The sequence below is a fragment of the Homo sapiens genome, chromosome 6, assembly GCF_000001405.40.
Source record: "Homo sapiens chromosome 6, GRCh38.p14 Primary Assembly".
NCBI lineage: Eukaryota > Metazoa > Chordata > Mammalia > Primates > Hominidae > Homo > Homo sapiens.
This window is the reverse complement of record NC_000006.12, coordinates 136195860-137349292: the sequence shown is the minus strand read 5'-3', so window position 1 is coordinate 137349292 and position 1153433 is coordinate 136195860. Positions and strand designations below refer to the sequence as shown.

Here is a 1153433-nt window from a genome sequence, read left to right as displayed (position 1 = left end):
TTCCTTCTAACTTAAAAGCTGTATTTTAAATAGAGCCAAATTTCATTGTTTCTCTCTGCCCTAAAAGTGCAGCTCATGGCCCCACAATAACATTAGAGTAACAGACAGGCACTGAGGTTTACATAAATCCTTTAATCCACAACAGCTTTGTCAGACAGATATAGTTATTATCCCCATTTTACAAAGATTGTTCTCATGGGAAGATTTAAAATTAGTATCTCTAAAATAATAAAGAGAACTACAAGAAATCAGTAATGACACAAGCAGAGAAAAGGCCTAAAATGTGGTATGCGCCCACTCTGCTTCCTTTTGCTCTCTGTCTCCTTGAGCCTCAACTAAATCCATAAAATGGGTATATACGACCTCTCTGAGCAAAAAGCAGAAGCTGAAAACAGATGAATTCCTCGGAGTGCCTCCAGATCTAAAATAAATGCTCATGCCCCCATGGTCTCTTTTAATTGGCTGTGGAGGGGTTGGTTATTAGGAAGTCTAGGAAAATCTTCTTTAAAGAGCATTTGTAAACCAACTAAAAATAAGATGACAGCTGCATGGAAAATATCTGACCCTGAGTACAGTCGTCCCTTGGTATCTATGGGGAATTGGGTCTATCCTTGCCCTCCCCATACATACCAAAATCTGAGGATGCTCAAGTCCCTGATATAAAATGGTGTACTATTTGCATATAACCTACGTACATTCTCTTGTATATTTTTAATCATTTGTAGATTACTTATAATACCTAATGCAATGTAAATGCTAAGTAAATAGTTCTAGTGCTGTACTGATTTTTAAATTTATATTACTTTTATTGTTGTACTGTCATTTTAATTTTTTTTTTTTTTTTTGAGATGAAATTTTGCTCTGTCACCCAGGCTGGAGTGCAGCGGCATGATCTGAGCTCACTGCAACCTCCACCTCCTGAATTTAAGCAATCCTCCTGCCTCAGCCTCTCAAAATGCTGTGATTACAGGTGCACACCACCACACCTGGCTAATTTTTGTATTTTTAGTAGAGATAGGGTTTTGCCATGTTGGCCAGGCTGGTCTCAAACTCGTGGAGTCAAGTGACCCACCTGCTTCAGCCTCTCAAAATGCTGGGATTACAGGTGCACGCCACCACACCTGGCTAATTTTTGTATTTTTAGTAGAGACAGCGTTTTGCCATGTTGGCTAGGCTGGTCTCAAACTCGTGGAGTCAAGTGATCCACCTGCCTCCGCCTCTCAAAATGCTAGGATTACAAGCATGAGCCACCACACTCAGCCCTTGCGTTGTTTTTTTTCCAAATATTTTTGATCTGAGGTTGGTTCAGTTCACGGATGCAGAATCCTCAAATACAGAGGAACTATACCACACAGGTAATGAGAAAGTCTTAGGACCTGCCTTTATGACTGACATAAAGCAGAAGAGAGTGAGGAAAGACCCGATAAAGATGCAAACCAATAAGGTAACTTACATGGATTTGAAGCAAACCTAAGGATTTGATATGGTCTCCATGTTAAATATCATGTAGATTTATATTTTAGTTTATTCCTTCACTTTGCCTGCTTGTTTATATGCTAGCTTGTCACTTTCGTGCTGCTACTGTTTTCAAGATGCTATGTTCTAGTTACTATAAGTCAGAGTTTTTGATGTCTCAAATTTAGGTCACTCCTAGATGCAACTGATGCCCTCCTTTCCCTATACATTGTCTAGGATCACGCACAACAACCAGACTTCACATTTCAAACCGAGGGCTGGAATCAGTGGATGATTTTGACAGACGTAACACATCGACAGGACAAATGTGTCTTTATTTTGTGTGAATAAATATGCACATTGCACACTCAGTCTAGTAAACAGATTCTCAAAGTCCCATGGAAATCATCAGAATTAGAAGAGTAAATGTATGTTAAATGAGCCCACATAGGTAGATAAGCTCTACCAGGTGAACAGTATTTATGTAGTACAAGAACTTCCATGTCAAGTTCCAGGGCCTAAACAATGTGACTTGACTTAAAAAACAAACAAACAAAAAGTGCACCCTTAAAATCTCTGTCATATGTAAAACGTAGCTGGCCAAGAGATGTATGAGGGAATTTCATCTTCCTTTCATACACATTAGCCACTGCTGTTAACAAGATTAATAGAACAGTGATTTATATAAACATTTATTTCTCTAATGATTTTATTTTAAAATAGTGTACTTTGAAAAGGTCTTTTTCAAGTTTTGAGAACTAAAAATTGAAATTAGCCTTGGTTGGGGGAGCCTTTCATCCTGGAAGCCTTTCTTTTTGAGGCAGGGTTGGTACAGGGGCTCCCAAAGGCTCTTCAATGAGTAAGAAAGCCAAGCTCACTGTCACCCCCAGAAGACAAGCATTTGCTCTCATAAGAGGGGATAGATTCTCTCTGCTGTCTCATAAGAGCAGAGTTATCTGTACACTACTTAGTAGGCTGATGACTACCATTTTTAGTAACTTTATATATAATTTACTAAATGTACTATTTACTATAATTTAGTAACATTATATAATTCATTCTGAAAATAAGTAAGTAAACATAATAAGCAGTAAAAATTCCCAAGTATATATACCCAAGCCCAATGTTTTATTATCCATCCTTAGAGATTTATATATTCTACACAAGCACACTGTACAATAATGTAAATTTCACCACTTATGCAAAAAGCTGTTTTCCCCTTTTTCATGGAAATTTGCTTTAAATATATATTTTACACTCCTGCCTTCTTAAGCAGAGGATATTGGACATAGTGATATCATTTAAACTTATCCTGGTGACTTGGAAACTTGTATTTTTTAATGCAGGATAATAATTCTGTCCTGAATTTCCCCTTCTTTCTAACAGAATGTTGAATCAGTTGTCACATCACCTGTCCTTTAATAGTTTTCCTTACACTTCAGGTCTCTTTCTTTGGTGTTGCTTGTGACCAGGAAAATGTATCCAACCTAACAGGCAGTAAGCTTTGGGTATAGTTTTTATGAAACTACATAGCTCTAGTGCATAGATCTAGGGCAAGGGATTTATAAAAATCACTTTTGGAACACGTGGTCTCTTACTTTGATGCCATCCTGGAGCACAAGGTTTCCTTAAATCTGACCCCAGAAGAGTGACATATTAATGTCATGGTTTGCATATTCCTTAAGGTTTAGAATCCAGTGTATGCCAAATGGCTGAAATATAAAAGGCCGCAACATGGATGTGCAATCTGTGTGGCCCAGGGATCCCGTTCATGGGATGCATAAAGAAGGCATCCTTTATCTCAAACTCCTCCAGTAGGAATCCTAATTCCCATCAATGCTGTACCAGAGAGGAAGCCTGTCTTTTCCAGGCTTCTCGATGATTTGACAGTCTCTGCCCCAGCCTCCACTCCACAGTCATTTTTGTTTTTATGCTCCCCAGTATGATGCTACAAAGCAAGCCACAAAATGGGGCTGGGAACGCTTTCGGCAAAGAATTCCCTTCTTCTGCGGGATATCCCAGAGGTGTCCCAGAATGAGACCACAGGCGTCCTTAGGATGCTGACCCGACCCTGGGAACTCTAGAGGTTGACACGGGGGTCGAAAACCGATGTCCCTTGGATGCCTGCAGTGCTGTTATATGACCCCATCCCACTGGGCAGCTGTCAGCATCACAGCGGACAAACGTTTTGACTAGAAATCCTGCTTTATTGTGAGAGGTTGCATTGGTATGAAAGGAACACTTTCATAAAAAGAGCCAATAGAGGACAGCTTGGGAAATTATAGACTTGCTTAATTAGTATGCTCCAGGTATTCTCATCAAATTTATTTTTCATACCTTTCTATAAATTGGAATAAAAAGCTAATAAATCACTTTCTCTTTCTGCTGCAGACAAGGAACATCATAGGTGATTCATTTTCTGTTCCTTCTTCCCCTGTATAAAATACAGAAGGTATTTTCAAGGACATTTTGGCACAGCTAGTGTTCACCTCCACACTACAAAAGCAGAATCGCTTCCTCTTTGCTTTTGGGCCAGAAATTATGCCTTAAGGTTGTGTACACCACAGAGTCACATATCTAAGAGGAAAGAAATTGAACCTTGGAAGTTCCTTTGGCAGCTTTCTTTTCTACCCTACCAGACTCTTTTATCTGTTTCCTTTTGACTTTCAGTCTATCAAATGTTTTATGTATGGGCATCCTCAAAGTAGGTACTTCCAGCCTTCCTTGGCAATTCAGAAGAGAAAAGGCATGTGCCCAAAAGGAAAGAGAGGAGTCCCCTGACATGTGATTGGTTTCTGGTTGTGTTCTCGGGTTGGCCCAGTTATCCACCACCTGTGCAATCCCATCCCACAGAGAATACATGGGAATGTAAGTATGGATCTCCTGTTGAAACTCCAAGAAGGATCTCAGGGAAGTAAGTTTCCTTCCTGTAAGGTGCAAGGAGATTCAGCCTGCTATATGGGGCACTGTAGGAGAGGAGGATGCTCAGGAAGGACTAATCAGGAAAGCAAGGGTGCTCACCCTGTGCCTGAGCTGCCTTGATTTTAATCTTGGACCACCAACCCCAGACACACCAGGAAGAAGACTGTCCAGCCTCCCAGGTTCTGAGCGTTCCACAGAGCTGACCTGGATACTGACATGACCACTGCGGCACAACCAACATACCCCCAACCCCACTGGGTTCTGCTACCCCAAGCCCTGATCCCTACATTCAGCAAACCTCAACCACGCTGTTGGTGTCTGTTCTCTGCTTAGCCTGCTCAGTGGAAAGAAGGTTTCTGTCCTTGTCGTATATGGGTGGGCTTTGTCAGAGGTTTGAGAAATCTCAAGAAATCTGGAGAATACAAGTTGGAGTAAACATAAGCAGCAAAGACAATAACATAGGAATCTGATTTCCTTTATTTAAGCTAAGATTAAATAAGTATATATCCAAATAGGTGTCTTTTATAGGTAATAAGGAAGTAATAAAAAGAAAACTATTTTTATACACACATAAATAAGTTGCCCTGCACTTTCATGATTCCCGTGGCTTTAGATTTACTCTTTTAACTTTTCAGTTTATTCTCTTATACATATTTTATACAAATTATTACCAGCTCAGATGTAACAAAAACTATAAGTGGTTTAGTATCATTCTTTGACAAGCTAAAAGCATAATACTTGAGTCATATATATTAATCTGCATAGAGATGTGTCAAAAAAACTAATGCACCTACTACTGTATTTCTTATAGCTAAGACTTTGCCAGTGAAAATGTCAGCATAAGTGCATTTAACAATGATCTCAATTTAACAAATTAACAACTGGCTAATACAGTCCTTTTTATAATTAATTTTTTCTTGATACTTATTAGATGTACCCATCTTCAGGGTAAAATTCTCTTTTAAAATAGCCTTAAAAATACAATCATTCCTTCGGTGACTTCACACATTTGTATTCTTCAGTTAAGATCGAGTTTTCTGAGCTTCTTTTGAGATAAACATCTCTCTGCATGTATCGCCATCTTAGTAAAAATAATATAATGATAATAGCAATAAAAAATTATGTGCGCATTTCTCCTTCCCGCCACCATTTCCACCACAATTTTCTTAATAAGTTCTTTATTTTTTTCTCAGTAATTATCCACAAGAAACCTGGGTAAAGGTAATGAAAGGAGGACCCATTCTCAGTGAGGACATAGAAGTTATAAATTATTAAAGAGATCTAGAGACCATTTTTTGGTCATGTTATTATTACTCAGAGATCAAAGTATATAACAAAGCACCTTTAAGCAAATATCATATTAACTTCAGAAATGTTTAACTTTGTTATCTGAAAAGATAGCCCACCAGAAAGTAATTCTACAGTTTGAAAGTAGCATGAAAACATTTTATGGGTACATGAGTGACTCAGAGACAATATATCATGTGGCGTAAATACACTTCTTAGAAAAATACCTATTTTACATCAGTGTTGGAGTGAAGTTCTGGACCTTAAGAGAGATTTGAATATATGGACACTAGAAGCATGTTCTCGCCCTATTGTCTTCACCAACTCTTTATGTTTTTGGAGAGATGAAAATAAGAGTAGAGGGGAGCGGAGTTAAATAAAATAGTGAAATATGAGGGGAGCTTTCAAAAATAGTAGATCTTTTTTATTCTCTTTATTTTCTCCCCTTCTTGAATGATGTCAAGGCACAAAGGCTCGGCGGGCTTCCTTCAGTGGACGCTCAGCCAGGGTTCACCCCTGCTCTGCTGGGAGAACTCTACACTTCCCCCCTCCCCTCAGCCCCTCACCCGCACCCGTCCTCCAGGCTCCTTGCCAAAGGCAGTGTGCTCGCAAGTGTAACCCCAGCCTGCCTGCCTCCAGAGCTGGGCAAATGTGTGAAGTGGCCAGCTTCAGTTAAGACCAAGCCGCTCCATAAAGCAGATATGTGCATCTTTAAACGCAAGATGACATAAAACTATAAACATAAAACACGATTATCCGTTATGAAAATGAAAGTAACCTATAGCAAAGGATTTTGTTCGCTTTAGGATACTTTAATGAGGAACTGTTTTCTAGAGGACTATACTTATATCCTGTATCTGCATAACTCAGTGAGGCTGATCTTCCCTAACCTGAAGAAAGTTTCACAGATAAGGTGAAACTATCATTATTTAATGGAAAGGGAATTGATCAGAATGCAAAAAGCAAGAAACCAGTCACGAACAGACTCTTGCACTTGAATTACACTCTTCCCAAGTCTGCACTGATGCAAAAGGCTCTAGTACCTTATTTCTCTGCATTATTAAACATACAGACAATATTTTGTAGCTTTTTACAAATGGAAAAAAGTATGTTTTTATTCCAGTTCCCAGTTCAGAACTTGCAGATGCAGAATCTGAGCTCAGCCTGGAACCCAGGAAGTGCATCACTCTGTTAGCCATTAAGAAAGTCAACAGTTTACAATCACAGTCATTTATTAGAGGTGTGTTCCATGACAGATGGGTGTCCAATATCTATTATTATTAATTTATAGCCAGTTCTGTCCAGGGCACTTGGCCTTTGGCTTCTTGCCTGACAGCACAATAGCCAGTGAGAAAGCAATGCTATTTGCCATTCTCCTCACTGCTGTTTATGTGTATTAAAAGAATCAGCTTCATTAAGGTGTGAATTATTTCACGTGAATGTTTTTTCTGACTTCACCCTGATCTACCCGCAAAGCACATCACCTCCAAAGATAAACTAGCCCAGGGCCTCCGTCTGAAGTTGGCACCAATGATGCCACCTTGTGGGCATGAACCCCTCTCCTGAAAATACTGGCTCCTTCCAGCGGGCTGCATGCCAGCCTTCCAGTGGCTCTGGAAAACCTGCTCCCCCCTGCTTTGAAAGGTTATTGTCAGCTGCCCACCCTGCAGCCACATCGCACTCCCCCTGCAACACCCGGCCTGTTGGCCTTTGGAAGGTGGCACGCAGCTCGATGTGGTAGCTTGAGTTGAGCAATGCAGCCTCGTTCCAGGCTCTGCCCGGTTTCAGCCCGGAGAGGCACAAATCGCTTCCAGGAGGCCTCGCATATGATTAGCGGGAGCCAATGAGTATCCTCGAAAAAGGCAGCAGTTGCCAAAACAGCAGATGTGTGTGAAGGCTGCATTGGTTCATCTGGTGACCTCCAGAAATCAGTGCAAGATTTATATTCCTGATTATAGACTTTTCTCCTAATTTAGTCATCCTTCTCTCCATTAAAAAAATGAAGTTATGATTGCAATTTAAAATCCAATGTTACTTTACAAAGGGTGTCATCATTTTTGAGTTTTTGCAAACCACAATTTAGATGTTCTCGAGATAGGTTTGCAACATACACACACACACACACACATACACACACAATTTTACAGAGATATCCCAAATTATGGAGCTCAGAGCAATTTTTAAAAATGTACTTTGGTTGGAATTTGGTGCTCATTATAACTTAGAAGTTGTGAAAAAAAAAACTAGAGTCGACTGGAAATTTATGTGCTCATTGGATAATCAGCATCGAGACAAGAGACTATGAAAGAAATTGGATGAGTAGGCAGGCCATATTGCAGTGGTTAATTGTTGGAAGTATTTGGTTTTTACAGTAGAATATTGTTTGGGGCATGGGGATTTTCTTCTGTGACTTAAAAAAAAAATCCACAACGCTTTCTGAAACGCTGTAGTAAAGGGATAGGTTGTTCTCTCTTTTCCGTAACAATTCCCTGGCTTGCCTGTGGCACCCCTTCACATGAGTTCAAGATTTCTGTAGATGCTTTCATCAGCCCCATCAAAATGAAAACAATTCTTGTCAATTTGCCTTGACAAATGAAAACACAGGTTTCCTGTGTCTCTCAGATGGGTTTAGCCACAGCAATACATGCAAAAAAGAACGAGTGTCATTCACTGTCAGCCTAGGCATTTTCTCTTGCATTTAAACAACTTAAGATGGGCCCTAAATATACCTTCCCATGTTCTCTGCGGGGCTCTACGTCCAGAGATAGCAGGTGGTATGCGTGCATTTGTGCAAGAGGTCCATGTTGAATTAGGTCCATGTTGAAGTATTATGACACAGATTTTCTTGACGTGTCATGCCAGGAATTAAATCTGAGTTGTTTCTTTGGAACTTTTTAAAAAAAATGTTTAATGAGAAGCAAATGAACTAAGTGGAATGAGATTGTTTTTGATGTTAGCACTTAAGTTACTTTGATGTTACTGCCATTACTACAAAGTTCAGTAGATTTTAATCAGAAAGCCTACATAGCCCTTATGCAAAGAAAGCAGTATCTCCTTGCTAGGTCAAGGAAATAAACTAAAAATGCGTTTGGCAAGAATTCCCCTAGTAATGCCATATACGACTGTGGGTCCCAACACAAACCTAGTTATACAGAACACGAACCAAATGTCCACAAAGAGATAACTCCAAACCAGATATTTTCTGATCCAGAAAAATTTGTTGTCAGGGACTTGACTGTGTATGAAAGGAATGTTGTTTTGTTTCAGAACCAAAAATTTCCGACAAGATAGAGCATGAGCTTTCTGAAAAGAGAGAGCTTTTTGTTTTTTGCTCACAAACGTGCTCAGACATAGCTTTCCTTTCAGCTAATTAAGCTGTTTTAAAGCAAACTGGTCAAACAGTGACATCTTAGTGGGGAGCCTTGGAGTCAATTGCATGATATAGAAGGCAGGACACTTAAAGGGTGACTTCTGCTATTGTGTTCTCTAGCTGAATATTTTCTACTTGGTCAGTGCTGCCAGAGTGACCTCATACAATTGGGAGAATTCAAAGCCACTGACCTTAAGAGATGCCATTAAGAAGGCAACCACAGAAAGAAATTTCATGGTCAGGAGCCAGACTTACTCTCTCCTACCATGTCCTGATGCTTACAATATTTTATATGTATGTTTTCTTCCTGTCATTAGCATACTGTTAAAACAGCTAAATAAAAAGACAACAATGTAAATAATTATTCTTGTGTTAATATAAAACTCTCAGCCTTTTTCGTAAGAGTACTATTCAGAAAAAAGCCAACATCTCGAGTAATGATGGTTGCTTTAAGAGAATATAGTGGAATACCTATAACACATTTCTCTTAGCTAAGTGCACAGTAAGGAGGATGGACTCCTTCCACTGTTGAATGTTATTTAAATGATATGTAACACCCATTGTCTTTTGCAACCAATGGACATAAATTTGGTGTTTTTGCCATCTGTCATTTTCTCATGCTGAAGCAAAAAAAAATTAAATTTTCTATAAATAATTGCAAGATTATTAAAAATGCTTGTCCTTCTTATTTCTTCTATGGAACTCCAGCACATTGAATCAGTCAGTAGGCTAAAAACAGGTATTTTAAAATCCTGATGATGTTAAAGGAGGTTTTGTTTTCCCCATTAATAGCAAATGGCTCATTCTTTTTTGCCACGTAGCATGGTGTTTTTACTTTAGTAAAACTAATTGCAACTAAAATGCATTAAGATAAGTGTCTTCCCATAGAGATCAGATGCTACTTGTTTATGTAGGAGACTTGTGCAAAAGGAACTAAAGAAAATTGTTAAAAACAGAAGGAGGAATGATTAAGTAGTTACTTTTCAAGTCTTCTTCACAAGAGATGTCACACTCAAGCCAATAGTTTTTTAAAGGAGGTTCTGTGTTTTTCTTTGACTTTTAAACACCAACTATACCAAAAATGAATGATCCACAGAAACAGATCATCTGGCTAATAAGGAAAGGGGATGGTGTATACCAGCATTCACTAGGTGTCTATGGCTGAGAGGAATATTACCGAGAACAGTATCATTGAGAGCATTGTTGTATTGTGATTAAGGGAGAAGCTTCGAGAGCCAAATTACCTCCGTTCTGTTTCCACTCCACCACCTCTTGCTGCTTAGGCAACATAAGTGACCTCCTAGCTCCTTGGTTTCCAAACCTGAGAGAGGAGACTGACAAGGATTCCCTATAAAATAGGAACTCTTGTCTTATAAGTGAGCATTGAATGAGTTAAGTGTCTGGTACATAGGAATCACTCTGTAAGTATTGGTAATTATGATTAGTGTGTGCCAGGCATTATGCTAAGAACTTTACACACATTATTACCCTCAGTCTTCACAAAAATCCTATAAGGACTAGATCATTCTCTTCTTTTTAAAGCTGAGAGAACTGAGTTTCATAGAATCTAATGAATTGCTCTACTGTCATGGAGCTCAGATTTTAACCCAATTTGCCCGACTAAAGTGTGTATGATTCCATTATATTTTACTATTTCTCAAATATATATCAAAACAGATATTTGTGTGTTAGTGTGAAAATATAAAAAAGCAGAAAGAAGAAATAAACACCCAAAATTCTTTCTTCATTGAGCAGCACTGAACATTTTGACAGATTGCCTTTTATATGAATAAAAAGTGCATCATTTGTGTACAGCACAACCATCTTCATGTATAACGGAATCACTTGACCACATTTACACAGCTATGCTGTGGAAAGACGGAATCCAGTGATAAGACTACTGTACAACTGACATAAAGTTCAAGAAAATGAAGGCCTTTGACTAACTATTGACACTTCCCAGTGGTTTGAGTAAAAATCGGGTCCAGGAGGAGACAGCTATGGTGAGATGCACTGCCTGGCCCACGTTGTGCACTGGCCCCAGATCTCCATCTCGGTCCTGGGATCACACTGCAGATCCAATGGCATACAGCAAAGGAGAACCCTACCAGGCCCTCACGCTACCCAGAAACGGTGACAACACATCATTCTGGCAGACAGGCTGCTCAGATAAGGTGAACAGAGGGAAAAGCACAGTCCTTGGAACCAAGCAGACCCAAGGACAGGCTCCAGTTCTGCCATTGAATAGCCATGCATGTGACTTGCTTGTCGAGTCAGTTTTCCTATCAAAAAATGGAAATAATTTATATCTTGCAGGATGGTTAGGAAGATCAGAAAAAAAATTACACAGAGTTAGACTCAGGGAAACTGCTCTATAAGTAGCAATCAATAACAATAATTTGTAACAACCATTTAAAACATGCGTTGAGTGCCTACTTCCTGCCTACCCTATTCCAGGTGTTCCAGATGTTCTCACCCACTGTTCAGATGACCACAGTGATCTATCTGTCTCTGGAGAATGGTGTCATCTCCAAGTTTAGAGGCAAAGTCTTTTTTTTAAAAAAATTTTACTTTAAGTTCTGGGATACATGTGCAGAACATGCAGGTTTGTTGTATAGGCATACATGTGCCATGGTGGTTTGCTGCACCTATCATCCCATCATCTAGGTTTTAAGCTAGGGCAAAGTCTCTTATTCTTCTATAGATGCCCCAAACAGACAAGTAATCCAAGTGCATAGAGATGGTTAAAATGAAAAATACAAAATTAAAATATAAAAAAATAGCATTAAGATACTGATGTGTGGGCCAAAGAGTGGGACAAAGGAAACTGTGGCTTTAGAAAATTAAACACAGAAGACTTGCACACATAGAGGCTACCAAATCACTCAAGGAATCCGGGATTGTTATTGTATTTTTATATGCTTGAGTCAGGGCAGATAGAAGGTAAGAAGAATCTCACTATGAAAGTGTAGGAAGGTTGAAGATTTCAACATAATTTTTCCATATGCCCAAGAATATTTAAGTCTGACTTAAGGCATATGGTCAGTAAAATGTAGAAGACATGTTCATTCATATGCAAATTTCCCCAAATTGTAATGCCCTGAACACAATCAAGGGCAGGGCAAACTTCCTCACAATTTGTTTTATCAGTATTTGAAAATCTTAAGAAAAAAGCTGAGAATCTGATAGAAGCAAGTTTTTTTAGTGCAAGGAGTGGTCAGTTAAGTCCCTATGGTTTTCACTATGCTGAACAATTTGTGCCTGAATGTTGATAGTAGCTTTATGCATAATTGCCAAAACATATTTGAAGGGCGTCAACCAAGATGTCCTTCAAGAGGTAAATAGATAAACTGTGGTACACCCAGACAATGAAATGAACTATGGCAGCACAAAAGCACACAGAAATGCATATTAATAAGCAAAAGAAGCCAATCTGAAAAGGCCACATACTGTATGATTCCAACCACCACATATGATATTCTAGAAAAGGCAAACTATGGAGGCAGTAAAAAGACCAGTGGGCTGGGCACAGTGGCTCATGCCTGTAATCCCAACACCTTGGGAGGGCGAGGTGGGTGGATGATGAGGTCAGGAGTTCAAGACCAGCCTGGCCAACATGGTGAAACCCCATCTCTACTAAAAATACAAAAATTAGCTGGTTGTGGTGGTGGGTGCCTGTAATCCCAACTACTTGGGAGGCTGAGGCAGAAAATTGCTTCAACCCAGGAGGCAGAGGTTGCAGTGAGCCAAGACAGCCTGAGTGACTGAGGGAGATGCCATCTCAAAAAAAAAAAAAAAAATCAGTGGTTGCCAGGGGTTCGCGGAGGATGAGGGATGAACAACTTTAGCACAGGGGATTTTTAGGGGAGTGAAACTATTTTTTCTGTATGATCCTGTAATGGTGATACATGTCATCATACATTTGTCAAAATTCATAGAATGTACAGTACAAAGAGTGAGCCCTAATGTAAACCATGGACTTAATAAAATGCAACGTGAAAAATTTCTTAAACAAATCTATGTTTCAAAAAATGATCTGGGAACCTGACAGTACAGATGAAGAAACTGTGAAGAATTTCCATCTGTGTTAAAAAAATTTGGGTTCATAAGGAAATATCCATCTTGGGTCAGATTATTAATTTTGATGAGGTATTTCAAAGGAAGAAGCAGCAGCCTAGAGTGTAAGGCCACAGAAGATCAGCTGACGGTGACACAGTGTGGCCAGTGGACATTTAACTCCACTGGTTTTCTTGTTACAATTGTTATTGTGCTTGCTAACGCTCTGACTACAAATTCTACAGGTTTTGAGAAAGTGCCCCACACCTGTTTTTCCCATGAGCCCTGTTTTTTTTTTTCACATGTGTCTTGTAATTTTATAGTGCATGAGGCTCTTCAGGAACACATATATTGCATTTGAGCAGAAATCGTTGTATTTCTTTGCTACAGTTTCAATGCTAGACTCTTTCCTTCTTGTCCACTGACTAAATTTCTCTACTGTCTAATCTTCTGGATAGCTTAATGTTCTGAAAATATTAAATTGATGTATTTTTACCTTCTTTCTCATCAATCTCTAGCAGGAATTCTGTCATTACAGCCCCAGGAAAATGGAAGAAGAGGAAAATGAAAAAAGACAAAAGGGATATGATGCTGGGCAAAATCCCACCAAAATCAGACGTAGGAAGGAATCCAGCCCTTTTGCCCAGTAGAATTATGGGGGAAAAGGAGAAGCAAATGGCGAGACACTTGAATTCCAAGCTCTCCTCTTGAAGTGGAAGCCGTAGAGAAAGGAGGCATGTTAGGTTGAAGAAAGATGGTGAGGTTCCCAGAGACTAGCCACTTCAGGAAGCTCTTCTTACCCTTCGGGATAAAGGGAGCAGAGAAGGAAAAAGCAGAGTCCATGGAATCATGGGGACACACAGCAATGCCAGAGACTTCTTGCCAAAGCAAGGAGCGAGCAGGGAAGAAAAGCTCCCACCTCTCACCTTCCAAACCTCAGGCTCCTGCTGGTGTCTCCCATTAACCAAAACCACAGACACCAACCAGCAAGAAAGCCAGGGACCTAGAGTCAGTAGGGGTAAATAGAGCCTTTCAGGACACGGAGAAGGGCAGGCAAAGGCACAGATGGGTGTAGCCAGGGGCAGCAAGGGGAGAATAACCAGGCACCTCCTTCCATTCCAGCATGAGGGCCTGGAAGCCCCTCTTTCTTGCACATGCACATGCCATGCTGGGGAGCGGCAATGGGAGTTCCGAAATACTGAACATTTATCTAGAGACTGAGTCACTTAAAGCAACTGCTGAAATTATTGAAACAGACTGTTTTCTAATCTAGACTAAAATATACTATATTTTTCTCTCTATCCATCAGTCCATTGTAATGAAAATTTAATCAATTACTTAAAGCAATAAAAGAAACTACATTTTTATTGTACAACTTACTGAAGTGTGAGGAAATGGGTGGATCCTTCCCACTTTGTATCCTCTCTACCGTTCTCTACTTCCAAGGTAACTGAGGTGACTTAACAATGAAACAAGTCAGAAATGTCCTGATAGAGACCAAAGGAAGACAATATTTCAGACTCCTCTGGTGAGTATATAAATCTTGAGCAATAATTGGGTACTAAATTATTTGACATCTAAAATGGCAATAAAAGACATTGTGTTAAATCCTTATTTATTTAAAATAAAACAGATTTATTGAAAGAAATGAACTATTTCTGAAACTCAAAAAATATATAATAGTTTATCACAAGGGTGCTTCTGTAAAGTATATTGAGTGACATGCAGAAAAATAGATCAGATTTTCTGAGATAGCGAAATGGTGTTTAAGTGTGACCTAAAGTCTGTGTGACTTCACATTTCCTAGCTTTCTGCTTCTATCTCCTCCAAAATGTTGTACACTACAGCTTCACCTTGTGCCACACACCACTCATCCGTTTTTTTATTGCTTCTGGACGAACGATTATTTTTAGCAATGACCTGCAAGCCTTTTCGAGAATGCTTAGATCAACTTGCCAGAATGTCTTGCTTCATGCACAGACCCAGATTCTAGTCTCACCAGGCTTCTCTCTGAATATTTTGAACATTCAAATGCAACTTTAGATTTGTGTCCAACTCTTTCTTTCCTAAATCTAACTCTCCTGACAAGAATTCTCCCACAAAGGTGGTGTCAAATATTTTCCAATCTATCATCATAATCTTGAACTAAACTCTTTCATCAAATCTACTTGACAGCTGTCATTTTTTCTATATATATCCATATAACATTTATTTTTATCTGTCAATTCCCTATGTCATTAAAAATCAAAATATATGAGGATAGAGGTTGTGTCTAATTTTCATCGTATATTTCTAAGACAGCAAAAGTTAACCATTCAGGAGATGACCAAAAACTTTATTAAAATGGGGAAGAATGTAACACTAACAAATCTATTTAGAGGAGAATGTGTATTTTCTTATCACATTAAAATCTTTTTTTAATTCAAAGAAAATATCTGAATTTCAGCGAGTGATCTGATTAAGGCATGATTTTGTACCTATGTCTCTTTCTTTCATTTTAAAGTTTTTTTTCCCCAAGTCTCAATTAAGTATTAAATATTGTGATGTTAACACGTACTCTTTCCCTAACACACACTCTCTCTCTCTCTCTCTGTCTCTCTCAATCTCTCTCTCTCTCTCTCCCTCACAACAACAGCTTTTCTTGAGAAGTCACCTTAAACCAGTGGGCTTGGGAACCTGACTTAAATGAGCTTTTAGTGAGAAGTGGCATTTTTGGAAACTTTAGGCTTAATCTTTTTTGACTTGACAAAAGAACTTCTAAGGGTGGCTCCTGGTACTGTTTCCTGGCCACTTGCTTCTTTTCCTGTGTAGTTGCATGTTAAACATGATGACTTGCTGTATAGAAGCCATGTGTTGTCATAATGTAACATCATTAAACAAAGTGTTTAGAGCAGTTTTAGCTGAGCCAGAACATGAACAACAAAACCCGCCAATTACAGTGTCATTTTGTGTAGTTGTTAAGGTTTCAAATGTCTCCAACTTTTTCTGGTAGGCCATATTGAGCATGTCACAGTGAACATCTGAGATAACGATTTGCTAGGCAATGTGCAATTCTCGCTCCTTTTTTTAATATCAGAGAAGAAAGAGTTCTTTATAATAATTTGGCTCAAATGTCTACACACATTGCTCCAGCGTCTGTAGCAGCATGTGTTTCTAGGATTGTTCTGGAAGAGAAAATGCAGAAACAGCAGGGAGCAGAAGATAAACAGGCAATCCGTGACTCATTAAAACAAGCATTGGTCGCCAACATTGTGGAGTGTGTGAAGACCCCAGATCCAACTCGCCTATAAACTTTTTTTTACCAGCTGGACTTAGCATCTGCCAGAGTTTGGAAAGAGAGATAATCTGGTACAAATGATTTCAGTGTGTCGCATTTATTAACCTGCCACCTTACATAACTCTGCTGATTGGGAACTCAGGGAAATGTTTGAGCAATGACACAGCTTATTGTTGGAATGTTACAACTTTACTAATAAAGATGCAAGTTACTGTTTAAAAAAAAATACAAAGACCACAGAGCAATTGGAAAATAAAAATGAAGCAAAGCTAAAAAGCATCATGGTCTTGAGAAATGTACGTGCCAGAAAAATAATTGAAATTCAGTTTGAATTTTGATCATTTTCAGTGCTTTACATCAATTAGGCAGGAAAAGTATTTTATTTTTAAATAGTTGTCACATTAGTTTGTCTTAACAGCTTTGATGTAAATAAATGCCAAACTGGGAGCATTATCATGTCCTTTCCAAACTACTTACTGTTCTAAATGAATGATTCGCTTCTGTTGTTAAATCTCTGACAATTGCTAGAAGGGCATTTTCACAGTAGAACTGAAGGAAAAGTAAAATAGTGCCCATTTTTGTTTATATACAAAACCGTGTCCATTTTTGTCTTAAACAGCCTGCCTGGCTTCACAGTTTATTAAAGACAAAGAACATTACCCCAGGAATAAAATCAGTACCGATAACCTGCATACTTTTCATTCTTGGGCTTTGATTTACTTCCTTTTTTGCCTCAAAGTTTGCTTGGGATCATTTGGTCAAGAGGTGGAAACACCAAAGAGCAATTTTCTTTTTTCTATTTCTTATCCAGATCTCATGCCAGTAATTTCAAATTAATGAGGATGTTTACTCTCTGGTACAAAATTTGCACATACTAGCTTATAAAATATGGATAAGCTGGTTTCCTATAACAAAATATAGCCCTACCATTTCAAAAATGAAAACTGCAGAGACTTTGGAAAAAAATCAGCTGAAGGAATTCTTCACGTTTCACAATGGTTAGCCTATTATTTGTAGTTTTGAAACTTTATTGGTCCCCAATCTAATCTTTTCTGAGTATAAAAACATTAACATATGGTTTAACACAGCACAGGGCTGGAAAGTCCATATCCCAAATGCATATTGTATGCAGGGTGACATTCACACTAAATACCATCCCTCAGGGTCTGTACTCCATTTTACCTGGGATTGGAGAGCCATGAAATCCCTGGAAAAGTTGTTCATGAGTCTGAACCAAATGGTGTGCAGTGTACTGAGATACTAACAGTCTATGCTTCTGCCAAAGGTTGCGGCTCAAATGTCTCTCTAAGTAACATTAAAAATCTGCTGCTTCATGCCTATGAATTTCAATATTTATAGCATTCAATAAAACGGTCCACTGTCAGAGAGAGATGTGCCACTGTGCACTCTCTGAGCAGATGGGCGGCAATATGGCACATTTACATGGACCAGCTGTGGAGCGCAGAAATGGATGCTGGTCAGGGGCAAGGTGCAGGCCCCACATCTGGAATTCTAACCGACTGGCCTCGGTACCCATTGTAAACTTTCCTTCCACAGGGTGAGCTCTGATTTAGAGCTGCTCACTAGTGTGCCTTAAACTGCATCAAGAGTCCTCATTAACGCAAGAGACTAGAGGGAGGTTAGGGCCTGGAATCCCTCTGTCGGGCATCTGTTAGAGTCTGTGGATGGCACTCTGTAGTCGTTATAGATGCACCCAGGGGAAGATTCTCTCAGGCATGATGCAGTGTTCTCTATTTAACTGATTTTATACCCCCAAAAAAGAGGTTTTTATTATAAACAGAGCTACTTTTTCCATATCCCCTTTTCTAAATGGATCAGAATATACCTCAGAGAAAGGACAATTTCTAGAATATTTAAAAATTTCGTAGAAATGTCGAATTCTTTTTTCAAGTCTCAAATGGAACGTTGTCTTATTTTGGGTAGAATCAGAATGGTTCAAATGCAGTTAGAAGTTTCTAAAATATATGAAATTCTTAGACTAGCTGTTTTCATTGTAGTATCACTATTCAGACAATCAAAACAGCTTAGTTGTGTGTCATTTAAATAATTCAACTGACTTGATAGAAAGGTAAGCTGCTTTTGACATTTTAAATATGAACAAGAAATGGTTTGTTACATTCAAATACTCATCAGAAATAACATTCCTGTTTCATTTTCAATAAATACTTTTAAGAGAAAGTTCTACTCATTCTTTCATTTTGTAAAATAATCTTTCCCACATTTTCCAATTATTGACTAAGATGTATTTGGTCTTCAGTGGTCCCATCTCTTGAATAGTTGTTTATATCCTTACGTTACTGAGTATTCATTTTCTATGACAATCTCTCAAGATCTATTCCAGTCTCCTTTCACCCCCAAGAGAAACGCAGGTATTTTAAGCAAGTGAGACAATACAACTCGTTATCAAATGGGTTATGGTAACTCAATCATGTAATGTATGGATATTTTAGGGTCTCATCATTCAACACTCAACTTTAAAACTACTCTGAAATCTAAACATAGATATGTATTTATGCTATTTGGCCTCAATCTTCAAAAAGGAAAATTTTGGCCAGGCGCGTTGGCTCACGCCTGTAATTCCAGCACTTTGAGAGGCCGAGGGGGGCAGATCACCTGAGGTCAGGAGTTCGAGACCAGCCTGGCCAACACGGAGAAACCCCATCTCTACCAAAAGTACAAAACTAGCCAGGCGTGGTGGCACGTGCCTGTAATTCCAGCCACGCAGGAGGCTGAGGCAGGAGAATAGCTTGAACCCGAGAGGCGGAGGTTGCGGTGAGCCAAGATCGCGCCATTGTACTCCAGCATGAGCAACAAAAGTGAAACTGGTGAAACTGTCTCAAAAAAAAAACAGGAAAATTTTGGTTAGAACTACAAAGAAGGCTTAGGGAATGGATAATTTCTACCTAATGAAAAGGTAAAAGGTGGCCAGCATGCTGGCTCATGCCCGTAATCCTAGCACTTTGGGAGGCCAAGGCGGCAGACTGCCTGAGCTCAGGAATTCGAGACCAGCCTGGGCAACATGGAGAAACCCCGTCTCTATTAAAGATACAAAAAAAAAAAAAATTAGCTGGGCAAGGTAGCCTATGCCTATAGTCCCAGCTACTCAGGAGGCTGAGGCATGAGAATCGCTTGAAGCCGGGAGGCAGAGGTTGCAGTGAATGGAGAGTGCACCACTTCACTCCAGCCTGGGCAACAGAGTGAGACTCTTCTCCAAAAAAAAAAAAAAAGAAGAAGAAGAGCTAAAAGGTTAAAAATGCTCGAATTGATTAATTAATAGACTGATTGATTGAATGGGATAGTAGGTTAGTAATTAATGCATGACTGAATGCCCAGCCAGGACATGGTGGCTAAAGCAATAGTTCTTTACATAAGATAGTATTGACTATGAATTACCCATGTGACATCAACTGTCCATAAGGAAAGAGAGTGAAGGGGAAAGACAGATATGGACCACACTGGATATTTGGGCTTGTTGCACTAAATGGTATGGAATTATTAAAGGTAAAGAGTGTTTAGGTAAGAAGAATAAACCAAAATTTGCAATCCAGGAAAATATGCATGATTGTAGCAGTTTCAAAGAATTCCATGAAAGAGAATTTTATTTTCAACCACGATTGTATTTTTCACTAGCAGTTCAGTATTCCAAAGATAGTATGTACTTACATCAACAGAAAAAGTCAATATTTAGATCATCCTAGACTGCCTTATAACTGTATGGATCATGAATATATTGTGAAGGAAATATGTGATACCTCTGAATGGAAATACAGTCTTCCAGCCAAAAGGAAGATTGAAAACAGGAAGGACATGTGAAGCAAAGTGCAACTAACATGATATAAGCCTTTCCAAATGGCTCTCATGATCCACAGCAGCCGCCTCCTCTCAATTGTGACTGATACAAGCTTTACCAACACAAACAATGCCATCTCTGGGTGTCCATCCGGCAAGCAGTGTTCCAGCACAGCGTTGTCTGGCTCAATACGTACTCATCACGGACTGCTGAATGCACAACTCTTCCCATCTTGTTGAGGGACTTCTACTCCCCCGATCCCAACACAAGACAAATCTATTTACGTATCCTGTTTCAGGTTTTAAAATGCAGAAAGATTATTATTCCTATATTTTTAAAAATGTCTCTATAAAGGCAATACCTTAATTATAATTAGATGGCTCTGAAGGATGACACGGTGCCATAAGCCTGTATAAAAGCAATATTAAAATGTGTTAGCTTTCAAAAGGTATGTAGGCGAGAGTTCGTGCACATGTGTATGTTTTTAAAAAAACTTAAGATGATAGGGCTTCAAAAAAGAGAGGCATCTCATTTAATAATTTTGTGATTTTTTTTAGCTTAGTGGGTGATGAAAGTGAAGAAAATTCTCCAGAGGATGTTTCTTGTTGATGTTTTTTTCAAATTCCAAAACTCCTAAAGATGAGAAGGAGTTATAAATATTGAAAGAGAGAAAATTAGAATAATCTTTGCAGTATTAGATTGGCATTGGAATTAGTGTGAACCCATAGTTTCAAAAATAGATAGTAACAAACATGAATATAAAAGTGATATATACACATATCAATATTCACATAATCCTTAAACCTGTCCACTGAGAGGGCCTAGAAGTCATGATAACCCGACAGTGATGAACACATCTAGTATGTGCTTCCCTCCACATACTATTCTCGGTGGGAGCCAGGGACCCTTGGAGAGATTGCCAATTCCAGGATTAGGGCAGGAAAAGTACCAGAGGATCCTGGGATATCTTGTGGTGCTAGACAGCAGGATGTATTCAAAGGATGATGGGGACATGTGAGAAGGATACAGGAGCTGGCCTGATGGGATTTCCACCAGCCAAACTGGGCACAATTTGAGCACCAAAATAAATAATGATAGTAATGGAATAAAACTAATTGAATAACATGGAAAATCATTAAAACATACAGATATAAATAAATTAATACATTTGACAGTTTGATAAGGCACAAAATATTACACAGTTCCAAAGTATCTTCCCATAAGATATTGATTAATTGCAAAGAGGGAAAAGATTATCTTTCCAGTTGAGAAGACTGGCAGACACTGCCTTTGTCAAGCCATCAAAGTGAACCTCATCAGTAATGGAACAAAATTCCTGGATAGGAAAAGCCAGCGTCACCTCTGTAATATTCTTGTCAATCATGGAACCTGAATCTAATTATGAGGAGGATTCAGACAAACCCAAAATGAAGGACATTCTACAAAATTAATGACCTGTAATCTTCAAAAGCATCGTCATGAAAACCGAGGAAACACTGAGGAACCATCTAGTCTAAAGGAGGCAAAAGAAACATGACAACTAAACATAAGGCATGATTCTGAAGAGGTTCCATTTCCAAAAGACAGTTGGTGAGATCTGAATAGGATTTGGGGCAATGGGTGAAACCTGAATAGGATCTTGAATGTATCCATGTTAGTCATCTGATTTTGATGGTGATGTTGCATATCTGTAGGATAATGTCCTTGTTTGTAGGAAATTCACACTAAAGTTTTCAGGGTAATATGTTACTGGGTGGGCAACTTACTCTAACTGGTTCAGAAAAAAAGTCTTTATTCTGTATTTCCAACTTTTCTGTAAGTTTGTAGTTGCTTCAAAATTAAAAACAAAGAATTTTAATACCGAGGCAAGAGCCTCACTGTCAGAGAATCTGGATGGATTTGAAGTGGGACTCAGGCATGTGCCTTTTTTTAAAAGCTCCCTTGGTCTTTCCAATGTGCAATCAGGGTTGAGATCCATTGTCTGAACTCTGGACAAATCCTCTCATTTTACAAGAAACTGAACATTATTCAGATGCCAGGCCAAAGGTCATACAGCTGGCAGAACAGACACCAGAACTCAGGTCTTCACGTTCCTAGTTTGTTCATGTATTCATTTTATTGATAGTATATTTAGGGCACAGTGCTGGGTGTTTTAGAAGAAACAGCAAAACATATGTGCTTGTAACAGAATTAATGCCTTCTCCTCTATAGCATTTTATTGCTTGTAAAGTGTTTTAACATTTCTTTTGGTTGTCAAAGCAGACCACTTGAGTATTATTACTTTGGTTTTACAGACAAGGAAACAAAGGTTACAGTGAGTGAGTGATATCCTGCTGTCAGGCCCAGGACTCAGGTCTACTGACACCTAGGCCAGAGTTTTTCTGCCACACTCTACTAGCTTAATAGAAGACAGCAAATGTGAAATGTCAAATGAGTAATAAAGAGAATAAGCATTCTGGGAACACACAGGAACTTGAGGTCATTCCAGGTGCAGTATTAGGAAGAACTTCTTAAAGGAAGAAAGATGTGAGTTGCAAATTGAAGGACAGTTCAGAAAGATTATTTAAGCAGAGAGAGATGTAGTCATTCTAAACAGACAGGGTATATGAGCAAAAGACAAGTAGAGAATGAAAGCTCAATGTCTTGTGGGAGAAGGTGAGTACAAGAAAGGCTTCACATCAATAAAAAATTCCTATCAGAAAGATTATATGAGAATACACAATCCTCAAGTCTCCCATGGAACCACAAGCTGGCTGAATAGCATGGGTTAGAAATCAGGGAAAACTGGACTGTGAATGTGAGTCTTATATTTTCATTATTATTGATTATATAATGAAAAAAATGGAAGCTTCTAGTACTCAGTGTTTCCAACAATGAAATGAGAAGGCCAAAGATAACCAATCTTAAAGGATTTTACTGAGCAAGAATCATTCATTAATCTGGCAGGAAGTAGGAAGTAGTATGCATTTATCTCATACTAACTGCCTGTCCCTTTGCAGGGCAGCTAACTTAGGGCATCTAATTTATACCACCTGGCAACATCATGAGGTAGGAATCACTGTCCCTCTTTCACAGATAAGGAAGCTGAGGATAGGAAGGATTCATTGAACTCTTCAAGGTCACCCACCTACCTGGTATGTTGCAGGACAGAAGTTTGAACTTGGAGCAACCACCGCTCAAGTCCATCCTCTCTCCTTATGTCCCTGCTCAAGGCCAGCAGGCAAGACCACTGTGTGCCCAGCTCTGAGGAAGGTGAACTAGAACTAGGCTTCTCTAAACCCTAAAGTAATATTTTGTTACAAAATTCACCCCCAAACTTGATAACATTTGTTTAATTGATACGTACTTATTTCTCCAAATTGACTTGTTAAGTAGAGCAAACATCTGTTTCTTTTGACTTTTATCAAAACAGTAGTTTATTGCTATGAAAAAGTTTATGGTGTAAAACTAGAAACATTACATCAATGAAAAGGTTTGAGATCAAGAAAAAGCTCTGACTCTCCTGGAGCTAGGGGGATTGCAGCGTCTAAGGATGAACTTGAAGACAGCAGTTTGAAAGGAGTAAGAAATTCCAGAATGAATGGGTTGTCTTAACTTCTGGTTCTAAATATTGAAAACAAAACATTACATCACGTCCTGTGGTCATCACATCATTGTGACATGGGAAAAGGCTCTAATGGATGCCTTTGTTGAAGATCAGTGGAAGTGAAGCATTAGTTCACACTACTAATGCCTGAGGATGGGAATGAAAAAATGTTTTATCCTGGGAAAGAGATTTGGGGCTGGGATTAGAAGAGAAGGTGGATCCTATGCCAGACCATCAAGGACAGTGGCATGAAAGCTCAGCAATGCTTTTTCTGCTCAGACTGATACCCATACATAAGTCCATACAGTCAACTGATGCAGTGGTCAGATGCCATCATTACTTACCCACATCAATTACCTACCACACATCATTTGTTGAACCTCTTTAATGGAGCAAATATGTTTACTGCTTAGACACTGGGTACAGTGGGGACAGAGAGTTTGTGGGGAGGAGATAGATGTGACATCTCCTCAAGGGCCTTCAGTCTGGGGAGATGCTTGCCGTCATGATTACAGTCATAGATCTTGATTTATTCTCATGTGCACTACCTTTAAAAAGTCTGCCATTTCAACTGGCCAATACCCACTTGACCCCTCGCTGCTTACCCTTTGCCACCTAAAATTAACCTGAGAAAAGACAATGAACTTGTGGGGACTCAAGGCATAAGAAAAGTGAGAAGAAACAAAAGTGTGTCTAAAATGATTGGTTTTATCCTCTTGATTCCTGAATGACTGGGTAGAAAACAAAAACAGTCTCTGTTGTGGAAAGAAAAATATTGCGGTGCATTTTTTCAACTTTTTGCCAGAGAAAAAAGCTACTTACTAAAAACAGCTGAGTAAATATGCTGTTTCTATTTGACAGAATCCTATGGAGAAATATTTTAAATAAATGATTAATTTTTACTAAACATAAAAAGATAGACATTATTACATTATAAAAGTTATGAGAAAACAAATTATAACTCATATTTGACAAACATTAGTTTAGACTCTGCATTTTGCAACAGATAGTTGCCCACTTACAGGATTTTGTCTTGTATGATAATGAAGGGGAACTGTGATATAGATAGGAACACATTATTTCTAATTTGGCTTTTAAATATATTTTTATAATTTTCTTTGAAAGACATGTATTTGAATGTATTCCTTGGAGTAATGCTAAGCTGCTGTAACAAAAAGATCCCCAAGACAGTGGCTTCAGAAATGCAGACATTTGTTTCTCTCTTTTAACCCATCTGCAGTGGGCAGTCCAGTTCTTGGGACAGTCCTGCTCCACACAGGCTGCAGACACTCAGGATCCTTTCACCGCCAGGGCATTGTTATCATGGTCCAAGTTGGCTTAACACTGTGTCTAAGTTCAGCCAGTAGGAAAAAGAAAGAAGATCTAGATGAACCAGCTCAGTGCCCAAAGCTCTGGGCCCAGGACACACACATCAGATCTTTACACATTCTACCAGAAAGGACTTGGTGTCATCTAATTGCAAGGAATGCTGGGAAATGTAGTCTCTAGCTACACAGTCATGAACCCAGGGAGAAGCAGAAAAGAGATTTAGAGGATTACCAGCAGTCTGTACCCTGCTGATGTAGGAGAGGAAATGAGTTCCCCTTTTCCCCCATCACCAGGTTCATAATGGAGGCCTGTATAACAAAAGGATGCAACCAACCTACTCCAACCTGGTGTTTATTTTCAATCATGATGACTGTTGTAGGGAAAGGAAGTTTATTAACTGTGGATTTCTTCATTTAATTTTTCTATTTTTTAACTTAACTTTTTCTATTTTTTAACTTCTTTATACTCTTTACTGATATTACCTCTACTAAGTAGTGAGTTGTCAATCTAAAACCTAGATTCGTCGAAACCGGTACTTCTCATCAATATTCAAGGTGATAGCTGTATCCATTGTAATGTAACATCAAGTAAAATGTCAGGACAAGAAACAAATTTGGGAAATTTGCTCAAGTAGAATACTATTTGAGCAAAAATACACTCTAAAGCCAGAGGCAAATAATTCGTGCCATTTAAGTCTTATTGGCCTCTCCATTATTGATTGGAATCAATTAGAAAAAAAAACCCCATAATCATCATGTTCTTGTAAGAATAGTTGTGTATACCCAAATAATCACTATGAGTGTTATTACTGGAAAACTAGAAATTAGGATTTTAAGATGATTCAAACTCAGCATAATTGGGAGGGTTGGTAAGAATAAATTATGTAACTGGTTAATTCAGTGTCATTAACTTGAAGAAATCTTCAGCAGCATGGGTAAAACATTGAGAAGAATGGAAGGATAACACATATTACCTGAAAATACATTTTAAAACATTTTTAGTGTTAGAAAAATCCAAGAGAGTTTTTTAAAAAATAAATTCACTGAAAAATTAATGATGAATTCAGAAATTCATGATGCAACTTGGATAGAAAAAGAATTGGAAATCTAGCAATAAGAATAAATATTGGGCAGGAGGGAACCAGACTGCATGCCTTAGAAGGTAAGCTTTTTCTTTTCTTTGCTGTCATTTTCTGTGAATAGTTTATCTAATTTTCTTCTGAGTGAAGTGGCAGGCTGGACTGTAACCTAAATCAATCAGCTGGTCAAAAAGTAGCATTAGAGGCCAAATCCTTGGAAAATGTACCATATGCATTAATTCTCTAGAGCTCAGTTCAGATCTCATTGGTTAGAAATTATGTTAGGGCATTGGTGGTTTGGTCTCCCTAGACTATCAGAACCCATGCTTTGTCCTTATAAATTTGAGCTGGTGTCTGGTTTTGTTTGGGAAGAGAAATAAATAATATAACAAAACACACACGGGGGAAATCCAAAAAGGCCATCATTAATGTGCTAAATTATTTCTAATATCTATCACCCTCCTAACTCCATGACTGCAAATGTTTTGCATAGCAGTAAAGCTCTCTTTCTCTACCAAAATGGAGCAGAGGGAGGAACATTTGCATTTGACTTCTGCTGATAAAAATGAAACATTAAAATGCTATTTGGCAAGTAAGCAAAAGCCCAGAGGAGCAAAGCCTGATTCTTTTTTAGACATAGTTCTTTGCAGAGTCCCCTTAAGAGTGCTCAGTAGGGTGTGACCATATTGCTCCCTGTGGTCATCATATGGTTTGCTCACGCAGACGTTGAATTGTTTTGTGAATGTGAAATATTGTATGTTACCCCGAGAGCTGTGGAGCCAGCAGATCCAGGAGCTGTTGTTGAGACTGACAGTTACATTGTGTTACTGAATAGTGAAACGGCAGAATCAAAAACACAAATGGGCCCAGACAGAATGTCCTGACCTTTCAGAAAAAGGCTGATTGGATATGGTGTAAGCTTGCCTTCATTTCCCTCCACAATCCATTACACCTTTCTCAGACCACTTTCTCAGAGTAGGCGGCTCATAGATGAGCTTCTCTTAGATTCTTTATGTGAAAATATTTATGGGGAAAAAAAAACCTAGGAGCACTGCAGCAAATAGCCACCTTCCCCCATATAATTTATTCTTGATAGTTATTTTATATTAACACAGCCAAAAGACAACATTAATAACAGTGTTATCCTTGTTGATCTAAGCGTATTGGTATTAATACTAGTATTTAAATTAAAAAATGAAGACAGATGACCAGATATGGGAATGAATTTGTAAACAATGCTTACAAACAAATGCCATTTAAATGTCTTTAAACTCATAAATTACTGTTTGCAATTACTATTCACTATATTGCTAATTTCTTCAAGCAACCTATATATAAAATATGGAAAGCACAGAAAGGTAGAAGCAATCAGTGTCTCATTTCTCTTTATACATTTTTCTATTAAAGAAGATTTTCTATTAAAGGAGATTTTTTAATAAAGTAATGGTTTTCTTTATAATAAAATTCATTCATTGGTGAGTTTATAATTAAAATATAGCATATATTTTTGTAAGCTTACATTGATATAGCATGTATTTTCATAAGTTTATATTACGTTTCTTTCACTTTATTTGTGAGACTATTAAATATCATCATTTTAAAGATTGATGCTGTTCATGTATGAAGATATATGTGATATATTATTAAATCCAGTGTCCTACGTTGTCGGACACAAGCACCATTATGGTAAGTTAGAACAAGACTATAAAATAACAACTAAGATCATTAACATGACAAAAAATTATAGCTTAAACTACATATTCATTTCTGCTACATTAGAGCTGGATAGTGAAGTGAAATTTTGACTGCCAGGAAAACTTGAATTCCAATACTCAAATAAAATAGTCAAGATGCATGTTCGTGGTAAAAAATATATATATATTAAATATTTATAAAAGTATATTTGAATATTTATAAAAAATATATTTTAATAAAAATTTATAAATATGTATATAATATATATAGCTCCTCTTTATCCTTACTAAGATAGATTTCTCCTTCGATTTCATTTCTAATAATTTTTTCCCCAGAGAACAAACCTGTGGACACACAGAAGTCTTTTTAAAGAGTTCTGTCTGTCTTTCTCTCCCTCTCTTTCCTGTTTAGGATTTCTAGGCTGCCCTTCTGCTTGACAAAATCTCTTTCATAAGTTAATACATTTGACTTCAACAGCTTCTTATTCTATGAACATTTACTACCACTAGACTTGTGATAGGTGATTTAAAAATATTTATAAGCTTATATTGTATTTACTTGAATATTTCATTTGTCTCATGAGATAGAGGGACTTAACTTCCCGTCAGATTTTTAAACTCTGAACTTCTGCTCCAAAAGTCTGATGATTCTACTGGTATTTCTTGCATCTCTGTTACAGGAGAGGAAAGCATCTTCTGGCTCAATTAGCATGCTAAAGAATGGGTTTGGTTTCGTGCTCCATTAAAGTCAACTAAATAGATGCGCTGCATGTCTTTATTTCAAAAATAAAGCTGAACAATTAAATCCCGTGTCTCTTTGCTCAGTTTTTGATCCCACACAAAGCTTTCCCACTTGCTGCCTTTGGATGTAATGTTAACAAAGTCAGTTAACATCAAGCACTGCAGTAACAGGCATGGCAGAATTCCTTGTTTTTGCTCAATCAGTCTGTGTTCAAACTATCAGTTTGATTTATTTGTCCACATTGACCCTTATTCACCACTTAATTATCCTCGTATAATGTTTCAAGAGGCTCCTGACACAAGGAGAAAGACAATCGCCGATGTTCTGTAAAACAACGGTTGACCTGATGGGCCCAGATGAAGACCGTGGGTCGGAGTTTGTTTGCTTTTGGAAGAACCCACTTCTCCTGTCCGAGAGCTGCATCCAGAGCCACTCGCTGTGGGTGCCACAGGCTGGCCGGTCAAGCTGTTCGTCAGGTTCTCAAACTGTGAGCTGACCATCACCACGGGATAGTCATGGCGTTTTGCTCTATTGGCCTCTCCAAATCCCCCGGTATGTTGGGTGTATTAGAGTTCAGAAAAAAACAAAACCCATGCACCCACTAACACACAAACACACACACACACACACACACACACACACTGAACCTCAATTTCAGCAATGTCTTTATTAGTATATGGTTACTGCTGTGATTAGAAATACATTTTCTCACTTTGTGTATGAACAGGAAAGGTTTTCGAATCACAGGTATGAAATGAGAAATAATATTTAAACATTGAACTGCTTCATATTGTAGTTGATCTCTAAGCTCCTGCTCATAAACCAGATGAATTATAATTTTATTGGAAAATAAACCAATGTCTTTTATACCTAGCCAGAAATACTATTTATTGTAATAGGTTTCATGTGAAATTAAGACAATTATTTTAGAACTGTTGAAATCTGACAACTATTCTATATTCATAGCCCTTAACATTCAAATATAAATTACTGATAGTTAAAAACAGATAATAAACATCAACATTTCTAGAAAAACAGCCCATATAAATATAAAATCATAATTTTATATTTTGAAGTGATTTTCTATAAAAATTTTAAATCTTTTATGGCAAGTTGAGCCCATATTTCATTTGGCTACACCTTAGTATGCATAAATGGTTTTTGCAACACCCTACTAACCTTGGTTTGTCATTTTAATTTTTTACACATTTTCCTCTCCTGTTTAGTACATTTTCCATCTTATTAAATTTTACTCTGCACAGTTACCAATGCAAATGACAGCCTAATTGTTTTTCATACATTAAAAATGTTCATCAATGTCGTTTGAACCTAAAATTAGAAAATCATACTCTAACATAGCCTCCATGTGTTGGTGACGTTTATTCTTTTGTGTCTTAGCCTTTCTCTGTGATGGACATATGATCACAAATGTTGCTGCACAGAAACAATAACACAAGAATTAGATAAATGACAGATGACAATTTCAAAATGAAAAATATCAAATATTTCTAAAAGCTACTTGGTAGGATTTTTTTTACTGCTGTAACTGTAACCAAAACTCTGAGAAGCATTTTTGGAAGCCCCAGTTACCAGTATGAAAGCCACCAGAATAGAGTCTTGTACATGCCACAACCCCGAACTCTCATTCCGTCATCCTGGGGAGGTCTGAGATCCCAGCAGAGATGGTCTGGTGGCCAGTGACCTTCTATTTGATTTGGTGCAGAGGGACTGAGCATCTGGAGGCCAACCACGTGGCCTGGGCGTCCCACTCAAACTTGCTAGCTGCAATTTCCTCATCATCGAGGACTTTCTATCTTCTGAGGTTGGATACAGAGTCCCCAGGAGTCCCGGTAGTGTTCAAGATGACACAAGTCTGAGAGGACATGAGCTGAGCCAGGCACACCAGTGACCTGCAGGCCTGCACACCCAGCTTTGACCAGGGTGGATCCACTTTTTTCAGTTCTTTTCCATATCAGATTTTTTTTTCCAGAATGAAGTGTCCTGTGGCCTTTAAAGAGTTTTGTTTTGTTTTGTTTTGTTTTGTTTTAAGACCTGAATATAGAGGCCTTCCAGCTCTGGGATTATGTAACTCTAGGAATAAAATCATAGTTCTTACAGCTGAAAGAATACAATAAGACAAAGTAGAATAGGCAAAAAACCTGAGGTGGAAAATCTGGCCTCCGTGTTGTCCCTTAAACAGGCTCACCGTCCTTCCAATGGGTTCAATTATTTGCTACTGAAGAAATCATTCCGTATGTTCCCCTGTCTGCAAACACACGGGCCTGAGATCCCCTAAGTAAGAACACCAGTGGCAAGATGAAGACACAATCAGGGACTTGTTCCAACATGGACTCCTGCTCTAAGAAAGCCCACAAAGCTGCTCTCTCTGTTCTGGCCTTGCTGTCTAATACCAAGGAATTTTCATGACATGTTCCAATAGAAATGACCAAAATAAAAATCTCTCTGAGAAAAATGCCGCCCTCTTCTAAAAATTATTGTTGTTGTTGCTTTATCTCATTTTTCTGCTCAATGTTTCTTTCTACCTGAAAACAAATTTTTTAATCTGAAAAAATAATTTGCTTTCAACTCTTTTTGCTACCTCCACCTGTTTCCTCCCAAATCAGGTCTGTGTCAAAAGTTCATTACCAGCAGCCCAAAGAACCGTAGGATTCTCTCACAGATGCACTTTTGCATCTGCCAGTGATTAAGAACAAAGCACAGACGTAAAAGCAACCCAGGTGAGAAAGGGTTACCAGGAGCCACAGAAATAAGCACATCTTAGCAAATATGCTTAACTAACTCCCATCACTGTAAACCTCCCAACTAATTGAATTAAGGTTAACATGAATCTTAACAAGAAGATAAAAAAGAATTGGACTCTGAATAAAATTCTAAATTTACCAGAGTATTTTGGATTATTATCCAAATGAATAGAATGGGCAGGGTTAATAGATTGCTAGATTTGATTTTTGATGGAGTAAAAATTCAACCAAACCAGACCTTGGTCCTCCTGAAGATAAGTGGCTGAATAATACTTGAGAACTTCCCTTGTTTCAGGAACTGTGAGAAGTCTTTAGGTACCTTGAAAGCACAGGTGACTTCTCTATTTGACACCAGTATGCCCTTGAAAAAGTTATTCTGTCTTTCAGCATCACAATTTCTCTCTATGTAAAATGTTGGGAGTATGTAGTGTAACCTAAATACATCACCTACCTCATGCCTGTCACAAAGAACGTTATCTTGAAATTAGTTTTCTTTCAATTCACTTCCTTATGTAATCAATCCCACAGCACCTATGAAACAGGTGTGATCATCCTTTTAAGGATGCACTGGCTGGGCGAGATGGCTCATGCCTGTAATCCAGCACTTTGGGAGGCCGAGGCAGGTGGATCACCTGAGGTCAGGAGTTCAAGACCAGGCAGACACCTGTAATCCCACCTACTACGGAGGCTGAGACAGGAGAATCACTTGAATCTGGGGGGCAGAGGTTGCCATGAGCCAAGATGGTGCCACCTCACTCCAGCCTGGGCGAAAGAGCGAGACTCCATAAAAAAAAGGGGGGGTGCACTGACTTAGGCTTGGGAGAGTGATGAGAATGCAAACATAGGTCTCCTGGAGTCTCCAGCCTGTGATGGCCAACATAATGCAAATTTAGCCTCAACATGTGCATATTTGTGGGGAAGCATGCTATAGTTGAAGGGAGGAAGATGGAAAAGAAGTAGAAAAATATGGAGACATGTAGCTACATGTATGTGACCATATATCCTACATCTGATCTTGGAAGCCATGCAAAATGGCCAAGTCCTGACTGGAGATGTTGCAAGAGAAGCAATGTGGTACACAGTTTTTTGGTTTAAAACAGTGGTTCTGGCAGGAGGTAGGAATTCAGTTCCTCAGAGGACATTGGGCAATGTCTGAAAACATTTTGGTTATTACAGTGGGGGAGGGAGTGTTACTGGCATCTGGTGGGTAGTGACCAGGGATACTGCTAAATATTGTAGAAGGCCCAAGGCAGCCCCTACAACAAAGAATTATGCAGCCCAAAATGTCAGTAGCACCAAGACCGAGGCACTGGTTTCAAATGAAAAGTTCAACAAGAACAATAAAATAGTCTTTTCATGTATTTATTCCTTTTCAGTAATAGTCTTTAAATATTCTGGCAATAATGTCAAATGGAGGTTTGCTCAGTACACTAATTCTGTGAGAAGGTTACAATGTTCTAAGGTGAGAAAAGTATGTGTTTAAATAAATGTATTGTTTCTAATACTGGAATGAAGATAGCCCTGAGATAATTGATACTTAAAGTAGTTATAGGTTTTAAATCACAAAAGGTACTAAAAAACATATTTATAGGCTTTAAATCACAAAAGGTACTAAAAGGTACCAGTCAGTAATGTTGATCTAAAATAAAAGTGTAAAATGTTCTCACGAAATTTTCTTCTGTCAGGAAAATCTGAATTCCTTGACTTCAATTATTTGAATTTTGGGGATTTGGAACAAACAACATCCAAAATCGATCGTGCATCGAACAAAAAGATGTAGGAAAGATAAAGACACAAGTTTAAAATCATTTTAAACATGTGTACTGCTTTAAATGTCTATATTTTGCTCAAACTGGTACCTTCCCTGTAAAACTGACACCGAATCCAAACAAGATGACACAATAATATTCTTCAAAGAATGAAGAGTAGATTCAATATATAGTTTACCTGTGTGTCAAAAAACAAAACTAGCTTGATCATTGAAAACCAACTACTTGCGGAGGAAAAAAATAAAGGCAATTCATTTTCTTATTTCACTGAGTCTTTCTAACATAAAAAAGCATGAAGACTGAGTGTTCAGTAGAGTCTACAATGTTGACCCCAAAGTTCAGGATTGCATTGTTAGGTTTGACTCTGTCTGATGGCAGAAGGGCTTCTGTCTCCCAGCATCTAATAAGGAAAATCAAGTTGTGTTTTCCATGTGGTGACTCCTATCAGCAGAATTTTAAATATACTTTTAATAAAAGCACATGACATGTGAAACTTTATGGTTGGTATGCGTAGATGGAAAACCATTAAAAATGTTTTTAATATGGGAAATTTATGACCACAAAATCAGTATATATCAAAGACTTTGGCCAAGGCATACCAATAAAGCATTCACCTACTGGGTAATGTTAAAACAGGGCAAGATAAAAGTAAAGCTGGTTCATTTCTTCCCATCACAACAAAAAGATTGATAAAGAACATACTTGATATCAAACAGAGCTTCCTGCTGGCTTCAGTTACCTGGGAGTTCGGAGCCTGTGGTTTGAATAATGTTCCGCCTACAATAGGAAAGACAGCAGAAGTGTGGAGAGACTGATGGGGCTTCCTGCAGGCTGAGCTTTTAGAGTTCAAACTCATTCTTTATTCTCGAGTAGAAACGATAACAAATGTGTAAATAAATAGTCACGGATCTTCTGATGTTCCTCTTTTGGTGCTGGGAATTGCATAATGGTTCACCCAGTGGAGATGAGCTGCATTCCTCAAACTGTACTCCAGAGTTATGTAAGTTATCAAAAGAATTGGCAAAGAAGAATTTTTCACAAATTCACCTGAAAATAAATCTCTGTATATGAGATTCCTGAAGAAACAGGGTTTAGACAGTTGGTGCACTGACTAAAGAAAATTTGATCATGAAAAACATAAAATCTGTAATATTAATAGACTTCCTACACAGCATAAGCTATCATTTTAATGACTGTAAGTTTTGTCTCTTTAATTTTGGAAAATATGTTGCCAAAGTAATAAAATCTTAATATAACAATCTAAATTTTAATATGAAATATAACTATACCTGATAGAGGTCATAATTTTTTTTTCCTAAAAGGAATGCCTAAATCACTATCAAAGAGATCTCCTCTTGATCCTCGTGAACTTAGCCATTATTTATCTCATTTTCAAACATATCAGTAAAAACACCTAAGACAATACATTTTGTAATTTCATACATCATTTTCTAATCATTTCTAACCATTGAAATAACAATTATATTTGGCATTCAAGTTTTTGAAATCCACCTTTGTTTCTGTTATTAGCAGATATGCTTTGAGTAATGCACAGAGGGCAATACTCTAACTTCTGACAAATGAGCCTTTAAGTTAAAGGAAGGTGGAGACAAAGAAAATTCTGATATAATTCAAACTGGCTGAGCTATAGAAGCAGTGCCGAGTGACCACGAGAGGGCAGCATCCTCAAATAGTTGTGAGGGGGAGGGGCGGGGGCGGCAGGGATGCAATTTATGGTGGTTAGCTGAACCTGTGTAGAACTTCAAAGTCTTGTACTGTTTTCTAATTCTTCCAGTCGAAACCCAGAAAAGTGAGAACAAGCATTTTTTTTCTCCAACTTAAAAAACAAGTGGAAGAAATTCTAAAGCAGAAATAACAACACTTTACAGCACTTAACCATGTGTCTGGCACTGTTCTAAGGGCTTTACAAATATTTACTCCCTTAGTTCTCCTAAGAACCCTGTGACGTGCACACCATTATTACTCCCAATCTTACAGAAAAGGAAACCGAGGCACGGGGAGTTTATCACTTGCTCCAGTCACATAGCTGCCAATCGGTGGAGTTGGGATGCAGACCACAGCAGCTGGATCTAGTCCAAGCATAAGACTTCTCCAGTGGAACTGAGAATTCCCAGTGGGCCCTCTGTTCTAGTGAGTCATTAAGCCTCTCTGATGAACTCGAAGTCAGATAGTAACTTTCTCCTCTCACTCAATTTTCTTAGAAGATACAATGTGATATTTTTGTCTTATTTTCCATAATAATAACCCATCTGCACTTAAAAAGAAATCCACCGTGTTTCCTTAAAATGCACACTATTACAGGCATATGTGATATATGAAGACTCGTCAAAGAGAATAATGCCCATTTTAGGCTTTGAGTCTTAAGACAGTGGAAACCTAAATGTACACAAAAATAAATAAAGACTCAAGCCTTGGTCAGCACCGGGCTTATAAATTGGTTAAACCAACAGCCTACATATGGGGAAAAATGAAGAATATCTACAAAATAATATATTATTATATGCTCATCATGATATTGAAAAAATTGACTCAAGAACTACTTGAAGGGGATCCCAAGCTAGAAAAAGACAAATCAAATTAATTAATCAATCAGGAGTATCAAATCAAAACAAGTTTTAAAAATAGACTTATAGGAAAGAGGTAGTAAATTCATGTTGAACAAATCTGAACTGTCAAGTAAACCATTCATTCATTCATTCATTCATTCATCTGGAAATTATGGAGAGTTAGGGACAGAAGCAATGACCTCTTCACAAAGTAGAGGCTGAAAGAGGAGTAGGATTTTGCTAGAAGAGGCAAAGAAGGAGAGTGCTTTCTAGGAAAGGGATCAACAAAAACCAAGTTCAGAGATGAGGAAGAGCAGAACGTGTCTGAAGAATGGCAAAAAGCCATAATTAGCTAAAATCTGTGATCTCTGGAGAAAGGTGGGGGAAATGAGCCAGCAAATATAGGGGGTGGAAGGGAGGAAAAATATTTCTTTCCTTCTACTTATCCTAGGTTCATGGCTGAGGCCCTATAACAAAATGAAGATTAACAAAAGAGGCTGGGCACAGTGGCTCACACCTGTGATCCCAACATTTTGGGAGACCAAAGTGGGAGGATTGCTTCATCTGAGGAGTTTGAGACCAGCCTGGGCAACATAGGAAGACACTGTATCTACAAAAATCCAGGAGGATTGCTTGATCCTGGGAGGTAAAGGCTGCAGTAAGCCATGATTGCACCACTGCACCCCAGCCTAGGTGACAGAGCAAGACATTGTCTCAAAAAAAAAAAAAAGTAATGAAAGAAAAGCATAGAAATGTGTTTAATATAAATTGTACATGATACCAGAGCCTTCATAAGGAAATGAAGACCTGAAGAAACAGTTCAACCTGAATGTTTTTTGTTTTGTTTTGTTTTGTTTTGAGACAGAGTCTCACCCTCTTGCCCAGGCTGGAGTGCAGTGGTGGGATCCTGGCTCACTGCAAGCTCCGCCTCCCAGGCTCACACCATTCTCCTGCCTCAGACTCCCGAGTAGCTGGAACTACAGGCGACCGCCACCATGCCCGGCTAATTTTTCATATTTTTAGTAGAGACAGGGTTTCATCGTGTTAGCCAAGATGGTCTCGATCTCCTGACCTCGTGATCCACCCGCCTCGGCCTCCCAAAGTGCTGGGATTACAGGCGTGAGCCACTGCACCCGGACCTGAATGTTTTTTATAGTAGATTTGATGAAGAGTGGACAGTCATGAAGAAATATGACAGGGCAAAAAGAGTATCATCTAATGGTAATAAACTGGAAGAAGTTTATTACCATTAACTGGGAAAAGGCCTGTTTGTTCAGATTCTTCTCTGTTACCCTTCATCTTCAGAGAGAAGGATATTCCTGTCCTCTGGGTATAAGGAAAGCATCTCTCACATGAGAGTCTTATGACCTTATTCAGGGGAGGGTCAGAATATCCTCCCAGGTTTTATGACCGGAAGAAGGCCAGCAGCAGGAGTGGGAAAGCAAGTGAGAGTGACTTTCCCACTTCTGCAGTTTTCTCAAATTACTTCAGCTTAAAATGCCCAATATGCCAAGGTTCCATATTTTGGGATAGTGAGTCCTGAACCCCATCAAGGGCAATGGGATCTTAAGTCTCTGAAACAAAAGTCTTGGTAAGGGACTTGACTTTTATATTGTAGGAAATGCAGAAAATAAGATTAAATTCTGGTGCATATCTAGTGTGCAAGTAAAAGGTTATCTTCAAATGTGTTATTAAGTATTCACATGAAGGATTGAATCATGAGTTCCTTTAGGGTCACAGATGCTGCCCGATCAGGAAAGCAAGCCCACATTTTCAAATGGCTTAATGAATAGGAGCAGCAACAATTAAAAAGAAGTACTGAAAGAGAGGTGAAGAGAGGAGGTGAGTAAGGGCAACTGAAGAACAGGTAATAGAGGTAGTGTCTCCAGAATGCACAAAAGAGGAGATTTAAGCAATGATGGTCTGTTTATCAGTTAATGTCCATCAGCCTCAGACCAGCAAAATGATCAAGAGGACCCAATTACCTAAATCAGACATTTTAAAACATAGGCATGTGCCTCTCAAACATTTTGAGTGCCTACTATGTTCAAGACACTGGACTAGGTGCTAGTTTAATGCAAGATGAAAGAGAGATGATTTCTGCTGCCCAGAAATTTATAGTCTGTATAGGAGCAGGGTGAAGTTGGTCAATAATAAAAATCATTGTACTATAGTCAAGATCTCACGAAGAGCTGTCTGCATAGTTCTATGTAGAGAAATAAGAAACTGGTCATTTAGAAGGATGTTTAGGTTATTTTTTATTATTATTATTATTATTATTATCATTATTATTATTATTTTAGAGACAGGCATTCACTATGTTGCTCCGGCTGTACTCAAAATCCTGGACTTAAGCCATCCTCCCTCTCAGCATCCCAAGTAGCTGGGATTACAGACAGGAGCCACCACGCACAGCAATGTTCAGGTTATTGTTTTCCAGGACTGTCTGGGCCAAGGATGCTATTCGTTCCTCTTCTCTTCTAGAAGATTCTATTTCTCTCTCAAGGTTTATTTCTCTGAAGAGGTTCCTAAATCTTCTTTCACCCCAGCTCTTAATAAAGGCCTAATCAATGAATAAATGAATGAATGAATGAATGAGGAAATTGAATGTTTATGTGACAATTCAGGCCCCAAAAGTTTGCATAATCAAATATAAGAAAAAATCCTGCCTTGCAAAGAAAGTCTTTGTGTCTCTTCTTCCTGCACCAAAAAAAAAAAGTTTAATAATATGCTTTTGTTTTACAAATAGTAAATTTAGACATTTCCTTGAAAGAAAACTGAGTGATATCTATGCAAGCAAAAAAAAAGAGACAGAGAAAAGTGGATACTACACTGAATAGAAAATTGAAAGGCTAGTTTTAATCCTAGCTTGCTACCATCTAACTGGATAAACTTAGACAATTTGAACTAATATTTCCTCCCTGTTTCAACTAGTAGAAAATGTATTAATTAGCAACTTTTTTTTCCGTGGGGCGTGGTAGAGAGAAAAAAAGTAAAAGTCAATTCACAATGATCAGAAATGAAAAAAATAATGAAAATTAAAAAAAAACTTTAGGCACTTTATTACATGTTTGGGTTTAGTGTACCTAGTGTATGCAATATTACTTCATTTTCAAAATTATTCCAACATGCATTGTTCTTGTACTGCAGATGAAGAGTCTGAAATCTAACGTTGTTTGTAGTTACATATTCCCCCAAAGTGGCCAAACTAGCAAAGTAGAGCTATGACATATATATGAGATCTATTCACATAAAAATAAAATGCAAAATCCCTAAATGCAATTTTCTCATTGCATGAGAAAATGATTTGAAAGTTTTTGAGAAAGTACTATAATCAGGTTGACTTTACATATACAGTAATAACACGATGCAGAAAAAAATTATTTTCTCATGAATTTAACAAACAATTGCTAAATAAGTTATTGTGCCAAGGACTGGGGTGCAATACAGTAGAAATTGTGTCCATCCCAGGGAGTTTTCAGTGTAGTGAGAGATGTAAATAAGTAATCAGCCAATTACAATTCAGTGGGGTAAGTATTGATAGAGGGGCGGAGGATACTCTGGGAAAACATAAAATGAGTTCTGAACTCTGTGTGAAGAGTCAGGAAAGCGTTGATGGACCAGCAGAAGTGAGCCAGGTGAAATGTGGGTAGGAGTGTTCCTGAGAGGGGAAAGAAAATGAGCAGAGACCCTAACAATAGAGAAATATGACTTATGGCTTATTCTGGGGAACTAATACAGGTTTCCTGTGCCTAGAGGGTAGGGTTTCAGATGGGGAATGGAGAGGGATGAAAGTAGCAGTAGGTATAAAGGAGCCAGACTAACATGAGCTTTGAAGCCATGGTTAGGAGATTGGATTTAATTCTAAGGCTGCTAAGTATCACCTGACCTGTTTGTGAGTTAGTATGGAGGCTGAATTGGAGAGAAACACAACTGTAGGCAGGCTACCAACTGTGATAGACTCCATTACTTGTTCGCAATTGTTGGCTCCCTCCTGACTCTGAGCACACTCTCCTGTGGGTATAGTATACTGCCCTATCCTAACAACTATGAGCTTGGCCACAGGACTCACTCTGGCCAACAGAATCCTAGTGGACTTAACATATGCCACCTCCGAGCAGAAGTTTTAAGTGTATGTGATGTGGCTCTGTCCTTCCTGAGCTTCTTCCCTTGGCCATGAGACTAGTTAACCTCAAACAGGAACTGCTGCCTCAGCCTGAGCCCTGGAATGACATAAGATGTGGAGCCGAGCCAAAGTCAGGCAAGCCCGGCTAGACTCAGGCAAGCCCCACCCCTCCCAGTCAAACCTGCGGTTAACCTGCTGTCTTCATGTAACACAAACAAGAAATAAATGTTTGTTTGTTCGTTAAACAACCAAGATTTTAGAATTGGCTGTTGTCACAATAATTGCTGACTAATCAATCAGCAATTATCACAAGTGAAATGTGATAATGTGAGAAATGTGATAAATGACTGTGGTATAAATTAAATTGTGACATTAAGGTTGGGAGATTTGAGGGCTACCAAAGGAACAAAACCAAACAGGCCTTAGTAATTTATTAGAGGTAAAAGTGAAAAATATAGAGGAGCAAATCATGATATTGAGATTTCTGTCTCAGTAACTGGGGATGGGAAGCAAAGACATGTTAGAAAATTTTAAATGTTGAATTCTTTAGCAAGTACAAAGAAAATAATGGAGCATAAGTTAACACTGACAAATATTTTAATGCACATTTGTGTGATTATAATTACTAAAGTGACTATCATCCATCTCTGTTAAGCATCTAACAAGTGGAAATAAGCTTAATTTGCATGAAAAGAGGTTATTACACTCAAGAATGACACTTCTGACTAAAAAGGTTGTTAGATATTAGAATGCATTATCCATGGTATTCAAGGAATTTTCTTTTACAGGGAATATTTAGTTCCAGATTAGACATGGAATTTTCAAAATTAATTATGAAGGAAGATTTTTTTTCTAGCAGTGTGATTTTACACTACTCTTTCCTATTCTTCAATGACTTTGCTTAGGTTAATTTTATCTCTCTGGGCCTTCATTTCACCATCTGTAAAACCAAGAAATGGGACTGGATGGTTTTCAAAGCTCCTCACAGTTTGGAAACAGCGAAGCAGACCCCACCAGGACTGTACAACATTATGGAGTAAGCACATAGCCTGGATTATGAAAGGGGTCTTGGGAGGCTTAGGAAAGTTACCTGTATATACTGTCCTTTTTATATATCAATATTGATATTGCCAGAGATAGAGAGAAGACACTGTTTTTAAGCCAGGTTTTTTTTCTGATAAGGAAAAATGTTTAGTTAAAATCATTTTTGGCATAATTAAAATGTGGAAAAAAAAGGGTCAAGAAATGTAATTTTCTGTGACTTTTAAAATATGAATAGAAATCCCAAATATTTAATGCCTTAATCCTTGCTCTATGTGTCAACATAATTAGACTTTACAGTTTGACCTAAGTAGCTACACTTTGCCTTGGAAAAAATATTAGGATAAGCAATATCTATATATGCCTTTAGACCTAACGCAGCATAAAATATGATAAGTAATACTCATAATTATTGGATTTGACAAGTGGGCTGTTTTTACAGCTATGTGACTTCTAAATAACTAGATGCTTTAAGTACAGTTTAACGTTATTAAATGAGATTTTATTTACAAAATGTCTGGCACATAATAAACAATTAAAAAAACCATGTGTCATTAGCACTCTCAGGTCAGGCCTATTGTGGAGCATCTGTAAATGCAGGTGGTGCTAAGTCTGATCACAAAATAACTGAAATCACAGATTACCAATCAGTTAACAACACTTATTGGGTACAGAGTCCTGCAAATTCAGACACTGTTATGCAGAAAGGAAGGAAGTTCATGTTAGAAAATAGACTAAGCTATATGAGACCCAAGAGGAAGTTAGGCTATAAAATGGAAACACACACACACACACACACGACGGTTTCTGATCACGGAGTTCCTCAAATTTTAAAAATAAATAAGAACATGCTGACTTTTCATCTACCCGCCAAAGATAAAGCTAAAATACATAAAGACAGGTAGTCTAAAATGCAAGGGTCACAGGACAAAAGGTCTGTACCCATGAAGTATGGAATAATTTCTTAAACTACTAACCCAACCCAACTACCAATCATTGGTAATCTGTGATTTCAGTTATTTTGTGATCAGACTTAGCACCACCTGCATTTACAGACGCTCCACAATAGGCCGGGCCTGACAGTGCTAATGACACATTGTTTTTTTGAATGTTTATTATGCGCCAGACATTTTGTAAGCAACAGACCTCTTTATGCACTTGTAAGGGCAGAAAGATGTGACACCTTTCCTCATCCAGCACAGCTGACATTTCTATAACAAAAGACTGACTGGTTAGCAAGAGAAAAGCGTAACAAATTTATTTAATCAAAGTTTTATGTGACATGGGAAACTTCAGAGATGAAGACCTAAAGACCCTGGGAAAACCATCTATTTTTATGCTTAGGATCAATGAAGAATGGGTAGCCGTGTAGAAGTGTGATTGGACCAAAGGGTAATAGACTGAGGGCAGAACCCAGTGAGGTCTGACTGATCAGATTCTTTTTGGCCTCCCTGTGTAGCCTTCTTTCCTCCTGGATATGGGGCAGGACCCATCTGGAATGAGAATTTTCAAGGGAGAAGGGAGAGAGTGACCTTTATATGTTTTATGACTTGCTTTGGAAGAAAGAGGTTCTAGTTTCTGTGACCCACCTTGGGAAAGAGGAATTCTGGTTTCTATGACTCGCTTTGTGGTAGAAAGAGGGGCAACAGATAGGAGGACGGGAGAGGAGCAGAAGGACCGTGCCTCTCAGTCTTTCAATCTCCTTTAGTTCAAAGTACTCAGCATGCCAAGGTGCCTTACTTTGGGGTATCATATTGTCAGCCCCAATACCCTCATGACTATCAAAGAGTTTTACAGAAGACTTTTACTAGTCTCAGAATTAGTAGGGAACAATCTTTTTGAGCTAAAAGATGGCCAATATGTAACTTTGCACATAGTAGGCACTCAGATGTTTTGAATGATAAATTGTTAGGGTTAAAAACCATTAACTCTGTAAAGGAAAATTAAGTATTGCTGTATCTATTTGGCCCAACATATCCTCCATGAACTAATTAGAGTAATGACTATTTGCAGACATTTCCACACAGGTAATTATTTGTAAGCAAGTTAACATTTTTTTAGAGGGGAGGGAAAAATTCAAATAATAGTTATTTCAGATATTATTCTCAGTTTTATGATATGAAATACTGGTCTTAGTATATGTACCAATAATGTACATATATGTATAATAATACCAAAAACTTACAGTACATATATGTGCCAGATACCATTATAAGCACAACTATACATGTGTATACATTCATTTAATTCTCACAAAAACCCTATCAGGTAAGTCCTATTATCCCCATGTTACAAAAGAGAACACTGAGGCTTAGAAAGGTTAAGTAACTTACTTCGGATCACACAGCTAGTAAATGATAAAGACAGAATTCAGATGAGATCAGGCACATTCAGGGTGGTATGGCTGTAGACATAAAGCCAGAATTCAAACATGGGCAGTGTATCTTCATTATCTGTGCTCTTAACCCAAATGTTATGGTGTTCCTCCAGTAAACTAACTAAGATGTATTTCATTCCAGTATCTCTCACAAGACTGGAATTTCCACCAAGGCAAAGTGTAGCAACTCAAGCCACGTCTCATAAATCCCAGTGTTGCATATTCTCCTTAGTATATTTAAAATGACAGCTGATGATAAAGGAAAATCTGCTTTCAATAAATCTCAAGCTCAGGCTCAATTCAGTCTATCATATCACTTTGTAATATGAAAAATAAAATGGAAAATCCATATATACATTAATGATCACCTTATTTATTTGTTCCATCATCCAGACTTTGAATGGAAGTGGATGAAAAGTGGTCCAATGTTGGGAACAGGCCCCCCAAAACCTGGCCATAAACTGGCCCCAAAATTGCCCATAAACAAAATCTCTGCAGCACTGTGACATGTTCATGATGGCCATAACGCCCATGCTGGAAGGTTGTGGGTTTACCAGAATGAGGGCAAGGAACACCTGGCCCACCCAGGGCAGAAAATTGCTTAAAGGCATTCTTAATCCACAAACAATATTATGAGCGATCCTTAAGGACATGCTCCTGCTGCAGATAACTAGCCAAACCCAACCCTTTATTTTGGCCCATCCCTTCGTTTCCCATAAGGGATACTTTTAGTTAATCTAATATCTATAAAAACAATGCTAATGACTGGCTTGCTATTAATAAACACTGGGTAAATCTCTGTTCGGGGCTCTCAGTTCTGAAGGCTGTGAGACCCCTGATTTCCCACTTCACACCTCTATATTTCTGTGTATGTGTCTTTAATTCCTCTAGCGCCACTAGGTTAGGGTCTCCCCGACCGAACTGGTCCCGGCAGTCCAAAAGGAATTAAAACAGAATTTAATTAGACATTGTATTTATGTCCCTATGTTTTTCAACTTTCACATACTGTAAATAAAATTATAGTCCCCTGTGTAATCATTTCCATTAACACTGATTTCCTGAGTGATCTGTGTGATAGAAACTTGTCAAATTCATAATCAATATGGATCAAGCAGAAACTATTAGCTCTGTTCTACCTGGATAATGCCTAACTCCAAGTGTGTTGTTCAAAGACACCCTTATCATGATCCTGCTGCAGTTTGGAGTCTTGCACCAGTGTCCTGCCTGTCAAGAGCTGTGAAGACCTAAGCTATTTACCAAAAAGCAAGCTAACAATTTATCCTGCCACAATTTCATGGATAATTGCAAAAGCCACAAGACTCTGGATTAGACTCAAAGGACTTTCTTACTTCCAACACAACGGGTAGCATGTGTTTTCATATTCACATCAACCCCTTGTTCTGCTAAGTCTCACTGGAGTAATGAAGGTGGGCTGGGTCGATACATGAAGGAGGTTTGCATCATATTGTAACTAGTATAGCCAGTTTGCTAGCTTACTCTAAAAGTAACCCCTCCCTCCCTTTGTTCCTTGTTACATGTAACTGTTTGCTAGAGAATTCCAGTGGCCAATATTGAAATAATGTAGGCATAAAGTGGAGATAGCAGTTGCAATTTTCTCCCTTCTGAGAAAAAATTGGTGTTCAATTAATCCATAACCTGAACCCTGCTGAGATGATGCCAGTGAGGCCTCTGGGTGGTCCATTACTGAAAAAAGTCACCAGAAAATTACAAGCAAACTTGCACCCCGCACCATGCTGGTGCATAGTTTCCATGCCACCTTTCCCCTTTAAACCTCTTTAGCCAAACTGAGAATTTGAGATGGTTTTTTGAGAGTTGAGTCAGGCTGTTTCCTCAAGCTTCTAGCACTTGAAGAAACCTGCTTTCCTCCCACTAATCCTCACTTCTCATGTCTGGCTTTTCAAGCAGTGAGCAGCTGAACATGAATTTGGTTACAATAGCCAAGGAATCCCAAATTTAGGAAAACTTTATTTTTCTTTAATGGGCTACAAACAAACCCGCTCATTAAAGAAAATAATATATCTCTCTCTTTGCCCTAGAGAGAGATATTATTATACTGGACAGCAAACAAACCTGCCCTCTGTTGTGGAGAGAGATCTTACCTCTGTTTTCCAAGACTATTTACTATACAAACATCTTTGAAAAGAACAAGGGGTCTGTTAGTTCTGCTCACAAGATGTAAGAAATGAGAGAGATCTACCTTTCTCTCTGGAGAACTACCTTTCAACATACCTTTACTGCCGAGCCATGTGACTACAGCCATTTGTCTGCAACATACTGCCATAGCCAGGTGGCCCGACTGAGTCAAGGATCAGGATCAGTTTGCAGGAACTCTGATTCCCATCCAACAGTAAAATCCTTATCATAAACCTCCAAACCACAGAAGCCTGGAAATCTACAAATACTACTCATCCAGATGCTGACCAGCCCACTAAAAGTGAAAATAGACTTCTGCTGTAACTATTCAGAAGAGAGAAGGAATCTCTGAGGGTTTGTACTCACTCTTTTTCTCCTTCCCTTTAGCACCCCCACTCCTACCCAGAAAGAATACATATCATCTACTGTTCTGTTTAATCTATTTAGATCATGTCTTTGGCAATTTATGGACTTTGCAAAATTTGTCTCTACACTATCTTCCTTCTACTATCATCATTCCTCGTGCCCTCATCCCACAACCTTGTCCCCACACTAACATGGTACATTCATCAAGGCCAAAGAGTTTACTCTTCCTGCCCAGTCCTAGCCTTGCTCTCTTATCTAACGGTTTCATTTTTCAGACAGGTATCATCTCTAAGAAGGCTTCTGTGTACATTCCCTCAGTGTAATTAGTCTATTCTCATGCTGCTAATAAAGACAAACCTGAGACTGGGTAATTTATAAAGGAAAGAGGTTTAATTGACTAAGTTCAGCATGGCTGGGGAGGCCTCAGGAAACTTACAATCATGGCAGAAGGGGAAGCAAACACATCCTTCTTCACATGGCAGCAGCAAGGAGAAGTGACGAGCAAAAGGGGGAAAAGCCCCTTATAAAATCAGCAGATCTCGTGAGAACTCACTCACTATCATGAGAACAGCATGAGGGTAACTGCCCCCATGATTAAATTACCTTCCACCCAGTCCCTCCCATGACACGTGGGGATTATAGGAACTACAATTCAGGATGAGATTTGGGTGGGGACACAACCAAACCATATCACTCAGTATTAGAACAGTTGCTAATCCTTTGCCCTTCCACGCACCCTGTGTAAACTCCTGTCACTGGCTTAATTTACCACTTTGTATTGCTATTACCAGCTGACATGTTGGCCTCTGTGCCTAACTTATGAGGGACTCGAGGTCAGAGCGTTTGTCTTTATTTACAAATAACCAACAGCTTGTTAAAAGATAAACTTAGGCACACTAAACTTTCAAAGAGTTTATTTGGGCAAACCGTGATTCATAAATCAAGCAGCTGAAGATGACAGGAGATTTTCAGCTTCACCAAAGGAGCATGGGGGGAAAACTTTAATAAGGCTCTTCTCGGAAGCAAGACGAAGAAATGTGTGACTGGTTACAGTGGAATACTAGCCTTAAAGTCTCTAGTTAAAGGTGAGTTGGCCATTCCTAATTGGTGAAGTCCCGAGTTAAGAGCTGAGTTGGTGATTCCTGATTGGTAAAGACCTAATTAGAGGTTAGCTGGCAGTTCCTGATTAGTAAAGTCCCTAATTAGGAGTTAGTTGGCAGTTCCTGATCAGTAAAGTTTAAGTTTCATTTTACCATTTACATTGCATTAGGTTTCGGTTTGCTTACATAGAAACCCAAGGTGCTGAAGTTAGGCCATCTCAGCCGAATGGCCTCCCAATAAATTATTTTTAATGAGCCTAATGCAATGCCTGGCACATAGTGAACATTCAAAAAACTATCTGCGAAAGGAAAAGTGAATGAATAGTGCAGTCACACTGAGCTCATTCACAATTGAACAGAAGGCTCCGAGGAGCCAAGGCTTTATGGCTAAGAAACAAACCTCTAGTGGGAAATAGCAAGTCCTGTTTCAGGTAGGGCATGCTTGCTTCCAATATAGAAAAAAGTGAACAAAGGTTACCAGTAGAGCAAGGATTTATTACACCCACATATCAATAAAGCACTTTACGAAATATGAGAAAAAGCTTACAAATGGATAGACATCTTTCATAAATCCCTGAAGAAAATGATTCATGTCAATTACATGATAACAGTATTTCTTTTAAAAATGAATATTTTAGCATGAAAAAGATACATAATCAAGAAAAACATTCGGCCGGGCGCAATGGCTCACGCCTGTAATCCCAGCATTTGGGAGGCCCAAATGGGTAGATGACGAGGTCAGGAGATCGAGACCATCCTGGCTAATGCGGTGAAACCCCTTCTCTACTAAAAATAACAAAAAAAAAAAATTAGCTGGGCTTGGTGGCGGGCGCCTGTAGTCCCAGCTACTCAGAAGGCTGAGGCAGGAGAATGGTGTGAACCCGGGAGGCAGAGCTTGCAGTGAGCGGAGATGGCGCCACTGCACTCTAGCCTGGGCGACAGAGAGAGACTCCGTCTCAAAAAAAAAAAAAAAAAAAACACATTCATCCTATTGTTAACAGTAGGTAGCTAGTCAGACATGAGGAAAGTAGGAGAGGCCACCCCACCAAACCACCAGGAATGTCAGGCAACCGTCAGGGGATGGTCAGCTGGTTGTTGATTGTCTCTATAAAATAATGATTGGTCATAGCCAGCACCAGGGAAAGGCCCCGTCTCCCAGTAAACAGAAACATCTGAAATCAGCAGCTTCCTGATAAGATCTCAGGAGCTGGGCAAGTGGGCTCAAGCATGCACGTTAAGAGGAAAAATGGTGGAGTTTAACTGGTATATGACCTTCGAGGGACATTCGACTGGTAAGGGAAGAACGCCTCAAGTGAGCAAGTGTAAACTCCAGTAAACACACTGAGCATGCTCCCCTCCCAAGGCTATTAGGCCACTGTGAATGCAGACAGCCCACCCCAAGAAAAGAATCAGGGGAGAAGGGACACGAGCCCCCCCAAAGCATGCCAACATATAAAATCCCACGTCAAAGGTCAAACAGTGCACTTGATCTCTCAAGCCACCCGCTTGGCCTTCTTCCAATTGTAATTTCCTTCCTTTCATTCCTGCCCTGAAGCTTTTTAATAAACTTTCACTCCTGCCTAAAACTTGCCTCAGTCTCTTCTTCTGCCTTATGCCCCTCAGTCAAATTCTTTCTTCCGCAGAAGCAAGAATTGAGGCAGTGGCAGACCCGTACAGATTCGCCACCGCTAGCAATATTATCACCAGGAACTTTTTAAAAAATCTGATAATAGGTTTCAGGACACACTACCCCAAAATATGGCAGCTTGGCACTGGAGAGAACAGCAGAAGCAGGAAGGTAGTCTCACTATCCCTTTGCCCTTCTTCCTTGAAGCAGGTCATAAAACCTTCATTCCAGAGGCACCCTTCCTTTCCCCAGAGGATACGAACATTCTTATTCTCGAAGACACAGGGACTCCAAGAAGAAGCTGAACAAGCAGGCCTTGCTAAACTCCCCTAGCGGGCTACCATTCAATCATATTCCTTTTGTGCAATCCAACTCCTGCACAACTGACTCTACACTCCAGCAAGCCTAAGCATAAACATATACAGGTTTCCCTGGTTCTTTGAGTCCTCATTTCTGAAGGCTCTCATGTAATGTAAAACTTACATGAAATAAATTTTGATGCTAATCTAGTCTTTTGTTATAGGGGTCTCAGCCATGAACCTAGAAATGAGTGGAGAAAAGATATTTCTTTTCCTTTACACAAACAACACATTGCAGAGGCTTAAACTAACCAAGGTTTCTTTTGTGCCTACATGAAGTCTGTAGACCAGGAGATTGTCCAGGATCTCTGTGCACTCAGTGATGGCTCAGCATCTACGTAACAATATGTGCTGCCATGATCATTTCCAGGGAGACAGGGCTCAGAGAGTCTCGCCCTAGCAATGAAATACTTTTGAAGAGATTAACATTACTTTAAACTAACAACACGTGAACAGTCATCAGTCACAGAAAGAAACATTATCTAAACTTAAGCAGATACACCCAAGAAAGTACAGCTGAAATAGGAGAAATGGCCACCCCTGTCCTTCCGAGGGAGTTTCCTGTTTGGCAGAAGAATGACTTTTAAATATTAGGAAGTATGAATTCAGCTTCCCATGAGCATTTAAAAGCCCAATAGAACCTTCCATACTTTCTCACTGAAGTCCTAAACTCCCCCTCTCCTTTTCTTGCTAGTGGATAAATTGGTGTATAACCTTTTAGCTTTGGACAGACATCTTTCATGAATCCCTGAAGAAAATGAGTCATGTTATTTACATGATAATAACATCTCTTTTAAAAATGAATATTTTAGAATGAGAGAGATAATCAAGAAAAGATTTATCATATTTACTCATTACTAAAGGGGATTTACTTGTTACTAAAGCACTCCCCAGTGTACATGGACATGGTTAATAAACTTGTCATTTCTCCTGTTAGTTTACCTATTGTCCATTAACTCACAGGGCCCCAACAATCCAAGCCTAAAATGGTAGAGGAAAAGTTTCCTCCCAACACTTTCTACACAGGTCACTTCCATTCACACTTCATGGGCCTAAGAAAACTAAGTGGCCAAGCCTAAATTCAAGGGGGTGGGAAAGTGTGTCACTCCATACACCCAGAATTAGAAAATAGCCAGAGATTGATGAACACTTGTAATGTCTACCTCAGTGGGGCTTGGAAAAGAAATGAGCTTCACTCACAACTAAGTTAAAAACAAACTAGGTATAGAATGAGCATAAAAAATCACTCTTCTGGGGGTCATCTGTGTTGTAAAAGATGTATCCTACAGCATGACGGGAGACAGATTTATCTCTTTTCCATAGGTGTATTTCCTAAGCTTTTAGACAGAGGCAGGTACATATATGAAAACAATTGATAGGAAAAGTCTTTAATTCCTAGTCATTCTGAATACCAGTAAAAAGAATAGTATAGGGCAAAAGAAATATCTTTTCTTCCTATCTTAGGTTCATGGCTGAAGCCCCTATAACAAAAGACAGATTAACAAGAGAAATGCATATGAATTTATTTAATAGAAGCTTTACGTGACACAGGAGCCTTTGGATATGAAGATCAAAGAAACAGGTAAACTTGTGCATTTTTATGCTTAGGCTTAATGAAAAGCGAACAGTCATGGGGAAGTATGATTAGAGGACAAGATGGGTGTGATCTAAAGGTAATCATAGCAAGGCCTATTGCTGAGATTTTTCTCAGAGTCCCTGTGTCTTCACAGATAAAGATACTCCTTTCCTCTGGGTACAGAAAAGATACATCTCAAATGAGGGTCTTATGACCTGCTTCAGGGGATGGTAAGAAAATTCTTTCTACTTTCCTAGTCTGCTTCAGAAAAGAAGGTGGGAGAAGTTTCAGGAGGCCTTCCTGCTTCTACAATGTTCTCAGTTTCCCTCAGCTTAAAACACTCAGTATTCCAAGTGCCCCTATATTTAGGGGTAGCATGTCCTGAACGCTCTCATTAGTTTTGATTTGTTGGCTTTCCATAGGGGTTTAAGGAAAACCAGGAAAGAGAAATAAAAGTTGGATGGTAACAGTGAGGGAGGTAGAAAAATTAGAAATTCTTATTCATTCCCTGTAAAAAACTCAGGCTTCAAACCTAGTGGAAGATCTGTTCTTTTACTTGGCTGTTTAAACAGTAGGTTTGTAGGAAAGGATGTAGAACAAGTTGTTATTTGCATCTGGAGAAAGAATTGGTTAAACACTGAATGTTCATGTTTGATATTGTCTGAAAAGTTACTCATGATGTTCCTGTTTGGAAGCTGGGGTAGTCAGGGATGACACACTACGGCTTCCCTATCAGGTTTCCTGTGGTTCAAGAATAAAGGGAACTGCAGGCTTCCCACCAAGCACATACATTTGCAAACTGCCGCGAGTCAGTTCCCAAGGCCAGGGTCTGGCCCTTGACAAAGGCAGCTGAGCGGCAGACTTAGTCTATTTCACTCTCCCTGCCGGGCAGACCCTGCATCTCAGGAAAAGCTACAGGATTCCTTCCTTAGAGAGCTACAGAGCTCATAGTTAGGGGGAATTGTCAGGAATAACTCAATATTTCCTTTCCGTGATAAAAGAAACACTTTCATTAAGGAAATACCTTCAGCAGAGCTTCTCACCCCTGTCTCGCAGAAAGCAAGGAAAATGGAAAAAGAGCTATTTATCACAAATTGGACTTTAAAAACATACTCATTTCTTGATGAGTTTGGTTGGTTCCATAGGGATTACAAGCTTGTGGGCAAGGCTTTTGAATACGTTCAATTCTCAAATCAAGGACTCAATGAAATTCTCAAATTTCATCAAGGACTTAGTATCTAATTAATTCCATCACTGCACTTCTGAAGCTTCCAGCTAGACCTATTAAAATCTGCCTAGATCAATGAATTTATCCCCATGTGTAATTGTAAAATACGTAACCTGAATATATGTTACACAGTGAAACTTCCCTTCACAAGTGTGCTTTTCTGGGCTTCAGCTTTAGATAATATCAGAAGTTACTTGTTTATTCCTCTTCAAAACTCTCAGTGAAACTGGCGAGGCCTAATATGTATAAAATGCTTGCTATGCTGAAAGCCCTGGGCTGCACACATAACAAGGTTGAAATCATTTAATCCTCACCTTCTCCTCTCAACCTCATGAACAGGTACTATTCTTATAGTCATTTTTCAAATGACAAAGCCCTAGGTCACACAGCTAAATCTGGCAGAGAGCTCAAACTGGGAAGCCTGACTTCAGAGCCCATAGCCCTAATCAGCACATTCTATACTTCTAGTTAAGGCAAGATGTTCATTTTCCATAGGATTGACCATCATGCCACAGAGGCCTTTGCGTACTCCTTGAATATTAGAGATACTTGGCTCATAGTGTCCATGAAAAGAGTCAAACTCTGTAAAATTTATTACAGAAGAATATTATTCTGTATTCTGTATTCTGAAGAAATTTATTCTGAGCCAAACATGACTGACTGTGGCCCGTGACACAGCCCTCAGGGGGTCCTGAGAATGTTTGCCCAAGGCGGTTGGGTCCAGCTTGGTTTTACACATTTTAGGAAGACATGAGACTTCAGTCAAATACATTTAAGATGTACATTGGTTCAGTCCAGACAGGTAGGGCTACTCAAAAGGGAGGGATGCTTTCAGGTGGTACGTAGATTTAAAATTTTTCTGGTTGACAATTGGTTGTGTTTATCTAATACCTGGGATCAATAGAAAGGAAATGCCTGGGTTGGGATAAGAGGTTGTGGAGATCAGTTTTATCATAAAGATGAAGCCTCCAGGTAGCAGGCTTCAGAGAGAATAGATTGCAAATGTTTCAATCCGACTTAAGGTCTATGTTATGTTAACACCAGAGAGGTATAATGAAGCATGTCTGACCCCCCACTTCCCATCGTGGCCTGAACCAGTCTCTCAGGTTACATTTTAAGAGCACCCTGGCTGAGGAGGAAGTCCATTCAGATGGCTGGGGAGCCTTAGAATTTTATTTTTGGTTTGCAACAGATATTTATCCAGTTTCAACTGATTTGAATAATTACCTAATACGGATAAAAGATAAACTTGGAATATAAGTAAAGAAAATGTTATATTATGACTGTTAAAAGCTCAGGTTGTCCAACATGCATGTGTTTTTCAGAAGACCTAGATGCATGGGTACCTTTGGCTACATTAAGGACAGACAGCAGCAAGGGGAGCATAACATTTGAATGTTTGCACATCAGGGTTTCGTGTGTTACCTGACTTAATCTTCATAGCGTCTTAAGAGAGAGGTTGTGTTACCTTCATTTTTCCGATATAGAAATGGATTCCCAGAGGCACTTAGTAACATTTCAAATAGTCGTTAAGTGGCATAGCTAGGATCGGAGCCTGGGCATGGTCCCCACTAGCACAAATGCACGGGGCTTAGTTACCCCCAAAAAAGGGGAGCTGAGCTTAATCCCTATACAGCTTCCCAGGATTTTCCAGCACTCCTCAAAATTATAGATTACTACGGTGGAACAGAGAAAGATACATTTAGTGCACATTGGCTTGGGCTGAGCATTAGTGGATAAACAGGAAAGAGACAAATAACAAGAGATTGATAGGGCCTGACAGTCCATATGTACCACACTCGTGTGGAGGAGGAGTGGTGCAGGGGATCAGTGACACATCACCAGGCTGAAGATCACAAATGTTCAGCTTGGCCACTCCACACTACCCAACACTAGTCACTTACTGTCTCTGAGCCATATTTGTCTGGTCTTAAAGTGGAGATATCACTAACCCCTGCCATATCACAGAGTCTATTTCTACATAACAAATGAGTCTAAAACAACATATATTTATTACATCACAGTTTCCACTGGGTTCCGGGGCACTTGTCTGGATCTTCTGCTTCAGGCTGTCTCACAGGTAGCAATCAAGGCAATCTGAAGCGTCAGCTGGGGAAAGATTCACTTGCAAGTTCACGTATGTAGAGGTGAAGGGAAAGCTTCCCCTTTGCTGTGTCAACAAAAGGAGTCAAACTCTGTAAAATATTTGAGGGGATTTATTCTGAGCTAAATGTAATAACCATGACCCATGACACAGCCCCAGGAGGTCCTGAGAACATGTGCCCAAGGTAGTTGGGTTACAGCTTGGTTTTATACATTTTAGGGGACAGCAGTTATAGGCAGACATCAGTCAATACATGGAAGGTGTACATTAGCTCAGTCCAGAAAGGTGGAACAACTTGAAGCAGGGGCTTCCAGGTCATAGGTGGATTCACAGACTTTCTGATTGGCAATTGGTTGAAAAAGTTAGGTTATTATCTAAAGACCAAGGTTTTTATTATGCAGATCAAGCCTACAGGTAGCAGGCTTCATAGCTCATATCAGATCTAAAAGGGTGCCAGACACTTCGTTAATGGTCTCCTGGATCAGGGAAAAGATCCAGAAAAGAAAGGGGATTCTCTACAGAATGGAGATGTTCCCCGTAAGAGACAGCTTTTTAGGGCCATTTCAAAACATGTCAAAGAAATATCTTTTGGGCTAAAATACTTGATTTCCTTATGGGTTTGCTAAATGTCGTGTGATTCTATACTAGAGCAAGACCGAAACTAGTTCATGGCCTGAACTAGTTTTTCAGGTTCACTTTGGAATGACCTTGGCCAGGAGAGGGGTCCATCAGTCAGTTGCGGGGCTTAGAATTTTATTTTTGGTTTACAGCTGTCAGAAGGTTGCTGAAAAAAATCAATTGACAAAGGCAGATTAATAGGAGAAATGGCACACAAATTTATTCACATACCATGAGGGAGAATCAAGAATGATTACTCAACATCCCAATGGGGTTCAAATATTTATATAGCCTTATTTTAGAGGGGAGGAGAGTGATGGGAATATAGGTAATTCTGTTAAGGGGCAATAAATGATTATAAGGGAGAATGAAAGAATACTTGGGAGGATGAATGGATAGGGGAACAGAGATTAACTTATAAATGATTCTCTTTGGAAATGGAATGAGCCTGAGGGATAGATATTTCGTGAAGGGGTATAATCAGGTCTGGTTACTTCTTGGTCTTTTTCTCTGCAATAGCTAGTGTGATAACAGGGAGAGGAAGAAAAACTAATTGTTCTTCTTGGTGGGTCTGTCTAGTCTTCATGTGGATAAGGAAAAAGTCATTCCCAGCATCTGTTGATCTCTTAAGAACTTTAATTCAAAATACTCATTATACCAGGGAGCCATATTTTGGGGTGAAATTCCCTGCACTCCTTCACTTACATGGCTATTGGGAGGTTTCAGTTCCTCTCCAGTTATAGAACTGAGGACCCCTCAGCTTCTCTCTGACTGTTGGTCAGAGGCTGCCCTCAGTTCCTTGCCACATGGGCCTGTCCGACAGGGCAATTAACTTCATCAACACCAAGAAGAAAGAGACTGCTGGGAAGACAAAAGTCACAGTCTTTTGTAATCTAGTCACAGAGGTTACATACATCTCATTATTTTTGCCATATGTTTTTGGTAAGAGGCAAGTCTCTAGATCCAGCCTGCACTCAACAAGAGGGGATCACATAAGATGTGAATATCAGGAGACAGGAATCAATTGTGGCCATCGTAGAAGTCTGCCTCCCTACCACAGGTAGGCACTGAATGGAAATCCAACAAGATGATGTGTTTGAAAACACTTAGAAGCCTGGTAAGGTTTAAACGTGGCCATTTCCCTACAGCTTAAATTTTCATAACTAGTATTGAATAGAATGCCATTGATTATTGCATTAATTTCATTCTATGCCTGTTGGTTAGAATGTGAGCTTGACCAGGTATTGGCACAGTGCCCTGCAAAGTAGCTGCCCAGGAACACACAGCTACTTTGTTTGGGTGCCTAGGGACTAGTTAAGGCATGGAAGCTATGCTACCAATAGGTTGACCATCCCTAATCTGAAAATCTGAAATCTGAAAGGCTCCAAAATCAGGAACTTTTTGAGCACCAACATGATACCACAAGTAGAAATTTTCCAAACCTAGCCTCATATGACAGGTTGCAGTCAAAATGCAATCAAAGCTTTGTTTAGGCCAAGAGGGGCAACACACACCTATAATTCCAGCACTTTGATAGGCCAAGGCAGGCTGATCACTTGAGCTCAGAAGTTCAAGACCAGCCTGGGCAACATGGTGAAATCATGTCTCTATAAAAAATACAAAAGTTAGCCAGGCATGGTGGGCTGGGAGTGGTGGCACATGCCTGTAGTCCCAGCTATTTAGGAGGCTGAGGTGGGAAGATCGCTTTAGCCCAGGAGGTCAAGGCAGCAGTGAGCTGAGATCACACCACTGCACTACAGTCTGGGCAACAGAGTGAGATGCTGTCTAAAAAGAGAAAAAAAAAAAAAGCTTGGTTTCATGCTCTAAGTTATTACAAATATTATATAACATCACCTTTAGGCTATGTGTATAAGGTGTTGTATTAGTCTGTTTTCATGCTGCTGATATAGACATACCTGAGGCTGGGCTTGGACTTACAGTTCCACATGGCAAGGGAGGCCTCACAATCATGGTGGAAGGCAAGGAGGAGCAAGTCACATATTACCTGCATGGCAGCAGGCAAAGAGAGAGCTTGCGCAGGGAAACTCCCATTTTTAAAACCATCAGATCTTGTGAGACTCACTATCATGAGAACAGCACAGGAAAGACCTGCCCCCATAGTTCAATCACCTCCCACCAGGTTCTTCCCATGACATGTGGGAATTGTGGGAGTTACAATTCAAGATGAGATTTGGGTGGAGACACAGCCAAACCATATCAGATGTATATGAAACATAAGTGAATTTTGTGTTTAGACTTGGGTCCCATCTCAAGATATCCCATTTGAAGTATATGAAAATATTCCAAAGTTCAAAGCAATCTGAAACACTTCTAGTCCTCAGCTTCCTGAGTAGCTGGGACTACAGGCACATGCCACTGCTCCTGACTTGACAAATAACTTTTTTTGTTGTTGTTTGTTTTTTGTCTGTTTTTGAGACGGAGCCTCACTCTGTCACCCAGGCTGGAGTGCAGTGGTGTGATCTCAGCTCACTGCAACTTCTGCTTCCCAGGTTCAAGTGATTCTCCTGCCTCAGCCTCCGGAGTAGCTGGGATTACAGGCACATGCCAACACACCGGGCTAATTTTTTGTATTTTTAGTAGAGACAGGGTTTCACCATGTTAGCCAGGATGGTCTCAATCTCCTGACCTTGTGATCCGCCCCCATTGGCCTCCCAAAGTACTAGGATTACAGGCGTGAGCCACCATTCCCAACCCGACAAATAACTTTTTTAATGAGCTTCTGAAACTCTCTACTTTGTAGTCTCCTTCTACCCAACCCCTAATAAATACTTTATAAAACATTTGAGAATACACAAGGCTTCTTAAGAACATAGTTATCACATGATCCCAGAAATGACTTTATGTGATTATGGTGCTGGTGGATCAGCCACCTCCTGGGATACTCCCCTCTCTGTAAGCTCTCATTTTCTTCAAGGTCCTCCTCAAATCCTACTCCTTCTTGACATCTTTAATTACTCAAGCCAGTACCAATTTTTTTCTTTATAAATAAAATTATTTTATACCTAATGTTACTGTCTTATGACAAAGCACTTTAAATGTTTATATTATTTGTTTCATGGGGTCAATTTTTTCTCCACAAGATGCTTACAAACTCCTTAAAAGCAGAAACCCTGTCATATGAATGTGTGCTCCACATGCTGTTCCAGAGCTCGTTAGCCGTGGGTTGAACAAACAGCTGAAAGGAAAAGGCTTAGAACTCTGTAAATGTGGAAGTTGGAAATTGGCTCAGTTCCACACTCAGCCCACACAAACCACTTCCCACACTAGTGTGGACATGCCCATCTTTTCCTGGACTATAACCAACTTTGAAGATAAGAACTATTTTTTACTCATCTTAGACTTCTCTCTTCTTCACTTTGTACCAATGCCCACATCCCCTGGAATAAAAATCCCACTCAAGTGGTTTGCAATTACACTGATCTGGCCCGGAAGTTATACCAAAGACCCATTAACTAAGAAATGAATCCAGTGCTAGAAAGATAAATGGTAGATTCAACACCAAGAGTACATTCTGACATGGCTACCTGGAGCCTCTGACTGGGGACCCCCTTTATTTACTAACCAAAGAAGATCAGCTGACCCCTGTGATACTATGGGTTTCCTACCCTTGCAATCCCTCCCACACCCAACGAAAAATATATAAATAAAAGCAGAAACAAAAAGAGACCATTTCCCCTCTTCCAAACCAGAGAGACCAGAATTCTTACAGATGGGGTCTATTCTGTATGGTAGGTACTTTCAGGTAGTATTGGACGTATGTAGGAAAGCCCTGCCCGGGCCTCTCCAATTAAATGGTGCCATCCTATGACCTGAGCAGCCTGCCAGCCTCCACCTCTACCTGGGCCAGGAGTCATAGATATGTGACTAACTGAGAAGATAAATTAACTTTGTTTATTTACTGGGCAGAATTAATCAATTCTACCACATTTTTATGTTATTTGGTGTTTTGCCAATGTCAATTCCATCTGTAATAGCTCCTTTCCAAGACCCAGACAATCTGTGTGTTTTATCTCATCTTTTTTCTGCAATCTGTGGGTTTTAATCACTATTAGCTGAGTTTCCCAGGAATTGAGGCAGCTGAGGAGTTGCAGGAGCCAGAACAACTGGCATGTGTCAGAGGGCAGGTAAATGCACTCCCACAAATGTGTGTTGGGCATTTACTTTATGCAATGTGCTGTGTTAATTGTTTGGATATGAAGACGAGTCAGATACAAGTCCTACCCTCAAAGAACTCAAAATCGTTTGTGGGAGATATGTTTGTTCCCCTTACACATACACAGACACACACCTAGTACAAGCGAGAATATGCCAAGTGATTCAGCAGAGGGATAAAACAGGTGCTGAGAGAAGACAGACGAAAAAGTGCATTCGGACTGGGGATATCAGGAACTTCACAGGTAAGTGAACATTTCAGATAGAAACTAAGACACAGTTACAATAGGCAAAGAAGACGTGGTTGTTACACTGAAGACAAATTGGCAATTGGTGGGTGTGGTTTTAGAATAAAAAATTAGTTTGACTTTTCATGCCATGAAGTTTCAGTAATAATAATAAAACTTTAATTGAGGTATTTCAACAATATACAAGATTATGAGGCATTCTATTATAAACAGAATAATGCTTTATTTAGTTATTCTATTGATAAGCATTATGCAAAGACATGAGTTTGGGTCTAGGAAATGTATGCACACAAAACAGGGAATATCTTTATTTCTGCTTCTGGTGGGCTACACAGTCATAAAGAGTTGAGAGACAACTGAGAGACTATGTAAACTGAACTCATTTTACCCACCAGTAAACTGTCAGCAATAGAATTTACACTAGAACCCAAGTCTTCTGATATTTACTCTCAAGTACATTCCACTAAAACCACCCTGGGAAGCTCCTGGGAGAGGAGGACCTTCTCTTCTTATTTATTTTTTCGGGAATGGAAGGACAGAGATAATGATGGGAAACTCATCTCATCCCACGGCCTCATAGGTAGTTACTTTTGCTTAGTCAGGAAGTTCACTCCTCCCAGATGGCCAGCTCAGGACCACCCTCCAGCCTGTCCTGGGATCCTGCCCTGCCTGATGCCCTTCCCTCTCTCTCCCAGTCTCACAGCCCTTTCTCCGTGGGTCAGCGATGGCTGCTTCAGGCGGGCTGGTTCCCTACCCTTCACTCTATTTTCTCCTCCATAGTTTCTAGTATTAACTGGGTAAGAGAAGCAAGCGTGCAAGCATGAAGACCCAAGGAGAATAGGATTTTCATCTGCTTAGTTCACTGCTGAGCAATGTTTGGCACACAGTAGGCCTTCGGTGTTTTCTGAATGAATGGAAATATTTTTTCTTTCCACCATTCAGTTAAATATTTCCATCCAGTGGAAATGTCTTCATGACTTCAGTCACTTCATCCAGGCTCTGGGGAACCAGGCCACCCCGTTACCACCCTCACCGGTATTAGCAGTCTTCGTGGGGAAGACAGATTAACACAGGCACTTTCAATTCCTTTCTTGGAACTCCATTTGGACACGCAGCTCTCCCTTTTTCCTAGTCATTCTGTTAATATTAATTTTGTAAACCCTCCAGATAAGGAACAATAACTTCAGTAAGCTCTTGCCCACGTCAAAGATTATATTACAAAGATGGACTACAGAGAGCAAAACACAGTTGGCAAGACCAAAAGCTCATGAAGATGAAGGATAAATTACCCAAGGGAATAACGGGTATATAAATACTTAACACATATATATTATACTAAGATATATTATACTATTATACTTAGTATATATATTACATATACTAATTATATATAATATATACTAAGTGTAACTTCTAAAATGTAAATGTATTATATTATAAAATATTGATTATTAAAATTTAAATTTTATAAAAACCTTTTTAAAAGTCTGTCTCTTTCAACAAAATGCCTAGACAACATCTGCTTCTAACACTAACCTACTCTGATAGGTAATTCTCTTCAATCGTGTTCTTCAACTGTGCAAAAAATAGTATTGCATTTTCTTAATATTCTAAGGAAAATACTCCTACCTCTTTTATTTCATGCTGTACTTCTTTTACATGTTTTTCTTGTCATCTCTTTTTATCTAGAAATTGAATGCCTGTTTCAATTTCATACTCCTTGGTTTCATTCCCACAAGTCTCTAAAAGTTAATTGGGTGGGTATTAAGACCTCTCACAAATTATCATAGTACTTAAAAGCAAAAATTTTAAGACAGAGCTACCAGATGTTGAAAAGGAATGTAAATAATCTACCATCTCTACACCTTCAAAGATATATAGGAGTCGCAACCAGTGTGGTTATCATTGTGGAAATACATCAAACCTGTTCATACTAGTTTTTATCTAGTTATGCAGAACATTTTTATCAAGTATCTACTGTACACCAGACCCTGTTCTGTATGCTACGATAGAGTGAATAGAATCCATGTCCTCATGAATTTTTCTCAGTTTTCCTATTGTGTGTATATGTGTTTGGGGTGGGGATGGAGAAGACTTGCCTGAAGGTTTGGAGAAATGTCATAGAAACTCAGTTTGAAATTGAATATTACAACCTCTTGTCTTTCAAAAAACAGCTCCTTGGCCATTTCCATCTTGTAGCTCCCTATATCAGTATTAAATGGGTTTATTATTATAGCTTTATGAAAAATCTTGATAATTCCCACCACTTTACTTTTATCTGAAAAACAATCTTGGCTATATTTTCAGTCTTTACTCTTTCATATAAACTTTTGAGATCAACTTATCAAAATTCATGAAAAACCCTGCGGGAATTTTGGTTAGAACTAGGTGCTCTTGTTTTTAATTCCAGGAAGAACATTTTGATATTAATTAATTTTGGAGGTAAGGTTATTGTTCATAAACATTCACACACCTACCTTCTTAGATGGGATGTGTTTGCCCATCACTTGTTTTGGAGCTGGACAGGTGGTTTGCTTTGGCCAATGGCATGAGGACTGAAATAATGAGATCAAATGCTTGAAAGATATCTCCATGATTGGGCTTATATTCTTGTACCTTAATCATCACTGAGAGAAGACAAATTAAGACTAGTCTGCTGGTCCAGGGAGAATAATGCAGAGCTGCCCAGCTGAGTCCACCCCAGATTGGTCAACCCCTATGCAACCTGCAAATGCTTGAGCAAGTTCAACTAAAATCAGTAGAATTGTCCAGCTGACCCATAGATATGTAATAAATAATTGCTTACTGTTGTATTCAACTAGATGTTAGGGATTTTTGTTACAAAGCAGTAGCTTCCTCTTACATTGCCCTAAAATTAAAACTGAGTTTTATAAATATTTGTAACAAATACAAGTTGTTTTATCTGCCCAGAAGAGCATCCTACTTTTCTTCTGCCCATTCTGATCATGTAGTTGTGGTAGGACATCTAATCTCAAACTCTAGACCCCTGACAACAGGTATTGGCACGTGACCAGGCTGAGTCCATAATGCTGTCTACTTCACATGACCACAGAGATTTGTCCAGGGTCAGGTGGATGACCTAAGTGAGGCCCATCATAACCCTTCCCATGGAATTTTCTCATTGAAGCTACAAGTGGAAAGTTTTCTCTTTTTCCCTGAGTGGGATTGATATGTATATGATTCTAGAAAAGCTGGTAGCCATGTCTTCTACCAGCAGAGAAAGCTGAAAAAGTTAAACCACCATGCACAGAGAAGCACTGAGTCCTCAAGGTGTTCTAGCCTGTGGTTCGCATAGACCCTGATCTTTCCAAGGCCTAATTGTTCAGTTCTTCACTCAGTCCTATGAGTCACTCCCAGTATCCTTCCAGCAAGTTCCTATTTATGCTAACAGTGATGCAAGTTAAGTTTCTGTTATATTCAATGGAGAGAAACCTAACTAATACAATAATTTTCTAAATTTAAATGAATGACAAAATAACCCTACTCAATCAGATAAATTGACAATTTTATGATTCATTTAGCAATCTTTCTACAAAATGCCAACTTTTGACACTTTATCTTAAAGTTTTTGATTGGCTACATTTCCTCTTAATTTAAAAAAATAAATTGTGAATTCATACTTCTGGCACTTCATACTGGATGAATAGTAGTTTTCAATATTTAAGTAGGTCGAAAGATTCTTGCACAAAATATTGGCCCTTCTATGGACACCTTTGAGCCAGTCCAACTCTATAAGAAGAGGAGATGACCCTGAATGCATAAAATCACAAAATCCTATCATAGTAAAATATTTGAGATATTCCCTTCAATTTACTGCATTTAAGGCCTTTGTGAATGAATTAAACTATGAACTGATTATGACCCTGTGCATTAGGCAACACATGAATATTTGAGGGTGAAAGAGTACACAGTAGGGGGTGAGAGTGCAGGCCCAGGGAATAGCCTGTCTGAGATCAAATTCTGGCTCCGTCCCTTAATAGCTATACCTTGTGACAGTTTCTGACCTCTTGGAACTATGTTTTCCTTAACAGGAAATTAAGGTGGTATTAATAATACTTCCACTATATGGTTGATTTGATTATTACATGAAATAATATATGTAAAATGCTAGATATGTATGGCTGATGCATAAGGGCTATGAGAGTGATGGCCATTAATAATAACAATTATTCTAGGTCTTCCATGATTCTAGGATCTCATGCTTTATTCTTATTTCCAAAGATAGCACTTCGAAAAACAATATACAGAGATCGTTTTACTCTAACATTGTGAAGAATGCATTTAAGGACTTAAGACTGGCTATTTAAACAGTTTCTGCCCTGGAGAGAAACAGTAAAGACAAAAAATGTATTATATTAATACCCATTTATAAAGACATAAACAAATATATTCCTTTCTAAAGTTAGGATTTAGGTACATATTACTCTGCAAAACATTATAAGTACTTATCAGAATAAAAAATATATTTATATGACTGCCAGAAAACTCAGAGCTATATTAAATTTCCAACAGCTCCAAATGCTAGATCTGTGATGTCGAGTGGCAATTATGCATTTGCTGCTTTTAATCAATTGTGTGTTTTTAAAATTGTGGCTTGAATTCTAACTAAATAGGATAGGGGATAGATAGATAGATGATAGATAGATAGATAGACAGATAGATAGATAGATAGATAGATAGATAGAAAAAGATAAGTACCCAGAATCTGATCCTACATAGAAAGTTATCAGTGAGTTTTCTACTAGTTTAGATTATAGAACACCAGTGCAGATGGAAAAGTATATTATGACACAACTGAGGGGTATAGCAAATTTTTTGTGTGGCTTTCTTTTTTTTTTTTAGAGTTGGGGTCTCGCTCTGTTACCCAGGTTGGAGTACAGTGGCGTGATCATGGCTCACTGCTGCCTTGAACTCCTGGGCTCAAGCAACCCTCCCACCTCAGCCTCTGGGGTAGCTAAGACTTACAGGCATGTGCCACCACACCCAGAAATTTTTTTTATTTTTTACAGATGGGGCCTTGCTATGTTGCCCAGGGTGGTCTCAAACTCCCAGCCTCAAGCAGTCCTCCTGCTTCAGCCTCCCAAGTCACTGGGATCACTAGCATGAGCCATCACACCCAGCTTATGGCAAATTTTTAAAATTAAAAGCGTAATCTATCTCTTGCATTCTTAGTCATGTTTAGCTTGTCTTCTAATTCAGGATTAGCTGCTGTAAGCCAGAGCACATTACTGTTTTTGGCACAAAATTCCTTCTTGCTGAAGCTCATCACCCTGCCTCCCCTGGCATTTGTTTACATGGTCAGTCTCTTTCCTTCCATCACCTTGTCATAGTCAGCAGGTGCCCCTGTGGCCTCATACTGTGCCACTGTCATTCTTCATGTCACTACTTGCAGCTAACACCCATATTGAAGGATGAGAAGAAGTTAAAGCACAATTCTAACACACAGTCTATCAAGGTTGAATTAATGTTCTCTCTCCAACTGATGATGAAAAAGATATTTACTTATATTGCTCATTTTAGGTTTTTCCATTATTACATGTAGCATAGAAAGGATGTTCCTCTTGAAAACAAGAGAAAAGGATCCAAAGATCACTGCTGGCTTCTTCCAGAGTCAGGACTATGTGGTAGATCATCCACAAGTTCTGCTTACTTGGAAAGAACAGAAATGTATGCCTATTTTCAGCTGAGCTAGAAAATCGTAAGCTTGTCAAAAGCCTCGGTTTCCCTTTCCCATTGCTATTTTTGTCCATCGAAACTGCCCAACAAAGCTTCCACTCTGAATCAAGTTCAGATCTGACTTCTCAGCTCCCATTCCCAGGCTGCATGTGCAGCTGGGGGAAATGTCATCCCTAGGGCACTAGGAGATCCAGGTGTGGCTTTCAGTTCTTCCAAAAATCTTTCTGCGTCCTGTTCCTGCAACTACTACACAGAAAAAAATAAAAACACATCTAGCCAGAACGTCACAGTCTTTCCCCCCAAAGCTTTTCGGCACATCTCCATTTCCATCTTCCCTCCTTTCCCAGCCTTGGGAGAAGAGCTGAATAAGGCCAACTCTCTCCCAGCGCTCTAAATCCAGGTCCCCTTAGAGACCTGCCTCCCTGCCTCCCTATTTACCTTCCTCCCTGTCTCCTCCCACACCCACCCAGCATAAGCTCTTGTCCCTCAGTCTATCTACGAGATTGTGTGAGTCTCTTCGGATATTTTAAGAAATGCTTCTTTAATGATGACTATGACTCTCTCCTTCCTGTCACAGTCAAACTGTGACAAACAGTAGTCAAAACTCAGTGTTTCTCTTTTCTCAACATCTATTTCCACTCCAACACTTTGAAAACTCTCCCTTGCCAATCAAGTCCTCTGAAACTGCTCTCACCAGAATATCTCTTGATTTCCTGTGACTAAATACAACAGATACTTTGATATGTTTACCCTGCTGACCACAAGGCAGCATTGTATCTATTCAACAAATACTCCTTCAGTCCTTGTTATGTGCCAAGAAGAAACATAAGCCATAAAATGAGGTTAAAGAATGATGGAGTGGAGGTGAGGGTAGAGGGCTCTAATTCTCTCTTTTTTTTTTTTTTTTTTGAGATGGAGTTTCGCTCTTGTTGCCCAGTCTGGAGTGCAGTGGCATGATCTCGACTCACTGCAATCTCCACCTCACAAGTTCAAGTGATTCTCCTGCCTCAGCCTCCTGAGTAGCTGGGATTACAGGCATGCGCCACCACACCCAGCTAATTTTTTGTATTTTTAGTAGAGATGGGGGTCTCACCATGTTGGCCAGGCTGGTCTCGACCTCCTGACCTCCTGATCATCTCAGGTGATCCACCGGCCTTGGCTTCCCAAAGTACTGGGATTACAGGCATAAGCCACCGTTCCCAGCCAGGGGCTTCAATTCTAAATAGATGTTCAGGGACAGTGACATGTGTGCAAAATCTTGAAGGAGATGAGGGTACAAGTCATAGTGATATATGGGGACAGAGAGTTCCAAGCAGAGGAAGAGCAAGTGCAAAGGCCCTGAGGCAGGAACAGGCCTGGCACACTCATGCCACAGAAGGAAGCCAATGCAACTACAGCAGAGTGAATCTGAGGAGAGGAGAGAGATGAGGGCAGAGAGGGGACAGGGTGGGGAGGGGCAGGTCATATAAAACTATGTGTGCCATTAGGTGGGCTTTGGTTTATTTCCAGAGAAGTGACATCATCAGTTTTGCATTTTTCACTCTGGCTGATGTAGGAAAAATATACCATAGGGGACAAGTGTGAGTTCTGTGATGACGTTAAGTGACACCAGAGAAGATGGTGGCACAGGTCAGAGGGATGATGGTAGAAGCAGTGAAAGTGGCCACATTTAACAGTGTTAACCACTTCTCAAATATATATATATATATTCGAGAGAGAGAGAGAGAGAGAGTATTTTTTTAGAGATGGGGGTCTCACTATGTTTCCCAGGCTGAATTTGAACTCCTGGGCTCAAGCAATCCTCCTGCCTCAGCCTCCACGTAGCTGAGCTACAGGAGCATGGCAACACACCCAGCACTCTCCATTTTATCAAAATCCTTTTTCTCCCTTTGCTTTCAGAAACCAAACATCTCCTTATTTTCCATCTACTCCTCTGTCCACTGTTTTTCAGCCACTTTTGCAGGCTCCTCGTCTTCCAGTAAATCCTCTGGTGGCCTCTGGTCCCATCCTTGGAGACATCCTGGAAGACATCCCCAGTCACCTCTGCACTCTCCCCAGATCATCTGGTGCAACAGCCTGGCTTCTATGTTAATAACTCAACACTGGACTCCATGCATGCACCTCCCTACTCAGTTTCCAACCTGTGAACACTGCAAGCCAGCCCCACCTGGACTCTTTAAATTCAACACGTTCCAAATTCACTTGTCATCATTCAACATGTTCAAAATTGACTCGTCTTCTCATCTGCACATCGGCTCTGCCTCCTGTTCTTTTCTACGTTGGTGAGAAAAGAACTGTTGCTCAAAGCAGAAGTGGGAGCTGTCTGAATGGCCTCAGTGCTCTGCACACGCTGGGGAAGTCATTGCAGCACCTTCGGAATCTCGCTTGTCTCCACCATCTGCCTTCCTGTTAATCTGGTTGCTCCCTCTCACTGACCCAGTTACTGTGTTTCTTGTCATTTCTGATGAACACTACGCTGGGTTCCTAGTCCCTGGGTAACACAAATTCAAGTGTTCAGGAAATGTGATTTTTCCCTGCCCTCTATAACTAAAGTTAAATTCAATCTATGTCAATTCCATGTAACCTCCCTTATTCCAGCCTCCCTGTCCCCTACCCACCCGCCTCAACTTTCCATGAGAGAAGAGTATGTAGAGAGAGCACCCACTCAGGGAGCTCTGGGCATATGTGGTCTCTCCCTATCCCAGGCAGGGTGTAGAGAAATTCCATGATGCTATCCTGCCTGTCTAGAGGCCCATGCAGCCATCTCTCACTGCCCCACCCCTCTCCATGCTAAATAGAGGGAAAATCTGCATGGCTTGCCCCCTGTCTGGGCTTCACCTTGAACGCAAGCCTCAAGGGCCCCCTGCTCCTGGATTGCCCCTGTCTCTCCAGGGACCCATCTTGAGGCCTCAGCCTGGGGCCAGAAGGGGAGGTATCTGGGCAGTCAGAGAGCACAGCTGCTTCTGAGAACACAACTCCCAAAACCCATTAGTACCCTTTCCAACTCTCTCTTCGAGCCCAAGTATTCCTAACTACACCTGTGCCACGCCTGTGCCAGAAACCTGCTTTGGTCATCACATATTGGTCTAAATCTAATCTTTATAAATAAACATTATGTCCTGGGACAGTCTAGGTTGAAACTTTTGAAAGGCAAGAGCTTTCAGAAATCACAGGTATTATTTCAGCTGCATCACTTCTCCCCTGGGATAACAGGATACAACTCCCAATGGAGGAAGAGCAAAGTGGACAAGCAATGGGGAAAGCGGGAAGGAAAATCTCTGCTGACGTCCCTCGCTTATGATTTCATGGACCTGGGTGCTGCCTTTTGTGTCTCCAGGAGCTCCAGTTGTTTGCCTGAGAACCAGGCCTAATACCTCAAGCCCCTGGAAACCAGGAACCAGAAAAGTTCCAGAGAGAGGCATCCTTCCCTCCTTCTCTACTTCATTCACTGCATTTCCTCCTTTACCTCATCCCTCAGATCTGTCCCTTCACCTCCATTCCAACAGCCACAAGCTTAGATCAATGAATGGACCAAGAAGGACTCTTAGCTGCCTCCCATTTTGCCCCCAAGCTCCCCATCCTGCACAGTGAACAAACTAGGATGCCCCCAACAAATCTCATCCTGTTCCCTCTGCTGAAACTCTCACTGGCCCTGTCCCCTCCAGGACAAGTCTGAAACTCCTCACTGCAGCATAGAAGGCTCTCGGGTGCCAGCTTCAGGCCCACTCAAAGACTCTGCCTCCTCCGGCCATCCCTGTCCCTCACTCACACACTCTGCCTGTCCCTCATTCACACACTCTGCCTCGGGCACACTGCCCATGGCCTCAGTTCTCGCTATGTCCTCTCTGCATTCTCCACATCCGTTCCTCCTTCATGGTAAGTGCACATCCCCTCCACAGCATCCCTGCTTCATCCTGAACTCGGTAGTGAAGGCATCAAGAACAATCAAGCTGGGCACGGTGGCTCATGTCTGTAATCCCAGCACTTTGGGAGCACCAGGCAAGAGGATCACTCGAGCCCAGGTAGTTCAAGACCAACCTGGGCAATACGGTGAGAACCTGTCTCTAAAAAAAATTTTTAAATTAGCCAGTTGTGGTGTTGTGTGCCTGTAGTCCCAGCTACTCTGGAGGCTGTGGTGGGAGGATGGCTAGAGCCAGGGAGGTAGAGGCTGGAGTGAGCCAAGATCACACCACTGCACTCCAGCCTGGACAACAGAGAAAAACCCTGTCCCCACCCCCCCAAAAAAGAACAATCAAATGATGGCATTTTTGGAAAGCCATCTTAGAGAGAAAAGACAAAGGGAACTGGTTTGTTTCATCTGCCAAAAAGTGGCACAATAATAATTGTGTATCCCTACATTTCTTTTACTCCCAATTCTTCATTGAGTTAGCTTAAAAGTGCCTTCCTTTCTTATTACCTTATGGAAGGGATTACATATCCTCTGGCTTTTGAGGTTCAAATTCTCAGGTCCTGAACAGACTCTGGGAAGACCCCTGGGTCTAGAGAAGGAGAGGAACACCAGGGAGCATGAGTGATCTGAGATGGGGGTAGGCTTAACCATTCCACCCTTGGGGAGATTTGGAAACCCCAAGACCATGGAGGACCTGTGCCTTCCCTCAGTGAAGCCCAGGTCTGGAGCCTCAGGCCCTAGGATTCCTGTAACCAGAAAGATGCAGGAGCAGAAAGAAGGTCAGCTGGGTGTGTCTAGAGAGCAGCCCTGAACAGCCACGTTTCCCCCAGGCCCAGCATGATACTGGTGTGGAAAGGATTTCCTGCTGCCCAGAATGGTGTGAGGTGGGGAAGGTTTTCTATGCATGCAAGAAAAAGAAAATGTGGCACAATACTAAAGGAAGTCGGAGATACCTGTAATTGACTGAATTTAGTTTCTCTTACCCAAAGGAACAGGGCATTTTCCACGAAATCCGTTGTATTTACAGATAAGCTTCCTGCATGATTGTTATAGACTGAGACTCATACCTCCCTGTCCCCCTCTAAATACAAAGTGAGATTCCCTTTAATTCAATGAAGATTCGTTCTTGATCTTTGCTTATGGACAGGCAAGAAGAAATGGGCTTAAAATGAGATAGGAAGCATTCTAGTTGGATTTAAGGAAGATTTTCAGGAAAATAAGGTGATATGGTTAGGCCTTGTGTCCCCACCAAAATCTCATCTTGAACTGTAATCCCTATAATCCCCACATGTCAAGGGTGGGACCAGGTGGAGGTAATTGAATCATGGGGGCAGTTTCCCCCATGCTATTCTAGTAATAGTGAGTTCTCATGAGATCTGACGGTTTTATAAGCATCTGGGATTTCCCCACCTTGCACTCACTCTGTCCTGCTGCCCTGTGAAGAAGGTGCCTGCTTCTCCTTTGCCTTCCACCATGATTGTAAGATTTCTGAGGCCTCCCCACAATGTGGAACTGTGAGTCAATTAAACCTCTTTCCTTTATAAATTACCCAGTCTCCGGCAGTTCTTTATAGCAGCGTGAGAACGGACTAATACAGTAAACACCCAAAAAAGGATATGATTATGTTCTTTTTAAAAGAGAACATTGGCATATAATCTTCCTAATGTTGTAGTTCATATTTTGGTTCATGATAAATCAGAATGAATAAATCAAGCTAGCACACAGTCTGTACTGCACCTGGGGGAAAGAAGTTTGTGCCAACCGCGACCTGAGCCACCCCCACCCTCAACCCTGACTCGGCTGCTCTAAAGACACAATGAGCTAACAGACAACACTCATCTCCTGAACAGCAGCACCTCCAGTGCCCAGGCTGCGGGATGCCCAGGATGCAAAGATTCTCTGCAAGTTCAAGTTTGTGTGCATGTCAGAGTCACAGGCTTGATGTACAGGAATTTCTTTTATACAATGAGAAAGGAGATGTGGAATCATAACCCTGTATAATCAACCTGAGATAAGGTTTAGGCTTTTCTCAAATTATCACCTCTTCAGTTTCCGAAAATATTTGACCAATAGAATTTAAGTTTGGTCTGTCTATTAAGTGTTTTAAAAATATTCTAGAGGGGCAAGGTTGATTAAAAAAAATATGTATCAGTTCAGTTGTGTATGCCTCTGTTGAACAGCACAGAACAAAAATCATCTTCAGTTTTTCAACTTCCAGATATGTTATATTTCATCACCTTTATTGTGAAGTGATGACAGTTTCCAAATGGAGTGAGCCCAGTGCCATAGTTAACACAGAATCACAGTTTGTTTAAAACAGGTCTAAATCCTTTCCTATCCATTTAAATTATCACTGTTTTAACTGCTAGATTTTGGAATGCTGAAGATTGAAGAGTTATAAGATGCAGTGAGTAGCGAGAAAATCCAAATGACATTTCACGCTTGCGTGTGCACAAACACACACAGATTTTATGGTGTTTACCAAAAGGCAGTATTTATAGCTCTGCATAATTTATAGCTTTTAAATGTAATGTTATAATGCAAATAGTTTTTTTTTTTTTTTTTTTTTGCCCCGAGTGATAAGCTCATGAATAAACGTAAAAAGGATGCTAGGCTGGAGACAGGGATGGGAAGAGGAGGCTGAGAATGAATCAGCATGCGCCTGCTTTCTCCAGAAACTGTCACGACGGCCATGGGATCGGTTCACCGCTCAGCATGATGACTCGGGGCACAGCTATGTGTGACATGGCATTGAACAATTCCCATCCGAGGCAACAGACCAGGAATGCTGCTCAGCCCACCGTGCAACAAAAATGTATGAAATCGCATTAGCAGAAAAACAAGATTTCTGGGTCTTATCACAGAAAGGCTTTTTTCCTCTCCTAGATGAATGTTCACCTCTAATTGAACAACTGTTACCCTCTTTATTTCTACCTGAAAGTGGCTTTTACAACTCATAATTAAGGGCAGGATCTTTATAATCCTGTCACAATGAAATGTCTTTTTAGTGCCTGAATGCAGTTCATTAACAGAATATTTAGGGCTGTTTTTTCAGTGCATAATTGGACTACAATTCTCCAAAACATGTTCTGGAAGGCTGAAGACCATGATCGTTGTAAAACAAACACTATGTGAGACTCGATTTGTAGTTGAGAGGGAAATTGCAGCAGGGAAAATAGCTAAAACCAGGCATTCTCTAAATTAATATGATAAAATCATTTTTAAGAGAGAAGTAAATAATTTAGCACAATAATTTCCAAGAGTTGATACCACTTCATTAAAATGACAGTGCTATGAAAGTTCTGTAGGAGTTCAAATTTAGACTTTTTCCCGAGGGAATTGTGCATTTCACAGAAGTAGGGATGGACAATACTCTTTAGTATACACAATGGACTTCAGGGGATGTGAGGAAGCTTAAGGGTTAATTTGTTTAAAATTCATGGCTGATTTATGAGGAAACATTATACATTCTACTCACAAGCTGTTAGATTTGGAAGACTTTAGATAGAAAAATTAATTTAAGGGATCCAAATCCTAGCTCTTCAGCATACTAAAACAAGCCCAACCAGGAAGTTATTAAACGATACAAAGTTGAAATATAAACAGATCTTTCCATCTAAACACACATTTCAGTCCTGTATTCCTTGCTTTTTTAGCTTGCTACCCACTTATTCCAGCAGGCTCAGGTCAACCTTCCAGATGGAATTAGCCTTGTTTTTCCCACAAAGATTCTAAAAATCTTTTTAATCAGTCCTTGTTCATGTAGACACGAACCAGGGAAATTAGTTCTGAGACTAAGCTAGCGCTGTCAATCTTTCCTTTTCCACCTCTTTCAAAGTAACTCTCAAGCATCTGAAAAACCCTCCAAACCATGGACAATTCCAGGGCTCCAAAATCCTTTAGTGAAGAGGTTGATAAACTGGGCTTATGGCAGGCCTTCCCACTGAAAAATCCATCAAGTCTCTCCCAAGGGTAAAAGTGCAGGCCCTTAGCTAAGGGCATGCTCTTGAATTGGCCATTTATTTCAAAATTCTCAAGAAAAGACAAAATGATCGTATTAGCTTGATGTTATGTTTTTGTTCAAGGACAATAAAAGGTCAGTAATTCACATGGAAGCAGAGGCTCAGACAGATTAAGTGACTGGTCCAAAGTCTCTCAGCCCATCCAGAACTCAGATCTCTGTTCGAAGGGCTGAGCTCTTTCTATAGTACTACTCTGCACTGAGTGTGTTCCATTTAATTTATTAAAAGTCATGTGTTGTTATACATTGAATGGCAAGTAAAGTTCACTATGTTTCTAATAACCCTATGGAATAAAAACTGCTTACAAATGAATGAAAACACAACAAAAAAGCAAGCAAAAAAACCTTGTCAGATTCTTTTAAATTCAATATACAAAAATGAAATTTTTATTTATTTTTAAACTCAAATATTTTGAAACTCTTGAGCCATAGATTAAATTAAGAGCAGGTTGTTTTAAAAATAATTTACTTTTACAACTCCATGAACATAACTGACTACAAAAACTTTTGTCAGTAATTAAAACATCTTGAAAATAAATCTTAAACATAGTGACATGTGTTTAAACTGATTGTATTAAATTTAAATGTAATGGGAGTTTTGGTTTTTTTTTTCCCCCCATAGACTGTACCTTAATTAAAATAAGAACTCTGACTTTTTCTCTGCATAATAAAATCAGACTTTTTTGAGATATTTATATTTTAAGATAAATTTTAACAGTATATCTCAATATATTATTATTATATGTGGTATGTTATATGTAAAATATATATGACCATGTAGTTGCTATCCAAAATGAAAATCACTTAAAATTACCTACTATATGTTGTTAATGATTGCTAAAACTAGTTAGTATAAAATATAACACCAGTATGGTTTTATCTATGAGATGTACAGTTTTGTGAAGTATCTCCGAACTGAAGTCAAATTAATTGGCTCTGTGTCTTTATGCAAATAAGCTCATAGCTTTGTTTTATTTATAGGATGACAAATGCAGTTTTGTTTTTTAAAAGTATTAGCCCTAGTGAATTAGCAGTGATATTAGTGACCAAAACCCCAATGATCAAAAGATTGGAAATCCCTTAAGATACTTTACCAGAAATATTAAAAAATATATTTTGCACCAGACAATACACCAACATAAAAATATTTTCTATTATGTTTTAAGTAAACAACACTGCATTTTACTGACACTTTTTAAGATGAAAAATATGATGATAATGTGCATAAAAACATTTTTGCTACATAAAGTTTAAAGGTGAAGCAATGAGAAGAATAAAGCTTTATCATTTTCACATTGTTGAAGGATACAGACATCTTAATTGTTAAATTATATCCATGAATCAATTTCAGTTTATTCAAGCATAAATATATCTATGAAAAAATTATTTTTATTATGTTATTGGAGATCTCTGTCTCATGTAGTTCCTCAAGAAATGATATAAAATGATTGATTTCCTAATGTATGTTCTTTTGCATGGATTTATTTAATAATCTCCCTGAATGTTGTTCTTTTTTTAAGAGCTTAGCAAATTTATTCTCAGTCAATGAATTTCATTATTTGTCCTTAGGATAATATTAATTAAATGCAAAACTCAGCATTTTATAATTTTTGTCAGAAAATATCAATTTTGCATAATACTACAAATTCTAATTATGAATATATTAAAAGAAAAATTGAAATATAGCTAGTAAATGTTCTATGATTAGATATATCAAACTACTATTTTTAAAGCAAATTTATAACAAGTCAGAAACATATTTCATTTCAATTGTAAATTTATTAGCAGGCATTTTCCCCACACACTTCTAAAGTAAACATAACTACACTGTAAGCAGAGGTGATTTGTTTTATTTCAGATAGTGTTTTTTAATTGTATTGTTTTAGTTCAAAACGTAATAGTAATGTCTGTACTGGTGCAGTGTTAAGTTCATGTTAACACTATTAAGAACCTTTCTGCCAAAGCAAAGTATCTGGGCTATGTTGCCAAAGATTTCAAATGAAGAAGAATTGTTTCTTAAAAATATTATCTAGTTAGCAAAGATCTTTTCTTTTTTTTTTTTAACTAAATGCAGAACTAATTTGTATTTTATTTATGGAAGATTATGATAATGCAGAATACAAATGTGATTTATTTTATGTGTAATTTCAATGTTATTTTATTAGATATAACATTTTATTTCTAGTGCTTTGGGTACTACGACATCAAAAACATATGTAGGTATATTTTACTGTTTAAAAATTTCAGATTTCTTATTCTACTTTAATGATATTAAAATAAAAGTATTTTATATAAGAATAAAATCACTTTATTAATTCTTAGATCTAACAATAAAATGTAAATTCATAAATAAAAAACTAGTGGGTATTCCATTTTAGTGAGAAATCTAAATTATGTTTTGAGTGTATTATCAAAATCTACCTTCAACAGGCCTTAATAATTTATGTCAGCAATTCTCATTATTTGCATATGGTATTATATATCCAAGATCATCCCCCCAAATTAATTAACAACCTTAGAGTTCACTGGGGTGAATAGATACAAAATAAACATACAAAATCCAGTAGCCATGGGATGACATAAACTACCTAGAAAAACCCTATAAGATATGGAGCAGATCTTATTTCTAGAAAACTATACACTTTTAGAGAGGAATAATAAAAGGTAAGTTTAAAATTTCCTGGCTAGAACAATGCATGACTGTAATTCCTCCTAAATTAACTCTCATGTGTTAATGAAGAATAAATAAAAATAACATGGCAATGAGATTTTATCTGAGATGAGAGACACTTCCCAAAATGATTCTGGAAGAATTAACAAGGAAGAATAGCTCAGTAATACTTGAAACTAACCAAGAAAGGAATGATGTGTTTAAAAATGTTAACTATTACAATATAAATTGTACGGTATTAATGAAAAAATTAAAAGATAGATTGATGGAACAAAACAGTTTTAAAAAATCCTACAATATAAGAAACTGGTATATTGTAAAAACAAATCATAAAGAAATGAAAAAAGATGATTTACTTATTCAACAAAACTTTAAAAAATTATCTATTTCAAGAACAATTAAGATAAGCACTCAACTTATACTGTACTAAAGGATTTATTAAAGACTTTAGTATAAACAATGAAATTCTAAAATACTGCATGAAACAGATGTGTATTTTTAACTGATATGAAGGTAAGACATTTCTAAGATAAAGGCGATGAAAGAGATTACATGACGTAATACAATCAAAACTTCTGTACATTTAAAAAAGCACAAAATAATAAAATGTAAAAGTAAATCTTTAATTGGATAGAAATAATTTTGACAAGAGGTTTCATTCTTAATTTATAATAAAAAGCTCTAAATGGGAAAATGTTAATTGCTATATATATATTTTTTGAGATGGAGTCTAACTCTGTCGCCCAGGCTGGAGTGCAGTGGTGTGATCTTGGCTCACTGCAACCTCCACCTCCCTGGTTCAAGCAATTCCCCTGCCTCAGCCTCCCGAGTAGCTGGGATTACAGGCATCTGCCACCACACCCGGTTGATTTTGTATTTTTGGTAGAGAAGGGGTTTCACCATGTTGGCCAGGATGGTCTGGGACTCCTGACCTCAGGCAATCCGCCCACCTCGGCTTCCCAAAGTGCTGGGATTACAGGCATGAGCCACCATGCCCGGCCGCAATAAATATATTTTTAAATGACCAAACTCACTAATAAAGAAAAATGCAATAAAAACACAATAAGGTATGATTTATAATCTGTATAATTGGCAAAATATGCTTTAATTGTTAATTCTCAACTAAAACAGGCACTTATCTGTTATTTGTAAGACTGTAAATTGATCTTAATTTTAGGAAAGGAAATTGACAATTATCTCAAAAATTTCATAGTTCTTAAGTAATTCTGCTTCTAAAGAAATACCATAATTAGACATAGGTTGACAAAGAAAAAATGAAAAATATAGACTTCGATTTGTTGAAGCAGATAGAAACTAATCTTACTGAGTATAGATTACTATTCTGACTTTAATGAAAGTAAATAATTCGACATTGAAAACTTTCTTATCAGCAGTTTACATTTGAGATTACAACATAAACTCAAATAGTTCAGGTAATTAATGTAAGATGAATCTTTTATTTGAATTATCAACAGTTATCTCAATTTATTTGCCTCACCTTCTATTGCAACCCTGATCATTGCTGATTTAGGGAACTGAGAAATGACTCGCATTATTCCTTTTACTGTTGGGCATTTCCTAGGTTTCACAATCCCTGGATAGGAAAAATTATAGGCTGAGAGAGAGAAAAAGAGAGAGAGAGAGAAAAAAAATGCCCTTGAAATCCAAACATGTTAAGCATATTATTTATAATGGAACATAAGCAAAAGGTAGAATTTTTAAAAACTGACAACCTTGCAACACCAGCAATTTCCTCTCCCTGATACATTTAAAGTTTTAATGAAAAAATAAACCACTTTTTCCAATGTTACGATGTAAACATAACATCATTCTGTATTAAAATTTATTTCATCTCTTTTTTTCAAGGAGGAGAAATAATGTCATTTTTCTTTGCAGAATAATTCTGAATTTTTCATGAGGGACTTAAAAATCTGTCAAGAAGATTATTAAATTAATAATGTAATAAATAATTTCACACTAAAGAAACAATTTAGCTCTAAACATCATACCATTTTGACAACGATCACCATTATCTGGGATTATATTGAACAAATTTCGTTCTTTTCTCCTAAATATGCCAAATCTTACAATGTTATACAATGACTAAAAAATTTTTTTCAATTCTGTATTCCACTACTCTTATAGGGAATAGTCTATACATGTTGATTTGAAAACTGAATTTTTCAACTTAAGCACTGGAAAAATGATACCTGTGAAAATATTAATTCTATTGGAGTTGTTTATATTCTTTTAGGTAGAACAGGATTACGTATTATCTTTTTTAAGAGAGTACTGTACTTTTAACAAAAATAAATAACAGATCAATAAAATTTTCTAATTTTCTCCTGGTTTTAAACCTAGGATATAGAGGCTTAAATGCCCAAAATAGGTTGCTATGTTGCATTGACATCTAGTGGATTATGGCAGCTATTACAAGGGTGAAGACAGCTCGCTTAGAACAATGCTAAAGCTGAAAGACGACTTAAAAGGTCACCTCTTGTCCAATCCAACATTTGGAAACTGAGGCAAAGAGAAAGTAAATTTGTCTGAAATAATTCAAGCATTATAAAGACATGTAAAGTAAATATAGTATTGCTTATGGTAAATAGAAACTCAATTTTAGGAGCAGAAAACAAATAGAAATACAGACTACAACACAAATTCAAATAGTTCAGGTAATTAATGCAAGATGAATCTTTTGTTTGAATTACCAACAGTTACTTCAATTTAATTGCTTCACCTTCTATTGCAACCCTCATCATTGCTGATTTAGGGAACTGAAAAATGACTAGCATTATTCATTTTGGGCATAGAAGATACAGTATTTTCCTCTTTTCTTACATGAAAGTTAGCATTATAGCATGCACAAAACTTATCTTGCTTTTTCCATTTAAGAATATGCATAAGTACACACATACATGTTTATATTTTCAAAATGAGATACTGGAAATTTAAATTAAATGTATTTGAAAGTGATTACGTGCACGGGGAGAGAGAGAATGGGGGAAGGGTTAGTGATGGAAGCAAGACTTTTCTGAATGGTGTGTTACATACGACTTCAGAATCATATAAACCTTTTACATTTGGAATCTTACAAATGTTCTATATTTTCTTTTTTAACTTTTATTTTTAAGCTCAGGGGTACATGTGCAGGTTTGTTATATAGGTAAACTTGTGTTATGGGGTTTTGTTGGACAGATTATTTCATCATCCAGGTATTAAGCCTAGTACCCATTAGTTTCCTGATTCTCTCCCTCCTCCCACCTTCCCCCCTCTGATAGGCCCCAGTGTGTGTTGTTCCCTTCTATGTGCCTGTTTTACACTTTCAAAAAATAAAATTAATCTAAAAAGAAAACAATCAATTCCCAACATAAAAATAAACTGAAATTAACACATTAATGGAATATCATGAAGGTGGTAACATGACCTTACAGAAGAAAGAATTATATCTGGTTACCTTTATGTTAGCTATAAAGTCTTAGTAGGATTAATGACAAAAAGAACTGTAACATTGTTTTAACTTCACTGAGTAATTTTCATTTGGATTTTATATTTTTTAACTAGTTTATACACATTATAGGACAAAGCAAATAGGTAACTATATTAATGTTGGTAGGAATCAAGATTTTCCGTGTAAGAGAAAAGGAAGACAAGAAAAAAAATTAAAGAACTTAAGTAGAAACCTTATATTGTTAATCTGAATTAAAAATATTACTATGTCCAACCCCACTAGAAACAAGAAAGAAATTACTATAAACTCTGAAAACACTTTTTTATTTAAAAAAACATGTATTTCTTAGCTCTGTTGACTGAAATGTTTAGAAGCACTGACAGCCCAATAGCAATGAGCACCCATATCACCTAGATTATGTCTCTAAACTCACTTCTCATTGAAAAGAATTAGGGCTCCCCAGAGAAATAGCTGATTTTAAGTCTAGGGCAAAGCTGATTTTAAGCCTGGGACAGCTTGCAATTGGGCCACTGGAGATTTCAGCACCCCAGCATTTTTTAGTATCTGAAATAATGAGAATTCTGATTAGGCCCTTGCTTGCTTGCAAATGTTAACCACTTGCTTTTTGCCCAAAATTCCTTGTTCCCACAATGTAATTATAAACTATAGATGTACCGTTCCTGTGCCAAGCAGCAGGAGATAACTCCAGTGTCACAAAAAAAGTTTGCAGAAAGAATGAATGCCTAGAGGGATGTCGTGACCAGCTGCTGATGCCAAGAAGTCTGGTTGCTCAAGGTGTTATCTCAGACTGAAGAAACAGACTTTTTTCCCCTAGATTTCCTGTAACTCCCCATCCTTTACTCTCCAGCCAAATAAAAACTCCCCGCCTCTTCTTTTTGTTAAGGTAGATTGGAGAGATTTTTGCCCTCCCACCTCATTTTGGGCAAATCAGATAAACCCTTCTCTATCTCCAAGCACCTTTGTGTCAGGGTTTGGCCTCAGCTGCATGCTGGGTACACGAGCCTGAATTTGGGGTTCTATGACATGCTTATGCCAGAAAGCAAGGAAAATACCAGCAGAACACACAGATCCACTTGAAGGTTTTCCGTTGTCAAATGTGACATCTGAGGATGTGAAAACAGTAATGACTACAACTGGTTGAAAAACATTGAATAAAGGCATATTTTATTTTATTGCACTTCACTTTATGATGCTATGCAGATGCGGATGTTTTTTACAAATTGAGGTTTTGTGGCAGCTGTGTGTTAAGCAAGTCTATAGGTGCCAACTTTCCACAACAGGTGCTCATCTCATGTCTCTGTGTCACATTTTGGCAATTATCACAATATTTCAAACTTTTTCATATTTTATCTATTATGGTGATCTGTGATCAGTGATCTTTGATGCTATTATTGTAGTTTTTGGGGGGTGCCATGAACCACGTTCATATAAGATGATGAACTTAATCAATAAATGTATGTTTTACCATGACTGCTCTACCAACCAGCCATTCCTCATCTCTCTCCTGCTTCTCAGGTCTCCCTATTCCCTGAGATACAATAATATTGAAATCAGGTCAGTTAGTAACTCCACAATGGTCTCTATGTGTTCAAGTGAAAATAAAAGTCACACATCTCTCACTTTAAATCCAATTCTAGAAATGATTACATTTAGCATGGAAGGCGTGTTGACAACCAAGGTAGCAGAGTAGCACTTTTACTTTCCAAGAACTTTTCTTTTGCACCAAACTTGACCTTTGCAGCAAACAGCCAACTTGTGAATGCAAAGGAAAAGTTCTTGAAGGAAAGTAAGTGCTACTCGGGTGGACACACAAACGCTAAGTAAAACAGCCCTATTGCTGGTATGGAAAAAGTTTGAGTGGACTCAATAGAAGATCAAGCCAGGCGCAACATTCCCTTAAGCAAAAGCCTAATCCAGAGCAACACCCTAACTTTCTTCAATTCTACGAAGGCTGAGAGAGATGAGTAAGCTGCAGAAGAAAAGTTGGAGCTAACAGAGGTCGGCTCATGAAGCTTAAGGAAGGAAGCCATCTCCATAACATAAAAGTACGAGGTGAGGCAGCAAGTGCTGATGGAGAAGCTGCAGCGTTATCCAGAAAAGCCAGCTAAGATCACTGATGAAGAGGGCAAAAGAAACATATTGTCTGTGGACAAAAAGCAGTCTTATATTAGAAGAAGATGCTCTTCAGAACTTTCATAGCTGGAGAAGAAAAGTCAGTGCCTGGCTTCAAAGCTTCAAGCAATAGCTGACTCTTTTGATTGGGGCTATTGCAGCTAGTGACCTAACATTGTAGCGAATGCTCATTTGCCATTTTGAAAACTCTAGGAAGAATTATGCTAAATCTGCTCTGCCTGCACTCTTTAAGTGGAACAACAAAACCTGGATGACAGCACATCTGTGTATAGCATGAATTGCTGAATATTTTAAGTCCGCTATTGAGACTTAATGCTCAGAAAAAAAAAGATTTCTTTCCAAATATTATCACTCACTGACAGTGCATCTAGTCACTCAAGAGCTCTGACAGAGATGTACAATGAGATGAATGTTATTCAACACAACATCCATTCTGTAGCCAATGAATCAAGGAGTAATTTCAACTTTCAAATCTTATTACTTAAGAAATACATTTCGGCCAGGTGTGGTGGCTCATGCCTGTAATCCCATCACTTTGGGAGGCTGAGGCGGGTGGATCACGAGGTCAAGAGATCGAGACCATCTGGCCAACATGGTGAAACCGCGTCTCTACTAAAAATACAAAGAAGAAGAGCTGGTTGAATGATGCTGTCACCATGAGGAAGTAATCAGGCAAACCTAGAATGTGGAACAATGTATATTCTATGCACATTGTTCTATGGGACAATTACACCAGGTTTTTTCAGTTAAGTCAATGGGAAGGGAAAAGAAGAGGGGAGAGGGGCTTGCTACAGATGTACAAGGGGGCATGACAACTGAATGTAACATGTGAGTCTCGCTTGGATCTTGATTTGGAAAAAAAAATCATCTTAAAAAGACATTTATTGGCCAGGCACAGTAGCTCACATCTGTAATCCCAGCACTTTGGGAGGCTGAGGCGGGCGGATCACCTGAGGTCAGGAGTTCGAGACCAGCCAGACCAATATGATGAAACCCTGTCTCTACTAAAAATACAAAAATTAGCCAGGCGTGGTGGCAGGCGCCTGTAATCTCAGCTACTCGGGAGGCTGAGACAGGAGAATCACTTGAACCTGGGAGGCAGAGGTTGCAGCAAGCCAAGATCACGCCATTACACTCCAGCCTGGGCAACAAGAGCAAAACTCCGTCCAAAAAAAAAAAAAAAAAAACAAGTTTATTAAACAGTCAATGAACTTTGAATATGGATGGACTGGGAATTAGATATTAATTAATTATTGTTATGAATTTAGGTGTGATAGTGGTAACTGGTTATATTTCCCTCTTTTAGGGACACATTGAAATACTAGGTGGTAAGTGCCATTTTGCCTGGAATTTGCTTTAAAATTCTTCAACAAAAAAGGGGTGCAAACAGGTGATTCAAGTGGGCAAAATGTTGATTATTTTAAAATCTGGATGGCTGCTGCTATGGATTGAATATGACTTGTATGTTCCCCACCAAATATTATGTTGAAATTTGATCCCCAGTGTGGTGATGTTGGGATGTGGGGTGCAGTGGGAGGAGTTCAGGTCATGGGTTATGAATGGTTTGGTGCTGTTCTCAGGGTAGTGAGTAAGTTCTCATGCTGTCCCGAGATGGATTGGTTTTGAGGGGATGGATTAGTTCCCAAGGGAGTGTGTTGCTCTAAAGCCAAGAGGCCCCCCAGGTTTGATCCATCTTTGCACCTGCCTGCCTGCCATTTGACCTTCTGCACCATGTTTTGATGGAGCACAAAAGTCCTCACCAGAAGCAGAGCAGATGCCAGCACCATGCTTCTTGCACAGGCTGCAGAACATGAACTAACTCAACCTCTTTCCTTACAAACCACCCAGCCACAGGTACGCCTTTATAGCAACACAAAACAGACTAAGCCAGCAGGAATATGGGGTTTTATCACACTCCTCTCTCCATTTGTGTGTATTTGAAATAAAGAGTTTTTAAGGAAAATGTAAAATTGTATGTGAGGTTAAAAAAGAACTGCTGCTCCTATGATGACGAATTTTGGGTTAATTCACCTGCTGTGAAGAGATGAAAAAAGAAAAAACGAAGACTTCACTTTGCTTCTCCTCTATATTTTTAGCAGTCTTTGGAGATTATTCTTACTGGGGAAGAAATTGCACTGAGTCAAAGGCATTTCCTTCTCAAGTGCTAATACGTTACCACACATTACCTCTTACACAGTTCCCTCCTCAAAGAAACATAAACATAGCATAACAGAAGAGAACAGCCTTTTGCGCCATTTTTCAGACACTGGCTCTCCTTGTCCCCTGAGGTTTTCTTCTTTCTGAGTGCACATTCCAGATGGCTGTGCTTTGAAATCCCACACCTGCTCCAACCCTGATCCTCTCCTAGAAACTCCTCTGAGGAGGCATCTCTGGTCTCCCAACCAGGGTGACCAACTCTCTTCTCTGTCCCTTCGTTTCCTTGCATACCCTCCCCGCAGCACTTAACATGTGATATGAAACGCATTTGTGTCTCTTCCCTGGACCATAAGCTCCCTTAGGGCAGGGACTCAGCCTTTTAAACATTTCTTTCCAGTGTCTAATATCTTCTGGCAAATAGCAGACTCTCAGTAGCTGCCAAATACATGCATGCTCTGGTACTATCTCCTGTAAGCCTCGGTAATCTTAACAAGGTTTCCACTATGAAAAATCTCTGTTCTTAATTTCCTTTATTAAGTATTAAGTTTTGGATGTTTCTGTCTAGCAAAAAGCCTGTACTCTGAACCAATAATTTAATCATCTACCAGTTTTGTTGATTAGAAGATAATACTTGTCTCTCAGGGTTTCTAAGGCGCCGCACCCAGCCAAGAGTTTTTATTCCTTGGCATGTGTCCAGGAAATTTCTAGTTAAGAATAGGCTTATGATAATCCGGTCTAAGATCTAGAAGATTTACAAGTCATAGGAGTTTTAATTTATGGGATTCTGGAAAGTGAACTAGTTGCATAATTTGTATATATATCCATTTTCCTGAACTATTTTTAAAAACATCTTTCTTGACATGTGTCACATACCATAAAATTCAATCATTTAACATATACAATTCAATGTTTTAAAATATATTAATATATTTGTGCAAACATCTCTATAACTTTAGAGCATTTTCATCACCAGCCCTCCTCCAAACACCCTGCTGCCATCACTGCCCATTCTCTCTCCCCTCTTTGGCCCTAGGTGCCCACTAATGTACTTTTTGTCTCTGTAGATTTGCCTACTCTAGACATTTCTCATAAATAAAATCATACAATATGTGATCTTTTATGACTTGCTTTTTTTATTTAGTATTTACAAGGATCATCCATGATGTAGCCTGTGTCAGTACTCCATTCTTTCTTCTGTTGCCAAATCCTATTTCATTGTATAGATATACCTCATTTTGTTGATCCATTCATCAGATGATGAACATTTGGGTTGTTTCCAATATTTGGCCATTATATATGATGCTGCCATGAAAATGGCAAATTAAATTTTTGTGTGGACTTAAATTTCCATCTCTCTTGGACATATATAGCTAAGAGTAGAATTGCTGGGTCCTGTGGTACCACCATGTTTAACTTTATGAGGAGCTGTCAAGCTGCTTTCCACGGTGGTTGCATCATTTTACATACCCACCAACAATATATGAGGGTTCCAATTTCTCCACATCCTCACCACTTACTATCATTCCTTTTTTAATTACTGTAGCTATCCTAGTGAATGTGGTTTTGATTTGCATTTGCCTAATGTCAAACAGATGTTGAGCATCTTTCCACGTGCTCATTGGCCATTTATATAACTTATTTGGAGAAATGTCTATTCAAATACTTTGCCCTTTTAAAATTGTGTTGTCTTTTCATTGTTAAATTATAAAAGTTCTTTATATATTGTGAATTAAGGCTCTTATCCGATATGTGATTGTCATAGTTAAGAAATCATTGATTAGCCCAAGGTCACAAAGATTTAATCTTGTCTTAGTCTGTTTTCTGCTGCTATAACGGAGTATCACAGACTTGATAATTTATACACAAAAGATTATTTGGCTCACAGTTTTGGAGGCTGGGAAGTCCAAAGGCATGGTGCCAGCATCTGCTTAGCCATCTGGTGAGGGCTTTCTTGTTGCATCACACCATGGCTGAAAGCAGAAAGGCAGGTGACAAATGAGACAGGGAGAAAATGGAGGTCAAACTTATGCTGGAGTCCTCTCCCTCAATAACTAATCCACTACCCTGATAACAGCATTAATCCGTTCACAAGGGCAGAACCCTCATGATCTACACCTCTTAAAGGTCTTACCTCCTAGTACTACCCCAATGGCAATTAAATTTGACCATGAGTTTTGGTGGGACATTCAAACCATAGCAAATCCCATGTTTTCTTTTAAGAGTTTTGTAATTTTAGCTCTTTCATTTCAGTTGTCAGGGAAGCTACAGATTACCTGTCCCTGTGTAAGTTCTCAGTTGAGACAAGCCCCTGTAACAAAAGCAGATCAACAAGAAAAAAACAAACAAGTTTATTAACACATACAGTGAACACCATGCAGGAAAAACCTCAATGAAAAGTAACTCAAAGCAGTTGCTTAGAACTCTGGCTTGTATCGCATCTTCAACAAAGAACAATAAATTTATAGAGAAATGACAGGACAAAGGAAGGCAATTTCCTTTCGGGGTAGGAAACAGTGGGAAAATAACTATATGGGGGTAAACTAATGAAGTAACGTTTGTTTGCAGATTCTTCTGGTGCTTTCTCTGGGTGAATAGAGTCTAGAGTTGTGTCCAGTAAACGAGAATTTATATCCTACCTTGAGGCAGAAAAGGGGAAGACAGCGAGAGCTTTTTCCATTTGCTGCTTCTTAATTGCCTTCAGTCACAAAATAATTGATAATTGTTTTAATATAGTGTGAAATAGTAGTTCAAGTTCATTCTTTTGCATGTAGAGATCCAGTTGTCCCAGCAGCATGTTTGGAAAGACTTCTTTTCCCCATTGGAATTGTCTCGGCAATCTTATCTAAAATAAATTTATATACATGTATATATTTATATACATATATACACATGTATATATGTGTGTGTGTGCAGGATTTTTAAAAAAACTTTTATTGGGGTGTGATTGACATACAAAAAGCTGTACATATTTAATGTATGCAACTTGATGAGTTTGAGGCTAAATATACATCTGTGAAATCATTACCACAATCTAAACATACCCATCACCTCCAAAACAGTTTCCTCCTACCCTCTATATTTATAATTATTTGTGTATGTGTGTGTGTGCATGTGTGTGTGTGTAGTATGTGATAAAACATAAGATCTACCCACTTAGCAAATTTTTAAGATGTAATACAGTTTTGTTAACTATAGGTATTATGTTATACAGTAGATCTCTAGGACTTACTCATCTTTTATAACTGAAACTTTGCAACTTTTGGCTAATAGCTCCCTATATCCCCCTTTCCCCAGCTCCTGACAACCACCATTCTACTCTCTGCTTCTACAAGTTTAACTATTTTAGATTCCTTATGTAAGTGGCATCAAGTAGTACTTGTCTTCCTGTGTCTAACTTGTTTCACTTAGCATAAAGTCCTCTAGGCTTATGCATGTTGTCACAAATGGCAGGATTTCCTTCTTTCTTAGGGCTAAACAATATTCCACTGTATATATATAACACATTTTCTTTACCCATTCATCCATGATGAATATTTAGGTTACTTAGGTTCATGCTGCAATGAACAGGAGTGCAAATGCTCTTTGAAATCCCAATTTCGATTCCTTTAGATATATACCCGGTAGTGGGATTGCTGGATCACATAGTAGTTCTATTTTTAAATTTTTTGAAGACCCTCCATAATGTCTTGCATATGTAGGCTGGCTTCTAGACTGACTGTATTCCATTGATCTATGTGTCTATCCTTATGTCAGTATCATGCTGGCTTGACTACTGTAACTTTGTAGTAAGTTCTGAAGTAAATGTGAGTCCTCCAATTTTGTCCCTCTTTTTAAGGATTCTTTTGATTATTCTGGGTCCCTTGCTTTTCCATATTACTTTTAAAGTGCATATATCTTGTTCTTCTGAAATTATTTCATTTATGTGTTATTTCTGGTTATATCATCCAAGTTTGTTTATTTTTTTCACTCATGATTGCTTTATCTTCATTTCTTTCTCTTTAAGATTTTTAAAAATCTTTCAGACAATGAATTTGGGTTCCAAAGTGACTAGCTTGTCTTTTAATATTTTAGCTAAAAGCATTTTAAATTTGTGTGGTATATGTGTATATTTTGTGACTGAATCTTCTTACATCCTCTTATTACAATTTCATTTAATAAGTGCTTCACCGAAATTTAATTAACATAACATAAAATTCACCCTGATAAAGTGTAAAATTCAGTGTTTTTAGTAAATTCACTCAGCTGTTGAACCATCTAATTCTAGACTGTCTAACTTCAGAACATTTCATAACCCTCCAAAGAAAATCTTGCCATCTTAGTTTTTGAAAATTTTTTGGCAAGCTTCATTCTTGACAACTTCTTCTTTTTTTTACTTTGGTAAAACCACCACCTTGCCTTGAGCTATTTGCTCATTCAAAACTAAAGTTTATTTAGGCCACTTGATATGATTCACCTTGTCTCTAGAGAAATCTTAAAACTTTTTCAAGGAAGTGGTCAATTATTTACATAAACTTGAAAAGGCTTTGCTTCTCATCACTTCAAACACAAGGCTTTGAGAATTACCCATTTGATTTGCTACTTTGCAAATTCACAAATAACTCTATATTTGAACATTTAAATTGTTTGAAGTGTTTGGGGAAACAATTTACTTCCTGGCTCTATATCCTTTTTAGTTATCTCTTCCTTTTATGTAAGAACTGCATTAATAGATGACTTTCAAGAATATTATGAGAAAAAATAGTGAAAGTAATTTAAGCAAAGTATATTCTGTACTCAATTCTACATCAACAATGAACGAACCTCTTGTCCACAACCATTTAAAAACACTCCATTGAACTCAGATGTAAAAGTTTACTGAGTTATGTCAGTGGAAACTTTGCCAAGAACAAACAAAACAATGAGGCCATAACTGGAGAATGTTCTGTTCTCTATTTTTTTTTTTGAGACAGAGTTTAACTCTTTCATCTGCCGCCCAGGTTGGATGGAGTGCAGTGGTGCAGTCTCGGCTCAATGCAGCCTCCATCTCCTGGGTTCAAGTGATTCTCCTGCCTCAACCTCCCAAGTAGCTGGGACAACAGGCCCACCACCACGCCCGGCTCATTTTTTGTGTTTTTGATACAGATGGGTTTTCACCATGTTGACCAGGCTGGTCTCAAACTCGTGACCTTGGGATCCACCTGCCTGGGGCTCCCAAAGTGCTGGGATTACAGGTGTGAGCCACTGTGTCTGGCCTATCCAACTATTTTTCAAAGTCATCAGAAAAGCCTTGATATCCGTCATTCACTATAATGCAGAAAAACCTCACATTTTGAATTTAGGCATACCTGGGTTAGAATTCCGCTAAAGAGCTGAGTTAGCTTAGATAACATATAACAACGGTAAACCAAAAAGTATCTGAAACAAGTCACAATCCATTTAGAAGTTTTTTTTGCCAAGGTTGAGGATGCACCCAGGAGACAGGTCTGTGCCTTTCTCCAAAGATGATTTTAAGGGCTTCAATAATTTAACCAGGAAAAGCAAGCTGGAGAAGGAATAGAGAGGGTATGGGCATGTGACTGAACTCACATATTGCAAGACAAAAGGATCAGGTAGGGGAATAGTCAATTATGTATTTGTCTTGCCCTCAGTGGATCCACACTTTACACAAGATAAGGTGAACATGTTACCAGTGGAAGGTGTCCAGGAACAAAGAGTTGGACAAAACTCACAAATAAAGCAAGGAAAGAATGAAGCAACAAAAGCAGAGATTTACTGAAAATGAAACTACACTCCACAGTGTGGGAGCGGGTCTGAGCATAGGGGCTCAAGAGCCCCGTTACAGAATATTCTGGGGTTTAAATACCCTTTAGAGGTTTTTATTCGTTACTTGGTATATGCCCTATGGAAACGAAGGGGATGAAGTGAAGTTACAAAGTCATTTACTCAGTGTATGCCCTATGTAAATGGAGAGAATATTTCCTGTCATAGCTGAAGCATTTCCACTTGATTTACGTCTAGGAAGTCATTAGGTTCCCTGCCTCCAGACCCTATTCTCCTGCCTCAAACACAGAGTGAAGATATTTAATATTTTATCGTAGCTATCTGCTTAGGAACAAAAGGAATGGCAGGTGCTTGCATGAGTCAGCTTTCAGCTTAATTTTTCCCCTTGGCGTACTGAATTGGGGTCCCAGGTTTTTATTTTCCTTTCATACAACAGACCTCCACTTTCTGACCCTCAGCTTTCTCATCTGTATGTGTAACCTGACTTCTTCCAGACCTCACCAGCTGGAGATGTAGATGAAGTCAGCTATAGTTTGAATGTTTGTGTCCCTCCAAATTTAATGTTGCAATTTATTCTCCAGTGCAACCATATTAGAAGGTGGGGCATTTAGATGGTGATTAAGTCATGAGGGCTCCACCACAGCAAGAAGGTACAAGCCTCACCAGACACCAAACCTGCTGGCACTTTGAAATTGGACTTCCCGGTCTCTGGAACTGTGAGAAATAAATTTCCATTGATTATAAGTTACCCAGTCTGAGGTTTGTTTTTGTTTTTGTTTGAGACAGCGTCTCGCTCTGTTGCCTAGGCTGGAGTGCAGCGGTGCCATCTCGGCTCATTGCAGCCACCACCTCCCGGGTTCAAGCAATTCTCTTGCCTCAGTCTCCTGAGTAGCTGGGATTACAGGTATGCACCACCAAGCCCAGCTAATTTTTTTTTTTTTTTTTTACTAGAGGCAGAGTTTCACCATGTTGGCTAGGCTGGTCTCAAACTCCTGGCCTCAGGTGTTCCACCTGCCTTGGCCTGCCAGTGTACTGGGATTACAGGCATGAGCCACTGCACCCAGCCTAAGGTATTTTATTATAGCAGCAGGAATGGACTAAGACAAAGGCACATTAACAATCATGATGCATACTTCCTTGGCAACTTTCCACCTCAGGCTTTGCAGGATTTCTGCTTCCATGTCAAGTTCATCACCCCTGAGTGCTTCCAGGGCTGTCTCTCATGTGCTTACCTGCAAACAAGTTGGTTTCACTCCCACCATCAAGGGCAGTGCCCCTACTCCACACTCCACAGGGGGATCAGATCTGTTTTCTTGCTTCCCTGGACTCGAAGCAAGCCCTGCTGCTGCTTCTCCAGTGAATGAAGGCGTGTCCACCAGGTTGAGGATGACCAGGCATCTGAAATCATTTTGGTTCTTAGAGTCGCAAAACCTCTACTCTGATCTAAGTTTCTCTCTTATCCTACAGGCTGCAGTTTGTGCAAAAAATCTTGAGATACATGGGTTTCCAATTCTAGGGCACATAAGAATAACTTGGTGAGTTGTTAAAAATGCAGACTCGTGAGCCCCACCCAGGACTCTGGATTGAATTTTTCATGTTGAAAGTCCGCAGGTCACCTGAAAGCTATTCTCTGGTGTACTGACGATTTGGATAGCCAATGGTCTGTTGTTGGGACTATTAAGACAGACTCACTTCTTTTCTCTTGTCTCTCCAGTCTCTTCCTCACGGCCTTGAGCTGACCTCTAGCCAGAGTGACATACGAGAAATGCAAATCTCTATCATTTATTTCTCACCATCCTGCAACGCAGTCATTTTCTCTCAATAATACAATACAACAAAAGCCCAATATATTAAACTGATGTCATAGGAGCTGCTCAGCTGAAGGGAACTCATGAGATGGGTTTATGGGGAGCGGGGAGCAGACTTCCACCCAGCCACTCAGTCTTCCTGACCCTTTCCCACCCCACTGCCAGCCCCAGCAGCAGCCCTGGATAACCTGTACAGAACAAATGACCATGGAACACAGCCTGAAAATCACATCTCCAGGGGACAAATGCAAAACTCCCTGCACAACAAACAAACAAACAAACAAAAGCCTGGCATAATCCAACCCCCATTCACCTCTCCAGCTTCATCTCTCCCATCACCCACTCAGAGGTACTCTATGCCCTACAGCTGTGCTGACAATATGGTAGTCACTAGCCACATGTGGCTATTTAGATTTAAATTAATTACAATAAAACAAAAGAAAATATTCAGTCCCATTGTCAACTAACCACATCTCAAGTGCTGAATAGCCACATGTGGTCAGTGGCGACGGTGATGACAGCACAGACACAGAATAGTTGCATCATCACTGTAAGTGCGACAGGACAGCAGTGCTCTAGTGACACCAAGTTAACCACAGTTCCCAAAGCCCACATACTTTCTCACAGTCTAGAGCCTTCACATATGCTGTTCTCTCTATCTAGCCCCTTCTATTCTCTATTGTCTATTTGGAAAATTCTCAGACATTCTTCAAGATTGTCTCCAAGCTCCCCCTGCCAGGTGCCTTCTAGTCAATTTCCAATCTCCAGTCTCATTCAGAGATGACTTGAGCACTATTTCCTCTCTGATCTCTTAATACCCTGAAATTCTTTTCAGATGACAGTTTTCACATGGTTTTACAACTGTTTGCTTGGCTCTGTATATTTTATATTAGATGTAAACATATATATTTTAACTCATCTTTATAGCCAAAGTAATCAATAAATATCTATTAAATTAATGACTTTATTGGAGAATAATCAAATTGCTGTATATATCTGAATGAAAATGGCAATAATCATGGAAATGGTGGATGTGGGAGGCAGAATAATGCCCATCTTCCCCATAAAGATGTCCGTATCTTAAACACCAGACTCTGTATATATGTTACCTTAGCAAAATGGACTTCACCGATATTAAGTAAAGGACCTTGAGATGAGAAGATTATTATGAATTATTTAGGTGGGCCACATGTAATCACATTGTGATCCTTAAAACTGGAAGAGAGAGGCAGAAAAGGAGGGCAGAGTAAAGCAACGTGAGAAGGATTCAACCTGTAGTTGCTGGCTTTGAAGATGGAGGAAGAGTCCATGAGCCAAAGAATGTGGGCAGCCCCTAGAAGCCGGAAAGGCAGGGAAACTGATTGTCCCGTACGGCCTCCAGAAGGGAACACAGCCCTGCCTACCCTTGGATGTTAGCCCAGTGAGACTCACTTCAGATTTCTAACCTCCAGAACTGTAAGATAATAAACTTGTGCTCTTTTAAGCCCCTATGTTTATAGTAATTTGATAGAATGCCAAAAGGAAACTGATATGGTGTAGTTAGAAAGGGAAGGGTGTTAGTACAGAAAGAATGTGTTTCACCAGGGAACTGCTCAGCCCTGAGGTCTCAGGGTCCAGTGGAGAAGGAGGCCACACTGCAGCAGGGCAGGAACATTATTGCTGGCCCCAAGGCACAGAGGATGTGTCCTGGGCTCTAGCTTTAGTCTGAGGAGCTCTGTCAGGTGTGAGAAGGGCTTTCCTGTGCCCCTGGAGCTGGTGATTTTGGTACAGGTAGGAAGATAAGTTTTCTGAATAAATCTAATAGTGCTAACACCTAGTTTAGACTTCACCCTCTTTGACAGCACAGAAAATTACCAAACACCTCTTAAAATTCTGCAAGTGTATAGCCCATTGCATGACTTCAGCAAATATTTACAGTGTGACATATAAAAGACACTATATAGCTTCACAAACCACTGGAAATTTTGTTTTGTACAGTGTAAACAGAGTAACTTGCATCATAACTATAATATATCCACATAAGCAATGAAGAACTTTCTATTGCGATAAACTGTAAATATTTACTATCTAGTTCCCAATCAGGGTTTCAGTATGAATTGAATAATTTCCAGTGATCTAATTTTTTTTGAAAAAGCATTTCTTTAACAAATATCTCTTATTCCCAGAACCATTCAAACCCCTCTGGATGCAGTGATAAAAAACTTGGTCACATTCTAGCAGTGGGGATAGAGCTATAAAGCAGTGAACTCAACAAAGTGCTAGTGGCATTGTGATAAGAGCTCTGAGGCCATGGTAGTCATCATGGCCACCCCCATCCTTAAGGAAAGGTAATGATTAAACTATGTCTTAAGGATAATTTGGTGTCTGCCAGGTGAAAAAGGTGGAGTAAAGGTGGCTCCACAAATATAAATGGGGAAGGTGGCATTGCCAGCAGATGTCAGCTTGAGCCATGATCCAGGGTCCTGGTTAACCCAGGAAACTGCAGTCATTCCACACTGCAGGCCCAGAGTGTAAGTGGAGCCAGTGAATTCTAGGAAGATCTCCCTGAGGAAGTGATGCTCTGAGCTGAGATCTGAAGGAAGAATGATGGTTAACCAAGTGAGAGGTAGGGAATCATAGCAGGCAGATGGAACAGCACATGCCATGGTCCTGGCGCAGGATGAAGAAAGAAAGAAGGGATGATTGGTTTCCTCTCCTAGAGCAGGTCAACCTTCAGGAAAGAAGGTCAAGACCTTCATCTTCTTCACACTCCATTGCCACTTCCCACTCTTCACAATATCAGTATCAATATTAGGTGGCAAATATTCCTACATTAAGACTGTATCCAAAGTTGGGATGTTTTTCAACTTTCATTTAAACATTTTTCATTCATAGTTCTCAAATTTTAAATTTCAGATTTGCATGCAGAAACAATCAGTGGCCCAGGATCATAAGATCTAAGTTCTAATTACTGTGTGATCCTGGTTAATCACTTAACTTCTCTGGGTTTCAGTTTCTTTGTTTGTAAAATTAAGAGGTTAGACCATAGGGCTTTTACAGAAGCCCTGAGAGTTCTATATTTATGAGGTTTTAGGGATTTAAGGCTTGAAGGGGACTTGGCATGGTATAATTTAGAGCAAATTGTGACATAGCTTATATCCCAGCTCTGCCATTTTATAGCTGTGCGACCTTGGGCAAGTACTTACTTTTTTTTTCTGATCCACAATTTCTGAATATAATAATATCTACCCTGAAGAGTTAGGAGAAACCCATATATATTTATATATATGAGAAACCCATATATACAGAAGCTATTTTTATTATAACAGAAATGCACTATTTTAATACTTTGATAAGTTTTATAACTTTTTTTTAAATTGTGAAACAATATGTAATAGTCTCAAGAAAACTTAATCTTTGTCAGAGTTTTTCCAAGGAGAGTAATAATTTATCTTCCACAGATGTGAGGTGTTATTATCACCAACTCAGACACACACAGATAGAAAATTATATTTACTAGCATGTGCCCTTCTGCTGAAAAGACCATTGAACTTGAGAATGTGAGAGGGCTTTTTCTCATCAAATAAGAAATTGAAGAAGAGAAAAGAATTAGTATCAACAGGGAACTAACATCTACAACCTAACAATTTTTGTTTGTTTCAGCTTCCATTCTAAGAGGCATTGTCACTAAGATTTAAGGAACAAAATGTAGGAAGTGAACCCATGAAAATGACAGGCTGTGAGAATGCTCACTGGAGAATTTAGTTTAGTTCAGTGCAGTTTTAGAAAAACTGAATTATTGGGGAACCCCACCCCCAATATTTCAACATAGGTTCTTTTTATTTTCCCTAAGTGTCGGCCAGTCTGAGAAATAAAGAGAAAGAGTACAAAGAGAGGAATTTTACAGCTGGGCCACCAGAGGTGACATCACATATCGGTAGGTCCGTGATGCCCACCTGAGCCGCAAAACCAGCAGGTTTTTATTAAGGACTTTAAAAGGGAAGGGGGTGTACGAACAGGGAGTAGGTCACAAAGATCACATGCTTCATCAAAGGGCAAAAGGGAGAACAAAGATCATATGCTTCTAAGGCCAATAAACATCACAAGGCAAAGGGCAAAGCAAAGATCACAAAGCAAAGGACGAAATCAAAAACTCCTGATGAGGGTCTATGTTCAGCTGTGCATGTATTGTCTTGATAAACATCTTAACAGAAAACAGGGTTCAAGAGCAGAGAACCTCAACCACATAGGACAGACACTCCCAGAGTGGCTGTTTATAGACCTCCCCCCAGGAATGCAATTCTTTTCCTAGGGTCTTAATACTATATTCCTTGCTAGGAAAAGAATTTAGCAATATCTCTCCTACTTGCACGTCCATTTATAGGCTCTCTGCAAGAAGAAAAATATGGCTCTATTCTGCCAGACCCCACAGGCAGTCAGATCTTATGGTTGTCTTCCCTTGTTCCCTAAAATCGCTGTTGTTCTGTTCTTTTTCAAGGTGCACTGATTTCATATTGTTCAAACACACATGTTTTACAATCAGTTTGTACAATAGTGGTCCTGAGGTGACATATATTCTCAGCTTACGAAGATAACAGGATTAAGAGATTAAAGTAAGACAGGCATAAGAAATTATGAGTATTAATTTTCGGAACTGATAAATGTCCATGAAATCTTCACAATTTATGTTCCTCTGCCACAGCTCCAGCCGGTCCCTCCGTTCTGGGTCCCTGACCTCCTGCAACACCAAATAAGAGAAATAATTTTCACCTTTATTTTACCTACATAGGCCATAGTCCTGAGATCCCATTCATGTGCAGATCCTTTTCTTTCCTTTCCTTTTTTTTTTTTTTTTTTTTTAGATGGAGTCTCACTCTGTCACCCAGGCTGGAATGCAGTGTCATGATCTCAGGTCACTGCAACCTCCATCTCCCGGGTTCAAGGGATTCTCATGCCTCAGCCTCTCAAGTAGCTGGGACTACAGGTGCATGCCACCACACCCGGCTAATTTTTGTATTTTTAGTAAAGATGGGGTTTCACCATGTTGGCCAGGCAGGTTTCAAACTGCTGACCTCAAGCGATCCACCCACCTAGGCCTCCTAAAATGCCAGGATTACAGGTATGAGCCACTGCACCTGGCCTTATCTTCTCTTTTCTAAATAACTATGACAAAAACAGGGCTATGTGCTTCTAATAGTGATAAATAAAATTAGATTTTTGAAGCTACATTCTTCATTATATACAAAAAATTAGTTAAATGATTCAAGTTTTGAAATCTACCAAAATTTGCATTGCTTTACTAAACCTTTAAAAAAAATCACATTATTTATTCCATTTCTTCCATTTTTGGCCAAATGACATATTGCCTATGTAGAAAAAAACCTCCCAGTGCAGAACACCTATATTAAAATTACATTTCAAAAACATTTTCAAATGCAGGGTTGAAGTTATGGAGCAGTAAGGCGAGTCCTTAGAGGTCCCAAAGAACAGCATTAAAGTGGTATTTATGCTGAGGGCATCGTCTTCATCCTGGTGGCCCAGGGCATATAGTCTAGGATTCAAATCAGTCAGGTTAAAGTCCCCTGCACAAAACATAAAAAGAGAATAACTGGGGACATGGAAACCCACTCTGCAGAGATAGATGCTAGCACTACTTGCCGATTATAACCTCAGAGCAGGAAGAAAAAGAAGGAAAGAAGAGGCTGGGTGCAGTGGCTCACACCTGTAATCCAAGCACTTTGGAGGCTAAGGTGGTCAGATCACCTGAGGTCAGGAGTTCAAGACCAGCCTGACCAACATGGAGCAACCCCGTCTCTACTAAAGAATACAAAATTAGCTGGGCGTGATGGTGCATGCCTGTAATCCCAGCTACTCGGGAGGCTGAAGCAGGAGAATCGCTTGAACCCAGGAGTCAGAGGTTGTGGTGTGCTGAGATCGTGCCATTGCACTCTAGCCTGGGCAAAAAGAGCGAAACTCCATTTAAAAAGAAAAAAAAAAAGGAAAGAGGAAAAGAAAAAGGTAAGAAAAGAAGGAATGAAGGGAGAGAGGAATGGAGGGAGGGAGAGCTACAGAATACAATCATTTGTGACACTTGTTCAAGATGGTAGGGCAGACTTTATTCAAGGGGAGCCATGGTCATAGTTATAGGGAGCACTGTAACAAGGTCTTCCAGTTGCAAGGGAGATTTGGCTCAACTCCTACTCCAACAAGAATAAGTGAAGATTTTTAACCAAGGAGCAGAGTGGGGATCAGTGAACAAAAAATTACTCAGGGGAAACATCAAGGACAAGGGTTTCTGGCTAGACTGATCTAATAGGCTAATTCCTGAAGGCAGGCCAGGGGGATCAGATATGGAGGGGGCTCAGATAGCAAAGGTAGGGGATTTTCTACAGCCAAGCTGTCTTAGCAAGATCCTTGCTCACACTGGATTCTACGAAGACAAGGAGGGAAGCCCAAGGTTGGGGCTAGTCAGAAAGTGCTCAGGAGCCTGACTAAAGTTTTAGTCAACAGAGACAGTCTTTGTCGGAAGGAAGGAAGGAAGGATAAGAGAGAGTGAGAGGAAAGGAGGAAGGTTAAGGATTTAGGGAAAGAACGAGAGAGAGAAAAAGAAGAAAAGAAGACAGGGAGAGGAAAGAGAAGGGAAGGAGGAAGGGTCACTTCAAAGAATTCCTTCCATAAACTGATCCTTATGTTGGCTTGCAACAAAATTCACATAATCTATGCTCCCATTTTGAAGCCCCAAGCTGAAAATTTAGTTTTAAATCTCCAGGTTGATAGTATACCAACGTGTTTAGCAGAAGTAAGTGCAGTCAGTCCTCTGCATCCGTAGGTTCCACACTGGTGGATTCAACCAACTGCAGATGGAAAATATTTAGAAAAAATAATAGATGGTAGTGTCTGTACTGAACACATGAAGACTTTTTTCTTGTCACTGTTGCCTAAGCAATACAATATAATAATTATTTACATTGCATTTACATTGTATTAGGCATTATAAGTAATCTAGGGAGATGATTTAAAGTTTACAGGGGGATATATGTGTAGGTTATATGCAAATATTACATCATTTTACATCAGGGACTTGAGTATCTCTGTGAATTTTGGTATCTGCAGGACATCCTGGAACCAATCCCCCATGAATACTGAGGGACAACTGTATGTATATATATATGCATACATGTATATACACCCATATGTATGTGTTTAATATGTTTAAAGAAATAATAGAAGGAATTAAAAATGACATAGAGTAATAAGAGGCCATGAAAATAGTCAAGCAGATTTGAAATACCGAAATAGAAAATGTAAAATTAATATTTGAAGTTAGAAATTCATTGGATGTATTGAACAGCAGATTAGACACAACCGAAGAGATGATTACCCATACACAGCCAGAAAGGTGATAAGATGAAAACTGGGAAAGAGAGGTTGAAAGTTTTGGGGCATAGAATGAGAAAACCTAAAATATATCTAATCAGTTTTTCAGAGTGAGCTAACAGAATGAAGGAGAAATGTTTTTGAAGAGAGAAATTGGCTGAGAAAATTTTGCAACTTATGAAAGATTATTCTCAGATTCACTGAGTCCAAGGAAACTTAACAAGATTAAAAAAAAAAAAACAGACCTATATCTCTAGATAATACATTAAAACAAACCAAAGAGACGCACAGAAAAGAGAAAATCCAAAAGTAGTTAAAAGGAGAAGATATTCACCTCAAAGAATCAACGATTAACAGCTGCCTTCTCAAAAGCAAGAGTGGAAGTCAAAAGATTGTGATATATTGTCTTCAAAATACTAAGAAAAACTCAGTACAACTGTCTTTCAAGAACAAGAATAAAACACATTTGCAGACGAAGACAGATTTTGCTAGCAACAGACTTCACTAAAGAACCTCTGAAGAAAAAGGGAAATGATCCCAAAGAAATATCTCAGATGCAAAATGGAATGGTGAGTGAAGAAAACCATAACACCTGGCTCCATCTAAGGAATCACTGATGGCATGAAACAATAATATCAACAGTGACCACTTTTTGCAAGTTTAAAAATTAGGCAGAGCCGAAATACTGAAAAAAATTGCATTGCAGTTGGGTGAGAGGTAATCAGGGTTGAAGCATTCTAAGACCTTAATGTTTAAAGGGAAGGAAAAGTTTAAGTTGAGACTTATTAAATTAAATGTAAACATTAAAGTTTCTAAAATAACTATTAAATACCTAGACATAGAATGTATAATTTCCTTCTTTTTTTTTTTTTTTTTTTTTTTTTTTTGAGACAGAGTCTCACTCTGTCGCCCAGCCTGGAGCGCAGTGGCGTGATCTTGGCTCACTGCAGGCTTTGCCTCCCAGGTTCACACCATTCTCCTGCCTCAGCCTCCCAAGTAGCTGGGACTACAGGTGCCTGCCACAATGCCCGGCTAATTTTTTGTATTTTTAGTACAGACGGGGTTTCACCGTGCTGGCCAGGATGGTCTCGATCTCCTGACTTCGTGATCCACCCGCCTTGGCCTCCCAAAATGCTAGGATTACAGGCGTGAGCCACTGCGCCCGGCCAGAATGTATAATTTCCAAATTAGCAAAGGGAAAAAAATGGAACATAAGTGAGGGAGACTTTGAATCAATCCATTTACATAAGTCAAAAAACACAAAACTAAACAATATGCATTTCGACATACTTATATGATGACATTAGTTCTTTTTAACCAAAGGAATGATTAACACAAAGTTTAAACCGGTATATACCTCTCCCGAGGATAAGGGAGAGCCTCCACCGGCCCAGCTCAGGGGGAGCTGGTTGGATCCTTAAAGGAAGTAAACAGAAACCTCAAGTTAATTTGAGGAGAAGTTAAGAAAGGGATTGTGTACAAAAGTAGGGGCAGTGTGTAGAAAAACAGGTTTAATGCAATACTCCATTGGCCAAAACTAACAGGAAGTTGAAAGGCAAAGGAGGCTGCAGATGGTGTCCATAGACATCCTCTCCCTAAAGCCCAGAGCCAGTGAGGCAGTGAAGAGGGAGCCAGGTGAAGGGCAAACCCAAGATTACACTCAGTGAGGCTCATTTCATTCTCCTTATTAAAACAGTGAACGTACGTTATTTCTACCAGTTTGTATGCATGATATATTTTACTGGGGAAAAAATACAATAAAATTAATAATGTTTGGGCTTTTCTTTTCTCATTGAAAACTTTAAAAATGTTTCAAAAGTAGGAAGGGGGAGCGAGGAAAGTAAAAAAAAAAATTAAAATGACTAGTAATAGCCATTATTTTTCTTTTGTTGTTATCTATCTTTTTTTACTTCTTTGTATCCTCTGCTATGGTCTAAGGGTTTGTGTCCCCCTGAAATTCACATGTTGAATTCCTAATCCCCAGGGTGATGATATTAAGAGATGGGGCTTCTGGGAGGTCATTAGATCATGAGGGTGGAGTGCTCATGGATGGGATTAGCTCCATTATAAAACAGGCCCACAGGAAGAGTGAACCAGGAGGAGAGCCCTCACCAGGCACCCAGTCTGCCTGTGTGTTGGTCTTGGACTTTCCTCCAGAACTGAGAGAAATAAACTTCTAATGTTTATAAGCAACTCAGTTTATTGTGTTTTCTTATAGCTGCCTGAATAGACTAATACACTCTCATCTGCAAAGAGGACAGCAAAATATTTTAAAGGGTCTCAACCTTAAGTTGTCTCAAGCACAGAGCACCTGAGGCAGTGAAGCCAGTAGCAAAGTGAGAGGCAAAGAAGCTTAAATCAAGTTTGGCCTACAGCTGTCTCCTTATGTATTTTAAGTTTGACTTAAAGGCTTCTCTGTACCTAAGGAACTATAACCTCAATGGATTTGTAAACAGACTGTAACCTACTCTTGTGCCAAACACTGAGTTTTGGCCAGTCAGAGAGGGCCAACCTTTTCAACCGTGTTCAAATAAGGCAGGCACCATGCTGTGACCAATCCAGCTGCTTCTGTACCTCACTTCCGTTTTCTGTGCTTCCCTGTTCTCTTTCTGTTCATAAATCTTCTTACATCACGTGGCTGCACTGGTGTCTCTCTGAGCCTACTCTAGCTTGGGAGGCTACTTCATTCACAAATTGTTCTTGGCTCAATTAAATTCCGTTAAATTTACTTTAGCTAAAGTTTTCCTTCTAACACTCATTTATCAGATCTGTCAGCCAAGAAATAAAAGCAATTTCCAAGTTTCTCACTGGGAAGTCAGGGATGACCATTTATGAGGAGGTAGTTTGGTAGATCAAAAATGGCAGACTGGGAATGAATTAAATCTCATTTACGTGAAAATAACATACAAATAAAAATTAAACAGAAAAAAACAATTTAAACATAAATAAGTCTAAAGATCATAGACAAAGTGGTTTTCCTTTTTTTTTTTAGTTTCAGTGTTCTTCATTATAAAAAACATTTTATTTAAAAGCATAGTCAAGCAATAATAATGACTAACAACTCCTGGGTGCTTGCTTTTTGTCAGGCAGGGTTCTGAGTGTCATACATGCATTTAGTCCTTTTGTCATGACTGAAACCTACAAGAGAGGACTATTAGTACCTTTTTATAGATGAGGACACTGGGGCATAAAGAAATCAAATCACTAGGCAGTGGTAGAGCTGAGCTAATGTCCTTTCATGCCTGTGGCCTTGAAGCTGCTTGGACTAAGGGGCAGGATGCCTGCCCACAGCTCCATCCCTTCCATCTTCTCCTCAAGCAATGGGGCACCCTAAAAGAGGGCCTGTGGAACTCAAAGAACTATGTGGAACACAGTTTGAAGTCTACTGACTTAGAGGGAAAGAAGAACATAATAACATTCAGGAAAATATTGGAATTGAGTATTTCATTTGAAACAGGGCTTCCCAGAAGCCAAGAAAAACTGGGAACTAGCATGGCTTAGATAAGGATTTCCTAACCTATGACTCATTGAAGGCCCTGAAGTCAAAGGTAAGCTCCTGTTCATGTGGTTACCTGAGTGTCCTAGACACCCTTGCCCATGGAACTAAGTTTCCCTTTAATGTCCAAGTCAGGAATAATCTGAGTCTTCAGCAGGGTTGGGTGACCAAAGTCCAGTCTTTATCCAGCTTCTGACAAAATGGAATCTAGAAATTTCAAGGCAAGCCCATATGTGCCAAAGATCATCCTGATTGTAGCTTGCCATCCCAGTCAGACTTCTGGCTCTACAATGTAGTTCCTCCCAATTTCTTACCATTTTATATGAGTAATTCTACACATATAGCATAATTACAATATAAAATATTGGTTAAGGCCACAAACTTAGAGATCTAACAGACCTGGGTTTCAATCTTGTGTCAAGCACTTATTAGGTGTGAGCAAGTTGTTTAACATAGCTTCGGTTTCTTCATATGTAAAGTAAGGATTATAATATACACCTAAAAGACTATAGTGAGAATTAAATTCAGTAAAGCATGTGCCTGGGTCATCCGATGTACTCTGTGAATGGTAGCTCTTGCAGAATTATTAATTTTTGCAACAGAGTCTTCTAAAAAGATGCAGAAACCTTAATTCCATAGGACCATTTCTCATATCAACATTCAAGAATGTCAAAGACATTCAAATAAGGCAGATTAAGTTACATTAGTAAAGGCAACTTTACAAAGAGTTACACTAAATAATTCTGGTGATCTAATTTGATATTGTGATTTAATTTGAAACAAGCTAGAACCTGAAATCGTACTAGGGGTGAATGGTTAATATTTTACTTAAACTGTCATCAATATCAGCTACCTTAATTGCACTTTCCTCATGAATTGAGTCAACTCGAAACTGAGCTTTTGGGTGAATTCATAGAATACAAGTATTATTTGTTGTAAACTGAGACTAGATGCACAGGTTCCAGATGTGTACATGGCAAACTTTACTTCTTATTTGGAAATTATGAAGTATGTTTTGCTTGCTAAATAAGTGGGAATTTGCTCCAATCTTGTAAGGAGGGGGAAAACAAGGGTAGTGAAATTCATCTCCCAGAGAGCACTTCTCCTTTTGCTTCCTAGAATATCACCAAGAAGGGCATGTAGATCTTCCTTAAAACAGGATGAGAGAGTTTTTGCCTCACAATCAAAACTTCTGCATTCAGTTTTACAAAGCTCACTCACAAACAATTAACGGTGTTTGGGTCAAAATTGAGAAGTTAAAGTATTTTTGAAATAACAAATCCCAAACAACAAGCAAATGTATTAAAGGATTTGTTCAAATCAACCTTTTAGTAATCTGTTCTTCTCTTTAAGTAGCACTTAACTGCTGTAGCACTGAGAAATAATGCTGTCACAGTGGTGTGCAGCCTGCTCTAGCTGCTCATCCAAAGTCTTATTTATTTAGCGGTCATTTACTTCACAGTTATTATGCACTAAATTATACTAGCTTAAGTATAGCATACTATATATTTATATTTATATTTTTCTAACATAGTTTTTCCTCACAATGAAACAGACTTGTCCTTCATACTAAACTTGGTGAGGCAGTCCAGGTCAGTGTTCTAGGACAGGTGCCCCCAGTCCCCAGGCCGTGGACCAGGGCCAGTCCATGGCTTGTTAGAAACCAGGCTGCATAGCAGGAGATGAGCGGCAGCGAACATTACCGCCTGAGTTCCACCTCCTGTTTAAAAATTAAACAGAAAAAAACAATTTAAACATAAATAAGTCTAAAGATCATAGACAAAGTGGTTTTCCTTTTTTTTAGTTTTTTATGTTTTTTATGATCAGCAGGTGGCATTCAATTCTCCTAGGTGTACGAACCCTATTGCGAACTGCACATATGAGGGATCTAGGTTGCATGCTCCTTATGAAAATCTGAAGCCTGATGATCTGAGGTGGAACAGTTTCATCCCGAAGCCATCCCCTGCCCTCATCTGTGGAAAAACTGTCTTCCACAAAACTGGTCCCAGGTGCCAAAAATGTAGGGAACTACTGTTCTAGGACATACCTTAAGCATCTTAAGGAAGGGAATATAAAGATGCATAAAAGATTCTAGTTCCTCACCAGATGGTGAACTAATGCTGAATACCATCATTCCTCCCCAAACTGAGCCCAGAAGTGTCATGGTGAAAAGAAAGTGGATGATGGATCAGGACATAAAGACTCTGAGAAACCCTAGTCAAGATAAAAAAGCCTGTATCCCAGGGTTGGAGCAGAAGAGACCACAGGTGCAGCAGGCGGGGATGGGCTGCGGAGAGCTTTCTGGTGGTGGCCATTTCTCCACCACGTGTGCCCTGCTGGATCATCACCAGCCAGGATCTATGGCACTTGTCAGAGGCTGTGGCATCACATCAGGACAACCCTGAAACCAGGTCACTGAGAAGAGTAACAGCAGGCAAGGCAGACCAACTGCTTCCTGATCATTCTTCCCCCAGTCCCACTCAGGCCACCCCTTGGGACCAGGAGATGACAGCCCAGGAGGCAGCTTTGGGGAAGACCTGTGCAAAGTGAGATTCAGAAAGGTCCCCTGAGCAACAGGATAAGGAGTGTTGAGGGCATAATAAACGAACCTCACCTCACATCAGAACTCTCCAAGCTGAGAAAGTGCACACACGCTCACTCCTTAAGCATACTTGGAAAAGCAAAAGCTAGGATGTAAGCCTCTATCCCTTCCCTCAGGCACACACAACAGCCAACAGCAATGTGTTAGCTTCCTGGGCAAATAACAGGGTGTTTGATGAGCCATGCACACTTCTCCTGAACTTACCAGTTGTTGTTTTATATAGCTTGATTGATGCTAGATTGATTGGTGCATGAATGGGTAGGGAAAAATAAAACCCCAATATATAGTTGAAACAGACCCCTATTACAAAACACAGATTAACAAGAGAAAAACAAACAGACATTTATTAACATGTATATTTCATATATACGTGGAAGATACCCAGAGAATGAGTAACTCTCAAAGAGGTGTTTGGAATTTCTGCTTCTACGATGAAGAAGTGAAGGAAACATCATCCCCAAATATAACAAATTGGTATATTTTGAGCTAAAAAACACTGGAAAAATTACAGTTTCAGAAAAAGTCTAGTTGCCCTGTCTTTTCCTGCATGTAGCAAGCCAAAAAAGATTCTTTTGGGAGGGCTGCCTTCTCCTTACCTGGGTAAAAGAATATTCGTTATCACTGGAGACTGAGATTTGGTGCTGCAACAGGCCTAGGTAAATAAACTTCTGGAAGTAACCCTTATCTTCCACTAGTTTTACATACTCCAAATACCTCCTAGTGACTCCCCTAGAATGTACTATCCCTAGCCAGATCCCCTTTCCCCTGTCATTTCTTCACAAATTTATTGTTGTTTATCTAAAAAGTATAAAAGCATCTTACTTGGGCCGCTTCTTGAGGCTTCCCTCTCTTGTGAACATCCCCATGTGAATGTAAAATTAACAAAACTTGCATGCATTTCTCTTTTTATTCTTCCTGTCTAAATCCTTTTAGGGGCAGGGAATGTATGTCAAGACTTTTGTATTGAGTGATACATTTTGTAGAATGGAACAATCCAACCGAGGTAGGCCCACCAAGGGCTCAGACACTTCAGGAGTGAAGGTTTGAAAACAATCAAGGGCCGGGCATGGTGGCTCATGCCTGTAAACCTAGCACTTTAGGAGGCCAAGACAGGTGGATCACTTGAGGTCAGGAGTTCGAGACCAGCTTGGCCAACGTGGCAAAACCTCGTCTCTACTAAAAATACAAAAATTAGCAGGCGTGGTGGTGCACACCTGCAATCCCAGCTACTGGGGAGGCTGAGACAAGAGAATCGCTTGAACCTGGGAGGCAGAGGTTGCCGTGAGCCGCGATCATGCCAATGCCCTCCAGCCTGGGCAACAGAGCAAGACTTTGTCTCAAAAAAAAAAAAAAAAGAGAAAGAGAAAAAAACTAGAAAAACAATCAAGTGAAAAAAGCATTTAATCATATAAAGAATCCCAAGTAGCTAAGGCGCTGGCTAAAGGTAAAGGGAACATGAATGGGTAGGAGGTGAAGGAAAGCATAAATATCAACTAGCTTTGAGATAATTTGCAACAAGAAGTACCAGACTGCCCCACAGGTATTGTTGTATGGCTGGGGGGGAGATTACTTGTCATCTTTGCGCATCAGTTACCTGGCCTATAGGATGCAAGCTGAGAATAATCATGTCTACTGTGCGAGGTTATTTTCAGGATTATAATCAAGATATAAATATTTGGCACTTAGTAGGGGTTCAGGACATGATGATCATCCTGTAGATAAGAAGTAGGATATAGTGTAGAGGGCTAAGAGCAGAGACTTTGGGGTTAGAGTAGAGATTGGAATCTCATAAGTTTACAGACCTGGTGCACGTTGTTTAAGTTCTCAAAGTCTTAAATTTTCACTTCTTCAAAATTGACTTAGATATACTTATTTAATGGTGTTCTAAGTAACATACAATAGGTAGAATATAGCACTTGATAGTACTCAAAAATAGTAGCCATTATTTTTTAGTGAGGTAGCGTCCAAGTTTCTCAAATCAAGTAGGGAAACACACATAGGCAGATGTGTTCAATACAATGCCGTAAGTGGGGAGAAATCGATAGGTAACCAGGGTGCAATGAGAACAGGAAGAGTGGAGATAGTGGGGAGCATCTAGCCCAACCTGGTGATGCTGTTAACAGAACTATATCCAGAAAGGTAAACATAAATGTGCTCATGGACCCAGACATAATCAAGGAGGGAGCTGGGACTGGGATCCAGAACTTCCAACCCTTGTATCAATTTATTTTTGTAACAAAATGTTATATTTGTATGAGATATAAAATAAATACAGATTACTTATTTTTCCTACTCAGAATTCTTATACAAAAGATAAGACATAACCATCACATAATTACACCTTTCAGGGAGTAATAGCTAAAATATAAGATTTTCTTGTTTGAAACTCTTATCTCTCATTCACATCTTTTAAACACAATACCACACAGTAGGACCCTTAATAGTTACATGAGCTACAACGGAAGACAAAAACACTAATTAACTCTTTGAACAAAGATTTCAATGTCTTTTATATACCAGGTACTATTCTAGGTGCTAAGCGTACATAAATTAATAAAAACACAAAAAATTATAGGGAGAGACAGTAATAAATAAGTAAAATATATAGTACTGTCTGCTTTTATGTTATTAATGGTAAAATGGGCCTGTATAGTGATAGCATGTATTTCTCTACTTCCAAATCTTACTGCTTAAAACATAATTGTTTAAATATATATTTTAAAGTTAGAGTTTGTCACAACTGTGTTTTCTGCAGATCCACCCTCTGAGAGAGGCGACTGTAAAGGGACTCTGTAGTATACGTTAGGGAAATAATAAAGCTGGAGCTATGGTTGAACAAAGAGAGAGGATTTTCTAATTAGTTAAACTATATATATATTAGTTTTAACAGGGAAACTGTAAAGCCTTTCATAGGCAGATACAATTGTCTCTTTTACTTCCATGTGGCAGGAATAATAAAGAAATTCCAATTTTCAAATTTCAAAGGGAATGAGACCCTCCGGGAATTACCTTAGAACTAAGACTTGAGGAAGCCTTAGAAAAAGTGGCAAGAATTTTAATATTCAAGAATCTGAAAGTAGCAAGAAAAATATTAGGAATTCTGACCTCATGAATTGGGTAGAATCCTCAAAGCCCTGAATCTGTGCATAGCATGGGAGAATTTGGGGCAAGACGTATTGCGATTTAGAGTAAAGCTAAACAAGTATTTTTCTAAGGAAGAAATGAAGAATGAATGGAGCACCAGTATCTGTGAAATAGGGATGAGAATGGTAATTATATTTAAGTTTTTGTATTTCTTTGATTCTTGTTCTAATTATATTTTTCAATCACAATCCCTATGCTTAAAGCTTTATGATTTCCTTAGAAGCACATGACAAAAAAAAAAAAAAAAAAAAAGGCAGAGCTCTTATCTGAATCTTATCTCTAATAAGGCCAGTGGTGACTCCTCATCTGGACTGTGAACAAAGGCAAAGTTGATTCTGGTATGTCCTCATTTCAACACACAGGTATTCCCAGCACAGAGCTGGTACATTCCATTTTGCTTTAATCTTTTTTTTTTTCTATTTTGCTCCCTTGTGGGATCCAACGAGCTGGTAAATTCTAGCAAACACAGAGCAATAGCAATTGTCACAGCCAGTCAGGATAATCTACAAGCAAAAAGAACTTCCAGGAAGCCAACATAATTCTCTATAAAAACCCTCAAATATTTGACTAATGTACCATAGACACTGTACAAATAAGCACAGTCCCGCATTGCTGTCTCTGGCTAGATACAGAACTCTTTCATTGCCAGTTAGCAATGAACACTAAAAGTGAATATAACGCAATGTGTGTCCCACATCCTGATCAGCCATTTCTAATAGGCAGTACAGGAGTACTAAGAGAAAGACTAGGTTAAGGAACATTCTTTTCTGGTTTTGAAAAATCATAACCAGAAAAGCAACTCATGTCCTAGGGATAATGAGTCAATAGTAAAGACTTTTTCAGTGGCAGATAGAACATTTATTTGGGGCATCTTTCCAAAATCTAAAGTTCATATCTTCTGGAATGTCAAAGTTAATGGAACTTGAATAAGAGCCTTTGTCGCCTCTCTTTCTTGATAACTATGGCTGATGTTTTTGAAAAGTTATCCCTAAATATATCCTTGTATAAAATAATAGAGAATAAAGCCATTATCCAGTTTTTGATAAAGAAACATCTAGTATAAGGGTTAAAGGGTTCACTTTAGAGACAAAGTGAAGGAAATAAGTCATGTTGCATACGCTAGTCTCTATAATAAGAACAGGCTGCCAATCTGAAGCATTTCTATTCGAAACAAAAAGTACAGCTGAACAACAATTCAGAAACATGCCAGTTTTTCTCAATACCCAGAAATTTCTGTTTGAAACCATACTTTAAGTTATTCAAAAATGTTGTGCTGGCCGGATGCGGTGGCTTACGCCTGTAGTCCCAGCATTTTGGGAGGCCGAGGCGAGCGGATCACCTGAGGTCAGGAGCTAAGAGACCAGCCTGGTCAACATGATGAAACCCCACCTCTACTAAAAATACAAAAATTAGCTGGGTGTGGGGGAACGTGCCTGTAATCCCAGCTACTCGGGAGGCTGAAGCAGGAGAATGGCTTGACCTGGGAGGCGGAGGTTGCACTGAGCTGAGATCGCGCCATTGCACTCCAGCCTGGGTAGTAGAGTAAGACTCTGCCTCAATTAAAAAAAAAAATTTTGTACTCCAGCTGGGCTCAGTGGCTCATCCCTGTAATCCCAACATTCTGGGAGGCCGAGGTGGGAGGATCATTTGAGGCTAGGGGTTCAAGACCAGCCTGGGCAACAAAGTGAGATCCACTCTCTACCAAATTTTTTTTTTTTTAATTAGCCAGGCATGGTGATGCATGCCTGTAGAAGCAGTTACTCAAGAGGCTGAGGCAGGAGGATTGCTAGCCAGGCATGGTGATGCATGCCTATAGTTACTCAAGAGGCAGAAGCAGGAGGATTACTTGAGCCCAGAAATTTGAGCCTGCAGCAAGCCATGATTGCACCACTGCACTCCAGCCTGGGCAGCAGAAGGTGACTCTGTCTCAAAAAAGAAAAAAAAAGCGTTCCTTGGAACAACAGAGAAACTTTCTTGTAATGTCAGCATAAAATAAAGCACATGGTGTAACTTCCCCTCAACCAAACCACAAACAATTACAGCATAAACATCCATGTCTTTATAAAGCAACAACTAAAAATGTTACATTCAAAGTTAGGACTATGGAAAAAGGGACAATTTTTTAAATGCAGCTTGATGTATTTTATGGTATGGAATATCTCTTCCTGTAAGTTATCAAAATATGAAATACCATTTATTTATGTGCAAGCTGCTATACTGCATTACATGGGTTAGCTCATTCATTCTTCCCAAAATCCTGTGGAAAAATTATTATTATTATCATCCACCTTTTACAAGTGAGGAAAATAAGGCATAGAGAATCAGTTTCATGGCTTATAAATGAATAAGCCAAAATTCAAAACCATGGCTGTCTGACTCCAGAATTAAAGCTCTATTTTTTTTTTTTTTTAGCAAATTGTCTTTCCCTATAGCTATGGATATTTCCAAAAGAAGAGGCTTGAAGGCCTTTGCTCTTTTCTATATATATTCTTTCATTTATTTTACCTATTGCTTTTAAAAACACTTCCCCAAAATGAGTATGTTAGAATTAGAACATTGCCTACCTGTAAGACTTTATGACTGGTGCTGTTTGACACATCCTACACTACTCCTCCATGTATGCATCATGTATCCTTAATTTCTTCCTCTCTCTTTTTTTTTCTTTTGAGGTCTCGCTCTGTCGCCTAGGCTAGGGTGCAGTGGCACGATCTCAGCTCACTGCTGCAGCCTCTGCCTCCTGAGCTCAAGTGATCCTCTCATCTCAGCCTCCAAAATAGCTGGAACTACAGGCCCATGCCCAGCTATTTTTTGTAGAGATGGGGTTTCACCATGTTGCCCAGGCTGGTCTCGAACTCCTGAGCTCAAGTGATATGCCTGCCTTGGCCTCCTAAAGTGCTGTGATTACAGGCATGAGCCATATATCCTTAACTTCTGAGAATTTTTATTTTGAATACCATGCTCTCAATTCATAACAGGTAGTATATAAGTTTAGGTAGGCATTTAATTTATTTTGTCGTCAGATTTTTTAATCCTAGAAATAAGTACATTTAAATGCTCTCTGATCTACCCTGTACAATTCCATGAGTCTACAAATAGGCCTAAATGCCATTATATTATCTATTATGCCCCAAACAGCTCCTTCCCAATGTCCCTGTTTATCAACGGATATTTAAGCAGACTCCTGGTGGAAACCAGGAAATGAATTGCACGCATATCTAGGTAAAAGCAATTCAAGCAGAGGAACAGAATGTGAGGTTGGAGCCTGACTGGTATGTTCAAGAAACCTACAAAAGGCCTTATAAATGGAGCAGAGAAAGCAAAAGAAAAAGTGGCACAAGACGAGGTGTGAGCAAGGCTAGCTGTGCAGATGTGCAGTCACAGAAGGCCATGGGCATAGAAGGGCACTGCACTTTGTTTAATGCTCTGTCATCAGCACCTTGAATTACTTCATAATATTTTTAATAAGAAGCCCCACATTTCATTTGGTACTAGGAAATGCAAATTATGTAGCCAGTCCTGGGTTAGAGCAGTAGCAAGAAGTCAATTGCTGGAGAATCCTTTAGCCATTGACTATTGTAAGGACTTTAACTCTGAATAAGATAAGAAACCATTGAAGGATTCTGAACAGCAGAATGATGAGCTTAGAGTGTTTTTTCTTTTAAATTACTCTGGCTCCTGCCATTAGGATGGATCTAAGAGGACAAGAGTAAAAACAGAGAGTTTCAGCAAGAATCCAGTTAGGAGATAATGATGATTTGGTCCACTACGGTGCAGTAGAATTGGAAAGAAATGGTCAGATTCCAGGCATATTTTGTAGGTGAAGCCAGAAACATACGCTGATGGAGATAATGTGGGGCAGAAAAGAAAGAGGGACATCAAAGGTGATCTCAAGGTTTTGCGCCTGAGCATTTGGAAGAAGAGAGGAAGACTGAAAGAAGCAGGCTTGGGGTTATGGAGATCCAGAGTTTGGTCGTGGATATGTTGAAGTTTGAGATGTTTATTAGACACTCAAGGGGAAGTGTTGAGTAGCTAGGTAAATATGCAAGTCTGGGGTCTAAGAAAAAGGTTTGGGCTAGAGATTTAAATATTCGGATGTGGAGAAGATGAGGAGGAACCAGCAAAGGAGAATAAGGAGGAATCAGCAAAGGAGAATGAGAAAGAGCAGCCAGTAAAACAAAGGAATCAAGAGGAAGTATAACAGTACCCTAAGATTCAGAGAGGAAAGAAGAAGGGACCTTCTTGTGTGTCAGTTAGCCTATGTCAATATGCTGATAGGTCAAGTAAAATGCAGCTGGGGAAGTGCATGACCATTGGATTTAGCAAGACAGGGACTTGAAAAATGTTTCACTGTACTGTTGGGATCCTTCTCCTTATTGTCTAAATGTGAAACTTCAAGCATGTCAACTCCTTATTTACCCTCATGTCAATAATATTCAGCTACTAATTTTGATAATCCTTTTATCATTTCCACCCTCTTTATACATTTTTTTTTATTTTATCACACCCAGCCTTTACCAACATTACAATCTAGTTCAGGCCCCTGTTATTTCAGGACTGGATTCCTGAGTACTGCCCCAGGCTGTCTCCTAGTTTAAGCTCACCAGCAGCCCATCTTGCTTAGTCATCTGGGAACAAAGCTTTCCTTGGGAATTTCCCAGGTTCTTCTGCTCTTAAAAGAAACATACCAATGGCAGGCTTCCCTCACCCACTTCCCCACCCCAGTGCACAAACATGCCCTCCTGATATACAGCACACTCCTAATACTTGTCAACCCCAAAGGTCTGCCTGAACTCCAAAGAACCCACAGTTAGAATTGCCACTCAGGAATTCCAAGAGGCCCCTTCTAATCATCAGAATTTGAGGGGACTGATCCACCAGTCTCTGTTAATCTATAAGGAAGTGTGAGAGATTGAAATATATCAACACTGATTAAGTTGGGCAAAGGACAGATGCTTTCCAATAAAATATAAGCTCATATACCTATTAGAAAAAAGTAAAACTTTTAAAAACCTGAAAATATTTTACTACAAGGGCACAGAGCAAGTGGAATTCTCATTTACTGCTGGCAGGAATTCAAAATGGTTTAGCCACTTTGGAAAATAGTTTGGCAGTTTCTTATAAAGTTAAACAAATTCGTGGCACATGACCCAGCAGTCCCACCCCTAGGTATTTGGCCCACATAAACTAAAACATGTGTCCACATACAGAAAAGTCTAAAAGTGAATGTTTACAGCAGCTTTATTCATAATCACCAACAACTGGAAACAACCCAAATGACCACCAACTGGTGAACAGATCGATCTTTTCAAAATGTTGTACATCCATAAAATGGAAGCCTGCTCTAGAATAAAAAAGAACTAAGTGTTGATGCACGCAACAACACAGATGCATCTCAAAAGCAGTATCCCAAGGGAAGGGGACGGAGACAAAAGGCTAAGTCCTGAATGATTCCATTTCTATGGCATTCAGGAAAAGGCTAATCTGTACAGATGGAAAACAGATAAGCGTTTACTAGGTGGTGGGTGGAGGTAGGTGACTGCAAAGGGACCTAAGGGAACTTTTTGTGAATTAACTTGATTGTGGTTGTACTTAGATGACTGTATAGGTTGTCAATGCCATAAAATGTATGTTGAAAGTGATGCTTTTGACTGCATGCAAATATAAATAATACCTCAATAAATCTGATTTTCAAAAGTAGTGGCAGGGCACGGTGGCTCACGCCTGTAATCCCAGCACTTTGGGAGGCTGAGGCAGGTGGATCACAAGATCAGGAGATCAAGACCATCCTGGCTAATATGGTGAAACCCTGTCTCTACTAAAAATACAAAAAAAAAATTAGCCAGGCGTGGTGGCGGGCACCTGTAGTCCCAGCTACTCGGGAGGCTGAGGCAAGAGAATGGTGTGAACCCGGGAGGCGGAGCTTGCAGTGAGCTGAGATCGTGCCACTGCACTACAGCCTGAGCGACTGAGCAAGACTCCATCTCAAAAAAAAAAAAAAAAAAAAAGAAGTAAGTTAGAATCATGAAAGCAAATGAGGGCAAGTACTTTGGTTTACTCACTGCTTTCTCCCTAGTACCTATAACAGTAACTGGCACATGAAAAGTATTTACAGTAAGGAAGGAAGATAGAAAATAGAGAAAGAAAAAGAAAAATTGAAGGAAAGAAGTGGCGGAGGGAAAGAGGGAAGCAAACAAAATATTTCTGTATTAAAATGTCAACCACTGCATTACTTGTTCGGCAACAATTTGGAAACCATCTAAATATTCACCCTAAAGGGAATAGGTAAGTACATGATGGTTCATTTATAAAATGACAATATTCAGCCTTTTAAAATGTTTATGAAGTCTTTAATGAAAAATAAAATGCTGAGTTAAGCATGTTGGCTCATGGTCTGTAATCCCAACTACTCAGGAGGCTGAGGCAAGAGGATCATTTGAGCCCAGGAGTTCAAGACCAGGCTGCACAAAATAGGGAGACTTCATCTCTAAAAAGAGTTTTAAAATTCAACTGGGCATGGGGGTACATGTCTGTAGTCCCAGGTACTTGGGAGGCTGAGGCAGAGGATTGGTTGAGCACAGGAGTTCGAGGCTGCAGTGAGCTATGATTGCACCACCGCACTCCAGTCTGGGTGACAGAGGCAGATCCGTCACTAAAAATAGTAACAGTAATAATAATTTTTTTAAAAATAGATGCTAAAATATAATATTAAGCCAAAATAAGACAGAATTCAAAGTTAAATACACAGCATACTTAGCTATGTAAAATTTTTAAACATTTCATATAAAAAGTATTCCAAAAAAATAGCCAAAAATTATAATAGTAGGTCTCTATAGGTGATGAGATTATGCTTACTGGTTTTCAGGTTTTTTCTCACACTTCCCTGTACGTCCAAGGCTTTGCACATGAGAATAAATTGAAAACAGTATTAAAACGTACTTTAAAAAAATTGATGTTCAGCAAAAGAATCTAGACACCAGACTACCTAAAGTAAGATTCCACTTATATAAGGTACAAAACAGGAAAAACCAAGCTCTGCTATTAGAAGTGAGGACAAGGGTTCCCTGTAGGCTAAAGAGAAAAGAATAGCAGGGAGTATAAAGAGGACTGGGAGCTGCTGGTTACTTAGATATTCTCAGTTTTTGAAAATGAATAATTATATTCACGTATGTGCACTTTTCTGTATGTATATTATAATTTGCTCAAAGTGATTTTAAGAAAAAGTATTATAGTTCTCATCCCAGAAAGAGGCAGAAGTGGATATTTTAAAGATCCTAGAAGTCTTCCTAAAACTATGCCCACAACTAACATTGCCCAATTAATTAATCTATTTTCTTGGTTGAGAACTTAATTCATACCAACAGAACAAGCAACCAAGTTTCTTTTAAAAAGTTCAGGACTTAATATACTAACCAGTCCTCCAGATTCTCACAGATCATACTAAATACCCATAAGAGCATTGAAAGGTTGGCAATGAAATGCCTACTAAACAGGTGTATGCATTAAAGAATTAGGCTACAGAGAGTGCGCCACTGCACTCCAGCGTGGGTGACAAAAAAAAAAAAGGCTATAAATATGACTCATCTACATGTTTCTACTGGTGAAAAAACTCACTGCCATTTCCTTCCTCTTAAGGAAGTAAGGACGCCTTTTATAGCCCTTTCTCGCAGGTGGATGGATGGCTGGAGGAGAAAGAGGACAGTCAAGCAGAAAAGGAAAAGAAAAGTGATGAACCTCAGTGGGGTTTGTCCAATTAAGCCACATCTGAATATAAGTAAGAAAGGATTCCTGAAAAAAAATACATGTGTACCAGCTACTTATACAGAGGTAGTCAATTAAGGACATAGTATAGAAAGCAAACTGCAATGTTAAGAAATAAAAAATAATTTTTAACCAATAGGTATTCTTAACAAAAAGTTGTTAAAATGAGTAAGAGATGTGGCAAATAGAAAATATAATAGGAAGAATGTGCATTCAAAGACAGAAGGGAAAATAAATACTTGGGTGTGCTTTCTTCCCTTCCTCCACTTCCTTGTTTTCACCATCAAGAAACACTGATCCTCCTCCTGAAAAGTCCCCGAGATATAAAACCTTGCTTCCTCAATCTTGAAGCAATGACTCATCTTTTTAGCACAGCTCTCCCCTTTCCTCTTCCCACGATTCAAAGTCCCTTCAATTGAAGGCAGACCAGATTATTTGGCAACTTTAGAAGACAAGCTTTCTTTTCAGGAGTCAGAGCCAAAGGGATTTCCCTGAGGAAAATACTAACAGGAAATGTGCACCAGTAGAAGGAGACTCAGAGACCTGGCCGAATCCTGCCTGCAGGACAGGCCAACTGAGTCACCTGGCTTGGGACTTTGGGAAGATCAGTTAGTTGGTCTGCCTCTCTGTGACCACATCTACAAAATGATAATAAATAACATTGGTGTGCTGCCTACTGCTTACACTTGTGGGAATCCAATAATACAATGGTTGTTTAAAAGTACTCCCTACATTGTACAGCACACAGTGATGAGTTCCTGTTACTATTATTACATCAGGAGTCAGTACTGATAGGTAGTCCACAGGCTCAGATCAGCTGCAGTGTGAAAGATGAACAGAAAAATTAGATACAGTTCCTAGACCAGGGCTCCCAAGCTGAATGCCTTTGATTTAAAATCAGGCTGTCTCCAAACCTTTTGCCCAGCACGGTGGCTCACGCCTGTAATCCCAGCACTTTGGGAGGGCAAGGCAGGCGGATGGCTTGATCTCAGGGTTTGAGACCAGCCCAGGCAATATGATGAAACCCCAGTTCTACAAAAAATAGAAAAATTAGCTGGGTGTGGTGGCGCATGCCTGTAGTTCCAGCTACTAGGGAAGCAGTGGTGGAGGATCGCTTGAAGCCAGGAGGTGGAGGTTGAAGTGAGCCAAGATTGCACCACTGCACGCCAGCCTGGGCAACAGAGTGAGATCACAAAATAAATAAAATAAAATAAAATAAAATCAGGCTGTGACAACTGTCACTCTCTACATGTAGCAGAAACTGATTCATGGGTAAAAATCAGAAGCTGTACAGTGGCTTCTTTAATCATGGACATGGCAACAGAAAAACAATAAAACAATTGCTCCGTAGCCCATGGTGCTCTAGTTCCTGCTTCCTTTCCCAAGGCCCAACCTTTGGAGTCCCTGATATAAATTGAAATGCAAATGAATTAAAAACAACATCAAAAATACTTTTAAAAAGCATGGCTGTTTAGCAAAAGAATCTAGACACAAAAAAGTGCATACGGTAAGATTCCACTTATCTCTGCCCCCACCTCCTTCCAACAAATTTCAATTTTGGACTAAAATAATTTACAATTTAAAAGCCTCATAGTGTTGCAAAGGAGGGCTAGACGGAGGACCTAGAACCTAGCACTTCCTGGTGCAGTCACTGTCAGGGTGAGGCACTGCAGTGACCTGCCGACTGAGGAAGACTTGGCCAAAAAGAACAGGCAATGGAGCTGAGCTGAGAATGAACGAGGATCAGATGGCAGGCTGTTGCAGTGACCAAGCAGAAGTGCCCAAGGCCAACACAGTGACCACAGATATGAGGACAAAACGACAAACATGAAGGACATTATGTGCTAGTCCAGCAGATTTTAATGCAAATCACATATATCATTTTACATTTTCTATTAGCCCCTTTAAATAAGTATAAAAGGTATAAAGAAATAGGTGAAAATAATTTTGGTCATATATTTTATTTAACTCAATATATTCAAATTATGATCATTCAATGTATAATTGATATTTTTTAAACATTAATGAAATGTTTTATTTTCATCTTTTGTACATACATCTTCCAGAGCCAGTATGTATTCAACACTTACAGTTCAACACCGTGAGGGCTAGCCACATCTCAAGTGCTCAGAAGACACATGTAGCTAGTGGTCATCATCGTGGACAAGGAAAGCCTAGACTCTTAAAATACCTTTAGATGTTTTAGTCTATCTCATTTCATAACCTACAAACTGGACCAGATTTACTGATTTTTAAATCAAAATCTTTGACTCTTAAAAATCGATTGTATGTCCAGTCCATTTCATGTTCCAAAATCTTCCACTTAGAGAAGAGTCCGCTCACATGAATTGGAACTAAAAGCAATGTTCACCGTGAGTGTTCTAGCTAAAAAACCACAAAATCCCTAACTCGTCTTCACTGCTGAGACATTAACACACTTCTAACCACAGAGCTGAAAAAGCAAATCTTTTGAAGTGATAATGAGGCAATGATTAGAACTTAACACCTTCTAAAAAGGAAGCTCATTGCTACAGCTATTTAAACCTCTAAGTTCTAATTCAAAACCTCTCAATTTTATTTTTGACAGTGAAAATGGGATCAATTTCTACTATCTAAAAGTATTGTTTCTATAATTTCATTCCATTTTCCTAAAAGAAACATAAAAATAACAGAAATTTAATACAATCATCATCACAATAACCATTTAATAACAAAACTACTCAGTAGCTGATAATTTTAAGCCAACAATGAAAGATAAACAAAGAATCTGTTTCTCATGAGGTTGGGCATAGCTTCAGGAATGGGGGAGCTTTCTCTTTGCCCTCACCCAGTCAGAAACACTGCTTGTGTCCTGCAAGGCAGGTTCGGGGCTCAATTCACCTCCCTAACTTCTCTTCTATCTCAGATGCCCTATCTTCCTAAGGCACCAAGCCTAGAGTGTATATGAAAACTATACTGGACACCATTTTTTTTCTTACTGAAGCAGATTCCAACTATTGTTCCTTTTTCTGGAAGTTTTGTCACTCAGAGGCAGTTGGAAGCAAGTTCAACCATGTGGCTAGGTAGTCAGACCTTCTTTTGTGCTACCAGGCCTGTCTCTTGGAACTTGGTACTACGAGAGTCCTTACTTCCTTCTCAGAGACAGGTGCCCCACTCAGAAGCAAGTGCCCTAAAACTGCAATACGACAGAAGAAATTCTGCCAGCAGACAGCCTTGAGACTCGAACTGCAACATCAGCTGCTCTCTGGTCTCTGCCTGGTGGCCCACTCTACAGCTTTTGGACTTACCAGCCTCCATAATCATGTAGGCCAGTTCCTTAAAATAAATCTTTCTCTCTGCAGATACACATCCTATTGGCTCTGTTTCTCTGGAGAATCCCGACTTATGCCATCACGTGCAACGTTTCAAAAGTTTAGTTGGTGATTTAATGGACTATGCTGCTAGTGATTTCTGACCAAGCCTAGGAGAGTTTGAAGATTCCTCTTGAACATAGGGTTGTCTCTTAAAACATCCATTCCAGCCCTCCCCAACTGCATAGCGGTCATGGGGTTTGGGTGGAGCGGACCTCACCCCTCACTCCAGGGGGGACCACATTGGTGATCCAGACCTAAGCCATTACTGCCCCTAATTCCCTGCCCAAGGAAACTGGTCAGAGATAGTCTGTTTGAAATTTGTAGCAAATGTCCTGTCTCCCTCTGAGTGAGAAGGAGGAGCATCTTGGCTCTGTGGCTTCTGCAATTTACCTTGTGACCACGGGGGAAGTCAGCCTTAAGATGAGGAAGGGACAAAACAGGCACACAAAAGTGGAGCTGTGCGAATCAGGACTAAAGCATGTTTACCCATTTGAACCAGTCTTATACCTGACCCAATGGCAGTCTCATCTAATGGCTTTAAGCCCTGTTCCCGCTGGATGGTGGCTCAGAATATAGACATGATGCCCTACGTGTGGTCTCTCCTTTGCCCCACTCTAGCATTGCTGTGTTTGCAGAGCCTCAGCCTCTCTGGAATTTCCATGGTAAGGGTCCCGATCCTTAGAACTTTAGTCTGCTCAGCTTTATTAGCACTCTAATTTCTCACCAGAACTGGAGCACTGCCCAGCAAACCAGCCACCTGGCAGGGGTTCTGAAACCCTGCCTTATCTTTATCTCTCTCTCTCTCTCTCTCTCTGCCCCACCGCCCCACCCCATATATATATGACAGCCCCTGACTTCTTCTGAACAACTGTATCAAACAAGAGAGCAGACTCCCTCCACTCACCACCACTCACAGCCCATGCCACAGCACTACCACCCACCTGATAGTATGTCAGTTGAGGACCCTGGGATAGAGATGCTGCTTGGTCAGAGATTGTTTTCCCACCTTCTGGAAAATTTCCTACCTGCCTCAAAGGCCAACTTTAGAGCCCAGTTCTCCCCAGCCCCACCTCTAGTATTTCAACTTTCCCAGCTAAAGATCCAGCACATTCCGTTAACACATCTTTTTAGAGTGTAAATTGTGAGAGCATGAGGAGCCTTGTGTGGCTGTCTCCCTTGAAAACAGGGTGAAAGTGGCCTAAGTGGAGGAGGATGAATGCAATGTGGATGTGGTGATCTCAGCCACTACGCCTGCACCACCAGAATGCAGCTGCACAAACTCCCTTCCAACTGAAGTCTTGCCATGTGTGTTTGAAGAAATGTAGGCACTTGTCCACACCCAAGATATAAGGGGGGTCTGGGAAATATAGTGTTTGTTTAATTCTCCCTTGAGCAAGCAGAACTTAAGGAATCATCACAATGACTGGAAGTGTCAAAATGCATTGAAAGGTTTTAGACCACAAATAGGACATGTTATCTACACTTGCCCTTACTAAGTGCACAGACACTTAGGATGGGAACAAAAGTACAATCGATGGAAAGCCAAGCTCAACTTCACACTTTACCAGAACCACTGGCCCTCACTAATGCCTGGTGCTGCTGCCCAGAATGGGTCGCTCTGCCACACTTCACTCCCACAGTGGCTTTCTTCCAGAGGCCAACTGTCCTCTCTGCCATCCTTCATATCTGTTTCTATGTCCCTGAGTCTCAATTGCAGGCAGGATTCAAGGTCATTTCAAGAGATTTCCAGTCCAGTTTAAATCAGGGGATATGGCTCAGCACCTGTGTAAGGCTCCTGTCCATTTCATGGCAGTTAGGAAGTCCCCCAATATCTTGTGACCATTATCAGATTTGCTTGTCCTATGCAGTCTGAGGAGCTCCAGCTGGTGATTCTGCTGAACACCAGCTGTCTGAGTCTCAGCTTTAGCCCCATGAAATAACCAAAGTTAAAGTCAGGAATGTCAAAGTGGAGTGGGCCTGTGTGTGAAATGTGCTGGGATTCAGGGACAGACGAAAGAGAAAGAAAATGTGAGCAGACAATGCTGAGCAAAGAGAAATACTAGCCATGATTTATCCAACATGTTCTCTGTCCCAGGCACTGAACAACTCATATGCCTTCACTGAACCCTCACATCTACTCTACTGAGGTGAGTATTACTGCGATTCCCAATTTACAGATGAGGAAAGTGAGGCAAATGGAGATATAATAACTTACCCAATGTTCTAAAGCTATGAAATGATGGGGCTGGGATTTGAACCCAGTGAGTCTGGTTTCGCAGACTTTTTTTTTCTTTTTAGAGATAGGGTCTCACTCTGTTGCCCAGGCTGGAGTGCAGTGGTGCTGTCATGGCTCACTGTAACCTTGAACTCCTGGCCTCAAAAAATCATCCCACCTCAGCCTCCAGAGTAGGTAGGACTACAGGTACATGCCACCATACCTGGCTAATTTTTTTATTTTTTGCAGAGACGTGGTCTCCCTATGTTGCTTAGGCTGGTCTTAAACTCCTAGCCTGAAGTGAGCCTCCTGCCTTGGCCTCCCAAAGTGCTGGGAGCCACTGCACCTGCACCCAGCCAGGCTTCTCATACTCTTAATTAACCTCTGCATTCCCTGACAAAGGGACTAGACATGTGCATTATCAGGAAAAGGTATCCTTTCTCTTGGATGCTGCTGGGAACACAGTAAACAATTTTGCTTCCCTGAACTCCACATTTTTGCCATGTTTCCATCCTAACTATCCCTTTTTGGTGTAGTTTTCTAAAAAATATGCTTATGTCCTCAGATAGGTCCCAGTTAAATTGTTCCTCCCTGCTCTGGCCTAAGGAATAGTGTTGCCCTCGTTCTATCTTGATCTTAATAAGTGAGCTCTTACAGTCTTCTATCAGACTGCTGATAACCACAAATGACTACAGAATAGGATAGAGGTACAATGACTGTGGCTGGCCCGTGCAGGACCTAATAAAAGGCAAAGCCAGGAGAAGCACAAGCTGACCGTGCTTAGATTTGTCACATGCAATTATTGGAATCTAAAGCTGTAAGCACGTTTTTCAAAAATACAGTCATTGCTTAGTAGTCCATAGGAAAATACACACTTTCTAAAAATGTCTATTTTATTTTCTCTACCACTATTCAGTGGTTGCTAGGAGCCCAAAGTGAGAGTAGAAAGTGGTTTCAAGATTCAGTTCAAAGGTCTCCTCCTACTCTAAAAAATTTCCTAACCACTCCTCACCACTTTGAGTAGAACTCACTGCTCCTTGTGGCGTTCTTGCCAGAGCTGGCCCAAACTTCCATTACAAGTCAAAGAAATAAAACTGTGATGCCCTTTTTAGTTTACAAATCTCTCCCTCTCTCTTTCTCTCATTTGCTATTAGAGAATAAGCTCTCTTTAAATCACAGAGGAGCAGGGAGGTGATGTAGCAAATAATAACACAGCTAACATTTATCTAATAACACAGCTAACGTTCATCTAATAACACAGCTAATGTGACTTGTCAGGCAGAGGACTACAGATTTTTCATAATTATCTCATTTCACCTTCACAAAGATCCGATGCTGTGTACATTATTCTATCTCCACTTTACAAGTAAGGAAACTGAGGCACAGAGAAGACAAGTCCCTTGCCCTAGATCACATGATAAAGCAGTGGTGGTGTGACCCCTAAATGCAGGCAGTCCAGCCTCGGGGACTTCATGCTCGATCACGGTGCTGCACAGTCTCACTCACAAAATGCCTGACTGACTAAAGACTGTCTTGCTCACTCCTAACCAGCAACTAGGATTTCTGTGACAAAATGAACCCATTTCTCAGATGATACATTTCCATGCAGATACAGTTATCCTCTATGTAATCTGGAGTAGTAAGAAATTACATTTTCATTTTTGTTTGATTTCTTGTCCGAAAAGACATATTATAAATTTTTCATTCACACAAATGGAGTGTATTTCAATTCTCTTTTTAAAGGTCTAAATGTTAGCAAGTATACATTCTTTGACCAAAGTATTGGTTGTTATAACTTGATGATGTAGGGGACAAGAGATTCTTTTCTCACTCACTGTTAGGTTCATGGCCAAGGCACCTATAACAAAAGACAGATTAACAAGAGAAGCGCATACAAATGTATTTAATATAAGTGTTTTTTTATGCTGAGGTTTGACGAAGAGTGGGCAGCCATGCAGAAGTGTGCTTGGAGGACAAAAGGCTGTGATCCAATGGTCATAAACTGAGGGGAATTTAGCAAGCCTGCTTGTAAGCTACTTCTCTGTGTCCCTGTGTCATCAGAGATTAAAAAAAAAAAAATTCCTTCCTTCCTGACATAGAAAGGGCACTCTGTAATGTGGCCTTATGACCTCTTTCAGATAAAGGCCCAAGAATTTATTTTTGAGATGGAGTCTTGCTCCCATCACACAGGCTGGAGTGCAGTGGCGGGATCTCGCCTCACTGCAACCTCCACCTCCCAGGTTCAAGCAATTCTCCTTCCTCAGCCTCCTGAGTAGCTGGGATTACAGGTGTGTGCCACCACACCTGGCTAATTTTTGTATTTTTAGTAGTGACGGGGTTTCACCATGTTGGCCAGGCTAGTCTTGAACTCCTGACCTCAGATGATCCACCCACCTCAGCCTCCCAAAGTGCTAGGATTACAGGCATGAGCCACTGCGCCCGGCCCCGATATTTCTTTTATAACCTGCTTCAGGGGAGAAGTGTGGGAAAAAGTCAGAGAGTCACCTTCTCACTTCTGCTGTTTCTCCAAATGCCTAAGTACCATATTTTCGGGTAGCATGTTCTAAATCCCATCATTGACAAATGCCTACAAGTAAGAACCAAAAAGGTAACAAAAATCAAGCTGCAGAGTGTAAGACAGTTGAGATGATAGGCGTGTGGTTCAACTGTGGAATTGTGGGCCATAGAGACAATATTTTTACGTTTCTGAACAGTTAGGGTTTTCTGAGCCCATTTTACTGAATCTTGGAATCTAAGCTAAAAGGACAAGCCTGGTGTTAACTTCGAAGTGATTAGTGAGAATGCCAGAGAAATTTACCTCCCCAAAGATACCTGCGTTTTCATTTCAAGGAAGAATTAAACCCCCAGGACCATGGAAACATCTCCTGGGATGTAAAGCCAGAGACACTAGTCTCATCTTTCCAGTGGGGAAATTTATTTACATTCCAAAAGCTAAGCTCCCAGAATCTTTCTTTCTGTTCCCAAGGAGAATGTGTTTATACCAGGGAGCAATGGATTTCTCGTCTTTTCTCACAGCGGGAGGGGAAAGTTGGCCCTTTCTCCTATATAAATGCCCAGATTCATTTTGGAGGGTGTCCTCACTTACAGTAGACACCATTACATATAGGATGACATGTGCAGCCTACATGTACATCTGGGTCTCATTGCATAGCCCCAGAGATAAGAACTGGGACAAAAGAGAGCTGACAAAATTATTTGCTGTAAGTAAAAAAAAAAAAAAAAAAGAAAAGTGTTCTGCTCTAGAAATCTAGTATTGGCATTCAAGATAATCACATTAAATATAGATACTTAAAACTTAACAGGACTACGTGCCCTGCCTAGAACCAATGAAAATGGAATTCTCTCTGCTGGCTAAACAAAACACATCTGTTGGCTGAATTTAGGCTCTGAGCCTGCCTTTTGAAAAATGAGCCATCATACCATGATTTGAAAGGCACCCAAAAGACCCTTTTGCCCAAGGCAAACTATCTTATTGTATCCTTTCTTGTCAAGACCTCCAGTGTCACCACTGGACACATTGGTTCTTCTAGTTAAGAACTGTTCGAATGTCAAAATATCTAGGAGTGTCCACCCCAAAATGGTTATCAAATATTGATGTCAATAAATTAATTTGTTCAATTTGTTCATCTATCATTACCCAGAGCCATCTAAGAGCATCTGCTACGGAACCATTGACCTAGATGTTGATGAAAGATAAGGATGGAGAGACACTTTCAGCTGAAGCCTTGTGAGCTAGGGAAGTTTTTGGTATTCTCCAAGTAGGAGGACTCTGGGCTTCTGAGAAGCAGCAAGAAGTCACTGGGCTTTGGTGTGTGGTGAAGGAAGTACGGAGACTGGAGGGGGAAGATGCACTGAAAGAGGAAGTATGAGGCTCTGAGGACAAACTGCATGCTGCTTTAGATTACTCAGTTCTTTTTAGCAACAGTTTTTTTCAGCCTGGTGTTTAGTGTTATATTGGGAAATGTTTTCTAAAAGAATAGGGTAGCTGCCCTTTATGATGCTGAAATGGCCAAAAATTTCATGGCTAGAAATGAAATTCATTGTGCTTTTTTTTTCTTTTTCTTTTTTTTTTAAGACAGAGTCTTGCTCTGTCACCCAGGCTGGAGTGCGATGGCACAATCTCAGCTCACTGTAACCTCCGCCTCCCCAGTTCAAGCCACTCTCCTGCCTCAGCCTCCCAAGTAGCTGGGACCACAGGCGTGTACCACCACACCCACCTAATTTTTGAATTTTTGGTAGAGATGGGGTTTCATCATGTTGGCCAGGCTGGTCTCGAACTCCTGCCCTAGTGACCACCCACCTCAGCCTCCCAAAGTGCTGGGATTACAGGCGTGAGCCACCACACCTGGCCTGTTGCGCTCTTTTAGTTGCAAGGAACAGAGACATTTAGGTTACCTTTAGTGACAAGGGATGTTGGTGAAGATGTGTGGGAACATCAGAAGAGGAAAGCCTCGCCAATGAGCTAGTGCCCAGGGAGCACAGTGAGGGAGCACTATTCGGGGCACATGGCAGTTCTGCTAAGCCTCTGGCTGCTGGGCCTCTTGTTCTCCCCTCAACAAGTGATCTTCTTTGCTTACTATTCTAGTCTTCTACATCCTGTACTTGAGTTTGTTGTTTCTTCTTTTCTCCTTTCTCCCTTCCACTCAGTCATCCTCTTCTCCATCATGGTTTACATTCCAACTCTCTGAAAGCCAATCTATTTAGGTTGGCCTGACATTGAGTAAAAAAAAAAAAAAAAAAAAAAAAAATCTGCACGATTAACAGAAAATCGAACTGATGGTGACTTAAATCAACAGGGGTTTATTTTTTTCTCCCATAGGCCAAAGGCAGGTGGTCATAGACATTAGTTCAGAAACTCAATGCTGACGATGATTCAGGCTTTCTAACTTCCTGTTCTTCCACTGGTAGCTGTTGACTTTTCATCTTCAATCTTGTTGCCTCATGGTTGCAAACTGCCAAGATCTGCTGCAGATCTAGGCGTCACTGGATCTACATTCAAGGCAAGAAGATTGGAAAAGGGCCAAGGCCAGCAAACTCTCCCATTGCATCTGCCCCTTCTATGAGAAAGGAAAAGTTCTCACAGAATGCTTTCCAATCCTCTTCCCCATTATACACCTGATGACCACCACACACACACATGCCTCACAGACTTCTGCTTGTGTTTCGCTGACCAAAACTACATCATATACCTACACTTAGCTGCCAAAAAGGCTGGGAAAGTGAGTAATGAGCCTGTCTAGCCTCTGCAGTAGGGAGGCAGCAAGATAGAAGGGGACCGAAAAGAGCTGTTAGCAGTCAGCTAATGAGTAGTATCTGCCACAGTCACCACGCAGCATGTGGCATCTACCCTAGGCAGTGCTCTAAGACAAGCCAACTACTAGAATACTTGACTGTCTATGGATAAACATCTTCAAGCCAGGGGTTGGTCTGATACAATCGGATGTCAGCATGAGAGCTAAGAGGAGGGTTGAGTGCAAGGCAAGAGGATAGTGCTTTGTTGAGTACCAGTATGATATCCAAATATCTCTCTAAATTCTTATCAGTGACCCAATTATAGCTTAGCCAGCCATAAATTCAACTATACCTGCTTCAGTCCCACACCTCTTTACAAGCTTGTTTTGTTCATCATATATTTATTTAATAAGTGGCCACAGACATTGGTTCAGCTGCTCAATGCTGACAGTGATGATTCAGGATTACATACAATTGATGATTCAGGATCATCAATATTCCATAAATATTAATGGAGTAATAGGCACTTGGCTAGGTGCTCGGGGTCTGACAGTGAAGAAAACAAATTTATTTTTTAGAGGAAGAGGGAGACTACTGAAACAAAATTTTCTACGTGTGTATATACATATTTTATGTATGCACACACACACGGATGCATTTCATTAAATCTCAGATTAAGTCCCTGTTTACGCACCTATAATCGTGTTGCTCTCCTTGGTAACAATTACTACAATTTCAGTAATTATTTGTGAAATATATATATATATAAAATGCATATATTTAACACATACAATTTATTCATATTTAATTCAAATTTAATAGATATATTAAATTTCCAGTAGAATCTCCAGATAGTAGTAAGTACTATGGAATAAACAAAGTTAAATAAGGGCCAGTGTAAAGGCATGGGTAGAGTGTGAGAGGGCAAGAGTATTGGCTATAATTTACAGACTAATCAGCGGAATTTAAACTATATGCTTCAGTTACAAATCTTCACGCTGTCTCCTTTAAAGGGAAGCTGGCAGACATTTCTGCTTTGGAGAAAAGAGGAAGGAAATGCACTGTGCTCAGAGCCAAAATGCACAGTTTGTTCCACACACACAGGCTCTGTTCTCATTGGATCATATTTCTAGCTTCTTAAATTGTTTTATTTGGCCTATTAACTTGAAAGGCAGGTGAGTATGGTCTTCAAAATGTAGCCTTGCTCCTGAGCAGCAGCACTTCAGTATACACTTGGCTTTGGAATGATCTACGCTCCACCCCAATTTGTTTTCTTCATTTTAAAAACTAATCTGAGGCTCTAGTGGGGACCAACGTATACTTGGATATTCCCCAGCCATTAGGCATTGGAAATTTATCAAGGAAAGCTGGCACCGCTCATTTGTTTCTGTGTTAGCTGTATGAGATTTTTATATGGGATTTTAAAATACAGTTTATTGCTCTTCTTCCTACCTCTCTTATTAGCCGGTGGCCACCCCCATCTTTTAACTTTATTCAGGCTAATTTTACCTTATCCTTCAGGTCACAACATAATGGTAACTTCCTTAAAAAAGAATTTCCCTAAATCCAGACACAGTGGCTCACACCTGTAATCCCAGCATTTTGGGAGCCTGAGGCAGGAGAATCATTTGAGCCCAGGAGTTTGAGACCAGCCTGAGCAACACAGCAAGACCCCAGCTCTATAAAAAATTTAAAAACTAGCCGGGCATAAGGCCAGGCGAGGTGGCTCACTCCTGTAATCCCAGCACTTTGGGAGGCCAAGGTGGGCGGATTGCTTGAGCTCAGGAGTTTGAGATCAGCCTGGGCAACATGGTGAAACCCCATCTCCACAAAAGACACAAAAAAATGCCTGTGGTCCCAGCTACTTGGGAGGCTGAGGTGGAAGGATGGCTTGCGCCCGGGAGGTGGAGGTTGCAGTCAGCTGAGATTGTGCCACTGTACCTCAGCTAGGTGATACAGTCAGACCCTGTCTCAAAAAAAAAAAAAAAAATTAGCCAGGCATGGTGGTGTACACCTGTAGTCCCAGCTATTTGGGAGGCTGGGGCAAGAGGATCATTTGGGCCCAGGAGTTTGAGGCTGCAGTAAGCTATGATCATGCCTCTGCACTGCAGCCTAGACGACAGAGTGAGACCCTGTCTCAAAAGAAAGAAAAAAGAAAAGAAAGACTTTCTTTAAAATGTAGACTAAGTTAAATTCCTGTTTATACTCCTTTAATCTCTTCCCATTGCTCTCCTTGGGAATGATGATCACGATTTCAGTACTTGTGTAATTCCTTGTTTAACAGCTATCTCCCTCAGTAGACAGTAAGCTCCGTGAGGGCAGGGGCCATGTCTGTCTTGCTCAGGTCTTTATCTCTGTGCCTGGTCATGTCAGTCACAGACAGTATCACTTGATAATATTCACCCAATTAATAAATATATTTAGTCTCCAAATGACTAACTAGCAAAGTCTTCAGAAGGATACGTAGGGTGGTGGGTGCTGTGATTGTGAAACTTGCCCAGATCCCTCTCAGGAACAGAAGACTGGGTTCTGTCCCCTTCCTGATGCTAGGAGGGCTGCCAGTAGACACCCTCAACCGTCAGCGTTCCTCTGGGGAATGCCTCCATGAAAGAAATGGACAGCCCCAAAATCATGACAGTTGGTATTCAATGACTAATCAGTGCTGGGCTTTAAGACCCAGCCCCTCATACCAACTCAAGACACCTTTACAAGGCCATCCCAACTCCAGAGCGCCCCTTGGGAGCCTTTACTGGGATGGCATCACAGATCAACTTCTTCCTCCGCTCTGCTTCCTCCACCTCCCCTTCACAGACGTTTATTCCAAGAGCACTCCCTAATCAATCAATGCCTTATACCTTAATCTCGACCTCAGAGTTTACTGCCAGGGTAACCCAGCCTGTGACAAGTACCACAAAAATGTTTACAAACTGGATATCATATTTTGTCCTACTCCATAGACGCCTAAACGGTAAAGATCAGTTATTTATCCTTGCATCCTTACAACGACTAGAAGGTGTCTTTCATATAGTGGACATCAGAAACACATCAAAGGAAATATTCTCCCTAAACTTAGTCTAGATTGAGCTAAATTCTTCTGATTCAAAGTGTGGTCCTGTTGAAAGGGGCACCAGCATCCCCTGTGCATTTTGTCCGAAATACAAAATCTCAAGACCCAACCTGAATTAGAACTACTGAATCCAAATCTGCATTTTATCAAGATCCCCAGATGGTTCACATGTATGTTGAAGTTTGAGAAGTACTGAGCTAAGAGATTTATTAATACAAGTAAAATGATCTGGCTGATAATACCTCTAGTTTATATAGTGTCTTTATAAGGATTTTCCCTCTTTAAAAATTTTCCTTAACACTAGTAATCATGCAGTCTTTCACTCAACAAATACTAATTGAGTGCCAAGTAAAGATGTCAGCTCTACGGAGCTTACATTTTAGAAGGAGAAGAAAACAAATATCAAGGTGTATATTATAGTGTACAGCAAGGTGAAAAGTGCCATGAAAAAACAGTAGGGCGGGGTAAGGAGGAGGAGAAGGTGTGTTGCAATTTAAAATTTTTAACAAAAGTTCATGATACTCAGAGAATTGAAACAGGTGAGATCATTAGACATTCGCATGTTTGAGCACAAGCGCTGAAGGACTTAGCAATGTGGCTGCAGTGGAATAGGAGAGATGCAAAATAACAGACAAACCCAGAGAGGTAAGAGAGCAGACCTCTTCATGAGAGGCTGCCTGATAAACTGATTTGACACTGAATTGCTGAGAAGGTAATGCAAATAGTTTTTTTCTCCAAGAACAAAGTAGTTCTTGGTCAAGCCGATTTGATTTGGGCTGTGGGAATCTGCACAAACCATTTCACTAGCTAAGTCTCAGGTTCCTCAAATGAAAAAGCAGGGACTGGAAATGGCTTTTGAAGTCTCATTCTCTTCTAAAAATGTCAGGCTCCAAGACAACCAGGTGAAGTCCAAGAGTTAGTAAAATAAGGATTGTGGCTCGGCTGTGGCCTAATGCAAACTTGCACAACCCCAGGAAACCGAAAAAAACTGGAAGAAGAATTGCAGAATGGGGTGCCAGGTTGAAAGACCTTAACCTTTGCACTCAAATTCCTCCCACACCCAGAAGTCCAGGTCCCGACCGCACGACGCCGTGCTCACTGCTGGGTGCTGCGCCTGAGTCCGCCTCCTGCGGCTTCCCGGACTTGACCCCGCCCACGCCCTGGTCCCGCCTCCTGCCGACGCCGGCACAGACCCCGGTGACGGAAGTGACGTAAGGCCGGGGCTGGAGGGCAGTGCTGGGCTGGTCCCGCAGGCGCTCGGGGTTGGAGCCAGCGACCGTCGGTAGCAGCATGGCTCTCCTCTTTCTCCTACCCCTTGTCATGCAGGGTGTGAGCAGGGCTGAGATGGGCACCGCGGATCTGGGGCCGTCCTCAGGTACCGTCGTTCGCGGCAGGGCTGCGGCCGGGTCGGGACGAGAGGGAGGGAGGGATCCGCCCCAGCCGGGAAGCCCCGCCCCGCTTCTCCGAGGTCGCCCTAGCCCGGGACCCCTGCGTCGGGCCCTGAGCGGGCGACGGGGACGCGAGGTGGGGTCGCGAGACTGGGGCTCCGTGGTTTGAACTCGTCGGTTGCCTTTCTCCTGCCTCTTCCCTGGTTGCCGCCACAACAAATCACGCCGCTTGTTTTTCCGACTCTTGTAATCCACTTTTAAATACGATTATGCGCTGCAGAAGGACGTTGCTGGTCAATGTGGGACAGCGTGGTCTCAAAGATTATAATATCGTCTTCTTACTGTACCTTTTTTTATGGTTAGATACGCAGATACTCACTAGTATGCTACGGTTGCCTGCAGTGTTCAGTGCAGTGACAGGCTGTACAGGTTCATGACCTAAGAGCAGTAGGCTGTGTCATCTGGGTTTGTCTGGGTTTCTACTGCCCGAAGAAATTGCCTAAGGGGACATTTCTCCATTTCTCAGAACGGATCTCCATCGTTAAGTGACGCATGACTGTGAGTGTCCTGATCAGCATGTGGCATCGTGGTCTCAGTTCGTGGCTTAAATACTTCTTTCTTAGCGGGGGTGGGGGGGGGGACTCAAAGTGCTTAGGGTAGGAAAGTATGCATTATGTCGCCAGCTGAGAAGTAAGTGGCAGCTGAGAAGTAAGTGGCAGTCCGTCTTAGGTCTCAGTCTGGAAGTGGTGGATTGCCGGCACTCACTAGCAGATTTGGCAGTAGGTCTCTTCGTACGGGTTTGTTCTTCGGAGCATTTTATTTCCACCTGCTTATTGACATTTCCTAGAAAACAAATGTTGAGGGTGGCTTTTCTGAAGTGCAGAGTAATTGTGATTACGAGCTCCAGAGAAAACAGTAAACCTTTTCAATTCAGTTTTCTTTTTTTTATTATGATTTATGATTCATAGGGACTTTGAAAGGTCCACGTTTTGGTTCTGTGTTCACAACAATCTTCTGGAGTAGGCGTTATTTGTCTCTCTCTTTATGGACGAGAAATTGAGTTACGGAGAGGCCTGCCCAACTGGCAGAGAGGTCATAGCCACTCAGTGGGGAGCTGCTCAATTTGGCTCCAGAGTCCAAGTTCTTAACTGCTCTTCTAGGCTCTAGTCAGTCATCCACATGGGCAGTTGCAGTACTTTGCGGTAAGAGCTTGCACTTAGGCACAGACTAGTGGAAAGCAAGGCGGGGTGCTTGTCTCTTTTAGGGAAGTCAGTGAAGACTTCACAAAGGTGACCCCAGTGTTGGAACCAGAGGTGCAGAGACTGAGGTGCAGAGGTGTGATAGCATGTTGAATTCGTGGAATATTAAGCGTTCTATTGTAAAGTGTGTGTGAGAGCTTACAAGGGGAGGAGATAGGTTAGGTGGAGAAGTAGGAACCAAATAATGAATTGCCATATTATGTGTACCAGCAAGAAACCTAGCTTTATTAACTTAAGCAAAAAGAGGAATTTATTGTCTCAGAAAAACCAGAGTTAAACAGAAAATTATAGATGCCAGCTGGGTCTCAAGAGGCTAGAACCAGGAACCCAAACTGCTAGGACTCTCCATTTCTTATTTCTGTCTGGGTATTGACAGCTTTCCACACTTGGCAGGAATCATGGATGCTGACAGCTTCTGAGTTTTGACATCTTGCAGCCTCCTCCATTCTAACAAAATGCCAGGGAAAGGCTCTGATTTGCCCAGCTAGGTTCAGGTGCCAGCTTGCATGGGAAGGACATTCTCGTAGAGGGTTGGGTTGGGTTACCAGAAGAAGCGGAATGGCGTGCCTGAAGTACAGGTGTTGAGCCAACAAAATAATACACCCACTATGCCTTGCTGAAGTCAGTCATTATTTACTAATGCTGACATCATTGGATTATCAATTACAAAGGGAAATGATTTTATGCAGGATCAGACATGCCATTTAGAAAGACCAGTCATCTTATAAAATAGTTTGAGGGTAAACACAAGGCCCATTAGGAGGCTGCTGCTTAAGTTGGAGTCGATAAGTAGTTTAAGTGGAGAAGAGGACAGTTAGCAGAACATTTAGAAGGAAGAGTTAGTAGGCCTCTGACTGGATGTCAGCAGAGAAAGAGGATAACGCTAGCGCAGGCATAGCGTTAAAGCAAGTGCCAGGCCCTTCCTTCTGAATACGGGGCCCTATGAGTGCACCGTGTGACCCCTGTGAGTGCACAATTTGCACGTCCTTGTAGCTTGCTCTGGGAGGAGGATTGCCTGTCTGCCTCCCGTGGGAAGATCAACTGCAGCCTTCTATATTCTGCAGAAACTTTTGAATTTGTCTCTGTACCTCTCGTTCTAAAACTGGGGTCACTTTTGTGAAGCCTTTCCTGACTCCCCTAGAAGAGACAAGCACCCCGGCCTTGCTTTTCATTAGTTTCAGTGAGCCCTCTTTTTAAAGTGCATTTCTAACACATTTCTCTAGATTTTTCAGTGCATTTCTCTAGATTTTGTTGTGTTCCCTGTTCTTTTAAAGTTAATTTAAAACACAAAATCTCCAAAGTAGGAAGAAACCAACAATGCTCTGGCTCTTGCTTAGCTTCCCAGCCTTATTCTTACTGTTGCTGGGCTTGACTCTATAGTTGAAGTTCATCTTAGATGAGAGGACCTGGTAAGAACAGGGAAGCAGACAAGTGAATATGGTGATATAGTCAGTCTCCAGGAAATCCAGGTGTTTAGGAATGTATTGTGTTACATTCATGGGCTTTCATTAATACTTCTTAAGTGAAAATAAAATCTGTGTGTGCCACTTAATCAGTAGTATTTCACTCTTCATGCACTTTTACACATAAAAGTAGTATATATTTTTAAGTGAATCAGGGTGTGCCACTGGCTTTCTTCATCCAGATGAGTGTCCCACTCTGAGTAATAGCTGAAGAGCTAGGCTGGACTTCACACCAACTGGAAGGCTCTTCACTGACCTTGTACAGTTTATCAGCTATGCTTCCTACTAATTATCTGACTTTAGGATAAAGCTCTGAGTACTGTTTAAATTTTTCACTATTTCTTTGGATTCTATAGTTATTTCAGAGATTCAAAATACACAGGATAATACTTTTTAATTATATTTATTGAATAGGGTATTAAATTTTCTTTTTCATTTTATTCTGATTCATAATTCACACAGACTTTGAAAGGACCATATTTTGGTTCTATCTAAAAGAAAACCTAGGCTGGGGGCAGTGGCTCATGCCTGTAATCCCAGCACATCGGCGGAAGGATCACTGGAGCCCAGAAGTTCAAGACCAGCCTGGGCAACATGGCAAAACCCATCTCTACAAAAAAATACAAAAATTAACCCTGTGTGGTGGCATGTGCCTGTAGTCCTAGCTACTGGGGAGGCTGAGGTAGGAGGATCACTTGAGCCCAGGAGGTCTAGGCTGCAGTGAGCCATGATTGTACCACTGCACTCCAGCTTGGGCAACAGAGCAAGACTCTGTCTCTCGTGTTTGTGTGTGTGTTTGTGTGTGTGTGTGTGTTTGTGTATGAAAACCTAAAGAAAAGTAATAAACAGCTATCTTACAAAATTTGGCAGCATACCAGTAGTGAAGTTGCTTTACAAACCAGATGAGTAATTAATGGTTCAATTTTGATTGAACAAAGAATCAGAATGAGGTTTGAACCAGAATGAAGTGAATTCCTAACAGAAAGGAATTTACTTGTAATTTTCTTATTAAAGGGGTGCCTTTATTTTAGATTATCCTAATGCATAGTAATCAGAATACTAGGTATCTGTTTAGGTCTTGTGTATTTTTAAGAAATTATTCATTTTAATGCATTGTTCAACTTTTGCAGTGGCCATAATATAATTGTGATAATGTAATAAAATCAGGAAACATTACCTGAAGCAGATGCTTTTGAAGTCACCAGAAAATAGTCTTCTCCAATTCCAATTTAAATATGGAGGTAATTTACCCCTTATTTTATTAAACGATCACAAAGATGTTGGAAGCATTTTTCTTAATGAAAACCAACAAAACTTTGCATATTGTCAAGTTACGTAACTTCTCTAAGCCTTTGTTTTCTCATTGGTAAAATATGTATGGTAACATTGTCTCCCTCACGGGATGGATGTGATGAGTATCTGAGGTAATGCATTAAAAAGGTAAGCACACTGTGTGTCTTGTAGTAAATACTTAATATGTTAGGGATTATTCAATAATGTGCATTATTATTTTAACAAATATATCTTTAAATATTAAATTCCCTTAGTCATATGTGAGAAATTGTGTTGGCTTTTAAAAAAACAAACTTAACCAGATCAGTATGAGAAACTTAAAACAGGCTCAGCAGCTAACTCATTCTTCCATCTCTTCCAACAGACAAAAAAGTTTGGTTTTTTAGTAGACTGGAAAGGCCTGCATTGTTTTTTCATTTCCTCAACTGTTTTTCAATTCAGAATGAGTTAGTCCAAAAGAGAATTAGTGTTGAGAAATGACTTCTCTCAGGGACTAGATTGGTCTGGTCCAGTCAGAACTAATGCCAGACCAAACCCAACTAGATGAAATTGGATAAATAGGAGTAAGAATAAAGCCCTGGATTTCAAGTCAGAAAAGTGGCTGAGCAGATATTTATTGGATAAGCCCCAACTTGGTGGTGGTGCGAGGGAAAAATATAGGGGAGGTTAGTTACTTACAAGTTCACTGCAGGCCACTATGTGTTATGCCTGGCTCTTTAAAAAGAAAAATTTCAATTAGAAGATTTCAATGAACACTTGAAACATCACCTGCAAGAATTATCAAAATGTCTGTACTCAGCTTAAACCTGGGGGATGCGGCTCCTTGCTACGGTGAAAGTTGGAAAGCATTAAGAAAAATAGTCATTTTATCACCACTGGAAGCCATTCGGGAGGGAGATTGTAATCAAATATGTTCTGACAAAAATACAAAGGCCTTGATTTGGTACTTTTCATTTATTCAGTGTGGATTTCTTATGCTGGTTCTGTTTGCTGTGCAGATGAAACCTTTGTGACAGTCCCCATTCCTGTCCCTGTATCTTTAACATGGGGAAGGTGTTAGATCTTCTCTGAGAGTTGTTCTTAAGGAAAAGATCCAGATGCTTTAATTTGAAACATTTGTTTTTGAGTTGTAGTGTCAGATGACTTAGAATCCAGAACAACAGTTTACTTCATCCTCACTTCCTTATGCTTCTCAGCGTGCTCTTCCCATGAAGAGGTTGGTGAGCAGGTTGTCAGATGATTTCTGCAGAGTCCATAGCCCTGTTCCACCATAGATGTACAAACCTTTTATACAGTCTTTTTACACTAGTGTGTTAAGATGGGTGATGAACTCCTCGGGCTGTCCTTTTTTAAAGAGACACAGATGCTTTTGGTGGTTACAGGATGGACTCAGGTAGCAGCCCTGGTTCCTGTCACCCAGCTATGCAGAGGAAATGGCCAGTGTCTTCAGACTATACTCTGCAGGTATCTGTAGTTTGCCATCCACCCTACATTCACCAACATTTATTGCAGAGCTATCACGACTGCTATTTTTTGGTCCTTTGTGACATTGTTATGGTCCCGTCGATAGCACTGCTCTGTATCACCTGCTGATCTTCACTGGTCTTTTGTGTTGTCTCTCTTTTTTCATATCCTGTCTCTTCTGGCTTATCAGCTTTCTGAGGAAACAGTTGGCTTTAACCAGGGCCCTCCTTTTTTTTTCTGCATTGTAATTAAAGTGTTAGGAAAAACAAATTCTTCTCTCCTGTGTTTAGTTTTCTTAAATTATCAGCTGTGAGTTGTAGGGGAGTTCTGGGAATTAGATCTTAAAATAGCTAAAGTTTACTCCGGATAGTATGCAGATGTAATACACTAAATAATTCTGAGTCCATTTCCAAAAGCAACATGAGTTACACAAAACTATCTTGGCATTTTCAAGAGATGGGAAAATCTGTAAGATTATCTTATTTCATGAAATCACTCTGGTAAGATCTTTTCTTAAGCCCCAGAGATAATAATACTCTTTTGCTGTTTCTACATATATTTTTATTTACATAGTGTAAATGTATTAGAAGTTAATTGTAAGCCTTAATTAATTTAATCTGAATATATAACAATTTAAACCTCACATTACAAAATTCTGAAGCTTAAGAAAACTGCTTATGTCTGTCATATTATTTTGGCAAATAATATTTGGCAAAAAATAATATTTGGCAAAACAAAGGCAGATGTCTAATAACCACACAGTTTCTCCTCTGGTAGCATTAAAAACCACAGATTACATCTTTTGGTGTAAATTTATAAGTTTTTCTTTTAACCTAGTAGTAATTTCTTTTTGCTATAAACCATTGAAATATTTTCCTCCTACCACCTGTCTGTCTTGCTTTGAAAGCTATGATTTAAGTCCTTGTCCTAGTCTAACCATATCAGGCTTTTACTTAAATTATAGGAAACATACTTTGATTCACGTTAAAAACTAATCTAATGCTGCACAAGCCTACTCCTGTTTGTAGTTTTCCATTGTGTGATTCAGTAGCCCCTTCCTAAGTACAAATGCACTTTGTTTGATATTCTAGTATGCAGATTGACTTCTATATGCCTTTTTCTCACAGGAATTTCAGGTTGAGCGTATACCATTATAAAGCCATTCCTACTGGGTATAATTAAAAAGAGAGCCTTAGGCTGGGCCCGGTGGCTCACACCTGTAATCTCAGCACTTTGGGAGGCCCAGGTGGGCGATTCATGAGGTTGGGAGTTTGAGACCAGCCTGACCAACATGGTGAAACCCCATCTCTACTAAAAATACAAAAATTAGCCATGTCTGGTGGTGCAAACCTGTAATCTCAGCTACTCGGGAGGCTGAGGCAGGAGAATCGTTTGAACCCAGGAGGCAGAGGTTGCAGTGAGCAGAGATCATGCCATTGCACTCCAACCTGGGCAACAGAGCAAGACTCTGTCTCAAAAGGAGGGGAGTGGAGCTTAAAAGGAAGCAAAGGATTTCCAGTCTTGGAAACCTAGAGGAAGGGGGGTCCTTGCTATGTAGTGGCAGAAAGCTGAGTGACACTGTAGCCTTCAGTGACACCAAAAGTAGAGAATGTCTGAGGAGCTGTGTGATCTAGCTCAGGAGGTTTCTAACCAGAGTGCTGAAAGTGCCACCTGGTTTCTTCTTGCGTCTTATAGTAACAGGTGAGACTTTGCTCAATCATGGGAAGAACTGTTAAAAAGAAACCAGGACCACCTGGTTTGAAAATTCTCAGCCTCTCGAGAGGCAAAAAAATGCCAAAATGAAGAAATGGTCTCCGAAGGAAGGCTCAGATTTAGTATGAGTTTTCTTAGCATCAAGTACCTCTGTTTTCCGGTTGAAAAAGTATATTTATATGTGTGATTGTTATTTGATATTAATGTTGATTGAACCCAGGTGAAGAGGAATGACTTTTATTTCTACCTAAAATATGGATTGTGAAGTATTTGAGTTGTTTCAGGAGGTTGAGATGCAAACGTGTGATAGAAAAAAGACCCTCTTAAGGAAGCCTCAGTATCCCCTGCTATGAATGGCCATGGGAACTCTACAAAAAACAAAGAGCCAAGGCTACTCTGGCAAGAACAGTGCCTTAGGGATCACCTACAAGGAAGTTGCTTAGAGAACCAGAGATGGCAGGTACCAAGAGCCTTCAGCTGCGCCTCTGGAAGCAGAAGGAGAAAACCTAGGTGTCTGGTCACTGGCCACAAAAAGGTCAAGTTAGTAGTATGAAGTATTTGAATCTTCAGACCCTCCCCAGCTTGATAATCTCAACCTTTTGGCCCAAATTATTACACCATTTTGGTAAATAATATAGAAGTTAGATCTTTTGGCAATAACCAAATCTATTCATTTGTTTGAGGGGAGCCATGAAATATACAGGTTTACTGTAAAGCATTCTGTTTTTAAGTTAGTTTTTCCTCAACTTTTTTTTTAAAGAACACTTAAATTGTAAACATAAAGCAGGGTTTCTCAACCTTGGCACTGCTGGCATTTGGGGCTATATTATTTTTTGTTGTGGAGGCTGTCTGATGCATTGTAGGATATTTAGCAGCACCCTTGGTCTCTGCCCTCTAGATGCCAGCAGTACCTCCCCCACACACTTCTTCTCCAGGTTGTGAGAGCCAAAAATGTCTACAGACATTGATTGCCTAATGTCTCCTGGCAACAAAATCACTTCCCACAGAGAACCACTGCAATAAAGGAAAAAATAATCAGAAAAGGAAAATAATAATGGTGATAGCATTTAATTGTCCATTAGTGCCTATTATTTACCTAAAAAACTCTTAATCCATGTTCTGCTTTGAAAATATATGTGTTAAATAATTGTAAATTAAGGCAATATACCAGTTTGGTCTTGAATATTGGAATTTTTGTTTGGGGAAAATATAGATTTTCCCTTCAGCAGTAAGCAAATATCTTAGGGATATGAAAGTAACACCTCATGACAGATCAGGAAATCTGAAGTATTTAGCAGTGTGGCCAAGAAAGAACCCAAATTTATTAATGTTTGACCTAGGGAGTATTTTTCTTATTTAAGCAGTCTGCTTGATATAAATATAAATCATCATCATTATCATCCAAGGCACTTTGGAAAAATAGAAACTTCTGTCCCTCTCACAATTTTTGAGGATGATTATAAGTTATGTTTGGAAGCCACTGTTCCTATCCACATGGACATTCATTTATTTGTTTTAGTTATATAAGTAAATCATGTTTAATAGAGTGTTCCAGGGAGGTGAGATTGAATAACCATAAATTTGGGGTCACATCGCTAACTGTGTACATTCATGTTTATCTGTAAAGAAGTGAAGGGAGAAAGGAGAAGTGTGTGTGTTCAGTTTTCCAAGGGGTGTTGGATAACAACCTTTTACACCAAACAGTGGGGAAAAATGACTCCTTTTTTTTTTTTTCTAAGAGAACTGAATGCAGTGGCACAGTCACAGCTCACTGCAGCCTTGACCTCCTGGGCTCAAGCAATCTTCCTCAGCCTCCCGAGTAGCTGAAACTACAGGCACAGGCCTCTTCACCTGGCTAATTTTTTAATTATTTGCGGAGACAGGGTCTCCAACTCCTGAGCTCAACAGATCCTCCCACCTCAGCCTCCCAAAATGCTGGGATTACAGGTGTGGGCCACCGCACCTGGCCCATGACTACTTTTAATAACTAGATTTTGGTAGTGTCTGATTAGATGTTAAAATGACTTCTGTCTGTTCTCTTACGTGACTCAAGTCTTATCAACAGATGTTTTCTGAAAGAGTGAAGGCAAGAAGAAATGTTGGGTATGTTTTGTAAAAAGCCCTGCACACCCCAGAGAGCAGAGTGTTGATGAAACTGGAATGTGTGGCTCCATTGTTCAATCTTTAGGTATCTATTCCTGTACTATAGAAAAAGTGTGGAAGGCATAAATAGTAGTATGTGTAGAGTTGAGAGGTTGATGGTATTTTAGAGTGAAATTGGCCATCCTCATTGTAGCCAGTTCCTCTGTAGACATTTGTATTAGTCTGTTTTCGTGCTGCTGATAAAGACATACCCAAGGCTGGGAAGAAAAAGATGTTTGATTGGACTTACAGTTCCACATGGCTGGGGAGGCCTCAGAATCACAGCAAGGGCGAAAGGCACTTCTTACATGGTGGCGGCAAGAGAAAAATGAGGAAGAAGCAAAAGCAGAAACCCCTGATAAACCCATCAGATCTCGTGAGACTTACTCACTATCACGAGACTAGCATGGGAAAGACCAGCCCCCGTGATTCAATTACTTCCCCCAGGTCCCTCTCATAACACGTGGGAATTCCAAGAGATACAATTCAAGTTGAGATTTCGGTGGGGACACACAACCAAACCATATTATGCTACCCCTGGCCCCTCCAAATCTCATGTCCTTACATTTCAAAACCAATCATGCCTTCCAAACAGTCTCCCAAAGTCTTAACTCATTTCAGCATTAACCCAAAAGTCCACATTCCAAAGTCCCATCTGAGACAAGGCAAGTCCTTTCTGCCTGTGAGCCTGTAAAATCAAAAGCAAGCTAGTTACTTCCTAGATACAGTGTGGGTACAGGTATTGGGTAAATACAGCCATTCCAAATGGGAGAAATTGGCCAAAACAAAGGAGTTATAGAGCCCATGCAAGTCCATAATCCAGTGGGGCAGTCAAATCTTAAAGCTCCGAAATGATCTCCTTTGACTCCAGGTCTCACATCCAGGTCATGCGGATGTAAGAGGTGGCTTCCCATGGTCTTGAGCAGCTCTGCCCCTGTGGCTTTGCAGGGTACAGGCTCCCTCTCAGCTGCTTTCACAGGCTGCCATCAAATGTCTGCAGCTTTTCCAGAAGTTGTCAGCAGATCTACCATTCTGGAGTCTGGAGGATGGTGGCCCTCTTCTCACAGCTCTACCAGGCAGTGCCCCAGTAGGGACTTGTGTGAGGGCTCCGACCTCACATTTTCCTTCCACACTGGCCTAGCAGAGGTTCTCCATGAGGGCCCTGCCCCTGCAGCAAACTTTTGCCTGGGCATCCAGGCATTTCCATACATCTTCTGAAATCTAAGCAGAGGTTCCCAAATCTCAATTCTTGACTTCTGCACACCCATAGGCTCAACACCATGTGGAAGCTGCCAAGGCTTGTGACTTCCACCCTCCGAAGCCACAGCCTGAGCTATATGTTGGCCTCTTTCAGTCACAGCTGGAGCAGCTGGGACGCAAGGCACCAAGTCCCTAGGCTGCACACAGCACGGGGACCCTGGGCCTGGCCACAAAACCACTTTTTCCTCCTAGGCCTCCGGGCCTGTGATGGGAAGCGCTGGCGTGAATGTCTCTGACATGGCCTGGAGACATTTTCTCGATGGCCTTGGGGATTAACATTAGGCTTCTTGCTACTTATGCACATTTCTGCAGCCAGCTTGAATTTCTCCCCAGAAAATGGGTTTTTCTTTTCTGTCTCATAGTCAGGCTGCAAATTTTCCAAACTTTTATGCTCTGCTTCCCTTATAAAACTGAATGCCTTTAACAGCACGCAAGTCACTTCTTGAATGCTATGCCACTTAGTAATTTCTTCCACCAGATACCCTAAATCATCTCTCTCAAGTTCAGAGTTCCACAAATCTCTGGGGCAGGGGCAAAATGCCGCCAGTCTCTTTGCTAAAACATAGCAAGAGTCACCTTTGCTCCAGTTCCCAGCAAGTTCCTCACCTCCACTGAGACCACCTCAGCCTGGATTTTATTGTCCATATTGCTATCAGCATTTTGGGCAAAGCCATTCAACAAGTCTCTTAAGTAAAGTTCCAAACATTTTCCTATTTCTTCTGAGCCCTCCAAACTGTTCCAGTCTCTGCCTGTTACCCTGTTCCAAAGTTGCTTCCACATTTTCTTGTATCTTTTCAGCAATGCCCCACTCTGCTGGTACCAATTTACTGTATTAGTCCTTTTTCATGCTGCTGATAAAGACATGCCCAAGACTGGGAAGAAAAAGATGTTTAATTGAACTTACAGTTCCACATGGTTGGAGAGGCCTCAGAATCATGGCGGGGGAGAAAGGCACTTCTTACATGGTGGCAGCAAGAGAAAATGAGGACGAAGCAAAAAGCAGAAGCCCCAATAAACCCATCATATCTCATGAGACTTATTCACTATCACGAAAATAGCACAGGAAAGACTGGCCCCCATGATTCAATTACCTCTCCCTGGGTCCAAGCCACAACACATGGGAATTCTGGGAGATACAGTTCAAGTTGAGATTTGGGTGGGGACACAGCCAAACCCTATCAACATTGAATACAATCTGTAGTATCAAATATTGAAAATTCTAGTGATGAAATGAGGATTATTAATTCAATAATCAGTGCATTTGATTATAAAACTTCTATCATATTAAGGGAATTTATTGCTTCATGCTGTATTTGTGTTTCCTTTATATTGCAATGATGTTTCCATAATTTAAAACGAATCAGAACTCTTCTATAGATTTTTCAATAAAATTAATTTCTAGATGTCTACTCTTCATTTAAATAATTTTGGTATCCTGGTGAATTCTACTTTTCTTCAAATATACATATCTGGGCAATGTGGCATCTTACAATAAGGCTTTCCAATATTAATGTTAGTTTCTTACAATTGTCCCTTTTACTTTTTTATTTTCTTACAGTGCCTACACCAACTAATGTTACAATTGAATCCTATAACATGAACCCTATCGTATATTGGGAGTACCAGATCATGCCACAGGTCCCTGTTTTTACCGTAGAGGTAAAGAACTATGGGTGAGTGTCACTCTTTTATTTATCCTTTTTATTCCATTTTTGTTTAGGTCCTTGGAAATTCCACAACTGTGTTCTTTCATCAGCCTTCCCACGTGGCAAAACATTCTAAACTGCTTATAGAGGTCCAAAAGTACTAAAGATGCAAATTCTTTGCCAAATATTTCTTGCCTCTTATTTCCTCTTCCTTATCAGTATTGAAATAGAGAAGTATCACTAAACTTCTGAGATTAGCATGACAAATAAAGCTAATAGTTACTATGTCATCTTCCTGTAGTGTATTTTTAGTAGAACAATATAAATTTCAAAAAACTTTTTTGACAACTGTTAGTTTTTTTAATGTGCTTACTTCTATAATTAACATATATAAATGGAATTTAGAGTTGTTTAAAAAAACAGATTTTTAAAAAATTGAATGTGGAATGTGGCTTGCATAGGTCTTACATTTTGAATTGAGCCTCTTTACTGTAACAGAGTTTGTAGTTCTTCTAACTAAAGAGTAAGGGTTTCCTACTTTCTCTGGCGTCTCCATCCTATTCTTAGCTCTGCTCTTTCTACCGCTTTGTGCTGTGAATAAAAAGCAAAGCACAGACAGAAATGGTTTGAGTTTATTTAATAACAATAAAAGTTATCTTCGCATTTTTTTATTCTTTTTAGTGTTAAGAATTCAGAATGGATTGATGCCTGCATCAATATTTCTCATCATTATTGTAATATTTCTGATCATGTTGGTGATCCATCAAATTCTCTTTGGGTCAGAGTTAAAGCCAGGGTTGGACAAAAAGAATCTGCCTATGCAAAGTCAGAAGAATTTGCTGTATGCCGAGATGGTGAGTAGAATGTGTACACATGTAAATTTTAAATTGGAAAATATTTATACATGTCTTCTGTATGTTTGCTTTTATTAGCAGTTGCTGAAAATTATCACAATGCTTAAGAAACACTTGGAGGAATTTAGAGTCAGTACAGGTTGAGCATCCCAAGTCTAGAAACCCAGAATGCTCCAAAATCTGAAACTTTTTGAGCGCCAGCATGGCACTCAAAGGAAATACTCATTGGAGCATTTTGGATGTTCAGATTTAGAATGTTCAACTGGTAAATATAATGTAAATATTCCAGAATCCAGAAAAAAAAACTCAGAAACCGAAAATACTACTGATCTCAAGCGTTTTGGATATGGGATACTCAACCTGTATCCTCCCCTTCTTTCAAGCCCCACAAAATAGGGCTAACAGGTGGCCATCACTTAGCTGCTTCTATGCCATGACATTTCCACTTCATACAATTATGGGTCTGTGCTGCCCAGCGGTCCCCTGCACCACCCTTGCCCTTCCCATCTTTTGTCATTCATTTGTAAGTTATATTCACTAAGGACTTTGGCAGCTAACTCTTATTCTGAATGCCTGGGGAACCTGAATACCACCTTAATACATTAAAAAATTGCAGAGTTCCTTATTCTCTTCAGCCACTGTGATTTTCAGGTCTTCAGTCTTCCAGCATCCCACTCCCATAGTGTACCTGATGTTTGCTGTCACCTCAAACTCTTGAATCTTTAATTCCAGTTCCTGTATTCCAACTATGACATCCTGCCTTAGCTCTCAGACCCTGACTCCTGGGTAAAAGACACCTTTAGTCACTTGACTCCTCCCTAGTCTTCTAGCCCTTGGGTCCCTTTCCCTCTAGCCTCACTTCCTTTCTCTGCTCCTGCCTTTTAGATTGTGCCACCTCGGTCTCTTCTACAGGCTCTTCCTCTCCTTACCCTTTAAATACTTTTCTTCCCCAGAGTCCACAATTTTGTCATATGATTACCACACCATCTGCATGTTAGATTTTTTTCCATATAGATTTATCAAGGGCCTACTACGTGCCGGAAAGTATACTGGGCCCTGAGGATACACTGATGGGTTAAAAACAGACCTGCCTGGCACACAGTGGTACACAGTAATATGTGAAGACTAGATAAATGGTTCACAACAAAGTCTCAAACATCAAAGACCTAATAAATATTTATGGAATAAGTTCTGATTTTTCACAGTAAAAAGAGTTTTGATGAGGGAAGAAAACTAATGCCATTTCTGAAACGTTTTTTAGAATCCAGGCTTCTTAATCCACAGAAGCAAAGATAAAGGAAAAATTACTTAATAGAGTCTATATTATGTGAAGTCTTTTTTTAACCAAAGTTTATAACTATTTTTATTTACAACTAGAAATGAAATTAAACTGCTAAATAGGCATTCAGATTAAATAAGAGTACTTCTTGCCTGAGATTTATGAAACATTTGTTTATTAAGGACCCCGAGACTATCTTCTAGATATTTGTGGAGTGGTTTAAATGTGGTCCTGCTTTAGAACAACCAGAACAAAAACAATAGGTTGATTGATAGATTCTGGTAATTTTATGAAATGTACCATTTAGTTCCAAGGCCAGTATTTATTATACTTCCTCCTCCTCCTTCCCCAGGAAAAATTGGACCACCTAAACTGGATATCAGAAAGGAGGAGAAGCAAATCATGATTGACATATTTCACCCTTCAGTTTTTGTAAATGGAGACGAGCAGGAAGTCGATTATGATCCCGAAACTACCTGTTACATTAGGGTGTACAATGTGTATGTGAGAATGAACGGAAGTGAGGTATGTGTTTCACATTTTTCATAATGGAAATTCTTGTGTAGCTAGCAAAAGTTGTTCCTTTCTGTAGTGTAATGAAAATAGGATGCTTATAAATATTCAAGCAAGACTCACAGATCATAGATTTGATAAGAAAAATATGTGAATGCTATTAAAGCAAAAATGATACAGAGTTAGTCACTAACACTGACCATGTGAATACATTTAGTTTTTATTTGCTTCATTTAGCAGAATGGCTCTAATCTAGGATTTTTCCCAGTACACCTCCATTGCTCCACTGGTAAAATGAGGATTTTCTTCCTCATTGGCGGTGACGTAAAGTAATATTAATACTTCTGTTTCCCACCAGCTAAATTTCTGGACAAATGAATAGGACAAATGAACATTTGTTAGTTTAACAACTAACAATAAACATTCCTGCAATTTGAGTTTTTAAATTTACCATTTTTATAAGGAATATAACAGATGCATAGTATCGTGCTGTGTTGAAGTAACAAATTGACTTATTGATAGTAAAGCTATTTTTAGACATGTTCAAGTCAATCATATATATTTCTTCAGTTGTTTGACCAGGACTAATATGGTGATTTTTTTTTTTTTTCAGATTAAAAGAAGCTGTGCATTTTCACTGTTTTCTTTTTTCATCTAGATCCAGTATAAAATACTCACGCAGAAGGAAGATGATTGTGACGAGATTCAGTGCCAGTTAGCGATTCCAGTATCCTCACTGAATTCTCAGTACTGTGTTTCAGCAGAAGGAGTCTTACATGTGTGGGGTGTTACAACTGAAAAGTCAAAAGAAGTTTGTATTACCATTTTCAATAGCAGTATAAAAGGTAAGTTCTTGCCATTTTTTTTCTAAATATAGAGGGAGCAGTAACTAAAATAGGATCATGTGAGGAAAGCAAACTCATTTGCAGTTTCAAAAGATCTGTTTTAACAATATTCATTTGCATTAGTTCCATTCCTTAGAGAAGTTCAAAATTAAAAATAAAGCAGTTTCTCACACATTTAAAGATATAGAACAACTAATTTGGAAAGCCATGTGATGGCCCCTTGACCCAGGAAAGAAAAAATATATAATAAGTACATAAAACTACACAAATGTTTGCATTTCAGGATTATGAATTATAAGTCAGTTTGTTACTTCACCATAGCAAGATGTTGTGAATCCACTAAAATGTTCTTTATGGGGATTGTAATTTAAAGACTGAAGAGCAGGAACGATCACTGGTTACAACTGTATGACGTGGACTGGACAAAGACTCGAGATTAATATCCAAAAAAGTTTATAGATGGGTTTGAATAATAGATAATGGGTCATTTTTATAACATTTTACAATAATTAATTTTATTTCATCTTTTAATGTGGGGGGTGGGGAGGTAGAGATATATATGCTAGAACTTGAACTTTAGAACTGTTACTCTCAGGTGTCAGGAACCTTAAAGAAGTTTGGACTTTTCTTTGCAGTTAGGAAATGTAAGTGTTCATTATAGATAATTTATAAAATATGAAAAACCAGAAGAAAACAAAATAATCTGTAGTTCTACCATGCAAAAATACCCCATTATTCACAGTTTGATATTTTCTTTAGTTTTTCTACATAGACATGATCATATTGTATAGTATATATGATTTTGTGTATTGCTTTAAGCATATATTGTAACTCATGCTTTGATGATTATCTTTGTGTGTGTGTGTGTGTGTGTGTGTGTGTGTGTGTGTGTGTGTATACATATATTTTTTTCCTTAGGATTTTTTTAGAATAGATTTCATAGGTTTAAAATTTTATGATGCAAGTATATTTTCGAGGAATGGAAATATAGGCTGAAGAGCCAGAACAAACACCTAAAATTCAATACTAATAACTTCAAGCCATTATATGAAGGTTTCAAATAGGTGATTTAAAGCAGTGCAATGCATTTTATGCTAATTTTCGTTATGCTATTTGAAAAATAAAACCCTTCTTAATGCTCAAAATTTGAAATAATGCAAATGCCGCAGATTTGTTTTTAGCCTGAATTATACACTGCACTGATAGTATGGCCACACGGTGGCATTGCCGTGGCTCCTGAGCAGCAGCCCTGCCTGCTTGCCTCAATGCCTTGCAGCCAGCACTTGCTCAGCCCGTGGGACTTCTAACAGCACTAATGTTGGTTTTGTAGTTATTTTCCTTTTTACTTTTGTAATGATTTAACTTTTTTCACACCCTGTAATAAGCGTAATAGAAGCATTCATTAGTAACTTCCATAGTTAGAAAATTCTGGGTAACAAAATGCCCTAAAGGATGCCGGACATTGTCACAGTATGTTAGAGTGCTGTTAATTTGGAAGAGAGAACTATGAAAAAAAAAAAATACTGAAGATTGTGCTGCAAAAATAAAAGGCAGCATTACAGCAAAGTACACAATGGTGATTCTAGATGTATGTGCTTGGAAACAAATCTTTCCTATTTTATATTATTTATGTCTGGTTTATAACTAAGGGGACTTTATTCCTGTGCAGCATTGCTGTGTGCATGTACATCTGTGAAGCTTTATAAGTATTTGCAGTCGTGAAATAAATGTAACAGGAAATTCTGAGGAGTGGGGCTAAATCATCTTAAGAGCAATAAACATTGCCAGAATTTCTTTCTTTTTTTTTTTGTTGTTTTGTTTTGTTTTGAAATGGAGTCTCGCTCTGTCACCAGGCTGGAGTCCAGTGGCACAATCTCAGCTCACTGCTACCTCCACTTCCCAGGTCCAAGCGATTCTCCTGCCTCAGCCTCCCACGTAGCTGGGACTACAGGCGCATGCCACCACACCCAGCTAATTTTTGTATTTTTAGTAGAGATGGGGTTTCACCATGTTGGCCAAGATTGTCTCGATCTCTTGACCTCGTGATCCGCCCACCTCGACTTCCCAAAGTGCTGGGATTACAGGCTTGAGCCACTGTGCCCAGCTGCCAGAATTTGTTTCTAAGGAGAGGTATTTTTAAAATTATTCTTTTGCATTTTTAACCGAAAGAAATGCATAACCCTGGAAACACACTGTATGTAGGGCTGTAAGGAAATTATTGTAGAAAAGCTATTTTAACTATGTTGTGTCATAGTAGAATAGTCCCAGAAAGTTCTAGAATTGCAGAGCTGGGAAGAACCATATTGCTATCTAAGACAGATACCTAATTTTTTACTCAGATTTCCTAACTTCTGCTTCCTTCAGTGTTCTTTAAAACTCTGGCCCTATTCACTAATTTGTAAATCTATTCAAGAATGGCACTAAGACTTTTTGATAGATAATAGCAGTATTCCATCTTAATTGTAACTTGTGATTTCTGCCTTTTTTAAGGTTCTCTTTGGATTCCAGTTGTTGCTGCTTTACTACTCTTTCTAGTGCTTAGCCTGGTATTCATCTGTTTTTATATTAAGAAAATTAATCCATTGAAGGAAAAAAGCATAATATTACCCAAGTCCTTGGTAATGTATTTAATTTTTTTATATACACTAAAAAGTTAACTTGAACCTTTTTTGATAGTTTCTTAAATTATGTTTTTAAAGTAGAATGATATTCAACAAGATGTCACCTGCCATCAATCAGTCAGTCTACCACACATGCAAAATCACATACTGTGTCTTTTGCTGTGCAGCAAGTATTTTGTTTTTTTTTTTATTCTCAGGGAAAAACACGGTGAGACAATTCTGTTAAAGATCTTAAAGTCTAGGGGGAAGAAAAGATAAATATACATTGGCTATATAACGTGTGATAGATTCAAAGATTTATACCTGAGCCCATGAGGACTTTGTCCAGCTTTGGGGTGGGGTTAGTCATGGCTTTTCCAGAGGCAATGCCTGAGCAGTCTTGAGGGACATACAGGAGTTTAGGCACTAGGGGACAGAATGTGCTGAGGTCCAGAGCCAAGAAAGCATGACTTTGAAAGCTCTGCAAATACAGAAACACTTCATTATGGTTGGAGTATGAAAGGAAAGTTGGCCAAAAATGAGACTAACGTAGGAGTTTGACGATTTTAATGTCCAACATTTCAAAGCCTTTGATGTAAAGAACATTTAAAGGTAACAGAATAGTATCTATTTGAGTCAAATATGACAGGAATAATATCTGTGATGCTCAAAGGGCACATTAAAATTTGCTATAAACTACCTTTAAAGTGGATAAGAACTCTCAACAGTTAGTAGTCAACTCACAAATGAATTATAATATTTTATTCTTACTAGTAATTAAGCACAAAGTAACCTTGCAGTATGCCATTTTACACGCGCTAGAGAAGAAAAAAGAAACCTGGATATCCAGTAGTACCAGCAGTAGCATAACGGGTAAATGCTGGTGAAAAGTAATCTAGCCCTGGTAAGAATAAAAGCACACAGTGGGTATTCAGTGTAATAGTGACGTAAACATACCATTTCTTTGATATGGTCACTCCACTCTTAAAAAATGTATTATAAGGAAATAATTTCATAAATAAAAAGATGTACAGGATATTTAACATGTTCCATAGCTAGTAAAAATTGGAAACATTTCCCCATCTATTAAATTATTTATCAGTATAAAGAAATAATATGAGCTACTAAAAATTATAATGATGAAGGCAAGTAATGAGAATATTACTTAAGTAGATGTGCCCACTTTGTAAACATAATGTGCGTACATGTGGAAGATAATTGTATTAGGATTCTCTAGAGGGACAGAACTAATGGAATATATATATAAAGATATATATATAATACCAAATAAACTCCCCTTTATATAAATCTATATTTTATATATTATATATTATATATATTTTATATGTTATATAATATATATTATATATTATATATAATATATTATAAATTATATATTTTATATAATATATTATAAATTATATATTTTATATAATATAAGTTATATATTTTATATATTATATTATAAATTATATGTTTATATAATATATTATAAATTATATATTTTATGTAATATAAATTATATTTTATATAATATATTATAAATTATAAATTATATATTATATATTATAAATTATATATTATATAATATATATTAATTATATTTTTCATATATATATATATAAAGGGGAGTTTATTTAGTATTATTTAGTATTAACTCACACGATCAGAGGTCCCACAATAGGCCATCTGCAGGCTGAGGAGCAAGGAGAGCCAGTCCAAGCTCCAAACTTGAAGAATTCAGAGTCCGATGTTCAAGGGCAGGAAGCATTCAGCATGGGAGAAAGATGTAGGCTGGGAGGCTAGGCCAGTCTCTCTTTTCACATTTTTCTGCCTGCTTACATTCTAGCCATGCTGGCAGCTGATTAGATTGTGCCCATTCGGGTTAAGGGCGGGTCTTCCTTTCCCAGCCCACTGACTCAAATGTTAATCTCCTTTGGCAGCACCCTCACAGACACACCCAGGATCAATACTTTGTATCCTTCAGTCCAATCAAGTTGACACTCAGTATTAACCATCACAGTAACGTACAAAAAGCAACATATATTAGTAAGATATCTGATGGCTTTTTAAAAATTCTAAAACTTTGTTTTTAATATTACTATGGGACCTTTCATTAAAAAGAAATGGCAACATCTGATTCACCCATTATCCTAAATGTGCCATTTGGTGGTCCATTACTTCAGACCTTTGTTTTTTTTGAGGGTAGGCACTTAAGCTTAACAATTTTTTATCTTTAATCAATTTTTCTCCCCATAGATCTCTGTGGTAAGAAGTGCTACTTTAGAGACAAAACCTGAATCAAAATATGTATCACTCATCACGTCATACCAGCCATTTTCCTTAGAAAAGGAGGTGGTCTGTGAAGAGCCGTTGTCTCCAGCAACAGTTCCAGGCATGCATACCGAAGACAATCCAGGAAAAGTGGAACATACAGAAGAACTTTCTAGTATAACAGAAGTGGTGACTACTGAAGAAAATATTCCTGACGTGGTCCCGGGCAGCCATCTGACTCCAATAGAGAGAGAGAGTTCTTCACCTTTAAGTAGTAACCAGTCTGAACCTGGCAGCATCGCTTTAAACTCGTATCACTCCAGAAATTGTTCTGAGAGTGATCACTCCAGAAATGGTTTTGATACTGATTCCAGCTGTCTGGAATCACATAGCTCCTTATCTGACTCAGAATTTCCCCCAAATAATAAAGGTGAAATAAAAACAGAAGGACAAGAGCTCATAACCGTAATAAAAGCCCCCACCTCCTTTGGTTATGATAAACCACATGTGCTAGTGGATCTACTTGTGGATGATAGCGGTAAAGAGTCCTTGATTGGTTATAGACCAACAGAAGATTCCAAAGAATTTTCATGAGATCAGCTAAGTTGCACCAACTTTGAAGTCTGATTTTCCTGGACAGTTTTCTGCTTTAATTTCATGAAAAGATTATGATCTCAGAAATTGTATCTTAGTTGGTATCAACCAAATGGAGTGACTTAGTGTACATGAAAGCGTAAAGAGGATGTGTGGCATTTTCACTTTTGGCTTGTAAAGTACAGACTTTTTTTTTTTTTTAAACAAAAAAAGCATTGTAACTTATGAACCTTTACATCCAGATAGGTTACCAGTAACGGAACAGTATCCAGTACTCCTGGTTCCTAGGTGAGCAGGTGATGCCCCAGGGACCTTTGTAGCCACTTCACTTTTTTTCTTTTCTCTGCCTTGGTATAGCATATGTTTTTGTAAGTTTATGCATACAGTAATTTTAAGTAATTTCAGAAGAAATTCTGCAAGCTTTTCAAAATTGGACTTAAAATCTAATTCAAACTAATAGAATTAATGGAATATGTAAATAGAAACGTGTATATTTTTTATGAAACATTACAGTTAGAGATTTTTAAATAAAGAATTTTAAAACTCGTTTTTGTATTCATTTATTCAAGCACTTAGGCAGTCTTTCATAGTTAAGCAGAATATTTTTATATCCACTGCTTGTTTCCATGCATTAATGCTATAGGATTATTTGCTAATTGTTCATATTTAATATTTAAAACAACCCTAAAAATAATATTTTTAAATGGTCCTTATAGGTCTATATTTCAGTGCTTAACACCCAGTGTGCAGAACACTGTTCTAAGTGGTTTGAGAAGAAAAGATTTAGCTGTAGAGCATGTGGATTGAGGAATCTAGCATAAAGGTGGTGGGCAGAGCCATGGAAATGGATGGAACCTTGAGAATTACATGGTGTGGAAAGAATCCCCAGTGAGAGGCAAACCAAGAGTTAATATATATGTTACCCAAGGATTTCTTGGAATTACTAAGAGGATAGAAATATTCAGAAATTAATATGAATCTGTGAATTAATGGACCAAAAAAAATGAAATACAATTTACATGAGTAGCAAATCACATTTCTTTGGTTTCTGGAAAGATATTTCTCTTCACTTAAAAATGCAAATTACAAATGAGATACTATCAGTGAAAAAAGTAGTGGTGTGGTTTGCAGTGGAACTGGTATAGTCACTGATTTTAGGGTAATGTCTTGTAAATTGCTTTTCAAACTGATACCCCATACATATCACATTCCACAAAAGTAATATCCTTCAACAGACTTTGATCTCTCTTGTGGGAAAATTACAAAAAAAAAAAAAAAACTACATGAACAATGCACACATTAGAATGGGAAAAGCAAAAATATGAAAATAATTGAAATAGCCAAGGAAGAGGTAATACTTACTACCCTCCAAAATGATTATACCAATGTGTACTCCCATCAAATGTGAATGAAGTACCTGTTTTTACACCCTAGCTAATTGACTGAAATAAGTCTTTAATCTCGGTAAAACACTTTACACATTAAATGCATTTGCATTTCTTTAGTAAATTTGAGCATGTTTTTATATCTTATTTATAGTTTCATGCCAACTCATCTTGTTCTTTGTCCATTTTTTTATGGGCTGTTTATATCTTTCTTACTACCCTTTATCTGCCCTGAGTTACAGATTTATTTTATAATTTCCTGCCTTTTGACTTACCACACAGATGTTTAAGTTGTTTATAAAGTCAAATTTATTTATTTCCTTCTATTTTTAAAAAGCCCTTCCCCTTTCCCCAAAAGATAGAAGTTTTCACTCATGTTTTCTTCTGGTCTTTGGTGATGATTGTTTTACATTTAATTCTTCTATCCATCTAGATTTTTTTCCTTTGAGGACAGAGATAGAGATCCAGCTTTATTTTTTTGTTTTAGTTTCCTGTGGCTGCCGTAATAAATTACCACAAACTTGGGTGGCTTAAAACAACAGAAATTTGTTATCTCACAGTTCAGAGGCTAGAGGTCTGAAATCAAGGTTTCAATAGGGCCAGATTCTATCTGAAAGCTCTAGGGGTGGAGGGCCCCTTCCTAGTTTCTAGTGATTGTTGTCAATCCTTGATATTCTCTGACTTATGGCTGCATTATTCCAATTTCTGCCTCTTGTCACCTGGCATTCTTCTCTGTATGTCTGTGTCCAGATCTTTATAAGGACACCAGTCAATTGGATTGATTAGTCCCACTCTAATCCAGTATGACCTCCTCTTAACTTGATTACATCTGTAAAGACACTTTCCAGTTAAGATCACATTCATAGGTACCAGGGGTTAGGACTTCAACACATCTTTTTGAGGATACAACTCAACTCATATATTTCCCTTAACAAATTAGTTATCCCAAATACTATTCATTAAATTATCTAACTTTTCTATGCTGATTTCAAATGTCACATTTATCACATGCCAAATTCTCAGCACTCCTGGAACAGTTTTGTTGTTCAGTCTTTTCCCGTCTATGTATCACACTTTTAATACACATTATACTGGGATATATTTTATGTTTTTTTGAGACAGAGTCTAGCTTTGTCACCCAGGCTGGAGTGCGGTGGCACGAACATGGCTTACTGCAGCCTCAACCTCTTGTAATCAAGCAACACTCCTGCCTCAGCCCCCCAAGTAGCTAGTACAGACGCTCATGACCATACCTGGCTAATGTTCTGTATTTTTTTGTAGAGACAGGGTTTTGCCATGTTGCTCAGGCTGGCTTCAAATGCCTGTGCTCAAGCAATCTGCCTACCTCAACCTCCCAAAGTGCTGCAATTACAGGCTGTTTTGACTTCTGAGGCTTTCCTGAATACTTTCAGCCAATGTTCATTGCTCATATTTCTTAGCAATAATTATTTATTTATTTACTTACTGTATTTTTAGTAGAGACAGGGTTTCACCATGTTAGCCAGGATGGTCTCGATCTCCTGACCTCATGATCTGCCTGCCTCGGCCTCCCAAAGTGCTGGGATTACAGGTGTGAGACACTGCGCCCTGCCAGCAATAATTATTTTTTAGGTGAACTATAACCTAAATTTTTTGGCCAAGTTTTCCCCCAAATTTTAAACTCCTTTGGGATTTATGTTGGCATTGTTTTGACTTTATAAAATGTTTAGAAATAACTAATATTTTCAAGGGTTGAATGTTCTGCAAGAATGGAGACTATTTCTGTCTTCAAGTCTTACATCCCTCATTAGAGGTTTACTTCATACAGGTGTAGAAAATTTACTAAGTGTATTCCTTGATATTTTATGTTTTTTGTTGCCTATGGGAATGTCATCTTGCATTGTGGCTCCTGAATGGCTGTCTATATGTACACGCACACACAAACTATTGTTACAAGTTGTTTTTGTATCTAGCCAACATCTAAACTGTTTTTTCTTCATGGTTTTTAGTTGATTGGTTTTCCCAGTGTACAAACGTGTTGTCTATAAATAAGAGTAATCCTGCCTTCTCATCACCAATATTATATTTTGTTTTTTATTCCCTTGTCCTCAAACTTTGATGAATTGGTATACGCTATTTTCCAAGAGTGATTGACCAAACCTGGTGGCTGTGGGCAAATCGCTTAGCCTCATGAGAGGGTTGGATTACATTCTCTCTATCTTTTGGCTCTTAAGAGTCATTGCTTCCATTTGTGTTAATTAGTAAGAGCATTGGCTGGGTGCGGTGGCTCATGCCTGTAATCCCAGCACTTTGGGAGGCCGAGGCAGGCGGATCACAAGGTCAAGAGATTGAGACCATCCTGGCCAACATGGTGAAACCCCGTCTCTACTAAAAACACAAGAATTAGCCATGCGTGATGGTGCATACCTGTAGTCCCAGCTACTGAGGAGGCTGAGGCAGGAATCGCTTGAATCCAGGAGGCAGAGGTTGCAGAGAGCTGAGATCACGCCACTGCACTCCAGCCTAGTGACAGAGCAAGGCTTCGTCTCAAAAAAAAAAAAAAAAAATTAAAGCATCATCTTTCCAACACAGTTTTGTGTCTAAACTTAATTTTTTTTCCCCTACTTATTTCTGGTTACCAGAAATTCACGTTATTGAACCATTATTCATGCCAAGTTAAATTGTCTTAAGATTACTGCCTGGGTCCAATTTAAGGTACCACTTCTTATGCCTGATAAGGATATAAGTGGATGACTTAGAAAATAAGTGCCAGCTTTGTTTGTATAGTCATTAGTTAGCTTCATTTATGAGATGCAATACTTACTCTACCTTCCACCGCCCTGCAAATAATAACTGGTCTCTCCATTGGTACTGTTACAGGGCTTTAAGGCTTAACCACGTACCCCAAGCTCTCTTTGCTCCAGTATCTCCTCTGCCCAGGAGATAAGTGTCAGATATTTAATTGAGAGGAAAGAGTGGCAGAGATATGTTCTGACTAGCACATTCCCAGAGTGTCCTTTCTAGAGCTAATTATAAAATGTTATAATACCCACAATGTATCTCCAAAATTAAATATTGAGCAGATATCTACCAATAAAAGGTGAGTAGTAGAGAACACTCACACATTGGCTTCTCAGACAGCCTTTTTAAGGAAAATTCGTGGAGCTGAACAACACAGGTATGTAGTCAGACTGGATGTCAGACCCCAGCCCTTGGGCTATGGGACATTTTTGCTACATAACCAGAGATGTGCCAGTCCCTTTCCTGGTATAAAAAGAGGTGAGGGCCAAAGGGGTCAGTAGGTACTTCACTCAATTCGAGGGGCCTCTGATCCATCTGAGGTGAGGCCACTTTTATTTCACTTCTGACACCATCTTGTGAACCTAAATAACAGCAAGAGTCTCTCTAAAAGAAAATAATATTTGAGAATGGGTCTTGCAATGAGAAAATAGTAAACTGCCTGTGTATTCAGGGAGATAAAGGAAGACAAAAGTTTTTAAAAGAAAAATGAAGATGACCTAATTGTATTGAGATAATTAACCTTTACTATGTAAGCCAAAAATAAAATTGTAAGCCCTCCCCACCTCAAACCATCTAAACGGACGCCCCCTCTTGGCCAAGCGCATTGTAAAGTTAACCTGAAAAACTAGTTCAGGCCATGATGGGAAGGGAGAGTTGGATATAACTCAGTATACCCTCCTCCCTTTTGGAACTTAGGAAAAGCTGACCAGCATTAAACTTACGTCTGATAAGAAACATTTTCAATCTATTCTCTCTGAAATCTGCTACCTGGAGGCTTCATCTGCCTGATAAACTTTGGTCTCTACAACCCCTTATCATCATAACCCAGGTATTTCTATTGATTCTGGGTCTTTGGGTAACAACATAACTCTTTCAACAAATTGCCAATCAGAAAATTCTTAAATCTACCTATAACCTGGAAGCCCCCACTTCAAGTTGTCCTGCTTTTCCAGATTGAACCAGTGTACATCTTACAGGTATTGATTGATGTATTATGCCTCCCTAAAAAGTATAAAAGCAAGTTGTACCCTGACCACCGTGGGCACATGTCATCAGGACCTCCTGAGGCTGTGTCATGGGCACATGTGTCATGGGCACATCCTTAACCTTGGCAAAATAAACCGTCTAAATGTATTGAGATCTGTCTCAGATACTTTTGAGTTCACAAATTGGTGATGAAGGGATTCTGAGTGGAGGTGCCCCTGACCTTTGATGAATCTATTGGTGCTTGGTACCAGCTTGAGCTATCCTTATGGCTCAAATCAGAAGGACAATTTGCTGAGGCCTGGGAGTTCCCCCTCCAGAGAATCCCTGATCTCTCAAAATTTGGTCGAGATCTAAAGCTTATTTTGCTCTACAACTCCTTTTCTGGAGTTTTACTTGATTCCAACAAGGAAAGCAAGTTTTTCTGCTTCCATGATGATGCATAGCAGGTAACTCATTTCTGGAGTTTCAGCTAGTTTCCGATAGGGAAGGCAAGAACCTTATGTCTGTTCCTGTGCACCTTTCCAGGTATTTTTCCTGCTTCTAAGATGGTAAAGAGCAATCTTGTGCCAGGGCTCTATTCCTAGGTAAGTAGCAAGAATTGGGATTTTTTTGTCTTGGAAATTCTCCTTAATGACTACAAGTTGAAATTGACAAGCAGCTGGTTTTAATTTCTCCTTACCGTTAGAGCACTCAGTAATCATATTGTTGGGGTTTTTGTTGTTCTGATCTTTCTCCCATAGGATTTGATCAACTATAACAGACTTGGTCAAATTCCAATGAGAATTCCAAATTAGGGGAAACAAGGCCTCTGAATTGGCTAAAATTCCTGGCAGCTGCACAAACAAAAACAAAAACATGTGCTTGGTTTCTGTGTTCACTTCCTTTCTTAAAAAAAAAAAACAAAAAACAGTTATTCTTCTGTTTACTTTTGTTCCACTCTATTTTTCCTTCCCCCTTCACCATCTCTGGTACCAAGAAAAATCTACAGAAGGGTTCTAATGTCTCAGACCCCTTAAAGAACTCAGAACAAAGGCACCACTCCCACCCCCTTTTGGGGTGTTCTGTTTTCTTTGTGGGGTTTCAAGAGTCATGGGCAGATTCTTCTTAGATTTAAAACTCTGCTTTCCTGTATTGCATTACCTGACCCTCTTGGCTTTTGCGGGCACCAGAGATTACCTTGTACTGTGAGAAGATGTGACCTTGGAGTGTGTAATGGCAGACAAGAGCTATAAAGTTAGGAGTGGCTGAGGACAGTTTACAGCTGGTCTTAGCTTTTTCCACCCCGCTGCCCCCACCAATGAAGTTGTTGTTTAGGATCCTAATTCTAGTTCAGAGGTGCATTCTAAAGAGCTTTCTCATTGTCTTCTCTCCCAAAATTAATCTCGATTGGCTTGTCTGTGTATTTGTGAGAGCAACTAAACTGTTGTTTTTGTAGATAAATGTCAGACTGAGTTTCCTAAGCTCTGAAAAGAAAGGGCATTTTGCTCCTTCCAGCCAAAAGGCATCCCTGGGTTACTGGGGTGGAGCCTAAGGGGTTGACTACCAACCCCATGAAATGCAGCCGCCCTACAGGGAACCCCCAGCAAAATTAGTTTAAAAAGGTTCATCCAGGAAGCTCATGTAGGAACTCCATGTTTTGAGCACTCGGAGGTCTAAACCTCCAGAGAGAGAAACTGAGATACATAAGAGGGTGGCAACGACTCACTGGTGACACACTGTGGAGCCCCACCCAGAATCAGCATATTTTGACCCACTAAACTAAAACTTAGGCCACAGCTCAGTTCCTCCTTTTAAGAAAATATGTGGGGAATAAATTAAGGATATGGAAAAACAAGAACAAGGCCTCTCAGGCACCTCATTTCGTTTCATGGTGCCTCTACTTGCAAGTGGTTGTGTAAATGGAAGGGCGTGCCAGGTTTTCTAATACTCCAGCTGGTTACACATTAGGTCTGTTCTTGTGCGCATTTTAAACTGATGGGCAAATTACATCAAGGAAAATTCAGAACCTAAAGTTCAACCTGCAACTCTAAAGTTCCTAAGTTCTCTATCTCTGTTTTCTTTTCCACCTGCTTTGTCTGCTATTATTAACACATTTCTACTGAGATAAAATCCACTGTTTGCATCCAACCGTTTCTTTTTGTTATTGTTTTTGCAAACTGGTAAGTTTATATTAATATCTCATAGCTAAAATTTTGAAGTGAAAGCAACAGGATCTTTGTATGAGTGTGTATATGTGTGTTTATGTGTACAAACATGTATTTTATTATGTGTTTTTGGCCACAAGGTACTAAAATGGCTTAAAGTTGAAGGGTACTCATACATTAAACAATAAGCCCAAATGCTTTTCAAGGTCATGTGACAAGTAAAACCTTTTATAAATAAACTGGCTTAAAATTATTGGTCAAGTAATATTAGAAATGTCTTATAAATTGTCAACATATATTTTTGTTTGCATTTATTGATCAGCAATTTCATACTTATCCCTGACAAATACTCTGTGTCAAAATTTGACATAAAGTTTATAAAACTGTAAACCCAACCGTTATGGTTGGATCTGTATCCCCACCCAAATCTCATGTCAAATTGTAATCCCCAGTGTTGGAGGAGGAACCTGGTGGAAGGTGATTGGATCATGGGGTAGTTTCTCATGGTTTAACACCATCCCCCTTGGGGCTGTCATGGTGATAGTAAGTTCTCATGAGATCTGGTTGTTTAAAAGTGTGTGGCACCTCCCCAACAACCTTCTCTTCCTCCTTCTCCAGCCATGTAAGACATGCCTGCTTCACCTTCACCTTTCACCATGATTATAAGTTTCCAAGCAAAAGCTGCTATGCTTCCTATATAGCCTGTAAAACTGTAAGCCAATTAAACCTCTTTTCTTTATAGATTACCCAATTCCAGGATTTTTTAATAACAATGTGAGAACAGACTAATACACCAACCCAAAACAGAATGATCTTTGCTTGTGTAGTTTTTGACAAACAAGATATCAAATATTGTTGGTTTAATGAAAACAGCTAAACTTGGAATTATTGGTAAAATAACCATATATTTAATCCTGAGGTTCTTACTTAGGTAAACACCTGAACTTCATAGGCTATAAAAATCATTGACAGGGAAATAACTTTAAATGATGACTATCACAGTTTTCATAGTCTACATAAAATATTAAAATAAAATAATCAGGTAAATGTAAAGGGATAAATACCTGTAAATAAACTTGTCATAATTTAGAATATAAAATTATATTAAATTCAATAATAGATATTTAATTAAATATCTGGGTATTTTCCAATTCAAAAAATTATATTTTATTCTTTTTTTAAAATATGTTCTTATTAAAAGGTAAATAATTTTTGTCTAATTCAAAGCTTATTTAAAAGTCCTGTATAAATAAGAATGTGAAAGGAACCAGGAAATAGACCAATATAAAGAAAAGTATAGATATACAGAGGTATTTTTGGTAAGAAAGCTTAAAAGAAAAGTAATTTTGTATGAGAAAAATATTGTTTGGTGAATTTTTGTCCTAAGATAAAATGACCGAGTTATTCCAGAAAGAGTGACACTTAGGTCAAAGCAGAAAGTCCAAGCATGTTGTGAATGGTCTGTGTAAGTCATAATAAAGTTAGTAAAAAAGAAATTTATACAAATGTTATGTGATTAAGTTGTCCATAATTACAGAAAATTATAATCTTTTTTTTAAATTGAACTTTTATGTTAAAAATACACTAGACTGGGTGCGGTGCTCACGCCTGTAATCCTAGCACTTTGGGAGGCCGAGGCGAGCAGATCATATAGGTCAGGAGTTCGAGACCAGCCTGGCCAACATGGTGAAACCCTGTCTCTACTAAAAATTAAAAAATTAGCTGGGCATGGTGGCAGGTGCCTGTAATCCCAGCTACTTGGGAAGCTGAGGCAGGAGAATCACTTGAACCTGGGAGGCAGAAGTTGCAGTGAGCTGAGATCGCACCATTGCACTCCAGCCTGAGCAACAAGAGCAAGACTCTGTCTCAAAAAAAAATACACTAATAAATAACTAAAGATTTGGTTAGAACAAGATTTTATTTAAAATATTGAGTTACTCAATGCACAAAGTTTTTAATTTTTAAATTCTGTAATGTTTCTTTTTGAAATTATTCAAATTGATATCTCAGTCCTTTTTTCGCTTTTGAAAAGGCCTAGGATGGTAACTCTCTCCTTCAACTTTTGTTTGGCCTTATAACTTTTTTAAATTAATAATCTAAAGTAGGGGAGAGAATTTTTGAAAAGAGGCAAATGAAAAATCTTTTGGACCTGCCGTTTTCTATATGTCTGTTATATCTACATGTTTACATGTGCCATGTGGAAGTGATATTTCACTAACAAGTGGTACAAAAGAGCTCTAATCAATTGGCTTGGAGAATGTTAATGCTTATCAGACTGATGGAACCTAGCTCAGATGCCTTTTAGCTCACATGACTAGTAATCTTTGGTAAGATTAATTTGGTAAATTTAATCTCAATTATTTCCAGTAATTTAAAATCTTAAAGTCATGTTATGTTTAAATTAAGTAAACCTAGGTTACTTTTTTCCCCCACTGGGGATTTGGGTTAATAAGTCATGTAATGTTTAAATTAAGTAAACCTATGAGTTTTTTTTCCACTGGGAATTTGAGTTAATAAGACTTAAACTAGTAGGTGAATAAAAGGTGTTTTTGGTGAGGTTTCTGAAAACACAAGGAACTAGTTTTTGCTAAAGAAAATGTAATTTTTTTCTAGAGACTATTTATGAATCACTCTAAAATAAAGGAAAAAATTATATAGATAAAACTAAATGGATAAAGAAAAAAATAAAAGGGTGTGAAATGAGAAATCCTGACTCTTGAGTAGCCATGTGGTTGCCCATCTTAAGGAGCTGCAGCTGGGCTATAGTCAGTTACTAAAAGTAAAAGTTACCAGTGGAATTAGAGATGGATCCTACTCATACTCCCAGGGAGTTAGTTCCCTGAATGCATAAGGGAAGGCAAGCTAATAAGGAAGAAAAATGTTTCATCCTTTGGTTATTATCTGTAAAAGCTGAAATGAGAGTAAAAGAGTGTTGGGTTGGTCCTTAAGAGTGGACCAAGACCAGAAGTGGGTCTGTCTCAGCTCAAGCCTCTAGCATCCAAGCTACTCACAAAAATATAAATTAAACCGGGGCAACAAAGTTTACCTCTGAGACCTGTGGTTACCAAGAAGATAGTAAATGTAGGGGCAGGGCAAAACAACTATTAAAACCAGAGGCTATAATGTAAAGGAATTGTTCCATTTTGTAGATTGGTATAGTCAGCTTCCTGAGACACTTTTACTATAATGGATTTAAAAATAACTAATTTAAGGATAGAATCCTTAATTTTAAATGCTACAGAGTGAAAGAGCTTCTTTAGTTTGATCCATGACCCACAGCTCACTATTAAATCTCTAATGAGTATAAGTGATCCAAATGCATAGGAGGTTATTCCTGAGAGAACATCCAACCCTAGTGGACTGGATAAATGCCACTGTAAAGTCTGTTTACCCCAAGAAAGGGACTGCCCAACTCTCCCTATAAAATGCCAAGTGGAGTAACCCAGATGAAGCAGTAGATATGATTCATAAGCAAGCCACATGGTACTGGCTTTATGATGACCAGGATATTCTCCCACTTTATATGCCTATTACCCAGGTCATGGTAAATTTGGGGGTTAAAGAGGTCCCTTTTACATAGGCATCCCAGGTGACATTTCTCCGACAGAACCATACAATTGTTTGACAAGTTGTATCAAATTTGCTGTCCCTTGTGGGTCTTACAGATCCTTAATAAAATGTTGAGGTAATTTAAAAAAAAATGAGAAAGGCAAAAGAGAGTCAAAGGAGTCGCCCCAGAAGGGTGATAGAAATCTTTGGATGGTTGTTAAGAAATGAAATAAATAGAATGGAAATTGAGGGGGTTAAAACAAAGGTATTTAAAACACTATTTGTCCAGATTGTAAAATTAAAAAAAAAAAATCAAAAGCCAAAAGTTATAATGAGAAAGCTGACATTGCCTGGGTGAGTAAAATGTGAACCCAGAACATTTCTTTCCCTTTTGTTTCTGAGCTTTCTTGTTCTCAGGTGTTTTCTAAGGATGGGGGAAATTGCACCCCACCCTTCAACCCCCCATTGCTCTCAGGGGTCAGGAACATCGGCCTCAGTCCAACCCAGTCTTTTCTATGGCATTTTCCTTCTTTTTAGGGGGATTGTAATGGCACCTATCTTTTCTTTTACAATATTGGGGGTGTTCCACTCCCAACCCAATGGCCATAGGCACATGTGTAGGATGGATAGGAAGACAGCATCTCCCCATTCCCCCTTCCCTCCTGGCTGGGGTGCATGACTGTCTGCTGCATGTGCATGTGGTGTCCAACAGCCATCCAGTGCAGGATTGAGCCACAGCTGCTGCCCCAGCCCCAGGGTGATCTCAGGGGCCTGGGCCCCATGCAGCCAACTGGCCAGTGTCCCCTGCCATGTATCCACAGAGTCTTCCCCACCCCAAGCCAAGGGGTCCAGCTCAGTGCAATAGCAATTAAGTTTCTCTGCCTGTTGGAGAAATACATTTGCATTTCTCAGGCATATTTTTCTTTTCTCCACCTTGTCAGCAGTAAACACAGCCCTGCATTTAAGCTGTTGTTGTTGTTGTTATTTTCTTTTGTCCACCAAGTCATGAGTTAGTAGGCTGGTGTGAAAGTAGTTGTGGTTTTTGTCATTACTTAGAATGATGGGCACCACAATTGCTTTCGCACCAACCTAATAACACAGCCCTGCGGGTAGAGGGGTCTTCTCTGTGCCAGAAGTTTTCTTCCTTTTGGAAGGCATCTTATTAGACCAGGACCCTAATTCACAGGACACCATTTTCCCTCCCTTGTTTGAGAAGGACCTAATTTCACAGTTGCACCTTAGCCTTCAGCTTATGATAAGGCGGCAGCAGCCAGACTGGTGAGGGACACCTGGGGATTGATGAGTCCATGCACCCACCTACTGAGGCAGTTCTTTTGTCCCAAACTCAATTCCAAGCTTCATGTAGAAGCCCTAGGAAAGATAACTGCATCGGAGGGATCCAGAGGCAGACAACAACAAAAATTAAAAAGCACAGTATAGGTGAGCATGACTAATTCCTGACAATTAAGCCAAGCCTCTTGTTTCATGGATAAAGGTCATACTAGTATCAATGGCCTAAATGAGGTCTAGGGCACTTGAAGGCTATTGAGAGCAGGGGGAAAGACAGTTTGTGGGTAACAGTGGATAATCCCATCCACTAGGTCCCCTGTTACCATGGGTGAGAACCGTATTGGCACCCATGGGTGGCACCCTGTCGAGGTTGTCAGGACTTGGGGACATAAGGACGGAAGAAGGAAAATGGATGCTTGTTCCTTCTTTCCCTCACATACCCTGGCTATTTCCTAGAAAGAGAAAGGAACCAGGGATGTCTGGCTCCCCTCTTTCTAGATGAGTAGCCATTCATCTTCAATCTGTCCCCCTTTCAAATGCATCCTGAACCCCTGGGGAGCCTTTGAAAAAAATCTTTTTTTACTTTTTCCTCCTTTGTCCTCTCTTCACAGATGGGTGACTGTGTCCCTGTACTAAAGGACATTCCCATAGGATGCATCCTCCAAACTGAGAAAAGTTAATTTCCCAAACCTTAAACTGGTTGGCTTAGAATTGAGCTCAGGGGAAGGGAACCCAGAAGCATGACATGCCAGCAAAAGGATAAAAGTTTTTTAACCAGTCAGACTTTTGGCCTCTCTCTCCCTGTGTAAACTGGTGAAAAGAATGATAAGGATCACTGTTGATATTCCCTGTAAAGTTTCCATTAGTGAAAAAGGTTTTATGAGGCTGGTCTTAAGGTGTAGCCAATCTGGTGTGCTTCGCGTGTCTTAATTGAGGCTTGTTGGTTGAACCTTGAGGTTCTTTTGATAAACTTCCAAAGCCAGAAATATTGGCTGCTTGGCATGGCTGAAGTCAGGTAATGTGGGATTTAAAAGGACTTTCTTAAAGAGAGCTCAGCTTAATTAAAAGTGGATATCCAAGCTATACGTATATTTGAAAGGCCTTTATGTTTTTCTCTTCTTGGATCTTGTTTTGCTGGAAAAAGATTTTTTTCTCAGTTGACTGAATTACTTTTCTCCACCTTGTCTTGCCAGTGTTAATGCGCACATGAGAGGCCCTAAGATAATTTCTGATGGCATAGGGCTGCTTGGTAAAAACAGAAAAGGCACCATGGATTCCATTTTGGGAGAAACCTCTGTTTTCCTCATGGAACCCCAGGAATTAGAGGCAAATAGATCGCTCTCAAAATCCGTTTTTGTTTTCCAGCTATGCCTGTTTATTAGGCCCTAGAAACTGCATGCAGCCACTTGGGAGGCTGAGGTAAGAGAATCGCTTGAACCTGGGAGGCAGAGGTTGCAGTGAGCTGAGATCGCACCATTGCACTCCAGCCTGGGCAACAAGAGTGAAACTCTTTCTCAAAAAAAAAGAAAAGAAAAAGAAAAAAAGAAAATAAACTGCATGCTTTCTTAGCCCTGCTCTTAAAGGGTCCCACCCAGAGACCAAGAATCCAATTAGGAGATGGGCAAATGAAAAATCTTATAACACTCAATCTTCTTCTCCATCTGTGTAGTTATAAAAAAGAGCTCTAATTAATTGGCTTAAAGAAAAATCAGCACTAAGATCAAATATTTTTGGAGGAAAGATAAAAGCTATAATGCCTTTTAGTTCTTGTGACTTTAATCTCTGAGAAATAAAAGTAGTCTTAAAGATAATTGATAAAATGCAAATGTTCTTAAAATGTAAATAGCTGGTCTAAATTATGCAAGTCAGGCACTAGGTGGCTAAATGTTTTAAGGTTGTAAACGGCTTCTTTTGCCTTTGAAAACTGTTCAATCTGCCTGCTTTACAACTTGGTAAGGCACAGGGACATATGGAATTAACCACACCCTTAATTATGCTGGAAGGAATCAAACTTTATCAGCACCTAGTGCGTAATTAAAACGACTTACCAGGTTTTAAACTAAAATTAAAAAGTGCTAAGAGGTACCATTATAACATGTAATTGAGACCACTGAAAATAGATTTACATGCAAGGTATGTAAGAACAGTAAAATGTGTTATTAGTCAAAGATTATAAGAATGCATGGAAATGTAAGTTTTTGCCTAAGGTTAAAGGACTATTATAAATTAGATAAGATAAACTAAAGGTTTAAACAAGTTGTGGGAGGTTTCTAAAAATTAATCTTGCAAAAGAAATTCTGTGTGTGAACATTGATTAAATCCAAAACTCTATTATATGGTTTTTCTACAAACTGAGCATTGAAATGAAAGCACAACAAGGTTTTCTTAAAGCCCTAATCTGCTCTTTAGCAGATTAGTAAATTAGTAATTTGTAAAAGGTTATAAAAGGCTTACAGGAATCTTACCTCATGATCAAACTGGTTAAGATTGGATAGAATTGTCTATAAGGTTTCATTAAAAAATTGGGGTTGACATTAATAGTAAACTAATGTGAGGGTAAAATTTGGCTTTCTCTCCCTTGTATAAGATTTTCATGTAATAGTAAAGGATAATTAAATATTTCAGTTTGTCTTCCAGATAGACTGCCAAGGAAATGAAAGTGAAGACAGGAGACAAATTCTTTGGAAATCTAAGTCTTCCCTCTAAATGAGTAAAAGTTTTTGGCTTGTTTTAAAATTTTTGAGTCATCATTTTGGCAAAATAAGTAATTTATGGTAATCTGGAATTCTACTTCATAACATTGTTTTAAACCTCTAACATATTTAATGGGCTTCCCAAAATCAAATGTCAGCTTCAAGGTTGTCTTTCCTGACCCCTAGCATCCCTGGAGCATCCAGAAGAGAGGTAAATAGGATTACCTGACAAATTTATGTACATGGGATTGCCAAAATGATATTTAATCTTCTTTGGGTTATATTTTAGTGAATAATAATATATGCTCCAAAACTGTATGGGATTTCTAAAATTCTAATATCTAAGTATATGCTATCACTCACAATTAAAGGTGTTATGTTAGGTGATTATAAGCCACAGAGATAACAAAATTTCTTTGTCAATTGTGTTTTTGACTGTAACTACCATGGACATTTTGCTATTCACAGACCATTGTTTTGTTTTGATCTTCTTCAAATAGGATTTATAATCAGCTATAGAAACGTAACAGGTGCTCTCAAATGCAGGTTTCTGATAACTTTGGAGATTGTGACATTGGAATAATGGAAAAACGTACAGGACTCATGAAGAGCTGAAATGTTCACAAATATCAAGCAGAACAAGAGTTAACTGAACAGACTGAACTAATAGAAAATTGAAGTAATCTTTTTTAAACTTTAGCTTAAAACAGTGCTGATCTTTTTTTTTGAGCTATACACAATCTTTAATAATTGAGTAATGCAGACTCCTATGAACAAAATTTAGCACTTTTTTTTCTCTCTGCCTGCTTCCTCTAGAATTTGGAAACTATCTGTGAGTATTCTTAACTTAGGGCAATACGGTTATTTGCATCAGTGCAGTAAGAATCCACTTTCTTTTGCAACAGGATGCAATTGGAGAAACTGGTTGCTTTAGCAACCAGTAGCTGTAACTTTAACTTTACCAACCAGTAACTGTAACTTTGACTGGAAGGGTATGTTTCCCTTTAAGGAATCAAGCTCAACTTGCAGAGCCAATAAAAGCCCCTTGGGTAAACCAGCCTCATACTTTGTCTACACAGTCCCCATACAGGTTCCCTAACCTGTAGTGAGTAAAGAATGTCACTTTCTAACAGGGCCAGGAACCGCATATTCTTGGGACCTCAAGAAGAGAGCAATTCACCCAACTCATAGGTATTAGAGGGTACAAACCCATGGCTGGGCTCATTTTTATGAAGTCCTATCTGAAATTCCTTGTGGAACAGAGTTCCATCAAAGCCAATTTAAAAAGCCTATGTAAAAATAATTATTCTTGTTGTACTTTGTGCAAATAAGCAGACCAAGTGTAAGACTAAAGTTTATTTTACAAACAACTCACTCCTATTATGATTTGTTTTTAACAAAAATGAGGACTGGGGAGAAAGAAATTATGTTTCAAAACTTATCATACATTTGTCATTAAATTCTAGACTCATTAGTTGTTTTTAAGTTTTTTGCCTACATTTTAAATTAACCCTGCTTATTCCTGTGAACTAACCAGTGATCTCTGGCTGCAGCTCAGAAGAAACAAAAGGCATGGGTAATGTAAAAATCTGGAACAGTATTCTAGTTCTGAACAATTATCCTACAAATCCTGCCAGATAATGGGAGTAAATAGGGTGCCCATAACCCAGAGGTTTCTTTTTTGGGAAAATAAACTACGGGAGCTAACCAAAGCCAAGTCCCATGCACCCAAATCTTAGCAGGCACAACTACAGCTACCAGTTATCTGGGCATGTCAGCAGCCTCAGGATTTTTGAACTGTCCTTACCCTTCCCCCATTTCATTTTGGTACATGTCTTCTAATAACCTGGTTTGTCTCTTCTCGCCTTCAGGCCCTCAAACTCCAAACAGTTATGCAACCAGAGCCTCGAATGATGGTCCCTTTTACCAGATACCCTTAGATAGGCCTCTGAGGGAGACCCAACTGCTGTCTTTCCAAAACAGTGCCCTCTGTCAGCAGAAAGCAGTTAAGATGGGTCTTTGTCTTTCTTCTTATCCTTATTCTAATGGCAGTTAGATGTACTCTTTTAGATGGGGGAATGATAGAGGCAGAAGACAGCCAAATGCCATCCAGGACATTGTGTACAGGGGGCTTGCCTAAACATGCCCATGGTGAAAAATTCCATCCCTTAACACATGCTCAGTAAGGGAAATAAATCAATGTAGCGTGGGTTCAGACTAAGGGCCTGCATGTGCACTGGGAGAATGGGGTGGAGCCACTGGGAACATGCAAAAAATCCTGTATTGCAAGCGTCCTCCCTCTAGGCCCAGAGACTGTTGCAGAAGAGGTGGGCACGTGAGATTGTAAGGGCTGATTTGGAAGGATAGAATTAACTCAAACCCTTCAAATCAAGGATGAGTACATGGATGCCTAAACAGCTGGTAAAACAAGGGACTTTGCCTTCTGAGCTATTACATGGCACCTCTTCATCCACTCCAACCATAAAGAATTTACTGCTTCCTGTAGAATTAAAAGAAAATAATAAGTAAAAGGATAAAGATACCAAGTGACAAAGCCTCCTGGTATAATATTTCCAGTTATGAGCCATGCAGGTATATATTTTTTAATTTTTTCAGAACAATTCTTATGTTTTGTATAAATAATTGCTATAAGTCCATAACAAAACCCAAGATTACAGTAGCATAGAAGTTAAAGAAAAGTCAGTTTTGTAACCTCACCTTTAACTTTTTGTTTGTTGACTTTTTACTTAGAAAATAATTTAAAGGCTAATGAATGTCTGTCCATGCCCATTTAATTGGGCATCTGGACTAGAACATTTAATTGGCTATAAGTCATTTGATTCTGAGTCCCTCAGCCATAGGGAGTTCCACTTAGGGACAGGATGAACCCAGGGCAGGCAGCCATGCCACCCCAGCAACGCTATGGGAAAAAATAAAATTTTGGTGGCCATTGATCTTGCCTCTTATCATTGTTATTATTTTTTTTTGCAGGGGGCCGAGGGGGAACAGAGTCTTACTCTGTTGGCTGGAGTGCAGTGGCACAGTCATGACTCACTGCAACCTCCACCTCCCAGGTTCAATCAGTTCTCCTGCTTCAGCCTCCCAAGTAGCTGGGATTACAGGCATGTGCCATTACACCTGGCTACTTTTTTTGTATTTTTAATAGAAACGAGGTTTCACCATGTTGACCAGGCTGGTCTCAAACTCCTGACCTCAGGTGATCCACCCACCTCGGCCTCCCAAAGTGCTGGGTTACAGGCATGAGCCACTGAATGGACAGCACTGATTATTGCTGGAGAAATCCTTTTATGGGACTCTTACATGATTATTCATAAGAGGGTGAGAAAAGGTGTTGCTAGTAAGCATGTCCTCGGTGGTCCTCTGGGTGCACATGTGCAGTAGCTGTACATGCTTGTTCATACATCTCATAATTCATCAGCATCTTAAATCTCCACCTAGGGGTGTGTTTTTTACTATTATCATGAGAACAGGGTCCGTTTGAGAAGAGGTAAAATCAAAGTGCAAATGCTGTCTATGGGAAATATTCCCTGCAGGAGATAGCTGTGCTTGCATGAGCTGGATTACAATGCGAATACTGGGGCTCATTGTGTTAACTGCACTTACTTCCTTGACTACCTGTCCTGCCTCATCGTCACTCCATTGTGACTCTAACAACTTTCACATATAATTACTCTCACTTCCAATTTTTTCTACTTAATGCCTTCCAGTGGCTTCCCCTTCTTCAGAACGCACCCAAAGTCCTTCCATCCTGTTCAAGTCCCCTGGATCAGGCTGCTGGGCCCCTGACCTCACCACCAACACTCTGCCCCTTGCTCCCTCCTCTCCAGCCACATTGCCTCCTGCTCCTTCATCTGGCCTCAGCCTTGGGGCTTTGCTGTGCCCCCTGCTCAGATTTTCCTCCTCCAATGTCTGTGTGGCATCCTGCCTCACCCAACTCAGACCTTTGTTCATATGTCCCTGTCCAGCAAGGCTATTCCTCACCCCCTACCTGCAATGGTATCTTCCCATTATTCTCCCTCCCTGCACCTACTGTGTCTCCATGGCACTTAGCACCACCTGACAAAATAGTGATGTGTCAGTTTATTATCTGCCTCCCTGCCACGGACACTAGGATATCAGCTCTATGAGAACAAGAACTTGTCTAATCCCTGCGTATTCCCAGAACTTCAGACAGTGCCTGGCATAGGACAAGTGCTCAATAAATATTTGTCAGCTAAACATATTGTCTACACAACCCCCTCCATTTCACTTATATTCATGTCAGTTTTACTCCTTTATTATGGTTTTACAGTTTACAAATAAATACGTACTTATAAAAATAAAAAATATATTTCTATATATAATATAATTTTATATTTATTTATATGTGTTATTATATATAACCTAGAATATTAATATAATTTATTTTATGTATTATAGAGAAAGAAACATGTCTGTTTTCTGTGATTCCAGAAATTTTGAAAACTTCTACAGAAGAATTGCAGAAATTCTTGCAAGCCAGAACTGATTGAAAGTCAATAAAATATATGTATAAACGTACAGGATTATAGTCAGATTGCAAAAAGCTAGATAAAATCAAAAACAAAAAACCAGCTATAACAGCTTGCCAAATTCAGTGAACTGACTTTACCTCAACAATTCTACCTATGTTACTGCATCTGTAGAACTGCTCATTTCCCATTATTTTAACTTCCCCTCTGTAGGACTGAGAATCAGGTATGACTCCCTCCTGGGACCTATGGAGACTCCTCTCTCTCCACACACCTTGATTCCTGCTTGCAAGTTTGGGAAACATTAAAGCAGCTATGGGTAGCCTGGGGACATGCTCCAGCAGGAAGTGGAAAGAAATGGGAGGGAGAACTAATGCGCCTGAGCCTCTACTATAGGCAGATGGTTGGCAAAGTTTCTCTTATTGACACTCCTAGCTATCTGGTAAGACTAGTATTATACATTTTTTTCCAGTGAGGAAACTGAGGCACAGTGTATTAGTCCTTTCTCACACTTCTAATAAAGACATACCCAAGACTGGGTAATTTATAAATAAAAAGAGGTTTAATGGATTAACAGTTCCCCATGACTGGGTAGGCCTCACAATCATGGCAGAAGGAGGAGAAGCAAAGGCACGTCTTACATGGTGGCAGGCAAGAGATGTGTGCAGGGGAACTGCCCTTTATAAAATCATCAGATCTTGTAAGACTTATTCACTATCATGAGAACAGCATGGGAAAAAAACACCCCCATGATTCATTTACCTCCCACCAGGTCCCTCCCACAATATATGGGGATTATGGAAGCTACAATGCAAGACAAGATTTTGGTGGGGACACAGCCAAACCATATCACACATGAAATTTAGAAGTTGTTTTACTGTAATTTAGAAATTTAGAAGAGATATGTCTTGGGAATACAATATAGTAGGAACTCAGAATGCAAATAAAACATTGAGGAGGCAGAGCTGGGGTCTTGTGGATGAAGGGTGGGAGGGAGGGATGCCTCAGGCTGGAACAAGTGCAGCTCAGAGGACAAGGAGCCAGCTAAGGGCCGAGAGGGGAGCCCAAGGCCCAGCATGGCCCTTGGGCAGGAGCCTCTGCCAGGGTCTTGTTGGGCTAAGCAAGGAACATGGATGTGGAAGAAGGTTGGAATCCTTCCCATGGCTGAGGTGGAGCCCCTATTTTAAGGCATATGGGATGTCTAAGTGGGTTCAGTTAAGGAGTCCAGAGACCCCAGAAATCAAATGAAGTTAGTGAGTACTCTGGGTTTGTGTGGGAGCACTTGGGGGGAATGAGAAATGGCATCCTACATGCCTTTAAGTACCAGGATGGGGACCCCAATGCAAATGGATGAAGCTCGAAGTACATTTTGAGAGAATTGAATTCAGGTTTCACCTTTCTCCAAAGTGCATGCTTTTCCACTGTTGCCTGATATCTCCAGTTTCCTATATTTCAAAAAGAAACGTTAGATCTTCCGCTTGCCTTTGAACAATATGCGTCACGCTTTATTTAACTTTGACAAACTAGCAGCCACATCCAGAAATAGCTTTAGGTGAAGCTAGAAATACAAAATAAGTTAGTTATGGTGGCTGCTCATATGCTACAGTAAAAAAAAAAAAAAATTTAAGTCACTGTTTTAAAATGTAAAAGGTATTTTTCTTATTCTAAGGCTCATGAAGATTTTTAAATTTTGTTTAGAGCTCAATGTACATCTTGTTGGACTGATACACTCCTAAGCAGTTGTCTGGCTACACTTTATCTTTGTTCTTAAAGAGTAAATTAAATAGTGAATCTAATAGTAAATGCTAATCCACCTCCCAGAAATCAAAGCAAAAAGAGAGAGTATTTCCAAATTGAGCATGGTTACGTAAGTCAAGCATCTTTTTTCTTCTTCTCTGGATATCATGAAAAAGCAACAATGAGAATTAAAATTAAACAGCCCTTCCATTTGGAATTTTTGCTTTTCATTCTTTCCTTAAAAACCCTTGGGTGAGGAAAAGAAATCTAAATTGCAGAATTGCTAAAAAAAAAAAAAAAAAAAAGAAAAGAAAAAAGAAAAAAGAAAACATCACATTTTAGAGCCAATGAGGGAGCTTATACATTTCAGAGAAATTCCTAGTGTAAAAATTTGTATTGGTATAAAATAAAGAATAAAACAAACAGAACAAATATCTGACTCAGGAGTTTTTGTTTTTTGAAAAATCCAACAAATTAAATAAAACAAAAACAAAAGGAAGGAATTTTTAAAGGTAAAGGAGATAAAAATGAGACATGACTTTTTTTAAAGTAGAATACAAAACTACAAAATTTAGTTCCTTGAAAAGAAATTTGAAAATAAATATCCAGCCAATTTACTAAGAAAACAAGGGGAAAATCATTACTCAAAACAGAAAATTATAAAAGGGAAGTCACAGAAAAAGGAGAATTAAATAAATCATAAAGGAATAACTTGCACAACTCTGTACCAATAAATTTAAAGGCATGAATAAAAAGGATAGTCTTCTAAAGAAAATATACTTTGTAGCAACTGAATCTAGATGAGATAAAAAAAAAATCGAAACACACTAATTACCATAGAAGAATTAGAAAATTGTCAGATAATACTATCCTGTATTTTCTGCCCCCAAATTCCAAAAGCACCCAGATGATTTCTCAGGGAAATCTATGTATCCTTAAGAAGCAGATAATTCCTAGGTCACTCAGATTAATTTATCCAACTGACGAGCTGACTGCAACATTGCATGATTTTGCAAAGGTCATTGTTGCCCATGAGTGTCTGAGCTCGTGAGTATCTGACCATAGTAACCTCACAGTCCACAGAATCTCAGCCCCTTCCCCTCAGGACTCCTACTTCAGACCATAAAAAGCAGAAAAGCACCTTCCCGTTCCTTTAGCTTAATTCTTGTAAATTCATGGCAGTTGCTAAAATCACATTCCTTTTTTTTGATTCACTAGACATGTGATAAGGGCTTACTGTGTCCCCAGCCTTGTCCTAAGTGCTAGAGTTAAAGCAGTGAACAAAACACATAACATCCCTGACCTCGTGGAGCTTATATCCTAGTTGGGGAGATAGACAACAAGAATAAAATGAAACATAGCCTGCCAAATGATGATAAATGTTTTGGAAAACAAACAGATAAAGGTGCCAGGGACAGCTGTTGGGGACTGCTATTTTGGGTGTCATAGAATTCACTGATAAGATAATATTTGAGCAGAGACATGAAGGAGGTGAGGGAGTGAGCCTGGACATCTCAGGAAGAGCATTGGAGCAGAGGGAACCTTGCTAATGTAGGGATGTGCCTGATATGTTTGAGAAACAGCAAAAAGACCACCCAGGAGGGAGCACCATGGGTTGGGAGGAGAGCAGTAGGAAATAAATTTAGAGGTAACAGGACCTGGTTATATAGGGCTTAGTAAGGGACTGGAAAAATGTTGACTTTCAATCTGAGTGAGATGGGAAGGCATCACAGGGTTCTGAATAAAATGTTCTATTCTGACATTTAATAGGAACACTCCACCTGATGCAGAGAACAGTGACAGAGGCAGGCAGACCAGTAAGGAGGCTGTGGCCACAGTCCACACAAGAGATGATGATAGCAGGTTACCAAATGGGTACAGTGGAGGAGGTGAAAACCAGTTGGATTCTGGTTATGCCATGAAGATATTTTCAGGATCAAACAATACATACAAACATACTGGTGCATGGGCATAATGATTGATGATATCTGGTAGGGGTTTCAAGGTGACCTTGGGTGAAGAATAATCAAAGCTACATATTGGGTACAATGTACATTACTCGGGTAAGAGATGCAATAATATCTCAGACTTCACCACTGTGCAATCCATCCAGGTAACCAAAAACCACTTGCACTATTGCACAGCTACTGAAATAAAAAAAATACATATTTTTTAAATGTTACCACTCCTTTATGTTTTGGTTTTCAGAAATAAATTTTAAAAAATTTTTTAAAGAATAATCAAAGCAAAATCAATAGCATCTTTTATCCAGAAAAATAAGAGTGAAGAGCAGGAAAGGTTAACCTCATTAAGCCCTATGTCCTATGAGTGGAGATTTTAAATAATATATTAGTGATCACAGTCCAAAAACTCAGATTAGTCATTGTGCTTATCACCTGTGTTTGAATAACAATGTTTCTTTTTCTTTTCTGAATTCAAGTTCACAAACCATTTTGAATTTTTGCATGCCAATTATTTCCAGAATGCCGAACTGCTTAAAGGACATGAATATTACTCGGTGGAGCTATTAATGTCCCAGCAAATAAGAAAGAACAAGTTGTTTCCCTGTTGTTGGCTCTACAGCTCTATAGTTTTCCAGAGAGGGAGAAGGGTGGTGTTCAGATTATCATTCATGATGAAACTTTTAAAAGATGCTCAGCTGCCCACCAAATCATAGGATGAAGGAAAGGGCCTAGCAGAAACACAGTTGCTCTGACTTCCCTTCAATGGACAGCACCAAAGTCATACTGAACACCAGTTTTTAAACACTTCTCTGAAAAACAATAAGAAACACTTAGCCCTTTGCTACCAAGACCTGGTTGAAGAAAATGCTGTTGGTTCCCTGAGGGCTGGCTCTGTAGTCTTGTTCATTTCTGCATCCCCGATGTCTAACACAGTGCCTGGCATATAACAGTTGCTCAATAAACATTTGTTTGACTGAATAAACGATTCGAGAAGCCAATGGACAAATGTTCTTTGACATCATTCTATCCCTTTATGGAATGTCTATTACAAGCAAAGAATAACACAAGAGGAGTTTCATAATACTCCTCAGGCCCTGAGGCTAACCAGATCTGATTTCAGCCCTCACTTTACCACTACTCGCTATAGAGCCCTGGTCAAGTTCTCTCCACCTCTCTATCTATGTCTCAGTTTCTTCATCTGTAACATCAAATGAATAATAATACCAATCTCCTAGACTTCATAAGAGGATTAACAAAGACAAAATATGGGAAAAACATAACATGGCGTCCCATAATTATTAGATCTTATTATTGACACTAAAATGGCATTAAAATTACCAAAAGGAAGACAGCATCTGGTAAGTAAACTTTATTTATTTATTTATTTATTTTTTTGAGATGGACTCTCGCTTTATCGCTGCCCAGACTGGAGCGCAGTGGCGCGATCTCGGCTCACTGCAAACCTCACCTCCTTGACTCAAGCAATTCTCCTGCCTCAGCCCCACTGAGTAGCTGGGATTACAGGCACACACCGTCACGCCTGGCTAATTTTTGTATTTTTAGTACAGACGGGGTTGCACCATGTTGGCCAGGCTGGTCTGGAACTCCACACCTCAAATGATCCACCCACCTCCGCCTTCCAAAGTGCTGAGATTACAGGTGTGAGCCACCGTGTCTGGCCACATCTTGTAGATAAACTTTAAAAATCTTTTTTCTTTGTTATGAACAATTTTAAGTACATACAAAAGTAGAGTATAATAAACCTGACACCCAATTTCAACAGTTATCAGCTCATGGATGGTAACCCCCTTTCCCAGGCCTTTGTATTATTTTGAAGCAAATCCCAGACATGACACCATTTCATCTGTAGTACTATAATAGGTAGCTCTAAAAAAAAATAAAAATAATAACCAAAATTCCACATCACACCTAAAAACAATGAAAAATGATTCCTTAATTAGATAAATGGTTGGTCTGCTGGAAGCCACAAGAAGAAAGGAAGAAGAGAATCAAATCTGTTCAAGACAGGGGCTTAAGCAAGTTCTCTCCAGAGTCAACACGATGATGGAAATACCCGTTGTCACCGTCAAGGTGGACTCTCCCTGCTGCGGAGTGGGGCCGAGGTCGGGGGAGGGCAGGGAATGAAGCCAGCATTTCATGCCTGAAAGGAGGCAGAGCGGAGATCCCCTAGTGACTAAAACTTTCTTACTTCCCAAACAAAACAGCATTTCATTTGAAACAATTCTGTACAAATTCTTCTGCTTCCAGATTGATGGGAAATTAGAATTTAATTTTATCTTTTCATCTACCTTGAGGCCTTGTTGACAGTGTTGGCTTTTATGCAGGTTCTATTACACAACTAGAGCTAATTGAACAGTGACAGAACTGGTCTGGTTTGTGAAATTTAATAGAGCACCAAAGCTCACGTTTTGGGGAGAATTCAGTTCTTAAATATGTTTTGCTTATCCCACTCCGCCTAATTTCCCCTCATTTGTTTGACAAAGTCAGCAACCCAGTGGAAACCTCAATTTCGTTCTCTGCTGCTCTCATCATAAAACCTCGAATTTAAATATTTTCCTTTTATTCTTAGCTGGAACTTGGAGCAATTTGGTGGCTTCAAAATGAGATCTATTGGTATTGAAGCCATTGAACATCAATAGTGCAAACCCACATTATCATCCCCCATTTAAATACCAAAGTAAATGTGAAGTGGTAAACATTAGCAGGGAAGTGAATAACAATGCTGAGAAGGTTGCAAGCTAAGGAGCATGAAGAGGTGAAAAGGGAACATAAAACGTGCTGCATGTTTCTTCTTTCAAAGCAGAAGCTACCTTATAAGCACCAAAAACTTCAGCTGGAGGAGATACAAGCCTGGATTCAGAAGACTGCCGTAGAACAGAGGCACTGGGAAACCTGATGTTATCCACACAAACCTTTCCACATAGGGCTGGCCTCAGAAAGCATGCAGCGCAACTGCCCTCCAATAACTGAAATTTGTTAAATGAAAATTGATAGTGGCCTGGTCCACTGGGATCTGGTTTCTGAGGAAATTTCTGATAAGCTCTCTTCTAAGACCCTTTGCTCAGGAATAAGGTTTTCCCTGCGTGGCCCCAGCTCCACCCAAGGCCTCACAGTCTCAGGCACCCGAGTGTCTAGAAATGTTCACAGGTGCTGGGTCATGGGGTTGGGATGGAGGGTCTACACTTGAGAACAACTCCTCTGCTCCTGTCTGTATGCAGAAGGCCATTCTTCCCTTTCTCTTTGAAGACTCTGCCTCCTCCACATCAGCAGCACCCAACCCTCTCCTTTTAGCACTTTCATTTTACCTGCTTCCCCTCCTACATTCTAGTCTTGGTTAATGGTTGTGATGGAGGGTGGGAGGCAAAGTGGCTTTGCAAGCCGGCTTCTGAAACTTTTCATCTCCCATTTAAGAAGGAGAAGAAAAAGACAGAGAAGGTTAGATGAATAGAAGTTGTAACCCTGCTGTAGCTCCTTATTCTCTACTTTTCCCTTGAGAAGCAAGCTTAAGGAAGGCAGGGGCAATGTCTCTCTTATCTGCTGCTGCATCCTTGCTGCTGAGACTAATTCCTAGTTTATGGTAGGACAGCAAATATTTGTGAAATGTTATTGGATAGCTGCATGGATGGATACTGCTTAGCAGCCATCATTATTCCTTACTAAAGGAGCTATTCTACCAAGAACTTGAAAGAGACTATACAAGAGAAAATAGAAACCAGTATACATTTCCCCTTTTGATCTAAAGAGCCTCTCTTTTTAACAACAACAAAAAAACCTTTATGACTTGCGGAGGCTGAAGCAACTTCATTTTTAGATGCTAATCTGCCATGTTGACTTCTGATTAATCCTTTTTCAGGAAGGCTTCTAAGATTTCTAGTTTATCGATTGTTCCTTGTATGAGAACACATACTTGTCATAAGTCCTGCCTGTACGTCAAAACCACCTTGATGTTATGATACTTCAATTGTCATATACATCCCTTCTGAATCACGCAGGCCCTTTCCCGGTGGTATGTAAGCCCTGGGTCTGTTGCGGGATGATCAAAGACTGAAGAGACCGAAAGTTCAGGAAAGTTTATTAAATTAAGGTGATCACCGGCTCAGCTAGTCTGAGCCCCAAACAAAGGGCTTTTCCTACTTTTAAATATCTTAAGGTGGGAACTACGTGAGGCGGGAATCGAGTTACAGAAGCAAGAAACAAAGGCAGTATTACAACGTTTGTTACATTTTGAGAAAGACATGTCTTGCAGCCTAAACTTATCAGTCTTGTGACCCTGCAGTCATGCAGGAACTCACTGGGCCTGTAATAAACTTTGAGGAATGTGGAGTTGGGGAGTATAGATAAGGTCCACTGTCCACAGAGAGAAGACAGGCTGTTAATATTCCCTTTTAACGTGAATGTAAGGCAGGGGTCACATTTTGCAGGAACTTTAAAAGGATTTTAAAATTTGTATTACTACTACTCTTAGGTTATAGTTGATTTCATTAATTCCTTCTTCATTTCCCCCTTTTGGTGCTCGACACAAATGTAGATTAATAAAGAGCACCACAGTTAGCTATTTCTTCTTGAGTGGGTACATACTCATCTTGGGATACCAGTTGGTACTTTTGCAGAGCCTTTATTCGGATGGTGGTATGTCTGTCTACCATTGAGTCTATGGTGGATTGGATGCTTCCGATTAGAAATGGCAAGAGACAGGGAAGCAGTAGGCATCCACCTTTTATGGCCACAAAGCCTAGTATTACAGTTTTAAAGCCTCCAAACCATGAAAACCGTCCTCCAAAGAGTGAACTCGGGTTCCAACCAGACCATGTCTGAACCAGAACATGAGCTAACTTCCGCATCCTGGCAGTGATTTCCATGACAGCTTTTCCATTGTCATCAATTTGTAAGCAGCAATTTGTTAAATTAAGTTTTCCACAAACCCCCTTCTGAAGCTAAAACATAATTCAGTACTAACCTGTTCTGATAAATGGCATCTCTCATCTGGGTTGCCTGTATGGCTAGCAAGTCTAAGGCTCAGGCTGTTTCATTGACTATAATTTCCAGAACTGCTTGCAACCTTATGATGTGGTTTAACATATAAATAGGAGTACAGTATCCCCATGACCCATCTTGTGCCCAGGGGGCCATTCATTATCTTTCCAGCCCCCTATTTCAATGTCCTTTTTAATGTTAGTATTTATTTTTTCCTCAGTACTTATTTTTGTAAACACATTTCTTTTGACTCTTTTTCTGCCTTCATCATAGACCAGATAGCTTAGATCTTCCCCTTGCTGCAGGGGGAGTAGCAAAAAGAATGGCCTTATTGTTCCTAATATACATGCCCCTGTCCATTTATCGGTTAGTAATTGATAAGCCTTTGTTCCACAGATCCTATATAATCCTGCAGGTGCTCTCCAAACAGTTGGAGCTTCTAATTGGTACCATGATTGATTTAGTGTTGGGAACTGCAAAAAGGGATTAAAGTGACACAGAGGAATCATCTATAAAGCTTCTCCATTGTGTTCTGTTCTCAGATTCTTCAAAATATTGTTGACCTAGGCAAGTTGTTTCCCCTATCTGGTTCTGAAAGGACTTGCCCCAACAGGCAATACAGTATTTTCCAATGATGGGGTTCCTTAATAGCCAAACACTTGGATTTGCATTGAATTTTGTAACAAATTCAGGCAAGGTAAAATTGTCTTGCAGCATCAATTCTCTGGCTTCCCAGGGCCATTGATCTCTCATATTAGCACCTCCACATACATAACAGGAAGTAACTCCTAAATTGTTAGCAATACTTTTGGCTAGCTGGACAAACAGATTTTCAGTTGATATAGGAGGAATTTGAATTTTTGATACTTCAGAATTAAAGTGTTCATTGAAAGATTTATAAAACCTGAACTGTTGTATTGGGCTAAGTTGAACTTGAGTCCTTTGGGTTTTCTTTGTGATGACCAGAGGAATACCAAGTCCTAGGAGAGCTCCTGCCTGATCAAAGGTTAGTAATCCTTTATGCCCTTTAGTCCAGAAAGTCATATTTGGCTTTAGTATTGTCAGATTGAGTGGGTAGCATGTTCCAGTTGTGTACCCTATCTTCTCCTCTTGGCTGGCAAACAGAGCAGCCCTTCCAGTGTATAGGTGCTGATTAAATTCATGTGTGGTCCACTGATTATCACAATCAGGGCACTCTTTTTCGGACTCTCCTATTATGGCCTTGGTGGCTCTGCTGCTGACTCTTTCTTGTCCTAGATTTTTACAGATGGTCCAAATATTATTTAGTTTACTGAGATGTGCAGCTTGGCAGGCATCAAAATATATGGAGACGGGCCCTTTATGCGCGTAAGTGAATACTTGCGTTTTGTTTACAAGTTTACTGACCCCAGTTTCTGTGGGGTTTGTATATGATGGCATTAGGGGTTCACCAAATTTGGACTTCAAATAAGAAGTCATAGGGCAAGAACTCTGGGTCATAACATATTTGGGGCTGCCCGTTTCCAGGATCACAGACTGAGTAATTAGTCTGGTTATAAACAACAAGTTCCTGTATGAGTCCCTGTACACTCATAGTAGGTCTGGTATAACAGAGTTTTAGTCACACCTTTTCCAGACCAGGCTTCTATCATACAGTGATGACAGTCATCCTGGTCCCCTTTTATAACCATAGGTGAAAGTGTCAGTGGCTTCAGTATTACTAATATGATTAAACTTATACTATGCATGGGCACCTTTCTGGGCAACAAGCTTGGCAGCATTTGCAAAGATAACATGACAGCAAAATAATTACTACAAGTAAGAGTATAACTATGTTTGTAAATTTAGTCTACATTTACTTATGTATCATTGACTTCCTCAGGCTTCAGCCATGCATAGACTAGTCAGCTTCCATTTGTGTGACTAGAACAGGGCTCGATGTTTCCTCAAGCTTCAGCCGTGCGTGGACCAACCAGCCTCTGGTGTGGTTGAAGCAGGGCAGTTGTCCTTGTCAGCAGTGGCTTGGTTTCACCACAGGATCAGCCATGTTGAGTGGTCTGGGTTTTGTTGACTTGTCCACTGGTCCTGGGTGGTGGCTGCTTCTGGTTTCAGCCGGCTATGATGAACCCAAGGTATGATACCTGCAACTTTAACAGCAGTGGGAGTAGACAAGATCACAATATGGGGACTATCCCATAAAGGCCCTAAAGTGGTTGGGTTCCATTGTTTGACCCAGACAGAGTCTCCAGGTTAGAAGGGTTGTACTGCATCTGTGAGGCTAACAGGTATTCTTTCTCTTACCCATCCTTGCATTTCCTGCGAGACCTCACCTAAGGCTTGCATTTGCCTTCTTAAGGTTAATTCCCCAATTTTTTAAATCCCCGTTTATCTGAGTTATGATCAGGGTGTCGGCCAAACACTATCTTATAGGGTGAATACCCAGTTAATTTAGTAGGGGTGCACCTGACTCAGAGAAGGACCATGGGCAGCACCTGATCCCATCTTAGATGAGTTTCATGGCAAAACTTTTTTAACGGCTGTTTGAGTGTCCGGTTTATTCTTTCAACTTTCCAGAACTCTATGGGTGATAAGCTGTATGCAGTTTTCATTTGATTTTTAACCTCTGTGTTAGCTGTTGTACTATTTCTGCCACAAATGCTGGGCCATTGTCTGATCCTAAAGTTAGAGGCAGTCGAAATCTAGGAATAATGTCCTTTAGTAAGATTCTGGTTACTTCCCGAGCTTTCTTTGTCCTGGTGGGAAATGCCTCAACCCACCCTGAGAAAGTGCAGACAAACACTAGCATGCACCGGTAGCCTCCGGTTCGAGGCAGCTCAGTAAAGCCCACATGCAGGTTTTCACAGGGTGTAGCTCCAGTTTCTTGAATCCCTGGGGGCCATGTTGGCCCCTGCTGTGGATTGTTTGGGGCACAAGTTAAACATTACTCATAAATGGCTCGAGTGATGGCAGTTAGGCTCAGCAATAGAAATGCCATCCTACAAGAGTCTCTAATGCAGTTTTTCCCATATGTGTTCCTTGATGAAACTGTTTTATGAACCAGGGGCTATTGCTTCTGGGATAGCTGGCGAGCCTCCCATTTGAGAACTTCCACCAACTTCCTTTCTGGTAACTTCCACTTTCCTGCTCAAACCAAGCCTTTTCATTAGAGGAGTAGTTAGGGGGTTCTGTAAGAGGAAGCTCCAATAAGGGCATGGTAAGGGTTTCCTCTTCCTTCTTAGTTATCGCTGTCATTGCAGCTCTTTTGGCTTCTCTTTCTGCCTTTCTGTTTTCTCTGGCCTTGTCATGTCCTCCTGTTTGATGCCCTTTGCAATGGATGACTGCTACTTCTTTTGGAGCCCATACAGCTTCTAAGAGCTGCTCTATTTCCTTTTTATTTTTGATTTCCTTTCCTTCAGTAGTTAACAATCCTCTTTCCTTATATATGGCTCCATGGGCATGCAAAGTGGCAAAGGCATACCTTGAGTCAGTATAGATGTTTACCGACTTTCTTTGGCCAAAAGCAACACCCTAGTGACAGCTATTATCTCAGCTCTTTGGGCTAAAGTTCCGGCCGGCAGAGGGCAGGTTTCAGCTGCTGAATTCAGTGTTACCACTGCATATCCAGCCCAACTGATAAACCTTTAGATATGAAGCTGCTTCCATCAGCAAAGTATTTAACATGTGGGTCTTTTAAGGGCTAGTCCTTTAAGTCTTTTCAGCTTGAGAAAACTTCATCCACAGTTTCCACACAACAGTGATACCCTGGGCCACACAATGGGGGCTTTCCATGCTCCGCCCATTCTATCAGCAGCAGTGTGGCCGGATTTAGAGTATTCATAGTCTCCAAGGTTAGGTAGGGGATTTCACACAAAAGCCCTTGATATCTTAACATTCTAGGGTTAGAAAGCCAGCAATGTCCCCTCTGCTCCATCAGAGTGACAACCGTGTGGGGCACCCAAATTATTACCATTCCTCTGTTGTTGGGACAGTAAGGGTCTTTATCATGGCTTTTCTTTGACCTAGATTTAGAGTCATGTGCCCTTCTGGTATAAAGGAGATTTGTGCTTGCAATTTCTGGAGGAAATCTCTTCCTAACAAGGGCACCGGAAAATTTGGCATTCATTCTTCTAGTGTCCCATCTGCTTGCATCTCACACATTGATCTCCCTTAAGCCTAAGTTGGCCCTCTTGTCCTGGCTTAGCTTCCTGGTTTTACCTAGTTTGTCCTCTATCATGACCGCAACCACGACCACATCCTCTCACAAAACCAGTTTCTCTTCCAACTAAGGCCACCGCCAGCAAGTCTGCCTTTTCCTTAGCTCTGCATCTAGCTTTTCTCTTGGCCTCCTCCTTCTGATTTACAAACACCTTAGTAGCCACCTGGATAAGCTGGGTAATATTCACACCTTCAAACCCTTCTAACTTCCGATGTCTTCTTGCACCTGGCTTACAAATGCCACATTAACCATACACTGATTACCCGCAGCCTCTGGGTCAAGTGGCATGTAAAGCTGGTAAGCCTCGCACAGCCTCTCATAAAATTCACCGGGACTTTTATCTGGCTTCTGGCGAACCTCTGAGACCTTTCCGATATTGGTGGCCTTTTTCTCTCCAGCGTTTATTCCATTTAGGAGTGCCTCTCAATACTGCTGCAAACTTGTAGCCCTTGAGCCTGGTTAGGGTCCCAGCCTGGGTCAGCCTCTATCAGGAGTGCTTGTTGTGTATACTGCCTGATATCTCCTGTGCTTGAAGATGCATTTTTCTCCAGCCACTGGAGAGCAGCTTGTATAACTCTACGGTGCTCTTCCATATTAAATAATGACAGAAAAAAATGTTTACAATCAACCCAGGTAGGATTGTGAGTTAGGAAAATGGACTGCATTAGATCTATAAGAGCCTGAGGCTTCTCTCTATAGGAGGGAGTATGTTGTCTCCAATTTAAGAGATCAGTAGTAGAGAAGGGCTGATAAAAGAAGAGCTGTTCTCCCCCTTGGACTTCATTCTGTGCATTCAAATAAATTTGTCCCCATGTTTCTCAGAGTGGCATCTGCATTGCTTGGGCACGGACCGACCTAAGGCGGCCGACCTCATCACCCTGGAGTTCCTCCCTTGGCTTTTCAGTCAAGGGCTCTGGCTCCTCTCTGCGTGGTGTTGCCTGAGGGGTGCTTCCTTCTGAGTCTGAGTCTCCGGAGGCAGCCGGGGCAGCCTTCTGTCTAAGCTTTGCCAGAGGTGGATAAATTGGTGCATAGTGGGGTGGAATTTCTAACTCTTCAGGCGGGGCCTGTAGGACAGGTTTTTACTGCTTTTCCTGTGACTTTTCTTTTTCTGATGCCTTGCAGTTTCTTTCTATTGTTCCTGGTTTTGTCTTGGCCGTTAGAGTCTTACAGTAGATCTCAAAGTAGGCCTGCAGCCACTTAGGGAGGGTCTGAATTATACTTAGCCAGGAGTCAATATACGGAAACTGATCCAGGTGCCCGGGCTGTTCTCCAAGCCTGGTGACCACCCGAAACACTCGGCCAATTATCTCCCTGTCTATTGTCCCCTTGGCTGGCCACCCTACATTAAAAGATGGCTATTTTATCTCAAAAAAGTTCTCAGTTTCTGTGAAGTTAGCTTAACCCCATAGTCACCATTAAAACTTTTTTTAAAGTTTTTCAGCACGCACTCCAGTGGAATAGGCTTTGACGCTTTTCCTCCTGTTTCCTCCCTTGTGATGCACTTTCACTCTCACTTTCACTCTTGGATCCACCAGACTGGGTCCTATTACAGGAGGTTCGGACACTGCTTAGCCAGGAGCATGCCTTAATTCCTGTCACAGCTAGCTGCAGCTGTGGAGCTGGTCCTCTGGGCCGTATGCAGTGTCCTAGGTCTGGTTTTTCCCACACTCGCCTGGGAGCACACAGTCCACGCTAAGAGATCTGTGCCTCCCCACATCAACCCCGCCTTGGTCTCTCCCGAGACCATCTCTTTTACACACTTTCACACACCTCCCCCATCCCCAAAATGGTTTTCCTTTCTGACCGACTCATGAGCCCCACTTACGTCTGGTGTCAATTAGGGTGTGAGTTTCATCTGAATCAATGGGCCTCTCCCATTGTCCCAACCCCCTCGGGTCAGACTAGTTGTCATGCCCTTGGAGGTGACCAGGCTCCCCTTCCATCCTTATGGGACGGGTCTTGCCTTAGGGCCCAAACCTTACTGCAGTTCATATGTCTATGCACTGTTCTTGTGACTGTCCTGCAACCCTTTCCACTGGTTCCATTTGCACTGTTGGAGGAAGGCTCCAGAACGTGGAAGGGCTGTTCTCCTTCTGGGCTAAAACTCTCCCGGTGGCACCAAGGACCCCAGATTTCCCATGTCCTGGGGCTCTAACCCACAGGCAAAGGAGACGAAAATCTGCCATCTCCAATCCCAGACTGGTCCCCGGAAATGTTGTGGGACAACCAAAGATTGGAGAGACCGAAAAAGGTTCAGGAGAGTTTACTAAATTAAGGTGATCAGTAGCACATATGTCCAGAAAGTCTGAGCCCTGAGCAAAGGGCTTTTCCTACGTTTAAACATCTTAAGGTGGGAACTACATGAGGCAGGAAGCGAGATACAGAAGCAAGAAACAAAGGCAGCATTACAACATTTGTTATATTTTGAGAAAGACATGTCTTGCAACCTAAACTTATCAGTCTTGTGACCCTGCAGTCATGCAGGAACTCACTGGGCCTGTAATAAACTCTGAGGAATGTGGATTTGGGAAGTATAGATAAGGTCCACTGTCCACAGAGAGAAGACAGGCTGTTAATATTCCCTTTTAACTTGAGTGTAAGGTGGGGGGTCACACTTTGCAGCAACTTTAAGAGGATTTTAAAATTTCTATTACTACTACTACTATTAGGTTATAGTTGATTTCCTTAATTCCTTCTTCAGGTCTACAGGGTAATGGCATGAGGGTCCACCATCTTGTCTTGCCACTGTCCAGGACACACACATGGCTCTGTTCATAAGTCCCTACGAAATGTTTCTTTCTGAGAAACTGGATATGTCAGCCTTTTTCTTTGACCTCTCAGCTTCCTTGGACTTTAAGGGTAGGTTTGCACAGACCTGTTCACTATGGAACATGACTTTTTTGTTCTTTCATGTATAATTTTAGTATCTCTAAACACGTGTAGTAAAAAAAAATGGTAAGAAGAATGATATAATGAATCATAGACAGAGAACAGATGACCTGCTTCAATCAGATTTCAAAGACAATGTGAAAAAGATCTAATGTAGCTCAAAAGGAGTGTCTTCCCCATTCATCTTTTTAAGGAATCATGTGGTTTGACAGGCTCAAAATCTTTCTCCAGCTCACTGGAAACTGGGTGTGAAAATGGAAGAGGAAGAGGCATTAGCTAAATGGAGCCCAGGACCACTATGGAGTGGGAAAGGCTGAAGAGTACGGCAGGGAGCCCCGTGGAGAGCCAGATGCAGTGGAAGGGTATGGGGCATAGCAGGGAGATTAATTGGGGACCTACCAAAAAGAGAGGAAAAGAGTGAATCAACGATAGACCCCTCTTGCTTTGAACCACTGCCAGGGGCCCCGATAGCTGCAAATGCCAAGCACATTACTCAAAATCACCCTGGCAGCCAAGTCCTAGTCCTTGGCAGCCTCTCCGCCTCCTGGGGCCAGATTCCCTTAAGGCCCCACTAGTTGTTTCATTCACTCACCTGCTTGCCACTTGCACAATCCCTGCACTGCCCTGCCCTTCAGATCTGCCCATCCTCAGTGTTTTACCTTTCTGCAGCTAATGAAGCCCCAACAAAAAACGAGCTTCCCAATAAAACGAGCTTCCACATAAAAGTGACAGCAAATGTTTTTTGAAGTGATTTTTATACTTTCATATTTTTCCTAAAATAAAATAATATAATGTAGTATCAAAATAAAATTGTAGTTGCTTCAAGGAACCATCTGCCTTAAACCCGGGAGTGATTGTCTGTTTGTGGATTTTACAGTTTCCTCTTTGGTCCTGAGCTGGTTAAAAGGAACACTGGTTGCCTGAACAGTCACACTTGCAACCATGATGCCTAAACATTGCTTTCTAGGCTTCCTCATCAGTTTCTTCCTTACTGGTGTAGCAGGTAAGTGCTTTGTTTCTTTTTAATTGCTCATAGCTTTGTCATCTGAGTCCAATCAAGGATCTGTTGGAAATGGCACTGGTGCTTTTTTGAACTTTATAAAGGCTGCAGCTTTTGATGTCACTAAATGATCAGAGCAGGCATGGGGTTAGTGTCTATCTGCAGCTTGAATGACCCCACATGTACTTAATGAGTTCCCACTAAAGAAAAGGCTCTCTAGAGGGTGCAGAGACTTCATACAGAACAAATGTACATCCATTTCTCTCTCTCTCTCTCCTTCCCTCCCTCCCTCTTTCTTTCTCTCCCTCTCTCTTTCTCTCTGGCTCTCACTCACCTTAGAATGTCTTTTACCTTGAAGGAACACTAAATCATGGTGGTTACCAGCACAGGCTCCTAAGCCAAGCTATCATGGTCTGGATTTCAGATCTGCCATTTACCATCTAGGAAAACTTGGGAAATTTACTTAACACCCTCAATTTCCTCATTAGTAGAATGGGGATTCTAGGTCACTGTGAAGATTAAATCAATTAATATATGCCAAATGCTTAGAGAAGTGCCTGGCACAGGATAGGGACCACAAACAACAGGTGAGAATTTGCTTCTGGTATTCGTGGAGGAAACTGCAGGAGTGTAGAGCATCTTATCAGCACCACATACTTCTGAGCAAGCCTGTAAGAATGCAAGTTAACAAATGGGTACCTCTCAGTGTAAGTGATTTAAGTAACTTGCCAAGATGGTGCAGTTGTCCAGTGACTAATACATAAAAGCAATTCAAGCCTTCATCTTCCAGAAGTGTTTGGATTTGAGAAGACTCTGGTACTTGGTAACAGCAAGGGCACATTTAGCAAAATACGGCAGGAATTCAAATGCTACCAAAATGTTCCTGGCTCTGCATCTTACCAAACCTGTAACCTCGAGTAAGAGATGCAACTTTCTAAAGCCTCAGCTTCCTCATCTGTAGAATGCGATAATAAAAATATTTACCTTACTTGGTGGCTGTGGGAATTAAGTAAGTTGTAAAGCTTTGAACATAGTGCCTAACATAAGTTAATGTTCATATATGTTCAATGTTTGATGAATGCCGGCCAGAAGGAGGAGGAGGAGGGAAGAAGGAAGAAGATAAAGTATAGCCTCAGCTTCTAATTGGTCTGCCTCTTTCATTAGCTCCTCTCTCCCATGGCTTTGCTCTTGGTTTTCTGTTGGAGGGTAATGGCAGGCTCTGCACTCAGACTGTCTGGGTACAAAATCAGCTTCACCATTGGCTGCCTGGCAATCTCCTTCAGGTGTCCAAGGCTTCGTTTTTTCAGTCTGTAAGAGGAAGACCATAATGCACAGTACCTTCCTCACAGAAGAGCTGGGCAAATTAAATGAGTGAATGCAGATAAAAGTCCCTCAGTGCCTGGTGCAGTGTTATTACTGTTGGTGGTGGTAGCACTGATGTTACAAAAATGAGAGAAGAAATCCATAGACAGAGAGATTAAGGGCATTAAGCCATCTATCTTCATGTTAGCAAATCAATTCTAGGCAGGCCTTCAGGAAATTGTGCCTGTCATCTCCTGAAAACTTCTGGAATGTTTATGTTCTAAAGATGACTGATCAGGCAGTGATTTTTGTGAGCAAAATCAACTGTGGCTGTAGACTCTTTCCAAGAACACAACACCATTTGATGCACTGATGGTGGTCCAAACAATAAAAGTGAAAACAAATTAAAAAACAAATAACAGTATTCACACTATTTGGTTGGTAAGAAGAAAGGCCTGAGGAAACAGTCTTGTTCATTTGAAAATAACAAGTCTTGAAAGTTCAGAGCTGAGACCATGGGCTTGGAAGTGTTTTTTTAACCATCTCAATAACGTGATACATTTGAGCAAAGACTTGAAGGAGGTGGAGAAATGAGCCATGTGAAATCCAGGGGAAGAGCAGACCAGGAAAAGGGAAGGGCCAGTGCAGAGGCCCTAAGGCAGAGTCACTGGAGTCATGGTGGAGCAAGTGAAGGAGTCAACACTGCAAACACAGGGGTCGGGGTGACAGAAGATGAGGTCAGGGAGAAAACAGAAGATATGCTTCCTGGCCGGGTGCAGTGGCTCACGCCTGTAATCCCAGCACTTTGGGAGGCCGAGGTGGGCGGATCACTTGAGGTCAGGAGTTCGAGACCAGCCTGCCCAACATGGCAAAACCCCATCTCTACTAAAAATACAAAAAAATTAGCCAGGCATGGTGGCGGGCACCTGTAATCCCAGCTACTCAGGAGGCTGAGGCAGGAGAATCGCTTGAATCCGGGAGGCAGAGGTTGCAGTGAGCTGAGATCACGCCACTGCACTCCAGCCAGGGCGACAAGAGTGAAACTCCATCCAAAAAAAAAAGATATGCTTCTTGACTCCTCCTTCTGCCCAACTTCTTATCCCTTATAAAAAACCTTGAACCCTAAGTAAAATTTTGCCAAAATTCTCTTGCCTCCATGCAACTAAAGGCAAGCAAGGTTGTACCACCTATGTTGCCTGATTTGAGGAAGAAAGCACAAGTCATGCCAGTGCAAAATTATCCCATGCCATGCCATGATTAGTCTCAGAAACACTACCCCCCAGCAGGGTCTTGGGCAGTTTTCCTCATTAGCATGACCATTTCATCTGAGGGATTATGCTTGGATACTTGGAGCCAGGATGCAGGCAGGTAAATACAGCCATTCAGGAGTGGGACAGCAAAGGCAGACCTACCTGGAAGCAGGACCCAGAGATTGAGCAAGAACCTGCGAAAGGAGGGACTGAGTGCTGGGCTGAGGTCCTGGAGCCCAGAAGTGGTCACTAGCAAATTTTGCTTGAGTAGTACCAATATAGTGATTCCTAAGAAGATGGTTGGTGGTCTTAGTGTGGGTCTTTCATCTCAGTCATTATATTCCATCACTATTTGGGAACAAAATAAGAGCAATATTTTTTTTAATGCAATTTACTTCCCCCACAGCCTGGGAAATAGGGTGGGAAGGTATCACGTACATGTTTATGATCTGGAACTCATTATTCTGAGACTTTAGCGTGCATCAAAATCATTGCATTGAAGATTCAAAATGTTGATTTCTGGGCTCCACCTCTACTATCTGCACTTAGAGCAACTACTTTAGGGAATCCTGATGCAGGTATTCCACTGAAAACTACTGCTGGGAACAGCAGTGCTCCAAGCAACGTTCAATGTTCTTCCTTCTCTTATTATCTTAGGAACTCAGTCAACGCATGAGTCTCTGAAGCCTCAGAGGGTACAATTTCAGTCCCGAAATTTTCACAACATTTTGCAATGGCAGCCTGGGAGGGCACTTACTGGCAACAGCAGTGTCTATTTTGTGCAGTACAAAATGTAAGTAAATTGAGCCTCCTTCAGCTGATAGAGATGGCACTGGGATAACATGTTCTAGAATGCAATGGAGTGTTAGGATCCGAGCTTTTTTTCAGTTTCAGAGGGGTTGAGAAGAAGCCAAGGTCAGGATAACAGTGACTTGTCTCCCCTGAAGGCTGCCTGGGGACTCAAAATGCATGATGGTATGCAGTGCACTGGGCAGATACTTCAGCCCTAGACCTGCACCAAGACCTCACAGGCTCAGCCTTTGCCTCCATGGAGGAGCCTGGCACATGGTGGGTTCTCAATATAGATTTGTCAGGCGAATGTTGGAAGCAACTTATTAGCACATAGCGAGTACTCAGTGAGTGAAACTATCGGTAGTTGAAAAAGAAGTTGTGGCAAACATGGTGGTGAGTGTGTAAAATAAGGTTTTAATTTAAAAGTCACTTTCAGAGTGGATTTACTATTTAGAAAATTCCTTTCAAAAACTAATGACTCTCGTAAGCATGAACACAAACTGGAACACGCTGCTGCATGTTCCTCTCGTGTGATCCTCAGGCTACTCCTGCTGGATCATTGCCAAAACTCAGATATAATCTACTCCTTTCCTGGCTCAAGGCTTGGAAACAAACACTCTTGACTTGAAAATGTCAGGTTTTTCCACTCATATATTTCTGGGGGGGTGAGGGGGGTTGAGGCTCAATCCTGTCTCCTGACAGTGAGACAGGAGATATTACAGTTTAGCTTTCATGGTTTTTCAATAGAAATTCAGGAAATCAAATGCAGCTATGGCCAAAGTAGCAATTTTTATCCCATAAATTCATCCATGTCTCTCCAGCATGGGGTAGGTCCTAGGTCAGATTTTCCTGCTAATTAATTTCGGAAGGAATATCCCCAGAAGCATCTCCATCTTTAACCGCTACGACTTCTCTCTACATATTTTATGTAGCGATTGTAAAATGTACAAATCTTTACAATGAAGGTTTCTCCATTACAAAAGTAGATTTGTGCATTGCTGGAGATACTTTCAGCATGCAGAAAGTAAAGATTGGTACTCTTTTTATGCTTCCCCTGGAGTAGTATAAATAGGTCAAAAGTGGACCTATTTGTGGTCCAAAGTACTAAGAAGATTAGAAACTGTTTTACCATGAATCTAATGAAGATTAAACTTCAGGACCCCAATGCAAGGATTTTATATTTATAAATCTTTTCCTAAAGAGGACTCCCAAGCTGCTATGGTTTGAGTTTGTCTCCACCAAAATTCATGTTGAAATTTGATCCTTAGTGTGGTGGTGTTGGAAGTAGGGCCTCGTAGGAGGTGTTTGGGTCATGGGGATGGAGCACTCATGAATGGCTTGGTACCATTATTGCTGCAGTTGAGTGAGTTCTCACTCTTGCAAGACTGAATTTGTCATGGAAATGTTTCTATGAGAGTGGTTGTTGTAAAGCCAGGATGCCCCTTGAGTTTGGCCTCTTCACACGATCTGTTTTCCCCATTGACCTTCTCTAGCATGTTCTCATGCAGCATGAAAAGCTCTCACCAGAAGCCAAGTGGATGCTGGCAGCACATTTCTTGTAACTTCCCAGGCTGCAGAACATTGGCTAAGTACACCTCTTTTCCTTATCAATTACCTAGCCTCAGGTGTTCTGTTATAGAAACATTAAATGGACCAAGATTGTATAAATTTCAGACCCCAGAATACCTGAATCCATTCCTGTCTCTAAGGGATTTTCAACAGCACAAGACAAATTTATAATTTTGAAAACTTTCACTTTGGTGTATCCAGTTCATGGGCTATAATACTGTTATATCCCTTGCGTTTAGAATAGGATAAACAATGAGATATTATTTTAAAAGAGAAGTCTGTCATTACAGCTAAGTTCAAGACTTATTATAAATAAATAATAATTTTAAAACATCAAATTATACTCAATATATGTTGTGGTTCTGCTTTAATTGTGATGGAATGAAACTGCTGTCACCATGTAGATTACCGAGTATAGATACCGTCTATCTTCCTTATTATGTGTCTAGAAAGCTAGATTTCAAGTCTTTCAATAAATATTTTGGGAAACCTTTCTCCCCAGACTCCAATTCCTTCTCTTTTCCCCACCATCACTTTGTTACATTGGTCTGATTTATGGCAGGTAAGGAAACAAAGCGTGAATCTTCCCTTTGACTATTACACCATCCTGTGGCCTCAGGCTGAGTCAACCACTCTGCCTCTTGCCTCACTACCTTTTTTCATGGGATTCCCTCCCCCTCTCCCAACCCCTAATTACAGGGCTCCATATATAGTCCTCAATAAAAGTTCCCGTCAATTTTCAATAAAGAGATTAATCATGTATGTTGGGTAGGCAACACCTGAGATGAAAAGTGGTAGCAACTTCTCAGAAGCAGCCACATTACTCAACAGCAAGCTGATGAGAAGTGGAGAAAAACCACAAACAGCCAAAACCACAGAGCATTAAGGATGTGGAGAGTGAGTATTCAAAAATGGAAGTCAGTCCACACACCAGAAAGAACATTTTGCCAAGTATTAAAAAAAAGGTTAAAACCCTTATGTTAGTGATACAGAAAGCGTCAGGGATGTTTATCTTCCAGCAAGACAGCACTTTAGGTAATGCTGTGGTTTCTATGTGTCCCCCAAAAGTTCATGTGTTGGAAACCTGATCCCCAGTGCAGCAATGTTGAGAGGTGGGACTTTGGGGAGATGATTGGGTCATGAGGATTCTGCCCCCATGAATGGATTCATCCATTGATGGATTAACGAATTAATGTGTTATTGAGGAAGTGGGCTAGTTATCAAAAAAGTTGGTCTGTTTTATATATATTTTATATTTTATATATATATGTATATATATGTATATGCCATCTCTCTTGAATCCCTGTGAAGTCCTCTGTCACCTTAAGTCTCTGCAGAGAGTCCCCACCAGCAAGAAGGCCCTCACCAGATGTGGCTCTTATGGCTCTTAGACATTAGACTTCCTAGCCTCCAAAACTGTAAGAAATAAATTCCTTTTCTTTATAAATTACCCAGTCTCGGGTATTCAGTTATAGCAACAGAAAATGGACTGAAACAGTTAATAAGAAGGAATTTTTTTAAAGATTCTGAAGAGGAGCCATAAGCTATCATGGTGGTATTGCTACTAGAATCAGGTATAAAAAATTATTAGTCTGAAAATACTGAAGACTCCTTGAGTGGAGAAAAGAAACTCAGATCTTTGCCTTTTCCCTGCTACAGATATGGACAGAGACAATGGAAAAATAAAGAAGACTGTTGGGGTACTCAAGAACTCTCTTGTGACCTTACCAGTGAAACCTCAGACATACAGGAACCTTATTACGGGAGGGTGAGGGCGGCCTCGGCTGGGAGCTACTCAGAATGGAGCATGACGCCGCGGTTCACTCCCTGGTGGGAAAGTGAGTTCCATGGAGTTTCTTTGCCCTTGTTCTTCCTGCTTTTGGACAGCCCTCCCGGAGCACGGCTAGTGACTAGGCCTTGTGCTTTGCTGAGGTCTCTACATCATTATCTCTTTTGGTCTAATTGTCAGAACAACTCTAGGAGATAGCTTTTATTATCCTAATTTTCTAGTCCAGAACATCAAGATGTAGAGGCTTTAGTCATTGCTCCAATCTCGCAATCTGTATTATCCAAGTCAGGGTTCAAATTTGCTATATCTGACTGCAGAGCCTCCACTCCATCAATTTGTCACCTTGTGTGTGTGTGTGTGTGTGTGTGTTTGTGTGTGACAGGGTCTCGCTTTGTCACCCAGGCTGGAGTGCAGTGGCACGATCTTGGCTCACTGCAACCTCTGCATCCCGGGTTCAAGCGATTCTCCGGCCTCTGCCTCCCGAGTAGCTAGGATTACAAGTGTGTGCCACCACCCTTGGCTAATTTTTGTATTTTTAGTAGAGACGGGGTTTCATCATATTGGCCAGGCTGGTTTCAAACTCCTGACCTCAGGTGATCTGCCCCCTTTGGCCTCCCAAAGTGCTGGGATTATGGGTGTGAGCCACCATGCCCAGCCCCTAAAAAAGTATTTTTAGACAGCAGAATTTGTCATAGTGCCTAGTCCTTCCCCAAACACGAGGGTTAAGTTCATGAAAATACTGATTACAGGAATTTTCTGTTGAGGAAATTAAGACTTTTAGTCACCTCCCCAAAAAGGCAGACCAAAAGTGCTTTCTCAGTATCCATCCTGAAGGATATTTATTCCTTTTTTAGTTTAGTCACAACCATAGAATAATATAATCTAAGACATAGGTGTTAAAATTAACCATTACCAACAGACATTGGATAAAATAGTAGAGAGAGAGAGAGAAGGGGTTTAATGTATAGATATAAAGATGTGCATAAATAGAACAAGAAAAAAAAAAGATATTTACCACAGTCCTCATAATTGCAACAAGTCAACTAGTCATGAAGCTGTAGTTAATATTTATGACTTCTTCCTTCATTATAAACTCAACATTCACTTTCTTTCCAGCCAGCACTTCAGCTCTTTATCCACGAGGAGTTTGAGTCCTTTTGGTGTTTCCTGTCTCCGCTTGACCTAACCTTACATTAATTTTTATCACTGAATAGAGAAGCTCTAAGAGGCACACCAGAGGATACCAAGAATTCTTCCACCTGACCCCATTGTATTTATAACTATATTATGCCTTGAAAATCAGAATGAATCACCCTAGACAATATAAGAACCTCATTTTCTTTTTGTTAGTTAAATGGCATGAGGCGCTCCAAATGGTCAGGAGAGAGCCTCGACTTCCAATTTTTGGAAACCATTTTTGTTATAAACCAGAAGAATTCAAGGCCAAGCATATGGGAAACAAAAACATGTCATAAGTTGTTCACTATGGGTAACAGTCAGAGTTGCCCCTCCCACTTCTACTTCTTGTATCCTAGACCAGTGAATTCTGTCTGTGGAAGAAATAGCACCATATATTGGCCCTAGGCTTAGTGAAGCATTTACCAATTGGAGCATTTACCAATTCATATGCCAATTCACAAGACGTCTCTCAAACTGAGTTTTCAATTATCCATTTCACCTTCCTATAAAGTCATGGATTTCTGAGCGACAAATATATGATATATATTTGTCCTATGGGTCTTGAGACCTTGCTTCACTCCTTTCACATTAACTTAAGTTCTTTGTCATAAGCAATGTATTGTGGAGTACTATGCTCATGAACAAGGCATTGACTACATCTATGGGTGTATGTGTGGTCCCAGGAGTGGTTAGGGGTCTGCTAATAAAAGCATTGAAGCAGTAAATAAAAATCTATAAACAAAATCTGTAACCAGAATCTATATCCAGCAGTAAAGAAAATCTATAACCAATGTCTCTTGCCCCCTCCCTTTTGGAAGGGAACAAAAATAAACCTACCTGCAACGAGATGGAAGATGAGAGCCCCTGGAATATGGCACTATACTAGGGGTTCAACATTGATCTTCCTTACTGGAAAGTTGGACACTCTGCAGGTCAGACCAACTTTGGTAAGAGGAGATCCATATTGTTAAGTCTATATATAGCCTCCATCATGCAACTATTTTGTTCAAGAGCCCATAGAGCAACTACAGGACACTGGGGAAATAGATGGTCACTGCATCCACTTAGATTTTTTTAAACAGCCTTATTGAGATATAATTCACACAGCCTATACTTTAAGCATATAGCATACAGTTTAATGGTTTTTACTATATTCACAAATATGTACAACCATCACTCACAGTCAATTTTAGAACATTTTTATCACCTCAAAAAGCAACTCCATACCCTTTGGCTATCACCTTCCAGTCTCACCATTCCCTTAGCCCTCAGCCCCGGCAACTACTAATCTTTCTGTCTCTATAGAGTTCCCTGTTCTAGATAGACTAATATAATACATGATTTTTTTGACTGGCTTCTTTCACTTAACGTGTTTTCAAAGTTCATTCAGATTGTAGTATGTATCAGTACTTCATTCTTTTTTGTGACCAAATAATACATTATATGGATATACCACATATTATTTATCCTTTCTTCAGTTGATAGACATTTGGGTAGTTTCCACTTTTTGGCTATTATGAATAATGCTACTATAAACAGTCATGTAAAAATTTTTGAGTGTGAGTTTTTTTGTTTTTTTTTCTTGTTTGTTTTTTTGAGAGACAGGATCCTGCTCTGTCACCTGGGCTGGAGCGCAGTGGCACAAACATAGCTCACTTCAGTCTTGAACCCCTGGGCTCCAGCAATCCTTCCACCTCAGCCTCCCAAGTACCAAGGACTATCAGGCATACGCCACCACACATAGCTGGGCATACCTTTATATTTCTCTTCAATATATACATAGGAGTGGAATTGCTGGGTCTCATAGTAACTCTATATTTAATCATTTGAGGAAATGCCAGACTACTTTCAAAGCATCTGCACTATTTTACATTCCCATCAGCAATATATGAGAGTTTTGATTTTTCCACATTTTTACCAATCTTTTTTGACTATAGCCATCCTAATAGGTATAAAATGGTAACTCATGTGGTTTTTATTTGCATTTACCTGCTAATTAATGATGTTGAGCTTCTGTTTTATGCTTATTGGCTATTTTGTACCTTCCTTGGAGAATTGTCCATTGAGATCCTTTGCCCATTTAAAAAATTTAATCAAATCTTTTTATTTTTGAGTTGTAAGGGTTCTTTATATATTCTGCATACCAATGCCTTATCAGATATATGATCCTCAGCTAGCTCCTCCCATTCTGTGAGTTGTCTTTTTACTTTCTTGATGGTATCACTTGACACCAAGTTTTAAACTTGGATGAAATCCAATTTATTTCTTCTTTTGTTGCTTGTGCTTTTGGTGTCATATCTAAGAATCCTTTGCCAAATCCAAAATCATGAAGATTTACCCTATGTTTTCTCCTAAGAGTTTTATAGTTTTATCTCTCACAGTTAAGTCTGATTCATTTTGAGTTAATTTTTGTATGTGGTGTGAGGTAAGGGTCCAATATTATTCTTTGACATATGACTATCCAGCTGTCCCAGCACCATTTGTTGAAAATTATCCCATTGAGAGTTCTTGGCACACTTGTTGAAAATCAATAGACCATAGACGTGTAGTTTATTTCCAGACTCTCAATTCTATTCTATTGAGCTATACATTCATCATTGTGCCCATACCACACTATTTTGATTATTGTTGCTTTGTAGTAAGCTTTGAAATTGGGAAGGGTGAGCCCTCCTCTTTATTCATCTTTTTCAAGATTGTTTTGACTATTATGGGTTCCTTGCAATTCTCTAACCACCCAGATTTTTTAAGACCACTTTTCAGTATGAGCCTTTTGCTTTGCATTCATATGGCCACAGAAATATTCACATTCTGTATCTTAGTACTTAGGGATCCATCCATACACCTCTTCTAACTGGTGCAAGGTCCAGTGAGATCCAAATTAATTAGATACTGTCCAAAATGCTAGATGCATTTTCCCCCAACTCTCTAATTAGCAGGAGGGTGGAATAGAGTTGAGCAAACTAATTCATGGTAACTCTTGGTTGTCTCTTGGATACATTGAAATTCAAAGCCAATATACTCAACAAGCAATTCTCTAGTAGAGGAAAAGGAGATTTCATGACTAAACTGATGAACACCAGTGAAGGGAATTCACAGATCAGTGTGATTATTATATTCAAGCCTAGAAATAGGGTCACATTCAAATTTACTTATCAAACAAAGTTTCCTTCAGTCTAAGCCATTAGGCCAGTCAGGTAAGAATAGCCAAAGACATTGACTGACACAGCTTTAGCTCAATTCTATTTAAATTGGGATAGTGTTGAGTTAAGAAGGGTTTGTGTGTTTTCTGTATGACCTTTCTCCCTAAAAAAAAAAAAAAAAAAAAAAAAATCAGAAAAGAAAAGAAAAGAAAAAAGCTTTAGACCAGGTCCTTTAAAAAGCCATTTTATTTCGGGGCCTCTTAGTAGAAGAATAAGAAACCCAGTCTATAGCTACTACTCTTGTTGATGCAATAGTGAGAAGAATCACCCACTCAGCTGCCTCCTCACCCCCAGGCTTGCGCTCTCCCACCACAGCTCCTAAGAACTTCTGAAGAACATATTTCAAAAAAGCACGTTTCTAGTTCCTCAAGACAGCATGTTTGTGGCATCTGTGATATAGACTAATGAGCCAGCTGCATGCATTGCCTCCTCTGACACCTGTTTTTGAGCAGCAGGATGTTATCTTAGATTAAGAAGTTCTGATTTATGGTGTCTATCTAGAGACAAAGCAAGATTTTAAAAATAAAATAAAACAAAGTAAACTTTCTTCAGTTAAAAGCAGCGTTTGATACTTAGCGAGATTTCAGTATTATTTGACCCTAGAATTACTTGGATTAAAAATAGATGTGAAGGCCAGGTGTGTTGGCTCCATGCCTGTAATCCCAGCACTTTGGGAGGCCGAGGTAGGAGGATCACTTGAGGCAAAGAATAGAGCATTTCAAGCAAGGGACCAGCATTTGCAAAGGCCCTCTGGCATAGCAAACTCAAGGGACTGAAAGATAACCAATATATTGAAGAAGAGCATGCAGGAAGGAGTCCATAATGAGATGGGACTGGAAAGGTAGGCAGGTACAAGAATTTTTTAAGGAGTTGTGACTTCCTCCAGAAAAACATAATTTTATTTAGGAGCCATATGATCAGACTTGTGTATAGAAAAGATCATTTTGACTATATTTTGGGGAACAGGTTGGATGCAGATAAGTGAAGTAGCAGGTTACTAATAATAGTCTACAGGAGACCGAATTTGGCTTATGAAAAGGACTAGAGAAAATTTATTCCTGGAGGGACATTTAGTAAGCAACATTGGCAGGACCAGGTGATAGATCGGATATAATGGTGAAGAGGACATGTCAAAGATGACCTCTAAGTTTCTTGCATGCATAATTAGATGAATTGCTGAGATCTTTTTGATGGGGTTTGATGAAAAAGACCAGTTTGGTGGGATGCAAGGTAATAGAGATTATGAGTTTGGTTTTGAATATGTTAAGCTTAATATGCTTTTAAGAGATCCAGGGGACATATCTCTTCAGATCCAAGACTCAAAGTAAAGTCTTTATTAGAGACAAAAATTTGTGAGTCATTTCATGCATACAGTACAGTGGACATTGATAGGATTGCCTAGGGAGAGAGTAGTGAGTGAGAGGCAGTTTTGAGTAAGACCAGATATTGAGGGACTTTCACCCAAAGATGCCTGAGTAAGAAAAATCTTAAAAGGAGACTGAGAAGGAATAGCCAAAGAGGTAGGAGGAAATCTGTGGGCTGATATGTTCATGAATAGTGCGGGAAGGTAATATTTCAAGGAGAGAGCTGTTAAAGAGTAAAGTGCTATGAGGTCAAATAATCTTGACTTGGTCTTGTAACACAATCACAATCCAGTGAATGGGTCAAGAAACTTGCAACTGATTGCAAAACTGATTTTGCAATCAATTGCAAAATCTAGCATCACAGATCATAAGCCAGGAGCCCTGTGATGTCCGCAGCTGACTCACTGATAGGACAATGCCTGAAATATGTGCCTCACTACAAAAGGGACATGTTTATTTAAAGTTAACTATCCCATTATTCCAATATAGTTGGAAAGTGCTTTAAAAACTTATGGTTCCAAATTAAATAGCCTGGGAGTAGGAAACTCTCTTCTTCTAAAACACTTAGAAATTCTGGATAAAACACATTCTCCAAACTCCACAGAGGGGCAAAAATAAAAATAAAGGGAATCCTTGGGGGCCAAAACAAAGTAAACGGAAATCAAAGGGGAACCAGAAGACCAACACAGTGACTGCCCCAGCTGCCCTGAAGGCATTTGCTGGATGTGGTAACTAGACCCTAAGTGGTAACAGCCACTCCCAGGACAAAAGACAAGGTTTTAGGCCAGCACAAGGCAGGGAGTTAGAACTAATACCCCTACAAAAGTCTTAGAACCTCCAAGGGCTACACTGTCAATAAAAAGTCAGACTAGCCTGGATGTGGTGGCATGCACCTGTAATCTCAGCTACTCAGGAAGCTGAAGGAGAATCACTTGAGTACAGGAGTTTGAGCCCAGCCTGGGCAACATAATGAGATCCTGTCTCAAAAAAAAACCCAAAACCAACCAACCAAACAAACAAACAAAAGTCAGATTAAGAAAAGCCCTTCCAATAAACAGAGGAAAGTAATTTGTATGTTTCCATCTTTATTCTGCTAAGAATCTAACACTCCCTACATTTATAAAGGTTCGAGATTCAAATACATATGCAATTTTCTTTTTTATTTTTGTTTTTTGACATGGGTTTCACTATGCCACACAAGCTATAGTGCAGTGGCATGATCATAGCTCACTGCAGCCTCGGCCTCCCTGGGCTCAGGTGATCCTCCCACCATGCTGATTTGTCATTATACATAATGCGTCTGTATATAATACATTCCTTTGATGATTTGTCAAATTTTTATGTTTTTTCTTCAGCAAAAATAGATCCTCCAGTCATGAATATAACCCAAGTCAATGGCTCTTTGTTGGTAATTCTCCATGCTCCAAATTTACCATATAGATACCAAAAGGAAAAAAATGTATCTATAGAAGATTACTATGAACTACTATACCGAGTTTTTATAATTAACAATTCACTAGAAAAGGTAAGTTCAGATGAATAGATATATTTAGAGTTTTTTTCTTTTGTTTATTTAACCAATATTGTGGTCATATGAGATGTCCTCTTCTGCTACTCTGCCTCCTCTTACTTTTCCTTATCTTTAATTTCTTCTTACTCTCAGCCATCATTGATCAACGGTTGGTGGTGGCATCACCATCAGAATGTGTGTGTGCCCTTTCCATCCTCCGGTTTGTCTCTACAGTCTTCCCTGCATATCTAAAGATTGGTATTAACCGTATTTAATTGCATGTGACTGCCACAAATATTCATTTTTACGGGCTTTGCACACCTTATTTATTTATTTATTTATTTATTTATTTATTTATTTATTATGTATTTTATTTTTAGACCAGGTGTCACTCTGTCACCCAGGCTGGAGTACAGTGGTGATCATAGCTCACTGTAGCCTCTAACTTCTGGGCTTAAGTGGTCCTCCTTCTTCAGCCTCCTGAGTAGCTGGGACTAGAAGCATGCCCATCACATCCAGCTTTTTTTTTTTTTTTTTTTTTTTTTTTTTTGTAGAGGCAAGGTCTCACTATGTTGCCCAGGCTGGTCTCAAACTCCTGGCCTCAACCAATCCTCCAGCCTTGGCCTCCCAAAGTGCTGGGATTGCAGGCATAAGCCACCTCCCCGGCCTCACACCTTATTTTAAAATAGCTTTTGAATCACATGATTATTTTTGTGCCAGTTTTGCTGCGATTTTTTTTTTGAGACAGGGTCTGACTCTGTCACCCAGGCTGGGGTGCAGCAGTGCAATCACAGCTCACGGCAGCCTCAACATCCTGGGCTCAAATGATCCTCCCACCTCAGCCTCCCAAGTAGCTGGGACTACAGGTGCATGCCACCATGCCCAGCTATGTTTTTTTGTACTTTTAGTAGGGACAGGCTCTGGCCATGTTGCCCGGGCTGGTCTTAAACTCCTGGGATCAACTGATCTGCCTGCCTTGGCCTCCCAAACTGCTGGCATTACAAACATGAGCCACCAGGCCTGGCCTTGCAGTGGTATTCTAATCCACCATCGGTGCTTCTGTCTGGATTTGGTGGATAATTGAATTTGTTCCTTTTTTGGTGCCATCTAAGATGAGGGGTTTTTGTCGTAAGGAGCAGAAACCACAGTTTAACTTGTTTAGAAACAAAAGAGGAGGGGAGGGATAATTAGGAGATAGGCAAGCAATCTCAGGGACAGAGGCAGGACGTAGAGTGCCGGCAGCCTTAGTGGTGACTGGGAAGGGAAACGGAAGTGAGTTCTAAGGGATCCTGCTCTGTCTCTCAGACTTTCTGTCTCTATGTGGCCACAGTTTCATGCCTGCAGTTATCTCTGCTCATCTCGCTGCACATCATTCTCACTGCACACTTCAAATTCTTAAAAAGAAGGCCAGGTGGGGTGGTTCATGCCTGTAATCCCAGCACTTTGGGAGGCTGAGGCAGGCAAATCATTTGAGGTCAGGAGTTCAAGACCTGCCTGGTCAACATGGTGAAACTCCATCTCTACTGAAAATACAAAAATTAGCCAGGCGTGGTGGTATGCGTCTGCAATCCCAGCTACTCAGGAGGCTGAGGCACGAGAATCTCTTGAACCTGAGAGGCAGAGGTTGCAGTGAGCCGAGATGGTGACACTGCACTCCAGGCTGGATGATGGAGTGAAACTGTATCTCAAAAAACAAACAAAATTCTTAAAAACAAGACTCTGACCATGGGGTCAACCAGCCAACAGCCCTCAAGGAGAAGTCAAGTTGCACCTACACAGCCACTTGCCTTGTCCCTTTACCAGGCTATGGCCTAGGACTCTAGAAAAGAAGGATGTGTCTGGGAAGAAACCCCACAACCCATCTACTGCTGTGACCATGTACAACTTGTTAATTTAAACAAAAATGCAGCTGTGACTTAATGGCAGCCATTTACCAACTGATTATTTTCTCTCTCGTGTGTAGGAGCAAAAGGTTTATGAAGGGGCTCACAGAGCGGTTGAAATTGAAGCTCTAACACCACACTCCAGCTACTGTGTAGTGGCTGAAATATATCAGCCCATGTTAGACAGAAGAAGTCAGAGAAGTGAAGAGAGATGTGTGGAAATTCCATGACTTGTGGAATTTGGCATTCAGCAATGTGGAAATTCTAAAGCTCCCTGAGAACAGGATGACTCGTGTTTGAAGGATCTTATTTAAAATTGTTTTTGTATTTTCTTAAAGCAATATTCACTGTTACACCTTGGGGACTTCTTTGTTTATCCATTCTTTTATCCTTTATATTTCATTTGTAAACTATATTTGAACGACATTCCCCCCGAAAAATTGAAATGTAAAGATGAGGCAGAGAATAAAGTGTTCTATGAAATTCAGAACTTTATTTCTGAATGTAACATCCCTAATAACAACCTTCATTCTTCTAATACAGCAAAATAAAAATTTAACAACCAAGGAATAGTATTTAAGAAAATGTTGAAATAATTTTTTTAAAATAGCATTACAGACTGAGGCGGTCCTGAAGCAATGGTTTTTCACTCTCTTATTGAGCCAATTAAATTGACATTGCTTTGACAATTTAAAACTTCTATAAAGGTGAATATTTTTCATACATTTCTATTTTATATGAATATACTTTTTATATATTTATTATTATTAAATATTTCTACTTAATGAATCAAAATTTTGTTTTAAAGTCTACTTTATGTAAATAAGAACAGGTTTTGGGGAAAAAAATCTTATGATTTCTGGATTGATATCTGAATTAAAACTATCAACAACAAGGAAGTCTGCTCTGTACAATTGTCCCTCATTTAAAAGATATATTAAGCTTTTCTTTTCTGTTTGTTTTTGTTTTGTTTAGTTTTTAATCCTGTCTTAGAAGAACTTATCTTTATTCTCAAAATTAAATGTAATTTTTTTAGTGACAAAGAAGAAAGGAAACCTCATTACTCAATCCTTCTGGCCAAGAGTGTCTTGCTTGTGGCGCCTTCCTCATCTCTATATAGGAGGATCCCATGAATGATGGTTTATTGGGAACTGCTGGGGTCGACCCCATACAGAGAACTCAGCTTGAAGCTGGAAGCACACAGTGGGTAGCAGGAGAAGGACCGGTGTTGGTAGGTGCCTACAGAGACTATAGAGCTAGACAAAGCCCTCCAAACTGGCCCCTCCTGCTCACTGCCTCTCCTGAGTAGAAATCTGGTGACCTAAGGCTCAGTGTGGTCAACAGAAAGCTGCCTTCTTCACTTGAGGCTAAGTCTTCATATATGTTTAAGGTTGTCTTTCTAGTGAGGAGATACATATCAGAGAACATTTGTACAATTCCCCATGAAAATTGCTCCAAAGTTGATAACAATATAGTCGGTGCTTCTAGTTATATGCAAGTACTCAGTGATAAATGGATTAAAAAATATTCAGAAATGTATTGGGGGGTGGAGGAGAATAAGAGGCAGAGCAAGAGCTAGAGAATTGGTTTCCTTGCTTCCCTGTATGCTCAGAAAACATTGATTTGAGCATAGACGCAGAGACTGAAAAAAAAATTTACTTTGATCTCTGTTTTTGAATTCTTATTATTTATATTTTGCTTACTACCTTTTTTGCCTTTTGTCCTTTTGTGGAGAGGGCGATGAATTAAGAGTAGTGGGGTGGGTGGCGAGTAAGTAAAATTTCAAATAGCATTTTAGTGAATGCAATTCAGTAGTCCTGAAGCCTGACTTAATAAAACAAAATTCATTTATGGTTGTTTCATGAAAGTTATTAGATAGGATCAAGTTTTGTTTGTATATTGTTTGCCTTGCTCTGTTTTTGCTTTTGTGCTTAGGCAAGTGCAAAATACTCTATGGAAATCATAATTGTCATCTTCTTCATGGTGTTAGGGATATATTGTCACATGATTTCAATAAATCCTTTTTTTGCTTTACATTTTGGAATATTTGTTATTTGAGCTTTTAAAAGAAGAACACAATGTTTAAGTCTGCCAGATGAAATTCCAGTTAAACATCTTAGGCCCACACGAAGTTCCAGCCAGGAAGGAGCAAACAGTTTTGAGCCCGACTGAGCTTGCCCTGTGATCAAATGCAATCCCAGTCTTACAGCTGCTCAGGCCAAAAGCGTTGAGGTTATCTTTGTCTCCCCGCTTTCTTTCACATCATATATATTCAATGCACCAATAAATTCTATTGATCTACCTCCAAAATACAACACTTCTCAGAACTACCTATTCCAGGCCACCATCATTTCTCCTCTGGATGGTCACTATGGTTACCTCATTGGTGTCCCCGCTCTGCTTGCCTCCCTCCAGTTTTGTCTTAACAAGGTGGCCAGCATGAGCCTTGGAACATAAATCAGATCATGTCACTTTCCTGCTCTAAAACCGCCAATAGCTTCCCATCTCATAAGGGTAAAAACCAAAGTCTTTATAATGGCCTCCAAGGCGCTGTATGATCTGTTTCCTTTCCTCATAATCTCCCAGGCCTCACTCCCTAATTCTCACCTTCCTCACTCTTCTCCAGCACACAGACCCCTTGCTTGCCCTCAAATACAAATGCCCTAGGCTTCTGGGCCTTTGCACCTGTTATTTGCTGGAAGGCTGTACCCCCAGGTTTCCATAGATTCACTTCCTCACCTCTGTCAGATCTTTGCTGGAAGACTGCCTTATCAGTGAGGCTAACTTCACTATTCCATTTAAAATTGCAACCTACCCTCTGCAATGATCTATACCACTCAGTTTCCTTCCCAGCACTTAAATCACCTGACATGCTGTAGTTACTTGTTGACCTTGTTTATTGTTTATCTTCCTCCTCTTCCACTAGAATGTAAAGGCAGGTTTCTGGTTCTTTTTCCACAGCCATATCTTCATTATCTATAACAGAACTTGGTACCTAGCCGACAATTAGTATTTGTTGGATAAATTAATGAAGCAAGAGTAGAAGCACTGAGAGCATGAGGGGGTGGGTCAGGAGATCAGGAGTGAGGCTTTTCTGGTAATTTCTTACAACTTGCTGCCTCATCTTCCTCCATGGGTAGGTGTGGGAAAGGGGGCCATTTTTTACCAGGATGCAGACACCAAGATGTGCAGAGACCAGATCTCGTGCAGTCCTGGTGCCACAGCAGAGAGTTATTCTATAATCATCATTCTTCCTCCAACTGAGTGTCACTTCCTAGGTATTGTTTCTTCTCCCTGGCTGGTGGTCAAGTCCAGAAGTCCTGTCCCAGAATTTCTTCAAAAGGAGAGAGGGAGTAAAATTGGGTATGGAAAAAAGACTCACATTGACAAAAAAGAATTTTAGAGTCTTCTCTAAAATGTTGCGGCAAGTAGATAAAACCATGAAAAACCAGGATGCCCTATGTGATTGTTAATATTAAGTGTCAACTTGATTGGATTGAAGGATGCAAAGTATTATTCCTGAATGTGTCTATGAGGATGTTGCCAATAGAGATTAATATTTGAGTCAGTGACTGGGAGAGGCAGACCCACCCTCTATCTCAGTGGGCACCATCTGAGCAGCTGCCAGCGCAGCTAGAGTAAAGCAGGTAGAAGAAGATGGAAAGAACAGACCTGCCGAGTCTTCTGGCCTCCACCTTTCTCCCTTGCTGGATGCTTCCTGCCCTCGAATATCAGACTCCAAGTTCTTCAGCTTTTGGACTCCTGCACTTACATCAGTGGCTTACCAGGGGTTCTCAGGCCTTCAGCCACAGACTGAAGGCTGCACTGTCACTTTCGAGGTTTTGAGACTCGGACTGGCTTCCCTGCTCCTCAGTTTGCACACGGCCTATTGTGGGACTTCACTTTGTGATTGTGTGAGTCAATACTCCTTAATAAACTCCCTTTCATATATACATCTATCCTATTAGTCCTGTCCCTCAGGAAACCCTGACTAATACACCCTATAGGCAGATGAGCCTATTTTACCTGGGGTTAGATCAAAGTTGTTTGAGGGAAGGGGCAACAGAAGAGAGCTAACTTCTCATGTGCCAATGAGACCGAAGGAAAGATTCTAATGGACACACAAGATGCAATACAGAAATCTGGAGAAATGGTTCAATAGGGAACACACAGCTCCTAGTGAGGATTAAGCACCCCCAGTCCCTACCTTCCCCTGTGAAGACAGGGCTGTGGCTACTGCCGGTTGCTTGGAATAATGCTCTGGCAGGTGAGAGGCCCTCTTTGCCATCCTCACAGGGATTTGCAGCCCCTGGGTTCTCCCTCACCCATCTTTTGAGGGATCTCGCCAAAGGTCTGCCTGCTCACAGGAGCAAGCAAATGGTGACAAACAGTCTCACCGCAATCCTGCAAACTGGCTGTGAGAGAGGATACAGTGACGGTAGTTTCCTCAGGCATATTTCTCATCAGGTTTAGGCCTTGGCCTGCCCAAGGTGACACTTGCACATACTCTGTTTTCTCTTTCTTCATACTGCCTACAAGTCATGATTGTTTCTACTTTACAGGTGAGCCTCTGATGGGTTAAGTGATTTGCCAAGGTCTGGAAACCATATCTGTCTAATTCCACAGCTTATTCTCTTTCTATCAGACCCTTTAGAACTTCCTCTCAGCCTTTGTACATAGAGATTTCCCTTTAGTCTCTTAATTAAAATTCCTTTTTCAAATGTCAGTTTTGCCCTGTTGAACTCTGGGACTCTTCTTCCCCTTTAATGTCAGTATGTTGAAGGGTGAGTATTAAGAGAGCATGGGACAGGGAGGCCTGATAAAGCAGCTGTTCAGCTGGTGGGTGGCTGTCTGCTCTCAGGGACAAAGAAGAGCAGTGCCTTAAAGAGCCTATTTGTTGGCCAGGCGCGGTGGCTCATGCCTGTAATCTCAGCACTTTGGGAGGCCGAGGCGGGCGGATCACGAGGTCAAGAGATTGAGACCATCCGGGCCAACGTGGCAAAACCCCGTCTCTACTAAAAATACAAAAATTAGCTGGTGTGGTGGCATGCACCTCTAATCCCAGCTGCTCGGGAGGCTGAGGCAGGAGAATTGCTTGAATCCGGGAGGCGGAGGCTGCAATGAGCCAAGATCATGCCACTGCACTCCAGCCTAGTGACAGAGCAAGACTGTGTCTCAAAAAAAAAAAAAAAAAAAGAATCCATTTATCCAGCATGAATGGAGGTACATATGGATGCTCCTCAGCTTATTGTGAGGTTACATCCTGATGAATCCATCGTAAGTCAAAAAACCTTAAGTCGAACCTTATTAAGTTGGAGGCCATATGTACTCGCCAGAAAGAGCTCTGAAGTCTACACAATTACTGGAAAACATTCACTCATTGGTAAATTCCATATCTAACTAGCTTTTTTAAAAAAAAATTGTATTGTGTATATTTAAGGTATAAAACGTGATGTTATAAGATGCATGTGTGTAGTAAAATGGTTACTATAGTGGAACAATTTATTAATCTTCTCAGTTACCATTTGATATAGTTTGTCCCCTCCAAACCTCATGTTGAAATGTGATCCCCAGTGCTGGAGGTGAGGCTTGGTGGGAGGTGTTTGAGTCCTGGGGGTGGATGTTTCATGAATGGCTTGCTGCCCTCTTTGCAGTAATGAATGGGTTCTTGCTCTGTTTGTTCACATGAAAGCTGGTTCTTAAACATCCTGGGACCTCACCCCTTGCCCTCGCTCCCACCTTCATCATGCAACACACCTGCTTCCCTTCACCATGCGACACACCTGCTTCCCTTCACCTTCCACCATGATTGAAAGCTTCCTGAAGTCTTCACCAGAAGCAGAAGCTGCACGGTTTGTGGAACCATGAGCCTCTTGTACGGTTTGTAGAACGGTGAGCCAAATCAATCTCTTTTCTTTATAAATTACCTAATCTCAGGTATTCCTTTACAGCAATGCAAAATGAGCTAATATACCATGTTTCTCCTTGTGGCAAACAGCTATAATATACTTAGTTTAGAAAAAATCCTGTATATAACACTATTATTAATTTTAATCCACATGTTGCTGTACAACACATTTTTTGACTTGTTTATTCTATATATTTGCTACTTTGTAACCTTTTACCTAGATCTCCCCATTCTCCCCTCCCAGACTCCAGCACTGGTAACCCTGTTTCATTCTCTCTATATATTTGATCTTTTGGGAAGAATACCACATATAAGTGAAATTATACAATATTTTTCTTTTTGTCTCTGGCTTATTTCTCCTAGTATAATGTCCTCCAGGTCAATCCATGTTGTGGAAAATAGCAAGATTTCCTCATTTTCCTCTTTTTAAAGGCTGAATAATATTCCATTGTATGTACATATCATAGTTTATCCATTGAAGGACATCTAGTTTGTTTCCATATCTTGGCTATTGTCAATAATGCTGCAGTTAACATAGGAATACAGATATCTTCACGAGGTAATGACTTTATTTCCTTTGGGTATATACCCAGAAGATTAACTGCATATAGTAGTTCTATTTTTAATTTCTTTAGGAGCCTCTGTATTATTTTGCATAATGGCTGCATCAATCTCCATTCCCACATGCACAAGGCTTCCTTTTTCCCTCTCATTAATATTGTTATCTTTTATCTTTTGATAACAGCTATCCTAACAGGTGAGAGGTGGTATCTCATAGTGGTTTTAATTTCATTTCTCTGATAATTAGTAATGTTGGACACCTTTTCAACTAATACTTCCAATGTATCTGCTGTCCATTCTTATGTCATTTTAGATAAATGTCTATTCAAGTCATTTGTCCATTTTTTACTGGGTTATATGTTTTCTTGTTATTGATTTGTATGAGTTCTTTATAAATCTTCAATATCAACTCCTTATTTGATATAAAGTGTGCAATTTTTTTTTCACAATCTGTAGGTTGTCTTTTCATTCTGTTGTCTCATTTATTGTGCAGGAGCTTTTTAGTTTAATGTAGACCCATTTATTTATTTTTGCTGTCGTAGCCTGAGCTTTTGACTTGATATCCAAAACACAAAAGAAATCATTGCCAAGGCCACTGTAAAGGAGTTTTTCCTCTGAGTTTTTTTCCTAAGAGTTTTTTGCTTTAAGGTCTACTGTTTAGGCCTTTTATCCATTCTGAGTTGTTTTGTGTATGGGGTAAGAGTCCAATTTTATTCTTTTGCATATGGAAATCCAGTTTTCATAGCACCACTTATTGAAGAGGCTGTCCTTTCCTCAATTGTTCCTTTTTCATGTCCTTGTCAAAAATTAGTTGACCATATATGTTTGGATTTGTTTATGGGCTTCCTACTCTGTTCCACTGGTCTATGTGTCCATTTTTTCCCAGTAGCATTTTATTTTGATTACTATAGCTTTGTAACATAATTTTAAATCAAAAAGTGTGATATCTCCAACTTAGTTTTTCCTCTCAGGATTGTTCTGGCTATTTAGGATCTTTTGTGATTTTACACAAATTTTAGGATTTGTCTATTTCTGTGAAGAATGACATTGAGACTTTGATCAAGATTGCATTGCATCTATATATTGCTTTAGATAGTATGGACATTTTTAACAATATTCATTCTTCTCATCCATGTGCATGGACTATCTTTCCATTTATTTGTGTCCTCTCCAATTGCATTCATTAATGTTTTATCATTTTCAATGTAGAGGTATTTTACCACCTTGGTTAACTTTGTTCCTAAGCATTTTTTTGATACTATCATAAATGGGATTATTTTCTTGATTTCTTTTTCAGCTGGGTCACTATTTGTGGATAGAAATGCCATGGATTTTCGCATGTTGACTTTGTATCCTGCAGCTTCACTGAGTTCATGTATTAGATCTAATAGTTTTTTGGTGGAGTCTTTGGGGTTTTCTACTTACAAGATCATGCCATCTGCAAATAGAGATAATTTTACTTCTTTCTTTCTGGATTGGATACCTTTTATTTCTTGAGAGTACTTTCAGTACTATGTGGAACAAAAGTTAGAGTGGGCATCCTTGCCTTGTACCAGATCTTAGAAAAAAAGCTTTGAGTTTCTTCACATTGATTATGATACTAGCTGTGGGTTTTTCATAAATGGCCTTTATTATGTTGAGGAAATTTCTTATACCTAAACTGTTAAGAGTTTTTATCAAAAAAAGATGTTGAACTTTGTTGAATGCTTTCCCTGCATCTATTGATATGATCATGTGGATTGTGTCTTTCTACCTGTTAATGTTATGTATCACACTGATTGACTTGCACTGATTGACTTGCATATGCTAAACTAGCCTTCCATGCCAGGGATAAGTCTCACTTGATCATGAGGTATAATATGTTTGGTCTGTTGTTAAATTTGATTTGCTAATATTTTATTAAGGATTTTTGCATCAATGTGCATCCGTGCTACTGGCCTTTACTTTTCTTTTTGTGTGGTATCTTTGCCTGGCTTAGGTATCGAGATGATGTTGGCTTCATAAAATGTGTTAGGAAGTACTCCTTCCAGCTCTGTTTTCGGAAGAGCTTAAGAAATATTGGGGTTCATTCTTCTTTGAGAGTTTGGTAGAATTCAGCTTTAAAGCCGTCAACTGGTCCTGGGTTTGCTTTGTTGGGATGTTTTTAATAACTACCTTAATCTCTTTGTTTATTATTATATTCAGGCTTTCTATTTCTTCCTGATTCAACCTTGGTAGGTTGTATTTGTCTAAGAATGTATTCATTTCCTACAGGTTATCAAATTTGCTGGCATATAATTGATCACAATAGTCCCTTATGATCCTTTTTATTTCTGAGGCATCTGTTGTAATGTTTCCACTTTCATTTCTGACTTTACATATTTGTCTTATTTCTTTTTTTCTTAGTGAGTCTGCCTATGGGTTTGTGAAATTTTTTTTTCAAAAAAATTTTAACCACTTTTCTATTCTCTATTTTATTTATCTCTATTCTCATCTTTATTATTTCCTTCTTTCTGCTAAATTTGGTTTTAGTTTGTTCTTTTTTCTAGTTCCTTGAGGCACAATGTTAAGCTGCTTATTTGGGATTTTTCTTACTTTTTAACACAGGTACTTTTTGCTGTAATCTTCTGCCCTCCTAGAACTGCTTTGGCTGCAATCCACAGGTTTTAGTATGTTATGTTTCCATTGTCATTTATCTCAAGATTTTTAAAAATTTCCCCTTTGACTCATTGGTTGTTCAGGAACAAATGGTTTAATTTCCATGTATTTGTAAATTTTTCAAAATTCTTCCTGTTATTGATTTCTAGTTTCATACCATTGTGTTTGGAAACAATATTTGATGTGATTTTCATCTTCTCAAATTTATTAACACTTGTTTTGTGGTCTACCATATGGTCTATCCTAGAGAATGTTCTATATGCACTAAGGAAGAATGTGTATTTGCTGCTGTTGGATGGAACATTTTATATTTTATATATATATATATACACACACACATACATATATATGTATATATATGTGTGTGTATGTATATATCTGTTATGTCCATTTTGTTTAAAGTGCAGTTCAATTCTAGCATTTACTTATCAATTTTTTGTCTGGTTGATCTGTTCATTGTTAAATGTAAAGTAATGGCGTCCCCTACTGTTACTGTCTATTTCTCTCTACTATTGTTATCTATTTCCCTCTTTATGTTCATTAACATTTGCTTTATGTATTTAGGTGCACCAATATTGGGTACATATATTTAAAATGATTATGTTTTCTTCATGAATTGAGCATTTTATCATTAAATAATGACCTTCTTTGTTTCTTGTAACAGTTTTTGACTTGAAGTCTATTTTATCTACTAAGTATAGCCACTCCTGCTCTCTTTTGGTTGCTATTTGCATGAAGTGTCTTCTTTCATCCCTTCTCTTTCAGCCTACATGTGTTTTTAAGACTCAAATGGGTCTCTTGTAGGCACCATATAATTAGATCTTGTTTTTTTAATCCATTCAGCCACTCCATGTCATTTGATTGGAGAATTGAATTCATTTATAGTTAAAGTACTTATTAGTATGTAAGGACTAACTACTGCTTCTTGTTTATTGTTTTCTGGGTATTTTATAGATCCTTTGTTTTTTTCTTCTTCTCTTGTTTATCTTTGTAATTTGGTGATTTTAGTAGTGCTACATTTTTATTCCTTTGTCTTTATCTTTTATGTATCTGCCATTGCTTTTTACTTTGTAGTTACCCTGAAGCTTACATAGAATATGTTATAGTTATAATAGACTATATTATACTGATAACAACATAACTTCAGTTGCATACAATAGGCTTTTATTCTCCTCCCCCCCTCCAACACACATGATTTATATTTTTATGTCACAATGTACATCTTTTTATATTATGTACTTCTTAACAACTTATTATAGTTACCATTATTTTCAACTGTTTGACTTCTTTTAACCTTCATACCAGAGATATATATAATTTACAAGCACCATAACATTATTGTAATGTTCTGGGTTTGATGATATATTTACTTTTACGGTGAATTATATGTGTTCATACATTTTCACGTTAGTAATTACCGTCTTTTATCTCCACTTGAAGAGCTCCCTTGAGCATTTCTTTTCTAGTGCTGATGAATTCTCTCAACTTTTGCTTGTCTGGGAAAGGCTTTATTTCTCTTCCTTTCTGAAGGACAGTTTTGCTGGGTATCATGTTCTTGGCTGCCAGTTGTTTTCTTTCAGCACTTTGAATATATCATCCCATTCTCTTCTGGCCTGCAAGGTTTCTACTGAGAAATCTGTTGATAGTCTAGTGGTGATTTTTTAAATATGTGACCTTTTGCTTTTCTAGCACTGCTTTTAAAATTCTCTTTTAATAGTTATTTAATTTGGACAGTTTAATTATATTGTGTCTTGAAGAGAACCTACTTGGATATAATTTGTTTAGAGATTTTTAAGCTTCATGGATCTGAATGATAATACGTTTTCCAAAACTTGGAGGTTTTTCAGCAATTTTTTTATTAAATAAACTTTCCACTCCTATCTTTGCCTCTTCACCTTCTGAAATAAACATACTGCAAATGTTTGTTCACTTAGTGATGGCCCATATGCCCTCTAGGCTGTTCTCATTCTTTTTCATTCTTTTTTTTCTCTTTCTCTGACAGGGTAATTTCAAGAAACCTATATTCAAGTTTAGAGATTTTTTTTTCTTCTGCTTGATCTAGCCTGCTGTCAAAGTTCTCTATTGTATTTTTTATTTTATTCATTGAATTCTTCAGCTTCAAGATTTCTGTTTGGTTCTTTTTTAATAATATCTATCTCTTCGTTGAATTTCTCATTCAGATCATGATTTTTTCTGATTGTCTTGAATTGTCTATCTGTATTCTCTTGTATCTCACTAAATTTTCTTAAGATTATTATTTTGAAATCCTGTTTAGGCAATTTGTAAATTTCCTTTGCTGAGGGTCAGTTACTAGAGAATTACTGTGTTCTTTTGGTAATGTCATATTCTTTGCTTTTTCATGGTTCTTATGTCCCTGGGTTGATGTCTGCACATCTGGTGGAGCAATCACCTCTTCCAAACTCTACCAAGTGTTTTTCACAGGAAAAGACTTTCACCAGAACATGGGTCTTAGTGTGCCAGCTGAGAAGGGTATGGTGACTTTGTTTTTAAGTAGATGCAGTGGTATAGCCTCCATGCAGCTGCTTTAGCTGCAATCAACATCAATGATAACTGTGGGTGCCTTGGTGGCTTAGGCTGTAGGAGTTTGTAGTAAGCAGTGATAGTAGCATAGGCTGTTAAGGTCTTCAGTTACAAGTGCTTTGGGTGGCCTCTTGTTCTTGTTTTCCTCACAGCGGGGATTCTTAGTTGAGTGGATCTTTCTTGGTGTCAGGTCTGACACAACCTACAAGCAGCTGCAGTGGCCCTGGGTTCTGGGGCACAGATGCTCAAAGTGACTGTTGCACCAGGGCCCTGGGCTCAGGGTCTCATGAACCTATTAGGGCACCTGGGTCTTAAGGTACAGTTTCTCTCTCTTGAGTCATGGTTAGGTGCAGACTGCCCACAAAGCCGGGGCCTGTGACTCTGAGGCAGGGTACAGCTACAATTTTGGAACCAGAGCCAATAGGGCACAGTGGCAACTCAGGCCCTGGGGATGAGGCATCAGGCAGTGGTGACTCTGGACCCTGGGACAGTAGGACTAGGCAGTATCCCAGACCCTGTGAAGCCAGATCCAGTGGCAGCAAAGATGCCAGAATGGTAGAGTGTTTGGAGTTGCTTGGGCCCTGGGGGGCAGGGAGCAGCACAGTAATGATTCCATTTCCCTGAGTAGGAGGTGTCTTAGTAGCTCAGATTCTAGGGGGCTAGTCCAGTTCTAGGAAATCAAGGTACTATGGTTGTTCAGCCTATAGGAAAAGATATCTCAGTTCAGCCAATGCTGTTTCTCTGGGACGCAGGTACTATATCAGCTCAGCTCTGGGATGAGCCACTGCTCTCTGTGGCTATGGCACTGATTTCTCAGGTGGTAGGGTGCTGCTTCAGCTCAGGTCCAGGGGGCGCACTGCTCAGGGCAGCCAAGGCGCTGTTTCCCTGGGAAGCAGTACACCACTCCAGCTCAAGCCACAAGGGTGGGGCACAGAAGCAACTGGGAGGGGCAGATGGAGAGGCTCCAAGGTAGCTTGGCTCAGGAATGGCAAGCTATCAGGCAGGGGTGGTTCAGTGGTGACAAAACCTCAGGGATGGAAGAGTGCTGTGGCAAATCCATGGAGCAGGACACACTCAAACAGTGGCTCTGGTTCCAAGATGGCACAGTGAAGTAGCTGCATGGACCACAGGGAGGAGGGCACAGTGTTGGCTTCTTCTCTAGGGGAAGTGCAGCTGTGTGGACTCCAGGCAGCTCTCTCAACTAAGCTTAATACGCCCATGAGGACTGCAAAGAACCTCAGTGGTGAGGACTGTAGGTGTTCAAGGTGGTGATGAGGGCTGCTGGGGTCCTCTTGCTTCCCTTTTCCCTGCAAAGAGATATCCCTCCTGGTTCCTTGCTGATCCGACTGGGGTATGGGATGGTGGAGGCAAGGCATTTCCTTTCTTTTTCTGTGTGGCCATCCTGGATTTCTGTGTTCCACGGGGTTTCTGCCACTCCTTTGATGTACTCTGGCATTCTCCTTTAGTTATTTTTATCAGAATGTAGTTGTTTATTTGTTGTTTTTGGCTGTCTTTGTTAGGGGAATGAGTGGGAGAGGCTTCTAATTGGCCATCTTGCTAACATCACTCTCAACTACTTTTAAGGCTATTGTCAATCATTTTTATGGTATCTTGACCTCCAAGCAAAAAAAAAATCGTAATTTTTTTTTGGTAAATTAAGTTCCAATGGTTCCAAGGCAAAAAAAGAAAAAGATAAAACCAGCTTGATAAGATGAAACTAATTTAGGATAAACTCTATCCAAGCCTTTTAAAATCATAACCATCTTGAAATTCTCGCACCAAACTACATGGTTTCCTTAACTTTTTAACTGCCATTTACCCAGAGAAATAAGTTTCCTTAACTTTTTAAACTGCCATTTACCCAGAGAAATAAGTGAACTTGGTGAATAGAACTTTTCTTTATTGTTCTTGTGGATTTTCTTTTATTTTATCCTGCTAGTAAGGATTATGTTCCCTGGAAAGGAAAGTAGACCTTTGTGTCTAAACAATGACAAAAATCACTACATAGTCAATTGCTAGATGTTGCTTAAGCCGAATTACAAAAATTGATCTCTACAAAATGAGGGTTGCCAAGGAGACAAACCTTGCTCCTGATGCTCCAAAGGTATCATTTTTTTCAGCTGGGACCTCAATCTCTTCTAGTACTTCTTTGACAATAGCTAGCCTCTATTTACCATAGCCCCTTGGCCGGATGTGGGGCAGAGGCTGGTCCACTGGCATTCCTTCCCTCTTGGGAACCATTTGCCTTCCTTCTTTCTGACTCTCAGTCGCATACAAAAAGCAGTCAGTTATACTTGACTGACATTCTCACAAATAAGCCTATCCTGCCAGATTTTTGCATTTGGGGCTTTTTATCTGTAAAAGAATAATTTGGAATGAAATGCTTTGCTCTGAGTGAAACTGATTCCAGGCAGTGCTGTGTAACTGGAAATACATGTTTTAAGCAGAAAGGCCCTTCACCCTTCAGCTGAAATGATACTGTGCCCAAGGATGATGGTCCTGGAGATGGGTCTGTTTATTCTTTTTAGGGGTCTGAGAAGATGAGAGCTGGGTGAGAAGAGGCAAATGGTAGATCTACCCCATTTCCATACACATCCCTCATTTCATTCACAGCCCCAAGAATGCGACGTGACGGCCCCCAGAGCTCTGCTGACTCTTTGCCTTCCCTGGCCCTGTTTGCCACCTTGTCAAAGAAGTCTTCCCACCTCCCACCCCATCACACACACAGGGCAATCATCTGGTGGAACTTGACTCAGGTGGATCAATTAGAGCTATTTGAAATACAAACATTGAGATTGGAGAAGAACAGCCAGTTCTCTCCTCTGGAGTCATGCACTGCAAGGATCTGTTAGGCTTAGAGCTGCTGCAGGCAACTTTCTCAGCGTAGAGAGAGCCCAGTAGAGGAGAAAGCCAATGTGAAGGAAAGCAGAGTAAAGATGGGAAGAGACAGATTCCTGATAGTATTCAAGTAAATCCAGCTGTGCTGAAAACCAGCCCACCTTCCGTACTTTGATTTTAAATGAACATATTAATTACTTTTTCCCCTTATTTTACTATTATCTTAAATTTCTATCACTTTCAACCAGAAGATCCTTGACTAATAGAACAAAAAAAAAGTGTGTGTGACATGAATTATGTATTGTATTAACAAAAGTAAAGTTTCTGTGCTCAATTTGCACTAATTGTATCATCTGCATTAAGTTACAGCTTAAACTTTTTAAACAACTTCCCAGCAGATGGAGAAAACCCAGTAGAGAATGAAGCCACTGTAAGTTATGAAGACAAAGTTACAGTTTAAGCTTTTAAAAAAAGACTTTTAAACTGTAACCTCTAAATATTGAGAAGAACATGGCCGGAAAGTTCATCTTTCTGCAGATGATACAATTAGGGCAAATTGAGCACAGAAAAGCCCTACAGAACTATGCTTGGTTATTCTGGTCAGGGTTTTATCAGAGACGATATCAGCCAACATCTACTGTTGTCAGCAAATTCTCATTTTGCTTATATCACATGGTTCAATTCACAGCTTCCTTGGTACTAAATTCTATTTATGTGTTGTATCACATTTATTGACTTGCAAATGTTAAACCATTCGTGCATCCCTAGTTTGAAATCTAGTGTGTAAACCTAGTATGTAAAAAGTACATTTTTACAGCAGTAAATCAAGGTCCCATCTGATAGTCTTCAGAAGTCATGTGGCTGTATGAATACTCTAACCAAAAAACCAATATCTCCCTTTTGTCCTATTAATATAAATTTCAAGGACAAAAGGCAATTTTAGAATGCTCCAAGTTCAGGCCAGAAATATTTACTGACATCCTAATACATGGCCAGTGCAATGCTAGTGACCAAAACTCTATTAAATACACCACAACTACAATGTCTTCAGTATTTATTTCAAATGCTTGCTGCTCTTGCTCTCTCTCCCTTTCTGTTTCTTTCTCTCTCTTTCACACACACACACACACACACACACACACACACACACACCGTATACATACATAGTTAGCATCTGCCATTGTACTCTCCTAGCATGCCATCTCTACTGTTTTGAGAACAGGTTTTGTTAAAATAAAATAAATAAAATAAGACACAATAAAATAAAAAATGGCCCTGCCTCACAATGTAGAATAATAAGGGAGACTTGTTCTTTAGAGGATTCCTTAATCTAAATGCCCACTAAGAACAGGCTTTCTTTCCTGCCTAGTAAAGCCAATACCTGATTAATCATTTCCCTTCATATTTGTGCAAAGAACAAAATTTTACATCATTTAAAATTAATCTGTTTTTGTTTTTTCTCAAAATAAGTGGGTTTCATGCTAGGGATGCAGGGGATGGTTTAACATTTGCAAGTCAGTAATTGTGATACACCACATAAATAGAATTAAAAACAAAATTCATATGATCATCTCAATAGACGCATAAAAAGCATTTGACAAAATCCAGTTTTCCTTTATGATTAAAACCCTCAGCCAAATCGGCATAGAAGGGACATACCTTAAAGTAATAAAAGCTGTCTATGACAAACCCACAGCCAACATTATACTGAATGGGGAAAAGTTGAAAGCATTCCCTCTGAGAACTGGAACAAGACAAGGATGCCCACTTTCACCACTACTATTCAACATAGTCTTGTAAGTCCTAGCCAGAGCAGTTCAGACAAGAGAAAGAAATAAAGGGCATTGAAATCAGTAAAGAGAAAGTCAATCACCGATGATGTGATTGTATACCTAGAAAATCCTGAAGACTCATCCAAAAAGCTCCTAAATCTGATAAATGAATTCAGTGAAATTTCGGGATACAAAATTAATGTACACAAATCAGTAGCACTGATATACACCAACAGCAACCAAGCTGAGAATCAGATCAAGAACTCAACTCCTTTTACAATAGCTACTAAATACATATATATACATATATATAATACTTAGGAATATACCTAATCAAAGAGGTGAAAGATCCCTACAAGGAAAACTATAAAACACTGCTGAAAGAACTCATAGATAACACAAACAAATGGAAACACATCCGATGCTCTTGGATGGGTAGAATCAATATTGTAAAAATGACCATACTGCCAAAAGCAGTCTATAAATTCAATGCAATTCCCATCAAAATACCACCATCATTCTTCACAGAACTAGAAAAAAACTATCCTAAAATTCATATAAAACCAAAAAGGGGCCCACATAGCCAAAAGCAAGACTAAATAAAAAGAACAAATCTGGAGGCATCACATTACCCAACTTCAAACTATACTACAAGGCTATAGTTACCAAAACAGCATGGTACTAGTATAAAAATAGGCATATAGACTAATGAAACAGAATCAAGAGCCCAGAAATACAGCCAAATACTTACAGCCAACTGATCTTTGACAAAGGAAACAAAACATAAAGTGGGGAAAGACATGCTATTCAACAAATGGTGCTGGGATAATTGGGAAGCCACATGTAGAAGAATGAAACTGGATCCTCATCTCTCACCTTATAAAAAATCAACTCAAGATGAATCAAAGACTTAAATCTAAGACCTGAAACTATAAAAATTCTAGAAGATAACATCAGAAAAACTCTTCTAGACATTGTCTTCACCAAAGAGTTCATGACCAAGAACCCCAAAGGAAATGTAACAAAAACAAAGAAAAATGGATGGGACTTAATTAAACTAAAAAGCTTCTGCACAACAAAAGGAATAATCAGCAGAGTAAGCAAACAACCCACAGAGTGGGAAAAAATATTTGCAAACTATGCATCCAACATAAGACTAATATCCAAAATCTACAAGGAAGTCAAACAAATCAGCAAGGAAAAAACAAATAATCCCATCAAAAATGGGCTAAAGACATGAATAGACAATTCTCAAAGGAAGATATACAAATGGACAACAAACATATGAAAAAATGCTCAACATCACTAAGCATAAGGAAAATGCAAATCAAAACCACAGTTCAATACCACCTTATTCCTACAAGAATGGCCATAATAAAAAAAAATAGATGTTGGCATGGTGTGGTGAAAAGGGAACACTTTTACACTGCTGGTGAGAATGTAAACTAGTACAATCACTCTGTAAAACAATGTGGAGATCCATAAGGAACTAAAAGTAGCTCTAACATTTGATCCAGCAATCCCACTCCTGGGTATCTACCCAGAGGAAAAGAAGTCATTATACGAAAAAGGTACTTGCACATGCATGTTTATAGCAACACAATTCACAATTGCAAAAATATGGAACCAGCCCACATGCCCGTCAATCAATGAGTGGATTTTTAAAATGTGGGATATATATACCATGGCATACTACTTAGCCATAAAAAGGAACAAAATGGCATTTGCAGCAACCTGGATGGAACTGAAGACCATTATTGTGAGTGAAGTAACTCAGGAATGGAAAACCAAATATCATGTGTTCTCACTCGTAAGTGGGAGCTAAGCTATGAGGACACAGAGGCATAAGAATAACATAATAGACTTTGGGCACTCGGTATAAAGGATTGGAGAGGGTTGAGGAATAAAAGACTACACATTCGGTACAGTGTACACTGCTTGGGTGATGCATGCACCAAAATCTCAGAAATCACCAGTAAAGAACGTATCCATGTAATCAAACACTACCTGTTCCCCAAAAACCTATTGAAATAAAAAATTAAAATTAAAAAAGTAATAAATCTTATACTTTTAAGGAAAAAGTAGATGTGATTGTGACTCCTGCTCTTCAGTAAAAGGAAAAGTAAGCCCACATCATTCTGCAAGGAAAAGAATTAGTCAACTACTAAGATCTGAACCTATTCTCTCAGCAACTACACTCGGAATTGGCACATATTCCTTTGCCTTCCCCCAGCTGAGTGAGGAAAAACAACTAATCTGATAGGAAAGCAACTCCAAGAATTTTCTTCACCACCACAGTGGCCAATACACCATGGGCATGCTTTAAGTATTGGTTACTGGTTAAATTACCTCCCCTCTACAGACATTTGTCATTCTTGAAGGATGCTTCATATCACAACCTTCATCTAATGACTGAGTTATCCTCCTGGTTTATGAAATAGTAGCAGATGCTCTCTCTCCCTCCCAACCTTTCTTGCAACTAAGGGCAAGTACTTGCCAATCAGATACTCCTGGCCCAGGCTTTAAATTGCAAGCTAGGTCACAAGTGAGCTGTTCTCTGCAGAATTCATTCTGGCAGGGGTCAGGGAGTGGGAATGGCTCAGAGACAGCTGTGGATGCAGTTTAAGTGGTAAATTCTGACGTCTAGTGTCAGAGCTCTATGGGACATAAGTTGCAGTGCTGTGCCCAGTGGCAGCAAAAGGGTCATCAATGGGCCACTCTGTAACACAACAGGAATGTTGTTCCTGACTATGTAGCCTCCAGATCTGGTCTTCTGTGCCACCCATCCTCCAGAAATCCTGTAAATTAACCAAAATTTATTTTTTAAAATTAAGTCTTAACTCACATGCAGAAAAGAGCACAAGTCTTAAGAATGTAGGTCAATAAGGCCTGGTGCGATGGCTTACGCCTGTAATCCCAGCACTTTGGGAGGCTGAGGTGGGTGGATCATGAGGTCAGGAGTTCAAGATCAGCCTGGCCAAAATGGTGAAACCCCATCTCTACTAAAAATACAAAAAATTAGCCGCACATGGTGGTGAGCACCGGTAATCCCAGCTACTCGGGAGGCTGAGGCAGAGAATTACTTGAACCCCGGAGGCGGAGGTTGCAGGGAGCTGAGATCTTGCCACTGCACTCTAGCCTGGGCAACAGAGTGAAACTCCGTCTCAAAAAACGACAAAAAAAAAAATAAAAAGAATGTAGGTCAATAACATTTTACATATCACTTCCCTGTGTAACCACTGCCCAGATCAAGATATAGAGGATTTCCAACATGCAGAAGGCTTGTTCATAGAGCTCTCTCACTCAGTATTCCCTCAGGAATGGCAATCCTGACTTGTCTCCCAGAGACAAGTTTTTCCTGCTGTTGAACTTCATATAAATGGAAATACACAGTATGTAGTCTTCTATGCCTAGCTGCCTTCACTCAACATTGTATCTGTAAAATTCATCCATTCATACCTCTATTGAGGCATGTATCAATAGATCATTTTTTTAATTGATGTCTAGATTTCCACTGTGTATTTACAACACAATTTATATAACTCGTTGATGGACATTTGGTTGCTTCCAATTTTGGGTTATTACAATTAAAGTTTCTACAAAGCTTATTATGTATGATTTTTGGTAGACAAAAGTCCAGATTTCTGTTGGATATACCCAGGAATAGGTCATTGGGTTTAAATACGTTTAAATTTAGTGGCTACTCACAAACATTTTTCCAAAATGATTGATTTATATTCCAACCAGCAATATAAAATAATTTTAGTTGTTCTATGTTCTTGTAAATATTTGGTATTGTTAACATTTTAATTTTAGCCATTCTGGTGGGTACTAAGTCATGGTTCATTATGGTGTGTTTGCGTGTGTGTGTGCATGTGACTTTGAGCATGTATTAAAGTAACTCCTGAATGAGGAATCAGAAAACAGATAAAGCTTGTTCAAAGGACTAAAGGAAAGACAGAAATACTTATAGTCATTAAAAGAAAGAATGTTAATTTAGATACAAACTTGCTTAGTGTCCTACAGGTAATGAAACTATAACCTTTAGGGTTATCTTTTTTATTGAAAATCATTTACATGTCTACGGAAAAAAATCAGTTGCATTGTTCTAGAGAATAATTTACATGCCATTCAGTATACTAAAAATTAACATCTATCTGGATGTACAAACTGAGTGATTCTATCTCTACAAAAGTCATACGTTGGAATCCTAATACCCATTGTGATGGTATAAGGAGGTGGGGACTTTCAGAGGTGAATAAATCATTAGGGTGGAGCCCTCATGAATAAGATTGGTGCCCTTTTAAGAAGAGACATGAAAACGGTTATCTTCCTCTCAGCCATGTAAGACTACAATGAGAAGACAGCCATCTGTGAACCTGGAAGTGGGTTGTCACCAAACACTGGATCTGCTGGCACCTTGATCTTGGACTTTCCAGCCTTCAGAATTGTGAAAAACAAATATTTATTGTTTAAGCCACCCAGTTTACGTTTTTGTGCTATGGCAGCCCAGACTGACTAACAAGATTTCTTAATAAATAGCAACTACCGAGTCAAAGATGAACCTATTTGACAATGAAAGGACATGCAGTCATCCTTTTCTCTTTATAAGTTATGGACATTTTTCATTAATCATTCTTTCATTGCTATTATCAAGGATCTCATTGTGGTTTAGCCTCGTAGACTTACGTAGATGTAGCAAGAAGCATTATTTAACATTTAGAAACCAACCTGTGGTGTATAACTAGGAAATTCAGAGCTGTACCTACTTAAGACCAGATTAACTTCTGTCTAAAGTCTTTGTAGGAACTGTCTTTTTAACAGTCTCCATTACTCCAAGATGTTTTTAGTTACTCTTGTATTATGATGTTAGAAAACCAAACCCAAGAAATTCATCTCTGTTAGATTACCTGCAGTACCTATAAATGTGGGTAAATTCCTTTGTTTTCAAGGTCTCAAAAGTCTTCTGAAACCATGGGCCTGCAAGAAAGCGACCTTACTTCCTGTAAGGCTGGGTCTCTATAAACCATGAAATAGACACCAGAACAGCTTCCTAGGAGGCTTTTTAGCATTGGTTTCATATGTGAAGTACAACTCTTGCTTTTTAATGGTTGACTAGTCATACATATTTAAATAAATTTATTGGCACTCTAAAAAAATAATTTGGAACTTGTCAATTAATTTGTAAAATTAATTGTCTGTTAAAAAGGTTTTATTGAATCTATGTAGGTAACTACATTGCCACTGAAAGAAAAGGGATTCGGTAAAAATAATTGTTGCTGATTACTGAAGGATCAATGACCATAAGATACTCTTTTTAAAATGTCCTAATAAAATAAGATTGGAAATAAAAGAGTTAAGAATAGATTAAGTAGCAGTATCCATCATATACCTATCAAAAATATAACATAGATGTGGAACACTTGCAGGGAACTAAAAAAAAAGAAAAGATATGATATCAAAACTAATGCTAACATTATTCCAATAAAAAATCACAGTTTTGTATTCTCATCATTTCATCATTTTTCTTTTTTTCTTTTTTTTTCTTGAGACAGAGTCTTGCTCTATCACCCAGGCTAGAGTGCAGTGGCGCAATCTCAGCTTATTGCAAACTACGCCTCCCGGGTTCAAGTGATTCTCCTGCCTCAGCCTCCTGAGTAGTTTGGATTACAGGCGCCCGCCACCACACCTGGTTAATTTTTGTATTTTTAGTAGAGACGGGGTTTCATCATCTTGGCCAGGCTGGTCTCGAACTCCTGACCTCGTGATCCACCTGCCTTGGCCTCCCAAAGTGCTGGGATTACAGGCATGAGCCACCATGCCCGGCCCATCATTTGTCTTAATTAAGTCTTGCCTCACTGGATATTGGGGAGAAGTCTAGTTTCAAGAGTTCATGTCTTTTCTGGACAGTCTGACAGTAGTCTAAGTAATGCCCACTCAGAAGCCATGTCTGCGTGAGTCCAGTCTTGGAAGTAACAATAAGTGTAGAAGTTTCTGGTAGAGTCCTTTCCACTAAATTTCTGAAACTATCCTTTTTTGATAAAGATCCATTTCTAGAGTTGTAGCTTATAGCAGAGGCTTCAGGCAAGTATAAGAGAAGGGCTGAGACCACTGGTTTATAAGAAGACAGACTGGCTGCAGTTAGTATAATAACTAACAAAATCAGAATGAAGGAAAGTAAAATTTTCTACTAGGGTATAATACATAATTGCCTTCTGAGGATTTGATCAATATTTCCCCTGAAGATAAGAATAGTCTATAAACAGTTAGAATTGTTAACAAATATCCAGGGCTTTCCAATCCATCCTGCCAAGTTGTAACAAGCTCTGAAACACACTTATCAGTAGGACTTTACCAGCACAGAACTAACCTAGGAACAGCTGAGCCTCATTTATTTAACCTTTTCCATGAAGCTGTCATGATAGCGTTGAACGAGTTAAGAAAAATAGACCACCCCAAAACTAATTATTTTTAGCCCCCCTCTTTTTATAAAGTTTAATTTAAAAAATCAATTTTTAATCTGGGAAGAACCTCAGAGGAACCACATAGTTTGTTTAGTGCAAAACGTTTTTAAGAAAAAAATTTTATGAATCTAAGATCTGATCTTGGGAAGGCAAAACTGAAACAACACAAGTGGATGGTTTCTAGTTCAGAGCATTACACAGGTGCTAGTGATCAGCGTATAGCCATAGTAGGTGGTTTGGCCCCTTATTAATAAGAGGCTCATGTAGCATTTAAAAATAAACCCAACAGAAGGTAACACCATCGTAGGAAAACTTAGCTTACTCAGAAGTAACTTTTATTCTTTGCTTGCTTGCTTACTTGTTTGTTTAATAATCAAGAACAGGCCAGGTACAAATGACTCATGCCTGTAATCTAGACACTTTGGGAGGCGAAGGCAGGAGGATTGCTTGAGGCCAGGGGTTCACAGTTACAGTGAGCTATGATCATGTCACTGCACTCCAGCCTTGGTGACAGAGCGAGAACCTGTCTTTAAAAAACAAACAAACAAAAAACAAACCAAAGTCAGCATAAAGCATAGAAAGTTATTTTGATGAGATATGTAATCTCTGCCATTTGAAATAACACAAAGGTAAAGGATAATTTACTACCTCTTAATAAGCACAGACTGAGGACTGCAAGTCCAACTTATCACATTTTAACAGAGGAAAAAATTTATAGTCTTGCATTAACACGGTATTCATGTGTTTTCTTTTTTAAAAAAATCTTACAAACAAACCTGTCAAAATTGAGCCAACTTTGCCAAAACTTTTAGCACATTGTGTTGCTTCTTTTCAGATTCATTTACCTTTAGGTATTAATCCAAGGCAAATAAAATTCTCTTTCTGCAAGCCTTCTATAAACCTTAAATATCATATCAGGTTTTTTCTTTACTACTTCTTTAACAAGATGCTCTCCTATAAGAAAGTCTACTCTTTCTCTTCCTTGCTAAATAATAACTCATCCCATTATTACCTAGATTCTACATTCATACTTCTCTGCCTCCACTTTACTTAGGATAGTCTCAACCACATAGAGTAATCATAACTTTTAAACAAAGTAATTAATTTCTCTTTCATGGAAAACTCTGGAAGACAGGACATTGAGAACTGTCTTTCGTACACTAGCATTTTAGCAGACCAGCAAAGCTCACAATGTGTGTGTGTGTGTGTGTGTGTGTATAGTATCTGCCAAAGAAGAATAGATCTTTGTCATTCCAACAGAGATGACAAAAAAAGTCAGTGCATAGAACCAGATCTCCATCCACTGCTGCCACAAAAGGAGAGTAACAGATTAGCTGTGCACAAGCCAGACTCACATGTACACAGGGTGGCGATCTCAGTAGAGACAGGCTGGGTATGTATTAATACTAGTCCCTGAACTTCAGTGAAAAAATAAATATGGACCAAACTTAAATTAGACAAGGCATAATTGGATGAATAGATGTAGCTCAGAACAGAAACAGAAACAAAAACAAAAACAGACTTGAAGAAGGGAAAAGAACAGAGAAACAGAGCCAGCAGGGTAAGTGTTTATTGCTGCTTGAGATTGTCTCCAAGAGCACAAGAAATACCTGGCATCAATCAGTGCAAAATTCAATAAGCCTAATTAATTTCAGAAGGGGAGTTTCCTGGGACATCTATGTGGAATCTCCAAAAATTGTCAAAGTACAATATTCAGTTAAAACAGATCTCCCAGCCTCATGAATATAACACATGTTAAAGATTTATTGAACTCATTATTAATGAAGGAATCAGCAGAAAGTTAAAGCTGGTTTAGTTCCTGCTTATGGTTTCAAATTGCTTTTCTCTAATCAACATCCTTTTAATACCGTCCTTTTTCTGTTTAAATTACCCAGATTTGGTTTCTGCTGCTTACACCTAAGAGACCAGCCTACTACATAAATTAGTACCATCACTGGTTCCAAATAACAGGCCTTGAGAGACAGAGAAAATTTGTGTGTATATTTTAGCCTTGTTAGAGCTGAGGGCAGTGAAAACATAGGTAAGAGATGGGACACTAGAAGCTAATGCTTGCCTTTAATCAAATTTCCTCTATGATACCCTGGAATAAAATGTCCCTTGAAGTCAAGGCTTTAGAGGAATGAAGGGAGGTATTGTCTCTAGAAGATTTAAAAGCTCTAATACAAACAAATGGAAGTTTGTTTGACTTTTATTACCATGTGCCTGTATACTCATTCACTAGCTTTTTTGGTCTGAAAAAAAGTAAGTGGGTTTTGGAAAATGACAAAGAGTAATTGTAGGTTTAATCAGGTAGTAACTCCTGTTATAGCTGCTGTTGAAAAAACAGTCATTGATTGGAGAAAGTCAACACAACCTCTGAAAACCAGTATGCAGCTTTTCATCAGGCAAATCTATTTTTCTCTATTTTAGTCAATATAGAACACCAGAAACACACCTTCAGGAGAGAACTGGAGTGCTCTACCATCTGCAGGACATGGCACTGTCTACTGCTCAGAGGAGACTGGGCTGACAGAGCTGGAGAGCCAGAAGTAACCCTCACCCACATGATTTAGTAGGATACGTGTGTGCCAGAGGGAAGGAAATAAAATTCATAAAATTCAGGAACCTACCCAATCAGTCAAGTCCTAGGAGGTTCAGCACACTGTGAGATACCCTCTGAATTAAGTGACATGTCGCTATCCTTTTTACCCCCTACCATTAAAAAAGGTCACTCGGTGGACCTCCTCAGGGTTTGGAAGCAACATTTGGTTTACAGTCCCTTGCGTTTACTAGATGAATTGAAAATTTTTGTATTTGAGTTCAGCCCAGAAAAAGAGATGACTTTTCTAGTTCATACTGCCAACAAGCAGCTCAGCCACTTGGTTCTTAAGTCCCAGAAGAACTAATTCACTGTATTCTGTGGACAAGTTGAAAATTAACAACTGCCAACACACCCTATAGACGTGGTGAGGTAAGAAATAGGAAAGAAAATTAAATATATATCTCTCATATATTCACACATATATAATATTATATATATTTACATATAGATTCATGTAATTTTTAATTCATTTTTTAAACTTAAAAAATATATAAGTTTACATACACACATATGTGTAGTATTAGGTTTGTGCAAAAGTAATTGTGGTTTTCTTGCGGGAATCAGGAGGACTAGAGAGACCACGGGGAAGAGCAGGATGATTTTATTGAGTGCAATCAGACCCAGTGGATGATCATCCAGAGACTGGGCCCAGAACAAAGACAGACTTGACTTGTATACACACTTCTAAAAGAGGGTGGGCTAGCCTGAAACAAGCTTACAGTGGCACAAAGCATAGTGGCATGAAAGCAAGGATACAGGGCAGAACAAAGGCAGTTAATCAAATTGTGACAGGTACATAACCCAGAATTACACATGACCTTTGCTATGCAGCCCAGATGGCTGTTATCTAGACTTTGCTCTAGTGCCTTGCACAGGCTTATCTCATAACCTTTGCTATGGTGCCCAGGGAGCTGTAGTTCAGGCCTGCTCAGACAGCTCAGGACCTTCACTGTACCACTTAGATAAAACAGAATATTTGAAGTTACTAGTTACAGAGAACAGGAATCTATAAACTCATACCATAAGAGAAAGGAAAATTTGTTTTTCTCCTCCCAAGGTTGAGGGAGTGCTGGGAGAGTCTCCAGAGCACATTCCTTTGAGCCCTGGCTTCCCAGATAGTGTTTATCGAGGCTTTTCCTGGGTCTGGGCTGTGCCTGTTGCTGCCCCTGGGATAAGTCAGCCTAATACAGGAAAGCTTATTTCTTTTTCTTTTTAATTTTTTTTCTTTAATTTCCACCTCAGTTTTCGCCAGTGCTTTTTATCTTGGTCTCTGCTGAATCCTCAAGACCTGAAACCAACACATAATTGGTGCTTGTTAAATATGTGTTGAAGGATTGCGATTGAATAAATTATTGATCAGATTTTAGCCAGGGCCAGATTTCAGTTTTAGAAACATTACTCTGGCTGTAATATGAAAGTTAGATAGAGGAGGTAACACTAGAGAGGAGACCAAGCAGGAAGTCGGTGGCAAACCCTGACAGTAGACACACAGCCACGGCTTCCAAGGTTTTGGACTAAAATCCCACCCTCTTCAGCAAATAACTAGTCTCATTCTGGAAAATGTCTACTGTCTTATTACTCCCCTTGAGGGAGGCTGAAAGCCTGACCTCGGGGTCCCCTGGGACCATGTGGCCCACACTTCTCATCATGAATGGGTCTTCTCTGGACCATCAAGCCATGAAGCAGGAGGAGCATAGCAAGACTGGATCCAATCTTACAGCACAAATAAGACTGCAGGATGTCAAGGATCAATGGACAAGGTGACCCACTCAGTGGACGTGTGACCTAGTCAGTCTCTTTCCCAGACACCCTGGTGTTTTCTCAATGTGTTCGTGAGCAAATGTCTGTGCAATAGGGATGGGGGTCCCACATGGCTCAGAAGAGCACAGGCCTCCTCTCACTGAGGCTGACCTGGCTGCTGCAGGCCTGAGTGTCCCATCAACCAATGGCAGGAAGCAGCCTGTGAACAGCTTGGATGTTAGCATATCTTGGAGGGGACAGTGATCTGCCCAGTGGGGTAGACACATCCAGATTTGGGTTTACCATCCTAGCTCATCGTGTTTCTGTTTGGGCCAGCACCTGTGGACTTATTGAGTGTCTCATTGGCCATCATGCTTTACCACACAACAATGCTTCTAATAAAAGAACTCTCATTGCAAGAAAAAAGTAGAGCAACTATATCTAATTGTCTACCGGACATCTCCTTTTGGATGTTTTGGAGGCACCTCATGCTCAACATAACTAAACACATGATCTTCTCCCAAAACCCAATCCCCTTCCACAATTTTCTAAGTGAATGGCACCATCACCAATCCAGGTACCCAAACCAGAAACCTTGACATCATCCTTAGCACCTCCCTCTCATCCTTCATATCTAATTATTTCCGAGTGTTATTAATTTTCCCTTCTAAATATTTCTTAAATCCATCCACTTCCCTCTATTTCCACCATTTGTGCTGGGTAGAACTTTCAAGAATACTTTAATTATGTTATTAAATAGGTACTGCCACAACTTTCACCCTCATCTCTTTCCCCTAGTTCCTGATAGTAGAGTCGACAGAAAGCATTTTGTGAGGTGCAGAAAGCATCTTTTAACCCTGAGGCAACAAGAATAAGGACAAAAGCCCCTATATACAGGAGGATGTGAAAGTAGAAAGACAAGATGTGCCCAGATTTCCAAGGGCTTGTTGCACTACCAGGATGTGCCTGGCCCGCCTGTCTCCATGCACAAAGCCCTCTTTGTATAAATTTCTGAATGTATGTAAGTAACTTCATTGTCACTTAAATGAGTGTCACCATAGCTCCCCACCAAGACTTTCTCTCTGAAAGCAGTGGTCATGTGGGTGCATGTTTTGCTCTTCTTAAGGAATTGGAATTTTGTTTTTGCTTCAAAAAAAAAAAAGCTGGCAAAAAAAGAGTGATGCTGATATACTGTTTGTCCCTTTGACTCAACCTAAAATGCTTCTAAAATCAACACTCAAAAGCAATACTAACCACTACCCTAATTCAATCAACATCAAAAGATAGGAAAAAATAAAACTTTATATCAAAAATTTCAAGACTGTTTGGGCATGCCATACCCATCTTAGCTTAAGTCTCAACCAATCTCCCTCTTCTTATCCCAACACATGCACACACAACATACACACAACACATACACAACCCCCAAACACATACCACACCATACACCACATATACATCACACTACATACACACCACACACAGAAAACACACTACATACACACTTCACACACACCACATACCACACCACATACACACCATACACATATACCCACCACACACAATGCATTACACCATACACTCACATACCACATACCACATACACACACACTACACACAGACCACATACCACATGACACACACATATCACATCAAACACGCATACATACATACATAAATCTTTTCCTCTGGATGATCCAGCTAGAGGATCTCACTAATCCCCTAAAAGCACTATCTCTCTTCACTAAGCTCTGCTTTGTCACTGTTGAAAGATATTTGTTTTTTGGCTCTGTCACCCAGCCTGGAGTGCAATGGGGCAATCTCAGCTCTCTTCAACCTCCGCCTCCCAGGTTCAGCAATTTTCCTGACTCAGCCTCCTGAGTAGCTGGGACTACAGGCACGTAGTCCCTGGCTAATTTTTTTTTCTTTTTTTTTGAGACGGTGTCTTGCTCTGTCACCCAGGTTGGAGTGCAGTGGCACGATCTCAGCTCACTGCAACCTCCACTCCTGGGTTCAAGCAATTCTCCTGCCTCAGCCTCCAGAGTAGCTGGGATTACAGGTGCCCACCAACATGCCCGGCTAATTTTTGTATTTTCAGTAGAGACGGAGTTCCACCATGTTGGCCAGGCTGGTCTCGAACTCCTGACCTCAGGTGATCCGCCCGCCTTGGCCTCCCAAAGTGATGGGATTACAGGCATGAGCCACCATGCCCGGCCTGTTGAAGGATATCTTGGTAGGTCAAAAAATCATTTACTGTAATGAAAATGAGATATGGCACAAGGATAAATTTGGAAGATTAATGTGGAGCCATAACCTCAAAAATATCATTACCTTTCATTCAATCCATAGTAGCAGTGACAGTTCTCACCGTTCACAATTCTCAGATGCATCCCAACCCTCAGATTTAGGTCTCTAACACTAATCTCCAATTCAAAGCTACAGGACTCTTCAATGAGTCCGTATGGAAGAAAAAACCCAGATGTTTCTTACGACACTATTTTTGTCATAAGAAAATCGGGGCAGAGCTAAAAGGTTGAAGTAGAAGGCAGCTTACTTCCCGTCAGCCAAGTTATGCCAATTTGAGAATGAGTTCAAAGCAAAGCTCAAAAGAGAAAAGTCAGCATAACATGCAGAAAAAAATTGGTTGTAATAATAAAATGAAAAGAATTGGTTTTAATTTTTAATGACTTTTAAATATATAACATATAAAATATAAAAATATTTTAAAAATGTATATAAATACAAATATAAAAATATTGAAGAAATCATGAATATATGAAAAGGTGATATGGAGATTTTGTTCTTCAATTAAGCATCTCTATATATTTCAAACTGTATATGTATTTGTTTCTGCCTATGTAAACAGGAAAGGGTGAACAAAAACATGTGAGCGAACCAAACAATCCCAGAAAAGTAGGAACCCTGCCAAGAACAGGAAGATCTGATCAGCTCTGCTGATTTTATACAACAGGCAGAGAGAGGAAGGCCCAGCACATGTGGGTTCTCATAGTAAGATCAATTACAAAGAGAGGCCGCAGGAGGCTTCCAAAAGGACATATTCACCAAATGTTCTAGAGAAGAAAACTACCCAGAAAAACTCAATCTCCTACTTTCTAGGGAAGGAAAATTTCTACTAATTATAGCTACTAATTTTAATAAAATACTAATGATAAACACTTGTATTTTTAAAATATCAGGAATCTATGTCTATATACCAAAATGTACAGCTATTCTCAAAAACTTAAAGGATACCCCATTTGAAGAAAGACACATCTCAAAAACTGAGAATCTTCATAAAAGGCAAGGACCTGCGAGTTCCATAATGAAATGAGTACGTTTTTATAAAACAGACTCAGCCTGTTATCAACACTTGGGTTTGAATTTCTTGGATGTTGCCACTCAAAAACTTGTGATTTCTACCAAAGAACCTGCAATGTCAGCTATCCTGCAATAACCTTCATTTTTCTTTGGGTCCGGTAGGGTTACAAAAATCATAAGCTAGTAATAAAACAATGGCTGGCAGGATTATTGAAACCCCTAGAAAATGTAAAAAATAAAACCCTAGGAATGTGCAGGATAAGAACAAAAAGTAATATTTTATCTCTTCTGCTCATAATCATTTTGGTATAACATCTTTAATTGGTTTTGTAAACTTTGCAATGTTTTATACATTTGTGTTTCTTATGGGATTTAAAGTACTTATGAATCTTCATTTAAATTAAAATGTAAAGGCCTTTAATTAAATGTTTAATAAATGTTTAAATATTTGGTGGAATCTAATTGGTAAAACTCATAAGACTTTTTTTTATTACTTGTGTAAGTGCCATGTAATCCTTTAGGGAAATGTCACCTTTTTAAAAATGGCAATTGATTGGCAGGGTACGGTGGCTCACGACTGTAATTCCAGCATTATGGGAGGCTAAGGTGGGTGGATCACCTGAGGTCAGGAATTCAAGACCAGCCTGGCCAACATGGTGAAACCCCATGTCTACTAAAATTACAAAAAAATAGCCAGGCGTGGTGGCACATGCCTGTAGTCCCAGCTACTCCACAGGCTGAGGCAGGAGAATCACTTGAACCCAGGAGGCGGAGGCTGCAGTAAGCTGAGATTGCACCACTGCACTCCAGCCTGGGTGACAAGAGCGAGACTCTGTCTCAAAAAAAAAAAAGGCAATTGATTAATAAATTTAAATTATTTATTAATTGAACATTAAACAACCATTAAGAACATATTTTCTTCAAACATTAAAGCTCCTAGGAAGTTAAACAATCTGTCAACCTCCTTCTGCTCTGAGTCTCATGGCCTCAGTAGCACTAGATCCAGTCTCAGTTAAGGTGACCTAATTACTACAGATGATTTGACTCAGTAAAAATACATTGAACATATATTGTACACCACATCCAATGTGCTGGCATGTGTAACCCATAACTCGAAACACCTGCTCTCTTGACCAATACCAGTTATACCACAGGAATAACTGTAGTTCACATCTCTTACCCTATGTCTAGAAATAAAGTAGGGTATAGAGTGATGGATTCTGCTATGGAGTATGCCAGAGAGACAGCTTCAGACATCAATGAGGACTTGCGAGGTAGAAGTGCTTAAAAAGAGAAAAGAAAAATCTATTTGCCAAATCGTTCCTTCCTCACAGCATTAAACTAATAAATGTTTGCATCATGAAGCACCACGTTCCAGCAGCATCCATTTACTTGCTTCTGTTCATGCTCCAAAACATGTTTTAGAGGCTTTCACAAACTAGTGTGAGATGTGCAGCAGTTGCACATAGTAGTAGCTAAGAAATACTTTTCCACATTGAACAATTCATTTTTTTCTTAAAACTATATCTAATAGGTGTAGATGTAATATGTCAATTACTTATCTAGACAACTAAAGCAAGATGGAACACTATAATTATAAATTGTGTTATTTTCATTAATATATGTAGTAAGATTTAATTAAAATTACAAAACATTGTTTCAGCTTAGACCATCTTGATTCTAAAATCTCACCAATTGTACATATAATTTATTATTTAATTTTATTTTACCTTTTATTTTAACAAGATATCCCAAATACGTTAGTGAAAAATAACTTTTTAAAAATGAAATTATAATTTTTATATTTCCCTTTATTATTTATTTTAATTATAGATAGATATAAATATATTTAAAATCCAAACAGTCTGAACACAATTATATTTTTTAATACTAAATCATTGAGAATAACTACAAGTCAAGAATATGGTAGGAATTGATCATCTGGATTTCATAATATAAAACAAATCTTATATAATTTTTTCATCTGTGTAATGATAGACTTGATCAAACATGTATCAAAGGGGTGGGGGATGGGAGTTGAACAATGAGAACACGTGGACACAGGGAGGGGAACAACACACACTGGGGCCTGTTGGGGGAGGTGGGGTAGTGGGAGGGAGGGAGAACATTAGGAAAAATAGCTAATGCATGCTGGGCTTAATACCTAGGGGATGGGTTGATAGGTACAGCAAACCACCATGGCACACATTTACCCATGAAACAAACCTGCACATCCTGCACATGTACCCCAGAACTTAAAATTTAAATTTAAAAAAAGGAGATGGGGGAGGTAAAAAGAAAAAGATATGTAAGAACATCTTCAAAGAAATGGTTAGCTTAAACTCAAAATCTGAAAACAATGGGAGAAACTAGACTTTAAAATCTTTCATAAAAATTTAATTACTGGTGAAAACAATGAAAATAAGCAAGAAAAATATTATCAAATGCACAGCTTAATCAGTTCAGACAGAATCCCTGCAACTTCACATTCTTTATTAAATGAAGAAGTAATTACTGATCATAACACATCACTTGCACACATAAAATTATTTAACTGAAAAGACTGAACAAATGGTAGTCAATCAATAGTATTAAAGGCAAGAAAACACCAACAGAAAACACCGATGTGATGTTCTTAAAACAGTAATATTTTATGTCTATTTAATCAAGTATAATGATGCTTATCTGGAAATAATAGCAAAATAGTTAAAGAAAACAAACAATGGGAATTTTCTAGACTCTTCTAAAGCCGCTCGTGATGGCAGCACAAGGGTACAGTTGAGGCAGGAGCACAAGTCTGTGTTTCTACCACTCAATATGGCAGAGACAGCGATTTTCTCATGAGACGAATTGGTAGCTGGGTATGAGCTGTCTTGAAGGAACTCAATACAAGAGGGCTACTGGAGCTGGAAGACTCCGGGAGGAATTTGCTGTAGGGTAGGCTACTGAGGGCTGAAACTTGAGGGGTCACAAAGCGTCAGTAGGTGTGGTAGCCAGATTCCAAGACTGCCCCCAAAATCCCTGCCTCCTACGATTCACACCCTGTGTAGTCCCCTCCCGTATTATATCAGACCTGACCATTATAGCAGAAATGAGAGCATGTCACTTTTGAGACTGAGTTATAAAAGACACTATACACAGTATTCCCCACCCCGTCTATCCACGGAGGATCTGTTCCCCAGTGGAAAACCTTCGGTGGATGCCTGAAACTGCAGATAGTACAGAACCCTACATACGCTATGTTTTTGCCATCTGATAATTGACCCAGCTACTAAGTGACTCATGGCTGGGCAGCACATACAGTGTGAATCCACTGGACGCAAGAATGATTCATGTTCCAAGCAGGATGAAGCAGGACAGTGCAAGATTTCATTATGCTACTCAAAATGGCATGCAACTGAAAACTTACAAAGGGTTTATTTCTGAAATTTTTCACTTAAGAGTTTTGGCCTGCAATTGGCAGTGGTAACTGAAATTACAGAAAGCGAAACCCAGTTAAGAGGGTACTACTGCATATCTACATATCTATACTTCTATTTCTATCTCTATCTCCAATCTTTATCTCTCAGATCACTCCTCTAAGTAAAACCAGCTGCCATGTCATGAGCAACCTTATGGAGAAATCCATAATGTGATGAACTGAAGCCTTCTGCCAGCAACCACCTGAATGAGCTTGGGTTTCTGTTTATATCCTCCAGCCTCAGTTAAGCCTTAAGAAGACTGTATCCCCAGCTCAGCTTGAATGCAACTTCATGTACCAACTAATCTGTTCCAAATTCCCAACTCTCAATTATATGAGAAAGCAAATCTTTGTTGTCTTAAATTGCTACCTTTAGGGATAATTTGCTATGCAGCAATAGATAAGTAGATTAGACAGATAATTCCTCAAGGAATTGTGCAGGATGGATAGATAGCCTTACAGGAGCAAAGAAAGAAATCACTAACATGCTTTACAAATTATTCACCTGTTGATGGACACTTGGGTCACTTCCATTTTTTGGCTATTACAAATCATGCTGCTATGAACATGGGTGAACAAATCTCTCTTCAAGTCCCTGCTTTAAATTCTTTTGGGTGTATACCCAGAAATGGCATTGCTGAATCATATGGTAATTCTATTTTTAATTTTTTTAGGAACCACCATGCTGTTTTCCATAGAGACTGCACCGTTTTACACTTCCATTAACAGTGCTTCATTCCAATTTCCCACATTCTCACCAATACTTGTTATTTTGGGTTTTTTTCTAATAGTAGCCATCCTAATGGGTATAAGGGGTTATATGGTTTTGATCTGCATTCCCCTAAATATTAATGATGTTGAGCATATTTTCATGTGCTTATTGATCATTTTTACATCTTCTTTGGAGAAATGTCTATACAGGTCCTTTGCCCACTTTTTAATCAAGTTTTTTGGTTTTCTTGTTTTTGAGTTGTAGTTCTCTATATATTTGGAATATTAACCATTTATCGTATATAGGATTTACAAACATTTTCTCCCATTCTGTGGACTGACTTTTCACTTTGTTGATTGTGTTTTTTGATGCACAGAAGTTTTTAATTTTGATGTAGACTAATGTATTTATTTTTTCTTTTGCTGCTATACTTTCAATAGTTTACCAGCCTTTGATCTACATGATCAACATGAGTGAAGAGAGACACTAAGAAAAAGAGGTGTTATCAGTGATGAAATAAAAGTTATTGAAACCTAAGGATGAAATGAACAGGTAAACTAAATCTGTATTGAATAGGATAAGGAATATCAATCTTAAAACCTTGAAGATTAAAAAAATGTTAACTGTGGGCCAAGTGCAGTGGCTCACGCCTGTAATCCCAGCACTTTGGGAGGCTGAGGCGGGCAGATCACAAGGTCAAGAGATCGAGACCATCCTGGCTAACACAGTGAAACCTCGTCTCTACTAAAAATACAAAAAAATTAGCCGAGCATGGTGGCGGGCGCCTGTAGTCCCAGCTACTTGGGAGGCTGAGGTAGGAGAACGGCATGAACCCGGGAGGCAGAGCTTGCAGTGAGCCAAGATCGTGCCACTCTGGGCAGCAGAGCGAGACTCTGTCTCAAAAAAACAAAAAAAAAGTTAACTGTATTAGTCCTAGTTCTTCAGAGAAACAAATCCAATAAGATAGATAGATAGACGATAGACAGATAGATGATAGATAGATAGATAGATAGATAGATAGATAGATAGATAGATAGACAGATATAAAAGGAGATTCATTATGGGAATTGGCTCACATAGTTACAGAGGCTGAGAAGTCCCACAATATGCCATCTGCTAGCTGGAGAATCAGGAAAGCTGATGATGTGTGACTCTAAAGGCCAGAAAAGCCAATGGTGTAACTCAGTCAAAGGCTGCTAGTCTGGGTCCCAGAGTCTGAAGGTCTGAGAACCAAAAGCTCCAATGTCCAAGGGCAGGAAGAGATGGGTGTCCCAGCTCAAGAAAGAGGAAACCCCTTCCTTCATCCACCTTTTTGTTCTATTCTGGCCCTCAACGAATTGGATGACACCTGCCCACGTTGGTGAGGGTGGATCTTCTTTACCCAGTCCACTGATTCAAACGTTAATCTATTCCCAAAACACCCTCACAGACACACCTAGAAATAATATTTTGCCAGTTATCTGGGAATCCTTTAGCCCTTTTGGGTTGATGTCTGAAATTAACCATCACATTAACTAATATTCACTTTATTAAGTCAAAACATCTCAGTGTGTGCATTGTGTTTAAAGGACATCTTAATACAGGATCATCTATAGCTCTGCACATGGCTCAAACTGGGCATGAACATAGAATTCCCACACAGTGAACTTAACATAAGATATTCAGAACAGAGGGGCCATGGCCAGCCCATTAAATTCCACAATTCATTTGCTAAGAGCCTAGAAATCTTATGAAGCACCTAATTTCTTTTTCTGAATAATAATAATATTTCCATTTCTAGAAAAATCTATTAATTCTGTGATCCAGATTACTGTTTCTAACATAATGCACCTATTAAATGAAACATAGTCCCTTGAATCTTTGGCAATAAATGCACCATCTGAAAGGAAATACCAATTCTAAACTCCAAGCCAAAGGAACATATGCAATGCTTACATTGTTTTTGGTATGCTTCAATTCTACCTTTTAAGTTATGAAGCTGTTTGAAATTCTAGTTCACACATAAGAAGATTCTAGGCCATCAGTGCAGCAAATACAGAATTTCCTCATCATTTAGGAAATTAAATCTATTAACATTTAGGGAAAAAAACTTTATATGAGCATTTGCCTGAAATTCAGGTGGTATTGAAACATTTCCTGCAATGAGAGAGAAAATAACACAGAAAATAAATGCTGCTTTAGTGACTTAAGTAATAATTGCATGCCGTCCCCTGGAGTGTTTTCTGTCCTTAGGAGCAGAACCCTATTGCACTTTGTTGGAGTGGAATGAGAGTAGGGATAATATATAAATACCTTTTAAAGAGGATCTAATAAAGTCACAAATAACAGAGTCAAATGGAGTACTAAGGGAAAGTAGGATCATTCAGACTAATCCTGTAACTTTGAGATTGACATCGAAAGCTTCAGATGTTTAAGTGGTTATTTCCTTGTTTGTGAAAGGTTTTGTTGGGAAAAGGCCCCCCAAAATCTGGCCATAAACTGGCCCAAAAAATGGCCATAAGCAAAATCTCTGCAGCACTGTGACATGTTCGTGATGGCCATGACACCCACGCTGGAAGGTTGTGGGTTTACCGGAATGAGGGCAAGGAACACCTGACCTACCCAGGGTGGAAAACCACTTAAAGGCGTTCTTAATCCACAAACAATAGCATGAGCGATCTGTGCCTTAAGGACATGCTCCTGCTGCAGATAACTAGCCAAACCCATCGCTTTATTTCAGCCCATCCCTTTGTTTCCCATAAGGAATACTTTTAGTTACTCTATAATCTATAGAAACAATGCTTATCACTGGCTTGCTGTTAATAAATAAGTGGGTAAATCTCTGTTTGAGCTTCTCAGCTCTGGAGGCTGTGAGACCCCTGATTTCCCACTCTACACCTCTATATTTCTGTGTGTGTGTCTTTAATTCCTCTAGCGCTGTTGGGTTAGGGTCTCCCCAACCGAGCTGGTCTTGGCAGGTTTGAGGGTGGCTGGAGACATGTACTAGAAACAATATACTGGACTGTCTGAATCATGAGTTTGATCCAAAGCGGTGCTTCCAATGTATATGTTTCCATGTGTGTCATGCATAAACATACACACACATCATTATGCTAATATATACATGTCTAGGCACTCACATGTACAACTGTGCATATCAATATTATTTTCTAAAGAGAAGAATTGTGTTTTCTTTTTCAAGATGTGAGAAATGTCCATTTTTTGCTTTTGCCCCAAATTTTTACTGTTTATAAAGTTTTACTACAGCTAAGGAATTTTGCAATGCCTGAGTAATAAGACAGATTATTACTAGCCATACTAACTTGGAAACCCCCTAGATGTTTCTCTTAAAACTTTGGTTTGGGGTGGTCAGATGTGGAAAGAAAAGGGGAAGAAATGCAGAAGATGTGAAAAGGAGTCTGATGGGAAAGTATGCCTTTCTGTATTCTACTACTAACTAAATCATGTTTCTCAAACTTTGGATACTTTTTTTTCCAAACATGCTTCTCAAACTTTAGAAACTTGAGAAGCTTTTTTCAAAATATACGTGTACAGCCCACAACACTGGAGATTCTTTCATGGAGTCTGGGGCAAGAATCAGCAAACTTTTTCTGTGTAAAGATTAGAGAGTAAATATTTTAGACTCAAGGCCATATAATATTTGTCAAAACCACTCAGTTCAGCCGTTGTAGGGCAAAAGCAGCCATAGACCATATGTTAACAAATGAGCATGACTGTGTTCCAATAAAATGCCATTTACAGGACAGATTTGGCCTCCAAGCTGTAGTTTGCCCACCTGTGGTGTTCAGTGACACCCAGGAATACTATACTTGGAAAAGTGTTATGCATCTATAAAATTCTCATTAAAATTTATTTTTAAAACTTACCAAAAACTCAACAGGAAAGTTATAAAGGGTTAGAATAGGCAGTTCCAAAACTAGAGAGAGATGAGAGAGAGAGAGAGAGAGACAGAAGGAGGGAAGGAAGGAAGGAAGGAAGGAAGGAAGGAAGGAAGGAAGGAAGGAAGGAAGGAAGGAAAGGAGGGAGGAAGGAGGGAGGGACCGGGTGCAGTGGCTCACGTCTGTAATCCCAGCACTTTGGGAGGCCAAAGCAGGTGGATCATCTGAGGTCGGGAGTTCGAGATCAGCCTGGCCAACATGGTGAAACACCATCTCTACTAAAAAATACAAAAATTAGCTGGGCATGGTGGCAGGCGCCTTAATCCCAGCTACTTGGGAGGCAGAGGCAGGAGAATCATTTGAACCCAGAAGGTGGAGGTTGCAGTGAGCAGAGAAAAAGCCATTGCACTCAAACCTGGGGGACAAGAGAGAGACTTCTCTCAAAAAAAAAAAAAAGGAAGGAATGAAGGAATGAAAAGAAAGAAAGAAAAAGAAAAAGGAAGGAAGGAAGGGAAGGAAGGGAGAAAGAAAATGATTTTATAAAGGAAGGAAAAAATGCTAAACATAATTTTTTAAATGCAAGCTAAAACAAGACACCATCTTTTACCTAATAAATTGGCAAAAACTAAAAAGTCAGATAAGACGCAATTTTGTGAAGCCATGGGGAAGCCAGCACCCTTAGTATGAGGATAGGATAATACAACTTCAGAGGGCAGTTTGGACACAAATTATAAAATTACAGGGCACAAATATTTATGTATAAAGAGGGATTATAATAGCAATATATTGGAAACAATCTAAAAATCCTCCAAGAGGGACATGGTTGAAAAATTACCGTATATCTGTTAAGTCGTATGCTACATAAGCACTATAAAGAATAAGGTAGACCAGTATGCTGACCATAATATTGGTTAACCCCCCAAAACTATTCTCACTTTTTCTTCGGTGGGGCTGCCCCGACTTAAGATGACTTTTTTCAAACTTTTTGCAGCTAAATGTAGCCAATTACCTGAGTTCTCACCAAATGGAAATGAATGAAATTGGTATGTTCATCTTCCAGTTCCTCTTCTGAAAGATGTTTACTTTCAAATCACCTTTCCTTTTTCTATGTCTTTAGCAGCTGTGGAAGCTATGATTTGAAGACAATTGCTTGACTTCACTCAAATGCATCCCTGAATGATTTCCTGGAACAGAACCTGCACTGTACTGCACTGTAATATGTGAGAGAAATAAATATCTATCCTATTTAAACCAGGGCATTTTGGCTTCTCTTTGCAGCAGCTGGGCACTTGCCCTAAATAATACAGAAATGTGCATAGTGCTGCCATAACTGAAACCTAAGATGTGGCATTGGTACAATGAGAGAATCACAGGTGATGGGGACGTGGGTATTTCAGGCTAAAATGTTGACCACCCTTGTTCTATTGTCAAAAAACATTTGGCAAAGCTATTACCTACAATAACTGGAGAAGCAGATCGCTTCTCCTATTGCTTCAAATGAAGCTATTGGAAAGAATCCAAATGTCAATCTGTGTTGGCTTCTCTTTGCTGTCTATAAACAGGTTTTTAAAAAAGTGATCAACTAAGACAAGAATTGACAAGTTTGCAAGCAGAGCTGGAAGAAAGTAGAGAGCATCCAAAAAGAAGAGACTTGTTAAGGGTTGAAAAGCCAACTGATACGTAAAGAGGCTTATAATAGCACTTAATTGAACCAGAGCTGCAAGTGATAAAACCAGTACTCACGCCCTTTCTCAAAGGCCTGTTAAGACTCCTCAGCCACACAGAGAGGAAGCCTCAGGCAAAGAACAAATCCAGGGTGTTGCCTTTCTACCCAAGCCAATTTTTTTTTTTTCAGATAGCTTCAAGGTACCTACGATTCAAACAGGAAAGAAAAGTGTGTCAAACCTACAAGCCAGGAAATAGGTCAGCCTGAATATCCACGTGCAGAAAAGAACATTGAGAGTGGTCAGTGGCCCAGGTACTGACTGGAAGTAAGCAGACCCAAAGCCAACTGAGTTCTTAATCAGAAGCAGTGTTTTGGTAAAAAACCCTGGTGAATAAGACATTCAATAAGTCACATGAGTATGATGGGCTCAGAAGGCAAACCCAAATCTGGATGTGTCTCCCCCATTGAGGACAAATCACTGCCCCCTCCAAGATGTTCACGGGCTGCTTCCTGCCATTGACTGACGGGACACTCAGGCCTGCAGCAGCCAAGTCAGCCTCAGTGAGAGGAGGCCTATTCTTCTGAGCCATGTGGGACCCCTGACCTTACTGCACAGACATTTGCTCACGAGCACATTGAGAAAATGCCAGAGTGTGAAACTGAGTAGGTCACATGTCCACAGAACAGGTCACCTTGTCCATTGATCCTTGACATCCTGCAGTTTTATTTGTGCTGTAAGGTTGGATCCAGTCTTGCTATGCTCCTCCTGCTTCATGGTTTAATGGTCCAGAGAAGACCCATTCATGATGAGAAGTATGGGCCACATGGTCACAGGGCACCCCAGGGTCAGGCTTTTAGCCTCCCTCAGAGACCACTAATAAGCCAACAGATGTTTTCCAGAATGAGACTAGTTATTTCCTGAAGAGGGTAGGATTTTAGTCCAAAACCCTGGAAGCCATGGCCGTGTGTCTACTGTCAGGGTTTGCCACCAACTTCCTGCTTGGTCTCCTCTCTAGTGTTACCTCTTCCATCTAACTTTCATATTACAGCCAGAGTGATGTTTCTAAAACTGAAATCTGGCCCTGGCTAAAATCTGATCATTAATTTGTACATCTTTAATAAGCATCAATTATGTGCCTGTTCTAGGTCTCGAGAATTCAGCAGGGACAAAGTAGAGGGCCCTTGTTTTATCCTTTGAATCTGTAAAAGAAGCTAACCTCATAATGTGACATGAGGGGCACTAGCCCTGCAATGGCGGCAAAATTTCACCATTAGACTTTCATTCTTTGAACAAAGCTGTTTATCTTATTCTAAAATGCAAATGTGCTTGAGCACAGTAAAGCTTTGTCATTCATGGTCATAAACAATTTTGGGTAAATTTATTTATATGATGAGTTCCAATATGACAACCCAAGCTTATCTAGATGAGTTTTGTGGCATCCTTGATAGGGGCTTTTATAGACAGGAAAAATTACTAAGGGGATACTGTGATTTTCTTAAATTAATACTTTATTTATTAAAATTACAAATTTAAATTCCTCATTATTCCTTGAATTTTTAAGTCCAACTCATAAACCTTATTACTTTGTTTATGAATCTGGCAACTTTTAACCATCACTTTTAAGTGGCCTTTTATACTTTAATTGAATTAGTTTAAATATTTAAAAACTTGATTTTTTTTACCCTTTTTGAATACTTCAATTGTGCAACAAAAAAGTTCAAGAACTGTAAGATATCTAAGCCTTTACCCTACCTGGAAACTAACTAATTGACTTGTCAGTGTTTCTTAGATGCTGGCAGAAGACATGAGACTCTTGGATCAGAGACAAAGGGCTTTAATACTCACAGCAATAGCTTTAACCAGAGTGTCATTCTTTTGCATCAGTCCACTTTTTGTTAGGTCTGGAATAGGACCCAAATACAATGTGATGAATAAATTTAATGTGGTACCCTAAATGGGATCCAGGTACAGAAAAGAAAAAAAAGGACATTAAGTAAAAACTAAATAAAGCATGGACTTTAGTTAACAATAATGTATCAATTAATTTAGTTCATTATTTATGACAAATGTACTATACTAATATAAGATTTTAACAATAGGGGAAACCAGGCGTGGGGTATATATATGAGAACTCTCTGTACTATCTTCATAATTATTTTGAAAATTTGAAAATATTCTTAGTTTTTTTAAGTTGAGCAAGTGAAAAATATTAGATAAAACGACAATACATATTGTACTTGAATTTAGAAACATTGTGAAAATTATAGCCAAATGACTGAAGTTTGGGAACACTGGTTTTGAGAATAACAGGGATGGCTGAACTATGCTGAACCCTTGATCCTTCCCACCAGTGTGACAGGAAGATGTGTGATTACACCACAGTACTATCTACCCACAGCTTACAATTTCAGATGGTTATTCCACAGCACTAAGTAGAAGACTCTTTCATGAACCATCCTGAGAATGGGCAGGCACTAACCACCAAAAGCAGAGCTGAAACTTCTCTGAGAGTGAGACATGTCTTTCTTTAGAGGAACTGGGGCTTCTTGGTGGCTGGGTTCTCAGGGGATTTCTTAGTGGAGAGTTACTATAAACATCTAAGCTCTGGTTTACCACAAAGGTTTGGCCCTTCAGACACCTGGTGTCTTTTAGCAGCACCCTCAGCAAACATGAGTCCTTGTCTACAGATAAGACCTCAGGCTCAGAGAATAGGGATTGGAAGCTGAGGATCACACCACTGATGGCCCATTCTCAGGAGCCCTCTACCATCTCTCTTCTCACCCTGTTCACAATCACCTAGGGATTGTAGCACTTGTCCCCCTCCCCAACTTCAACACCCAAGGTCCCAAAGTGATAGACAGAGTGCCAACATTCCTTATCTGTAAAATAGAGGATAACAGGAGAGAGATGGTCTACATCAGCAAGTCTGGAGTTTTAGCCTATGCAATAATTGTCTGGAAGGCTTGTGAAAACACAGGGAACTGGGCCCCACCTCCAGAGTTCCTTTTTCATAGAGTCAGTAATTTGCATTTCTAACAAATCCCAGGTGACACTGATGCTCTGGTTGGGAGCTGCACTTTGAGAACCACTGGTTTAAATGATCTCAGGGGCATCTTTCAACTTTCATAGTCATTAAATCCATGTGTCTCAGACTCATGTGATCATGAGACTCACCCAGAGTCTTGGTTAAATGCACAGATCAGCAGGCCCCACCCCAAACTTTCTGACTCAGAATTACAAGATGAGCAGCCCAGGTGATTCTTATGATCAGAGGAATTTGGGAATCTTTATAATACCAAAAGCCAGCGCACCATCAGTGAATACGGTCTTTGAGCAGGACATGGTGAGAAATTGAGGGCATTCAAACATGGCACACAGGCCCAGGAGAAATGAGTAAAGCTGAAGGAGGGGGTGAGAAGGGATCAACAGGGTCAAAGTTTTGCCCTGACCCTTGCCCATGGCACGCATAGCACTGCAAAAATCATCTCAACCACTGGACATGAGCCTTTGCTACTCCACTGTCCATTAGATGGGGAGGGAAGGAGGCTCAAGGGGATACAAATGGCCAAGGTGATGCTGGGTCAAAGGGCAACTTCAGAAGGTCATAAATGTAACATTCATTGAGTGTTTTGGCCTTAAATTCATTTATATGATGAGTTCTAATATGACAGCAGCCTAAGCTTGTCTATGAGTTTTATGGCATCCTTGACAGTCGCATTTGTACACAAACAGGTCAACCCACGAGCATGGTGTACTGGGAGGGCTGGAAGGGCTAGAATGGCAGTGCCCATCAAAATACAGCTCAAAGACCCCAGTCATTTTCCCAACAGAAAACAATACCCAATTAAGCTGGAAGCAAGAAAGGGCATAGTGTCTGTAGTTAAGGGGTTGCTTGCCCGTGGACTTCTGAAATCCTGTAATTCTCCCTGTAATACCCTCATTTTGACCATTTTGAAGCCTTTGGGGGAATACCATATGGTACAGGAGCTCAGGGCAATGAATGAGGTCGTGATCCCAGCCCACCCATTAGTGGCAGATCCACGTACTCTTCTGACTCGAGTGCCGGGGAATGCAAAATGGTTTTAAGGTTTTTTGGTCAGATGCCTCCTGGGTTGGACTACATACAAGAAGGTCATCTACATGTTGGAGTATACTCCCACTTTCTAATTGAAAATTCCTCAGATCCCTTTCTAGGGCTCAGGCAAAAAAAAAAAAAAAAAGGAGCTGTCCCAAAAGCCCTGAGGGAGTAATTTCCAAGTGTATTGTTTTGTTTTTCTCTGCCATTCAAAAGGAAAAAGGTATTGAGACTCCAGGCTCAGCGGGCTTAAGTGGTGTGACCAATGTCAGAGGCTATAATAGTTGCAGAATAAGGACTAAAACCTCTTCTAATCCCTAGACCAATGAGTTTCTTCCAGAGAGTGTTATTTGAAGGTAACGTCATCCATTTCGTTAAACTATTTTACCTATGAGTCCCAGAAAATGAAATTCCGTCATTAAGATATTCATTCCTTTGAGCCTTTTAACATCAGTGTCAGATGTCTCTTTTAAGATAAAAATATTTTAAGCCTCTATCAACTAATACATCAATGTGGTTAAACAAAGATGTAGCAGAAAGCTGGGCCTAATGTAGTAGTTAATGAGAGGCATGCCACCACCATAACCCCAACCTGCCTGGCAGGAAGTCGAAAGAGTAAGAGGAGAAAGAATCATGAGTAGGGAGACAGGCCTTCTCAATGGGTGTTTGGGAAGTTCCAGGGCCAGGAGGGCATTATAACTCCTGCTTCTCAATTTTGCCTATGTAGTCCCCAGAAAATACTAGTTGCTTTGAATTAAACAGAAACAGTATTATCTCAACTGAAAGCAATCTGAGGCTTTAGTTTGGCCTAAATTCTTCTCTTACAGACTTCTTTTATTTTTTTTAAGACAGAGTCTCACTCTGTCGCTCAGGCTGGAGTGCAGTGGCACAATCTCAGATTACTGCAGCCTCCATCTCCCGGGTTGAAGTGATTGTCCTGTCTCAGCCTCCTGAGTAACTAGGATTACAGGCGTGAGCCACCACGTTTGGCTAATTTTTCTATCTTTATTAGAGACGGGGTTTCACCATGTTGGCCAGGCTGGTCTTGAACTCCTGAACTCCAGTGATCCACTCACCTCGGCCTCCCAAAGTGCTGAAATTACAGACATGAGCCATGGTGCCCAGCCTCCTCTAATAGATTAAGGGGCAGAAAGAATCTTCTTATAGAGAAAGACACTATCCCGTGATGGCAACCCAAGATGCCCTATCTAAAAGAATGATTTCAAAATGACACTATCCAAAAAAGAAGGCTTAGTCAGGATAAGAATCAAGGCCTTTTCTCTTTTTTCTCTGAAAGTCAGGATTCTGGGCAGTGTCATTTTTCCCTGGTGATAACCCTCCTTTCTTTCCTGCCACGTCATGGGGCTGCTTTAAACCAGAGACCCAAGGATAAGGTTGTTAGAAAATTGGAGAGTGGCAGTGAAAGAGCAGATGCTCCCGCCTTATAAATTAGCAGAAGATTATGCACGGCCAGCTGTACCATGGAACTGCCCAGGTTTTATACCACACCGTGATCCTCTGTGTTTATCATATGGTCCAGCATCTGGTCAATTCTGTCCCCAGCTCCCATATATCTATTCAAATCAAGCTTCGGCTGGGGATTTATTTATGTATATAGCTTCAATCTCAATCAGGATCCCTCCTGAGGTCTTAACTTGCAACACGGCAGGGAATTAACCCAGCAAGTCCTTTGTATCACAACTCTAAGTTACTCATTCACCTGAAGGTAACCTTTTTTTTTTTTCATGCAAGGTTTAGGAAGTGAGGGGGTGGCCAAATGAGGAAGATATGTATGTGTGACGAGAGAGTCAGAGAGAGAGAGAGAGAAGCCTCCAAGTGTTTATACATCAACAAAACCAGACATGGATACTCTGAAATAAGGTAAAAGTAACGTACTGTATGCCTTGAATAAGAAAAAAGGGAAAGAGATTTTCCTGTGTTTAAAAAATCTTGGGCTAAACCTGAAGTTATATAAAAGTTTCCTAAGCATTTTTCTCCTTTGTAACAAGATAGTATTTCCAAGAAGAAAATCCACTAATTGATTTCTTGGCATTGAGTGTTTGCCTGGGGTGTCTTTTTCCATTTATTTTAACAGGTAGATATATGGGCCTGTCATTGTGGTTAGGCCAAAAGAAAGTTCTCATTCTCCTCTCACACCATGCATCAAAACAAATTCTAGATTAACCAAAGAATTAGACTGAAAAAACTCAAACCAAAAATAAACTTAGAAGAAAGCACTTTGCAGGCCGGGTGCGGTGGCTCACGCCTGTAATCCCAGCACTTTGGGAGGCCGAGGCGGGCGGATCACAAGGTCAGGAGATTGAGACCATCCTGGCTAACACGGTGAAACCCTGTCTCTACTAAAAATACAAAAATTAGCCAGAGAGCCAGGTGTGGTGGTGGGCATCTATAGTCCCAGCTACTCAGGAGGCTGAGGCAGGAGAATGGCGTGAACCAGGGAGGCGGAGTGCAGTGAGCCGAGACCATGCCACTGCACTCCAGCCTGGGCGACAGAGCAAGACTCCATCTCAAAAAAAATAAAAAAAGAAGAAAGCACTTTACTATTTTTCTGATCTCTGGAAGGTAAATAGCTTTTAGAATATAGAAACAATGGAAGAAGTCATAATGAAAAAAGACTAATAGACTTTATAACCCCATAAAGCTGTAAATTTTATGAGTCTTAAAATTTAGCATAAACCAAATTAAAAGACAAAAAGAGAGGTGTAAAGTTTTTTGCAACAGTTAATGAATAAAAAGTTAATATTCTTAGCATATGAAGAACTCTTATAGATCAATAAGAAAAACATGAAAACAATAAATAAATAGGAAAAAGACATAAGCAGTTTTATAAAGGGAAATACAAATTTTGGTAATTTTTTATTGTTCAATTAATTAGTAATTTTAAAACTTAAAGCAAAATACTATTCACACCTATCAACAGAAAAGGGATTAAATTATAATACTCATTTTGCAACACAAACAAAAAGTAGAAAAAATCTTAAGGCTCTTCAACTATTGGGAAATGGGAAGGTACATAGCTATGTCCTTTAAGCTGTTAGGTTCTCATTAAAAATCATTCTTGGCGGCTGGGTGCGGTGGCTCACACCTGTAATCCCAGCACTTTGGGAGGCCGAGGTGGGTGGATCACCTGAGGTCAGGAATTCGAGACCAGCCTGGCCAACATGGTGAAACCCTATCTCTACTAAAAATACAAAAAATTAGCTGGGCATGGTGGCACGCGCCTGTAGTCCCAGTTACTCGGGAGGCTGAGGCAGGAGAATCGCTTGAACCAGGGAGGCAGAGGTTGCAGTGAGCCAAGATTGCGCCACTGCACTCCACCCTGGGTGACAGAGCGAGACTGTGTCTCAAAAACAAAAAAACAAAAAAAAAAAAACATCATTCTTGGCCAGGTGCAGTGGCTCAGGCCTGTAATCCTAGCACTTTGGGAAGCCAAGGCAGGAGGATAGCTTGAAGCCAGGAGTCCCAGACCACCCTAGGGGACATAGCAATACCCCTACAAAAAAATTTTTTTAACTAGCTAGGCATGATGGCACACACCTGTAGTCCTAGCTACTCAGTAGGCTGAGACAGGAGGATCACCTGAGCCTAGAAGTTGGAGGCTGCATTGAGCTATGATCGTGCCACTGCACTCCAGCCTGGGCAACAGAGTGAGATCCCGTCTCAAAAAAAAAAGTCCCTTTTATGAGAGTTTCAAATAACAGAGGAAGGAGGAATAAATTCACATTTCTGTGGCCTAATTCATGAAGTGCCTTTTCCATATAGATTTGATCTGTTTGAAATGACAAGTCTATATCAAGCTTTCTAGTCAGTGTCTGGCAAATGGAAATTTTTTCAAGAATCTTAGCTATTATTGTAATTCTTATATAGTCTTTGAAACAACTCTGTAAAGTTGCCGTTGTTTTTCCCATTTCATCAGAGTGAGCCAAAGTTCAGAAAGTTCAAGCCCAAGGACATCTACCTGAGCTGCTGTGGTGAAGCCACGCAGTCCATGTTCTTCCCAGCCACATTTTGCTGCCAAAGGCTAAATAATTCAGCAAGATTCATCACAAAATTCAACAATATGCCCCATGAAAAATCTGTCTTCGACTGTTTGGAGGGTGGGCATTTTGTCCTTTAGGACAGATATTGAAAGAGGCTTCTGGATATCACTCTGATATGAAGCGGCTATTTTAGGATTTCAGGATGATTTCTTATAAGAAAGAGCTGGTATACTAACAGTAATTAATCTTTTACTTGCCAGAGGGAAAGAAATACTTTACAATGTCTTCATTATTTTTTCCTATTTCAGAGTTTTCCAATGTCTGAAGGCAAATATGCCTATCAATTGCAAATCACAAATTCTCAACCTGGACTCTGAGGCATGGTATTGAGTAGAATGCTATAAATATGACCCAGCTGTTAACTTTGCATGTTACAAACAGAGATGTTTCATAATGGCTCATCAAGTGACTTATAAACATCAATGATGCAAGACAGAATAACTTGTTTTTTTCTACTATACCATGATGTTAAATACATCTTCTGTATTAGATTTTGTTACCTACATTCTCCCTTTGTTTATTTTTGAAAAATAAAATCCTTTTTATGGTACTCCAGACATACATTTGCATATCAGAGAGTTGGTAAAAAGAAAAAAAGAGAGAGTTATTTGGTATAAAAAGGAGTCATTAAAGACTTTAACATCAATTTGGAAAATTCAAGAATTAAGGCAGAAGACTATCATGCAAAAAGCAGTAAGTTCAAAGTAAGAGTTTAAAAAAGCAAGGGAGATTGTGGGAAATGAGCTGCCACCTTTTTTTCCCAGATTTTTATCTCATTTTAACTTTCTTTTAGGTACAATGGATGCAGACATGTCTGTAAACATTACTAATTTGAAATTACTCCTCTTGAATTTGAAGCGTATTATTTGATGGAATACTGTAAATGTGCTCACAGATGTTTCCTCACATGCTTCAAAACATAGGTGTCCCAACATGGTCAGCCAAGTGGCTTTTAAATATTGATGATGCAAGAAAAATTACCATGTTTTTATATAATTGGGCACCATTGAGGTTTTGCAAGGCTTCAGATTTTACTGGTAATAAAAGCTATAAATTGAGTCTTCCCTTACTACCAATCTCTTCATCTCAGACCTGCCCCAAAACCCTACTTGTCTGACATAATAAACAGTTGAACCCCAGCATAATTAACCAATTTTATAAGATGGTTTTATGATCAACCTAGAATATAGATGATACAAATGTCTTCCCATGTTACAGGGTGGCAAGCCGATTTTCATCAGACATTTATGAGGAGATCATTTTCTCTGACCACTTCATTCCCAAGGCCAGGGCTGATGGGAGGTAGGGTAGGTGGTGAGGGAGACAGTGAGGAAATGGAAGTTCTATCACCAAGAAAATTTCCTGGTGAGTGTGATATCAGGCAGTGAGAGAGTTTGAGAAGCAAAGAGCAGTGGTTTGCTTTTATTTTTTGGTTTTTGTTTTGTGGTGGTGGTGTGGGGTTTGTTTTTAGTGACAGGCTTTAAATCACAAAGAAACATTTCAAAAGTAAATGACATTTAACTTGAATAACTGGACAAATGATTCTTCTAACATCATCTGAAGAGAAGCTATTTACCTTCTGATGCATTGGTGAGGGGCCATATGGTGTTGTTATGCCATTTATGCATAGGAATTCCTGTTTTCATACTGAAGTATGTACACACACACATATATACAGTGTTAGTTCTACTGCTCTCTCATCAGTGGATTTCAGAGATATTTCCATTTAGTCTCATTGAAGGTCTGGTGTGGGAGGATATGAGAGAGGAAGTCACTGGGCCCATGGGAAACTGAGTTTGGGTGCAACCTCTGAAGCCAGAAGAAGGGGAAGCCACCAGTAACCTAGTTATCTCATCCAGGCAACCAGTGATGATTTACATGCACAGCTGTCCTCAGACAGCCCTGCTGCATGGCTGACAATTACAGGATGGTTGAAACCCTGCTCTCTGTGTCTAGTAAATATTATTTCTATTGTCATGTCAAAACACTAGGCCTTTTTTCAATTATTCAGCTTTTCTTTTACAATCATCGATTGTACTGTGGAAAAAACCTCAGGAGAAAACTCTATTATATACCAGCCAGAATCCTTTAACGAGTAATTTTGCACATTTACCATAAACTTAAACTTGAATCTTACACTCTTCAGTGTTTTGGGTTGCAAACAACAGTAGATTTTCTGGCTAACCTGAATTTGTTAGAAGGATATAAATAAGCTCCCAGCGTTGTTGGGAAAACTCAGCATACTTAGGCAGAAACGAAGGTAGGCAAAGCCCCGCCAACATCCTGCAGGGACCTGCTGATCCCGGGTGCTTGCTATTACGCCACTAGCCTACACCTGACATCACAAATAATATGCAAGTGGCTGAGCCTTTGAGATGCCCAGCCACGCTTTGGTCACATGACCATGCTCCAGCAGCCAGGGGTCAAAGAGTCGAAGAAAGATCGTCCCCCTTTGACTTCCATTGCGGCGAGGGACAAGCCCTGTCCCTCACCCATCTTCAGATTCTCCCCAAACAGGAAGGATACTGGGCATCCAGAAGCACAAAATGTTTAGGGCTTGGTGGTCGGTGCTTTAACTACATTTCCTCACTTAATTATGACAACAGCCGCGTCACTCCTGTCTTAAAGATGAGAAATCAAGGCTCGAAAAAGACAAGCAATTGCCCATCATGGTGAGATCTAAGATATTGAAGCCCCATTGCACACATCACAGAAATCTTACATTATGATTAATCTCACTCAAATGTTAGGTGTCTTTGAGTGTATTTCCTTAGAAAAGTTGTGATCTGAATGTGGTAACACTCTTGACCAAAACACAGGTTTCATTAAAAAACAAAACAAAACCATTTCTTCAAACACAGCCGTGTCATAATAAGAGTCTTTAAGAATAAGTTAGTGCCTGTCTATTCCATATTACAAGCTGAAAGCATAATTTCTTTAAGCTTAGCTGTCAATTTATCTGAAAATATGGAAGGAATAACATATTCTTAGTTTACAACAAGGAATTTATGGCTTAAAGATGCTTAGAGGGGACTGTTTTTTTGCTTCTGCGTAGAACCACAGCACGCTACTGACCTCCTGTGGCCATATTTCAAGGTACTGTCTTCTATTTAAAAGGAGCTTCTTCAAAGAGAACAGCAATTGCAGGAGAGGTCCCCCGGGTGTTTGATCCTGATGTGTCATCATTGAGAAACTAGTTGTTGTTCTACTCAAATGTGGAATTACTGAGCCAGTAAGTCCAACTGTGCTCTGCCCAAAAGCTACAGTCTTGTTCCTAATAATTTGCCCAAGTCTTTGCCCACAACATAACTTCTATATTTTTAAAAAATATTCACTGAGCACCTATTGGGTTTGGGGCATCTGACAAACACTTTACCTTGTCTCATTTAATCAATGCAACAACTATATTATTGCCATTTTATAGAGAAATTGAAGTTCAAGGAAGATCAGTAATTTTTCCCAAAATCAGAGGCACAAAATGGGATTTTGATCAAAGGATTCAATCCCCTTCCCCATCTTCAAGGTCTGTAATATGGTTTGGATACATGTCTCCACCCAAATCCCATGTCAAATTGTAATCCCCAGTGTTGGAAGTGGGGCCTGGTGACAGATGATTGGACAATTGGAGCGATTTCTTGTCAGTAGTTTCGCAGCATCCCCTTGGTGCTGTTCTCATGATAGTGAGTGAGTTCTCATGAGATCTGGTCATTTAAAAGTGTGCAGCACCTCCCCACTTCCTCTCTCTTGCTGCTGCTCCAGCCATGTAAGACTCCTGCTCTCCCTTTGCCTTTTACCACAATTGGAAGCTTCCTGAGGCCTCCCCAGAAGCAAAAGCCACCATGCTTTCTGCACAGCCTTGCAGAACCATGAGCCAATTAAACCTCTTTTCTTTATAAATTGCCCAGTTTCAGATAGTTCTTGATAGTAGTGCAAGCACAGACTAAAACAGTCTTCTAACATCACCCATGAAGGCTTCCGTGACTGCTTGGCACACAGAGATATCACCTCCTCAGGACTTTAGTACTTGGCTCATACTCCTTTATATTATTATTTTTATACGTGTAGTAAAAACCTTGGTCAAAGGTCAGATGGGAGGGGTGTTAGTGTGTAAATCTAGAACAAAAAATTCTCCCAGGGTCAAAATCTGCACATGTAGTTGTGAAAAATAATGATGGCTCACATTTACCAGCTGCTAGCTGTGAGCCAGAGATGTCTCGATGTGCTTAACATGTTCTAAATGACTGAGCATGTGGCTTCAAGGCTTAGCTGGTTACAGCGGTTGTCTAGGAAATGACTGAATCTTTTTTACACCAACTCTGCAATGTGGATGTTACTAATATCCCTGGTTTATAGATGAGAAGACTGAGATGTTAAATCTGTTGTTTTCAAAGGTTGAATTGTGTCTCCACAAAATTCATATGTTAAAGTTCTAACTCCCAGTACCCCAAATGCGGCCTTATTCAAAAATATGATGGTTGCAGATGTAATTAGTTAAGATGGGGTCTTATTGGAGTAGAGTGGGCCCTTAATCCAATATGACTGGTGTCCTTCAAAAAGAATGCTATGTGAAAACACAGACACACACACACAGTGATTATACCATGTAATGGCCAGACACGGTAGCTCATGCCTGTAATCCCAGCACTTTGGGAAGCCGAGCCAGGCAGATCACTTGAGGTCAGGAGTTTGAGACCAGCCCCACTAACATGGTGAAATGCTGTCTCTACTAAAAATACAAAAATTATCCGGGCATGGTGGTGGGTGCCTATAATCCCAGCTACTCGGGAGGCTGAGGCAGGAGAATCGCTTGTACCCGGGAGGCAGAAGTTGCAGTGAGCCGAGATTGCACTACTGCACTCCAGCCTGGGCGACAGAGAGAGACCCTGTCATACACACAAAAAAGACTGGAATTATGCTGCTGCAAGCCAAAGAATGCCAAAGATTGCTGGCAAACCACGAGAAGCTTGGAGTAAGGCCTGGAACAGAGTCTCCTTGGTGGCCCTCAGAAGGAATCAACCCTATTAACATCATGGTCTGACTTGCAGCCCGCAGATCTGTGAGACGACATATTTCTGCTGTTCTAAGCCACCCAACTTGTGGTGCTTTGTTACAGCAGCCCCAGGAAGGTACAGTGCTTGGCTAAGATCTCAGAGCCACCAGGTGGGGAAGCACAAAAGCAGACCCCAGCAGTATGGCATGAGAGCCAGTGCTCTTCCCTGCACTGCACAGGCTGGAGAGAAACAGGAGGAGGAAGGAGGTAAGTGATTGCAGAAATATCTCACATCCCTTGGGAGGGTGGCCAGTACCTAGAGCCAGGGGGAAGGGCTTTTATACAGAATCCCCACACTGCAGAAGCAGTCACTGTGTGTGTCCCAGTCTCCAGTTGTACTTCTTATCACCCAGGATTCCGGGTAGTCATACTGATATGATATTGAGCAACATACCATCTGCAGCAACAACAGGGGCAAGGGGAATGGGTGCCCATGCCTCCTTTGACCTTTCCATGAGCCCTGTCTTCCAGCTGTCACACACCCACAGCAATAAACAGGGTGCTCCAAAAAGGTTAGTGAGGTTTTTTAAGATTAATTGTTTTATTGGCATTTAATTGCTGTGTTAGTCTATTTGCATTGCTCGAGGAATACCTGAGGCTGTGTAATTTGCAAAGAAAAAAAGGTTTATTTGGTTCACAGTTCTGCAGGCTGTACAAGCATGGCACCAGCATCTGCTCCTGGTGAGGCCTCGGGGTGGTTCCAATCATCACAGAAGGCAAAGGGGGAGCATGCATGTCACATGGCAAGAGGGGAGCAGGAGAAACGGGGAGGAGGTGCCAGGCTGTTTTTAAACAACCAGATCTCATGTGAACTCATAGAGTGAGAACAGACTCATCACCATGAGGATGACACCAAGCCATTCATGAGGGATCCATCCCCATGATCCAAACACCTCCCACCAGGCCCCACCTCCAACATCGGGGGTCACATTTCAACATGAGAGGAAAAACATTTGGAGGAGAAAAGCAACCAAATTACATCCATTGCCATAAAATAAATTGTACATATTTACAGTGCACAATTTGATAACTTATGACATCAGCACACATCCATGAAACCATCACCACAACTAAGATATTGAATGCATCCATCATCCACAGAAGTCTCATCACACCCCTGTGTACTCTGTCCCACCTCGCCATCCTACCCTCCTCTCTGTCCACAGGCAATCTTTCACTTGTCTGCTCTCTTTCACTATGGATAGCTTGCATTTTATAGAATCTCATATCAAGAGAATCATATAGTATATTCTATTTTTGTCTGGCTCCTTTAACTTGGCATAATTATCTTGAGATTCATCCATGTGTTGTGTTATATCAATAGTTCATTACTTTTTATTTCTGAGTAGAATGCCACCATACGAGTATATCACAATGTGTTTATCCATTCACCTGTTGATAGGTACTTGGATTGTTTCCACTTTAGAGATATTACAAATAGTCTCGTCCACACATTGTGACAGACTCTTTGTATGGACGGATGCTTTTATTTTTCTTGGGTAAATAGGAGTGACATAGGAGTGAAAGGCTGGGACCTATAGTAAGTGTATTTTCACTTTTTAAGGAACTGTCAAATGATTTTCTGTTGTGATCGTACTGTTGTATGTTCCAATCAAGAGTGTGACAGCGTTCTGGTTGCTCCATCTCCTCTTCACCAATATTTGATATTGTCCATTTTTTTTTAGATTTGTGCCACTGTAATAGAGGTATATCTCATTGTGGTTTTAATCTGCATCACCCTAATGATAACGGTATTCGTGGAGCATCTTTCGGCTTGCTTATTTGCTATACCTTCTTCAGTATATATAACTCTATCTCTCACCTATGAGACGTTTAATTTTGGTGACTCTCTGAACATTTCTTCTTAGTTTTTGCCCTCTGCATCCCCAATTCTTGACTTCTATGCAGATTTAAGCTCTACTTATTACCTTGATGTTTTCCATCCTATATAATATTGAGATGAAGATGCCTCCTTGGTGGAGGCAGTGAGACCAGGAGAGACATTTGAGGTTCTTTCTTGCTTTCCCCACATTGCCCCATGATAATCCCTGCCTGGTCTAGAGTCCAGGGGTGTCTTAGTCTGTTTGGGCAGCCATAACAAAGTACTACAAACTGGGTAGCTTATAAACAACAGCAATTTATTTCTCCAAGTTCTGGAGGCTGGGAAGTTCAAGATCAAGGCATTGGCAGATTCCGTATGTGGTGAACACCCTCTTCCTGGTGCACAGATGGCACCTTCTTGCTATGTCTTCATATAGCAGAAGGGGGAGGGAGCTTTCTGGGGTCCCTTTTATAAGGGCACTAATCTCATTCACAAGGGCTTCACCCTCATATTTCATCGCCCCCTCCAAAGGCCCTGTTGCCTAATGTCATCACACTGGTGACTAGGTTTCAACATGTGAATTCGGGGGTGGCACAAACATTCATTCCATAGCAAAGAGGTTCCATGTGAACAGCACAAAAGTACAGCTCAGGTGAAAAGCTGACAAAAACAGGTGCAGACAACTCCCCTGTCTAAACCACTAGGTTGCTGAGGAGTCCAGAGGAGCTTGTCTCCCTCCAAGGCACCTCCCCACTAAGGGTTAAAGATGGAGACCTGGCCTGGCCTAGAGTCACCTGGTACACAGGCAGCAGTCGGGAGTGGACCAGGCTGCGCCCTTCTGCCTGGGCATGAGGCCTCCTGCATTTCATCTGCTCCCCTCTCCTTAAATCACGAGGTGCCCACCCTACGCCTGGCTTTTGACCCTTCCCCAATCCACAGCACCAAGTGGTGTATACAGAAACGAACTACTAAATCATGATTCAAACTTTTAGGGACCACTCCAGAATAAAAGAAGAAAGGTATTTATAGGAAACCAAAAACCAAAAATGAGTAAATAACTTCTTCAAAAGACAATTCCATCACTGACATTAATGGGAACTGCTTCTTGGGTCCTTGAGATGTTTACTTCTGCAAGGTATCAGAACTCTTGGCCACCCTCCAGCCCTTTCATTACCTGACTCGTCAATTTAGAAAGACTAACGAGGCATTCTCAGCTCTGCCTGGCCTTTCTTCCTCTTGGGAGTGAGCCAGCCTGAGAGTGCGGGAGCTCTTCTCTGCTTTTCTGGAGGAGGGGTCTGTCTGCTGCAGGCCAGTGCTGCTGGGGCAGAGTGAGTAAATGGGCCCGGCTGCCAGTCAGAGAGTAAGCCCCTTTGATTCTCATGCTAAGCTGCATCCTCCACCTTAGACTCCCGTTAGTAATAAAGGTGAGACTTTAGCTTCAATATTTACCTTTTTCTTTCATTTTTCAACTAGTTTAGAACTTATTCAAAAAAAAGGGGAGGTGTGCATTATCTCCTGAAGACCTCAGCAACTGGCAGCCACAATACAATTTTCAGTCAGTCAGTGGAGGCTCAAAAAATCCTTTTTCTCCTGCTAACTGTTGCATACCCTCCATCAGCTACTCAAAATCCTTTTTTTTTCCTGCTAACTCTTGCATAGCCTCCACCGGCTACTCAAAATCCTTTTTTTCCCTGCTAACTGTTGCATAGCCTCCACCTGCTATTCAAAGTGTGGTCTGCAGAAGAGCAGCGTGGGTATTACCTGGGTGCTTGGGAGAAATGCACAGTATCAGGCCCCACCTCACACAGCAATGGAATCTGCATTCGAACCACATGCCAAGGGGATTCATATGCATGAGAGCTAGTAGCAAATATTAATAAGAAGGTAAGTGTTGCTCTCTCTCAGCTCACTCTTAACAGTTATTTTATTAAACATTTATCATTTTATTTAGCTTTTTATTTTTAGATAGTATTTTACAATAAATTTGTTCACAAATTTGTGCAATAGTGATAAAATGTATCAATATAAAACCAATTTTGCAAATACATAGCACAACTTATATTTTTAAAAAGAAGGTAAAATAAAAACTTTTTAAGTAAAAATTGTATTTTTTATAATAGAAAAATAGATAAGCTATATTGAGCACATTTGTGTTCATTTCTTTCTTTCTTTCTATTTTCTTTTTTTTTTTTTTGAGATAAAGTCTTGCTTTGTTTCCCAGTCTGGAGTGCAGTGGCATGATCTTGGATTGGCTCACTTCAACGTCCACTTCCCAGGCTCAAGCAACCCTCCCACCTCAGCCTCCCCAGTAGCTGGGACTAGAGGCACGCACCACCATGCCCAGCTAATTTTTGTTTTGTTTTGTTGAGATGGGGTTTCGCCATGTTGCCCAGGCTGGTCTCAAACTCTTGAGCTCAAGCAATCCAACTGCCTTGACCTCTCAAAGTGCTGGGATTACAGGCATGAGCCACCATGCCCAGCCTCATGTTAGTTTCTACAGTAGTAGTGTTCAGTATCTTGGTTTCCAGTCAATAGTTTAGTTTTGCTATAACATATAGGCCTTCAGAGTTTATTTAAGTAGAATAAAACTTTCATATGAGCCTTTCTGACAGCCTTGTTTTCATTTTTGGTCAATGATTTACTGCTTTTGACAGAAAAGGGTGAGAGGCAAAGGAAGACGTGACTCATTTATTTCTTCTTTTCAACAGAATGTCAGCCTGAGTCTTACTGCACACATTTCAAGATCGTATTGTTGTGAGATAATAATACCTTAGGCTTATGTGGTATGCTGCCATTAGCAAAGCGCCTTCCCAGGTATTATCTTGTCTATCCTCCCACTAACTGGCAAGGTGGGTGACATTAAGCTTTGCCTACTGATGAAAAGAGTCAGGCATACTGAGGTTGACTTGCCTCAGAATACATGGTGGGAAATGGCGAAGCAAAGATAGACAAACCATTCCCCCAACTCCAAGCCCAGGGTCAGCTCCAGACTCAGCCTAGATGGCATTAGTCTGAATGTGCTGTGTTCCACAGAACTAGAGTCTGGATATGGAAATAATAGAAACTAATATTGGCACTGCTTTAAATGCTTTACCTTTGAAAATTTACATCTATTAACACACTTAATTCTCATAACAACCCAATAATCTAGTTATTTTTATTATTCTCCTTATATAGATCATATATATCTATATATGCCCTCAGTTTCAGCTTCTAAGAAAATTTATCAATTATCAGGTAAAAAAATGGCTTCTATTAAATTTCAAAACACAAGTCTCCTTATTACTAGGATAAATACATGAGTCTGGGTTATAAATGACTTCAGACGTCAAATGACATACATTTAGTAGTATAATGGTAAATGTCTCAAAACCAGATTTCTGAGGAGAAAAGTCCCCAATTTGTAGATTTTGCCAATTTCTGAAGTATAAATATTTCTATTTTGGTCGATTCTAAGCTATCCACTTGACATCACTGCACCTGGAGATGGGAAGCGATGTGTACATTCCGCTTTTACAGGCTGGTACTGACACATCCCTGGTGCAGAGCCACAGACAGTCTATTTTCAGTTGGTATTCTTCACACTCTTCAGTAAACCCAAACGGTTTTGCCTTTGCCTTTTAAAATATTTTTGCAAGAATTTTGAACACTCTTTTGAGTTACTGTTAATTTTTCCAAATGTTTTTCTGGACTGGATTATGCTAATAGTCCCTACACAGCAGGAAGACCTGTATATAAGCCTCTAAGCCAAGGGTTGGCAAACTCTTATAATGCGCCATACATAAATATTTTAGACTTTGCAGGCCACTTGCTGTCTCTGTCACATATTCTTCGTTTTTATCATCCTTTTAAAAGACAAGATTTATTCTTAGGCCAGGGGCTGTTTAAAAACAGTTGGGTTTGTCCTACAGGCTGTAGTTTGCTGATCCCTGATCTAAGCCCTGGGAACACTGATCAGGGAGAGAAATGAGACTGGTCATGTGGTCAGACACTCCTGATTTTACTGTTTATGTGATATTGGCAGGTCAAAGCCTTCTACCTTACAGGATTATAAAGGTTAAAGTAATTAATTCCTTTGAAAGTTCTTTCTAAAGTATAATATTTCAAGAACCATGGAGTATCATTGATAGCATTATCCTGAATTGCTCACGAACTACTGCAGTTACAATCCCAGTTTAATCAAAACCTTTACTCAGAGCAGAAAGTACCAGCTCTTTAAATATCTGGAAGCCCAACAGCAGGGGAGGACTGAAACAAACTCAGATCATTATTATAAACCCCTCTATCTGTTCTAAGCCACTCCTGGGAAATATCCAGGCCTTCTGGCAATGGATAACAATTTCAACCTTAGCTCTATTTCACATTGTTCAGGTCTCTGACCCTGCAAAGATATTGTCTGATATAGAGTAGGTGCTCAATCTATACTGAGTGAATGAATGATCATTTTCAAGTACCTGAGTGCTCACCTTCTATGAATCATAGCTTCCCCAAGCCATGGTCCCAAACCATATGCTCAATCAGCCACCTGCCCAACCCAACACTAAGAGACACCCTCTCCATATATGGAGATGTTTTTCCTCACTCAGTGGACAGGAAAGAAATGAAGAGAATGCCATGTGGGTAAATAATCTGCCTCTCCATAATTATTGAATAGATGTCTGAATTTCTTTATAGCTGAAAAATCAACATATTAGGATCGGAATTACATCCTAATGAAATTTAAGAAGAAAAGGAAGAAATTCCACTTTTGAACTGACTGAGAAACCTAATCTGACAATTTAAGGACGAGTATTCCAAGAGCTGGGTTGATAGGAGGACACCCCAGGAAGAGGTGATCTTAAGCTTCACTTCCATCCCATTCTTATAATATGTAATGTTTAGACAAGACCTCCTTATTTACAAATGCTTTACAATAATTTATTAATCTGGTACACCTTATGACCTAGCATTTTAGAGTACTTTAAAAACAAAGATTAATTACTCTAGGGCTTAGCAAAAAGGTGGAGGCGTAATAAATGATTCATTAAACTTTGTGGGGTTGAGGAAGGCTTTATCCATTTCACAGAGAGAATATTTCCTATGTCTGGGCAGCACAGAGGGATCCAGGAAAGGTCACATAAGAATTCAAAAGCAGAACTGAATGAGAACAAATGCATTTTCATTTCTTTACAAAAATATTTTAATGTGAAGTTCCCTTTTACTCTTATAGCTTTTAAACATGATTTCTATTTGAACATACTTGGTAGAATTTTGAATTCTAATGTCAAAATCAAAACCCATTTCTCTCAATTCTACTTCCTCATTCATCTCTCACCTTCAATCTGCAATATGAGCTGGGATCCTGTTTTTAACTTCAAGTGGGGACAGTTCCATCTATCTGAAATGTGTTTATACTTTGTGTTTTAAGTAAATTTTCTAACTATATGGCCAGTGTGTTAAAGGATGATAAAGAAAGGTAGATTTAAGAATCTAGTTTCAGAAAGAGAATGCAAACTTTATTTTCAGATGCCAGAGAGGAAAAAAAGTACAACTATACTTTTTACTTCTATCAGTACATTAGGAAAAAGAAGTTGGCAATGAATTACAACATTTGTTAGAATCCAAAGAGACGTCATAAAGTCCTACTGAAAATAGAAGTGAGAGTAATTAGGAAAGCTGGTTTTGAAATAAACAGAAAGTGATCTTCATAGAGCAATTCAAATTGGTCGATATGTTTTTACAGAGTTATGAAATCATGCAGCATTTAGTTGTATTTCACTTTTATTCATCTCTGGTGAGGCCATATCCTAACCAGGACATTCATTCCAGTAAAAGAAGGATGGAAATACTACAAATTTGTGATATTTAAACCAAATGAGTGAAAAAAGAATTTTTTAAAAATCAACTCTGGTGGATTAAAAGAATTAAGCCAAAATGATTCTAACTTCACATAATGGATCCTAAAAGAACTAGTGATGAATTGCTATCACCAAATCTCACAGTATAGATAAAAACTACACTGGTGCTCATCTTCACCATGCCATTGTGCAATTAAATCATAGTAACTGTCAGCTCTTTAAATGACTTTGTTCCCTATGAATTAGCCATTTTGTGGATTATCTGTAACAACACTTTCATCCCAGACCCATTTTCTTCTCTGCTATGCTACATGTTATGAAGCATCTTCCCTGACATCCGTTGGTATCTTCAAAAGAATAAATTTCTTTAGAAAGTAATCTAAGCCTAATGTTTTCCAAACTTCATTGCAAGCAATACTAGTCCTAGGAGATGTTCTGTAAAAAAGAGGTTCATCATCAAATAGATTTGAGCATAACTGCTTCGGATTCCTCTCTTGATGATTCACAATGCATTTTGGATTTTAAAATTTCTGAAAAGTCTTGCAGTAAAGAAACTCGCTGGAGCTTAGCCTGGGGGCCCGTGCCTGTAGGCGCAGCTATCTGGGAGACTGAACTGGGAGGATTGCTCCAGCCTGGGAGTTCCAGGGCAGCCTGGGCAGGACCCTATCTTAAACAAAGAAAAGAAAAGGAAATGTATTTGACCATAAATAATTTTATTTTTTCTTTTTTTCATCTAACACTAGTTAACATTCCACAGAATTAATGTTCACAGGCATACTTTGGAAGATCTTCTATAAGTAAACAAAGAGGAAGTGAAGCCAGCTGGAAAAAAATTTCATAGCTATACCTAGTTTGAAAGACTTAGTATGAAAAAAATGCAAAATATCTTATTAATAGTTTTTTATTTTGCTAACATATTGAAATGATAATGTTTTTGATATATTGGATTAAATAAAATATTAAAATTTTTTTAAAAGGTTATAGCCACATTTCAAAGCCAAACCTTAGAGTACCAGAATCACCCACACAATGCTAGGGCCTGGGATTTGCACCAACTCATTCTCTGCTTTCCCATGCCTTATCCCAGCACCAGAATGCCTGAATCCCTCTTCATTTCCTCCCTGTGGCCTGCCCTAGTTACCTGCTAAGATCAGCATTGTTTTTTAAGATAAAACTCTTATGAAGTTCTTTGAGCTTAGATGGAAATTAGACTTCTGTCTTTAGTTGAAAGCTAGCAGTATTTGAAAAATACATGCACCTAAACAAGACAATATTAGGAGTGTGTCTAAGAAAAATAGAATAAAAACATAAATACTAATTTTTAAAATGTCAGCTTCGGGGGACGGAGGTGCATAGTGGTTTTTAGACTAAGTAAAGGAATTGGAACTATAACTATTTGCCCATAAAATTACATTCGCTCAAAACACCCACAGGCAATTGTTGAGAATGGCCAAGAAGTGGAGAGGAAAGTAGAAAAGAAAGCCATGAGAGATGGCCTGTTGAATTCTGTAATGTTTCTTTCTGACAACAAAATAACAAGAAAAATAATCTCATGTAAGAAAATGCTAATAAATTATTCTTCCTCATTTCCCCTCCATTGTTTTCACAGCATCCAGGAATTTTCAAACATAGCACTCACAACAAGTGTAATCCCAAGGTTCTCAGTGAAATTATGTTTAATGTCTGTCTCACCCACTAGAGTGTGATGCTTATAAGGGCAAGTGCTGTGACTGCTTGTTTGCTTCTGTGTCCTGCAGACTAGCACAGTGCCAGCACTTAACAGCTGTCAATACAATATCTGTGGAGAAGGAAGGAAAGAAGGGAGGGATGCTGCATGAGATGATCAATATATTCTCATAGAACAACAAGAGGAAAAAGTATATAACTAAGTATTTTCCTATTCTCATCATTTTGAAGCAAGAAAAGTCACAAATTAACACATTTTTCATTATTATGCTGAGCAGGGTGTAAAAAATAGTGCTGTTTCAACAGAACAGAAAAGGACTCAGGTATTCTCATATTTCTTTTCTGAGCCTAGATTTGCGCAGGGCCATTACATGTGATTGTAATTCCTGTAGGTAAGCAGATGGTCAGGCAGCGCACCAAGAATTATAATAATCTATGTGGGATGTTTCTAAGACATGAGTTAATGCTTTCAAACCCATAAAGCTTGGGATTTTATGGAGATGAACCACATTATAGACCCACATGCAAGCATGTACTCATCAAAATGATCTCAACTGAATCAACAGCTCAGCTCATTTGCACCTCCCGACCTTCTGGAACTGACCTGAAAGATGCATCCTCAAACCTATTTCTTCTTACTAAGGATTGCAATTAGACATAGAAAAATATATATAACTAGCAGTGCTGACATGTATTTGAGGGTTCCAATCCCTTGATCCAGAACAAATATGGGCAACACGGTAAACTGTGCTGCTATAAGCAAAAATTCTTAAATTACAATCCACTGCCTCTCTAAGATTTCAAGGAACACACCAGAGGTGATTTTGAAAGCAATGGGAGGGGGCATAAATGGAAAGATTCCCAAGAGTAAACTGATTTCCACTGATTATCCACAATTAATTGAGAGTCAGTTTTGGTGCAGTGGAAAGAAGGCAAGACTCGGAATCCAAAGAGCTAGATGTGAATTAGGACTCAGACACTATTACCAATCAATGGCATCAAGTGGTTATTGAGCCTCTCTCAGCCTCAGCATTCTCATCCATAAAATGGGGATAAACAATACCTGCGTCGCAGCATGGCTGTGAAATAACCTGTGTGAAATGCCTGGAAGACAGGCCACTGCCAGTGGACAGATTTTACTTTTCTTTCTTCTTATATCTTTCTATTTTAGTAATAATACTTTCATTTTTTACAACATCTTACTGTTTTCAAACCTCTTCTCCATAGTTTTTCTTAACCCATCTCACTGCAGCATATGATACGAACATCAATTCTGTTTCACATGTGAGAAAACCAAGGCTCATTCTAAAACCCAGGCTATTTTACTTCTAGTACTGTGCTAATGCCACTAGACTGAATATTTAATACCCAAAACCATAAGAGGAAATAGATCAAAATAGTGAGCAGATTCTAAGATAAAAATATAATAATCCAAGTTTTTAAAAGATGATAATAGGTCATATGGACAAAATGATATGGCAATCCAGGTGACATCATTTCATTTTTACTACCTGGTTGGGGCTACAAAAGACTAGAAATAAATATCTCATTAAGAATTATAGAGTGCATGATATAGGATTTAGCAGGCTTATGGAGAGCTGTGAAATGATTCATTTAAAAATTTATTTTTATTGCAATTATTGTTTGCAGAAATCTACTAATAATATACACATATATAAATATATGACCTTTATTTACAGCTCTTGCCATTGCAAAATTACAGTTAAATAGGAAGTATGTATCAATTTTAGTAACTTAATAAAATAATGAAGCAATTCATATGGTTAATTGCTATTGGGGAAATATCTTTTTGGTTCTTGTCTATTTTCATTTCATTCCTGCAATGAGTGTACATGCCATCACCAGATGTCTTCATTTAAAAATGAAGTTTAGAACAATTTTATGAAACAAAATCTCAGAAATAAAAAGATGGAACAGAGGTAAAATAGTTTTAACAAATTTTGGAGGACAAAAAGAATAAACATTAGTATTTGGAAACAGGGCATATGTGAAGTCCCCAGCATACTGCCTGCTGGATAGTAGGCTTTCTAGTCCAATTTTCCTTTTCTGCCAGGTGAAGATATTCAGAAGAATAAAAGGTAGAAATGATGAGTCAATGAAGATTGAATCTGAGAGCAGAGACAGAAGCAAAGAAGGGTCAAGATAATGAGAAAGCCAGGTGGGAGGGGTTCCCTGGAAAAACTCCAGCTGCCTGGGCCCTGGGAGGAATGCACAGTGGGATGGAGCCACAGAGGTTCCTGCTGTTTGCAGCAGGGAGGATCCCGGCCCCTCCTCTTCCTGTGTGGAACCTGGGGTGCAAACAGTGGGCTGGGAAGCACCCCAGCAGGAACTCTGGCCTTGCGGAAAGTCCCTGTTTCCCCTTTTTTTTTCCTTTTTGCCCAATAAATTCCATAATTCTCACCCTTCAATCATCTGCGAGCCTAAATTTTCCTGGCCGTGTGATAAGGACCCCTGTCTTTAGCTGAGCTAAGGAAAAAGCCCTGCAATAGTAACAGGTTCATGTTTTATAGAACTAAAAGAACCCATCAATAATTTCTTGAATACCCACTGTGTGAAGTCTGGCAGGATTTCTGTAGTGGGGTTCAGCTGTACCACCAAGATCCCAACCTCAGACTGAAGTATTGGTTTCCCAGCAGCCAGAGGTGTTGGCTGCACACAGCTATGTCTCTCTTATGGAACTGCCCTTGGCTGAAGAAAGCTGCTTTACTCAAAGTATGCTGCCCTCTTCGGAAGCATCCAGCACCCAGGGACTAATGGCTGCAGGTTCCAAGGCCCAGTAGCCCCTTGCTATAAATGGAACAACTCTGAATGGCCATCCCAGCTCCAGGGCCCCTTCTGGGCTTGGCCAAAGCTTCTGTTGAAACTACATCACAGTTGTGCCTCTCTAGGAATATCGCTTCCCTTGCACCTTCCCAGTGTTGATCCTTGGAGCACTCACCAATAAACTGCTGCCCATACATCTCCATATCAGAGCTGTTTTCAGGGGACCCAACCGAAGACAATTGGTTACACAGCACAAAAATTCTAGAAGATAACATCAAAAAAACCCTTCTAGACCTTGGCTTAGGCAAGGATTTCAGGAACCCAAAAGCAAATGTAACAAAAACAAAGATCAATAGATGAGACTTAAACTAAAAAGCTGCTGCACAGCAAAAGAAATAATCAGCAGAGTAAACAGACAACCCACAGAGTGGGAGAAAATCTTCCCAATCTATACATCCGACAAAGGACTAATATCCAGAATCTACAAGGAACTCAAACAAATCTGCAAGAAAAAAATAAACAATCCCATCAAAAAGTGGACTAAGGACATGAATAGACAATTCTCAAAAGAAGATACACAAATGGCCAACAAACATGAAAAAATGCTCAACATCACTAACGACCAGGGAAATACAAATCAAAACCACAATGCGATACCACCCTCACTCCTGCAAGAATGGCCATAATCAAAAAATCAAAAAATAATAGATGTTGGCATGGATGTGGTGAAAAGGGAAGACTTTTACACTGCTAGGGAGAATGTAAACTAGCACAAACACTCTGGAAAGTAGCGTGGAGATCCATAAGGAACTAAAAGTAGATCTACCATTTGATCCAGCAATCCCACTCCTGGGTATCTACCCAGAGGAAAAGAAGTCATTATACGAAAAAGATACTTGCACACATGTGTTTATAGCAGCACAATTCGCAATTGCAAAAATATGGAATCAGCCCAAACGCCCGTCAATCAGTGAGTGGATAAAGAAATTGTGGTATATATATATATATATATATATATATATATATATATATATATATATATATTTGGAATATATATATATGTATATATATATTTGGAATATATATATGTATATATATATTTGGAATATATATATATGTATATATATATTTGGAATATATATATCTGTATATATATATTTGGAATATATATATGTGTATATATATTTGGAATATATAGATGTGTATATATATTTGGAATATATAGATGTGTATATATATTTGGAATATATATATGTGTATATATATTTGAAATATATATATATGTATATATATATACACCATGGAATATTACTCGACCATAAAAATGAATGAAATAATGGCATTTGCAGCAACCTGGATTATATTGCAGACCATTATTCTAAGTGAAGTAACTCAGGAATTGAAAGCCAAACATCATGTGTCCTCATTCATAAGTGGGAGCTAAGCTATGAGGATGCAAAGGCAGAAGAATGATACAATGTACTTTGAGGACTCCGGGGAAAGTGTAGGAGGTGGGTAAGGGATAAAAGACTATATATTGGGTACAGTGTACACTGCTCAGGTGATGGGTGCACCAAAATCTCAGAAATCACCACTAAAAAACTTAGTCATGTAACCAAACACCACCTGTTCCCCCAAAACCGATTGAAAAATAAACAAACAGTTGGTTACAGAAGTGGTCCCAGGAGGCAGACTCCATTATGAGATCTGGGAAATTGATTACCCATTTGGCCAGTTGCAATAAGGACCCCCCACCCAAAGCGTGGCGGGTAGAGAACTGATACTCTGACACATTGTAGAGGTCAATTGTCAAACTGTTCAGCGACTGGAATGAGACAGCACTGGGAAACGATGTGCTGGCTCAGGTGTTTGAGAGGTATGATGGGCATCAATGTTAGAAGGGCTATGGAACTAGGGAAACCTGATTGACCTAGGGGGACTGGCTTCCCTGCAGAAGTGGCTGCAGTTCAAGCTGACACTAAACGGTGAGTTTGCATGTGAGGGGAGGGAAGGATGATCAGAAAAGAGCTTTCCAGTCAAAGGAAACAGCATATACAGAAGTTCTAATGCAGAAAAGTGCCTGGCAATTAGAGGAAGGGCAAAATGGCCAATGAATCTCTAGAGAGTGGAAGCATGGCTGTCAGCGGAGGCTGGGGAAATAGGCAGGGGACAACTCACAGCCATGGCAGGATTTGTCTTGTCATTTTAGGAGGAGTGATAAACCATTGAAGGATTTGAAGCAAGGAAGCTACAAGATAAGATTTAACTTTTAAGAATCTCTTTGGCTATTTGTGAACTGACTGGAGGGAATAAAAATTGAAATGAAGAAAGCAGCTGCTCAGGGCTGTTGCCGTTCTTATACTGGGATGTGACTGCTCTCACTAGAGCCTCATCTACTCATTGAGCTACTAAACCACCTTCTTGGTGATGGAAGGCCACATCCACCTCCTGACACCTACAGAAATGATCTGGGCAATTTTCCTTTAGTTTAATCTCTGTTAAACACTAGAATGTGGGCTCGGCAGTAATAGAGACTTTGTTTGTTGTATCACTGCTGTATCCCCAGCCCCTAAAACAGTGCTTGGGCCTTAGAAGATGGCACTCAATAAATGTCTGGTGAGTCATTGAATAAATACGTTTTATTTATTTATATGTATTTTTAATAATATATATATTGAGACAGGGTCTCACCCTGTGGCCCGGGCTGGAGTGCAGTGGTACAATCACGACTCCTTGCAGCCTCAAACTCCTGGACTCAATCAACCCTTCCACCTCAGCCTCCTGAGTAGCTGGGATCACAGGCATGTGCCACCACACCCAGCTAATTTTTGTATTTTTTGTAGAGATGAGTTATCACCATGTTGCCCCAAGCTGGTCTGAAACTCCTGGGATCAAGTAACCCTCCCACCTTTTCCTCACAAAGTGGGATTACAGGTATGAGCCACAGGGTCTGGCCTGAATAAATGAATTTTAAAGGAAATACTCCCAATCAGAGTGGAGCAAGTTTCTGAGGATTATTCATGCCTTGAAATCAATAAGTGTGAACAAGGCTCCAAGGGGAGGGAGCAGACCACAATTAAGCAATCCATAGCAACTCACCTATTTATTATATTTATATGGTGGATAAGTAATGGAGACAAACAGGTGTTGCGTGCAGGTTGGGAGATCTTAATGAGACTGGCTGAAGATAAACTTCCCAGGCGAGCTGTAACCTTGTGCTGCAAATAATTTCATTCAAAGTAAGAGCAGCTGGCATGTTTCGACACAAACTGGTCACCGACCCTTGTTTTTCAATTCCTATTTTTTTGTTTTGTTCTTTAATGGAAGAATTTTGGTGTTATTGTTGAATATCATCCAAACCAGCTGTGAAACCCAAATGATTTCCAGTCCTTGCCTGTAGGTCTGGACCTGAAAAAAAGCCTATCAGCTCTTGAGTGACAGGGAAATGTCCTGGCAGCTGTGTTCCTACTCCTGAGCGCCGTTTTAGGGCTGAGACTAAAGCTAAGAGCCGCACTTGAGACCACTCATCTCTTCAAACCTTTCTGTGCTGCTCAGAACCGAAAATCAATTTTATGTAGGAACAGTATGTGATTCCATATTGAGAAGGCCTGTACAGGTGAGTCTGTGCCCTCTGTCATGGCTGTAAACCAGGACATTGCATATTCATGCTTAAGGAGACCTGGCAGGACACCCAGACTGAGGAGCATGAGAGAACAGTGACACCCAGTGGCTAGCTGGCTGCATCTCCAATGTGCTGGGCACAGAGATGGCTGAGGGTGGAGCCCACTATGCTCCAGATCCCAACTTCTGCTTTTTGTCCTTTCAAGCTGGAGAACCCTGTGAAACTCCAGGAAAATTCTAATTGCAGACCAGGTTCTACCAATAATATTTATCCTTCCATATTCTCTGCTACACTTTTTACTTTCAGGATAAGCACCTATCTCTTGCTAGAGTTACTGTGTTTTAAATTGCATCATAAAATTTAATAAATGTTCATGTTCAACAGTTGATAAAATATAAAATTCCAAAATTCCTTTTTTTCTAGTTTTTCAGAATAAAGTTTGTTATTCAGTCAACAAATGTTTACTGTGTACCTACTAGGTGCCAAGCAGTTAATAAAACAGAAGTTCTTTTTTTTAATTATCATACTTTAAGTTCTGGGATACATGTGCAGACAGTGCAGATTTGTTCCATAGGTATACACATGCCGTGGTGGTTTGCTGCACCCATCAACCCCTCATCTACATTAGGTATTTCTCCTAATGTTATCCCTCCTCTAGCCCCCCAACCCCCAGCAGGTCCTGGTGTGTGATATTCCCCTCCCTGTGTCCATGTGTACTTATTGTTCAACTCCCAATTATGAGTGAGAACATGCAGCGTTTGGTTTTCTGTTCCTGTGTTAGTTTGCTAAGAATGATGGTTTCCAGCTTCATCCATGTCCCTGCAAAGGACATGAACTCATCCTTTTTTATGGCTGCGTAGTATTCCATGGTGTATATGTGCCACATTTTCTTTATCCAGTCTATCATTGATGGGCATGTGGGTTGGTTCCAAGTCTTTGCTATTGTGAACAGTACTGCAATAAACATACGTGTGCATGTGTCTTTATACTAGAATGATTTATAATCCTTTGGGTATATACCCAGTAATGGGATTGCTAGGTCAAATGGTATTTCTGGTTCTAGATCCTTGAGGAATCACCACACTGTCTTCCACAATGGTTGAACCAATTTACACTCCCACCAACAGGGTAAAAGCGTTCCTATTTCTCCACATCCTCTCCAGCATCTGTTGTTTCCTGACTTTTTAATAATTGCCATTATAACTGGCATGAGATGGTATCTCATTGTGATTTTGATTTGCATTTCTCTAATGACCAGTGATGATGAGGTTTTTTTCATGTTTGTTCAACATAAATGTTGAAGCCACATAAATGTCTTCTTTTGAGAAGTGCCTGTTCATATCCTTAGCCCACTTTTTGGTGGGGTTGTTTTTTTCTTGTAAATTTAAGTTCCTTGTAGATTCTGGATATTAGCCCTTTGTCAGATGAATAGATTGCAAAAATTTTCTCCCACTCTGTAGGTTGCCTGTCCACTCTGATGATACTTTCTTTTGTGGTGCAGAAGCTCTTTAGTTTAATTAGATCCCATTTGTCAATTTTGGCTTTTGTTGCCATTGCTTTTGGTGTTTTAGTCATGAAGTCTTTGTCCATGCCTATGTCCTGAATGGAATTAGCTCGGTTTTCTTCTAGGGTTTTTATGGCTTTAGGTCTTATGTTTAAGTCTTTAATCCATCTTGAGTTAATTTTTATATAAAGTGTAAGGAAGGAGTCCAGTTTCAGTTTTCTGCATATGGCTAGCCAGTTTTCCCAACACCATTTATTAAATAGGGAATCCTTTCCCCATTGCTTGTTTTTGTCAGGTTTGTCAAAGATCAGATGGTTGTAGATGTGTGACACTATTTCTGAGGCCTCTGTTCTGTTCCATTGGTCTATATATCTGTTTTGGTACCAGTACCATGCTGTTTTGGTTACTGTAGACTTGTAGTATAGTTTAAAGTCAGGTAGCGTGATGCCTCCAGCTTTGTTATTTTTGCTTAAGATTGTCTTGACTATAGGGGCTATTTTTTGGTTCCATATGAAACTTAAAGTAGTTTTTTCTAATTCTGTGAAGAAAGTCAATGGTAGCTTGATTGGGATAGCATTGAATCTATAAATTACTTTGGGTGGTATGGCCATTTTCACAATATTGATTCTTCCTATCCATGAGCATGGATTGTTTTTCCATTTGTTTGTGTCCTCTCTTATTTCCTTGAGCAGTGGTTTGTAGTTCTCCTTGAAGAGGTCCTTCATGTCCCTTGTAAGTTGATTCCTAGGTATTTTATTCTCTTTGTAGCAATTGTGAATGGGAGTTCACTGATGATTTGGCTCTCCATTTGTCTATTATTGGTGTATAGGAATGCCTGTGATTTTTGCACATTGATTTTGTATCCTAAGACTTTGCTGAAGTGGCTTATCACCTTAAGGAGAGTTTGGGCTGAGATGATGGGGTTTTCTAAATATACAGTCATGTCATCTGCAAACAGAGACAATTTGACTTCCTCTCTTCCTATTTGAATACCTGTTATTTCTTTCTCTTGCCTGATTGCCCTGGCCAGAACTTGCAATACTATGTTGAATAGGAGTGGTGAGGGAGGGCATCCTTGTCTTGTGCCAGTTTTCAAAGGGAATGCTTCCAGCTTTTGCCCATTCAGTATGATATTGGCTGCAGGTTTGTCATAAATAGCTCTTATTATTTTGAGATACGTTCCATCAATACCTAGTTTATTGAGAATGTTTAGTATGAAGGGGTGTTGAATTTTATCAAAGGCCTTTTCCGAATCTATTGAGATAATCATGTGGGTTTTTTGTCATTGTTTCTGTTTATGTGATGGATTATGTTTATTGATTTGTGTATGTTGAACCAGCCTTGCATCCCAGGGATGAAGCCGACTTGATCTTGGTGGAGAAGCTTTTTGATGTGCTGCTGGATTCGGTTTGCCAGTATTTTATTAAGGATTTTTGCATCAATGTTCATCAGGGATGTTGGCCTAAAATTTTCTTTTTTTGTTGTGTCTCTGCCAGGTTTTGGTATCAGGATGATGCTGGCCTTATAAAATGAGTTAGGGAGGATTCTCTCTTTTTTTATTATTTGGAATAGTTTCAGAAAGAATGGTACCAGCTCCTCTTTGTACCTCTGGTAGAATTTGGCTGCGAATCCATCTGGTCCTGGGCTTTTTTTGGTTGGTAGTCTATTAATTGCTGCCTCACTTTCAGAACTTGTTATTGATCTATTCAGGGATTCGACTTCTTCCTGGTTTAGTCTTGGGAGGCTGTATGTGTCCAGGAATTTATCCATTTCTTCTAGATTTTCTAGTTTATTTGTGTAGAGGTGTTTATAGTATTCTCTGATGGAAGTTTGTATTTCTGTGGGATCAGCAGTGATATCCCCGTTATCATTTTTTATTGTGTCTATTTGATTCTTCTCTCTTTTCTTCTTTATTAGTCTGGCTAGTGGGTCTATCTATTTTCTTAATCTTTTCAAAAAACCAGCTCCTGGATTCATTGATTTTTTGAAGGGTTTTTCATATCTCTATCTCCTTCAGTTCTGCTCTGATCTTAGTTATTTCTTGTCTTCTGCCAGCTTTTGAATGTGTTTGCTCTTGCTTCTGTAGTTCTTTTCATTGTTATGTTACAGTGTCAATTTTAGATCTTTCCCGCTTTCTCCTGTGGGCATTCAGTGCTATAAATTTCCCTCTAAACACTGCTTTAGCTGTGTCCCAGAGATTCTGGTAGGTTGTGTCTTTGTTCCCATTGGTTTCAAAGAACTTATTTATTTATTTCTGCCTTAATTTTATTATTTACCTAGTAGTCATTCAGGAGCAGGTTGTTCAGTTCCCATGTAGTTGTGCTGTTTTGAGTGAGTTTCTTAATCCTGAGTTCTAATTTGATTGCACTGTGGACTGAGAGATTCTGTTCTTTTGTATTTGCTAAGGAGTGTTTTACTTCCACTTATGTGGTTGATTTTAGAATAAGTGCAATGTGGTGCTGAGAAGAACATATATTCTGTTGATTTGGGGTAGAGAGTTCTGTAGATGTCTATTAGATCCACTTGGTCCAGAGCTGAGTTCAAGTCCTGAATATCCCTGTTAATTTTCAGTCTCATTGATCTGTCTAATATTGACAGTGGGGTGTTAAAGTCTCCCACTATTATTGTGTGGGAGTCTAAGTCTCTTTGTAAGTCTCGAAGAACTTGCTTTATGAATCTGGGTGCTACTGTGTTGGATGCATATATATTAAGAATAGTTAGCTCTTCTTGTTGCATTGATCCCTTTACAATTGTGTAATGCCCTTCTGTGTCATTTTTTATCTTTGTTGGTTTAAAGTCTGTTTTATCAGACACTAGGATTGCAACCCCTGCTTTTTTTGTTTTTGTTTTTGTTTTTGCTTTCCGTTTGCTTAGTAAATATTCCTCCATCCTTTATTTTGAGCCTATGTGTGTCTTTGCACATTTGATGAGTTTCCTGAATACAGCACACTGATGGGTCTTGACTCTTCATCCAATTTGCCAGTCTGTGTCTTTTAATTTGGGCATTTAGCCCATTTACATTTAAGGTTAATATTGTTATGTGTGAATTTGATCCTGTCATTATGATGCTAGCTGGTTATTTCCCCCATTAGGTGATGCAGTTTCTTCGTAGTGTCAATGGTCTTTACAATTTGATATGTTTTTGCAGTGGCTGGTACTGGTTTTTCCTTCCCATATTTAGTGCTTCCTTTGGGAACTCTCATAAGCCAGACCTGGTGGAGACAAAAATCTCTCAGCATTTGCTTGTCTGTAAAGGATTTTATTTATCCTTTGCTTATGAAGCTTAGTTTGGCTGGATATGAAATTTTGGATTGAAAATTCTTTTAAGAATATTGAATATTGGCCCCCACTGTCTTCTGGCTTGTAGGGTTTCTGCAGAGAGATCCGCTGTTAGTCTGATGGGCTTCCCTTTGTGGTAACCTGACCTTTCTCTCTGGCTGCCCTTAACACTTTTTCCTTCATTTCAACCTTGATGAATCTGAAGATTATGTGTCTTGGGGCTGCTCTTCTTGAGGAGTATCTTTGTGATGTTCTCTGTATGTCTTGAATTTGAATGTTGGACTGTCTTGCTAGGTTGGGGAAGTTCTCCCGGATAGTATCCTGAAGATTGTTTTCCAACTTGGTTCCATTCTCCTCGTCACTTTCAGGTACACCAATCAAACGTAGGTTTGGTCTTTTCACATAGTTCCATATTTCTTGGAAGCTTTATTCCTTCCTGTTCATTCTTTTTTCTCTAATCTTGTCTTCATGCTTTATTTCATTAAGTTGATCTTCAATCTCTGATATCCTTTCTTCCACTTGATCGATTTGGCTATTGATACTTGTGTACGCTTCACGAGGTTTTCATGCTGTGTTTTTCAGCTCCATCAGGTCATTTATGTTCTTCTCGAAACTGGTTATTCTAGTTTGTTATTCCTCTAACTTTTATTCAAGGTTCTTAGCTTCCTTGCATTGTGTTAGAACATGCTCCTTTAGCTCGGAGGAGTTTGTTATTACCCACCTTCTGAATCCTACTTCTGTCAATTCTTCAAACTCATTCTCCATCTAGTTTTGTTCCCTTGCTGACAAGGAGTTGTGATCCTTTGGAGGAGAAGAGGCATTCTGGTTTTTGGAATTTTCAGCCTTTTTGCACTGGCTTTTTCCTCATCTTCGTGGATTTATCTACCTTTGGTCTTTGATGTTGGTGACCTTCGGATGGGGTTTTCATGTGGACCTCCTTTTGTTGATGTTGATGCTATTCCTTTATGTTTATTAGTTTTCCTTCTAACAGTCAGGCCCTTCTGCTGCAGGTCTTCTGGAGTTCGTTGGAAGTCCACTCCAGACCCTCTTTGCCTGGCTATCACCAGTGGAGGCTGCAGAACAGCAAATATTGCTGTCTGTTTCTTCCTCTGGAAGCTTTGTCTCAGAGGGGCACCCACCAGATGCCAGCCAGAGCTCTCCTATATGAGGTGTCTGTTGACCCCTGCTGGGAGGTGTCTCCCAGTCAGGAGGCACAGGGGTCAGGGACCTACTTGAGGCAGTCTGTCCCTTAGCAGAGCTCAAGCACCATGCTGGGAGATCCACTGCTCTCTTCAGAGCTGGCAGGCAGGAACATTTAAATCTGCTGAAGCTGCACCCACAGCCACCCTTTCCCTCAGGTGCTCTGTCCCAGGAGACGGGAGTTTTATCTATAAGCCCTTGACTGTGGCTGCTGCCTTTCTTTCAGAGATGCCCTGCCCAGAGAGAAGGAATCTAAAGAGGCAGTCTGGCTACAAAGGCTTTGCCGAGCTGTGGTGGGCTCTGCCCAGTTCAAACTTCCTGGCAGCTTTGTTTACACTGTGAGGGGAAAACCACATACACAAGCCTCAGTAATGGCAGACACTCCTCCCCCGACCAAGCTGGAGCATCCCAGGTTGCCTTGAGACTGCTGTGGTGGCAGCAAGAATTTCAAGCCAGCGGATCTTAGCTTGCTGGGCTCCATGGGGATGGGATTCACTGAGCCAGACCACTTGGCTCCGTGGCTTAAGCCCCCTTTCCAGGGGAGTAAATGGTTCTGTCTCACTGGCGTTCCAGGTGCCACTGGGGTATGAGAAAAAATTCCTGCAGCTAGCTTGGTGTCTGCCCAAATGGCTGCGCAGTTTTGTGCTTGAAACCCAGGGCCCTAGTGGTATAGGCACTAAGGGAATCTCCTGGTCTGCAGGTTGTGAAGACCACGGGAAAAGTGTAGTATCTAGGCTAGATAGCACCATCCCTCATAGCACAGTTTCTCATGGCTTCCCTTGGCTAGGGGAGGTAGTTCCCCGACCCCTTGTGCTTCCCAGGTGAGGCGACGCCCCACCCTGTTTCAGCTCACCCTCCGTGAGCTGCACCCACTGTCTTAACCAGTCCCAATGAGATGAGCCATGTGCCTCAGTTGGAAATGCAGAAATCACCCGCCTTCTGCATTGATCTCACTGGGAGCTGCAGACCAGAGCTGTTCCTATTTGGCCATCTTACCAGCCACTAAAACTCTCTTGGAAGTTACATTCTTATTGGGGAAGACCAACAATAACATATGCAAATGTATATGCACATGCACACACGCATACACAGACATACCATAATGTCAGGTCAAGGTAAACGCTAAGAAGAAAAATGAAACTAATTAAAGCATAGAATTTGACAGAGGGATTGGTGTTATTTTGGAGGGTGGTCATACAAAGTCTCTCTGAAAACATTTGAGCAGAAACTGGAATTAAGTGAAAGATCAGATTATAATCATGTCAAGGAAGAACTTCCACACAAATAGAAAGGCAAATGATTAAGATAATTTTCATGCAGAACCAAGGTTCTAGAGAAAATTTTAAATTGAGATCATCAGTGTTAAAAGAAAAATAATTATACCAGAAAGCAATTTTAATTCTATTTTTAGTTAAAGAAGAAAAGACGCTCTGAGCCTAAGTTCAACTTTCATATTTTAGACAGAAGTCACAAAAGCTAATTACGGTCAATCTAGCTGGGCTCAGTGGCTCATGCCTGTAATCCCAACACTTTGGGAGGCTGAGGTGGGTAGATTGCTTGAGCTCAGGAGTTTGAGACCAGCCTGGGCAACACAATGAGACCTCTGTCTCTACAAAAAACTCCCCCCAAAAATTAGCCAGGCATGATGACATGTATCTGCAGTCCCAGCTACTTGGGAAGCTGAGGTAGGAGGATTGATCGCCTGAGTCTGGGAGGCAGAGGTTGCAGTGAGCCAAGATCGTGCCACTGCACTCCAGCCTAAGCAACAAAGTGAGACCATGTCTCAAAAAAAATGAAGTTAATTGTGGTCAATCTTTGAATTAGAAACATAGACTCAAAATAGTGTAGTAAAATAACAAAATGCCACTATTTATAAACAATTTATTTTCATGAAAAGGCAAAGAGACCATTAGTCCGGAGTGAGAATAGCCACTCAGGGCCCCACTCTAAGAACATTCAACAGGAACAATGCAACTACAAGCATCCAATTGGTGGTAAAGGCATTTTACACACATGCACACGTACACAGACACACACACACACTTAGAAAGTTTTACATTCGTTAAGGTGTTTGATAATAGAAAAGGGAAAGATATGCCTTTTTTCCTTGTATTTCCTCCTTATTGAAGTATAGCTTACATTCTTATTTCTGCTCATCAAGAAGCACCAAAGGACTAAAAGAAAAAAGAACTCTGGGGTTGCCCTGTCTTTCCTTTTCCATCTCTATTGCCATTTCTAGCACATGTGGCTGATTAACACAGGAAAGAAACAGGAGTAAGAAAGCCTATGATAACTGATATGCAATAATGTACACATCTCTTAAGAGTATGCTTGTTTAATTTCTGACAAGGCTATGATAACTGATATGCAATAATGTACACATTTCTTAAGAGTATGCTTGTTTAATTTCTAACATGTATATGTTTAACCACCACCCAGATCAAGACATAGAAAATCCATCCCCAGCTTCTCAGAAATCTCTTTCATTCCCCCATCTACCTAAATTTAACCACTATTCTGACTTCTATCAGGATACATTTATTTAGCCTGTATTTTGGACTTCTTACAAATGAAATCACAATAGCATATATTCTTTTTGTGTCTGAGTTCTTTTACTCAGCTGTCTTTCTGTGAAATTCATTCATCTTGCTCTATATAGCAGTAATCATTTATTTCCATTGCTGTTTAGTATTCCATTATATGAATATACTACAGTTTATCCTTTCGATGAACTTTTGGGTTATTTCTTGTTTGGGGTTATTATGGATCAATCTTGGGGTAATTAACATTTTTGTGCATGTCTTTTGGTGAAAATAACCATTTATTTTTGTTGAGTATATATCTAGGATTAAAATTACTGTTTCATAAACTGGGCCATTTACCTAATTTGCAAAGCTCAGTGCAAAATGAAAATGTAAGGTCACTCATTTAAAAAGTGGGGGGAAAAGTGTCATTAAAGATATGAAAACGTAAAGCTTTTTCCTTTTTTCCACTTTCTCTCTCTCTCTCAACTTGTCATGGTATTCTTTTATCTGCAATTTAATGTCATTCTAAGTAGAAAAAAATTAAAATGTTTAAACATTAGCTTGAATTTTACCATTCATTTTGTATTGTACCCAGTGGCAGTTTTAAATACAGATATGAGAGCATTTAACCTGTATGCAGAATCACTAAATTATGTAATTTGTATTCATTAGCTTGTACATGCATCAGCATTTCATTCTTGAAAATGCTACACAGAACTAAGTTAAATATTTTTCTTTCACTTCTTTAAACATGCACATTATGCTAATACTTTCTACATTCAGTTTATTGGTGAAAAAGAAAAACTAAAAGAAAAAAGAACTCTAGGTTGCCCTATCTTTCCTTTTCCATCTCTACTGCCATTTCTAGCCACGTGGCTAATACATGAAAGTAACGGGAGTAAGAAAGGCTATGACAGGATTCATTGGTTTTTTTGCGTGTGTGTTGTTTAAAATGGCATTGCCTTCTCTCTGCATTCAAAGCAAATTCTGGTTCAAATGGAAATGAGGCCTCTCCTGGCTTTCAGAGTCCCCCACTTACCATGTACTCCTTTGAGTCTTATTGAACTCCCAGATACTTGGCTCCAACTAAAATTCTAGGCTCATGGAGCATGGCGAATGCTAGACCTGAATGTAGCAAGGAACAGCAGCAGACACACAAATTGACCTTACCTCCTCTGGGCATGCTCCATGTCAGGCCTCTGAGCCCAAGCTAAGCCATCATATCCCCTGTGACCTGCACATACACATCCAGATGGCCAGCTCCTGCCTTAACTGATGACATTCCACCACGAAAGAAATGAAAATGGCCTGTTCCTGCCTTAACTGATAACATTATCTTGTGAAATTCCTTCTCCTGGCTCATCCTGGCTCAAAAGCTCCCTTACTGAGCACCTTGTACCCCCACTCCTGCCTGCCAGAGAACAACCCCCCTTTGACTGTAATTTTCCTTTACCTACCCAAATCTTATAAAACGGCCCCACCCCTATCTCCCTTTGCTGACTCTCTTTTAGGACTCAGCCCACCTGCACCCAGGTGATTAAAAGCTTTATTGCACCAAACACAAAGCCTGTTTGGTGGTCTCTTCACACGGACGCAAGTGAAATTTGGTGCCGTGATTCGGATCAGGGGACCTCCCTTGGGAAATCAATCCCCTGTCCTCCTGCTCTTTGTTCCATGAAAAAGATCCACCTACGACCTCGGGTCCTCAGACCCACCAGTCCAAGGAACATCTCACCAATTTTAAATCGGGTAAGCGGCCTCTTCTTACTCTCTTCTCCAACCTCTCTCACTATCCCTCAACCACTTTCTCCTTTCAATCTTGTCGCCACCCTTCAATCTCTCCCTTCTCTTAATTTCAATTCCTTTCATTTTCTGGTAGAGACAAAGGAGACACATTTTATCCATGGACCCAAAACTCTGGCGCCGGTCACGGACTCAGGAAGGCAGCCTTCCCTTGGTGTTTAATCATTGCAGGGACACCTCTCTGATTATTAAACCACGTTTCAGAGGTGTCTGACCATGCAGGGACGCCTGCCTTGGTCCTTCACCCTTAGCGGCAAGTCCCGCTTTTCTGGGGGAGGGGCAAGAACCCTGACCCCTTCTCTCCCTGTCTCTACTGCTTCTCTGCTTTTCTGGGGGGCAAGAACCCCCCAATCCCTTATTTCCGTGCCCCGACCTCTTATCTCTGCACCCTGATCCCTTATTTCTGTGCCCCCACCTCTTATCTCTGAGCCCCAACCCCTTATTTCTGTGCCCCAACCCCTTTTCTGCTTTTCTGGAAGGCAAGAACCCCCCAACCCCTTCTCTCCATGTCTCTAACCCTTCTCTGCTTTTCTGGAGAGCAAGAACCCCCCCCCCCAACCCCTTCTCTCCGTGTCTCTACCCCTTCTCTGCTTTTCTGGAGGGCAAGAACCCCCCCCAACCCCTTCCCTCCATGTCTCTACTCTCTCTTTTTTCTGGGCTTGCCTCCTTCACTATGGGCAACCTTCCACCCTCCATTCCTCCCTCTTCTCCCTTAGCCTGTGTTCTCAAGAACTTAAAACCTCTTCAACTCACACCTGACCTAAAACCTAAATGACTTATTTTCTTCTGCAATGCTGCTTGACCCCAATATAAACTCGACAGTGGTTCCAAACAGCCAGAAAATGGCACTTTTGATTTTTCCATCCTACAAGATCTAGATAATTCTTGTCGTAAAATGGGCATTCATAAAATGGGCAAACGGTCTGAGGTGCCTGATGTCCAAGCATTCTTTTACATATTGTTCCCTCCCTACTCTCTGTTCCCAATGTGACTGGTCCCAAATCTTCCTTCTTTCCCTCCTGTTTGTTCTCTCAGTCCCAACTCCAAGCATTGCTGAGTCTTTCTAATCTTCCTTTTCTACAGACCCATCTGACCTCTCCCCTCCTCCCCAGGCTGCTCCTCACAATTCTTCCTCAGCCTCTGCTCCCCATCCCTATAATCCTTTTATCACCTCCCCTCCTCACACCCGGTCCAGCTTACAGTTTTGTTCTGAGACTAGCCCTCCCCCACCTGCCCAGCAATTTCCTCTTAAAAAGGTGGCTGAAGCTAAAGGCATAGTCAAGGTTAATGCTCCTTTTTCTTTATCAGACCTCTCCCAAATCAGTTAGCGTTTAGGCTCTTTCATCAAATATGAAAAACCCAGCCCAGTTCACGGCTCATTTGGCAGCAACCCTGAGACGCTTTACAGTCCTGGACCCTAAAAGGTCAAAAGGCCGTCTTATTCTCAATATACATTTTATTACCCAATCTACTCCTGACATTAAATAAAACTCCAAAAATTAAATTCTGGCCCTCAAACCCCACAACAAGACTTAATCTCACCTTCAAGGTGTACAATAATAGAGTAGAGGCAGCCAAGTAGCAATGTATTTCTGAGTTGCAATTCCTTGCCTCCACTATGAGACAAACCCCAGCCACATCTCCAGCACACAAGAACTCCAAATGCCCGAACCGCAGCTGCCAGGGGTTCCTCCAGAATCTCCTCCCCCAGGAGCTTGCTACAAGTGCCAGAAATCTGGCCACTGGGCCAAGGAATGCCCACAGCCCAGGATTCCTCCTAAGCTGCATCCCATCTGTGCGGGACCCCACTGAAAATCAGACTGTTCAACTCACCTGGCAGCCACTCCCAGAGACCCTGGAACTCTGGCCCAAGGCTCTCTGACTGACTCCTTCCCAGATCTTCTCGGCTTAGCAGCTGAAGACTGACACTGCCCGATTGCCTTGGAAGCCTACAGAACCATCACAGATGCTCTGGGTAACACTCACAGTGGAGGGTAAGTCCGTCCCCTTCTTAATCAATACGGAGGCTACCCACTCCACATTGCCTTCTTTTCAAGGGCCTGTTTCCCTTACCTCTGTAACTGCTGTAGGTATTGATGGCCAGGCTTCTAAACCTCTTAAAACTCCCCAACTCTGGTGCCAACTTAGACAATACTTTTTTAAGCCCTCCTTTTTAGTTATCCCCACCTGCCCAGTTCCCTTATTAGGCTGAGACACTTTAACTAAATTATCTGCTTCCCTGACTATTCCTGGACTATAGCCACATCTCATTGCCGCCCTTCTTCCCAATCCAAAACCTCCTTTGCGTCCTCTTCTTGTATCCCCCCACCTTAACCCACAAGTGTGGGATACTTCTACTCCCTCCTTGGCTACCGATCATGCACCCCTTATCATCTCATTAAAACCTAATCACCCTTACTCCACTCAATGCCTATATCCCATCCCGCAGCACGCTTTAAAAAGATTAAAGCCTGTTATCACTCGCCTGCTACAGCATGGCCTTTTAAAGCCTATAAACTCTCCTTACAATTCCCCCATTTCACCTGTCCTAGAACCAGAGAAGCCTTACAGGTTAGTTCAGGATCTGAGCCTTATCAACCAAATTGTTTTGCCTATCCACCCCATGGTGCCAAACCCATATACTCTCCTATCCTCAATACCTCCCTCCACAACCTATTATTCTGTTCTGTTCTGGATCTCAAACATGCTTTCTTTACTATTCCTTTGCACCCTTCATCCCAGCCTCTCTTCGCTTTCACTTAGACTGACCCTGACACCCATCAGGCTCAGCAAATTACCTGGGCTGTACTGCCGCAAGACTTCACAGATAGCCCCCATTACTTCAGTCAAGCCCAAATTTCATCCTCATCTGTTACCTCTCTCGGCATAATTCTCATAAAACACATGTGCTCTCCCTGCTGATCGTGTCCAACTAATCTCCCAATCCTCAATCTCTTCTACAAAATAACAACTCCTTTCCTTCCTGGGCATGGTTAGATACTGTCGACTTTAGATATCTGGTTTTGCCGTCCTAACAAAACCATTATATAAACTCACAAAAGGAAACCTAGTTGACCCCATAGATCCTAAATCCTTTCCCCACTCCTCTTTCTGTTCCTTGAAGACAGCTTTAGAGACTGCCCCCACCCTCGCTCTCCCTGACTCACCCCAACCCTTTTCATTACCCATAGCCGAAGTGCAGGGCTGTGCAGTCAGAATTCTTACACAAGGACCACGACCACACCCTGTAGACTTTTTATCTAAACAACTTGACCTTACTGTTTTGCCCAGCCCTCAAGTCTGCATGTGGCAGCTGCCACTGCTCTAACACTTTTAGAGGCCCTTAAAATCACAAACTATCCTCAACTGACTCTCTACAGTTCTCATAACTTTCAAAATCTATTTACTTCCTCACACCTGACACATATACTGTCTGCTCCCAGGCTCCTTCAGCTGTACTCACTCTTTGTTGAGTCTCCCACAATTACCACTGTTCCTGGCCGACTTCAATCCGGCCTCCCACATTATTCCTGATACCACACCTGACCCCCATGACTGTATCTCTCTGATCCACCTGACATTCACTCCATTTCCCCATATTCTTTCATGTTCCTTACCCTGAACACACTTGGTTTATTGATGGCAGTTCCACCAGGCCTAATCGCCACTCACCAGCAAAGGCAGGCTATGCTATAGTATCTTCCACATCTATCATTGAGGCTACTGCTCTGTCTCCCTCCACTACCTCTCAGCAAGCCGAACTCATTGCCTTAAGTCAAGCCCTCACTCTTGCAAAAGGACTAAACGTCAATATTTATACTGACTCTAAATATGCCTTCCATATCCTGCACCACCATGCAAGAGGTTTCCTCACTACACCACGGTCCTCTATCATTAATGCCTCTTTAATAAAAATGCTTCTCAAAGCTGCTTTACTTCCAAAGGAAGCTAGGGTCATTCACTGCAAAGGCCATCAAAGGGCATCAGATCCCAGCACTCAGGACAATGCTTATGCTGATAAGATAGCTAAAAAAGCAGCTAGCATTCCAACTTATATCCCTCACTTTCAGTTTTTCTCCTTCATATCAGTCACTCTCACCTACTCCCCCGCTGAAACTTCCACCTATCAATCTCTTCCCACACAAGGCAAATGGTTCTTAGACCAAGAAAAATATCTCCTTCCAGCCTCACAGGCCCATTCTATTCTGTCATCATTTCATAACCTCTTCCATGTAAGTTACAAGCTGCTAGCCCATCTCTTGGAACCTCTCATTTCCTTTCCATCCTATAAGTACATCCTCAAGGAAATCACTTCTCAGTGTTCCATTTGCTATTCTACTACCCCTCAGGAATTGTTCAGGCCTCCTCCCTTTCCTACACATCAAGCTCGGGGATTTGCCCCTGCCCAGGACTGGCAAATTGACTTTACTCACATGCCCCGAGTCAGGAAACTAAAATACCTCTTAGTCTGGGTAGACGCTTTCACTGGATGGGTAGGCCTTTCCTACAGGGTCTGAGAAGGCCACCGCTGTCATTTCTTCCCTTCTCTCAGACATAATTCCTCGGTTTGGCCTTCCCACCTCTATACAGTCCGATAGCAGACCAGCCTTTATTAGTCAAATCAGCCAAGCAGTTTTTCAGGCTCTTGGTATTCAGTGAAACCTTTATATCCCTTATGGTCCTCGGTCTTCAGGAAAGTAGAACGGACTAATGGTCTTTTAAAAACACACCTCACCAAGCTCAGCCACCAACTTAGAAAGGACTGGACAATACTTTTACCACTTTCCCTTCTCAGAATTCAGGCCTGTCCTCAGAATGCTACAGGGTACAGCCCATTTGAGCTCCTGTATGGACGCTCCTTTTTATTAAGCCCCAGTCTCATTCCAGACACCAGACCAACTTGGACTGTGCCCCAGAAAACTTGTCATCCCTACTATCTTCTGTCTAGTCATACTCCTATTCACCGTTCTCAACTACTCATACATGCCCTGCTCTTGTTTACACTGCTGGTTTACACTGTTTCTTCAAGCCATCACAGCTGATATCTCCTGGTGCTATCCCCAAACAGCCACTCTTAACTTTTTTTTTTTTTTTTTTTTTTTTTTTTTTTTTTTTGAGACGGAGTCTCGCTCTGTCGCCCAGGCTGGACTGCGGACTGCAGTGGCGCAATCTCGGCTCACTGCAAGCTCCGCTTCCCGGGTTCACGCCATTCTGCCTCAGCCTCCCGAGTAGCTGGGACTACAGGCGCCCGCCACCGCGCCCAGCTAATTTTTTGTATTTTTAGTAGAGACGGGGTTTCACCTTGTTAGCCAGGATGGTCTCGATCTCCTGACCTCATGATCCACCCGCCTCGGCCTCCCAAAGTGCTGGGATTACAGGCGTAAGCCACCACGCCCGGCCAACTCTTAAAGTAAATAAATAATCTTTGCTGGCAGGACTATGCTGAATCTCCTTAAGCACTCTCTAATTAGATATCCTGGGTCCTCCCAATTCTCAGACCTTTAATACCTGTTTTTCTCCTCTTATTCCATTTAGTTTTTCAATTCACACAAAACCGTATCCAGGCCATCACCAATAATTCTAAATGACAAATGTTTCTTCTAACAGTCCCACAATATCACCTCTTACCACAAAATCTTCCTTCAGCTTAATCTCTCCCACTCTAGGTTCCCACACCACCCCAATCCCGTTTGAAGCAGCCTTGAGAAACATTGCCCATTCTCTCTCCATACCATCCCCCCAAATTTTCGCCGTCTCAACACTTTACCACTATTTCATTTTATTTTTCTTATTAATATAAGAAGACAGGAATGTCAGGCCTCTGAGCCCAAGCTAAGCCATCATATCCCCTGCGACCTGCACGTACACATCCAGATGGCCAGCTCCTGCCTTAACTGATGACATTCCACCACAAAAGAAATGAAAATGGCCTGTTCCTGCCTTAACTGATTACATTATCTTGTGAAATTCCTTCTCCTGGCTCATCCCAGCTCAAAAGTTCCCCTACTGAGCACCTTGTGACCCCCACTCCTGCCTGCCAGAGAACAACCCCCCTTTGACTGTAATTTTCCTTTACCTACCCAAATCTTATAAAACAGCCCCACCCTTATCTCCCTTCGCTGACTCTCTTTTCGGACTCAGCCCGCCTGTACCCAGGTGATTAAAAGCTTTATTGCTCACAAAAAGCCTGTTTGGTGGTCTTTTCACATTGGTGGTCTCTTCACACGGATGCAAGTGAAACTCCACATTCTCATAATATTACAAAAACAAGTTTAAAAATAAAATTATTAAGAGTTTCAAGACATGGATAGGTAAGCATTAAACCACAAACAAAGCTCTTCGGAGTTTGGGACCCTGAGCGACTGTACAGATTGCTTGCCCATTATGCTGGCTCCATCTGGAAAATCATTTGTTTTCTGATTTAACCAGTTTAACCAATTTAACACCAGCAATGTAAGAATGTTCTAGATGTTCCAATGTCTCACCAGCACTTGGTATTGTTTAACCATCAAAACGGGAGTGTATTAGTATCTCCTTGTGGTTTTAACTTACATTTCCCTGATGACCAGTGATGTAGAGAGGCCTGTTTTCTATTTTGATATCTTCTTTTGTAAAGTATCTGTTCAAAGTTTTGCCCATTTTTATAGTGGATTGGTGTATCTTTTTCTTGCTGATTTGTAAGAGGTATATTATCTGCTTTCTTTTGACATACATATGTATTGCAAGTATCTTCTGACCTCTACTCTTTCACTCTCTTAATGGTGTGTTTTGGTAATCAACAGTTGTTAATTCTAATGAAATCTAATTTACTAATCTGTAGCTTTATAATAAATTTTGATATCTTGATGTAAGTTGCCCAATCTTATTTTTTCTTTTTTTTTTTTCTTTTTTTTTTTTTGAGACAGGGTCTTGCTGTGTCACCCAGGCTGGAGTGCAGTGGCACGATCTTGGTTCACTGCAACCTCTGACTCCTGGGCTCAGGTGATTCTCCCACCTCAGCCTCCTGAGTAGCTGAGATTACAGGCACACGCCACCATGCCCGGGTAATTTTTATGTTTTTAGTAGAGACAGGTTTTTGCCGTGTTGCCCAGGCTGGTCCAAACTTACTTTTCTTCTTCAAGATTATCTTGGTTCTTCTAGGCCCTATTTTAAAATTAAAAGCCCCCAAATAACCCGTGTGCTAACCTAGCATTTTCAAAACTCTTCAGGCCTTAATTCCTTAAATTACCCAGAAAAGAGAACTATGCTACATCTGAGGTGAAACCAGACTACCTCTGGATTTGAACTAAAGCAAACTGTTAATATTGTGCTTTGTTTTTCCATACCACAAAAGAGGAATCTTTAGTTTCTTTTCACATACTCTAGCTAATTAGCATCCCTGGCAGGTACAACCACCAGCTGAATTATTATCAACAGTTGTTGCATTGAGAATTTTTTCAGTGATCGTGAATGCCAAGGTCATTCAACACTTGCAAGGATTTTCATCTTCTTTATGACCATCATTTTTTATGGTACTGACTGAAGTAACTTCTGCAACTATTTATAAACCCTCCTAGAAGCCATTGTTTCTGTTGTCAGCAGTAATGTTTCCATAGTAGTTCTCAACCTGAAAATAGAAAAGAAATGATGAAACAACATTACAAATCCTTGAGTTAAAAAAACTTCTTTGAGATTAAGTGAAAATTACCTAATATCCAGAGTATATGTATATATAAAGCGTAGTGTTCTGCATAATATATGTTATATATGATGCATATATATTCTTCCAGTTTGCAGTTTGTCTCTTCTCTCTTTTAGTGTCTTTTCATGGCAGAAATTCTTTATGTTAATGTAATCAGACTGTCAATCTTCTGATTTATGGCTAGACTTTTTATGTCTAAGAAACACTCTCTGACCCCAGGGTCATATAGATGTTCTACTATCTGGTCTTTGAAAATCTTCCTTCGCATTTAGCTCTTATATTGGCTTGTTAGGGCCGTAATAACAAAGTACCACAAACTGAGTGGCTTAAATAACAGAAAGTGTCTGACGTTTTGAGGGGCTACAAGTCTGAAATCAAGGTTTTGGCAGAATTGGTTCCTTCTGAGGCCTATGAGAAAAAATCTGTTCCGTGTCTCTCTCTCTCTCCTGGCTTCTGGTGGTTTATCAGGAGTCTCTGGTGTTCCTTAGCTTACAGACACATCGCCCCATCTCTGCTTTTATGTTCATGTGACATTGTCCCTATGCATGTGTCTGTATCCAGATTTCCCCTGATTATAAGGACACAGTCATTTGGATGAAGGGCCCACCCTACTCCAGTATGACCTCATCCTAACTTCACTGATTACATCTGCAATAACCTTATTTCTGAATAAGGTCATATTCTGAGGTACTGGGGGTTACGACTTCAACATTTGAATTTGGGGGGACATCATTCAACCCACAACAGCTCTTTAATTTACTTAAATTATTTTGAAGGTGATGTAAAATAAAGTACATACCCAGTTTTCCCAGAACCACTCACTGAAAATCCTGTCCTTTCCCCACTAATCTGAAATGTCCCTTTCACTTATCAAATGTCCCTAAATTTGGGACTCTATATACTGTTTCATAGATCTTTTTGTCTACCACAATGTCTGAAGGTAATTTTATAAGTCTTGTTATGTGTAAGGGAAACTCTCCCTCTCTAAACTTTTTCAAAAACGCCTTGATTATTTTTAGACCTTTGCAATTCCACTCAAATTTTATAATCACTTTGTCAAGTTTCATAAAAATCTGTTACAATGTTGTTGGAATCGTATTACATCTGTAACCTAATTTTGAGAGATATTGAGTCCTCAGTCCATAACCACAATCCATATCCCTCCATTTAAAAAGGCCTTCTTCAAAGTCACTCAATGAAAGTTCATACATTTTCCTATAAAGATCTTGTATGTCTTAGATATTTTTCACGTTATTACAAAATAGTACTTTTATTTCATTTTAACTATGTATTATTGGCGTGCAATTGCTTTGAGGACATTGAATGCATGAATAGAATCCTATAAACTCTCACATTCATATTTGTAAATTACCCAGAGATACTTTTCCACTGTCTGTGCATATAATCATATTATCTATGAAAGATAACAATTTTATCATCATTTCTAATTCTTATGACTTTCTTTCTTTTTCTTCCCTGCCATAATGGCTGGGACATCCAGCATAATATTGAATTCAGAAGGAATGACAGGAGACACACTTGGTTTATTCCTGACCTTAAGGAGATACTTTCAGTATGTCATCATTAAGTATATGCTCATGAAGCATTAAGATCTTCATTATTAGATGAAGGAAGTTGACTTCTATTCAGAAGTTGCCAGATTTTTTTTTTGTTTTGTCCTATTTAAATAGACATCTGATTTTTCTCCTTTATTTGTATTTGTAGTGAATTACAACTACTGATTTTTCTAATGTTAAAACAACTTTACATTTGTTGAATAAACGCTGTTTTGTTATGATGGATTCGCATCCATTTTCTCAGTGTAATTTTTTGGCAATGCTTTATGGAGCTGTAATTCACATATCATGCAATGTATTCATGTGAAGTGTGTAACTCAGTGGTTTTTAGCATGTTTGCAAAATTGAGCTACCATCATCACAATCAATTTGGGAATATTTTCATTACCCCAGAAAAAAAACTCTACTGTTTAGCCGTCACCCCCAAACCACTCTCAACCACCACCTGCCCCAGCGCCTGAAAGCAACTAATCTATTGTCTGTCTCTATAAAATTGCCTATTATGGACATTCCATATAAATAGAATTTATTTCATATAAATAGAATGTGTGGCCTTTTGTGACTGGCCTCTTTCACTTAGCATATGTTTTCAGGGCTAATCCATCCATGTATCCATACTCCATTCTTTTTGACAAATAATGTTTTATTGCATGGATACGCCTCATTTTATTTATCCATTCATCAGTTGATGGACATTTGGGTTGTTTCCAATTTGGGGCTATTATAAATAACATTGCTATGAATATTTGTGTACAAGTGTTTGTGTGGACATGTATTTTCTTTTCTCTTTGTTAGATACCTAGGATTGGAAGTGCTGGGTCATATCATAGCTCTTTGTTTAACCATTTTAGTAACTGACACACTGTTTTCCAAAGTGGCTGACTCATTTTATAGGCTCACCAGCAGTGTATGAAGGCTTTGATTTCTCTACATCCTTGACAATATTGTTGTCTTTGTTATTATAATATGGCACTTTTACCCTCATGGGTATGAAGTGTGGGTTTCACTGTGGTTTTAAACTGCATTTTCCTGATGAGTAATGATGTCAAGCTTCTTCTCCTGTGCTTATTAGCCATTTGTAGATCTTCTTTGGAGAAATGTCTTGTCAAGCCCTGTGCCCATTTTTTACTTGAGTTATTTGTCATTTCATTATCAAGCTATAAGAGTTATTTATATATTTTAGAATCAAGTCTCATTAGACATACGATTTCCAAATATTTTCTGTCATTCATTTGGTGTCTTTTCACTGTTTTGGTGGTGTTCTTTGAAGTGCAATAATTTTTAATTTTGATAAGTACGATTTACCTATGTTTTAAATTTTGATAAGTACAATTTACCTAGTTCTCTTTAATTGCTTGTGATTTTTCTGTCATATTTAAGAAACCATTTTCCTACTCAAGGTCATGAAGTTTATCTTATATTTTCTTCTAGGGGTTTTATAACTTCAGCTCTTACACTAGGTCTTTGATCTATTTTGAGTTAATTTTTGCATATAGTTTATGAGACAAAGTTCAAAGAATTTTACTCTTTGGCCATGGATATACAGTGTTCTGCATCATTTGTTGAAAAGACTACCCTTTTTCCATTGAATTGTGTTGGTGCCCTTGTCAAAAGTCAATTGACCATAAATTATTATTCTTTTGAAACTCTCATTATATGTCATTGATGTATATGTCTGTCCTTATGTCACTGCAACATTAGCTTGGTAGTAAGTTTTGAATCAGGAAACTTGAGTCCTCCAACTTTGCTCTTTAAGATTATTTTGACTATTCTAGCTCCCTTAAATTTCTATATGAACTTTAAGATTAACTTGTCAATATCTGCAAAGAAACCAGCTGGTATTTTGTTAATGATTGCATTGAATCTGTAGATCAATTTGGGGAGTATTACCATATTATCAATATTAAATCTTCCAACTTATAAGCATTGAATTCTTTCCATTTATTTAGATCTTCTTTAATTTCCTTCAGCAATGGTTTTTAGTTTTTGTAGTATAAGTTTGTGCTTCTTTTACTAAATTTATTCCTCAGCATTTTATAGTTTTTGATACTATATTTTGAGTGGAATTGCATTCATTTTCTCATTGTTTGTTGCAACCATGTAAAAGAACAATTGGTTTTTGTATACTGATCTTGTATCTTTCAACTTTGCTGAACTCATTCATTAGTTCTAATAGTTTCTTAATGGGTCCCTCCAGATTTTCCATATACATGATCTACATCTAAGAGTATGTCATCTGTGAATAGAGATAGTTTTACTTCTTCCTTTTCATGCCTTTTATTTATTTTTCCTGCTGAATTGCCCTGTCTGAAACCTCCAGTACAATACTAAACAGAAGGGTTGAGTGTGGACATCTCATCTTATCTTCATTTTATAGGGAAAGCATTCAGTCTTTCACTACTAATTGTGATCTTAGCTGTTTCTTCACACATGCCATTTATCAGGTTGAAGAATCCATTTTATTTTTAGTTTCTTGAGTATTATGAAGGGGTGCTAGACTTTTTCAAATGCTTTTTCTAAATCTATGGAGACAATCATGTCTGTGGTTTTTGTCCTTTGTTCTGTTGATATGGTATATTATATTAATTGATTTTGGGATATTAAACTAACTTTGCATTGCTCAGCTAAATCCCACTTAATCATAATATATAATCTTTTCTATATGTTGGTGGATTCAGTTTGCTAGTATTTTGTTGAGGATGTTTGTGTCTATATCCGTAAGGAATATTGATGTGTAGTTTCATTTTATTATTATATCTGTGTCTGGTTTTGGTATTAGAGTAACACTGGCCACTTAGAATGAGTTAAGAAGTGTTCTCTTCATTTTTCCAAGTGTCTATGAGAGACCGATAGTCATTCCTCTTTAAATGTTTGGTAGAATTCACCAGTGAAGCCATCTGGGCCCAGGACATTTTTAAGATGCCTTTCCACGTACATTTTATGAATAAGTTCGTCTATGTCTAAAAGATAATCTTGCTAGGATTGTGATAGGAATGGAATTAAACCTATTCTTTCTTTAGAAAGAATTGTCAGCTTTACAAAACTTTTTTTAAAAATTAAAAAGAAAACAAAGAATTTACAACCTTGATTTTTAAATGTATTAATTCATTGAGTACTTACATTACTGTGCAGTGGTATAGTTATACATGATTGATATATTTGAATATTTGAATAACCATGCCTTGGTATACTAAGTAAATAAAGAAGTACTTAACTGAATTATCAAAACTAACACCGAAACTTTACATTTCACTTTAAATGTATAAATCCTTTTTATGCAAATCTCTCTTAGGTTTAGCTCATATTAATTCAATACACAGAATAAGAAAACAACTGATGAAAGAAGAAGAAAAGTTAGAATATATGGATGATAAACAAGATATGACTCTGACTTTCAAATAATAGCTAATTTGTCCCTTTCCAAGTTATTTCATATCCTGTACAGGATAGTTGAACACTGAAATGGAGATGTGAGGATTTCAGAAAGGGAGTGTGTCTGCACATAGATGTGTGTGTATTTTCTGTGTGGGTGCATATACATGCTGGTTAAGAAACAGACCCTTTGGATTTGCAGCTTAAAATATATAGAAAAAAACTTCAGAGAAGTTTTATTTGTTTTAACAAAATTCATCGGGAATGTACTACATTCCCAGCATTACACTAGACACTGGAGATATAAAAAAGAACAAGGCCGGGCGCCATGGCTCACGCCTGTAATCCCAGCACTTTGCGAGGCTGAGGAGGGCAGATCACCTAAGATCAGGAGTTCAAGACCAGCCTGGCCAACATGGTGAAACCCTGTTTCTACTAAAAATACAAAAAAATTAGCCAGGTATAGGCATGGGCACCTATAATCCCAGCTACTCTGAAGGCTGAGTCAGGAGAATCACTTGAACCTGGAAGGCAAAGGTTGCAGCGAGCCAAGATCACGCCATTGCACTCCAGCCTGGACAACAACAGCAAGACTCCATCTCAAAAAAAAAAGAGAGAGAGAACAAGGCATAGTTCTTGCCCTCAAGAAGTTCACAGTCTAATAGCCATATATGTAACCACTTCAATATAGTGCTATAAATACATATATAACTGATACATATTTTTGACATTATCAGAACTGTGTGATATATACAGAATACATATAACAGTGGCACAAAGGAGCCACGAGAAACACTGGAAATAATGCAAGAAATATACTGAAGATGAAGATGGAAGGATATAATGCTTGAGTAGAGCCACAGAAGTCTTGGAGAACTCCCAGACTTTTCACTTGGGTAACAGAAAATATAGACACTGTACAGATGAGTTCAGCTTGGAACAAGTTGAAATTTAGGTACATAGGACTTACAAGTAGAGCTGGGGAATTAAGAGAGGGATTTCTAGAGCTCAACAAAGAGGCCTAGATTGGAGATTGAAAACTGAAATTGGCCTGGTGCAATGCCTCATACCTGTAATCCCAACACTTTGGGAGCCGAGGCAGGAGGACCACTTGAGGCCAGGAGTTCAAGACCAGCCTGGGCAACATAGCAAGACTCGTCTCTACAAACATAAAAATAAAATTTAAAAGTTAGCCAGGCGTGGTGGCACAGACCTGTAGTCCTGGCTACTCGGGAGGTTGAGGTGGGAGGACTGCATGAGCCCAGGAGTTCAACGCTGCTGTGAGGTATGATTGTGCCACTGCACTCCAGCCTGTGCCACAGACATTGTACCCACCCCCACCAAAAAAAAAAATTGAAATCACCCATGGAAATATTGTAGAGTGAGAAGAAAAGTGAATAAAAAGACAAAACTGAAGAACTCTAATGTGTAGGGGATTGTTACAGCAAGAGGAACCTAGGGAGAAAATCCAGATGCCACTGATTGTTTATTATAAAGGTAGTCTGTGGCTGCCTGGGGATAGGGCTGGGGGTGGGGGTGGATGTCAGTGAAGTTCACAGAGGCCATCACAGGTGTATTCCCCAGGAAGCAGACTCTGAGGTAGACTTTAGTATGTACGGTGTTACTGGGGAGGGCCCTTGTGATAAACACCTGCTGGAGGGAGGAAAAGGAAGCAAGAGTGGATGCAGGTGAGCTGTGAGGAAGGTTCAGCAACAGCCTTGGCCAAAGGAGCTCTGGACTTAGAATGGACAGAATTGCCCCAAGTTGGACCAAGATGACTAGGTCTTCATTGTCCCATATCTGATTAGTCATTGGAACTGAGCCTTGGAAAGGGACCTGACCTTGGGTGAGTCAGTTCCCAGCCACTCAGAGAGTCCTTGAAAAGGCTGACAGCTGGAGGCTTCTAATATTAGCACTCCCAGGAGCTTGGACAACAAATCCGTCTTTGAAGTGGGGTCTGGGTGGTGCATCATAGTGTCTAACACAGAGACCAAGGCCACACTGTTTGGATAGAGTGGAATTGAGAATTAATCCATATATGACACCAGAGCCGTGCAGTTTCCTCAACATTAGGCCATCAGTTGGCCCATAACCCATCCTCCATTTGTTCATTAAAGGATGGAGAGATGAAGAGTCTGTCACTGTTTGAACTCTCACTTGGGGGCCAGATAAATGCTTATTTGGAATTTGGGTAAACTGAAGGGGCCATTTCTGTAGTTATTTGACTCTTCCTCTATTCTTTAGGCATCAAGAAAAGAGTAAGTTTCTTTGCTTTCAGCCATATATATATACCTGTCTATATAAAAATGACCCATCTTTTAAGAAATTGTTTCTCCTTGGTTTCCTCCAGATTAAAGCACACAGAAACTTTCTCTCTTTCTCTCTCTCTCTCTCTCTGTCACACACACACACACACACACAAACACACACACACACAGAGTACCTTCATATTCTGCAATTTCCAAACAATGGAATACCATTCTCCAATAAAATAAACCAGGGTTCCATGGAAAAATAGCTGGTTTTAAGGCTAGCAGAGATAAATTCAAGACGAGGCTGGAGTCTCTTACATTACCAGAAAGTAAGGAAGTGCTCAGGACAAATCAAAACAGGATGGGGGTGTATCAAGGCAACACAGGTGTCAACCTGAAAGAGCTCACAATGGCAAAAGCTGGAACAATTTGAGCAAGAAAATAAAGAATGTAGCATTGGACTATAACCCAAAGTATAAAATAAATACATTTGAGTCCATATTAATTTAAATAAATGATTTAAATAAATCAATAAGTAAATAGGGAGAAGAGAAGGGACAGATCTTCCTTGCAGAAGATTTCCAAATAACATACAAAGTTATTTCCTCCCTTCAGAAGGGGGAGCTTAATTTTGGCCACCACCACTGTCCCTCCCCAAGGGTAGGTTAGACTTAATGACTGTCTTCTAAAATACAGAGTAGGAAAACGTAAAACAATACCTTTACAGTACAGAAACCTGGCAAACACTTCCTTAAGCAAGTGATGAAGGTTAACATCATTATCAATGTCATGTGATGTCATATACTCTTGATATGATATGATTAAAAAAAGCACTTCACCTCTGTGATACTTTTTTAAGAAACCATTAACTTCAGTCTAATCATGAGAAAAAACATCAAACAAACCCAGACTGGGGCACATTCTATAGGACATCTGGCCAATACGCCTCAAGACTGTCAAGGTCATTAAAAAAAAAGGAAAACCTGAGAAACTATCAGACCAAAGACTGAGAAGACATGCCGACTAGATGTAGCATGGTACTCTGGATTGGATCCTGGAACAAAAAGAGAAAAACTAGAGAAATCCAGGCCAGTTGTGGTGGTTCACCTGGGGAGGCTGCAACAGGTGGATCACTTGAGATCAAGAGTTCAAGACCAGCCTAGCCAACATGGTGAAATCCCCCATCTCTACTAAAATACAAAAATTAGCTGAGCATGGTGGTGGGTGCCTGTAATCCCAGCTACTTGGAAGGCTGAGGCAGGAGAATCACATGAACCCTGGAGACAGAGGCTACAGTGAGCAAGAGATGATGCCACTGCACTCCAGCCTAGGTGACAGAGTAAGACGCCATCTCAAAACAAAAAAAAAAAAGAAGAAGAAGAAAAACTAGAGAAATCTAAATAAAATCTAAAGTTTGCTTAACAGTAATGTGCCAATGGAAATGGAAGTTTCTTAGTTTTAAAAATTTACCACGGTGATGCAACTGTGTGAGGAGTGTACAGAAACTCTGCACTACTGCCTTTGAAACTTTTCGGTATACAAGTACAACATTAAAAAACTAAAAAGCTCCTTTTGTTAAAACATGGTATTGATGCAAAATGGACAAACAGACCAAAGAGTAGACATCTAAAAATGACCCAATACATATATCTTCAATAGATTTTCAACAATAATGGCTAAAGCAATTTAATGTGGAACGAAAGTCTTTTTAACAAATAGTACAAAAACAGTAAGACATCTATTTGGAAAAAAAATCTCTACTCTTTTCTCATACCATATACAAAAATTAGCTCAATGTATTGCAGACCTAATTATAAAAGCTAAAACTATAACATTTCTAGGAAAAGCCATCTTTCTTTCAACCTTGGGATACACAAAGACTTCTTAGACGAGACACCACAATCATAACGAAAAAAAGTGAAAAACTTGACTGTATCAATATTAAAAACTTTTGCTCTTGCAGACATCATTGTAAAAATGAAAAGGCAAGTGATGAAGTGGGCAAAAATATTCGCAACGCACATATCTGACAAAGAACTTGTACCCAGAATACATAAAGGACACCTACAACTCAATAATGAAACAACCCAAATGTCTATCAACCGGAGAATGGGCAATCAAATGGAGTATATTCAAATAATGAGACGTCAGGGAAACATGAATATTTTCACGTTTCTGGATGGTTTGTCTCCCTGAGCAAAGAAAATTGGCATGCCATAGACTGTCTCCTCTTCCACAGAATCATTTGCTCCTCACATTGCAAGGGTGTTAGATCTGGAGCCATCTGGTCTCATTCAGAGAGTAATAAAATTTATCTCCCCACCATAGCCAAATGTTTATATTCCAGGGTAGGTACTTTCCCCTTTGCCTTCCTGAGAGAATTAATTTACTTTCCAAGAAATCTGTTGACATTAGGGAGCTAGGGTTTTTCTTCCTCTCTCAGAAGAAGACAGTGGCAACTAAGTGGTGTGTAACCTATATAAACTCAATATTAGATTGTCTTTTTATTTTGTTTTTAATTTGTTTGAAGCAATTCATTACATATGCTGAATATTAGGCCTTTAGCAATTATATTCATGCTGTTTTACAGTTCAGACCTCAAAAACCAGTAAGATATCTATATGGAAAAAAATTAATCTTTACTCTTTCCTCATATACAAAAATTAGCTCAATGTATTGTAGACCTAATTATAAAAGGTAAATCATAACATTTTCTCAAGTGTAAGAGGCATATAAGGAAATTATTAAAAGCACAAACTTTGAAAATAGATGAACCAGCATTCAGTTTCCAGTTTCTGTTGCTTATTAAACGAATGACCTGTCCAAGTCTGTCTCCTTGTTTTGAAACTTGGGGTAATGTAACTAACTCTCAGAATTGTTGTAAGGATTGAAGGAGGTAGTTAGGAAATTTAAATTTCTTAGGTAGGATCTGACTCAAAGAAAGAATTCAGTAACTTCGTATTATTAGTATGTATTATCCTTGGAAACTATTTAGTAATTAAACTAGGATAGAAAAAAATTATTTTTTGCCTGTGGTATTAGTGTTTGGGGTGGGAGGTAAGGAGTAGTGGTTTATGGCCTTTTTCATCGGGAAGCCTGGAAATCCTATACATCAGGTTCCACAAAATTAAGATCTCAATGTGGTAAATCATGGCAAGAGGAGTTGCAAAGTTGAGAAGTAGAAGAAAACCTCAATTCGAAAACATCATTTCAAAAGTCTCTGAAGAACACACTGAAGATTATATTGCCTGGGAGGCTTAGATGGGGAGGAACCAAGACTGCTGCTTCCCAAAGTTAGCAGAGGGGGGTAAGAGGTTAGATTTGAAGATACTAAGGAAACTCACTAAGGTGAGTTCTGGGTCACAGATGCAAACAAAAGAAAAACTGACTCCACTCTTTATTTCAATGCATGGGAAACATCAACTGAATACATGGCAAGTTCTCAGGTCACACTCATCCTGTAGAACCCTAGCCATTCTGAGGACAGAGTGGTGAGTTTGTGAACACGTAAAAGACAAGCCTTAGAGGTAAAATTTTGACTGCCTTCTGACAAGTGCCAAGGGGAACTTGAAGAGGAAAGGAGAGAGGGGACGAGAGGCATGCAGAAAACTGTTTGTTCTCAGACAATTGACAGCCCACTCATGGGGGAAGAAACTCCAAGTCGCAGTTACTCCATCCCCTACCCCGTTCCCACTTTCCAGCTGGAGGAAAAACTTGGTGAAATAATGAAATGTCACTGTTCAAGTTCAGAAGACTTAGGAGATAAGGGAAGGCTTTGTATAGGTCTGCTTTAGCCTCTTGAAGGGTCTGAACGATTCATATTTGAATAGAAATGCATACAAAATTTAGATATCCAAAAATGATTGGCCCCAAACACTTTTGTAGCAAATATTTACCCTATTTAACCCACAAGACTTAAGATGATAATGATGAAAGTAAACTAATACAATTTATAATCAAAAAGTAAGAACAACAGCAACTCAAGATAATATTGATAATGTACTGATCACACAGAGTCCTTCCTAAAACGTTCTGGGATTACAATGGAATCAATAAGAGTCCAGTTGGGAAAACAGAAACCACACTAGTTATTTCAACAGAAAGAATTTGCTGTAAGGAATTGGTTAAACAGATGTTGGAGTACTAAAAAAGTAAAGCAGGAATACTGAGATTGAAAGAGACAGAGTGACTACTAGAAGCAACTACCACCGTCAGGGTTAAAGGAACACAGGGCAGACGTGGGGTTCAGATCCCAGAAGCGAAGCCTCCAGGAAACTGGGACTCAGACCTCTGAGAATGGGGCATAGCCTACTCAGTGCTGGTATTTCTCAGGAGATGCAGTGAAGCTGATTCTGGGAGTACAGGAAGAAGCTGGGAACTAGAAACAATTGCTCCTAGAACTAGCTGTCCCTGCCAGGGTAAAGAGGCACTGTGGGGCCTTAGTGACAAGAACAGCAAACAAATAGGAAGCAAGTCCCTTCTTTCCTCATCCAGCTTTCAGGATTCCTTCAGGGCCCCTTTTGGTGGAAAGGAAAAGAACCAGCTAACAAACAAGAAAAGTGGTTTGAAGAGGCCTCACGTCAGCACCACGAAGCTAACATCCCAGCCTAAGGGGCCCTCTGACCCAGATTCCTCCTCTGTTTCCAAGTCTTTCAGGAAGGAAAAAGTAGCATACTTAGGCGACTCAGAAAATCCTGCCCCATCTTCTATCTCCTTACTCCCTCCTCACCAAAAAAGATCTTTTTTAATACTGAAGACCCCCTTTAAAAAGAAAAAGAAAAAGAAAAAGAAAACAATAGTTGCTCTAATTTGAGTGTCGTTTCCCTTTATTGGAGCATTTGAAAACAGACATTTAAGGGCAAAAGAGATGGAACACATCTGAGGTAAATCGTGTATCTATCTTCAGGCTGTGCCCAACCTTTAGAACCACCTAGAAAGGTACAAAGCTGAGAGCCTCTCTCAGATTTTTCATATAGTATTTCAAGACTCACCTCTTAATTGCACCCTTCCCCCCTCCCATTATAAAGAGCATGGAACCTAGGACCCACCGCCTTGTGTGGAAGTCCACACACCACTGGTCACAGGCCACTCACAGGTTTGGGGGACTTCATGATGATTCCTAGACTTTCTGAGTTTCCCTTGCCTCATCTGAAAAAAGGGCCAGGACCTAACTGCAGGTTGTGAGAGTTGAATGAAATCAAATAACAACTTTTCAGTCAGTGACAGACTGCATATACAAAGGTGGTCTCATACGATTATAATAGAGCTGAAAAAATTCCTATTGTCTCTAAAGACCTTCCAGGAGGACAGGATGTGAGGTGGCATCAGTGGCACTGACAATCCTGACCCTGTGCAGGCCTAGGCTAATGTGTGTGGTTGTGCCTTAGTTTATAACAAAAAAGTTTAAAAAGTAAAGAAAAAATAAAGAAAAAGAAAAATTTAAAAATAGAAAAAGCTTATAGAAAGAATACAAAGAAAAAATATTTTCATACTGCTGCACAATGTGTTTGTGTTTTAAGTCAAACGTTATTACAAGTCAAAAAGTTTAGGTCGGGTGTCGTGGTTCACGCCTGTAATCCCAGCACTTTGGGAGGCCAAGGAGGGTAGATCACCGGAGGTCAGGAGCTCGAGACCGGCCTGGCCAACATGGCGAAACCCAGTCTGTACTAAAAATACAAACAAATTAGCCGGGCGTGGGGGCACACACATGTAATCCCAGCTACTCTGGAGGGTGAGACAGGACAATCATCAAAACCGGAAGGCAGAGGTTGCAGTGAGCCGAGATCGCACCACTGCACTCCAGCCTGGGCTACAGAGCAATGCTCCATCTCAAAAATAAATAAATAAATAAAGTTTAAAAGATTTAAAAGTAGAAAGTAAAAAATCATAGTAAGCTAAGGTTAATTTATTATTATTGAAGAAATAATTTTTTAATAAATTTAGCATAGCCTAAGTGTAATACAGTGTTTATACAGCCTATAGTAGTACACAGTGATGTCCTAGGCCTTCACATTGACTCACCACTCACAGACTCAGCCAGAGCGACTTCCAGTCCTGCAAGCTCCATTCATGGAAAGTGCCCTATACAGGTGTACCATTTTTAAAATCTTTCATACTGTACTTTTGCTGTACCTTTTCTACGTTCAGACATGTTTAGATACACAAATATTTACCATTGTGTTACAATTGCTTGCAGTATTCAGTATGGTCACTTGCCGTACAGGTTTGTAGCCTAGGAGCAAACAACAGCCTGTACCATATAGCGTAGGCGTGTAAGAGGCTATACCATATAGGTGTGAGTACACTCTAAGATGTTCACACAAGAAACTCGCCTAAGACATTTCTCAGGAGGTAATCCTGTCATCTTAAATGATGCATGACTGTAAGATCTACGGCTGAGTGCCTAACTGTATATCGAGAAATAACGCTCTATTTCATCCGTCTTCCGATATTGAACTTTAACTGACCATCAGACCGGCCTGAATACCAGAATCTCTTTGCAATGCACTCGCCTCGCTCATTACCAGAAGGAGGTTTTACCTGCCTAGTGACCTGGTTGGTCTGGGCATGAACCCCGAGAGGTGGAAACTCTCAGACTCTCAGGACTGACAGCCGAGTGGCTGGGGACTATAAATCCGCGAGAACTGCCCTCGCGCTGCCATCCAGCTGGGTAGCCGGGGGAGCGCGCGTGGGGGCTCCGCGAGTCGCTCGCCCTTGGTTTCTGGGGAAGCCTGGGGGACGCGGCTGTGGCGGAGGCGCCCTGGGACTCAGGTCGCCTGGAGCGTGGCACGCAGAGCCCCAGGCGCGGAGCTGAGGCCGCGCGGCCGCGCTTGGCCCCAGCGGGCGTGGGACTGAGCAGTCTGCTGCCCCCCGACATGTGACCCAGCCCCGCCGCCCATGCGGGCTCCCGGCCGCCCGGCCCTGCGGCCGCTGCCGCTGCCGCCGCTGCTGCTGTTGCTCCTGGCGGCGCCTTGGGGACGGGCAGGTAGGTGGGTCGCGCCGCCAGGTGCGGGTCGGGGATGCCTCCAGGCCGGGGCCCCGCCAGGCAGAGCTCGAGGCCGAGCTCTCCCCTCCTGCCCGCCGGCCAGGTTTCGCTTTCGGGCGGGCAGAGGACGAGGTGCGCGGAGGCCGGAGCTTCCAGCCCCGGGGCTGCAGGGAGCCCGGGGGACACTCGCCGTCGCCTCGCGCACCTTGGCTCGGGGTCAAGTTTGCAGGACTCCGCGCTCCGCACTTTCGGTCTCGAGAATTGAGGTGGGGTGGGGGGAGTTCGGTGGGGGGTGCGCTCTGCGCGGTGCCCACAGCCTATGACTTGCGGTCGGGGACGGTTACCATGCGGGGCCCCTCGCCGGCCAGTCCCAGGTTCCCGCCACCACCGCCGCGGCCGCGCGGAGGGGCCCCTGTGGATGCCGCGTCTCGGCCGCCGGGCCCCGCAGTCCTGCAAGCCGCGCGTCGCGAGATCCGCGCTTTAAAAGCCAAACTCCCCGAAAGGGTCAGCCCCGAAGGAACATGATCCAGAAAGACGCAGCTTCTTAAAGTAAGCTCCCCCTGTCCTGGGTACGCCGTTGTTTCCTTTGCAGTTATGACCATGTACAGATAGTGCTCTTTGATTTTTCAGAAATAACAAAACTTTTAACTCGTTTACGACATAAGGTAACTGAAGAGCTCTTTCGTTTTGTTTGGTTTTTAAGTTTAAATTCTCTACCAATTGGAATCCAGTAAACCAGAATGATTCATTAACCTGATTGCTTTTTTTCCCTGTATTTCTCGTACATGAGAAAAAGATTTTTTAAAAAAACAAAAAAGATATCCGGGATCCCTTTTTAAAAAAATTATTTTAAAAAACAACAACAAAGCTTCTCCAAATACTGTGCTTTGTAGACACTTCGTTCAGGCCCCGCTGTCTTTTAACCCAGAACTGAACAGTAAGAGTGAATGCAGGAAGAAAGTTGACGGTGAATCTGGAGTCCTTGGTAGTTAAAGAAAAAGTTAAATTCAATATAGTTACAACAATAAGAAAAGTATGCACACAGATCTTGGAGAGATTTTGAACGATAGCTATTATACATAAAATATTTTATCTTTTAAATTTATCAGAAATTATAGTTATTTTTCCTTTTAATATTCCCGGGTAGACTGAATGGGAAGAAACGACTGACGTGCAAATATTGAGCCTTCAACTAACAGACAGAAATTTGTTTTTATTTTTAATCGAAGAGAGAAGCTGGGCGCTGTGGCTCACACCTGTAATCCTAACACTTTGAGAGACAGAGACATAGGCAGGAGGATGGCTTGAGGTCAGGAGTTTCAGACCAGCCTGGGCAACATACGGAGACCCCTGTCTATACTAAACATTAAAAAAATAAAAATAAAAAACTAGCCAGACGTGGTGGCAAAAACCTGTAGTCCTAGCTACTCCGTGTGCCCAGGAGTTCCAGACTGCAGTGAGTTATGATCACGCCACTGCACTCCAGTCTGGCCAAGGGTGAGACCCTGTCTTTGGGGAAAAAACCAAAAACAAAGAAAGTGAGAGAGAGAAATAAAATTGTTGGGTGCTGACATTACCAGGTAGTAATGTTCTTGACTTCAAAATAAAATTTACAAAACAAAACAGTAAGAAATCTTTTCTGACCCAAGAGACCTTGATACTACTTTCTTAGCTCTTCTTAGGGTATTCCCGTCCTCTCCTGGGTCTTTGGGCTAAGGTCTAAGGACTGCTGGGAAGACCACCTTAGAAGATGTATGTAGTTACCTGGATACTACCTGCTCGTAATTGAAGGATTATCTACAATGTCTTCTGTACAACGTGGGCTTACTAAGGTTCTATGACTTTGCCACTCTCAGGTAGATTAATGCTTTAATGCTCTCATTTTTTAAACTTCTAAAAATTTTCGTCTCACAGCTCAGTGCCATATCAGGCTGTAAAATACCAAAACATCCAAAGAGGAAAAAAAAAACTCAGCATGTCATGAACCTTGTAGGGAAATCTTGGTATTTCATTTCAGATAAAGTTGTAATGGAATTCAAAATGTCTATGCGGCTCCCTCAAGGCAGGTGCAACACGCTGTCATTCACTCTTGGACCCCTCCAGGGACAGAATTTCACAGTGAAGTTTATCCTTATGGCTTATCAAACTCCGCCCTATTGGCCATTCCCATATCCTGTTCTCAGGAACGATAAAGAACCATGATTAGCATAATATAAACAGGCATTTAAAGTCACTAAGATAGAATGGGAGATGGTGACTTCTCAGGTCATCTGCCTCCTCTGCTCAAAGCCCTTCAGAGGCTTCTACTGTTCCTGGAATCATTCTCAGTTCTACAAGATCCTGTGTGGCCAACTCCTGCCTGTCTCTCCAGCCTTATCTCACACCACCTAATTCCTGCTATCCTGGCCTTTTTCTACTTCCCAGACAAGCCAAAGTGTTTCCCATCTCACTCATACTGGCAGTTCCTCTGGAAGTTCCTACTGGAGATTCATACTGGCAGCCCCTCTGCTAGAATGCTGCTGTGCCACTCTATTCCCAGCTAACTCCTGCTCAGACTTTGGCCTCTCCTGCCAATGTGCTTCCCTCAAGAAGGTCTTCCCTAGGGAGTTCAACAATGAAAACACATGGACACAGGGAGGGGAACATCACACACCAGAGCCTGTCGGGGGGTGGGGGCTAGGGGAGGGATAGCGTTAGGAGAAATACCTAATGTAGATGACAGATTGATGAGTGCAACAAACCACCATGGCACATGTATACCTATGTAAGAAACCTGCATGTTCTGCACATGTATTCCAGAACTTACAGTATATATATATATATATTTAAAAAAAAATAACAGGGTCTTCCCTAAATCCCCAAAGAGGAAAAAAGTATAGCTTATGATGTCTATTAACAAATAAACTTGAGTTTTGGAGCTTTAGATTGCAGTCTAAATACCAAACAACAACTATGCTTATTAGAATGACTTAATGGAGTGAGAGTATTAGTCAAAATGTCTCTTCTTTGATACAAACATGGCAGCATTCCGTATTTTATTTCACTGAGAAGTTATTCCAGGACATACTTCACTCACACACACACATACACAGGGACATAAATGATTCTAGTGAACTAATTAAACTTGCAGAATTATTTTCTTTTTTTAACTTTTAATTTTGAACTAATTTGGGACTTGCAGAGAAGTTTCAGAAATAGCACAAAGAATTCCCATATCCCTCTCACCTGGTTTCTCCCAATTAAAACATCTTATGTAACCATTGTACAATGTTCAGACCAGGAAATTAACACTGGTATAGTGCTACTCACTAAACTATAGACCTTGCTGGAGTATCACCCATTTTTCCAATAATGCCCTTTTTCTGTTTCGGGATCCAGTCCAGGATCTCCCATTACATTTAGTGGTCATGTCCCCTTAGTCTTCTCCAACTGGTGACAGATCCTCAGCCTTTCTTTGCTTTCATGACCTTGATACTTTTGAAGAGTCCCAGTTACCTCTTCCTTAGAATATCCCTCAGTTTGGGTTCATGTAAAGTTTCCTCAAGCTTAGAATGAGGTTATTCAATTTTGGCAGAAATGCCACATAAATTGTCACTTCAAAGGATTTGTAATATCAACATGTCTTCTTATTGGTGATGTTAACCTTGATCGCTTGGTTAAGGTGGTCTCTTCAGAGTTTCTTACTATAAAGTTACGATTTTTCACTGTGTGACTAATAAATATTTTGCAGAGAGATACTTTGAGATTATGCAAAAATCCTGCTTATCCCCAAACTCACACCCAACTATTTTTAGTATCTATCGGTGGATTTTGACTGCAAAAACTACTATACCTAGTAGTGATTTTTTATTTCACTCTTTTTTTCCACATTTATTCATTGGAATTCTATTACAAGGAAGGGTCATCATTTTTGCCTTTTTAGGTATTTATTCAATTGGTTAAGTATATCAGTATGGACTCATGGATGTGTCTTCTTCTTTCATTTATAATCCAATACTATCATTATCAGTTTTATTGCTCATGCTGTTCCAGCTTTGGCCACTAAGAGTTCCTTCAGTTTGGCTCCTGTGTCCCTCTAAGGAACCCCATCTTTTTTGAGCACTTCATTAACTTTCTAGTGCCAACAACATTCCAGACTCATCTAGTGTTTTCCCTGCCCCAGGCCTGGAATTAATGACTTCCTCAGGAAGCTCTGGTTCCTTCTATTGGAGAAAGGTGTTTAGAAACCAAAATCTGGGTGTGAGGCATGCTTATTGCTACTGGAATGTTGTTTCTAGGTGCTCTCGGTGGACGGAGCTGGGAAATATGTGTGTATAGACTAACGTAGTTATACACACACATCTATATTTCTGTATGTATCTGTGGGTGTGTATATATATTTAAGACCGTGAGTTTGTAATGGTGCCACTAATTTCAACCTAACAATCAAGTTTCATTCTAGCCTTCCTCTTTCATTTACAGCCTCTTTGTCTAACAGTGAGAAACCCAGATGTCATTATCTACAATAGACTTATTTGCCTGATTCTAATATAAATATTTTCAGGATTGCTAACTCATGCTCTTATGAGAAAAACGTGTACTTACTAAATTATAGCCTTTATGTACAGTTTTCTGGTCTTAAGCTTTATAATATCCCATGAAGATACTATTGACCAAAGTTACCTGGCTTAGTCCTTTTTTTTCTTTACTCCTTTTGGTGTGGTTATTCTATCCATTTGGGATAAGTTCAGTTCATTTGTTAAACTGCTTGTATTACAATTTGGGTTCCCCCTCATGCTAGTTGTTTTGTTTGTGACATTTGGGGCATTTGGCAGCTAGGTGAAATATTACTGTGCTTATAAAAGTCAGAGCTATACAAAACGGTTTTCTCAGACAAGTGTGGCTCCCTTCTGAGCCCTACTACCTCCTTTCTATTCCTCACCATACCACCACCTCTTTCCCATTACACTATAAATGTGATTACGATGTTGTACTTACACTGTCATTGTGATATTCTGACATCATTTCTACTTTGTTCTTGGTCCACATTCCATGCCATCTCCTTCATTTCTTGTTTATTTTTCCTGAATTTCTTTTGCACCGATGAGCAAATATGTGTATGTTTTAAGATCCAGGTCTAAATCTGATTTCTGTACTGCAGCTAATGGAGGATTTGCTCGCTCAAGTGTTCTTTTTATCAAAAAAGCATGTCTTCTTTTCCAGCCTCTCTCCTATTGCCCTTCAAGCAGACTTGGGGTGATTTCTTATCTATAGATTTGCAGGCCTCCTGATCTATCAGCTTGAGGCCCAGCCCCAGCCTCCCCAGAGAGTATCATGTACCCAACATCCAAGCTTATGGCTACAGGTATCTCCAGCCTCACTCCTCACAATGTGCACTCCTCCTGCCTAGAACTACTCAGCTTCCTATAGAATGAATTCAGGAAAGGCAGTATTTGCGACCTGGAGAGCAGCCAAGGAGATTGGTTACCCATGGAAAGCGGCATGGAATAGGAACGACATAGTAGGGCTGAGGAGGAAGCACCACCTCCCTGATTATACCTTTTCGTTTAGCTCTGACTCTTAGAACCATAAGGTAGGACATATATATTTCACTTACTCATAAACTGTGGGTAAAGACAATAGGCAAGTGGGATTATTGCTTTAAAATTAAGATTTTAGTATAAACATTTCAACATAAAACTTTTGCTGTTTTTATAATTTTTTAATGAAACTGTATATCTCTATGTTGCCTTTTTTAGTGCTTGGCATAGTATTTTTCACAAAATGATTGTTCTGTAAAGTTGTATGGCTTTCTTAAAAGCAACTTTCATTATATGCGTTACATTTTAAAAATGACTTTCTATTTGCACCATTTTCTTCAAAGTACAATTTTACCAGGTGTCATTGACATGCTGACTTCCATATTGATTTAAAAAAAATGATCATCTGAGGCTTCAGGCAGCATATATTTTATGGAGTAAAATCGCATTATCCATCTTAATTATAACATTATACTTTTGCTATCATCGTGATGTTCTGACAGCATTTTTACATTTTCTTAGTCTACAGTTTATGACATAACACAAAATTTGATATGAGAAACATGAATTAAATCACTTTAATCAATTCCAAGGTCTATCAATTACATATAAAATTGGAGAACAAGGCCAAGGGCAATGGGTCATGCCTGTAATCCCAGAGCTTTGGGAGGTTGAGGCAGAAGGGTCACTTGAGGCCAGGAATTTGAGAGCAGCCAGGAGAGACCCCATCTCTACAAAAAAATTTCAAAAAATAGCCAGGCTTGGTAATGCCTAGCTGCTTGGGAAGCTGAGGCAGGAGGATCACTTGAGCCCAGGAGTTTGGGGCTGCAGTGAGCTATGATCGCACCACTGCAACTCCAGCCCGGGCAACAGAGCAAGACTCTGTCTCAAAAAAAAAAAAAAAAAAAAAAAAAAAGGAGAACAAAAGAACTATAGAAAGAAAGTATGCTAGTCAGAGACATTAAAATTAAATACTGCTTTATCTTTCAGAATTCCTTTTGATGTAGAAACTCAGAGTTGACAGGACCTTAAAAGTCACCCCACCCAGCTGCCACTCTCTTGATTGTCCTCTGCAGCATCACTTCCAAGTAATGACCTGTCTGCTGTGTGAGCACCTCTCATCACAGGATACTCACTACCCTGCACCCAGGCAGGCAGGATGTCCTGTCACTGCAGATTTCAACTATTAAAAAGTTCTTTGATAAAATGAGCTGAGCCTTGATCCTTCAATTTTCACTCACTGTTAGTCCTCATTCTAAGCCAATGAAGTCATGCTGGACAAGCTGTTCAGATCATTGAATTCAACCATCACATTTCCTCTGTGTCTTCTTTCCTCTCCAGAAAACCACCTCCCCAGAAAACTGCTAGGTGCCTTCTCTCTCCCAGTATTTCCAGTATATGTTCCAGTTTGTTTGCAATATCTCGGGCTGACTTCCTATAGATCATGATGAGACTGCTGGTCTACAACATTCTAAACACTGAACCTTGGAAGGTTCATTTACCCTCCAATGATTCAGCATCAGGTTCCTGATGAACACAGGCCTCTGATGTCTAAAAGGAGCCCTCCTTTCTTATCTTTGTTGTCATCTATGAGACACAGACCCTCATTCAAACTCAGAATTTCATATTAGTACAATTTCATTTTGCTCTGGAGGTGATTTTGTTTCTGTTTGCTTCTTACAGCATAGGGAATGAAAGTATGGCATAGTGTTTTATCTAGAACTTGTGATGATGGTCTTAAATGCAACTAAGGCTACTCTTTGCTGAAAGGACAATTTTTATTGACTATAAATATTATCTATACGAAATTGGGTCTGTTTTTTGAGGGTAGCAATCGCTGCATTACACTTTGCACCACCAAAATGGATACTTCAATCACTATCCACTGTTCAAGCAAATGCCAGCTCTACCCACAACACAGAGAAAAGGCATACTTAGTCCTGTACAGACTTGTGGGGAAGCTTTGTTTATACTTCTTGATTTCAACATGTATACCATGTATACTTTTCACCCCGCTTCTTCTCGGCTGCATAGTCCAAAGTTCCATTCCATACAGCTACATTTGCATTTTGATGACGTGGGATATTTTGGCAGCTATGTGCTCCTAGTTAAAGCATTTGTTTACATTATCAACCGTATTTAAATTTCCTCCTTACCAACTTTGCAGGGTTTTCTTTTGTTTTGGTTTTTTTGCTCAACATCAGTCCCCTCATCTTCACTTTCAGGAGACTCCAGCAGCTCTTAGAGCATTCATTTTTCTTTTCAATAAACATTGTGCTCATTGTTGAGGAAAGATACAAGCAAGCAACAGACACCTACTCTATTAGCTTCTCAAGGCTGCCATGGCAAAGTGCCACAAACTGGGTGGCTTAAAATAATGCAACTTTATTGCCTCACAGTCCTGGAGCCTGGAAGTCTGAAATCAAGGTGTCAGCAGGGTGGGTTCTTTCTGAAGGCTGTGAGGGAGAATCCATTCTGTGCCTCTTCGTGCTTCTGGTGGTGCTGGCAATCTTAGGCACCCCTTGGCTTGTAGACACAACACCCTGATCTCTCCCTGATCTTCACATGGCATTCTTCCTGTTTGCCTTCACATAGTCTTCCAGAAGACTCTGCATGTCTGTCTGTGTTCAGATTTCCCTTTTTATGAGGACACCAGTCATACTGCATTTCGGCCCACCCTGATGACCTCATTGTAACTTGCTCATCTCTTTAAAGACCTTATTTCTGAATGAGATCCCATTCTGAGGTACTAGAAGTTAGGATGTCAACATATTTCTTTTGGGCAACACAATTCAACTCATCACATCTACCATACCCTCAAAGACTTATAGAATACCAAGCAGGATCCATGGGCTTGGCATCTATGGTGGAAAAGAATGTTTTCTCAGCCACATGCAGTGGTTCCTCCTCTCCAACATGTTTAGGAGTCTGTGTCCAATGAAGGAAAACTTTTGCAGAAGGGTGAGAGCTGAAAGCCTCTACTGAGAATGTTGAGAGCCCGGACGAGGTCTTCTCTTGTGCTTTCCGTAACTTGACCATAAGGCAGAGCTGTCAATGGGTACTTAATAAAGACTAAAGACATTTAAATTTATCCAGCAGAGGAGCTCACTCTTCTGAGACCTCTGCCTCCCGTCTTGGCTGCTCTAGGGAGCACTTGCCCTGAGAAATCCTCTCCCTTGTTCCAACAAAGACCATTTTCATATGTAAGGCGTAACTACCCATAGTCTTCCAGCCCAGCATCCCTCTCCCTTTCCAACGAACCCATCTATGTTGCAGAATGTCTATAAATTATCTACTAAATGCTCAACTTATTATTTTTAAAATTAGCTTATCAATTTTAAGTGCAAAGTAGAATATCACATGCAGCCCATAATGTAGGGAATGAGGTATTTGAAGTGATCAGATTTAACAAAATAGGATTACCTCAATACCCCATGCATCCATTTTGAGTTTTCAAAACATTTAACTATATCCCGACTCAGTGTAATTTCTAAATAATCCTTCGAGTGATTTTTGCTCACTCATTCATTCAGTGTCATCCTTTTATACATATGGGGAGCTGTTCTAGGCTTCAGGGTGAACAAGAAAACAAGGGCCCTTTCTTCATTTAGTCTTCAGAGAAATATAGACAAGTAAGTGATTGCATTAAAATGTAAATGCCAGAATTGAGGAAAACAGTTTCTTTAGAAGCATAGGATAAGACACCTGATCTAATAATGGTGTCAGGCAGGGCTTCCTATAGGAAGGTCCTTTAAACTGAGACTTATAAGAGTTGTTGGTTAATTAATATACATGTATGCATATGTATATATCACATCACATTCTCCTTACTCAAGGATAAAAGGTGAATCAGAAAAGAAATTTGATATCCAAGTAAATGCCTTTCTATGAATAAATACCTTAAATACTTTTAGTAAAAACCATATTAATTCAATCAGTAGTCATAAGTAGGTTGCCATCTATGTTATATAAAATATTTATAATTCAATATAAATTTAGATCTTTTTAAAAATGTGGTAATATACACCATGGAGTACTATGCAGCCATAAAAAGGAATGGGATCATGTCCTTTTGCAGGGACATGGATGAAGCTGGAGGCCATTATCCTCAGCAAACTAACACAAGAACAGAAAACCAAATACCACATGTTCCCACTCTTTTTTTTTTTTTTTTTCTGAGATGGAGTCTCGCTCTTTCACCCAGGCTGGAGTGCAGTGGCACAATCTCGGCTCACTGCAACCTCCGCCTTCCGGGTTCTCACCATTCTCCTGCCTCAGCCTCCCAAGTAGCTAGGACTACAGGCGCCCGCCACCACGCCCGGCTCATTTTTTTTTTTATATTTTTAGTAGAGACAGGGTTTCACCGTGTTAGCCAGGGTGGTCTCCATCTCCTGACCTTGTGATCTGCCCGCCTTGGCCTCCCAAAGTGCTGGGATTACAGGCGTGAGCCACCGCACCTGGCCCACATGTTCTCACTCTTAAGTGGGAGCTGAACAATGAGAACACATGGACACAGGGAGGGGAACAACACACACCGGGGCCTGTGAGGAGTGCTGGGGGAGGGAGAGCATCAGGATAAATAGCTAATGCATGCAGGGCTTATCACCTAGGTGATGGGTTGATAGGTGCAGCAAACCACCGTGGCATACGGTTTACCTATGTAACAAACCTGCACATTCTGCACGTGTATCCTGAAACTTAAAATAAAATAAAATAAAATATAAAAAATAAAATAAATTCAGGTCTTTTAAATTTAAATATTAGCAAACAAATAAAGCTAAGTCCTGCTATCAGCATATTCCATATATAAATTACCAAGTAGTTAATATTCCTTTTCACATACATTTCTTTCTTAAAACACTAAAAATGAACAAACAAACAAAAATCCAATAATAGCAAAATCCCATGGAAAGGATGATTTTTCTGAGTGGTAGTCATCTAGTGGGTAGGAGTCAGGGGTTTTGTGACTGTAGGACACTGACCTCAAGATCATCGGCAGCCTCAACAAGCCACTGTGGTCTGCGGCTCTTTGCAACACTCACTCAAACCACAGTAATCAAAAGGCACACATTATGCTGTGGCTTCTGACATAGGTACTATTTACCACTTCCTGAGTCAACCCAGTCCTTTAAGGACTCTGTTAACTTTCATGAACAACATCAAAGGAACTGTCTTGCCTGGTCCAGTATCCAAGTTGTTTCTGGAGGTGTTGCAATGAAACAGTGAATTGAATAGTGTCCTCCCAAAAGTAATTTCCACCTACAACCTCAGAATATGACCTTATTTGGAAGTAGAGTTTTTGCAGACGTAATTAGTTCAGAATTTTGTATTGGTCCATTCTCGCCTTGCTACAAAGAAATACCTGTGACCGGGAAATTTATAAAGAAAATAAGTTTAATTGGCACTTGGTTCTACAGGCTACACTGGAAGAATGGTGCTGGCACCTGCTTGGCTTTTGGGGAGGCCTCAGGAAACTTACAATCATGGCAGAAGGCGGAAGGGGAGCAAGCATGTCACATGGCCTGGGCAGAAACAAGAGAGAGCAATGGTGGGGAGGTGCTACACACTTTAAACAACCAGATCTTGTGAGAACTCACTCACTATCAGGAGAACAGCACCAAGCGGGTGGTGCTAAACCACTAATGCCCACTTTGTGGGCATTCCATTCATGAGAAATCCACCCCCATGGTCCAATCACCTCCCACCAGGTCCTACCTCTTACATTGGGAATTTTTAGTACTTCAACATGAGATTTGGGCAAGGACACATATCCAAACTATATAAGATTTCATGATGAAATCATCCCAGAATTAGGGTGGACTGGTGTCCTTGTAAGAAGAGGATGGGACTCAGAAAAACCACATGAAGGCCAAGGTGAGCAGAGACTGGAGTGATGTTGCCATGAGCCAAGGAACACCTGGGGCCACCAGGAGCTGAAAGAGGCAATGAAACATAGTTTTCTAGAACCATCTGAGGGAGTGTGGCCCTGCTGACTCCTTGATATCAGACATCCAGCCTTAGAGCTGTGAGATAATGAATGTCCATTGTTTTAAGCCACCTAGTTTGTGGTACTTTGTTTTGGCAGCCCTAGGAAACTAATACAAGGGACTTGGACTCTTCTTTGTGGGCGTCTCTTCATTATTGCCCTGCTTTTATCCTGATTACTCTTGTTTTATATCTTGTGGCAAAATAATGTAAGTACCTCAAAGAGCCAGTCTTCTGCAAGTCCTGTTCAGCATATGGAATCTCTGTTCATTTTACTGCATTTAGTTACACAACTTTATCAAGGCGTAATTCAGCCTTGAAGAGGTCCGATCCTAGTCCTGGTCACCCTCAAAACAATTCATCATTCTGATAGTGTTCTTGATGGCTACCGAACACTTCTATCTTCCTGGTGTGTGATTGGAAAGTCTGAGATTCCAGTTGAGATCATGCCGTCAATCTCATTTGCCTCCAAATTCCAAGCAACAATCAGCAGAAGTAAATACTATTCATTATTTTCTTGAAAGTTAAAAGAAATGCAACATTGAAATTACTGTACACAAATGCTTCCACCGAAACAGAAAGTGAGAACTTGGAGCCAGGATCTCAGGGCCATGTGGAAAGAATAGCAATCGGGAAATCAGAGGATGGAAGTTCAGCCCCTCCTCGTCCACTGCCCTCTGTGGGCAAGTCACTTACCTTGAATGGGCTTTGGTTTTCTCATCTATGAAGGAGTAGGGTTCCATGATTTCTGAGGCCCAGAGATGACCACTGCCTGGGCAGTACCAGGCCATCACTTCACCTGCCTTGTGCCCTCCACCCGCCTGAGGGAACCTGCCCTGTCACTCTGTCCTTGGGGCTGGCCTTTGTACCCTGGTTCCCACCAGCTGTCTCCTGCCACTGAAACTAGCCCCTGCCTAACCCTCCACATTTCTTACATTTCCCCCAGGAGTCTCCCCACATTACCACCTATGCAACAACACAACAATCTTTTTCCTCTCCACAGAGCTTATTCTAATTCATACCAAGTAGATACCATACTGGATTTATTTTCTTTTTTTTCTTTTCTTTTTTTTTTTTTTTTTTTGAGACAGAATCTTGCTCTGTCGCCCAGGCTGGAGTGCAGTGGCACGATCTTGGCTCACTACAACCTCTGCCTCCCAGGTTCAAGTGATTCTCATGACTCAGCCTCCCAAGTAGCTGGGATTACAGGCACGTGCGCTGCCACGACCGACTAATTTTTGTTTAGTAGAGATGGGGTTTTGCCATGTTGGCCAGGCTGGTCTAGAACTCCTGGCCTTAAGTGATCTGCCAACCTCGGCCTCCCAAAATGCTGTAACTACAGGCATGAGCCAACACACCCAGCCTCATACTGGATAACCATCCTCTTTCATTTTCTTGATCACAACCTGATACAGGATTATACGAAGGACATAGTTCTGTAACAGTGAAGCATCACTTGATGATGGGGATACCTTCTCAGAAGTGTGTCCTTAGGTGATTTCATCCTTGTGCAAACATCATAGAATGTACTTCCCCAAACCTAAATGAAATAGCCTACCACTACACACCTAGGATATATGGCATAGCCAATTTACCCCTAGGCTACCAACCTGTACTGCATGCTACTGTACTGAATACTGTAGGCATTTGTAACACAATAGTATTTGTGTATCTAAAAATAGATACACATCTTATATATACATCATCTTATGGGACCAGCATCATTGACTGAACGTTGTTTTGCAGCACGTGACATTATTTCTGAAGTGTGCACCAGTGGTTTAAGTTGATCTTTGAGCTAGCAGTGCAGTTACCCAGCTACACCCAGCTGTACATTGTATCATCCAGGGCCCCAGCAACAGCACTGCTTGTTAATTTATTGTGGCTGTTATAGGCTGAAAGGTAACTTATGCAGGAAGGGTATCCAGCATAGGTGAGCGAATTGGATGTGCTTGGAGGAAATGGGCTGTTTTAAGTCTTTTGATGTCCACTGCCATTGGCCTGCCATTTGCCTGCTTCCCACAGATAAGTAATTCGTGGCAATGTTTATTACTGATAATAATGGCAGTTATTCATATAATAACAATAGTTATTGTTAACGGTAAGGAACAGTAAATATTTACAATGAATAGTAACTGTTGAGATGGGTGGCTGGGAGGAAATAAGTATAAAAGGTGAGAATGGGTACATAATAGTGGAGGAGGTGAAGGGGAGGTGATGCTGAAAGCATACTCCAGAGATGTCCAAGGAGTGTTTGAATTATCCCTGTACTGATCCACTGGGCAAATTGAAAAGTTACTACGTCTGAGTATTGGGAAACTTTTTTTTTTCATTTTTTCCCTTTGAAAAAGAAAAAGAACCAACTCTTGGGGTTAATCAATAAACCAAAATTATTTTCACTGCCTTTCTCAAATGATTGGTTAAGATTAAATCATTTGAGAAAGGCAACAAAAATAATGTTTGTTATTGCCTTGTCCCACTGTTCCTTTTTCTTTATTCCTTCTAACCTTCCTAAGGACAATGTCACATGTGCAAGTGTAAATTAAATACATAAATATAAAACTTTGGGAAAGCTGATGATGGGGACATGTGGTCTTTATGAGTAAAGGAGGCACCCAGAAGTGTGTGTCATGAGGGGAAAGAGTTACACTGTTTTACATCCCATTAATCTTATTTATTCTTTGCCAAATAGCCTTGCTGTTGCTTTTCAGCTTACTGAAGTACTTACTGATATATGCATTGAAAACTGGTGGCCGAGCATGGTGGCTCATGCCTGTCATCCCAACACTTTGGGTGGTTGAGGTAGGAGGATCACTTGAGCCCAAAAGTTTGAGACCAGCTTGGGCAACATTAATGAGACCCCGTCTCTACAAAACAATGTTTTAAAACTTAGCCAGTCATGGTGGCATGCATCTGTGTTCCCAGCTACTCAGGAGACTGAGGAGGGAGGACCACTTGAGCCCAGGATTTTGAGGCTGCAGTGAGCTATGATCATGCCACTGCACTCCAGCCTGGGTGATAGAGTCAGACCCTGTCTCAAAAAAAAAAAAAAAAAAAAAAAAAAAACCCGCAAACCGCTGACATTTTCCACCATAATTCTTTAATGAAAATGAAAGAATCTCTATTTTCCTCCCTTTCTCTAATGCTCTTTTGTCCATTATTTACCATTTAATCATTTCTGCCTCATTTTTTTTTACCTTTTCTATTATTTTTTTCTTGCACTTTTATCTTGTTGACTTTCCTTCTGAAAATTTCAAGTCATGAAGATATTAGTGGAAGAATTGCATTGCCTCTAGGAGGATAAAAAGAAGTACTAGTGTTGAAAATGATTTGAGGAATAAAGTGTTGATATTTAAGAAATAGTTACTGGTTGAACTTGGAGTTTCCAACAGCTATTCTTTTCAGTACTTTAGTGGTCCCAAACAGTTTGTCTTTGACCATGTTCTTTCTTTTATATTTTCCCTTCCTATGCATATTATCAAGTAGTAAAGATTTCAACCCATATTTGAATCTACTTTTCCAGTTACTATGATGATCATTACTACCAATTGAGATGTTTTGGAGATTATAACATGTGAAGAACATTAGGTACTCACTCTCAAAAAGTTTATTTTATTTTATTTTATTTTAGAGACACAGTCTCACTCTGTTGCCCAGGCAGAAGTGCAGTGGAGCGATCTCAGCTCTCTACAACCTCCGCCTCCCAGGTTCAGGCAATTCTTCTGTCTCAGCCTCTCGAGTAGCTGAGACTACAGTCACATACCACCATGCCTGGCTAATTTCATATTATTAATAGAGATGGAGTTTCACCATATTGGTCAGGCTGATCTCAAACTCCTGGCCTCAGGTGATCCACCCACCTTGGCCTCCCAAAGCGCTGGGATTACAGGTGCAAGCCACCATGCCTGGCCCAAAAAGTTTATTTTCTAAAAGGTAAGGGAAGAGCTTTATATAATCTAAGAGATGACATAAAGTAGTGGGACTGGTTTTCTAACAATGGGGCTGGCTTATACAAATTAATAATAGTCATTATGGGAGGCTACACACAAAAATCTCACAACAATGAATTTCATAAGCTCCCTTTTCTCAGTTGCAGGTACAGCTTGGCACGCACTGATCAGAATATCCCATTGAGTGGCAAACTTTCAACTTGGGGGAATGAATTTTATTGTTGAAAGCATTCAAAGCCACTTTCCACAAGTTTGGGTGATCAGGCTGGGAAATGCTATATTGAGCAAAAACAAGATGTAACTATTTAAAAAATGAGATTGAATTTTTTTTTCATGTTTCTAAGCTACTTCTGAAGATAATTGTAGCTGAAAGGAAACATCCCTCAAATGCCATGAGCTAAGAAGTATCATGAGAATAATCATAAACCCTCCCAAGTAAAGGACTTTAAAGATACACACTCTCTTTAGTGGGTAAAATTCAATAGATTTATTTTATTTTAAATAGTCTGTATGTTAAAGTCTTACTTGCTATGAAGCACCAACAGCAAAATACTAAAAAAACATGTTTAAGCACATAGATTTACTTACTGAGGTGTGGCCATAAAGAAATAACACCAATTTTTCTGTATGACTTATGTATTGCTCATCCATATAAATGTGCAGGTACCTGGCAGAGAAAGTATATATTGATGGGTTGTGCCCCAGACTCAGAAAATATCTCCTCCACGAGAGCAGGGCTTTCTGTCAATTTCTTTTTTTTTTTTTTTTTTTTAGATGGAGTCTCACTCTGTCACCCAGGCTGGAGTGCAGTGGCACGATCTCAGCTCACTGCAACCTGTCTCCCAAGTTCAAGCTATTCTCCTGCCTCAGCCTCCCAAGTAGCTGGGACTACAGGGGCACGCCACCATGCCCAGCTAATTTTTGTAATTTTAATAGAGATGGGGTTTCACCATGTTGGCCAGGCTGGTCTTGAACTCCTGACCTCAGGTGATCCAACCACCTCGGCCTCCCAGAGTGCTAGGATTATAGGCGTGAGCCACTGTGCCCAGCCCTTCTGTCTATTTCTGTCCTCAACTGTACCCCCGTGCCTATCATATATTCTACTTCTAGCCCATAGTAGGTACCAGTAACTATTTGTCACACGAATATAACTATGAACAGTTCCACCAGGAAAAGCTTAAAAGAATAATACTTGAGTTTACCTCATTGACTTTTTTATATCTTTCCTTAGAAGCCACAATCTTTAATATGCAAAATTGATCTTGGTCATATAATCTTTTCTTCCCACAACACTGTACTTGGGAGCATTTCCCACTTACCTAAATGTAAGTATCCCAGGCGAGAGCCCTGTCTTGGCCAGCACACTTGGGCCTGAGCATCCACCAAATGGCTGAAAAACCATGGGCAAGTCATTCAACCTCCCTGGGCCTCTATCCACTAAGCTGTAAAATGAGGATGGTAACTTTGGAGGACAATACTGAGCGAATAATTCCTGAGCTCTTTCTTTGTGCCGGGCACTGTTCCAGGAGCTCTATGTGAAGAATCTTAATCATTGCAACAAGCCTAAGAGGCAGATAGTACTGTTCCATTTTCCAAATGGGGAAATTGAGGCACAGAGGTTAAGTAACTGGCTTGAGGGCGCATAGCTGGTAAGACGTAGAGCATGGAGTAGGCTCCAGTGTGACCCTAGAACTTTGGTTCTGGAATCTCTCCCTGAGCTACTCACATAAACAATTACTAGCAACCATTGGGTTAGGGCAGTTGGCAGTACCTTGTAAGAATGGACAGTATTATTACAGAGAAAACTGAGGCAGCGCACCAGTCCAGCAATTAGTCAGAGAAATAATAGTGAGGTGGTGGTTAGGGGAAGAAAATCAAGTGCAACGGAACTAATGCTAGCACCGAATCGTGCTCTGTCCTTTATAGACGACAGTTGTGCAGCTTTTTTCTCAGGTAGGTCCTCACTGAATCATATTGTAAGTGCTGTTTAGAAGACTTACTTTTCAGCCAGGCGTGGTGGCTCATGCCTGTAATCCCAGCACTTTGGGAGGCCAAGGCGGGTGGACCACCTGAGAACAGGAGTTTGAGGCCAGCCTGGCCAACATGGTGAAACCCCATCTCACTAAAAATACAAAAATTAGCTGGGCGTGGTGGCGGGCGCATGTAATCCCCAGCTACTCAGGAGGCTGAGGCAGGAGAATGGCTTCAGCCTGGGAGGCGGAGGTTGCAGTGAGCCAAGATTGCGCCACTACACTCCAGCCTGGGCAACAAGAGTGACACTCCATCTCAAAAAAAAAAAGAAGACTTACTTTTTGTGGGAACTTGATATATAATTAGGAAGAAGAAGGGAGATCAATTAATATTTTTCAAGAGAAAGGATTCGTAACTTGGGACAGAAGAAAACATGCCGTTCCTTTCAACATGATGAAATTAAAACAATGCTTAAGATAATCTATGTGAAGGCAGTCATACCTGTTTTGCTCTTCGGCGGTTAGAATGTCATTGTTTACAACATCCGCTTCCTGAAATTAGTCAATCATCCCCTGGTGTTTCTGTACTGCCTTTTAACCTTGTTCCCACAGTAGAAAACTCACTTGGGATGGAAATTTTCTTTCCCTACAAGCCTATGAAGGTATTTTCCTATTTAAAAATACACATAAAATATGTAGCAACCACTTGCCATGCCATGGGTTACTGTGCCTTCATTAAAACGCAGCTGTTGAGTATCTTCTGACTGTGCAGATCCTGTGTGTAATGTAAGCTTACCAAGGTGAATTCAAGCTACACAGATTTGGTAGTTCAAGCTGTTCCACTTCAATTCAATGCTCATGTGAATCTAGGATCTGCCATGATTTATGTCAGCCCGAAGAGTTCCTGGTCAGTTCATTTCCAAAGCATTTATTTGCCAGACACTGAGAATACAAAGACCTTATAAGACCTGGTGTCCAACAGATCAGAGCCTCTGATTCCTTCACAGCTTCAGCTTTAGAAGGCTAAAGGGGGTAGGACATCTGGGGACTTTTTCTGAGCAAGGTGGAGCAGGGCTTCTGAAATGCTAAGGCTGCCCCAGTTGGTCATAAGCTTCAGAAACTTGAATGGTCCCAAAGGGGAGTCTCCAGAAGTGATCACATTTGGCTGTCCAGTCTCTTGCGATTTGTTTGCTTTCTGTACTGATTAATGAATGTGCTGGCCATAATGGGAAAGTCTAAATGCCTCAGCCACAAAAGAGAGGTTGGGTTAACCACAGAGGCTGATTACCCTGGCTGTTTATGAGTTCACCCTGAGAACCTTACCCTTTTAACTGGTGTTCATCAGGCACTCACGTATGCGTAGGCTTTTCCTTGAGTACAACTAAAAAGAAACAACTTTTACTGTCAGACATATAATTAAAACTGTAACATACTTAGATGGCAACCCTAGTATTCACTTTGAGGCCATTAGGAAATGGTCACAAACCATTTTGCTATACTTACAGACCTGTATTCAAGGTAACTCTTAGAACAAATGTAGCAGCTGCATTTTATAAAACTCCACTAATGATAAATTTACCCATTTAGATCTATCTTATTAATCCATTATCTTCCTACTGGAAGGACCTGCGAGCAAACAGAGAACTTTTTCCTTTGGTGCTAGAGCATAAATGAAGCTGGGCTAGAAGAATTTCCCAAAGACCAAATGCATTAGTTCATTCCAGCTGCTAGAACAGAATGTGATAGATTGAGTGAATTATAAAAAACAGAAGTTTATTTCTGACACTTCTAAGGCTGGGAAGTCCAAGATCAAGGCAGATTTGGTGGATGGAGAGGGCCCACTTCCTGGTTCATAGATGGTCATCTTCTCACTATGTCCTCACATGTTGGAAGGGGCAAGGGACCTCTCTGGGGCCTCTTTTATAAGGGCACTAATCCCACTCATGAGGGCTCTGCCCTTATGACCTAATCACTTCCCAAAGGCCCCACCTCCAAACACCATACATTGGGTGTTAGGATTTAACCTGTGAATGTTTTGATGGGGAGGAGGAACACACACATTCCATTTATGGTGCCAAGTTATAATATAATAAAAGGGAAATAAACACTGAGAGGGGACACAAATCTCTATGTGGCTTACAAGCTACAGGAAATCAATCATTACCTCGAAGTTCATTAAATGGATAGTTCCTTGCCGACTCCTCACAACTTTGTGAAGGCAGAGGCCATCTTTAACCCACAACTCAAAGGGGCATCCTCACATATCCTTCCATCGTTCAAAGCTCAAAGGGAGTCCAGAGTTGATGACCCTTCCCTCAGTCTTCTGAGTTCTGCTTCCTCTGGAAAGATCAGTCTCCTGCCCAGGTGTCTGTGGTCAGGATTGCTCACTTTAGTGGAGACCACACACACCCTACACATCACAGCACAATCATGTCATTAAAATAGCACAAGCCAGTATTTATTCAATGATGCACACATGGAAAACCAAGGGGTCTCAGTTCCAAAAGAATGCTAGAGGCAGAAGGGACCTAAACGCAAAGGTGTGAAAAAACAGGGTAGGTTCAAGTATTGAAGGTATTTTGGTGGGGCTGGTGAACACGGTGCATTTGGCAGAATTGCAAAAGGAGACATTGGACCTGCCCATCTGAAGAATTTGTGTACCAAACCAAAGTCATGATGGTCTGGCACTCCCCAAACATAAAACTATGTGCACCAATCCAATGGCTTTTTAATTTGGGATGTGAAATCTCAAATATCTCAGAGAATCAGAGCCATGCTTCCAGACCATAAATCTATTTGTTAAAATGCATTTGTTACCCATAAATTGGCACACATTTCCTGATAGCAATGTGGGTGTGACATGTTTTCACTCTGGTGTTGATTCAATGACCTTATCAGTACTAGCAGGTTAGAAAATTGATTTCTCTCCATTGAAATGTTTATTCAGGAATCTTTCATCATGCTTTTCAAACTTGAAACAAACACAGTGCCTAAAAACTTCGCAATTTTTTTTAAACTAAAGAGAATACTAGTTATCAAATCGTATTTCTTTTTTAAATGTACTATTTCTTTTCCTTTAAATAAAAGTGCTAACTCTTGTTTTGTTTTGTTTTGTTTTGTTTTTAGATAGAGTCTCACTCTGCCACCCAGGCTGGAATGCAGTGGTGCGATCTTGGCTCACTGCAACCTCCACCTCCTGGGTTCAAGCAATTCTTCTGCCTCAGCCTCCCAAGTAGCTGGGATTACAGGTGCCTGCCACTGTATCTGGCTAATTTTTGTATTTTTAGTAGAGACAGTGTTTCACCATGTTGGCCAGGCTGGTCTCAAACTCCTGACCTCAAGTGATCTGCCTGCCTTGGCTTTCTTAAGTGCTGGGATTACAGGTGTGAGCCCACACACCTGGGCTAATTCTATTTTTTATCACTCCTTTGCATCATCAAAATAGATAAAAGCATGAGTATTCCTTGCTAGATCTTCATCTGTTAATTTTACTTTCACAGCACAGCCACTCTCTTCCTGATGGGACCTGTGCAGTTCTGCTTCATCGGCAGGTCCCACTTCTAGTTTGAAACTTGAGTTCCAAGCTTCCCATGCATCTCCCTCTCCACAGCCTGCATCTTGGTGCACAATGGAGCTACTGCAGTTATGGTCTCACTGGCTTCTCCCTTCTCCTCTTGGTCTATACAGTCTTTTCTCCCTTCAGCAGTGAAGTGATCCATTTGAAATATAAATAGGTTCATATTTTCCCCTGCAGCAAAGGATTCAATACTTTCCCATGAATTTCAAATATAATCCAGGCATTTTCCCAGAGTTTAGAGAGATGGGGGATCTAGCTCCTTTGTACTCCTTAGATTTCATCTTGGCCACTGTCCTCTTTGTCAGCTTTCCAAACTGATATTTTGACAGTTCCAAAGACACTGTCCTTTTGGATAGGCCCTTTCCCATCTCAGTGCCTAGAACACTGCCCTCTCCTAAGGCCCTGTGTATTTATGGGTTCTGTGACCCACCACTCCAGCCTTACTCCCTTGCTTAGTCTGATCACCAAATTTTTATGTATATATTTGTTTTTGTTTTTTACTTTTTAATGATGTCTCTCTTCCTACTACCCTGGAAGCTCTGCAAGGGCAGGAACTTACCTGTCTATTCACCATAAGATATCCACATGGTAGGCACTGTGTTAGTATTCAAGGGCTGCCATGGCAAAGTACCACCGGTTTGCTTTAAAAAACACAATTTATTCTCTCACAGTTTTGGAAGCTAGAAGTCAAAATCAAGGTGTTGGCAGCACCACACTCCTTCTGAAGACTAGAGAAGCCTCCTTCCTTGCTTCTTCCAACTCCTGGTGGTCCCAGTCATTTCTTGGCTTGTAGGTGCATCACTCCAGTCCTTCGTCTTCACATGGCATTCTCCTTGTGTCTCTGTGTCTTCCCATGGCTGTCTTCTTATAAGGATATCTGTTATACTGAATCAGGAGCCCACCTGACTTCAGTATGATCTCATGTTAACTGTATCTGCAACAACTCTATTTCCAAATAGGTCACATTCTGAAGTACTCAGAGGTTAAGACTTTAATATATATTTTATTTTTATTTATTTGTTTTTGCAAGAGAGGAACACAATTCAACCCATAAGCATACCCAATAAATATGAGTTGAATGACTGAATCAGATGAGTGTCGAACTGATGTTTCTCATCAATACAGATAGGATTGACTATAGTATGATTTATATGGGAGACAAAGAGCTAAAGTCCAAGGCCAAGGTGAAATATATGTGTCCATATCTATAAATTTAACTGTGGTTTCAAATTAATAGAAATCCTGTTCTCGGCAACTAAACATAAACCAGAGTAGAGTCCAACACAATCTTCTAGGAATCCCTACCTTCGTGGTCACCATATCATCTGGAGAACGTGTCAAAAGAGGAGGAGTTTCTGCTTGCATTCCCTAGGACCAGATAAGGGAGGACATATTCTGGCAGGAAAAGGAACGGACCTCCTATGACAAAATGTGGTGGGATCCCAAAAAATTTGCTGAACAGATTAGTATCTAACATTTTTAAATTCCCAAATTATTTGATGTATTAATATCATAGATTAATACATGTTTTCTCATCAGCCTTTTCTTATCTTTAAATTCTGCTTAAATTCTACTTGGTTTACAACGCTGGCATGTGAGTGAGGAGGTTAAGAGTATGGGTTCTGAACTCAGCTCCTCCACTTACTAGCTGTGTGAATTTGTGGCAACTTACTAAACTCCTCTGTGCCTCAGTTTCCTCATCTGTATAATAGAGATGATAACAATAGTACCTACCATAGGGCTGTTATGGAAACTGAATGAGTTGGTTTGTGTAAAGCACATAGACCATCCTGGCTGTGTGGTAAGGATTTAGTAAGTATTAGCGACTATTTTTATTATATGCCAACCAACTTGCTCATATCGACTAAATACATTTTAACATATAAAGGCTTTCACAATATTTATTATTATTATTAAAACAGAGCCTCTTAGCCTGTCATAAGTGGATCCCACTTTCAACATTTTATTTTTTGAGACAGAGTCTCGCTCTGTTGCCCAGGCTGGAGTGCAGTGGCTCTCTGCAACCTCTGCCTTCCTGGTTCAAGTGATTCTCCTGCCCCAACCTCCCAAATAGCTGGGACTACAGGTGCCCACCACCATGCCGGCTAATTTTTGTTTCTTGTGTTTTTTTTTTTTTGCTAGAAACAGGGTTTCACCATGTTGCCCAGGCTGGTCTCGAACTCCTCACCTCAAGTGATCTACCTGCCTTGGCCTCCCAAAGTGCTGGGGTTACAGGTGTGAGATACCACGCCTGGCCACAACATTATTTTTAATCATACCCAAATATATGATACCATTTCCAGGTGAAACCAGAACTAATCCAAAGGAACAAGCAGTCCATGTGAGAGAATTCTTTTAACTCCTCTTTGCAGAAAAGTCAAACCTCTCTGTAGTAAGAACCATCTATTTCCATTGATCAAAGACACATTATTAAAAGTCCATAATTAACAAAATACTACTAATCCACAGCAATTTATAAGCATCCATTTCTGAAAATAAAATGTCGACAAGCAGAGAGACAAGATGTGCTTTGCCTGATCTAAGGAAAGATGACTAACGTGGCTTAATTTGTTCTGATTTAAAAAAAAAAAAAAGGTTTCAAAACCAGCAGACCATGTCATAACAGGAATATTTTGTGTCCTGGAGAGATTTAGAGATGGGCTGATATCAAGACGTGACCTACTTTTCTCATGACAGGTCTGCCCCTGAATAATAGTTTGATTTATTGACAACAGGATGATCCAAAACTGAAACATTTTCTGCCTCTGCCATCAGAAAGATAACGTCAATCCAAAGGAAGAAACTGCAGGTCTAAAAGCTGTAGTATTTTTTCCCCAGATGCAGTGTACAAAATATAACATTCATTTTTAAGTGGATTTCTGTTAAAGATGTTTATTACTCTGAAATCTTGTCAGCGTATTTGCAATGAGCTTAACTAAGCATTTGTTTTTTAAAAAAAAATTCAAAAAGTTTTTACTGTGATCTTTACTTGCTATTAAAAAGATAGTAAGTTTCTGGTCTTCTCCTCGGGTAGTTTTTAATTTTTTTCATAAACATAAAATCAAACTATTAGAAAGAACATTTCTCAAAATTGTTAAGGCAAGAGCCATTTATTAAATTATTGGGAATGGAGGGGTTTTTTTTTTTTTTTTAGTGATTGGTCTGTCTTAGATGCTTTCAGTTTTAGAATCATTGTTGTATTCATTCTCTACTATTAGGTAACAAATTACCTTACACTTAATAGCTTTAAACAACAAATATTATCTCACATATTTTTTGAGGGTCAGGATTCCAGTAAGGGCTTAGCCAAGTGGTTTTGGCTGAAGGTCTTTCACAGTAGTGTAGTCAAGAGGCAAGCTGGGGCTGCAGTCATCCGAAGGCTGGACTGGGGTCGGAGGATCCACTTCTAAGATCACTAACGTTCCTCTTGGCAGGAGGCTTCACTCAGTTCTTCAGCAGCTTTGGGAAGCCTCAGTTACTTTGCCACATGGGCCTCCACAGGGCCACTCACAACAAAGCAGCTGGTGTTGCCCATGCAAATGATCCAAGACAAAGAAAACAAGACAGAAGCCACAGTGCCTTTTATCACCTAATCTCAGAAGTGTCTTTTGTCATGGCTTTTGTCATATTTTATTGGACACACAGACCAACCCAGGCACAATGTGGGAGAGAATGATACAACCTGTGAATGCCAAGAGGAAGGGATTATTGGAGGCCAGCTACCACAGTCATGGTGATAGATAAGATTTACCCATAATGTAGACGTGCAGGGGAGGCATACATAGTTCACAGCATTTATAATGAAATATATTCTCTTCTCAAAGAATAGAATGGCATAAGAACATTATTTTTTAATGTTATTATTGTCACATTATTCATTCTGTTGGTTTAATATCATTACCAGAGTTTGCTAACATTTCAACAATTGGCATAGCATTTGTGAAGGACCATTTAGACAATTACAAAGCATTAATCAAACTGTCTACTGAATCAATGAACATTAATTATTGACAGAACATTCCAGAGTATAGTTTATTTCAGAAGAGAAAAATTGCTTTGTTTCCTTATGACAGCAACCAAAAAAACTAAATTAAAATAAAATTGCCTGTCTATTTCTTTTACTCCAAGTTATTTCTCAAAACTTTTTTGGGTATGTTTTAGGCATCTTGAGAGCTCTGTCATTTCTTTACTCACATTAAAAAAACAAATAGGGCTGGGCGCGGTGGCTCATACCTGTAATCCCAGCACTTTGGGAGGCCAAGATGGCAGGATCACCTGAGGTCAGGAGTTGGAGACCAGCCTGGCCAACATGGCAAAACCCCATCTCTACTATAAATACAAAAAAATTAGCCAGGCATGGTGGTGAGTGCCTGTAATCCCAACTATTTGGGAGGCTGAGGCAAGAGAATCATTTGAACCTGGGAAGTGGAGGTTGCAGTGAGCTGAGGTCATGCCACTGCACTCCAGCATGGGCAACAGAGTGAGACTCTGTCTCAAAAAAAAAAAAAAGATAAATAGAATACAGTGTTGTAGAAGATAAAGATTTGTACAGATTGAACCTTGAGACGATATGCCTGGACTATACTATCTAAGATAACTTCTGTTTTCTATCTCCAAACTCATGTTGCCACAAACCAAAATGTTCAATTTCCTTTTCATTTCTATAAAGCCATGTTTTGACAATGTCTTCCACCAGTGATATTATAATGCACAGTCTATTTTATTTTGTATAAGATGCTAACCACTCTTCATATGTTAAGGCCATCTAAAAATGTAGGCCACAGCATTTTAGCTCTGGAAAGATCCTTGGCAATTTTTATGTTAAATGGGTTCCACATTTTGGAAGAGCTGAGAAGTGTTATACTCAATGTGCTGCCTCCTCATGTTCTATTTTGTCTTCAAAAATCTGATTAAAATTGAGAACCTAGTAGTACCACAAAGCAGTATTAAATCATTGATAAATATTCACTCTATGTAATCTCCAGAAAATACCAACACCACTTGCTACCCAATGGTTCCAAAGAATTACAAGAAGAAATCAAAGACTGATGTTGGGCAGGCTATGTCCTTTTGAGATTCCCCTACCCCTAACACACACACACACACACACACACACACACACACACGCACACGGCAGTGGTCAATTGATTGTGCTTCTCTGTAACATTTTTTAAAAAAATAAAACAAAATTTTTTAAATGAGCAAGGTTAAAAGTAGGAGTCATGACAATTATAACACAAGCATACCTACACTCAGCCATCTTTACACTAAAGAGCTAATTTTGCTTAGAATCAGGGTGATATTACAAAGTTTAATTCTAAAGTAAATAATTTTTCTTTTCACTTGGCTTGCAAAATAACAATACATTGTATAGAACTAATCTTAACTAAGGATTACCTCACACATAATTCCTTTCTCTGACATTAGTCCCAGCTACTTTACTCAAGAATTATGATCCTTAGCCAAGATTGGACCTGCCATCAGTGACTGAACTAAATTTTATTTCCTAAGTTTGATTGGCAGTATTAATATTTTATATTTTTCAAGTTCATTGATTGACTAGAATGTGCATATTTGTGACAGGATAAGTTGTTCATAAAACCTGATTGGTTATCACTCCGTGCTTTGTGATCTTTCCAATATTTTAAATTAATATTTTGATTCCTACATATTACCACTGAATTTTTTCATTTACTTTAATCCAAGGATTATCTTTGCTTTATTTTATAAGAAAGTAGCCTCTCCTTTCCTTTTCCAAGTTTTTAGTAGTTTCTCAATTCTTTACCATTTCTCTACAAGGATTTCTGTAAATTAATCCTCTAGGATACAGTTTTTCTTAGAGTGCACCTATGTGAACATATCAGTGTTTATTTAAATAAATTGTCTTATTTCATTGGTTCCTTTTCTAATTATTGCTTTACTATATTCTTTAGTAAAGGCAGTCCCAATTCTAACCTTTGAAACTCTGGCCTCTCGGGGTCACCTACTCTAAATTTTGTTTTTATATTTAATAAAGAGATTGTTTTAGTTCTCTGCTGTGCATAACAAACTACCCCCAAAACTTAGTGGTTTAAAACAATCATTTTATTATTTCTTAAATTTCTGGGGATTAACTGGGGCTCTGCCAGATGATTCTTCTGCTGATCTCACACGAGGTCTCTCATGCAGCTTCAGCCTGTGACAGAAGGGGCTAGAATGGCCACAGTAACTTCATTGTGGCCCCTTAATTGGAAGGCTGGGCTCAGCTGGGACACCAGGACAACTGAGCCTCTCTTCGTGCAATCTCTCAACATGGTCTCTCCAGCAAGTTAGCTGTTATTTTACATAGCAACTCGGGAATTTTTTTGAAAAGCAAAAGTCCTGGCTTAGTCCCAGAGCCACCTCTGCCACATTCTCTTTTCCATTTCAGAGATGTTACATAGGGCATGCATACTGGAAGGCCGTATTGGGGGCCATCTCTGGAGACTAGCTGCTACAGGAATCATGTTTTCCTTTTCTGCTACTAAGACCTCAATTCCTTTCTGCTCCTTTTTCAGTTCCCTGTGTCTCTGGTGGTTTGCCTAAACCTGCAAACATCACCTTCTTATCCATCAACATGAAGAATGTCCTACAATGGACTCCACCAGAGGGTCTTCAAGGAGTTAAAGTTACTTACACTGTGCAGTATTTCATGTAAGTTTCTTCTTTTCCTTTTGGCTAGCTTACAAACACAAGACTCAGACTCTTGTGAATTGTGTAAAGATAAACTCTCCGTGGTATTAAATGTGTTTGAAAAAGAGAAAAGTTTTAGATATTTCAGGTTAAGTTTTCTGGATGTTTTGTAAGATTAAATTAGAAAACAGTTTCTTCATGGAGACAGAGGCATTGGGGGGCTCAGGCAAGGCAAGGTTATTTAGACAGAGAAAAGAAGTTTCTAATAATAAAACATTATTAGGTGGCTGAGCAAACAAGGCAATCCATCATCTTGAAATTTCTAAGCTGTTTGGAATTATAGGCATCCTTAGACTCCTTGAAACCGCGTGCACATTTGGTGTGATCAGCTGTTGCACTTAAAGATAGCAGTGAATAGACATTTCATCTGGCCCTCAAAACTCATTGCAAGCAGGAAAGAATGCAAGACAGATAGTCAGTGTCCATCTTCAGAGAAACAAAGGAAATGGCCACAACCCTGACCACAAACTAGGAACCATCCAAGCCAAATCTTGTGGAATCTGAAGAAAAACAGCTGCAGAAACTGAAGGCAAACCTACCTACACCTTCCCAGCTCCAACCACAGGAAATGATTTCACAAAATAAGTATCACAGTGCAAAGAGGCCCACCTAACAATCTGAGAGCATGGAAATCTAAGGATTGCCACCACCAGAAATTAAGGAAATGTCCCCATGGAGCCCCAGCTGGGTGCCACAGAATATCAGAGGTGGTGAAACTGAAATAGAAATCAGGCACACAGGACATGTCCATTGTGGAGGCCCTGTCACAGCCCAGGGAGAAGCTGGGAATGAGCCGGGGTCAGGAGGAAAGGGAGGTGGCACTGGCTGGGAGGCAGCCCAGGAAGGCTACGACATCAGCCTCCTGCAGCCCAAAACCTGAGGGCAGACAGGCTTCACAGGGAGCAAAGGGAATAATGGATTTGGTGAGAGGGTGTTTGATGGAAACAGAAGTTTAAAATTATGGAGAGCATTGGCCGGACACGGTGGCTCTCACCTGTAATCTCAGCACTTTAGGAGGCCAAGACTTCTGGATCGCATGAGCTCACAAGTTCAAAACCAACCTGTGCAACATGACAAAACCCTGTCTCTACAAAAAATACAAAAATTAGCCGGTCATGATAGTGCATGCCTGTAGTCCCATCTACTTGGGATGCTGAGGTGGGAGGATGGCTTGAGCTGGAAGGTGGAGGTTCCAGTGAGCTGAGATCATGCCACTGCTCTCCAGTCTGGACAATAAAGCCAAGTCTTTTCACAAACAAACAAACAAACAAACAAACAAAAATTATGGAGAGCAAAAGCTCATTATCTGAGCCCTATTCTTATATCCATTTGCCTGTTCAACAAACAGCTGGCCCCACTCAAAAAGTAATAGTCCCAAGGGAACTAGCATAGCGCCTATTCATAATTACTGGAAGGGGGAAAGAAGAAAACAGAATACAAGTTTCCAGAAAGCTTTGCTATGGAAGTAAGGAAGAATTAAAATAAATAACAGTCCATAATTTTGTTAGAGTGCATAAACAACAGGATCTGTAAAGGTAAAACTCAAAGAAGAGAAAACAGTGAAAGAAGAGTTTCTAAGACAACAGGGAGAACATGCTTTTTTTTAAGGAAGTGTGCAGAGCTTAGGAAAATGCTGGAATATAAAAATACTGTATCAAGATGAAAAACCTGTTAGAGCTAAGTGATAGTAATGGTTGAACAGGTAATAAAAACTGTTTGGAACTGTGTATCATAAATGTGTGGTGTGTCTAGAAAAAAATTGGTAAAAACAATAGCAAGACATATCCTGGTGAAGTTATTGGACTTTAAGATAATTAAATGATTCATGGCCATTTTAGCAAAAGCAGAACTCAAGTTGAGAGAAAGGGAGAATTTCAATCTGGCAACACTCAACAGAATATATCTTGTGAGGAAAAGACAAGTATAACCTAAGACTCTTACGAAGTTCAGTAGACTGGTGTTTGGAAGCAGGTGGGAACTCAGGAGATCACTTTTCTGAGATCTTCCTGGAGGATGAGGTGGAGCACTAACTAAAGACGACCTCCAGCTAACAGAGAGATAAAGACAAACCCAAAAGAAGAACTTAGTGATGACCAAAAGACTGGTAGCATGCATGGAATTCATCTCAGTGTAGAACTAAGACTAAATAGTGATGGAAATGTAATTATAGAAGTTTCTTAGAAATAATTTGAATTTAAACAATAATATAAGGTGGAAAAGGGGGGGGGAACTATAAGTGTACTGATTTTCATAGCCAGAAGCCATTAAATGTCATCTAAAATGACAATATTTTATTATTTTAATAATTAACCTCTCAATATTTTTCACAAACCATTTTCTTAATTTAAAAGCTCTTTTAGGAACAAATATGTCTTGTGGTGACAAACATTTGCACTTCTGTAGTTTCTTTAATCTCACTTCAATTTCTTTTTTCTATCAAAGTTCAAGGCACATTGAATTGACTACTTTTATTAAAACCATATGTATGGTATAATCTAATTTTTGTCCATCTATTCTGCTATCATATCGTCCTTCTGTTTATACAGAAGCACAATGAGATATCCAGAATCATACACACCAAATGTTCCAGGGTAATGGGTTTTAGGATGATTTGTTTCTCTTTTGATTATACTTTCTGAATTGTTTGATTGTTTGAATTAAAAAAATTTACCATATTTTCAAAAAAGAATAAAGTCAGTTTTGTCTTTGAAAAAAAAATTCAGATAACTAAAACCAGTGAAAGACTTCAGCAGCGACTCACAGTGACCTCATTTATCTAGAACCTCATTCTCATTTCCAAGGAGTTTCTCAGGAGCCAGTGTTAGAGGAAAGAAATCACTTTGCAGAGAAAAGGCTCGTGAGCATGTCCTTGCCTCCTTATCCATTAGGTGGAGCAAAGAGCTTGCTCTGTCCTTTATGTTTTATGTGATCCAGAAAGGGATTTTTAAAAAATAGACAAGAGTCATCACTGCTTCGTGTGAGCAGATCACTCAGATTGTGCAACTTTTAAAAATATGTTTTTAAAAAGAAGCTTGCGATGTTGGAGTTCTTACATGCCTGTGCATGTGAAAGAGGGACAGGAATATAAGACAATGTATTTCACTGCCAGAGGGCTCCAAGCTCAGCTCTGGAGTCAGACAGTCCCCAGTTCATAGCCAGGCTATGAACCTAGCTGGGAAGGTTACAGATTATACTTTTATACTTTTGAGTGAAGTTTGTTTCCAAGGTGAAAATTTTCCAAAAGTTTAAATTCTATCCACCAAAACAATTAATGCAAAAAAATAGAATGTAGCACTAAAAACAGAAGTTTTGGCGTCAGGGAAGAGTGGTTCAAATCCCAGGAATGCTGTTTACTAGTCATGTGAATTTGAGTGGATCCCTTAATCTCCCTGAGCCTCAGCTGTCTCATCTGTAAAATGGGATGAAAATAAGAGTACCTACCCCCTAGGGTTGTTATGATAATTAGTGAGATAAAGCTTGTAAATCAGAGACCACTGAGGGCCCCATATGGCTGTTTGCCATGCGTGAGTGTCATTACTGGAATATTTGCTGAGTGATTCTGGTCATCATTCATTTATTTTGTTGAAAATCTTGTAAAGAGCCTTTTCTCCTGCATCAGCATCTGTCATGGGAAGCTGCCTTGCCTTTGGCAGAGTGAGGAAGTTTGAGGAGGGAGGGGCCACATAGGCAATGGCAATAGTCTTCAAGCCACAATTCAGGACTCTTTGATGACTCATGAAATGAATGTTGAGGGATATTATTTTTAATGGAAAGGAATGGAATGGTGTGGAATGGACTGGAATGAAAAATAACTGAATGCAAGGCATGTGGTAAAGTTTAAATATTTTCTTGTACAATTTTTGTTTTAATATGTTAGATAGTTTTATATTTTGTGAGCTGAATCACAATATAAAATGTATTTTTCTTTTCCCTGTGGATCATGGTCAAAAAAAAAAATTGAAAGCCCTTAAGTAACAGTGATCACTTGGATGGAGAAGTTGATCAGTAAGATCTGACTATATTTCTGATGTCTTTTGGTAGGTATGGTACTTAGGAAATGGGAAACATTTACTTTCAGAAATCTGTTGCCATATTCTGAAAAGAGAAAATATCCTTAAGCTTTGGCAATACATGGACATATCCTCTTTCTCAAGACACACTCTTCCCTTGACCTTTATGATATTTTTTTCTCATCCCTCTTTAGTTGCTATTTCCAGGTCTTCTTTCTATCCAACCTTTAAATCTTGACGCTCCTGAAATTTTATCCTAGACTTTATTTTGTTTCCATGGATCATTCATTCATGCTTGTGCCATCAATGAGCAGTTTGATGACATTGACTCCAAAATCCCTACCTCCCACACACATGTCTCTCCTGAGACCCATTGCCCACTGGGCATCTGCAGTGGGATATCTCTAACATACTCAGGCTCAAGGCATCAAAAGTGAACATCTTATCTTCCCCTCCTGCTCTGCCTCCCCATCCATTTCCCAAATCTGTTCTGTCTCAGTGCTCTTTTTCGTAGTAAATATCACCACCATTCCACCCATCTGCCCCAGACAGAAAGAGACAGCATCCTTAACACCTTCATTTCCCTAATCTGTTACATGTTTTCTATCACCAAGTCCTATCTCCTAATATTTCTTGCTTTTGTCCTGTCCTTATTTATCCTACTGCCCCTGTCCTTGTCCAAGCGACCTACATCTTCCCCTGGACCACTGTAGTGTCCTCTCAGCTGTTCCCTAGGCTGCCACTTGTAACCCATCACCTTTCCCAAACTGCCTCCCCTGTCCCTTTCACTGGCTTATCACATGTTACCTGAACTCTACACTTCAGTCTCTCCCACCTGAAAAGGGCTGAAAATATTGCCACCTCCCTATTTGCTATGGGGGTTGTGTTTTTAATAAAGAAAAGGAAAATCAGTATGACCAATCTAGTCAATATTATCATCATCACTATAATTATCAAAAATGCAGATTTCTGTATGCACTCCAGCCTCGTGTATTTTCCCTAGAATCATTGATACTTAGATTTTTATATGCTATGAGAACGTCAAAGTAATTTTTCTTCCAAGAAAAAAATGACAAACTGTTCTTCAAACAATCCGTCAAACTGACCTCGTGTACATAGTAGACTAAAAACCTACACAGATAATTACTAGAAGAATTGATCACACAATATGTAAAAATTTCACTGTAGCCAAAGAATAACAGTAAAATATATGCTTCCAAAATATACTGTCCACATTATAATTCACAGAAAGAAAGGTGATTACAGAAACTCTGACTCATGTTCCTGACAGCTGATGAAAAAAATTGCCCACCGCAAAAGTGGATTCTTTTTTATCTCAATGACAGGCACTTTTGTTTTTCTGAAGAGAAGGTCGTCAGTTCCATTCAGTTTTATAAAATGACTGAGTTTTTTTATTGTAAAGTATAGAGGGCACCTCATTATTAATTCAGCTTCTTTCTTAGCAGATATGGGCAAAAGAAATGGCTGAATAAATCAGAATGCAGAAATATCAATAGAACCTACTGTGATCTTTCTGCTGAAACTTCTGACTACGAACACCAGTATTATGCCAAAGTTAAGGCCATTTGGGGAACAAAGTGTTCCAAATGGGCTGAAAGTGGACGGTTCTATCCTTTTTTAGAAAGTAAGTAATGCCATTATTGCAATGGTCAGTTAAACATGTATTCATATCAGGTTTAACAGTCTCAGCCTCACAGACAGCCTTGCCCAGAGGAAGGTACTCTGCTTGGCTGTATTCTGGACCAGTGGGTTGAGTGAGCAGGACAAAGTCCTTAACCTTGCTGGCTCTGAGTCTCACCTTGATTGACTGATTGATTGATTGACTGTAGAGACAGGGCCTCATTATGTTGCCAGGCTGGTCTCAAACTCCTGGGCTCATGCTATCTTCCCACCTCAGCTTCTCAAAGTGTTAGGGTTACAGGCATAAGCCACCGCACCCAGCCTGAGTCTCATCTTTAGAGTGAAAGGTTTAACCAAGTGGTCTCTAAGATCTCTCCCAGATCCAAAATTGATACTAGATGACAATGATATCAAATTTTGACTTTGTCTTACTACTTTGTGGAAGCTATGTAATTTGAGGAACAAAATGACTTTATTTAATGTGGGTTTATGGACTATTAATGTCTCCACAAGATTGATTAAACATTGTCCTGATTATCCACTATGCTTCTTCTTGTATGAACTTGGTAGTGTGATGATGTAATTTCCAAGTGTAACCCAGAATTAAGGCAACTTCTTCCTGGTATTTACTTTTAAAATGTTGCCATCCCCTGAGCTATGGCTGACTCAGTCATGAAGGACCCACTCAGGGCTGCCATAATGAGCTCTGCAAGTGCTCCATAAGTCCAGGAGCCCTTCCGGATCAGAGGTCAGAAAACTACCCTTGGGACAAATCCAACAACACCCTTTCTGTTTTTCTACAAGCCAAGAGTTAAGAATGGTATTTATATTTTTAAATAGTTTCTAAAAATCCAAGGAATATTTTGTGACATTGGAAAAGTAAAGGAAATTGAAATGTTGATGTCTATTCATAAATAAAGTTTTATTGGGGCACAAGCCACACTCATTTGTTTACACAGTTACCTTAGATTGCTTTCGCAATACAGCAAGAGTGGAGTAGTGCAACAAAGATCATATGGCCTGCGATGCCTGAAATATTTACTGTCCAGACCTTTAGGATAAAAGTCGCCTGGTCTCTGTTCTAGATCATTCTAATCACATCTCTGATTTTCCACTTATCAAGTCATGTTGTTGTCATTTATCACCAACTTTTCAAGTCACAGAAATCTTACAAACAGTTTTGATTGTATTAACCATCTACTGTTTATGCATGTGACTAAGGAAACAGAATACTTGAGTTTGCTGTTCTAACATGGGATCAGGCTGTGTGAAGGTTGGTTTCAAGGTTGGTTTCAGGATGGTTTCAAGATCTGGCATATCTCAGGCCCACCTTAGTACATTTTGGGGCATCTCCTGTAAGAAGGTGTCTTTTAAGGCTGGGCGCGGTGGCTCATGCCTGTAATCCCAACACTTTGGGAGGCCGAGGTGGACGGATCACAGGATCAGGAGTTCGAGACAAGCCTGGCCAACATGATGAAACCCCGTCTCTACTAAAAATACAAAAATTAGCTGGGTGTGTTGGCAGGCACCTGTAATCCTAGCTACTTGGGAGGCTGAGGCAGGAGAATCGCTTGAACCCAGGAGGTGGAGGTTGCAGTGAGCCGAGATCATGCCATTGCACTCCAGCCTAGGCGAGGGGGCAAGACTCCATCTCAAAAAAAAAAAAAAAAAAAAAAAAAAAAAGGATGTCTTTTAGGGCCTTGATCCAAGTAGGATTATATGGTAGCTTTACCTAAGGTAATTTTTCATCTGAACATGATAATACCCTCTTTCTCCCCCTTTAAGCACAAATTGGCCCACCAGAGGTGGCACTGACTACAGATGAGAAGTCCATTTCTGTTGTCCTGACAGCTCCAGAGAAGTGGAAGAGAAATCCAGAAGACCTTCCTGTTTCCATGCAACAAATATACTCCAATCTGAAGTATAACGTGTCTGTGTTGAATACTAAATCAAACAGAACGGTAAGCCTGAAATGGAATGGGGCATACATTCATGTACCACTCTGTAGCTAATGTGGGAACAAACAACCCTGATGCATTGATTCTCTGCATGTGAATCTGGGAAGTCATGATGTTCAAAAGATACGCCGCACAAAATAAAGTTCTATATACAGAAATTTTACAGAACTAACTTCAGATCTTCTTTACAGAAACTCTGTTGACAGGATATGGTGTTGTTATTGGAGTGTAGAGAGATTGTACACTTCACTTTGATGAAGAGCTTTCACTTGCACAGTCTTTCTCTGAGAAGAAGAAAAAAATGTGAGCAAGGACCCAGGACAATGAATAAGAACTCTATCCATGTGTTGTTTAGAATTGTTCTCAGCATTGGTCCAGTTCCTGACCATGCTCTGCTGAGCTAAAGGAAAAGAGTATATTGAAACTGTTGCTGAAAAAAAAAAAAAAAAAAAAAGCTTATACTGATAGTAAAGAATTAAATGGTGCCTTGGTCTTCTATTTCCTTCTACAGTTATTTGTCTGGGGTGGTCCCAGAAATGTCTGGCTCTAACCAATGTTTGCAATTCCCTATCCTAGTGGTCCCAGTGTGTGACCAACCACACGCTGGTGCTCACCTGGCTGGAGCCGAACACTCTTTACTGCGTACACGTGGAGTCCTTCGTCCCAGGGCCCCCTCGCCGTGCTCAGCCTTCTGAGAAGCAGTGTGCCAGGACTTTGAAAGGTAAGCTTTAAAAAATCTTTGCTGGTCTAGGAAGGAGATCTGCTAAAACTAGAAGTCGGTATGATGGTTTAGACAAGGTTTTGACAAATCCGTGTCTAACAGAAACAGGTTGAGGCAAAGGCAGAAACAACTACCACCAGAAATGCGTGGAGCAGCCTGGGACTCTGCCATTGAGCTTGGCCGACGTTCAGAAGTGTTCTCACACCCTCGGAGAACTCATACAGGTCCCGTGTCCACTGCCAGCTTCTTTCCATGGTCCTTCGGCCACCTGCCTTGTGAATTAACAATGAAGAACTTTTACACATGCCTTTTTTCTTCTTTAAAATCATAATCACGCTGGGCATAGTGGCCCACACCTGAAATTTCAGCACTTTGGGAGGCCAAGGAGGGAGGATGGCTTGAGCCCAGGAGTTTAAGACCAGCCTGGGCAACATAGTGAGACCTCATCTCTATAAAAAATAAAATCAACCAGGCTTGGTAGTGCATGCCTGTAGTCCTAGCTACTCGGGAGGCTGAGGTGGGAGGATCACCTGAGCCCAGGAGAGGCTGCAGTGAGCCATAGGTGCACCACTGCACTCCAGCTTGGGCAACAGAGTGAGACCTTGTCTCAAAAAATAAAAAATAAAATCATAACCACTCTGATTGATAGAAATTCTGTGGTCTTCAAGAACATCAGACAATTTTATTGCTAGAAACAAAGCATTATTCTAAAACCACTGTAAAGCAGAATTCATTTTTTACTTTCCCTGGGGAATACTAATTATAGGTGCTTCCAGTTGTGTTCAAGTGCCACTAATTGGCTGCATGAGGGTCTGGGATCCACAAATCAGTGATCACTTCCTTATCCTTACAGTTGCTTCTCTCTATTTCCTTTTATTTATCTCCTCTTCACATTTTCTACACTGGGCTGCCAAGGAACCGTGATTGGAGATACCCATTCCTATGAGAAGACATAGAGTTGTGAGCTTGGCATTTGTTTAATTTTTCTGCCTTCACAGTGAGAGGAGCTTTAACTAAAAACTTGAAAATTGAAAAAAAATACATCCTAAAGTTTGCCTGCATCGAAGGGCTCTTCATCCATTATTCCTCCGCTTCTTTTCCAAACAGCTGGTCTAGAGACAGAGGCCGACGACCTCCACCCCATGCCTTGGCTCTATCACCAGCCATGGATAGGAATCCATAACCCCTGCTTTCCTCCTCCCTCACCCCTCCCACCTTTCACGATGAAACTGTCCGAAAGTAAAGAAAGGGAACTTTGTGAGTACCTGTGAAAAGCGCAAGGCTTTGCCTTTGACTCTCTGTCTTTATCATAGCTTTTCTTTTACAATGAAGGAGTCTCTACCATATATCAAATGAAACTAAAATGCCAAGCAAAACAAAGCATATTGAAGAAATCGCATTTGTATTTGGGAGAAGTGCTCTCTTTACTAACACCTTGATCAGTGCCAGCTGGTGGGAATGAATTTCCAGTGGAAATCATTAACACAATTGGAGCAAAAGCAACAAAATGCAGATTAAATTCAAAACTTCTCAGTAAGCAGATGAAGCCCACTTTCTCACTAATATGAAAAAAGTGGCCAAGTGCAATGGATCACGCCTATAATAACAGCACTTTGGGAGGCCGAGGCAGGAGAATCACTTGAGCCCAGGAGTTCAAGACCAGCCTGGGCATCATGGTGAAACCCCATCTCTACTAAAAATACGAAACTTAGCCAGGCATGGTGGCACACACCTTTAGTCCAAGCTACTTGGGAAGCTGAGATGGGAGGATCACCTGAGCCTGGGGAAGTCAAGGCTACAGTGAGCCGTGATTGTGCCACTGCACTCCAGCCTGGGCAACAGAGTGAAACCCTGTCTCAAAAAAAAAAAAAAGAAAGAAAAATTAACGGAATAATAAGGCTCTATTTCTGGTTCTGAACCCGTGCTATCCCAGCTGTTAGACCACCAGAGATATCTTTCCAACACACTGGTGTGAGGACCTGCTTTCTGAATAATCAGTATTACCTCTATTGGAACTATTCTTTAAAACATATTTCTGCTCTCTCGTCCCCCATCCCTAAAATACAATTATAGTTTATTAGGTTTGTTGTAATAAACATGGGTTAGTGTATACTAAATGCTATCAGTCATTGTTATGACTTTTTTCAATTAGGACAGGCTCAATCCAGGGACCAGGGATTGTATTAAGAGGGTTGGACTGAGTTATAGGCTACAAGCAGGGCAGGTGGTGTTCTGACACCCGCAGCATCCGCATCACAGCATTGGCACGTCTCTGTGTGGAACCTGGTGATGAATGTGCTCCTTGGGAATTGTGCAGGGTAACAGGCCCGCATGCGGAACTTTTCCCACCGGCTCTTGTTGACCACCCTCATCAGCCATGACACATCTGTTTCGCTTTCAACTGGATAGTTAACCAGATAGTGACTTTGCTGCTTTCTCTTGGGCCCAAGCATCAAGAGCATCCAACATTCTCCTGGATTAGAATGCTCCGGTCACACTCCTGCTGGTTTTGTTAGTGTGTAAGGAGCACACTCGGACTTTTGTCATTTGTGCTGAAGCTGCTCTTTTTCCTACAGCTGTATCAGTCAGGATTCTCCAGAGAAACAGGACCAATAGAATACATATAGATGCACATATCGATATATTTATTTGTTTAGAAATATTGATTTATTTTAAGGCGTTGGCTCACAGGATCGTAGAGGCTGGCAAGTCCGAATTTATAGGATAGGCAGGCTGGAGACCCACGGAAGAGTTGATGTTTGCAGTTCGCACCCAAAGGTAGACTCCTGGCAGAATTCCCTGTTCCTTAGGGTCATCAAGACATTTTTTATGAAAGTCTTCAATTGATTGGATGAGACTCACCCACATTATAGGTAGTAATCTGCTTTACTCAAAAACCTGCTGATTGAAATGTTAGACTCCCATTAAAAAAAACAACAACAACAACAACAAAAACCTTCACAGAAGGCTCTAGAATAATGTTTAGCCAAATATCTGCATACTGTGGCCTAGCCAACTGGACATGTAAAATGTACCATCACAACTTCCAAGTATACCACAGTGGCTTAACAAGTATGAGCTAGTCACAATGAGCTCTAGTCATCAGCTATATGGCCTGATTAATGGTGTGGGCCAGGGCTGCTTTTATTAAAACGATTTCCCAGGTCTTTTCATTTCCTCTGCGGACTTTTACTCATCATGAGCCTACAGCACAGCAGGCCCGGGAAGGGAGTTAACTGCCATTCGCACTGCACCCTGTCCAGCCACCTCCCTACACACATCCCCAGGCTCCAGCCCTACCCAGAAAGTCCAGCCAAACAGTGCAAGAACAGTTCTGCTACTCATATAAAAGTGGCGTCATGCATTCATGTCTTTCAGTGAACATGCAGAAAGATTGAGTCAAACAGGTGGCGTGGAAAAGTGGAGCAATTCAATGGGATCTTCACTGGAGGGTTTTGTTGTTTGTTTGAAATTCTGTGACTTACTTGAATATCAAATACACTTACTTTGAAATATAAGAACCTGCATGAATCTCATAGCCAGACATACGATGGTGGAATATGTGCTGACTTGGATGATTGATGTATCCTTAGTGTAAACATTTGAGGTACACTCAGATGATTCCTTCAGACCGTCTCTTGTCAGGGAGAGTAAGAATTCTGAGACCGCTTATAACATTTAGCTTAAGCTTCTCAACGTAGAGGTGAGAAAACTGAGTTCCCAAATGTAAGTGATCTGCACAGAAGCAGCTTAACGATACGAGGTTTTTCCCATCACATCAAATCACAACTATCTAATCCCTTCCCCCGAATTCCCACCTTTTTTTTTTTTTTTACAGATCAATCATCAGAGTTCAAGGCTAAAATCATCTTCTGGTATGTTTTGCCCGTATCTATTACCGTGTTTCTTTTTTCTGTGATGGGCTATTCCATCTACCGATATATCCACGTTGGCAAAGAGAAACACCCAGCAAATTTGGTGAGTACTTGGTGTGGCAGGGTTCTTTATTATAATAGTACACCTCCAGGAGGACAGAAGAGGAGGTTCTAGAACAGATTCAGTTCCCTTTAAGGGCAGAGTGAATTTAAAGTTAAATAGCTGGTGAATTAAAAAACAGTTTCTGGGCTGGGCATGGTGGCTCACGCCTGTAATCCCAGCACTTTGGGTGGCCGAGGCAGTTGGATCACTTGAGGTCAGAAGTTCAAGACCAGCCTGGCCAACAGTGTGAAACCCCATCTCTACTAAAAATGCAAAAATTAGCTGGATGTGGTAATGCATGCCTATAATCCCAGCTACTCGGGAGGCTGAGACAGGAGAGTCACTTGAACCCGGGAGACCAAGATTGCGGCAAGCTGAGACTGTGCCACTACACTCCAGCCTGGGTGACAGAGTGAGGCTCTGAGGCTCTGTCTCAAAAAAAAAAAAAAAAAAAAAAAAAAGCTTTCTGGATTAGCTGACTAACAGAACATTTTCCTTAGCTTTGAAAAGATGTTCTATTTAACCACCAGATTATACAAGGTCCCACAGATAAATTCAATCATGATCCCTGCCCTGCCCTTCTAGAAGTTCAAGCCTAGTCGAGGACTAGAATTTCAAAATAACACATGAAGGCTAAGATGAGAGCAGGCGCTGGGAATTCTGGGGGTACAAGGAGGGCCCCAAAACCCTACACAGGGGCTCAGCTCTCATGCCAGGGCTTGGCTATGAGAGGTGAGTAGGAGTTAGGATCCGTAGTGCAGGCAGAAGAAACAGCAAGGTGGATGTGTGGAAACTGCATGACACCCCTAAACAAGGAGGCTCCAGATGAGGAGCTAGAGAAGAAGATGAGACTGGAGAGTAGGCAGTGGGTCCAAGTAAGGGGAGAGCTGGGGTGCTGTTCTAAGGAGCTAGGCCTCATTCTACTGGCAAAGAGAAATCTCCATAGGGTTTTAGGTTAGGAGCATCATAGTCAGTATCAAGGTTTAGATCCAACCAGATATTAGTTCCAGGAAAACTTAGAGCGGAGTAAGACTAGAAACAAGAAAAGCACCTAGGGAACTGTAGCTTTGTCCAGGGGAGAGAAGATTCAAGTCTAACAGGCGAGAGTGGGATATCAGTCTAGAGAGAAAGACATGGAATGGAAACACACTTAGGAGGAACATGGCCATGACTTAATCCTTCACAGTAAGAAGAAGCAAGAAAGAAGAAAGAATTAAACCCACAGAGGTGGGACAATGTGCTGAAGGGTTCTGAAGGGCTGAGCATATTTTTAACAATCAAAACCATTTTCTTGAGAACTATTAAAAGATGTGTTCACGTGTACATGATAACATACCTTGTTTCCTGTTAGTTCAGTTTATAAGTTTTTCTATGATTCTGCCTGCATTCAGGTTTCAGAGTTGGCTTCTTAATGGCATTGGGAGACCTTTTCTGGAAGGAACATTCACAGGAGAATTGACCACCTGTGATTTTTTTGAAACTTAAAATGTTGTAAAAGATTGAGGCTGAAGGTTCTGTTTTGTAAAGTTAAATGAAATCACATGGTAGAGTGACAATGAGGATTGTAACTCATGCTCTCTTAGATAACAGGTATCTTTCATGGTACCCACAGCAATATTTTAATCTCATCTGAGCTTCCTTGACATGATTTAGAGTTTCTCTGTCTACCGTAAACTGGCAGATGAATTTCCTTTTTTGGCTCTATTATAGCATGATAAGAATGGTGTAAGGGGTAAAAACCATCCCTGCTCATATATTTCCCTCCTTTTCTACATCCAGTTCTCATGCCTGTCTGCATTTCAAGTATATCCAAAAACAGGGCAGGTAGCCCAGGTAACCACAGCTTATTAACAAGTGCATAGCAAACTATAAATAAAACAGTGTCACAAACTCTGCCACACCCAGTCTTTGCTACTCTTCATGTGGCTGAGATTCTGACTTTACAGAATGTAAAAAAGGTCAAGAAATGAAGCAACTCCTCTGCCAGTTAGAAGAGGGGGCACCAACGCCCCAGCCCCAGCCCTGGACTGGAGAAATACCCACCCAGCGAATCACTTCTCGCTTCCAACTATCTTTTGTGTGTCTTGGGTCTCTTGCCTCCCAGTGAGTGAGGTTTTCTGTATATTGCAAGCATAACTTTCATTTACATGAGTTGGTAAGAGTAGGTCTTTAAAACTGTCTGGTGACAAGATATTCTACCTAACAGCTGTTTTTAATGTCTCTCTAAAGTGAAAAGGTGAAAATCATTCTCTTTTCTCTTTATAGATTTTGATTTATGGAAATGAATTTGACAAAAGATTCTTTGTGCCTGCTGAAAAAATCGTGATTAACTTTATCACCCTCAATATCTCGGATGATTCTAAAATTTCTCATCAGGATATGAGTTTACTGGGAAAAAGCAGTGATGTATCCAGCCTTAATGATCCTCAGCCCAGCGGGAACCTGAGGCCCCCTCAGGAGGAAGAGGAGGTGAAACATTTAGGGTATGCTTCGCATTTGATGGAAATTTTTTGTGACTCTGAAGAAAACACGGAAGGTACTTCTCTCACCCAGCAAGAGTCCCTCAGCAGAACAATACCCCCGGATAAAACAGTCATTGAATATGAATATGATGTCAGAACCACTGACATTTGTGCGGGGCCTGAAGAGCAGGAGCTCAGTTTGCAGGAGGAGGTGTCCACACAAGGAACATTATTGGAGTCGCAGGCAGCGTTGGCAGTCTTGGGCCCGCAAACGTTACAGTACTCATACACCCCTCAGCTCCAAGACTTAGACCCCCTGGCGCAGGAGCACACAGACTCGGAGGAGGGGCCGGAGGAAGAGCCATCGACGACCCTGGTCGACTGGGATCCCCAAACTGGCAGGCTGTGTATTCCTTCGCTGTCCAGCTTCGACCAGGATTCAGAGGGCTGCGAGCCTTCTGAGGGGGATGGGCTCGGAGAGGAGGGTCTTCTATCTAGACTCTATGAGGAGCCGGCTCCAGACAGGCCACCAGGAGAAAATGAAACCTATCTCATGCAATTCATGGAGGAATGGGGGTTATATGTGCAGATGGAAAACTGATGCCAACACTTCCTTTTGCCTTTTGTTTCCTGTGCAAACAAGTGAGTCACCCCTTTGATCCCAGCCATAAAGTACCTGGGATGAAAGAAGTTTTTTCCAGTTTGTCAGTGTCTGTGAGAATTACTTATTTCTTTTCTCTATTCTCATAGCACGTGTGTGATTGGTTCATGCATGTAGGTCTCTTAACAATGATGGTGGGCCTCTGGAGTCCAGGGGCTGGCCGGTTGTTCTATGCAGAGAAAGCAGTCAATAAATGTTTGCCAGACTGGGTGCAGAATTTATTCAGGTGGGTGTACTCTGGCCTCTTGGTTCATTATTTTCAAACAAGCACACTTGTACAATTATTTTCTGGGTACTTCCCATATGCACATAGCACTGTAAAAAATATTTCCCAAAGATCACTCATTTTATAAATACCACTTTTTCAGAATTGGGTTTATTGCGAGCAGGAGGAGATACTTAAAACATGCACATATACCAGGTTGGTGGTAAGTTGGTCGCATGTGAAAACCTCAACTATTTAATCATCATGATTCATATTTTGAGTGAATACATCAGGCACAGACCTTCATGATATCACACACTCTTGGCTACTTTAAGAGGCCATCTTTAATACTTTATGAGTAGTTCTGGAGTGTAAACATAAACGAGTATTCTTTTGTAGTCAGAAAAGTGTCCTCTCAATAATTTAGTAGGGGCTTATTGTCTCTCAAAACTAACCTAAAAGAAAATGACACATTTTATAATAGAATATTACATTTATTTCTGGAAGTGTGTTTTCAAAAAGATATTTACATAGTCTGTAAACTAGAAAGTGTTAGGTAAAGCTCTAGGTTACTGTGTTACTATTATAATATTAAACATTCGAATAGGCAGTCGTTCAAAGACTCTTTGGAATATCTATGAATGAATATCCTCTATTCTTATAATATTAAAACCCATAAGTAAATATAGGACATACAAGAGAAATGAGTTAAATGACTATGTAAGGGAGAGTTTATTAAAATTTGATGAAATTTACTGTAGGAACTAAACTATGCCATAAAACAATAGCTTTCTAGTTCATTTCCAGTAACTGTTCCCATCTCCTTTACCACTTGTTAAGAAAATTAAATTCTTCAGTCACGCTGCTTTAAAATGGGACAAAATCTATTAAGTTGAACCATATATAATTGTGGATATTTGGCTGTTTTTAATCTGACAAGCAGTAACTTCATATGGTTTGCCTTAATATATATTTGTTTTAGTCATGAACTCATAATCCATTGATGCTCTTTCATGAGAAGAGATATCACCCATATTTCCTTATTGATATTATTGGTACAGGCAGACAACCCTGGTAGGAGAGATGGATTCTGGGGTCATGACCTTTCGTGATTATCCGCAAATGCAAACAGTTTCAGATCTAATGGTTTAATTTAGGGAGTAATTATATTAATCAGAGTGTTCTGTTATTCTCAATCTTTATAGAAACGATTCTGCTGGTTTTGAAGAACAGATGTATTACACTAACTGTAAAAGTAGTTCAAGAGTGAGAAAGAATAAATTGTTATTAAGAGCAAAAGAAAAATAAAGTGATTGATGATAGTTCTGCTTATTAATTCCATTCACAAAATATTCTCTAAGTACCTAATATGTCCTTCAGTGTCCTCATCTGTGCAATAGAAATAAGAGCTGCCTTAGGGCTGTTTTGAGGATTAAAAGAGTTGGACTATAGAAGGTACTTAGACCTGTGCTGGGCACATAGTGAGTGCTCCCTAAGTGTTTGTCATCATCATCATTAACTGCCAGGTCCCATTACTAACTGCCAGAAAGAAACGCCATTTAGACATACAACTATTGTGATTCAAAGGCAGACCTTGTCTAACTCTGTTTTTCTTACCAGAGAGTAAATAGTAATTTGCTTCCTACTTTGTGCCCTCAGATTGAAATCCTTCAGTGATTCAGCCACATTATCTGGCTTCGTAAAAGGGGAATCTAATTCTGAGTTGCTTTTACATCTCTTGTTATTCCAAGCATGTCAGAAATATTGAGCATTCTCTAATTTTGCTGCTTCAGTTCTTTGCAACTTATGTATATATTGAACCTATATATATACACACATTCAAACATGAGCATACAGTAGATATTTCTCATGGGGGTGGCGACATCTTCTTAGATGCGGTATATCTGTGTGGGAGGCAGCTGTCATGCATCCTGTTCCTCCTGTGGCCACGCCTCACCATCTCCAAGAAGCCACCCTTTGGTCCGCTTCAGATTCCATCTCTGTGCCTGAGGTTCAAGTGGAGCTGAGAAGTTGAAGTTTCAGAGTCCGACAAGTATAGTTGGTCCTCTGTATCTGTGGGTTCAGCATCCATGGATTCAACCAATAGCAAATCAAACATTCATTAAAAAAAAAAAAATCCACAAAGTTCCAAAAAGTGAACCTTGAATTTGCATTGCACTGAGTACTACACTGAATGCACTTAAATGAAGTGATGTCTAGGCCTATTGGGCATTACAAGCAATCTAGAGATGATGGAAAGTATACAGGAGAATGTGTGTAGGTTATCTACACCATTTTATACCATGGACTTGAGCATCCGTGGATTTTGGTATCCTCAGGGGTCCTGGAACCAATCCCCAGTGAATACCAAGGGACAACTATGCTGTTCATCTTATCCCTGGTCATTCCCAGGATTTTATATACCACTTGAACATTAGTTAAGTTTTCCTTATCTAATAGAAATAAAAAACATCTATTAGCAGCTCCATTTCCACACCCCATAAATCCTAAACAACTGGTGAACGAAAATACCACCTCTACAAAGTAAGTGAAACATAGTGCCATGTCTTCCTCTCAAGAAGGAAGTGAGGGAAGTGAACTTGTCACTGGAGCCCATAACATGGGAAAGATTTGGTGCCTGCCCATGCCGAGCCCAACTGGAAGGAAATCAGTGCAGAGAAAAACTATTTGTACAGCCCAGAGCACAAGACCGCCAGCTTGGTAAATCTAATGAGAACATTAAACAGAGGATTGGTTGTCATGGATGGGTACCCCTGGGTCATTAATCAAGTTATTTCTGGCCCACACATTACCACCCCCACATCTTGCAGATTAATTTTTGCTAAATTATCTTAGAAGAACTTTTCCTTTTTAATTCCCCACATTGTGTCTTCCATAAACCTATCTACAGATATTTTTCAAAGATTTTGCTCAAAAGCATGTACCTATAATTTTTAAAATAAATAGTGCTATGGTTATGGGTATTTTAACAATAGCTTTTATTTTTATTATAGAAGACATATATTAAGATATATGTATACCTATTCATTGTAGAATAACTAGAAATAAATAGGGGAAGAAAGAAAAATTACCTATAATACTGTCACCCAGATTTAACCACCATAAACATATTTGAATAGAGAAATGATTCTCAACTGGGAGAATTTTTGTCCCCCAGGGGATATGTGGCAATGTCTAGAAAATTTTTGATCGTCACCACTCAGGAGGAGGGTGCTGCTGGCATGTAGGGGGCCAAAGCCAGGAATAAATACTGCTAAACATCCTACCATAACAAAGAGTTATCCAGCCCAAAATGCCAATAGCGCCTCAGTTCATAAACCTTGGTGTAGGACTTTCCGGACATTTTCATTGCATGTATGTAAATATTTTTGCCAAAAGTGGGGATTATATTGGATTATTTTATAACTTGCTCCTTTCACTCAAAAATATGTAACTATCTGATTTTAACTACAGATTAAGTTTATAATGCACCAATCTTAGTCAAGCTAGAACATTTGAAACAACAGATTGGGAATTATTTTTTCCAAACATAATGCTTTAAAACAGTTTTAGGCCAGGTATGGTGGCTCCCGCCTGTAATCCTGGCACTTTGGGAGGCCGAGGTGGGCGGATCACTTGAGGTCAGGAGTTTGAGATCAGCCTGGCCGACATGGTGAAACCCCATCTGTACTAAAAATAGAAAAATTAGCCAGGCGTGGTGGCATGTGCCTATAATCCCAGCTGCTCAGGAGGCTGACGCGGGAGAATCACTTGAACCTGGGAGGTGGAGGTTTCAGTGAGCCAAGATGGCACCACTGCACTCCACCTGGGGTGACAGAGCAAGAGTCCGTCTCAAATAAAATAAAATAAAAATGAAAATAAAATAGATTTAGCCAAGCAGCAACCAAAAATACTGTAAGTCCTTTAAAGATAACTGAACCTCTCAAAAACACTATTTCCTGAAAATTACTACCTCTCCAAACTGGCTGGATGACTACTCTGGTCATGTATCGTCCCTTATTGGAGTTAGACTCTCTGTGCTTAGTTCCTACTACCACTTCTCCCAAGCCTTGGGTCCTCAGTGACATGTGCTTGAAGGCGGCCTTGGCCATGCAGGCCATTACTTTGACCATCTCAGCAGGACTGATGTTCCTCCAGCCCCCTTGGCCCATTTGGTGGCTGCAAAACTTCAGTCCTACTAGTTTTAATCTTTAACAAATTTTCCCTTTGATTTTCACTTCTGGTTTTCATGCCAATGAGTTAAGGTTCTTTCAGCATTGCTACATGCAAGACTCCCTTGAGAGAGGGGCTGAGGGCTGGTGTGTGAGGCTGTTTGGTGGTGCTTTCTGTTATGCTTGTGTTGATGGGTGGAGGCTCCTTCTGTCCCAAGGAACTGATGCTCTGACTCTTTGCTATAACTGGAAGCAGATGAGGCATTTTCTCCCTTACTCTCCCCAACAGATCTCTTTAGATTTCTCAATCTGTCATTTTCTGGATTAGGTGGTATTCGGAGGGTTTCCACCAACTCAGAAGATGGACATATGGCTCATGTTTATGTTTTCATGCAAAGGCCACTGAGACAGATGAGCACTGATGGGGATAAATACCATTGGTCATTTGCCTGTCCCTGGCACTCACTTTTGAGGGGCATATGAATTAGATACTGCTCTTAAAGGTCTCATACGGTTAAAATTATTTACATATTATTCTTTCTTCTCAGGCAAGTGCATTCTTTCCCATTCTGAAATTGATTTGACATGCTAAATAAAACATCAGGATATTTGATATGAGAGGAAAATTTAAAAATGATAGAGATATTATCCCCAAGCCCCCAAAAAGGAGGTGTGGTATTGGTATTGGAACTCTATTAAATTTTTTGACTTTTTGCTTTAAAAAGAATTTGCCAGCATTTGATTAACAAAAGGATATATGGACAAATGGAAACACACCTTAGAACTTTTCAAATTGACTGATTGAGGGATGGATAAGCCAAAGAAGAATCAGTATGGTGTACTGATTGCAAGGATAGACTCTTGAAGCTGAGAGGCTTGGTTTCTGTAGCTTCCTAGGTTTGTCACCTCAGGCAACTTAACTTAACCTCTTTGGACCAAACTCCCTCATCAGTGAAATGAGGATGATAATTTTACATACCTCAGAGGGCAGCAGATTTAAATGAATCAATATATTTGAAGCACTTAAAACCGTGCCTGACACAAAATAAGTGCTCAATAAATAAAACAATAAAAACAGCAATAAAAACAGCACCAGATGCACATATAAGAATGTTCATAGAAGCATCATTCATTTTTTTAATCTGCAAAAGAACACAAAGGCTTATCAGCAGAAGAAAGCTTTGAAAATGAACTACAACTTCACAGGGTAACATGAATGAACCTCACAAACATAATATTGAGCAAAAAGATTGATTTCTAAAAGAACACAGATAGAATAATTCCACTTGTATAAAATACCCAAACATAGAAAACTAAGCACTATATTGTTTAGGAATACATATATATGTTGTAAGACAAGGAAATGACTACAAGTTTGAGATTGTGGTTCCCCCTTGGGAACCAAGGACAGAGATCACATTGGAATTGGTAATGGTCTCCTTAAATGGTGATGAAAACAAGAGTTTTCCTTTGGTTATTCTTCTTTAGACTGAGCATGTATAGTATACATGCCCTAATGTATGTCTATTTAATTAAGCAAAACAACAATGGAATTCCAAAGCCCCTGAATTTTAGTGTCATACTCATGGGTTCCATAATCAGTATTAGCTTTGTGACATTGGTCAAGGCATTTGAAATTATGAAAACTGTCATACATTTTCCCTTGGAATTCACAAACAAGTATATTAATGGTCATATTCTGTTTATAAAAGCTCTTAGTTTGCAAACTTTTTACTAAGTCTAAAATTCTGAACAGGAAAGAGCCATTGACAGATTAGGTTCTATGCAGAAGGGCATGACCTTAAAACCTTAGCTTTACTGAGAACTGTCATTATTCAAAATAAACAAATACCTGAACTCTGGTAGGAAATGAGGAGGACACGTGATTCACACAAACTTCTGAAATGCAAGCACCTTTTTCTTATTCACAGGTAATATGCATTAATAAGTAATAAGATCTCAGGCAGGCAAACAGGTTGTCCCACTGATAAAAATTACGTAGTGTAAACAAATCCCTCTTTTAAGAACCAGCTACTAGTTTATCTCTGTTAGCTGATTTTAGCATGCAGGGAAGAAGGGTTAGGATTTTTCAAACGCTCTGTCTTTACACTTCAGCTGATTGTTCCTTTCTGTAATAAGCTTGCCTTGGTTACAATCGCTTAGTGACCATTAGCAAATAGAATGTGTTTGCTTTTCCTAAGGTCCATGTTTCCTGCCAGCTTGTTGCCACCAGCTTCCAAAATAAAATATTGTGAAATTACAGATTGAAACAACACTTTCACGTAGAAGCATCTTTAGTCGAGGCATCATGAGGAACTTTAAACATTTAACCTCTGGGAGAAAAAAAGAGTATAAACATATAAACAGAAGTATAGATAAGACATTCATATAAACAGAATTATAGTTAAGTATAATTAAGGTGTTTCTTGACTGGGCACAGTGGCTCATGCCTGCAATCCTAGCACTTTGGGAGGCCTGAGGCGGGAGGATCACTTGAGCCTAGGAGTTCGAGACCAGCCTGGGCAACTAACAAGACCCTGTCTCTACTTAAAATTCAAAAACATTAACCTGTGTTAATGTTTTTGGTGTGGTGACAAGTATCTGCGGTCCCAGCTACTCAAGAGGCCAAGGCAGCAGGATGGCTTGAGCCCAGGGGTCAAGGCTGCAGTGAGCCGTGATGGCGCCAATGCATTCCAACCTAGGCAGCAAAGCAAGACCCTGTCTCAAAAAAAAAGTTTCTTGTTAGCAACCCACATCAACTAAACCCTAGGCTCAAATACCAGGAGTGTTGTGTTCATTTTGAGCAGCACCTTTAACAAGGGCTTTAGCCAACCAGAAAACAACTTTAAAAAGTCTCAAAGCCAAGACTTAAGGGGAAGTGCAGAGAGAAAGAATCCAGGACTTAGTGAACCCCTGGTAACCATATGCAAAGGACTTTCTTGCAAACGAGGACATTAGATATATATGTCTGTTGCTTCAGAGAATAAAATTAGGACACATATTTGGGAGTCTCTGGAAGACAGAGTTCAGTTCTGAGTAAGGGAGGGTCTTCTATAATTAAGTGGCAGCTCCGAGGTACTGAGTTTCCTGTCACTGGAAAGGTTCAAGTACAGGCTGGTTTCTGCTACAGCTTTTGTAGACGGATTCCTCCACAGGGTTGGGATTTGGGATAGATGAGATCTAAGGTCCCTTTCACTTCTAAATGCCTAATATGAAATATGAAAAAACAATATTTGAAATCTTTTTTTTTTTTTTTTGAGACGGAGTCTCACTATGTCACCCAGGCTGCAGTGCAGTGGCGCGATCTCGGCTCACTGCAACCTCCACCTCCCATGTTCAAGCGATTCTCCTGCCTCAGCCTCCCGAGTAGCTGGGACTATAGGTTAATACCACCACACCCGGCTAATGTTTTCTATTTTTAGTAGAGACAGGGCTTCACCGTGTTAGCCAGGTTAGTCTCGATCTCCTGACCTCATGATCCGCCTGCCTCGGCCTCCCAAAGTGCTGGGATTACAGGCATGAGCCACTGCACCCGCCCTGAAATTACTTTTCTTTCCTTTCCTTTTTCTTCCACACAATTGACTAGCTTGCAACTCATTCTCTATTTTTCAAATACTGCCATAGACATGCCCTTTGTGTACAGCGAAGAGGAGCCAAGTAATACTCATCTGATATAGTTTGGCTGTGTCCCCATTCAAATCTCAACTTCAATTGTATCTCCCAGAATTCCCATGTGTTGTGGGAAGGACCCGGGGGAGGTAATTGAATTATGGGGGCTGGTCCTTTCCGTGCTATTCTCGTGATAGTGAATAAGTCTCTTGAGATCTGATGGGTTTATCAGGGGTTTCCACTTTTGCTTCCTCCTCATTTTTCTCTTGCTACCACCATGTAAGAAGTGTCTTTCGCCTCCTGCCATGATTCTGAGGTCTCCCCAGCCATGTGGAACTGTAAGTACAATTAAACCTCTTTTTGGGTATGTCTTTATCAGCAGCGTAAAAACAGACAAATATACCATCCTTGAATGGGACACACAGGAGCCCAGAAGTTCCTCCCTGAGGAGTCAGCACCAGACTGACACCTCTGAGTTCTCATCCTTACAAAAAATAAGTTCCAGTCTAGAAATGTCATCTTCCCCTCTCCCTTCTTCATGGCCATGATGCTTAAGCAAGTCCTTTTTACCTCCTTCTTTTTTCCTTAATGAAGTTTTTGGGTTGCCAGAAAAGGAAATACTGTACAAATGAGACTCAAAAGCTAACTTATTTCCGTAAATCTCTTTCTGACTCCTAGATATGTTCCCAGTACCTGAAACAGTACTGATCATATAGTAGTTACTCAATGAAATATTTGCTGATAGAATGTTTCAATAAAGGAATCTTTAAATTTATATTAATTAGTCCTCAAAGATAGACCCACACAATAGTTAACTGATCTCTGACAAAGGCCCAAGGCAATTCGATGGAGAAAGGGTTGAGCATTCACCAAATGGTGCTGGAACAATTGGATAGATAATGCCAAAAAAAAAAAAAAAAGAATATAGACAAAGACCTACCTTTCACAAAAATTAACTCAAAATAGATCACAGACTAAATGTGAAGTTCAAAACTATAAAACTTCCAAAAGAAAAACATATAGCAGAAAATCTAAATGATCTTGGGTTGGCAATGAGTTGTTAGTTACAACACCAAATACATTATCCAAAACGCGGTTCTGGCCAAAGGAAGAGCAAGTGCTCAGTCTCTGAGATGCACATGCACTTGTACTTTGAAGAGAAGGTCAGAAAGCAGGCAGCTGATCATAGAGAGGCAGGAGGAGCCTGGGAGAAGATCTGGGCAGGAGGCAGACAGAGGCCAGATCACAGAAGCCTGATGGTTCCTGTAAGGAGTTTGAGTCACACTTTAATGGCAATGGGGAGCCACTAGAGAGTTTTAAGCAGGAAACCGATATGACTTGATACAGTTAATAAATGTCTATTCAATCTAAATCTGAATGACCCTTTGATGGTGGCTCAGTGGGCACCTTCAACTTTTGAAGAGAGAATATGAAAGAAGAAAATGAGTTCTTTTGTTTGGGAGGTGGGGTTGGTTTTGTTTTTTATTTTTATTTGTTTTTGTTTTGCTGGGAGTTTGGAATAAAGCATTGAGTCTGGGGAATACTAACTTTAAGATACTTGCACTATTATCATGGGAAGATGCCAAGGAATATATGGGAATACACATCAAAAAAATGGGGGAAAGGATAGCTCTTAAGGATGAATCATTCTCATAAATAGAATCAGAGGACAAACTAGCTAAGGGAGAGCATAGACTACAAAGAAGGGTAGTCAAGAATAGAATTCTGCCTAGATTTGTGAGCATTTAAAGAGAAGGCAGAGGAAGGATGTTGAAAGATAAGGGGAAATGTGGAAATCATAAAGGCCACTTTGGCCAAGCTCCATATAGTCTCTAGTAAAGGAATAGAAAACCCAAAGTGAGAAATTTTCAGAGAGATTGTAACTAGAATGAAGACTCGAGTCAGAGGAACTAATATGAAGAACCCAGTAGAGGCAATACTATCTTCTGTATCAGCAAAATCAGCTCCCATTGAAGGCAGCAGGTTGAAGCCATAAGTAAAAGCTCTGGTCAAAATGAAATTGGGTCCCAGAAAATTTATCTTATAAAAATAATTGGGCAAATGCACAAGAATATAAGATGTTCATTGCTGTATTTCCAATTGCAAAAATTTTTCAGTAATTTGCATCTCCAACAATAAAGAATTAATTGAATTGATTTTATTACATCTGTATGGGCAAAATTAAGTAGCCATTAGAATAAAGGAGAGTATTCATACTTTATTTAGCAGAAAAATGTTTTTAAAATGGAATGTATCATATTTTTATAAATATGTATACATTTTTATATATTCATATTTATAAATATGTATACATTTTTATATATTCATATTTATAAATATGTACATATAAGTGCATAGTTTTTATTTCTGCTTACCTGTTTTCGGTTTTCATAATGGATATATATTACTTGTGACATTTTAAAAGTATTTTTAAAAGAAAAATGTGGAAATTCTATTATGAGCACATTTACTCTGTTACTGGCACCACCCTCAGGATCAGAGAGGCCTCTAGGCTATTGTATTTTAAAGACCAAAGCCTCAAAGAGAAAGTAATTAGGATGGAATGGTGAGAATTCAATGAACAATATCTTTCCAACAGTGTTATTAAGGACAGGCACAGCATGTAAGTTCAGATGGAAACATTCAAAATGCATTTGAACCGAGGAAGTAAAACCAGTTGAGTACAGCTGAAGATGAATAATCCCATGAGATATCTACCTAGCTGAAATTAAGGAACAATAAGACTAGTGTCGGTAAGGAAAGCTCTTCAACCCAGCCACAGAAAAGGGAGCTCATACAACCTGTGAACCATTATGATTTAATTTTAATTGTTTAAAAGAACCAGAGGAAACTCGGTAGTTGCAAGTGGTGTGTGAATTTTTAAAATATTTTAATACTGTTAGATAGAAAACAGATGCTCACTTATGGAAGCCGTTTTTGTTTGTATAGAATCCGAAATACAAATGTGCAATCGTATAAGCAAATGTCTCAACCTTCAAGTTTGCCTTTTAAATACTATTTGAGGCCCATGGTATGTAGAATAAAAATTATTAAAGTTTCAAAGTTTACAAGGATTTTATAAAGACCCTACATATCTGATGGGAGAGGGAGCTAGTAAACAAATATTTCTGTGTCATATCTCTATTTTCAGGGGAAGAATGGAAGGCAACGCCTCCGAATTAAATTTTGGGACCCCCAGTAAAATTTCAGGAAAGCCCAGAACTGATCTGAGAATGCACAAACTTGGCATGTCTTTGACAGAGAAGGCTCTGGGATTTCAGCGCGTTCATTGCCCTCCACTAAGGAGCTGCTCAGCAAAGGGGCTTCCCTCTGCTCTGCTCTCGGGTTCGGAATCCGGAGCGAGTTTCCAGTGAGCGGCGCCCGCTGAGCGAGTGGGAAAGCATCGCGCGTGCCTTTCCCCGCGCGCGTCTGCGGATCAGCGCAGGCGAGGTGGGTGGGTAAGTGCAGGGGAGCGGGGCGGAGGGCGGCAACGCACAGCAGTCAAGTCTTCCTTGAAATGCTGCAGGCAAAGCCAGACATTTACAGTTAAAAATGGCTCGATCTGATTCCACAGTCTTGCCAGGAAAGTCTCATTTCTTTGTGACCCTCCGCTGAGGGCTAGGACCCGTTCCTAACAGGGAGCCTTACATTGGCAGCGCCCCCGCGTGCGTTCAGAAACGGAGTAGGGTTACTCGCTGCGCCTGGTGCAGCCCCCTACACGTCCTCAGCCTGCCAGGCTGCGGGCCACATCTTTCCCGGGGTGGCTTTGGACTGACTGCGTCCCTTCATAGTCACCATGGCCCCTGGTTGGAGGCAGCAAGTCCAGGGAGAGGTGATGAGAAGCCCATCCCTCCAGACGGGCTCCTCCCACATCCGGGAGTGTTGGCCCCCATACCAGATGAATGCTTCCAGAGTGACCTCCCCATAAAGAGGTGGCTGAAATGGAAACAGCTTACCTCGAGTTCAGGCTTGCAGAAAATCACAGCTGCTTCAGGAAAATTCAAAAGAATTTTCACACACACAACCTTGTCTCCTCCAGCCAAGGGACATAAATCTCCACCCAGAAGACCCACTGCCCAGTTTAGTTTTAGTTCTAGCACCCATCCCCTGCAGCACCGTGTTCATCTTAATCAGAGATTTTGTAATGAGAACATCTGCTATTCAAGCTCACAAATTTGGCAATCTGATATAATAATGTATCTTTCATATGCAAGAAGGAACATTGTTGGGAGTGTTTTTGGAAGTTGGTTTTCCTTGTGCAATTTCATTATTTTGTTTTTCTCCCCCACTTCACAGCCAACTGAGATTTTAAAGCTGAGAAAAACTCAAGACATATAAACCATGACTCACAGCTATTTGTGAAAGATAAAATGCTTCTATTTCTCAGGTTTTAACTTTGAAAATTAAATATTCAAATAAAAAAATAACATTACTCCAATAGATGTCGGTGATAAAAATCATGAAAACAGTTTCTGAAAAGCTTCATAACACATCCAGATGGTTCTTTCCCCCTGTCCAATTCTGACCTAGTTCTGAGATTTTCTTTTTAAGTGCATCTTGACTTAACTGTTTACAAGTTGCCTCTTCAGCTTTTTTCCAGCAGAAGCCCCTGAGGAACCTTCTAGGGGTCCAAAAGGTTTCAGGGGACATTTTACTCCCTAAGGTCAGCCGAATGAGTCCTCCTTTTCTTTAGGGTATGACAGTCCTTTTCCAGACCTGTCAGCATGCCGAGTGCCTGTGGGGACAGAGGGCTGCTCCGGTGCCCTGAGGTGCCACAACTTGCCTCTCTCCACACCCCAGAGCCAGTCAGGAAGCTAATTGGTGTCTGCTACTCTCGAAGCAGCTGAAAACCTGAAGAGATGGAAAGGTTGCTTGTCAGGGTCTTAAGATCTGATTCAATAAGACAACAACGTAGAATTTTCAATTCTCCTAAGAAAAATTCTTTTTGAAAGAGAAATATGTCTAGAGCCAACCGTTATCTGCTCAAGGACTAAAGACTATTCTATAAATTTCCACAGTTTTATCTTACACCTTAAAGGGAGATGACTAGAAAAGGTCAAGATTATCTAAATTGGTTTCTATAAATCCAATAAAGACGTTGTTACTAAGCATCTACTGTATTGGAGCACTGGGGACGTAAGGATAAATGTTGGGTGCCCTGCCCTCAAGGAACTTACAAAACCTCCTCCATATACCAGTCATTTAAGAGGAGGTGTTTTCTTCGCCAGCAGAGAAAGTCGCTACTAAATGGATTTCGTACTTCTCTGACCTTTTGTCAGTGATTCCCAAGTCTTCATTTAAAATGTCAGCTGTAATGAGGTGATGCCCTCTGGAGAGACTGGAGCCTCTAACTCTTTCTTTACAACAGCCAGAAATCTGAGTGACATCCTGGACTCTTTTTTCTCCCTCGCCCTTCACCTCAATCCATCATCCTGCAGTACAAATTCTACCTCCATCATCTTCCAAGTCTTACACATTTCTGCATCCCCACTACCCCGATCTTAATTTGGGGTTTCAGATGTCTTACCTGAAATACTTGAAATGCATTTTAGCTTATCTTCTGATTTAAGCCGAATCAGGCACTTAATCATTCTCCACATTATATTGTAATTGCCTTTTTATTTGTCACCCTTTCTGCTAGATTAGAAGCCTTTTAGGGCAGACACTGAGTCCTTAATTTCTGTATCCTGTGCACCTAGCACAGTCATAGGCTAATAGCTGACATTCAGCCCACGCTAATTAAATGTATGTAAGAAAGGTACATGGACGCACGTATGCATTGAATATCTCCAAACCGGTTTGACAGTTCCTCCTTTCCTGTTTCCTCCCTGATGTCAATAATCACTCTCTATATTTTAGCAGCACCCTGCTACCCTAGTAAATTGTTGGTTTTAACATGCTGTGGGTGGCAAACTGGATCATCAAAGTTATTTAGACAGTGAATAGTAAGGGTGAATAGGCTCTGACTGAGTCCCTCTTCTACAACTAAAACAAATGAGCTTCAGTGAATTGATTTTGTGAAAACTGTTTCAGTGCCTCAGGGAACTTAGTTCCGTTGCTGTATTCCAGATTGCAGGAGTTGTCCTTAAGTCCGACTTCTAGGTAACTAAGGTGTTACTATATAAAATATTTTACTATTCAATGATTTTAATTTCTACTTTTATTTGAACAGGAATCTTTCAAATTTGCTTCCAAAAATGTATAGCAAGGATCTTGCTTTCACTGCTTTTTAATGATAAATATTTCTTACCAAAAATGTGTTCTTAAAATTTGTCTTGGTAGAAAATATATTTCTATTTTTATTTATATCTTTGTTGCTTAATTTTTGTTTGTTTTTTGTTTGTTTTTGTTTTTGTTTTTGAGACATAATCTTGCCGGAGTGCAGTGGCGCGATCTCAGCTCCCTGCAACCTCCACCTCCCAGGTTCAAGCAATTCTCATGCCTCAGCCTCCGTAATAACTGGGATTACAGGTGCGTGCTACCACACCTGGCACTAATTCTTTTGCATTTTTAGAAGAGATGGGGTTTCACCATGTTGGCCAGACTGGTCTCGAACTCCTGATCTCAGGTGATCTGCCTGCCTCAGCCTCCCAAAGTGCTGCTGTTTAACTTTTTTGAAGCATGGTTTAATATTAAGTGAGACAGGATGTCAAAAATCCATGCTCAAATGAGTTTAGAGTACCCTTAACTAAAAACCTATGAGCATTTGCATTATGCTGTTGAAAATCTCCCCCAATCCTGTTCTTAATGGGTTGTCAATGGAAAGCTGGGCAAGACAGCCCTAAGATACTTCTGAGGACAGGGCATTGGTTTCTGCTTTTTAAGCTGTGATTCGTTATATTTATTTTTTGGAGTGAAGCTGCTAAACACCTTGTAAAAGGAAGTGGAGCATCAAAGCCAGACAATCCTCCGTGAAAGCATCGTAAGTGCCTCAGTTGGAAGTACAAGTCCAGTCCATGCCATCTCCTCTGAAACTGCCTTCCACCTGAGCCCCAGCAAAGTGTGGGCCTGGACAGCCAGGTGTCCTCAGCCCATTGGAACAGGGCACCTGACCCTGGACTAGCAAATGCATGGGCTGGGCTAAGCCAATTAGATTCTTTCTCTCAGAAATGGAGACAGAATTAGTGGGTGGATGTTGTGTACTTGAGTCAGGGTGGAAGCAGCTGATCTAGAGAGAGAGGAAGCAGAGAGAAGCAGGGAGACAACCGCTCTGAGGCCGTAGGGGAGGCACAGAGTGTGACCTGAATTCAGCGTACAGTCACCTATGTAATTTGTGGGGCCCGGTGCAAAATGAAAATGTTGAGCCCCTTGTTTAAAAGTAAGAGGAAAATGTCATTAAAGGCACTAAAACATAAAGATTTTTTTTTTCATTAAAAATATTTTCTGGGCCGGGCGCGGTGGCTCACGCCTGTAATCTCAGCATTTTGGGAGGCCGAGGAGGGCGGATCATGAGGTCAGGAGTTCGAGACCAGCCTGACCAACATGGTGAGACCCCGTCTCTACTAAAAATACAAAAATTAGCTGGGCGTGGTGACGCGTGCCTGAAATCCCAGCTACTCAGGAGGCTGAGGCAGGAGAATCACTTGAACCCAGGAGGCAGAGCTTGTGGTGAGTGGAGATCATGCCATTGTACTCCAGCCTGGGCAACAAGAGCAAAACACCATCTCAAAAAAAAAAAAATTCTTATTTATAAAATGTAATAGGGGCATACATATTAGTTAGCTTGCATTGTCATAAAATACCGTAGACGGTGGCTTAAACAACAGACATTTATTTCCTCACAGTTCTGGAGGCTCGAAGTCCAAGAGGAAGGTGCCAGGAGAGTTGGTTTCTGCTGAGGGCTCTCTTCCTGGCTTGTAGACAACCACCTTCTCACCGTGTCTTCACATGGTCTTTCCTGGTGTGCTTGCTGAATGAGCGCTCTCTCTGGTGTCTCTTCCTCTTCTTACTAGGACACCAGTGCTATTGAATTAGGACCTACCATTAAGGCCTCATTTAACCTTAATGATCTCCTTAAAGGCCCTATCTCCAAATACAGTCACATTAAGGGTTAAGGATTCAACATATGAATCTTGGGTGACCACAGTTCAGTCCATAACAAGGGGTAATCATGATACATAGGTAACAACATAGAACTACGAATTGAAGAAAATATTTTTGGCGTCCTAATCTTATATAACATAATAAATAGTGTGCTTATTATTTCTCTTCTGTCTATGAGTTTCTTCTCTTATTTTTGTAACAGTACCACTGCTACCACCACTGCCAATACAGTCATCCCTTGGTATCCAAGGGGAATCAGTTCCAGGAACCCCCTTAGATAATAAAATTCTCAGATGCTTAAGTCTCTTATATAAAATGGCATTGTATTTGCATATACTCTACATATGTCCTCCTGCATACTTTAAATAATCTCTAGATTACTTATAATACCTAATACAATGTAAATGCTATGTAAATAGTTGTCATATTGTATTTTTTACTGTGTATTGTTTGTTATTGTGGGGTTTTTTTTAATTGGTTTTTCTTTTCTGAATATTTTCCATCCTCAGTTGGTTGAATCTGTCGATGCAGAGCCCGAGGATGTCTATACTTTATTAGTATGGTATCTTGATTGATCATGAGGTTTTTCTGGCTCACTTCTGCAAATTTGTTTACTAGGTCATCAAAATTTATACTTTTGGCAACTTCATTTTTAATTGATATAATTGAAAGCCACATGAGTTGCTCTTGGAATATGCAAGATTGCAAATAAATTTGGTAATTTTAATTTTAAGGAGGATCTTTCTGCTGATGTGAATGTTACTGGAGCTGTTAGGAGTATTTTATAGGCTGTGACGACATTAGGATAAATGTCTGATAAATTATATATATTAATACATCGAGAGCTGACAATTATTTTAGAATAATTTTTCTAAAAAGACTTAACTCTTCATACTAACCAGTTTCATGTAAGTCTGAATTTTATTTTAAACTCAAATTGTACAATGGTTTTTTATTTCCTCTCACATTTTCTGTAACTTGTGGAGGTTTTACAAGAAACTGGCTTTATGATTTGTTGAAAATGCAAACACCTGTTCATGCATTCTATCACTGTATCTTCAATTACAAGATAAAATTTAATTTTAAATGTCTTCTTCATCAATAATTGATTCATCCATTGCTTTATATGAAAATACCGGGTTTTTTTCACCAGATGAGATGGTCTTTAAATTTAATTTCTGTTTCTAAGCTTGTGAATATTTGTTTTGCAATGTTGTGGTAGTTTCCAAAACCAGGGATTCTAAATTCTGAAGACTCTTAATAACTCCCCGACAGGTTTTATTGCAATGTCTATGTGTACATTTTTATTTTTGTAATAGTTTACTGATAAAGTTTGACTGCCTGACAGCCAGCAGTTTCTAGCCAAGAAGTTACAGTTTGTGCAGATGCCCCAAGAATGGGCTCCAGGGATAGACCAGCAAACTGACCTCCCAACACAAATCCTAGCACTGCCTTCATGTGGAGCTTCTCCTGTCTCCAGGGCTATGGCTGCTGTCTCCACAGTTGCTGCTTCTGCTGCTGTTATCACCATGATCACTACCACCAATCTGGGCCCAGGTCCCATCCTGGCCTGTGCAGCTGAGCTAACTGCTTGGCATGCACATTGCTCATTGCACGCTATACCACGAGCCTGAGCCAACAAGGGCATGTGCTGCCACTTCACATATGCTCCATTGTCCCATCAGACTTAATAACACAAATCCAAAAAACACATATGCTCCATTGTCCCATCAGACTTAATAACACAAGTCCAAAAAACACATATGCTCCATTGTCCCATCAGACTTAATAACACAAGTCCAAAGACAGAATGTGATAGCTCAGTGACAGCATAGCATGAAACCAAACACAGGGCCCTTCCACATGCCGTGTGCAACTGTACAGGTCACTGCCCATAAACCAGCCCTACCTCAATTCCTCATTGGCAAGTTCTGGCACCATCCCTCAGATATCTCAGCTGTCTGTACTTAAATCTTGTCTTAGGAAGCTCCTAAAGCCTACTAGTATATTTTTACCAAAAAAAAAATCCCCTATTGGATAGCCACCACTGTATGCCCAGTCATTGCCCATTCTCTCATCTTCACTAAAAAAAAAAAAAAAAAAAAAAAAAAAAAAAGCAAAGAATGAAAAGTTATTCTTTTCAAGGGAACCATATGCCACCTTCCCAGAATTCCATACATCTAAAGGTAATTACGTGATTCAGTTATTGACAATGGGAAAGAAACCAGAAGTCTGCTAGAGATTTCTGGAAAATATCTGCTTTCCTAGTAGACATACAGCCTTTTCTGTTCTGTTCCTCTTCTTCTTCCTGCCAGGAATGCAGATGTGAGGCTGGAGGCAGTAGAGCCATCTCGCAATCATGCAGCAACAAGCAAGGCAGAGCTGGCATGTTGTTGACTGATAACATCGAGAAGCTGCTATATTAATCCTGGACTGCCAATCTCTGAACTTCTTGGTATATTGGGAACATAAACTCTTTTGGTTAGGCACTGCGTCAGATTTCTACTACATGCAGCCAAATGCAATCTAGATTGAAATACCCCTTTACCTAAGTTAGCTTTAGCTGTTCTCACAACTTGCTGTTTGTGCTCCACCCACAGCATATGAGATCCCTTTTGCCCACAGCACCCTCCCTCAGTGTGATGTCGTCCCCCAACCAGTATTTGCAGGTTTTTTGTTTTTTTTTTTTAATCACAAAACTGCTCTCAGTCTGCCAAATCTGTTGGCCCTAGAGCCAGAAGTGCTATCTCCTGGGAATTTTTTTTTTTTTTGAGACAGGATCTTGCTGTCATCCAGGCTGGAGGGCAGTGGCACACACTCCTGGGCTCAAGCGATCCTCCTGCTTCAGCCTTCCGAGTGGTTGGGACTATAGGTGAGTGCCACCACTCCCAGCTAATTGTTTTTATTTTTTGTAGAGATGGGGATGGGCAGGGATCTTACTTTTTGCCCAGGCTGGTCTTGAACTCCTGGACTCAAGCCATCCTCCTGCCTTGATCTCTCAAAGTGCTGGGATTACAGGCATGAGCCACCATGCCCGGCCTGGGATCTATTCTTAACCCTTGCCCTAGTCAGGGTGGTCTTCCTGCAGGATTAAGAGTTAGACTCTGAGACTCTGATATCACACCCTGGCTTGGCCTTCCCTTCCCTGTCCTACCTCCCCACCCTGCTACCAGTTTCTTCTGGAGATATTTCCTGATAGACTACAGTAGTCCTCCCTTACCTGAGGTTTAACTTTCTGCAGTTTCAGTTATTGGCAGTCAACTTAGGTCTGAAAATACTAAATAAAATATCCAGAAATAAAAAATTTATAAGTTTTAAATTGCATGCCGTTCTGAGTGGCATGATGAAATCTCAAACCGTCCTGCTGTATCCCACGTGGGACATGAATCCTGCCTTCATCCGGTGTATCAATATCGTAGATGCAAACCATCCATTAGCCACTTAGACGTCGACTCAGTTATCAGACCAACTCTCCATATCGCGAGGCTTGTGTTCAAGTCATCCTTATTTTTACTTAATAATGGCCCCAAGGTGTAAAGGTAGTAATGTTGGTGTGTTGTTATTTTACTATTAGTTATTGCTGTCAATCTCTTGACTGTGCCTAATTTATAAATTAAACTTTATCTTAGGTACATATGCATAGGGAAAACAAATTATATATAGGGTTCTATCTGCAGTTTTGGGCATCTACTGGGGGGCTTACCTACCCAAGGAAGGTAACCCCCGTGGATGAGGGGGGACTACTGTACTTGCACATGAATTTTCATCTCAGGGGCCACCTCTGGAAATTCAACCTAAGACACAAAGATCCCTGATAGAATAGGTATTAATAGGAATTTAAAAATCATTTAAAACTCAATCCATTTTGATGTTTCTTGTACATTTGAGGCTTCAGTAGGAAAAAAGGTATGAAATCCTCATCACTCTTCATATATCCCAACTGATAGCCTAGGAATTTTTTGACAGTTCAATCATAATTTGATAGTTCAAATAAATATACATTTATTTGTTTAAATATACCACAAATCAGGCTGGGTGCAGTGACTCAGGCCTCTAATCTTACCACTTTGGGAGGCTGAGGCAGGACGATTGCTTGAGACCAGGGGTTCAAGACCAACCTGGGCAACATAGTAAGACCCCTCTCTACAAAAAAAAGAAAACTGTTTTAATTAGCCAGGTATGGTGCCACACACTTGTAGTCTTACCTACTTGGAAGGCTGAGACAGGAAGATCCCTTGAGCTCAGGAGTTCAAGGCTGCAGTTAGCTATGATCACAATGCTGCACTCCAGCCTAGGCAACAGAGTGAAAGACCCTGTCTCTTTAAAATACAGATAGATAGATAGATAGATAGATAGATAGATAGATAGATAGATAACTCAAATATAATTGCCATAAGAAGAGAATGTCACTATTTTTATGCCAACAAGATGAATAAAACACACACAAAAAAAATAAAATATGTATCTGTCAAACTTTTTTAGGGCTCTGAGAACAGCTTTAGTGGAAAAAACACCCCGGCATGGGGCTGGCTCCATGGGGACCATAGTTTGTCACTCTGAGCCTCCTCATTACCTCCTAAGACTATAGTTTCCTAATCCTAAAATCCCGGTAATTTTGCTGATCTTTTCTGTTAGTGATTTGAGAAATGCATTTCAGGGCTTTGTTTTGCATGTAAAATAAAGCTGCTTTTTTTTTTTTTTTTAAGAGATGGGTCTTGCTCTGTCACCCAGGCTGGAGTGCAGTGGCAGGATTGCAGCTCACTGGAGCCTCCAAATCCTGGCCTCAAGCGATCCTCCCGCCTCAGCCTCCTGAGTATCTGGGACTACAGGTGTGCACCACCACACTAGGCTATTTATTATTTTTGTTATTATTTTGTAAAGATAGGGTCTCACCATCTTGCTCAGGCTGGTCTTAAACTCCTGGGCTCAAGCGATGCTCCCCCTGTGGCCCCTCAAAGTGCAAAGAAAACTTAACAGCTTTATCCACAGTGTTATTTTCTTTTCTCTTGATGCTGTGAATTATCCCCTTGATGTCAGTGAAGCTGGGGTTGTTTTGAAAGACTTAAATCAATACTTCCATTGAGAAAATTGGACCTTGCTGGCTAAAGATGAAAAGCTGGAACCCTTTCCAACAGCTCACTTCTGTGGGCTGAGATCAGGGGCAGATGGCTCAGTGTCCCTTGAGGTGATTTGATTACCCGTCACGGCCGGACGCCTGGTCTGGGTACGTGAAGAGAAGCACAGACAGGCAGCTGTAGTTACACTGTTTAAAAAAGCAGAGGTACTTTTTCAATTCAATGACAGGAAGGCAAAATACCCCTACAGGTTTGAAGGAAAAATAATTTTTTTCAAAATGGAAAATTTCTTCCTGTCTTAAAGGGTCTGTTTCAATAATACATGCCCTTCAGGCTGAATCTTTGTCATTCTAGAGTTCTATCAAGCTTGGTTAAGAAAATGTCCCAACAAAAACTCCATTAATTCCAAAGACTCGTAGAACTAGAGGGTTGAGGGAGAAACTTCAGGATCATACAATGCTGAGTTTAACTCTTTTGTTTTTCAGTAGGAAGCCAGTGACCTCCTGGCATTTTGGTAGCACATAACCATGCACTTTACCCAGTGGGGTGGATAGGAAGGTGCATGAATGTTCCATGAAGGCTTTTTGGTTGCATAATCAGAAACCTACTTCAACTACTTTAAATAAGGAAGAAAAATCAAGAGGAGGGCATGTGATGGAAAGAATCCTGGGGGCTCTCACAGAATCCAAGGACAAAGTGTGCATCTGAAAATCACTGGAAACTTGAGGAACTCCAGAGACTTCAGGAACCCCCTGAGCATCTTCCACCTCTCAGAAACCACAGGGCTTCTTGCATATCTGCTCCTTCATCTTGCACCTGCCCGCCCCACCTGCAGCCCCATCTCTCTGGCTTCAGCTCTCAGCTCCAGCGCTCACCATGGACAGACTCAACGTCCCAAGTACTCAAGAGGGAAACCCATTTGGTTCTCTCTCACTGTCATGCCAGCCTGGCCACTGGTGAGTCTACTGAGGGAACCCTTAGGTCAAGTGTCCAATTACAGTGCACTCACCAGAGGCTTGGAGCTGGGGAGGCAGGGCCACTTATTCAGCTGTGGAAGTGACCCAGAGGCAGGAAACAATTGGCATCTTTTATAACTTGAGATGGTTTGTTCTCCAGTCATTTTCAAATGACTGTCAAATACGAACAAAATTGTAGCATGTCAAAGTAGTTTACGGAATACAAAAGTAGTCTGGCACTTTTTTTGTTGTTTTATTGTTATTGCTGCAATATCCCATGTCTTTAAATTTAAAAATAAGAAAACATATCAATAGATACCAATGAGACATTTGGTAAAATTCAATAACCATTCATCATTTTTAAATGGAAAAAAAACTGTTAAAACACCATTCAAAAAGCAAATAGCAAGCTAATTAAAATATGTACTAGACAAGAGGTTAATATCTTTCATATAGAAATATTTCTTTCAAGATCGTTTTTTAAAATTATCTTCTCAATAGAAAAAAGTGGACAAAGCAAGTGGGCAAAAGGCAATTCATACATCCAAAAATACTCAGCCTTATAAGAGATTAAAATACAAAAACAATACTAAAGTATTATTGGTACTCATCAAGTAGGCAAAGACTGAGATAATGATTATACTTAAGGCTATATAGGGTATGGCAAAATACACATGCAATGTTTTTGGAAGCACATATTGGTAAAACTTTCTGGCTGGGTACAGTGGCTCATGCCTGTAATCCAGCACTTTGGGAGGCCGAGGCAGGCAGATCACTTGAGGTCAGGAGTTTGAGACCAGCCTGGCCAACATGGTGAAACCCTGACTCTACTAGAAATACAAAAATTAGCCAGGTGTGGTGGTGGGCAACTGCAGTCCCAGCTGCTTGGGAGGCTGAGGCAGGAGAATCGCTTGAACCTGGGAGGTGGAGGTTGCAGTGAGCAGAGATTGTGCCGCTGCACTCCAGCCTGGGCGACAGAGTGAGACACTGACTGTCTCAAAAAAAAAAAAGCCTTTCTGGATAGCCTTGTGATATTATTCAGCAAAAGCCTTAAAATTGATTATGTGATTTTACTAGGAATGTATCAGATGTATTCTGATACTTATGTAAGTAGATTGTACTATAGTATCCCTTAAAATAAAGGAAAATTATAAACAAAAATGCATAACAATTAGGAATTTCAATAATTTATGGCATCATATCAATAAAGATGACATGAGAAGCTGGATAGAAATATACATAAAATAGTTTACAGTTTTATTTTTAGGTAAAAATTTTCATATTACCTATGATTTTCATTTTCTTCTTTGTGCTTTTTCATATTTTCCAAAATTTTTCTAATGTATAGTAATTTTTCATCAAGAAAGAAAAAAATGCAACCATTTACAGAGATGCAAAAGGAAAATAAAAAATTTAAAATAGTGACAAATGGGGAAACATTGGAGCCAACCTCCTTGAAATCAGTACCAACAAAAATGAGAAATGTAGCAATTATTATTTAATATTTTTATATCCTGTCACTGTGAGAAATAAAAAGGAACAAAACAGAGATTAGTCCATGGAAAACAGTTTAGAAAAACTAGCCAGATGCAGTAAAACAGGCTTCTTGAATGTATCAATCACAGGCCAGAAAATGTAAAATAGTAATGAGGAAAATACGCAAATCTGTGACTCATAAAAGATAATCATATCTAACTTATATTCCTAAAGTTGTTGTAAGGAGTAAAAAAAAATAACAGATTTGAAAGCCTTTTGGCATTTTGTAAAAAGTGGTATAATAGGAATAATAATTATATGTCTGCGTTATTTTTTAAAAATTATAAAAATTATGTGATCCCTTCCAAACAATAGTCACTATTGCCCCTCTTGCCAAAAATCACACTTTCTGATATTAATATATTCTCATTATTGATGTCCAGCAGAACAGAGCTGTAAAAACAATGGCTTATGGCAGAAAAATGGTCACTATCCCTCTGCCCCCACGACCCTACACCTTTCTGAGTTTGGCACATATAGAAGCCCAGATATGAAGAGAAATCACTCAGTAGCGCAGTTCTAGAGAGAGCAAAGGACTTGGAGCATAAGAATCCACAGGAGATCCACTAGGGGTGAATGTGCTCTGATTGTCTTGCAGATACCACACATGCAATATCCAAGGTCATTTCCCCCAAACTCGATTCAGAAAGGGTGAGGGAGTGGAATTCTTCTCTACAGGCAGCAGAGGTCACAGGGGCTAGGAGAAATAACAGAGAGGAGACAGAAGGTTCAAGAAGAAATCAGAATGTCTAAATAGAAAGGGGTGTGCAAGAATGGGACCCTGGCTCTAAGGGCCGAGCCGAAGGACCAGCCCTCATTTAGGAGCTGGGAGACAAGGTGAACAGTGTATAGGAGCCACCTCTAACCACTAGCCCCCATCTCCACTCAGCTTCCTCCTTGGGCTCTGAAATGATTGAAAGACAAAGCTCAAACCTGAAGTTGAGTACTGTTTTGTGCCTGATTAACTCACATCCTGAATCAAGAGCAGTATCTCAAATACAGAATAATTAATACATTGATTTAAAAAAAAAGTTTCTGAGGACCTATTTCCAAATGTGTTTTACTTATCTGATACTCTCTCCTGCTTCTCCATCAATATCAGGATCGAAATTTAATGTCCTTCATCCCTCCATATATGTATGTCTATGCCATACCAAAAACCCAACTACTAGGTTCAAATCCCAGCTTCATCACTTTTACATGCATGATTTTCATTAGACCATTTAACTTCCTTGTGACTCGTTTTCTTCATCTGAATAATAGGGAGTAGAACACTTATTTTATGGGGTGCCAGAAAGGTGAGTAAGATCAGGCAAGGAAATCACTTGAGAGTGCTATATACTGGAAATTGCACCATAAGTAGTGGTCTTTAAAAGAATCAATTAACATTATTTTGTTTTTAACATGATACTTTGCAAGTTTCGTAACACCACTGTTAAAAATGTAATGACCTGTAAGCCCAGCACTTTGAGAGTCCAAGACGAGCAGATCATTTGAGGCCAGGAGTTCAACCAACCTGTACAACATGGTGAAATGCCATCTCTATTTAAAAAAAAAAACGAAAGAAAGAAAAGAAAAAGTGCAAAAAATTAACCAGATGTGATGGCATGCACCTTAATCCCAGCTACTCTGGAGGCTGAGGCAGGAGAATCCCTTGAACCCAGGAGGTGGAGGTTGCAGTGAGAGTGAGCTGAGATCGCACCACTGCACTCCAGCCTGGGCAAAAGAGAGACCTTGTCTCAAAAAAAAAAAAAAAAGGATGTAATGAGACAGAGAAACTTTTATTAAATGAGATTCCTCTGATGAAGTGCTGTCTTTTTATTGGGTAGAAATATTTTGATAAACTGATTGGCATTGAGGGTAAGACCTCAGGGTCATGCTTCAGGTGAGAAAAATGCTAAATTGAGATTCAAGAGGCAAGATGCAGAATTCACTCTACTTCTGAGAAAAAAGGAAGAGAAGAAAAGTAAAATGGGGTGGGGACTGGGGTGGGAGAGAGAGAGAGAGAAGGAGAGAGATAGAAAAAAAAAACTTTAGAATTTTATGCCCGGGTTACCTAACCCAATCACAGGGAGAGAGGGTATCCATGGCTAGGATGTCTAGAAGAAAACTATTTCCTCTTGGGATTTAAGAGGGGATTTTCGTATAGTTTTGTGCACTCCTCTCATTTTTCAGAGGGACAAATGCCAGGTCATTTATCCCCTGGAGGAACAGTTAGTTCTCATCTAGACCCTGGCTAGATCTAGATGAGAACTAACTGGCTAGGTCTAGATGAGAACTAGCTGGAGAAACAGGATTAAGAACTAACTGGAGGAACAGTTAGTTCTCATCTAGACCCTGGCTAACAAACTAAGTTATGTCTCCAGAACTACTAACAGGGCAATGTGAGTTACGTGAGTGTAGGATGAGAAGGGGTACTAGTTTGAAATATCCACTTTCATATAGAGATGGCCAATAGATTTTTCACTCAGTGCTGCCCTTTTTTATTTTCAGTCTCCCAAAGACCTATCACTTTAGGGAATTTGAGGTGTTTCACATGTCTACACACCCAGTTGGTCTAGGGTTCGCTGCACCTGCTCCTGTGTCTTCTGGTGTTGGTTTCTCCACCCCAGCATATTTACTTGATTTCAGCAAAGGCTAAACTGTTGGTAGTTTCACTTCTCTTGCCGTACATACCAGTAGGCCCATTAGGAAAAATGAGCTTCTGTTTATCAATTTACATTTAAATGTGTATGTCTTTAAATTTCTGTTATACCTAGTATTATAGCATTCAATTTCTTCACATCATTATATATGTTTTACCTATAAGATTTTAATAAATTGCATAATATTTAATCATATGTATTTATAGTAATTTATGTAACTAATCCATAATGGGTAATGATCATCCTTCTGTACAACTTTTTTCCCCATCTCACTTAAAAGATTTCCCTGGTCATGCACCCAGAGGACACATACACTATTAATGTTCGTAACATATAGTTTCTAAGTGTTTTCTAGGGGGAAAATGATACCAATTTATAATCTTACCAGATGCCGCTACAGCCCTGAGTGTTATCAAGTGTTTTAAACTTTTAAGTTTGCCAGACTTGGCGTCGTGGCTCATGCCTATAATTCCAGCACTTTGGGAGGTTGAGGCAGGCAGATCACTTGAGGTCAGGATGAGTTCAAGTCCAGCCTGGCCAACATGATGAAACACTGCCTCTACTAAAAATACAAAAATTAGCCGGGCATGGTGGCACATGTCTGTAATCTCAGCTACTTGAGAGGCTGAGGCACAAGAATCACTTGAACCTGGGAGGCAGAGGTTACAGTGAGCCAAGATTGTGCCACTGCACTCTAGCCTGGGCGACAGAGTGGAAAAAAAAAAGTTTGCCAATTTCATGTGCAAAAATATCTTGTTTTCATATTTTTGTGTTCACTTTATTTTCATTATTCATTTATTCAGTGAATATTTATTGTGCCACCATATGCCAAGCACAGCTGCAGGCCTTGAACGTACAGTAGTGAGCAAAGTGCCTCCCTCGTGGAGTCTGGGTGTGAGTGAGGGTGCCATTTTACATTAGGGGGTCAGGAAAAGTCTCTCTGATATGGTCACATATGATCAGGAACCTCAGTGAGTCCCCTCCTGTCACCCTGGAGCCTGTGGAGGCCTGCTGGGAACAGGACTTCTTAAAAGGAAATACGTCTGGAAGGCTGTGGTCTAAGTCCTTTTTTGCTGGCTATAAGCGGAGCCTCCAGAACCAAAGGGAGCATACAGCTCTTCTTAAAATTGAAGGTGGTTATGCCCAAGATGAAACTGAATTCTATTTGGGCAAGAGATGTGCTTGTGTATACAAAGCAAAGAGCAACACAATGATTCCTGGCAGCAAACCAAACAAAAGCAGAGTAATCTGGGGAAAGGTAACCCGGGCCCACAGGAACAGTGGCATGGTTGCTGCCAAGTTCCATAGCAATCTTCCTGCTAAGGCCGGCCCGGCGCGGTGGTTCACACCTGTAATCCCAGCACTTTGGGAGGCCAAAGCGGGTGGATCACTTGAGGTCAGGAGTTCGAGACCAGCCTGGCCAACAAGGTGAAACCCTGCCTCTGCTAAAAAATGAAAATAAAAAAATTAGCCAGGTGTGGTGGCGCGCACCTCTTCTCCCAGCTACTCAGGAAGCTGAGGCAGGAGAATCGCTTGAAACCAGGAGAAGAAGGTTGCAGTGGGCTAAGATCGTGCCACTGCACTCCAGCCTGAGTGACAGAGTGAGACTTCATCTCAAAAAAAAAAATAAAAAGAGAGAGTGAGAAGAAAAGAAACAGATACAGAGAGGAGAACACCAGTTAAAGACAGAGACACACAGGGAGAAGACAGCCACATGAAGATGGAAGCACAGATGGAGTTATTTGCCTAAAACCAAGGAATGCTTGGGCCACCAGAAGCTAGAAGAGGCAAGGAAGGAGTCTTTCCTGTAAACTTCAGAGAGAACATGGCCCTGCCTGTACCTTCATTTCAGACTTCCAGCCTCCAGAGCTGTGAGAGAATAAATTTCTGTTGTTTGAAGTCACACAGTTTGTGGCACTTTATTATAACTGCCCCGGGAAACTAATATACCCTCTTTATTATATATTAAATTATCTCATTGAATGGGATCTGTCTCTTGATTCCCTTCATTTATTATATCAATATAACACTATTTTATTACAGTGTTTTGATTTAATACTTCATACTTTTCCCTCATTACTTACCTTTTCTAAATTTTCTTAGCTAATCTTGCCCATTATTCTTCACAATAAGCTTTATTTTTAGAATAGATGTGTCAAGCTTAACGCTGTGTCTTGCACTTGTAATCCCAGCTACACAGAAGGATCCCTTGAGGTAAGGAGTTCGAGATCAGCCTGGGCAACACAGCAAGACTCCATCTATAAAATAACAATAATAATCAGCTGGCTGTGATGACAGGCATCTGTAGTCTCAACTACTCAGGAGGCTGAGGCAAGAGGATTGCTTGAGCCCAGGAGTTCAAGACAGCCATGAGCTGTGATCACGCCACTGCACTTCAGCCCAGATGATAGAGTGAGACCCCATCTCTAAGAGAAATTTCAAAATAAAGAACAAATGTGTCAAGTCCTGTTTCCTCCAAAACATAAACCTAATAATTTCCATATACAAAGTAATTCATTATTTAACAAAAATAAAAATTTACAGTGATTAAATTGAATAACAAAATTTTCTGTTTATTTTAAATTATTTCAGTTTTTACAATTGATTTACATTTAACAATTATATTTACTCCAGATAATTCGATCAATATGTGTTTTTAAAACACTTATGTGCTGAGGTTTGGGCACAAAATAAAAAGAAAAAAAATTATAGGTCTTAAAAAATAATAAAAAATGCATAATGCCTATAGTTGAAGAGAACTATTTATAAATAATAATTAGATTTATAGTTGTTATTATTATAGATAATGATGCATGTCTGATTTCCAAATTATTTAAAATTTTTAAAATTCTTTCCCATCACTTATTTCAAGTAAACAGTAAAATAGACATTCTGCCTCAAGGAATATTTCCACATTCACCACCCATGCAGTCCAATGCCCCAATTCCAATCATGAATGTTTGTCCAAAACATTCTGCTTTCCCAAAATCTTCCTCTTCCCTATATCATGGATGCTTGAATCCCACCAATCCTTCAAGAACCCCTCAAGAGCTGCTTATACCGTGCTAAATGCCCTGAAGTCATCCGAGTTAGAAGCAATTCTTCCCTCTGCTCAAGTTTTTACTTTTCGTCTATAGCTCATTTGGCACTTATCATTTATTGTATAATAATGTTAGTTATCTTTTATTTATGTTTATGGTTTGGACAATGACTTATTAAGTCATATTAGTTTGAACAATATCTTTTGTTTTATTGTGTCCTAAAACTTTTTAAAAATCGGATTGGCTGATGCCACTTACTTCCCCTGAATTTGTGCTTCCAAATAACCTGCTCTTGTATGGAGAAGATGATGAGAACTGGCCTCACCTAAGACATTTTTGTGATAAGGAATTCCCAGCATTTAAAATCCATTTTTGTATAGGTCAGGGTTGGTCCCTGTGGCTATTTCTCTGAATGCCAGATGCAGACATCAGTACTACCGTGATGTTTTCCAGTGTGCTTCAAATCTAGCTTTCTCAATGTGATAAAATAAGCAGTGGGCAAAGGGGCCCGAAAGACTGGATTCAAGCTCTGGCTTTATTCTTTTTTTTTTGTTTTTAGATGGAGTCTCGCTCTGTCGCCCAGGCTGGCACAATCTCGGCTCACTGCAACCTCTGCCTCCCAGGTTCAAGTGATTCTTTCACCTCTGCCTCCCAGGTAGCTGAGAATGCAGGCACGCACCACTATGCTCAGCTAATTTTTGTATTTTTAGCAGAGACGGGGTTTCACCACATTGGCCAAGCTGGTCTCGAACTCCTGACCTCAGGTGATCCACCTGCCTTGGCCTCCCAAATTGCTGGAAATACAGGCGTGAGCCACTGCGCCTGGCTTAAGCTCTGGCTTTATTCTAATCTTTTACTTCTCTGGGCCCCAGTTTCTTCATCTATATAATGATGTTATTGCACCAGATTACTAAGAGGTAAGGTTGGAATTCTTTGTTTTATTTTCATTTCAAAAGCAGTGGAGACTTTTTTGAAAATCGAAGTGGGACGGGGGCAGTGGATAACAGGGAGCTGCTCTTGTGGTAGCTGGGAGAAGGGCTAGGAACCTGCCTCTACTTCCCTCACAGCAGCCCTGGAATCTCCTCTTCAGCTGACCCCAGGATGGCTCCTAAGAACACACTTTGCAACCATTAAACTAGGTCCAAGTTTCCTAAGCTTCAGGCATTCACATGCTACCTTGTGATGTTTGCCGGAATCAGCATATATTGTGTGCTATTTATTCATTCATTCAGCCATTCAACAAGGATTTACTGAGGACCTACTCTGGGATGAAGATCCAGCTAAACCAAAGTCCCTCTGTTGGGGGTGTGGCTACATTCTTAGGAAGCCGTATCTCTCGGTGGTTAGGAGTCTAGGCTCTGAATTCAGACAGATCTATGTTCGTCTGGATTCACACAGGTCTGCCCTTTAAAATTTTGTGAATTGGACAAGTTATTATGCAACTCCTCTTTGCTTCAATTCAGTTTTCTGTAAATCAAAATTTAATTCAAAGGGCTATTGTGACGATTAAATGAGGAACTACATTCAAAGCACTTAGTACAAGACTCAGCACACAGCTCTTAGTAACAGCTGTTATCTACTTATTTTTTTAACTAATTTTTTTAGCCTCATTCTGAGCAAATAAATTTAATACACAAGATGTATATTTCTAACACACTTGAAGATATATGTACAACAATTTCATCTGAAAATGTTTTTCTTCAATTAGCTGGGCATGCTGGCATGTGCCTATAGTCCCAGCTACACTGGAGGATGAGGAAGGATGATCACTTGAGCCCAGGAATTCATGGCTGCAGTGAGCTATGATCACCACCACTGCATTCCAGCCTGGATGGGAGAGCAGGGCCCTGTCTCTAAAAAAAAACAAAGAAAAAGAAAAAAGAAAATGTTTGTCATCACACATGAAGTCATTTCAGAATACCTATGGTACAGGTGTGACACTTGGGAAGCATAATTACATCATTCCTTCTACTAGGACCAGTCCATGCTTGGGCTGCATGGACTATAAGACCTCATTTTGCTTTGTGTACTGCTATCACTCCTATTCATCTTAAGAAAACAGTCATTAGATGTGCTTAATTGCCTCAGCATTTCGTATCCAGGGAACGGCCTGCACCCACTTCTTTGTCATCCAGATAATGATCGCAGTTGCACAAGGTGTGATGAAACCAGGCCCAGATCATGCGTGCAACTCAACAAAGACAACAAGCCAATCCATGGACAGATACTAAAATATTTATACCATACAGTGCTTAGGAAGGATTTTTCAGGGATGGAGACAAGAGCAAAGCCCTATGAAGTTAGCGATGTTCAGCACACAAGCTCACCCATCTCCCCATAGTGCTGCTCCCGTCCCAGAGGGCCTACGGAAGCCTGCAATACTCCCTCTCCTGTCTCCCTTTTCCCCAAGATGGAGCCTGGGGACTCTGCAAGGTCAAGGACACCAGGCAATCCCCAGCCAGAGACCTTGCTAGCCTCCTATTTGCTGCCACATAAAAGCAGCCTTTTCTAAGGCCAGACACCAACTCCCTCCTCCACCCCACGCGCTACACACAAACTTTCATCACCATGAATTACCTGGCAGTTATTAAGTGAGTCATATGGCACACAGAGATAGAGTATGTCAGAGGTAAACGCAGACGTTTTCCAGTGACTAGGCTGGGGCCAGCCCTCTGGGCAATTCAGGAACTCTCTGGACACCCAGTTTCTGCTTCAACACTAAACAGAGGCCACCACCTTCGTTACCCTCCTCACCCACCCTATAGCTTACAACCTGATGGGCAACCATATTTGGGTATAATCAAAGGGCTGTATCCTAGTCCTTTGTCTGTCTGTTACCAGCCAACGGCGTGACCCCAGACAAGTGTCACTCTCTCAGCCTTATTTTCTTCTTTTGTAAAATGAGGAGTGTGTTTGATGGGATTCCTAACGTCCCTTCCAAACTAGCATACTAGTTCTAGTTCTTCCGACCTGATTCTAACGACCTCTCTTCTCCATGACAACCCTTCCAACATTTAACTGTAGTGTTCAAGTCATCCCTTCCTCTGCAAACATCCCCTTCCCTTCCACACGTCCCTGTCACTCCTGGTTTCCAGATCCCTCTCTGCTCTGGTCATCCTCCTCTGGACGGGGGCCAGCTCATCAGCTCGGTTCAGATAAGGGGCACAGCAGAGCTTGCCTGGGACTTCTTCCAGAGCACCTGCTCATTGCCAGAACCAAGGCTGACTCAATTAGAACATCTGGTCACCTTCCCGTCCCCTGGCGCCTCCTCATCCTGTGGCAAAACCACTGGCTTCACAGATATAGTTAGATTTAAATTATTAGCCATTAGGAAAAGACAGAAAGGTACCCGCTGGCTAGGCATGGTGGCCCAAGCCTGTAATCCCAGCACTTTGGGAGGCTGAGGCAGGAGGATCACTTGAGCCGAGGAATTTGAGACCAGCTCGGGCAACATCATGAGAACCCCATCTCTACAAAAAAAAAAATAGAAAATTAGCCGATGTGGTGGTGCACACCTGTAGCCCCAGCTACTCAGGAGGCTGAGGTGGGAGGATCACTCGAACCTGGGAGGTTGAGGATGCAGTCAGCCAAGATGGCGCCACCGCACTCCAGCCTGGGCGACAGAGTGAGCAAGTTTTTGTTTTGGCGACCCTGCCTCAACACAAAAACAAAAGCAAAAAGTTACCCGGTAATGCATAACCTCATATTTTCCAAGGCATTCATTTAAGGAAAAAGAAAAACATGAAGAAAACTCTTTGTAATAAGTGCTGTGAGGCGCCTCAGCTCCTCAAACAGCAAGTCCCAGCGGGGAGAAAGCCATGGCTTCTGCAGTTACAGAAAAAGCACCCACTAGGCTAGGTGAGCACAGCCAAGAAGATATTGCTGCCACCGTGTGGCGACAGTTGTTATATTACCTCTGTCCAGCCCCGGAAGGACTTAGGGATGAACGGCTGAAGAAAATACGTATTGGCTGGTTTCCATAATTAGGAATCCTGAGACCGAAAATTAATGAAGACAGCACACTTGACCAAAATGTCACCAGATTGGTTCTCCTGTCTGCATTCTTCTCATCTCTCAGACCACTCACCTTCCTCCCAGCCCTCTTTAACATCGGGAACTAAATGTGCTTTGGACTAGACCTTGCGGCATGACAGTCATCCCTATGGTAGCAAGTGTGGCAGCATCTGACTGCCAATCTCCGACTCCCACCAGAGTGGGGAGTGATTTCTGAACCACAGAACCCATCTTTCTATCTCTCTCTCTCTCTCTCTTTCAGTTCTTAACCTTCTGTTACGTTCCTGGGACAGATCACATGTGTGAACCTTCTTGTCTCTTTGCCCCTACATGAAGGGGGTGTAAGCAGTGGCTAACTGAAGGGGGTGTAAGCAGTGGCTAACACCCTTTCTTGGTCATTTTGCACATCCCTTCAAGCTAGTTAGCTTAACCCCCTGGTCCCGTGCCCCAACTAACACCAATGTAGAGAAAATGTCTTTGTCCATAATCTAAGTGGAAGATGGAAATCTGACTTCCATCTCTGCAGGAAGATGAACTGCCCCCTGCCCCCTTTTTAATAGTATTATGGCCACAGATTGCTGTCCTGTGTGATCTCCACCAAGAACTCTACCTGGAGATCTCCAGGCTGGATGGTGGCTCCAAGGAGGCACAGTCATGGCATAGTGGCTCTAGGGGTGCACACCACAGCTTCCTATGGTAGGTCCCTCCAGATTCGGACCCTATGTGCCTGTGCCTGTGTCTATGCCGGTCAGCAGCATCATCTTCTTCCCTCACAGATGTGTCCCTTTTCCTTCTGCATGCCCCACTGCAGGGAAGTAGAAGGTTGGAGGACCAATGTACAGGAGCAGGGGTGACTATGTGTATCTGATCTAGTGTAATCCCTGGGTGTGGTTCTAGGAAGTTTGTCAACCTTAAACTAATTTACTTCCCTATCACTAATTCACGAGTTCTATTGACTGAACAAAAAGTGCAAAAAAAGAAGGTAGTGAATTCATCAATCATAGAAAAGGGCTATATTAAGCTTACTGTACAGCTCAAACTGATATTTACCTAAGCACCTTCCCCAGACAGCTATAAAAATAACTGTTGCCATCACAAAGAGAAAGAAAACGACCTAACTGTTCTGGTTAAAAGGTGATGAGGGGCCAGGTGTGGTGGCTCGCGACTGTAATTCCAGCACTTTGAGAAGCGGAGATAGGCAGATCACCTGAGGTCAGGAGTTCAAGACCAGCCTAGCCAACAAGGTGAAACCCCCATCTCTACTAAAAATACAAAAATTAATTGGGCGTGTGGCACATGCCTGTTGTCCCAGCTACTTGGGAGACGGAGGCAGAAGAATTGCTTGAACCTGGGAGGCAGAGCTTGCAGTGAGCTGAGATTGCGCCACTGCACTCCAGCCTGGGCAACAGAGTGAGACTCTGTCTCAAAAAAAAAAAAAAAGAAAAGGAAAGAAAAGAAGAAACAAGGTGATGAGGAGAAATCATCTAGAGAAGGGAAAGAGATGGAAACATAAACAAAATGAAACATACTAAATATTCACTACATGATCTGGAGCAGAGGATAGAATCACCTGCACATCACAAACCTGTACTTTCTGAGGAGAAGGATTTACAAACTAACCCATTCCCAAGTGAGGCTGCTTAGCCACATGCAAGATGTAGCGTCATGGGAATTCATCCGGGCAGTCGCCTCCCAGGTCTTGTGAGCGCCACCATCCTGTTCTGGTCCCTCGTGTGCAGTGAGGCACAGATAGATATATGAAATTTCTAGAATAAGATCTGGAAAGAGCCACATCAAATGGTGACAGTGGTTACCTTGGGGAATGGAGGTGGGGAAAATAAGAATAGAGAGAGATAATTAATGGGAACATTAACCTATTACATCTTTTTTTGTTTGCAAACAGAATGTATTCATTTATCACTTGTGTGATTTTTTTAAACACATTAAAGATATTACAAAATCCAGTAGAAGGAGTATGGACGTAAGTTGTACTACTTGGCCTACCTGGGCCCCAGCTCTGTCTATATCTTACTGGTGGGTCTAGCTTTGGGCAAGACACTAAAATTCTTGAGCCTCCATTTCCTCATCTGTAAAATGAAGGCATTAATATGTAACTCACAGGGTTGCTGTATTGATTGAGATTATAATAGCAACTGAAATACAGTTGGTCCTTAATAAATGCTTAAGAAAAGAGAGATCGTGGTTGGACACGGTGGCTCATGCCTGTAATCCCAGCACTTTGCGATGCCGAGGGAGGTGGATCTCCTGAGGTTGGGAGTTCGAGACCAGCCTGACAAACATGGTGAAACCCTGTCTCTACTAACAATACAAAATTAGCTGGGCATGATGGCACATGCCTGTAATCCCAGCTAACCGGGAGGCTGAGGCACGAGAATCACTTGAACCCAGGAGGCAGAGGTTGCAGTGAGCCAAAATCGCGCCATTGCACTCCAGCCTAGGCAACAAGAGCAAAACCTGTCTCCAAAAAAAAAAAAAGAAAGAAAGAAAGAAAGAAAAAGAAAAAGAAAGAAAGGAAAAAAAAGAAAAGAGAGTCCATTACCCAGATCAGAGGTGATGAAGGCTTATAAAGATGGTGGCAAAGAAGATGAAAAAGAAGAGAAAGATGGGAGAGACATTTCAGAGACATGACAGAAATGAAGGCGATTTGCCAACAAAGCCAAGGCTTAGGACCCTGCACCCCCATGCTATCCCAAGCTGACCTTTGTGCCTCTTTTCTCTTTCCAGGCTGCTAGGATGTTGCTGTTGTGTGAGAATATGAAGGGGGATGAGAAAAAAACAATGGAATGGAATGAATTCAAGACCAAATAAAGTCCGTGGTGAGACTTTTAAATATTCATATTCGTCAATGGCAATTTTGTAAAAGAATTTGCAATGCCCCTACTTTCTGTAAATGAGTGGGTACCCCCATCCTAGGGATATCCTCATCCTAATACCTCTCTTTAGGACAGCCTGTCTCTCCCTCTAAGCCATTCTTGGTGGAGATGATACCATCTTCCAGAAGACAAAAATTGTTCTTGGGAAACAAAAATATCTTACTATGTTAATGTGTAAGGCACAGATACACACAGAGTACACACGCAGATAAGCAGTATGTTTGTGGTATTGAATTTTGTGGGGAGGATATCAGAAAAAAAATCTAAAAAGGTTCTTTAGAGAGGTGACAAAAAAAGTCAGGAAACTCTAGTCTATACCCTAATCACCTTTGGAGCAGGGATTCTGAATTCACGTTCACTGTGGAATTCTCCTTTGGGAATGTCTCCATTGTGGAATGTCTCCATTGTGGAATGTCTCCACTGGGAACATTCAATGGGCTGAAATGATAAACAATGTGAGCTGGCTTCCTTGGAAGTCACTTAGGTAGTGAGGTGTTGTGGCCAATCTCGTGAAGTAACCTTATAAGTTACTTCCTCATGAAGTAACCTTAAAAGAGAGCACCTTCTGGAAGCTCCCCTAGGCCTCCCCTCCAGTATCGTCTCATTTGCCTGACTTGAATGAAGTGCCTTTTCCAGAACCAATCACAAGCAAGGGACTGAAATACCCCTGAGACCTGCAGGACCTGGACCTGGAAGTGTTGGCTTCCCCTGAGGCACAGACACCGCCCAGGGGCAGGGGAGTGGCAGGGACCCAAATAAAATGAGGGTTCTATAAGGAAGGAAAAAGGAATGAATAGACTTTGGTCTAGGTGGGGCAGAAAATGGTGTCCATGTAATTACTGACTCAAATGTTCCCAAACAGTTTTGTTAAGAGAAACAGGCTTCTACCTTGTTACCTCCATATTTTATTAGCTTTTGACAGAGCAAACAATTTTTAAAGTTGTGATTTTGGTCACATTTATTTTGGCTAGCTATTAATTTAGACACTCGAACCATAGTTGTATCTTTTCACATCATATGCATTTCACAGTATGTTGTGGTCTCTTATTTAAGCAATGTGAGAGGTGAGAGAGAGAGCACGCGTGTATGTGTCTTAGGATTTTTCTGGGGACAGGAATAGCATGTTAAATAGGGAACATGGATCTGAGAACCTGGGGACCAAGGCTATTATTGCCTTCACTTTACTGAGTTAAGTGGGTGACAGCAGGCAAGTTAAGTGGGTGGCACCCAGTCCTCTGAGCTTTGATTTTCTCACTTCTTATTAAATAAAGAAAAGATTATCAAAGTCTCTGCCATCTCCCAGATTCTATGTCTTGGAATTTGCTTTTTTTTTAAGCTATATTATAGATTATAGAAGTTTGTAGGGTTTTATTTATATTGTTGCTTTGGCTAACTATTTGGAAGCTTATTAGTAATTATTTCTGATATTTTGAACAGAAGCAAGCTCTCAATTATAATATTGTTTTGATGGAAAAATATAATCTATTTAACTATAAAACCTTGTCACATCACAGTATCCAAGAAGAAATATTTGCACCATCAGATGAAGCCTGCTATATTCAGTTTTAAATGAACACATTCAATCTTTTGGCAGGATGGATGGATGGATGGATGGATGGCTGGATGGATGGATGGATGGACACACAGATATCTGAATGAATACATGTTCTTGCTGTTTGATCTTAGGTATAATTCACAGGTGACACTGAGGAAATTAAGTGGCAGGTGTATGTCATTCAGCAATTAGGAACGGTTGGACATTGTCCCTATTCTAATAATAGGCCTATGGATGGTCTGCAGCTTGAGTCCACATCAGCAGCACACTCTATTTGTCAGCTTCCCAAAGGACATTCTGGCATTTTCATTAGACTCTGCTTTCTTTCTATTAACACATCTGAACAGAATGTGCCCTTGCAAAGGGAGGCCAGTGACAGCATTTAAGTCTGTAATGTCAAAGAAAATCTCCAGTGGTAGATACACTTCCCTGGTCTCTTTTCCCTTAAGGATTATGAGATTTATATACCTAACGAGTCAGAGTGTGTTTTCTTTCTATGCAGTATCCCATATCCAAATAAATAATGAAATAAATACATAAGCACAAACACCACATGCACCTTTTGCCATTTACTGAGTCAGTAAGATTTTGACATTAGTAAGAGCAGCAATGAATTATGAATGTTTCTAAGAGAAATTTTTAATCCAGGAGGACTTTTTAAAAGGCACTTTTCGATTCTGGCCTAATAGATTAGTATAATCAAATAGCTGTTGTTTAAATTATTTAGTTATTCCCAACTAATATATAAAGCCCAACTGACAAAAACCAATTCTAAAATCCAGGCTGAAAAACTCCACTGTCTACGCTTCCTCATACTCCCCATTCAGTGGAAGATCTACACTGTCAACACCACATTGTGATTGTTGCTTTAGCTGCCACTTCCTGCAGCTGCCATCTGGCTGATTAGAAGTGGGGAAGGCCTATGGTGACAAGCCCTCGGGGCATTTTTCCAACCCTTTAGGAAACAGAAGGAAACGCTTGGGACTCTAATTACAGACTAATAAATAGTTCAAGCAGCCTTAAAAAGAAGAGGTTGTGGGTCCGAAAGGAGTTGATCCCTTCATCTACCATATTCCACACTCTCTCTTAGTGCCCCTTTTTCATTTTAGAAGATTCCCTATTCTTTTCTTTTTTGTCTTTCCTTTCTTTGTTTTTTTTAAGATGGAGTCTCACTCTGTCCCCCAGGCTGGAGTAGAGTGGCACAATTTCAGCTCACTGCAACCTCCACCTCCCAGGTTCAAGCAATTCTCCTGCCTCAGCCTCCTGAGAAGCTGGGATTACAGGCGTGTGCTACCATGCCCGGGTAATTTTTGTATTTTTAGTAGAGATGGGGTTTCACCATGATGGCCAGGAGGGTCTCAAACCCCTGACCTCAGGTGATCTGCCTGCCTCAGCCTCCCAAAGTGCTGGGGTTATAGGCGTGAGCCACTGCACCCGGCCCTTTCTTTCTTTCTTTCTTTTAGTTACAAATCTGAATGGCCAACCCATGGCCCCACTGTTAGAACCTAAGCATTTCTGCTCTGCATCACGCCTATGACCCTACCCAATGATTCATTTATGAGTGTCTATTATGCACCAGGTGTGGAACTAAATGATGGGAATTCAAAGACAAAGTAAAATCTTGCCTTGAAAGTACTTAAAACATAATCGATCCAATACCCTTCACTATCTTTATTTATCTGCATCTCTCTCTCTCTCTCTCTCTCTCTGCCACTGTTTATTTTGGCTCCATGTAGCCCAGAAGTTAAGAATACAGGCTCTGCGCTCAAATGGGACTCGAATCTCAGTTCCACCTTCCATCCCCACACGTCCAGAGTTCTTGTCCTGTTCATATGTTCAGTAACTTACTCATGGTCACACAGCTTTTAAGAGGTGGAACCAGAAAGGGACAGAGCCATGATCCAAAGCCAAGCAGTCTGACTTCTGATTCCATGCACCAAACTACAGTGCTTGTTAAAAACTGGGGAAAATATTTCAATATCTGTATCAGACGAACGGTTAATATTAAAACCTTTTCTGCTTTTCCAAAATACACACATGCTATTTTTCACTTAAAAATGTATAATGTAAAGTTCCTTCCAGGTTCTTACTATACTTTTTTTTTTTTTTAAGATAGTCCCACCCAGGCTGCAGTGCAGCAGCGCAATCTTGGCTCACTGCCACCTTCACCTCCCAGATTCAAGCAATTCTCATGCCTCAGCCTCCCAAGTAGCTGGGATTACAGACATGCACCACCACACCTGGCTAATTTTTGTATTTTTAGTAGAGACAGGTTTTGCCATGTTGGCCAGGCTGGTCTCGAACTCCTGGCCCCAAGTGATCCTCCTGCCTCGGCCTCCCAAAGTGCTGGGATTACAGGTGTGAGCCACTGCACCCAGCCTTAATATACATTTATATAATTATTTTAATAATTTAAAAATCCTATATACATGTAATCCATATAGTCCAGCTATACATATATGTATAGCATACATATACGTATATCTACAAATATATATGTATTATATCATAGTATTTATTATTTATATGTTTATAAATATATATTTATATATTTAACCAATCTCCATTGTTGAGCATTTAGGCTGTTAACAATTTTCACTAGTATAAATCACAGTGGCCATACTCCTGATAAACACAGGTATATCTATGTCTATTTATTTCTTCAGGATAAATACCTACAAGTAAAATGCCAGATCAAAGAATATTCACTTTCTAATACTTTTAAGAGCTGAAGCCCAAGCGCCCTTCGGGAAGCCTCAAGCCAACAGGATGTAAGAGCATCTGCTTCCACCACACCCTTGCCAATGCTGATAAAATTTTGTCAGACTGAGAAGTAGAAGCTTTTCAAATATCTGTTTCTATTGATTAATAGTTGAACATTTCTTTGTTAGGTAATAATCATTTGTAATTCTTTTGCAAATTGCCTTTCCTGTTTTTTTTTCTAATAGAGTTTTGAAATTTTTCTTATCGATTATAATTTTTTCCTTATTATTTATATTAACCTTTTGTCTGATACAGATGTTGAAATATTTTCCCCCAATTTTTAATAAGCTTGGTAATGGAGAATTTTTTTGCCCTATAAAAGTTATATGTGGCTGGGCACAGTGGCTCACACTTGTAATCCTAGCACTTTGGGAGGCTGGGGTGGGCAGATCGCTTGAGCCCAGGAGTTCAAGACCAGCCTCAGCAACATGGTGAAACCCAGTCTACAAAAAATACAAAAATCAGCTGGGCATGGTGGCATGCGTCTGTGGTCCCAGCTACTCCTTCTAGGGAGGCTGAGGTGGGAGTATCACTTAAGCCTGGGAGATGGAGGTTGCAGTGAATCCTGATCCCGCCACTGCACTCCTGCCTGGGTGACAGAGCGAGACCCTGTGTAGCAGGACGAGCCGCAGACAAAACTCCTCTGACACTGGGTTAAAGAAGGAAGGAGCTTTATTTGGCTGGGAACTTCAGCAGACTTGCATCTCAAAAGCCAAGCTCTCCTCACTAAGCAATTCCTGTCCATTTTAAGGGCTTACAACTCTAAGGGGGTCCGTGTGAGAGTGTCCTGATGGATTGAGCAAGCAGGGGGTACTGCATGCACCAGTAATCAGAACAGAACAGAACAGGACAGGGATTTTCACAGTGCTTTTCCATACAATGTCTGGAATCTATAGATAACATAACCGGTTAGGTCAGGGGTCGATCTTTAACTACCAGGCCCAGGGCGCGGCACTGGGCTGTCTGCCTGTGGATTTCATTTCTGCCTTTTAGTTTTTACTTCTTTCTTTGGAGGCGGAAATTGGGCATAAGACAATATGAGGGGTGGTCTCCTCCCTTACCTGTACCCGCCCCCAAAAAAGAAAAAAATGATATGTGTGTGTACACGAGGCAGGATATTTGCCTGACCCCTTTGTGGGACTCGAGACAGGGGTGCATCGTTTACTCAGCCCACAGCTCTCCACTCCTCACAGGAGGGAGTGCACGAGCAAACAAGGCGGGGACTGGAGTGCACGAGGCCTGGAACTGGCCAGCCGCTTCGGCACCAGCAAGAGCAAGCTCTGTGCGGGCCCCATGGCAACATCCAGGTGGGGGTGCCTGTGACACCTGGAGCCCCAGAGGGCGTGTTACAGTGCTCTCTTAGCTCTGCTGTCCTCTGATGGCTTAAGTGTTAACAGCTCAGTGAGCCCTTTGCCTCGTCGTGTGAGACGACTGCCCTCCACCAGCGAGGGCAAAGGGCCAGTGTGACAGCCTTTTATGTCCACACTTGTGGCTCCCAAGCTCTTGTCTGGCATCCAGGAAAAATGAGGTCGCATGAACGAATTGAAGGATGGTAAATGCAGGGGATTTTATTGCCAAGGAAAGTGGCTCTCAGAGGAAATGGGAGCTGAAAAGGGGATGGGGGGTAGGTAATCTTCCCCTGAAGTCCAGCCGTCTCCTCTCAGTGGAAAGGGGAGCTGAAAAGGGGATGGGGGATAGGTAATCTTCCCCTGAAGTCCAGCTGTCTTTGGCCAGATTCTTCTCCAAATTCTTCTCTGAAGCTCAAGCTGTCCCTCTGAAGTCAAGCTGCTTCTCTCCAACTTCCAGCCCTAGACCCCAACGCCCAGCTGCTTCTCCTCTCTGTTGGCTGAGTCTGGAGTCTTCTATGCACAGGATAGGGGCAGAGTGGGCCATAGGTAGTTTAGGGAAAGGCAGCATTCACATGGGAAAACAGGGATAGAAGTTCTCACTTTGGACCACGGGTTTCAGGCTTTTTGGCTTGAGGGTGAGATTTCGTCAGGGACCACACTTTTCTGCCTAGAATTTCTCTGCCCCCGTCCCTATCATGCATATAAATGGCATTCTCGATGCCAAGATTATACCTATGTTCACTTATATTAGGATTGTCGTGCAACCACCAGAAGCATGACTGACATCAATAGAGGGAAATAAGGCATTGTAACCTAACCAGATAGAAATATGACTAAATTGAAGTATTTCCACTTTTTAAATAATAACTTTATTTAATTTTTAATAACTGAAAAGATGGGAAAGAAGCAAAATATCAGACTCATCAAGAAATGATTCCACAGATCCTTATCTGGCAGCTCAGAATAATTGAGTGACTTGGCCAAGGTCATGGTATTAATGGATGAAAGGGATTTGAACCATGACCACCTGGCATCAGAGTCTAAACTCTACATCATTTAACTTCTCTGAAAAACTAAGTCCCTTATTCTATCCCCACACCCTGTAGTTCATCCTTACTCTATTCATGGCTTTTAAGAGCTGAAGCCCAAGCGCTAGAGCCCAGAGCTAAAAGAGCACTGTAACAAGCCCTCTGGGGCTCCAGGTGTCACAGGCACCCCCACCTGGATGCTGCTTAATCGCCTAGATGCTTACTCTGGCCGGAGAAACTTTGACTTCACCTGTGGATGTCAAGCTCCTGCAGGTTCTTAGGAGCGTTCTGGTTGTTGGCAAGATTGCCTTCCTTTGGGCTTTTTGAGTTGCCGGCTTTGGTGGTGAACCAGTGCATTGGCTCCTGACTGCTACTTACTTTTCAGGGCTTAGTGAAAAATGACAATGTGGGGTCCCTTTTGCAAAAACCAAGAGAAAGGATTTTTCTTTCTCCCCCTCACGGTTTCTCTCTTGCCCCTTCCTGGTGCTTGTAATTTGCTATGTAATGCCACACGCCCACCGGCACAATACTGCAAGGTGAGTGCAGATCCTCAGAAGCAAGGGGTTGGCGTGGGGGGCAGGGGGTGAGCATGCGCATGAGACCACCAGGGCCTGCACTGGGGCAGGGGGTGGTTGCAGTGGGGGAACCTGGAACTGGGTGGGTGGATGGTGGGGGAACCCGGGACTGGGTGGTCGGGGGGAGCCTGGGACTGGGTGGGGGGTGGGAGGGGAGCCTGGGGCTGCATGGGTAGGTGGTAGGGGAGTCTGAGAGTGGGTGGGTAGGTGGTGGGGGAGTCTGGGACTGGGTGGGTGGGTGGGAAGGGAGCCTGGGGCTGGGTGGGCGGTGGTGGGGGAGCCTGGGACTGGGTGGGTGGATGGTGGGGGAGAGCCTGGGACTGGGTGGGTGGGTGGGGGGGTGGAAGGGGAGCCTGCAGCCAGGGCCAGGAAAGGCAGGGGGGTGGAAGGGGAGCCTGCAGCCAGGGCCAGGAAAGGCAGGGAGGTGGCGGGAGGCTCCAAGGTCCCAGCTTCTGCTCCATCATCCCATTAGGACTTCACTTAAAAGACACCATGTATTCAAAGATAAATCAGAATTCCAAGACGGTGGCTGCAGACATTGGGAGTGCGGGGCCCCCTTCTGGGCTCAGAGGCTGTGTGCCAGCACTAGTCGCAGGCCTATGCAGCCGGCCCTGCCCCAGCTCCTCTTTCTCCATTGCAGTGCCTCCTCCTTGAGCTCCAGTCGGCCTGCATTGGGCCGTAATTAACTTTTTTCTTCCTCCCCTCCTAACCACCCCAGCCCACAGCCCACAGCCCACTACCCACAACCACTGAGCTGGCTGAGATAAGCACAAACAGCCACAAGGAAAGCCAAGAGGCCCTTCTGTGTGAGGCCGACTAGAGTCCCAGAGTGCATTCCACTTAATTACCGGGAGAAATTCTCTAGAACTGCTTTGGATACTATTCCTAGAACCAATTAGCCCGAACCTTTCATTTACATGCAACTCGAAGATGCAAAAACAAATAACTATGGTACTGTATTTTAACAGCTTAAACAGCTCTGTTTGTTTAGCTAAAACAGATGAATAGCTTTCCAAAAATACACAGAAGAGCACTTCCGGCCTGATGAATGCATAACAATGACAGCTGCGAAGTCACAAAGGAAGTACCATTTAGGTGGCATTTGCTAACAAGTTGTATTTTAGGAGAGAAAGGAAAAAGTTAACATAATTAAAGTCAAAGCCAAAGTAGAAACCTTTTCCCATCTACTCGATTTTATAAATTAACAACTTGATTAGCAGTTTGAAATATGATCTGGTTGCCATCAGCCAGGAGCAGGGTAGAGCATTTCATAAGGGAAGGCTCCATCTCAGAGGACTTTTTTGACTTTACATTTAAATAGAAATTATATACATGACATTATTCTATAATTGTGTGACTATAACATTTGCTTTTGCTTTCATAAAGATATATGTTAACAATGGGATACAGGCCGGGCATAGTGGCTCACACTTGTAATCCCAGCACTTTGGGAGGCCAAGGCGGGTGGATCACATGAGGCCAGGAGTTCAAGACCAGCCTGGACAACATGGCAAAACCCCATCTCTACTAAAAATACAAAAAAAAAAAAAAAAAAATTAGTCGGGCATGGTGGCGCATGCCTGTAGTCCCAGCTACTAGAGAGGCTGAGGTGGAGGTTGCAGTGAGCTGAAATTACATCACTGCACTCCTGAGATCACGTCACTGTTTTTTGAAACAGAGTGAGACTCTGTTTAAAAAAACAAAGAAACAAAAAAAAAAAACCTATCAGTTACATATATATGCTTAGGAGCCATATTTAGAAAGCAGAATTTCTACAAATAGGCAGGTGAGTTTCTCAATTCCAGTGAATAGTTAAAAGCTATGCTAAAAAATATAAAACCAATTTTCAAATATTTTTATTTTAAAATTATGTGCTCAAAATAAGTTAAGAGTTTCATGAACTTTGAATTCATGCAAAGATTTTAAATTTTTATTTTGTTGTTTTACTTCTCATGTCTCATTCAAAGATGGCTTTTAAATTTTAACTTAATTAATTTTCCACGCAAAAAGCCTAATCTTACCAAGGATGATTTTGAATTACATTGGTAACAATGTAAACCTGATAGCAAACATTTCTTGCTATTAATAGAGATCTGTCAATTTGCAAATGAATAGACTTATCCGAGAAATGGCCTGTTTCTGAATGACACTCGAGATGTTCATGTGTATTACACACAAAATAAGGTTACACACAAAATAAAGACCCTTAGCCATTTTGAAAGTGCTGAGAGATAGTATACTCCAGTTTAGAGAGAACTGAACTACATTATTCCAGCTCTAAGGACAGTTTAATTTAATTTGGGAAGAGGAAGCAACATTTGCAGCTAAAACAATGTTAATGATGGAAACCGGGGACACAGAATCAAAGTGCCCAGGCTTTATCTTAAGTCCTCTCCCCTTTTTCCAAATTGTCCCCTTCCTATCTTCTGATCTTCACCTGATTTATAAACCTTGAATTCTAATCTTAATTCCTTTCTTGATTAAACCCCTGAATAAAAATCAGCCCCTCCAACACACTGTCTCACAACCAAACATGTATTATTATTTAGCCTGCTTTGGTGTTAATTGACAAAACAAAACTCAAGACAAAAACACTGGGTTCTAAATGTTGTGCTGGTGAGAGTGAGTCAATGGTCAGTTTATAACACAGAGGGGCCAGCCACAGTCAAAACTGAATTAACTCTTGTGTGCTCTTTCAGTTCTCCCTTATTTCCCTACTTGACTGGTACTCCCTTCCTCTTCCCCCACAGCCCTCTCTACACCCTACTCCCATCCTTGCCCATCCTATCGTTCAAAAGAGTTCTTACCACCTTTTTCATTAATGCATCCATCATGCCCTACATTGGTGATCCTCAAAATAGGCACATGTCGTATTATGGAAATCACTTCCCAGATCCTCATCGTCCTTAGGAGCTTCTGCCTAAAACCATTCTTCCTGAGAAAGAGCCTGTGTGTTTCAGGTGTCTTGCTGGTTCTCTGTTCCCATCTCCCCTTTCACAGGCACCCTTTCTTCACAAGAATAAAAAGGAAGGCACCCATCTCATCTACCAGGACTTGCCACCATGGAATGCCTCAGGGCTTAAAAGCCTCTGAGGTACCCAAAATGAAATTAATCTGAAATCCTTGTGTTGGTGTTGAGACCATAAAAGACTCCAACAACTGGGTAACAAATCCTTTTCCAAGTCAAGTAGCTTCCACCTATTTGGAGGAAGGGCTGATAAATCATTAAAAAATTTTTGGCTAGGTTCGGTGGCTCATGCCTGTAATCCCAGCACTTTGGGAGGCCAAGGCGGGTGGATCACGAGGTCAGGAGAGTGAGACCATCCTGGCTAACACAGTGAAACCCCATCTCTACTAAAAATACAAAAATCAGCTGGGCGTGGTGGTGGGTGCCTTAGTCCCAGCTACTGAAGAGGTTAAGGCAGGAGAATTGCTTGAACCCGGGAGGTGGAGGTTGCAGTGAGCCGAGAGCACAACACTGCACTCCAGCCTGGGCAACAAGAGTGAGACTCCATCTCAAACAAACAAACAAAAAAATTCACAATATATCACCATATGATTTTGTTAGGACATAACTTGGAGAAGTGAATGGCTTTCCTACAACAAAACACTTCTCATTTCCAACTACTTATTTTAGTGAACAAAGTTTCTCAACACTTACATATGTAAAAATGACAAATATGATGAGAATTGGAATGTAACCCTATGCCTTTCTGATTTTACTATCATTTGGTCCACTAATGCACTAGCAATATACCAGTGGCGATGAGATGTTGTCTGAGAAAGCACATTTCAAGGCCAGTGCACACTAATTGTTCAAAAAGACCCATGACACAGAATACTTCTCTTTATTGTGTCAGAAATGTTATGAGAATTGGAGCTGAACCCTATCTTTTTCTAAGTAATATTCATCCATGAATATATAAAATAACTTTGTTTTTTGCTTTTTTAATCCTGCTCCTCCTGCAATGAAATAACTTTTTAAATGCCCTATCTTGTTAAGAGATGTGGTTCTAATGGAATTGTATCTTTATATTTAGTAACTACTAATACTTGTAATATAATGATGTTGAGGACCTATGAGTACTAATAACAATTGTAATGATAACTAAATCCAAAAGAAAACCTTTAAACACTTGGAGTCCTATGGTCAAAGAAAATAGAACATCTATTTCAATTTATATACATATTTTTGTTTCAGAAATATATTTAACATTTTTAAGCACAGAAAATACTAGGATAAAATTCTATTGGAGAATGAAATTGAAATATGATTTCAAAGAGTTTAAGGAAAAAGAATAGGGTATAAAATTTCTCTCTCATGTCTACCTGTGCCTTTCTTATCATTATGCTACGTAGCCTCCATTGAATACATTAAAAATAATTTAACAATGTTATTTTAAAGCAAAAGTGGAAATTACCATCCTTTGCAATTGTGTAGATTTAAGTTGAATTTTTTTAATATCAATTTTTAAATGTTCAAAGAATACATAGCATTTAAAAATCCTCTTTGGGGACACACAAGCAAAAAATTTTAAGCCCACTGCTCCACCTCATTCCAGTGCACACCTCTTCCCTCCCCAGCGTTGCCATCAATAAGGTTCTGCTTTCAGCTATGGTGCAGTAGTTAGGAGCACAGGCTTTTGAGTCAGAAGGACGTAGGACCAGGACCAGGTGAGGCAAGCAAGGACCAAGGGTGCAAATCTTGAGACACTCATCTCCGGTTCAGGCTCACATCAACCCTGCACACACATGCACAGATCAGAGAGTTTGCCTCCCTAAGTGTTGCACTCTAGGTGCCCCTCTTGCCTCACCCCAGTCTCTTCCACTTATTACTGAGTGATCTCAGTAGATTATTTAGCTCCTGTGAACCTCAGTGATCCCCTTAATAAAATGGGGGAAATAATGCTATTGTCCAGAGTTGCAAGAGAGGATTAAATTAGAGAGCATGCAGCGAACTTGGCAAAGTGCCCATCTGTGGTCGCCAGTCAATAAGTGGTTGCTCTTTATTCTGACACCAAGGAAGTGTCTGATAAACAGTTCATAATGAGACAATGATCACTGGATGACTTAATGGATTATCATTCCCAAAAAGGTTGATTTTAGGAGGCCTTTGGAGAGGCAATATTTCTCTCTCTCTCTCTCTCTTTCTCTCTCTCTCTCACACACACACACACACACACACACAGAGCCAGAGTGGCCGACCGGTTAAGTCTGTAGGGGATAAAAGGTAATACATCTTTTCTTCACCACCGTGAGGTTTTCGACTGACACCCCCATAACGAAGGACAGATTAACAAGATAAAAGCATAACCAATTGCATTTAACCTAAGTTTTATGTGACACAGGAGCCTTCAGAAGTAAAGACCCCATGACCTAGGAGACACTGTGTGTTTTATGCTTAGGTTTGATGAGGAATTGACAGCATGTAGAAATGTGATTGGACAAAAGGGTGTGATCTCATGGTAATAGACTGAAGGAGGGATCCCAGTAAGGCCTGTTTGTTTAGATTTTTCTTGGTCCGGTTGTAGGGCAGGACCCTTCTGGAATGAGGGTTTTGTGGCCCAGTGTCAGGCGAGGTAGGTCAGAGAATCCCCTATGACCAATGCTCCCGGGAGAAGGTGGCAGAAGCCAGAGTGACCTTGCTTCAGTCATTTTCTCCATCGCCAAGGTGCCGTATTTTGGGATGCGTTCTGAGCCTTAACAGGGCTCTCCTCCTTTCCTCCTGTCTGTCTTCTGCTTACACTCCTATGTGCCCTCTCTGTGCTTGGGAAAATCCCTATCTTTTTTTTTTTTTTTTAATCCCTGTCTTTCAAAGCAAACTCGAAAAGGGCAGGAACCTTGCCTTTCCTTTGCAATTAGCGTAGACATAGGTTATAAGCACTCAGTCTGCATAATACTTTAGCATAATTATATTATAGTACAATATAACCTAACAACATGGTCTCCAAAAAGGCACTATTATGGAAATAACTAACATGTGTAGACAGGGTTAGCCTCCATGTGGGTTCAGTGAATAATTCTGTGAAAAGCCTAGTGAAGATTTAATAATCTCCTTTCCTGCCCAACTATTAGTATCTGCCTATAGAATCTGTACCCACCCTGAAGCTTCCAGTTACCAAACACTTAGTGTGGATCAGGCAGGGCAACCTACAGGATGCAGAGCTGAGGAAACCCAATGCTTGCCTGCAATTACCTTAAAATTGAAAGGATATATTTAATTTCTTCTCTTGGCTCTTTATTTTCTCTTTTCTAGCTTCACAACATCAAAACTGGTATTCTCATTTGTTTGTTTGTTGTTTGGTTTTATATGTCCGGAGTCACAGAGATACCAAGGGTTCACTCAACCCTGCTGTGTAAGGGAATTTTACTCATTCAAATATCCATTAGCAAATATTTTTGAGTGCTTAGACTATGTCAAGCAACTGTTTTAGGTGCTAAGGATGTAGCGGAAACAACAACAGAAAAAAAAAAAACCTGCTGTTAAGATGGAGTGAAGGAGGTGTCCTTTTTAATAAATTAAAACTGCAGCTGGATGTGGTGGCTCATGCTAGCACTTTGGGAGGCCAAGGAAAATGGATTGCTCAAGTCCAGGAGTTCCAGACAAGCCAAGGCAACATGGTGAAACCCCATCTCCACAGAAAATACAAAAAATTAGCCAAGCGTGGTAGAGCACACCTATAGTCCTGGCTACTCGGGAGTCTGAGATGGGAGGATGGCCTGAGTCCGGGAGGCCAAGGCTGTAGTGAGCCATGATCATGCCACTGCACTCCAGCCTGGGTGACAGAGTGAGACTCTGTCTCAAAAAAAAAAAAAAAAAAATTAATTAATTAATATCTAAATCCTCAAGGCTTAAGCAGACCGTGAGGGCCCGGTCTCTCTCCTGAGCTACCTGCTCCTTAGGCTTCTCTCACTTCAATTACTTCTGCCATCATTTACCTTGGGCCCCAGGGATGGGCCAGACCCCCTTAACTGTCTACTGTACACTGAGGCCAGGAGGCCAAAGCTGCTAGCTCTGTGATTTTGTAAATAATGTTTGGCTGGAACCCAGCCACAGTCATTCATTTATGTGTCATTTGTGGCTGCTTTCCCACTACAACAGCAGAGTTGAATAGTGGCTACAGAGACCATGTGGCCTGCAAGACCTAAAACACTGAAAATATTTACTATCTGATCCTTTAAGGAAAAATAACAAAAGGCTCCTGGTCTAGAGGCCTAACCCAAGCCTGCGCCTGCCCTGAGCTCCTCAGTGTATCTGAAAAAGGCTTAAACTTTCAAAAAGACCTTAGTAAATATATACAGAGAACAAAAATGGAAATGAATGCAGAGAAGAAAATAAGCATGCAAACATTCTGAGCCTGGGCTTTGGTCTCTGACCCTGTCATGGCTGACTCAGCATGGTTCACTGCTTGTGTCTTCAGTTCCTATCTTCTAATCCAGCCCCAATGGCAAACCCAGAACTGCAGATTCCTTCTCCTGCTCCCAGCCTGTTCTGTGTGGAGATCATCATCTCGTGGTCCAACATTTGGGAACTACCTCCGGGACATCTTGATACCCTCAGGTCAGAACCCCGGCACACTTCCATTCCACAGTCCTCCTGGGACTCTTTTTTTTTTTTTAAGAGCAGTTTTAAATTCACAGCAAAATTGAGAGAAATGTACAGAGATTTCCCATTTATCCACTACTCCCACACATGCGTAACCTCCCCAGTATCAACCAGAGTGGTACATTTGTTACAACTGATGAGCTTACATTGACACGTCATTATCCAAAATCCATAGTTTACATTAGGGTTCACTCTTGGTGCTGTACATTCTATGGGTTTGGACAAATGTAAAATGACATATATCCACCTTTTGTTGTCTGTTGTTGTTGTTGTTGTTGTTGTTGTTGTTGTTGTTGTTTTGAGTTGGGGTCTTGGTCTGTTGCCCAAGCTGGAGTGCAGTGGTGCAATCATGGCTCTCTGCAGCCTCGAACTCCTGGGCTCAAGCAATCCTCCCACCTCAGCCTCCTGAGTGGCTGGGACTACAGGCATGCAACACTGGGCCCACCTAAGTTTCTTGTTGTTTGTGTTTTGTTTTGTACAGACAGGATCTGACTATGTTTCCCAGGCTAGTCTCTAACTACTGGCTCTAAGCAATCCTCCTGACTCAGCTTCCTAAAGTGCTGGGATTATAGGCATGAAACTGTGCCCAGCCTATAGCCACCATGATAGTATAATACAGAATCGTTTCACTGCCCTTAAAATCTGTGCTGCACCCATTCATCCCTCTCACCACCCGGTCCCTGGTAACCACTGATCTTTTTAGTGTCTCCATAGTTTTGCTTTTTCCAGAATGTCATGTAGTTGGAATCACACAATATGTAGCCTTTTCAGATTGGCTTCTTTCCCTCAATAATATGTTTTCTCCACGTCTTTTCATGGCTTGAGTAAAATTTTAGGCCTGAGTAAAATTCCATTGTCTGGATGAACCACAATTTGTTTATCCATTTACCTACTGATGAACACCTTGATTGTTTCCAAATTTTGGCAATTATAAGTAAAGCTGCCATACATATCTGTGCGTATGTTTCTGCATGGACATAAGAGTTCAATTCATTTGGGTAAATACCAAAGAGTACAATTTTTGGATCATATGGTAAGAGTATGTTTAGTTTTGTAAGAAACTGCCAAACTGTCTTCCAAATGGCTGTATCATTTTGCATTCTCACCAGCAATGAGTGAGAGTTCCTGTTGCTCCACATCTTCATCAGCACTTGGTGTTGTCAGCGTTCTAGATTTGGGCCATTTTCATAGGTGTATAGTGGTATCTCATTGTTGTTTTAATTTGCATTTCCAGAGTGACATATGATGTAGAGCGTCTTTTCATATGCTTATTTGCCATCTTTATATCTTCTTTGATGAGGTGCCTGTTAAAGTCTTTTATTTCATTTTTTTAATCAAGTTGTTTCTTTTATTGTTGAGGTTTAAGAGTTCTTTGTATATTTGGGACAACAGTCCTTTTTTAGATATTTTTCACAAATATTTTCACCTAGTCGCTGGCTTTTTTTTTTTTTTTTTGAAATGAAGTTTCACTCTTCACTGAGCCTGGATTGCAGTGGCACAATCTCAATTTACTGCAATCTCTGCCTCCCAGATTCAAGCAATTCTCAGCCCGACGAGTAGCTGGGATTACAGGCCTGTGTCACCACACCTGGCTGATTTTTGTATTTTTAGTAGAGATGGGGTTTCACCATGTTGGCCAGGCTGGTCTCGAACTCCTGACCTCAAGTGATCCGCCTACCTCCTCCTCCCAAAATGCTGGGATTACAGGCATGAGCCACAGCGCCCAGCTCAGCTTTTCTTCTTATTCTCTTGACGTTGTCTTTTGCAGAGCAGAAATTTTTAATTTTAATAAAATCCAACATATCAGATTTTTTTTTTTCATGGCTCATGGCTTTGGTGTTGCATCTAAAAAGTCATCCCCAAGATGGGCCTGGCGGCTCACACCTGTAATCTCACACTTTGGGAGGATCACTTTGGCCCAAGGGCTTAAGTGAGACCAGCCTGGGCAACATGGTGAAACCCCATCTCTACCCAAAAAAAAGCTAGCCAGGCACGGTGGTGCATGCCTGTAGTTTCAGCTACTTGGGAGGCTGAGGTGGGAGGATCACTTGAGCCCAGGAAGTTGAGGCTGCAGTGAACTGTGTGATCTCTCCACTGCACTCTAGCCTGGGTGACAAAGCAAGACCCTGTCTCAAAAATGAAAACAAAAATAGCAAGTCATTGGCAAACCCAAGGTCAGCTAGATTTTCTTCTGTTATCTTCTAGGAGTTTTCTAGTTTTGCATTTTATATGTAGGTCTGTGACCCATTTTGGGTTAATTTTTGTGAGGAGTATAAGGTTTGTGTATAAGGTTTGTGTTGATTCATTTTTTTACATGAAGACGTCCAGTGTTTCAGCATCATTGCTGAAAAGATGATCTTTGTTCCGTTATTTTGCCTCTGCTCTTTTGTCAAAGATCGGTTAACTATATTTATGTGGTCTATTTCTGGACTCTATTCTGTCCCATTGATATATTTGTTTATTCTTCTACCAATACCACATTGTCTTGATTACTGTAGCTTTACAGTAAGTTTTGAAGTCAGCTAGTGTCAGTCCTCCAACTTTGTTCTTCTCCTTCAATATTGTGTTGGCTTTTCTGGGTCTTTTGCATCTCCAAATAAACTTTACAGTCAATCTGTTGACATTCACAAGATAACTTGCTGAGCCTCCCGGAACTCTTTCTCTCTGACATTTTCTATAAATATGAAGTGCTGCAGTTTTTTCTCCAATGACTGACCCAATCAATGACCTCACCCTTCATAAAAGGGCCATGTCCAGGCTACAAAATCAATAATATTAAAATTTCTGATAAAGATAATATCCCAGTGAAAAAGTAACCTTCATGTAGTAGCAGTTGGTTCTGTCACCTCCCAATTTCAGAATCCCCATCTCTTACAGAGGCTAGAAATTACCTGAGGAAATCAAACTTACTGATGGACAATAATCTGAGAACAACATGAAAAACGTCCAAACATAAGTGTAGGTATAAATGCAGTCGCTGAGGGCTCTGGAATGAAAGAATTATCAGAGGAGTGGAAAGAAGAGGCAGGGAAGGCTTCTTTGAAGGGGTGGAACTTGAACAAATGTGGGATAGGAACGGACGAGGAACATCTGTATCACTGAGAAACTCTGCTATGACTGTGCCGCTCTCCATTTCCCCCTCTACATGATTTCTTCCCTTTTCAATTGTCTCAATAGCGATGGCCACAGCAGCGGGTGGCTAGGGGCCTGGTCACAGCAGCAGAAGTATTAATGGCTGTGTTTACTGAAAACAAAACAACGGGGGTGGGGGGGGGACGGGGGGGCGGAGAGCATCAGGAGCTAATGGATGCTGGGCTGAATACCTGGGGGATGGGTTGATCTGTGCAGCAAACCACCATGGCACTTGCTTACTTACGTAGCAAACCTCCATATCCTGTACCTGTACCCCAGAACTTAAAATAAAATTGAAGAAAACAACAACAAAAGAAGATTTGAAGAGATCGTAACGCTATGGAGATAATTAGGCCTTTGGTAATCAAGAGTAAAATGGAGTTTCCTCAAAAAAATCACCCTTTCATTCCCATTTTATTAGTAAAACACCCACTAAAAATAGAGGAAGTAACTATAAGAGGTTTTCTCTCATCTAGGCAAGATGAATTTTTATAATTGTAAGGTAGCTGCTTACAGAAACTGATTTCCACAAAAAGTACAAAATTTCCCCAGTATTGCACACTTCCCCCCACCCAATAACTGGTTTTTAATTCATGATTTTCCTTCATCACACAGTCATGGAATAAATATTCTTTTCCTTATAAATTAAGTGGATGTAGACTTTGATGTAAGATAACAATGAGGAGAATTATTAATAAAGACAAGATTAAGCTTAATCATTTGCCTTTGGATTTTTATCTTCCACTCTATATTAGTATTTCTAAGAAGAAGCAGATGAGGTCAAAAATATATTATGACTAACATTTACTTTACTTCAAAGGAAAAAGAATTCTTTGTTTCTGTGGAATTGTTGGGCCCCTGTTCAGCATCAATTTCATTCTAATGGGCACTCTTTTCCATCTTGCAAATTACATTTGAATTCCATATATTTTACTTTGATGCATTTCCAAAGGAAGATTCAAATTGTGTTTTTTCTTTTAAGTGTAATATTAAAATCCCATCCTATGCCACTCCTCTAGATGCCTTTTAAAATTTTTTAAAAATCATCAACTTTCTTCTATCTGTGGAGGTTTATTGGGGTAGGGGAGTTGGAACAAGATGAAGGGGCTGCGTTCATTAGAGAATTGTTCCAGGATGAAAAAGCTCCCAGGAATATATAATGTGCTTCAGAAGAATTAAGGAGGAAAAAGCAATGGTTGGAAGGAATCTGATCTTGTGGGTGGCAGACGCACAGGAGAGACTGCTCATGCATGACATGTTTCAGATCTTTTGACACAGTCATGCAAGCAACAGAAAGTTATATGGTTTTTAGTCTTCTAGATAGCAGTGAAATGAGAACGTGGGTGGATCCGGAAAAAAATGAACTTCTCCTTATTTTTTATTTAAATGACTTTTGAGCTAGTTCTAGACTGTGGAAGAGTTGGTAAACCACCCAGTTCATACACACTCATACCACCCTACTCCTCCACACTCACATCAAAGTTGTCCACAAACCTTCCCTAGCCAAATCATCATTCACTCAAATTGCATTGATGCAATTTGACTGATACATGTGGTCATCGTGTTTATGCCCAGGGAAGTTAGATGAAAGAACCCACTATTTGCCTCTAATGAGAAAGTCAGACAAGTAGATTTAAAATGACACACAGAGCCAGAAGTCCACTGACAGGAGCAGGAAGTTAGGAACCAGGCACCTAACCCAGCTGGGGATGAGTGTGCGGGGGCTAAGGAAACCTTCCTAGGAGAGGTAACAGCTGACTGGATTTTGAAGATGGACAGGAGTTGTTCAGGAAAAGGAAGGACATTTCTGGCATTCTCAGCTATGCAATTCCCAGATGTAAGACATGACATGGGAAAATTGTGTTTTGAAAAGAAAGTAGAGACAAACACAAAGAGTCTTGGAGGCTACAGTAATTTTGGACATCATTCTGAGGTTGATGGGAAGCAATAACTAGGATATTTAAGAAGGGAGTCATCTGATTTGCATTAACAGCATTAGTATAGTCTGTCATCTCCTCCCCAAATGACTCGAATCAGGGAAACCAACTAAAGCAATGACAGGGCTGGAGAAGTGAGTGTGAAGACAAAGAAACACACATGATTCAAGAGATATTTATAAGAAAGGGGTGTACCAAATGGGTTGGATGTGGGTAGTGAGACAGCTAAGGCAACCACATAGATGGTTGCACAATTCAGGGGTCAGGAATAGGGGGCTTCATAGAGGAGGAAGTAGGGTGGGGGACAATGGTGGGCACAGTTTAGATGAGATGAGTTCAATCAATGGAACTATCCCATGGGCAATTGGATCTGAAGCTTAGAAGACAAGAAGGGTAGAAAGAAATATTTGGGTGCCATCCAGGGGATAGGAGCAGTCACTGTTGGGGATGAGATGGTCAAGGAGAGATATGGAGCCCACAACATTTACAAGGGACCCTGAGAGAGAGAGAGACTGAGAAGGGCAGATGGGCAGAAATAAACCATGAAAGCTATGTAAAAGCCAAGGCGAGAAATGTGCTTTAGAAATAGAGTGATCTACCATAGAAAAGTAATGAGATCAATATGAAGAAAGGACTTGGCTTTTGTAAGCATGACATCCTTGCGGATCTTGGCAGAGCAGTTGTAGTGGAGTGGTCAGGGTAGAACCCAGACCTCAAAGACTGAAGACCAAATGGAGATGGGAAAGCAGAGAAAGGAACAGCAACTGGAATCTCAAGAGGCAAAAAGGCAAGTAGGAAGAAGGGACAGAAAAAAGGAGGAGATCCAGGCCAAGGCGGGGATGGAGTGAGGTAGAGAGAGAAATTTGAGGTTTTCTTTAAGAGGATACCATCTCCTTCTCTTTCCTGCCCACTGAGAACTCCAGCACTAATCTAATCCAATTCTCAGGTAAAAATAAATAAATAAATAAATAACAGTGTGCATTGTCCAGGAATCAATACACATGGAATGCTTACTGCATGTCAGAAGCTTTATGTATTTTTTTCCCTTTTGTCATCCCAGCAGCTCTACCCCATGGACATTTTTACATTGTCTCACTTTGAACTTCTGAGGATACTAAATCAGGAAGGTTCACTGATTTGCCCAAAGGCCCACTGTAGGTAACGGTGGAGTGGGAATTTGGTTCCAGGTCTTCCTGAATCTAAGGCACTGATGGTAGTGAGAGAGAAGGCCAGCCACTCTACAGCAATTTCACCACCTAGGGTCTGTTTCCTTATATGTGAAATGAAAGCACTGGGCTGGGAGGTCACAATGAGGTACTTGCTTACTCTCTTTGGTGCACCTTGCAGTCAAGACTCAAGAGTTCTACTGAAGAAGCAAACCATTTGGCAAACAAACCATGTGAAAATCCATCTATTTTATTTTGCCACTCTGGCTTCCATCTACATACCTGAGCACACAACTCTATTATTTTCAAACTCTAATTTACGTGTAGGAGGAATTGAGGTGGTTTTAGTACCGTAAGTGGCTAGCTCAGCATGCCGAAGGCCCATTACACTAAACACAAATGCCTTTGTTAGGCAGTTTCAGAGGAGTTTTTCTGGGAAGGGTTTTGTTGTGTTTTGTTCTGTTTTTTGAAACAGGGTGGCACTCTGTCACCCAGGCTGGGGTGCAATACTGCAGCCTTGACCTCCTGGGCTCAAGTGATCCTCCCACCTAAGCCTCCAGTGTAGCTGGAACCACAGGTGTGCACCATGACGCCTGTGGCTAATTTTTTTATTTTTTGTAAAGATAGGGGGTGCGTGTGGGGGGATCTAACCATGTTGCCCAGGCTAGTCTCGAACTCCTGGGTTCAAGCAGTCCTCCCACCTCAGCCTCTCAAAGTGCTGCGATTATAGGCATGAGCCACCATGCCTGTCTGGGAATCTTTTTTCTTCACTTTATATCAGGTTTCTTAATATATATATTTAGATTTTAACTTTTCATGGATATGTGATATACATTTACAATAGTGAACACATCCTAAGCATTCAGCTTGAAAGATTTTCACAAGATGAACACACTGTTGTAACCAGCACTCAAATGGTTGACTCTTTTTGAAAATTATTTGTTCTTTGTTCCCACAGTTATAAAGCTTGCTTGGTAATTCAACTCTCTACCTCACAGTGAATTTAGAAGGGCTAGCTAATTATAGCTTTAAATGTAAAACACTTTGACAAACTTGAAGTAGGTAGAGAGCTGCTTAAATTGATTATAATGTCACATGGTTTCTACTTAAATTATTTCACCTGGGAGAATGTCAAACTGTCCTCATTAGCAGATCATGAAAGAAATGTGTTGGAAATTCACTTTAATGGAGACTTGCGAATTGGCGGCTCATTACCTGAAATATTCCTGTTTAAGTTCTCTGAGTCAGCCTCCTTCTCTTCCTATGCCTTTCTCTGTATTCTCTTTTCTATAGCAATGGGAAACTTTGCATTTGAAAATAATAGTGGTCCCTAAAACCTCCATGTATTATGAGTTGGTCATATATTGGCTGCCACTGATCTCCAGCCACAAGTCATAGATTTCAGGTGTTAATGATGTTTTATGCAAAGTCACATTCAGATTCTAACCATCTCCAAGCATGGACAACCTTTCAGAGTCCGATCTTCTTGTAGGTCATTTCTAGTCTGGAGGAGCATGGTTTGAAACAGCTAAAGTATCCTCTTCTCAGTGTAGAGGGAAGGAAACAGGAAAGCAACTGACATGTTTTGAGGACTCTATTTCCACTACCTTAATGGGCAATGGTGGGGACAGTGAAAGAGCCCTCTGTGACAATGATTCTGATGGTGAAATCTAGAGTCTCAGAGCAAACATCAAGAAGAAAAGTTCATTAAACTGTGCAATATTTTCATCCAAAAAAGTCAACAGCAAATCAGCCATTGTGGGAGAAAGATGTGAAGTGCTGGGGTTCAGAAAAATGATACCTGAGAACATTGCGCTTTGACATGCTGAGCTAAACAAGCAGCGCTAGCATCTCTCTGATTTTCCCACACCTCCTTGTTTATCTGATCCTCTTTCCAGAAGCACCAAGAGGCACTCTTTCTGGACATTTTCTTGTCTGACTAGGAAAAATTCTTTCCAAAACAAATGTCTTGTCTTAAGACCTTCTATGTAGAAATCTCATCAAATAACCAGGAAATATTAACCACTTGAGAAGAGAAGACTCTGGGAGTCATCACCATGCTCAGACAGACTTTTCTTCTAGTTTCCTGAGGGCAGCTCCCAGAGATTACCTAGGAGACTTTATGTAATAAGACAGCCTTTGTTCCTATGCATTCAGTCCCTCACCTTCCTATAACTTGTTCATCCCATCCAGCTTCCAAAGAGAAACATTTACAAAATAATGTCTGCCTCACATGTCCATATGACTCTGGCATGAAGAGAGTATTCGGGCATCAACCATCTGCCCCTCTTTGAGTCTAATGCTTTGTGTATGGCTCTTATGTTCATATGCACTTTTGTAAATTTTGTGTAACTTTCCCTTCTATGAATCTGCCTATTGTAAGTTCATTTTCAGTGAACCTTTGGAGTGAGGAAGGGAAGCTTTTCCTTGGTCCCTACGGATTTGAAGAAAAATAATGCTTCTTGTGGCACATAAAAAGGAGTCTCCTTAATATTATTTACTTACGCTGTTTGTGTCCAATAATTCCAACATGACTGGGAACTGCTGGAATGATTGGTTCCTGTATTAGTCCATTTTCATACTGCTATAAAGAACTACCTGAAACTGGGTAATTTATAAAGAAAAGAGGTTTAATTGACTGACAGTTTCACGGACTGAACAGGAAGCATGGCTAGGAGGCCTCAGGAAACTTACAACCATGGCAGAGGGCCTAGAGGAAGTGAGCACCTTCTTCACATGGCGGCAGGAGAGAGAGAAAGAGAGAGAGAAGGGGAAGGTGCTACACACTTTTAAACAACCAGATCTCAGGATAACTCACTCACTATCATGAAAACAGCAAGGGGGAAGTCAGGCCCCATGATTCAATCACCTCCCACCAGCCCACACATAGGGATTATAATTCAACATGAGATTTCAGTGGGGACACAGAGCCAAACCATATCAGTTCCCTTTCTGATAGTTATTTTGATAAATCTTTTTACATAATCTCTAGGAAATAAATTTTTCTTTTTTTTTTTCTTTTTTTTTGAGATGGAGTCTCCTCTGTCCCCCAGGCTGGAGTGCAGCGGCACGATCTCGGCTCACTGCCAGCTCCGCCTCCCAGGTTCATGCCATTCTCCTGCCTCAACCTTCTGAGTAGCTGGGACTACAGGCGCCTGCCACCACGCCCAGCTAATTTTTTTGTATTTTTAGTTGAGATGGGGTTTCATCGTGTTAGCCAGGCTGGTCTCGATCTCCTGACCTCATGATCTGCCAGCCTTGGCCTCCCAAAGTGCTGGGATTACAGTTGTGAGCCACCGAGCCTGGCAAGGAAATTAATTTTTCTTTACTTGCTACCTGCCTGGAAGATCTAGCACACAATCTAGATTTGTCTTCACTGTAGATAGATAGTTCCCATTCCCAAATTATGTGCCTCCAATCTTTCAAGCTTAGAGATTTACCAGGGGAGTGAAATTTAGCCCAGCTTTGGAAGTTACTAACTTTATTCTCTGTCTTGGAGCAAGCATCTATAGTTAGCAAATTCAGGGTCTATTGTTATTTTTGTTTTGCTTTGCTTTGCCTTTGGAACTGGCTTATGTACTATCTTGGATTCTTACATCACTTGTTATGAATATGTCTTATCTTCTCAAAGAGAATGATAGTTCCCTGAATGTAGAAAGTAAGTCTTATAATTCTTTCTATGCCCAAAGGGCCTTACGCAACATAGTGCTAAAAACTGTTTGTTAATTGGATGGTTGGTAAAGGGAGTAAAAAGCCTAATAGACCATATTAATATTTTTTACATTTAGGAATATGCTACCTGATTTTGAGGTTTTTCAAGCTGAAATTATTGTTGCAGACAATCAATGAATCAACATCCAATAGAGTATCAGAGGCAACAGCACCTTTCCTCTTACAATTCTAATGATAGCTTCAGATGAGGACCATAACCAATTCTGACCCACCCTGGAAGAGCTGAGGCTTTTTGCCCACAAGCAGCTAACAAAGACATCACAAATAAGCTGAATGCCTCCCTACAAAAACATTTTAGATTATATTCTTTCTCTCATTCACCTCGATCAATTTGTACAATCTCAAGAAATCATTTTACATATCTGACAATGAAAATTATTCTCTCAGCAAGTGTAACACCCCTCTTAAGCAATCCACGCAAGTGACATGAATAGAAGGAAATAAGAAAGGTACTTCTGAATGCATGTAAATGAGCAATGTAGGGGCTTCCTTGACCTTCTCAGAGAAGACAGTCTTTATAAATCCTGAAGAGTGGTATTATTAAGTATTTCAAATGCAAAATATGAATATATCTGTTTTGCTAATTAAGATGTCTGTTCAACCAACTACTTGGCATCTCATTTAAATAATTATCTAGTAGAGTATATTGCACTTCCATTTGGTATATTAAGAGTGTTCAGTCAGGAGAAACCCTAGCCTGCTTAGGAAAGTTTGTTAATTAAAAGATTTGAAGATTTAAATAGAGTACCTCCAGCTTTGGGAGAATCCTCAAAGTTAAGTCAGTAGAAGTTATAGCTCTTATTGTTCATCTGGAACTAACAATAAGCTCTGGCAGGCATTTGAACACATCCTCAGACAAATAGAAGTGGCTCCATTGAATAGGCCACTTTAGAATGCCACCTTTGCTATCCTCCCAGAGGTGGACTCTTCCTGCTTCTCCAGGTTTGCTCCTCTCCCCAAGGATCTTTTTCCATTACTGAATCTGAAAACAAAATCAAAAAAAGGTTTTTGGCCCCAGCTGTTCAGCTTATATAATAATGTCTTGCCCAGGTTTGAGGACAGCCTAATTTTCCAGTAAGAGATTAAGAGCCAACTTAATAAAAAGAAAAGAAGAAACTGGATGTCTGTGCTATAATTTGGTTTGAATATTTTGACAACAATCCAATAGCAGGAAATTCCTGAAGGATTTTCAAAGAGTTACCTGTTTTCAAGGTCTGCCATTGAAGGGTCTATGAATCCCCTTTAGCAAGTCTTTCATTCATTTTTATGATGAATGTTTTTTGGAAACTAAATTTAGTTTGGGGAAATAGTTTCAGGCTGGGCACAGTGGCTCATGCCTGTAATCCCAGCACTTTGGGAGGATGAGACAGGAGGATCACTTGAAGCCAGGAGCTTGAGACCATCCTGGGCAAGATAGCATGACCTTATCTCTACAGAATTTTAAAAAATAGGTGGGCATAGTGGCACACACCTGTAGTCTCAGCTACTGAAGAGGCTGAGGCAGAAGGATTGCTTAAGCCCAGGAAATGGAGGCTACAGTGAGCTATGATGGTGCCTCTACACTCTAGACTGGATGACAGAGCAAGACACTGTCTCTTAAAAAAAAAAAAAAAGAAGAAGAAGAAAGAAAGAAAGAAAAATTATTTCAAGAAATCAAAACATGTTTTCAGTGCACCAGAAGGAATTCATGCATTGAGTAAGCACTCACCAAATGCCTACTCACAAGGAATGCAGAGATGAACAACCCAAGCCCTGCTCCTTGGCAGCTCAGTCTAATGGGACCACAAGCACAGAAACATAAATAAAAATACAACACAGGATGCAAGTACTATGCCACGTGTTGAATAGACCCTTCTAGATAAGCTAGAGGAAATTGACTAGGCTCTTCAGAAAAACTGTTTAGAATACTTCTGTAAAACAGGCTGGGTGTGGTGGCTTATGCCTGTAATCCCAGCAGTTTGGGAGTCCGAGGCGGGAGGATCACTTGAGGTCAGGAGTTCAAGACCAGCCTGACCAACATGGTGAAACCTCATCTCCACTAAAAATACAAAAATTAGCTGAGTGTGGTGGTGTACATCTGTAGTCCCAGCTACTTGGGAGGCTGAGGCAGGAGAGTCGCTTGAACCTGGAAGGCAGAGGTTGCAGTGAGATCACACCACTGCACTGCAGCCTGGGCAACAGAGCGACACTCTGTCTATAAAAAAAAAAAAAAAAAAAAAAAAAGTTCTGTAATACGAACTATCTCTTTTATTAGAAGTTCACATTTTAAGCTTTAAAAAAAACAGCTGAGATGTACACATCATTCTAAAAAAGTAAAGCATGTGCTTCTGGCTTCCAGTCTTCATACAACTTCCTGCTGATATGACAGAGAACTTAGTAATTAGATTTGCTTCCTATATCAGCAATTAGGCAGTTGTCTTCTAAAGAAGACTTCTTTAACTTTTCTTATGGAACCATTAAACTTAAAAATCCTTCTGGACTGGGCGCTGTGGCTCATGCCTATAATCCCAGCACTTTCAGAGGCTGAGGCAGGTGGATCACTTGAAGTCAGGAGTTCGAGACCAGTCTCGCCAACATGGTGAAACCTCAGCTCTACTAAAAATATAACAATTAATTGGATGTGGTGGCACACACCTGTGATCCCAGCTACTCGGGAGGCTGAGGCAGGAGAACTGCTTGAACCTGGGAGGTGGAGGTTGCAGTGAGCCGAGATCACACCATTGCACTCCAGCCTGGGCAACAGAGCAAACTGGCAACAGAGCAGCCTGGGCTCCTTTACATTTGAGTCAGCAACCACATACTTTTTTCTCATTGTTTTATAATCCGAGGTTCTCTTGGGCATGACTTAGATTGTGTTGGCGCTGGGATGCACACTTTATAACACTGGTGCCCCTGAAAGCATCTTAGACATCATCGGAGTTACTGACTCCCAGCAAACTCTTATGCTATCCTTCATAAGACCCCCTTGCTTTCTCCTCATTCACCCTCTTCTAGGACTTCTTCCCACACTCATTTGATTCACTTTCTTGCCATCTCTTTTTTCTTATCTTTTTTTTTCTCTTTAGGTATTGCCTAACTCTGTTAAGATAGCGCAGCACTAACTTAGTACCCTCTAACGGCTCTGTTAAGACCCACATTCCTCCAAACTTGGATGAGGTTGACGAGTTTCCCAGGATGTCTTCTGCTGCGGGGCCCTGTTAGGGAGACTGCTGGCCTCCAGTGGGTTCAATCTAATCATTTCCTATTTATTAGTTATATTGATTACCACCCCCAGAGGAGTGACAGAAATCCTGGCACAGATATTAACTCCAAAATACAGAACAAATTTCATCTGCCAAAAGCTATTTCAAACACTGTTCAAAAGATTAAAGAAAGGCCAGGACAGCTTCACCCTTCATTTTTTGTCTGACCTATTTCTACCTTCCCTGTCTGAATTGTTAACAATGTTCTGTATTATTTTTCAAGACAGGCATCCTAGCCAAAAAAAAAAAAAAGTTTCTTTATGAACATTTTTATTGGATTGAGCCAGGGCAAGCCTCTTAAAACTTGCCTGTAGGGAGCTCCTGGGTGCCAGGGGTGCTGGTGAGAGCACTTCTGGCTGAGTGAATGTCCAAACACATGCACCAAGCCTTCCTGCTCCTCTGCATTTGTTTGTTTGTTTGTTTTGAGACAGAGTTTCGCTCTTGTAGCCCAGGCTGGAGTGCGATGGCGCTATCTTGTCTCACTGCAACCTCCGCCTCCTGAGTTCAAGCAATTCTCCTTCCTGAGCCTCCCAAGTAGCCGGGATTACAGGCACCCACCACACGCCCAGCTAGTTTTTTGTATTTTTAGTAGAGACGAGGGTTCACCATGTTGGCCAGGCTGGTCTTGAACTCCTGATCTCAGGTGATCCACCTGCCTCAGCCTCCCAAAGTGCTGGGATTACAGACATGAGCCACTGCACCCGGCCCTCCTCCACCTTTTATGCAGACTCTACCCAGCCCATTTCTTACCCAGTAGATCTAATTTATAGCATTTGATTTTCTAAGAATGGCACTATAGACAATTCAGACTTATCTATCAAGCCATCTTCAAGGGAGCTGTAGTTGCCAGTTGAAAGAGAAAACTATGGTTAGTCTGATTTCATGACTTTGATTTCTTTTGTCAAGCAGTCAACCAATATTTATTGAGCACTGGACCAAATTCCAGGTGCAGTGTTGGGCACCAGGGAGTACTGGAGCAGATAAGATAGCAGGAATGCCTGCCTTTGTGAGGTGTACTGTCAGGCCTCTGCCTCCCTTTCTACAATCATCTCTCCATATGGGTGTGGAATTAAAGAGGACAGTATTTGCTCAAAGTCATTCATCAAATGAAAAAGGCAGTGCTATCCTATGATTACAGCAGTGCTCTGGAGGGCTTAGGTAATATTAAGCAAAGTGAATTTCCCTTTATACCACTGCAATGACAGTAAGTGCCTATGGAAATGGCCGCTTACCAAGTCAGTAATAACGTTTATAAAATACGTTGCAGATTTTGGAAGACAGCCACTAGGTGAATTGCAAAATGTAAAACTTTTCTCTATTTGCCTACCCAATTCATCTGAAAATTGAATGCTACTCCTTAAGGAAAAACAGAAACTAGCCATTTGAACTGGGTTGCTTATTATGGACTGCTTTACGAGTGTAGCAGTTATTGACAAAAAAGCATAGTCGCCCTCCAGAGAGCCAGCAATCAGCGTGGATGCACTCTACATACAGGCAGGGCTTTTGAATTCCAGTTATGACCTGTGTTAACTCTCACTAATCCAAGGCAGGGATGCTATACAGCAGAGATTCACAACTGGTCATGTTCTATTAAATTATACAATAGATTAGCATTCTAGTCACACCATAATTGTATGAAAAGCCAGCCCCAAGACCAACAGCACCCCACATTCATTAAGAAGTCTTTGATACAAGGAAACACACACACACACACACACACACACACAGAGAGAGACAGACAGACAGACACAGTCTACATGAAGCCGAGTAACCAAACAAAAATCAACAAATTTGGTCTACTGCCCAGATATCTTGAAAGTTGATGCTCTGCATCAAGTCCCCAAAACATCAAGTTGAATGGGTTTTTACATTTTTTCCAACTAGGCTTTTTGGCATCAAATGATTGAAATTAAACTTTCTTCCATCACACCAAAAGAGAGCATTGATTCAGAGGCAGGAATGGATCCAACACATTTGGAATAATATCACATGGAGGGAAAAAAACCAATGGCATGCTTTTTTCTAATAAGTAATTGTTCTTTCCGTGGCAACAAGTTTATTTTATGGATTTTTTCAGAACGTATCACAGAGGTTAATCCATTGTCACATTCTTGGAAGCTTTGAAAATCTACCAAAGCTTACATTTAGTTTACATTTAGTTTACATTAAAGGAGGGGTTTGAAAAAATGATGGTTTCTCTCCTTTAGCTTTCATGGTCTCAAATCTTTTCTATGACGAGATAAAAGGAATAGATGACAAATACACATGCCTTCGGTGCCTTTTTTGAACATATCTATTATATTCAATTGACTCTCTGTTGGCATAAACCATGAACTCATCCTTTTTTTTTTCTTTTTTAAGGCTAGTCAAGTGAAGTAGTGGGAATGGAGAAGGAGCAAAGAAATCTGTAACTGGTTGTGATTAATTAGTTGCAAACACCACTGCATTCAGGCCACCCCATGAACTATTTCTTATTTGAGTTATAATGTAGGATATTGTACTCATCAAAACTATCAACTATTAATAAAATCAATGAAAACATTAAATGAGCAGCTTACCCTCATATACAGTACTGTGCCTTCCACAGTTCAGTAAATTAAAAGCAAACTAATGTGGAGGGTACTGGGAGTGTGGAATCTGGGACATGACTGGTTACAAGCTGAGGGCTGGTCAGGATGAGGGAGGAAGAAGAAGAAATAGGGCAGGTAGAAGCCATCAATTACTGTCTCTTTGTCTTTCTCATGAGAGGCGAGGTGACAGTGGATTAGTTAGAATACGGGCCACACAGTTGAACTAAAAAGAACCCTACATATAAAAGCTCAACAGACAAAAGTGTATTTTCTCTCCTAATAGTCTGAAAGCAGGGATGGGGGTAGAATGGTAGAAAGCCTTGCTCAAAGGATGATCAGGGCCCCAGTTTCTTTCTGTCTATGCTCTGATGTCCGCTGGAGCATTGTCATGGCTGGGCCATTGCCACAGCCACGGTTGGGCTGTGGGACTGGAAAGAAAGGAAGGAAAGGACAAGCAGGTATCTTTTTTTTTTAAGTGGCTTTATTAAGATATAAATCCCATACCATACAATTCATCCATTTAAAGTGTACAAGTCAACAGATTTTAGTATTACATTATTAATATTTTTAACTGTGGTAAAATATATGTAACACAAATTTTGTCATTTTAACCATTTTTAAGTGTACAATTCAGTGGCAGTAATTACATCTACAATGCTGTACAACCATCACTACTACCTATTTCCAAAACTTTTCATCAACGAGCAGTTTTAAACAAGTGATACGGATGTTGTCCATGTTCCTTCCCTTCCGCTTCCCATTGCTGCTTGTACCTGAATAAATCTGGAGTTCTGAGTGCAAGGAAGAATTGGTGGGTGGAGGGTTGGGGGCGGTGACAAATGGGCAGACAACCAACTTTGCATTGGTTGTAACATTTTCCAGGGTAAGTCTCCACTCAGCATATGAGTTTTGCATAGTGGGACGGAAAAGGGGTGATGTTTTAATAACAATGACTTTTCCACATTCTGGGAAGTGACAAAGAATTATGTTGGAGAGTGTCTGTTCTTTAGTTTTAGAGAACACTGTTTAGCCTTTCTGGTTTCTTCTTGAGAAGATGAAGAACTGGGTCCTTGAGTCTAGAGTAAGAGTAATTATGAAAAAAGAATCTGTTCTGATTTACAGAGGGCCCAGTCACACAGCAGCAGGAAGGGCCCAAGGAGGGAGGACCGAGAAACTCCAAGCAGGGACTTCTGACATTAGCTTTCACGTTTTCCTTTTCTACATTGAGATGCCCTTATAGTAGGTGGCATCAAGCGTTCAGTAAATCTTGTCAACTGCATCCCAATGCCAGCTTTGTTCTGCAATGCTTTGGGTAAAAACAGGAGTGCAGGAGTAGGTTAAGAAAAACAGGCTGCAAAAACAATTTAGGATACCAAGAAATGATCAGTCCATATAGGCAGATCCATGGAGACAGAAAGTAAATAGTAATTGCTGGGGGCTGGAGGATTGGGAAGAAATGGGTAGTGACTTCCAATGGGTGTAGGGTTTTTTATTTTTTGAGGTGAAGGAAATGTTCTAAAATTAGACAGTAATGATGATTGCACAACTCTGTAAATATACTAAAGATCACTAGTTGTACGCTTAAATCAGGCAAATTTTATGGTATCTAAATTATATTTCAATGAGTTTTTTTTTTTTTTAATTTTTAAAAATAGAGACAAGGTATCATTATGTTGCCCAGCCTGGTCTCAAACTCCTGGGCGCAAGTGATCCTCCCACCTCAGCCTCCCAAAGTGCTGGGATTACAGGTGTAGCCACCATGCCCAGCCTCAATGAAGCTGTTTTTTTAACAAAGTGATCATTAGCACAACAGCCTGGAGCAGGAAGTAACCAGCAGCTCTGAGCTATGCTGCTAAGATAGGGCAGTGGTGCTCAAGGACGCCTTTGAAATGCTAGTGCAGGTCTGTGCTTTCCAAGGTTATGTAAGGTGAAGGAATAGGTTATATTATTTGAATATTAAAGGAGATATTGACCCCAAAGTTTGGATAGCTTGGGGCTATTGGTTATAATAACAATTGAGACCTTTCTCTACTCTGCTGTTTATGGTCCCTCAACTGCTTTCTTGGTTCCTAAGCTCTCACAAACAGAAAACTACACACACACACACACACACCACACGTTGCTTCTAATAGCGTTGTATCCTCTTCCCTTCTGAGGACAGCAGAAAGGAGTGAATGCTAGAGCCAGGGTCCTCATGGAGCTGCACAACTAACAAGCCCTGGAACTCCCTACTGCCACTTCCACCTCCAGCTTTACCATATCAGACTGAATGCTTCTCACTGAGAGGCAGAATGGCACGGTGGGGAAACATGGGCCCTGAAGCCAGACTACCAGGGTTCACGTCAAATCCCAGACCTCCAAGTTACTAGCTATAACACCTAGGGCAAGTTATGTAGCCCCTCCATACTTCAGTTTACCCCTTGAATGATTGGGCTAATATTCATACCAACATATAGCAGTGTTGTGAGAATAAAATGAATTTGTAAATATAAAACATTTAGAACTGAACCTAGCAAATAGCAGGCATACTAATAATAAGCACTGGGTATTACTGGTATTATTATATTATTTATAGTAGTATGCAATTTATAATATTCTGCAATCTCCAGTGAATTTGTGAAGCATAAACGTAGGAATCAGTTGACTTTTGCAAATTGAAGAGGAAGAGAGTAGGTAAACTCATGGGTTATTTAGGACTATGGGTGGTACATGCTAGACAGTGATTTGCAAGAGACCAAAGAGGCCTATCTAGTCCCTAGTTGGGCGCAAGGGACAACAGGGAGCCAGCTTGTGCTGCTTCGCTCACATCCCTGGAGAAAATCAGAACCAAAAACAAACAAACAATAACTCTCTTTTGGTCCTCTACCCAACCCTGTTTGATAAGAGCCATTAATTTATGTTTGTGTCACTTGGGACTCTTTGGGTTGCAAGTATCAGGAGTCCCAAATCAAACTGGCTTAAGCAATTAACAACAACAACAAAGACTTTGTTTTATGTAACTGACAATCTGAGGAAAAGTGCAAACTCAGGGTGAAAGTCAGCTTAATACCAGGGCCAATTAAGATCACTAAGACTCAGTCTCCCCAGAAACCCACACTCCACCCCATTCACCTTTCTGTGTTGTTTCCTTCCTGTTACATCTTTTCCTTGTGGCAAGATGGCAACAGCACCTCTGCTTCACCCTACTCCATTCTCCTATGTACAAATCCAGTGAGAAAAAAAAATGCAACCTAATTAAGTCTTGCTGAAAGCATCCTTGCACCTCACTGGCTCTGACCAGGTCCCATGACTGTCACTGAACTAACCTTGGTAGCCAAGTGGAGGACTTACTTTGGATTGGCTGGAATCTCATTCTGAGGGTGCAGGGATGGAGTCAACACCATATGAACCACCTGAGCTCAGAGTGGGAAGGGGATGGTTTCCCAGGAGGGATTTGGGATTCTATTTTACGGGTCGTGTGTCCTGGTATTCTGTTATACTCTGCTCTGCTCACAGGCTCTCTTCCAAACCCTACTGTTTTATCTTAGAAGCAGGACAAAGCTGACAGGGAGAGAAATATTTCAGAATTAGAAGTACCTGTGTTGTATGTAAGGAGGAGGGGACATAGCCAGGGAGAGGATACCGTTTCAGTAGATGCTGTGATGAAGTCCATCCTGGCAGATCTAACATGGTTTCTAGAGACTAAGGCAACAGATGAGTCAGGCTAGCAGTCATCACTGGGAAATTAACATGAAAAGTACAAGAGTCAGAGAAGGTGGTTGAAACATGGTAAAAGAAAATCCAGAAGTGGAAGAGACTTGTGTTATGCAGAAGTGAAGCACTCCAAGAAGGAGAAGGGGTAATTGATACTAATTACAGCTGTCGTGGCATGCCAATCTTAATATGCATGGACTCTTGCTCACAATGCACTTGGATTTGAATGTTACCCACATGCATATGTCACCATGGCTGAATGCGGAAGTGGCCAACACTCAACATGCAGTATGGAAAGGCGGGAGTTACAAGAACGGCCAGTAGATTTGGGCACTTTTGTTTTCTCTTGGGAGCTTCCTTAGGAATGTCTAGGTTCCCTTCACAACTTCTGTTTTTAGAGAAATTGAGCAGACTTTTCAAAAGTCTTCATCCAGGACTTCTGGTTACATCTCCAATATATGAAGAACTTAGAAGTGGTTACTTCCATCCTTACAATAAGAAAAAAGATGAACAAAAACTGAAAATCAATGACATTTCTTGGACCAATCAGAGAACTGAGGTCCAATTGCCACCCCTAAACCTGGAGAGAGGTAAATCCAGAAAGTTTATAGATGAGATCTCCTTATCTGGAGCAGAGGCCACTGGGGCCATTGGTCAAAACACTTAAATGGTAATTTTGATAAATTTCTGGAGGCTGAATATGGACTATCAAGAGAAGGAGAAATTCCTGGGGATCACGTTTTCATGGGCCTGACCTCCAGGAGCCCCACAGGTGGTAGAGAGCTGAGAAGGCACCCCTTACCCTTTTGATGGGGGAGGTGAGAGTAATCACTGTGATTACCAGAGCACTCCCCATGACAATACCGGGGCCAATTTTACTAAGACTCGGCTGGGCGCGGTGGCTCATGCCTGTAATCCCAGCACTTTGGGAGGCTGAAGCAGGTGGATCACCTGAGGTCAGGAGTTCGAGACCAGCCTGGCCAACATGGTGAAACCTCGTCTCTACTAAAAATACAAAAATTAGCTAGGCGTGGTGGCGGGCGGCTGTAATCCCAGCTACTCGGGAGCCTGTGGCAGGAGAATGGCTTGAACCCGGGAGGCGGAGGTTGCAGTGAGCTAAGATCACGCCACTGCACTCCAGCCCGGGTGACAGAGTGAGATTCCATCTCAAAAAAAAAAAAAAAAAAAAAAAAAAAAAAAGAAAGAAAGATTACTAAGACTCATGCTAGTGACTACCATGGTCAAAGGCTCACCAGAGCCTTATCCCACCTGGGGAAAGGGCATCTCTCCCATTCTAGGCTCCTCTAGCCTTCGTGTCTCATGTAAGGAGAGGGGGAAACAAGCCAGCAAACACTTGAGAAGGTCAGAGACTAGGGACACAGGCCCACTGAAAGGCTGAAGTTTAATAAGATTGCAGACCACTTCCCCTCCCCCAAACCTTACCACCACACCTGCAGTGGATTCCAGCTGAAAGAGTGGCAATGTGCCTAGCTCTAAGGAAGGAGGACTTCTCAGGGAAGCTCAAAGACAACAGGGAGACAAAAACAAGGACAGTAGAGGAAGTTAGCAGCCTCTGGCACCTACAGTCACAGCAAACATTCAACAGAACCTGACTTCTAGCCAGATTAGCATGAAAATTCACACTAGAGGCCTGTTTGCCTCAGTTTATATTTTCTAATACAGCATGTAACTGCCAGTAAAAAAACCTATAAGGCATGCTAAATAGGCGAGGAAAAAACACATCTGAAGAGACAAAGCAAGTGTCAGAACTAGATTCAGGTATAACACAGTTCTGGAATTATCAGACGGGGAATTTAAAATAACTGTGATTAATATGGTCAGGGCTCTAATGGAAAAAGCAGACACATCCAAGAGCAGATGGATAATTTAAACAGAGAGAAGAAAAACTAAGAATCAAAAGGAAATGCTAGAAGTTAACAAAGACACTGTGACAGAAATGAAGAATGCCTTTGATGGGCTCATCCAAAGACTGAACACAGCCAAAGAGAGAATCAGTGAGCTTGAACATCGGTCAATAGAAAGTTCCCCAACTGAAATGCAAAAAAGTTTTCAGTCAGTTAAGGACTTAAGAGTTTCACCCACTTTTGTCTTCGTGAAGTATTGCTGTTAGGTGCTTAGACCACTGTGTCCTCTGACAATGAGTGGTTGCTGTTGTAGGACTGCTGGTCTTACAAGAGTTCAGGTCAGTGCTCAGCTCTGCTCAGCAACCCCGGTAACATGCATGCATCCTCTCACCTACACAGTTCTGGCAGTCATTGCCTCATTGTTTCTTTATTATTTATTTATCTATTTATTTATTGAGACAGAGTCTCGCTCTGTCGCCCAGGCTGGAGTGCAGTGGCGCGATCTCGGCTCACTGCAAGCTCGACCTCCCAGGTTCATGCCATTCTCTTGCCTCAGCCTCCCGAGTAGCTGGGACTACAGGCGTCCGCCAACACGCCTGGCTAATTTTTTGTATTTTTAGTACAGACAGGGTTTCACCGTGTTAGCCAGGATGGTCTCGATCTCCTGACCTCATGATCCGCCCGTCTCGGCCTCCCAAAGTGCTGGGATTACAGGCGTGAGCCACCGCTCCTGGCCTATTTATTTATTTTTGAGATAAGGTCTTACTCTTGTCACCCAGTCTGGAGTGCAGTGGCATGATCATGGCTCACTGCAGCCTCAACTTTCCTGGGCTCAGGTGATCCCCCCACCTCAGCCTCTCAGGTAGATGGGATGATAAGCACACACCACTACACCTGGCTAATTTTTTTGTATTTTTTGTAGAGGCAGAGTTTCACCATATTGCTCAGGCTGGTCCTGAACTCCTGGGCTCAAGTGATCTGCCCGCCTCAGCCTCCTAAAGTGCTGGGATTACAAGTGTCAGCCACTGTGCCCGGCCTTTCCCCAGTGTTTCTGATTGATCTATTCCTCAATAATCGAAAGCTAGGCCCAGGCACAGTGGTTCATGCCTGTAATTCTAATGCTTTAGGAGGCTGAGGTGAGAGGATTGCTTGAGACCAGGAGTACGAGATCAGCCTGGGTAACATAGTGAGACCTTCATCTCTTTAAAAAAAATTTTTTTTAATTGCCCAGGCATGATGGCATGCAGCTATAGTCCCAGCTACTCGGGAGGCTGAGGTGGGAGGATCACTTGAGCCTAGGAGTTTGAAGCTGCAGTGAACTATGATTGCACCACTGAACTCCAGCCTGGGTGACAGAGCAAAACCTTGTCTCAGTAAAATAAAATAAGGCTAGACAGCATTTAGTGGGAGGGGGCCAGCAACAGGCCCAGCGTTGAGAATGTCTGTCTGACATCATGCTGTGTTTTAGAGACAGATTCTAGTTGGGAAGTGACAGGTGAGCATGAGGCTGGGCCTCAGCCATGAAGAATTGATATAGGAACAGGCTGTCGAAGCAGGGGCCCAGTTGGGCACTAGGTGGGGGTGTAATCTCAGAAACAAGGGAGAATCCAAGTTGTCAGAATGGGGTAGACTGACAAAGACTGGATCAGTCTAGCAACAATGGTGAGTGACTTCCAGTGGAGTCCCACCCATGCGAATATCCTGGAGCTCCTCAGAAGGCCCCTGCCTGCTTGATGCAAGGCCCTACCAGAGCCCTGACTCTGGTCAGGGTGGACCAGAGTCTTGGATTGCCTCCAGTACTACTGACAGTGGAAGAAGGATTACTTTTATGTGTCAACTTGGCTAGGCTGTGGTACCCAGCTGTTTGGTCAAATAGTAGTTTAGATGTTGCTGCAAAGACATTTGTAAGATGCGTCATCCAATTAGTTGAAGGCCTACAGACCAAAGAGCAAAGTTTCCAGAAGTAGCAACATCAATTCTGCCTCAAGACTGCAACATGGAAACCCTGCCTGAGTCTCCCACCTGCCAGCATGGCCTACAGACTTCAGACTGCCCCATCATTACCACTTACTTAAAATCTCACTCTCTTATGGGTTCTGTTTCTCTAGAGAAGTCAAATACAGCGTCTCTACAAGTTCATTGACAGGAAAGAGTTAATCCTTTTGCTATAAAGGTAAACTCACATTTTTAACCAAAGGACATTTTTTTTTTCAGTAAAAAACAATCATTCCACTTATCTGGCAGTGATAGCCACAAGAAATATATACTTCATCCAACTTTGCTGCTTTTCATTAATTCTCAGCTTTATATAGTTGCAACGCGATGTTGCCCTTTGGCATGTTAGCATTAAAATTAACACTTATTTTTGAAGAAGTCATCATAACCCTGGCAAACCATTTCTAACTGCAGTATGTGAGGTCTCCTGCATCTTAAATGGCTTGTGGAGGCACCTCTGGAAATAGTCAATTGCCTGTGGAAACCAGCAAACCAGGGCCAATCACAAACCACAATTACACTTGCTCAGCTGCTTGTGGAGCCAAACTGATGGAGCTGAAACTTCATTTTTGCTTCTGCTTTTTGCTTTGATTTGATTTTTAGAAAAGAAAGAAAAATATAAGATGCTACTATCTGAGAATCTCAGCAACATGCTGGCAGATCTCAGTGCCCCCTCACTCTCAAAGTATCTCTCCTGCCTAGAGCTCACAGAAGGCTTCCTCCTTGGTGGACATGACCATTTATTACTTCTCAGACTCCATGTTAACTGAAATCTGGTGTGGATGGCTTTCGTACCTCAGTGCGATGGAGTGTTTTATCATTTTCTGTTTATTTGTTTGTCCTGTTACCAGGCTGTAGAGCAATGGCGCGATCTCGGCTCACTGCAACCTCCACCTCCCAGGTTCAAGTGATTCTCCTGCCTCAGCCTCCCGAGTAGCTGGGACTACAGGCGCGTGCCACCATGCCCTGTTTGTTTGTTTTTGAGACGGGGTCTCGCTCTGTTGCCCAGGCTGTAGTGTAGTGACACAATCAGAACTCACTGCAGCCTTGACTTCCCCGGCTCAGGTGATCATCCTACCACAGCCTCCTGAGTAGCTGGGACTACAGGTGCACACCAAAATTCTTGGCTAATTTTTGGTATTTTTTGCAGAGATGGGGTTTTGCTACGTTGCTCAGGCTTGCTTGAACTCCTGAGCTCAAGTCATTTGCTTGCCTTGGCCTCCCAAAGTGCTGGGTTACAGGCATGAGCCATTGCACCACACCATTAACAGCTTCCTTCACTGGAAGATGCATTTCTGTTTTTGTTGTTATTTCAAACCAAACAGCTTTGTTAATTTAGGAAGTTTCCAATGGTGCGGCCCCTACACTCGGATACTATGACCACACATTGGAGGCAAACACAAACAACTATACAGCAACAATAGAACATGTGTCTAAAATAAATTTCTAACAATGTATCCTTTAATAGTTAGACTCATACTTTATTTTGACAAATTTAAGATAGAAAAATATCATAATGTGAATATAGCAGTTGCTCTTTTTGTAACATGGTTTGGGATGTGCAGTGAAACTTGAAAGGACTTGCTTTACAGGTGGTCCCTCTTCTGGCTGGGTTTCAGTTAATTCTGAATTATATTCCAGCCATTGCATTTGCTTGAAAGAATATTGGACACAGTAAAAAAAAGAACAGGTTTGGCATTCAATAATAAATATTATAAAGCAATGAACCAAAACAACTTTTAAAATAATTACTGAAAGCAAACTTCAGACTTCATGATTAAAGCTAAGAACTCATATTTTCAAAATAGCTTTAACAGTTTCTATCAATATATAATACAATAATAGGACACTTATTTTTAAAAAACAAGTGAGTAGAATCAGAGTAAATATGATATTTCAGATGACTATAAACAGTAAACATCAATTCAATATATTTATATATCATTTCAGCAATATACTCTTTGCCCAGCTGGCGATAAAAACTGTAGTTCTATCATCAAAAAATGCATCCCTGAATGTCATCTTTGAACTTACTAAGTGCTGTCATCATTTCTACACTCCATCTTTGGAGGGGGTGGCTTAGGGACTCTTGGTACATGCAGATATTTAGTTATGGTTATAATGACAAAAAGTAAATGTGCCAGGAGTCTGAAGCAGAAACGTTGCCTTACTTTGTTAAGTAGCTTCACATTCTTTTGTCTCTGTGATGCCTCAGGTGAAGTCACACTAAATAATTCACACAGGTGCTAATTTTGTTGCTCTGTGTCAGTACCTTTCAGCTTCTTTCTTTTCTTCCCTTCCCCACTCCTCAAAGAATAAAACGGGGAGGCCTCTCATTAAAACACGTCATTTCTAACATATAAAATAAGTGTATGCACATAGGTACGTACATGCACCTCCTTCTCAAGGACTGGGTAACTCCTCGTTTTCTATCAAATAATCCTTCTTCATATACCTGGTTCCCCTAACCAACCTCCATACCTCGAGGTAAGCATCTTTTAACGACCTCCTGCTCCCTTCTTCAGAGCTCCCAGCCACCAGCGGGACTCCTCGGGGGCTGCCCCTGACCTCTTGCCTGCTCTCCTGAGCGGGGCCACCTGCTGCCTCCCCACCTTCTGACCGGCCATTTCCTCCCTCCCCGGGCAGCTCCTCCATCACGAACGGCAGCTGGTCTCCACTTAGCTGCGCCTCCTCTCCCCGAGGCTGGGCCTCCAGGTCCTCGTAGTTGCTTTGCTTTCTGGTCTCCATGAACTTGGCCACACAGTAAATGATAGAGCCCAGGGTGTTCACCACCACGCCGGCAATGAACAGAGAGGTGGGCTCCACGTCGCTGAAGGCCACCATGCCCACCGTGATGGTGGCGATGCTCTTCACCACACCCACGAAGCTGGTGGTCACGGCCGAATTGATGTAGGTGCAGTGCAGCGTGGTGAAGTTCATGGCGCAGCCGATCAGGATGCAGGCCACGAAGATGCAGACCATGGCCGGGTCCTTCCAGCCCGGGAAGGTCCAGGCGTGGATGGAGTCGGTGCTGGCGAAGGAGCAGATGACCAGCAGCGGGGTGGCAGAGACGGCGATGACGTACTGCGCGGTGAGCGGCCCGTGCTCGGTGTCTGCGCTGGCCTTCTGGATGAGCACCAGGTAGGCAGCGTGCACCAGCACCGCCAGCACTCCCGTGACGTACCCGATGGGGTCGCCCGTCAGGTCGCCGGCTCCTGCGGCGCACGAGGAGGACGGCCGAGCCCGGGCGGGAAGGAAAAAGAGAGAAGACAGCAGGTTGGCGTGGGCGGGGACCCACGGGGAAAACGCGTCGGGTAGGAAAGGAGACTGGGTTCGCGCCCCAGCTCTGCCCACCGGATTCCTGAGTGACAGACGCCCGCCGTCCCTCGGCCACCCGTGTCAAATGCGACAGCCAAACTCAGTGCTCAGAGCGCCTTCCCGCCATATCCCCGGGTCACTCCATCTTCCTCTGTCCAAGACAAAGGCCCCGGAGAGCGCAGATGCCCTCGGGGCAGGTGCTGTGGCTTCCCCGAGCTGGCACCGAGGTCACTTGGGCGCGTGGTACCTGCACCCCGGAGCCCCTGCCCCGTGGGGCACCAAAGGGAGAGGGAGCCCCAGCCAGTGGCCTGCAACCCGGAGCGGGCCAGGCGCGGGGGAGAACGCCTGTTCTGGCCCCCAGTGAAGCTTCCCCCTGCCCAGGCTCTCGTCTCGCTCAGCACCTGGGTCGTCTGCCCCAGGGCCGCAGCCCCCTGCGCAGCACGAGACACCCCGCAGTAGCCCCGGGAACCCTCAGCTTCGCCCCCATCCCCCACCTCCATTCCAGCCCCTCGTGACCCAAGGAAGTTCACGGCCCCCTCCTTCCGGCTTGGTCCAGGCTTGGAGGACTCCAGCTCCCAGGCTCAGGCGGCCCTCCCACCTCTCCCGGAGAATGGGGTGACAGGGGAAGACCAGGAGAGGGGGCGACAGGAAGGGCGATGCCGGGTGAAGCATGGGCGAGGGTCGGAAGCCAGGACATTAGGGGGCAGGGGGACTTGGTGGGGCGCTGGGGAGCTCTCTGGGTCTCGGAAGTCCCTTTTGCGAGCTGAGCGACCACTCTCAAAGCTCTCCGGCTCTCTCTGCCTCAGTCTCCCCATCTGGAAGTGAGGTCGTTGAACTCAGTGATCCCCGCGGTCTCTGCCCGACGGAGCGGGGTGGGTGGGGTCGGCTGGGGGTCGGCGCGGGGGCCCGCTCACCTGCCAGGGCGGCGCCGCAGGTGGTGATGAGCACCGCCGCCAGCACCCCTGGCGAGGGCGCGCCGTTCTTGAGCACCAGGACGCCGATGAGCATGGTGACCAGGGGCAGGCAGCGCTTGAAGACCACGTACATGGGCAGGCTGAGGCCGCGCAGGGACCAGAGCGTGAGGCTGGACTGCAGCGTGGAGAGCACCGCGACCCCCGCGAAGGAGCGCGCCAGGCTCAGACCGAAGGGGGGCACGGCGATGAGCCCGAGGCGCCGCAGCAGCTCCAGGCTCAGCGCCGCGGTGGAGCTGGTCAGGCACTGCACCAGGGTCAGGAAGGAGAACTGGTAGCGGCTGATGAGGAACTTGAGCAAGATGTTGAGGGAGCCCGAGAAGACCCCGTGCGCGATGGCCACCGAGATGCCCAGCACGCGGCCCCGGCACAGCTGCCGCATCGCGCCGGCCTCGCCGCACCCAGCGGTGGCGGAGCTCCGCGACCTGCGCGCGAGGAGCCGGGAGCAGCGGAGTGAGGGCGGCGGGGGCGCCCGCCCAGCGCGGCGGCGAAGGGCAGGGGGCGCCGGCTCGGCTGCAGAGGGCAGCTCCGGCCAGGCGTTCTTGCGGTTAGGCAGCTCTGCGTCCGACTGCCCCGCAGCTCCGGGGAGGCAGTGACGAGGGCGGGGGACTCCGAAAAGTGGCAGAGGTGGCGGGGGGGCCGGTCTGAGAGGAGTGGCGGGAATCCTAGCGACAGCTATTTGTAAGTGGGTGATGAGCCGCGGTGGGTTGTGTCCCGCGCGGTTTCACCGTCAGGGAAGACGCTCTGCGGAGGGAAGCGGGCGGCTGGGCGCCCCGGGGCGGCTGCCGCAGGGCGGGACGGGGGCTCTTGGGGCGCGGCGCCCCTCTCCCCCCACAGAGCCAGCGGCTCTCGCTTGCCCCTTCCTCCTGGCCGAGGGGCTTGGGTTGGAGGGATCGGGACACAGCTAAAGATTTTAGAAACAGCGCATCAGGATCGAGCGCCGTTTATTGGTCGCAACAAGTGACGGCGCCCCCAGCCCCCTCGCCCCGGCGCTGCAGCGGCTTTTTCCACCCACTGTCCCTCCCGGTGCAGCGGCGGGACCTCGTCCAGCTGCCCGCCAGGGAAGCGAAAACCGTCGGTGCCGGCGGGCCCCCGAAGCTCCCGATCCCGGCGACGACGCCCGGGCATCGGAGGAGGAACCCGCGGCCCGGGGCGCTGTCCAGGGGGTGCCTCGGAGCCCGGAAGCTGGCTCCTTCCGGTGCCAGGCCACGCGCACCGCTCTCCGCACGCCTTCCAGAGAGGGTCCCGGGATTATGCGCGCGGCTCCGGGGAAGCTTTCAGGGGGTTCAGTGGTCTCGCCCAGCAGCGGGGCCTGGTGGCGGGGACACATTCGAACTGAGGCAAAGATGAAAATAAGCAAACGCGCAGAAACGAAGTCACTAACACGAGTAGCCACCACCAGGAACCGAGGAGCTCGGGGGCGACGCTTCCCGAAGCGTGGGAGGGGAGGCTGGCTGCGCTCGCAGAATGGGAGAGTAGAGGGGGAGGGGGCGGGAACCCGGGGCCCCTCACCCTGCAGGGAGACTCCGCGTGGCGTTCTCCGGATCCCAGGGAACTGATCCCAGGGAACCCTCACCCTGCGGGACCGTCGTGGGTTGCTTTCGGAAGCAGGACAACCGGCAGGCGGAGGGCGGGGAGAGTCACCACCTCCCTGGGCCAGGGTTCACACCTTTGCACCACAGGACTTGTGAACTGTGTGTTTCCTATATGACTAAGAGAAAAAGGGAATTCTAATTTTGGAGAGGGAGTAAGGCTTCGGTAACTCTTTGTTCTGAATTCAGTTCCCTGGAAAGTAACTCGCGCGGACCTGTAGTTAAATCAGCAGCAGCCAAGGGTTTCGCTCAGCCGAGGTAACCGTTAAGCGCCAGACAGTTTGGTTTTCAGGCGATTTGAAATTTGTGGCCTTGGCCAGGGTTTGGCTATAAGGGAAAGGTTCGAGATCGCTGCGCTCCAGCACCCCTTTCGTTCACCACCAGCAGTTTATTTCTCTTAGCCCCGGGAATCGTAACCTCCTAACCTTTTAGCGCTGCATCACGTTGCCTTAATAGACAGGATCCATTTCTCTCGTGGTTCTTCTGTTTTCTGCCTCTTACTTCCACCTCTGTGCTGAACGCGACACTTCAGCCAAAGTGCTGAAGTCGTGATTTACCGCAACAGAGGAAGAAAAAAAAATTACAGCAGGGATCAGCAGCATCACAGCAGCCCTTCATTTGGGCCAGCATTTGGGGCTCTGGATGCTCACTTTGGTGAGCTCTAGAGAGCTCGGGGTCAACCAGTCCACCAGCTTATGTGCCCGGTGCCTAGGAGGGCCACGTCCCTGCTCCCGACAGGTGGGCACTCAAAAAAAGTTTGTGAATGGCCCAGGGTGCCAACTTTCCAGGAATAGCTGGAAAGCATTATACTGAAACACGTGCTTCCGGTTCTCTGGGGAGCCCTTGGTTTTTGTTGCTAAAACTTGTGGTTACACACTATTGGCTGTTTAAGTGACTCTGTTTTTGTAGAGTTAATGTTATTTAGGAAATAATGAAGTCTGAAGCACCAGTTCAAATTATGTGTATGTGTGTGGTATAGTCAAAATATATTGATTCAAAACTCTGAAAATTAACTTTTTACAGATATCAGCAAATAACAGATTTCTGCTTCTAGAGACTATCCCAATAAAAGCATGGCTGCTTTAAGCCATCCTAAGTGCATATTATTAATATAAAGAAGTGGCTGCACAAACCTACTTTTGGAATGATTCATTTCTGCCCGCAATTATAATTGCATCCATTTGTGATACTAACATTAGGTAAAAGATTTGGGGCTGATTCAGCTATCTTACTCTTCTCATTTATGCAAGACAATTTAGCTTAATATTTGAAACCTACAGAGGCATAAAACCGCACATTTTCTCCACTTTGTTGCATGCAATTCTTTTGGAAAGAAAAAAACCTTAACCCCCATCTCCCACAAAACCAGATACTAGATGAGCTCCTTTTAAAAATTGTGAAAAATTAAGAATACCATGTTTAGCGAGGTTAAATGATCTAGATGAATAAAAATGTAGATCTAAAGGTTAAATAGCTATTTGACCTATTGGTATCAGGGTACCAAGGGTCTAGACTCAAGCACATCACCTTTGGAGCTACTTAATAAATATTAATGACATTAAATAAATCCTTTAGTTTATCCATTCATTCAACAAACATATAGTACAAGTATTTTGTGCTAAGTATTCTGTTAGCCACAGAGGACTTAAAGATGAACACAGCGCCTTCATCCTTAGCAACAGTGGGATTGTGTGGCAGAAAAGGGGGGAGCGCCAGGAGGGCAAGTACATCAGCTTGACAGCAGTAGCAGACAAAGCTTCCTGGAGAAGGAATTACAGTGTCTTTGAAAACTTACTTCATTATTTCTAATTATAAAAGTAACACAGGCTCATTGTGGTACATAAAAGAAAAACAAATTTATAATTAAGTAAACGCGCTCTCTTCAGTGTTCACCATCCCCAACCTTACTACACAGAGCTTGCTGTGTTCAGTGTGGAAACTTTCAGTCTTTTTTGTATGTATGTTTATACACACGCAAACTCCTCCTTTAAAAAAATAACAAAACTAGGATATCATATATATTTGTCTATAATTTCCTACTTTAAAAAGCGTATTATGGTAATTAGCCTTCTAGATAGTCTCCAGTGATACCCGCTTCCTGGTATTCACACCCTTATGTTAACTCCTCCCACGCTGTACCAGGGTTGGTCTGTGTAGCTAACAGAACCTGGCAGAAGTGATGACGGTCACTCCTGACTTTAGGTTATACTGAGACTTCCATCTTGTATGTCCTTTTTTCTCTTGTATCATTGAGTCTGGGGAAGCCGAATGCCACATTGTAGGGACATTCTGCCTATGGAAAATCCCATGTGGTTGAGTAATTGAGGCCTGATAACCATGTGAATAGCTGTGATGTCATGAGAAAACCTGAGCTCAAACAACTCAGTTGTTTCTGGATTCCTGACCATAGAAACTGTGAGATGATAAATGTGTGTTGTTTAAAACTACTAAGTTTTGGAGTGATTTTTTACATAGAAATAGCATATTTTTTCAAATGACTTATTCTTTTCAATAACTGTTCTACAGTATAACCTTTCTGTTGACAGGCATTTGGGTTTTAGCAAACGATGTAATGAATACCCTTGGACATAGCCATACTTCTACAGGTATTTTGGGAAAGGGGGAGAGAGGGAATCCTAGAAGTGGAATTGCTGGGTCAAAGGGTAATTTAAAATTTTGGCCGGGTACGGTGGCTCATGCCTGTAATCCCAGCACTTTAGGAGGCCAAGCCAGGTAGATCACTTGAGGTCAGGAGTTCAAGACCAGCCTGATCAACATGGTGAAACCCTGTCTCTACTAAAAATACAAAAATTAGCCAGGTATGGTGGCACGTGCCTGTAATCTCAACTGCTCTGGAGGCTGAGGCAGCAGAATCACTGAAACCGGGAGGTGGAGGTTGCTGTGAGCCGAGATCATGCGGCTGCACTCCAGCCTGGGTAAAAGAGTGAGACTCCATCTCAAAAATAATAACATAAAATAAAATAAAATAAAATCTTGATTTGTTACCAAATTGCCTTCTAACAAAGCATATAACAGTATTCTCACTTTAACCAATACTAGATATTATCAATATTTTTAATGTTTGCCAAACTGACAAGCAAAAATAAAAAGGGATCTCATTTTTAATTTGCATTTATCATTGAGACAGTCTGACTGAAACTTTTTGAAATGTAGTAAACATTTGTCTCTCCACTTCTGTGAATTATTTATTGATATCCTTGTCCAATTTTTGTCTGGTTGTCTTCTTAGTGATTTTTTTTTTTTTTTTGAGACGGAATTTCGCTCTTGTTGCCCAGGCTGGAGTGCAATGTCTCGATCTCAGCTCACTGCAACCTCTGCCTCCAGAGTTCAAGCGATTCTCCTGTCTAGGCCTCCTGAGTAGCTGGGACTACAGGCGTGCACCACCACCTTCAGCTAATTTTTTATATTTTTAGTAGAGACGGGGTTTCACCATGTTGGCCAGGCTGGTCTCGGAGTCCTAAATTCAGGTGATCCACCTGCCTCGGCCTCCCAAAGTGCTGGGATCACAGGCGTGAGCCACCATGCGCAGCCTTCTTAGTGATTTTTAAGAGCCCTTTGTAAAGTTTGGCTATTAACCACCCATTCTATATAAGTTGCCAGTATATCCTTTTGTTATGTCCTCTTTTAGCTTTGCTAGTGATGTGTTTTGCAATTTTAATTTTTGTATGTTGTCAATCTTATTCTTTAGTTATTTAATGGGATTTTTATTTATTTTTATTTATTATTATTATTTCTTGAGATGGAGTTTCCCTCTTGTTACCCAGGATGGAGTGCAATGGTGCAATCTCAGCTCACTGCAGCCTCCGCCTCCTGGGTTAAAGCAATTCTCCTGCCTCAGCCTCCCAAGTAGCTGGAATTACAAGCACTCGCCACCATGCCTGGCTAATATTTTGTAGTTTTAGTAGTGACGGGGTTTCACCATGTTGGCCAGGCTGGCCTCAGGTGATCCACCCACCTTGGCCTCCTAAAGCGCTGGGATTATAGGCTTGAGCCACCACGCCCAGCCTAATGTGACTTTTAAATTATGGGTAAGAACTTACCAAGCCAAGAGCAGGGCAGTCCAGGCACATGGACCAGCTGAAAACTTGCATCACTTACATGAAGAATTTGTGAGCACACTGGTTTTGTGTGAAGAGAAGCGGTGCTGCAGACAGAGGCAAGGGCTATCCCCAGAGGACCCTGGCTGCTTGGTTAGTAAGCTTGAATTTTTCCCCATAGGTAATCCTATAAGCAGAGAAAGGTTTTATACTGAAATTGATGTAATCAGATTGCATTTGAGATCCGTCTCCGGCAGCTGTGTTGAGGAGGATGGCTCTGAGGACACAGAACTGGAAACAGACACACCATTTAGGAAGCTGCTGCAATTGTCCAGAGAAAAGCTAATGATGGCTTGAACTGGGGCAATGGTGGTTGGATTGAGGGGAAGAGATATAAGGGAGCAGTGATGAGGGGGTAAAAAGGATCTCATTTGATGTGTGTGGAGAAGTGGGAATAAGGGAAGGACCAAGGATGGTGTTTAGGTCTTTAGCTTGACCCAAATGGATCTTTTGTTAACAGCTTGACTTTTGACAACAAATGAAAAGGCATGTGTAGGAGTAAAAGCTGGGTTAGTAGGCAAGTGAGTTTGGTTGGAACAAAATGAATGCAAAGGCTTGTGGGAAACCCAGGTGGGGAAGGTAGGTGTACAGATTTGAGAATATTATTAACATGAAAGTAAAAAACAATTAAGTGGATCAGCATATACAAGGAAAAGCCTGTTAAGTAAAAAATTCGAGTTCATTTTTGGAAGAGCCAAATTATTGCTAAGATACACAGTTAAGAAGTGCCAAAGGCAGAAAGGATAGCTGACTCTCAGCCTGGATCTCCCTGGGTGTGATGGACCTTGGTAGGGTCACTCCAGACTAAGGTTCAGCTTAGCTCTTGAGACTTGGAAACTCAATTCTGTCAGTTCTCTCAGGAATAATCAGGTACAGCCAGAGAGTTCTACATCTTAACTATTTCTCAGTGTGCTAATTTCTGTTATTCCTAAGAAAAGGAGGCTATGTGGCAGGACCATGGGTTTGGATTCAATCATTCCAGATTTCAAATTCGTTTCATTATTTTTTCGCTATTATGACTCCTGAGAACGTTGGCTTCCTTGTCCTGAAAATAAGGAGGGCTACCTTGCAGGGATGTTATAGAGATTAAAAGTGATAACATATATAAAGCATCTTACACGGTGCCCTGACCACAATCAGTAACTGAGTTCCCTGCAGGTGTAGGAGGAGCTTGTGGGGAGGCAGACAAGATGAAAGCTAAGAGCTCAGCAGCCAGGAGACAAATGCTGATTTCCCAACCCGGAAAGAATGACTGGTCATCCTCTGAAGTCCAAATGCTGCTTAGCTTGTGAGCTACCAAGGATTCAAAAATCTTGCACATTGTCTTTCAGGAGAGAATCCAGGTCTGCTCCTCAGAGTTTTCCAATTCTAGTTCCAGGGAACCAACTGGATAAGCATTCACCCACTCTCATATTGATAGACTCCAAGAACCTGAGTTATATATTATGAAGCCAATGATCTGAATATCTCTAACATCCCTGGAATAGAGGGAAAAGAATAAATCAAGGGAGAGGTTAGTTTTTAAATTACAAGTCTTTGTTTCGAAAGATACGTGATAGAACGTTTTGTTAATAAAAATCTCTTGCATTCTAGAAGGAAAGGAAATAATTTCATTTCATTGTAAATATTATCTGGGTTAGATATTTTCTGAGACAAGGTCTGTCACCTAGGCTGGAATGCCTTAGTCTGGGTCACTGCAGCCTCAACTTCCCAGGATCAAGCAATCCTCCTGCCTTAGCCTCCTGAGTATCTGGGACTACAGGCACACGTCACCATGCCTGACTACTTTGGGTTGGATACTTTTAGGGCCTATCACAAATTCTGCTGATACAGAGAACACCCATTGTAGACCCACTTTTACTGACCACACCTTGGTGTAATGCCATTAGTTCATATAGAGGCAAGCAGCAAGAAAAAAGGCTGTCAAACTCATCAGTGTGACAACTCTAAGGATGTGGTTAAGCACCATGTTCCCTGCAGTATACTTAGGTTAAGCAGTGTCCTCTTTATGGGTCCTCTCAAAAGCAATCTGTATTGCTGATTTAAGAACCAAAAAAAAGTGGGCACTGTGGCATGTACCCATAGTCCCAGGTAATTGGGAGCCTGAGGTGGAAGGAGGGCTTCAGCCTAGGAGTTCAAGACCAGTTTTGGGCAACATAGTGAGGCCCCATGCTGAGCCCCTTCTGTTGCCTGTGCCAGGCAGGGTGGTAGGGCCAAGCCTGGCACAAGGACAGAGTCTGCCCTCTAGGCCATAGGCACTGAACTGTGTAACTGTTCAGATTTCCTATTTATGAAGCTAGAAACCTTAGCGGCAAATCTTTGGCCCAGTCAGTAGTAACTTTACAGGACTTTGAGGTATGTATACTCAAGCCCCACTCTTGCCTCCACTTTCTGTCTTTGGTTCCACTTCTTAATTTATGCTGTTGTTTTGTTTTTATATCTTAAGCTGTCTTAAATTTTTTCTGCAACAAGTAAACAAGGAAATCTATAAAGAAGACAATATACATATATTTTAGTTTATTTTTGCTCTGATTATTATGAGCGTATTTTGTTCTTTAAAAAGAACTTAAGAATTATAATCTTTGCTATTTATAGCATATCTTAATATTATGTAGAAAATATAAGTGTTATGCAAAGTAGTTTGTTTTGCTGATTTTTCCTCTTTAACCAACTTTTTTTGTTTTTTTCAGTTCATCTGCACCTAGAGCTTTTTCAAGAAAACTTAGGGAGGTGGCAAGGAGCACGTATAGCTGTACTTAGGCCTGGTTTCAAGGGCAAAAGCTAGAAGCCTTAGTAGGACCTAAAACTTTTTGTTTAATTGACAGTTTAAAAAAATTTTGATATTAGAGAAGTGGGAAGACAAAATTATAGAGTCATGGGTACAATATCTAAAAATGTGTGAATAAATTCTAAGAAAAAAAAAAAAGTAAGCTCTTAGCTCACAGCATTCCATGTTCTTAAAAACATGGCACCAGTCCTTGACAGAATCTCATTGAGTCTATGTGTCAAGCACTGAGTAGATGCTCAATAAACAGCTACTAAATAAAAGAATAAATTAAATATATTCTAGTGTCCTGTTACTGAACCACAGATATATCTATATTATATATAGTACTATATTCACATATACAATGTATTAGAAAGAGCAGTCTTTTGGGGGAAGTTATAAAATGATAAATGATCAATAGATAGTTTATTTATCACAGCAGTGATTATATTTTACATCAAAAATGACAAATTAAAAATGAAATATATCACTATCTATATAAGTATAACCTACTGATCTCCCATATTTTAATCCATTTTATGACCCAGAGACATTTTAATAGATACTACAAGATATATCATAACATTAATTATTTCTTAGAATTTTAAATATGGCTTATGTATCAGGCTTAACGAGTCAGCTAAAGTCTTTATCAGCTCCCTCAAAACTGATTCCAGGGTAAATTGGAAAGATTTGAAATCTGAATAGCATATAAAAGCATAATGTCTATGTTTTCCATAGTTAATTTATTTGCTGTTAGGCAGTTCTTCAGCCAACATCCTCTGTTTCTGACCAAAGTAGTGTATCTCAAGCAGGAATAGTAAGACAAGCAGGGTCATAGATCTTTATTGTTTCATCCCAAGAACAGTCAGCCACCTAGAAAACAAAAATGAAGTAAGAAGAAACGTATTTAGACATACAAAAATTCAAAATTGACAGCAAAAACTCAAGTCATTTAGAGTGTCGTAAATCATCCACTAGTAAACATATTTTTGAATAGGGAAAACATAGGGCTACGTTTTTGATAAAAGGTCCATATTCCCTTTTTAGGATATACCTCAGGGTATTCCAACTGATTCCCATTGATTGAGTATATTCCAATTGGTATATTTCAATTGACTGAGGTTTCCTATAAGAATGTCCCCCACCTTCACTTCACCCAACAGCTACATAATTCCCTACTATCTGATATAAATGTCGAAAAGATACGTTCCAGACTGTGAACAAGATGCTGTGCTCAATATTGTGGGACTGGAGAGGAAGATAAAGTAAAGCTCTTGCCTTCAAAAAATGGCTCATTCAAGACTGAGTGTGGAAGGTGCACTAACAGAGACTCTTAGGGGGACTATATGATTCCAGCTGGGACAGTGTCAGACAACTTCACAATGCCATGGCATTCCCACTGGACCTCTGTAGGAGGCAGACATAAAAGACAAGGACATTCACATCTACAGAGCCATAGGAAAACATGAAGGGAAGAAAGTCCAGGGTGTTCAGGAACTATGCATTAAAAACTTAGTGAATATAGCAATGTCTCCGGGTATAAAATTAATATATGAAAACCACTGTGTTTCTATATACTCGTTTTTTAATAGAAATGGATGAGGCAATTTTTAAAATTTATGTGGAAATGCCAGGACTTAGCCAAAAGAATCTTGAAATGAAACAAAGCTGCACTACTTAACACTAGCTGACTTCCAGACTCAGCACGAAACTACTGTAATCAAGACTGTGCAGGATTAGGATAAAGACAAGTAGATCAAAGGAAGAGAACAGAGTTCAGAAATAGGCCCCACACTTGGACAAATGGCTTTCAACAAAGGTACCAAAACAATTAAAGAGCAAAAGGAAAAAATAGTCTTTTCAATAAATGGTGGCAGAACAACTGAATATCCATAGGGAAAAAAGTGAATCCTGACCCCAACTTTGCACATAAAAATGAATTTGAGATGCACCACAGACCTAAATATAAAAGCAAACTGTATAACACTTTCAGAAAAAAAAAAAGGAAAATATATTCTCAATACAGAGGTAAGTAAAGATTTCTTAGGGATACAAAAAGTAATAATCAAAAATTTGGTAAGTTACACTCAATCAAAAATAAAACTTTTGCTCATCAAAAGACACTGTTAAGAAAATGAACAGGCAAGACACAGTTATATAAAATATTCATAAAATATACACCTGACAACTTGTATCAAGAATACATAAAGAACCAATACAACTCAATAATAAAAGGCAATCTAATGAAAAATGATGGGCAAAAGTAAGCACATAAAAAAGTGCTCAACATCATTAGGGATTAGGGAAATGCAAATAAAAATGACAATGAGATACCACCATATATTCACATTATGGCTAAAATTAAAGATTGACAACACCAAATGTCAGCAGGGATGTGGAACAGCTGTGATCACATACATTGCTGGTAGGGAAGGTATATGGTACCACCATTTTGGAAAACAATTTGGCCGTTTCTTACCAAGTTAAACACATACCTATCTTTTGACCCAGTAATTCCACTCCCAGATATTTGTCCAAGAAAAATGAAAACATATGTTTGCAAAACAATGTAGACACGAATGTTCATAGCAACTTCATTCACGATAGCAAAAAATCGAAAACAAGGCTGGGCAAAGTGGTTCATACCTGTAATCCCAGCATTTTAGGAGGCTGAGGCAGATGGATCACCTCAGGTCAGGAGTTTGAGACCAGCCTGGGCACCATGGTGAAACCCCACCTCTACCTAAAATACATAAAATGAGCCAGGTGTGGTGGTGTGCACCTGTAATCCCAGCTACTAGGGAGGCTGAGGTGGGAGAATCGCTTCAACCTGGGAGGCAGAGGTTGCAGTGAGCCGAGATCATGCCACTGCACTCCAGCCTAGGCAACAGAGTGAGACTCTGTCTAAAAAAAAAGGAAAACAACCAAAATACCCACTAACAAAAGAATCGGTAACAAATTGTAGTAAATTCATACAACAGCATGTGCTCAGCAAAACAAAGGGAGGAATTGCTAACAGGCTCAGTACCACGGGTGAAGCTCACAGGTAAGAGGCCAGAAACAAGTGAGGACATACAGAAGAGTTCCTTATAGAATTCTAAGACAGGCAAAACTCATCTAAGGTAAACAAACAAACAAACAAAAAGTCAGAACAATGTTACTCTTCTCACCTGGAGGGAAGGGTGGGGATAGGGGAGATTGGAAAGGGGTAAAAAGGAAACTGGGGGCTTTCCCAGTTTCCAATAACTGGGATGATGTGAATTTCACAGACGTATCTATTTGTCAAAAATGTATATCTAAGATTTGTAAATTTCAATATATGTGAATTATACCTAAAAATAGTAAAAATAATGTTAGCGATAACTAAACGATGTGTGAGAGTACAGGAATAAATAAAATAAGAATGTTGATAGTTGTTCAAGCTAAGTAATGAAGTTCGTTATCTGATTCTGTTACTTTGTATGTTTTCAAAATTTTCCACAATTTAAAAAAAAGAAGAAAAGAAACAAGGTAGGCAGTAAAATGAAAGATGAAGTAGCAAGAGAGTGCTTTTGACCAAAAGTATTTGCACTCCATTTCCCAGCCTTTCATGCTTATTACAAAGGCTGAAAATTACACAAGAGAAACCTCGTTTTGACTAATGTAATTTCTTGGCTATCACTAATTTTGAATAGTGATAGCCAATCATTCACTACCAATATTCTGAGATCAGAATCCAAGCTACAGAGAGCATTATAGACTTTTTAGTCAAACTTTTAAATTTAAAAACCTCACTCTTCAAGATCTGGTTGTTCCCATTTCATTTCTCATTGCACCGGGCTCACACCTCAAATCCAAGCATGCTGCTTATGCCTCTTCGCTCTTGTTCCTTTACTGATCGCTTCCCTTTAATAACTCCTCTTCTCCCTCCCTTTCTGTCTGCTCCTCTGTCCCCTTTGCCTTGCTCTGCCAGAGATGTCTCTTTTTTAAAAAATCAGTTTAGGTATCATCTCCTCTATGAAGTCATTCATTGTACCCATAATACTTGATTGTACTTATTTTCCCAACTGAAGACAAAGAGTTGTCTTCAGCTCTTTGAGGGCATGGACCATGTCTTATTAGAACATAACTCAATGAATATTGGCTCAACAAATTAATTTCATAGATTACAATTTCAGAGGTTAACTCTGTCCTCATGTTCACAATAGAGTAGCAGAGCTACAGCCAGAACCTAAACCTGTTGAATGTATCCACTAAAACAGTGCCTCATAGAAAAGGCAAACTGAAAACCATTATTTGCCTAATCTTGCAGTTTTCAGTTTTTATACCATAGGACACAAAGATCATTATGTTAAATTACCCCTGTCTCATCTATGCCTATTTTTTTCAAGTGCTGGGCCTTCCCACATGTTAAGCATCCGCTACTGGAGAGAAGAGAATCAGAGAAATAAGACTTAGGTTTCTAGTGCAAGGTATCTATAAATTATGTTTCTGAAACCTTATTCGGCACTCTCCAATCCAGCTTCTTATTTATTCAGGACTTATAATAACTACCAAATGTCAAGGCCACTGATTCAGCAAATGTTCATAAATCTATACTTAATTGGATTAAGATAGATCTAAAACTGCAATGATATAGAATTATGAATAGATTAATTCAAATTGATGAAAATAGTATTCCTCTATTTGTTAATTAAGCCCTATCTGGTTCTACAAATTTAAGCAAGCTAACAATAAAGAAAATAATAATAAGGTAAGAAAAAAGCACTTTACTAACTAACAAAGAGGCTCTAGATTCTCCAAGGTTGCTATGTAGGAACTTCCTGGTAAGGAAAAACTATTGTGCCATGTGGTCCCCAGGGGACCTCTTATTAATTATCACTGCCACTGCAATGGCTTCTGGTAGCACTGCAAGATTTTGTTGAGTAGAGAGAGCCCCTCACATAATAAAAAGCATCCAATTAGGTGTGAGGTCAGAGATGTGGGTAAAAGCAACAAGTTTTATGGGATTTGAAGGATATATATTTTGTTTGTTTGTTTTTAATTTCAGGAATATTTAGAGAAGTTTCACAGGGAGCTTGCCTTTGTGTCCTAAGAACTGTTTGTCAAATATTCCTCAGAATTACAAAGCTATCTAAAAGATAATTTATGTATACACCTATTCATCCATTTATTCAACAAAGACTTATTAAGAACCTCCTCTGTGTCAGAAGTATGTACAGGTTACGACAATAAACACAAGGGTCCTGGTCTCTGGCTCCACAGATCTTGATTGTAATGGAGAGACAGGTAAGCAAAGAGACACCTATACTGTAGCGTAATATGTAAAATGATAGAGGAATTATGGGGTCCCATAAAAGTAGGCAAGGGGCCATTATAATCGAATGTGAGGGAAGTGCCTGCTTTCAGGTGGAAGTAGTATCTAAGCTGAGGCTTAAAGGAGGAACCCGCTAGACAGCATTTGTTGCTGTTTTTGGGTCAGGGGCACAGTGGAAAAAAGGAAAATGTTCTAGGCAGTGGGATACATCCGAGTAAGTGAAGAACTGAAAGTTTTAGTTTTAAGGCAATTTAAAAGTTATAATTGCATTATAACTCCTCTGACGAAACTCAATCTTTCGAGAGGCAGTTTTTTTCTGAATCCCAACTAGGGTTTTTTGAAGGCTGGGGTATCTCTTGTTTGACTCTCTTCCCTTACAGTATGAGTGTGCATGTGGACACTCAAGGGCAGGGGCCTCCAGGCTCTACTGCTTCCGCCCAAGGATACACAAGTGGAAAATGTATTCCTTTACTCACAAGCCCCTGCTGTGGTACATTTCATCCCTATGCCCTTCTGAATTTCCTTTAAGCTAAGACCAACATGCTAATCTTTTCATCAAAGTCAGAATTAAAATTACTGACATTACAGAAAAAAAAATGGTTTGTCAAAATGTTATATTTCTTAATGTAAAATTTGAAGAGAGAACCAATCTTATTATTTTAAAAGATGCTATCTACTAGGGTAGTAAAAAAAACTAAACTAATAGGGTAAGATGCCATATAAGTTCTATTTTTAATTATTTCATTTTCACTTTAATACAGCAAAATAGGTATTTCTGTTATAAGAATAAGCACACTAATCAGAAATACAAATTACTTGCTTTGAACTAATGTGTCAGTTTCTTCAAAACATATAATAAAGCTTGAAAAACTGAACAGAAATTTATGTCAATAAAGCCTATTAATTTCTAAACAGAGGTATGTATGGCATATACATTAAGACATCTTCATACATGGAATGCCAGAGAGCAACTCTATTAAACCAGTATTTCAGCATTTCCTATATGCAAAATACTGGACTAAATGCTACATAAATCCAAAGATAGTAAAGAAACATGCATTCACTAAGAAGACTATAATAAAAATTTACCAATAGTGGATCAAATCATATGTATTATAGAACATCTTCAATAATAATGGTCCCATAAATGTGGATTTTAGAGAAGGAAACATTAAAATGGAAATACAACACTTTAAATACGTGTAAAATTTAGAAAATGAATTTATATCCCTTAATTGCATCAATTCCCTCCACTTTATTAAAATATTTACACATGCAACTGATAAGGTAACTTATCTCAAATGATTTAATGTGATTGTTAATAATAATCAGGAATTCCAACTGACTCATTAGGAGCTTTACTTTATTAAGAAGTTTTCCATTTCCTATTTATCATTATACCCTTTTTTTCTCTATTTCGTGGACAATTGCTTTTGCCCTTGGGAAACTTGTTCAATCTACTGTAATTATCTTTATGACACATGGCCTCTTTAGCAAAAATGAATAATAGAAACAGGCAGAAAGATACAGACAGAATGAAAAAAAAAATCACAGTTAACTCTACATTTTGAAAAAGCAGCCAAGACATTATACTGCAGTATATTAAATTTGGGACTCAAGGAAGAAACATGCTTTACTTACTCAACCAGCTTACAATAGAAAGTGACTACAGGAGAGAATATGGTTTATTATGATAATCATTATGGAATTTATGCAAAAGCAAGGAAAGAGCTGACCAATAAACTAAAAAAATCCTTTTCATTAATTCATTGAATAGCTATTTAGCACATATGTATCAGGTGGTTGACATTAATCCACTGTGTATTTCCGAGCACTCAAGATATTTAGTTGACACAAAATATTTACTGAAGCAGAGAAGGAAAGAAGAGGAGGAGAGAAGGAAGAGAAGAACTTAATTCTGGAGTCAAAAAGGCAGAAATAATTTCCATAGGCAGAGGCGGAGGAGAGCAAGAGAAACGGGTAAAAACATGGATATGACAAATAACAAAATGTAATTGTTCTGCAATAGAGGATTACATAGGATGGTGAGAACTAAAATTAAAAAGGAAAACGGATTACACTGAATCCTGAAAGCAAGATTAAAAGTTCAGACTCTACACTGAAGGGAATTAATGGGCTTCCTCTTGAAGGTTTCTGAGCAAAGATGACAATGATAAAAACGACAATTTAACTGGATTGATTTGCAAATTAAAACTAGTACTTAATAGTATGGCAAGAGGTTAATGGTCAGAGTGGTTTAAAAGCATCACAGGAGTGATTGTCCAGGAATTTCAAAAAGAGAAAGATAGGTTAGGAGGCAAATATAGTAGCATCTGCATTGGATGACAAATGCCTTAAAAAAGGGACAGCAATAGGAAAAATGTATTCTGTTGCAGGCACATGATATGTCTGTCCATTTATTCCAGTCTTTTTTCAAAGGTCTCTTAGCAAAGTAACATAATCTTCTTAATCTGGAGTCCTGTATATTTTTAATTTTTTTCTTTGGGAATACTACACCCATACACACACACACACATGCACACACACACATACACAGTTGCTGCCTTGTAAAAGTAATTTTTCCCATTTTATTTTCTAACTGATAATTGTTATATCTATAGGTTATTCAATGTTATACATTTATTTTAACTGACTTTCTCATTGGACTCTCTTATTATTTTTAATAGGTTTAAAGTTGATATATTTAATACTTATTCAATTTGACAATCATGAATTACAAATGACAATAAAATGTTCTACCTTTAAAATTTTATATTCTATTTTGTTTTCTCCTATTTCTAACTGGCCACACAATTTTTAGAACCATGTTCATTTACAGTGGTGATGGTGGCAGTTCTCACCTTGCTCCTACCTTTAACGTATTTCAGGTCAAGCACTAACAAAACCAGATTTGCATTATGGAAACCTCTCCCTGGAGGCAACATGGAGAATCAATGGGATGATGGAAAGAGCTTAGAGACCAGGTTTGAGATTGTTGCAGTAATCCACGGTAAAGGTACAAATAAGTGCTTATCTAAGGCAGTGGAGGTAGAAAGGCATTGTCTGGATTTCAGAGATATTGGTGAGAAATAACTCATTAACTCAATACCAAGTTGAATTTAGGAAATGCGAAGAGACAGGAAAACTAGGATTACTTCCCAGATCTCTAGTATGGCCCCGAAATGCAATCAACTGACCAGGTTAGGAATACTGAAGGAAAAGCATGACATCTACTCAGATCTCACAGTAAAGTCTGCTGGATACATAGGGCAAGTATCACTAGCATAGAATTATACAACAGCTTTAAGGGGAAGTTGCACCAAAGTAAGAGGGCTAAGATTGAATATTGGAGAACATCTACTTTTGGAGGGATGGTGATGAAGATATGTAGCAAAGAGGTAAGGAAGAAGAGGTCAGCATGGTAGCATTGAAAAAATAGGACAGGAAGATTTTTTTCAAATATCAAAATTATATGGCTAAATAAGAAAAAAGTCTGAAAAAAGGCTAATTCGGGTTTCAGGAGTTTACTGGTGACCTTTTTGGGCTTAACTTCAATTGAATGATGAAAGGAAGACAGGTTTAAAAGAGAGTGTAGATTCTGAGAAACTAAAAGCAAGAGGTCAATTTACTAATTCTAGATATTTAATAATAGAAGAGAAACAGAACTTACTGATAGTGTGACAGGACAGTGGGGTAAGCCCCATAGAGCTTTGAAAACAGAAGAACCGATTGAAGATCTAAAAACAGTGGATAAGTGAAGAAGCAAAGATGTGGATGAGGAAACCAGCAAGAAAATTAGAAACCCACTGGAAGAATGGGAAAAAAATAGAGATAAAATGCAAACCTTTTGGGGTGACAGAGACGGAAAAAGATGCTCATTCCTGGGAACTCTCTTCTAACAGTAAGTAGAACATAAGGTCAAACGTCCAGATACTGACACTGAAAAAGGATGAGGAAAGATACAGTGGAGAATGGACTAAAAAAATAAAAAAGACTTCAAAGGTAAAATCAGAAAGACTTCAAAGGTAAGTTGAGTAGGACCAAGAGCCCAAATGAAGTTTTTTAAAAAGTAATCTGAAGTGTGCCTAGTCAGTATGTTTGGTGGGTTTTCAGAAGCAATGCTTCATAATCAAGAGAAAGGAAATTGAATAGGAAAGTGAGTGATTCAGGAATGAAAGATCAGAGGCAGATGTCAACAGTGAAGGGATGCCATAATTGCAAGGGGTATGTATTAGTCCATTTTCACGCTGCTGATAAAGACATATCTGAGAATGGGAAGAAAAAGAGGTTTAATGGACTTACAGTTCCACATGGCTGGGGAGGCCTCACGATCATGGCAGAAGACAAGGAGGAGCATGTCACATCTTACATGGATGGCAGCAGTAAAAAAAAAAAAAAAAAAGCTTGTGCAGGGAAACTCCCCCTTATAGAACCATCAGATCTCATGAGACTCATTCACTATCATGAGAACAGTGCAGGAAAGACCTGCCCCCATAATTCAATCACCTCCCACCGGGTTCCTCCCATGACACATGGGAATTGTGGGAGTTACAATTCAAGGTGAGATTTGGGCGGGGACACAGCCAAACTATATCAGGGTGTCTATGTAGTGCAGAGGGCAGCAGACACAGCCTAATACCATCCATCTAAGGAGCACACTGATATCCTACAGAGCTGGAACTGGGAAATGTTTTATGGCTTGGCGAAAACAACAAGGACTTGTTATATCATTGTAAGCTAAAAAATTACACAATTATGAAAGCATCAATGAGGAAACAGCAGAGACTAATGCCTGAGGACACCGACTGCTTCTGGCACTTGTTCTTTTTAACTCTAAAGCTAGTCTGTGACAGATGCAGAAAATATCACCTGACATAAAAGGTGAACAGGACACAAATATCCTAACTACCAATAATGCTTGCCATCTTCTAAAATCCAATTTTCTAAACTCATTAAAGAATTCTTAAATACTTTTATCTACTGTCAACCATTAAACCTGGTATCGAAGATTATGGCAATAGAGGTTTGAACCAAAACAAGAGCTGAATTTTTAAATGATATCTAACCAGGCACAGTGGCTCACACCTGTAATCCCGGTACTTTGGGAGGCTGAGGTGGGAGGATCACTTGAGCCCAGGAGATCCAGACCAGCCTGGGCAACACAGTGAGACCTCATTTCTACAAAAAATTAAAAAAAAAAAAAAAGTGCACACCTGTAGTCCCAGCTATTCAGTAGGGTAGGGTGGGAGTGGAGGCTTGAGATGGGAGGATCGTTTGCACCCAGGAAGTTGAAGCTACAATGAGCCATGACGTACCACTGCATTCCAGCCTGTGTGACACAGTGACCCTGTCTCAAATAATAATAATAATTAAAAATAAAAATATATCTAAAGAACTAGTTTAAATCAGAACCAAATCTAATCATCTTTTACTGAAACAAAACAAAAATATACAAAACTACTTCTACTCTATTAATATTTTAAAGAAAGCTCATTATATAGGAGCTACATGTTCCTAGCATGGACAGATTCAGATATTCATTCACTAAAGATTATCTTAGGTGGGGCATGGTAGCTCATGCCTATAATGCCAGCACTTTGGGAGGCCGAGGCAGGAGGACTGCTTGAGCTCAGGAGTTCTAGACCAACCTGGGCAACATAGCAAGATCCTGTCTCTATGAAAAAAAAAAAAAAAAAAAGAGAAAGAAAGAAAAGATTGTTTACCCAAACTTTGAAAAATACACACACAGACAGAGACTGGATGGGTGGCTACCACTGGGAAGGAGGGGTTCAGATTTGGGAAGAGGCTTCTGGAATGCAAGCGATGTTCTGTATCTCAACGTGGATAGTGGTTATACAGGGGTAGTCACTTCTGGATAACTAATTGAGCTGTACACTTAAAAATATGTGCATTTTAAAATATAAATTTACATTTCAATTAAATCTAAGAAACATAATAATATGGTAAAACAGAGATTTTTAAAAGAAACATAATAATATGGTATAAGAGATTCTTTCTCAAGTGGGGAAACTAGAGGTAATCTTTTTTCTTTCTTCTAAATGTAATTTCCAAAATTTTGTCATGAGGAAAACATTAAAGCTTATTAAACATACAGCAGCGACATCTGAAAGTGGTAGCGTTTACTTTAAAAGAGATTAAAATAATAAATAACTATGCCCCCAAAAGAATGTATAAAGATATGTAAACTTGTATCCAGCTTATAAATACTAAACTAAACATCACTGAGCATTTGGAAGAGCAGAATTGATACTGCAGAACACAAAGTCAGGAATTCTAAACTAATATAGAAATTCCAGTTATATAAATAGGTGTATTATAGGTCTAGAATCACAAGTCTACAAAAAGAAAAAGAGTATCTAATTTAGAAATAAGAAGGATAAGAAAGAAAAGATAAAATGTCAGAACTGTACAAATCATGATCAGAAAAAAAAAATTTTCAAAGAAAACGATGCCTTCAGCCTGGTTAACAAGAGAGGGCATAGAGCATTTCTCAGCAATTATCCTTAAAGAATGACCCCAGACATTTATTTGTCAAGTTTTAAACTTTTAAAGACAAGATCTTACATTCTGTTAAGAAGAAAGGTGGTGTAATATATGAATGCCCTTGACCTCATTTCTCAGATCTCTAAGAAAGGAGAAGCTAAAAAGAAAAAGAATTATACACAGAAGAACTCAGATAAATCTCTTTTAAGACTGAGAATATATAAAAACACAGAGCCTTAAAGTAACATCAGCAAGGTCCTACAGCTGCTAAGATCACAAAAGACAATAGGTATATGAAAGCAGATGGAAAGACACTAAGAGGTGAGAGAAAGATACTTTCTAAGGGAATAAAAAATGATCAAAGAGTAAAATTAAATTAACTTACAATCTGTAAATCTGACACATTATGAGACTAAAGGATAAATATAGTATGTTAAAAATAACTTGGCTGGGCGCAGTGGCTCACGCCTGTAATCTCAGCACTTTGGGAGGCTGAGGTGGGCGGATCACCTGAGGTCGGGAGTTTGCGACCAGCCTGGCCAACATAGAGAAACCCCATCTCTACTAAAAATACAAAATTAGCTGGGCGTGGTGGCACATGCCTGTAATCCCAGCTACTCAGGAGGCTGAGGCAGGAGAATTGCTTGAACCCAGAAGACGGAGGCTGCAGTGAGCCGAGATCACGCCATTGCACTCCAGCCTGGGCAACAAGAGCAACATTCCATCTCAAAACAAACAAACAAAAATAAAACTTAAACCACCTACTATACCAACACAGGTTAGTGTGGCAGATTTTAAGTGACTATGAATTCTTCACAGGTCCTCCCATCAAACGGTACAGTCTATTTCCCACTCTTTGAATCTGGGCTGGCCTTGCAACTTGCTTTGCAACAGAAGGAATGCTGTGTGGCTTCCAAGTCCAATTCTCAAGATGACTTGCAGCTTTTGCTCTTGCCCTCTTGTAAACACACAACTGTTAAGTGCAGAGACCTGGGCATACCTAGAGACACACGGCCTGGAAGACAACCAGCACTATCCACCAGACACATTGAACGAGGCCTAATAGGACCACCCGGCCCTAGTTAAGCCACCAGATGGCTGGAACCACATGGGTGGCCACAGGAAAGACCAAAAGAAGAACTGCTAGGGTGTGTCTGGTCCAAATTGCTGACTCACAGAATTGTGAGCAAATAAAATTGTTGTTTTACGCCACTAAGTCCTGGAAGTTGTTCATTACACAGTAATAGATAACTGACAAAAGTGAGAGGGAAAAACATGGAGATACATGTAGAACTTGATTCATATCTCCCCTAGAAAAGAGTTTGATGTGACTTGTAAATATACAAATTATCTCTCTCCTATAGCTGCCCAAGATGCCGAAAGAAGACCAAGGGCAAGACGGGGCCCCAGCCCCTGCTATCTTGAAGCAACAGGCCAAGAAAGTGGTGAATCCCCTGTTGAGTAAAGGCCTAAGAATTCTGGCACTGGACAGGACATCCAGCCCAAAAGGGACCTCACCCACTTTGTGAAATGGCCCCACTATGTCAGGCTGCAGCAGCAAAGAGTTATCCTCTACAAGAGCCTAAAAGTGCCTCCTGTGATGAACCAGTTCACCCAGGCCCTGGGACCACCAAACAGCTACTCAACTACATAAGCTGGCCCATAATACAGACCAGAGACAAAGCAAGAGAAGAGGCAGAGACTTGGCCCAGGCTGAGAAGAAAGCTGTTGGCAAAGGGGATGTCCCCACTAAGAGACCACCTGTCCTTCAAGCTGGGGTTAACACCGTCACCACCTTGGTGGAGAAGAAGAAGGCTCAGCTGGCGGTGACTGCACATGACGTGGATCCCATCAAGCTGGTTGTCTTCCTGCCTGCCCTGTCTCATAAAATGGGGGTCCCTGACTGCGCTGTCAAGGGAAAGGCAAGACTGGTTCACAGGATGACCCACACCACCATCACCTTCACACAGATTAACTCGGAAGACAAAAGGGCTTTGGCTAAGATGGTGGAAGCTATCAGGACCAATTACAATGACAGACACGATGAGATCTGCTGTCACTGGGGGGGCAATGTCCTTGGTCCCAAGTCTGTGGCTCACACTGCCAAGCTGGAAAAGGCAAAGGCTAAAGAACCTGCCACTAAACTGGATTAAATGTACACGGTTGAGTTTTCTGTACATAAAAATAATTAAAATAATACAAATTATCCTTTGAAAAATATATAAATTAATAATATACACAACTCAAATGTTTGTGTTTAAAATACTGGTTGAGATCACCATCTTAATTTGAATAAAATCTATTACTTAGGGATGTATGTCCTCTGATTAAGTCCTCTCATCACAAAGTTGCTTTTAATAAGGTAGGCCTACTATGTGTGGAGGATTTAGAAAACATCTGGTATTCTTCAGACCTGGGCGAGGAAGCGCCATAGCTGAGGAAATGGAGGCGCTGCAGCTGCTGCCACAGGTTCTAGTCTGGGCTCACAGAGGACAGGTAATAGAAATATATAAGGATGAGGATTGAATGAATATTTACTTAGGATCCTTTGTTTGGGGTGCCATATTTCAGTATGTACACTGTAACTTTTTAAGACTAAAATAGAAAACAGGTACAATTATTTTATTAAAATCCATCTATAATAAATGTATCAGAAAAGGAACTAGTTCATTTGAAACACATTATATTTATGCTGAAAAAATGCCATTTCACTCATCACTATTTCAGTTTTTTCTCTTATATCCTATTAAGTCATTTTAAATGATTATTTCTAATGTTAATGGGAACATTCTAATACCAAATGAGAATCGTTTAAACTCAGAATTACATCTTTAATTCCTAAAATGAAAAACTCATAGGCTGAGAGCTCATGCCTGTAATCCCAGCACTTTGGGAGGCCGAGGAGGGTGGATCACTTGAGGTCAGGAGTTCGAGACCAGCCTGGCTAACATGGTGAAACCCCATCTCTACTAAAAATATAAAGATTAGGCCAGGCACGGTGGTTCATGTCTGTAATCCCAGCACTTTGGGAGGCCAAAGCAGGTGGATCACTTGAGGTTAGCAGTTTGAGACCAGCCTAGTCAACATGGCGAAACCCCATCTCTACTAAAAATACAAAAAATAAGCCAGGCATGGTGGCATGTGCCTGTAATCCCAGCTACTCAGGAGGCTGAGGCAGGAGAATCACTTGAATCCGGGAGGCGAAGGTTGCAGTGAGCCAAGATTGCGCCACTGCACTCCAGCCTGGGCAACAGAGCAAAAACTCTGTCAAAAAAAAAAAAAATTAATTGGGTGTGGTGTTGCATGCCTGTAATCCCAGATACTTAGGAGGCTGAGGTGGGAGAATTGTGTGAACCTGGGAGGTGGAGGTTGCAGTGAGCCAAGATTGCACCACTGCACTCCAGCCTGGGTGACAGTGTGAAACTCTGTCTCAAAAAAAAAAAAAAAAAAGAAAAGAAAAAAAAAACACTTACATATTTATTTAAATTTCAGAACACATTAATGTGAAGTGGGATTTTCTTTTTGCTTAACTTATGAGAGTTATCATAAAAGCACAATTTCACAGTCATGCTCTACAATTTCCACATATTATTTTGTGTTTCATTGATATGCTGGTTCTTTCACACACTCTGTATTTAAAGGGCCTTATCACTCAACATATTGTAGTGTTTCTGATTGACTTTACAATTTCTAAAATGAAAAGGCTTTTTTAAAAAAAAAAACCTGAGGGATATTTAAAGTCCAAAGTGTCTACTCTCAAGTCCTCAAGAGAACAAAAAGGGAGACATATATTGTTTATTAACTTAAATAGCAGACATTCTATTTTACTTGTTCTCCATCAGAAGCCTCCCATTCGACACGTGGTGTGAAGACAAGGGTGACAGTCTTGAAAGGGTAGTGACCTGCCTGCCCATGGTCTCAACTGCCTAATGGGACAGCTGAGTCAGGACCACATGCTCCTGACTCCTGCCAACCCGTGGCGACAATCCTGCCATATTCCATCTTTCTCTTGTCACTTTTCTGTTGGGAGAGGCCTAGAGAAAGCCTTTAAAATGTTAGGATAATACCTCCTGGGAAGGTTCCTTTTTCTCTCAGGGAAATCAGTCTTTCAAGAGGAGAAAGGTATGTCAACTTTCTTGATACCTCTTATTCCCTAGTAGTTTAATGCTCAAACGCTCCAGCTTATATAGCTAAAATGGCAACAATTTTATTCATAAAAGCAATGCATGCCACACAGAGTTGGCTGTGAACTTGGGCAGAAGAGAATATCATGAGATTGTATCCGTTACCTGAGTGGGGCTCTGAAGACTGAAGTCTAAACCACAAGTAAACTCTGTATGATGCTCCACTGTTTCAAGAAGAGAGTCAGGCTTTGAAAAGTTCCAGAATCTGTGAAGATAAATAAAAGGGAATAATTTAAATGCTAAAACTACCAAAAAACTTATATTAAGAAAAAATAGATATTTGACATAGCAAAGATTTTATCCAAACAGGCTCAGCCAATTCATAAATACAGAACCCCACTATTAAGCCCTACGTAAAAAATCCAATAAGAAAAAAAAGTACTCCATCCTATTATATATATAAAAAAAAAACCCTACATCAATCTACCCTATAAAAGATTATTCTACTCCCATTAGTATACCTTTTAGGACAGAAGCTTAACAAGTTTTAATTTAAAAAATGTTTTTATATTGCACAAGGACATTGAGATGATAGTATGCTTTTGTAGCAATTTCTAAAAGCATTCATGGCTATAAAATAAGGATATTGAATTAAATGAACTCTAACATTTTGTGATTTTAAATATGACTTCATTTCTCAACAATTGACATGAAAGATCTTAGGCTTAATTTAAATTTCAACAGCAATTAGAATTCTTTGAAAAAAATCTGTTCTCTTATGAAAATCTCTGTAATTCTGAAACTATCTTTCTTCTTTTTTGAGGCACAGCCTTTCTTACAGATTCCACATCAATATAATTCCTAGAATCAAGAAAAACAGAAATGTATTTTCCTGAGCCAATATTATGTATTCTACTTAACCTCCATAGACTGAAAGTGGTAATATTTACCATAATCAAGCTCTCATTTGTACTGTGCAGACAAGAATTTGGCCCTGTTTTCAATACATAACATGGTACTTTATTTCTAATGCTTTATTTGCTCATCATCTTTTTTATTTGATTCTAAACATACTATAAAAATGGCAGGCACATTCAGGATCACAGAGTCATATCCTAATTCAGCTTCTCTAATGATCTACAACATGGCACACTGAAGGTTTAACAGATCCCTTTGAAAGAGAGTAAATACACAGAACCAAGAGCCACAGTTTGTTTAACCTGGTGGTATTATTTCCCTAATAAATACAGAGTTGGCCCTATTAAGTTTTGAAAAGGGTTGTCGCTATGGATAATCCACTGTGTGGGTACCAAAGAAACAATGAGTAAATAGCTCATTTATCAGATTACCAAAATCTACAAAATATTTGGGAAGAGTGATTTTACTTTTGAAAATTTGCCTGTTCAACCAAATGAGGGAACAAGCTGTATGCATTCTCAGAAATCCTAATAGTGGTCTCCACTGTCTTTGCATATTTGTTTCTTTGAATTCTAGAGACAGTGAATTATATCAAAATCTAATTTTCTGGGTCCCGATAATGTTGAGAGAAGCAAAAGTAAACATATAATTTTGTAATTTCATTTCTAAAACATGGTTATTCACTGATTTGCATTATCTGAAATAATAATCAAATGATTCTGCATGTGGCTACTATGTTCCAAAAAATACTCAAAATGATTTTAAAATAAGCATTTAATATGGCAAAAAATGAGTTAAAGGAAAATTAAGGGTAGGAAAGTAAGATGGCATCTGCAATGAGATTGGTACATTCCATGAAGTTCTATGTCCTTGACAGGGAAGGACCTCAAGATGCTAAGCTTTCTAGCAGCCAAAGGAAAAAGGGAGACAATCAAGACCCAAATGCATGGTGTCCACAACCAAACTGCTCCTGGAAAGCTCAGAAGGAAATTCTCCCTTGGGAGTTCAGTGACAAGAAACCCAATGTTTATGTAATAAGAACATCCTCAACATCTGTGAGGAAACATACAGATGCTTTGTCAGCTGCTGCTTATGAGTGAATGGCATCACCCTAAAGGGCAGTTTAAAAGAATGGGTCTAAGGGAAAGTCAATTTGATGTAATCCGGGTATTTAGCTCTCTGACTTCATTTGAAATTTAGATTTTATTTCAGCAGAATGGATACGCTAAATATTCTTTATGTAAACCATAAAAACTGGTTTCTTTTAGAACGTAAGGATAATACAAAACAACGAGAATTTATTTATACTCTCCTGATAAATTCCTGGAATGCAGCTTCTGTTGTTTTGAGCCAGCTTAGGACAAAGCTGCACTGAGATAAGATAAGGTGGGCCTTATGAAAATTAAGATGTCTCACAAAGACACATGTGTGCAGCTATCCAACTTCAGCCTGAAAGTGTGATGAGGGAAGTCACACATTCAGGAGAACTGTGATTCTATTCAAAAAGTCCACCTGAATTTGCTCTAATATACAGCTAATGGGTAGTCAAAGCCTCACAGAGTTCTACACCACAGAATCACAGACATAATTTTAACCTGGGAAAAACTATCCAGTATTTATCTGCATCTTGCAAAGAGTTCATCAAAGAAAATACATGCTGAAACTCTTTGGTGAAGGGAGGGTTAGTCTACTGAATGGCATAAAGACACTTCATTATACCATTTCACAGCTCTGGTAGAAATTATGTAACATACCAAGTGTATACATTATGGTGCCTAATCTAAGAGAGGTTCATTTCCAACAGAATGGCTGACCTGGTTTCTAGACCAACATTTTAAAAACAACTAAAAACCCTGGACGAAACATAAAAACAAATAACCAACCTTAAAACTTCATTAAAGCATTAGTGAGGAACACTATAGTAAAAACCAACACAAGACTGAAACCCAGAGCAGTAAATGGAAAAATGAAGCCAGCTTTTGCCTTGAGAGGATTTACTAAACAGAGACAACCTAAGCTTCAGATTTCTTCACCTCAAGGGGATCAGGAGTCAGGAAAATTTTTTCAATCAATATTAATATGCATAATTTAAAAATAATATTCAGTAGTGAAATATCAAAAATATTGTTAAATACAGTAAATTATACAAACTAAGTTGAGAAAACCAAATGCTAAACGGTATGTCAATATACTATAATTTATTATTTAATTGCTAATGGCTTTTTAATAACAAAAGAAATACATGTATTTCTTTCCCCATTCTCACTCTCTAATTAGCAACCATTGTTAACAGTTTAATGAGTATACTTCCAGAGTTTTTCTATGTATCTCTATTGAAGTTCCAGCCAGAAAGAGTGAGTTGAAAGGAGGGGCTAACAGGGAGAAAGTGGGTGTTTCTCCAAGTTTTCTCAAGTTTGCAGTTAAGGGAGTGGGCATGGTCTCTCCTTGCAACCTTCTTCTGGATTCAAACATCCCATAAGTGCTATATATCCAAGGGCCTTCATGCATCTATCGCGTAAGTAAAATGAGCTCCTTTTTGCTGCAAGAAGTCATACTATCATATATCATTAAGTGGTCAAATAAGGCACATTATTCTTAAGTGAAATGTTTGTTTTGATCCAGCATATATACTACTTGGTGCCTTTTTGTCTCTTTGCTGATGAAATCACTGACTATTTAATCTCCCTCATGGGAAGTAAATATACTGGATAAGCCTCCAATGATTAAAAATATTACAGAACTCTAGGAACATTTTTTATTTAAATTGTATATCATAATATAATGTCTTGGTTGAGTTATTTTTTGCTTTTTGGTTCCACAATTCTTTAACAATGCAAGTATACAGCACTGTATCACATCTCTCTTCTTTAAACATTTTATTATTACTTTTATTTTTTTTGAGATGGAGTCTCACTCTGTCGCCCAGGCTGGAGTGCAGTGGCGCGATCTCGGCTCACTGCAACCTCTGCCTCCCGGGTTCAAGCAATTCTCCTGCCTCAGCCTCCTGAGTAGCTGGAATTACAGGCGCACGCCACTACGCTCAGCTAATTTTTGTATTTTTAGTAGAGATGGGATTTCACCATGTTGGTCAGGCTGGTCTTGAACTCCTGACCTCGTGATCTGCCCGCCTCGGCCTCCCAAAGTGCTGGGATTACAGGCACGTGCCACCATCCCCTGCTAATTTTTGTATTTTTAGTAGAGACGGGGTTTCACCATGTTGGTCAGGCTGGTCTCGAACTCCTGACCTTGTGATCTGCCCACCTTGGCCTCCCAAAGTGCTGGGATTACAGGCATGAGACACCGTTCCTGGCCTATTATTACTTTTTTTGGAGACAGCTAAATCATAGGGCACTGCAGCCTCAAACTCCTGGCCTCAAGCAATCTCCCCACTCCACCCTCCCAAATAGCTGGGACTACAGGTGGGTACCACTATGCCTGGCTCATCATAGTCTGTATTAAATACAACGTCAAAATCATTTCAACAATTAAGCTGAAATTACTTACTTTCTACTTTAACTAAATGTAATTTGAAATCTCTATACTAACACTTTTGAAATTTAGCCAACAGGTGAATTCAGCAGAAGGTTTAAAATATTTTTTTAAAGTTCTTTCTTTTCCTTTTCTGTACTCAACTTATGAGTTAGTCATGAATTACTTGTAAGTCTTTCCTTACTATGAGAAAGGGACAATGTTCTGGCTATTTTTCAATGTCTTACATGTATATTAATTTTTGTTGTGTTTTTATCATTTTAAGCAAATTTCACTATATACTCCTCTCCATTTGCAGTGCTTGGGCACAGTAGTCTTTAGAGCAAGGAGCAAAAATGTCACAACACTTACTTTCACATCATTTAGTTATTCATTCAACAACTGATGAGTCCTTCCATGTGCCAGGTAGGTGCTAAGCACCATATGCAAGACAGACATGGCCTCAGCCCTCCTGTGCGGCTCATAGTTCAGTGGGATCAACTGACATGTTTTTAAAAATCACCAAAACACAAACGTAATGACAATTGACAAGTGCCCCAAAAGACAATGCAGGATGACTTAAGAGGACGTCCTGAGGAAGTGACATCTGAGCTGCAGATCTGAAGGTTGAGGAGTTAGCCAGGGAGACAGCAGAAGAGCAGCTTATTGCTTGTCTGCAAGGAGCCTGACAGTGTGTGACCAGAGGGCCCATGAGGCTGGCGCAGGGAAAGGGAAGAATGTTCCAGGACGTAAGCAGGGCCAGGTCAAACAGGTCTTGTAGGTCATTTGAAGAATTTGGGATTTTCTCTTTAAAAAAAGAAAAAAAAAGCCACTGAAGGATTTTAAGCAGCAACTTAAATTTGTGTGGTCAGTTTGCCTTATTTTAAAACATTTTAATAAACATTTTTCATTTAGAAAAGTTCTAAATTTACAGATAACTTGTGAAGATAGTGAAGAGGGGTCCCATACACCTCAACAGCCAGGTTCCCCTACTGTTAACATCGGTCTATGATCAGCTTTGCCTTCAAAGGTGTCTCTGGCCACAGTGAGAAGAATGGACTTGAGGGCTTGAGTGGGTATGGGAAGATCAGTGGTCCAAAAAGAGGTAATAGCAGCTTGGACTTAAGGTACTGACTGTGATGATGAAGAAAAGTTGATGGATTGGAGATTTATTTAGGCAGAAGAATTAATACAACCTGGTGATTAATGAAACAGAAGACATCAAAAAAGATTCTCATGTTTCTTGTTTCATTCATAGTACTCATAATATTTCCATGCATTTATTTATTTCTTAATACAAATCTATCCTCCTTTAATAGGCAATAAGCTCCTTGAATTCAGGGACAGTGTCCTATTCTTTGTATCTTTTGCATGTATAAAAGTGTCTGCCACATGGTCAACCAAAGAATTTATGGGCACTCATGAATGAATGAATGAATGAATGAGCAAATAAATATACAATGGGTATAATCCTCATTTCAAAGGTGAAGACAATATGATCCAAGAAATTAAGCAATCCATGGTTATAGAGCTAATAAATGGCAGCCCCAAAACACAGACTCTCCTGACATCATGTCTAGTACTTTTTCTACTAAAAAAGATGGCACCATACATTTTTTTCTCTAGGCCTAGGTCATGCCAGAAAATTTTAAATATAGGTGGGCAGGATCTGCAATTCTTCAGGCAGTTTTGATTAACACCCTGAAAGTTCAAATAGGCATGGACCAAGTCAGGTATCCCCTAAACTCTTCAAACTACAGAAAGAATTTCATAAGCCAAAGCCCATGCCAAGAGTCCATTAGTCAGCCACTTACAATAAAAATCCTAAGGAAATTATGAGCCAGAATACATCTGAACTACCATGGCAAGGACTTTGGGAATTTTCTTTTCTCTCTTTTAATATTTTTTATATGCACTTATTGCATCCTCTAGTCTACTCTGCTGTCTCTTTCTAACTTATGTATCACTCAACTCTCTTTCTATAATCACTCAGATTTCCATCCTTTTGCAATGAACCCCCTATAGAACACATGGACTCATGGGCCTATTACTTTACGATCTGTAACATTTTTGGAAGGGATTAAAAAATAGAAGTGGTCGGGCCCGGTAGCACTTTGCAAGGGCAAGGCGGGTGGATCACTTAAGGCCAGGAGTTCAAGCCCAGCCTGGGCAACGTGATGAAACCCTGTCTCTACCAAAAATACAAAAATTAGCCAGGCATGGATGGTGGTGGATGTCTACAGTCCCAGCTACTTGGGAGGCTGAGGCAGGAGGATCGCTTGAGCCCAGGAGGTAGAGGCTGCAGTGAACCGTGATCTGCAGTGAGCCTGAGCAACAGAGTGAGACTCTGTCTCAAAAAAAAAAAAAAAGGGCTGTTGAACAATTTTATAGAGTTAAACTATTCATTCACTCAAAAATATTTACTGATGGTAACATTCATTTATTTGCATGACTGGATTAAAAACTGTTTTTTGGTTTTGGAACTTGTATTAATAACAATAAAAATAAAGTTTAAAACAGAAAAAAACCCTAACTACCTGCTAAATGAAGAATACATGATCAATTGTGAAAAACTACTGAACAATTTTCAAAGGTGTCTCTTGGAATGCTCAATCACTAATACCCAGAAACTCCACAATTACAAACTTTGAAGGTTACATATGATAAAATTCTAGACTTAAGCTTCCTTCTCAAAATGAGTCCATCACAATATTTCATCGAAAACTCTAATCAGATCAGTATTTTAGAGAAGCAGACTTTACTTCATCACAGTAAACATTAAGCCCGGGAACCACATACCACAAAGCCTAGAGTACTCTGACAAATTAAAGAAAATCATCAGGCTGATGGAAGGCCTGCTCTGAGAGTATTTATGGCAGAGATCCACAGGGATGCTGGATGACTTTCTGAAGAATGCCACATCTCAATAAGAGGAGATAAAGGAAAAGAGGCAAAACTCCTATGCGGTTTGTGTATTGCTTACTGGTACAAATCAAAGAATCATGAAATAATTTTTGCAATACAGCTTCAAATAAATGCTTGACTAAAAAAGAAGTAAAACTGGAAGAACTCTACTCATGAAATAGTATCACTATCTTAAGGATAAGAATAGTCTGTGTACATCTGAAGCGTAACTGGTAGCACCAAAATGCACCCACCTAGAGCAAAAGAGCATTTCACCAGTGGATAATGTGACCACATGGGGTTGCTTTAGAACTTCACCCCACACCTAAATGTTGACAATCATTAAGCTTACAGCAGCTGCCTATGCTTTGGTCATTTATTAGTGACATTACCATGAAATACTTAATGTCCTCATCTCTGCAGCTAAGCATTTATGAATAAACCTACTCAGGCTGTCATGTAGTGGAATGTCTGCACTGCTTACAAGGATCTCCTTTATTTAACAACTCTCTCCTCAGCAGAGGGTGGACACGGTGATGGGGGTGAGGAGGGGGAGAAGACAGACACCGACAAAGAGAGAAAAAAACAGAGACAGAGCAGACCAAATAATTCTGTTCCTTTTCTTGTAACTGGACATGAAAGCTTGAGGTAAAAAAAGAAAAAAAAATCAGCCTGCAGGAGGAGGAGGAATGACAAAGTCGGCTGTACAGTTTCAATGCCTTCCATAGGCCACACTGCACACCGTGCTTCTGCCTTTGGGCTCTGGGGGACCCCATAGTCTGAGAAATATTTCCCTGTTTATATTTAAGCTATCTAAGGATGGTTTCTGTTTTACACATGTGTGCACAGACACACATACTGTAAATAATATACTGGAGAAAGATAAGGGACTCTGCTGAATTTTATTTAGGATGAAAATAGATGAATAATTACGGTTTTTTAAATCTCCACGTGGTTCATTCCATTAAGTCCAATGTCTAAGAATTCCATTTTAGAATATTTAGTGTTGCCACACTCTTGACTAGGGTTTCAGGACAGACCTCAAAGGGTGTATTATTCATCCTTATGCTCTCTGGGAACTGTGTAAACTACTACCAGCTGACTGGCAGTACCCAGTTGGTCTAAGTAAATAGGCTTACTATGTGTGCAAATAACGGAGAGAGGGAAAGACAGGTTTTTCTGCTCAATTATCTTTTTCTTAAAAACTATAATTGCACACATTAGAGTCAACTAATTCTACAAGGTTTGTAACAGAAAACAGCAGCTTCCTGCCGTACTTCCTCAATCTTTCACCTCAGAGGCAATCACTCTAAATTCTTTTAGTTGCTTCTTCTAATGTTTTACTCTATATTTCTAAAGAATATGCTCATGGAGCTCATTTATTTTGTCATTTTCAGATATTATCTTTTGACTTCCTACTACGAAAAATGAGAAAAAGCAGTATCTACATTTAAAAAATACAAATACATGCAACAAAATCTACTCAGTTGCCTTATTGAAACCACACAATAGGATTTTTTAAAAAGTATGATGCAAATTAATTTAGAAAGTCCATAAATGTTCTGTTGGAACTAATCAGCACAATTCAAAGTTCAAAGCAATGACTTATACTGCATTAAGCTAAGGCTTAACATTCCTTGTTCCTTTTAGATTTATCTATTTATTCATGTGCTTGCATTCAGTTATGAATTAGACACGGATCTGGTTTCATTCTTAAAGAAAAATGTTAGTAACAAATAATTCTGAAAAAGCTCTGCAGTTATAAAGCAAGCTATTTAAAATCAAAAGTCTTACAAGTTTCTTTCCAATTAATATATGTTGTTTCATTTTATAGGAAATTATTTTCATTTTCATCTGGTACTTAACTTACAAAAGTATACTTCACTTCATGAAAAGATCTTTCCAGTATGACAGTAATTAACACAAGAATTTTCTAATTTAAACAAGTCAAATGGAAAAACTCTTTCGGGACATATTAAAAAATGAACATATCAACAAACTTGGGAGTTATTGCTTCATACATATAAATATGTATCTTAACCCAAAGATATATGAAGCTTAGAGATGTGTCAGTATATTGCATATTACACTTGATTTGTAGAAAAAAATAAAAATGTTTATCTGTCACTTTAGTTAACAAACGCGATGGTCCCAAATGTGCTAAATAGTAACATTCTATTAGTCAGTCAGTGCTGACTTAACCACAACTGAACAGCAAGTCTTCTCCTTGGAAAAGATTTCTCATCCCAACAGGACTTTCTACTTTAAATTGTTTTATTAATGACTGCTTCAGAAATATTTAAAGTGGAAACCACATTAAAATACAAATGTTTGAGCTTCTACAGTCAGAGTGACCAAAGGGTATCACAATTTTTCATTTAATTCAAATTCACTTATATTTATAAACATGTACTTAGCATATCCACATCCCAGGAGCCAGGGACAAAACAATAAAACAGACAAGTCCTACCCTGTCATCAGGCAATGTGCTTTATTAACACAGAATAAATTCAGTACTAAAATATCCTTGCAAGGATTACACAAATCGGGGAATGCAAATATTCCCGTTCTTAAAAGGAAACCAAAGATGACTACATTAAGATGCTTTTCTAAAGTTATTGGTGAGGTGTGGTGAACCCATCTCACAAAGCAAAAAACGGTGATAGGGTTACAAAGACATTTCTAGCTAAGATATCTGAAGGCACAGAACATTTTGAAAATCTCTGATCATCCTAAGAATTTAACTGTAGTTCCTGCAAATGTTAACAATCAGTATCATATCATTAGCCACATGATTTCTTATGGTTTGATGAACAAAAGTAGAGGAATTAAAAACAACTATCTTAAAAGATGAGGTAAAATGATCATTTGAAGCTGTGTGGCAGCTCATATTCAGCCACATTTCTTATCTGTTTACTCTGACTGACCTTTTTTTGTTGGTAACGGGGACTAGGCAAAGTTGAAATGAAAGGTTTGTGAGGCAGAGTACATATTCAACTATACTATCTGTTTACTTTGGCTGACCTTTTTTTAAGGGGAAGGGGAAGAAAGAGAAGTATCTGCCTGTGGAAATCTCTGTGCTAATAAACATAAGGATCAAAAAAGCCCATCAGCCACACCAAAGTTAAGACACTTACTAGATAAGGGCAAATCCCATGAGAGTATCTGTGACAAAGATAAAAGGTATTTCTGCATCCTCTGCTTTAAGATTTTAAGTTTACTACAATCCAATTAAAGATCATTTTCCCACTTAACACAATATAATAAAGCTAGTTATCTTATTCTACAATTAAACTAATATCATTAAATAATAACATTAACTAGAAGGTATTTTAGGGTCTTATTTTGCATGAGTAAATACAGTTTGCTTTTTTCTCAAATGTTTTTATTTTGAAAATTACCAACCCACAATAAACCTCAAAGAATAAAATGAACACCCGTATGTCCTTTGTCTAGTTTACCAACTGCTAAAATTTTGCCACATTTGTTTTATCTTTCTCTCTCTACACATACGCATATGAAGGAATATTTTTGCTGAACCATTTAAAAATAAACTGCAGACATCATAATTTGTCTTTGTCATTTTGCTGGTTTTCAGCAACTTTGATCAGAAATATAAGAACATATTTACAGTGACATGACAACAAGTACAAAGTCTGAAGAATATATATGGGAATAAAAAATAAAATTCTGAGTGCCAGATATGGGCCAGGCTCTGTGGGAACAGCCTTGCATATATTGATATTTAAATCTCGTAGCAGTACATCTTATGACTGAGGAAACAAAGGCTCAGGGAGGTTAAGTCACTTTATGAGAGATTAAATGTAACTAAATTACATTAATTATATATTAAGTAATATACAATTAAATTATAATATAGCTAGTAATGGCAAATTCAGGATTTTAAGCTGTATCTCTTTTTCTATTACATCATGCTGCCTCCTTATGAAATAATTTTTTCAACAAATGTGTGTAGGTAATACATAATAATTTAGGGGAAAATTTCTAAATAGGTTGAAATGAAATAGAAGTGGTCACCTGGTAACAGGTTTTTTTTGTTTGTTTTTTTCAAGACAGGGTCTCACTCTGTTGCCCAGGCAGTACAATGTTGCAAACATGGCTCACTGCAGCTTCCATCTCCTGGGCTCAAGTGATCCTCCTGCCTCAGCACCCAAGCAGCTGAGATCACAGGTATGTGCCACCATACCTGGCTAATGTTTTAATTTTGTAGAGGTGCGGTCTCACCATGTTGTCCAGGCTGGTCTCGAATTCCTGGGCTCAAGAAATTTTCCCGCCTTGGCCTCCCAAAGTGCTAGGAATACAAGCATAAGCCACTGTGCCCAGCCCCTCTGGTAACAGATTTGAATCAAATGCCCAGACATATTCAACTTTGTATGGTGACCACTGTCCTGGTTCATGCTGCACCATATTCACTAGGTTCACTCTCCTACTTCACCTTCACAGTGCAATGAAAATTCCTATTCACAAAGCTCCTCAGTGGCTGTAAGCAATATAATTATGTTATTAACGTAATGCTAGGTAAGGCATGAATGATTAATATCTAGCTCTCCCTAAAGTACTTACATTTTAAAATGGGAAACATTATTACTACTAGTATTCTCATTTAAAACATCTGCTAGTTTTTTGAGCTCTTATTATGTGCCAGAGTATTTACAGATACTACTTCATTTAATCCTCTGAACATCCCAGCAAGGTAGATCACAGTATCATTTCCCATATTTCACAACTAGTAAATAGAGGAGTCAGCTTTTCACTTCAAGTATGACTCACTCAAAGGTCTACATGCTCACCCCACTACATAATAGATGTCTAATCTATAGAACGTTTCTAAATATCTCCAAAGAACAGGGATGTGGAAGGACAGAGCTGATTCTAGATAACTTCCTATCCCCAATTCGTACTTCTCTTTCACCTCCAAGGAGCAGAGGGCAACAAAAGGCTAGATGGGGCTGCTTGCTCTTACTGCTGTAAAATAAAATTACCTCACTCTTGAAGACTAGAGCGCTGAAATGGCCTCAAGCCCAAGGAGACAGCCTTCTGTCACCATCCATTCTAGCCTTAATAATGACAAAAGTAGCAAACACTTACATAGTACTTACTATGTACCAGTATTTGTGTATATTAGCTCTTCTAACCATCACAACAATCCCATGTGGTGGGTACTATTAGCATCTCCATTTACAGGGATGGGGAAACTGAGCCATCAAGTTTTAAAATAACTTGCTCAAGTTTATACAGCTAGTAGAAGGCAGTCTGGCTCCAAAGTCTGTGGTCCTACTATGTTACCTGGGAATGTGCCAACCCATAATTACTCTATTGAATATATATCTTCCAGTACTCCCTATTTACATTTGTGACTACATATGTCCCACGATACCAACAAAACTGACAGGCTTAGGGTTCTCCTAGGTGTGTTACTACTTGTCTCCAAGCCTTCATTTTTATCATTTCCTCAAAAAGACATTTCAAACTGTCTATTACAATGGCTGGCAGATAACAGACATTCTGTAAATATGCCTGAATTTTAAAGTAGAGTACAGTTGTACAATTTTGTCACCAAAAAGTAGCTTAACAGTTGAGTTGGAAACATTAATGTTGCTGACATAGGCAGAGAGAGACTCACATCACGCAAACTGTGGCTGAATACAGTTTGACAACACTGAAATTAAAATTCACTTTATATTTTTCTTGCCCCCAAATCCATATGTCTAAAAAAATTAAGTGCTTGGTCTGGCTTATTATTATCAAAGGCCATTAAGACCACTGATAAAAAAGTTTTAAAGGTTATAATATTTATAAAAGTATCATGAAACTGGAGTGTTACTCTGAGGCTAAACTGGTCATTTTAGCTTTATCAATTAAAATCTTCAGATATCTGAGAATTTGCTACAATGTGGAAGACACGGAATGCTGCTCTTCCTAATGAAAAAAACTATGAATTATAACAGCTTTTACTTTTGTTTGGTTGTCATACATACCTGGTTTGCTTTTCTGTTTATGAAATGATCTACTTGGTATGAAACCAAAAACAAGCATTTACAACTCAAATAATGCTTATGCACGGTTGGCACAACAAATGTGGCTTGGCAGGAAGAGAAGTTAACTAACTTAAGGGACAGTATATAGGAAAAAGATAATATGCTAAAATCTACGATGATAACATTCATGGAAGAATAGAAATAATCTACTATGAAACATTTTAACTTTAGTATTATCTTGAGTGAAGTTTAGAAAGAATCAAGATGTATTTTGATAGACTATATTGTCCACCAGCTGAAGGGAGTTCTGATATTCTTCATAAAAGTTGAAGTTTTTATTTAACATAAACCATACTAAACAATTTCCAATGCTATGTTATATATCACTTCTTAGATCTTCATTAGTTATTCTGTGAAATGTAATGAGCTACTACAGAGGTAAAGGTCTTAAAGCTTCTATTATATTTGGTAAATAGCAACATGAATTTCAAATAGAAATATGAAACTTACATTTTCTAAAATATCCACCATATCATCAGTTTTGATATAACACCCACCATATAAACAATTTTAAAATTAAATTTGAAAAATTTACAAACCTAAATATAACAATGGGCAACAAATTAAAAACTTATATTTAAAAAGCTTGTGTTGCAAATATTAGCCATCCAGAGAATCTAAAGGTAGTATCTGTATAGTTATCAGTCCTAAAAATTAAACAGGTTACTGTTGGTCTTATATCTGAAATCTTTTTCTTCTTGTTAAAATGGTTTTCTGACACTAAAAATATCATCAATCCAATCAGATTTAAAATTCTTCAGAGGATAAATTTAACTCATATCACATGGAGTAAAAATCCACCAAAAATGCACCTTTTCTGACCTTTCCAATCAGTGGTCACCACATTCAAATAATGAGACTAGACTCACACAGGCATTAGAACGATTAAAGTCTTATTCTCGACATGTGTTGAGAATTACAAATATATATACATGTAATATAGTCAAAAGTGAAGGGTTTTCAAATGATTTTGGCTTCCTTTTCTATTTATTTTCCTTGTTACAAGAAAGTCTTCGATAATCCTATATTGGAATATGCAATCACTAGCCTCCAGTTACATTTAGCATGGAGGTGAAACAGTAATTTAGTAGCTACAACGAATGTTAAAATTAAAATTATATTTCTAAAAAAAATGATGTTGCTTCTATATACTGCCTGTGAAGCAATGCTCCACTTCGTACTGGGAAAATGTTTACCAATTTTTCAAGAAAAAGGAGAATTCCAGGTTTTTGGCTTGTTTGAATAGGGATAAGTTTCCCATTAACTGAGATAAATAACACAGATAAACAAGCAAAGAAGGAGTTCAGTGTGAGATTCCTGTTTGGACACTCAGGTGCCTGTGTCCAGAAACAGCTGAATATGCAGGCCTAAGGCTCTCAAGAAAGGCCAGACCTGACACAGGGGCTGGAAATTATCATTTAGAACGGGCATGTAAAAAAAGTTCTAAACCAAAGGGAGACGACCAAGTTTAAGGGGAAGAGAAGGAGACTGATTCTATGATGAACCCTAAGAAGGAAGGGTCAGAGGAGAGTAAGAAAAACAAATAAACAAAAAAGAACATGGAATCCTTAGGATAAGGAGTTTCCAGAAGGGAAGGTATGATCGACGGTGTAAAACAGAAAAAGGTTCAGCATGACAAATGCTGACAAGTGGACTGGATTTGGTTTTACAGAGGTCGCTAGTGGCTTTTGCCAGAGCAATTTCAGTAAAGAAGGAGGGACTGAAGCTAGTTGTGCCATTAGGAAGAACCTTAAGTGCCTATGCCTATAAGCTTTCAAAGGTCTACAAAAATGCCTGAGACCTGAACATTTAAATTAAACTTAAAATAATTAAATTTAAAATTAATAAATTAACATTACTAATTGATAAACCTGGCACTCAGAAACATTTCATTCCACTCGGAAACAATTTCTAGGTTAGGGATGTTTCTTTTTTACTTCACATGAATTCCTTAGCAAGCATAATGATTGCCAAGAAGTCATAATCAATCATAAGTGACTTACTCAATCCAAATCACTTCAAAAGCAAAAGCCACAAATCTTTTCAAAATAATTAACCCTATTTAATCAGTGATGTAGATCCATTTTATAGGTTCTAGTGATCCAGGGTAAGACCTCCAACACAGAGTACGCTGGGACAGTGAAGACCTTAAAATGGCCCTGGTGAATGGAAGCTTATGCGGACACTAAAAGCTTGGCTAAGTAAAAAAGAGAGATGTAAGAGAGGAGTTAAAGGCAAATGCAGGATGAAGGAAAATGTTACAGGCTGAGGAAAAAGTCACTAAAGAGTTGGAGACTAAAGATATAGAGAGATATAGGGGGAGAACAGGTCACTTCACGGCGTAAAGTCCTGAAGAAAACAAGTACGAGGGATCAACAGCACACATGTCTAAGGGATCTAAATAACAGGAGGAATGAAGAGGTACAGATTTAGAGAAAATCTGCAGGCCCAGCTTAGAAATTAAGATAATTTGTGCTTGAGTCCCACAATTATTATTATTATTATTATTTTAAAGGTAAGATCTTTTGCTGAATGTGCAGGGAATAGGGTTGGAAAGATGGCTTTAGAAGAGAGGCAAAGGGCCAGGTGCGGGGGCTCACGCCTATAATCCCAGCACTTTGGGAGGCTGTGGTGGGCAGATCACTTGAGGTCAGGAGTTCGAGACCAGCCTGGCCAACATGGTAAAACCCTGTCTCTACTAAACATACAAAGATTAGCTGGGTGTGGTGATGTGTGCCTGTAGTCCCAGATAGTCAGGAGGCTAAGGTGGGAGAATCGCTTGAACCCTGGAGGTGGAGGTTACAATGAGCCAAGATCACACAACTGCACTGCAGCCTGGGTGACAGAGCAAGACTGTCTCAAAAAAAAAAAAAAAAAAAAAAGAAGAAGAAGAGGGGGAAAAGCAATTAAGAATTATCATAGTATTTTCAAGAACGTCTTCTCATATATTTCTTGTAATCACCCTGTGAGCTTGTGAGCACAGATATCACTAGTTGCCATATTACACATTAATAAAAGAAACCTGGACTCTAAGTTATACACGATCATTGATTTCAAATATCTTCTTAACTTTCTGTTTAACTTACGTTAAAGATCTCCTATTATTGAACTATAAATCTCAATTTTTCCAAGTGCTTACAAATATAGCTACAACACCTTTGATCTGGTCTCAGGACCATGACCTAAGCCACCTCCCTCCCCAGGGGCACTAAATATCTATCCCCCGCTCCCTGTCCTTGCTCAGGACTCAGCATTTAACAGTGGAGAGAAAAGTAAGACTGAAAGCCAAAAACTATGATGATTCTGAGCATGGTTTGATACTCCCAAGATTTTCAGAAATGTAGTTGACATCCAGTCTTAACAAACATTCCTGAGAACAAGGCATTTTCCCACAGGGTGTTTAGGGGTACTTAAATACATAAAACAGGGAGTGGTCAGTCACTAGGATTAAGATCAAAATGACAATTCTGAGAAGAAAGTCTCAGTAGTCATTAGATTTTTCTCTTTAATCAGAAACAAAGCACTGAAATGGATTTAAGATGTCCCAATTAAAACTGTTAAGAATACCAAATATGAGATCACCAAAAGATTAATGTCTCATCTCAGTTTATGCCTTCTTGCTTCAAATGCCAGAAAGGTGTTCGAATTCCAAGAACTAGATCCTATATGTGGATATCTTTTTGAATCCATGAGCGACAAAAAGAGAAGATTCCAAGTTCTCTCTTCATACTGCTTAACCTATCTGGTGGATCTGACATTACTGGCCATTCACACCTTGTTGAAAGCCCCTCCTCCCACAGCTTCTGTGACTATTGCATGCTCTAAGGTTTCCTCCTGTTCCTGGTGGGCTGCTCCTTCCTGCTTTCCAACATGAACTCCCTCCTGAAGGAGGGAATTTTTGTTCTTTCTCTACACTTATCTCCCTTTGGCTTATTCATTCTTATGGACTGAATTATCAGTGAGTAAATGGTGTCCAAATCTACATGCACAGCCTTAACCTCCAGCCAGTGATCTAGCTCCACAGTTCCAGTTTCTTCCTTTCTGTTGTGTTGCCATTCGTTAGTTCCCAGGCTGAAAACTTTATAATCACTACTTATTATTTTATATGGAATACTAAAAAACAAACAAAAGCCTGGTTAAAGTACACTTTTGAGAGCTGGGAGCCTCCATGTGATTATTCTTCCCAGCTGTCTGCCCGCTTGTATTGAATGAATCAAGAAAACCAAGTTAAGGCATGAAATACATCTCAAAGCATTGTTGTAATTTATTCTATTAGAAGTACATTTTATACAAACAAAGCTATATAGACTGGGCCATATCTAATACGGACTCAGAAGTGAGGAGAGAGGAGAGTCTAGGCAATGAGGCCATGTAAATCCAAAACTGTTACTGTATTCTTACAAAAACCAATACAGAACAACAAAGAGAACAAATAAAACTACACAAACCTCAGGTCTTCCACACATCCAAACTTCAAATTAACTGTAAGAAGAAAAATCAAAACAGAATCCCTATGAGCTCTCTTCCTTGTTCCAGCTGCAAGCCTGTGTGAATGGCAAGGACAGTGTGGGGAACACTGAATGGTACAGAGAGGGCAGGAGCTAGGACTAGGTCTAACGCTGACCTAAAACCATCATGAGAAAGAGAAAGTGCATCCTATGAGTGAAAATACTGGAAAAAGGCATAATAAAGATTAGATTACAGATTTTAAAGTACACTGGATACAGGGAGGTGATCTTAGAAAGTTGATAGTTTAGGGGTGAAAGAAAATTAAAAGGAAGGAAAGGTGCCAACCTCAAACCATCAACCCTGTCCACAGATATAAAGAGACAAAAAAGTCTTTATTTATTTTTAAAAACACACACATACACAAATAAATGGTTACAAGAATTCCAACAATTCATCTGACAAAAGCTTCCCTCAAAAAAAAAAATAGTGAAGTAGAAAACCGTAACATATTCTAAACTGAATCAAATTATCTTCAAGCAAGCATTTAGGGACATGGAAGAAAAAAAACCAACAAAACCCTTGATCAGGAACTCAAAAACAAAGAAAAGAAGTGGACAAAAACAGAAGAACTGAAACAGACCTGACTGAACTGAAGAAACACAAGAAAAAAGGCAAAATCATTTCACAAATAAACACAGAATTACATTGGGGCCCAAGAAGAGCAGATTCACACAAAAACATAATAAGGGCATTGAGGACAACAGGAAAACAACCAAAAGAATGAAAATGAGATAAAGAAATATAGAAGGAAAAAGTATCAGACAGAAAGTACCTGAGAGAGAAGACAGGTAAAGGAGAGTCCTTTTATACATAATGGGAGTTCCACAGAAAATAAAACAATTAAGTAGAACTATTATTTAAAATTGTAATTCAAAAAACTTTCTAGGAATAAAAGAAGACCCAAATCTATATACTTAAAGAGCTCACTGAGCCTGCAGCAAGAAAAACTGAAATGCAACAAGGGTTCTTTTTCCCCAGGGTCTCGAGGAGGAGGGAAAGGATTGATGGTTGGGGTCGGGGTGGTGCCAAACAACTTACAAGTAAAAGAGAGTTAGACTGGCATCAGAATTCTCAAAAACGACATAGAAAGCAAGATAAAAACATAGTAGCATTTTCAAAAACCTCAAAGAAAGAAATGTAAATCAAGGAGTTTATATTCAGCTAAACTATCCTCCAAGTAGGAAAGCTACAGAAAAATAGTTTTAAACATATGAGAGTTCATGAGAATTCTATGCCCATCAGTCCCTCTTGAGAAATCTATGGCATTTCCTGAAGATAAACTGCATCAGATAATGAGGGAAACTTAGGAATAAAAAACTGATAATGAGCACTTAATATATTTAATTATACACTTAAGACTAAAACAAAGGTAGAAACTAAGTAAAAATATATCATATGATATGTGCTATATGTTACATGTTGCATGTTCTAACAAAGCATAAATGAAACAAAATTTGATGGAAAAGGGAAAAAAAAGCGAAAGTAGAACAAGTTCACTGGTTATTATATAAGAAATAGGTGGGATTTCACAAAAATATAATGAAAAACTCACAACCAGGCAATAAACGGTTAATTTTTTTCAGAAAACTTATGAAGGCATTTAAAAAGTTGTAACACCAAAGGCAACCACTAAAACATATAAAAACTTACCTAAATGTCAAAAAAAATTTGTCAAAGAAAAAAACACAACAAAAAAGCACATCACACACAGAAACATAGCAAATAAAATACAAATAATAATCATAACATAAAATATGACACATTCGATGCTAAACATTTTTATCAAGAAATATGAAAGAGTTAAACTTACATATTCTAATAAAAAGACTATTTGTTCACTAAGCGAGATCCTAATATATACTCTATACAAAAACATACCTAGAACAAAATGGTTCAACAAAACTGTTTAAAAATAAAGGTATGGGGGTTCAAAATACACAAATCAATAAACATAACCCATCACATAAACAGAACCAATGACAAAAACCCCATGATTTTTGATGCACAAAAGGCTTTCGACAAAATTCAACACCCTTCATGCTAAAAACTCTCAATAAACTAGGTATTGAAGGAGAGTATCTCAAAATAATAAGAGCTACTTATGACAAACCCACAGCCACTATCATACTGAATGGGCAAGAGCTGGAACCATTCCCTTTGAAAACCGGCACAAGACAAGGATGCCCTCTCTCACCTCTCCTATTCAACATAGTATTGGAAGTTCTGGCCAGGGCAATCAGGCAAAAGAAAGGAATAAAGGGATTTCAAATAGGAAGAGAGGAAGTCAAATCGTCTGTGTTTGCAGATGACATGATTGTATACTTAGAAAGCCCCATCGTCTCAGCCCAGAATCTCCTTAAGCTGATAAGCAACTTCAGCAAAGTCTCAGGATACAAAATCAATGTGCAAAAATCACAAGCATTCCTATGCACCAATAATAGACAAACACAGAGCCAAATCATGAGTGAACTCCCATTCACAAATGCTACAAAGGGAATAAAATACCTAGGAATCCAACTTACAAGGGATGTGAAGGACCTCTTCAAGGAGAACTACAAACCACTGCTCAAGGAAATCAGAGAGGACACAAACAAATGGAAAAACAATCCATGCTCATGGATAGGAAGAATCAATATCGTGAAAATGACCATACCACCCAAAGTAATTTATAGATTCAATGCTATCCCCATCAAGCTACCATTGACTTTCTTAACAGAATTAGAAAAAAACTACTTTAAATTTCATATGGAACCGAAAAAGAGCCCATAAAGCCAAGACAATCCTACAAAGCTGGAGGCATCACACTACCTGACTTCAAAGTATACTACAAGGCTACAGCAATCAAAACAGCATGGTACTGGTACCAAAACAGATATATAGACCAATGGAAGAGAAAGGAGGCCTCAGAAATAATGCCACACATCTACAACCATCTGCTCTTTGACAAACCTGACAAAAACAAGCAATGGGGGAAGGTTTCCCTATTTAATAAATGGTGTTGGAAAAACTGGTTAGCCATATGCAGAAAACTGAAACTGGACACCTTCCTTACACCTTATACAAAAATTAACTCAAGATGGATTAAAGACTTAAATGTAAACCCAAAACCATAAAAACCCTAGAAGAAAACCTAGGCAATACCATTCAGGACATAGGCATGGGCAAAGACTTCATGACTAAAGCACCAAAAGCAATGGCAACAAAAGCCAAAATTAACAAATGGGATCTAATTAAACTAAAGAGCTTCTGTACAGCAAAACAAACTATCATCAGAGTGAACAGGCAGCCTACAGAATGGGAGAAAATTTTTGCAATCTATCCATCTCACAAGGGGCTAATATCCAGAATCAACAAAAAAAAAACAACCCCATCAAAAAGTGGGTGAAGGATATGAACAGTCACTTCTCAAAAGAAGATATTAATGTGGCCAACAAACATATGAAAAAAAGCTCATCATCACCAGTCATTAGAGAAATGCAAATCAAAACCACAATGAGATACCACCTCACAACAGTTAGAATGGTGATCATTAAAAAGTCAAGAAATAACAGATGCTAGAGAGGATATGGAGAAATACGAAGGCTTTTACACTGTTGGTGGGAGTGTAAATTAGTTCAACCATTGTGGAAGACAGTGTGGTGATTCCTCAAGGATCTAGAATCAGAAACACCATTTGACCCAGCAATCCCATTACTGGGTATATACCCAAAGGATTATAAATCATTCTACAATAAAGACACATGCACACATATGTTTATTGCAGCACTGTTCACAATAGCAAAGACTTGGAACCAACCCAAATGCCCATCAATGATAGGCTGGATAAAGAAAATGTGGCACATATACACCATGGAACACTATACAGCCATAAAAAATGATGAGTTCATGTCCTTTGCAGGGGCAGGGATGAAGCTGGAAACATCATTCTCAGCAAACTAACACAGGAACAGAAAACCGAACACCGCGTGTTCTCACTCATAAGTGGGAGTTGAACAACGAGATCACATGGACACAGGGAGGTGAACACCACACATTGGGGCCTTTTGGGGGGTGGGGGACTAGAGGAGGGATAGCATTAGGAGAAATACCTAATGTAGATGACTGGCTGATGGGTGCACCAAACCACCATAGCACGTATATACCTATGTTAACAAACCTGCACGTTCTGCACATGCATCCCAGAACTTAAAGTATAATAAAAAAAATTTAATCGGCCGGGCGCAGTGGCTCACGCCTGTAATCCCAGCACTTTGGGAGGCTGAGGCGGGTGGATCACGAGGTCAGGAGATCAAGACCATCCTGGCTAACACGGTGAAACCCCATCTCTACTAAAAATACAAAAAATTAGCCTAGCATAGTGACGGGTGCCTGTAGTCCCAGCTACTCGGGAGGCTGAGGCAGGAGAATGGTGTGAACCCAGGAGGCGGAGCTTGCAGTGAGCCGAGATTGTGCCACTGCACTCCAGCCTGGGCGACAGAGCCAGACTCTGTCTCAAAAAAAAAAAAATTTAATGAAAGAATTGAAAATATGATAAAACAAAAAAAAAGGTATGGGGAAAAGCATATCTGGAAAGTAAACACAGTATGAAAGCGAGGGCAATGATTCTGATATGAGACAAGGCATAACTGAAACAAAAAGCATTAACTGTGACAAAGAAGGATATTCTTTAATGCTAAAAGTCTCAATTCACCATAATATCTACATACCAGAAACACAGCATCTGTTTCTATAAAATCAAAACTACAAAAGATGCAGGGAGATATAGAAGCCTGCTAATGATAGGAGATTTTAACATACCACTCTCAGTAACATACCATTCTCAGACTAAGTGGACCAATAATAAGAAGGGATACAGAAGGCCTAAACAACATAATCAATTTGTAAGCTTATGATTATATACTGAACTTTACAGCCTGAAAATGGAGACTGTACATTCTTCTGAACTGCAAATGAAACATTCACAAAAACTGATCATTTATTAGGTTCCACTTCCCCCAAATTTCAATATGTTCCATAGAACAGAATGACTAAAATAGTATTCTCTGATTTTAATGCAATAAAAGTAGAAATTATTAACAAATTTTTTTAAGTTAAAAGGCATTTTCATATGGAAACTAAATAATTTCCTATTATACACCTCTTGGAAGAAAAGGCAAGTATAAACAGAACTTACAAATGTTTTAAAATGATAATGAAAACATTATATATCAGAATCTATGGGCTATAGTTTGAATAATAACCAGAAAAAAATTTATAGCCTTAAATACTTTAACAAAATGAAAGAATAAAAATAAATTCCTATCTCAAGAAGCTGAAAAAAAGAACAACAAAAAGAAAGTACCAAAAAGGAAATAATAAAAATAAAAGCAGTGATTAATAAAAAAAAAAAGTTCTTTTTTTTTCTTTTTTGAGACAGAGTTTTGCTCTTGTTGCCCAGGCTGGAGTGCAATGGCACGATCTCGGCTCACTGCAACTTCTGCCACCTGGGTTCAAGCAATTCTCCTGCCTCAGCCTCCCCAGTAGCAGGGATTACAGGCATGTGCCACCACGCCCAGCTAATTTTGTATTTTTAGTAGAGACGGGGTTTCACCATGTTGGTCAGGCTGGTCTTGAACTCCTGACCTCAGGTGATCCACCCGCCTCAGCCTCCCAAAGTGCTGGGATTACACGCATGAGCTACTGCACCCAGCTGAAAAAAGTAGTTCTAATTGATAAATTAAAATTCTGCCTGCTGAAGAAAAATAACAAAATAAACATACCACTAGATATTCAAAGAACTTATTAAAGATACAAAATCAGAAATAACAAGAGTAAAACAACCAATGAAAGAGAAGAAATCCTACAACATTCCTTTATAGACTTTTTTTTTTTTTTTTTTTTGAGGCAAAGTCTCACTCTGTCACCCAGGCTGGAGTGCAGTGGTATGATTTTAGCTCACTGCAATCTCTGCCTTCTGGGTTCAAGCAATTCCACCTCAGCCTCCCAAGTAGCTGGGATTACAGGCACCTGCCATCATGCGTGGCTAATTTTTCTATTTTTAGTAGAGACAGGGTTTCACCATGTTGGCCAGGCTGGTCTTGAACCCTTAACCTCAGGTGATCTGCCCACCTTGGCCTCCCAAAGTGCTGGGAATACAGGCATGAGCCACTGTGTCCACCCACTTTACAGACACCTCTACGAATAAATTTGAAAACCTAAAAGCAAGGGACAATTTCCAAACTTGATCCCGTTAGAGATACAAAGTTTAAACAGACTCACTTCCATGAAAGAAATGAAGTTATCAAGAAAGTACTCCACAAAAAGCACCATGCTCCACTAGTTTTGCAGAGCAATCCTACAAAGGATTCAAAGACCAAATAGCCTCAATGCTGTACAAGTTGTTCCAGAGCTTTGGAAACAAAGGAAAATTTCTTAATTCTTTTTATGAAGCAAGTAAAACACAGACACATTAAACAAAACGAGAAAAGAAAGAAAACTGCAACTAATATCACCTTTGAATATTGACGCAAAAGCTTTAAATAAAATATTAGCAAACACAATTCAACACCATGGTGAGAAAATGATACACAAAGAACGTGAGAGACTTACTCCAGGAATGCAAGGTTGGTTCAATCCATTAATATAATACATCATAGCCATATCTCTAAGAAGAAAAATCATGATTATCTCCATAAATGCTGGGAAAAAAAGCCTTCAACAAAACTTAAGACCCATTCCTAATTAAAAAAACTCAAGAAAATAGGAATTCATGCATACTTTCTTAGTATGACAAACAAGTAAACATATATAATTTGCATTAAAGTCAGAATCTTATTTTTAATAGAGAAACACTAAAGGCGTTTGTACTCATATCAGGAATCAGACATTCTCTATAAACTATTTAGCACTGTATTAGTGGTATTTGTGGAGGGAATTTTAAGAAAAATCAATTAGAGGCATCAGAATTGGAAATGAAGGTGTAGAACCACCTTTATTTGCAGGTGATAAGATCATACATCTGGAAAACCTTAATGAATCAATGATCTTTAGAAGGCAGAGAAACAGGTACTCTCAAACATTGCTACTGAGTATCAAAATTGGCATATTCCTTATGGATGGGAATTTGGTAATATCTAACAAAACTACATATGTTTACCTTTTAACTCAGCAATCCCACTTCTAGGAATACCAGACATTAATTCTCTAGTAACACAAAGCTATCATTCACTGTGGCACTGTTTATTTACAAAACATTGAAAACAAGCTAAATGTCCATAGATAGGAGGGTAGCCAAATAAACTATAGCACATCCACACAATGGTGTATTATGCAGAATGAGAATGATCTCTTTGATACAGAATGATTTCCAGGATATATTTTAGTGAAAATCCTGGAAACCTTTCTGAATATATCTTTATGTACATCTTGACTTTTGAAACCATGTCAATGTTTTGCCTAGACAAAATCAACAAGGATGGGAGGAAAACCCTAAAATTGAATACAAACAGAAACAAAGGAATCAAACCATGTTTCAAGTGAATAACATAACCACACTCTAACAGAGAAGAGGAGAATTAACCTAAGTAACTTCTGAATATAGTATTCAAACTAAAGACAAAAAAAACTCTAAGCAAGTGCTGAGCTCTAATTAGTAAGATTGTTTTTTTCAAAGGTATGGCTTTGCAATTCTGAACTACTTTCTAAGCATTACAGGGTTTAACACATAAGAAAATATATTGTGAATAAAATGGAAGTCAAGAGTTACAAATTTGGAAAGGGAAAATAAATCCTCTGTGGTATGGAACTGTAACTGGAAGTATAAATAGAGACCCACACCCACACACACTCTTATCTAGATATCCATGCACATATATACACATACATGTTCATATATCTACATTCACAAAAAATCATACACTCATGTTCATTGTTTTTTCATCTAAGCAATCTTAGCCTTACGACTCATATAATTAGACCTGAAGAAATGCAATTTCCAAATTTCTATATCTAAATTTAGAATATATTGGCTATGCCATCTATAGTGTAGGAAAGTGTTACCATAGGAACATCTATTAGAAAAGATGGCTTTTAAACAGAATAGCCAGGCTAATATTTGAAGAGAAAAAATTTACTCATATATGTGACTGGATCACGAAAACAGGAAAAATATAATATTAATCCTAGTAAATATTTAAATGTACCCATCTCAGATTATTTTCATGTTAGTAAGAGTAATCATATTATCTCTTATAAAAGTTGCAAAGATGCAAATGTTACCTGGTATTTCACAATGAAATGTATTAAAAACCACTGTACCTTACAGTAAAATCATACGAGCAAGAGGCCAGCACAGAAGCATGAAATGGTGAAAACTACAAAAAAAAAAAGAAAAAAAAAACCCTTTTTGAAGTCAGCTGTGATTATAACACTGCTTTCTATGATCATTCCATAAACATTATAATAAATTTAAGTTGAGTCAGAGCTGTCACTTAAAATTATGCTTTTTCAAAGCATATATGCTATAATTTGAGGCAAAAATCTTCTGGCCTTATAAGTATCCATCTTCAGGAAAAATATTTTTACATTCTCCAAAGAAAATTATCCCTCAAGCTTTTTAGAACTTATTTAGAATAAAATATTCCCAAAATGTTGCTATTCTGGAAAAATTAAATACAATTTCATATTGGCTATCCAAAAATGATTCTTACAGGCCAGATGCAGCAGCTCACACCTGTAATCCCAGCACCTTGGGAGGCTCAGGAGGGCAGATCACCTCAGGTCAGGAGCTCGAGACCAGCCTGGCCAACATGGTGAAACCCCGCCTGTACTAAAAATACAAAAGTTAGATGGGCATGGTGGCACATATGCCTATAATCTCAGCTTCTGGGGAAGCTGAAGCAGGTGAATTGCTTTAACCCAGAAGGTGGAGGTTGCAGTGAGCCGAGATCATGCCACTGCACTCCAGCCCCGGCGACAGAGAGAGACTCTGGCTCAAAAAAAGCAAAAGCAAACAAAGTAATAAACAAAAATGATTCTTACAAATATAAGGGATTTAAGTATATAAGAGTACAAATATATAATTATATAATTTACCAATTTTACAAATATATGATTGCTATAATCACGTTATCAAAATAAACATTTAAATGTTAAATAAAAACACCCTTAAGTTATTTTTACGTTATTTGTATATTACAGCTAATGGAAAATTATATCAAGGGTAAAAAGCAAGTTTAAAGACAAGTAACGTCTTCTAGATGAGTAATAATGTACTTAATAAGTTGACCTTTGCAATTACATTTCTTCAGTGTTTGTCTTATCGCACTTTAATAGTTAAATACACATATATAACTACATTTGACCAGCACTTAGTTTGCAAAGTACTTTCACTACATTACCTTATTTCATTCTCATAATCACTCTAAAATATACATAGAGCATATTTTTCAACTGCTAAAACTTGTCCAATTAAACAAATTTATTAAAAAATAAAACAGAGCACTGTGTCTCCTATGTTGCATTGCAGCCAGAGAAACTTAAAATATTAACTTAACTAAAAATTTAGAATTTTTGGCCAGGCACAGTGACTCAGCCTGTAATCCCAGCACTGTGGAAGGCTAAGGCAGGCAGATCACTTGAGGTCAGGAGTTCAAGACCAGCCTGGCCAACACTGTGAAACCCTGTCTCCACTAAAAATACAAAAAAATTAGCCGGGCATGGTGGTGCACACCTGTAGTCCCAGCTACTCAGTAGGCTGAGGCAGGAGAACAGCTTGAACCCAGAAGGCAGAGGTTGCAGTGAGCTGAGATCGTGTCTGGGTGACAGGGCAAGACTCCATCTCAAAAAAAAAGAAAAAAAAATTTAGAATTTTTTAAATAGTAGGAATAACATAATTACCTTATTAAAATAATCAATAAGGTACTTTTTTATCCTTAACGTAAAAAAACAAAAGGATGAAATTGGGAGATGTCACTTAATAAGATGTTTTCCACAGTCATTTAGCAGAACCTGCCTAAATATAAAAGCCAGGAAACCAACCTAAGTCATCTTATAACCCAGATAAATTTACTGAGACCATCATTAAAAATTTACCTCATCCTCTGCTGTTCACAGAGTAGAAAACTTTCTATATCCCAAACATCTGTGAACAGTCATGTATGTTATCATGTTAGGAAAAAGAAAGAATTAACCATCTCTTTACATCTGTTTCAACAAAGTAGAGACTCTCGCTAATTAGAAACTTATAAAGAACATAATACTAAAAGTGAATTACTATAGTTAAAAAAATATATTAAAGGAAAAACAGATTGGAGGTGAAAGAATGAGAAAAAGATTTTTATTTAACCTTAAGTATTGAATGTCTACATTGCCCAAATTCATTCAATCATTATTCAAATATTTTTGCCTAATTTTAGCTTTCACTACTAATTAATTGGGTAACAAAAACACATATAAAAAAGAATTAGTAACTCCAATCCCTAAACCCAGAACACTTTTTAATATACACTTCATTGATTATATTTATATAATTTTATTCTACATATAAAAGAAAAGATGAAAACTTACTTTCACCCTCCTAATAGCATAGGTATGACCAAGAAGTTCAAACACTGGTTGTCGTACATTCCTTAAGTCCCAGCCTCTCAAACTACAGTCAACCGCCCCGGTCACCAGCAAATTCTAAAAACAATTCAGAGAAACATAAACTGTGACATCTTTGCAATTAAACAGTATGCAGGCTTTCCTACTAGAAACAACATCTGCTTTCTGATAACTATTTAATATGAACCAAGGAGTCATTTTTGAGAAGTTGTATAACAAGTATAGACAGGAATCAACATAGACATTAATAGCAAAAAACTAATATGACTTGTGAGAAAAAGAACTCAATATGCTTTATGTACACGATGGAACACTACAGACAGCTGGAAAAGGCATAGTTCCAAACAGCATTGTGGATTTTCTAATTCAGCTTTAGAAGCGGCAGTAAATACATAGGGGATTAAAAATTTTATCTGACAAATGAGCCCAGCTTTCTCTTCAAAAGGTTTTCCCTGGAATTCCAGCACCTTGGGAGGCAAAGGTGGGAGGATCACTTGAGGCCAGGAACTTGAGACCAGCATGGACAATAAAGCAAGACCCTGTCTACCCAAAAAATTAGCCAGGCGTGGTAACACACACCTGTAATTTTAGCTACTTGAGAGGCTGAGTGAGGCAGGAGGATTGTGTGAGCCCAAGAGTCAGAGGCTACAGTGTGGTATGATCACCCCACTGTACCTCAGCCTGGATGACACAGCGAGACCCTGTCTCTAAAAAAAAAATAAAAATTTAAAAAAGGTTTTCAAGGCTGGGTGCGGTGGTTCACTCCTATAATCCCAGCACTTTGGGAGGCCAAGGCCGGTGGATCACTTGAGCCCAGGAGTTTGAGACCAGCCTGGGCAACAGTGAGACCTCATCTCTAAAAAACAAACAAACAAAAAGGGTTTCAACATACTCTGAGGTTTTTCCAGGCATTAAAAGGCAAGAGGTCTGTTCATTTAGGCACATCTGAAAAAGCAAAGGCTATGAATTAAATTTTTCCATGTTCTCTAAATCTAAATTAATCATTGTTTCCAACTCTCTTGGACCAAAATTCTTAATACGATATCTAATCATATCCAAGAATGTAATCAAATAGTGGTGAGTCTCTTATCTATTCCGGCTTTACAAATTCTGCTATCTAGAGCCCCAAGTGAACCCAGAGGTCCTGGCTGAATAGGACAAGTGCTGGGTCCACACTCAGTCCACCCCACATAACTCAGAACAGCAATGGATTTAAGTTGGCGCAAAAGTAGTTGCAGTTTTTGCCATTGAAAGTAATGGCAAAAACTGCAACTACTCTTGCACCAACCTAACATTGTCTGACTATGTTGGGCTTTAGTTTAAGCTAATTTGAAGAAAAGTTTCAGTTATTAGAAAATAATTTTTGTAAATCACTCTCAAATGTCTATCAGCATCTTTCTTTAGAGTTCCCAAACATCTAACATACAGGCCATAATTAATTTTCCAATATGAAACATTCATTTATGAGTTTGAAACTATAGTCATCAGCATTGAAATGTTTAGATTGAGTAATATCATTGTATATATACTATATTTTAACTTATTTTACTTATTTTTATTTAAAGAACTCTGCCAATACAATGTTCTTTTAACTTTAATTAATTTAAAACTGGGAAAAAAACAAAGCATACATTTTACCTATTTGTCACGGTCAACAGACCACTTCAGGGACATAAATACAGTCATGCATCACTTAATGATGGGGATATGCTCTCAGAAATGTGGCATTAGGCAATTTCATCTTTGCGTGAACATCACAGAGTGTACTTACACAAACCTAGGTGGTACAGCCTAGTACACACCCAGGCTAGATGAAACAGCCTATTGCTCCTAGGCTACATGCCTGTCCAGCATGTTACTGTACTGAATACTGTAGGCTACTGTAACACAATTGTAAGGCTTTCTGTATCTAAACATAGAAAAGGTATAGTAAAAATATAGTATGGAAGATAAAAAATGGTAGTAGGGTCCTTACCATGAATGGAGCTTACAAAACTGGAAATTACTCTGGGTGAGTCAGTGAGTGAATGAGTAGTGAGTGAATGGAAAGGCCTAGAACATTACTGTACACTAAATTTATTTTTTATTTCCTTTCTTCAATAATAAATTAACCTTAGCTCACTGTAATTTTTTGCTTCATAAACTTTCTAATTTTTTTTAAAGTTTTTTGTTGTTGTTGTTGTTGTTGTTTTGAGATGGAGTCTTGCTCTGTTGCCAGGCTGGAGTGCAGTGGCGTGATCTTGGCTCACTGCAGCCTCTGCCTCCCAGTTCAAGCGATTCCCCTGCCTCAGCCTCCCGAGTAGCTGGGACTACAGGCGCCTGCCACCATGCCTGGCTTTTTTTACTTTTTGACTCTTCATAATAACAAAACTTAAAATATAAACACATTGTAGAGCTATACAAAAATATTTTCTTTCTTTATATCCTTAGTTTATAAGCTTTTTTCTATTTAATTTTTTTTTTTACTTTTTAAACTCTTTTTTTAAAAACTGAGACGCACACATATTAGTTTAGGACTACACTGAGTCAGGATTATCAATATCACTGTCTTCTACCTTCACATCTTGTCCTGCTGGAAGGTTTTCGGGGGCAATAGGAATTTTTCAGCTCCATTATATCTTACGGGCCCTGTCACATATGCAATCTGTCACTGGCTGAAATGTTGTTATGCAGTGCATGACTGTAGTATATTAACACATATTTAATCCATTTCTATCTCTGATTCATACGCTCATGTGGTTAACTGAAGCTTTAAAAAAGTTGCACATGGACACTTATCTTACAGAGGCATGAAAATTGGTTAGGCTTAAAAAGGAAGATAAAACAGAAAAATTTAAAAACTGATGGACTGTCAAATTAAAAATCAAATTACAATAGTTCAACAGCCTGACTAGCAAAGTGAGAAAGAAATAAAAGCAAAAGATGATACAAAATTGCAGGGTTAAGAGCAATAAAGAAAAAAATTACATAAGGCAGCTTCCCAAAACAAACAAGTAAGCCTGCACTGTTGAACTTTGAGAATTTCTGTTTCTTATTTTGCCCGTTTCATGAGCACTTAAATCCAATTAATGCTAATGCAGGTCAGTCACAATCATTAATTAGAAAGGAAAGGGACAGAATTTAACTTAATGGTCCAGGAACACCACCAAAGTCCACATAAACAAAGACAAATAAAATTCAGAACATTTTAACATTAGGAAGGACAGCAGCATAGGATAGAGCCATACACTATACCTCATTGTATTTACACCAGTCACAACTCAAGATTTCTGCCTGATGTGCAGGAATCACGATTCTTACTCCTGCTGCCTTCACATCCCATATTCTCAGAGTCTGATCACCTAGTAAAAAGGAAGACTTGATCATTTCCCATCACACCACTTGAATGTGCAGTGACATAATGTGTTCACAATAATAAGTCAAGTAAAAATACACTGCTTTCAGTGTTAGGATATTGCCACCTTCAGACTTATTTTTTAAACCATAATAATGTATAGGAACTATTCAAATGAAGGAATACAAAAAGTGACGTTGCACCGTGATAATGCTATTAGGAGGAAAATTTGAATCTCACGCTGAGATAAACACAGTATTGACTAAACACACAGCTGGTGTGTGTTCGAGGCAGGAAAGGCCCTGAAAATTCTCGTGTTAGGAAATAAAGTGATCACTCTGTACCAGTGTATTGTACTAGAAACCAACAATAGAGTAACAATTTTACTGCTAAAGGCGGGCAAAGTCTACCAAGCCAAAATGGAGAATTTTTTACTTTTCATTGTCAAGTATACTATATTTTAACGGGCCAGCTATAAGTGTATTTTTCTCCTCAAAAAAAAAAGCTAAAAAATTTTATTTATTTATTTTTATGTATTTATTTATTTATTTCGAGACAGAGTCTCACTCTGTCGCCAGGCTGGAGTGCAGTGGCACGATATCGGCTCACTGTAATCTCCGCCTCCCAGGTTCAGGTGATTCTCCTGCCTCAGCCTCCCGAGTAGCCAGGACTACAGGTGCACACCACCACGCCCAGCTAATTTTTGTATTTTTAGTAGAGACGGGGTTTCGCCATGTTGGCCAGGATGATCTCGATTGCCTGACCTCGTGATCCACCCGCCTCAGCCTCCCAAAGTGTTGGGATTACAGGCATGAGCCGCAGCGCCCGGCCTATTTATTTATTTTGATATTTTTTTGAGACAGAGTCTTGCTCTATTGCCCAGGCTGGAGTGCGGAGGCACGGTCTCAGCTCATTGCAACTTCCACCTCCTGGGTTCAAGCAATTCTCATGCTTCAGCCCCCCAAGTAGCTGGGATTACAGATGTGTGCTACCACGCCCAGCTAATTTTTGTATTTTTAGTAGAGATGGAGTTTTAGCCAGGCGTGGTGGCTCACGCCTGTAATCCCTACCCTTCGGGAGGCCAAGGTGGGCAGATCACCTGTGGTCAGGAGTCTGAGACCAGCCTGGCCAACATGATGAAACCCTATCTCTACTAAACAAAAAATTAGTTGGGCGTGGTGGTGGCGGGTGCCTGTAATCCCAGCTACTGGGGAAGCTAAGGCAGAAGAATCACTTGAACCTGGGAGGCAGAGGTTGCAGTGAGCCGAGATTGTGCCACTGCACTCCAACCCAGACAACAAGAGTGAAATTCTATCTCAAAAAAATAAATAAATAAATAAAGAGTGAGAGAGATGGGGTTTCACCATGTTGGCCAGGCTAGTCTCGAATTTCTGACCTCAGGCAATCTTCCCACCTCAGCCTCCCAAAGTACTGGGATTACAGGTATGAGCCACCATGCCTGGCCAACAAGCTAAAAACATTTAAAGATTACACTTTGCATTATTACAAAAACAGTTTGCATTACTTAATTGCACAGACACCCAATTAAATGTTTTACATGTTGTTTGCCTCCAGTTTTTCTAAACTATGAGGAAACAAAAGATGACAAGATGAATAAAATCCAGAATATATATACCTACCTCAAAAGTAAAATATAAACAACTGATGATGTGAGAAAACCAGTTCCATGTAATGAAAAGCATGTAGTTTCTGGCATGATAGCAGGTGGGGACTTGAATGCCATTTTGTGGTTATAGGATACATACCCTGCATAGGATACGTAATATCTCTGAGACTGATTCATTCTAAAGGAGACACAGAATGCCCAACATGCAGCGCTGTCTAAGAATTTCATCACGTTTCTGTAAAGCACCTAGCATGGTCTCTAACACATACTAGAAACTGCCAAATACGGTATATAAAAATGCTAAATTTTTAAAGTATCTTTCACTTATCTACATATATTTTCCTATATTCCCAATTCTAAATCATATATTGTTAAGCTAAATTTAGCTATCCTAGGCAATTTTTTCCTGGCTTCTTCGGAAGTTGCTTAAGAAAGATAAGAAATGTGTTGGCAGTAATGAAATGCAGAGGTTAAGAACAGGGCCTTTGGAGTTCCTGAGCTTGGTTCTAATCCAGCTCAATCATTTGGTGGCCACTGATGCTTAATCAAGTTATTTCGCTGATCTTCAGTTTCCTACCTACAATAAAATAACTGCCTTGTAAGGCTGAAATGAGACAAGGTAGTAGCATGAGTACGGTGCCAGATACGCAAAAGATATGCAGTAAGCTCTCAATATGTGTGTTTTTTTTTTATGAGAAAAAATACCCATGATTAGAAGTTATTTATGTCCCCCCAATAATAACAACATGAATAATAGTTAATATTTGAGTGCTTCCAATGTGCCACATACTGTTCTAAGCATTTTATACATATTTTTTCTAAAAACATCACAACTACATAAAGTAGGAATTTGGAGATATAAAAGTAATTGTATAGTACTATACAAATGAGGAATATAGTACTATACAAATGCAGCATATAAAGATGAAATAACTCACCCAGGATAGTAAGCAACAGAACCAGGACCTGGAACCAGAACCCAAGGAGTCTGGGTCCCCAGCATGCACACTTTACAGCTTTACAACTACACTGCGCTGCTGCCTCCTTGTGTTGCTGGACGACAAATGCCATACAATCAATGTTGGCTAATTCTGGAGGAATTATTTTAATTCTTTTAATTTCCAGGCTGGAGTGCAGTGATGCGATCTCAGCTCACTGCAACCTCCACCTCCCAGACTCAAGCAATCCTCCCATCTCAGCCTCCCAAGTAGCTGCGACTACAAGCGCACACCACCATGCCCCTGCTAATTTTTCTATTTTTGGCAGAGACGGGGTTTTGCCATGTTGTCCAGGCTGGTTTCCAGCTCCCGAGCTCAAGCAATCCACCTGCCTCAGCCTCCCAAAGTGAGGGGATTACAGGTGTGAGCCACTGCATCCAGCCCTGTATTACTTTTTCTATAAATCGGAGAAAAATTTCTATTATATTTTCAATACCACTTCCCATCCTCCCTGCCCAGAGGCCACAACAGTCATGAATTTGGTCCACAGCCCTTTAGTTTGCATTTTGGTAATACTTTTATTATATTTTTATGGATCCATAAATACGTACTACTACTGCTTTGTATGTAGGATTTTTTTTCCTTTTTTGATTTAAAAATACTGTCCTGCTACATTAAAAAAAGGTTGAAAACCACTTTGATAGATGAGAGTAACAAACATTTTTGGACCTAGCTAAGGATGGTACCTCCGTCCATAGCACCTCATTCCTTGCTCAGACCACAGCTGACAGGCCAAATGGGGGTACTTGGGATTTTTCTTACTACAACTGAAAAATAATGTCAGTCCCTCTTCTATGGCAGAACTGACAAGTTATAAAATTCAGGACCCACTAGTGACAACATATCTCATTGTGAAAAATGAATGATAAGTTTGAAAGTACCAAAAGGAAATTGTTCAGAATTGGTACAGGTTAGAGCTTCAAATAACTCCAACGGCCCTCATTATAATCACTGTCTGTGGTCTAGCCACCAGTCAGTAGAATCTGCTTCTAGAATTCCAAATAGCTTTGATGAAATGATCTCTCATGACTTTCTCCAGCCTTCAGTGTATAATGCAGGGTGACGTGGATGTCCAGTGTTTGGCCTGCCCAGAAATACCCTTTTTCTAGGAACAGCATGTCCTTTTCTCACCAAGTGATTCTATAAAGACTTACACCTCAACACAATTGACTGACCAAAGGCAGGTCCAGGCAAGACCAACCACAGTACCTCATTCCCTGCTTTGACTACAGCTGAAAGGTCAAAGGCAGGTACTTGGGATTTTTCTGAACTATAACTGAAAAAATAATGTCTGTCCTCTTATGGTAGCATTTACAACTTATAAAATTCAGGAGGCTGGGCATGATGGTTTACACCTGTAATCCCAGCACTTTAAGGGGCTAAGGCAGGAGGATCACTTGAGCCCAGGAGTTCGAGATCAGCCTGAGCAACATAGTGAGATTCCAGCTCTACAAAAAATTTAAAAATTAGCCAGGCATGGTGGCACACACCTGTAGTCCCAGCTACTCTGGAGGTTGAGGTAGGAGAACTGCTTGAGTCCGGGAGGTCAAGGCTGCAGTGAGCCATGATCGCACCACTGTACTCCACCCTGGGTGACAGAACAAGACCCTGTCTCAAAAACGTAAAAATATGGCCAGGCACAGTGGCTCATGCCTGTCATCCTAGCACTTTGGGAGGCTAAGGCAGGTGGATCACTTGAGGCCAGGCGTTTGAGACCAGCCTGGCCAACATGGCAAAACCCTGTCTCTACTAAAAATACAAAATAAATAAATAAATTAGCCAGGCATGGTGGCACACGCCTGTAATCCCAGCTACTCAAGACGCTGGGGCATAAGAATTACTTGAACCCCAGGGGTGGAGGTTGCAGTGAGCTGAGATCACGCCCCTTAACTCCAGCCTGGGCAATGGAGCAAGTTTCTGTCCCCCCAAAAAAAAAACTATATATATATAATATATATATATATAATATATATAAAATATATATATATAAATACAGAAAAAATATATATATATAGCTTTGATGAAATGATCTCTCATGACCTTCTCCAGCCTTCAGTGTATAATGCAGGGTGACGTGGATGTCACGCTGCATTATACACTGAATATATATATAAACATAGTGAATTTATATATATTTATATATATATAAATTCAGGAGCCACTAGTGGCCATGTGTCTCACTGTGTGGAGAAAGCCAGTCTGCAGAGCCAAGTCAACAAGTAGAGAAAAGTCCAGATGAGAAACAGAATGTGTCCTGGGGCCTTTCAAACAGCCCTTCCCTTTCTGGAGTATGCTTTTTAACAAATTTCACAAAGATCTAACATAGTCCCAGTTCTATCACTTGCAGGCAAAGGAAATCACTCTTTATCATAAGGGAGCGAAGGGTATTCTCCTAAAGCGTCAGTCTCCTGAAACTAGCTAAAAAAAAACCATTTAATTAAGCTCGAGGTTTCCATTAAAACATACAAAATGCCTAAATAATATATACTAACTTTCAGGAATTTATATCTAATACTAGGTTAAAAGTATAAATTCTGCTATAGCTATAGCATTGTCTCAAGATCAATGAGCTTGGGTTCACCCTAATAAGATATGAGTATGTGAACTGACTTAAAGTACCAAAACAGGTCAGGCATGGTGGCTCACACTTGTAATCCTAGCACTTTGGAAGGTCAAGGCAGGCAGGTCGTTTGAGTTTAAGAGTTCCAGACCAGCCTGGGCAACCGTGAAATCCTGTCTCTACAGAAAATACAAAAATTAGTCGGGCTTGGTAGCATGCACCTGTAGTCCCAGCTACTCAGGAGGCTGAGGTGGGAGGACTGCTTGAGCCTAGGAGGCAGAGGCTACAATGAGCCAAGACTGTGCCGCTGCACTCCAGCCTGGGTGATAGAGCCAGACTCTGTCTCAAAAAATAAAAATAAAAAAATTTAAAAGTACCAAAACATTACAATGAATGCAGACTAGGAGATTAAGAACTGTTATTGTAGGAATAACATGGATGAGTCTCACAAGACATAATGTTGCATGAAAAAAACCAGTAACAAAGGTATGAAAATGGGCAACATTAATCCATGTTATTGGAAGGCCACACAGTGGTCACCTGGGGTGGGACGTGGTGAGAAGCGACTATAAGGATGGGAGGAGGCCCTCTGGGAACATTCTGTTTCTTCACCTGGGTGCCAGTTACAAGGATGTGTTCATTGTGAGAATTCACCAAATTGTATACTAAGATTATGCACTGTTCAATATGTGTATTATACTTCAATAAAAGATTAAAAAACACAATAACAAAGGTTGGGAGGTTTTGTTCCACACCACCACTTTCTTTCTTTTTTTTTTTAATTATACTTTAAGTTTTAGGGTACATGTGCACAACATGCAGGTTTGTTACATATGTATACATGTGCCATGTTGGTGTGCTGCACCCATTAACTCGTCATTTAACATTAGGTATATCTCCTAATGCTATCCCTCCCGCCTTCCCCCACCCCACAACAGGCCCCGGTGTGTGATGTTCCCCTTCCTGTGTCCATGTGTTCTCATTGTTCAATTCACACCACCACTTTCATGCAATATTTAAAAAAAAAAAAAAAAAAAAAGAGCCATGGCTTGAGCTGTCCCCTCTTGCAGTTAATTTAATGGGCACAAAAATGTGAAGACTGCTGGGCAGGAGCTGAGAATTCCACTTCCTTGACAGCAACTCCTGATGTAACCATTTGGCACTTCATCCTCGCCATTTTGTTTTCCAGGTAGGAAGGAGACCTAATGACCAAATGGTACAATGACTCATTCAGCTCTTTCAGCTGCCAGGACTTCTGTATTTATATTGTTTTTTCAATTGAATTTTCTAGACAACTGGCCTTTCATTGACAGGCAGACATTTATCAGGGCCCTGTGATGGTGCCATAGACTCACCTGAATTGCCAGCTTCTCTTATCAATTGCAGACCTGCCACTGACAGAACCAGTGAATTTTTTTTTCTTTTTTTTTTTTTCTGAGACAGAGTCTAACTCTGTCACCCAGGCTGGAGTGTAGTGGCTCACTGCAACCTCTGCCTCCAGGGTTCAAGCGATTCTCCTGCCTCAGCCTCCCAGTAGCTGGGATTACAGGCACCCGCCATCATGCCTGGCTAATTTTTTTGAGTTTTTAGTAGAGATGGGGTCTCACCATGTTGGTCAGGCTGGTCTCAAACTCCTGACCTCAAGTGATCCGCTCACCTTGGCCTCCCAAAGTGCTGGGATTACAGATGTGAGCCACTGTGCCTGGCCAGAACCAGTGAATTTAAATGTACAATATGGGCAAGGAAGTGCTGGCTGTTACTATGTCTAATTTCAAATTGCAGCAGGTACGAGGAAGTTGCATAAGGAGAATGAGTGTAAACATAAGAGTCTAAAACTGGGAAGTGAACTGAGTAGCAAAAGGGTACTTTGGGGCCAATATAACTTAACCGAAATGCCTTGTGCCTCTCAGATGTAATATGACTTTTTCTTACAGTAGAACGAGGTTTGCTTTAACTACTGGATCCCACACATTCAGGCATGGTTATGACTTACGCAACTAGATGGAGTCTGTGACAGCAATAATTTAGTTTTCATGATTCCAAAGATAATTTACTTCATATTAATCCTCTTCATAAAAAGAGCTCAAATATTCTTCCCTTCTATCTCATATAATTTAGAAATATGATGTCTGTACTAACACAACTATCATGAATTAGGCAAAATGCAATGTCTTTAGGCAACTCTGCTATGGAAGGTAAATCTAGATCTACTGGTAGTTCTCTAAAAACTTCCCCCATTTTGGCCTGTCTTAGCTTATCTAATGGTAACTAATTTGATGCTAGATTTGCAAAACTATACAACTTTGAAGATGACTAAATTCTTGGAGCAAACTAAATGCTACGTTCTCATATATTATCTTAAAATATAAATTGTTGTAATCTGTTGAAAGATATACTTAACTACATGTGTGCAACAGGATTAGACATAAAAATACATCTTGACTGCCTATCACATAAGCTTCCACTATGAAAAACAAGTATTTTACAACTATGGGTTCCACACTACAAACTTTGCAGTTGGGATTACTTTATGCAAAGATTATGTTATGTTTTATAATAAACACTCGTCCGTAAGCAAGAAGACAAAGCAAGAGAATTAATAAAGATAAACTCACTAGCAAAACTGAGAAAAAACTAAGCAGTTCTCCAACTAAAGCAACCACTTCTCTGAATTCGGCACTGAAACCATTCTGTAGATTTTTAAAAAAAGAGTTGAGTATATTCCTTTGAAAACAGACATGCAATTCCCATTACCTCAAATAGAACTAAGCTGTCAATTTGGCATCTCAAACACAGCTATTCCATAGACTAGTACAGTGCTTCCCAAATTGGGCTGTTCACTAGATTCAGCTGGGATTTAAAAATGTATCTCCCAGGGGTATTCTGTCTTTTTATTCAGCAAGACTTAAGATGAAGCCCACAATTCTGCTGCTGTTTTTTAATGCTCTCCCAATGGTTCTGATGATTAGCCAGATTCTAGAATCGCTGGACTAGTATGTTACTATACAACCATGCTTTCCAGCGTCTACCTAGAGCAAATTACCCTAGAGCTCCAAGAGTTTTAGCTCTTAGATAAGCACTAACTGTCCACTGTTACAGCACATATACACTGCAAAGGCCATTCTGATGGTCCTCAAGTATGCTCTGTTCTCTCCATGTTCCAACTTTTGCCTCCCACTTCCCATTTCCTCTTACTTGTCCATAAGGCAGCAGCTTAGACTATTTCTTCAGGGAAGTGACCTGACCAGCCAACCCTGACAAGCTCAGGAATCCATTTATACATTTCCACAGAATTCTGGGCACACGTGTTAATAATAACAGGTAATACTTAAGGTCGGGTGCAGTGGCTCATGCCTGTAATCCCAGCACTTTGGGAGGCTGAAGGCGGGAGGATTGCTTGAGCCCAGGAGTTCTAGACCAGCCTGGGCAACATGGTGAAACCCTGTCTCTACCAAAAATACAAAAATTAGCTGGGTGGTGGCGCACACCTGTGGCCCTAGCTAGTAGGCTGAGGTGGGAGGATTGTTTGAGCCCAGGAGGCAGAGGTTTCAGTGAGCTGAGATGGCACCACTGCATTCCAGCCGGGCAACAGAGCCAGACCCTGTCTCAAAAAAAAAGAGGTAATGCTCACAGAGCTTTTACTCTGCCAGTCACTGTTCTAACTAAGCCCTTTATGCACATTAGCCACTTAATCCTCCTCAAAACTCCATGATGTGGATACCATTATCACCCTGATTTTAGAAATGAGGAATGAGGAGACAAGAGGTTTAAATGGCATGACCAAAGAAAGTCTCCTAACAGCAGGAAAGTAGAACTTGATCTGAAGCAGTCCAGCTCCAGAATCCTTGTTCCTGACCACTGTGCTATATTACCTCTCCTTAAAGAACTTCACAGTCTTCATCACTAGCTGCTTCTAGATTTTGTCTTAGCATTCCTCTTTCCTACTGGACTATATGCTCTAAGAGTGCAGGAACTCCATCTGTTGTCTTCCTCACTGAATCTCCAATAAATGATGGACATTCAATAAATATCTGACTGACTCACTAGCAGCGTCCTTCTCAACAATCAAAATGAACTCAGTATGTTTTAAAAATTTGAATAAGATGGTTACTCCCATATCTTATATAATAACTATCAAAAATATTTTCGTGTTTGGCTATGTAAGGCATTCGGCTATGTAAAAGAATACACAAGTGTTATAGGAAATGTATGAAAACAAGTGAAGCAAAGAAGATCTAAGCACTGCATTTGCTTACAAACGCATGGTACACAGCCCAGTGAGTAAATGTTCTTGTCTCTGAAATGGCTAAGGCACAGTGAGAGTTTTGCAACTTGCATTGACTTTTTACTACACCCCAACTCATTCCAATATTTTTGCAGAGTGGAAGAAGAACTTTGAATCTTTTAAAAAGTACTAAGTAGACTAATATTTGTAAATCACCACAAAGGATTATTTCAGGAAAATGGCAAATGTTTGAAAAATCAATCTTCCAATGAGTTCCCTAAGTCATAAAAATTGGTAGAAAACAGCTTTACTGTATCCATTTCACAAGGAAAGTTTTTGAAGAACATATGTTAGAGCTTACAGGTCCAGTACTTGATTTTCATCAAATCCCCTCTGATTTATCTGAAGCCTTAGATGTGCAGCCAATTTAGTGAATACTGGCCCCTTCGACTCCATCCACCTACATTCACCTAATCTGGATTCACTCTTTCCATCCTCAATCCATGTTGTTTGGGTAACACCCTCTCTCATTTTCCATTCCCAACTGCAGGGACTAACCAAGCCTAAGCCAATCAAAATATTGTATCCCCCTCACCCACACACAGTGATTAGTTCAGGAACATCCACAAGGACGCATCAGAGCCCATGACAGAAAATGAAACAGTCTGGATGTCTGAGAAGGAATCTTTCACTTTCTCCTACTGGACAGAAACCAGAAAAGAGGTAGGTGTTGGAGCTACTACTATCTTGCCATCATGTGGTGCCTGATACCCTGATTCTGAAACCAGCACAACAGAAGACAGAGCCCTACATTCAACCATGCCTATAAAGCCAGATTTAATTCTGAACTTTTCACTTATGTGAGCAAATAAGTTATCTTCTTCCTTAAAGCACTTTGGGTCAGAATTTTTTTTTTTTTTTTTTTTTTTTTTACTTTCAACCAAAGAAGTCCTGGCTGATATGACCAAGATTTATATTAATTTCTAACACAACATATGAAGGTAATGTAATGAAACAGGGGTCTTCTACAGAAGCAAACAGTCATTCTGTTGATAAAAGATCACTTTTCTACTACCCACTTACACTGTACAGATAGTTTGAAAAGTGAAGTGTTGTGATTATAGCAACACTCTAGAAACAATTCATCTTCTGTTATTCAGTCTCATACAGTGCATATTCTACAGCACTATCCAGAGTCAATGCTATGTATTCCATGCTACACAAAGACCAATGTAAAAAGAAGAGGTGTGTGACTCAGCTCAAATGAAGGGCTAATACACACAATTCTGACTGACGTCCAAAAAATGCAGCTGTATTAGTTTGTGATTTTGTCACTATCAGATTTATATTTGGTCATACGCATAAAGAGAACAATGATTAAAAACAAATCAATACCCTCTTTCCACTTTGCCAACTGGATGTATGTCTTTACTGGTCATTCCAGTGGGGCAAACGAAATATCCTTTTTAAAACTCAGGCAAACTGGGTGTTTGTCATGGTCATGTATCCTGTCAGAGAAAACAAACTGAAAACAAACAAACAAACAAAAATGCCCAAATCAAGGCAAATTTAGAACCTTAAATAGGCCGGGCACGGTGGCTCATGCCTATACTCCCAGCACTTTGGGAGGCCAAGGCAGGCGGATTACCTGAGGTCAGGAGCTTGAGACCAGCCTGGCCAACAAGGCGAAAGCCCGGCTCTACTAAAAATACAAAAATTAGCCGGGCATAGTGGCACGTGCCTGTAATCCCAGCTACTCGGGAGGCTGAGGCAGGAGAATCGCTTGAAGGTGGGAGGCGGAAGTTGCAGTGAGCTGAGATTGCACCATTGTACTCCAGCCTGGGGGACAGAGACTCCGTCTCAAAAAAAAAAAAAAGGAAGAAGAAAAAGAAAAAGAAAAGAACTTTAAATAATAACAAACATCAACAAGATTACATAAAATAGAAAGGTAAGGAATTTTTTAAGACCTATCAATTGTTCAAGGAATTGTACTTACTAATACTTTTCCAAATATACAAAATTATATTCTCATTATTAATTTTAGTTTACTGTGTATGTTGCCAATTAGAGCTCCCAGCAGGTAAGTCTTCACTGTTTCACTAGAACAGAAGCATGCTTCAGTTCCTTTTTTTTTTTTTGAGACAGTCTTGCTCTGTTGCCCAGGCTGGGGTACGGTGGCGCTATCTCGGCTCACTGCAATCTCCACTTCCCGTGTTCAAGTGATTCTCCTGCCTCAGCCTCCCAAGTAGCTGGGATTACAGGTGTGTGCCACCATGCCCGGCTAATTTTTGTATTTTTGTAGAGACAGGTTTCACCATGTTGGTTGGCCAGGCTGGTCTCAAACTCCTGTTCTCAAGTGATCCATCTGCCTCAGCTCCCAAAGTGCTGGGATTACAGATGTGAGCCACCATGCCTGGCCTCAGTTCATTTTTGAGGTGGATCTATTCTACACCACTAATTCAATCTAGAGTTTGAAATGACTCCTTTGAAACTGTAGGATATAAGGCCAAAAGGCATCCCTCCCCTAAGAAAATAATGCTAATGTCAATCTAATTCACATCCTTACAAGAACTTTAATTCGACTTGGACTAATACTCTCTGTGGTAGAATCTTTCACCAACGGTAAAATTACAAAATGGTAACAGTATAAACCAGTAAACTGAACTGTGGTCAACTTACAGATCCGATTCACTATAAGCACAAAACTCATTACCATTTATACTAAATTAAAAACACAGGCCAGGCGCAGTAGCTCACACCTGTAATCCCAACACTTTGGGAGGCCAAGGCGGGTTGATCACCTGAGGTCAGGAGTTCGAGACCAGCCTAGCCAACATGGTGAAACCCTGTCTCTACTAAAAATACAAAAATTAGCTGGGTGTGATGGCGCACACCTGTACTCAGAAGGCTGAGGCAGGAGAATTGCTTGAACCCGGGAGGCGGAGGTTGCAGTGAGCCGAGATTGTACCACTGCACTCCAGCCTGGGCGACAGAGCTAGACTCTGACTCAATAATAATAATAAAAACATAAAAGATGATTAACTCAAGTTATACATGTAAATGAAAGGGTTAATTGATTCAAATTAAATATATTAATATTGCTACCACTGACTTAATGCACACTCAGCCTTACTAACCGTAAAGGTTAACTATGTTACAGAAGGATAAAAGACCAAAGAAGGATGCAGGCTTGGGAAAGGCAACATAAGAAGAAAAAATATATTACTGGTCCCATCCCAAAAGACTTCATATATTAGAAAAGATTTAATTCAGATTATGGACAAAAAAAGCTATGACTTAGCTTAAAAATTCAAAAAATAATAGTTTATAACCTTATAAGTCGACAGTGTGTACTGCTCAACATTCTAGAAAAGAAAGCTATTAATTTTTATCAGAGAACAAAAATATTTTTTCTTAAATTAACTATGCCTCTATACATAGGCATTACTAGTATTCATTATTAGGATCTCAAAAAATTACATAATCTTTCACCTCAGTCATGCTCCCTGTAAAAAGAAAGTTGCATAATCTAAATGGATATACTTGTCTGTATATAATTTACCTGAAGGTTTCCATTTCTGAGTATTTTCAACCTAATAGTACTTTCACAATTTAGGATGGTTTGGTCATTTTTTACTTTTAAAATTAAAAATAATGAAATAAAATGGGAAAAAAGTGTGTGATATTATATTTCCTAAGAAAGCCAATCAACATAATTCAACAACTCAGGGCATTGGTATAGTTTATTAGCAAGAAAGGAACAATTATCCTACCTATTGTCTATCTTTGGATGCTGCATAACTGAAAGAGGAGACACTATTAGGAGCACCACCTCCTCCTCTAGCTAATGTCTTCTGTTCTCTACTAAACAGCCAACTGCACAAAAGAGTTTCCACTTCTTACTCTCTCCTTGAGGATTTATGCCAGAGGTCAGCAAACGTTTTCTGTCAAGGGCCACAGGCGGTAAATATTTTTGGCTTTGAGGACCTTTCAGTCTCTCTCACAACTACTCAACTCCACCACTGTAGTGTGAAAGCAACCATAAACAATATGTTAATAAACGGGCGTAGCTGCATCCCAATGAAACTATTTATAAAAACCATCAGTTTTCTACATATGGCTAGCCAGTTTTCCCAGCACCATTTATTAAATAGGGAATCCTTTCCCCATTGCTTGTTTTTCTCAGGTTTGTCAAAGATCAGATAGTTGTAGATATGTGGCATTATTTCTGAGGGCTCTGTTCTGTTCCATTGATCTATATCTCTGTTTTGGTACCAGTACCATGCTGTTTTGGTTACTGTAGCCTTGTAGTATAGTTTGAAGTCAGGTAGTGTGATGCCTCCAGCTTTGTTCTTTTGGCTTAGGATTGACTTGGCGATGCGGGCTCTTTTTTGGTTCCATATGAACTTTAAAGTAGTTTTTTCCAATTCTGTGAAGAAAGTCATTGGTAGCTTGATGGGGATGGCATTGAATCTGTAAATTACCTTGGGCAGTATGGCCATTTTCACGATATTGATTCTTCCTACCCATGAGCATGGAATGTTCTTCCATTTGTTTGTGTCCTCTTTTATTTCCTTGAGCAGTGGTTTGTAGTTCTCCTTGAAGAGGTCCTTCACATCCCTTGTAAGTTGGATTCCTAGGTATTTTATTCTCTTTGAAGCAATTGTGAATGGGAGTTCACTCATGATTTGGCTCTCTGTTTGTCTGTTGTTGGTGTATAAGAATGCTTGTGATTTTTGTACATTGATTTTGTATCCTGAGACTTTGCTGAAGTTGCTTATCAGCTTAAGGAGATTTTGGGCTGAGACGATGGGGTTTTCTAGATAAACAATCATGTCGTCTGCAAACAGGGACAATTTGACTTCCTCTTTTCCTAATTGAATACGCTTTATTTCCTTCTCCTGCCTGATTGCCCTGGCCAGAACTTCCAACACTATGTTGAATAGGAGCGGTGAGAGAGGGCATCCCTGTCTTGTGCCAGTTTTCAAAGGGAATGCTTCCAGTGCTTCCAGAAAGCTGAAACTGGATCCCTTCCTTACACCTTATACAAAAATCAATTCAAGATGGATTAAAGATTTAAACGTTAGACCTAAAACCATAAAAACCCTAGAAGAAAACCTAGGCATTACCATTCAGGACACAGGCGTGGGCAAGGACTTCATGCCCAAAACACCAAAAGCAATGGCAACAAAAGCCAAAATTGACAAATGGGATCTAATTAAACTCAAGAGCTTCTGCACAGCAAAAGAAACTACCATCAGAGTGAACAGGCAACCTACAACATGGGAGAAAATTTTCGCAACCTACTCATCTGACAAAGGGCTAATATCCAGAATCTACAATGAACTCAAACAAATTTACAAGAAAAAAACAAACAACCCCATCAAAAAGTGGGCGAAGGACATGAACAGACACTTCTCAAAAGAAGACATTTATGCAGCCAAAAAACACATGAAGAAATGCTCATCATCACTGGCCATCAGAGAAATGCAAATCAAAACCACTATGAGATATCATCTCACACCAGTTAGAATGGCAATCATTAAAAAGTCAGGAAACAACAGGTGCTGGAGAGGATGTGGAGAAATAGGAACACTTTTACACTGTTGGTGGGACTGTAAACTAGTTCAACCATTGTGGAAGTCAGTGTGGCAATTCCTCAGGGATCTAGAACTAGAAATACCATTTGACCCAGCCATCCCATTACTGGGTATATACCCAAAGGACTATAAATCATGCTGCTATAAAGACACATGCACACGTATGTTTATTGCGGCACTATTAACAATAGCAAAGACTTGGAACCAACCCAAATGTCCAACAATGATAGACTGGATTAAGAAAATGTGGCACATATACACCATGGAATACTATGCAGCCATAAAAAATGATGAGTTCATGTCCTTTGTAGGGACATGGATGAAATTGGAAACCATCATTCTCAGTAAACTATCGCAAGAACAAAAAACCAAACACCGCATATTCTCACTCATAGGTGGGAATTGAACAATGAGATCACATGGACACAGGAAGGGGAATATCACACTCTGGGGACTGTGGTGGGGTCGGGGGAGGGGGGAGGGATAGCATTGGGAGATATACCTAATGCTAGATGACACGTTAGTGGGTGCAGCGCACCAGCATGGCACATGTATACATATGTAACTAACCTGCACAATGTGCACATGTACCCTAAAACTTAGAGTATAATAAAAAAAAAAAAAATTAAAAATAAAAAAAAAATAAAAAAAAAAGACAGCAGAAATAAATATCTTTAGACAATGCAAAAAAAAAAAAAAAAAAAAACCATCAGTTTTGATCTGAGGGCAGTAGTTTGCCAACTTGTGCTCTATTCCAAGGTTTCTTTGACTTAGTCTTTCCTAGGTGCTCTGATTTACTGCAATGGCTTTAGTTACCAATTCTAAGCCAATGATACAATTTTTATTCATGAGGCCAGAGTTCTCAGCTCCAAGCTCAACCTGCTCATTGACAAGCAGATGCGTGTCTCACAGGTTCTGAAACAGTGTTGTAAAACAAAACTCAAGACCTTCTCTTTCAAACATGTATCATATCTCAGTTATAACATTACCATCCATGAATTTGTCCTTGCCAGAAATCTAGGAATTATTCTTTAGGAGTTGGAATCATTGAAAAGTAATCTGAACCACAGCTAACTCTTGTCAAGAGGTTGATGAAGTAAAGTCCTAAACATGGAAAGGAATAATCGGTACCAGCCACTGCAAAAACATGCCAAATTGTAAAGCCCATCGAGGCTAGGAAGAAACTGCATCAACTAACGAGCAAAATAACCAGCTAACATCATAATGACAGGATCAAATTCACACATAACAATATTAACCTTAAATGTAAATGGGCTAAATGCTCCAATTAAAAGACACAGACTGGCAAATTGGATAAAGAGTCAAGACCCATCAGTGGGCTGTATTCAGGAGACCCATCTCACGTGCAGAGACACATAAAGGCTCAAAATAAAGGGATGAAGGAAGATCTACCAAGCAAATGGAAAACAAAAAAAAAAGCAGAGGTTGCAATCCTAGTCTCTGATAAAACAGACTTTTTTTTTACAACAAAGATCAGAAGAGACAAAGAAGGCCATTACATAATGGTAAAGGGATCAATGCAACAAGAAGAGCTAACTATCCTAAATATATATGCACCCAATACAGGAGCACCCAGATTCATAAAGCAAGTCCTTAGAGACCTACAAAGAGACTTAGACTCCCACACAATAATAATGGGAGACTTTAACACCCCACTGTCAACATTAGACAGATCAACGAGACAGAAAGTTAACAAGGATATCCAGGAATTAAACTCAGCTCTGCACCAAGCAGACCTAACAGACATCTACAGAACTCTCCACCCCAGATCAACTGAATATACATTCTTCTCAGCACCACATCACACTTATTCCAAAACTGACCACATACTTGGAAGCAAAGCACTCCTCAGCAAATGTAAACGAACAGAAATTATAACAAACTTTCTCCCGGACCACAGTGCAATCAAACTAGAACTCAGGATTAAGAAACTCACTCAAAACCACAGAACTACATGGACACTGAACAACCCGCTCCTGAATGACTACTGGATACATAACGAAATGAAGGCAGAAATAAAGATGTTCTTTGAAACCAATGAGAACAAAGACACAACATACCAGAATCTCTGGGACACATTTAAAGCAGTGTGTAGAGGGAAATTCATAGCACTAAATGCCCACAAGAGAAAGAAGGAAAGATCTAAAATTGACACCCTAACATCACAATTAAAAGAACTAGAGAAGCAAGAGCAAACACATTCAAAAGCTAGCAGAAGGCAACAAATAACTGAGATCAGAGCAGAACTGAAGGAGATAGAGACACAAAAAACCCTTCAAAAAAATCAATGAATCCAGGAGCTGGTTTTTTGAAAAGATCAACAAAATTGATAGACCACTAGCAAGACTAATAAAGAAGAAAAGGGAGAAGAATCAAATAGACACTATAAAAAATGATAAAGGGGATATCACCACCAATCCCACAGAAATAAAAACTACCATCAGAGAATACTATAAACACCTCTATGCAAATAAACTAGAAAATCTAGAAGAAATGGATAAATTCCTTGACACATACACCCTCCCAAGACTAAACCAGGAAGAAGCTGAACCCCTGAATACACCAATAACAGGCTCTGAAATTGAGGCAATAATTAATAGCCTACCAACCAAGAAAACTCCAGAACCAGACAGATTCACAGCCGAATTCTACCAGAGGTATAAAGAGGAGCTGGTACCATTCCTTCTGAAACTATTCCAATCAATAGAACAAGACGGAATCCTCCTTAACTCATTTTATGAGGCCAGCAGCATACTGATACCAAAGCCTGGTAGAGACACAACAAAAAAAAGAGAATTTTAGACCAATATCCCTGATGAACATCAATGCAAAAATCCTCAGTAAAATACTGGCAAACTGAATCTAGCAGCACATCAAAAAGCTTATCCACCAAGATCAAGTTGGCTTCATCCCTGGGATGCAAGGCTGGTTCAACATACACAAATCAATAAATGTAATCCATCATATAAACAGAACCAAAGACAAAAACCACATGATTATCTCAACAGATGCAGAAAAGGCCTTTGACCAAATTGAACAGCCCTTCGTGCTAAAAACTCTCAATAAACTAGGTATTGATGGGATGTATCTCAAAATAATAAGAGCTATTTATGACAAACCCACAGCCAATATGATAATATTTACTGAATGGGTAAAAACTGGAAGCATTCCCTTTGAAAACTGGCACAAGATAGGGATGCCCTCTCTCACCACTCCTATTCAACATAGTGTTGGAAGTTCTGGCCAGGGCAATTAGGCAGGAGAAAGAAATAAAGGGTATTCAATTAGGAAAAGAGGAAGTCAAATTGTCCCTGTTTGCAGATGACATGATTGTGTATTTAGAAAACCCCACCGTCTCAGCCCAAAATCTCAAGCTGATAAGCAGCTTCAGCAAAGTCTCAGGATACAAAATCAATGTGCAAGAATCACAAGCATTCCTATACACCAATAACAGACAAAAAGAGAGCCAAATCATGAGTGAACTCCCATTCACAATTGCTACAAAGGGAATAAAATACCTAGGAATCCAACTTACAAGGGATGTGAAGGACCTCTTCAAGGAGAACTACAAACCACTCCTCAACGAAATAAAAGAGGACACAAACAAATGGAAAAACATTCTATGCTTATTGATAGGAAGAATCAATATCGTGAAAATGGCCATACTGCCCAAGGTAATTTATAGATTCAATGCCATCCCCATCAAGCTGCCAATGACTTTCTTCACAGAATTGGAAAAAACTATTTTAAAGTTCCTATGGAACCAAAAAAGAGCCCACATTGCCAAGACAATCCTAGGCCAAAAGAACAAAGCTGGAGGCATCAAGCTACCTGACTTCAAACTATACTACAAGGCTACAGTAATCAAAACAGCATGGTACTGGTACCAAAACAGAGATCTAGACCAATGGAACAGAACAGAGCCCTCAGAAATAATGCCGCATATCTACAACTATCTGATCTTTGACAAACCTGAGAAAAACAAGCAATGGGGAAAGGATTCCCTATTTAATAAATGGTGCTGGGAAAACTGGCTAGCCATATGTAGAAAGCTGAAACTGGATCCCTTCCTTACACCTTATACAAAAATTAATTCAAGATGGATTAAAGACTTACATGTTAGACCTAAAACCATAAAAACCCTAGAAGAAAACCTAGGCAATACCATTCAGGACATAGGCATGGGCAAGGATTTCATGTCTAAAACACCAAAAGCAATGGCAACAAAAGCCAAAATTGACAAATGGGATCTAATTAAACTAAAGAGCTTCTGCACAGCAAAAGAAACTACCATCAGAGTGAACAGGCAACCTACGAAATGGGAGAAAATTTCTGCAATCTACTCATCTGACAAAAGGCTAATATCCAGAATCTACAAAAAACTTAAAAACAAATTTACAAGAAAAAATCAAACAACCCCATCAAAAAGTGGGCAAAGGATATGAACAGACACTTCTCAAAAGAAGACATTTATGCAGCCAACAGACACATGAAAAAATGCTCATCATCACTGGCCTTCAGAGAAATGCAAATCAAAACCACAATGAGATACCATCTCACGCCAGTTAGAATGGCGATCATCAAAAAGTCAGGAAACAACAGGTGCTGGAGAGGATGTGGAGAAATAGGAACACTTTTATACTGTTGGTGGGACTGTAAACTAGTTCAACCATTGTGGAAGACAGTGTGGCGATTCCTCAAGGATCTAGAACTAGAAATACCATTTGACCCAGCCATTCCATTTACTGGATATATACCCAAAGATTATAAATCATGCTGCTATAAAGACATGCATATGTATGTTTACTGCGGCGCTATGCACAATAACAAAGACTTGGAACCAACCCAAATGTCCAACAATGATAGACTGGATCAAGAAAATGTGGCACATATACACCATGGAATACTATGCAGCCATAAAAAAGGATGAGTTCATGTCCTTTGTAGGGACATGGACAAAGCTGGAAACCATCATTCTGAGCAAACTATTCCAAGGACAGAAAACCAAACACCGCATGTTCTCACTCATAGGTGGGAAGTGAACAATGAGAACACTTGGACACAGGATGGGGAACATCACACACCGGGGCCTGTCATGGGGTGGGGGAAGGGGGGAGAGATAGCATTAGGAGATATATCCAATGTAAATGATGAGTTAATGGGTGCAGCACACCAACATGGCACACATGCACACACATGTAACAAACCCGCACGTTGTGCACATGTACCCTAGAACTTAAAGTATAATAATAAAAATAAAAAAATAAAAATAAAAAAAGAAGTAAAGTCTTAAGAACACAAAAGAATAGTAATATTCTCCTGTTTTCTCTCTGAAGCTAAGGTACACAGCGCCACCTAATGGTAAAAACAAGGCCACCATTCACTACAAGTAAGGCTTTTGGTAAATACAGAATAATTTACCTGAGGCTGAAGCAAAACAACCAGGGATGTGGGGAGACCAGATTGTGCTATAAATAATACTTTCATGGCCTCTAAAGGTGCACAGAGACTTTCCAACAGTTGGATCCCACTACAAATAAATGAATAGATCAATTACTTGAGGGATAAATTCAAATTTATGCTTTTACATATACTACATACACCAATAAACTATATACATTTATATATATGCATACAATATATATACAGATCTCAAGGATTTTTAAAGATCTGTTTTGATATAAAGCAAGACTGTATTTAAGGGCCAAACTAATGCTGAGCTAACTATTAGTTCACAGCCAAAAGATTAGAAAATTTTAAGTTCTAATAAGTGTTTTAATTTTTTTTTTAAAAGAAAGCTCAGCTGTCGAATCATAGAGCTACAGAAGTATGTTGGAAAAAGAGAAGAAAATTTAGTGGAAGCTCTAGAGAAGGGAATATTCGTTTTTGAATACAATAATGCTAACATACCAATTTGACAGTTTGATCCCATGAGCCAGACACCACAAGCTGTTCACCTCTGGTTTGGCTCCAATCAACACTATACACCTAAAAACATTGAAAAGTGTTTAGAAAGCAAAAGACCATCAAGTTCAACATTGCATTTTATCTCTTGTTACATAACAATGAGAGGCAGAACAACTAATTTACTATGTCAAAACATCAAATAATTCCTATCCATCTCAACAAGGTGTCTGAGAAATGAAAAGTTGATCTTGTCCATTCCTCCAGACTTATTCCTTACAGATAAGACTCCATTCTGCTTTCACAGAATTCTACAGTATACTTCCAAACCTTCTTCACTAAAACAAATTATACATATTTTAAAACCTACCAACAAATCACTGTTTGCAGCCCCACGAAGAAATGTCAAAGCAGATTAGAAAGTTAGTCATCTAAAAAAGCTTGCTGGGTCAATGTTTATTGGAAAGCATTAAAATTCAATTAATATCCCTATCTGGCCTTTCTTAGAAAAAGCTTGCAGGAACCAGGTGATCCTTCCAGATCTCTTGGTAAACAGTTTTAGTTATCCAATGCTGCTATTCTAAAGTATATGCTTCACTGCTCTCAGTGAACCATTTCAAATGAACTACTTGAAAACTTTTGGAAATGTTTTCATTCTTTCATTTTATACAACAGATTATACACAGATCACTGCTGTAAACTAAGTTCAACAAAATATGTGCATAATTATACTTTATGAAATTAGTCCTGACAAGGACCTGAGTATATGCCATTGGTATATCACATTGGTGATCAGCCAGCAGGTTACTTTGAATCTTACTACTCTCTCCCACATATACGTAGGAAGTATGAGTATCTGGGCTTAAGCCGCTTACATGTGGGTTACTTTCTCTCTGCTGCCCAGTACTATATTGAGCCATGTTGGAGGCTGAGGAAAAAAAACATCAGTAATACTGATCCCGTCACTTATAGGTGGAATCTAAAAAAGTCAAACTTAGAGAAACATACAGTAGAGTAGTGTTTGCCAGGGGCTGGGGGTGGGGGAAATGGGGATATGTTGGTCAAAGGATACAAACTTTTAGTTATAAGATGAATAATTTCTAGAGATTCAATGTACACCATGGTAACTATTATAAATAATAATGTATTACTGAATACTTGAAATTTGCTGAGAGTAGATCTGAAATGTTCTTATCTCACACACAAGAAAATGGTAACCATTCAAGTGATGGATATGTTAATTAGCTTGACTGTAGGAATCATTACTCAAGATATATTTAGATCAAAACCCTAAGCTGTACAACTTAGATTTTTCTTTTTTTTTTTCCAAAACAGGGTCTTGCGCAGTCGCCCAGGCTGGAGTGCAGTGGGCACAATCTCAGCTCACTGCAGCGATGACCTCCTGGGCTCAAGCGGTCCTCCCACACCTCAGCCTCCTAAGTAGCTGGAGTCACGCTTGCGTGCCACCACACCCAGCTAATTTTTTTCTTATTTTCTGTAGAGACAGTGTCTCACCATGTTCCCCAGGCTGGTCTCAAACTCCTAGGCTCAAGCAGTCCTACCGCCTCAGCCTCCCAAAGTGCTAGGTTTACAGGCATGAGCCACCGTGCCCAGCCTACAAATTTTTATTTGCCAATCATAATAAACCTGGAAAAAAGTTTAATAAAATTAATATTAAGCTTCAAAAAAAGTAAAATATCGATATTTTGTTCATAATGGGTTTTTTGCATTAATTTTTATTTTTAAAAACATTAACAAATTATCTTGATTATCAAGTTTTTTGGGGCCCCCTTAAATTGTGTACCTAGAGTGAGTGCCTCACACATTCTACCCTAGTCCTGGCCCTGCCTCTGCCCATATTCACGCAAAAGACAGAAGAGTAGTTGGAACACTAAAGGAAGCACAATCCAGCAACAGACAGCAGCTATAAAAGGAATAGAAGGGCCAGTGAAAACCAAAGAGCTGCTGTGGCCATCTGTTAGTTATGGATAGAAAAAAGGCTGGTTTGGAAGCAATCACTGAAGATCTTGAGAGCTAAAGAGTTTGATTTTATCCTCTAAATTTCGCCTACAAAGGACCATATAGTAAATGGTAAGTTTCTTCAAAAAAGGTACATTTCTTCTATAAAGGGCCATATGGTAAATACTTTAGATTTTACAGGCTATTTGGTCACTGTCACAACTACTAAACCCAGCTCTTATAGCACACACCAAGCAGCCATAGTCAATACCGAATGAATGCGCATGGCTTGATTCCAAAAAAACTTTATTTGTAAATCTAACTGCAGGCCAGATTTGGTCCTGGTCCACATGACGTAGTTTGCCAACCCCTGCTCTAGGCTGATGTAAACAGTCAAAAATAAAAATAGCAAACCTTTATTGAACACTCTGAGTGTCAGATCCTGTTCATAAGCACTTTATGTATTTTATTTCATTTAATCTTCATTTATATGAAGTAGATACTATATCAAGGCCCAGAGAGGTTAAGTAACTTGTCCAGAGTCCCAAAGCTAGTAAGGTGCAGATATGAAATCTGAACGTGGGCAGCCTAATTGCAGAGTCCACTTTTAATCGCAATGTGAGGCTATCTGTACAGCATGCTACTTGAGGGCACTGTTGAATCAGAACTTCTTGGCTACCTTAAGCCATGATATCAAGGAACTAAAGCTCTACCCCTGCTGGTTTCACCCTTTACTGGAGCTACATTTGGGCCTAGATTGATTCCACTGTGTTTTCATGAATTACCTATACACAGATCTTAAAGCCCCTCTCCACTTGTGAATTTCCATTTATCCATCAAGACGTGCCCCATTACATCCCTTACGAAATAAGCCTCCCCTGATAAGTCCTTCAATGAGTCATATGCTGCCTTCAACAGCAGCTCACACCTACTTCTAACTCAGCATTTACCATATTTTATTTACTAAAAAGAATGTTACATAACTCACATACCTGCTAGATTTTGGAGACTCCTAATGAGCAAAACATCTTGTACATCTATGTTCATCACAGTAAAATAGGCACTCAAACATTGGTTAAAATAATTTAACCAATTAAATTTTTCTTTACAACCTGAATCACTGCTAGGTAGGTACAGAGAACTACTAAGTAAATACTCATCATCAGCTCAGACTCCACTGCCTCCACACATTTCCAGTGTGATGCAGCAGGTGACACCTTATGACTACTCACCTTCTAAAACTGCAGGAGCCTCCACCGGCTCAAGAGAATCCAGCCTGAATCAACATCAAAGATAGAAGGTAAGAAAACCATGCTGATGGCATTGTTGCTGTCAGCTGTCTTCTGTTGCACAACCAAGTAGCAAGCATTAGGTCTCTATGACAGAGCTAAAGATAGGACACACATGGTGGTGAAGTTAAAAATGGGATCATAAAGAAGGAAATAGGCTGAGTGTGGTGGCTCACGCCTGTAATCCCAGCACTTTGGGAGGCCAAGGCGGGCAGGTCACTTGAGGCCAGGAGTTCAAGACCAGCCTGGCCAACATGGTGAAACCCCGTCTCTACTAAACATATAAAATTTAGCCAGGTGTGATGGCAGGCACCTGCAGTCTCAGCTACTCAGGAGGCTGAGGCAGGAGAATCGCTCCCAGGAGGTGGAGGTTGTAGTGAGCCAAGATTGTGCCACTGCACTTTAAGCTGGGTGACAGAGTGAGAACCTGTCTCAAAAAAAAAAAAAAGAAAAAGAAAAGAAAGGCAACTCAATACTATGTTTAAAATATTAGGACATGGGAAAGGAACTAACAGATCAGGAGACTGTGTGGGTTTTTTTTTTTAATTTAAAAAAAGAGTAATTACACCAGGCACGGTGGCTCATGCCTGTAATCCCAGCACTTTGGGAGGCCGAGGCAGGAGGACCGCTTGAGGCCACGAGTTCGAGACCAGCCTGGAAAATATGGCGAGACCCCCGTCTCTATAAAAAATTTTAAAAATTAGCCAGGTGTGGTGACCTATAACAGTAGTCCCAGCTACCCAGGAGGCTGGGGTGGGAGGATGGCTTGAGCCCACAAGGTCAAGGTCAAGACAGCAGTGAGCAGTGATCACGCCACTGCATTCCAGCCTGGGTAGCAGAGAAAGACCTTGTCTCAAAAACAAAACAAAACAAACTATAAACATAAGTACAAAAGGGGTGCTTGGATGGAAATTCAGCTTCGTGCTCAGAAGAGAAAGACTGAGGCAGGGCCCTGAGGGCTGGCTAAAATGTCAATAGGCAAAAAGCAGAGGTGAAACAGTAACCAGAAAACTTCCTCAAACACATAAATGGGAATATACAGCACCCTAGGGATCGGGGGTAGTGAACACTGCAAGATAACACCAAGGTTTTGTGCCTGAGGACTGTCAGTGATGGCAGCATTAACAAAAGTGAAAGACTGGAGGAAGGAAAATAATGTAATTTTATATATACTGAGTTTGAGGTGACAGCAAGACAGGGTTTGGGCATTAACCTCAAGCTCTGAAAAAAGTTCACAGCCAGAGAGATGTTTGAGAAACAGCTGAAAAGGGAAGAATGAATTCCATTATCCCAACTTCAATCAATTCACTCATCTATTCAACAAATATTTATTGAGCACCTACTATGTACTAGGCACGGGGGGAAAGGAGGTTACAATTTTAGATAAGACCAGCCCCCATGGATCTTATATTTTAGCAGCAGCAAACATGCTATAAATAAATGTATAATTTCAAGTTGCAATTTTTTTAAAAACTACAAAGAAAAAGCAGAGTAAGGAGAACAGAAAATAATGACAAGGGCAGGGGGTCACTTCTCAACAAAATGGCCAGGAAAGACCTCTCTGTGCAGAGACTTGAGTGCAGTTAAAGACTGAACTCTGCAGACCCGAGATGAAAGGCTCAGGTTACAGAGAACAGGGAAAGACCTTAACAGGGAACAAGCTTGCCAGATTCAGGGAAGAGCAAGGTTGAATAGCTGGGAGGGATAAGATCCTAAAGGGCTATGGCTAAGAATTTGTCTATGATTTCTCTTAAGAGGTTACAACCATCAACCATAAGTTACCACTTAGATTATAACATCCTTCTAACTGCTCTCCCCATCCATTTTTGTTTACCTCCAATCCATTATCCACACTGCATAAAAAGTAATCTTTAGAAAATACAAATTAAATGTCACTCCCCTGTGCAAAGCCTTTCAGTGGTTTCACACTATATGTAGCTCCAACTTAGCATCTTCGCTCAACATTATGTGAGATTCATCCATGCTGATTCTTACTACCCAAAGGTCAAAATCATGCAAAACTATGCATGACTTAGGGATGCATACATATGTAGTAAAAATAGAAAGAAAAGCAAAAAATATATAAATAGAAAATTCAGGCTAGTGGTTACTCCTGGGAAGAAGCGAGGAAGAAAAAAAAGCAGAGAGAAGAACGATAAGACTAGAAAGGGTAAGCAGGGGACGCTAATGGTATAGGTAATGTTTCATTTCTTAAGCTAGATGGTGAATATGTGTGTTCAATATACCATTTTTACATCTTACATGTATTTTATAATGTATAAAATATTTCATTGATTTTTAAAATCTGCAATGTCTTTCCACTGATCTTGGCACAATGGCCAAAACGCTGACAGCTCTAAGCACACAGGCTCTATCCTCTCTGGTCAAGCATGCTCTTTCATTTGCCTCTAACACTACTACCCTGGCCTCTCCACTTGAATAATTCATTCCAACTTCCCCTTTAGACCAAAGGATGCCCTCCCTGCCCCTTCCCCAGACAAATCCTCCCTTCCCATAACACTGCATACATTCACAGCGCTTACCACATTAGACATTAGACAACCAGAATCCTGCCTCCCCAGACAGTGCAAGGACCCCAGGAGGGTAAGGGCATGCCTAAGGTGTTTTGTCTTCCCAGCTAGCCTGGTACAGTATCTTGCACACAGTAGAGTTAATAAAAGTTTCTGGAATGAATGAAGGAAAAGAGAAACAAATCTGAATGAAAAGCACATCTTCTATTAGTCTCCTCTTCCATCTCTTCCTTATTCCCAACCTCCCCGTCCACACCCACTCAAATAGTGGGCATGGCAAATGGTCAAATTAAATATAAAAAGGAAGAGAGATATGCAGTGCCTGACTTTATGCTTTAAGAGCAGGGTCCTCTAGAGGCCTATCTGATTAAATTACTCTTGGCAGTGGTGAAGAAAATTAACCAGGAAAATGGGAAAAGAAAAAAACCCACCGCACAATGTTTTGTGCTGCTTTATGAAATCTGAACCTCATCAAAACCACAGTTTGAGAGGACAAATTTTATTACTGAAACCAATTCCCAAAGAGCTCATATTTAATCTACTGTAAAGCATTGCCCTTTTTAAGTTGGTCTACTTAATTAAAAATTGTCAAATAAAAAACTATGTCCAGAATTTTTATTATTATCTGTATGAATACAAAGGAAAGGGTCACTGACTTTTAATTACTGAGTGATTAGAAAGGGCTATATATTTCTTTTAAGGTGAAACTTAAATTTTCTCTTTTTTTTCTCTTTTGAGACAGGATCTCACTCTGTTACCCAGGCTGGAGTGCAGTGCCACGAACGAGCACAGCTCACTGCAGCCTCCACCTTCTGGGCTCAATTGATCCTCCCACCTCAACCTCCCGGGTAGCTGGGACCACAGGTGCACACCACAACACCAGCTAATTTTTTAATTTTTTGTAGAGACAGGGTTTTACCATGTTACCCAGGCTGGTCTCTAAATCCTGGGCTCATGTAATCCCCCTGCCTAGGCCTTCCAAAGTGCTGGAATTACATGCATGAGCCACCATACCCAGCCCTGAAACTTAAATTTTCAGGTTTTTTCATTACGGAAATTTTAAAACATGCATAAAAGTAGAGAGAATAGTATAATAAACCCCCAGGCACCCATTACACACCTTCCATAATAATCAACATGTTGCCCATCATGTTTCTTCTGTCCCATTACTGACTGAATGACTGACTGCTGGAGTATTCTAACATCAGACCTTTTATTCCTAAATACTTCAGCAGGTAAGGCTGGTTTATCTTTTTTTACATAAGCACAGGCCAATTTCACCCCAACAAGATTAACAATGGCTACTTAATATCATTTAACACTCAGTCCTTATTCATATTTCCCTGACTGTCCCAAAAATGTTTCTTTTACAGTCGGCTTATTTGAATCAGTACCCAAACAAGACCCACATTTTACACTTAGCTGTTATGTCTCTTAAGTATCCTCTAAGCTAGGACAGTCCTCCTCCTGACACCTTGCTCTTTCTGCCCCACATCCCATAACATTTACTTGTTGAAAAAACCAAGTTATTGGTCTTGTAGAATGTCTTGCCTTCTGGATTATCCCAAATGTTTCCTCATGGTGGTAATTAACTTTTTTCTCTACCCTTCCAATTTCCTTTAAATTAGAAGTTAGATCTGGAGGCTTAATCAGATTCAGTTCATGTTTTTTAGCTTCCAATTATATTAGGAGGCATATAATTTCTGGTTGACCCACTTTTAGTGATCCTAAGATTGTTCACAGAATGTTTCAATCTTAAACTAATGGTTTTAGCATCCACATGATCCCTGCCTAATCATTATTTCATTACGGGCTACTAAATAGTGATTTTCTAATTCTGTTATTCCTTCTGCATTTATTAGCTAGAACTCTATTAGCAAGAACTTTTCTTATCAACTATTTTATAATACCACAATAAAACTCATACAAGAAAGGGAAAGTAAATGCACTGATTCTTTACTTTTGTTTATCAATTTTCAGAATAATGAGCTGGATGTCCTAATAATCTTCAATGGTGACTACATTTTTCCTAATCACAACTCCATCTCCACGTAAGGACTGAAAATACATGTACGTGTGTGTGTGTGTGTGTGTGTGTGTGTGTGTGGCGTTTAAATTCATTGCTTTCATTCTTTTGGTTGTTCCAATAGTCTCATCTTCGGCCAGTGAGAGTCCCTTCAAGTTGTACCTTCTAAACCTTTGATATGTCTCCAGCGGCCTTTCATAGCTTTCCTGCTTTCTGACACAAGAAGATATCTTGCATTCCTGCTCAGCTCTGGAATAAATGACTTCTCCAAAGACACTATTCCTGTTAGTGGCAAACAGTATTTAGAGGCCATACTCAGGGCACTAAGAATATTCACTGCTACTCAGTTGTCACTGCTTCTAAATCTTTACTGTGCAAAAAACAAAGAAATATGTACTTTTTTTAGACAGAGAAAAATAAATCACAAGTTTATATAACTATTCCCCATTTAACTTTAAGATCGCTTCTACTTCTTTATTCTCATAACGCTTTTCTCTCACTTTAAAACTTTCAGTTTCTTTTTTTTTTTTTTGTGACAGACTCTCACTCTGTCGCCCAGGCTGGAGTGCAGTGGCGCGATCTTGGCGCACTGCAAGCTCCACCTCCCAGGTTCACGCCATTCTCCCGCCTCAGCCTCCCGAGCAGCTGAACTACAGAGGCCGCCACCACACCCGGCTAATTTTTTAAAATATTTTTTAGTAGATACAGGGTTTCACCGTGTTAGCCAGGATGGTCTCAATCTCCTGACCCTGTGATCCGCCCACCTCAGCCTCCCAAAGTGCTGGGATTACAGGCGTAAGCGCGGCTAAAACTTTCAGTTTCTAATGACATAATTACTGATATGCCTTATCCTACAAGGTACATATGAGTTTCAAAGTAACAATGTTAATTTTTTTGAATGCAGTTTCAAATTTCTTTCCAATTCTTTGTTTTTGTTTCTTGTGACAAGAGTCTCACTCTGTTGCCCAGGCTGGAGTGCAGTGGCATGATTTCACTCACTGCAAACTCTGCCTCCCGGGTTCAAGCGATTCTCCTGCCTCAGCCTCCTAAGTAGCCGAGATTACAGATGTTCACCACCACACCCGGCTAATTTTTGTATTTTTAGTAGAGATGGGGTTTCAACATGTTGGCCAGGCTGGTCTCGAACTCCTGGCCTCAAGTGACCCATTCGCCTTGATCTCCCAAAGTGCTGGGATTACAGGCGTGAACCACTATGCCCAGGCCTAATTATTTTTGTTCATTAGACTGATCTTATTAGGAATGTATAATCACAATACTGGGTTTTTAAAGTCACTTGAATAATTATTTTCAATACCTAGTTATGGCACCAATTTGATAGATCTTTAGATTAATGTGCTTGTTTTCAATTTTTAGCAATTGCTTTTTCTTTCCAACTTATTAACATATTGGGATTCTTAATTACATAAAACATTTCAATGGTTCCAAGGTCAAAACTATAATACAAGTTATATCTGAAGAAATCTTATTTCCATTCTGGTCCCCCTTCCCCTGCTTTCTACCTTACCCCCTCTTTCAAGGTAACCATTTTTATTAGTTTTTGAATTATTTTTCCATTGTTTCTTTTTGAAATGTATATACACTATATATATTTATAATATATAACAGCTATAGTTAAATATATATGCTTCTATTCCTCTCTTTATGTAAAACAAATTTTACATATATTTACATAGCTCTACCAATAATTTCACCTCATATTAGCTTGCAGCAAAACTAATTTCCAGTTTCATATAAGTTCTCAAATAAGATTGCATAATTCTCCTACATATGCTTTTTAATAGATTCTAAAATCAGAGATGGGGATTTTAATTTCTATCTACAATTCACTCACTAACTCACTTCAGAGACATGCATAGTGTTGACACCTACACTGTGTGTATGAGAGAGACTACAGATATAGTAGCAGCAGTCATGCTTCAAAGTCCTTCTCTATCTGAACATATTCTATTATAGTTTCCATCTATTTAAAACTATCATTTTCTCTTCTTTAAAAAATTTTAGAAACTTTGAGGTTAGATAATGGGTTGGGAATAATGATTTTGCAAGGTAAATCAAATCGCTCCTTTTATTAAAGGTTTTTTAAATCTATATTTTGAATATTGCAATCTCCAAATTACTAGATAACACACTTACGAAGGTCATTAGAATTGAACACTTACCAAGTCAAGGCAGTGGCTTCCAAACAATGCTGCACATTGAAATCATCTGGGAATCTTTAAATAATACTGATGTCTGGCTCCAGCCCCAGACACTGTGACCTGGGCATGAAGATATTTTAAAGCTCCTGGCTGGATGCAGTGGCTCACGCCTGTAATCCTAGCACTTTGGGAGGACGAGTCAGGCGGATCACAAGGTCAGGAGTTCGAGACCAGCCTGGCCAACATGGTGAAATCCTGTCTCTACTAAAAATACAAAAATCAGCCAAGCACGGTGGCACACACCTATAATCTGAGCTACTCAAGAGGCTGAGGCAGGAGAATTGCTTGAACCCGGGAGGTGGAAGTTGCAGTGAGCTGAGAACATGCCACTGCACTCCAGCCTGGGCAAGACAGGAAGACTTTGTCTCAAAAAAAAAAAAGAAAAAAAAATTTTTGTAAGCTCCCAAAGTGATGCTAATCTGCTGCAAAGTTTAAGAACCACAGACTTAAGGCTAGGGACAGTGGCTCAAGCCTGTAATCCCAACACTTTGGGAGGCTGAGGCGGCCAGAACACCTCAGGTCAGGAGTTCAAGACCAGCCTGACCAACACGTTGAAACCCCATCTCTACTAAAAATACAAAATTAGTCATGCCTGTTAGCCCAGATACTTGGGAGAGTGAGGCAGGACAATCACTTGAACCTGGGAGGCGGAGGTTGCAGTGGGCCAAGATTGCACCATTGCACTCCAGCCTGGGCAACAAGAGTGAACCTCCATCTCAAAAAAAAACAAAAAACAAAAAACTAAAGAGTTAAGACAAGCCTTTGCACACCTTTTTTATGTTAAGTATTAAAATTCCAAATGCCTGAATTGTAGTCTAGTCCTACCTAACAGCTAATACTTAAAGAAGCAGATTAAGTAGAAAATGGCTAATACTTACCTATACATGTATGTCCTGTTTTCTGCCCACAGTGTGTGGCCCAAAATCTACACAATCCATCTTTCTCCTGAATTTTCAAAGCATAAAGTCCAACCCCCACCATCCAGGTATTCAAGGCCCATTAGGATATGATCCTTACCCACCTCCATTACACCATCTCCTAGTACACACACTCTATGCTCCAGGCACATCAAAGGACATCTGGTTGTGTGGACATGCCACGCTCTTTCACAAATCTTAACTTTTGTAGAGGCTCTTCTCCATCAGAAATGTCCTTTTCAGTTGGGTGTGGTGGCTCATGCCTATAATCCCAGGACTTTGGGAGGCCAAGGCAAGTGGATTGCTTGAGCCCAAGTGTTCCAGACCAGCCTGGGCAACATGGAGAAACCCCATCTCTACAAAAAATTCAAAAATTAGCCAGGCATGGTGGCAAGCGCCTATAGTCCCAGCTACTTAGGAGGCTGAAGCAGGAGGATTGCTCGAGCTCAGGAGGCCAGAGGATTGCTTGCCTCAGGAGTCAGAGGTTGCAGTGAACTGAGATTGTGCCACTGCAGTCTGCCTGGGCAACAGAGTGAGACTCCATCTCAAGATAAAAACAAAACAAAAAATGTCCCTTTCCCTTAGGGCTACCTAGCAAACTACTAAAAACTACTAACTACCCAAGACTCAGGTCAAATAGCAACTCTTCTGTGGCAGTCCCTGGTTCTCCTCTCTGTGTACCTTCTAGATACCTCTTTTCAATATCTATCATGTTGTACGGAATGGTTGTTTTTTTTGTTGTTGTTGTTTTTTAATTTACGTGGGACCCTAAATGGTTTGTCTGCATGTCCCAAACTACAATCAGAGAACAGCACATGAGTCTTATTTATACCTACATCTTCAATGACTGGCACATGCCTGGCATATAATATGTGCTACAAGTAGAGACAGGTCTGCCTTTTTTAATACAAGTCTAAACTTTAAAATATAAAACAAAGCCAAAAGAAGGTAAATGCTTTTAAAACATGAGAATTGAAAAGTGATGACATATCACATCCTAATGGCAGTAAAATCCAAAAAGGGAGAATTGATTCAAGTGACATCTAACTAGAAACTATTTTTCTGTACAATCACAATCTTTACAGGGAAAAGCTTTAAATGGCTATTATCAATTGTAATAAAATCTTACTGCAGTAACCTATTCCAAAATGAATGGCTGGGCATGACTAAATATGCAAAAAGAAATATATCAAGTCCAACTATTTCCTCAATTTTTAAAAAAGAAACAGGATGCAAAGAAAAAAATGCCTTCAGTTGATAAATGTGTTGTGTAGTCTTAAACATAAATGCATTTCTGAAGAAAACACACTAGTTTTAAATGCAGGACTGGTTGTCATTCTGCATTAATATTTTTTATTGGCACCTGATACGGATCTCATCTTGAATTGTAATCCCCACGTGTCGAAGGAGGGACCTGGTAGGAGGTGACTGGATCATGGGTGCAGTTTCCCCCATGCTGTTCTAGTGATCGTGAGTTTTCATGTGATCTGATGCTTTTAAAAGTGGCAGTTTCCCTTGCTCTCTCTCTCCTGTCACCTTCTGAAGAAGGTGTCTGCTTCCACCATGATTGTAAGTTTCCTAAGGCCTCCCCAGTCATGCAGAACTGTGAGTCAATTAAGCCTCTTTCCTTTATAAATTACCCAGCCTCAGGTATTTCTTTATAGCAGTGTGAAAAAGGACTAATATAGAGAATTGGTACCAGGATAGTGAGGTACTGCTATAAAGATAATCTGAAAATGTCAAAGCAACTTTGGAACTGGGTAACGGGCAGAGGCTGGAACAGTGTGAGGGCTCAGAAGAAGACAGGAAGATGTGGGAAAGTTTGGAAATTCTTAAAGACTTCTTAAATGGTTCTGAACAAAATGCTAATAGTGATATGAACAATGAAGTTCAGGCTGAGGTGGTCTCAAATAGAGATGACGAACTTACTGGGAACTGGAGTAAAGGTCATTCATGCAATGCTTTAGCAAAGAGACTGGTGGCATTTTGCCCCTGCCCTAGAGATCCGTGGAAGCTTGAATTTGAGAGAGATGATTTAGAGTGTCTGGTGAAAGAGATTTCTAAGCACCAAAGCATTCAAGAAGTGACCCGGTTGTTTCTAAAAGTGTATAGTCACATGCATTCATGAAGAGATTATTTGAATTTGGAACTTATATTTAAAAGGGAAGCACAGCATAAAAGTTCAGAAAATTTGCAACCTAACCATGAGGTAGAAAAGAAAAACCTATTTCTTGGGGGGAAATTCAAACCTGCTGCAGAAATTTGTATAAGTAACAAGGAGCCAAATATTAATAGCCAAAACAATGGGAAAAATGTATCCAAGGCATGTCAGAGACATTTGCAGAAGCCCCTCCCATCACAGGCCCAGCGGCCTAGGAGGGAAAAATGGTTTTGTGGGCCTGAGTGGCCCTGCTGCTCTGTGCAGCCTCAAGACATGGTGCCCTGCATCCAGCTGCTCTAGCTCCAGCCATGGCTAAAAGGAGCCAAGGTACAGCTCAAGCCATTGCTTCTGAGGGTGCAAGCCCTAAACCTTGGCAGCTTCCATGTGGTGTTGGGTCTGTGGGTACACAGAAGACAAGAAGAGTTTAGAAGACAAGAGTTTAACCTCCACCTAAATTTCAGAGGATGTATGGAAACACCTGAATGTCCAGGCAGAAGTCTGCTGCAAGGGAGGAGCCCTCATGGAGAACCTTTGCTAGGGCAGTACAGAAGGAAAATGTGGGGTTGAAGGCCCCACACAGTCCCCACTGGGGCACTGCCTACTGGAGTTGTGAGGAGAGAGCCACTGTCCCCCAGGCCCCAGAAAGGTAGATTCACTGACAGCTTGTATTGTACAGCTGGAAAAGCCACAGGCACTCAATGCCAGCCAGTGAAAGCAGCCATAAGGACTGCACCTTTCAGAGCTACAAGGGTAGAGCTGCCCAAGGCCATGGGAGCCTACCCCTTGGATGTGAGATATGGAGTCAAAGGAGATCATTTCAGAGCTTTAAGATTTAGTAACTGCACTGCTGGGTTTCAGACTTGCATGGGGCCTGTGGCCCCTTTGTTTTGGCCAATTTCTCCCATTTGAAACATTTAGCTAATGCCTATAGCCCTACTGTATCTTAGAAGTAACTAACTTGTTTTTTATTTTATAGGCTCATAGGCAAAAGGGACTTGCCTTGTCTCAGATGAGACTTTGGACTTGGACTTTTGGGTTAATGCTGGAATAAGTTAAGACTTTGGGGGACTGTTGGAAAGTCATGATTGGTTTTGAAATGTGAAAAAGACATGAAATTTGGGAGGCGCCAGGAGTGGAATGATATGGTTTGGCTTTATATCCCCACCCAAATCTCATCTTGAATTGTAATCCCCATGTGTCCAGGGAGGAACCCGGTAGGAAGTGATCGGATCATGGGGGCAGTTTCCCCCATGCTGTTCTTGTGATAGTGAGGGAGTTCTCAAAAGATCTGATGGCTTTAAAAGTGGCAGTTTCCCCTGCTTTCTCTCTCTCTCTTTCTCTCTCTCCTGCTGCCTTGTGAAGAAGGTTATCTACTTCCCCTTCACCTTCTGCCATAATTTTAAGTTTCCTGAGGCCTCCCCAGTCATGTGGAACTGTGAGTCAATTAAACCTCTTTCCTTTATAAATTACCCACTCTCAGGTATTTCTTTATAACAATGTGAAAACAGACTAATACAATACCTATCATTATTGACTTCTCAGCTTCTATCATTATCAAAAAGTAAATAATTGATTCATTTTTTAAAGTAAACAAGATTTTAACTCTTGAAATGTATAAGCAAATACATTTCCTCCATAACAGAATACTAATAGTTGTATACTTAGGTCAAAAATAAGTTTTTATAAGCAATGCTCAAAAACCTCAATGGATCAAATATGTTATAAAAATTCAGCAAATTGATAAACCTTGTTATTTGACTATGAGAACAAATTTTAACTCATTTTTAAATTGTGATAAGCCAACTCATTAGTCTGAAAATTAGAAATTAATATATTACATTGATTTATGTCATCTTTAAAGTCACTTTAACTCACTCTCAGTAGCACAGTGTTTTAAGTCAGAAAGCAGTGAAATAAAATTGTCAATTCACTCTTATTTTTCTATTCTCACTGAACTTTTAAAAATTTTTATTATATATTCAGCAGCATTAGAATAAGCAAAGCCAAAGGCATTTTATGGGACTCAAAAGACATAATGACCTCTGCAGACACCAGTTAAACAATAGACAGAAGAATTTGATTCCTACTTCGATGCTAGGTTTAGCAACCATTCACACAGATAATGTCCATGTTTTTCTTTCTTTTCATTTCACCAAGACCTTCACTCCTCAAAGCCTAAAATATATCTAAATCTTGGATTTCTCTTTTTTGCTTCATCTGACAACTTGAAAATTGACTGTTGGACACATAGCCATCAAGTGGTAAAGTGGGTAACTGGAAAAGTTCTAACTTGTTTTACATTTTTCAAACCCTATTATAATAAGAGCAAATAATAATACTAGCTCATATTTATTCAATGCTGGTCTGTGATACAGACTACTAATAAACTTAGTTTGCAAATAAAAACACTCAAGTTTAGGAAAAATATGTGACATACGCAAGGTCTCACAACAGGTAACTTACAAAGCTGGGATTCAAATCCAAGATTGACTAAAACCATGCTATACGTCTTTATTATATACTCTCTTCCACAGAAGAAAATGACCCATTAGTTGCTCTTCTATTTCACAACACAGCTTCCCTGAACATACTGGTGGAAAAAAAAAAAACAGAAATTGGCTATGTTCATTATCAACTTTTTTTTTTAATAACTTTCTTTTAAGACAGGGTCTCACTCTGTTGTCCAGGCTGGAGTGCAATGGCACGAACTCAGCTCACTGCAACCTCCACCTCCCATGCTCAAATGATTCTTGTGCCTCAGCCACCAAATAGCTGGGACTACAGGTGTGCACCACCACACCCAGCTAATTTTTTTATTTTTAGTAGAGGCGGGGTTTTCGCCATGTTGGCCAGGCTGGTCCCAAACTCCTGGCCTTCAGTGATCTGCCCACCTCGACCTTCCAAAGTGTTAGGATTACAGGCATGACTCACTGCACTCAGCCTCATTTATTAATTTATTCAACAAATATTTACTAGCTCCTTAAAACTCTCATTTGAGCTTAAATCCTTTTAAGTATTTTTGAGTATCTGGCATATGCAATGGACTGAATATATCCCCACAAAACCCACATGTTGAAATCTTAACCCCCCAGTGTAATGGTTTTAGGACGTAGGGCCTCTGGGGGGTAATTAGGTCATGAATGTAGAGCCCTCATGAATGGGATTAGTGCTCTTATAAAAGGGATTTCCCAAACCTCTCTCATTCTCTTTCCACCACCTGCAGATACAATGAAAAGACAGCAGTAGTCTTTGACCTAAAAGAGGGCCCTCATCAGAACCCAAACATGTGGGCACCCTGACCTTGGACTTCCAACCTCCAGAATAGTAAGAAATAAATTTCTGTTCTTTATAAGGCACCCAGTCTATAATACTTTGTTACAGCAGCCTGAACAGACTGAGGCAGAAACTGGTGCCAAGAATTAGGGGTGCTGCTGTAACAAATACCTAAAAAGGTTATCTTCATTTATTTTTCACATAACCAAGCAAAATATGTGAAACAGTAAACTCTGACTGTTGAAGCCATTTAATTGTTTTCTATTACACTAACATTCAAGGCATCCTGATACAAACGCTTACCAAAAAGTGCATTTGAAAAGAAAACGAGGAAGTCTAACTAGAATAGCAGTACGCAAAACAAATTTAAAAAATTAAAAAACAGAAGTGTGTCTTCGGTTCAAGAAATCAGCTGCAAAATCACAGAATGATGTAAAACTGGTTTAATAGCAGTTCAAATAACAAAAGAGGTAAGTGTGTTACTAGCAGACTCAAAGTAACCTAACACTAAGACATGGCTGAGAACAATGTATAGCCACTTTAGGTAATATTATTAGAGCTAGGGGCTCAAGACTATGGTGGTAAAATCTTATAAAGCTTAGCCCTTCATCACATTTCTGGAATAAATTAGGTATATGTTGAAAGGGGAGTTGAAAAACAGGATTATCAAAGGAGGCTATCAGAAGGATGAAAGACGTACAGATCATGTCATCTGAGGACAGGACAATGAAATGACAAGTGCACAGTCTGGAAGAGAGCACGATGGCTATTTTCAAGAGGTTTCCTGGACAAGAGGGGCTGGACCTGGTCTTGCCACTTCAGAGAAAGACACTAAAAGCAGCAGTTGGTTGCTATAGAAGGTAGAGTTGGGATTACAAGAAGCAGTTTCTTAATAATCAGAACAACCTAAAAGTCAAATAAGTTATCTCAAGAGAAAGTGAAATTTACTTTCACTGACAGGAAGTAAAGACTGAGTGAGCATCCATCCAGGATATCCTAGAACAGTATTTTCCAGAGAGTAGTTACACCAGAGATTATTTTAACTGGTACATACATTTATTTTATTCATTACTTACTTATCTCAATGTACACTAAAAACAAATAAATGTACATACTAAAGTAGCCATCAACCCCATTGTTTCATGAATATTACTGTTTTAGGATAAATGAAGCAACGACTTTACTTGATTGAAAGAAAAACATTAAGTCAATATATTGAATTTACCTTAACTAGCTATATTATTTTATGATGTCAGTTATCATCCTTGAATTTATATAGATAATAAAAGGCACCAAAGATTTAAGAAAAAGGAAAAAAAAAACTTCTGAAAAGAAAAATATTTTTTAAAAAAGAAAGAAGGAAAAGAAATACATTATAATACAAGTGGTATAAAAAGATGTCAAACATCACAAAAACTAGCCTGGGCAACATAGCGAAACTCCATCTCTACAAAAAAAAACAACAACAAAAAAACACACACACACAAAAATTGGCTGGGCACGGTGGCTCACGCCTATAATCCCAGCACTTTGGGAGGCCAAGGCAGGTGGATCATGTGAGCCCAGGAGTTCAAGACCAGCCTAGCCAACATGGTGAAACCCGTCTCTACTAAAAATACAAAAATTAGCAGGGCACGGTGGCGCACGTCTGTAATCCCAGCTACTCGGGTGGCTAAGACATGAGAATGGCTTGAGCCCATTCCAGAAGGTGGAGGTTGCAGTAAGCCAAGATTGCACCACTGCACTCTAGCCTGGGCAACAGAGTGAGACCCTGACACACACACACACACACACACACACACACACACACACACACACAAATTCACACAGGTTCCACAAAAGTATCTGAATTTTGGACATACTGTTCTGTAGAGATTCGTGCATTGATTATCCTGAAACTAAAATTTCTCCTTTACCAAAATTGTCTTAATATTCAGTAATTCCCTGAAAACATAGTAATTTACAACTACATTTATTCAAATAGCTATCATAATTAAAATAGAAACTAAAATTTTTCATTATTTCAGTAACAATCTTAGAAATCTTGATTGTCAATAGCTACAGCTATAAAACATCTGGACCCCTCACATAACTAATCTTTACCACAAAAGACTGATATTCTTGCATCTAATAAGCATTTATTGAGGGCCTTCTCGGGCCAGGCACTGTGGTGGACAAAAATTTGAAAGTAGATTAGCAAGTTTTCATCTGAAGGATGTACTGCTCCCTTAAGGAAAATCTTAAAACATTTAAGGTAAAAACACAAAAAGAGGATGTCTTTATGTTCACTGAAAATATACATGTATGTTAGTACAACTGAAGCCCAAACTATTTTCTATGCTATACATACACACACACAAAATCTAGACACATGAACCAGATTTAGATATAAAATCCCTTCAGTAAGTTCTGCCTCATACTCAGTATTTTATGCTCTTGCTCCAATATACTCTGAAACACCTCGGGAATCTCACTGAAGCCCCAAAGGCAATCTTGTGATGTCTATGTGAAAAGTCCACCTACCTCTACCTTAAGGCACCATGTGGCAAGCACATTCTTAGAGCACAAAGAAAGTGATGGGCCTCTCAGGAGGAAATGGTGCCAGAGTACACTGCTGGAGGTGTTCTTTCTGCCTAATGAGAAGACTGACCTTTTCTTTTCTTTCCCCACTCCTTAGGCCAAGAGGTACTTTATGTTTGAATAATCAAATAATAAGTGACATCTAGTATGTATAAGAAATGCTAACGTTTAAACTTGTCCCCTGAAGATATTTCTCCATGTGTCCATCCCCAAATGGATTTCAACCAAAGTCGAAGAAAGAAAAATAATCAGCCCAGAAAGATTTCCCTCCTACCTCCTGAGCGTGTTCTTTATAGACTTGCAGTGGCCCTGCAGCTTTGGCAGTGTCCCAGAGCTGCAGCGAGCCATCGCCACTACAGGTGATGAGGACATGTTCGTTGTTCTCACTCCAAGTCACATCAAACAAACCATCATTCCAGTCAAAGCTACACTAGGAAAAAACAAACAACAAAAAAATACAACACTTACATAGGCAGCTACACAACAAAAAAAATAACAATTATGGTTTTTTTTCTTTCAATTTATCACACATTTTAACACGTATATCTCATGTAATCTGCACAACTACGGGAGTTAAGTAGAGTAGGTACTTGACAAATATGGCAACAGATTCAGAAAGGTTAAAAAAAACAGTCCAGTGGAATGTAGTAGTCCAAAAATGTAATAGTACACAGTATACTGCTCCACATTTTTTTATGTTTAAATTTTATAATTTATGAGTGGACACTAAGAGACAGGCTTCAGATTTGTTTTGTTTTTTATTTGAGAGAAAGAGTCTTGTTCTGTCATCCAGGCTGGAGTGTAGTGGCCCAATCACAGCTCACTACAGCCTTGAACTGGACTCAAGCAATCCTCCCACCTCAGCTTCCCAAGTAGCTGGGACTACGGCCTAAAAATTAAAAAAATTTTTAGGCTGGGCCCAGTGGCTCACGCATATAATACCCACTTTGGGAGGCCAAGGTGGGCAGATCACCTGAGGTCAGGAGTTTGAGACCAGCCTGGCCAAAATGATGAAACCCCATCTCTACTAAAAAATACAAAAATTAGCCGGGTGTGGTGGCGGGCACCTATAATCCCAGCTACTTGGGAGGCTGAGGCAGGAGAATCACTTGAACCCAGGAGGGGAAGACTGCACTGAGCCAAGATGGCGCCACTGTACTCCAGCCTGGGTGACAGAGCCAGACTCTGTGCATAAAAAAAAAAAATTTCTTTTAGAGACGGGGTCCTCCTATGTTGCCCACGAGGCTGGTCTTGAACTCCCGGCCTCAAGTGATCCTTCTGCCTCAGACTTGGGAATAGCTGGGACTACAGGTGCGCACCACCACAATCAGCTAAAAATAAGCTTCATCCTATGCAAACGCCAAGGTTCCTTTTATACTGTATATTAAAACATTAATCAAAGAGTCAAAACCTAATTCTATTAAGGCTTTAATAGCAACAATATATACCTTTAATAATTTCAGCCCCCTTACCTTCTAAAAAGCCTTAGCCCAGCTTCATCTGGATCCAATATTAGTAGGGTTCCACAGCCTAAAGAGAAAAAAAATCAAGGTCATCCCTTTGAACCTGCCAGGGTAACATCGAAAGTCAAGGAGTTATCAAGTAATTGATACCTGATTTTAATACCACAAATTTTTCCCCAAAGTATTTGGGACCTTGAATACCAAATGGTCAGGTGATCAATTTCTCCCTAAAGTTTTTGGGACATGAATACCAAATGTGTTCTCTATTTCTGTTTTTCCATATTGTACTTCAGTTACTAAATATTCAACTTCCCATTGCACCTATGATTGGAATTCAGACATGGACCTAACAGGGGGGTGAAATACTTAAGGGCCTACTCTGTAGCCAGACAAGGCACCAGAGACACAAACCTTCCAAGTTGGTGTTATCATTCCTACTGACAGATGAGAAACCTCTGGCTTACAGACCCCAGGGACTGCACTCCTCACCAGTAAATCTAAAACACATCTCACACAGGATTTTAAAACAAAATATGAATGCGGAGATACTTGGTGGGATTTACTACATAACTGGTGGTAATAAAGTGCTGAAAACAGTATTAATATGTTACCTGTCAAAGATTATTTTACCAAAGGGCCATTGTATTTTAAAAGTTATGTTTACTTTTTATAGAGACCAAGGGGGAAAATCTCTTCTATTTAAACATGACTGAATTTTTTTTTTTAAATACCAATTCCCTTTAAAGAGTTTTTGCATAAGATTTTAAGTAGCATTACAGGCCAGTCACAGTGGCTCACGCCTGTAATCCCAGCACTTTGGGAGGCCAAGGCAGGAAGATCGCTTGCACCCAGTTCCGGACCAGCCTGGGCAACATAGTGATACCCTGTCTCTACAAAAATAAAAAATCAAAAATTAGCCAGGTGTGATGGTACATGCCTGTGGTCCCAGCTACTGGTGAGGTTGAGACAGGAGGATCATATGAGCCCAGGAGGTGGAGGCTACGGTGAGCTGTGATTGCACCACTCTACTCAACCTAGGCAACAGGGTGAGACCCTGTCTCTAAAGAGAAAAAGAAAAAAGAAAAAAAGAAAACTACTACCATTATAGACTCATGAGTCTTCAGTCTAACTGGTGGGCCATGTAAATCTGAATGTGCAAGCACTAAGAGCTAATAATGAAAATAAATCAAGTATTTCTCTGAGTTTTAGAAGTAACATTTTTTTCTGCTGTAGGACAAAACAAAAAAATACAATAGACCACTGACATTATGAAATGAGTTTTTGCATCTCGCTTCAGTGCGTATAATAGCTAGGACATGAATTAAGGCAAAAGCGAGAATGAACCTACGCCTTTTCATCTAGTCCACGGACTAGATGGACTCTTTTTTTTGAGACGGAGTTTTGCTCTTCTTGCCCAGGCTGGAGTGCAATGGCACGATCTCGGCTCACCGCAACCTCTGCCTCCTGGGTTCAAACTATTCTCTTACCTCAGCCTCCCGAGTAGCTGGGATTACAGGCATGCGCCACCACGCCCGGCTAATTTTGTATTTTCAGTAGAGATGGGGTTTCTCCATGTTGGTCAGGCTGGTCTGGAACTCCCGAACTCAAGTGATCCGCCCACCTCGGCCTCCCAAAGTGCTGGGATTACAGACGTGAGCCACCGCACGGCGCTTGGCCTTTTTTCTTTTTAAGACGGGGTCTCAGTCTGTCACCCAGGCTGGAGTGGAGTGATGTGATCTCAGCTCACTGGGCTGGGGCAGAGTGATGTGATCTCAGCTCATTGTAGCCTCAACATCCCGGGCTCAAGCGATCCTCCCGCCTCAGCCTCCTGAGCAGCTTTAACCACAGGCTGAGCCAATGCGCGCGACGGGAGACAATTAACTGGAGTCTGTAACACCTACTTGCGAATGTGTGCATTCCTCGTTAGACAACTACAGGTAAGAACTGAACTTGATATATTTCATGGTGTCACCCGTGGGACTCCAGGCGTCCATTCAGGAGCATCGTCCTTAGGAAGGCCAGCCCGCAGGTCGCAGCTCAGTGCTCGAATGCAGACTGGGAATTGTGGGCCAACTCGCGAGCCCTGGGTCGGTTCTGGCTCAGACCGTCTTCCCCGTACTGCTGTGCCGAGCGGACCGATCCAAGGGACCGCGCAGGCTCCCCCGGCTCTCCCTACGGGGACGTGTGCCTGGGCGTGTGACACGTGGCGGAGGCAGCGCGGTCTCAAGGAACAAGGACACGGGCTACTAGGCTACACGTATATGCACTTGCACACAACTGGAAGATCGACTCCTGCTTCAGACCAACTCCTCGCACTCGGCAAAGAAAGGAGAAGCGCCGACCAGCGCCTCTTCTGCCCCCTGGCGTGGACCCGCGGAACCGTCTACGCTCAGAGGGGCTTTCCCTCGAGCGCGAGGAACTGGAGCCCGGCTGGCCCCCGCCTCCGCCTCCGCCCCCCGGCCCCAGCTGCGCGGCGCCGCCTCACCCGCGATGCCGTAGTGCTGCGCGGTGGCGCAGGCCAGGCGGCCCGGCAGGTACGGGGAGAACTCGGCGGCGTAGCCGTGGCGTCCCGGCGTCCGCAGCATCCGCGCCGCTCCACCGCACACCGCACTCATCCCGCCCGCCGCCCCCGGCCCTCGCTGCCCCGGCCGCGGAAGCCGTTCCGAGTCGGAGGCACACTGGCGCGGTTAGAGAGACCAGGCAGACCGGACGGAAGTGTGGGCCCCGTGCCCTGTGTTTGAGATTCTGATTGGTCCGCACAGGAAAGGGCGTTGACTCCGACGGAGACCATTTTTGTTTTGGGTGAATCCAAACTGAATTGCGCCTGCTGCAAAGATACAGATCTATCAGGGGAGTGATCCAGGGTTAGGTATTATTAATAATTACGACAGCTTTTGTCGTTGCATCTCAGCCTCCTCTGCGGTGCTATCTGGTTTTTATTTCATTGAGCGTTTGGAAGACTGGCATCAGGAACTTTTCCTGATGATTATAAAGTGAGAAAAGTTACAGCCGACTCTGAAACCACGCAGCGCGTCCAAAATTGCGTGCTGCGTTGCCCAAGGAAACTGGAAGCAATGAGAACTTAAGTCCGTGGAGTCACTGCGGTCTTTAGGAATAAGAGCGTGGGCTGGTGGGCTACTTTCACACTGTAACTGGAAAAGATGAAACACCAACTCCAAACCAACTCCCCATGCTTGGCAAGTGAGAAAAAGGAGCTGGCCAGTTCTAATGAAGCTAAGCAAAAAAGCAGCACATCATCATATACAACTTTTTTAAAAAGTATTACTATACATGTATATATTGTATGGTAATAAGTGCTCAGATGCTGGTGCTCATTCATTCATTTATTGCCAGGCATATACTATGTGGAGAATGACCAAATATAATTTATCTGCCAAACCAAGATACTTTTGAGAGTAAAGAGGGTGTAATTATTAAGCCAGGTCAACAGGCACAAACCAAGTCGTATGATCATCTTAACCATATACCAAGAACAGTACTAGGCATTTGGGATTCAAAATAATGGGATATGGTCCATGGCCTCAAGAGATTAGAGAAGAAGACTAAAAGAGAAGTCATGTAATTAGTTAAGTGTAATCAAAATACTGTAGAGGCTATGATAAATTTATATGGGGTATTTTTAAAAGGTGATTGTCCGTGCCAGAGGTATGGAAATTGCAGGAAAGGCTGCAGAAGAGAGATAAGTCTTTATGGTGATTGCACACAGATGAGTAGGTTTTCTTTAGGTAGACAAGAAGATGGAGATCTTTGTAGGAGCAGGAATAACATGAGCAACCCAGGAGATTTAAACCAGCATGATCCATAGGGGGTCGTGGCTGCCAGGACTCAGCCTGGCCAGATGGAAGGGATACGGTGAAAAAAATATTGGGTGGGGAGACTGTAGAGTGTTTTACTGGGGCTAGATCATGAAGAGTCTTATATACCATACTAAGAGAATTGGATTTCTACTGTAAACAGTGAAAAACAGTGGAAGTTTTCTAATGTGAGAAATTAAATGACCAAGGTTTTATTTTAAAAAGTCCTGCAACACTAATATGGAGGATAGAGTTTGGAGATGGGGAGGCCAGTTAAAAGACTTTTGCAGGCCGGGCGCGGTGGTTCACACCTGTAATCCCAGCACACTAGGAGGCCGAGGCAGGCGGATCACTTGAGGATCCAGACCAGTGTGGCCTCTATTATTTTGGATTTTTATCATATGTAGTCACTGGAATGTATGCTGCATGAGGGCAGAAATTTTTGCTTGTTATGTTCGCTGTTGTATCCCAAGGACCTGGTATTTAAGCATTCAGGAAATGTTGAGTGAATGCAGCCTAATACAGTGCCTAAATGATCAGTGTGTTTTTCGTAATACTACAAAAAGTAACCTGGAAACATTCTGGAGTTTATTGAAATGCTAAATAGGCGTTAATAAAATATCAAAGTAAGCAAACATGAAGCAGCTGGGACCTTGGCAAAGAGTTGTATATAAAGAGTTATCCAATCTAAGCTAAAAATAGTGTGGTATCTCTGGGAGGGAGAAAGGCTGGTTCCAGCTGGGGTAAACTATTTACAGTGACCTTGGACATACACACACACACACAAACTGAGCTATTACCTGCTCCTTACCTAACCATACATGATTATAGCATTGTAAAATATTTCATCCCACCTGTGAAGCTTTCTAAAATATAAACAACTAAACATATAAAAAATAAACCATACTCTTACACTAGATTTTGAGCATCTCGAAGTAATGTCCAAGTCTAATTTGTTTGTGTCTCCAGTACCTTGAAGAATGTCCAATATATAGTAAACACTGCACAAATGTTTGACAACTTGAGGTGAACTGGAAAATTAAGGAAAAGGAACATGAAATGCTCCTTAGATTCTCCTTGTCCCCTGCCCTTGCTCCACACCCCTTCCTCCACCCATGCTTTACTAAGTGGAGTCCAAGTTTGCTAGGGGTATGGATAGAATTGGAGTTAAGAATTGCCTGGAAGGGACGGGCATGGTGGCTTATGCCTGTAATCCCAACAATTTGGGAGGCCAAGGCAGGCAGAACACTTGAGGTCAAGAGTTTGAGACCAGCCTGGCCAACATGGTGAAACCCTGTCTCTACTAAAAATACAAAAATTAGCCAGGCATGGTGGTGGGCACCTGTAATCCCAGCTACTCTGGAGAAGGCTGAGGCAGGAGAATCGCTTGAACCCTGGAGGCAGAGGTTGCAGTGAACTGAGATCACACCACTGCACTTCAGCCTGAGCGACAGAGCGAGACTCCGTCTCAAAAAAAAAAAAAAAAAAAAGACTCTTTTTGTTGTCTTCCACCTGTTCTTGTCATTGTTTAGGAGTACTTGGTATTTCCCAACTGAGACAGAAACCATTTTTTATGAGCATTCATTACACCTCAGAGTTGTGTAACTTCTAAACTTGGCCAACTCTGTGGAAGACCATTTAACTCTGTGGAAGGCCTAATAATGTAGGCAGACATGGCTAGATGTCAGGTTTCTATAAGGATCTACAATTATATTTAGATTGTTTTGTTTTATAACTGCTATGGTGACCTCACAAAGACTCTAACTGCAAATATTTACCAACCCACATCATTTTTAAAACTAGTCTATCTTTCCCATGGAGAGAGACCAGAAGTAAAATAATTGAAATACGTGGTCTTTCTACCCAGGTGAATCATTATCCTAGGTAAATCGGCAGGCTGCATATGGTAGTTATGGGAAATAATTCCAAGAAAGGATGGATAATTTCATTGTTCCTTTTAGCTCTGCACAGCATTGTGCTGGGTACCTAGTTAGCCTTTAATCAATGTTTGCCAGAGGGTTAATGTAATCATCATCCAAGAACTTTAAGCACTATCTTCAAATATATGATGGATACTTGGACTGATGCACTTTAGAGACCCTTAAAGCTCTGAGAGTCTCTAATTATGGGCTAATTGTCTACCTTGCTCGTTTTATATCATTCATCACTTATTATTTTAGTTATACTTTCTTGTTAAAAATTTTAGAATCTGTGGTAATGTAAAATGGTGCAGCTGATATGGGAAATAGGATAGCAATTGCTTAAAAAATTAAACATAGAATTACCATATAATCTCGCAATTCCACTTTTGGGTATATATCTAAAAGAATTAAATGCAGCAATTCAAACAGATATTCGTACACTCCTGTTTGCAGCAGTATTACTCATAATAGCCAAAAGGTGAAAGCAACCCAAGTGTCCATTGGCAGATGCTATGGTCTGAAAGTTTCTGTCCCCCCCAAATTCATATGTTGAAATTTAATCACCAATGTGATGGTTTTAAGAGGTGGGGTGTTTGAGATGTAATTAGGTCATAAATGAGATGATTACCTTTATAAAAGAGGCTGGAGAGAGAGCCCTCTTACCCCTTCCACCACGTGAGGACACGGCAAGAAGTGAACATCTATGAACCAGAAAGTGGGACCTCACCAGACATAAACCTGCTGCTGATGGCTTGATGATGGACTTTCCAGCCTCTAAAACAGTGATAAATATATTTCTGTTGTTTATAAGGTACCAAGTTTATGATAGTTTGTTATAGAAGCCTGAACCAACTAAGACAATAAATGAACACATAAAGAGAATGTAATATATGCATATGGTGGAATATTATTCTTCCCTAAAGAGGAGGGATATTCTTACATGGATGAACTTTGAAGACATTATGCTAAGTGAAATAAACCAGGCATAAAAGGACAAATACCGTATGATTCCACTTATATGAGGTACATAGTGTAGTCAAATTGATACAGACAGAAAATAGAATGGTGGTTGCCAGGGGCAAGGGGAAGTGGGGAATGGAGAGTTATTGTGTGACAGGCATGGAGTTTCAGTTTAGGAAGATGAAGTTCTGGAAATAGATGACAGTGATTGTATAACAATGTGCATATACTCAACATCACTGAAATGTCTGCTTAAAAATGGTTAAAATGGTAAATTGTATGGTATGTATATTTTGCTACAATAAAATTAGAATCTTAACTAGAGTGTTGGTTTAGGACATACATTTACTGCACTTCTATGTGGAAGGAGAGAAAAAAAATATAAGAGCAATTGGTATAATCTGATCATAGTAGAAAATGCATTTAGTCTTTTCGTCTTTTTCTGGAAAGACAGCAATTAAGAGCATGGTGTTTAGAGTCAGAAACCTGGGATTGAAACCAGGCCTTATGCTTTTTAGCTTGTGTGGTGGAAAGTGTGTGACATCTATTTATCTACTTTCAGCTCTTGGGTAGGATTAATATTTTAGATGATGCTGCACATGTACTGACAGCTCCTTGATTCCCCACATGGCTGGATAGACAGGTGCCTCTTCTGCAGGCTCAACTCAACAAAACAACATGAGGTGTGATACATTGGCTGTTTCAAATCCATATGCTGATAACATCTCCCTCAAAAGGTTGTTGTGAGGATTAAATGGGGCAGGTATCATGTGTAACTGTAAGCCCTCAATTGGCAGGGGCTATCATTTTAGTTGTGTGCATTCTAACTTGGCTCAAGTATTAAAATTACTTCTTCATGGCAGAAAATTAAACCCTCTAGTTCCCATTTCACTCTTTTTCTTTCTTTCTTTCTTTCTTTTTTTTTTGTTTTTTTTAGATGGAGTCTCACTCTGTCACCCAGGCTGGAGTGCAGTGGCATGATCTTAGCTCACTGCAACCTCCACCTCCCAGGTTCAAGCAATTCTCCTGCCTCAGCCTCCTACGTAGCCTCCTACGTAGCTGAGATCACAGGCATATGCCACCATGCCCAGCTAATTTTTGTATTTTTAGTAGAGACGGAGTTTCACCATGTTGGCCAGGCTGGCCTCAAACTCCTGACCTCAAATGATCTGCCTGCCTTCATCTCCCGAAGTGCTGGGATTACAGATGTGAGCCACTGTGCCTGGCCCCATTTCACTCTTGATTCTCTCTCTTAACCTCTTTTGCTATCACCAAGAAGTAAGGATTTCTCAATGCTGTTAGTACTTTGCTAATTTTTTGGCTCATATACTTTATAATCATGATGAAGCACATCTACGTTTTAAGTTGCCCTCTAAAATGTTTTCTCGTAACTTTAAATAGCTGCAAATGACATAATTTCAAGTTTATTGAAAATTAATGTCACTTTAAAAGTAAAAATATTTGATCAACCTTAAATGTATCATATGGATTCTAAAAACAATAGGCTTTTGGTACTTATCATTATTATATTAGTTATCTATTACTGTGTAACAAATTGTCCTTAAGCTTCACAGCTGAAAACAACCATTTATTATCTCACAGTTTCTCTGGGGCAGATAAAAGTCTCTCACAAGACTGCAATCAGGGGGTCAGCCAGGGCTGCTGGGTGATCTGAAGACTTGACTCGGGGAGGATCTACTCCCAAGCTTCCTCAAGTAACTGTTGGCAGGATTCAGTTTCTTATGGACCATAGGGCAGAGGGCCTAAGTTTATGGCTGGCTAATGGCTAGTGACCTCCCTCAGTTCTGTGTCACATGAAGCTCTCCATACGGTAGTTCATAATATGGCAACTGGCTTTCCTCAGAGCACACAGAAGAGAGAGAGAGAGCAAAAGAGGAGAGCAGCATAGAAATCATAGTGCTTTGATAGCCTTATCTCAGAAGCCTCATCCCATCGCATTTGCTGTATTCTCTTTGTTATAAGCAAGTCTTTAGGTCAAGCCCACTCTCATGGGGATGAGATTACACAAGGGCATAAATATTATACCTGGGGGCAAGGATCATTGGGGGCCATCTTATAAAGCCTGCTATCCACTACTATCAATTTTTTAAAAAACATTCGAACAAGGTCATTTTTAACTGTTAGAAAAATTTGTCTAAATGACGAGTTAATGGGTGCAGCACACCAGCATGGCACATGTATACATATGTAACTAACCTGCACATTGTGCACATGTACCCTAAAACTTCAAGTATAATAATAATTTTAAAAAAAGAAAAAAAAAGAAAGCTGAAACTGGATCCCTTCCTTACACATTATACAAAAATTAATTCAAGTTGGATTAAAGACTTAAATGTTAGACCTAAAACCATAAAAACCCTAGAAGAAAACCTAGGCAATACCATTCAGGACATAGGCATGGGCAAGGACTTCATGTCTAAAACACCAAAAGCAATGGCAACAAAAGCCAAAATTGACAAATGGGATCTAATTAAACTAAAGAGCTTCTGCACAGCAAAAGAAACTACCATCAGAGTGAACAGGCAACCTACAAAATGGGAGAAAATTTTTGCAACCTACTCATCTGACAAAGGGCTAATATCCAGAATCTACAATGAACTCCAACAAATTTACAAGAAAAAAACAAACAACCCCATCAAAAAGTGGGCAAAGGACATGAACAGACACTTCTCAAAAGAAGACATTTATGCAGCCAAAAATACACATGAAAAAATGCTCACCATCACTGGCTATCAGAGAAATGAAAATCAAAACCACAAAACCACAATGAGATACCACCTCACACCAGTTAGAATGGCAATCATTAAAAAGTCAGGAAACAACAGGTGCTGGAGAGGATGTGGAGAGATAGGAACACTTTTACACTGTTGGTGGGACTGTAAACTAGTTCAACCATTGTGAAAGTCAGTGTGGCGATTCCTCAAGGATCTAGAACTAGAAATACCATTTGATCCAGCCATCCCATTACTGGGTATATACCCAAAGGACTATAAATCATGCTGCTATAAAGACACATGCACACGTATGTTTATTGTGGCACTATTCACAATGGCAAAGACTTGGAACCAACCCAAATGTCCAACAATGATAGACTGGATTAAGAAAATGTGGCACATATACACCATGGAATACTATGCAGCCATAAAAAATGATGAGTTCATGTCCTTTGTAGGGACATGGATGAAATTGGAAATCATCATTCTCAGCAAACTATCGCAAGAACAAAAAACCAAACACCGCATATTCTCACTCATAGGTGGGAATTGAACAATGAGAACAGATGGACACAGGAAGGGGAACATCACACTCTGGGGACTGTTGTGGGGTTGGGGGAGTGGGGAGGGATAGCTTTAGGAGATATACCTAATGCTAAATGACGAGTTAATGGGTGCAGCACACCAGCATGGCACATGTATACATATGTAACTAACCTGCACATTGTGCACATGTACCCTAAAACTTAAAATATAATAATAATAAGATAAAATCAAAAAAAGAAAAATTTGTCATTTCTTTTTCTTCTTGAACTTGTAATTCCATTCTACTATTCTGTTGTAGAATTTTCTCTAATGTAATGTTCATTTATGCTTGAAATCATTTTATTGATCTCTTTATCATATTTATCACATTAGAAAATTACATACATAAACTGATGTTTTAATTTAATTTAATTAATTTTGAAATAGGGTCTTACTTTGTAACCCAGGCTGGAGTGCAGTGGTGCAATCATAGCTCACTGCAGCCTCAACCTCCCAGGCTCAAGTGATCCTCCCACCTCAGCCTCCTGAGTAGCTGGAACTACAGGCACCAGCCATCATGTCTGGCAAATTTTTTTATTTTTCATACAGAGGAGGGGTCTCACTATGTTCCCCAGGCTGGTCTTTAATTCCTGGGCTCAGATGATCCTCCTGCCTTGGCCTCCCAAAGTGTTAGGATTACAGGCATGAGCCACTGTGCCTAGCCTGAAATTTTAATTTTTAAAAAATTTCCTGGGGCCGGGTGTGGTGGCTCACACCTGTAATCCCAGCACTTTGGGAGGCTGAGGTGGGCAGATCACCTCTGGGCAGGAATTTGAGATCAGCCTGGCCAATATGGTGAAACCCCACCTCTACTAAAAATATAAAAATTAGCTGGGCGTGGTGGCGGGCGCCTGTAGTCCAGCTACTGAGGAGGCTGAGGCAGGAGAATCGCCTGAACCCAGGAGGCAGAGGTTGCAGTGAGCCAAGATTGCACCACTGCACTCCAGCCTGGGCGACAGAGCGAGACTCTGTCTCAAAAATAATAATAATAATAATAAATAAATTTCCTATAACCATATGGCTTTAAGGATTATATTTTTTTAGACTGAGTTATCATTAATGTATTGTTATTAGTAGTAGTATGAATAGCATTATTGATTAAAACTACATAAACATTTAATAAAATTTGATAAATATTATTATTAAATACAAAAAGTAAAGTGCCATTGGAAATATGTTGCTTAATGCAATAGGTTTCTTTTCAGTTAGTTCATTCATGCTCTCTTCTGTATAACTTAGAATGAGTGACGGCCACTAATAAATGAGGATCTAATGTTCATTAATGATGGTTGTTAAGTGCCTTATTTTCAGGACAATTCACATTATATTCCCATTAAACTAATCCAAAGTTAACAGATACATGGGAGGAATAATAAATGAGCAGAGAAATGGTTGCCACATGAGAGAGCACCAAAGTAAAAACTAATATGGATTTAGGGTATCCAATAAGCTTTTGGAAAAAAAAATAATGAAAATGTTTCCTTTGCAAACCTTTATAAATGTTTATGTAAATACAAAACACTGGCCAAGCATGGTGGCTCAGGCATGTAATACCAGCACTTCAGGAGGCCAAGGCGGGAGGCTCACTCGAGCCCAGGACTTCAAGAAAACACCAACTTACTTCCTAAAAAGGAAAAAGAATTCTGAAAACCTTTTCTCTACTCTAGCTGTACAGCAAAGATGTATTTTTAAAGGGCACAAAAGAGAAAATGTGTAATGGGGGAAAACATATTCCAGAGTTTCTTTTTTTTCACAAATTCGTAGTCACCAGGAAGAATGGAAATCATCACAACATGAAGTGCATTATTTTCAGGGTTCTTCTTTATTGAAATCACATGCTTTGGTTCAAAGTATGAGAGACTCTATTCAGCAGAGATACACATACATGCGGAAGTGATGCAGTCAGTAAGATCATAGCAAACTATAATTTCTGCATTTGGTGATAAATGGCCATAAATATTGTGATAAAGATGCCTCAACTTACTGGGGGAATAAACACAAAATGCTTTTATTTTCCAGTTATTACCACCAACTATTCCTTATCTAATCTTCTTCATGCTGGGTAACAGGACTACTGGCAAAAACACAATCTCTCATATGTGATTACGACCCTGAGTAACCTTGAGTACTGTATCTCAGACAGGTCTCAATCAATTTAGAAAGTTTATTTTGCCAAGGTTAAGAATGTGCCTCTGACACAGCCTCAGAAGGTCCTGTTGACATGTCCACAAGGTGGTTGGGGTACAGCTTGGTTTTATACATTTGAGGGAGACATGAGACATCAATTAATACATGTAAGATTTACACTGGTTTGGTCCAGAAAGGTGGGACACTCAGAGAGGGGGTGGCTTCCAGGTCATAGGTAGATTTAAAGATTTTCTGATTAGTGATTGGTTGAAAGAGTCATTATCAATAGAAAGGAACAACTGGGTTACTAATAAGGGGTTGTGGAGACCAACGCTTTATCATGCAGATGAAGCCTGGAAATGTTTCCTTTTTTTAAAATTTTATAAAAATTTTATTCAGGATCCAAAGCAGTATGTAAATGTTTCTCATCAGATTTAAAGAGTCTGTTCTATCAGTAATTCCAAAGGAGAGGAGGGTATAATGAGGCATGTCCAGCTCCCCATTCCCATCATGGCCTGAGCTTATTTTCCAGGCTAACTTTGGAATGCCCTTGCCTAGAGGAGGCGTCCATTAGGATGATTGCTGGGGGTGCTTAGAATTTTATTTTTGGCTTACAGTATTTACAAAGGATTACTAGTGTCACAAAGGCTGAGAGGATTCAGGAAAAGTTGATGGGAATAATGCTATGGAATTCATGCAAAAGCAGGTTATAGTAGGTCATTCCTTTCAGACCACAAGGAGTGATTATAAATCTTGGCAGAGGCTATTGAGTCAGTCTGCCCAGCACCCCTGACTTCTCTGGAAGCTAACATCTGCTCCACCTAACCTTCACTACACAGGCCTGTGCTTAGGACTGAGCCTCTCCTAACACCCCTACCTAGATACCATGTTGTCCCAGGACTACACGTGACCCAAGCCACATCAGTCAGAGTTAGTCCCTGGGACTTTTCTAATTATCTTCTACTTTGTTGTCGTTGCTGTTGTTTGAGACATGGTCTTTCTCTGTCACCCAGGCTGGGATGCAGTGGCACAATCGCAGCTCTCTGCAACCTCTGCCTCCCGGGTTCAAGCGATTCTCCTGACTCAGCCTCCTGAGTAACTGGGATTACAGGCACACACCACCACAGCCGGCTAATTTTTATATTTTTAATAGAGATGAGTTTTTGCCTTGTTGGCGAGGCTGGTCTTGAACTCATGGCCTCATGTGATCTACCTGCCTTGGCCTCCCAAAGTGCTAGGATTACATGTGTGAGCCACCATGCCCGGCCCTAATTATCTTGTACTTTGATGAGAAGCTAGCCTGAGAGAATACTCCAAAAATGATAGTTTTAGGATCACCAGAGTATGTACCTTATAAAAGTGCTGTACTACAGTGAAGGTTGTCCCATCTCTCTTAAATGGACTAAAGGCACCTCTCCAGGAGAGTTGAGATGTATTAAAATCCACCTCCTCATAGTCTAAACCATAGAATTTCAGAAATTGCAAATCAAAATAAGCCTAGACTACAAGGGTAAAGGAATTGGCTACATTTGAAAGAAAGAATCCCAGTGAATCAGAAGGCAGGAAGTAGATGCTAGATTTTAAATATTCATAAATGTTAAGACTTTGGTTTAGAGTATAAGGTAATCTGTTTTGCAGATAAAAGTTTCTGTTTTTTCCAAAAGGAGCTGGGAGCACTGTGAATCACACAAATGTATTAGAAGCCTCTTGAATTGGAAATGGCATTCAGAGAATTCAGGGCACAAGAATGAGATTTGTATATTCCAAAGATGATGAAACTGAAATTAGATTGGTAAAATGCATGATACACAAGGAACTGGAAGTTAAATAGTTCACCTGAAATTATTTTTAATCCAAAAAGGGTAACTATAAATGCATTCATATAAAGCTAAAAGTGGTATAAATTAAACTTTTAAAAACAATGTATTTTTTTCTGAAATTAGTTGTAAGCTCAGAAAAAATGAAATATAACAGGCTACAAGAGAAGAATAAAAACTTCAAAAGGACTTCAAAGATAGAAAATAGGCAAGAAACTTCAAAGAAAGAAAGGGGGAAAAATGGCAGTTTTAAATCATGTCTAACAGCAAAGTCTCTGGTTTTACCAAGATGGGGATTGAACCAACTACTCCTCACCCTTTTCTAAGTAAAATAATGATTTATGAATATTAGTTTCTTTAAAAAAATTCTAAATTTGGGTATTTTTATATTAAACATTTTAAATATCTAAAAGGAAAACATTCTACAATGAATCAGGGAGATTTAATTTTACCTTAATTTTAAAGGAATATAGTTTTATTATAGATTTTCTCAATAATGGTAAGTACAGTTACTAAAGAATATAAAATTGGTAATTGAGGCATAGAATGGCTTGTTTTTTCATTTTGATTTGTTTTAAGACAGAATCTCAGGGCTGGGCGCGGTGGCTCACGCCTGTAATCCCAGCACTTTGGGAGGCCGAGGTGGGTCGATCATGAGGTCAGGAGATAGAGACCATCCAGGCTAACACGGTGAAACCCCGTCTCTACAAAAAATATTTTAAAAAATTAGCTGGGCGTGGTGGCGGGCGCCTGTAGTCCCAGCTACTCAGGAGGCTGAGGCAGGAGAATGGCGTGAATCCAGGAGGCGGAGCTTGCAGTGAGCCGAGATGGCGTCACTGCACTCTAGCCTGGGCTATAAAACGAGACTCCTTCTCAGAAAAAAAATAAAAAAGACAGAGTCTCGCTCTGTTGCCCAGACTGGAGTGCAGTGGTGCCATCTCAGCTCACTGCAAACTCCATCTCTTGGTCTCAAGCGATCCTCCCACCTCAACCTCCTGAGTCGCTGAGTCGCTGGGACTACAAGCGTGTGCCACCACACCTGGCTAGCATTATGTATTATTATTATTATTATTATTGGTAGAGACAGGGTTTTGCCATGTTGCGCAGGCTGGTCTCGAACTCCTGGGCTGAAGTAATCCTCCCACCTCGGCCTCCGAAAGTGTTGAGATTACAAGCATGAGCCACTGCACCTGGCCAAGTATGTTTGACTGCATAAATAAATTTGGAATTGTGCACTAAAATTAAATAGTCACATTTATGTAAATATGATTTTTTAAAGAAATGTATGTGATTTCAAATGGAATTTATTGTGCTGAAAGTGTATAGGCACATGTATATTTTGTGAGTTGGTTTTAGCAAGAGTTAGGAAAGTAGAAAATTTTCTGAATCTATAGACCACTTTGATACTGGGCAAAATTGCAATGTTTAGCATTTGACACTTTTTTTTTTTTATGTGAGTGATTATATCAGTCAGGGATACAGAGAGAAAGAGATTTATATTAAGGTTGGCTCATGGGATTGTGGAGGCTGGCAAGTCTAAAATGTGTAGGGTAGGCAAGAAACTCAGTCAGGATTTCTGTGTTACAGTCTTGAGTCTTATTTGGGAAACCTCAATCTTTGCTTTAAGGCCTTCAACTGATCAGATGAGGCCCATCTACATTATGGAGGGTAATCCTCCTTATTTAAAGTCAACTGGGCCGGGTGCAGTGGCTCATGCCTGTAATCCCAGACTTTGAGAGGTCGAGGTGGGAGGATCACTTAAGGCCAGGAGTTTGAGACCAGCCTGGGCAACATAGTGAAACCCTTTCTTGATACAGGTTTGGCTCTGTGTCCGCACCCAAGTCTCATCTTGAATTGTAATCCAAATTGTAATCCCCATGTGTTGAGGGAGGGACCTGGTGGGAGTTGAATAGATCATGGGGGCAGCTTCCCATGCTTTTCTCATGAGACTGAGTAAATTCTCAGGAGATCAGATGGTCTTATAAGTGCCAGTTTCCCCTGTGCTCTCTCTCTCTCCTGCTACCGTGGGAAGACATGCCTTGCTTCCCCTTTGCCTTCCATCATGATTGTAAGTTTAATGAGGCCTCCCCAGCCATGTGGAACTGTGAGTCAATTAAACCTCTTTCCTTAATCTTTACTCAGACTCAGCTGGGCGCGGTGGCTCATGCCTGTAATCCCAGTACTTTGGGAGGTTGAGGTGGACGGATCACCTGAGGTCAGGAGTTTGTAGACCAGCCTGACCAACATGGAGAAACCCCATCTCTACTAAAAATACAAAATTAGTTGAGCATGGTAGCACACGCCTGTAATCCCAGCTAACTCAGGAGGCTGAGGCAGGAGAATCACTTGAATCTGGGAGGCAGAGATTGCAGTGAGCCGAGATCGTGCCATCGCACTCTAGCCTGGGCAACAAAAGCAAAACTCTGTCTCAAAGAAAAAATAAAAAATAAATTACTCGGACTCTGGTAGTATCTTTTTTTTTTTTTTTTTGAGATGGAGTCTTGCTCTGTTGCCCAGGCTAGAGTGCAGTGGCTCAACCTCAGCTCACTGCAAACTCTGCCTCCTAGGTTCAAGCAATTCTCCTGTCTCAGCCTCCCAAGTAGCTGGGATTACAGGCGCCCGCCAGCACGCCTAGCTAATTTTTGTATTTTTAGTAGAGACGGGGTTTTGCCATGTTGGCCAGGCTGGTCTTGAACTCCTGACCTCAGCCTTCCAAAGTGTTAGGATTACAGGCATGAGCCACTGTGCCCGGCCAACTCTGGTCATATCTTTATAGCAGAGTGAAAATGGACTAATACATGTCTCTACAAAAAATTTAAAAATTAGCTGGGTGTGATGACACATGCCTATAGTCCTAGCTACTCAGGAGGCTGAGGAGAGAGGATTACCTGATCCCAGGAGTTTAAGGCTGCCATGAGCTATGATCATGCCATTGCACTCCAGACTGGGTAGCAGAGCAACACCCTGTCTCTAAAAAAATAATAATAATAAAATAATAAAGTCAACTGGTTATAAATATTAATCACTCTACAAAATACCTTCACAGCAACATCTAGACTAGTGTTTGCCCAAACAACTGGGCATCGTAGTCTAGCCATATTGACACGTTAACTATCACAGTTATCAATTTAATTAATTAATTTAATTAATTAGTCTAGATAAAATCTGATTTTAAATAGTTTGTTGGCTTTTGGAGGTTTTAGTTCACAAACCACGAAAAACATAAATGTTTATATTTATTCAAAGGCCTCTTCTTAATTGGATTTCTATACTAGAGATTAAAGTTACCTGTAATTAAAATAAAGGTAGTAGAAATATATATGATATTTTGGCCCATACCTCAAAAGAGGAATTTAAATAATCTCAAGGGTAGCTGATATTTACATGCATCAATATTTCCTATTTACATGGAGTTCCAAATACCAAGATCATCTTTGATTTCCTACTGGAAAATGAAAGACTATAAGAGATATTGGGTCAAGATATTACTAATTGGGAGAGTTGTTTGGATTTATACAAAGCAAACTTCAAAAAATAATAATACATAGCATAATATTATGTAAAGTTGATAGGGGGATGTTTTGTCTTTTAAAAGAAGAAAAACTAGTAACTCAGAAAAAAGAGCAAAGTAAATGTAAAGGCTTTGATAACTGGCCAGGATTTTGTAAAATTAAAATATTATTAAATATATAAATATAGTTTTATATATTTATAAACACGTGGGAATTATAGGAGCTACAATTCAAGATGAGATTTGGGTGGGGACACAGCCAAACCATATCCCCTTACATCTGTCTTCTTTCGCTTTTGTCCTAATATTGCTAGAATTTAGATAATAGGAGAAATGATCAAATTGTTTAGCCAGAACTTTATATATATATAAAAGTTTATATACATGAGTCTTGCTCTTATAATTATACAGTAAGGTATTGAAAATGGACTAGATGATAGTAAGATGACATCCATCAAATCATAGAGTGACAAGTTAAGGCTATACAGAACCTTAAATTGCATGAGTTTCCCTATCAACTCAAAATGGAATATGTAGATGTTCCTTTCATTGTATGTGCAGATGTAAAAATATATCCACATCCTTTCTTCCTTTCTAACTCTATCCACTTGAGTGAACCCCAGAGTTTCTGGCTCCCCTGATGGGATGAACCCAACAGGCAACCCTAGTACTTGAAATGTGGCTTCTTATACCAGTCAGTCACTAAAAGGCATGAGTCTCTCTAGAAGGCTAGCTGATTTCGTGTTTGTGGCAGGGCTAGACTGAGCCTGGAATATCTTCTTTTACCACAAAGCAAGGAAACTTTCAAAGATTAATGCAGTGGTATCAAAAGGAAAAGGGTGCTACTTAAAAAAGGGCTTCATTGACCAAAGTTGTGACTTTGAGCATCAAAAAGAGAACCAAGGCTGTAGTTGATTAAAATATATGAAATCTGTGAAAGGCCCTAAGTTCATAATGACATGCCAAAAGAGAAAAGCATTCTCAAGGAAAGTGAATGGAGGAGAATATGGCATTGTTAATGGTCATACTGGTCTTATCCACATAGTTTAGAAAATAGATATAGAATTTAGTAAATATTCAATTACATCAGTTAAAAGATATTTTTGGCCCAGTGTGGTGGCTCACACCTATAATCCCAGCGCTTTGAAAGGTGGAGGCAGGCAGATCACTAGAGGTCAGGAGTTTGAGACCAGCCTGGCATGGTGAAACCCCGTCTCCACTAAAAATATTAAAATTAGCCGGGCATGGTGACACTGGCCTGTAATCCCAGCTACTCAGGAGGCTGAGGCATCAGCATCGCTTGAACCAGGGAGGTGGAGGCTGCTGTGAGACAAGATTGTGCCATCGCACTCCAGCCTGGGTGACAGAGAGAGACTGTGTCTCAAAAAAAAAAGAGATCTTCTGACACAAGAGCATTTCAGAAGAAAGAACATACTAGATCCTCCTTCCCTATATTTTACTCTTTTCATTTCTAGGAGTAAATACATTTCCTAGAATAATTATGAATCCTTTTTGTCCATGTTTGTCTGCCTTTTACCGCACATACATCTATCCATAAATAATACACAGTATTATTGGTTTGTTTTTAAAATGGATGTCCTTTTGCAACGTACTATTTTTCTCTCTCAGAGTTTTATTTTTTTGATATTTATTCATGTCGATGCACATACTTGCTCCCTTATGTGCACGGGGTCATTTCTGGGTCTGTTCCATTGGGCCATATCTCTATCTCTGCATTAGTATCATTCCGATGTTATAAAACCATACTTACCTTTGTAAAATGTCTTGATTGATGTCTACATTGAATCTGTCCTTCTTTACTCTTCAAATATTATCCTGGCTAGTCTCAATCATTTAGTTTCATATAACATTTTGGATCTACTCATCAGAAGTTTTGAGTTTTAAGTTGCTTGGGTTTGAAATGGATTGAATTTATAAATTAAGATTGCTATGAATTAATATATTTTAGGAGCCGGGTGTGGTGGCTCATACCTGTAATCCCAGCACTTTGGGAGGCCAAGGCAGGCAGATCACTTGAGGCCAGGAATTCGAGACCAGCCTGGCCAACATGGTGAAACCCCATCTCTACCGAAAATACAAGAATTAGCCGGCTGTGATGACCCATGCCTGTAATCCCAGTTACTAGGGAGGCTGAGGCACAAGAATCACGAACTCAGTTGGCAGAGGTTGCAATGAGCCGAGATTGCACCACTGCCCTTTAGCCTAGGCAACAGAGCGAGACTCTGTCTCAAAATAATAATAATATACTGTGGCATTCATTTTTCTCATAGATGTTTATAGCAAAACTCTCTATCATTTAAATATTGTTTGAAATCTTTGCAGATAATTTTTGTTTGTTTTTATAGTGGAAAAATTTAATATATGCAAAAGTAGAGAGATTACTATGATAAACCCTCATAAACTCATAATCCAGTAAAACAATTATCAATTTGTGGCCAATCCTACTTCATCTGTATTTCCATATATTCTACTACCCTCCTGTTTTATTTTGAAGCATATCCCAGACATCATATCATTTCATCTATAAAAATTTCATCAAATATCTCTAAAAGATAAGGACTCCTTAAAAATATATCCACAATACAATTATTACCACTAAAAAACCCAATAGGCCAGGCTTGGTGGCTGAGGCCTGTAATCCCAGCATTTATGAGACCCAGGCAGGAGGACCATTTGAGCCCAGGAGTTGGAGACCAGCCGGGGCAACATAGCAAGAGCTTGTCTCTATTAACTGGGTGTAGTGGCACATGCCTGTGGTCTCAGCTACTCCAGAGGCTGAGGTGGAAGAATCCCTTGAGCCCTGGGGGCCGAGGCTGCAGTGAGCCGTGATCATGCCATTGCACATCAGCCTGGGCAACAGGGCAAGACTTCACCTCAATTTTTCTATTTTTTTTGAGATGGAGCCTCACTCTGTCAACTGCAGTGGTGCCGTCTGGGCTCACTGCAACCTCTGCCTCCCAGGCTTCAGTGATCCTCTCACCTCAGCCTCCCCAGTAGCTGGGACTACAGGCAGGCCTGATCATGCCCAGCTAATGTTTGTATTTTTTGTAGAGACAGAGTTTCACCATGTTGCCCAGGCTGTTCTCGAACTTCTGGTCTCCAGCCATCTGCCTGCCTTGGCCTCCCAAAGTGCCAGGATTACAGGCCTGAGCCACTGTCCCCAGCCTATTATTATTTTTAATTGACACATAATAATTGTATATATTTATGGGGCACCAACCAAGATAATGAACAAATCTATTATCCTCAAAAGTTTCTTCATGCCCCTTTGTCATCTCTCCTTCCTGTGCTCCCCTCCTCCTTCCCCAGGTAATCACTAATCTGCTTCATTATAAATTAATTTGCATTTTTAAAGAATTTTACAGGTCCATCACCGTGGTTCACACCTGTAATCCTACGGCTTTGGGAGGCCCAGGTGAGAGAATGCTTGACTGGAGGAACTCAGGACCAACCTGGGCAAAAAAGTGAGACCCTGTCTCTACAAAAAATCAAAAGGTTAGTTAGCCAGGCATGGTGGCCCATGACTATGGTCCCAGCTACAATGAAAGGCTGAGGCAGGAGGATTCCTTGAGCCCAGGAGGTCCAGGCTACTGGAGCTTTGATGGGGCCACTGTACTCCAGCCTGGTCAACAGACTGAGACCCTGTCTCAAAAAAAAAAAACAAAAACCCAAAAAAATTTCTTTCACCTTGTTTTCAGCTTGTTTTTATGTGTATCTGCAGTCCATTATTTTTATTGTGTACTCCTTTTTGTTGTATGCATATACCACAATTTGTGCATTCAGTCACCCAATGGTGGACATTTGGGTTGTTTACAGGTTTTGCCTATGACAAAGCTTTGATAAACATTAATATGCAAATCTTTTTATGAATATATTCTTTCATTTATCTTGGCTAAATACACCAAAGTGATATGGTGAGTCACAATGAAGATGTGTGTTCAAGTTTTAAAGGAACTGTCAAACTATTTCCAAAGAGTTCTACCATTTTACATTCCCACCAGCAGTGTAAGAGTTTCAGTTCCTCCATATTCTCACTAACACCTGATGTAGTCAGTTGTCGTATTTCATTGTGATTTTTAGTATGTGTTTCCTTAATGACTATTGATATTGAGCATGTTTTCCTGTGCTTATTTGTCACTGGAGAAATATCTGTTAAAACCTTTTGCTTATTATTTACTGGATTTTTTGTTTTCTTATTGTTGAGCTTTGCGAATCATGTATTCTTAAAAGCCTTTTGTCAGATAGGTGATTTGCAAATATTTTCTTCCAGTTTGTGGTTTGTTTTTTCATTCTCTTAATACGGTTTTCCAAAGAGCAGAAGTTTTTAATTATAATGACATCCAGTTTATTGATTCGTTCAGTTATGGATCATGCTTTTGGTGTCTTATCTAAGAAATCTTTGCCTAATTCAAAGTTGCAAAGGTTTTCTGCTTTTTTTTTTTTAGACGGAGTCTCATTCTGCCTGTCACCCAGGCTGAAGTGCAATGGCATAATCTTGGCTCACTACAACCTCCACCTCCAGGGTTCAAGTGATTCTCCTGTCTCAGCACGCCCAGTTAATTTTGTATTTGTAGTAGAGACAGGGTTTCACCTTGTTGACCAGACTGGTCTCGAACTCCTGACCTCAGGTGATCCACCCGCCTGGGTCTCCCAAAGTGCTGGGATTACAGGCGTGAGCTATGGCGCCCAGCCCTCTGCTATGTTTTCTTCTAGAACTTTTCTGATTTTAAGTTTTACATTTAGGACTATGACAATTTTGAATTAATTTTGTATAATGTGAGAGGTATGGATCAAAGTCCATATTTGTGCACATAAATAGATGATTGTTTTTGCATATGGATATCTATAGTACAGATATCCATATACAAACAGACTATCCTTTCGCTACTGAATTGCTTTTGAAACTTTCTTCAAAGTCAGCCATCCATATACATGTACTATATATCTATTTCTGGACTCCATTCTGTTTCATGTCTCTATTTATCTCCCAAGTAGCTGGGTATTGATGCCAATACCACACTGTGTTGATTACTACAGCTTTATAGTCTTAAAATAAGTAATGTTTGTCCTCCAACTTTATTTCTATTTTTCACAGTTGTTTCAACTATTCTACGTCCTTTCCATTTCAATATGAATTTTAGAATCAGATTTTTGATTGGAATTATGTCAAACATATAGTTCAAATTCAGAAGAACTGGCGTCTCAACAATATTGGATATTTCCATTTATTTAGCTTCCTTCCTCCCGCCCTCCGTCCCTCCCTCTCTCTTTCTCTCTTTCTTTCTTTCCTCCCCTCCCTTCCTTCCTTCTTTCCTTCCTTCCTTCCTTTTTTTTTTCTAAGTCTTGCCCTTGCAGTGGCACACTCTCAGCTCACTGAAACCTCTTCCTCCCAGGTTCAAGCAATTCTCATGTTTCAGCCTCCCAAGTAGCTGGGATTACAGGCACACGCCATCAAACCCAACCAAATTTTTGTATTTTTCGTAAAGACGGTGTTTCACCATGTTGACCAGGCTGGTCCTGAACTCCTGACCTCAAGTGATGTGCCTGCCTCGACCTCCCAAAGTGCTGGGATTACAGGTGCGAGCCACGGCACCTGGCCAACCAAGCCTTTTCATTTTTATACAATGTCTAGGAACTGCATATATTTTAATCTTAAGTCCAATATATAACATTTTTATATATTTATACATATTTATATAACATTTATATATAAATTATATATTTATAATTTATTTTATTTTAGGTCATATCCAAGACATCTTTGCCTAACCCAAGTTCATAAAAGTTTTCTCCATTATTTTGTTCTATTAGGTTTGCAGCTTTTGCTTTAAATTTAGGCCCATGATCAATTTTTAGTTATTTTTGTGACTAGCGTAAGTAAGGATTGAGGTTCATTCTTTTTCTTTGTGGGTATCTGGTTATTCAAACACTGGTTTTGAAAAGACTGCCCTATCCCCATTGAATTACCGAGACACCCTTATTGAAAACAAATTGAACATATCTATGTGCCTATTTATGGACTCTATTCATATTCAGTCTTTTCATATTGTCAGGTTACCAGAGCTTTATAACAAGCAGTATAAGACCTCCTTTGAAAATTGTTTAGCTACACAAGTCCCTTTGCTTTTCATATGTTTATATATGTATTCATATCCTTTAAAAGTATATTTTAGATGTAGCTTATCAATTTCTACAAAAATAAGCCTGCACAAATTTTGCTTGACATTGTGTTGAACTTTTAGATCACATTTGGGATATCTAAATTGGGACTTCTTATTAGTCCTAGCATTTTTTATTTTTGGTGATTTTTTAAGATGTTATACATACACAATCATGTCTACAAATAAAGGCAGTTTTACTTTTTTAGTTCCAATATTTATTCATTTTATTACTTTCTTGCCTTATTGCACTAGCTAGGACTTTGGTACAAAAAAAAAATTTTGTTTTCTTTGAAACTGGGTGTTGCCCTATCACCTGGTCTGGAATACAGAGACACCATCATAACTCACTGCAACCTTGAACTTCTGGGCTCAAATGATCCCCCCACCTCAGCCTCCTGAGTAGACTGGATTACAGGCACGTGCCACCATGCTGGTTTTTTGTTTTGTTTTGTTTTTTTAAGAGATGGGGTCTGGCTATGCTTTCCAGGCTGGTCTCGAATCTGGCTTCAAGTGATCCTCTTGCCTCAGGCTCCCAATGTGTGAGGACTATAGATGTGAGCCACCATGCCCTACCTAAAAGTTATTAATCAGGCTAATATACTATTAAATAAATATATTTGTCCTTGACAAATATACTTGCATAAAGGCTAGGAAGGTGGATTTTGAATTTACAATTGAACTTCTTGGAGTTCCACACCCAAGTGCGGTAGCATGGAGAGAGTGACCTTTCTTGCCATCTTTAGCTCTGCAAGATCTTATAGACATTTTTGGAGACATCCCAGCCTCAGCAGCCAAACTCCATCTATAGCCCTCACAAATAGGCTCTGAAAATGGGCTTGATGATGCTTGAGCAGATAATCCTGGGGTCTGGGGTCTCCAGAGGGCAAATTAGAAGAGGAGGATTTTTCTGTGGGTTCATACCTCTGATTCTCTGAGAAAGGGACATGGCTGGGCCCTCCAAAACATAGAGCCCAAGGGAGGGGCCTCTCTTGTGCAAGCAGTACTGCAGGGCAAACTGAGTCACTCTTGCCCTGTTGTACTTCCATCTGCAGGCGACTCTCATAATGATTTACCATTGCTGTTTCTTTCCTGGGGTTATTGACCTTCATAAGGCTTCTCTATTAGCCATGAGCTGATTCCCCTGGTGGACTCTTCTCTGAGTCCACATATGCCCAGGCATGGCTTAATTTTCAAAGTAAAAACTGTTTAGGCTCTCAATAGGAACACTCACCACATTAAAATAGGTATTAATTAGGCCAGGTGCAGTGGCTCACGCATGTAATCCCAACACTTTGGGAGACCGAGGCAGGTGGATCACCTGAGGTCAGGAGTTCGAGATCAGCCTGACCAACATGGTGAAACCCTGTCTCTACTAAAATACAAAAATTAGCCGGGTGTGGTGGCACACACCTGTAATCCCAGCTACTCGGGAGGCTGAGGCAGGAGAATTGCTTGAAGTGGGAGGTGGAGATTGCAGTGAGCTGAGGAGCTGAGGTCGTGCCACTGCACTCCAGCCTGGGCAAAAGAGTCAGACTCCGTCTCAAAAATAAAAAATGAAATAAAAAGATGATTTGCATGAGACTATACACATGTTCTTTTGTGGTCAGAATGTTAAAACATTTTTCATATGAAAATGTCTTACATTCTTTGTTTCCATGGTTTTATTTTATTTAAACTTTTTATTATGAAATATTTCAGGCATATACAAGAGTAGAAAGACTAGTATAATGAACCTCATCCATGTACCCATTATAAAAAATCATTAGTTCGGGGCCAATCTTCTTTCATCTGTATTCTCACGCATTCCTGTACCTCCTACCATATTATTTTTAAGCCAATCCCAGAAATCATTTTACCTCATTTATAAGTATTTCTGTATGGAGTCTCTGAAATATGAAGACTCCCTTTTTAACATAAGCACAATAGTATTATTATATCTTTACAAATTAACAATCTTTTAATCTCAATGTTGCCCTCTTCCACCACTGCAATTTATTCATGCAAGAAAGTGAGCCATTTGTCTTATAGAGTTTCCTACAGTCTAGATTTTACTCATTGCATCTCCAGAGTATTTGACCCTGTTTTTATGACTTTAATATGTCCTGAAATTAACTGTTGAACCCAGGCCTTGGGTTCTGGGGCTTTGATAGATTCATGTCCACTGTTTTTGGGATGACTACTTCATGGTTGATGGTGTGTTCTTTCATCAGGAGGCATGCAATAATCTGGTCATCTCTCTTTTAATGATATTAGTGACTATTAATGATTGATATGTAGGCTGGGTGCAGTGGCTTATGCCAGTAATCCCAGCACTTTGGGAGGCTGAGGCAGGAGGATTGCTTGAGCCCAGGAGTTCTAGACTAGCCTGGGCAACATTGTGAAACCCTGTCTCTACCAAAAATACAAAAATTAACTGGGTGTGGTAGCACGTGTCTGTGTCCCAGCTACTAGGCTGAGGTGGGATGATTGCTTGAGCCCAGGAGGCAGAGGCTGCAGTGAGCTGAGATGGAGCCACTGCACTCTAGCTTGGGCAATAGAGCCAGAACCTGTCTCAAAAAAAAAAAAAGATTGATATCTGAATCCAAATTCATTAAGAGTTACAAAATGGTGATATTATAATGACATCAGGCTTTTGTATGCATTAGCTGGAATATTTCTGTAAAGAAAAAGTTCCCTTATTACTACATGGTTGCCCAGTGGTATTTTCATTCTTTACACATTTCAATTCAGTATAAGAACTGGAATCTTAACTAAATACTTAAAATAGCACATTGGAGCTTCAAAGGATTTTCAGTGGAATCTAATTCAACACTGTGTTTTGTGGATGAAGAAACAGGTCCAGAAAGGTTAAATTAGTTTTCTAATTTCTAAACGCTCATTAGTAGTTATCAGAGTCCCAACAGGAAACAGGTAGGATAATTTGAAGTGGGTTTATTTACAAAAAGACTAATTACAAAGCTGTGGAAGGGTATAAGGAGGCTTCAAGGAATTCTTCATGAGCTTGGGGCCAGCAACTTTATCATTTCTAGGTGCCAATAAACAACAAAGCAAGGGACAGTTATGAGACCCTGTTAGAAAGTGAGTCCCATAGGAGCTGTCACCTTGGGAAGAGCAATAACCTTCTGTTGAAGAACACAGCCAGCCTGTAGTGACTCATACAGAGTGAGTCCAGGAGAGAAATACCCAGCTCCCAATGTCCTTCCTCCTGCAGATCCCTGCCTGGACTCCCCACTGACCAAATCCAACTGATAAACAGAAAGGAAGGGAGCCCATTGACTTAATTCATAGCCTCCCAAGACAGAGACTCTGGGGGATATAAATGGAGAGTGAATCTAGAGGGGAAAATCAGAAACAGATGGCAAAAATTTCAGTTCACATTCTTGCTCTGATTCCACCATGCTACCGTGCATTCAAATATTTGCTTACATTTACAGATCTTATATTTGTAGAAATAATTCATGGCCCAAGATGATGTCATCTTCCTCTGGAGTGAATTTTGTTTCTCAAATGCAGGGAACTACCTTAATACAATTTTAGGGTTTGAGACTTCTTTCTGGGTTACTCAGATGAATGGAAGCAGGATTGCTGTCCACGTACGGGCCATCTAACCTATAGTTCACTCTTACTTGTAGGGTATATCATCTTTAATTTTGTCCTCAAGATGTTATCAAGAATTCAGTTCAGATAAACACAGGCACAAAAATCCTCAACAAAATACCAGCAAACTGAATCTAGCCGCACATCAAAAAGTTAATTCACCCCGATCAAATAGGCTTAATTCCTAAGATCCAAGGTTGGTTCAACATATGCAAATCAATAAATGTGACTCACCACATAAACAGATTTAAAAACAAAAACTAGATGAATATCTCAATAGGTATGGGAAAAGCTTTTGATAAAATCCAACATCCCTTCATGATAAAAACCCTCAACAAACTAGGCATCAAAGGAACATACCTCAAAATAATAAGAGCCATTTATGACAAACCCAGAGCTAACAAATACTGAACAGGCAAAAGCTAAAGACATTGCCCTCAAGAACAGGAACAAGACAAGGATGCCCATTCTCAGTATTCCACATAGTACTGGAGGTCCTAGCCACAGCAATCAGGCAAGAGAAAGAAATAAAAAGCATCCAAATAAGAAAAGGAGTCAGATAATCTCTCTTCCCTGAAGATAAGAATCTTTTTTTTTTTTTTTTTTTTTTGAGACAGAATCTCACTCTGTTACCCAGGCTGGAGTGCAGTGGCACGATCTCGGCTCTCTGCAACCTCCATCTCAAGTAGCTGGGACTACAGACTACATGCTCAGCTAATTTGTTTTTCAGTATTTTTAGTAGAGATGGGGCTTCACTGTGTTGGCCAGGCTGGTCTCAAACTCCTGGCCTCAAGTGATATACCCGCCTTGGCCTTCCAAAGTCCTGGGATTACAGGCATGAGCCACTGCGCCTCATCCCCTGAAGACAAGATTCTATACCTAGACTCCACCAAATGGCTCCTAGAATTGATAAACAATGTCGGTATAGTTTCAGGATACAAAATCAATGTATAAAAATCAGTAGCATTTTCATATACCAATAACGTTCAAGCTGAGAGACAAGTCAAGAACACAGTTCCATTTATAATAGCCACACACACACACACACACACGCACACAATCTAGGAATACATCCAATCAAGGAAGTGAAAGATCCCTACAAGGAGAATTACAAAACACTGTTGAAGGAAATCATAGATGACACAAACAAACAGAAAAATATTCCACGCTGATGGATTGGAAGAATCAATCTTGTTTAAATGGCCACACTGTCCAAAGCAATCTACAGATTCAATGGTATTCCTAAGAAACTACCAACATCATTTTCCACAGAATTAGAAAAACTATTCTACAATTCATATGGAACCAAAAAGGAGCCTGTAGAACAGCAGGAAAAAATAAAATAAAATAAAATAAAACCCCAAAAGAGCCTGAATAGCTAAAGCCAAAGCCAGAGGCATCATATTACCTAACTTCAAACTGTACTATAAGGCAACAGTAACCCAAACAGCACGGTACTGGTACAAAAACAGACACTCAGACTGATGGAACGGAGTAGAGAACTCAGAAATAAAGCCGTACACCTACCGCCATCTGATCTTCAACAAAGTCGATAAAAATAAGCAATGGGGAAGGACTCCCTGTTCAATAAGTGGTGCTGGCTAGCCTTATGCAGAATAAAACTGGACCCCTACCCATCACCATATACAAAAATTCACTCAAGATGGGTTAAAGATTTAAATGTAAGACCTCAAACCCTAGGAATCATAGAAGAAAACCTAGGAAATACCATTCTAGACATCGGCCTTGGGAAAGAATTTATGACTAAGTCCTGAAAAGCAATTTGCAGCAAAACGAAAAACTGACAGACGGGACCTAATCTAAACAGCTTCTGCACAACCAAAGAAACTATGAACAGAGTGTGGTGTTACGATATATATTGGTTTTCATCTGTGGTTTCTGGCTTGTAACTCCCATAACCCTCGTTATAGTCTTCTGTTATGTTGAGTGTGTTAGGCCTCAGAGGCAGGCCTCTAATTTTTTCCTGCTCTCCTTTTACCTGCTAACAACCCCCCACCTTTCTGACTGTGGGTCTTAAGACCTTCCCAGGAGAGGGTCCCATTGGATACACATGGACATAAAGATGGTAACAACAGACACTGCGGACGGGAGGGAAGGAGGGAGCAAGGGTTGAAAAACCAACTGTTGGGTGCTCTTTCTACTACCTGAGTGACAAGAACAATCGTACCCTAAACTTGAGCATCATGCAATATATCCATGTAACCTGCACATGTACCCCCGAATCTAAAATAAAACTTGAAATTACTTTAAAAAAAGCACTATTTTGCACAGCTCAGTGATTTTTAGGAATTCATGTGTGCCTTCACAGTGGGAGTGACTGTGCTCCTCCCAGAGTATTTTCTTCATGTACTTCTTCAAATACCTCCTACACTTCAGAAACTTCTCCAGATTTTCTTTATACCCTTCAACCAAAACAACATGCTGCAACAGCATGAATGTAGAAGCAGAAATGAGAATCCACTGTCATCTATTAAGCCAGACATTAAAAAGATTTGTGAAAATGCACAACGGTGTCACCATTCTTTTTGTTTTGTTTTGCAAAATACCGTTATTTTTCATTAAAAAAATTCACTTCAGCCTTTCAGCTGCCTAATTCAGATCCACAAAAATCCCACAGCCAAAGGGAACCCTGACTGTAGACTCACCCTCTGGATTCCTGTCCTTTCTTCCAGAATCTTGCCAGCTAGTTCCTCATTATCTCATAACCCTATGCTATGGAACATAAATTACCTAAACCGTGCCTTTTAGGTAGAGGGAGAATCTCTGGACCAGCTAGAAGCAGAATTTCAACATTGTATTGGGGTTTGGGTGCCTAACATAAAAAACATATTTAAAGTTAATAAATCAAAAAAGCCAGCAAAGTAAAACAAAAAATAAAAATTGTGTATGAAAATGGCTCTGAAAGGATCTGGAAGGAAAGCACAAAGTGAGAGGGTATAAAAAGTTACAGCTTTGGAAAATAGCTTGATATATAATTTCAGATTTTGTATTTCTACAGTAAAATGCTACTTGAGCATTTAGGCGTTTTAGTTTTCCACACATGAACCTCATCGATTTCCAGAGTTTGTGGTTCTTGGTGAGGATAGCGGGGAGGATTATCTTACTCCTACAAGGTTTTGGAGGTTTGACAAGTTGTTGAAAATATTAAAAGGCACATAACTATTACTAGCTCAGCAACATTTTGTTTCAGTATAATCACTGATTCACTACCTATTTTACTATTGATATTAATTCCAAAAGCTAGTGTGGGTCACATAGATTCCATTTTACATGAAGAATATAAAGTTTCCTTACTAGAAATTTACTTCTATTATTTTATACACCTTTAGAAAAATCTAATGTCACATTGATTCATTGATACAGTTGTGTAGCGGCTAGGTGTTTTTCCTCATGACTATTTCCTTCCTTCCTTTAATTATTATTTTTTTTTAAGATGGGGGTCTCACTATGTTGTCCAGGCTGATCTTGAACTCTTGGGCTCAAGCAATCCTCCCACCTTGGAGAAAATTAAAGAACTCTTTCCTTTAATTCTTTTTCTTTTTCTTTTTTTAGATGGAGTCTCGCTCTGTCGCCCAGTCTAGAGTGCAGTGTCGCCATCTCGGCTCACTGCAACCTCCACCTCCCGGGTTCAAACGATTCTCCTGTCTCAGCCTCTCGAGTAGCTGGGATTACAGGCGGCTGCCACCACGTCCAGCTAATTTTTGTATTTTTAGTAGAGACGGGGGTTTCACCATGTTGGCCAGGCTGGTCTTGAACTCCTGACCTCAAGTGATCTGCCCGCCTCGGCCTCCCAAAGTGTTGGGATTACAGGCGTGAGCCACTGCGCCCAGACTTTCCTTTAATTCTTTACTATTCAGCTATTTTATCCTTCCTTCTTACCCAGTTTGAAATGTAATTCATGGCTGGGCTGGGTGGTTCACGCCTGTAATCCCAGCACTTTGGGAGGCCGACGCGGGCATATCACCTGAGGTCAGGAGTTAGAGACCAGCCTGGCCAACATGGTGAACCCCACACCCCTCCCCCTCCCGTCTCTACTAAAAATACAAAATTAGCCTGGTGTGGTGGCGCATGCCTGTAATCCCAGCTATTCGAAAGGCTGAGGCAGGGGAATCGCTTGAACCCGGGAGGCAGAGGTCGCAGGGAGTCGAAATCGCGCCATTGCACTCCAGCCCGGGCAAGAAGAGCGAAACTCCGTCTCAAAAAAAAAAAAAAGTAATTTACATTTTCTTCTGCCTTTTTCACAGGACTCACTAGTCTCAGTTCCTGGAGATGGGAAGTACAAAACCTGTTTCTTTACTCAGTTGTAACTTGCACTGGCTTTCCTAACAATTACAGCATTCTGGGGTTCTCTGGGAACTTACACATCTGTTCTTTGCTCCCCAAATAAGCAGGTACTTTTTTTGATTGCTCTTAAACAATCTGGGTATTTCCCTCCCGGCCTCGCGTGATGCAGTTTAAAAAATAGAATAGGTCACGTTATTCCCCTGTTTCATCTTGTTGATAATTTGTGGAGTCGGGTAGAGACTCCATCTTCTATCTTAAGTATCTGGCGCTTGTGGGGGAATTAAGATCCTAAATGAGAATACTAAGTCCTTCGGCAGTTGGCACTAATCAATTACTCATTACTGATAACGGAATGAGCCACTGGAAATTTTAAAAGGAAAAGTACATGGGAGAACCTGATCAATTTAGCCAGCCACTTCTGGAGTGCCACAGTCACTAATGAAGCAACCTCCAGTGCAGGCCCTGGCTCCAGGGCGCTATGTACAACCTCCTGCCTCGCGCAACGTGGGTCTCCCGGAGCCTATCCTGCCAGCGCCGCGCACGGTCCCAGTCCACCAGGCCGCCAAGGCCCGGAGGGGGGCGCCCTAGTCGCGGGGAACACTGGAAATGCTTCAGGGGCGGACTCCGAAGACCGAGTATTGCCTCGAGGGACTTTCTGCGCCACCCCGTAATCGCTTGCGCTCCAGGTCTTCGTAGGTGGGGGCCGGGTGGGTGAAGACTGGGACCCTATGCCACGCGCAGCACTCAGAGGAGGGCTGGGGTCCCAGGGCCGCAGCGCGGTCAGTTCAGTCCGGGCTCGAGCTTCCTAGCAGCGCCCTCCTTGGGGGCTGGCCCTGACCCTCGGTGCCGCTACGAGTGGGTGGCCAGAAGCTGGTGGTGGAGAGGGAGAGCGTCTGCAAGGAACGACGAGGCTGGCGCCGGGACCACGCGGCGGAGGCGATCGAAAGAGAAACGAGGCCAGGCAAGGAGGAGGAAATCCACCCGATGAAGGCGAGCTGCCGCCTAAGAGGGAGGAGGGTCCTTTCGGCTGCCGCTGCTGCTGTTCCGGGACGCCGCCTGGGGAGCCAGCCCGCTCGTAAGGTGCGCGCCAGGTAGCTCCGCACCCAGGGGGCGCCCTTCCTGGCCCCTCCCAGAGCGGCCGGGACGGAAGGAGCTGCGCGGCGCGGCGCGGCGCGGCGCGGCGGGTGGCGAGGGCGGGCTGCACCCCGAGCGCGGCGCCCTTGAGCTGCACCGCGGCGCAGGTTTGCGAGCCGACTTGTCAGCCGGCCAAGAAAAGGAAGCTCCGTCCCTTCCCGCTCACCCGGCTTCCCCACCCCTTGTACTCTAAACTCTGCAGAGGGCGAGCGGCGCGGCCACGGAGGCGCCGAGGAGGAGCGAGCCGCCGCCGGGCAGCGGCGTGCCCTCGGGGGAGAGGGCGCCGGAGAGGAGGCGGCGGCGCGGCGGCGAGGGCGCGGCGCGCGATGGCAGCTGCTTAGCCCGGCGGGCGCGGAGCAGCCCCGAGCTGTGGCTGGCCAGGCGGTGCGGCTGGGCGGGGGACGCCGCCGCCGTTGCTGCCCGGCCCGGAGAGATGAGCACGGAGGCGGACGAGGGCATCACTTTCTCTGTGCCACCCTTCGCCCCCTCGGGCTTCTGCACCATCCCCGAGGGCGGCATCTGCAGGAGGGGAGGAGCGGCGGCGGTGGGCGAGGGCGAGGAGCACCAGCTGCCACCGCCGCCGCCGGGCAGCTTCTGGAACGTGGAGAGCGCCGCTGCCCCTGGCATCGGTTGTCCGGCGGCCACCTCCTCGAGCAGTGCCACCCGAGGCCGGGGCAGCTCTGTTGGCGGGGGCAGCCGACGGACCACGGTGGCATATGTGATCAACGAAGCGAGCCAAGGGCAACTGGTGGTGGCCGAGAGCGAGGCCCTGCAGAGCTTGCGGGAGGCGTGCGAGACAGTGGGCGCCACCCTGGAAACCCTGCATTTTGGGAAACTCGACTTTGGAGAAACCACCGTGCTGGACCGCTTTTACAATGCAGGTGCGTGTGTGACCCCTTTCCCATCCCGCGCGGTCGGGACCCGCGTTTAATCTGGCGGTCTTCGGGGCATTTCATTTTTCTGGGCGGGAAGCATTTACTTCTTGCCCCACTTTGGGGGCAGCGAGCGCCGCTGCGTGACTGCTCCTGTCGCTCGCCGCTCCGGAGAGAGCGTGTGTGCTTGTGCAAGAGTCTGTGTGTACTTGTGCGATAGACCTATGGATCCACCCACCGCCCAGCGCTGGAGCCCTGGGTCCATGCGATCGACTTGAACTGTTCTCCAGCAGTGTGAGATATTTGCCCCAGTCAGTCTTTCTCCTTTCAGTGTCTCGGTTTCGCTTCTGTGAGGTTTGGTCCCTGTTTTCTTTCTGCATATACCTGTGACCGTTTTAGATGAGGTTCTCCTTTTCTCTGTGTAGTTTTGAGAGTACGGGAACGATGACATACCATGCACGCAGAGTGTAACTATATTAATTTGCATGCCATGTGATGATCTTCCCAACTCACCTTACCTTCGATAAGTTTTAGTAGCTTGAATTTCCTCTCACCAACCCAGACTTTGAAGTAATTACAGTGCTTCCAAAGGCAATAACATTACAACTTACACTGAACTTGTGTGTTATCTTTGTAAGGATTTTGGTGAAAGAACCAGGGCCTGTTTTTTATTACCCCATAAACCATGGTGGGCTAGAAAGTTTGTAATTTAACATTGTCTAAAACACCTGTATGCTATCCTAATAATAAGATTAGTTTCGCCATTAAAGTGATTGCTAGCATAATCCATGAAAGAAATGTATCTTTCAACCTATCTCAAATTTCAGAAAATGTTAAGGCAGTTCTAGTAACTGAAGCACTTAGCTGTTAGCAAATGTTAGGAATAATACCATATTATGGAAATTAACCTTTAGTCCCCTGTACGTCCAGTGTTGAGAATATATACATATTTATGTTTACATTTGTGGGTAAAAACTTGGTTTAGTAGTTTCAAAACAATACACTTCTTGCATTTGTGATCACATAAAAGGCTTTATTTTCCAATCTTGTTTTCAATTCTGATTCTCTTTAGTGTCTTCCAAACACCTGAAGTGGGCTTATGTCAGTTTTGGAATTCAGCCAAAGCTGAATATTTTGAGAACAACAAGACCTTCATGTTAAGGAAGCCAGACTAAATAAACTAGGACTTTCTCGTTCTGGTATTTTTAAAATAGTTTTGGTCTTCATAACTGAGCATGGCTATAATATAGCTTGATTCTTTGGGTAGCTTGCTATAAAAGTTACATCAACATAACTTTTCTAAAAATTGTAGCACTCTTATTTTTGGATTATAATTTGGAAGAAACTTCAAAGAACTAAAAGATATGAGAGGAAAATACCCAACTGAACACTTGAGCCTATTTTTATTGCACTGATTGGGCGTTTTTTTCCTAGGGCTCTAGAAAAAAAATGTTAAACTCTAAGCTAATTTGAAAGAAACTTTCCTAACAAGGCTTGGTTTCTGTTATTCTCCAAATACTGTCTCTGGGAAAGGGAGAGAGAATGATTAGAAGGGAGCTGAAGTTTGAGTGTATTTCATTGAATCCTCCAAACAAGCCTGTGAAGGAAGTACTTACCTTCTTAGGTGAGAAAACCCAGGGATCCCTAACTGGCCCTAGGATTCATAGGGAGTAAGTGGCCAATGCAGGATTCCACTTCAGGTGGCTGACCCTAAAAGGTTGTGCTTGGGCCAGGCGTGGTGGCTCACGCCTGTAATCCCAGCACTTTCGGAGGCCAAGGCGGGTGGATCACCTGAGGTCAGGAGTTCCAGGCCAGCCTCCTGGCCAACATGGTGAAACCCTGTCTCTACTAAAATGACAAAAATTAGCCAGGCATGGTGGTGCACACCTGTAGTCCTAGCTACTCAGGAGGCTGAGGCAGGATAATCACTTGAACCTGGGAGGCAGAGGTTGCAGTGAGCTGAGATTGTACCACTGCACACTCCAGACTGGGTGACAGAATGAGACTCTGTCTTAAAAAAAAAAAAAAAAAAAAAAAAAAAAAGAGGTTGTGCTTGGCCCTTGCTTCCTCCATTTAGGTGGGCTGAGTTACTCTCAGAATCAAGGGAAGCTCCCTATCTTGGAATCATGTGAGTGAGCTGGCAAAGATCTTACCAGGCATTTAGGTGTGTATGGAATAGTGGGGAGGGCATGCTCTCGGAAGCCTCTTTTTCCTGCGCCCACTCTGTCCCTTCGTACTGCTTCTTTCAACCTAGACAGGTCTCAGTTTAACCCCTGCCCATCTGGATGGCATGAACTCCCAGGATGAGTGCCCTCTCAGTCAGCATGAAAGCATGAAAATGTGACAGAATGAAGGTAGTGCATCAGTTTTATCCAAACCCTTTGTTTCTATTTTATTTTATTTGTTTTAGAGACAAGGTCTCACTCTGTTGCCCAGCCTGGAGTGCAGTGGCATGATCATGGTTCGCTGCTAGCTCGAACTCCTGGGCTCTAGTGATCCTCCTGCCTCAGCCTCCCGAGTAGCTGGGACTACAGGCATGAGCCACCACGCTGGGCTAATTTTATTTTATTTTACTATGTTTTTTTTGTAGAGACGGGGTCTTGCTATGTTGCCCAGACAGGTCTCAAACCTGGCCTCAAGCAGTCCTCCTGCCTTGGCCTCCCAAAGTATTGGGATTACAGGCGTGAGCCACCGCACCCAGCCTCCCATCTTTAAGTTTACTTGTACCCAATGTTTAGCTCCCACTTATGAGTGAGAACATTCAATATCTGGTTTGGTGTCTTTTTGGTAGAACAATTTATTTTCCTTTGGGTATATACCTAGTAATGGGATTGCTGGGTCGAACGGTAGTTCAGCTCTTAGTTCTTTGAGAACTCTCCAAATTACTTTCCACGGTGGCAGGACAAATTTACATTCTCACCAACAGTGTGTAAGTGTTCCCTTTTCTCTGCAGCCTCGCCAACATCTGTTATTTTTTGACTTTTTAACAAAAGCCATTCTGACTGGTGTGAGATGTTATCTCATTGTGGTTTTGATTTGCATTTCTCTGATGATTAGTGATGATGAACATTTTTTCATAAGTTTGTTGGCTGCTTGTATGCCTTCTTCTGAGAAGTGTCTGTTCATATCTTTCGCCTACTTTTTAACGGGGTTATTTGTTGTTTTGCTTGTTGATTTGTAGACCTTTCTTAAATGCGTAGTTTGTGAATATTTTCTCCCATTCTGAGGGTTGTCTTTGTACTCTCTTAATAGTGTCTCTTGTTGTGTAGAAGCTCTTTAGTTTAATTAGGTCCCATTTGTCATTTTTGTTTTTGTTGCAATTGCTTTTGAGGACTTAGTCATAAATTCTTTCCCAAGGCTGATGCAGAATGGTATTTCCTGGGCTTTCTTCTAGGACTCTTATGGTTTGAGGTCTTACATTTAAACCTTAATCCATCTTGAATGAATTTTTGTATATGGTGATAGATAGGGGTCCAATTTTATTCTGCATATGGCTAGCCAGCACCATTTATTGAATAGGGAGTCCTTTCTCCATTACTTACTTTGTTGACTTTGTTGAAGATCAGATGGTGTTAGGTGTGTGGTTTCATTTCTTGAGGTCTCTTTCACAACTTCTCAACTCTGCCCTATTACTCAAGAGCAGCCATAAACAGGACCTAAACAAATGATCATGACTATGTTCCAACCAAACGTTATTCGTGGACACTGAAATTTGAACTTCATATACCTCACAAAGTATGATTTCTTGTTTTATAACCATTTTAAAATGTAAAAACCATTCTTAGCTTGCAAGCCATACTCAAAAACAGGTGGCCCACAGGATTTGGCCCCTGTGCCATGCTGACCTTTGCTCTACACCCATGACCTGTACTTGAAAGTTGAATTTTTATGAGATAGTGGGAAGAACATGGTCCCTCATATTAGATCCGAGTTTTCATCCCAGCTCTGCTGTGAACCATGTAATTGTGAGAACGGCCCTTCATTGCCTCCAGTGGTGTTTCTTTGCCTGTAAAATTGACCAGGGTTAGAAGTGAAGGGGGAATTGAACACATTTTTTTAGGATTCCCTTATTTAATCCTGTGAATTTACAAAGGCAAGGTGGCATGGGATGCAGGCACAAAGCATTAGAACAGCATTTTCAAGGTTTGGCTTTGGGTCCTGATTCTTTTCTAACTTGGAGCAAGTCATTTAAAGCCTCAGAAAAGAGTGGAGTGTTGGAATAATTGGTATCTGAGATTCCCTCCAGCTCTCAAATTCTGTACTTTAAAATGACAGCATTATTAAGACAAATGAATCATTTCAGCTCGTAGAGATTAAATGAACTGCTTGTATATATCATATTCCTGCCCCTGAAGAGCTCAGAGTTGGTGGGGAGGGCAGACCAATGCCTTTGCCTTAGCAGTGCCTCTGTGCCAGGATGCTGGGCTCCCAGGAATCAGCTTCAAAAATCAGATTGAGGATACAGTGGGTTCAAGGGTAGCTTCTTATGCTTGTTTTTTGTTTGCTTTTTTCCTTTTTGTGGAGAATGGGGTCTCGCTATATTGCCTAGGCAGGTCTCAATTTCCTGGGCTCAAGCTATCCTCCTGCCTCTGCCTCCCTAAGAGCTGGGATTACAGGTGTGAGCCACCACACCTGGCAAGGGGTAGCTTCTTAAAGGTGGTGACACCTGAAGTGAAATGGCAGGGTAAGCAAGGAGAGCCTAATGAAGGTCTCAACGTTTACATGGGAAACAGTGATGTTCGAATAGCTCAACCTAACGGAGTGAGTAAGAACTTATTCCCAGCTACTCGGGAGGTTGAGGTGGGAGGATCCCTTGAGCCTGGGAGGCTGAGGCTGCGGTGAGCTGAAATCGTGCTACTGCAGTCCAGCCTGGGTGACAGAATGAGACCCTGTTTCAAAAAAAAAAAAAAAAAAAAAAGAAGAACTTAAAGTTTGGTAACATTTTTAATAAACTTTCCCAATCTTTGTGTACTGATGTCTTTAAAAAGAATAGGTTGCAAGTTAAAGGTTTTCACTGATTTTTTCTTGATCTGTTTACTATTTAACTATATTTTAATTTCTTCTTTGACTACAGTTGTCATTTGCTTTTTCATTTTCTTTCTGAGGTGAAGCTAATGCTCTGTCAATGCTTTTATGAAAATTCATCTTATTTACGTATACAAGAGACTGTCACTCAGAGACAGCAAAGCCAAGCTGACAATACCCCTTCTTTGCCCTCTGCATTGTAGGCAGAAAATTCCGTAAAAGCTAAGAGATGTCAATACTATCGTGTTGCCCTGTGTAGGTGGACAGATCCCAAATGGGAAGCTTTCCAAATTTTTTTTTTTTTTTTTTTTTTTGAGATGGAGTTTTGCTCTTGTCACGCAGGCTGGAGTGCAGTGGCTCGATCTCGGCTCACTGCAACCTCTGCTTCCTGGGTTCAAGTGATTCTCCTGCCTCAGCCTCCTGAGTAGCTGGGATTACAGTCATGTGCCACCACATTCCAGCTAATTTTTTTGTATTATTAGTAGAGACAGGGTTTCATCTTGTTGGCCAGACTGGTCTCAAACTCCTGACCTCAGGAGTGATCTGCCTGCCTTGGCCTCCCAAAGTGCTGGGATTACAGGCGTGAGCCACCGCGCCCAGCCCTAAATTTTTTTTAAAAGACATCAATGCTGCTATTCTCTTGTTTTGCTTATGAAAACACTGAACCGTGAAGAGGTTATATTCATTCATTCAGGTTAAATGTTTGAAGGTTCTTGCTTGGAGCACACTTTTCTTAGAAACAGTATTGCACATGGTGGTCAGATTCTGGGACTAGCCTGTAAGAAGCCTGGTTAACACAGTTTATGGAACCATTCACCATTTTAAACATTCGGGAAAATTCTGTTTCTGAAACCTAAAACCGGGACTTTTCTTGTATTAGAGCAGTGACTTTTGCTTTCATCCACCTCTGAGTAGCATCTTGGCCAGATGTAGGAGAAGCATCAACTTGGAGTGGTGAAGGTGGTGGGGCTGTGGTGAGGAAGGGGACAAAGGGAAGATCAGGTGGCTGCAGGGAGAACCGGGATGCTGTGTGAAGGAGGAGGCAATGCCAGCAGGAGATCCAGCAACACTTTCACTTCCTTTAGGCTTCTTCCCTTTCTACTTCTGGCCGACGTAAGACCCAGGGATGCTGCTGTGCTCAAGGCCACCTCACTCCTTCAGTGGACACAGGGTTAGCTTGGCTGCCTGCTTCCCATTTCCTTACCACCAGCCTTCACATCCGCCCGGGCCTTTCAGCTTGGCTCACTGCAGATTGCAACCGCTTACTCAGCCTTTCACCCTGTAGCAATCATAGGTAACAGGAAGGAAGCACATGCTAGTTAAAATTGTAAGAACTTAGCTTTTCTATTCTCATCCATGGTATGTTCCCACTTTACTTGAGCTTGTGACAAAAGTCGCCCATGTGTTAATATGCCATCTTGCTGGAGAGGCATCTGACCTTGCCAGGCTTTGGCTCCAACTTGCTTCCAGCAAAGCTCCTTAGGACTTCTAATCTTATTTGGTAAAACAATAAAACAAAACAGAACATAACCTTGTATCCCATCTATCCCAGATGGAGAAGTTCTTGAAAATTGTCCAGCCCACTTCTGCATTTCTACTTTCAATATACTTTCCGAGTATATTGTCTCATATATTTTGAAGGAGAGAGTAAAGTCTGTATGTCCTAAATAGTGGTTCCCACGAACCAGTTAAAAAAATTTGGAGGACTGACATGTGTTTGCCAACATTTAAATTTTTCCAAGTAAGAGTATTATAAGTAGAGAAAGTGAGGAAAATCGAGAGAGAGAAAGAGAGACAGAGAGACAAGAAAATCAACAACCAGCCACCTATTGCCATGATTTCTTAAAAAGGAAAGTTTTATGTTAAAAAAAAATTAGTGGGGGACATAACCTTAGAATGAAGGGCAGATCTTCACATACAGAAAATGTGTGCAAAAACTCATGACTTGTTATTTATTTTTCCCATTTCTCCAAGGATGAGTGAAAACTTTATCACACCAGTCAACAGAGTTGTGTTTGAGAGCCTCTGATTGGAACCGCCCTGCAGCCCCTTCCCACCTTTCAGCCACTGCTTCACGTGAGAAACGAACCTTAGTAAAATTATCAAAAGAGCAAACGTAGATAAACTCATAAGGGAAAACTCTAGTTAGGGAAGGATTTTTTAAAAAAATCCCAGTGGTGTCCAACACATGGTTTTTCTCTGAGCTGTTCACGTTCCCTGGCACACCATTGTAGCAGCTGCCACCCACCGCACACAAACTGACAGCACTGCTGCTTCTTGCTTTCTTGGATAATGGGTCAATTAAGGCAAAACTATAATTTTTTTAAAAGAGCTTAACTAGAAAATCGGACGGAAAAAAGCAAAATCAAAAAGAAAACTCCAGAGCACAAAATTAGTTTTTAGAGTACCAATTTCTTACCCCACATCATCAGCTGCATGTTGTCATGACCGGCTCTGCTTCCTGGGCTGCCAGGATCCTGGTTTCTTTCCTTAATTTGGTCACCTGTTGTCTGCTTGAGACATTATCAGTTGGTAGTTCGAGCTGGTTCCATCTCTGGGTGAAGCCTGTGCATTATATAAGCGCATAACACAGGCTTGTCTCACCCGTGGCCTTGGCTGGAGCCAGCCTTTTGGGAGTTCTCTGTTTATAGGGCAGTTCCCCTCTGGTGGCTATAAGAACTGTGCCCTACTTCCTGTTTCAGAGGTCTGGTTAGAGGCCCATTCAGTTCCTGTTTCTGGTTTGCAGGATAAAATTGGTTCACACTTTCTTTGTGGAGCAGTGGGAGATGGACAAGCACAAAGTCCGGGAAATGTGCAAGTCTCTCCAGCATGAGGTACCAACCGTGCCTGCTTTCCAAGTACTTCCTCCAAGTGGTCCCTTCAAACACCACTCCAAGCCAGGAAAGTAGAGAACCATAGGAAAATGCATTATTGGCTACTGACTCCAGGGCTGACAGTGTGCTGTGCAATGATGGCCCCTCCCAGGAGGCCATTCGAGGGCCTTTTATCACACGCTCCCCTTTCTGTCACCCATGGAAGCCTCACTGTGGCTGTAGAACATGCCAGCATTTGCCCCGCTCCACCTGGGGCAAGATGAGAGTGGGAAATGTGGTGGAGGTGGGCAGTGTTGCAGGAACCCACAGCTATGTGGTTATCAGAAGAAACTGGGAACCCACAGCTTTGGGAAAAATATATCTTGAAGACAGCCTCATCTTCCTGTAATTTGGATATAGGTAGGTGGGGAAACTGGCTAGATATGAGAAAGATACCCTCATTTTCAGGGAGTAAAATTAAACTTGAAAATTTTATTAGTGGCATAAAAGGGAAATAAAGGAAATCAAGGCAAAATGATAAATTAAAAATCCATTGGTGACTCTGATATATTGGTTTGTGTAGTTGTGGGTTTTTTTTTTTTTTAAGAAGATCTTGCTCTGTCACCCAGGCTGGAGTGCGTTGGCATGATTTCGGCTCCAACTGCAACCTCCGCCTTCTGGGCTCAAGTGATCCTCCTGCTTTGAGCACAGCCAAGCCTGGCCAATTTTTGTATTTTTATGTAGAGATGGGGTTTTACCATGTTGCCCAGGCTGGTCTCAAACTCCTGGACTCAAGCGATCCTCCTGCCTCAGTCTCCCAAAGTGCTGGGATTACAGGCGTGGGCCACTGCGCCTAGCCTAGTTGTTTTAATGTATTAGTTTTTCTCTTTGGCTAAAGGTATTGACTAGAGACACTAATCGAAATATGTGCCAGGTTAGTGGAAAAGCAGGAAGGATATGAGACAAAGCTGATTTTCAAAATCTTGTCTAAGTGTTCAAAAAATGTAAATAATTGATAACTTACATTTCATATGAATTTTATTTTGTAGTGTTTTTGGTTTTCCAAAGGAAAACAGAAATAACTGAAACTACATTGTGATAATTTTCTTAGGGGAGACAGGAGAGAGAATTTTAAATATTAAGGGCATTTCCTATTTAATAAAATCATAGTAGAGCAGATCTGTATAACTTAAATGCCACAGAAGTTGCACAGGGTAACAGAAAACATTCCACTATAAGCAGACCTTTTCTGTTACAGTAGTTCATCAACAATGAGGAAAGCAATTGCCTTTGGTATATGATTCATACAGGAAGTAAGTTATATTCCTTTGTACTGGCAATCTCCAAAAATGGTTGAGACCAGTTATACCAGTACTTTCCAATACTTGTAGCCTCTTCTACACCCGTGAACTCTTAAGAAACAGAAACATGGAGGAGAGCTGCCATAGTCAGTATCAATCAGCATCATCTTACCTGTCCATTGACCCCAAGCCATATAAAACCAAGTCTTTGCCTAAGCCAGAGAATTCTCTCTCCTTTAAAAATGTTGATTACTTCTATTTCTTTTGTTTTTTCTTGTCTTTTTTTTTTTTTTTTATTTTGAGATGGGGTGTCACTCTCTCTCCCAGGCTGGAATGCAGTGTCTCAATCATAGCTCACTGCAGTCTCTAACTCCTGGATTCAAAGGAATTTCCCACCTTAGCCTCCCAAAGTGTTGGAATTACAGGCATGAGCCACTGTGCCTGGCCTAATTACTCCTATTTATTATTTTTAAAAAGTCATCCAAAGCTATTACATGTCAAATACCCTTTTTTTTTTTTTTTTTCCAGTAGAGACAGGGTTTTGCCTTGTTGCCCAGGCTGGTCTTGAACTGCTGGGCTCAAGCAATTCACCTGCCCCTGCCTCCCAAAATGCTAGGATTACTGGCATGAGCCAACATGCCCGGCCATGTCAAATACCTCTTAATGTCACGCTCAAGTTTTGTAATATGGTCATTGTGACAAATGTCAGCTTAAAGCTGGGGCAACCAGGACAGAAGTGCTATTTCTGCTGTCCAGGGGCCACCGCTTTGGCCTGTAGCTAGATATTTCCCAATTTATAATTTGATCACTCTGAGGTTGGGGTGATTTTATGCAGTTGGGTCAGAATGATAGTATCAATGAATCAGTTGTTCAGTGCTACTCCTCCTCCTTTGATTATCTTACTCTTCAATGAGATGATCCTATTTCTTATAAAATAGTAGGCATGGCAGTGTAATTAACTATATCTTATAGTTGGAAAGGCTATGAGAGCGGCCAGATTAAATCAAGTGGTTGAATAGGAGGTCTTCCAACTTCCAAACAATACAGATGTTTCGTTCTCTATACTACCGTTCCACCTGCAGTGAAAAACATTTCAAAACATTTTGAACTACATATTCTGTTTAAGAGGATCAGTTCTAATATTTTGTTCCACGATGGCAGTTATTATTATGAGGAAGAGTCATAGTAGTCACACAACTTCTGATTCCCTCTTGCTAGCAGATTTTAGTGACATCTTAATCAGAAAACTGACTTACCTTTTTCGATCAGTGTCAACAAGGGAGCCAACTCAATAGTGGTTGCCAGTTGCTTGGCCTTAAGTTGTAAGTTGGGCTTTCTTCAGGCAAGTCTTGGGCTGTTTCCTGGGCATGATGGTTAGATGGACTGCGATAGACCAAAACTAGCCTTTCTCTAGAATGATCCAGAGAGCTGGGTTTACAGCACAGCCTGGGGACAGTTCTTTCCTTGTTTCCCTGAGATGTGCTGGCTCTGGAGTCTGATGCAGTTTCCCTTAATGTGATAGCATATTCCTACTAATTAAATTTTGTAAGCATTTATTATTAATTGCCTATAATATGCCTCTTACTGAATCAGGATGTATCGAAGAACTAAGAAGCAGAAGAAGGCATAAATCTTCAGGAGTATAAAGATGTATAACGTGTATCTGTTTGCATGGGAAAAACTGAAGCTAAGGGAAGCAGTCAGGAGGAACGACCTACATTCCCCATTCCTCTCTACCAGACTCATTCTTTTTAGAAAAAAAGTTAAAAAAATTTATGAAACATTTTAGTTATAAAGAAAGTATATAAAATAGTTTAACAGACACTTATGCATCTACATACTACCTAAATGTAATAGTTAATAGCAGTTAAACATTTTGACATACTTGTTTTACTTCTCTTTCTTTTTTAGAAAAATAAATCATTCTGGGCAAAACTAAAAGCTCCTTTCTAACTCATCAATTTCCCTTCCTGAGAAAGTGCATTCTTCACAGGAAGCGCCACATTACAATGTTCTAAACTATAATTTACGACAATCTAAAATAACAACTCTCTACAAATATAAACATATGCCAAATATTGAATTAATTCATTATATAATGAGAAAAACCAGAAAGATATTAAAACTGGTTGAAAGGAGAGTTCGAAGAGCAAATATGGTATACATACATACAAAATCAGGAATGGTGAAATGAATTTGCTAATAGATGCAAAGTTGGTTAATATTTTGTAAGGCAATTCTATAAGTATAAATGTTGGAGTCATCTATTCTAAAGGGTAGAAATCAATTGTATCTCTACCAAACCATATTCATTTGTATTGCTGTGGACAAAAAATATTTGCATTACTATCAGTTTTGCATAAGGTAATATTTACCCCAACAGCATTGTAAAATAGCCAAATCACTAGGAGGACAATCAAAGGTACACACCCCTTTAAAATCTGATAATTCCCAGAGGGAGTGCTGCACTAAGCCCAGCCCTCCACTGAAAGGATACTCAGTACCTTTTGACCTTTTCCAAGTCTTTGACAACTCTTCCCTGCAGAAGGTTGGTCATTCTCAGCAGGCCCTATGCCTGTCTCTCCAAGTGCTTTTAACTCAACCTGACTTAAAGGACCTGTTGTCTCTGCTACTCTGCCATCTGAAGCCGTTTGCCCTGAGAGGGTCCCAGAATACCTTGCTTTAACCAGGGTTCCTAGTCATGGTTATTTTAGGTCAGGGAACATGTACAAATTGACAACAGGATGTCAGTCCTCTAGGTTTTGGATGTGAGAAAAGATATAAGCCATGTGGCCATAACCAAGTCAGGAATATGCCAGTGGTATGCCTGTGGTGTCTGGAAACCCAACTTCATTCTTATACTAGGAGAATATAATTGCTACTATGGGACCCTCAGTAGTTTAGACTGTTCCAAATAAGCCTATTTTATGAAGGAAAAAGGTCCTTATATTTTAGAGGGCTAGCAAACTGCTGTAAGATTACATAAGCTGACAAGCTGAATATATGACACTTTGGTCTTATAAATTAAAGCAAGCCATACACAAACAGCATGCATTACTGTGTACTAGGTGTATGTGCTAATCACTCTATCACACTATATGTATGACCTTATTTAATCTTTTTTTTTTTTTTTTTTTGAGACAGGGTGTCACTCTGTTGCCCAGGCTAAAGTTCAGTGGCATGATCATGGCTCACTGCAGTCTTGATCTTCCAGACTCAAGTGATCCTCCTGCCTCAGCCTCCCACGTAGCTGGGACTACAAGCATGCGCCACCACACTGGGCTAATTTTTTATGTTTTTATTTATTTATTTATTATTTATTTATGTATATATTTTGAGACAGGCTCACTCTATACCCAGGCTGGAGTATGGTGGTGTGATCTTGGCTCACTGCAACCTCTGCCTCCCAGGTTACCATGCCCAGCTAATTTTTTGTGTTTTTAGTAGAGACAGGGTTTTGCCATGTTGGCCAGGCTGGTCTCGAACTCCTGGCCTCAAGTGATCTGCCCGCCTTGGCCTCTCAAAGTGCTGGGATTACAGGCGTGAGCCACTGTGCCAAGTCTTATTTTTATTTTTTGTAGAGACAAGGTCTCACCATGTTACCTAGGCTGGTCTCAAACTCCTGAGGTCAAGTGATCCTCCCGCATCTGTCCCCCAAAGTGCTGGCACTGGCATTACAGGCGTGAGCCACTGCACCCGGCCTATTTAATCTTTAAAACAACTTTATGAGGCAGATAGCATCAGTCGATCAGTTTTTTTGTTTGGGGAAACAAAAACTGAGACCCTGAAACTGTTACCAACAGTGGTCTCAGTGTCACATAGCTACTGAGGGGCAGAATCCAATTCTGAACCCAAGTCTGTCAGATTCCGGAATCTATTCACTTATAACTTATGTTCTCCTGTCTCACAGAAATACATTTTCTATTTGAAAAGATTGAAATAACTATTACTATCATGATTACAGGCATCACATCAGCAGACATTTTTTGGCTACTTAAAATCTGCAAGATATCTAAGGTCTATATAAAATTAGGTTAAAAAGGTGTGATTTCTGCCTTTTATTATTTTACAGTCTATTATTTGAATTCAGCAATTTAATAAATAATTGTTGGGAGCCTACAACATGCAAGATTATATAGTGAACTAAGTAATGAATAAGTAAAAAATCTGAGGGAGTATTTTAAGGACTTCATAATGTAGATCATTTCATTGAACTGTGCACTTGAGAACAGGGTTTATTACTGCTATAAAAGATGTGAAAATGCATCAAAAATAAAAATCTTTCACAATAGTATAATATGCATTAGACCCCCACTTATTTTTTTAATGAAATCAGTATCATAATGAAAATTACGTATATAAATTCCAAGATTGTATTAAAAACCTTTCAGATCTCTTATAAATACAGGTAAAATATTATTAAATTTACTTCCAAGAGGGGTATTATGATTCTTTAATTAAGAAGAACTTGTTTATACTGACTCTTAGGGAAACAAATAAGAGTTATTGCCTGAGATTTAGAACCTTTTAAAAAATATATTATTTTCCTAGTAGTGGAATTTGAAGTCCTTTGTATTAATCTTTTCAGCTTGTGAAAAAATCTAGGTTGTTTTAGATAATTAAAATATGCCAACAACATAATTTCAATTTGGTATTTTTCTCACCCGTGTTACATAATAAAATTGTGTTGCTTGCTTGTTGATGATGTGGAGTGTGTGGTTCTTGGCTGACAGAAAATTGTCAACCTGAATGCCAAGCATTCGAAGGCTGGGCCAGAATAAGAATAGAAAATAAACAAACCAGGTTCCTTTAGATAATAAAGGCAGATGTAGTAGATGCGTTGTCAATGCAGAACCATATCTGTAATTTGATATACATAAAACATGTTCTAATGGAGAAATCTGGGCTACCTCTGAAGGTTCTAAGTCACATTAATGAATGTATACTTTATATAACATTTCTTTTTTAAACATTTATGTAACATTTCTGATTGTTTTTGAGTCACATACATACAGTTGATGTGCGTTAGTTCTTCCATGACATCTCCTAGATTTTTAGGAAATTGGTCTTGGGAAACTAGCTTTGGTTGATCCAGGGAAAATTCGGGTTTCAAATATGGACAGTAGGATTTTAATTTTTCAGGCTGCAGTGAGCTGCAATTGCACCACTGCACTTTAGCCTGGGCAAACGGAGACCCTGTCTCAAAAAATTAAACAACAAAACACCTCCTGGTCAGTTTCCCAGATACAGTGACCCAGTGTTTACTGTATACATAGAATTTGAATAAGAAAAAGATTTGTAGATACTCTAGAGGAGCCTGGAGTCTGGTTTTAAAAACTGATATATCTCTTAGCGTGTGTATATTATTGCAAAGCAGGGTTGGGGCACAAGTTGCTTGGCTTGACCTAGTGAAAGAGAACAAGGTTGTAGCTTGCACATGAGTTATGACAAGAATAGTTGGCTTGACTTTTCTTGCTGAGCAACTCAGTGCTACCAATATTTTATGTGTTTGAAGTACACTTGGCAGTTGGTAAATCTGAAATAAAATTGGAAAAGAAATACTATCCTAGACTGTTAAGAGAGTTCCAGACTCTTCTTTCCCTTATAAAACCAGTAGTATAGAAAACTCATTTAGCCATTAAATATGACATATGAGTGGGTTACCCAAGGACCGATCCTGCCGTGATGATTAGAATGTCATTTTGCAGATCTGCGTTGTCTGTATTTCCAAAGTCTAAAAGTAAGGGCTGTCAGCATTAAGAAATCTTTGCAGTCACTTACAATTTTGACTTGATTACCATTTAACTTACAGGACCATTGTGTTAGTCTTACCAATCCGTTCAGCATATATTCAAATAAAGGGCAACAGAGGGCAGGCAAAAGGGAGACAACTCCAAGCTAAAGAATTTGTCGGTGTTGGAGGTTTGAGCTTAAGTAACCTTCCAGGAGTATTACGGTTAAATTTATAACATCCTCACCTGTGGCTCATTTGGTGCCCATTTGTGAAATCTTTAAGAAGATTAAACCTTAATAGCAGCCAGGTGCAGTGGCTCATGCCTATAATCCCAGCACTTTGGGAGGCAGAAGCTGGTGGATCGCTTGAGCACAAGAGTTCAAGACTAGAATGGGCAACGTGGTGAGACCTCTTCTTTACAAAAAATATAAAAATTTGCTGGTTGTGGTGGTACACACCTGTAGTCCCAGCTACTCAGGAGGCTGAGGTGGGAGGATCACTTTGAGCCAGAGAGGCAGAGGCTGCAGTGAGCCATAATTGCGCCACTGCACTCCAGCCTGGGTGACAGCAATGTCCTGTCTCAAAAATAAATAAATAAATAAAAAATAAAAGACAACCCCAAAACCATAATAGCATACAAGTGACACTCTTCTACTTTAGACGAATCGTGTATACACTTGGAACTAAAATTAAGATATTGATGTATCTCCTTGGTTTACCTGAAGAGACATTTTCACTGCTGGGTGAAATATACATAAGTAATGAGAAAGTACAGCCTCACAATTTCCAAGCTTCATAGAACTCAGGACTCTCCACTTAGTGTAGGTTTTATTAACGAAATAGGTTTTTATCATGTTAAATAATGAACACTCTTCTTGATGGATAATCTCTTGATTATTCAGGATTGGATCTTCTTATCATTACCTGTTTGCAGGCAAGTTAACTTCTAATTTGAAGTAGCCCAAGAAGGGCCAGATCTCATCTTCAAGTGATCCCAGAAGGGAATGCATTGTACACACAAAAGCTGTTGCCACCGTGTTGTGACATCGCTTGAGAATTTTCAAGCAAAATTGCACTGTGGTATTTGTATATTGCCATGCCTTAGTTTTCCCAGGCCACAACTATTTAATAGGCTTGTATGTTCCTCTAAAAACATCATTAGACACATTGGACTAAGTTTGCAGGAGTGGATGTATGAAGCAATCATGATTTTTCTGTTTTCACACTGTATGTTCTTTGGGTTATTCTCCATGGTTTATTATCAGGGGAGTTAGGTGCATGTTACCCAAAGAGTTCTGTGCCAGAGGATATGCCACATTTAATATGAGGAGGTTTTCTGAGAGCATAGAAGAAGAAAAAGGCTATGACAGGAGAATTCGAGACTCTCATCTGCTTTCAGTTTTCAGTTACCTGGTCTACGTGCCGAAAGCCTAATTTGAGACCTGGACTAGGTTACAAGCTTCTAATGACTTAATATTTAGTCTATGAGAATTATTTTTTCAAGACTTGTCATTGTCCCATTTAGCCACAGCAAAAAGTATTACCCAACTTTTGAGCCATAATCTATACCTAATATGTGGTCACCAGGTAAATTTCTTCCTGAATCCAGCACATTGCCTAGTTGCTTATAAGCTTGACCTTAGCATTCTTTTTCTTTTAAGGTATGAATAATCTTGGAACTATTTATCCTTCTATTTTTATTCTCTAAGATCTGAATTTTTTTTTAATTCATATTTCTGTTAGCAGCCCTATCTATTCCCTCTTGAAATGACCTCTGAAGGCTGTTAAATAAATTTTGATTTGCTTTAAGGATTCAGTATTCAAATCATGCTTGATTCTTTGGGAGATATAAAGAAAGCTGTTGCTCCATAGGTCTTGCATCATACGTGATATGACTAAGAAGGAACAACTGAAAAAGTCAAGTCCAATTTACACAATAATGAAAAACCTTTTGTTAGAAACATCTGACAAACAAGGAGCAGTTTCTGGTTTTTTAAAGAATCATTAGAATATAGTTCCATGTCTCTTTTTCTGTCTTGTTAACCCTGCACCTCTAGTACCTAATGGAGTGCTTGGCACTTGATACAGATTGATTGATTGAATGAATATCACACTTTCCCCCCAGTGGTGTTTTAGTTATTGGTTTTGATGTCTGCTTTTTCTGCTTAAGTGTGAGTTAATGACAAAGATCACATTTTATGGTTCTTGACATGCCCCAGGTCTTCTGTATCAGTGTGTGACCTGTAGATGACACTTAATGATGTTTGTAGAATACAATTCAATGATGTCATCCCTTTCCTGGAGCGGCTCACAGTCTGGTAAGGGAGACCAGCCTATGAACGTATTATATATATTGTGCTAATTGTTTGTTGTTGTTGTTTTTTAAAAAATTTGAGACTGAGTCACTCTGTCACCCAGGCTGGAGTGCAGTGGTGCGATCACAGCTCACTGCAGCCGTAACCTCCTTGGGCTCAGGCGATCCTCCCACTTCAGCCTTCTGAGTAGCTGGGATCACAGGTGTGTGCCACCATGCTGGCTAATTTTTTAATTCTTTTTTTGTAGAGATGGGGTTTTGCCATGTTGCCTAGGCTGGTGCTAATTGTTATACTAGAGGTTTATGTAAGGTTCTTTGAGAGCACAAATCATGGAGGATTCTTCAGGAGGAGAAGGAAGTGTGGAGGAGGTTGGCTAAGACATTGGACAGGAGGTGACATTTGAACTGGGTTTTGAAGGATAATGATGAAAGCTAACATTTATTGAGCACTTAACATGTGCCAGGCATTTTATAATAAATCATGGAAAAAATGAGTCTCTCCATAAGGAAGGGGTAGGATAAAGAGAAGGCCTATGATAGAACTAAGGAAACACTGGCATTTAAAGATGGACGGCGGGGCATGGTGACTCATGCCTGTAATGTAATCCCAGCACTTTGGGAGGCTGAGGCAGGCAGATCACCTGATGTTTGAGACCAGGTGTTTGAGACCAGCCTGGCCAACGTGGAGAAACCCCATCTTTACTAAAAATAGAAAAATTAGCTGGGTGTGGTGGCACCCGCCTGTGGTCCCAGTTACTTGGGAGGCTTAGGCATGAGAATCACTTGAACCCAGGAGGCAGAGGCTGCAGTGAGCTGAGATCGTACCACTGCACTCCAGCCTGGGTGAAACAGCCAGACTCTGTCTCAGAAAACAACCAACGAACCAACCAACAACAACAACAACAAAAAATGGGCAAAGGAAGGCATCATCTAGTGAGAAAGGGAAGATGGTAAGATGGCACAACAGATGAGAGAAAGTTCAGAGAGGGAGAGAGAGAAGGGATTAGCTCTAAAAGCAATGCAAAGAGGGCTTGTCCGAAGGTCAGTGAAGTTGAATGTTTCAGAGAAATAACTGGACTTGGAGATCAGAAAACCCCTGATAACTTTGCCAGAGCAGTTTCAGGAAAGCAGGTGGTGGTAGATGTCAGGTACGGTGACTTGACTGATTTCTGGAGAACAACAGAAGGCATGTAACAGGGAGTGTTATTTAAAGAAATGTGTTCACGAGGAAAGCAGAGAGAAGGCAGTCTCTGGAAGCGGTGCAGGCTACTCCCAAGGTAAGGCACGTGGCCTGGCTGCTGGTATTCATGCCTCAGATGGGATGAGGTCAGTAGGCCTTTGTGGGCTCAGGTGTTATTTAACAGGGTTTCCATGGGAATGTGGAAGGCAAATTCCCAACCACTTTCTTATGAGAATAACTTCTGGAGCATGACCCTTTGTAAATGTACTTGTTTTCTTGCTAATTTTAATTGACTGAAAATAGAGTTGTTTTTCCTTCCGAGAATCTCTTAACTTAGAGAAATTTGAATTCACACTGATACAGCTTAAGTTGAGAATTCTTGACTGGCTTGAACCCAATTTACAGAGGTGTAGGACTTCTTCAGGAAGGGAAAGTGCCCATCTCTCAGGCCAGTTAAGTCTTCCATGCATCTGTCCCCAATGGCCAGATTTCACAGGCTTTTGAAAGCTCAAGAATAGGAACTGGAACCTGAAACGCCTTTCTTGTTTTCTCAACCACTTGAAACACTTAATTGCTCATAATGCTGGCTGCATAACAGTGAACATGATTCATTTTTAAAAATGAGATTTATTTTGCTCAGTTTGCCACCTTACTTTGTAAACTTACAGTGGAAACAGTTAACATTTTTTCAAAACTCGGCTTGATTTTTAGGTTTTCTTCATCTTAAGCTTCCTAACCCCTCCTCAGTGGAGGGCTGCTGTCAGTAGATTACTGAAGTAAACCCTGGATTAACCTGCATTGTCTCACTACTGTATGTGCATTCATTCATTTTCATTGTCTGTTCATTCATTTCAAAAAGAAGCCCCCCGCCACTGCCCCCAACCATCCTTTTCTGAATTATTTTACTGCACATCTTGGAATGAACTCCCTTCTGCCTTATCTGTATACAGAGAGGTGCACAGTATTGACTGCTGTTTCTGATGATATCTTCTACAGGGTCTTCTGTGCCATGCTTACCACAGTAGGGTAGGAAGGAACACATTTGCATAGAAACATTTCATATACTTAATATGCTAGAGAATTACTTTACTAGGGACTAAGGTCTCCCCCCCCCTCAAAATAATGGGAGACCACAGGCTGGGTGTGGTGGCTCACGCCTGTAATCCCAGGACTTTGGGAGGCCGAGGGGCGCAGATCACCTGAGGTTGGGAGTTCGAGACCAGCCTGGCCAACATGGTAAACCCCCCCCCCCCATTTCTACTAAAAAATACAAAAATTAATTGGGCGTGGTGGCACACGCCTGTAGTCCCAGCTAGTTGGGAGGCTGAGGCAGGAGAATCGCTTGAACCTGGGAAGCAGAGGTTGCAGTGAGCCACTGCACTCCAGCCTGAGTGATGGAGCAAGACTGTGTCTCAAAAAATAAAAAAAAAATAAAAAGGGAGACCATTATAAAGCCAAATATTTTGAAAACCTATTTTGAAAATCAGCTCTCAGGTTGGAAACATGGATTTTCAAAAAAGAACATATTTTAAAATATCGGGTTGTTGAGATAGAGCTGCTGCAGGGTAGGCGAGACCCAAAGTGGAGCTTAGCCCATGAGGGTTCTTGGCTTTGCCCAGGAAAGAATTCAAGGGCAAGCCAGAGGTAGAAGAAAACAGCTTTATTGAAGAGGCAGTGTTACAGCTCTGTGACTGCTTCTTCAGAGCACGCCTACCCAGTAGGCAGAGAGTAGTAGCTCAGGGCAGCTTTGCAGTCATATTTATACCTACTTTTAATTGCATGCAGATTAAGGGGTTGTTTTTGCAGAAATTTCTCAGGAAAGGGTAGTAACTTTTGGGTCACTAGGTCATTGCCATGGAAAGGGGTGGTAACTCCCTGGTATTGCTATGGCAACAGTAAATTGACATGGCACACTGGTGGGCATGTCATTTTGTTGTTGACAGCTGCTTCTGCTCTGGCTTTGTTTTAGCTAGTCCTCAATCTGGTCCGGTGTCCAAGCCCCACCTCTGGAGTCAAGTCCTGACTTCTACCTCAGTACAGAGTGCTTTTTGATGACAGCAATAATAATGATAATAATAATAATGAGATTAGTGTAGTAAGTTGTCTGTTTGCAGTAGGGGGAAATCAGCTAGGTTTCATTCCTTTGGTTCATGTGAAATGAAGAAAATGCCTTTTTGAGTATCGGATGACTCCCTAATTCATATTTGTAGCCCAGACCTCAGAGCTGTAGGTTAAGCATCTGCTCTACTCTCCATACCTGCTGGCTGGCCCACAGGAGCCTCAAACGTACTTTCATACAGAAATTGGTTTCCATGTCTAGTTCCTAACATCACATTAAATGACATCTAGTGTTTAAAACCAGAAATGTGCTTTAGATTCCTTTAATATAATAAGGAGTTGTATACATATTAAGAATATTATCCCTTTGTTTTTAAAAATTTATTATATTTTTCCTCAGTTTTATGTTTATGATAATTTTTGTGTGAATTCCTGACAGATTTTTTAATTAGTCAAAATTATCCCTTTTAAGTGCAGATTCTTGCTTCATACATATATCCGAGAAGTATTCATTTGTGTTTTATTTCATTATTTTGAGAGACAAAGTCTTGCTGTGTTGCCCAGGCTGGAGTACAGTGGTGCCTTCATAGCTCACTGCGGCCTCGAATTTCTGGGCTCAGGCAATCCTTCTGCCTCAACCTTCCAAAGTACTGGGATTACAGGCGTGAGCCACTGCATCTGGCCTATATTTTATTCTATAAAGTTTAATATATTTTATTTTTACACTTGACTCTTACCTCCATTTTGAATTTATTTTGTTGTATGATATAGGAAAAGTAATACGTCTGTATTGAAATGTACTATGATTGATGAGAAGAAACAATTTTTGGGCTAAGTGAAATTTATAAACTTAACATTTCTTTAAATAACACATAGTATTTGGTCATGGCATGGTCTGAAATATATCAGTTATTTGTATGAAAAATCTTTTCCCTTGCTTTTAAGGATTATACTGAAGATAATTTAACCTTTTCTACTTTGCCCAGAATTGCTATTATAAACAGTGCACTGTTCTGTATGTATTGTATTATACTGTAATATAATTTGTGAAAGGGGCTTAGAGTTCCCTTTTACCATATGCCTCAGTCCATCCATTAGGGGAGAGATGCCCCAACATGGTCTCAAAAAAATAAACATGGTCTCTGTCTCAAAAAATAAAAATAAATAAAAATAAAAAGGGAGGCCATTATAAAGCCAAATATTTTGAAACCTATTTTGAACATGGTCTCCCCTTCCATTGCAGGAAGAGGCAAACTGAGTAGCAGTCTTTTAGTCACTGTTAGTGTAGCATAGGACTTACTGATGTATATAGTAGCTGTCTATTTTAAACTTCACCTTTTCCTTCCTTCCTCCCACTGTCTCTTTTTCTCTTCCTCCTTCCCTCCCTCCCTTTCTCCTTCCTTTCCCTTCCCTTCTCTCCACTTCCACTTCCCCTTCCCCTCCCTCCCTCCCTCCCTCCCTTCCCTCCCTCCCTCCCGTCCCCTCCCTCCCTCCCTCCCTTCCTTCCTTCCTTCCTTCCTTCCTTCCTTCCTTCCTTCCTTCCTTCCTTCCTTCCCTTCCTCCCTTCCTTCAGTGCACATTGGTTGGGTCAGCCTTGTGTGCCAGTGCCAGACGTTAGGGATAAAAAGTGAATGTGATATGGAGCCTGCCCATTGAATACTCAGTGCTGGTGGGCTTCCCTCTTCCCTCTCCTATTTGTTTTTCTGTTTACTGTTACCCCTAACCCACTTCTGTATACTTCTCTCTTCTATTTTTAAATTTATTTTAAAAATTGAGAGATAACTTATAGACCATAAAAGTAACCATTTTAAAGTACTGTGTACAATTTGGTGGTTTTCAGTAGACTCATAAAGTGTGCAACCATCACCAATATCTAATTCCAAAACATTTTTGGCACCTCAAAAATAAACCCTGTACCAATTTGCTGTTGCTCCCCATATCTCCCTTCACCCAGCCTTTGGCAACCACTAATCTGCTGTCTCCGTAAATTTGCCTATTCTAGGTATTTCTTAGAAGTGGAATCATACAATATGTGGCATTTTGTGACTGGCTTCTTTCACTTAGCATAATGCTTTCGTGCTTCATCCATGTTGTAGCAGGGATCTGTACTTCATTCACTTTTCTGGCTGAATACTATCCTGTTGTATGGTGCTTGAACACCTTTTGTTTATCCATTCATCAGCTGATGGACCTTTGGATTGTTTCCACTTTTTGACTGTCATGAATAAACCATGAATATCCATGTCAAGTTTTTGGGTGGACATGATTTCAGCTTGCTTAAGTATATATCTAGGAGTGGAATTGCTGGGTCATACGGTAATTCAATGCTGAACTTTTTGAGGAATCACCAAGCCATTTTCTTTCTTTTTTTTTTTTTGACATGGAGTTTCACTGTGTCTGTCACCCAGGCTGGAGTGCAGTGGCACGATCTTGGCTCACTGCAACCTCCGTCTCCTGGGTTCAAGCGATTCTCCTGCTTTAGCCTCCCAAGTAGCTGGGATTACAGGCACCTGCCACCATGCCTGGCTACTTTTGAATTTTTAGGAGAGATGGGGTTTCAGCAAGTTGTCTAAGCTGGTCTCGAACCCCTGACCTCAAGTGATACACCCACCTTGGCCTCCCAAAGTGCTGGGATTACAGGCGTGAGCCACCATGCCTGGCCACCAAGCCATTTTCTAAAGTGGCTGTACCATTTTGTCGTACCAACAATGAATGAAGGTTCCAGTTTCTCAACATCTTCACCAGTGCTTGTTATTATCTTGTCTTTTATTAAGCCATCCTAGTGGATGTGAAGTGGTACCTTACTGTGGTTTTGATTTGCATTTACCTAATGACTAATGGTGTTGACCTCTGTTCATGTGTTTGTTGGCCATTTGTATATCTTTGGAGAACTGTCCGTTCAGATTCTTTGCTTATTTTTAAATTGGTCATTTTATTCCTGAGTTGTAATAGTCTGTATCTATTCTGGATACAAGCCCCTTATCAAATATATGATTTGCAAATATTTTCTATCATCTTGTGGGTTGTTTTTCATTTTCTTGATAATGTCTTTTGAAGCACAAAATGTTTTAATTTGGATGAAGTCCGTATTTATCTGTTTTTTCTTTTGTTGTTTGTGCTTTCGTTGTCTTACGTAAGAAAGCATTGCCCAATTCAATGTCACAGAGATTTACACCTATGTTTTCTTCTAAGAGTTAGATATTTTTGCTCTTACAGTTAGGTCATTGCTCCATTTTGAGTTAATTTTTATCTATCATGTGAGTTAGGGGGCCAGCTTCATTCTTTTGCATGTGGATATCTAATTGTCCCAGCATCATTTGTTGAAAACACCATTCTTTTGCCATTGGATTTTCTTAGCGCCATTGGATTTTCGTATCACCCTTGTAAAAAATCAATTGACCATAAATGTGTGAGTTTATTCCCATAGTCTCCATTTGATTTCCATTGATCTATGTTTTTGTCCTTATGCCAGTACCACATAGTCTTGATTACTTTTGCTTTGTAAAAAGTTGTGAAATCAGGAAGTGTGAGGCCTCCAGCTTTCTTCTTTTTCAAGACTGTTTAGGCTATTTTGGTTACCTTGTATTTCCATATGAATTTTAGGCTTGTTAATTTCTGCAAAAAAGGCAGTTAGATCTTCCTCCTATTTTTAACTGTCCCCGATATTCTTTCTTTTGTCATGACATTTTTTTTTCCTTTTTGTTTCATTTACATTTCTTGATTTTCATGACAGCTGGACTCAAGTTTTGCTTCTTACCTAGTGACTACTGAACTGATCAGTGAATTGTAGATTGCAGTTTTCAGGTTTTCAGGGTTTTGGGATTTATTGTCATTTATCACAGCCCAGCGGTGGGTGGTTTTCCCTCCCTGCCCTCCTCTCTTCCTTCCTCCTTCCTCACCCCTCCCTTCCTTTAGTCCCCTCCCTCCTCCTTCCTCCCTTCTTTCTCCTTCCTTTCTTTTCTTCCTTCCTTTCTATTCTCTCTCCTTTATTTCTTTGCTCCTTCCCTCCTTTATGTTGTCTTCCTTCCCTCTTTCCCGTGGGTTTAGTGCTTATGAATTATGGGTGTTAGTAGACTCTGGCTTTGAAATAAATGAGAATCACCACTTACCTTATCTACCTCTTACCTAAAACTTAAATATTTCAGTGTGGAAAGTCAGAATATTTTTTGAAAGATTTATTATAGAGATAAACTTGTCCTTTGTGATTTAGTTTCTTATGCAAATATATATACATATATGAAATAGAACTTTAGAGGTCATATAATTTATCACCTTATCTAATGCATAAATCTACCAAGTGGCTTTTAAATGTGCTTTTACTATGTTTCTATATTGCCTTGTAAATTTGATAGTGGAAATCTAATGAAACTTCCTAATTTTTGTTAGGATACTGTGTAAAGACTCTGATTTTTGTAAGAAAAAAACTTATAAAAATTAATTTTCCTGTAATATGCTTACTAGTTCATGCTCTTTCTGGAAGTAATTCCTATCTGTGAATATATCCAGGGTGCATAGTTTAGCATCCTGTGTTTTGCAGAGTACATTTTAGCATTAAGATACAAGATGAAGAAATGGAGTTTATTATAGATTTAAATTGGTTTTATGTTGATCTGATATGAAACCTTCTCTGAAATGTTACCTTAAATTTGGAGATCACACTGACATGCTCTTTGCTGTGTAAATCCTTTAATGACCTCTGTTCCCAACCGCAAATTCTGACTTGTTCAGTTTTGTTGAGCCAGATGTCCTTGTACTCAGTACCCTAAAACCCAGTTGTTGGCTGGTATGTCTGGTAATGAAGGGAAGACGTCAGAACTTCAGATAACCTACCCTTCTATTCATGACCCTGAATGAATTCAGATAAAGCAGATATGAATTTGTAGAACTGGCAGGGGCCACAGCCTTGACCTACTTGGCTGTGGGATCAGTGGTGCCCAGCTATTCTGGTTTTTAAATTATGAAGTGTTTCCAGAGGTCATCCTTGTAGGCATTTCTTTACGGAGTTATTGCTTGGCCTTGTTCTGAAAGATAAACTAGAGCTGCAATTCAGAAGTTTATTCCATAGAACAGTTGGTGCAGATTTGTAGGCTTAGTGTTTATACACTCAGTCTCCAACTTCTCCCCAGGGTGGGAAGTGGAAGTTGGCTTGGGTTCTGGCTTTACCTGCAGCTTCCATGGTTTTATGCTGTACCAGATAGATTCTTGCACACCTCATGACCTGTGGTGCAGCTGGGATGGCTCTTTGGGAGTTGGGACAATTTCTTGGAATATGTATAATCCAAGCAAGTCCACAAATTATGTTCCTAGTGCAGGAATGGAAACTGTATATTTTATGACAAAATTTAGACTGTGGATCTGGGAGACCTGTGGTGTTTAATCTTGGCTCTGCCACTTACTATTTCTGTGTTCTTGCTTCTCTAAGCCTTAGTTTTCTCATCTATAAGGTGGAGATAAAAGCAGTTACTGCCGGGCAAAGTGGCTCACACCTGTAATCCCAGCACTTTGGGAGGTGGAGGCGGGCAGATCACCTGAGGTCAGGAGTTCGAGACCAGCCTGGTCAACATGGTGAAACCCTGTCTCTACTAAAAATACAAAAAAAAAAAAAAAAAAAAAATTAGCCAGGCATGGTGGTGGGCACTTGTAATCCCAGCTACTTGGGAGGCTGAGGCAGGAGATTTGCTTGAACCCAAGAGGTGGAGGTTGCAGTGAGCCGAGATGGCGCCACTGTATTCCAGCCTGGGCGACAGAGCGAGACTCTGTCTCAAAAAAATAAAAAAATAAAAAAAGATAAAAATAAACAAATAAAAAATAAATACATAAATAAGTTAAATTAGCTGCTCACGGTGGTGTTTGCCTGTAGTTCCAGTTACTCAGGAGGTGGAGGTGGGAGGATGTCCTGAGTGTAGGAGTTTGAGGTTAAAGTGAGCTGTGTTTGCACACTGCATACCAAGCAGGGTAACAGAGTAAGACCCCAAAGACCTCTAAAGAAAACAGTTTCTGCTTTATAAGTATAGGCTTATTGAGAAAGTTAAATGAGATCATGCACGTAAGGAATTATGCACAGCGCTTGGCAGGTCATAGATTGCTGGAAGAAAAAGGACTTCAGAGTTTGTATAACCCATCATCTTATCTGATGCATGAATCTACCAAGAGGCTTTTAGATGTGCTTTTATTATGTTTCTGTACTGTCTTATACATTTGATTGGGGGAATCTAATGATGACTTCCTAATTTTTGTTAGGATACTGTATAAAAAGTTCTCCATTGCCGCACATTGGTGGCTACATGATAGAAGAGCATGATCCTGAAAACACACATGGTAATACTGATCCCCAAAGCAGATACATGTTCAGAGAGCTGAGAATTGACCCCGCAGAGTCACTTGTCCCAGCTTCTGAGATGCAGTGAGACAAACACATCAATTAGGGCCAGGAAGTGTGCCTTGAGTTTCAGTTCTGCCTCTTACATAATCTCTCTGCCATGAGAAAGCTGATGTCTTAGCATAGTTTTGAGCATTAACTGAGAAAATATATATTAAAGAAGCAGGCCTATAGTGGGTGCTTTGCTAAAATTTATATATTCACAGTGTGGACTTGTGATTTTGAGAGGTCTGCGTTTCATTTTTCTGTTGCGGCATAACCACAAAAAAGTGTAGTGGCTTCAAACAACAACCTGTTATTATCTCTCACAATTTAGTGGGTTGAGTGGGTTCAGCTGTGTGACTCTTCTGTTTCACATAAACTTGGTTGGGTCTGAAGCCATCTGGGGGTTTGACAAAGCTGGAACATCCAATAAGGTTCATTCCCATGACTGGAAGGTGGTGTGGGCTGTTGGGCCTCAGTTCTTTTCCATGTGGCCTCTCCACATGACCCGGTTGGACTTCTCTCATGGTATCTGTGTTCTGAGAGGGAGCATTCTATGAGTGAATGTTCCAAGAAGAAGGACATGGAAGCTATCAGTCTGTTAGGTTTTGATCTCGAAATTCTCAGAACATTATTTTTGTCTGCATCCTATTGGTAAAAGCAGTTACAGCACCAACTCAGTCTCAAGGGAAGGGGGGTAACTGAATGGGAGAAGGGGCATATGCATGCACAGGGGTAAGGACTTGATGGGGGCCATCTTTGGAAACATCTACCATGGTCTGAACATTCTTGCATATGTCATCTGGGTGTGCACATGTACAGGTGGCTGGCTGATCAGCAGGGCAGTAGCTTAGTCCATTTTCTGTTGCTTAAACAGGATTTCTGAAACTGAGTAATTTATGAGAAATGAAATTTATTTTGTACTGTTCTGGAGGTGGAGAAGTCCAAGGTCAAGGGGGCGCATCTGGTGAGAGCTTCCTTGTTGGTGGGTACTCTCTGCAGAGTCTCAAGGTGGTGCAGAGTATCACATGGCAAGGAGGCTAGCTTAGGTCTCATTTCCTCTTTAGTCACCAGTCCCACTCCTGCGATAACCTGTTAATGGATTAATCCATTCATGAGAGCAGAGCCATCATGACCCAGTCACCTCCTAGAGGCCCCACCTCTCAATACGCCCATATTGGAGATTAAATTTCACCATGACACTTGGAGGGGACAACTGTTCAAACCACAGCAGTAGCTCTGTGCCTGTTTTGCATCCATCAGATAGCCAAGTCATAGAGGGAAACTGAGGCCTTGAGAACAGTCATCAGATTTTGAAAAAGTAGCAATTGAAATTCAAAATAGAAGGTACCTGAATAGATTCAGCAAGAATAAGCTTTGCGTGAAAACTTTTTTTTCCCTCTGTAAATTTTCAGTTTCTATAGATAGGGTGGGTAGAAAACACACTGTCAGAATACTGCACCTGAGACTTTTTGCTAACCAGTCAGAAGAGCATATGCTTGTAAACTGACCTGTTTCCCCACATCTTTGGGCATATTGAGATTAAATGGTTGAACAGAGACAAGACAGCTAAAGATCTACCCTGCTGATGTTTGAAGTAGAGAAGGCAATGAACAATCTTGTAAAAATCCTGTTTACTCATCCAAGACTTCATCTTAGATGACTAGTTATGCAGGAAAACAGAGATGGTTACCTTTTAAAAAGATACACCAGGAGTTTGAGACCAGCCTGGGCAACATAGTGATGCCCCGTCTCTACAAAAAAATGAAAAAATTAGCTGGGCATGGTGGCGTGCACCTGTGGTCCCAGCTATTTGAGAGGCTGAGGTGGGAGGACGGCTTGAGCCTGGGAGGTGGAGGTTGCAGTGATCTGTGCCACTGCACTCCAGCCTGGGTGACTGAGTGAGAGCCTGTCTCAAAATAAATGAATAAGTAAATAATATAAAGTAAATAAAAGATACATAATGCTAACATGCATCCGGTATGTATTATTTCATTGCAGCCTTGGAAATAGGCAGCATTTGCCATTTTTATTCTCTAGCTGTGAAGAGGGCAAGGCAATGAAGGGGTGGATTCACAGAGAGTACAAGGGTAGCAATGGTGCTAGAAACCTCCAGGAGACTGGGAGGAGGAAGGGGGAGAGGACTTTCCCCAGGGGCAATGCAGACATTGGCATGTGGTTTGTGGACTGCTTTAATTCACCTGCAACCTGCCTGTCCCTAGAGGAGCTTGCAGCAAGCATTATAGTTTCCAGATAAAGACAGAGGACAGGAAGTGTACTTTCCCTGGTATAATTTCCCTCGGTGCTTTACCCTGTTTAATTCCACTTGGCTTTAGAAACTCAACTAGGAGTTTATTTTTCTTTTTATACTTTTCTTGAACTAAGCTCTCTTCCCCCCTTACCCTCACACACTCACTGTCTTATTTCTGATGCTGCCCATTGCTGAACCAGTTGAGGCACATGAGCCACCCTCTCTCCCTAATCTTTGTCCATGGAACACCTGAGGGTCATGTGCAAGCATGGGCAGACAGCTCTTGGCTGTGTATCCTATCAAATGTACTGTCTATATTTGGAAAAAGCATGGATTCCTCTACTTGGTGAACAAAACATTTACAGCTTTAACCGTACAAAGTCAGGAGCTCTGTTTTCTGTGTGCTCATTCCCATACCCTCTCCCTTCCCATTTACCTCTCTGTCTCTTCTCTTCTCTTCTCTTTCTTCCCATTTTTCCCTGGCTGGGCATCAGGATAGACTTCCCTTTCTTATTTTTGTCACTTACTCCAGACTGACAGTGTTGTTCTCTGCTAAAATTAGAAACAAAAAATATTTGCATAACTTTCTGTAGGGTCATGGATTTTAAATTTTAAAAGGCTGCAGAGTTCATTTCAAGATTATGTTGTTTCCTTTTTCTAATATTTGGTTGGTGAACAGACGCTCTACTCATTTTAATTTTCGGCAGGATTGCTGTCTGGTTAGGAGAATGCCCAGTCCTCCCCAAATGCGTTATATCTGCCTCAAACTTTTGACCTTTTCTGGTCTCAAGTGGGCCATTCAGTGGCTTTCCCTTCTTCCCTTCCTTCTCCATCGCTTCTCTGTGCTGTCGGAGTAGTTACTATGAAATTATCTTCTGATCAGTGCAGTTTCCTGCTTAGAGTTCACTGGGCTCCTGACCAGCTGTGGGAGGAAACTAAATTTGCTAGCACAGCAGCAAAGCCTTTTGAGGTTTGGCATCCATCTGCCTCATCGCAGCCCCTCTCACAAGGCCCCCTTTCTGTGACCAGCCCCAGCCGCAGGGTTGCCGGTCTTTTCTCTAATAAAGAGGTTGGGATCTCCTCACCCTGGTGCACATCTGTCCTTCTGTGCTTATTTTCCCATTTTCCCCTTTCAAGTTCTGTAGTTTTATTGTGTTGACAGTTGCTGGAACCACTGATTTGGGATGCGAGAACAATTCCCCCAGGCTCCTGGCTTCTTCCCAGGCTGCGTGGCATCCTGCAGGACAGCTCTGAGAACCTTCTGTCCTCCACACAGCCCTGCCCAGACACCTGGGATCTACTCTTCTGTCTTCCCACAGTGCCTGCTGCATGCACTCTTGCATTTTAGTGGCCAGCCTCCTGGCTGACTGTTCGTTTTTTTTTTTTTTTTTTTAAAGTTAGGGTCTATTTTCTTTATTCTTGTGCCCGTAGTGCTCACATGTAATAGGTGCTCTACAAGTATTTGTCCTATTCAGTTCTGGCTGCCATAATCTCCCATAAGCGAGGTGGCATATAAACATCAGCAATGTATTTTCTCACAGTTGTGGAAGCTAGAAGGTGCATGATCAAGGCACCAGCAGATTCAGTGTTTGTGAGGGCCCACTTCCTCATAAATAGCTGTCTTTTCTCTGTTATCGCATGGGGCAAAAAAGGAGAGGGATCTCTCCTCTCTGGAGCTTCTCTCTGGTTTTTTGTTTTGTTTCGTTTTGTTTTGAGACAGAGTCTTGCTCTGTCACCCAGGCTGGAGTGCAGTGGTGCAATCTCAGCTCACTGCAACATCTGCCTCCCAGCTCAAGCCATTCTCATGCCTCAGCCTCTCGAGTAGCTGGGATTACAGGCCTGTGCCACCATGCCTGGCTAATTTTTCTATGTTCAGTAGAGACAGGGTTTCGACACATTGACCAGCCTGGTCTGGAACTCCTGACCTCAGATGGTCCACCCACCTCAGCCTCCCAAAGTGCTGGGATTACAGGCGTGAGCCACAGTGCCTGGCCTGGAGTGTTTTATAAGGGCACTAATCCCATTCATGAGGGTTCCACCCTCCTAACCTAATCACTTCCCAAAGCCCTCACCTCGTAATATTATCACCTTGGGGGGTGAGGATTTCAACATATGGATTTTAGGGAACACAAAAATGAGACCTTAGTAGTATTTATTGAATCAATAAATTAACAAATAATACCATTAATTACATTCACTGAATATATGTGAATTAAGGACTTGATCATTTTCATAAATAATACCTCATGTAAGAGCTTTATTTAGAAAATCTTTTGCCTTTTCTTTTAGTTGTTATGGCCCAAAGAGAGAGCTAATTAATATATAAGATGGCATGTGCCTTGAGATTTATGATAGGATTTACTAGTACTAAATGGCCTTATGTTTGTTGTTTCTATAAGGAAAAAAAATTGTAGACTGGTGACAATTATATATATAACTGACTGCTGACTAGTCTTTACTATTTAAGCATGAGACAGCATGTTTATGCCACCTTATTGCAATTGGACTATCCTAATTGAAGAAATTAAAAAATACTCTATCACTCTCCACAAGATGACAGAGGACAAATCAACAAATTGAATAGTGCAATGTGCATTCTGTCCTGCTTTCTTTGATGTCTGTAAGAACAGGATTCAAAAATTATTTTCATTTCTCTCTTAAACTAATATGGATATTTACCATGATAATATTAGATAGAACCTATTCTTTGAAAATAGAGGGCTGGGTCCCTTGAGAATGCACTTTGTGAGATCCACCCACTGCCCCCAAAACATTGCTCTTAACTCCACCGCCTATCCCAAAACCTATAAGAACTAATGATAATCCCACCACCCTTGCTGACTCTTTTTTCAGACTCAGCCCACCTGCACCCAGGTGAAATAAACAGCCATGTTGCTCCAAAAAAAAAAAAAAAAAAAAATAGAGGGCTGGGTGCGGTAGCTCACACCTATAATCCTGAGGTGAGCAGATCGCTTGAGCCCAGGAGTTTGGGATGAGCCTGGGCAATATGGCAAAAACCTCGTTTCTACAAAAAATAGAAAAAATTAGCTGGATGTGGTGGTGTATGCCTGTAGTCCCAGCTATTCAGGAGGCTGAGGTGGGAGGATCGCTCGAGCCTAGGATGTAGAGGTTGCAGTGAGCTGTGATTGTGCCACTACACTCCAGCCTGGGTGACAGAGTGATACTCTGTCTCAAACTTTATATATATATATATATATATATATATAGTTTTAGTATAAAGGTTATTTTAGGAAGCTTTCTTCTTTGAAGATTTTCTCAGGATCATATTATTCTTAGGTTACAATGTGGGTTTTTGTTACTGACTTTTGCCTTTTTATCTTTATAGGAACATGGTACATTCATGAATCAACTTCTTGTTCGTCTTTGCCTGTATTGTTCAGCCTATGTTCAGGCACATAATACTTAGTCAATAAATATTTTTTGAATGAATAAGTAAGGCTATATAGAGTAACATTTTACTTTCAAAAGTCTATTCTTTTATTTTATTTTTTTTAGACAATCTCACTCTGTTGCCCAGACTGGAGTACAGTGGCGTAATCTTGGCTCACTGCAACCTTCACCTCCCAGGTTCAAGTGATTCTTGTGCCTCAGCCTCCTGAGTAGGGATTACAGGTGCCTGCCACCACACCTGGCTACTTTTTTGTATTTTTGATAGAAACAGAGCTTCACCATGTTGGCCAGGCTGGTCGCAAACTTCTGGCCTCAAGTGATCTGCCTGCCTCGGCCTCCCAAAGGGCTGGGATTACAGGCGTGAGCCGCCATGCCTGGCCAAAAGTCTATATTTAATACAGGTTTGACTCATAGAAACATAGGCAGAAACAGGATTCCTACTGTGAATGTAAGATGTGCAAAAACTCAAAATACATTTTTATTTTCTTGGATAGACTAACAGTTTTAATCAAGGCAGAATACACTGATACCTAATAATTGATTCCTTGTAAATTATTAAAGTATAAACAGAGTCTTCACTTATGAATTTGTCATTTGCTTCCTGCTAGTCTCTTTTATTGATTTTTCTAATCCATAGGTAAAGGAGGGGTAAAGAGGATTTGCTTCTGAAGTCTAAGAATCTAGATCTGGATTGACTGCCCACACTGCAAAAATGATTTGGCATGCCACTTGAAAGTGGTTGAGGGGGTGGGCAAGGCCCATGGCTTTTTTAAAAAAATGGGAAACGAAAGATATATTTATGAATTTGAAGTCCTGGAAGAATGTCTCTTGAGAGGTATAAATGCAGTGTAAATTCAGAGACTGTTGTCATTTTCGTTCAGTTTTCATCATATGTAAAGTTATGAGACTAAAAATTCTATCATGGGAACATCTTAAAGGATAAAAATTAGTCAAAATAATAAAAATGAAAAACTGCAAGGCTTTGTTATGTAATTTTTTTTAGTGCTCTAAAATATTATATAAGAACAAATTTGCAGGGCAAAGAAGATTACTTTTAAAAGGCATGAAGATTGTTGAACCTTAAATTTTAGTATGACATGATGACATTGATCTGCAGTGTATCTAAGAGAAAGTAAAATCAAAATAGCATTTGTTCCTAAATTACCAAAGTGCCTAATGTACTCTCAATATTTTAGCAAAAGTTGTGCATTGGGTGCTGGTATTAAAATAAGTTTTAATTATTTACAGAAAGGCTATTTAGTTCTAATACTTTTATATAACTCTCCTATTACCACTTTGCCACTTTAAATGGTTTTATTTTTGTGTTCCCTAAAATATATTCAGATATTTCAGTTATGAAAAGAAGCCTCTAAGATCTATAAAATGAGGCTGGGCACAGTGGCTCATGCCTGGAATCCAGCATTTTGGGAGGCCGAGGCAGGTGGATCATCTGAGATCAGGAGTTCCAGACCAGCCTGACCAACAAGGTGAAACCCCATCTCTACTAAAAACAAAAAATAGCTGGGTGTGGTGGCGCATGCCTGTAATCCCAGCTACTTGTGAGGCTGAGGTAGGAGAATCGCTTGAACCAGGAGGTGGAGGTTGCAGTGAGCCAAGATTGCGCTACTGCACTCCAGCCTGGGCAGCAAGAGCGAAACTCCGTCTCAAAAAAAAAAAAAAAAAATAAAAAATAAATAAATAAATCTATAAAATGAGTTCTCTGATTAATGTCTGTTGATCTTCTCATATTTCCAATTGGTAAACACAGTAATAGAAAGGAATCTTGCTAATTATTATGAACATTATTTACAAATCTGTGATGCTATCTGACTAGACAGACAGCTCATAAATTCTTGCTTCCCAACACAGAAACATCTCCCTTGAGCTTATTTCTCCAAAGACCCAGCCCTGACTCTCTTACTTCCTGTAAACTGTGTTGAAACTGAGATGCTGTTATAGTTGTATTTGGCTGGGTTGCTAAGGAATACCACAATCTTTCCCTGGAACTTATTTTCTTGAAAAGTCCTAGAGGTAGGTATGTAGTCAGAAAATAAACCAAGGCAAAGCATCTCTTGATTATTGCACGTGGCTCTTGCCCCACGTCCCAGCATAAAACTCTGGTGAGCCAGGCTGGAACCCTACGACACCTTCCCTGGGCTAGATGACTTGAATGGTCTAGAACCAAAGCAGGCCAAAGTCTTCCTATCGATTTCTACTGCAGCACTGAAACCTGAGTTTTCTCGGGTGTTCACCTTGATTTGCTGGAAAACCATAGAGATACTGGAAAGCCAAAATGAGCTTTGCTTCTGAGCTTCGTGTGGTTCTGAAGAGAAAGCCTATGCACACTTGAGAAAGTGTCTCTTGGAGTCTTGGGGTCAGTCTTCCTAATGAGATGGAAGAGGAAAAGGAGACCTTATCCACATGCACCGGGCCATCAGCCCCTCAGTGCTGACAATGCTCTGATAATCTAGAAAAAGTGACTCATGTTACTCACCTAAGCCTTGCAAGTGTCTCTCTCCCATCAGTTTGTGGAAACTGTCTTGTGATGAATCGGCAGGGCCTTTAAGCATCCAATAGTATGACCTTCAGGCTTAATTTTCCTTGACAGGAGGGTAAAGGGGCTGACCACTCCTTTTCTCTTGAAGAATTGTTCTTTCATTATTTAGGACACTTATGATAAAGAGATGAGTACAACACAGGCAATACCCTTCCGGGAGGCGGAGGTTGCAGGGAGGCGGAGGTTGCAGTGAGCCGAGATTGCGCCACTGCACTCCAGCCTGGGCGACAGTGAGAGAGACTGTCTCAACAACAACAGCAACAAAAAGGCAATACCCTTAAGGAGCTTCTAGTCTAGTTGGAAAGACATATTCAGAGAGATCATTTCATTGCACTCTGACTTAGCTGTATAGCATCCATGCCCAGCTCAATGAAAGTGACCTGCATTTTGTTTTTTTGAGACAGGTCTGGCTCTGTCATGCAGTTTGGAGTGCAGAGGTACCATCTCAGCTCACTGCAACGTCTGCCTACCAGGCTTAAGTGATCCTCTCACCTCAGTCTCTCCAGTAGCTAGGACTACAGGCATGCACCACCATGCCTGGCTTATTTTTGTAGTGTTTTTTTTTTTTCTGTAGAGGCGGGGTTTTGCCATGTTGCCTAGGCTCGTCTTGAACTCCTGGGCTCAAGCGATCTGCCCATTTTGGCCTCCCAAAGTGTGACAGTGACTTTCAAGTACATATTTCTAGCCCATTCTTCTCTCCTTAGCTCCATTTCTACTTTTCCATCAATCTGCTGAACATATTTTTCAACTTCCAATTTTAATGTCATAATTTTTTCCTTTTAACTTACACCCCTTTGCTTACCAGTGATAGTGTTTTCTCTCTAGTCACCCTGACTAGAAACCTCAGTGTCATCTTTGACTCCTTGCTTCTTATTCATCTGTTCATCTAATGAGTGCCTTCTGTATACAAGATACTATTCTAGCCTGTATGGTTACGGTTAGCCTGGAGCAGAGGGCACTTGTCTAGGGAAATTGTCATTAAAAAGTAGCTTTTCAACTTTAACTTTTTTTTTTTTTTTTTTTTGGAGACAGAGTCTTGCTCTGTCACCCAGGCTGGAGTGTGGTAGCAAGATCATGGCTCACTGCAGCCTTGACCTCCCAGGCTCTTAGCTGTGACCACAGGCGTGTGCCACCATGCCCAGCTAATTATTTCATTTTATTATATTTTTTGAAGAGTCGGAGTCTCACTATGTTGCCCAGGCTGATCTTGAACTCCTGGGCTCAGGCGGTCCTCCTGCCTGGGCCTCCCAAAGTGCTAGGACTACAGGCATGAGCCACTGCACCATGGCTGCTTTCCAGCTATTGAATTACAAATTATGTGCTCAAAGGGAAGTTTAGAGGGCTGGGAGAGGAGACCCTGTGTCTGAGGGCCTAGGTGAAGAGTGAGGAGCATTTCTTGGGGTGGCGGAAACAGGGAAGAGCTGAGTTGTGCATGAGGATCTAGGAGGAAGCCAGGGAGCAGAGAGGAGCTGGATGCGGCTGGAGAGGGAGGCAGGAACACAGCTAAGCAGGGCATTAGAGACTAAAGTGAAGGGTTTTCAGCCTCTTTCTGAGCCATTAAAGGTTTTTTTTTCATGTAAGAGAATGCCATTATCAGCTTAGCATTTTTAAAAAGATCAACATGAATTTTGTGTTGCGAATGGAGTGGAGTTGCATGCGTTAGGAGACCAGATGGGCCATATAGATAGAGAGGAGTAAATGGACTCAGCAGGAAGTAGAATTGATGGGACTTCATGATTCAGTGGATTGAGGAGGAGACGACAACCTCATATTTCTGGAATGGGCAACTGCGTGAATAGAATAATGGTTTCCCCAACATCTGAAGCATCGAGATCTTGTCAGTGGACCCCAGGAACGTGCCTCAGCCCCGTTTCCTCTGTTCCATCTGCACTGACATCATTCTTCCCTAGGCTGCCGAGGACCTCCATTGAGGCATCCTCTGCAGATTTGCTCCTCTCTAGTCCAGCATGTGGGTGTCCTGTTCTTCCCGAAGCATTCTTCTGGACATCTTACTGTGCCCATGCAAAACCTTTGATCAATCTCCCTTTTCTGCAGATTAAGCATAGGGTGGGGGAGCCCTATAATCCACCTTCAAACAGGATTTTCTTTTCTTTCTTTCTTTTTTTTTTTTGAGAGCGGTCTCTCTCTGTTGCCCAGGCTGGAGTGCAGTGGTGCATGCCATCATCACTTGCTGCAGGCCTCGACCTCCCCAGCTCAAGTGTTCCACCCGCCTCAGCCTTCCGAGTAGCTAGGACTATAGACATGTGCCACCACATCTGGCAAATTTCTTGTATTTTCAGTAGAAACAGGGTTTCACCATGTTGCCCAGGCTGGTGTTGAATTCCTGGGGTCAAGCAGTTCCCCCATGTCAGCTTCCCAAAGTGCTGGATTACAGGTGTGAGCCACTGCACCCAGCCTGGGATTTTCTTTTCTTTTTTTTTTTTATCGAGTCTTGCTCTGTCTCCCAGGCTGGGGAGCAGTGGCACAATCTTGGCTCACTGCAACGTCTGCCTCCCAGGTTCAAGTGATTCTCCTGCCTTAGCCTCCTGAATAGCTGGGATTACAGGCGCCCGCCACCAGGCCCAGGTAATTTTTGTATTTTTAGTAGAGATGGGGTTTCATCATGCTGCCCAGACTGGTGTTGAACTCCTGGACTCAAGCGATTCTCTGTGTCAGCCTCCCAAAGTGCTGGATTACAGGCGTGAGCCACTGCACCCAGCCTCGGATTTTCTAGTACTCCTCTTCCACCAAACTGAACTTGCTGCTTCTCACTAGCACCTTTCAGTTTCCCGCATCTACCTGAAATGCGCTCGTCACTTCAGCAGGGCTGCGTTCTCCCTTTACTTCAAAGCCCTGCCTGACGCTGCTGTTCTCCTTGTGCTGAAGCACCATCTACCCTCAAGTGCATCCTCTTTGCCTGTCTTGTGGTATTTGGGGCTTTCAGACAGGCCTTAGCATTATTTATGATGATAAGCTACCTGAGGTCTGATTCATCTTTGTATTTCACTCAGACCTAGTACAAATGCCTGAATGAGACATGATGGAATATTTGTGGAGAGTGAATAAGCATTCAGTGGATACTTTTTCACCTGACCCAAGAATAATTAATTTTCAGGTAATTTAGAGTCCATCAATTTAATACCATGCCTTTTTAAAGTATTTTAACAAGATTATCAAAATGCTTTCTGGTCCTTTTAGATTCCGGAAAAAAAAAAATACTATCTGTGGTGATGTTCCCTTGCTGCCACAGAATTTCCCTTTCTATAATTTATAACTTGGCAAGGCCAAGAGAGATTCATGCCCCATCCTTACCATTCTGCATGCTGTACCAAAAAAGGTGTTTTCATCAACACCATGTTGCTGCCTAATGCTAGGTTCGTATACTTTTGTGGTAAAAGAAAGTCGGGAATTCCTGTGTTCACTTGAAAAAAAAGCAGTAAAGGCCTATTATTGTTTTAATGGACTGACAACTCAGATGTATTTAAATACAGTCTTCCCATGTTAAAAACAAAAGTACTTAAAGTGTAGACATTCTTTTTTTATGCATCTGTGGGTCCTAAAGTGTGTGTTAGAAAAATGTCACCCAATAAACAGGCAGATAAATAAATTAATAGTGGGTTCCTGTTGGGATAAGTACCAGGAAGGAAAGAGAAAGTGTTGGAGGGCACAGAGGTAGGCTAGAGCTAGGGATTATAAATTTGGGGGTGGGGCATGTGGGCAAGAACTATGGGGTGGTGGTGTTGGTAACCAGGCCTGAGTGGTGTGAAGGAGCCATGCAGAGATCTGGGATGAGCATGTACCAGGCAGAGGGAGCAGAGTCTGCCTTCTAAAAGCTGACCTTTGCACTTGCAGCCTGACCCCTTTCTCTTTCCCCTCCAGCCATTGTCCCAGCCACGCTGAACTTCTGCCCTTTCACAGCTCTGTGCTTTTGCATAACTGCCTTTATCTGGAGTGCCCTTCATCTTCTTCCTGGAGTAAAGTCACACTCAGAACCCAGCTAAAGGCTGGGCCCAGTGGCTCACACCCATAATCCCAGCACTCTGGGAGGCCGAGGAGGGCGGATCACCTGAGGTCACGGGTTTGAGACCAGCCTGGCCAAAATGGCGAAACCCCATCTCTACTAAAAATACAAAAATGAGCTGGGTGTGGTGGCACGCGCCTGTAATCCCAGCTACTCGGGAGGCTGAAGTAGGAGAATCGCTTGAACCCAGGAGGTGGAGGTTGCAGTGAGCCAAGATCACGCCATTGCACTCCAGCCTGGAAGACAGAGCGAGACTCCATCTTAAAAACAAACAAACAAAAAAACCCAGCTGAAATGGCAGATATGACCCACCTTCCCACCCAGCTCCCAACCTTCCTCCTCAGGAAGAGCTGGGCTCTCTGACTGTGTTGTTTCCTCGGCACCATCCCTGTTTCTAATACAGCCCTTATTGATTTGAAAGGTAGGTGGTGTGCTTAAAAGTCTCCTCCCCCACTAACTGTAAGTCCCTAAGAACAGGGACTATGACTTGATCATCTCTGTAGTGCCAGGGCCTAGAACCTTGCCTGGGACAGGGTAGATGCTAACTCATTGTGGAGTGCATGAATGAATGAGGGAGAGAGGGAACGGGAGAAGGAGGGATGGAAGTAGGAATGAAGGGAGGCAGAGAACCAATGTAAAAATTTTTTTTGAACTCTGAAGCACACTGAGAAAAAGGCTCTAGAATGAAAAGTAAATTAAGATGACTTAAAAAATAATACCAGAGATGTTTCTATAAATTTAACTAGAATCCAACTGATTACTGTGGTCACTGGGATTCTATCAAGCCATAAATCAAACTGAAAGTTCACCTATGTCTCAAGGGTGGCAACCTTCCGAAAGTAGGAGTGGCTTGGCTTCGTTCTTTTAAGTTCATGTGTTTTCGATATTTTACATGTTTGGTGGCTTCGATTACAAGAATGCAAGCCTAAATCTACTTTCTGTATAACCACATCCCTTTAGCAGCCTGCATTAGCAAATCATACTCTGGGCCAGAAAAAGAGAAGCATACCAATATGCTTTCTTCCTCTTAAGCAGTCTTCACAGTTTTTCTAGGCTGAGGTCACATCTTTAAACTTCATAAAACATTACTGCCTGATTGTTGAGTGGGATGGGAAGGGAGCGTTTAATTCAGCACCTGCAAGCTGCAACTGCCAGCAGATTTCTGCATTCAGAGGCATTTTGGTGTTTGTGTATGCATAGGACAGAAGGAAGAAATAAGCAGGCCTTTATCAGTATGTTCTTTTCTAAAGATCATTACTAGATTTGACCAAAGTTCTCATAACTATATTTAACAGTCTATCAGTGCTTTCTTGAGTGTTTCCTTAATGCTAGTAAATTCTAACTCTCACAAATTCCCATGGGCTACAGCAGTGCCATCTGGAATTTAGTTCCTTTTACTAATCTGTGATTTAAACATCAGAAAGATATTGCCATAATTCCCAAATAAACACTTAACATGTGTGGGAAGGTTCAGGATAATGGGCCTTCTGATGACCTAATAAAAAATGAAGGTGGTAAAATCATAAGCCAAAAAAAAAAAAAGCAGCCAGAGCCCACAGAGAAGCAGAGATTATCAGCAGATTTGTGCAGAGAAATCTGCATTAGAGCAAAAGAATGCTACTCGGGGATGAAGTGGTGAAAAAGTGGGGAAAAAAACAACTCACTGGGGTTATAAGTCATGAGAAAATTTGACCTCAGAAGGGTCCCAAAAGAGAGGAACGTATTCTCTGGTTAGTCATTCTGATGAGCTGAGTTGAAAAGTTATTTCAGAAAAAATTTCTGAAGAAACTCAGAACTTTTGACATCCCGAAATACTAAGTAGGAATATTTGTGGAAATTTTTGCATTTTGTAGTTGATCCTTAGGAGCAGGAGACAATTGTGTAAACACACTGCAGGACTAGGACTCAGGATGACTTTCTTTAGAAGGAGGAAGAAGATGAAATGTGTGAGAATGACAGGATTTTCACAAGTTTAAGACCTTTCTCCAATTGAAACGAAAGATAAATTAGGGGAAAAGGCTGAAGTTTTTCATCTAGATTCAGAAATGCTTTCAAAAAGCAACACATTCTAAATCTATCTAAAGATGCCACATGATCTTGTCGAAACGGTAATTTGACAAATTATTTTTAACAACAAAAATACTCAAGTGCTACATGAACAATTCACCCCTTCATCGTTGAAGAGAACTGCTGGTTCTCAGCAGTCCTGCAAAACACCTCACTGGCATGAGAAGAGGTATTTATGGTCTTTTAGAGATCTGCAGGAAATGTTTTTGAACTAATCTGTATTAACTACTGAAAAACTGGCAGGACAAGGCTGGGTGCGGTGGCTCACGCTTGTAATCCCAGCACTTTGGGAGGCCGAGGCAGGCAGATCACTTGAGGCCAGGAGTTCGAGACCAGCCTGGCCAAGATGGCGAAACCCTGTGTCTACTAAAAATACAAAAATTAGCCAGGCGTGCTCGTGCACGCCTGTAATCCCAGCTATTCAAGAGGCTGGAGCAGGAGAATTGCTCGAACCTAGGAGGCGGAGGTTACAATGAGCCGAGATCATGCCACTGCACTCCAGCCTGGGTGACAGAACGAGACTCCATCTTAAAAAAATAACAAAACTGGAAGGACAGAAGGCCAATGGGGTGTGGAGAGAGGATGACCACACCTTGTCTCTAATTTCTGCTTTGATGAGTACCTTGGGCAAGGGCATTTGGATAATGACTGGTTGTTTGCGGGTTTATATGTTGGAGGAGGAGGAATTTGAAAGCAGCATCAGTAGGTGGTTTACCGATATAGCTGCTCACCGTGAGCATTAAATACTGGGTGGATGAGTGTTGCAAAGCACAGCCTGCCCCAGGTTCCTCCATATGCTTCCTTCCTCCCTGGCTGCTGACTTCCAGCCTTATTCATCCTGGCCCTCAGTCTTTCAGTCGACGTCCATGTGGGCTTATAGACATCAGATGAATTAGACTTGCCCCCTGCCTGAAAGTTCACATTCTATTGGACAAGACTGATTAAAAAAATGACAGATTTTAAGTTCGTGGTAATTGCAAACTAGATATGGTGCTGTGGGTGTCAGGAAATCTCGTAGGAGGCAATGTTTGAGCCCTCCCTTTTGAGAGATGAATGAGCATTCCCTAGGTGCTGATGAGCATTTCATTTTGAAGGAGGTTATCTGGCCGTGGGTGTGACAGTGGTCCTGAGATATTGGAGTCATATTAGACAGCAAAACCGGCCAACAGAGTATCACGGAGGCATTGTATTTTCACTGGCGACCTTCACGCACCCTAATGGAGCCCTCATAATTCCTTTTTTTTTTTTTTTTTGATACAGAGTTTCGCTCTGTTGCCCAGGCTGGAGTGCAGTAGCATGATCTTGGCTCACTGCAACCTCTGCCTCTCAGGTTCAAGCGATTCTCCTACCTCAGCCTCCTGAGTAGCTGGGATTAGAGGCGCGTGCCACCATACCCGGCTAATTTGTGTATTTTTAGTAGAGATGGGGTTTCACCATGTTGGCCAGGCTGGTCTCGAACTCCTGACCTCAAGTGATCTGCCAGCACCCCTGACATTTTCTTCTCCAGGTGACAACAGCTTTGGCCTCTCAAAGTACTGGGATTATAGGCATGAGCCACTGTGCCCGGCCAGTCCTAATAATTAAGGCAATTTGACTATAAGTTTTGAGCATATTATATAATTTTCTTTCTTGTTCCAGTTTTATTTCTTAACTAAAATCAGGAATTTATCTATAACTGTATCTGAAAGATGCTGAGTAAAACAACAGCCACTGGCTGATTTTCTTCTCCTTAATTATACAAAATGAATTGCCTATGCAGTTATCCAAGAGCCTTAGTCAGTGTTAATCTAGTTAAAGCTACCTAGTTAAAGCTGTTTTACAATATTTTACACTCATTTCTTAGAAGTTATTCTCTTACCTTTGACCACAATTTCTACAAAACATGTACTTCAACTTTTAACTTCTAAAAACTTGCCTTCAAGTTTTAATTCTTTATTTCTAAGGTATCTTATTGTACCATGCCAGGTGTTAAATTCTGTAATTTAATTGCATCTTTATTCTTCAAGAAACTAATCTTATAGTCTTTTGTATATTTTCTCAGGTTTTATTTGCCCTGTGTCTTGTCTTTGCATATGTTTTGCGAAGAACACTCCCCCATATTTTTAGAACAATTTTCTTCATTTTTTTTCCTGAACAAATACATATTTGTGTGAGCATACATATATAGACATTTTGGGGGATTTTAACCCATTTATGACTGAGGTTGCAATTTTTTGAATTTTTGCAATCAGACCTTGGTGATGACCTTGAGCAGTAGGATATAAATAACTCCTACATGCTTGGTGTTCCAATAATGGAACACTAGGTATAAATTAATACGGTTCAAATGTGGCTGTGTAGTGATAAATATTGACATTTTTCCAAGTGCCTTCTTTATCTGAATACATTTGAGAAGCTTGTCAACCAAGATAATCCACACCTGATTCAGAAAAGTGGGATTAAGTCCACTGACTAAGGATGTGAAATGGATAATATTGTATACTCTATGCCTACATGGACACATTCACAGCTCTACAGATGACTCAAGGAATACTGCTTTATTTAGGATTTCTCACTTTGGGGCAGAAAATGGAAATTTTGTTTTTTTTTAGAGATCATTTTGAAATCCATCTCTTAGATCATGGTAATAAATAATGGCCTCCAAAGAACCACCATATATCTGATAGACCTAGGTTCTTAAATACAGCAATATTTTCCCTGTTGGCTAAAGTTGGCTTCATTGTATGCTGAAAGCATTCCTTTTTACCCTGTTTATGGATTTACAATATGGCCGCTGCTTGGAGATCACTTGACAATAGTCTACACCCTTGCTACTCAAAATGTGGTCCCTACACAGCAGCATGGGCATCAACTGGGTGCTTATGAGAAAGGTAATCATCACCCCAATGTCACACAGCTCAATCAGAATCTCTTTTTTGACACAATATCCTGGTGATTCATGTACACATTAAATTTGAGAACACTAGTCTGAACTCACAATTTTTGCCTCATAACCTCCCACTTATTCTTCAATCCATTGTTTTTAATCTGCCAGTCTTGCAAAAGACACTCATGACCTGTTAATAGCTAAACATGCACCAGGCTTCTCAGCCTTTGCTGTACATTTCCAGCATATACTATTGTGGTGGGTTTTCGGTTCTGTTGGTTCCTTTTAGAGTTATAGTTTGTTTCGCCCCAGAAAATTCTTTTAATGGGCATTGGCTCCCTGTACATTCTTTGGCCAGAGTGTATCTAGACAGCACCCGTACTAACAGGACTAGAAGCCCTGCTGCCCTATGAAGGGACCAGAGATGTTGTAACCTGGATAAGAAAATGTCATGGATGCCAGGATTACTGTTCTTAAGTGTCTGAAGGTTTCTGGAAGAGAAGGAATTTGAGTTTTTCAGTGAAGCTTTAGGAAAGCAGAAAATAGAAGCAATGGGCCAGACATGGCAACTCATGCCTGTAATCCCAGCACTTTGGGAGGCCAATAAGACCAGGAGTTCAAAACCAGCCTGGGCAATGTAGCAAGACCCTGCCTCTACAAAGATTTAAAAATTAGCTAGACATGGTGGCGCGTGCTTATAATCCCAGCTACTGGGGAGGCTGAAGTGGGAGGATCCCTTGAGTCCAGGAGTTTGAGGCTGCAGTGAGTTATGATTGAGAGAGCAAGACCCTGTCTCTCAAAAAAACGAAAGAAAATTGAAGCAGTGAATCAGTAGAAGTTAGAGACAGATTTTGCATTTGTATAAAAAATACATTTTTAAAGAATTTGAATATTCTAACAAGAAGTGTAATTCTTTCAACTGTATGTAGCAAACTGACCATTCTTAGAGCACAGACGGTGTTCAAACCAAGGCCACCAGAGGTACTGAAGAGTAGGGGTCAGAAAGAGGACTGGGGGATTTCCCCTAATTTTTCTCACTAATCCTTATTGCTTTTTTATTGCAAAAAGGAAAGAATATTGTTATGCATACTCAAATTGTTTTTTTTCCCCTGTTAAACCATGATTATACATAGATTTTGTCTCCCTCTCTCGTGGGTATTAGAACCCTGCATGGTTTTCTCTGTGTGGTGGGGCCATAGCTTTCTTCTAGGATAGTTATTAAAATGCATACCACTTTCAATTGTGTATCCGGCATTCTTTCCGTGATGTTCAGTGCCTCGCTAGTCATTTTCATTTAAAGAGACCCAAATACTTCCATAGAACAGTACATAGAAATTCCTGGGTCAATAATTAAGTTGTAACTAATAGCTCATAGTCAGACATCATGTTATTACAGGTAAGATTATCTTCCACCTGTATCGTTTTTCACAGACCTACAGACATGAACGTATTTGTATTTTCCTGCCCCCCCCTCAAAATTTTATGAAATTTATTTCATTTGAGTCCTTTATGTCTGGTTTTTTCATTCTGTAAACCTAGAGAATACTTATTAACTTGAACATTAAGCCATAAACCTGCTGTATTTACCATAGTTGGTATTTGTTCTATTGGGGAAGTCAAGAGTTAAGATATTAAATCATTTGAAGTATCTGACACTCTTCCAAAACTGCCACCATCCTAGTTCAAACATCATCAGCATTTCGCACCTGGACCCATGCAGCTGTCTCCTAACTAGTCTTCCTGCTTCTTCTCTTGACCCTGTTTCCAGGCTATGCATGCTCCTTACCAACTAACATCCCATAAGCAGAATCAATCTGGGTTTAAGGGAGAAGCAATGTTAGACATTAAGCTAACGTTAGGATGAGACTTTGGAACGTGACTAAGAAATCTCTGGGTTATGCTAACTCTCCTCGGAATTATCTAGATTAAATTTCTTGCTACCAAAAAAGACATTATCTATGCCTTTATTGAAAATATTGTTAAGTAGCAGATACAGATGTGAGCTCTTTTTCATGTCCACGGGCCCTTCTTCTGTGTGTGTAGCTGGAAGGCTTTGAACAAACAAGCAGCGGAAACATGCAGAATGCCTGCAGAAAAACTGAGGCACAGGCAGCGGCACAAGGAATTTTATTTTTAGAGTCCACCCTGTGAACAGGGTCTTGTGATGTTCATGGGCAGGATGGTAGGTGTGCTGGGAGTCACTGCATTCCTCTACTCCCAGCTCAAAGAAGGGGAGAAAGAGCCATTCAGTGGGGAGCGTTCCCAGCATCCTCCTCCCTGCCACAGCAGCCAGAGGCAGGGAGCTGGCCGGCCTTTCCTTTAACTCTTTGAGTGCCCTGACAAAACCTTTTTTCTAGGTCACGTCAGTGTTCTTGTATTTTCAAAAAGTGTATTCGTGTGTTGAGAGTTGAACATGGAGAGAAAATTAATTTTCTTCCCAACAATTTGTGTTGGTGAAATACATGATTATATTTATCCCATTTTTAATACTCTGATATAGGAAAGGGAAAAATAGTCATCTTCGTCTATTCAATTTAAAGGAACTTTTCTAAACAAGATACATAATAGATGCCGAAGCTCCAATTAAGTTGCTCAAAAAAAAAAAAAAAAAAAAAACTTTAATGACTGCCAAGTGTATGCCCGCTGCTGCCCTGTCAGTATTCTGAACAGGAAACATTATGTTCCAGCCAAATACCACTTACACTGGTCTTCATTTTAAGAGCAATTTATTTCCATTAATGTGAAAATGAATATTTGTTGCCAGAATTTCTAAGGAGCATGATAATGGATCAAAATGCTAAAATAAGCAGTCGGTGCTCTGCGGCATGGTTGATGGATGAGTGTCTTTAAATCAGCTTCCAAATCTGTGGTTCTTAGTCTTATTGAAAATTAGAATCACCTGATTCCAAAAATCCTGATGGCCACCCTACACCCCAGACCAAGTAAATTAGGATCTCTGGGCTGAGGACTCAGACTTGCTGCTTTTCAAAGCCCCCAGGTGATTACAATGTGCAGCCAAGGCTGTGAATTATTCTTTAAGTGACTAGGCTTTGCAGCTGCACTTCATTGAGCCGTAACTTCTCTAACCAGAACTCCCTGGTGTAGGTGCTGGTGAGGGGTGTGCAAGGTGTGGATACCTGTCCATGTTGGAGTGCATGGGGTTGGAAGTTCTACTTTCTGCTGCTGGATTGGGAGCTGCTGATTTCCAAACTGTGGTGGCATGGACTAGGTCCTCCTTCCAGCACAATCTCAAGATATCTGTGGGAGTTCTTTGGCTTCTGTCAAAGTGTCAGGAGCCTTCCTTATAACCCTGACACCATGAACAGAGACTTTTCTGGGCATGGGAGAGTCAAGGGTTCTCATATATACATATATATATGTATATATGTATGTACACACACGTGTATATATACATATATATGTGTATTTCAGAGCGGTTTTAGATTTACAGCAAAACTCAGCAGAAGGTACAGAGACTGCCCATAAACTCCTTACCCTCCCACAAACACAGCCTCCTCTGCTGTTAATATACTGATCTAGAGTGGTGCATTTGTTACAATTGGTGAACCTTACATTGACACATCATTATCACCTGATGCCCATAGCTTACATTAGGGTTCATTCTTGGTGTTGTGTATTTTATGGGTTTGGACAAATGTATAATGACATGTATCCACAATTATAGTAGTATATTGTACAGCATAGTTGCACTGCCCTAAAAATCTTGGTTCTCTGCCTATTCATCCCTCCTCACAACCCTTGGCAACCACTTATCCTTTTGCTTTTTCCATAGTTTCTCTTTTTCAGAATGTCACAGCCTTTTCATACTGGCTTCTTTCACTTAACAGTGTACATTTAAGTTTCCTTCGTGTCCTTTCATGGCTTGATGGCTCATTTCTTTTTAGCCCTAAATAATAATGAATTGTCTGTCTGTACCACAGTTTATTTATCCACTTACATCCTGAAAGACATCTTGGTTGCTTCCAAGTTTTAGCAATTATGAATAAAGCTGTTATACACATCTGTGTGCAAGTTTTGTGTGGACATAATAATTCACTTCATTTGGGTAAATACCAAGGAGTGCAAATGGTGGGTTGTATAGCAATAGTATAAACGTTTAGTTTTATCATAAACCACCAGACTGTCTTGCAAAGTGGCTGTATCATTTTGCATTCCCATTATCAATGAATGAGACTTCCTGTGGTTCCACATCCTTACTGGCCTTTGATGGCGTCAGTGTTTTGGATTTCAGCCATTCGAATAGGTGTGTAGTGGTATCTCAATTTTTTTTTTGTTTTTGTTTTTGTTTTGAGACAGAGTCTTGCTCTGTTACCCAGGCTGGAGTGCAGTTTCGCGATCTTGGCTCACTGCAACCTCCGCCTCCCGGGTTCATGCCATTCTCCTGCCTCAGCCTCCCGAGTAGCTGGGACTACAGGTGCCTGCCACCATGCCCGGCTAATTTTTTGTATTTTTAGTAGACACGGGGTTTCACCGTGTTAGCCAGGATGGTCTCGATTTCGTGACCTCATGATCTACCCGCCTCGGCCTCCCAAAGTGCTGGGATTACAGGCGTGAGCCACTGCGCCCAGCCGTATCTTAATGTTTTAATTTGCAATTCCCTGATGACAGATGATGTTGAGCATCTTTTGTTCTTTTTCTTTTTCTTTTTTTTTAGAGACAAGGTCTCTGTCACCCAGGCTGGAGTGCAGTGTCATGAGCATAGCTCACTGCAGCCTTCAGCTTTCTGGGCTCAGGTAGTCCTTCTACCATGACTCCTGGCCTTAAGTGATCCTCCTGCCTTGGCCTCCCCAAGTGCTGGGATTACAACAGTGAGCCACTTTGCCTGGCCCCATGAACATGTTTTCATATGCTTACTTGCTATCTGTATATCTTCTTTGATGAGGTATCCATTCAGGTCTTTGGCCCATTTTTTAATCTCATCGTTTGTTTTCTTATTTTTTAGTTTTAAGTATTCTTTGTATATTTTGGATAACACTCTTTAACAGATATGTCTTTTGCAAATATATTCTCTCAGTCTGTGGCTTGTCTTCTCATTCTCTTCACAGTCTTGACAATTTTTTTTGCTGAGCAGAAATTTTTAGTTTTAATAAAGTCCAGCTTATAATTCTTTTATTATGCCTTTGATATTGTATCTAAAAAGTTATGATGATACCAATGGTCATTTAGATTTTCTTCTATGTTATTTTCCAGGAGTTTTATAGTTTTTCATTTTACATTTAGAACTATGATCCATTTGAGTTAATTTCTGCAGAGGGTGTAAGGTCTGTATCTTTGTGTTTTTTTTGTTTTTGTTTTTTGTTTTTTTTTTCATGTAGAGGTTCAGTTGTTCCAGCACCGTTTGTTGAAAAGATTATCCTTGTTTCATTATATTGCCTCTGCTTCTTTGTCAAACATCAGTTGACTGTGTTTATGTGGATCTATTTCTGGGGCTTCTATTCTGTTCCGTTGATCTATTTCTGTAGTCTTTCACCTACACCACACTGTCTTGTTATAGAGCTTTAGAGTAAGTTTTGAAATCAGGTAATGTCAGTTTGTTCTTCTTCAATATTGTGTTGGCTCTTCTGGTCTTTTCCCTCTCCACATAAACTTAGGAATCAATTTGTCAATATCCACCAAATAACTTGCTGGGATTTTGCTTGAGATTGCATTGAATATATAGGTCAAATTTTGAAGAACTGACATCTTGACAACATTGAGTCTTCCTATCTATGAACATGGAATATCTCTCAATTTATTTAGTTCTTTTTTGGTTTCTTTTATTAGGGTTTTATAGATTTCCTCATATAGTTTTTATCCGTATTTGGTGAGATTTATACCTAAGTACTTCATTTTTGGGGGTGCTAATGTAAATGGCATTGTGTTTTTAATTTCAAATTCCACTTGTTTATTGCAGACATATAGAAAAGCAATTTACTTTTGCATATTAATCTTGAATCCTGAAACCCTGCTATAATTGCTTATTAATTCTAGGAGGGTTTTTGTTATTGTTGATTCTCTTGGGTTTTGTACATAGATGATCCTGCCATCTGTGAACAAAGACAAGTTTTATTTCTTGTCTCCATCAGTATACTTTTTATTTTTTTCTCATTTTATTTCATTAGCTGGGATTTCCAGTATGATGTTGAAAAGGAGTGGTGACAGGGGACAGCTTTGCCCTTTTCTTCACCTTAGTGGGAAAGCTAGTTTCTCACCATTAAGTATGATGTTAGCTATAGGGTTTTTTTTTTTTTGTAGGTATTTGAACACTTTTATTATTTTGATTTGACTGCAAATTATCAACATCTTATTCAGGCTTCTCCAGCTGTGAAGTTAGCAATTAGAAGTGGTTGTGATTGAAACATTATCTATAATTCAATTTTGAATTGATAATATATAAATCAATAATTTGAATTTTGCTCCCATACCAAATGGGCATGTGTATGTTTATTTGTATGCATAATAAATTGTATAGGAAAACGCTTAGAGTGAAATACCAAAATGGTTAGTATCTCCGTGTGCTAGCTAATAACAGGTCATTTTAATATGTATATTTATTTGCTACTAAGGACTAAATATATTATATTTTTGAGGGTTGTCAACCATTAAATTGTTTATCATTTGCCTGGATATAGTTTCATTATTTCTTACATTTAGTTAAGAGGCTCACATTGCTACTGTCATGGTCTATATCGACAACCAAGACAGTCTTATTGATGGAAAAGCAAGTGCATATATTATAATGAAATGTGGTGAGAACTATTGGGAATTCAACATGAAGAAGTAAATAGTCTCTCCAGGAGTGAAAAAAATTCACCATCTTAATGTGACCCTCATTTTCAAAACAAGTAAAAAATCTAGCTCTCGTACAGAGCAGTAGGATCCAATTAAATGGTAGAAAATTGCCCCTTTGTAATTTAGCACTCAAGCTCCTTCTCAGAAGTCTGGTTTATTTATGATGACAGGCACAAAGGGAAGATTCAGAGCAGTTTAAGAAAATAACTTATGTAGCACTTTTTCTAAAAGTAAGCTAACATAAAAACTCACTCGAGAATCCAAGGAAAAATGTCATCTGGTTAATGGTGGGATTATGGATGGTGGAATTTCAGGTAACATTTCTTCTTTTTTTAAATCTTTCTTTTTTTTTATTGTCTCAGTCTTGCTCTTAAATAAATCACACGGAGGTAGAAAGAGCTGGGGAGAAGTCTTTCAGATATGACGACCTGGTTTAAGCCAGTTTCCAAAGAGTATTTGGGACTTTTAGTCCAGGACTCAGGGGACACGTGGTCTGCATTATAAAACCAGCTCTGGCTTGTTGATGTCTAAAAGAAACTTGACGTGACATGAATATTTTCAGTAAGAAATCATAAGTAAACAGCAGAAATTCAAGAAGACAAAGATCAGCCCTTGGAGGAAGATGTAGATTCCAAAAAAGGAAAACCAAGATTAAAGGTGAAAGAGGGGGAAGGTAAAAAGAAGGGAAAAACACTTCACCTCCCCCGTCCCCAGCCCCGCTGTGCACACTCCCACACAAACAAGAAATGACCAAAGAAAAGACGAAAAATTGCAGCAAGATGAAATGCAATTTACTGTGAAGAGCGAGGGCTGGAGTTTAAAAGCTGTCTGATTCTACTCCATGCCATTTGTAAAATTTCCATCATTACCTTGGCTGGGAGATTTGGAAAAAGCAGCTTGTGTCTGAGAATAATTTGAAGAACATGCAGGGCTGGGGTCTTCATCCTGTGGAAGCCCCGGGGCCAAGCCACCTAGAGTAGCAGCTGTAAAGAGGGGCTCCTGCTGAGTTTCTTGGCAGCTACAGGCCCCTGCTGCCACTGCCCATGGAAGGGACAGCTAATGGTGCAGGAACTGCCGCTTGCTTAGGGCCCAACCAGGACACTTGAGAATGAATGGGGGGATCTACTAGAAATGACAATGAGATCATACATATCATGGGATAACAGACATCTAAGACTGTTTGAAGCAAACTGGAATATTTATTCAGCTGGAAAATTTCTGCACCTTCTACGGGGCTTGCCATTAGCTGCCCTGGTCTGCCCCCTTCAGACCCCCCAAAATAGTGACTGCAAATGTTGGTTGTGTCCATATGGTCTAGGACCTCTCTTGAAGATGCTCTTTAACTACAGACTTTTTTAAGGCACTAAAGGGTCTACTGAAAAGAATGAAACTCATCTTACTGATTCCATACTTCCTGTTTATCGAATAGGAAAAGTATGAGAAAAAAGTACAGGAAATAAGAAAAATGTCTGTAAGTGATTGACAGTACCCTGGGGTGGGAGTGAGGGGTGAATGTCCCCCTGACCCATGGCCCACTCTCTAGTCGTGGCTGATGTTCATTGACACCTCTTTGTTGTTAAGCCCTTTCTGTGACAAAGACTATTGTTATTGTTGGTTGACAGGTGAGGAAATGGGCTCAGGGTGTTGAGGGCTGCACAGAGCAAGTGTGGATTTGGGCATTCTGACACCAGCCAGCTACACCCCAGGCATAGCAGGCAGGAGCGACACCATGGCCATTTGTAATGCCTGGTCAGCACTGACTACTGATAGGCCACATTTACTTCTACATCCCTTTATTTCTATATCTCCTTCAGACACCATTACTTTGTCAGGGGAGCTCCACTGACGAATCAGTTCTGTCTGTTGTACTGTTCAAAATGCCCTGTGTCATGTCGTCAACACACTTACCACAGTGTGCATTTGTTTTTGTACGTTTATTTGATTGTCTCTTCTCTTGCTAGATCATAAGCTTTCTGAGGGCAGGAACCTAGTGTGCATGGGTGTGTGTGTGTGTGTGTGTGTGTGCACGCGTGTGTGTGTTTGGATGACTTTTGTATCCCTTGGACCTTAGCACTTAGTATCCCTTGGCACTTAGTAGGGATTTCATGAACATTGGCTGCACTGATGACTGAACCGGTCCCTGCTTTGGAGCTGACGTGGCTACAGGTTCCTTAGGCCATCAGCCGTCTGTTCCAAGTAGAGCTAGCTGTATGTGGTACCCTGACTGTTCTCACCAGCACTTCAGCTCATTAGCTCTTTCTGTTTCTGATGGCTAATATACATATAGAAGCGAATGCTACAAATTCAGGAGCTTATATAGTCTCCTTGAAATGAATAATTTTGCTAATGCCTTTGCCAGATCTGCATTTTGTGCTCCTCATTGCCTCCAAATACTGTCTGTTGCTGTGGTGATGATCTGTGGACTCTTGGGCTGAGTGCCAGTTGGAAGACTCTTTTTATTATTCAGAAGCCTTTTCCACAGGTTGTCTTCTGTTTGTTTGTTTGTCTCTCATTTTAGCAATGTGAATTAGAAGCTGTCTCCTTACCATCAAATGCCTCCTCTGCCGGGTATTTCTGTTAAAACAGTCAGGTCCCTTGGAGGACACAGACAAGCAGGTCCGCAGCTATAAGGTCTCAAGTAGAGAGAGCTTTGCCAGGAAGAGGTACCGAAACTCCCCTTGGACCAGGGAAGTAGGGGATCCAAGCGATACGTTACAGGAGAGGATGCATTTAGTCGGGCATGGTAGAATGCATAAAGACACAAGTAAAATGAAATTTCTTTCTCCCTAATAAGAAAAGTTTTTACTGAAAAGTGTTCCCAAAAAATGATTGTGCAATTTATTTTTCTCCCTGTAAACTTCCTGTGGAAAGACCAGCTGGGCAGAGCGATAAGCCATTTCTCATTCGGTGGGTGGTGGTGTACATGTCCATTCTTAGGTAGTGGAGCAATTTTTTCTGGTAAAAAGAAACTCCTATATTATGCAATTGCAAAGCAGCCAGGAATGTCCCTTCTTCCCAGGCCCTGCATCCTGAAATTCTACCACTTCTCAAGGCTTACTGTGAAGCTGTTGCCCTGAATGGCCTTCTCCATTACTCCTGTAAGAATCAGCCACTCCTTGTCCTCTGCTCCCAAAGAACATTTACATCTATTTCATTTGACTTTGCACTTCTGCTGCTCACATGTCCAGCCATTGCACTTGAAGGTTATCAGCCCATGAAGGGCTGATGCTGATTTCTTTGACCCCTTCTCAGTACTTTGCACAGTATAGACAATCATGTGTGTTAAAATCAACATGTGGGAGAACAGAGTAAAGGGAGTTCTTAATTCCATGGTGCTATGATGGATGGAAGCTGAGGCGAAGAAACCGGAGCCTCCTGGGCAGCGTGATAAGAAGCCGTCAAAGGGCTCCTTGGAGGGACTTAGTATGTGATACATGGCGGGGGCTGCCCTCTCCTTTCCTTTCTGGTCTGTTGTCTCTATTCAGCAGGCTTATCTCATTTTCCCCATTGTGGGGCTGGTGAGGGTCTTTGGTTCCCTGTCTTCATCTCTGTGTGGCTGGCCTTTTTTTCAACTTTTATTTTAGTTTCAGAGGATACATGTGCAGGTTTGTTACGGGGTGAATTGAGTGTCACTGAGGTTTGGTGTACGAATGATCCCATCACCCAGGTGTAGTGAGCATAATATCCAATAGGTAGTTCTTCAACCCTCGCCCCCTTCCCACCCTCCCGTCTCTAGTATCCCCAGTGTCTATTCCTATTTTTATGTCCATGTGTACTTAATGTTTAGCTGTCATTTACAAGTGAGAACATGCAGAATTTGGTTTTCTGTACTTGCAGTAATTTGCTTAGGATATTGGCCTCCGTCGATAGCCTTCTTTTAAAGAGACATTTATATAATCACATCTAAGTTTATATATATATATATATATACACACACATATATATATGTAAAATTAATTTGTCACATTAAAAAAATAACAACATGGCTGTACACAGTGGCTCATATCCGTACCTGTAATCCCAACACTTTGGGAGGCTGAGGTGGGAGGATCACTTGAGTCCAGGGGTTTGAGACCAGCCTGGGCCAATTAGCAAGACACTGTCTCTAGAAAAAATATGTAAAACATTAACCAGGAGTGGTGCTGCATGCCTGTAGTCTCAGCTACTTGGGAGGCTGAGGTGGGAGGATCAGTTGAGCCCAGTGAGCTATGACCATACCATTGCACTCCAGCCTGAGTGACAGAGTGAGACTCTGTCTCTAAAACAACAACATTAGTTTTCCTAGAGTATGCGAATTCCTTTACTGATAGATTTAATCAATTGGAAGAAAGAAAGAAAAAAGAACCAGACTCTTTCATTATAGTCAGTGAAGTCCAGCCACCTGTCTGTCAGCAGTTAAAAGATCAGTTAACAATGAATAGTTTTAATCTTATTCATTTCCTCTAATAATTCTCAAGAAAGAAGTCTCAAACCCCCTTAAATGGATTGTTGGACTTAAATGGAATGTCAACACGTACGCTAGGAATGAAATTATTTACTGGCAGAATCATTTATACATCTGTCATGTCAACAGAATTACAGATACTATTAGAAGAAGTAAATTTGAACAAAAACTATTGCACATTTTGACTAGATGAAATTATTAGGTGTCGAAAGTGAGCTTAACAGAGTAGAAAGAAAGGGTATGGCCTCTTTTAGAGATGTTGAATCCTGACTGTGAGAGGTTTCCATTCGTTGACACATTAAGAATCTTGGAGCACTGTGGAGCTCCCAGGCGCTCACCCACACTTCTTAGATCCAACTGGATTTAAGACCACGAGAAATGACAGCCATAATTACAAGAGGAAAACCCTCCAAACTAGCTTGCTTACCAGGATGAGCAACGATTTCTGCCCATAAATAGTATGCAACTGGATTTCATTTAATTTAGTTTCTACAGGAGTAGAAAGAAAAAAAAATACTGATTTTCTTTCTACAGCAATAATGGTATAGTGTTTCTTACTTACAATTATATTTCTATGGCATGCAAGATAATGCTTTTTTGATAAGGAATGCATACATCATGTGGTGCCAGACATTAGCATTCTTTATTTTTTAACATAGGATGAAATTATCATGCTTTTTTTGTTTGTTTTTTTAGAGATAGGTTCGTGCTCTGTCACCCGGATTGGAGTACAATGGCACGATCATAGCTCACTGTAACCTTGAACTCCCGGGCCCAAGCCATCCTCCTGCCTCAGCTCCTTAGTAGCTGGGACTGCAGGCACGCACCACCACACCCAGCTATTTTTAACACTTTTTATAGAGATGGGGTCTGACTTTGTTGCTCAGGCTGGTCTCAAACTCCCGAACTCAAGCGATCCTCTGCCTCAGCCTCGCAAAGTGCTGGGAATTACAGGCTTGAGCCACCTCACCCGGCCTATCATGCTACATTTTTCTTCTCTGAAAGATAAGGACTCCTAACACAGTACCTTATCATACTTAAAATAATTCATTTCTTGATATCATCAAATATCCTGTCAGTTTTCAAAATTTTGATTATCTCATAAATGCCATGATTTTTTAAAGTTTACTTTTGTAGAATCCAACCAAGGTCCACACATTACAGTTGACTATGTTCCTTAAGTCTCTTTTAATATCTAATTTCTACTTTCATCTCCTCTTCTCCCCTGTGATGTTTTTGTTAAGGAATTCAGGTCATTTTTCCTGTAGAATTTTCTAGAGTCTAAGTTTTTCTGTATCACCATGTTACACTGCTTTAATAACTATTAATGCTTATGTAAACATAATTCATATAAATGACAGTTATTTCCCTAGCCAGAGTGAGAAATACCTCCTCTTAATCAGAACAACCTCAAGCATGAGTTAAACTACCATAGCCATTTTTGCTACTGAACATCATCAGAGAATGTGAAGTTCTCCCTGTCCTCTTTCTGTTTTCCATGTGAAGAGGTTGTAGAGGTATAGGACGATTAGGTAAGAGTATGTCACTCAGCATCCACATCTGTGAGGAACAGTTGGATTTTCTTCAAAAATTATCACAAATCAACTCCTATAACCTTATGTAACTTAAACAAGTGCCAATTAAATGAGGCAGATTATTGGTTTGGGTTGTGAGGGAGGATGCTCCCATAAGAATCTTACAGTTACAAAGGGCTACTCTGTGTGACCGAGGAACTTCACTGAAGCATAAATGAATGAAGCTTTGATGGTTTAATTAAAACTAAATATGAGAGACCAAAAAAACAAATGACATAGACCTTAACCACAATAAAACTGTAATAAGCTTCACAAAAGCCTGTTCATATATTCATGAGCAGCCTTTTCAGTATCTAATTAAAATAGATTTATTACTTAAGGACTGAAATGTTTTATACAAAATGAGTTTATAGAGATCTAAATTTATGCATATAGACTCAAACCCAGCACACCTTCATGAAATATAACCATTTCAAGGAGAAAAATAGTTTGCCGTGGCGATACAGAAATTTTTACCAACAAACTAGCCTCCTATCCCATTGCCTTTTTTTTTTTTTTTTTTTTTTTCCGAGACAGAGTCTCGCTTTGTTGGCTAGGCTGGAGTGCAGTGCCATGATCTCTGCTCACTGTAACCTCCGTCTCTCGTGTTCAAGCAATTTTCCTGCCTCAGTCTCCCAAGTAGCTGGGATTACAGGTGTGTGTCACTGCACCTGGCTAATTTTTTGTATTGTTAGTAGAGACAGGGTTTCACCATTTTGGCCAGGCTGGTCTCGAACTCCTGACCTCAGGTAATCCACCTGCCTCAGCCTCCCAGAGTGCTGGGATTACGGTGAGGTGAGCTACCGCACCCAGCCCCCATTTCTATTTATAATGTATAGCATGTCCCTGTCACATAATAAACTTTACGGTTCATTTTGACTTATACATTTCTTATATACTCTTTATAGGTCATTGACCTGTTGTATTGCTGTTACCATGACATTAAAACATAAATTTTTGAATGGATAGGCAAAGTCTGGAGGATTTTTAGGGCAGAGGATTTTTAGGGTGTTATGGTCTCATACTCTGTATGATCCTATAATTATGATACTTTAGTGGTAGATACATATCATGATAAATTTATCTAAACCCAAAGAATGTACAGCATCAAGAGTGAACCCTAATGTAAACTATGGACTTTGTGTGACTATGATGTGTCAATGTAGGCTCATCAGTTGTAAAAAATGTACCACTCTGGTGGGGGATGTTGACAATGGGGGAGGCTGTGTGTGTGTGAGGGCATCAGGTATATGGGATGTCTTTGTACCTTCCTCTCAATTTTGCCATGAACCTAAAACAGCTCTAAAAAAAAAGGTTTTTTTTGTTTGTTTTTTGTTTTTTAACTTAAAGACAAAAAAAAGTTAAGGCATAAATCAGGCTCTGTTTTAACTTGGAAGGAGAATAACACTTTTTTGGGTAGGACCTATTTGTACTTTTCTAATAAGCAAAATTATGTAGGAGACTGCTATGCTCATATCAGGAAAATATCTCTTCATAAAGTACTTGGTATGCACCAGAAGATATAAACTGTGATTTACCCACTTTTTTTGTGAAGTGATATGAGGGATTCACTTGAAGACAACCCAGTGACAGTATTTGCAGGGCTCCCTCAATAGCACTTACTAAACCATCATCGAATGCTGTGTGCTTGAAGCTGGACGTGGTGGCTTATGCCTGTAATCCCAGTACTTTAGGAGGCCAAGAAAGGAGGACTGGTTGAGACCAGGAGTTCAAGACCAGCCTGAAACATAGTGAGACACTGTATCTACAAAAAATAAATAGAATTAGCTGGGCATAGTGGTGCATGCCTATAGTCCTAGGTACTTGAGAACTGAGGTGGGAGGATCGCTTGAGCCCAGGAGGTCGAGGATGCAGTGAGCCGTGATTATGCCACTGTACTTCAGCCTGGGTAACAGAGCAAGACCCTGTCTCAAAAAAGAAAAAGTACTATGTGCTTGAAAGTGGATTTTTTGTTAGTCCAGTCCATTTTGTGACCAAGAACATTCATTTGTAAGATTGGGATTTTAATGTCTATTTAAGGCTTTTGCCTGTGGCCACTAAGCAGAATAAAGTTCAAATCTAGTCTAGATCTTCCCTCTTTTCATATTTTCCTTTACCTCTATTGTAGGCAGATAAGAGTTCAAAAAATGGTGTTTTTGATGCTTAGGAGGCTTACATCTTGCTTCTGTTGCTGTAGTTGTAAGCGTTGTTACTATCACAAGTAAAAGGAATGCTAAAATGAATTCCTTTTAGTGAAAAAGAAGACAAATTGGCGTCACGACATGCAGAAGCTCAGGTGGTGCTACTTTCAGGCACATTTCCAGTGATGTCACTCAGGCGTGTTTCAGCTGTCCCTGGAGAGGGCTTTCCTTTCTGTTGGCTACCAGCTGTCTATCAGCAAGTCACTACCTGAAGTGAAGGAGGAGATCGGTGTTCTTCCTTTCACCTCATCACTTCCTTGTCTTTGCCATTAATTACTTCCCTCCTTGTTTTCTTTTTGTTTGTTTGTTTGTTTTGTTTTGTTTGAGACGGAGCCTCGCTCTGTCACCCAGGCTGGAGTGGAGTGCTATGATCTCAGCTCACTGCAACTTCCACTTCCCGGGTTCAAGTGATTCTTCAGCCTCAGCCTCCCTAGTGGCTGGGACTACAAGCGCCCGCCACTGTGCCTGGCTAGTTTTTGTATTTTTGGTAGAGACGGTATTTCACCATGTTGGTCAGGCTGGTCTCGAACTCCTGACCTCGAGTGATTTGCCTGCCTCAGCCTCCCAAAGTGCTGGGATTACAGACGTGAGCCACTGCGCCTGGTACTTCTCTCCTTCTTACCTTTAAAGTATCCCTTTTCCCCCATGGTTGACTTTTCTCCTCTGTCATAGAACCCAACCCATCTGTCTCATCTGAAAATACAGAGATCGCCTCCATTAATTAGCACTCCCTTTAAAATCTTTCTCTTTTTTTCTTCTTTCAGCTTGACTTCAAAAATGCGTACAATCTCCACTTGTTCTAATAATGTTCAAGTACACCATTCTAACACTAAAAGCTTTTAGATCTTTCTGTCCCATTAAAGTATTGTCTGATCTCTTGCTTTCCTTACTGATTGTAAAGGTGCCTACCATGGACCTTGGAAAACGTTTATCACCTTTTGTTCTTTGCCAGTCTTTGGAGAATCCTTTGGGCTCATTCCCTCCATTTCCTCATCTTGTATTCAGCACCTTTTGTTCTGTTGTACTTACCTTCGTTATCATGCAGCTTCTTTATAATCCTTGTGGTAAGCTAAAATTTGTCCCTCACCTCCCCTGCCACCCTAATATCTATGTCAGAACTGGAACATGTGCATGGTACCTTATTTGGAAAACGAGTCTTTGCAGATATGATGAAGTGAAGGATCTTGAGATAAGATAATCCTGGATCATCTGGGTGTGTCCTAAATGCCATCACAAGTGTCCTTGTAAAAGAGGCAGAGGGCGATTTGACACCACATGCATACACATCACAAGCCAAGGAGTGCCGAAAACTTAGAATCTTGAAGGGGCAAGGAACTGATTATCTTCTAGAGCACTGCCTACACCTTGATTTTGGACTTCTGGCCTCTAGAACTGTGAAAGAAGACATTTCTGCTGTTTTAAGGCATCAAGCTTGTAATAATTAGTTACAATGGCACAGGAAACTAATGCAATTCTCTTTTAACATTCTGGGCAAAATGATCGGTTAGAAATGAGTTAATTTTCACAAGGCAAACATGCCAGAGTAACCAGCACCTAGATCAAGAAGTAGAACTTTACCAGCACCCCAGAAGACCCCTTCAAGCCCCCTTTAGCCATGGCCCATCCTCTCCAAGGCGTGCGCCATTGTGACTTTTAATATTGCAGAATCACACGGTGCCTAGTCCTTTGTATCTGGATTCCTCCTCCCAAGAATGCATTTGTGAGATTCATCCATGTTGTCACGTGTGGTTGTAGATTTTTCATGCTCATTACTGTATAGTATCCATTGTTTCTACATAGCATGCTTTTTAATTTCTTCTGCTGTTAATGGTTTACAAATAGTATGGCTATGAACATTCATTACATGAGCACATATCTGTGTTTCTATTGGGTATATAATGAGGAGGGGAATTCCTGAGTCCAGGAAGCCTCATTTCTTTCTGTACTCTAAGTTGACAACCTCATCTACATTCACTGTTTCAGTGGTCACCCATTGCTGTGACTCTTTTTTTTTTTTTTTTTTTTTTGAGGCAGAGTTTCACTCTATCTCCCAGGCTGGAGTACAGTGGCGCCATCTTGGCTCACTGCAAGCTCTGCCTCCTGGGTTCACGCCATTCTCCTGCCTCAGCCTCCTGAGTAGCTGGGACTACAGGCATCTGCCACCACGCCTGGCTAATTTTTTTGTGTTTTTAGTGGAGACGGGGTTTTACTGTGTTAGCCAGGATGGTCTCGATCTCCTGACCTCGTGATCTACCCGCCTCTGCCTGCCAGAGTGCTGGGATTACAGGCGTGAGTCACCGTGCCCAGCCTGCTGTTATTCTTAGATCTTTCTGTTTTTTATCTCTCTGCTGAGGTTCAAAAGGACTGCTATCAGTAATATATTCACTCCCACTCCCCAATTTAGTGTGTTCCAATATGAACTCAAGCTCCTATCAAAAAAAAAAAAAGTTTGGCCAGTTGTGGTGGCTCACACCTGTTATCCCAGCACTTGGGAGGCCTAGGCGGGTGGCTCACTTGAGCCCAGGAGTTTGAGACCAGCTTGGTCGACATAGTGAGACCTTGTTTCTACAAAAACAAAAAACAAAAAAAAAAAAACAACCAAACAACAAAAAAACAGGTATGGTGGCGTGTACTTGTGGTCTCAGTTACTCAGGAGGCTGAGGTAGGAGGATTGCTTCAGCCCAGTAGTTGGAGGCTGCAGTGAGCCGTGATTGCATCACTGCACTCCAGCCTGGAAGACAGAGTGAGACCCTGTCTCAGAAAATACCACAAAACCTCCCTTGTGTCCTTTACTATGTTAATGGCAAATCATTATCCTTAATTATGACGTTCAAAGCAGAAACGTCTTTAATTCTTTCTTTGCCTGTAGCCACCAAGTCCCTGAATCCTGTTGAGTTTCCCCACATGTTGTCTGTGTTAGTTGAGGGACACGCTCTCTCGGATGACTCCCACACAATCTCCCAGCCCCCGGTCTGTGTAGTCTATCATCCATCTACAGATTCTAGCTTTATCTTTCCAAAGCGAAGCTTAGATCCTGACATACCTCTTCTCAAACCTCATGGACATGGATGGATCCATCCATTGATTATAGGATCAAGTCAAAATTCTTTATGTTGGCTTTCTATGTTTTCATAAGTTTGCCTTCAATATCATTTCTATGAGAAATTACTCAAAGCTTTATCAGGAGGTGTTGAGTTGTATAATAGCATTGTCTTCGATCACATTTTAATGATACATTGCTCAAAGGGTCTCCTCTGGGCATTTCTTGTCCCGGCTCTATGTGATTACCATTCATGGTGAGTTTACTGTGCCTAGCACACATGTAATCCTTATAGCAGTTTTGTGCAGTAAATACCTAGGTTGTTATTCCCAATTTATAGTTGAAGAAACCACAGCTCAGAGAGTTCGAGGTATTGTCTGACGTCATCCATCCAGAAACACAACTGGGATTCAAACACTGGAAGTCAAAGAACAGCTTGTCTGTTATTTACATGCTCATTACTCTTCTGGAGATGAGAGTGTTTCCTTTCCAGCTCTTCAGCTCTGTAGAGTGCTTTACTGAGGCTGTGTGTCCTCCTGGCATTGAGCTGTGGCTCTAGGTCCTGACCTTCTGGTCTGGTCACCTCCGAAGGATGTGTGCTTTCTCTGCCTTCACATTCTCTAAAGCTGAGCTCTTGCAGCTATTGCCTGGGTAAGGGGTCTTTAGTTATTATAACACCCATCTTAGTTTTGCACCCTCCTCTGTCTCTGTTTCACTCCTCCTTCCTCTCCCTTTTTTTCTGTTCTGTCCCTCCCTCCACACTAGGTTTCTCCCTTTTCCTCTCTTCCCTTTCCTTTTGTAAGTGTAGTGGCTCTCAACTCTTTTTAAGGCCAACCTCTGGAAGTGCAAAATATCCCTCTGATTACCTCCCTACCAGCCCTCACTTAGCAGATTAACAACAACAACAGAAAGCCAGCAAAACACTTGAGTGTAATACAATGTCACCAAATAAGAAAATTAGGGCTGGGTTGGGGAGGTTAGGAATAATTTGCTTTGGCAATATGAGAATGATTTATGTTTGAATCACCATGCATACATTTATTAGAGTTTAGTGATGAGGAAATCATGGACCAGAATATACTGTTGATATATATTTGCATCATTTTACATGGTATAATTAACCAAATAACACACAAGAAATTAAAGGGAGGCTGATGAAGCTAAAAGAGTAGTCATTTATAGTAGGGATTGCCCAACTGTGACCAGTTCAAGACCTTGATGATAGATGATTCTTATGTCCTTCTTGAAAATTTCAACATTCCTAGCTGTATAACAGGACTTTTGCAGTTTCCCGATGTTATCTACTTGCCAAACTTTAGAAAACTGACTTGGAGTCTTTAGGAGACTCTAACAGGACATGACTTTTAGGTCAAATTTCAGAAAATACCAATTAACATCTTCCCTCAACTCTTCTCTTCACAAGCAGCAGCAACTCATGTGAGATATTTAACTAACAGATACCTTATTATGAAGGGAAAATTCAATTTAAAAACCCCACAGACTACCAGCCACTGCCATTCGATGACCAAAATGCAATTAAGCTTAATAGCTTAATGTTATTACCCTAAAAATTTTATTATGCTTTAACAAACCCCTGATAAACCTTGTGTTATCCTCCACTTAACATTAACTCAGTCAGAACAAGGAAACAAATTATACCTTAGGTAAAAATGTAGGAGATTTTTGTGTCTTTGTCTATACTTTTAAATGACTAACTTTCTTAAATTTCTTTTTTTTTTTTTTCTTTGAGGCGGAGTCTCGCTCTGTCGCCCAGGCTGGAGTGCAATGGTGCTATCTCTGCTCACTGCAAGCTGCGCCTCCTGGGTTCACCCCATTCTCCTGCCTCAGCCTCCCGAGTAGCTGGGACTACAGGCACCTGCCACCACGCCCGGCTAATTTTTTTTGTATTTTTAGTAGAGACGGGGTTTCACCGTGTTAGCCAGGATGGTCTCGATCTCCTGACCTTGTGGTCCGCCCGCCTTGGCCTCCCAAAGTGCTGGGATTACAGGTGTGAGCCACTGCGCCTGGCCCTAACTTTCTTAAATTTCTAAATGTGGCAGTTTTACTCACAGTATTATTACAACAACTCAATTAGATAATTATTAAGTGCATTTACTCATGAAATATACAATAAGACTGGTATGATTTGATCCCCAAATCTATTTTCACATCTCACTTGTGTTCTGAACTTGTGAATTTCTGTCTCCTGTAAGTTTAGGAAGTGAGTCAGTGAAGAGTTAAAAGAGCTTGGACTCTAGAGCTGGATTGCTTGGGTTTGAATTCTGGTGGCAACACTTTCTAGCTGATCTTTGGCAGATACATTCTCTGCTTCAGTGTCCTGAAATAATACTACCAATCACAAAGGGGTATTAGGAAGATTGAGTTAATATTTGAAAAGCATATACTGTCTGACACATAGTAAGTACTGAATATATGTTTATAAAATGAAATGGATAAACTGTTCCTCCTATAAATGGGGCTCAGGAATTCTTGAGTATCAAGTGTTTGTTTAATTTATTATAATTACATCTTAATTTGTATTTTTAATATGTCTTAGGATCATTTCACAAGGAAGATAATTTTCACCTGTTTATTTTACTACTTTTGAGAAGGTACCCAGCAGAGTCAGAAAGTAGCCACAGATAATGTTTTCTTTAGTTAGGTAATGAAATATTACTGTTTAAACAGTGCTGTGTTACTGGAAGTCCTAGCGAGTATAACAAGGCAAAAACAAACAAAAAACAAAAGGCATACAAATCGGAAGGGAAAAAACAAAATCCCTTCTAGTTGCAGATTACGTGACTGTCCATGTAAAATAATACATATAAAATAATATATATGAAAAAAGCTTCTAGAAGTTATAACTGAGTTCAGTTAAATTTCAGGATACAAGATCAATCTACAAAAATTATTGTATTTTTATATGCTAGCAATGAGCAATTGTGATTTGAAATTTTTAAAAACAGTACTATCTATAGTAGCACCAAAAAGAGAAAACATTTAGGTATAAATTTAACAAACTATGTGCAGGATCTACATGTTGAAAATTATGAAATACTAATTAAAAAACGACGGCCTAAGTAAGTGGAGAGATATTCCGTATTCTTTTTTTTTTTGAGGCAGAGTCTTGCTCTGTCACCCAGGCTGGAGTGCAGTCATGTGATCTTGGCTCACTGCAGCCTCTGCCTCCAAGGTTCAAGTGATGCTTGTGCCTCAGCCTCCCAAGTAGCTGGGATTATAGGCATGTGCCACCGTACCTGGCTAATTTTTGTATTTTTAGTAGAGACAGGGTTTCACCATGTTGGCCAGGCTGGTCTCAAACTCCTGGCCTCAAGTGAGCCACCTGCTTTGGCCTCCCAAAGTGTTGAGATTACAGGTGAGATATTCTATATTCATGGATTGAAAGACTCAATATTGTTAAGATGTCAGTTCTTTCTAAAGTGATTTTTTAGATGCAACACAATTCCAATCAAAATCCCAGGATTTTTTGGTAGCTATCAATTGATAGATATCAACAGCCAGCTGATTCTCAAATTTACGTAGGAAAGCAAAGAGAACAACTAAAACAGCCAAAACAAATTTGAAAACAGAATAGAGTTGAAAACCAGAATAGAGTTGACCTACCTGATTTTAGTAGCTACCTTAAAGCTGCAGCAGTCCAAACAATTGTTGTGTTGACAAAAGATAAACACATAGATTAATGAAATAAAACAGAGAATCCAGAAGAAAACCCACCAAAGTGTAGCCAGTTAATGTTTGATGAAAATGCAGAGGCAATTCAATGGAGAAAGGACAGTCTTTACAGCAAATATGAATCTTGACCCATGCCTCACACCATATACAAAAATCAACTCTAAATGGTTCATAGACTTAAATTTAACATAAAGCTATAAAACTTCTAGAAGAAACCATAAAAGAAAACTTTTGTGACCTTGGGTTACGCAAAGATTTTTTTCAATACCACACCTGAAGCACAATCCATTAAATAAAAAGTTGATGAACTGGACTTAATTAAATTTAAATTCTCTTGTAAAGACACACTTAAGAGAATGAAAAGACAAGTCATTATCTGACAGTATCTGCAAATTGCATATCTGACAGAGGAACAATATTCAGAAAATATAAAGAACATTCAAACCTCAACAATAAGAAAACAAACTCAACAATAATTTTTAAATGGGCAAAAGCATTGAGTACTTAACCAAATAAGATATACAGATAGCAAATAAGCACATGAAAAGATGCTCAACCTCATTAGTCATTAGGGAAATACAAATTAAAACCATAACGAAGTACCACTACATACCTATTAGACTGGCTTTAGAAGAAAAACGGACAATACCAAGCGCTGACAAAGATGTTGGACAGCTGAGATGCTCCTCATACTTTGCTGGCGGGAATGCAAAATGTTTGAGTCACTTTGGGAGAGCTTGGCATTTTCTTATTAAGGTAAACATACCCTTACCTATGACCCAGTAATCCTACTCCTAGGTCTTTACTCAAGACAAATGAAAGCATGTGTCTATATAAAGACTTGTACATGAATAGCAACTTTATTCAAAATTGCTCAACCTGGAGACAACCTGAATGTCCTCAAACCTGTGAATGGACATCTATGGATGAATCTCACATGCATTTTGCTAAGTCAAAGAAGCCAAACCCAAAAGGCTACATACTGTATGATTCCATTTATATGACATTCTGGGAAAGGTAAAACTTTAGGGACAGTAAATAAATCAGTGGTTGCCAGGGACTGGGATTTGGGGTGTGGGGAAGACTAACCTCAAAAGGGCAGCATGAGGGAGATTTTTGGAGTGAAGGATCTATTTTGTATCATGACTATGGTGGTATGTACGCATTTTTCAAAGCCCATTAGACTGTACATCAGAGACAAAGAGAATGAATTTTGCTCTATGACAATTAAAAAGTAAATTTAGGAAAGAATAGAAATGTCTTAGAACAAGTCACTTATTTGAATTTGAAATAGAAAAAAGCCAACCTTTTTCTGAGTTACCATACTGTATTACTGTATTTTAAAATTATACCAATAAGCACCTTTCAGTGTTCTTTATAGCATCCAGAAATGGATCTGTTCCTGTTTAGATGTTTAGAGGTAATAAATATACCTTACTTTGCTTGCACCATTTATTTTAAATGTCTAGGCTGGGCACAGTGGCTCATGCTTGTTATCCCAGCACTTTGGGAGGCTGAGGTGGGCAGATTACCTGAGGCCAGGAGTTCAAGACCAGCCTGGCCAACATGGCGAAACCCCATCTCTACTAAAAATACAAAAATTAGCTGGATGTGGTGGTGCACCCTGTAATCCCAGCTACTTGGGAGGCTGAGGTAGGAGAAACACTTGAACCCGGGTGGTGGAGGTTGCAGTGAGCTGAGGTTGTGCCCCTGCACTCCAGCCTGGGAGACAGAGTAAGACTCCATCTCAAAAAAAAAAAAAAAAAAGTCAGTTTCTCTCTTAATCCGAAAACTTTCTGCAGTGTTTTTATTTTATTTTAGCATCTAATTCCACATGTCAGTTCTCTGGAAAAATTTATCCCCTCCTTTCATTACTTTAACTTAGCTAGTATTTTTCTTTGCATGTCTCTTATTTTTCATCAGTAAGTGTTTTATTTGGTTTCTTCCAGCCCCACGTTACACAGCTTCTTGATTTTAAAGCAATGTGATTGACTGCTGAGTGGCTGGCACCTGTGGGAGGAGGAAGCTGTGTGGGTGCAGGAGGCAGCTGGGCTGTGTGGGTAGGATGCAATGACTCACTTTTGTCATGTGTTGATTTTTGATGCAGAAATGTTGAGGACCCCAAAAGAAAACTCTTTATTTGTATTAAAGAGCCCTTAAGTCATTTTTAGCCTTGAGGGGGGAAAAAAAACTTCTGAAGCTCCTTTGACCTGTCTTCCCATTTCATAAACTTCTGTGTCTTTTACCTCCATTTCATCTGATTGATTTCTCATTCACCAAAGTTTAATGCTAATTTCATGCTCATTAGACAAGGTGGACTTTGCACCAAACAGCTTCTCAAGCATCTGCAGTATTTTTATGTGCTGCACTTTGGTTTTATATTCCATCACACAGGTCTTGAATGTTGTTCATTTTATATTTTGATAGATTCCTAAATTGTGAAAGTAATCAATGTTCATAATAGAAATCGTGGGAAATATAGAAGATATAAAATAGAAAAATAAAATAATTCATAATCCCTATAACACAGCTATTACCAACAAAAGTTGGTGTACAACTTTTCAGGTATTTTTTATGCACATGGATATATACATGAATGTAAACATCATAATGCACTCATTATAATGTATACATTATATTTTTAATGTATATGCTATACCTGGCAGTATGTATATTATATTTTACTTTTTATTTTTACTTGATATAGTTTGGATTTATCCCCTGTTGCTAAGTCTTATTCTACTTTTTTCTTTTTCTTTGGTTTCATGATATCCCATTATTTGAAATTATTATATACATATATATCATTATTACATATATACACATACACACGTATATAAACATTTTCTTACTGATAGGTATTTAGACATTTTCCATTATTTTATTGTAAAAAAATATTTTTTCAATGGACGGGTAAATCTATTCACATTTATAATAATTTTCTCAGAGTAAATTCCAAGGAATGGAATTATTGGGTCAGAGTGTACATAATTTTTAGGATTTAAGCCTTCTAGAAAGTTTACACTTGGCTGGGGTGTGGTGGCTCATGCCTGTAATCCCAGCACTTTAGGTGGCTGAGGCAGAAGGATTGCTTGAGGTCAGGAGTTTGAGACCAGCCCGTGCAGCATAGTGATACCTGTGTTTACAAAAAATTTTAAAAAATTAGCCAGGCATGGTGACACATGCCTGTAGTCCCAGCTACTCAGGAGGCTGAGGCTGAAGGATCGCTTGAGCCCAGAATTTTGAGGCTGTGCATATATAGTGAGCTATGATTTTGTCACTGCACTCTAGTATGGGCAACAAACTGAGAACTGTCTGCCTTAAAAAAAAAAAAAAAAAAAGGAAAAAAAAAAGAAAAGAAAGTTTACACTTCCCACAGCATAAAAGAGTGTCATTTCTCTGCATTTTCATTGACTCCTTTACTTTGCCCACTTCTTAGGCAAAACAATTGGCATTTTATAGTTGGTTTAATGTGCATTTATTAGAAGCAAGATGGAGAGTAATTTCTCATATATTTATTTACCATTTTAAATTTCCATGAATTTGCTTGTTGATGTCTATAGCATGATTGTCTAATGTAATGTTTTTATCATTGCTGAGTTATTTTAAATTGATCATAAGAGATGATTTATAAAGATATTAACCTTTCATCTCTCACATATTGCATATATTTTTAAGAAATTATCTTCTTTTAAATTTGTTATATATTAACATTTTCATTGTAATTATGAATGGCTTCTGTTTTATATTTCCTAAATGTTTATTGCAATTGCAAAGGAAGCTCTTTGTTTTCATAATAGTTTTGCATCTTGATGCCTTACTAAATTGTATTATTACTTCTAATAGCTATTCAGCTAAGTCTGTTGGGGTATTTGGTTGACATCCACAACATCTGCAAATAGAGATAATTATCTATTTTATTTTCTAGAATTATATCTTCTTACTTTCTAGAAATCTTATTGCAGTGGCTGGGATTTTCAGAAAGCCATTATATAGTAAGTTGTGGGAATAGATGACAGCCTTTATTTCTGATTTTCATGGGAATACCTAGATGCACAAAGTTGGAAGTTGTTATGAAACATATATTCTCTATGTTAAGGAAATGCCCTTATATTTTTAATTTGAAGTTATTATTTTTTAATTTAAAATTTTTATTCTTCTTAGAGCTAGGGGTCTTGCTCTGTTGCCCAGGCTGGCCTCAAACTCCTGGCCTCAGGTGATACTCTCAACTCAGCCTCCTGAGTAGCTGAGATTACAGGTGCGTGCCACTGTGCCCAGCTCAGCAATTATTTTTAATGAGAAATGGATTGAGAATTTTAATTAATGTACTTGGAGCATGTTCGAGATGCTGATGAGTTTTTTCCATTGAGCTATCCTTGCATTCTGCAAATAAATTTTAAACTCACGATCTAGGTCTTATAACACTTGGTACATTTTGTTAGTTTTTCTTTCATATTTTTGTTTATAGCCATAAAGGAGTTTTAGACTAATCTAAATTTCGTTTTTGTGACATTGTCAAATTTTGATATCAAATTTCTACTACCTTGTTACTGGTCATCTTTGAGCCTTGGATGGATTTGCATCTGTGGTTATATTCCCCTTTGTTATATTTTCTATACCTTTTTTCTCTCTTTTGTTCTTGATTATACTTACCAGGGACTTACTAGATATCAGTTATTTAACTCTAAAACCCAGTTCTGGATTAACTAATAAGCTTACCTATTTATTTTTTAAAAATCTCGTTTTATATATGTTACTGCTATTTTTTAATGAATCTGTTTTTTTTTTTTTAATTTCCTTATTTGGAACCTTAGTTAACGTGTTTTAATGTTGAAATTTATGAGAGAGCATTAGCCCCTGCTTCCCACCGTTGCAAATTCTCCTCGGTTTCCAGTAATCACATGATCTCCTTCTTCTTTAAAAAAAATGCAGGTTTGGGCCAGGCATGGTGGCTCACACCTGTAATCCCAGCATTTTGGAAAGCCGAGGCAGGAGGATTATTTGAGGCCGGGAGTTTGAGTTCAACCTGGGAAACATAGGAAGACCCTGTCTCTAAAAAAATTTTTTAATTAGCTGGGCGTGATGCCACATGCCTGTAGTCCCAGTTACTAGGGAGACTGAGGTGGGAGGATCATTTGAGCCTAGGAGTTCAAGGCTGCAGTCAGCCATGATCATGTCACTGTACTCCAGTCTGGGTGACAGAGCAAGACCTTGTCTCTTAAAAACAGAAAAAGGAGGTTTGTTACATTTTATAAAACCACTTCCAGGTAGAGCTGCAAATTCAAAATTCAGTGATAAATGAAGAGAGAAAATCCCTATCGTTTCCTTATTTCCTCTTTTGAATACTAAGATAATTCAAACCAAAATGTGCTGATTGGGCATTATTTGGGTGTCATTCTTTGGGGGACTTTGTTTTCTGTTTGCAGATATTGCGGTGGTGGAGATGAGCGATGCCTTCCGGCAGCCGTCCTTGTTTTACCACCTTGGGGTGAGAGAAAGTTTCAGCATGGCCAACAACATCATCCTCTACTGTGATACTAACTCGGACTCTCTGCAGTCACTGAAGGTACCTCCCTTGTTTACTGAATGTTTCATTTTAACATCAGCATTTCAGGGATACCGGTTTGTCATCCAAACATTTTAAGTAGCTTTTATTTGTGAAAGACTTTTATATGTTTGGTTAGTATGCATCAATTACTTGTCAAATTGGGAGGTTTATCGAGAATTCACTGTAGAAATTTGATGACACGAGTAGGAAAAAAGTTCACACTGAGTTCTGAGTTTCAGTCATGGTTGTAGCGGAGGAGACTGTGTTAATAGGAAGTCATTAGCGCCGACGTGGAGAAGGGAGATTGCATAAGGTATGGTCAAGCCTCCATGCTTTGTCACTTTTGGGAGCTTCATGGTGCCCACCAGTCTCCCAACTAAAAGTACACTTCCTACTTGAAAGTGCTCTGAGAAATTCTGAGTATACCCAAATAGTTGCCTTCCTCTTTCACTAGGGTATGATTTAAACTAAGATGGGAGAAAAGGAGGAGAAACTTACTATGTTTGTCTACAAAATTCAACCTGTCTCGATGTCATTCTCTCCAGTAATAGGAGCTTACTGCTATAAAGGCATTTCCTCCATCCAAAGAAGTTTGCCTAAAATGCTTTTTGCAAGGCCAAGTGATTTTACACTGTGTGATTCTTTGAAAAGCATCCCACAGTTCAGTGAATCGCATGCTGAGCTTGCCATCATCCATTTCCTTTGTGAAACTTCCAGCTAGCTTCATGTGGCTTTTTCTCAGCTCTGTCTTCCAGTTCCCAAATCTGAGCCAACCTTGGGACATTGAGCTCTAGAATCCTTAACCATATTACTAATGACTTAGCAATTGTTATATGAGTATCTCTAACCCATATTTCATGCAAAAAAGTCAGTAGTATTTTGCATTCTGAGTATTTAAAGCATGTGTGGCTTTCTTTGAGAAATCTGCAGAACTTCATTGAGCAAACATACCTACTACATGCCAGGCATTGTGCTGGTGATTGACAGGTATATCCCTTTCCAGAATACTCTGAAACAGTTCTAAGAGATTTGCCCCTACTTGTCCTAAGTCTGTTTTTTTATCCTAGAGCAATCCTTTACCTGGAGCAATCCTTAAGCCCCTCCTTAATTTTCCTCCAGATTTACCCCTTTAATTAGTACATCATAAAATGTTGTAACTCATTTTTAATTAGACATTTTGATTTGCTGCTATTTGCAACCCATATTAGCATTTGATGAAGGAATTATTTTATTTAGCTCTTTTCATTTTTCTTTGGGTTAAGTTTATGTATGTATGTATTTATTTATTTATTTAGACAGGATCTCGCTCTCTCACCCAGGCTGGAATGCAGTGTCGTGATCACAGCTCACTGCAGCCATGACCTCCTGCGTTCAAGTGATCCTCCCTCCTCAGCCTCCTGAGTAGCTGGGACTACAGATGCATGCTACCTCACCCAGCTAATTTTTCTCTTTTTTGTAGAGATGGGGTTTTGCCATGTTGCCCAGGCTGGTCTTGAACTCCTGGGTTCAAGCGATTCTCCCACCTTGGCCTCCCAAAGGGTTGGGATTATAGGTGTGAGCTGCCACACCTAGATCACCTAGATAGATTAAGTTTATTTAAGCAGGCCCTATTATGTTGGAGATTTTTTACTTTCTACATTTTTTTGCTCTTGCTCCTGCTAGTATCTGGTGGTTTAATTTTGTGCCCATTCTTTCCTAGGGAAGTATTTTTAAATGAAGCAAACTTACATTTGAGAGAAAGAGATAAAGCTAATCTTACCACACATATGTCCGGGACAAATAAACTGGCTTATTGTTTTAAGCTAGCCTTTGTCTAGGAGTGTTATTGGCATTTGATTGAAGTAGTTCCTTAAAAAGGCTAATGATGTCTAAACTGTGCTCATTTATCTTGTACATATTATCTGCTTCTTATTGAGTATTCACTATGTGCTAGGTACCAAGTGCTTTATCTGCATACATTTTCAAATTCTTAAAGGAGAGGCTGGGTGTGGTAATCCCAGCACTTTGCGGAGCTGAGGCAGTTGGATCACTTGAGGCCAGGAGTTCAAGACCAGCCTGGCCAACGTGGTGAAACCTTGTCTCTACTAAATACAAAAATTAGCCAGGTGTGGCAGCACATGCCTGTAATCCCAGCTACTTGGGAGGCATGAGAATCTCTTGAACCCAGGAGGCAGAGGTTGCAGTAAGCTGAGATCACACCACTGCACTCCAGCCTGGGCGACACAGCAAGACCCTGTCTCAAAAAAATCACAAAACAAAGAATAATAATAATAATAATTCTTAAAAGAGCTCTGTAAGATGTATTTTCTATTAGCATTTTTTTAGTATCACAAACCGAAGCTCAAAGAAATTCAATCATTTGCCTAAGGTGATATAGCTAGGAAAATTTGGGATTACGACTGCCTGACTCCAAAGCCTGTTGCCCTTGACTGCTAAGCATTATTGTTAGTTACTTCTAGTTAAAATTATATCATATATTCCTGCTGAGTGTGTTCATTTAGAAAAGCCTATCAGCTATGCCTCCTGAGTTTTCCTAGGTAACATCCTTCTTTTTTTCTTTTCCCTTCTCCTTTCTATTAACTTAAACTTTTGCTGTTTTCTTATTTAGACTATTCCTAGCCTGGTAGGTCATGTGTCTGGTTGCAGAGGACAGAAATATCTGGGATAGGAAGCATATTTGGCAGTCTAGCAATTTCCTCTGAGTCCTGAAAGTTCCTCAGGTCCTATGCTACCGAAAAGAGTTGGTGTGTGTGTGTATTTTTAGTTTTATTCATTTCTGGTCAATTAGTTAAAGATGTAACCCTTATTCCTGCCATTGACCAACAGATAGGAAAACTGCCATGAAAGAAGCAGAACAAGAGATATTTAAAATAATATATCATGTAAGGATTAGCCAAGTGAAATAAAAACAAAGCATTTCTCTGTTTTCACAGGGCAAAGACAGTTTTAGAATGCTATTCTTGTCATATGTTTAGTTTCACTTAGGTTGATTCTTTGGCCATCTAGAAAGTACAGCTGCACAAGTTTTATTTTAATCTGCTGCTCTTTGTTGAAGACTGCAGTTTCTCTTTGGTGGCAAATTCTCAGGAAGAAATCGTAGAAAAAAATTTTTTTTTGTTTTAATTTAAGCTCCTGGAAAAGTAATGGGAGCTATGAAAGTACTTTAAAAATCTATGTCTGAAGTATCATTTGAAAGGATATTTAGAATCTAGTCATAGCATTTAATTGTAATAAGATTTATATCCATTGTTTTAAATCACAAGTACTATTTTGTTGTACTAAGAATGAAAAATTTTAGTATTTTTTTCAAGAGAAGATGATCATTACACTTTGAGAGAAGGAAGTTGATTTTTTCTTTTTTTTTTTGCTTTTTTAGTGCAATGGAGCAATCTCAGCTCACTGCAACCTCCGCCTCCAGAGTAGCTGGGATTATAGGCACGTGCCACCATGCCTGGCTAATTTTTATATTTTTAGTAGAGATGGGGTTTCACCATGTTGGCCAGGCTGGTCTTGAACTCCTGACCTCAAGTAATCTGCCCACCTCGGCCCCCCAAAGTGCTGGGATCACAGGCGTGAGCCACTGTGCCTGGCCAATTCTTTTTATTTTCTTTAGCATTGTAACAACACTTTTATTTTTTACAATTTTCTTTAAGTCTCATGAGAATTTCTCTCGTGCCTACTAATGTTTATTGAGAGAATATCTGTGCCAATATTTACATTGGTTTAAAATAAGAAATGCTAGTAACAATTATTTTCTGATTTATTTCATGCATTATGAAATGATCATACTTCCACTTGGGGTCTCTCAGTAAGTGGTGAGTAAGTCTGGACACTCCTGGTCAATGAGCTGTGGTGCAGATGCATTAAACACCTCTGATGACTTAGGAGAAATGAACCTGTTTTGTGTAGAGTGAGGAAGTTGTTTTAATGAACCATCTCTTATCACTAGAAATTCCTTTATAACACCAGCTCTCAGCTTATCTTCTTGTGATCCTTTCCTCCACTCCCTTCCTCAGCTCCTCTATGTTCTGGGCCACTCCCCACTCACTTTAAACAATGCTACTTTTAAAGGAAGCAAAACAACAGGATGAAACATGACTGCACGTGCCAGATAGTTGAGAATTAAAAGCTCTTATACTACAGATGGCCAGATTGTGGAGAGTGGGAAACCTACACACTGCTGGTGGGAGAGATACTACCTTCTGAAGCGCAATTTGGGAATATTTAATAATATCAAATGAGCATATCACCAAGACTTAGTCATTCCAACCCTAAATGTATACTGTAAAAAAAGTCTCTTGCATGCATAAGGAGATATAATCAAGAATGTTTATGTTAACATGTTTATAATAGCTCCTCCTCCCAAGGAAATGGAGAATTAATAGATACCTTCAGCTGTAATTTTTTTTTTTTTTTTTTTTTTTTTTTTTTTTTTTTTTTGAGACGATCTTGCTTTGTCACCCGGGCTGGAGTGCAGTGGTGCTATCCCGGCTCACTGCAACCTCCACCTCCTGGGTTCAAGCAATTCTCCTGTCTCAGCCTCCCTAGTAGCTGGGATTACAGGCTCCCGCCACCACGCCCAGCTGATTTTTGTATTTTAGTAGAGACGGGGTTTCGCCATGTTGGCCAGGCTGATATCAAACTCCTGATCTCAAGCAATCCGCCCCCGTTGGCCTCCCAAAGTGCTGGGATTACAGGTGTGAACCACCATGCCCAGCCAGCTATAATCATTTAATGGAATATTATAGAGCACTTAAAACAAATCAGTTAGTGCTTCAGACGTCAATATCAATATATCTCAAAACAACAGTGTTGGGGTAAAAAAATTACTTGTGTACAGTATCATACCATCTATATAAAATATTGTCAGTGCAAGAGGATGCTTTTATACACACTTGTGTTATAAAAGGATAGACATGTGCATGGAATTATAAACAACATTCAGAATAGTTACCTCTTAGGGGATAGGAATGGAATAAAATTGGGAAGGGAAGATGAGAGTCTTCAACTGTATCTGTAATGTTATAGTTCTAAATCTAGGTGGTAGATTATGAGTGCTAATTTTTGTACTTTTTATATACTTGAAATATTTAATAATTAACCTTTTTTAAAAAAGGAAAAGGTTGCTATATTCTTTTATTTTTTGTATCCACCAGGATAACGTATATGCATTTTGGACACTGGAATCCCAAAATATTTTTAGTGTCTTTTTTCTATGTTCTGGCTGTGGTTAGAAAGCTTCAGATATTTGGATATTTCCCTTTCTGCACTCAAACAGACTTTGTTCTCATTTTATCCATTATAGAAGTAATGTTTCTTGATAGGTTGGTAGGCACATCAGTTAGTGGTGATGCAGTTTGTGTTGAAACGTAATGATTATGTTAGATTATTTCTTGTTCAAAAAATTTAGTTGTATTTTTATCTTTAACCATTGGCTGAAAAGTTACTTTATGGATGGGATTTTCATTAATAGACTATTCTCTGTGGCAACCTGTCTACACGCTTACTCCTTCACTATCTCACTGTATACAGAACACACATATGTGATGCTTGAAACCCTTACTCTGCCTCAGTGCATCTATTATTTTCTAGATTGGGATCTGGCTAGCATGAAATCTTAGGTGCACAAACCAAAATTTGTAACATTTCACTAAATTAGCCCTTAAAAATCAGCAAATTTTAATAATACGGCAGCTCCCCAAAACATTAAAAATAAAATTACCACATGATCCAGCAATTCCACTTCTGGATATATACCCAAAAGAACTGAAAGCGGGATCTTGAAGAGGTGTTTATATACCCATGTTCATGGTAGCATTATTCTTAGTAGCCAAAAGGTGGAAGCAACCCACATATTTATCAACAGATCATTGGCTGAACAACATGTGGTATATACATATAATGGAATATTATTCAATCTTAAAAAGGAAGGAAATTTTGACATATGGTACAACATAAATGAACGTTGAAAACTACTGCTCATTTGAGCAGTTCTGTGATACCTAGACCCATGATCTTTTATCTGCAGGCACTGAGGGACTCAATCTCCTTTAGAACTTAAACACGGAGTCTTGTCTTTCTGGCACTCATTCATATCCATTTGAAGCAAATGGTTATAGTTTTGAAAATAGCAGTGATGTCCATGTGTAAATTTTGATGATTATACCAGTTTGTAAATTGGTGAGGACACCTGGTAATTTGTTACAAATACCTCACACTTAAATTGAATTCTTACCTGTATTTGGAGAATCTACTCGGATTCCAGAGTGTTCTTAAACCCATAAAAACATTTTATCTTTTTGTTTTTACAAACAAAAAACAGTACTTCCTTTTGTTAAAGTTTTGCCTCCCTTATCAAAGTAAATAAGATGAATTTGGTTTTAGCTTGAGTTGTGCATGGAATTAAAATTTTTATTTTTCAAAGGTTTAGGATTCTTTTAGTTTAACAAAGAATTTTTGCTGGATTCTTTTCAGCATTTTAAAAATCATCAACTTGTTAGTGGTACAAAGTACACACTCAGTAAATGTTTTTTAAAAACATCCTTGGAAAATATGATCCTATAAAGTGGTCTCACAATTTGTGAACTGGAAACATTGGCCCTACCCCTTTTTAATAGTGCTGCCTCTGGACATCTCTGAAAGTCTCTAGCTTACTTTATAACCAGCTGTTGATTTAAAAACCCTGGGACTCTACTCTTCCTGGTTCAACGTTGCTATCCCTTACACTTCTTTTCATTTGGTAGAGACAATCTTGTTCCTTTATTTTATTTATTCAGAAATGATCTAACTTTCATCTAAGCTATAATCATTCCATCTCAAATTGGGGAAGGAAAGAGGTAATTTGTGGGGAGGAGCAAATAAGCAATTCATGTAACACTGCTTTATGAAGGTTTTCTCTGAAGATCTTGAATTGACAAGCTAGATGAATGATTTATTTAGCAGGAGTTGACTTCCCAATTGTAGAATCCCTGAGGTTATTAAAGGGACTCAAGACTGGAGAATTCAGCTTTCTTGGATGTCAATTAGCAATAGTATACCTTCTAAGGAATTATGTATAGACTGGGTAAAATATGCCCTTGCTTTCTCCTTCCTGATACCTCTTTAACCACCCTCACTCCTTGCCCACTGTTTTGAATCTCTTGTTACCATTTTGTCTAAGAGGCGATGCACAATGCCATTATATGACTGTGGGCACCAGCTATTTTTCTCATTTGTAGTGACTCTGGTCGTAGGCCTATGATTTTGAATACCCTTAAAGAGTAAGAAGGACTACTTCTGCACACAGAGGAAGGAGTGGGGCAAGCCTTGCTGAATTATCTTTATTTTCACTTATGCTATATAAATGACTCTTTCTGTGGAAGTTGATCTTTTTGGCATTGTAACCCATCACCCTCTTTGGGCCTTTTTAGAATATATCTTTGAAACTATTACTGAAATATGTGTGTGTATTAGTTCATTTTCATGCTGCTGATAAAGACATACCTGAGACTGGGTAATTTATAAAGAAAAAGAGGTTTAATGGACTCACAGTTCTATGTGGCTGGGGAGGCCTCACAATCATGGCAGAAGGTGAAAGGCACATCTTACATGGCAGCAGACAAGATAGAATGAGCCAGGTGGAAGGGGAAACCCCTTATAAAATCATCAGACCTCGTGAGACTTATTCACTACCACGAGAACAGTATGGGGGAAACCACCCCCGTAATTCAGTTATCTCCCACCAGGTCCCTCCCACAACATGTGGGAATCATGGGAGCTACAATTCGAGTTGAGATTTGGGTGGGGACACAGCCAAACCATATCAATGTGTAAAGTATGATTTACTGTAGAAAAATTCACTATACCTCCAACTTTAACAATACAGTTTAAGAAAAGTAATACATGCACTTGAATAATGTGACCCAATTAGGTGTTGCTGAAAGAAACAACTGGTTAAAAAGAAGAAGAAGTTAATTATAATAGCAACACAGTATAAAGTGAAGTTTGTGTTAAGAAGCTCTGTTAGGCCGGGCACAGCTGTAATCCCAGCACTTTGGGAGGCTGAGGCAGGTGGATCACCTAAGCCCAGGAGTTCAAGACCAGCCTGGTCAGCATAGTGAGACCCAGTTTCTACAAAAATTAGCTGGTCATGGTGGTACGTGCCTGTAGTCCCAGCTACTTAGGAGGCTGAGGTAGGAGAATTGCCTGAGCCTGGGGAGGTTGAGGTTGCAGTGAGCTGAGATCATGTCACTGCACTCCAGCCTGGGTGATAGAGTGACAGAGTGAGACCCTGTCTCAAAAAAAAAAAAAAAAGCTCTATTAAATGCTTTATGTATAAAATGTCATTCATCAGCATTCCAGCCAGTTTAGAGACAGATACCTACTTACGGCAGAGTTCTTCCACCAAGATATACTTATTTAAATATGAAAAGAAATTAATAGGGAAAAGAGAGGCTAGAATTCCTTTTAGGATTACTTTCCAGCTTTGATATAATTTAACCTGATTTTTGGTACAGGTTGTTTTAATTGATAGGTGTTCATATGCAAGAGAAGGATGTGTTCTTAGCCCCCGTCATGAATAACAGAGGTGTAAAAGGTCTCTAGACCTGGCAGTGCAGGAATTGAGTTGGAGTTGTTTGCTTTGGTTTATTAATACCTCCTCCTATAAATAGCTTTAAAGTACTGCAAGTAATTTCATTAACTTACTCCATTTGGCCTTTACATAGAACCCAACGAGACAGACAAGTTAGATATTATTTGGATTGGAGAGATAGAAGGTATTTTCTTTTTCTTTTTTCTTTCTTTCTTTCTTTCTTTTTTTTTTTGAGAGGTCTGACTTTGTCCACCCAGCCTGGGGTGCAGTAGTGCCATTTTGGCTCAGTGCAACCTCCACCTCCCAGGTTCAAGCAATCCTCCCATCTCGACCTCCTGAGTAGCTGGGTGTATAGGCACATGCTGCTACACCTGGCTAATTTTTGTATTTTTTTGTAGAGATGGGGTTTTGCCGTGTTTCCCAGGCTGGTCTCAAACTCCTGGGCTCCAGTGATCTGCCTGCCTCTGCCTCCCAAAGTGCTGTGATTACAGGCATGAGCCAACGCTCCTGGCCAGAAGATATTTTCTTTACAGAAGAGAAATGAGACGCGTGATGACTTGTTTGGGGAACACACACAGCTAGTGTCGGGGCAAGGATAAGCCCTATATTCTTTGACTTGTCATCTGGTACTTTCCTCTCTCAGTCTATCCACAGATTTCATATGTTCTGCAAAAGGATGATTTTCTAGGTTTTTTTTTTAAGATTATTGAGATTTTTTTCTTTTAAAGCTTGAGCTTTTATGTAGGCATAACATGTAAACACAAAAGTACTTTGTTTCCTATCTATCTTTAAAGACTCTGTGTCACGGCTCTATGACACTTTTGTTGGATTACTCTCCCTGAGTCTGCTCAGCTTGTTTTAGCAGTGTGCAGAAAGGGTACGGGGGTGTTTCTCCTTCTCAGCAAGGCCTAGGAGGCCCAGACAGCCCATCTGATAGTTTCTTGTTTTGCTTTTTTGACACATTGAAATGAGTTAAGAAGATGGAGCTGAGGAGTATAGGGATTATTCTTCTTTTCCCCAACTTTAATGGAAAACTTGCCAAGTTCCACTAGGACAGAAAGATGGATCAGAACGGAAGACCCAGAAAGTCACCAGCCAGGGAGAGGTTCTTTCCCTGGGCAAGAACTCCAAGCCTGCTCCTTTCTCTTCTTTCAGGAAGGTGAAATCCTGGTTCCTATTCCTGCTTCTCCCACCCCAAGTTTGATTTGACTTGGCCACCCCATGCCTGCTATTCCCACTTCTTTCGCTGGCTGCAGTTACCTAAATTTTAGGCACAAAAACTTTCTAGTGGTGGAAATACTCCATTTAGTTATCCCTGAGGTGACCTTTTCAAACACTGTCCCAGAGAGCTATCAAAAGTTAGTCTTTGCCTTCAAATGAGCCTTGGACTAGATTTTTTTTTTTAGTCTTGCTCCCCTTAATTGGTTATCAACCAATACCAGAAAATCAGGAAAAGAATTTTTTTGAATGTTTCTGGTATAGCCGGGGCTACACTGACCAAAAGCCCCCTAAATACCTCAGACAAGTATGGAGTTGTAGTGGGGTAATGCATCTTCAGAAATGTGCCCCTGGCAAGGAACTGGAGTTTATATTGATTTTATCTTCTTATTCATAGGTACTTGAGAGGAAAATTTCCATGAGCTGATGTGAAATAGAGCAGTTATGTCTTAAATTTATTCCCTTTCCTTCCCACCCCTCTTTAGTGGATTTAATACAAATTAAGCATTCTCTGCTCTAGATACCTTTCAAGGTCTTATTTGTTATTTATTTGGATTGAGTTAAATGAACAAACAGTACCTTTGCTCCATTAAAGTTGATGCCTCCTTTAAGGTTACATGATAAACTGTGAATAAACTCTGTCTCCTTCAGGAGAACAGGATTTGTAGCCCTTTAGCATCTACAAAGCATAAACAATAGCTAACAAGAATTCAGATGTTACACGAATGATTTTTCTTTCTCTTTTTAAGAGATGGGACTCTCTTGTCACCCAGGCTGGAGTGCAGTGGTGCGATCATAGCTCACTGTGGCCTCGAACTCCTGGCCTCAAGCAACCCTCCTGCCTCTGCCTCTTGAGTAGCTGGGATTACAGGTGCACACCATCATCTGGCTCAGGAATGATTTTTATAGTTTGCAGGCACAATCTGCAAGCATAATCTAAAATGCATGCATTATAAGGTATGCATAATCTGAAATGAAGATGGAGGAGACATGTAAGAGGGTTATTATTCCAATGAGCAATTCATAAGGAAGATATAGCATATTGGCACTAAGCCAGTAGTGGCCATTTGCTTTTCTATAGAGCCTTCTGCTCACTCAGTACTCACCACTGCTCCCTTCCCTGCCACTTCCATTTCTGTGCCTGGTGCATCAAAAACAGAGTCAAGGGTAGAATATCTTGTATGCTGGGGGAGCATGAGGGCATCTCTCCTTCTAGCAGCACAAGGACAAGACTGACTATGAGAGCCCTTTAGGCAAAAGCAATTGATGAACACAGCATTAGAAGAGACTAGCAATCACTTAGTCAAACTCTCTTAGTGTCACATTAGAGAGAAGTGAAATGGCTAGCTGGGAGCAGAGCCATATCTTACATATATCTACCCCTAATTCATAGTCCAATATTTTATACATTCATTAATTTATTCATTTATTCATGCTTTTGTAGTACCCGCTGTATGTCATGACATTTGCTAGACAGTCAGTCAGGATACAAATATGAATAAAATACATGGTCTTTGCACGCGAGGAAGTCATGATGTAGGGTGAGAGAATCATAGGAACAAAAATGTGCAATGTAGAAAATGAAGTGCTTTCGAGGAGATGTGTGTGAGGATTAATGACAACACAGATAAAGACATAATCTACTTCTGTTGGGGGTGTCACAGAACACAGTGAAGGCCAGCTTCACAGAAGACAGGTTTCTTATACATTGCACAGAGGATGCTGCACAGAGAGGACGGAGAGGGCATTTCCTCGTTACTCAGAGGGGAAGAGAGAAGGATATTCTATCAAGTGAGAGCCATATTTGCAAGCGTATGGTTTGCTACTCTGGAGAGATGCTCCATAGATCAAGTTTGAAAAATTCTGCATACTGTGTTCCTGGCTTTGTGATTATCCAACATTTTTCAGCTTCCTTGTTCGTGAGCCATTTCTGTGTGTGCGCAATATTAACTATTTGAAACACCTGCAGGAAAAGCCACTTTCAACCTTCCTCTACAATGCCACTCATCTGTCCCTTGATTTCCATTCCTGGAGCACCCCCATTGACTAAGCACTTACTATGATGTCTCTGGACTTTTTCAGTAGCCACCTAAATGCTTTTCCCCATCAAATACTAAGTAATGGCCAGGCACGGTGGCTCACACCTGTAATCCTAGCGCTTTGGGAGGCTGAAGCAGGCGGATTGCTTGAGCCCAGGAGTTAGAAACCAGCCTGGGAAACATGGTGAAACCCCATCTCTACTAAAAATACAAAAATTAGCCAGGCATGGTGGCAGGCACCTGTGGTCCCAGCTACTTGGGAGGCTGAGGTGGGAGGATTTCTGGAGCCTGGGAAGTTGAGGCTGCAGTGAGCCATGATCATGCCACTGCACTCCAGCCTGGGTAACATAGCGAGATCCTGTCTCAAAAAATTAAAAAAAAATAATTAATACTAAGTAACATCATCAAATTAGTCTGTGTAAAACTTTAACAAGGTTTACCTTTTATTTATTTGTCCTAAGGTAATACATTCACTTGCTACAAACATTTAAAAGTACAAAATGATATACAGTGAAAATTTATTATTTTACCTTTATCCTCTAGTCAGCCAACCGACTCCATTGGCAACCACTGTTTTTAGTTTCTTATACATCCTTCCAGAGAGATTTTATGAATTTACAAATTAGAATTTCATTTTTCTCTCTTTTATACATAAATAGCAGCATAGGATAAAAAACTGTTCTCTATTTTGCTTTTTTTACTTAGCAGATCTGGGAGATCCTTCTCTATCACTTCATTGTTTGTTTGGTTCTTCATTGTTTGTTTGGGTGTAATGTATTCCAGTGTATGGAGGTACTAGTGTTTATTCAACTAGTTTTTAGATTATGGCCATTTATGTTGTTCTCAGCCTTTACTAGTACAAATGGTGCCCCAATACGTGCTGATACTTCTTTGAACATATCACTCACCTTAAAAAACACGTTGACTGCCAGGTGCTCACAGAGCAGAGTACTTGATTGTAGCATTCAAAGCCTTCTTCAGTAAGGCTCCAAATAGCTTTCTAATCTTACTTTTTGTATGTGTCAAAATGAACTTTCTGCTTTAGCCAAATGACTACGTTCAAGGGGTTCCCCCCCCCCCCAAGTACCTCTTTAATTCACTCTTCCATAGGTCCCCAACTGAACTGTCTTCTTTAGCTCCCTGTGATAACGTTTATTGTTCCTCAGATGGGCCTTTGCTTTACCTAGCTCTCCGGCCTGGATCCTCACCTTCGGGCTTTGCCTTTGGAGGTCGTGTCTGTCCTTCACAGCTCAGCTTGAGTTCCACCTTCTCTGCTGAGCTTCCCAGGCTTTCTCAATCTTCAGGAACATCTTTCTCTGATAAAGCATAGCCCTTGCTGTCTCTGTCATTCTTTTTACTTTTAGCAATTGTGCGTATACACACATTTCCATCCAGACTTACATAAATATTAAATGTGTACATGTCCCTTTTCTATCAGCAAGATTGTCAGGTATTGAAGAATATCTTTTAGTCATTTTTTTTTTGAGTCAGGATCTTGCTCTGTTGCCCAAGCTGGAGTGCAGTGGCACAGTCATAGCTGACTGCAGCCTCGATCTTCAAGGCTCAAGTGATCCTCCTGCCCCAGCCTTCCAAGTAGCTTGGTCTATAGATGTGAGGTGTGTGCCACGACACCCAGCTAATTTTTAAATGTTTTCTAGAGGCAGAGTCTCATCATGTTGCCTAGGCTGGCCTCAAACTCCTAGTCTCAAGTGATCTTCCGGCCTTAGCCTCCCAAAGCGCTGAGATTTACAGGCGTCAGCCACGGCACCAGGCATTTTTAGTGTTTTGTGTACATCTTCATGGCCCTCAGAACTACCCAGTGCAATTCTTTCCTCTGTCAGTTTTTGTTTTCTCATCTGCTATCCTTAAACATTCAAAAATCTTACATGCTCCTTTGCATGAAAGTCCTTGTTGGTTCTTCTTTGCCCCATGTGGATTCAGCATCCTGGTCCTGGGCTGAAGATGATGGCCACTCAGCCGGGCCTCGCCTGGCCACACTCTTCCCTCCCAGATCTGGCTCCTTGCCTCAGCCAGATGGACTCGCCCTTGAGGCTCCACAAATGCCTTACTATTTCTGTTTCCATGGCAACATTCATGCCATCCTTTCCAATATGCTGTTCCCTTTTCCCTTTTCTAAATGATGATTCCCCAACCTCAGTGAAGCCTTGATACAACAGGCTTTTCTAGATCGTCTCTCCGGTGTCTGTAGTCATGGTGAGGTATAGGAATAACAATACTGATAGTTAGCTTATATTGAGAGCTTTTATGTGTCAGGCACTGTATAGCTATATTATTTGTATGATCTCACTCAATCTTCACAACCTAGAAGATGGGCACACTGCCCACACTGTGTACTTATCCCATTCTTTTTTTTTTGAGGAGTCTCACTCTGTCACCCAGGTTAGAGTGCAGTGGTGCGATCTCAGCTCGCCGCAGCCTCCGCCTCTTGGATTCAAGTGATTCTCCTGCCTCAGCCTCCTGAGTAGCTGGGATTACAGTCATGCAGTCATGTGCCACCATGCCTAGCTAATTTTTGTATTGTTAGTAGAGATGGAGTTTCACCATGTTGGCCAGGCTGGTCTCGAGCTCATGACCTCAGGTGATCCACCTGCCTCCACCTCCCAAAGTGCTGGGATTACAGGCATGAGCCACTGCACCCGGCCATTTATCCCATTATATTTCTCAATGAAAAACACACAAATTATGACTATTTTTTGTCAGATGTCTTGATTATCTGTGTGTGGATTTGCCGGTGGCCAATACCCTTTATTTCTAGCTGCTCAGGATGTAACACACTGTTTTTTCCCCTCCCAGAGTGTGAGAGACATTGTGCTTAGGGAAAGCAAACTCGTTTTAACCTCCTCCCAAGGAGATGGTGGCTGATCAGGTAATCTGCAGAAATTATTTTTAGGTTATTCAGTTTGGGGATTTTACATATTAGTGCTGGTTTTTTGTTTTGCTTTGTTTTGTTTTTTAAACTGCAGACAATACTTTCGTATTCTCCTGTCTCCTCCGCAGATTGTAAACTTTTTAGGCCGGGCATCGTGGCTCGCACCTGTAATCCCAGCATTTTGGGAGGCCAGAGTGGGAGAATTGCTTGAGGCCAGGAGTTGGAGACCAACCTGAGCAACATAGTGAGATCTTGTCTCTACAAAAACAATTACTAAAATTAGCTGGTTGTGGTGGCATGTACCTGTAGGCCTGTAGTCCTAGCTACTTGGGAGGCTGAGGTGGGAGGATCACTTGAGCCCAGGAGCTTGTGGCTGTAGTGAGTTATGATTGTGCCATTGTACTCCAGCCTGGGCAACAGAGGCAACCTTTTCTCTAAAATAAGTAGGTAGATAGATAGAAAACTTTTCAGATGCAGGAACTGAATCTACAGTTCCTAAAATTTCTAATTGCTAATATCATTGTTAATACAAATTTTCCCACATAGTTCAATAAATGTTGTTGAATTATTCAGTTTTGTATTAACTTGTGGTATATTTTTTTTCTTGTTTTTCAGGAAATAATTTGCCAGAAGAATACTGTGAGTACTTTATTTAACCTTCCAGAGTTTTAAAAATATTTTCTTTTCCATTAACTAATCTTTGGTATTTTTAAAATCTCCACAAATTATTAATTTATATCTCTATTTTTCCTCTTTAGATTTTCTGATGTATCAATATAAATATGGTTATCTAAGTACTTCATTGTAGTGAAACTTTATTTTTCATAATGAGAGATGGCACTGATACCTGTCTTTTTCTGCATATAATTATGTTTTGGAAGAAAATGTTTCATAGTATATTCAGGCCAGGTATGATGGCTCATGCCTGTAATCCCAGCATTTTGGGAGGCAGAGGCAGGCAGATCACGTGAGGTCAGGAGTTCAAGAACAGCCTGGGCAACATGGTGAAACCCCATCTCTACTAAAAATACAAAAATTAGCCAGGTGTGGTAGCATGCTCCTGTAATCCCAGCTACTCAGGAGGCTGAGGCAGGAGAATCGCTTGAACCCGGGAGGCGGAGGTTGCAATGAGCCAAGATCATACCACTTCATTCCAGCCTGGGTGACAGAGTGAGACTACATCTCAAAAAATAAATAAATAAAAAGAAAATCTTTTATAGTGTATTCAATGTTGTGGAATTATGAGTGGCACTAAAGCAGCCTATATCCACACACAGATACACACACATATGTGTGTATGTATATGTGTCTATAGTATGTTTCCATGGCAGCATTCATGCCATCCTTTCCAATATGCTGTTCCCTTTTCCCTTTTCTAAATCGTGATTCCCCAACCTCAGTGAAGCCTTGATATGACAGGGTTTTCTAGATCGTCTCTCCAGTGTCTGTAATCATGATAAGGTATAGGAATAACAATACTGATAGCTAGCTTATATTGAGAGCTAGCTAGCTCAATATAGTATAATTACATATACACTGATATATAGATATCTTTATCTATTTTCTACTTGAAGAGATTGATGTAAGTTCCTAAGTATTGTATTCTGCCTCTGAGACCACACTACAGAATTCCTACCCTCCACACAGAATTAAACAAATGTGAAAACATGAGAAAAGTAAATTTTAAACTTTAAAAATGCTGCGTGAAGAAGAATTATAATATAAAGTGGAAACAGCCTTGTTAGGCCAATGGTTGTGGCCAATGGTTGTACATTTATTTCAGAAAGTAAGCCAGTATTTAAAAACCTTAAAGAATGTACCTCTGCAACTCGGAGTGAAGATAATATACAATATATTATAAAAGCCTGCACAAGATTTGATTTAAGACGACAAAATTAACAATACAATTGCTAATTTCTCCTTAAATCAGAAATTTTAAGCCTTTTTTTATAGTAGTGATTATACAACTCTGAAGTAATTTTGAAACTTATGCTTAAGATTTAACCAGGGCAGAGGCATATTTCAGCATAAATAATGTTGCCATTATAAACTCTTATCCTTCCTATCTCAACAGGAAATGAGCAATTATTGCTTCATGCTTCAATGCACTGTTTTAAAATACTGTTTAATTTGTTAAAGGTGTGAAACTGTTTAATTTATCTCACACGTTTTTTTAAACAAATACTGATTGGACATGCGCTGCACGCCAGGCTTTGGGCTTGGTACCTCAGGGTTCTCACAGGGGAGGCTGGAAGTGGAAACAAGCACATGTGTAACTGTTGTGTAGACAGTCTAATTGGTAGAAAATCAGCGAACAAAGAAGCAGACAAATTAGAAAATGAACGTAAGGTGATGTGCTAAAAAGAGGGTAGCCATTATGTCAGTGTCCTTCAGAGAAGGTAGCACTCCCTGAGACCGGAATGGCAGAAAGAAGTCCATCCTGCCTAGCCCAGCTTGGACTTGTGGAGAAGCAGGCTGATAAAAGAACCAAATATTGTACATTTTGAAGAAGTTGCCCGCTGACTTGAGAGAGAGGTGTTGCGTTTCAGGTGCTGAATGTCCTTATAAAAAGTTGAATATTTCGAGCATCTCTATCAATACATTTGAATGCTGAGAGCTTTTCCTTCCAGAAGCTCATGTCATTTTCAACACACACTTCTATTTACCTTTATGTAGTTTCTAAAAATTGAAAACCAGAATTGGAGGTTTTTTTAAAAAAAAAGAAAGAAAAAACGGTGAAAATAATTAATTAGGAGCCAGGGCAGTGGCTCATGCCTGTAATCCCAGCACTTTGGGAGGCTGAGGCGGGAGGATCATTTGAGGCCAGGAGTTTGAGACCAGTCTGGCCAACATGGTGAAACCCTGTCTCTACTAAAAATACAACAAGTAGCCAAGTGTGGTGGCGCATGCCTGTAATCCCAGTTACTTGGGAGGCTGAGGCACGAGAATCACTTGCACCCAGGAGGCAGAGGCTGCAGTGAGCCGAGATCATGTCACTGTGCTCCAGCCTAGGCAACAGAGTAAGATTCTGTCTTAAAAACAACAACAACAACAAAATGAATTAGAACAAGACTAGATTTTGAGCTGTGGGATTTTATAGCATGTGTTGTTATTTCATGACCATGCCTCAGTGTTTTGAAATTTAAGGAAACAAGGTCTTTGAAGCAAGTTTAAATATTTTAGAATGAGTACTTTATTAATAAAAGGCAATTGTTCCACTTAAGGTGTCTGTTCTTGATCACATAGGGGTTGTTTTTATTTTCTTTGGATTATCAGCTATTTCAAACTATGGGTTTGGTGGCAATCTGCACACAGAAAATACAGAAATAACATTTCTAAGTTACACGTGAGCCAACTTGGGAAATAAATGTTCCCATGCTATTAGTTTTCATTATTTTGCAAAAGTGCTTTTCTGGGCAATTATATCTTTTTGAAAAACACAACTTTTCCTCCACTGCATACTCACTGGGCTGTCTCTTAGCTCAGGCCCAGTTGTATCCATGTGGCTTCTGCAGCTTATCACCCCCCTTTTTTCCTGACATTGGCAATGGGAAATTGAAAAAAAAAAAGATTGCCTTAGAAACATAGGAAAGAAACTCTAAAGAATGCACTGAAGCCTAGAACTTGGGAAAACCCTTAGCATGCTTAGGTATTTTCAGCGAAGACTCTGAAGCCTTATACCATGGGGTTTGTTTCAGGAACTGCTTTTCTCTGCTGTTTGCGTAGTCATTATTACCCCTTTACCTCTCCTCTGCCTAACACACACCCAGACATCTGATAGTCATTCTCTCCCAGAATTAGTTTTACACAGGTGCAGTATTCCCCATTGCCCCGTATTTCAATAATAATATCTGATAAACTAATATATGTAGTATCAAGGTTTCTGAGGCTACATAATTTTATCCAGCAGCTAAAACTCTGATACCACTTTCTGCTTTATTGGCTTTTTGGCTCTTTGTTCTCATTTTGTGACTTGGAGGATTCAGATAATTTTCGTTTGTAATTTTGAGTTACGGTGCTTGTCTACAATAGTGTTTGATTCTGTTGTTCTTTTAGAACAATTCTCATAGTTGAAGCTTTAGATGCTTTGGAAAGCAGCCTCTTTGGTATCCTTGCCTTTCTTTTCTGCTTCGGCAGTAGCTTGGGTAAAAGGATTAAATTGGGCGGATGTGCTGTGGGATCTTGGTAACATTTTAGAAGCAGGACATGTTCACTTTCCCTTTTCCAATTATTGTTTCCTCTTCTAATTATTGTTCCATGGAGGAGAACTTGAGACAGGAACAATTTAGCATACTTGATTTTCAAATCAAATCTCACTCTCTGGAGGTTCTTCTTGTGCTTTAACTGGAAGTGAGGTTTGGTTTCTGCTTCATTACCTGACATATGAGAAGCAGCCTTAAAGGATAACATAGTCATAAATAATTAAGTCCGGTCATAAGGGCATTTGGCATTTCTTGCCTGTTTTCTGTGAATAGTCATTTGGCTCATACAGAGTTCCCGTAGAAAGTGACAGAAGGTTAGAGAGCAGGTGTGTCTGCTGTAAAGGCCACTCAGGAGGGTGCATAACCCCCTAGTGGGAAGGACATGCCATCTAGAGAAAGAGTCCCTGGGCTGGAGTGCCAAACATGTCACAGACCAACTGTACGATCTCTCTAAGCCTTACCTGTCTCCTCACTTTTAAAATGAAGGCCACAGCAGCTTCTTTGTAGGTTGTGACCCACTGACTTATGACTGTTCATACCCTGGCACACACACATGGTGAATACATGTTTGTACTTATTACTTAAGTGCTAAGGGTAAGAGAAATGCTGTATTATTCTCCGTATGCTCATATGGCTAGGAATGGATAACCTGGACTTTTTTTGTTCCCCATAACGGCAGTAGTCGGGTGTCCCACGTATCTCTTTCTAGTTCTCAGCCTCTGCCTTTTTCTATGATTTTTCTCATAGAGGTCTCTCCCACTTCTTTTGATTCTACCATATCCAATAATTCTCAGGTCTGTATTTTGGCTTGAAACTATTTTATGTTTCAATCACATATTTCTAGCTCTCTTTTGGACATTTTCACATTAGGTGTTGTGCCCCACCTCAATCCCAACCTCTTTAAAAGTGACTATTTCACCCCATCCCACCAAATTCAAATCTCAACCTTTTGAAGTTCTTCTCATATTTTAACTAGAATTCAGATTCTTTGATTAATTACCTGATATATGAGTGTCTTGAAGAGGCATGTGTTCATAAATAACTTAGTCTGGTTCTGCTTTCTGAATTCTTGCTTTCTGTTAATGATACCACTCTGTATAGGTAGTCGCCCTTAGAAGTGCAGAATTGCCTTTGATGCCTTACCCTTTCTCAGGTTGTTATCAGTTACCAGATCCAGCTGATTCCTTCTTCTTCAGTCACGCACGTGTCTGTTTCTCTATCGCCACCTCTGCCGACCTGGTCATGCCACAGCATGACTCATCTCCTCAAACCTCATATCTCTTCCCTTTAGTGCATCTTGTTACCTGCCCAGGCTGCCAAAATGCACAGTTTTGATTGTGTATTTTGATTTGTGCATTTTGATTGTGCATTGTGAAAATGCACATTTCTTCCTCCCTCCCTCCTTCCTCCCTTCTTCTTTCCTTCTTTCTCTCTCTCTTTCTCCTTCTTTCATTTGTTCATTCTTTCGTTCTCCTGACAGAGTCTCGCTCTGTCACCCAGGCTGGAGTGCAGTGGCGCAATCTCGGCTCACTACAAGTGATTCTCGCACCTCAGCCTCCTGAGTAGCTGGGATTAAGGGCGTGCACCACCCCACCTGGATAATTTTTGTATTTTTGGTAGAGACGGGGTTTCACCATATTGGCCAGGCTGATCTTGAACTCCTGGCTTCAAGCAATCTGCCCGCCTTGGCTTCCCAAAGTGCTGGGATTACAGGCGTGAGCCATCACACTCAGCTGATTGTGTTTTCTTTCCTGCTGTGGATCCTTCTATGATTCTGCATTGTCCAGAATGTACAGTCTAACATCCTTAACTTTGCATTTAATTCCCTTCCCTGAGCTTCGAGCTCCAGTCAGATTTGCTTACTCAGGGTATCCAACTCACTTTCCACTTTCATCCCTGCTCTGCTTTTGTTTGCACCAGTTTATCCTCGCTTGGGCATCATCCAGGAACCAAGAGAAGGTCAGTGAGCCCAGGCTGTAGTGGGCGAGGGGAGAGTGGCAGGGCTGAGGTTAGAGAGGGGCAGGATCTGCGTAGTCAGGCCCTTGTACGTTGCATTGCAATTTCTTCTTTCTCCCAAGAGCAAGAGATGGGGCTTTAAGCAGCTGTGGGAAGTGATCTGAGGGACAGTGTTGAAAGATCACTCTGATGGCAGAGTGGAGAGTAAATTAGAGGACAAGAGTGGAAGCAGGGGGACCAGTTAAAGCTGATGGCAGTGGCTCAGGCCAGGTCCATTGGTGCATGGACTAAAGTGTTGGCCGAGAAGATGGAGGGAAATGGACAAATATGACATTATATTTTGGAGGCAGGACAGATGGGACTTCGATAGGATGTGGAAGGGGAAGGGAATGGAAGCATCAAGGGTAACTTCTGGGCCTGTAGTTTTAGTAGTGGGGAGACAGAGAGAGAGCAGCCTCCCGGGGGGTGGATTTGAGCGGGATCTACTTGCGGCATCACCTTACATGTAGGAAGCCCTTCAAATGTGAGCTTGTAGCATTTTCATATGTGTATGCTGCGCCCTGTGACTAAATTATAAGTTCCCTGAAAGCTGAAGGCCATGCTTTAAACTACTTTTTCCAACAGCAATAACTTAGTGCCCTAGCCTTGAAAGATGGTGAATAAATATTAAATTGATGGATAGAAACTGTTCCACTCTTTTTTTGGTATCATCTGTAAGTCCTAATTATTTGAAGTATGCAGTGAAAGGAATTGGGGAAATTTTCATTGTCGTAGGTCATAAATAAATAATGAGGCTTTTCTATTTCCCTTTGCATTTGGAATTATTTAAAATGAGTAAGACGTGGGATTCCATCTGTGCCGTGTCTCCAGGCCAGCTCCCCACTTGCCGATGCCTCCTCTCTCCGCAGATGTGCACTGGGAACTACACCTTTGTTCCTTACATGATAACTCCACATAACAAAGTCTACTGCTGTGACAGCAGCTTCATGAAGGGGTTGACAGAGCTCATGCAACCGAACTTCGAGCTGCTTCTTGGACCCATCTGCTTACCTCTTGTGGATCGTTTTATTCAACTTTTGAAGGTGGCACAAGCAAGTTCTAGGTAAAGTTTAATTAATAATGCCATTTGGTGATGACAATAAAGTGTTATTCTACATCTTTATTTGTGCATGATATCAGGTGCTCCTGAGATATCAGTATACAGCTAAGAACTAGGGGGAAAATGTTTATTATCCTCCAAGTAGATAAAATAGATGCCACATAATACATTTTATTCACAGAACAGCAACTTGAAATCAGCAAAAAATTAAAAAGTCTACTAACCGCTTTATAGTGATGGTAGAACTAAAAATATATACAAAGCAAGTACAGAAACAATACCAGGATAAATGTCCAGGGACTTCTAGTGTAAGGGCAAGAACAATTCAACTTTAATTAACTCTTAACTCTAATTGTTCTTTCAGTGAAGAACAATTATTTATGTTAATAAATGATAGGCTGAGTCAGGAAGTTAAGGTTATATTATGTTCAAATCATAGGTACATCACGGCCAGTGCCGTGGCTCATGCCTGTAATCCCAGCATTTTGGGAGGCCGAGGTGGGCAGATCACTTGAGATCAGGAGTTCGAGACCAGCCTGGCCAACATGCCGAAACCCTGTCTCTACCAAAAATACAAAAATTAGCCAGGTGTGGTGGTGCACACCTGTAATCCCAGCTACTCACAAGGCTGAGGCAAGAGAATTGCTTGAACCCAGGAGATGGAGGTTGCAGTGAGCCAAGATCATGCCAGTATACTCTAGTCTGGGCAACAGAGTGAGACTCTGTCTCAAAAACAAAAACAACAAACAAACAAAAAATCATAGGTACATCTAATTTATTTAGAACAATTTGTACTGGAAACAGTAAAATGGAAAACAAAGTTTTGGCATTTTAAGTGGTTTTTTGCAGGAAAATTTATTAATATGGAGTACCTTTACCTTTAATTCTTTCTGAAGGCAGAGTAATAAAAGAAATACATTGGCTTCTAAATTTCTTAATAATGCCAGATATGTAAGATATTTATTTAGGCATCTGAATGAACTGAAAACTACAAATGCTTTATAGCTAATGCTGCAATATCATTCATGTCTTTATTAAAATTATTGCTTTTCATTGAAATTGTTTCTAATGTCAAACTCTTTGAAATGTGTGTGTTTTTACCAGCCAGTACTTCCGGGAATCTATACTCAATGACATCAGGAAAGCTCGTAATTTATACACTGGTAAAGAATTGGCAGCTGAGTTGGCAAGAATTCGGCAGCGAGTAGATAATATCGAAGTCTTGACAGCAGATATTGTCATAAATCTGTTACTTTCCTACAGAGATATCCAGGTGAGAAGATGTTTAAAGTGAAATCTTTGTTGTGTAGCATGTTGGAGGGATAAGGGAGTATTAACCTCAAATTTCAGTTTGCTGGTAAGCAGTTCATGTTACTACACGTAATTTTTTATTGACTCTCTTAAGCTTTCCATCCTATAATTTTATGATGAATGAAAAAGACTCATGTGAGTTAACCATCAGTGATTGTGAAAGACTTGTATGGTAAAGGCCTGACTTTTTCCTCCAAAAGAACAAAAAGAAAAATCTGCTGGCACAGCGAACCTGTGGACACAGTCTATTCTACTGTTAGCCTCAGGCACACCTGTCAGTGAAAGCTTTGTTTTGGCAAATAGCAGACATTTTTAGAGCTTTCTGGACATACCTTTTATCCCTTGAAATTGTATTGCTTGAAATTGATAGTGCTGAATCTAACTCGCCTGAAGGAAAAAATATGTAATTGATTACCTACAGAAATAACTTTAAAAATATGTAATGTAAAACACACTAACAGGTTATATCATTTTTATTGACATGTCTTAAAATTTTAAAAATAGGGTAAGTGGAATAAAATCCTCTCCAAGTTAGGGATTTGCTCTTAGGTTTTAATAGTAAAATTTAAATGACATCTGGTTTCTCCTTTCCATTCCTAGCCTTTCAGGTCTGTGTAAAGGCTTCATGTGCTCAAGACAGACTCACATCCATGGAGGGCTGTGGCACATAGGATCCTGTGGCTAGAGTGCTTACTCATGTGACATGAAACTGTGTTGCTACTTGTAACAGAAGTTCAACCCATTGCCTCATGTCCTTGACATTTTTATTTCCCTGAAATTGTTAGAACACTGCATACCGGGAATCTGGCTCTATGGGGAAATAAATCACCCATATTTAGACAGTAGAGCACTATCATGCTTGGTGTTTTTGTTTCTTTTGCTTTTTTAGTTTTTGTTCAACATGGTAACTGTATGTTTCTAATGTTTTTATATATACGATCTAAACCTTTTAGAAGAAAAACAACAAAAACTGTTTATTCTAGGTTCTTCAAAGTGTTCTGTGGATTCTAGTGTCTTTTTAATGTGTTTCTTGAATTCAGATATCTGGTTGTCAAAAGACACGTTATTGTGAGAATTTTCTCCTAATGGTTTAATTCTGTGCTATTCTCATCTAATTTGAAAGGACTATGATTCTATTGTGAAGCTGGTAGAGACTTTAGAAAAACTGCCAACCTTTGATTTGGCCTCCCATCACCATGTGAAGTTTCATTATGCATTTGCACTGAATAGGTAAGAAGAAAAAGTTCCCTTCCAGAATGCGTTAACATATTATTGTGTAACCTGCAATTCTTTACAGAGAATGTGTTCACTGCAGCATTGCAAGAAGTCCCTATTAAAATGTAATATTAGCATATCTGCTTCAGCCCCATGAAATATAGGAAGCATGCATTCTCATTTTTTTCTGATTTATTTTTCAGTAAAAAAAAAGTCGCACACTGTTGGTATATTTAAATTCTTACAGGTTTTCTGCTCTGTCAAAGTTTGTATTTGCTATTCATATTTTTTAGAATTGTAAAAGTTACATGAATATGATGTTATCTTTAAGCAAATACACTCAACACCAGATGGTCATTCACACAAAAGTTTTCACTAGAGTAAGGATGGTTATGTCTAGGTGAACATAGTGTTAGATAGTTATTACCAAGGATAAAAAGGAATTTCTTGGACAGAAGATTTGAAGTAGTAATTGAGAATAGAAATGATACCTTTTTTATAATAGCTTTATTGAAACATATTTCACAGGCTGGGCGTGGTGGCTCACTCCTGCAATCCTAGCACTTTGAGAGGCCAAGGTGGTCGGATTGCCTGAGCTCAGGAGTTCGAGAGCAGCCTGGGCAACACGGTGAAACCCCGTCTCTACTAAAATACAAAAAAATTAGCCAGGTGTGGCAGTGTGCACCTGTAGTTCCGGCTACTCGGGAGGCTGAGGCAGGAGAATCGCTTGAACCTGGGAGGCAGAAGTTGCAGTGAGCCAAGATCATGCCACTGCCCTCCAGCCTGGGCAACAGAGCAAGACTCTGTCTCCAAACAAACAAACTAAATATATTTCATCAAAACAATAAATTTTAAAACATTTTCATCACTCCACAAGGAAACCCTGTACCCATTAGCAGCCCCCCTTCCATTTCCCTCCCAAATCCCCCAACTCTAGGCAACCACGAATCTACTTTCAGTCTTTACAGATTTGCCTATTCTGGACATTTCATATAAATGGAATCATACAGTATGTGGTCCCTTGTGACTGACCTCTTTCACTTAGCATAATATTTTCAAGGTCTAAGGAATGATAACTCTTATAGAATTTTTATCTGGTTTTGTGAACTGTCTACACATACTATTTTAAAGCATGCTACATAAAGCAACTTCCTTAGATAATCAGTTAGTCACACGTAGAAATCAAGCAGTTCTTGGGTTTGATTTGATTTTTGGTATCATCTGTGAATGAGTTTGCTAAGTTTTGGAGCAAAAGCCATTGAAACCTAAGGTCAGGGTTTTGTCCCTACTTGGCTTTATTTACTCTACCCTATTCAAAGACACAGACTACAACTCTAATCTCGTTTCACCAACTTGAACCTGCATATAGGCTGCAGGGAAATTGGAAGGATTGTGGATGAGTAAGTACAAATCCATCACCATTATTAACACAGAAACTCAAAAGAAATCCTTGTTAGACCTAGTAGACATACAATGGGATAAAACAAAAAATTAGGCTTAGGACAGAGGTTTACAGAGGACTCTCAAAATCTAATTGTTTCTGTCCTGGCAAATTTCTCTAATATGAATCAACATGTTAAATAGGGTTTTTAAAAAAGAATTGATCTATATTGCTTCTGTAATGTATATTGAAACAACAATGTTTTCTGCCTTAGGAGAAATCTCCCTGGTGACAGAGCAAAAGCTCTTGATATTATGATTCCCATGGTGCAAAGCGAAGGACAAGTTGCTTCAGATATGTATTGCCTAGTTGGTCGAATCTACAAAGATATGTTTTTGGACTCTAATTTCACGGACACTGAAAGCAGAGACCATGGAGCTTCTTGGTAAGTAAATAGTATATAAATGAGCTACTTACTTAGTAAATCCATGGCATAAAAAAGTATTTGCAAATGAGAGTGTTAAAGTATTATTATAATCCATAAGATTGTGTATTATGAACTAAACCTTAGATTTTATTTTATTTTATTTTATTTTTGAGATGGAGTCTTGTTCTGTTGCCCAGGCTGGAGTGCAGTCATGTGATCTTAGCTCACTGCAACCTCTGCCTCCCAGGTTCAAGCGATTCTCCTGCCTCAGCCTCTCCAGTAACTGGGATTACAGGTGCCCGCCACCACGCCCACTAATTTTTACATTTTTAGGAGAGACGGGTTTTGCCCTGTTGGCCAGGCTGGTCTTGAATTCCTGACCTCAGGTGATCCAACTGCCTCTGCCTCCTCAAGTGCTGGGATTACAGGCGTGAGCCACCGGGCCAATCTTAGAGTTTATAACTTTAGTAAATAATTTGATGAAATTCATTTAACATAGTATAGTAAATTGGGATAAATAGATGAAAAGATAATTTAAGAAATATAATTTTAAAAAGATATTTTAAATAAGTAATATAAATAATAAAATATAATTTTGTAGAAAAATTTATATAAAGACAGTTTAAAAGACCTGAATGAAAGGAAAAAATATACCGAGTTTGTAGATGAGAAGGCTTGATATTTTAAAGATTTTAATTCCCCCCAGCAGGGGTTTTCATGTGATTTGACAAACCAATTCCAAAATTTATTTGAAAGAATAAAGGACTGAGAATAGGCAAAGCAATTCTGGAAAAGCACAAGGTGGAAGGACTTGCTCCACCAGTTAACAAGACTCATTATAAAGCTGTAATGATTAAGATATTGCAGTATGGCTATAGGCATAGACAAACAAAGCACTGGAATACAAGAGACAGCCTGGAACAGACTAAGATATACATGAGTCTAGATTTATGGCAGAATCAGCTTCATGAGCTGTAAAGGAAAGGATGGAATCTGTAGTAATGATACTGGGAAAATTTCTTTATCTGCTTGGAAAAATAAAATAAAGTTCTATCCCCATTTTAAGCCATGCACAAAAAAATGAAATCTAAGTGAGTTAAATACCAAAATATGAAAAAATACTTTAGAAAAATATTTTTAGAATAAAGTGTACAAATTATGTATGACTATTGGATAAGCAAAGATTTCTTTCTTTTTTTTTTGAGACAAGGTCTTGCTCCGTCACTCAGGCTGTAGTGTAGTGGTGCAATCTCGGCCCACTGCCACCTCCACCTCCTGAGCTCAAGTGATCTTCCCACCTCAGCCTCCTGAGTAGCTGGGACCACAGGTGTGTGCCACCACGCCTGGCTAATTGTTTGTATTTTTGGTAGAGAGAGGGTTTCACCATGTTGCCCTGACTGGGGCAAAGATTTCTTAAACAAGGCTTAAAAACGCCATATACCATAAAAGATAAGACTGGGAAAATGGTCTACATGAAAATTGGCTTCTGCTCATCAAAGTAGTAGCTTTTGGAAACAGCAGAGTAGATTCTATTGTGCTTATCTTCCTGTTGATAACAATTATAAATGTTGGAAAAAAGTTGGAAAGCACTGAAGAGTGATTAAAAGTAGCTAGAAACTGGAAAGGTTTTCATCCTTGGATGAAGGGCACCGCATAGGATAAACTCCACATTTAAATGGCTTTTCCCTCAAGACATTCCCTGGTCTGCAGGGAGCAGGACAGATAGAACTCTAGCAGGAAATCACAGTCTTATTGGCCTGAGAGTGAGTTTGAGGCTGCCGGAGGACCTGGACATTGAGTGGGATAAGCCTTTGTGTGAACAAGGTGAACCACCAATAATTTATTTACCTTTTATTAAAAAACTACATACTCTTAAGAGGAGGAGAACAAATCCAAACTCTCTACAGCTTATCATCCAAAATGTCTAATACACCATAAAAATTACTAAGCAACCTGGGTGTGGTGGCATGTTCCCATTGTTCCAGCTACTCAGGAGGCTGAGGTGCGAAGATGGCTTGAGCCTAGGAGTTCAAGACCTGCCTGGACAATATAAAAATACCTTGTCTTATTAAAAAAAAGAAAAAAAGAAAAAAAAGAAAGAAAAACTCTCAACTACTAAAGTGGTGAAGAAATAGGAAAGTGTGATTCATAATTAAGAAAAAAATTATTCATAGAAATAAACCCATAGATAAAACAGAGTTTAGAATTACCAGACAAGGACATAAAAATAACAATGATAATTATATCAAAGAATCTACTTGAAAAGATGAACATAATGGGTGAAAATATGAGGAATTATAGGAGATATTTGGAAACTGGAAATAACCAAATGGGAGTTCTAGAACTGAAAAGTACAATATCTGAAGTTGAAATGTCATCAAATCAGATTAACAGCAGATAGGACACAATACGATAAAAGAGCAATAAACTTCAAAACAGATTATTAGAAATCATTGAAATTGAAGCAGAGGAAAGAAAGAGATGAAGTCATTAATAATTCCAATGACCTGTGGCATTTAGTGGTCTAAATACTTTTTTTTTTTTTTTTGAGACGAATCTTGCTCTGTTGCCCAGGCTGGAGTTCAGTGGTGCAATCTCACCTCACTGCAACCTCTGCCTCCGGGGTTCAAGCGATTCTCGTGCCTCAACCTCCCAAGTAGCTGGGATTACAGGCATGCCCCACCATGCCCAGCTACTTTTTGTATTTTTAGTTGAGTCCGGGTTTCCCCATGTTGTCCAGGCTGGTGTCAAACTCCTGACCTCAAGTGATCCACCTGCCTCGGCCTCCTGAAGTGCTGGGATTACAGGTGTGAGCCACCGTGCCCAGCCTTGAGTGGTCCAGATACTTTTAATTAGAGTCCCAGGAGAGGAGAGATATACTGTTGCAGGGATAATAGTTGAAGAATTAGTGGTCAAATATTATCCAAATCTGTTCAAACAAACAAACAAATAAAAAACAGCTCACAGATCTAGGAAGCTCAGCAAAACCCAAGGAGCATAAATATCAAAGAAAATTATCTCTTGGCACATCATAGTAAAATTGGTGAAAAACAGAAATACAAGAAAAGGTCATAAATGCAGCCTAAGAAAGAAGATACATCAGGGGAAAGAGTGAGTGCTGAAGGAAGCCAAAAGATAATGGAATAACATTAAAGTGCTGAAAGAAAAAAACCCAATCAAGCAAGAACTCTATATCCACTGATAATGTCTTTAAAATATGGGGGTGAAGTAAAGACAATTCTAGATACATCAAAACTGAGATAATTTGTTGCCAGCAGAACTTCACTACAAGAAATGTTAAAGTCTTTAGGCTGAAGGGAAATAAAACCAAATGGATCTATAGGAAAAAGCATATAGCACTGGAAATGATAAATATATGAATAAATATAAAAGATACCATCAACAAAGAAATCACAGGGAACAATGCATGTAACCAATATAGGATATGTATTCAGTATATATAAATAACTCCTCAAAATATCTTTAAGAAAAAGAGATTAAAAAATGCATAGGATATGAACAGGTTATTCACAAAAATGGAATCACAAATGGCCAATAAACATATTTTTGAAACTTATAAAAAGATTATTTTTATACTACTTTACACTATTCAGATTAACCAAAATTTATAAATCTGACAATATCAATTGTTAGCCAGGATGTTAGAGAAATGTGAGTCCTAATGCCTGCTGGTTGTGCCATAAATTTCTATACGCACTTAAAAGATTTTGGCATTATTGAGGAAAGTTGAGAACTTGCCTCCCCTAGGTCCAGCAGATTTATATACCCTAGAGTAAATCTTAGACATTTCTCTACATTAAAGTTTTAACATAAAAAAAAACTTTAAAAAAGTTGAGCAAAGTAAGCAAGTGGCAGAAGGATACAGAGTACAGTATCATTTATAGAATGTTTAAAAACAGTCATAGAGATTTAGTATAAGTATAGATGCACGGATGGGCATCATAAACTCCAAATTCAGTATAATGGTTACCAGTAGGGAGGAAGAAGTAGAAAGAGATCCTGGAGTGATTCACATGCAATTTCAAGTATATTAAAAATATTTTATTTCTTAAGCTGAGTAGGAAGTATATCGGGGTGTTGCTTATATTATTCTTTTGTACTTAGTATGATAGGGAATGTACCTATCACATTCCCAAAATAGTCCTTGATTTTAAAAAAAAATTCAAGGAGGCCAACTTAGTTTAGGAATTCCTGTATGGTAGCTATAATTTTTTTTTTAAGTTTTGAAACAGAAATCTTAGCTTTTAGAAATCTTAGATCATTTTCACACTTTAGAGGGACTGTTTAGTTCTTTTATGTGCTGCCAAAACAGAATACAAGAGACTGGGTAATTTACAATTAATACACATGTACTTCTCATAGTCCTGGAGGCTGGGAAGTCCAAGATCAAGGGGCTAGCATCTGTCAAGGGCCTTCTTGTTACATCAACTCATGGCAGAAGGGGAAAGAGAGAGTGGGCAAATGGGGCTGAACATGTTCTTTTAAAAGGAGCCCACTCCCTCTATACAGAACCGATTTCTGATGTAACAGCATTAATCCTTTCATGGGGTCAGAGCCCTCGTGGCCTTTCACCTTTCATTAGGCTCCATCTCCTAACACTATTGCATTGGGGATTAAGCTTCCAATACATGCTTTTGGGGAGAAACATTCAAACCATAGCAAGAACTGAAAGTAGGGTAATGGGGAGAAGGAGAAACACTTGGGGACAGTAGTTTCCTAGATCCTTTAGGGAAGCTTTGGTCTGGACTTCTAAATTTGTACTATGAATTTTTATTACACTGCTAAGAGTTTCACAGTTTATCTTAACCAAATTTATTTTTAAAACTTTTATTTTTTAGAAATAGTGTCTTGCTCTGTTGTCTAGGCTGGAGTACAGTGACACAATCATAACTCACTGAAGTCTGGAACTCCTGGCCTCAGGCAGTCCTCCTGCCTCAGTCTCCTGAGCAGATGGGACAACAGGTGCACGCTATAACACTTGGCTAATTTTTGAATTTTTTGCAGAGATGCGGTCTTGCTGTGTTGGCCAGGTTGGTCTTGAACTCCTGGCCTCAAGTGATCCTCCTGCCTCAGCCTCCCAGAATGATGGGATTATAGGCATGAGCCACTGTACTTGGCCTTAACCAAGTTTTTTTTTTTTCTGCTATTACAAAAGAGGAGTGTAATTGTGCAGCCCTTTTATTATCCTGATGTTTACACTTTATGAAAATTCTTAGTTGTGGGAGATTTAGAATCAGATATTTGAGAAGCATTATGCCCAGTATAAATGCTTTCGTATGTGACAATGAAATGCATAGGTAATCCAAAAAGGCCTGGTTTTCAAGGTGAATGAATTAAGATAAAAAACATCTCCTATGAAGTTAGAATGCATTGTGTACAAGGATAAAATAGAAGTGTTTTTCCATTTGAAAACAAAATAATTTAGAAGACTGAGAGCTTTCAAGGTCGCATAAAGTTCAGTTAAGGAGCAGAGTTTTTTCTGGTTTTGTTTTTGTTTCAATTTTCTGTACTTACAAATTCTGGCTCTTTTATTTTAATAATTCCCATTTAGCCTAGGAACATTAACTGCCTCTCAAAAGAGCTTTGTGTTCAAGGTCTTCAGGTCAAATTGAAGATGTCAGGATTTTTGTGATTTCATTTTAAGCTATCTTATTTATTTTCTATTAAGAACAGAAAATGGTGTTAGAGCTCAAAGATTTCTAGATTTTTTTTTTAAATTATACTTTAAGTTCTGGGATACATGTCCAGAATGTGCAGTTTTGTTACATAGGTATATATATATGCCATGGTGGTTTGCTGCACCCATCAACCCGTCATCTACATTAGGTATTTCTTCTAATGCTATGCCTCCCCTAGCCCCCTACCCACCAACAGGTCTCAGTGTGTGATGTTCCCCTCCCTGTGTCCATGTGTTCTCATTGTTCAACACCCACTTATGAGTGAGAACATGCGGTGTTTGGTTTTCTGTTCCTGTGTTAGTTTGCTGAGAATTATGGTTTCCAGCTTCATCCATGTACCTGCAAAGGACATGAACTCACCCTTTTTTATGGCTGCATACTATTCCATGGTGTATATGTGCCACATTTTCTTTATCCAGTCTATCATTGATGGGCATTTGGGTTGGGTCCAAGTCTTTGCTATTATGAACAGTGCTGCAATAAACATGTGTGTGCATGGGTCTTTATAGTAGAATGATTTATAATCCTTTGGGTATATACCAATAATGGGATTGCTGGGTCAAACGGTATTTCTGGTTCTAGATCCTTGAGGAATCGCCACACTGTCTTCCACAATGGTTGAACTAATTTACACTCCCACTGACAGTGTAAAAAGTTCTTATTTCTCCACACCTTCTCCAGCATCTGTTGTTTCTTGACTTTTTAATGATCACCGTTCTAACTGGCATGAGATGGTATCTCATTTTGGTTTTGATTGGCGTTTTGTAATGACCAGTGATAATGAGCTTTTTGTCATATGTTTGTTGGCCGCATAAATGTCTTCTTTTGAGAAGTGTCTGTTCATATCTTTCACCCACTTTTTGATGGGATTGTTTTTTTTCTGGTAAATTTGTTTAAGTTCCTTGTAGATTCTGGATATTAGCCCTTTGTCAAATGGATAGATAGCAAAAATTTTCTCCCATTCTGTAGGTTTCCTGTTCATTCTGATGGTAGTTTCTTTTGCTGTGCAGAAGCTCTTTTGTTTAATTAGATCCCATTTGTCTATTTTGGCTTTTGTTGCCATTGCTTTTGGTGTTTTAGTCATGAAGTCTTTGCTCATACCTATGTCCTGCATGGTATTGCCTAGGTTTTCTTCTAGGGTTTTTATGGTGTTAGGTCTTACATTTAAGTCTTTAATCCATCTTGAGTTAATTTTTGTATAAGGTGTAAGGAAGGGGTCCAGTTTCAGCTTTCTGCATATGGCTAGCCAGTTTACCCAACACCATTTATTAAATAGGGAATTCTTTCCCCGTTACTTGTTTTTGTCAGGTTTGTCAAAGATCAGATGGTCGGAGATGTATGGTGGTATTTCTGAGGCCTCTGTTGTGTTCCATTGGTCTATGTATCTGTTTTGGTATCAGTACCATGATGTTTTGGTTACTGTAGCCTTGTAGTATAGTTTGAAGTCAGGTAGCATGATGCCTCCAGCTTTGTTCTTTTTGTTTAAGATTGTCTTGGCTATATGGGCTCTTTTTTGGTTCCATCTGAAGTTTAAAGTAGTTTTTTCTAATTCTGTGAAGAATGTCAATGGTAGCTTAATGGGGATAATATTGAATCTATAAATTACTTTGGGCAGTATGGCCATTTTCATGATATTGATCCTTCCTATCCATGAGCATGGAATGTTTTTCCATTTGTTTGTGCCCTCTCTTATTTCCTTGAGCAGTGGTTTGTAGTTCTCCTTGAAGAGGTCCTTCACATCCCTTGTAAATTGTATTCCTAGGTATTTTATTCTCTTTGTGGCAATTGTGAATGGGAGTTCACTCATGATTTGGCTCTCTGTTTGTCTATTATTGGTGAATAGGAATGCTTGTGATTTTTGCTCATTGATTTTGTATCCTGAGACTTTGCTGAAGTTGCTTACCAGCTTAAGGAGATTTTGGGCTGAGACGATGGGGTTTTCTAAATATACAATCATGTCATCTGCAAACAGAGACAATTTGACTTCCGCTCTTCCTATATGAATATCCTTTCTTTCTTTTTCTTCCCTGATTGCCCTGGCCGTAACTTCCAATACTATGTTGAATAGGAGTGGTGAGAGAGGCCGTCCTTGTCTTCTACTGCTTTTCAAAGGGAATGCTTCCAGCTTTTGCCCATTCAGTATGATATTGCTTGTAGGTTTGTCATAAATACCTCTTATTATTTTGAGATACATTCCATCAATACCTAGTTTATGAGCTCAAAGACTTCTAATGGGACAGTCTTCAGGAGTTGATCTTGCACATGACACTTACTGATTTATTTAGTAATGTAAGAATGCCACTTTTACTGTAGAGGACCTATCCATAACCTGCCATTATTGTCATTATATCCATTTGTCCTATTTAACACTAAAAGGGAGCCCCCACTCCCCAATCTTAAAATGGATGCCTTTTCATGCTCTTGCTTATAAAGCTATTTTGGTATTTCTTAGTGTTTTGTCCAGTTTCCGCTGTAGTGCAAACATAGTCTTATTTCTGTTGGCCTTGTCCCCAACCTCCCTTTCTGTTGGAGCTAAGAAGGAAACCTGCCCTGTCAAGGTGCTCACAGGGAGGAGGGCTGCTGAGGTTGTCAGGCATCTGGCCAGATATACCCAGGATTATGCCCCTCATTAGTCATGGGTCCCAAAGGGATGTTTCAACTGACCCTTGTTTTTTTCTTTTGAGTCATAATCCTCTGGGTTTTCATTTCTTAAATGCTGTTGCTGGCATAAGGAGTGAGGTGTTAGGGCAGGTAGTCAGTCCCTCAGGCTTCTTTCCATGGACTGAATCATTTTCTGTTGACTTGAATAAACAGTAAGCCACTGATCATGGAAAGTTTAAGGATAAGAGTTCCAACTCAATGGAAAGAGAACCCAAGCAGTTGTGATTACAATGGCTCATCGAACTCTTTCTGCAATTCTCTTTTTTAATAATATTAATAAATGTTCCTGACCCACAGTGGAGGGAGGAAGTTTTACTCTCCTGGGCATATTATCTGATTCAAGTACTAAATGGCAGCGTTTTAGTGCTACAGAGAGTCTCTAATGTGATCTATTTTCCGATAGCTTTAGTTGTGGGTTCAGAATGTGAAAACAGAAAATAGGGGGAAAATGGTTTAGATTATTATTATTATTATTGTTTTAGAGCAGGATCTTGCTCTGTCATCCAGGCTCAAGTGCAGGGGTACAATCTTGGCTCACTGCAGCCTTGAACTCCTGGGTTCAAGCAATCCTCCTGTCTCAGCCTGCTGAGTAGCTGGGACTACAGGCGCGTGCCACCATGCCCAGCTACTTTTTGTATTTTTTTTTTTGCAGAGACAAGGTTTCCCTATGTTGCCCAGGCTGATCCTGAACTCCTGGGCTCCAGATCCACCTGCCTCACCTCCCAAAGTGCTGGGATTACAGGCGTGAGCCACCGCGCCTGGCTGGTTTAGATTTTTCTAAGTGTGCTGAATTACAGTATATTGTTGCAACAAACTGTGATTCTTGACTCTTATGTGAGACAGAGAGTGAATGGTTTGAATGAATACATCCTAATTTAAGCATTAAAAACATAGTTCTCTAACATTTGATGTTTTGCATTGTCATTTCCTTAGTTATTTTTGTTCATCCCAGCTCTTGAGAATGGCTGAAATAATGCAATTTGTATTTAAAAGGCTGTGGCATTTTTCTCATAGCTTTTCAATATAAAGATTTAAATCAGTTAAAGGCAGCAGTGGTGCCCGTCACATGCTAGTTAGAGGACAACTTGGGCTGCAGGAGAAGGAGCAAGATGACAGCAGAGAGGGTGAGAAGCTGGGAGGAGAGCCAGCTTTCAAGGGGTGAGAATTTGTGACTAAAGAGCTGAGACTTACATCCTAAAAAACAGCCATCAAGTTTCTGAAGTGGCAAACTTAACCCCTGGAGATGATCCAAGGAAGTGTTAGGGACAAATCACCATGCCTTAGAGGACCACAGAAGTTCTCATTGCCAGATTATCTCCACATTTTCTTTTTTAAGCAAATCTAAAAAGAAATAACCATGAAATGGTTATGCTGAATTCCTATGCAGTATGACTTATTTAGAAAATTTTGTTATATGCAGTATTTGCTCACATAGGTAGAAATATTAATAATAATTGAGCCCTTAACCCTTAGAGTTCACACAACGTTTCTGTGCATGTTACTAATGAGGGAGGCTTACAGGAACCTTGTGAAGTAGGCAAGGCTGACATTTTTCTTCCTTTTTTTTTTAAAAAAAAAATTGAGATAGGGTCTCATTCTGTCGCCCAGTGCAGATCACAGCTCGCTGCAGCCCTGAACTCCTGGGCTCAAGTGATCCTCCCACTTCAGCCTCCCAAGTAGCTGGGACCACAGGTGTATGCCGCCATGCCTGGCTCATTTTTTATTTTTTGTAGAGATGGGATCTCGCTATGTGGCCCAGGCTAGTCTCAAATACCTGGAGCAAAGTGATACTAACACCCCAGCTTCCCAAAGTGCTGGGATTACAGATGGGAGCCACCACACCTGGTCACTTCTTCCCATTTTGCAACTGATGAAATTAAAAATCAAAGAACTCCAGTGAATTTCGTGTTGCCCTGTGATTAATAAAATTTCAGATCTTATTTTTTCAGATCCAGTGTTGTTTTTACTGTATCCTAGGCCCTCCTTCCTGAAGTTTCCAGGAATAGACATTTCCAGAAATGTCTAGATTTCAGTTTTGTTGAAGAAGTATGAACTAATGGGAGACTCACAAGGGATCAGTGTTTACACAATACTTGGAAACAGTGTGATCTTGGGCAAATTACCCTTAGAATATTCTGTTTTATTACTTAAAAAAAATTAACACTTGCGTAGATGAGTTAGAATGCTCTTGGCATATTGCAAGTAGCAGAACACCTTACTCCAATGGATTTAATCATAAGAAAGTGTATCTCCTAAAACATGAAGTTCAGAAGTAGGACTGGCTCAAGTGCAGGTTGAACCAGCAGCTGAAAGACATCAGTCAGGTCCTTTTTCTTGCTATGGCCATGGGTGGCTTTGACCTTGGGCTGCCCCTACTCGGGATTGCAAGATGGCTATGGCCATTCCAAGACCAACCCAGATTAGCTGCACCAGTGTCGAGGGGAACTGAGGCAATGTTTTCCTGTATCTTTCTCTTAGGACTGAGAAAACATGCTTGTAAAAACTTACTCCAGACTTTCTTTATGCCTTCATGCTTCTAGTATTTCATCAGCCTCAAACTACACAAATCACTAGCAAAGAGGATGGGATTATTACAACCGGTTTAGACTAACCTCTTTGGGATGAGTGCTTTGTTGTGAGGATTAAATGAAACAACATATGTTAAAGTCCTGAAATTTAGTAAGCCTTTAGTGTTATATCCTTGGTGTTAATACATCTTTAGTGAATAATTTTGTATTTTTTTCTGCTCCCCCGCCATTTTGTATGTCTTTACATATTTGATATATTTATCCATGTTCAAAATGGACATTGACTATATTAAATTTCCCTTGTTCTAAAATATTTCTAAAAGTCTTTTTTTTTCTTTCTGGATGTAGCTAAACATTTTAGCTAATGAGGGAAAATGTATAGAGTCTGCATAATTTTTACACAGGCCCTGTCTGAATTTCATATATCAGGGCTATTGTGGCACCATGTAGGATAGGCAGTACTTGCCTGAAATCACATTTGATTTTGGAGAAAACGGTGTTCTCATTCTTAAGGGAAGATATGAAGTCATTTTGAGAACTCTGAAAGGAAATTAGGTGCTTGTACTGTATTAGCATAATCATGTCTTTCTTGTTATAATGCCAAAAAAGATCCATAGCCAGGAAATTAAAAGCATTAAGTCTGTTTTTAGCATTAATATGTTCATTTTTCCATAGTAACTTGGGGAAGAACAGCGAGCCTGGCCTTATCAACTAGTTTTCTTTTACGTCAGTGACAGTGCTATTCAAACAGTAATGTGTGCCTAATAAAGATTTAGTTTTTACATTATTAATGGGGTTGGCTCTACTTTGGAAGAGTTATATAACAAACTAATCAACAGACAAATAAAGACCAATGTCAATTTTCCATTTGCCAGATTAGCCTTGTTTCCTTTGTCTTGGCTTCGAGTTATGTTTCTCAGTGTTCTCTTCATTTTTACCACCCTCCTTCCCCCTCTCTCCCCACCTCCAGAGTTTTATCTCACTGTTGTTGCATTAACATTATTTTTGCTTAGTCCTTTATTGTGTCTATTATATGAGTCCCCAAATTTTGGATGATTTTTATTTTTAGAACACAAGGCCTGAAAAGTTTTTAGTAACTCAGCATGACACCAGCTCATTGGTGACCAGATAGATGTACAGGATTCCTAAGGGATCGCTAGTTCCAGGATGACCTAGGAACTTGGGTAAAACACACAGTGTGTCCATAGCTGCTTTGTAAACAAGTGCCCTGGAACATTGGTCTCATGCTTTGACCTTGATTTAATACCACATTCAGCAGATGATGGATTGGATGAAGCTGTGTTATGGCATGACCAAGTTGAGGTCTAAGAATTCATAATTTTTTTTTTTTAAAACAGAGTCTTGCTCTGTTGCCCAGGCTGGAGTGCAATGGCACGATCTTGGCTCACTGCAAGCTCTGCCTCCCAGGTTCACGCCATTCTCCTGCCTCAGCCTCCCAAGTAGCTGGGACTACAGGCGCCCGCCACCACACCCGGCTAATTTTTGTTTGTATTTTTAGTAGAGACGGAGTTTCACCATGTTAGCCAGGATGGCCTCGATCTCCTGACCTCGTGATCTGCCCACCTTGGCCTCCCAAAGTGCTGGGATTACAGGCGTTTCGTTTTGCTTTGTTTTTTGAGACAAGGTCTCGCTCTGTCACCTAGGCTGGAGTGCAGGGGTGTGATCATGGCTCACTGCAGCCTCAACCTCCTGGGTTCAAACTGTCCTCCTGCCTCGGCCTCTGAAGTATCCATGACTACTGATGTGCACCACCACTCAGCTAATTTTTCAAATTTTTTCTAGAGATGGGGTCTCACTGTGTTGCCCAGGATGATCTTGAACACTTGGGCTCAAGTGATCCTCCTTCCTCAGCCTTCCAGATTTCTGGGATTACAGTCGTGAACCATTGCACATGGCCAGAATAAGAGTATTTACTATGTCTCTGTAGAGGTCTCCTAATTGACTAACAAAGATGGAGCACCTAAGGAGAGAAACTAAGGCTTGCTTTATGTAATTCAGTTATTAGAGAAATGAGTGAGAGAACTAGATATTTGCCAGGCATTATACTGAAAAGGAAGGAGAATATGGAAGAATAGGAGTGATTTCACTTAGTGAACCAAAGCGATTGTTTGCAAATCTGGCTGAGAACATCAGAATTGCTTAGGGAATTTTTTAACAATGTGAAATTGTTTGCCCTGGAAGATTCTGCTTTCGTGGTTCCATCTGACAGCATAGATTAATCATAATAGGTTAATGTGACTATTCCCCTTGCATGAAATATTTAGATTTTCCCCATATTTGCTGTCACTCCCTTCCTCCTAAATCTTTACTGTTCTTCATAGCCTCCAAGATTAAATCTACACCCCCAGCCCCGCCCCTTCCTCCCCTGCAGAGCTCTTCCAAGGGTATCTCTTCCCATCTTTCCAGCCTTCTCAGAATATGGGTTTGCATTGTTGTTTAAAGAATTGGGGCAGTTATTGCAAGAGTAAGTGTACATATGAAAACTATTCACCCTTAAGAGTAATCAAATTTGAGCTATTCTTTTTTGTTGTAATCAATTGGCAAAGATGAGAAGAGATGAGAATAATTTATTTTTGCATGGGTACACTGTAAAAGTCACTCTCCTACACTGCTCTTGAGAATGTGAATTGGTAAAGACCTTTCTGGAAAGCAGTTTGGTATTGTGCATCAAGAGCTTTGAAATAATTCATGTTCTTTGATCCAGTTCTGTCACTGGGAAACTATCCTAAAGAAATGGTAGATATGGAAACAAAGATCTGCAATGGTGTTCATGACACTGAACTTTATGGTAACAAAAAATTGGAAGAAATCTAAATATCCAAAAATAGATAAGTTGTTAAGCAAAGGATCACGTTTCCAAAGGATGGAATATCATTTATTCAAAATTTGGTGGTAAAATATATATAACATAAAATTTACTCTTTTAACCATTTTAAGTGTACAGTTCAGTGGCATTAAGTACATTCATATTGTTATGCAACCATCATCACCATCCATCCACAGAAAATTTTTTCATCTTGCATGACTAAAAGTCTGTATCTGTTAGACAACAGTTGCCCATTCTCTCCTTCCGCCGGCCCTGGGCACCACCATTACTTTCTGTCTTTCTATAAATCTCTCTGAATTTGACTACTCTAGGTACCTCATGTAAGTGGTATTATATTTGCTTTGGGTTTTGTGTGTGTGTGTGTGTGTGTGGCTAGCTTATTTTGCTAAGCATAAGGCCCTCAAATCTTCCTCTGCATTGTAGCATATGTCTGAATTTTCTTCCTTTGTAAGGTTGAATAATAATTGTGTTGTATGTATATACCACATTTTGTTTATCCATTCATCTCTTGATGGACATTTAAATCGTTTCCAACTTTTTTGGCTATTGTAAATGATGCTACTTTAAACATTGGTGTATAAATATCTCTTTAAGGTTCTACTTTTAATTATTTTAAGTATATACCCAGAAGAAAATTGTGGTTTTGAAAAATGTTTAATAGTAACATGCGTCATGATATTTCATCAATTAAACAGCAGATCATAAAAATAGGGTGATTCTCTTTTTTTGGAAAAAAAATATGTGCGTGGTAAAAGGACTGGAAAAACACAGTTAGAACTTGGGGTTCTTTTATTTTTGTTCCTGAGTTTTCTATTATAACAAGATATGTACACAAATAAGTAGTCTGAATTGGAGGGTTATACCCCCACCAGCAGATCACAGCAGCAGGGTGATTCAGCATTAGTTTCTTCACATGCTGTCCTGCTTTGTTTCTGAGTTATTTTATGAGTGTTAATTTCAGAAATATCCCTAGAGATAAAAAAAAACATGAAATTCTAATTAAATTACCTTTGTGTCTCATAGAAAGAATCACAACTGTTATATCACAAACAAGGAAAAATAGCAAGAACTTGACTTGAGCTCAGTGTCTTCTTTGTTGGAAAGTACATATTCCAGCTAGAAATGATCAGTCCAAGAATATTTCCTTTATTTTTGATTTCTGTTGAATGTCTCAGTGCGGATGCAAAAAGTGAAAAGTCTTTTTTTGTGAAGACTTCATCACTCTATATCAAAGACTTAACTGCTTTTAAGCTAGTTTGCAATCAGGTGACAAATACAGTACTAATCATAAGGCAATTCTGGAACAAAAACCTATTGCTTTGAAAGCTCAAAAGAGAAGTTTACATCTTTTAAATGAAATAATGAATTAAATAGTGCAAATTATTTGCCCCCTTTTGGCTGGGTGCAGTGGCTCATGCCTGTAATCGCAGCACTTCGGGAGGCCGAGGCATGTGGATCACCTGAGGTCAGGAGTTTGAGATCAGTCTGGCCAACATGGTGAAACCCCATCTCTACTAAAAATACAAAAATTACCTGGGTGTGGTGGCACATGGCTGTAGTCCCAGCTACTCGGGAGGCTGAGGCAGGAGAATTGCTTGAACCTGGGAGGCGGTGGTTACAGTGAGCCAAGATAGCGCCATTGCACTCTAGCCTGGACGACAGAGCGAGACTCCATCTCAAGAAGAAAAAAAAAATTATTTGCCCCCTTTCAACAAATATTTAGTGCTAAAATAAAAAAAAAATCAACAGGAGTGGAAATAACTTCGTATGGTTACTCAAAGATAGCCACTAAATTTCTCTTAATATGTAAATGTATAGTTCTCTAAGATTTATTTCCTTCTTAAAGTCTTACCCAATTTAGCTTCATCATTTTATTTCTCTATCTTTATAGATAGTTTTGCACTTTTAATCATTGTTTAGATTTCTTTATGTATAGATTTACATATTGTTCATATTTATGTATCCTTTTGCTAAACTGTGACATTCTCAGCATTATAAAACTCGTTTGGTGTGTTTTTATGGGTGCATTTCAGCAGTACTGCCATGTAAGTCTTTTTGAAATATTAGTCTTTTGTTTTATGAGAGTGATCAAATATATTGTGAAAAATACCATTTTTTTCTTAGAATATATCAGCATCTGTTTCTGTTGTATATAGAATACAAGTTTTATCCTTAATATAAAAGCAATACAAGCTTTATCCTTAATATAAAAGCAATATTTATTTTTCCTGTTTAATTCAACTCCCTTTTATTAAAAACAAAAATAAAAAAAACCCAGAAAATAATGAAAAAGAACTACAAAAATTGTTAGTACAAACCAAAGGGTAGGCAGAGCCATACAAAGAAAAGGGCCTAGGCTTATGGAATCCAGCAGAACTGGGTAGAGTTCCTGCTTGACCACTTCCACACTGCATAACTTAATATTCCTGTGCTTCAATTTCCTTGTTGGTAAGGAATTCCCCCTACTTTAAAGAGTTGTCAGAATTAGAAGTATTATGCCTGAAATGTCTCATTCAATGCCTTGTACCTGGTAGGTGCTCAGTAAGCAGAGGCAGGTACTATAGATTCTTTTACCATTTGATGTTAATCACAGCTTTCTTTGATAGAGACCGTCATCTATGCTGTTGTATTATTGTTAGAACTACACTGTCCTCATTTGTAGGAAGATTAAATATTCCCACCCTTGACACCAGACTTGGTTGTGTGTCTTGATTGATGTGCATTCTAAGCAGAAGCTTTGAGAGCAATTTTGTGATTGTACCACATGTACTTTTTCCTTGGCCATTTCCATGAGAAGGCTGCTCCTTCAGGCTGGATCCCAGATGGAAGACAATGTGGAGCAGAGCTGAACCATGACACAGAGTTCATGACACAGACATGTGGCATGAACAGGAGTTGCAAGCCACTGGGATTTGCAAGTTGTTTGATACTGTAACACTCTTACCCTAAAATGTCTGAGATAGCATCTTCAGTTAAAGTGGAGATTGCCAGGTACGGTGGCCCACGCCTGTAATCCCTGCACTTTGGGAGGCCAAGGCAGGCAGATCACGAGGTCAAGAGATCGAGACCATCCTGGTTAACACGGTGAAACCCTGTCTCTACTAAAAATGCAAAAAATTAGCCGGGCGTGGTGGCGGGCACCTGTAGTCCCAGCTACTTGGGAGGCTGAGGCAGGAGAATGGCATGAACCTGGGAGGCAGAGCTTGCAGTGAGCCGAGATTGCGCCACTACACTCCAGCCTGAGCAACAGAGCGACACTCTGCCTCAAAAAAAAAAAAAAAAAAAAAAATGGATATCATCATTATTTTAACATCTACAAAACCAACAAAATGAGCCGGGCACAGTGGCTCATGCCTGTAATCCCAGCACTTTGGGAAGCTGAGGCAGGTGGATCACAAGGTCAGGAGTTCGAGACCAGCCTGATCAACACAGTGAAACCTTGTCTCTACTAAAAATACAAAAATTAGCTGGGCGTGGTGGCGTGCACCTGTAATCCCAGCTACTCGGGAGGCTGAGGCAGGAGAATCACTTGAACCCAGGAGGCGGAGGTTGCAGCAAGCTGAGATCGCACCACTGAACTCCAGCCTGGATGACAGAGTGAGACTCTGTCTCAAAAAAAAAAAAAAAAGAAAAGAAAAGAAAAATTAACAAAATGATAAAATACATATGAAAGTTAACACAAAGAAATTAGAGAATGTAAATATGGCAATAATAAGTATCAACATGCTTGCTATGACTAAGCTTCAAGCCAATATGCTTTTTAGTGATAGAATGAAAAAAAAAATCATATACCAATTCTTCAGAGGAAGTTAAACTCTCCCTAGCAGTAAATTAAAGGAATTTCTCATGACAGACCCTGTGTAAATAAAATCTACATAAACAACAATCAATAAAAGCTATATAAACAACATCAGTATTTTTATTGAAGTCGTGAACTCCAGTAACATTAAGATGTAACACAGTGAATAATGTAACACAGTGAAAGTGATATGCAATTCACTTGTTTAAGGTGGTCCAAGGATGTAGTTTCTAGTAATATAGTTTTATCAAGATCAGAGTTTAGATCACTGAAGGAAGTTAAAAGATTATTTGTATCTTGTATGAACTGACGTATTTACCAGTTATCTCAGCCTGGTTCTTGGTAGGAAGTGGATGCATTCTTTCTTCATTTCACAAGTATTTCATAATCACCTGCAGCGTGTCAGGTATTCTGATGATTCAAGTACCGGAGATTCATTGGTCAGCAAGGCTGTTAAGGTTCCTGCTCTTATGGAGCTTACATTCTCTTGGAGCAGATAGACAACAAAAAGAAGAATTTCAGATTATTATAAATTCTGTTAACAGATATGGAGCAATTCAGAGTCTCCATTTTTTCCTTGTGTCATGCTTACATGTGATTTTAAGAAATTTTTTCATTTTACCCATGTTGTTATATTTATTGGCATAAAGTTGTTCCAAATGTCCTTTGCTTTTAATGCTCTATCATCTGTACGGATGACCGTCTTTTTGTTTATGAGGGCTTAGCGTTAATTTTTATTTCTCTCTCTTTCATGAGAAGTCTGCCTAGGAGTTTATCAACTTTATTAATTTTTGTAAAGAACCACATTTTGACACTATTTTCTTTATTGCATGTTTGCTTTTTATTTCACTGATTTCAGCTTTCTTTATTATACCCTTCTACTTTGAAGATGATATGCTGTTCGTTTACTAGATGAAAGCTTGGAGCATTGATTTTCAACCTTGCTCCTTTTCCAATATCTACATTTAAAGGTATAATTTGTTCTGCATCCCAGACATTTTATCTATTAGACTTTCATTACCTTATATATAACAACATATATATATTGTTCAGTTTAAATACCTTCTAATTTTCAGTATGATTTCTTCTTTGACCTTTGGGTTATGAACTGAGTTGCCCAATTTCCAAATATATCTTTCTTTATTGTTCTGTGGTTTAATTATATTATGGTGAGAGAACACATTTTTCATTATTTCAGTCCTTTGAAATTTGTTGAGAAGTACTTTACGGCCCAGAATATGGTACACAGTTGTTAGGTGTAGTGTTCCAGGTAAGTCAGTTAGATGAACTTGGCTAATAATGTTATTCAAATCTATATCCTCACTGATAATTTTTGTCTGTTTGTTTGATCATCACTGAGAAAGTGTTTTAAGATCTCTACCTATGATTGTAGATTTCTATATCTGCTTTTTTAGTTCTGTGCATTTTTTTCTGTATATGTTTTGAAGCCATGCTATTAGGTACATTTGGGACTGTTATATTTTCCTATTGAATTTACCTCTTTATCATTATGAAACGTTCCTTTTTTCTCTTATAATAATTTTTATCTTAAAGTCAATTTTGTCTGATATTAATATATAATGATAACATTTATTTAATATTTGGATGGTACATCTTTATGCATCATTTCACTTTCAACCTACCTGTGTCCTAATACTTAAGTATCTTTTCTATATAAAATGCTTGGGACCAGAAGTGTTTTGGATTTTTTTTATATTTTTGAATTTGGGAATATTTGCATTATAATTGCCAGTTGAGCATCCCTAATCTGAAAATTGGAAATCAGAAATGCTCCAATGAGCATTTCCTTTGAGCATCATGTTGGCACTCAAAAAGTTTTGGATTTTGGAGCATTTTAGATTTCAGATTTTTTTATTAGGGTTACTCAACTTGTATTTACAGTGTGCCTTTTTAAAATGAATATACTTGCATTTTTTGCTGTTATTGTTCAGTCTAATTTGAAAAATCTCTTATTAGGAATGATTAGATCATTTACATTTAATGTGGCAACTGATAGTTGGGGCTATATCAATAATATTGACTATTTGTCTTATTTATTTTTTATTGGTCTTACATGTTTTTTGTTCTTTTAGTCCTCCATTCTTGCTTTATTTTTATTAACTTAGTATTACATTTTCTCCTACATTAGCACTTTAGTAATAGTTTTCATATTATTCTTTGAGTATTCCCTAGAGATTACAACCTGCATCCTCGACTTTTATAGTCTACCTTACATTTTGTATTTTACTGCTTCCTGAACAAGGAAAGAAACTTGGAGCAGTTTAAATAATCAATAGATTTTAAATAATTTTTATATTTTAGATCTAGTCACATATTTACTCTTTCTGATGCTCTTTCTTTCTGAAGTTCAGTGCTTCCAAATGAAATCACTTTCCTTTAGTCTGAAGCACTTTTAGTATTTTTTTATAGTTCAGATCTGCTGGCAACTAGTTCCCAGTTTTTGTCTGAAAATATCTTTTTTAGACTTTTTTTTTTCTTTTATTACTCTAAAGATGTCACTACGTTGTATTCTGGCTTCCATAGTTTGTACGGCAAAGTCTACTGTCAATTTTATTGCTCCTTTGAAAGTAATGTATCTTTTTTCTCTGGCTGATTTTAAAAGATTTTCCACTGTGTTTTCGGATTTTGGTAACATGTTTTGGCATTTAGACTATAATTATCTTATTTTATCCTGCTTGAGTTTTGCTGAGCTTCTTGAATCTGTGGGTTGATGTTTTCATCAGTTTTGAAATGTTTTTATCCATTATATCTCACATATTTCTTGTGCTCCATATTCTCTTTCTTCTCTTTCTGGGGCTACAGTAATACATAGGTTAGACCATTTAACTGTGTCTCCTCTGTTTCTTATGCTTTGTTGTTTTATGTGTGTGTGTTTTCTTTTTTTTTTTTTTCTATATCTCTGCTTCAGTTTAGATACCTTCTATTGACATGCATTTTAGTTCACCAAAACTGTTTTTCCACTTTGTTGAATTAACTTGTAAGCCCATACATTGAATTATTGTTTTCAGGTATTGTATGTTTTGGTGCTAGATTATGTGATTTCTTTGATGCTGATTCTTTTTTGAAGTTGTTTATATCTTTTATCCATTTTATCTTTTTCTCTATATTCTTTACCGTATTTGTCATAATTATCTTAAAGTCCTTGTCTATAAACTCCAGCATCCGAATTATCTGTAGGTCAGCTTTTGTGTGTGTTTGCTTTTGTTTATTGGTCACAACTTGCTGGCTCTTTGCATGTCTCGTATCCCAGACATTTTGTATTAAAAAACTATTGAGACTTGGAGATGATTTTATTTTCACTCACAGAGATTCTCCTTTTCCTCTGTTAGCCAGATAGGGTAAGAAGCTGATTACTTCAACAAATGCAGTTGAGTCGGGTTGGGTCTGGGTTTTCATTTTCATTGACCTTATCTGTTTCTGTTTTATCTCTGCTTCTTAGCTGTGACCCTCTTGAACTTTTAATTGATAGGCAGGCATATTTCTATCTTCTTATCCCTTAAATACTGTCGGAGATTTCTTATCTGTCCTTGAGAGTTTTGTGTTTAGCTCTTTATTCTCCAAAATTTGGTAGATTGCTTTTTTTCTTTTTCTTTTTCTTTTTTTTTTTTTTTTGAGATAGAGTCTTTCTCTGTTGCCCAGGGAGGAGGGCAGTGGTGTGATCTTGGCTCACTGCAACCTCCACCTCCGGGGTTCAAGTGATTCTCCTGCCTCAGCCTCCCGAGTAGCTGGGACTGCGGGCACACACCACCATGCCTGGCTAATTTTTATATTTTTAGTAGAAATAGGATTTCACCATGTTGGCCAGGCTGATCTTGAACTACTGACCTCAAGTGATCCGCCTACCTTGTCCTCCCAAAGGGCTGGGAGCCAGTGCACCCAGCCCAAAATGTGGTAAATTTCTTAAAGGGAAGACTTTTTTCCTATGGTTGTTGTAGACTTCTTTCCCTAGTGGGACTTTTCTCCTAAACACTCAGGAGATTTCACTCTGTCATCCCAGCTCTACTCCACACCCTAGCCTCCTGTACAACTCAGCATTCAACGAATGTCCTGTGAAGAAAACAGCAACACATTTGGGACTCCTTCGGGTTTCATTCTGTCGTGCCAAACCACGCAATTGTCAAGAAATCCACTAGTTTCTCTTTTTCTTGGTAAAGTTTAAAATAGACAGAGTTTCTCTGCCCATGCCAAGCCCAAGCCTAATCTCAGGGTCAGAATCAGCAAATGCCCCATGAAAGACAACAGCAATTCAGCTCATCTTGGAAGGCCACTTCCCTCTTTGGAGTTTATTTCAGTGATTTTTTTTGTTGCTTCCATAGATCTCCAGTGTCTGCAAAAATGTGTTTTTGATATGTATTCTTATTTCCCCCTAATTACTGAAGCAGAAGTAATGGCTCCCAAGTAGACGACTACATCTTACTTGGAAACACAAGCTTTCCCCCTCACATTTAATATTTGTCCACAATACAAATGGCTATGTAGGTTCCCAACATTTGTATAATATTTTATTCCATGTTATACTTTATAGTATTATTGGAAATTTAGGGTAATTTTTCATCTTGTAACAAATGCCCTTGTAATGAAACTTCTGATTACATGTTTAATGTTTTTTCTTGGTATAAATTTGTAAATGTATAATTGTTAAGAGTTATACATAGTTTTAAAAAATTTCTATAGTTGGCCGAGTGCAGTGGCTTACACCTGTAATCCCAGCACTTTGGGAGGCCGAGGTGGGCGGATCACCTGAGGTCTGGAGTTCGAGACCAGCCTGACTCACATGGCAAAACCCCATCTCTACTAAAAAAAAAAAAAAATACAAAAAAATTATTCGGGCATGGTGGTGCATGCCTGTAATCCGAGCTACTCGGGAGGCTGAGGCAGGAGAATCGCTTGACCCCTGGAGGCAGAGGTTCCTGTGAGCTGAGATCGTGTCACTGCGCTCCAGCCTAGGCAACAAGAGTGAAAGTCCATCTCAAAGAAACAAACAAACAAAAATTCTATAGTTTTGATATTGGCAAATTTCTGCCAAGAATACTGTACTTCTTTGCTTTTACAGTATGGGAGAATTCCCACTTCCTGCAGTGGTATACTAATGATATATGCCAGGATTTTATTTCTTTCGTAATATACCTACATGCTCTTTTAATCTCCAGAAAACATTAAGACTTTTTCCTCAATACAGTACTCAATTTAGTCTCATGGATTGAGGGGAGCTCAAGAAAAATGTGAATTATTAATTTTATTGGTGTTTATCTTTTCATTTAAAATACAAAAATATATATTGTTTGTGGTAACAGAAAAACAGATATAAACCCAAATATTCATTTAGGTTGGTTTTGGCACATAGGAGATATTCAGCCAATATTTATTGATTCATTTCGATATGTCTTCATTTTTGCATCTTCCTTTTCATATCTTTAAGAGACATTTCATGTTCTTTGGTTTCAGGGAAAATGCCATAATGTATTTAATGAAAAATATTACGTATCTTGATATGAATTGGTAGAAAGGGAAGTGTCTACTTCTTTCTTCTCCTAAATCCTTTTTTGTTGGGACATTATACTTGCCTCTGAACAAAGACAAAGAACTTTGAGACTTATGTTAGTCTAAGACCTGTAAGTTGTGACTTGCCTTGATATAGTTTCGAATATCTGTAGTCTAGGTGTATATACTTTTTTCATTTTAGAATGGAAACATGTATACTTCTGGAAACATTAAAAAATGCTTTTTAATCACCTATGGTGATGCAGTGGTACCTTTTTTCATATTCCATAGGTACATAACTATCAGAGCCAACTAGTTAAGATTCATAGTTATTTTTGCTTCCATTCAGAGATGCTTGTTCTAATTAAAGAGCAAGACATTTAAAAAAGAGACATGGTCCTCAATATTCAGAAAAATATATTTTTTGTTTTCATTTGATGTTTAATTTATTTTAAATTATGGAAAATTTTGAGTATATATAAAAGCCAAGAATATACATTTATTGTGCCTACAATATACACTATTGTGCCTATCACTATGTTTACTATTCCTGTCTTTTATTTACACAGTTATGACTTAGGTGAGAATGCTTTTATCTTGGAATTATAATGTATTTCTTCCCACATAACCTTTTTTTTTGGTGTCATCAAATGGTCATTTGTTAGATATTTAGTTCTTATATTTTCTTCAGCATGATTTTTTTAAAAATAAAAGTTTCATTTTTCATGCATTGGCCTCAGGCAGTTCCTCTTAGTCACTAGGGCATTTATTTTATTTTTCTCGTTTTACATATACCTAAGTGAAATTATATTGAATATCGTTGCCCGTTTAATGATGCATGTGAGGAAACCCTTAAAAGTATCCTAGGAAGTATTACCTTGAAAATAAAGTAAATATTCAAACACTGAAGTCCTTTTAAATATTGAAGTATTTTCAAAGGTTGATACTCGGTTTTATGCATATTCAGAAAAGTCTTTTTATAACTCTCTGAGCCAAAATTAGTATGTAGAGACATACTCTACATCTCTGCTTTTCTTAATTTCATCCTATAATTGACAGTTTATTTCATTTTTATATCATTCTTATGGAATTGATCATTTCAGTGTGTTACCTATCCTCAGTGCTCTGTATATTTTTAAGAGTTTGTAAAAACTACTTTAAAAAATATGTGCGGGGTTCTCATTTTTAAATGTTTATTGTACACACACACACACACACACACACACACACACACACCCTGAATGATGGCTTCCAAGTAGACGACTACATTTTACTTGGAAACACTAGTTTTCTTCTGACTTTTAACATGCTTCTACAACATAAATGACTACATAGCTTTCTAACATTTGGAATATATGTTATTCCATATCATACTGTATAATATTATTGGATATTTAGAGTAATTTTTCATCTTGTAACAAATGCCCTTGTAACTAAATTTTCACATTCACATATTTCTGGTAGATGGTTGAAGAGAGGATTTTTTTAAAGACTAGGGTTACTAGGTAGGTTGAGGGTGAGCTAAGCGGGGGAAAGCAACAGAGCTGTGGACAAAGATAAGCAGTTTCTGAAGCGTTAAGTCCTAATAGCACACCAGATTCTGGGGTGAAGGCCAGTGCAATATTTTTACTTGCTCAGGCATTGGAGTTATACAAACAGAAGCTATTACACACCCAGGGTTTCATGATTGAGAAAGTTAACTTGTACATTTGTGGTTTTTTATAGGTTCAAAAAGGCATTTGAATCTGAGCCAACACTACAGTCAGGAATTAATTATGCGGTCCTCCTCCTGGCAGCTGGACACCAGTTTGAATCTTCCTTTGAGCTCCGGAAAGTTGGTAATTACAACTTGATATTTTACATGGAAATCAAGAAACTGGACCCAACTTGGTGCAAAGAAAAAGAATCATGAATAGATAAATCTTTTGCTTTCTGTCTTTTCATACTTCCCAAAGAGAAAAAAGAAACTTATTATATCTCCTTGTTTGGTGTTTCATACTGTTGTACAGAATCCTGATATTAGGACATAATTCAGTTTTTAATTTATCTTACCTGTTTCTAAAAGTCCCCCTGGTTAATATTCCAGCTCAAACTAATATTGAGGATATGGGTTCTGCATTCAACCCCCAACTCCTAAATAAGGTTACTGTTTTGTGAGACATCAGGAATATTTCCTATTTTAGATTGCGCTTTTGTGGTGCTTTTTTTTCAAAAACCTCTGCTGTTTCCTTTATCTGTTTCTCAAGCACACCTTTCCCTATGATTTCACCGGTGTTGGGGGAAGAGCCTCCCAAAGCCCCAGGAGCAACAGGTTAAGCAAATGGTGGTCTTGGTAGGAAGTAGGCTCCTCAGACCATCTCTGAATCATAGCCATCGACAGAATGTGCTTTTGTCCCTTTTATCTGTAGACATTATCTCATCTGCTGCCTTTCCCTGGGAATTTAAAGAAGTTAGGGCATCTTAGTGAACAAATTTCAAGTGATTTTCTTGGTTTTGGCTTTGATCACATTTTTTAAAGATTCTAGATACTGGAATCCTGTCTATGGGAATCATATTTTGCTCCGTTGGGTGTCTAACGACCTCCTTTCAGAGAATCTTTCCAACTCTTTTAGGAATTACTACAGACATAGAAATATTCAGCCTTGTTTTTCATAGGGAAAAAATAACACGTTCATCTTAGTGAAGCTATGAATTGTAGAAGAAACTTTTTCTTCAAAATAAAAGAAAAATTTTTTTGGAAACCAGGTTTCACTCTGTCACTCAGGCAAGGGTGCAGTGGTGCGATCATAGCTCACTGCAGCCTTGAATTCTTAAGCTCAAGTGATCCTCCCACTTTGGCCTCCTAAGAAGCTGGGACTGTAGGCGTGCACCACCACAGCTGACTAATTAAAAAAATTTTTTTTTATAAAGACGTGGCCACACTATGTTGCCCAGGCTGGTCTTGAACTCCTGGCTTCAAGCAGTTCTGCCACAGCCTCCCAAAGTACTGGTATTACAGGTGTGAGCCACCGCACCGGGCCCACTTTGGCGAATTTCTTGTTACTTTTCTTAAAGAGAAATGAATCCTAGACTTTAAAAAAAAGACATTATTTTGGAAGAGCTTGTATCTTTATGTAATGTTCTGGAGAATCTCTGAAGCTAAATAAAGTCAGAATATTTATTTGTTTATTTTTTTAAATGCCCAGACTAAAAGAATGATAAAGTATTTATTACTGTGGGATAGCAGGGGTATTAAAGGCATAAAGGTCTGTTTGAAATAATTTTTTTTTTCTTCTGAGACAGGGTCTCACTCTGCTGCTCAGGGCACAATGGCACAATCACAGCTCACTGCAGCCTCGACCCCCAAGACTTAGGTGATCCTCCCACCTCAGCCTCCCGGGTAGCTGAGACTACAGGCATATACCACCACACCCGGATAATTTTTTTGTATTTTTTGTAAAGATGAGGTTTTGCCATGTTGCCCAGGCTGGTTTAGATTGTGCTTTCTTAGTGCTTTTTTCAAAAACCTCTGCTATTTTATTTATTTATTTATTTTTAAGGTTGGCTCTCACTCTGTCACCCAAGCTGGAGTGCACTGGCACGATCACGGCTCACTGCAATCTCAACCTCCTGAGCTCAGGAGATCCTTCCACCTGGGCCTCCCAAGGTGCTAGGATTGCAGGTGTGAGCCACCTTGCCCAGCCTGAAATAATTCTTTTGATTGGTTCAGTGAAATCGGAGAAGGTACATTGCAATTTGTGCTGTTCAGAAATTATGATTATAATAAAATTTTGTGTCTAAGACTAAATTAAAAACTCTATACTAGCCAAAATCCCTATATCAGTGTTCTAAAAATATTTTTATTGCTCCTTTGTTGCTTTTTTCATTGTTTTTATTGATATGCAATAGATATATATTTTTCAGTATATATGTTCTATTTTGATACAGTCATATATTTATTGTTCTGTTCTTAACTCAAGGTGAGGTTTTGTTGAAGCCTCTAAATTGTTGCAGGAATTGACAGTGATTTGCATATGTAGGCAAAGCAATGACAATGGTTTGAAAATGTACTTATTCTAAATCTCATTTTGAAGGTAAATACTTATTAAGATGGTCAGAACTCTGAGGTTTGAGGAAATGTGATTAATATGTAAAAGAAACATGTTAATTTTTTTCAGGAAGAACTCACTTGTAATACATGTTAAACAAACATTTGAAAACATACAAAGTTAGTTTAAAATTTTAGAAATTGCATAACATATACAGACTTAAAATATGGCTTATCAGTGAATTTTTAGCTATCATGAGAACTGTTTTAGGCTTCTAAAATACTGTGATATGCATTCTAAATTGTATTGTCCTTCAATAATGAAAACATAGTTAAAACTCACTAACTTAGATTCTATTCAATTGTAAATTATGCTAATCAACATAGATTGATCTAAAGTTAATTTTTATATGGTAAGAGGATTAAATGGATTTTCGAGGAAAGACAAGTTGGTTAAATAAATTAATAGTTTAATATAATAATGATGTTAATTGATAGTATATAATAAAAATGAGACAATATACTTGGCATATTTTAAAGATACACCTAGTTTCATTCTTTCTTTAAATGCTCCAATCAGCTTTTCCAGTAATTTATACCTCCCATTCCTCCTGTTGGCCTCTGCAAACATACAAATTATTCCGAATTACCGAGTTCTTATAATAACCAGACATTTACTTATGAAGTCCCTTCTTTAAGATGCTTTTTGAAATTTTGATTTATTTATAAAGGGTAAACAATTAAGATGAGCACTCAATCTGAAGCTCCCTAAATGTATTATCTTAAGATCTCAAATGTAAGAAATGATTCTTAACTGTCATGCTGTGTTGCCCAAAGACTCTTAATTCTAGTTGTGTGTTTGTTTGCGGTTATGACTAATTGCTTCATGGATCTGTGTTTTACTTTTCCAGTTTTTGAAGAATCACTGATGCTTAGGCTATTTAGAGCTAGGATTTAAAAACACAGAGCCATATCCTACATCTTCTTCCTGTTTTCACCTTTGCAAGCCTTAAAAATAATATTCAAACTTTAGCTAAATAACAAGATGATGCTTCCATCTTCTGTGGAATTTTCCAATTGTGAGACATTTTATGGGTGAGAGTCAGACTTAGAGGTTTGAGTCTCCAACAGTAATGATGATACAGTAAAAGAACACTATGTTTGGAACTTAGACAACCACTATTTAAATATCATTTTCAGTGAGCATTAAAAAATATTGAATAGAAAATATATATTACTGTACATAAAAATCCATGAATCAATAGAGATAATCAAGGAAAAGTCATCAGAACAAAATCTATCACCAACCACTGAAAAACTCCTTTGTCACCTATGGAAGTGACCAACTTTTCCGAAAATTAGAAGTTATAAGGAAAGAAGTAAGTACTTTTCCTTCCTCTTTCAGAGATACTGTAGTTCATCCCGTTGATGAAATATAGCACTTCTTAGGCTGGGCGTGGTGGCTCAGGCCTGTAATCCCAGCACTTTGGGAGGCGGAGGCGGGTGGATTACCTGAGGTCAGGAGTTCAAGACCAGCCTGATGAACATGGTGAATCCCTGTCTCTACTAAAATTACAAAATTAGCCCGGTGTGGTGGCATGCTTCTGTAATTCCAGCTCCTTGGGAGACTGAGGCAAAAGAATCGCTTGAACCCAGGAGACGGAAGTTGCAATGAGCCAAGATTGTGCCACTGCACTCCAGCCTGGGCGACAAGAGCGAAACTCCATCTCAAAAAAAAAAAAAAATACAGCTCTTCTTGAGCTATGCTACATAGTAAATGTATTATTCTTCCAGAGAATGTATTCTTCAAAAGTACACTATTATAGTTAATAAAGTAATGATAAAGCTGATAATGAGAGTGATGTTGAAATAATTGATTCTGGCAAGGATCATCAATTTGAACTAAAAGTATTAAATTGAAATGCTTATTTAAAAAAAATTTACATTTTACCCCTTTTACATGATACCAAAGCTAACTCATAGATAACTTGTTAGTCACAAAGGAACAAATGTACCTGTAGAATGGGAAGACCCAGCTGTCAGTGATCCATCCTTGTATCACTAATAATAGGGTGGCGAGACATGTGCCCTTAGGACTTTATTATGATAACTGTGAAGTGTACAGCAGCTCTTCTTTTTGATTTTTTAACTTTTATTTTTTGAGATAGAGTCTCACTCTTGTCACCCAGGTCTGGAGTGCAGTGGTGCGATCTTGGCTCACTGCAACCTCCACCTCCCAGGTTCAAGCGATTCTCATGCTGCAGCCTTCTAAGTAGCTGGGATTACAGGTGCGTGCCACCATGCCCAACTAATTTTTGTAGTTTTAGTAGAGACAGGATTTTGCCATGTTGGCCAAGCTGGTCTTGAACTCCTGGCCTCAAGTGATCTGCCCACCTGGCATGAGCCACCACATCCGGCCGAGTGTACAGCAACTCTTGTGAAATATTGTCACCAAAAATGTTTAACTTGAATCTTAAGATCTAAAGTTCTCTTAATAGGAATCACAAGCTCTAGAGAAATAAGTCAAATAATCCCAAGAAGTTACATCAGACAGATCAGAAGGTGAGCACACTAGAGCAGCAGTCCCCAACCTTTTTAGCAATAGGGACTGGTTTTGTGGAAGACAATTTTTCCATGGACCAGGGGTGGGGGGTGGTTCAGGGATGATTCAGGCACATTACATTTATTGTGCACTTTATTTCTATTGCATTGTAATATATAATGAAATAATTATACAACTCTCCATAATGTAGAATCAGTGGGAGCCCTGAGCTTGTTTCCCTGCAACTAGATGGTCCCATCTGGGGGGATGGGAGACAGTGACAGATCATCAGGCATTAGGTTCTCATAAGGAGCGCACAACCTACATCCCTTGCACGCGCAGTTCACAATAGTGTTCACGCTCCTATGAGAATCTAATGCTGTTGCTGATCTGACAGGAGGCAGAGCTCAGGCAGTAATAAGAGCAATGGGGAATGGCTGTAAATACAGATGAAGAAGCTTTTTGCTCACTTGCCTGCTACTCACCTCCCGTGTGTGGCCCCATTCCTAACAGGTCACAGACCAGTAACTGTCCATGGCCCTGGGATTGAGGACCCTGCACCATGGCACTCCTTGTCTTTTCGAAAAGTCAGGGTCATAAAAAAAATGTGTAGAGGGATTGATTAGATTAAAAGAGATTGAGGCCGGACATGGTGGCTCATGCCTGTAATCCCAGCACTTTGGGAGGCCAAGGTGGGCCTCACTTGAGGTCAGGAGTTAGAGATCAGCCTGCCCAACATGATGAAACCCCATCTCTACTAAAAAAAATACAAAAATTAGCCGGGCGTGGTGGTTCACACCTGTAATTCCAGCTACTTGGGAGACTGAGACAGGAGAATCGCTTGAACCTGGGAGGTGGAGGTTGCAGTGAGCAGAGATCATGCCACTGCACTCCAGCCTGGGCAATAGAGTGAGATTCTTTCTCCAAAAAAAAAAAAAAAAAAAAGTGAGAAATTTAGAGACATAAAAACTAAATGCAATTAATGTTCCTTGATTGGATTCTGGTTTGGAAAAAAAAACTATAAGAGACATTTGGGAGTCAATCCAAGAATCTGAATCAGGACTAGATGATAGATAATATCAGTGAATTGTTTTTGTTAGGTGCAATAATGGAATAGAATATATAGGAAGATATTTTAGGTATATGCTGTAATATTTCAGAGCGGAATGTCATGATGTCTGTAATTTAATTTGAAATGGTTCAGCAGAAATATTCAGGGAGATGAAGCAATAGCAAAATGTTAACGATTGTTGAAAATATGGTCATTCATTGTAGTTTTATTTTGATGTATGTTTGAGATTCTTCATGATGGAAAATTAAAAAGGATCTAACCTCCACCACTTATAAGGTGTATGGCTTTAGACATGTTGCAATCCTCTCTGGGCTTTATTTTTCCTTACTACAAAAGGGAGATAATCTCTAACTCATCGTGGTGGTGTATGGATTGAGAGAGTTAACATTTTCAGTACACACAGTGCTAGGCATCTGAGTATTCAGTAAAGTCTGCCATTTTCCACTAAAACAGCCTTGAACATAATAACAGCTGCAAGGTGATAAGACTATGACAAAAAGTAAATGATTAAAAAATCCTCAGTGTAAGTCAACCAATTTTAATGACAGCATTGTCAGCATTTAAATTGCATAAATATGCAACTGAATCAAATAAATGGTGAAGTGGTTGTTAACACAGCAATGACATACTGCTCATTGCTTAAAAATTCAACCAAAATATTTTTAAATAGAGAAAAATATTGATCTGGAAGGACTTGGTTAAAAAGGTACAACTGAACATCACGAATTGTGCTTTATTAATTTTTCTGTATGGATGAAGAGCCTAAAAATATTTTAGTCTGGAACCAAGTATAACAGTACTCCTGAAATTCTATCCTATGGAAAAAATCCTAAATACAAAACAAATTTGATGCACTAAGATGTTTATTTCTATATTCTGTGTGGGTGTGAGAGAGAAAGAGAGAGGAAGAGAGAGAGAGAAAGGAAGAGAGAGAGGGAGAGAAAGGAAGAGAGAGAGGGAGAGAGAGAAAGGAAGAGACAGAGAGAACGGACTTCTAAATATAAAAAATTAGAGCCATGTTCTTAACTCCATACTTAAAAGATTAATGTCTTCATGTAGAAACAAGTTTGTGCAAAGAGCATAAATGCTCATTCACAAAAGAAATACAAACATGAAAAGAGAGCCAATCTCAGCGGTTAAAAAAGACAATGTTCCTTTTTTTCCTCTGTCATATTGGTAAAGATGAATGCACGTGATAGTCCCCCTCACTGGGAAGGGTGTGGGTAAGACCTTATTGTCAGATGCCTCCAGTGAAAGTATAAATTGGTACAGCATTTTCTAAGGGCAATTTGGCAAAAATGCATCAACACTAAAAATGGGCATGTCTTCTGTCCCTAACAAATCCACGTTTAGAACTGTATTATAAAGAAATAATTGAGCAAATACACAAAGCTGTGTGTACAAGAATGTTTAGAGTAATAAAAATGGCCACCCATCTGCATTTGGGTAAATAAATTATGATACATCCATATGCTAAAATACTAATTGACATCAAAAATATACATTTTATCCAAATGCTGGCTGGGTGTCACAATCATGTGATAAATGTATGGCAAGGCCAAAACCAAATATCACCACCACAAAATGAACTTCTGAGGTTCAAGAGTGCATCTGAAATTTTATTTTAAAACTATTATTGGGTCAGGTATGGTGGTTCATGCCTGTAATCCCAGAACTTTGGGAGGCCAAGGCGAGAGGACTGCTTGAGCCCAGGAGTTCGAGATGAGCCTGGCCCACAGAATGAGACCGTCTCTACAAAAAAATAAAAAGTAGAAACTACAAAGAAATTTAATTAGCCAGTTGTGGTAGCATCTGTTATCTCAGCTAGCAGGTCTAAGGCAGGAGGATCACTTGAGCCCAGGAGTTCGGCTGGGCAACATGGCGAAACCTTGTTTTTCCAGGAAAAAAAAACAAAATTTAGCTAGGTGTGGTGGCTCATGCCTGTACTCCCAGCTACCTGGGAGGCTGAGGTGGAAGGATCACTTGAGCCCAGAAATTCAAGGCTGCATTGAGCAGTGATCGTGCCACTGCACTCCAGCCTGGGCGACAGAGTGAGACCTTGTCTCAAAAACAACAACAACAAAATTATATCCAGATAGAAGACCGTGGATGTTGTCCTATGCGTGTGTAATATTTTTTTTTCATCTCGTGAAACAGCAGTGGCAAAGCTGTTCTCTCTTTACCCTCACAAAATGTGAAGAATTCCCAAATGGACATTTTCCTGAAATACTTGTGGTTTGAGTGGAATTATACGATAAAAAGTAACATGAAAAATTTTAAATGTTATTTTGTTTCTTTCACAGATAATTTTCAAAAAGCTAAAATCATGACTCTCATCAAATATAAAATGGACACATATAAAATCATGACCCTCAGCAAATATAAAATAGACACATAGAAAATATTTTATTTAACTCAACTAATATGGAAACTAGTAAGATGGAATGTCCAGTTCAAAAAACATTTCTATTCATAGACAACAAAGAAATGTTAAGATAAGATATCTGAGTTTGATTAAGGAAAAAAAAAAAAGCTGTTTTGTGTCCACAGGCCATAAATCTTAGGGATTTATCCATTCCACTCTACAGAAATTTGCATCTCTACTGGACAAAAATCTGCAAGTTAACAAGTAAACTTCTGTAAGTCTGGGACCTTTAATAAGTAGTACATAATGAGATGAACTAGCGTCACTTTCCTGAGATAGTCCTTGAGTGGCCTTATCTTCCCATATGATATTGAAATGATATATCCTACCTTTTTGCCTTATTTCTAAATCTCAGATAATTTTCCCAACAATTTAATGTGATGGATGTTAGTGGCACCAAACAATGCTACAAGGATATATTTTTTTAAGCAAACAAATACTTATAAAATGCAAAAATAATACAAGACATAGTAGAATTGAAAATATATAATGAAACATTAAGAACATAGAAGTGCCAAAACAGTGTTGAAAAAGAACAAAGTTGGAGTATCTACATTACCGGATTTCAGGACTTTTAAGACAGTGACATAACAAGACAGTATTATCTGTCAGTCTAGTTCCTTTTTTTTTCTGTTTTTTCTTTTTTTTAGATTTTAAATTTTTTTTCATGAGACAGAATCTTGCTATGTTGCCCAGGCCAGTCTAGTACTTCTGAGTTCAAGCAATCCTCCCACCTCGGCCCTCCGAAGTGCTGGGGTTACAGGTGTGAGCCACCGTGTCAGGCATATTTCCTTATTTCTTTAATGTTTTAAGTGTATAATTTTTGTGTCTAAAGTTATTATAGCATTTTATTCTTGCGAAATATATATACTGTATGCATTTATACTTCAACTGATAGAATTTCAGCGTAAAAAAGGTAAGATTTTCCTTTTAAGTTATTTAAGAATCCATGTTGTAAAAAGACAAAGAAGAAGGTTACATAACAATGTTTGTATTATGACCTTTTAATTTATGCATATACTGACATATATAAAAATTGTAGATTTATGTACATTAAAGTGACCATAGCAGTTATCCTTGGGTTTTCAAATTAAAGGTTAATTTTCACTTTCTTCTGTGTACCTTTCTGGTTAGTCTGACTTACTATTGTTTTTTTACCAAAGTTTTTATTGTGATAAAATGTACGTAACAAAAATTTCCATTTGAAGTGCACGCTTCAGTGGCATTAAGAACATTCGCACTGTTACGCAGCCAACACCACTATTCACCTCCCGAACTTTTTTATCTTCCAAATTAAAACTCTGTACACGTTAAACTATCAGTCCTCATTCCCTTCTTCCCCCAGTCCCTAGTAACCTCTATTCTGCTTTCCACGTTTAGGAATTTGACTGTTACAGGTACCTCTTGTAAGTGGAATCACTCAACCTTTGTCTTTTTGGGTCTGGCTTATTTAATTTAGCATGTTTTCCAAGTTCATCTATGGTATGTATCAGTGTTCCATTCCTTTTTATGACTTATTTTTACAGTGAACTGAAGCCACCTTAATAATCAGAAACTTAACAAAGCTGTTTTAATCTGAAAAGAGGAATGAAAGCTTAATTTTACTTTTTAGTGAAAACCTGGTTCTACCTGTGTGGGGTGCATTTGTAACATTCTACTTCCTGTTTGTATTCTAGGGGTGAAGCTAAGTAGTCTTCTTGGTAAAAAGGGAAACTTGGAAAAACTCCAGAGCTACTGGGAAGTTGGATTTTTTCTGGGGGCCAGCGTCCTAGCCAATGACCACATGAGAGTCATTCAAGCATCTGAAAAGCTTTTTAAACTGAAGACACCAGCATGGTAATAATTAGCTATTATATGTTGATACAATTAATAAACAGCTCCATATTGTTCCCATATTATATTTATTGAACTGACAATTAGATGATTTTATTTGCTTATAAAATAAAATGCAGAATATAGAGGAAAATTGTGATATTCATAAAACGTGTTACACATCAATTCTGATGACTTTGGACATAGGTGATGTCAGCAGGTTCCTGACTTAGCCTCTCCTGCACATTGACCAACCCACTGGCCCAGATTGGCCAGTGTCACCCATGTGAATCATGCAGAGGCCATGCATTTTGCACCTGCAAATATAACTTATGTTCGGGGCCTGAGACCACATTTCCATTGCAGCTGTTAGACCTCTACTCCAAACATATGCCCTTTGTTTCCTCTGTGATCTAATCTCAGTTTTGGAATTCTCATTCTTGATTTTGTTTTCTTCTTACTTAGGATTTGACTGATGACACATTTGAGTGTTTCTTATATTTGTGTGTTTTTCTAATTTGAAATTGTTCTTGGAGTGCACCCAAATCTCATCATTATTTTTGTGGTAATTGGAGAGGTGGAAACAAAATTCCATCTGCATTCAGGACCATATTGAAAAACAGTGTTGGCCGGGCGCACGGTGGCTCACACCTGTAATCCCAGCACTTGGGAGGCTGAGGTGGACAGATCACTTGAGGTTAGGAGTTTGAGATCAGCCTGGACAACCGGGTGAAACCCCATCTCTACTAAAACTACAAAAATTAGCTGGGCATGATCGCGGGTGCCTGTAATCCCAGCTACTTGGGAGGCTGAGGCAGGAGAATCACTTGAACCCAGGAGGCGGAGGTTGCAGTGAGCCAAGATTGCGCCACTGCATTTCAACCTGGGTGACAGGGCAAGACTCTGTCTCAAAAAAAAAAAAAAAAAAAGAAAGAAAGAAAGAAAGAAAAGAAAAAGAAAAAGAATTTTTATTAGCATCACATGTAGCGATTAACCATTAGCTATAAAGATTTTAAAAGGCTAACCATGATATAGTGGAAGCCTGTTTCCAGAGCCGCTCAGAGCCCAGGCCACCGACTCGGCTGTTTTCATCACAGAAACCGTGTGAGGAAGAGACCACCATGTTAGGCCCTCATGGCTGTTTAAAGAATTTTCCTCATGTTCAGGTCTCCTTTAGCCAATCCTCCCCAGGGATCTTTCTAAAGATCACAGTGATCTTTCAAAAGTGCACACCTGACACTTCTCCTGCACTGAAATCCTTAAATCAATATAGTTTAATTGTTCCTCACAGCCTAAGGAATAAAGTCCATCATTTTGTCTTAGCAAACAAGATTTGCCTTTAGCCATTCCAGCCTCGGCTCTTGTCACACTCCTGGGTTTACACTGCTGTCTCTTCATACCACACTGCTGGTTTCATGCATGAGTGTCTGAGCACGTGCTGAGCATGCCTCTCAGAATGCACACATTCTCCGAGGAACACTCATCCATCACACCAGCTCACAAAGCCGACCTTGACCTAGAGCCCTTCCTCACACCCAAGTCCCTTCTTTAGTGTTTCTGTCATTCTTTAGTTATGCTTCTCTTGATACTGAGTGTATAGCTTTTTAAGTTGTCTCTCTGTTTAGTCATATCTCCATGGATATTTATTCTTGGTGTTATAATACCTTTTGATATTTATCCCCACAGCACTGTGTGCAGCAGTAGGCATTCAGCAAATGATATGAAATAAAGGAACCAATAGATGCACGCATGATATTGAGTCACATTTGCTATTTCTTTACAGTGACCATTCTGATGGCAGTATTTTAGGCATCCTGGTTTTTTAACAAGAAAACAGGCACTATTCTATGCAATGGTACTCGCAGCCACAAAACAGTGCCTTAAGGTTCCACTAACTTAATTTTTATGGAATGTTAACTTCCATGTTTATAGTCCATAAAGCGCCTGCATAGCCATTATCACCTATAATTATCCCACTCCTCATTTTTCCTAACTTTTTCTTTTGAGGCACCATCTGTCTTATTAGGTTTGAGGGTATTTGTATAATATATAAGCTGAGTTGCTTCAGAGCTAAATAATGATCTCTTATGAAGTGTCTATTTAGGAAAGCTTCCTCAAAGAAGCATAATTAAAAACAAATGCATTAACCGCTTCCTTGAATAGAATATACACATTTTAAAGTTCAAGTTTTAACTAGATGTATGGCCCTAGTCCAAGTTACCAAGCCCTCTAAGCCTGTTTCCTCCTCTCTAAAATAGGGATAAAATAACCAACGTTATTGAGTTTTTGTGAGATAGAAATGAGATAATGTGTGAAAGCACGGCTGGGCGTGGTGGCTCACACCTGCAATCCCAGCACGTTGGGAGGCCGAGGCAGGTGGATCACTTGAGGTCAGGAGTTCGAGACCAGCCTGGCCAACATGGTGAAACTCCATCTCTACTAAAATTGCAAAACGTAGCCAGGCGTGGTGGTGCATGCCTGTGATCCCAGCTACTCAGGAGGCTGAGGCAGAATGGCATGAACCCGGCAGGCGGAGCTTGCAGTGAGCCGAGATTACACCACTGCACTCCAGCCTGGGCGACAGAGCGAGACTCTGTTTCAACATTAAAAAAAAAAAAAGTGTGAAAACACACGATATGCAACAAATAACGAATAACGGTGAATCTGAATGCATAACTATTAATGTCATGTATAAATTACATTTACAGAATTAGACTGGGATACATGGGAACAGGTGGTTCTAAATTTGTCTGTTACATGTTTTATATCTTTTCCTTCTCAGGTACCTCAAGTCTATTGTAGAGACAATTTTAATATATAAGCATTTTGTGAAACTGACCACAGAACAGCCTGTGGCCAAGCAAGAACTTGTGGACTTTTGGATGGATTTCCTGGTCGAGGCCACAAAGACAGATGTTACTGTGGTTAGGTTTCCAGTGAGTACTCTTCCTTTAAATCTAAGTACATTTCTTTATTTAAAGAACATCTTGTACTGTGATTGTATCAGTGCTTGGGGGCTGATTTTTGGTGCCTTAAAACTGCAGTCATCTGGTTAATATCTTTATTTCCTGCACATTGGTTTGCTTTAGCTTACTTTTAAAAATAACTTCTCAAAATCAGAGAAATGAGATCTATTTTTATGTTTTTGCCATGGAATTTGGGTGGTTCCTTTTGATAAGTGGTGGAGTGTACTTCCTAAGCAATGCAAAGACTGTCTCTTGGCTTAGCTTCATGCCAGCCCGATGTATGCTTTTCCTTAATACTGCAGTCACGTTGACACAGTCTTCAGTATTATCTCCCGTATTGTGGTGAAAAGTATCAGGCTTACCTGCATTGTTATCCCATCCCCACCACCCATTACCCAGGTGGGTCAGAGTTAGATGTAATATCCCCAATCACTATTTACAATGTTTTAGACCATGGGAAATGACTTGCAGTTTCTGGTCTGCAGCTCATTTTTGCTGGTCTCTAGTGGACTTCAGACATATAGATTTAAATGTATAATACACACACACACACACACACACACACACACTTTAAAAAAATTTATTGCTCTTCTCAGATGGTGCCATGCCCCTCTGGATGGTTCTTAATATCGTCCAGCATCCAATTCAAGAATTACTGGCAACTCCCTGTATGTACAAATTTCTTTCCACATCAAAGTGATGCCATAAATCTCTCTGAGCTCTCTAATCTCTATCTTCCATACTTAGAGGCGGTGACAGTTCTCAATTCTTTTTGTGAAATCTTGTTTTCTAGTTCTTGTTGATAGGATCATCTACTTCACTTAATTAAATCCATTGCTGACATGAGCATGCTTTACTCTTGCTTCCAGATGAAGCCTTGAGCTCAGCAGGGTCCTTAAGCGAAAGCCTTTCTAACTGAAACACTTCACTTTATTTTCTAGCCTAGATAATGTGTAGCCTAGGAAAATACTTACCTTAGAATGAGCTGGCAGCTTGCCTGTAGCTGGTGCTCTCAGTAGCAGTAAATGTAGTGAAAGAAGAGAACATAGAATTCAGGTATTTAATTGACTATTGACTTGATTGACTAGAAAACTGGCTATGAAAGGAAACCATTCAAATTCGTCACTTTGAGCCCGTTTAGATTAGTATCATATGAATTTGTCTGTCATACTATAAATATAAGTGAATATAAAAAATATTTGACAGAATTTGTCTGTCATAAATATAAATAAGTGAATGTAAAAAATAAACCAGAAAATATTGAGAAGTTAGGAGAATATAGGTATAAACACCAGTTGAGAGAGGCATCCTTAAGCAAGAAAAGGACTTATAAGACCTAAAGGAAAATATTCACCAACTTGATTTCACTAAAAAATGGATATTTTTGTTTGATTAAAAAAAAACACCATGAACATGCCAAATAGGAACTGCTAGGCAGGGAGAAAATGTTTTATAAAACTGTGCAAAATTGTCAATTTGCCAAATATGCAAAAAAATCCTATAAAGTGATAAGCAAAATAAAATAAGAAGAGGCCAGGCATGAGGACTTATACTTGTAATCCCAGCACTTTGGGAGACCGAGGTGGGCGGATCACCTGAGGTTGGGAGTTTGAGACTTTCCTGACCAACATGGAGAAACCCTGTCTCTACTAAAAATACAAAATTAGCCAGGCATGGTGGTGCATACCTGTAATCCCAGCTATTTGGGAGGCTGAGACAGGAGAATCGCTTGAACCTGGGAGGCAGAGGTTGCGGTGAGCCGATACCATGCCATTGCAGTCCAGCCTGGGCAACAAGAGCAAAACTCCATCTCTAAATAAATAAATAAATAAAACAAAATAAAAATAAAAAGAAGAATAAAAAATTTATATGAAGAGATAATTAACTTCTGGTTAGTCAAGAAAATGCAAATTAAGTGAGACACTATTTTTTTGCCCATTGGACTCAAAGAATTAAAACATTTTACAACAGTTGACACCATTGTGGAGACAAGAGCATTTTTAGAGCCTGCTGGTGGGCATAGGAATTGCTGAATATTCTGGGATTCTATCTGGGAAGGGGATGATAGGATTGTGTAAGGGATCCTGAGGACCTCAACTTTATTTGCCACATTTCATTTCTTTAGAAAACATTTCGAAGCAAATATGACAGCATGTTAACACTTAGTTATCTGCGAGTGGTAGGCACATAGGTGTTATCTTGCCAACATATTTTTGGCATATTTGATTTTTCTCAGCAATCCATTTCCTTCTTGAAACTTTGTGGCTTATTTGGGGTCTGTCTTTTTGTGACAAGACTCTAAAATGCAGTGTTTTCCCCCTCATCTCTAAATACTACTCCTACATCAGAATTCATAACTCAGCTACTCAAAACTTCTTTTCTATAGTTTGTTGTTACACAGAGGACAAAATTGTACAATTTTGTAGTCCTTCTTGAGTTTTCCTACAACGACTTCATTTGTGTCTAGAAAATGCCAGTCTACCAAGAAGCTCCAAATTTAATGGAAATTGCTTTAGGATTAACCGCTTGATTGTTTTCTTATATTTACATGTATGATAAAGCGTTGCAGAAACTGTAAAGATACTGCTTTAAAAAATAATGAAAGCCATATAGATGATTTTTAAATCTCAGTATACATGATAGCATAGCAGAAAAACAGGACAAATATTTGGGTAATAAGTTGTAACCACTTCCGGAATTTGCCACCCGTGCTCTCCCTCATAGAGAAAGGCAGCCTTTTAGTACCTGTGGGGCGATCTTGGTCGCTGCACCTTGTCATGTCCTTAGCATAGCATCTTCCGTGGCTCACACTACAAAGGTTGCAGTAGGTGTTGATTAGGATGATAACATTATCCTTCTTTTGAAATGCATCTAAATAAAATCCAGGATGGCCTATTTTAGAAAATATTTGATTGTTTTTATTTATCTCAATACTGTATTCATTCTCATTTCTCCAAGAATTAACTGTGACTCTGGGCAAAAGAAAATTGAAAGTTTATTTGGGAAATGATTTGAATGGTACCATCATTTATCACTTCAATTTATTCTTTTTTCTTACCTCTCCTCTTGGTATATTTCCTTTCCTTCTTACATTGAAAAGTTTGGAGACCATCAACTCATTATCTAACGTCGGGAAAGAGGAAGGAGAGACGTATGGTACTTCAAAGACCCTGTAGAAACTTAAACATCTGGTTAATATCTATCCTTTATAGGCCTTGCAGTCTTCCTTTTTGATTCAGATACATGAAATTAGCAGTTAATTATAATATTAACCTAAAAACAAGGAACTAAAAGCAAGAATATATAAACTCATAAGTGAGGTATATCTACCTTTAAGACTTTGTCAAATTGCCTCCATTCCCTGGTCTGTTTCCCAGCCTTTCTGTGACCTCTGTAATGTGTGCTATGCATTTCTCACATTTTGTCATTTCAAGGATAGAGCAAAGAGCTCAACAAATATTAGACAGTGATAGTTACAACCTTGTTTTTATTTCCTGTCTCAAGTTAGGGACACATAGTTCAGATTTTATCTGTTAGAAATACTGAGATGACAATAAAGACATAATTTAACAAGAGAGGAGTTAGTGCTTTTCTTTTCTTCTGTTGAGTATAATAGTGTGCCCACATAATTTGGGAATGGAGTATATTCTCACTTGTCAATGAAGAGAGTTGGATGATGTTTTGGGAAACCCACCTTTTATTCTCTATTGTTTTGATTTCATATACATTGCGATACTCAGATATGAGAGCACCATTTCTGCAAAGTTTAGATGGGAAAATGATTTTCATTATTCATCATTACCGCTTATGTCTCTGTTGATTGGAATTAAGATTTTGATTCACTGGGTGAGTTTGTTCCTGAGTCAGAATATGTTCACTTATGGGCTCTCACTGTGTGTTTATTTGTTGCATAGCCCATCTTATTTTCACAGCTAGAGACTGACTGAGAATTCTTGGAGCCCTTAACGTTTTTAATATTCAAAGAGTAAAGAAAAATTGTTTTTTTCTACCTCCCTTTCTCTAGTTCCCTGTACCTTAAGTAAATGCGCTGTTAAGGTAAGTTGAGAGTAAAACAAATATGCCCAGATTCTTGTGCCTGCTTTCTGAGAGTGCATTTCATGTTTTACTGTATTATGAATCTGTAATTCCTTATGGGTGGAGCCTTCTGAAGGAGTTTTCCTCCACTTTTATTTGGAAAACTTGCTTGATTCAAGATTAGTTCTAAAGATAATTTTCTTGAGTGTTAAGCAGTAGAGTAGAATGATTATTCCAGTTCCTCTAATAGTTAAGTATTGACTTTTCTTTTTTTAAACATTCCTAGTGAAGTCTGCCTAGGAAATTTGGGCCAGGAAGATGCCTTTAAGCATCTATACAAGTAGATAATGAATCATAGCACCTTTGAAATCAGGGCATGTGTGTTATTTTAGTATTATTCACTCCAAATGTGAGATATTAGTAATAATATAATACTTCATGCTGTCCTTTGATGGAGATTCTCAACTCATTTATCACATACCCCTTATAGAGCTTCAAAATAGGAACAAATTTTATTTCTCTTTTTCTCTTACAAGGCTAAATGTATCATTATTGAAGACGCCAGTTTCATCTGGAAGGCAGTGCAAAAACGTGTTTATTATTTCATATAGCTAAGTTTGTTTCTTTGGTTTGTATATAAAACTCAGGAATAACCAAAACCATTTCTAAGTTTATTTACATGGGTATGAAAACCATACTACTACATCTGTATGATAAAGTGTGATAGCAGAAAAACTAAAATAAGGATGTGACATTCTATGTATGGACCTTTTCTGTCTTTCTTTGACACATTTATATTTATAGAAATAGCTTATGTAGTACATGATAAAATAGAAGATTTTTTAAAGTTATCACTAGTAGATTCCCTGAGGATAGCTGAACCCATGTATGGACTTCAAAAATTTATTTCTAACCTTATTAGCAATACAAGGTGATGCATTATTGAACCTTATGATAATTGATAAATAATGTAAAATGCTTGAAGGATTTATAGGAATAACAGCAATCAGAAGTTGAAATGGTTTACTCCAGGAACAGATTCAGAAGCTCATGCAATAATCCTCTACGTTGGTGCTGGGGTGTTATAGCAGCTCTAAGTGGTTTCAGTCTTAAGTCACTGATATTAGTTTCTTTGCCGTATCTTTTCAAGGTATTAATATTAGAACCAACCAAAATCTATCAACCTTCTTATTTGTCTATCAACAATGAAGTTGAGGAAAAGACAATCTCTATTTGGCACGTGCTTCCTGATGACAAGGTAAATTGTGCAGTTATTAACACAAGAGCATTAGTAACAAGGGACTTTACACCCTTCTAGCATTTACATACTCCAGCAAATGTCTGTGTTAGTTAAGAAGAAATAGCTCAGCTGTGTGTCTGTCTTGGCATAAATGCATTCCGTATTATAAAACTTGTTAAATTTGAATTATGAATTTTTATCAGTATTAATAAAATATAATTGAACTATTTGGATTTTTATTATAGATGGCATAACCATCCAAAGCATACTCAGAATTGGAATATTTCTCTTTTGTAAATTCATGCCGTAAGTTATGCACCGAAGAACTAATACTTAAAATACGTGACATAAAAGATGCATATGTTAATTTTAGGAAGCCTGTCAGAATGATGCCACTTTTAATCTTACACTGGTACCATTATAGTTATCATTACATCTAGCTGTTTTGTTATCTAAGTAGTTGCCAAATCTCAGATTAGCCACTGACTCAGTGTGCTGTGCACAAAGTGAGGTGGGCTGTGCGACCACCTATTTTGAGAAAGATCTTAAAACAGTCTCACTTCCGCTCATAGCAGTCATGTGGATAAGCCTTTCCACTTCTATATTCATCAGTTTTAATGCATGTGCAAATCATCCTACTATTTTTTACAAACAGACATTTTCAGGACCTGGCTTCAGTCCACAGGATAAACCAACAGAAATGAGAGAAGTCTTGTGGAAAAATAGTTCATTTATTTTCTTTCTCGTAACTGTTTCCCAGAATGCCCTTATAATTTTATTTAACCATCATTCATCAACTTACTCATTTAATAAATGTTTATTGAGCACTTACTCTGGATCAGGCACTACCAGACACGGTGTTAGACCCTAGGGAAACAGCTGTGTCCAAAATGAGTGAAGTTCCTGCCTCCATGGTGCTTGCTTTCCACTCAGATAGGGCAATAAAGCAATAAATAAATGTATAGGTATATTCAATGGTGAGAAGGGAAAAATAAAGCAGGAAGTGGAAGCAGGAAGTAAATTTGGGAGTATGGGCTTGCAGTTTTTTACATGTAGACTTGAGTCAATAGACCTGGATTCAAATCCCACCACTGCCCTTGGGCAACTTGGCTTCTCCAAGCTATGGTGTCCTCATCTGTAGAATGAGATAATAATATCCATCTCAAAAGGCTGTTGTGAAGGTTAAATGAAATAATTTGGTAGAGTGCATTTCACAGAGCCTGGCATATAATAGATGTTCAATATATCTTAACTACAGTAACAACAAAAACAATTATAAATCACTGCAGTGTGCATATTATGTGGACTAAATCCTAACTTTGAAACCCCAGAGTTTAACCCTGCTTTGCCCTTTAAATGGCATGGGAGTAATCATTTGGGAGGTTGTTGGTGTTGAACTGGGGCACAAACCTGGCTCTGCATCAGAATTATCTGCAATACCCTGGATCCCAGGAGACCGACTTAGTTGGAATCCTTTATACTTAGAGTGAAGCTTGGACACATGCATTTTTATGAAGATTTATCCATGATTCTGATGTGCACCCATGGTTGATAACAACTTTAATAGGGATGTAAACATAGTAATTACTCAATTGTAGTAGCTCAAGAATTATTACATCCTTGACTTTATGGCTAAGCTGGTTCCTGGGGATGCTGCTTTTCAAGATGTGGTTCCCTGGAACACCAGCATTAGAGTCACCCAGGGAGCTGGTTTAATTAAATGGCAGATTCCAGCTGGGCACAGTGGCTCATGCCTATAATCCCAGCACTTTGGGAGGCCAAGGTGGGTGGATCACTTGAGGTCAGGAGTTCGAGATCAGCCTGGCCAACATGGTGAAACCCCATCTCTACTAAAAATACAAAAATTAGCCGGGCGTGGTGGCACTTGCCTGTAATCCCCACTACTCAGGAGGCTGAGGCAGGAGAATTGCTGGAACCCGGGAGGCAGAGGTTGCAGTGAGCCAAAATTGTGCCACTGCACTCCAGCCTGGGCGACAGAGCAAGACTCTATCTCAAAAAATAAATAAAATAAAATAAATTGCAGATTCCTAATCTGCATGTCAGACCTACTGAGGACAATTCTATGAGGTAGACTTTCAGACCTCACGTATGTGAACCACCACCTTAGGAAGTTCAACAGGAAAACAACACAGCATGTCCATAATCTAGCAAGAAGAATGTCCCGTGCTTTGATGTGTCCAAATCAGCTGGGACAGATCCTTCCTGGATGTCAATCATGGCCAGGCCCTGTGACCTCTACCAGAGTGGCAAGAAATCACCAGTCCCGGTGCTATAGTTTCTAGGAAGGGCAGTATCTTGTGTTTAAAATGAATAGATACTAAGCAGCACCCAGAATGCATGTTATTTATATTTTAATTTGTTCTATGTTTAGATAAAGTTGGTCACGTTAAGTCTTGTAACTTAGTATTTTAGCAGGCACACTAAATGTTGGCAACATGAAATTACATAATAAGCATGGAGAAAAACATCCATTCTCATGCTCTCAACACCAAGTCCATCTAGTAGCACTGAGCAATACCGAGCAGCATCTTTCAGAACTGTGGTCTTTCTCCAATCCCAGTTTGTGAAACACTGTCCAAGCTGACACTTTTACAAGTCAGTTTGGGACTGGCTACATCCAAAATTTAGAGACACTCTACCAATAGGTTGTGGTAACTTAAGGATCTTCACCCAACAGGCCCCAGATTACACATGCCAATATTTGCCACTGTGTGCAGAGTCAGAAGCTTGATTCTTTTTCATTATTAGAAGTGTCAATTGTATGGAAAAACACTTGAAAAAGTTACTTGTGATACTAATTTATTCATAACAGAAAACTTCCTTGCCAAAGGACTTTGAAGACAGGCTTTCAGCTAAGACATAGCTTCCCATGAGACTCACTTCCATGAGTGCAGTAAATAGAGGGAAGACTTTGAAAGAAGTCATTGCCCCAGCAACCCCATCAGCAACATTTCTAACATGTCATTTTAATTGTGTTAAAATGCATCATGCTACACCCGAGGAAAGCACTGTTGAGATGATGGTAGAGCAAATCAATCTACCAGCGTTCTTTTGAGTTCTGTGGACTTTGGGACTGTGCTGGTTCCTGAGGAGGACATTATGGGTTCTTGGTCTGTGGCGTTCAGTGAGGAGGAAGATCAGTGAGGCATGGAGTCCTTCGAGAAGGCTTGCTAAAGGAGGTGGAACCTGGACTTTGGCTGTGGGTAGAACTAGAAGAGATAAATGAACACGGGAAGACAAACTAGATTAGAAGAATAAGGCAGAATTCCAACCAAGGCACCAAAGTGAAAGCAAGCATGGGACGTTCAGGGGCCGGCAGAGTCTGACTCATTCTACAAGGGGAAACGTGTTGAGGGAGGTGGGAGATATGATTGGTTGGGCAGGATGACATAAAACTCTAGAGTGCTATGTAAGCTAGGAAGAAGAATTTTAAACATGTGTCGGTAGGAAACAGGATGTCACTGACGTTTCTGAAAATCTGAGAGCTGGCAGGAAGGCAGAACAGAATGTGAATTATGAACCCAGGGTCAGCATCAAAGTGCATAGGTGTGAAGGTTGATGTTAGCTCTTGCATGCTTCGTGGCCTAGGCATGCGCTTCAACTCCTCATGCTTTAGTTGCCATGTATGTAAAATGAGAATAACAGTACCTCATAGAATTGTTGTGAAGATTAAGTGAGAGGATGAATGGAAATCATTTAGCACAGTGCTAAGTGGCTTGGAACAAGTGCTCCATAATGGTTGCTAGTGTAGCTATAAGACTGATCTGGTCTTGACATTTGATTTCTGAAGTCTGAGGCTCTGGAGGGTCACAGAGAAGACTGTTAGAGGAACTAGCTAGATATGAGGCAGGTAGAGATCCTAGAGTGGAATAATACAATTGTGACTGCAAAGGGACAGATGATTTGATTTGGAAAGAAAAGTATACAACTTAATCACAAATTAGGAAGAAGGATTAAAAAGAGGGAGTAAGTGTAAGGTGACTCAAGTTTTGATTGCATTGATAAAGGTGGTAGGATTTTTAGAAGGAAAACCTGAGTTGTAGAGGAATCATGAGGAATTTCATTTTGGACGTGTTTAGTTGAAACTAATGGCAAGACTCCAAGTGGAATCATCCAGTGGCAAAATTGGGAATAATCAATATAACTGTCTATATACATGTTAGTGATATTGCTTTAAAGTGCAGTGCAATATTTATATTGTTTTGCATGTATGCAAGTATACACATACATGTTCTCACAAGCTGAGATACACTAATCATCCAGTGGAAACTACAAAAACTAAGAACAGTTAGGAGACATGAACATTATGGAGACGAGAGCAGGACTGGAGGAGGAGATTTTCAAAGGCTTGATTGAAAAGAGCAAGGTTATCCAAGGACACTTGGAAACAGAGTGAGGCTAGAGGAATTAGCGATTAGCAAGGCCTAGAGAATGAGTAGAGAGCCAGAAGAATTTGGAAGACAGAAAAAGAACAGAAAGTAAGCCAGAGATTTTTGGAAAATGAGTACTATTTCCAGCAATTTGTTATTGTTTTCTCCTTCCTGGAGGTTCTTTGCTCAGTAAAGTGAGCCTCGTTTTCATTCTCTTATGTTTTGTGACAATCATAGAGACAATTTTTATATTATGCTAAGAAATATTAGGATATATATTAGGATATAAACAAGTGCATTAAATAGGGTTACAAATTTAAGTTATGTACTGTCCATTTTCCATTTTCACCATCTTTTGATCAGGAGGAATTTTATTTATGTTGTCCTTATTTCCTATAACTTTTAGTGCTAAAAAATTCTCCTTGTTCAAAAATTGAAGCTTTCTTGTATCAGTTTCCATTCTGAATTTATGTCAATTTCTTTGCAAACCCTGATTCTATCCATAGTGTATTCATTATCACTACCATTTTCTCAATTTTTTAAAATAAAAGTGGTAAAATTGGAAGGAGGACAAGCAATAAAAACAAAAAAACTTTATTATTACCATGTTACTTTAAAACAACTATAAATAACAGAGAAGCAACCAGTTTAATAGGTCTTATGTTAAACTAAAAATGGGTTGTTTTTATCACAGAATGTTTAAAAATTTTTCCTAAAATTAGAATAGAGAATGTAGCTTTTCATTTATCATGTTTATTTCTTTAGTCACTCCTCTCACTATTTTTATTCTAACATATGGAATAAATAGCTCTGTGAGCTAGTATATACTTTATACTGCAACTTTCAAAACTTGAAGCACATTATATACCAATTCCCAAGGACTCTTAGAGAGAGCTACTCTACATTCAGGGGTAAAATTAATTGAAATCCCGATCTTTTAACAGTTCTCTATTTGTTGAATGAATGGTTGCTGCTGAAAAGTAAGTTAGTCCTTGAAGAAAGTCTGCATGTGTACAATGAAAGAAAAACTTAAGATTGAGGAAGAGAGAAGTTATTTGCAGGGCGTTTTAAATGGTTATTTAGAATTTCCCCCCCTTTTGGGGGTTGAAGTTTGGGCACCCTTGGCCTACCTCACGGATTATCAAGCAAAGGCAGGGGCCTAGTGGAGGACTAAGTGCTGACTCTCCTCCCTCACTTCAGCTCCAGCCAGTGGCCACTCACAGAAGGCCCAGGAAATTTATGAGGGAAACATGCTTACCCCTGATTCTAGATTAAGATGATTTGATGCTGTCATCCACCAAGGATGCTTTCTGCTACAAACTCCCTGCCAAAAGCAGCTTAAATAAAGAAATGGTATTTCATATTACAAGAAATTACAGGCCGAGCATGGTGACTCACACCTGTAATCCCAGCAATTTGGGAGGCCAGAGCAGGAGGATTGCTTGAGGCCAGGAGTTCAAGACCAGCCTGAGCAATGTAGCAAGACCCCCGTCTCTACAAAAAAATTTAAAAAAATTAACCAGGTTTGGTGATATGTGCCTGTAGTCCCAGCTGCTTGGGAGGCTGAGGCGGGAGGATTGCTTGAGCCTAGGAGATCCAGGCTGTAGTGAGCTATGATTACCCCACTACACTCCAGCCTGGATGGAAAAAAATAAATTTTGAGGTGGGGTGATTCTGAGGGTAGTTTCAGCATCAGGATTCTGAATTCTGGCTTCTCTGCGTACTCTTGGTGTTAGTCTCATGTTCTTAAGTAGCTAGCTATTCCAAGAAGCACCTCACACAGGCGGCATCCCGGGGAGGAGGGCCAAGCCCTCTCCTTTATACCATAAGTTGTATCACATGACCATGCTTACACCCATCCCCAGCAAGGCAAATGGACTTACCGTGGCCAATTTAGACTAATCAGTTTCACCATTCATAAACATTGCCACCTGAACCTGGGCAAAATTTATTTTTTTGTCAGCAGAGGAGAAGGATGGAATGACAGTTGCTGAGGGAGCTGACAGTGCCTACTACAGTATAACTCCTGCCACCTTCAGTCAATACAGTATTAACTTCCAGCTCCTATTCTAGCCCTAACTGGGGCCTGGGATCTGAGGCTAACCCGTTCCTAGAAAATGGTGCTTGTGCTGATTAAATTAGGTTGAGTGTTGGTTTGAGGCCTGTTGGGGCTAATTATAGCTAGCGCTGCGTTTGGCCTTGCTGTTTTCCCTGATTCCCAGACAGATCCCAGGAGCCTTTAAACTACCTGTTGGCTTTACAGCTCATCAGCGCCTCCTTGTGGTGTGTCCTACAGGTAGGTGGGGAGGGAGGCCTCCTTCCACCTTCCATCTCAGGGCTTGGGCTTTATTTACATCACTGAAATGGAACGTTCCCTGGCAGCACTGGCAACCTTTCAGGAACCAAGCATTCTGGAAATGCTCCCCTCCTTTCCTACAAAACCAGTCCACAATTTTTACTTAGCTGTTCCCAGAAAAGGACTGATAGAAGATGGGTTTTACCAGTGCTGTCTTGTTAGTATTTGCCAGTTGCTGTGTTCAGGGGTGGGTTTGCATACTGCCTCAGCTCTGCACTTGCCTCCCACCTCCTGCTCCTGGACATGGTCTTGGAAAGCAGCTCAGCTGCAGGCTCTGAGGATAAGGCTGCATTGTATGCAAGTAGTGTACAGGTAACAGCTGCAGCTCCTGGGTCATATATATATATATATATTTAGAAGTTCACCTGAGGCCAACAGGATTTAGAAGCAACTTTCCAAATTACCAGCTGAGGCTGCAGTCTGCTATTTTAATTTCACTCCCTCTGTACTCTGGTTAAGACAGCCACCACATACCTTTTTATGGTATCTTCCCTCCTGGACTTCATGCAACAAAATTTGCTCTGCGTTCATTCAGATCACATCCCCATGACCTGACTGACATGCACTGAAACTAGCTTTTTAGTAAATTCACATCTGACTTGAGAGGATCTATTTTTACTTTAAGTTGCATGGACCTAGCAAAGAATTATGGGCTGTAGATATAAATTGTCGCTTTTGAGTTGCTTTAGCCAAAAGGAGGGTTCTAGGCCACCTCAGAGCCACAAGGCTTTGTCACCCATTTTATTAGCCCAGGCAAGACCTCAGCCTCCTGGCAGTGGGTGGGTAAGAACTCCTTTTCATGGTTGTTTTAACTTTACAGAATTGAATGTCAGTGTCAGTTTATTGCCGTACTGTACTTGCTCAACTTAGACACATGGATAAACTACTTTGTTTCTGTAAAAATATTTATGCTATTTTATACTGTTGACATATTTTTAAAGGGATTATGATCCATTTTGTTATTTATTTTAGGGACATATGAATTTGATAATAATTTTATCTTAGCTTTAGTGATAAACTCAAGAAATAAATTCCCACATTTTTCTTTACCTTGGCTCTGCAAATCACCCATGTTTATAGTATGACAATCAAATTTTTGATGTTCATACTTTATTAGCATATGGAATTTTGCATAAATTAGGTAGCAATACCTTGTAGTTATGATGGGCACTGTACACATGTGTGTTCACATACATTCTTGTTCTACTAGTTTCTAAAGAAATAGAACCGCCTATTTAGTTGGAAATCTTAACTAAAGATAATTCAGAAATAGTTATCTTTAAAACCTTGCCGAGATGTTATTCAAATTAATGTTTATCTTTCTCGGAAAAGAAGTATTTCTCAACTGTAATAATAGAATTACCTTGATCATTGACTTTTTTTACTTAAAAATTAACACACAACAGTTATTACTAGATATCAAGTTTTAGAATTTAATGAGACTAATTCTCCTAGGCTCTTTTGGAAGCTGTTTTATTGAAGTACAGGAATTATTAAGTAGAGTAATCATTACCCTTGGGACTTGAGAATGAATTGTGCTTTCCATCCAGATAATTCTTTCATGAAAAATAGTGTACCAGGAAAAATGGCTGTGTATATCACTTTAAAAATAATTAAACAAAATTATTGTTGTTATGTTATTTTCCATTTGGATGACTCAGTATATTTTCTTGTTGTTGTTCTAGAAAGGTATACATGAGTGGAATTTTAGTGCCTCTTCTGTCAGGGGAGTGAGGTAAGTTTCCTTGGTACATTTTGTTAACTTATAAGACATTTTTCTCCACTATTCATGGGCTGGATAGAACTTCTAATCATGATTTTAAAATACAAGGAATGTCAAGAATCATTCAATTGGTGGAAATGCCCAGCCTTCTTCAGTGTCACTATCTCCTTTAGGAAGAGATTTGCAACAAAATGTTCACTGCTGGTTGAACTGATTCTGTGCTCCTGACCTACTTAAAATGTAACTGTGGGGTCAATGTGAACTATGGACCAGAATCAAAATGTAGATTACACTCAGCCATGTGGAGGTCCTCTTTAGCTGAGCTGTTGGTTTATGTAATAGGATGATTTCTGTCCTTTTGGTATACAAGGAACTCAGCTCCCTTTGTGTGGATACAAAGCACACATGCCGTCTACTACACTGTGTCCTGCCACTAATTTTATTTTATTTTATTTTATTTTATTTTATTTTATTTTATTTTATTTTATTTTATTTTATTTTTATTTTATTTTATTTATTTTATTTTATTTTATTTTATTTTGTGAGACAGAGTTTTGCTGTTTTCGCCCAGGCTGGAGTGCAGTGGCATGATCTCAGTTCACTGCAACCTCCGCCTCCCAGGTCCAAAATGTTCTCCTGCCTCAGCCTCCCAAGTAGCTGGGATTACGGGCGCATGTCACCATGCCCAGCTAATTTTTGTAATTTTAGTAGAGACAGGGTTTCACCGTGTTGGCCGGGCTGGTCTGAAACTCCTGACCTCAGTGATCCGCCCGTGTAGGGCTTCCAAAATGCTGGGATTACAGGTGTGAGCCACTCCGCCCGGCCCCTGTCACTAACACTAATGACTTCAGATGATAAGGAGTCCATTAAAAAAAAAAAAAACCTTCTGTAAGGTCACTTTCCTGCATTGATCTTGAGATTACAGTGGTGAACTTCAGTTTGGTTCAGTTCTGACTGCTGTCACAATGCCAGTAGCTTAGAAAATGCCATTTCTTGGGATTTAGAAATAATATATATATATTTTTTTAAGAATCAAGAGTCAGTGGTTAAGTCTTTAAATAATTGTTCTATTGAAGCTCATGCTAAATCAACTCTTGCAGATTTCAAACCAAATTAGATGTGCTAACTACTGTTTACCCCCACGTCATAGCAATGAGAGACAACAGATTTTTGCAGCCTGGTTATGCAATATCCTGTTGCTTTTGGAATAATAATAATTGGTTTTATTAGAGCATAAATTGGTAGAGCGGTCTGAGTCACTAATAATTGGAGTTCTCCTGGTAAAGCTACCTGTTACCTCATGAATGATCTGAACAGAAACAAGCAAGATGATGGACTGACTCATTATATATCTTTCAGTCGATACTTTCTCAAATAAAACTGTACTCTTAATATTTAATTTTTAAAGCCAGTCATTAGCAAGGCACTCACTATTTATTGCTGCATTTTTAAGCAATCCACTTAAGAAAGTATGGTAAATGTAAATTTCACTTTATCATATCTGTTTTCCAATGAATAAATTTTCTTTAATTAGGTATGGTAGCCCTATGTAACAGTTGTTGTGATTTATGACTTATACATAGGCTGCTACTATCTATCTTACTATTGCTGGCTTATATGCTGAGAAACTTGAGTTGTAGTCTGTGACTTCAAAGAGAGCTCATTCTTCCTGGCCTCCTCCTCCACAAAGAAGAGATGACAAACTATGGAAGAAAATCCAACTAGGTCAGCAGCTTGCCTTGCGTCACCTCAGAACTTGCACAGCTCGAGTTAGTGGGCATTAACTGAGCATGAGCTGTGTGTCAAATGTTGAGTCCTGTTCTGCCAAAGATACAAAAATGACTAAGACATCAACTCCTCTCTTGAGGAATTCACAGCCCAGCAGGGAGAGGAACAGACATTTAACAACTCATGACAATACAGTGTGAGAAGAGCAATGAAAGAAGTATACTCAGAGGACACAGGTGTAAGAGGAAGTCTTTCTGTTTAGGGCAGAAGTAGGGCAGGGAGAGAAGGTGAGGTCTAAGCTGGGCCTTAAATCGTGAATAGAGTTTCTTTTAAAAGTAAAAAACGACATGCATTCCAAATGGAAGGACCAGCAGGCACAAAGGCACAAAATAAGGATTGACAAACTGTGCCCCCTGGACTACATCTGGTCCTTCACCTGTCCTGTAAATAAAGTTTTATTGGAACACAGCCATGTTCATTCATTTATGCATCCTCTTAGGCAGCTGTCATGCTTCAGCAGCAGAATTACATAGTGTGGCCTGAAAAACCTAAAGTATTTTACTATCTGGCCTGTTACAGAAAATGGTTGCCAATCCCTGGCATAAAACAGCATGGCCTAGTGGGTCAACTGAAAACTGTTTCATATTGCCGTAAAGTCAGCCACTCACTGAGTCCTAACCGAGTGCACTTGCACATTGCTTCACTCCTCTAAAATCTCTATAATGAATGAGGTGCTTTTACTGCCTCCACAAATTGACTGCCTAGCTTTGGAAACATTTCATTGTTCTACAGATTGCATAGCACCAGAATCACCGAGGTTAGCCAGCCAGTTGGTATTTATGCTTTTCCTCCCAGCACACAGAATAGTGTAGTAGGCAGGACACCTTTCCCTGCTCTGTTGAAAGGATGTGTAGTTTACGTGTGCTTGCAACACCCTAGAGCAGCCCTGCTCTGCAGAGATGAGGAGGAGGACACCTCTCGGAAGAGTAAATCATTTTAGTAGTGTGGTGCAGGAAGTATCACTTTTTAAAGTGCTATTTATAACTTCTTGTTATAAACAACATTGATATAAATGGGATTGAATTTAAAACATTTCTTTTTCATCATAGGACTGTAGAAGAATTGATAGTTCTCTGAATAATGCCTTTTTGTTTGTTGGTTTCAGTATTTCTAAATTTGAAGAAAGATGCTGCTTTCTTTATGTGCTTCACAATTCTGATGATTTCCAAATCTATTTCTGTACAGAACTTCATTGTAAAAAGTACGTATTAGTCATTGTGTGTGAAAAAGATTCTTCTTACCTGATCATTATTTTCAAGTAATGAGTGAACATGTACCTCCTGTGAAGAATGCATGGCTATGTGGTTATATAAATATTTTATTTGGGCTAATATTTTATAATTATATCATAAATTTAACAGATTTTGGGGGGGGGTTTTCTTTAATAAGTCAAACTTTATCTTAGTCATAACTTATTTTCCCACAGATAAAACATTAACTAAGACTTATTGGTTAATTGTTAAATATTATAACTCATATTTTAAGTGCTCACTTACTGTATATGATTACCAGAATTTTCATTCTCAAATTCTTTTAAATCGTCTCAGTATTATCTACAATAGTACCTCTTTACCTTGGCTCATATTAGTTAGATCCACCTGGTAGGCTTTAAAAAAACATGCATGGCCCCCACCTCAGACTAATTATATTGGACGTTCTGGTGGGGGTGAAGCCTGAGTTAAGAGCCACTGATCTGATCTATACCAATAAAAGAGATCATCCAAAAATCCATGGACTGCATTGTATGTTTGTGTTTTTCTCCATTGTATGTTTCTCTTGGGCTAATAATTAAATTCTTCTTACTTCTTTAGAACACTATGATTGACTGTGGGAAACTAGAGAAGTGAGTGATAATTTAGAAGCCAAAGTGTAGGTGAAAGTTAGTTTGGACTCAGAATTTTGCTGGGGATTGTTCTTATTTAAATAATTACTATTTGAATCCATTATAAATGACTGATATGCTAGCTACAATATACAGTCGTTCATTTTTATCTTGGTGTGAAAAAGAAAAGTGTTTGTTGAATCCACAATTCTTGGCTCAAGCTTTATTATCATAAAACATATGGTGGGGGAAAAAAAAACACTTGGAAATAAGAAAATTCCTAGCTCTTGTATGGACTAATTCTCTACTTACACTTAAATTCTCAAGTCTGTTGACCTGTTTCTATGATAATTATAGCTAAAATTTATGAAGTGTGTGCCCCAGAACTAATATTTGTTTCAGTCTTCAAAGAAACCCTATTAGATGGGTAGTATTAATATCTTTATTGAAAAGAATTAAAAAAGTAGTCTTGGAGAGTATAGCCTAAAATCATGTAGTCAATAAGCATAAAAATCTGGGGTTTGAACCAGGCACAGGAGACTTCAGAATGGAAGCTTCTAAAAATTACGCTAGTGCTCCCATCCCACTGTCGAGTGTTATATTCTGCCTAGAGATGTTCATATTGAAAATTTTTGCATGAGTGGCTGATGCAAATCCTTAACCCAGATCTTAAATCATGTCTGTAACACCAGATTTTTTTTTGATCTTTCACTTTATTCTTCCTCTTGGTTAAACTAGCTTTTCTCTCTCATTCATTGTGCTATTTAATAGCGCAAACTGTTATTCCAATCAGGCTTGGGAATTTTTTTTCTTGTCATGGACCTCCAAGAAATGTGTGTAGAGACAGGAAGAGTGAGGAAGTTGATACCACATATGAACTCCATCAATGGGGTCCAAATTCCAAGATAGACTTTGTTCATCATCATGCTCTCAATGGCCAGAACAGTTCTTTATCCTAGTAGACACTCAGTGAGTATTTGTTGAATGAATGGATGGATGGGTGGGTAAGAAAGGTTCTGAGTTGTGTTAGGGGAACTTTTCTTATCACACCATAACCTGCTCTTCCCTTAAGCTGGCATCGCATAGCATGACCTGCCTGTGGGATCATCAGCCCACGTTCACAGTGCTTCCCGGCTTTATGTCTGTGAACCATCAGCCTCCTCTCTGAATGGCCTAGTCACAGCGAGCAGGATGCCAATCTGTTTCTCACTGTAATCACTTTGCTTGTCTCTGAAATGGTCTCTAGAAGAAAAAAAAAAAACTTTACAAGAAGAGTTCCTGAAGAAAAATGTATTTGAAGTGAGGCATTAGGTTAGAAATTTCTAGAAAATCCTACCAACCTGCATTTTCTTTTTGAAAAATTGTATTTTTCACATGATCTTGATAGTGTGTTATTGCCTGGTTCTGGAGACTCTCTTAGCTCTCAGTTTTGGTTCTGAAGTCACTTTGAGATGTACTTGCTTATATTTACTATTGTTTGTGTTATGAATGCTCACGTGCTAACTTGTATTGTAGGTTTTTTGAGATGGTGAACACCATTACCGAAGAGAAGGGGAGAAGCACAGAGGAAGGAGACTGTGAAAGTGACTTGCTGGAGGTAATGACTTAGGTGTCCATTTACATTTAGAGCTCATTTTAAAACAAACTATTTGAAGCCTTACTGAGGCAGGAGGCAGGGTGTATGAGGGGTAGGAGACTGTCTGTAGGCTTTCCTTTAGTGTTAAAAGCAACTTCCAGAATTCCTTTGGTAAAAAGGGGCTAAAAAGTAAACATTGGAGAATTCTTATTCCACAGCACCAAGCGTTAGCATTTTACTTACCTGATAGCGAGTAACTATGCTTTATCTATGACAGTGTCAATGCATGGGCCACGGTGTCCTTACACATTCTCTATTCTCCTCTGAGATATGTGCAATTCAGACAAAGAAGATTCACTGAAGATTCTGGTTGATAGCACCCTTGTGGCAGGCATTAATATGCTACACAGAGAACCTGAAACCATGGAAGATTAATGGAATTAAGAGAGGAGGGAATAACAATGACTTCAAATGTTGTTCCTCTCAACTGGAATCCTTTTATTAATGTCTAATGGACACAGAGCACTATGGATACCTACTTTTATATGGTTTTTATTTTTATTTTTATAGAGACTTGTTCTCGTTATGTTGCCCAGACTGGTCTTGAATTCCTGGGCTCAAGCAATCCTCCCACCTCGGCCTCCCAAAGCACTAGAATTACAGGCGTGAGCCACCGCACCCGACTGCTGGACACCTACTTTTAGTTTGTGTCCATTTTCTCTGCCATGTCTGCTGTGTGAAGAAGAGCCTTCCTCCACTGCAAGGACCAATGCTGGAGTGTGTCAACAATGCTGACTCCAGCATCTTCAATGTCTGAAGAATGACACTTCTCCAGGCTTGACACATGGCCACCATTTTCTCCAAGCCCTTCCCAGTGTTTGACTTGGGAGAGAACTCTGAATCCAAGTGACTTAGTCCATTGGGCTGCTGTAACAAAATACTGTAAACAATGTGGCTTGTAAACAGTAGACATTTATTTTCTTATACTTCTGGAGGCTGGGAAGTCCAAGATCAGGGTGCTGGTAGATTCAGTGTCTGGTGAGGGCCTGTTCCTCATAGAAGGTGCCCTGTTGCTGTGTCCTTACATGGTAGAAGAAGCTGGCTAGCTCTCTGTGGTCTCTCTTACAAGGCCACTAATGTTACCCTGCTCTGCCTTCAAGACCTAATCACCTCCCAAAGGCCTCACCTCCTAATAACTGCACCTTGGGGTATGATTTCAACATAGGAATTTGGGGAGGATACAAATATTCAGTCCATAGCACCAAGCCATACTGAAAATTATATTTTTAATGTTAAAGTGAAAATGAAGAATCTATAGCTCACCAGTCTAATTGGCATACTTATTTATTAGATCACTTTGATAATGTCATCTCATAAACTAAAATTTTTATAGAAACACTGAATTAGTAAGGTAACAGTTGAGAAAAAAATTTAATATAATAAATTGTTTGTTTTTTGAGACCGGCTCTTGCTGTGTTACCCGGGCTGGAGGTGGAGTGCAGTGGCACAATCACAGCTCATTGTAGCCTCTTGACCTCCTGGGCTCAAGCAATCCTCCCACTTCAGCCAGAGCATGCCACCACACCTGGCTAACTTTTTTTTTTTTTTTTTTTTTTTTTTGGTGGAGACGGGATCTCACTTTGTTGCCCAGGTTGGTCTTGAACTCCTGGGCTCAAGCAGTTCTCCCTCTTCGGCCTCCCAAAGTGCTGGGATTATAGGGATAAGCACCATGCCTGGCCTATAATAGCTAGTTGTTAACTCTGCCCGTAGTTAAGTTCTATGATTATCTAGCAATTGTATAGCTTTGATATTTGTAGTTAAGCCTAAGCCTCTTTCATTAAAGATGTAAAAAGATGACAGGCCTAATTTGGAAAAAAAGATTTCCTGTGCATTAGCTTGCTGTCTATAGAAGTAATAGATACTACTTCTTATTTATGTATGTTTTATATTTTACAATTTTTTATTTCTTATTCAAGTGATTGTTAGGAATTAGCTTTCTTGACTCCTACTTCAGGGCTCGTTTGATTATACCTTGTTATCTTTGTTTCTGTGTTAAATTTTGCATCACTTGATACATAGCAACTTGCCAAGGTAAAACTTAAAGAAATTGAAAATGAAACAATTCTATCAATCATATAGAATTATGAAGGGGATGACTGGAAAATTCATGAAGTATTCTTCAATGTTACAAATTTCTGGCTTTTTTTTTTTTTTTTTAAACCAGAGATAGCTATCCTTTGTTTCATGCCCTCCTTTCAGGAACTAACTGCATCTTACCAAAAATATGCATAGCCTAGCCAGGCTGTGGTGGCAGGTGCCTATCATCTCAGCTACTCAGGAGGCTGAGGCAGGAGAATCACTTGAACTCGGGAGGCAGAGGTTTCAGTGAGCCAAGATTGTGCCACTGCACTCCAGCCTGGGTGACAAGAGCAAAACTCCGTCTCAAAAAAAAAAAAGAGAAGAAAAGAAATTATTCTGAAGTCAGGTGTGGTGGCTCATGCCTGTAATCCCAGCACATTGGGATGCTGAGGTGAGTGGATCACTTGAGGCCAGGAGTTCGAAACCAGCCTGGCCAACATGGTGAAACCCTGTCTCTACTTTAGCTGAGCATGGTGGCGTGCACCTGTAGTCCCAGCTACTCAGGAGGCTGAGGCAAGAGAATTGCTTGAACCTGGGAGTTGGAGGTTGCAGTGAGCCGAGATCGCACCACTGCACTCCAGCCTGAGCTGCAGAGTGAGACTTGGTCTCAAAAAAAAAAGAAAAGAAAAACATAAGAAAAACATTCTTACATTTCTATCCTTTGCATTTCATTAGAATAATGTAAAATTTCTGACAGAGAATGGCTTCTACAGTATTCCCAATGGACTTTAGAGCCTGTAGGAAGAATTCAAGCAGACCGGCTTCAAGAGTCTTGGCTTAGTTTGCCATTGTGCCAGCTAGTGATATTGCTGATGTTTTTTGTGGGTGTTCTTTTAGCAAAACGTGAATGAATGCATGTTTACAGGGATGCTCTGGACTGGAGGATGGTGAAATCCATCGTGGTTGTCCCTCTCCCTGAATGTCCTTTTGTAGCCAGGGCATCTTTCCAATATGAATTATTAAGCCTTAACTTACATTTTTGCATAACTTATAACTCTCCATTATATATTTGGTTACATTTCTTAGATGTTTTCAACATTCTTTATTAAAGTTATTTTATCAGCATCCTGCATATTTGATTAAAATGAATTCTTTAATTTCATTACCACAAATTGAACTCAAACTTCAGCCCATGAATAACAAGCTAAAAATAATTCCTCCACTTCCCATTCTTTACAGTGGAAACAAAAAGAATGACTTTAGAGATCATCTGAACACAGTGATTAAGATTTGTATGCAGAATAATTATTTTCTGATGTTTACCTCAATTGAAGGTAGAATTAACATTGTTTCAATACATGCGTCAATTATTCCTGAAGCCTTTGGCTACCTTGGCCCAGAACAAAATAAAAATGTTGGAAAGGCCAGGAAATGCTACTTAATGTTTTTAACTTCACTTAGGGTGTTGTCAGCAGTCAGCAAAACAGTAACTATTAATGTGATTCTATAAACTACAAATGTGAAACTAATTCCTAGAATTTGAAAGACTTCTTAGAAGCCCAAGGCAATAACTCCTTTTCTTTTTGATTGGAACAATAAGGTTTATTTGAAGCAGTACAACTGTGGGTGGGATTTGGCTTCTTTCAGGTCACCAGCCCCTTCTTCCTTCTGATTCAAGCTGGATCTACTAAGAACTCCAGGCTGGGGTCAGGAGCCTTGGGCCCTGGTTCTGACTTTGCCAACAGTCAGTTTCATAACCCCAGACAAAGTTCATACTCCCGCTGGGCTAAGATGACTTCATTCCTTAAGTTAGAGTTGAAAAGAATATATATATATATATACATATATTTATTTTATTTTATTTTTTTTCAGACAGAGTCTTGCTCTGTCACCCAGGCTGGAGTGCAGTGGCATGATCTTGGCTTACTGCAACCTCCACCCCCGGGTTCAAGCAGTGCTCCCACCGCAGCCTCTTGAGTAGCTGGGATTACAGACGCCCACCATCATGCCCAGCTAATTTTTGTATTTTCAGTAGAGACAGGGTTTCACCATGTTGGCCAGGCTGGTCTTGAACATCTGACCTCAGGTGATCTACCCACCTCGGCCTCCCAAAGTGCTGGGATTATAGGCGTGAGCCACTGCGCCTGGCCAAGAGCAAGAGGATCTTTAATGTCTTTTCCTACCTCTAATTTTTAAAATAATATTCAAGATTGGTATAAATTGTACAAGGTTATTTCAAATATAATGCAATACCACTTCTCAGAGAAGGATTTTCTGTCTTTTAACAGAAAGAAAATCAATTTCTTTTGATTCAAGGCTATGTTTTTTGACTCAAGGATGTATTTTGACGTGGAAGGGTAATGAACTCATATCTCAAGTATTTTAATATGTTATTATTATAATACTTTTATATTGAAATCATCAAACAATTGATCAGAGTTAACCAGCCTTGGTCTCCATTGTTCTTCTTCCTGCCTTCCATGTCTTCATTAAAAGTAAAGGCATCCAGCAACCCAAGCCAGATTCCTGAGAAACCCCTCCCAAACCCGTCTTAATCCCTCATGCCCGTTCTTTCCTGCAGCCCCTTCATTTCATCTTCTTGGTCACTCCCCTGATCTCAGGTCTTCATCCTCTATCATAGCCTAACATGTCTCATGCTTTGTCTCTGTTATCATCAGAGAAATCTCTCATACAGATTTAATCCTGCGACTCCCCAGATTAAAAACCTTTGATGCTCCTTTTTGTTTTTTGATACAGAGTCTCACTCTGTCACCCAGGTGGGAGAGCAGTGGCGCAATCTCGGCTCACTGCAACCTCCGCCTCCTAGGTTCAAGCAATTCTCCTGCCTCAGCCTCCTAAGTAGCTGGGACTACAGGCATGCACCACCATGCCCAGCTAATTTTTATATTTTTAGTATGGAGTTTCACCATGTTGGCCAGGCTGGCTTTGAATTCCTGACCTCAAGTGATCTGCCTGCCTTGGCCTCCCAAAATGCTGGGATTACGGACACGAGCCACCATGCCCAGCTGATGCTCCTTTTTGTAGAAGGAAGTATTTGCACCATACAACATTCTCACCCCCTCTGGCTGTAGCTTCCCCTTTCCTTTCCACTCTGTGGTCCAGCGGTGCCAGCCTCCTTTCCACTTTCCAGGTGGCCATGCTTCTCCGGCCTCTGGGCTTGACATGCAGACGCCCAACCTCACAAACTTTTCTCCTCAGTCCCACTTAGTGACCAAAGCCTTAATTTTTCAGATCCAGGTCCTGTGTCCTTTTCTCTTTGAATCATTTCTCAACTCCCCTTCTTGCTTTTCTCTGTTCTCTTAGCATTTTGGCCCACTCCTCTGGCCTAGCTCTTCTCCATGCATTGTAATCTGGTAGCCTGCACTGGACTGGACTGTTAATGTCCCATGGCAGGATGGTGGCTTTTTGCCCTTTTTAATCACATGAGCTCACATGGTGCCAGGTGTCCAAGTAAAAGAGATTCAATCTGAAGGGTTTGAAGCTGGGCAGTGACAAAATCAGAGTTGTTTTAATATTAGGTTGTAGCAATAATGGCAAAAACCACAATTACTTTTGCACCAACCTAATATCTCAAACTGGGAGGAGAGAGATATGGATGGGAGAAGGCCTCCAATCCATATGGACCTCTCTGCTTGAGCCCGAGAGGTCAAGGCTGCAGTGAGCTAGGATTGCGCCACTGCACTCCAGCCTTGGTGACAGAGCCAGACCCTGTCTAAAAAAAAAAAAGAAAAAAAAAAGTGACATTATTTTCATTTGACTCAAATATCTGCAGGAAGATGGAAGACCTTACTGTTTTCTTTTCTGATGATTGGCCTCATATACCTTAGTAATTATGGTTCAGAATTTATTTTAGTCAGTTTGGAATCATCATGTAGCAAACTCTTTTTTAACATCCTATTTCTATTTTTGTGCAGATATGAAGCTGAATACCCACAGTTACTTCCCTGCCTGAGAAAATACATCACTTATAGTGTTGTATGATATGAGTATCAATTTGTTATTCATTCATTCATTCTGTTGGGAACGGGGAAAAGCCTTTTTCTTGTACCAGCTTATGTTCAATGGTCAGGGGCCTGCAAATTAACTGACAAAAGACAAGTTGACAGGAGAGCAGACAAACTTTATTCTTTTGTTTTGTTTTATTTTTGAAACAGAATCTCCCTCTGTCCCCCAGGCTGGAGTGCAGTGGTGTGATCTCGGCTCATTGCAGCCTCTATCTCTTGGGCTCAAGCGATCCTCCCACCTCAGCCTTCTGAGTAGCTGGGACTAAGGTGTGCACCACCATGCCTGACTAATTTTTGTGCTTTTTATAGAGACAGGGTTTCACCATGTTGCCTAAGCTGCTGCCTTGGCCTCCCAAAATGCAGAGATTACAGATGTGAGCCACCATGCCTAGCCAAAATTTATTCATGTAGTCAATGCTAAGTCAATGAAAGAGACTTACACAAAGAATTGGCTCCCTAAACAGCTAGAGTTGAGTGTTTATATATCATCTTAGTAAGAAAGAGGGTTAAGACTTTAAGAAAGTGTATGGTGGGAGACTAATGAGAAATAAGTGTGAGGAACAGAAAGTTTTGATAAGGTTTTGTTTATGCAACATCTCCTCTAGGTGCAAGTGGTCTATCTCCTCTTTGGTCATTAACCTCCTGGAGAGGAAATAAATGGCAGATGTATTTTAGGAGGCATTGCTTATGTCCGCAAAAGAAATTTAGATAAGGTTTTTTTCTGCTGCTGCTGTTTTTCTGATGTTTTCAGCCTAAAATCATCTTCATCCACATCAGTGGGTCCAAATGGATCTCACTAATGCACTCACATATTTTTGGACAGCTATTGAATGGTAGGCACCATTCCATGTGCTGGAGAGATGGCAGAGAACAAAATGGAGAGAAATTCCTGCTATCACTGAGAGCTTACATGCTCTCATCTAAGTCTTAATCGGGCCCAACTCTGCTTAGCTTCCGAGATCAGAAGAGATTGGACGCATTCAGGGTGGTATAGCTGTAGACTCAGGTTACTTTCTAATGAGAGACGGACAATAAACACAAATAAGTAAAATACCATCTATAGTATGTTAGATGGTGATCAGGGTTAAGGAGAATAATAAACCAGGGAAGGGTTTAGGAAGTTACAGTGTAGCAGGGACGTGCAATTTTAGATAGGAAGGCCTGGGAAGCTCATTAAGAAGGTAAGATTTAGGCCGGGTGTGGTGGCTCATGCCTGTAATCCCAGCACTTTGGGAGGCAGAGGAGTTGGATTGTTTGAGGTCAGGAGTTTGAGACCAACCTGGCTAAAATGGCGAAACCCCATCTCTACTGAAAATACAAAAATTAGCCGGGCATGGTGGCAAGCGCCTGTAATCCCAGCTACTCGGGAGGCTAAAGCAGGAGAATCGCTTGAACCTAGGCACTCCAGCCTGGGCGACAGAGTGAGACTCTAAATAAATAAATAAATAAATAAATAAATAAATAAATAAATAAATGAAGGTGAGATATGGCCGGGCGCCATGGCTCACACCTGTAATCTCAGCACTTTGGGAGACCAAGGCGGGTGGATCATGAGGTCAGGAGATTGAGACCATCCTGGCTAACAAGGTGAAAGCCCATCTCTACTAAAAATACAAAAAATTAGCTGGGTGTGGTGGCGGGCACCTGTAGTCCCAGCTGCTCGGGAGGCTGAGGCAGGAGAATGGCGTGAACCTGGGAGGCGGAGCTTGCAGCGAGCTGAGATTGTGCCACTGCACTCCAGCCTGGGCGACAGAGCGTGACTCCTTCTCAAAAAAAAAGGTGAGATGTGAGTAAAGATCTAAGGGAGGAGAGATCCATCACACTAGATATTTGTACCTGCAGTGTTTTTGGCATTCTATTAATGTTATTAGTAGTTATTAATGTTTTGGCATTTACATATAAAGAAGGCCATACAGACTGAACATTAACAGAGCTGCCATTTGGGTCTTTGAGGTGATTACTCACCTAATGTGATTAAGCCCCCGCCGAAAGTGCATGGTTTTTTCTAAGGTGGTTGTTTCCTTCGAGAGTGCAAGGACTCAGTGAGTCACCACTTCGTTGTTTGGCCTTGTCAATGTTGCCTTCCTACACTGATTCTCTTCCCGCTACCAGTTTTGATTGTTCTGAGCAGACAGCAATAAAGAGATGATTCTAGAAAAATTCTCATGATTGCCTCAGAATGAAATTCTTGTTTCCCTTAGCAACAACCTGATTTGCTAACCTATTACCATAGAAATAGAATGCAAAATATATAAGCAATGTAATGTTACCTTTTATTTTTTAAAACCCTCTCTTCTACTATTCCTGGACATTACATAGATGATTCTCTGTCCTTCTAGGCTGAACCAGTCTCTTGTTTCTTTTCAGCTTTCTTTCAAAACTGCCATTTCAATTTCTATCTTTATCTCGTAAGAATAGAAAGGGGAGATAGAAAAACAAAGCAGCAATTACCCACAGAGATGGTTTTACTTAAATAACACTGCTCTTTTTACAATTCCTTTTCATTTTACTATCACCATTTTGTTTAACAGGAGTCAGCTTCTATATCTAATCTTCTATATCTAATACATAATCTTTTAAATCTGTATCTAATACGTAATCTTTTAAAAAATAGTCTTCTGATGCCTTAGATTCCTAGGGGAAATTAAAACTTTAGCAGCCTCATCAAGGTTTATGTATTCTTCACTCTTCTATATAAGCATACCTGTTGTAGAGCTGGACCTGGTGGTGTGCACCTGAGTCCCAGCTATTTGGGAGGATCACTTGAGCCCAGGACTTTGAGTCCAGCCTGGGTAACATAGCAGGACTCCATCTCTTTAAAAAAAAAAACTGCTGAGTATGATGGCTCCCACCTGTACTCCCAGTGGTTGGGAGGCCGAGGCAGCAGGATCAGTTGAGGCCAGGAGTTCAAGGCCAGCCTGGGCAACATAGCAAGACCCCATCTCTACAAAAAATAGAAAAAATTAGCTGGACATAGTGCTGTACACCTGAAGTCCCAGCTGTTGAGGAGGCTGAAGTGGGAGGATTGCTTGAACCTAGGAGTTCAAGGCTGCAATGAGCTATGATGGCACCACTGCACTCCGGCCTAGGCGACAGAGCAAAACACTCTTTAAAAAAAAAAAAAGATTTAAATATATCTATTGGAAAAATGCTTTCACCCAAGAATAAACCAATAATGACTCTAAATGTTTTGTTTTGGGATCTAGTTCTTTTCTAAAAAAGTTCTCATCACATTTTTCTATAACTTGATTAATTAGTTAAGCAAATAATTACTGAGCATCTACTACAAGCTACATGCTAAAACTGGGGATAGAGTAATTAAGGATGAAGTCCCAAGTCTCGAAGAGCTCAAGTGTCCAGACGAGGATGACAGAGGTAGCCGTAAGATCTTGAAGGGCATTGTCTTGGTCCATCCAGGCCGCTATAACAAAATGCCTTAGGCTGGGTAATTTATACCCAATAGAAATGCTTTGCTCACAGTTCCAGAGGCTGAGAAATCCAAGATCAAGGCACCAGCAGATTCAGTGTCTGGTGAGGGCCTACTTCCTCTAGATGGTACCTTCTGTGGGTGCTCACATGGCTGAAGGCTCAACCAGGCTCCTTCAAGCCTCTTTCATAAGGGGACTAATCCCATTCATGAGAGCTCTAGCCTCATGACCTAATCACCTTCTAAAGGGCCTAACTCTTAATACATTGTGATTCGGTTTCAACATACAGATTTTGAGGGCGCTGAAGAGGGGGGTACGCAAACATTCAGACCATAGCAGGCATTTATGCTGTGCTAAGGAGTTTGGATTTCATCCGGAAAGTAACAAGCTGCCAATAAAATAGATGCAGTGGCACTGACATGGAAAGTTCATGTGGAACTTTGGACTTTGGAAAGTTCACTGTCAATTTAGTGGAGAATAAATTGGGGAATGGAGCAACAAGAGAGGAGAAAAGCCTCTGAACTTTTTTTTTGCAGAGAAGTGCTTTTCTTCTGTGCTACTTCTACAGAGATTCTGAGGCAACTCCGGTGAGAATAAGGAGGTAAAATGGATTTGTGAGATTTTAAGAAGAAAAATCTGAGAACAGTTGGCAATAAATTTGAAATACATAGTAAAAGAAGGAAAAAAACAAAATTCTAAGAGGACAGTGGCTACCAGATGTCTGCTAAAAAAAAGCAAATGGATGTTCCATGGATATTAACAATATACTGTAATATCTTTATAACACTGGTATTTGGAAACAACTAATAATCACCCTGTAAGCTCTTATTCTATGATAGGGTTTCCCTAATGCATAGGTAGTGGAAAGGATACAAAATCTGGAATCTCACAAGCTGGTTTCAAACCACAACTCTGATATATTTTCACTGGAAAAAAAAATTTCTGATCATTTGTAAATTGAAAGTAATCAGAAACCTATTACACATGCTTATGATGATAAGTGAGGTGGGTTATTGAAAGTTGGTTTTTTTTTTCCTTTAAGATTATAAAGCATTGTAGTGTAAAATGGTGGTGGTACTAGATGGAGTGTATAGGTTTCTAATCCTTTGAGAGGGCACATCGGCAAAGTTGAGCTTCTTTACCTGCTGCTGGCTGGGTCCCACTGGTGGAATTCCAGCGTGGCAGGCACAGCATTGCAGAAGTCTAGACTACAGGAATTGGGTGTGGAGACTTGGGCTCCTTCAGGTGGCGTTGTTTGGATTATGCTTCCTGTCTCCTCGCAGGAGCCCAGTTTTAACTCTGAGTTAGAGCATGTTGCTAAATGATCCCTGCTGCCTGTTCCTTCCCTCTGATCACCTATCACCTGGTCACTCTGATCATCTACCCTGGACCAAGACAGTCTTCAGCTTTATGTTAGGCAGCCAGAACAGGGCTATTCTCTAATGTGCCACTGGATACTTGGCAATGGGTAAGTAGTCATCTCCCTTCCAGAGCTTGGCCTCTGTCCTGAGCCAGAGAAGAATTCATGCTAAGGAGGCCAGTGCTCACTCCAGCCCTAGCATTGTATTAGGCATAATTTTCCCCAGAAGACACCACCCGACTGCCTTCTATAAGGGCCTGAAAACCTGTTGGAAACAAATAACCTGGAGCTGGTAGGGACATGCTCCACCCCAGCCCCATCCTCTCGAGTCATGCGTGTGTACCCAAGAGTTTGCAGAGCGATCTGATGAGCTACCTTTGTAGGTAATTTGCCCTTTTATGATCTTTTTGTCTTTCGTATTTTGTAGTTTCCCTATGTCATATCTCAGTGAGTTTGTTTTTATTTTTCCTATTTAGGGCTGAATTTCTGGAAGTTGTATTCAATTCTCTTTCAAGTCTGGCCTTTTTTAGAATATCTTATCTTCTCATTTTTAAATATTTTATATCTTTATGTTAAATGTACATATTTTATAACTATATTCTATCATTTCTGACTTAATGAAGTCTTGAGGATTGAGATTTGTCATATATGTTTTCACTGATGTTGAATTGTTTCCTTACATAGTTTATATTTTTTGGATTGTGAGTTCAACTTTAGTGGTGCATTATCAGTAAGAATTCTGCATAGCAAACTTCAAGGGGTCTGCCATGAAAATGTTTTTGCTTTGTTTCTGCCAGGCACTCCAGGGATATCCCAGGCTCAAGAGCAATTATGAGTATTATAATAAGTGTTAATTTGAAGTTCAAACAGCACCAGGATCAGCTGTGGTTGAAAGTGTTTAGAGAAGACCTATTTTTGCTCCTCCAGAGCTCAGTCTTGAGACAAACCAGCTTTCTTTTTGTTTCACAGTGTAGTGGGCTGACTTTTCTGATCTACCCTTTCACCAAGGGCCTGGTTTTGTGTGTTTCTGCTCTTTGCCTGGCGTAGGCACTAGGCCATACTTCCTATCCCCTCCTGGGCATTAAGACCCAAGCCCCACATGAGAGGTCAGCAAACTATAGCCCCAGGATCAAATCCAGCTCACTCTTAATCTTGGTAAATAAAGCCTTATTGGAACATAAGCATGCCCATTTGTTTATATATCAGCTGGGCTGCTTTCACATCACAATGGCAGAATTGAGTAGTTGCTACAAAGACTAGATGGCCCTCAAAGCTAAAACATTCACTATCTGACCTTTTACCAAAAAAAAAGCAGACAAATTCCCGCCCTAGATTAATGAAACTGAAAATCTTGCCTTCATCCCCACCCTTTGGGCTGCAGGAGTTCTTGTGATTACCTGCTAGTATTCCTTTCCTCTTCATTTCTAGCTTCTGCAGTCACCTTTACTCTTTAGTAAGCCCAGCTAGACATTTAAAAGTATGTCTGTTTTATTTTACCTATGTGTTTTTAGCAGGAAGGTTCTCAGGTATCTGGTCTACCATCTTGCCAAATCCAGAGCCTCTCTTCTACTGTCTTGGTAGCAATATGTTATTCTTTTTCTGTTTCCTTGACTTGACCATTAAACTTATTCATGTTAAATTTTTATTTTCTAATGGATTTTTTTAAGATCATGAAATTTTTCATCTACCTAACTCCATATCTATGGAATTTGATAAATAATGTTTTTCTTCTCATTTAAAAAATTACTGTGTAATTCCCATGGTCATTTCCTTTTTAACCCATTGGTTATTTTAAAGGAAAGTAAAATATACTTTTGGCTGTCTTATTTTTAGTATTCTGTGCTCAGAGATCATGGTCTTTATGATATCAGTTCTTTGGAATTTGTTGAAATTTTTCTTTGTTGTCTAATATGTAATCAGTTATAATATATTTTTCATGTATGCATGAAAGGAATCTGTATCTGGATACAGAGCTCTCTCTGTAGATGTTATATCAAACTTGTTCATTGTGCCATTAGATTCTCTATTTTAAAATCTGTGTGCCAGATATATTCCTTTCTAAAAGAGTTCTGTTAAAATCTATTGTGGTTGATATTTGTGTATTTTTCTTTGAAATTTTATCAACTCTGCTTTTATATTTCAAGGCTATGTTGTTAAAGAGCATAAAAACTCATGATCATTGCCCTCTTCATAGATTACTCATCAGTATTAACGTTAAGTTTGTTGACTTATACATGTTATAAATCATTTTTTTTTCTTTGAGATGGAGTCTTGCTCTGTTGCCCAGGCTGGAGTGCAGTGTCGCCATCTCAGCTCACTGCAACCTCCGTCTCCCAGGTTCAACCAATTCTCCTGCCTCAGCCTCTTGAGTAATTGGGATTACAGGCGTGCACCACCATACCCAGCTAATTTTTGTATTTTCAGTAGAGACAGGGTTTTGCCATGTTGGCTAGGCTGGTCTCAAACTCCTGACCTCAGGTGATGCACCTGCCTCAGCCTTCCAAAGTGCTAGAATTAACAGGCATGAGCCACCACACCTGGCCAGAAATAATTTTTTTTAATGGCCAACTCAGACCCTGCTGTGAGGTGAATCTAACTATGGACTGCCAGTTTTAAACTCCAGCAAAATGTAGACTATATGAAAAGCTTGTTCTAATGTTCTCTCCCAGGGGTCTGTAGTTTTATGCTGGGTTTCTACAGGGACATGCCTTGATCATGTGATGGCCCTAAATCATTTAGTTCCAGTCCAGCACAAAGGATGTGGCTTTGGGGTGATGCCTCCAGATCTGAGGAGGTCTCTACTGAATCCTTTCTGTAGATCCGGTTTTCCATATTTGGCTGACATACTTGACAGTTTGGAGTTTAGAACTATAGATATTTCCTTTCTACATCAGAGATCAAAATTTTCCTCTATTTTTCACTTAAAAAAATGTTTTTGGGTCTTGGGGAAACGGTGGGGAGTGGTGAAGTAAAATAATCCTGACTTTATCATTGGCACCTGGTAAGATGTCAACATTTTCTTCTTACCCAAAGCCTTTCGGTGGTTTTATTCTCCTGGCAGTGTGAAATGCTTTAACAGCATCAAAAGCTGAATAACAAAAGGAAGATTTATTAGATGTGATAGACATTGATAGATGTTGATGCTAGTTATACACTGTTTCACTGATCTCCAGAATCAATGAAAAACAGGACTGAGTGGGTAAAAGAATCCACATGGCTTTTGGAGAAGCAATTCTATGAAGTTAACTATGTAATCCCCACTGTATTTGTAACAGTTTGTGAAAACATAAACACAGTATCTGCTTTATGTTGGGAGCATTTATTTGTTCATCCTTGAAGCTGCTTCTTAGAACTTCAGCCTGTTAATGCCATCTGATAAGATAAGGAATAATGCTCTTGGAAAAAAATTTGATGTTTGAAATGTAGAATGAACTAATGTTTTGATCTTTTCTCCCCGTTTTTCCTTTTGTAGTATGACTATGAATATGATGAAAATGGTGACAGAGTCGTTTTAGGAAAAGGCACTTATGGGATAGTCTACGCAGGTCGGGACTTGAGCAACCAAGTCAGAATTGCTATTAAGGAAATCCCAGAGAGAGACAGCAGGTACAGTAATTGTAGCTACTAAAAGCTGTTCTGTAGTACTTTGGGTTGTTGACAGTATTTTAGAAAATACTTGATGATATTCTAATGAATGAAACTGTGAAAACTTCACTCTGTGAATTAGCTCCTTCTGAGGTTTCGCTGCTGCATCATTCAGTGTTTGAAGTGCCAGACTGGTGGGGAAGAACGGGGCTTTCAAAGACTAGAAAAGAGAATGGCCCTGTGTGTGTTAGGCTCAGGTTGTCTTGGATAAAGGTGGATGTATTATGTGAATAGATGAGGAATAAGCACTATCAGAAATCGTTTAGGTTGGAACCAGTTCTAGGTTCCAGTCGGGCATGTGAGGAGCTTGGAAGTTGTCATTCCATCTTAACAAGTAGAAAGCTGAAGAGACTGAAATCAGTGGCTCTTCTTGGATTCGTCCGTGAAGTTGCAAGGGAGGCAGCTGCCCCTGAAATTGGAGAGACTGGAAAACTGAGAGACTCATAACTTACTGAGCAGAAATCCATGATCTGCTCACCTCTGTGGGAACCAGTGCTGGGGTAGGAAAACTGAACTGTAACTGACAAATCTCTAGAGGCCCACTGTGAAGTCTGAGTTAAAAACTCCAGTGGGACCCAGTCACTGAGGGCTGGGGATGAGGGTCACACTTTCATGAGTTTTGGAGCTTTACCAGGTCCTCAGAGAGACTTGAAATAAGAGAAATCCCATTGTGCTTCTGGCAGCAAGAAAGGAAAAGTCACTATTTCTTTTTTTTTTTTTTTTGAGACGGAGTCTTGCTCTGTCACCCAGGCTGGAGTTCAGTGGCACGATCTCGGCTCACTGCAAGCTCCACCTCCTGGGTCCATGCCAGTCTCCTGCCTCGGCCTCCTGAGTAGCTGGGACTACAGGTGCCTGCCACCACGCCTGGCTAATTTTTTGTATTTTTAATAGAGACGCGGTTTCACCGTGTTAACCAGGACGGTCTTGATCTCCTGACCTCGTGATCCGCCCGCCTCGGCCTCCCAAAGTGCTGGGATTACAGGCGTGAGCCACCATGCCCGGCAAAGTCACCATTTTTAAATACGCTGAAGCATTCTGTTCTTAACAAGGTCTGTCCACAAGAGACTCTATTTTACCGGAGCCTAACCAAACTAGGGGAAGTGGAGTACCAAATTTAGCCCAACTCTAGCTGTCCTGTCTCACCTAAGGGGGCTAAAGCTAAGGAGCACTTGTAAAATTCACAGCCCAGGGGCACTGGCTCACTAAAAGACTGAGACCTAATCACAGACCTGTCGAACTCTTCCCCTCCCTGACTGCTTCCCACCACATCACTAAAGGCCTATTTACTGCAGCACTTTCACCTAGGATATCATGTCCACCTTTCTATAGAAAACTATAAGGCATACTGAAAGACAAAAAACACAGTTTAAGCAACATAGCAAGTGTCAGAACCTGAACCAGATATGGCGGGGATATTAGAGTTATCAGATTGTGAATCGTATTCACATGCTTAGGGCTCTCATGGAAAGGTAGAGATTGTGCAGGAGCAGATGGTAATGTAAGCTCAGAGATGGAAATCCTAGGAATAATTTTTAAAAATGCTGGAGATCAAAAACAGTAATAGAAGTGAAGAATGGCTTTGATGGCTTATTAGTAGACTGGGCACAGTTAAAGAATCTCTGAGTTTCGGAATATATCAGTAGAAACTTTCAAAATTAAAAAAGCAAAGAGAAAAAAGACTGAAAAAAAAAACTGGGACAATATCCAAGAACTGTGTGACAACTACAAAATGTATAATATATACATTTTTGCCATCAAAAGTAATTAATGGCAAAAACCGCAATTACTTTTGCACCAACCTATGCTTGAAGAAATGAGTTGAATCTCACATAGTGAGGCCTTGTGAAAGGTGGAATCTTTTTTAGGAACAAAAATGTTCAGGAAACTGAAGCGCTCTGGTGATAGGATTATCTGTTGCTCACTGCTCTTGTGCTCTGCCTTATGGTTTATTTCTCCAACTAATAATTCTGTCTTCTCTCAACCTCATGATTTCTGCTGCCTTAGGGCTTCCCTTACATCTCTCTGTAAGGCAGTGCTCCTGTAATTAGTGCAACGCAGTTGTAGTGTATGATACACAGTTGTGTGTGTTGTGTATTCAAAGTCTGAAAGAGAGAAGATTGGATTATTTAATAGATGGTTATTATTATCCATATTTGGCCAGGCTTTAATGCTGGGCTACATCATGGGCTGACTCTGGCTGCCCTTGACTCCACGTTCTGTGGCCGTGGTCATAGGCCACATGACCAGCCTTCCTTAGGAAGGACCCACCCCTGAGCTCCCCAGGTTACCTGTCTACCCCACATCTCCAGTTATAGATCTCAAAGGCATCTCAAGGTTAACAGGACCAAAACTGAACCTGGATTTTTTTCCTTTTTTAACTTTTATTTTAGAACCAGGGGGTACATGCGCAGGTTTGTTACAAAAGAATATTGTGTGTTGCTTAGGTTTGGAGTACAAAGGAATCCATCAAATATACCTAGGTAGTGAGTATGTAACCCAATAGCAAACCCAGATTTTATTTTTATTTCCTTATTTCTTTAAGTCAGAGACTCACTCTGTCATTCAGGCTAGAGTGCAGTGGCCCCATCTCAGCTCATTGCAACCTCCACCTCCCGAGTTCAAGCAATGCTCATGCTTCAGCCTCCTGAGTAGCTGGGATTACAGGCCTGCATCATCATGCCTGCCTAATTTTTGTGTTTTTAATAGAGACAGAGTTTCACCATGTTGGCCAGGCTGGTCTCGAACTCCTGCCCTCAAGTGATCTGCCCACCTCAGCCTCCCAAAGTGCTGGGATTATAGGCGTGAGCCACCACGCCAGGCCGTGAACCCAATTTTTATTCCCAAATGTACTCTCCCTAAAGTACTCCTTGTGTTATCAGTTACTGTCTCCCCATGTATCCAGCTGCTCAGGCTAACCTCCAGGATTCATTTGATTCCTCTCTTTCTCTTGCACTCCACATCTACTCCATCAGTAAGTCGTACTGTTTGTTGTATCAGCCTCTGCAAGATATTCTGAATCTCTCTACTCTTTCTGATCACCACAGCTGCACCTCTAATCTAAGCCTTCAGGCCTGTCGCTGGGACTCCCTTCTAGTCTCTGCAATCACCTCCTAACTGGTCTCTGCTTTCGCTCTTTCCTCCACTCCTAGTCCATCCTTCTTTGAGGAGTCACAGAGGTCTTTCTGAAGTTAAAATCAAATCATGTAGTGATAATGATGTGTCAGTGAAGGTCCATCAGTTGTAACAAATGGACTACTCTGGTGGGGAATGTTGATAAGGGGGGAGGTTGTGCATGTGTGGGAACCAGGAGTGTGTGGGAAATCTCTGTACCTCCCTCTCAATTTTTCTGTGAACTTACGAACTGCTCTAAGAAATAACATCTATTTTTAAAAATCACATCACGTCACTACTGCCTAAAACCCTTCAGTGGATTCTTATTGCAACCAGCATGAAACCCAGAACCCTTACTTTGAATCACAAGGCCATAGGTGATCTGCTTCCTCTGTGGCCTCACTTCCACTCCAGCCACACTGGTGTCTCTCTATCGGGCATACCAAGATCAACCCAGACCTTGGCAGGATTGCCTCATTTTCATCACTTAAGCTTTAATTCAAATGTCAAGCCCTCAGAGAGGTCTTCTCTGACTGTCCCAAACTGAAAAAGACACCCCCTCCCATGCAAGCACTGTGTCCGGTCCCAGCTCTTTATCCTTAGTGCGTGACTTTCACCCTGCCTCCAGGCTCCATATGTCAGTCCAGAAGGAAAAGGAAAACAGAGCTTCCCAGAACTGCCCAGTATACTTTCTCCTCTGTTGCACTCGCCCAAAATGCCTACCCCTACCTACAAGGAACTAGGAACTCCGGCTTTTTAGCCAGCCATTTGTTTCTCCAAACAAAATCATAGAAAGAGGGAAGAATAGATACTAGGTAAGCAAACAGCTGTTGCTGCCTGCCGCATGTGTAGTTTCATTCAATTTCATATTTGTTTGGTGTCGTTCCAGAGTTTCCTCTTAGTTAATTCATGAGACATGATTATGGATTCTTATGAAACAGTAATAGAAATTACTCATTAAATACCTAGGTAATATATATAAAGTTGTCATCTTAAAATTTTTCTTTTAGTCCTATGTGTTCTTAAGGAGCATATGTATAGATAGTGTAGACTTTGAAACAATATGAAATTTAACGAGGTCATCACTATCAAATTGCTGCAGCCAAATTCACTAACCTTTAGCCACAGCTCCTCTCTTCTCTACTCCTGATGGATTTAGGTGAACACTTGGAAGAAACTCACTTTTAAAATCACCCTGTAGTTTAAGTTTATTCAAATGCTACTATACACACACAAAGCACACCAACACCAACAAGATGTTTCAGCTCCTGTTCTGTAACAATGCAGTTGGTATATGTGATTTGCACATGACAAGCCCTTAGCTTGAACAGCTGGTGCAGGGCATCTTCTTATTGACAATGTAAAGAGATCGCAGACAACTCTATTATTGTGAAGATACAGCAAACAAAGTTGTTTCTATCCATGTAACCTGGAGGGGTGTGGACGTTCTGTTGAAAAAGATAGCAGTTACAGTTACAAAGCATAATTACAAAAGTAGTGTGATGTGAATAATGCATGATACAACCTGAGTGTACACTAAACTACCATCTGTAAAGAAGGATCAGAGCAATGGAAACAATTTCTCCTCTGTTTCCTTCATGTTCTAAAACCACTTTGTTAGAGAATCAAAGTGGTTGTAAGAGGGAAGAGGTAGATTTAGTATGCTCTCATCATCCACCCCCAACTAGTTGTTAATCTCAGGTTGGCTTTCTCTTCTGATATTCTACATATCCTGAACTGGTTATTTTTATTTTATTTTATTTTTGAGATGGAGTTTCATTCTGTCGCCCAGGCTGGAGTGCAGTGGCGCGATCTCGGCTCACTGCAACCTCCGCCTCCTGGGTTCAAGTGATTCTCCTGCCTCAGCCTCCCAAGTAGCTGGGATTACAGGCACCTGCCACTACACCCAGCTAATTTTTATATTTTTAGTAGAGAGGGGGTTTCACCATGTGGCCAGGCTGGTCTTGAACTCCTGACCTCAAGTGATCTGCCCACCTTGGCCTCCCAAAGTGCTGGGATTACAGGAGTGAACCACTGCACCGGCCGTGGACTGGTTATTTCTATGTCATTTTTCACCCAGCTGTATATGAGAGACAACAGGGGAGCTTTTAAAAATACTGATGCTCAAGCTCTACTTCTAGAAATCCTGGGGTGGTCCTGGACAATTAGAAGCCCTCTAGGAGATGTAAATATCCAGTCAAGGTTGGCAACCACTGGTCTAGATGGTTAGCAGTAGGGATTTGACTCAGAGGGGATGTCTGGCGATACCTATGGATTAATAGTTTTGTCAAAACCAAAATATGTAAGTATCTCTGATTATCTAGGCCATTTCTTCTTTCCCTTGTTACAGGTAATTGAGAAGAAATATGATTTTCTTATAATTCTCATAGATAAGAATAATTTGTTGATGTGAACAAATTATAATTCCATCCTTGTTTAATGCTTGGCACTTACACTTAGTGAAAATGCTGGGTGTTTGTAATATTTTTTATATTGGAGAAGAGTACTTGTCCTTAGCTAGGTTGGATTCTGACTATTATTGCAAATTTTGAGCTATCTCCTTAGTTTAAGTAATGAGGTAAGGATATTGCTTCTCCAGGGTCTTAAGTTTAAGCATTGATGTTTTGATTTTCAGTAGAGAATCAGGAGGTGGGAGTCTTTTGATTAATAATTAACTGAGGGCCCGGTATGGTGGTGCATGCCTGTAATCTCAGCACTTTGGGAGGCTGAGGCTGGCGGATCACTTGAGCTCAGGAGTTTGAGACTAGCCTGGACAACATGGTAAAACAAAAAATACAAAAATTAGCTGGGCATGGTGGTGCATGCCTGTAGTCACAGCTACTCGGGAGGCTGAAATGGGAGCATTGCTTGAGCCTGGGAGGCTGAGGGTGCAGTGAGCTGTAATCGTGCCACTGCATTCCAGCCTGGGTGACAGAGAGAGACCCTGTCTCAAATCATCATCATCACCATCATCATCATCATCATCATCATCATCGAGTTACTTGATTGTTTCAGATTTTTCTTTATCTCTTAACTCTGTAGAATACAGAGGCACAGTATTTGCCACTAATCTATATCAAGAGCAGTTATAAGCCAGGTTTGTTGGCTCACAGCTGTAATCCCAGCCCTTTGGGAGGCTGAGGTGGGGAGAGGTGATCTGTGGTCAGGAGTTCGAGACTAGCCTGGCCAACATGGTGAAACTCCGTCTCTACTAAAAATGCAAAAATTAGCCAGGCATGGTGGCAGGCGCCTGTAATCCCAGCTACTTGGGAGGCTGAGGCAGGAGAATCACTTGAACTCGGGAGGCAGAGGTTTCAGTGAGCTGAGATCACGCCATTGCACCCCAGCCTGGGCGACAAGAGTGAAACTCCATCTCAAAAAAAAAAAAAAAAAAAAAGAGGAGCAGGTATGAACCAACATCAAAGTGTTTTAACCCTCATGGAAGAAGCAACTTGTAAATACCCTTATAGTTGAGAGTCATTACCTAAGTATCTTATTGGTAACACTGTATATTGATATTTCTGGTGTTATCTCACTCAAGCAATTATCAAAATGTTGTTGCTATCTCTAACTGGTATACTATTAAAGTGCTCATTTTAATACGTGCCCTTCATAGTTCCTGAAGTAATTCTAAAGAAAAAAAGAATAATCGATCTAAAATACAAGTCTTTTGTTATTGTTATTGCTGTTGGCTGCTTTCTGGAAATATTACACAGATAATAAAAATTAATTTAAATTAAATGAATTTAAATGTTTATAAACTAATTGCTTTAGCTAAAGCACTTACTCTAAAAAGCTTATTGAAAATAGCATTATTCAGCATTAACCAATGGATTTGTCAGTGTAAGATCTAAGGATTTCCTACATGTAGGACTGAAGCAAGTGTGAGACACCAGGTTTGCACTAATGTGAATTATTAGTGTATTTCACACCTGTAGCCTCCATTATAGAAGATATATATATATTCAATTTAGATTATATATAGATCTATATCTCGAGGAATTGCTTTGAGTCTGTATTTATTGTTGCTGACACCCTACAATATTTAGCTTCTTAAGTAAAATTTGAGGCTACTGATTTGGACTGAGCTCCTGCACTAGGCTCCAACAGACCAGCCTGTGGAACCATGCTAGGGTTCCACATCACCAAACCAAAACTAAGCAGTTTACTTGTAAGATCTGACCTTCTGAAAAATCAGGAGAGAGATGATAGCCAAATTCTCCAACAGGCCAGTTTTCAAAAAACAAAAACAAAACAGAGTCACAGGGACTGATCAAAAGGCACCCAGCCAACCTGAGCTGGCATGAAAAGAAGTCCCCTCTGCTTTAACCCCTGCAAGGGAAGTAACCTGAACTAACCTAACGTTAACCACTTGGTTTTTGCTCTGTGTTGTTTTTCTTCCTGCTCAAGCTACCTTAGGAAAGAAAACCCACTGTTTTGCCATGCCCAGCGGACCTCCTATTTTGATTGGATACTGCCTGGCTCATGAATCATGAATAAAAGCCAATTTGATTTTTAAAACTCAATTTGCTGAAATTATGTTCTTTGGCAAGCTGTACAATAATTACATTAGGGCTACATTAAATTCAGGGTGGTTAAGAGTCTATAAAGCTTTACAGTACTTCCAATAATCATCAAAAGTGTTGTTCTGCTCCAGAAATATAAAATAACTTTTATAATTTGAATCAGCAACATATATCAAGTACATAATTTTGAAGTCACACTTTCAATGTGGAGGCTTCATGAGGATTAGGTAAAAATCATGATATAATAGAATTAGTGGATACAGTAAGGTGAAGATTTTGACGCAAGGGGCTCAAAGAGATTTGACATATGAGTGGTTTTATGTTTGCTATTGAAAAATTGACGGGCCTTTCAGGAAGTTCTGGAATGTACATTATGCAAGTTTTGTCTTCCTGGGCAAGAGTCTCCTGATTAATAGTAAATTGTAATAGTAAAGTTTTATAGTCAATAATAAAGTTGTGTTGATGAGGCCAGTGGAATAGAAAGTCATGTTAATATGTTAATATGGAGAGTAAACTGTGGACAATTTCCGTTCTCCTGGGTTTGAATCTTAGCTCTGTCACTTAATAGCTTTGGGATCTTGAGCAAGTCAGTCATCCTCTCTGTGAATCAGTTTCCTCATCTGTAAAATGGGCATACCAATACTACCTTCTCATGGAAATGAATTAATGTATACAACTGGCTTAGTACCTGACACATTTCCCCTCAGATCCTACCACACCTTCAACCTCATAGAATTTACCTTAGGAGAAATAAAGGCCTTAAGTGGTTGTTTTGGTTTTACATATGGACATATATTTGGCTGACATTTTCCATTTGTATTGTTTAAATTTATACAGTAAAGTCTGGCTACATAATTAACTCATTGACAATTGCATGTCTTTTAGATACTCTCAGCCCCTGCATGAAGAAATAGCATTGCATAAACACCTGAAGCACAAAAATATTGTCCAGTATCTGGGCTCTTTCAGTGAGAATGGTTTCATTAAAATCTTCATGGAGCAGGTCCCTGGAGGTAAGAGATATTTCTTTCTTTAAAAAGTGTGAATGTTTAGAGCTTCGGAGGGGAGTAAAATTGAATGGGATTTACTAGCGTACAGGTCTTAATCTGTCTAAACTGAAAGAAAAATTGGACATGTGACATTACCTCCAGTTTGTTAGGAGATGTCAACCATAAATGATGAGATTTAGAAAATATCCTAATGTATAGAGTTTATTCCAGTGCAAAGCTTGAGGATAGCCACCCAGGAAACACAGACTCCAAAAGAATGGGCCAGTGTTCCAAAGTGAGGAAGTTCATGTTTCACTTATATAAGCTGAAGACTAACAGGGTGGCAACATCTTCTACCCAAAGTCATTACATTTAAGTGGTTACAGCTTGCTGTATTCCAAGGCACATTATTTTAATGTTCCATAAGGAGGGGTAATGGTCTCGGGGGATCTTTTCTTTGGCACCATTCAGTCTTCTCCAATCATTTACAGGACAAAAATGCGGAAGAGATTTAGCCTATAATCGCAGAATCAGAAGTTACAACTGAATGCTATATGACTCAGGCCACAAAGTCACATTCCTTAAATAATAAGGCTCAAATAATTTAAAGTTCTAGAAGCTTTACATGTGAATTATGTAATTTCACAGAGACAATACATAAATATGGGAACCATTTCAGTATCTATCATCATGACTTGAATTAAAGTTGGCAATTGACATTGGCCTTTTACTTAGACATATTTGATTACAAGCATCTTTAGAGTAGGGATATTTGCAAATTCATGTTTGAGCCCGATATCCAGTATAGCTCCTGGGCCACTGTGAAGAACCAATGACTGTTAGCTTAAATTACTGTTACATTATTAATACACTTTAAAGAGCTCATTTGAATGAGGATTTATTTACTATTTATCCCTACTTTACAGGAAGTCTTTCTGCTCTCCTTCGTTCCAAATGGGGTCCATTAAAAGACAATGAGCAAACAATTGGCTTTTATACAAAGCAAATACTGGAAGGATTAAAATATCTCCATGACAATCAGATAGTTCACCGGGACATAAAGGTGAGGTACACCAGCATTCATTTTCATGAGTTCTTTCTTTGCTGGGTTATTATTTTACTTGCAAAAGTCATATTGTGTTATGAGTATTAATTTAGAATGGTGAATAAGTAAATCTTAGAAACAGCAGAAATATAAAATATCGTTCAACCCTGAATCAGTTATTTATGTTCATGTCTTAACGCTTCTGCTCAAGGAACACACTGCTTAACTGCGTTCAGCCAACAAGATTGTGCTCCCACCACACAATGTTTCCTAGGAGCTCTGTGGTGTGGGATGCAGCTGTCAAAAGTTAAACAGGAGATGGCCCCTGGTCCTGAGGAGCTTATAGGCTGGTTAATCTTTGTATCCTTGCCCATAGTAGCTACTCAGTAAATACTTATTGAATCAATGGATGAATGGTTAGAAGAAAAAAAATTCCTCTTTTCTCACAAGTATCACATATTCATTGATTTAACTATAATTATAAGGTATAGATTCTCTAAAATAAGCTAAAATAATAACTTTACATTCTCTTTTTAAAAAGAAAATTCAGAACTAATACATTTTTTACAAAGTCTGGACTGTTGAAAATAAGTTAATATTAGTACCCTAAAATCAACCAAAAAGCCCATTTATCTATCATGTCCCTACATATTCCAGGAAAAGAAGTAAAGAAACATAGAAAAGAAAGTAAGGTAACTGGAAAGTTATGAAAATCGTAATTTAATTATACATACATCATTATATATCTGTAAATAGCAACAAGCTCTAACCAATTAGGAATCATATTTGATCTTGTGATCTGAGTAGCAGATTATGAAGAACTTATAACCATCCAATGAGTTCATGTTGCCCACTGACCAGATAGAGCTGATTTCTCAAGATGTAAGAATTGCAATTGAGAAAGAGTTTAATACACATAGAGATGGCCAAACAAAATATTGGATCTTATAATTATTCAAATCAGCTTCTCCAAAAATTTAGAGGCTAGGGTTTTTCAAAGATAGTTTGGTGAGCAGGGGGCTAGGGTCTGGGTGGTTGGGGATGTAATTATAGGGGTGTGGAAAATGGTTCTTGTGTGTTGAGTCCACTTCTGGGTAGGGGCCACAGGACTGGTTGAGTCCAGAGTCACAGGTCTGGGTGATGCCATCTGATAGTCAGAAATGGAGAAGCCTGTAAAGACATCTCAAAAGGCCAGTCTTCAGTTCTACAATAGTGATGTCAATTATAGGAACAATTGGGGAAGTTGCAAATCTTGTGACCCCCAGAATAATGGGCTGATAATCATTTGACTGTGCCTACATCTTAGCGGACTTTAGGCCCCTCTCATCCTCCTAACCTGGTGGCCTTTCATTAGTTTTACAAAGATAGTTTAGTTTTGGGGAAGGGCTATTATCAACTAAACTATAAATTAAATTTCTCCAAGTGAGCTTGGTCTACACCCTGGAATGACCAAGGGCAGTTTGGAAATTTAAAGCAAGATGGTGGTGGTTAGATCAGATCTCTTTTACTGTCATAATTTTCTCACTGTTGTAATTTTCGCAAAGGCGGTTGGTTTCAAACTGATAATATGTAAACAAAAAATAGTGTCAAGAATGCACTATTGAGATAAACTATTAATGAAGAATACAGAATTAATGTCGTTGGTAGCTGTAAGGACACCTTTTTTTTTTTTAAATTGGACTTACCAAGTCAACAACAGACAGTATCTGAAGAAAGATAACAATTGTGATTAAAGTCCTCTGTTCTCTAGGGTGACAATGTGTTGATTAATACCTACAGTGGTGTTCTCAAGATCTCTGACTTCGGAACATCAAAGAGGCTTGCTGGCATAAACCCCTGTACTGAAACTTTTACTGGTATGTTTTTGCAATGATGATACAGATCTTATGTAATTAAAGAAATAATTGCTGAGTTTGAGCACAATGTGAGAGAGAAATTCAGTTGGTGTTCTCACACACAGTAATGTTGGTATCTTTTTTCTTTCTTTTCTTTTCTTTTCTTTCTTTTTTTTTTTTTTTTTTTTTTTTTTTGAGACAGGGTCTTGCCCTGTCACCTAGGCTGGAATGCAGTGGTGTGATCACCTATCACTGCAGCCTCAAACTCCCAGGCTCAAGCAATCCTCCCACCTCAGCCTCCTGAGTAGCTGGGACTACAGGCATGCGCCACCACGCCCAGCTAATTTTTTTGTATTTTTGATGGAGACAAGGTTTCACCATGTTGCCCAGGCTGGTCTCAAACTCCTGGGCTCAAGCGATATACCTGTGGCCTCCAAAAGTGTTGGGATTACAGGCGTGAGCCACTGCGCCTGGCCAATGTTGGTATCTTTTGATGCTCACTGAAAAATGTGTTACAGAATTTGATTTGGCCCTTTTCTCTTCCTGTATTTATATGACTTGCTTAGTTAGTCTCCTGCTTAATGCCACTGAAGATTTTTTTTTTTTTTTAATTCTCAACTTGTTACTTATTTTTCTTTTCATGTAATTACTTCTTTCCTGGTTGGCCTACAATAACTCTAGCAAGATTTTTTTTTTTTTTTTTTTATTAAACATTTCCTTGGCCCAACCTCTCTGTGATGCTTACTCATACCCTAATCACTTCCCATTTGGACGATGAATTCCCTCTTTTACTGTTTACTCTCTGTGGTTGACTCCCCTACTCCACAATATAAATAACCCTAGGATTTCAATTCAGAAGAGGAAGTGACTCACCGACTCAGAAGAAGGGAGGGAGAGAGCTTTCCTGAGAAAGTAGGCAACGCAACCACTGAGCTGCCTCTGGTGCAAAGTACTGGGAGGGTGGAGACCAAGTGATTTCCAAAAAGGTAACAGTAGCCAAGAGGAAGCTCAGACTCAAGAGATTCATGACTGCCCAACAGTTATAGGGAGGGTGTGTGAGACTTCAAACCTGATCTCCATTTAGTTCTTATCACTCCATCATGCTAATTCTCATGAAGTGTTAAGTTCTTCTTATAGAGAGAAATTTAGCAGGAAAAAAAAAAGGGTAAGGGGAAGGGAAGAGAAAAAGATCATGAATAATCTTTGGTCTAATATGAAGCAACATGGCCCCATCTCAATTCTGTGAGGTAGGTGGGAGTACCTCCATTTTGTAGATGAGGAAATTACCTGGGAGAGAAGTGACATTGCAGTCAGAAGTCACAGCAGTGTGTACCGGATAGAACTCAGACTGGTTTTTTGTTTTTGTTTTTGTTTTGAGACTGGGTCTTGCTATGTTGCCCAGGCTGGTCTTGAACTCCTGGGTTTAAGCAGTCCACCCACCCCACTCTCCTAAGTATCTAGGATGTCATGCCTGGCAAAACTGTTTTTTTGTTTTTGTTTTTTCTTTTGAGATGGGTTCTCGCTCTGTAACCCAGGCTGAAGTACAGTGGTGTAATCTCTGCTCACTGTGACCTCCCCTACCCCGGGCTCAAGTGATTCTCCTACCTCAGCCTCCCTAGTAGCTGGGACCATAGGCACGCACCTCCATGCCTGGCTAATTTTTTGTATTTTTGGTAGAGACAGGGTTTCACCATGTTGCCCAGGCTGGTCTCAAACTCCTGACCTCAAGTGATCCACCTGCCTTGGACTCCCAAAGTGCTGGGATTACATGTGCGAACCCCCACGCCTAGCCAGAACTCAGATTTTGTATCTACTGTTTGCTCTTTGCTTTTACCTTCTGGCTCTAGTCCATCTTTCTCTCTACCTTCCTGCAGGAGGAGAGAGAGACATTCTGTGTAAGTTTTTTCCCTAGAGCATTCAGTCAGCAATACCCCTGGCCCAGCTCCCACCTCAGGGCAATGGATATTTTAGGGTACAGAATTAAACACATTTTGAATATATTTTTTTGAAAAAACTAAATTCTGACCTATTAATAACTTCAAATGTCTTTACATTTCTTTCCTCTTACTCTTAACTTGGCAAGCAGCAGTTTCAGTGCTGTCAAGACTCAGTAATTTCTGAGAGGAAAATCCCTCGTTTCACACACTTTGTGGGACAGGATGTTAACACAGTATCTTCTGCTACTAATCTGGGGAACATCTTTTTTGTAAAATCTCCAAAGGAATTGTAGGAAAGCAGTCCTCACAGAGCCCTTTTCTTGGACCTCTTCCACTGGTGTCACGTAAGAGTGACGTGTGTCACTAACATGTATAGATCTGTCCCCAGCACCGGTCCCGAGGGCCCTGCACATCATAGGCTTCAAACGTGAACTTGGTGGTCACTAAGTCCCAGGTGGGTTAGTCCCAGGTGCTCAGTCAATAAATTGGTCTGCATCACCTTTTGGTGATTTTGATGAGGGAAAAGGCAGCAGTGATCACCATTTATGGAGTGCTTACTGTGTTACCTTGCTCTGCACTAAGTGCTTTACATATGTTGTTTTATTGAAATTCATACATCAGCCTTAATCATTAGGTATCATTATCCCAGTTTGTGGTGAGAAAATGAAGGTTCAAAGAGGTTGAATAACTTGCCCAAGGTCACAAAGCTAGTTGGTAATAGAGCTGAGACTCAAGCAAGACTTAACAGGCCAAAGGGAATTAATTATCTTCTCCCAAACCTGTCCCCGGCACACTCTTCTGTCCCAGTTGGCAGCCACTCCCGACATTGTTATCCAGGGCACTTCTCTTTTCTCACACTCCAACCCAGTCCGTCCACGAAGCCTTCAAAACATGTCCAACATTGGGCCGGTTCTCACCACCTCTGCTGCTGCCACTCTCATCGCTCACCTGCATTTTCGGTGGCTTCCCCAACTGTGCTCCTGCTTCACTTTTGCCCCCTACTGTCTACTCTCAGCACTGCAGCCAGAGTGATCCCTCTGAAACATAAACCAAGTCCTATTGCTCAGAGCCCTCAGTGGCTTGCTTTTTTTTTTTGTTCAGAGTAAACAAATGTCAGAACCCTCATAGTGGGGGACAAGGCTCTGACCTGATTCGGAGTCTGTTCCCTTTCAGACCCCATTTCCTACTCTTCTTCTGTTATTTACTCAGAGCCAGAAACGTGGACCTTCCTGCATTTCCTCCATGACAGCAGGCAGGGTCCCATCACAGGGCCTTTGCACAGGCTTTTCCTCCTGCCGCTACCCCAGCTGTCTGCATGGGTAACTTTCTTACCTTCTTCCAGTCTCAACGCAGATGTCCACCTCTGCAGTGAGACCAGCCATGAACACCCTATTTACCATGGCAGCCTTCCTGCTGATCCTCTTCACTCGGGTCTATATTTTTTTGGTCATAACATGTCACTTTCTAACATGCTGTATAATTTACTTACTGTGCTGATAATTTATCATCTGGCTTCTACTGCAAAAACATAAGCCCAGGTATTTCTATATGTTTTCTCCTCTGCTGTATTCTAAGTGCCTAGAACAGTGCCTGGCCCATAGTAGGTCCTCAGTGTGGATCTGTTAAATGAATGAGTGAATGAATGAAATGTGACATTAGAGTTTAATTAACCACTAAGCTGTACCACCTCCCTGGGTAGTTGCAGCAGCAAAGAAATTCTACAATAGATATTTCAAAGCAATTTTTTAAAAAAACTTTAGAATGCAGATATGTGAGGTATGAGTTTTAGAGCAAATACTCTCATTGATTTTACTTAAGCCAGTGTTCAGGTTGGCTCTCATCTTCATTATCCAGCTTCGTAAATTGCTTTGTTTAAAATATTATGTGTCATGTATTTGTGGAGTAAAAAGAGGAGCAGATAAGAACACATGACTCAACCTGTTTTTCTGGCACTTGCTCAGTGGGGGATAATTAAACACAATTGGCAGATGGTTATCTGACAAATCAAATATTGCATAATTTGTTGTTGACATTACTTGAATTGTCTAATTTACGATGTTTAAAAATTAAAAATTTCCAAATTTTGATCCACTATAACTCCCACTTAGCTATTAGTACAACTTAAATTCTCTCATTAATTCTATTCTAGGCCCCGAGACAACAAAAGGGGGTGGTAGGCTTCGATGCATTTTCGAAAAGACCATTTGAGCTTATTTAAATCATACAAAATTATCACTTGGGGAAAAGCTACAAATGAAGAGAAATCATACCAATTTTGTAGTAAAGGTGGGCGAGCGTCTTTGGGGAGCATGGTTGCCTTGTCTTTGGCCAGGTGAAAGGCTTTCTGAGAGCAGACATGTGCAGTTGTATGTTAGCGTGAACTACTGCTATGCAGTGATAAGGTCTGCAGGATAAACCTAGAAAGACTGCAATACATAACAAAAATGATACACTTTTATTTTTGTAAACAATAGTCCATTTCTCACCTATGATAGTGCTTTTCAGAGGAACAGTTTGCAGGAATTTTACACAATTGTTTTCACCTAAAACCATGCATGAGGCATTCCTAAAAGGTGTCATCTGTATTTATCAAAATGTCTGTCACTTTGGTTATGAATCAGAAAATCTGAAGCAGTTCTTTTGGCAAACACCTCATAATTTGAAGTAATTCAACATGGCATCTTGGATGAGTTCTTGTTTGCTGACTATATTATTTGTATATCAGAAGCAGGGTATGCGGTGATATGTTTCTATTCATGCTCCTGACTCATTGCTAGACTTTAGGAAACCACTTTATGGGGTATTCGAAGTTCAAATCCAGCCTCTCATTTAGGTTAATGAGGTAGTTGTACTTAAGTGTTTACCTGGGGTATACTAGGCCAGAAGCAGACTAAGGGCTCGTGGCCCCCTCCACTTAATTCTTTCTATTATACCACACTCTCCACCTCTCTGATTCCATGCAGGCTTAAAGCTCTTCCCTTTTTCATTGTATTCTTTTTGTTTGTTTGTTTTTTTGAGACAGAGTCTCACTCTGTTGCCCAGGCTGGAGTGCAGTGGCGTGATCTCGGCTCACTGCAACCTCCGCCTCCTGGGTTCAACTGATTCTCCTGCCTCAGCCTCCTGAGTAGCTGGGATTATAGGTGCCCGCCACCAAGCCCGGCTAATTTTTGTATTTTTAGTAGAGACAGGGTTTCACCATGTTTGCCAGGCTGGTCTCAAACTCCTGACCTCGTGATCCGTCTGCCTTGGCCTCCCAAAGTGCTGGGATTACAGGCGTGAGCCACCGCACCCGGCCTTCACTTTATTCTTAGTCACTGTATCTGATTATGTGTCTATATGGATGGCTCATGGCCTGTCTTTGATCTCTTAAACCTGTTAGTCCATGGACCACAGACAGCAGCAGGAGTCATGTATATTTGGATTACAGAATAGGGCACACCAGAAATTTATTTGCATTAATTTTCACAATGGCTTTCAGAATCTTTATGCTGTCATGATTAAGAAATAAGAATGAAAACAGAAGAGTTAAAGCATTCAATTTAGGAACTGAAAAATAGAGATAGAGCTAAGGAAATGGATGAATGAACTATATTCTCTTCTGGAAAAGATTAGAAGTTTACATAATAACAGTCTTCATGCACTTCAAGAAATGTGTACTGATGTTATTGTTCTCAAAAGACTAATTGTTAGAAGTTTCTAAGAAGCCCAATGAAATGATGCCTCACTTATACTCCACTGTCTAGGGAATAAGAGCGTACCTATTCATAACCAGATAATATGGGTAAAGTATTTTTATGTCACTGATGAAATCCATTATAAAAACTGCTATTTCCACTTTTATTAATAGCAGAGAAAACTGGAACTCACAAACGATATTAGGACTTGAATCATGTTTTTACAGTTGTCTCATTTCTGTTGAAAAATTCTGTTGAAAAACTGTCATTAGATACCCTTCTGTTTTATCTTTTTAAAATGGAAATGTGTTTGAATTGTTTCCAGGTACCCTCCAGTATATGGCACCAGAAATAATAGATAAAGGACCAAGAGGCTACGGAAAAGCAGCAGACATCTGGTCTCTGGGCTGTACAATCATTGAAATGGCCACAGGAAAACCCCCATTTTATGAACTGGGAGAACCACAAGCAGCTATGTTCAAGGTCACACTTCATTTCTCTTAAAAACAAATGGATAAAGCTTTTTATAGCTGTTGGATGTTCTGTGTGTGTGTGTCATATTTTTTTAGATAAAGGGTGCTAAGTAAACACAACTTAGAACACATTAAAGGTCAAGAAGATTCTCTCTCGGTTAGAACCAGCGCTGGTGCCTCACACAGTGGATCTCTCTGTGCCTTAGTTTTCTCAGCTATAAAGTGAGATTCAATGTAACTTCCATTGACCACCTTTTAACAACGCAGTATAAATAACACATGACTATACTGAAGATGATTTAAGCCCTTTGGGAAACAGTCTGAAAATTTTCCGTGAATGAAGATAGAAGAACTTTTTTTATAATCCATTTAGGAATTAAACCAAAATTAATAATTTCCTTTACTTCTCTACCATAATAGTTTGAAGGCTTCATTTTTTTTAAAAAAAAAAGAGCATAATTACCATTTTAAGTAAATCAGTCTTATTCTCATATACCTACTCCTCTAGCTTGTTAATTTGCCCATCAGTAACTCCTATGGGAGGAGGAAGAAGCCCCACCTTTTGCAGTAGGAGGTACCTGATAATAGAAATAGGCTCATGAGAGCACAAGTGCCAGCATTTTGAGATCTGGGGACTGAGCATGGCTATGACCTGCATCTTGAATCCCTGCAGTCCTCCGCTGCCAGACTGCCAGGCCAACAGGAAGTTTGAAATGGAAACATGCTTCCCAAGTAGTAAAACTCACACATCTGCTACTTTCTAAGGCAGAGGACTTAAAAAAAAATTATTTATTTATTTATTTATTTTTTGTGCTCCCCTGTGGGATCCAAGGCAAAGGACTTTTTCTTTTCTTTTTTTTTCTTTTTTTCTTTCTTTCTTTCTTCTTTTTTTTTGTGGAGACAGAGTCTCGATCTATCACCCAGGCTGGAGTGCAGTGGCGCGATCTCGGCTCACTGCAACCTCCGTCTCCTGAGTTCAAGCAATTCTCGTGCCTCAGCCTCCTGAGTAGCTGGGATTGCAGGCACACACCATGACACCCAGCTAATTTTTTATATTTTAGTACAGACGGGGTTTCACCATGCTGCCCAGGCTGGTCTCAAACTCCTGAGCTCAGGCCCTCCGCCTGCCTTGGCCTCCCAAAGTGTTGGGATTACCGGCATGAGCCACGCGTTTGGCCTGAGAGGACTTTTGATGGTAATTGTTATTCCTCTCCCTGCTGCAGACCATGTTTCTAGCTCTTATTCCATCTGTGCATAGCCTCTTGTGAGGGGCCATGTGTTGTTACAGACCTTCTGCTTTTGTGCAAAGCTTGGCTTTATGCTTGAAGACAATCTGATAGGACACTGCTGGTATAAAAATGAGTAGTGTGACCAAACCTCAGAGAGCAATGGCAGGTGCCAAGAGAGGTGCCTTTCTTGCCATGAGTGGATGTCTTTCTCTTCTTGGCCAGTCTTTCAGGTTTTCTCCAGTGTCTAGGACTTATCTGAAATGCTGCTTTATAATTCACGAATGCAATGATTATTATACCATGTGTTTTTTTGTCACATTAGGCCAGTCTAAGCTGTGCACAGGAAGTTGCTATCTTAGAGAGATGACATGACATAGACTGTGGCACCAGTTTACAGTGTTTGAATCCAGGCTCCAACATGGTCAAGATATTTGAGACTTTGAGCAAATTATTTAACCTGCTTGTGCCTCAGTTTCCTCATCTATAAAATAAGGATAAAAATAGTACCTGTCAGCCAAGCGTGGTGGCTCACACCTATAATCCCAGCACTTTGGGAGGCTGAGGCGGGCAGATCACCTGAGGCCAGGAGTTCAAGACCAGCCTGGCCAACATGGTGAAACCTCATCTCTACTAAAAAAAAAAAAAAAAAATTAGGGGGGCACAGTGGCAGGCACCTGTAATCCCAGCTACTTGGGAGGCTGAGGCAGGAGAATCACTTGGACTGGGGAGATGGAGGTTGCAGTGAGTCAAGATCGCACCACTGCACTCCAACCTGGGCAAAAAATGAGACTCCATCTTAAAAAAAAAAAAAAAGTACCTGTATAATAAGAGCTTTTTGAGGAGTGTATGAGGTAAAATGTACCAAGCACTTAGAACTGTGTCTGACACATGGTATCGGCTATATAATTCTTACAAATAATTATATATTGTTTATATTACAATGAATTTACATAAGCTGTATAAGAACAAAAGGATTTCCTTTGAAAATTTGCTCTGTACTAAAAAATGAAAATACCATTAATTTTTTTTAGAATAGCAGTAATAAGTAAATTCTAATTGTTATAAAAATATTGTTTAATTTTAAAGTGCTTTTAAATATCTCTTTTAATGCAGGTGATTTGAGACAGGGAAGATATTCACAAATCATGTAATAGGGAAAAGAACATAGGCTTTAATCCGAACAATTCAGGTTCAAATCCCAGATCTCCCTTTTCTTAGCCTTGTTACCTCATCCTTTCTAAGCCTTATTTTCCTCATTGGTGTAACAAGGAAAATATTTAATCCGCTGGATTGTTGGAAGGATTTGATGAGATCTGTAAGTGGAGAAACCCCAGCACAATGCCCAGCACTTAGCTACTGTGAGCAACGCAGTGGTCTCAGCTCGGTGGCTGAGCATGGTGGCTCGTGGCTGAAATCCCAGCACTCTGGGAGGCTGAGGTGGGTGGATTGCTTGAGCCCAGGAGTTTGGACCAGCCTGTGCGACATGGCAAAACCCCATCTCTACAAAAAGTACAAAAAATTAGCCAGGCGTGGTGGCATATGCCTGTAGTCCGAGCTACCTCAGGAGGCTGAGGTGAAAGACTCGCTTGAGCCTGGGAGGTCGAGACTGCAGTGAGCTGAGATTGCACCACTCTGCACTCCAGCCTGGGTGACAGAGTGAGATCCTGTCTCAAAAAAAAGAAAGAAAGAAAGAAAAATAAAGATCCTTTTTGTGTGCCAATGTACCAATATGTTCTAAAGCTTTGAAGGACTAAATTATTACTTCATAGTGCTGCCTACTGTCTTCAACTAATTATTCTGCCTGTGCCATTGGTAAAGGTACCAAGGCACTCTGTTGATCTTCTATAACCTGCAGCAAACACATCTTATCTCCCTTTGAGAAAAGCCATAAGTTTGTGTTGTATGATAAGGGATCTTGTTGCATTGGGGGGTCAAGTTATGGAAGCTGGAGTTCAGGTGCTGAGATGTTCACTCAGAAGGCACATTGCACTTTTTATATTTATGTCTTAGGTGGGAATGTTTAAAGTCCACCCTGAGATCCCAGAGTCCATGTCTGCAGAGGCCAAGGCATTCATACTGAAATGTTTTGAACCAGATCCTGACAAGAGAGCCTGTGCTAACGACTTGCTTGTTGATGAGTTTTTAAAAGTTTCAAGCAAAAAGAAAAAGACACAACCTAAGCTTTCAGGTATGTGGTTGCATTGAAGAGGATATAGTCTGAGTCCTTCAATCCTAAGCTTTTAAGATGGAAGAATTTTCCGGAAGTAAACTAACCTGTTTACAGATATCACTGGAAATTGGTATAAATATTAGCACAGTGTTCTCAGGCATTTGGTTGCAGTATCAGGGAGCTGTATTCCATCAATTTCACAAGTGCTGGGACCTCATACATAATAGTCTTCAATCACATAGTTAGTAGGTAGTTAATATGTCACCATCTATATCACTCTAACATTGTGGATACTAAGGTTCAAGTGTAAGAGGGGTTAAATTTAGCCTTTTAGAGCTGAAACCCCAGATTACCACAAATGGGCCTACAGAGCCATTATAGAGCTGTTGGATTTCCAAGCCCTGTAGGTAATAGGTTCTTTTAAGGCAGTAGAAAATACCTGTTGCCTCTTAGGGTATATACTTCTGAATAATTACACCCAAAAAAAGGCAAGAAGGAAAAAGAAAGAGAGAAAAGATTGCCAGCTATAAATAAAACAGTAGTGTAAAAATATAAGTACATTATATTTTTGCAATAATTGTCTATAACTCAGAAAAAAAAGTAAAGGTTCCAATTGTTCTTGGCGTTTTTTGATGTTTATATTGGAGGAGAATGGGCAGATTGAATGTTTGGAAAGGACATTGACCCCATTTCAGGCATTCATTTTTTGTTGATTTCTCAGTTTAACAACAAACCCAGCACGTGCTTATTCATGGCTGTTTGCTTTTCTTTCCACAGCTCTTTCAGCTGGATCAAATGGTGAGTTTGTTTTTACTTTGCCCATTGAGCTGAGACCTGGTGTCTGGTGTGATAAACTCCAGACTTCCCATCAAGTAGCCTCATGCTCTGCTCCTGGCTTACATGGGGGGAAAGGAGGGTGCGGTACTAGATACTATAAGGATGTGTGCAGCTGCAAGCCTGGCTGGGCTTATTCCTTTGGAAATCCTTCATCTTTCTCTTTCATGAGTGGGGATGGCTTAAATTTTTTCTCCCTAAAAGCAAGATGGTGACTGTGTTTTTGACAGCTTCAATTTGAGTGAAGTAAATGCTTCTTTATCTAGGAACCAGTTGACTACCTAATGTATTTCTTGTGGAAAATGTAAATGCCAGATACCTTCCTCTGTCATCTTTGGGGTGATACATTCTATTTTTAGTGGCCAGGAGTTATTGTGCCTTTGTTTTCTAACGTTGGCTTTTGCGGATCATAACTAGGAAGGTAGAGAAAGTAGATTTGCTCTAAGAAGATCCATTAAAGCATTTAGAAGAATAATAAAGAAATGAACATGAGGCTGGGCATGGTGGTTCACGCCTATAGTCTTAGCACTTTGGGAGGCCGAGATGGTCAGATTGCTTGAGCTCAGGAATTCAATACCAGCCTGGGCAATATGGTGAGACCCCCATCTCTACTAAAAATACAGAAAAATAGCTGGGTGCGGTGGTGCATGCCTATGGTCCCAGCTACTAGGGAGGCTGAGGTGGGAGGATCGCTTGAGACTGGGGTGGTGGAGGTTGTAGTGAGCCGTGATTATACCACTGCACTCCAGCCTGGGTGACAGAGCGAGACCCTGTCTCAAAAAAAAAAAAAAAAAAAAATTAACAGCATGGTGTTGGATTTTCCTAAGTTGGATGTGTGGTTGATCAAACAGTTCAGGGGGCTTAATGTTCATTGTGCATGGGTTCTGCAGGCCAAGGGCAGGTTTTTGCAGGTTCCTCTGATGCCCCAAAGCCAGTCAGCCCAGAGTAGAGGCCTGTTAATTGGGGTTTCCTGGGTACAGCCTCTCTACTTTTTCTTCTTCCATTTCTTCCATTCTGAGAATCTGGGGAAACTCAGAAGAAGACAGGCACACCCTTGTACCTCTTTTCTCCACAGACAGCCTGGGCTCCGGAAGGCAGCCTTGCATTGTCACAAAGTCGGCCCTGCAGTGCTTGGCAACCTTCTGACCAGCCTGCTTCTGGTGTCCTAAAATGGGCACTGACTTCAGAATTACACAGAAGTGGGTTCTGATCCCATTGACCCACTTTCTAAATATGGGACATGCATATTTCTTCTGTCATTCGGTGCTGGTAACATTACCTACTTCACAGATTTGGTTCTGGGAATAAAATAAAATAATATCCTAAAAGAGCCTTGGAGCTGTGCCTGGAAGTTTAATCCATGATTGTTTTATCCCTTCCACATGGCTTGGTTTTTGTTCGCAGGAAATAGTTTCCCATCACACACACGCATTTAACTTCTGTGAACTCAACCATACACACTTGGCAAGAGCGTGCATATATGAGAGAGAGAGAGAGAGAGAGAGAGAGATCCTTTAAGTGGACAGTTCTATGTCTTCTCAGTGACTATGTACCTTGGGGTGAGCGTGAGATGGACGGTGTAAACCTGCTGAACTCTAGTCAGTCAGGTTCCCACTGCCCTTTCGCCGTTCTTGCTTACATATGGACTTGGGCCTAGAAAAAGGGGCAGTCCCCAATTCCCTGCATGATTAAACTGTTCAGACTCTCAGCTAAAACAATATCATTACATGGATGATGTGCCTCCTCCCTCTCCTTCCTAGGAGAGCAGGACAGATGTGCTAACCAAATTAGGAGCTAAAATCCACGCCCCCCCCCCCTTTTTTTTTTGAGACGGAGTCCTAGGCTGGAGTGCAGTGGCATAATCTCAGCTCACTGCAACCTCTGCCTCCCAGGCTCAAGCGATCCTCCCACCTCACCCTCCTGAGTAGCTGGGACTGTAGGTGCCCACTACCACGCCCAGCTAATTTTTGTATTTTTAGTAAAGACGGGGTTTCGCCATGTTGGCCAGGCTGGTCTGGAACTCCTGGCCTCAAGTGATCTACCACCTCGGCCTCCCAAAGTGCTGGGATTACATGTGCCACCATGCCTTGCCTAAAATCCCATTTGATTGTTCCCAGGTATTATAGGAAATGGCCTGCCTCATGTCAATTGAAACAATGACCTATTAGCTCGTCTTACTCTCCTTCTAGATGAGTACAAGATACAGGCCTCTTCCTTCCCCAGGTACTTTCTATAGGCCATATATGTGTTTCTGTCCAGAGCACAGGCCCACCTCTCAAGGTTCTCTACCTCCCATAACTGCACTTGGCTTCCCCTCAAGAGGGGAGTAAGAGGGTGGTGACAATGAGACCCCCTTCCCCTTTAGAGAGGGACATGACTTGTCTCATCCTGACTGCTCTTCCATGGCCACACACAGACCCAGAGATTTAAGTAATTCATGTCAGCTTAAATATTAATTGTACAGTTATGGTGTGCACAGGAAATGTGCTAGGCCCTGAACGTATAAGGATGATAAAGACAGAGTTCCTGATTTTAAAGAGCCATTGACCTTATAGGAGAAAAACACTGGAAAAAATCATCTCCACCATAGTATAGTTTAGTCTGTGCAGAGGAGTCAAAAGGGAGAGACAGTGACTGAAGTCAGTCTGAGAATGCTGTTTCAAGGCAGACTTTCCAGTGAGGTGCACCTGATGAGTAAGGACAAATATGAACTTAACAGGTGAATGGGGAGTGGAGATCCAGGTGAGGCGACTTCTCGCATGAGTTAATGCCAGGATGTGTGAAACTTTACTGTGTGTTAAGGGAGGCTTGCTGGCTCAGCAGCACTGGTGCTTAAAGTAAAAGGGGAGGGATGATGCTGGAGTGGGGAGCAGGCTCAGATCCCAAAGGGCTCCTTATGAAATGTTAAGGAATCAGCAAGGAGGGTTGGGGAGCCGGGGAAAATTTTTATCTGAAATAATATTATAGACCAGCACTGGACCTATGATTCTACAGTAAGAGAAATGTCATTTATCTGCCCTGTCCAATACATTAGCCACTAGTCATATGTGGCTATTAGACACTAAACATGGCTACCATGGCTGAGGCACTGAATTTTTATTATTTAAATGTCAGTGTTAATAACCATATGTGGGTAGTAGTGACCATATTGGACAGTGAAGCTATTGATGGATCATTCCGATGGCTGTGTGAGGATGGTTTATTTAGTAAGATTTATTCCATAACATTTTTAACCCTCTGCTATGCACTTGGCACTAGAATGTAGGCACAAGGCACTAGGAATATAGCTATGCCTCAGTTGGTCCCAGATCCTGCCTGCATGGATCTCTTGCAATGCTTGTTAAAAATTAAAATGCCTGGCCCTTCTCAGAATCTGGAGGTGCAAGCTGGAATTCTGTACTTTTAAGTAAACCCAGATGATTCTTGTCATCACTGCAGTGTGAGAACCACTATTCTATGTTTGGCCAGTTGGAGACTGGAGGCAGGATGGCCAGTTAGGAGACTCTGTGTTGTGGCCAGACTGTTCCTAAACTGTCTAGGAGAAGGAGAACCATAAAGATCCCTAGTGATCATGAATAGCTGTTAGGATCTGAGGCCACCCTCACAGCAATGGAAGGGATTTAGAAAATCCCCGTTTTCCCAAAGCAGGAATGTATCTAATTCCTTAAAGGTCGCACTGTCTCCCTTCCATAGATGGGAGCTCCCAGCAATCTGGAGTCCATAGGGTTGCCAGTCACCCCTCCTGACTCCAGCCTACTCCTGGCCTCTTGGTAAAGCTATCTCTTAGGGGATATGGGGCTCACACCCCTTCCCATCAGCCCCTGAAATAAGGCAATGAGAATCATCTCCTTAGAGACACACCTTTGACATGTCCTATCCTCAGAGAGGTTCATTCAGCCTCTTTTAGACTCTTCGTGGTCAGCCCCATAGAGGAGGGCTTCTTAATACCTGGCAAGATATCAGCAGTAAGGCTGCCTGTGACTGGAAATCCTGCCAGGCTCCTCTCTTGCAGCCTGGGGTCCCAATCACTCACGTGTATGAGCTTATGTTCGAGGAACTTGTAACCTCTGTGATATCTGGAAACTGTCACCGTGCTCCCCTGGAAATAGTTACACTTGAGCTTCTTCCCATTTACAGTGACACAGAAAGGCACTACGCATTCTCACTTGCCTGGAAATCGTCATAACTTAAGAAGGTAGAAATCTCAGGCGTGGATTTGATCATATTTCCACCACAAACGTATAAAGCAAACTGTCTCAGCACCACCTGTCTTGCTCTTTCCACCCCTTACAATAGAGAAAACATCCATTTTCCTACAGAAGGCCAATCCCTCACAGATGAGTTCTGGCTCCTGTGGAGCCCCCGTGACTCCTCCAGCTTCTGCCTCTCCCAGTGAGTTCCATATACACATGCTCTAATGTCTTTTGTCCTAAACCCGTCCTTCCCCTGATCTACAAATGGCCTCACTGGCTGACACCACCACCTTTTTTTGCCCCACATCACAGCTTCCCGTCTTGAAGTACAGTGTCTCCAGATCTCCACCTCTTCCTTCCCACCCATGTAGCGTCTCCCCTTCCACGCGATCACTGGGCCTGCTCTGGCCAAGATCTAATGAGATCTCTTTAGCCAAATCCAACAAGTGCCTTTCTCAACCTACTCAACTTCTCAGTGGCTCTCAGCCTGGATGACTGTTCTCTCTTACTTTCGCCCTCTCCTGTGTGGGCTTCCATGACACCCCATTTTCTCTGTTTTCCTCCAACCTCATGGCTGCTCCTTGTCATTCTCCTTGGCTGCCTGTTCATCCCCTTCTTTTCCTCTAAATATTGGCATTCTTAAGGGCCGGGTCTATGCTGTCTTTTTATCTTTCCCCAAATTATGTCATCCTTTACTTTAAATACCATCTCCAGCCAGGTAGGCTGCTGAGGTTCTATCTAGCCCAGTCTTCTGAGCTCCAGACTCATATCCAATTGCTTTTTTCTTTTTTAGATGGAGTCTTGCTGGCGGCTGGAGTGCAGTGGCATGATCTTGGCTCACTGCAACTTCCGCCTCCTGGGTTCAAGCAATTCTCCTGCCTCAGCCTCCTGAGTAGCTGTCACTACAGGCACACACCACCATGTCAGGCTAATTTTTGTATTTTTAGTAGAAGCGAGGTTTCACCATGTTGGTGTCTTGAACTCCCAACATGAGATAATCCTCCTGCCTCAGCCTCCCAAAGTGCTGGGATTACAGCCGTGAGCCACCGCGCCCAGCCGCCCAATTGCCGTCTTCATTTTTCAAACTGAACTGTCAAATAACACCCCTTATCCACTAAAAAGAACTTTCCTTTTTGGCCTGTATTATTTCTCATCTTAGAATATAAGTACGATATGCATCCATTCAGTTTCTTAGGCCAGAATTCTACTTTGGAGTCATTTTTGATTCTTCCTTTTCACACTCTTCACTCCAGTCCATCAGCAACTCCTGCTGGCTACCTGACATATAGTAGATGATCCACAACTGTATGTTGGATGAATGAATGCATGTGCCTAATAGAGAAGGGGACTCAATCTAGAATCAGGTTCACTCATTTAAAATCAAGCAGGCCGGGTGCGGTGGCTCAACACCTGTAATCCCAGAACTTTGGGAGGCCGAAGCAGGTGGATTACTTGATGTCAGGAGTTTGAGACCAGCCTGGCCGACATGGCGAAACCCTATACAAAAATTAGCCAGGGGTGGTGGCACATGCCTGTAATCCCAGCTACTTGGGAGGCTGAGGCAGGAAAATCACTTGAACCTAGGAGGCGGAGGTTGTAGTGAGCCAAGATCATGCCACTGCACTCCAGCCTGAGCAAAATAGTGTGACTCTGTCTCAAAAATAAAATAAAATCAAACCGAGGAGGGAATCAGGGCTCTGCACATAGAACATGCAGAATATCTGTAAGTCCCTTTATTTCCTTAACGAGCCATAGTGACAGGCACTCGGTTCCATCCTTAAGCATATACAGTTTTACCTCATTAGGCCTCCTTTTAGGCAGTCGGTAGTCACAGCAACGTTAAAATTCACAGGCGTGACACAAGTCCTCTCATTACTGGATAATCAAACCACATGATATGACCAAAAAGCCAAAATACAGGATAATTCAAGTCCTTACTCCTTCTCTTCTTTAGATACACATACATTTACCACACACACACACACACACAAACACGGAAACACACGATAGGAATCCCTCATCTTGTACTCTTCTAGTCTAGTCTGTACTAGTCTCTTTACTCCCAAGAAACAACAATTTTGTCTTTGAAATATGAATGATGCACACCTCCGTTTCTGAGTGTGGCATGCATCTCATAAAAATGGGCTGGTGAAGAAACTCACCAAGTCTGAAGGATCAGCAGTGAGTTCCACTGCAGGGCTTGTATCCCTTCTTGTAAAGAGATCAGCTACTCAGTCAAGCCAAGAGCTCTTCTTCAGCTGTATTCTTCCATCAGTAACATTTAACTTTAGGGACTTGACATCTCATAGCAGTGAAACTCTTTCTCCCAAGCAGCTATTTTTTTCTGTTCTAAAGTCCGTTCCCCCCAAATAGCGAGATGTTGACTCTAAAGTGAAACAAGGCACACTATAGACCTTGACCTTCCCCAGGAATGACTCAAAAGCAGTTTGGTGTTTGGGCCCCCCTTCAAACCTTTCTTCTCTCAGACAACCTTACTATTACCAGCAAGGAAGAGGTCACCCATTTCCTTTCTGCTGTAGCAGCACTGCCCAAAATATGGTCCGTGAAATGCTAGGCCCATGAGCTGCTCCAGAATATGTGGAAACAATACATGCCAGGCATTTCCCCTGCCATATATCATTTGCATACTGGTACTTAATTGGTCAATTCAGCAACTCTTTGTGGCTTCCTCTTGCTTCCTGCCTTCTAGTGATTCAGCTACAGAACTATTTAAATAACAGCAGATAAGTCAACCAATTCATCCTGGGGAGACTTTCCAGTTACTGACCAGTAAGGTGGTTTCCCCCGAGGTCAGCTGTTCCTGAAAGCTGTATGTACTTCCGTCTTTCTCGCTACAGCTGAAACCAATGTCATGAGTCCCCTATCCTTGAGATCAGGGCAGTTGATTCAGTTCAGCCCAAGAGGAATTAAGTAAGAAGGAGATTCCAGGCAACAGTGGATTTCCTTTTCTATAATTTTATACCTTCATTCTTTATTAAAATGCTTTTGTAGCATTAGGATGTGTGTTTGATAAAGATGTTTCTGGCAAAAACCACTTTCTTTTTTTTTTTTTTTTTTGCATATCTGTCCATAGGATAGATCATGGACAGTATTTTATTGTGATTCAGATACCCGTTTCTCTCATTAGGAGTGAGGCTGAGAAGTTTTATATACATTTGGGAGCTTTTTGTGTTTTTCTTTCTGTGAACTGTTCAGGCATACATATACAGAGACTGACTAGCTGTCCTCCAGACCTGTTTCCTTTTCCTTCTGGGGTTTCCCAGCCTCCTGGCAAGTAACTGTGGCTGGTGGACTGAGGCTTGGGCAATGGATGGTGGGCCCGAGTGGCAACTCACCCAAGCATGATTCATAAAAACTTCCTATGAGATCCTCCTACTCTTTCTTCCCCATCTGCTGGAAAGATGTTGACACCCAGAGCAACCTATGAAGCTTTCTTTAAAACCAATGTTTGAGGAAATATAGGCAACTCCACTGTCTTATTCTCCATCCAAATAAAGAAGCAGCTCATGTCTACTAGAGAATCATAGTATCTGAGAACCAGGACAGACCTAAGAGATCATCTAGTCCATCTGTTTCCAAAATTTGTTTTCAGTGATGAATCCTTTTTTATATGAATCCTTAAGCAGAACTGTGATATATGACAGTCAGCATATTTTCTCTGGTTTCAGGTATAACAGGATTGGAACCTGTGGTCTAGACCTACAGCATCCCACTCACTCATCCCAACCAAGGCAGCCCCAAGATGCTAATGGAGACACTTAAGCCCCTGAAGAACAGGCTTAAAGATTATCAATCTGACCCTGAATTTGATAAATATGAAAACTGAGACCCATAAATAGAAATAATTAGTAGTCAGTAAAAATGAGGGGATCAGACCCTCAGTAGACCCACTGAACTTGGGCTTCCTTGACTGTTTTGGTACCCCAGAGATATCCCTCCCAGGGCCTGGGAGGCCCTTTCCTGGCTACCCTGCTGTATGGGTTATGCTGAGCAAGGGAGGCAGTCATAACACATGACCGTTCCCTTACATAGCATAATTATGCTGCTCATTGCAACAAGATATTTGACAAAGAATATGGCCTCTTTCAATGGGTGTTTCAGTATGTGTACATTTTTTAAAGTGTCAATTATCTTTTCCCTCCTCTCATCACAAGCAGAATATCTCAGGAGTATATCCTTGCCGGTACCTGTGCTGGTGGAGGACACCAGCAGCAGCAGTGAGTACGGCTCAGTTTCACCCGACACGGAGTTGAAAGTGGACCCCTTCTCTTTCAAAACAAGAGCCAAGTCCTGCGGAGAAAGAGATGTCAAGGGAATTCGGACACTCTTTTTGGGGTAAAGACCTGACTTACTTGGGGTGAGAGAAGTGTGTTGTTAAGTGTGTCATTTTATAAAGGGAACTGTGATTTATGCTGCATAAATTTTCTCAGCATTCCAGATGAGAATTTTGAAGATCACAGTGCTCCTCCTTCCCCTGAAGAAAAAGATTCTGGATTCTTCATGCTGAGGAAGGACAGTGAGAGGCGAGCTACCCTTCACAGGATCCTGACGGAAGACCAAGACAAAATTGTGAGAAACCTAATGGAATCTTTAGCTCAGGTAAATCCTCTCCCAGGTGCTTCATTTCCCAAAGGTTACATATTTTATCTGTGTCCTAACCGCCTGCAGCTGTCACAGATGATGTGAAAGGCAAGAGGAACCTGTAGTGATCATCATGATAAACCTACCCCACAGGAAAAAAGAAGGCAAACCCTATGGTAGGGAATATATTAATATGAAAATAGGGAAATGATTTTTTCATTGCATTTTTGAACATAAGCTATTTTTAAGTCAGAAGCAAATTTTTCACATTGGTGACATTCCAAATAGCCCCTACAAGCCTCTTTTACTCTTCATTCATTTGTTTATTCATTCCATCAATAAACACACATTAAGCCATGTGAGTTGCTAATTCTGACATTAGCATGAGGCTACCTGCCAGTCGCTCCTCTCAGCATTTGGGAAACATCAGCAAATACAACAGAACCCCTGAGCTTGTAAGGTTATATTTAAAAGGAGGGTGAAGGGCAAAGGGAAGTAAATTGTAGTGAGTCTTCACTTAATGTAGTTGATAAGTCCTTGGAAACTGTGACTGAAGCAAAATTACATATAACCAAACCAGTTTTGCCGTAGACTAATTGACATAAACAAGAGTTAAGTTCCTATGGCATATTTCTGGTCACAAAAACATGACCAAACTCCTAAATAAAGACTAAAACACTTCTAATATTCTACATTGAAATAAATGTGAACTCTATATACATTTAAGAAAGATGAATAAAAACAAGATAACTATCTACCCAGTTCAAGGCCATGGGTGGCCAGAGCCTATTCTGGCAGCTCAGTACCAGGCGGGCACCCGCCCTGGAAAGGACACTATTCCACTGCAGGGTACATACACACACACACCCACACTGAGACCACGTAGACACACAAATGAACCTAACGTGCACATCCTTGGGATGCGGAGGAAACTATATGTATTAGTCTGTTCTCATGCTACTAATAAAGACATACCTGAGACTGGGTAATTTATAAAGGAAAGAAGTTTAACTGATTCACAGTTCCACATGGCTGGGGAGGCCTCACAATCATGGTGGAAGGTGAATGAGGAGCAAAGTCACATCTTACGTGGCGGCAGGCAAGAGAGCTTGTGCAGGGGAATTCCCATTTGTAAAACCATCAGATCTCATGAGACTTATTCACTATCATGAGAACATCACAGGAAAGACCCACCCCCATGATTCAGTTACCTCCCACTTGGTCCCTCCCATGACACATGGGGATTATGGGAGCTACAATTCAAGATGAGATTTGGGTGGGGACACAGCCAAACCATATCACCAGAGTACCCCAGGTAAGGCCACACAGACATTGAGAAAATGTGCAAATTTGCCAGGTGTGATGGCTCATGCCTGTAATCCCAGCACTTTGGGAGGCTGAGGCGGGTGGATCACGAGGTCAGGAGATCGAGACCATCCTGGCTAACACGGTGAAACCCCATCTCTACTAAAAATACAAAAAATTAGCCAGGCGTGATGGCGGGCGCCTGTAGTCCCAGCTACGTGGGAGTCTGAGGCAGGAGAATGGCGTGAACCCTGGAGGCGGAGCTTGCAGTGAGCTGAGATCGCGCCACTGCACTCCAGCCTGGGCGACAGAGGGAGACTCTGTCTCAAAAAAAAAAAAAAGAAAAAGAAAAGAAAATGTGCAAACTCCACACAGACAGTGGCCCCTACCAGGAATCAATTCTTTTTTTTCTCATCAAGGTTAGAAGGAAACAACATTGGGCAAAACAGTGTTATTTGAGGATCTGCTGTATGTAATAGTTTAGAAGGCCATATGTACTCTGAAGAAAACAAAAGCTTGTCAGTGAACCTATCATTCCTTGGTATAATAGTTTGCTAGGGCTGTGTTTTAGTCCATTTTCTGTTGCTATAATAGAATACATGAGACTCAGTAATTTATAAAGAAAAGAGGTTTATTTGGGCTCATGGTTCTGGAGGCTAGGAAGTCCAAGATCCAGTGGCCCATCTGCATCTGGTGAGGGCCTCATGCTGCTTCAACTCGTGGTAGAAAGTAGAAAGGCAGTGGGGCTTGAGTGGAAAAAAGAGAGAGACAAGGAGAGCCAACTGGCTTTATGACATCTTGCTTTCCTGAGAACTAACCCAGTCTGTTGAGAACTACATTAACTGCATTAATCCCTTCATGAGCCTCATGACCCAAATGCCTCTTTAAAGACTCTGCCACCTCTCAGTATCATTACATTGGCTATTAAAGTTCAACATGAATTTTGACAGGACAAATCACATCCAAACCAGGGCAAGCAACCATAACAAACTGTCACATACTGGGTGGCTTACACAACAGAAATGTATTTTCTCACAGTTCTGGAGGCTGAAAGTCCAGGATCAAGGGGTTGGCAGGTTTGGTTTCTCCTGAGGCCTATCTGCTTAGCTTGCAGATGGCCACCTTCTTATTATCATGTGCTCATATGGCCTTTTCTGGTGCACTTGCAGCCCTGGTGTCTCTTCCTCTTCTGATACGGACACCAGAAACATCAGTTCAATTGGATTAGGGCCCCACCCTTACGACCTCACTTAGTCCTAATTATCCCTTTTGAGGCCCTGTCTCCAAATATATCCCATTGAGTGTTAGGGCTTCAACATACGAATTTGGAGGACACAGAACCATAATACCTGGGAAAATGTGTTCCCTGGAATTCTGTGTACAAACACAAGGAAGAATCCCCTTCCCAAATATGCACCAGGAGAAAAATGGATTTCCCTCAGCCCCAAGCTTCTTGTGGATACAACCTCCCACAGACACACTCAGTCCCTGGTATGACACTTCTCATCCTCTTTTAGTTCAATGGGTACTGGGAACTCATCTACCTGCCTCCCTTGCCGTGGCCTCTACCTGTCCTTCATGATCACTGTGGACTACTGCACATAGCTTCTTCCCTCCCTGTGTCCTGAGGAAATAGCTGCAAAAAAAGGTTGGGGCTAGAGGAGTCTAGCCAAGTTTTTAAAGTCTCTCAGTACAACAGTTTACCTGTTCTCATCTTTTATTGAGATGTAAATGGAGCAAAGCTCTCTCTTGGCTCTTAGTAAACAATCTCAGCCTGTCTCTGCCTTGAGAAACTCACTGTGCTTCTTTGCTAAACATTTTATCGCCTTAGGAATTCCCTAATGTCCACCTCTTTAGATCTCATAGAAGGAGCTGAAAGGCCATATATGTGCCAGTAGGGCCTCAGTACAAGGAGAGCTGAAATGAGTGTTTTCTACACACTCTCAAAAACCTTGACTTGGGTCCTAAAGGAAAGCTGTCTCGGGCAGTTACTCTGAGGCCCAGGAAGAAGGTGCTCTAGAGTGAGGGGTAGCTGGCCTCTGAGTCCAGGGAGGATGAGTGTCATGCATGCTTCGTGGCGGTGGAGACTGGAGTGGTCTCGAGCCATCAGCTTTCTCTCTGGCCTTTCCTTTGGCTCACGGTGATCATTCAAAGACTGAGAATAGGACTGGGTTGACCCAAGAAGAGGAACCAAGCTGGATGGAGAGAGCAGCTGGGCAGCCCTTGGAGTTCTTTCATTTATTCATTCAACAAATACTTATTGAGCATCAGTCGAAGGCCAGGCACTGTACTATGTGCTGGGGATGCTGTGGCGAACTGAACAAAAATATCTGCATCCCCTTGAAGTTGACATTCTAGCAGAAGAAGAAAAACTATACATATATATAAAACATATAGTAATAACAGCTAACATTTTCTTTAGGCCAGTTACTGTTCTTAGTATTCCATGTGTATTTGCTCATTTAATTTTCATGACAGTAATACTATACCAATAGTTCTATTAGCATCCTCATTTTACGAATGAGGAAACAGGCACAGAGGACTTGAGTAGTTTGCCGAAGTCATGCAGTCCTAAGTGATGGAGTTAGGATTTTGACCCAGGCAGTTTGGCTCTGAAGTTTTTGCTTTAACCACCACATTGCTCTGCCTCGCTGGTAGGCCCGATGGTGACAAGTGCTAGGAAAACATAAAGTGGGGTGGGGATTAGGCATTGGAGGTGAAGAAAGAAAGTAAATCACCATTAGCCACTGCAGAGTGAAGGCCTCTCCTGTGGACCTTTAAAATGCTTGATTTTAGGTCAAAAACACATAAAACCCAGGAATTGCCTAAATCTCTAATTACCCCCAAAGAATGTGCTTTTCCAGTACAGGAAATGCCAGTTTGTTGGGGTCTATTCTTTGTCTCCCTGCTGGACCATAGCATCATCAGGGATAGGACTGCCTTGGTCATCACTTCTATGACTGTGCTGAAATAGTTAAATGTGGGAGTGGTTAGTCATATTCAATTGTTTGGTGCCTCCTGGTTTTAAAGTGCATTTGAATGTCCTCTGTAAAAGGAGAAATGAAAGAAAACCTTAAAAGCAACCATCAGAGGGCATGCCTTAGGGGACCAGCATGAAGCTACCAGTGAGTACCCGAAACTGCTGATCAGAATCACATGCTGAATCCATAATGGCCACATGATGGTGGGGCCCTTCTGACTGCTGTTAAGGATGTTGGGAATCCTTTCCTGTGACATCAAATGGTGATTCAGTGGTAGAACAGGTCCTGACCCAGGTTGACAGCTGCTATTGCAGGTCATTGGGGCAGTAGAATAGAATGGTTAGGAGCTTGGGCTTAGCTTGCTGTTTGAGGCCTGGTTCCATCACTTAAAGGCTGTGCAATTTGGGCAACCGATTTAACTTCTCAGAGCCTGAACCTCCTCATCTATGATAGAGGAGTCTACTTTATAAGCTTGCTATCAGGAGTAACTGAGATTGTGAGTGATTTAAATCATAACAGAAAATATTCCACAATTGTTAACTGTTATTGTTATCATTATCAAGCAGGCTAATAATAGTTATCTAATATCTTTAATTTTTTTCTACAATCAATCAGAAGTAATTATTGCCATTGTATTGTTTCTAGATACATATTTGTATCTATATTTAAGCCTACACTTTATAACAAAACCAAATCTAGATATTGGTCAGGTCCTCAAACCCTTAAACCATGAAAAGCCTTTTAATCTGTAACATCCTTCTGAAATCCTTTCCTGGTTTTTGAGGAAGTTTAAAGGATAAAGACTGGAGAGCATCTTTGCAGAAGACCCTGTGTGTTAGTCAGGGTTCTCTAGAGGGACAGAACTAATGGAATACATATATATGTAAAGGGGAGTTTATTAAGTATTAACTCACATAATCACAAGGTCCCACAATAGGCTGTCTGCAGGCTGAGGAGCATGGAGAGCCAGTCTGAGTTCCAAAACTGAAGAACTTGGAATCTAATATTTGAGGGCAGGAAGCATCTAGCACAAGAGAAAGATGTAGGCTGGGAAGCTAGGTCACTCTCTCTTTTCACATTTTTCTGCCTGCTTATATTCTAGCCACACTGGCAGCTGATTAAATTTTGACCACCCAGATTAAGGGTGGGTCTGCCTTTCCCAGCCCACAGACTCAAATGTTAATCTCCTTTGGCAACACCCTCACAGACACACCCAGGATCAATACTTTGTATCCTTCGATCCAATCAAGTAGACACTCAGTATTAACCATCACAACCTGGTACTAGGAGTGCAGGAAATGCATACCGTTAAATCTATGCTGATGCTGAGTCAGGCTCACCAGATACTAGCCAAGATGCTTGTTTTTGAAGGCACATGAGTGAGTTAACATGGAGAGACTGGAGTCAGAACAGAAATAAATGATGACGTAAGTAGATGAAATAGTCTGAACAGAAAACATTTCCCAGAGTAGAGCATGTTCCTTTGCAGGACAGTAGCACACACATCAAAAAACCAGAAGCAACATGTTTTTCTGTTGTAAAAACAAAGTTAATGTCGAAAAAAAAGTTTGCCATTTGAAGTTTGCTATTGGCAAACATGTTGCAACTGAGTTTTTACTAAGAGAAGCTTCCAATTTCTGCATAACTCACATTTTTCTTCTTGAACATGTTTTCATGATGTTATGATTTTGCCTGTGAATCTTTACCTTGGGTGCAGTTTAGTTTGTGGTAAGGAAAAAACCAACAAAGTTTATAATGGTTCCCATTGTGATTTTAAAGTATTCGTTTAATGACAGCTTTCAAGCTTTTCAATATAATCTTATCTCATGAAAACATAAACATGAGACCAAGCTTCCAAATGAAAATATATTAAGAGAAAGAACTCGATGGTGCATTTCTTTTTTATTTTAATAGACTCCTAGAAATTATAATTTTCACAGCCCAGTGGAGGAATTTTAATTTTAATGGTACAGTAAGAAAATGTACAATATAAAATAAAAATGATATAATAGTTTCTTAAAGTTTCTTATATTTTCTTAAAGTTAAATGGGAACAAATAACATCCTACTGTGCTTCCTTAAAGAAGCAGTGTGGGCTGGGCATGGTGGCTCATGCCTATAGTCCCAGCACTTTGGGATTACAGCACTCAGGAGGCTGAGGCAGGTGGATCACTTGAGGTCACGAGTTCAAGACCAGCCTGGCCAACATGGCGAAACCTCAGCTCTACTAAAAATACAAAAGTTAGCTGGGCATGACAGGTGCCTGTAATCCCAGCTACTTGGGAAGCTGAGGTAGGAGAATCACTTGAAGTTGGGAGGCAGAGGTTGTTGTGAGCTGAAATGGAGCCACTGCACTCCAGCCTGGGTGACAAAGCAAGACTTTGTCAAAAAATAAATAAATAAATAAATAAATAAATAAATAAATAAATAAAGAAAAGAAAAGAAAGGAAGCAATATGCCTTGCTCAAAGGAGAAAAGTTCCATCTGAGGTTGGGGAAAGTGGCTCACATCTATAATCCCAGCACTTTGGGAGGCGGAGGTGGGAGGATCACTTGAGCCCAGGAATTTGAGACCAGCCTGGGCAACTTAGCAAAACCCAGTCTCTACAAAAAGTTTTAAAAAAAATTATCTGGGTGTGGTGGCACATGCCTATAGTCCCTAGCTACTCAGGAGGCTGAGGTGGGAAGAGAGCTAGAACCCAGGAGTTAGGGGCTGCAGTGAGCTATGATTGTGCCACTGCACTCCAGCCTGGGTGACAAAGAGAGGCCCTGTCTCTTAAAAAAAAACAAAAAAAAAAAAACAAAAAGAAAAAATCATTTTGAGAAAGAGCATTTGTTTGAACATTGTAATATATTTTAGTGTAATAAAATAGTCCATCGGTCCGTTCTTAGAAGCAATTGCTTCATTGATGGGTAAGGGGTAGTTTCAAAAATGAAGTTTGAGATCAGCCCCTCTTGGTTGCAAGGAACTGACACACCGTTAGGACAACTGAAGTACCAAGGACATGTTATAGGTAGACACGCATAGCAATAAGGGAAGTAGACTCTTAAGGAATTCCAATCATAGTGCCTAGCCGAGTCTCACAGACACTGAAAACAGAATATGAGCCTGAGGAACTTCAAGTCCCCGGAGTTTGCACATCTTTTCTCTGGCTTGGTTGCTGTTGACCTGCTTGGTGTGCATTTCTGTTCTTGTCCACTTCTCCTCTCCCTCCCTGATATGGTTTGGCTGTGTCCCCACTCAAATCTCATCTTGAATTGTAACTCCCACAATTCCCATGTGTCGTGGGAGGAACCTGGTGGGAGGTGATTGAATTATGGGGGCAGGTCTTTCCTGTGCTGTTCTTGTGATAATGAATGAGTCTCACAAGATTTGATGCTTTCAAAAAATGGGAGTTTGCCTGCACAAGCTCTCTCTTTTTGCCTGCTGCCATCCAAGTAAGATGTGACTTGCTCCTCCTTGCCTTCTGCCGTGATTGTGAGGCTTCCCCAGCCACGTGGAACTGTAAGTCCAATTAAACCTCTTTCTTTTGTAAATTGCCCAGTCTCGGGTATGTGTTTTCAGCAGTGTGAAAACGAACTAATACACTCCCTATTGTCTTTCTCAATTCCATTGCTTCTGCTATGGTTGGACATATTCATGACCCTATTTTATAGCTTCTCTTTCCGGGCAGACTTTCAGGTTGAGATCCTATGGCTTATTGCTCAAATCTCTTTTTAGTTCCCAATTAAAATTTCTGAAAGAATCTTATGGCCTTAGTCTTTTTGGGCAAAGCTTTGTTATCTGACTATATCATGGCTACTGACCAGCGTGTGGGGCAGGTACCTTTTCTCTCTGATTATTTCTTGGTGTTGGTAGGAGGATTGAAGAGGTGCCATATAGTTCAAAATATGGTCTTTCCTTTGGAGACATTTGGAAGTCCAGTTCTTCTCAGAAAGGGCTGTGGGAAGTATGGTGGCTCATGCCTGGAATCCCAGCACTTTGGGAAGTAGTGATGGGAGGCTCGCTTGAGCCCAGGAGTTCGAGACCAGCCTGGGCAATATAGTGAGACCTTGTCTCTACCAAAAGAAAAAAAAATGTGGGGGCAGGGGGTATGGAGATAGGATTACCATGGCAGGTATATCCAGCATATGTTGATGTAAGGATTGTTGATTTTTATTCACAGGGGGCTGAAGAACCGAAACTAAAATGGGAACACATCACAACCCTCATTGCAAGCCTCAGAGAATTTGTGAGATCCACTGACCGAAAAATCATAGCCACCACACTGTCAAAGCTGAAACTGGAGCTGGACTTCGACAGCCATGGCATTAGCCAAGTCCAGGTGGTACTCTTTGGTTTTCAAGATGCTGTAAGTATGATATTTTGCCAGTGTTTTCCCACACACTAAAATTAGTTAGAAAAATAAGATAAAACATAAGTTCTGTTATTTTTCTTTTAAAATTCCAGTGAACTCTATTCTTTTTGGATGAAAAATGTGAGATATTCGCCTCTCAGTGTGCTTCTAAGTATCTGATTTGTTGTTTTGTGTGTTTGCATTCCCCAAATTAAAAAACACATAAAACCAAATCACCATGGAAAATAACAAAATATTTCCCATGGCTGAACTTCGTTCTTATGAAATTATGTTGGGTCATTGTTTATTTTGACAACTTTAGCAACGTAACACACTTTAGTCATACATTTTCTAATGCTATATGAGAAATGCCATCTAGTGGCCATTGAGAAAAATTTAATAGTACAGATTGAAATGGTCACTGCTGAATAAAACCAGTTAATTTTTTTCCAGTTTTTCTCTAGTTTTCATATAGAACATTTTTAACATGTTTGTTTCATAAATACCTACTCTGTTCTAGCCAGAAGTATACTTTCAGAGTACAGAGCATCACTGATTAAAAATTAAAGCACATGATCTAATGAGAGATTGCTGAGAAGTCTTCTCTCCAAAATTGAGTTGCTATGCAACACAAACTAAAGCCAGTCTTCTGTACTGCATTCAGAACCCTCTGTGTTATTCTTGGGTGAGACTTATCTGTGGAACTCAGTGCCAAAAAAGCCTCAAGCCACCTCCAGGAGACCCTTAACAAGATGTGGGAGACTGAAATAAGAGGGTTCTTGATGGTGCTTGTGGTATAAATATGGAAGTATAATTTTATTTAAATTCCAAAATTAATTCAGCCCTAATGTGTGTATTGCTTCTTTGTAGAAAGTGTGTTGACAATTTTATTTGCAACATCAAATGATCCCCAATTTAAAGCCAAATTAGAATCCTTCAATAACTACTAGCATTCTCTGAGACACTGTGTAAGCCACTTGGTCTTTATGCTATATTGTGGGCAGGGACAAGAGTCCTGAGTTGATTGAGGGCATAAGAAATTAAAGCAACTGGCAAAGCCTATCACTAATATTAAATGCTAAAAGCATGCTTATGCTGCAACTAGGGAAACCCAACTGCCTGCAAGTAGAGTGAAATAATTTAGCTAATTTGCACTTGCCCACACATTTGGCCTCTAGCCTAGAGGTTGGAAAGCAAGTTTGCTGTAGAATTCAGACTGAGAGCTATTGGGTTGTACTCCTGGGCCTTGGGCCAGGTCAGACACACACACACACACACACACACACACACACACACACACACACACGTATACACACACGTGTACACATACACGCCTGCTCTTGCTCATTCACTGTCCAGGATGAGAATGAACCCAAAGTATGGGCCCTATGATGTAATTTGCTATGTAATAAAGAGCTGAGAGGAGCAGGTTATGGTTATAACAGATCCCTCTTCCACCTAATAAGAATGTAAATTTTTTTTTTTTTGAGATGGAGTCTCCCTCTGTTGGCTAGGCTGGAGTGCAGTGGCATGATCTCAGGTCACTGCAACCTCTGCCTCCCGGGTTCAAGCAATTCTTGTGCCTCAGCCTCCCGAGTAGCTGGAACTACAGGTGCCTGCCACCATGCCCAGCTAATTTTTGTATTTTTAGTAGAGATTGGGTTTTGCCATGTTGGCTAGGCTGGTCTTGAACTCCTGGCCTCAGGTGATCCGCCCGCATCGGACTCCCAAAGTGCTGGGATTACAGGGCGTGAGCCACCATGTCCAGCCAGTATGTAAATTTTTTAAAGAAATGAAGGTACCAGGACAAACTCAGCCTGGATGGATTTTCTAGAACAAGTGGGAACCTAGCAAGGGTTCATTTCCTGTGCAACTAGTACGATGAAGTCCTCAAACTGACTCTCTTCCAAACTAGGGGAGTTTGATGAAGATGGACCAAGGACAGGCATGAGCAACTGGAGCTCCAGCTCTTGACATGGGTTTGTGGCTGGGTCACCATCTCCCCAGCTGCAGTAGGGATGGTGATTAAATTTTTGGAATTTAAATAAAATTATACTTCCATAATCATACTATAGATACTCAGAGGTATCTAACCAGAGCCCTGTTGGGGAAATAGCCTCTTTTTTTAGAGGTCTGTGTAAGCCAGCAGGTAGTAGAGTTAACCCAAAATCTAAGTGAGCTTGTCATAGTCTTATGCTAAAAGCTTGTTTTTACAAAGGTAATGCACATGATAAATACATACAATGGAATATAATTCAAGCTTAAAAAGGAAAGAAATCCTGACACATGCTACAACATGAATGAAGCTTAGAGATGTTATGCCAAGTGAAACAAACCATTCACATAAGGCCAAATACTGTAATTCCACTTATGTGAAGGTACCTACAGTAGTAAAATTTATGAGAGACAGAAATTAAAATGCTTGTTTTCAGGGACTGTGGGGAGGGAGAAATGGGAACTTACTGTTTAATGAGTATAGAGTTTTAGTTTTGCAAGATAAAGAGTTCTGTGGATGGATGGCGGTGATGGTAGTACAATAATGTGAATGTACTTAATGCCACTGAACCATACACTTAAAAATGGCTAAGATGGCCAGGCACGGTGGCTCATGTCTGCAATGCCAGCACTTTGGGAGGCTGAGGCGGGAGGATTGCTTGAGCCCCGGAGGCACAGGTTGCAGTGAGCCATGATCCCGCCACTGCACTCCACCCTGGGTGACAGAGCAAGACCGTGTCTCCAAAACAAATGAAATAATAATAATAATAAGAAGAAGTAATTGAAAATAATGAACAGTAAGAACAGCCTTTATTTTTATTTAAAGTCTCTTAGACCCTGTCTTCCTCCTTCACCCCCTCCCTCCATCCATTCTGCAGACATTATAAAAGCTAAAAACTGCACATTCTGAGTCCCAAAGAAGCAACATTCTCATTTGAACCAGACTGCCTTTCACTTAAATAACTTATTTGCTTACATGGGGCTCACTAAACTTTGATTTGAAGTAGCAATTTTTACTTTGTTTTCCAATGACATAAAGAATTACAAAGAATTCAAGTTGAAGAAACTTTTTAGTTGTTTTGTAAATGGAACTTCATACAAGTGCTTCGATCATCTAGGCTATTTGCAATTAAAAATTAAAGTAGGCTAAATGTCACTCTCTCTCCAGGTCAATAAAGTTCTTCGGAATCATAACATCAAGCCGCACTGGATGTTTGCCTTAGACAGTATCATTCGGAAGGCGGTACAGACAGCCATTACCATCCTGGTTCCAGGTCAGAGATATTTAATTACTCTGCACATATTTAGTGCTTGGATATTTTAGATTACTGTTCATCTGTTATTTCTGATATCACCTTAGTACTTTAAAAACCATAATACCCTTTTTTAAAGAAATATTTTCAACATCACCAAATAGTACATATAGTCTGGATAATGGTACACCAAGCAAAATATTTACTAAGAATGAGGAAGACTTGCTTCCCCTGTCTTTAAGGAATGTGTTTAGATGTGAAGAGAAAAAGTATACAGGTGACTCAGATAAATACGCATTTCAAAATATAGATATCTGGACCACAAAACACATTCCTACATCTTTTACCCAGTGGTTCCCAAATCTTCCAATGTATTGAGCAATTTAAGGAGGTATTGCATAGCTCGTTGCATTGAGCAATTTAATTGTCTTTAAAATTACAGCTTTCAAAGCCCCATCTGAAGCCAAATAAGAATCTGCCAGGAATAAAGCCCAGGAATCTGATTTTTTTTTAAAGACTAGTCTTTTAGAGCAGTTTAAGATTCACAGCAAAATTGAGTGGAAGATACAGAGATTTTGCACATACCCCTTAGCCTAACACATGCATAGCCTCCTCCATTATCAAGGTCCCCCACAGAGTGGTATATTGGTTACAATCAGTGAATCTACATTGACACGTTATCATCACCAAGAGTCCATAGTTCACATTAGGGTTCAGTCTTGGTGTTGTACATTCTCTAGGAATTCTACATATATAATAACATGTATCCACCATTATAGTATCATAAAGAATATTTTCACAGCCCTGAACATCCTGCTTGTTCCATCTGTAAGAACTTGATTTTAATACAGCTCTCAGGTCATGTCGATGAGTAGCCAAGTTTGGAAATCACTGGTCTAGACACAGCCCCAGCTATGTTGGCAGTGAGATACAAAAGGGGTAGTGTTGATGAAACAAGGCTTTTTGGCATAAGTGAGGAGTGTATTCATACTCTAAGGCAAAACCTCCAACGTGTTTTGATAGTCTACCCATTAATAAAAAATTGTAGGCAAAGCTCTTCCACCCTGTGTGTGTGTTGGGGTGGTGGGTGGATGCATGGATGCATGGATGAGTATGTAGGTAGGTAGAAAGAAAGAGCAGTTGACCAATTGTTACATGGATAGATACAGATTTATATATATTTATATAAACAAATTAGAAACATGTTCTATTGTACTAATTTGTACCTATATTATAGAGCATTCTGAAATATAAATTTAAAAGGATAAGATCAATATGAAATATTTTCATTTTAGTTTTCTTTTTTTTTTTTAAGTAGAGATGAAGTCTCACTCTGTTGCCCAGGCTAGTCTCAAACCCCTGGGCTCAAGCTGTCCTCCCGCCTCGGCCTCCCAAAGTGCTGTGATTACAGGCGTGAGCTGCTGCACCTGGCCCTGAAATATTTTTAAATTAAAATTATTTATAAATGGTACTACAAACTTTTAAGTTCAGGCCAACCCTTCTGAGTTGTGGAATTCCCTCTCTTCTCATAGAACACTTGGGTGTTTGACATGAGAGCGAGAGCATCCGTGTCAATCTTTATGTCAAACATTGGTCAAGATTAAGTTATTTCTTATGTAAGAAAGAAACAGAAGTTCTGCTATCCCTGAACATGTTACTTCTACCTGGAACACACCTCCACCCCATGTCTCTCCTGTCCTGTGGCTTGCACCTTTGCATTCTTCAGGCCACCGAGAGTCTGGACCTATCCCCAAATCTAAAGTAGGCTTCCTCTGTTATTCTCTCTCCTTGGAAATGGTTTTCACCTATTTGTGATGCCACAATCTGAAACTACTTTTGTTTCTAGTTTAATGGCTGTTACCCTCACCAGAGGGTAACTGTTTGTGGTTTATTTTATTCTGAGCCTAGCATACTGTCCAGCACAGTGTCTGGAAAACAGCGGATCCCTGATTCATATTTGGTTGAAACAATAAGTAAATGAGTTTCACCTGATTATAACAAATTAGGGTGGAAATTTTGCATGGTGTAGAAACTTAGAAAAAAATTCTAGAGAGCCTTTGAAGCACATGATTAGTAGTTGGAATGTGAACCTAAGAAATTCATGCTCTAAGGAAGTCAAACAATATTTATATTCAGATACTTTATCATTAGGATAAGGCTGGTTGTAGGGAATGTGCTATAGAGAGGTTAGATATTCAAAAGATCTATGGGATGAAGGGGGAATAGTGTATATCACTGAAAGGGAGAGGTATGGGCCATGAGTTAAACACAGTAGCAACCTAAATTAAGGACACCTAAATGAAGAAAGGAAAAAGAGAGTATATTTTGAAACAACTTAAATAGCATATAAATGATCTGTTTACTTAATTAAAAAAAAACAAACTTCCTTTTAGTAATGATTACCTAATGTAATGTGGTATCCAGAATAGAAAACGAACATTAGTGAAAAACTGAGAATCTGAGTGAAATCTGCAGTTTAGTTAATAGTTTATACCAATGTTAATTTAATCATTCTGAAAAACATGCCATAGTTATGTAAGATATATTAGGAAGAGCTGTGTGGATGGTATACAGGAATTCTTTGTACTATCTTTGCAATGTTTCCATGAATCTAAAATTCTTCCAGAATAGAAAGTTTAAAAAGCAAAAGTAACTGTAGGTGAAACTCTGTTAGGTTTAGGGAGAACAGCAGGGAGGTTGCAGAGAGGGAGCTGTCCTTGCACGAGTGTCCCAGGGATGGACACTGCTGTGATCAACCATGTGCAGAACAAGGCACATTTTTTATTAAAAGTGTTTGCTAAAGAAAGGACTTTGTTCTTCCACCATGAAATTGGTTTCTTTGAGGCCACTAGGAGTTTCTGATTTCAACTGAAGTTACTGTTTGAAAACATTTATTTTTGAAAAGTGGAATTTTTAGAAGAGAATTACATAGACAGTACTTTTTGTATTTCCCTCAGGATAAGATAAGTCCATATACACTGTATACCAATATACAAATGATGAATTATGTGGACAAAATGAAGTGATGTCAGTCATTCAACAACTCCATCAAATTTTCAGATGTCCTGAAAGATTTTGTTATGCCATTAAGATATAAAGAAATTACATGAAAAACAGACGGTCTTCAAATGCCCCTGATAAAAATTCCTTTCAGATGCAAGATACTATAGTTAACCTGCCATTTCAGAAGACATGCGAAAGAAGACCACAAATTTTAAAAAGTATACCATCGCTAGTACAATATGCATTGCTTAATGACAGGGCTATGTTCTGAGACATGCGTCCTTAGGCAATTTTGTCATTCTGCAAACATCCTAGAGTGGACTTACACAAACCTAGATGGCAGAGCCTACTAGATGCGCAGGCCTTATGGTATGGCCTGTTGCTCCCGGGCTACAAATTTGTATGGTGTGTTACTAAACTGAATATTGTAGGCAATTTTAACACAGTGGTAAGTGTTTGTGTGTCTGAACATACAAAAGGTATAGTAAAATATAGTATTACAATCTTATGGGACCACTGTAATATATGCGATCCATCCTTGACTGAAATGTTATTATACCGTACATGATTGTACGTTCATTTCCTAGATCTGTCTACTGAGAAGACCCAAATCTTGGTTTCTAAATGCCATTCTTCAATAAAAGGAATTGGGTTTCCTTGGAGAAGTGGTTGATTCCGGGCTGGGGGCAGGGGAAATAAAAGATAAGATTGTAGTTGGGCATGGTGTCTCACCCCTGTAATCCTAAGGCTTCGTGAGGCCAAGGCAAGAGGATTGCTTGAGGCCAGGAGTTTGAGACCAGCCTGGCCAAAATATCAAGACCCTGTCTCTAAAAAAATAAAAATAAATTAGGCAGACATAGTGGTGCATGCCCATAGCTACTTGGGAGGCTGAGGTGGGAGGATTGCTTGAGCCCAGGAGATAGAGGCTACAGTGAGCTATGATTGCACTGCTGTACTCCAGCTTGAGCGACAGAGCGAGACCCCATGTCATAAATAAATAAATAAATACCTGGAACACCTTGTGATGCCAGAAATAAGAAAGTGTCAAAAAGGATGGAGATTTATTGAAAGGACACTAGAGCCAACCTGAAAATGTTCCAAACAGTCCAAGCCAGAACAATCTGAACAATAAAATAATGATCATATTGGATTATAGATTATAGAATAAAATAAGCATCCGTGAGTCCATATTAATATAAATAATTGAATAAATAAATATATGGACGAGAAAGATCACCTTTTTGTTATAGTAGAATTGCGACTGATAAATAAAAATGAATGAGGAAAACAGAAAATCACCAGTAGGCAAACACCACAGTAATAATTATTGCAGGCAAGGACCATCAATGACTGCTAAAGTAGGCAAAAGAATGAGGAGAAACAGGATATATGTGGATGGTTTTCAAACTGTCTCCCCACAAGATATTTACTAACTACAAGGAGAAAACAGTAATTTTACAGTGAAGGAATGTGGCAGACACCCCCTCAACCAAATGATCAAGGTAAGCATCACTAGTAAGAAGACACATCAGCATCATGTACCTCCTGATAGGATGCCCTGAGAAGGACACAGCATCACACTGTGGTGTTCTTGCCAAAAATGCACAACCTCAACCTAATCACAAGAAGACGTCAGTGAACCTCAAATAAAAGACATTGTACAAAAACCTGACCAATACTCCTCAAAAGGGTGAAGGTCGTGAGAAATAAAGAAATACTAGTTACATACTGGAAGAGACTAAGGCGACATGACAACTAATTATAATGAGGGATCCTTGATCAGAAAAAGGACATTGGTAGGAAAACTGGTGAAATTCAAATAATGTCCATAGATTAGTTAATAGTATTGTGTCAAAGTCAGGTGTGGTGACTCACATCTATAATACCAGCACTTTGGGAGGCTGAGGTGGGAGGATTGCTTGAGCCTAGGAGTTTGAGATCACCCCAGGCAGTGTGGCAAAACCGCATCTCTACATGAAAAATACAAAAATAAGTCAGGCATGGCAGCATGTGCCTGTGGTCCTGGCTACTAGGGAGGCTGAGGTGAGAGGATCAATTGAGCCCAGGAGGTCAAGGCCACAGTGAGCTGAGATTGCACCACTGCACTCTGGCCTGGGGGACAGAGTGAGACCCTGTCTCAAAAAAAAAAAAAAAAAATAGTATTGTATCAATGTTAATTTCCTGGTTTTGATAATAGTGCCAAAGGTATATAAACTGTTAAGGCAAGAGCAAGTGGCTGAAGGCTATACAGGAACTCTCTGCACTATTTTTGCAACTTCTCTGTTATCCTAAAATTATTTCAAAATAAAAAGTTAAAAAAAAAGTGTTTAGGCCGGGCGCGGTGGCTCACGCCTATAATCCCAGCACTTTGGGAGGCCGAGGCGGGCGGATCACGAGGTCAGGAGATCAAGACCATCCTGGCTAACACAGTGAAACCCCATCTCTACTAAAGATACAAAAAATTAGCCGGGCGAGGTAGCGGGCGCCTGTAGTCCCAGCTACGTGGGAGGCTGAGGCAGGAGAATGGCATGAACCCCAGGGGGTGGAGCCTGCAGTGAGCCGAGATCGTGCCACTGCACTCCAGCCTGGGTGAAAGAGCGAGACTCCTTCTCAAAAAAAAAAAAAAAAAAAAAAAGTGTTTAATCTTTTTTCCAAAAGGAGCACACAGAACAGAGAGTACAGTACAAGTCCCTTAAGAATTTGTTTTTTCTCAGACTATTTTCTCACTTGTCATCAAGAATCAGCCTTTAGATTATTGGCAGCATTAGTCCTCTAGTACAGTCTGCTTGTGGGTGACCAGATGGAGTAATGCTGAGCACAGAGACTATGATGGCCGTGCTAAGGTAAGAGTATTGATAATGTAAGCATACTTCCTCTATCAACAATAATTGTTAACAGCTGCTTCAAGCACTTGATATTACCACTAGTTGTTAACTGAATCAAGCATGTGCTCCAAGTTCACATTAATGTGAATTGAACAGCATTGTGTACGTACGAGGAGCTTCATGCAAGTGTTATACACTGCACTCACAAGTATTATGATCTTACTAAGCATTAGAAATACTCTGTGTTAAAGAAGCTTGGTCTAGGCCAAGCGTGGTGGCTCATGCCTATAATCTCAGCACTTTGGGAGGCCAAGGCAGGCAGATCACATGAGGCCAGGAATTTGAGACCAGCCTGGCCAACATGGTGAAACCCCATCTCTACTAAAAATACAAATATTAGCCAGGTATGATGGCGCATGCCTATAATCCTAACTACTCAGGAGGCCGAAGCAGAAGAATCACTTGAACCTGGGAGGCGGAGGTTGCAGTGAGCCAAGATCATGCCACTGCACTCCAGCCTGGGTGACAGAGTGAGACTCTGTCTCAAAAAAAAAAAAAAGAAAGAAAAGAAAAAGAAACTTGGTCTAGTTATTTTCCTTCCTCTGGGGAAGTAACCATTTGGGTGGGAATAGTTTTGTTGTTGATCCCATCTTGCTGGTTTGGAAACAATGCACTGGCTCCACTTTTCCACTCATGGGCTTTAAGGCCCCCTTGAGTCCCAGTCTTTCTCCTGACACATGGCTGTCTCCTGACAGTCCCCTCTGCTTTACATTGTTCTCAGAGGGTCCTGGGCCATCGTTTGAGCTTCATTCTTTCAAATACACTTCCCTCTTTCTCTATCAAGCCAAGGCTCCCCTCCCCCAGAACTCTGCATAGGCCCTTCAGCCTCCATGAATCCCTTAGTGAGTGAGTAAACTACCACTGGATTCAGTCACTGCAAATGTACTTTATTTACCCCTTAGCACTCTTACTACATGTATGTGTTAGGGTTCTTCAAAGAAACAGAACCAATAGGATACATAGAGATATATAAGAGAAGATTTATAATGGGAATTGGCTCATGTGATTATGGAGGCTGAGAAGTTCTACCATATAACATCAGTAAACTGGAGAACCAAGAAAGCTGGTGGTATAATCAGTCTGACTCCAAAGGCCTGAGAACCAGGGGAGCCAACTGAAATTGAAGGTCTGAGAACCAAGAGCTCTGATATCCAAGAGCGGGAGAAGGTGGATGTCCCAGCTCAAGAAGAGAGAAAGAGAATTCACCCTTTCTCCATCTTTTTGTTCTATTCAGGTCCTCAGTGGACTGGATGATGCCTGCCCACATTGGAGAGGGCCATCTTCTTTATTAAGTGCATTGATTCAAATGCTAATCTCTTCTGGAAACACCCTCACCCCTCACAGACACATCCAAAATAATGTTTTACCAGCTATCTGGCCATCCTTAGCCCAGTCAAGTTGACATATATAATTAACCATCTCAGTGTACATGTGAATTATATATATAACTAGGTCTATACCTGAGATAATCTGAGATATTTGTAGCTGTATTAATTTGTGCTTATAATTTCATGTTATATTTCAATGTGCTCTCAGCGCTCTTCTGTGTATTTGCCCTAGTTCTCCTTTAGATTGTCATCTCTTTGAGAAAAAGAACCAGATGTTCTGTGTCATTTGCATATTTTACAATGTTTAATCTGATGACATGCACTCAGGGAACCACCATGAAAGACCAAAATAACAAAGCACTGCATGAACTTACAAGTTTCTACTTTCTTTAAATTAATTCAGAGAATTTTTTACGTCATATATACATACGTAAAATGATAATTTAAAGTTTACAGAATTAAGAGGATATTTAAATATAATAGGATTATAAATTTTCCTTCCCTAAAAGTGAGATTATAGTCAACAGGACTACAAACCTTTCAGTTTAGGGCTGGGCATGGTGGCTCACGCCTGTAATCCCAGCACTTTGGGAGGCCGAGGCGGGCAGATCACCTGAGGTCAGGAGTTTGAGACCAGCCTGACCAATATGGAGAAACCCCATCTCTACAAAAATACAAAATTAGCCAGGCATGGTGGCACATGCCTGTAATCCCAGCTACTCGGAAGGCTGAGGCAGGAGAATCACTTGAACCCAGGAGGTGGAGGTTGCAGTGAGCCAAGATCGTGCCATTGCACTCCAGCCTGGGCAACAAGAGCAAAACCCCGTCTTAAAAAAAAAAATCAGTTTAGAAATCATGAAATAAATTGAAGAATAATTATAGAAAGTTGTAAAAGGTCTAATCTTGTCCTCTAATTTAATCTAGAATCACACTTTCTTAAATTATTTTTAAGTTATTTTATTGCTTTCTAAATACAAATAACCAAATAACCCTAGTAGGAATACTCTTCCATTCTGCCAACAGTTTTTGAAGACCTAATACGTTTAGCCCCTGCAATCAGCGCTGGGTTTACAAAAGTAAAACACATGATTTTGACTTACTCCTACCGTACTATCAATAAATTAAGAAATGGGATTTTGGAATAAGAGATGAGATAGAGTAGAGGTGAAGTTTGGTTAGCCTTAAGAGATAAAGCATGAGGACATGGAGAAATTGGAATCCTTGTACACTGTTGTTGGGAATGTAAAATGGTACTGCTACTATGGAAAACAGTATGATGGCTCCTCAGAAATTAAAGATAGAAGAAAGCACCCTTGTGAACCAGCAATTTCTCTTCTGGGTGTATATTCAAAAAAACTAAAAGAAGGATTTCAAAGAGACATTTGCACATTCATATTCATAGCAGTACTAGTTACAATTGCCAAGAGGTGGAAGCAACCCAAGTATCTAGCAACAGATGAATGGATAAACAAAATGTGGTGTATACATATAATGGAATATTATTCAGCCTTAGAAAGGAAGGAAATTCTGACCCATGCTACAACATGGATGAACTTTGAGGGCATTATGCTAAGTAAAATAAGCCAGTCACAAAAAGACAAATAGTATATGATTCCATAATTTTATGGTTTTTTCACTCCTGTAGTTCAGCAAGTGGGAGGGAGTGGCACCCAGTGGCTTATTCTCTCCCATTGTTCGACAAGTGGGAGGGAGTGTTACAGCTGTATTACTCCTGCCGCTGACAGCTTGGCGAGCAGGAGTGCTACATCCCTTTCACTCCCACAGTTCAGTGAGTTCTGGGTTCTTGTCCCGTGACCAAGAAGAATAAGGTACACGGACATTGGAGAGTGAGTAAAGCAGAGTAGAATCTAATTGAGTGACAGAAAGAAAGTTCTCAGCATTGAGAGGGGACTTGAAATTGGGTAGCCATCTGTGATGCTGAGTCTGGGGTTTTTATGGGCTTAGAATAGGGGGGTGCATGCTGATTGGTCCATGGGAGGTCTTGGAAAAAGCACCATTTGATTGGTTAAAAGACATCATTCAGAAGGAACCAATTGAGAGAGAGTGGGTAAAATGGGGATAGATGTTCTCACTCTGGTTGTGGACTCTCTCCAGAATTGGCAGCTTGCTTCTCAGGCTTTAAACTGTCCTTGGTTTGAAGGTCAGGTTTCACTGGAGATCAATCCCTGTCTGCCTAGGAATTTATCTGTCTCCTGTAACTATAAACGTGAGGTGTCTAGAGTAGTCAAATTCATAGAAACAGAAAGTAGAACGGTAGTTTCCAGAAACTGAGAAGAGGGAGTAATGGGGAGTTGTTGATGGGCAGAGTTTGAGTTTTGCAAAATGAAAATATTCTGGAGATTGGTAGCATAACACTGTTAGTATACTTAACACTACTGAACTGTGTACTCAGAAATGGTTAAGATGGTAAATTTTCTGTTATGCACTTTTTAAAACCACTATACAGAATTTTAAAAGAGGGATAAAGAAAGCCAGGTCTATGTAAACTGGGCCTTGAAAAAGGACACTCTGGTTTTTGTTATGATCAAAAGATGATGAGTTCTCTTTAGATTGTTGACTTTAAGGTGCCTACCGAACAGTAATGTCCAGGATGTTCTAGATGTTACAGGACCGGGACTAGAGGTGTAGAGTTTGTCATCCACACATCTGAAATACTTAACCTTCGTGGAGTTGAATGAGCTCATCTATGGAGCAAAAGTAGAAACATAAAAAAGTGAAGGATAGAATCCCAGGTTCCAGCTTAAAAGTGGGCAGTTAGTAGATAAAAAGGCTCTGAAGAAGAGAAATAGCAGCCAGAGATTTAGAGGAAAATACTGTCCACAGATCAAATAGGGTAAATATAAAAAGGTACCTAGAGGATTTGGCTGGCAGGCCTTTGGTGACCTTGCCAAAGTGCCCATATACGAATGGTGGGATGGGGTCCTCCATTGCTCCCAATGGACTCCCCTCCTGTACACACGGGCTCTTAACCTGTGGTTCATGGACTCGGGAGAGGCTTCAGGGAATCTGTGCAAATATAGCAAAATCTAGGTAAAACGAGGAAATCTAGGCAAAATGTTGCATGTATGTGTTTTCTTCTGGGGAGAGTTTTTATGACTTTCATCAGATTTTTAGTAGGTTCCATGATCCGATAAATGTTCTATGTGCCGAAGCATATGGAGTGAAAATTCAATATTTCTGCTACCTTGATTTCACTTAAATTATGACTGTAATTCCTTTTTGTGGACCAAGTTTAAGGATTTAATTACAATTTGTAATATTTTTTCTTATGGGAAGATATTGTTGACAAAAAATAGCCAAACTCTGTAAAATATTTAGAAGTTTATTCTGAGCCAAATATGAGTGACTATGACCTGTGACAGAGCTTCCGGAGGTCCTGAAAACATGTACCCAGGGCAGTTGGGGTATAGCTTGGTTGTATACTTCTAGGGAGACAGAAGTTACAGGCAAAGACATAAAGCAATATATGTAAGGTAGATGTTCAGCCCAGCAAGGCAGGACATCTGGCAGGGATTGGGAGGTGGGGAAGTGGTTGGGGTCCCAGGTCATAGGTAGATTCAAAGATTGGCAATTGGTTGAAAGAGTTAAGCTTTGACTGAAGAGTTGAAGTCAGCATAAAGAAATGCTTGAGTTAAGATAAGGGCTATTGTGGAAGCCAAGGTTCTTATTATGTAGATGAAGCCCCTAAGTAACAAGCTACAGAGAGAATAGATGGTAAAATCTCTTATTGGACCTTAAAAAGTGTGAGACTCTTAGTTGAATCTCTCATGGATCAGGAAAAGACCTGGAAAGGGAAGGGGATTCTCTACAGAATGCAGATTTCCCCCACAAGTGATGACTTTGCAGGACCGTTCCAAAATATGTCAGAGAAATATATTTTGGGGCAAAATACTTTGACTTCCTTTATGGCCTGTTGTTTGTCATGGGATGCTATACTAGAGTCAGGTTGGAATTTGTTATCTTATTGCTACAAAGAGTCTGTTTTGTCAGCCTTATGATCTTTATTTTAATGGTAATGCTGGTCAGTTGTGCCTAAACTCCAAAGGGAGGAGGTATAACCAGGAATATCTGACCTTTCTTCCCATAATGGCCTGAACTAGTTTTTTCAGGTTTTTTTGGGGATCCCCTTGGCCTGGGGGTAGGTGGTTCTTCAGTCAGTTGGGGGGCTTAGAATTTTATTTTTGGTTTACAATATCATCCAAGTTTTTTTTTTTTTTTTTTTTTTTTGAGACAGACTCTTGCTCTGTTGCCCAGGTTGGAGTACAGTGGCATGATCTCGGCTCACCACAACCTCTGCCTCCTGGGTTCAAGTGATTCTCCTACCTCAGCCTCCCAAGTAGCGTGCCACCATGTCCGGCTAATTTTTGTATTTTTAGTAGAGATGGGGTTTCACTATGTTGGCCAGGCTGGTCTCAAACTCCTGACCTCATGATATGCCTGCCTTGGCCTCCCAAAGTGCTGGGATTACAGGCGTGAGCCACTGTGCCCAGCCACAATATCATCCAAGTTCTAAACTGACATGCAGGTGATCTCATGTTATATAGTATGTTTAAGTTGGAAAATTGTAACTTCTATGGTTTAAATTTCAATGGTTAGTCAACAGGTTAGAGGAGAACACACACTAGAAATCGGCCCAATAGTCAAAGAGAGATAGTCTTACTAATGTGAGTATCAGCCTGCGTGTGGCATTTTCAGCACCTGCCCTGTATCCCCTTACATTTTGGATGTTACAGGCAGAAAGCATTCTGCATATTCACGTGTGTTTATATAATCTCTGTATAGCTCACTTTCCTTATCTGTAAGCAAGTTAATAGTTGTCAGATATTATGTAATCTGAAAATGAACTTTACTTGTATAAACACTTTTAAATATTCTTAAAAGGTTTTTACATCTTTACCTTTCTTTCAGATTCCTAGCATTTTCCCCACATATGTGCAATGTGACTATGTATTGATCATTCTTGAATTAAATCATTCTGTTTGAATTAGATCATTCTTTCCTTCTGTTTGAATTAGATCATATCTTGTGAATTTTGCAAGTTCAATAGAAGAACAAATCTGAGTCTACAGAAATCCATCCTCACTTTTGGAAAAGCAGTTTGGAATATATATCTTATTGACGGTGGGGCAGGAGGGTAGCATTCATATCTTAAGAAATTAAGGCAATGAGTCATATTTTATAAACACTACCACTGATATTATGCCAAACAGAACTAAGGCCACATTTCAGCCTTGCATCTGAGAGTGATACTGCTGATCAAGAAGACTTGGATGTAGAAGATGACCATGAGGAACAGCCTTCAAATCAAACTGTCCGAAGACCTCAGGCTGTCATTGAAGATGCTGTGGCTACCTCAGGCGTGAGCACGCTCAGTTCTACTGTGTCTCATGATTCCCAGAGTGCTCACCGGTCACTGAATGTACAGCTTGGAAGGATGAAAATAGAAACCAATAGGTAAGTCCTACACTGACGTGGGTTGGTTTCTTTTCTTTTACTTTTACTAAAGAGCATGTGTTTTTGGTCTACAGAATATGATTCCCTTATCCCATTCATGGAAACTTGATTGAATGCCTTTCTTTATAAAACAAGAGAAGTTTAGTTTAGCCTCTTTTGTCAAATACCACTTTCTGCCTCTACCAGTTTAAGCCTTTTTCAGCGGCATTTGATTACTTCTTCATCTCCAGGTGCCCTAAGATTTTTCCAATAGCTTCGTTGTAGCCTCATAGACTGTCTAAGAAACAGGCTCAGAGCAGCATGTACCTTCCAGTAGATAGCTGAAAAGAACAGAAAGCTCATGTTTTTGAAAGCCCAGTCAAGTCTTTATAGGAGAGGAAGATCACTGAGGTCGAGGGAACAAAACTAATTAATGGTGCTAAAGATTTGTATTTTAGAACCTAAAAAGGAAGATAATTGACCACATTTATGATTCTATTTTATTTTTGATATGCTGTAACATATCTGGAGTATAATTTGCCTTTGATAATTTGCTAGCATAGAACCCACAGGATCAGATTATTAACAGCAAATGTTTCCTGTTCTTTGCAGATGTTGTTGGTACAGTTCAAGGTCTGAATTTTTATGATTTATAGCTTCCTGTGCTGCCTACAGTTGACATGTGGGAAACTGACTTTATGACTCTGGGTTTGCATTAAAAACTTTTTTTTAAGCGAATCAATAAAAGTTGTTCAAATATTTAGAAACCTTAATTGAAAATGCTAGTTATTCACCAGGGAGATTAAAAATATCTTATTTCCAGTCATAAAGTTTAGGTTTTTAAAGGCAAGCTTGTATACCAAAATGAGTACAAGTGGTAAAAGCTCATCCTATATTCAGAAACATGAAATTTGGTTGCATTGTTAAGTAAATCCATATAGACACATCTTCTATGATGTGCATAGAGCAGTCTTATTTTAATAAAGGGAGATTGCCTCTCTGACTTTCATATCCCAATTTTGTCCTCTGAAACCCAGCTCTTGCCATCTCTACTATTTAGTGGGAAAGAACTTGGGTCTTTTCTCTTCTGAGACTTCATGGAAATCTTGGTTTCCCTCATTCCTCCTCTTCTCAAGCAAGAGTCCAAGGATAACACCCCATCGTTATGGAAGGTGTCCATGTTAGTCACTTATCTCTAGGTTACTCTCTGTTGCCCAGTCCTGAGTGGTGGTGTTTTTTGGACTCCTGCTGTGATCTCTGGAGGAGGAAAGTTCACTCATTACTGTTTTGGTTGACCTCCTCCCACCCATGCCTTCTGGTTAGAATTACGCAGATAGTAAAACTACTTTGTTTACCAAAGAGCTGGTATATCTGCTTTTCTGGCCCTGAAACCTCCTGTCTACACACCTGGCTGTGTCAATAGGACCTGCCTCTCCTAATGCAGCCTAGACACAAGTCCTTTTCCTTCTCTCCTTGGCCTATTTGGTTAGCGTTGTGCTCGCCACCCTGGCGCCACTGTCTGTCTACCATGCTTGGGCCATCTGCAGTCCCTGAGGGCTTCCGGCCGCTTTCTTCACAGCTTCCCCTTTCTCTTCTGAGTGTCTCTTGGTTCTAGCTGAGGGCCTGCTTCTCACATCTGCCCATCTCTGTTGAAAAGACTAGTATTTACCCACATTTCTTTATTACATTAGTATGTCACAACAACCCACACATTTACGCTTTTTCCTCTGCATATTTACATTTGAGTCTGTGAAATCTACAGATAATCAGCCTCGTTTTTCCTTTTTCAGTAATATCTCCCACGGCTTTCCATCACCCACAGAAAAGTGAGATGAGGGACGATGTTTGCTTCATGCATGATTTGAAGAAAGGACAGCTGCTTTAGTACAAAAACCAAGTAATTGAAATAAGGGACCAGTCCTGTCCATATTGGTCCTTCTAATTTTCAGTTGAATATTACCTGAAATATAAAGGCATACCTACCGCAAAATGAATCTAGAGGAAATGTTAGTGTGTTTTCAGGAAAGGTTGTAGCTCTCATATTAAAAATTGTAAGCTTAGAATATTTAGGATGATCACTGATGAAGGGAAATCAGGTTTATCCTGCTTGGAGGATCACCTGAGCCCAAGAGGTTGAGGCTACAGTGAGCCATGATTGCACCATTGCACTCCAGCCTGGGTGACAGAGCAAGACCCTATCTCAAAAACAAAAACAAAAACCTGTCTCAAGAGGAGCTGCCTGTTTATTTAATTTCCCCATCCTACAGTTCTGGAATTACCCACCAATCCACCTCATCACCCCTGCCCATCCAAGGTTAAAAATTGACCTCATGGCAGATCCTGCCATACTTTTTTGGAACAGAAAGGCAGACAGTTGCCTTGATTTCAAAATATTGCCCTGCTAAATAAACACAAAATAAAAATAAAATTGATGTACTGGATTGTTCTTAAGATAAATACTTCTAAGAGCTGGATTCGGAGCAAATGAGGTGGGCTGTCAATACTCTGCTTCCAGTGTTGAAGTTCTGGTGTTTAAGGTGTTAAAAGAAAGCTTCAGACAAATTAAATTTAATGGAGTTTAATTGAAAAAGAAAAAAATAGTTTGTGAATCAGGTGGCCTCTAGAATCACAGCAGATTCAGAGAGATTCCAGGGATGCCTCGTGGCCAGAACAAATTTATAGAAAATAAAAGTAAAGTGACGTACAGAAATCAGAAGTGTGCAGAAAGAGCTGGATTTGTTATGGGTTGGCGTTCACCTTATTTGAACACTCAGCAGTGTATGAGTGGTTGAAGTATGGCTCCTGGGATTAGCCAAGACTCAGCTATTGTTATAGACGCATACTCCTAAGTTAGGTTTTCAATCTTGTCTACCTGTTAAGTTATAGTTTGTCCACGAGGACTCAAATATGCAAGTACGGAGTCCTTCTCAGGCCATATTTCATTCACTTTAACAAAAGATAAAAAGAAATTACATAGTCTAGACAAACATAGGTTAAACTCTAGAAAACATCACTGTGTTCCTTGAGAAAACAGTAAGAAGATACCATCACTGTCTTATACGTATAAATTAGCAAGTAGGACAAAAATACATACCAGATCAAAAAACTGCCAACTTAAACATTCACACAGAGCTTCCTGCCCATTTCTTTGGATAATATTTGTTTTGAAAGAGATAAGAAGCCTCCCTCCAAGACCCTGTGCTCCCTCTTCTAGCTTTCAGTTCATGCTGCTTCATCCACCTCATTGTGCACCACACTTACCCTGCAGCTGTCTTTGTTAACTTATTTTCCTCCACCCACCTTCTCTGTCTACCTCTTATTGTGTTTTACTTTTGTCCCACCTCTGCTACCTACTCTGCTGTGATCCCTTCTCTCTGAGGATCTCATCTTTATGTCCTGTGGGAATGGGGTCGAGCCTGGGGGTCTGGGAAGGTTTCCTTCCCACTGAGTCCTGGAAAGGCTCTTTTCCAGGGACTGAGGTAGCAAGGAACAGAACATCCCTTATTAAAGACCAGACACTGACTTGGCACTGTACCTATGCTGTCTCATTTAATGCTCACAATAATCTTTTCTGGAAGCTTTAGTTTTCTTTTTTACAAATGATTTGAAAACTGAAGCCTGGAGGCATTAGGTAATTTATCTAAGGTTAACACAGGAAGTGCAGGGTTGAACCAGGACACAAGCCCAGATCTGTCAGTTGCACGATGCTGCCTTCAGATTATGTCAAGTGAAGCAGAAACAAACTCTTGAGTTAAATCTATCAATACTCAGAAAATGAAACAAATAGAGTTTGTTAAGAGCTGTAGTTTATGCAACGATTTATCCTGATAATCTTAATAACGATATATTTTAAATTATTATTTCTGAATCCAACTTACATTAAGATACTTTTCTAAAAAATTAGAGCACCTCTTTTCATAACTTGGAATGTTTTCTTTGAGAAATTCTATTGGAAATGGTGAGTAGGTTACCAGTTGGCTCTCAGTTGCATAGTGAACCTTCTATGGGTAAGAACTTTGGTATGAATATCACAGTTTCTCCTTGTTTCTTTGGAGACTGCATCAGATGCCAACTAGGAACTGAATGTACCAGGAACACAGCTATCCTTTTACCCACTTCACCCCCGCCCCCTTAGAAGGAAGAGGAATAATAGTAACAATCACAATTGTAGCAACAACCGTGAACATTTACTGAGAATTTGTTATATGCCAGATATTCTAGGCGACCTCACCTATGACTGTTTCTCAAATTTTCATAGTTTACAAAAAGTGATTACTTTTCTGATTTGCATTGATTATGAAATTATGCACATTTGCCAACTTTTTTTAATGGGGGTCCATACATGTAAAATATAGGCCTGTTAATATCTGTATCCCATATTTATATCTTTGACATTTATGGTCATAACAAGAAATATCAGGACACATCTCTGAAGATTTTGGCAGACAATCTGTGGTGGAGGTTTTGAATTCTTGTCGGCAAGCACAGTCTTCCAAAGCTTAGCTTCTGGACCTGAGGGTCTGTGAACCTGCAACATCAGTGTCATCTGGGAGCTCATTATAAATACAGTCTCAGAACTCACCCCCGGGGCACTGGACCAGTATCTGTATTTCAATAAAATTAGGGGTGTATGTGCTTATTATAGCTCATGTCTAGAAGGTCATCCTAGGCCTGGCACAGTGGCACATGCACACACCTATAATCCCAGAGCTTTGAGAGGCTGAGGTGGAAAGACCACTGGAGGCCAGGAGTTCAGAGACCAGCTTGGACAACATAGCAAGACTCTGTCTCTACAAAAAAAAAAAAAAAAAAAATTAGCCAGGCATGGTGGTGCATGTCTGTATTCCCAGCTGCTTGGAAAACTGAGATGGGAGGATCGCTTGAGTCCAAGAGTTTAAGGATGCAGTGAGCTATAATTGGGCCACTACACTCAGCCTAGGCAACAGAGAGAGACCTTGTATCTAAAAAAATAAAAATAAAAAAAAGAAGGTCACCCTGTGTCACCTCCTGTCAAACAATATATTTTTCTTCTGCAGATTACTGGAAGAATTGGTTCGGAAAGAGAAAGAATTACAAGCACTCCTTCATCGAGCTATTGAAGAAAAAGACCAAGAAATTAAACACCTGAAGCTTAAGTCCCAACCCATAGGTGAATAGCAGAAAGTTTTATAGTAATACTGTTCAGCCAGGCTGCCACAAAAAGCCAAGAAAGCCAACAGGAAGTTTTATTTGTGGCTAAGTCAGCATTTCTCACTTCTACCATGACTGCAAGCAGGAATTCCTTTAAAAAAAAAAAATCCAGTTTTTAACTGTAGCAAACTCATTTCTTATAAGTGCAGTAAAAATAGATTATTCATAATCATCTTTTCCTGAGATTATGTATTACTGAGGTAAACAGGGCTCTCTGTTTTTAGTCTTTATTTTTAAAGATTTCACAATGAGCTTACTAGAATAAATAATACTATTTTTTGTCATTTTGCATTTATATTCTGTGTATTCTAGCCTTTTTCCTTATAATTTGAAGAGGCTTAAATAGAATAAAGATGTAGTAGTAAAAAGGCATAGCTGGGGAGAATGTTATTTAGCCCATTTAGAGGAAAACAGAATTCATAGTTATTTGTTTAGATATGTGGCTCTTTCATAGTGGAAAAAGAGATTATGATAATTATATAGTTCTCTGCTAATTGTATTCATCTTTATTGCATGAAAAACACAAAGTCTAATTTTGGTGCACAGAGTTTATTCTAAGAAACCATAAAATTGATATGAAAGTGTAACGTAGGAGTGTCATTTCATTATTGCTTTTGCTCCTTATTTACTAGTAAATTCACTTCTCTGAGTTTTATTCATATTATCATCTATACTGCCAATCTCAATTGTTTCTATGAACTGTTCTCTGATAGAGCAAAATCTTTTAAAGTATCAATAAATGTCTGTTGATTGTGAGGGTCTCAGATGACCTCTGTTAGGTGAAATTAAGAATATCTTCCCAAAATTCTGTTCTAGAAATTCCTGAATTGCCTGTATTTCATCTAAATTCTTCTGGCACAAATACTGAAGATTCTGAACTTACCGACTGGCTGAGAGTGAATGGAGCTGATGAAGACACTATAAGCCGGGTAAAGAAAACTGTCTGTGGGACAAGTATTCTTTCACTTCGTTTCATAATGTTGGGTGCCTGCTATGTGACAGGCACAGGGGATACACTGGTGAGCAAATCAGACCCAGCCCTGCCCTCCTGAGGCTTACAGACCAGGGTAGGCACGTGATAATCAGCTAACTCCACAGATACAAATGTGATTCTACACTGGTAAATTCTATGAAGAAAAAGGTATCAGGTGTTTATTAGATAGGGCGAGAGAGGTTGGGGAAGGTTGTTGGAGAAGGGAATGAAAGAGCTGAAGGCTAACAGAATGTGAGGGTATAAATAGGCCAATTGTATGTATGTTCAGGAGGGGTGTGGGAGGGAGACCAGGGAAGAACCTTGTGCAGTGGGGCTGCAGTGTGTACAATCCAACGAGGCAGGCAAAAGCTCTGTGGTCCTGAGCCCCTTAGGAATTTTATGTATTTGAAATGAAAACCAGAAAGAGTGGGAAAAAAATAAAGACAGGACTAAAAGAAAAAATTTCTTGTTTCTAATTCTTTGTATGTTAATTTTTATTTTATTTTATTTTATTTTATTTTATTTTATTTTATTTTATATTTTTTTGGAGACAAGGTCTCGCTCTGTTACCCTGGCTGGAGGGCAGTGATCATAGCTCCCTGCAGCCTTGACCTGCTGGGCTCAAGTGATCCTCCCACCTTAGCCTCCTGAATAGTTGGGACTACAGACATGAACCATCATACCCAGCTAATTAAAAAAAAAATTTAGAGATAGGGTCTCGCTATGTTGCCCAGGCTGGTCTTAAACTCCTGGCCCCAAGCGATTCTCTCACCTCAGCCTCTCAGAGTACTGGGGCTACAGGCATGAACCACCACGCCAGGCCTGTTTGTTAAATTTTTAATTCTTTTTCAACATTATTAGATTCCACTGGGCAGCAGCTATTTTATTGCTACTTAATAAAATCAATCTGGTCGACTTATTTCAGAAATATTTTCTATACAAACCATATTTTACCTGTAATAATCTAATTCCTCTCTGCTCTGTATAGACTTTTTTTGATTTTGTTTTTTGAGACACAATCTCACTCTGTCGCCCAGGCTGCAATGCTGTGGTGCGATCTCAGCTCACTGCAATCTTTGCCTGCCAGGCTCGAGAGATTCCCTGCCTCAGCCTCTCAAGTAGCTGGGATTACAGGCATATGCCACTAAGCCTGGCTAATTTTTGTACTTTTAGTAGAAACAGGGTTTCACCATATTGGCCAGGGTGGTCTCGAACCCTGGCCTCAAGTGATCTGCCCACCTCAGCCTCCCAAAGTGCTGAGATTACAAGTGTGAGCCACTGCGCCCAGCCCCTATAGACTTTTGTAATGAGCGTGAATAGCATTTGTTTATGTTCATTATATGAACACACAGGCATACATTAAAACATTGTAATATTTGATAGAAAGACCCTCTTAATACAATATTGTTTTGTTTTATATTTAAATTTTAAAAATAAATAAGAATAAAGATATCTCTTCTTTTGACTTGATAATTTATTAACTAAGTAGAATTTCGGGCCGCCTTAGAAATCTACATTTAACAAGTTACAGCTGAATAAATTTAAACAACTCCAGAATATACATTCCTCTAACTTAGGCTCAAATCCTAATTAAGGAATAGTAATTGATAATCTACTAAATAATCACCCTTTTTATTTGGTTTAAAAGTAAAAGCTTGAGGCCAGGTGCAGTGGCTCCTGCCTGTAATCCCAATACTTTGGGAAGCATAGGCAGATTGCTTGAGGCCACGTGTTGGAGATTAGGCTGGTCAATATAGTGAGACTGTCTCTATATATAAAAAAATAAATAAAATTTAAAAATATAAAGGTGCAGTTTAAATTAAGACTCTGCTTTTATGGTGAATTACAGTCAAGTGCCTTTGCTTAACCATGAAAAAATAAGTTCAGAAATTAAGCATAGGCAGTACCTTTCCAGGAACACTTTTTATCCACTTGAGGAAAAACAAAGCTATGTAGCATTGAACTTCTAAATACAAGATTTGCTTTTGAACAGCAGAGTGATTACAAGTGAGTCTCATCTGTTCATTAGAAGACCATTCAGAAGTTCTGTGTCACTTGTAATCTTTTTGCATTTGGAAGTTAATATGGATGCATTTCTTGTTTTTGTTTTTGTTTTTGTTTTTGTTTTTGTTTTTTTGAGACGGAGTCTCACTCTGTCGCCCAGGCTGGAGTGCAGTGGGTCAATCTCAGCTCACTGCAACCTCTGCCTCCCGGGTTCAAGCGATTCTCCTGCCTCAGCCTCCCAAGTAGCTGGGATTACAGGCATACGCCACCACGCCCAGCTAATTTTTTGTATTTTTAGTAGAGATGGGGTTTCACCACTTTGGCCAGGCTGGTCTCGAACTCCTGACCTCAGATGATCCGCCTGCCTCAGCCTCCTAAAGTGCTAGGGTTACAGGCGTGAGCCACTGCGCCCGGCCTGGATGCATTTCTTTGTATTTATTGAGTAACAGGGAGGCCTTTCCCCTAATAATCCTGGAAGATTGTGTTTTTAGTAGATTTCATTTTTAGATTCATTTTTAATTATAGTCAAGGTTTACATTATGAATAGAGTTTGTGCTTTATTAAAGTTATATAAAACATCTTTTGTGCATATTCTACTTTCTCTACAGTTTTTGGCTGAAGATTATACACTATTGGATGTTCTCTACTATGTTACACGTGATGACTTAAAATGCTTGAGACTAAGGTACCACTTTTCTTTCTGTTGTCACTATGGAAAGAGCACCAGGCAAATATCAAAAAGTCTGAGTATCTTCCCAGGCTGGGTCTCTAATTAGCTTTGTAGTTCTGGACAGAGCTCTCTAGCTCTTAGCTGCTCTGAGTAAACTGAGTTAGTTGGACAATGATATTTTTGAGGGCTCTAATAACCAATATTTCTATATTAGTAAGTGAAAATCAACTGGAAGAATTTTTTTGAATAAGATGCAGACTAAGTCCATGCAGATATTCTGAAGCTGCCTTAAACAAATGCTTTAATTGAGTTCATGATGGTGTTATACTCAATAAATATTTGGAGGAGGTGCTGACTTGCCCTCCAAAAACCTGGTATAATCTGATATAATTTCTTGTTAATTAAGGCCAAGCATATAACTTTTTTTTTTTTTTTCGGGATGGAGTCTCACTCTGTCACCCAGGCTGGAGTGCAGTGGCGTGATCTCAGCTCACTGCAAGCTCCGCCTCCCAGGTTCACGCCGTTCTCCTGCCTCAGCCTCCCAAGTAGCTGGGACTATAGGCGCCCACCACCACGCCCAGCTAATTTTTTTGTATTTTTAGTAGAGACGGGGTTTCACTGTGTTAGCCAGGATGGTCTCGATCTCCTGACCACGTGATCTGCCTGCCTCGGCCTTCTAAAGTGCTGGGATTACAGGCATGCGCCACCGCGCCCAGCCCAAGCATAAAACTATTATACCCACCATTATAAAGACAAATTTCAAAAATGCTGAAACTCTAAAATGATGTTTTGGGACATAGCAGTTTGTGGGAGTGAAAAGGGAAGGAATGGAGGGAAGATGAGAAAAAATATACAAAAAGAATACATAATAACTGATCAGACTTTGGGATCTTCTTCTGACCAGAGCAGATGAAAGCTAAGAAGTCACTTTTCTATTTCAAGGGCAATGTTTCAAATGAAATGTTCGTTTCACCATGTTCTTGTGTCTTTAAACAGGGGAGGGATGCTGTGCACACTGTGGAAGGCTATCATTGACTTTCGAAACAAACAGACTTGACTGTTGCTCAATCTAATCTTCGATGGAAATTCTAAAAATTAATACAGAGCTGATCTTCTTGGGGGTGGGAAAATCGAAGGGAGAGGAGAAAGGCGCTGCACTTTAAATCCAGTATTTGTTTACTCATGTTAAAAAAAAAAAAAACAGACAAAACACACTGAAATTTCCTAACTACATCTATTTCTATAATTTTTAAGGACTCTTCATAAGGACTCTTAAAATAATCCTGAACATTAGAACCCTAATGTTCAGGAAGATTTTAATCTAAGCATTTTTATGGAAATATTTTTAATGCAGCAGCTATTGCACTTCAGCCAAATGTTTATTTCACACAAAACGGATGTAACATTTCATGTGATCGTGCACCACTGGAACAAAACCAAAATGTGACCATAACTGTTTAGGCTTCTGTGTGTTTGTAATATGCTCTAATAATCTGAGTAGAAATGCGTAATTTCAATTACTGTATAAAGTTTATGTTTTTTTAAGTGTGCAGAATCTGAGAGCAATGGTTTTTACTTCTCTGTGTTAATTGTAATATTGACTCTATTTTGTAACTTAAGTTTCTGACCTGTCGTACATTTGTTTGAGTCGTTTATGTACTACTGAACTGTACCAGTTGCACATGCTTGAACTGTAGTAATGTTAGCTTGTTCTAAAGCTATCCATTGTGTCATATTTACTCTAAAAATTAAAGAGACTCTCAACATACTGTTTTGATAAATTCTAAAGAATTTTTATTTTGTGTTGACAAACTAGATAATCTGCTGTGTTAAATTTCCAGTCATTTCTCCAGCTGTAACATTAAGTAAAATCTGTCTTCTATTCAAGCAGTCAGACAACTGACATTCAGGTTGTTCCTCAGAGGAACAGAGGTTTAAGAAAGAGGGTAAGCCTGGGCAACAAAGTGAGACCCCACCTCTACAAAAACTCAAAAATTCAGCTAGGCATGGTGGTGTACACCTGTGGTCCTAGCTACATGGGAGGCTGAGGCAAGAGGATCGCTTGAGCCCGGGAGGTCGAGATTGCGGTGAGCCATGATTGTGCCATTGCACTCCAGCTTGGGCAACAGAGTAAGACCCTGTCTCACCAAAAAAAAAGAAAAAAAAAAAAAGAGGATGAAGAAAAAAAAGAATAAAGGAAAGTCAGTATATTTTTCTCAAGGCCCCAAGTTATCTTGGATAACTATGGTATATCTTAAGGGGTCTGCAAAGACCATCTTAATGGAGAATACTGCTTGCTTTTTTTTTTTTTTTTTTTGAACAGAGTCTTGCTCTGTTGCTCAGGCTGGAGTGCAGTGGCGTGATCTCAGCTTACTGCATTCTCCACCTCCCGGGTTCAAGTGATTCTCACACCTCAGCCTCCTGAGTAGCTGGGATTATAGGTGTGTACCACCACACCCAGCTAATTTATATTTGTAGTAGAGATGGGGTTTCGCCATGTTGGGCAGGCTGGTCTCGAACTCCTGCCCTCAAGTGATCCGTCCTCCTTAGCCTCCTAAAGTGCTGGGATCACAGGGGTGAGCTACTATGCCTGGCCAAGAATACTGTATTTTTCTGTCTCCTTAATTTTCTTATATTTGGATAAACATTTTTATTTATTTTAAGCTGAGTAGTATATTTTTATGAGCCTGCCCATATTGATCAAAGGAAGTCTGATGCTCCTAGATGGATAAATGAAATACATTTTCTTAAATACAGAGGAACCTGTTTATTAGGCAGGATAAAAATAACATAGAGCTGTTTGTATATCATGATTTCACTCATAAACAACAGTCTTTGACAAAGCAGAAGACATCTTTATTTTGAAAACATTCTCACTAATGTTTTCTGATTGATTGATCGAGACAGGTTCTCACTCTGTTGCCTAGACTGGAATGCAGTGGTACGATCACAGCTCATTGCAGCCTTGTCCCCTTAGGCTCAAGCAATCCTGTCATGTCAGCCTACAGAGTAGCTGGGACTACAGAGGCACACCACCACAACCAGCTAATTTTTAAATTTTTAGTAGAGGTGGGATCTCACTGTGTTATCTAGGCTGGTCTTGAACTCCTGGCCTCAAGTGATCCTCCTGCCTTGGCCTTCCAAAGTGCTGGGCTTATAGGTGTGAACCACTGCTTCTGGCCTCTTTTTTAACATCCTAATTTGGAGGACAGAGTTGCCTCTGGTATCCTGTGTGGATATTCTGAAATAAGTGAGGTATAAATTCAATGATATGCCATTTGGCTCATACTGAAACACAGAGTAAGCCGTTTATTAAGCCACAGTTCATCTTCTCAATTCTAATGGTGAAGTGCTTCTTTTGACTGTATATAGGATCCAGCTACCCACCATAAACCAAATCTTCAAGGATACAATCTTTCCTTGGTACCTTCCTCTTACCCTGTCTTTGTGAGCAGATGATCCTCTGTCCCTACAGGGTTCTAACACACTCCCAGGCCAACATCATTAGCCATTTGTGAGAATTTTGGGTCTCAGGCACAAAAGAAGACAGTTCCATTATGGAAGACTCCATTATGGAAAGGTTTGCATTTGAAACGCTTTTAGGATCAATCTAGGCCAGTGATTCTCAACTCAGCTTCGCATTAAAATGACTTGGATGCTTTTTCAAAAATATTGATGCCACCACCTTGGGACAACTGAGTTGTTGTTGTTATTTGTTTTTTCTTGGGACAGAGTCTCTGTCACCCAGGCTAGAATGCAGTGGCACTGTCATAGCTCACTGCATTCTTGACCTCCTGGGCTCAAGTAGTCCTCCCACCTCAGCATCCCAAGTAGCTGGGACTACAGGCATGCACCACCATGTCTGGCTAATTTTTAAATTTTTTGTAGAGACAAGGTCTTACTATGTTCAGCTCACTCTGGTCTCGAACTTTTAGGCTCAAGTGATCATCCTGCCTCAACCTCCCAAAGTGTTGGGATTACAGGCATGAGCCACTGTGTCCAGCCGGAAAACTGTTTTTACTGGTCTGGGGTTGGGCCCAGATACCCTTTTTAAAAATTAGTTTCACAGGTGTTTTAACATGATCAAGCTTCACCTCCTTATTTCAGGTAACAGCTAGAGAGGGAAATGGAGAGCCCCTTTCTATAGAGGGAATAGCAAGATGGTTAACGTTCATCATTTGTTTAGCGTAGCAGGAGGCTACACACCCAGGCCTGAAGCAAAACTGTAACTTGACTTGTGACCTGGAACAACTGAATTAGTTTCTCCAAGTCTCAGCTTCCTCATCTGTGAAATGGAGGAAATGATGTACCTTCCACATAGGTCTGCTATAAGATGTAAATAAGAAAATGGAGGCTGGGCGCAGTGGCTTGTGCCTGTAATCCCAGCACTTTGGGAGGCCGAGGTGGGTGAATCACTTGAGGCCAGGAGTTCAAGATCAGCCTGGCCTACACAGCAAAACCCTGTCTCTACTAAAATTACAAAAACTAGCCAGGCGTGGTGGCGCACGCCTATAATCCCATCTACTCGGGCGGCTGAGGTACGAGAATTGCTTGAACCCAGGAGGTGAATGTTGCAGTGAGCCGAGATCACGCCATTGCAATCCAGCCTGGGCGACAGAGCAAGACTCTGTCTCAAAAAGGAAAAGACAATGCAGGAGAGGTGCTCAGCACAATGCTTAGCATACAGTAAACACTGAGATATGCTTGCTATTGCCATCACTTATCCTTCATTCAAAAGTATTTATTAAATACTGGGTACTACATATTGTGGTGCACCAACAAGATACAGTTCTTTCCCCTGAAGTTTCTTGTCAAGGAATCAAGACAAAGCAGAAACAACAGTGGTGCAGTCAGTGCTATAGTTACATTTACTGTCAGAAGGGGTCAAGGAAAGCTTTCCAGAGGAGTGAAGGTGCAGAGCTGAGCCTGGAAAGATGGTTTGAAACAGAACAGTTAATGCAGGGGTGGTGGCAGTGTTATAAAAGAAACAAAACAGGAATTTGCTGGGAGAAGTAGATCTAATGTTTCCTTTTAACTGCATTTTGATCTCTTTCTTCTGTCATTGGATACTTGGTTTCGTTCATCCCTAGGCCACCACATAAAAAAGCTTGGCATTGAGGAATTATTAACCCATTTGAATGCCCACTGTGTGTGAGGCACGGTAGCAACACAAAAGATATATACCATGCCTACCAAGTTCAGAATGCAGGCAGTGCACATGATGTCATCAAGAACATCTGCAACTCGTGAACAAATAAAATAACTGATAGTTCTAGACTTTATGGACACCCTGTAGAGAAGTAGAGGACAAAGACCCTACTACCAAAAATGTGCATCAGATTGAGAAGGCAAATTTGCAATAACTCATGCCTAGTCTATTTTAACAGCTGGACAAGTATCAAGCCCAGCAAGCCCTGGCCAGGTCCAAAGGACAGGCATGCTGGGAGCCAGGGCAGGAAGAACAGGCTTCATGGAGGAAGTAGACCTTAACCTGGGCCTCAAAGGGAAAGTATTATTAAATACGTCAGGATGAAGGACATCACTTCGGGCAGAGCAGCTTCAAGCACAAAGACTAGAAAGCAGGGATTTGGAAGGTGTTCTGGAGAATGAACAACTCCATGGGCTAGAAATATGAGTTACAGAGGTGAAAAGTGGAAATGGGTAGTAGAGAGCTCAGGGCCCAATTAGGGGGTGGTGGTGGTGATGGTGAGGAGGTGAAGTTAATATTTACTTATATAGGAACGGGGAATCTATTAAAGGTTTTTGAGCAAGGGAGAGGTATGTGTAAAGTGATTGTATATTGCAAGATTAATGTGGTTTGGAACATATTAAATTAACAGCAGGGTATCTTGATAGAATTGTGCAGGGACCATTCAGAATGTATTAGTGGAAGTCAGGAGTGAGGTTAAGGGTATATATTCTGGAGTTGGGAGTCACCAGGATCCGGGATGGAAGTAATAGTAAATGAGGGCTGTGAGAGACAGTAAAGATAAAAAGCCTGTGGTTTACAATTAGGGGATGGTAAAAATATTGGAGGATTAGAAGGGAGGAAGAATCTGAGTCAACAAAGACGAAAGGACTGCTACAGAGGAAGGAGAAAAACCAAGCCAATGGTAGACCAAGAGCAAGGTGATTAGAGGATCAAGTGCTGCAGAAACTCTAGGGGAATGATGGATTTAAAAATAAGTAATTTGATTTGTATACATAAGCAAGAAAAACTATTAATATATAGCTTTTTTTGAAAAATAACGGCACCAAAATCCACATTTATTTTTATTACCTTTGGTGAACAAAACATACGACAATAGATTCTGGAGGGTGGGACGTTAAAGGAAGACATTTTAAGAATCAAAGAGTCTTAGCTGTGTTTATTGGGGTAGAGCCCTTGGGTGCAGAAACATTTAGGGATTCGGGAGAAAAAAGGGATGATGTTTGAAGGAGGCAGGAGGGAAGTGGACGGTGTCAGGAGGTTCAGCTCCTCCCCTGGAATGGGGAACCCTGAAGATTTGAAATGGATGTGGGAGCTCCAGACAGATGGCTTCCATGTTCCAAGTAAAGTACAACTTGAAGTACGACGTGATGGTGTTTGACATTTAACAGATGTCATCTGTTCTCTGCAGAGTCACTCAGCAGCCTCCCCTGTTGCAGACACCTCCTTAGGTTTGGAACACACTGTCTATACAGGGCCTAAGTGCAGGATTTTGGTGTGTTCCTTATTTCATTTATTTTTGTTTAACTTGTGGCAGATAAATACAGGTTATCAAAAGAATGGGACAATGAGTAAGCACACACCAAACTAAACAAAACAAAACAAATAGAAACATCACAAGTCTTGAATTTTTTTTTTTTTTTTTTTTTTTTTTTTTTTTTTTTTGGTCAAAGAAAGAACTCATTGGTTGATTTAAGTCGGTGGTAAATCAGAAAGTTGAAAATAAATCACCCTCCTTCTCCAGGGTTCTTCCGGATAGTTCAACTCTAAATTCAGCTGAGAGTATTTCTGATGCTCAAAGAAAAGTGTCTTAAACTCTGATGTTTTAATGTAGTTAAAAAAAACACAAAAAATCTTTGCTGAGGCCCAAGCTGAGGTCAAAAACTACCTCTAGCCATCTGGTGCTTTATTTTTATTGATTAGAAGTCTCTGATAAGACTGATTTGAATGTGATTTAGGAATATCACATTCTAAATGGTCAGTTTGCCTATTCCATTATAGAAATGACACTACGGGAAAATTCATCATCACAGACCACAGCAGAAGTGTTCTTTAGTTAAAGCTCTACCTAGTCATCCAGAAAGCCAGTAAGTAAACCAAATAAAAATAGTTCACTGGGCTCAGAGTGGCAAGTTTTGCATGCAAAGATCGTGAAAATTGTAACCCTAACAATAAATCCAATACTGTTCTCGACTCTCTTGTGTGTCCAGTGCTGCTGCAGTCCTTGGAAGGCTTTTAAACTGTTCAGAGCTTGCTGGTTATCTTCAGCCAAGCCAGAGAGTGGGAGTGCAGTGCATTTTAGTGTAACCATGCGGAACTGGTCGCTCCTTGATTTTGTGCCGTATGTTTCCATTTGTGTAGGCTTTTTCCCCCCTCAGTATTTTGTTGCTTATCCTTTAGAGCGAAATTGGTTTTTCCTCGGCCAATAATCTGTTTCTTTAAAAAAAGAAAAATTCGTTACCTATTGCCTTTTTTTCTGGTCTTCCTGAGCAAGCCAGAAGTCACAAGGTCGTTTACTAAACGGAAACTAAGAAAAAGAAAAGCCACATCAGCCGGCACAAGCCTCTCTAACTTGTGTGCCCTGAGGCTCATCAGATGCGAAGTCCTGGCGACAAGATAGGGTCGCCCGCAGTGGCTTCCTAAAGCGCAGATCCAGGCCGGCTCCCAGCGTGGAATCCGACCCATGTACTTCGCCTCTCCACGTGGCATCAGATGCTCTGCCGGCTGTCACCGTGAACTCCAGCCCTCGCGGAGCCGACACTGACCTGGCTACTTCAGAGTTCGGAGGGAAATAGCGTCTCCGTACCCTCGCCCCACCTGGGCTGCTCCTCGGACCGCCGCTCGTCCCAGACTCCAGGAGGCGCCACCAGGCCTCGCTGACCCCGCTCCATATCTCCGGGAGCCCTCAGCTGGTCGGCCGCGGCGACCGGAAGCTCCGGACTGAGGTACTGGTTCCGCCCGCCGCTCTTCCAGCCGAGACTCGGCAGCGGCGGTCGGAGCGGCTGCCACGCCGCACCTGCCCGCGAGGGGGCGCGCCAGGCCCAGGCCGCAGCCGACTGCCGCGCTCTCTGTCCCCGCCCTCCGCCATCCCCGGACTGCGCTCACCTGTCTGGGCCGCTGGCCTGGGAGGCGGGGGCCGGCGGGAGCCAAGCCGAGGAAAGGGCGGAGCGGCTCTCCGGGCGCGTCATCGGAGCACCATGGCGGAGCTAGGAGCTGGCGGCGACGGCCACAGGGGCGGCGACGGCGCAGTGCGAAGCGAAACAGGTGACCGCACAGCGGGGATAGTGGGGGTCCCGTCGGGCAGGGGACGGCGAGCGGGGCCGGCGGGCTGGCACCGAAATCACCCGGCGCCGGCAGCCCCCTCCCCGCCCGCGCGGCCGCGGCCCGGAACAACCGGCCCTGCGCGCCGCGCACCCTGCTCCGAGAGCGCCTTCCCCCGCCCTTCGCCGCCGCGGCTCGGCCAGCCCGGCTCGGCCCCGGCCGGGGTTGCGGCCGCCCTCGGGCGCTCCACCGCGACTTTCCCGCAACAGGTGGAGGCGAGCCGGGGGAGGAAACGGAGAGACCCCGGCCGCTGCCCTCCCCGCCGCGGCCTCGGGTCTAATTCAGTTGAATGGGAAATCGTATCCCCCAGACCAAACCAGTGGCCAGAGAGTCGTCGGCCAGGTGCGACTGGCAGGACGAGCAGTTTCTGGGCACCTCCTCCCGCCTTCCCTGGTCGCCCCGGGTGCCGGGGGCTCCTCAGCGGGGTCGGTGTGGGGCAGGACCGCGGGGTGAGCGGCCCGCCCCCCAATCTGGTGCCCGCAGTGGCGACGACCGTCGTCCGAGGGGACCGAGCTCGGGAGGGCCGGGGCCCAGTGCAGCACGGTGGGGGTTTGCGAGTGCGGGCTTGACGGGATCAGACTTTCGTTGACTTGTCGGAGTTCTCAGAGTTTTTTGTTTTTAGTCTGTGCAGGAGCCCAAAGGAGGATTGTTGGCTCTGCAGCCCGGGATTTGGTGGTCAGGCCTCTGTGTTGAGGATACCCCTCCCCCACAACCTCCAGGGGCACACTTAGGGACAGGGGATCACGTCCCCAAGACCAGCAGCAAGGCTTCCCAAGACCAGCAGCAAGGCTTCCCAACCCCGCCCATCTCTCCATAGTATGAAGCCGATTTTTCTCCCTCGTGATTTTTTTTTCTCCAGAGGCTATCTTGCAAATCCGTCCCTCTCCACTGGTTCCCTCTTCTATTCTTGGCCAGTAAGCTGTTTCTATATCTTCCTACACTTGGGGATGGGGGCAGTGAGGCAGTTTCTTACTTTAAAAAGAAATTCAATTCTTAGACTCTCCAATTGCAAGCTGTTTTCCACTTCCATACGGTCACAATCGGAAGCATTTGTTTCCTAAATGTAAGAATCACTGTCTCCCCACCATCAAGTATGCTTATTTTAACGTGAAAGGTCCAGAGAGCTCTGAAACAGTATTTGCAAATTATGTATCTGCTATTGCTAGGAAGAGGTTGGGTACGTAAAGTCTAATGATTTAATCCCTTCAGCCAAGATACCTGAGGTTAAGACTGACAAAGTATCTTGAACTTGTTTAAGTCATGCTCCTTCCTGTAGGGAGTTTGTCTTAATGTGTTCGCAAGATTGGTAGATCATTATTTTGTTTTGGGGTGGAGAAGAGATGCCTTTGTAATTGCTTTCGGGAATTTGATGAGCTAGACGCTGGGACGGGGCTCCCCCAAGTGAGGGCCCCGGGAGAGGAGCATCCTCATTTGTAAATATACGGCATGATTTTCGTTCCTAACCCTGACCCAGTAACTGCATGTGAAACAACATTGTTCTAGCGAGCTAAGTGTTAGTTTGTGCTCAAAAATAAACTTTCTAGAATCTGCACGTGAACAACTTGTTCAGACATAAGTGAACTGACTACAAACTGTAGGATATTCAGTGCCTGAGCATGTTAAGGAATAGGCCGTGCTTCCAACAATTAATATACAAATCAACCATGTGCCTGTCAGTGTAATATTTTCTTTTATTAAAAAGGGAGTTAAATTGGCTGTTATCTCCTTCATAGAAAACATTTCTTCCACACTTTTGCCTAAAAACTTCATTTTCCAAAGGACATTTTTTATATATGGTCTTGAATAATTATACTTTATAATTTCACTGAAAACTTAATTCTGGCCCCGCATCTCTTTCCTATTTTTCTACCCCAAGATTACTATTAATGTTTTTAGTGTTCAGAAGCATTTGTGTCAGCAGGTGCCAAAGAAAGAAGGAAGGTGTAAATGTATTTTTTTGAATCTAGGTGGTAGTTATTTTGAGAGAACAAGTGAGATTGTTTGAATTTCAACAACTTAAGTTATTCCATATATTTAAAACACATGACCTATATCTGAATATGAGACTTTAATTTAGCACTTCATTCTGGTGAACATATTTCACATTATACACATCCAAATACTGCAAGTCTCATTTTTTTAAACAATCAGAAGTTTGTATGGAATTGTTGGGGGGGTGGGGGGGGGTGGTGGTGGTGGGTGGCCGTGGACAGAGAAACTATTACCATCAAGAGTTGAAAATTGCCACCTTAAATGGCAACATTTCTTGAGGGATTAATTTTATTTCTTTTTAGAACTCATTATTATGAGGTAGAGTCCACTCTTAAATAACTCTTAGTTTTTGGGTCTCTATACAAAGACTGGTCTAATTTTAGGGCACTTTAGATGAGAATATCAGGTTATTATAAAAATGATACCTGTAATGTGTTCAGAATTATATGTGTGAGTGTGTGTGTGTGTATATGTGTATCAAAGATGAATTGACAGTGGTGGCGTGTGGCCTATGAAATGAGACCGTTCTTAAGCATATTGAAAGCTATTATATAAACCCAACATTTAAAAACCCTATTTCTGTGGGTATATATTCTCAAAGTTAGTCAAATCACATTCTTTGTGGCGAAAACATTTATTTTTCTTGAGGATGAAAAGTTCTTCCAATATAATATTTTTCTTGCCAACAGCCAAAGTTAAGAGCTGGGAAAAAAAAAATTGCCTTGGAAACAAGTTTAAGACATCACCACTAGAGGATGTCAAGTCCTTTTTCAGCCTTTTTTGAGTAGTCGACCTACGATGGGTGATATTCACAAAACTGCCTCTACCCAAGCTTTGTATATTTAATTTTATGTTCATGTTCAAGAGCTGTGGAAAGCGAGTGTACAGCACTAATTTCCTAGTCTGATAGCCTGTTTTAAAAACCTCCTGAACTAAAAGCAAATTTAAAGCTGCTTTTGATTAATTCATGAAGCTTTCATGCACGAAGGAATAAGTTAATGCCAATAACCTGTCAATTCTGTTGATATTTTGGGAAGTGGGTCATGACTTAGAATCTGGAATTGGGCTTTTTGTCCATTTTAGCAACCTGTGTGGTGAACATGGCCTCTTTCGTGACCATCCTTTCATGAACTTTTCCAAATCAAAAAGTGATCTTGTAGGTGTCACTTAACTCTAAGGGTCCACATTAAATATCTGCAATTAAATAAGGGCTCAGACGTCAATTTGGTATTAAGCTTGTCCCCTTTGAAAGAGATGCTTCATTCACATAGCTAGATAGCTTTTCTCCCATCCTATATGGCTGTTACCTTTACATCTTGCTAAGTAGGAGGAAACGTTATTATTAGACTAGGCAATTGTGCTCAGGAGCATGCATTTATGTAATATTGATAGGCTTGTGTGAAATATTTTTACACAGTTTATTTACACTGGCATTTTCTCTAAAAAAATTCTAACATCTTTGCCTCCCAATGCATGAGAAACAATCATTTGGAAGAGTTATTTTTAAAAACTCGGGCCTCGTATTGATGTAAGAATTGAAAATATTGAGGCTTAGAATAAGAAATGTGTACCTTCTGTGTATTCAGCATTATGGTGGTTAGAAGGCTGTTGAACAAATGATCCTTGAATTTAGCAAGGAAGACAAAATTCACCAACAAACAGTTGCAGGTTATGAGGAGTTCAGTGAAGGAGGAATCACTTCCGGCTGTGGTCAGCAGGAAGAACATACTGGATACAGCACTGAAGTTAAATTTTAAAAAGTGGTGGAACTGGAGATCATTATGTTAAGTGAAATAAGCCAGGCACAGAAAGACAAACATTGCATCTTCTCACTCATTTGTAGGATCTAAAAATCAAAACAATTGAACTCATGGACAGAGAGAGTAGAAGCATGGTTACCAGAGGCTGAGAAGAGTAGTGGGGGTAGGGGGTGGGAGGTGGCAGGGAGGTGGGGATGGTTAATGGTTTGAAAAAAAAAAAGGCCAGAGGCAGTAGCTCACGCCTGTAATCTCACCACTTTGGGAGGCTGAAGCAGGCAGATCACATGAGGCCAGGAGTTTGAGACTAGCCTGGGTTACGTGGTAAAACCCCATCTCTACTAAAAATAAAAAAATTAGCCTGGTGTGGTGGCGCACGCTTATAGTTCCAGCTCTTTGGGAGGCTGAGGCAGAAGAATCACTTGAACCCAGGAGGTTGAGGTTGCAGTGAGCCAAGATTGCACCACTGCACTCCAGCCTGGGTGACAGAGCGAGACCATGTCTCAAAAAACAAAAAGTTAGAAAGAATAAGAATAGTAACAAATACTATTTGATAGCACAGCAGATTGATTATAGTCAATAACTTAATTGTACTTTTAAAAATATCTAAGAGTGTAATTGGATTGTTTGTAACACAAAGGATAAATGCTTGAGGGGATGGATACCCCATTCTCCATGATGTAATTATTTCACATTGCATGCCTGTATCAAAACATTTCATGTACCATATAAATATATATACCTACTATTTACCCACAAAAATAAAAAAAAATTAAATTTGTTTTAATTTAAAAAATAAAAAAATAAACTTTTAAAAATGGGTAAGTGGGATATAAAATTAGATGGAGGAAAGGGAGAAAAAGATGCAGGTGTGAAAAAGAGCAAAGTTTTGGTCATATTGACACATGTGTAAAGCTCAAAGAAAGTCCTAGGTCAGTTAGGAATGATTGTTCATCGAAGTCAAATTGTGGAAGGGCTGAAGGCCAAACTGAGAGGCTAGTACATTTTTCTGGGGTAGGGTAGTGGGGGAAGTGTTGAGGATTCTTGAGAATAAAGGATATTGATTAAAGCAGGAATAATCAGGTAGTTCTGTGCCCATGAATCTTGAAATATTGATTGCAAGTTCTAACAAGAGCTCAGCTGTGCCTTTAGCTAATGAAAGCAAAGTTCCTCCCTCTGGGAAAGTCATTCTCTTCCATTGATTTTTTTTTTTTTTTCTTTTACTGCTTTGGGAAGGGTGCACCTGGAGGGATGAGAATGCATGAGGAATATCTGCCTAGCCAGATTAGCCAAATCTCTGGAGATCAATGAAGGGCTAGGTCTACTCAGCTGGTCCTCATTTCAAAGTAGCAACGTGGACTTGAGGATGGACTGAAGAAGAGTTCAGCGACATACACACCAACTTTGAGATTCCTGCAGAAATCCAGGCAGTCATTAGCATGGCAATAGGAAGAGACGATTAATTTAAGGTTCTGCAGGGGCATGTGTCAAAGGATTGCAGGTAAAAAGGTGACATATGAGACTTTTCCAAGTTTGAGTTTGGCTCATTGACTTATTGGAAAATATTCATGAGGAGGACCTGTTTTGTTCTTTACCCCAAAGAGATGGGGGGCGGGTCTTGCTATGTTGCCTGGGCTGGACTTGAACTCCTGGGCTCAAGTGATCCTCCCGGCTTAGCTGTTCGAGTAGCTGGGACTACAGGCATGCACCACTGTGTCCAGCAGAATCAGGTTTTGGTGGGAGAAACAGGAAAAAAACCTCTCTGCTTTAGACATGAAAATGTGTGGTACAAGAGAGATCTGTAAGTGGAAATGTTCAAAAGGCAACTGGAAGTATAGGACTAAAAGAGAAAAATAGAGGTCAGGACTCTGGGATTCACTCCATAAAGGAATAATAGCTGAAGGTTTGGGAGTGAGGAGAGCTCAGAAAAACCACAAAGGGGTGAGACGACCTGTAAAGCATGGGAGGAGGAAGAGCCAGCAAAGCAGACAGATGGAAAAGCACAGCTGAGCAATGTCACACCTGCTGAGAGGGATGGAGAGGTAAGGGATTCAAAGACTGATGAAGACATTTTATAAAAAGCTGTTGGTTTGGTTACAAATAGTCACTGACCAACCCCAGAAGAGGAATTTCAGTTGTTGGTGCAAGAGTTGGGGCTACATCAGATTAGAAGTGATTGTGAGATAAGCAGTTTGGGAAGAAAGGTAGCCAATTTAATAGACCCTCCCATAAAGCTTGCTGGTGAGAGGAAAAAATTACAAATCCTTGAATAGGCAGAGGGATTTTAAAAAATCTATTCTAAAATTTGCGTACAGTCCAGGTGCGGTGGCTCATGCCTGTAATCCCAGCACTTTGGGAGACCAAGGCGGGCAGATCGCTTGAGCTCAGGAGTTCGAGACCAGCCTGGGCAACATGGCAAAGCCCCATCTCTACTGAAAATACAAAAATTAGCCAGGTGTCGTGGCATACATCTGTAATCCGAACTACACAGGAGGCTGAGGCAGGAGAATTGTTTGAACCTGGGAGACGGAGGGTGTAGTGAGCCGAGATGGTAGCACCACATTCCAGCCTGGGCAACAGAGCATGACACCTTCTCGAAAAAAATAATTTGTGTGCAAAAAAAATTACGGATTTTCTTTTATTTTCTTTTTTTAGTTTTGTTGACTGTATAGGTAATGTAAGCACCACCGTTAACATTATCCCAAAGAGTCCTCTGCCTCCAACCTAAATTCCCTAATGCTGCACCTTTGTAGTGAGACTCTCTTCCTACACCTAACCCCTGGCAACCACTGATCTGTTTACCATCTTCCTAGTTTTGCCTTTTCCAGAATGTCATAAAAGTGGAATCATACATTGTGTAACCTTTTTTTCTTTTTTTTTGTGAGACGGAGTTTTACTCTTGTTGCCCAGGCTGGAGTGCAATGGCACAATCTCAGCTCACAGGAACCTCCTCCGCCTCCTGGGTTCAAGCGATTCTCCTGCCTCAGCCTCCCGGATAGCTGTGATTACAGGCATGTGCCACCATGCCCGGCTAATTTTGTATTTTTAGTAGAGATGGGGTTTCTACTAAACCCCATCAGGCTGATCATGAACTCCTGACCAAAGGTGATCCACCCGCCTCAGTATCCCAAAGTGCTGGGATTACAGGCGTGAGCCGCTGCACCCAGCCCCACATTGTGTAACCTTTTGAGTCTGAATTTTTCACCTGGCATCATGTTTTTGAGATTCAGGCACACTGTTGTGCATGTTAGGATGTGGTACATCCTTTTTCTTGATGAAGTAGTTTGCCATTGTATGGAAGTATCACAGATGGTTTATCAAAGAACATTTGAGTTGTTCCCGGGTTTTGGCAATTATGAATAATGCTGCTGTAAACACTTACCTACAGGTTTTTGTGTGAGCATAGTTTTCATCTATTCTGGGTAAATACCTAGGAGTGGGATTGCTGATTCATGTAACTGTATGTTTAACTTTATAAGAAATGGCCAAGCTTTTCCAGAGCAACTCTACGGTTTTACATTCTTACAAACAGTGTATGTGAGTTCTGGTTGCCCTGCATCCTCACTAATACTTAGTATCGTTAGTTTTGTTTGTTTTTAAAACTTTAGCCATTCCACCAAGTTCTTTGAGTAAAGCAATGTAATCACCTCAAAGTAAAATAGTGCCTTTTTAATGCTAACCCATGCTCACATGAATTAGGAAAGCCTGGAGGTGGTGTTGATCCCAGAGCCTAGGTATAATACGGAATTTATATTTGACTCTAATATCTTTATTCTCCTTCATTCTTTTTTCCCCACAGTATTTCTTTTTTTTTTTAATTTTAACACACCATTGCTTGCTTGAAGAGCCATAGTATCTCTTATTTCCTGTGGAGTATGCATTCTGAAGTTGATTATAGACGGAAGTGCCATTATATAGCACATTCCCTGCCAATTCAAGTTCTCTCTTCCTCCTTAATGGTCTCTGTTCTAATCCCTTGAGATATGGCTTTCTAGAACTTGGAAATAACTTGTTTTGTTGTTAGAAAGCTAGACATATTGTTCATATACTTTGTTTATTATCCTGATTAATTCCTTATTGGAACATCTTATATTGTCAAACTGAATACTTACCAGTTCTCAGATACAGTGCTTTGTAAAGCCTTGATAGTCTGTCATTGGACGTTTCATCAGTTGCTCATGGTCTAAGGTTCTGTAAGCTAAATGTGAATGGTATTTAGGCTTATACTTTTTTATAAAATTCAGTTTTAGGGTTTGTCTCGTTCTCTAGCGGTGATGTTGTCTACCTCTTTACTATCTTAGCTCTTGTAAAACTCTGAGTTACGGTTGTTGACACATTTAAATGGCATTTGGATTTTCTCTTCAGTAATTATTATTCTCTTTAGTATCTTTTTAATTTGAGAAATAGCCTGTTGAAAAAGATCTGTAAGATTTTTTTATTAGGTACCACTTTGAAATTTTTTTTAAATATATTTTTTGAGACAGAGTCTCGCTGTGTTGCCCAGGCTGGAGTGCAGTGGCACGAACTTGGCTCACGGTAACCTCTGCCTCCCAGGTTCAAATGATTCTTGTGCCTCAGCCTCCCGAGTAGCCGGGACTACAGGTGCCCACCACCATGCCCAGCTAATTTTTGGATTTTTAGTAGAGAGGGGGTTTTGCCGTGTTGGCCAGGCTTGTCTTGAACTCCTGAGCTCAAGCGATCTGCCCAACTCAGCCTCCTAAAGTGCTGGAATTACAGGTGGGAGCCACCACTCCCGGCTCCACTTTGAATTTTGATTTGAAGAGTAATATATAGTATTTGACACTGAGAAAAACTGCATTCAACTGTTCTTCATCCTTGATGCTCCTATAGAAATAGTTGTGAAAAAAAGAATCATGAGAAAGTGCCAAGGAGGATTGACACACCTGACCAGATGGCACAGAGGAGCACGGGGTATAAAACAATGCAGGGAGGAGGCTGGGAGCAGTGCACTTGGCATATGTGAGCTGCACTTCATAGGCACTGTTAGTAAATGATATATCTTTAAGTTTAGAGTATTGAGATTTGGGGTATCTTAAAATTTCTAATTCTGTGACTTTTAAAATTAAATGATATGTAAGCTTCCTTTTTGGAGTTGGCTTTCTAGTAAAGAGAACTATCCTTCACTATGGCATAACCTCTGAGTATAAAACTCATTTCCCCAACACTGTTGAATGTAGAAAAGTTCTCTAGGATCAGTTTAAATGTCAAGGTGAAGTTCTAGAAAGGAGCCCTTCCTTAGCACCTCCACCCCTCATCATGAAGCCTACTTGGTGGCAATAACATGCATAATAATTGGCTGTAAGATGTGTTCCTGTAGCAAAACTTTTGGCTGCTTCTCAAGATTCGAATCTGGGCTTCTGGTTCTCAGAAGCTCCTGACCCAAGCCTTTGGGGTGGCAGGCGCACCAGACAGGACCTGGTTGCTTACTTCTTGCATTCCAGCTGGACTGGTTTCTATTCATGGTAGATGCTCCAAATTAGTTCAGTGACAACTTCACCACAGGCGTGGTGGGTTCATTTAAATATGGGTCACTCCTTGACCCCAAGGTTATGTTGTTGAAATGATTATTGCGCCCATGTGCTGGAGTATCATTGATTCACATCATTGGCTCTCAATCTTGGCAGTGATTAAAAATCACCTGGGGACCATTTAAATATCAGGATGCCCAGGTGGCATCCAAGGTAATTATCTGAGAATCTTGCAGGATGGGAGTCAGGTGGCAGTGTTTTTAAAATTCCCCAGATGGTCTGGTGTGCAATCAGTGCTGAGAACTAATGATTCAGAACCATTTCCTATTGTATTCCCTTCCATTTGACTATTGTGGTGTGTGGTGTCAAGTGTGTGCACCTTGCTTATGGAAACCACATGGAAAATCGTAATAGCAATTGCCCTAAGTCTAGTGAGTTTACTCAGGTTGTCTCTTATTTTGCCCCAGGACTTTTTTGAAGGAAATATAGATGTGAATACAGTTATGAGTACAATTGAATAGCTAAGTATGCACACATATACTCAGTGTCCACATGTACGCACATTTCTGTATGAATATGTGCAGTGAGACAAAATACCATTCAGCTTTTGTTTTGACTTTGCCTAGCTCCTACACTGCCTTCCTCTCCCTCCTGCCCCTTAAAACCAGGAAAGGTTAAATTGGGGTAGATATTAAAGTATTTTGTAGAAAATTACATACTTTTCCCAGAGATCTTTCTAGTGACCCCTGACCTCTGATCACCAGGTCCCTGGCTCTGGAGACTGGACCTTGTTTCTTCTGTCTATAAATAGTTGACCCAAGTACGACCTTTTCCCTTCCGTGTGACCAGATGCTAATACCCTTCAGGCTAATCTTTCTTTCCTTCACCTCTCTTGTTTCTCCTCACCGCATGCTGCTGTGCCCAAGGCCCAGCTGGTAACCTCTGCGGTTTTTAATGTGCATTTTTTTCTCAGCAGGATTATTCAACTTGTGCTTTGATTATCACCTCAAATTGTCATCTCTGGCTCTACACACTGAAATGTCTACAGGCACTTCTGGTTTTGTTTTTGAGACAGGGTCTCGCTCTGTCGCCCAAGCTGGGATGCAGTGGCACAATCCTGACTTACTACAGCCTTGACCTCTTGGTCTCAAGCTATTCTCCTACCTCAGCCTACCGAGTACCTGAGACTACGGGTGCATGCCATCAGCCTGGCTAATTTTGTTTATTTTTTGTAGAGATGAGATTTCTCTATGTTGCCCAGGCGGGTTTCAAACTCCTGGACACAAGCAATCCTCCTGCCTCAGCCTCTGAAAGTGCTGGAATTATAGGCATGAGCCACCACACCCAGCTTACAGGCACTTCTGAGTTGCATTCGTGCCTGCTCCTGAGGTTTTGTGGTGCCATCTTTTGTGATTTGAAGCTTTTTCTGGGAGGGCTTACCTTTGGCAGCATGATTTCCTATCCTTTTCTCCTCTTTGCAGCTAGCATATGTCTAACTATGAAGTCCAAGGCAAAAATGAAGAGGTCAGTAGTGGATATTGGATGGGACTGATTCCTAAATAAGAGTATCTTTGATTTCTCTTTAAGATTATATGGAAACTGAGCATGTGTGAGGCTGTGAGGTCTGAAGCTCAAAACTAACACTAATTGTTTAGGGGTAATTCTAACCTACTATTTTGTGCAAGGTCTCTGGAGTCTGGCTGCCTGGGTTCCAATCTCAGCTCCACCACTTGGTACCTGTGGGATCTTGGGCATGTCATGTAAGCATTCTCTTCCTCAGTGTCTTCCTTTTTAAAATAGGGTATTGGTAATATCGTCACAGGGATTAAATTAGTTGATACTAAAGTTCTTAGAACAGTGCTTGACACAGCATAGGCACCAAGTGTTTGTTATGGTTCTTGTCATGATTACTGAAGATTAGTATTGCATTACTGTGAAACGATGGGCACACCCTGGCATGCTAAGTTTCTTCCTTAAGCCGTTTTTTATTTATAATAGTAAGCTCTCCATAGTGAAGGCATCAGAATGTAATGATGATTCAGGCCTCATTGTAGCTGTGTGATCACACTGTCATAGGCTGGCACTGGGATCAAAGGCATCATTAAAGCACTTGGGATGATGGTTTTTACCTGTCAAATGTTCCAGGAGGTTGCTGTACACTGGCCTGTGAGACCCTTAGATTGTGTTATGTGATCACGCTAAACACCCATAAAAGCCCTTCTTGGCTTTTTTTTTTTTTTTTTTTTTTGAGACAAAATCTTGCTCTGGTGCTCTGTCACCCAAACTAGAGTTAAGTGGCACCATCATGGCTCACTGCAGCTTTGACATCTGGGCTCCAACGATCCTCCCATCTCAGCCCCCTGAGGTAGCTGGGACTACAGGTACACGCCACTATTCCTAGCACCAGCTAATTTTTTTTTTTGTCTCTTTTTGTAGAGACAGGGTGTCACCATGTTGCTCAGGCTGGTTTCGAACTCAAGTGATCCTCCTGCCTCGGCCTCCCAAAGTGCTGGGATTACAGGCGTGAGCCACCGCACCTGGCCCATAGTTTTAAATTTTAAGTCCTTTGCTAAAATATTGCCACATAGGTTATGTTGCTTTAAGCCATAGAGAGATGGACCTCCTAACACCCGTTGTGACTTTAAACAAGGCACTATCACCACATTGAATATGCTTCTCTACCAGGAAAATAGAGGAAACATACAACTTGCCTTCCACGAGATGTTCATGAGAAGCAGGAGGCAGTTTGGGTTTCTTCAAGCAAAGTACATACATGAAATAGAAAATATCAGTAAGTTATTAAAGTCACAAATTTTAGAAGAAACTTTCTTAAGTTGTAGAGGACCATTTACAAGGTGTATCCTGGGTGTGGTGTGTGGGCATGTGGGTGAGGCACATTTCTCACTAAGAAAATGATATCTTGTTCAACTTGGAATTTAGAATTTTATATCTTTTAAAAAATTTCAGCCAGGCATGGTGGCTCACGCCTGTAATCCCAGCACTTTGGGAGGCCGAGGCCGGCTGATCACCCGAGGTCGGGAGTTCGAGACCAGCCTCACCAATGTGGAGAAACCTCTGTTTCTACTAAAACTACAAAATTAGCTGGGCTTGGTGGCACATGCCTGTAATCCCAGCTACTCGGGATGCTGAGGCAGGAGAATCGCTTGAAAAGAGGAAGGTGCGGTGAGCCGAGATTGTGCCATTGCACTCCAGCCTGGGCAACAAAAGCGAAACTCCATCTCAAAAAAAAAAAAAAAATTCATAACTTCGTAAATCTGAAAATATGTCATTTCCTCAGATGGGTCCTGGGTTTAGATTCTCCCAGCAATGCTCCCAAATTGTCTTTTTGTATACAGTAGCCACTGTGGAAATTGATTAAACAAGTGTTCCTGATGCCACCTTTGAAATATTAAAATGTGTTATTCAGTAAAAATAGAACTGAATTATTATTGAAAATAAGTTTTGTATGGATTTACTTAACACTAGGAATAAACCCATCCCAATATCCTGGTGAAGATGCCCTCCCTGTGTATATAAAAAGATACATCCATATGCTTTGTGCAGTGACTGTATAAGGCCCAGATAGAGAAAAAATACAAGAGATGTCTCAACAGTTGAAAGTATTGAAATAAATTGAGAAGAGGGAAGCTATTTTTAGTCTAGAAGACCTATGAGACTCGAACAACTTTGGATAGAAAAACCCCATAATCTTATAATCCAGTGAGGCCTCACAGGGAAGAGCCCTAGGTTGGCATTTCAGATTCAATCCTCGGTATCCCAGCTGTGTCTAAAATGGACAGATTTGAGAATGTCAGTTCTTCAACTTATTTACAAACTGATCAGGTCCAATATTTATCTGCTGCTTGCTGAGAACAGCATCAAAGTTTAAAAAAAAAAAAAAGAAAGAGAAAGTTTCCAACCATCAAGCAAGTGTGCAACACAAATCTAAACCATATATGTGATGAGACCCACATGTCATTGTGAGAGTGTTGCAGGACTCATTAATGACACCCACAGTAGCAAGTAAGTCTTCAAGAAACCTTTGGAAGAGAGAAGGCCTGTATATGAAATGCCAGAAGGAAGGGGCAAAAGGTTCAGAACTAGGACTCTGGGTATGGAGTTCAGACACCTGTGAATTGGGCATTCTGAACCACTTGTACAATGTGCAAAGCTGATTTTTTCTTACCATAGCACAGGGTTGCTTTCTATTACAGATGTACCTATCTGGAAACATGTTCATTCAACAGTTTGCAGTCCTGCAGTTATTTTCAAAACAGTTTTTGCTTCCCTCTTTTTGTAGTAAACACGGTCTTTTTCCAGTGTGCTAGATAAAGTCTGGCTCTGGGCAGTAAAGGGACATGGCTGCTGCTTATTTCAGGAACTTAGGGGCAAGTGTCTTCATGCCTGTGGAAACAGGAGCCAGCTAGTACTATTTCCAGCAAGAAATTTAAGAGAAAGGAGAGATTTTTATTATGATTTTGATTTCTTTACTACAACATTGCATGTGTCTGGAGTATAGCCATTACACTTTATGAAAAAGGCAAAATGGTCATTTGGGGTGTTTTAGGAAGTTTGCCAAAAGGCTCCTTTGTCATTATAATCCTTCCTAAGCTGCCATCCACGGGTTTAGGTCATGGATATGAAAAGTGAAAGGGTTTAGAGATGAAGTAGTGTCCCCTGAGTGCTTACCAACCTGTTAATCTTTTTGAGATGTTAATTTTTTCATATAGAGCCCCCTAAAATCTTGATGGCTCTAGATCAGTCAAGCCTAAGAGAAGACGTATTTATGGAAAAAAACAAAAAACAAAAAAACCTTGCTGGATTGCTAGTAATATCTACTTCTTGGAAATTAATACTTCATATTTTTTAAAAAAATTATTGATGCATTAGGAATATTTTTTGCTTAGCAGTTACAAATTTTAAGAGGCACATATACACCACGGAATACTATGCAGCCATAAAAAAGGATGAGTTCATGTCCTTTGTAGGGACATGGATGAAGCTGGAAACCATCATTCTCAACAAACTATCGCCAGGACAAACAACCAAACACCGCATGTTCTCACTCACAGGTGGGAACTGAACAGTGAGAACACTTGGACACGGGAAGGGGAACATCACACACTGGGGCCTGTCGTGGGGTGGGGGGAGCGGGGAGGGATAGCATTAGGAGATATACCTAATGTAAATGATGAGTTAATGGGTGCAGCACACCAACATGGCACAGGTATACATATGTAACAAACCTGCACATTGTGCACATGTACACTAGAACTTAAAGTATAATTTAAAAAAAAAAGAAAAAAAAAGATGACAAATACTAAAAAAAAAAGAAAAAAAAAGCTTCTAAGCTTGGCACTCAATCCTAAATATCTTATATCTTTATAATTTAGCTTAAAGGCTTTTAGTGTTCTGGTTGGTTACTGACAATTCTCAGTGTGGCTTTCACTGAAGGAAAATGGACCAAGCCTCAAACTTACCCACCACAATTATATAATTTGGCATTTCTGTGAGGCACTTCCTTCCTCTAGGTTGGTTTCAGAACTATGCTGGAGAATTGTATGTAATTTTTTTTTCTTTTGTCAGAATTGGTGTGTTAGGCCTTTTTTTGTGTCACTTAAACACCTGAGGCTAGGCAATTTATAAAGAAAAAAGGTTTAATTGGCTCAGGGATCTGCAGGCTGTACAAGCGTGGCACTGACATCTGCTCGGCTTCTGCTGAGGGTCCCAGGAAGCCTACAATCATTGTGGAAGGTGAAGCGGGAGCAGGCACATTCACATGGCAAGAGAGTGGTGTGAGGGGAGGTCCCAGACTTTTAAACAACCAGACCTTATGTAAACTAACTGAGGGAGAACTTACTTATCACCACGGGGAAGGAGCTAAACTATTCATGGAGGTTGCACCGCCATGATCCAGTCACCTCCCACCAGGCCCCACCTCCAACATTGGGGGTTACATTTCAACATGAGATTTGGAGGAGACAAGCATCCAAACTGTATCAATTGGTTTCAGTTAATAAATAAACCAAAAAATAAAGTTTAATGCCTCAAACCTTCATACGCTTTTCTCATGAAAAGCGTTTTATCCAACCCTCTCTCCATCCCCATGTACGGATCTATGTACTTTAGTTTCTACTGATTGAGAAAGTGGGGTTACTTCATTATAATAGAGAAGGATTTTTTGTAATCTATATATCTGTACTTTTGAATCATTTAATGTTCAGATGAACAGGCTGCTTAGTTCTCATTAAAAGGGTTCATTTGATAATGCTTTTAAGCTCACCAGTACTTGATTCTCAAAGGGTGATCATTAGTGAAAATAAAGAGGGATTTAATAAGTCTAAGATATCCTGACCCCAACTGTAGGAACATTATATTAATAGAGCATTACAGTATTGGAAAATTATCTGAGTAAATAGAATCCATCCTATTCAATGAAGATTATGATCATTGATACATAAGCCTTTGACTTTTGAATGGCATGCTTTCGTTCGCAGCATGTTGACTTGAATGTGGGAATGGAGTATCTTAATCTCTCTGAGGTCACTGACTGATAGGTTAAGTGTCAGCTGGGCTCAGCCCAAACATTAGATGTTGCTGGGAAGGTATTTTGTAACTATGATTAACATTTACAATCAGTTGACTTTAAGTAAAGGGGATTATCCTGGCTATGGGTGGGCCAAATCCAATCAGGTGAAGGCCTGGGAAAGAAGAAGAAGGAGGAAGTCTGCCTTAAGACTGTGACATGGAAATCCTGCTTGAGTTTCGAGCCTGCCAGCCTGCTGCACAGATTTCACACTTGTTTGTCCCCACAGTGGCAGCAGCCATTATTCCTTAAAATAAGTCTTTATATACAATATATTTCTCTCCAGAGAAACAACCAAAAATACTATTGGTTCTATTTCGTGGAAGAATCCTCACTGATACACTCACCCTCAAGAAGAAAATTAACAGTTTTTACCCAGAATCATACAAATCGCTTTATTTAAGAGATAAAATTTAATAATTAATCTTTCCTGATTTTTGAAGGTAAAAACAGGATATTACGCTTTCAGTAAAAAAATGGATGTCTTTTAATTTCAGGGGGGTTTAGGAGAAAGAAATGGAAAGAGTGGCAAAGTAGCAAAGGATGGTGATACGGTTTAGATATGGTTTCATGTTGAAATATGACATCCAATGTTAGAGGCAGACCTAGTGGGATATGTCTGGGCCATGGGAGCCGATCTTATGAATGGCTTGGTACTCCTCTTATGGTAATGAGTGAGTTCTCATTCTGTTCGTTCATGTGAGAGCTGGTTGTTTAAAAGAGCCCGATATCTCTCTTGCTCCATTGCCATGTGACACACCTGTTTCCCTTTCTCCTTCTGTAAACGTCCTGAGCCCTCAACAGAAGCAAATACCAGCACTGTGCTCCTTGTACAGTCTGCAGAACTCTAAGCCAAAACAAAACTTTGTAAATTATCCAGTCTCAGGTATTTATAGCAACACAAAACGGACTAACACAGATGGGATTGAGGAAAAGTCTTAAAACATTCTGAAATGAATGTTCTTCACCTGTCCGATGCTTTGCTGTCCTAAAGACTTAATGCTGTCACTATCCTTAAAATGCCCAAAAAGTCATACACTGAATTGGTTTGCTGTTCTTTAGTATCGCTCTTCATTTAGATTTCATCTCTCAAGTCACATAGCTATAGGGATCCACCTATAACAAATTGGCTCATTGAGGGGAAAACTCTCTTATTCATCTTTATCAGTAGGTTTTTTGTTGTTGTTTTAGATGGCGTTTCACTCTTGTTGCCCAGGCTGGAGTGCAATGGCCCAATCTCGGCTGACTGCAACCTCTGCCTCCTGGGTTCAAGCGATTCTCCTGCCTCAGCCTCCCGAGTAGCTGAGATTACAGGCATGCGCCACCATGCCCGGCTAATTTTGTATTTTTAGTAGAGATGGGGTTTCTCCATGTTGGTCAGGCTGGTCCCGAACTCCCGACCTCAGGTGATCCACCCGCCTTGGCCTCCCAAAGTGCTGGGATTACAGGCATGTATATCAGTAGGTTTTCATTACATTGTGGGTGAGAGAATGTGGGAAGTCTGGAAGCCGCAGGTGCGGAGATCAGAGTAGTGTGGCCCTCTTCTAACCCAAACACCTGGAGAAGGTTCAGTTGTTTCTGTGATTTAGCATTTAAGGCTAAAACCTCGGGACCATCAGTTGAATAAGTAAAATAATGAAACGCAGAGTTGCTTACAAAATGAAGCCATGCGAGTAAGTATGTGCACAGGTACAGCAAAGGAGAGGGCTTTATCTCAGCCTTGCTTTTTCCCTCTGCCTGAGTGTTCTCTCTTGGTTATATAACTCGACTTTCCATTTGCATCAAGTCATGGAATCTCAGGATCAGAAGAAGCTCTAGAGATTAAAAAAAAAAAAAATTCAACCTGTAAACAGTGCATTAATCCAACATCATCATTCCAAATCAGTGTTTGTGCACAGCTATCTTCAATGTCAAGAAACATAACTTTTTACATTCTGATAACTTAACAGTCCCTGGTCCCAGTTTTCTCTTCCAGAACTAAATTTACACTTCCACTAAAAGTGTAAATTCTTCCATATGTTAACCTTTAATTCTGTTATTTTATTCCTCTGGAGTCTTGTCTTATTTTCTTCTATGTTATGTCTCCTATGTTATGGCCTAGAATATTTATGGTAAGTCCTAGGTCACTCTCTTCTGAAAGTGTTCTCATTTATCATCCTATTTCAAATATCTTGCGAGTACCATGTAGTATGAGGACCAGTAAACAGAGAACGCTTGTCCTCCTATTAGGCACGCTGGTGTCTGCCGATTCCACTGTGACACTTAGGGTTTTTACTTCCTCAGTGCGCTGATGATGTTTAGTGAGCTTGTTGTCCAAGTGCTCGCTTTGTTTCTGGGGCAGCTTGGGTAGGTCTTCATTTTGTACCTGTCCAGTTGAACTTTTTTTACATATAAAAAGATATGTTCCTGTTTATTCTTACTGAATGGATAAGAATATAGCCTATTCAGTGGGAATAAACTGAATAGGCTGTATCCTGTCTAAGTATAGCTCATTATTTCATTCTTTGAGATCATTTTGGACCTGAGTCTATCCATCTCTTAGCTTTCTTTTTTCTATGGATATAGAGCACTTGTTCTCATATTAATCTTTAATAAAAACATAACTACCTTTCTTTGCATTGCCCACTTCTCCATCTTTCATCTGGACTATTGCAGGAGCTTGGTATTCACGTTCAAGCCTATGGATAAGTTTTTCACACTGCTAGAGGGGTGTCTGTTAAAAAAACACAAACATGATTGATTCTCATATTCCTGTTTTTACGTCTATCCCTATGACCACCATTTGATCCCTTTTCTTTACTTGGACGAAGTAGTTACATAGCTAGTCTCTGTCCCGTCTCTCTCTTTCTCACTTCAAGTTCATCCTGGCCTGTCTGGATCACACATTTAGCTATCAATACCCTTCAGTGGCTCCCCACTGCCTCTGTTTGGTGAAAACATTATGCCTTTGGCTCTGTATCCTCTCTGATGGCATGCCCCAAAGCACCCCATCTGTCATCTTTAACATGATTTTACTACTCCTAAAGCAAAGCAAGTCAAGGAACCATAGTTTCATTTTCTTTCTAATGGTGTGGCTCAACAATAAAACTAAATTAAACACTAAATTAAACTGCTCACAGACCCTCAGTGAATTAGGTAACTTACAGAAACACAGTCCGGGCATCTGTATGAATCTTCTGTTGAACCCAGCGATTGATTTCTTTCCCTCATTTGGAATCTATAAAATTGGATTTCTTAGCCTAATTATCGTGAGAAGAGAGGACAGTCTTTGCACATTTAACTTTTATCAAGTAATTCAGAAGTTCATGTAGTGCACATTAATAAAGTATTATCAATGAGAGTAATGAACAAGAGGGCTGAGAGGCATTCCATTATGTGCTACTGGGTTAAGGTTTAATGTGGCATTTCACACCTAACATTTAGGAAAGGGTTTTAAAGCTTAGTATCCACACCTTACATTTGTATAAATGAATCCCTAGCGTTTGAAATTTGTTTATGATAGAGCAGACATGGGAAAATGGACTCTGTAGGCACCATGAAGTGTTTTGCAGTGAAGATTTATAGAAATGTTGTAAAAGGCACCACAGGGACCTGGTACTTCTGGCTGATGGCATCACCGCTACTAGGGCAGTATTTACTGTTTTTCTTATATGCCTGTTAACAAAAAGTGGTCAAATAAAGAAGATCAAAGCAAATCTGCCTCTTCCTTTCAAAGGGATGATATTTCTTTGTGCAGTATTTCTTTATCCAGCCTCTTCTATGCTATGCATGATGCTGCAAGATGGCAGAATGTTGTGCCTTTATCGTCACAAAAGCCATCAGTAAGTGGCATAATTCTAGGAAACTCTGAGGCTGCCCTTTAACTTCAAGAATAGAGTGGCAAAGAACCAGCTGGGACCCTTTGTTCCTTAGTGGTTGTTTGATTCCATGTCAACCTGTGCTGGCTTTGTCATTTTCAAAATCATGCAAAGTTTTTAAGTTGCATAAAAATATTGTTAAAACTCCTGCTAGAAGTAAATTTCAGTTTATCTTGGGGAGATGCATTAAATACTTAAAAGATTGCTGAAGTCCGGTAGTTTTGAAGAATTAACCATCTCTTCGAATGTTGAAACGTGGAAAAGAATTTTGGCACTTCTGGACCCTGATGAAAAGTAAATAACTTATACATACGTGGAACTTGTAATTTACTGGTGACAGGCCATTCAATCCAGCAGTAATAATTTCTGTTTTCAGCTACAGCCATTGAATAGTACAAATTAGGCTCTTTTTTCTTTCAATAATGTTTTTGTAAAGCTCACTGGGCTTTTAGAAAGGGAAATTTTAGGTATGTTTCTCACTGGTTAAGCAGATTTCTTGGATTCATTCATGGAGTGTGCTGTTTTCCAACTTTATGGTCACACAAGTCTAGGAAGCATAAATGTGAACAGAAAGCTGACTCTATGTGTGCGTATGTGTATGCAGGTGACTACATGTTAGTCTTTTATATAGCATTGTGACAGCTAGGCCCAAGTCATGAGCTTACTTCCCCAAAGATCAGCAAGTTTGACTCTGTTTCATATTCATCCAACTCACAGGTTGGACATAGGCCAGAGATGCCAACCAGCCAGGGTAGGAGGACAAAGAGACATAAATTTATTGTGGACCAAGCGGGTGGGGCCTGCAGTTGCTCGGGGGCCTATTGGACTGTTTTAATCATAGTAGCTGAGTGGTAATGTTTTTACCCATAAATGTGAATACATTTTGAAATTATACTGCAGAATATTTTTACGCAATATAAAGCCAATCTAGTTGTAAAATCTACCATTTTGCACTAGGCAGTGCCTCATTTCTCTCAAATTTGTACAAAGCCTCTATTAATACAACATTTATCACTTTAACAATTTAAAGAAAGTAATTGCAAAACCTTACTGATTGTTGGAGGGCTGCATGCCCATTTCCCATGGGGACTGATTTAAGCCTCTGTATCTGCATGTGACATGCAAGGATAGTTGTGCCACATCTAATTGAAAATGCTCCTTAGTGCTGGAGAAGAGTTCAGGAGGCTGGGCGCGGTGGCTTATAACCTTTAATCCCAGCACTTTGAGAAGCCAAGGTGGGTGGATCACTTGAGGTCAGGAGTCAAAGACCAGCCTGGCCAACATAGTGAAACCCCATCTCTACTAAAAATGCAAAAAAAAAATTAGCTGGGTGTGGTGGCAGATGCCTGTAATCCCAGTTACTCAGGAGGCTGAGGCAGGAGAATCACTTGAACCCGCGAGGTGGAGGTTGCAGTGAGCCAAGACTGCGACTGCACTCCAGCCTGGCGACAGCGAGACTCCATCTCAAAGAGTTCAGGAATTCAGAGTAGTGTTTATTTTACTTTGGCGGATATTTAAATTTAAGGTCTCACCATATCCCTTTCCGTATTTGCCTTTGGTTTGGATCAAAATGTAAAAGGGAATTGCGAGAAGATGGTACCCACACCTCTACAGGGATCAAGCCACAGTATTCCTGGAATTCCCCAGGAGCTAACCCCTATATCCATTAAAGATTGGGTGTGAACATTTAAGAAACTAATCTCAAATGAATTTATGTCTTAAGTGAAAAATGTGTCCTTTATAAGGGAAGGAAAAAAATCCTTTATTGTTATTATTTGATCTTGTGCTGTTTGCTTTTCTGTGACAGTGACACAGCTAGTTGATGTTGGGGTCAGGATTTACACGACAGCAGGATGAGAGCATCTTGACTCAGTGGAGATAATGTGTTAGTTATTAGAGCAGCAGCTAGCTTTGTTTGGAAGCTGTAAGCTGTATTTGGGTGACAAACATTTCTAAATGAAATTAGTCATTTGCTTAATACAGATTTTCATTTTCTTTACCAAAAGGTAGTTTCAAGTATGCTTATTTTGTATGTGGGGTTTTTTTTGTTATTATTTTGCTTTTTTGTTTTGTTATGCTTTTGCTATTGTAAATACTGACCTGACTCTCTTGAAGTAGAGGAAAGAAGCTAATGTGGATTTGAAAATATTTTCATTTCACAAATAGTATGATATTGATGTATATTACACCTGTGTTTATTGATCATCTGATTAAAGAAAAATAATAGGAAATAACAAATCATGTCTCATTCAAGAATAAAAGTTTACAAATATAGAAAATTATGGAAGTATGTTACGTTTACAATTTGTATCCATTTTTTTATTTCTTAAACAATAAGATCTTATATGCGTCCTCCCTTTCCTTCCATCTCCACATAAATTGGAGATCGATCTAGGATTCTAAAACATCTGGGTCAAACATTTGTCATCGGGAGAAGCACTGGACTAGGAGGAAGATGGTCTAAATTTTAATTGTAGACTTGCTGCCAACTAACATTTGACCTAGGCAAGGAATTTCACTTCGTGAGATTCAGCTTCCTCGCATGTAAAACGATGCTGACTCACTTGCTTTCTCAGGCCCATTCAGCTCCAAAACTCCATTCTATTTTATTCCAAAGACCCACTGCACAGATTGACACAATTTAAAATAAACTCTAAAACTGAAATTTCCTGCGTTTCTTCATGCCAGAGATCTAAATACATGTGAACTTAATTAAATCAAGCAGCCTGTGGAGGGAAAGAGTTCTTAAGATTCATTTATTTTTTTCAGCATGTGTTTGCTCACAATTTAGTACATCCCCCAGCACCATGCTGGACAATAAGAGTAGATACAAAGAAGTACTTCCTGGTAGCATTGATAGTTGAACTGGAAATACCTTGAAAATAATTACAAAGCAAAAAATGGACTAGTTACAGCAAACTATTATAAAGTATAATAATAGTTGGTATTTATTAAGCACTTCAAGTTGCTAGCACTACACGCATTTAATCCTCACCCTAATACCATAGGTAAATGATAGTCATCACCCCAATTTTACAGAGAAAACGGAGGCACTGAGAGAGTTAAGTGAATTGTCCAAAGTTACTGTTCCACGCAAGAGATTTAGAGAGGATATTGTACTTGCCTTAGACTCCCTTGGGCCCTCTTTTGGGTAAGTAGGTTTAAGTACTGAGAAAAAGTAAGGGAGTAGTTGGGGAGTGGGAGGATTGCTTTTGACTTGCTAAGCAGACTTGATTTTTATTAAAACACAAAAGCAAAAAAAATGTTTTTTCTTAATTTGGCAGTTGGCATGTTTTAATGTCATTTATTGTAAATTTTTTTTGGAGACAGCACACATTTTAAGCAGTCTAGAAGTGGAGAGTCTTAAAGTGAGATAGCTTATTTCAGGAGAAAACAATAGTCACATGATTCTGTGCTTTGAAGAAAACGATCCAAAAAAGAGCTAAAATTGGGTCAAGTGTTGAGCATTGCTCAGCACCGCTGGTAGCAACTGCCCAGAGCGGTAGGGATTGAGGGTGGGGGGTGTGCTGGGTGTAATAGAGACAGGTTTTTCTCCTTTGGAGAATTCCCCAGTATAGGTTCTGTCCTTGAAACTTGAGTTGCAGAGGAGACACTCCACGTTGTGATCTCTGGTGGGAGCCAGCATAGTTCTTCCCTTGCCTGTCTTCACCAGAGGGTTTCAGGGACATGGCACTGGTGGCCCTCATGACTGGTGCTGCCAACCCTGTTCTTATACATGCTCTGGGGTGGTAAGAATGTCAGGAAAGTAAAGTGAGCTGCTCTGTGGGTACCAGCCATGCCTTCATTCATCCAGGGGCTTGCAAACATTGTTATGATAGACAACCTGGCCCAGAAAAGAAGAAAAAGCCTTTCTTCCTCAGGCTTCTGTCTCCATACTGAGGAGTCTACTGCTGCTTGTGCAAGCAAAACTCTTTCTCCTCCCATCCTGCTGCGCTGCCGCTGAGAGGAAGAGGGAGCTGCCCAGCGGCCTCACGCTGTAACCCTCTGCTGGTGAGTTCCCAGAACCCAGCATCCTGCAAGCTGCCGCTTCTCAGCTGGGGAGATGGAGCCGCTCTGGGCCCTTCTTGATTAGGATATGTTAGGGTTGTCAGGGCAACTGTTAACGGCAGCATATCATATTTTCCCCTCTCTGCTGTGGGCTGAATATTTTACTGTGTGGTAGCAGGAAGAAGATTGGAAAAAGGTGCTGCAGCAGGAAGAAGCTGGGATCTGATTGAACAGGTTGTGCAGTGGTGGGAGGCATCAGACCCTGCGTGTCTGTAGTAGGGCTTTTCTGGAAGGAGTGTGTGTGTGTGTGTGTGTGTGCGCGCGCGTGTACGTGCATGCATGAGCCGGAGCAATCACCAGCGCATGTGCCTGTCGGGGAGTCAGTGGGAGGGGGCTGGTAGGGGAGGTGGGGAAGCTGCTGCTAGGTGAGGGGAACTGCAGGGCCTCAGTTGCCAAGTGGCTGGTACTATCTGTCAGCTGTTTGCAAACTGTTTACCCATAGGGGATCTATTACAAGTGCTCAAATGAACAGGCAGCTTAGGAACTAGCAGCTTCCTGGGAGCTGCAATTACATAAGCATATATTTTTAATATAATCACAATTAAAAAAAAAAAAAACAAGTAGCAGCGGTATGCCTGGATCAGCTACAGCTCTCCGACATGAGAGACTGAAGAAGACCAATGCAAGGCCAATTCCTCTTGGTTTATTCACCATTAATGAGGAAGACGAACAGCAAAAGAATGGAAATTCCAGAAGACCAAAAGGTATGCATTAGCTCCACCCTTTGGTCGGAGCCAGATCCAGCCCTTGTCTCCCACACTGCCTATAGAACGTTTTATAAACTGTGCTGCTCGTGCATGCTCCAGGGAGTGCTTGTGACCTCCTAGCACGGTTTGCTGGTAGTGTTTATACCCTCTGTAGGGTTGTGTATGCATGAAATGGGAAACAGTTTTTGTAGATTCGGTGTATTTCAGATCAGTTGCCTTTTTTGACTTAAGCTACTTTCTTGGCCTAGAGATGTTTAATTTTTCCCATGCTCACTTCAGCAGTGACCAGTCACTCTGTCCTCATCAAGAGGAGGAAATACTGAGTTATCAAGGTTTAAACGAACATCTCCCCACCTTCCTTAGGTGCCTCAGATAATTTTTGCTTATTTTAATGAAGTGAGTTTCTGCTTTAAAGGATGAGTTAAAGTGACTCAAGAGTGCAACCTTTTCTAGGCAGAGGGTCAAAATGTCACTTCCCTTTCTATACTAAAATGTCAAGAGTAAAGAGGAGCACAGCAAACATTGAGGGCGAATGTGGAGGGTGAAGCTAGGGAGCAGGGAGGAGATCATGAGGTTGTATAACTGTTGATGATAACTGAATTCGTGTATGGCAGTTGAAATGCACAGGTTACAGAAAAGGGAAGTCTGACCCTTGTGTTGTTCTTTCACAGTATGAAAGGTAGCAGCAGCTTACCAGCTTCTTGAGAGCCTGTGTACTGCATCATTGTCAGCATTGTCTCACAGCTGCCCTCCCAGGGCTGTAATTATCAGCCAGAGACAGCAACATCAGACATTTTTGAAAAAGGAGCTTTAAGGCCTGTGTTTTACATTTTCCAGCATCCTAAGTCTTGCTTCCCCTTCCCCAAAATATATAAGCTGTTCTTAAACAGATGGGTTATGAGTTTTCTTGCTTTTATGTGCTGATTAATTTTTAGCTTGCTCTTAAATTATTCTGTCACTGAGGTATCAAATTTTCTTCTGTGATGCAGAGAGGTAGCATGACAAAGTAGAAAGCAAATATTTAAGCAATGATAAAGTGAAGAGTGTTAAATAGAATCCAGTGTCTGAGGACTCGTTTTCTTTTTCCTGTTTCTCGAATTAATCTTACTTTGCTTTTCTTAAATATAATTGAAACTGTCTACATTAAATCCAAAAGCATATTACTTCATTTTTATGAGACAGTACACAGGGAAGTTCTAATAAGTAGAATCTTACTACTGTAGTTGATTTTTATTTACTATCAGACCTGGCTCCTGTCTGAGAACCAAATGACCTCAGAAATCAAATGATGCTATGACTGGAGGGTGACTTAATGTGATTCTTTTATTTGCCTGTGAATTACATCATTGAACCAGAGTGTGTTGCTCTGGATGAAAACTCAGGACTTTAAATTTTTAGCAGCAAATCATTTTGCCTCTGAAAAGTTGGTAACTTTTAAAATTAATGTAGATTTGTTGAATTGTTCTCATGGGGTATTTTTGGAAACATTCTTGATTTGTGGTACTTTTCCTTGGATGTCTTGGACAGTAACTTAGGATAGCCATCCATTTTATTCTTAATAATTTTCTTTTCTTTTCTTTTTTTTGAGATGGAGTCTTGCTCTGTTGCCCAGGCTGGAGTGCAGTGGCACAATCTCAGCTCACTGCAACCTCTGCCTCCCAGGTTCAAGCAATTCTCCTGCCTCAGCCTCCTGAGTAGCTGGGATTACAGGCACCTGCCACCATGCCCAGCTACTTTTTTTTTGTATTTTTAGTAGAGACGGGGTTTCACCATTATTGGCCAGGCTGGTCTCAAACTCCTGACCTTGTGATCTGCCCACCTCAGCCTCCCAAAGTGCTGGGATTACAGACGTGAGTCACTGCGCCCTGCCCTCTTCTTAATAATTTTCTTGAATACCTCTGCCTGTCTCCTGTTGTTGTTTTTGTTTAGTTGTCTTTTAGTATTTTTTTAAAAAGGAAGAGAAAGGGGAGGAAAGAAGATGCTTCGAAAAACCTACTTATTTTTGGCAATTTTTGCAGCTTCTTGGATAAGAGAGACTTAATCAAGGAGTTTCTGACCCCCTACCATTTTTCTTTCTATCCCTGCCCATAGTGGTGGGAAGGGCAAGGGTAGGTATTGGAGGAATACTGGGAGAAAAAAATCCTGTGCTGATAAGGATGTCCAAACTTTCTGTGGATCACCAATTGTCTCTATGACACATTCAATAAAATAACCAGATAACCGTGGATATCTCTAATTATGCTCAATGAATAACACTATTGACTTTGACTGAATTTTTCATTGGGTCCATCTTAACAATAGGAATATTCACTTTGTAGTCCAGCTTTGTTCCATGGAAAATGATGGAAATGTTCTGTATATGCACTGTCCAATACAATAGCCACAGCTGCAGAGCTTGAAATATAGCTAGTGCAACTGAGAAACAAAATTTTAGTTAAATAGCCACATGTGACCACCTTATTGGACAACACAGTTCTGGTCTGTAGCATTGTTACGTTCTGAATTTGTGTCTTCTCTGGTTCGTTCGTCCTTACTGCTTCCTGACGTTGGATATGGTTGGGTCCTGAAATGAATGTGGTTATTAAGAGAACATCAAGGAGCAGACAGCCTCTGTACTGCATGAGAACACAGAAACCTGGATGTGTAGACAATTTCATTTTACCTTTTCCACTTAAATGTTGTTGCACTGTTCTGATTATTATTATTACCAGTCACTAGTTGCCTGTATCATTTGTTGCACCTTTTAATGGACTCTTAATTTTTTTTTCTCCTTTTTATTTTTATTTTTTCTTTAGTGACAGGGTCTTGCCCTGTTACTCAAGCTGGAGTCCAATGGCATGATCATAGCTCACTGCAGCCTCCAACTCCTGGGCTCAAGTGATCGTCCTGCCTCAACCTCCTTAATAGCTGGAATTACAGGCACATGCCACCACACCCAACTAATTTTTTAAAAAGCTTTTTGTAGGGATGGGATCTTGCTATGTTGCCCAGGTGATCTTGAACTCCTGTCTTCAAGTGATCCTCCCACCTTGGCCTCCCAAAGGGCTGGGATTACAGGCGTGAGCCACTGTGCTTGACCATCTCTTATTTTCTAAATTAAGTATTCCCAAAGCATCATAGCAAGATGACATACAGTTTATTTTTTGTGTGTGACTATTGCGATACACAATCAGAAACTTTTCTTTTCCTACCCCATGGCCTCATCTGCCAACCATACCCAAACCTGGTTTTCATGCTTAGTGTCTTTTTTCTACCAGTAATAAAGAAGTTTGCCATCTAAATTTGATGAGTTGAATGTTTCTGTTCAGGATTATCCTGGCTAATGATGAGTACCATCTTTTCAGGTACCATACTGTTGGGCAAACATCAAATAACTCAGTAAGAGAGAACATGGAGATTAACATCTGGCCTTCTATGGTGGCTTCATAGTTATCTGGTGGGGTGACAATAGTTTGTTTAGATGGCAGACTAGATAATTCTTGAAGGAGTGATTACTCTTCCATGTAATCGGTAGGAGTGTAATGTTTTACATACCTGACTGTTATTACCACAGTAATTAAATAATCACTGGGAGCGAGCTGGGCTTATGCTGATGCTCTTATACCTCGGAACCTCAAGCCTCCTTGTAATGCTGACTTCAGGACTGGCTTAGGAGAGACTGTTTAGGTGCTGCAGTAACTAAATGCCCTTGGATAGGTCTCAAGGCAAACCTGCCTTAGACGGTGAATTTTGCTGAGCACAGCGATTATTAAGTAATAAGGCATTTTCCTCCTAAACCAGCATTTGTTAAATGCTCACTCTGTGGCAGATTACTCTGCTGGGGTTTTGTGGAAGTAATGCAAAGATAATTGACATGGTTTCTGCTCACAGAAGTGGAGGAAGAAAAATGTGTACAAATAATGCAAGAGTATAAATTGAAGTCAGGAAAGGGAGAGGATGAGAGTGGCAGAAATGTTAAGTGTGTGCCAACTGTGAAGCCATTAGCTTCAAGATTTTAATCTGAAACAGGGCGTTTAAGGGATATAGACTCCTATCCCATCCCAAATGTCTGGCTGAGGTTGGAAGCTCACACAGACCTTAAAGGCGGGAGCACAGAATAATGGGCAAAGAGTCTTTTAAATTTCATTATAGAAGCAAGACATCCACACAATGTTTACCTGTGGATAGACACTTCTAGAGGCTTCATGACTATTACACAATACATTTTACAACTTCTGCTTTGTAATGGCCTCCTGACCCATTCTGTGAACTGCCTAAAGCAGTCATCTGATTGACTTTATACTCCTGTGTTGTTTTTATATAAAACCTGATTGATGTCCAGATCTAATACTAAATTTGCTCATGAGACTTGACTCTAAATGACTTTTACTTGATTTTATCAAAATTATCATCTCCCTCAAAAGACGAAAGACTCATAACTCTCTAGGTGGATCATGGTCTTCCTGCTTTCAGTCTTTCCTCTTTCCAACCCATCCTCCATAGCGTGCCACTATGACATCTTTCCAATGGAAATATCTGCCCATTAGAAATAAACTTCTCATGAAACAGAGGTCTTGACTAGGAGTCTTGGAGCCATATTTAGTCTGTAGCTAAGTTTATTTGTCCCCTGCAGGTGTTTATGAGTCAACATTTAGGAACTGATTTTTTCATAATCTAGATTTCAGCTTCCCTTGAAAAATTGGAAGACACAGCCACCCTTGTCCTCTTTCTTCAAAGCAGTCATCAGCTGGAGCTAAGTAGCAGCTGTCACCATATGCTATAGATGGGTCATGCGTGCTCCAGTGCCCCTCTTCTAGAATATGCATTACATGGCCTGCCTCAGTTATCTACATTACCGTAGTCATTGCTTTTGTGACCCCTGACCTAAGGAATAGTCCAAGCCCCTTAGCATGGCACCTAGACTACCTACCAGCTGGTCCCTTTTGCCTTCTCCATCCTCTTTCCTGCCACTCTTTGCACTTTGTGCTCCGGCAGCACCAAAGTGCTTGTTGCATTTGCCTGCTCCATCATGTTCTTGCATGCCTCTGTGTCCTACTCATGCTCATCTGTCCATTTTCCTCATCTTGCTTCCTCATTTGGATAACTCTGACTTACTCTGTAGAATCAGATCACATGGCATCTTCTCCAGACTTTCCTTGGGTGCCATCTGCAGGAAACCTCCTCTCTCGCTCCCAGCCTCCTCATTCCTGGCACAAAGGGCAGCCCCTCACTGTGCTCCTTCCGCACTGTAAATCCATTACTGACTTACATCAGTGTAATGAAATCATCCATGCACACACCCATGTCCTTCTTGACACTGTAAGCTTTGTAAGGGCCAGGACTCACTCCTCTTTATACCCTGTACTTTTCAGAGTAAATGGAACATTATGAAACAAAGGTAAACTTAACACTTAAAATAACTTTCACAGACTCTGAAGGTCTTCATAATATAGAAATTCTAAGAAATGTTGATAGCATTAGAATTGTCCTTTCAAGGTAACTACTTGGAAAGAGACAATTCTGTGTTTGATACATTAATCATATTGCTCTCTATGAAACTGCATTTGTCTATTAGTATACCAGAGATTATCTCTTTGTTGTTGTCTTCTTCTCCTCCTCCTGCTCCTCCCCCCTTTTTTTTTTTTTTTTTGAGGCAAACTCTTGCTCTGTTTTCCAGGCTGAAGTGCAGTGGTATGATCATGGCTCACTGCAACTTTGAACTCCTGGGCTCAAGTGATCCTCCTCAGCCTTCCAAGTAGCTTGCAACTAGAGGTGCATACCACCACACTTGGCTGTTTTTTTTCTTTTAATTTTGTAGAGGTGGGGTCTCACTTTGTTGCTTAGGCTGGTCTCCAACTCCTGGGCTCAAGTGATCCCCACACCTTGATCTCCCAAAGTGCTGGGATTGCAGGAGTGAGCCACTGCACCCAGCCCTGTTTTGTTGTTTTCTGTCATGCTATTCATTTTTCTTTGGTGGAAAAACAAAGGTATATAGTTACAAGGTGCTATTAATTGACCACTTTGTGAATATTAAGGTTAATAATGCTTTCTGTCCCTTTTGTTAGCTAATCATAGATTAAATTGTAAAGAAATACAACTTCTCCTTGAGATCGGGACACAGTGGTTCTGAGAAACTGTACTCCCCCGCCCCCACTTTGTTAAAATGTGTATTTCTGGAGCCTGCAGTGACTTCTCTTCTTTTGGCTTTTCCACTGTAAAGGTAGAATTTCCTCCAGTTAAGGTTTCCAAACGAAATATAATCTAGTGTTTACCATTTATATTCCTATCAGATAAGTGATGATCTAGCAACTGTAATGTCCTTTTCTAAGTCATGAATCTTTTTGTTTTCCAAGAGAAGTCTTAGAATAAGAAATATGAATGCCTCTATAGAATCATTCTCATATATCTCCTTGTTTCTTTTTCTCTTTTGTTCTGTAAGGCTTGCACCATTGTCTTTTCCCAGTGTCCTTATGTGTGGCATTTTAGGGCTAGGCAAAAGGTTTTAGCCGTAAAATTTAACAGCTAGGGAGGCAAAAATGTATTTTAGAACAGTGGTATCAAAGATCCTTATTTTGAGGAGGAAATCTTGAGGTCAAATTCATTGGCATAAACTTTTATTTGCTGAAGAGATCTTAAATGTAATATTTTATTCAAAATATTTATATAAAAATAATAGGGGATGGAGCAAGGATCACATCATCTAATGTATGTCTTGTACTCATTGGATTCTCTGTAACTATTTGAATAAATGAATACAGCTGTTCCCCAGGCATTATGTGTTATATAAGTAGAAATTACCACATGCGTTACTGTGTACAAGAGGAACATGATTTAACCTGTGTATAACCAAAGTTTTTGTATAGTGAGGTACAATATAAAGTGTAATTTGCTTGCTATATAAAACTAAAAGGCTGAAAAATTGTGTGCCTGTTTCCAGAGCTATAATTGATGGAGCTAAAAGAGCTGACTCCTCCAATCATAGGAACCAAACACAATTAAGTGTTTACTTAGAGCCTCCCAGCTGATAACTCTTAGATATTATTTATTAAAAGATTATAGTCTGGGTTTGAATTGAATGTCCATTTCCATTAACATCTGTGTGTCTCCAAGAGCAACTTTAATTCGTTGTTACAGAAATTCTCCAGGTGGCTCCAGGCACCTTGACTATGTTTTTCATTTAGCAGAAACTTAAGAGCAATGAAGGTGATTTTACTGAGAGACTCCATCTTAATTCTCAGATCATCTAGACATTTAGGAAAAGCCCACTTTATGTTGCACCTTCCATATGTTATATTAAGTTTATGTTCTAGATTTGCCAATTTGAGAAGATAAGTCATACCCCATTATACCCCAGACCCAGATGCCGAGGCCCAAAGTGTGTCACAGATGGACATAAGGCATTGTTTGAATGTTTACCAGAGCATTATTTGACATTTATGCCAACTGTAAAATGCAGGTCCTGTTTTTCAGGCTATCTGCCCAGCAATGGTTTGTTAGTAAGGAAATTCTCATATAATCTTTCTAGATTCCAAAGAATTTACAATCCCAGGTCCAGTGTGGAGTGGGAATGAAGTTCAGGAGTATAGACCCAGAAAAATTATCCTAACAGTTTTGATCTTGAATATATATGGTTTGGGGGACTAGATTCATTCTAAATTAAAGTTGCAGGCCTAATAAAGTAGTAAAAAGATATTAAAATACGAAGATTCAGCAGAACCTGTCATTCTAAAACCATTATTGGAACAACAGTATGGAGGCTCGAGCCACCTCCATACTCCTAATAGGATTGCTTTCAAGGTCACCAGCTGAGTGCATGACCAAGAGGTGTCTTGGAGTTGGGCAGGAGGGAAGAGAGTTGGAATCTCTATTAGCCCCTTTTAAAAACTTCCCAAATAATGTAGCTTAAGATCTAAGTAAAAATGCAACTTTAAGAGAAGTTACCCCCTTACAAACCAGTTGTCGCCTCTGAGCCCCGATTTAGAACTATAGAAATTCAGAACCAGCCCTTATCAGGGATATCAGTTTACATAGTGGGAAAACAGGATACTAGGAAAGTTTCACCACGTTCACTAGTAGTCAGTGGTACAGGTCAGAGTTTGCCACAGTTATTAGAAATCCAGGCTATATTTGGTGTGAGAAACTGTGAAAAAAGTGCTTAGAAAAAAGTGATAGAAAAAGTGCTACATATGGAAATATGCACATTACTGTTATTAATATTTAAACTTTCTAAGCCTCAGATTCCCATCTGTGAAATGAAATGAATAAAATCATGCTCACAGGTGCTGGCGGGTATTAGAGAGAATACACAAGCACTTAGCTTATTCTCTGGAAAATAATTGGAGCTGATTATGTGACAATTATAATATTGGTAATTTATAACCAAATGTCTCACATTTTCTGATAACTTCTACTGACATGTTCTGTTGGGAGAATGGCCTGGTGGAAAGACCATCATGCTTGTCTGTGCCAAACCTTAGCCAGTCTCTTTTTATAGAGATATTTTCCCTAATCTCTTTCCTTAACTTGTGAGTAAAAATTTCTAGGAAGGCTGCCTTCTTTCTTGTGTTGTTTTAGTCACTTTCCTACCATAGGCATATGTGACTGGATCTTTGTTCTGTGTTTGTTCATGTGAATCAGAAGTCCTAGCTGCCAGGTAGATTGCTCATGCAGTACCCTGTAATTTTGTTGTGTTAGATGAAGGAAATAAATTGCCATAATGTCAGATCACCTCACTTGTTATTTTAAATATGATTAAGGGAGTGTACCTGTTATTCCTTGGGATTAATGGAAAACTCTGATCTGCCTTAATCAGGGAACAGTAGCAGTGATCATCTGCCATTTTAAAAGCCAATTCAAAAGGATTTTTTTTTTTTTGCAAGGGTTTTTTTTTCCTTCTGATGTGGGGTGTGCATGTGCGCTCGTGTGCATGTATGTGAGTTGCTTGATGGCAATGTCCTATGCTAATGGACAGGTTTCTGCCAGTGGTTGAGATTATGGATGCTTACACTGGGGATGCCAAATGTATCCAGGCTTATTTTTGCAGGCTTATTTTCACATACTTATTTTCAGCACCAAGACTTCTTATTCTAAGTTTGGTTAGCCATCTTTTCTTTCAATACTTCTTGTTTCTCTGTGCTAGTCTTGATTTGTTCTCTAGTCACTCAGAAGTAAGTGCTGTGAACACTTACGATGGAGAAAGCACCAAATTAAATGTTATTTGCGGCTATAATTGAACATATATATGCCAGCGGATCTGTGTCCTGGTGAAGTAGATACTGTCTCGCTTGGAGCTCTTCCCTCTACCTGGTATGTACTTCTGCTGCTTCTCCTCTCTCCACTTCACTCTCCCTGGTCAACACCTACTTGTCCTTCAGTTTAAATGTCATTTCCTTGGCCAGGCATGGTGGCTTATGCCTGTAATCCCAGTGCTTTGGGAGGCCAAGGTGGGAGGATCATTTGAGCCCAGGAGTTCAAGAACAGCCCTGGCAACAGAGACCCCGTCTCTACAAAAAATACAAAAATTAACCAGGTGTGGTGGTGTGCACCTGTGGTCTCAGCTACTCCGGAGGCTGAGGTGGGAGAATCCCCTGAGCCCAAGGAGGTCGAGGCTGCAGTGAGCCATGATCGTAGCACTATACTCTAGCCTAGGCAGCAGAGTGAGACCTTGTCTCAAAAAAAAAAAAAATTGTCATTTCCCTAAGGATGTCCCCAGACCAAGCTAGTCTCAGATTCTAGGCCCTTTCTTACTCCAGGCAAATTGTGTATTAAGTGTTTGCTGAGTCGTTTATTGTCTGTCTCCTCAACTAGACGAAGCTTGCAGAAAGCAATGAATATGTCTGTCAGATTCACACTGTGCCCCCAGCAACTAATACAGAGTCTAGTATGCACGTACTTTCTTTTATTGTGCTTCATGGATACTGCATTTTTTTTACAAATTGAAGGTTTGTGGCAACCCTATATCAAGGAAGTCTGTTGGCGCCATTTTTCCAATAGCATGTGCCTACTTCTCATCTCTGCATCACATATTGGTAATTCTTGCAATATTTCAAACTTTTTCATTGTTATTCTATCTGTTATGGTAATCTGTGATGGGTGATCTTTGATGTCACTATTGTAATTGTTTTGGGATGCTACAAACCATGCCCACATAAGATAGCAAACTTAACAAATATTGTGTGTGTTCTGACTACTCCACCAACCCAGCCATTTCTGTCTCTCTCCCTCTCCTCAGGCCTCCCTATTCTTTGAGACATGACAATTTTGAAATGAAGTTAACTAATAACCTTACAATGGCCCCTAATCTAAGTGCTCAAGTGAAGAATTACATGCCTCTCACTTTAAATCAAAAGCTAGAAATGATTAAGCCTAGTGAGGGAAGGCATGTTGAAAGCCTAGATAGGCTGAGAGCTAGGCCTCTTGCGCCAAACAGCCAAGATGTGAATGCAGAGGAAAAGTTCTTAAAGGAAGCAAAAAGTGCTACCATGGTAAACACAAATGATAAGAAAGCGAAACAGCCTGAATGCTGATACAAAGAAGATTTGAGTGGTCTGGATAGAAGATCAAACCAGCCACACGTTCTCTTAAGCCAAAGCTTAATCCAGAACAAGGACCCTAACTCTCTTCAATTTTATGAAGGCTGAGAGGTGAGGGAACTGCAGAAAAAAAGTTTGAAACTAGCAGAGGATGGTCATGAGGTTTAAGGAAAGAAAGTGTCTCCATAACATAAAAGCACAAGGTGAAGCAGCAAATGCTGATGGGGAAGCTGCAGCAAGTTATCCAGATCTTGCTAAGGTAATGATGAAGGTGAGTTCACTAAACAACAGAGTTTCAATGGAGATGAAACAGCCTTCTGTTGGAAGAAGATGCCATCTAGGACGTTGATAGACAGAGAGTCAAAGTCAGTGCCTGGCTTCGAAGAACAGGCTGAATCTCTTGTTAGGGGATAATGCAGCTGAGTCATTGCAATCATTGACTTGGAGTTGAAGCCAATGCTCATTTGCCATTCTGAAAATTCTAAGGCCCTTAAGAATTATGCTAAATCTACTCTGTGTGCACTCTGTCAGTGGAACAACAAAGCCTGGATGACAGCACGTCTGTTTATAGCATGGTGTACTGACTATTTTAAGCCCGCTATTGAGACCCACTGCTCAGAAAAAAAGTTTTCTTTCAAAATATTACTGCTCATTGACAATGTACCAGGTCACCCTGATGGAGATGGACAAAAGAGGTTAATGTTGTTTTCTTTTTTTTTTTTTTTTTTTTTTTTTTTGAGACAGAGTCTTGCTCTGTCACCCAGGCTGGAGTGCTGTGATCTCAGCTCACTGTAACCTCTGCCTCCTGGGTTCAAGCTATTCTCCTGCCTCAGCCTCCCAAGAAGCTGGGATTACAGGTGTACACCACCACACCTGGCTAACTTTTTGTATTTTTAGTGGAGACAGGGTTTCGCCATGTTGGCCAGGCTGGTCTCAAACTCCTGACCTCAGGTGATCTGCTTGCCTTGGCCTCCCAACGTGCTGGGATTACAGGCATGAGCCACTGCACCCGGCCACAAGGAGGTTAATGTTGTTTTCATGCCTGCCATCACAACATCCATTTTTCAGTCCATGGATCAAGGAATAATTTTGACTTTCAAGTCTTATCACTTAAGAAATATATTTTGTAAGGTTATGGCTGCCATAGGTAGTGATTCCTCTGATGGATCTGGGCAAAGAAAATTGAAAACCTTCTGGAAAGGATTCACCATTGCAGATGCCATTAAGAACATTTATGATGCATGGAGGGAGGTTGGTGTGCCAAACCCCTATTGACTCCAGCGGGGATGGCACCAGGTTCAAGAGGCTGAAGAAGAGACCTAGAGCCAGCGAATGAGACATGGGTTTTACTGGGGACTTACGTACAGGTGAGAGAGTCCAGTGGTGGCAGACTGGGCAAAACCACCACCACCACTTGCAAAACACATGCAATTTATATAACATTTTCACTTAACACCCTCCCCCTAGCAACTTCCACCTGGCAAACCTCATTTAACCCAAAACAATGGGCCGTGATCCCCTGTATGGCCCATGTTCCACAGGATGCGTCTGGGGCTCAGGTGTTCCTCATAGACAAGGAATGGATCTCTGGGTTGGCCACTTCTGAGTACACATTGAGGTGCTCTGCCATACGGGGTCATTCTCAGGGTATACTCAGGTCGCATTATCACTGTCAGGTGCATCTACCATACAAAACTCAAAATATCAACATTAACAGGTGTTTGTAAGCAGTTGACCCCAACCTTCATGAATGACTTTGAGGGGTTTAAGACTTCAGTAGAGGAAGTAACTGCAGATGTGGTGGAAATGGCAAGAGAACTAGAATTAGAAGTAGAGCCTGAAGATGTGACTGAATTGCTGCGATTCCATGATAAAACTTGAACAGATTAGTTTCTTCTTATGGATGAACAAAGTAAGTGGTTTCTTGAGATGGAATCTACTTACGGTGAAGACGCTGTGAACATTGTTGAAATGGCAACAAAGGATTTAGAATATTACATAAGCTTAGTTGATAAAGCAGCAGCAGGGTTTGAGAGGATAGAGTCCATTTTTGAAAAAAGTCCTGTGGATGAAATGCTATCACACAACATCGCATACAACAGAGAAGTCTTTCATGAAAGGAAGAGTTCATGGACTTGGCAAATTTCATTGCTATCTTACTTTAAGAAATTGTAGCTGGGTGCAGTGGCTCATGCCTATAATCCCAGTGCTTTGAGAGGCAGAGGCAGGAGGATCATTTGAACCCAGGAGTTTGAGACCAGACCGGGCAACAGAGTGAGAACCTGCCTCTACCAAAAACAAAACAAAACAAAACAAAACCTAGCTTGGTGTGGTATCACAAGCCTATAGTCCTAGCAACTTGAGAGGCTGATGCAGAAGGATTGCTTGAGCCTGAGAGGTCAAGACTGCAGTGACCTGTGGTTGTGCTACTGCACTGCAGCCTGGGCAACAGAGTGAGACCCTTTCAAAAAAAAAAAAAAAGGGAAGAAATTGCCGCAGCACCCCAGCCTTCAGTGACTACTATCCTTATCAGTCAGCAGCCATCAACATGGAAGCAAGACCCTCCACCACCAAAAAGATTACAACTCACTAAAGGCTCCAATGATTCTTCGCATTTTTTAGCAATCAAGTAGTTTTTAATGAAGTTATGTACACTGTTTTGGGACATAATGTTGCACACTTAATAGACTACAGCGTAACGAAAACACAACTTTTGTATGCACTGTGAAACCAAAAAATGTGTGTGACTTGCTTTATTGCAATATTTGCTTTATTGGGGTGGTCTGGAACTGAACTGGCAGTATTCTGAGGTATGCCTTGTTGAGGCTTCCTAAATCTTCATTACATCAACAGGTGTCACACCCTAGATAAAAAGTTGAGAAGAATACATCCAACAATTTTTTACATCCGTAATAGTCTTAGAAACTTTGGTATTTACTTTTTCCACTGAAACAGTTCTCTTTTTCTGTTGAGCTGTTCTGTAGAACTTGAAGGAAATTATTTCTAGGTGCTGATTCAAGACCTCTTAGTCCATGGGTGCTAAGCCAGATGGCAGAAGCCCAAATCTGGTTCCTCATAAGATAACTGATTGGAGGCAACACACTCTGGCCCTGCCAGCCAGAGAATGAGACAGCATAGCTGGAGAGGTAGTCTGTCTAGGCCTTTAAACATTCCAGGGTTCAGGACTTTGTTTTGAATCTAGCAAAGGCCTGGAGATATCAGATCAATCACCACCCTGCCTAGTGATAATGACGGTGAATTTTGTATTAACGACCTTTGTCCACTAGCCTTTATGCAGGGATGACTTGTTTGTTTTCGGCTAGGACATTGGCTTGGACAGTCTGCAGTGGCTTACTTGGATCAAATTCTAGAGCTAGACCATTCCAGAAGCACCTTCTACCATCATTTTTCCTTGAACTGCCAGAGCTTATTATAAAACGTTCATTTCGTGTTTGTGGCATATCCTCATTACAGCCGTGTTTGAATTATTATAAGTATTTTCTTTCCTTTTGCACAGTTGAAATTCAGTTATCATGACCATATTAAGTGTAAGCCAGGGAGAACTTGCATACACAAATCCTTAGTGATTTAAACTCCCACTGAGCTCTTGACTAATAGTGTCCCTCACTCCCACCTGCTGCTCTGTGGATTAGGAAATATCGTGGAAAGTGAACTGGAGCTGCTGCTAATTTAACAAAGTCCACTGTGTACCTAGCCACATTCCCTCTAGTTCTCCACCTATTCAGTGCATCTCATTAAGCCACCCTCACAAATTTCCTTTTATGCTTCTCTTTTATAATACTATCTCTGCACTGCCTTTTTTTTTAAGGCCCAGAAAAACAGGTTCTTTGTGGGTAGACAGTTCCTGGTGCACACCTTTCATTCAGCACTGTAAAGATGCAAAGTGGCAACTGAGATATTAGGATTCAAAACCTCAGCACTCTGGATTTTTACCCTGGGCTTGGGGAATCAAATTTTCTTTTTATGAATTTGCTAGCTCTGATTCTTCTGTGACACCACAGTAGAAAATCCTATCCTAATTCTTAATGGTATTGTTCAGAATCCTATAACTTCCCCTTACCCATCTAGTAGTTTAGAATACCATAACATTAAAATTAGTATGAATTTTGAGTGGAACTCCAAACTGACCTCTTATATCAACACTTCTAATCATCAGCCAGATTTTCTCACAATCTAAGTAATTTCAAAATTATTCTCACTCCACTGCCATAAGTTTCAGTGACACACATCTACTTTGATGCTGCATGACCTTCACTTGAACTTCATTCAGCCAGCTGTGTGGGTTTATGCTGGGACTTGTTTCCACACCACCTACGATATCATGAACTCAGAAATTCCCCTAGGTACCCACAGACTTCAGATTCAGCAAACAATGATTTGCTCCCTACCCTATGCTAGATGTTTCCATACGCAGTAGTCTTCCGCTTGTCCTTCTAGGAGCCTCAGTCGATGCCTGAAACTTCAGATGGTACCAACCCCTATATGTATATACTATGTTTTTTCTATACATACCTGTGATACAGTTTAATTTATAAATTAGACACAGAGATTAATAACAATAATAAAATATAGCAATATACCATAATAAAAGTTATATGAGTATGGTCGCTCCCAAAATATCTTACTGTGTTGTACTCACCTATTTTCAGACTGTAGTTGACTGCAGGTAACTCAGAATGCAGAAAGCAAAACCAGCGATGAGGGTGGACTGCCGTGTGTGAGCTCATCCTCCTACCTGAAGAAAAGCCTCACACCTTCTGAACCTTCATCCTCTCCACCACCCCCAGGCTTCTGAACCCCCTGTGTTCTCACAGTTATGAGTCCTCCTTCCCACTCACTGGTGTTTTGTCAAGCCCGGAACTCACGGGTAACCATTTCAAAGATGCACTTGCAATGATGCCTGGGCCTTCCTTGCAGGCTGGAGTGTCCCCTCATAGCCTCCTGTTTCTTTAGGTCTGTGGAGTGTTACTGTGAGACTCCTAAAAACCAGCTGTGTGGGTCGTTTCTACTTTCTTATCCTCTCACCATCAGCTGAGCCCAATTTGCTGCTAGCCGGTTGTCAAATCACATCACAGAGATGCTCACCCCATTTTGTCTACTGTATGTCACTCTTTTGCCCAGGCTGGAAGTACAGTGGCACGATCTTGGCTCACTGCAACCTCCACCTCCTGTGTTCAAGCAATTCTCCTGTCTCAGCCTCCCGAGTGGCAGGGACTACAGGCACACGCCACCACACCTAGCTAATTTTTGTATTCTTAGTAGAGACAGGGTTTCACCATATTACTCAGGCTGGTCTCGAACTCCTGACCTCAGGTGATCCACCTGCCTCGGCCTCCCAAAGAGCTGGGATTACAGGCATGAGCCACCACGCCCAGCATATACCTCAATCTTAACATCTAATATTTGCTATGAATATTGAGGATGTTTTAAATTAGCTTCCAGGCAGGGCACCATAGCTCACGCCTGTAATCCAATGCTTTGGGAAGCAGAGGCAGGAGGACCTCTTGAGCCCAGGAGTTCAACACCAGCGTGGGCAACATCGTGATACTCCATCTCTGCAAAATTAAAAAATAGCCCAGCATGGTGGTGCATGTATGTATTCCCAGCTAACTCAGAAGGCTGAGGTGAAAGGATTGCTTGAGTCTGGGAGATTGAGGCTGCAGTGAGCTATAATCATGCCACTGCACTCCAGCCTGTGCAACAGAATGAGACCCTGTCTCAAAAAAAACAAAAACAAAAACCGAAACTGGGTACAGTGACACATGCCTGTAATCCTAGCACTTTGGGAGGCCCAGGTGGGAGGATTACTTGAGGCAAAGAGTTTGAAACCAGCCTGGGCAACATAGCAAGACTGCATCTTTACAAAAAAACTTAAAAAAATAAGTAGCTTCTACATCATAATTTACTCTCTTGACTAGAGGGAGAAAATAGGTGGAAAGACATATAGCCTGTATTATTCTAATTTAAAGTTCAACAGGAAAGAGAAGAATGAGGAACTTCTGTTTTCATTTGATATGATTTTGAAGAAGGAAGAGGTTAATGTTTAAAAAGGACTGTTGGCCACTGACACTGGATTTCACTAAATCCTGAGTGTCAAAGGTAATTGCAGTCATGTGGCTAGTGACATAGTTTTTTGGTGAAGCATTATCAAGAGGAGCAAATTGAATGCTCCAGCCCCATCTGAGGATTTCTTGGTTATTTATTGTGAGCCATTATAACTACAGATGCTTCATGAGAGAGTTAATATAATTACTGGTCTATATCTTTTTACTTTAGGAGAACAGAGTTAAAGAATGAGTCCATTACTATTTCAGGTGATGTGTTTAGAAAGCAGAGCTTTAATTCAGGACTTAAATGGTATTAAATGGTGTTTCTTGAATTCCATTCTTCTGACACTTACTGTCATAATCATTTGTAGTGAAACCTATGTAGTCATTCCCAGCATCCCGGATTTGGTTTCTTCCAAGATTAGATACACTTTAATGAGTAGGTAAATTTCCTATTTCAGTTTCTCTTTAGTGTATTTTATCTTCAAACTTTACTGTGATATTTTAGTGTGAACATTAAAACAAAAAAAGGAAAACCATCCTGGGTTTTGACTGATGGTTCATCCTGGACCAGTCTATGGCATTTAGCATTATCTTTTCTTTTATTGGGACCCTGAAACTTACAGTTTATGAGACTTAGAAGTTGACTGAAGAGAAGCAGGCATCCCTGTATGAAGTCATAGCAGGTATATCAACACAAAGCTTGGGACAGTTAGGCTCACAAAAAGTATTGGTGTCCAAATTCAGAATGCTTGATCTCTGTTAAGTTAACATTTGATAAAAAAATTAATTTCTTTATCCTGATGCTGATGAAGATCTCTTCTGAGAATCACAGCGATGCTTCAGGACTCATAATGATGTGACAAATCTTTGTTACTGTGGTCTCTGATGAAAACCAAATTTTCTTTTCTTTCTTTTTTTTTTGAGACAGTGTCTCACTCTGTTGCCCAGGTTGGAGAGCAGTCGTGTGATCTTGGCTTACTGCAGCCTCCACTTCCCCAGGCTCAAGCGATCCTCCCACCTCAGCCTCCCATGTAGCTGAGAGTACAGGCATGCGCCACCATGCCCCGCTAATTTTCGTGTCTTTGCAAAGATGGAGTTTCACCATGTTGCCCAGGCTGGTCTCAAACTCCTGAGCTGAAGCGATTCACCCACCTCAGCCTCCCAAAGTGCTGGCATTACAGGCGTTCACCACTGCACCCAGCCTGAAAACCAACTTTCTAACAGGCAAATTGGGCAAGTTAGGTTTTAATGTACTAGGAGTAGCTCTGAAATTTTAAATTGGAATGTGTGTCAAAGAATTTGTAGAATTGAGGGAGCTTGCAGTGTGTTGTGGTGTCTTGGAGGCCATACGGTGTAGGAGTTAAAACTTGGACCCTGGAGCCAGTCCAGAGCCCATTTTTGCCTCCTCCTAAACATATGCTTCAGGCAAAGTACTTACAATTTCTGTGCCTCACTTGCTTTATCCATAAATCAGGGCTAGTAGTGACACCTATCTCATAGGGTTATTAAAGATTAGGTAGAATAATATCTAAAACATGCTTGTAACTGTGCCTAATCAGGCACTAATCAAGCAGCCTGTAAATGGTAACGAATGTTATTAATATTTGGAAAGCTTTCTTAGTTCAACAGCTTTATCTTAGTAGTTTTAAGAAACCAACATTTCTGCTAAGATGTCTAAATTTTGTGTTTTTTTAAATGTCTTCTCTTAAATTTAAAAAGAAAAGAATTCTTTAAAAAATAAAATTTGTTTTTTCTTTTTTTTTTTTTTTTTGAGAATCTTCTCCTGGAAGGATGTCTAAATTTTGGAAGACTTGAAACAAGTTAAAAGAAATTTGTTTCTGGTCTATGAGAAAATTGAAATCAGTAATTCTGACTTTAGGCAGGTTACTACCCCCCTTCCCGTCCTTCTCTCTTGTTTTCTGGATCTTCTGCTTGGCCTCCAGGAGTCCAGAGAGGGAACTGTGGGATGTGAAGACTCATTAAATTCACATGAGGTATCCTTTAAGCCCTCCATTGAGATTGACCCCCGCTTAAGTACATTTCAGCTCAAAACGCTGCCTTCCCCCACTTTTCTGGGGAGCAGGGATTACTTTTCTTATAGCCCCTGTTAAAAGAAAACTCCAGAAAAGTTAAATTCAGTGGAGTTTAATTGAGCAAAAAAACAGAAACGATTCACGAATCAGGCAGCGTCCAGAATCACAGCAGATTTGGAGACTCCGGGGTGCCTCGTGGTCAGAACAAGTTTATGGACAAAAGGGGTAAAGTGATTTACAGGAATTGGAAGTGAGGTTCAGAAACAGTGCGATTGGTTACAGCTTGGTGTTTGCCTTATTTGAATGCAGTTTGAACACTCAGCAGTCTATGAGTGATTGAAGTATGGCCGCTGGGATTGGCCAACACTCAGCTATTGTTACAGGTGCATATTACTAGTTAGGTTTTCAATTTTGTCTGCCTATTAAGCTAGGTTACGGTTTGTCCACAAGGACTCAAATATAGAACGAAGTCTTCAGGCCATATTTAGTTTGCTTTAACACCCGCCTCAAGCTTCATTCCTTTTTGGAGGTGAAAGGAATTTATCCAGTGTTCTTGCACGTCAGTGAAGGAAACCTTTCCAGTGAAAAGGAGTCTGTTGACCTGCCTAGGCTGGACCAGTTCCAGTATCAACCTGGGCCAACTCCCAGTACTGAGGCTGGAAGAGCAGATGCCCCCTGATAAATAATCTTTTATTGTTTCCAGAAATTTCCCAAAGCTTATAAACCTTAAAATATCCTGAATTATCTAAAACTGTGGATTGTGTCCTCTAAAAACTCCTACCAATGCCCTTCCCTCCCCACATTTCTCTTCCCTTCCCTACAGGTGACTTTCAAGTGTGGTTTGTGTAAAGTATTATTAGTTCCAGCTATTTAGTGACCTCTTCGTTCTCAGTGAAACCTAATACCATCCACAGTAATGATTATGCATGTCTTTAGGTAGGGATTAACTTGTTACAAGTTTTCTTTGATTACCACAGTCATCTTATGTATATTCAATTCTCCCTATTTGATATTGTTATATTATACAGTATATCAGTGGCAAGATGTGTTGAATTGAGATGAGGCTGTTAAGAAAAGGTTTTCTAGGAAAACATAAATTGGCATTTACTCAAGAATTTTCTTTAACATTACATTCAATTAAAAACACAGATTTTTTTGTTGTTGATTTGACAAACAACAAAGAAATTTCTCAAGGCTTAAATACATTATTAAATCTTCTTTACCAATCACTTTGGTTTTGTTACATCAGCATGTTTATAAAGGTTTTCTGAAGGAAAAGATTATATCAACATACACTTCACAGGCAATGTCTAATGGTTGTTTTTCCCACAGTGGAAAAGATACTGTGGTTACATGAACTACATTTAAAATTCCTTATTTTTGCTACTTGCCAGTAATAAGTCCTATATATAAATTATTAGATTTTTATTTTTTTCAAACTTTTAAGTTCAGGGGTACATGTGCAGATTTGCTATAGAGGTAAACTTGTGTCACGGGTGTTGTACAGATTATTTCATCACCCAGGTATTAAGTCTGGTACTCATATGTTTCTGGATCCTCTTGTCCTCCGGTAGGCCCCAGTGTCTGCTGTTCCTTTCGATGTGTCCCTGTGTTCTCATCATTTTTCTTTTACTTCTGACTTTTTATAACTTGAAAATAATCTCAGATGCCTAGCGATTGTCTAGCTATAGCAAATATTTTTATTGGAACTTATTATCCTTGACAACCACTTTTATAATAGCATTGTGAGGCAAACAGTACTTTTACATCAGACACACAAAAATGGGGACACTAAAATTAGGACATTATGGCTAATGTTCATCTCTCTCTCCCTTCCTCTCCCTATCTCCCTCCCGAGGGGGAGAATATGTACCCTTGCAGCCAATTTCTGTAATTTTACTATATATATATATATATATATATATATATATATATACACACACACACACACACACACACACATTACATGGAAATGTAATATACAATTGAGTTCTTAAAACAGTGTTCAGGAAGATACTATTTTATGGCTTGCGAACTCAGCTTATTTCACCTTATACCTTGTTGTAAGATTATATGCCTTTCTCAGTCTTTTATTTTATCGTCTGTTTGGCCCTAAAAAAGGGAGTTACAATGTTTGCAAAATTATTTTAAAAAACAAAAGAAGCAGAGGGCCAACATAATAAATACTCATGGACCCCAGGACCCAGACCTTTTAAACACATTTTAAATATTTTGGCTGGGCATGGTGGCTCATGCCTGTAATCCCAGCACTTTGGGAAGCCAAGGTGGGAGGATCACCTGAGGTCAGTATTTTGAGACCAGACTGGCCAACATGGCAAAACCTCATCTCTTCTAAAAATACAAAAATTAGCCAGGCGTTGTGGCACATGCCTGTAATCCCAGCTCCTTGGGAGGCTGGGCACAAGAATCGCTTGAACCTGGGAGGCAGAGGTTGCATTGGGCCGAGATTGTGCCACTGCACTCCAGCTTGGGCAACAGAGCGAGACTATGTCTAAAAAATTTTTTTAAAGGTAAATATTTTATATTAAAAGATATATTTATGGGAAATGGGCTGGATGCGGTGGCTCAGGCCTGTAATCCCAGCACTTTGGGAGGCCAAGGCGGGTGGATAGCTTGGGCCAGGAGTTCGAGATGAGCCTGGCCAACATGGTGAACCCCTGTCTCTACTAAAAATACAAACATTTGCTGTGGTGGCACCCACCTGTAGTCCCAGCTACTTGGGAGGCTGAGGCAAGAGAATTGCCAGAACCCAGGACGTGGAGGTTGCAGTGAGCCAAGATTGCACCACTGCACTCCAGCCTGGGTGACAGAGTGAGGCTCTGTTCCCCCCCAAAAAAAAAACAAAACAAAAAACGATGTATTTATGGGAATACAAATTATTATGGCTAATTTCGTCATTTCCTGTGTATCCTTCCGTAGTCTCACCTCCTTCCATCTCTCTCCCTGTTTCCCTATTTCCCTTCCCAGGGAGATAATATGTACCCTTGCAGCCCATTTCTGTAATTTTACCACATATATATATCTATAAATAATACATCATTTGTGTGCTTAAATTGACATAAATTATGTCATATTAACATATCAGTTTGCTACTTTTACTTCCCCTACTGAAGTTTTAAAATACCCATCCCAAGTGATAAATATAGTTTAAGTGCTGCCTAGAATTCTGTAGTGTGACTTTACTGCAGTTTATTTACTATTCCCCAACTGATGAATGGAGAAGTTGATTATAGTTTTGTTTTTTCACTTTGTTGTGACTACAAATCGGTGCTGCAGTAACTTTTTATAGTGCTCTCTTTTAGCATATATGCAAATATATATTCCTAGAAGTGGTATGTGCTGTGCATTTTCACATGCCAAATTGCCTTCCGAAATAGTTTGATCAGCATACTTCTGCCTGCAGCTCATGGCAGTCCCTATTTCCCCATATTCACTTCCACTTGATTTAGTAAGACACTTTGATTTTTGAGAATTGGATGGCTATAAAATGGTATTTAGTTTTAATTAGCAAAATTAAACATTGGTTAATGTAGATTTTTTTAAATAATGGAAAGGACAGCACTGTTTAGGTGGTTTTTTTCCCCTTAGGGGAAGGCAAGAGAAATTGCTGCATCAGTAATCTGGTATAAAGCTAATTGTTTTCCTAAGGTATGCCGAGTCACTGGGGGAGGAAACAGATGGTACCAGCACTGTGCGGATCTGTGGGAAGGGCAATTATCATCTCCATTGACATGGCGGGTCAGGGTTAGAGCCAGGTTTCAGATTCTTCTTCCCCCACCCCCCTTTTTTTTTCCCCCTCAGAAATCCTTGTTTGGACAGATTCTTCTTTTGGAACCACATCGAGTTGACAGACCTGAGCCTTTGGTTTTCTCTTCTTCTTGCTTCACTTCCTTTTGGTCATTCAGCATCAATACTATTAGGTGGGCAGAGAAAAAGCAAAGTACATAAAAAGTTAAGTTGGCCGCCTTCTTTCAGAATAAAGGAGGGAAAGGGAGAAGGCACCATTTGGGGAAGATTTCTGAGGAGAGCATGTATTGAAAACTTTGCTTAAGATTAGATTTGGTAATTATTTCTGGGTTTCCATTATTCATGTAGTCCTTGGGCCTGATTAGCATTTGTAAAGTATAAACTCTACACATGCAAGGCATTAGCATGAATAATTAAAAGGTAGGGAGTTAGCTATCCATGACTGTGGTTTTCTTTTATTATTGTAGAGTCTATTTTAGTTAACAAGAGGAAGCTTAGACTTGCAGACTGCTGGTCTGGCAACCTCAGTTTTGCTTTCAGCTCAGCCATATATCATGATGCATTGTATGGCTGCCTTATTTTCCTGGAAAAAGAAAGTTACTTTGCTGGGAAAAAAAAAATCAGTATTCTGTGCACTCTATTCATATCAATTATAAGAGTGCAGTCTGAATTCCTGAGAGGAGAGCTCTGCTTAGAGTAAGCATATCAAACTAAGTGTAATTATTATTGTACTTATAATTTAAAACTACCTTGGTCTTTGTTATAACCCATTGATTCAGGACCCATCAGCCCCTACAAAATATCGCTCCCCAAATTTTGGACATTTCCCAGGGGTATCTGATGTGCTCACAAACCAGTCCTCTGCAGGAATGCCACATTCATCCTGGAAGCATCTTCCTGCCGGTGCTCTGTGTGCCACTCCACTACTTATGCTTTGCAGTTATGTTTCCCATACTGGGGTTCCACAAGGCACTCCTAGTGCAGGCCTTTAATGACTGTGCCAACAAAAGAGTGTTTCTAATTCAGGTTACTTTTGAACTTGTAAGAGCCTTTAGTATTTTATTACGAATCACAAAGAAAGGAATGTAGTATACTTATCTGGCCAGGGAATAATTCTGTGTGGGATGTCTATGTGTGTATACCACTTTAGGAAATTATGTAGCATGTGTATGCGTTTGTGTGTGCACACACAGAGCACTTCCTAAGAGATTCTTCATTTGCTGCTCCTTGGTACAAAAGCCATGAGCTGGATCTATTGTTGCAAATGGATGAATTACACTTTTAAAATGGCTTTTGGTAGATTCCTTGACAAGCCCTGGTGTATTTAATTTTAAAGTCAAAATTGGACCCCTGCTACATAAAAAATCTATAAATCTAACTTGGCTGTTGGTGAAAAATGCACAAAAAGGCATCTCAGCATTTTCTAGTTCTTGGTTTGGAATCTAGTGGCAAATACTACTACCTCTGTGAATGCCAGGCTCTGGTCCATGAAGCCATGGCTGCCTGTGGCCCTCTGAATTCACAGGAGGAATCTTTCCTTATTCTGCAGCCTCACACCCAGACTGTGATCCTCCCTTCCTACTCCAGATGTTCCAGTGAGTAGAGGAGAAGAGAAAATTTGTGATGGGAACTTAATGGCTTCATCTGGAGCCTTATCTGAGAGCTGCATGTGAGCAAACCATGGTGGATCTGTCTATTCTCTCTGTTCTGGAAGGATGAGTGCGATGAAAGTTGTCATGCTGTGGTCTGATCATTGCGTAACTTAAGTTTGACATGTGCAATATATAAAAAAAGCCATCTGGGCATAAAAATTGGATAAATAACTAGGGTAAAATAAATGATAAATAAGATTAATGAGACAGGAGTGGAAGGGAAAATCTGAAAAAATTTCCATTTCCAGCATTATAATATTTAGTTAGTAAGAGAAATGACAACCACCATCATGAGTGGAGCACTTACCATGTGGAAGCCATGAGGGTGTTCTCTTAAGGGAGGTATTTACCCCATTTTACACAAGGTAATACCTAAACCCCAGGGTGAAGTAACTAGCAAGAAATATACACAGCTAGCAAATGGTGGAGCAGCTTTCAGGCCCCTCTGACTCCAGGCCACCTCCTGGCCCTGTGATAAGAATATAAGAACTGGAGAGGAAGTGAGTGCTTTTCATGAGGGAACAGACCTCCAGGGGTCTGTTGCCCGAAGCTTCATAGTGACTGGTCACTGTTCTGCTTCTCTGGCTACTGAATTAGTGTCAATTAAAATAAATACATGTGGCAAACTGTTTCAACATGGAAGAGAATTAAGGGAAACATTTCAGGTTTTTAGTTCTACTTTGGAAATAATATTATTCTTTATTTTTCTTTTCTCAAAAGGAGCATGTGATTATGTTTAGAAAGTTTGTAAAACATAAAATTTACATTGCAATGAGGGTAATCACAATAATAAGATTCTTGGAAAACTCCTGTTGACATGTGGATGTATTTTTTTTCCGTCTTTTTCTGTGCATCTTCCCAATGATTTGGAAATTAGAGGCTCTGCTTTAAAATCTACTAATGGTTATACTGTAAAAGATTTTTCTTCAAATAATCTTACATTATCTGACAGTGACAAAAATATTTTTATTCTGCTTTGTAATAGATGAGCTTTTTCTCTTCTTAAAATAAAAAATTAGAGAAATAATTAAGACCTGGAATATGGGATTACTCATAAATCAAAGCAGATGTTGAAACACCTGATTTTTAAGAAGCTGTTAGAAGTTTGCTTTTTCCCATTCAAATCCCTTTGGGATTCAGGTAGATGCACTTAGTGTAACCACAAGTACAACACTTTGCTACGTCAGCATTCCTACGTTTAGAGGACGATAGTATGTCTAACATTACTACAAAACCTGAAAAGAATTTGATTTATTTAGAGTTACTTTCAAAGTGATTCAAGATCAGTGAAAAGATGTTTACTAAACTTAGGGCAATTCTATGCAACAGCGAGACAGATCCTCCATAAGTGTACAGACGCACTTAGATGTTAAGAGATTAATTAAAAAACAAGTCAAATATTAGTATGTTCCATAAAGAAGGAATTGAGAAGGAAAATTCCATTTGAAGAATCAATGTTGAGACTGTGAGCAACAGTTTTCCTGGCCTGGGATGCCAACGAAAACTGTAGAATTTGAAATTTTTATTGGGATAATTGTTTATAATAATTGCCAGTATTTATTGAACACTTGCTATGTGCCAGGTACTTTGTATAGATAATTTAATTTTAATCCTCACAATAATCAGATGATAAAGGCAGCTACTACAATTTCCTTTATATATGACTAAATTGAAACTCAAAGAGGTTAAGTAACTTGCTCAGAATCACACAACTAGGAAGTGCTGGAGTCTGAACTAGAATACAGGTCTGTCTGACTCAAAAGTCCACTCAACTGTTTTTGTTTGTTTGTTTGTTTTTGAGAAAGGGTCTCTCTCTGTCACCCAGGCTAGAGTGCAGTAGTGTGATCATGGCTCACTGCCAGCTTGACCTCCCAGGCTCAAGCAGTTCTCCCGCTTCAGCCTCCTGAATAGCTAGGACTATAGGCATGTGCCACCATGCCCAGCTCATTTTAATTTTTGTAGAGATGAGAGCTCCCTATGTCGGCCAGGCTGGTCTGGAACTCCTGGACTCAAGCAATCCTCCTGCCTAGGCCTCCCAAAGTCCTGGGATTACAGCTGTGAGCCACTGCACCTGGCCATTCAGGGTTTTTTAAAACTGTAAAAGGTTTGTAAAAACAAAACACAGAGAAGAATGTACAACATACTTGTGGCCCGGAAGCCTAAAGTATTTCCTGTCTGACACTTTATAGATTAGGCTTGTTGACCCCTGTCTTAGCTCTTTCTCTGTCTGGAGAGATAAGTAGTGGAGTGATCAAGGGCATCAGTTGTGGAATTGGAGGGCTCTGCATTGGCTTCAGGCTGTTACTGTCATCAGCTGTGTAACTAGGCACCGTTACCTAACCTCTGAGTCTTGTTTTTCTCAAACCCTGTAAAATGGTGATAACAGTACTTACCTTGGGGTTATCGCATGAAGCCCCATATTAGTTAGGATTGTGAACAATAAATGAAACTATTGGCACTTGTAAATCATGTGTTCAGAGGAGGTGGGTGGGTTCTTTTTCTCCTTGGAAGTGAAAAAGTCACAGAGCCTCAGGGCTGCTAGCCCAAAGAGGAGGCCAGAGCTAAGAAATCTCAGGCCGGACAGGATGGCTTATGCCTGTAATCCCAGCACTTTGGGAGGCCAAGGCAGGCGGATCACCTGAGGTCAGGAGTTCAAGACCAGCCTGGCCAACATGGTGAAACCCCATGTCTACTAATAATACAAAAATTAGCAGGGCGTAGTGGTGCGTACTTGTAATCCCAGCTACCTGGGGGTTACCTGGGGGGCAGAGGCACGAGAATCTCTTGAACCTGGAAGGCAGAGGTTGCAGTGAGCTGAAATCATGCCACTGCACTCCAGTCTGGGTGACAGAGTGAAACTATGTCTCAACAAAACCCAAAAAATCTCAGCGAAATGGAGCTAGTATCCTAATGACTTCCTGAACTTTCAGATCAAACTGAAGCCTTTTCTACTTTTGGGCCTGTCAGTTGTGAATGCCTATAAATTTCTTTATTATTTAAGTCAACTTCGTTGGGTTTTCCACACACACACACACACACACACATTGCCATATAGGTACAATTGCCCAAGCCACCTGTGACCGAATGGCTTGTGGGATCTCTTGGTTCACACAGTCTTTCATCTCCTCCATCTTCCATTTTTCCAAACTCTTAGGTGATGTTTGGGACTCTACCTTTCATCTCCCTCTAACCACCAAACATTCTCAATCCATTTCCTCTGCACAGATAAGCATGTTCCCTTAGACACAGGTGCATGTGAACACCTGAGTCTCAACTCACAGAGACTTCTGGTTTTCATTTCATTTTAGAACCAGCGTCTGCACTGTCTTGTCCAAAGTCAGTTGGAAAGAAAAGTACATAAATTTGTGACTGTTTCTCCTTTCATCTCCCTTCCTATCCATGAATCGGGCAGGTCCTGGTGTTCCCAGTGTCCTCAGTTACTTGTGCTACTCTATGTACGGGCCCTATTCCCTCTACTCCTATCCTATCATCATGCTGATGATGAACATCACAGTTTTTAAGTGTTCCTCTAAAAGGCAGATGGGTTTAACTTTACAGTGTGCAAATCTAAATATAGGATTCTTTCTTTGTATCTGAAGAGGGATCCCTAAAACTTTTGGGGTCCACAAATTATCAAGTATATGTGTATGTCCTAATGTGCATTTTTCTGGGGAAAAGGTGTAGCTTTCATCATCTTCTCAAAAGGACACATGACCTAAGAAAAGGATAAAGTCTCTCACCTTTGTCAGTTGAGAAAAATAACAAGTCTCCATCATTTTAGGAGGTTTATTTGTCAAAGTTAAGGATATGTGGTCAGGAGTCAGGTCTAATGCCTTTCTCCAAAGATGATTTTGAGGGCTCCAAATTTAAAGGGGAAAGGGTGGTATATTGAGAAGTACACAATTTTCATGTAAGAGAGGGGCTAGGGAAAAACAGTCATTCATGCCTTTGTCTGGCTCAGTGAATCTGCTTTCTTTTTTTTTTTTTTTTTTTTTTGTGACAGAGTCTGGCTCTGTCACCCAGGCTGAGTGCAGTGGCACGATCTCGGCTCACTGCAGCATCCACCTCCCGGGTTCAAGCGATTCTCCTGCCTCAGCCTCCTGAGTAGCTGGGATTACAGATGTGTGCCACCACGCCTGGCTAATTTTTGTATTTTTAGTAGAGACAGGGTTTCACCATGTTGGTCAGGCTGGTCTCGAACTCCTGACCTCGTGATCTGCCCACCTTCAGCCTCCCAAAGTGCTGGGATCTGCATTTTTTTTTTTTTTAAGTAAGATGACATAGACATGGGGTAGAGGAAAAATGCAGGGAATATGCATTTTACATAAGATAACAAAGACAAAATGGGGCAGGGGAACAATCAGATTGCATTTGCATCTGGTGGGTGGTGTGGGGAGGTGGCTGCACCTGCAAAGATAAACTACCAATTTACACTGCGGTGGTGAAATTTTAACAAAAACACCTTAAAGATCTTGCAGCTCACTAGGAATTTTCTTGTGGGCAAAAATATTGGGGAGGCCTGTAGCTTTTCATCTTGTAGCCATCTTATTTAGGAACCAAAAAAGGGGTTCCTAAATAAGCCAGTCATTCTACAATTCCTTCCTTTTGGGAGTTGGCCTTCTCTTCTTACCCCCAAGGTTCTGACAGCCATCACTGCTGCTTTGGAGTTAGGAGAAGCTCTGTCCTCATACAGCAAGAGAGAGATATGTTCCTGGCAGCTCAGGTTGAAACTCTGGCCCAGGGAAATATCACTACATGATGGCACAGAAAGCAGTACTTTACGTTATAGGTTAGGTTATGGATCAAATGGGCTTTATTTTATTCATTTATTTTTTTTTTTGAGATGGAGTCTCGCCCTGTTGCCCAGGTTGGAGTGCAGTGGCGCGATCTCCGCTTACTGCAGCCTCCACCTCCTGGGCTCAAGCAATTCTTCTGCCTCAGCCTCCCGAGTAGCTGGAATTACAGGCATGTGCCACCACTCCTAGCTAATTTTTTTTTTTTTTTTTTTTTTTTTTTAGTAGAGACGGGGTTTCACCTTGTTGGCCAGGCTGGTCTCAAACTCCTGCCCTCAAGAGATCCACCCTCCTCAGCCTCCCAAAGTGCTGGAATTACAGGTGTGAGCTACTGCACCTGGCCTCAAATGGACTTTGGTCAGCCTAGGAGCCAAGTTAACATATGTAATATTGTTTCTGTTGGGGAAATATTTTTAAATGCCAGTTAAATGCCATGTTCACATGTAGGGGACTACCAGTACTGGTAAGTATATATGTATAATGGTGTATGAAAATTGATAGGATCTTGTGGAATAGTATCTTAAGTAAAAAGAAAAAGAGAACCAGAGAAACATGACATTGACAAATGTTTACACTTTTTCCCCATTGTTTGTTGAGTGTTAACTCCATGTAGTTTTCACATGAAGCTCATCCTATCCATTTATTAGTTGTATGACATAAAGGAATGAGGGATGTGAGAGGATGCTTAATTGTCTGTCCTTTTGTGACAACTAAGGCTTCTCTTCTTTTCCAACCACAGGTAATTAGGAGCTGCTACTAAGAGGAAACTTAAACAATGTCCCCCAGTGGATATCTTTTCTTCCCCTGGGGGAAAATACCTAAATTTTTTTGCAAATAGTTAATTTCCCTTTGCCCCACCCTGGGGTAGGGAGAGATGGGTCCAGTATATTCATATGACAAAAGAAGTATACCTGTTCAGTAACATAACATGGTTTGGGGATGTAAGTTATGCCCTTTATAATTTGTAGCTTAAGGAACATCCTGTTATAACTTATTATTTTAATTGTTCCACAGACTGAAACATTCCTTACCAATTAAGCCCTCCTTGAGCCATTATTTTGAGGGGACTTTCAGCTTTCTTATTAATATCTTCTTTTTCCAGTATTTAATTTTTCTTTGTTTTGATATGTATAAATCAAAGAGAAAAATTCAAGACCTGTGATCCTTAAAGATAACCGTAATATAAACTTGAAAATGTTATTTCCCTAGCAAAATCTATAGATTCTGTTGGTATCTATAGATTCTATCCAAATGCATATCGTTTTTCACACTGGGGACATGTGGACCTATAGAAACCCCTGTAGAGAAAACCTTTCCAAGAAAGTTTAATATACCTATCAGGAATACATTTTTTAAAAAAACTTATACAGGTTGAGTAACCCTAATCTGAAAATCTGAAATCCAAAATGCTCCAAAATCTGAAACTTTTTGAGCACCCACGTGACTTTCAAAGGGAATGCTCATTGGAGCAGTTTGGTTTTTTGGATTAGATATGCTCTACGTGTGTGTGTGTTTATGTGTGTGTGTGTGTGTGTGTGTGTGTGTGTATTCTCACACTTCTCACTTGTCATGAAAATAAACCTATGTATTTAAACCCAGAATCTGGAAGACTAGAGTTCAAGAATGAACTTAAGTAAGCTATGACCAAATTGGAACGGTCCACACACAATCACCTGGATATGCATTTTTCTGAGAGGATTCAGAGCTCCTGGTCTTCTCTTGGAGAAAGTTTTAACACCATTTAGGAAAGTTTTCGGAGTAAGTTAGATAATGGACTTAAATAAGGTCTTTCTCCTCTTCTTGGAAGAACCATCAATTTTCTACATGTTCAAGCTTTCAGGGTCTTAGAGATTCAACGGAGATAGAAGGTGCTGGCTATAGGTAGAAGACAGTAATGGTAAAGATAAAGAGGGTCAGTACAATTCCAGAGGCCAAGTAGAGCTTCTGCTAGGCCTCATTTTGTGTTTTGAGCAGGTTGGTTCTGCTGTATAAGAAGTTTTAGTGATGACCTTAGTGTTATAAAATGAGGTGTCACGCTGTCTCTCATTTCTCTCTGTTTGTGTGTATGTGTGTACAGGAGATAACCTTTCATCTGTGGTATCTATGGACACCCATGCTCTGTATTGTTGGATTCAAAGGCTCTCAAGGAAATATTCTGTCCACTGATTTAATGCATAGGATTTGACACAGTGTGAAATTGTCATCTCAAGTTTTGTTTTTAGGCCCCTTCTTAAGGAGAGAGACATCTTTTGAGGACTAGTTTTTTTCTAGTTTGTCTATATCCTGTCAATACAATCTTTCATCTCGTGTAGACATGACTTAATAATGAGGGATCCCTGTGGATTAGTTGTAGCCTCAGTGTACATGAAATGAGAGATGATAATGGTTATTTAAGGATTTTTCTTAATCATGGTAAAAGACATAACAGAAAATTTACCATTTTAACCATTTTTAAATGTATAGTTCAGTTGCATTAAGTACATTTACCTTGTTATGCAACCAGAGGATTTTTTTAACAGTGAATTTTTCTGCACAAGTATTTCTATCTTGCCTAGTCAGAGATTTCTCCCCAGAAAACCATATATCTTACCCCAAGGACAATATAAGTAAAATATGTTTGCTAAAATAACTGAGCACATCAGTGTAAGTTTTTACAATAAATAAAAGACTCAATGTTACAACTGCCACCAAATCTGTTACTAAATCTGTCAGAATTCTAATTTAGCTACTGCATATCACACCCTATGAATGCAGCCTTTCTTGTAGCAAATCTTCACATTTCCCATTTCTGTTTCCTAAGTAACAGTCTATTTCTAGGTAGGCTGCAAGACTGAAGGCACACAACTCAGCACGCTTGGTTCTACTAATTCGTTGCAATGATACTGATTGCCTGTTACACTAAGATAGGCTATTTCCAGTTATCTTCCATGTCATAGATTTCAGCCTCTAAAAAAGAAAAGTGGTTTTATATGGTACAAATAAAAATGGTAAGGTATTAAGAACTCTAAAGGTTGTAATTACTTATAACCTGAGAGGTCGGTAGGTTGTGCCTTCCCCATTTTACAGACATGAAACCTGAAGCTCAAAGCTTAAATAATAGTCTCCCATTACAGCTGGATTTCAACTTACGTTGCCTTGCTATAGAGTACTATAGGGTGTTAGAGTCTAATGCCATTCTTAGACTTATGGGGAGATAAAACTGCAGATGGGAAGCCTTTATCACATATGTCTGAGAGTTTTGAAAAATAATTGAATCCCAATGAGAACGATACAATGCTCTCGGTATGGGTTTTTCAACATGTTTCATAGGAATTACTTTGCAAAACTTTGAGATAATCATTGTAGAATTATGACTTCTAAGGGGAGGGTTTAACTGACAGATGGTCTCTTAGTCTCCCTTCTTCAAAAGTTGAAAATAGAAGCCAGGTGTGGCAAGTGCGCTCCTGTAGCCCCACCTGATCCAGTGTCTGAGACAGGATCCCTTGAGCCCAGGAAGTCCAGGCTGTAGTGAACAATGTTCAAGCCATTGCACTCCAGCCTAGGGGACAGAGTGAGACCTCTTTAAAAAAGGAAAGAAGAAGCCGGTGCGGTGGCTTATGGCTGTAATCCCAGCACTTTGGAAGGCCAAGGTGGGCGGATCACCTGAGGTCAGGAGTTCGAGACCAGACTGACCAACATGGAGAAACCCCGTCTCTTCTAAAAATACAAAAATTAGCCAGACGTGGTGGCACATGCCTGTAATCCCAGCTACTCGGGAGGCTGAGGCAGGAGAATCGCTTGAACCCAGGAGGCAGAGGTTGCCGTGAGCCGGATCGTGCCATTGCACTCCAGCCTGGGCAACAAGAGTGAAACTCCGTCTCAAAAAAAAAAAAAAAAAAAGGAAAGAAGAAAAGAGCACAAAAAAAAAACTGGGAAGACACATGAGACAATGCTTTCACATCATTTCTTGGCACTATTAAGTATAACAGTTTTATGGTTTATATTATTTTATTCAAAAGAATTTTTCCAATCTTATTTTCTTCCCAAAAACAATTTTTAGTTCTAGGACAAAGGATTTATTAATTTTACATAATAAAATTATACAAATATATATACACTATTTCTGTCCAGTGGTGTTTCTTCCTTCCAAGTAGACAGACATTAAGTACTTTATTTAATAATACTCTAACAGGCTTTGGTGTAAGCCACTGCCTTTGCTCCTGAGAATACTTTGAATGAATATATCATTCGCCATTTCTTTATCTCTTGGTTTTCAGGAAAATTTCTTGGGTTCATCTAGCTAAGTTAAGATGCATAATTTTATTTTCATTACTTTTCTGTATTTTATTCTTTTATGGAAATATTGCCCTTTATACTGTAATTTCAAAATCAGTTAAACCCTACTGATGCAGCTCAGCAATCAGAATGAATCTTCCAATTTTCAAATGATAAAAACCAGACAACAGAGAAATGTAACTGCTTTTTCCCAAACTCCCAAAGGAAAACATTAGAGCTAAGATTATATTTACATGTGTTTTTAAATCACATACTTTTGCAACAGATGACACTTATTTGAAAGAAAGTTTTCCTTTTCATTCATCAGAAAATTACATGGGAGGGTTCATAGTTCCAGGAGTTTAAGATGAATATATACTTTGAGTTCAAAAATACTTAATAGTCACTGTAAAGATACTAGGTGTACTTCCCGGCTTAGAGATAACTGTGTTCATATTACTGAATCCAAAGACTGTAAAGGAAGTGATTACAAGTGTGTTGTATTTACTGCCTATAGTATATATATTCCATAATGTCTGCTCACGCAAGGGATCTAGGTTGTGCACTCCTTATGAGAATCTAACTAATGCCTGATGATCTGAGGTATGACAGTTTCATCCTGAAATCATCTCTCCCCCCACCCCCTGCCCCTGGCCCAGAGAGGGGACCTCTGTCTTGCATTATAGCTATTTGTTTACATGTCCTAATCACCTTCTTTTGGAATATAAACTCATGGGTTGAGGAGCATAACAGAGAAAATGTATTTCCCCCCGCTCTCCCCAGTTTCCCTAGTAACTTAGCTGAATGTTGAGATACAGATGATTAATTATGGAGTAGCTCTGGGTGACTATTTGTTATGTAGACTTAATGCATTTATAACATGTTTATTCTGCTGTTTTCCTGTAAATGCCATTCTTTCAGATCAGAATCTGAAACCAAAGAGAGCCAGCCAATCACGTGGGCAGGATTACAGGAGCATCATTTTAATGTATTGACTTTTCAGTCTATTTCTGTATTTAAATCTAGGATTTCCATTCAATCAATATAACCCACTAATTGAGTGTTAGACTCACATTATAAAAATGATTTTGAAAAGAAAATAAGATAGGAGAGATTATAGTAAAGCTCTACTTTTATTATGTTTTATTCTTCAGTTTTGTTCCTTGCACAGGGATACAGGTTTGCCCACAGGGTGGTGGTTCTTCATCTCTGCTGCTGTGTGAGTAATGGCTGCCCACCGCCTGAAGTAGTTGTCATGATAAACCGGGTGATGCCATTGAACAGACTGGGTTTGGGCACCACAGGGTGAGAAATCTAGGTCACTAGTCATAAACAGCTTTGTCCTAGGAAGAAGAGGCTTGCTGGTTGTCATCTGTCTTTGCACAAACAGCTCATCCTGGCACTTAAAATCATTGGCATAAATTGGGTCAGATATTAGATTGAATTATATGAAATTGCCCTACTTGTCCATTTTTGACCTAACATGACAATTTCATGTTGTTCAGCTTAACACAAAGTACAATGAAGAAAACCTGTTCAAATGTTAGTCTCTTATGGTGTAATTTTTACATTTTTTAATTAAAAAAATGCTACCAGTTAAAAACAGGTTTAATAGTCTGTGAGAATTTATATAGTTAACACCTTTCACTTTCAGAAGCATCATTATTCTAGGCAGAAATGACATAGGAGAGTAGAGATGGATTCTAGGACTTCATAAAAAAGTTCAAAGACATCACAAAGTCCTAACAACAGTAATGCCAAAGTCTTTGCAGCATGAAGTCTGCATCTGAAAGAGGAGTGATTATGGGGAGAAGGGAAAGGGATTTTTGGGGGATAAGATGAGCTCTGGAGGGGATGTAGGATGAGAGTCTACAGGCAAGGGCCTGTCAGACAGACCTATAGGTGTGAGAGAGCGGGACTCAGGCCCACAGAAGCAGTGATGATGGGAATATACCTTAGTGCCGAGCTTGGCTCATCTTCCAAGCAGCACAGGTAGGTAGCTGGGGAGACAGGCACATATGTTTTTCCACTTCCACTTATCCCAAAAGGATGAATTCAGACTCACACCCTGAAAGATCATGCTATGTGCTGACGTCTGAAATCAGGTACCTGAGGGATCCCATTTTTGCTTTGCTACTAGAGAAGTAAAATTCAAATGTCCTAAAGAAGCAATTCATGTGTTGGTTGATAATATTGAATTGTAGTCAACTTAATAATTAGAGTGAGAAAACACTCATCAGATCCTTTGTGGCTTGAATTATTGAGAAAAGGGCATTAAGAGTGTACTGAATCAAAAAACAGGTGATGAGGTGTGAGAATAATATGAGAGCATGATAACCAGCTAAGTTTAACTAAGATCATACAGTATCTTAATGACATCGTTTGGCATATTTGTATCATTAAAACAATATAGTAAGTATGATGGAAGTGGCTTTTCCTTGGATCTTGTATTTGTCATAACTAAATTATATTATTAAGATTTTATTCAGCTACTTAAGAAAATCTTCCTGATGGCTTTTAAGTGTGATGTTCCTGAATCTTATAATAATGATTTTCTATTCTTGGCTCTTTGGGTTGCTTCTGCCACTTCTATTTTGAAAGAACTTAATAATAACCACAGGGTTAATAATAACAGCATGTGATTGTTGAAGGCTTAATGGCTAGAGCATTTCATTGTGACTTTTCATGTAGACATAGAAGGATTTTTTACTTTTTACAAACTCACAGGCTATCTTGTGCCAGCTTATATATATATCTGGAAGAGGAATTGTATATATTTGGCTGACTTCAGTTCACAAGTGTCTTATGAATCTCTGTGGCAAATTGATATATCCATCCATGGTAGAAGGCAGGAGACTGCCATGGGGATTTGTCTCCAGGATCATCAAGGTCCTCAGTATAAGAAACCTGATGTTACAGGCCAGGTGCGGTGACTCACGCCTGTAATCCCAGCACTTTAGGAGGCCAAGGTGGGTGGATCACCTGGGGTCAGGAGTTCAAGACCAGCCCGGCCAACATGGTGAAACCCTGTCTCTACTGAAAATTATAAAAATTAGCTGGATGTGGTGGCACGTGCCTGTAGTCCCAGCTACTCAGGAGGCTGAGACACAAGACTCACTTGAACCCAGGAAGCAAAGGTTGCAGTGAGCTCAGATTGCGCCACTGCACTCCAGCCTGGGTGACAGAGCGAGAGTCTGCCAAAAAAAAAAAAAAAAAAAAAGAAACCTGATGTTACAGAGCATTGTAATGAGGTAAGAATTTCCTAGAGTATATTGTTGCCAAATAAACTAAATAAATAGTATGAAGAGGTAAGACAAAGTTACAGGCCTAGGCAAGAATGGAAAAGAAAAAAAGGAATCATTAATGTTCGGGATAAAAGGACAGATATTAATCGAGTATTTGCTGGTTAATAGCAAAAGAAACATACTTTTTTTTCTAGCTGAGGATTTTCATGAGTTGTTTTTCAGGATACAAGCGAATTTATACAATTCCTTACCTGTCAGTACAACATGCATTGGTTCCCCTTCCCCCCAACAGATGGCAAGGTGAATTATGAAATCTCATAAAAAAAAAATACAACTAGTCTACTCTTGGAAGGTAGAGATATGTCCTTATTTGAAATGGTTTGCGGTGTTTTTCAAGGAGATGAGCACCTACTGATCTCTTTCTGTGCCTATTAAAACCAGAAATCGGAGCTGGATGTGGTGGGCACCTCTGTAGTCTCAGCTGCTTGGGAGGATTGCTTGAGCTCAGGAATTTGAGGCCAGCCTAGGCAACATAGTAAAACCACTGTCCCTAAAAAACACATTTTTAAAATAATAAACATCAGAAATTGGTAAAAACATTGCAAAAAAGAGGGATGGTGAGGGTAAGCATTGTCTGTTTGGGGATTGAGATTATGCCTAAAATTTTAAGATTCCTAACGATGACTTGCATGTGTTTCCTATTATGTGCTATTAGTTATTTCTCATTGCATCTAAGAACTTTATTAAGAAGTACCTAGCGGCCAGGCATGGTGGCTCATGCCTGTAATCCCAGCATTTTGGGATACCAAGGCAGGCAGATCACGAGATCAAGAGATCAAGACCATCCTGGCCAACATGGTGAAACCCCATCTCTACTAAAAATACAAAAATTAGCTGGGCGTGGTGGCGGGTGCCTGTAGTCCCAGCTACTCGGGAGGCTGAGGCAGGAGAATCGCTTAAACCCAGGAGGCGGAGGTTGCAGTGAGCCAAGATCGCACCACCACTCTCCAGCCTGGCAACAGAGCAAGACTCCGTCTCAAAAAAAAAAAAAAAAAAAGTACCTAGCATGGCACATAGCAAGAATCAATATTTTGTTGCTTTACTGGAGGAGACACTATTATTTTTTCTTTTATAAACAAAAGTAGAATTTTGTGTGATAAGTTTTTTCTTGGAGCATATTGTCTTCATAAAATAAACATGGAAAACATATTGTTTTCTTCTCCTACAGTTGATACCCAAAAAAAGCTTTGTGAAATAATGCCAAGATAGTGTCACTACTACCATAAAACTTTAAAAAGTGAATAAAAATGTGAGAGAAGTTAACACTTAGCATATGGTTTTTCCCAAAACTGGAAAAGCTTGTACAAGAATATTATCTAGAAACTACTTAAAACTTTAAAAAGTGACTTTGAAAAGAAAATCGTCATAGAAATTTGCCTTTTGTAAGATGTTACAATTAGCTAAATATGAACATAATGTGAAAGTAAATAAAGCATAAGCCGCCCTTTCGCAATAATACTGTCCTTTTGAAATTTTTTGAGAGGCCCTTTTCCCAGAATAAGTATGACTCTTAACAGAGGACTTTCCGCTCTGTATATTAGCGTATGAAGTGCGTGTCCATGTTAATGGTCCAACTTCAAGCATCTTTTGTGCCATCATTAACAACTGGAACACAGAAAATTGTGAACAGAAATCGCCTCTAGACATCTCTCAGTTGTTAACTGCCTAAATATTGTGAATGTAACATGCATTTTTCTGATGAGAAAAGAAATACAATTTTTTTTTTTTTCCTGGAGATCAAGTCATGCTCTGTCTCCCAGGTGGGAGCTCAGTCGCACGCTCATAGCTCATTGCAGCCTCGAACTCCTGGGCTTAAGCAATCCTCCCTGCTCAGCCTCTTGAATATCTGGGACTACAAGCACACACCACCATGCCTGGCTAATTTTTTTTTTCTTTAAATTTTTGCAGAAACGGGATCTCGCTATGTTACCCAGGATTCCTGGCCTCAAGCAGTCCTTCCACCTTGGTCTCCCAAAGTGCTGGGATTACAGGTGTGAGCCACTGCACCTGGCCATATTTATTTAGAAAGTAAAAAAATTTAAATTGTTTCTAAATCATCTATAATCCCTACCATCTCTGTATAACTATGTCAACATTTTGGTATTTATTATTCTGGTCTTTATAAACTCTATCGTATGTGTGTGTTTACAAATCTGGCATATCATTACATATATGATTTTACAACCCATTTTCTTTACAGTTTACAGCAGAAGCATTTTTGAAACATTCTTCTGCAATGGTTAAGATGGGTATCCACTTATTTAGGATTTCTTCATTAAGGATTCAAACATACTTTTCCACCTCTCCCCACCACTTGTCAATGTCATGGGCAAAGAAATGGTGGTTTATTTTATGTTTTTGATTTTTCAATCCTGCCCCTTCCATAGGTGGTTTATGTTTTAGTTTGCATTTATTTGATTACTGGTGATGTTACATATTTTGTATACTTGTTAGCACTTTCCTTTCTTTTGTCAATTACATATTTCTTCTGACATTTTTATTGGGATGTTTAACCTTTTATAAATAAAGTTTACTTACCTTTTGTCAAATGTGTTATAGATACTTTTCCATTTTAACATTTGCCATTTTGTTTATTTAAATTTTTGTTGTTTTGAGAATGATGATTTCAGATATCTTCCTATTACAGAGAGTTGATTTTGGGATAGCCTTAGGTGGTTCAATCAGATCCGCACCAAAATGGTTTCAAATACCCAAGTGACCTGTAAACTGTAAATTCACAAGACCCAATGAACCCTAAGGTCTGAGCTCTGGGGCATAACCACAGCCTCAAAGCTAGGGCAGGATTAAGCCAGCTCAGATGCACTCAGCCTGCAGAATCTAACTAGGTCAGTCTGCTGTGGCTCTCTGAGATTGTGGGGCTATTTTTGTCAGTGTCTCTTCTGCCTATGAAAATTAGAATTGAGGAAAGCTACAGATGCTTCCCATATGGTTGCTATTAGTGAAATTATATACAGAGAATTTAATTTGAAAACAGTTGATACACTCACATTATTTAGAGACTTAAAGGGCTGTGAAAGATACTCTAGCTATCACACCTGCAACTCTCCTGTTTGCAGGGAGCCTTCATCTTACATGTGGTAGCCTTCTGTCCTGTTCTTGCTTTTGCCAGGGAAGGAGCCTTCATTCTGGTGTTCATGATTTTGCCGGGCACATAATGTAGATCTTCATTAAGGATTCAAACATAATTTTTTCACCTTTCTTTCCCCTCCCCACATCACTTTTATTTAAATATATAGCTCCTAGATTTTGGCATTGACTTTAGTGAACTCAGCAGATAGCTGCTCTAGTTCTTCCTGTATCTAGGATTTAGAGAATTTTCATTTGCAATCAGTTGCACTTGTTCTTACAACAGTTTGTGTAGATACAGCAGCAAGCAGGCTGTGATGGTTTATTACTCTAATTGGTCTATTAGATGTACTTGATGTTTCACAAGGTTCTAGGAGGAGAAAAAAATGTTTGTCCACAACTTGTGGAGCCTACTAATGGAGTTTAATATCTATTTTTGTCATCTGTGAAAATGCATTATAGGTTCTATTTAAAGCATTAAAAAATCTGAAGTGGCCGGGCGCGGTGGCTCACGCCTGTAATCCCAGCACTTTGGGAGGCCGAGGCGGGCGGATCACGAGGTCAGGAGATCGAGACCATCCCGGTTAAAATGGTGAAACCCCGTCTCTACTAAAAATACAAAAAATTAGCCGGGCGTAGTGGCGGGCGCCTGTAGTCCCAGCTACTTGGGAGGCTGAGGCAGGAGAATGGCGTGAACCCGGGAGGCGGAGCTTGCAGTGAGCCGAGATCCCGCCACTGCACTCCAGCCTGGGCGACAGAGCGAGACTCCGTCTCAAAAAAAAAAAAAAAAAAAAAAAAATCTGAAGTGGAATTGATCATTAAGTCATCAAACTTTGTTACCTTCTACTAAAGCAATCAGGTGACCCTCTAAATTTGATTTCCCCTAAATTTCCAATTAATGTGCTTATCCTGGTACATTTGATTTACAAAGAGAATTTACTGCCACATGGTATTCATTTTATGGGAAATGTCGTGTCGAAACAATATTGTGTAACTATATCTTTTAAAGACAATCCTGCAATAATAAAACTAATAAACATAATGTAATGACATTTGTAAAGTGTATCCCAGAACTATCAGTAGATTAATAAATATTGAGGAAAAGGAACATCCTCAGTCAAGTAAGTTTAGAGACCTTATTGAGTTGCTTGCTTTACTGTAAGATTCCTCAAGACATTTAATATATGTGTTAAAATTCTCTAAGAGACACAATTCATACCATTTTTCATATACATTTAATATCAGAACTTTCCAATATCAGAGCACACTCTTGGTAAATCCTGAGCTACAGTAGAAGCTTTGAAATAAGTGATTAAGAATATTAATGTTACGATTCACAGCTTAAGAATCGTTGAACATGGGTCTGGGCACAGTGGCTCATGCCTGTAATCCCAGCACTTTAGGAGGCTGAGGCTGGAGATCATTTGAGGCCAGGAGTTCAAGACCAGGTTGGGAAACATAGTAAGACCCTTGCTCTACAAAAAAAAGATAAAAATTAACCTAGCCTGGTACTTGTCTGTAATCCTAACTGGGAGGCTGAAACAGGAGGATCACTTGAGCCTGGGAGTTTGAGGCTGCAGTGAGCTATGATAACACCACTCCACTCCAGCCTGGGTGGCAGAGTGAGGACCTTGTCTAAAAAGGAAAAATTATGATATTTTTGATTCACAGTTTAAGATTAATCACAGTTTAAGCAATATTATGATTCACGGTTTAAGAATCACTGAACAAATATCTATATTCAAGTACAGAAAACAACCCTCAATTGATTAAGAAAATGACTTCCCAACCCTAAATTCTGTTGTGCAAGATATTGGTGAAGAAAGCCGAGGAATTCTACTTATTGTCTAAGAGTTTAATAATTTAGGTGGCAAAGAAAGCATTAAATAAATACATCTACATCATACCAGAATGACCATGGGCAGAGAGAAATGGGACTCTTTTCTTCCATTGCAAATGGCCGTCACAACAATAATGATGCTAAGTTATGCCAGGATCCAACTAAAGTAGCCTTTACTCCATAATTCAAAATTACTATACTTTACTATTTAATAAGATAATGTTTAGTTAGCTTTTATTTTACTTTAGGAGAAAAAGTATGAGAAATATTTCTTTTTGCTTTTGTGTTTAAGAATAGTGCCAGTTCTTAATAGGGCTCAAGCTGCTCAATGTGAGGTCTGTCCTGGCCCTAGGAGGGGAATGCTGGACTCACTTGAGATGGATATTTCAGGGCTTCGCGTGAGCCAAGAATAAGAATCTCAAGTCAACTGATGCGTGGTCTCAAGAAATTGCTCCCAGAAATTCCCCCAGCTCAGCACCTGCTGCTCTAGATAAGAGAGATTCTATCACCCTTTGCCACACAGAGCCAGCAAGTTTCACCTTCAAATTGCTCTTTGCTCAATTTTCATATTTATTTCTGGCCAGTTTTAAATTAGGCATCTGACAATTTATTCCATCTGATCAAATCAATCTGATTTTTTTCTGTTGAAAAAAGGTTAAAAATATCTGAAGGTAGGCCACTATGTAAAAGAATCCATTTTCCTATTTCCTCTGAAGTTTACAGCAAGACAGTTGTAATAGAAATGGAGAAGGGAGTAGGTAAGAAGTTTACTTTCTTTCTTTTTGTATCTTTTGCTTTGGAGAAAACGTCAGTGTATTTTTAGAAAAACTTTTTTTTGTTTTGTTTTGGTATGTTTTACATTCAATTTTTTTCCATTTTAACTAATGTTCCTGTGAGTATAAAGGAGCCAAATGTCGCATTCATTTTTTTTAACTATCAATAATAAATAGGGATTCAGTGGCCTTGGTTTAAATATTTTTAAATTTAATTTAATTTGTAAAATACTTTTATATCAAGGGTACATGTGCAGGTTTGTTATGTAGGTAAATAATGTGTTCCCGGGGTTTGGTATATAGATTATTGTGTCACCAGGTAATAAAGCATGGTACCCAATAGGTAGTATTTTAGTCCTCACCCCCCTCCCGCCCTTCACCCTCAAGAAGGCCCTGGTGTCTGTTGTTCCCTTCTTGGTGTCCATGTGTACTCAATGTGAGTGAGAACATGCAGTATTTGGTTTTCCGTTCCTGCATTAGTTCACTTAGGATAACTGCCTCCATCTCCATCCATGTTGCTGCAGAGGACATGATGCTGTTCTTTTTTATGGCTGCATAGTATTCCATGGTGTATATGTACCACATTTTCTTTTCTTTTTTTTTTTTTTTTTTGAAAGATACTTCACTTTTTATTCACTTAAAATAGCATGGTCACAAATATATATACAACTAAAACAAACCCACAACAAAAGGAATACATCTCTCAGTAATTAATAAGACAAGCAGACAAAGAATTCAATCAATAGGGACGTGGAAAACTTGTACAGAATGAAAAAACCTGATCAAATAGACACTGCATACAACATCTGCACAATATATATGCCTTTTAGCAGCAAAATGGAATATATATTTTTTTTAGTTGACCAAGTTCTGGAGCAAAAAGCAAAACTCAACACAGTTTAGCGGTTTTAAAATACACAGCTTGTTGCCTGCCAAATCGATCTATCATCTTCGGACCTCATGCTGAGATCCAGACCTGTGTATCCAACCAACAATGTGCTGGAATGGTCTTGTAAGAGCAGACAGTGCCCATTTTCTTTATCGTGCCTACCATTGATGGGCATCTAGGTTGATTCCATATCTTTGCTATTATGAATAGTGCTGTGATGAACATATGCATGCGTCTGTTTTTTTTTTTTTTGAGATGGAGCCTCCCTCTGTTGCCCAGGCTAGAGTGTGGTGGCACGATCTTGGCTCACTGCAACCCCTGCCTCCCAGGTTCAAGTGATTCTCCTGCCTCAGCCTCCCGAGTGGCTGGGATTACAGGCATGTGCCACCACACCCAGCTAATATTTTTGTATTTTTAGTAGAGACGGGGTTTCACCATGTTGTCCAGGCTGGTCTCGAACTCCTGACCTCAGGTGATCCACCCTCCTTGGCCTCCCAAAGTGCTGGGATTACAGGCGTGAGCCACCACACCCAGCTCTATGTGTCTTTATGGTAGAACAATTTATATTTCTTTGGATATATACCCAATAATGGTATTGTTGGGTCAAATGGTACTGCTGTTTCAAGTTCTTTGATAAATCACCAAACTGCTTTCCACTGTGACTAATTTACATGCCCACCAGCAATATATAAGCGTTGCCTTTTCTCTGCAAACTCACCCAGCGTCTGTTATTTTTTGACGTTTTAATAAGAGCCTTTCTGACTGGTGTGAGATAGTATCTCATTGTGGTTTTAATTTACATTTGTCTAATGTAAATCTTTCTAAAAATTTTCACATACATAATGTCAGACCTACAGAAAAGCTGAAAAGTTGCAAGAATAGGACAAAGAATTCCCATGTACCCTTCACTTGGATTTTTCAAATGTTAATAATTTTAAAAAAATTTGTTGTGGATCTCTAGTGGCTATATATATTTATGGGGTATGTGAAATATTTTGATACAGGCATATAATACATAATCACATCAGAGTAAATGGGGTGTTCATTACCACAAGCATTTATTCTTTCTTTGTGTAACAAACAATCCAGTTATACTCTTTTAGTTATTTTTAAATGTACAATAAATTGTTGACTGTAGTCAACCTGTTGTACTATCAAATATGAGATCTTATTCTAGTTATTTTTCTGTACCGTTAACCATCCCTACTCCCTCCATCCCCACCACCACTTGCACTACTCTTCCCAGCTGCTGATAACCATCATCCTACCATTTATCTCTGTGAGTTCAGTTGTTTTAATGTTTAGCTTCCACAAATGAGAACACACAAAGTCTGTCTTTTTGTCCCTCGCTTATTTCACTTAATTTCTTCCATTTCCATCCATGTTGTAGCAAATAGCAAGATCTCATTCTTTTTTATGGCTGAGTCGTTCTCCATTGTGCATACATACCACATTTTCTTGATTCATTTGTCTGTTGATCGACACTTAGGTTGCTTCCAAAGCTGTTGTAACTAGTGCTGTAATAAATATAATAGTGCAGATATCTCTTTGCTACATTTAGTTTCCTTTCTTTTGAGTATATACCTAGCAGTGGTATTCTAGGATCATATGGTAGTTCTATTTTCAGGATTTTATAGAACCTTCATACTGTTCTCCATAGTAGTTGTACTAATTAACATTCCCACCAGCATTGTACAAGGGTTTCCTTTTCTCTACATCCTCACCAGCATTTGTTATTGCCTGACTTTTGGATAAAAGCCATTTTAACGGGGGTGAGATGATATCTCATTGTAGTTTTGATTTGCATTTCTCTGATAATCAATGATGGTGAGCACCTTTTCATATACCTATTTGACATTTGTATGTATTCTTTTGAGAACTGTTTATTTAGACCTTTTGCCCGTTTCAAAATCAGATCATTAGATATTTTCCTATAGAGCTGTTTGTGCTCCTTACATATTCATTATTATTCCCTTGTCAAATAGATAGTTTGCAAATATTTTCTTCCACTCTGTGGGGTGTCTCTTCCCTTTTTGATTGTTTCCTTTCCTGTGAAAAGCTTTTTAACATGAAGTGATCCCATTTGTCTATTTTTGCTTTGGTTGCCTGTGCCTCTGGGGTATTATTCAAGAAATCTTTGCCCAGACCAATATTCTGGGGAGTTTCCCCAACGTTTTCTTTTCTTTTTTTTTTTTTTTTTTTTTTTTTTTTGAGGCAGAGTCTCACTCTGTCACCCAGGCTGGAGTGCAGTGGCGCAATCTTGACTCACTGCAAGCTCTGCCTCCCAGGTTCACACCTTTCTCCTGCCTCAGCCTCCCGAGTAGCTGGGACTACAGGCACCCGCCACCATGCCCAGCTAATTGTTTGTATTTTTAGTAGAGATGGGGTTTCACCGTGTTAGCCAGGATGGTCTTGATCTCCTGACCTCATGATCCACCCATCTCCCCAATATTTTCTTTTAGTAGTTTCATAGTTTGAAGTGTTAGATGTAAGAATTTAATACATTTTGATTTGATTTTTGTATATGGCAAGAGATAGAGATCTAGTTTCATTCTTCTGCATATGGATATCCAATTTTCCCAGCACCATTTATTGAAGAGACAGTCCTTTTGCCAGTTTATGTTCTTGGCAACTTTGTTGAAAATGCATTTACTGTAGATGTATGGATTCATTATTGGGTTATCTATTCTGTTCCATTGTTCTGTGTGTCTGTTTTTATGCCAGTACCATGCTATTTTGGTTACTATGACTCTGCAGTATAATTTGAAGTCAAGTAATGTGATTCCTCTAATTTTGTTCTTTTTGCTTAGGATAGCTTTGGTTATTGGGGTCTTTTGTGGTTCCAAATAAATTTTAGGATTGTTTTTCTATTTCTGTGAAGAATGTCATTGGTATTTTGATAGGAATTGCATTGAATCTGGGCACTATGGACATTCTAACATTTTAACAATATTGATTTTTCATATTTATGAACATCTTTCCAATCTTTCTTTTTTTGTGTGTCCCCTTCGATTTCTGGCATCAGTGTTTTACAGTTTTACTTGAAGATATCTTTCACTTTTTTGGTTAAGTTTATTTCTGGGTATTTTATTTGTAGCTATTGTAAATGGGATTACTTTCTTGATTTTGACTGTTTGCTGTTGGTGTATGGAAATGCTACTGATTTTTGTATGTTTGATTTTGTATCCTGCAACTTTACTAAATTTGTTTATCAGTTATAATAGTATTTTGGTAACGTCTTTAGGCTTCTCCAAATATGAGGTCATATCATCTGCAAACAAGAATAATTTGACTTCTTCCTTTCCAATTTGGATGCACTTTATTTCTTTCTCTTGTCTGATTACTCTAGCTAGGATTTCCAGTACTATGTTGAATGACAGTGGTGAAAGTGGACATTCTTGTCTTTTTCCAGATCTTAAAGGAAAGGCTTTCAGTTTTTCCTCATTCAATATGATACTAGCTGTGAGTCTGTCATATATGGCTTTTATTATGTTAAGGTATGTTTCTTCTATTCCCAGTTTTTTAGGATTTTTATCATGAAAGGATGTTGACCTTTATCAAATGCTTTTTCAGCATCACTTGAAATAATTATGTGGTTTTTTATTTTGTTGATATGATGTATCACGTTGAGTTTGCGATGTTGAACCATCCTTTCATTCCTGGGATAAATCCCACTGGGTCGTGATGAATGATCTTTTTAATGTGTTATTGAATTTGGTTTGCTAGTATTATGTTGAGGATTTTGGTATCAGTGCTCATCAGGGATCTTGGCCTGTAGTTTGTTTTCTTTCTTTTCTTTTCTTTTTTCTTTTTCTTTCTTTCTTTCTTCATTTCCTTCTTTTTCTTTTCTTTCTTTCTTTTTTTTTTTTTTTTGATGTGTCTGTTTGATTTTGGTATCATGCCTCTTAGAATGACTTTGGAAGTACTCCCTCCTCCACTTTTTTTTCTGGAAAAAATTTGAGTAGGATTAGCATTAGTTCTTCTTTAAATATTTAGTAAAATTCAGCAGTAAAGCCATGGAGTCCTTTGCTTTTCTTTGCTGGGAAACTTTTTATTATTACTTTGATCTCATTACTTGTTATTGGTCTGTTCAGGTTTTGGATTTCCTCATGGTTCAACTTTGGTAGATTTGTGTGTCTAGGAATTTATCCATTTCTTCTAGGTATATTATTGGTATATAGTTGCTCATAGTAGCCTCTAATGATCCTTTGAATTTCTGCAATATTGGTTGTAATGCCTCCTTTTTCATTTCTGATTTTATCTGGATTATGTCTCTTTTTTTCTTAGTTGTTCTGGCTAATGTTTTGTTGATTTTGTTTATCTTTTCAAAAAACCAGTGCTTCATTTTGTTAATCTTTTGTATTTTTTTAAAGAAGTTATGTTTCTCTTTTTGTTTGGTTTGTTTTTTTGTTTGTTTTTGTTTTTGTTTTTTGGTACAGACAGGGTCTTGCTGTCTTGCCCAGGCTGGTCTTGAACTCCTGGCCTCAAGCCATCCTCCCACCTTGGCCTCCGAAAATGGTGGGATTACAGGCCTGAGCCACCACACCTGGCCAATTTTATTTATTTATGCCCTAATTTCTTTTCTTCTATTAATCTTGTGTTTGGTTTGCTCTTGCTATTCTTGTTCTGTACAATGTTGTTAGGTTACTTATTTGAAGTTTTTCAGCTTTTTTGATGTAGGCACTTAGTGCTATAAACTTTCCTTTTATAGTTTTCACTGTATCCTATAGGTTTTGGTATAATGTGTTTGCATTTTCATTTGTTACAAGAAATTTGTTAGTTCATTGACCCACTGGTCATTCAAGAGCATATTGTTTAATTTCCATGCATTTGTGTAGTTTTCAAAATTCTTCTTGCTATTGGTTTCTAGTTTTATTCTATTGTGATCAGAGAAGGTCCTTGATATTATTTAATTATTTTTGAATTTTAAAATACTTGTTTTGTGGCCTAACATATGTTCCAACCTTGAGAATGATCCATGTGCTGAGGAGAAGAATGTGTATTCTGCAGCCATAGGATGAAATGTCCTATAAATACCTATTAGATCAATTTGATCTATAGTGCAGATTGAGTGTGATGTTTGTTGATTTTCTGTCTGAATGATCTGTCCAGTGCTGAAATTGTGGTGTTGAAGTGTCCAGCTATTACTGTAATGGTGTCATTCTCTCTCTTTAGCTCTAACATTTGCTTTATATTTCTGAGTGCTCCAGTATTGGGTGCCTATATATTTGCAGTTGTTATATCTGCAATTAATGAATTCACTCCTTTATCATTAAATAATGACCTTCTTTGTCTCTTTTTATAGTTTTTGCCTTGAAGTCTGTTTTTGTCCGATATAAGTTTAGTTACTCCTCTTTTGGGGGTTTCCATTGTCTAATCTATAGACTTTATAAAGATTTCATCATTTGTCCCAATATCTTTTCTAACAAATGAAAATCAAGATTATGTATTGTGCTATTTTGTCTCTTTAATCTTTATCACTTCCTCTCTGTCTTTGTAGTTCATGATATTACATTTTTGAAGCATTCAAGGGCAGTTGTTTTGTAGGATGTCTCTCAATTTGGATTTGCCTGATATTTCCTTATGATTAGACTGAGGTAATATATTTTTCGCCTGAATGCCGCAGAAGTGATGTTTTGTTCTCCATGTATCGTATCAGGAGGCACATGTTGATTTGTTCCAGCTTTAACCTCCATCACGTGTTTGAGGTGGTATCTGCTAAGTTTCTCCACTATCAGGTTACCAATTTTTCCTTTTCAGTTAGTAAGTATCTTATGAGGAATTATTTTGAAACCATGTAAATATTCTCTTCTTTCTTATATATTCATCCATTAACTTTAGCCTCAGTGATTCTTGCCTGGATCAATTAGTATTTGTATTGGTTGCCAAATAGTGATTTTTAAAAATTAATTCCTTCCACATTTATTAGTTGGCTTTCTACCATAAAGAAGAGGTCTAACTTCTCTCTTGTTTATATCAGTGTAGACTTGTGAATATTTATTCTATGAGTTATAATTCTTTTTGCTAATTACATATTTTGATGCTCAAATTGTCTCAGATTTGTATATATATACACACACATGTATACATACACATACACACCTAAAATGTATGCATACACTCACTGGTCTTTGCTTTTAATGTAACTGATTCCTTTTCTCTTACACAGTGGAATTCCTGGAGCAGGTGTGATAGATTATGAATTGTATGTTCTGGTTCTGCTCATCCATTCACTAGTCATACGAACTTGAACAAATCTCTTATATCCTCTATTCCAACTTTTTCTATGTTAAATATTAGGAAATAAATGAAGATGATCTTAAAGAAGCTTTCATTTTTGAAATTCTATTAATGAGTTAAAATGTTTGAAGTTATATTTTTATAAAGTTTTCAGAGAAAGCACCTTAAAAGGAACTTCAAAGCCACAAAAATCATTAGAATTTAGTTCTAGAAGGTACTTTAGAAATTATCTAAACTGTGGCTACTGCAACTAAGAAACTGAATTTTTAATTAATTTAAATTTAAATAGGCACATGTGGCTGGAGGCTACCCTACTGGACAGCACAGCTCTTGAGAATAAATGACAGGCCCCATGTTACATGGGCCCTACTGTCAGAAGCAAAGCAGGATCCCTTTGCATAGTGCACACTCAAGTAAATTAAACCAGGCTAGGGAGGAGACAAGGGCACTGTGTGGGACACCTTACATTTCTTTGATGTGCAGAAAAGACTGGACCATAACAAAGATCATTGGATGACAATCCATGCTGAATTGCCCCACGAGCTTTCTGCTTAATGCTATGCTTTCAAAAAAGAATGTATAAGTGGAATTGGTAGTATCTAGGCAGAGAAAGAGTACAAGATACAATTTGATGGTTTCATAGAATGTATGTTTCAACAGAAAATGATGAAACATAAGTATCATCAAGAAGCAGCAGGCTGCGCTCATAAAGGAAGGGAAGTATACCCCTTCATTGCCACATGCGCAAGGAGGATCTTAGGCCCCGAGCAGAGCTGCTGATGATGGCTAGAGGCTGATTTTCATGTTCTCTCTTCTCCATTGGGAAGATGGTGTATTGAAAACCTCTTTATCAAAGCATATAAAAGTAAAGGATTGCTCCATCCTAAAAAAAAATAAAAAGTAAACCAACCTTCTCATACACCTTTCATAACTAATTATAATTTTTGATAATAAAATTCTGGCATATTAACTTTGTAGCAGATTATTTAAATCACAGGAGGTTGAACATGATGTTGTTTAGCAGTATGTTTATTATATTTCAAAGAAAGTTTAAAGATCAACAACACATCAAGAAGGCTGATCTGCTCTCAGTAGTTCATAGTAAGAGCTGTAATCTGAGAGTTTATATAACTATTTTCAGTAGAAATGCCTTTGTTAGAGAATCTACAGTACTACTGGCAAAATTTGTATTAAAATGATAATATATTCTCCAAAAATGCTAATTCTCCTGTATGTTCAATTATATAATTTATGTTCATGACCTTTTATAAATGCTATACCAAGATTTATGTTTGCTTTTAATGAGAATATGCAATACATTTAGATAATAACTCACCTACAGTGTTGGTAAGAGAGTAAATTGGTAAAACCTGTCAGGAAATTATTCTGGGTGCTAGGTATTAAAGCCCTAAAGCTATTCCTACTTTTGACCTACTAATTCCCCTTACAATCTAATCTGCAGTTAAAGCTTTATGTATAAAGTCATAGTAAAAATTGAAATAACTTGAATGTGCAGAAGGCCAACATACTTAGCATATTTGGTACATCTATGAAGAGCTTTTATTGTCATGGAAAGTAATTATAAAAATTTTAGATTGGCCTTGTATGATGGCTCATGCGTGTAATCCCAGCACTTTGGGAAACTGAGGTGGGCAGATCACTTGAGGTCAGGAGTTCAAGACCAGCCTGGGCAACATAGTGAAACCCCGTCTCTACCCAAAATACAAAAATTAGCCAAGCATAATGGTGTGCACCCGTGGTCCCGGCTACTTGGGAGGCTGAGGTGGGAGGATCACTTGAGCCCAGGGAGAGATTGCAGTGAGCTGAGATCGTGCCATTGCACTCCAGCCTGGATGAAAGAACAAGATGCTGTCACCAAAAAAAAAAAAAAGTTTTAGATTGACATGCAGCATAGAAGACAATATTTATAGAATAAACTACATAAAATATAGAGAAACAGTGTGATTACATCTTTGTCTATCACATTGTCACAGATTTTACCTTTTTGATGCATCTTCTTTTCTTTCTTGATTCTTTTCCTCACACTTGTTTGGCGCTGAGGCCGCTCTGTTGTAGTAGTACTCAGCCAACTGCCAGGTGTCATCCAATCCATTAAAAAACGCTGTTGGCACTACCTCCAAAGTATATCACAGTTGTCTACTTATGTCCATTTCTGGTCCAGACGTCATCTGCTCTCTCCTCAGATTATGATATCAGTGACTGAACTGGGCTCACTGCTCTACACTCGCCCCTGCCGTGTACACCCTGACTTCTAGTCAGTCTCTACACAGCAACCAGAGTCACCTTTTAGACTAATAGGACAGATTTTGGCACTCTTCTCCTTAAAGCTTTTTACCTGCCAAAGGTTTCCCATTGGTGTTAATATAAAATTTTTAATATGAACTACAATTCCCTGCATTTGTTCTTTCTCACCACTTTTTAACCCAGAGTGACTTTCTTTCTACCCTCTTAATATTCATTTTCACTCTGGCCTCAGGGTCTTTGCCCTTACTCATCCCTCTATCTGAAGCACTCATTTCTTGGCTTTTGGAATTACTGGGTCCTCCTTAACCTGTACTGCTACTTCCTCAGAGAGGCCCTCCCTGACCACCCCCACAAACATCTCCTCCTCCCACCCCCAATATTGTTTTTTCATAATATTGATCTGATTTATTAACCTGTTCTCTCATATATTATCTGTCTTCATCCAGTGGATGTAAGCGTCTTGAAGAACAGCTCCTGGAACACAGCAGGCATTTGGTAAATGAGAGACACTAGTAAATGAATCACCACCATCAATCAGGATGAAGCAATAAGGGTTCTCTTTGGCAAAATATATCACTATTCTTTTTAAATGTTCGTAACCAAAGATTTAGCAATTCCTCTTGAGGAATTTACCCTTCAGACATTGATAAAGTTTGTACAACTCTATAGGCAGCCTTGCTTTATAATATTGAAAAATTGGAAACAGTCTAATTTTGGGAATCTGCTACATAAGTTAGTGCTTCCCTATGATTCAATATTATACAGCCATTAATAAAGGCATTTTAGAAACATACTTTTTACATGGAAGATGTCAGATGTCAAACAGATTCTAAAATAGTGTTACATGGAAGATCCCATTTTCATATTATACACATGTACATATTTATACTTCAAAAAATCTACAAGAACAGATACTAAAATATTTATAGCAGTTATGTCTGAACTTTGAGATTGCAGCTTGTTATTATATCCCAGTGCCACTGGAATTGACTCATACTGGAGGGTAGGCCATTGCAGTTTAGGGTGTTTCTTGAGCTATACACAAAGCCTTTCAGGGACTAAACAGATGAGTCTGATAACCCTCTCCTCCTGCAGTAATGCTGTTAGAGAAGGTTAATCAATGTGTTTTTGGTTTCTATAGAGAGAAGACGAGCACTTCTGTTTGGGAGAATTGAGATGTACTTTAGAGAGGGTGAGGGCATGTGCCTTGGCTCTTGATGTGTTTGGAAGATTTAACAGAGGTGATTGAAGAGACATTTCAGGTGGAAAGAAGAGCCAGCATGAAAGAAGGAAATAGAGAAGGAAATCATGAGGCATATTAAAGGAATAGCAAGTGCATCCATTCTGTAAAACCATGGGATATCTGGGAATGGGAATAATTCTTGAAAAGTAGATGGAAAGAAATTGCAGTGACCTGGATTTAGTGGGCACTTGGAAGATATGATTTGAGCAGGGGAATGATGAGCTACTTGAGCTGTTTTTTTAATTTTTTTATTTTTATTTATTTTTTTTTTAGGGAGACTAATCTGACAAGTTATAGGAATGAGTTGGTAGGCTAAAGCTGGAAGCAAAGTGGTAATGCTGGTTTAAGCCTAGACTGTTTGCCCAATATGTCAAGTAGGCTGTATGCAAATTAGGTTATAAGAGAAGAATTTCTTCTTTTGGGTATATTAGACTTGACTTTTTTCCTTCCATCTATTCCCCAGTTTCATTGTGGCATTACTGGCTGCTACTCACTGAGGAGAGTGTATTGTCTAGGGCTAGTGGTTGGGAGCAATGAGTGAATGTTCATAGCCTGGGATATACCAAAAAGGAAACATCAAATTATATGTGTTTTTTAAAGTCAAAGATATTTTGTACAAGAGTTTCTTACACATATGGATAATGTGTTTTTGTTCCCTATGATAACATAGGTATTTTAGCCCCATATTCTGAAGGCAAATAACTGAAAGATTACATTGGTTTGTTTTAAGGAAATTAACAAATGTCCCTTTTGAAAGTAGGTCAAGTTCCTTATTTTAATTTCTAACCTAACATAGGACTCCAGCTGTCAGGCTCTCCCATTAATCCTCTGTATCAGTGAAATCCTCTCTGAAATACATTGTAATTAATTTGTAGGAATTGACAGGAAAAGGTAGTGAGTTCAGACAATATTTCACTACAAGTTTCCCATGTGAAAGGGGACAATTGAATCTTTGAGCTGTTGCAAAAAAATGGTTGAGAAATAGTATTTTGGCAGAAATTATTTCCATTGAAAGAATCAATTGACTCTTGCTAGCAATTGACTCTTGCTAGAAAGAGTCTAGCATTTGACTCTTACTGGATTTCAGCCCCAATAATCTAGACTGGGCAACCTGATTTTGCTGAAATGTTCCATAAGAACTTTCGCTTCAATCATAAATATTTAAAAGTGACTTCATTGTAATTATCCCTAAACCAGCATCAGTCTCACAAGTGCCACAGGAAAGCCAGTCATAGCTGGTGATATGCCTGTAGTAAGGGTAGGAAGAAGAGTGGGAAGGCTTGATTATAGGCAGAGTAGAAAAGTATTAATATAGAAAATAAAAGTATCTTTTGTTATAGTTTTGTCTGCTTTTGTGAAGTGTAGATGGTTCTGCAATTCAAGGACCGCGTGCAAGATTCCAGGGTAATGTAAATGCAGATTTTGGGAAACAGTCATATGCGGGGTACGTTTGTAACTGAATCTTTATTTAGTGAGTGTCTCCTAAATAAACAGCATGGGTAGCTTTTGTCACTGTCCAAGGTACTATATAACTTGGGCTAAAAAAACCCCCAGCAACTTCCTTTTCCAGCATCTTGAAAAGTGTGTCCTCTAGAGACTCTCTAAAGGAAAAAGAAAAGAGAATAAGATAACTGTTGAAAAGGAAAGTAAAACCCGAGTGCCAGATTAGATTGTAAATGTTGAAAACAAACAAAAACCCTCCCAAAGCTCCACTTACTACTTTTCAAACACAAAAGCAATGGCAAATAAAGAACTACGATTAAGAAGGGTGTCCAGAGCAAGTGATGTGCTGCAGTACCCCTGGGTTGTCATTGGGATTTGGAACAATTCAGGTGTGTTCAAGTAAGACCCACCATGATCAAAACCAGCTTGCATCAAATAATAGACTGGGTGAACTGGGTCCTTTAATAATGTATATTGTATGTGTGCTTTTAGCTTTTCAATTTTTCAGCAAAAAAAGCACAAACTTCTTTATAAAATGAATCTCTGCTTTTACTTTTCTATAACCATAAATAAAATATAAGTGAAATGTTTCTCAGCATTTGCCTGTTAAAATAACAATAGCCAAGCTCCCCAGCATTTATGTTAGATAAACGCAATTCTACCAAACACCAAGAGTTTAAACTGTACCATTTTGATAATGATGATAATGAAATTTAGTATATATGATTCTAGTGTAAAATATGTGAAACTCTGCAAGGAAAAAACATTTAAATTCTTGTAAATAATGAGAATACACTGTAAGTGCAATTTTTTTTTTCAGAGGAAGTGCTTAGCCTATCCATATGCTTTCAGTTATCTGGTAGAACAACTAGATCTTCATCTTTTCATTTATACATTCACTATCACACACACACGAAAACGCACACACACCCCTTTTACTCCTCCCACCTCTGATGTGTTCTAAGGAATACAAAAGAATGCAGAAGGACACAATTCTTTGTGGAATAAAGCTTTGTTGAAAGCAAGCAGAGGAGGGTGGGGAAAATGAGATATTGGCCAAAGGGTACAAAATCTCAGGCAGGATGACTAAATTCTGGAGACCTAATGTGCAGCATGGTAACTATCATTAACAATGCTATATCGTATACTTTGAATTTGCTAAGAGAGTAGATCTTGTGTTCTTACCACACACACAAAATGATAACTATGGGAGGTGATGGAAGTGTTAATTAACTCGATTGTGGTAATCATTTCACAGTGTGTATGTAGAGCACACCATTATGTTGTACACCCTAAATATATACAATTTTTATTTGCCAATTATACTTCAGAAAGCTGGGGAGGAAACAATAAGCAGGACTGCTACTAGATATTTCATAACCTCATGGAATTCTTGCTGCAACTTCAGAGTTCCCGTTTTACAAAAACCAGTTTCTCTCTTAGTAGCCAAAAGTTAAGAGGGAGAAACAGGAAAGAAGAAAGAACAAAGCAGAGCAAGGTGTCAGATTGCAGATTTGATGAGAGAATCGGAAAGGATGGGAAGGGCCTCCACATGTTAGCGGGGCAAGACAAGGCTTTCTTCAGTTTCGAGGGTGGCAGCATAGACAAGAATGGAGGAAAGAGCTGTTGAATCATGAACTTGACTAGAGAGCAGGGTTAGAACGACTCTGAAGAAAGCAGGTAGGCAGTGAACAGGAAATGAATCCATGCACAAAAGGGGAGGACGTGGACCCTCAGAGTTCTCCCCGAACTCCTCTGTAGTCAAGTTTATAATTCACCAACTCCCATTACAAAATGTTTATTGTATTTTACATTTGTTAGGGATTATTGTGTGATCTTGACTTGAACAAATTTTTATTTCCCCTTGATTTCCATTTCTTTACATTAAATTGTAAGCTATCAGTTTGGGCTTTATCCATCTGCCAGTATCCAGCACTGATGTAGTTTTGCTATATAGTATATTGAAAATGAAACCAAGCCAGGAGCAGTGGCTCATGCCTGTAATCCCAGCACTTTGGGAGGCCGACACGGGAGGGTTGCTTGAGCCAGGAGTTCAAGACCAGCCTGGGCAACATGGCAACATGGCAAAACCCCTTCCCTACCCCCCTCCAAAAAAGCTGGGCATGGTGGCATGCCCCTGTGGTCCCAGCTACTCGAGAGGCTGAGATGGGAGGATCACTTGAGTCCAGGAGGCAGAGGTTGCAGTGAGCCAAGATCACACCACTGCACTGCAGCCTGGGTGACAATGAGACCTTCAAAGAAAGAAAAAGAGAGAAAGAGAGAGAAAGAAAGGAAAGAGAAAGCAAGCAAGCAAGAAAGAAAGTAGGGAGGAAGGAAGGAAGAAGAGGAAGGCAGGGAGGGAGGGAGGGAAAGAAAGAAAAGAAAAGAGAATGAAACCAAAAGCGGGGTGATAAGCTGATACCTTAGTCTTGAGAAAATACCAAGAATGATGTGTGGATTTAGGATCATGCCTCTTTCTATGACAGTGGCTGTGCAGTGTACAGTTTAAGATGATACATAATTGATAGTACCCACTGCTCCATGCACTGGGACAGAGAAATTGGCTTGAGCCACTTGTCGTATACAAAAACCTTTATTCTCTTTTCTCTCTTGTTGTCATTCAGCTGTTTTTCTGGATGAATTCACCACCATTTAGTTAAAAAAAAAAACAACAAAAAACTGTTTTTGCTAAGGGAAGAGTGGTGCACTGTCTCCACACAATGTCCTCTGTCTTTCCCTGCCTTTCTTCTGTCCTTGTGGTACCAGTCATTTCCCATCAGCAGGCAGCACTGGCCTGAATGTCTTTGTTGCTCGGAAGTGAGAAGTCACCTCCTTACTTAGAGGGAGGGTAGATGCTGCAGCAGAACATAGTGCAGCCAGGTCCCGACTTAAGAGTTTTCAGCTTTATGATGGTGTGAAAGCCATATGCATTCAGTAGAAAACACACTTTGAGTACCCATACAACAATTCTGTTTCTCACTTTGGGTACAGTATTAAATAAATTACATGAGATATTCAACACTGTATTACAAAATAAGCTTTGTGTTAGATGGTTTTGCCAACTATAGCCTAATGTCAGTGTTCTTAGCACATTTAAGGTAGGCTAGGCTAAGCTATGATATTCAGTAGGTGTATTAAATGCTTTTTCAACTTATGATATTTTTAACTTATAATGGGCTTATCAGGACATAACCCCATTGTAAGTCGAGCAGCATCTGTATCGGGATGAAGAGTCTGCCACTTAACATCTTCAGCAGTTCTTCTGCATCTCAGAGTTTCCTCATCTGTAAAACTGGCGTCATAATAGGGTTGTTGTGAGATTAGACCAGTTCATATGTGTAAAAGCCCTTAAAATAATATCTGACACATAATAGATGATCAATAAATTTCAGCTGCCACCCACAACAAAGAATTATCCAGTCTATAATGTCAGGATCAGTACCATAAGAAGGATAAAAAGAAAAAAAAAGTCAGTAGTACCAAGGTAAGGAGCCATGCACGCAAGGTGTTGCCCATGTCTATATAGGCTACTTTTGAAAATGGAGTGGGTGGGGAGTGGTGGTCACACGCTCTGATGCTGGGTCTCTGGGGCTGTAGGGGTGGTGCTGGGCTAGAAGGGGCACTCCACTGGCTCCTCCTAAGGAGTCGGTAGTTCCAAGGGTATTAACAAGGTTAGTTGCCAAGTCCAGTGCCCACACTTGACCCTCACGCGTCTTAGAAACCATGAGTGGCCAATCTCTTTATTGGGTCAGGTCCAACTGCTCAAAGGGGCTAGTTCAGAGGGGCTTGGCAGGTTTTATTTTCTTCTAAAAATTGTGTTTTCCTTTTCACATTGGGCCCACTGCTCACCCAAACTCATTAAGTTAATTGGTTGTAATCAAAGTGTTCTGGCCCCCAAGTCACATGTTTTTAAATGCTGTGAGGGCAAGGCAAGGTTTTAACCTGATCCTTTCTCCTCGGTTCCCACTCTATGACCCTAAACAAAAAGCCCTTCTAAAGATAATCCCAAGTCAAAAGTGTGGTAGACATGTTGAGTTCACAGTTTACAATGCAATATATCACTGACTAAAAAATGATAAACTCTGAGGACCAATATTTAACATATATAGAAATAACTTCTAAAACTTTAGCATTTAAATTCACTAGTTCTTCTTCTCCCCTGGGAAAGCCTTCAGAATTATTCAGAACTTACTAAAGCAAGTCAAGTTTTTGGACTTTCTGAACAGGGCACCTAAATGTCATTCCATACACTTTCTCAGTGACTCCATGTCTGTTCTCAGCAGTGAAGGGAGAACAGAGGCCACTCTGCCTGACTGATTTTAAATGATCGCCTTTTTCAGATGCTTTTAGTATGGAAACAAAATCAGCCATAACCTTCAGGGTTTTAAATGTCACTGTTAATGCATCAGGAAGCCCAAAGACAGACAGTCTGGAGAAATAGTATGTAATGTTTAGATGATTTTGGTAAACAGCTAAGTTTTTAATGTATGTTTAATGTGCATTCTGTTTGGGGCCTCTGAGTTTGAATCCCTGAGACCGAGCTGATGTTTAGCAACCATTTCTTAACCAGGAAAAGCCTCCCCTACTCCCAGCCCATAGCCATTTGAGCTTCACTGGCTTTTTTGAACAGAAGCATTTCCCAGTTTTTGCTTGGTTCAGTGAACACGGTTACTGTTTAAAAACAGTGGCTGTCGAGTTGTATGTCTCACCACCCTTTGCTCTCCTCTTGAGCTACCTCAAGCTGTGTGAGAGATAATAGTTAGCATGATTAAACGGCCCCTTCACTGATATTTGGTCTTTGCCTGGCTGAGGGACACAAAGCAAGAAGAGGGAGACATGCAGATATGTTGCAGGATATTCAAGAAAGAAGGATTTTAGCATGGAAGACACTAAACTGTACTGTAAGTTCTTGGGCTCAAAATGTGTTTTGAAAACCTTAATAAGGACGTTCAAGAATCAGGCAATCTTTAAATCCATTTTGACAAATTAATACTTATAACAAGTGGAAGTACAGAGTAGGAAATCTTCTAATCTTTTTTTTTTTAATCATTGTTTTAATGTCCTTAGAAAAAGGAGTGGGAATTTAATTAAATAAAATGATATTTATTATATAAACTATGGATTTATACTTCTACCTTCATGTCCTAGAGCCGTTTGATAGTTTCCATGAAAATTAAAGGCAAACCATCATCATTCTCTATTTTCCATACTTCTTTCTTTTTTTGACAAAAACAAAGTGAGAAGCTGAACAGTAGCAAACTAGACAAACATACACAATTATGCTGCTGTCCAAAAAAAATTTCAGTATATAATTTACTGATAATTTCTTAGACCTCTTAATATTTGTGTCTAGATCAGATCAGGGTTTTTGAAAAATGGTTGCTTTTCTATTTAGAGAGGTGTATTTGGGGAGTGCTGTTGTTTGCTTATTAAAAAGAAAGATCACATTTATCTTGCCTACTTATTTTTTTATTTTGTTTTGTTTTATATCAGAAACATTATTTGTGCTGCCCAGTTATGTCTTTCCCCAGAATGCTCTCATTTTCATGATATGTAAACAGTGAGTCACACATGGGCTTTACAGAGAAAATACAAGCATTGGAACTTTATAGACTACATTTCGGGGAGTAACTTTTATCACTTTATTTTCTTTTCTAGAAGTTTATGTGGATGTTCTATCAAGTTTAATTTTTAGAATAATAAAGCTGCCTTATTCACTAAATTATTTGCCTTTTAAAAATATAAATCTTCATTTTCACAGATAACATTTGCAAATTTGTGTTATAAAAACACACCTCCTACATTTCATGTAGGAGACATACGTGAGGTATATACTTGCCAGTATCCAGCAACTGTTAGAAGATGGATTAGTGTCAATAAGTGGTTTGCTTTTGGTATTTTATGATTATAAAATATAGAGTCCGGGCAGCATATTAGAAATATCTTTGGGGTTGGATCTGAATTTGTCTTTTAGCTCTGACATTTACTAGTTCTGTGATTTCAGACAGGTGATTTATATTCTATAAGTGTGTCAATATCATTAAACAATAGAATAATCTCAAATGTTCAGGGTTGTATATACATTAAAGAAGAGTAAAAATGCCTTGCCTGATATTTAATCGGCTAACTGACTTTCCATTTTTTTTGCCCTTAATGATTCTGTTTTATGGAGACGTATCTTTCTTTGCAGAAAGCATGTTTACATATCTTTTCAAGTATTAGGATAAGACATAGTTGATGCATAAGCACTGAATTTCATTATTATTTGAATGTGATAAAATAGGATTGCTTCTATCAGATGAAATAGAGGTTACTCAGTAAGAAAACTGGATAAATGTCCAATTAAGAAATTTAAAATTGAAGGGAGAATTTTTTAAAAATCCAGATAATTGGTCAAAAACTCCTAGATAAGTGGCTTAAAATACTCAATTTTTGTATGCTTGATTTTGGTCCTAGTTTTCCAATTTCCTGCAAAAGTAGATAACACAGAAGCTGCATGTTTCCATAAATTCAAATTTCAGTGGAGGTGCAGGGGGAGCTGTCCTCTGCACACTTCGCAGCTGTGTGTGTACTCGACATACGGCAGCCCTGCTGCTCATTCATGAAAGTCCACATGGTTGTGGGAGCAGAACCTGTTTTCACCATCAAGCTGCTGTGGAATAATGAACAGCATGGTACACGTGACCTCCTCTAGACAAAAAGTGCTCTCTGTCATTGTTTGGTCTGACTTCAGCACTTTTCACTACCTGATGCTTTAATGCTTATTGTCTTTCCTCACACTAGAATATATGCTCATAGAGGGCAGGGGATGTTATCTGTTTTGTTCACTGATGTATCCCAAGCACGTAGAACAGTGCCTGGCAACCAGTAGGCACTTAATTATCAAATTAATGAATCCATCCCTAGTTTTCAATAGCACGGCAAAGTAGGAGAGACCACACCTAATCTCTTTATTAAAAGACAAACAAAATGACCAAAAAGATATGGTTTTATATAAAATCAGGAGTCTCACTGCAGTGGAACATGCTAATTGTTTTTGTACAGTAGTCCTTCCATCCATGGTTCCAAGATCCCCAGTGCATGCCAGAAATGGCAGATAGTACCGAACCCTGTATGTACTATGTCTTTTTCTAGGCATATATACCCATGACAAAGTTTAGTTTATAAATTAGGCACAGTAAGAGATTAACAACAATAGCTAATGATAAAATAGAGCAGTTATAACAATATAGAGTAATAGGAGTTACGTGAATGTGGTCTCGCTCTCTCTCAAAAATATCTTATTGTACTGTACTCACCAATTTTCAGACTGTGGTTGACCACAGGTAGCAGGAACCTCAGAAAGTGAAACCATGGATAATTATAACTCCTGTAGTTGATAGACCACTACTGGTTTGTTCTAACTTTTGGAAGAAGAAAAGAAAGTCAGCATGCAATGTTAATATCTTCTGTTATCATAGATGATTCAAACAGTGTTTCAAGCAGAAAAGAAAAAATCAAGAAGTTTACTTCCTTCATGAAAGATAGTTAAATTGAATACTCCAGAAAGATAATTTCATGGTGAAATGCCAGGTCACAGGCCGAATAACATCTCTCCTTGTCTGAAGCCTGGGTGAGGCCAACGTTCTGCTCAGCCACTGCAGGAGGGCAGCCCCTTCCACATACACAATGAAGGTCATGTGGTATGGCCAACTCAAGCTCTTTTACCAGGCGTTTTATGGTTGGCATATTTTTTAGAAGCTACAAATCTTGTTAAGCAAGGCACTCGAACACTAGCTGTTCTCAAACTTACATTGCCTCTGTACCTTTACCAAGAAGACAGAATGTTGTACTTGAAAGTCAGAAAACTAGATTTCAAAACTCAGCTCCAACACTTCATGTTTGCCTGACCACAGGCAAATCTCATTTAACCTCCCTGAGCCTCAGTCTCCTCCTTTATAAAGTGGCCCTAATTTAAGATGATCAAGGAAGTTATGCACAAGAAAAGGATCTATAACCCATAAAGCAAATTATACAGTGTTACTCCAATATAAACTAAAAAACAATGCAAGTTCTTTCCTTAATAAGATTAAAAATTTTGACTTTATATTGTGTATTTGCCAAAATATCACTAGTTAAGGTGGAAAAAACACCTCAGCAAAACAGTGAAAAGACTAAAGAACATTTTGGAAAAAAAAATTCTTTAGAAAACATTGTAGCATATTGGTTAGGATAATAGATTTTAAAGTCAAATTGATGTGGATTTTATTCACAATTTAGCCATTTATGTTGACAAATTACTTCTTTGAGCCTCAGTTTCCATTTCTATAGGGTATGGAGAATATTTCCTAACATGCAGTCTTTATGCAGTCTTACTGTGAGCAGTAAATTGAATGAGACAAAGTATTTAAAGCATTTAATACATTCTGAAACATAGTAGATATTCAATAAATGAAAATTGTATTTCTGGTTAGTATTTTAATTCTTCATAAGTATCATTGTGTATATGGTATGCCTTTTAAATGATATGGGGCCAAACTCTTAAGATGTATTAATTGACTACAACTATGCTGCATAAAACTCTGGTGGAAATTTCCTCAAAGAAAATGATTCTTTGATTTTCAATAACTTTTACTTTTCTGAGCCTTATGATATTTAGAATAGGTGGTCTTTGAAACATGCATCAATAAAATTAAAGGGTTTTTTGTTTTCTTTTTTTTTTTTTTTTGAGATAGGATCTCACTCTGTCGCCCAGGCTGGAGTCACGATCTTGACTCACTGCAACCTCTGCCTCCCAGGCTCAAGCAATCCTCCCACCTCAGCCTCCCAAGTAACTGGGACTACAGGCATGCACCACCATGTCCAGCTAATTTTTGTATTTTTAGTAGAAACAGGGTTTCACCATGTTGTCCAGGCTTGTCTCACACTCCTGAGCTCAGGTGATCCGCCTACCTCAGCCTCCTAAAGTGCTGGAATTACAGGTGTGAGCCACCACACTCAGCCTGTAAAATTAAAGTTTTAAATACCATCATCCACTCACCTAAACCTCCTGAGACCTCAAAGTATATTCGGTTAAATGGAGTTTAACTTTCCCTCCACCTAGGTATTCACAGGCAAAGAGCACTGGCAGGGGCATGTCAAGGACAGAACTTAGAGATTCTTTTTCTAGGAAATGTGTTGCTTGTGAATCTGCTATGCTGTCCAGGCAAAGAGTTGCTCAAGTTTAAACATAAAATCTGCTGTGTATGTTCTAGAAATGAGATAAAATGAAAGAACTGGGAGAAACTTAAATCAGGAAGGACATTGAGTTGGTAATACATACTGTCACACAACCTAAAAATGCTCAAGTTCTGAGATTTACCATTTATAGTCTAAGATATAAATGATACATTAAAAGCCCCCAATCCTTTCTCATAGCGTTTCACTGAGTCATTCTTTAGTGACTAGTCTCTGAACTGAAATTTTTGTACTGAAGTGCAACCACTGGTATACCATCTTTTTTTTTTTTTTTTTAAGAGAAGGGTCTTACTATGCTGCCCAGGCTAGATTGGAACCCCTGGGCTCAAGTAAGCAATCCTCCCACCTCAGCCTCCTGAGCAGCTGGGACTACAAGTATGACACTATGCCTGGCTTGATATACCATCTTGACAATGTAATTTATTTATTTTTAATCAGAGCCTTAAGGTGACATAAATAAATACATTTTAAGTGAACTACAAGCCAATTGGCCTTTTAAAACTTAAAGTTTTAAAATATGTGAGAATACAGATTTGAACCAATAGCATATGACTACTTAGCATAAATAGGAGTTTTTCTACTTTTTAATACCCAAGGCAGTTTGTTCACCAAAATCTAAAACTCCTAATAGTGTTTAGAGAGAAAACCCTAAAAGCGTATGAGTAAATTCCACTATATTTCCAGTTATATGTGTTGATCCATAGTTTTCTTCAAAATACCCCAAACAGTCCTTAAAGGCATCAGTATTCTCAATCAGAGGATACTTTTCTGCAAGGCATATTCCATTTTAAAAGATAATGCCTTAATCCATTTCTGGATCGTAACCCATTAGGTTATATAAGTGTGTTTCTAATATCACAGACAATAAACTCATGTGGCCTGAATAGCAAGTAACATGCGATGAAGGACCAAGGAAGGTAAATGTTAATATTTAAGCTTTCTACTTACTTGATCTAATATTAACAATGCAAAGGTTTCATGTTTCTCTTTAGCATAACAGTTATAAAATAGTCAAAGATCAACATTTTTATATAATGTTTTATTGAGCCTTCTTGCTTTGAGATCTTGAAATTTGTATTTTTACTTTTCTCATAAGTGAAATACACAATTTAAATATGTAAGTATTCAGTAATAATGTTTCAGTCATTGTCGAGGTAAAAATTAAATATGTCATTCAGGATTTTTGTTTGGATTCAAATTAGGTGAAATCATCAATAACTAAGCAAAAGCTGTTTCTTTACATGAATTGTAGCTATACATAAGTGAGAATTCTCTTAGTTATAAAACATGGAGTTTGGAGTTTTCGTAAATACTTCTTAATTATATCCTTGACTATGTATTTTCTTAAATATTTTTAAGGTGTACAATGGGATAAAATGGAGCTGTTAGGAATAAGATGGAGAAATTCTTAATTGTGTCAGCTGTATAGAGGGTTTTAGCCTTTTCATGTAAGTTATGCTCGCTATACCCAATAGCAACTGAGTTGATTGAAGTCCTGTTATTGGAACCTAAGAGGTCCATATACCTTAGGACAAGTATAATGAAAATGATGTGTTCTCATTGGGTCTAGTGGAGGGCTGTATTCCTCAGGAACTATTAAATTAAGTGTTCTGTGGGTTTAAAGCAGTTAATTAAAAAAAAAAATCTTCAGATGCACCTTGGATGTTGCTTCACTGTGGTGTTTATTATGACAGCAACTCTACAGCTACCTCAACCCAAAAGGAAGAGTCTAGTCCCAGGATGGCAAGTGAGGCTGCATTCTACAAGTCACAGCCCAGGAAATTGTAAATCTGCTTGTATTGAAGGATGAGGTGTGACAGAGGACCCTTCTAACCTAGAAGAAATCAGTCTTTCCAAATGAAAAACTACAGGGCAGGCTTGTTTCCTTTTGCTTTCTATGATATGTAAACTGTTTTTAGGTGACGAATTAGGAAGATAAACCAGTTTCAGCTGACAAAAATGTTTGTTTTCCAATCATCTTTTTATAAACAGTGCTTCATGTGTATAATAAGTAAATGTATTTATTTTAATGATCCAAATATAACATAGCATTACAGAAATTTTGGCAAAAACAAAAAGAAACATCATCCATAATTTCTTCACCCTAATGCAGCTTTAGCAATTTTCATGTATTCCCTCTCAGCATCAATGTGCATATTAATAATCAAATAATTGTTATTAAATATTATATGAGAAATTATCCATGGTACTGACTTACTTTAAATACATTTATTTTCACTGGTTAGATACAAATCCATGGAAGGAATAGTCCCCCATTGACTATTACTGCTTTTGCTTTTTTACAGTTACACATGTTACTTTAATGGATGTCTTTAGGTATAAGACTTGTTCCACATCTTACAACATTTTGTTAAGTTGGTCCTTCAAAAGTGGGATTCAAAAGTGGGTGCCTCAAAAGTGGGATTGTGGAGTCAACAATTTTGAACTTTTTCATGACAATAGATAAATATTGCTAAATTACTTTCCTAGAGTTATGCCAATATAATAATATACTATAGCTCTGTTTTGTTCATTGTGGTAAAAATACTTGACATGAGATCTGCCCTCTTAAATATTAAAGTGTACGATACAGGATCATTAACCATAGGCATCATGTTGTACATCCTATCTCTAGAACTTACTCATCTTGCATAACTGAAACTTTATACCCATTGAATAGCAACTCCGCATTTTCTCCTCCCCGTGGCCCATGGCAACCACCATTTTATTCTCTGCTTCTATGAGTTTGACTGTTTTAGATACATCATAAGTGAAATAATGCAGTGTTTGTCCTTCTGTGATTGGCTTATTTCACATAGCATAATGTCCAATAGAGATATCCATATGGCAGGATTTCTTTCTTTTTTAGAAAAAGGCTGAATAATATTCTCTTGTATGTACATACTACCTTTTTCCATTCACTTGTAGATGAACAATTAATTTGTTTCCATATCTTGGCTATTGTACATAATGCTGCAGTAAGTATGTGAGTGTACATATCCCTTTGAGGTCCTGATTACAGTTATTTTAGATAAATATCCAGAGGTGGGATTGCTGAATCATATGGTATTTCTGTGTTTAATTTTTTGAGGAACCTTTATACTGTTTCCCATAGTGGCTGCACCATTTTTCATTCTCAGTAACAGTGTACAAGGGTACCAGTTCCTCCATATCCTCACCAACACTGGCCATCTTTTTTTGTTGTTGTTGTTTGATAATAGCTATCCTAACAGGTGTGAGGTGATAGCTCATGAGGATTTTAATTTGGATTTTCCTGATGATTAGTAGTATTGAGCATCTTTTCACATACCTGTTGGCCATTTGTATGTTGTCGTTGGAGAAATGTCTATTCAGTTCCTTTGCCCATTTCTAAATTTGATTATTTGGTTTTATTGTTGTTGAGTTGTAAGAGTTCCTTAAATTTTAAATACTAACCCCTCATCAGATGATATGGTTTGCAATTATTTTCTCCCCATTTTGTAGGTTGCCTTTTTACTCTGTTGATTTCTTTGCTGTGCAGAAGCCTTATAGTTTATGTCCTAGTGGTCTATTTATGCTTTTATTGTATGTGTTTTTGATGTCATGCTCAAGAAATCATTGCCAAGACCACTGTCATGAACCTTCTCCCTATCTTTTTTTCTAGAAGTTTTACACTTTTAGGCTTCACATTTAGGTGTTTAATCCATTTTGAGCTGATTTTTGTGTATAGGTCTAATTTCTTCCTTAAGCATGCGGATATCTAGTTTTTCCAGCATTATTTGTTAAAGAGACTGTCCTTTCCCCATTGTGTATTTTTGGCATTCTTGTTAAAGATCAGTTGACCATATATTTGTGGGCTTATTTCTGGGCTCCCTATTCTGTTCCATTTGTCTATATGTCTTTATTCCATTACCATACTGTTGGGATTACTATAGCTTTGTAATCTACTTTGAAATAGAAAAGTGTGATGCCTACAATTTTGTTCCTTCTCCTGATCATTTGACTATTCAGAGTCTTTGGGGTTCCATATGAATTATAGGACTGTTTTTCCTATTTCTGTAAAAAATGCCATTGAGATTTTGATATGGATTGAATTGAATCTGTAGATTGCTTTGGGTAGTGTGGACATGTTGACAATATTAAGTTTTCCCATCCATAACCATAGGATATCTTTCCATTTATTTGTATCTTTTAAAATTTCTTTAATCAACGTTTTATGATTTTTCAGTATACAAGTCTTTCATCACCTTGCTAAGTTTATTCCTAAGTAATTTTTGATGCTATTGTAGATAGGATTGTTTTCTTAGTTTCCCTTTTGGATAGTTTGTTGATAGTATGTAGAAATGCAACTGGTTTTTGTATGTTGATTTGGTATCCTTTAACTTCACTGAATTCCTTTATTAGTCCTAACAGTTTTTCTGTGGATTCTTAAAAGTTTTTTTTACAAATAAGATCATGTCATCTACAAACACATTTTACTTCTTCCTTTTCAGTGCTTATTTCTTTTTCTTGCCTAATTGCTCTGGTAAGGACTTCTAGCTCTGTGTTGAATAGAAGTGGTGAGAGTGGGCATCCTTGCCTTGTTCCTTATCTTAAAGGTATAGTTTTTCACTACTGAGATGATGTCAGCTGTGAGGTTTCATATATGGCCTTTATTATCTTGAGGAAATTTTCTTCTATTCCTAGTTCATTGAGAGCTTTTGTCATGAAAGGATATCAAATTTTGTCAATTTCTTTTTCTGTAGCTGTTGAGATGGTCATGTGTTTTTTTTAATCCTTCATTCTGTTACTATGGTGTGTCACATCTATTAATTTGTGTATGTTGAACCATTCTTACATCCCAGGGATAAATCTCATTTGTTCCCTTAATATACTGTTGAATTCAGATAGCTAGTATTTTGTTGAGTATTTTTGCATCTGTCTTCATCAGGGTTATTGGCCTATAGTTTGCTTGTCTTGTAGTGTCTTAGGCTATGGGGTAACGGTAACACCGCTTCGTAATTTGAGTTCAAGAGTGTTCCCTCTTCTTCAATTTCATGGAAGAGTTTGAGAAGGATTGGCATTAATTCTTTAAATGTTTGGTGGAATTCACCAGTGAAGCCATCTGGTCCTGAGCTTTTTTGGGGCAGGGGATGGGGGCGGGATTTTTTTTTTTTTTAATTCCTGATTCAATCTCTTTACTATTTAAAGGTGTGTTCAGATATTTTATTTCTTCATGATTCAATGTTAGTAGGTTCTGTATTTCTACAAATTTTTCTCCTCCTTTTAGGTTTTCCAGCTTGTTAGCATATAATTGTTTAATTGTTCATAGTAGCCTTTTATGGTCCTTTTTATTTCTGTGGCATCAGTTATAATATCTCCTGTTTCATCTCTGATTTTTTTTTGTTTGAGTTTTTTTTTAGTTTAGCTAAAGGTTTGTCAATTTTGTCTTTAAAAAAAAAACTTTGTTTCATTGAGTTTTTTTCCCCAGTGTTTTTATATTCTCCTTTTTTTTCCTGCTCTGATCATTATTACTTCCTTGCACTAGCTTTATACCCTGTTCTTCTTTTTCTTGCTCTTTGGTGGTATAATGTTTTGTTTTTATTTGAAGTATTTCTTCTTCTTCTTCTTCTTCTTCCTCTTCTTCTTCTTCTTCTTCTTCTTCCTTCTTCTTCTTCTTCTTCTTCTTCTTCTTCTTCTTCTTCTTCTTCTTCTTCTTCCTCCTCCTCCTCCTCCTCCTCCTTCTCCTCTTCCTTCTTCTCTTCTTTCTTCTCCTCTTCTTTCTTCTTCTTTCTTCTTTCTTCTTTCTTCTTTTTGAGACAGGGTATCACTCTGTTGCCCAGGCCGAAATGCTATAGCATAATCATGGACCACTGCAGCCTTGATCTCCTGGGATCAGGTGATCCTTCCACCTCAGCCTTCCAAGTAGCTGGGACCACAGGTGCATGCCACCACACCTACCTAATTTTGTTATTATTTGTAGAGACAGGGTCTCCCTATGTTTCCCAGGCTGGTCTTGAACTACTGGCCTCAAGCAATTCTCCCACCTTGGCCTTCTAAAGTGCTGGGATTACAGACATGAGCAACCATGCCTGGCCTTTTTCTTTCTTTTTAATGTAGGCATTTATAGCTATAAATTTTCCTCATAGCACTGCTTTTGCTGCATCTCGTAAGTTTTGGCATGTTGTATTTTTGTTTTCTTATGTCTCAAGATATTTTATAATTTCCCTATAGGAAAGGCAAAAAGTCTTTTTCTCTACTCATTTCAGGTTTTCCAGCTTAATCTTTCCAAAGACAGATTAACAGGAGAAAAACAAACAGAAGTTTATTAGCATGTGCATCATGTATGTACACTTGGGAGCACACAGCTATGAGTAACCTAAATGGGTGTTTAGAATTTGAGCTTAAATACTGTCTTAGACTAAAACAAAGGAGTGGAGGCTTGGGGCTTTGTGGCTGGGTAAGCAAGTTATGGGAAATTGACCAGGAAAAGTATAATAAACAGGGGTTGTTTAGTAAGGTTTTGTATGCACATTTAAGTTGATGTCTTCTCCATTGATATGTTAGGAGTTATCATATCCCTACTGAGTTAGAGGGAGATATCTCTACAAATGGAAATTTTCTATTTAAATATAAATTTCCTTTACAAAAAGAAAATTTGTGCCTTGATTTTAGAGCTTCATATTGAGTCTGCTGATTCTCAGTGGCATTTGGCTCAAAATCCATTAAATAAAGATTATTTGGGGTAACATATTCAGACCCATTTGTTGGTTGTTAAAGACCCATTCATTGGTTAAGAGTATATTGTTTAATTTCCACATATTTGTGAATTATCTTGTATTCTCTCTGCTATTGATTTCTACTTTAATCCTGTGGTGCTCAGAAAAAATACCTGGTGTCATTTCAGTCTTCTTAAATTCATTAAGACTTGTTTTGGGACATATCCTGGAACATAGCACTTCTGCTGCTCTGAGGTGAAATATTCTATATATGTCTTTTAGGTCCATTTGGTCTATCGTGTTTTTCAAGTCCCCTATTTCTTATTGATTTTCTGTCTGTTTGTTCTAGCCATTACTGAAAGTGGGGAATTCAGATTTCCTCCTACTATTGTATTGTGTTTATTGCTCTCTCCAGTTCTGTCATTGTATGCTTTATATATTTAGATGCTCAGATATTGGGTGCATATATATTTATAATTATTCTATCTTCCTGGTGAAATGACTCTTTTATCATTATATAATATTCTTTATAACACTTTTAATATTCACATATTGCTGTTTTTACCTGTCTACTACTCATATTTCTAGAGTTTTCATTGCTACATTTGGAAGCACATGTCTAATATTCCTTTTCAGAGTACACACTAGATGAAAGATGAGGGACTGTCTGACCAAGGATCCAGAAAGGGATAGTTCAACTATAGGTGAAGGTAGTTCTAAACTCATGACTATGTACTATATAGTCTTTAAGGAGTAGCATAAGTTTAAGGCAATTTTTGTCTCCTAGTGTCTCTTCTCTTGGCCAAATTTAACATCTCAAGTAGTCCTTTGGATGAAAGGTAACTGGAGATGTTTTTTATTTTGATTTTTTAGACAGAGTCTTGGCCTATCACCCAAGCAGGTGTGCAGTGGCATGATCATAGCTCTCTGTAGTCCCGAACTCCTGAGCTTAAGCCATCCTCCCATATCAGCCTCCCAAGTAGCTGTGAGTACAGGTGAGGGTCACCTCACCTGGCTAACTTTTTTTTAAGAGATGGGGTCTTGCCGTGTTGCCCAGGCTGATCTTGAACTCCTGGGCTCAAGTGGTCCTCCCGCCTCAGCCTCCCAAAATGCTGGGATTTCAGGCGTGAGCCACTGCACCTGGCTGTTTGCTATTTAAAAGACATTTTCAGGCCAGGTTCGGTGGCTCATGCCTGAAATCCCAGCACTTTGGGAGGCTAAGGCGTGAGGGTCGCTTGAGCCCAGGAGTTTGAGACCAGCCTGGGTAACATAGTAAGACCCATCTCTACCAAAAATTAGCTGGACATAGTGTCACGTGCCTGTAGTCCCAGTTACTTAGAAGGCTGGGGCGGGAGGATCGCTTGAGCCCAGGCGGTCAAGGCTACAGGGAGTTGTGATCACACCACTGGACTGCAGCCTGGGAGACAGCGTAAGACCCTGTCTCAGATAGATAGATAGATAGATAGATAGATAGATAGATAGATAGATAGATAGATCATTTAGGTAGGGTTAAGTCTTCATGAGCATTTAAATCCAAATTAGCATTTTATTCTGATGGGTTTAATAGGTCCAATGATGAATGAATTCTGATGGGTGGTAGCTGGCTCATCATTTGTGGAACTGAGTAAACCCTATTAAATATCTGTTTTTGGAGGATTTGGCAGTTTGGGAAGAGCCTCTGAGCTCTATGTTCCTCGGTAGACAAGGTACCAAGTGGTTGAAATGTAAATATGGAGATGAGGCATTGAAAAGGAACAACTTTACTGATGTCTTGCATAATTGCAAAACTAGCAAAAAAAGGAAAAAAAGCCCACCTCAGAAAGACTAATTTCTCTTGATGAACACTTAGATTTAAAATTAAGTGGTCTGTATTTGTTGATGTAAGTATCAGTCATAAACAGCTTTGGCTGAATACTATGAAGCTATTTCTTCAGTGTCCAAGCAAGCACTCAGTTGCTTTTTAAATAAAAGTTCATGTTATTTTACCAAATTATAACAGTAATATTTACCAAATTAAATCAATATTTTATCCAGTACCTCCATATCAACATAAGGAAGAGAACCAAATTAAATTATCAAAATTTGTTGGGAATCCTAATGGTAAAAATAAGCATAATTACAAAAATTTCTACCTATTTGTGTCTAATGCAGGAAGTCTCTATTCTGACATGTATTCTAATGATGAGAAAAGCTCCTCACTCGTTAGGGAAAGTAATCAGATAGCCTGACCACTGCCACAACCCTTAAAGTCACTCACTGAACATTCACTAGATTGTCCGGAAAGCGTATTATGACAAATGCAAATAAAAGAATTTAAAGACTGTCACTGTTAGCTAATTACCACTGGGACAGAATCTTAAGCAGTGCATTTGAAAATTCTGAAACAGATTGGATTTATTATAAATTAATGACATAGGATGTTCATTAATTATTAAGCTTTGTTGAAATACACTGAATGTTGTACACAGGTTTTACAGCCAATGGCTGCCATCAGAATGTTTTGAAATTATACCCACGAGAAAAATAGAAAGGTTTTTATCTCCATTCATTTCCAGTGGCTTGTTAGTTTTAGCATGGGGGAAAACATAACTTTTCCCGAGTTCTCAGTTGGCAAGAACACTTGTGGCAAACTTCAGATTAACAAAAGAAAACTAACAGAAGTTTATTAACATATATACTTCACGTATTCATGAGAGATGCCTAGGGAATACCAACTGAATCTCCAGAGTACAGGCATACCTTGTAGATACTTTGGGTTCAGTTCCAGACCACTGCAATGAAGTGAATTTCACAAGGCAGTCACACTAATTTTTTGGTTTCCCAGTGCATATAAAAATTATATTTACACTATACTGTAGTCTATTAAATGTGCATGATGTCTGAAAAAACAACATACATATTTTCATTACAAATAGTGGCCGGGCATGGTGGCTCATGCCTGTAATGCCAGCACTTTGGAAAGACGAGGAGGGCAGATCACTTGAGGTCAGCAGTTCGAGACCAGCCTGGCCAACATGGTGAAACCCTATCTCTACTAAAAATACAAAAATTAGCTGAGCATGGTGGTGTGCACCTGTAATCATAGCTACTCGGGAGGCTGAGGCACGACAGTCACTTGAACCTAGGAGATGGAGGTTGCAGTGAGCCGAGATCGTGCCACTGCACTCCAGCCTGGATGACAGAGCAAGACTCTGTCTCAAAAAAAAAAATTAAAAAAAAAATTATTGCTAAAAAGTGCTGATGATCATTTGAGCCTTTAGAGAGTCATAAACATTAAGACAGCAGTGAAGTTGATTGCATCAGTAGACTCTTCCTTTCATTTCTCTGCAGCATGCAATGCTGTTTGATAGCTTTTTACCTACAGTACAACTTTCAAAATTGGGGTCAGTTCCTCTCTAAGTTTGTGTAATATTCTAAATCCCTTGTCCTTTCAACAACATTCATAGTATCTTCACCAGGAGTAGCTTCCATCTTAAGAAACCATTTTCTTTGTTCATCCATAAGAAACAACTCCTCATCCATTCAAGTTTTGTTTTGTTTTGTTTTGTTTTGTTTTGTTTTGTTTTGTTTTGTTTGAGACGGAGTCTTGCTCTGTCTCCCAGGCTGGAGTTCAGTGACTTGATCTCGGCTCACTGCAACCTCTGCCTCCCAGGTTCAAGCGATTCTCCTGCCTCAGCCTCCTGAGTAGCTGGGATTACAGGCATGTGCCACCATGCCCGGCTAATTTTTGTATTTTTGTAGAGACAGTGTTTTGCCATGTTGGCCAGGCTGGTCTTGAACCCCTGATCTCATGATCTGCCCACCTCAGCCTCCCAAAGTGCTGGGATTACAGGCGTGAGCCACTGCACCTGGCCCCATTCACATTTTATCATGAGATTGCAGCAATTCAGTATTCAGATTTTCCTTCTAATTCTAGTTCTCTTGCTGTTTCTGCAACAGCTGCAGTTACTAACCTCCACTGAAGTCTTGATCCCCTCAATCATCCATGAGGTTTGGAATCATCTTCTCAACTCCTGTAAATGTTGACATTTTTGACCTCCTGCCATGCATCAAAAGTATTCTTAATGGCATCTAGAATGGAGAATTCTTTCCAGAAGGTTTTTAATTTACTTTGCTCGGCTCCATCAGGGGAATCACTATGGCAGCTATAGCCTTAAGAAATTTATTTCTTAAATAAGACTTGAGAGTCAGAATTACTTCTTTATCCATGGTCTGCAGGATGGGATGTTGTGATAGCAGGCGTGAAAACAACATTCATCTCCTGGTCCATCTCCATCAGATCACTTGGATGACCTGATGCATTGTCAATGAACAGTAATATTTTGAAAAGAATCTTTTCTTCTGAACAGCAGGTCTCAACAGTGGACTTAAAATATTGAGTAAACCATGCTGTCAACAGATGTGCTGTCATCCAGGCTTTCTTGTTCCTTTTATAGAGCACAGGCAGAGTAGATTTAGCAAAATACCATAAAGGGAAGTGCAATTAAAGAGATGCCTATAAATGTCTAGGAGGTGGCTTTAATACATGTCTACAGAAACAGAGGAGGCGTAGAGAAAACCTGTTATGGGGAGGTGATCAGGAAATATCTAAACAAGGGTAAGGTTTGTTGCGCAGATTTAAGTAGGTGCCTGCCCCATTGATAAGAGTTTCTAGTTTAGATTTAGAGCCATCCCTTTCTTTCTGGTACAGAGATGGAGACACCTTTACAAATGGAGATTCCCTTTATGGATGTAAATTTCTCTTACAAAAGGGTAACTTGCTTTATGTTTTCAGAGCTTTTCCAGTTTCTGCTGTTTCTCAAAATAATCCTTATGCCAAAAAGGCATATTTGGGGTACAAATTTTTGTCTCCTACAGTCATGTTTTGAGGTGGAATTCCCTGAGCCCCACCAGCAGTAACCTTCAAAAAACAGAACATTGACTTTTATAGTATTTAATGCCTCCTCTTCACAGAAATGTATCCACTTTCTTTCTTTTTTTTTTTGAGATGGAGTTTTGCTCTTGTTGCCCAGGTTGGAGTGCAATGGAGTGGTCTCAGCTCACCACAACCTCTGCCTCCCGGGTTCAGGCAGTTCTCCCGCCTCAGCCTTCCGAGTAGCTGGGATTACAGGCGTGAGCCACCATGCCTGGCTAATTTTGTATTTTTAATAAAGATGGGGTTTCTCCATGTTGGTCAGGCTGGTCTCGAACTCCCGACCTCAGGTGATCAGCCCGCCCTTCTATAAAAAGTGTGGTATATCTTAAAAAGTCCTTTTAAAGAAATGATAATTTAATATTTGAGATAGTTATTTTATTTGGAAGTACTAGATTATTTGCATTTTAATATTTTAATATTAAAATTTAAATATTTAATCAGGTAGAAATATTCCATGCTGGGAATTTTGTTTAAAAATTCATTTTAAAAAAAAATCTATGTTTATGATATTGTTAGTGGGAAATTGCTATTTAAAAACAAGTGAAGAAATCTTGGAAATAATGTTTAGATTCTAATTTGTTTTAGTTTACTTTTTCTACTTAGAATTGTGTTGGTGAAAAGGATAAAAGGCTTATACAGAAGCCAAATGGTATTTTTATTTTTATTTTTGAGACAGAGTTTTGCTCTTGTCACCCAGGCTGGCGTGCAGTGGCACAGTCTTGGCCCACTGCAGCCTCTGCCTCCCGGGTTCAAGCTACTGCCTCAGCCTTCTGAGTAGCTGGGATTACAGGCATGCACCTCCATGCTCAGCTAATTTTGCATTTTTAGTAGAGACAAGGTTTCGCCATGTTGGTCTAGGCTGGTCTCAAACTCCTGACCTCAGGTGATCTGCTTGCTTTGGCCTCCCAAAGTGCTGGGATTACAGGCATGAGCCACCGCCACCGTGCCTGGCCTCCAAATGGAGTTTAAAAAGTTGCATTTATTCAGGTTCCTTTGTTGTATTCCTTCAAGAACTGTGTTCTTCCCTCTCAGAGCCCTTATCCCAGTTGCTCATGTAAGTTCATCAGTGCAATCGTTGGCTAATGCCTTCGTCCCTATGGGCAGAGCCCCTGCATACTTCTGCCCCCCTTTAAATTAAGTTTAGCCTAAAGCTGACTCCTTACATATTTTTAGTTTTTCCTAAAGGTCTCCTGGTACATAGTGAACTGTGACCTAACTGGATCTGTAAACAGACATTAGGGAGACATAATCTCCCAGCAATCACCGAGTATCAGCCAATCACAGCAGCCAGCTGTTCAAATCATGTTCAAATAAGGCAAATGCCGGGCTGTAACCAATCGGCTGTTTCTGCACCTCATCCCCATTTTCTGTGCATCACTTTCCTTTTTATTAACATAAATCTCCAACCATATGGCAGCACGGAGTCACTCTGAACTTATTCTGGTTTGGGGAGCTGCACGATTCTCGAATTGTTCTTTGCTCAGTTAAACTCTGTTAAATTTAAATTGCCTTACATTTTTGTTTTGTTTTCGTTTTTGTTTGTTTGTTTGTTTGTTTGTTTGAAGGAGTCTTGCTCTGTGGCCCAGGCTGGAGTGTAGTGGTGCGATCTCTGCTCACTGCGAGCTCCGCCTCCTGGGTTCACGCCATTCTCCTGCCTCAGCCTCCCCAGTAGCTGGGACTACAGGCGCCCGCCACCATGCCCGGCTAATTTTTGTATTTTTAGTAGAGATGGGGTTTCACCGTGGTCTCGATCTCCTGACCTCGTGATCCGCCCGCCTCGGCCTCCCAAAGTGCTGGGATTACGGGCTTGAGCCACTGTGCCTGGCTTGCTTCTTTTTTTTTTTTTTTTTTAACACCACTGTTGTGTCCCCAGTACCTGGAACATTGTATGTAGGCATGCTTTAAGTGGGGGAACAGATGCGCTGATGGATGGGGGAAGAATTCTTCTAGTCATTCTAACAGTGCATGAGGCTTTTTCAAAGATAATAAAATATTAATTGTTTTTTTCCCCTTTCTTGGCAACTGATAGAAAAGATTGCTTTACTGTTTTCTCTTCTTTTTCATTCTGGATCTTGTATCTCTCAGGCATTGCTATAATTCCATTTTGTAGAATGGGAGTCCTTTATAAGAATTCATAGGCATTGCTAGGCACGGTGGCCACGCCTGTAATCCCAGCACTTTGGAAGGCCAAGGCGGGAAGATCACGAGATCAGGAGATCGAGACCATCCTGCCCAACATGGTGAAACCCTGTCTCTAGTAAAAATACAAAAATTAACCAGGCGTGGTGGCGGGCGCCTGTAGTCCCAGCTACTTGGGAGGCTGAGGCAGGAGAATCACTTGAACCCGGGAGGTGGAGGTTGCAGTGAGCTGAGATTGCGCCACTGCACTCCAGCCTGGACGATAAGAGCAAAAACTCCGTCTTAAAAAAAAAAAAAAATCGTAGTCATTAACCATAGCCTTTTAAAAGGCAAGACTCATGATAGAAGGATTTTTTGTTTGTTTGTTTGTTTAATAATCGTGTTGCCAAAAGGACCTTATTGCAAGTTAGGTTCATATGTAATGTTTTTCCCGCACAGACACCAGAGCATTGTTGCCTAATTCCCAGAATTGACTTATTCCTTCAGAGTCTTTAAACAGCTCAGTTCTTTTTTTTTATTTTTTGAGACAGAGTCTCGCTGTGTCGGCCAGGCTGGAGTGCAGTGGCGTGATCTCGGCTCACTGCAACCTCCACCTCTGGGATTCAAGTGATTTTCCTGCCTCAGCCTCCTAAATAGCTGGGATTACAGGCAGGTGCCACCACGCCCAGCTAATTTTTTTGTATTTTTAGTAGAGATGGGGTTTCACCATGTTGATTAGGCTGGTCTCAAACTCCTGACCTCGTGATCTGCCCGCCTCAGCCTCCCAAAGTGCTGGGATTACAGGCGTGAGCCACTGGGCCCAGCCTTCATTTTAAATTTTGAAGCTGTTTGGCCAAACTGCTTCTTATTTCCAACTGCTTGATTATGCTTGCTTTTTGGGAAAAGAGAGTATTTTAATATTATGGTATTTTAGCAGCACAATGTCATGTGAAAGTCATTGCTTAAGAAAAGTTTTAGGTGATGACTTTCAGGATAAGTTGATATTGATACAAGAGGTTTCTTTTAACTTTACCAGGTTCTTGACATTATTTTGAAAAAAACACCCAGTTATTCAGACAATCATTGAGGCTTTAAATTTTTCCTTAAGTATTACAGTTTAACATGTATTTTCATAAAGTATAAATCTTAATTCAAATAATATTAAAACATTTTTTCCTGTTTAAGTTTTTAAAAAATTTATGATACTCTCCATTGTTCTAAAAGTGTTTACAAGAACAGTTAAAGCATAATGCAGTAACATAAATTAGGAATGTTTGAGAAAGAAAAAAAGATAAACCAAAAGTTGGAACATAAAATGGAACAGGAAATAATAACACCTTTCCAAAGGCGAGTCCTGTGAGTGGATCACAATCTGTCCCTAAGCTTTCAAACTGCAGTTACAAATGAGAAGCCTTGCCAGATGTTTAACTCACTTTGCTGAAAGAGAAAGAGAATTAGTTATTTGGAAGAAATACAATTATTCTCAATACTAACACTGAAAAGTAATTTCTCTGTAGTGTTCAGATGTGACCTCAGCAGTATATAGGCAAGAGACACAACAAATTTCGGGGGGGTGATGAGTTTTGTGTTTCTTAGATTAAACCTCAGTAGAGGTTGCTGTTGTTAAAACCATGATACAGATTGAAAAGGATAGTCTCATTGCATATAGAACACATCCCAGTGGCTGCTCATGAAGTTGTGTAACTTACCCATGGACTTATGATGTCAGGGGAGAGAAATTTTATACCCAGAAATGTTTGTGGGGGAGATGTTTTCATTGAAAAGAATTTGGTCATTACAGTATAAATGCTTAAATTTTTTTAAGTTTTTGTCCTTGACTGTTATTCTGTGTAGAAATGACTAATAAAACATTGAAAACAGACTGAGCCTCAATGTATACATCACTGACTTTTTCGAATATGGGTGTCTAATATGCCAAAGTTGGTGATTACCCTTAAAAGCAGATTGTAATATTGTGAAATATATGTTTGTTCTTTGTTCCCATTTTCTGGCATGCAACTACTGAAATCCTTGGAATCTCCAAAGTGATGTGTCTTTTTGTATGTGAATGAGATTCCTGGTGGCCAGCAGCCCCTAAGTAGCCTCAGGTTGGAGCTGGTCATAGGAAAGACTAAGGCAGGATTAGAGGGTTGGGGCTTTTCAGCGCCCCCCTGCACCTCCCCAACTTCTGGGGAGGAGAGAGGGGATGAAGGTTATCACCAATGGCAAATGATTTAATGAGTGATGCCTTAGCAGTGAGGCTTCCATAAAAGCTCAAAAGGACTGGGTTGGGGAGCTTCCTGAAAGTTGAACATGTGGAAACTCCTGGATGGTGGTGTGTCCCTTCTCCCATGCTGTGCCCTATCCACCTCTGATGATGATCTTCTCCCATGCTGTACCCTATCCACCTCTGATGATCTGCTGTGCCCTATCCACCTCTGATGATGATCTTCTCCTACGCTGCGCCCTATCCACCTCTGATGATCTGTGCCCTATCCACCTCTGATGACAATCTTCTCCCATGCTGTGCCCTGTCCACCTCTGATGACAATCTTCTCCCATGCTGTGCCCTGTCCACCTCTGATGATCATCAGTATCCTTTGTAATATGCTTTATAATGAATCAGTAAATGTATTTCCCTGAGTTCTGTGAGCTGCACTAGCAAATTAATCGAACCATGAGGAGGGGTTGTGGGAACCCCAATTTATAGCAGGTAGTATCAGAATTGAATTGAATTAGAAGATACCCAGCTGGTGTCGGCTGCAGAATTCATTGCTGGTAGGGAAAAATCCCCATGCATTTTGGCGACTAGAGGTCACAGTAAGTGTTGTGTGTTGATTGTGTTGTGAGAGGACAGGAGAAACTCAGTTTTTGTTATATCTTTATACAGATTTTACAGAGACAATGTTATTCATTACGCAGCTGTTAGTTTGACTTAATACAGGGATAGATTTTGGAAAATATAGATGAGTGTGCCTCCTGTATGTCTTCCATGAATATGGCTTCTTGGAACTGAGCTTTTGCTGGCTATTGAGTGACAACAAGTTCAAGATCTCTCACTCCTTGGCAAGTTCATGGAAAACTAATAGGTGGTTGTAAGAGGCTAAAAGTCACTTCTACCTATGTTGGTACCTAAGTGAGATCTTTGGCTGGTTCTAGGAATCAAATTAACACAAGATAGATTAACAGGAGAAAAGGATACAGGTTTTATAAATTTTTACACATACATAGGGAGTACAAGAGAGTAAGGATGCAAAGAAATGGCCAATGCAGATAGGTTTTGTACTTTTTGGACAAGGAATAATAAATTTGTGAAGAAATTTGACAGGACAAGGGGATCTGGGCTAGGGACAGTAAATTCTAGAAGTCACTAGGAGATCTATGGTGGGGGTGTGTAAAGCTAGTGGAAGATAAGGGTTTCTTCAGTAAGTTTATTTGTACAGGTTCATTGCAGCAGCAGTTTCCAATCTCTGGTGATAAGGGTTATTTTCTCTCCCTACTGGAGGGAAGCCGTCCTCAAAGGAATTTTTATGGCTTGCCATCTGTAAGAAAGGACAGATCAGAAAGGCCTTTCTGCAACTAGTTTCTCAAGTACTTTCAGCTTGAAATAATAAATATGCCAAATTGGCATAATGTGGGGTGGATCGTCCTTAACGCCTTCATTGTCAGTAGTGGAATCACATGCTTTAACCAACAGTTGAACTCGTTTCATTATATGAAAATGGAGAGACCTAACAAAGGTGTAGGCTTGAGCAGTTAGTCGACACATCTCACCTCTACAGAGTAGAGAGTAGCAGGGTCAGACCTCTTTCAGAATAATTTTAAACTGAGACATTTGCTGAAGTTTTAGGCATGAAAGGCCCAGAATTGAAGCTTCAAGTAGCATGATTAATGTAAGTTTAGCCTGGGACATTTTTAAAAAAGCTTGAAGCACCTATGGAATACCAAATGCTTTGAACTTTAACACTTGTTTCTGACAATAATTAGATAGCAGAGCCATTGTTTAAATTATTAGTTCATATGGTAGGACCGTATTTTTTTAAAAGGGAATATTTACCTCCCTGTTCTATTGTGGGCTTGTTTACAGCTTATCCAAAAGTGGTATCAAATTATAAGGAACAGGTTAAGGAAAACATCACTATTCTATACCACTGAAAATTATTAAGTGATGCACAAAGAGATGGTTCCTATTGACATTGTCCATGGTCAGTTCCCATCAAATTCTGAAGAAGCATCAGTGCCTTGTGTTGAGTTTGTATAATTTAGCTTATAACAAATGCCTATCCATAGATTGAAAGATAAATATGGGTCCAGAAAGTGGTTGAAACAATAGCGTCTGGAAGACTTAACAGCAAAGCAGTAAAGTAGCATAGTGCAGTGGTTTTCAACTTTGGTGTACATCAGATTCAAGTATGATGCTTGTTTCAAAGTGCAAATTCCCAGACCCAACCCTAGAGATTCAAATTTCATACATTGAGTTGGGGCATAGGAATCTGCATTTTAAGTAAATACCCAAGGTGTTTCTGATGAAGGAGGCTCATAGACCTCCATGGCTCCGAAGCTCATTTCTCACAGGCTTTGTGAAATGTTGGTTAGGCTTCAAACATTTTTGTTTTCACATACCTTAGAAAATAAATTTTTAAAATACACAGTGGACTTAAAAAGTGAGGAAATTTTGACATGGTATAACATGGAATAAAGTCGAATAATATTGTAAGTCAAACCATCGTAAGGTGCAGACTTTCTGTATTAATTTGTGCCCTATGACAATGATGCATTAATACAAACGAGACAGAAACCTTTTCACTTGCATGAAGCAAGGCCCTGCTCCCACAGTATTTTTTGTGTTGCTCTCAAGGGGCGCTTCTACAGGAGCAGTGCATTCTCTCATTTCTTTAGTGACACTTCAGAGGTTTTAGCCCCCTTAACAATAAGCCACATAATGTTCAGGATGCATAAGAAGTGTGCCTTACGAAAGTAGAAGGGGGCCAGGCGTGGTGGCTCATGCCTGTAATCTCAGCACTTTGGGAGGCCAAGGTGGGCGCATCACTTGAGGTCAGGAGTTTGAAACCAGCCTGGCCAACATGGGGAAAAACCCCTCTACTAAAAATACAAAAATTAGCTAGGTCTGGTGGTGTGCACTTGTAGTCCCAGCTACTTAGGAGGCTGAGGCAGAAGAATCGCTTGAATCCGGGAGTGGAGGTTGCAGTGAGCCAAGATTGCACCACTGCACTCCAGCCTGGGTGACAGAGCAAGACTCCATCTCAAAAAAAAAAAAAAAAAAAAGTAGAAGGGGAATGTATGTGAGAAACAAGGTATGAAAGGTTTTAAGAAAGAATCTGGAAACTGCTTTATAACCCTCCATGTAGACATATTCCCTTAAAGTAAGGTTTTTAACTCCAAGCGTTTGTAAATTTGGATGAGGAAAATAATTTCATCTTTTTTTCCACTAACCTCACCTAGAAATTGAGCATTTCCTTTAATTACGACAAACCTAAAGTAGCATGAGCATCAACAGAAGTCAGATGTTTTCTTATCATATTACAGTTGTTTCAGGTATCTCAAAAGGTGGTTTGAACTGATTACTTTGAAATCATGACAGTTATTAGACATCCCCCTAGATTTTACTATTTACTGGGTTAATAAAGGAGCACATATAATTCTAGGGTATACATATTTTAATGTATAAAAATGTGCATTAAATTTTTAACCATATTTAAATATAACCATATTTAAATATACTTATCCTTAGTATGGTTATATTTTCTTGCTAATGCTGTTTTTGATTTATGCATTTAAAAATATTATCCTAAGAAGGGATTCAGCCTGACTTTACCAGGTGCTAGAGGAATCCAAAGCACAAAAACTGTTAAAACCCTTTTGTGGAAAGCCCTTGGATACCCTTAGGAGCATATGTATCCCAGTTTGAAGGCAGATGGTCTAGGGGATGGCTGAAGCCCATCAACAACACCTCTTAAACCATTAGTTTAGGGAACCCAGAACTTTCGTGTTTTGCCAAGCAATGAAAAATGTGAAAAATCACTTTAGCACCTGGGAGATGATTCTAGTTTAAATTCTGTGAGTTGGTGGTTCTAAACCAGAGATGTACATCAAAATCCTTTAGGGAGCCATTTTAAAATACACAGCTGAGCCTAATGCCTCAGGATTGCAGCTCAGCGGGTCTGGGTGGGACCTGGACCACGCTGTGTTAAAAGCCCAAAGGTGATTTTCATACAAACCCTCAAGAACCACTGTTTTAAACAGAAGGGCTTTGAAACCTTGTTTTATAAGAACTATTTTAAGTATGACTTTTTTTTTTTTTTTTTTTTTGGAGACAGAGTCTTACTCTGTCACCCAGGCTGGAGTGCAGTGGTGTGATCTCAGCTCACTGCAACCTCTGCCTCCTGGGTTCAAGCAGTTCTCCTGTCTCAGCCTCCCCGGTAGCTGGGGTTACAGGCATGCACCACCATGTCCGGCTAATTTTTTTGTATTTTTAGTAGTGACGGGGTTTCACCATGTTGGCCAGGCTGGTCTCAAACTTCTGACCTCAAGTGATCCACCTGCCTCGTCCTCCCAAAGTGCTGCAATTACAGGCATGAGTCACCATGCCCAGCCTTAAGTATCGCTTTTTAAAAGTTTTATGTTTGATCCAAAAACTCATGGCAGGAAATTGGGAAGATTTACTTTGTAGTTTGAAATTTGTTTGTTACTGTTGTTGTTGTTGAGACAGGGTCTTGCTGTGTCACCCAGGCTGGAGTGCAGTGGCACCATCACAGCTCACTTGCAGCCTCTACCTCCCAGGCTCAAGCAATCTTCCCACCTCAGCCTCCCAAGTAACTGAGACAACAGGCATGCACCACCATGCCCAACTAATTTTATTTTTTGTAGAGACAGGGTCTCCCTGTGTTATCCAGGCTGATCTACAATTCCTGGGTTCAAGAAATCCTCCCGCCTCAGCCTTCCAAAGTGTTGGGATTACAGGTTGGAGCCACCACAGCCTGACCTGTAGTTTGGAATTTGTAACCACTCAAAGCATCTTCTGTCATTGGGTGCTCAGGGAGAGGGGTTCTTGACCATCTCTGGGGACCATAAAACTCTGAAGTTTCATGCCCTGGTCTTCAGCTTAAGGGGCTAATAGCTTTCCTGAGATTTGCAAAGGTATGCATGATCAAAAAAGGGGAAGGAAGAATAGCTACCTATATGCTGAAAGAGCAAAATTTAATGGCAAAATGAACAAAAAGATACAATCATTAGACATACTAAGGAAACAGTTACTAAAACACCATTAATTTTATGAGAGAAGTGCTGAACTGTAGCTCTAATTATTTGATTTCGTGAACATTTTCTGCTCTATTATTTCCTGAATTTGTTTTTTTGCAATGTAAACACAGTACCATAGGTAAATGGAGTTGCATATAAGTGGTTTTAATGGTATATATTAGGGAAAAATGATAAAATATTAAAATATACTGCCTCTTAATTTAAAAGCAAAATTATCTTTAAGACTTTAAGCTTATTTTATGCTGCTGGGTATATATCTGCCAGAAATGAAATCAGCATGCGGAAGAGATCTCTCAACTCTGACATTTATTACAGCACTATTCACAACAGCCAAGATATAGAATCAACCGGTGTTCATCAACAGATGAATGGATAAAGAAAATGTCATATTTAATACCCAATGGAATGGTATTGAGCTTTAAAAAATAAGAAAATCCTGTCATTTAGGACAACATGGATGAACCTGGAGGACATTATATTAAGTGAAATACACCAGGCACAGAGAGGTGCCGCATGATCTTGTTGTTATGTGGAGTGTAAAACAGTTGAACTCCTAAGTAGAGAGTAGGATAGAGATTACCAAGAGATTGGGAAGAGAGGAAGTTAGGGGAGGGTTTTTTTTTTTTTAAGACCTTAAATATTTTATTTTTAAGATAAAATAATTTCATCCTAATACTGGGCTCTCCGGCATTTGAGAGTATTATATCCTTGGACCTCCATCCTCTGCTCACTGTCATAATTCTTAGATCTTAATTCTTACTAAAGTTTTATTTTCATCTTCTAAAATTACAAAGCAGTAAACATGTAATATACAAAATGTATAGTTTCCTCCTTGCAACAAGTGAGAAAAAAATCCTATTTTAACAAAAAGCATTTTTAAGTGAGTAAAGATGCAATTTTTCATTTACAAAATAAGTTAATAGGTTTTCTAGTTGGGTTTATAAAAAGCTGATGCATATCCTGTTCTTTTTCCCTATGACTGATGACATAACTTCTGCTTTTGTTCATGATGCCCTCTCCTTGGCAAGGAGTGCCTCCCACCCACATACCTACTCACTCTTTAGGACCAGCTCAGATGTCACCTATTCCAGGAAGCCTCCCTTACCTGTCTCTGTGTTCCCGTAGAGATCTCTATCACAGTACTTACTACATTACGTTTTAATTATGTATTTCTATGTGTGTCTGCCTTGGAAGACTTCAACCTCAGTATGATTATCTTTGTATTATTAATGTCTGGAACAGTGACTGCTCATTAAATATTGTGCTGAGTGATTATATTCATAGTCACCCGGCTCACACCTCCCACCCGTTTGTCATTGTACTTGTCTGTGATCATGCTACAGAATTCTGTTGTGGGTGAACTCACCCAGCAGCACAGCTATGGTGCTTTGGCCTTCAAGCTCCTGCTCTAGCCAACCAAGCTAACCTGCCCAGCTTTGGCCAGCAGCTCATTGTAATAAACTGAGTTCAAATGGAACCCAGCACTATTAAACTAGCCATCAGCCTAAGACTACCCTTCAAAGAAGGAGCGAGACCGGGCATGAAGTGGGCCCGTGAGCCAGCCACTCCCTGTGTAAATCTGTACTTCAGCTTCTCGCTCTCTTTTCACTGCAGTTTTATTGCTGTCTCACCAAGATTTCCCTTCTTCCAGGCCTTTACTCTTAAAGGAAAAAAAAAAGTTGCTTATCTTTGCTTAATTATTAACATAATACTGGCTTAATTCTGAACTAGGAGATCTCAAACTCTTTATGACAGCCCAGTGAATAAAGTGATGAAGTGGGAAACAAAATGTAGAGGGTCAGAAAGTGCATTTCAGTTTGTAAGATGAAAAAAGAGGGAAGGGTGGTAGAGCTGACTCATGTGACTGTAATTCCTAGAATATAGGAGCAGTGTGGCGTTATTCATCTAAGCGCGTCCTAGAGATTTTATACATCATGCACACATTTTTAGGTATTGTCTTAGACCGTTTATGCTGCTAATAACAAAAACCTGAGACTAGATAATGTAAATAACATAACTTTATTTTCTTGAGTTCTGGGGTCTGAGAAGTTCTAGATCAAGGTGCTAGCCTTCAGCGTCTGGTGAGGGCCTTCTTACTGCATCCTCATATAGTAAAAGGGGCAAAAAGGACAAGAGGACCCCATGCTGTGTCCTCATGTGCAGAAAATATGGGCAAGAAAGGGGCTTAGCTAGTACCCTTGAGCCCTTTTTATAAGGGTACTAATCCCAGCCTCATGACTTAATCACCTGAAGGCCCCACCTCTTAGCACTATCACATTGGGTCATAGGTTGGCAGATACATACATTCAAACCGTATTTTGGTTTGATACATACATTCAAACCATTTTGGCGGATACACACATTCAAACCATAGCAGGTATTAACCTATCAATAGTGCAGTTGAACATAAAATGAAGATCTCACTTCAATGAAACACAAATTAATATGATTTAAAACAGTTGCACATTGTAACTTTCTGAACACCTGTATTCTGTAGCCTGAATTTTGGCAGAGAAAGTGGTTGAAACATTTGTATCTACTATCAAATTACCATGATAATTGTTTATTGTTCTCTCTTCACTTTATACCTTTTAATTAAGCTGGGGGTTGGGGGGAAGGGAGGTGAGAAAGAAAAGGAAGAAAAATACAGTTTTTGTCGCAAGTGGATTTTGTATCATTTTCCTGAAGGTCTTGGTTCTAGAAATTCTGTAGTCTTGGTGACCTGTCAGTTTTTCTTTATAATTAACTGTGACTGTATTGTGTATTCATCAATATTATGAAATATTATGAAATAGTAAAACTCACTGTGACTGTATGCATGCTTGCCCACGCGTGGCTGAACTTTTACAAAGCAGTGAGGGAAGTTCTCCTAGGGTCAGGACAGGTCATCATGGGCACAAGGCCTCTCATTACTTTCTCTCATCAGAAAAAAACAAGTGAGAGAAAAAAAATGCACCTACACTCAGGTTCCTGAACCCCATCTTAGTTCTTCTCCAGATAGCCCAGCAAGTGAGTTTGTCTAATCCCTTTCTCAGGAATGAGCATGATGAATGAAAACCAAGCAAATTCTGGAGTCGAACCAGGTTAGATTCAGACCCTTTCTGACCACTTCTAATTTCTGCCTCTGTGTTTTCAGTGTTAAATGTGGATGCTAATTGCCTGCTTTGCAAGGTGTCTATAGAAATTAGATGTGATTATGTAAAGCTTCTAGCACAATGCCTATTACGATAAATGGTTCTCACAGTTGCTGATGCTGCTGTTACTATGTTTTTTCTCTACAGTAGTTCTGTCTTATTTTCCTTTGAAAGCTGGAGCTGTCTGTGCTTCTCCTATTTTATAGTATCAGTTAAGGGTTTTCAGTGGTGTTTTGGTGTGGTGGAGTTATTTCTTTTACTCAGGGAGCTTTTCTTAGGGAGTTAATCTGATACTATATTAGAGAGAGTAGACTCTCTGTAGACCTTCCTAGGCAAAGTTGAATGAGTATTTGGATGTAGCACATACATGGACACTTCTAGTTAGAATATGAAGCATGAATTTAGGTAGTCATAAAGGTTTATAATAATCTAAAACCAATTACTAAGATTTATAACCAACATTTTGAACATTGAGTAGTATTAGGATAGTTTTTCTAGCTTTTAAAATCAGCCTAAGCTTTTTGGTAAAGTCAAGTTTTGTAAAATGGGTGAAGATTTTTTTTTTCCTAGTGAAATAAGAATTGGCAAACTTTTAAAGCTGGTTTACGATAATTTCCAGATGAATAGAAACTAAAATGTATTGTCAGCTGATGTTTCATTGTAGGCTCCTATGAAATGACTGAATTCTGTCTGTATCCCTAAAAATTGAGATGAAACTGTCATTCTTATACATAATCTTAGCTAAGTGACCTCAGATTGAAGTAAATCAGATCAATATTGGTATTTTTATAACCCCAGCATAGATGGTGCCTGTATTGATTATTGTAAGTAGCAGGGCACTTTCGGGAGCTCCTGATGGAACCGGTGTTAGCTGTACCCTAGGGAAAGAATTATGCAACACAGTGATAAGTCATCTAACTAAATTCATAGCAACAAATCTATTTGGCTTCTAGGCATCTCTTTGAAGTGGGCCAAGGGCTTGGGGATGGAGGTAGGAAACCTGCATTGGTTCCTGCCGGGGCTTCTACCAACTCTGATGGGAGAGCCTCCTGGGCTGGCTGAGATGGAATTGCTTCTCTAGCCCCTTCACTGGATACAAAATAAAGGAGTGAAGCTAAAGGGTGGAAGAACACTTCCTGGCCACCTTCACGCCTGCTTCAAAGCCAAGGTCAGGGGGCTGTTATACCAGGGAGTGCTGAGAAGGGCAGAAAGCTGAAACTGCTCCTTCCTCCGATACAAGAGGCAATGAAAAACTGGTGAAGGTGGCCGATGATGCCCACAGGGGAAGACAGCACTGACTCCTGCTTTGTGGACTCTGCACAGATGCTATATTAGAACTCAAACTGCTAGTGACTTTCACATTTGTATCATTTTTAATGTGGTCACATTAATTTGACCATTCTGCAGGCCAGTGTTCATGTATTACTTTAGTGTGATTTTTCTTATGATCAAAATCTTCTAAAATCAATTTGGTGAGCTATAGAAAGAGAAGGTAAATTTTCCTTGTGTGAAATACAACTCTCAGTAATAAGACTGCTATTAGCTATTCTTTGAATCTTTCCTGTTTTCAGAGATGGCTTTGAGGTTTAATAAATACTTGTCCACAGTGATTTCAGATGATTTTTAAGAACTCATCTTTTAGGATGGATGTGGTAGCTCACACCTGTAATCGCAGTGCTTTGGGAGGCCAAGATGGGTGGATGGCTTGAAGCCAGGAGTTCAAGACCAGACTGGGCAACAAAGCGAGACTCTATCTCTACAAAAAATAAAAATATCAGCTGGATGTTGTGGCATGTTCCTGTAGTCCCAGCTACTTGGGAGGCTGAGGCAGAAGGATCACTTGAGCCCAGGAGTTCGAGGCTGCAGTAAGCTATGATCACACCACTGCACTCCAGCCTGGGTAACAGAGTGAGACCCCATCTTTAAAAAAAAAAAAAAATCATCTTTTAGAATATTTAAAAAATAGAACTTTTTCAGGCATAAGTAGTTACCTTATTTTTGCTGACAAATATTTGTTACAAAGTCAAGTTTAGCCTGCCAGAAAATCTTGCCTAGAGAAAATTGAATAGTTTATCCAAAAGTATTAATTGAGGAACACAGGTGTGATTATTTCTAAGACATTTTAAAAATCTAAATAGTTAACCACACATATTAAATGAACTTCCTTTCCTAACTAGCTCTAAAATATGATTACCTATGATCCTTTCCTTATGCCTATTTGCCATACTCTTATAGTGCTTGTTTTTTAAAATAATAATTCTCAATAATAAATGGGTTATGTTCCAGAAGTTCATATATGAATTAGGTGTTTGAAAGCTGGGACACATTTGCACATTATAAAAATATTTCATGTATAACTGATAACCCACAAAAGCCTATTTAACCTATTAGATAGTAATGTTATTATAAAATCCCTATGAAAAACATGTGTATAGTTATTCACCCAATTTGTATTAAACATCTATTCTACTTTAATGGTATAATGATGTACCTTCAAATTGCTCAGATTCTACTATTTCTAAAGCAGGTTTTCTTGCTTCCTCAAATTTTTCTCCCTACCCTGTCCTCAGCCAACTATAATTTTTCTCCTTCTTTCCTCTACTTGGAAACCAAACTCAGTATCAAAACCTCTCCCTACCTTACTATTTACAGAAAGCACACACCCTTTTGAAATTTTTCTAAGGTTTTCCACTTCTGTAAAATAAAGGACATAGGATAACAGAAAAAGTGTCATGAAGTTTAGGGCATATGCATCATTTGTAAACTAAAAAGAAAACACATTGCCATGTCACTTACTTAGAATACTCCTAATGCATCTAGGAAAAGTGGCAGTTTGAGGGGGCACTCAAAGACTGAAATGAGATCTATTCACATTTGATTAGAAAGCTCAGACAGTTCTTTAGACATCTTCCTTTCCGATAATGATTCCTCTACAATTCTGGAAACAGGACTGGTTATCTAGGAGCAGGTGTTTCAATAAAGAAGAGAATGGGGAGATAGGCCAGGCCTGTGACAGCCCTTTGCCCCCTGGGACGCAAGGAGAGTAGCTGGGTTCCTCCCAACCTCCACTCAGTAATTGTTGGCTTCTTTTTTCCTTCTTCTAGGAGAAGGTATCCATGTAGTTTATCCATTCAATATCTCTCAACCTCCTTCTGGCTTCTCCTACTATTGTAGGCACCAACCCCCAAGTGGATGTTGTAAAGTATGAAATGGTCACATAAAATGCATTCTAAAAGTATTTAGAAGAAAAGAGCCTATTTGTCAGCTTAGTGTTAGCTGAGCTCTTCATGACCCCCAAAGGGCCCATAGCTTAGGCAGATTTAGAATTTGTAATTGGATTCTCTTGTTTGAAATGGATGTAGCATACTTTAAATGAAAATACTTACTGGACAGCAAGCATGTAAATTGCAGTCTGTGGACTCTGCAGCTATGAATGCTCCCTGATGGGCCACTCAGTCAGCCTCTCCTCCGACCTGCTACTGTTTGCCAGGTTGTGGCGCCTGCCACATAGCACACTTTGTGCCTTTGAGAGTTGGCAGAGCTTGTAAAACCACTCTTTTGTTTTGGTGTTTTTCAGACTGGGATCCTTTCCATTAGTTTGTTTTGTTTTTGTTTTGTTACTACATTTAGATGTTCAATAGGTTCCAAAATTTGAGATCCCTTATTTGGGGACATATTGATGTGGCAAATTAGAGATTGAACAGCTCAAAAAAAAAAAAAAATTCCTTGCCTAGTAGAAAGATGATTTAAAAAAATAAAAGGAACATGTTTTAAATCTCAATTTTCTTTCCCACATGAGTCAGAGGAATGCTTTGTGATTTAAATCCCTTTTTCCTGGCCTGATATGGAGTCTCTGCTTGTTACGCTAAGCATACCAAAGCCCTTGCTTGGTCCTATTTCTTTGTTCTCCAGGATGATAGCCTTAATTACTTAATAGATTCAATTATATTTTCAGATCACAAATTACCTGTGAAAGTCACTAGAAGTTTGAGTTCTTTTTTTTTTTTTTTTTTTGAGACGGAGTCTTGCTCTGTTGCCCAGGCTGGAGTGCAGTGGTGCGATCTTGTCTCACTGCAACCTCTGCCTCCCGGGTTCAAGCGGTTCTCCTGCCTCAGCCTCCCGAGTAGCTGGGTTTACAGGCGCCCACCACCACGCCCGGCTAATCTTTGTATTTTTTAGTAGAGACGGGGTTTCACCATGTTGGCCAGGCTGGTCTCGAACTCCTGAGCTCAGCGATCCACTCGCCCTGGCACCCCAAAGTGCTGTGGTTACAGGTGTGAGCCACCGTGCCCAGCCAGTTTGTGTAGCATCTGTGCAGAGTTCACAAGGTGGGAGTCAGTGTCGTCTGTCCCTGCAGACATCATCAGCACCTTCACCAGTTTTTCATTGTCTCTTGTATCACAGAAGGAGCAGCTTCAGCTTTCAGCTCTTCTCAGGTACTCCCTGGCACAACAGCTTCCTGATTCTGGCTTTGAAGTGGGCATGGAGTTGGCCAGGAAGTGTTCTTCCACCCTTTTGCTCCACTACTTTATTGCCTATCCAGAGAAGGTGCTAGAGAAGGAATACAATTTCAGCAGCCCACGATGCTTTCCCATCAGAGTTGGCAGAAGCTGGGGCCTGGAACCCATGCAGGTTAGGCTTGCAAAACTAAGAAGGGTAGGAATGGTAAATGTATCCATATGGAACAAACCTTGCTTTTAAGCCTCTGATCCAATCCGAATAGCGTGGCTTCTTGAAGGTTTTGTTCCTACTTTTGTTCACTGTTACGCTATGTACCAGGAAAGCAAAGCCTCCTTGGAGTTTTCCTTGTGGTTATTTCCTTGGAAGTGGCTGACTTTTCCAGTTGAGTTCAGACTGGCAGAAGCAGAGAGTGCAAGAGAGTAAGTTACCAACTCTGGGAGCAAGGGATCAGGTGTAGATGCTGACAGAAGAAGGTAAATAATACTCAGTCAGGACTGTGGTCTCACACATCAGTGAAGATTTAATAGAGCACTTATGAGAAGATGAATCTAGAATATCTAATTCCTGTAGCCACATATTGAAAATGATGAAATTAGTTGCAGTTAAAGAAAGAACTTGAAAAGTAGACTAAAATAGATTACTAAATGAGAAAAGAAAGGGGCAGAAGAGTAAATTGTTCTGAATAAATGGAAAGCAAATACATATATTTATACATAGTTTTTTTTCAGAAAGGAAGAAGGGAAAGGCTTTTACCTTTCACTTTATAGCTTTTTGTACTTTTTTGAATTTCCTAACCATGTAATAGACATTTCTTTCTTAAAGCCAGCCACAGTGACTCACACTTGTAATCCCAGCCACTGAGGAGGCTGAGGTGGGAGGATTACTTGAGGCCAGAAGTTTGAGACCAGCCTGAGCAACATAGTGAGACCCTATCTCTTAAATAAATAAATAAAAACACTTCCTTTCTAAGATAAAAAGAATAAATGGGCTACCTGGGTCACAGAATTATGGGCTTTTTAGATGTTATTTTCATATTCTTTCTGTAGTATGGAAAATCTAATAAATAAAAGTAAAATTAGGCTAAATCAATAGATAAATTTACTTTCTTTTTATAAGCAAATGTGCAGTTGATACCTATCTAGTATTAAAGGTTTATTTGTAGAACAGTTGAGAGAGAAGGTAATTTAACCCTTCTGTAACCAACCTGTGAGTTGCACTTCATATAGGACCTTAGAATACTAAGTATTTGAGAAGAATTGTGGCTCAGGAATTATCAGGAGCTATATGAGGTTAGTGGGTTTGATCGGGGAACCTTTCACATTCTTTTTAGAATTCCACTGGCTGCTAAGGCGTTTGAATTCCTATGGAACTGATTTCTATTACAAATGTTATTAAAACTTGATGTGGCATCTCTCACTCATTTTTTCTCCTGATATTGCTTCTCCCACTATTTTCAAATCTAAAGCTGCTCTGCTTTAATATAACGAACCAGGACCTGCTTTGCTTTCTGACTTTTGGAACAGATTAGGCTACATAGGATTCATGATGGATCAAATAAAAGAGTTACTGAATAAGAAATAAGACATTTGGAAGGCTAAGATGCATGGACTTTATTCTGTAGCCAGTAGGATCTCTGTATCAGTTTAGGGATTTTTTTTTTAATTTATGAGTACAGAATTTCTTAATGATTTTAACAAATTGGGGATTTTCTTTTCTCTAACCTATCGGGAACATAGAAGTGAAGAGTTGCTGATACTAGACCAGCAACTTAAAGATGTCAGGGCCTGAGTCTCTGTTGTTCCCTCAGCCTTTCCCTCCTGATAGCCTCCTGGTTTCCAGATAGATGCTCTGCCTTAAGCATCACATCGACATTCAAAGCAGGAAGAAAAGGAGAGGTGTAGAGCAAATAAATTCACACACCAGAGTCTGCTGTGCCTTAAGGACCATTCCCACAAACCACACCTAACCACTTCAGTCTTCAAAGTTTTGGCCAGATCTGTGTCCAGTGGCCAATGAGGGTTCTGTTAGAAAAGAAGCATCAAGGCCGGGCACAGTGGCTCACGCCTGTAATCCCATCACTCTGGAAGTCCGAGGTGCGAGGATCACCTGGGGTGAGGAGTTCAAGATCAGCTTTACCAAGATGGTGAAACCCCGTCTCTACTAAAAATTCAAAAATTAGCCAGGCATGGTGGCACGCGCCTGTAGTCCCAGCTACTCGGGAGGCTAAGGCGGGAGAATCACTTGAATCCAGGAGGCAGAGGTTACAGTGAATCAAGATCACACCACTGCACTCCAGCCTGGGTGACATAGCAAGACTCCGTCTCAAAAAATTAAATAAATAAATAAATAAATAAATAAATAAATAAAGCATTAAAAAGTTGATATTTATTGGGTAACCAGCATGGAATGGAATGATATAGCCCCTTCCCTATGCAAACTTGTAGTATGCATTTCCAAGAGAGAAATGTTACATCAAGTATTTCCCATTATGTTTTGGTTTTGTTTTATTTTAATGTGGAACACATTTTTTTGTTTTGCCTCTCATGGGACTCAGTATTTAGAAATTTTGGAAGCATACATTCTGAAAATGATACAAGATAGAATGAAATCAAATGCTAAATAGCGTGGGACAGATTGCATTGGAGTGCAGTAAAAGTCAGAGAAAGAAATGTGATGGTGGTAGGAATAGCTTAAAAAGATTTCATGGGAAAGGGACTTGAGTTGGACTATGATGGATCGAGTTGTACTATAAATGGATTGAATTCTACATGTTACTACATGGTATATACATGTCATTATACATTTATGAAAACCAGTAGAAAGTGCATCGTCAAGCGTGGCCCCTCATGTAAACTATGGACTTCGGGTGATGATGGCGTGTCAGTGTCAGCCCATCAGTGGTAACCGGTGGACCACTCTGGTGTGGGATGTTGATGGTGGGATAGGCGGTGGGGGCGCAGGGCTGCAACAGCATATGAAACTCTGTACTTTCTGCTCAATTGTGCTGTAAGCCTAAAACTGCTCTAAGAAAGAAAAAGAGATGAGACGTAAACAGTTGCAAAGATGATGAGGCTGGTGTTCTAGTGAGGGAAAAAAGAACACAGTCACAGATACAGAAATGACTGCAGCACAGGACAGCATGGGGAGAATGCGTTGGCCCATAATTTTAGACAACCTTTAAGTTAAATGTTCAGTGGTTACTTGAGTTGGAATAAACGTTCAGAACCTACCATATCATTCCTATTAAATTTTACGAAGTTTACATAAGAAATTTAAAATATTTTAATATTTTCTACAGAGGAGAGATGATTAATTTTTGATATTCGACAGCAGTGTATATGTGTATTTATTTCACTGATTAAACTCAGTTAACTAATACTCATAGGATTAAAATTACATGCAAATTTATTTACAAAACTGATATTTAAAACTGAGTCCCCTGTTTAGAACTATTTTTAAGTATTGTACATTTTCTACTTAGATAACTGTACTTTGTAAGTATGAAAGCTTTTCTATTTCATGGCCAATAGTAATCATTTTGTAAAATACTGGCATTAGCCATTTTAGTTTTCCTTAAAGTAAATCATTATCCTATTCAAGTAAAAACACCCTCTTTTCAGTTCGTTGTTTTAATTAAGCAAAGTATAATAAAGTTGAGTTCAATTATTTTTCTTTTCCACATTATTTAAATAGTTTCTTCTAATTACACATTGATTTTAATTGAATTGGGTCTAATTTGATAAACTCCGTTTCCAGCGGTTAAAATATAGATGGATAACTACAGTCTCTGATTTACCATTTCTCCGTGTGACTGGAAAACTTTAATATGGTTAGACTTTGCCCTCCCTTTTGTGTACTTTGCCCTGTACTTTGCTTAGTCGTAAACATTATTCATGTTGTGGGGCAGGGATAATGCTTGTAGAGTAGCTAGCTAGCATTGTGACTGGTGGTAAGTCACCAACGGAGATGAAAAAGCTTGCCTTTTAATCTGATTTATATTAACGCAAGGGGAAAATATATCATTTTCTCTTCTATTTTTAGTGTTGCCATCTGGCTGAAGGAAGGTTTTTGTTTTACTTATTTACTTATTTTTTAGATAAAAGCCTTTTTGGTTGAATTTAAAGTGTGTAATGTTTATTCCTGTCAGCGCAATGTGTCAGAAAGCATTTGTGATGTGAATCGAGGAGCTGCTTTTAGTGGTAAACGAAAGAGCTTAGTGGGTGATTCCCCCCAGTTCCCACAAGATATATGGAACATGTGCTTTTCTGAAATATCCTTTTCCTCATGTTTAGCTAGGGTGGATAATTATTTGGCTACATAACAGATTATCAAAATAAATTTATTAACTGCTTGGGAAAGAGTTGGGGTTTACAAATTTCCCAAAGTTGAGATGCTTGTCTGATGTTACCAGCAGAGGCTGTAATGTTCACATGCTTTCTTTCCTCCATGCAGTATAAGCAGTAACAGCTTGAGTGTCCCTTATCTGAAATGTTTGGAAATGGAAGGGTTTCAGATTTCAGGTTTTTGGGTTAGTGATGCTCGACCTGTATTCTGTTGTGTTTGCAGAGTGTCACTCTAATTCCTGAGATTCTCACTGTAGGTGAGACTGAGCGCTCCTTTCTATGAAGTGGGGTCAAAACATCCATTTGATTTTGAGTCTTGCCTAATATAATGTTGAAATCATCCTAGATTAACATGAGATATTTTTTCTCTTCTGATGTGAGGTGTTTAGCACACTACCCAGCACATATGTGACACTGAACAAATGCTTGATGAAGGATGCAAGAGAGGAATGGATGTGTGCCTTGTGGAACACTGTGACAAAAGTCCAGAAATAAAAAATATTAATGATAAGATGATTAGTAAAAAGAAAAAGAATACATTTTCTTATTTTTTGATGACTGCTAAGATTGTAGAGAAAGGGTGACAAAAAGAGTTCTCAGATCAAGGTCACGTCTACTTCACATCAGAAGAGAAAAAATATCTCATGTTATTCTGGAGATTATAAGGCTGAAGGGCATGACCCCTGCCCTGAGGTTGCTCTGGTCAAGTGGAAAATTATCATAGATCTGCACCTGGCCAGATATCAATGACTGAATGCCGATGTTCCATTTATTTGGAGACTGTTTAAGCTCAGAATATGATGACTATGACTAGACATCAGCTCCTTGAAGGAAAATGGCCCAGTCCTATCCCTTAGGAATATTTTGGTAACCTATTTTGATAGAATTATCTTTTGCTGTTATATACATGATCTTTCCTATCACATGTTAGGTTTTTTATTTCAGAAAATGTTGATTGTGTCACTATTTTATTTATTTATTTATTTATTTATTCTTTGAGACAGAGTCTTGCTCTGTCACCCAGGGTGGAGTGCAGTGGCGGGATCTCGGATCACTGCAATCTCCACTTCCTGGGTTCAAGCGATTCTCCTGCCTCAGCCTCCCGAGTAGCTGGGATTAATTACAGGCGTGCACCACCACGCCTGGCTAATTTTTGTATGCTTAGTAGGGACGAGGTTTCACCATGTTGACCAGGCTGATCTCAAACTCCTGACCTCAGGTGATCTGCCCACCTCAGCCTCCCAAAGTGCTGGGATTGCAGGTGTGAGCCACCACGCCCAGCCTATGTCAGTATTTTTTATAATCTCATGTATAGACCTTGACAGTTCAATCCAACTGCCTCAACTTCTCTTTGGAAGTGGTTCAATATAAATTATTAACAAAGACCTGCGTGTCTCTGTTCCATTCTTCAAGTCTTAGTGCAGTTATAGAAATAAGGAGTGATACCTGTGGAAGATTCTGTCCCTATGTGTCATATAACTATACACCATGTTGGACTGTATTTATAAAGTCAATGTCTTTTGTTGGGTTTGTACTATCTCTTTATTGAACAAATTTATTTCCTTTTGGTTTAATATCATTTTCTATCATGGTCATACATCTTAAGGTTTTTTCCATTATGACGAGATGGAGAAATCAGAAAGTGACTTTCAGTCATTGTCATTGCTGAATGAGCTACTCCAAATTGTAAAGCCTCCACACTCTTACTATGCTCTGCTGAAGTCTACCATAGCCACCAAATCCTAACTTTGTGTTCTGTATAGATGTGTGAAATGCAAGAAAAAGAAGATTTTAATTGAATTATTTCTGTCAGCAGAATAGGGAGAGTGCTGTGTATAACTCAAATATGTATCATTATCAGATGATCCTATTTAGTTTTTTATGTTTTGTCAACAAGAATTGAGCAATAGAGTGAATAAATGGTTCATGATTGTTATTTCTGTTTCAAAATGTCAGTCAGATTGAATGTGGCTGGATGTTGCACCATACCATGAAATGGGTTTATTCTGGTGTGTATAGAAGAGCAAATGAGACTGCACTATTTTTGACATTGACAGTTACTTAAATTGCCATGACACAATACCTGTAGGCATGCCCCATGAAGCAGCTGCTTCCCCATTAAGTGAGGGTCTACAAAAGATTAATAACATCAATCAGTTTCCCATATTTTATCTTCTTCACTCCCTGCAAAATGACCTTCAAAAATATGCCCTACCTATTTCCCAACAGGCCCATTTCCTTATCTGGCCTGCCAGCTGCTCATCCTCCCAGGAGTTTGTGGCTGGAGTCCCATTTCCGGTGGAGGGTCCCTATATAGTGCTGCGTGAGCTGTCCTTGGCTTCTTCTAGGGTGACCACACTGACTCTACTCTTCCCCTACTTCTTGTTTCTTCAGGGACAGACATAAGTTTCACCATATTCATGTTACTTTTTACCACGTAATGGTCAAATACTTATCTCTTGGTACACGATACGGGTAAGTGGAAGAACCTGACTAGTTACTAAATTCTATAGAAGGCAGAGTTCTTAGCATGTCTGTTTTTGTCTGATTTCCTTTTATTGTTTTCTTTAAGATGAGATCCTTTTTAAATTCATTTCCAGCAGGCTTGTTAGACTTCACTTTCCATTTACACAGAATCCACTGAAGCTAAAGTAGTTCACAGCTGGAAGTTCCATGTGATATATACTTCAGTGACTTTCCATTGCCTTCACGAGAAAGTCCACACTCTCAGAATTCAAAGAGACATTGACCTTAGCCAGTTTCTCTTGTCATATTTTCAACTGCCTCCCTTCCTAAACCTGCTGTTCTGACCAGACAGTCCTGATTGTCTCTCCTGCCTCTTTGCCTTGGTAGTTTTGCTCGTGCTCCATCCCAGTGAGGGAACTTCTCCACATTATTCTTCACTTATCTGGATGCTTTCTGGTCTGCAAGCTCTTTGCCCAGGGACTGCTGTGCCTTGTGGCTCCTTCTTCCACTCCAAATTCCTGTAACACTATCTATATCATTTATTTGGTTATTAAACCTCTGTGGGTTTATGGATTTTTTAGAAAATTGAATCGGTCTATTGTTGCAATTTCATGTATGTGCACACTGTCTCTCCTCCAAAGGATGATAAGCATCTTGAAAGCAGATAGTATGTCATATAACCTTTGTATTCTCACTGCGTAGCACAGTGTCTGGCCCATGGAGGTATTGTAAATGTTGAAAAAATTACTTAATTCCTTAAAATTACTTAACATTTCTGAGGCTGGTGGTTCTGTTGATTGTGACAAAGAGACTGACATTAGGGGGTTGGCTTTTTTGTGAGGACATTCAAATGATAGCAGAAATACATGAGCAGATATTCCCTAGAGGTTGAAGACGGGAACTTTGTTGAGAGCACATATTTATAAATGCACACTCGACAGTGACTGATGTACAGATAGTATTTCAGGCCATACTAGGAGATGATTTTTGAAGAGAGGAGATAGTATTGGAGGAATCAGAAGCTCCAGAATACAGTGTAACCTAGAAACATAGGACAAGAAAAGGAAAAAGAAGTGGTAGAAGGAGATACATTATACCCCTAATAATATTACTTCCAGCATCGAGCTCAAGATGTCCCATGGAGTAGTGTACTGTTCGAATAAATGCAAGTAGGAAGAAAACTGAGGTAGTGTGGGAAATGAAATCCAGGTTTGTCTTATGCTAACTCCCATAAGCTTTGATCATTGCTGCCCAACTTCACTTATAATTATGAGGAATTTAAACTAAGGAGAAATTCTCCATTATGTGGAATAATCAGGAATGTCATTAGGAGTGTTGCTGTTGCTTTATGTCCTTCTTGTTCTAATGCAAATTTTATAAATCACATTGGATAAAACACTTCATACCTATGATTCGAGTGTTACAATACTCCTGGCAGGTATATTTGAATAAATAAATGTAAGGAATAAATATATATAAATATATACAAAATAATAAGGACAGCAGTCTCAGGCCTGATATGGTAACTCTTTTCTATACAGATTTATTTAAACTATTAGATTGAAACATAAAAGTTGTTAAATTTTAACCATTTTTTACTACATAAAAGGCTATTTCATGTGGTTCAACCTCTAGTTCTGTGTTCTAGGTCACTCCCCCAAAGCTGTGTCCTCACAAGTCTATGTCCACAAAGGGGCTGTATGCCCACAAAGTCCAGTTGAAGACTGTAGCCGAGAAGCATGTATGCAGTAGTTCCTCCTTATCCATGATTTCGCTTTTTGAGGTTTCAGTTACGGTCAGTTGTAGTCCAAAAATATTAAATGGAAAACTTCAGAAATAAACAGTTCATAAATTTTATGCTGTTCTGAGTAGTGTGATGAAATCTTGTGCCCTCCTGCTCTGTCCAGCCTGAGATGTGAATCATTCCTTTGTCCAGTGGATCCACACTGTAGTCGCTGCACACCTGTCAGTCACATAGGAGCTGTCTCAGTAGATCCAAAAAACATAGCGTATGTATGGTCAGGGACTACCCACAAATTCAGGCATCCACGGAGGGTCTTGGGAACCTAGTATTCCTCCATGGATAAGGGACTATACAGAGCTGGGAACTGAGTTTAAGCTTTTGCTGTTTCACAGCCCACATTCCAGATTTTATTAAAAAGAGTGACTGAAATACATTATCCTTGTGGATGTCAAGTCCCCATATTATTCAGTGAGATTTAAACTCAGGATGGTGCAAAGGTTATAGTCAGACGTGTCTCAGAGCAAGTATTTTGACTAAATTGACAGGTCATTTGTTGGACCAGTTATTCTGAACAGTTGAGAGAAGACTGTATTGGACCATACAGCCAGAAGTAGAAACAAAGCCATGAGAACACCAAGGCCTTTGTGGGAAGACGTTGGAAGGAATCAGTGAGTGGCAGACGATGTGGATTGCACAGGCACATTGCAGCACTTACTGGAGCTGCAGAATTTTCACTAGATGAAGGCTCCAAATGTCTGATGCCTCTATATTTTGTTTTAGAGTATGTTGGAAAGAGAGTCCCAGACCACCAGGGTGCTTGTTTGTATCCTTCCTCTTGTCTTTACCTCAACACTCACATGTGACACTAATGGAATACAGCTTTCAAGCTAGCAGGATAATCAATAAAGATTTCATAAGGCTAGCAAAGACTTACTGAGCATCGTAGTATATGGCTTAATTTTCTTTTTTTTTTTTTTTTAAATGAAAGAAGAGAGATTCAAATAAATAATACTGGAAAGTCACCTAGTCATTTTAATTTTTTTTTCCATGAGAACTTTTATAAGGGTATATACAATCCTATCTTCTAGTTAATGAGGATTTTCAGGTTTTTAAATTTTGGAAATCAGAAAATGAATAAATTCCTGTTGTCATTGTGTTCTTAAGTAGTGAAATCTCCTGCACTTTGTTTAAAAAAAACAAAAAACTCCCAGCTGGGCGTGGTGGCTCACACCTGTAATCCCAGCACTTTGGGAGGCCGAGGCAGGCAGATCACCTGAGGTTGGGAGTTCGAGACCAGCCTGACAAATATGGAGAAACCCCGTCTCTATTAAAAATACAAAAAAATTATCCAGGCGTGGTGGCGCATGCCTGTAATCCCAGCTACTTGGGAGCTGAGGCAGAAGAACTGCTTGAACCCGGGAGGCGGGGGTTGCCGGTGAGCCAAGATCATGCCATTGCACTCCAGCCTGGGCAACAAGAGCGAAACTGTCTCAAAAAACAAAACAAAAAAACAAAAAAAAAAAACACAACTCCCTGTTTTATTTTTCCCATTGTTACTGAGGTTTTGTTTTTTTTTTTTTTAAGGCTCAGATTTACTTAATATAATGAAAGACATCACATCTTAGAAAACTGTCATCTCCCCCAAACCCTGAATCAGAAGGACTAATTACCTCTTCCCAAACCAGGCCATACCCTAAACATCATATCAATAAGTTCATCCTACCTGAGAGCACCAGGAGGTATAACTGTGGCTGAGCTGAAAACCTCTGGAAACAGCGGCTGACCCAGACCTTCCTGCCACTTTAGTCACTTGCCCCCAGGACCCCGTCACCAAGTTAACATAGGTTTGCTTTCTCTCAAATCCCTGAGGAACTAGAAGCCCAGTTTCCTGAAGAGAGCTAAAAATACTTTCTACCATTTATCGTGCCTTGCTGTGGGCCAGGCAATGAACTACCTTTCTGTACGTTATCTCGTTTAATTTTTACAGCTCTGAAAGTAGATGTTTTCCCCATTTACAGATGGGGAAATTAAGACTTAGAGATGTTAAGTGACATGCTGAGGATTCAGCTGGTAAATGGCAGAACCAGGTTTGCTGACTCCAAAACACACTCAAACCTGCATGGGTGCTATGGGTATGGGATGCCCAGGACTCCACAGAAAAGCATAGAAGCTGGGAGAAAGGGCCTTGAATACTTGTTAAACACCTTCTATGTGCCAAGTCTTATGGTAGATTTTTAACATGTGTCTTCTCAGTTAATCTTTCAACAATTCTGTGAGTTAGGCAGTATTATTACCCCATGTGACCTACTTAGAGAGGCCAAATAACTTTCTCGCCACTCAACTGGTTATGTACCAAGTCTCACTTTTGAACCCAGGTCTGTCTGTGTCTTTTGCTGTTACAATGTTCACCAAAGAAGTTTTTGAAGAAATACAGACTCTTAAACCATTGAAGAAGAAAAAGACTGATATGAAAGCAGAGAGATGGCCTGAAAACTTTAGAAATACATCCAACCTAAGAGTTAGGAATTAGCAATATATAATCTTAGACCAAACAGCCTGACAATTTTCAAAAAATTATTTTTATTTTACGAAATTTAACCTATTACTAATCCAAATGGCTTAATGGAAAATAAAATAACATAAAATAAAATTAACCTATCAATTTTATATGAGCACAGAAAAATTTAAAATGGATTGTATATTTGTCTCATGGTGAATATGACTCAGAAGGTCTTCTGGGATGGAAATGAATTCCCAACATGCAGACGATAATGAAGTGGGCAGATAGGCCTCTGATGTTCGCCTAGAATGGATCCAATAAAAGTTAGATGTAGATAAATTAGAGTTAAAGTAACCAGAACTCCTGTTTAATTGATTTTTTTTAATTTGAATTTCAGCATAATAAAGCAAACTACAGCCTCCCTCCAGCACCCCACCCCCAAAAGCATTTATCAGGGCTTATTCAGAAAAGTGACTTGTACTGAACATACGTTGAAGTCTTTTCGATTTCCATGGTCTGCTGTTACATAATATTCAGTTAGGGTTGATGTTTGTTGTCAGGACCTGGGGCTACTGCAGAGACTCAGTGACCCCAAAGAAAGATTAAATGATGTTGAATATACCAAAGCAAGAAAGAAATTAATACATTTGAAATATATTCTAAGCCAATGGTGCTTTGTAAGAACTCAGATCCAAGACTTTAGACTCCAGTCGTGCTTCCACGTGGTTGCTTTATGTGTAAACTGGTGCAGCCATGGGAAAGGCCCTTCATGGCCCCTTGAACATGCCACTTCTATAAGATGGGTCACTCAAGCTGAGGTTGTTGATTTTTTATGTGTTCTTCCTACTCCTTGAGGGCACAGGTTGTAACTACTTCATCTTTTCATTTCCTTAATCTAGCCTAAGAACCTGGTACATAGGTTAACAGTAAATGTCGAATACTTAAATGTTTCTGAAGAAATTTTAAGAAACTAAATGTGTCTTTTCTCTTTTGTCTCATTTCTGTAGCACCCGACAGCTACAAAGTGCAAGATAAGAAAAATGCCTCCAGCCGCCCTGCCTCTGCAATTTCAGGACAAAATAACAACCACTCAGGAAATAAACCAGGTATGATGCATTGCATTAACTGTGGGAAAATAAAGGTTATCTTTTATGCCCTAAAGGCATGCTGATGATTATAAAGGTTTAATTTGTTTAAATTCTAGTTTCCAGAAAACTCGAATTTAGGAGAGCTTGGTTTCAGTCCTGCCACCAAACACACACTCCTACTGGATTGTATGATATTAAGTCAGAGAACCTCTCAAAGCCAAGCCTTGGTTTTCTCTCTTTAAAATGTAGATTCAAACACACGACCTGCTTACCTCTCAGAGTCATTTTGACAATCAATGAGATGGTGTATGTGGATGCACTCATTTAATGTCAAGCAGCTTAAAGGGGTAATAATTTTACTATTCTGTTTCAAATGATAGGACACAATTTTTTATACCTGTATGTCCAACAAGCATTATTGCGTATCTCTTTTGTGACTTTTTCAAAAACTATTTCAAGAAATCTTTACACATAGCAAAGCTTGTATAGAATTATGGTTTTGTTTCCTATTCCTTGCAATGATTATATGCCTACAGAGTAATTTCATTTAATAACCTCTGATTCATAGTCTCTTTCATTCAGTGATACAAAGAAGCAAACAGTCTGTAAATATAATACAAACAATTGAACCGACAGTGCAGTTGCTTCCAGTTATCCAATAACCATTGCGTGGCCTGTGGGAGGAATGAATGTACAGTATGATAACAGGAGACAATCAAAGGAAAGGAAAGCAAGCCGAATACCCCATGAGGTTCTTGGAAACCTACTTCATGCTGCATCCAGGACTGAAGTCACTCAAGCACAGTGACACAGTGAATCAGTGAGAATAAAGATGGAAATAACTGAGTCTAACCTTATAGAGAACATTCTAGTGTGTTTAGTTTTGTGAATTTTTTTTTTTTCATGTGGAAAAGGTCTTGAACACAACAGATAAATCTGGTTTGTCATTTAGAGGAAAGACAATAACAAGTATTGTTGAAAATACTGCTTAAGCTGCCATTAGTGGAAAATGATGTGCAGTCTCAGAGGAGTTTTAATTACCAAGCAGAGATTTCCTTAGTCAGTCAACCTGCCTTTTCATTGAGTCATTTATCCATCCATCTAGCCATCCACCTTCCAGCTACCATCTAATGTTTACTGAGTTCTTCTATGCCGAAGAAGCATGAGAGATGTACTGTATGAGCAAACAACATGAACCCTGTCCCCACGCAGCTTATTCTAGTGGACCTTTATTTTTGTATTCAAGTGTGTCTCTATGGAAGTAGAAATTCTTTAGCATGAAAATCACATTTGTTGGCAGAAGTGGACCTGGTAGCTGAGTTCCCCTGGCCTCCTGGTGCTGCACTGAGGTTATGGCCCACTTCGCGGCCGGGCTGGGCACGCAGGGCAAGCGGGTGGTGTTGGTCACGTCAGGCAGCACCAAGGTCCCTCTGGAAGCATGGCCGGCTCTTCTGCGATGTTTTACCTGGCGCGGCCCTGTCAGATTTCTATGTTCCTGGCTCTGAAATGCCTGAACACAAGATCCAGTCATCTGGGGGCCCACTGCAGATAACAATGAAGATGGTGCCAAAAATACTTTCTTCTTTGATTAAAGATTGTGCTCCCAAAGCATTTATAATTTCCTTTAAGTTGGAGACTGACCCCTCCATTGTAATTAATCGAGCTCAGAAGGCTTTGGAAGTTTATCAGCATCAAGTGGTGGTGGCTAATATCCTTGAGTCACAACAGTCCTTTGCAGTTATTGTAACCAGACACTCAGAAACCAAGTTATAGCTATCAGAGGAAGAAATAGAAAAATACATAGAGATAGAAGAGAAGATAGTGGATAATCCTCAGTCTTGACACACAGCTTTAATATGTGACAAAAACTGAAGTAAAAAGCCCTTACAGGATCAAAAATTGTCCAGGGCTCTTACAGATGGTGAAAACTTTAATAAAACTTTTGCTTTCCTATGAACAGAGAAAATGAAGGAAAGGGAAAAGGCAGTGGTGCGCAGGCAAATATGCTTTGTTATTCATCTTTTAATGACATGTGATACACTCACCTGAATGTCATCTTGATTTTGAAATTGAACCCTAGAACTGTTTCTCACCTTTAAAAATAAGAGCTTATTGGGAAATATATATTACTTAAGGTACACATGGGGGCCTGAATATCAGCCTTCTTTATACTATAAAAAGAGGATTATGGATGCATGAATGGTCATGCTTTGGAAATCAAATATTTGTTGAGTGCCTACTGTGTGTCAGGCCCTGTGCTGAGCCACGAGGATTAAAAAGATGAATAAATGTGTTTCAAAAAAATAAAATAAAATCACATTTGTAATACAATGAGAATTTAACATAGCTTAGTTGTTGGTGCTGTATTTCTCTGGTTCTCCCCATCCACCACTGCTTCTAATTTCTACCATTCTTTTACTGTGCAGTTTATACTTTTATATCCTGATAACTCATTTATTCATCTAGTGTTAGCATCATTAAAGTACTAGGAATATATTATTAAAAGACATAATCTCTACCTTCCAGTTGACAGTATGATGGATAAACCAATATATGAATAGGTCATTCTAACACAGAACCACCAGTGTGACGAGAGATTGCACACAGTGTATAGAGATCAGAAGCCAGAAAAATCTCTTCCACCCTTATTGGCCATCTCCTTATATATAGTCATTTGATTTATATTGCTAAAGTCAAGTTAAATAGGGAGACATTTCACTTCTGATTGTGTCTTTTTGAGCATCCTGTGTCTGTTTTCTTGTATATACAGATAAGCCAAGCTATATAAAAGGCTCTTGATTTAGTAACCACCATGTCATTATTTTCCTGAGTCTCCTCAAAGGACAATATGAGTTATGTGTTGGAGGGCTGGCCTTGAGTAACACCTTTTAATTTTTGTGGGATACGGGTCATAGGAATGTCTGTCTAAAGCATTTTGTTGATTTTCATTTTCTAGAACTTGAAAAAAAAAAGTTCATTATATATTTTGGGATATTTTAGGTATTGTCCTAACCAGGTATGGGCATCCTGACTGAATGATTTCTGAGAATCCCTTTTAATCTAGTAAGTTTTAGCTAAATGTTCTTTCCTCTTTTACCTTCTGATACTTAAACTCATTAGAAGGCTCCAGAACATCTCTTTGATGTAGAACACATTTATCCACATTCAAGTTGTGACTTTTATATTTAAAACACATTATGGCTGGCCAGGCGCCGGTGGCTCACGCCTGTAATCCCAGCAATTTGGGAGGCCAAAGCGGGTGGATCTCCTGAGGCCAGGAGTTCGAGACCAACCTGGCCAACATGGTGAAACCCTGTCTGTAATAAAAATACAAAAATTAGCCAGGCATGGTAGTGCGCGCCCATAACCCCAGCTACTCAGGAGGCTGAGGCAGGAGAATCACTTGAAGCCAGGAGGCAGAGGTTGCAGTGAGCCGAGATCCGCCACTATACTCTAGCCTGGGCAACAGAGCGAGACTCTGTCTCAAAAAACAAACAAACAAACAAACAAACCACATTACAGAAGTCCCTCGTGGTGTTTTAGAACTATGAGCACACTATGTTCTGTGTTATCCTGGAACGACCATTGCTCTCAAATGTGAATACTTGAACCCAGACCAAAACAGACAGTTTGTAAAGTTACACATCTGTCCACGTCTGCTAGTTCCTGAAGAAGTGGGAGATGGTTCTTCAGAACTCCAGCTGCCTTCAAATGATTAATAGTTTGACTTCCTTAGAAAACTGCGTGTTTTCATGGACCTGAGAAAAGCAGATACCCAAATTCATTAAAAATCCTTCTGAATTCCTATCCCTTTGCTGCCCCCCAACACAAGTCTTTAAAAGAGCCACTGAAACTTTATTCTGCCTTACTGTTTATAAGTAATTTGCCCTCATAGAGGAGTGTGTGACTTAGGAGCTTCCAGCCCTTCTCTGATGCCACACGGTGCAATTGTAATGACTGTAGCTGCCATGGTGCGTGGATGGGCACAGGACTGAGTTAGAAATCGGGTTTTATGCCCTCACTCTGACACATATCCGTGCTGTCTTCATTAGTCATATCTATTTCTCTGAGTTTTTTCATTTGAAAAAGAGGCATAATAACTCTTCATTGAATAAATAAATGCTTGGCTAACTCCTAGTGTTATTGGGAAGAATAAAGTGATAATATGTGAAAGTGCTTCATAAAGTACAAATTGCTGACAGAAATACAGAAGTATTTACTGTAGAAACAGTAGTTGTTACATATGAGTCAAGGCCTAGTGAGTTCTTGAAAAAGCCTTGTCAACTTTGAGAGCTCTGTAGTAGCATGACCGTACTCTCAGATGTGTGTAAGGCAATCCAGGTTTATGCATGTTATCAAACAGAGAATTTTAATGGCACTCCCTTTCACCCTTAACAATGCCCCAGGTTAGATGTCACCCCACACTTGAAACATCATAGGTAGGAGGTTGAATGTGGAGTGCAACTGCAATCTTAATTAAGCCTAAGTTCTATTCCTCTTAAACCCTTTTTCCTTGTGAGAATCAGTAACTTAATTTTATTCTAACCATATTAGATCCATTGGGAAACAATGTGGAATATACATTATTTTATTTTATTTCAAGACAGGGTCTCACTCCGTCGCCCAGGCTGGAGTGCAGTGGTGTAATCAGGGCTCACTGTAGCCTAGATCTCCCAGCCTCAAGCGATCCTGTCACCTCAGCCTCCTGAGTAGCTGGGACCACAAGCATGTGCCATCACTCTTGGCTAATTTTTTTTATTTTTGGTGGAGATGAGGTCTCCCTTTTTCAAATAGGCCTGGGCTGGTCTCAAACTCCTGGACTCAAGCAATCCTCCTGCCTTGGCCTCCCAAAGTGTTGGGATTACAGGAGTGAGCCACTGTGCCTGACCTATATATAATTTTTTTTTTTTTTTGAGACGTAGTCTCGTCCTGTCACCCATGCTGGAGTGCAGTGGTGCGATCTTGGCTCAGTGCAACCTCCGCCTCCCAGGTTCAAGCGATTCTCCTGCCTCAGCCTCCCAAGTAGCTTGGATAACAGGCGTGCACCACTGTGCCTGGCTAACTTTTGTATTTTTAGTAGAGACAGGGTTTCGCCATGTTGCCCAGGCTGGTCTTGAACTCCTGACCTCAAGTGATTCGCCTGCCTCGTCCTCCCAAAGTGCTGGGATTACAGGTGTGAGTCACCGCGCCTGGCTGACCTATACATAATTTTAAAGTATTTTCTATAGCTAACTTTTGTTTCAGGGGAAAATAAGTGGGGGTGGAAACGAGAAAGAAGGCAATGAATTATAGGAAATTCACTATTTACTGGAATTATTTAATTGTATTTTTTTGAAAACCTACCTTTAAAGATAAATTTTTATCAGTTTTTAGTTATTAAAACTAAAATTTAAACTTCTAGCATTTAAATAGTTTACTCTGTTATCAGGTACAAGATTGTTCTTAGTTTTCCCCATTGGTGCATCTTAATAAAAGTTTAAAGGCTCTGAGGGTTAGCTAAGGTTGTTCGTTGTTTGTTCATTCATTCATTCAACAAATACTTATTGAATATCCTTTTCTACCACATACAGCCCGAGGAATTGAGAATGCAGCAGGGAAGAAAACAGACAAGTCTCTGTTCCTCCCCAGCCCCATGCACAGCCATCTTTAACCTGCCACAGGTGTTAATGACATTCTAGCACCCAAGAGACTTTCATATTAATGGGAACAGAGGGATAGAAACAACCTACACTAAATAACTTTTTCACTCTACAATTCAATATTTTCTAACGCCAGGTTTCCAAATCAAGCAAAATCATCTAGTGTATCACAACCACTATGCATCTTGAGCTTCAAAAATGTTACATTTCTTTACTTCCTCAAATCTGTTTCCAGAGAGATAGTAATTATTTCAGCACTAATGTTGATGGACAGCCAGGAACTACTGCAGTCCTAAGCATTGGCCTTATTTACAGCCTTATTTTTAATTGTATAAAAGTTTGGTTTTTTACATATTATCTTACCAAACAGGACGCAGTTTGTTACATGCGAAGAGTATAATTTTCATATGAAATGATAGCATAGAAATCAGAGAAAAACTAGCACTTCTTCAACTATTTTCAGAATATACATTCAAAAGGCACTTCACAGGGGGAAGCATTACGTTGCACAATCGGGCATTGCCTCATTACTGCAGGAGCACTGGTTATTACTATGACTTGGGGCTGTCAGGGTTGGTGTGGGTTGTCAGGAGTGGCATGTGTCCCATGTGTTATTAAAGCCTTCTTTTCAAAATTTTGTATGAAATTTGGCATGTACTTGAAAGTAAGCTAGACATGGCACATACTTAATTGAAATATTGTCTAACAGAATTTGTCAGTGGAATTTTAAAAGTAATTAAACTGTCTATTTTACAGACTTTCCATAATGTGCTCATATGGCTTTTACAAAGTTGATTTTCAACTTTTATAATTAAATAAAAGTTTTTATGAGGCTGGGTGCGGCAGTTTATGCCTGTAATCCCAGCACTGTGGGAGGCTGAGGCAGGAGGATTGCTTGAAGTCAGGAGTTCAAGACCAGGCTTAGCAACATAGTGAGAGCCCATCTCTACAAAAAAAATTTTTTTAATTAGCCGAGATCGGGCATGGTGGCTCACGCTTGTAATGCCAGCACTTTGGGAGGCTGATGGATCATCTGAGGTCAGGAGTTTGAGACCAGCCTGACCAACATGGTGAAACCCTGTCTGTACTAAAAATACAATAGCTGGGCCTGGTGGCGCATGCCTGTCATCTCAGCTACTTGGGAGGCTGAGGCAGGAGAATCGCTTAAACCCAGGAGGCAGAGGTTGCAGTGAGCTGAGATCACGCCACTGCACTCCAGCCTGGGCAGCAAGAGCAAGGAAACTCTGTCTCAAAAAAAAAAAAAAAAAAAATTAGCTGATTGTGGTTGTGCACACCTGCAGTCTCAGCTACTTGGTAGGCTGAGGTAAGAGGATGGCTTGAGCCAGGGAGATTGAGGCTGCAGTGAGCCATGATCATACCACTGCACTCCAGCCTGGGTGACACAGCAAGATCCTGTTTAAAAAAAAAAAGTTTTTCATGAGTGAGTAAACCTCATATTATTTAAGGAGTATTAAAGTGATAAGTAATTGTTAAAGGTCTTTCTTTTAACTTCATCTTGACTTTTATCCCGAGTTCTTTCTTTAAAATGCCATTTTACTACGGCCACCATTTTCTTTCAGCAAAACAAATGATAGCAAGAACTTCCTGTGGATAGCCCTTAATAAATTGCCTGAGAGGGTCGTCATGTCCACTTCCATTTTCTTGTTTCCAAATTAAACCTTTTAGGGCCAGGAGCCATATTTTCCTACATAAAAAATATGTGGAAGTACATAAATGATTAGGAAATCTGAAAAATATTTATCATTGTGGGCTATTGAGGAGTCCATTTAACCAATTTTTTTTTTTTTTTTTTTTTTTTTTTTTTTTGAGACGGAGTCTCGCTCTGTCGCCCAGGCTGGAGTGCAGTGGCGCGATCTCGGCTCACTGCAAGCTCCGCCTCCCGGGTTCACGCCATTCTCCTGCCTCAGCCTCCCGAGTAGCTGGGACTACAGGCGCCCGCTACCACGCCCGGCTAATTTTTTTTTTGTATTTTTAGTAGAGACGGGGTTTCACCTTGTTAGCCAGGATGGTCTCGATCTCCTGACCTCGTGATCCGCCCGCCTCGGCCTCCCAAAGTGCTGGGATTACAGGCGTGAGCCACCGCGCCCGGCCCATTTAACCAATTTTTAAGAACCATCCCCTAGTCTTGTTCATCATCCACACTGCCTGGTTTATGCAGGCTCCTAAGGGGCGTCTTTACTGTTTTTATTTTCTTTAAATGTACAAATTCTGTAAAGTTCAAGAGACATATGGCAGCCTGGGCAACATAGCAAAATCCTGTCTCTACAAAAAATACAAAAATTAGCTGGGTGTGGTTGTGCCACCTGTGGTTTCAGCTACTCAGGAGACTGAGGTGGGAGGATTCACTTGAACCCAGGAGGTCAAGGCTGCAGTAAGCCATGATCGTGCCACAGCACTCCTGCCTGGATGACACGAGACTCTGTCTCAAAAGTAAAAAATAAAAAAAAGACATTTGGGATGCAGGCCTTTACATTTGTTGCCAAAGCACTGCTATTTGTCTCTACTGTATTTTCTTTTCTTTTTTTTTTTTTTTCTGAGACGGTGTCTCGCTCTGTCTCCCAGGCTGGAGTGCAGTGGCATGCAGTCTTGGCTCAACGCAACCTCCACCTCCCGGATTCAAGCGATTCTCCTGCCCCAGCTTCCTGAGTAGCTGGGACTACAGGCATGTGCCACCACACTGGCTAATTTTTGTATTTTTAGTAGAGACAGGGTTTTGCCATGTTGGCCAGGCTGGTCTTGAACTCCTGACCTCAAGTGAACCACCCACCTCCCAAAGTGCTGGAATTAGAGGCATGAGCCACTGCACCCAGCTTGTCTCTACTGTATTATTATAGTAGATTCCCATTTTTAACGCAAGGTTCTAAAAATGTCAATGTCAATTCTTTTTTCTTTTTTTGGAGACAGAGTCTTGCTCTGTTGCCCAGGCTGGAGTGCAATGGCGCGATCTTGGCTCCCTGCATCTTCTGCCTCCCAAGTTCAAGCCGTTCTCCTGCCTCAGCCTCCCAAATGGCTGGGACTACAGGCGCACGCTGCCATACCTGGTTAATTTTTTGTATTTTTTTAGCAGAGACGGTTTCACCGTGTTGCTCAGGCTGGTCTCGAACTCCTCAGCTCAGGCAATCCACCCGCCTCGGCCTCCCAAAGTGCTAGGATTACAGGTGTGAGCCACCGCACCTGGCCTGTCAACGTCAATTCTACTGTCAATTTAGTAAAGAGAAAAACCTTTTAAGTGTGATTATTATGCTCATTTTTATTATTTTGTTTTAATTCGGCAGCAGAGTGAGCCTGTAAACCTAGCCCTCTGCTGCAGAACCCCTCTTCTCCACCCATGTCTCACTCAGAGTATAATGCAAAGTCCTCACCTTAACCATGAGCCCCGTCGCTTACTCATCTCACTCTGTTCCAGTCCCTCAGATCTCCCTATTGTTTCTGGAACACATTGGGTACTTGCAACCTCAGGGCCTTTGCACTTACTTTCTATGGAACATCATTATCACAGTGAGGCCTTCCTTGGGCTCCATCTAAAAATTTAAACATCCTTTTCCTGACATGTCATAATCCCCTTCATTTCCTTGTTGTCTCCTTAACCTATATTCTCTGTATTTTTCTCCTTCTTTCATTCTATGTATAGTACTTATTTGTCTTGTTTGTCAGATTTTTTCCCAAGTAGAATGTAAATCCCATGAAATCTCAGGTTTTTGTCTTTTTTTGGTGACTGCTGTCTTTTCAGTATACAGAACAGTGCCTAGCACACAGTAGATGTTCAGTGATTTACTGGGACATACACACTACACACTCTACTAACAGTCATTATAATAATGAGAGATAGGTTCTATTGTATCCTCATTTTACAGGTAATAAATCAAAGTACACCTCATAGCTTGAGACTTACAGAGGTGGGTAAGTACCTTGGCCGGCGAGTGACGGGGCAGAAACTGAATGCGTGTCTGTTTGACTCGAGCACTTCACCTCTAACTCTCAAACATTTGTGCAGTATAAAGCTACTTAAGGATTTTGTTGGTCATTAAGGAACAGACTTTTTAAAGCATAAAAATAATAGAAGTTTGGTAGCTTAGGAACACAAAACATCATTTATATTGTTTGATGAAAATAGCCAAAAGGCTATAGTTACGTCATGATTTTACATGTTTTCAAATAGAAGAAAAATGCTTAGAAATCCTTAGAAAACTTCTAATAATTGAGTAGATCACTGTAACTCTAGTCACATGTACTTATTGTTGTAAAGTGCAGCAATATATTATTCTTCAGATTTACTGGATATTTATCAATGTGTGTTTTTTCTTTTTCTTTTTTTTTTTAATCCACTCTTCATCTCATGTTTTTTTTAATCTCGCTTTCAGACCCTCCGCCTGTGTTACGTGTTGATGACCGGCAGCGGCTGGCCCGGGAGCGACGTGAGGAACGGGAGAAACAGCTAGGTACCCCAGGCCCCGTGTCCATGGCCCTGATTTGAATGGATGTCACTATAATACCGTGGTCTTTTGCATACCTTTATGAATTTTACAGATGGACTATGAGGCAGAATTTAGTATGTGATGATAAAATATAAACATAGGGATAAGTTTTAAGTGACAATAAACTCTAGCCTCAGGATTAAGGTCATCCTTTTTTGCAGTCACAGTTTAATGTGGCACTGGAGGGAAAGTATATATGAGTAGAGTGATGGTACAGCTTACATTTTACTACTGAGAAAATGCGAGGACAGTAAACATATTGTTCTTTTTTACATGAAAAGTTATGAGATTATACACTGTCAGGGCACTTAACTGACTTCTCTGTTAAAATAATGCTGCCATTGAACTTATAGACAGGTGCTACCAGGCTGCTGCCAGGAAAAGCATGTGCTGAGGTGTCTGATTTTTCTCTTATTACCCAAGGCCCTTGTGACGTTAGCAACTGCAATATTTGTCATATAATCACTGGAACCTGGATCACAGGACTATCTTAGCAGAAGCTGAGACTAGAGCACTTAGAGATTGTACAGTCATTGTCTTCTAAAACATTGGGCAAGGAAGCAGGTGCCAACCCCTCCTTTACTTTGATGTCCATTTATGTAAACTTGCTAAAACAGGATACTCTCTTGAAATATACCTGAATGATGTACCTTGGAAAAGATTAAATGCCTGGTCAGCATGTGCGTGTACAGAGTGCCTGGGTATTCTGAAACTAGACTGACAGGGTATCAAAATTTTCCCAGGAGATGACCTGTAACTTCTTAAAGTTGTTCTGCATTTTGTAAGAGTTAATGTTTCAACTGGGGACTCTGCCCCTATATCTCATCCCTTTATTATTCTTATTCCAAAGCCCAAATTTGTGAAATGTAGTGGAAGCTGGTTTTCAAAAGTCTTTTGCTATTGTTTACATTCTTTCAACTCAGACTTGTTTCTGTCCCTTGCCATAATGGCCATATGAGGTCATTTCTTTTGCTTCTGAGGTTTTTTAGGCATAGATTTCATTTGCTTACTGGAAGTGAACATGCTCTGCTGTTTTTCTGTGCCTAGAGTTTCCTCCCTGGCCTGATGGGTTCCCTGCAGGCAGGTAGGTTCTTGGGGAGCAGGCTGTCTGTGGTCACCAGGGCTCTCCCTTCCTCCTGTGAATATGCTCATTGCTCCCTACTAAGGTTGCTTTGACAAGCAAACCAGAACTGAGAGAGGATGAAGGCAGAGCTGCTGAAACTGGAAGATGAGTAAAAATAAGAAACTGACTACTGTTTTAGGGTGGCTGTTATTTACACTCTGTTTTCAAGTCCATGCGTATGTCCTTTTCCCCCTCTTCCCCATCAGGTCTCACACTTGTAGATCTCTTTAGTTATAGCGTGGATTCATATCTGCTTGAATAGAAGGAGTTCCATAGGTCGGGAGAGCATTCCTTTATGGTTTAAATCACATTGTGAATTAGCTTTTCCATACTTAACTCACACCTTTCCATTTGGGTTTCTTTATCTTAACAAAACAAAGCATTAGTTTTTTGTGGAAAGCACGAATATGCTGCTGGTGAAACAAAAATGACTTTACTTATACTATAAAGGTGTAAGACTTACAGCTTTGAGCTTGCAGTTCTCCCTAAAAGTTGCTTACCTTTGTATATTGAGTGACTAGATTTTTTCTTAACATGTAATGCCATATTTCAATTCATATTGATAACACAGGACATGACTCATTAGTTTATATATTCAAACACTGTATGTGCCATATATTGTATTTAAAAGATGACAAAAAGATGAATAAAGGTTGACACCCAGCCCTCTAGGGCTAGGTGTAGTCTAGTGAAAGGCAGATAAACAAGTAGCAACTATTAATGTCACAGTGCAATGCATCCACTGTGAGTGGGTATGCGCCAGGGGCATTGAGAGCCTGTAGAGGTGCCTAAACCAGCCTGGCTTTGCCAGGTGCCACCCAAGTTCCCAACTAAAGGATGAAAGGAGCCTTTCAAAGGGATAGAAGAGCAGGCATTATACAGCAATGTGCAAGAACAGGTGGAAAAAAGACATTTGCTGAGAGACCCAACATGCTTTTCAGATTATTATATGATTATATGTTACATATATTATATCTAGATGATTGTATTATTCTATTATTACAGCTTAACTTTTTTGGTGAGCCAATATATGATATACATAGTTTCTCTCTTCTCTCTCTCTTTCTCTGAAATGGGATCTTGTTATGTTGCCCAGGCTGGACTGCAATAGCTGTTCACAGGTGTGATCACGGTGCGCTACAGCCTCGACCTCCTTGGCTCCAGTGATCCTCCTCAGCCTCTTTAGTAGCTGGCATTACAGACTCACGTCACCACACCTGGCATTTTTCTCTTTATTCTTACCCCTGCCATGTTAAATATCATAATTTTTAAAAATTCAATCTCATTTCTTTTTTCAATTGTCAGAGTCATAATTTTAAGGAAAATATATCCATTCTAATTTTTTTCTTTGCATTAATTTTATTTTCTTTACATTTCAGAGCAGTGCCTTTTTGCCTATTTTTTTTTTCCATTTAAACCATCATAGTTAGAACTAAGTCTTGAGAGGCTCCCTTCAATCTTCATAAATACAGGAGTGAGCATATATGCAAATATACATGCATATATTATATACAGTTGTAAAAGAGCCGTTTAAAAATCTAATTTCAGCTGTGCCTTAGAGTACGTGAGGATGATTTCTAAAAAATCTTCAGTACCAAAAAAAATCAAAGGGCACACCTGATCAACTGTCTATGAACTGTGCTTTATAGAAGCTATAACAGCAGTGGAAATTTTTTTTAAAAGAAAAAAAGTTTAAAAGCAGACACTTAATATTAAGGAAATCTTTGGACTGTGCTTAATTTGAAAACAAAAAAAAAATAGTTGGTAATGTCAACTCTTACCAACTTTCAAACTTTAAAGTTTTCAAGTTAAAAAAAATCGGACACCATTCCACAAATGCTGGCAAAGTAAAGTTTAAAATGAATAGCCAGGGAGACTGGTTATTTACTGTTGGATGTAGGTTGAAAATAACATTGAAATCATTAAAGATTGTTTTAATCCACGTATTTTAAAAAGCAAGGTAGAGAGAGGGAGAATAAAGGTCTGATTATTTTGTTCTTGGTGTTATGGCATATTTGTACTATTTTGCAAACAGGAAGGACTTATTAATAACTTTCTGTGGGTTAAATCTCTGAGTCATGCTTTGATGCTTTTATAGTAGGATTATGTCATGTGGCCTGCTTTTTCTGCATTATCCTTCAGTTTTTCACAAAATCAGGCATAATTCTTCATGTATGAGATTATTCTGTCGTTGGGCACTTGTACTCTGAAAGCTTTATTTTTCTTCCTTAAACGCTTTATACGTAGAAAAGTCTCTAACCACCCTATTCCATCTGATTCTATCCCCTCAAACTCTCTCTCTTGACTTCTGCATGTTTTTCACTCTCTCTCTTCTAAGCTTTTATTTTTTGTTTTCCAAGGGTGGGGTGGAGAATCTCATTTGTTCTCACAGGTTCACTCTCCTTTTTAAATATTGATTCCACATTTCCAGCTACTCGGAAGGCAGTAGATGCCTGCCTGTTTCCCGAAACTCTACTTCTGTACAACTAAATTGTTCATTTTCTTTCACTCCAAAACTGACTCATCCTGGTAATTTCTGTGTCCCAATTAATTGCACCAAATGTTTGGGTTTTTTTGGCCCCAAGACATTATTTATTTCCGTCATTTTTGATGCTTCTGCTAGAGACCCTAGGTTCTTTCTGACTAGTAGCTTAGCTATTAGATCTTTTGCAGAATAAAACATTCTCCCTTCCTTGGCTGGCCCAATACTGTCCACTGACTGGTCTCCATCCTGGCATATTGGGCCACTTGTAGCTACCCAGTGGTCAGTCTGGACTCAGCCTAGTTCTCTAACTGGAGCTTCAACTATCTACTATCAACTAGCCCAGTAGGTAGGTAGAAGTTGACATACTCTAACCCTGAATCCATTTAGTCAGAAATCTAGCAGACTCTTATTTCAGGTAAGAGTCTATGCCATTGTATTGGCTGCCTCTGCCATTATCCTAGTTCAGGCTAATACATTTACTGCCCTGTTGTTCTTTATACTCCTAGCACTGTATCACAATTAGTGCCAGTCCTTCTGTTTTAAAGGCTTCCTAGAAAATCTCCTTTTAGAAATTTATCATCCTTTCACTATATACTATATCTTGCATAACTATCACGTTTTAGTTCACATTCTACTGCTGTTTTATACACTACTGAATTTTTATCTATTTAGACTTTCTATCTCTGGTTTGTATCTCTGGTGTGTATTTTAAGCTTCCAAAGAATATGACTGTGGTCTCTAATTTTTTGTATCCCAACACATGGCACAGTGCTAAGTGTAAAACACATAATAAATATTTGCTGATTTTGCTTACTCTACAATCTTCAGTGAAATAATAGCAATAATGATAAACAGTATTTATTGAGCACTAACTATGGGCCAGGCAGTGTTCTAAACACTTCACTATGTATAATCCCATTTAGTAACAAATTAGCACAGTGGTTGTACTTTTTATTGTGTGGGCGTGCCATAATTGGCAAGGTAAGTTTTTTAATAGAATGTCACTTACTTTATTTTTAAAATACATTGTGATGAGTTAGCCAAAGGAAGTAACTGAGAGGATCTCAGAAAAATGGAATCGTTAATACACCCTTTTGTTTTTCTGCCCTATTACCCTTTTGTTGTTGTTGTTGTTTTGTTTGTTTTTGTTTTTGTTTTATACAGTCTTGCTCTGTCACTTAGGCAGGAGTGCAGTGGCATGATCTCAGCTCACTGCAACCTCCACCTTCCAGGTTCAAGCAATTCTCGTGCCTCAGCCTCCCGAGTAGCTGGGATTACAGGCATGTGCTACCACGCCCAGCTAATTTTTGTATTTTTAGTAGAGATGGGATTTTGCCACGTTGGTGAGGCTGGTCTGATTTTCCTGGCCTCAAGGGATTTGCCCGCCTTGACCTCCCAAAGTCCTGGGGTTACAGACGTGAGCCACCACACCCAGCCCCTATTAGCTTTTTAAGCATGATTTTAGTATGTACAGGATCACCACAGTCCATGTTAAAATTCTTCCACTAGTAGTGATGCTGTTAAGTAGAGAGAGATCCTTGTGCTTTGTTTATGGGTGATAGAATTTTCAGAAGTTTTAGGAGTTGGACAGGTATCCAGTTGTCATGGAGAAAGAGTTATTCTCCTTCCTCATAGATGTATTCATAAGATGCATAGGTGCTATGTTGACTCCCATTCGACAGTGGTTAAAATGTAAGTGTTGGAGCAGATTCTGAGATCTGCTTTGAGAAAACTTTATGGCATTGATCAGTTACCATCCTTTGAGTCCATTAAGAGTAATTCTGTCTTTATGAACTTAGAATCGATCCTGGTTACCGATTTCTCTTCAGAAACCATTACTAGAACCAGAGTATATAGAATTTATGCAACAACATAAATTTTTTATTCAGAGAGCTTAAAATAGAACCCCCTCTCTTTTAAGCTATTTTGTGTGATTTTATGTATTCATTCAATAATATTTAAAGCGTAGATAGTATTGAGCCAGGGATGCTGGAGTATTGAAGTGAAAAGAATAAATTTCATAACCTCCTGGAATTTATATTCCAAGAAGGGAGTAAGATAATAAAAAATCAAACAAGATTACCTAGCATCTTAGCTGAAATTTCCCACACATCCCATAACCAATCCATCAGCAAATACTCTTTGCTGTACCCTCAAAACATACCCAGAAAGTAACTACTTCTCACAACCACCACTGCTGCCACCTTGGCCCAAGACAGCTAGATCTTTCACCCGGATTCTGCAATAGGCTCCCAACCGGTGTCCTCATTTCCTCCTCCTCCCACAGAGTCTGTTAACACAGCAGCCAGAGTGACCCACTTGCAATATGGCCTGCCAGGCCTGCCTCTGCTCCAGACCTTTCAAGTCTTTACATTTCATGCAGAGTAGAAGTCAGAACCCTTACCATGGCTCAGCCCTGCTACCTGCTAATGTCCTCTCCTTTGCCCTCTCCTCCAGCCATGCTGGTTCCTTGCTGTTTCTTAAACACTACAGCCAAATGCACTCCACCTAGAGTGTTTTTCCTGAGAAATCCACATAGTTCATTCCCTCTCCTCCTTCAGGTTTCATTTAAATGCCACCTTCTCAGCGAGGCCTTCTCCTACCATCTTACTCAAATTTTCAGCTCCCTCAAACCAGACCTTCTTTATTTTTCTCCCTAGCTCTGTCAACATCTAAGCATGTAGATATTTTACTTATTTGTTGATTATCTGTTGGCCCCCTGCCCCGGAACATAAGCTCTGGAAGGGAAGGGATTTATGTCTTTTTTTCATTTCTGTAGCTTAGTATCTAGAACAGCTTGGCACGTAATCAATGTCCAGCAACTGTTTGTTTAATGTTAAGTGGAGATGAATGCAGGAGGTATTGCATATTAGTTAAAACGTTACCAAAGTATCATGTAATACCTGCCCTTATGATAGTTCAGTCAAACAGGTATTAAATTCTTATTAGTAATCATTTTCTCAGGTGAACAAGAATACAGAAATAATCTATTAGGATAGTCCTTAAATTTTCCTATGGATCTATCCTATTATCTATGGATAATCTATTAGGATATGCCTTAAATTTTCCTCTTCATATATTATAAAACTAATAGTTCTACAATATGTCGACAAGAAAGTTCAAGAGAATATTTAAGGACTGTGTAGCACACAAACAGTACTCTACGCTTGAGCAGACACAGAGCTTCCCTTTTTCAAGATAATAACAAGTAAGTTTGGAGTATTGATTGTGTTTAAGTTTTGTTTAAGTGCCTTGGAACATACTAGGCACTCAGTAAACATGTAATTATTTAGTCTTTTTCTGAAACCAAAATTTTTATATGAAGAGTCAAATTCCTAATTGGTACTTTCGGGGATTCTATAAAATCATGAAAGAGAATGTATGATGGACTGACATAGCTCTTGAAGAAAAATGTCAACTTACAAATCTATAATTTCATTCATATTGAGTTTTGTAGCTAAGTTCAAAGCTAAGATATATCATAAAGCAATATTTTAGAAAGAATAAGACAATATAAAAAGTTTTAACCTTTGAACAAACTTTGGTTAAATTATATGTGAGGGGCTTTTTTTTTTTTTCCTAGATAATTTCATCGGGCTTCCTTTGCCTTCTAATCATAGCTTTCTTGCTGTGCTTCTTTTTTTTTCTCTCTCATCTCAGTGTGTTGTCAACTCAGTGAGTGACGGCAGTACTAATAAGAGTGTGGTCAAGAGATAAATGGTCATTTCAACCTGGTTTAGAATGTTCATCCCAAAAATGCTGATAGCAAGTTAGTAATAATTAGTAAATAATAATGCTGTACTCCTGGTTAGAATTGGGAGTGAAACTCCCCCTGATTTCATACTTCACGTTATTTGATTCAGATGGCTGTTGGTTTTAACAAGAGACTTTCCTCTTTAGAGACTGTCCAGGAAAAAAAAAGGGGTCAGAGGAGGCTTTAGGGAAGTAATCTTTCTAATCCAAATATCTAATGGATAAACTTCGGCATATCTGTTACCAGTCTCAGCATCTGCATCTCCTAAAATTGTCACTTAGTGAATATAGTGTACAAAAGCTCATGAGGCTGTCAGGCAGGTTAACAGCTGAGGGACCTAAATGCATCTTAGTGAGAGGAATATGGATGTTAGCACATAACAGAGCAGCTGTATCATGAGTCAGGCTCAGGACTGGAAAGAATAATTGCTGCTTGCTGCATGGATTAGGTAAGCAGAAGCTGAAGCCTGAACATAAAATGAGTCATTATGACAAAGCAGCCATTATTTTTTTCTCCCCAAATTACTTTGCCTTTAAGAGTGAAGATAAAAAATCTTAAAACCTGAAAAGTAAGGGGTCTTGTAAACAGATGACGGTAGAGGCTAAGAGTGGCATTGGAAGATCAGGACCTTCACATTTGGATGCCCAGCTCTTTCTTGCTAGTACAGAGAAGGAGCTGTGGTCTTTGGAAGGTGTTCCAATTCATGCCTTTTAGCATAATGGCTCATTGTTTGCTTCTAGAGTCAGACAATCCAGAGTTTGAATGCCAACTTCATCACTTATTTGTTGTGAGACATCGGGCAGGTTACTTCACTCCTCTGTATCTCAGACTTCTCATAATAAAATAAGTTTAATGGCAGTGTCTGCCTCATAGAGTGGCTGCAAAGACAATGCCTATAAATCACTTGCGTCAGCATGAAGCAAGAGCTGACGACATCTCACCATGATGATGACGGTGATAAAGATGAGGATGGCAGGTCATATGATTCCACAAATACTGACTTAGATTCCTGGAATTAGAGAAGCCTAAGGCGTAGCAGAGAGAGGTGGGGGATGTCTGTGCCTCCTCATCCATTAGGGTGGGGCTAAGTAGGACAGCCCCAGGTGAAGAGAATGGCTACATTCTTTGAGGAGTGAAAGTACTTAGGGTTAAGGCTGTAACAGAAAGATTCCAAGGACAACCATTGCCCTGTTTAGCAAAACTCCATTATTTTAGTGAAGGCTAACATTCCTTTAGGCCTAGCCCTGAGATAGTAAGTCCTTTCTTTTTCTTTTTCTTTCTTTTTTTTTTTTTTTTTTTTTTTTTTTTTTTTTTTTGAGACAGAGTCTTGCTCTTTCGCCCAGGCCGGAGTGCAGTGGCGCTATCTCGGCTCACTGCAAGCTCCGCCTCCCAGGTTCACGCCATTCTCCTGCCTCAGCCTCCCGAGTAGCTGGGACTACAGGCGCCCGCCACCGCACCCGGCTAATTTTTTGTATTTTTAGTAGAGACGGGGTTTCACCGTGTTAGCCAGGATGGTCTCGATCTCCTGACCTCGTGATCCGCCGGCCTCGGCCTCCCAAAGTGCTGGGATTACAGGCGTGAGCCACCGTGCCCGGCAGTAAGTCCTTTCTTATTTGAAAAATCATTCAGCCTACATATAAGAAAAGCTCTTGATCTCCACCTATGTAACTACTATTCTAGCACCTCAACCCCATTAGCCCACCACTGTGTGCAGTGACAGGGTGAAATGGGAAGGACCCTCTGTGCAGGAGCACCGTGTTGTGGGGATCCTCCAAGGTCACACTTCTTATCAGGCAGCTCTCCACTGAATGCTTTTAATGACAAGTTGAGAAGGCTTTGAGTTGTCACCAAAGCCCAGTGTGAATCACTATGCTTGGAGATCACTCTGTCCTTTAACTCTTTAGTTCATTTATTCAAGCATATTTTAACCATCTGCTAGACTAGACATTGTGTGTATAGGGAAGAATTCACAAACACATAAAAGCAGAGTAGCTACCGTCTGGAGTGTAAGTGCTATGAGGGAGTCTGAATCCAGCTAGCAGATGGGGCTCCTGTGCTGTGGTCATCAGGAAAGGCTCCTCAGAGGAAGGAGCTTCTGAGCTAGGACTTGAAAGACAGAAGTTTGCCAGGGGGAAGGAGGTGTGTGTGAAGATGCATGATCCTATGGCCAGTCCAAGGGGTTGGACAGGGAACAGTAGGAGAACTAACAGGTTTTCAAGCACGACAATGACTTCAGGTCTGTTTCTTGAGGAAGATATCTCTGAGACGACTAATGTGTAGGATGGATTTGAAGTGGTTAAAGACTAGAAATGAGGCATGAGAAAGGAATGAGAGTTTAAAGTAGTGGTAAAAAGATTGGAGAGGCTACAGCAGATTCAAGCGATCATTCTGTGTTTTTCTGTTTTTTTACATTAGAGACAGGGTTTCTTTTTTTTTTTTTAATTATACTTTAAGTTCTTGGGTACATGTGCACAACGTTCAAGTTTGTTACATATGTATACATGTGCCACGTTGGTGTGCTGCACCCATTAACTCATCATTTACATTAGGTATATCTCCTAATGCTATCCCTCTCCCCTCCTCCCACCCCACGACAGGCCCAGGTGTGTGATGTTCCCTATCCTGTGTCCAAGTGTTCTCATTGTTCAGTTCCCACCTATGAGTGAGAACATGCGGTGTTTGGTTTTCTGTCCTTGCGATAGTTTGCTCAGAATGATGGTTTCCAGCTTTATCCATGTCCCTACAAAGGACAAGAACTCATCCTTTTTTATGGCTGCATAGTATTCCATAGTGTATATGTGCCACATTTTCTTAATCGAGTCTATCATTGATGGACATTTGGGTTGGTTCCAAGTCTTTGCTATTGTGAATAGTGCCTCAATAAACATGTCACCCAGGATGGAGTGCAGTGGTGCAATCATAGCTCACTGCATCCTCAAACTCTTGGGCTGAAGGGACCCTTCTGCCTCAGCCTCCCAAGTACCTGGGACTACAGGCATGTGCCAACAAGTCCAGATAATTTTTCTTTCTTTTTTGTGGAGATGGGGGTCTTGCTATGTTGCCCATGCTAGTCTCAAACTCCTGAGCTCAAGCAGTCTTCCCACCTTGGCCTCCCAAAGTGTTAGGATTACAGGTGTGAGCCACTGCACCCAGCTGAGAGATCATTCTGATACAACAATTGATGGGACCAATTATATGGATGTGTTGAGTTAGGGTGCACCATGCATGAGGGAAACATTGTGGAAGACTTGAAGTGACTAACTTTATAGACCATTTGGTCTCAGGAATCTGCTATCAGAATACGGAAGACAAAGAAAGTTCCAGTTTGGAGCAGGGAAGAATGTGCAGATAATGAATAAGATTATATGATGGATCTGACTGAGAAATTCAGGTGGAAATTAGAAGCATGCAGAAGTGAATATAGAGGCAATATTGTAGAGTGACTGAGTACAAGCTTTCGAGTCAGAGCTGAATGAAAATCCCAGCTGTTTTCTTTTAGACCATGTGCTGATCTTGGAAGCATCATTTCACTTCTTTGGGTCTTTTTCCTCATTTGATCTTCAGTTCTATTTTTTCTGGTAGCAATAGTCCCACAGTTATTACATTTTTGTTTTCATTTGCCTGATAGCCATTTGCTCATTATTTTAGTGTTATTTGACGCTTTGTTTTAGTTTTGTTTCTTTTAAACAACATAGCTAGGTGTTTTTGTTTTTAACCCATTCTAAAAGTCTTAATAGGCTTGATTTTAGTCCATCTGGCTTTTTTTAAAAAATGTTGTTTCCCCCAACTCTTTTTTTTTTTTTTTTGAGACAGAGTCTCGCCCTGTTGCCCAGGCTGGAGTGCAGTAGCGCAATCTTGGCTCACTGCAACCTCCGCCTCCCAGGTTCAAGTGATTCTCCTGCCTCAGCCTCCCTAGTAGTTGGGACTACAGGCGCCCACCACCACGCCTGGCTAATTTTTTGTATTTTCAGTAGAGACAGGGTTTCACTGTGTTAGCCAGGATGGTCTCGATCTCCTGACCTCGTGATCTGCCCGCCTCAGCCTCCCAAAGTGCTGGGATTACAGGCGTGAGCCACCACACCCAGCCTATTTTCCCCTTTTTTTAAAAAAGAAAAAAAAACTTTTTTGTAGGAGGGGCAGGGCTGGTGGTGTAGAGGTAGGGGTTGGTTTGATGTAAGTACCATTCATTCCATGGTTATCTTTAATAATTTGAAAGGTGTGCTAAACTTTTCCATTCTATTAATGATTACATTTTCATTCCTGTTTCTTGACTATTAAATGAAACTAATTAGTATTTCCCACACAAATGCTCTAAGACCTACAAAATATTTTTACTTTTCCATCTTTAGATGTTCTTATTATTTTATTCTACAACTCCCTTCTAAAATTGATGAGCATAGGTTAAGCCATTAGATTCCTTTTTAAAAAGAATTATTATTCAGCACATATATCAGTCAGCATATAATATGAAAATGACATGTATTTGAATATAAGTAATCACAACAATTATTGAGATAAAGCATAAAGGTTAAAATTTTAACATTCAAAATGAAAACAAAAGGAAACTGGACCAGGCACAGTGGCTCATGCCTATAATCCCAGCACTTTGGGAGGCCAAGGCAGGAGGATTGCTTGAGCCCAGGAGTTTGAGGCCAGCCTGGACAACACAGCAAGACTCTGTCTCTACAAGGAATAATAATAAAAAAAAAAACGAGCCAGACATGGTGGCATGTGCCTGTAGTCTCAGCTACTCAGGAGCTGAGGCCAGAGGATCACTTGAGACTGGGAGGTCGAGGATGCAGTGAGCCATTACTATCCCATTGTACTTCAGCCTGAGTTACAGAGCAAAACCCTGTCTCACCAAAAAAGAAAAAGAAAAGGAATCTAATTGTAATCCCACACATGTCCTCAAAGGTAAAAACAAAAAAATCAAGTCATGGGAGTTAGTTGGAAGAGATCTTGGAGATCATTTTGTATACTCTTTCTAATGTAGAAGTAGAAGAGTTTGGCTAGTTTTCCCAAGATCACACAGAATTAGTAGCAGACTCAAGACCCAAACTCAGATGTTCTCATCACTTTTCACTTTCTGACTCTTCATTATATTACTGGCTACTCTGGTAGCCAGTGTTACCCAAAATCCTTCTATATCTTAGTATGAAACTGAGACAACAAGTCTGAATATTTCAGAGGTTAAGTGATGATATTTCTCTAGTCTCTGAATGTCACCTTTTCTTTTCTCTCATACAGCAGTAAAATATATGCTCCCCTGATACAGAAGTAAGCCTGTTCAGAGGGACCAGGCTGGACTCTAGATTGCTGAATGTGATGACAGGGGCATGTGGAGTGTTGCACACAACCCATGAGTGCACTGAGTTCACTGTTCTACCTGAGTTTCTTCCTGTTAGCTGCATGCTGTGTGTATTAGTCCATTTTCCCACTGCTGGTAAAGACATACCTGAGACTGGGAAGAAAAAGAGGTTTAATTGGACTTAAAGTTCCACGTGGCTGAGGAGACCTCAGAATCGTAGCAGGAGGCAAAGGGCAATTCCTACATGGTGGTGGCAAGAGCAAATGAGGAAGATGAAAAAGTGGAAACTCCTGATAAAACCTTCAGATCTCTTGAGACTTATTCACTACCACAAAAACAATATGGGGGAAACTACTCCCACAATTCAAATTATGTCCCACGGGGTCCCTCCCACAACATGTGGGAATTATGGGAGTACAATTCAAGATGAGATTTGGGTGGGAACACAGAGCCAAACCATATCACTCTACGTGGCAATAGGACAGGAATTATTGATTATCGTAAAGGCTGTCATTATCTGCATTTATTGAATCCCTGCAATGTACATGGCACTATGCTAAGTGCTTCATATGTTACTGTGAGCCACAAAGCAGCCCTGTCAGGAAGTTGGTGCCATAGTAACTTGGGGGAACAAGGCCACAGAAGTCATTACTTGTTCAGTGGCACATAGCTTGTAAGTGGCAAGACTGGGGGTGGGCCCAAGTTCATATGAAGCCAGAAACTGTCCTCTATCCACCACAGTACCCTGCTTTTCATTTTTAATTCCTTTTTGTACAGCATCACTGTGTATTTCTACATGGAGTCTAGATTGATAGTGGATTTCTCCTTTGTATGGTACTGATATATTGTTACAGTGTCATTAAAATATCTTGGTGTCAGCAGGTCAGGGATGGGACTGACTCGTTAGTGTCCAGTATTTCACAGGCTACAGTGGATTTTCACTTCATTTTATAATGTGATCCCATAGGCCAGGGATAAATTGTGACTTCAGAAGAGTAAAGGTTAATATTAATCACAGTTCATTTTTTGGACATACTGTTCTTTTACGGAGCTGCCTCTTTATGAAATTAAGTGGTTGTTAATGATTTAAATACTGAATGAGTTGTATTCATCTACTAGGGATGCCATAACAAAATACCATAGACTGGGTAGCTTAAACAACAGAAATTTATTTTCTCACAGCTCTGGAGGCCGTGCAGTCCAAGATCAAGTTCAGCTTCTGTTGAGGGCTCTCTTCCTGGCTTCCAGTGGGCCACTTTGTCCTCACATGGTATTTCCTCTGAATCTGTTAGGTTAGGGTGCCATCTTTATGACCTCATTTAGTCTTAATTACCTCCTAAAGGTCCTATTTTCAAATGTATTTACCTTGGGGGTTAGGGCTTCAGCATATGAACTTGGTGGGGGTGGGGGCAAGGTGGGCGGGGAACAATTCAGTCAATAACAGTTGCTGAATTTTTTCGTGTATTCAAAATTATCATTTCTTAATGAGAAAATACATAACCTCAACATTATCCATAGGGAATATTTTAACCTATTCTGAAATTCTTAAACCTAATAGGCTTGATTTTACACCTTCTAGCTTATTTTTTAAACTTTGTTTTTTTCCCTTTAAAAAAAAACTTTTTGTGGAAGGGCCGGGTATTAAAGTATTAAATCTCTTATAATAAATTAACTTTTTATTTTTATTAAAATATTGAAATACTTTGTTATCCTTCCATTTAAAATATTGCATGACCTATATTTAGCAATAAGTTTGCACTCACTAGCATGCTCTGCAATTGGCAAGTGTTGTTTAATTTGCCTATTTGCTGTGTGACTGTTTAAAGAAGGCACTGCATTAGGATCTGCACTTCCTGGTAGAAAGTAGTAGTGGAATTCAATAACAGTTGGATAGACAAAGAAATATTCTTCCTTTAAAAGATTATTTGGGGTAAAACTAATTATTGTTGCAATAATGTCTAGCTCTACTGTGATTTATAGCACAACCTTAAGAACTACCTTTAATTTTCTAAACTGAAATTATAATGATTATGACGACAAAAACAACAATAGCTAATATTTACTGAATGTTTACTACATTGCAGAAAAGTATTCTAACCATATTATGTGTAATTATTTTGTTAATCTTTATGGTAAATTTATGAGAAAGATCCTCTTTTTACCCACACCTTGACCTGACAAAACTGAGGAATAGGGAGGTTAAGCAATTTACCCAGGACCAAACAGTTATGGGTGAATGAATCAGGAAGTAGTTCCCAATGAATTATAAAATAATTATTAAGACCCTTGGATATGTTCAAGTTCTGAAAGGCACTATGGAGAGCACACACAAAAAGATTCTAGCCAGAGCAATTAGGCAAGAGAAAGAAATAAAGACCATCTAAATTGGAAAGGAGGAAGTAAAATTGTCCCTGCTTGCAGACAACATGGTCTTATATATAAAAACCCCTAAAAGCTTCGCCAAAAATCTCTAAGTATGGATAAATTAATTCAGTAAAATTGCAAGGTACAAAATTAACATAAAAAATCAGTGTTTCTGTAACTCAGTGACAAACCAGTGGAAAAAGAAATCAAGAAAGCAATCCCATTTACGGTAGCTATAAAAATAAAATAAAATACTTAGGAATAAATGTAACGAAGGAGGTAAAAGTTTGCTACAAGGAAAACTGAAAACACTGATGAAAAAAATTGAAAAGCTCACAAAAAAGTGCAAGACATCTCATGTTCATGAATTGGAACAATTAATATTGTGAAAATGACCATACTTAAAGTGATCTACAGATTCAATGCAATTCCTACCAAAATACCAATGACATTCTTCACAAAAACAGAAAAAAAAAATCTTTATGTGGAACCACAGAAGACCCCAAATAGTCAAAGCAATCCTGAGCAAAAAGAACAAAGCTGGAGGCATCGTACGACCTGACTTCAAAATATTAAGCTCTGGTTACACAACTATAGTAACCAAAACAGCATAGTACTGCCATAAAAACAGACACATAGACCAATGGAACAGAATAGAGAACTCGGAAATAAATGCATGTATTTACAGCCAACTGATTTTCAACAAAGGTACCAAGAACATTCGGTGGGGAAAGGACAGTCTCTTCAATAAATGGTGCTGGGAAAACTGGATAATCCATATGCAGAAAAATGATACTAGACCCCTATCTCTCACCATATGCAAAAATCAACTCAAAATGGATTAAAGACTACAATGTAACCTGAAACTATGAAACTACTAGAAGAAAGCATTGGGGAAATGCTTCAGGACATTGGTCTGAACAAAGAGTTTTGGGGTAAGACCTCAAAAGCAAAGACAACGAAAGCAAAAATAGACAAATAGGATTACATGAAGCCAAAAACCTTCTGCACAGCAAAGGAAACAACAGAAGAGACAGTGAATAGAATGGGAGAAAATATATGCAAACTATTTATTCGACAAAGCATTAACAACCAGAATATGTAAGGAACTCAATAGTGCAAAAAAAAAAAAAAAAAAAAATCCAAATTAAAAATGGGCAAATGATCTGAATAGCATTTCTCAAAAGAAGACATAGAAATAACCAACAGGCATCTGCAAAAAGCTCAACATCACTAATTATCAGGGAAATGCAAATCAAAATCACAATGAGACATAGCACCCCAGTTAGAATGGCTATTATCAAAAAGACAAAAAATAGCAGGTACTGATGAAGACGCAGAGAAAGGGGAACACCAGTACACTGCTATAGGAATGTAAATTAGTGTAGCCGCTATGGAAGACAGTATGGAAGCTCCTCAAAAAACTAAAAATAGAACTGCAGGATGACCCAGCAATCCCACTACTGGATATATAGCCCAAAGAAAGGAAATCAGAATATCCAACAGACTATTCACGATAGCCAAGATATAGAAGTAACCTAAGTGTCCATCAGTGGATGAATGGATAAGGAAAATGTGATATATATATATATATATATATATATATATATATATATATGATGGAATATTATTCAACCATAAAAAAGAATGAAACACTGTCATCTACAACAACATGGATAAAACTGCAGGTCACTGTCTTAGAAGTAAGACAGGCACAGAAAGACAAATATTGCATGTTCTCACTCATATATGGGAACTAAAGAAAAGTGATCTCATGGAGGTAGTGAGTCGAGTGGTGCTTGCCAGGGGCTGGGAACAGAAAGGTGGGGGGGAGGTTAAAGAGGTTTGTTAATGGTTACAAAATACAGCTAGATAGAAGGAATAAATTCTAGTATTCAATAGCACAATAGGATGACTGTTAACAATAATTTATTACATATATGATATATCTATAAGAGAAGATTTGAAATGTTCCCAACACAAAGAAGTAATAAATGTCTGAGGTGATAGGTATCCTAGATACCCTGATTTGATTACTACATACTGTATGCATATATCAAAATATCATATGTACCCTATAAATAGCACAGTTATTCTACGTCAATAAAAAACATAAAAAAAAATTAAACCTATCAATAGGTAACTGGTTATAAAAAATAATGTGCATAGACAGTGAAATACCATACAGCCACTAAAAAGCTTTAAAAAGAGGCTCAATAAAAATCAGTCACCTGCAGGTGGAAAGGTTTTCTTTAAAAAAATTTCCTGGCCGGGCGCGGTGGCTCACGCCTGTAATCCTAGCACTTTCAGAGGCCGAGGTGGGTGGATCACGAGGTCAGGAGATCGAGACCATCTTGGCTAACACGGTGAAACCCCGTCTCTATTAAAAATACCAAAAATTAGCTGGGTATGGTGGCACGCGCCTGTAGTCCCAGCCACTCGGGAGGCTGAGGCAGGAGAATCGTTTGAACCTGGGAGGCGGAGGTTGCAGTGAGCCAAGATTGCACTACCGGACTCTAGCCTGGGCAACAGAGTGAGACTCTGTCTCAAAAAAAAAAAAAAAAAAAAAAATACCTTTGCTGCAGAGATATCAGAACATAAGAAATGCTAGGCCAGGCGTTGGGGCTCAGGCCTGTAATCCCAGCACTCAGGGGGCTGAGACAGGAGCATCTCTTGAAGCTAGGAGTTTGAGACCAGCCTGGTCAATGTAGTGAGACCCTATCTCTAAAAAAAAAAAAAAAAAAAAAAAAATTTTGCTGAATGTGGTAGCATGTACCTGTAGTCCCTTTAGGAGGCTGAGGCAGGAGGATTGCTTGAGTTCAGGAGTTTGAGGTTGCAATGAGCTGTGATGACACCACTGCACTCCAGCCGAGGTGACAGAGCAAGACCCTGGCTCTAAAATAAATAGATAGATACATAGATAGAAGAAAAGAAATGCTAAAGTTTGTGGTTGATGTCACAAGATCAGCAGTGAGCTCTGGAAGAGATGGCACTTCTGTGGAAGACCTTAGAGTACAGCGTTTCTCCAAATGCCATCCATGGGTCACTTGTCTCAACTACCTGTGAGATTTATCCAAAATCAAGTTACCGGGCCTCATCCTAGAATTAGCACCTCTAAATACGAGAGGTGGAGCTCTGGAATCTGCGTTTGAACTAGACATTTTCCCCTTCCCCCCACACAGTTCCAACAGTAATTCTGACATATTACAATTATGAGTATGCCTTCTCAAAACATGGATCTGCTTGGATAAAAAATGATGACAGCTTTCCCAACAGGACAATAACAAAGGCAAAGATCTGGGAGAAGCATGGTTTGATGGGAGGTGCATTAAGGAGATGGGATCTAATTAGAATGCAGAGGCTATTTTGGAGAGCAGTGGGGAGGAAGGCCAAATAAGGATATTAAAGCCAAAATAGGACTGTACAAATCAGAGGAGTTTAAATTTAGTGAAGAAATAGAGCCACGTATTAATAAGTCAGAAAGCCTGATGAAAACATTATTTAAGAAAAATTGATTTGTGAATTAACTCTTATTTTACAAATTTATCTTACCAGCTTTCAAATATATTCTTAATATTTTATAAACATCTTTATTTCTTATTTTCTCTTGTTGGCTTCTGGATCTCTTATAGGAGAGGAAAATATTATGTTCATAAATGTCCTCAGAGAATTTGAAATTTTCCTCAAAATGGGGTATAAAACTCAAAGACTATGTAGTTTGAAGGCTAAAAGTTAAAAAGTAGATTTATCATACTGCATATCTCAAGGTACACATCTGATTCTTCTGCCTATGACCATCATACACTGTTGGTGGGTATATAAATTGGTATGACCTCCACAGAGGACAGTATGACAATATCTATCAAAATTTTAAATGTATGTTCCCTTTGATTCAGCTATTCTACATGGACATGCTCACACATCTACATAGGGATTTACGACAGCACATTGTTACTGCTCAGGGTCTGAATTCTTAAAATACTGGAAATAACTTAGATAACCTATCACTCAGTAGGTAACTGGTTATATAAAATAAGGTATAGTATATAGACAATAAAATACTATATAGCCATTAAAAAGACTCTTAGATTCATGTTTCATGTGTTGATATAGAAAAGTCTCTAAGATACATTTTAAGTAAAAAAAAAAAAAAAAAAAAAAGCAAGATGCAGGCTGGGTGCGGTGGCTCCTGCCTGTAATCCCAGAACTTCGGGAGGCCAAGACAGGTGGATCCCTTGAGCTGAGGAGGTCAAGACCAGCCTGGGCAATATGGCAAAACCTTATCTCTACTAAAAATACAAAAAATTAGCCGGGCATAGTGGTGCACGCCTGTAGTCCCAGCTACCCAGGTGGCTGAGATGGGAGGATCACCTGAGCCTGGGAGGTCAAAGCTGCAGTGAGCCCTGATTGTGCCACTACACTCCAGCCTGGGCAACAGAGTGAGACCCTGCCTCAAAAAGAGCAAGATGCAGAGCAGTAAGTGTACTTTGGTACAAGGTGCATGGTGTACGTTGTCAAAAAGTTGGAGGTGGAATATAACAGAATCTCAGGTTAGAGGAAGACAGTTGTTTTACCGTTTATTATTTTGTGTTGTTTAAGCTTTGACAAAAGCTATCACTGTCAAAATTTATCCACCTTTTTAAGTGATTTAAAATGTTTAATGTCATTAAAAGCCTTCCAGTAAGGTATTCCCATGTAGAAAATCCAAAAGATATTATGTGCACGAGTGTGCGTGAGCAAAGTAAGTGCATCTTAAGAAAGTATCAGAATTATGTTCTACTTCTCTTAACTTTTAAAGTGTGTTCTCACAGTGGTATTTATTTTTTCAGTCATTCAGTAAATACTTATTGTGTATACTATATGCTTTTTTTTTTTTGAATAATAGTTTTTATTTTTTATTTTTTGAGAGATTATATGATTTAATGCATATAAAGCATTTTAAACAGTGCCTGACATGTGGTTTGGTTGTTGTTGTTGTTGTTGTTGTTGTTGTTTTTTATTATACTCTAAGTTTTAGGGTACATGTGCACATTGTGCAGGTTAGTTACATATGTATACATGTGCCATGCTGGTGCGCTGCACCCACTAATGTGTCATCTAGCATTAGGTATATCTCCCAATGCTATCCCTCCCCCCTCCCCCGACCCCACCACAGTCCCCAGAGTGTGATATTCCCCTTCCTGTGTCCATGTGATCTCATTGTTCAATTCCCACCTATGAGTGAGAATATGCAGTGTTTGGTTTTTTGTTCTTGCGATAGTTTACTGAGAATGATGGTTTCCAGTTTCATCCATGTCCCTACAAAGGATATGAACTCATCATTTTTTATGGCTGCATAGTATTCCATGGTGTATATGTGCCACATTTTCTTAATCCAGTCTATCATTGTTGTTTATTGCGGCACTATTCACAATAGCAAAGACTTGGAACCAACCCAAATGTCCAACAATGATACTATATGCTTTTTATTGAAGTGAATTTTTAACTTGAGCTTGAGAATTTCCTTAGAACAATGAGCTTTGAAAATTGGTAGGAACCTTGAAGACCAGTGTCCTCATTTTAAGCAAAAGAAAGCTAAAATCCAAATGAACATGTCTGAGATCTCAGCACCAGTTAGTAGCCTAGCTGCTAGGAGAACCAGTCCCAGTTCACTCCACAAACCACCCTGAATGATGCCAGGAGAACAAACTCACCTTGAATTTGTCCTTCTCCTTTTCTTCACCTAAAATAAAGTCAGTTCCGATCACTTTCAGTAGATTTAGTCCTCAAATGACTAACTTTGGAAAGATTTAATGGTATCAGAAATGCATTCTTTAATATTAAACATTTAGAGGAAACCAAAATATTTCTAAATTTATGTTTTTTCTTTTATTTGTTTGTTTGTTTGTTTGTTTTTGAGACAGAGTCTCACTCTGTCGTCCAAGGCTGGAGTGCAGTGGCACAATCTTGGCTTGCTGCAACATCCGCCTCCCAAGTTCAAGTGATTCTTGCACCTCAGCCTCCCGAGTAGCTGGGACTACAGGCACGTGCCACCACACCTTCCTAATTTTTATATTTTTAGTAGAGATGTTGTTTCACTATGTTGGCCAGACTGGTCTCAAACTCCTGACTGCCAGTGATCTGCCCCCCTCAGCCTCCCAAAGTGCTGGGATTACAGGCATGAGCCACTGCACCTGGCCTGTTTTTTCTTTTAAAAAGTAACATTTTAATTTGTATGCCATGTAGTGTCCTCAAGATTTACTCTTTGAATGTTGTTTGAATTTTTTCCTTTTGCCTACAGTATTAATAACTCATAGATATTTTTAGTTATTACCGCTGAAGGAAGCAGCATATTGAAATAGCTTTGAGGGGGCATATCTTTTCCTAAAATGAGGAAAGAACCTGTATTATATAAAGAAGAAAAAATGCATCCTATTGTTGAACGATAATTTTGGATTGTATTTTTCATCCAGCTTTTGATATGGTTAACTCTTATCTAACTAAATTGTGAGCTCCTCAGACACAAGGCCACCTGCTTGTTCGGTCCTTCCCATCCCTGAGCTGACTCAATGTGATAGACCTGTAAGGCACTTCAGACATCTTTCATCAACTAATTATTTTCTCCCAAATCCTTTTAATACTCAGAACCAATGCCATGTTGGAAAAAATGTAGTCATAGACTGGAGGATATCACATTGTTTTATAATAAAAAAAAGAGACAGATGGTACTATTGATTTTCAGGATTGAGACTAGAGCATGTGGTTAATAATGCCTTATTCTACCTACAAACTAGAGGGCTGCTTGCGTTCCCAAAGAGTGGAATTCAGTACATTTTCAACCTCATTGCTAACATATTAAATTATGCTAAAAATTAACAGTAATACATTTTTCTTGGAAATTTGAGGGAAGCAAAGGCCATGCTTGGTTAATACAAAACTAAAGAACCCATATTTGTTCATTGTAGACCACTTAATACAGCCCTAACTATTCAAGTTTGCAACCTGCCTATATTTGATTTCCCTCTTTTTTTTTTTTTTTAACCCTCCCCAAAGCTGCAAGAGAAATAGTGTGGTTAGAAAGAGAAGAGCGAGCCAGGCAGCACTACGAGAAGCACCTGGAAGAGCGGAAGAAGAGGTTGGAGGAGCAGAGGCAGAAGGAGGAGCGGAGGAGGGCTGCTGTGGAGGAGAAGCGGAGGCAGAGACTTGAGGAGGACAAAGTGAGCCGCCCCCCGGGAAGAATATGAGTGGCTCCTCTAGTTCAGACATGCAGCAAACTTTCTGTGAAACTTTGCAGTCAGGTGCAGGGTGCAAAGCAAAATGGTTTCAGAGTGATCAGCTTTACAGATGGCTACAGTTTCTAGGGAGTTCAGGGTATGAGAGGTAGCGAATGGGCTGATGATTATTATTGCCACAGAAAGTTTAAAAGCCCATTTCTCTGGTCCAAACCTATAACTTATTGAAGTGCAATTCATCTGTACTGAGTATTAAGACCACTCCAAGTAATTGAGTTTCTGTAGTCTTTACCATTTGCAAACATTTACACATAGATTATCTCATTTAACCCTTACTCAATCCTTTAGCATGCATTATATGTCAGTTTGTATAAAAATAGAAATTTAGACTCAGAGTGGGTAAGGTACACAAGGTCATACAACTCAATAAGTCATGGGGTCAGGGTTACCCATGTTCTCAGATTCTGAACTGTTTTTTAAATATGGTATCGTATGGTAAATATGGTATCGTATAAGCATCAGTTGAAGCTAAGATCTGCACTACCATGCTTACGTGTGTTCATGAAAGCATCACGCACACCCTAGTAGTAAGGGTCGTTTATTTGAATGCCTGTTGTTCGCCAAGGGCTTTATGAACTGGGACCTAATGACTAAAGTGACCCTCCCAGATTGACACTAGTCTCACCTTATGGTATAGAAGTTCAGCTAGAGATCAAGAATAGTAGAGTGGGAATTGAAGTAGTACTCCTCACTCCATTCTGCCTTAAATTGAAGAAGCTTCAAACAACCAGCTGGAATCTAATCCTCAGCTCTTCTATTCCATCTAAGGAACGCCACGAAGCTGTTGTACGGCGCACAATGGAAAGGAGCCAGAAGCCAAAACAGAAGCATAACCGTTGGTCGTGGGGAGGCTCTCTCCATGGGAGCCCTAGCATCCACAGTGCAGGTAAACAGTGACCACTTTGAAAATTAGTCTTTATTTTCCTGAAAGTAACAGGGTGTTTCCTTCTTTCTTCTAAATCTATGTTTGCGAAACAAAAATCCTGCTGAAATAATTAAACAACAATGAAATGAATCTTTCACTATTTGAGGATAAGAGGGTGATGGAGATAAGAAGTAAGGGCCTCTTTCCCTTAACACAGGCCAATTTTCTCATGTTACAAAATTCCTTAAAGGGAGAAATCTATGTAGTGTTTCTAAATAAACATGCTAGCTTCAACACTACATTATTTTAGTCTTCTATTTGCATTAGGGTTTCAGGATTATGGAATAAGTTAACTAGTTTTATCTTTTTCTCTGGAAGGATTATAGTTATATTGACTGACCAGAATCAATACTATGAGCTTATGTATTCTGACCCTAAAGTATATGCAACACTAATGCTCTGTAAGAAAATATATAGGTTTATTGAGCTAGAAATAGTAAATGACTAAGCTATTTCCTCCTTTCTGAATGGACATAAAATCATATTGAAATTTGGATTTACTGAAAGGCTTTATTTTTGTACTGTAAATTCAATACCCCTGGAATTTTACATAGTGTGTCAGTTTTTATTTTTTTATTTGTGTGAATCTGATAACCTTTTTTTTTTAAATTTGCTTTGAAAAATCATTGTTTTACATTCTGTCTCCAGGTGGTTTTGTTGAATCATCATTCTCCTCTCTGGATTTAGCAGGCCTGGACCACCACTTCATAACTTTTGGTGGTACTAGAAAAGCTGGTACAGACATCCCTGTGATTGCCAATTGCCTGACCTGTAGCTAGCACCTCAGACCTAGGGCCGATGCATCAATAGCTGAAGCATCACCACCTTAGTCATCAACGCATGCCTAATACCCTAGCGCATAGACGTAGATCTGGGATTGGAACAGTGTTTCTTAAGTGTGATAATATGACTCAGGTGACTTAAAGGTGTTGAAATAAAGTAATTACATGTGGAATGTTTGCTTTCCCTTTAAACAATCATTTTGGTTTTCTATTTATGTTTTTTATTTCTTTTTTCAATGTCAGGATTAAACCTTTAAAAAATGTTTTTTAGCTAAAAAAATTACCTGGGATCAAAGTACTTCCAGTTTAGCTTTTTTCCCCGTCAATCATTACTGCTGTTGCCACTTTTAGTTTTAAGCTAAATAACTGTGGACCTCTTTTTGTTTGCTTATTCTGTTCTCTTTCATTGTTAACATTCTATAGATCTCTTATAACTGCTTTATTAAAATTAAAAATCTAGGATCAGGTGCAGTACCTCACGCCTGTAATCCTAGTGCTTTGGGAGGCCAAGGCAGGAGGATCCCTTGAGGCCAGGAGTTCAAGACCAGCCTGGGCAACATAGACCCCATCTCTACAAAAAATTCTTTTAAAAAATTAGACAGGCATGGTGGCATGTTCCTATAATCCCACCTACTTAGGAGGCTGAGGCAGGAGGATCACTTGAGGCCAGGAATTTGAGGATACAGTGAGCTAAGAGTCTGCCTTTGCACTCCAGCCTAGAGGACAGAGTGAGAACCTGATTCAGAAATGTAATTTAAAAAATTAAAAATTTGTTTAAGTCCAAGGAATATCACCACAACTTACTTTCTTATGACAGTGAACCAAATATGAAAGCACTTCTGTTTTCTTGGTTGTTCATGACCCAGCAGTAGCTGGTGGGATACATATTAAATCTGTTATACAGATCATTTACATATGAGATTTTGTTGATGGGATATTTTTTATATACCTTTCATACAGTAAACCTGGCAGGGTATATATTTTTATAATCATATATTTGTTTTACCTGACTTCCTGCTTTACATGTATATGGCAGATATACACTGTTAGATCATCAGACATTTTTGAGGAGATGGTAAGCTGCCTAGCTTAATTTTTTGCCTCCACACTCAAAGCTTAATATATGACATTTATTTCTGCCACTCAGAACAAGAGAAACCAGTGTTGCATTCGCAAGCTGTTGGGTAAAATTCATTTTAATACGGGTTGTGAATTATAATAAATTGTTCCTATACTGGAACAGAGAAGTTTGCCAGAAAATAAATGGGATTTGCCAAGTTCTCAAAGACCAGAAAATGATTTGCTATGATCTTGAGAACAGCAACCAGGTCTTATTCATTTTGAATACCCTTTACTTGACAACAATACCTGATGTATGATGGGTACTCTATCATGGTTTGCTGACCAACAAACACATCATAGAAACTGTCTACATTAAAATTCCTGTCTTGGCCAGCTGCTGGCCATCGACTAGCACTGGTCTGTAAAACTTGATACGATCAGCAGGGTGCGGTGGCTCACACCTGTAATCCCAGCACTTTGGGAGGCTGAGGCGGGTGGATTACCTGAGGTCAGGAGTTCGAGACCAGCCTGGTCAACATGGAGAAATCATATCTCTACTAAAAATACAAAAACTAGCCGGCTATGGTGGCACATGCCTGTAATCCCAGCTATTCAGGAGGTTGAGGCAGGAGAATTGCTTGAGCCCAGGAGATGGAGGTTGCAGTGAGCTGAGATTGTGCCACTGCACTCCAGCCTGGCTGGCAGAATGAGACTCTGTCTCAAAAATAAAACAAAAACTTGATACATTAAAAACTTATTCTTTTGTGTGTTTTGTTCGGTGAGAAAAAGAAATGAATAACAACTGTCTTATATATTAAGTAATAAACAAATTCATGGTGTGCCTCCATAATTTTAACAATTTATGGCAGATTTAGATGCTTTACTACTAATGATACTTTTTAGGATACAAGGATCCACTGTAACTCATTTTTTCCACTTACTCTGAAGCAGAATTAAATGTTTTTAATAACCTGTTGAGAATCTGCCTGAGGATAGGCCTGCGTGTGGACACAATTTTCCCCCAACTAAAGCATAACATATAAAGCAATATCAGAAAATGTACTGCTATAAAATCACCTGGAAATGACTTTCGTATTCCTCTTCCTACCCTGTACCTCACATGTCATCACTAGGATGTTCCTTTTGATGTTTGACCCTAAATCCTTTCTTTATGTTTGGATTGCCCTAAGAGTCCATCAGCTAAGTATAAATTTGAGGCACAGAAGTGGTTTTTTTTTTAATAATAAAATTGCTTCAGCCATTAAAATGAATCCCAGCTGAAGATAGAAATGACTGATGTTAATCAAAGACTTGCTTATTACCAGTGTGCTATAAATAGTAGTCAAAAATACACAGGGAAAAGTTTGCAGCAATTTTTTCTTACTGCCAAGGTTAGACCAACGGGTACTGAGTTTTGGAAGCATCTCCCACAAGGAGTATTTTTGTTTTAGTTTTAGAAGCAGGTAACAACAGAAAAATAAAACAAAATACAGCAAAAACCCCTTTCACTTTGGCTACTGTAGATCAGAACATCCACCTGCCTCCTGGATAAATTAGGAATAAGACTTTTTAGACTTTCATTACATGCAGTGTTATTTGAGGAACACCGTTTATCCTAATGAGCATGATTATAACCTGGGTCTACTATACCAACAGCAGGCTGCTAATTCTTGCCTTTTGTATGCTTATTTCCCTTCTGATTTGAACTTAAGAATTCTAAAATTATGCCAGGCACAGTGGCTCATGCCTGTAATCCCAACACTTTGGGAAGTCAAGGTGGAGTATCACTTGAGGCCAGGAATTTGAGACCAGCCTGGGCAACGTAATGAGAACCCCACCTCTACAAAAAAATTAAAATATTAGCTGGGCGTAGTGATGCCTGCCTAGAGTCTTAGCTACTTGGGAGGCTGAGGTGGGAGGATCACTTGAGCCCAGGAGATCGAGGCTGCAGTGAGCTATGATCATGCCAGCCTGGCCAACAGAGCAATACCCTGTCTCCCCAAAAAAAAAAAAAAGAAATTTTAAAATTACTTGACTATAGGATGAACAATGCTATTGTTCATGAATGTGTGTGCTAATTCTACATTTGTAGCCACACTAACTCATAAGCACAGAGCTGTGGCTCTTAGATTTTTAATAAAGGAACGTTTCTTAAAAATCCTTTCCACACTTAGAATGTTTCTTTTACTTTTTCTTTTTTTTTATTTAAACAACAACAACAACAACGAGCCTTCTTCTATAATGAACTTTAATGCCCTGGGTAAAATGACTCTGTAAGCAAAGTTATCAGCAATTACACAGAACCTGGTGTTCTTTTTATCCCAGTGTTTGCGTTCTATGTTACCAGCATGTTACCACTCCATTGTTCCTTCTTTTGGAGATTTCAAAGGCATTCGCTTTTATGGTCCTCTTTTGCTTCATAGTGTGCCTCCACTATTTTAGAAGCCCTTCACTGGCCTTCCTTTTGTCTTCATCCACTTGTATCCTTGAATTTCCATGGCTGACAAGCTGGTGAAATAAATATTTATTTTATCCTTTAAGAGAAATGAATTTTATTTCTAAGCCTTTAAGTTACCTTTAAAATGTCCACTTAGAAAACTGTGTTATTATGACAGATCTAGAAATAGAGCAGAAAGCATCCAATCCTAGTTTTTCCTTCCATCAGTGAACTAGGAAATTGCAATCCTACATGTTGGCTGTCAATTAGCATTATCTCCATTTGTTTTAGATCCAGACAGGCGGTCAGTTTCCACCATGAATCTTTCGAAATATGTTGATCCCGTCATTAGCAAGCGGCTCTCCTCTTCATCTGCAACTTTACTAAATTCTCCAGATAGAGGTACAGTCCAAAGGAAAACAAAAAAGTGTCTGTTATTTACTTAATGCTTTTTTTTCTGGATGTTTACAGATAAAAATAAGCATCTGAAGTTGCTTTCCCTACGTTTCTTAAATAGGAAGAAAAAAACTTCAGAGTAAAAAAGCAATAAACGGCTGAGCAGCATTTTCCTTGCGACAAGAACATTTCTCATTTTAGAACTTGGCTGAGTGATTGCATTTAGCAGTGACGAAAGCGGTGCTTCTCTCAACTTTTTAGTAAATGAGTTTACAGCTCCAGAAATCACCCACTTATCCACCAAAATGCAAATAATCTTTGTTATGAACATTTCTTTTACTTCAATCATACTGTCTTTGGCTTTTCATCTATCTGTACTTTGGGAATTCCAGGCTCTGACTTTCTTTAAAAACTTTTTAAATGATTCAGATTGGTAGATTTTATTTTGCCAATTTACTTCTCATTTAACCAAATTATTTCTTACTGCATTTCTTATGTGTGCTGTTGGTTTTTTGGTGTCCATTCATTAACTCTTGAGGGATCTGGCCTAACTTCAAGAAATCATCATAATTACAGCCTCCTGAAACATTTAATATTCATAGTCCTTTATTAACATCTTGTTTGAATTTTGAGTTTTATTCATCCCATGGATTTACAGTACATGAATGTTGAGTTATTTATAAAGCAAAAGTTTTGTTTTACATAGATCATAGAATGAAAAAAATCAAGCTTTTAAGATAAGCTGCTTGTTTTTACATAACTAAGATGATTTTAAATAAAACCAAAGAATTGTTGTGCAATATGAAGCCCATACTCTTTAAAAGTAAAAAATTGTGGTTACTTTGAGTGCTTTATTAAGAAACTGATTGGGAAAGTTTCAGTGTTTATAATCTTTAAAAAATGTAATGTGTGCATGTTCTGTATGTGTGTATGTATATTTATATATTTTGTATTGTATAAAAGTTATGGTGTCATTGTAATGTACAATATTCTGTGACTGTTGGTGTTATTTTATAACTAATCTCTTAAAATAGTAAATGTTTGAACAACTTTCCATTCTTGTCTTTTAGCCAAAACTCTTTCCTTTTGTTTTTTTAACCTAATTTGCCTAAACCATCAATATTAGACTTGTAGTCAAATTAGGGGCCTTTCATAAATATTGTGAATTTAAATTTCTTTCATATTCTTTATTTTCAAACCTATTCCCTAAATATAAGACAAAATATAGCATGTGAATGTTACTCTTACAGTTGTCTATTCATCTTTTCTTTGCAGTTGGTCACTTAGCACTTTAGTTTCATACTTTTGTGAACCTGGATCTGAGACAAACTACAATTAGTATTTTACACTTCTTTAAAACTTTATTATCTTCTACAATCCCATAGCTGAAATTAGGGTAAGGGTGGGAGTAGGGAGCTAGACAACAAACTTGGCAATATCCTGTCCATGCTGTGGAATGACATTGAATTGTCTGTATCAATTAGAAAGATGTATTCTAGACTCTCTGCACGATAGACCTTCTTAAGGCAGTAGAATCTTGGAACTGAAAAAGATCTACTGGATAGATCACCTACTCTAGTTGGGGTGATAGAGTCCCTAAGAGGTTGCGAGCCTCTCTTTAATGTCCTACAGGCTAATTATTGCAGAAGGGTGACTCCTCACCCGTGTGACCGCCACACTGCATCCTCAGTTCTCACCTTCATGGGTGTCCTTTCTTAGATTGACTCTGACTCCATGCATTCTCTCTCTCTCTCTCTGTGTGTGTGTGTGTGTGTGTGTGTGTGTGTGTGTGTGTGTGTAAGGTTAGAAGTGGTAAGGAGTAGAGAATTAGGACATAGGACATCAGCGTTAAGGGAAGTTCAATAACCAGTTCATAGAGGGGGCCAGAAAACTGCCCTATGAATCATGGTAGAGGCCCAGAAAATAGAATACTAAGCAGAAATAATAGGACAAGAGGGAGAACGCTAGATTTGAGAGTTCTGCTTCTCTGCCTCCTTACCAAAGAACTGTCAATCAGTTCCTGGTCTAGCAGGCCAGGTCAGCCTGAAGGGGCTCCCATATATTGTCTAGGAAGGAATTTTTTTCTTTTTAACTTAAGCAAAGCCCTCAGTAGAACCCTGAAAGGCTTAGGCCTTTTATTATAGTGAGAATTTTAAAACTTCTTCTGAATTTAAATTTCTCTAATTTAGAAATTTAAGGCCAGGCACAGTGGCTCACACCTGTATTTCCAGCACTTTGGGAGGCCAAAGTGGGTGAATCATTTGAGCCCCAGGAATTTGAGACCAGCCTGGGCACCATCGCGAAACCCCATCTCTACTAAAAATACAAAAATTAGCCAAGCGTGATGGTGTGCACCTGTAGTCCTAGTTACTCGGGGGCTGAGGCAGGGGGATCACCTAAGCCTTGGGAGGTCAAGACTGTGGTGAGCTATGATTGTACCACTGTACTCCAGCCTGGGCAATAGAGTGAGATCGTATCTCAAAAAGAAAATAATTAAAAATAAATAAAAGAAATTTAAGTAATTCCATTAGTTCTTTCCTGCTATTTTTAAAAGTTAGTTATACTTTATTATCTCATTAGAAAGCATTCTTACCAGATTGTTAAATTAGAGGACCTTATAGACAAATGGGTCAAGCAGGTATATACATCATTATTAGATTGTTTGAGCTTTCTCAGTCCTAAGGCATAGGCCTTAAAGCTGAGATTAAATTGAGGCTCCGATACCATCAGGGCTCATGTTCTGCTGTAATATATCCAAAGAGCTCTACTAGTTATTAAAAATACTGAAATATTTCCATATCACTTTTCCAAGATGTGCTTCCCCGGGCCCTCCAAAGCCAAGGGAAGCCAGTCATTAGTGTAGTGTCTGTGCCTTGTCAGTTTTTAAATATTTTAATTATTACACCTGAATATGGTGTTACATGGACTGATAAGATTACTTTGGTTAAAAGAAACCTCTGATTATGAAAGGTTTCTGTAATTGCTGGAACAGAATGTTGCCACTGGAAATTTTTACATTAAAAGTATATATTATTATCTTTAAGCTATCTGCTTAACCAACTTTTTCTCAAGAAAGAATATTAGGAAGTTGGAAAAGAGTAAGAAAAATTGCCTACTTTTTGCTTAAAATCCATCAATACATTTTTTCCCCAGAATCTTCATCATAGGACTCAGAGGTAGACCTCGAAATAAATTCTGCTCACAGGCTTGTTCTGTTTTACCTGAGCAGTGTTGTTTGTTCTTGTTTTAATTAGAATTAATTGCCAACACTTAAAATATAGAATACTTCATGTAACATTTCAGTTTTCTACTTCTAAAGAAAAAATCAGGACCTGGCAACATGTGTCTAATTTCTTCCTGGCACCTATTACCTGAAATGGAATAGTGATGTCACGCTTATGGGAGGAAGTGGTAAGGCAGGTATCCATAAAGTTTGTTTAGCCCCGATCATTTATTTATGTTAACTTGCATGGCCCCCAGAGGCCTTTGAGTTTGCCTCTCTTCATCTGGGTGGCCTATAATGGAAATTGTCAATATCTCAATTTTAAGTGCTTAAATAGGATCGATGCCATAGCGTTGTTCCATGAGAGTTAATATCTCTCCCTTCGGTTTGGTAATCTTAAAATCAGGCCCCTCTAGGGGAAAAAAACAAACTAACAAAACAAAAAACAACAACAACAACAATGCACCAATTCTCCTTTATTAACCTTTACTAAAAAGTTATCTTACGGACGCTCTGTCTCCATCTTGGTCAAGGCATAGTTATGAATGTGGTGGAAGTGGAAACATGTTTCTCCTAGCAATATGTTTAGTTCAGAGTATCAGGAGATATGAAACAGATCTCTCTGGATTTGCTTTACCACAGGTTACAATGGGTTTTTAATCATTTGAGATAAATTTTTTGGTCGATGCCTTCAGACTCATGGAAATAAAGTAACTGAACTTCTTAATGGAGAAAGGAGACTTATCTTTTCCATGACAACCCATCTCTGCAGTTGTAAGCCACAGTCATCGTACAGTTTTTCTAAGAAAAGGAAGAGTTTAACTTTCTTCCCTTTCTCATCTCTTGAAAATAGTTCTGTGGAAGATTTTCAGTTAGTCCTAATCACCTTTTCCCCACTGATTTTACCCTGTACATGTATTCTAATTTTAGATTGTATTCTATTCTGTTGTTACACTGCTGCACATAGCTTATGATAGTACTTAGCCCGTGGTGCTTTCTAATTGTAACTATTGCAGTAGTTTTTATAACATCTTTTTAATTAATCTTAATGTCAGATAATATTTAATTTAACCATGAAGACTCTTCTAGTAAACAGACTCTAACAAACAATTCACTAATTCTTAAATTCACCAGAGCCTGATCAAAATATTTACTCTTTTAAATTAGTCACATAGTTAAGGTACTTATTGGAAATTGATACTTCATTCCAAATGGAAGCAACTATTTTTAAGACAATGTTTAGCAGTATATGGCTTTTATTAATTAAAACTAATTTCCTAGCATTTAAATGCCATTCACTTAAAATATGATATATTTAAGATAGTTATATAGAACACTGCTCCAGAGGCAAAGGAGACTTTGCCACCTGCTGTTTGTGGAGTGGAACAGAAGCAGCCTTTTCAGGTGTAGACAGTTTTAAAGACTTTTAATCCAGTCACAGTGGCATGCACCTGTAAACCCAGCTACTTGGGAGGCTGAGGAAGGATTGCTTGAGCCCAGGAGTTCAAAATCAGCCTGAGCAACATGGCAAGATCCCTGTCTTAAACAAAAACACAAACAAAACTTTTAAAAGTGACAGGAATGTGTTCTAAAACAAAGATATGTAATCACTTCAGTGATATTTGTAGAATTTTGCAAGCTTTACTGATATTTTTGGAAAATAGCTTCTATCTTTTCATGAGCCATCACTGGAAACTAACCATATAAGCAAAGTAATTAATTTATAATTGGCATACATGTCCTGACTATGGCCTTGCTAAGCTCCAATATAATTTGGGACCATACATCATTGCGTTATTTTAAATTTGTTTTCTAGACTTCTTAGGCATCCACTAGCAATCTCTAGGATTATGTTTATATTGGATTTTGGCTTTTCTGTTTAATTTTATCTTGCTTCAGCCTTAGCCTTGTCCTTGGCCAAATTTTTTATATTGTTGCCAAAAAGGGACCTGAAAGAACTTGGCTTGCCAAGTGAAAAGGTCAAAAGGATTCCCATACAGAACTTTGCACGAATCTTCTTTCATTTTATTATATCTAATTCCCACACACATACTCCCATTGCCCAAGTAGCAATTCATGGAGATCTAGCATAATTTATTGGGTCCCCTTTCTGTCTTTTATTTAACTCGTCTTTCATTAACCTGCCAGTGCCTCTATTGGGGTTTATTATTCAAGGTACTTAGGAAGCCTTTTGACTAAGGTATGTGCCATCAGTCTACTGCCCATCCCAATGCCCATCAGACAGTACCACTCTGGAGTTATAGATATACACCAAAACAATAGCTGAAATGGTATTTTTTGTTTATTGCTAGTTGACTAGTAAAAGAGGGTGGTTAGCAAAATTTGCATCTGTAAAACTAATTTAGAGCTTGCTACAAACTTAACATCTTGAAGAAAAGCAACCTGGTGGAATAACTGCTCCCTCTGGACAGGGGTCCTGTTGCCCTGACTCTTGGCCAACCATCCTCCCTGCAGAGCCTGGTCCTGTGAAGGCCCAGCGTATGGAAGCAATAGGTACGATGTATTATGCCCTCTTGACTCTGAAAAGAATGCTTCTAACATCTTGCTTATGTGGTGACGTTTAGCTCGCCGCCTGCAGCTCAGCCCATGGGAGAGCAGCGTTGTTAACAGACTCCTGACGCCCACACATTCGTTCCTGGCCAGAAGTAAAAGCACAGCTGCCTTGTCTGGAGAAGCAGGTAAAACTGTCCAGGTGGAACTTTCCCCATGAGGTCAAGTCCTCCCTTTGAAGCATATTCGTCTAATCACATCTCACTTTTTCCTAAAATGCGCTTCTCTCTTCCCCCGGTGGAAATGTCTGTCGGTGTTGGTTTCATACCCCTGTCATTGTTTCCTCTGGGCATCTGCCTTAGCATCTTATCTGGACACCAGACGCCAGGCAGGCTGATGAAGCCTCTCCCCGGGCTCCGATGGCTTCAGAGGCTTCTGTCTGTTCATAACATTACCCGAAGAAAGTATTCCTTCCCTGCCTTTCCTTCTGCCTCTGTCTCTGAGCAGATAATCCAAGGTAGAAATAATTTAACATTTAATGCTAATATATGGACTTGGGAATAAAATCAAAGCGCAAGTCTGTTATTTCAGCATATAGTTTCATAATGTGGCTGTGGCATAGCTACTACTTCTCCCTGTGCCATTCTTTTATATGTAATCTAGGAATTGTACCCTTCCAGAACTCTCAGAGTTGTGGAGTAGGCTAATTGTAATATGCTTATTTGTTACATTCTTTGAAATTATATGAAACATGCTTAGTACCAGTTATGATGATTGGTTATAACTCCTACTTTTTTGAAATGCAAAACATACCTGAATTAGCCAGTTAATTTAATGAGAAGTTAGTGTGGAGCCTACATCTAGTCGGTAAGCCTACATCTAGTCGGTAAGCCTACATCCAGTTGGTAAGAAAGGCTTTGGGTAACGGATCTCTCCTGGTGAGTTGATTTAGGTTTTCCCAAATATCTTTGGGGACAATTGGTGTATTTATATAAACAGTCTACTAGCCCTCATCTTTGGCACTTTAAAAGTGCTTTGCCCTTGCAAGCCTCTCCATGTTCATTAGCCTGCTTTTAAGTAATAATTGTTGGTGGTTTTATGGTGTCTTTCATCTGCAGTGCCCAATGAGCGAATAAATCTCAGTCCTAAATCTCATAGTACCCCTGGGAGACAGTCACGAAGGCAAGCGTGGGCATTCCCACAACCTTCTTATGAAAACCAAGTGCAGCGACAATAAGTGACTTACACCAAAGCCACTTAGAAAATGGGCAGACAGGATCATAAATGTGCTTTCCCCTCCATCCTCAATGCCCTGAATGATGCTTTATGTGCAAATGTGCAGTCAACTAGCTGAACCACAGTGTTCTGTGTTCTCTGTAAAGTCACACTCCTGTCAGAGCCATCACATTGCATCTGAGGTTTTCCTGGAGGAGGAGAAAGTACAGCTTATTTCAATATTTTTTCTTATGCCTATGAATTTCACACTTTTCTACAAGTCATGAGTTTTTCTTTAGCTAATTGAAAAGCTTTTAAACCACTTTTCAGGCCGGGCGTGGTGGCTCACGCCTGTAATCCCAGCACTTTGGGAGGCCGAGGTGGGCAGATCGTTGAGGTCAGGAAATCGAGACCATCCTGGCTAACACGGTGAAACCCCGTCTCTACTAAAAATACAAAAAATTAGCCGGGCGTGGTGGCGGGCGCCTGTAGTCCCAGCTACTGTGGAGGCTGAGGCAGGAGAATGGCATGAACCTGGGAGGCGGAGCTTGCAGTGAGCTGAGATCACACCACTGCACTCCAGCCTGGGGGATAGAGCGAGACTCCGTCTCAAAAAAAAAAAACCGCTTTTCAGTCCTATTTTCTAGCATTTAGCTGGTTTATGGCTGTCATGCTTCTGAATCTCCCCTTGTATGCTGTGTTGTGCTAAAGGACTGCCTCACAGCTGGGAAATTGTCTTTACTATTTTTGTCATCACTAACTCTTGTCACTTCTTTCACTCTCCCTCTAGTCTTTTCCAATACTGTTTCCTCATTTTCCACCCATTCTACTTGCCCATCTTCTCCCCTTCTTTGTTGTTATGCTCAACCAAGGTGCTTTTTTATCTGCAAACCGGCTCTTTATTTTGACACATTTCCATTCTCCTTTTCACAAGTTGATATGTTTCTGTAATTTATTTTAGTGTGAAAGAGTGCATAGCCTTTACTTGAGCTGCCTGTTTTGTCAATACATTGCCTGCTTCATTGTCACCAGTTTCATCGATACAGCTTATGTTTAATGAACCAAAATTCCTGGGGTTTTTTAAAATTTTCATTTAGAAGTATATATGCAAACATCTCTTCCGATTATCTTGTCAAAACCACATTTTCCATCATTTTTATTTTTCATCTATTGTCCTTGATTATTCTTTCATGTTTTCCCATTTTAGTGTTGTCCCTCAACCTCATCATATTCCTAATTGCCATTGGCAAGAAGGTAACCTATAATATGTCCTGTACTGGGTTACATCAGCAGATTAAACAGCTACTTTTAGCCCTGGGATATAGAGTGATTGCAAACTCCCTGCACAAACAATACAGTAGTTGAGAACTGGAACTCCCAGTCTCACACCTCTCATTTGCAGCCACTGCTTTGGGTTGACTTTTCTATACTTTTTTTCCCCGGGACATTCAAAATACAAGTGATTATTAGAGCTCAGGATTAAATAATGTATATGCAATGCTTAGACTAGTACCTGCACATAGTAGGCCCTCAGTAAATGCTAGTACCGTATTACCATATTATGCCATTTTTCTTTTTGCTATGCTACATTTCAACTACTTGACCTGCATTATCTTTTCTCTGCACCCATTATTTCGTATAGAAAATCCTGAACGAGTTCAATTAATGCATACTTACCACCAAGAGTAGGATCAAATACATATATTGTGGGAGACTTTCTTAAAGACATTTTCGTGAGACAGTGTTCATGTTTAATTAACTATTTGGGATATGAAGTGTACTCTGGGAAAAAATAACTATATATTGTTATTATTTCTTAAGAAGGGCAAGATTATTCAAATAATTGATTTGAAGATTTCAGGTTTTTCAGTACTTGCTATTCAGTGCAGCAATGAATTCCATGAAATCTAATATCCTTACAAGAAACTTAGGTTTATTTTAGCCAAAAGATGTTCTTTGGACTAAATTTGAGGATGTTTTTCTATGGACTATACTAGCTAGGTTTAAGGATATTTTCAACCCATATTTAGTATCATGTCAACATTAAAATAAAGAATAAACCAGAGGCCTGGTGATATTGGCTTACATCCATGATAGCTTCAGGAAATGCTCCATAGATACTTCATGAAATTGTTATTTTCCACTTGAGAGAAAAATCATATTTCTGTACTTCATTCCTTTTTCAGTGTCAGACCCATGGCCTCCAAGCAGAGCTGTTTTCTAGGGTTTCTTGATCCTTGAGCAAGGTGAATGGCCTCCGGCTGTGCCCTGAGCAGTGCGTGCCTCTGCCCCCGGTTATTAATCCCCAGAAGTGCCTTGTGCCAGGATGTTATTTCTTAAATGCATTTGATTGGCTTGGAAGAATTTTGCATTAGTGAACTCTTGTCTAGAAAATGCAAATGCCTTGTTGTGGCGCTTGAGAAAAGATTATTTTCAAAGAGTTTTTCCTGTGATCCCAGGCAAAATGACAAAGAGATTCCCTTCCTTCACAATACAAATCCTTCCTTCTCCATTAAGGTTGGAAGTAAAGCTTTATGTCAGTTTCCAATTAAGACGTACATATATTATTTTAAGGAAAACTGAAGAAATGAAAAAGTGTTTTAGTTTGTCCTGAAGAAACAGAATTCTGTTTTCAAATGATGGGAAAAGAGACCGGTTTCCAATCTATTCACTGTCAAGGCTGCAGTGAGCCGAGATGAGATCGTGCCACTGCACCTCAGCCTGGGCAACAGAGTGAGATCCTGTCTCAAAGCAGAACAAAACCATGCAGTGATAGCCAGAAGATACTGCCAGGCATTTAATGAAAGAGTGCATTAATAAAGATGCAATCTGATTGACTTTCTGTCTGTAAATTAAACCCAAATAGCAAATCTTTTTTCAACTCTATAATCCTGAAGTTAAGATCACCCCAAGTTTGTCTTGTGAACTTTTGAGTTAAGTTATTAATCCTCTTACATTCAGCTGGCATAGTGGTTTCTTTAAAGGGTTGCTACAAAGACTACAGTTGAGAAGTCCTTTTATAACCATGTCCAAATACATAGTATTCTCTATACTTGTGTTTAATTGTCTTATTTTTGCTAGGAAATAAAATTTCTGAATGAGATCTGAAAATGGACCTTAGAACCTGAATACTCACACTTTTGATACCTATGCAGTGTTATATGAATTTCCTTAAACCCACTGTTGTTTGCAATAAGTTGATTCATGACAGTGTTCCTTGGAAGGTAATGGTCAGAAGCTATGTAGTTTTTCATAAAATATTCCATCTTGAGTAAAACTGTAAAGGTTCTTCACGGTTCAACCTTACATTTGGCAGATCTAACATATTTCTGTTCTATTCAACATTTTAAATAGATATAGCTAATCTCCCCATATGCTCTAATGCTGCTTCTTATGAACTATCAAATGCCTTGGCTTTTGGGAAAACCCGGAAGCATGCATTTGGTTTGCCTATAAATAAATAAGACATGTACAGAATATTTTCCTGGAAAAGTATTACTTATCCTCGTGACAAGTCTTAACACCTGGTAAGACTTGTTCACTTAACATTTTTTAAGTTTGGTTGCTTTTTTCCCCTGCTGGCTGTTGAATTTGAATCCTGAAACAGTTGTAGTATATCTTGCTTGCCTGCTTGCACGCTTCCTCTCTTTCCACCTTTTGTTCCATCTTAAAGCTAATTTAGGAAAAGTCTGGTTATAAACTAGTCTTTATATAAAAATTATCTTTTATCACTAATGTAGTTTTTTTTCCAGAACCATCAGCTAATAGGAATATAAGACCATTGCTCTCCATAATTACTGGATTACTTCTACATCTTTCATTAGTATTTAAAGAGCCAAAGAGCTAACAATATATTCCAGATTTTTTACGTGGACATGCCTTCCTTTTGGACTCATCATAAATTCATAGGACTGTAAGGACAGTTGAGTATGATGGTTCTGGGCACCTTTAGGTAATAACATCTTCTTCCTACTTTTCTCTCTATCTCTGCTTTGCTCCTTTTCCTGAACCTGCTTTTGGCTTTCTTCAACTGCTCCTCTGGCACTCTTGTGTGTAAAACCAATCACCTGCACCCTAGTTATCCCCATTTGTCCTCGTTCAGCATCTTGCAGCCCCATCATCATGCCCTACAAAGCTGCACACTCTAGAAATTCGATGGATCGACCAAAACTCTTTGTAACACCACCTGAGGGCTCTTCTCGCAGGAGGATCATTCATGGCACAGCGGTGAGTAGCTGTTGGGAGCAGCTGGGCAAGTCTGGGAGCCAGTGCTGTTCCTGTGCAGACTGTACATGACCCTGAGCTGTGGTGTGGGCGTAAGAGGGGGAGACCGTGACATCCACCATCCCATCTTTCCCATTGATCATGAATCTGGCTAGCTGGGCAGTAGTGTCCCCTCACTTCCTCTTCACTTGGGGATTTTGCTCTCCCTAAACATTTGAATTTGAAGATGAAAGCTGTTCTTTGTTCAAGCATGTATGAGTGGACGCCCTACCCTCCTGGAGCGTCCATACACATAAGTACAATGCCAGAATACTTTCATTTTTGAAAGTAGGAAAACCAAATGGCCTTTGAAGGGGAAGTGGGCTTGGACTGCTGCCTTGGCATTTTATTTCAACCATATCCAGAAGCTGGCTGAACTCTAAATGTGGTTCACTCAAAAGCAAGATAAAGAATTTTTATCCTGCTTGGCTAATCCCTGTCAAGGCCCTGTCAAGGGATCTTAAAATTTAGTCAAAAAAGTATTTTGAAAACATTAGTCATTTGCTATATCACTAATTCGTAAAAGGCTGTTAGGCTGTGCTATAAATTCTGATTTTGTAAGTGAAAAATATAATTTGTACTTATTATTACGGGCTGAGGTAATGTTAATTTTCACCATGCTATAAATGCAATGAGGTAATTTGTATGTCTCCAGGAATCTTCTTCTTTGTTTTAAATCTTGTGTTTATTTGGTGTCAGTTGAAAGATATAAACCTTGTTCTGTGGTCTTTAGACATTGTACTTTAGTCTTAAAGGACTCACCAGTGAACTAGAAGATCTCATTGCCTCTCTCCAGGATAACAGTATGACCCTTTTGATGAAAGGCTGAAACAGTTTCTTAAAATCGTAACTTCCCAGAGCAATTCAGATTTATAAACCTGATGGACACTTAAAAGGATTTTGCTTAAAGGATAATTCAGGGTTGTGAGAGCTTGATGGCTTTGCCTACAGCCTGTTTTTCTTTCAAGCTCCATCGGCCTTTCTGGAATCAGTGTTTGATTCATGATTGAGTCAGGCCTCCAACCCTCTAAGCCACAGGTGAAACAATCTTTGATGTCTGGAAAGTTTTAATTTATTAGAGTGTTGGTGTTTCAGAGATCCTCCTTAGCTGTAGACAGAAAGCCGTAGTTAAACAGAACAGGTTGGCCCCAAAGTTGGGTACTCACTGGGCAGGGGAAAAGAGCATTTACCATGGAAAAACTATCTTGTTCTGGGTAAAAACAAAAATTAACACTCCTTGAGAGAAGGTTGAGGGCCACCTGTGGCTGACAGGTTAAATGAGAGATTTGTCATCACATGATCCAGAGCCTTGTTTTGTTTTGTTTTTATTACCTTCCTCTTTCTCTATTTAATCACATAGCTGTCTTTTTACCTCTTTACAACCAAGTATTTAGGCAAATACTAACAGAAAACGACTCAGAGTCATTTATACCCTGGAGCTGCACTGTGGAATTCAGTAGTGACTGGCCACAGTGAGCACTTGGAAAGTGGCTACTGAAACTGACAAGCTAAATTTTAAGTTTTTAAAAAATATTTAGTTGTGTTAAAAAAAAAAAAAAGCATGTAACGTAAAATTTACCATTTTAATCATTCTAAAGTTCAGCAGTGTTAAGTATATTCATATTGAAGTGCAACCAATGTCCAGAACTTTTTAAGTCCTGCAAAACTCAAACTCTATACCCATTAAACAACTCCCCATTTCCCCCTCCCCCCAGGCCCTGGCAGCCACTGTTTTAATTTCTGTTCCTATGAATTTAGCTACTTTATAGACCACATAAAAGTGAAATCATGCAGTGTTTGAATTTTTGTGCCTGGCTTATTTCACTTAGCATAATGTCCTCAAGGTTCATTCTTATTATAGCATATGTCAGAATTTCCTTCCTTTTTAGGGCTGAATTATATTCCATTATATTTGTATACCACATTTTGTTTATCAGTTCATGTGTTGGTGAACATTTGGGTTGCTTTCACCTCGTGGCTATTGTGAATAACGCTGCTATGAACATGGGAATATAGATATCTCTAGAGATTGTTCTTTCAATTTCACTTGATATATAGGGATTGCTGGATCATATAGTAATCCTATTTTCAATTTTTTGAGGAGCCTCCATGCCATTTTCCACAGCAGCTGTACCATTTTACATTCCCACTAACAGTGCACAAAGATTTCTGTATCTCCACATTCTCGCCAACAATCGTGATCTTGTTTTTTGATAACAGCCACCTTAAGGAATGTGAGGTGATGTCTTGTAGTTTTGGTTTGCATTTCTTTAATGATCAGTGATGGTGAACATATTTTCATATGCTTGTTGGCTTTTCATGTGTCATCGTTAGAAAAATGGCAATTCCAGTCTTTGCTCACTTTTTAATGGGGTTATTTTGTTTTTGTTGAATTGTAGAGTTATTTATATATTCTAGTAGTAACCCCTTATTAAATATATGACTTACAGATACTTTCTTCTATTCCATAGGTTGCCTTTTTACTCTACTGATTGTTTCCTTTGATATATAGAAGTGTTTAAGTTTGATGTTGTCCCATTTGTTTATTGTTAATTTATTGACACTTTATTGCCTACGCTTTTAGTGTTATATCCAAGAAATCAGTACCAAACACAGTGTCATGAAGCTTTTCACTTATGTTTTCTTCTAGAGGTTTTATAGTGTTAAGTCTTACATTTAAGTCTTTAATCCATTTTGAGTTAACTTTTGTATATTTTAGAAGGTAAGAGTCCAACTTCATTCTTTTGCATTTGGATATCCAGTTTTCCCTGCATCATTTGTTGAAGAGAATGTCCTTGTTTCATTGAGTGGTGTTAGCTTTTGACCATATACACAAGGGTTTGTTTCTGGGCTCTGGATTCTATTCCATTGGTCTATATATCTTTTTTTTTTTTGAGACAGTCTCACTCTGTCACCCATGCTGGAGTACAATGGCACAATCTCAGCTCACTGCAACCTCTGCCTCCCAGGCTCAAGCAATTCTCATGTCCAGCCTTCTGAGTAGCTGGGAATACAGGCATGTGCTACCACGCCCATCTAATTTTTGTATTTTTAGTAGAGAGAGGGTTTCGCCATGTAGGCCAGGCTGGTCTTGAACTCCTGACCTCAAGCGATCCACCCATCTCGGCCTCCCCAAATGCTGGGATTGCAGACATGAGTCGTAGTGCCCAGCCCCATATATCTATATCTGTCTTGATACCATTACCACACAGTACTGATCACTGTAGCTTTTCACCAATTGAGTATCTCTAATTCAAAAATACAGAATGCTCCAAAATGTGAAACTTTTTGAATACCAACATGACACTCAAAGGAGATGCTCATTGGAGCATTTCACATTTCCAGTTATATGGATTAAGGCTGCTAAAGCAGTAAGTGTTAATGCAAGTATTCCAGAATCTGAAATCTGCACACTGTAATCCCAATCATTTTGGATAAGGGATACTCAACCTGTAATATGTTGTGAAATCAGGAAATGTAAGAATTCCAACTTTGTTCTTTTTCAAGATTATTTTGGTTCTTCAGGATCCTTTGAAATTTTCTGTGAATTTTGGGTTGAATTTTTATATTTCTGCAAAAATAAAAAATTATATTGGGATTTCAATAGGGAATGCATGGAATCTGTGGATCCCTTTTGGTAGTAGTGACATCCTAACAGTATTAAATCTTCTAATCCCTGCACACAGGACTTCCTTCCATTTATTTGTGTTGCCTTTAATTTCTTTCAGCACTATCTTCTAGTTTTCAGTATGCAGATCTTTAGCCTCCTTTGTTAAGTTCATTCCTAAGTACTTTATTCCTTTGGATGCTATAGGAAATAGAGTTGTTTTTCAAATTTCCTTTTCTATTTTACTTAATTTGAATTAATTTAGATTTAAATTCAAATAGGCAAATGTGGTTAGTGGCTAAATTTAGAACATCTTCATCATATCAGAAAGTTCTATTAAACAGCACTGCGTTAAAGTATCTGTCAGTGAATCGTCTCTGTTGGAGGATATTTATACTGTATTCTAAACCTACCTTAATTATAAAATTAAAGTCCTTTTCCTGCTGATATGTTGCCCAGACCATTGACTTGCTGAGTATGTGTTCCCCCTCAGCATTGTGGAAACTATTAATAGGAAAGATGATTGTATAGATGGTGGGCTATTAACTCAGATCAGGATGAGAATTGGGAGTGCCTTTACATGTGTGGTACCCAAATGGGTGGTTGGATATAAGAGTAACAAAAGGACTGAAAGGTTTAAAAAAGAAAGAAAAAAAAAAACTCCCTGGTTGGGAGGGTGTTAAGTATCGAGTGTTTTTCCAAACCATTCCTCCTCTGCTCACCTACCCCTAGGTGATTAAAGGAGATAACTTTTAAAAAAGAAAGAATTGGCTCAAAGGTACTGTAATTCTAGGATTATATACCTTTATATAGGTTCATTCCCTGATCCCTGTATTATCAAGGCACAGATAATAATAATCCCCAACCACCCCCACGCCACATCAAAAATTGTCCCTCTTGAGTCTTTTTCCCATTTACATCACCCATTGATCTGATTTCAGCCAAATCAAAATGTTTTGAGAAAAAGAAAAAAAAAGAAGGGCTACTTGAGGTACTTAACCCCAGTCTCCCCTGGGAAAAGACCTGGGCATGCCACCCTGTACACCAGCCAGGAGTGCCCCATATGGTGGCTGCAGCTTTTGATACCCAAAGCCCACAGCAGCTCTGTGAGGCCCCACCTCCTACTTTTGGGGACCTAAAATGGGAGAAATGGTGGTTGAGCAGCTGGAAATGATGCAGAGCTGGCACACACCTTGTGAAGCTCTTCTCTGCCTCTTTCTTCATTTTTTCTGTTTAGAAATCCCAGGGAGACAATGAGCATTATTTGACACTTAAATGTTTTTGCTCCTCTGATAACCCAGACCATCAACTAGGATGCTGCTAAGGAAAATGGAGGGAAGCAATTAAAAGGGACACTGAGGGGAACAAAAGGGAAAGGAAGGAAAAGAGGAGTCGATGCTTGAGCCAGGCAGAAAAGGAGAGAAGAAAAGGTACAGTACTAGTTCATGTGACCTGGGGCTAGATAATACTCTGCCCCTTCCCATGTACGCTTGCAGTCTGCCCTCCTGACAGGTGTTCACATAGGTGCCTCCAGCACGTGCCCCTCCCACCTGAGGGCATTGTCAGGTTTCAGATACTTGGAATGGGTCTGTTTTGCTCTGTACAATTTTTGTTTGTTTGTTTTGGTCTTCATTGACTTTAGAGTAGTGGAACACTTCTCTGGGCTTCCCTTTGCCCATTTTGACTTAGGAAAGTGTCATCTCTCAAGCTGAATTCCTAGTTGGCAATCAGGGAGGGGTGATGTTTTGGCCCACCTTCAGATTTCAGTTTATTCCTGGTAAGGAAGAGCAAAAAAATAAATAGCTGAAATTCCTCACTTTAAACCTGACTTTTCTTCAAAATCACCTATTGTATCAGTTATCTATTGCTGCAAGAGGACAGTAGGTGAAGAAGGACTTGATTCCATTATACAACATCAATATAAAAGAAAAAAATGAGTTTATGTCTAATATAGCAGGCATATAATTTTTTTAAAGACTGAGATATAGTGTGTTTGGGGGGAAAATGTTGAAGAATTAAAAAGAAAAAGATGTGTTTTAATTAAAATTTTTTAAAAAATGAAAGTAACATTTGACATTTGTGGGGGATAAACCAGAATGGGACGTTTTGCTTCAGGTAATTAATTTTAGACACAAAGTATAGGTGCTTTCTAAAAGTATGTACACACATATGCTTTTTGACAAATATGACTCCAACACATCCGGAATCACCTTATTAGTGTCACATTGTGTTAATTCAGTTATACTGTTCAGTGTTAAGCTAACAAGGGCCTTTTGTTGAGATGGAATGGGTATATGTGACATAGCTAAGAAAATTTCTTAAAAGTCATTCAATGGTTTCTAGCTCCACTGTTGAGTATTGTGAGTGTGTTTGCCTCGCTTGTGGAAAAATCTAACTATTGAGTTTCTCTGAACTTAGAGCTATAAAAAAGAAAGAGAGAGAGAAAATGTACTCTTCCTCACATCTGGCACCCGAAGGGCTGTATCTCCATCTAATCCCAAAGCAAGACAACCAGCTCGCTCCCGACTTTGGTAAGTGAAATATAAGTGGCTGGCTGGGTTGTTTCATGTTAGAGAATTAGTAGCTCTCTCCTCTGAAAGTGAACTGTTCTTCTCATGCTGTTTGGCTTTGACTTAGGGAATAGCATTCTTCCCAAAAGGAAAGAAAAAAGAGAAATTGGAATGGTTCCCTAAAGCAACTCTATTTCTGTATCTACCACATAAAAAACAAATACACGGAGCTAAATATCTGCATTCTCTTCCATCGAGTCGTGTTCTAGGTTCTGGCAAGCCTGTTCTCATGTGTCCCCTTTTGTCTGCCTTGTTTGTTTGTGGCCCAGGCTTCCGTCCAAGTCTCTTCCTCATTTGCCTGGCACACCCAGACCGACATCCTCCTTGCCACCCGGCTCAGTCAAAGCTGCTCCTGCTCAGGTCCGGCCCCCATCCCCCGGCAACATCCGCCCTGTCAAGAGGGAAGTCAAAGTGGAGCCTGAGAAGAAAGATCCTGAGAAGGAACCTCAGAAAGTTGCCAATGAGCCCTCACTAAAGGGCAGAGCACCTTTAGTGAAGGTAGAAGAAGCCACAGTTGAAGAGCGGACACCTGCTGAACCAGAAGTTGGCCCTGGTAAGAGCAAACTCACCTGTGGTCTGGGTGCTCTCTCTTTTTCTCCCGCACTGTTTTGATGAAGCTTTTTTTGTTTTCCTTTTCTTCTTTTATTGGAGACTTGGAAATTTTACTCTAAGGTTAAGTTTAATACCTTTCCTTAAGTATAATATTTTAACTTCGCATTGCTTAAAAATAGTTTTTTACTTAGCAACGCTAAGTAAAAAATTACCTGGCAACACTATTCCTGTGCATACTGGAGTTTAAGGACCCCTGGCGTAGCCTGTGTGCTTGATAGAAGTCAGAATTTTTTCCAGAAGACCCACTGGTTTTCACCTCTGCCAGGGTAACCAGATGCTACTTAGAAATGTAAAACCACCTGGAGCTTGAAGTTCAATATCTCTAGTTGAAAACTGTCTTCATTCCAAAGTTTTCTACTTAAGACTTAATTTGAAGATAGAGGGTGGGGCAAGAAAGAGGAGATGATTCAAGACAGGTGAAAATGGTAGAGAAAGGAGGAGTCCAGTGTTTGCTTCCATGGAAAAAGAAAGAAAGGAAAGGAGGGTCATAGAACATCATAATAGCCATGAAAAAAATCTGTGGAAGCAGAAGTAGAAATGTAAATCTCAAATCATACATCCAAAAGCCTATTGATAGAGCCACAAACACGTGAATTCAGGTGTAGGTTCTCAGTGCTTTTATTGGCTGAGTCCATTTCACAAAATGTGTTCAGAGCACCTGCATCAAAATCACCTGTTGTATTCATTATCTATTGCTGCATAATGAATTAGCAGCATGAAACAACAACAAACATTTATCATATCACATGGATTCTTGGGTCAGGAATTTGGCAGCAGCACAGCTGGGTGGTCCCTGCTCAGGACCGCTCATGAGATTGCAGTCAAGCTGTCCACTAGAGCTCCAGTCATCTCAAGACTCAACCAGATCTGAAAGGTGGCTTACATACAAGGCCGGGGGCGGGTGGCCTCAGCTTCTCCACACATGGACCGCTCCATATTATTGCTGAATGTCCTCATCTATCTGCTTGCTCTGCTGGCTTCTGCCAGAGTGAGTGACCTGGAAGAGAGAATGAGGAGGAATGTACAATGTATTTTATGACCCAGTCTCAGAAGTCGCACACCAATGTTTCTGCCACATTCTGTTAAGTAGAAGCAAGTCACTAGGTGGAACTCACACTCAAGGAGAAACATAGTCTCCAACTTTTGAAGAGAGAGTTTTCAAAGAATTTTTTTTAAGAGTTCAGCTTTTTATTGAACTTGTTACAAAAGAGGTTTAGTCAAAAAGACCAAAGCCCATATCCTCCTTGGACTCCTCAGACTCTCTTTTCTTTGCTTCTATTTCTTCTCCTCAGCTGGAACAGCATTGGTGGAGGGGGCAGGACCTTCTGCTGGTGCAGGTCCACGAGCTCCTCCATTGCAGATGAGGCTCCCCATGTCAACATTGGCCAAGGCTTTTGCAAACAAGCCAGTCCAAAAAGGTTCAACATTTACACCAGCTGCTTTAATGAGGGCATTGATCTTATCCTCCTTGACGGTCACCTCACCCTCATGCAGAATGAGGGCCGAGCCTTATGCAGAATGCAGGCGAGCTCAGAAACAGAGGCCATGGTGTGAGCAAGTGTGGGGCTGGCACTGCCAGGCAAGGTGCTAGTTGCCAGATGAAGTGAGGGTTCCACTTCAATGTGGCCCTACATTCCTCAGAGGGACCGAGTGCAGCTTGGCAGCAGCTGAGGAAAACTGGAAATATTTTTAAACCACCACATCTATAATGTTTTGACATACAGACCCTTGGTTTTTACCTCAGACTTACTAAGTCAGAATATGTAGTGGTGGATATGAGGACTCTGAAAGATACTAAGCTTGTCAGTTGATTCCTAAACATGGTTGCCAGATAGAACACAGGGTGGCCAGTTAAATCTGGCAATGCTATTCCTGTGCATACTGGAGTTTAAGGACCCCTGGTATAGCCTGTGTGCTTGATAGAAGTCAGAATTTTTTTCCAGAAGGCCCACTGGTTCTCACCTCTGCCAGGCTAGCCAGATGCTATTTAGAAATTTAAAACCACCTGGAGCTGTGAATTCAATATTTCTAGTTGAGAATTGTCTTCATTCAAAAGACTTAATTTGAAGATAGAGGGTGGGGCAAAGAAAGAAGAGATGATTCAAAACAGGTTAAAATGTTAGAAAAAGGAGGAGTCCAGTATTTGTTTCCATGGAAAAAGGAAGGAAAGAAGGGCTAGAGCATCATGATGGCCGAGAAAAGTCTGTGGAAGCAGAAGTAGAAATGTGACTCTCAAAAGGAGGGGCTGGAGCAGCCAGGGGCCAGAGCTTGCACTTGCTGGTGCCTTGCTCACTGTGGTGCAGAATTGTGAGCATCAGTGTGGGGCTTCTGGGGCACCAGCTCTCTAGGTCATCTTCCTAAATCCGAGTAAGGCCAGAGAACTTCTGCTCCCATCTTGCATCTTGGCAGCTTGGGATATATAAGCAGAATGAGCACCAGCTCCCAAAGAGGCCCCGAGCTCCTCCCATCTCAGACCTAGAGACAGCTCTGGGGAGACAAAAGGGTCCTCTTCATAGGGTATCATCTTCCCAGGCTGAATCTGGACTCATGGCATGGATGCTGAGGATGCTGCTCTAGTAATGAATGGTTACCGAAGAGTAGGAATTTTCAAATGCAATAAAAGACAAATGGATGATCTCATCTTCTTTTTGCTCAGTGTATAACTCCCCACAGACTCTAACATGAGGCTTTGTACACATTCAATATATGTTAACTGATTTAACTGGTATAAAAATAAGACTTGGTGACAGAGTGTCAGCTTTGTTGGATGTCTTACTTACACATACTGATTTTTTTTATCTGTTGCTTGGTTACAGATAGAACATAGTGAAACCGTGAGAACACACAGTAATAAACATTCCCTTTTCTTTCATAATGGTAAATTCTAGGCCTTGGATGTGGGGAATGCTAGTTTTGGTTTTGTTCTTTGGATTTTGTTTCCAACTGGTTTTCTCCTTGTACCTATTTGTGCAGCTGCTCCAGCCATGGCCCCAGCTCCAGCCTCGGCCCCAGCTCCAGCCTCGGCCCCAGCTCCAGCCCCGGTCCCCACCCCAGCCATGGTCTCAGCCCCGTCATCCACTGTGAATGCCAGTGCTTCTGTTAAGACTTCTGCAGGCACCACCGACCCAGAGGAGGCCACAAGGCTTCTAGCTGAGAAGAGGCGGCTGGCCCGAGAGCAGAGAGAAAAGGAAGAAAGGGAGAGGAGGGAGCAGGAAGAGCTTGAAAGGTAAATGGGAGACATTGCTCCACACCATGGTGTCAGTGATACTTTGGATTAACTCATCACCCCTCTGAGAGGGAGGAGGTGATAATACTGATGAAAGTGAATGGATTAGTTCTTTCAGGATTACTCTTACCTAATTTTCCTATGACTACTAAGCAGTTTGTTTTTTAAATCACATCTTCTTCTTTTTTTTAAATAGAAATGGGGTCTCACTATATTGCCCAGGCTGGTCTCAAACTCTTGGGCTCAAGGGATCCTCCCACCTGAACCTCCCAAAGTGTTGAGATTGCAGACATGAGCCACCATGCCCAGCCATGTTTTCTTATTTTAATGACAGTGCAACAACATTGATGGAGAAAGCTTTAAAGAAAAAAAAAATCCATAATCATACCAATTTTCAGTAATAGTGTACATTTTGGGTGGTCCTTTCTAGTCTCTCAACAGTATGGGAGTGTGTGTGTATATATACATACATATACATATTTACATAATTATAACCACAGCAGAGGTACAATTGTACAGTCTGCTTTTTTACTTAACACATCTCCAATCTCCAGGTTTCCGTTTTATCTTTGTAATTATCACATTAAGGCTGCATAATAAGGGTTCATGTTTTCTCCTTTCCAGATAAAACTCCTCTCGGAGGGTAGCCAGGTGGGATCTTTACATGCCCCATGATTGCCTGCCAGGCAGTATTCCAGAAACAGTTTGTTTAATTGGTCATCTTCTGGGCCTAATAAGACGAATGTCAATATAATTGTTCTTCAAACGAACACAACTGTACCCTGGGGAAGGATCTCATGCACTCGCTGGACCGCCATCTTGGCCATGCCTTTCCCTTGGCTCCAACAGGGAGCTTACATGGCTGTCTTCCTCCTGTCCTGTGACAGAACACTGTGACCCTTATTTATTTACAAAGATTCCCTTTGGCTGGGGTGCTTCAAATTCATTACTAAGAAGTCACATTATTTGAATTAAACAAGTCAGAGCCTTTAAAAAATAGTTAAATTCCTTCCAAAAAGCCAGCTCTCCCCAAGATATTGGTGGTTACACGTTGCTTCTATTTAGCACGGACAGCAATGCAGCTGGCAAGGCGGGAGGAAGTCTAAGGGTGGCTTCGCGCTTTGTCCCTTAGCAGTGGTGAAGGCATCCAGTGGGGATTTTTCTACTGGACGCCTAAAGGAACCGCCCTACAGAACCACCGACGGAGGCCTCTCTTCAAAGATTTCTCCTCAGGTGTCTTTGGTTTTGGTTTTGTTCTGTCTTTTTCCAGACAAAAGAGAGAGGAATTGGCTCAACGTGTGGCTGAAGAGAGGACGACTCGCCGTGAGGAGGAGTCGCGCAGGCTGGAAGCCGAGCAGGCCCGGGAGAAGGAGGAGCAGCTGCAGCGGCAGGCGGAGGAGCGGGCGCTGCGCGAGCGGGAGGAGGCAGAGCGCGCCCAGAGGCAGGTGCGGCCGCACCCCACCCTGGCCCCGGCCCCAGTCCCGCAGGGAGACGCCCCAGCCCAGCAGAGGAGGGTGCGGACTGGACTGCTGGTGCTCCCGCTTTCCACACCTTCTCCATCCGCCACCTCGCCCCCACCTCTGGGCACCCCCTGGGAGACCCGGGCAGCCCGCCTGTTTGTCAGAGGCAGACGCCGACCTTCTGTTTTCAGAAAGAAGAAGAAGCTCGCGTTCGTGAAGAAGCAGAGAGGGTCCGGCAGGAACGAGAGAAGCATTTCCAGAGAGAAGAGCAAGAGCGCCTGGAGAGAAAGAAGGTAGCTGCGTCTTAGTAGAGAGGCCCGGGACGCGAACTTGCACCTCTAAGACCCAGAGACTAGCCCTGGCCGTCAGAAAACGCGTGTTCTACCCTTGCCACATAAACTAGTAGCCCCCTCAGTGATAACAATCTCCTGCAAAGAAATCTCTCTCGGTGTTTTAGCCGTCACCAAAAAACACTTACTTCCACTTCATGTAGCTTAAGGCAGTTCCAACTTTCTTGAATAACCCCAGTTAAGACAAAGCAGCACTGCTGGGCCGGGTGGCTCATGCCTGTAATCCCAGCACTTTGGGAGGCCACGGCAGGTAGATCACCGAAGTCAGGAGTTCGAGACCAGCCTGGCCAACATGGTGAAACCCTGTCTTTACTAAAAATGTAAAAATTAGCTGGGCGTGGTGGCGGGCGCCTGTAATCCCAGCTACCTGGGAGACTGAGGCAGCTTGCGCCCAGGAGGCAGAGGCTACAGTGAACTGAGAGCTTGCCACACGGCACTCCAGCCTGCGTGACAGGGCAAGACTCCATCTCAAAAAAAAAAAAAAAAGTGCATATTGTATTTTTCCAAAATAACAGACCATTTTAAATAATCTATTTCATCAGTTAAATATGCCAGGCTGGCTTTTTTTCTGTGTCTAATCTTCTTGCTCAATTCTTCCTTTCCTATAGCGACTTGAGGAGATTATGAAAAGAACCAGGAGAACAGAAGCTACAGATAAGGTATTGACATGGCCGTTTTCTAACTACTTTTGTATGCTTTTATCTTTTTCATTTTCACTTGTAACTCTAATTTTTAAAAGTCCTCTTTTTTTCTTCTTCGTAGAAAACCAGTGATCAGAGAAACGGTGATATAGCCAAGGGAGCTCTCACTGGAGGAACAGGTATTTCTGTCAATGAACTCAAACCAATTTATATATAAAATGTTTAAATTGACTCTCCAGGGGTGAAGATATTCAGGAATTGATGGAGGGAAAAAAGATCCAGTGCTTACAGACTCACAGAAGCTTAGGGGTCTGTCATCGAGTCCTTCCTTCCTCTTATGTAAAACTGTCTAGTGTTTCTACCAGTTACTTTTCACGTTTGTTTATACTCTAATGGGTTGCTTGATATTTTAAATCATCTTATGTAATATGTATTTATGCATATATGTATATATACTTATACATATATGTGTATACATATACTTTTAGAAGAATTTCTTTTGAGTTTATAAAACTAAATTTCATTTATCACATACTGTCTGCTCAAGTAGTGTATATTTATATTTCCTCTTAAGAAAGGACTTTAAATTTACACATTGGACAACTTGTATTATAGAAGTTCTCAGAAAAATGATTTAAATGTTATTTATCTTAGATCTGACTTCAAAATAAAGTTAAAAATTTGTTGAAATTCTTATTTTTTTAATTGACAAATAATAGTTGTACATATTCTTGGGGTCCAGAGTGATATTTCCATACATATAATGTACAGTGATCTTGAAATTTCATTAGAGTTACTGATATGCCATCGGCTTTGGAAAGAGATTATTGATTTTTTTTTGGAGATTATAAGTCAAATGTATTTAAAATAAAAGTGAAATTAGCCTTAATACTCAGATTAAATTAATATTAAGTGCCCTTTTTGTATCAGGTACATCTTTCATACATAATTCCTACTGCTGCCTTGTGAAGTGGTTTGCTTTGTCTTTGAGTCAACAAGCATTTTTGAAGCTCTTCTATGTGCCAGGCCGTGTTATAGGGCTGGGATTCAGTGTGAACAAATAGGCAAAGTCCCTCTACCCACAGGGGCACTCAGGTCCAATGACAGGCCAGGCTTACGCAGCTGGGGCCCCGGTCCCCCAGCTCCTGATTCTGCTCCTTCAGTGATCCTTCGTGGTCTTCATGATTGTACATGCAGGTGGTTAGTAGATAGCTCATCATTGTCTTCCTCTTTCCTCATGTGTGATATCAATATGAAAAGAAAAGACCAGAGGTACTGCAGTTTTCTTTTTCTGTTTACAAACAAAAGCAAAGGCTGGAATACCTTTTGCTCAAAGATCAAATCCAACGGTTTATGTGACAGAACATTGCCTATAAACATTAAGGGTTTTCAAATGTAAAGTATTATTGGTATTTTGGGACTTGGTTTTATTTCCATAGAAGCTATTTTGGTTTCTGTATGTCATAATTCCTTTATAGTGGAGTTTTCATGCTCTTTTAAAGATGCTCTAATGTATGTATGTGTATGTTTGGAGAATAGTCTTAATGGTTGTATATTATAACCCCATTGCATTTTTAGCATACTGTCTTCAAGAATATTGTAATAGACACAGGCTGTAAGTAGGCATAGTACCCAGTGAGTTGTCAGAGTGATCAATTTAAGCTGTAAATTGCACCAGCTCAAGATTATTTGAGGGGCTAATGCTGTAGTTTGTGCCTGTCCAGTCTCCTTGTTGGTTTGTTTGCATTTTCCCCCTTCCTGCCCTTTCCTTATCTGTTCTTTCAGTATTCTTTATAAATCAATCCAAGAATGAACAAAGGCAAGAGGGAAGGTGAAACTTGCTGTTTGGCATAGCTGTGTTTATCAACACTCATGTAAATTTGATTTGAGTTAAAACTGCTAAAAGGAGGCTTGAGGATTAGCTGTGCCTAACAAATATTCCCCTTCTCCCAGTCCCACATCTGATTGCGGGCTGACTGGTGTTACCAGTGCTACAAAGAGAATTCTAAGGTGGGTATGCAGGCAGGCGAGTTTACAGACCTATCATATGTTTTCTCAGGGGCTGCCTGTCACCAGCTTTGCAAATTTGGGCAGATTTGAAATTATCACTTACCTTTCTGCCTTAGTTATCAGATCTCTTGTACCTCTGGCAGCTTTATTGAATTTGTGCCAGGTTGTAAAATAACATTGTCTTGAAATTATTTCAGACCAGGTGAGGTAGCTCATGCCTATAATCCCAACACTTTGGGAGGCTGAGGCAGGAGGATCACTTGAGCTCAGGAGTTCAAGACTGGGCAACATAGCAAGACCCTGTCTCTACAAATAATTTTTTTTTAATTAGCTGGGCATGTTGGCATGTACTTGTGGTTCCAGCTACTTGAGAGGCTGAAGCAGGAGGATTGCCTAAGCCCAGGAGGTCGAGGCTGTAGTGAGCCGTGATCACACCACTGCACTGCAGCCTGGGTGACAGAATGAGACCCTGTCTCAAAAAAAAGCAGGGGGCAAGGGGGTGAGGGGTAGGAATTATTTCAGTTATTCTCTCACATCAAGCTGAAACCATAATCTACCACAGATATATCTGAAACTCTGGCCTATATAAAGGTTTATAAGTAACCCTGTCCTGTATTTTAGAGGCAGTCATCAATATTGTCAGCTTAAAGTGGGCTGCAACATTGAGCTTTGAATAATGAGGTGGAATGGTGAGGTACAGTACACTGCTTTCCATTCGTGAAATCCTCATTGTTCTAAGTGTGCATAGGACTAAACTGAGTTTTCAAAAATATTTTTAATACTTATGGTGTTCCTTGGTGATTTGCTCTGAATCCTTTGTAAAGATATTCAGTGTCAGCTTGATCAAGTCAGCTTACTGCTATCTTTATCAGTTGCTTTGGTTTCAATATTATATACTTCATGTAACTTTAGTGCAAGGAAAAATAATAATACTTTGCCCTTCCAACATGCCAAACACTGTTCTAAGTCCTTTACATGTATTAATATTAATACATTTAATTCTAACAATCTATGAAGTAGGTACTATTACTAATGAGGAAACTAAGGCACAGAGAGTTTAGGTGATGTGCCCAAGGTCTCACATCACTTAAGTAGCAGAACCAGCACATAAATCAAGGCATTCTGGCTCTTGGAGGTTAGGTCTAAGAAAAGAATATTAGTAACCCTGTGTTCTGTCTCCTTTACTATGCCCAGAGGTGTCTGCACTTCCATGTACAACAAACGCTCCGGGAAATGGAAAGCCAGTTGGCAGCCCACATGTGGTTACCTCACACCAGTCAAAAGTGACAGTGGAGAGGTGAGTTTTCACTGACATTCATTAAAGTAAAACATTACTGTTTTTACCCACCAGCTCCACCAGAATTTCAAAGTCTTAACATTAGGATTTATTATTTGGGGGGGGCCTCATTGATTTTTGGTTGAGCTAGTAATTCTGTACTCCAAGAAAGTGGAAATATCTTTTTTCTCAAGTCATTAAATGTAATGGTGAGGATTTAGTGTGACTGTTCCAAGAATATTACAAGTGGCCAAGTGCAGGGCTCACTCCTGTAATCCCAACACTTTGGGAGGCTGAGGAGGGAGGATTACTTAAGGCTGAGAGTTCTAGACCAGCCTGGGCAACATAGCAAAGCACCATCTCTACAAAAAAAAATAGCAAAACTAGCAGACGTGATAGTGTGTGCTTGTAGTCCCACCTTGGGAGGCTGAGGTAGGAAGATTGCATGAGCCCAGGAGGTCAAGGATGCAGTGAGCCAAACTCCTGCCACTGCAGTCCAGCCTGGGTGACAGAGTGAGACCCTGTCTCAAAAAACAAAACAAAAAACAAGTGATAATCTGTTAGTTTTCTTTGTGTATATTTAGCCTGATATGGACCATATCCACATTCTTTAATGGTATATAACAATTGCATTTTAGCCATGCATAATATTACAGTGACTTACATGTTTGTTCCATATAAAAGTCATGTAGATGTCAGTATTTCTTATATTATTAATAACAGGGCTTCTTATTGAAGAACCAGACAGTTGCTAACAACAGCCTAGAAAACAGTCTGGATTTCAGAAAGATTGCCTTTCTCTTTTCTTGTAATTATATCAACAGCATCATATGAACATTTTCAAAAACGAAAAATAAGGGTAATCATAGCCTGTGCCTAAAAATCCAATCATAGAGAACTTGCAGAAATATTTTTAATAATGTTCAAAAAAATTTAGCTATGACTTTTTAAATTTGGGAAATCTACTTAATGTATGAGTCTTCCTGTCTTTAATGCCAGTCTTTGCTACCAACAGACATCTGAAAGTCCTCAAATTATTTTCTTAATCTAAAAACACATAATTGTTTCTCGGCTTTTGGCCAGGATAAGTACAGACACACAGACACTACATTTTATAATGTAATTTTATAATGTAATTTTATAATGTAATGTAACATTTTATAATGTAATGGGCAGCAGTTAAAAGGTAAGTCCCTACTATTGTGTTGATATCTTTCTGAGACTGTGGAATTTTTATTTATTTATTTTTTGCCTACTATAATACCAAAGAGAATACCCTGAGAGATCTTAATAATTCATTTCCAATTATGTTGAATAACTTTATTGTTGTAATTACCTAAGATCTATATTAAATGGTATTTTTTTCTTAGTTTTAATTAGATTTTTTAAATTCATTCCCTAAAACTTATTATGTTCAATTCATTGACTTCAGAGATTTCTTTTTTAAAAAAAAAAGAATAAAAGATACCACAGAGAGAATCCCATTATTATGGGGAACAGACAATGCCTACCATAGTTTCTTTTATTATTATTTTTTTTGAGACAGACTCTCACTCTGTTGCCCAAGCTGGATGCAGTGGTGTTATCTTGGCTCACTGCAACCTCCACCTCCTGGGTTCAAGGAGACACACCCAGCTAATTTTTGTATTTTTAGTAGAGATGGGTTTCATCATATTAACCAGGCTGGTCTTGACCTGCTGACCTCAAGTGATCCACCCATCTTGGCCTCCCAAAGTGCTGGGATTACAGGCATGAGCCATCACACCCAGCCTACCATAGCTTCTTAAGCCACTGATTATGTTATCTGATCTATAAAGTTAATTTATGCATAATTTGACTCTCTTCAGTAGTAATATCACCAAGCAATTAATCATTATATAAGAACCTGAAAAATAATTTTACTATATTTGATACAGATAATAAAATTCTGTTATATTTTAGCCTTTTCCACACACAGAAAAGCAACAATTTGTAATGAAACCAAAATGAACTTACTGGTGTCATCCATCTTTACCCAACAAATAAATTATCCTTTGTCATATATGTAAGATAATCCCTGTCAAACCATTAGAAGAAACATAAGCATAGCCTTTTTCTACTTTCACCTGACAATACAGGCAGGTCCAGATGAGCATCAGACATAAACATCAGAATATAAGAATAAGCCTAATATGAAATCCATTGGCCATCTACTCCAGTGTCTCTCCTTTAAAGGAAATATATATATGTATATATATCTACTATATATATTTTTATATATATCTACTATATATATATATCTACTATATATATTTTTATATATATCTACTATATATATATATCTACTATATATATTTTTATATATATCTACTATATATATATTTCCTTTAAAGGAAATATATATTTATAGGAATTTAAAGGAATTTATATAAAGGAAATTTATTTTTATATATAGTAGATATATATTTCCTTTAAAGGAAATTTATATATATTTATAGGAATTTAAAAGAATTTATATAAAGGAAATTTATATATAGTAGATATATATATTTTTATATATAGTAGATACATATTTTTATATATAGTAGATGTATATATTTTATATATATAATATATATATATATATAGTAGATTCCCAGAGTTACTTGTATTATTTTTACAAATATAAATTTAGGTTTAAAATTTCTATAGCCCTTGTTCATTTATAAAGCCAAAACAGCAGATCACAAATTTACATAAATAATAAAACTACTTTCAACCTTCCCCCACAGTGTTACCCTTCTATCCCTTGATTTCCATTTCTAGGGCACCCCCACTGACCAAGTCCCTGGATGTTTGCAGTAGCCACCTAAATGCTTTTGCCCCTCAAATACTAAATACCAGCCGGGCATGGTGGCTTACGCCTGTAATCCCAGCACTCTGGGAGGCCAAGGTGGGAAGATCACTTGAGTTCAGGAGTTTAAGACTAGCCTGGGGAACATGGTGAAACCCCTTTTCTAAAAAAATACAAAAATTAGCCAGGCATGGTGGCACACAACTGTAGTCCCAGCTACTTGGGGGGCTGAGGTGGGAAGATCACTAGAGCCCAGGAGGTCAAAGCTGCAGTGAGCCTTGATCAGAACTCTGCACTCCAACCTGAGTGACAGAGCGAGACCCTGTCTCAAAAAAATAAATAAAGCTGTAAAATCAAGAACAGTGAAATTATTGTGAAGAATGATGTTTTTCTGAAATTAAGTGGGTAATATACATATGGTACTGATTGATCCCTTTTGCATTAGGGATAACCATGATTCATTTCACTCACTGCTTCTCTCTGTTTGAACTGCTTTAAAACCCCTAACCTCTTTTTAATACAGAGTGCCATGATGATACTTGGCTTTTACATGGCACTAGCATATTTATTTAGCAGTTCAGCTGGTTCATGTCATTAGCCCTTGTCAAATAAGCTGGTGCTACCTGATATCAGTATGCTTTGAAATACACCTGAAAATGGAGCACTGAAATTATGTAGCAAAACTCAGCTTTGTGATAATCAGTCAGACAGATGATCAGACTGTACATTATTTTTTTAAGTTACCTGGGTGAAAACATAAATTTTTAAAAATCATGTAAAGAACAGGACCCCAGTTTGAGAAACAGTGCATTTCTGAATGACACTGACCTGTAGGAAATGTTTAATGTGATGTTAAGTTTGGTCCCCATTATATGACACACAGTTTGTGATATGTAGCCTAAGAAATTCTGCTTCCCTTAATTATTTTGAAATTTGTCATCCTTGAATTCATCCAGATCGATCTTGAAACAATCTGTATTTTTGCCTTGTATTACCTCTTATAGCAACAAGTACAAGAAAAGAAGGGCATAAAGAAGTACTTTTATTTATCTTATAGCTGCTCTTTGCAGTTTCAAGGTTAGGACCCATAGTTATCATAAACTAGGTTTTAGAGAATGTCATTGTTTGTAGTTTCCATACCCTTCATAGTTTTATGGGTCTTATTTCTATTCCCTGTCTACACTTATTTTATAAGCTGAATCCTCCTATTATGTTTACTGTATCAGTCGGGGTCTAATCAGAAGGAAAAAAACATAGATTTAAACCGGAGAAAATTTAAAGAATAACTATCATTCGGATTGGAGTAAATAGGATGGAGTAACTATGATTTTGGTTTGGCTTATAAGAAATAAAGAGCACTTGTGGGAATGATAGGGAAAAAAGGAAAAAAGAAAGAGAATTCTAAAGAATTTAGGGGCCTGGTGTGGTGGCTCACACCTGTGATCCCAGCCCTTTGAGAGGCTGAGGCAGGTGGATCACTTGAGCCCAGTTGGAGACCAGCCTGAGTAACATGGCAAAACCCCATCTCTACTAAAAATACAAAAAGTTAGCCAGGCCCAGTGGCGTACACCTATCGTCCCATCTACTCAGGAGACTGAGGTGGGAGGATGGCGTGAGCTCAGGAGGTCGAGGCTGCAGTGAGCCTTGATCATGCCCCTGCACTCCACCCTGGGCAACAGAGTGGGACCCTGTTAAAAAAAAAAAAAAAAATACGAATAGCAGATACAAGGAGCAGTCACATACCCTAGTGTTGCACCCAAGAAGAAAGATCCCTTACCCTGCAGGTCTGTAATCCAGACCTTGTTAGAGAGGATATAACTGTTTGTATTGGATGCCAGAGAAGTTGCTATGTTTTCTTGCCAGCAGAACTTGCCAGAGATCCACCCTCTAGAGTGCCTAGGAAAGCTGTTCACTGTCTCCCCAGAAGCACTCTACCATGAATCTGCCCCAGTGGGGGTGCTGGGGGGAGGCTGCTGGCCACTGTGCACTGCAGGAGCCAGGCACTGGGAAAAGCACGTGTATGCTAAAGAAGCCTGCTGAGCAAGCACACACCGACCAGAAAGCAAAACTCTGCTGCAGTGTCTCTCCAGCAGTGGCAAAGGATAATTATTTAACAGGTCTGGATCCAGTTTCACAGAACAGGAATGATGGGTGAATTTGGAGCTGAGAGGCAGTAAATCAATAACTGACATATTTACCTTATCTCTAAAAGACTCCTTCAGCTGTTTGAATATTTTATTCATATTTCTTCAGAGATTCTTCAGCATGAATATGGGGTTGAGGAAAAAGAGCTTCAGAACCAAAAGTTCCAGGCTGGATCCCTAGTTTTACCTTTGAGAAGTTCAGCAACTGTGGGGTTAACCTACTTAATTAAACCTTAGTTTTCTCATCTGGACATGGAGATACTTTCCACACAAAGTATTGGGAGGTTCAGTGAAATGCTATCTGTGAAGGAGTTCCAAAAACTGTTGTACTATATGAATGTTACATATCATTATCTTTATCCTCCTAAAATGAATGCAGTGTCCAGAAAACACACAGTACACTAGGTGTAGCTGCAGTGTGATGTAAAATAATGCTTTTGGTTTGTTCCTGGTATCCCATCTTCTCCTGCCTAGCATTTTATTGGCTTTTTTTTGTTTTTTCGTTTTTTTTTTTTTTTTTACCATCAAAACACAAGGAGTCAGTATCACCAAGGAACAGTTTGCAGTGATCCCAAGATGTCTTAACCTCCATTGTGACTGATCATTCACTGTCTTTTAAGGATAGCTCAGCTGACAGTTTTCTAAACCCACTGCTTTTACAGACTGCCTGCCTTGTCACTCATTTCATGATTTTCCCTGTTTTCTCGAGGGGCTATTTTTATGACTTGCATTTCCAAGAATAAACATTATCTGCATACTTAAATTTTATCCTGCTTGTCTTCCGATTATTATAAAACTAAACCTAGCACTGATCCCTGGGGCTCTCTGCCACTTAAACTCTTCCATCTAGAGAAGGGCTTGCTTATTCCTGTCTTTATTTTGTTTTATTTTTATTTTATAAAACAGAGTCTTGCTCTGTCACCAAGCCTGGAGTGCAGTGGTACGAGCATGGCTCACTGCAGCCTCTACCTCCTGGCTCAAATGATCCTCCCACCCCAGCCTCCTGAGTAGCTGGGACTACAGGTGCGAGCCACCACACCCAGCTAATTTAAAACATATATATTTTTATAGAGATTAGGTCTCCCTGTGTTGCCCAGGCTAGTCTCAAACTCTTGGCCTCTGGCCTTAAGCAGTCATCCCACCTTGGCCTCCTGAAGTGTTGGGATTACAGGCGTGAGTCACCACGCCCAGCCTATTCTTGTCTTTAAAATCCATCCCCAAAACAGCTTCCCATTCATGAATAAACATTCCCTTTGATGCAGTGGAAACTCAGGTTTTTAAACAGTTTTACATCTGAAATTCTGTTAAAAACTTTAAATGACAAATCACATCCATAAATATTTCCTTTCACTCCTAGTTTCAAATCAACCTTAAAATGCTTATAAAATCTTTGGTTTTCATCTCAGTGCATTATTTTTAGTGAGGCATTCCATGATCCTTGTGATCAGTCAGTATCTTTATTAAATACCCTACTTTGCACCTCAAGTAGAGTTATAGATCCCTCCAGCTTGCCCACTGTGAATTAAATCACTGATTAATGGAAATGCTCGGGGTCCCTGCCAAAGAACATGGTGTGCCTGATACTCCATGAAAATCCATCATGACAGATCATGCAAGTATAGTGGTAGAATTTATTTTTGCTAGAAAACTCCACTGCTCAGAATGACTATCTTTTCATTCAAATTGAGAGAGAAGTATCACTTTTCCTAATGTCTTTAGTACCTAATATATTCGTAAATAAATGAATGCTGTGAACTAAATTACATTTGCTCCTCCCCACCTTGAGATATTTCAGCAAACTGTCTAGCAGCACCCCAGGAGGATGGCGACCCCCTAACATTACTTTTCCTAGCAGCTAGGACTGAGACCCTTTGTTATAGAACAACTCTGTACCAGAAGTATCCTGAACCCTACTCCTCACCTTACTCCTGAGTGAGACGCCTGGCCCCTTTGCCCCAAAGCCATTTTTCTTGCCCATCTCTTTTCCCCCTGACAGGTTCCCCACTGACATTAGTTAGAATGGAAGAGGGTTTGAGTTATCACAATTCTGGCCAGATTTTAAAGGTATACAGAAATATGTGAATATGCCAAGTGTGGTGGCTCACGCCTGTAATCCCAGCACTTTAGCAGGTCTAGGCAAGCAGATCACTTGAGCCCAGGAGTTCAAGACCAGCTAGCAACATGGCAAGATCCCGTCTCTACAAAAAATACAAAGATCAGCCGAGGGCAGTGGCATGCATCTGTAGTCCCAGATACGCGGGAGGCTGAGGCGGGAGGATCGCCTGAGCCCAGGGAATTGAAGCTGCAGTAAGCCGTGATTGCACCACTGCACTCCAGCTTGGGCAACAGAGTGAGACCCTGTCTCAAAGAAATATATGAATATATATTAATAACATATATGGATTTTATAAAATTTTATAAATGAATATATACATTTTCCTATGTAAGATATACGACGTTTATAAAATACTTGAAATATATCTTTATGAAATATATGAATATTATATATGCCCTTGAGCTGATCATTCTTACTCAAAAGCCATGTTTGGTTCTTAAGAGAGAGTACTTGTGGAGGGATGTTCCACAGGAATTGAGGAAAATATTTGTCCATGGATAGGAAACTTGCTTTGGAACAGGAAACAAAGGATACGGATCCATATGAATACAAGTCGGGGAGGACAGGGGTGAATATCAGAATGGGAACAGAGGAAGTTATCTGCAGTTTCTCAGGTCATTCTGAGATGTTCTTCTACCCCTAGCTGAGAATCTCTAGTCCAGAGGCTAAGAAGCTCTGCTGCCTATACAGATACTGCCTTACCCTCCTAATACTCCAGAAGACATTTCATGTTTGTTCATTGCCGTAGGGGAGCTGTCTTTTCGTAGAATGTTCGTCTTTTTTTTTAAATAAGAAGTTTTTGGTAATTTTGGTGTTTGACCCATTCATTTTCCCTCCAAATCTTGAGTTCATCATTGCTCTTAGTTTGGCCTGAAGGAAAAGTAACATTCCCAGGCCCCTATTGTTCACACAGGAAGAGATGTATCCCTTTTAATTTAAAAGTTACTTGTTTTAACATAATTAATAAATATCAAGAGAAAATAAGGTTCTGGCTTCCATAAGCTGTGTGGACTGCAGATTCTTGCCAAGGTCCCAACCCCTGCCTGTACACATTTTGGACTGGAGCAAAGCGTGCGGTCTTCAAAAGTCTTACATCAGTCTTCAAACTTCAGAAGGTAACTGAAGGCAGGGAATTCAGAAGCTGGTGCTCTTATTCTGAGTGGACACACGGATCCATACTCCTTAACCCCAGTACTTCAGTTTCAGTTTTATAGTTTCTACCAGTCCCGATGTCCCCTGAACATTTCATGACTTGTCATCCAATGCATATGGCACAATTATCCCTCTGATTGCCAGCAGGTAGAATGGGCAGGTGGAGGGGAAATGAAATCTGATACTGGCTCAAGTCTGGGGTTAGCCATTGCCATTATGACTTGTTAGTACATGCAGGCCTGGAAGGTGACAGGTTAAGGTTGCCAAGGAAAGGGGGCTCTGGAGATACGTTCCTGTTCTTTATCCTTTGCCAGGACTTCTACTTAAATTCTCTCTGTATTAAGAACCAAAATTGTTTCCCTAGTTACAGAAAGGCTGTTGGTGTTAGGCAAGAACAGGAAGATGGGTGTGGCAGCCCAGGCACTTAGAACAGTAGATGTTAGGCATGTGTGTGCACACGTGACTTGGGGGGGGGGGCATGTGCACATGTGTGTGACTGTACTCTTGTGGAGACTTATAATGCCTAGTGGCATTCCCTTCCCTTCTTAGTAAAATAGCAGAAAAGCATCATCACACTGTATAATATTTCAGATTATTTTACAAATAATGTTTTCAGTGTATTCTGCAATGCCTTGTGAGACACTTAGGACAGGCATCTTCATTTTTTCCGTAAAAAAGGAAGGTTTAATAATTTTAAAAATACACAAATATTCAAATCAGAAATGCTTTAGTATGTGTTCCAAAGTCAATACTTCTCACTCAGTAGAGAAAGTAAACTATTTTGACTGGGCGTGGTGGCTCATGGCTGTAATCCCAGCACTTTGGGAGGCCGATGGGGGCAGATCACTCGAGGCCAGGAGTTCGAGACCATCCTGGCCAACACGAAGAAACCCTTTCTCTACTAAAAATACAAAAATTAGCTAGGCATGGTGGCTTGCCCCTGTAGTCCCAGCTATTTGGGAGGCTGAGACTCAGGAACCACTTTAACCCAGGAGGCAGAAGTTGGAGTGAGCTGAGACTGTACCACTGCACTCCAGCCTGGGCAACAGAGTGAGACCCTTCTCAAAAAAGGAAAAAGAAAGTAAACTATTTATTCAATCAGGCAAAAAAAAAGCAAAGTGTTAAAAAGCAATAGAAAGGTTGGATTTACATTAGCATTGTTTTACAATTTGAGAAGACAAACTGACTTGCTAACAATGTTCAAGCAGTTGGTATTACTGAGACTAAGGTTAATTTGTTGAGCATTGAACAAGTTTTGAAGCTTGCACACATATGTATATGCTGCAATGAAATAAAATGAATGGTAAAATTAGTTTAGCACTCATTTGATGCATAGGCATTATTTGGCTACATTGTAAAGCATAATAATAAGCCTATAACAGAGAGTGGTAATCTAAGACAAACCATAGAAGATTAAGTATTTGGGGCCAATTAAGTATATCTCAAAAATAAATCCAAGATATTAAGCATGAATTCATAAGGATCAAGATGAGGTCAGAGGCAGATTTAAGGGGCAAAGATAAGAAGATCGGTCTTCAAAAATTTACATATGAAATTATGCAAGGGCTTTAGGAGGCTGGAATATCTAGAAAGTGTGCGAAATGGCTTAATGAGAAAAACACAGGACCAGAGATTAAGAGATCGTGCATTTAGCCTCAACTATCTCTCAGTAGTTGTGTGACTTTGTGCAAATCATTTACTCCCCCCTCCAAATTATAATCCCCTCATCTTTGAGGCAAAGGTCCTCATAAGTGGTACTCTATCAGATGAATATAAAAATGCCTGCAGCAGAAATCATTAAATGTGTAGAACTGCTGCTGATGATGATTTATTTCTATTAATGATGATCTGTTGTAATTGATAAATTGTTCTATTTGATAATTTTCATAACAAAATGACAGATTTAAAATTTTTTTGTTGTTGTTTAGAGACAGGGTCTTACTCCATAGCCCAGGCTGGAATGCAGTGGTGCCATCATAGCTCACTGAAGCCTCAAACTCCTGAGCTCAAGTGATCCTCCCACCTCGACTGCCAGAGTAGCTTGGACTACTGGTGCGTGCCACCACACACAGCTAATTTTTTTCTTTTGTAGAGACGGGGGTCTTGCTATGTTTACCAGGCTAGTCTTGAACTCCTGGCCTTGAGCAGTCCTCCCATCTCGGCCTCCCAAAGCGCTAGGATTACAGGCATGAGCCACTGTGCCTGACCTAGATTTTTTAAAATAAGAATTTAAGGTACAAATACACCACAATTTATTATTTTTGTTAGTAATGATGTGACTCACCAGTCTGATTTTTTTAATTGTAGATTTATAAAATTATTCATTATAAAACATTTTGGTTTTCCTAATAATGTGTTTTCCAGTTTTAAGACTAACTTATTTCTATTTTTATTTTTCAAATTCCTTAGCACTCCCGATTTGGAAAAACAACCAAATGAAAATGGTGTATCTGTTCAGAATGAAAATTTTGAAGAAATTATAAACTTACCCATTGGATCTAAACCATCCAGATTAGATGTCACCAACAGTGAGAGCCCAGAAATTCCTTTGAATCCAATTTTGGCCTTTGATGATGAAGGGACACTTGGGCCCCTGCCTCAGGTAGATGGTGTTCAGACACAGCAGACTGCAGGTAAGCTTGCCTCCAACTCCCTTCTGTAGTCATCAGAAATATCTGACACCCAGGAGGACACGAACTGCTGCCTTCTACAGTATGATTGTGGTAACACTTTGTTCTTCAAAGGACCAAGTAAGCCACAGTGGAAGAGATTGTGCCTGGCTCATAGAAATTGAATTTTGAGTTGGATTGGACAACTTCTAAGGCCTCTCCTATTCTCTCAGTCAGTGCAGAAGTCCAGTCCGCAGCACCCAGTGGGTGTCTGTCAGCCTCTCTGCACAGAGCAGCACCCATTACCCGACATCATGCATGCTCAGAATATGCTTTGTAGAAAGACAGGGCTGTCTCCCCATAATTTTGGACCATCCGGCCTAGTGCTGCCCACTAGAGAAAGATCTGAGTTTTTTCCATCTTTCTGAGGTCTTCATGTATTTGAAGACTGCCATCATGTTCTCCCACCATTTTTCTCTTATTTGGGTTTGGCAACCTGGGTAATAAATTATTGTCCTTTCAAAATGTGACATGATGGATAGTTACGATTTAGGTGATGAAACCAGTACTCACACTGAGTCTAAAGATCTTAACTTGTTAAATGATTTTGTTGCTGTTGAAACTGCCTGTGACTTTCTTATACAATGTCTCTTTGACCCACACTTGACCTGAAGTCTTTGTGCAAAAAGAACAATCAGGACCCAAAGAAAGAAGACATAATATCAAATATTACTAACTCAGTGGTCATAGCAGCTCAGCAACGCAATCCCATCAGTCTCAGGAATTAGCAAGATAATCTGTGCTCCCTGTCTCTTCAAACCTGTTTCAATTTTGTTGACTTCTCTTCCCTGAAGATGACTGTCATGTATTGACCAGCATCTCTTTATATTTCTACAAAAAGAACTGGCCAAATTCAGGATAACTAAATGGAGACAATACAGAATTATTTGTGGGCAAATTGTTTTGCCTTCTAGATTCAATCAGTGAATCTGTAATAAATCAACTTTTAATTCGGTGTGATAACCAATGTGAGCCACCCATCCAAATGAAGCTACTCTTCTTTTCTCCTCTAGTGTACTGACCTTGGAAGTGGAACCTCACTTTAGTGAACTCCACTTTTCTAGGATTTGAAGGGAGGTTGTAAGGGCCCTCCCCTGTCTGACTTTCTGATTCTTAAGCCTTTGGGAACAATCCGACTAATGGTATGTTGATGGAAACATGCCCAGTGCAGCTTCCTACTCATGTTACAGATTTACAGGAAGGGAAAGAACTTCCAGATGATTTATCAACATTTATTTAACCTCCAACATATGTTTAGAACCCTAAGCATCAGATACTGAGGATACAAGAGAAATGAATGTTTAAACCCCTAACCGAGAAAAGTACAATCTGTGTATGCCACTTGGAAAAATGAAGGCTGTGGCCTAAGCTGATGTAAAGAAAAGAACATATGTTTCCTATGAGTAACAGAATTCACTTAAATATAAGACTGTGAATCCTAACAGAATTGCCTATTCTTATATAAGTGTATATAACAGTATAGTAAGTTTTAGAAATTTAAGGTATTACTATGGTATTCTTGAAATAAGATTTTAGATAAATGTCATATTAATCTTGTTCTTTTTCTGTCTCTTCATGTAGAAGTTATATGAGTGTTTCTTCTGAAGAACCAAAGCTGAAATTTAATGAGAATTTCTACAATTAATGGAATTCCTTTCCTGCTATAAAGGAGCATCCCCTCCACCCGTTTTCTAGAGTTCTTGACCATCATTTTGAAAAGATTTATTAAAACTAGCTAAAGACAACAGACTGGATAGCTTTTCTAATAATTTTCATCAATAGGAAAAAAGAAATACGTCTCATTCTTCAATACTTTAAAATGGCTTTTTCCAGTGTGCTCCTTCTTAGCAATCAATATTTTTCTGCATTCTTTAAAAGACAAGAGAATTTGGTTATAAAAGAAATGGGCTGACTAGGCATGATTTTTTTGGTCTTAAAAGCTTAACATGTAAAATTGGCAAAAAAAATTTTTTACCTTTTATAATACTTGAAAAATAAGTACCTCTTTGTTCTACAAGTAGAATGAATAGGAGAAGAGTTTAAGCCTGTTTTTTTAAAATATTATTGCAAAGAGCTCTATTTGTAGAAGCAAATTATAGGCAGATTACCAGGTTCTTATAAATACAGCTTGTACATGGACATTCTGCAAACCCAGCTGTCACATTTTTCTTGCAACTCCTTTTGCAAAAGCAGACTAAAATGTTTTAAAATGTGAAAAAACATTATTTTTTCAAAGCAAGAAAATAATTTACTGCCCTCTTACATAATGTATTTATAAAGTTTTTCCAGATAAACTAATCAAATAAATTAGAATAATGTGACAACATTACAAATTTAATTTGTTAGCTGCATTCCTTCTGATGTTACCACGATAGAATGTTACTGATGATTCAGGGCTATTTCTGAAGTCTGTATGTTGCTGCTGTCCCCAGTGATGGTGGACTTATCTTTGCCTTACCTGATCACAAATTATGTTGGGGAAAATAAAGATTTAATATTTCTTTAAATAGAAAAAGAATTTGGTTTTGCTCGTTTAAGAGCAATGAGAAAATGATGGAATGTTGACTGTGTTTGGCACACAGGACACGGACCTTCATGGAAGTCCTTGCTCTGCGTGGCATCTGTCAGCTTTTCACCTTTCATTCTTATTCTTCACTTTTGCTGCTGAGCCTAGCTGTACAAACTTGCACTTTCATTTGCTAATATAAATTCAGTTTTATTTTACCATTTTAGAGACTACTAATGATTAAATGTAGAAGGAGAGGGTGCACATGTTTTTATGTGGAGTGTTTAAAAGATAAATTTATACCACTGTAATGTGCAGCTTTTATTAAAAGAGAAATTGGTTGAACTGCTAGGTTGAATGAGAGACTTCATCTATTGGACTATTTTTTTTAATCCAGGCATATGGTCTTTAGTAATGGCTTGTAATTTGTGAAAACATTAATTTGGGGGTTTTCCCTGTTTTCAGTTGTCCATGTACACATAGTCATTATATTAGAAAAGAAATCTGTTCAACAAACTTGTTTAATTTGTTTAAATCAACATAGCATGAAACACCAAATAAAATGTTTGACATAGTTTTACTTTTAGCTTTCTCATATGTTATAACTTCACTCAGATTGATTCTTGAGTCTTCAGATTGTCCTTCATTTAACTCAGTGACATTTTCCTAGCCTCCTGTTGATTAAGCATATAGGATAGCCTTATTTAAAATTTAGAGCAGTAGGTGTATTTTGGCTGTTTTTCTTTTTCATGTGTGTTTTTAAACTTTAGTCATCATTAGCAAACGGAAAGCCTTCTAAGTAATCAAGTTTTAATTAGAAGTGGTGCAAAATTCTTAATTATATTGTGTTAAAGAGCAGCGCTGCCAGAGAATGACCCTGACCTTTACAATGGCTGGCTTGCTTTTTGGCCAGCACTGGAAAAATCTATATTTACTTGCAGACCTTAAGGAGGTCTTCAGTATTCACCCTACATTAAGGGGAGCGCTCAGGAATCAAATATGGCCCTCAGTATGAAATGAGAGTGAATGGGCTTTTAGTTTCCTTCCTACACCATTGCAAACTATCTAGGCCAATTTAGTCACCAATCACAGGTCCATTTGGTGGTACCTCTAGCTATTACAGGAAAGTAAGGCTATATGTGTCCTCCTACATAACCGCACCACCTCGTGGTGTGTTACTATAAAAGCAAATCTAAAACAGTTATCTATATGACAAGTTTATTAGCAAGCAGGGCTTCTGGAAAGCTTGGAGAAGTTCTTTCTCTGCTCCTAAGTAACCCCACAAACACCTTGACTAAAAAGTTCACAGTGAAGCAGAAGCAGTGATATTCTGAAAGCAGAATTAAGAAACCTAATTGCTTGGTTGGATCAGGCCACAGTCATAAACGTGTGTGGAGTGCTGGAGGGGGAAGGTACAGGGGCAAGGAGATCTCTAGACCTGAGATACTATAAAAAGTCATTATTTTGCAGGATCTGCCAGATTCTTACACCTCATTTCATGCATTTTGCCTCTAAAAGTCTAGACAACCACCTACTTTTCAGGCTGCATTCATCAGTGAAAAATTACTAATATCCCTTATGCTGATGAACACTCTGGCGTATATTTAGATAAGTGTTTAAAGCATCTTCCTAGCCACCTGATTGAGGTGCTTCAAATACTAACTTACCCCCAGAACAAGATTGAAGTTAAATTACACAGCACACATCCATTACACAGTTTATATTTGAAGTATTTTAAAGTAAATTATTGCATAATAAGTAACAGTCAGCAATAAATTCTCCCATCTTTTGCATTACTTTTTTTAAAATCTGATTGAAATGGACTATTGGCCTCTATCTATTCTGTGCATTGAACACTTAAAGGCATGATGGGGCTGGGTTCCGTGGCTTACACTGTAATCCGAGCACTTTGAGAGGCCAAGGCAGGAGGATCACTCAAGGCCAGCAGTTCAAGACCAGCTTGGGCAGCATCGCAAGACCCTCCCCCGTGCCCATCTCTACTGTCAAAAGAAAAAAAAAAGCGTGATGGAATAGCTATTGGATCAGGTTACAAAAAACAATTTTTAAAAATAAGCTAACATCTAAGAAACATCATTTTGCCTATACTGCCTCCCCCAAAATCCTGTTTTTACTCAGTGAACACCTAAGCCCACTCAGAAATGTTCTGGATTGTCATTTTCTCACATCCTTTAGCACCTCCTTAGTTTTGGGGAGGAGCTCTGAAGGCCTTGCAAGAAGTGGGAGAGAAAAGGACCAGCGTGTGAACAGAAGGGACGATTTTAAGTTTATTACAAATAAAACATTTTGCGACTAGTTCGTTGGTGAATCTCAATTGGGTTTTTATATTAGTAGGTTTGATTACAATTTTAGAGATCAAAAGTAATTTTAGAAACTAAAAATTGGGAGGCCGAGGTGGGCGGATCACCTGAGGTTGGGAGTTCGAGACCAGCCTGACCAACAAGGAGAAACCCTATCTCTACTAAAAAAAAAATTAGCCAAGCGTGGTGGCACATGCCTGTAATCCCAGCTACTTGGGAGGCTGAGGCAGGAGAATCGCTTTAACCTGGGAGGCGGAGGTTGCAGTGAGCCGAGATCACGCCATTGCACTCCAGCCTGGGCAACAGAGCGAAATTCCCTCTCAAAAAAAATAAAAATAAAAAATACAAAAATTAGCTGGGTGTGGTGGTGCACGCCTGTAATCCCAGCTACTCTGGAGGCTGAGGCACGAGAATCTCTTGAACCCAGGATGTGGAGGTTGCAGTGAGCCAAGATTGTGCCACTGCACTCCAGCCCGGGCGACAGAGTGAGACTCTGTCTCGAAAAAAACTAATGCCAAGATAAGTTCTAAAGAAGTTTTAAAATTGCTGTTTAAAAATATACACAGGCCAGCCGCCATGGCTTATGCCCCTAATCCCAAAACTTTAGGAGTCCAAAGTGGGAGGATCGCTTGAGCCCAGTAGTTTGAGACCAGCCTGGGTAACATACAGAGACCCTGTCTCTACAAAAATTAGAAAATTAGCCGGGCATGATGGCGCACGTCTGTGGTCTCAATCACTTGAGAAGCTGAGGTGGAAGGATCACTTAAACCCAGAAGGTCGAGGCTACGGTGAGCTGTGATCGTGCCACTGCATTCCAGCCTGAGTGACAGAGCCAGACCCTATCTAAACAAACAACAACAACAAAAAACCCTAAAAATTAAAGTATACACTAAAAAAGGACTGACAATCACTTTTGAATTACTGGATCTCTAAATACCTTGTGGAAGAGTAAAGGGAGAGGGTCAGAAGGCAAGGTGCTAATGTTAGAAGCAATAGAAAAATGAAGAGCCAGCATCTGGAGTTACACTTAGGTGGTTAAGTATCAGGTTTGCCAGTAATTAACCATAGGAAGCTTGGTAAGTTAATTGTGTTCTCTGTATCTGGATATTTTCATTGCTAAGTGGGAGAATAACACTTATCTCATGGAGTTGTCTTTATTATTATTATTATTATTTTTTGAGATGGGGTCTTGCTGTGTTGCCAGGCTGGAGTGCAGTGGCACGATCTCAGCTCACTGCAACCTCTGCCTCCCAGGTTCAAGCGATTCCCCTGCCTCAGCCTCCCAAGTAGCTGGGACTACAGGCGCACACCACCATGCCCAGCTAATTTTTTGTATTTTAGTAAGATGGGGTTTCACCATGTCAGCCAGGCTGGTCTCGAACTCCTGACCTCGTGATCCGCCCACCTCGGCCTCCCAAAGTGTTGGGATTACAGGCGTGAGCCACCACGCCCGGCCCTCATGCCGGCGTGTCTTAATTATTAAGGTTGAATTAAATGAGTATAAAGTTTCTCAGTAATTTTTCAATAAATGTTAAAACTTTTGTGTTTAAGGCCGGGCATGGTGGCTCACGCCTGTAATCCCAGCACTTTGGGAGGCCGAGGCAGGTGGATCACCTGAGGCCAGGGGTTCGAGACCAGCCTGGTCAACATGGTAAAAACCCCATCTCTACTAAAAATACAAAAATTAGTTGGGCGTGGTGGTGCACGTCTGTAGTCCCAGCTACTCGGGAGGCTGAGGCACGAGAATCGCTTGAACCTGGGACAGAGGTTGCAGTGAGCCAAGATCGTGCCACTGCACTCCAGCCTGGGTGACAAGAGTGAAACTCCATCTCAAAAAAAAAAAACTTTTGCGTTTAGTTTGAGATACTTGTGGAAGACAGGGTCTCTGAAAGTCCAAAGAGTGGCAGGTATCTGCCCCTGTAAGTGGGATCTTCACTCTAATAGTGGCCTTAAATGTCATTAGTCTTTCTTTTTTTTTTTAAGATGCCCATTCTAGGTAGTAGTATACCAAGCAAGCTAAATGGATATGAACTGTTTTCTTCAGGGCAGTATTGCAAGTTTAGAATTTGTAATCATTGAGTTGCTACCATATTACCATTTCACAATCACTTCCCTTTCCATCTCTCCCAAAATGTTTTCTTTCCAAAAAGAATTTTATTTTTATTTTCACATATTTGGAGGCTTTTTTGACATCCTTTGACACAATTAGAGTTACCTTGTTGGCTGCAAATATAGGGATGGTTAACTGCTTTTCCAGAAGTTAGTTGACACTGGCCAGCCTCCAGGAGGTGCTACAGGAAGCTGGGGCAGTGAGAAGTTTCTAAAGCAGTTTCCAAGAGGACTGTGAAGCACATCTCGTTCCAGCTGTGTGTAATGATTCCTTCTCCTCCATAAGTGGAGCCGCCTTACCAGAAGGTGTTATCAAAAAAGAGATGGGGTCAGGCAGGGTGGCTCACACCCGTAATCCCAACACTCTAGGAGACCAAGGCGGGTGGATCACTTTAAGGTCAGGAGTTCCAGACCAGCCTGACCAACATGGTGAAACCGCATCTCTACTAAAAATACAAAAATTAGCGAGGTGTGGTGGCAAACATTTGTAATCCCAGCTACTCGGGAGGCCTAGGCAGGAGAATCGTTTGAACCTGAGAAGTGGAGGTTGCAGTGAGCCGAGATTGCACCACTGCACTCCAGCCTGGGTGACCAAGCAAGGCTCTATCTCAACAACAACAACAACAACAAATGGATCAGGAAGGCGAGGATTTGGAGGCCCTTGTTGGATGTGAGGGTCAGGAAAGGCATCCTTCAGTGCTTCTCTTGCTAGTTCCAGAGTCATCCTTCCCCGTCAGAATGATTGGCAAGAATTTGTCTCACTCTGAGCTGCACCTGCCCTATACTGTCATTCATGTCATCAACTGACATGACCTCTGGCTGGTGGAGTATCAGTGTCCCAGGCTTTTGGGTTTGGGGAGGGTTGGAAAGTAAGTGGGAACCCAACATCAATGACTGACATGATTTTGCCATGGTAGGAACAGTGGAAATAAAAGGCCACTCTTGGTAACTTGTTCCCCGAGACTGTACATCCCACATTGACATATCTGAGGGCTCTTGTCAAAAGCCAGCCCTGCCCCAGTATGTGGCAGCCAGAAGTGCCAGGAAGTTAAGACCTGGGAAGCAGCTTTCAATCAGTGACACACAGAGTCTGTAAATATGGTCCCCGCTCCTGCCTGGGGTGTGCCAACTCTTACATGTATACTTACACTTTGCCTAGAGCTTCTTCACCAGATCAAGCATCTGTCCGTCACAGTGGTAGCTGGCTTTGTAACCCTTAATTTTTTGGCTACATTTTCTTACTGGGGTTCCCTTTGCCTCCCAGATAAACTACTTGTACTCACATCATCATCATAAGGTCAGCTTCCAGGAAAACCTGAACTGAGGACTATCAGTGTAGTTTTATAAAACAAGTGGTATTTTATCTGTTAACAATAACATAGCTCAGAATTTTTAAAAAATGAATAAATTTAACTGGAAGAACTCTTAGTGTTCTGTCATTTTGTCACAGATATGCACCAGCCAGTGAATAATGTTTTCAGCATAATTTCAGTTAGTCTTGGATGTAAATTAACACTGGTGAGTGTGTGTTCACTTCCACATGGCCATAAGCCTGTTATCATCTATTTTCTTCCCTATCCTTTATGTTCTGGCTGATGGTTCTCAGCTGTTGAATCCTGTTCACTTCCTTCATGCCTCTGTCCCAGATCCTTTTTAGTAAGATCTCCTTATTTTTTAAAAACACTACTTTTTCCTCTTCATAGTCCTGAAGTCTCTGGTGGTGTAATCACTCCTAACCACACAGCATTGCCTCTGCGCCGCGGCTACCAATATCTGGAAGAACTGGAGTGTCCAGTTTGCAGCATTTTCTGAAAATCTCAAAAAAATCCAATAGGCAGCCTTTCTAACAACATGATAAATTCAGAATACTATGCAAGTTCTTTTTAAAATAATTGCTATTCTTATACAAATTGCTGGTTGGGGGTGGGGGATATATTTTTTCATATATTTTCATAGGGTTCAAATGGAAGTGGTAAGGAAATCTGAATAGCTAATGAAATAGCTGTGTTTTGTAAAAAGAAATGTAAAAGCTATTAAAATGTTACATTAAAATCCACTTGAGATGCCTAAAATGTACTCAGCAGCTCTTTGCATGTTGTAATTTTCATATCAAAATGCTTTATTTACATTGGAAGAGAAATTTCCATTACAAAACAAAAACTGACATGAACGATTATTTCAAAATAGTATTTTGTAGCTAATTTTTAAAAATTTGGAGCACTATTATAAACACAAAGATGACTCACAAGTTATCTCTTTTATAATATTTTAAGTACTCCAAATTTAAATATTTAAGTCTATGATATTGATATTTATTAAGGTAATGTTTTTAGGAGTGGAGATATAGGAAATACAAGGCCAAAAAATCTTAAAGGCCCACTTTCTCATGGAAAAATAATCTCTTGCTCAGGTTTTCTCAACAGGAGGGAATGAAATGGAAATGTAGCAGAGTTTCAAAACTAGAAATGTACTAGAGATGGAAGCTGTATTCTTTACTAAAGGCATCAGCATTACTGTTAACTTCCAGGCTTCCTGCAAATAATGCGTGTTACCACTCTCTCCTTAACTTTTTGACTCTGTCGAGAGAAGGCTCATGTTTCCTTCAGGTCTCTCCTCTAGGTCAGGAGCATATCTAGGGACATCTGTGCTTCACTCAGTCTAGAAAACCTGCTTGTCATAGCCAAGCCACTGCTGTGAGCTCCTGGCCTCCAGTTTAGAAGGAAACCTGCTGTCCAAACTAAGATGCTGTCCTGACAGTTCCCAGCTTGCAGCTGCTGGTCCACGCTTATGTTCGCCTGCCAAACTCCGCTCCCGCTCTTTCTTCTCTGCTGTGACACCCTCCAAGGCTGCAACTTTCATCCGTAATGGATTCGTTTACACTTGGTCAAGGCTCTCGACAACAGTGGGACCAAAACCCAGAGGTTCACAGAAACTACAATAGTCACCGTGAGTCAGGCCAGTCTGCCCAGAGGATGGCCTGCAGGACTGCCCACAGCATTTGGAGGCCAGGCCTCAGCTGCATCTCTGAAGCCCAGGCAAAGGCGGCCCTGGGGAAGGTGGAACACCAGCATTTCTACTGATGCTCTGGGGTCCTGCAGAACCCTGACTGTGCCACAGACCTTCTGTACCGTGTCCATTTCCATATAATCTAATAAATCCTTCTTACAAAGGAATCCTGAGTTAGTCTGTTTTTTGGCACCAGGGAGAGAGAAAGGGAAGTCTGACATTTGGTTTAGGATTCAATCCCTAAAAACTGCCTAAAATGCTTGTATGCTGCCCTGCCCCAACTCGGGACTCAAATCATCAAACCCTGGTGGTCTTGTTTTCTAAACATTTCCCCAAAATCTGCCCATTCTGCTCAGCCCCCCTGCCACTGTGCCCATCCCAGCTGTGCCCATCTTTTACCTGTTCTGTTAGGGGTTGAATTGTGACCTCACCCGAACCTGCCTCGGAAAGATATGTTGAAGTCCTAAACCCGGGTACCTGTGAATGTTGACTGCATTTGGAAATAAGGTTTCTGCAGATGTAACTGAGTCAAGATGAGGTCATTAGGTTGGGTCTAATTATACAATTGGTACTTTTATAAGAAAAGTGGACAGAGACAAGGAGAGCATCATTGGGTGACAGATTCAGAGGCTGGAGGGATGCAGTTGCAAGCCAAGGAATGCCAGGGATCCACGGCCACCACCAGAAGCTGAGAAGTGGCAAGCAAGGGTTCTACCCAGAGCCTCAGAGGGAGCAGGGCCCTACCAATGAAACAGGAAATGTCCCCTTGTCCCCCTTGCAGGGTGTGTGATGGGAGTGTGGCTCGCTTCTTCGGTGCCCCGCTGCTCAAAACCCCTAGGGGGAGCAGGCAGACAGGCAGGTTGTGGGGCTCCGACCCCACGGCAGTGTCTAGGGGTGAATGTTTACAGCTGAAGCCGCAGTGGGCATGTGCTACAGGGTGCTCTTTCAGTTTGGCGGCTTGTGTTAGCTCAATTAGACGCCCCTGCCTTATGGCAAGGACAGAGGGCTTTCTGTATCCTGGGTTCTTGCCTTGGTGTACCAGAGGAATCGGATCACACGTGGGCTTGGAGAATGAGTGCAAGGTTTTACTGAGTGGAAGTAGCTCTCAGCAGATTGGGAAGCCAGAAGGGAGATGGTTTTCCCCTGGAGTTAGGCTGCTTAGCAGCCTGGGCTCTCCTCCAACCACCCCAGCCAAACTCCGTGTCATTCCACAAGTCGATGGCCCGCTGGTGTGCTGGCCTCTGTCGTGTGCTCTTATGCCGGTGTGCTCCCCTTGATGGCTCCTCGACGTCCAGCCACTTGTGTCTTCTTCCGCTGATGTGCTCCTCTGGATGTCCAGCCGCTTGTGTGCCTGCTTGCTAGGGTCTCAGGGTTTTTATAGGCAAAGGATGGGGGCGTGGTCGGCCAGGATGGTCTTAGGAAATGCAACATTTGGGTGCGAAGGCAGGAGTGCCTGTCTTCACCTAGGTCCATGGGCACAGGCCCAGGGGTGGAGACCTCGCCAGGGACCTGCCCTTCTCCTCCCAGCACCTCCCTGCCCGCCTTCCTTATCACCAACACCATGAGTCTGGACTGTCAGCCTCCAGAACTGTGAGACAATAAACTTCTGTTTTCAGCCAAGCAGTTTGTGGTGCATTGTTACATCATCTCTAGGAAACTAAAGCAACAACTTTGAAGCTAGACTCTCTGCCTCCATCTACCCTCGAATCCATTTTCCACACAACCTTCTACCAGGCGAGTTTTCTATCATTTTCCATCACGGGTTCCCCATTGCAGACAGTTTCCATATTTACGTGATCTTTGCGACCCCACATGATGTGGCCCCAGTTCACTCCTCTGACTTATTGCATGCTCTATACCCATTCAGTCTCGGGTCTTTGCTCCAACCCAACCTAACTGCTTGTAGCTCATGCCGTATGTTTCTCGCCCTTCTTTGCTGATGCTGTTCCTTCTGCATGGAATCCTTCAGATAGTCAGATCTGAACCTCAGTTGTATTTGTAAAGTGGTGATAATACTCTACCTCATAGAATGTTTGGAGAGCCAAATGAGATCTTGAATGTAAAGATCTTAGCACCATGCTTACCTTATAGTAAGTATTTGGTATTTATTAGCTAAATAAAAATATTAATCTTCCAATACTCAATTCATGTACCTTCAAGAAGCCAACCTTCCTCCCCAGAGTGCCAAGCTAGGTTAAGTACCCTTCCTCTTTTCTCATACTAACTTCTCGAATATGTCTCTATCACTGTACTTGCCACAGTCTATCACATTTGTATTCATGATTCCCTACTAGACTGAATTCATTGAGGGAAAGACTGTTTTACTCATCTCCATATAATATTCCCAAATGTCCATCATGGTGCCTGATATATATTAGGAACTTGATAATTGTTTTTAATGAATTGAATAAATGAAATTCTCAACTTTTGGCAGCTTTCAAATTAATGATTAACCCTTTATTCTTAAATATCTTTTTCTCCATTGGATTCTGTATCAGTCAAAGCTCAGTGGCAAAAAATAGAAACCAGCACAGTGTTTTCAAGCAGAGGAGGTTTTAAATGCTTTTTAAATTGTTGAAAGTGCTGAAAGAGCTTGCTCTAGATGGGCCTTCAGGAATGACTCCAAGATCACAGCAGATCTGACCCACCAGGGGAGCTGCTACTGCTCATACATCAGGAAGATGAGAATTCAGGAGGCTTCCCCTGGCTGGAACCCCTGACTTCAGCAACATCTTTGCCTTAACTGAGATCCAGAGGTCAGGAAGCTACCGCAACTGAACCTTGTGCTAGAGCCACACAAGCTAAACATGGATTTCCACCCCTGCTCCTCTTGTTCCCCATGAAGCTAATGCCTGGATGCAGAACCTCTCTTCCCAAAGTCCAACAACTCCATGACCTTAGTTGCCAGCAGAAGTGACCAGAAGTGCTATCTACATCTTCTCTCGAGTCTCATTCAAAAGCATGTGATTCACAGAGTCTAAACCACGTCCACACTCTCCAGCTGCAAAGGAATCCAGGGAATATAGTTTTCAGCTCTCCAGCCTCTATAGTACAGAAAGACATTCCAGACGCAGGTGGAATGGATATTGAGCAAGTCATTGCACAGTACTTCACAGCTCCTGGGTCCTGCTGCTGTCCTGTCCTCTCCTTGCCTCAATTCTGTCTTCTTCACTTGAGCCTCCCTTCTCTTTCTAGCACTCTACTCCATCCAATATAATTTGGCCCTTAACCAACTTCTCTTTCCCCCTAAACAGCCTTGCACAGCGAATGATCTCCTACTCCAATGCAGATAATCATGAATCCTAATTCCCAGCCCTGCCTGACCTCCCTGCTCAGGTTAAGGTGGTTCTGTTGGTCCACCTGCCTGTCAGGTGTAGCAATGGGCACACCCTGCTAGCACTTCCCACTCAATCTGAGATTCACCTTATCATTTACACCCCCAAAATCAACTCTACCTTTTGACATCCCCATCTTTCATCCCACCACCATTTCACTCATCCATGCTTAAAACAACAGCAATCATTCTTTTTTAAATTTTCTATTGCACATGCAGTATCCAAGTTTCATGGTGAGGAAGCTTCTTCTGAACTGATTCTAGCCTGTTTTCTGCTGCTCCTTGCAGCAGCACACCACAGCTGAAACACCTCTTGCTTCAGAGGGTTGAAACAGTCTCACAGGCAGATCACTTGAGGTCAGGAGTTCAAGACCAGCCCAGCCAACATGGAGAAACCCCATCTCTACTAAAAAAAATACAAAAATTAGCTGGGCATGGTGGCAGGCACCTGTAATCCCAGCTACTCAGGAGGCTGAGGTAGGAGAATCACTTAAACCCGGGAGGCAGAGGTTGCAGTAAGCCAAGATTGCACCACTGCACTCCAGCCTGAGTGACAGAGTGAGACTCTGTCTCAAACAAACAAAAAAACAAACAAACAAAAAACAGCCTCATCCAGGAGCAGTGGCTCAAGCCTGTAATCCCAGCACTTTGGGAGGCCAAGGCAGGTGGGTTTCTTGAGCTTAGCAGTTCAAAACCAGCCTGGAAAACATAATAAGACCCTGTGTTGATGATAGCTAGATAGACATAGATAGATAGATAGATAGATAGATAGATAGATAGATAGATACATAGATACATAGATACATAGATACACAGATAGATGATAGATTAGATAGATTAGACAGATGATAGATTAGATAGATGATAGATGATAGATTAGATAGATAGATGATAGATTAGATAGATAGGTGATAGATAGATGATAGATAAATACTCAGCCTCAGTTGCCTTCTTGCTTTGAAGGCTCACTCAATTCAAACGCCACACAGGCCATCATGTAAGGAAAGCAACAGTGTCACTTAGACTTTGAGCTTTCCTCTGCCTAATTCCTGAGTTTTCCTGTTATAGGATCATGCATGAGTGATCCCCACTCAAATCCTCAAGACATGAGAAAGATCCACCCCCAAACTCCCAGTTCTACCTGGAAGTTTTCCTGATTATAGTTTTCCTGTTATCTCCCTTCTGCCACCTATCTTTCTCTATATCAATGGGAGAATATCAGAAATATGGGACAGAGACATCTGGAAGCCTGAACAAATACATACTCATATGTTGGGTCTCACTCTGTCACCCAGACTGGAGTGCAGTGCATAATCACAGCTCACTGCAGCCTTGACCTCCTGGGCTCAGGTGATCCTCCCACCTCAGCCTCATGGGTAGCTGGGACTACGGGCTTTGCTCCACCACACACACCTAATTTTTTGTAATTTTTGTAGAGATGAAGTTTCACCATGTTGCCCAAGTTGTTCTCAAACTTCTGAACTCAAGCAATTCACCCACGTTGGCCACCCAAACTGCTGGGATTACAGACATGAGCCACTGCATCCAGCTGCTAGCCACTTCTTATGAAATATATTTTGAGACGGTGTCTCGCTCTGTTGCTCAGGCTGGAGTGCAGTGCTGCAATCAGCTCACTGCAGCCTTGAACTCCTGGCCTCAAACAATCCTCCTGCCTCTGTCTCCCAAAGTGCTGGGATTACAGGCATGAGTCACCACACACAGTCTGATCTAACTCTTACCATCTAATGCATGGACCCTGCTCAAAACCTTTTGTTGTTTCCCCATAGCTTTCAGCTCATGGAGGCCTTTAAAAGGAGATTCATCGGTCAGGTGCAGTGGCTCACGCCTGTAATCCCAACACTTGGGGAAACCGATGCGGGCGGATCACAAGGTCAGGAGATCGAGGCCATCCTGGTCAACATGGTGAAACCCCGTCTCTACTGAAAATACAAAAATTAGCTGGGCATGGTGGCACATGCCTGTAATCCCAGCTACTCAGGAGGCTGAGGCAGGAGAATCGCTTGAACCAGGGAGTCGGAGGTTTCAGAGAGCCAAGATCACACCACTGCACTCCAGAGTGAGACTCCGTCTCAAAAACAAAACAAAACAAAGGAAACAAACAACAAAAACGGAGATCCATCAACCGATTTTGACTCAAGGTAGATGAATACTTGTGACCTAAAAAAAGGAAAAGGAAAATATTACATAACGTCTAACACTTTTTTTTCATATTAAACAGAGACCCAAAAAATGCATGTAAAACTTTTGAATAGTTAGGTTTTTAATGTAAATCAGTTTCTTTCTCTTATGTGGAGATACGACTAATAAGAATGTTGTTAAGATTTATTTTATCTCTAAGCTTTGATGAATTTTGAAGCTTAGTGGTAACTGCCTTTGCAAATTTTTATCCTGGCCTAGGGAGTTCTAAAAAATTTCCTATATTCAATAGAGATACAATTATAATAGCTATCATTCGTTGTGTTTACTATGTGCTGGGCACTGTAGCTGTATATGCATAGCTCCTTTAATCCTATTGTGGTTATTATCCTCTGAGACCGAGAGAAGGAAAGAATTCTGTGAATGTTGCACAGCTCCTGAGTACATGGCCAGGGCTACAGCCCAGGTCTGTCTGCCTCCAGAGCCCAAGCTTACAACCACTGCTCCATCTGTGATGTGTCCTCCAAAATGAGTTCACTGAAATCCATGTGCTCTGCTGCATGTGAAGAGAATTATTGCTTTAGTTTAACAGTCAATTCTTGCAAAAAAAGGAGCCGGCAGTTTTAATTAAACACAGAGAAACTGAACAAATAAGCAAATATATTGGAGATAATTGGAGTCAGGTTTCTCATTCTCAGGCAGTGTAGTTACAAATATGGAAAGAGGAAAGGCTAAAATAAACCCCATAGTGTTGAACTGGCTTTGCAGGTATTGATGTGAATGCACAGTTTCTAACAGATTTATGTGTGTACATATGTGTATGCAAGCATTTATCTCTAAGCTCTGTCCACTGAGAGGGCCTAGAAGCAATGACAATCCCTCGTAATGAACATACCTAGGGCCTAGATATTGGTTACTGAATATCATCCTCCACTAAAGGAACCAGGGCTCTTTGGAGAAATGGCTGATGATAGGCTGGGAGCAGGGAAAGTATAAGATTGATTTGGTACATCTTATGTCCCAGAAAGTAAGACTATGCCCCCAAAATTACGAAAACCTGCCAAAATGACAAAGGAACCAGTCTAAAAGGCCTTCTAATGGCTAAATCTAGGACAAATTGAGCACCAAAATAATATTGATAGTCATAGATTGTGACTCATTGAATAAAAGACAATCTTTGAGGCCATACTGATATAAATTAATACATGAATTAAAAAGAAGGAAAAGATGTAATTCACAATTAAATTCCAGGTAATAAAGACAGAAAGAATGATGGAGTTTTAAAACTACATTTTGCAATTACACTAATAATTGATTCAGGCAATAATCATCAATGAATTCCACAAATGAGTGAGTGAAAATCTGATGAGAAACAGCATGTGTATGTTGTCTTACAGTACCTTTCCACAAGATACCTAACCTTTATTTATTCAAAAAGTACAAAATACTTTTCAATTAACTTTAAAGTATTTATTCAAAAAGTACAAAATACTTATCAATTAACTTTAAAGTAGAGGAATCTGGCAAATATCATTTTAACCAATGGATAAATGTTAACCCTAGTCCTAGTCATGGGACAAAGACACACGTGTGCCTCCTCATACAATACACTGAGAAATCATGGCATTTTGGTGTTCCTGCCAAAAATGCATAACCTGAATTTGATGACAAGGAGACATCAGACAATCCCAAAGTAAAGAGCATTTTATAAAGTAACAGGCGTGTACTCTTCAAAAATGTTAAAGCTATGCAAGGTAAAGAAAGACAGACATTTCCAGATCAAAAGTGACTTCAGCAACAACAACAACATAAGATCTAATATGACATAATACTCCTGGGTTGGCTCTTTTGCCTATAAAAGACAATATTGGAACAATAGGCAAAGCCAATGGGCGTCTGTGAATTAATTGGTAATGTATCAATGTTAATTTTTTGATAGTTGTACTCTCATTAGGTGGGATTCTGCTCCTGTTAGGAACTACAGACTGAAGTTTTTTTGTTTTTGTTGTTGTTGTTGTTGTCGAGACGGAGTTTTGCTCTTGTTGCCCAGGCTGGAGTGCAGTGGCGTGATCTTGCTCACCGCAACCTCTGCCTCCTGGGTTCAAGCAATTCTCCTGCCTCAGCCTCCCGAGTAGCTGGGATTATAGGCGCGTGCAACCACGCCCAGCTAATTTTGTATTTTTAGTACAGACAGGGTTTCTCCATGTTGGTCAGGCTGGTCTCGAACTACCGACCTCAGGTGATCTGCCCGCCTCAGCCTCCCAGAGCGCTGGGATTACAGGCGTGAGTCACTGCTCCTGGCCTTAATTTTACTTTAAGTTCTGGGATACATGTGCAGAATATGCAGGTTTGTTACATAGGTATACACAAGACTGAAGTATTAAGGGGTATCAAGGTATGTCTGTAATCCTCAAATAACTTAGGGGGGAATATATATAATATACATATAATATATAACATATATGTATGTGTATATATGCACATGAGGTACACATAAAAAGTTAACAACTGGTAAATTTGTGTAAAGGATATTTGGGGATTCCTTGTGTTGTTCCTAATAATTTTTTTATGAATTTGAAGTTACTTCAAAATACAAAGGTTTTAAGAAACCATATGTAGACAAGTTTGGGATGATCTCTGTTCCTTCTGCCTGCCATTAACACAAAAAATATAACAACAATTATGACAGTTTAAGGAATCTAGTCATAGCTGTGCTATAAACCAGAGCTATGACATTCAGCAGGTCAAACAGTAACAATGGTGTCTGTCTATTGAAGTCTTAGTCTTTGTGGAAACAGTGCCCAAATCGGTTTATAAACACTACACCATCCTCCCAACAGAGCCAGGAGGCTCAGGGAGCTAAGCACCTTACCCAGGGCCACACACATTTATTAAGGGGCAGTGGGAGGCTGTGAATTAAGGCCCATCTCATGCACTGCTCAGGCTAACTGCCACTCTGTTACACTAGTTTGTAAGAAGACCAAATTTCCCTAGATGACTGCTAATGCTGCTTTTGGCACGAAGATTCTATAAGATGTATTGTAAGGTTTCTTTTCTGGAGACTGTGATTCGTTTGGTATGGTGGCAAGGGAGGACTTGAGAGTCTATGTATTGTTGCTTAATTTTTTTTTTAGAGACAGAGTCTCGCTCTGTCGCCCAGGCACAATCAGAGCTCACTGCAGCCTCACAAGTAGCTGGGACCACAGGTGTGCACCACCACACTGGCAGATTTTTGTGTTTTTGTAGAGACAGGAGTCTCCCTGTGTTGCCCAGACTGGTCTCAAACTCCTGGCTCAAGAGATCCTCCTGCCTCGGCCTCCTAAAGTTTTGGGATTACAGGCATGATCCACCACCTCTGGCCTGAGATTCTATATTTTAACAGTTGTCCCAGCTGATTCTTGGAATCAGGCCTCTCACTTGCTGTGGTCATGTGTGTGTGAAGCCTTGGCTAGGACTAATTTGTTGAGGTGACATATGAATCCCTCACCTGCTATTTTCTCTTAATCTGCATGTAGATGACCAGTGTCTTCTTCTTAGCTGTGTTTTGTCACACAGCAGCACTTCTAGTTCTAAAACATCAGCACTGCTATCTTAAGAGGGAACCAGGAAACGGTTTTCTTCATCACTTACATGCAGTGACCTCACATCCCTGCTTGCTTAGAACAGTCCCCAGTTATGCCTGCTCTCCTGCAACAAGTATTGATAGCATCCCCTTTTATTCTTCAAAGGGTCTCTGTTTGGATTATATCAGGCTGCTGCTACCCCCATCCTGATGCTAGCTGTACCCACCTCCTGGGGACAGCCTGTCTCCTATGCACCCTCCGATTTGTTTCCATCTCTAGTCAGCAGATCGCTGACTAGACCATGGCGAACTTTGTGCCCAAGACTTAAAAGAACCACCAGACCGTGAGAGCCATTTATAGTCTCACTAAACACCAGTACAGAACTGCCTGCACACTGAAGTAGCTTCACGCATTCTCTCCCTCTTAAAATCACATACACATCGATATTGCTCTTCATGTGAAATTTTCAAGCCCAGTTGTTTCCTTGTCAAAGACAGTGCATGTTTGTTTATGTAAAGCCTAAGCACCTTATATATACTGACGGCTTCTCTCTGTGTCATAATCATTTGACTGTGAAATATAATTCTCTGTAATCTTGCAGCTCAGACAGGTTCTCAGCCTGTGCCCTCATCCTCTCTTGATAATGACGTCATCACTCACCCTCCAGATGGAAGTGACAAGGGTTGTCATGACAAAACAAACAGGCTTTGCTGGCTGGCAGAGGCTTTTGTACACGAGTGTGTGTATCCTCTGAGTCTTTGGCTCTCATGGCTGATGAAATTGGCCAGTCTGACATCCTGGAAAGAACAATAAAATTAAAATGTCACAGGCAACATGTTGAGATGTTTTAAAAAATACATGAAGGCAAGAAGGCCAGGAAAACAAGGTCCGTATTCATGTTTCTTGAGCCTGAGGAATCTAGATATTTAATTATATAACATTTTCTTCTAATTCAAGATACAAGTTTTACTGGTAACACTGAGCTCTGCCAAAGAATATGATTTTTCCTTCTGTTCCTTATCCCCATTTAATTTTTCTGTGAATCAAAATGTGACAAGAACCATTTAAGTAAGCAGAGAGTCAATAATATAATGAATAATAACTACCATTTTTAAGGACTTACCCTGCACCAGACTCGGGGACTTTGTATGAATCATTTTAAATCCTTACAACCAATGGTAGCGTTAAGTATCATTATTCCTATGTTGGAGATGAAGAAATTGAGAATTGGAAGCAATTAAGGTAGGTTAGTGCCAGAGCTGGGATTTAAATCCATGTCTCCAAAGCCTGGGCTTTGGGCTTATTTTTGCAGAGACAGGAGTCTCTACAAAAGACCCGGGCCCCAAAGCCTGGGTTCTGTCTACCAAGCACAGTGGAAGGAGAGTACGCTCCATAGCTAATCCTCACTATTTGTGCTTGACATTTTAGGGATGGGTTGGAAAGAGAAGGAAAAAAAAATGATTTGGATACCAAGGGAGACGTACACTCCTGCACTCACCTCAGCCCTGAGATCACTTAATGAATAAAGCCAGCACAGAAAATCAGCAGGCATGGGCTATAAATATTAACTTTGTTCCTCATTTTGTTCTCTCATGCTGTTCCCATGGAGACATAGCTCCTCCATGTATCTGGAATTCAGGCTGCCCAGGGGACATGATTGAGAGCTGCGAGAGAGGCCCAGTGGAGAGACAAGCGCTGTGTAAAGCCTCCAAGCCCTGTCTGAGCAGACTCCTTCCTCTTCCTTCTCACTCTCTTTTTTCCCTTTCCTATTTTCATTAGAAACGGGACATCAACTGGATTTTGTAATGAGATATAGACTCAAAAAACTACTTCTCCATTTGCAAATATTTTCAAGGCGAAAAAGAAACCTCTACAGGGACCAGCCATTTGTAGGCAGGGTACAGCAGCCACAGCTCTCAGCAAGGCGATTCTCTCAGGGCTAGGACACCTCCCTAATCTGGCAGACATCGCTGATACCCACGGGGTCTAATTAGGCCTTCCACACCCATGCTTGGCACTTGCTTAATTAAAACATTTATGCTGCTATTTTAACACTGAGATATATTCGATTTCCCATAAGCAATAGGGATTTCCGAAAAACAGAAATCATCTTCAGATAAAACACTGTGATCCAGTGTGCCTCCAAAGGCTGCCTAGCATTCTACCCCAAATGGGGGTTACTAATTTGGCCAGTCTGGCACTACTTTCTTCCTTATTTCTAAAGATAGATAATGGGGAAAAAAGTTTTAAATGTAGGTCAGAAAAAACTTAGGCTCTCTCTCAAAAGGTCAATACTCAGAGTAGAAAAAACTTCCAATAGAAAATGCAATGGCTGTGCTGCTTGGGAGGCTGAGGCGGGAGGATCACTTAAGCCCAGGAGTTCCAGGCCAGCCTGGGTAACATAGTTAAGACTCCATCTCTACAACATTTTTTTTTGTTTGTTTAAATTAGCCAAGCATGGTGGTGCACACCTGTGGTCCCAGCTACTTGGGAGGCTGAGGCGGGAGGATCACTGGAGTCCAGAGGTTGAGGTTCCAGTGAGCTGTGTTGGCTCCAGCCTGGGTGACAGAGTGAGACCCTATCTCAAAAAATTAATTAATTAACTAACTAATTAATTAATTAATTAATTAAAGGGACTATATTTAGGATATTCTCTTCTAATATAATAAAGTGCCTGGCACCGAATAACAAAACAAAACTTGGCTCTCCTTCCCTCAGGGACGGTAACTTAACTTCTATGAGAAAGTTCCACCAACTTCATCTTTTAATATTGCAGCTCCACGGGCTTGAAAGTCTCCTCACCGCAAGCTGACTGAGCAATTCTGTGGAAAAACTGGCACACACTGTTCACTGCGAAGCTCTCTCCCTCTGCCAGATAACTCCTTCCAGGCCTCCCTCTGAGCCCTAATCCTATTCAAGTCCACAGAAAACAGGATTAAACAAAACACAGCCAGCAGAGACATCCTAACCTTCATTTTAACACTGGACATTTTCTGAACATAACCTATAATCTTTGTTAAGTACTGTATGCCCTCGAAATGGCTCCTCTGACATCGAGATTTATCCTCTCTGGAAATGTATAACAAAGGGTAGAATGAGAAAGAGAATATAAATGGACTAAGTCCACTATCCAAGCTTTCAACCTAAATGAAAATCAATCAGGCCTCCGCATTACATCAGGTAACACTGGCTATGTTGAATCACGTGCTATGTAAACACGGATTTTTTTCAAAGACCAGAGCTGTACTATCTGGAGGTCTCATAGTACATTTTTTTTTTTTTTTTTTTTTTGAGACAGGGTCTTGCTCTGTATCCCAGCCTGGAATACAGTGGCATAATCTCAGCTCACTGTAGCCTCAACCTCTCGGGTTCAATATGGGTTTTGCCTCATTGTCCAGGCTGGTCTTGAACTCCTGGCCTCAGGCAATCCACCCACTTTGGCCTCCCAAAGTGCTGGGATTACAGGCGTGAGCCACCATGCCACCCGTGTAAGACTTTTAAATACATGCAGTATAGTTCTAGTCATTAAGAGGATCTCGAAGTACCAAAAGCCAATCCCGTATGGGCTCTAATAGTTCTCAGCAGTTCGGTAACGTGGCTTATTGTCAGCTGGAGTATGTTTTGCTTTCTGAGGGTTATTTCAAGTGAAGAATCTGTGTCCTTTATTCCTGCAACCATGTCATCATTATATGCTCTTCCTTCTTTTCACTCCTCTTTCTTGTACTTCTTGTCTTTCTCTTCCTCCTCCTCTTTTTCCTCATCTACCTCAAATTTTATCTTTTTATTTTTTTAGAGACTCAGTCTCATTCTGTCACCCAGGCTGGAGTGCAGCGGTGTGATCATGGCTCTTTGCAGCCTGGAACTCCTGGGCTCAAACGATCTCCCCGCTCTGGCCTCCCAAGTAGCTAAAGCTACAGGTACATGCCACCATGCCTAGCTATTTTTTTTAATTTTTATTTTTGTAGAGACCGCGGGCAGTGGGGTGGCAGCAGGGGTTAGGGAGATGTCTTTCCATCTTGCCCAGCCTGGTCTCCAACACCTGGGCTCAAGCTATCCTCCTGCCTTGGCCTCCTAAAGCACTGGGATTATAGCATGAGCCACTGCACCTGGCCTTTAGATTTTATTAAACTCCTTTATACCATGTAGTATTTATTGGTTGTAGTTTGTGGCATTGTACCATTTGCCCACTATTTATCCCTCCCTTTTTATACCCTCTCATAAATTAATACCTTGTTAAGACTCTCTGCAAGTTAATTAAAAACAATATCTTACATTAATATAAATGTTAAATCTTATTTCAGAAAGCAAAAGGCTTGCTTCATGGCATCTAGCACAACTTAAAACATTTTCAGACTTTACTGCAAAAGCAATTTTTAAAAATCCAGAAAGAAAGTGAGCCTCTTATGGAGTGATTAAGACACAATACATTTCACCTCAAAAGAAAATTCAAGCTTTTGCTCACTAAGGACTTCAACATAAGGTTTAAAAACTTTAAATGTTTTGACAGTCAGGGAGTGATTTTATTAGGACGTGAAAAGCTTTTTCTTTTAATTCTCACTGGTGATTATCATTGCATCTGGAGCCAGTCACACAGATCCAAATGAGGCTAAAGCTGGAATCAGACTGGCAGAGACAAGCACCCTATAGGTTGCTGAAGCAGTAAGACTGCTGCTGCCACTATGTCATGATTAAGAGGATCTGGAGTTCTGACCACACCACTTAACAAGCTCTCTGCTAACTTCTCTGTTCCTTAATTCTCATTTGAAAAATGACTATAGTAATAGTACCAACCTTCTAGTGTGAATAAGGACTAAGCAAGGTAAGATGTGGAAAACACTTACAAGAGTTCTTGACATAAATATTAGCTATTATTATTGTTGTTATTGCTACTCCTCTTACTATTATTAGAACAACAAAAGGAAGACTGAAGCTGTTATGCTCTGCCTAGGGACATAGTATTTGAATTTGTGGGAGTGTTTTGCAAGGATCATTAGCTTGGGTAAAGAGTGCATACCTAATTGTCTTGCCTAGGATTTTATTTTATCTATTTATTTATTTTTTAGGGACTGGGTCTCACTATGTTGCGTAGGCTAGAATGCCTTGGCTATTCACAGGCATGGTCGTAGCTCATTGCAGCCTCAAACTCTTGGCCTCAAGCGATCCTCCTGCTTCGGTCTCCCAAGTAGCTGGGACTACAGGTGCATGCCACTGTGCCTGGCTTTGCCTAGAATTTTAAAAGACAAAGTAATTTTTACCTTTTTGTATTGTGACATATAACACAAATGCAGAAACATGAGTAAAATATAAATTACAGTTTTGTTTTTAAATTACCACCTGAATTAATTAAGATAATGTAGATTTTAAATCTACATTAACATGGGCATTAACCCATGTTAATACCTCCTGTGTCAGAGACAATTTCATTAGAACCTCAAAAAGCCTTCACATGCCCTTCCCAAAACACAAATTCCTGCCTCCTTAAAAGTTACCACTATTCTTTTTCTTTTTTTCTGAGACAGAGTTTCACTCTTGTCACCCAGGCTGGAGTGCAATGGCATGATCTCGGCTCACTGCAACCTCCATCTCCCAGGTTCAAGCGATTCTCCTGCCTCAGCCTCCCGAGTAACTGGGATTACAGGCATGTGCCACCATGCCCCGCTAATTTTGTATTTTTAGTAGAGATGGAGTTTCTCCATGTTGGCCAGTCTGGTCTCGAACTCCTGACCTCAGGTGATCCACCCGCCTCGACCTCCCAAAGTGCTGGGATTACAGGTGTGAGCCACCGTGCCCGGCCATTACCACTATTCTTACTTGTACTCTTTAAGCCTTTGACCTCAGTGTGCATGCCTAAACACTATGCTGTCTTTGTATAGCAAGTGTAAATGGAGTTCTACAGTATGTATTTTTTCTGTCTGGTTTCTTTTGATCAATATTACATTTTTAAAATTTCACATTTATTTGTGATGCTCTGTTGTATTCCACAGTATGAATATACCACAATGGAGCTGGGGTGTAGTGGCAGGCAGATCACTTGACCTTAGGAGTTCAAGACAAGCCTGGGCAATATGGCAAAACCCCATCTCTACTAAAAATAGAAAAATTAGCTGGGTGTGGTGGCATGCACCTGTAGTCCCAGCTACTTGGGGGGCTGAGGCGGGAGGATTGTTGGAACCCAGGAGGTCGAGGCTACAGTGAGCCGAGATCACACCACTGTACTCCAGCTGGGGTGACAAAGCGAGACCCTGTCTCAAAAAAAAAAAAAAAAGTATATATTATTTCTGCTCTTAATGGATATTTGTGTTGTTTCCAATTTGGGGTTATTGAAAATATTGCTGCTATACACATTCTTGAACACATGTGTTTGTGTACACACACATCTATATATTTATTTGAGAGACTGGATCTCACTCTGTTACCCACACCGGAGTGCAGTGATATGATCATAGCTCACTGCAGCCTTGAACTCCTGGGCTCAAGTGATCCTCCTGCCATCACTTTCTTAGTAGCAGTGTGTGCTACCATGCTGGCCAATTTTCTTTATTTTTTGTAGCAATGGTGTCTTGCTATGTTGCCCAAGTTGGTCTCAAACTCCTGATTTCAAGCGATCCTCTAGCCTTGGCCTCCCAAAGCACTGGACTTACAGGTGTGAGCCACCGGGCCCAATCAACTTACACATATCTTATATACCGGGAGTGGAACTGCTTGATGACAAGAATACAAATGTTCAAATTTAGTTGACAATGCCAAGGCATTTTCTAAGATATATTTACCAGTTTGTATTCTAACCAGCAGTGATGAGATGTCCTGTTATTCCACATTCCCATCCCAGTCTTATTAAACTTTTTAATTTTGGCCATTTCAGTGGGTCTACAGTGGCATCTCATTGCATTTCCTTGGTTACTGATGACATGGAGCACTTTTTTATTTTTAATTGGCCATTTGGATATTCATGCCTCTTGCTAATTTTTCTTGGTTTTCACCCCACTTTTTTTTTTTTTTTTTTGATATGTAACACATGGCCTTTACAATTTGGCCTTCCAACTTAGATTTCTTTCTTTTCTTTTCTTTTGAGATGGGGTCTTACTCTGTTGCCCAGGCTGGAGTGCAGTAATGTGATCATGACTCACTGCAGCCTCGACCTCCTAGACTCAAATAATCTTTCCACCTCAGCTTTCTGAGTAACTGGGACTACAGGCATGTGCCAGCATGCCTGGCTATTTTTTTTAAAAATTACTTTTTAGACACAGGGTCTTGTTATATCTTCCAGGCTGGCCTTGAACTCCCAGTCTCAAGTGATCCTCCTGCCTCAACCTCCCAAAGTGTTGTGATTACAGATATGAGCCGCTGCACCTGCCCCCAACTTAGATTTCATATAAACAAAATTACTCTGCTTTTCTGTCCTAAACAATAGTGTTGCAACAAACAAATCCCTTCCACAGCTTTTCACTAGGTACTTGAAACAGGATTCCTCTTTGGACATAAGTGGGAAAAAAAAAAAAACTCGATTCAAGCTGGGCGCAGTGGCTCACGCCTGTAATCCCAACATTTTGGGAGGCCGAGGCGGGTGGATCACCTGAGGTTGGGAGTTCGAGAACAGCCCAGCCAACATGGTGAAACCCTGTATCTACTAAAAATACAAAAAAATTAGCCAGGCGTGGTGGCGGGCACCAGTAATCCCAGCTACTCGGGAAGCTGAGGCAGGAGAATCACTTGAACCCCGGGAGGCAGAGGTTGCAGTAAGCTGAGATCACACCAATGCAATCCAGCCTGGGTGACAAGAGCGAGACTCCATCTCAAACAACAACAACAACAACAACAACAACAAAACTCCTCAATTCATGCCCTGGAAAAAATGTTAACCCCCAAAGTTCAAATTCTCATCAAGTTTCAGCGGATTTTCAACACTAGAAACAGATGACTTCACATTTCTACAGAAGTTTCAGTGTTGACCAAGACACATGTTTCTCATTAGACTTTATTTTAATAGTTCTCAAAATTCTGTGGCAGATTTTTTGCCAAGTCGTTTCCACTTATTTATTATTTTGAGACAGGGTCTTGCTCTGTCACCCAGGATGGATTGCAGTAGCACAATCATGGCTCACTGCAGCTTTGACTTCCCTGGGCTCAAGTGATTCTTCTGCCTCGGCCTCCTGAGTAGCTGGGACTACAAGCATGTGCTACCACACCTGACTAATTTTTATGTGTGTGTTTTATGTAGAGATGGGGTCTAGCTATGTTGCCCGGGATGGTTTCAAATTCCTGGGCTCAAGTGATCCGCCTACCTTGGCTTCCCAGAATGCTGGGATTACAGGTGTTAGCCACCATGCCCAACCTAAGTTGTTTCTATTTAAAAGGACTGATTTTAAAAACTAATAACTTAAAACTGACACACACACAAACACGCATACACACACACACATTGTGTGGTGTGTGGTCTACAAAATATTCTTTCTTTCTGAAGGTTTTACAGTGCATTTTTATCACTAACCAGTCTTTTACTATCAAGCTTAAATGGCCTATTGAGACAAACAGTTCTGAGACCATTCTTCCACCACTGATTAAGATTGGGGGCAGGTATGAGGGATACTATTCATTTAGCCTGCTGAGCTTTCCGGGCAGACTCAGTGACTTTGCCAGCTCTGGCAGGCTTCTTGGGCACTGCTTCGATGATACCCACAGCAACTGTGTGTCTCACATCATGAACAGCAAAACAACTCGGAGGAGAATAGTCAGAGAAGCTCTCAGCACACGTGAGCTTGCTAGGAACCACATCAGCGATGGCGCATTAGCTGAGTTCAAGAATTTGGGGCCATCTTCCAGCTTCTTACCAGAACAGCAATCAGTCTCCTTTAAGCTCAGCAAACCTGAGATCGTGCCACTGCACTCCAGCCTGGGTGACAGAGCAAGACTCTGTCTCAAAAAAAAAAAATGGTTTTTACTGTAGATTTTTGTAAATAGCCTTTATCAGATAAAGAAAATTCTTTTCTAGTTCCAGTCTCCTAAGAGTTTCTATGATGAATCGATGGTGCATTATTTTAAGAGCCTGGAAGACACAGGGCTTGTACTCATAAAGATCTATGAAAGTAAAACAGAGGCCTGTGTAAGTATGTGAAAGAAGGTAACTTTTTACTTTGTCCTTAGTTGAAAATGGAATAGACTATAGATCACAAAATATCTATTCTTTTTTTTAGAGACAGGGTCTCACGCTGTTGCCTAGGCTGGAGTGTAGTGGTGCAATCATAGCTCACTGCAACCTTGACTCCTGGGCTGCAGCTAGGACTACCAGTGTGCACCACCACACCCACCTTATTTGTAAATGTTTTGTAGAGGCGGGGTCTTTCTATGCTGCCCAGATTCAAAATATCTATTTAAACTGAACAAGTTGAACAAAAGAGACTCCAGGTACCAGTTATCTGTTTTCCTGTTATAAAAATGACATTAAAAAGAACATAGTGTTTTTTAAAGCCTTCAAACTACAATATCTTGATAGGATTTTGGTTGTTTTTATCCTGATATTAATTTCCAGTAATGAGAATGGTGAAAGGAAATTAGAAAGCTAACCATGGCAAACAACAACACTACCATGTCTCCAAATCTCCAGAAGGTGGAGGCAGTGAGCCACTGAGATTTCAGACCAACAGGTTTTTCTGCCTTCAAAGGCCAGTAACCAACCTGAGTTGTGCGGAGAAGTTGGCCTATCTAGCCATTTTATCCTCTTTCAATTATTTAACGTGTAGCGCTCCCAGGCAGAAATAGTCCTCACTAAAGCAGTGTTTTGTAAGGGTGCTTCTTCCCTGGTTTTGATCTCAGTGGTCTACAATGCTTGGATACGGTCCACTCCATCCATGTAAATATAACAATATCTGCCGGGCATGTTGGCTCACACTTGTAATCCCAGCACTTTGGGAGGCTGAGGCAGGTGGATCATGAGGTCAGGAGTTTGAGACCAGCCTGGCCAATATGGTGAAACCCCGTCTCTACTAAAGTTACAAAAATTAGCCGGGCGTGGTGGTGCGCGCCTCTAGTCCCAGCTACTCAGGAGGCTGAGGCAGAAGAATCACTTGAACCTGGGAGGCGGAGGTTGCAGTCAGCCGAGATCATGCCACTGCATTCCAGCCTGGGCGACAGAGTGAGACTCCGTCTCCAAAATAAATAAATAAATAAATAAATAAATAAAAATATCTGGAAGGGCTCTTCACTTTGGACGAATGGCAACAGGCTTTATTGGAAACAACTAACCTCACACCATTGAATGAGTGAGTAAACGTGTAAGTGTATTGCTATACAATTGCCTCAGTCTGCTCAGGCTGCCATTACAGAATGCTATGGACTGGGTGGTTTAAATAATAGAAATTTATTTTCTCACAGTTCTGGAGGCTGGGAAGGCCAAGATCAAGGTGCCAACTGATTCAGTTCCTGATGAGGGCTCTCTTCCGGGCTTGCAGATGGCCCCCTTCTCACTGTGTCCTCACATGTTAGAGAGTGAAAGACAGTAAGCGCTCTGTGTTGTTTCTTATAAGGGTACCAATCCCATCATTAGTGCCACACCCTCATGACCCCATCTAACCCTAATTACCTCTCAAAGGCCCCATCTCAAAATACCCTCACATCAGGGTTTGGGGCTTCAACTTATGAATTTGGAGAGGGGAGCATAAGTGTTCAGTCTATAAAACAACAACTAACTGAAAAGATGTATATTGGGTTGCTCAGGAAGGAGCTGGCAAAGCTCTTAGCTCTACTGAAGAGAATTGATGTATTTCTGGTCCAGTGGGGATTCTTTTCTTCCCTGATTCGCTGCTGTGCATCTATCTGAGCCTTTTTCTGTCCTCTGCCATCTGTCCTGAACCTGGAGAATTCCTTTATCAAGTTTCTTATCCCTTATAACAAAAAGTTTTTAATCTTCCTTCTACCTAGTCTCAGATATCACTTTAAAGTAGAATTTTAATCACACTGTGGCTAAGTGGGTTTACTTATTCCAGAAACTTTGCAAAATCCAAACCACCTACTTTTCTTGTTTTTCTTGGTCAATAACTTTTATAGCTGTTGTTATGGCTCATTTTTCACGGGCTATCAAAGTTCACTTAATTATAATCCTTGGTCATGACTCATTTTTTTTTTTTCAGATGGAGTCTCGCTATATGGCCCAGGCTGGAGTGCAGTGGCGTGATCTCAGCTTCACTGCAACCGCTGCCTCCTGGGTTCAAGTGATTCTCCTGCCTCAGCCTCCCAAGTAGCTAGGATTACAGGTATGTGCCACCACCCTCAGCTAATTTTTGTATTTTTAGTAGAGATAGGGGTTTCACCATGTTGGCCAGGCTGGTCTCGAACTCCTGGCCTCAACTGATCTGCTCACCTCGGCCTCCCAAAGTGCTGGAATTGCAGGTGTGAGCCACTGCGCCCGGCCAACTCACTCTTATCATTGGCTTATGAATGTCCATTTCTTCCCCTCTCTCTCTCCTCATCGTTGTATTATTATTATATAATAAGCAACCATGAATCCATCTCTCATTATAAACACTAAGACTTTGACAATATCTTACATTTACTTATGTTCTTTCCTCTTCTCTTTTCTTGCCTTCCTGAGGTACTACAATCCAAAGACCAGCATTCATCAATCTGTTGCTTTCTTTCTATGCAGTTTCTTCACTCAACTATATGAATTTCTAAAAAACATACTTTTCCATTTTATGAAAAGGATAGTATGCTTTATGTAAATATGCTGAGACTTTTTTAACTTCATATTGGTAAGATTCATCCATATTGTTGCATGTTGCTATATTTCATTCATTTTGGTTGCTTTATTCAAGACTGCAGTGAGCTGTGATAGTGCCACACCACTCCAGCCTGGGTGACAGAGACCCTGTCTCTAAAAAATAAATTTAAAAAATTCCCTGTATATGTTTTATGTATGTTTTGCTAGAATTTTTTTCTAGGCTCCTAATAGTCTCTGAAGTATTACAAATGAGGTCTTCTTTCTAATTTCAATCTCTAGTTGTTTGTTGCTGGTGTTTGGAAATGCAACTGTCTTGCTAATTTGCTAACCTTTCCTATTTCGAATATATCACCTGTAAATTCTTTTTTTTTTGGTGGGGGAGGGGAGTAAGGGTAGGATGGAGTCTTGCTCTGTTGCCCAGGCTGGAGTGCAGTGGCACCATCATAGCTCATTGTAGCCTCAAACTCCTGGGCTCAAGAGATCCTCCTACCTCAACCTCCCCAGTAGTTGGGACTACAGGCGTGAACCATCGCATTTGGTTAATTTTTAAGTTTTTTGTAGAGACGAGGTCTTGCTATGTTTCCCAGGTTTGTCTCAAACTCCAGGACTCAAGTGATCCTCCTTGATCCACCTGGATCCACCTCCAGGTCTCAAGTGATACTCTTGAAGTATTAGGGTTACAGGAGTGAGCCACCATACCTGGCCTATAAATTATCTTATTTGTTCTGTGTAAATAATAATGCCGTCTATAAATAAAATGGTTTATCTTTATGATTCTAATTTTTTATTGCTATTGAGGAGTGGTAAGAGTGAACATCTCGTTTCATTTTTGCTTTAAAGAAGATATTTCTGGTGTTTTCCCATACAGAATGATGTTTGCTTAAAAGCTTTTTATAGACATTTTTATGAGGTTAAGGAAACTGGCTATATTTTTGATTTGTTAAAAGTTTGTATTATGAATTTATATTGGATTTTATCAGCATAAACTTGAGATCATCACAAATCTTCTCTTTTCTTAATCTGCTATTATGGTGAATTATATCTATAGTTTTTCTGATATTAAACTAACATATGGATGCCTGAGATAAACCCAATTGGGCAAGGGTATCACCTTCCCTGTGCATTGTTGAATTTAATTTCCTTTTTTTTTAAGGATTCTTGAATCTACATTTATGAGTAAAATGAGCCTATAGCTTTTTACTCTGATAATGTCTTTTCCTGGTTTGGTAACAAAGTTATGCTAACCTTTAAAAAGGACTGGGATGTATTCCCCTTTATAGTACAGCAATAAATATGTATTTGTGTATTACATATATGTTACTTCCAGTGTTCATGTTGACAATATTGTTATCAATTTGATTCTTGTCCCATTGTCTGTGATATGCTCTACTAGAGAATAAAGGAGGAAGAGCCCCTTCTCTAAGTGCCATCTGTCAGCCTTGGGGGTTTGTCCCAAAGTGCGGGGAGGTGACTATTCCAGGTAGTCATTCTCCACCTGTTGTCCTCAGCTACCACCCCTTCAGAGTTTGTGCAGTCAACTGATTTTACTCCTGAGGACTGATTTTACTCCTGAAGCAGCAGTTGGAGTCACTACAGGTGCGAGGCAGGCATTGACTGCCCAAGAAAAAGGAGGAGGAAAAGCGATTGTTCTCTTGGGTTCTTCTCTCTTTCCCTTCTCTATTTTTTCTCCATGTATTTATTTATCCTCTCCTCTCTTTCTTTCTCACTTTCCCTGAAAAGTAAATGCCTTTTGGATGATAACAATCTTTTCCTGACTGTGGTCTATCAGGAAGCATGCCGCGTCTTCGAATCCTTTCAGGTTTTCTAAATGGAGCAATGCAAGGAGAATCCCCACCCAAGAGTGAGGGCAGGGGCAAGTTTCCTGACAGGCAGTCAGCTTTGTTTCACCATCTCCTCCTGGGTATCTCTGTTGAATCACCAATGCCACTTCCCTGTAGACTCTAGGGAAGCTTGACTCACCTACAGATACTGCACAAGTCCTTTAAATCTCTATTGTTATTAATTCCTTTTAATTTGTGTTTAGTCACTTTATTGGCTACTCCTACAATTTATAATAATAGTAATGATAATAGTAGTTGTGGAGGTAGTAGTACTAGTAATAGTGATAGTATTATCTCTATATTATTATTATTATTATTATTATTATTATTATTATTTTGAGACAGGGTCTTGCTCTGTTGCCCAGGCTGGAGTGCAGTGGTGCAGTCTCGGCTCACTGCAACCTCCGCCTCCTGGGTTCAAGCGATTTTCATGCCTCAGCCTCCCAAGTAGCTGGGATTACAGGTGCCTGCCACCATGCCCGGCTACTTTTTGTATTTTTAGAAGAGATGGGGTTTTACCATGTTGGCCAGGCTGGTCTCGAACGCCCACCTCAGTCTCCCGAAGTGCTGGGATTACAGGTGTGAGCCACTGTGCCAGGCTAGTATTACCCCTATATTATATTGAGGGGTTACTCTGTTCCAGACACTATACTAAGTGTTTTACATGGATTATTTAATTCACGTATATGTATGAATTTAGAACTTTTTGGATTTTAGTTAGGTAATATATTGCATATAATATATAGTATGGAACTCAATCAGCAGGGTCTAGGTAACAACTTGTAATCAAGTAAATGTGTATATCTGCAGTGAAATGTGTGACTATACTAAATTACATAGAGACTACAAGTAGCCTCAAATCATTTCAGATCAGGTCTGTGACCAAATGAATCCAGGTATGGTTGGGTTTTGGCACAAAAAGTCTTAGAAAGAAACTTGCAGTTTTTAGAGAATTTTTGATTTTGGATCCACAGGTAAGGAACTGTGGACCTACAGCATAATTATTTCACAGATGATACAATTAAGACCACAAAAGAGCAGTAAAGATCAGGTGGTAGTAGTAGTAATCAATCAAGGTTTTTTCCTTTCCATGTGTGTAACCAGTTGTTCAGCACCATTCGTTCAAAAAGACGTTCTTTTCCCCATTTAGTTGTCTTGGTCACTGTATCATCTCCAGGCTGTTTATTCTGTTCATTGATCTGTCTGTCCTCACACCAACAGCACACCGTCATAACTACTGTGGTTTACAGTGAAATCTGAAATCAGGTGGCAGCAGTATGTTTTTCTTTTTGTTTTGGCTCTTCTAGATTCACTGCATTTTCATATAAGTGTTCAAATCAACCTGAAAATTTCTATGAGAAATGTATTAGCTATTTTTGGATGATATGATGGTGTGCCTGGAAAACCCTAGAGAATTAATGATAAAATTAATTCAAACAATTGAACAGAGTAGCAGAATATAACAACAGTATGTAGAGATCAGTAACTTTCACATGCGCAGGCAGTAACCATCTAGAGATAGAATGACAGAGAAAATCCTCATTATAACAGCAACAAACAAGATAAAATATTAGGGATACATTTAATAAGAAATGTGCAAATCTATATGAGGAAAACTTTAAAACTCTGCTAAAAGAGACAGAATTAACTTTGACAAAAGAAAGGATATCTCATATTTTGATAGGATGGCTTACCATCATAAAGATGTCAGTTTTCCCTAAATTAATTAGTAAATTTAACTTAGTCTCCACCTCCACTTCAAATTCTAACTTTTTTTCATGAAGCTAGACAAGTTGATACTTAAATTCATATGCAAAATAAACATGTAATAACAGAGAACACTAGCTGGGAGCTGTGGCTCATGCCTGTAATCCCAGCACTTTGCGAGGCCGAGGCCGACAGATTGTCTGAGGTCAGGAGTTCGATAACAGTCTGGCCAACAAGATGAAACCCCATCTCTACTAAAAATACAAAAAAAATTAGCCGGGCATGGTGGCATGCACCTGTAATCCCAGCTACTCGGGAGGCTGAGGCAGGGGAATTGCTTGAACCAGGGAAGTGGAGGTTGCAGTGAGCCAAGATCGTGCCACTGCACTCCAGCCTGGGCGACAGAGCGAGACTCTGTCTCAAAAAAACAAAAACAAAAAAAACAAAAATCAAAAACCAAAAACAAAAACAGAGAACACTAAAAAAGAAAATCTATGAGAAGGGATGAGCCCACTAGCCCTCCCAGACTGAAAACACACTATAAAACCTTTATAATTAAAACTATATGGTACTGGCACGTGAATATGCAGGGACACCAGTGGAGTAAAATAGATAGTCTAGAAGAATACCCAAGCTTATATGAAACTTTAGTACTGTAAATGATAAAGGCACCATTTCAAGTCACTGGGACCAAGAAGGAATTTTAATAAATGGTGTTAAAACAACTGGTTAGGCCGGGTGCGACGGCTCACACCTGTAATCCCAGCACTTTGGGAGGCCGAGGTGGATGGATCACCTCAGGTCAGGAGTTTGAGACCAGCCTGACCAACAGGGAGAAACCCCCATCTCTACTAAAAATACAAAAAATTAGCCAGGCATGGTGGCACATGCCTGTAACCCCAGTTACTCAGGAGGCTGAAGCGGGAGAATCTCTTGAACCTGGGAGGTGGAGGCTGCAGTAAGCCGAGATGGAGCCACTGCACTCCAGCCTGGGCGACAAGAGCGAAACTCTGTCTCAAAAAAAAAAAAAAAAAAAAAAAAAAAAAATTAGCCAGGTGTGGTGGTGCATGCCTGTAATCCCAGCTACCCAGGAGGCTGAGGCAGGAGAAGTGCTTGAACTGGGAGGTGGAGGTTGCCGTGAGCTGAGATTGCACCATTGCTCTCCAGCCTGGGCAACAAGAGCAAAACTCTGTCTCAAAACAAACAAACAAACAAACTGGTTAACCATTTGGAAAAAGATAAAATTAATTTATATTTCACACATATAAGAATAAACTCCAAATGGATCAGAGATCTAAATGTAAAAAATGAAAAGATTTTTCATTTCATGGGTGTTATCTTTACCTTTGGTGTTGGGAAAGACTTTCTCACTGTGACTGAAAGTCCAGATGCAGTGAAAGAAAAACAGACAAACTTGATTACATAAAAATAAAAACTGGCCAGGTGCCATGACTCAGGCCTGTGATCCCAGCACTTTGGGAAGCTGAGGCAGGAGGATCACTTTTGCTACCCTGCAGTCCAGCATGGATGACAGAGTGAGAACCTTCCAGAAAGAAGAAAGACAGAAAGAAAATAAAAAAGAAAAAGAAAGAAAGAAAAGAAGAAAGAAAGAGAAAGAAGAAATAGAGAAAGAAAGAAGAGAAAGAGAGAGAGAAAGAAGAGAAAGAATAGAAAGAGAGAGAGAATGAAAGAGAGAAAGAATGAAAAGAAAGAGAGGGAGGGAGGGAGAGAGAAAGAGAGGAAAAAAAGAAAGGGTTGGGTGCAGTGGCTCACATCTGTAATCCCAACACTTTGGGAGGCCAAGGTGGGCAGATCGCTTGATCCCAGGAGTTCAAGACCAGCCTGGGCAATATGGTGAAACCTCGTCTCTACAAAAAATAAAAAATAAAAAAAAGAAGCCATTTGCATGGCAAAAATTCTGTAAGCAAAGTCAGGCTGATAAACTGGGAGGAAATATTTGCAATATATATCATAAAGGTCCAATATGCCTAATATATTAAAAACTTTTCTAGAAGTGAGAGAAAAAGACATAAAAAATATGAAGAGACAATCCATTAAAGGAAAGATATAACAACAGGCTGGGAATGGTGGCTCACGCCTGTAATCCCAACATTTTGGGTTGGCAAGGTGGACAGACTGCTTGAGTCCAGGAGTTCAAGAACAACTTGGGCAACATGGTGAAATTCCATCTCTACAAAAATTACAAAAATTAGCCAGGCATCGTGGTGCATGCCTGCAGTCCCAGCTACTCGGTGGGGGTGCTGAGGTAGGAGGATTGCTTGAGACCAGGAGATCCAAAAAAAAGATATAACAACAGTCCTTAAACATGTCACTTCTGTTTCTTTTCCTACTTCTCCTCCTCCTCTTCTTCCACCTCCTTTTCATCTTCCTTTTTTATTCATGGTCAGGAATGTCCAACTCACCTGGTCCTCTGCCATTGGTCCTGTGCCTTGCCTGGGGTGGTGAGAAGCTATATCCCTCTTCACTATAGATTTTGATGTAGAAAAGATAAATTAATCTGCCATTTCATAATGACTCTTTCAGCAAGAATTTCACTAGGGGCAAAAGTGGCCTCTGCAGAGAACCTCTATTACATTAAATTTTAGCAGAATTTAAAGTATTTTACATATTCAGTGGAGAGCTATGGGCTTACTGCAAAAACAAAAGAAAGTATAGAAACAGTTCTAGATTTGAAATTCTCTAGGAAGGCAATGATCTGGAATCTTCTACATCAACATTTTTCCATGTTGCTTATAAAAATGGTCAGTCTTAAAAGGTATGCTGTCTCTCTCTGTCCTTTTAAGAGACAGGGTCTTGCTCTGTTGCCCAGGCTAGAGTGCAGTGGCACAATCATAGCTGACAGTAACCTCCAACTCTTGGGCTTAAGCAATTCTCCCACCTCAGCCTCCCAAGTAGCTAGGACTACAGGTGTGTGCCACCTAATTTTTAAAATGTTTTGTAGAGATGGGGTCTTGCTATGTTGCCCAGGGTTGTCTTGAACTCCTGGCCTCAGTGATCCTCCTACCTCAGCCTCCCAAAGCACTGGGATTACAGGCATGAGCCACCGTGCCCAGCTGGTCTGCACTCTTAAAAATTATTTATCAAGTATTTTGAATATCTATCTACATAGTTTTAACATCAAAAACTAATGTGAAGCCTACCTACTTATGCTGCTGGCCCACAAATCCACCATAATAGTAGAAAACAAATGGCTGCAATACACGTTTTCAGAATATGCCAAGTTTTTGGAGCTCCTAGCATTTTCCACTTAGGAAGAATTCAAGCCCTAAGATATATGGAGCAGTAAAACAGACATCACTGAATGAAAGTTTAGTCTCAAAGACTATGTGTCAATGTGTGTTTGTAAGAGTACCTGTGTATGAAGTCCTGCATCTGTGTATGTGAAATGTAAGAAGTGGGCTGACCTACCAGACTTGATTTCAAAGCGGGGAGTGGGGGCAGAGGGGACTTGCAGATCTTTACTGTGGCTCGTTAGTGCCACAGGCCACTGCTTTTAAAAATATGTTGACTGTCAGTGGCTGAGAATGAGGAAAATGGGAAAGTCACTCGGAGATGGACAACAAATGAGCACCTAGTATGAAGTAGTAAGAAACCGTCAACTGAAGGTGCCAAGCAGAAGGCGGGGCCATTGTTGAAAAAAGGCAAAGAGGCACCTTAAAAATCAAATGTTTCTTTAAATAGAACTGGGATAATCAAAATTTCTCATCATTTTGGGAAAGTGAATGTTAAACGTAGTTTTGAAGTAAAAAGCAAAATAGGCAAGGAGAGGTAGATATTCTACTTCATTCTGATAAAAATTGGGGCATTTACTAGTGGGTAACAGTAGCTCACATAACTAAGGTCCTTGCATTGACCAAACAGCCCTAAAAATGGAGGGCCTGTGGTGACTTCCAAGCCCCAAAGGTTACAGTTGAGTGTAAGGCAGGGCCAGCATATTCTTTCTGCAAAAGGCCAGATAGTAAACATATCAGGCTTTTGCAGGCCATCTGTTCTCTATTACAGTTATTCAATTCTGCTGTTGTATGACAAAAGTAGACATGTGCTATACCTAAATGAATGAGCTTGGCTGTGTTCCAATAAAACTTTATTTACAAAAACAGGCTGCAGGCTAAATTTGGCTCCTGGGCTATAGTTTGCCCACCCCTGGTTTAAGGCAACATTTAGCCTAGACTTAACCTTATATGTGAATATTACTTTTTTTGGAATTTTCTTTTTTTTTGGGATGGAGTCTTGCTCTGTCACCCAGGCTGGAGTGCAGTGGCACGATCTTGGCTCACTGCAACCTCCACCTCCTGGGTTCAAGCAATTTTCCTGCCTCAGCCTCCCGAGTAGCTAGGATTACAGACATGCACCACCATGCACTGCTAATTTTTTGTTTCCTTTTTGAGACGGAGTCTTGCTCTGTTGCCCAGGATGGAGTACAGCGGCATGATCTTGGCTTACTGCAACCTCTGCCTCCCAGGTTCAAGCGAGTCTCTTGCCTCAGCCTCCCAAGTAGCTGGGATTACGGGCATGCACCACCATACCCAGATAATTTTTCTATTTTTAGTAAAGATGGGGTTTCACCATGCTGGCCAGACTGGTCTGGAACTCCCAACCTCCGGTGATCTGCCCTCCTCGGCCTCTCAAAGTACTGGGATTACAGGTATGAGCCACTGTGCCTTGCCTTTTTTGGAATTTTCAATATCCTTCACTTCATTCTAGTTCTAAAAATGTCTGATATCACAAGCATTATAACAAGCAGGCCATGCCTCCTTTCCAGAGTGCCCAGTCTACCTTGGGTTGTCACTAGATTTCAGAGCACATTATTCTCTGGGTAGTGGGAGGGGTTGAGCCCTTAAACAACAGAACTATTGAGTACTCAGTTGGCAAGGGCATTAAGGCAGTGCTCCATTTATTCCACTTACTTCACAGAGAACAAAGAGACATTGCTGTTGACAATGGTCAGTCAGAGGCAACTGTCTGCGGGCTGTTTGGTTTAGTTGGCTGTTGAATTTTCAACTTGAAGTGTGAGAGAGAGTGAGAAAGTCCTACCTGATCAGAAAGCAGAGCTGTCTTTCCAGGATGGAGTGCCACTTCACCTGTCTTCCCAGAATGAACTAAAATGACATTCTAAGCAGTGGGTTTTTACTGTAAAATCATTCCTAAAGCTGCATCAATTAGAATGAACTGGGATTTGCGACATTTAACTGCATGGGCAGGCAAAAACTTCTCACCTGCTCTTCAAGCCACATGCCTCAGGTCTTTGAGGGTTTCTGGTTTGCTTTATTCTCAATCTCCTCCCACTGGCCACCTAATCTCTTGCCCATAACTCCTTAACTCCTTTTCAAACTCTGCTACTTTTCAAACTCAGTGTGTGGCCCACACGCTGCCTCTGCCCCTCCTTACTGGAGAACTTGCTGGTATAGATGTTTGCTTATGACACTACCTCTAAACCTTGGTGGATGCTGGGAATGACTTTCCCCTTTCCATGCTTCACTGGCTCCAAAGGAAAGAGGGGAGGGCTGTGGTTCCATGCAGATGTTGGGAGGGGAGAGGAGGAAGAGGATGGCAGGTGCTCAGATTTCAGCTCAATTCTTTCCATCAGTGGAATCCTCAAGGCCTCCCCACCTCATGTTGCATAGGGACACACAACTGCCATTGCAAATATTGTTTCCATTTTTCAGATTCATCATATTCCTCCTGTTAAAACGACCATGATCCTGTCAAATAGCAGCCCTAGCCTATTGTGTGAAGGAACATTTGACTATTCTGCTTATTTACAATATAAGATCCATTTAATCAACCAAGAAATGGGTCTATTACAGTGGTTCTTAAACTTGAATGTACATTACAGTCACCTGGAAGGTTTGTTAGAACATGGAATGCTGGGCCTTATTCCAGAATTTCTGATTCAGTAGTTCTATGGCGGAGTCTGAGAACTTCTGTTGCTAACAAGTCCCCAGGTGATGCTGTTGCTGCAGCGTCATTTCCTCGAGGACCATTTCCTCGATTAGCATTACTGGGATGAACGGGAATACCCTTCCTCTCCTGGAAGAAGGAAGAAGGACTATCTCAGTTCAGCCTCTTGGTAGTAAGTCACTTTGAAAATGCTGTACAACTCATCAGTATGTTAAAACAACAGGCTTGAGTACCACTGTTATAAACCGTTTAGTGAAGGGAGGATACACATTATCAAATATACATATATACACATATATCACAGAGGCAAATACAATCACTTGGGCAGAATGCCAGCATTAGTATCTTTCCTGAGAGGCAATCAGATCTTTTTGAAGACCACCTCTTGAAAATCAAATATTTCCTTAAATAGAACTGGGAAATTCATTTGCTTAGTCCCTTATTTTTCCTGAAATATGCAATGACAAAGAGTGATGTTTCAATGAAATACAGATTATACCAGTTACTTGATGTGAGCCTGGGTTTCAACGAGATAATTTTCTATTATTTATCTGTCATAAGTGTATAATACTTCATTTCTTCAAATACCTCATTTATTCTTCAATAAATATTTGTTGATTGAAGAATGAATATTCAACATTATGAAAATGAATATAATCTTGTATAACACTGTCAACTAAGCAGGAAGAATGACATAGTCCCAGGAACCCCAAGTTGTTGAGGGCTGAATAACAAAGTAATAGGTGTTCAGAAAGAAGGGTGCAGTTGGGAGAGGTGTTACTTTGCCAAGGAGCTTCTGGCAGGGCCTCTATTGTGCCAGAATGTATAGCCAAAGGCTCAAATAGGGCCGAGCTCCAGCCTGCACTCTGCTCGCCTGCTCTTCGAGCCACAAGCCTAAGCGTGGGGATGCCTCAGCCTGAGGAAAGGGTAAGTTTGTCTCATCTTCTCAAAGACATCTGATGAGCTATTGGCAGCTCAACTTACCTGTGTCTTGATTTTTCCCTGGAGTCATCAGTCATGAGTCAGCCTGTGAACATTGGAAGGAGCAGAGGATAACTAGTTTTTTCACATGACATTGCATTTATGGAACCACACTGTGGATTTTCAAGTCTTTCTTGTCATTCCCCATGAGCAGAGGCCTAAGATCTTTTCTGAAAACTTTCTGTGAACATTGGGGGACAGCTTTACTTTGTAGATTCAGGGTCCTGGGAGGGCATAAAAAATTATCCCCATAGGAATCTTACCCTATTTAACAACTGAAGCCTGACATTCCAATTTAATTTAATATTTTTAGTCCAATTATGTTGAAATTAAAAAACTGTGAATGATTTTGCTGTTAGCACATTGCTTTTAGCATTCTGTTTATGTATGTCACAGAACTTAGTAAATATTACTGTACGGATTTACTTTGCTGAGCCATTTCCCTCAATATAAGATCTCTGGAAACAGGCTGACTGTCAGTTCAGGTTGATAGAATGAATTGCCATAGGCTGGGTGGCTTACAAACAAAATAAACATTTCTCACTGTTCTGGAGGCTGGAAAGTTGACATCGAGTGCCACCATAGTCCAGTTCTGGTGAGGGTCTTCTGGGTTGCAGGCTGACAACTTCTCCTTGTATCCTCAAGTGGCAGAAAGTCCAAGGAAGGGTAGTTTTGCCTCATCTTCTCAAAGACATCTGATGAGCTATTGGCAGCCCAACTTATCTGTGTCTTGATTTTTCTCCAGGAGTCATTAGTCATCAAGATAACTAATTTTTTCACACAACACCATTTATGTGGTTTCATAAATGCAGTGTTTTCTGCAGTGTTCTCTAGCGGGACAGAACTAATAGGATAGATGTATATATGAAGGGGAATTTATTAAGGAGAATTGACTCACAGGATCACAAGAGGAAGTCCCACAATAGGCCATCTGCAAGCTGAGGAACAAGGAAGCTGGTCTGAGTCCCAAAACCTTAAAAGCAGGGAAGCTGACAGTACAGCCTTCAGTCTGTGGCTGAAAGCCCAAGAGCCCCTGGCACACCACTGGTGTAAGTCCAAGAGTCCAAAAGCTGAAGAACTTGTAGTATGATGTTTGAGGGCAGGAAGCATCCAGCACGGGAGAAAGATGAAGGCCCGAAGACTCAGCAAGACGTCTCCTTCCACCTTCTTCTGCCTGCTTTTTCTAGCCTGGTTGGCAGCTGCTCAGATGGTGTCCATGCAGTTTGAGGGTGGGTCTGCCTCTCCCAGTCCCCTGACTCAAATGTTAATATCCCTTGGCAACACCCTCATAGACACACCCAGGAACAATACTTTACATCCTTTAATCCAATGAAGTTGACACTCATTAACCATCACAGTGCATTTTCAATAATTCTACCAAAAGCTAGGTAGTTCTCTGGGCTTTTCTTATAAGGGCACTAATACATTTATGAGTGCCCCACCCTTATGTCCTAATTACTACCCAGAGGCCCTGCCTCCAAATACCATCGCATTGAGATTAGGTTCTCAACATAGGAATTTTGGGGGCAACACAAACATTCAGTCCATTGCAGGGGTCTTGTCATATTTTTGGCAGTCTCTTTTTCCCCAGTACTTAGTACAGTCCCTGTTACACAGTAGACCCTCAGCAAATGTTTACTGAATAAAACAACAAGGATACTATCCTATTATTTGTTCTGTGACTTCAGGAAAATTAAGACTTTATGTTCATAATCTTACAAAATTTATTCATTCTTAAGGAAGACTGAAGAATAATTTGATTTCTGATATTTCTGATCTGGAGTCTAAATCCAAATCAGTTCTTTACATCTTCAGATCTACAAATATCATTTGGAATAAAAGTTCACAAAATTTTTTATGTCATCACCATCTGTTTCTTTAATTTGATTCCTTGTGTTTATTTTTCAAAAAACCCTAAGATTCTATTCTGGCAGATATTATTTTCATTGCTTTATTAACATTTTGGGCATTTGCTCTGGTACTATCAAAATAGGTCCTTGCGCCATATAGAGCAAATGACAGTTTACCCAGGACCATTTGCCAGTGTCTATTGCATCAAGATGTGTCCATGTTTATTGCAATAAATGTGATTAGAAATGTCTGCTACTCCTAGGTTAAGGATATTAAAAAGAGGTATGTCTCCTCCCTGATCTGTCCTCCTTTTGCCAGCTAGTACAAGGCAACAATGAGGCCACAGGAAGGGTTAATCTTTTTTTTTTTTTTTTTTTTTTTTTGAGATGGAATCTCACTCTGTCGCCCAGGCTGGAGTGCACTGGTACGATCTCAGCTCACTGCAACCTCCACCTCCCGAGTTCAAGCGATTCTTCTGCCTCAGCCTCCCGAGTAGCTGGGACTATAGGTGCATGCCACCACGCCCGACTAACTTTTGTATTTTTAGTAGAGATGGGGTTTCACCATATTGGCCAGGCTGGTCTCGAACTCCTGACCTTGTGATCCGCCCACCTCGGCCTCCCAAAGTGCTGGATTATATGCGTGAGCCACCGCACCTGGCCAGAAAGGGTTAATCTTATTTGTACCATGCATGGATTGTTTGGCACACTGAAGAATGCTCTGCATCCCTTCTCAGAATAACATTTTATTTATTATTTTTTAAATTTTAATTTTTATTGTTTTACAGACAGAGTCTCACTGTGTTTCTCAGGCTGGTCTCAAACTCCTGGTCTCAAGTAATCCTCCTGCCTCCGCCTCCTGCATGGTTGGGATTAGAGGCACAAGCCACCATGCCTGGCAAAATAATGTTTTAAAATGCATAAAACAAAATAATAGATTTATAAAGGAAACAAATTATAATGAATACAATTATAAAAACATTTAGAAAGTTAGTGATACAGGCTGGGCGCGGTGGCTCATGCCTGTAATCCCAGCACATTGGGAGGCCAAGGTGGGTGGATCACCTGAGGTCAGGAGTTTGGGACCAGCTTGGCCAACATGGCGAAACCTCGTCCCTACTAAAAATACAAAAAACATTAGCTGGGTGTGGTGGCGGGCGCCTGTAATCCTAGCTACTCAGGAGGCTGAGGTAGGGAGAATCACTTGAACCTGGGAGGCAAAGGCTGCAGTGAGCCAAGATTGTACTATTGCACTCCAGCCTGGGCAACAAGAGCCACACTCTCTCAAAAAAAAAAAAAAAAAAAAAAAAAGTAAGTTAGTGATACAATGATATATGTATACATTAGCTCTCTATTGATATATAATAAATTCTCTCCAACCTTAGTAGCTTAAAACATTTATTCTCTCACATTCCTGGGGGTCAGGAATCTGAGACCAGCTTAGCTGGGTGGTTGCGGCTCAGGGTATCTCACAAGGCTACAATCAAGATGCCAACTAAATAGGCAGTCATCTGGAGGCATTACCTGGGGAAAGGTCCACTTCCAAGCTCACTCAAATGGCTATTGGCAAGCTTCAGTTCTTTGTCATATTGACCTCTCCACAGACTCATGGAGTCACTCTCCACAACCTCTCAGTTATCTCAGGACATAGCAGTTCACTTCCCCTGTAGCAAGTGCTCGAAGAGAGGGTACAGAACATAGATTCAGTACACTTAATCTCAGAAATGACATCCCATCATTTCTGCCATATTCTGTTACTGGAAGGGGATTACACAAGGGTACGAATGCCAGGAAACCAGGATCACTGGGAGCTACCGTAAAGGTTAAGATAATATGCTTTTTAAAAAATACATTAAAGTAGAGGATCTAGAGGCGGGTATACAACTACTATAATTTTGAAAGCATTCCAAGTAGAAACAACTCTTTGAAAGATCTACAAAACAATTTTTTTTTTTTCTGCAACGGAGTCTCGCTGTGGCTCTGTTGCCCAGGCTGGAGTGCGGTGGTGCCATCTCAGCTCACTGCAAACTCTGCCTCCCGGGTTCAAGTGGTTCTTCTGCCTCAGCCTCCCGAGTAGCTGGGACTACAGGCATGCGCCACCACATCTGGCTAATTTTTGTATTTTTAGTAGAGACAGGATTTCACCATATTGGCCAGGCTGGTTTCCAACTCCTCACCTTGTGATCTGCCCGCCTTGGCCTCCCAAAGTGCTGGGATTACAGGCATGAGCCACCATGCCTGGCCTAACAGTAATGATTTTTTAAAAATCGGTGATTTTTATTTATTACAAAGTCATAAGTACTGGTAATACTTCTGTGGTTTTGCCTACATTCATAATTAAGGGAAATGATAAATTTCAGTTTGAAGTTAACAAGGATGTAATTTTTATTTATTTTTTTTTTTTTGAGACAGAGTCTCTTTCTGTTGCCCAGGCTGGCGTGCAGTGGCACGATCTCGGCTCACTGCAACCTCTGCCTCCTGGGTTCAAGTGATTCTCCTGCCTCAGCCTCCCGAGTAGTTGGGATTACAGGTGCCTGCCACCATTTCTGGCTATTTTTTAAATATTTTTAGTAGAGATGGAGTTTCACCATGTTGACCAGGCTGGTCTCAAATTCCTGACCTCAGGTAATCCGCCCGCCTTGTCCTGCCAAAGTGCGGGGATTGCAGGCGTGAGCCACCACGCCCGGCCCCAACAGGGATGTAATTTTTCCCATACAAATATAGCGACATCTCTGGGAGGTTGGGAGAGGTGTGAGGGATACAAGACTACATACTGGGTACAGTGTACACTGCTTGGGTGATGGGTGCACTAAAATCTCAGAATTCACCATTGAAGAATTCATCCATGTAACCAAAAACCACCGGTACCCAAAAAACTATTGAATTAAAAACAACAACAACAACAACAACAAATTATAGTGACAGGTCTGAATTCTATCCACGGATTCTTTGGGAATTGGTAGACCCCTGAGTTCTATCCATGGAGTCACAAGATGGCTTAGGGCCCTGAATCACTGCATGGAGAAAATACTTACCAACCTAATTCAACTGTCTTGGACTGTTTGAGAAAAAGCTTCTATTGCATGTAAGTCATTATGTATTCCGGAGTCTATTTGTTACCACAGCCTAGTTTATACTATCTTTGCCAATGTACATTTGCTAATTACTGTATTATTACTACTGTCTTCACTTTGTCCTTCAACATACATTTTTGAGTAAAATGTCAATTTCCCTTTGTGTTAAATTTCATATATGTATCTATTATTATAGAGCATCTCATACCACTAGCAAGTAATAAATTGTATTGAATATGTATCAAAGACATATGGAGACTAAATTATATTTTTCCAGGGACTTTTACTCTTTTTTTCTTCCAATTTTCAGTTTTATGCACCAGATGGTTGTCAGCTGGATCACTATGAATAAATTATAAATGGCCAATAACAATAAATATTTGTATAGTTCCTGCTCCTGAGCAATTTTTAAGCATGTGAATGAATTTGTTTTCAAACAGTAAGCATCTCATCATGGAGTGAATAGATCATCTCACATGCCATTGACAGAAATATCTCCCTGGAATATATAACAAAGAATGAATGTGTTTAGGAAAAGCTACTGGATGGGCTTGTGTGGGTAGAAATTAACCTCATTACAGTACAAAGTTAAGCTTAATAATGTAGATTAAAAAATAATGGCACAAATACTAGAAACACAAAGTCAGGTCTGTGCTTTCACTATACTCTCTAAAATGGAACTTAAGAAATCAGCCAGTGGTGCTTTTAACATAATTAGCCAGACCCTAATATGACAAATAGAACTTTGAAAAATAACTGTCTTGCAAAGGATTAAGCCATTTTTAGATCTATCTATCACAGTTGGTTGGAATTCAGTGTAAAGTTTCCTTTTAAATGGAAGCAAACAATTTTATATATGTTTTTCTCTTGTTGAACCAAGTACTCCCCTTCATTGCTCGACAGAAGATTCATGAAGCTAAAAGAGGACTATAGAGCACTCTAGGAAAAAAAAACCCCAAAATCCCACAAAAACAAATCTAAAAGATTCTCTCTGGAAGCAAATATTCTCCTAGCAGCAGTTTATAATTAGGCTTATCAAGATTGTGATTTAGTAATGGATATTTTATTATGTATATATGTATGTTTGTATTTTTTAGAGGTAGGTTCTCTCTCTGTCACCCAGGTTGGAGTACAGTGGCTCACACAGTTCAAATTCTGGGTGTAAGTAATCCTCCCTCTTCGGCTTCCTAAAGTGATGGGATTACAGGCATGAGACACCATACCCATCCTTATTCTTCTTGTTTATTAAATGAGAGCTTTTACGCTTGATTTGGAAGAACCACACACACACACACACACACACACACACACACACAAACTTGCTGGGCGAGGTGGCTCACGCTTGTAATCCCAGCACTTTGGGAGGCCGAGGTTGGCAAATCACCTGAGGTCAGGAATTTGAGAACAGCCCGGCCAACATGGTGAAACCCCGTCTCTACTAAAAATACAAAAATTTGCCAGGCGTGGTGGTGCATGCCTGTAATTCCAGCTACTTGGGGGGCAGAGGCAGGAGAATTGCTTGAACCTGGGAGGTGGAGGTTGCAGTGAGCTGAGATCGTGCCACTGCACTCCAGCCTGGGCAACAGAGCGAGACTCTGTCTCAAAAAACAAAAACAAGACCTCTCAGTTTTTAGGTCTTCATTATCTTACACAATTCAAATAAAATTCAATGGTCTACATTTTTAAAAGTTTTTTGATATTAATATTATGAAAGTAATTTTTATTGTAGAAATTTTAGAAAATACAGAAGAGCAAAGGAAGAAAATGTTTTAAAAATTGCCAGTGATGTGGCCATTCAATATATACACAGAACAGTATCATTTTGAGGTTGATTCTTCTGTTTCTACATAGATAGATAAATTTTTAAATGAGATTTTTAAAATGACTTATTTATTTATTTTTAGAGATAGTCTCCCTATGTCACCCAGGCTGGAGTGCAACTTCAAGGGACCCTAAGCCAGAACCACCCAAATAATCACTCTCAGATTTCTGATCCACAGGAGCTGTGAGATAGTAAACATTAAGCTGGTAAATTTGGGGTCATTCATTACGCAGCAGTAGACAACCAATACATTTGATTTCACTTATTTCCTACTTCATAGGCTGTTCTCAGTCTCCTTTATTGGCTCCGCCTCCTCTTTTAACAAATCTCTAAATGTTGGGATTCTTTAGGGTTCACTCCTAGGCTGTCTTCTCTTGTCTCCCTATATTTCTCATCCTGTGATTTTATCTTATTTTATTTTATTTTTTTTTAGAAAGGGTCTCGCTCTGTCACCCATGCTGGAGTGCAGTGGTGCAATCATGGCTCACTGCAGTCTCAACATCCTGGGCTCTAGAAATCCTCCTGCCTCAGCCTTCCAAGTAGATGGGACTACAGTTGTGCACCACCACACCCAACCAATTTTTAAACTTTTAATAGAGACGGGGTCTCCCTATGTTGCCCAGGCTGGTCTTGAAGTCCTAGGCTCAAGCCATTCTCCTGCCTTGGCATCCCAAATTGTTGGGATTACAGGTGTGAGCCAATGCGCCAAGCCTCATCCAATAATTCTAAATATAATCTTTTTGCTTTATCTCTTGGCTAGAACTCACCTCTGAACCACGGATGCACACATTTAACTTCATACCTTGCCTCTGTACTTAAAAGTTTCACACACATATCAAGCCTAATATATTCAAAATGGAATTCCTGATTTCCTTCCCTTTTCCCAATCTGTTTCATTCTTCCCTTCCCTATCATTCTCTCTAATCTTTCCAATTATTATAATGGTATCAGGCCGGGCGCTGTGGCTCACACCTGTAATCCCAGCACTTTGGGAGGCCGAGGCGGGTGGATCAAGAGGTCAAGACCATCCTGGCTAACATGGGGAAACCCAGTCTCTACTAAAAATACAAAAATTAGCCGGGCGTGGTGGTGCGCGCCTGTAGTCTCAGCTACTCGGGGGGCTGAGGCAGGAGAATCGCTTGAACCCGGGAAGCGGAGGTTGCAGTGAGCTGAGATCGTGCCACTGCACTCCAGCCTGGCGATAGTGGGAGACTCTGTCTCAAAAAAACCAAAAAAACAAAAAAACAGAAAAAAAAAATCACGGATCATTAGAGAAAAGCAAATAAAAACCACAATGAGATATCATCTCATACCAGTCAGAATGGCTACTCTTAAAAAGTCAAAAAAATACCAGATGCTGGCGAGGTTGTGAAGAAAAAGAAATTCGATATACTGTTGGTGAGAGTGTAAATTAGTTCAGCCATTGTGGAAGGCAGTGTGGTGATTCCTCAAAGATCTAAAAACAGAAATATTTGACCCAGGCAGGGCACAGTGGTTCACACCTGTAATCCCAGCACTCTGGGAGGCCGAGGTGGGTGGATCATGAGGTCAGGAGTTCAAGACCAATATGGTGAAACCCCATCTCTACTAAAAATACAAAAATTAGCCAGGCGTGGTGGTGCGCACCTATAGTCCCAGCTACTCAGGAGGCTGAGGCAGGAGAATCATTTGAACCTGGGAGGCAGAGATTGCAGTGAGCCGAGATCGCGCCACTGCACTCCAGCCTGGGCAACAGAGCGAGACTCCATCTCGAATATAAAAAAGAAAAAAAAAAAAAGAAATATTTGACCCAGCAATGCCATTACTGGGTATATACCCAAATAAATACAAATTGTTCTATTATAAAGAGAACATGCACACATATGTTCATTGCAGCACTAGTCACAGTAGCAAAGACATGGAATCAACCTAAATGTCCATCAGTGATGAACTGGATAAAGAAAATGTGGTACATATACACCACAGAATACTATGCAGCCATAAAAAAATAATGAGATCATGTCTTTTACAGGAACAGGGATGGAGCTGGAGGCCATTATCCCTAGCAAACTAACACAGCAACAGTAAACCAAATACATGTTCTCACTTATAAGTGGGAGCTAAATGATGAGAACACATACATGGACACGCTGAGGGGAAGAACACATGCTAGGGCCTTTAGGAAGGTGAGGGTGGGAGGAGGAAGAGGATGAGTAAAAACAACTAATGGGTACTAGGCTTAATACCTTGGTGATGAAATAACCTTTACAACAACCCCCCAGGATGCAAGTTTACCTGCGTAACAAATCTGCACTTGTACTCCTGAACTTAAAAGTTAAATAAATAAATAGATAAATAAGGTCTCCTTCTTTGATTTTCTATCACGTCCTGATTGATAGTACAATTTGTGTCTGCTTACGTGTGTTCTGTCTCCCTCACAGAGAGGCAGTCTACCTGGGAGCAGTGTCAGCGTTAGGCTTCATCACTGCTCCATCCTGAGCACCTGGCTCAGTACCTACAAATGGCACATGCTTCAGGCATATTTGCTGACTAAATAAACAAATGAATAAATGACGGGTGAAATCCCACTCATTTTTAAAATGCTAGTTCTTTCCCTCTTTCACCATAGGCACTTGCTCCCATGTAGATCTGATGTGAGAGTTACACCCTCTCTCTGCTGGATTTTGAGTTACAACAGAGAAGCAGCAACGATGTCTCATACTGCTTTGTAGTCTGTAACAGTGGTCTCCAACCTTTTTGGAACCAGGGACCGGTTTTGTGGAAGACAATTTTTTCATAGACTGAGGGCGGTAGGATGGTTTTAGGATGATTTAAGTGCATTACATTTATTGTGCATTTTATTTCTACTATTATTATGTTGTAATATATAATGAAATAATTATACAACTCACCATAATGTAGAATCAATGGGAGCCCTGAGCTTGTTTTCCTGCAACTAGATGATCACATGTTGGCATGATGGGAGACAGTGACAGATCATCAGACCTTAGATTCTCACAAGCAGCCTGCAACCTAGATCCCTTGCACTCGCAGTTCACAATAGGGTTCACGCTCCTATGAGTCTAAGGCCACCACTGATGTGACAGGAGGAAGAGCTCAGATGGTAATGCAAGTGATGGGGAGTGGCTGTAAATATACATGAAGCTTCGCTGGACTGATGTTCACCTCCTTCTGTGTGGACTGGTCTGGGAGTTGGAGACCCTTGGTCTGGTCTGTAATATCTAGAATATGACAGGTCTTCAATAAATCAGTGGTTCTAAAACTTTAGTGTGTATCCTTACCCCCACAGATTCTGCCTCAATAAATGTGTAATGAGACTCAGTTCTCTTAAACAACCTAGGTTATTCTCATGAGTTGGCTTCTGTTTTACACTTTAAGAAAACCGGCATTAGGGCTTGTCAATATCAACGGTGACTCCCTCTCCAGGCCAGGCTTAATTCTTAGTTCTTTTAAAATAAGCAATGAGGCTGAAATTTCAGCCTATCTCACTCCTACCTGCAATACTCTATGCTCTGTATTTCACTACTTTTAAATATCATCATTGGTTGCAGCCCTTTGCTTAGGTGATTTTAGCCTTCTGTGAGATAAATTGTCTGGGTAGAACTGAGCTTTCAGACTTTTCAGGGGGCAAACAGAGATATTTGTTGGCAACTGGATAACTGCTTTAAAAGAAGGAGTTGTTCTGTAACTCTTATAACCTCTCCTAAGGAAGAAATGATTTCTGGGTATGAATCCCATCATGATTCTGTTGCCCCATTTTAGGGGGGGTTCCCTCTTTGTTCTTCAATAGTTACATTAAACAGCAAGCTGGCATAATTTCTGGGCAAAGATTTCTTATGAAAACTTTGAAAGAATTTAATGTTCTATTTGTTTTTTCCATCTTTCTGAGAAAGATGCGCATTAATCTTGATAGAACTTAGAAACAATAGTTAACAGTCACATTTTGATATTTTTCTGTTTGTTTGTTTGAGACAGAGTCTCGCTCTGTTGCCCAGGCAGGAGTGCAGTGGCACAATCTTGGCTTACTGTGGCCTCCGCCTCCCAGGCTCAAGCAATCCTCCTAACTCAGCCTCCTGAGTAGCTGGGATTACAAGTGGGAACCACCACACTAGGTTAATATTTAAAATTTTCGGCTGGGCGCGGTGGCTCACGCTTGTAATCCCAGCACTTTGGGAGGCCGAGGCAGGTGGATCACGAGGTCAGGAGTTCAAGACCAGCCTGGCCAAGATGGTAAAACCCTGTCTCTACTAAAAATACAAAAATTAGCTGGGCATGGTGGTGCACGCCTGTAACCCCAGCTACTTGGGAGGCTGAGGCAGAGAACTGCTTGAACCTGGGAGGCGGAGATTGTAGTGAGCCGAGATCCCGCCACTGCACTCCAGCCTGGGCAACAGAGCAAGGCTCCGTCTCAAAAAGAAAAAAACCCAAAACCAAAAAACAACAACAAAAAAATCCAAATATTTAAATTTTTCGAACAGACAAGGTCTCACATATTGCCTAGGTTGGTCTCAAATTCTTGGCTCAAGTGATCCTCCTACCTCAGCCTCCCAAAGTGCTGGGATTATAGGTGTGAGCCACCATACCTGGCTCATTTTGATATTTCAATTTTTTTTCAAAATGGTGAGATGAATATTAAGGAACAACACTGTAAATACATAATTCTTAAATAATTTTGGTAATTTTAAACCAAAATAATTAAAATTGAAAAAATAAAATTAAAATATTTTAAATAAAATAAATAACTCTACATTCTTAGTATGTAAAAGGGGATAGAAAAATAAGGAAAATATCCTAGTCAATTTGTTCACCAGTAGGAATGAAATAGTCTAGACAAGGGGAACCATTTATTTCACTGGTACAGATCTAAAAAAATGCCAGATCATTTGGAAAACTGACCTCATAAATAGGACCTGCTTCTACTCAAAACTGTGACATGGAGTTCAGGGTTCTTAGCAAACAAAAGAAACCAATTCTGATTAACTCATCAGGAAAAGAAATTTACTGGAAGGATACCAGCTAGCTCAAAGAATCAATGAACATTTTATCACTTAAAATTAAAAAAAGAAATTAGCACAAAGCCTGTAGAGGGATATGCACAAATGGAGGCCATGCAGCAGGAACTACAGCCAAAGTCCGGCCCCATCAGCACTCTAGTTAGGGAATCTCTGTTGGTCACGTTTCCTCTGCTGCCTGCTTCCCACTACTACTGTTGGGTTCCCAATGCCAGTATTTTCAGGGAGTGGGAAGAGTGAGACTCCAAATACCACTTCAGCTTCAATTTCCCCAAATACGGAAATAGTTCAGATGTTCCATCTAAAAAGATAAACAAAACAAACCAAGCAAAACCAGTCAGGTCTTGGAGCTTGCCTTCCTGCTAGACTTCCAACCCCATCCTCATTCCTATCTTCTTATCTTTGTCCTTTTCACATATCCATTCTTCTCCATTTCTCTTTTTCCTTTTCTTGTCTCCATTTCTTTTTTCATTTTCTTTCTTTCTTTCTTTCTTTTTGAAATACAGTCTTGATCCGTCGCCTAGGCTGGAGTGCAGTGGTGTGATCTCGGCTTACTGCAACCGCCACCTGCCGGGTCCAAGCGATTCTCCTGCCTCAGCCTCCTAAGTAGCTGGGACTACAAGTGCCCACCACCAAGCCCGGCTAATTTTTGTATTTTTAGAAGAGACGGAGTTTCACCATATTGGCCAGGCAGGTCTCGAACTCCAGACCTCAAGTGATCCGCCCGTGTCGGCTTCCCAAAGTGCTGGGACTACAGGCGTGAGCCACAGCGTCTGGCCCATTTCTCTTTTTCAATTATCTTAAATTAAAATCAAACCAAAACAGAAGCAATATCTTTCAAGAAAGAGTTTTATAATCGTATTAACAATAACTTCTCCATGACCATAAATTAAAATTACCTTGCCGGGCGCGGTGGCTCACGCCTGTAATCCCAACACTTTGGGAGGCTGAGGCGGGCGCATCACTTGAGGCCGGGACTTTGGGACGAGCCTGGCCAACATGGTGAAACACTGTCTCTATTGAAAATACAAACATTAGCTAGGCTTGGTGGCGGGAGCCTGTAACCCCAGCTACCTGGGAGGCTGAGGCAGGAGACTTGCTTGAACCTGGGGGTGCGGAGGTTACAGTGAGCCGAGATCGCGCCACTGCACTCCAGCCTGGGCGACAGAGCGAGACTCTGTTTTTTTTTTTTTTTTAAAATTAAAATCAGCTTACTAATTTATCTCAGCATTCTCTTTGTACCTTTTTAGCAGTTTGGTCATTTGTTTACAACTTGTATTTCTTCTTGAGATAATGTTCTATTTTTCTGCAATGCTCATTTGTTAAATGGGCTCTTTTTTCCTCTGCTCTTTTCGGCGTTTGTATTTTAATAGGAAAAAAATTTATTACAAAGAATGAATCTGTAATGGTGGAATTTCAGGTTTTGAAAATAAGAATGTGCATAAAACATCTAAATTCAAGAACCTCCTACTTTGTAGATTGGGAAAGCATCACGTATCAAATGGATCTATTTCAAGGGAAGTCTGTATAACTTCCACTTACTAAAGGCTTTGTTCCAAAGGATCTCCTTTGTTACTACCTCATGTTATGTAAATAAAATCATAATCAGTTATATTGCCTCAAATAGATACTTCATTTTCAACACATGTGCAATAGAATTGCAGAGGGAGGTCGAAGATAATATCCTAGCCTGCAATTTGGGGTATTTTGAATAAATGAATAACAGCATGTATTGGGAGCGCCCCGACTCCCAATACATGCAGAATAGCAGACGTGTATTGAGCCCTTAGTTGTTTTTTTTTTAAATATAGTTCATTCACTCAACAAATATTTCTGAGAACCTGCGAATGCTTGGGACATCAGGGCACAACAAAAAGGCCAAGGATTTCTGTGTCCACATCCTGAGGTGGTAATGGGGTGAGGGACAGACTGTACAATAAAAAACCTACGATTCACTCCATGAAAATGTTGTCGTTTTTCTAGTTCAGCTGGTAAACTGGACTGTGAAGAAAGAATGCTCTAAGCACAGTGTTAAATTCACAACCAGGGCCCAATCCTAGTTTCGATTCACTCACTGACACCCTGGTTGCTAATTACAAGTCTGAAATCCATCAAGGTAGTTAACATCTCTAAACATCAAAGCAATAGCGGTTTTAGGCCCTAAGAAAGTGCAGCCCGGAGAAGTATTAATGCAAAATGTGCTACGGCTGTTATTTAAATTCTATTCAAATCGAATGTGGCTTGCCTATTTATAATCTGACTTATAATTCTGGACAACCAAGCTACGTTGGGCTGTGTTCCTCGGCTGCCACAAATCATCGTCACAGGCTGAAAGCTCAACTGCTTCGTGCTCTTTATTTTTTCATGCCTATGCCAACGTTGCCGATGTGGTAAAGCTGTCATCACGCCGCCAGAAGGGCGGCCTTCTTTGGCACGAGCAGCCTAAGAGGTTTCCGGCTGCTGCGGCTTGAGCTCCGATTTGATCAGACGCCACGAAAGGGATTTAGATCGTGGCCATTTTTCAACTAAGTGCGTCTGCCGAATTTAATAGCAAACCAAAAGCCACATTTTCTAATCTCCAGTTAGGCGTCCAAGAGGAAAAGTGGCGCTTGCTGGCTGAGGGAGCAGCGTGTCTGCAATTACAGCCACGTCTTGCCTCCTGGTCTTTTCCTCAGTGTGGGATTGTCTTTTTGTTTTTTGCCTGGTCTGAGCCGGCCCCACAGAAAGAACAGACCAGACGAGCTTACTGAGGTAAAACGCAGGGGCGGCGGTGAGGTCTAGGGGGTCTACTCAGAACGAGGCAGAGACACCAGCGAAAAGCGCCGTATGGCGAAGCTAACTCAGGCCTGACAAAACACCCACCCTACTCTACCGCCTCTCCGGCCAAGGCTGACGCTACGGGCCAGAGGGCGGAGCCGTCACATCTTCCCGCGAGACCAGCCACGCGACTTCCCAGAAGGCCGCAGGCAACATCTTAATAGCAGCCAGGAAGCCGGACCGGAGCGGAAGGGTGGGCGGGGCTTGCCCGCATATTTAGCGGCACCCGAGGCCACGCCCCAGATCGGAAGTGACGGAGACGTGCTAGCGCGTCGAAGGTAGCTCTATGGTTTTCCTCGCGTTCTTGAGTCGGGAAATGGCCGCTGTGTGGTTGCAACGGAGATAAATTCCCGGAACCGCGATTCGGCGTGTCAGGTAGGCCTCGCAATGTATTCAAGTTACTCCAGGGGCAGTGAAGACCGAGGACAGGCCATATTTTTGACTCTTTTGTGGGTGGTGTCGGGTTGGCGGCGAAAGGAGAACCAAGGAGACGTTGCGCCGTTATTTATGCGTTTTTTCGTTAGCTTCTCTCAGGTTTTCGAGGCACTACGGGCCGAAAAGGCCGGGCGGGGGCGCTGAGCAGTGCTAACGGCGGGCGCGCGCGTGTTTGCGAACCTGCCTGGAGACCCACAGCCCGCGCGGCCTCCCGTGCGCGTGCGCATATCTTCCTCTTCCACCCTTCCCCCATTTCTTCAGCCCGTACCTCTGCGCGCGCCCGACTGAACGCTCCGCGCACGCGCGCTCGTTCATTTTTCTCTCCCCCGCCTATGGCGCCGACGGCCGCTGGAGGTGCAACTTGTGTCCGCCTCTCATTGGCTGGGACTGCCACCTTTCTTCGTGGCCTGTGGGGTTTTGAGAAAATAACTGTGACCCGCAGCAAAGTGCGTTGAGTAGGTCTACCCCTTTTCGCGTGGTCTTTAAAACTGCCCTCCGGCTTCAGACCACCCGTCAGTTAATGCCTCGTTTTTGTGATGCTACTAGGTTTTAGTGCTCTGTTCTGCCTCTCGCTGCTGACCCTGGTTCTCTGGAGTTAATTTCGGTACCCGCGGCAACCTGCTGTTTTGAAGCGAGCGCGCGCTGTTGACTGGTGCTGGTTGCCTAGTTACGGTTCCCTAGCGAGAGGATTGGGTCTTAGCTGGTGGTTCTGAGCGTGGCCCTGCCCCATCCGGCTGAAAGTGCGGTTCTTCATGAGTACTAGCGAAGCCGAGTCTTTTCAAGTGATTCAGCCCATTTAGTCGTGTCAGAAATGTTGCAGCCACGATTGGTGGACAGCTGGTGTGAGAAATGGGTGGGAGTGGCGAATTGGACTTTGCCTTCATTTTAAATTCATGAGTTGGCTTGATTCGCTTTTAAGATTTATTTCTTCAGAATCAAGCTGAAGTACCAGCAGCTACTTTGCTACCTCAGACTTTTTTAAAAAGCATTTTAGAACTGGAAACAAATTAAGACTGAAGTTGAAAGCAAGTGTGGCTAACACTGACGAAAAAGATGAGCTACTTCAGACTTGTACCTCACTGCAACAGCCTCTTTTAAATTTTTTGGTGTTACAAAGCAAAACAAAATTTCTTGTTCCTCTTGTGAATTCTCATTTCAGTTCGACTTTAGTTGGAATGGTTAGGATACTGTTCAGGCAGTAAATAACCTTTACGTAGGAAAAACTGCTACAAGGCTTTTGTATTTTTGTTTGATCATGACCAATTCAGGATAGGTAATTTGATGGGAGGGAAAAAGTGGCCCCTCGGCGGGAGTTTGAGGCTGCTGTGAGCTGTGCTCGTCCCACTGCACTCCAGCGGGGGCAACAGAGCGAGACCTTGTCACTTAAAAAAGGTAGCTCATGGTAAACAACCTTGGAGCACCTTCTCTTAGTGATTTCATGTTTCAACCAGTACATTGTGGTGAATACTGAAATATCTTGTTTAATTCAGATAATTAAAATGGTGGCAAAGGAAGCTGTTTAGCCAGAGCCCTTCTTGACTTTGAGGAACAGTGGTAGTATAAGACTTGAAGACAGACGTGTAAAAAGTACTACTCACTGGTAGGCTCAGGTCTGGTTGATTGACTGATTCTTGAGACGGAATGTCGCTCTGTCGCCTAGGCAGGAGTGCAGTGGCCCAGTCTCGGCTCACTGCAGCCTCCGTCTCCGGGTCCAAGCGATTCTCCTGCCTCAGCCTCCCGAGTAGCTGGGACTACAGGCGCCCGCCACCACACCGGGCTAATTTTTGTATTTTTAGTAGAGACGGAGTTTCACAATATTGGTCTCGAACTCCTGACCTCAGGTGATCCACTCGCCTGGCCCACCCAAAGTGCTGGGATTACAGGGATGAGCCCCTGCGCCTGGCCTCGGTTGAATTTATTAAACAACTTTTGTGGGCAGCAAGCTGTACGAGGTTAACTATGTGATGAGAAGACTTAGAAATGGAGAAAAGTTTTATCAGTTCTACATAGGACTTAGTTTGGGAGTTTCTGGAAACTACGTTGGAAATCAGTAGTTGCACACTAGCTGAATTCAGCTGTGTAATTTACAGTGATTTGTTATTTACCAAATAAGTAGAAGAGGGAATTAAGAAGCTAAAATCTCTGGGTACTTGTTTGATATGAATTTGTTAATTGTTTATACTCAGGTAATAAGTGTTACCTCAGTCATAGCATTTAATATTTTATCTGACTGTCCCTAAGGCTGAAAACCAACGAATATACTAACACGAAGATAATACTAGATTATATTTGTGTAATATTTTAGAGTTTTCAAACACTTTAATTTTATTTATTTATTTTTTTGAGACAGAGACTCGCTCTGTAGCCCGGGCTGGAGTGCAGTGGCGCCATCTCGGCTCACTGCAACCTCCGCTTCCCTGGTTCAAGCGATTCTCGTATCTCAGCCTCCCAAGTAGCTGGGACTACAGGCGCCGGCCCGCCACCATGTCCTGCTAATTTTTTTTTTTTTTCTTGAGACACAGTCTTGCTCTGTCGCCAAGGCTGGTGTGCAGTGGCGTGATCTTGGCTGACTGCAACCTCTGCCTCCCAGGTTGAAGTGATTCTTGTGCTTCAGCCTCCCCAGTAGCTGGGATTACATGGGATTACAGGTGCACACCACAAAGGCCGGCTAGTTTTTCTGTTTTTGAGATGGAGTCTTGCTCTGTCACCCAGGCTGGAGTGCAGTGGCATGATCATGGCTCACTGCAACCTCCACCTCATGGGTTCAAGCGATTCTCCTGCCTCAGCCTCCAGAGTAACTGGGATTACAGGCGCCTGCCACCACGCCCGTCTAATTTTTATATTTTTAGTAGAGACGGGGTTTTGGCATGTTGGCCAGGCTGGTCTCGAACTCCTGACCTCGGGTGATCCGCCCGCCTCGCCCTCCCAAAGTGTTGGGATTACAGGTGTAAGCCACCGCACCCAGCCCATTTTATTAAGCATGTCTAGAAAGACTTCTAAATGATGCTGATTAATGCTGTATCAAAAATATTAGGTAACCTTACATGCAAGAATCATTTTAAGTAAACGTGGTTAGCTTGCAGAAAGGCTGCCTAAACAAGGGTTACCAATAATGATGGCTAATGCTAGATTGTATACCACGGGCCAAACATTAAACTAAGCTGTTTACATGCCTTACTTAGTTCATTTAACCCTGTACTTGTAAGGAAGTACCATTAGTAGTCTTTAAAACAACAACAACAAAAAAACACCTGCAGAATTTGAAGCTGACAGATGAAGGTAACTTGTTCAGTGTTGGGCAGCTAGTTAATGGCTGAGCCAGGAATTGAATCTAGACTACTGGAATAATAGTCATGGGCTATATTTTTAGGATTTGAAAAGATGGAAATAGCATTACTTTGTTTACAACAATCTGGGGACCAAACTCCTTGAGCCTGCTAAAATGAAGACTGGGATCAAGTATGCTTGAAATAGTAATCTTAAAGAATTCATTTTGGGTGGCTTTGTCTTGGGTATTTTGTTGAACCCAGTTACCTTGATCATTTTTTTTCTTTTTTTGAGACAGCCTCTCTCTTGCCCAGCCTGGAGTGCAGTGGTGCAATCTTGGCTCACTGCAACCTCCGCCTCCTGGGTTCAAGTGATTCTCCTGCCTCAGCCTCTGGAGTACCTTGGGACTATGGGCGTGCACCACCACGCCTGGCTGATTTTTGTATTTTTAGTAGAGACGGGGTTTCACCATGTTGGCCAGGCTGGTCTCAAACTCCTAACCTCAGGATCCGCTCACCTCGGCCTCCCAAAGTGCTGGGATTACAGGCGTGAGCCACCATTCCTGGCCTGATAAATTGTTTTCTAGCTGGTTTCTGATCACTTATGTTCTAGCTGGTCATTATGTATTATTTCATGAAAGATAGGCTCTGTTTAGATATTTAAGAACCTTATTTTTAAAAATAAAACCTGCTTTATTTTATCCTGTGTTCCTCATTGGTTGGTCTGTCAATTGGCTAAAGATACATATGGCAATTTATTCCTTATTTCTGTATACAAGTGGGAATCTATTAACAAATGATCTTGGTTGTAATAAAGGGAAGATTAATTTGGCATTTTCAGTTTTGTATTTGGGTTTTGGAAACATCAAGCACCTTTTAGGGTATTGAAGAGAGAGCACCGGATTTGGAGTCAGGAGATTTCAGTCAAATTTTGGATTAACCATTTACACTCCGACTGTGGGCACGAAAAACGGCAAACACATCTTTTGTTTTCTCCCCCAAACTTGTCCTCCCAGATGCTTGAATCTAAAACCTAGAATTTAAGGGCACTAGTGATTTTTCATTTTTCCTCACTCTCTGTACTTCACACCCCTAACAATCCATTAACAAGTCATTTTGACAAACCACATCTTGGATTTGCCTCTTTTTTTCATTGCTGTTTATTTTTTATATAGCAGCCATCTTAAAATGTAAATCAGATGAGTGACTCACCCAAGCAAAAACCCTGCAAGGGTTTCTCAACCGAGTAAAATCCTGATCCCTTTTGATGATCTACTAGATGCTATTTCATCTGGTCCATTCCTCCTCCTGCTGCCCTATTTCATACCCTCAACTCCTTGATCACGTTGTCTCAACCTTCTTATTGGTCTTTCTGTCCTGAATTTGCTAAGTTTGTGTCCTCTGCCTAGTATGGTCTTCCCTCTGTGAATCTTTGCAGTGTTCCCTGTCTTTAGGCCCAAATGTTACCTCCTTAAAGAGGGCCCAAGGATCCACCTAAGTAAGTAGTCCCCCTGCCCACCTCCTCTGCATGTTAACTTGTACTTTTCCCCCCCCTCCAATGTGGCACTTGCCACTATTTGATTTTTTCCTTGTTTTCTGTCTTCCCCTCTCTGAAAGCTTCAAGAGAGTAGGGAGCTTAAGTCTTAACTTAAAATGCTGTATTCCCAACGTTAGAATAGTAGTGCCTGGCATGTAAGGCACTTATCTCAAGTTATCTGGAAAGTTTAGGGTTCTCTGTATTTGAAAGATGGGATTAATATGTAGCTCATGAGATTATCAGGATCAAATATGACATTATTTTATTTACTTTAAGTCACCTAGCACAGTTCTTGGCACATGGTTGGTATTTAGATGTTTAGTTTACTATGATTTGTTGCTGATAACTGTTCTCGATTTGGTTTTTGGAAGGCAGGGACCACTTACATAGATACATTTCCTATAGTAATTAGCATTGTGCTTTGTATATAGACTTTCATTTTTTAAAAATTAGTTGAACTAATCAGTCTTTGATACTGACTTATTTATTGTGTGTTACATTTTGTGTATTATTTGAGTTATTGGTGTGGATACTTGAATATATTTATAGATTGTGAACAGGAATGTATATCCACTGGTCTAACAGCCTGTATTCCCTGTTCTGTCAGTTTTTTATATCTAGTGTTTATTTTCTTTGAACTTCAAAATACCATGACGGAGTAAAGAGATCTGGCAGTTGGGTCTTCTCTGGATATATATATATATATATATATATATATACACACACACACACATATATATGTATATATATATATAAATTAGCCTTTTGGAATTGTTTAGGGAAGTGTTAGCTAAAATGAGCCTTGTACCACTTCTAGGAGTGAATCAGTAGTAATGACTTTCCAGGTCAGAATAGTTTTATGACAGTACTCCAGTTTAGAAGATTGCCATTTTTTTCTCTGGCCACTTGGGGTTTTGATATTTTAAAAACTAAACTTATATGTCCTTTAGAAATCCTTTGTTTTTGTACCCAATCTTGCTTGGCTTTTTGACTTTGCTACTTTTTTAGTGTTTCCCTTAATAGGTTCCGATTCCTCCTTCCTAGGCTGAACCTCAAATCTCTCCCCAGTTGGAGGGCCATGGATATTTTAGGAGACGCTATTCTTGATTCACCAGTTTAATGTTACCATTTCTTCTTTGTATTTCCAGTCTCGTTTTATTTTTAAAATTGGATCTTGGTAAGAGTTACAGATTTCCATTTAAACTTGTTCATGAATTCTTTGAGTGCTGATGTATATTAATCTTGTATTCCTTAGTTTCTGTTCGCCTGGTGCTTTTGACTATCCTTTGCACATACTTGATGTGAATATACATAAAGCTAAACTTTTCAGTATTGGTAACTTGAATATTTTGTGCAAAGTTTATTTACAGATTAATGATAAATTATTTTAGGAAGAATATTGACTTTCAGTAGATAAAAGTTTCATTGCTGACTGTTCTTTTATTTGAATGTAGACGTATCAAGATGCTTTTAGGCACAGAATTTAAAGTTACTATGATGGCTGTTAACGTGGATTTAAAAATCAGTTTCACATGAAACTAAATTGTGTGAAAGGAAGTACCAAAAGAGAATAAGTAGCAGAGCATTAAACTCATATTTTAGATGTTATAAAGTAGAGCATTATGAAAATTAACTACAGATTACCTTTTTTTTTTTTTTTTTTTTTTTTTTGAGATGGGGTCGTGCTGTGTTGCCAAGGCTAGAGTGTGTTGCCAAGGCTAGTCACAGGTGTGATCACAGTGCATTGCAGTGTCAAACTCCTGGGCTCAAGTGATCCTTCTGCATCAGCCTCCCAAGTAGCTGGGACTACAGGCTTGTGCTACCTTGCCCCGCTACCAAGATGGCATTATGTTAGCTACGTTGGAATTTTCTGATGGAACGACATATCATATGTTTTTTAAGGCTCAAATTACTAAAATTAGAATTCAAGTAGTTAAAAAGATGCTGTCAGTTTCATGATACGCTACTGCATTGTGGTTTACAAAAAAGTTGAATTTTAAGCTTTTACGGTTAAAAGTTTCCTATTTCCTGAATTAGTTTTTCCTTCCCTGAAATTGTAAGTGCGTTTATTAGAGTTTATGGCAGTGCCCATTATATGCATTGTAAATAATGGTTATTTAATTTAACATAAATCACAATAATGGTTTTTTTGTCTTTGCTAGGAATTCGAATTTAGAGTTTAATTTCTCAGAGCATTCTCTCCAGGAAGAATTTTTACAGTATCTCAAAGACTTCACTTGACTTCTTGATCCTGCATAAAACCAAGGTAAAAGAGCATTCATTTTTCTAGTTTTCACTTTTGACTTTTTTGAGGAAATGTCACTACTGAATTGATGATTCAGATGGAGTGATTAAAAATGATGTGGTCCGAAGCTTTGTTTTTTGTTTATTTTGGTGGCTTGTATGAAGTAAGTCAGATGTTAAGTTAGTTTTAGGAAAAAGGTTCTTTTTCTGTCTTCTTCCAGGTTGTGCTCCTGCTTTTTCTATTTCTATAAACACATCTACTAAAAGACTCAGGACATACAAGATAGAAAGACTGCTACTTAACCCATTTCCCTAATGTAAACAAGAGGAGATTCATAACTTGTTTCTCTCTACTGTAGTGTTTAGGTAATTCAAATTGATTGCTAATGTGTTAGATGTATTAAGTGAATTAAGTTCATCAACTCATTAAGTCCACTACAAGTCTGTGAAGTAGGTACTGTTATTTTCTTCGTTTTACAGTTGAGGAACAGGCTCAGAGAGCTTAAGGAATTTGAATTCATGTAGTTTAAATGCAGAGACCATGTTCTTAGCTTTTTCCCTGTTTTTGCAGTAGAGCAGAAGATATCAATCCATTTCTTTTGGACTGCTAACTATTTGATAGGCATGCTTTCTTTCCGTTAGTTTTTGAAGTTTCAGGTGTAGCTTAAAGCAAAACGCAAACCTTTAAAAATGAACTTGCTGCTTTAAAAAATGTCCAGGTTCTGGGGAATGCATTCATTTTATAGTTATTTATTAAATACCTGTTGTGCTCGTGTGCCACAAGCCCAGCTACATCCTGGTGACTGAAAAAGCCTACAGAATTCCTGAATCCTTTAACAGAAATTACCATCCAAAAAGCCTCAAGAGCAAAGAACAGAGATTCTGGAGATACAGCACAACACAGCATCTGTAGCTCTTAGTAAAATAGTGTTTTATTTACTGATTAGTACAATGAAAAAGGATGTTGTCTTATTGCTGGACTGGATCTCCAAAATCATTTGCAGCTCTGGTTTCTTTTTATAGTGTGTCTGATTATCTCAGAGTGGGATAAAAATAAATATCTTGAAGTAAATTCGATCAGAATGAATGTAAATTACGTATTTATATTCTTTTAAAAACTTTGGGAGGGACAGAATTTTGAAATCAGATGCAAGAGAATGTCACAGTTCCCCGTGGCCAAGATTCCTTCCTTTACAGGCTGTAAATGTGGTTTTTGCCAATTTCATTATGTTGTCAAAACTACAGTTGCTAAACCAAATTTGTGTTCTACAAGGTGTCAGATCTCCTTATGTTAATGCTAAATTTATTTCTTATGTGTTGTGGAATTCTTACTTTGCCTTTTTGAACCCTGAACCTATGTTTTGTTTCTGTCTTTATGTATTTCTTGCTTACTTGGGATTGAGAAGAAGAGTGAGAGAAGACAAAGGTGGTAGTCTATTAGAGGATAGTTATGTTTTATTTTGAAATAAGCATTTATCTCAAACATCTTGAATTTGTTATTTATATTGCTTGATGAGGAACTATCCAAGTATTACCATTACTTCTTCTATAACTGAACTCATCTTAGTACCTCCAAATACTATTTTATTATACCGAACAAAGTCTAGGTAGGTAAAAAAGTGCCTTCAAAAATACTTGGTTGTAGGAGATACTATTTAAGTATTATGGGAATTGCAAGGTGTTAGAAGTTTAGTAAGTTGATTTTTATTGAAATGAATACTTTTTGAGTAAGTTAGTGTAAATTTGGAAATAGTTCTATGCAGCAAAAACAAGCTTGAGAGGCTAAGATATAATCTAATCATTGAAAAGTTGAAAATGTGACATTTGGGATATGCATGCAGTGATTTGCTATATGTGTATGTTTTTTCAATTAGTAGATCTTATAAATCAATTAGTTTTGACAGTTACTGATTTCTGTACCCAATGAGGTCTAATTATAGCATTGGATACCATGTAGTGTTTAGAAAAGTTAAACTACTGGTGCCCAAGTTTTTTTTTTCTTGTAGTTCTAATAAATCTTTCTTGAAGTAATCCCTCCAATTCTTTATCTTTTATTCTTTTTAAATCTTCTTAACAGAAAGCTTCAGGGTGAACTAGGCATTGTCACATAAGTCCACTTTATTCTGGAGTCATGAGTACTGAGAGCAGAGCCATGGCTCCAGCTGTTTAGAAACTTAGTGTCCTGTATTGTTCTAGGATACTATCTAGTACCACTCCAGACAGGATTGTGTATATGGAGTGGTCAGTTCAGTCTCATTTTCAAGGCCATAAAGCACTATGATAACAGCCTGGTAGGTTTATTTTTTGTTAGTATTGTGACACTTTATTTTATTTCAGTTGCCTTATCTGTAGTACCTTTATTATTTATCTTTCTTACAGGAGGGGTAGGCATTTGTATTGGGCGTGGAATAACACATAACATGCTGCTGCAGTCTCATTGCTTTTTCTGGCTTCTGCAGCTGCTGCCTTTTAGGATTGAGGCTCATAAGTGGGGCAGTCCGTAAAAATCTTCAGTTGTGTCTTTAATCGACAGTACCTGTCATGCAGGTGAAAACAGTTTTAGTCAGGGATAATTGACTTGTCTTCTGAATACTGATTTGAAAAGGATGGTGAATAATAGCCTTTGAGAAACTTGTAAAAATCAAATTTTATCTGAAAATAAGTAATAATGTAAAATTTTAAATATCATATTGTAATTTTAACCTTTTTTTGCCCTATCATTTGATTAGGAGAAAAGAAATGGGTCGCTCCAATTCTAGATCACATTCTTCAAGGTCAAAGTCTAGATCACAGTCTAGTTCTCGATCAAGATCAAGATCTCATTCTAGAAAGAAGCGATACAGGTGATTTAATGTGCTTTAAATTTTTAAAATAATTATATCAGTTAATACTTGTTGAATGAGTATCGTAAACACAGTGCTAAACCCCAAAATGTATTTTATTCTCAAAGAACCCTGTGAAATGGATCTATTGTTATCCTTATTGTAAGCGAGAAAATGAGAATGTCCAGGTAACAAGCTCTAGTAAATGGCAGAGCTTGGATTGAAATCCAGTTAGTCTGACTCCAGGTCTCAAATTTTACTGTATAATGTATGGTAGGTTTCTTTGTATTTGTCCACAATGTTAAGAGATGAATTGGGTAATGCAAGAATTTGACAGTAAACAATCTCTGCATATTGTTTTATAGTTTCTCATTTCTGACTGTGAATCTTTGAATTCTAACAAAATAATTTTTTTTGTTAAAAAAATTAACAACTCTGGTTATTTTTGTTAAAATAGTAATACATACTTAGCATAGAAAACAGAAACCAGAAGTTGAAAATACAAATGACCATAATACCATTAAGAATTAATAGTAGTTGATGCTCATTCTTTTTCCCCCACCAGGCTTAACTTTATATTATGTATGTATTTAATTAATAGTATCTCACTGATAGTTTTTTGTAATCTTTTCCCCCATTTAACTATATATTATGCCATGCCATTAAATATTCTTTTACAACATCAATTTAAGTGCTTGCCTAGAGGTACTACAATTTGCTAATATGTCCTAATGCATGTGATATATATAACACATGCGTGTGTGTGTGTGTGTGTGTGTGTGTGTGTGTTTTGTGCCTTCATTTGTAAGGTCTTTAAGGTATTCTCTCAGTATTTACCTTAGTGAGGCTTTTTGATTGGAAACCATTAACTTTTGTACAGATGAGTTTTTTAAAAAAGTGTATTTTTGCCTTTACTGTTTATTTACATGTTATATTCAACCAGAGTATTTAGAATGGTAGCATGGAATACTTTATTTTTCTTGCATTGATATTTATTTCATTTTTAGTTCTAGGTCTCGTTCCAGAACATATTCAAGGTCTCGTAGTAGAGATCGTATGTATTCTAGAGATTATCGTCGCGATTACAGAAATAATAGAGGAATGAGACGACCTTATGGGTACAGAGGAAGGGGTAGAGGGTATTATCAAGGAGGAGGAGGTAGATATCATCGAGGTGGTTATAGACCTGTCTGGAATAGAAGGCACTCTAGGAGTCCTAGACGAGGTCGTTCACGTTCCAGGAGTCCAAAAAGAAGATCCGTTTCTTCTCAAAGATCCAGAAGCAGATCTCGCCGGTCATATAGATCTTCTAGGTCTCCAAGATCATCCTCTTCTCGTTCTTCATCCCCATATAGCAAATCTCCTGTTTCTAAAAGACGAGGGTCTCAGGAAAAACAAACCAAAAAAGCTGAAGGGGAACCCCAAGAAGAGAGTCCGTTGAAAAGTAAATCACAGGAGGAACCGAAAGATACATTTGAACATGACCCATCTGAGTCTATCGATGAATTTAATAAGTCATCAGCCACATCCGGTGATATTTGGCCTGGCCTTTCAGCTTATGATAATAGTCCTAGATCACCCCATAGTCCTTCACCTATTGCTACACCACCTAGTCAGAGTTCATCTTGCTCTGATGCTCCCATGCTCAGTACAGTTCACTCTGCAAAAAATACTCCTTCTCAGCATTCACATTCCATTCAGCATAGTCCTGAAAGGTCTGGGTCTGGTTCTGTTGGAAATGGATCTAGTCGATACAGTCCTTCTCAGAATAGTCCAATTCATCACATCCCTTCACGAAGAAGTCCTGCAAAGACAATCGCACCACAGAATGCTCCAAGAGATGAGTCTAGGGGCCGTTCCTCGTTTTATCCTGATGGTGGAGATCAGGAAACTGCAAAGACTGGGAAGTTCTTAAAAAGGTAAAAACTAAAATACAGAATCTAGATTATAATATTGTTTTTGTTCTTTGAATTCTGTTTGGAATTATAAACGTAAAATTGTGATATGTATTTAACTAGCGGTTTTTACTCTTGACTTCCTTCATTTTAAGATAATTCCAAATTGTTTTTACTCTTATCTGGTGAACTTTGGAAGCTAAGTGTTTTAATAAAAATTAATTTATCCAGCTACTCAGGAGGCTGAGGCGGGAGGATCTCTTGAGCCCAGGAGTTCAAGGCTGTGGTGAGCTATGATTGCGCCTACTGCACTCCAGCCTGGGCGATAGAGCAAGACCCTGTCTCTTTAAAAAGAATTAAAAAAACCTAATTTCTATCCCTCCTCTTAATTTTACCATTTTCGGTCCAGAATTAAAAATACAGATGAGGAGAAGTTGAGTAGCTTAGAGCATAACTAAATGATATATGTTGCTAATAACTGTAAACCTTTTAGAAATTAAGTTTCTTAAAGCATTGAAGGCTTATTTTGTTCTTTTCACTATTAGAATGTGACCTACATAAATAATGCAGCTATATTGCATGTTCTTAGGTGGCATAAACAGTCTGGCTGTCAATATTTAATGATTTCAGCCTGACTATACAAAAGGTAATGGTATTTCTCACTGACTAATGACATTTGAAACAGATACATTGTTTAAATTCTGATTTCAAGTGTTGCTGAAAGTTGCTAACAGTGAAAATTGGTTGCTTCATGTATTGTGATTTGACTTAAAAGTGAGAAAATAGAGGAAACATGCTGTTTGTGGAATAGCACTGCACAATCTAGAATTTATGATTGAACTGATCATTAGTTTCTATGAAATAGTGCCAGAAATCATTATTTTTCTAGAGCAAGTTTATATGAACTGTTCTGTGATTTTCATAAAGTATTAAATTACTGCAGTGGTAATTAAATCCATTTGTGTGAACTCTTGTTTATATTAATAGATAATATCTGGAATTTTGGGGATAATTATCAATAGAATTCTAACAATGTATTATCTATTAGTGGTTCTTAGTTTCAAAAATTAAATTTAGGCAATCTCTAGAAGTTCGTGTTAGTGCAGAATTGTGGATTGTGACTAAATAGGACAGGTTTTTGTGATTGGCTTTGTGTTTTAAACTTCAGAAGTCAAATGTAAATTTATTTTAAAAGTCAGTACATAAGTTCTATATGGATGCTTTCAATGATTTTTAAAAGTGGAATCTGAAAAAGCACTTTTCAATAGGGTTATTTTCTCTCTTGCTGGTCCTGAGGGATTGGGCAACACATTTAAATATGGAAGCGATCTACAGTGAATGCAATCCAGAGTTACTATCCTCTTCTTTGCTTATTCGCAGGTTCACAGATGAAGAGTCTAGAGTATTCCTGCTTGATAGGGGTAATACCAGGGATAAAGAGGCTTCAAAAGAGAAAGGATCAGAGAAAGGGAGGGCAGAGGGAGAATGGGAAGATCAGGAAGCTCTAGATTACTTCAGTGATAAAGAGTCTGGAAAACAAAAGTTTAATGATTCAGAAGGGGATGACACAGAGGAGACAGAGGATTATAGACAGTTCAGGAAGTCAGTCCTCGCAGATCAGGGTAAAAGTTTTGCTACTGCATCTCACCGGAATACTGAGGAGGAAGGACTCAAGTACAAGTCCAAAGTTTCACTGAAAGGCAATAGAGAAAGTGATGGATTTAGAGAAGAAAAAAATTATAAACTTAAAGAGACTGGATATGTAGTGGAAAGGCCTAGCACTACAAAAGATAAGCACAAAGAAGAAGACAAAAATTCTGAAAGAATAACAGTAAAGAAAGAAACTCAGTCACCTGAGCAGGTAAAGTCTGAAAAGCTCAAAGACCTCTTTGATTACAGTCCCCCTCTACACAAGAATCTGGATGCACGAGAAAAGTCTACCTTCAGAGAGGAAAGCCCACTTAGGATCAAAATGATAGCGAGTGATTCTCACCGTCCTGAAGTCAAACTCAAAATGGCACCTGTTCCTCTTGATGATTCTAACAGGTAATTCCATATTGATGCCCAGTAAATAATCTGTGGGCAGTCAGTATTCCAGTTAATTATCTTAAACTTTCTGAACATACCATTTTTATATTTAAACCAATGGTATATTTTGTGTGTGTGTGTGTTATCAATATGTTCCAGACCTGCTTCCTTGACTAAAGACAGGCTGCTTGCTAGTACACTTGTCCATTCTGTCAAGAAGGAGCAAGAATTCCGATCCATCTTTGACCACATTAAGTTGCCACAGGCCAGCAAAAGCACTTCAGAGTCATTTATTCAACACATTGTGTCCTTGGTTCATCATGTTAAAGGTATGCTTAGTATGTTTAGTATCGTGAATTAAATTTCTCTTGCATGCAAATAAAAAAATGTGTAATTATGCTTAATAATTCATGTACCCCAGGGCTAGCAAATATACATCCAATATTATTAAAACTTGGAAAAGTAGTTTCATAGAAGAGAGTCCCTAGTCTTGCTAGCATTGAAACTTATGAAGATAGTTAATAAAAAGTAATTGAAATGCTGGAGAAACCATATGCTAAAAATCTGTATCATGGTAGAACATGATGTAGATTTGTTGAATGCTAAAAGTGTTTTTTAAGTATGTCATTGTAATGTACTTGAAGTGCAGAAGGCTTACAGATAGTCTTTCATTGCATGCCTATGGCTTGTGATAATCTTGGCATAGATTTATAACAAAGTCAGACAGTATTGTTATTGAATATTTCTAAGAATTTCTTTTCAACTTTTAAAGAAATCTGAAATGGTGGAAAAACACTTTTTTTGCGCTTAATTTTTTATACATAAAAATCTTAAAATGATAAAACAAGAAAATTTATCAGGATTTTTAAAGGAAAAACGTTCAAGAAATTTAGAAGTATATTATATAAATACTGATTACATGAATAGTGACTAATTAGGATAATGATGACACTTCTTTAGGTCCTAAAGATAAGGTTGTTTATTTCAACTAAAGTAATGATTTTTTTTTTTAAATTTTTACCAGTATGTAATTATAGTTGCAGAGTTACTAATAATTTTCAAAGATTTTCAAGTATGTCTTTTGGGCAGTTAGGTTAAGTTTTGTTTTTGTTGTTTTGTTTCTGTGTTTAAAAAGCAACTTACTATGAGACATATTCTTTCTCAGGAACTTCAAAGACTGTTGGCCTTTAAAATTAATCCCCTCCCCGCTTTTAAAAAATCTGTCGTTTGACATGAGAACAGCTCAATGTAATAGATGAAACTTGCCTCTAGCAGTTCTTTATGCAGTTGATACATCAGAACAGTGAATAGTTAGATGAATTTCTTTTGGGCTGTAATTATTTAAACACGGTAACAAGACAGTTTTGCTATTTGGCTCTGAGTAGGTTTGTGAACCAGTTTATGACCATATTACTGTGGTACATAAAATATGAAACATTCTTTTTTTTTTAATTTTTTAATCTTTTTTGGCCTAGCTCCACATTTTACAATTTATTACTGAATTTTGAGATCAGGTTTTGATAAATTTTTTCCTTTTTCTTTTTTCTTTTTTTTTTTTTAAAAGAACTGTAGTAATGTTTCATAATTGGTATTGTGCAACCGATCTGAACAGCTCTTACTTTATATAGAGCTGAAAATGCCCAGTGATGTTTTCTTTTTCATTGTAACTAGGTCCTGGAATATGTTTTGAAATGGCAAAATCCATGTTTCAAAGTAAAATAGCTGTTGAAAGATACAGGCAAAGTTGAATCTTCTGTCTTCCTGGCAAAAATGGCATAAAAACTGAGTTGCTAGCTCAAATTCCTGGGTTTCATGGAATTATGATTGAGGCACTACCCTTGTAGTGGCCGTTTCAAGTTTTAATGATTGGTTATGAGACATGTGCTGGATATTGGGCGGTAAGTTGACAACAGATGTATGTTGACCTGTTAAGCAGATAGCTTGCTTCATAATGTGACATTTCATAGCTCATGACTTTATACGTCTTTCTATTTTACATTTACAACATATCTTGAACTGGTTTTAAAAATAATCAGTATTGATATTACTAGTTTGAAAATTGTTTAAAGAGAGACAAAACAGCAATATCAAATTTGCTGTTGGGTTTGCCAAGATGCCAGATTTTTGGAGTAATTATTGAATGTTAATTGATTTAAAAATATTTTTCCAATTTGGGTGATAATATTCAGTGTTTTTATAAATCCATTTTTGTTGATATGGCAGCATATAGTCACTGATGAAATTTAATAGTTGACCCAAACAAGCTTTTTAGTTAACTCCATATTTTCCTGTTTTTTGTTTTCTGCAAATGATTACTTGAAGTAATGTCATTGGTTCATATTGGCAAGGTATTAGAGCATCCATAGATTATGTTCCTTTTTGTTCTGAGGAAGTAGTGTATTAATGAAGTGGAATTAGAGACTCTTGATTTAATCTATTAATTGCTCTTGGATTAGATGTAGTATTGACAGGGACCTGTGAGCAACTTTCGAAACACTCTCCTGTTGAGGTACAAGAAATTGAAAGGGTAGGAGTTCCTTGTAACACTTGATTCTCTTTTGCTAGGTTTCTTATTTTTATTTTCTTTTCACCTGCTACATGCCCTTCTGTCACAAACAAATCTCTCTTAAAGTAAAGTTAACTAATCGGACAGTATTTCTTCTAAATCAACAGAGCAATACTTCAAGTCAGCTGCAATGACCCTAAACGAGCGGTTCACTTCGTATCAGAAAGCCACTGAAGAACATAGTACTCGGCAAAAGAGCCCTGAAATACACAGGTATGTATCCTGCTGAACTGGCATATAAAAACGTTGTTTTGATAGGAAGACACTGTTAAAACAAGATTGTATTGGAAGTTTGTTTTTGTCATTGATACAAGTATTATTCCTCATTTATACTTTAAATAAATATATTTCAAAGTCTTGAAAATTCTATAATTCTTGATTTTCAGCTTAGTTGAAACTGGTTGTTAGAACTTGAAATATTAACTCTTATTACTTTGCAGTATGGAATTAAATAGTTATCAATTAGTTTGGTTTTTGGGAGGGGCAGTGGAGGCCTAGAGTTACCTTCGAATTTCTAGTGAAATAAATGTGAAATAAATGTTTGGTGAGAGAGAGAGAACGAAAGCATGAGCATTGAAGTCAGATAGTTGTGTTGAAATCCTGACTTTGTCTCTTCGTTGCATTGTGATGAACAACTTAATCTCTGGACGTAAGTTTTTTCATATACAAAATGTGGATAATCATGCCAGTTTTGCAGGGTGGCAGTGACAGTGATATTGGCTATGAAGTATCTGACTTGGTACTTTGTACACAGTTGGTGTGATTTTGGTGATGACTGCTAAAGAAGCACTGGGTAGTTGCAGCCAATACTGACTTAGAAAGGAAAGGTGCAGAATAAAACTAAAGGGGCACTGAATATCTAAAAATACTGAAGACAGGAGCAAATAATCCTATTCATGTGTGTTTGTTGATGCTTAAAATCATATCCAGTTTAATCAAAACACATTTTTTCTATTTTTGATGGCTAAAATAAGTTTGATGTTTTAAAGGCCAGACTTCACTTCTATATAAAAATATCTGGTTGGAGCATTTTAATTCATTCTTTGTGGGTATTTTTTCTTAATTGTGTATTATAAACTAAATTAATAGTCTTGGTGTGCTAAATTAGTTGATTGGGAGAGAAATAACTGTCTTAGGAAAATGGATAATCGTGTGGATGTTTTTGAACCAAAAAGTTAATAATATGACTAAAAATATATTTTATTTTACATTAAGGAGAATTGACATCTCACCAAGTACCCTGAGGAAGCATACCCGTTTAGCAGGGGAAGAGAGAGTTTTTAAAGAAGAAAATCAAAAGGTATGTTTTTGAATGTAATTTTTTTTCGTGTTAAGTTCAGCTTAGTTAATGATATTGTACCAAATATAGTTTCTCAAGGCAAAATGTCTATAGATATCTTCTACTTTTAATTCATAACTATATTATGGTAGTGTACATACTGTTTCTTCCTGGAAGAAATTAAGGTGACACTATACTAAGTGTCTTAAATTTAAACCAAGAGTGTTTTTTCAAAACACTAATGAAAGGAAAAAAAATAGTCCTAAGAAAAGTGTAAAGAATCAGTGGGTAGACAAAGGGAAATTATAAAATCAAAGATACAAATTAGAATTTTGAGATGAGATTCATTAGCCAGAGTAAATATTTCTCGATTTGTGTGTCTAAATTAATATCTCTAGGTTCTTCACAGATAACAAGAAGTAATCCCCATGCTACTGAGCATTTTTGATGTGGATTAAGAAATAAGCATTCTAAGAACTGGTTTACAAATGAACGTTTGGAACAAAGACTTGTCACTCTTGGAATGTTTGGGGATTGGGGGAATGTCTTTTAAACATGAGAGAGGAGCCTGTGAAAGATATTGAGGGGTCTTGGTGAGAATGGAATTCAGTGGTTAAGGGGTCTCCAATATACTCTTGACAATTCAAAATGACCTTTGCCAGGTAGACTAATCTATATCAGGCCATAAAATGTCTAGTAGTAGAAATGTGGGGAAAGGCAGAAAGGGAGCAACTGTTTTGAAGAGATTAGGGGACTTGGAAGTACTGCTTGGTTCCAATTCTGGCTGTCACTAAGTACTATCTACATGATATTTGGAAAATAACCTCTTGAACCTTGCTTTTCTAATTAGAAAAATGAGAATGCATCTGTTTTGCAGAGTTGTTGAATAATTGGGTTATTTTGAAAATAGGCACGTTTGTTACTAGAAGCTGTTATGGACAGTGGTAGTATACAAGTTTAATAGGGCATGCTATTAACTTACTAGATGTGGAATCTAGAGCTTACAAACAAGGTTTTTTTTTGTTCTGTTATTTTTTTTGTTTTTGTTTTGCATGGGGCGTATTGATGTTGAAAGAACAGATTCTGAGTAGTGAATACTTTTTTTGGTTTTTAACTTAAATAATATCTTGGGTTCAAAGTTGTTAATTTAGTTTTCCCAACAGTTTAGTCTGTCCTCGTGCTCTGACAGTGAGTATCTTCTCTCCTCATTACATAGACCAGATTTTGATCCAGAGGAGAAAAAGTAGAGATAATTGATGAATAGACAAGAGGATATGCCATTGGTTTTTATCCTCCTGTCTGGATGAATAACATGTTAATATGTAATTATGTATATATCGTTTGTAATTTACAAAGTAGTTTCATTTACATTATCTTGTTACTTGTGGACTTGGTAATACCTAGGTGAATAGGAAGGTTTTTTTGCTCTTGATTAGATTTTTTTCTTTGTGACTCTGGGAGCAAATAGGTGAGTAGTTGATATCATTTGGAGATACGTACTTTCAGTTTTATGAATGCTTATGAATATTATAGCCAGACTTCCCAGAGTAAATACTACTTATTGTTGAATACTAGCAAGGATGTCCACATTGCTTAGCATCTTACTGATGTATAATTTCTCTTCATTCCTAGATGCCTCTTTCCATCTTCCTAAATTATATAGTATTTGAAAAAGCAATGGAACAAGAAGGAGGTGAATTGTGACCCAGTTAAACTAATGTCCGTTGCAATACCTGAATTGAGAAAGGGCAGTATATGGCCCAAGATACTGAGTACAGGATTGCGAATATCTTTCTGGCTTTGTTTCTACCCTTGTTCAACCAATTGGTTTCATTAATAATATTTTACGTGCATGTTATGGAAATTATAGAATTCTTACTTCTGAAGTTTTTTTTTTTATTGGGTTGGTCAGATTATTTGGGAAGAGCTTGATCATAATGAGGCTTAAGTAATGAGAACCATTATGTTAGGATCTCTTTTATTTAGGTAGAAGGCTACATTACAACTACAGATTATAACATCTGTCATTGTTCAACTATTGAAAACAGCATTTGGAAGGATGAGGGATAATAAGGATGTGCTGAGTGGAAAAAATATTTGTATCATTTACTGTACAAAAATTTATTATAGATTGTTTTGGATAAAAACCTGCAAAATTCTCAAGATAATTAGCTTTTAATAATTTCCCCAGTCCCACTGCACTTTGTATACACAAATGTTTAGTAAAAATAGTCAAGTACATTTTTTAACAAAAACTAAGTGATAGTATCTTATATGATTCATTATTTTCTGATACTAAAATGCCAGTTTAGAAGCTGGCATAAAATTTAACTCTATAATATGTGTATATATATTTTTTCTATTTCTCCCCTGAAATCTGTATTTTATATCTGTCTTTTATAGGGAGATAAAAAATTAAGGTGTGACTCTGCTGACCTTCGGCATGACATTGATCGCCGTAGAAAAGAAAGAAGTAAAGAACGGGGAGATTCCAAGGGCTCCAGGGAATCCAGTGGATCAAGAAAGCAGGAAAAAACTCCAAAAGATTACAAGGAATACAAATCTTACAAAGATGACAGGTAATTGTTCAAACTGACTAAGATAGGTTTTAGCTTCTAATTAGCCTTTAATAATTGTCAGCTTAATTGCTTTCAATTTTGACTGTGTAATCGAATGTTTAAATTTAAACAATTAAAATTATTTGTTTTACAGCAAAAATGTATTTGTCTTTTACACGGCTTATGGTGGATGAGGACAAAAACTTTGGAATAGCAAGCTAACACTGAAAAAAAAAATGACAAATTAATGTGTCCTATTATCCAGGCTACATCAGGAGGTTGGACTTCAATGCAGTGCATTTCTAGAAACAGTTTGTGTAAGAACTTTGGTTCGTTATGCTTGATTCCGCACTTTTTCAACTCATAACACCCAGAGTACAAGAATTTTAAACTGATATCTAGTGGTTTAACATGGGAGAGATGGGGGGGAGGAAGGACTAGAAATAGCAATGTGTATTAGTCTTTCAAAATAATATTTCCTTGGAAACTGTTAGCAGTGGTAAGAGTTAACCACAGGTATGACCTTTTCGGGTGTTGCATTAAATCATGTAAATTTGATCATCATAGAGTCAAATAGGAACACAAAGTATTATAGATAATCTTTTTCCTTGCTATTCATTAGGTAAATGGTGGATTTTGTTTGTGTTATTAAATTTATGGCTGTTATTTGTAATGTCATATGCTTTTTATTTGCTATAATGGTACTATAGCCCAAACTATACCAACTATTTTCACCCAGGGTGTACAAACTGCAGTCATTTTGAAACTTGGCCTTAAGAACATCCTTACTTTTTCCTACTCTTCTCTTCCTTTCATTAAAGTAATAAAAGACATAACTTAATTTAAAAATACTAAAGAACTGAACCTTATTCTTGACCTTTACAGACTACTATTTTCTAACTGGCAGGCCCTAGCATGTTTTTCATTATTGATGTAAAACACATATTGAAGGAGAATGGAAACAGACTGTGTCAAAGTTTAACACCCAATTATTTTATTTACATAATTTTATTAGGGGATAGTGTTGTTGACTTGAAAAATATCTCTTCTGTTGTAAGATTCAGCAGGGTCTTTATCTTTTTAAAAGTATCACATTTTTTGTTTTCTTTATTTTGCAGTAAACATAAAAGAGAGCAAGATCATTCTCGATCTTCATCCTCTTCAGCATCACCTTCTTCTCCCAGTTCTCGAGAAGAAAAGGAGAGTAAGAAGGAAAGAGAAGAAGAATTTAAAACTCACCATGAAATGAAAGAATACTCAGGCTTTGCAGGAGTTAGCCGACCACGAGGAACCTTTGTAAGTGAAAAAATTATCTTTGATTGTTTGGTAGGAGTTTATCTTAGAGTACTGTACATAAGGAAGGTCATATACATGATTTAGAGATTGTTATGTGTGTCATTATTCCTAAAGTCAGAGATAGTATTGAAACATGAAGTGGTGTTTGAAGTGCTGTCTTCATTTAGAAATGCCATTTTGAGGTCTAGAAGCATCTGTATAAACTAGGTACTTTTCTTGACTTCGAGATCAATAACTGTACCTAGTCCTTAAAGACCAAGAGTCAAGGAAAGTTACTGATTTGTAATAACATTTCTTTAATCACTTAGTTTTTGAAAAGGTACCTTAACGCCTTAATAAAACCCCTGTATGTTCATCTCTGTATTACAGTTACATTCATTTTGCCTGCTTTCTTCAAATCCTTGCTTATATGGGTATCAATCATAGAAATCATATAAATATTTCACATAGCATATACATTATCCCCATGTTTCTGTAAGTCGTTATAATTATTAATATAATGACTTCCATGGTAGTGCATCTTCTTGCCTGTTTAATTTCAAGATTCACACTCCTACCTTGAGCGAGTATCTAGTTGGGTTTTGGTGGAGTTCATTTATTAGATAATTTGGGAAAGAGAAGAGCTTTGCTTGTATGGTGATAGGTATGGCTGAATACTTGGGGCTTCTATGATAATTCAAAGAAATTAGACAACTTTTGACTAGTAAAAAGGAAAAACAACTTGATTATTTAAAAATATTAGTTCAGTCCATGAAAGTACAGTATTCTAACACTTAGGTTGATCATTTCTTAACCTACTCAACTTTTAGTTGGCAGAAATTTTTTGCCTATGATATAAAATGGCCATCCTTTTCATCCTCAATGGCCATGAGATTTAGATAGGAAATTAGGGCATATGTTTTTTGTTACTGCAGTAAAATTAGAATTTGCATGTAACTAAATACCTTTTGATTGCATCACTAAACAACTTTGTTAATGTTAATCAGTTTCGAATTAGAGGCAGAGGAAGAGCCAGAGGAGTTTTTGCTGGGACAAATACTGGTCCAAACAACTCAAATACTACTTTTCAAAAGAGACCGAAGGAAGAGGAATGGGATCCAGAATATACCCCAAAGAGCAAGAAGTACTTCTTGGTGGGTGTTAGACATCTGTGTTTATTTGGTTTGCATTAATTTTCGAAGCATACTAGGTGAATAAATTTGAGTACAGATAACCACTACTATAAGAAGATTCACCGTTATGTGGGAAACCTTTTTTAAAATAATTACCCAGACGATTTGAAATTTTGAAAAATGTGGGTCCCTTTAGTCCTGTTCATACTTTCTTGATATTAAACATAGGCTGATCAGGGTAAGCAAAAAATATACCTGATTTGTTACCCACATTCAGAGAAAAACATTATATTATAGTTGAGCTTAATGTTTGTTTTATATCTGTCTATAAGACAGTGACAGTTGTAGAAACTTCACATTAAGATGTACCTTCCATTATCATAGCTATTTGTTTAAATGAAAAGGAGAATAATTTTTTCAAAGTACGTGTAATTAAGAATTTTAGGGAGGCTGTCAACTTTCATTGGAGAAAAAAGATGATGAAAAATTACATTACAGAAAAGTTGCTGCTAGATACACTAATTTGGTGCTTCCTGTGGTAGAGGTGCTTTTCCCTCTGAAATAGTTTTTCAAGGATGAAGCTAGAGGTGGTAGGTCCTGAAGGATTCTCTAGATAAGGATGGGCATTTTCTGCTGTTTGGCATGGGGAAAAGGGTCTCTCCTGCATTATAGAGGTGGACAAGAATATACCGAAACTATTACCAGAAGTATTCATTTTTTTGTCATGGCTTTTCAGAGAATTTATGCTTCAGAGACTAGTTCTGAAAACTAGTTCCTTCCATGGAGGAAGATTGTATTGGACTTGAGGAATTGTTGACTTTTTCAGTTGGCTTTTTATGAGTATATTTGAATAAACCTGAATGTCCATGACATACCTACTTAGAGGTTATAGCTATAGTTTGAAGTGGATCTCTATTTTGTCTGGAAAAACTATATATGTTTCAAAAATATATTTCCATTTGCCTCTTTTTTGGCATGTTAATGACCAAGAACCAAAAAAAAAAAGTTACAGAGTGCGTTATGCATAATGTTTTCTCAGTTTATGCTTCTTGAGTGTCTTGAATTGACATTCTGGAAAGTAAAAGGCATTTGATGTATAGAAAAATTTGAAAGATCCATCTACTTGGTTCAAGAATTTATGTATTAACAGACATGTTTATGCTAGGTACTAAGGATGGAAAGACAAGTAGGATGTGATTCTAATTTTTGACTTAGAGACTGCTAGTAGTAGAGAAACAAACATTCTAAATATATATGGTGGCTTTTCACTTTTCCCAAAGAAGAAATAGGTGGATTTCTGCAAAGGAGACAGTGATTAGGAGAGACTTTTGTAGAGGAACTTGACCTTAATCTTGAGGTTAAGAGGTAGGCAAGTGTACTGCACATAGCAGAAGGAGTGAAACAGCATGGTATAGATAACTCTAGTACTCAGATGGCTAGATGGTTGGTATAAGTGTGGGAAAATTGAGTACAAGGAGTCAGTGTGAAAGGTCTTAATACTTTTAAGAAAATAGAGTTTTAAGCAGAGTTTACAAAAATCATGGGTGTTAAAAGTTAAGCAATTTGAGAGAATATAGTGTCTGAACTAAGGGGCTAGATTTGAGAAAGTAACATTTATGGGGACTTGAATTCAGGGAGTTGGTAGTGAGAGGAAGGAATCTAAATCTGTAGGAAAGAAGCTCCTTTCAAAAGATTAAGTTCTGTTCTGAACAGGTTGAATTTGAAGTGCCTGGGAGAAATGGAGCTGTCCAGTGGATAGTTGGTAATTCAGATTTAGAGAAACAAAAAAATCTAAGTGCTCTAATTTTATAGGTCACCATTAAAGCTGTGTTAAGATCACAGAAGAGACGAGATAAAGACCAACATTTCAAAGGTGGGGTGAAAAGTGAGAGAGAGTAAAAATGCCAGAGAAGTAGACCAGGTATGATAGATAGGTCAGAAGGTTAAGAGGGAATGAGGGGTGAACAAATAGATAGTAATTGTTTAACACTTTTAACAATTTACAAATATTAAATTTAGGCCGTTTTTCTATGGCATTCTCTTGAGTCTGCTAACCCTTAACAAGTACATACTCATTTTGGGTTGGCGTTTACTTAGGCAGTAGTTTCATTAAGAACTGTCTTATTTTAAGAATTTAGCCACTTATAAGTAGCAGTAATATTTTTACATGTTGCTTTTCTGGGTTATATTTAAAAATCTTGGTCTCTATAAAACATAAACATTGATTTGCCACAGACTGATGATGCTCACTAGAATATCAAGCAAAATTACACACTTTTTCCTTATAAATTAGTTCCCAAAGTTAATTATTTTGGTTTTTACTTATGAGCCATTGAAATGGCAACTTTGGTTTTCACATGAATAGTTAAATTTAAAAGATTTTGTATCTTATATGTAAAGGAATGTTGAGGGAAAAGAAGGAAAAATATGATTCAGAAGAAAAGTCTAGAACTAGACATTCATTCCCTTAGGTTCTTTCAGAACAATTAACCAGTTTAAAAGAGTTTGCACATTTGGATGAAACATTAATACTTAGTAACTAACAGGCCAGGCACGGTGGCTCACACCTGTAATCCCAGCACTTTGGGAGGCTGAGACAGGTGGATCATGAGGTCAGGAGTTCAAGAACAGCCTGGCCAACATGTTGAAACCCTGTCTCTACAAAAAAAACGAAAATTAGCTGAGCGTGGTGGTGCGTGCCTGTAGTCCCAACTACTCGGGAGGCTGAGGCAGGAGAATCGCTTGAACCCAAGTGGTGGAGGTTGCAGTGAGCCAAGGTTGCGCCATTATACTCCAGCCTGTGTGACAGAGTGAGAATCTGTCTCAAACAAACAAAAAAGCTTAGTAATAATAGATAACATTTGTTAAGCATCATGTACTATGCTAGGTGCTGTTCTGAGTGTTCTGTATGTATGAATACTTAAAAAAGGCTTTTGAGTTGGGGCCATTATTCTATTTTTGTGGATGGAAAAAACTGAGGTACAAAGGTGGAGTAGCTTAAGCAGAGTTATGTGGCTAGTGCAATGGGGTCAGGATTTATGCATTGGGCTCCAGAGTCAGGGTTCTGAAAGTCTTGTTTGTACTATTTGTTGTCCAATACTGAGTTATAGTAATCTTTGTTGCATTCTTTTTGAATTTTCCTATCTCTAAGCTTTGTTTTATGCAAAGGTGTGGTAATGTTTTCAATAATAAAAATTCCAGGAAAGATACTAGTTTTAGTTAGAACCTGAAATTCTATGGAGGGGTGAGTGTGAAGAGTTGGAGCAAGTGGGAAAGTACTGAAGTAGGCAGATTCTCAGTGTTGAGTTGCTGTCTTCAAAGGAAGAGAAAATCGTTGGTGGGGAAGGGGGTTCAGGATTGGAGTTTTGGTTATTATTCCTTTGAAACGTGATCCTTGTATGGAGAAGAGAAGATGATTCAGAAGGTCTTGGTTTCTAATACAGACTCCTTTGTTAACATGTTCTTAGCTGTGTATAAATATCTAACTTCTGGCCCTTTTAAATCTGAGATAATTAAAAATTAAACATTTTAATAATGAGACTGAAATCTTCGATATAAAACTTGAGTATTAAGAATATGTTTAGCATCAAAAATCTCAATTAAGTAGCTGCCAGGATGCCCTACGAAAGGCACAGTTTAATTGTTTAGGTGCTGTTGTGTTTACCAAGTTTCAGATGATTGTATATTAAAAGCAATGGCTAGTTTAACCCTAGTGTCTAGCTTTGCTCTTGGCTTTTCTATTTCTGCTAACTCTTAGCTACCTGGTGTGGTAATCATATACTGCCACCAAGATATCTGGGAAATGTGTTTTATGGGTGATGGTCACAAGGGGTAGAAGAAAGGGCTAGCTCTGTGACCTTGGGCAAGTTACTTAATTTCTCAGTGCCTCAGTTTGTTTATTTCTAAAGTGAGGGCAGTAATACTATCTTAGAGGGTTGTTGTGAGGATTAGTTGAATAAATACATGTGAAGTGTTCAGAACAGGGCCAGATCCATATTACACACTATAGAAACATCATTTTTGCCACCATTTATTGAGTGCTTGCTTGTCAGACACTGGGCCGGGCACTTCCTGCTGATCTGTGTTCCCTCAAGGCACACATTATTAAAATGAAGTGAATTCTAGAGAGGTTGCCCAAAGTCACACAGTTTCTGATAAGATTTAAACCCATGCTTCTACTCCAAAACCTCTTCCCAGAATCCATGGTGTATTGTGTAAAAATCATAAAAAAACACAGCCTCTGGAGTTGGGTATGTTAATGTGATAAGGGAGCATGAAATTATGTAGTGGAGTGGGCATTATTTTTAGTGGCAGACTATTTTAAAGTAGTTTATTTTGGGTTTGTAATAAACTCTGCCGTATTTAAATTTACACTTTTGATAGTTCCAAAATTCATTCATTATAGAGTCATGTACACCTCTACCTAGTAATCTTTCAGTGGTTTGGTAAAGATAGATTATTAGCAGTTGGTAAGTTCTCTTTCATATGGTCTGTTAGTTACCCATATAATTGAACTTTTCAAGTCATGAAGGGGGTTAATCAGTTAAATGAATATATCCAAAGGCACAGTCTTATGTTTTGGAAAAAAAATACTCATATGCCATATTACGTAAAAAAAAGTTTTAGTGGCTTTTGGATGGTTGCTCACTACTGGTACTCTATAGATTACACAACATTTTGTTTGCATTATACCCCTTTTCTAATAAAGGGGCATTTTGCTTTATTTCCCATTTTTGTGGGTGACAAAGTTAATAAGTTAGCTGTTAATTAAATTACATACAGGACTCCCTTGGCCTTTTGTATGAATATAATACCCATCTCTACTCATCTACAAAGTCAAGTACTTTTCAGTTTTGCAGATTGTTTTGCTTAATAGAACAATTTCATAATTTGGGGATCATCTGTATTTGAATACAATTAATGGTTAAAGCTGGGATGTGATAACTGCAGTACTTTAGATTGATGAAGAACTGAGTGAGATGTTAATTCTAGGGACCGTGTCATGATTTACCATTGAAATTCTCTAGCCCAGAACATCGATATGTACTGTACATTGATCTAGATTTCAATCTCAGTAGATTTAAAATCTACTTTTATATGTAAAGTATAAAATTCATACCACCAGTTTCATTTTAGTGAATGTTATAATATTTTAATGATATTTTTATGACTTTCTGCTGCATCTTTATGACTAAGGTAATTTTGGGAAAAACTTAATTTTATCTCATTGCATTTGGTGTAATAATAAGTGGACTTGGATTGACATAATAAAAAAACAAAACTCAGGATTCTAAAAATCAGTGGTAATTTAGCAGTTGAGATCTTCCAAATGATTGTCTGGGTAACCTTCAGTGCTTGGGTTGCTAAGTAGTAAGATGTAGTTATTCTCTTGATGATGGAATGTATTTTTGTTGAAAAATTCAGTTTTACTGGTTTTGTTTTATTGTGTTTTAGAATATTACCAATCTCATATACCCAATCTTCAGAAGATTAATACTGTGATTTATGATTGGAGAAATGATCATCTTTACAAGAAACATTTCATTGACAATTGTTTTTAACCTTTCTGTAGCATGACGACAGAGATGATGGTGTGGATTATTGGGCCAAAAGAGGAAGAGGTCGTGGTACTTTTCAACGTGGCAGAGGGCGCTTTAACTTCAAAAAATCAGGTAGCAGTCCTAAATGGACTCATGACAAATACCAAGGGGATGGGATTGTTGAAGATGAAGAAGAGACCATGGAAAATAATGAAGAAAAGAAGGACAGACGCAAGGAAGAAAAGGTATAAAATTTCAACTTGTGATTCTGACAGATTTTTTTTGATATAGGTTTGGTGGGTGAATTATTTCATTTTTAGGAACAATTATTAATATGGTTCCTTTTCACTCTCCGCATCTTTTGTTAATCTTTAATTTTTTCTCTCTCTTTTAGGAATAATAAATATGAAGTAAGATTACAACAGAGCAGAACTTGCACCCACCATTTTTTTTACCTGATTTTTGTTTTCAAATAAGAATGTAAGCATTTTACTTAAATTTTACTGTTTGCAAGTAGTCTATAGAAATTTTGTTTTAAGTCTTCAAATATCTTGAGAAATAGTAGACTGTATGTTGAAAATTGTACTGAAATAAAGTAGAAAATTGTTACGTACCATATTTGTAACTATCAACTTTTAAAACTTTTAACGTTTTTGTTACATGCATTGTAATTCTGCTTTGTCTATAAGATATGGTCAAGTACAGCTCTGTGAAAGTTCTGATTCTCTTCCTTCCCTGTTTGTCAATGTTTTATTCTGAAGTAAACGTTAGCTCTACATATAAATCCTGGAACAGAAATTGTTTATAGAGACTACACTAATTATTTTAACTGTATACATCTGTTTAATTTGAACACACTACATCGTAGGGTGACTGATTTTTGAAGTATACCACAGACAAAAAGTTGTTACTATGGTAAACTAAGCTAGTTTAACACTTGAGCAAATGCTTAAGAAGGAATTAAAAAAAAAAAGCTTTGCCAATAGCTAAAAAGTACAAGCTATTAAAAATCAGATTGAAAAGTTTTGAGAAAATGTTATTTTTACTGAAAGCAAGCAGTGGCCTATAAAGAACATTCTTAGGAGCCTTTTCTATTTGCGTTCAAAACTGTGTGTTCTCTTTCTATTCCTATTTGATAGTTTGAGTCATGGTCTTAGATATTAGCTATTTGTGAGAGGAAACTGGTTTGTAACAATACTGCAAATAGAAACCCCATTTCTACTGAACATCCTAGTTTTAAACAGAAGAAAAACTGTAATCCTGGGGTTGGTATGTAGGAGGTCTATCCTGCAGAATAAGTTGATACATTAGTACCTGATTTCATATCTTACATATTTATTTGAGCTGAACATTAGTTTGTAGTGTAACTATTAGTAAAAATAGAGAAACACAGCATACTGTTCATTAATAGTATTTTAAAAAAATTGTTTTTCAAATGTCACCAATAAAAGTTTTGGCAGGAAGCTTGTTGCGGCATTGATCTAACCTTTTTCCCCCCCATTTCAGTTGCAGTTTTTGTAGAATGGCTTTTTCTTTTTCCTCTTAAGAGTTCTATTCTTCAGGTAGATAATTTTTCAAATGTGAATTATCTTTTGTGTCTATATTGATAGCTCTTAAAGGAGTGAAAATCTAAAATAGTAAATTTCAATGTTAAGTGTCTGCTTTATGGGCATATATAAAAGTAGACACATTTCATTTGTTAATTTAGTTGTGTGTGTGTGTTAAAAGGAGCTAATGCTTATTCTGTTAATGTAAACTTTTGAAGATCTTAAGTGTATTGCTCTTTCATCTTAAACACTTTCGAGGATTTGCAGTGCGTCTAGCACCTAGATTACAGCCAGGAACATTGGTTAAGAACTGTTGGAAACAAAACTAAAAGCAAACTCAACATATGTGATGTTTATGGCCCTCAGATCCTTAGTATTGTGTGATTTTCCCCCGTTAACATGTCTTTCTAAAATTGTCTATTAAAGCAGAGGAAATACCTGCCAAAGGAAGTATGTATTGCATTAATCAGGGCATAACTAATATTCTCCTGTTCAGAATAATACTTATTTACGTGTGAAAGCAACATGGATGTGATTCCCAACACAGAATTTTCATGACCCTTTTATTGTATACAAATAAATACCATAACAGTTACTTGGTTAGACATCAAATCTGTGTGCATGACTATGTGCTTATCCACTTAAGACAATAGGTAAAAGGGGATCTGAGAAATTATGTAATAGGGAGTGGGAATAAAACTACTTAATTCCTGTGGGCAGGTTATATTTTAAGTTCAAATGCATTGCTTTAACCTTTGGTTACTTTTATTCTGTTAAACAGAATTGAAGAAAGAGTATTATACCAGAGTGTAGTAGGCTAGGGTGATTGTAAGAACTCTGTAATAGAATGTCATTGTGGATGTTACCTTTTTCAGATCCAAGCATATAAAAAGCCTGTATATTTTTTAAAAACACATCTTAACTCCACGCTTTACGATATTATAAAAGTTGAATGGTTCCTCTTGGTAAGGATATTTGCTTACAAGTGCTAGGAAATAACTCACTGATACCTGCGTTAACATACTTTGTTTTGCCTAGAGAGGGGCAATAAAAATGAACCAAAGGATATTTCCAGAAAGGATTAAGAAAGCTGTTTAAGAAGGCCATGACTCTTTAGGTGTGTATGTGTACCTTTCAGCATCCTAGGAATTTTTATACTAAAAGCAAAATGTTTTTTCCAGTTAGTCTTCTTCAAGGAATTACTATTGTTCCTTTTGTCACAGGTAAAATCAGTGTTGGGAATTATAATTTGAGAAAAATATTACCCAGTAACATTGAATGTAGATGGCTAAACGATTCTTACTCAGTGTGATGTATAATGATGCAACAGGGACCCTTGTAAATTGTCATACGCCAATAAAATGTCACAAGTAATAACTGCTGTTGTTTGTTTACCTGTGTCTATTTCACACATCTTATTTCTGTGGCCTATTTTAGAATATCAGCGCATCTGTTAGGAAGATTACTGGTGTGGTAAGGCTTGATAAATGCTTTATAAACTCCCTCAAACCTTTCTTTACTGTTTTTTTGTTTTGTCTTGTTTTTGTTTTTGTTTTTGTTTTTGTTTTTGTTTTTGTTTTTCCCTTGTCTCCCCTGGGAAAATGGGAAATTTTACAGTTGGTAAATCTAAGCCAAAATTATTTTGAAATAAAGGAATTCTGGATGTCCAGTTTAGTCCTCGTTTTCTTACGTTAATCTGGGACCTTATCACCCATAATATGGTGATTACTTCTCTTTCTAAAAACATAGTAGCTAGTAAATAAGTAAAAAGAATTGTCTTTTCATTCACTTTAAGTAAGATGTGGTATAATTCTTACCATGTGCCATCCTGTCAGTTTTAACAAAGCATTTTCACAGAAATTTGTGTACTAAGACAAACTGACACATTTTGACTCATACAAATGGCAAATTAGTCCTTAAAAATTCTGTGAGAGAAATAACTCTGTGTGTACATACATATGCATGTAAAGTGTTGTGTAAGATCATTGGTAGCTTAATTATACTGGATAATTGTAATGTTATATACAAATTTCTTATATAAAAGTATGCTGCATTATTAACATTTGTTTAACTTTTCTTATTTTTCTTTTTCTGGGTTTCAACTGGAATCCCATTGGTGGGGATGTACCTTAAGTTTCCTTGTGGAATAATAGACTTTCACATCCAGAAAGAGAAGTTCAGAGGCCTTTCTCAATTTACAGAGTTGAAGAGGAAAGGCAAATGGAGGAATAAACTTCATTGTCATTGGGATTAATTTGGCTAGACTCAATCTCTTGAGCCTTAAAATGAGAAAGTAATATCCATTACATGTTTAGAGTTCTCAAATAGTTGATACTATTATTAAATGTTTCAAATTTTATTGGGGTAGATACTAAAAATTAGTACACTGTCCTAATGAAGTTTAAATGAACAAGTTTTACATTTCTTAGGATTCAGGAATATATGGAATCTAGTTGTATTTAATTGACTTGAGAGCCACAGAGATTGTGTTGATTTATGAGCTGGACTCCTATTGTTTTAGAAACATGCAGTAATGATTAACTTGTGTCAATGATGGTAATGAGACCAAACTTGTACATTTAATTAAGGGTACCAGTTCTTTTTATGTTACTAGACTATACCTTGGCCTTTAAAAATGAATCTCACTGATTAAAGAGAACAGGCATTATTAGGATAGCATTCCACCACAACTAGAAACATTCAAATAATGTGTCTTAATTGTAATCTGTATATAGGAAAATTTTTCCTATGGATATTTTTGGTGTTTTACCACAGTGAACTGATTTGTAGCACTTATGAAGTGCAGAAGGTAATATTCTTGAAAATAGAAAAAGGTTGGGTGAGCAGGCTTTAATGCCTTTCCCCCAAGAATATACATCGAATTTTTCTTAATCTTTTGGGGTTGGCCAGCTTCCAGATTTCATTAATAATGAGCTCTGCCTTTAATAAAAGTACATGATCATAGCTACACTGTATGTTTAGGTGGTGTGAAATGATTTATAATCACAGCTTGAACTGTGTTTGCTTGGTACTGTCATAGTGATTACAAATTTCATGGAATGCGAAGAGCAACAATAAATAAAAAATACCACTCACCCTCCAGAATAGTGGATTATTTGCTACCTTGAGTCCTTCACTATGGAAAATAATTTTTCAGTCTCATTTGTACTAGAAGGGAAAACTAAACTTTCTGTTGAGTTCTCAGGATACTTGTAAGGTGGCCGTGAAAAAGAATGTTAAATGCACTTTGAATTATTTATTTATTTATTTATTTATTTATTTATTTATTTATTGAGATGGAGTCTTACCCAGACTAGAGTGCAGTGGCTCGAGCTCGGCTCACTGCAACCTCCGCCTCCCAGGTGCAAGCGATTCTCCTACCTCAGCTTACTGAGTAGCTGGTATTACAGGTGTGCACCACCACACCCAGCTAATTTTTGTATTTTTAGTAGAGACGGGGTTTCACTATGTTGGCCAGGCTAGTCTAATTCTCGGCCTCCCAAAGTGCTGGGATTATAGGCGTGAGCCACTGTGCCTGGCCAGAATTTTTAAATTTTAATTTACTTCTCACATATCCAGCCTGCAGGTTTAATTTATTTTTTATTTTTTACCTTACCAAAAGATTTCCCCACTCCAGAATTGTTTTTGGAAGAAGTTGAATATCATTACCAAATGTACTTTAAAAAAAGATAGGCCTGTGTGTGGTGGCTCACGCCTGTAATTCCAGCACTTTGGGAGTCTGAGACGGACAGATCACCCGAGGTCAGGAGTTCGAGACCAGCCTGGCCAACATGGCGAAACCCCGCCTCTACTAAAAATACAAAAATTAGCTGGGCTGATGGCACTTGCCTGTAATCCCAGCTACTCGGGAGGTTTAGGCACCACAATCACTTGAACCTGGGAGGTGGAGGCTGCAGTGAGCGGAGATGATGCCACTGCACTCCAGCCTGGGTGACAGAGCTAGGCTCTGTCTCAAAAAAAAAAAGATTACAGTAATTAACTGATTAATGTCAGCATACTATTCAAATGGCTTGAAGATACAGACTTGTAGAGTAATACCACCTCAGCATATAACTGAGGAATCAGATTTTTGAGTAATCGTGTTCAGATACTGCAGTAAGGGGATTTGTCAGCTGGGAGAAATGACTTAAAACTTAATTTGTACTTTTAATTGGAAAATGGGATGTAAAAGTCATGAAAGTCTGATAGAACTTGGAGTGAAAAATCGATGGCTGCTTATTTAAAAGGAAAAAATTAACAGTTCCATTCATGACTTACTGGAAAACTAAAACACATTGTTTTTGGAGTCCTTTCTAGATTTCAAAGTATACTTCTTTCCCTTGATATAACCTTAAGATAATCTTCCATATTTATATAAACATGAATATTTGTCCTTTACAAAAGATAAGGTTCAGTTAACAGAACTGAGTTATATAAAATGATTCTGGAATCTTAGCTTTTAGTATGTAAAGCTCTAGTTGAGGTGTGGGGAGGTCAGAGAATTGGGGGAAAAATAGCATATGGCTTCTCATGTTACAGATTTAGCTGTCTGGCCCACTCAGGACAATATTACATCTTGATTTTGTTCTGTATTCTCAACTTGGGCAACACTTTAGGAAATAAGTATTTGGCTAGTCTGTCACTAAAGGAAAAAGATTCAGAGCTTGAATTGGCCAATAGTAGCTACATGAAAAAGGGAAATAAGGTATGCAATTTTCAGTGTCAAATGAAACCACTTCTGGGAAGCATAACTATTCCTGCTACCAAATATTGAGATACTTGTCCTTAGGTTTTCATTTAGATGTTGCTGTTCCTAGAATAAGTCTTCCTAGAATAGGAACAGGTTTTCAAATGAGTGTTTCTTGCAACATTTTTTTCTGGTGGCTGAGGGCATGATGCCAGAGTGTAACAGTAATAATAAGAGGCCTTAAAACCATCTTATCTGAATATGGTAGTGCTCCAGGTATTAGGAATATCTAGCAGAGTAATTGGATTAGGATGTATATTCTTAAAGCAACTGTTCACATGGATATAACTTGCAGTTTTAAAGTTCTATGTTTCACTAGTTAAGTATGAGCTAGGCACTAGAGCAGCAACAAGATAAGGCTCTGTCCTTTTCTCATTTTTATTCTTGCACTATAATATGTGAAAATATTTTCTTGCATTATATAATATATTCATAGGCTCTAGTTTTTGAATGAGCTAGCTCCAAATAATGGGGTATTAATATGCAAATCAGGATTCTTGTAATAACTCTTTGATACTTTTGAGGATCAAGTTCTCTGTCTCTCATTCAGAGTTCATCTATTTAGACTTGCCTCTTTCCTAAACACTGGGAAGCCTAAAAATTTTAGACACATGGTATGTTGACTTTTTTTAACATAATTTTTTGGTATCCTGGACAAATGTGAGTCCTGCACTGTGTTACACTGAGGGAATAAGTTGAAAATGAGATGTATTGATACAACAAAGCAGGTAAGGAGCAGATCCTTTATGGAGAAATTTCAAAAATAGTTCTCAAACAACACTGCCCAGTAATAAATTTCATATATATAACAGCAACAGTCTGTTTTGAATGTACCGTTTGCAGAAGCCCTGTGATAGTCTCAGTCGCCATTAAGGAAAAGGACAGCAGAACTAAAGTTAAAATACCCTAGTGGGTTGAAAAGTCAAGGTAAGTCCCACCTGGCTAAGTAATGTTTAGGAGTATCACTGCATAACCGAACAACACAATATCATAGTGTTAATCCTAAGTCATAAAAGATTAGTTGGAAATGTGTGGTTATATTTAATAAAAATTTTGATGAAAAAGCTTTAAGGTGTGACAGCTGTCTAAAGGGTTAAATATCCATCTGAGAAAATCTAATACCTCAGAATCCCCTGATAATGCCAACCCAGTGCTAAATTGTTTAAAGCTCATCAAGGAATATGACTGCCTTACATAAGAGGGATTTTAGACAAAAATGGATCATCTCCTGAGCTAATAAGAGTTTCTGGCATAAGGTATTATGTATAGTAGGATAAGGTGTAGGAGAAAAGTGTAAGTGATCAAACTAAACCTCTCAGTGCTAATTATTGTCTTTTTTTTTTTTTTTCGCGACAGAGTCTAGCTCTGTCGCCAGGCTGGAGTGCAGTGGCACAATCTTGGCTCACTGCAACCTCCACCTCCCGGGTTCAAGTGATTCTCCTGCCTCAGCCTCCCAAATAACTGGGACTACACGCGCTGGCCACCACGGCAGGCTAATTTTTATATTTTTAGTAGAGACGGTTTCACCGTGTTGGCTAGGATGGTCTTGATCTCTTGACCTCATGATCCACCCGCCTCAGCCTTCCTAAGTGCTGGGATTACAGGCGTGAGCCACTGCGCCCGGCCTAATTATTCATTTTCAATGTCGAACTTTCCTCACATTATTTTAAATACCACTTTTATTCAAAATTTCCAAGCTTACCATTATACAAAGTTCTCTTGCCATTTTAAACCATTTGAATATTCCAGATATTCCAAAGGATAAAAGATAACAACCTATTGTTTAAAAGGAAGTAGAAAGGCAATACAGATTTCAGATGAAGCCCTGAAAGTAATTGGAACAGCCATAAAGAGTTTTCATGGTGCTGTCATATTTCAGGTTAGTGTGAAACATGTTCTAGCACTTCAAATCCAGCATTTCACAGCTACTGTCTCTGGCTAAGTTTACAAAGGGGGGGGGAGGGAAGCAAAAATTAGTAAATAATAGTAAATAACATTGGTATGTGGAAGGAACAAGGATGGAAGTACTTTGTGAATGACAGGTTTTCAAACATTTTTATCTAGATGCTGGTAACTCTGAAATTTACCTCTTAAACTTCTCTCCTGAACTCCATTTTTTCTCTCCAACTCTTCCCTGGATAGTTCTGCTGGAACTTAAACACTCCAAACTGTCATCATCTGTACCCCATCCTACTGCAAACTTATGTTCTTTATCCATTAAGCTAGTTGGACATCCCTATAAAGTGTTCTGTCTTCTCTCCACTGCCGCCCCGCCGTCCCCCCTCAACCCCCAATAATAGATGCTCATCACTATCCCTAGCTGCTGCATTGGTCTCTTAGCTTGGACTCTACCCATAAATTTCATCTTTATATTGCCATCTCTGGGATGTTTTTCAAGTGCAAAATTACAGTCATTTTAAAACCAAAATTTACGCATTGATGTCTTCCTGTTGTCTGAACCTCAGTCATGATGAGCTGTAGGAACTCCCTATGTACTGTTTTTGGCCACTTTGCCTTATGCTACTCCTTGTTCACTTACCTATCTTAAGTCTTACACCCTAGCAAAAAATTTCCAATTCCTCTTTTTGCTCAGGGGCCACTGAATGCAGCACATACCTTTAGGCTAGTAATTCATTCCATTTACATGTCTCCACCAGAATAAAATTTTAGCATTTAGTATTGTGCATGGCATACATACTGTAGTTATGTAATAAATGGTCCTTGAGTGTGTATAAATGAAAGAATGATAATTGCGTATTTATAAAGGCTTGATTTAATTTTATGTCTGCTGCTGCTGCTTGAAACAAATACAATCTGGGCTGTCTTAAAAATTGCTGGGATTACAGGCGTGAGCCACCGCTCCCAGCCAAGATAGGTTCTTGATTGCTGTGTTCAAATCCTTAAAAGGCTTTGCTAGAGAAGAGACATGTTCAAATCACATAGGATCAGGAGACTGGTATTTGATACTTGTCCGATCTCCTCATTTTAACATGTTACATATTTAAAGGACAGAAATCAGAGTCAGTAGGTAAAAAATCTTAGGGACATAGACTTACTAGCTCAATATAGTGAGCTAATTCAATATAATGAGCTAATACTTGACAACTAGATACTTTAAAAAGTGTTAACATGCAGCTTGTGAATAGCAAGTTTTCTACCTGGATCAAACTGGGGGAGGGGAACACAGGAAAACTCCAGAAAGCAAGCCACTATATTTTTGAACACTACTCAGAGACAACAGAAAAGCTAGCTTTGTGATGTCAGAAAAGCTTTCTTGGACCCTATCTCATTCTAAGAGTTCAGGAAAATCTAATTTCGTGTAAAAATGAGCAATGGAAAAAGATGTCCAATCACATAAAATGTTTTTGTCAAAATGGAATTATGAATGCTTTAGTAAACTGGAAGAAATATCTCTGAAGAATTTAGAAGAAAGTTGTCAGCAAAGCATTTATGGATGTAGTATTTGACCTGGGTCCTCCTTGCTACTTAAATCAGTTGGAATATTAACCTATGTTAATAGTGCAGCTGGAAGAGTAGTGGTTCCGTTCTCATTCTGGAGGGATGTTTTCATTCTGGCCCTGTCTGTTTGCTGTTTGATAAGAGAGTGGGAAAGGGAGGGGGTTATAAAGTCGTGATTTATTCACAAGGGCAAAGGGAAGGACAAGGAACTTGAGAAAATTACTCCATCTAGGGTTTCTGATCCATCATCATCCTTGTTCTGCGCTCACTCAGCCGTATCCAGCTCTACTGGGCATATCACTATTATTGCTATCAATTGTTTTGCTAGTTGCTTAGTCCCAAATCATTATCATCTTTTCTGTCATTCCACATTTAGGTATTTTATTCAACAAATAGACTGAATGCCTATTATATACCAGACACTCTTCTAAAGCACTGGGGAAAGATAGAGCATGGATCAAAACAACTTCCTGTTCTCCTGGAGTCTACAATTTTGTTTGGTGGTAGTGGAAGCGTAACTAAATATATATGATAAGTGCTATAGAGAAAAGCAAATTAGGGTTAGAATGGAACGAGATGCCCCGCTGGCCTGTAAGCTCCAGGAGGACGAGGACCTGCCCTCTCATTAAGGTATTTTCCGTGCTTAGAATGGTGTCTGCTACGTAGTAGATATCTATTATTGGTTGAATGAATAAGTGATGTTGACCATAGATAAATTAGTTCAAAACTTAGATTTTCAAATTATGTCAGTAGCAGGCACACATCTTAAATTGTTATATCACTCCAGTGCACGTCTTGCTGAAATTCAGAAGAGGAAGCTATTTCGTATGAAGCCAATAACCTCAAATCAGAAATGAAAACTGGGATATCACCTGTCATATCACTTGCCATCCTCGGCTAAGCCAGGAGAGTGTCCGGCCCAATATTCGGTAGCCTGGATACGTAGGTGTATTTAGTGAACGAAAGAATGAATCCTAGCCACTGCAAAGCTGCAAAACCCTCGGGGGTAGTGCTTGGCTTCTGCCAGTTCCACAAGTATTTTAATATTAGCTGAACAAATGAAATGACCAAAAAATAAATCGCGATTTTGTGTCAGATGAACTTGGGAAGGCGGATGCGCTTAGGGTCCGGCTGTAGCGAGTAAGACACTCCCTGCGAAGAGTTCTGTGGGGTACGAACTCCGGACTGCGAGTCCAGCTCACGAGTTTGTACCTAAAACCTTGCCCTGCGGGAGCGACGCTGTCCTAACGCGACCTGCCCTGCCCGTCAGCTCCTATTGGCTGACTCTCGGAAGACCCGCCTCTTGAGAAGGAAAAGCAGTCGCTTCCCGAATTGCCTGACATCATGCAATGACCAATCAGAAGCAGCGATCTTCAGTTTTGCCCAATGAGGCTGGTTACGGGTCCTGGCCCGCGGAGTTTGATTTCGTCCTGGGATGCGGAAGTAGCAGTCCTGTCATGCGGAAGTAGCAGTCCGGTCCTAGGGACTAGCAGGTGGGTTGGTTGGGCGCAGGAGGACGGGGGCGCGCTTCCCATAACATTACCCTGGCTGAGCGTGAGGCTCCAGGGCTGGGCACCGGGTTGACCTCTTATTCCTCGCTGAGGGCATCGTTACCGCCTGTGGCTGCAAGCCGAGGCGCGCGGGTGGAAACTGGGTCGAGGTCTGGGTAGACGTCTGAGCGATCTGCACAAGGAGTGGCGCAGTCTGGAATTTGATTGAGGATTCCTAACGCCCTCCGCTTGATGTTCTGGTGATTCCCGGGGGCTCGGCTTCGGAGGAAGGTGAGCAAGGCTACCACGCTGTGTTTGGAGAGCACCAGGAAGCTTGTGACCAAAGCGAGGGACGCGATCCGGCTCTGGTCACGGCCTGTTACTAGATGGGTGACCAAGTCACGTCCCGTATCTGGAATTCATGCTTCTCATTTTAAAAGAGTGAGGAGGGATGGGCATTCCACATGGCTGGGGAGGCCTCACAATCATTGCTGAAGGCAAATGAGTAGCAAAGTCACATTTTACATGGTGGCAGGCAAGAGGGCTTGTGCAGGGGAACTCCTGTTGATAAAACCATCACATCTCATGAGACTTATTCACTACCACGAGCATAGTATGGGGGAAGCTGCCCCCATGATTCAGTTATCTTCACCTGGCCCCACCCTTGACACGTGAGGATATGTGTGTGAGAAGAGCTACTGTTTATTTTTTTAAAAACTGAGTCGTCCCTTGCCTGCTTTCAAGGGTTGGCTAAACTCACCCATCTGCTAAGAGTCTCAGCCCAAAGCTTTCAGGAAAGAGCGAGCTTCGCTGTGGCATGTAACTTGAAGCCTTGCCTACTAAGTAGATGTCCAGTTTGTTGATTGGTCTCTATTAACTAGGCTCAAACATCCTACGAGGTTTTAATGTAATCTAACCAATTAATTGAAATTTCCTTTACAACCCTCTCTTTCCCCCAGACTTCCCCTTCCTTTCTTTTTCTCTGACTTAAAAGAATGCTGGCTAGGAGAAATTAGTTGACTGTGTCGTGTATCAAGAGGACTTTTCCAGGTTATGTAGTACAATTTGGCATTTATTTGTCAAGAGTAACATTTTCTAAAATTTTCCCCAAAGGCACCAAGAAACTGATAATGTTCCTTTGAATTGGCTTCTGTATTTGCTTCATCAATGTCTCTCATACTGAATATCTTAAGAGAGATGCTGGAATATTTTGGCGTTCCTGTAGAACAGGTAAATGTCGTTTTGGATTGGAATGGATCTGTTGTATTTGTTCTTGGGTTTCATTTTGAAAATGACTTATATGTAATCATTTGATTTAAGGCAAAGTTGTTGCTTCTTTTTAGTTGGAACAAAGGTGAGTTTGTAATAGTATAGCTTTGATGATTTGAGTTAGAAGAGGGATAAGATTATTGAGAACATATTTACCTGATAGGACAAATGCCAACAGAAGATACAAAGGAAGCAAAATATAGACATGAGCTTCACAGAATTACATTTATTGCACAGATACATTAAAACTTCTATTCAAGGTAATTTATAAACAAGTTCAATATTTAAAGCTCAATAAATCCAGAATAAATCTAATGGAAAGAGGATGATTTAGGCCTGAGAATTATAAGCTGTATTAGTCTGTTCTCATGCTGCTAATAAAGACATACCGGAGACTGGGTAATTTATAAAGGAAAGAGGTTTAATTGACTCACAGTTCCACATGGCTGGGGAGGCCTCACAATCATTGCTGAAGGCAAATGAGTAGCAAAGTCACATTTTACATGGTGGCAGGCAAGAGAGCTTGTGCAGGGGAACTCCTGTTTATAAAACCATCACATCTCATGAGACTTATTCACTACCACGAGCATAGTATGGGAGAAGCTGCCCCCATGATTCAGTTATCTTCACCTGGCCCCACCCTTGACACGTGAGGATAATTACAATTCAAGGTGAGATTTGGGTGGGGACACAGCCAAACCATATCATAAGCAAATCAAATTTTATCTACTTGTTGAAAATCTGCTGTATCTAAGACAATATGCTTGTTTCTGCAGGTAATACAGAGGAGTAATACATGGTTGTATTCATAATGCTTAAAATATGAGGAATAAGAAACAATAAAGATAACTGTAATATGAGATTGTAAGGAAGACGGGTGGGGTGAATTAGAAGAAAGTAGTCAAGGATAATTTAAGATTTTTTTAAAGCAAAAGTAAGTTGAAGAATCATAGTACCATTATTATAAATGGGCATCTTAGTATGAGAAACTAGTTTGAATATGGAGATGAGGTGAGTCAGAGGTGATGTTAGAACATATAAGTAGAAATATCCTTCAGACAATTGGATATATATATGGTTTTAGTATGTAGGAAAGAAAAAGATTCAGTTTTGGGAGTTATCTGCTTTGTTTTGATATTTAAAGCCATGGACTTCGATAATGGCAAATGTCATTAGATGTGATTGAAACATTCTAAATATCAGTAATCGAGAGACTGAAGATAACAGCTGAACATTTGTTTATCACTATTAGGTTATTGGTGACCTTAAGAATTTCTGTAAGTGGAGAATGGGACTGTGTTGGAGTAGTTTGAAGAATATCAGGAAGGGAGGTGGGATCAGCAACCTTCTTTTGAAAAGTTTGCTTGTGAAAAGAAATTGAGAGAGGCCATCAGCCTGAAGGGGCCGCAGGATGGAATTTTTCTTTTTCTTTTAAAGTTAGAAGTAACTTCAGCATATTTGTCATCACTCTGGAAGAAACAGACAGGAAGAAATTTAAGATCCACATGAGAGAGGATTGAGCACCGCCTTTGAGAAGGTAGTTGGGCAAGGGATCTAATTAAATAAGTCTTGGAAAGGAGAGAGACTGTCCTGCCTTAAAGAACAGAATGAAAGTGAGAGAGAGTGAAAAGAGATTTTTTTTTTTTTTAAGATGGAGTCTTGCTCTGTTGCCCAGGCTGGAGTGCAGTGGTGCAATCTTGGCTCACTGCAACCTCTGCTCCGAGGTTCAAGTGATTCTCCTGCCCCAGCCTCCCGCGTAGCTGGGATTACAGGAGCCTGCCACCAATGCCCAACTGATTTTTATATTTTTAGTAGAGATGGGGTTTTACCACGTTGGCCAGGCTGGTCTTGAATTCCTAACCTCAAGTGATCCACCTGCCTTGGCCTTCCGAAGTGCTGGGATTACAGGCGTGAGCCCCTGCGCCTGGCCTGAAAAGAGATTTTGAATGGAGCTAAGTAAGAGAAGTGAAGTTGAGGTATGTCAAGTTGAAGTTCTCGGTTTTCTCAGTAAGAGCAGAGACAAGGTCACTTGCAGGTAATGAAGTGGTGGGATTTGAGAAGGGATTTCAGAGATTGGAGACTGCTCTGGGCAATGTGGTATAGAATGTAACATGTTATGAAGGGATTTCAGAATACCTGTGAGAACCCAGCTGAAGTCATCATGGAATTGTAGTTTTTCTAAATATTGTCGTTTTGTGATTTTTTTTTCCTAGCTAAGAGTAATTACAGTAGTGTATTCATTAGCAGTGTGGGAGCACATAATATCAAAAGAATGAACCATTTTTGAGTGGCATTGAACATATTACTGAAATAATTAACCAGAAAATCCATGCTTGGTAGGAAAATTAGTAAAGTCAAAATGTGGGTACTAGACCAGGAATAGAGGGAAGATGAAATAATAAGAATGGTGAAGATGGCCAGATGTGGTGGGTCGCCCCTGTAATCCCAACACTGTGGGAGGCTGAGGCAGGCATATCACTTGAGCTCAGGTTTTCAAGACCAGCTTGGGCAACATGATGAAACCTCGTCTCTATAAAAAATATAAAAATTAACCAGGCATGGTTGTGTGCACCTGTGGTCCCAGCTACTCCAGAGGCTGAGGTAGGAGGATTGCTTGAGCCTGGGAGGTGGAGGTTGCAGTGAACCCTGATCATGCCCTGCACTCCAGCCTGGGTGACAGAGTGAGACCCCATCTCAAAAAAAAAACCTCAAAAAGCAAACAACAACAACAACGAAAATGGTGAAGATGGCCAGGGGCAATGAAGGAATGAGAGGAAGGACAAGAGTTTATTAGGATGGAAACTGCCGAGCAAGATAGGAAGGTATCATTTAAATTAACTAAGAACTAACCCAACTCTTGGGTGACTGTATATGTCATAGGTAGCCGTCATGGTAGCAAAGCCTCTATGCCTGTTGTTCTTAGCAGGGGTACGCAGATGAATGGTCTGTAGAACACTTTAAATATAAATGCTCAATCCTCCAAATATTCTACTAGTAATAGGTCTGGGATCTATATCCTCTAGGCTGTGCAATCCAGTATGATAGCCACTGGCCACATGTCACTTTTAAGTACTCAAAATATCTGAATTGAGATCTTCTATAGGTGTAACCTATATAAGGGATTTTGAAGACTGAGTGTGAAAAAAATGTAAAATAATCTTAGCAATTTAAAAATATTATCGGTTGAGCATCACTCAAAACCTGAAATCTGAAATGCTCCAAAATCCCAAATGTCTTGAGTGCCAGCATGACACCACAATGGGAAAATTTTACACCTGACCTCACATGATGGGTCACAATCAAAACGCAGGTGCACAACCCACAGTTTATTTAGCCTGCTGTTGTTAGTTGTTGCTGTTGTTTAACAGCTGAGACCGGCGGTTTATTGGTTGTTTTAATGAGGATGCTAATAGGTGGCTACCTATATCAGTTGGGATCTTAGGAAAAATGTCCAATTTATTATATCACATCTTTTGGCTGGTGGGGGAGAGTGGTTCCTGTGGCAATGGTTTACACTAATTTGGGAAGCCCACACTAAAGGATGAAGTATTATTTGAGCTATAGTAGCACATTATTACTTCTAATGCCTTTTCAAGAGCTGACTGCCAGCAGATATATTTCACTTTATGTAAATAACTCTGAATTGTCTAGGACCTGATTTATTTATTCCCTTTTTTATTTCTCCTTTAAAGGAAATTACATAAGTATACTCCATATTACGTCGTTGCTTGATAATTTGAAATTGTCTATTTTTGGTTGGGCCAAAAAGATGGGATTTGTAGCTGGGGGAGGGGATGCAATTTTTTTGAACAAAGTTTCTCCCAAGGTATTGGACATTATCAGAAATAGAACAAAATGAATTGTGCTTTTTAAAAGATCTTCCTGGAATGTATATATGTTTACTACCATCTCTTTTTAAGACAAATACTCACAAAGTTCTATTCTTTGAAGAAAGGCTCTGCCATTCTATATTTCTTTTTAAAAATAAATGTTATTTTACAGGACTCCCTGTATTAAAAAAAAAATGCCACTGCGTCTTTTTTGTCTTTTTTACATCTCCTTTTTTCATACTTATATAAATATGCTTAATCAGAGTGCATTTTAATTCATACTTTATGTTTAAAATAGGTTTTGCTGATTTGGGAAAATAAAGACTATGGATCAACTAGGAGTATTGTTCGTATTATTGGGAAAATGCTTCCACTGGAACCTTGTCGAAGACCTAATTTTGAGGTAAGTCAGTCAACATAAATTGTTTAAGTACCAAGTACAAAATAATCCTAGGTACTCTTACAGGTATGGGGTAGAACAACAAAGGAAGAAACATTTCCTGCAAGCCAAAAACCTGTAGTTTACCCTTGGGAACAAGCCATTTCATATATGTTTTTGTGTTTTTGTTTATTTAAATACAATCATGCATCGTTTAATGATGGGGGGATACATTTTGAGAAAAGCGTTGTTTGGTGATTTTGTCATTGTGCAAACATCACAGAGTGTACTGGCACAAACCTAGATGGTATATGGCCTATTATGCACCCAGGCTATATGGTATGACCTGTTGCTTCTAGTCTGCAAACCTTTTCAGCATGTTACTTTACCGAATACTGTAGGCAGTTGTTACACAATGGTAAGTGTTTGTGTGTCTAAACATAGAAAAAGTATGGTAACAATGCAGTAAAAATTAGATAAAAAATGTTACGTCCGTATAGGGCACCTACCATGAATGGAAGATGGGAAGTTGCTCTGGGTGAGTCAGTGAGTGGTGAGTGAATTTGAAGGCCTAGGACATTACTGTACACTACTGTAGACTTTATAAACACTGTACACTTAGGCTACACTAAATTTATACAAAAACCCTTTCTTCAATAATACATTAACCTTAGCTTACTGTAACTTTTTTTATAAATGTTTTTATTTTGTAAAAATTTTTGACTCTTTTGTAATAATACTTATCTTAAAACACACATTGTACTGCTATACAAAATATTTTTATATCCTTATTCTATAAGCTTTTTATGATTTAAAAATTTTTAAATTTTTTATACTTTTAAAATTTTTTTGTTAAAACTAAGACACAAGCACACACGTTAGCCTAGGCCTACCCAGGGCAGAATCATCAATATCACTGCCTTCTACCTCCACATCTTGTCCTACTGGAAGGCCTTCAGTGGCAATAACATGCATGGAGCTCTCATCTCCTATAATAACAATACCTTCTCCTGGAATACCTCCTGAAGGACCTTCCTGAGGCTGTGGTATAGTTAACTTTTTTTTTTTTTTTTTAAGATAAGGTCTTGCTGTCGCCCAGGCTGAACGAAGTGGAGTCGCGTGATAACGGCTCACTGCAGCCTCAACCTCCTGGGCTCAAGTGATCCTCCCACCTCAGCCTCCTGAGTAGCTGGGACTACTTGGGAGGTGTGCACCACCACACCTGGCTGACTTTTTTTTGGTCTGGTAGAGACGGGATCTTGCTATGTTGCCCTGGCTGATCTTGAACTCCTGGCCTTAATTGATCCTCCTGCCTTGGCCTCCCAAAGTGCTGGGATTACAGGAATGCACCACCATGCCCAGCCAACTTTTCTTTTTAAGTAGAAGGAATACACTCTAAAATAATAATAAAAAGTATAATATAGTAAATACTAGGTGATAGGAATATTTCAGTTTCATCATAATCTTATGTGACCCCATGTATATGCAGTCCATGATCGACCTAAATGTTACGTGGTACATGTCTGTAATGACATTCACAGATGGGCAAGTGTGAACAATAACTGAAGAGCTTAATTTTATTTTGCATTTTGTGATAGATGAAATTAACCAGGGGAGAGAATATTGCTTAGTGCTTAGACTTCAGCATAACATTTTCCCCAGTGTTCTTTCGTGCTAACAGGTACATGTTTTTCTATTGAATATTCTTTTTATTTTTCTTTCTTTTGGATTGTTAACTAATTTAATACCATGGGGCATGTGTCTTCTCCTGACTCCCTGCAGAGCTCTGACTATTTTTTTCTTTTTTTACTTTAGTTGATCCCGCTCTTGAACTCTGTAGACTCTGATAATTGTGGATCTATGGTTCCATCTTTTGCTGATATTTTGTATGTGGCAAATGATGAAGAAGCCAGTTATCTCAGATTTCGGTAATTTTATATGCTTATCTTGGGAAGTGGGCTATAAACTGAATTCTTGCATGTGTCGAAGCTTGTTAAGATTGATTGAGCTTTTTTGTTTTGTTTATCTTCAAACTGTGCTGTGCCCTACTGTATCTTCTTAATAAAGAAGACTGGCTGCTTTTCATTTTTTTAGCCAGTTGTTTTTTTTTTAGTGCACATTTAAACCTAACACCAGGCCTAGGAGGGAGTGGTTATTAAAGGGATATTAGAATCATGTTTTTAGCCAAAACTTATATACTGTTTACTGTGCACCAGGCAATGATGTTAAATGTATTTCAAAATTTGGATGTGTTACTCCTAGGGAGTATTACTTTATATGTTAGTATATTCAGATACAGGCTCTAAGCACATTAAGTGTCAATTATTTAAGTATTCCGGCTGATTTTATTATGTATCAAACTGGCACCAATTTTCAAATAGTTAAAATAACATACATTTCACCCTAACATAATCCTGAATGTAAGGCTCTTTATTAACTTATATAGAACTTCTAAATAAATTAACTTACCTGCGTTTAAAGTTAATAAGTAGAACAATTGCAGGTAATTATTTTGGTTTTATAATCTAAAAGCAAAGTTTGTTTTGTTCATTCCCTGGTCACTGACTGGTCCTCCATTGGAGGCTATGTTCTGTTTATATTGGGAATACAAAGCTAAATAAGATATTTTCCTTGTCCTCAGTGGTGACTCTAGAAACAATCATGGGGGATAGAGAGTAGGTTTTTTTTTTTTTTTTTTTTTTTTTTTTTGAGACAGAGTCTTACTCTGTCGACCAGGCTGGAGTGCAATGGCACGATCTTGGCTCACCACAACCTCTGCCTCCCAGGCTCAAGTGATTCTCCTGCCTCAGCCTCCTGAGTAGCTGGGACTACAGGGGCACGTCATCACACCGGCGAATTTTTAAAAATATTTTTAGTAGAGACAGGGTTTCGCCATTTTGACCAGGCTGGTCTCGAACTCCTGGCCTCAGGTGATTCACTGCCTCAGCCCCCAAAGTGTTGGGATTACAGGTGTGAGCCACTGTGCCCGGCCTGAGAGTAGCTTTTATTTTGTTTTATTGTCTTTTGATTTTCACGTAGGAGTGTAAGAGTTTATACCTCTTTTGATTGGAAATATATCTTCCCTCCATTTCCTATTTTTTTTCACCCACAGAAATAGTATATGGAAAAATGAAGAAGAGAAAGTGGAAATTTTTCATCCTTTGCGACTAGTTCGGGATCCACTGTCACCTGCTGTAAGACAGAAAGAAACTGTGAAAAATGACCTGCCTGTAAATGAAGCTGCAATTAGAAAAATAGCTGCCCTTGAAAATGAGCTGACTTTTCTTCGCTCTCAGATTGCAGCAATTGTGGAAATGCAGGAACTGAAAAATAGTACAAATTCTAGTAAGTAACAGTAGGATTTTTGTTTCAGTTAGATGATACTCATGGTATAGCCTATACCAACCTGTACAGCATGATACTGTACTGAATATAGTACGTATAGTAGCATACAGGAACATCTAGTATTTAAGTGAGTACAATTCTGAATAAGTACCATGAAAACATTAAATGTACATAAAAGGATGTTGAATATACAAAATTATTATATCTGATGTTTATTCAGGATAAATTAAGACACATTTGTAGTGAGGGGATGGCTTTGATTTAAAGAAGAACTAGCTTTACTATACTAGAAGATTGTATTTTTGTATTAAAAAGTCTGTTGTCTTCTAAGTAAGCTTTTTTTTTTTTTTTTTGAGACGCAGTCTTGCTCTGTCGCCCAGGCTGGAGTGCAGTGGCACGATCTTGGCTCACTGCAAGCTCCACCTCCCGGGTTCACGCCATTCTCCTGCCTCAGCCTCTCGAGTAGCTGGGACTACAGGCGCCCGCCACCACGCTCGGCTAATTTTTTGTATTTTTAGTAGAGACGGGGTTTCACCGTGTTAGCCAGGATGGTCTCGATCTCCTGACCTCGTGATCTGCCCGCCTTGGCCTCCCAAAGTGCTGGGATTACAGGCGTGAGCCACCGCGCCCGGCCCTCAGTAAGCTTTTCTAACTCTTCATGAAAGCATTGGATATTAAAGAGGAAGAATGCATTGGTTTGAAAGAGGATATAGGTTTGAGGCATCATATGTTTATAGTTTTTAGTTATTGCTGCTACACTTCCACCAAGTTGAGGTGAGTCATGTTTTCCAGATGATTGTTTTATAAATTTATAGAGATACAACTTGCTTTAAACTTATGCACACACATACACACAACATGTATGTATGCGTGTATAAAATGTAAAGCAATCTAGGTACTGAATGCTTTTCACAACAGATTTGGCTGTAAAGGGCTGTGTGTAAATATAATTGCTAAAAATTTTTTAATACATATGTATATATACAAATGCATAAATACACATATAATTTAAGATATTTATACAGTGTATATTTATAACATTTACATATAAACACATTATATAATATACAATAACTTATATTTATACATAATAAATAAAATGATATATAACTATACACAGTTTTCTTAAGCAATCGTGTTTACCCACAGTCCTTTATGAGCAAATCTTAAAGTGGAAAAGTTAAATACTCAGTACCCATCTTAAGCTTTGCTTAGAAAATAATATGCTTATTTCTCCAATGTCATTATACAGTGAATACATCAATTTGTGTTTCTAACTACAAGTTGTTGATTTCTGTTTTAGCTTTTTTAAAATAGAGGATGAAGTTCAGAGTGTATGTGAATTACTGAAAAAACTCTTTTTTTTGTTTGTTTAAGATGCATTCTCCTCCCCGCTCTGCTCTTGGACCTACACTGAAAATTCCTAACTGGATTAAAAATGAATTCACAATTTGACTTGACTCTTAAATTACTAAGCAGATGGGATTGACACTCTTTCCTTGCTACCATATCGCTACTAGCATTACAGAAATTGCTCCTGTTTTGGTTCTAATTAGTGTTATTAATATATATTACGTTAGAGATAATTGTGCATGATTTTGTAATAAACCACTTTGTTTGTAGGTTCCTTTGGCTTGAGTGACGAGCGCATTAGTTTGGGTCAGCTGTCATCATCGCGGGCTGCCCATCTGAGTGTGGACCCAGATCAGCTTCCAGGTTCAGTGCTTTCTCCTCCTCCTCCTCCACCACTTCCTCCTCAGTTTTCATCTCTCCAGCCACCGTGTTTTCCTCCCGTACAACCAGGATCTAATAATATTTGTGACTCAGATAATCCAGCAACTGAAATGAGCAAACAGAACCCGGCTGCTAATAAGACCAATTATAGTCATCATTCAAAAAGCCAGAGAAATAAAGATATTCCAAACATGTTGGACGTTCTAAAGGATATGAATAAGGTTAAGCTTCGTGCAATTGAGCGGTATGTTGTTGTAATTTGAAAAGTGAACTGAAATTTTGTCAATTTTATGTTTAGAAAAATTATTATGTTTATGAAAATTAACATATATGTCTTTTTTCTTATTCTTCTTCACCCCTGAATACCTCTCCTAGAGATAATGACATTCAATTATTTTTGACTATTTCTTCTTCTAGTCTCTTATCACCATATTTTTGAAACAACATACTTATTTGCTATTTCTTGATATTTTAATTATGTTGACTTCCAATTGTAGGATATTAGGAATATATTTTCTTAGATACTCTACCCAGGACACACACACACATCTTGCCACGTCTTCCTGAAATAGTTAAACCACAATCTTTAGTTAAATGAGTATTCAGAATTAATATCCTTATTATAACAGTGAACATCCACAGTAAGCCATTTCTCATATTGTAACCCAGGCTGTAGGGCAGTGTTGAAATTACAGCTCACTGCAGCCTCGACCTCCTGGGCTCAAGTGATCCTCCCACCTCAGCTTCCTTAGTAGCTGGGACTATAGGCATGTGCCACCATGCCTGGCTAATTTTTGTATTTTTTTGTAGAGATGGGGTTTCGCCATGTTGCCCAGGCTGGTCTCTAACTCCTGAGCTCAAGCGATCTGCCCATGTTGGCCTCCCAAAGCGCTGGGATTACAGGTGTGAGCCACTGTGCCTGGCCCCATTTCATATATTTTGACTACATTTTATTTGTTGAATAATTTTTTTAGAGTTAATAATTGCCTCTCTGAGTTCCATGTGTGTGTGTGTGTGTGTGTGTGTGTGTGGTGAAAAAACATAATGAGCTCTATTCTGTTAACAAATTTTTATGTGTATAATACAGTATCGTTAAGCACAATGTTGTACAACAGATCTCTAGAGCTTTTTCATCTTGCATAACTGAAATTTTATACTCACTGAACAGTAATCATTTCCCTCTCCCCTCATCCCCTGGCAACTGCCATTCTTCTTTCTACTTCTATAGTTTGATTACTTTATTTTTTATTTTATCTTATTAAAAAAAATAGAGACAGGATTTCACTGTGTTGCCCAGGCTGGTCTTGAACTCGGCTCAAGTGATCCTCCTGCCTCGGTCTCTCAAAGTACTGGGATTACAGGCAAGAGCCACTGTGTCTGGCCCAGTTTGATTACTTTAGATGCCTCATATAAGTGAATCATGCAGCATTTATCTTTTTGTGACTGGCTTATTTCACTTAGCATGCTGTATATTGTATGTATATATCCCATTTCTTAATCCATTCATCTGTTGATAGACATTTAGTTTGCTTCCATGTCTTGTCTATTGTAAATAGCACTGCAATGAATGTGGGTGTGCAGATATCTCTTTGAGATGCTGATTTCACTTCTTTTGGATAAGTACCCAGAAGTGGGATTGCTGGATCATAGGGTAGTTCTATTTCTAATTTTTGGATGACCCTCCATTTAGTTCTTGGTGATTCTCCTCAAGGATCCCTCTGTGCCTGAAGGATTTCCTTCGCTTACCTCTTGAGCATTCTTGCCCCCTTTTTTCTATGCTGCATCACTGATTTCCTAAATGTCATATCTTCCTATAGCTTCCTGAGAAACATAAAGGGTAGATTAGTTTACTACTTTGCATGTCCAAAAATGTTCTTTTATTCTTTTTTTTTTTTAGATGGAGTCTGGCTCTGTCGCCCGGGCTGGAGTGCAGTGGCATGATCTTGGCTCACTGCAGCTTCTGCCTCCTGGGTCTTGGTTCAAGCAATTCTTTTGCTGCAGCCTCCCGAGTAGCTGGGATTACAGGCACGTGCCACCATGCCCAGCTAATTTTTGTAGTTTTAGTAGAGACAGGGTTTCACCATGTTGGCCAGGCTGGTCATGAACTCCTGACCTTGTGATCTGCCGGCCTCGGCCTCCCAAAGTGCTGGGATTACAGGTGTGAGCCACCACACCTGGCCCACATTTTTAATTTTTAAGAGCTGTTTCTTTTTCTTCAAATGCTTCTTGTTAAAATCTTTTTGGTTTTGTTGGTCTTATCCCACTGACAGTATTAAAAGTGTAGGTTTGTTTTAAGTTTCCTCTGTTCTTGAATTACTGTATTTTTTGTGAGTTTCTTTTTTCCTTTTAGCTTTGATCTCTATCTTTAGTTTTGTAGCCTTGGGTAAGCATCTGGTGATTCTTATTTAAAATGAGGCAAGGAAAAGCTGATCGCATGTTCTTTGTGTGAGGTGGGCTTATCAACTTGGGAGCTTCACAGTTTAGTGATTAGGGAGAGGACCATTTTGTTGGCCACACCCCAGAGCTGTATGTCTTTTCTTTTGGGCTACAGGATTTTCCTTAGAAAGTTCTTCATTCTCCCTTGTGGTCAGGAGGGATGGGGATTACACAGCGGGTGCAAGTCAGGTCATTGGAGAGCTGAGTGGGGAAAGAGGAGCAAGAGAGAAGTGTCTTATTTAGCACACGCCCTGTGTTCAGCAGGGCGCCCACGCCCCATGCTCTCACTTTCATCAGCTTTCCAGCTTCCGGCATCTGGTTGCAATTCTTATCTCCTGTCTCCCCTTCTAATCTCTTTGTCCTTGTGGATATATAGATCTTTTTCATTTCTTTACTGTCATTTTAGTAGGATTTCACAAGGGATTTGCCATGCTTACTTGGAAATCCCTCAGTGAGGTTTTCGGTGAGAAAATAGATATATTTTCTGTATGATAGTCCTGGGACAGATAAGTCAGTTCTGTTTTTAATGAGGTTGTGAGTTTGATCCTTGCAACGATGCAGAAGGGCTCATTTTAAGTGAAATCCTTGTGAAGAGGAAAGAGAAGGGAAACCAGTAACCACAGGAAGAGCATGAGGCAGCTTGTTGAGAAGAATCTCATGGCTGTAGGTGCATGCTTGGTCCCAACTAGATCTTGTACTTGTGTTGTCGGGCTTAGTATCAAGTGGCAACTCTGTGACTGTTACCATCACTGGAAAAACAACTAAAAGGCCAGTAGCCTCTGCCTCCTGTCCCCCTATTCTCTCCTGAGTTGCCTCTACAGCTAACTTTGTTTTGTACGTTGCTGAGGAATCAGATGAGCTCTCTCACCTCTTTACACCTACAGATTCCCCGTGCAGATTCTCTGCCTTCCATCTTGCTGTTGGGAGCCAAGTGTCATCATTCATGGCCAGGCTCTTCCTTTGGTTACTGGTTTCCCTTCTCTTTCCTCTTCACAAGGATTTCACTTAAAATGAGCCCTTCTGCATCACTGAGTCTTCCTTCTATACTTCATCCTTCTCCTCACACCTGAGTACTTCCCACCTTCAAAACACATGTACTCTCAGCCGTTGTTCTGTTGTTCTGCTCCCCTTTCTGATATGAATTCTTGAAGTCGTCTATAATTTGTTTCTGTCTATCGCTGCTGCCTTCTACCCATGAAAACTCCATTGAAAACTGCTTCACCAGTGACTCCATGTGGCTAAATCCACTGGTCTCTTAGCATTGCTCGTCTTAGTTGACCTCTTGGCAGCATTTGATACAGCCTATGGTCCCCACCTCCTTGGAGCACTTTCTTTTTTTTTTTGAGACGGAGTCTCGCTCTGTTGCCAGGCTGGAGTGCAGTGGCGTGATCTCGGCTCACTGCAACCTCTGCCTCCTGGATTCAAGTGATTCTCCTGCCTCGGCCTCCCGAGTAGCTGGGACTACAGGCATGTGCCACCATGCTCAGCTAATTTTTGTATTTTTAGTAGAGATAGGGTTTCACCGTATTGGCCAGGATGGTCTCGATCTCTTGACCGCATGATCCGACCACCTTGGCCTCCCAAAGTGCTGGGATTACAGGCATGAGCCACTGCGCCTAGCCTGGAGCACTTTCTTTACTTGGTTTCTGGGAAAGCATACCCCCAGGTTTCCTCTGACCTCATCAGCTATTCCTTCTTATTCCTTAAACTCTTCCCCCTGGGCCTGGTCTTTAAATGTTGAAATACCTGGTTCAGACCTCAGCCCCCTCTCTTCTCTGTCCATGCTGTTTCCTTTGGTGAGCTCACCTAGTCCTATGACTCTAAATACCAGCTGTATGCTTATGACTCAAACGTTTATTTTTCTAGCCCTGACCTCTCCTCTTGAGCCCAGATGCACATACTGAAATGCCTACTTGACATCTTTATTTGCCTGTCTCACAGGTATCTCGTTTCACAGGTCCAAAACAGGACTTTTCCTTCCTACCTGTTCTTTTCCGCCACCTTGAAAACCTGTTCTTTCCCACGTCTTTTGCATATTAGCAAATGGCAACACGATCACCCGGTTGCTTAAGATCTAGGAATCAGGCCAGGTGCGGTGGCTCACACCAGTAAACACAGCACTTTGAGAGGCTGAGGTGGGCAGATCACTCGAGGTCAGGAGTTCGAGACCAGCCTGGCCAACATGGTGAAACCCAGTCTCTACTAAAAATACAAAAATTACCCTGACATGATGGCGCACACCTGTAATCCCAGCTACTAGGAGGCTGAGGCAGGAGAATTAATTGTTTGAGCCCGGGAGGCGGAGGTTGCAGTGAGCCACTATACTCCAGCCTTGGTGACAAAGCGAGACTCCGTCTCAAAAAAACAAAAACAAATATCTAGGAATCATCCTTCATCTTTATTTTCCATTCTATCTCCCACCGTTCCCATCAGCACATAGCTCAATTCTGTGGACCTCTTGACCTCCACTGCCAACTCCCCAGGCTAAGCCCATTCTTATCTAGCTTAGACTTCCGCAGCAGCCTCCTCAGTGATCTGTTTTCATTCTTGCCTCCTTATTTATTCTGCAGATAGTGACCAGAAGTCAGATCAGGCCATTCTCCTGCTTCAGACTCTTCTGTGGGTTTCCGTTGTGCTTGAATCAGTTCTAGAGCCCTTGCTGTGTCCGTAGGCCCCTCCAGGAGCCAGCCCTCACTTCTCTCGCTGAGCTCCTCTCCTATGCCCCATGTTTGCCCACTGCACTCCAGCTGCAGTTGCTTTCTTTTTTCCGTTTCTCACACATGCCAAGCTCCTTCCTGATGCAGCCCCAGATGTTTACACTAAAACTGACCCCTTGTCATTTTCTTAAAGAGGATGTTGCTTCCTTAAAGAGGCTTTTTTTCTGATCATATCTAAAGTGCTTCTGTCCCTAATCACTATTACATTTCCCTATTTTTTATTTTTTAATTTAGTTTTTTTTTTTTTTTTTTGAGACAGGGTGTTGCTCTGTCACCCAGGCTGGAGTGTAGTGGTGCCATGACTTGCTGCAGGCTTGACCTCCTTGGCTCAAGTGATCCTCCTGCCTTAACCTCCCAAGTAGTTGCCTGGCTAATTTTTAAATTTTTTCTAGAGATGGGGTCTCGCTATGTTACCCAAGCTGCTCTCGAACTCCTGGGCTCAGGCAGTCCTCCCACCTTGGCCTCCTAAAGTGCTGGGATTATAGGCATGAGCTACCGTGCCCAGCCTCTGTTTTGTTTTATTCACAGCTCTTATTACCAGCCAAATGATCTTACTTGTATATTGATGATAATCTTGCTGTAAGAATTGGGAGCAGAATACTCCCAAAGCATAAAATGGAGTCGGATGTGGTAGTGGGCATTCAATGAAGATTAAATGAATGAACAACCAAACAAATGAACAATTTGCGTAATTTTTTTTTTTTTGGCATGAACTCTCGTCCTTTTAAAAGTTCTTATTTATTTGAATTTTCCTACCCATTAGGAAATTAGAAAATTACCATAATAAAGATCTTCAGCATAGTGACATCTGACAAATCTCAGGTCATAACAAGGTTATGGCAGAGTCTCAAGTCACATGGGTTCTTGGTTTTCTGATTCTTCATTCATTGTGCCTTCCTTATTTCATTGCGAAAATTTCTTGAAGATTAGATTATTTTCAATCTCTTGAAGACTAATTAAATTGTAAGATATGCTTGTATTCCTGCCATGTTTGTCAACAAGGAGCTAAAATTACATCCAAGTTTTAATAAATTCAATTTTTTTTTTTAAAAAATAGGTCACCTGGCGGTAGACCCATTCATAAGAGGAAAAGACAGAATTCACATTGGGATCCAGTTTCTTTAATATCTCATGCACTTAAACAGAAATTTGCATTTCAAGAAGATGATTCTTTTGAGAAAGAGAATAGATCTTGGGAATCTTCCCCATTTTCTAGTCCAGAAACTTCAAGGGTAAGCTACACTAATGTAAAATTAATTTTTCAGTTTTTCTCAGATGTGTTGTTTATGTTACAGCTTTGTGTTCAAGTTCTCTTGAAGTAATTGTGCAGAATGGGCTATATAATTGTTTATTGATGCTGCTAATGTTTCTGGGGTTTTTTTGTTGTTAATTTTATATGCTCATTTTCACTTTTAGCCTATCATGAGCTCTTTTGAAATAAAATACTTAATTTGAAAAATATTTGTGCATATGTTTATAATGACTTATCTTAGGTGCCAATTTGATGTTGCCATCTGCAGTATGAACTGGGTGTCTGACAGTTTGAGAGGGCCAGGGAAGAATGGTGCAATAGATTCCCCCTAACCATATGGAATGTGAATACGCCAAGATTTTTCTCTGTCAAATATACAGACTTTGGATATTTTGTTGAATATAATGTTAACTCTGCATGTAAAAAAGCAAATGGGATTATAGTTATCTTTAGTGACAGCACTTACTGGATGCCTAGGATGACAAACACTGGATTTTAAGCATTTGAGCCTTAAGATTACTCCTTACTTGAAGTCTCTTTTCTTAAATTTAGAAGTAATTCTAATTTTGGGGTGGTTTTCACATGTCTTAATTTAGTTGAGGTAGTATTAACACATAAGAATAAGCCTTGAGAATGACAGGAGTGTGGAAGAGGAACAGCATCTAAAGTCAGCTAGATAGCACTGAGGAAGGACAGACGTCAGCAGAGGAAGAGACTGGAAAACTCAGATGCATTGAGCCCTCCAAGAGTGTAACAGGGCCGGGCGTGGTCATCCCAGCACTTTGGGAGGCTGAGGTGGGCAGATCATGCATGAGGTCAGGAGTTCGAGACCAGCCTGACCAACACGGTGAAACCTCGTCTCTACTAAAAATACGAAAATTAGCCGGGTGTGGTGGCACGCATCTGTAATTAATTCCAGCTACTCAGGAGGCTGAGGCAGGAGAATTGGTTGAACCCGGGAGGTGGAGGTTGCAGTGAGCCAAGATTGTGCCACTGCAGTCCAGCCTGGCGACAGAGCTAGAGTCAGTCTCAAAAAAAACAAAAAAAGAAAAAGAGTGTAACAGAGTGGAGGGACTTGTCACACACACACATTGCCACTCCAGTGTGTGCAGCCTCTGTGCTCACCATTGTGTGTGTGTGTGTATATATCTGATGTTTAGCATGTTGACTTAGAAAATTATATTCTTTTAACTATTTAAGAAGACACTTTAGAACTATTACTATAAAAATGCAAGTGTGTCTAAAATAAATGTTTAATTTTAACATTTGTAGAGCAGTTTGTAACTTGCAAAGTACCTTTTTTACTCATCTCACTAGATCTTCACAGCAGCAATCCCTTTTCCCCCGAAAATGTGAGGGAAATGATCCCTGTAGTGCCTATAATCCCATATCTAAGGGGCAGAGCAGAGACTAGAACTTGGTTTCTTAAAATTTGAGGATGTTTGAAAATTTGAGGATGCATTTATGTAAGAAGTTCCCGTAGGTGGAACACACTGTTTCCCAGTGATAGTGGATAAACGAAGTGTTTCTAGGTTGTCATTTACTGCTTGCTATTAGTTCAGTGTCTCTTAGCACTTTTTCCAGCCAATTACAAGTATTTTAGATAATCTTCTTTTTTTTTTTTTTTTTTTTTTTACATAGTTTTTAGCACTTAATTTCAGGCTGGGCACATAGGGACTCAAATTTTAGTTGCCTAAGAGCTCAGTCTGTGCCGCTGAGAGTGTCTCGTTCACTTTTGTCCTTGGCTCTGAGCGTAGTACCTGATACATAGCCAAATAACTATGTATTATAGTAATAAATACGGTAAATAAATATTGTGAATGAAACCTCAGAGGGTCATCTGGCCTTTGTCTTGCCATTCTTTTTTTTTTTTGACATTAGAATAATTTCTGTGTTAAATATTTGCTTTATTTCAGTTTGGACATCACATTTCACAGTCAGAAGGACAGCGAACTAAAGAAGAAATGGTCAACACAAAAGCTGTTGACCAAGGTATCAGCAACACAAGCCTTCTAAACTCAAGGATTTAAACTCAACTTAAGGTTGAGCTTTAAACTTCCAAAACTTCTTCCTGGATGATAAATTATTCTTAGAAACTGATTTGGACTGTTAAAGGCTAAAAGTAGATGTATTTAAAGACTCTTCTTGACACATTTTGCCTACACTTGCTATGTAAATATGTATGCCTGTCATTTTTGTTTCCTTTGTTCCTTTTTACGTTTATACTCTGTTCTTCTGTACATAGAGCTTAAAATAAACATTCTTTTTGAACTTGCTTGTGTTTTGTAGCAACCAAAATTCATGTTTTCTCACCACATAGTCTGACCTTTTTTTGTTGTTGTTTTTTGTGAGGAATGCCATAGGTAGAGTTTCTTGGATAATAGAAATGAAACATAAGTTTGCAACAGATATTTTGTCCCTCTTCTCCCACATACTAATGTGATATGGAAATTTACATGTTTCCCTGGACCTTTCAGACTGTGTGCAACAGCCAGGGAGCTGAGGTCACCACTGGAATGGACTCAGCCCCACCCATTTTGCCAAGCTCTTCACTTTCAGCAAAGCCCAGGTTTCCTACAGTTTTCTTGTTGTTGTGGTAGAGAGTTGCTTGCCTAGCCCCAGCTAGGAGTGGCTGTGTGGCAGTTATGACCATGAAGAAAAGGGTTAGAATCACAGAGATGACATCACTGAGCTGTTGAACCAACATCAACAGCTCCAGTTAGGAGTGGCTGTGTGGCAGTTATGACCATGAAGAAAAGGGTTAGAATCACAGAGATGACATCACTGAGCTGTTGAACCAACATCAACAAGTCCTGTTTGCAGACTTCTTAAAGAAAGATATATGAGAAAAATATGCCCCGTGTGTTTTCTGTCACATGCAGCCAAAAGCATTTGTAATGATACAGCAAGTATAGTAGTGTAATTTTTTTTTTTTTTTTTTTTTTTTTTTAGAGATAAGGTCTCACTCTGTTGCTCAGGATGGGGTGAGTGGCTCAGTCATGGCTCACTGCAAGCTCAAATTCCTGGGTTCAAGCGCTCTTCCTCCCTCAGCCTCTGAAGTAGCTGGAATATAAGTGTGTACCACCATCCTGGCTAATTTGTAGAGACAGGGTCTCACGTTGCCTAGGCTGGTCTTGAACTCCTGGCCTCAAGTGATCCTCCTGCCTTGGCCTCCCAAAGTGCTAGGATTATAAGCATGAGTTGCTGCACCTGTCGTAGTGTAGTTTCAATGCCTGCCTGTTATTTGTTATTCCTTCTGTGATTTTTTTTTTTTTTTCTTGGAGACAGGGTCTTGCTCTGTTGCCCAGGCTGGAGTGCAGTGGTACAGTGATGGCTCACTGCAGCCTCCAATTCCTGGGCTTAAGTGATCCTCACACCTCAGCCTCCTGAGTAGCTGGGACTACAGGCACATGCCATCATGCCTGGCTACGTTTTGTATTTTTTGTAGAGACGGGGTTTCACCATGTTGCCCAGGCTAGTCTCAAATTCCTGGGTTTAAGTGATCCACCCACCTCAGCCTCCCAAAGTGGTGGGATTACTGGCATGAGCCACTGCACCCAGCCTGTGATTGTTTTTGACATTTCTTATCTAGCTACCAATAGTTTTTGTTCTTGCTGTTGTTCCTGCCCCTCTTAAACGTTTTCCCCACGCTGACTTTTCTCATTATCCTTGTAATAAGAGTTTGTTTTCTCTTGAAATAACTTTTTTTATTTCCCAAGTAGGTAGGCTTGCATTTTCAGTGTTCTAGTTTCCTTGTTCAAAAATGTGTAATCAACAATCCTTCAACAACCAGCAGGAATCTTTGGAAGATACTATCCTCTGCCAAGTGAAGTATATCATTTCTTGACAAACCCCAAGTTGGCTTTTTGGTGGGCTTTTTTGCTCTTCGTTAGAATGGATTTCCTGCCTTCCCAAAGCACATTTCAACACCAGTGATGCATTAGAATTGAGTTGACTTTATGCTTCCCTGTGTTTCGAAGTATAACTCCTGGTATCTGGGAGGACATGACCATATGCCCTAAAATCTGCAGTGGCCTAATTTTGGGCTCCCGGTAACTGTTGTGTTCACTTTAGAATTCTTGAGGATTGGGGATTCAGTTTAGGCCTTCCTCATGAGCCTATACATAAATGACCTCATGCCAAATGTTATAAAATTCAGATTTGATTACTTTAAAATTCGATGAAATTACTGTAAATGCTGCAGCTTTCTCTTGCAAGTTACGTTAATAGCTTCCTTTCCTGACTCTGAAACACTTCTCTTGCTTGCCCTGGAGAAGTCCCTTCTCCCACTTCCTCAAATGCCTTTGAGTGGGTTTCATTTCCCTCCAAACTGGGTGTTAGTTAGTGCCCTCAAACTAAGGTGTTTGAGCAAGGATGTTTCACAAAACATTCTAATAGTATTTTATATTTGGAAAAATTTTAAAAAGGGTTTTATAATATAGACTGCAAGAAGTTAATGTTCAAAATCTTGACTGGTTGATATGCAGATGGTAGTGGTTTTCAAAGCAGGGAGGGGAGACGTGACTACCTAGGAGTGTGTATCAAAATCTGGAGAGGACCCAGATTGGAAACAGTGGCATGGGCCCCCTGGGGATGGCGGATCAAAAGGTCATACTTTTATAATGACTATGTATTTGTGTTTTAATTATGAAATCTAAATAAAAATTTCCAACAGTCCATTAAGGTTCCTATAACAAAATACCGTAAACAGAGGGGCTTATAAACAACAGAAATTTATTTCTCACAGTTCTGGAGGCTGGGAAGCCCAAGATCAAGGTGCTGGCAGATTTGGTGTCTGGGGGTGGGCCTGCTTCCTGGTTCATAGAAGGCCTAGCCATCTTCTTGCTGTGTCTTCACGTAGCTGAAGGGGTGAGAGAGCTCTCTGGGGTTTTTTACAAGGGCACTAATCGCAATCACGAGGACTCCGCCCTCTTGACCTAATCATCTCCCAAAAGCCTCACCTCCTAAATACGATCACCTTGGGAGTTAGGATTTCAACGTGTGAATTTTGGGGGAACAGAAACGTTCCATCCATTGGAATTAGGTTTGGGGAGAAACAGCCATTTACACGGAGGATAATTTAGGTGGTAGCAATCGGGAAACAGCATTTTAAACAGGTTTTGCCAGATATAAAGCACACTCTCTTCTCAGATTGGAGAGGCTAAGTATACAATGGATTTATTTTAAATTGATCCTCTTCCCCTCAAAAAAACCAACCAACCAAACAAAAACAAACAAAAAACCCCACAAAACCCGAACAGGTCAAGAAGAGTGACGTGTGAGATTTTATATCAGAAAAGGGCTGTTGATTTGGTTTCTCTGGCAAGCAGGCTCTGAGTAGAGATGAATGTGCAGGACATCTCTCTGGGCGTGTCCTCAGGATAATACTCAGGTGAGGGGGCAGCTGGGCTGTGATGCAATCTCAGCAGGGCCTCAGCAGAACCCCAGGGGCTCTGGAGTGGTCCCCCATCACTCTGGGAGTGCTGAGTCTCTACACTTTCTCGTTGACTAAGTACTGGGGGGCTTGACCTTGAACAAAGCAACCTTCTTGAGCTGAGGGCAGTTTTCAGAGAGGGTTGTCAGAGGACAACCTCTGTTGAGGACAGAACATGGTGGTGCATCACAGTCCACTACAGGGGACGCGGATTCTAAAATTGTGGCAGAGCCGGACATAATAGCTTTGCCTTAAGTTCCAGAGCCTGTCTTGCATTGCAGTTAGCTTGAGTAGTACAAATTGTCCGGAATTTCCAGTACCTACTGCCTTGTTATCCTTTGACCAGACTAGTTCTTATATTTACCTTGTGGGAAATGCTTGCTTTTAAAAAATTGATGGTGGGGTTGGGTAGGAAAGCCTTCCTGTCTCTAAAGATCTATTCCTGTCAGCTCCCGAAGTGTCTGTGCCTGTGGCCTTGCTCGTGGGTCATTCCACGGTGACTTCTGCAGCTGCATGGGGAAAACTAGGGCTGGGAAAACTATGGCTGGTTGATCACAGCTTTGCCCTTTCCTCTTCCTGGAAATTCCTGTGTTTACAAGGACTCAGAGCATGAAGCAGTGATCGCATCATGGAAATGCATCGGGAGAACTGAGTTATCACTTCTCTGGGCCTCAAACTCCTCAACTGTAAAATGAGGAGGCCAAACGGAATGTGCTCCAAAGTCCAATGTACAACACTAACATTCTATGATTTACTTCTTCCAGTGAAAAAAGACACAATCACAGCTCAGCTGGGTTGCAGTTTCAGTTTTCTGCACTCTGTGTCCAATTTGGACACAGTGGGGAAGTGGTCTGTAGGTCCCAGAGAACTTCTGTTCCACTGTATTTAAGAATAAGCTGTAATTGACCTTTTAGGTGATAAAGCTCTCACTTTGGTTTTTTGTTTTTTGTTTGTTTTTGAGAAGGAGTAGTAGTTCTGTTCCTAGTGCTTGCCATGGAGGTATATCAGCACTATGCAATGCAGGCTATTGTTATCTTCATTCTACAGATGAGGAGCTAGGCATAGAGAGAGACTATCTCCACCCCAGTAGATAACCCAGGTTCTCACAGCTGATTAAGTGGCAGAGCTGGAATTTTCATTTTTTATTTTTCCCCTGAACCTGAGCCATTCTTCTGCCTCAACCTTCCAAGAAGCTGGGACTACAGGTGCGTGCCACTGTGCTGGGCTTTAAGAGCTGGGATTTGAACCCAAGCAGATGGGTTTTCCAACCCATGTTTTAAGCTCCTAGTCAACAGTTCTCATCTTATACATTTGTTTATCTATTTATTTTAGATTTTGCTGTGTCCTAGAAAGAATTTAAGGCAGTTTACAAGGATATGTATAGCACGGCAAAATAATGGAACAGGAAACTGAAAGAGGAAAAAGCCGTCAGGCTGCAGTTCTCCATATTTACCACGAGAGGACAGTATAACACCGAGAGCGCCCAGGCTGGTGGCCCCCTGCTAACCTGTTACTACGTTCAGATGAAATTATAGAAATTACGGAAAAAGCGAGGTTAGATTTAGTATTAATTGCAAAAGTAGCTTACATTTAAGGACACTAAGGAATTATAATACAGCTATATCCTTGTCAGGCCTGAGATTATTCACGTCATCAGGCCGATTCAACTGTTTTCCCAGCAAATAACATATTTTGTGAAATTCAATGATGAAAGCCAGGGATAGTATTGCTTAATTGTTAAATTTCAACACTGCAGTGGGATTCTCACAGGTTCTTTAGGTTAAGTACAACTATCGATTTCACTGCTACAAAACAGCCCAAGGCTTATTTTGAAAGACATGATTATAGTTTCTGCTTTTATAACTGGTAAAGATTGGTAAATTAGAGTGGTGGAATGTTTATTAGGTATATCATAACTAATACATGCAAATAAGGGCTTCCAAAGATATTATATTCGTTTAAAAGATCGTTTAAAATACTCGTTAAAAGACAAATGCCAAGGCAAATTATGCCAGGATGGCGCTTTGCAGACCAGAAGGTGAGTACTGCTTCTCGAGCATGGGAGACCACATTTGAAGTGGGATGAAGTGGTGGTGGTGTCTGCTGGATCCCCAAGTGTCGTGGGGGGGGACCTGGTGAGAGGTAATTGAGTCATGGGGGTGGGGTTTTCCCGTGCTGTTCTTGTGACAGTGAGTAAGTCTCATGTGATCTGCTGGTTTTATAAAGGGCAGTTTCCCTGCACCTACTCTCTTGCCTGCCACCATATAAGACATGCCTTTGCTCCTCCTTTGGCTTCCACCATGATTGTGAGGCCTCCCCAGCCATGTGGAACTGTGAGTCCATTAAACCTCTTCTTTTTTAAAATTTAATCTAATTTTATTTATTTATTTATCTATTTTATTTTACTTTAAGTTCCGGGATATATGTGCAGAAAGTGCAGGTTTGTCACATAGGTATACGTGTGCCATGGTGGTTTGCTGCACCTATGGACCCATCCTTTAAGTTCCCTCTTCTTTTTCCCCATCCCGCAACGGGCCCTGGTGTGTGTTGTTCTCCTACCTGTGTCCATGTGCTCTCATTGCTCAATTCCCAGTTACGAGTGAGAATATGTGGTGTTTGGATTTCTGTTCCTGTGTTAGTTTGCTGAGGATGATGACTTCTAGCTTCTTCCAAGCTCCTGCAAATGACATGATCTTATTCCTTTTTATGGCTGCATAGTATTCCATCGTGTATATGGACCACATTTTCTTTATTCAGTCCATCATTGATGGGCATTTGGGTTGGTTCCATGACTTTGCTATTGTAAATAGTGCTGCAATAAACATACATGTGCATGTGTTTTCATAGTAGAATGATTTATATTCCTTTGGGTATATACTCAGTAATGAGATTGCTGAGTCAAATGGTATTTCTGGTTCTAGATCCTTGAGGAATCACTGTACTGTCTTCCACAATGGTTGAACTAATTTACATTCCCACCAACAGTGTAAAAGCATTCCTGTTTCTCCACAGCCTCGCCAGCATCTGTTTCTTGACTTTTTAATAATCACCATGCTGACTGGCGTGAGATTGTTATTTCATTGTGGTTTTGATTTGCATTTCTCTAATGATCAGTGATGTTGAGCTTTCTTTCATATGTTTGTTGGCTGTGTAAATGTCTTCTTTTGAGAAGTGTCTGTTCATATCCTTTGCCCACTTTTTGATGGGGTTGTTTGATTTTTTTCTTGTAAATTTGTTGAAGTTCCTTATAAATTCTGACTATTAGATCTTTGTCAGATGGGTAGATTGCAAAAATTTTCTCCCATTCTGTAGGTTGCCTGTTCACTCTGATGATAGTTTCTTTTGCTCTGCAGAAGCTCTTCAGTTTAATTAGAAACCGTTTGTCAATTTTGGCTTTTGTTGCAATTGCTTTCAGCATTTTAGTCATGAAGTCTTTGCCCATGCCTATGTCCTGAATGGCATTGCCTAGGTTTTCTTCTAGGGTTTTTATGGTTTTGGGTTTTACATTTAAGTCTTTAATCCATCTTGAGTTAATTTTTGTATAAGGTATAAGGAAGGGGTCCAGTTTCAGTTTTCTGCATATGGCTAACCAGTTTTCCCAGCACCATTTATTGAGTAGGGAATCCTTTCCCCATTGCTTGTTTTTATCAAGTTTGTCGAAGATCAGATGGTTGGAGATGTGTGGTGTTATTTCTGAGGCCTCTGTTCTGTTCCATTGGTCTATATGTCTGTTTTGGGATGAGTACCATGCTGTTTTGGTTACTGTAGCCTTGTATACTTTGAAGGCAGGTAGCGTGATGCCTCTAGCTTTGTTCTTTTTGCTTAGGATTGTCTTGGGTATACAGGATCTTCTTTGATTCCATATGAAATTTAAAGTAGTTTTTTTTTTTTGTTTGTTTTTTGTTTTTTTGAGACGGAGTTTCGCCCTTGTTGCCCAAGCTAGAGTGGTGCAGTGGTGCGATCTTGGCTCACCTCAACCTCCACCTCCTGGGTTCAAGCAATTCTCCTGCCTCAGCCTCCCGAGTTACTGGGATTACAGGCATGTGCCACCATGCCTGGCTAATTTTGTATTTTTAGTAGAGATTGGGTTTCTCCATGTTGGTCAGGCTGGTCTGGAACTCCCGACTTCAGGTTATCTGCCTGCCTCGGCCTCCCAAAGTGCTGGGATTACAGGCGTGAGCTACCGCGCCTGGCCTAAAGTAGGTTTTTCTAATTCTGTGAAGAATGTCAATGGTAGTTTGATGGGAATAGCATTGAATCTATAAATTACTTCGGGCAGTATGGCCATTTTCACAATATTGATTCTTCCTATCCGTGAGGATAGAATTTTTTCCATTTGTGTCCTCTCTTATTTCCTTGAGCAGTGGTTTGGAAATAAGAGAGGACCTTGAAGAGGTCCTTCACATCCCTTGTAGCTGTATTCCTTGGTATTTTATTCTCTTTATAGCAATCGTGAATGGGAGTTCATTCATAATTTGGCTCTCTGCTTGCTTATTGTTGGTGTAAAGAAATGCTTGTGAGTTTTGGACATTGATTTTGTATCCTGAGGCTTTGCTGAAGTTGCTTATCAGCTTAAGGAGTTTTTGGGCTGAGATGATGGGGTTTTCTAAATATAAAATAATGTTGTCTGCAAACAGAGACAATTTGATTTCATCTTTCTTTTTTTTTTGAGATGGAGTCTCACTCTGTTGCCCAGGCTGGAGTGCAGTGGCGTGATCTCGGCTCACTGCAATCTCCGCCTCCTGGGTTCAAGCAATTCTCTGCCTCAGACTCTTGAGTAGCTGGGATTACAGGTGCCTGCCACCATGGCTGGCTAATTTTTTTGTATTTTAGGTAGAGACAGGGTTTCACCATCTTGTCAGGCTGTTCTTGAACTCCTGACCTCGTGATCCTCCTGCCACGGCCTCCCAAAGTGCTGAGATTACAGGCATGGGCCAACGTGCCCGGCCTGACTTCCTCTCTTCTTATCTGAGTACACTTTCTTTTTTTCTCTTGCCTGATTGCCCTGGGCAGAACTTCCAACACTATGTTGAATAGGAGTGGTGAGAGAGGGCATCCTTGTTTTGTACTGGTTTTCACAGGGAAAGCTTCCTGCTTTTGCCCATTCAATGTGATATTGGCTGTGGGTTTGTCATACATAGCTCTTATTATTTTGAGATATGTTCCATCAATACCTAGTTTATTGAGGGTTTTTAACATGAAGGGATGTTGAAGTTTATCAAAGGCCTTTTCTGCATCTATTGAGATAATCATGTGGTTTTTGTCTTCGGTTCTTTTTATGTGATGGATTACATTTATTGATTTGTGTATGTTGAACCAGCCTTGCATCCCAGGGATGAAGCCGGCTTGATCATGGTGGATAAGTTTTTTGATGTGCTGCTGGATTTGGTTTGTCAGTGTTTTATTGAGGATTTTTGCATCAGTGTTCATCAGGGATATTGGTCTGAAGTTTTCTTTGTGTGTGTGTGTGTGTGTGTCTCTGCCAGGTTTTGATATCAGGATGACGCTGACCTCATAAAATGAGTTAGGGAGGAGTCCCTTCTTTTCAATTGTTTGGAATAGTTTCAGAAGGAATGGTATTGTCTCCTCTTTGTGCCTCTGGTAGAATTTGGCTGTGGTCATGGGCTTTTTTTGGTTGGTAGGCTATTAATTACTACCTCAATTTCAGAACTTGTTATTGGTCTATTTAGGGACTCGACTTCTTCCTGGTTTAGTTTTGGGAGTGTATGTGTCCAGGAATTTATCCATCTCTTCTAGATTTTCTAGTTTATTTGTGTAGAGGTGTTTATAGTATTCTCTGATGGTAGTTTGTATTTCTGTGGGATCCGTGGTGATATCCTCTTTATCATTAAAACTCTTTTTCTTTATAAATTACTCAGTCTTGGGTGTGTCTTTATTAGCAGTGTGAGAACTAATACAACTCATTTTGAAGAATTTACTCATTTTTCAGAATTCCTGGTAAGAGTGTTGTCAGTAAATCAGTCATAAGACTTTAAAATAATCAACATATGTTGTGACCAATATTGCCTGGATAGGTGTTTGGATCCAAGATTTAAAGTTAGTTTTAACAGATGATAGAGTAAAATTTGAAGAAAGATGAAAATATTTTTGACTATTTAAGTTAAAAGCAGGTTGGTTTTGACAAAAGCCATTGAAGTAGTGTGTAAAAAATACATGTGTTTTCCTATATTCTTCAAGAAGTAATGTACGTGGGACTTTTATACCCATCTGTTATTTTCTACTTGAACTGAATATTATGATCAAATTCAGTCACTAAAAAAGCAGATGGAAGGTAAAATATCACTGATGTTAATTTCTCTTTCATTAATGGCACATGCCTGCCATCAGGAATCTGTCTGCCTAAATTGTTAATACTGGTGATAATCAGTTTGAAATGAATGAAAACATTTTGTTGAGTTCTGCTGATTTTTGACCATTTAATCTACCATATGCTGTGTTGAGCACTAGATTCATAGTGCTTAGGGCAAGTTTTTTCTGTAAGAATTCCAACTTTTGTTTCTTTCCACCTGATTTCAGATCTAGAGTTTTAGAAAAACATATTAAAATGATCTGTGCAAATCTACAACAAACTCAAACAAATCAGTAAGACAAAAGCAAACAATCCCATCCAAAAGTGGGCTAAGGACATGAATAGACAATTCTCAAAAGAAGATATACAAATGGCCAAGAAACATTTGAAAAAATGCTCAACATCACTAATGGTCAGGGAAATGCAAATCAAAACCACAATGCGATACCACCCTACTCCTGCAAGAATGACCATAATCAAAAAATCAAAAAACAATAGATGTTGGCATGGATGTGGTGAACAGGAAACACTTCTACACTGCTGGTCGAAATGTAAACTAGTACAGCCACTGTGGAAAGCATTGTGAAGATTCCTTGAAGAACTAAAAGTAGAACTACCATTTGCTACAACAATCCCACTACTGGATATCTAGCCAGAGAAAAAGAAGTCATTATTCGAAAAAGATACTTCCACACACATGTTTATAGCAGCACAATTCACAATTGCAAAATTGTGGGACAATCCAAATGCCCATCAATCAACAAATTGATAAAGAAACCATGATATATACATATATATCTATATATATGTGATAATCATATCACATATATATATATATATATAAAACCATATATATATATATATGGAATACTATGCAGCCATAAAAAGGAATGAATTAACAGCATTTGCAGTGACCTGGATGAGATTGAGGACTATTATTCTAAGTGATGTAACTCAGGAATGGAAAACCAAGCAGCATATATTCTCACTGATATGTGGGAGCTAAGCTATGAAGACTCAGAGGCATAAGCATGATACAATGGACTTTGCGGACTTGGGGAAAAGAGTGGGAAGGAGGCGAGGGTTAAAAGACTACAAATATGGTGCAGTGTATACTGCTCAGGAGATGGGTGCACCAAAATCTCACAAATCACCATTAAAAAACTTACTCATGTAACCAGATATTACCTGCACCCCAATAACTTATGGAAAAATAAAAATTAAATTAAATTAAAAAAGAATGATCTGTGCATTTTATTAGAGTTGCTCATCTCTTTTTCCTCTGTCTGAAGTCACAGGTAGAAGTTGGAGTGAGTAGAAAGAGCGTACTGAGCATGGGAGACTGGAGAGCTAGCCCCTGCAATGACCCTCATTTACTGAGTCACATTAGCCAAGTCTTTTAATGTCTTTTGGCCTCAATTTCCTTCTTTATACAATGCAGACTTTAGAAAAAAACCCTATGACTAAATACTTAGAGAATATAAAATGTGTGTATTTTTAAAAGATACATTACTTACCTAGGCTCCTTTATGGTAGCTGCACAAATGACTAAGTATGTCGACCTTATTTTGTAAAGTAAACAAATCCAAGATGTCATGTTTATTCTTTATTTTATTTTGAAGCCTGAAATATTTTCTCTTGCCCAATTAATTCATAGAACATCAATGATCCCTCAAGACAATGAACCATGAAACATTTCTATTTCAGCATTGTGCCTGAAAAAAAGTATAATTATACTTTTTTTTTTTTTTTTTTTAGAGAGAGGGTCTTGCTCTGTCACTCAGGCTGGAGTGCAGTGGTACAATCATGGCTCATTGCAGCCTTGAACTCCAGGACTCAACCAATCCTCCTGCCTTAGCCTTCTGCGTAGCTGGCACTACAGGTGTGCACCACTATGCCTGGCTAATTTATTATTTTTGTAGAGACAGGTCTTGCTCTTCTGACCAGGCTGGTCTCAAATTCCTGGCCTCAAGTGATCCTCCCATCTCAGCCTCCCAAAGTGTTGGGATTAGAGGTGGGAGCCACCATGCCTAGTCTTGGTTTGTTCTCTTTGATGGAAAATGAGGGGGAACATGAATTTCTGAATTTTGCTTTTATGAATTCATTGACACTGATCTGGTTTGGCTGTATCCCCACCCAAATCTCATCTTGAATTATAGTTCCCATAATGCCCACATGTCACGGGAGGGACCTGGTGGGAGGTAATTGAATCATGGGGTGGTTACCCTCATGCTGTTCTCATGATAATGAATGAATTCTCACAAGATCTGATGATTTTATAGGGGGCTTTTTCTCCCCTTTGCTGTCACTTCTCTCTCCTGCCACCCTGTGAAGAAGGAAGTGTTTACTTCCCCTTCCACCATGATTGTAAGTTACCTGAGGCCTCCCAGCCATGCAGAACAGTGGGTCAATTAAACCTCTTCGCTTTATAAATTACCCAGTCTCAGGTATGTCCTTATAGCAGTGTGAGAATGGACTAAGACAGACACTTACCATCACCATATACATACTTATGTGTGCAGGTGTAAGCTGTGTGTAGATAGAGAATTGTGTCTGCTTTATTCACAGGTGTGTCTCTGGCATTGAAACAAGGCCTGATTCCAAAATGCTTACTGTCTTCCAGGTACCATGCTAGAGAGAGAATAAAACACTTTTAAAGCTCACCCCAACTGCATCTCTTGCTTAGATTAGCTTATGATTATCACATGTTTTGCTAAAACCTTTCTTATTTGAGATATCACCAGTTGGTACAGGACCTAGTCAGTCTATTTTCTTATAATGTCCCCCTTCAAGACACTTAGCTAGTATATATTTTGAAGATGAAAAATAATCTTTACTTTGACTACGCATCATTTTTCAGAAGTCCCTTACTCTTTATAGAGATTTGTGGCATCCTTTCTGAAAATACTTAGTATTAAGACCTATGTAGTTCTTTTCTCTTTGACCTTGAGGAATGTAAGAATGCTGAATTTAAGTAAAAATGTTAAGATATTTCCTGAACATTTTAAAGACAAATTTATTCATATAATCATGCTAATTCCAACTATAAGGCACCAAGCTCAACATAAGCCTGGAATGAGATAAAGATTCCAAAACAAACACCTCTTCTCAAAACAAGCAAACAATACAATGCATGCAAATTTATGTTACAATTATATAGGTAACATTCATTCATAACAGGAGTGAATTCCATTGTACACAGAATAATTTAGAGGATGTTTGGAATAGTATATCCATTTGGGAAGATGCAGAGAAGTTTGTATCCAGAGAAGTTTCACCAGGATGGCGAAGGAGTCAGGATATCCTGTTTTATAAGGAGGAGTTAATGCAATTTGATGTATTTAATTTGGAAGAGGATACTGATGGGGAACATGGTAGTTCTCTTCACATGGAGGGGGACTGATTTTATGTGTTGCTCAAGATGGAAGCTCTAGGTTCATGGCTGGAAGTCAAAGGATGGTAGATAGAGGCTCAGAGTCAAGAGGGCCTTCTAAGACCAGGAGCTGTTCAGCCTGGAGTTGTATGCATTGTAAGGCCATGAGCTCCCTGCCATGGCCTCCCTTGGAGGTCCTTTCTGTCCAACAGCTCTAAATATGTGCTGGGTAGAGGAGATGGGCAGAATGATTGGGATTATGACTGTGGACCACTACCAGAGGGGCTTTGGCGATGACCTCATGGCTCTGTGACCTGGTTTAGATATTGAATTTCATTTAGAATATTCACTTACAATTGATTAACACCAATTTATTTATAGTAATAATAGTAAAGATAATGCACAGCAGTTTACCAATTAATATCATGAATATGCTTATATTCAATATGATGAAAAAGAAAGGTAAACTTAGAAAGAATATTTTTGCTGGGCACAGTGGCTCACGACTGTAATCCCAGCACTTTGGGAGGCCGAGGTGGGTGGATCACCTGAGGTCAGGAGTTCGAGACCAGCCTGGCCAACATGGTGAAACCCCCGTCTCTACTAAAAATACAAAAATTAGCCGGGTGTGGTGGCAGGTGCCTGCAATCCCAGTTACTCGGGAGGCTGAAGCAGGAGAATTGCTTGAACCCAGGAGGTGGAGGTTGTAGTGAGCTGAGATCCCACCACTGTACTCCAACCTGGGTCTAAAAAAAAAAAAAAGAATATTTTTACCTAGAAAAATAAAAAAACAAAGGGAAATATTCTGATTAAGGTGCGTGGAATTTTTAGGACGCTATCGCTGAGTTTTCCACTCAATTTAATTTGAAGCCTACTTTGTTGCTGCATTTTGAAAGGTGACTTCAAGGAAATAACATCGTCCCTTTTTTAAAGCAACAACCTCTCTTTTAAAGATATTTTATTTATTTATTTATTTATTTATTTATTTATTTATTTATTTATTTATTATTACTTCTAAGAGGCCTTAATTAAAGTAAAAGAGGAGTCAAATTAGCCTATTTTTCTTTAAGTTAGATTCTATTTATAAGTACATATGGGAATAAAATAAAAACAAGATGGTAATATATAGTTTTAAGTTTATTAACATTTGAATTTCTAATGTTATAAAATTATGTGGTATCCCAAAATTGTGTATTTTAGCCATCATATTTCTTGGGGATATTTTTCTGCATTTTCTGAAACAGGATAAGCTTTTTTGCCCCTGATAAAATAATGTTATAGAATGCTTTAAAATTCCAGCGGCCTTTCACATCCATGATCTCATTTAATGCTCAAGATAACCTCAAAAGCTGAATATTGGTACTGTTCCCATCTTATTCATGGAGATTCTGAGGCTTAGGAGGCGTAAGTGATGTGGAAAGTTGTGATCTGTTCAAGTATCAGGCTTGAGGCTCAGTGGTTCACTGTGAATCCTACATTCTGTGGGCGGAAGGATGAAGGAGGAACAGGAGTGGGGGAGAAGAGCAGAGGAGAAAGGATTGAACTGTGGTTTATAAAATACTGCATGCTCTTTGTTATCTACCTACTTAGCTATCACATGTGCTGTTTGAGGTAAGCAGCCTTATGACTGTCTAGTTATATACTCTACAGAACGAATATAATCGAGAAAGACCTGTTATTTCCGTTTTTGAGCCTTATTTTCTCCATCAGGATCAGCTATCTATTTGAGATGCATTGGTAGGGTAAGGTGTTTTCCAAAATGCTCCTTCCAGTCTGCCGGGGGCGGTGGCTCCCACCTGTAATCCCAGCACTTTGGAAGGCCGAGGTGAGTGGATCACCTGAGGTCAGGAGTTTGAGACCAGCCTGGCCAACATGGTGATACCCTGTCTCTACTAAAAATACAAAAATTAGCCTGGTGTGGTGGCACACACCTGTAATCCCAGCTACTCGGGAGGCTGAGGCAAGAGAATCATTAGAACCTGGGAGGCGGAGGTTGCAGTGAGCCAAGATTGCACCATTGCACTCCAGCCCGGGTGATAGAGTGAGACTCCGTCCTACGAGGAAATAAAAAATAACTCCTTCCTCCTCCTGCTGCCTATCCATCCCTCTCTCCTGCAGCTCATGCTGCTTTTTCACTTTTACCTGATCCCAGGAGTGAGGGGCTTGGACATGGTGGCAGAAAAAACCTAAGCACCCTGAGGATCTGATAAACGTGGAGGTTTCATTACTAATCTTTGCTGTCACTGTCTTCTGCAAGATTTCCAACTGCCTTTTAGAGCTGGAACATATTTGCTTCTTATTGCCTCTTTTTTTTTTTTTTTCTTGTGACAAGGTCTTACTCTGTCGCTCAGGCTGGAGTGCAGTGGTACGATCTCAGCTCACTCAGCCCTATCCCCACCTTTAGAAGAAATACTTATTCTAGCTGCTAAGAGAAGACAATTTTCTTCATATTATCGTGATTGTAATCACATGGAACATACAGTTTGGCATTCTGCTCTTTCACTGACATTGTAATCTAAACATGTCCCTTGTTGCTACATAGCTTCCCCAACTTTTAATGATGACATGATATTGCACTGAAGACATATCCTCTTATGTTCTTATCCATTTCCCCAATTTTTTTTTTTTTTTTTTTTTTTGAGATGGAGTCTCGCTCTGTCGCCCAGGCTGGAGTGCAGTGGTGCAATCTCGGCTCACTGCAACCTCCGCCTCTTGGGTTTAAGCCATTCCGCTGCCTCAGCCTCCTGAGTAGCTGGGATTACAGGCATATGCCACCATACCCAGCTAATTTTTGTATTCCATTTCCCAAATTGTTGGACACTTAGTTTTTTTTGTTTTACCTTTTCTAATTTTTTGCTTGTGACTGATTATTAATGAATATTTTATTTTTTGCTGGTTTATTCAAATTTTTCTTAAATTTATTTTTTGTATTTTTTTTGAGACAGGGTCTCACTTTGTTGCCCAGGCTGGAGTGCAGTGGTATGATCTCAGCTTGCTGCTGCCCTGACCTCCTGGGCTCAAGCCTGTCCTGTCACCTCAGCCTCCCAAGCAGCTGGGACTACAGGTACATGCCTGGCTAATTTTTTGTATTTTTTTGTAGGGAAGGGATTTTGTCATGCGGCCCAGGCTAGGAATTTTTAACTTGAAATTTTAGTCTTTCTTAAAAGGTATGCTTGGTTTACACATACATGTAAAATGCAAACACAACAAAGAGACTTATAAGTAAAAAGTACACCTTCCCACCCCCAGTTCTCCAGGTCTCCTCTTCAGAGGCAAATGCGGTCATCAGTTTCCCACAGGTCCTTCCAGAGATGGTCTGCGCAAACTCTGTGCGTGGATGTGTGCGCACCACTTTCTTTTTTATTGCTGCTGCATGGTAATTCATTGCGAGGCTATGGGGCTGCACGGCTTGCAGTACAAGTGCCCTGCTTCCACTTGGAGGAAAGGGCACAGTTTTCTTCCCATCACAGTGCTATCCACTGATGAAGCCACGTGCCTCCAGGGTTGCAGGGAGTGGAAGGGAGAAGCCAGCTTTATAGACTAGTATCCTGTGTGGCCACGTGGCAATGAATTTAACTAGTTATCTGTTGATGGAAATGCGGATTATTTTCTGTATGAACTATAACCATGCACCAACAAATAACTGCCTACATGCACATGTGTATCTTAAATTCCCAGAGGTGCAACCGTGGCTAGAATGTGTGCAGTTGCGCACATTCACACTGATGACGTTGATGGCAGGGCTGGCTGGGGATGCAGAGTTGCCTGCTTCGAGGTATTCAAGTAGAGGGGACTCTTCTAGGAGCCTTTGAATGACCATACAACATTGTCAGGCTCTGGACCCAGCTGGCCTGGTTTCATGGACCCTGACAATGATTTAACCCTTTGGTTCTCAACTTTTTTTTTAACGTAGAAACTGGAAAAAATAGTAGCTCTCACTGCATAGGGTCATTGTCAGTTAATACATGCAAAGCTCCTAAACAATGCCTTGGGAAGTGCTTAGTAAAGGTTACCTACTCTCCCCTCTTTCTCTTGCTCCTCTTCTTCATCATCATTACTGTATGCTTGGACTTCTGGATAGACTCTCTGAAAACCTCAATGAGGCCTCAGAAAGTTTCACATTTTAGGCCCTGCACCTCAGATCAGTGGGTTTCAGATGGAACTGACAGTTGTGGTCAGTTCTCACTTTGCTTCCCTGTATAACTTGCCACTGATTTGCTGCCAGAATTTGAGACCTCCTTGGACTTATGCTATTTATTTTCTCTAAAGGTGGAGTTCTTTACTGCCTCTTATGAAGACTGCAGCAATATGCATAGTTCCAGGTTTGTGTGTGTGTGTGTGTGTGTGTGTGTGTGTGTGTCTGCGGGGTTGGGGCATGGGGTGATTGCAGTTGCCTGCCCTGTCCTATGGAGAGCCCACAGCCAAGGTCCAGTTGCCAGGACCTTGCCAATGTACTGTGGCTGGCAAACAAGTGTTGGGAGGGAGGAGCAGGTGTCCCTTCTCACTGACTAATAGGCGGTGGCTCTAGACCCCACTTTCCATGTTCTAAAGGGGTTTTGGCAGCAATATTAACTCCCGAAGCTACTATATGAGTGCTGAATGTGTCAAAAATAGTGTGCCATTCCTTCTGAGCTTGAGAAAAATTTCTTTCCCTAAAGGCGATGACCATTTTCAGGGTTATAAGGAGAACATTTTCCATGTTATAAGGGCATTATTTGCAAATTAACACATCAGCATCGAGTCATGTAAATATAGTTCAATTAGCAGAAACGAGCCCCTGGAATCTGGTCCATGCTGTCCTCCACTTGGGAGACTGGTATGTTAGCTGAACCCTCCTTACAGCGCGGCTGCCAAGACTACTTGCTTGGGGCCCTGGATTTTTCCATGTATGTTTTGTTTATGTCACTGTCACCAAATCAGCATGTGTGTTTGAAGCAGTCAGATTTTCTAGAAGCTGTATACATATTATAGATAGCCTGTGAGTGTTCTGTGAAGTTAGAGAAGATACACAGAGCTGTCTTTGGCCAAAGGGGTTTATTTCAACAGCTCTAAATTTCTCTCCCTGTCTGAGCTCATGTCTGGCTCAGAAGATAGATTGTGCCCTTTCTGTAGGACTTTTGCTTTTTGTTTTTTCCTTTTTCTTTTATAAGGAATGGGAGGGTAGGAGCTCTGTCTTCTTTTTTCTGCATCTCTCTGAGATGTGTGTGAGACAGAGGCAATATCATGACATTTCCCAATCAATTATTTACACAAATTTTTCTGGGTAACACAAAGTTAACATGGCCTCCATGGGGGGGGGGGTCATTACATTTCCCAATATATTTCCCAGTGTCCTAACTAGGGTCATTTTTGTGGTTTGCTTTTGGTTTCACTAGTCTTTTCATGAATGTATGTATTTATTCCCATCGTGATACATATCTACAGTGCAACCTTAGAAATGTGTTCTTGTTTTAAGAGCGAACCAGATGTCAGAACCCTATGGTTTTCTTGGTTTGCTGTCTATCTGGTAGGCATCTGAATGACCATTAATCTGGGGCAGGAAAAAATTTTACATGAGAAAATGTAAAAGAACAGTGATTTTTCCTGGAAGTCTTAAAAATATTACAAAACAAGGCTTTCCCACTGAGTGAAGCTCATGGTCACTCCAGCCTGTGTCCACTTTGCTATTGATAATAAAGGGTTCTTTTAGGTAATAATGATAATAATAACTTATATTTATAAGCTCTTTACTGTTTATAAGTATTTTCATAAACGCAGCCTCGTTTGTCTTCTTAATTGCAGTATGAAGTTTTAGGTAGAACCATACAAATATGTGACACTTTTTGACTAAAAAAAGAGGCAACTTAAAAAGGTTCAACTAAATCATGGCGGGAGGTGAAGAAGGGGCAGGTGCTAATGACCAACTCCATCTCCATACTGCAACTCAGAGACTCCATCTCCATACTGCAACTCAGAGACTCCATCTCCATACTGCAACTCAGAGACTCCATCTCCATACTGCAACTCAGAGACTCCATCTCCATACTGCAACTCAGAGACTCCATCTCCATACTGCAACTCAGAGAGTTAAGTGACACACTGAAGGCTGCATGCATTGTCCTGTGACAGCGTGGTCTGAAAGCTGGGCCTTGCTTCTGATTCCAGAGCTTCTGCTCCTACACAGGGCTCCCAACCACTATGTTGGTTTGCTTGAGATCACCAGCATGAAGCTCCCAGGCTACGGGACTTCCGATTTGAAAATGGGGACAGACCTGGGCAAACTGGGATGAGTTGGTGACCCTGCCCACTTGCTGTCACCCCAAGGGATACCTGGTGACTGAGGTTGCCATCCTCTTCCAGGGTTCCCCATAGATCTGCTGCTTGCTGACTTGTCTTCTCCCACAAGGGCCTGGAGCTGTAGCCTTGCCAGGATGCCTCCTAATTCCGCACGCTTCCTTAATTTCTATTTCTGTAGGGTGAGCCTTAATTCAGAGAGGCCTCCTGTTATAGTGGAAGGAGAGCTGAACTAGAAATAAGAACTCAAGACCCAGCTCCATGTTTGACTCTCTGTGGGATCTTGGGCAAGTGATTTACTAATGTCGAGTTCCAGTTTCCTTGGTCACAAAATGAGGATAATAATTCCTACCCCATCTACATGACAGGGTCATTTTGAGGTGCCAGTGAAATAACGTAGGTGAAAAACAAACAGAAAAAAGCAAACATAAAGAAATATGAACTTATTTATCAGTTTGGAATAAACTTTCTGCATAATTAGATTGGAGGCACCTGTCTAAAGTTTCTAGCCTCAGTGTCTGGATTTGCCTTTTCACCTCTCAGGCCTTTTGTATTCACCAGGTGCCCTGGCAGCTCATCCTGCCCCGGTGAAGCTGTCATTGTTGTTTAAGGAAAGCTCAGCTCTACATCTTGTCCTGATACGGCATCAAAGTCCCCCTTTATTATTATGTGGCAACTTCTATAGTTGCCTAAATATCATTATTACTAACTTGGTCTGATTTTCTTTTCTTTTCTTTTTTTTTTTTTTGAGATGGAGTCTTGCTCTGTCACCCAGGCTGGATGGAGTTCAGTGGCTTGATCTTGGTTCACTGCAACCTCCGCCTTCCCCGTTCAAGTGATTCTCCTGCCTCAGCCTTCTGAGTAGCTGGGATTACAGGCGTGTGACACCATCATACCCGGCTAATTTTTGTATTTTTAGTAGACACGGGGTTTCGCCATGTTGCCCAGGCTGGTCTTGAATTCCTGTCCTCAGGTGATTCATCCACCTCAACCTCCCAAAGTGCTGGGAGTACAGGCGTGAGCCACCACGCCCGGCCAACTCAGGCTAATTTTCTTGATTATGTGATAATGCATTGTCTCTTTTACACAAATGTGTTCCTTCAATATGGACCTTCCTCACAGAGATTTAGGATTTCTTCTGCTTGGATATTTCGTCTGTTGTGCTACCCCATCCTCTGCCATGCTGGTCTGTGTTCTGGACTCTTAGATTTGCAGTCTGGCTGGATCACACCCCACGGCCCCCTCCTTCCACCAGCTGTGGAGACTTTCCATTCAATGAGGTCTCCCTGAAGATGGAGCATTCCAATTTTCCCCTTTCAGTGCTTGTATTACTATGGTAACAAAAATATTTTGATTGCTTTCTGTTTTCTTTATCTTTCAGTAGGCTTGCGGGCCAATTACATAGTCAACACCACTTCCCTCATGTTCTGACCACTCTAGGAGGACGTTTGCCCTTTGCCCTTAGTTAGGCATTCAAGATCCTATGTATTTGAACCTGTTGTAGCTTTTCAGCTGACCCTATAGTCCTGTTTATGATTACTTTCAGCTTCATCTTGTTGATGGACTCACCACCAGGTGAACACAATGGCAAGTTTTTGCCCTTACTTGTGGTAAGTCTACTTCCTACACTTTAGTGTAGATTTCTTCCTTCTCACTCACTGTCACTCTCATTTAGATGTTGATATGATTTGGCTGTGTCCCCAACCAAATCTCACCTTGAATTGTAATCCCTATAATTCCCACGTGTCAAGGGCAGGACCAGGTAGAGGTAATTGAATCATAGGGGCGGTTCCCCCCAAGCTGTTCTCGTGATAATGAGTAAGTCTCATGAGATCTGATGGTTTTATAAGTGCCTGGCGTTTCTCCTGTTTACACTTCTCTTTCCCGCTACCTTGTGAAGAAGGTGTTTGCTTCCCCTTCATCTTCCGCCATGATTGTAAATTTCCTGAGGCCTCCTCAGCCATAAGGAACTGTGAGTCAATTAAAACTTTTTTATTTTACAAATTAAATTACCCAGTCTTGGGTATGTCTTTATTAGCAGTGTGAGAACAGACTAACACAGATCCTCTCTCAAAATCAGTTCTAAGGCCCCCATCCTCTGCGAAGTCTTTTTTGACTTAGACCAAGGCAAGACGTTTCTCTTCTGTGAGGTCTTCATTGAATGTTATCCTGCATGTCTTGTCTCTCAACCAGATAGTACCCCCTGGAGGCAATGATTGTGTCCTGTTCTTAGTCTGCCAAACATTTCCTGGTGTGTGCTCACTTCCTCAGTGACACAGGCCCAAGGGCAGTCAAGTAATGCTTGCTTTATTCACTCAACAAACAGTTTAATAGCATTTTATAAAAATCCTTCTCACAACACATTTATAAAATCATAGTTTTTTTTCTTTTTTTTCTTTCTCTCTCTCTTTTTTTTTTTTTTTTTTTTTTGATAGAGACAGGGTTTCATCATGTTGCCCAGGCTGGTCTTGAACTCTTGGACTCAAGTGATCTTCCTCTTGGGCCGAGGCCCACCTCGGCCTCCCAAACTGCTAGGATTACAGGTTTGAGCCACCACACTCGGCCTTTTAAAAAATTAAATTTTTTAATTAATCATAGATATTTTTAAGTCTCCTCACATACTTTTCCTCATCAGTGCGAACCTTGCTTTCATTCTCACTACTCTGGAAACTTCTCTAGCTTCTAAAATGTAAAAACATCAACTTTAAGGAATAAAGCTCATAAAACCATTTACAGCCAGCCCATCTGGTTTCCATATATTAAATCATTTGCCCATGGGTTATTCATTCATTATTTTATTCAACAAACTTTTGTTAAGCACTGTGGTTTTAGGTGTTGAATTTAAAATAGCAAATGGATATTTTCAAGTTGCTCGAAGTCCAGTCGGAGAAACATACATATAATCAGTGATGAAGATACTAGGTAGGAAGTGCCCTGATAGAGGGCGCTATGATTGTCTAAAGGAGGATAGCCACATCAGACAGAGGTAGTTATTTGAATTGGAAAACTCAGAAAGGGTGGGTTGGAGGATGAGCATTCCCAGTGGAGGGAGCTTTTGTTGGAAGCCTCGTAGGTGGGAAATAGCAGGTGGGTTTGGAGACCTGCAGGTGTTTAGAATGATTGGAGCCTAAGACTGGGCGAATGGGGTGGCTGGCAAGAGGAGGGTGGGAAAGTGCATGAAGAGAAGGCTATAGAGATTGGCAGGGTTCAGATTATGAAGACTTAGGGTTCTAACCCAAGGAACTGGATTTCTGATGATATGGTTTGGCTCTGTGTCCCCACCTGAATCTCACCTTGAATTGTAATAATCCCCACATGTCTTGGGAGTGACCTGGTGGGAGGTAATTGAATCATGGGGGTAGGTTTTTCCCATGCTGTTCTCATAATAGTGAATAAGTTTCATGAGATCTGATGGTTTTATAAAAGGGAGTTCCCCTGCATACATTGCCTCTTGCCTTTGCTCTTCCTTCACCTTCCACCATGATTGTGAGGCCTCCCCGGTCATGTGGAACTGTGAGTGCATTAAACCTCTTTCCTTTATAAACTACCCGGTCTCAGGTATGTCTTTATTAGCGGCATAAGAATGGACTAATCCATCTGAAAAGCCACAAGGGGAATCATTAAATGACTGCAAAAAGGTTAATTACATTAGCATTTTAGAAAGACTCGCGTTGGCAGAATGAATTGTAATACAGTTAACTTTTGGACAACAGGGAGGTTGGGGTGCCACCCACACACAGTAAAAAATTCATGTATAATTTTTGACTCCCCAAAAGCTTAACTACTAATAGTCTACTGTTAAGTGGAAGCCTCACGGATAACCCTCACAGAGGGTCTCTCTCCGTTGCCCAGGTTGGAGTGCAATGGTGTGATCATAGCACACTTCAGCCTCAAACTCCTGGGCTCAAGTGATCCTCCTGCCTCGGCCTCCTGGGTAGCTAAAACTGCAGGTATGCACCACCATGCCTGGCTGATTTTTAAATTTTTTTGTAGAGAGGATCTTGCTATGTTGGTCAGGCTGGTCTTGAACTCCTGGACTCAAGCAATCCTTTAGTCTCAGCCTCCCAAAGCATTAGGATTATAGTTGTGAACCACTGCATCTAGCCCAAAATTATTCTTATGTTTTGATAAGATATTATAGTCCCCTTAGTGAACACATTTTAATTATTTGACTCAAGACTACAGACTCCCTGGTCCTTGAATCCCTTTGAGTTTGGTTTAGGAAATGGCTCTTTCTCATTCTCCCTTCCATAAATTGTGTTAAGTCTTTGATGGCGATCCTTCCTCTACATGTTATTTACGTGATTGGAAAATGAATAGTTACAACTTTGAGATGTCAGAGTTCTTATAAGAAAAATAGGCATTTATACTTACAGTCAACAATAATATAGTGTACACTTAAATATTTGTTGAGAGTAGATCTCATGTAAAGTGAGTCTTAATTTTGAAACTAAACTCTGGTTGAATTGGTCCTTGTTGTTGGTAGTAGAATATCATATTGCACTTTTGCTTCTAGAGAAGACTGCGTGATACACCCTGTCATTGTAGGAGGAAGAAGGCCTCTGCATATAACGTTAGCAGAGGATGTAGTTGCATTTGAAAATCTTCACTGAACCCTCTGGAATAATAAACAATAATTCCAGGAAGGCTTGGAAGCTTCAAAACACAAAGGTTAATTTCAGGGAAAAATTATTTTGTTTTTTAGCAAATTCTTGAATTCTAAGAATTGTCTCTTTCTTACATTAAGGGTTAATAAGAAATCACTGCATAAAGAGGATGCTGTCTAAGTGATCTCCTTTTCTTCATGCTCTCCATTGCTTTTGGGAGCCAACTCTGATCAGATGTAAGACAGCTTGAGTAGAACCTCTTTTTCTAGCTGTTTTCTGAGCCTCTTTTTCTTTCGCAACTGAGTGTGTCTGGGAACTGGGCATAGGACCTTGAACTTGGATTAAAATCTAGATGTTGCTTGATTTGTACCTTAACAAAGGGATTGCCTGGGTTTTCAATGTGTAATTGGAAGTGTTCATTAAAAATTATTTACCTTCACCACCTCCTCCTCCTCCATATGGATCTCCATAGCCTCTTCCACCACAGCCCTCTCTTCCACCATAATCTCCCCTGCCTTGGAAACCTCCTCTACCATCACCGCCTCGCCACTGCCCTTCTCCCCCTCCCCCACCACCTCCCTAACCTCCTCCACCACCCCCAGCCAACTCTTCCACCCCCACCCCCTCCTGTACCACCACCTCCACCACCTAGGTCCCCAACCACCATCGCTTTCTTGTCTCTTTTGTCAAGGGGGCATTTCTGGGGGTGGTGGTTTAATTTCATTCGGCTGGCCTTCCCTGTCAGGCACCCTTCCCATCAGCACCTTATTAATGGCACATGGGGTCTTCTCCCAGCTGGCGCCGCTACTTGTCCTAATGATCTTGGATAGCAGTGTTTGCTTCTTTACAGACACATTAGACATAGTGTTCTAAATGACATACTTGAATATTGTCTTTGAAATAAACACCATGTTAGACTCCATGGTGATATTCTTGAATTGGGTTACTATGTAAGAACATTGTTTTTTTACTATCAGTTGATCTCTCAGATGAAGTGATTTTTTCCAGATTCTGTGTAATCTTGAGCATGTTGTCTTTTTTAAAAACAAAAAAAGAACAAATTATTTTTTTAAATGTAAATATTACCATCGAACTTGGAAAATGGAAAGTATTTTATTGTCATGATTGAATTTAGATTGCTACCTGTATTTTGTTCAGATTTGAGTCATAGAAATGACCCCACCTGTAATGGATAGGAATATAGACCCTTGTCTCACCTGAAAAAAAAGATCACATACCTTTTAGTGCCCACTTCTGGTCTTTGCTGCCACCTTATCTTTTCCGTTATTGAAGAATGACCATTTGGTTAATTGAAGACAGATTTCTTTCCGTTTTTCAAACATACCAGGACTCTGTTTCATTCAGAAAACTGACATGTCTGATGGCCCTCCCTGTAACAGCAAGCTGCCTGGGCTCTCAGTTGACCTCTGGGGATGTAGTATGAAGGGAGATTGAAAAATGCTAGCTACAGATCCTTATTACCACCTGCAGATTGCACACAGAATCTCTAACCATAGCAATGCTGAGCTTGGAGTCCCAGAGGGAGAAGCAGAGCAGGTTGTGTGCCAGTATTTCCTGGTCATCACTGTTCCCTCAAAGAGCCTAGACTCATCGCCCACTCCCAGCCCGTGCTTTCTGGGTATGGTGTCCTTCACCACTCCCTGGGTACCTGAGTGGAAGTTACTTCATTCCCACAACCTCCCCAAGACCACCACAGTCAATCCAGACCAAAGGTCACTTCTTCCAACAGCTAAGAGTTTCCCCTTTCTTTTAAGGCTTGGAAGTACATCTGGCAGGGCTATGTGAATCCCTGAGAGCCTCCTCCCATCTGCAGGGGGGATGGTGGGACTAATTCTGTTGGCAGTCTAGTGGCCAGCTTAATCCACCCTAACTCGCATCCCTGTAACCCTTGTTTACCACCTAAGAAGAATGATTCCTTCACTTATCTTCTCCCACATTCTCATGCTCCATGATATTTGGATCCTACCATTTCCTGTCACAATCCTCCTTCCTGACACTTCTATTATTTTCCCTGGAACTCCCAAACCAGGATATAAACACTCTTACAACCACTGTATGCACTAGACATTCCTTTATCTGAAACTGTCCCCTGACAACATTGCCTTATGGAAGCCTCTCAAATGGAGGCTACTTATTACCAACTGTCCTTCATGTCAGTGTTGGGACATGGGATCAGCGTGTTACTGCCACTTCTAGACCATTAGTCCTCTACCCTCAGTGAGGACTCAAGCTGAGAACACGTCTCCCTTGGGGTTCTTGCCGTGGGTGCTACCACCTCATGTCTGCGGCATCATTTGACATTTCATTCTTTCCACTTCAGTTACTGGAGAAGCTCCAGGCTTCTTCTCACTTCAAGTCCTGCCAATACCCTGTGTGACTTCAGTAACCAAGTGGATAACTCACCTACCACCACGTACTTTTGATTCCTTAACTATAATAAACTTCTCCATACTCCTGAAGCTGTCTGCCCCCAAAGCTCCTGGACCTGTCTTCACATCAAACCACTTCACCTCTAAAATAATACATTCAGACCTTCCACAGCCTTGGACCACACAAGCCTAACCTTCCAGCTCTCTCTGGTTCTTTCTTCTCAGCATGTCTTCTAAGGCTCTTTCATCTCTTGATTCTGCCTTTATCCAACAGCTTCTCATCTTTACTGCCTTTTCTACTCAGCTTAAATTACAACTACAATCAACTCCCTTGCCTTGCTGCTCTACTTTGTTTCCTCTGGGAAAGATCCAAACCTTGGAAGAATCTGACTTCTACCTTCTCATCTTCATCCGGGGGCTGAGAGCTGCTGGAGATGCTGCAGGATGTTTAAGATGGTTGTGGCTATCAACTCCCGACTTCTAGCATTGGTGCTCTACGTGATCATGTGAAGTTTCTTCAGTGAACTCTCTCTGCTATGCTCTTTCTTTCTTGAGTCAACACTCTCTCATATACAGATATGCTATTGATTTCCTCCCTTTTTTTCTCCCACTTTTGGCCCCCTTCACTCCAGCAGATGCCTGTGCATTGTACTGGACCCAGAATGTAGAGGTCACCAGATGAGAATTCTGCAACTTTTGCCACAAAATGCATGAACATAATTGTGTCCCACATGGCGTCATCTCCTTCCCACCTATCACAATGGTGGTGAGTCGACCTCATCTCCAAAGCCTCCTGCTCTCTGAGTCCCATCCTTATCAGGAACTGGTGCACCTATCATTTTCTATACCTTTAACTTTTCCTTATTATCTGCACAATTACCTACATATCTCCCTTGAGCGCTAATTTTTTTTTCAGTTTCTTGATGTTTCTGGGAATATTTTTCATCCTCAGAAACACTTCAACTATTGTCCCTTGGTCAGGAACAGTTCTTCCCAGATTCCTCCCCTTGCCTCACTCTTTATTTATATCTTGACTTAGGCATCCCTTCCTCTGGGAGGGCTTCCTGACTTCTCTCATACCCTGTCATGTGGTTTCCCTTCTATGTGATCCCATCTGCTCCTACTTCTGTTATTTCACTAATTATGATTTGCTATTATGAATTCTCCCTAGTTGCTCACTTTATTGTAAGCACAGAGAAGACATTTATCATTGCATCCCCAACACCTAACACAAACTTGGTGCTTCATGTATATTTGTTGCACAAATAATGAATGAATGAATGAATGAATGAAAGTATCTGGGAAATCAATGATGAAATAGTGAAGAAGCTGAAAAGTAGAACAAGAATCATACTGTCATCTCCAGATGGCTGATGCCACTGGGATTTTAAAAAGTTGTTTTTTTTCCTGAGCCAGATCTGAATTAGTAAGGAAAAGATATGGAAGAGAGAAACAAAGATGTGTTTTGTTCCTCCTTCCATGAAACTTCTCCACACTTCCTCACTCTACCTCCAAATATGTAAAAACAACCACATCTCAAACCTGAAACGCTCTATCTCAATGCTGTCAATCAGGTGAAATCTGCAAGATATGATACACACACACAAAAACACACACACACACATGTAAACACACACAAATGCATGTAACACTGCTGAAGTCTGAATTGTTACCGGATTTTTATCAATGTTGATTTCCTGGTTGTAATATAGTTATTGTAATATAGTTATACAAGACGTTACCATGGGGAAAATTGGGTAAAGTGGATGAAGAGTTCACAGGATCTCTCTATTTCTTTCTTTCTTTCTTTCTTTTTTTTTTTTTTTTGAGATAGGGTCTCACTCTCTTGCCCCAGGCAGGAGTGCAGTGGTGTGAAACAGCTCCCTGCAGCCTCAACCTTTGGGCTCAAGTGATCCTCCCATCTCAGCCTCCCAAGTAGCTGGGACTACAGGTGTGTGCCACTACACCCAGCTAATTAAAAAAAAATTTAATAGAGATGAGGTCTTGCTATGTTGCCCAGGCTGGTCTCAAACTCCTAGCCTCAAGTGATCCTCCTGCCTCGGCCTCCTAAAGTATTGGGATTACAGGCATCAGCAGCTGTGCTCAGCTTCTCTATTTCTTTTATTTTCATTTTGACTACTTACCCCCAAGTTCCAACTCTGTATTATTTCTTACGAGAACATTTAAATCTACAATTATCTCCAAATAAAAAGTTAAAGAGTCTGACAGATGCGTATGGACTGTGTGTGTGTGTGTGTGTGTGTGTGTGTGTGTGTGTGTGTATGTGTGTATGTGTACCGGGGATGGGTAGGAGGTAAAGGTGAGTGAGTGAGGAGTGTCTGTAGGAGGTAAAGCATTGGGTGAGTGAGTGAGGAGTGAGGAGTGTCTAGGTGTCCTCAGCTGAATACTGCCCCCTATAGTTGCTGTCCATCCAGAACCTCAGAATATGACCTTACTTGGCAATAGTCTTTGCAGATGTAATTAGTTAAGATGAAGCCATATGGGATTAGGGTGGGCCCTAGTCCCTGGCTCGTGTCCATGTAAGAAGGGAAAACAGACCCATGGGGACGAAGGCCTGTGATGATGGAGGCAAAGGTTGGAGTTATGCTGCCACCACTCAAGGACCGGCATGGATTTCTGGTGAGCTCTGGGAGCTAGAAGAAGGAAGGAAGGACTCTTCCCTGGTAGCTTCAGAGAGCTCAGAGACCTGCTGATACCTTGATTTCAGACTTCTAGCCTCCAGAACTGTGAGAGAATACATTTTTGTATTTGAAGCCACTCTGGTAATCTGTTAGGGCAGCCCTAGAAAACTCATACTCAGTGAGTAATTTGATTCATCTTGGTTATTCTTCCTTAAATGCTTATTTTCCCTCACAGGATACGGAATCAATATAAGCTTTCTCCTCTTGTCAGTTCTCCTCCATGCCTCCTATCTTCGTTGACAGTCTCATTTGAGTTAGAGTAAGAGTTGAGTAATCTCTTGCTGCAAATGGAACATAGATGGCACCAGCGTTGTTTCTGGCCAATGCCTGCTGTTCACACGTGTCAATACAGTGCAAGGAACATATGACATCAGCTCTAATGCTCACTATAAATTGTAAACTAGGCAGTAATGCCGTTGTTTCTGAAATAAAATTAAGCCTCAGTGAACACTTCTTACAAGTCACCTGATTTATATGGACAAAGTTTGCCAATATCATTGACATCTGGTCAGAGCCTTTACCAATAATATGTACAAAAATGTTTAAGTGTTCCTAGAACACTTAGCTCTGACTATACCAAGAAGAAACAGTGATGTCTAGTTAATTGCTTCTGGTTTGCTTGCTAGCCCAAATGAAGCTTTATTGACATGTCACATACCTTTTAGATATTCAAGTCAGGTTACCCACCTCCCTCCACAATCTTAGGCCTTTCTCAATGACACTTGTACATACCCCAACTCTCAGCAGAATGAGGTCCTGGCACGCAGCCCTTGCACTGTGGCCTGCCCACCCTGTTGAAGTCTCTTCTCATCTTATCCTCCTCAGAGGCTGGCACTGGTACCTGGGGACTTCACAGTCTGTGCAGTGATCAGACAATCACTGTGGGGATAGGGCCTGTGCTTGGCTGCCTGACATTTCTGCAGGTTGGTGGTGGGGCTGAACATTCACTAAATCATACTTGAGAACTGGAAACCTACTACTAAAAAAACACGGAGGCTGGGCATGGTGGCTCGGGTCTGTAATCCCAGCACTTTAGGAGACTGAGGAGGGTGGATCACTTGAGGTCAAGAGTTTGAGACCAGCCTGGCTAACATGGTAAAACCTCGTCTCTACTAAAAATACAAAAATTAGCTGGGCATGGTGGCATGTGCCTGTAATCCTAATCCCAGCTACTCAGGAGGCTGAGGCATGGGAATCACTTGAACCCGGGAGGAGGAGGTTGCAGTGAGCCGAGATTGCACCACTGCACTCCAGCCTGGGCAACAGAACGAGACTCGGTCTCAAACAACAAAAAAGCCCACACTGATAAGAGAAAAAAAATCTCAAGCTTCCCGTTAGAGTTTAAGATAAAGCTCCAGATGCCAAAAGGTATTTTTTGATAAGCTATTTCTAAAATAACACATTTTTAATAACTAAAGTCAGTAGAGGCATCTCAGAAATATTTCAGAACGTTACATAACTCAAGTATTGAAAGATCAGAACTTTTTGTTGTCTCCATCTCAGTAAGGTTAATACTTGAAAACTGATAATTACAGAGTATAATTCTCACTTATGCTGTTCTATAACACTATAGGTCTTTTGTTTTCATGTAGAAGTTTTTTTTTTTCAAATGTGGACTGAGACAGATGTTTCTGAGAAAATGAATTCATTGAAATGTAAAGTCTGACTCTCCTGTTAAAAAAAAAAAAAGGCTCAAAGTAAATTATAGCAGTGGGAAGAAGGAAGAAATAAATAATCCCCAAAACTGATCATACATTTTGGTCCATTAGGCTTACTTTGCTGACAACTTAAAAAATGCACATATAATTGCTTACTGGGAAGAAGAGTAGGAGTAGGTTATGTGTAATCTGAAGTGCTTTTAACAAGGATAAAATAAGAGACTCATCTGCCATTCCCTGTTCTTTTTTAAAGATGAGCACTGGGATTTGTCTCTGTCTCCTCTTGGATTGTGCATTACAATAGATTCATATTTGTCCCGCAAAGGAAGCAATTTAGTGGTGTTTCTGTAGGTTTCTTTTCCAGTTGGATAGAGAAAAATCTAGAGATCTTTGGATATCAAGTCCTTCAGAGAAATTATTTCTACTGTCACCACTCAGAAGAGTATGCTCATAAACTGAGAGGAGAAAAAACTATTGTTTTCCCAAACTATGTTCTTCAAAACGCTAAAGGTCTACCAGATAGCAACTGTGGACCTGAAAAAACAGCATCTGCATTCAAATTATTGGGACATTCATTGTTACAATTGGAGTTTACTTGTTTGGATTTAAATGTTAACATAATCTGATATGATTTCCAATTTGTCAGTCAAAAATGTGTTCTTTCATTTAAGACGTATTTATTCAGTATGTCCTGTGCTACGCTATGGAGAATAGTTTTTTTGTTTGATTTTTGAGACGGAGTTTTGCTCTGTCACCCAGACTAGAATGCAGTGGTGTGGTCTCAGCTCACTGGAACCTCTGCCTCCTGGGTTCAAGCCATTCTCCTGCCTTAGCCTCCCAAGTAGCTGGGATTACAGGTGCCTACCACCACGCCTGGCTAATTTTTGTATTTTTAGTGGAGTTGGGGTTTCACCATCTTGGTCAGGCTGGTCTTGAACTCCTGACCTCATGATCCACCTGCCTCGGCCTCCCGAAGTACTTGGATTACAGGCATGAGCCACTGTGCCCAGCCAAGAGTAGTTTTTAAAAGGGTAGTTATCCCTGTTATCAAAGAGCTTACAAGTCAAGTCAAGAGGGGGATGAAGGGAGAAGATAATGGTTTTTGCTAATACTTAGTGCTTTCTCTGTGGCAGGCATCATTCAAAGGGCTTTCCATGCCTCAACTCTTAATCTTCAAAACCCTTATGAAATAGGTCATATTTTTATCACCATTTTACAGATGAAGAAACTGAGGCACAGAAAGTTTGAAAACTCTCCCAAGGTCAGATACCTACTAAGTGGTAAAGTCAAGCCACAAACTTGGGCAAGTTAACCACCATGCCAAATTATACCTCAAATTGGGCAGAACACATACACATACATCATTAATGACAATACAAAACAGCTAACAATCACTAATGATAAAATGATAGATCATCCTGGGTTGCAATAGTTAAGGAAGATTTTTGTGATAAGAAATCAAAACTAGATCCAGACAATGTCATCTGTATCACCTTGTTGAAGATGTCCATTAGCACTTGAGAGTTCTGGGAAGCAGACAGGAGCAACACCTACGCATTTAATCCGTTGTTTCTCAAAATTCTTTGACTATGAAGCCTTTTTTTTTTTTTCCAGGAAACGCTTAACAAACATCTTTGAGCAAAACTTATGTATTAATCCATTGTTTCTCAAAATTCGTTGACTATGAAGCCATTTTTTCCCCCAGAGAACACTTAACAAATATCTTTGAGCAAAACCTATGTCTTTAATTCATCGTTTCTCATAATTCTTTGGCTACGAATCCATTTTTTTTTTTCAGGGAACACTTAACAGACATCTTTGGGCACATACATTTTTATGCAATTTGGAAAATGTTAGTTTAGAATTGAGTTTTAAATTTAAAATTAAATTAAATTAAATTTTTGAGGCAAAGTCTTGTCACCCAGGCTGGAGTGCAGTGGCACAATCATAGATTACTGCAGCCTTGTACTCCTGGTCTGAAGCGATTCTCCCACCTCAGCCTCCCAAGTAGCTGGGACCGCCGCTGTGCTCCAGCATGCCTGGCTAATTTTCTAAAATGTTTAGTAGAGATGGGGTCTTCCTATGTTGCCCAGGGCCACCTACTTGCAGAGACTGCCTGGGAGTCTTCAGCCTCTATTGTCAGTGGCCAGAAAGGATCTGATGAAGAGGTGGCAAGGGAAAGGGCTACCAGGAACTCTGATGGATAGGAATTGTAGGATTTGAATGGACTTCATGAAAACTTGACAGGTTATCAAGTTTTGCTTATTTAACTAATGCTTCTGTCTAGCCAGGGTTGTATTCTTGTCAACTCCAGGAAAGTCTTAGATTAACCAGATGGACTAGTTCTCTCTCGCTGAGCTGAGGAATATTTACTTTAAAACCACAAGAAATAGTCCCTTATTTGTCCTTGGTCTTACCAGTGTATCCTTAGCACCTCTGGGTCACTGTCTTTTTTCTTGAATCACATTTTAAAATAGTTTTTTTGTCCATAATACAAGGATTATTTTTATGACCGACCTGGCCACCTGTAGATAGAGTCACTGTCAGTCTCTCTTAATGCAACTTGTTTTCATTTGCACAAAAATTGGCACAATCTATAGAAAGTGAAAGATGCATCCTAACTTCCACTTTGTAGATATTTTTTCCTTAAGTGATGTAGGAATTTACATGTTTTGAGTACTCCCTTTTTGCTAGAAATTATGCTATATATTTTATGTATGTTATTTACTTTCATCCTCATGACCACCCAGGAGGTTGATGTTACTATCATTTTATGCATGAGGAGATGGAGGCTCAGAGAGATTAAATAAATCGCCTAGGGTTAGGTAGTTAATGATAATGAGGGATTTAAATTCTGGTCTGACTCCAAAGCCCACATTTTTTTTTTTAATTACTTTTTACAGCAAGAGACAGGGGTCTTGCTGTGTTGCTCATGCTGGTCTTGAACTCTTGGCCTCAAGTGATCCTCCCACCTTGGCCTACCAAAGTGCTAAGATACAGGGGTAAGCCACTGTACCCAGTCCAAAGCCAACACTTTATGTATTATTTTTAAATTTTTTTTTGTAGAGATGGGGTCTAGGTTGCCCAGGCAGGTCTCAAATTCCTGGACTCAAGCAATCCTCTTGCGTCAGCCTCCCAAAGTGCTACAATTACAGATGTGAGCCACTGTGCCCTGACAATGCTTTTAAAACCCTACTGCACTGCTTCCTTAAAAGGAAAGAAAATACTAAAGATTATATCAGCACATTTAATATGAGAATTTGAATTTCAGGCAATGGAATCAATGATGCATCATTGCTTAGATGACTAAGACAAGCCAATCTTACATTTTCAAACCATTATCAGCTACAACTTAAACTTTTTTTTCTAATAATCTCTCTGGCTTAATTAGAAGTTTGACTTCCTAATGTGAAACCAACTCTTTACTGTGTTTTCTCCACTGTAAACTCTCCCCATTCTTATTCATGCAAGAACGGCTATTTGGCAAGTTGTTTGTAATTTAAGGGAGAACCTGTATCTATTGAGCATCTACCATGTACCAGCGAGCAGGCTTGATGCCTTTTTGTATGCCAACTCTTTTAATTGCCACAACAATACTATAAAAAATATTGTCTTGAAATAATTTTTTTTTTTTTTGAGACGGAGTCTTGCTCTGTTGCCCAGGCTAGAGTACAGTGGCGCAAACTTGGCTCACTGCAACCTCTGCCTCCCAGATTCAAGTGATTCTCCTGCCTCAGCCTCCCAAGTAGCTGGGATTACAGGAGCCCACCACCACGCCTGGCTAATTTTGTATTTTTAGTAGAGATGGGGTTTCGCCATTTTGGCCAGGCTGGTCTCGAACTCCTGACGCCATGATCCACCCCCCCACCTTGGCCTCCCAAAGTGCTGGGATTACAGGCATAAGACACCACACCCAGCTGTCTTGAAATAATTTTATAGCAGTTTTAGTAACTTCTGTCTAGTCAGAGGATAAGTTAGTGACAGAACTAGGATTGGGATCCATTTCTGTGTTGGAAGTGTATCTGCTTTCTATTGTGTTGTATGCCAGGAGGGAGCTTTAGCTGCATTTGAGCAATCATAGCTGTTCACAAATTCTCTAAGAAGTGTTCACAGGTAACACCAGTCTCTGGCACAAGTCTGAATGCTCCTGGAGGGACTGGGTCTTTTTAAATCCCAATATCTAGCACAATGTCTGGCACATAGTAGCTCCTCAATAAGTATTTCTTTAATTGAAATCTAAGTGCTCATGTAGGCTTGGCCTATTTGACAGTGTTTCAGCTAGGTTCCCGTGTACATTTGAAAGCCATGCCTGACCTTTACATGAAATACTAGTGGGGCATCTCTTTTGATATTAGCTTTGTGATATAGAACATCCACAAATGAAAAAGTAGCTTTGCATTCAAACATGGGAGTCATTAAGGAATCAGAGAGATTCTGAACACAGATCTTAATAAAATGAATATGGGAGAATACATAAAGATACAAGAAAACATTGGAAACATTGGCAGTGTTCTTCTTCTTCTCTATTTCCAGATGGATTTAGAATACCAGATTTAGAATAGAACAGTTCTGCCTGAACTGTTCTATTGTTCTTCATGGCCAGTAATCCTGAAATGTGAGACCATATTTTTCACAAATAATTCTTGCCCTGAGTTGGCTATGTTTTTACAACTTAAAACATTGTACCTCATTCTCATT

At 39.9% G+C, this 1153433-nt stretch overlaps 9 protein-coding genes, 7 long non-coding RNA genes, 1 other non-coding gene and 7 pseudogenes across 107 annotated transcripts, besides 95 other annotated features; 15 read left to right on the top strand and 9 right to left on the bottom strand.

Annotated features, from left to right (window-relative positions):
• Positions 33603-34203: an enhancer, noted in NCBI's record as "OCT4-NANOG hESC enhancer chr6:137636227-137636827 (GRCh37/hg19 assembly coordinates)". NCBI's record gives its function as "activates a minimal SCP1, AML or CMV promoter by ChIP-STARR-seq in naive and primed H9 embryonic stem cells {active_cell/tissue: H9 hESC(naive and primed)}" and the evidence as "EXISTENCE:reporter gene assay evidence [ECO:0000049][PMID:30033119]".
• LOC105378017 (uncharacterized) lies at positions 35178-43521 on the top strand. The gene is made up of 3 exons (XR_943043.1): positions 35178-35289; positions 40737-40867; positions 43392-43521. It is a non-coding gene; the product is annotated as an uncharacterized LOC105378017 (long non-coding RNA).
• Positions 50951-51577: an enhancer, noted in NCBI's record as "OCT4-NANOG hESC enhancer chr6:137618853-137619479 (GRCh37/hg19 assembly coordinates)". NCBI's record gives its function as "activates a minimal SCP1, AML or CMV promoter by ChIP-STARR-seq in naive H9 embryonic stem cells {active_cell/tissue: H9 hESC(naive)}" and the evidence as "EXISTENCE:reporter gene assay evidence [ECO:0000049][PMID:30033119]".
• Positions 119910-120059: an enhancer, noted in NCBI's record as "active region_25139". NCBI's record gives its function as "activates an Ori minimal core promoter by ATAC-STARR-seq in GM12878 lymphoblastoid cells {active_cell/tissue: GM12878}" and the evidence as "EXISTENCE:reporter gene assay evidence [ECO:0000049][PMID:35858748]".
• Positions 120080-120159: an enhancer, noted in NCBI's record as "active region_25138". NCBI's record gives its function as "activates an Ori minimal core promoter by ATAC-STARR-seq in GM12878 lymphoblastoid cells {active_cell/tissue: GM12878}" and the evidence as "EXISTENCE:reporter gene assay evidence [ECO:0000049][PMID:35858748]".
• Positions 121469-121558: an enhancer, noted in NCBI's record as "active region_25137". NCBI's record gives its function as "activates an Ori minimal core promoter by ATAC-STARR-seq in GM12878 lymphoblastoid cells {active_cell/tissue: GM12878}" and the evidence as "EXISTENCE:reporter gene assay evidence [ECO:0000049][PMID:35858748]".
• Positions 129438-129687: an enhancer, noted in NCBI's record as "active region_25136". NCBI's record gives its function as "activates an Ori minimal core promoter by ATAC-STARR-seq in GM12878 lymphoblastoid cells {active_cell/tissue: GM12878}" and the evidence as "EXISTENCE:reporter gene assay evidence [ECO:0000049][PMID:35858748]".
• Positions 129438-130268: a biological region, named in NCBI's record as "H3K27ac hESC enhancer GRCh37_chr6:137540162-137540892".
• Positions 129538-130268: an enhancer, noted in NCBI's record as "H3K27ac hESC enhancer chr6:137540162-137540892 (GRCh37/hg19 assembly coordinates)". NCBI's record gives its function as "activates a minimal SCP1, AML or CMV promoter by ChIP-STARR-seq in primed H9 embryonic stem cells {active_cell/tissue: H9 hESC(primed)}" and the evidence as "EXISTENCE:reporter gene assay evidence [ECO:0000049][PMID:30033119]".
• Positions 129728-129957: a silencer, noted in NCBI's record as "silent region_17582". NCBI's record gives its function as "represses an Ori minimal core promoter by ATAC-STARR-seq in GM12878 lymphoblastoid cells {active_cell/tissue: GM12878}" and the evidence as "EXISTENCE:reporter gene assay evidence [ECO:0000049][PMID:35858748]".
• On the top strand, positions 129908-151809 carry IFNGR1 (interferon gamma receptor 1). 7 transcript variants are annotated; one of them, XM_011535793.3, is made up of 8 exons: positions 129908-130050; positions 133916-134026; positions 142216-142330; positions 142985-143157; positions 144789-144961; positions 145608-145794; positions 148285-148412; positions 150654-151809. In XM_011535793.3, exons 2-8 carry the CDS (start codon positions 133972-133974, stop codon positions 151260-151262), a joined length of 1440 nt encoding a protein of 479 aa, XP_011534095.1. In that variant the 5' UTR covers positions 129908-130050; positions 133916-133971; the 3' UTR covers positions 151263-151809. The 7 variants fall into 7 exon arrangements, with proteins under 7 accessions (XP_011534095.1, NP_000407.1, NP_001350455.1 ...); NM_001363526.1 differs by lacking the exon at positions 129908-130050 and adding an exon at positions 130097-130309; XM_006715470.4 differs by lacking the exon at positions 129908-130050 and adding an exon at positions 130097-130621.
• Positions 129998-130217: a silencer, noted in NCBI's record as "silent region_17581". NCBI's record gives its function as "represses an Ori minimal core promoter by ATAC-STARR-seq in GM12878 lymphoblastoid cells {active_cell/tissue: GM12878}" and the evidence as "EXISTENCE:reporter gene assay evidence [ECO:0000049][PMID:35858748]".
• Positions 130678-130727: a silencer, noted in NCBI's record as "silent region_17580". NCBI's record gives its function as "represses an Ori minimal core promoter by ATAC-STARR-seq in GM12878 lymphoblastoid cells {active_cell/tissue: GM12878}" and the evidence as "EXISTENCE:reporter gene assay evidence [ECO:0000049][PMID:35858748]".
• Positions 131709-131768: an enhancer, noted in NCBI's record as "active region_25135". NCBI's record gives its function as "activates an Ori minimal core promoter by ATAC-STARR-seq in GM12878 lymphoblastoid cells {active_cell/tissue: GM12878}" and the evidence as "EXISTENCE:reporter gene assay evidence [ECO:0000049][PMID:35858748]".
• Positions 141773-141942: an enhancer, noted in NCBI's record as "experimental_90375 CRE fragment used in MPRA reporter constructs". NCBI's record gives its function as "activates a minimal promoter by MPRAs in K562 erythroleukemia cells, with activity observed for both the introgressed and non-introgressed 6:137528573 variant alleles {active_cell/tissue: K562}" and the evidence as "EXISTENCE:reporter gene assay evidence [ECO:0000049][PMID:34662402]".
• Positions 168285-169484: an enhancer, noted in NCBI's record as "MED14-independent group 3 enhancer chr6:137500946-137502145 (GRCh37/hg19 assembly coordinates)". NCBI's record gives its function as "activates an origin of replication core promoter dependent on BRD2, BRD4, P300/CBP and CDK7 cofactors, and independent of MED14, by STARR-seq in HCT116 cells {active_cell/tissue: HCT116}" and the evidence as "EXISTENCE:reporter gene assay evidence [ECO:0000049][PMID:35650434]".
• Positions 170490-170659: an enhancer, noted in NCBI's record as "experimental_90370 CRE fragment used in MPRA reporter constructs". NCBI's record gives its function as "activates a minimal promoter by MPRAs in K562 erythroleukemia cells, with activity observed for both the introgressed and non-introgressed 6:137499856 variant alleles {active_cell/tissue: K562}" and the evidence as "EXISTENCE:reporter gene assay evidence [ECO:0000049][PMID:34662402]".
• On the top strand, positions 175649-205473 carry IL22RA2 (interleukin 22 receptor subunit alpha 2). Of its 3 annotated transcripts, NM_052962.3 has the most exons (7): positions 175649-175880; positions 187479-187604; positions 190811-190946; positions 192439-192534; positions 194174-194352; positions 201402-201571; positions 203520-205473. In NM_052962.3, exons 2-7 carry the CDS (start codon positions 187544-187546, stop codon positions 203667-203669), a joined length of 792 nt encoding a protein of 263 aa, NP_443194.1. In that variant the 5' UTR covers positions 175649-175880; positions 187479-187543; the 3' UTR covers positions 203670-205473. The 3 variants fall into 3 exon arrangements, with proteins under 3 accessions (NP_443194.1, NP_851826.1, NP_851827.1); NM_181309.2 differs by lacking the exon at positions 192439-192534; NM_181310.2 differs by lacking the exons at positions 192439-192534; positions 201402-201571.
• Positions 176675-176894: an enhancer, noted in NCBI's record as "active region_25134". NCBI's record gives its function as "activates an Ori minimal core promoter by ATAC-STARR-seq in GM12878 lymphoblastoid cells {active_cell/tissue: GM12878}" and the evidence as "EXISTENCE:reporter gene assay evidence [ECO:0000049][PMID:35858748]".
• Positions 176675-177549: a biological region, named in NCBI's record as "OCT4-NANOG hESC enhancer GRCh37_chr6:137492881-137493639".
• Positions 176791-177549: an enhancer, noted in NCBI's record as "OCT4-NANOG hESC enhancer chr6:137492881-137493639 (GRCh37/hg19 assembly coordinates)". NCBI's record gives its function as "activates a minimal SCP1, AML or CMV promoter by ChIP-STARR-seq in naive H9 embryonic stem cells {active_cell/tissue: H9 hESC(naive)}" and the evidence as "EXISTENCE:reporter gene assay evidence [ECO:0000049][PMID:30033119]".
• Positions 206552-206721: an enhancer, noted in NCBI's record as "experimental_90362 CRE fragment used in MPRA reporter constructs". NCBI's record gives its function as "activates a minimal promoter by MPRAs in K562 erythroleukemia cells, with activity observed for the introgressed 6:137463794 variant allele {active_cell/tissue: K562}" and the evidence as "EXISTENCE:reporter gene assay evidence [ECO:0000049][PMID:34662402]".
• Positions 225017-225186: an enhancer, noted in NCBI's record as "experimental_90359 CRE fragment used in MPRA reporter constructs". NCBI's record gives its function as "activates a minimal promoter by MPRAs in K562 erythroleukemia cells, with activity observed for both the introgressed and non-introgressed 6:137445329 variant alleles {active_cell/tissue: K562}" and the evidence as "EXISTENCE:reporter gene assay evidence [ECO:0000049][PMID:34662402]".
• Positions 227572-227741: an enhancer, noted in NCBI's record as "active region_25133". NCBI's record gives its function as "activates an Ori minimal core promoter by ATAC-STARR-seq in GM12878 lymphoblastoid cells {active_cell/tissue: GM12878}" and the evidence as "EXISTENCE:reporter gene assay evidence [ECO:0000049][PMID:35858748]".
• Positions 243113-243172: an enhancer, noted in NCBI's record as "active region_25132". NCBI's record gives its function as "activates an Ori minimal core promoter by ATAC-STARR-seq in GM12878 lymphoblastoid cells {active_cell/tissue: GM12878}" and the evidence as "EXISTENCE:reporter gene assay evidence [ECO:0000049][PMID:35858748]".
• Positions 251259-251428: an enhancer, noted in NCBI's record as "experimental_90356 CRE fragment used in MPRA reporter constructs". NCBI's record gives its function as "activates a minimal promoter by MPRAs in K562 erythroleukemia cells, with activity observed for both the introgressed and non-introgressed 6:137419087 variant alleles {active_cell/tissue: K562}" and the evidence as "EXISTENCE:reporter gene assay evidence [ECO:0000049][PMID:34662402]".
• Positions 252024-252193: an enhancer, noted in NCBI's record as "experimental_90355 CRE fragment used in MPRA reporter constructs". NCBI's record gives its function as "activates a minimal promoter by MPRAs in K562 erythroleukemia cells, with activity observed for the non-introgressed 6:137418322 variant allele {active_cell/tissue: K562}" and the evidence as "EXISTENCE:reporter gene assay evidence [ECO:0000049][PMID:34662402]".
• Positions 253107-253246: an enhancer, noted in NCBI's record as "active region_25131". NCBI's record gives its function as "activates an Ori minimal core promoter by ATAC-STARR-seq in GM12878 lymphoblastoid cells {active_cell/tissue: GM12878}" and the evidence as "EXISTENCE:reporter gene assay evidence [ECO:0000049][PMID:35858748]".
• Positions 254654-254903: an enhancer, noted in NCBI's record as "active region_25130". NCBI's record gives its function as "activates an Ori minimal core promoter by ATAC-STARR-seq in GM12878 lymphoblastoid cells {active_cell/tissue: GM12878}" and the evidence as "EXISTENCE:reporter gene assay evidence [ECO:0000049][PMID:35858748]".
• Positions 254924-254973: an enhancer, noted in NCBI's record as "active region_25129". NCBI's record gives its function as "activates an Ori minimal core promoter by ATAC-STARR-seq in GM12878 lymphoblastoid cells {active_cell/tissue: GM12878}" and the evidence as "EXISTENCE:reporter gene assay evidence [ECO:0000049][PMID:35858748]".
• Positions 259801-259981: a silencer, noted in NCBI's record as "fragment chr6:137410449-137410629 (GRCh37/hg19 assembly coordinates)". NCBI's record gives its function as "represses an EF-1alpha promoter that drives an FKBP-Casp9 reporter gene in an ReSE screen in K562 erythroleukemia cells {active_cell/tissue: K562}" and the evidence as "EXISTENCE:reporter gene assay evidence [ECO:0000049][PMID:32094911]".
• Positions 272438-272647: an enhancer, noted in NCBI's record as "active region_25128". NCBI's record gives its function as "activates an Ori minimal core promoter by ATAC-STARR-seq in GM12878 lymphoblastoid cells {active_cell/tissue: GM12878}" and the evidence as "EXISTENCE:reporter gene assay evidence [ECO:0000049][PMID:35858748]".
• Positions 287973-288111: a silencer, noted in NCBI's record as "fragment chr6:137382319-137382457 (GRCh37/hg19 assembly coordinates)". NCBI's record gives its function as "represses an EF-1alpha promoter that drives an FKBP-Casp9 reporter gene in an ReSE screen in K562 erythroleukemia cells {active_cell/tissue: K562}" and the evidence as "EXISTENCE:reporter gene assay evidence [ECO:0000049][PMID:32094911]".
• On the top strand, positions 304328-349322 carry IL20RA (interleukin 20 receptor subunit alpha). Of its 5 annotated transcripts, none has more exons than NM_014432.4 (7): positions 304328-304652; positions 332190-332325; positions 337841-338019; positions 339801-339976; positions 340550-340694; positions 344533-344672; positions 346938-349322. In NM_014432.4, the coding sequence occupies exons 1-7, from the start codon at positions 304565-304567 to the stop codon at positions 347733-347735; spliced, it is 1662 nt and encodes a 553-aa protein (NP_055247.4). In that variant the 5' UTR covers positions 304328-304564; the 3' UTR covers positions 347736-349322. The 5 variants fall into 5 exon arrangements, with proteins under 5 accessions (NP_055247.4, XP_016866443.1, NP_001265653.2 ...); XM_017010954.3 differs by having other exon boundaries at positions 337838-338019; NM_001278722.2 differs by lacking the exon at positions 304328-304652 and adding an exon at positions 305019-305201.
• Positions 304516-304575: a silencer, noted in NCBI's record as "silent region_17579". NCBI's record gives its function as "represses an Ori minimal core promoter by ATAC-STARR-seq in GM12878 lymphoblastoid cells {active_cell/tissue: GM12878}" and the evidence as "EXISTENCE:reporter gene assay evidence [ECO:0000049][PMID:35858748]".
• Positions 304606-304715: a silencer, noted in NCBI's record as "silent region_17578". NCBI's record gives its function as "represses an Ori minimal core promoter by ATAC-STARR-seq in GM12878 lymphoblastoid cells {active_cell/tissue: GM12878}" and the evidence as "EXISTENCE:reporter gene assay evidence [ECO:0000049][PMID:35858748]".
• Positions 304786-304835: a silencer, noted in NCBI's record as "silent region_17577". NCBI's record gives its function as "represses an Ori minimal core promoter by ATAC-STARR-seq in GM12878 lymphoblastoid cells {active_cell/tissue: GM12878}" and the evidence as "EXISTENCE:reporter gene assay evidence [ECO:0000049][PMID:35858748]".
• Positions 329333-329502: an enhancer, noted in NCBI's record as "experimental_90351 CRE fragment used in MPRA reporter constructs". NCBI's record gives its function as "activates a minimal promoter by MPRAs in K562 erythroleukemia cells, with activity observed for both the introgressed and non-introgressed 6:137341013 variant alleles {active_cell/tissue: K562}" and the evidence as "EXISTENCE:reporter gene assay evidence [ECO:0000049][PMID:34662402]".
• Positions 332144-332313: an enhancer, noted in NCBI's record as "experimental_90349 CRE fragment used in MPRA reporter constructs". NCBI's record gives its function as "activates a minimal promoter by MPRAs in K562 erythroleukemia cells, with activity observed for the introgressed 6:137338202 variant allele {active_cell/tissue: K562}" and the evidence as "EXISTENCE:reporter gene assay evidence [ECO:0000049][PMID:34662402]".
• Positions 346922-347465: an enhancer, noted in NCBI's record as "NANOG-H3K27ac-H3K4me1 hESC enhancer chr6:137322965-137323508 (GRCh37/hg19 assembly coordinates)". NCBI's record gives its function as "activates a minimal SCP1, AML or CMV promoter by ChIP-STARR-seq in naive H9 embryonic stem cells {active_cell/tissue: H9 hESC(naive)}" and the evidence as "EXISTENCE:reporter gene assay evidence [ECO:0000049][PMID:30033119]".
• A 6739-nt stretch (positions 349323-356061) lies between the features above and the next one.
• Positions 356062-367134, top strand: NHEG1 (neuroblastoma highly expressed DDX5 stabilizing lncRNA 1). Its single transcript, NR_027994.1, has 3 exons — positions 356062-356119; positions 358933-359239; positions 366140-367134. It is a non-coding gene; the product is annotated as a neuroblastoma highly expressed DDX5 stabilizing lncRNA 1 (long non-coding RNA).
• Positions 358099-359055: an enhancer, noted in NCBI's record as "OCT4-NANOG-H3K27ac-H3K4me1 hESC enhancer chr6:137311375-137312331 (GRCh37/hg19 assembly coordinates)". NCBI's record gives its function as "activates a minimal SCP1, AML or CMV promoter by ChIP-STARR-seq in naive H9 embryonic stem cells {active_cell/tissue: H9 hESC(naive)}" and the evidence as "EXISTENCE:reporter gene assay evidence [ECO:0000049][PMID:30033119]".
• Positions 371698-372228: an enhancer, noted in NCBI's record as "NANOG hESC enhancer chr6:137298202-137298732 (GRCh37/hg19 assembly coordinates)". NCBI's record gives its function as "activates a minimal SCP1, AML or CMV promoter by ChIP-STARR-seq in naive H9 embryonic stem cells {active_cell/tissue: H9 hESC(naive)}" and the evidence as "EXISTENCE:reporter gene assay evidence [ECO:0000049][PMID:30033119]".
• On the top strand, positions 375034-375363 carry RPL35AP3 (ribosomal protein L35a pseudogene 3; annotated as a pseudogene).
• Positions 390464-391030: an enhancer, noted in NCBI's record as "H3K27ac-H3K4me1 hESC enhancer chr6:137279401-137279967 (GRCh37/hg19 assembly coordinates)". NCBI's record gives its function as "activates a minimal SCP1, AML or CMV promoter by ChIP-STARR-seq in primed H9 embryonic stem cells {active_cell/tissue: H9 hESC(primed)}" and the evidence as "EXISTENCE:reporter gene assay evidence [ECO:0000049][PMID:30033119]".
• Positions 391708-392002: a silencer, noted in NCBI's record as "tiled region #8118; K562 Repressive non-DNase unmatched - State 12:CtcfO". NCBI's record gives its function as "represses a minimal TATA promoter and a strong SV40 promoter by Sharpr-MPRA in K562 cells {active_cell/tissue: K562}" and the evidence as "EXISTENCE:reporter gene assay evidence [ECO:0000049][PMID:27701403]".
• Positions 392167-392735: an enhancer, noted in NCBI's record as "OCT4-NANOG-H3K27ac-H3K4me1 hESC enhancer chr6:137277696-137278264 (GRCh37/hg19 assembly coordinates)". NCBI's record gives its function as "activates a minimal SCP1, AML or CMV promoter by ChIP-STARR-seq in naive and primed H9 embryonic stem cells {active_cell/tissue: H9 hESC(naive and primed)}" and the evidence as "EXISTENCE:reporter gene assay evidence [ECO:0000049][PMID:30033119]".
• Positions 423633-426992, bottom strand: SLC35D3 (solute carrier family 35 member D3). The gene is made up of 2 exons (NM_001008783.3): positions 426426-426992; positions 423633-425408 (listed from the first exon to the last, which is right to left on the bottom strand). Exons 1-2 carry the CDS (start codon positions 426862-426864, stop codon positions 424597-424599), a joined length of 1251 nt encoding a protein of 416 aa, NP_001008783.1. The 5' UTR covers positions 426865-426992; the 3' UTR covers positions 423633-424596.
• Positions 427464-427970: an enhancer, noted in NCBI's record as "H3K4me1 hESC enhancer chr6:137242461-137242967 (GRCh37/hg19 assembly coordinates)". NCBI's record gives its function as "activates a minimal SCP1, AML or CMV promoter by ChIP-STARR-seq in primed H9 embryonic stem cells {active_cell/tissue: H9 hESC(primed)}" and the evidence as "EXISTENCE:reporter gene assay evidence [ECO:0000049][PMID:30033119]".
• On the bottom strand, positions 435359-526701 carry PEX7 (peroxisomal biogenesis factor 7). 4 transcript variants are annotated; one of them, NM_000288.4, is made up of 10 exons: positions 526498-526701; positions 524022-524079; positions 522824-522974; positions 503601-503678; positions 503112-503220; positions 482560-482666; positions 479290-479403; positions 477040-477095; positions 451052-451151; positions 435359-435835 (listed from the first exon to the last, which is right to left on the bottom strand). In NM_000288.4, exons 1-10 carry the CDS (start codon positions 526625-526627, stop codon positions 435767-435769), a joined length of 972 nt encoding a protein of 323 aa, NP_000279.1. In that variant the 5' UTR covers positions 526628-526701; the 3' UTR covers positions 435359-435766. The 4 variants fall into 4 exon arrangements, with proteins under 4 accessions (NP_000279.1, NP_001397874.1, XP_006715565.1 ...); NM_001410945.1 differs by lacking the exon at positions 526498-526701 and adding an exon at positions 525914-526395; XM_006715502.3 differs by lacking the exons at positions 482560-482666; positions 503112-503220; positions 503601-503678.
• Positions 448113-448973, top strand: RPL7AP37 (ribosomal protein L7a pseudogene 37; annotated as a pseudogene).
• LOC124900226 (small nucleolar RNA SNORA27) lies at positions 493462-493595 on the top strand. The gene has a single exon (XR_007059953.1). It is a non-coding gene; the product is annotated as a small nucleolar RNA SNORA27 (small nucleolar RNA).
• Positions 517096-517296: a silencer, noted in NCBI's record as "peak6151 fragment used in MPRA reporter construct". NCBI's record gives its function as "represses an SCP1 promoter by STARR-seq MPRAs in K562 erythroleukemia cells {active_cell/tissue: K562}" and the evidence as "EXISTENCE:reporter gene assay evidence [ECO:0000049][PMID:32103011]".
• Positions 520755-520955: a silencer, noted in NCBI's record as "peak6150 fragment used in MPRA reporter construct". NCBI's record gives its function as "represses an SCP1 promoter by STARR-seq MPRAs in K562 erythroleukemia cells {active_cell/tissue: K562}" and the evidence as "EXISTENCE:reporter gene assay evidence [ECO:0000049][PMID:32103011]".
• Positions 525632-526364: an enhancer, noted in NCBI's record as "H3K27ac-H3K4me1 hESC enhancer chr6:137144067-137144799 (GRCh37/hg19 assembly coordinates)". NCBI's record gives its function as "activates a minimal SCP1, AML or CMV promoter by ChIP-STARR-seq in naive H9 embryonic stem cells {active_cell/tissue: H9 hESC(naive)}" and the evidence as "EXISTENCE:reporter gene assay evidence [ECO:0000049][PMID:30033119]".
• Positions 526091-526250: an enhancer, noted in NCBI's record as "active region_25127". NCBI's record gives its function as "activates an Ori minimal core promoter by ATAC-STARR-seq in GM12878 lymphoblastoid cells {active_cell/tissue: GM12878}" and the evidence as "EXISTENCE:reporter gene assay evidence [ECO:0000049][PMID:35858748]".
• Positions 526365-527097: an enhancer, noted in NCBI's record as "H3K27ac-H3K4me1 hESC enhancer chr6:137143334-137144066 (GRCh37/hg19 assembly coordinates)". NCBI's record gives its function as "activates a minimal SCP1, AML or CMV promoter by ChIP-STARR-seq in naive and primed H9 embryonic stem cells {active_cell/tissue: H9 hESC(naive and primed)}" and the evidence as "EXISTENCE:reporter gene assay evidence [ECO:0000049][PMID:30033119]".
• Positions 526365-527130: a biological region, named in NCBI's record as "H3K27ac-H3K4me1 hESC enhancer GRCh37_chr6:137143334-137144066".
• Positions 526421-526800: a silencer, noted in NCBI's record as "silent region_17576". NCBI's record gives its function as "represses an Ori minimal core promoter by ATAC-STARR-seq in GM12878 lymphoblastoid cells {active_cell/tissue: GM12878}" and the evidence as "EXISTENCE:reporter gene assay evidence [ECO:0000049][PMID:35858748]".
• Positions 526981-527130: an enhancer, noted in NCBI's record as "active region_25126". NCBI's record gives its function as "activates an Ori minimal core promoter by ATAC-STARR-seq in GM12878 lymphoblastoid cells {active_cell/tissue: GM12878}" and the evidence as "EXISTENCE:reporter gene assay evidence [ECO:0000049][PMID:35858748]".
• Positions 555736-555815: an enhancer, noted in NCBI's record as "active region_25125". NCBI's record gives its function as "activates an Ori minimal core promoter by ATAC-STARR-seq in GM12878 lymphoblastoid cells {active_cell/tissue: GM12878}" and the evidence as "EXISTENCE:reporter gene assay evidence [ECO:0000049][PMID:35858748]".
• Positions 556186-556245: an enhancer, noted in NCBI's record as "active region_25124". NCBI's record gives its function as "activates an Ori minimal core promoter by ATAC-STARR-seq in GM12878 lymphoblastoid cells {active_cell/tissue: GM12878}" and the evidence as "EXISTENCE:reporter gene assay evidence [ECO:0000049][PMID:35858748]".
• On the top strand, positions 556202-792247 carry MAP3K5 (mitogen-activated protein kinase kinase kinase 5). 10 transcript variants are annotated; one of them, NM_001438058.1, is made up of 31 exons: positions 556202-556648; positions 556905-557583; positions 628704-628843; positions 644160-644183; positions 650611-650804; positions 651906-652074; positions 653236-653342; positions 654983-655153; positions 679898-680010; positions 689915-690074; positions 692833-692986; positions 698202-698309; positions 706724-706773; positions 709655-709750; positions 711887-711968; positions 726312-726445; positions 735007-735134; positions 736037-736173; positions 737906-738011; positions 743927-744084; positions 747314-747491; positions 748251-748271; positions 756679-756856; positions 756952-757120; positions 765553-765738; positions 768887-768992; positions 781419-781662; positions 786678-786790; positions 787648-787760; positions 790417-790493; positions 791475-792247. In NM_001438058.1, exons 1-31 carry the CDS (start codon positions 556553-556555, stop codon positions 791533-791535), a joined length of 4452 nt encoding a protein of 1483 aa, NP_001424987.1. In that variant the 5' UTR covers positions 556202-556552; the 3' UTR covers positions 791536-792247. The 10 variants fall into 10 exon arrangements, with proteins under 10 accessions (NP_001424987.1, XP_016866361.1, XP_016866364.1 ...); XM_017010872.2 differs by having other exon boundaries at positions 756676-756856; XM_017010875.2 differs by lacking the exon at positions 698202-698309.
• Positions 556356-556585: an enhancer, noted in NCBI's record as "active region_25123". NCBI's record gives its function as "activates an Ori minimal core promoter by ATAC-STARR-seq in GM12878 lymphoblastoid cells {active_cell/tissue: GM12878}" and the evidence as "EXISTENCE:reporter gene assay evidence [ECO:0000049][PMID:35858748]".
• Positions 556606-557245: a silencer, noted in NCBI's record as "silent region_17575". NCBI's record gives its function as "represses an Ori minimal core promoter by ATAC-STARR-seq in GM12878 lymphoblastoid cells {active_cell/tissue: GM12878}" and the evidence as "EXISTENCE:reporter gene assay evidence [ECO:0000049][PMID:35858748]".
• Positions 557376-557445: an enhancer, noted in NCBI's record as "active region_25122". NCBI's record gives its function as "activates an Ori minimal core promoter by ATAC-STARR-seq in GM12878 lymphoblastoid cells {active_cell/tissue: GM12878}" and the evidence as "EXISTENCE:reporter gene assay evidence [ECO:0000049][PMID:35858748]".
• Positions 557551-558066: an enhancer, noted in NCBI's record as "H3K4me1 hESC enhancer chr6:137112365-137112880 (GRCh37/hg19 assembly coordinates)". NCBI's record gives its function as "activates a minimal SCP1, AML or CMV promoter by ChIP-STARR-seq in naive H9 embryonic stem cells {active_cell/tissue: H9 hESC(naive)}" and the evidence as "EXISTENCE:reporter gene assay evidence [ECO:0000049][PMID:30033119]".
• Positions 563239-565246, bottom strand: MAP3K5-AS2 (MAP3K5 antisense RNA 2). Its single transcript, NR_134635.1, has 2 exons — positions 565019-565246; positions 563239-563878 (listed from the first exon to the last, which is right to left on the bottom strand). It is a non-coding gene; the product is annotated as an MAP3K5 antisense RNA 2 (long non-coding RNA).
• Positions 563688-563982: an enhancer, noted in NCBI's record as "tiled region #14394; K562 Activating DNase unmatched - State 5:Enh". NCBI's record gives its function as "activates a minimal TATA promoter and a strong SV40 promoter by Sharpr-MPRA in K562 cells {active_cell/tissue: K562}" and the evidence as "EXISTENCE:reporter gene assay evidence [ECO:0000049][PMID:27701403]".
• Positions 575948-576242: a silencer, noted in NCBI's record as "tiled region #8718; K562 Repressive non-DNase unmatched - State 6:EnhF". NCBI's record gives its function as "represses a minimal TATA promoter and a strong SV40 promoter by Sharpr-MPRA in K562 cells {active_cell/tissue: K562}" and the evidence as "EXISTENCE:reporter gene assay evidence [ECO:0000049][PMID:27701403]".
• Positions 584514-584563: an enhancer, noted in NCBI's record as "active region_25121". NCBI's record gives its function as "activates an Ori minimal core promoter by ATAC-STARR-seq in GM12878 lymphoblastoid cells {active_cell/tissue: GM12878}" and the evidence as "EXISTENCE:reporter gene assay evidence [ECO:0000049][PMID:35858748]".
• Positions 585234-585343: an enhancer, noted in NCBI's record as "active region_25120". NCBI's record gives its function as "activates an Ori minimal core promoter by ATAC-STARR-seq in GM12878 lymphoblastoid cells {active_cell/tissue: GM12878}" and the evidence as "EXISTENCE:reporter gene assay evidence [ECO:0000049][PMID:35858748]".
• LOC124901410 (uncharacterized) lies at positions 585254-588654 on the bottom strand. The gene is made up of 2 exons (XR_007059786.1): positions 587048-588654; positions 585254-585452 (listed from the first exon to the last, which is right to left on the bottom strand). It is a non-coding gene; the product is annotated as an uncharacterized LOC124901410 (long non-coding RNA).
• Positions 585624-585673: an enhancer, noted in NCBI's record as "active region_25119". NCBI's record gives its function as "activates an Ori minimal core promoter by ATAC-STARR-seq in GM12878 lymphoblastoid cells {active_cell/tissue: GM12878}" and the evidence as "EXISTENCE:reporter gene assay evidence [ECO:0000049][PMID:35858748]".
• Positions 596324-596373: an enhancer, noted in NCBI's record as "active region_25118". NCBI's record gives its function as "activates an Ori minimal core promoter by ATAC-STARR-seq in GM12878 lymphoblastoid cells {active_cell/tissue: GM12878}" and the evidence as "EXISTENCE:reporter gene assay evidence [ECO:0000049][PMID:35858748]".
• Positions 597566-597665: an enhancer, noted in NCBI's record as "active region_25117". NCBI's record gives its function as "activates an Ori minimal core promoter by ATAC-STARR-seq in GM12878 lymphoblastoid cells {active_cell/tissue: GM12878}" and the evidence as "EXISTENCE:reporter gene assay evidence [ECO:0000049][PMID:35858748]".
• Positions 604101-604270: an enhancer, noted in NCBI's record as "experimental_90334 CRE fragment used in MPRA reporter constructs". NCBI's record gives its function as "activates a minimal promoter by MPRAs in K562 erythroleukemia cells, with activity observed for the introgressed 6:137066246 variant allele {active_cell/tissue: K562}" and the evidence as "EXISTENCE:reporter gene assay evidence [ECO:0000049][PMID:34662402]".
• Positions 625333-625382: an enhancer, noted in NCBI's record as "active region_25116". NCBI's record gives its function as "activates an Ori minimal core promoter by ATAC-STARR-seq in GM12878 lymphoblastoid cells {active_cell/tissue: GM12878}" and the evidence as "EXISTENCE:reporter gene assay evidence [ECO:0000049][PMID:35858748]".
• Positions 663664-663833: an enhancer, noted in NCBI's record as "experimental_90326 CRE fragment used in MPRA reporter constructs". NCBI's record gives its function as "activates a minimal promoter by MPRAs in K562 erythroleukemia cells, with activity observed for both the introgressed and non-introgressed 6:137006683 variant alleles {active_cell/tissue: K562}" and the evidence as "EXISTENCE:reporter gene assay evidence [ECO:0000049][PMID:34662402]".
• Positions 701095-720179, bottom strand: MAP3K5-AS1 (MAP3K5 antisense RNA 1). The gene is made up of 3 exons (NR_125858.1): positions 720017-720179; positions 712191-712362; positions 701095-701521 (listed from the first exon to the last, which is right to left on the bottom strand). It is a non-coding gene; the product is annotated as an MAP3K5 antisense RNA 1 (long non-coding RNA).
• On the bottom strand, positions 718938-719050 carry RNA5SP219 (RNA, 5S ribosomal pseudogene 219; annotated as a pseudogene).
• Positions 735558-736127: an enhancer, noted in NCBI's record as "OCT4-NANOG hESC enhancer chr6:136934304-136934873 (GRCh37/hg19 assembly coordinates)". NCBI's record gives its function as "activates a minimal SCP1, AML or CMV promoter by ChIP-STARR-seq in primed H9 embryonic stem cells {active_cell/tissue: H9 hESC(primed)}" and the evidence as "EXISTENCE:reporter gene assay evidence [ECO:0000049][PMID:30033119]".
• Positions 736128-736698: an enhancer, noted in NCBI's record as "OCT4-NANOG hESC enhancer chr6:136933733-136934303 (GRCh37/hg19 assembly coordinates)". NCBI's record gives its function as "activates a minimal SCP1, AML or CMV promoter by ChIP-STARR-seq in primed H9 embryonic stem cells {active_cell/tissue: H9 hESC(primed)}" and the evidence as "EXISTENCE:reporter gene assay evidence [ECO:0000049][PMID:30033119]".
• Positions 754645-754804: an enhancer, noted in NCBI's record as "active region_25115". NCBI's record gives its function as "activates an Ori minimal core promoter by ATAC-STARR-seq in GM12878 lymphoblastoid cells {active_cell/tissue: GM12878}" and the evidence as "EXISTENCE:reporter gene assay evidence [ECO:0000049][PMID:35858748]".
• Positions 779756-779956: a silencer, noted in NCBI's record as "peak6148 fragment used in MPRA reporter construct". NCBI's record gives its function as "represses an SCP1 promoter by STARR-seq MPRAs in K562 erythroleukemia cells {active_cell/tissue: K562}" and the evidence as "EXISTENCE:reporter gene assay evidence [ECO:0000049][PMID:32103011]".
• On the top strand, positions 796788-798570 carry MAP7-AS1 (MAP7 antisense RNA 1). The gene has a single exon (NR_186370.1). It is a non-coding gene; the product is annotated as an MAP7 antisense RNA 1 (long non-coding RNA).
• Positions 798421-798958: an enhancer, noted in NCBI's record as "H3K27ac-H3K4me1 hESC enhancer chr6:136871473-136872010 (GRCh37/hg19 assembly coordinates)". NCBI's record gives its function as "activates a minimal SCP1, AML or CMV promoter by ChIP-STARR-seq in primed H9 embryonic stem cells {active_cell/tissue: H9 hESC(primed)}" and the evidence as "EXISTENCE:reporter gene assay evidence [ECO:0000049][PMID:30033119]".
• Positions 798570-798919: a silencer, noted in NCBI's record as "silent region_17574". NCBI's record gives its function as "represses an Ori minimal core promoter by ATAC-STARR-seq in GM12878 lymphoblastoid cells {active_cell/tissue: GM12878}" and the evidence as "EXISTENCE:reporter gene assay evidence [ECO:0000049][PMID:35858748]".
• Positions 798871-1006559, top strand: MAP7 (microtubule associated protein 7). Of its 39 annotated transcripts, none has more exons than NM_001388332.1 (19): positions 822149-822700; positions 823322-823461; positions 927494-927592; positions 937596-937673; positions 959776-959939; positions 960783-960900; positions 965512-965622; positions 971425-971538; positions 976668-976792; positions 982854-982966; positions 983275-983558; positions 986591-986843; positions 988114-988288; positions 988495-988596; positions 989262-989312; positions 989416-989473; positions 992499-992601; positions 1003214-1003437; positions 1005055-1006559. In NM_001388332.1, exons 2-19 carry the CDS (start codon positions 823329-823331, stop codon positions 1005063-1005065), a joined length of 2316 nt encoding a protein of 771 aa, NP_001375261.1. In that variant the 5' UTR covers positions 822149-822700; positions 823322-823328; the 3' UTR covers positions 1005066-1006559. The 39 variants fall into 39 exon arrangements, with proteins under 39 accessions (NP_003971.1, NP_001375263.1, NP_001375264.1 ...); NM_001388330.1 differs by having other exon boundaries at positions 976644-976792; NM_001388349.1 differs by lacking the exon at positions 823322-823461 and adding an exon at positions 822873-822931.
• Positions 798960-799139: a silencer, noted in NCBI's record as "silent region_17573". NCBI's record gives its function as "represses an Ori minimal core promoter by ATAC-STARR-seq in GM12878 lymphoblastoid cells {active_cell/tissue: GM12878}" and the evidence as "EXISTENCE:reporter gene assay evidence [ECO:0000049][PMID:35858748]".
• Positions 799150-799199: a silencer, noted in NCBI's record as "silent region_17572". NCBI's record gives its function as "represses an Ori minimal core promoter by ATAC-STARR-seq in GM12878 lymphoblastoid cells {active_cell/tissue: GM12878}" and the evidence as "EXISTENCE:reporter gene assay evidence [ECO:0000049][PMID:35858748]".
• Positions 799497-800035: an enhancer, noted in NCBI's record as "H3K27ac-H3K4me1 hESC enhancer chr6:136870396-136870934 (GRCh37/hg19 assembly coordinates)". NCBI's record gives its function as "activates a minimal SCP1, AML or CMV promoter by ChIP-STARR-seq in naive H9 embryonic stem cells {active_cell/tissue: H9 hESC(naive)}" and the evidence as "EXISTENCE:reporter gene assay evidence [ECO:0000049][PMID:30033119]".
• On the bottom strand, positions 803801-804101 carry RN7SKP299 (RN7SK pseudogene 299; annotated as a pseudogene).
• Positions 822717-823527: an enhancer, noted in NCBI's record as "H3K27ac-H3K4me1 hESC enhancer chr6:136846904-136847714 (GRCh37/hg19 assembly coordinates)". NCBI's record gives its function as "activates a minimal SCP1, AML or CMV promoter by ChIP-STARR-seq in naive H9 embryonic stem cells {active_cell/tissue: H9 hESC(naive)}" and the evidence as "EXISTENCE:reporter gene assay evidence [ECO:0000049][PMID:30033119]".
• Positions 840116-840316: a silencer, noted in NCBI's record as "peak6146 fragment used in MPRA reporter construct". NCBI's record gives its function as "represses an SCP1 promoter by STARR-seq MPRAs in K562 erythroleukemia cells {active_cell/tissue: K562}" and the evidence as "EXISTENCE:reporter gene assay evidence [ECO:0000049][PMID:32103011]".
• On the top strand, positions 873143-873422 carry NDUFS5P1 (NADH:ubiquinone oxidoreductase subunit S5 pseudogene 1; annotated as a pseudogene).
• Positions 881976-882176: a silencer, noted in NCBI's record as "peak6145 fragment used in MPRA reporter construct". NCBI's record gives its function as "represses an SCP1 promoter by STARR-seq MPRAs in K562 erythroleukemia cells {active_cell/tissue: K562}" and the evidence as "EXISTENCE:reporter gene assay evidence [ECO:0000049][PMID:32103011]".
• Positions 884243-884412: an enhancer, noted in NCBI's record as "experimental_90217 CRE fragment used in MPRA reporter constructs". NCBI's record gives its function as "activates a minimal promoter by MPRAs in K562 erythroleukemia cells, with activity observed for both the introgressed and non-introgressed 6:136786104 or rs17723064 variant alleles {active_cell/tissue: K562}" and the evidence as "EXISTENCE:reporter gene assay evidence [ECO:0000049][PMID:34662402]".
• Position 884327: a transcriptional cis regulatory region, noted in NCBI's record as "Neanderthal adaptively introgressed variant 6:136786104 (GRCh37/hg19 assembly coordinates) or rs17723064 in the experimental_90217 CRE". NCBI's record gives its function as "modulates activity of the experimental_90217 enhancer by MPRAs in K562 erythroleukemia cells {active_cell/tissue: K562}" and the evidence as "EXISTENCE:reporter gene assay evidence [ECO:0000049][PMID:34662402]".
• Positions 885616-885785: an enhancer, noted in NCBI's record as "experimental_90214 CRE fragment used in MPRA reporter constructs". NCBI's record gives its function as "activates a minimal promoter by MPRAs in K562 erythroleukemia cells, with activity observed for the introgressed 6:136784731 variant allele {active_cell/tissue: K562}" and the evidence as "EXISTENCE:reporter gene assay evidence [ECO:0000049][PMID:34662402]".
• Positions 913908-914077: an enhancer, noted in NCBI's record as "experimental_90180 CRE fragment used in MPRA reporter constructs". NCBI's record gives its function as "activates a minimal promoter by MPRAs in K562 erythroleukemia cells, with activity observed for both the introgressed and non-introgressed 6:136756439 variant alleles {active_cell/tissue: K562}" and the evidence as "EXISTENCE:reporter gene assay evidence [ECO:0000049][PMID:34662402]".
• Positions 922488-922782: a silencer, noted in NCBI's record as "tiled region #12163; K562 Repressive DNase matched - State 5:Enh". NCBI's record gives its function as "represses a minimal TATA promoter and a strong SV40 promoter by Sharpr-MPRA in K562 cells {active_cell/tissue: K562}" and the evidence as "EXISTENCE:reporter gene assay evidence [ECO:0000049][PMID:27701403]".
• LOC124901409 (phosphopantothenate--cysteine ligase-like) lies at positions 928857-929517 on the top strand (annotated as a pseudogene).
• Positions 933596-933796: a silencer, noted in NCBI's record as "peak6144 fragment used in MPRA reporter construct". NCBI's record gives its function as "represses an SCP1 promoter by STARR-seq MPRAs in K562 erythroleukemia cells {active_cell/tissue: K562}" and the evidence as "EXISTENCE:reporter gene assay evidence [ECO:0000049][PMID:32103011]".
• RPLP1P8 (ribosomal protein lateral stalk subunit P1 pseudogene 8) lies at positions 984795-985293 on the bottom strand (annotated as a pseudogene).
• Positions 1014229-1014728: an enhancer, noted in NCBI's record as "H3K4me1 hESC enhancer chr6:136655703-136656202 (GRCh37/hg19 assembly coordinates)". NCBI's record gives its function as "activates a minimal SCP1, AML or CMV promoter by ChIP-STARR-seq in naive H9 embryonic stem cells {active_cell/tissue: H9 hESC(naive)}" and the evidence as "EXISTENCE:reporter gene assay evidence [ECO:0000049][PMID:30033119]".
• On the bottom strand, positions 1043219-1059279 carry LOC124901408 (uncharacterized). 2 transcript variants are annotated; one of them, XR_007059784.1, is made up of 4 exons: positions 1059136-1059279; positions 1054268-1054597; positions 1048005-1048156; positions 1043219-1043778 (listed from the first exon to the last, which is right to left on the bottom strand). It is a non-coding gene; the product is annotated as an uncharacterized LOC124901408 (long non-coding RNA). The 2 variants fall into 2 exon arrangements; XR_007059785.1 differs by lacking the exons at positions 1043219-1043778; positions 1048005-1048156; positions 1054268-1054597 and adding an exon at positions 1056353-1056689.
• Positions 1058752-1058871: an enhancer, noted in NCBI's record as "active region_25114". NCBI's record gives its function as "activates an Ori minimal core promoter by ATAC-STARR-seq in GM12878 lymphoblastoid cells {active_cell/tissue: GM12878}" and the evidence as "EXISTENCE:reporter gene assay evidence [ECO:0000049][PMID:35858748]".
• Positions 1058752-1060056: a biological region, named in NCBI's record as "BRD4-independent group 4 enhancer GRCh37_chr6:136610456-136611655".
• Positions 1058776-1059975: an enhancer, noted in NCBI's record as "BRD4-independent group 4 enhancer chr6:136610456-136611655 (GRCh37/hg19 assembly coordinates)". NCBI's record gives its function as "activates an origin of replication core promoter dependent on BRD2, P300/CBP, MED14 and CDK7 cofactors, and independent of BRD4, by STARR-seq in HCT116 cells {active_cell/tissue: HCT116}" and the evidence as "EXISTENCE:reporter gene assay evidence [ECO:0000049][PMID:35650434]".
• Positions 1059192-1059411: an enhancer, noted in NCBI's record as "active region_25113". NCBI's record gives its function as "activates an Ori minimal core promoter by ATAC-STARR-seq in GM12878 lymphoblastoid cells {active_cell/tissue: GM12878}" and the evidence as "EXISTENCE:reporter gene assay evidence [ECO:0000049][PMID:35858748]".
• On the top strand, positions 1059447-1092666 carry BCLAF1 (BCL2 associated transcription factor 1). Of its 24 annotated transcripts, none has more exons than NR_170165.1 (15): positions 1059447-1059580; positions 1066606-1066709; positions 1069417-1069530; positions 1070517-1071428; positions 1072785-1073450; positions 1073592-1073761; positions 1076106-1076211; positions 1077214-1077298; positions 1078910-1078970; positions 1079681-1079856; positions 1079990-1080152; positions 1080954-1081131; positions 1082118-1082264; positions 1087816-1088028; positions 1088178-1090999. NR_170165.1 is itself a non-coding variant. In NM_001386703.1 (14 exons), the coding sequence occupies exons 4-14, from the start codon at positions 1069427-1069429 to the stop codon at positions 1088181-1088183; spliced, it is 2238 nt and encodes a 745-aa protein (NP_001373632.1). In that variant the 5' UTR covers positions 1059447-1059580; positions 1066606-1066709; positions 1068094-1068113; positions 1069417-1069426; the 3' UTR covers positions 1088184-1090999. The 24 variants fall into 24 exon arrangements, 17 of the variants coding, with proteins under 17 accessions (NP_001373632.1, NP_001373631.1, NP_001373630.1 ...); NR_170167.1 differs by lacking the exon at positions 1078910-1078970 and adding an exon at positions 1075104-1075330; NR_170166.1 differs by lacking the exon at positions 1078910-1078970 and having other exon boundaries at positions 1070523-1071428.
• Positions 1059460-1060056: an enhancer, noted in NCBI's record as "NANOG-H3K27ac-H3K4me1 hESC enhancer chr6:136610375-136610971 (GRCh37/hg19 assembly coordinates)". NCBI's record gives its function as "activates a minimal SCP1, AML or CMV promoter by ChIP-STARR-seq in primed H9 embryonic stem cells {active_cell/tissue: H9 hESC(primed)}" and the evidence as "EXISTENCE:reporter gene assay evidence [ECO:0000049][PMID:30033119]".
• Positions 1059922-1060041: an enhancer, noted in NCBI's record as "active region_25112". NCBI's record gives its function as "activates an Ori minimal core promoter by ATAC-STARR-seq in GM12878 lymphoblastoid cells {active_cell/tissue: GM12878}" and the evidence as "EXISTENCE:reporter gene assay evidence [ECO:0000049][PMID:35858748]".
• Positions 1060057-1060653: an enhancer, noted in NCBI's record as "NANOG-H3K27ac-H3K4me1 hESC enhancer chr6:136609778-136610374 (GRCh37/hg19 assembly coordinates)". NCBI's record gives its function as "activates a minimal SCP1, AML or CMV promoter by ChIP-STARR-seq in primed H9 embryonic stem cells {active_cell/tissue: H9 hESC(primed)}" and the evidence as "EXISTENCE:reporter gene assay evidence [ECO:0000049][PMID:30033119]".
• Positions 1060412-1060531: an enhancer, noted in NCBI's record as "active region_25111". NCBI's record gives its function as "activates an Ori minimal core promoter by ATAC-STARR-seq in GM12878 lymphoblastoid cells {active_cell/tissue: GM12878}" and the evidence as "EXISTENCE:reporter gene assay evidence [ECO:0000049][PMID:35858748]".
• Positions 1098513-1098662: an enhancer, noted in NCBI's record as "active region_25110". NCBI's record gives its function as "activates an Ori minimal core promoter by ATAC-STARR-seq in GM12878 lymphoblastoid cells {active_cell/tissue: GM12878}" and the evidence as "EXISTENCE:reporter gene assay evidence [ECO:0000049][PMID:35858748]".
• Positions 1098982-1118259, top strand: MTFR2 (mitochondrial fission regulator 2). 5 transcript variants are annotated; one of them, NM_001318738.2, is made up of 9 exons: positions 1098982-1099029; positions 1100140-1100256; positions 1101733-1101832; positions 1104424-1104528; positions 1106320-1106432; positions 1107617-1107849; positions 1109473-1109827; positions 1115794-1115968; positions 1117905-1118259. In NM_001318738.2, exons 4-9 carry the CDS (start codon positions 1104490-1104492, stop codon positions 1118016-1118018), a joined length of 1029 nt encoding a protein of 342 aa, NP_001305667.1. In that variant the 5' UTR covers positions 1098982-1099029; positions 1100140-1100256; positions 1101733-1101832; positions 1104424-1104489; the 3' UTR covers positions 1118019-1118259. The 5 variants fall into 5 exon arrangements, with proteins under 5 accessions (NP_001305667.1, NP_612428.2, NP_001092756.1 ...); NM_138419.5 differs by lacking the exon at positions 1101733-1101832; NM_001099286.3 differs by lacking the exon at positions 1101733-1101832 and having other exon boundaries at positions 1098982-1099317.
• Positions 1099313-1099532: an enhancer, noted in NCBI's record as "active region_25109". NCBI's record gives its function as "activates an Ori minimal core promoter by ATAC-STARR-seq in GM12878 lymphoblastoid cells {active_cell/tissue: GM12878}" and the evidence as "EXISTENCE:reporter gene assay evidence [ECO:0000049][PMID:35858748]".

Bases quoted from the DNA above. Each gene is read 5' to 3' on its own strand.
- IFNGR1 (NM_000416.3), top strand. From the start codon at position 129,966: ATGGCTCTCCTCTTTCTCCTACCCCTTGTCATGCAGGGTGTGAGCAGG. The intron at 142,331-142,984 runs GTGAGTGTCACT...TATTCTTTTTAG, and splicing joins GTAGAGGTAAAGAACTATGG to TGTTAAGAATTCAGAATGGA. The intron at 145,795-148,284 runs GTAAGTTCTTGC...GCCTTTTTTAAG, and splicing joins TTTCAATAGCAGTATAAAAG to GTTCTCTTTGGATTCCAGTT.
- IL22RA2 (NM_052962.3), top strand. From the start codon at position 187,544: ATGATGCCTAAACATTGCTTTCTAGGCTTCCTCATCAGTTTCTTCCTT. The intron at 190,947-192,438 runs GTAAGTAAATTG...GACCTTCTCTAG, and splicing joins TATTTTGTGCAGTACAAAAT to CATGTTCTCATGCAGCATGA. The intron at 192,535-194,173 runs GTACACCTCTTT...TCCCTGCTACAG, and splicing joins GGCTGCAGAACATTGGCTAA to ATATGGACAGAGACAATGGA.
- IL20RA (XM_017010954.3), top strand. From the start codon at position 304,565: ATGCGGGCTCCCGGCCGCCCGGCCCTGCGGCCGCTGCCGCTGCCGCCG. The intron at 338,020-339,800 runs GTAAGTAATGCC...TCCCCCTTTAAG, and splicing joins GTTCTATCCTTTTTTAGAAA to CACAAATTGGCCCACCAGAG. The intron at 339,977-340,549 runs GTAAGCCTGAAA...TCCCTATCCTAG, and splicing joins ATACTAAATCAAACAGAACG to TGGTCCCAGTGTGTGACCAA.
- SLC35D3 (NM_001008783.3), bottom strand. From the start codon at position 426,864: ATGCGGCAGCTGTGCCGGGGCCGCGTGCTGGGCATCTCGGTGGCCATC. The intron at 425,409-426,425 runs GTGAGCGGGCCC...CGTGCGCCGCAG, and splicing joins CTGCGGCGCCGCCCTGGCAG to GAGCCGGCGACCTGACGGGC.
- PEX7 (NM_000288.4), bottom strand. From the start codon at position 526,627: ATGAGTGCGGTGTGCGGTGGAGCGGCGCGGATGCTGCGGACGCCGGGA. The intron at 522,975-524,021 runs GTAAGGGGGCTG...TTCCTAGTGTAG, and splicing joins GGGCTAAGGCTTTTTAGAAG to CTTTGACTGGAATGATGGTT. The intron at 503,679-522,823 runs GTAGGAGGGAAA...CAATGTTTTTAG, and splicing joins ATAAAGAACACGCTCAGGAG to GTGTATAGTGTTGATTGGAG.
- MAP3K5 (XM_017010872.2), top strand. From the start codon at position 556,553: ATGAAGGCGAGCTGCCGCCTAAGAGGGAGGAGGGTCCTTTCGGCTGCC. The intron at 628,844-644,159 runs GTACCTCCCTTG...CTTGTTTTTCAG, and splicing joins ACTCTCTGCAGTCACTGAAG to GAAATAATTTGCCAGAAGAA. The intron at 744,085-747,313 runs GTCACACTTCAT...TTTATGTCTTAG, and splicing joins CACAAGCAGCTATGTTCAAG to GTGGGAATGTTTAAAGTCCA.
- MAP7 (NM_001388330.1), top strand. From the start codon at position 823,329: ATGCCTGGATCAGCTACAGCTCTCCGACATGAGAGACTGAAGAAGACC. The intron at 971,539-976,643 runs GTAAAACTGTCC...CCTGCACCCTAG, and splicing joins TGCCTTGTCTGGAGAAGCAG to TTATCCCCATTTGTCCTCGT. The intron at 983,559-986,590 runs GTAAGAGCAAAC...CTATTTGTGCAG, and splicing joins TGAACCAGAAGTTGGCCCTG to CTGCTCCAGCCATGGCCCCA.
- BCLAF1 (NM_014739.3), top strand. From the start codon at position 1,069,427: ATGGGTCGCTCCAATTCTAGATCACATTCTTCAAGGTCAAAGTCTAGA. The intron at 1,073,451-1,073,591 runs GTAATTCCATAT...AATATGTTCCAG, and splicing joins CCTCTTGATGATTCTAACAG to ACCTGCTTCCTTGACTAAAG. The intron at 1,079,857-1,080,953 runs GTAATTGTTCAA...TTTATTTTGCAG, and splicing joins AAATCTTACAAAGATGACAG to TAAACATAAAAGAGAGCAAG.
- MTFR2 (NM_138419.5), top strand. From the start codon at position 1,100,194: ATGTCTCTCATACTGAATATCTTAAGAGAGATGCTGGAATATTTTGGC. The intron at 1,100,257-1,104,423 runs GTAAATGTCGTT...TGTTTAAAATAG, and splicing joins TTGGCGTTCCTGTAGAACAG to GTTTTGCTGATTTGGGAAAA. The intron at 1,107,850-1,109,472 runs GTAAGTAACAGT...CTTTGTTTGTAG, and splicing joins GAAAAATAGTACAAATTCTA to GTTCCTTTGGCTTGAGTGAC.